The sequence below is a fragment of the Kogia breviceps genome, chromosome 8 (genome assembly GCF_026419965.1).
Source record: "Kogia breviceps isolate mKogBre1 chromosome 8, mKogBre1 haplotype 1, whole genome shotgun sequence".
NCBI lineage: Eukaryota > Metazoa > Chordata > Mammalia > Artiodactyla > Physeteridae > Kogia > Kogia breviceps.
In genome coordinates, this window is record NC_081317.1 from 23,835,957 (window position 1) to 24,989,389 (window position 1,153,433).

General features: G+C 41.1%; 11 protein-coding genes, 1 long non-coding RNA gene and 1 pseudogene across 32 annotated transcripts; 8 read left to right on the forward strand and 5 right to left on the reverse strand.

Annotated features, from left to right (window-relative positions):
* The first annotated feature begins 24,623 nt into the window (after nt 1–24,623).
* On the forward strand, nt 24,624–170,622 carry EPB41L4B (erythrocyte membrane protein band 4.1 like 4B). 5 transcript variants are annotated; one of them, XM_067040990.1, is made up of 26 exons: nt 24,624–24,926; nt 64,302–64,406; nt 78,127–78,169; nt 79,006–79,084; nt 81,695–81,739; nt 83,830–83,882; nt 89,241–89,361; nt 90,468–90,555; nt 90,712–90,800; nt 91,097–91,166; nt 91,263–91,435; nt 93,901–94,010; nt 96,039–96,069; nt 99,303–99,336; nt 105,568–105,632; nt 129,429–129,643; nt 131,730–131,848; nt 136,542–136,655; nt 137,493–137,560; nt 140,060–140,158; nt 150,148–150,337; nt 152,218–152,295; nt 158,189–158,305; nt 160,175–160,243; nt 166,335–166,480; nt 167,960–168,962. In XM_067040990.1, the coding sequence occupies exons 1-26, from the start codon at nt 24,624–24,626 to the stop codon at nt 168,027–168,029; spliced, it is 2,694 nt and encodes an 897-aa protein (XP_066897091.1). In that variant the 3' UTR covers nt 168,030–168,962. The 5 variants fall into 5 exon arrangements, with proteins under 5 accessions (XP_066897091.1, XP_066897092.1, XP_066897094.1 ...); XM_067040991.1 differs by having other exon boundaries at nt 150,157–150,337; XM_067040993.1 differs by lacking the exon at nt 158,189–158,305 and having other exon boundaries at nt 150,157–150,337; nt 167,960–170,622.
* LOC136794650 (DNA endonuclease RBBP8-like) lies at nt 143,866–149,005 on the forward strand. The gene is given in 6 exon segments (XM_067040119.1): nt 143,866–143,981; nt 146,283–146,705; nt 146,707–147,382; nt 147,384–147,521; nt 147,523–148,661; nt 148,759–149,005. Coding segments are annotated over 6 exon segments (2,739 nt in total).
* A 4,083-nt stretch (nt 170,623–174,705) lies between the features above and the next one.
* Nucleotides 174,706–200,515, forward strand: FRRS1L (ferric chelate reductase 1 like). Of its 2 annotated transcripts, none has more exons than XM_059072263.2 (5): nt 174,706–174,983; nt 186,243–186,327; nt 188,397–188,535; nt 191,833–192,079; nt 194,675–200,515. In XM_059072263.2, the coding sequence occupies exons 1-5, from the start codon at nt 174,746–174,748 to the stop codon at nt 194,695–194,697; spliced, it is 732 nt and encodes a 243-aa protein (XP_058928246.1). In that variant the 5' UTR covers nt 174,706–174,745; the 3' UTR covers nt 194,698–200,515. The 2 variants fall into 2 exon arrangements, with proteins under 2 accessions (XP_058928246.1, XP_058928245.1); XM_059072262.2 differs by having other exon boundaries at nt 174,712–174,983; nt 194,062–200,515.
* A 7,077-nt stretch (nt 200,516–207,592) lies between these two features.
* TMEM245 (transmembrane protein 245) lies at nt 207,593–312,238 on the forward strand. 2 transcript variants are annotated; one of them, XM_067040994.1, is made up of 18 exons: nt 207,593–208,197; nt 217,353–217,470; nt 219,002–219,103; nt 230,640–230,756; nt 233,642–233,866; nt 235,247–235,416; nt 238,353–238,376; nt 243,670–243,774; nt 256,215–256,297; nt 260,658–260,748; nt 273,077–273,175; nt 275,196–275,327; nt 279,095–279,217; nt 279,346–279,491; nt 289,472–289,572; nt 290,485–290,659; nt 295,423–295,617; nt 307,275–312,238. In XM_067040994.1, exons 1-18 carry the CDS (start codon nt 207,595–207,597, stop codon nt 307,330–307,332), a joined length of 2,667 nt encoding a protein of 888 aa, XP_066897095.1. In that variant the 5' UTR covers nt 207,593–207,594; the 3' UTR covers nt 307,333–312,238. The 2 variants fall into 2 exon arrangements, with proteins under 2 accessions (XP_066897095.1, XP_066897096.1); XM_067040995.1 differs by lacking the exon at nt 238,353–238,376.
* Nucleotides 312,239–314,046: 1,808 nt separating this feature from the next.
* Nucleotides 314,047–373,427, forward strand: CTNNAL1 (catenin alpha like 1). Of its 6 annotated transcripts, XM_067040997.1 has the most exons (20): nt 314,071–314,280; nt 315,593–315,749; nt 330,878–331,067; nt 337,361–337,548; nt 339,634–339,753; nt 342,240–342,329; nt 343,375–343,545; nt 346,915–347,115; nt 349,232–349,318; nt 352,515–352,673; nt 354,487–354,579; nt 357,938–358,088; nt 361,627–361,664; nt 364,036–364,086; nt 364,179–364,333; nt 368,288–368,336; nt 371,300–371,356; nt 371,500–371,613; nt 372,297–372,380; nt 372,517–373,427. In XM_067040997.1, exons 2-20 carry the CDS (start codon nt 315,669–315,671, stop codon nt 372,580–372,582), a joined length of 2,145 nt encoding a protein of 714 aa, XP_066897098.1. In that variant the 5' UTR covers nt 314,071–314,280; nt 315,593–315,668; the 3' UTR covers nt 372,583–373,427. The 6 variants fall into 6 exon arrangements, with proteins under 6 accessions (XP_066897097.1, XP_058928234.1, XP_066897099.1 ...); XM_059072250.2 differs by lacking the exon at nt 315,593–315,749 and having other exon boundaries at nt 314,052–314,280; XM_067040996.1 differs by lacking the exons at nt 315,593–315,749; nt 364,036–364,086 and having other exon boundaries at nt 314,047–314,280.
* Nucleotides 373,428–374,315: 888 nt separating this feature from the next.
* On the reverse strand, nt 374,316–380,179 carry LOC131761444 (protein Abitram-like). Of its 2 annotated transcripts, none has more exons than XM_067041000.1 (5): nt 379,922–380,179; nt 378,739–378,790; nt 378,019–378,148; nt 375,815–375,891; nt 374,316–375,612 (listed from the first exon to the last, which is right to left on the reverse strand). In XM_067041000.1, exons 1-5 carry the CDS (start codon nt 380,016–380,018, stop codon nt 375,552–375,554), a joined length of 417 nt encoding a protein of 138 aa, XP_066897101.1. In that variant the 5' UTR covers nt 380,019–380,179; the 3' UTR covers nt 374,316–375,551. The 2 variants fall into 2 exon arrangements, with proteins under 2 accessions (XP_066897101.1, XP_066897102.1); XM_067041001.1 differs by having other exon boundaries at nt 374,370–374,508; nt 379,922–380,145.
* Nucleotides 380,017–827,575, forward strand: LOC131761437 (elongator complex protein 1-like). Its single transcript, XM_067041054.1, has 6 exons — nt 380,017–380,117; nt 380,343–380,488; nt 381,404–381,501; nt 394,007–394,208; nt 396,317–396,378; nt 827,462–827,575. The coding sequence occupies exons 1-6, from the start codon at nt 380,017–380,019 to the stop codon at nt 827,573–827,575; spliced, it is 723 nt and encodes a 240-aa protein (XP_066897155.1).
* On the reverse strand, nt 402,638–466,027 carry LOC131761417 (elongator complex protein 1). Of its 9 annotated transcripts, none has more exons than XM_067041007.1 (39): nt 465,774–466,003; nt 463,251–463,292; nt 462,907–462,952; nt 461,616–461,778; nt 460,669–460,821; nt 458,932–459,013; nt 457,756–457,836; nt 454,374–454,459; nt 452,169–452,265; nt 451,342–451,432; nt 450,135–450,258; nt 449,106–449,199; nt 445,460–445,690; nt 443,967–444,137; nt 443,067–443,166; nt 441,143–441,325; nt 438,375–438,481; nt 437,943–438,046; nt 436,638–436,691; nt 436,441–436,546; nt 435,467–435,582; nt 435,025–435,098; nt 433,969–434,047; nt 433,787–433,866; nt 432,159–432,296; nt 431,964–432,049; nt 431,492–431,640; nt 430,797–430,920; nt 429,774–429,871; nt 428,103–428,304; nt 425,929–425,990; nt 413,957–414,019; nt 413,512–413,572; nt 411,666–411,779; nt 410,856–410,967; nt 409,667–409,794; nt 409,139–409,293; nt 406,939–407,014; nt 402,638–404,193 (listed from the first exon to the last, which is right to left on the reverse strand). In XM_067041007.1, the coding sequence occupies exons 4-39, from the start codon at nt 461,763–461,765 to the stop codon at nt 404,126–404,128; spliced, it is 3,999 nt and encodes a 1,332-aa protein (XP_066897108.1). In that variant the 5' UTR covers nt 461,766–461,778; nt 462,907–462,952; nt 463,251–463,292; nt 465,774–466,003; the 3' UTR covers nt 402,638–404,125. The 9 variants fall into 9 exon arrangements, with proteins under 9 accessions (XP_066897108.1, XP_066897107.1, XP_066897109.1 ...); XM_067041006.1 differs by having other exon boundaries at nt 463,251–463,331; nt 465,774–465,998; XM_067041008.1 differs by having other exon boundaries at nt 463,251–463,327; nt 465,774–465,968.
* Nucleotides 466,178–472,482, forward strand: ABITRAM (actin binding transcription modulator). The gene is made up of 6 exons (XM_059072268.2): nt 466,178–466,408; nt 467,540–467,591; nt 468,184–468,313; nt 470,453–470,529; nt 470,609–470,678; nt 470,773–472,482. Exons 1-6 carry the CDS (start codon nt 466,312–466,314, stop codon nt 470,908–470,910), a joined length of 564 nt encoding a protein of 187 aa, XP_058928251.1. The 5' UTR covers nt 466,178–466,311; the 3' UTR covers nt 470,911–472,482.
* LOC136794733 (uncharacterized) lies at nt 472,743–474,580 on the reverse strand. Its single transcript, XR_010841894.1, has 3 exons — nt 474,554–474,580; nt 473,790–473,873; nt 472,743–473,653 (listed from the first exon to the last, which is right to left on the reverse strand). It is a non-coding gene; the product is annotated as an uncharacterized lncRNA (long non-coding RNA).
* On the reverse strand, nt 488,428–489,750 carry ACTL7A (actin like 7A). Its single transcript, XM_059072254.2, has one exon. It carries the CDS (start codon nt 489,748–489,750, stop codon nt 488,428–488,430), a length of 1,323 nt encoding a protein of 440 aa, XP_058928237.1.
* On the forward strand, nt 495,465–496,718 carry ACTL7B (actin like 7B). The gene has a single exon (XM_059072255.2). The coding sequence runs from the start codon at nt 495,465–495,467 to the stop codon at nt 496,716–496,718; it is 1,254 nt and encodes a 417-aa protein (XP_058928238.1).
* LOC131761543 (large ribosomal subunit protein eL42-like) lies at nt 540,046–540,386 on the reverse strand (annotated as a pseudogene).
* Nucleotides 827,576–1,153,433: the final 325,858 nt, after the last annotated feature.

Consider the following 1,153,433-nt stretch of genomic DNA (forward strand, 5'->3'; position numbering starts at 1 on the left):
GCTCATTAAATGTGTGTTGAATGAATTACAAGTGAATGAATCATTCTACCTGATGTTTCAAAGCCTCAAATGAACACTTACTAGTAACCCGAGGAGTCTAGAAACTTCTAGAGCTGGAACTCGAGCCTAGAGACTTCTACTCCAAGCCGAGAGCTTTTTGTGGATCACCGTCGTCATTGTGGATGGATGATGGGGACTGGGGATTAACTCCCAAAGTGTGCAGTTCAGCCCACAGGCTGTCTGTGTGTAGCTTTCTAGGACAATTATTCTGGTAAGTCATTTCTGGGAAAGGGCCCAAGAATGTACACACAGCAGAGGAGAAAGACGTCTTTAAACGCTGACTGCTTCTGTTGCTCTGGTCATGACACTCTGAAAACAACACAAGTCAGAAGCCTCCTAGGGGACAGAGGAGCATCTGTCCTTGCCAGAAGGTCAACGCTCCTGTTAAACAATTTCTCTGGAATTAACAAATGGGAAAGTGAGCAGGGAAATTCTTAAAATCCCACAATTAGAGTCAAAAAGTCAATGCAAGCTCAGGGTGGGGAAACAAACTTTGTGACACCTTGTGTCTAAGTGTCTGAACTAACCACGAACTCAGTAACAATGAAGATAAAATTTGCTTTGCTATTGCCAATGGCATGAGTCTACCATGTGTCAAGTACTGAATTGGATTTTAGATACACAATTCTTTCTTAGTCCTTACAGTAAAGTGGCGAGGTACCTAATGCCCTTCCCATGTTAAAGGTGAAGAAAATGGGTTCAGAGTAGTTATGAGACTTGCTGAATGTCACAAAGCTAGTAAATGGTTAATATAGGATTCAAACCCAGGCTTTCTGAGCTCCAAAGTCCATGCTCTAGATTCTCAGATGTGGTCACTCTGATACTTTTATTTGAAAGTCTCAGAAACCTGTCGTGAACTGGTTTAGACAAGGGACTTTATTGGTTCACAGAATCCAAGAGGATTAAATGACAATCCACTGGAAGGACAGGGCTAGCGCTGAGCTTCCAGATGCCTGAATGCAGCTAGCACCCCTCACCCTCCACCTCTCTGCTCCTCTTGGGTTCCCTTCATTTTCTCTCTTACACAACCTCTTTCTGCTACACACGGCCCATACCTCACATCCCTCAGCTCCTACCAGCAGAGAGGATCTGACTTGCCTCAGTTCCAGTTTGAAAAAATCCCCCGGCAGGAATCTAACTGGCCACCTTAGGTCAAGGACCTCCTCTGTACCAATCTGTTCTGGCCATGAAGGTGGGTCATCTAAAGAACAGGGCAGCTCCTTGTTTGGAGGAGGATAAAGTGTCTGAAAAACCAAAATGGTCAAAGGAAATAGAAAAGCTTAGCTTGAAGCACTTCAGGAGGTGGGGAGATTCCCGTTACCTTTAAACATCTGAAGGATGGTCGTGAGGAAGATGGAGGAAGTGATCTGGTTACTATGAGACCAATGGATACAAGTTCACAGGAGACAGATTTCAGGTGCAGATTCATCATCCACTGAATGCTTCCCATGTGCCAGCTAGTATATGAAGTTCCTTCCTATATATTAGGTCTTAATCTTCACAGCAACTCCGTCAGATAAATTTCATTACTTCTATTTTACATGTGCGAAAACAGACCAAGCTAAATAAAGTCAATTGTCCAAGTGGCAGGGATTTGAACCCAGGTGTTCTGTCTCTGCTGTTTCCACTGCACCATTCTGCTTTTTCACAGAGCTGTGCTCTGTGCTCTGTGTTATATATGTTTTTATTTATTTATTTTTGGCTGCGTTGGGTCCTCGTTTCTGTGCGAGGGCTTTCTCTAGTTGCGGCGAGCGGGGGCCACTCTTGATCGCGGTGCGCGGGCCTCTCACTATCGCGGCCTCTCTGGTTGCGGAGCACAGGCTCCAGACGCGCCGGCTCAGTAGCTGTGGCTCACGGGCCCAGTGGCTCCGCGGCATGTGGGATCCTCCCAGACCAGGGCTCGAACCCGTGTCCCCTGCATTGGCAGGCAGACTCCCTCCCAGCCACTGCGCCACCAGAGAAGCCCTATATATGTTTTTTTACACTGTTTATATCTCAATGTACGATATATATAATTTTCTTAACATGGCTGTATCATGAGCGTTTCCTCGTGTCCTTAAAAAGTCTTTCACAAACATCATATTTCTAAGTTGTTACACCACAATGTAGCATGATGATTTTTTCCGCTTCCCTAATTAGGTTATTTATATTTGTTGATATCATAAATGTCACTGCTATAATTATCATAGTTCTTAGGTCTTAATACAAACTTCTCATTATTTCTTTAGGTCCTTCAAAATTTTGGACACTCAAGTAATGCCCAGTAAGCCATACACACTAGAGGGAGCTTGCGAGTTCTCGGAAACAATCGTTTTCTGTGCCCCGGTGAAGAATGAAAATAACCTGCCAAGACTGGCAGCAATATTAAAAGCGTTTGAGGGCTTCCCTTCCCCACTGGGAAAGCTATGCCTGATCTCATGATGAAACAATGTGGGCATTTTCTTCCCAGGCTTCGTCCCATCTTGGGTCACGAGCAGAGCTCGGTATTTTGACCGCTGACAAGTGTGGTCATGAGTCTTCAGGTCTGTGGGTGACCCGTGGGTGACCGCAAAGACCCCACTCAGTCTGTGAAGCAAGGCAATGAGCGCGGGCTCTGCAAGGAGGCCCCCCCGGCCCTGGGGAGCCGCAGCGCCCAGAGAGCTCCCAGAGCCACAGGCCAGACCTGGCGTGGAGCCCGCTGTACAGCTTCTTTGCCTCGGTCGCGGCTGCACTTGAGAGACTGTGGTGGGTAACTGTCCTTAACCAGGGACCAGGGTCGCCAGCAAATGTGTGGGTGACAAGCTGTGTGACCAGGGCTTCTGGACTGACTGGGAGGAGGTGGGGGCAGGGGCCTAACTCGCCAGCCTTGGAGCCTCTTCTTTGACCCCTTCCACCTTTCTAGATGGTTCTTAGAGCAGAAGATTCTGACACAGGGAGAGCCCTCCAGAGCCCCTGCAGCCAACAGCAGCTGGGCAAATGCAACTGAGAAGAGAAGGAAGAGAGGTCTGAGACTGTGGGGAACTTCTGTGTCAACCCTACATCCCCCAGGGGTTAAGATGGCGCCAGCTGTTGCCCTGGGACCTAGGACTTTGCCTGTTCTTCCCCCCCAGCTCCATCTTCCCAGGGGTTGGCCCCTCCTGCCTCACCGTACTTGCTCATTTGTGCAGGAGATAAGCTAAGACCTTCTTTCCTTGAAACTATAAACATAGGAAGAATTTTGACTGTACTCCAGAGTGCTCACGGGACCTGGGAGGGCAGGATTTTCATAGTTGGCAGACGTGGTAAGCTTTGGGAAAGGTGGATCTAGCCAGGTTCAGGGACCTGTACTTTCAAATACTAAAGGCAACACAGGTAGAGTTAAGATAGGACTTTCCCTTAAAAACCACGGTTCTCAATCTTAACTGCATAAAATCGCCTAGAGAGTTTTACGAAATCCCCACTCCCAGAGCAAGCACATCAAAATCTCTGGGGATGGGACCCATTTATCAGTGGTTCTTAAGCTCCCAGGTAAGTCCAGTGTGTAGCCAAGGTTGAAAACCAATGGCCTTAAAAGAGTAATGAAAGAAGGCCAAGGCTTTAATGAATTGATGGACATATAAATTTGATGGCCATGTTTCCAGTCTATACTTAGGTGTTTTGTTTCTTTAAGTCTTGCCTTATAATGCACCTAAACTTCATGGGCAAAGCAAATTAGAGGTCTGTAAACAAGCTATAATTTTAATAGTTAAATTTAATGAGGAGAAAATACCTTGTGTCACCGTGCTTGGTGAGTTACCCCTGTCTGAAGAAAGCTTCATTAGCTGGCATATGCAAGGTCACCTTCTTCCACTGAGCAGGCAGATGGCTTGGAAAAACGGAGGAAAGGTCATCAAAGTGAAAACTTAAAGACAGCAGGTTGCAGGTTGAGAAGCTGGGGGAACCTCAGACAAGCACCCAAGGGAAGGATTCTGCATTTTCAGGGCATTTTGTAGAGCCTTTTGGGGCCAGAGGGTGGCACAGGGTTGGGAGCTTACTGGGGTGGCATACCGGCATTCAGGAACCCTTTGGACCGGATTCTGGTTGGCATGACAGGCAGGAAAGCCAAGATTCATCCAATCCCAGAGCCTCAGAATTCAGCCCTCTGTTTTCTGTACCCTCTTCCCTCTTCAACCCCACCACCCTCCTCTTTGGTCTTTCAAGTAGTAGCATGGGGTCCAGAAAGAGCAGGGATCTTGGGGTCAGACTGACATGAGTTCACAGCCTAGGTCCATCACTTACTAGCCCATGGATTAAGGTAGGATCTTCTGTTGCCCTTGGATGAAGGACTTTGCCTCTTCCACCCGGGTTCATCTTCCCAGGGATTAGCCCCTCTGGCCAGCCGTATTTGACTTGTTTATTTCTGCAGGAGATAAAGTCAGTAAAATCTTCAGGCTCAGGCGAGAGGGGCCCCTACCCTGGTCCCCCCCTATCTATAGCGTCCTGTTCTGGTGTTCCTTTGCCTGTACTTCTCCCTGCTGGGTGAGGGATTCGTGGGGCCAAAGCCCCTTGGAACCCTGCTCCCCACCTATGCCATATTACAAGGGCTGGGACCCTGAAATTCCCTGTCCAAATGGGCCTGAACCCACTTCAGGTTCTCTGGGGGCTGCTCCCCAGATCCATTCTCTGGATGTACTACATTGCCTGCCTGAGGCCTGATGGAGGCCAAGGGCAGCTGCTAGGGAGGGGGTGATAGGGATGGAGGTGGACAGAACAGGGACATCTGGTTTCCTCACAGGCGTGTCCTCTTCGTGGCTTAGGACAGAGTCAGTCTTGAGAAGAGAAGAGGCAGTTCTCCCTGCCTTGCCACCCTTCAGCTCAGAACTCGGATGAGACTCAGAATTCTAAATTCGAACTTGGCCTCCCGGTCCATTACAGAGACATATGTCAGTTTATGAGGTTAGCACATGCTTTATTTAACAGCTTCTTAGCTTAATTTTTAACTCTAAACCATTGACGCATATGGCATGTGGTATGTGGACCTCCATTTGTGCTCTTATCCTGCAAATGTTACAGGCAGGCCCGGCGGGGGTGGGGGGGGTGGGGGGGAACAATACTATTATCATTTAGATTGTGAGGATTAAATGTGAAAAATTATATGAGGGCGTAGTAGGTGCTCAGTTAAGGATTACTCTCTTTTACCTTCCAGCTCATCAATGTTACTAGAAAAATGCAGTTGTAGAAGAGAATCCTTCCCTAGGTAGGGCCACCACCTTCCTTCTTTTCAGTTCCAGGCTGCAGCTTCATGCTGTGTTGACTTACTGGAGCTTTCGTGCCCTCAGGCCTTTTCACCGAGAGGCTGATCCACGTTTGAGAGCTGAGCTCCAATCCCTCAGTTAACTCTGGCCCCAAAATGACTCTTATGCCAACCAGGAAGCCTGAGGTCCTTTCTGAAGTGGCTCTGGGGTGAGGCAGCCTCAGGGCAGGTGGGGCCTCTGGAACCGGGGCCTTCACAGGTGTCCGGTGGTCTGGAGAGACCTGTGGAGAGAGATTCCTGGGTGGGGAAGCAGGGAGGGAACTCCAAGGGCTCTCTGCAGAGGTACATTGGCCTGAGCTCAGGAATGGTACCTAGAAAACCAGCAGTGCTTCCTGAAGGGCCAGGGAAGTGGGGAGGGGGGAACAGGAGCTGACTGACCTGGGCCTCAGCAGTTCAGGACTCAGGGAAGCCAGGCTGCACTGGAACCAGCAGAACTGGTGCACTCTTTGCTATGTTCCTCAACTCGCTGTGGTGTATCTACCTTGTACTTCAAGTACCTATTTATTGTTCACATTTTAAACAGCAAGTAGGAGTATGCTCAGTCATCAGAAAATGGCACTGCGGACTTCCCTGGCGGTCCAGTGGTTAAGACTCCGCCTTCCAATGCAGGGGACGCGGGTTCGATCCCTGGTCAGGGAGCTAAGATCCCACATACCGCGCCGTGCGGCCAAAAAGAAAAGAAAATGGTGCTGGGCGAAGGAGGACGTGCAGGCAAGAGGAAAGAGAATGCGCAAAGAGCTGGAAGCAGAGAGGATGTGCTATGTCAAAGGACAGTGAAAGATGAAACAGACAGTGAGCGGTAGGGAGACGGAAGCAGAGGAGGTTGCAAAGATAATCTGGCCGTATTGAAATGGTCTTGAAGCGTTCTGATCCTGCCTCATGAATCACCGAGAAAAATGCCCCTAAGACTCTATAATATGATCTCCTCCTCATTAGAAAACTCTCATTTCCTATAAACTTTAGGAAACTTTTCCACATTGGTTACTGCATGTCAAGGAATGTTTAATCCATATGTTGGTTGGACCTCATGCTGGTTGAATTTTGAATCTGTCTATCTATCATTGTCTATCTGTATATATTTTTAATCACCAGAAATAGAAATGTATTTAGAAACAAAGAAAATTTATTTTTAATCACCGGGAAGTTCATCTGATAAGTTTGATGTCACACTTAGTTCTAGGAAACAGATCCTTGAAAATCACTATTAAAAAAAAAAAAAAAGAATTCCTGTAGCCTCAAATTAACAAATATTTTCAACATAGTCAAATGCTAAAGAGGGCTCTCAGAAACGGGATCTATTTGGTCATCCAGACATGTGGGCCCACGTGGAGGCAAAGTATAAAAGCCTTTAGATTCATACTCTGCCAAATTGTATCTAAAGGGCCTGGGGGTTAGGGGTGCAGCAAGTTCACCTCCATACCTATCGTGCACCCACCTCCCATGCCTGCTTGCTTTTAACTCTCTATCACCCCTCATGTTAAACCCAGCTTGGCTACTTCTGATGATAAACACTAGTTCTTTATACCTATTGTTGGTATAAATGCAACATTGTTTATTTGCCAGATCCCTGAGAGGCAAAGATCTAATTAATCTATTACAGCTTCTCTTGGCAAAAAGTCAAACCTTTCAAATGGGAAACCTGGGTTGATATCATCAGTGTGTTTTGCAACAGAGCCTGCGGGATTGCTCCAGATAAGTCAGCCAGACTCTGCTCAGCATATTCTGAGGTTCCGGCAAGCTGGGAATTAGCAGGCTGGGAAGGCAAACGGGGGAGCAGTCCTGTTTGGGCATGTTAAGCAGGAGGGGCCAGAAGCATCCACCAGGCCAGTGTCCAGTGCCCTCTGCGGTGGAACAGCTGTGCCTGTGTCTCCAGACCTGGGACTAGAAGAGGGAAGGTGTGGCCGCAAGTGGGGCCTCAGACACCCCCCAGCATGTCCCTGTAATCTTCCAAACAGTGCGCTTGAGGGTAGGGGCTCAGCTCGGCTGAGCGAAACTCTCTCCTGAGGCTTTTCCTTAGGAGCGTGGCCACTCATTAAGCGGGTTAACCAGATCCCCCAGTAAGGCCTCCCAGGGAAGCCTGGTACTGGAGTCGGCCTGATGGGAGTGGGAAGCTTGGTTTAGTTTATTTTTAAGCTATAATCTTTCATGTTTTCCCCAAACCTTAATGGCATTTGAACCCTGAACTGGTTGCCCTTTTCAAGGCTTCTCTCTTCTTATAGGGACACAAAACAAATTGCCAGTTCATTGAAATGACAACTATGGCTGCATTGCTGGAAAAGAAGGAAAAAAGATGAACCAATGAACTCTCGCTCTCTGCAAAGTGAGAGAAAAGTTCTCCATCCAAGAAACCTGCGGGTGGTGACTTAGATGCAACCGTCCTCAGAAGACCTTTATTACATGGTTTTGGCTCTTTAGATCTCCAAGCACAAATGCTAAACCATCAAGAGATTTCCAAACTGGCTCTGTGACATCTGTCCCCACAGGGTGGGCACAGTGTGACCAACATTTGGCAGGACGGTAGAGGGAAGGGGACATGGCTTTCTCTACAGCCCTATCCAAGCAAACTTTCTGCAGTAATGGAAATGGTCTACAGCTGCACTAGTACCATATCCGCTAGACACATGTGGCTATTGAGCGCTAGAATGTGGCTAGTGCCACTAGGCAACTGAATTTTTCATTGTGTTTCATTGAAATTAATATAAGGGAATTTCCTGGCGGTCCAGTGGTTAGGACTCCACACTTTCACTTTCCAAGGGCACAGGTTCAATCCCTGGTCGGGGAGCTGAGATCCCGCAAGCCCCATGGTGTGGCCAAAAAAAATATATTAAATTTAAATGGCCACACATGGCCAGTGGCTCTCGTATTAGCACAGTTAGAAGTTCTCTGATCTTGAGCTGCTAAGAGAGGGCAGGCAGCTTCAGGTCCTCCGGGTCTCCTCCTTTGTCTTACTTCCCTGGATATTCAGCTTCCCCTTTTTCATCCATCTCTGGCAGCTTCATCACCAAGGCTTCTCCTCAGTTAACCCTACCGCATTGGCCAAACTTCAGCAAGAAGCAACATTACATTATCTGCTTTGAAAAGACCAAGTATGGCTTTCTCTGAGCAGGATGAGGTTGGCAAGGATTGCTGAAGCTGAGTGTGATACACCAAACTGCTAATTTGCTAAAATAATTTGGGAAAGTGCTACTTTCAAACCCTGACGTGAGTGAAAGCCGCATTTCTGAAATTGATGGGAGGCCAGAGTCCATGCTACTGGAGGTTATGTTTGCTAATCGTCTCGGTGGTCATTTATTAAATGGCTATGGAATATTTATTTCTCTCTGTCAGAGCGCTTGGCCCAGAAAGGCAGGCTGGTTCGCTGAGATTTTCTACGGTGCCCCAATCCAAAGATTCAGCCTGATTTCTTGTCAACTGGAAATTTGGACTCACATAATCTGCCTTTTCCTCCAAGGATCCACAGGAAGTTTTCATGATTGCCTTTGCAACCCAGGTGACCTGTCCCCTACAAAAGTACTGATGAGAAGAGGGGGGCAGGCGGGCCTAGGAGACTGTGTTTTGTACTATTCTGCTCAACCATCTACAGCCAGTTGGATCAGGGCTGGGCATTAACCTCAGAGCTGCCAGCTTCACAGGCTGGCCAGTGACCTATGACTTGGCACAAAAGAATGTCCTCCAACCAGAGTTCCTCTTTCTCGACTGGAAGCAGAGAGACTCTGACACTAGAAATTGCAGATGGGGGATGAGAAGGCAGAAGCCTAGTGGCTTAGGCAGAGACTGGTTTTTGCACCAATGGGGTAGAGCTTTGGAATCTGCTTTTAAAGTCCCTCGGGTGATTGAAACACACTGATAACCATTTTGTTTTAATTCCATAGGTACTTAGTCACCTCCAAGAGGACGCTTCTACCTCACCTTACACCTTCCATTTGCAACTTTAACATAGGATACAGCCAGTATTTTGCTCTTGTTGGTAGTACTTCAGTGTGAGGCTTTCTATTTAATATTTCTTTTTTTTTTTTTTTTTTTGTGATACGCGGGCCCCTCACTGTTGTGGCCTCTCCCGTTGCAGAGCACAGGTTCCGGACGTGCAGGCTCAGCGGCCATGGCTCACGGACCCAGCCGCTCGGCGGCATGTGGGATCTTCCCGGACCAGGGCACGAACCCGTGTCCCCTGCATCGGCAGGCGGATTCTCAACCACTGCGCCACCAGGGAAGCCCTATTTAATATTTCTTGAGAAGAGATTGCTAGTAGTGGGATTCCTAGTCTAAGAGATACTTATCTTTACGGTTCTTGCTACATAGTGCCCTCCGATGGGTTGTGTGAATTTACAGCATCATTGGATAACTGGGTATGTCAGTTTCCCCACAACCTTGCCAGCACTGGGAATAACACCACATTGCATTCCCCTCCTGATTCTCCGTATTTTTTCAGTCAATGTCAGAAAGTGCCTCAAGTCTGCTTTCATTTGCATTATCTTTGACTATAATTAAGATCACCGTTAAGGTAAGGCTTCCCATCAGTGTGTTTACTATCTATTTCCTCTTCACCATTTCCAAAAGTAATGCCCCCTTCTCCTGCTACTAAACCTTTCCCCCTATATTTTCAAAAACACGACATAACATCCAACATTTCCAGTGGCAGCATCGTAAAACCCCCACCGGTCAGAAGAGCAGCCCTTTGCCGTGTTAGTTAAACCTCTACTGGAGTGTTGTCCAGCAGTGTTCTGCACACAATGACTGACACACGCGCTTATCAAGGAGCTGTAACCCTCCGTTTATGTGGCCACGGTGTTCAGTGGTCCTGTAAAGATAAGACAACTGGATTAAACAAAATTAAACCAATTCCGTAACTGCAGGACTGCTTAGAACCTGCAACACTCCTTTAACGAATGCTCGGTGAACACGTAAGAGGAACATGCATGAGATACATTTCCCAAATCTATTTTGCCTGCTGTAGAATCCTCGTACTCTGAAGCATACCGACCAATCGTGTCCCGAAGAGAGTACTTTGAGAAACCCTCTCTGGCCCAGAGGTCACGCCCACAGTGTGTGGACAGAAGCTGGAAAAATTCTGGCATCTCTCAGTGACTCCATGTCAGACACTGATACACAGTGACAAAATACACACCTGTCTCAAGAAATACTTTAAATAACGTATTTGAAAAGTCAACAAGGATGTCAGGAAGATATTTTGTGGTGTGAAAAGGAAAACTACAACATGGCACGTGGAAAAGGATCCCATTTTTGTTTAGAAAAAAAAGGTATGTCTTATTGATTACTTCTTGTCCCCTCCAATCCCCACCACCACTAGAATATGTTTCCAACAACAAAAATGTCCACTCACACAGACCATTCTAAGTTAGTTTAAAATTTTAGGATGTGGTTATATTGATAGACTATTGTGTTTGCTGATTGCACTATCCTGTTATACTTTATATTTTATTTTAAGATGTGTTTATATTATATCAATATTTTTTTGTTTTACCAGCAGAATGCTGTTTACTTAATCATAAAGTTATTATAACAAATGCTGGAGAGGGTGTGGAAAAAAAAGGAACCCTCCTACACTGTTGGTGGGAATGTAAGTTGGTGCAGCCACTATGGAGAACAGTATGGAGTTTCCTCAAAAAACTGAAAATAGAGTTGCCATCTGACCCTGCAATCCCACTCCTGGGCACATATCCAGACAAAACTATAATTCAAAAAGATACATGCACCCCTGTGTTCATAGCAGCACTATTTACAATAGCCGGGGCATAGAAACAACTTAAATGTCCATCAACAGATGAATGGATAAGAAAGATGTGGTACATATATACACAATGGAATACTATGCAGCCATAAAAAGAAATGGAATAATGCCATTTGCAGCAACATGGATGGACCTAGAGATTATCATACTAAGTGAAGTAAGCCATAAAAAGAAAGACAAATACCATATGATATCACTTATATGTGGAATCTAAAATATGACACAAATGAACTTATCTGTGAAACAGAAACAGACACACAGACATAGAGAACAGACATTTGGTTGCCAAGGGGGAACGGAAGTGGGGGAGGGATGGATTGGGAGTTCGGGATTAGCAGATACAAACTAGTATTTATAGAATGGATAAATAACAAGGTCCTACTGTAAAGCACAGGAAACTATATTCAATATCCTGTGATAAACCGTAATGGAAAGACTATTAAAAAGAATGTATATATATGTAAAACTGAATCATTTTTCTGTACAGCAGAAACTAACACTAGTTGAAATTAAATCAACTATATTTCAATAAAAAATAGTAGTTATTAAGTAAACTTTATTAAACTTTTAAAAAGTTATTACTAAATTAAACTTATTATGAAACTTGTTTCTCTCTATTACATATTGTCTGAGAAGAATGTTTTCATAATGAGTGTGTGTTCGTTTTATAACCAAAGAGAAAAATAAAGCTATCTTTATTTGGGGGGAAAAAGAGGCAATAGGGAAAATAACATTTGAGCATCTGCTGTGCCCAGGGCACAGCAATTATCTGATATCATTTAATCCTTCCAATTATTATGCCCATTTACAGATAAGGAAACTGAGGCACAAAGCAGTTAACTGACTTGCCCAAGATCCTACTGTATGTGGTGGAGCAGGGGTTTTTTAAAATTGTGATAAAATATATAAAACATAAAATTTTATCATTTTCACCATTTTTAAGTGAAAACATTATGTTTTCAAAGTTTACTCATGTTATAGTGTGTATCAGTACTTCATTCCTTTTTATAGCCGAATAATATTCTATTGTATGGATATACTACATTTTGTTTATCCATTCATCTGTTGATGAACATTTGTCTTGTTTCCACCTTTTAGCGAATGTGAATAATGCTGCTATAAACATTAGTATACAAGCATCTGTTTGAATCTCTGCTTTCAATTAGTTTGGGTATGTAGACCTATGAGTGGAGTTGCTGCAACATAAAGTAATTCTATGCTTAAATTTTGAGGAATCATCAAGCTATATTTCATATCTGCACCATTTCCCATTACCTACCAGCAATGTACAAAGTTTCCATATCCTCATCAACATATATTTCCTGTTTTGTCTTGTTCTATAATAGCAATCCTATAAGCGTGAAGTGGTATCTCGTTGTGGTTCTGATTTGCATTTCCCTAATGATTAGTGATGTTGAACCTCTTGCCACGTGTTTACTGGCCATCTGTATATCTTCTTGGTAGAAATGTCTTTTCAAAGCCTTTGCCTATTTTTGAATTGGGTTGTTTTGTTGTCATTGTTGAATTTCAGGTGTCCTTTATATATTCTGGTTACTACTCCCTTATCAGACACATGATTTGTAAATATTTTCTCCCAATCTGTGGGTTGTCTTTTCACTCTCTTATTTATTTATTTGTTTATTTATTATCCATCTTTGGCCGCGTTGGGTCTTCATTTCTGCGCAAGGGCTTTCTCCAGCTGCGGCAAGCAGGGCCACTCTTCATCACGGTGCGTGGGCCCCTCACTGTTGTGGCCTCTCTCCTTGCGGAGCACGGGCTCCAGACACACAGGCTCAGCAGTTGTGGCTCACGGACACAGTCGCTCCGCGGCATGTGGGATCCTCACAGACCAGGGCTCGAACCCGTGTCCCCTGCATCAGCAGGCGGACTCTCAACCACTGTGCCACCAGGGAAGCACCCTTTTCACTCTCTTAATAGTGTCCTTCGATGCACAAAATTTTTCATTTTGCTGAAGTCCAATTTATCTATTTGTTTTCTTTTTTGGCTTGTGCTCTTGGTGTCATAGCCAAGAAATCACTGCCAAATCCAGTATCATGAAGACTGTTTCTATGTTTTCTTCTAGGAGATGTCAAATGACAAAAATAATTCAATTTCATAGTGAATTTGATGGCCTTTAGTAAAAGGAAAACAATCAATGGACTGGGGAGTACAGTGCCTTCAGGCAGTGGGACATACTTCCTGAGAAATTTTGGGCAAGAGCGAGTTTTTTTCGTTTTTTTTTTTAATTTATTTTTTATTTTTGGCTGTGTTGGGTCTTCATTGCTGCACACGGGCTTTCCCTAGTTTCTGCGAGTGGGGTCTACTCTTCGTTGCGGTGCATGGGTTTCTCCTCACGGTGGCTTCTCTTGTTGCAGAGCACGGGCTCTAGGCACGTGGGCTTCAGTAGTTGTGGCTCGTGGGCTCCGTAGTTGTGGCTCACGGGCTCTAGAGGGCAGGCTCAGTAGTTGTGGCGCACGGGCTTCATTGCTCCGTGGCATGTAGGATCTTCCTGGACCAGGGCTCAAACCTGTGTCCCCTGCATTGGGAGGTGGATTCTTAACCACTGTGCCACCAGGGAAGTCCCAAGAGCGAGTTTTATAGAGTATCCACAGAGACAACTCAGAAACAGGACATGATTGGCTGGGAGGTTGGGAAGTTTCTTATGAGGCCTGCAGGTCCTATTTTCTAGGTAACATAGCTAAACAAAGCTGAGTTGGAAGATTGTGATTGGTATATGTGAAGTTTCCTTGACAGAGAGGCATTTCCCATCAGTGTAGGCTGGCTTGGGTTTAGATTTGTGACGTAGGCCAGGTCCCTGAGGAGGCCACCATTTTGTGGGTCCTGATATACCAACTACCTTCATCAGAGTTTTATAGTTTGCTTTTTACATTTAGGTCTTTTGTCCATTTGGAGTTAATTTTCGTATACGGTGTAACATTAAGGGTCCGGGTCCAAGTTCACTCTAAAACACTGTCCTTTCCTACTTGAATGGTCTTGGCACCCTTGTTGAAGCAGAGTTTGGAATCCCACTCTGCTGGACTTTCTGTGTTACACTTTCTTGTAGTGGAGTGTGTGCTCCAGTTTTCTCTAAAGCAGCCTTTCTCTCTCAGACCCAGGAGGACTGTCACAGGCCAGGCCTGGAGAGCTCCTGACATGCCTCCCAGGTAGGGTGAAAAGACCTCAGACATCACCCAGGGCTGCTCCCTGAGGCTGCCATGCCAGCTGACCCAGCCTGGCTCAGGGACTGCCCAGACCAGTTTGCAGGGTTTCTGTTCACGGGGAGCTGCTTCCCTGGCCACAATGGTGGCGTTTTTTTCTTTCTCTCTTTCTGGCTGTATTTCTTCTCAAATTCTCTCCCTCTCCCTCTCTTTCTCTCTCTTCTCTCTTCCCTCCCAGTCCCTGCATGGTCCCTGCCAACAGCCAGGCCAAAGGCCCTGGGCCCCCGACTTGGCTTCCACACCCATGCCCAAGGCTGGGCGCCCCTTTCCTGCCCTGGGCCCCCTGCCAAAGCAGCCAGGCTCTGACCCAGAAGTTTCTATTTTTTTAATGGACATAAAATTATCAATAATTACATGCCCAGAAATGCTAACAAGAACAATTCATATTTATTGGGTACTTCCCAGACATAGTTGACATACTGTGTCATTTATTCCTCACAACAGACCTGTGAGGTCGATACTATTATTATGTCCCATTAACAAATGAGAACTAAGGTGTGAGGGCTCAAATTCTGGGCCCAAGGTCACTCAGCAAGTAAGTGGCACAGCCAGGATTCAAACACCACCTCCCAAAAATGCTTTTGAGCTGGACTGTCTGATGCCCACTCTTGGTTGGTGACCATGGCCATTAAATGAACATCTATGTGTGCCAGCCGTTGTGGTGTGTGTGTGGTGTGTGTGTGTGTGTGTGTGTGTGTGTGTGTGTGTGTGTAAGAGAGAATAGTGGTGGGGGAGAGAGAGAGAGAGAAAAAAAGAGACTATTCTCAGGACATGAAGCCCCAGAGAAGAAATGAGCTTCCTAAGGCCAGGGGATGGTAGGCAGGGGTAGAATTAGGTCTCAAAGTTAGTTTTCCAACTCCAGACTTTCTTGTAACCAATGGCCATTGGCCCTCTTACCGAGGTAGAGGAGCAGATTAGGGACAGAAAGCCAACAACTGAGGTAACTTGTAATGAAAGTTCTTGAACACTTAACCAGGACCCCTCACTGGGACCCCTCCCCCTTCCTCAGGCCTGGCTCTGTTCTCTGTCTCTGTCTTCCCAGCACCTCCTGACTGGACTCACTGATACTGCTTTTCTAGCAGGCTCTGGTCTGCGCCCATTCTGAAGAAGGTGTCCCAGCCAGGCCTGCACGGGGCAGGGGATGAAGAGGTAAACAAGACATGTTTCCACCTTCAGGGAGCTATCAGTCTGGAAGGCAAGGGGACTCACCCGCCAGAGACCTAGGAGTCAATCCCCTGACACCTGCTTCTTTTGCCCTACAGCATACCCATCGCCACATCGTACTGGGTATACCTCCTTCTTGCCTCTCAGTTCTGCCCACTTTCTCCTCTCTAATCCAAGCGGTCATGATCTGTAACTGCTGGCTCTTAGCAGAGGGAGACGTGTGTGCCCATGGCATTGTAAGATGACAGAAAAGGGAACCCACCAGATCTATCTAGAGAGGGTCAGAAAGGGCTTTACTGAGGGGGCGATCTGGGTTTTGAAGGGTGAATAAGAGTTTGCAGGTGGGAAGGTGGGAAACCATATTTGAGGGGCATCAGATTCCAGTGTAAAATCTTTTTTTCAAAAATTTTTATTATAGTTAATTTACATTGTGTTCGTTTCTGCTGTGCATCAAAGTGTATCAGTTATACATAGACCCATATCCACTCTTCTTTAGATTATTTTCCCCCGTATAGGTCATTACAGAGTATTGAGAAGAGTTCCTTGTGCTACGCAGTAGGTTCTTGGTGCATAAAGTCTTGAAGGGCCCCTTAGGGTGTCTGAAGAATGGCATTAATTTAGAATTCATGATGGGGTGGTGAAGTGACAGTAGGGCTGCATCAGCAGGCAGGACAGATTGAACCTTTTCCCTGTAGACCATGAGGAACCTCCAAGGGGGAGGCGGGGAGGCTGAAACTATGTTGTCTCCCCAGCAAATAAACACAGGCTGGCTAAAGATTTCTACGTGGAGTTTGTCCAGATATGAAATATAGATAGCCCTGGGCCCATGTCCACGCTCCTGGAACTCTGTCACTTTCACCACTGTCTCTTGTCTTCAGCCCTGCTGAAAGATTATAAATAGGGGAATGACACAGCCCATTTCCTTTTCAGAATGGTCGCTCTGGGGGGCTGAGTAAGGGGTGGATTGGAGAGGGAGAGACTGCAGGGGACGCTGCGCGATGGCCTGGCGGAGCAGGTGGTGGCGGTGGAAATTTGGGGATGGGGGTGTAGATGTTGAGGAACGAGGGAGCATGAGGTAAGTTTCTAGCTTAGATGGATTGGCAGAGAAAGGCCTTACCCAACTCCCCACACAAGGAAAGTCTCCTTGCCACTTCTTCTCTGCTCTCCACCTTAAGAAGATGGAACACTAATCTGATTGGTCAAATGCCAGGGTGATGGTTAGGTCAGGTTTACTTGTGCGTGGTGGGGTCACTGAGCATCAAAAAAAGACACACGGGAGGGTGACTCTCTTCCCTTCATCCATACCTGAGTACACTCGCCTTTGCTGCTCCAGGCAGCAAAAGGAGGAAATGAGCCCCAAACAAACAAGGGCCTGGGGGAGAGGGAAAGGTCCTCTTTCAGCCTGGGCCCTGGGCTCCACCCCAGCTTTATCAGAGAGCCCTGGGCGCTGGGCAGGTCCAGAAAAACAAAGCACACCTTGTATCTCCCGCTGCCGTTGCCCTTGGTGCCTGTTTCCCTTGGGGATCTCTGGGCCAGAGAGGGGAGTGGCTGGCAGTCTTCACGTCCTCAAAACCCCTGCCTTTATTCTAACAGCTCAGTCCAGAGGGAGGGAAGGGCTAGGGGAGGGATGAAAGAGAGGGTGGAGTCTTGAAGGTCAGAAACTGGCTCCAGGGAGTAAAGAGGAACGGGGCCCCTCCCAGTGAGTCAGTGAGGGTGGGAACTGAAGGCAAGGGCCAGGTTTCAGCCTGGAGAGCACGCCGCCGAGGGAGGGACAGAGGCCCAGCCAAGCAGCCCTGGGATCAGGGGCTCCAATCCCAGTACCGCGGCTGCGTACCAGCTACTCACCGCAGGCGGGTCCCACACTTCTCCAGGCCCCAGGTTCCTCGGCTACGAACTGGGGGCAAGAACACCTCACGGCCAGGATTGTCCGGCAGAGTCATTAAATGGGGTCACATCTGTGACAGCGCTTAATAAACCAGAAACCTCTGCACGGCGTAAAGACGTGTCATTTTTCTCACTCTTCCCCTGGGAATAAAAAGCAGGGTGCCTCTGATGAACCTCTGATTCTCAGCTCCACCCAGCTTCTCTCCAATCAGCCTTCCCTCCAGCTTCAAAAAAATGCCATTTATGTAAGTTTAGGAATTTGTCCATTAACTAATTCAATAAATAATAAAAGCTAAAAAAAAAAAAAAAAAAAAATGCCATTTATCCCTTCCCCCAAACACCCTCTATATGTTTGTTCTCTGATACTCCCTTACCCCTTGGTCTTTCCCTCCCCACAGGCTTCTTCCTTCTTTTCTACTAATATGTATTGGTCTCCCCGGTTTTAAAATAAGAACTAAACCCACCCCCCCAATTCCGCTCAGTCCTCTTGCCCCTTCTAGCGACTACTCTATCCCCTCCTTCTCCCAGCCTTATACTTTTACAGGATTTTGCAGTTTATAACGGTTTTTTTTCCCTTTTTTGCACCCATTATCTGTTTTGTCATGTCATTAAGGTCAGAATAAAACTTTGAGGTTAGTAGTACTCACCCAGTTTTGCAGATGAGAAAGTGAGTATCAGACTTGGGTGTAGCAGAATCCCAGCTCTCTCTTTGATACCTTACTGCCTCCCTTTGATGCTAAGCTTTTTAAATGAGAGGCCTGGATCTGCCATCTCCATTTCCCTGCCTCCAACTTCTCGTAACCCCATATAATCCATTCACTGCTTCGACCACTGGACCGCTGGACTCTCTTCAAGGTCACCAGGGCCAATAGCTCCTCTCCAGCTGGCCCACTTCAGAGGCCCCTCACAGACCTTACTCCTCTTACACCTTCACTGGCATCTGATCCTACCCACTGCCTTCTCTTTCTTCAAATTCTCTCTTTCCTTGGCTTGAACTAGAGCTTGACATCCACCACAGAGAAGGAGGTGATGGAGAGAGTTCCTTGTGTGTCTGTGGTTCCTGTAACTTGGTTGTGTGATGTCAACCCAGGTGCGTCATGGAACCCTCACTTTGGAAATCTACCTCCACAGGGTGCTCTGAGCTGTGGCAGGATTTCAAAAGCCCATCCCACCACCAGCAGCAGCTCAGTTGCCAAGGGCTTTCCCCGAAAGAACAAGTTACCTTGGTTTTGACCAACTTGGCGGAAGATGGGTTTTTGATTTGATGGCAAATAGGCTCAGAGCTGTCATATCTTATGACTTGGCTGGGCCTGGGAAGGTTAATGTCAGAGGTCTGGGGCCGAGAAAAAGGGTCACTACTTGGACCTAGACTCTCCCAATAGGAGTGGAACGGGGACAGGGGAGACAAACCCAGCTGTAGGTGATGGGGTAGGGGTGATACCTAGCTCTGCATTGTCCAATATGGTAACCACTAATCAGATTTATATTTAAATTAAAATGAGGACTTCCCTGGTGGCGCAGTGGTTAAGAATCCATCTGCCAATTCAGGGGACACGGGTTCGATCCCTGGTCCGGGAAGATCCCACATGCCGCAGAGCAACTAAGCCCATGCGCCACAACTCCCGAGCCCGCGATCCACGACTACTAAGGCCCACGTGCCTAGAGCCTGTGCTCTGCAACAAGAGAAGCCACCACAATGAGAAGCCCGCACGCCGCAACAAAGTGTAGCCCCCGCTCACCATAACTAGAGAAAGCCCGCATGCAGCAATGAAGACCCAGCGCAGCCAAAAATAAAAAATAAAATAAATAAGTAAATAAGTAAATAATAAATTAAAATGAAATAAAATGAAATATTTAATACCTTAATCTTGCTAGCCTCCTTGCAAGTATTCAATAGTCACATGTGGCTAGTGGTTGCCATATTGGCCAGCACAGATGTGGAACGTTTCCATCGTTGCAGAAAGTTCTGTTGGACAGCACTGATTTTAGACCACTGGATACAGAACCAAAGGTAAGCAGTTGGCTAAGAGAAAGTAAGAGATAGGTGAGCACAGCAAGAATGTCAGGTAAGAGGGGGCTACATCTAAGATGAAGGCAGGGAGGCAGCAAGGTGGGCAGGCACTACAGAAATGCTCCCCTTCCATTCTCTGTGGTCACTGGCAGCATGAATGTTAGGGCTATCGCATCAGAGCCACGTGTGTTTCCCCAAAGCAGGATGCACATCCTTCAGGGAAGACATGGGTCCTCAGATAGGATACACATGCTAAGGTGGGCATCAGCAAAGTGGGGGACAGCCCTCTTTCTCTCCAGATGTTGATCTCTGAGTCTAGACACAGGGCTGGGTTCGTAGATGTTTGGAATGGAGACCTAGGGATTAGATGTTGAGGAAGTCAGAAATTTGGGACTCAGATGCAGTTGCCAAAAAGTCCCTTTTGTCACTGCCACTTCTGAATCTAAAAGTTTAGATGACTTATTAACTCTTCATTTATTTCTGTAAATTCAGCGATGAGAATTGCTTTGCTAATGATTTGCTTAGAGATGAGTCCTTTAAAGAATGAACAAAGTGGGTCCCTATTCGAAATAATTCTTAAGCTCTGTGTTCAGGAAGGAGAACAAGTGAAGCCAGCGAAAGCCCTGGGACCTGGAAAATCTTTATTCGAATCTGATTCACTCCTTAAACTGTAGATTCCAAGGAGTAGCTTCAGGCATGGCTGAAGCAGCAGGCTTAACACTGCTGGTTCCCAACAATTTCAGCAAGAGTTCCAGGGCTGACCTTCATTGGCCTGACATGGGTTACTGCCTATTTTTGAACCAATAACAGGTCACTGAGAAATGTAATGCTCTGATTAGCCAGCTCTGATCATATGCCGTACCTGAGGCAGGAGGTGGGATCAGCTTCACCTAGACCACTAGGCCTCTGAGTGGAGGTGAAGTAATTCTGCAAAGCAACCCGAACTCTGTAACCCAAAGAAGGAAAACGGATGCTAGGTTGGCCATAGCTGCCCACTACACAGTCTTTAATCAATGATAGCTATTATTATTGTAAAACCATAGCAGAAAGGTTAAGCCGACATTTACTAAACACTTGGAAGGGTAAGGAAGGCTTTGTGGGACATCATAAGGTCTCAATAAATGTTTATGGAAAGAAAAATGTATGAAAAAATAGAAGCATACATTCAAATGTAATCTTGTTCTATGGGAAAAGAAAAGGCATCTGAGGGAATGAGGGCACAATTTGACTGAGTCTAGGAAACAAGCCAGGAAACAAAGGATAGGGATAAATGGCACATTTCTGAGAGGAGTTCCTTGGAGACAGGGCTAAGGGCTGTTTAAGTAACATGTAAAATGCCTCTGGAGAAAGGGCGTATATAAGGAACTCTCAGGGTTTACTGATCACAGGAGTCTGGGAGTAGGGATGGGAAGGAAGACGGGAAGTTCTCGTGAACCTGAGGAGGTGGGTAAAGAAGTGGTGGCTGAGCTTTTTTTTTTTTTTTTTTTGCGGTACGTGGGCCTCTCACTGTTGTGGCCTCTCCCGTTGCAGAGCACAGGCTCCGGACGCGCAGGCTCAGCGGCCATGGCTCACGGACCCAGCCGCTCCGCGGCATGTGGGATCTTCCCGGACCGGGGCACGAACCCGTGTCCCCCGCATCGGCAGGCGGACTCTCAACCACTGCGCCACCAGGGAAGCCCTGGCTGAGCTTTAATGAGGAGAAGGCAAGAAGTGACTCTGGGGGTCAGCTTCTAACTACTGCCCATGAAGTTGAGGAACTCAAGCTACTGCTCATGGCCAAGGAAAGGACCTGGAATTTCGTGTCGACGGTTTCTTGAGAACTTCAGCTCAAGACGGTTCCTGTTTCTAGACAGGAACACAGGTGAAATACTAAATAATCGTTTGAGGACCAAGAGGCCCGTTAAAGAATGATGTGTTGGCAAACAGGATACATGCACAGTTCTGGCCCGTTTTCATGGAACATAGAGGAGGTCTGAGAAACGGCAATTAAAATTTCTGAAGGGCTGGTACAGAGCTTGGATAACAGGGACAGGAAAATTTTAGGGTCCAAAAGGCAAAGATTAAGAAAGAGCAATCACTGAAATATGTAACACTGAGCAGACAAAATGCAAACTTACTCGTCAAATGTGCAAATCCTGGGGAGGAAACTTGGGTGACATGAAATTTAATCAGAGGAAGGACTGATGAGCCTCTGTTTTTCCTCTGTGTGGTGGAGAAAATAGTGCTTAAATCCCTATTGTGACGAGGACTGAATGAGATCAGTTAGGTGACGGTGCCTGGCACAGGGGAGGTACAGGTAAAATTAAAGCAATCTGGAGTCCCCATGGGACTCTCGGTGACATGGTATTGTCGGTAGCACGTGGGAGCTCGAGTCAGGAGACATGAGTGTGAGTCTGGGCTCGACTCCAGTCTTCGTTTTCTCCGTCTCTAAAAGGCAAAAGCAATACCTACCCCACGGGGCTATTACGACAATGTAATGTGATCCTGCATTCATTCAATGAGCGTTTATTGAACGCAGACTACTTGCCAGACAGCAGGCTGGGGGCTGGGTGGGGGATACAATGATGAATAAGAAAAAGTCTTGTCTTCATGGAGCTCAGCATTTAGTAGGGGAGAAGGACAGAGGATAATTGCAAATTGAGTGACACTTACTTTGAGAGAGATGGCACTGTGACAGTGCCAAGAGGCTTTGAAAACTGTAGTGCACCAAACTAATATGATTTAACACTGCACTTGTATACACTTCCTATCACTGTGGAATAAATCACCACAAACTTAGTGGTTTAAAACAACACAAATGTATTACCTTACAATTCTGGAGGTCAGAAGTCAGAGATGGATTTTACAGTCTGTGTTAAAAACAAAGGCTACATTCCTTCTGGAATATCTAGGGAATAATCTGTTCCTTGCCTTTTCCACCTTCTAGCAGCTGCCTGCATTCCTTGGCTCCTGAATGCATCACTCTGACTTCTGCTGCCATTGTCACATCACCTTCTCTGTCTCTGACCCTCCTGCCTCCTTCTTATAAGGACCCTTGTGATTATATTGGGCCCACCCAGATAACCCAGGAGAATCTCCCCACCTCAAACTCCTTAATTTAGTCACATCTGCAAAGTCCCTTATGCCATGTTCACAGGTTCTGGGGATTGAGATGTGGACATCTTTGGGGGGGGGCATTTTTCAGTCTACCACAGCACTCCTGGGCTATGTAGTGTGAAATGGGCTATCCTTAGAAACCAGTAAGCAGACTGGGCTACCTTTGAATACCAGCTTGCTGATGGTATTCTATTAAGTCTTGAGGGAGGGGAGCAGAGTAGGTATTGGAAGGCTGATTGCAGGTGCCCCCTCAGAATACACTGTCACCCGGTAGATCCCTGTAGAGTCATAAAGGAAACACTAGGCAACAAGTGAAGATACCGGCTGCTGTCATTCAGGAGCTCTGAGACCTCAGGCAAGGATATTACTTCTCTAAGAAGTCCCAAACTCAATCTAAGTCAATGGGGACAGATAGAACTACCTGGAAGGGTTGGAGTGAGGATAGTGAAACTATCATCCATGAAATCACCTAAGACAGTGCCTGATCCTCAGTAAATGGCGATTTTGGAATGCCTCCTGAATTCACCCCTCCCTTTCTCTTTCCCCTTTGCTGTGGCCACTGCCTCCATCCAGGCCTCTCAGAAACCATCATCGCTTGCCAATCATGTCACATGCCTCAGCTTGGCCGTGGTTAGGAGCAACAGCTTTAAATCCCAGCAAACGAGCCCCTATTAACCATGAAATCTGGAGCAAGTCTCTTAAGCTCTCTAAGCTTCAATTTCCTCCTCCGTACAATGGGGATAAAACCGACTATGGAACCAGGCTGTGCTGAGGATTTAGTGAGATGATGAATGGGAAGGGCTTAGCATAGTGTCAGGCACACACACACACACACACACACACAAAGCAGTGTTACTCTTCTCAAGAGGCCTGACCTCCTTTCAGCCACACTGAAACCCACTTCTCCCTGAACCAGGCCTTGAACATGTATACCTGAGGGGCACCGTTTATAAACCCTTCCCTCCGCCTCCGATATTCTGTGTGTCCTATACTATCCTCCTCATGCCTCAGTTCTACTCTGCTTCTCAGTAACTTGTGCAAGCTTTACTAGCCTTCTCAGTTACGGCTATTTATGCAGGCCTCTGCCTCGATACTGGACACGAATTCCCTGAGGAAAGGTGTTCTTCTGTGTAGTCGGTTGGAAAAGTACACCCCTCCTTGCCTGGCCTCAATTTCCTTATTTGGAATGAGCCCATTGAAACGGCCCTTCCAGCTCTGAGATCTTAAACTGACAGTACTTTAAGTAGCAGCGACCTGGTAGATTACCTAGTTCACCCCTAGCCTTTTCCAGAAGGGGAAAGTGAAGGCCTGGTAGGGCCTTCGCTTAATGCACTTCTCTCTCCGGCCTCCCAGGCAAGGTTCCCCCGAGGGCATGCAGCCAGTTTTCCTAACTAGGCAAGGGGAGACTCTCCGGCGTCTTCAGGGCTGGCGGCGCCGGAAACACGTGTGTGCTCACCTACGTGTACACACGTGAGCACACCTACAGCAGCAGGGGGCGCTCGGGCCGGCAGGGGGCAGCACAGACCCGGTTTGCAAATACCCGGCGCAGCCCCGAGGGAGGAGGGCGTGCTGCAGTCCCGGCGGCGGTAGCGGCGGTGGCGGCGGTGGCGGCGGAGGCGGCGGCTATAGGTGCAGCCTCCCAGGTGGGAGGCGGGGGGCTGCGGGCGCAGGAAAAGGCGCCTGGGGAGTGGGCGCTCCTCCGCTGGGCCGCCTCGGGCCTGGGCGCGGCGAGTGGGAGCGAGCGCGCCAGGAGCACGCAGGCGCCCTGCTCCGGCTGGCCCTCGGCCGGCGCGCGGCGCGGGAGCAGCCCGCAGCCCGCCCCCGCGCCCCCCGCGCCCTCCCAGTCCTCGGGCCGCCCGCGGCCGGCAGTCGGGAGCGGCCCCTTGGCGGCGAGCGCAGGCCGCCGGCCCGGCAGGGCGCGTGGTGGCGGAGGCGGCGGCGGGACGGCTCCCGGGCCGCCCCGAGCGCGCCCTCCCGCCCGCGGCCACTCGCAGCCGGCGCTGGCCGGGCCGGCGCGCCCCGCAGGCAGCCGAAGCGCGGCCTCGTCCTCGGCGGGAGCGAGCCCCGGTCCGCAGCCGGCGGGAGGCGGCGCGGGCGGCCGCCTGCACTGACGGCGTCGCGGGGCGCTCCTGGGCGGCGGCGCAGCGGCGGCGGCGCAGGGGGCGGAGGCAGGGGACGCCCCCAGCCAGGATGCTGCGGTTCCTGCGCCGGACCTTTGGCCGCCGCTCCATGCAGCGCTACGCGCGGGGCGCGGCAGGGCGCGGGGCCGCCGGCCTGGGGGACGAGCGCGACGGGGGTCCGCGGGGGGGCCCGGCCGCCGCCGCCGTGTCCACGCTGCCCGCCGCGCCCGGGGGCAGCGTGTTCCCGGCCGGCGGCGGGCCCCTGCTCATGGGCTGCGCGGCCGTGCACATCTCCGCCGCCGGGGCCTCCAAGGCCACCCTCTACTGCCGCGTCTTCCTGCTCGACGGGACCGAAGTGAGCGTGGACCTGCCGGTGAGTGACGGAGCCGGTCCGGGACACTGGCACCCCGCGGCCCTTGGGGCCGCTCCCTTCCCCCGATGCTTCCATCTGGGGCGCTCCCCTTGTACCTCTCCGGAATCCCCTCCCCCTTTTGCGAGCACTCCTAGTTCTGGTTCCCTCTCGGGCCACCCCGTCCTGCTCTCTTCCGGGGCCCCATCCCTGGCCCGCGCCCCCGAGTCCCAAGTCCCCGCCCCCTGGCTCGGGTGACTGGTGTTCCCCTTCTATCCCCCAGGTTCCTGCATCGGCCTTCTCGGTGCTGGATTATTGGTTAGAAAATCTCAAAGCAATGCGGGGCTGCCATGGGGCGGCCCGCTTGCCCCGACAAACTCGCCACCAGGCCTTGGTGGGACGGCAAGGCGGAAAATCCCCCTCGCCTGCTGGCCGGCAGGTGACCCAAGTTTGGGAGCGAGTTGGGGGACCACTTCTCTCTTCTGTTCCCATCTCGGTGCTCCACCCCGCCCCCACCCCCCACCCCACCCCGGTCCCATCCTAAAGAGCCCCTCTGGCTCGCTGCCTCACAGGCGGCCGGGCGACTTGGGAGCTAACTCTAGAATGGATTCTCGCGGACCAGGCCAACTTTGCACCGGCAGACCCCCCTGCTGGGGCGCTGGGAGTCAGCCCCGGGGTGCTCTCGGGCCTGGGGCGCCGGACTTTACCCGGGGTCTGTGCGTGGAGCCGCGGAGGCGCTCCAGGGCAGCTGCGCCGCGGCCTGAGCCCCGGCCACCCGCCCACAGGTGGTTGCACCCCGCCCCCTCCGGCAGAGAGCTAGGCTGGCGCTGCTGTCTCCGCCTGGGCGTCTGGCTACCAATGTGTCTTTCTAGCCGAAGGGGCCAGATCTGATCAAATCAAATCCGCACATTAGTGGGGCGCCTGCTGTGCACCCGGCGCTGCGGCAGACGGTGCCTTTGGGAATCTTTGGGTGTGACCGAGGACACAGCAACGATTGAGCTTTAGATGAATGTTACAGAGCATCTCGAGGGTTTCAAGGGAAAAAAATAACATACCGGGACTTCGAAAGAAAGCATTTGGGCCTCCTCGGGTGGGGGAAATTGGACGTCATGAGAGAACTGGGACTATTGTAAGGGTTTTAGATGGGAAAGTGAGAGCCTGCCTGGCCTGGGGTTTAACGTTTCCTTGTGTAGGTTTAATTTTGAGACAGTATCAGTTTATGGCGATTTTATTTTTGTGGTTCCTGGTGCTGTCCATAGGATATCATTTTGTTATGATAATACCCTTTGGGGGCCTTTTTATTCATGGAAAAGGAGCCAACATTCCAGTGCTTAGAGCAGTTGTCTTTACAGTAGTATTAAAATGTTACTGCTTCCCCAAGACGGGTCTCTCCAGCTTTTATTCAGCTGGGAGAGGAGGCCTGAAGGGGCCGGGAGGGGCGGGGGTGCAGCCAGTGGTGAGGTGAGTGTGTTGCTTCTGGAGCAGGCAGCTGGTGTGTGGAGAGGATGTGGCGTATTCTGCATCTCGGATCTGGGAAAGGAATGCTCTGGTTTGGAACTTTGACAACGCTCATTGCTGATGGTTTTCTTGTCTGTTCCCCGGGGATGATTCGTTTATAAAATGTATTGCTCTGTCAGGTTTGTGCGACAGGCTTAAGCGGTGTTTCTGGGATGAAAAATGCAAACCCAGTAAGATGCATGCGTAGTGAATAGACCCAAACAGGTATCCAAATGAACAGGTTGGGACGGGAATGCTGACTTAACCACAGCTGGTGGAACCCTGGCCCAGTGTGAGGGGAGGGGGATTTTGCATCCTAAGAGGTTTTTTCACTTTATTAAAGGCTACTTGACAAAAGAATTCACCAGGTTTTCTTATAATGGCAGATTTTTTGATGCTTTAAGATGTTATTTAGTGAACTCCCAATTTTATTTATACAGACACGCGTATGTATATATACGCCGACCAAAGGCAAATCCAGAGCAAACGCTGGCTTTTGTCATGTGAGCCCTTGCTTGGGGAGGAAAGATGGAGAAGAATAAACAGTGAGCACGGCTCATCGATTTAAAGATTTATCAGGCATTAGAACTGCATCACACAGTCTCCTATGCTCATCTTCCCAGATCAGAGTCTTAGTTCCTGTATTTAATTCTCAGAGTTACAAGGTGAGCTCCAGGCGGCCAGCTCCCCATGAATCTGTATCGTGTGCGCTCCTTCTCAGCCTGTTTCGCCAAGCTCACTTTTTATGCTGTCCTTTTGGGCATTTAGTCCCACTGGTCATTATTCTGGTCTCCTGCGTTCCTGGATTTTTACTGCTTCCTGGGCCCCGGGGTTGCTTTGCTGCATGGCGCACAGGATTTACCTTTGACCGCCATCACCCTAAGCTGGATTGTCTGTCTCCAGTCACTTGCACGGGCACAAAGCACACTTGCCAGGCTAACTATAACTCTTTTGTAATTAAAACCCTCTGGTGGTGGTAGCGTCAAGAATTCGTCCCTCAGTATACTAACAGTGGTTATGCATTGTCATAAGCCATTTTATTAGCCCTAGTCAGGATGCCTATGTTCCAGAATTGCCTCGAACACAATACCCTCACTGAGATCGTGCTGGGGCACCTCGGTTTTCAGTTGTCACCATTTATTGGGCGTCTCCAGTGTGCCAAATGCTGGGCTGTGGACCCAAAGGTGAATGAGAGGTGGCCTTGAGGCTCTTGGGAAAACACGTGTAGCAGAGCGTCTTTTTATTAAGTGATGCTGAGTGATACGACAGGCTCACCGGACAGGGTGCTGGTGGATGAATTGGGAGGACTTCCCAGAGACTTTGACACTTGAGGCTCTAGGATGTCAAATCCAGTGTCCCTTGTGCATTAAAAATTTTTTTTTAAATTTATTTTTTGGTCACACTGAGCGGCTTGTAGGATCTTAGTTCCCCGACCAGGGATTGAACCCGGGTTTGAACCCGGGTCCACTGCAGTGAAAGCCCGAGTCCTAACCATTGTACCACCAGGGAACTCCCCAGTTTTAGATTACCTGTTGTGTTAGGGCCACTTCTCGGGTCAAGCCACGACCCAGCTGTTATATATAACAAAGGAGGAAGCAAATGACAGGGCCTGGGACCCCTCCCCCAGGTGGTGGGCCTCATCCCCTGGCATGCCTGTGTGTTCTTAACTTTTTCTGTGGATAGTCAGGTCTTTTTTTAAAAAAAAAATCCATCGGTAATGTGCAGTCTGGAGTGGGCTTGCTGTCCAAGCCCAGCTTCCGCCCTACAGACCAGAATGCCACCCTGAGCCACTCCTCTTCAGAAACCCTGGCGCCGCCTTGGAAGGTGCCCCTGTGTCCGTAGCCCAGCCCAGCCCTGCCCTGCCCAGCCCTCAGGTGTGGTCTGGTCAGAGCAGGCAGGACTCCCTCGGCCTGCCTGAGACTCTCCCCTTCTATTAATGCAGCTGAAGATCCCATCAGTGTGCTTGGCAGCGGTACCCACTGTTGACTCATATTAGCTCTCTGTTGACTAAAGCCCTGGCATCGCTTTTGCTTGCGCGGCTGTTGCTCAGCCCCGTCGCCCCCCTCCCCTGCGTGCGCAGTTTTCCAGCAGCTCTGTGTGGAAAGCCGGGAGGGTGTGTGGCTGGCTGGTTAGCAGCCCCTGCCCCCATGCCTTGGAGGGCACAGACCGTTGGCCAGTATTTTATTTGGTGTAGTTGCTTTCACTGTCCCTGGAGTTCCGCAGTGACTTGTATGGTACAGAGCAAGCACCGAGAGTTTCAGGGCAGGAAGATGCATGTTTGAGTCTTGGCAGCTGGGCTGTGCAGCCCTGGGCTACTTGAATCTCGATTTTCTGGTCTTTGAAATGGGATGATTTGGGCTTCCCTGGTGGCGCAGTGGTTGGGAGCCCGCCTGCTGATGCAGGGGGCGCGGGTTCGTGCCCCGATCCGGGAAGATCCCACATGCCGCGGAGCAGCTGGGCCCGTGAGCCATGGCCGCTGAGCCTGCGCGTCCGGAGCCTGCTCTCCGCAGCCGGAGAGGCCACAACAGTGAGAGGCCCGCGTACCGCAAAAAAAAAAAAAAAAAAAAAAAAAAAAGGGATGATTACATGACAAAAAGGGTATGAAAAGCCTCAGGAAACAGCAGGGTGCTGAAGGGTTGCTAGTAGGTTGTAATCTTATACACATCTCAGTGCCTCCTCTTTGGCCTGTGAAAAGTGATTGGGAAGTTTTCTAGAAATGAACATTAAAGAAAAAAAAAAAAGGCTGGGAATTCCCCAGTGGTCCAGTGGTTAGGACTCCGTGTTTTTACTGCCAGGGGACCCGGTTCGATCTGGTCGGGGAGCTAAGATCCCGCAACATGTGCGGTGTGCCCCCCCCAAAAAAAAAATCGGTGCCAGGAAGTCTAAACAGAGCCCAGTGCCATTTGGCAGGGCCAGGGGTGGGGTTTGATTGAATGTGGGGGGACTGAGTAGTGGACTGTAGCTTGGAGGGCAGGGGTATCTTCACCCTCAATGGTGGGAAGAAATGGGGAAGTACATAAGGCCCTAGGAAATAGGAGAAGGCAACTCCTCATTTCCATTCTCTCCCAAGGTTCTGGCTGCCATGGACACCCTGCCTTATCCCAGACCTCTGGGTGGCTTGCTTTTTCCTGCTCCTGAGGGAAGGTGTTGGCTCAAGGTGGCCTTTCAGGGCTTACCCTGTCCCCATCTCCCCACCGCCCGCCCCAGACCGTGAATGAGACCGTGGGGAGCTTTGGATAACTGTGTGGGTCATAGAGATGTGTATTTTTTTAAAAATACCTTTGTTTTAAAAGGAGGGCTGCTGGCGAAGGAGGGGAGTACGCAAGAGAGGTGGGTGGTGAACATCCTTCCCAAGTGGGATAGAGATGCTATCTCTAACTCTGGTTCCCCACTTGCTGGATTGTTGGTGTTAATATGCAGGGAGGGGGAGTCTGCCAGCTTCTCCAGTGCCAGTAACATGACCCTGCGCTGGGGCAGGATTGAACAAATATTAACTTGCTGAGCACTTTCACGTGCATAATCTTATTGAATTCTGTCGCTAGTGCCCTGTGGTGGATGAAGGCACAGGTCTGTTTAATTCTGAAAGAGCAAAAGGTTGGGGGCGGGGGCATGGGGAGGTAGAACTTTCCCTTACATTCTTGCCTAGGGACTTAGAAAAAAATCCACTCCTTCACCACAGAAATCCTCCGCCCACAGTTTGTCCTCAAAACACGTGTCCAGTCCTTCTCCGCTGCCTGAGTCCTGTTGCCAGCCTCCTCCACGCTGCCTGGAGCGTTTCTCCTGCAGGAATCCGGTTCTTTGCACTTGGGTTTCCTCCTCGGGCCCGTGGCAGCTGCCTGCGGGCAGGGTCAGCTGCTGATTCATCTTGGTGTTTTTCTTCAGGTTGGCATGTGCTTTCCTCCCCCACTTGCATTTCACAGGAGGACATGTTGGCCGCAGAAAGATTAGAAAATATAGAGAAGCAAGAGAAGTTAAAACGATCTAAAATCTCATCAGAGATAATAACCACTTTTAAAATTGTGGTGTGTGTGTGTGTGTGTCCATCTGTACATTTCTCTTTGTTTTTAGATATGAATGTTATTTTAAGTGACGACTTTATATGGGTTGATGAAAGTAAAGTCTCTTTCCCCACCCCTTCAGCACAAATGAATCGGGACCTAGACCCCAAGTTTGTGTCCCTTTAGGGTGGGACCGTTCTCCCCCCCCTTTATAGTCCCTGGGACCTTAGCTGGGGCGGGGAGCCCCCTGTGGCCGTCTGAGCTGTGTGCCACCTACGGCCTGGCTAAGAAGAGGGCTCCCCGTCCTTGGAGCCCTTCCCCACCAATCACCTCTGCTCTCTGGCAGGTTAATGTCCTGTTGATGGGGCCACAGAGTCCCCTTGCATCTGAGGGCTTGTGTTCTGAACATCTGCTTTGGGGTGGTGACCACTCTCGCCTGCCCAGGGATGCCCAGGCTCTGTTACCAGCTGGGGCTGATCTGGCAGAGGCAGGTGGGTGATCTTGCAGCATCCCAGGTGTGCCCCCTCTACCCTAGGGCCCCTTCATCTCCTTCTGCAGCCTCTTTGGCTTCTCTCTGCAGCTGGATGTATCTCACTAGTCGCACTTGATTTTAATTTCTGGTTTATTTTTGTTTTCCAAAATGTTTTTGTTTGCCCACTTGTTTTCTTCAGTCGGCATAGACTTGTTGAGCATTTACCCTGCATGAAGCGTTCGGGAGGGGAACAGGAGGTAGGAGAGAGTCCCAGTCTAGAAGGGGAGACAGTGTAAATATGCTAGATAATTCGGAACCCCACATGAGGTAGTACGGGGGTGAGCGATTGAACTGTGGAGTGGATTTGGGGAAGGTTTGATGCCCAAAATGACATCGAGTTGTCCCGAAGGTTGCCTGGGAGTTCAGCTGTTAGATTTGGCTAGAGGCGTTGGGGCAGAGGAGACAGCAGGTGCAGACGCATGGAGGATGGAGCCAGAAAACCCCGCTTGCTGGACTTGGGGCTCCTTGGGGTCCGGGAGGATTATGAGCTCCAGCTATGTCCCTGAGTCTCGAAGGAGTAAGTGAGGAACCTGTAAAGCACAGAGGAGGGTCTCAGGCTAGTAAGAGCCAGGGGCCACTGTGTGTCGGTCCTGTGCTAATTGCTTAAGTGACTGTTTTGTTGGACCCTCACAGAACCTCTTTTGGTGGTTACTGTTTTTAGTCCTGATTTGTGAGGGGGAGAATCAGGGCTTAACAGGCTGGGTAAGAAACTTGCCCGTCACAGAGCAAAGGCAGACTCTAGCTTCGAGCTTGGATAGTCTGCGGGGGGATGGTTTGTGTCCTCTGACCCAGGACTGGGCATGCAGGGGTGGGAGCGGCGGGGTTCTGAGCCTGCCCCAGAGGCCCCGAGGTGGGTGGGGACCCTGAGCCTCAGAAGGGTGTCCTCCTTTCCAGGACACTTGGGGTTTCCCGACATCGGATTCACATCTGTACTCATATTCAGCGAGTGTAGTTTCGCCCAGAGTGCATTCTGGTTTGAGGCCCATAGTTCTTCAACACTGAGGCTGGAAGTAGGCTACATTTTTTAAATGTGTTTAATAGAACAACACTAAAATTATCACAGAGAAAAGCGTTTTACATATTCCCATCCTGCTGCATAGCAACTGGTTGGTTTTGCAGCTTCCTTCAATCTTTGTGCTTTTGCATACATGTTTATAAACATGGCGTGCATCCTTGTGTATCCTTTTTAAATTTTTAAAAATTTTCTTCCTCCTATCCGAGCCTTCCAGACATACTTCTCACCCAGTTTGGTGCCCTCTTGTTGTGCTTATTCTGGATTACTTAAATTAACCCCTCATTCTCTGTGTGTGTGTGTGTGTGTGTGTGTGTGTGTGTGTGTGTGTGTGTGTAGTAATACCTGTCTCTACCTGTCTCTTGGGGTTGAAGGTTGATATACCTGGTATCTTACCTGTTAGGCATGCCTACCCCCGCAGGCTCTCAGAATCTGTGTTACTTCTCTTAATTGCCACCATCCGGGATAATAGTCTCAGGGAGCAGTTGGTCCTGGGCCAGCTATAAGCGTGGTGGAGCCAGAATTGAGTCTAGGTTTCCTGACTCGTCCTCCAGTGCTCTTCCCCCAGCCCATGTGGTGCACACCTGGCCTTCCTGTTTGAAGGGTGTGCTCCTTGGGACTCCTGGGGAAGGTCAGAATCCTTTGTAATTTGATGGGTCAGACTTTCATGCCATAAACCACCCTGTCTTTCCTGAAACTTCTTGCTTTTCAGCATCTCTGGCATTTGGGTTCTGTCTACCATTTCTCAGCAATTTTTGCAGGTTCTTTCCCCCAAAGTCATAGTTGGCTGAGTGCCCAGAATTTCCTTCTTGAAGTTGAGACCCGGAGGGTGACCCTCCCCAGGGCCCTGTGCCACCGGTGGCATCATCCGGAGCATCTTTGTTTCCCAGCACTGAGCCTTGTCCCAGGGTGAAATTGCCCAGGCAGCTGGCCCGGCTGGGAGGACGTGGACTGGCAGGCTCCCCGGGTGCCTGCAGGGTCGGCATCCCTCGGCTCTGTGGTGTCTCTTCCATGCCCGTTTCCCGTCTGAATGCTGTCATTATCCGTGTCCTACCTTACGTGTGCTCAAGGGGGTTGCCGTAGGCCTGATGGCACCTCTCCTTTATCCTACCAGTTTGCTTGCTCAGCTGCACCTTCCTTGAGTTACGGATTTTAAAAAATTGTGGTAATATGTAAGTAGCATAAAATTTACCATTTTTAGGTGTACAGTTCATTGGCATTGAGTACATTGACATTGATATGCAACCATCACCACTATCCAGCCCCAGAATGTTTTCATCATCTCACATTAAAACTCAGTGCCCACTAAACATGAGGTCCCCATTCCTCTCTCCCTGTAGCCCCTGGTAACCTCTAGTCTGCTTTCTGTCTCTATGAATTTGACTACTCTTAGTACCTCCTATAAGTGGAATCATAGAGTCCTTGTTTCTTTGTGTCTGGCTTCTTTCACTTAGCGTAACGTCTTCAAGGTCCACCCATGTGGTAACGTGTATCAGAATTTCCTTCCTTTATAAGGCTGAGTAGTATTCCAGTGAATGGATATGCCACATTTTGTTGACCCATTCATCCAAGTTTCAGACTTTTCTGCACATCCGGGCCTTGCCCATTCACCAGTGGCACTGCCGTCAGAGACCTGGACGTCCCCAGCCCTCTCCTTGGGGGTTTTGTTCTTGGCATTCTGGCACCCGCTCACCTGGGACTCATTTTATTTTATTTTATTTATTTTGGCTGTGCCAGGTCTTTCTTAGTTGCAGCGCTTGGGATCTTCGTTGCAGCACACGACTCTTAGTTGTGGCACGCGGGAAGGATCTAGTTTCCCGACCAGGGATCGAACCTGGGCCCCCTGCGTTGGGAACGCAGAGTCTTAGCCACTGGACCACCAGGGAAGTCCCTGGACTCATCCTCCCAGTTGTCTGGTCTTTTGTCTGAGTTGTTCAGTGTTGGCAAGTCCTCTGACCAGTCATTCTTTACATCTTTTAATGACGAAATACAAATACAAAAGAGTATCTGTAACATGACTAGTTTTAAAGAAAAATAATAAACATGACTAGTTTTAAAACAATAATAATAACATCCGGGTACCCACCACCCAGCTTAAGAACAAAGAGCATCACCAGTGCTGTTAATGGCCCCCCCCATGCTCCTCCCCAATGACCTTCCCCTCCCTCCTGCTCTCCTGATATTTGTCTCTCATCCCTTTTTTGATGAGTTTGCCTCATATGTGTGTTTCCCTAAATAATTATTGTTAGTCCTGCATGTTAGTGAACTTTATAGTAAATGGATTTTTCACTCAATACTGTGTCTGTGAGAGATTCATCCATATTGATGAGGTAACTGTAGTTCTTGCTGCGCTGCATGAATATACTGGAATATAGTTATCCTTTGTCGGTGGACATTTGGGATGTTTTCAGTTTGGAGCTGTTAGAAAAAAAATGCTGCTTTGAACTTTCTGGAATTGGTCTTCCTGGTGCACATATGCTAGCAAGCATCTCTACTGGGTGTGTACCAGTGGCTGGGAGGGTGGCGGGCAGGACCTTTTAAGATCATGCGAAATTGTTTTCTCCAGAGTCCCAGCTGCACATAAAAGCATCTGCTAACCCGTTTTTCAGCCCTTGGCATTGGACAGCTTTTCTGTTTTATTTTAGCAGTCTTGTGGGAGTTAGTGGGAACTCATTGTGGTCTTCACTTTTCCCCAGTCGTTGATGAGGTGGAGTATATCTTTGTCTGTGTTATGAACCATGAACGTATTTCCTCCTGGTATGCCTTGTTCTATGATGTTTGCTTGTTTTTTAGTTGCGTTGTATTTTTCTCATCACATTCAGCTCACTGCCTGCTGGCCTTGATGAGATTGTCTCCTATACCCACTTCCTCTTCTGAGGTCACCTCAGTGGAACAAAGGAGAATACTTCTCTGTAAGTCCCCCTTGTGGGCCTTTCCTCACTAAGCAGGAATTAATGTTTTGTTTTCCATTTCCCTGTGAATGAGCTGGTCTGTTGCTGCTGGTGGCTTTTGGTGAGCAGTTACAGGATCTATGGTATTCATTCAATTCTGCCTACTTTTTTCCCAGTTTTTATTAATTGAAATTTTAAATGCAGTCAAAAGCACAGAGAACCCTAAGTACCCATCATATAATGAACATAATCCAAGTATCCATTGTTAAGCTTCATCTTTTATTAATGTGGCCCCTCTCTTTTCATCTATATCTTCACCTCTTGTTACTTCCCAATTCTTTTAAAACAAAGTCCAAAACAAAGTCCCAATTATCTAAAAGATAAGGGCTGTGTTTTTTAAAATAGTCACAATATTATTTTTATTTATTTATTTTATTTATTTATTTATTTATTTTTTTGTGGTACGCGGGCCTCTCACTGTTGTGGCCTCTCCCGTTGCGGAGCACAGGCTCCGGACGCGCAGGCTCAGCGGCCATGGCTCACGGGCCCAGCTGCTCCGCGGCATGTGGGATCTTCCCGGACCGGGGCACGAACCCATGACCCCTGCATAGGCAGGCGGATTCTCAACCACTGCGCCACCAGGGAAGCCCCACAATATTATTAAAACACCTAGAGAGGGCAGACAGCAGAAGCAAGAAGAACTACAATCCTGCAGCCTGTGGAACAAAAACCACATTCACAGAAAGATAGACAAGATGAAAAGGCAGAGGGCTATATACCAGGTGAAGAAACAAGATAAAACCCCAGAAAAACAACTAAAGGAAGTGGAGATAGGCAACCTTCCAGAAAAAGAATTCAGAATAATGATAGTGAAGATGATCCAGGACCTCGGAAAAAGAATGGAGGCAAAGATTGAGAAGATGCAAGAAATGTTTAACAAAGACCTAGAAGAATTAAAGAACAAACAAACAGAGATGAACAATACAATAACTGAAATGAAAACTACACTAGAAGGAATCAATAACAGAATAACTGAGGCAGAAGAATGGATAAGTGACCTGGAAGACAGAATGGTGGAATTCACTGCTGTGGAACAGAATAAAGAAAAAAGAATGAAAAGCAATGAAGACAGCCTAAGAGACCTCTGGGACAACATTAAACACAACAACATTCACATTATAGGGGTCTCAGAAGGAGAAGAGAGAGAGAAAGGACCAGAGAAAATATTTGAAGAGATAATAGTTGAAAACTTCCCTAACGTGGGAAAGGAAATAGCCACCCAAGTCCAGGAAGCGCAGCGAGTCCCATACAGGATAAATCCAAGGAGAAACACACCGAGACACATAGTAATCAAATTGGCAAAAATTAAAGACAAAGAAAAATTATTGAAAACAGCAAGGAAAAAACGACAAATAACATACAAGGGAACTCCCATAAGGTTAACAGCTGATTTCTCAGCAGAAATTCTACAAGCCAGAAGGGAGTGGCATGATATACTTAAAGTGATGAAAGGGAAGAACCTACAACCAAGATGACTCTACCTGGCAAGGATCTCATTCAGATTCGATGGTGAAATCAAAAGCTTTACAGACAAGCAAAAGCTAAGAGAATTCAGCACCACCAAACCAGCTCTACAACAAATGCTAAAGGAACTTCTCTAAGTGGGAAACACAAGAAAAGGACCTACAAAAACAAACCCAAAACAATTAAGAAAATGGTAATAGGAACATACATATCGATAATTACCTTAAATATGAATGGATTAAATGCTCCAACCACAAGATACAGGCTTGCTGAATGGATACAAAAACAAGACCCATATATATGCTGTCTACAGGAAACCCACTTCAGACCTAGGGACACATACAGACTGAAAGTGAGGGGATGGAAAAAGATATTCCATGCAAATGGAAATCAAAAGCTGGAGTAGCAATACTCATATCAGATAAAATAGACTTTAAAATAAAGAATGTTACAAGAGACAGGAAGGACACTACATAATGATCAAGGGATCAATCCAAGAAGAAGATATAACAATTATAAATATATATGTACCCAACATAGGAGCACCTCAATACATAAGGCAATTACTAACAGCTATAAAAGAGGAAATCGACAGTAACACAATAATAGTGGGGGACTTTAACACCTCACTTACACCAATGGACAGATCATCTAAAATGAAAATAAATAAGGAAACAGAAGCTTTAAATGACACAATAGACCAGATGGAGTTAATTGATATTTATAGGACATTCCATCCAAAAACAGCAGATTACACTTTCTTCTCAAGTGCGCACGAAACATTCTCCAGGATAGATCACATCTTGGGTCACAAATCAAGCCTCAGTAAATTTAAGAAAATTGAAATCATATCAAGCATCTTTTCTGACCACACCGCTATGAGATTAGAAATGAATTACAGCAGAATAAAACGTAAAAAACACAAACACGTGGACGCTAAATACGTTACTAAATAACTAAAAGATCACTGAAGAAATCAAAGAGGAAATCAAAAACTACCTAGAGACAAATGACAATGAAAATACGACGATCCAATACCTATGGGATGCAGCATAAGCGGTTCTAAGAGGGAGGTCTATAGCTATACAAGTCTACCTCACGAAACAAGAAAAATCTCAAACAATCTAACCTTACACCTAAAGGAACTAGAGAAAGAAGAACAAACAAAATCCAAAGTTAGCAGAAGGAAAGAAATCATAAAGATCAGAGCAGAAATAAATGAAATAGAAACAAAGAAAACAATAGCAAAGATCAAGAAAACTAAAAGCTGGTTCTTTGAGAAGATAAACAAAATTGATGAACCATTAGCCAGACTCATCAAGAAAAAGAGGGAGAGGACTCAGATCAATAAAATTAGAAATGAAAAAGGAGAAGTTACAACAGACACTGCAGAAATACAAAGCATCCTAAGAGACTGCTACAAGCAACTCTATGCCAATAAAATGGACAATGTGGAAGAAATGGACAAATTCTTAGAAATGCACAACCTTCCAAGACCAAACCAGGAAGAAATAGAAAATATGAACAGACCAATCACAAGGAATGAAACTGAAACTGTGATTTAAAATATTCCGATAGGGCTTCCCTGGTGGCGCAGTGGTTGAGAATCCGCCTGCCGATGCAGGGGACGCGGGTTTGTGCCCGGGTCCAGGAGGATCCCACATGCTGCGGAGCGGCTGGGCCCATGAGCCATGGCCGCTGAGCCTGCGCGTCCGGAGCGTGTGCTCCGCAACAGAGAGGCCATGACGGTGAGAGGCCTGTGTACCGCAAAAAAAAAAAACAAAAAAACCACAAATCTTCCGACAAACAAAACTCCAGGAAAAGATGGCTTCACAGGTGAATTCTATCAAACATTTAGAGTACAGCTAACACCCATCCTTCTCAACTCTTCCAAAAAATTGCAGAGGGAGGAACACTCTCAAACTTATTTTATGAGGCCACCATCATCACCCTGATACCAAAACCAGACAAAGATACTACAAAAAAAGAAAATTACAGACCAGTATTACTGATGAATATAGATGCAATAATCCTCAACAAAATACTAGCAAACAGAATCCAACAACACATTGAAAGGATCATACACCATGATCAAGTGGGATTTATCCCAGAGATGCAAGGATTCTTCAATGTATGCAAATCAATCAATGTGATACACCATATTATCAAATTGATGAATAAAAACCGTTAAAAAAAACACCTAAAAATAATTAACAATTGTTTTTTAGTTTCAGACATATAGTCAGTGTTCAGACTTTCTTATTTGGTTGTCACAAGGTCCTTTCATTGTTTTTGGTTGATATTCTATCTAAAGCTCTTTAAGAATTTTTTTTAATGTTGTTTTTCCTTGCCCTATTGAGGCATAATTCACAAATAAAAATGGTATATATTTGAGGCATAAAGCATGGTGATTTGATATATGTTTGCATTGCAAAATGGTTACTGTGCATTGAGCTAATTAACATATCTGTCATCTCGCCAGTCACCATTTCTTCATATGTGTATCTTAGCAGATTTCAAGGATACTCTACATTATAATGAACTATCATCATCACGCTGTCATTTAGATCCCCAGAACTTACTTATCTTAAAACTGAAAGTTTGTGTCCTTTGACCAACATTATCTCATTTTTCCCTGTCCCACAATTTCTCTAAAGCTCTCAGTCTAGAGTTTTCCCTTCTCCCCTCCTTTTTCCCCATTTATTTGTTGAAGAAGCTGGGCCATCTGTCCTAGAGTTTCCCACTCTCTGGATTTCCTTGATGGCATCCTCAACATTGGGTTACCTTGGAGTACAGTTGGTACAGGCATTATTTAAAGCATCTGACTCAGGACACACAGAGAACAATAAGATAAGTTCCTTGCCCTCAGAGAAGCTTGAGGGGAGACAGGTCATTACACCTGGTGTGAAAAGTGTCCTAGGGAGTTTTAAATAAGCTTAAAGGAAGGGCTAAGGTGGGAGGACTGGGAGGGGAAAATGGGCAACCAGAAGATTTCAGAGAGAAAGCTTCGAGTTCTGAGGACAAGTGGTGAACAACTTTCCTCATGGCCAGGTCAGCACGTGCAAAGGCACTGAGGCTGGAAGTAATACTTCCAAGAGTCCTTCTCCTTGTTCAGCCCCTGCCTGTGAGCCCTGTTATCCTCCTAGCTTTCATTGATGTTGCTTTTTTGAAAAGGTCCAGATTCCTCATCGTTGGAATGTTTTCAGTAGATTTGATTAAAAGAGTGTCTTTTCTTTTTCTTCTGTTTCTTCATCAGCTCCATGACTGTAGTTTTGAGTGTCTCCCTTGACCTTGAGATTCTCTTTTTCTGTAGCTTACTCCTGTTTGGGTTCCTTTACATTCTCCCGTAGGCCCCTAGTGAGCCCTTTCCATCCATCTCCTGGCCAGAGGTGCCAGCAGACATGTTAAGGAGCAGAGTCCGTGAACACTGCAGAGAGAAGGGAGACGGGGCAGGCGGTAGGGCAGCGGGACCACTGAGTTTTACCCCTAAAGGAGCGCTTGAAAGCCTCATGGTCCAGATCCTCATTCTGGGATGGCAGGTCTTTTCTACCTGCCTGGGAACATGCAGCCAGCTGCCGCTCACCTGAGGCAAATGAGCAGTAATTAGCATGTAATAAGCGCAGTTTCCTGCACGCAGCCCTCCTGTCTCCTGCTCTCAGTGGCCCAGTGACAGCAGCAGGCCTGTTCGCCTCTCCGAGGCCCCCCTCCCTCTTCCGGAAGCAAGCCGTGGTTCTCCCCTGGCCCAGAAGCAACATTGCCTGCCGGTGAAATGGCTAGGGAAGCCCAATACACTATAAAGCCTCCTGCGGGTTAGTCATTAACCCGCAGTGCACTCTGGCAGCCCCTTCCACAGCATTTCTCTGGCTGTAGTCCTTTGATTGCTCCTGTTTGCTGGGGCCCAAGCCACCTGCCCAGTGAGTTGCAGTCTGTATTTGGTGGCAGCGACAGTGGCCGGTCAGAGTCCAGGGAGGGGCCCAGGCTGGCTTGGGACTGGCCCCAGTTCTCACACACAGGCTGGCAGTGGCAGATCCCGTGGGTATTCGAGGGAGAGAGTGAGAAGAGAGGATCTGGATGTGGGATGTTTCAATGGGAGAGCGGGGAATTCAAGGTCAAAAGTGTCTGTTCAGGATGCTTCAGTATTCTACATAGGATGTATTTTGCTTTGAAGTCCAGAAGCTTTTAGCTTTGCTCTAAAAGCTGTGGCAGATAACTCCTCTTCATTAAAGAGGCTTCTGAAGAAAAATGCAAAAATTACATGCTGTCTTCTGAAAGGAAAAGAAGAATTTACCTGTACTTGGATTACTGTAACGTGTCATTTATCTTATTAACTCACTTCAGGGGATGAGCACTTCCACATAGATGAGTTTTCCAGAGAGCAGCAGATCATTCTGTTTTACTGCCAAGACCTGTTTTATTGCAGCTATTTCATTTACTCATTAAAAACAGCAATAAAACTGATACAAATGAACTTATTTACGAAACAGACTCAGACTTAGAAAACAAACTTATGGTTACCTGTGGGGGAAGGGGGGGAGGGATAAATTAGGAGTTTGGGATTAACATATTCACACTACTATATGTAAAATAGATAATCAACAAGGACCTACTGTATAGCACGGGGAACTCTACTCAATACTCTGTAATAACCTATGTGGGAAGTAGAATCTGAAAAAGAACAGATATATGTATAACTAAATCACTTTGCTGTACACCTGAAACTAACAAAACATTGTAAATCAGCTGTACTGCAATATAAAGTAAAAATTTTAAAACAACACAGAACGAAAACACAGCAAAACGCAAGATCAAAATACAGAAACAGAGAGATCATCTAGTGTTGTGTAAGGCACCATGCGAGGAATATGAAATGAACAAAGATGTGGGCCCTGCCTCTAAGGAGCTCATTTGATGTGGGGTGTGGGATTGTCCTTGAATTGTCCTGCACATCTCCTGGCCCCCAGCTTTGCCTTGGTAGCCCAGTGTCAGCGTGCTAAGGATGTCAAGGTTAAAAGACGCTCCCCCCCCCCCCCCCGCCCCGCCATGGTTCCAGGCCTCCACATCGTCTGGATACTCAGGTGGGCTGTGTATCACGTTCCAGCCTTCACCTCGTCGTTGCTTTACTTCCTGGCTCCGCCAGCGCACACCTGCGACTCTACACCAGGATCACTGGGCACGGGGGGAGGGCTCCCGTCATCAGAATGTGGTGCCACGTGCAGCCACGTTGGCGAACCAGTGCTCTGCAGGGTCACGTTCTTCACGTTTGGGTAGTGTTTTAGGTTGAGATGGAGCTTTCGCCTTTCGTGGCTTAATGTAATCCTACTCGTAGCACCTCTTGGAGAGCATCGTGTGCATTCCCGTTTTATCGAAAGTTCAGCAGCAAGGTTTCTGCCCAGTGTCCCACAGCTAGTAAATGACAGGACCACACCTGAAGCCCTTTTCGGGCTCTAAGTTCACTTCTCCCCAGTTCTTCCCCAGGGCTGTCACCCTAGTGGTGCTCGAGCTGCCGCCCCCTCACTCCTCACACTCCACTTCTCACCTGTGTACCTTTGCTGTGTATTCCCTTTGTTCTTGGCTGATTCTCTATCTCGTAAGAGTCCAGTCGTCTTTGAGGACCCATCTCAGACGCGACCACGTTTGTGAAGCTTGTCCTGGGCCCCCGCCCCTCCCACCCACCCTGCTTCTCCTGTGTCGTATTCCCTCTCCTGCCTGGGAAGCTGCAGGTAATCGTGCCTTGCATGGGACCTAGTACATTTCATGTCATAGTAGTTATTCATGTAGTAATTTGAGTACTAAATAACATTACTGACTTCTTGTTTTGCAGATGTTTTTCTTTTTCTTTTGGTGAAATACAAATAACAACAAAGTTAAACCATTTCGTACATTCACAGTGTTAGGCAACCATCATTACTCTCTAGCTCCAGAGCGTTTTCCGTGACCCCTGGATCCATTAAGCAGTCATTCTCCGTTCTCCCCTCTTCCCAGCCTCTGGCAACCACTAATCTGTTTTCTGTGTCTGGATTTGCCAACTCGAGATATTTCAGGTAAGTGGGATCATATAGAATGTGTGGCCTTTTGTGTCTGGCTTTCACACGGCATAATGTTTTCAAAATATATAAACCATTTACATTATGATTTAAGCACTTTAGTGGCTTAACTCATTGACTCCTCACAACCCTATGCATTAGATAGTTCCTGTTAACATCCTCATCATACAGATAAAGAGATTGAGGCACAGAGAGGTTAAGCAACATGCTAGAGCACACACAGCACTTAAATGCTCTTGGTCCCTCTGCTGTCCTGCTGGTGTCTGCTCTTCCTGCTCTTGACCTTGATCTTTAGAGATTAGAGGTATAAGCTTAACCTATGAAGTAGAATTTGAAGGACAAAAACAAAATTCAAGACAGAATTAATCTACAGCAAAAGAACAAACTATGATGCAGCTCCAGGAGCAGAAACCTCCAGAGGTACCCCACAAGGACTGCAGAACAGAATTAGTGGGGGAGGGGGTGGATTCTACAGTGAACCTTCTTGGCTTAGTTGGAGTGGTCAGTTTTGTTACAGATTTCTCACTAGTGTCAGAGGTCCAGTATCGGAAGCCAGCTAATGTTCCAGGATCATTGAAATGTTGAGGAATGAGTCTTAAGAACTCCTGAAAGGTAGAGTGGATCCCAACTAGAAGATTTCTTACAAAAGTGGAACTTACTATGTGCCAGACATAGTTCTGAGCGCTTCTCGTATACTTAAACTCAGTTAATTCTCACAAAAAGTTTACAAGGTAGCCACTGCCCTGTTGCACAGATGAGGAAACAGGTGCAGGACAGTTTAATGTCCCCTCCATGGCCTTGCCACTAGAACGTGGTGGACCTGGGAAGTGTGATTCCAGCATCCATGGTCTTCATATTTGTTTTTTTAATCTTAATTTTCTGGTTTTGATTATAACATACCTTTCCTGGAGCAGTGAGAATAGAGCAGCCTAGTTGTTTGAATAGGAAGAAGAGGGAAAAACGATGAGAAAAATATTGGTTTTATAAAAAAGAAATGTTATGCTGTCATACTAGTTCTGTACTTTTAAAAAATTTTATTTATATTTTTGAATTTATTTATTTATCTTTGGCTGCTTTGGGTCTTTGTTGCTGTGCGTGGGCTTTCTCTAGTTGCAGTGAGCTGGGGCTACTCTTGGTTGCGGTGCGTGGGCTTCTCACTGCGGTGGCTTCTCTTATTGCAGAGCACTGGGCACGTGGACTTCAGTAGTTGTGGCTCGTGGGCTCTAGAGCGCAGGCTCAGTAGTTGTGGTGCACAGGCTTAGTTGCTCCGTGGCCTGTGGGATCTTCCCAGACCAGGGCTTGAACCTGTGTCCCCTGCATTGCCAGGCGGGTTCTTAACCACTGTGCCACCAGGGAAGCCCTGTACTTTTTTAAAAAATTAAAGCATACCTATTTATTTTAGAATTTTTAGGAATTATCGATTAAAACGTACAAAATCAAAATCATATAATACCTCCAGTAAGACATCACCACTTCATAACATTTTGGTGGTGTCCCTACCACCTTTTTGCTAAGGATGGATAAAGAAGTTTCTTTCAACAAAAATTCGATCAGGCTCTGTATGCTTTTTTTTTTTTTTTTTAATTGTGGTAAAACGTGTTCTTAATCTTTACACTCTACTACCTCTTATATTTGAAGAAAAGCTCGGGGCAATCTGGACCTTGCCAGGGGAAGGAGAAATCTTATCTTCGCAGCCTAGGGAGCAGCTGTTCCCTGTATAGGAGCGTCTGAAATGGCTGTGGTGTGAGAAGGCCCATCACTGGGAATTTATGGCTCGTGACAGAACCACGGTTGGCCACAGGTTTTGATATCCTGCTGAGAACGTGGGGTCTTCACGTGCGTTCTCAGTCTTCATCTCCCTTGATCCTTGCCGTGGTCCTTAACTGCTCAGCAGTGCAGTGCCATCGTCCCCATCTGGCTGGGAAGGTGGCTGAGCCCAGAAAGGTGTATTTGCTCTTTTGAGCCTTGGGAGCTCTGCTGCCTCATTTTGCTTCTCAGATCGCCTGCATCGCAGGCAGAATGGCTTGGGCACCATCAGAGCCCGACAGCCGAAGCCTTGCAGGGGTTCGTTGGAGGGAGAGGTGGATTTCCATCGGGGAGGGCTTCGGGGAGGTGTCCGCGGCGTTGATTATGACATTGAGTGACGGAGGATTGACAATCCAGGTGGAAGAATGGCGTGACCAGCCTTACTGAGGAGGGCACAAGGAAGATGTGTCTGGGAAACAGAATGCAGCTCAGGGAATGCTGAAGCGGGGGAGACGGGAAGGGAGGCTAGGACCACTGGACGCTTGGAGTTTGGCTCTGAGGTGATTGAAGGTAGACAGTCAGACTAAGGCTGTTAGCTGTATTGCAGGTCTGAACTAGGGTGGTGCTGGCCATGGACAGAGGGGTGGATGCAATGGAGTCTGAGGACATGGAACCCAGTGGATTTGGTGGCAGGATGTAGGAGTGGGATAGATGGGAAGCCAAGCTGTGATCCCCCCCATTTTGTGCACGGCAGGTTGGCGGGGTTGAGAACCTGGGGGTGGAGGGGCAGTGAAAAGGGGCCCTAGTACTGTGCTTGTTGGGTCCTTGGTTTTTTTAAAGTTTGCAAATGTAAGGTTTTTTTTTTTTTTTTTTTTTTTTGCATTTTGTTTCTTTAAGAGGACCGCCAAATGGGTATAAACTTTAAGGTGCCATAAAGCCTGGATTCACTCCTGGTTGTATTTGAGTTGAGGCCAGTGTGAGGGCCCAGTGGGACAGACACCTGGAGAGGAGTGTGGTAAGAGTTTCAGTGCAAGTCACATCCATGGGGCCAGCTGTGAGGCCAAGACAGAGAGGCACAGATGCTGCCAGCCATAGACTTGTAGAGGCTTGTTCTCGGCCAGGCTCTGGGCTGGGTCAGCCCACACAGTCCCCGAGCACAGGTGCTAGGGTCCCTTGTCACCATTGTATACGTGAGCAAAGGAAGGCAGCCTGAGCTCTGGCCCCTCTGCTCTGTTGCCTCCCAAACCTGGGTGGCCTTGATATCTTTAAGGAAGAGTGAATAACAAGAAACATGGGCATTTATTGGGGGCCTCCTGTTGGCACAGAACCACACTTGGGGCCAGGTGGATATAAGACTGAGTCAAGGATGCATCTCTTTCCTCAGGTAACTGCTATTTAGTGAGAAGATGTGTCTTTTGCATTGGCAGAGAAAGCTGCAGGTTTTACCTGCTTTTACTCACGTTTACCCAGTTTTCTCACTTAAGGAGGAAGAGCCAGGACAAGAGACAGGAAAAAAAAAAACCCCAGTGGTCCACCCTGCTTCTCAGAGGACACTGCAGGCCAGAGCTCTGGGATGGCTGTGGCTGCACATTTTAGGTGCAGAAACTGGTATCTGGAACATGGGACCCAGGGAGGAAAGCAGGGTTTGAGTAATTCATTGAACACCATGGCTCTGAATCCCAGTGCAGGTTATTTTTATCTCAAACGTTTGTCTCGAAGCTTTATAGTTTATCCACAGAAGATGGCATGAGAAGGGTGATGAAGACATGTCTATACTGTGTGGCCCAAAGTGAATTTTAAAACTCATCTTTCGGGCTTCCCTGGTGGCGCAGTGGTTGAGAGTCCGCCTGCCAATGCAGGGGACATGGGTTCGTGCCCCGGTCCGGGAAGATCCCACGTGCCGCGGAGCGGCTGGGCCCGTGAGCCATGGCCTCTGAGCCTGCGTGTCCAGAGCCTGTGCTCCGCAATGGGAGAGGCCACAACAGTGAGAGGCCTGCATACAGCAAACAAAACAAAACAAAACAAAACAAAACAAAACTCATCTTTCTGTATTCACGGGCATTATGTCTAGTGAAGTAAGCTTTACACAAAGGAGTACCCTCTGGGGCGTCCCTGACGGCGCAGCGGTTGAGAGTCTGCGTGCTAATTCAGGGGACATGGGTTCAAGCCCTGGTCTGGGAAGATCCCACATGCCGCAGAGCAGCTGGGCCCGTGAGCCACAACTACTGAGCCTGCGCGTCTGGAGCCTGTGCTCCGCAACAAGAGAGGCCGCGATAGTGAGAGGCCCGCGCACCCCGATGAAGAGTGGCCCCTGCTCGCAGCAACTAGAGAAAGCCCTCGCACAGAAACGAAGAACCAACACAGCCATAAATAAATAAATAAATAAATAAATAAATAAAAGATTACTATTAAAAAAAAAAGTACCCTCTGGATGATTCCATTTCTGTGCGGTTTCAGACTGGCCAGACTTAATCTGGGGAAGAAACAATTCAGAATAGGTGTTGCTTCTGAGGGAGTGGGGACGGCCAGGGATTGACTGGGAAGGGGCACCCAGGATCTGGGGCGAGAGGAATGTGCTGAATGGTACAGGGGTGTGGGTTACACAAATGTTGCCATCTGTCAGAAGGGAACAGCTCAGATTTGCACATTTAGATGTAAGTAAATGTACCACCATCCCCGCAAAAGAAGTGTGAGAAAATTAATGGAGGGCGGGGGAAGGAAGGAGTAGAGGAAAAGATGACATAGAATGTTGATCATTGTTAAGGCTGAGTGACAGGTGTTTACTATACTATTATGTTTACTTCGCATTTACGAACTTGACCCTGAAAAAGAGTCTTAAAAGAAAGAGCGCACTGGGTAATCTTCGTTGATTTCTCCTCCTGCCAGGAATTCAGCCCGTTTGGTGTCCTCTGGGGAAAATGCCATCTCGGTGGGCACTGAGGCTGGTTCCAGTTGCCCCCGGCTGTGGGCTCTCCAGACATGCTTACTTTTTGCCTTGTTGGTGGCTGTGAACTTTGGCTTCCTCCCTGGGCACCTGCCACCTCCCCTGTCCTTTTGTCCTCTGTCCTTTTGCTTCGGGAACAGACCCTCCCCTTTTGTGACTTTGACCGTCCCACTCCACCCACACGTGGTGCTTCTTATAGACTCCTCCTCCAGTGAGCCCAGGTCTTTCTCAGCTGTGAGTGAATCCACAAAGGCGCATTCACTTGGGCCTCATTTCCCAGCCACTTAGGGCTGTGAAGTGCCACTTGCATGCTTTTGTTTAGCCATCAAGATCTGTGGAGTGGAGGGACACCAGCCGCATGTCCCACCTGGCTGTAAAAGAGAACATGCTCCGTTTACACCTAGAACTTCAAGACAGGCGCAGACAATCTGTAGCCCCTTAAGGAGGGAGGGAGGGAGGGAGGGAAATTAGGAAGAGGCACACGGACTTCCAGGAGGCTGGGAACTTTCTGTGTTTTGACCTGGGTGGTGGTTGCATCGCTATGGTCACTGCTGATAATTCCTAGAGTTGTACACGTGTGACCTGTGCAGTTTTGTCTGCGTATGTCATGTTCCAATTAGAAAGTAGACTAGAGGTCCATACAAGGCTTTAAAAAATTCCCACATTTCACATAAGGAAATTCAAATTTTGCAGCTTTCTTGAAAAACTGGAAGTCTGATAACAGTCTGAATTCCAAGTAGTTGACTAGATCTGTGTGGTGACTGACCCCCATTCACTTGTGTGCACCATCCAGCAGGAACCCCCTGGAATGGGTGGCACCTGCATAACCCCATACAGAGTTTCCTCCTTCTTTTACATTCCCTAGGTCCCTGAGAAGGTATGGGGGTTGGGGTTCAATGCCTGGATTAGAGGCAGTCTTGTAGGAATACCTTTTGAGATGGATTTGAAGTCCTGGGGAGCTGAGGTCTCTTGTGTGTGAAGCCATCACAGGCGGATTAGTTCTGCTTGAAATGGGGGAAGTTGGGGTTAGCTTATGACCAATCCATAGCAGTTGGAAATGATGAGGAGTTACTACATTTGTACCTAGGTGTTTAGTTCTGTAAATAATTTCCTATTTGTGTCTTCTACTTTAAAGTAACCTTCCAAAATACTAGTTAATGCTTTTACCTTGCTTGGTATTCAGCTGTTGCTTTTTTTTCTTTTAATAAATTTATTTATTTATTTATTTTGACTGCATTGGGTCTTCGTTGCTGCGCGCAGGCTTTCTCTAGTTGCGGCGAGCGGGAGCTACTCTTCGTTGCAGTGCGCGGGCTTCTCACTGCGGTGGCTTCTCTTGTTGCAGAGCACAGGCTCTAGGCACACAGGCTTCAGTAGTTGTGGCACATGGGCTTGGTAGTTGTGGCTCGCGGGCTCTAGGGAACAGGCTCAGTAGTTGTGGTGCACGGGCTTAGTTGCTCCGCGGCACGTGGGATCTTCCCTTCCCTGACCATGGCTCGAACCCGTGTCTCCTGCATTGGGAGGTGGATTCTTAACCACTGTGCCACCAGGGAAGTCCTCAGCTGTTGCTTTTGAAAATGCATATATGATTGGAACATTTTCTCTTTAGTTCATGAGTAGGGAAAGGCTCACATTCTGTGTGGTGAACTTGCAGTCGAGATTCTTCCCACTGTAGCTCACACTAACCACAAACCACATACCTCAGGGAAATAATCTTGACGATGCTGTCTCTACAGATCCAAACCTATGGAGAGGCTGTAGGCATCTCACCCTCCTTTTCTTCTTCTGAATGTGTTATTCTCTGCCTTCTTCTGGCAGGAGACTTTTTAAAGACTACTGACTCACCAAAGGAAAAAGAGAGAAAAGAATGAAAAAAATCAAAGGCCACCTATAAAAAGACAGCTTTGTTTGTATACCCCTCCATCAGGTGCGTGGACGGTGGTGCCTCAGTTATAGTTTTATGACCCTAACAGCCAAGCTCACCAGAGACAAGGTTAAAAGTTTTATGTGTTTTTCCACTCACTAACCTTTTTTGAAAATCTTCTATGCACACAGAGCCAAGTAAATTAAGCCCTGAAATTCTGTGCCTTAGCAGTTGGTGTGATCACTAAAAGTGCTAAAATGCAGGCTAATTTGCTAGCTGTGTTCATTGTTCATCCTTATGGAATCCCAACCAGGGGTGGGACTTGAGGAATTTGAGATCTAAGACTGGGCTGTGGCTCGAGGAGTATCCAGGCTGTTGGGGACATGTCTCACCATCAGCTCCCCGGGAGAGCCATGCAGAGTGTCTGTGGGCCACCACCCGGCACAGGCTCTGGATCCCTAGAGGGACATGGTGGGAAGTTCCCAGGGCTTGGCCCAAGGTCCTAGGCACAGCCGTGAACCATGCTGGATGGGGTCCTCTGCGTATGTTTTCGTCCCCCCCTCGCCATTGCTTGGTGGGATGCGTGCTGTGGTATGTCCATTTCACAGGCCAGAAACAGGCTTGGAAAGGTTAACAAGCTCGGGAAGGTTAGGGGGCTTAGTGGGGGTCATGCTGGCTCTGAGTGGTGGAGCCCAGATTCAGAACTGGTCCTAACTTGAAGCTGTGATCCTCCTGGTACTAGTCAGATCAGGATGCCGTAACAAAGGACCGTGGTCTAGGGGGCTTCGACAACAGAAGTTTGTCTTCTCACAGTTCTGGAGGCTGGAATTCCAAGATCAAGATGCCGGCAGAGTCAGTGTCCTCTGAGGCCTCTCTCCTTGGCTTCTAGATGGACGCTCTCTTGCTGCACCTTCTCCCTCTGTCTTCAGATGGCCTTTTCTGTGTGCACTCTTGTTCTCTGTGTGTGTGCCCTAATCTCTCTCTTTATAAGGACACCAGTCATAGGATAGGGTCTGCTCTAATGAACTCATTTTAACTTAATTACCTGTTTAATTACCTCTGTTCTCCAATTATAGCCACATTTGGAAGCATTGGGGGGTTAGGTCTTCAGCATATGAATTTTGGGGGGACACAGTTCATCTCCTAACACTCCCCGGTCACTCCACCTCTGTAAAGCTCATCTTCTGGGAGTGATATGCTACCGAGAAGGAGGCCATCTGCATCCACGGACCTGCCCTATGGGTGAGCCCTGGGGCCAAGCCCTGGTAAATTCATCATTTCATTTCATGTAATCCTCAGACATCCCTACCATGTTTCCTGACACCAGTCTCGGCCTAAGCTGGGTACCAGAGCTGCGACTCAGATCCTTGCCGTGCTGATCCCAGAGGCCATGCCTTCAGCCACTGCATCCTGGGGTGTGTTGTGACACCCAGAAGTTTCAGAGCTGTAAAGGGCTCCACAGAGAAAAGGGGAATGGTCATTATAGGACCTAGTAATTTAGGGAAGTATGTGAGGTAGCACTGACCTGCCTTACTTTGCAAATTTAGTCGTGTTCCTAAGTTGCAGGATGGGCGGGGGCAGCCGTCCACCCGAAATTAGTTCTTTCTGTTCATGTTTCTTGGCTGGGTTTCCTGGGAATTCGTTGCATATTTATTTATATGGAGTTATTTCCTTTCAGAATTACATGGAGGGGGAATCTGCAATCTGGCAGCAAAAAGTAATTTGGCAATTTATTTTCAGGGCTGCCCTTCTTCCAGCAGCTTGTTTCAAACTCAGCCTCTGGCACAAAGGCATCCATCATTTTAATTGCATGTTACTGTTTAGCCAGGCACAAATTTGTTTCATTTTCTTTCTCCTTTCTCCTGTGGTTTTTTTTTTTTCTTTCTTTTCTTTCTTTTTTTATTTTCCTTTTCTGATCCCCCATTTTAAAAAGCCAAAAATATTTTCTCAAACCAAGCACTTTTTATAGTCAAGGAGTTTTTAACACTGAAATTTTTCATATTGCCTATTTGGTTCTTAACCATTTCATAGCAGAAGTGCTAGGCTGGTCTTTTTCTTTCCTATTCAAGTAATATAATGCATTTGTCTCAAGATAGTCCTAAGAAGGAAAATTGTATTGGTCTCAGGGTCAGAAGGCTGGTGTTCTATTCCTGGCCTTGTATTGGTTGTCTGACCTGCCTCTGGCCTCGTTTTTCCCCATCTGTAAAATGAGGGACTTGAATGAGCCGATTTCTGGACCATCCCTGTGTTCTTATTTGGTAACTCGGATGCTGAGTAGGGTTCTGTATGGGGCCCTTGTCACCATGGCTGTTTGGAGTTTGGCCGAGGAGCTTGTCCTGTCCCATATCACATGTTTGTATTCTGTTGGGCCACAGATGGTGGTACTTTAGTTCAAGATTAAGAATCAACCCTGGGGACTTCCCTGGCAGCGCAGTGGTTAAGAATCCACCTGCCAATGCAGGGGACATGGCTTTGAACCCTGGTCCGGGAAGATCCTACATGCTGCAGAGCAACTAGGCCCGTGTGCCACAACTACTGAACCCACACGCCACAACTACTGAACCCACACGCCACAACTACTGAAACCCACGTGCCTAGAGACCATGCTCTGCAACAAGAGAAACCACCACAATGAGAAGCCCGCGCACTGCAACGAAGAGTAGCCCCCGATCGCCGCAACTAGAGGAAGCCTGCACCCAGCAACGAAGACCCAATGCAGCCAAAAATAAATAAATAAATTAGAAAAGAGAAAAAGAATGAACCCTGTATCCCTCAGAAATGTTCTAAGGGATAAAAATCATTGTTTTCTTGAAATTAGGTAGAATGTGAACCTTGGTGTCCAAAGCTTAAAAAATTAGCTTTTACTGCTGCTCATACTTTTTATCTTGCTGTAAAAGTATGTTATTTGTGTCTGTAACATTGGGCACAAAGTACAGCAGTGCAGCCCCTTTGTAAGCTGCACCAAAGACTAGGGATGGGGATGAAATGTGACTTAAGGTCCATAGTAGGTATTGAGTTGAATCTGGACGGACGTCTGTATATTGTATTTTGTTTTAGTGACATGACAGAAAATTAGCTGTTACTGGCTTGGAGTCATCTTCTGCATCGCATAGCACCATCACCTTCCCTGTGGACAAAGGTTTCTCTTCCCAGCCACTGGCTTGGATGCTCGAAGGCAAGGCTCAGGCCAGACCGTGCTGACACCCTCCACCCTCAACTCCTTTGTAGTCTGTGAGGTTTTCATTAAGTTTCATGGAAAATTTCAAATACACAAGTTGAGATAACTTGTATGTCTCATCATACAACAGTATGATGAAACTGTCATGTACACAACACCCATATATTATTTTTTTCTCTGGAGTATTTTAAAGCAACTCCCAAACAACTTATCATTTAACCTGTTAACACCTAAATGGGTAGCTCTCTCTCTCTCTATCTATATATATCTATCCACCATCCCGTTATCACACTCAACAAAATGAACAATGATTCCTTAATGTCGTCTGATACGAAGTCCTTGTTCACCTTTCCCTCGTCATCCCAAAAATCTTTTTGTGGTCGGTGGTTGGCTTGTTTGAATCAGGAGCCAACTGCAGACAACACACTGCATTTGGTAAATAATGGCTTTTAAGTGTCTTTGAATCCATAATAGTCCTCTCCCTCCTTTTCAGTGTAATTTATTGAGTTCTTAATATGCAGTTGGTGAATGCAGAGCAAGGCAGCCTCAGACATTCCAGCCCTTGATTTTAATGTCTTTCTCCTAAGCAGAGTTTGTGGCCTCTGAAGAACAGTTTTTTGTTTTGTCTATCCTTTTTTTTTTTAAAGAATTAATATAGGGCTTCCCTGGTGGCGCAGTGGTTAAGAATCCGCCTGCCGATGCAGGGGACACGGGTTCGTGCCCCGGTCCGGGAAGATCCCACATGCCGCGGAGCGGCTGGGCTTGTGAGCCATGGCCGCCGAGCCTGCGCTCCGCAATGGAAGAGGCCACAGCGGTGAGGGCCCGCGTACCGCCAAAAAAAAAAAAAAAAAAAAGAATTAATATATTTATTATTCTAATTCCTTGTCTCCAAGCAGATGATACCTAAGTTAGCATCACAGTGTGGGGATTCCTAAGCAATGTTTTTTAAAGTTATGAAAAACTTTTACACACTAAATCTTTTATAAAGTGCGCACACATGCCACGCACATGTGTTATATCCGTGTACCTATATGGTTTTCATTCTGGTTATTTATTGAATAACAAATTCCCCCAATGCTTAGTGGCTTAAAACAACAATTATTTATCATAGTTCATGGGTTCTGTTGATCCAGAACCCATTGAGGGGGCAAGATGGGAATAAAGACACAGACCTACTAGAGAATGGACTTGAGGATACGGGGAGGGGGAAGGGTAAGCTGGGACAAAGTGAGAGAGTGGCTTGGACATATACACACTACCAAATGTAAAATAGGTAGCTAGTGGGAAGCAGTTGCATAGCACAGGGAGATCAGCTCGGTGCTTTGTGACCACCTAGAGGGGCGGAATAGGGAGGGTGGGAGGGAGGGAGATGCAAGAGGGAAGAGATACGGGGACATATGTATATGTATAGCTGATTCACTTTGTTGTAAAGCAGAAACTAACGCACCATTGTAAAGCAATTATACTCCAATAAAGATGTTAAAAAAAAAACAAAAAGAACCCATTGAGGTGGGGCTCAGCTGGGATTTTCTTTTGTTCCTCTTGGTGTCGACCAGGATCACCCAGGAGTACTTAGGTGCAAGATTGGCTGGGGTCCATGATGGCTGCACTCACGTCTGGCATCTTGGCAGGGATGGCTGGAGGCTGGGCTCAGCTGGGACAGTTGAGAGGAACATCTGCTCCTGGCCTCTTCAGCATGGTAGCCTTAGGGTAGTTGGATTTTTCACATGGTGGCTGGCTCTTCCCACAGAGCAAGCATCCCAAGAGAACTGTCACTCACCTTGGAAATCACAAAATATCACTAATGCCATACTCTGTTTGGTTGAAGCAGTGCCAGCCTCTTCCATATGCAAGGGAAAAAGAAAATGACCTTGCAGCCATTTTTTTAGTGGCCCCAGTTTAAAAGATTAACACAAAAATTAACACTGTAGGTACTTGCCACCGGGGACCTTTTAAGTCCCCATGTACTTGCTTCTCTTTTGATGTAAGAGGGAAGGCACTAGGATGGAAAGCCCCTGCCTTAGAGGTCATTCAGGGCAGTCTCCTGCCCTCATCCCATTCTCTAGGGCTGCGGGTGGACTCAGTTGGACAGAGCGCACTGTGACTGGTTCATGACTCACCAGCTTAATAATAAAGGTGAAGAGAGGCTCCCAGTCCAGAATTCTAAGAGTCATTTGTCCAGTGGACTTTTGTGTTAGGGAGGTTGTCTGATATTTTTGTCCCGGTCTGCAGGGATCGCATATGAAAATGTGCCTGATACTAGTTACCCCCAAATTAAAGAGTATTCAACATGTGCTGTTATAGTGTTTCTTATTGAGAGTGGGAGGTATAATATTTGAAGTGTTGGGTGACACCAGCTTTCAGGGCTGGTTCTCCAGAATCAAGTCGTTTTAGTATCCAGACTTCATTCAGCATCTTGAGGAGTGAAAGGGAACCCCTCCCTTCCACTAAGCGCTGAGTCACATGTGTTAGGCGTGCTTGGAAGGAGCTATAGATAGGGAGACAGAAACCGAAGTCGCTAGGAGGTGTTAGGGATCCCACACGATTGAAAGAAGGTTCATAGGCTCATGGCCGTTGGGACCATTTAATTCTCACAGCAGAAACAAATGAGAGCTTTGACTCTTTGCTGAGATATAAATACAGTTTGGCCTGAAGATGGTTTATTAGCCTGGAACAGGGGCTGATCAGTAGTTAATCAATAATGCAACACAAAGTCTCAGTGTTTTAGATTGATCTCTCCATCAGTTGAAGCCAGTGCGGTGCTCTGTTCTGGACCCCTTAAGCCTACAACCTGCCCACCCAGACCTCATGTTGCACGTGGAGAGCCCCACGCAACTGGTTGAAAGCGAACCCTGGTCGTCACTGCCTCCTTTCACTGACTCACATACCAAGACGACTTTCTTCTAAGATTGTTCTCACTTCCTTGTTGATCAAAATCAACGGCAGTTGTTTCTGTAAACTTTCGTTTTAATTAATTTATTTTATTTTTGGCTGCATTGGTTCTTTGTTGCTGCACGTGGGCTTTTTCTCTAGTTGCGGCGAGTGGGGGCTACTCTTCATTGCGGTGCGTGGGCTTCTCTTTGCGGTGGCTTCTCCTGTTGCAGAGCACGGGCTCTAGGCACGCAGGCTTCAGTAGTTGTCATGCCTGGGCTCAGTAGTTGTGACTCGTGGGCTCTAGAGCGCAGGCTCAGTAGTTGCGGCGCACGGGCTAGGTTGCTCTGCATCATGTGGGATCTTCCCGGACCAGGGCTCGAACCCATGTCCCCTGCATTGGCAGGTGGATTCTTAACCACTGCGCCACCGGAGAAGTCCCCAAGGGCAGTTGTTTTTGCTGCATCCTCTGAGTTCTAAGAGGTTGTTAGCCAGGCAAATCAGGAAATTAATCACATGTGCCCTGTTTTACCAGAATTGAATTTCCAGGAGCTGCCCAGCCTGTGGATGTCCCCCAACGCACCGTGTCTTGACTTCTGTGTTAGTATGTGAGCAAATCAATGACTTTGCGTTCTGCCATAGCTTCCCTGCCCTCCGGACAAAACTGGAATTGTCCCCCCCCACCACCATGAGATCTATTTGTGTCGGACCATGTGGCCCTGTATCCCAGCTGTAGCCAAAGCCACATGTGAAGTAGGCTCTCAGCAGCCATATGTTGAACGGGCTTAAGAAACATTTCTAGTTTGCTGGACATGGTTCATGTGTTTGGAGCCAAAGAGGTGAATGAGCTGACCAGAGAAGCCGTGGGATGAGGTGGAAAGAACTCTGTCCACCTGTCTAAGAATCTGGAAGGCTGGGTCCTGATTCTAGGTCTGCTACCTGTAAGCAATATGAAGTTGGTCATGTAACCTCTCTGAGGCTCAGGCTCCTTCTCTGCAAAATGGGGTCGTGGAACCTTTTTAAACAGGGAGATCCTCTTCAAATGGGAGATGAAATTTATAAACTGGAGAGCCTGGCCTTCAGTCCAGCAGATTAGGGATACTTCTGCACGGTCTTTGCATCAGTAGATTCCAGTTTTGAGTCACCAGATCTTGCCGATGGCTGAGATGCTATTTCTCACTCATGATGAAGTTTCAAGGTAACTTTATTGGGTAATTTCAGATATTTGTGTTTACGACATCCTGGTGTAAACAGTTTATATTTCTTTGTGATGACTTAGTAGTGGTGGCAATGGGGACAGAGACCCCTGGACCGCTTTGTGTGCGTGCGTGTGTGTGTGTAGTAGAGAGCTAGTTTCCTGCTAAGGCTCAGAGAAAACTAGCAAGTTACCAAGTTGTGGGGTGGGGTTAGGAGCTAGTAACTCACCATGAATTAGCACTTCCTAGAAACAGTTGAAAGATGCCTTGAGGTAGGTGCCTTCTGGGAACCGCTGGCCAGGAAGCCCACCGATGAGAACAGGTAGAGTTCCCAGAGCTGTTTAAACAGGGGTTTACGAACTTGGAAAGGAAGGAGTTGATCTCCAGGGACCAACAGGGATTTACCAAAAATCCCAAAGCTTCCTTAGCCTCAGTGTTTCTTTAAATGGCATTACTAGATCACAGACTTCCTGTACCTCAGTTTTTGTTCAGCATTTGGCAAAAAGTATATCGTGTTATTCCTGTGGACATGTGAGAGAAATAAGGTTTGGACGAAAGTGATAATAATTCCTTTGTGTATACAAGACACCACAGTTTACAGTGCATACTCATTTGCTTTCTTGCTTTTTTATTAACATAATGACTTAGCAAGGTGGACGGGGCGGAGGAGAGTACCCCATTTTTCGGATGGAGAGGCTGAGTCTCGGGGTGGGGCTTGCCTAGGGTCACCGTCATATTGCTAGAAAAGAAACAGAGCTGGTTTTCCAACCCAACATTTTTTTTAAATAAATTCATTTATTTTATTTATTTATTTTTGGCTGCATTGGGTCTTCCTTGCTGTGCGCGGGCTTTCTCTATTTGCAGCGAGCGGGGGCTACTCTTTGTTGCAGTGCACGGGCTTCTCGTTGCGGTGGCTTCTCTTGTGGAGCATGGGCTCTAGGCGTGCAGGCTTCAGTAGTTGTGGCGCACGGGCTCAGTAGTTGTGGCTCGCGGGCTTAGTTGCTCCACGGCATGTGGGATCTTCCCAGACCAAGGCTCGAACCCAGTTCCCCTGCATTGGCAGGTGGATTCTTAACCACTGGGCCACCAGGGAAGCCCCCAACCCAACATTTTTGCCTCTGAGAGTTCCAAGGCACGGCCCCCCTGTGGTACAACTGTGTGTATTTATAACCAGGCTGTGGCCACCATCAGATGGGTGCCTTAGTACTGTAGAAATAAAGACACCACCCCTCCGCCACCCATACCCTCCACCCTTCACCCCTTCCTGATTATCAGATTTCCCATATGTTGTAAAACTAAGATCAATAAGTGGTATATGGGATAATAACCAGGGTGGGGGTTAACCTTTTAATAATGTTCTTAAAAGGATAGATTGTGGGCCAATTTAAATAAGATGACATTTAATTGGAGCAAATGCAAAAGTCTGCACTTAGGTTTCGAAACCGTCGCCACAGTTAGTTTGGTTATTTTTTAACCCATATATAAAAAATCCAGAACTTGATAATATTTCGTAGAAGGCATAGCATTTTCATCCGCCAAAAAAGGTCAGGCCACAGTGTGGTATGGTTTGCAAAACACCGGTGTTCTAGACTGCTTTAGGACAGACCGGGAGTCGGGAGGGGGAGATGGTAGTACCAGGGTTCTCCATCCAGGTTCCAACTGGCTGTAGAGAATTCCCAGTGGAGATGAACCAGGAAGATCAGACTTGTGCACAGTGGGTTGTTTGAAGACTGTCTTGGGAACTGAGGATTCTCCTAAATCCACATCAGCAGTTATGTTTTCGAGCTTTAGAATGTCGGATGATACAGAAGCAAAGATGAACAGGACAGAGTGCCACCAACAGGAAGTTTAGTGATGTTGATTGTCACTTGAAAGTGCCCATAGGGATTGGCTTGTTGCAGGTGGGGATGGCAATGGGGATGTAGGGGAGGAGGACATCTAGGCAAAGGAATGACACAGGCAACACTTAGGGGTGGGACCTGCTGTCTGTGGTGAGTGGGCATCGTGGTTGGAGAACACGTTTGCCTGGAGCCCAGGGTACATGTGAGGCCTGTGGGAGGGAGAAGGAGTATTGGGTTGGGCGGCATAGATTATGCAGAATCCCTAGCACCAGGCCAAGAAGCCTGGGCTTCAGCCTCTGGGGGATGTTTCAGTGCAGAAGAGTGACTGAGGGGCTTCCCTGGTGGCGCAGTGGTTGAGAGTCCGCCTGCCGATGCGGGGGATGCGGGTTCGTGCCCCGGTCCGGGAGGATCCCACGTGCCGCGGAGTGGCTGGGCCCGTGAGCCGTGGCCGCTGAGCCTGCGCATCCGGAGCCTGTGCTCCGTGATGGGAGAGGCCACAACAGTGAGAGGCCCGCGTGCTGCAAAAAAAAGGGAAAAGTGACGGAGATGAGGGCTGTGTTGTATGAGGACCATTCTGGCAAACACAAGGAAGATGGGCTTTAGGAGGGAGACACTAGAGGTAGTTGCACCACTCGGGGGGCTGTTGCTGTGGTCCATATATGAGGTGATGTGGCCTGAGCCACAATGGAGAGGAAAGAGAGAGCCTTCTGGAGATGGGTGCAGAGGGGTGTGCTGTCTGATGGATGTGGAACTGGTGGATGGAAGAGAGTCTTGTGTGTCTGCAAGGCTTCTGAAATCCTTTCTCTGCCCAGATGTTATGCTTTCCACCAACTAGGATGTATACACTTGACTAGCACTTGCACGCACAGCTTATTTCCTCCTTTCAGACCTACCTGGGATGCATGGCATCTTATGCTATTGAGACTAACGAGATTTGGACGGATTGGCTTCTATCTTCTTTGTTCTTCCAGGACCACAGTCGACCTATTACATTGCAAGTGGGTCAGATTACAGTAAGATGTTGCCAGTTGCATCTATCTAAGAGGGTCAGGCTGTTTCATTTATTTGGGGGACAGTTAAGACATCTTCTGTCCAGCAGTCTTCCTTATCGGGACCGTGTCCGGAAACCAGTAAACAGGCAAAATCAGAACCTCTGACTGGCTAACAAAGATATCACGATGTCCATACCTTTCCCTGCTGGCTGCCTGCCTGACCCAGTCTTTAGCTGGCAACTCTGTACTCTGATTTTACACATGATTTTAATGCACGTGGTTATTTTTAGCTCCTCTCAGATCAGAAGGAGCTGCTATAGAGAGACATACTGTCTCCAAACCACTGGTTGCTGGTCCCTGTAAAAAATGATGTGCTGAGACGGGAGGAAGAAAAACTAGGCAACGTGGATGTAAGAACTCGAGGGTAGAGCTCTCTAGATCCTGCTGTGTTTGGGGACAGCTCTCCATACGTGTCTTGTAGTTGGTAGATTTCAGGATGGTGATGGGGACTTTGTAAGGTTTTACAATGAGTATATTCTGTTTGGGAAGGCAGGGAGGTAAGTGGTCTTGCTACTTGGGGGCTCGGGTCTTAAGCTGTTTAGGATGACGTGGCTCCGCAAGAAGGACTTGTTCTTTTTGTAGCTTCCTGTAGCTGCTCCCTTCCAGACTTTGTGACCCCAGCACACCCCGGTGCCTAGAAGGGTGGCTGGCATTTGATGAGCCGTTGGTAAATATCTGTTGAATGAATGAATGAATGGCTTCATCACAGAGGGGGAGACCCAGTTAATGATGAGGCAACAAGGATCATCTTCCATTCTTGTCACATTAACAGGTCTCCTGGTGTCATCACTAGACAGCACTTCACATAATAGCCACAAAATTGTGTTTAGGTAAATGGCCTTGGAAGTACAGCACAGTTCCCTGGATGCTTGTTCATGGAAAACTTCATTTGAACAGATTTTAGTGAGTGTATTCTCATTTCTCGCCCCGCTGCTTGTGAAGTATCAGTCTGTTTTTCGTGCTTCGGCATGGCCCATCCAGAAGGTTTGTTTCGTGGCCCCATCCATCCCCCCATCCACATATCCCCAGCCAGCCAGCCATCCAGCCATCCAGCCAGCAAACAGACATTTTTGGAGTGCCCGCTGGGTGCCAGCCAGGCATGTGTTTGGGGGATGGAGGGAAGAGAGAGTGGTATCCAGGTGAACGCAGCTGCTCTCTCCCTTGGGAGTGCCCAGTCTGAAGCAGGAATAAGACAGGAACATGGGTAGCTATGGTGCAGTGTGATAAGTGCGTATGGAATGAAGGCATGGGCCTGCTTGTGGGAACCCAGAAGAGGGGCACTTAGTGCCCTGGAGCGGGCGGGGAGAGTAGAGTTGGGGAGGCTGCCGAAGGAGGGAACGTTTGGGCCAGTAAGCCCGAAATGACAGCCTGTGGGCTTCTAGGGGCTGCCCTGAGTAAGATGTCCTGGCTGGCAGTGCAGATGAGTTATCTGGAACCTTCTCAGTTTTGAGAATGGACACTCTGTGGGCTGGGAGGAGTGAAAGATGGTTGCTTCAAGGGCTGTGGTCTTGACCCTCCTGTCTTCAACCTGCCCTTGACTCCCTGGGACCTCTGTTTCAAGGACCCTTCTGTTCATTCCGGCCCTCGTAATTTCACCAGATTCTTTTTAGAGCAGGAAAGGGCCATTGGGAATTCTTTTTTTCCAGCAGAAGAGACCAAAGAGCATGCTTAGGGGGGAGGTGAGTGGGGAGAAGTGTTTATAGGTGAGTAAAAATAGTGTTTCCTATCCACCAGACCCTGCTGTATGCCACCTCCAAGTCCAGCTGAGTGAGGGTCTGTCAGCAGAGGAGCCAGTCTGGCATTGGCCGAAGGGACTCACTGCCCCTAGAAAGGTTCTTTTCCTAACCGCCACCTTGAGCTCATTCTAAATTAAGAGCCACTTTAGAAAGACATCAGAAAAGTAAAATTTGGAATGACCTGGACAGAAACCTTGGCTAACCTCCCTCATTTTACATGTGGGGAACTGTGCTTTTTCAGTTCATACTCTGAGAGTGTTAAAATTACATACCTGGATGGTAAACCCTGAACCAAACTAGACCCAGGTGGGGAGCACGTTGGATTTGGGGTCATTTGAGTTTTGGTGGCCCTGTATATTCAGGGTGCCATGGCCATGTCTGATTTGCAGCTGCAGGGGAAGTCCAGGATGACTGTATGGATTGGGGGAAATTATGAATTGCTTAAGGTTGGAGTTAATGGTGCATCTGGGACTAGAGCACAGGTCTCTTGCTTTCTCCCAGCGCAGTTCTTTCTGCCACATCCTGCTGCTAAAGCTTTACTCTATTTTTTTCCCACTAGGAAACCCACTAATGAAGCATTGGCACCGTGATAATAGGTGTTGCATGGGGCCAATAGCACTGGATAGTAATTGGAAGAAATACATCCAGAAGATGGATTGTTATGGGCAAGGAGGAAGAGTGCCAGAATTGTGATTTTTTTTTTAAATTGTATTTGCTGCCTAACAACTGCCAAAAGACCAGTGTTAAAAAAGAACTTGGGAAGAAAACCATCCATAGTTTCTCCATGCTAACACAGCTGTTTTAGTTTCTGCCAATTTCATGTTATTTTCAAGTAGTCCATGTACAGTGCATACATATTTTTATGTAGTTGGGATCATAGCTTTCTATTAACAGAGTTAAGTACTCTGTTTACTTAACGTTTGTCATAAGAATTTTCCATATTTCTGTCTCATCTTCATAATTCTTTTTGGTTATGGCCGAATAGTATCCTGGAGTGCTGGTGGGCCCCAATGCTGTGTTCTGTGATTGGAGTTCCAGTTGTTCTTCTTTTTGCCCTCCCGTGATCCTGCCTTATTTCTCCAGTAGATTAATTTATAGAGAACACCACTGCATGTCAAGTCTTCTGCTTCTGTTGAATTGATGCCTTCAGAGGAGTGTTTCCAGGAAGGAAAGAGACTGTAATTCATTGATGTAGTTTTGATTTTTTTTTTTTTGTTATTGTTGTTTATTTGTATAACGTAAGTACAGATGTACAAATAAAACAAAGGTATGGTTTAATGAACTACAAGAAGGTAGACAGACACCCTTATACCCCCACCCACGTCAAAAGCTGGAACCCTGCCAGCCAGCCAGAAGTCCACCGTTGCCCCCTCCCTGTGCCCCCTCCAAGCCCCAGGAGCAGCAACTACTCTGACTTTACTACAGTTGCTTCTTTACTATCTTTCCAAGTTTGCTCACCCAAGTATGCATCCCTAGATATCGCAAGTTAAGTTTTCCTTTTTTAAAAAAATGTCTTTTAAGTCTCTTTTAATCTGTAGGTGTTCCCTCCATCTTTTCTCTTCCCTATAGTCTTGTTTGTTGAAGAAACTAGGTCATTTGTCCTGAGGAGTTTCTAGAATTTCCCACAGGCTGGATCTCGCCAATTGCAGTCCCATGTAGTTTAGAACATTCCTCTGCATTTCCTACAGTTGGCAGTTGGATCTAGTGGTTGAATCAGTCCCAGGGTTGATTTTTTTTTTCCTGTGGAAAGAGAGGTATGGGGAGCAAGATTATATCTTGGGTGGTGGGATGTTCTTCATGGCGAGGTACATAATGGTTGTCTGTCTGTCTCCTATTGTGATGTTAGTAGCCACTGGTGTCCAATGCTTAGAGCCTGCCATTCATTAGAAGTTGCAAAATTGTGATATTGCATTTCTGTTATTCCTTCTTCATTTATTTGCTGGAATACTACTATAAAGAAAAACTTTGCCTCTCTACTATTTTTAATTGTTTATTTATAGAGATTCACATACCATACAATTCACCTATCTGAAGCATGCAATTTAGTGGTTTTTAGTATTTTCGCAGAGTTGTGCATCTATCACCACAATTAATTTTAGAACACTTCATTAACCTCCAAAAAATCCTACTCATCTTCGCTGTCAGCCTGCAAACCTTGTAGCCCTATGCAATTACTAATCTAATTTCTGTCTCTAGACTTACTGTTCTGGATATTTCAAATAATACGTGGTCATTTGTAACCAAGTTCTTACACTTAGTGTAATGTTTTCAGTATCCATCGATGTTGTAGCATGTATCAGAACTTTATTCCTTTTTATGGCCAAATAATATTCCATTCTGTGGATGTACTACATTTTGTTTATCCATTCATCAGTTGATAGACATTTGGGTTGCTTCCACTTTTTGGCTATTATGAATAATACTGCTGTGAACATTTTTGCGCCAGTTTGTGTGAGCTTAATGTTTTCATTTTTCTTGGATACTTACTTGGAAGTGTCATTGCTGGGTCAAATGGTAACTCTAGGTTTAACCGTTTAAGAAACTGCCAGGCTGTTTCCTAAATCAGCTACACAATTTGACATTCCTGTCAGCAGCATAAGAGGGTTCCAATTTCTCCAACATTGGTTATCTGTCTTTTTTATTATAGCCCTCCTAGTGGGTGTGAAGTGTCTGATTGTGGTTTTGATTTGCATTTCCCTGATGAGTAATGATGTTGAGCATCTTTTCACATGCTTATTGGCTGTTTTTCTATCTTTGGAGAACCATCTATCTATCTATGTTTCCTTGACCTAATTTTTAATTGAATATTTGTCTTTTTATTATTGAGTTGTAATAATTCTTTGTATGTTCTAGATAGAAGTCCCTTGTCAGAAGTATGATTCGTAAAATTTTCTCCCATTCAGGGTTGTCTTTGTACTTTCTTGATATCTTGGTGTTCTTTGAAGCATAAAAGTTTTACATTTTTGATGATGTCCAGTTTGTTTTTTCTTTTGTTGCTTGCTCTGTTGGTGTTTTATGTAAGAAACTGTTGCCTAATCCAAGGTCATGAAGATTTGTGTGTACGTTTTATTCTGAGTTTTATAGTTTTAACTCTTACATTTAGGTCTTTGATTCATTTTGAGTTAATTTTTGTATATGTTGTCATCTGCTCTTTCGTTACCCAGTGCTACAGCTAAAGGCAGGATCAATGCTTGATTTTTTTCCCATTTATTTACCATTTATCATATTAAGGCATTGGTTCCCTAATCATCCTATGAAGTTGTAGTTTGGTGGGGTTTTCTTGTCATTATGTATGCTTAGATTTAATCATGAGTTTGTATTATAATAAAAATAATTACATTTTTAAAAATTTGTGTACTGTGACACATGTACGCAATAGAGAGAGAAAAGTGATTTTGTGGTTTTTTTCTTTTTTTAATCTTGTTTCTTATCCAGTTGTCACATCCTAACTTTTCATCTACCCAATTGTCTTCCAGAAACATGCCAAAGGCCAGGATTTGTTTGATCAGATTGTGTACCACTTGGACCTGGTGGAAACAGATTACTTTGGCCTCCAGTTCCTTGACTCTGCCCAGGTTGCGGTATGTATTCCTCTGATTTCTTACAGGATGGATTGGCTTTTCATGCTAATCACAGATCCACGGTTGCTAGAAATTGGTAGAGAAAAACAGGAGTAAAACCGCGATATTGTTGCAGTAAGGAGCATTGGGATGGAGGTGCTGGCGCCCATGTGAGATGATGCATCCGTGGTGCCCCACCCTGGAGATGGCCAGTACCTGGGAAAGGAAGAGGAGGATGTGTTCCCGTTACACTAGGGATGCACTAGGGGAACCTTTCCAAGCATAGAGATGCAGTGTGGGCACATCTCTAGAGTAGATAGCGAGAAGAAATATCATCATAGGAATTTTTTTAAGGATGCTGCTTGTATTTAACCAGCAGAAGAGGCTGTGCTACCCTCCTCTCCTGGACTCTTGCCAGGTGTAGCAAGCAGGTGCTGTGAACACAGCTGAATTGCAGCCGGGCTTAGTGGGCTCAGGGGCTGGGCAGTCAGAGCGGGTCTTGGCATTGCTCGAGAACCATCTTGCAGGCTCCAGCAGGTTGCGTTAGGTCAGCAAAGACTTCCCCCGCTTTGCCTGAGACAGAACTGTGTGCGGTGGAGGTGCTCAAGTGCGTGAACTCGACACAGCTCAGAACCACTCTTTCATTTAATTTCTTTATTTATTTTATAACTGACCTACAGTACTATGTTAGTTCCTGTTACACAACATAGTAATTCAGTATTTCTGTACATTTCTAAATGATCACCCTGAAAGCCTGTTTACGACCTGTCACCGTTCAGAGATATTACCTTGTTACTGACTATATTCTCCACACTGTACATTTCATACCTGTGACTCATTTATTTTGCAACTACTGGATGTTTGTATATCTTAATCTCCCTCAACTATTTCTATCTCCCTCCTTCCCTGCTGGCAACCACCTGTTTGTTCTCTGTATCTGTAACTCTGTTTCTGTTTCGTAATGTTTGTTCATTTGTTCTGTTTCTTAGATTCCACATATAAGTGATATCATACCATGTTTGTCTTTCACTATATGACTTATTTCACTTAGCATAATACCCTCTAGGTCCCTCCATGTTGTCACAAATGGCAAGATTTCATTATTTTTTTATGCCTGAGTAATATTCCATTGCATATGTATTATAGATACCACATCTTCTTTATCCATTCATCTATTGATGGGCACTTGGGTTGCTTCCATATCTTGGCTATTGTAAATAACAGTGCAGCGAACATAAGGGTGCATATATCTTTTCTAATTAGTGTTTTTTTCCTTTGGATAAATATCCAGGAGTGGAAGTGCTGGATCATATAGTAGTTCTATTTTTAATTTTTTGAGGAACCTCCATACTGTTTTCCATAGTGGCTGCATCAATTTACATTCCTACCAACAGTGCACGAGGGTTCCCTTTTCTCCACATCCTCGCCAATACTTGTTATTTGTTGTGTTTTTGATAATAGCCATTCTGACAGGTGTGAGGTGATAGATACCTCATTGTGGTTTAGATTTGCATTTTCCTGATGGTTAGTGAGCATCTTCTCATGTATCTGTTGGCCATCTGTATGTCTTCTTTGGGAAAATGTCTATTCAGATCCTCTGCCCATTTTAAAATAGGATTGTTTGGGTTTTTTGATGTTGAGTTGTATGAGGTCTTTGTATATTTTGGATATTAACCCCTTATCAGATGTATCACTTGCAAAGATTTTCTCCTGGTCAGTAGGTGGCATTTTCATTTTGCTGATAGTTGTCTTCACTGTGCAAAAGCTTTCTAGTTTGATGTAGTCCCATTTGTTTATTTTTGCTTTTGTTTCCCTTGCCTGAGGAGACATATCCAAAAAATATTACTAAGACTACTGTCAAAGAGCATACCGCCTATGTTTTCTTCTAGAAGTTTTATGGTTTCAGGTCTTACATTTAAGTCTTTTATCTATTTCAAACTTATTTTTGTGCATAGTGTGAGATAGAAGTCCAATTTGATTCTTCTGCATGTAGCTGTCCAGATCTCCCAACACCATTTATTGAAGACACTGTCTTTGCCACATTGTATATTCTTGCCTCCTTTGTCATTGATTAATTGATCATATAAATGTGGGTTCATTTCTGGGCTCTCTATTCTGTTCCACTGACCTATGTGTCTGTTTTTGTGTCTGTACCATACTGTTTAGATTACTGTAGCTTTGTAGTATATCTTGAAATCAGGGAATGTGATACCTCCAGCTTTGTTCTTTTAAAAAGCAGGAAAGACTTCAGGGTCTCCCTTCCCAACAAAATCTAGCTTTGGATTTCAAAGAGAATTTATTCAGCAATCTAAAAGTATTTATTAAATGCCTGTTATGCACTGGGTCCTATTCCAAGCAGTGGATAATGCAGTGGATGTATGTAATACCTCTGTAACATGACTGGTGGTAATAAGTGTTAAGAAAAATAAAGCAGAGTGAGGCGTTAGACAAAGTAAAGGGAGGGTGAGGGACTAGACAGAGGAAGGGGCAGCGCTATTTTAGACAGAGTATGAAAGGGTGAGTTCCCTGGTAGGAGATGTTTGAGCTGAGACCTGGAGCTCCTCATCTGTGGCTAAGCCTTTCTACCTGAAAGACACTTTTTAGAGACTTCCCAGGGGCTACCCCTGATGGTTGTAAGGAGATGCTCAAAGTCGATGCCTGGAAATTGGGTCTGCCTGAGATGGTTACTGCGATGCTCAGTCTGCAGTGATACGCAGGAGCCAGGACTTAAGTGCGCCCGGGCTACAGTACCTGCTGGGCAGACACTCCCCTCTGCTCCCACTGGACGCCCCGTCTACACCACTGACTTCTTCTCCACCTTCAGGACCTCCTGTCTGCTGACAGCCCACTACCCCACCCCCCCTGACTGTTGCCACGAACACCCCAGCTGCCTCCTTGAGTTTGTGGTTCTGATTCCTTCCTGTGAGCCGGAGACTCTCACTCTGGCCACCGTGGCCCTGGGGAGGGCAGACCAGCTTTTCCCTGTCCTCTCCCCCATGCAGTTCTGCTTCCTTTGAGTTTGGACTAGCCAATGCTGTGCCCTCTGACCTCAGCGCTCTCCTTCCCTTCCTTCAAGCCCTCTGGTGCCTGTTTTTCTCTTCCCTGGGCAACCTCAGAACTCAAACTGCTGACCCCTCTAAACATTCCAGACATGGTTTCCTCTCACTGGAAGCGTCACTTGAGCAAACCTCACACAGGTGCACTTCTGGTCCTGTCGCCACCCCAATCACTCCAAGATCCAGAATTCTGTCATTTCTCATCCCATGACAATGTCCCGTGATCACGTCCTTCCAGTTCTTCTGCATGTGGCCTTGGCCCACGACAACTCCCCCCACTCTCTCCTTCCTCCCGGCCTGGCGAAGCTCAGCTGTCTCACCTGTGTCCCCACTTGCCCGTTGATTCTCCTGCTCCCCTGACTGTCCCCTGGCCTCCCCTGACACGCACGCAGGCCCGTATGCTTCCTCTGCTGGTTCTCCCGGGCTGCCGGACGTTGCTGGAGAGCCACGGGCTGTGCGTTTTGGCCCCAGCACAAATCACAGATCACAGGTTCAGCAGAGTCCAAGCCCCTGAGCTGTTCTTGGAGCCTCATTAACCCCCAGTGGACTCTGGAGTGCCCCGGGGTTCCCCTCTGACTCTGGATCACAGACCCTGTAGTCCAGTTCCCACAGAGACTGGTCTCATGGTTGGCCTTGCCACCTACTGAGAAGACCTCAGTTGGTCTTCTGAAGACCTTCAGCGGAAACGCCTGAGTTTTCTTCCCTGCATCTCAAAGTTTCTTTTTTCTCTCTGTCCATCCTTTTTACTCCTTCGTTTTAAGGGAGTTTGCCTGTTCCTCCAGCATTTACTCACTACACCTGCATCAGAGTTCCATTTCTCGTTGCTTCCTGGGTGCTGAGTTTAAAGTCCTCCTTGCTGTCCCCAGCATCTGACACTTGCCAGCCCTCTTCATCCCGGAAACTCTTCTCTATTCTGCCTTCTCCTGTTGTCCTAACATCTGTGGTATTTTTGGCTCAGGTTTTCTATGGCCCTGGACTGAGTCAGACCTGGACCTTTACTCCTGGTTCTGCCCCAACTCATTTGATGGGCTTTAGATGAGCCACCTTTTCTCCCTTGGGCTCAGTTTCCTCATCTGTAAAATGGAGTTCTTTTATTTATTTACTTATTTTTGGCTGCGTTGGTTCTTCATTGTTACGCGGGCTTTCTCTAGTTGCGGCGAGTGGGGTCTACTCTTCGTTCCGGTGCCCGAGCTTCTCCTTACAGTGGCCTCTCTTGAAGAGCACGGGCTCTAGGCCTGCGGGCTTCAGTAGTTGTGGCTCTCAGGCTCCAGAGCGCAGGCTCAGTAGTTGTGACGCACAGGCTTAGTTGCTCCGCGGCACGTGGCATCTTCCCGGACCAGGGATTGAACCTGTGTCCCCTGCATTGACAGGTGGGTTCTTCACCACTGCGCCAGCAGGGAAGCCCCTCTTCTTTTTCTTTTGACCACCCCAGGCAGCATGTGTAATCTTAGTTCCCCGACCAAGGATCAAACCCACGCCCCCTGCAGTGGAAGCATGGAGTCTTAACCACTGGACTGCCAGGAAAATCCCTAAAATAGGGTTCTTGGACCTGTTCTCCCAAGAGCTCTTCTAGTTCTAATGTCCAGTGATTCTGAGTCTAAAGGAGAGGCAGGCGTGTCTGCCCCACAAATCTTCTCTAGTCAGGGAGAAGATACCTGTTCTTTCTGCCGTTAGAGCCAAGTACCTGTTGTTCTGGTGGCGTGTCCTCATCCCCAGGCGACTGCTTTCCAGCCACACGGGTTCCCAGAAAGCCAAGGATGTGACTCCACTATGAAAGACTCTGCTGTGAGCCTCTGCTCACTTGGCTGCCAGGCTTTCCTGCCCGCTGGTGCCCTGGCCCCGTGTGGCAGGAAGGATGTTCAGGCGTCCTTCCCAGGCCACACGCCTGCAGATGCTCAGATTCTGCGGGTGCTAAAGCCTTTCAAGCACGCAGCTCCGTGAATATGATGCGCTTTTCTTCCCCACAAGAGCAGGCCTAGGGTCCTCAACTGCCAAACTCTGAGGATTCTAGAGATGTGGGGCAGCGACAGCTCCCAGGCCTCTTCTTCTCATCGGTTTGACCTCTAAGCTGGGCTCATTGTAGGCTGGGTCTGGTACTGCCTGCACCTTGTGTGCTGGTTCCCCTCCCGGAACACCCTTTCTCATCCCGTTTAAACTTCTGGCCATCTTTGAAGACCACCTCTGATGACAGCCCTTCGTGCAGCATGTCCTGAACTCCCAAAATGTTTTTCCTCCTCTCTGTAAACCTGAGCTCATTTTGCCCTCCCTGGCAGTTTGCTCATTTGGCCTCAGGGTCATTATCTGTGTATATGAACAAACCTTTCTGATTAGATCCTAAGACTTAGGTCCTCCTCTTCTTAACTCGGTGACTATTGGTGACAAGGCATACAACCTAGAACTGTTGTCTTTAGCCCCAGAAGGGACCTTAGGAGCCATTTGTCAAATTTCTCCATCTCTGGGTGGTGAAACCAAAGTCCTTAGACCTTGGCAAGTCACTTAGCGAGTAGCACAGCTTGTGTGCGAACCCAGGTTTTGCGATTTCGGGTTTTGAGTGTTCTTTTCGGTACACTGTACTCTGGAGCCTCAGTCTTCCTAACACCAGGGTGGATGTAGTAACATCCATTTCAGAGGGAAATTGAAGGACTCAGTGAGTTAATGGAAGAAAAGGGTTTTGTAATCCAGCATGGGTGTGGGTCTCTTCTTCCCAGCTGGGCAGGCCCTGGGGGGGAGGGGACCAGAAGTCAACACGGCCCCCAGAGGTGATGCACTGAGGTTAGCTGGAACCTCAAGGCTGCCTTGTCTGTGGGAGAGACCTTAGCAATTTAGATGAGACCTCTGGGAAAGTTCGCTGTGCCAATGATTTTTCCCAAAGGCCCGGGACAAAGCAGTTGGTGGCAGGTGTGATAGATGGAGGCCAGAAGGGAATGGTCCACTTGGCCATTTGCTTATTGCCCCATAATTGAGGCTCCTGCAAGGAATGACATCCCCACCCAGCCCCTGATATGCAAATCAGAGGGCTGGGGGTTCCAGGGCTCTTGGCTCCCTGCATCCCCAGTTTATATTCCCAGCTTGCTGCAAAGAGCCAAGCCTGGTTTCCATAGTGCACAGCCCAGCCCTGAAGCAAGGTCAAAGTCTATTGGCATCGCCTATTTTTAGCAGTTGGGGCTGGGGCCTCCTCTTTCTCTTTTCCATATCAAAGCAGGAAAGCCACCCAGGAACCCACTCTGTAGCTCTCACTTTGGCACAGCTCAAAGCAGGGGCAGGGGTTCTATTTTTACATATCAAAGCTTTCTTCTGGGAGCCCAGGGCTCTGGCCTGCACCCACCCAGCTTTCTTAGACTGTTCTGATAGGTGCTGTTTACTGAGTTTCTATTCTGATGAGCTCTGAGGCAGGCATCAAACTAAAGGCTTTCTATAACTCTTGTTTAACATTCAGCATTGATCTGTAAAGCTGGCCATAAAGCAGACCCATTTCACAGATGAGGAAGTTGAGGCTCACTAGAAACCTTGTAAAGGTTAAAGTAAGGGACAGAGCCGGGATTCAGAACCTGGTCTCTCATTCCAAAGGCCAGCACTTTCCACTGGGTTATACTGATTCCATTACACAAGGGAACATCACACCCACCCACACACAGCCACACCCGCAGAAAGAAAACATTGAGTCAGTAGCCATTCAGCAAACTTTGACTTGGAGTTTACTCAGTGGCGAGCTCTGTGGCGCAGAGGTAGGCTGGACAGTGTCCCCACCTACCACATTCTGGTGAGGGAGACAGTCTGGAAAACTGTGGGCTCAGTTTTGGGGTTTGTTTTTTAAATGATAAATATAAAATTACTCAATAAAATATCCACCACAGCTAGTGTACTTAAAGTATCTTAGGACTCAAGAGTCTTGGAACAAAAAACCAATCCCAGAATTTCAGTGTTAAGATCCTGAAACCTGGAGAGTTAAGCCTCAGACTATACCGTTCACGGCTATAGACTATACTGTTCACTGTCCTCCCATCTGTGAGCCTGGACGCTGAGTGTTGCTGATGAGGCGATCAGGGTATCAGAGGGGAAGGGCGAACGTGGGGTGGGCCGCAGACACAGAGGATGAGAGGACTTTGCCAGGCAGAGGAGCAGCAGGAATTTGGGGGGCTGGGCTAACCGTAGCCTCACCAAGCAGAAGTCTCCGTCCCCATCTCGGGGTGGGCGTTCTACAGGGTAGGTAGGTGTAGCTACCCTCAGTCCCTTCCTGAGCCCCTCCCAGCGTGAAAAGGGAGCATTTCATGGTGGTCCATTTTGCAGCAAGGAATCCAGAAAAGGTGGTTTGGGGCCTTTGTCTCAGACTTGTGAGGTGTTTTTCCTCTGGTTTTTGCAGCGTGGAATCGGGTAGATGGGTAATTGGAGGCCCAGGGCTGTTAGGGGAGGTTGACAAACGGACACGGTGACTGCTGGAAGGACTCCGTGGACGCCAGAGGGACTGTTGTGGCTTCACTCTGATGGGTGCCTGGAATGTCATCACATTTGCCACTTGTGTGGACACTGCTGGCACCCCTACCATTTCAGATGTATGTGGGGTTAGAGTTGGAGAGCATAAGCACTAGTAGTGGGACATGTTAACTGTCAGAGAAAACATCTTCAACCCTTCCTTTCATTTGAACAGTTCATTACAGTTGCCACGGACACTGAGTTGATTCTTGTGTTAGGGGACCACTCGGTGCACAGATGAGGAAGCTGAGGGGATGGCGTGGGGGGCTTGCTCCTGGCCACACGCCAGGCAAGTGGCAGGGCTGGGACTTGAACTCTGATCTCCTGCCTCCTTCTCAAAGACATGTGCAACAGCTCAAGAAATGCCTCAGGCCTCCCAGCAGCCTGCTTCTGCATGTTGGCAGAGCAAGTGTTTTCCTGGCACTGAATGGGAAGCTATTGATAAAGGGAAGGGGGTCTCTGCAATTGATTTAAATGAATCCCCAAGGAAAGCTCAAGTAGCTGGCGTGAATGGGTTGACAGGGCTTCATCCTGAATGAGGACGAGGAGGGATGAGATCCCTCCCGTGGGCAGAGAAGGTGTGTCCCGGCTGGGGTGTGGTGCGGAGACCCAGAGCACCAGATGCCGACACAGCCCGAGTTAGAATCCTGCCTCATTAGCGCCGTGATCCTGGGTACCTCGAGCCCTCTCCACGGCCACCTTCCTCCGCTCGAAGCCTGAGAAAGGGATGGATGTGACATAACGTAAGGGGTGTTTTTTCCAACACTACAAGCAATGAATTCTGACACTGTCTGCCTGAAGACAGTGTCGGATTAAGGGCTCAGTCCCTCAGGACTCCCCACCAGCCCCCGCACCGCACATACGCACACACTTCAGGTGCTAATGCCAAGTCCACGTTGTCACCTGTGCTTCTGACCTACTGGCTGTAGGTGGGAGTTTCCCATGACCCCCTCCTTGGGTTTAATTTGCTGGAGCCAATCGCAGAAATCAGGGGAACAGTTTACTTACTAGGTTACCAGTTTATTATAAAAAGGATGTAACTCGGGAACAGCCAGTTGAAACACATGCATAGGGCAAGGTATGGGGGGTGGGGAGGTGTGGAGCTTTCATGCCGTCTCAACACACCGCTCCTCCCAAATCTCCATGTGTTCACCAACCCAGAAAGTCTATGAACCTTGTCCTTTTGGGTTTTTATGGAGGCTGCATTACATAGACACGATTGATTAAATCATCGACCATTGGTGATTGATCCAACCTCCAGCCCCTCTCCCCTTCCCAGAGGTCGGGGAGGTGGCAGGGGACTGAAAGTTATCTAACGCTATAATCAATCATGTGTTTGGTTCCCCTGGCAACAAGCCCCATCCTTAGGTGCTTTCCCAAAGTCACCTCATTCACGTAAACTCAGGTGTCATTGAAAGGGTTTCGTTATGAATGTTAAGACACTTTTACTGCTGTTAACACTTAGGAAATGACAAGGGTTTTAGGAGCTTTGTGCCAGAAAATTGGTGAAGACCAAATATACATTTCTTATTATGAGTCACAGCATCACACACAATAAGCTCCAAAAGTGTTCATTCTCTTCTTTCTCTTTACATCCTTTGGATATGATTATCTCTCACATTCCTTCCAGCTCTAATTTAAATGCAAAGTAGACACTTTTTACAAGCCGAGAAAATCTAGAGGTACTAGAAAGCCAGTTATGAGTTCCATCACTCAAATGTGATGGTCCAGGGTTGTACAGGCAGAGTTTTTAGACCATCTTCAACCCCTGAGCTTCTCCTGGCCATTGTGATTCAAGTGCTTCTGTGTAGACTTTAGACAATTAAGTTCTATAACCAACCTTATATATGTCATAATTCTAGAACTGATGTACTACCAGAACAGATGGGCTTTGCCAAATCATCTCACATCTCGATTTATGGGAAGGGTTTTGCCAGATGGACTTGGAGGAGCAATTCAGATCAGAAACCACCTAATACCCGTTAGAGTGTTTGAGTTAAATGTCTTGCCCTTTGAACTCAGGAAGGCACCTGTTTGTTTCCGGTGACTGGTTTAATGGTCTGTTAAGAGGGCTGGAGCCATTTGCCTTGGCCTCTGCCGACAGGCAGCCCGGCTGTACTTTGCCGAATGCAGGTGAACATCCAAGACAGGTCCTGCTGCTGCTGAATAGGGCTTCAAGCCAAGTATAGGATATAATTTATTAAATGCCACATTGGGCCTGAGTGCCGCAGTGTCTGGAAGTCCCAGGGTGGTCTTGTGGGATTAAGCATGAGTGATCAGAGTCTGGTCAGCTCCTACAGCTAAGAAGAAAAGTCGGGTCATTTTGAACTGGTTGGATACAAGATAGATTTTATCATCTCTTGTTTTAGGCTTGTGACTGGGTTTCTTATCACCTCTGATGCAGATGAGCAAACCTGATCTGAACACCACAGCGTCAAGGAGCTCTTTATTTATTTATTTATTTATTCATTTATTTTTGCCGTATCCAGGCCTCTCACTGCTGTGGCCTCTCCCACTGCGGAGCACAGACTCCGACGCGCAGGCTCAGCGGCCACGGCTCACGGGCCCAGCCGCTCCGCGGCACGTGGGATCTTCCCGGACCGGGGCACGAACCCGCGTCCCCTGCATCGGCAGGCAGACTCTCAACCACTGCGCCACCAGGGAAGCCCAAGGAGCTCTTTAAATGGAGCCGTTTCTGATTCTTTTCCCGGCTTTGTGAACCCCAGATTTTTCACAGGCCTCAATCCTGGCGGGTCCTGCTCTGGGCAGGGCTCTGTGGCTGGTGGCTAGGTGAGAAGGATGGAGGCCAGCACTCATGGATAAGGGGGCTTCTTTAAAAAAAATTTTTTTTTTAATGTGGACCATTTTTTGTTTGTTTGTTTTGTTTTTTTGTTGTTGTTTTTTTGCGGTACGAGGGCCTCTCACTGTTGTGGCCTCTCCTGTTGCGGAGCACAGGCTCCGGACGCGCAGGCTCAGCGGCCATGGCTCACGGGCCCAGCCGCTCCGCGGCACGTGGGATCTTCCCGGGCCGGGGCACGAACCCGCGTCCCCTGCATCGGCAGGTGGACTCTCAACCACTGCGCCACCAGGGAAGCCCCAGCGCTAAATATTTAATGGGCACACTGGGAGCCTTTAGAAAACACTAACCATCTGAGATTCTGTTTAATGATCTTGAGTGGGACCTGGGTATTCGTGATTGAAACACAGCCAGGGTTGAAAACCACAGCTGAGGAAACGACACAGGTTGGGCTTGGATCAAGATTAGAGTTTGACAGTAGAGGGAGAGGAACAGTGGGCTGAAGTTTGTTCTATTCCAAATACAGTAAGGAGACTTGAGAAGGGAAAGAGATGGGACAAGATCCTTTAATCTCGGAGCCTCTGGGGCTAATAAGATTAGAAGGCTGGTTGCAGGGAGAACTTTCCTGCCTGCTAAGGATAAATTGATTTGAAAGTGAGGCAAAGAACAGGTTTAGTCAAGCCATTAGCGTGATACTTACTTTGGCAGGAAAGTAAATATTATGTTTTTATCAAGTCTTTTATCTGTCCTCTCAGGGGCTGAGGTCCAGCATTTCCAGCTTGGTTGAGGGCAGCAGTGAGCCTTAATTCTAATTATACAAATTGATCATCAGAAACTGCCCGATAGGCAAGTGATGAATGAATGATGGAAGTTGGCAAATCAGCCCACCTCCTCCCACCGTGAAAGTAATATTCCCATTCAAAGGTAAAAAAACTATGCAGAAAATTAAAAAAGAAAAACAGTAGACGTCAGTCCCACATTCAGAAATAACCTCTATAAATTCTTCTAGACATATGTTGATAAGAAATAATAATTTTCTATAAAGGGATCCTACCTGCTTTTTTTTTTCCATCTCACATTGTGCCATGGATCCCTTGCCACATCAATAAATATAGGCCTAAATCAGTTTTAAAGGCTGAGTAGTATTTCATTATATGGACTAGCCATTGTTTTAATCCATCTTTGTTGATGGACATTTAGGTCATTTCCCATTCAAAGCTATGAACAGTGAGATAAAGCATCCTGTCCACGAGCCTTTGAGATAGGCATCCGGCTGTGGGGCCCCGGTGCTTTGATCACACGGCTGCCTAGCTGGGGAGTGGGGTTGACAGAGCCCACAGTCTCCCATTGCACTGCTCCCAGCTTATGGTATTATAATTCATCTCTTATTTGCTTCTGTGTTTCCTTATCCCTCTCCTCCCACACAGAGTGGGCTCTTTGGTGAGGGGTAGAGTGAACTGTACTCACTTAGTCCCACCCTGTCTCATTATTAGAATGTGCAGAGTTTAGATTGCTTCTGAAAATATCTTGGCGGTCAGCAGAATTGCCTCGGATTTTGCACAGCTAGTGAGAAACCTGCTCCAGGCTGTGTTATTCCAACATCCTAACAGCGATGTTCCACGTGCATGGAATTTATGTAAAGGGATGGAAAGGTCTCTATTTGCCTCATTTAAAAAATTACGTTGAACATTTATTTATTTCTCAAGCATCTGATAAGGGCCTGCTGGGTGCCAAACTCTGCGTTTGGCACAGGAAACTCCAAGATGATTGAGTGCGTGGTCCCTGCCCTTCGAGGCTCGTGTTTACCTGGAGGGGCTCACAGTTTCATGTTTCTAAATGTTGCTTTCCATGGAAGTCAAGCTCCTGAGGCTCCTCAGGACTGTAGTGTCAACAACTTGGATGTTATAGAGGAACGTTTATATGAGGGAAATGGTTTTGCAGTTTCCTTGAATGGATAAGACTGAAGTGGTGTTTCTGGTGAAAACTAGAGGAAGTTGAAATGCCTTCATGGACCAGAGCAGAATTCTCCCAGGCAAATCCCCTCCTGTCTTTCCATCTTCAGTGTGGGTCATTTAAAGGGTCATGAATTTTGTTTTTAAATTTTAGAGTTTAGGGCGACAGAATGCCAAGACCTGTGTATGAGCAGAGATTTTCAATGGTGGGGCTTGTAGTCATTACTAGATTAATGGAGACTTGGTTGTAACTTGAGAAAACTCAGGAGAAAAAGGCAGTTGGTGGCTCCACTGACTAGAAGGGACATTATAGATCAATGAGGTAAAGGGTGTTAGGTTATTTTAGGCACCTCTTTGGAAAGCTAACTGTCCCCAGGAGAAATGCTCTTAATGTGCATAAGCACAGATATTTTTTCTTTTTTTTAAATTGAAGTATAGTTTATTTATAATGTTGTGTTAGTTTCAGGTGTACAGCAAAATGATTCAGTTATATATATATAAATTTTTTTTTCAGATTATTTTCCATTATAGGTTGTTACAGAATATTGAATATGGTTCCCTGTGCTCTACAGTAAATCTTTGTTGCTTATCTAGTTTATATATAGCAGTTTGCATCTGTAGGTTAATCCCAAACTCCTAATTTATCCCTCTCCCCTTCCCCCTTTGGTAACCATAAGTTTGTTTTCTATTTTTGTGAGTCTGCTTCCCTTTTGTATGTAGATTCATTTGTATTATTTTTTAGATTCCACATATAAGTGATATCATGTAATATTTGTCTTTCTGTGACTTAACTTCACTTAGTATGATAATCTCTAGGTCCATCCAGGCTGCTGCAAATGGCAATATTTCATTCTTTTTTATGACTGAGTAATAGTCTATTATACACACACACACACACGCACGCACACACATCTTCTTAAACCAATCATCTGTTAATGGGCACTTGGCTTGGCTATTATAAATAGTGCTGCTATGAACACTGAGGTGCATGTATCTTTTCAAATTAATGTTTTCAGTTTTTTTGGATATATACGCAGGAGTAGAATTGCTGTATCAAATGGTTCTATTTTTCGTTTTTTAAGGGACCTCCATATTGTTCTCCGTAGTGGCTGCTCCAATTTACATTCCCACCAGCAGTGTATGAGGGTTCACTTTTCCCTTATCCACTCCAGCATTTATTATTTGTAGACTTTTTGTTGATGCCCATTCTGACCCTTGTGAGGTGATACCTTGTTGTGGTTTTGATTTGCATTTGTCTCATAATTAGTGATGTTGAGCGTCTTTTCATGTAGCACAGGTATTTTTATACCATTCCAAGCTGTTAGCAGATCCTTAGCCTAAGAGCTCGTGATCTGGTACAATCCCTGGTTTTAATTACTAAGAGTTGTAGGGCAGGGTAACTTCAAGGGACTGTGTAATCTTACTGATGAACTAATCCTAAGAAAAATTTTTTTTCTTTCTTTCAGCACTGGCTGGATCATTCCAAACCCATAAAAAAGCAGATGAAAAGTAAGTAAGCAGAATTTAGTTTACTACCTTCTTTTATCAGAGAGTAAACTCCTTTGCCAATGTTTTGAGGTATTACATTTTCATAAGAACTTGGGAGCATTTTCAAATGGATTCAATTTTAAGGATGAATTTTAATTTCCTAAGGCTGGCTAAATATTAGAGTTTAAAATTTGAATAAGAGTTTTTAGTAGATGTTAAAGAACAGACTATGCCCTCATTTGAAACCAGACACTTCTGCCAATGAGGACTGATAAATATGCTGTTCAGAAACATGACTTTATACCTGTGACATTCATTTTCTCGTGAGTTATGAAGTAGATTCAGAGAATGGGAGAGCAGGAAGGATCTTTGACAGTCTGGTCCAGCTCTCTGATTTTATAGTTGTGGTAACCAGATTTCTTCAATGTGGTTTACGTATGAGTAATTTTTTTAAATTTAATACTTTTAAGGTATTTTTACCATAGTGTTTTTAGATTACAGAACACTTGACTGTTTATGTGTCACTTTCCTTTAGCCCACTTAGTATTTTGTTAAAAGTTAATATCACTTTGGAGTATCTTGGCAATCAGGGGTGAAAGTAAAAGGTTAGCTCTTAGTAATTCATCTAGATGATGAGGATGAGATTACTAGCTAAACTATCTTTGTCAAAACTGAAGTCCATTTTAGTTTTCCAAACTAGTATTGAAAAGAACGTACTAGCTTTGTACGTTCCGTTGTTACCTCCCAGAGTCCGTGGTGGATATGTTAATAGATTTAACATGTTTTTCCTTTTGTCCATTCTGTGATCTTCAAAATTGGGGAAAAACATCTTCAACCTTCCATCTCCAAATGCTTAGTTGGACCTGCTTATGCTTTGCACTTTCGAGTTAAATATTATTCTTCAGAACCGAACAACCTTCGTGAAGAGTTTACAAGGTAGGACAAGATGCAAAACAAGATCCTCCTACCCACCCACACCCAGTAGCACTTGCCTTACTTACAATCCATGAGTCTTCTAAACTGTGGGTTTGCCGCCTCTTTCATCTGCTGTCTTTATATTCTGGGCAACTGTTATTAGCACTTTGTGTGTGCTTATCTCTGTATTCTGTTGAAAATCCACACTTTGCTTGACTGGACCTTTTTCATAGTGAATCAAAATTTAAACATTTATTTTCTTGTCACGTTCCTATTTTGTTGGACCTTGGGTAAATTGGCTAGTTGGTCTATGGCACTTTAGTTTTGTCTCAGATACAAAAAGAGAAGGCAAATATTAGAAGAGCAGCTCTCCCTCCAAAATTGCCACCTTATTTTTTTTAAGCAACTGCAAAATAGTCCCTTGATTGTTACAATATCAAAGTTGTTAGAATTGCATTACAGTATCTTTCCTCCCCACCGAATTTCTTTTATAGTGTGCCTGCCCTTGCCTGTCTCTTAGACTTCAGAAATAGTGTCAAAGCAAAAGAGGCTTAAAGAACATTTTACGTGTGGGCTTTCCCTCCAGCCACCGTTCTATCAGTGAGATTCTCTTCTCAGCCTTCTGCTGCTTTTGATGTCCCCAGAATCTCCTTGTCATTGTCTGTGATGGACAGTAGTTGTGGTGACATGTAAGCTTCTGGGTGATCCATGGTGGTGGCCACTGGCTTGGAGGTGACCCCCTAAGTAATACTTTAAAGACTGACTTTATCACCATGTCCCCCATGGGAGCGGCCTGGGGGCTTCTGTGGTTAGGTTTTCCTATAGGAATTGGAAGTTCTGGCCACGTCAGCATTGTGTCCTCCTTGATGTGGGTACTCAGTTTAATGGTGGTTGAGCATTTCTCAGAAGAGTAACATTCTGGAATGTACTAGAACCTTCACCACCACCCACATGTCTCCATCACCCACATTGTCCTGTATCCATTCCACAGAGAGTGACCGTGTACATTGTTTTCAAAGTTCAAACAAATTACATTATCCTAGTGTTTCTCTTTAGAGTCCTTTATGAAGTGTGCTGCTTCTAGCTGTCATCAAAGCCAGTGATTCTTAACCAGGGTTTGTGAATCAGAAACACCCGTGTTGCTTTTGAACAAATCAGATTCCTGGGGACCACTCTTGTGTGTAAGATTCTCATTCTGTAGGTATGGAGTGGAGCGTGGGCAGCTTTGGGTTTTTTTCTTTTTTTTTTTTTTTTTGCGGTACGCGGGCCTCTCACTGTTGTGGCTTCTCGCGTTGCGGAGCACAAACTCCGGACGCGCAGGCTCAGCGGCCATGGCTCACGGGCCCAGCCGCTCCGCGGCACATGGGAACTTCCCGGACCGGGGCACGAGCCCGCGTCCGCTGCATCAGCAGGCGGACTCTCAACCACTGCGCCACCGGGGAAGCCCGGGCAGCTTTGGTTTTTACCAAGCACTGTAAGTGGTTCTGATGCCCACATCCTCCTGGTAAAAAGAACACTTAATCTTTCACTTCAGTGAACTGCACTTGTGTTATTTGCTGCCTTCCTCCCCATTTTCCGTTACCCCTGTGACCAGCTGCCATCCAATTCCAGGATTTTTGTTTCCTCTGTGTGTGTGTGTGTGTGTGTGTGTGTGTGTGTGTGCACACGTGTACTTTGTTTTTTTCAAAGGCAGAGTCTGCAGTTAAACTGCATCAGAAAAAAAGCCTCGGGCTTCCCTGCTGGCGCAGTGGTTGAGAGTCTGCCTGCCGACGCAGGGAACACGGGTTCATGCCCCGGTCCGGGAAGATCCCACATGTCACGGAGCGACTGGGCCCGTGAGCCGTGGCCGCGGAGCCTGCACGTCCAGAGCCTGTGCTCCGCAACGGGAGAGGCCACAGCAGTGAGAGGCCCGCGTATGGCAAAAAAAAAAAAAAAAAAGGACTGCAAAAAAAAAAAGACTCCAGTGGTTGCTAACTAACTACAGTCAGCTGTAAATTTTTTTTTTTTTTGCGGTACGCTGGCCTCTCACCGCTGTGGCTTCTCCCGTTGCAGAGCACAGGCTCCGGACGCGCAGGCCCAGCCGCTCCGCGGCATGTGGGCTCTTCCCGGATGGGGGCATGAACCCGTGTCCCCTGTATCGGCAGGCAGACTCTCAACCACTGCGCCAGCAGGGAAGCCCTGTAAATTTTTTGATACAATCAGCTGCAGCCTTTCTGGAATCTGCTGGTGGTCCGGCTGAGGGCCCAATGCAGTGGCTCTACCCTGCCTGTTGGATTGGACACGTTGCACGCTGCGTGTGCGCCCTGCGTGCGTGTGCGTGTGTGTGTGTCTCTCTCTCTCCTGGAGCCCGAAGGGCATGTGGAGGTGTCATTGGACTGTGCCGTGCTCCATGTTCCATCCTCTAAGTATCTTGCGAATTCCTACATGCGCTCACCTTCCTAGCTAGATTCTGGGATGCCTTCCTGGAGACAGGAGGAGATGCTTCCACCCAAGTTCTCATTTGATTTGGACTCCCTTTTTACAATGCAAAATTCCGGGCAGTGTGTGGGGTGGGATTTGTGATGGGAAGTTGGGTACTGGAAGCGGCTGGGGAAGAGTTACCCGTTGTTGACTTTTGTATATGTTTGTCAGGTACCTGTTTGTTTTACAACTCAGGCATGACATTCTTTCAGGAAAGTAAGTATGTTTTTGTTCTAACTCTTAACTTAGGATGGATCATAGTATATTTTCCAAATAGTTCACCGTGTGTGATTTTTTTAAACTCTTTACCCTTGTTACCTTTTCAAAATTCAAAAAAAGTACGCCAGCCATTGTAAAGTGAGTCTAATACTTGTATCACTGTCATCATCATCTTATTTCAAGTGATTACTATATGGCTTGAAGCATTTCCAAGAGCATTTAATATCTTAAGTGATGTGTATCTGGGAATAATTCTCTCCCTGATCACATCACTGCCCCATTCATAACAGCTTTTGTCATATTTGCAAGCAAGATACATTATTAGTATGTAATACACTGACAAGTATTTGGATCATCCAAAAGTCTCACTCATCACCATCTGCATTTAAGTAACGTAAAGAGGTTATGTTCTGATTCTAGTAGAAAGAGGTTTAGACATCTCATCTCATTTCCTTTTCTTCTCTTAAAATATCATCTCATTTCCTTTTCCTCTCTTAAAAATTGTTTTTAAATACTAGACCTCTGGCTATACAATGATTGTTAAACACGAGAAGCACTGGCACTGAAATGGTTGGTTTCACAGGCAGTATGTAGTGGGGTTTTGTGTGTGTGTGTGTGTTACGCGGGCTTCTCACTGTTGTGGCCCCTCCCGTTGCGGAGCACAGGCTCCGGACGCGCAGGCTCAGCGGCCATGGCTCACGGGTCCAGCCGCGGACATGGGATCTTCCCGGACCGGGGCGTGAACTCGTGTCCCCTGCATCGGCAGGCGGACTGTCAACCACTGCGCCACCAGGGAAGCCAGTATGTAGTTTAAGGATATGAGATTTCAGCAGTCATAACTTTTACAGTTGTGTCATTTTTCACCAGACATATTGACTATTTTCTGTTACATGGAAAACTAAGATATACTGAATCTAAAAAGCAATACCTGCTATTACTGACAAGAATCAAAATCAAAATTTTGATTTTGAATATAATCTGAGGGAGATTTAAAATGTGATTTCCGAATTTGGAAACTCTCTGTAGAATATGTGCTATGAGAATCCTAGTAGAATGTACACTATAGAACAAGTAGATTATACAGTGTATATACGTTTGCCTTATTCAGCCATGCAATACAGATCTTTGATTGTGTGTGTATTTCTCTCTCTCTCTCTCCATACTGTGCTTCTCATACTAAAAGCCTCTTAACTGATGATTGTCTTTGGTCTGGAAAAATATTAATGGCGACGCCTTGCATTTGTACGGTACTTTGCAGTTTACGTGCACGTCAGCCTGATTTACCGCATTCATAGCAGAATAGTGTTCTGGCGGCTCCAGTGTTGTCTCTACCAGCTGGCCGTCTGTGCGCAGGACACTTGAACACTCAGTTCCTCATTTCTGAGGTGGGGATGGGGAGCACAGGTGACACCCATCCTAGGGGTTGACACACTTGATGCATTGACCAAATGGGATAATACACATATATGAAAAGGCTTTGAAAACTATGAAGTACTATACCAATGTGTATGTCATTATTATTTTTCCAACTGAATCTGTAATAGTAAATATGAGTGAGATCACTGGATTTGCAGTAATACACCTCTGTGGCGATGCCTCAGTTATTCGATTGCTCGAGCGTATCCAGCTGTCCTGGCAATCTTAGATATGGTGTCTGTTTATTTGTAACACTATGACCTCATTTCAAGAAAGAGTGAAGGCAGCTTCAAAAGATGCATGTACTAGACCAAGATAAAATAAGTTTAAAAATAATAAAGCAAAGGGAAGGCTTTTCATTCTGTTTCCCAAACTTCCCAGTTCTTGCCAGATTCAGTAAAATTGCCCACTCTACTTGGAGTTGAGAGGAACTATACCTAGATGGGGTTATTTTACCATATGATGAGAACTGACTTTGGGAAACAGGGAGTGTAAGTCAGCTTGTTTGCGTTTTTTAATGTAGACAGCAAAAATAGAAACCACCGAGAACAAAAATCATTATCTAAATATCACTACCTTCTGAGAAATGATGTTAGTGACATTTTGTATAGTTATGAATATTAAAGTTCGTATTTACAGTTAATTTCTTTTTTCCTTTTTTCCCTTCCAAGATTGAAATGCCCATATGAAACAGCTGTGGAGTTAGCTGCTCTCTGCCTGCAAGGTACATTATTCCTTAGTGGTAATTAGCATTTTAAAGTTGTTGCTTTTCATTTCAGCAAATGAGGGTCTCCCATGTACCAGGCACAGTGCTCTGCTTTGGTCTCCATCCCCAAGTAGCTTTCAGTCCCGTGAGGACCTTGTGGCCAGATCACATACTCCGTGTGTACATACAGAGTACAGTGTGGTTCCTTCAGGAAGAGAGACCTGCAGGAGGCTTGGAAGTGGAGGCCTGTCTGGGGAAGGGTAGATGGAGATGAACAGAGGAACCAAGGCACAAAGTAGAAAAGTGCAGAGAGGCACTAGCAGTTGAGTGGTGTTAGAGGGCCAAGTTCAAAGACCTGGAGCGGCGGGTGAACTTGACCCCATTTAAAGCGCATGAACTTCACGCTGTCAACATGGCGTCTTTGAAGGCTCTTGAGCGGGAGGCAGGCCTGGTCACACGTGCATTTTAGAAAGGCCACAGTGGCTGTGATGGGGAGAAGGGATGGGGGCAAGGTCAAGACTGGGGCTGGGGGTGAAGTGAGGAGGTGTAGCTGTAACAAAACGAAACTAAGCCTGGGGTTAAACACACACCCCAAAATAGCATCAGCGGTATAAGGAGAAGGAGGACCTGGTCATTAGGCTCCGTGTTGAGAGAGGAGACAGAGGTGACTCATAGGCTGCTACCAAGGATGGGAGATAGTGACAGTGAATGGTTAGAAGAAGAGTTGGGCTCCAGTGGGGGGACATCTGTGTAGGGTCTCTTGGCTGAGAGGGGCCAGTGGGGCCTCTGGGAGCTTCTTGAGTCTGTAGAGATCTGGCTCCACCAGACAGGTCAGGCTGGAAGCACTGACAGGGGAGAGTCATCAGCATGTGGGTGGGAATTGGACGGTAAGAGGGTTGCCTGTCTCTCAACGTTGACTGTTCCATCTGTCCGATGCAGTGGTGGATTTTTAGCTTAACATGCGGAAGAAACACTTGTTAAAGTTGCCAGCACTCATTAAAAGGATACTAATGTGTAACTGCATATAAGGAATTTCATCAGCACATCGGATGGACATATTGCAGACTCGTTTATCAGGGCTTCTATGGGATAATGAATTATGATGTATTCATTTATAACTACTAATTATTTTTGAGTGCCATAGTAAGATTTGGCTTCTGACTTTTGTATTTACCAAGTTTTAAAAGTTGATCTAAGTCTTTTCAAATCATAAAATCAGTGCAGGCTTATTATAGAATATCAGGACAACAATCAGACGAGTAGAAGGAAGAAAGTAACCCACCGTCCTACCCACAGACAAGCAGAGTTTCTATCTATGGGTTTGAGTTTTAAAAATGTAGTTCTGATCAGACTCATACACAAATTTTTTTGTATGATTTTCTACTTGGTAATTTTAGTACATATATTCTGTCGTGTTTTTACTTATAAAGAAGGTTTTTAATGACCAGGTTACTCCCATTCCCTGATACTTCCATTCCTTAGTCACCTTTACTACTTATTTTTTTTCATTCATATATATATATATATATATATATATATTTTATGTCTTTATTGGAGTATAATTGCTTTACATTGCTTTGTTAGTTGCTGCTGCATAACAAAGTGAATCAGCTATATGTATACATATATCCCCGTATCCCCTCCCTCTTATGTCTCCCTCCCACCCTCCCTATGCCACCCCTCTAGGTGGTCACAAAGCACTGAGCTGATCTCACTGTGCTATGCAGTGCTTCCCACTAGCTGTCTGTTTTACATTTGGTAGTGTATATATGTCAATGCTATTCTTTCACTTCGTCCCAGCTTACCCTTCCACTCCCAACCCCGCCCCATGTCCTTTTCAAGTCCATTCTCTACATCTGCATCTTTATTCCTGTCCTGCCCCTAGGTTCATCAGAACCATTTTTTTTTTAGATTCCATATATATGCGTTAGCATGCTGTATTTGTTTTTCTCTTGCTGACTTACTTCACTGTGTGTGACAGACTCTAGGTCCATCTACCACTTTAGTGCTTATTATCTTTTTTTTTTTTTTTTTTGTGGTACGCGGGCCTCTCACTGTTGTGGCCTCTCCCATTGCGGAGCACAGGCTCCAGACGTGCAGGCTCAGTGGCCATGGCTCACGGGCCCAGCTGCTCCGCGGCATGTGGGATCTTCCCGGACCGGGGCATGAACCCGTGTCCCCTGCATTGGCAGGCGGACGCTCAACCACTGCACCACCAGGGAAGCGCTAGTGCTTATTATCTAGTGGGGACTTGGCATATAATAGGTGCTCAGTAAGTGCAGAATGAAATTGAAGACACCCCCCCCATGGACTTTGACTGAAGGGCAGTCTGCCCATGTGGTCTGAAGGCACTTGTGTTGGAGGTAACCGTCTGTGCTAAATACAACGCTAAGTGCTTCACAGCCATTTTTCCTGGTATAGTGATCCTTATGGTAAGTGCCATAACGATGTGCAGTGGCTTGGGGAACTTGGAAATGGACTGTCCACTTTGACCAATCTGTATTTCACCAGTTTGCCAAGTTGCATCCACCCTAGAGTTTCTGAGCTGCCAGGAGGTCATACTGTCAGGCTTGGTGGCCCAGCAGTAGATGGCAGGGTGTAGTTAATGGGATGAAAGCATCCATGTCAGACCTGGGGCCGTCAGTCCACCTGAGAGGTTCTTCCTAAGGCTATTGGCACATGTCCTAAATGATTAGAGGGTGATGAGGCACAGATATCACCACCCTGCCTTGCCCCCAAGTGATGAGGGCATCACCCAGCTCTAGGAGAACCATTTGCCTTGCCCCGCAGCCAAGGCAGACGAGAACACCAGCTGTCATTTGAGCCCTTCTTGGAGAAATTACCTATCTGAGTTGGAACCACATTAGTGTAATTTAAGATGCTGTCATTATGTCAGGTACAAAGGAAAACTGAAGGTGTAGACACAGAAATGGGGAAGTTTTTGTCACATTGTCTCTCCATGTCCCCTCCTGCCCCCAGCCCATCAGTAAATGCTTCTAGTTCAGCCACAAAGAAGCCGGTTTGCCTTGGACTATGAAGATCACTAGAGAGCCTCTGTGGGTTTGCGCAGTGAAAGGTTGTGTACTTCTTCCCATGCTTGAGCCTTGAATATGTGTCTTGCTGCAGTTGTCCTTGAATTGATGCCTCATGAGTTGTGATGCAGTGGCCCTGCTCGGAGGCTCTGCTCTTTGAGAACTAATTTTATGGTTGATTTGGAAATTATTTCAGGCACAAAGAAGAAGAAGGGAGGAGAAGAATGGGATAGTCATTTGTTGTGCGTCCATGATCTTGTCTCATCTTTGTCAGTTTCCCTTTTGTGGATAAGGCATCAGAGACCCAGGACAGTTAAGTGACTTGCCCAGGTCACACAGGTAGTATACGGTCAAGTTGGGAGTCAAGCCCTCCCGCCTCTGAGCTGTTTCCACCACGCCCCACACCCTTCACAGCTGGGACCCTGGCTGCAGAGTTCAAAGACTGAGCAAAGTGTCCTCCTGCCGGCAGGTTCTTGGAAGGCAGGCAGCAAAGTGTCCCCCTTGCCTGGTCTCGGGGGAACCTCGTCATTGGCTTCTCCCTCCTGTGCTTGATGATGTCAGAGGCACAGTTAATCCAGTCTTGCGCAGACACACCAGTAAACACAGGGCTCGCTTTGGCCCATGGGTGCAGCGTGGTTCGTATCAAGGAGGTCTCTTCCCAGACTGCCCTTCTAGCCTTGCCAGGTCCCTAGCTTCACGGTGACATCTTGGTCAGAGGTCAGTCGTGGCCCCCAGCCTTGGGAGCCCAGCCCTCACCTTTTCTGGGCAAGTGTGTCATGATCTTCACTTGTGACTTTGCCCAAGGCACCAAGCAGCTGCACATCCTGACCCAGACCACCTGGCGGTATTAGGGGTGCCGTCCAGTTGAGAGCTGCAGATGAGGGGCTGCAGTCAGGTGAGGGGACAGTCACTAGGTCCCCGCCCTGTGTCAGACACCGTCTCCTGCAGTCCTCCCACCACCCCTCCGAGTATGGTATTGCTGCTTCCTCTGTGTGGACAGGAACATTTTAACTTCTTCTCCTGCGAGCCAACTGGAGTCCCTTTCCTGAAAGGTTGGCTCTGGGACTGGGGCTCAGAAGCCACTGGAAAGGGCTGCTGGGTCCATAGTGTGTTGCTGTCACTGGGGGTGTTTGGTCATTTGCTGGCTGGTCGGTGGGATGTCATGTTAAGCAGTGATTCTCAGAGTGTGTTCCCTGGGAACATACTGCATCCGCTGCGTCAGCATCCCCTGGAAACTTGTTAGAAATGCAAGTTTTCAGGCCTCATTCCAGACCTATGGATTTAGAACCTCCGGGGATGGGGGCCAGCAATGTGTGTTCGAACGAGCCCTCCAGGCAATTCTGGCGCATTCGAAAGCCGCTGTGCTTTTCAAAGTAATGTGTGCACCACCCTCCTGGGCACGTGGTGGGTTTGCTCCAGCAGGTCCAGGGTGGGGCCTGAGATTGTGAGCAGGCTCCCAGGTGATGCCCACGCCGCTGGTCTGCGGACCACACTTTGTGCAGCAAGGTATCAGAGGTAATTAGAGTTCATAGCAAACAAGGTATAGAGGAACCCCTGGAGGATTCCTTTTTCTTCTGGGGCCTGCCTCCTGCACTGCAAGGGTCGGGGGAGTGGAGAGGGTGGACTTTCTCATTCACGTCCTGGAGGAATGGGCCCCCTGTGTCCTCGGGCCCTGCATTCCCTGGGGCACTGGGCAAGAGCCAGGACCAAGCGGCAGCTTCGGGCTTTTTGCTGGGCTCGCCTGCGTGGCCGCTGCTCCTTTCTGCACAGCCGGCTCCCTCCCAGCTTCTGCCTGAGTTGCCGCAGTTGCTCCCGTGGCCTTCTCACCCCCCTCCTCCCTCACTCCTCACTCCTTCCTTCTCCCTCCTGCCAGATTGTTTCTCCCTGATTCTGCCTGTACCGAATTCTTGATTGGTCCTCTCCAGCACTGCAGGCTCTGGAGTGCACTCAGACCCACCCTTAAAGAGAGCCTTGTTACATGGTTGTTTCTGGGTGGGTGCCCATTCCCTGCAGTTGCCTTTTATTGCAAATTCAGGCACTACAATTTTGTGGGGGAAATGTAATCAGGGCCTCCCTGGGCCAGAGAAATAGTCGGGAGAGGGACAGTCATAACTGAGATGATGGTGTATGGCCCAGTGGGGAGCGCCCTGGAGTGATTCATGGGGATTCTGAACGTACATGTGGGGACCGAGTGGGAGTTAAATGCTCCTGAAAGCGGGGAGTTGGTTATACATGAGGGGGTACCTGTGGTGTTTACAGTCAGGCAAAGTGCCTTTGGACCTGGTGCTGCAATAACCAAAAGCATTTACTGTCTCCTGTTTTCTCCCTTTTATGAAACCTGCAGCCGAGCTTGGGGAGTGCGAGCTTCCGGAACATACACCAGAGCTTGTGTCTGAGTTTCGGTTCATTCCAAATCAGACAGAAGCGATGGAATTTGATATCTTCCAGAGATGGAAAGAGTGCAGGTACCTTGATGCTACCATCTAACATTCTGATATCTGCATTGGGTCATTTATAAGCATTTGTCAGACTCTCTTATCTGACGGCAGAGTGGTTCCGTTGATGGCTGTAAAATCGCAGCTCCGGCTCTTCACTCCCTTCTCTCCTGTGCTTCAGTCCTGTTTTTCAAAGGCCCACAGGACATCTCTCTTTCCAGAGGTGTACAGTAAAAACCAAGCCACACTCCTCTTTCTTCCTCTGAAGTACAGGGCCTGGTCCTGATTTGCTCGTTGCATAGCCAGGGATGCCATGGCCATCCTGGCCTCCTAACCAAGGCAAAGGGGTGCTGCCTTGATCCACCCGGTCCCGCACACCTGGGGCTCTGTCCGTGGCCTGGACTGCTAGGGCAAACCCTTTAGAAATGTGTCCTGGGGTTCCTTACGGTGACACTCGTGTTTGAGACCGTGTGTTGTAGAGAGTTGTATTTCAGGACACGTGGTCACCACAGCTAAATCCAGCCCTGCCACTTCTCTCTTGCTTTGTCCTCTTTCCTCCCTGAGTCACCCTAGTCTAGCAGTTTGATGCCTGGATAACAGGGCCACCGCCTCTCCTCCCGCCCGGCCCATCTTCCCCAAACACTGCCTGTGCCCAGTCACTCTTGGACTCAGAAACCGAGCATGGTTTCCCGCTGTCCCACAGCCACTCTGGCTCCTTTGCAGATGGAACGTGACAGTAGCACATTCTCGTATCCCATTGAAACAACAACGTAGAAGCGGGCGGGCGGGCGGGCGTGGAGTCTTGCCCCGGTCCCTGCCACACCCCACCCATGCTCCTCCCTGCACGAAGCCGCTGTGAGCAGCCAGCTGTGTATCCTTCCAGCCTTTCTCCTTCGCACACGCATGCACGAATCTACACGCACAGAGTCGTTTCCCTAAGCGTTCCTATTATAAGCCCTGCTCTGTCCTCTTTCCGCTCAGTTAACAGTCTGTTCTTGGAGGTCGTGTCATGCTGGTGTAAATCGGTAGCCCTCATCCCTTTAATTGCCCCGAGCACCCCTTCATGTGGCCGTGCCCTTCAGGCTTGTGTGGGTGCACGCGTTGCAGTTCACATGTGTCTCGTTGGTTTTTCTAAGGGGAAAGAGCCCTGCCCAGGCGGAACTCTCCTATCTGAATAAAGCGAAGTGGCTGGAAATGTATGGGGTAGACATGCACGTTGTCAGGGTAAGAACCGTGTGCGTTTAAGTAATTGGTTTTCCCGGTGACTGAAAAACGTGTAAACAATGCAAACAAAGTAATGCGGTGAGGAAACTGTTTTGCATTCTGCTCTGTGACGACCTGTTAGAACCCTCTACCGACTGTGCCTTCGTTTATTTGTAGGGAAGAGATGGCTGTGAATATTCTCTTGGACTGACCCCGACAGGCATTTTAATCTTTGAAGGAGCTAACAAAATAGGCTTATTCTTTTGGTAATTTAGTTTTGTCCTATATTAAAAATGTCTTTTCCTATTTTGTGGTGGAATTATATGTGATGGGTGATTATCGAGGGATATTTGCAACACCTAGATTCATTTTTAAAACACACGTACTCTTGCATTTGTGGGTGTCTGACAAATGGCAGTGGCGCTTCTGGATAATCACACTTAACATGAATGAGTGATTCCTTGAGCAAATCTGAGCTTAAACGGTAGAAAGGAAACGGTGGTGTGATGGGTAGACGGCACTGCTGCAGACTGTGCTTTGAAAATGCTTTCTCTCTGGCCAGGCCAAAAATAACCAAAATGGATTTTAAAAAGAGCAAATTGACGCTGGTGGTGGTGGAGGATGATGACCAGGTAAGCCTTGCCTCCATTCCTCCTCCTCACCGTGAGTAATCCTGAGTCAGTGTTACAAATCCCCGCTCACCGGGCCCCCCGTGCTTCACCTTCGAGGGTCGGGAGCAGCAGGAACACACTTTCGTGTTCCGCCTGGACAGCGCCCGGACCTGCAAGCATCTGTGGAAGTGCGCCGTGGAGCACCACTCCTTCTTCCGGCTGCGGATGCCGGGAAACAGCAAGTCCAACAGATCGGACTTTATCAGACTGGGCTCTCGCTTCAGGTTCAGGTAGGCACCGATTTTACAACACGGTCGTGTGTCTTAAAGGAGGGCAGTAGTGATGTGGGGTGTTTTTTTTTTGTTTGTTTGTTTTTTTCGGTACGTGGGCCTCTCACCGCTGTGGCCTCTCCCGTTGCGGAGCACAGGCTCTGGACGCGCAGGCTCAGTGGCCACGGCTCACGGGCCCAGCCGGTCCATGGCACGTGGGATCTTCCCGGACCCGGGCACGAACCCGCGTCCCCTGCATCGGCAGGCGGACTCCCAGCCACTGCGCCACCAGGGAAGCCCAGCAGTGATGTTTGGTGAAAAGGAGCAGTGGCCCTGCATCTGGAGGCTTGGGTTGGACGTCCTGCCCCTGCTTCTTTCTTAGCATCTGACCTATCGTGGAGTCGCCAGAGCTCTTGTAGCCTCCGCATCCTCGTCGATAAGATGAAGCTAATAATCACAAAATCATTAACAGCTGACATTTCGCTGGAACTGTGCTGTCTCATACAGTAGATGCGAGCTACCTGTGGCTATCTAAATTAATTCATGTTCAATACCTTTAAAAATGTGGCTCCTTGATCTCACTAACCACGCTTCAGGTGCTCGGCACGAGTGAGATGGGTGACTGCCACATGGGCCGTGCTGATGTAGAACACGAGCGTCGTTTTGGAAAGCTCTGTCGACCACACTGCACTAGAGCTTTTCATGTACCAACTCGTAATCCTCCCCATGGCCTTAATGAGATGGGTCCTCAGATTATACCCATTGTACAGATAAGGGAACTAGGTCCTGGGGGGTATATAATCTGCCCAAAGTCACAACCAGTCAGTGGTAGAGCTGACACTGAACCCCAGGCAGTCTGGGTCTTATGTCTTATATTTTAACCACTACTCTTATCGCCTGTCACATGCCAACATCAAGAAATTTGGTGACAGTTAAGAATGAGAGCAGATGTCACCGTGTGTGTGAGTGACCCAGGCTGGGCTCAGGAATATTTGAATCTGAAAAGACCCTGGAGAAAGAGAGGTTTATTCCGATATATTTAACTTACGTTTCTAAGACCATGTCTCTCAAAGTGCACGAGAACTCCCTGGGTGTTTTCTTAAAATGAGGATTTAGGACCTCATCTAAGGCCTTTGTAATCAGAATCTATGGGGGCTCACGTGTGGCTGTATGAATAAGGCCTGGGAATGTGTGTCTTAAATGCACTCCCAGGGGGGCTTCCCTGGTGGCGCAGCGGTTGAGAGTCCGCCTGCCAGTGCAGGGGACGCGGGTTCGTGCCCCGGTCCAGGAGGATCCCACGTGCCGCGGGGCGGCTGGGCCCGTGGGCCGTGGCCTCTGGGCCTGCGCGTCTGGGCCCGCGTACTGCAAAAAAAAATAAATAAATAAATAAATAAAAAATTAAAAAAATTAAATGCACTCCCAGGGTCGATTCCTGAGGCGTGTTTACAGATCTGAGACTTGCTCTTATAAGATCTAAAACCTCACATGGTTTCATAACCTCTGCCCACACATGGCATGTCCTTGAACTCTATTTAAGATGCCAAACGATTTGTTCATTTCAAATTTTTCTGCTGTGCACGGAAATGTCTGTGCCCTTGTGTTTAAAGAATCGCTTGGTTTGAATGTATTTTTAAATGCTGCAGAGGGGAGTGGGGGGGGGGGACCAAGTCCTTTCTGAGAAAGAATCGACTCATGGGTCCTGCGAAGGAGGGATGGAAGGAAGAGGTCATAACTGCGAAGCCTGGCAGAGACGTTGCACGGTGTGCTGAAGTCTGCTGTGCTCCAAGTGAGCAGGGCCGGACTGTTGAGTTTGCCCAGGCGGGGTTTCCATCCTGTCAGGACACTCCCGCGGGACTTGGTCCAGCCCAGCGTGAGAAGGAAGGGAGTTTGGAGATGAGTTTGCCCCTTGGAGGCAGTTAAAGCAGGTGGCAGGTGGCTCCTTCCAAGTGATAAATCATAAGCCGAGGGTGGCTGGAATGAGGCAGTGGTAGATCAGACAAAGACAGCATTGCCTCCTGGAAGCTGTAGCTGGACGTTGGGTTGATGTAGAGCCTTGGTGAAAGCAGCAGTGTTTTTCTTGGCATAGCAAGGAAAGCCAAGGTTTAGTTAAGTGCTCATTGATAACAGCCTTTTAAAAGAGTTAAATGTCTCCCTAATATGATTTATGAAAGGTATTTTACGTGTGAATCGGCGTTCTCTTAGTCAAATATTCCACGTACTCAGACCTGCTTGGTTTGTGCAGTCAAGTGGCTGGTACCTAAATTGCAGGTTTTGTCCTTTGGCGGAAATATAACACAGCCTGGATTTGGCAACAGGGATTTAATTTTCAAAGGGAAGGCTAAATTTAGTGTGTGTCTTTACCAAACGAGTTTGAGATAAGTTGAAATTTACATTAGAGCTCTTGGAAATAAAAGTTCACTTCCAAATACATATAATGTACTGACATTCTGATATTGGTAGCATGCAGTGAAATGTTTGCTTTCCAGTGGCCGGACGGAATACCAGGCTACACATGGCGCCAGGTTACGAAGAACCAGCACCTTCGAGAGGAAGCCTAGTAAACGCTATCCATCCCGGAGACATTCGACATTCAAAGGTGGTGTGCTTTTCATTCTGTCTTGGAATTTTACATCATGGTTAAGTTGGTTAATAAGCCCCGAGGAGTTTGGTGAAGCAGTTTGTGAAGGAACCGCCTGCTCTTCTCTGTCATTCTGAAGCCTTTGACAAAACCCCAGTGGGATTCTCTTGGTGGGAATCAGGCTACTTTCACCATCCACCTGTCTATTTACTCTTTCCCATTGGGTGCGTTCATTTCCTTCTCCCCCTTTTCCTTATTTCTTTTCTTGTACCTCTCTGCTTCTGTTGGACCTGGGACCTTAGGGATATCATAGGTAAACATGTTTCTTGCCCGTGAAAGGTGATGACATGTCTCGGAGGGAAGAACAGTCCCTTCTCTCCTCCATCTTCCAGTTCTAATTGGGGACATCAGTCTCGTGCTAACCAGAATTCTGACCACTTAAAAGCAGAACCAGAACTAATTCAATACTGGACTTGGGGCCCACAGTCAATCCAAGCACACCATGCCCTTGAATTTAGCCAGGCCCCAGGATGCTTGCCCCTCCCCACCCCCCCCTTTCCCGAGCTCCCCGAGCTTTGTCTGTCCTTTACTACTGTGGCCTCGCACCTGCATGAGGCCTGGTACCCAGTTACAGGTTCAGTCAGCAAATGAGCAAGCCGGGCTCGTTTCTGTTTAAAGCCGGCCTCCAGATGCCATTTCCTAGCTCTCCTTTGTCCACACTTGATTGCTCCTCCGTTCGGGACTATCTTGTTCTTTTATAGCAGGACCTCTGCATCTCCCCACCCCACTCTTGTTCCCGCCCATATATCATTGTACTGGCCATTTCATATGTTTTTCTTGTATAACTCAGGACTTAGTGGGCCTTTGTGGGACCTGGCACCTGTGCTTTCCCATCTAGAATCTTTAACCTTGTGTTCCCCACTGTTTCCTTCCTCTTTGAACCAACGTTACAACAGCGTGGCAGCCAGAAACTCTCCAAAGCCATTCTAGGCTGCTTTCGTGGGGAAAAAAATTGCCCAGAGCCCAAGGAATGTTGTGGCCTCACTTTCAAGAAAGACCAGCGGTTGAGAGGGTGGGGCTGTGTCCAGGGAGGGTGACAGGTCCGTGAAGGGTGATTGATTGCAGGATTTGGGCGTGATGAGTGACGGGGCGGGGCCGGGGGGTGGGGGCATGAGAAAGCGCTCTGTCCCAAGGGCTGTGTTCACCTCCCTGGTGAGCATTGTTATGCTTGTGCATGTAGCCAGTTGGGTCAAAGTTGCCCAGAAACACCCAGGTCGAAGGAGGAACTTTCTGGTGGGGCCGTCCAAAGACAGCGCTTCCTCTTTACAGAGTGAGCGCCCAGTCCTTGGAGGCGTACAGGCACAAAGGGAAAGGCGCCGCGGTACGGCCGCTGCAGAGGGGAGGGCGCTGGATGCCACGAGGTGGCCTTAGAGCTCTTCCAGACTCCAGGTTCCGTGCTTCTCCTCCAACTTCCCTTCCTGGTCTTCATCCTCTTTCCCTCCTTTATCTTACTGACATTTTCTCCAGCCAGAGTTCCAGCATCTTTGTGAAACTGTTAATGATTTTCCGTGCTCCATTTTTCAAAAAAACGAAATGGTGTCTAGGTACACAAGCTCTACCTCTATCCATGGCCCCTTCCGCAGACTCACACCCCGAACCTAGTCGGAGGTGTCTGCTCCGAGCTCCCCTGCACAGACTACTGCTTGTATTTCAGCCTTTGATCTTTCACGCCTCTGTCTCTGTCTGTGTCAAGACTGTGAGCTCCTTGAGAGCAGGGACTGTCTGTCTCTGCGTCCTAGGACTCCTGGCCCTGGGAACTAGCTCAGTGAGCATGTTCTGAGCGAATTGCAGGTTGGGGCACAGCGGGAGGTGATTTACTTTTCCTCCAGAAAGGAGAGGTAGCCAAATGAAGATTCTGCCTCCTGGGGTTGGGACTGCTTTGAGATCACAGGAATCTCTTCCCTGATCATTGGTAACAAGTGGTAAAAATGGTAAAAAGTGGTAAAGCTCTCTAAGATGTCATACTTTTCTGTTTTTCCTTTAAAGCAAGCAACCCGATGATAGCAGCTCAGTTCTGGTAAGTGCCCCCAGAGTCCGGGTATGGCTCTGCTCTTGAATTACTGTATTTGTTTGCAATGTTGATTTTTCCTTAATACAGTTAAATCACAGAGTAAAGCACCTGATGGTTTCCTCTCCACCCCCCTTTTTCTGCTGCCTGGCTATACTGTCCACCTGGCTTTCAATAAGTACACAGTAGAATGTTCCAAGACAGTTTGTTTTTTTGGAAAACACAGATGCTTTGTTTGAGTGGCTTTGTGCTTTGTGTATTGTAAGTAACAGTGGGTGATAAAGGTGATAGGAATGTGTATGGCACAGTGTGCTAACGGCACTGCAGGCAGTGATGGGAAAGAAGGGCCGTGCTCTTGAGCAAAAGCTCCCCGAGAACAAAAACTGGATCCGCTCAGTGACGTGCGGGTTTCATGTCATACAACGTAGAAGACCTTTATCAACACCCAGTGAGATTCCTGTAGGAAGAGAACTTGTCACAAGACTGAAACTCTAGCGCCGGTGTCAACAAACTTGTTCTGTAAAGTGCCTGGTCGTAAATATTTCAGACATTGCAGACTCTGCTGTCTCTCTCAGGACCATTCCACTCTGCCCCCGAGCATGAAAGCAGCATAGACAGTTTGTAAATGAACGACTCCAGCGTGTTCTGATTAAACTTTACTCACAAAAGCAGGTGGGCCAGGTTCGGCCCCTGGGGTGTGGTTTGCAGCCCCCTTCTCCGGCACAGGTGGCCTTGATCTTTTCTGTACGTTGGAACCACCTGCTGAGCTTTGAAACCCTCAGCCAGGCCACACCCCAGGCTAATGGAATCAGTCTCCGGGTGGGGACCTGGGCATCTGTGGTTTTAAAGCTACCAGGTGAGTCTCCCAGGTGTGCTGCCCAAGAGGACACTGTCCCCCACCTGGTGTGTACTTCTCTTTCTCTCCCTGAAACAGTGGTTTTCTTATGTGAGTGTCGACCTCAGTGGACAGCTGTCATGCTAGAGGATCACAGACTATATGATTGTTTCGGCCCTTGTGTCCAAGCTCCAGCCACTGGTAGCCCCCTCTGGTCATCCCGGGCACAGGTCTCAGGCTACTAGAGAGGGTGGTCTTTGAGGTCAGCATCTCTTGGTGTGCCACACGCCCTGGGCAGTTGGTAGAGTGCGGCGTGTGGAGGAGTGGGTTAGTGATGAGGGATCAGGAGGCCTCCTGCCCAGCCCTGGCATTCCTCTGACTCAGCGCTGGGGCGGCCTTTTTCTCACCTGAAAACAAAGAGGTTGGGCTATAGATCAAGCGTTTTTCGAGATTTTTTAGCTTTTGATTTTGGCCCACTAGGAGAAACCTGTCATGGAAGCCCAGTACAGAGAACAGACCAAAGCGGGAGTGCTCTGGATGACACCTAGCAGGGAGGGGAGGGCGGGGCTGGCACCTGCTGCTCATCTCCACCCACCCCCCCACATCCCACAGGCACAGCCCCAAGACACCTCCAAGGACCCCAAGATTCTGGAGAACGTAGCTGGCCGTTGTATCACACAGCTGGAAACTCAGCCTGGCACTCTGATTGCACACGCTGCCTGCGGTGCCATTCGGCTGGGCGTCAAATGTCTGGCTCTTCTGTCTGGGTTCAGTTCTCAGCATCTCAGGAAGGGCTGCCGGGTCCTGTTGAACTGCTATGCATCAGGCCTGGACCCCTGAGGATGGGAGGAGGTACCAGGGATCCTGCATGGGTTAGTTTTAGGCCTGCAAGCTTGCCCTGTTTCCAGGATCCCTATGGCAGGTAGTATGCTGAAAGTATGCCTGTCAGCATGTCTTGTTTTTAATTCTCAGGGGCTTGTGGGTTCCATTTCGTTCCTTTGCTCTCTAAGGAAGTGATTGTTTTGCTTGTTTGTTTTTCCCTGATAAAATTACATTTTCCTCTTAGCATCTAGCAGAGATTATATATATTGAGAAACAAAATCAATTAAAAAAACAAATCTCCACCACACACACAAAAACAACCCAGTAAATATACGCTTTAGGAACAAATGAGCTAATAACCACTGTTTGCAGCTGTTCCGTTGCTCTTCATAGCCTGTGGGATCCTGGGGGTGGGGAGGATTTCTATGGGAGCCGGGGATAAAACTGTGCTCTGGGCGCAGAGGTGATGCCAGGAAAATAGCACCTTGCAGAACACTTAGCCCTCCTGGTAAATGCAGCCTGGGGTGAGTCTGGCCCAGAGCCTAGCTCTGTGCACTGGCCCTCTATGAAAACTGGAACACAGGGTTATTTAGACCCTAAGCAAGACTCATAACACTGAAATGTTTTCCTCTCATTGCTGGAGGAGCAGTAAACCTTGATTTTGAACACGCCACCCTAGCAGCCTAGCCCGATGATTGTGCTGGGTTGGTCTGTGGTTTTTCTGGCAGATGCCGAGCTTGCATATTAAATACATTGTGTTTTGCACCAACCGTCTCCACCCATCCTTTTGACCAGAGCAGTTATACTTCAGATTCCATCAAGATAGGATCATGCATGAGGAGCCTGGAACCTTTTCGCAGGTTCTCAGAGGGCCAGCGTGGCTTGGCGGAAAGGATACTGGCCTAGGGGTTTTGCAAATGTCAATTCCGGTCACGGTGCAGCCATGGACTAGCTAGCAAGTGTCCTAACTTCTCTGTTAGGCAACCGTTCCTTTATCTATAAAATGAGGTGGTAGCATTTATTGACCTCACAGCCTTGTTGTGTGGATTAAATAATAACAGATGTGAAGTTCCCAGTACAGAACCTTATGTGGAATGAACATTCCAGAGTGGTGGCCACATCATGGCAGCATTGTTGAGAGCAATGGGACCCACAGTGGTGTATGCTCAGAAGTGGCTGGTGGCCCTCCCTTGAGCTGGAGAAAGCCCTGGGCATCACTGGAGCTGCCCAGTACCGTGGGCCACCCAGCAATGCCAGGGCAGGCCTCGAATGGGAGCTAAAATTGTTTAGTTTGCCCAACTGAAAGGACCTCCTTTTTGCCACCAAAATGTAACATTACAAGCACGGGTCTGGAATATTACCTACATGTTTCTATTTGTGAGCTCTAAAGTGATGAATGAGAGCTGCTGTTTGGTTTCCCCAATTATATGTTCATTTAAGCTGCTAGTAACCAAAAAGAGATAGTGTTTGTAAAAGTTGCTAACAGAGTAACTAGCACCTAGGATTAGTTTACAACTGTTAAATAAATCAGTAATAATGCCGCTTTACAACCCGTTACATTACAATTTTTCTTTTCTTTTTTTAGCTCTAAAACAAATCCTGAAGTCCATAATTACCAGGTGAGCTATTGCTTTTAAAGGTTTTCATGTCATACTTCTTAAAGTGTCTAAATTTTCCACACTGAGCAGTCATTGTGCTTATAATCAGATTTTGAAGAAATAACAGCAGTACATGTGTTTTTGAGAAAACAGTAAGAGGAGAGCCTTCTCCCTGACCCCTGCTTCCTCTTGGTCTCTGAGCTGCCTGTTTTTCTTAACCTTGTACACTGGCAAGGTTAAGGGATATATGTTCTAAGTTTCTAGGCGGTCAAACACAGCCTCTCGGGGGCACTCAAGTGAGGCCATTTTTTGTCCAAGTGTGTTCTAGGCCCAGGAAGCATGAGTCCCTGGAGATGTGCCCCCAGGAAAGGATGTCTTGGTCACCTGTTTGGGAAATGCTGCATCCTTCATTCCCTTCTTGGATCTTATGGTGCCCATTGGGATGTCAAAAGTGCCGAAAAATCCTTCAAGGGAGACACGTTTTATTTTTTTAAATCCAGTGTTTCCGCAAATCATTTGACTGTTGGACAACCTTCCCACCATAAGAAAAGCTGGCTTCCCCCACCACTTCTGTTGGCGGTGTGTTCATTTCCATCAGTGGAATTGTGGTTTCTAGAACCTGCTTTGTAAAGCACTGTGCTAGGCCTGTTGCCTGCAGAAGGAGTGGAGATGGGTTTCCATGGCTGATGTTCTGCTCTTTCACAGGATGACCATCAAGGCCCGAACCTGCTGCCTGCCCACCAGCCACTGCTGTGGGTGGCTCTCACTGGCTGTTCGCAGCCTTCTGTAACCTGGGTCCAGCTTAACTTTTCTACATTTATTGTCCCTGCTCCTTAGCATACATCATGTGTTCAGTTCTTAGAGAATCACATCATTTTTTAAAAAACATCTTTATTGGAGTATAATTGCTTTACACTGTTGTGTTAGTTTCTGCTGTATAACAAAGTGAATCATCTATATGCATACATATATCCCCATATCCCCTCCCTCTTGCGTGTCCCTCCCACCCTCCCTATCCCACCCCTCTAGGTGGTCACAAAGCACCGAGCTGATCTCCCTGTGCTATGCGGCCGCTTCCCACTAGCTATCTATTTTACATTTGGTAGTGTGTAAACGTCCATGCCACTCTCTCACTTTGTCACAGCTTACCCTTCCCCCTCCCCATATCCTCAAGTCCATCCTCTAGTAAGTCTGCGTCTTTATTCCCGTCTTGCCCCTATGTTCTTCATGACCTTTTTTTTTTTTTAGATTCCATATATATGTGTTAGCATACAGTATTTGTTTTTCTCTTTCTGACTTACTTCACTCTGTATGACAGACTCTAGGTCCATCCACCTCACTACAAATAACTCAATTTCATTTCTTTCTATGGCTGAGTAATAGTCCGTTGTATATATGTGCCACATCTTCTTTATCCATTCATCTGTCAATGGACACTTAGGTTGCTTCCATGTCCTGGCTGTTGTAAATAGAGCTGCAGTGAACATTGTGGTCCATGACTCTTTTGGAATTATGGTTTTCTCAGGGTATATGCCCAGGAGTGGGATTGCTGGGTCTTATGGTAGTTCTATTTTTAGTTTTTTAAGAAACCTCCATACTGTTCTCCATAATGGCTGTATCAATTTACATTCCCACCAACAGTGTAGGAGGGTTCCCTTTTCTCCACACCCTCTCCAGCATTTATTGTTTGTAGATTTTTTGATGATGGCCATTCTGACCATTTTGAGGTGATACCTCATTGTAGTTTTGATTTGCATTTCTCTAATGATTAGTGATGTTAAGCATCCTTTCTTGTGTTTGTTGGCAATCTGTATGTCTTCTTTGGAGAAATGTCTATTTAGGTCTTCTGCCTATTTTTGGATTGGGTTGTTTATTTTCTTTGTTATTGAGCTGCATGAGTTGCTTGTATATTTTGGAGATTAATCCTTTGTCAGTTGCTTCGTTTGCAAATATTTTCTCCCATTCTGAGGGTTGTCTTTTGGTCTTATTTATGGTATCCTTTGCTGTGCAAAAGCTTTTAAGTTTCATTCGGTCCCATTTGTTTATTTTTGTTTTTATTTCCATTTCTCTAGGAGGTGGGTCAAAAAGGATCTTGCTGTGATTTGTCATAGAGTGTTCTGCCTATGTTTTCCTCTAAGAGTTTGATAGTGTCTGGCCTTACATTTAGGTCTTTAATCCATTTTGAGTTTATTTTTGTGTAGGGTGTTAGGGAGTTTTCATTCTTTTACACGTAGCTGTCCAGTTTTCCCAGCACCGCTTATTGAAGAGGCTGTCTTTTCTCCATTGTATACTCTTGCCTCGTTTATCTTTTTTTTTTTTTTTGCGGTATGCAGGCCTCTCACTGCTGTGGCCCCTCCCATTGCGGAGCACAGGCTCAGTGGTCATGGCGCATGGGCCCAGCCACTCCACGGCATGTGGGATCCTCCCGGACCAGGGCACAAGCCCATGTCCCCTGCATCGGCAGGTGGACTCTCAAACACTGTGCCACCAGGGAAGCCCTCCTTTATCTTTTAAAAATAAGGTGACCATATGTGTGTGGGTTTATCTCTGGGCTTTCTATCCTGTTCCATTGATCTATATTTCTGTTTTTGTGCCAATACCATACTGTCTTGATTACTGTAGCTTTGTAGTATAGTCTGAAGTCAGGGAGCCTGATTCCTCCAGCTCTGTTTTTCTTTCTCAAGATTGCTTTGGTTATTCAGGGTCTTTTGTGTTTCCATACAAATTGTAAAAATTTTTGTTCTAGTTCTGTGAAAAATGCCATTGGTAGTTTGATAGGGATTGCATTGAATCTGTAGATTGCTTTGGGTAGTAGAGCCATTTTCACAATGTTGATTCTTCCAATCCAAGAACATGGTATATCTCTCCATCTATTTGTATCCTCTTTAATTTCTTTCATCAGTGTCTTATAGTTTTCTGCATACAAGTCTTTTGTCTCCTTAGGTAGGTTTATTCCTAGGTATTTTATTCTTTTTGTTGCAATGGTAAATGGGAGTGTTTCCTTAATTTCTCTTTCACATTTTTCATCATTAGGTATATAGGAATGCAAGAGATTTCTGTGCATTAATTTTGTATCCTGCTACTTTACCAAATTCATGGATTAGCTCTAGTAGTTTTCTGGTAGCATCTTTAGGGAGAATCACATCATTGTTGCCCCATAATTTTTTCCCATTGTTCCTTGGCCCACACTTGTCTGCTAGGAAGCTGTCACCTCCACAGAGCCTTCTCTGAGCCGCTTGATTAGAAATCACCAGCACCAGTGGTTCTCAGCCCTGCTGCATGTTAAAACCATCTGGCAAGCTTTAAAAAATTAATTGGTGCTTGGGCCTCAGCCTGGACTGGTTGAATCAGAAACTCTAGGGTGGGTGGGATCTGGGTATTGGCAAGCTGCAGTGCCTCTCTAAGGTGGTTCTGATGAGCAGCCAGGTGGGGGCCATGAGCTAATGATGTGTCCCTGGCTTCCCAGGTTATCATATGCTGAGAGGCAGCATCCATGTCTGATGACCCCCTAACATGGTGGCCAGCTTTCTTGTCCTGGATGGGTGTGAATGTCCAAGGGACACTCCTCTCCTGAGTTTCTCTGCCCTTTCACCAGTCTGGTTTTGAATGTCACAATAAAACTACTCCATGATGAGTTCACTTTGGAGCCTTATTCTAATCAGTCTCCTTCTGGATCTAATCAGTCTCATTACTGTAGATATTAACTCCTTAGATGGGGGCAGAGATCCCAGTGTACATTATCTTTATGAGACCTCCAAATTATGTTTCTGAAGAATTTTGTGATATCGTCTTCTGTACATGAAATCTTATTCCCAATGCACAGAACCTGGACATGACTTCCGAGTTGTAGGGAATTAGTGTAAAAACTGCTTTGCACCTGCTACAGGGAAGGCCAGTTTTCCTGATATCCTTCCTGCCTTTGGGTTCTTGAATCTTCTTAGTCAGAGATTTTTTTTCTTTTTTTTGTGGGACTTTCAGGTGTGAGTGACTAGAATGTTGTTGATGAGTGATTAGTGCTTGAAGGGGAGAAAAAAAAATAAAATAAACAAAGCAAAGCACTCCCAGCTCAGCGCTGCCCTTGCCCCAGCAGCCTCGCAGGTATGCCCTTTCTCTGCATTCTCTGCTCAGAGTGAACGTTGAGGCGATTGTTCATTGAAATCAAATCCGTGACAACTGTTACCTGGATGTTGTTCTTCTCTTAACATCTTTGGCAACCACTGGCACTCTGCTCCTTGCGAGCCTTTAGAGGTGCCATGATGGGAGTAAATTGACCAGGAAGAGAACTTCCTGAGAGGTGGCCCGGTAAGCATCTGAGCGCTGAGAAAGGTTTCCAGGAAGGTAGTATTGCAGCATTGGTGCTACTCTGAGCTCAGCAAGCTTAGCTGAATGCAAAGGACAGACTGCTGTGTCCTTGATGGGAGCACTATTGGCATTTGGAGAGGGACAGTTCTTCATTGCTTGGGACTGTCCTTAGAGTTACAGGAGGTTTAGCTTCCCTCTTCTCTGTCCAAGAGTTACAGATAACCCTCCAGTCACTGTGACTAGCAAAACTGCACATACTCATTTCCAGTTGTCCCCAGGGAGATGTAATGGTCCTGGTTGAGAGCCATGTGGGTTAACATTAAAAAATACTCCTTGGGCTTCCCTGATGGCACAGTGGCTGAGAATCCGCCTGCCGATGCAGGGGACACGGGTTCGTGCCCCGGTCCGGGAGGATCCCACATGCTGCGGAGCGGCTGGGCCCTTGAGCCATGGCCACTGAGCCTGTGCGTCCGGAGCCTGTGCTCTGCAACGGGAGAGGCCACAACAGTGAGAGGCCCACGTACCACAAAAACAAACAAACAAACAAATAAAACTCCTTGACAGATTTAGAGGGTGTATAAATTACCAAAGGAGACCAAGGAAGGTTCTGGAATACCCTCCTTCCAAGTCTCTATGGATAAGATGCCCACCTCTCTCCAATGCATCTCATTTGGTTGTGTTTGAAGACAAGGTATATAGGATAGAAGGTCCACTTCTATTCTAGGTTACTCTCTTTTGTTCAAAACCCAGTTGGTAGAGCCTCTTTGGGGGCCTTGGCTGTATGGGCAAAATGCCTGAAATGGTTCAGCTTTGGGCAAATCATCTATCACCTCTGGGTTTCTAATCCCCTAAGAGAGAGAAATATGAAGCGACTATTTCCAGGAGATTCTAAATCCCTGGTCATCTTTCAGATTTTGCCACCGAAATATTTTCTCCAGGTTCCTTTTTCCAGTAGGATGTCCTTTGGGGACTGCGGACTTGCTGACAGGCATCCTTGAAGGAGAGGGGCCACTGGAATACAGAATAGTCAAGGAGGGCATCGCAGGTCCATGAAAATGGAATGAACAGAATTGCTGAGAATTTTTCATAATAGAGAATGGACTTCTGCTTATTAACCAGAACAGCAGAGAGGGAGAAGAAGGGGAAGAAATAATTAAAAGAATAATGGTGGCAAGCCTGTGGTGACTTAAATGTCAGGAGAACCTAATTTGCCCCTTAGAAAATTTAGCCTTGAAAAGCCCCAGGGCTTCTGACAGAGTCTGGGACCGCTGCCCTCTGCAGGCCAGAAGTGGACTGGCAGGCAGCCTGCCATCCACCCAGGCCAGCCTTATCTTCACCCCGGGCCGTTTTGTGAGTCATCAGTCTGGATCCATTTTCTCATGTTAAAATGGGCAAACTACTTCTTTCCTTCTGTTTTATCAGGATAATGGTGCTCTGGATGGTTTGGGGTTTTGTTTGTTTGTTTCCCGGGGCGGGGTGGGGGGTGGGGCGGGTGTTTTGTTCTGGATCACATTTTAGAAAAAATTTTTTTTAACAAGAGAGAAAGAGTTCGCCCGGAGGCGTGCTGCCTTGACATCCTCTGTCCAGTCCTTGTCTGTCTGCAGCTGTAACTGTTTACATACAGTTGTTGTCATTTTCAGCAAGGACAGAAATTGTTTCTGAAGAATCAATTACCCGCATTCTCTCCGTCTCTCTGGCCCCTTCCGTGGGTTCCCTTGGGAGAGATGAATATTGCCTTGCCTGGGCGCTCTAGGGCACCCTTTCAAGGCAGATGCCTTCCGCTTCCTTCTTGGAGGGCAGCCCCCAGCCTTTGTCACGGGGGAAACGTGATATCCTGGGAAACGTGCGCTCCCCCAGCCAGGGTTCAGTAAGAGCCTCTCCATTCACAGCCGGTGAAGACCATTGAAAGCAAAGGGCATCTAATAATCGAGTTTGGTGTTTTATTTCTAGCCTCAGTATCACCCCAATCTTCACCCCAGCCAGCCTCGGTGGCACCCGCACTCTCCAAACATCAGGTAAGTACCTGAGCTCATAGAGCCGTCCTTTCCCAAGCTCTCCTTTTCTACTCAGTTATGAATTGAAATTCTGCATCGGAAACAACTGTTAAAGAGTTGTCTTGTCCTGGAAGAGATGAATAATTTGCAAAGCAAAATAATCCGGTGATGGGTCTGGATTTACTAAAGTTATGCTTGACGAAATAAAAATGAACTGGGTGGGGTATTTTGTTTTGTTTTGTTTTGTTTTAGTCATTCTAACCTCAGATATTTTGGGTTTGGTTTTATGTTTGAAATGTTACTTAAAATTTCTAAGTAACATTTTCCTGTCCTGAGAATTCATTTACTAAAAATATGACTAAAGCTCAGGGACTTTTGTTGTGGGATTTTTTGAAAGGATTTTTTTTTTTTTTTTCCAGGGATGGGGTGGAGGGTTGCTTTTTGTGGTGATGGATCTTTTTCTAAACCTAGGGGTCGGTAAACTTTTTCTGTAAAGGGCCAGATAGTCAATATTTTCAGCTTTGTGGTCTCTTGTCACAACTACTCAACTCTGCCATGGTAGCTTGAAAGCAGCCACAGACGATACAGAAGTGAATGGGCCTGATTGTGTTCCCATAAAGCTTATTTATGAAAATAGACAGTGTGGGATTTAGGCTGAGGGCTGTGTTTACCCACCTCTGCCCTAACCTACCACAGTCCTTCCTAAGTAAACTGGCACCTGCCTTGTTGCATTTACGGTTAAGCTTGGGATTTTTTTTTTAATGCCAGCTTTGTAAAGGCAAACGTTCCTTTCATGATTTGAATTTCAGATCAGTCTTAATTGGTGTTTATGTGTGAAGCTCTTTCAGAAACATAGTTGGTGAATGCCGTTTGCATAAAGTTATTTTCTTAGTGAGATTGCTAGCCTAGCTCCTCGAGAAAGTGCGGCGAATGGAGTGATGGGAATAAATCCATTGAGAGCAGGGCAAATGAGAGCAGTTAGTTCTTCCCAAGTTTGCTGGGCATCCTGTAGGACGACAGCGCAGTTTGATCATAAGCACTTGATATTCATGTAACATTTAAAAGCAAGTTAAACGAGTGAAGTAATACTTCTAAATGTTTCTGTGTTGCAAAGGCTGTTTCTTTTCCAGACATGAGACACAGAGAGATTTATAGAAATGCTTTTTAATTTAACCTCGTGTTTACAAAGTTTAACACTTATTTTTGCCTGTTTTACCATATTGGTTTCCTTGTGAGGCAGACCTGGCTGGGAATGCTAGGGAGGCTGGACCAGTGCCGCTTGCAGGCGGCCCCGCTGCCTGGCAGCATCAGTGTCACCTGCAAACTTGTTCATGCAGAGTCCCAGCCCCACCCAAGACCTACTGCACCAGAATCTCTGGGAGTGGTTCCCAGCACATTGTGTTTTATTAGACTCTCCAGGAAAGGAGAATTCTTTGGTCCAGCACTTTTGGAAAATGCTGCATGAGGCATTCACAGTGTACATTCACATGGCAACAGTGCTTGAGAATTCCCGTAGAAAAGGAACCTTTTTCACCACCACCTAGCTTTCCCCAGACCGACTTGATCCTCAGACACCCTTTGAGGGATGATGGCACAGCCATGGGCAGAGCTGTTCTCAACTTGGAAGTTGATAGAGGACCCACGTCTGAATTTTTTTTTTTTTTTTTTTTTTTTTTCTTTGCTGTACGCGGGCCTCTCACTGTTGTGGCCTCTCCCGTTGCGGAGCACAGGCTCCGGACGCGCAGGCCTAGCGGCCATGGCTCACGGGCTTAGTTGCTCCGCGGCATGTGGGATCTTCCCGGACCAGGGCACGAACCCGTGTCTCCTGCATCGGCAGGCGGATTCTCAACCACTGCGCCACCAGGGAAGCCCTGAATTTTTTAAATACTTGAAAGTAGAAAAATCCATTCCTTTCCACCTGAAAGCCATCCCCATTTATGTGGTTCATGGTTTTTCTTGTCCGTTTCCTTTGTGCTTGTGTCGTTTCACTCACCTCTCTGAATTATCTTCATACCCCCACTGACCACTCACTCTGCGAACAAAACAGGCCATCCTTTCAGGATGACAGGCCGCATTGGAAAGCATCGGCCAGTGGAGATGACAGCCATTTCGATTATGTCCACGACCAGAACCAGAAGAACTTAGGAGGAATGCAAAGTATGATGTATCGAGATAAACTCATGACTGCACTTTGAGAGACTGAAGCGTCTTACTTCCATTCACCATCATAGTTTTGTTACATCCCATGGCAAGTGTCTTGGCATCCCGTGGGCGTGTTTGTAGAAATGTCTTCTAGGAATAGTTCTGAAAGGCGTTTTCAGTGTCTGTGTAAATATTTGAAAATAAGCCCAATAGGTAGTCCTAACTTACTGTTGACTGCATTCTCAAAAAATGAAGGTAGTTAAAGGCTCAGGAATCGTTTTGATATTCTGATTTTTAAATTGGAGTATAAGTCTGTGTTTATCGTATTGCTGTGTACCTGATGTTTCTTTGTTATTTAATGAATGGGACCAAAGAAAACCAGAAAAACTTGGGAAGATCGCTCCATAGAGAGTACCATAGAGTACAGTGGTGGGAATTGAGGTCACTGGGGCCCAGCCTCTGCCATTGTGTGATCTTGGACAGACCATCTCCCCTCTGTTGGCCTCATTTTCCCTGTCTGAAGAGAAGCAAGTTGGACTCAATGATCACAAGGTCCTCTCTAGCTCTACAGTTCTGTGCTTTATCAACATTTAATATTCTTAGGCTGAGGACATAACATTCACACCTTCTTTAACAGAGGGTTTACCTCTTTCAAAAGCTGAATAAAGTATATAACATGTTAAAGGTTATATCAATACAGGGAGATTTTGAATTTCCTATCTTAAAGCAGTTCAGTCGTTTTGAATTCTTTCAGTTTTATTAATCAGAAATCACACAGCCTTTATTTTTATAGAAGTTGCTGCTCAAGTACAAGAATAATTTTTTAATGTCTTAACGATTGGTGCTGCTAACTTGCGTGCTTTCAGAAGACATAATTATGAATGCACACTGGCAATATATAGAGTTCGAGGGTTGGTTTTTATCCTAGGCTTCATTCTTTTCAGAAGCAACATGCAATATGAGGTGCATTTATGGCTCAAATTGAAGCATCTAAAATTTTAGTGAAGTTGTGCCAAAGCATCCCGTGCAAGAGGATTGAAGTGTGTTGCACAGTCTTTCTGTAGAACCAGAAATCAATATGTTGCCTTTTAGGGTAGAACTCGTACCAAACTCTTTATTTCCCCTCCCCACCCCCCGCCGTTTCAAGCCCCTGAGTAAGACCTTTTTTTCCTCCTGATAGGTAGGCCTGAGATACTTTCCTTAGTATTTTTGTGAAGTCAATTCTTGTGCCATTTTTTATACACGTAATTGTAATTTGGCCCTTTTAAGCCTTTTTAAAAAAAAATGTGTTTCCCTCCCTTGAGATAGTTTATTGCCAAAATCTGATTTTTTTTTTTTTTTTTTGGTTACCACAAAAATCTATCCAGAAGGAGGGAATCAGCTGCACACCCTACACTGTGGAGTTGATCACCTATAAACGCTCCCTAAGATACATGTTTACAGGTGTATTTCCTTTTAGCAGATGTTTTGGTCCTCAGTTTACGTGCCGCATACAGATGATTGTGTTCTGAATCTTTTGATTTCATTGATACATTTTTACAGATGTGTTTCTGAGGAATAAAGATTATTCTTGCTTTTTTTTTTTTTTTTTTTTGACTCCATCTTCCTTTTATGCTGCAGAAGAAGTATCATTTGTGGATGAACTAGGTGATGGGACTTTGGAAGTCTGAAGGTGAACATTCAGTTAGGTGGCATGGAGCAAACTCATCCTGGAATGAGGTTGCTCTTAGGAAGGGATGCCCTTTTTGTAGGCTCCGTGGCTGAGGTGTTTATTCATCTGGGGCAGCTTTGGTGAAGGTTCTGATCACAGGTGGCAGCGGGGTTTCCTCTGTAACAGTCCTGTGGTGAGGGTGGGTGTTTGCCCTGGCGACTGCTGCTGTTCCCGGCAGAGAGACCTCTAAACCTGTGGCCTCCTGGAGATTGTGTACGCTTATCTAATAACCTCTAATAAATACCTTTCTGCCTAAAGTACCTTGAGTGGATTCAATTGTCTGCAACCAAGAGGTCTAACCAGTGTGCATACATATTGATTGTCAAAGGAAGCGTACGGTTTTTATCCTTCAACTTGGCGGACCTTTCTCTACTGCATTTGACAGTGGTAACCACTCACTCACAGCTTCTTGAAACTAATCCCTTGATTTCTGTGATCTCTGCTTCTCTAGCCCTTGGACTTTTTCTTCTGTCTTTGTCACAGCCTGTTCTTCTGTCTTCCTGTTAAATATTGGTGTTCTCCCAGGATTCTTCCTCTGCCCACTGCTTTTCTCCCTGATCACAGTCTACCTGCCCTTCTCATCTTGTCTAGATTTTATAAGTGCTGTTGACTCTGAAGCTGTTATCTCTAATGCAGACTACTCTGAGTTTTTATACTGACATTTCAACTTGTATATCCTTGTACACCTCACACATCACATGTCAAAACTTAAATTCATCCTCTTTTACTGAAAAAAAACAAAACAAAATAACTTCACCTGAATTCTCTTCTTTCTCACCATGGTAAGCATTTATACATCATCCACAGCTCCTCTCCCTTTTGCCACCCATGTCCAGGCAGCCCTCAGACGTGTTCAGCTTGCCTCCGTAGTATTTGTATGTAGCCCTTCCTCCCTCCTTATCAACACTGATCTTGTAGCAGCATCTTCTGTCTGGCTGAGAGGTGCTCTTACTGATCTCTCTGACTGCAGTCTCCCGACGAGCTCATCCTCCTCACGACCACTGAAGCGATCTTTCTAAAACACCATCTGATTGCGTCCTTGCAGTCCTTGATATCTGCCAGAGTTCTCCATGACCCACAGGGTGTGAAGTCCAAGGCCTTCTCTGGAATTCCCCCGCTATCTGCTCCTGTCCTGTTGCCCTAGCTAGCGTATTTTTCCCCCATTTCTCACCCTCCCGTTTAAACTCCTACAACACCAAACTGCTTGTAGTTCCTGGCATTCACCATACCCTGCTGTTAACTCCCATCTGTGCCTTTGCAAATACCGTTCCTTCTGCTGAACGTGCTGTCACTCCCATCCTCTTCACCCAACTCCTGCTCATCCCTTACGCCTCTGCGCAGACGCTGGCTGTCTTCTCCCAGGGACTCTGACTGCCTCCACCCACCTCTGCAAATAATTGGGCTAGTTCCTGTGCTCTGCTCCTCCACTCCCCCCAGCCCTCGTGTATATCTGTGATGTATTCACTATTTTGTGTTAAAACTGCCTTTCTTATTCATCTCATCTTGGAGGCTGTACGTTCCTTAAGTGTAAGCTTTGTGTCACACTCTCCTTTCCTCCCCGGTACCTGATGCGTAGCAGGTGCTCAAGGAATGTCTGCTCAGCAGATGAATTATTCTGCATTCATTCTAAAGGAAACGTCTAACCAGATAACAGGCAGGAATACATCACTTCTGAGCTGATCTGAAGGTATCTGAACCACTGTATCCAGCCGAGAGCATCATCTTTTGGCAGGGCTTTGCCCACCACGTACGTTCTGGATTCCTCTGCTAAATGTAAATATTATCGCCTGTGCTCATGGCGTTCTCACTGGAGGCGTGGCTATAACTTTGAGCGGGACAAACGACGGTCCAGCCGTGTGATACTGGAAACGCCGGTAGGTTAACACTGATCCACAGAGACGTACAGGGGCTAGTAGCCAGATGTGCACTTCAGACTCTGCCTGTGTCACTTCACTGGACCTTCCCAACTGCTCTGTGAAGTGGGTGATAGTCTTTTCACACGTGGGGAAGTTCAGGCTTCGGGTCTAGCCAAGCAGCTTGCGCAGGGTCACTCAGAATTCTGACTTCAGAGTCTGTGTTCTCCGCTCCCGTGCTTGAAGGCCTCTCACCGCTAATTATTCCACCGTTTGGGACCCTGTCGAGCCACACCTCCAGGAGACTCTTACTGGGTGATGTTGAGGAGTTTACTACACCGAGATCCAGAACTACCAGAAAGCCACCTTCCGCCACTCTCAGTGTAGTGACTGTCCGTCTCTCCTCCACACCAGTGGTTTGTAACCTTGCTCATCACCATCACCAGTGAGCTAGCAACCCTTCCCAATAGCCCGCCCGTCACCCCTCCTCCAGCAGTCTAGTCACCCTGTCCACGCAGGCATTCGTGTCCCAACCAGCCCCCTTTTCAAAGGAGCGGAGATTGAGCGTTATTTTCTTAGTGAGCCACTCATTTGAGATGATCCCCTTCTTCCTTCCCGAGAGCTCACAAACTGGTCATTTCTTCTGTAATAGTACCTGCCAGCAAAACCAAACTCAGGATTCCATAAACTAATGGGATTAGCTTTTTGCATTTTTGAAACTCAGTTACTTACTGGTCTTGATCATCCACTGTTTTTCTGTGACCCCTGAGAATATCTAACAGTGAATTGACAGTATCGTCAGATTGATGTAATTCATGTGGACTGGAAGTCTTGAAATCATGTCAGGTGATTACCTTGGCCTTCAAAACCCTCTTGCTTGTTTCATTTCTTGGTCCACCACTTCCACTGAAAACGGTCCTCCTTAACGGTGAAGATGAAGGAGTAAGGACGGTGCAGGAGTCCTTTGTTTTTCTTGCCTGTTAATATCCCACCATGCTTCCAGGTCAGTGACTCCAGCCTCCTGGGTCCTGCCCTGAACACAACAAATGATAGATCCTTTTCGTTGCCCTTAATTTTCCAGCTTTTTTTTTCTCTTTTTTTTTGCAGTAGGCGGGCCTCTCACTGTTGTGGCCTGTCCCGTTGCGGAGCACAGGCTCCGGACGCGCAGGCTCAGCGGCCGTGGCTCACGGGCCCAGCCGCTCCGCGGCACGTGGGATCTTCCAGGACAGGGGCACGAACCCGTGTCCCCTGCATCGGCAGGCGGACTCTCAACCACTGTGCCACCAGGGAAGCCCTTCCAGCTTTTAACTAGTCTTTTAAGATCTGAGCTCATCAAAGAGCTCCTTGAGCAGCCGCGTTGATCCATTTGGATCAGTATTTCCCACACATGGCTCTAAGTGAATTCCCTGACTGACTGAATCTTCCAAAAGTACCAGGTAAATACCCTAAATAGCCCTAGAATGATTTGCTTCCACCATTTTGCTATAGGAGGCAACAAATGCCTAGGCAAGGTATAAGGGGGGCAGAGATAGAGAAAAAGCAAACTGCAGCTAAAGAAAGGAAAGTCCCTTGGCACATGAAAGGTGGCACATTTTAAAAAGCCCCAGCGATTTCTAAAAGGTGAAATAGAGGTGAAATTGACATTCAGCTGAGACTCCACTAAAGAAGAAATCCTCAACAATTCTGCAAAAAGGCCCATTTCCCCCCAAATTAGGAAGCCAAATAATCGCTTGGACAGCTTGTTAAAAATGGAGATTGTGAGGCTCTATTTAGGTGGTCGGGGTGAGACCTAAGAACCTCCCTTTTAGTGGTCACTCCAAGGAGAGTCTGAGGTGGGCAGGCACAGGACCACACTTTGGAAAAGCACAGCTTCCTGTCTTGTTATGTTTGCCCTTGTTTTAGTGGCTCAATTTTTAACTAATTAGAGGCCAACTCTTTTTTTAACATCTTTATTGGAGTATAATTGCTTTACAATGGTGTGTTAGTCTCTGCTTTATAACAAAGTGAATCAGTTGTACATATACATATTCTTAAAGAGGCATGATGTTCAAAAGTAAATGAATGGGGACTTCCCTGGTGGCGCAGTGGTTAAGAATCCGCCTGTTGGTGCTGGGGACACGGGTTCGAGCCCTGGTCCGGGAAGATCCCACATGCCGCGGAGCAGCTAAGCCCGTACACCACAACTACTGAGCCTGTGCTCTAGAGCCCGCGAGCCACAACTACTGAGCCCGTGCGCCACAACTACTGAAGCCGCCGCAATGAGAAGCCCATGCACTGCAACAAAGAGTAGCCCCGGCTCACTGCAACTAGAGAAAGCCTATGCGCAGCAACGAAGACCCAACACAGCCAAAAATAAATTTAAAAAAAATAAAAGTAAACGGACGGATACATCATACTAAGCAGCTACATCTGTCTGCTCAGCATAGCTTTGCACTTCCTTGGGCTCATGGTGAAGCAGAAGAATGTAAGAATTCTAGTGGTTCTTTATATGGCTTTAATTTCATCACAACCTCCCTCCCACAAAATCTGTCAAACCAAGACTTAGGTCATTGTTGGGCCCTCCTGCTAAAGTGAGAGGCTAGTGAATTCCAACCACTCGAGTAGGAGAGGGCATAGCACACTCCAATCTAAGGACCCGTGCCAAGATTAGAGCCCATGGTGGGGTAACAGGTGGAAGTTTACAGAAGCAAAATGGTAGGATGTTGCAGGCTGATGAGAGAAGACTGCAGAATCCAGTGTGGAGTGGTGATTTTGTTGGAGCAACAGCACCTAGTTCTCAGACTAGGTGAAATGTGGACACGCTTGGGAATCTCAGGTAGTTTGAATCCCAGCTTTACCCCTCACTAGCCACGTGACCTTTGGCCAGTTTCTTCTCTTGTGCCTCATTTTCCTCATCCCAAAATGGAATTTAACAATGTCTCACCGTTATGAGAATTAAATGGCACTGTATGTGTAAGGTGCTTTGCACAATGTTTGATGCTAGCTGGTGGCAATTTTTAGCAGTGTTTGAGATTGAAGGCCTTAGCAGTCCATGTAGTGAGAAGCGGGACAGGAGATTCAAAGTCTAGCTCAAGGAACGGTGTGTCTCCTAGGTTGATGGGTTGAGATGTATGGTCTAAGTTTAGCAACAGAAAGGGGTGCTCCAGTCCAAAGGAAAGATCACATGGGAGAGAGTTCACACAATAGGTAACGACACAGCTCTGAAACTCTTAACAAGCGAAAAGCAGAAACAGCATGGGGATGTTTTGAGAGGAGATAAAAGGAAATAGGAGTGATATTTCTGTCTGAGAATATGAAGAAATAACCGTCCAGGCAGAATGTGGGCAGTGCTTTCCGACCTGCAAATGGGAGAGTGGCCCTAGAGAAGGAATTGGTGAGACCACAGAGAATCCATTCTGCTGGGACATTTGGGACTCAGAAGTTGAGAGAATTGAAACAGATCTTCTTCTGCCCAGTTCCCAGCCTGTCCCAACTTGAGATTTCATCTTACACAAAGCAGAGGAAGCTTTTAACTATTTGGAGACTAAGTAGAAAGTAATAAAGAGAACTGCTGTGCTATTCAACCTTTTCTAGTAAGTAATACAGACAGTGGTAAAAATTCAAAAATATCCAAAATTTACTTTTCCTTTCCACCCTCTTATTCCCTAGTTTTCCCCAGAGACAAACATTGTTAGCATTTCTTGTCAATCTAGAGCTGTTCTGTGTTTAAACAAGCACATATTTATTTAACCAATCAATGCTGATGGACATTTAGGCGGCCCTGAATCTCTAAAATGACAGCTTTGCCGCCATCCTTATACACGTCGTTCACTTGAGCAAATCCATCTGTAGAATAAATTCCTTACAAGTAGAGATGCTGGGCCAAAAGGAATGTACGTACTTAATTTGGATATTGCCTAATGAAGTGTCCCTCCAAAGATATTCTACCTGATTATGCCTCTCCCCACTATACACACAACAGCTATTTGACAGGGCCTCTGTGATCCCACAGGAAGCATGCGCCTAGCCTTCGCTAACTTTTTTAAAACCTTGTTAGTCTGATGGGTAAAAATCAGAATTTCTGTTTCAGTTGTATTTCTCTATAAGCAAGGTGGCACACCTTTTTCTCATTTTGAACGCCATTTGTTCCTTGTTTACTGTGAAACATCTGGAGGCCCTAATCTTGAGTCATACTCTTTAATGAAGATCAGGCTGATGAAGTAAAATCCGTCACCTTAGCCTTTTTATAGTGAAGAAAGGGATCTTTACCAGACCTTCTGTGAAAGCAGCTTTCCAGAAGCTCAGGTAACAATCAGCATGAGATCTGAAAAAGGAAAAGGGGCAGCATAATAATAGCCAGTATGAAGGAATTGATTTCTGATATCCTTGTTTCCCTTTTGGGAGTTGATTAAGAACTTTACACTCAGACGCTATGAATTTCCCTGGTGTATTTGATCAGGGAAGGACGGATTTACATTTAATTACAATTCAAATTCTAATATATGGAATCTAACATCACAGCCACATCCCAAGACTCGCCAGTGGTTTTATTGGGGAAAGGCTGCAGAATTTAAAATACCAAACGGCTTAGTCTAGGCAATCTACTAAAAGGGGTTAGAATAATTAGAGGAACATCCCCATAGGCTCATGTTACAAGAAACCTGCAGAAACCTACCTAATCATCCCCTACTGAATAGTGAATGGTTTAAACATCCGCTTTCTACAGCTGAGACCTCAAAAGCAAGAGGTGTTGCTACGCTAATGGCTCCACTAGCCAGTTGCATTCCGTGGCTGGATAAAGACGCTGTAACTATATTAAAGGCAATTTTAAAAGCCCTTAAAATTAGGCCCAGTGTTTGGTTTCAGAGGCTAAGCAGGGAAGTTTATAATAGAAGCTTCTGAAGAACCTACAAGAATTGGGGAACAGAGAGGACCATTTGAAGAGATTTTTAAGCACGAATGAAAACCAAAATAGATTAAGCCCCATCTGTATCCCCTCAGAACCTCATACCCCACATTCAGCTCCTGCGCATACTTGGTCTTGTGCAATTAGAATGTCCAGGACCTGCCCTGAACAGAGTGTGCATTTTATTCATCCAACTTGAACTTCTTTCTGGAATGAATAATAATTTCATTCATTTGGGTGAGTCGGATGGTGTCTGCCGAGTGGAAAAATAACACTCGCAGCTCATGCCCGATCCTGCCATAACTCTTGCAGAATGCAAAGGGTGATAAAGAACGGGCTCTTTCGACATTATTTTACACACTTAGCAGCTGTGCTTTCATGGCAACGATAATTTCGTCTTACTGTTCCTTGAGGGCTCCCGCGTGATGCTATTGGGGTATGTGTTTAAAGCAGTGACTAGGGGCAAGTCTGTTAATGCTGCTGTCCCCCACCTGAAGAAAGAAAGGAAAGAAAAGGAATCTTCTTTTAAGGCAGAGAGTGAGCATTGAAATGCAGAAATGAGAAGCAAAAAGAAAATCTGTAAGAAATCAAGGGGAAACTGTTGGATTTGTTAGAAGTGAATGCTGTAAAGGAAAACAACAATATTTATGTCAGTATTGTTTTCCTTAAGGCAGGAAAAAGATTGAATACATTCTTAGTCATGAGCCTCTGTGCAAAAGTGAACTCATGAAATATTTATTCTTTGGACTCAGATCCTGAAATTTATCTGGAATTGCTAAAGTCCTAGATCTCACCGCAAAGTTACAGAGCCCTTCCTCACAGCTTCTTGCTGTCTCCTACACAGACAATTAGAATAAGACATCGTAAAATTTAGCAAGAACGATATCAAGGTAAAATGGATTTTCTGGCAGAAAATGTTCAAGGCCTCCTTGTCTGCTTACAGCCATTCATTGACACCAATGGGTACCAGTTTCACCAAAGGAAAAGTCCAGACTCAAAGATGGAGGCACACATCCTACCGCAGCTCACACGGGACAGAGACCCTATTACCACTGAACAAATCGTAAAGGCTCTCGTCATTCCTTAAGATGTGGAATAGTTTACTCTGCAGTTTTGCCGAGACCATCATGTATTGTTAGGAACAACTGGGGAATTCGTGACCAGAGTGAAGCTTTTATGAATTGACACGTGATAAATTACCTGGGGAGAGTTCAATTTCAATGCACTACACCATTCATCCAACAAATATCTACTCCGCTGTCTCACTGTGCCCTGGGAATTGCTATTGAGGAAGACACCGTCTTTGGCTCCAGGCACCTAGTAAACTAATGAAAACAAGAGCTGCCAGTCTACTGTGTATTCAGATATCACCTGTGCTAACACTAACTGGACAGTTCCAAGTTGATTGCCTGGAAAATGTCTTGAAAGAAATACAAATTGGGAAAAAAAAAAATTTTCTGCCAGTTAGTATATTTTTACTCCATATAAAAGAGTAAATAATGCCAAAAAAATGTAATTTTGACCTTTTCAGACAAGAGAAAAATGAGGTAGGGGCATTGTTTCTCTCTAGTCACTTTTTAAAACATAAAACCCCTAAGTTAGTGTAAGAAATCATCCCAAATTAATAGACCTAACATTCGTAATGTGTCACATTTCTAGATGTTGGTACAATTTTCTTCTCAAACCCATTATGTAAAAGGTACAGTTTTTCAATTATACTCTTACTGTCAGATAGTATGTTTGCACTAAATTCAATAAGAACTTGTAGTGTAATGCCTACTCTGTTTAGTCTCTGCTAAATTAAAATGGAATGGTATCCTGGAAACCAGGATGGGTAAATGCACCTTCTCCTGTCTCTCATCCAGACGTGGCAGAGACCAAATTATTTCATTGATCTGTAGCTCCTGAGGTATAAATGCTTAATAAATGATTGTCTGAAAATGCGGTGTGTGGGCAGATAAGTGAAATCAGTTACCTAAGGTCATAGCTAAGCAGCAGCACAACCAAAGCTAAGTGCCAACCAGCATCCTTTTAATGTCATTATGCTGCTGCTTTCATCATCCACATGGCAAAGCAGTGTCACTTGGCACTGAAGAGAGCACAGGGCTCTATAGTCAGGTTGCCTGGGTTCAAATTCCAGCTCTGCCATTTACTGGCTGTGTGTCTTTGGGTAAGTTAGTTAGTCTCTCTGTTCCTGTTTCCTTATCTGTAAAATAAGGATAGTGATAATTGTTCCTTCTTCAGATGTTGGAAGATTAAGTAAATTCATAGGTGGCATAGTGCTGGGCCCTCAGAAGTGTTAGCACATTTTTTTTCTCCTCTGAGGGTTATTAATGCACTAGTGTTCAGTCAGGAGGTATGATTCTGGCTGACGCCATCTGCTGTGATAACATGGTACTTGAGTGGATTCTGCTAAGAGAGTCCCAATCAAGAGCCACAGTTCCAGGCTAATGGACTGAATTATGAACTAGTAATGATGCTTCCCAGCTTTATTTACTTATTTATTGAAATTAATTTATTTATTTGTTTGTTTTTTATTTTTGGCTGTGTTGGGTCATCATTGCTGTGCACGGGCTTTCTCTAGTTGTGGCGAGCAGGGGCTACTCTTTGCTGCAGTGCGTGGGCTTCTCATTGCGGTGGCTTCTCTTGTTGCGGAGCATGGGCTCTAGGCGCACAGGCTTCAGTAGTTGTGGCACATGGGCTCAGTAGTTGTGGCTTGCGGGCTCTTGAACGCAGGCTCAGTAGTTGTGGCGCACAGGCTTAGTTGCTCCGTGGCATGTGGGATCTTCCCAGGCCAGGGCTCGAACCCATGTCCCTTGCATTAGCAGGCAGATTCTTAACCACTGCACCACCAGGGAAGCCCGTGCTTCCCAGCTTTTTCTTGTCCTCGGCACCCATAGGAAATGTGTTGTTGTGTAGCACACTGGGGTAAGCAGATGAGGGTGCTTGAGGCTCCCGGCGCCCTTGGTCCTGTCCCCTTGCTCCAACAACTGAGAGAATGAAAGTTTCAACCCACTTGCCACCTTCTGAGGCCTATCAGTTGGGAAGCTTTACTGTTTGTCAGCGACTCTCTGATGCTTTAGTTCTGATTAGGAACATGGAGGTGTCCCCACTTAGGCTAAAAGTAAAATAGGTGCCAGTTTGCCCCAACCAGGCTCTTCTGGAAGGTGTTTAGAGAACTTATATGCTGCTGTGTGGGCTGCACAGAAGCTGTTCTTGCCTCGAGGAACCCTGCTATGAAGTTGAGACATGTGCCAGGATAGGTAAAAGAGTAACTGAGTACAGGCAGCACCTAAGGGTGAACTGAGCAATCCAGAGAAGATGCCAGATGACTTTGGACAGAGAGGATGTCCACTGTGCTCCCCTAAGAGACTTCAAGCTGGCACATCACATATGGGGGACTTCTTGGCCATCCAGACATTGGCGTTCTGTTAAAAGCAGAGTGTCTGTTGAGGCCTTGGCCTTTCTAGCTGATGATCTGGTTGTTTGGAAGGTAGAAGTAACACTGCCCTGCCGGTGTTTTGTTAATTCTGGTCAGCAAGGAAGACTGGGTTGGAAGTGTATAAGTGACAAGACCCTTGGAAGAAAATGACCCTGGTATCTTAGAATCATTAATAGGAAATGAGTGGAATTCAGGGTTTAATCTTCCATGTATTCTAATCTTTAGAAGATCAGATTTCAAAAATGTTAAACAAGGGTAGATCTCAAAGGGAATATTTTTCACATGGACTATGAATATATCAGATAGTCTGAAAGGTGAAGGCATTCAGAACCCACAATTTAAAACAGTATTTTAAAGAGAAGGAAGGTAGAACATATGACCAAAAACCAAGGAGCAGGGACCTTTTTTTAAAAAAGGACTTCTGTAGATGCACACTTTGGTCAGAGCAAAAAGATGAACAGTTTAATAGCGGAGCCATCTTGAGGATGGCATGTGAGATTAACAGGACAGAAGAAGAGCTGCTTAACTTCTGTTTTGTTTTTCTCTTTTTCAACAAGGAAGCCAGTCAGTATACTAACTACAGAAAGGTGAAAAGAACAAAGAGAATGAAACTGAAGTCCAAGATAAGAGAGAGAATAGTCAGGAAATATTTTACTGCTTTACAGGTAAAGTCTTCAGGTTGAGAAAAATGACCTTGAAGAAAATTTGCATATGTCATTGCTGAGCCAGCACCAGCACACTTTGAAAAACTATGGAGTCTTGGGAAAATGCCAGAAGAATAGACAGGGAAATGTCATACAGATTCTTGAAAAATGAATTCTAAAACCTGGAGTGATAAGCTTGATGGTAATACCAAGAAAAGTTTGAGAACAGATTCTTTTTTAAGCACTTAGTAAAGTAGTGTTCACTTAGGAACAGAATGGATTTGTTCAGAATAAGTCATGCTAATCTTTCAAGATTCTTAGTAGGCTAACAGTAGAAGGACTGTCTCTAACCTGATAAGTAGAATTTGTCACAAATCAACATTTATTTTAGATTGTAGATTTAAGATAATCTACATACTTCAGAAATAAGACAAAGATGATTACTAATATTTAATATCATTCTAGAGACCTTACCAATGCAGTAAGCCAGGAAAACGAAATAAAGAATAAATGCTGGGAAGGAAGAAATAAAATTCATATGATTATCCTAAAATACAAGTGAATTCCAATTAATAAGAGTTCAGCAAAGTGACCAGAGGTAGAAATACCTTAAAATGGGGCTTCCCTGGTGGCACAGTGGTTGAGAATCTGCCTGCCAATGCAGGGGACACGGGTTCGAGCCCTGGTCTGGGAAGATCCCACATGCCGCGGAGCAACTAGGCCCGTGAGACACAACTACTGAGCCTGTGCGTCTGGAGCTTGTGCTCTGCAACAAGAGAGGCCGCGAAGTGAGAGGCCCGCGCACCGCGATGAGGTGTGGCCCCCGCTCACCGCAACTAGAGAAAGCCCTCACACAGAAGCGAAGACCCAACACAGCCATAAATAAATAAAATTTTTTAAAAAAGGAAATACCTTAAAGTCAGTAGTTTTATATATCTAGTAGTAAAAAAAATTAGAGAAAATATAATAATTAGTGAGATCCCATTTTTAATTGTGACAAAACTGATATATGGATAGGAATAAAGTTAATAAGATATGTTCCATACCTTTATGGAAAAGTTAAAAATTCTGACTGAACGACATTTAAGAAGATCTAAATAAATGGTGAGAAATACCTTATGAATACATTCTCCCAAATTAATCCATTATATTTAATGCTGCAAATCATAATTCCAATGGGATTTTTTTGGTAGTAACTTGAATTGTAAAGTAATCTGGAAGACTGAGTGCATGATAATAGCCAAGAAAAAACAAAAGAAAAAGAAAAACGATGTGTGAAAGGAAACAGGATTTGTCCTATCAGATATTAAAAAGCCCAAATATTAACACAAAAGTAATTAAGACAGTCTGGTGCTGGTTTAGCAATAAATAAATAGTTCAATAAAAATATGAAGAATCCAGGGCTTCCCTGCTGGTGCAGGGGTTAAGAATCCACCTGCCAATGCAGGGGACACGGGTTCGAGCCCTGGTCCGGGAAGATCCCACATGCCGTGGAGCAGGTAAGCCTGTGCGCCACAACTACTGAGGCTACACTCTAGAGCCCGCAAGCCACAACTACTGAGCCCGCGTGCCTAGAGCCCATGCTCCGCAACAAAAGAAGCCACTGCAATGAGAAGACCACTCACCGCAACAAAGAGTAGCCCCTGCTCGCCACCACCTAGAGAAAGCCCACGTGCAGCAACGAAGACCCAACGCAGCCAAAAATAAATAAATAAAATAAAATAAAAAATTTTAAAAATCATTTAAAAATATGAAGAATCCAGAAATAGATACAGGTAGATAATTGTGTATCAGTCACGGACAATCAGAACTGAAATCACTCTAGGCAGGTTTTATACAGAGGGAATTTGATACAGGGAATTGATTACACAAGGGATAAAGAACTAAGTAGCTAAAGTGACCAGTGAGGCAACCCAGAAATTAGCAACAGTAGAACCTGCTTATCACTCCTAGAGCTGGAAAGACAAAGAGACAAAGAGAGATGGCAGTATTCCAGAGCCCAGGAACTGGGGCCACAGGGAGTCAGTCTAGTGAAAGCTGAAGCCCTAGGGGACTCAACTACTGCTGAAAACATCCCCTGAGGTAGAAAGAGATGAGGGAGAAATACTTAGCTCCTTCTCCTACCCTGCAGTCTCTGTCAGTACCTCCCATTGGTCAAAGCTACATAGAAACCAGAGGGCAGGGAAACTGGGAAATGCATTTCCTTGGAAACAGCAGGTCAGGGGCACTCAGGGAGGGTAAGGTAAAGGTAAGGACAGAGGTGTCCAACCCAGCCTGGGGAGGAGCCAATAAAGAATTTATGTAGATATTGTGAGGCAAAGGTCTCTTTTTTCCTGAAATGTAGAACCAGTTGTCTTAACATCACCCAAGGACATGAAAACATGTGATATGACAGTCTCTATCATTGGGAAGACAAGATGTGTACACAAAGATGTCTTAGGCAGTGGGGTTCTAAGGAGGTCTTGGGATTTTCCTGATGAGTGCATTTGCTGCCTTAAATAGAAGCCGAGGCAGATGGGAAGATGTAGCAGATGGGCAGCACTTGGCGAGCAGAGAGGTAGGAGTCCTGGATTGTGTCCCAGACTCAGCCAGTTACCCACTGTGTGACCTGGTCACCTCATCCCCCCAGTGGGTCCCCATTTCCCCATATGCAAAATGAGGAGGTTGGACTAGGGCCTTGTTTCTCAGCCCTGGCTGCACGTTGGATGTAGAGATAGATGATGTAATTAGCCAGGGTAAGGGTTGTACATTGATAGTTTTCAAAATCTCCCTTGGTTGATTTTTTAATCAGCTTTATTAAGATATAAATTAGATACCATACAATTCACCAATTCAAATTGTACGATTTAATAGTTTTAGCGTTTTCACAAAGTAGTACAGTCACTACAGTCTAATCTTAGAGTATTTGAACTTCTCCTAAAAGAGACCCCATACCCATTAGCAGTCACTTCCTATTTCTCCCCATCCTCCCACATCCTAGGAAACCACTAATCTACTTTCTGTCTCTATGGATTTGCCTATTCTGGACATTTCCTATAAATGGAATTATGTTTTCAAGGTTTATTCATGTCATAGCATGGATCAATATTTCATTCCATTTTATAACTGAATAACATACTGTTGTATGGATATACCAGATTTTATTTATCTGTTCATCAGTTGGTGGACACTTGGGTTGTTTCTACCTTTTGGCTCTTGTGAATAATGCTACTGTGAATATTCATGTGCAAGTCTTTGTATGGACATGTTTTTATTTCTCTTGGGTATATACCTGGGAATGGAATTTCTGGGTCGTATGGTAACTCCATGCTTAACCTTTTTGAGAAACTGCCAGGCTGATTTCCAAAGCAGTTGTGCCATTTTACATTCCCACCAGCAGTGTAGAGGGTTTCCTCTGCTGCTTTTAATATCCATCCAGAATTTAAAACCACCTAACTAGATGACATCTGAGTGGCCCTGTTTCTACAATTCTTTGATTTTTTTTTTTTTATCCAAGATTAGATCCCCAGGGCTGCCCACAGAAGCCCACGTCACCCAGAACTTGGCTGAGCTGTAGAGTGTATGATTGGTTCCTCAGAGCACCTTGATCACTCCCAGCCTTAGTTTTAAGAGCAAGCCCTGTAAGTTCTGTGTTCCAGCTCAGAACCCTCCCCCATCCCTGCCCTGCACACGTCATAGTTCTGGCGATGGATTCTGGAGGATTATTCTGAATAATCATGCTGTTATTATACTAAATACTGTAACTATTATAATATAATAATTAATATAACAATGGTATAATAATATTATAATGATTATAATGTTATAATATTATAAACCTCAATCATTATCCCATTTTTCAGTATGCAACGCATTTTGATTGAGTACCACGTGTTTGGCCTACTTGGATCCCAGAGTCAGGGAGGGGAGAGACTCTGGTGGGATTAGGCAGGGCTGTAAAAGTCCCCCAACCATGCATCTGCAGAGCTGTGTCCACCCCTAATGCAGTCAAGAACATCCCATATGACACAGGCCCCCCGAGTAGGAACACTAACTTTTCTAGAGTTGGAAGTAGAATGGAAGTAGGGGCTTTCCCCAAGAGAAGGGAGGAGAAGAAACTAGATCTGGTTCAACTTCTCACTTCACATCTACTAACAGGGCACGTTACTTACCTTCACTGAGTCCCACTGTAAAAGGAGGTGGCACCAGCTTCCTTGCAGGGTAACTGAAAAAGAATACGATTAAAGCGCCTAGCATGTGCTAGGCACATAGCAGCCCCCTTCTTCCACAGCAGATCCTTTCAACTGCCAGCTCATGGAAGCAGGGGCTGATGTCTACATACCCCTCGTCCATCACCCTCTGAAAACCAGGACTTGTGACCTCCTTTCCAGAATGCCAGAAGCCTGGTGAATCTCAGTCTCTATTGACGGTGAGCACAGAGCTGGCCTCATCTCCTAAACCTTAGCCACTGGGCCCTGAGGCTTGTGGGCTGCTGAGTGCTGCCGGACCCTCTGGGTGGGCTTGACCTTCTCTGAGGTCCCTGTGGACAGGACAGCGGCACAACTCCAGTGGATGCCATTTATATCATAGTTGATGTGAATGTCACCTCCTGGAGTTCTGCAGGGAACAGTCCACGAGGCCAGGAACAGGGATTTCCTTAACAGACCCATAACCCCACACAGTGCCATAAGTTAGGATCTCCAGGATGGTCTTCCATGTGTATGAGCTGAGAAAACACCCAGGTCATACCACGCCTGCTTATGAATCTTTGCTCTTCTAGAAACGCTTACTCTCAGAGATCCAGGCAGCTTCTCTGACCCTCTATTTCTTTTCCCATTTGTCTCTTTCTCAGTCTATCCCCAAACGTCACGGTAAAGTGAAAATCACACATTATTAAATACGATTTATCACTCTCTGCACATATATTTATTTCCCTGTTTAACTTTGCACTCTGGGTTTCCTGGAAATAAGACACACACACACACACACACACACACACACACACACTTTTAACTTGGAAAGACAAGAAGGTATGTGAGACTACAGCTTCATTCCAGGTGTGCGGCAGACATCAGTCATCAAAAACAGCACTCTTGCCTCCTGAGCTGGCACAACCTCAGAATCCTTTTTCGTCTTACATTCCAAGCAGAGAGTGAGCATCGGTTGGAGATGGCATGGGAGGTGATTGATGTCTATTTACCGTTCCTCAGAAATTCTTGCTCAAAACTTCGCAACACTACCTACAGCCCCGAATGTACACCAGATCTCTACCAAAGGACATCTTGCTCCTTGGGTGTTCATTCTCACATTCAGTGTAACCCGTTTGAAGCTCAATCATAGTTTTCCCTCCTCCAAGCAGCCTTCACCCCCAACATCCTTTTTTCAATTAATGGCATGCCATTTGCCTGGTCCTCCAGGCTAAAAAATTCAAAAATTTCTGACCCCCCCCCCCCGTGTCTCTGTGTTCTCCCCTTCTCAAATCCTGCCAATACCCCCCATCCTGTCACTCTCTTCCTTTCATTGTTTCTCTGGTTTGTCTCTGCTGCCTAGACCATTACAGCCCCCATTCAGACCTTTCATAGGCTGGCAGCAGTGTGGAAGATGAGCCTTGAGATGTAAAGTGTCCCAGGCTGTAGGGAATTTTCTCTGTTCTGAGCTCCCAGTCTCTGTGCCTCCTTAGGACAGATATTCTTTTCAACATATTTGAGACACAGGAAAATAAGGCCCATGGGATTTGCAGTTCACACCTTTGTCGTCACATCCCAGCTCCGCAGCCTCCATTCATCCTTCCTCCCTGTCTCCCTGCTTCTTTCCTTTTCTCCCTCCCTCCTTCCCTTCCTTCCTTTCACCATATATTTATGGAGCACCAATTATGTGCTCATCAAAGTCTCTACATGTATACAATGGGATATTTAATGTAAAATAGGTAGCCCAGTGCCTGGGATAGAGCAAGTACTGGATAAGTAGGTGGGGGAAAGGCTGATTCTCAGACCTGAAAATGCACCAGAAATCACCTGACCCTGTCACGTCACAGAGGAGGAAACTGAGGCCCAGAGCAGCTGTCCGAGGTTCCTGCACAAAGTTGGGCAGAACTAAGACAAGAAGCCAGGCGTCTCGATGACAGCTTGGTGCACGTTTTGCTGCCTCCACGAGGGGTGTGGCTACCCTTGGTTATGTTTCAGGTTGGAGAGGTGAAGCTGGACTCTGAACCCAGAAGCCAGAGTCACACCTTCTTCCACATTCTTACACGCGCGCACACACACACACACACACACACACACACACACACACACACACACACAATGTGAGACTGTCCTGAGCCAAGTCTCCAGAAGGCAGCCAGGGTGGACCAAAGACCCAGCTCACAGGACAACGTGAGGGACAATGGTGCTGTTTCTTCCGGAAAGCATCCTGCATCTGCAGCAGAGGCCTCCTCTGTACCTCCTTCCCCCAGCGCCCACATGCCAGGCCTGCAAGCCCTGCCAGCCCTACTTCAGAAGCAGCTCAGAGGGCTCCTCTTCCATCCACTGAGTTTGTCTGACGCCACCCCGTCACAGTCTCCTAGTGAAGAGACTGGGGTGTCTGTCCTCCGTGCAGCCCTCAACACGAACCTTCTAAAACGGAACTCCAATCATGTCTCGCCTTTGCTTAAACCCTTTCCACCCCTCACTTCTGCTCCAGCCATCCTGTTCTTTCAAGCGTCATTCCTTTGCTCAGACTATTCCTTAGGCCTGTAATAGCCATTTCTACCCTTTTACTTGAAAGACATTTCACAGAACAAATAAACAAAAAGCAGTAACAAGGTAACACACCTTCACTGCTTTAGAGCATGTGAGTTATAAATGAGAGAAACTCAACCACATCAAACAAAAATAAATAGAATTTATTGGGCCTTGTAATTAAAAGGTCAGTGGTAGAACCAGCCTCAGGCAGGGCTGGAACCAGGGGTTCAGATGATACCACTGGGGTTTTTTCTTTCTTTGCATCTAGCTTTACCCTCTGCTCGTCTCGTCTCCGTTTGTGCATTGACCACTTCCCACAGATGCTCCTTTGTGTCCAGGGAATATGGTTATAAAGTAGCCTCAACTTATATCATCCTCATAGCCAGATCTGACTTATTCGTGTGTCACAGTAGATACAGTGCCTTGGGCTCACAATAGTTTTAGGGGCCCACAAAAATGGTTTCATCTCTTTTAAGTCAGAAGAAAAAAAATGAACTTTCAGTTGAGGAAAATGTATCCGATAATATATTCATTTTTATACAAATGCAGTCATAGAATATAATTTTAAATTTTTTATGGAGAAGAGGTGAAGGTCAAAGTGCTTAGGACCCACAAAAGTCACAATAAGGCCCTGTTTGACTCTTAAGAAGGAAGAGAGACACTTTCTCTCTGTTTCCATATGTTAAACCTATAGGAAACTCTGTCCCTGATTGGATCATATCCCAGAATAAGTCACTCTACCTGGAGGGAGGGAAAAGTCTGATTGGCCCGCCCTGAGGGGAAATATCAACCTCATACAAACACAAGAAATGTGGTTTCCTGTAAGAACAAGGATTCTGTTTCAAGAATGTCCACCAAAATTTGACTCTCTCTCCCAATTGATCCCCCCCTTATGATTCCTTGCCCAACACCTTCACCAGCCCCAGAAAAACTAGTTGCCATTACCTCTATGCTCACTTAGCGGCTTGTTCTAGGGTGATTGTAACTAATTGAATGACAGAATTTCCTACCCTGAGGTGTGAGCTCCTTGAAGACAGAGTGAAGGAGTGGGCAGTAGAAATCTGGTCTACAGGAATGAGCAGAAAGAGGTGTTAGCTCTGCCTAGCGGTGTGAGGAGGAGACCTTTGATCTGGGTCTTAAAGTCCGGAAGTCTTCCTGGAGGAAGGGGTGTTTTAACTGGGTTTAGGGCTGAAGAAGGACTCCAGGGGACAGAAAGAGGTGAAAGGCACAAGGGTGGGAAGGACTAGGGTATAGGGAAGAATATAGCAGGAGATGAGCTGAAAAGAGAATGGGACAAGATCACAGAGGGGCCGTGAGTAAAGGAATGTGGATTTTTCCACAGAGGGTCTACAGAGGGCCGAAATTGAGTGTGAAACGGTGCATCTTGGTGCCTTTTTCTGCAGAGAAGTTCTGTAGTTTTCTAGATTTCCAAAGGGTTCTCTATCTTAAAATGGTTAGTAATCACTAGTAACAGAGAGGTATTCCTGCTCCTGGAGTGAGGGAGGAGTGCCACACTCTAGAACGTAATCACAACAGCTCTCTGGCTAGTGCTCTGTGGAGAATGGGCTGAAGGAGGAGTAGAGGCTGGGAGAGCTTTGGGAATCTGTTTCAAGAGCCTTAGGGCAATAATAACAGGAGGAGCAGTTGGAATTAGAAGATGTCCTAGCAGTACCACTAGTAGGTGCTTTCTGCCTGGTGGGGGTGATGGAGAGGAGGAGAAAGTGACTCCAAGACTTCGAGTTTCTAGCATGATCTTGTCGTAGGATGTTTAACAAATTATTTTTTAATTGGATGATTGCCTTTGACTTCCTCCTCCCATTTAGATGATGTCTTTTTTTTTTTTTTTTTTTTTTTGGCTGTGTTGGGTCTTCATTGCTGCACACGAGCTTTCTCTAGTTGCGGCGAGCAGGGGCTACTCTTCGTTGCGGTGCGCCAGCTTCTCATTGTGGTGGCTTTTCTTGTTGCGGAGCATGGGCTCTAGGCGCGCAGTTGTGGCACGTGGGCTCAGTAGTTGTGGCTCGCAGGCTCTATAGTGCAGGCTCAGTTGTTGTGGCGCACGGACTTAGGTGCTCCGCGGCATGTGAGATCTTCCTTGACCAGGGCTTGAACCCGTGTCCCCTGCATTGGCAGGCGGATTCTCCACCACTGCGCCACCAGGGAAGTCCCATGATGTCTTTTTAAGAATAGAAATTATTTATTTCATTTGAAACTTAAGAATTTTTTTAAGGGTTAACATCCCTGATATATACAGATTTCCACTTTCTGCTTTTCCTTTGAGTGCAGTGTTGCCTTTGTGTCCTGTTCTACAATAGCCCTGTGGATCTGTTTGTTGAACCTATTTCTCCTGGTTTTCCATGCTTGGAGAACATCTTTTAAAGTACGGACAGGAATATCAAGACTCTCTGCTTTTCTAAATCCTGACTTTTACACCCTCTGCAGCTACCCGCTCCCTTCCCCAGGGCGCAGCAGCTCGGACCGGCTGCCTTTTGGCCTCGAGGAGAATGGGGGCACACCGTTTGCCACCAAAGCTTCGGGAAGGCACCACCATCACCACCACCAGCACCAGCACCACACTAACTATGGCCTCTCACTGACCCTGGAGAGCAAGGAGGGGCCTTTGAGGTCCCCAAACTCCAGCAGTAAATCGCTTACAAGTGAGTAGGGGTGGAGGGGGCAGGGTGGGGTGGGGGAGTGATGCTTTCCTAGATGCTCAAGACAGCCCCCTTGCAGTGCAGCTCGGAACAATGGTAATGCCTGTGCTGGGTTACCAGGTCTGGGCAAGAGCTGACAAGAGCCTTGTGCATTAGGCAGGGGCCACTTAGAAATTATGGTTTACCAGCAAACTGTGATTTCGTTACAAGAGAGCAAATGTCTCTCCACCTCATTCTGTGCCGGTTCTCTGCTTCTGCCATACCCAGCACTGGCTCAAGCAATGGAACAGAGGCACACGGGAGTGAGGTGGCTGGAATCTCTCATCCCCAACCACAAGAAAGCCCATTCTGTCCCATTTCGGACATCCCACTTTTCTGAGAGCAAGGTGTCAAGTGGATCTAGTGCACACTGTTCAAGTTCCCAGCGAGAGAAATTACGGAAATGCAGAGTAAGCAAATTAGAAACGTTTCTAGCAACTTGCCAGAGTGATTTTATATGTGTTAAAACTAATTAAAAATGTGGGCTTGGATTTTGTATGACTGTTTTCTTTTTCTAGAAAATCATTTTTATTATGTTTTACCAAAGAATTGGTCTGTGTTAGGAGGTGGGGGAAGAACTTGTTCTTTATCCCACATGGTTTGAAAAAGTGCCAAGGTAGAGGCAAGAGTCAAGAGGCTTCGATTCTAGTTCTCACTGTTGAGCCAAGTCCCCACTTGGATCCTTGGTTTTCTTGTCTATGGAATGTGGTGGAGGGTATTGAGAAGATGGCCAAGGAGTCTTCTGGGTCTGATATTTCATGAGTCTGTGGGCTGGTGAAAAGGATGAGCCATTGAGCCTTTACCTGCAGGTCACAGGTAGCAATTCTGGGTTGGCGGAGCTAGAAATGGGACCTCGTCATCCACTTGGTGTTGAAAAATCAGTCCCTCATCACTATCCTCACTGCCCTGGCCCTGGGCCAGGCCTCATCCTTTTGTATCTGGACAACTATAACGGGCCTCTACGGGCACCTCCTCCAGTGGAGTCTCCAAATTGTAGCTGCTAAAGCGAGAGCACTCACCAAATAGCTCTGACCAAATGCCTTAAGCCCTTTCCATGGTACTTCACTGTCCTGGGATAAAGCCAACACTTCTGAGCATGGCCACACACAGACCTTCACAGCCTGGCCCCTGCCAAGGTCTCCAGCCTCCCCCAACACTCCTCACTACACTCTAGCTGCGTGGAACTCCTCTCCTCTCATTAAACACTGTGCCACGTCCCAGCTCTGTCATTTGCACCTGCTGTTCCCTCTGCCTGGAATGCTTTTCTCTACCCTAATGAACTCCTATACATCCTTCAGGAACCAGCTCAAAGGTTGTCGGTGAAACTTTCTCTTACACCCCTCCCCAATTCCTGGCTTTGGAGTGCCCTCCCTCTTACTCTATATAATTAAATAAATCTTTGGTCGCTCTTATTGGGGGTATCTGCACAGGCATCTGTCTCCCCCACTGGACTAGAATTGTATCTCGTTCATCTCTTTATTCTAGCTTCCCAGGTCTCAATTGCTATCAGTACTTGGCACAAACTTTAATATGTAATGAATATTGAATATTTAATGTATTAATGGATAAAAACAAGCTAGTGGGAGGAGTGGTGGTGAACTAATCCAACTTTCAGAAATGAAAATCAGTGAATTTGATTTTAGAAGCATAACATGGTTTTTAAGGGCACATTCATCTGTCTGTTAGCCTGAACACTAATCTTTCCCATTTGCATAGTGCTTTTCCATTAATAAAGCATTGGCACATGAATTACCTCACTTAATATTCACAGCAACCCTGCAAGGTAAGTAATTTTATTTTCATTTGAAAATGGCTGAGAGGCTCAGAGAAGTAAAGTAACCTGCCCAGGGCCACTGCTCATATTTGGGAGAGTTAGGCCTTGACACCTCGACCTTAAATCTTCTCACATCCCATCTGCTAGTGCATTCCTGAGAGATTCAAGCTGCCAGAGGAGAAGCCAGGCAGAAAGGCCCTGGGAGTCGGGCTCTGGCAAGCATCTTTTATCACCTATATCTCTCTGCCCTTTCAACCTTTCCTTATTCACTTGCAGAACTGAGTCCAGGAGCACCTGCCCTGTTCAGCGAAGCCGCTGCCCATCTAAAGAAGCTGGAACTGGAAACTGTGAAGGCTGCTGGACCCTGGCCTGCTCTGCACATCAACATAAATAAGGTGCCAAGGACTGGAGCTGGGCAATGAGCATGGACCTGGGGTTCACTCAGACCTCTCATTATTACCCTGCCTGCCTCCTAAACTATGTGCCTTTGTCTTGGAGGGATTTCTACTCAATCTTTTTCTGCTCAGCATGTCTCTTAGGAGCAGAAATTCACTTACATTCTTTTTGGGTGGATTACAGCACTAGGGGCTGCCCCCAGTGCTGAGGCCCAACAAGCTGGATCTGTTAGTGGTCTCTCCATCCTTCTGACTGAAAGTTCCATGAGGGAAGCATCCACATTTACCTCTTTCCATTTTTAGCCTCTGTATTAGTCTGCATTGGCTACTATAGCAAATTACCATAGACCAGGTGGCTGAAACAACAGATATTTATTTCTCACTGATCTGGAGGCTGGGAAGTCCAAGATAAAGGTGCCAGATGTCTTGGTTCCCTGGTGAGAGCTCTCCTCCTGTCTTGGAGCTGGTCGCCTTCTCACTGTGTTTTCACTTGCCAGAAGAGAGGGATCTTTCTTCCTTCCTCTTTGTAGAAAGCCACTAATCCCATCATGAGGGCCCCACCCTCATGACTTCATCTAAATCTAATTACTTCTCAAAGGCCCCATGCCAAATACCATCACAATGGTGGTTAGGGTTTCAACATATAAATTTGGAGAGAACACAGTTCAGTCCATAGCACCCTCTATGTCACTCAGACAGTACCTGGCACATCGTAGATGTTCAGTAACTGTTTGCTAATGGAAGGAAGGGAGGGATGAAAGTAGGGAGGGCGGGCGGAGGAGGGGACAGGGCAGAAGCCAAGCCCTCTTTTGGCTAGACCTGTTCTTACATCCAAATGGGTAGCCTTATAAAAGCCAGGTTTTATCTTAGAACTGTAGAAAGCTGGTGCTGAATTCAATCTGTCATTTAGTTCAGCCTTTTCAACATCTGAGACCAGAGAAAAGGCAATGGCTTTCCCAAGGTCACAGAGCAGTGGTGAAGCCTTGGGCTCCCGACTCCTGGCCCAGTGCCTTTTGCACTCCAACATGCTTCTTCATTTTCTACACCAGGATTTCTCAGCATAGGCTCTAGTGGCATATTGGCCTGATAATGTTGTGTGGGGGGCTTACCTGTGCATTGTAGGATGTTTTACAGCACCCCTGGCCTCTCCCCACTCGATGCTAGTAGAACCCCATCCAGGTGTGACAACTAAAATTGTCTCCAGACATTGCCAAATGTCCCCCGAAGGGCAAAATTGCCCCTGGTCGAGATCCACTGTTGCACACATATTTAAATTTTGAAAATCCCCATAGAAATAGTATTCTTTACTCATGGGTCATTTTTTTCCACTCTAATGCTTAGCTTTGCCCCTTTATAAGAGGGAATAGGAGGAATTTGGAAGATCTGGCCTGGAAAGCTCCCCCTCCTTACCTGCACTGGTGAACGTGGGAAGGTTATACCTCCTATCGGGGCTCTTCCTCCACCCCAGACATCCCTCTAGCCTGCACTACACTTCCAGCATTTCTCAGAAGACCCTCCACTCCCTTGCAATCCCACACCCCAGCAGGGCAGCCTGAAGTCCCTCTGATCACTAAAGGGCCCCAACCTCAAGACCCTGTTCACCCACTTTTTCTTTGATACTACCCTCCCTGATAGCCAGCTGGAAAAAAATTCCTCCTGCGGGATGGCACTTATATTCTTTCAGTCAACAAATCTTTATTGAGCAGGCCTTTGCTAGGTGTTGGGAGTCAGCCTGATGGATTGTGTGCCCCTGGATTTGTCTTCTCTCTCTTAGTCTCTTGATTGTCAACTTTTCTTCTGCAGTCCACACAATACATTGTTTTAACAGGGACTTACCTGGAGTTAGGCAAAATCCAAAACTATTTTGCAGGGAAGTATAGCATATGGTAGCAGAGAACTCACAAGCTCTAGGTAATTTGTAGTTGCATGAATATTGGTGGGACATCAACAGTAATGGCTTGCTCTGAGTTAAGATGTAGCTGAGACAGCTGTGAGTTATTGTGCATTTCCCTGGCTCTCAAGCAACAATACCCCTCTTTTCTCCTCCACTTGAAATGCATCAGTGAGCAGGTAGGCTAAAGTGGTGTCAGATAACCTTGACTTTGTCCTAATGCATAAGCAAAGTATATTACTTCATATTATGATTCTTTATCATTAATAAAACAATCCTCACAACTTATCATGATACCACAGTTGGGGACTAATGGTTTTGATGGCTTTTAAGGTTTTTTGCAGTCTGAAGAATCCACTGATTCTTCTAAGGTTTCGATATGTTAATGGTGAGAAGACACTTGGTTGCCCAATTCCAAAAGCGTATCCCTCATAGAGATACCTTTTATGCAAACATATTCATGTAATAACACTCAAATTTTCCAAAATTTATATTGGTCTTCACCTGAGTCAAGTCATAGAGTTGAAAGGTAGCTCCTTCTTTTCAGAACAAGCCAGCTTGAATTTTATATCCAAAAAGCATTTTAGAATTAATAAATTCAAGGGGAAAATCAATGCTAAATTCTCTTATTTTAGCAGCATTCAATTTTTTTTTTAAAGTAGGTCTTCAGTCATTACTGTCGGTATAACTATATCCCCTTAAGCAATTGTCAAAAATCTCAAATGGTCTTTAGAACCAGTTCAGTTCTTGTATTCCGGCATATCATTCCAAAAAATTAGATCTAATTAAAAAATTAACTCATCATACACCAGTGAAAACACCCATGCTAGTATATATCTTTTCAACAATTATCTTAATGTAACAGGATTTACATATACAAGATAAATTATACTAAAACTATACTGTAAATAATAAATAAGTTACTTGTTTTGTTTTGTTTTAGAGAATGCTAAGTCTCTTAGGATCCTGACTCCGTTCAAAACAGTCTATTGTCTTTATACTCAGCTTGATGGCTTAAGATCATTAGTGTCCTCATATCCGATGCTCTCTTTGTAGTTATATATTTTTTTCTAACCAAAGAATCTAACGTGAAAGTGCCATTCATATCCTTTTTTCCCATGTGATTGTCATGATAACCTTGTGAAGAAAGAAACAGCCTCAGAGAGGTTAAGGGGAGCCAGTGTGGCTGGTGGTCAGGGGCTCTAGCTTTGGAGTCACCCAGTCCTGGGTGTGAATCGTGGCTCTTCTGTGTACTTCCTGTGTGACCTTGGGCAAGTGACTTGCCATCTCTCTGCTTTGTTTTTCTCATCTATAAAATCGGGATGGTGATAGTATCTACCTTCAAATGGAATGGTTAAATGAGAGGATTCAATGAGATGTGCATATGAAATCCTCCTTCCCCCCCGCCCCCACCGCCCCTTACCCTCCTTCTCCTCCATCGCCATCACCACCACCATCATCATCATCTTCTTTATGGTGCTAGTAAGGGAAAGAGCTGAGATTCAAATCCAGGTCTTCTGTCTCTGCTTATTTTACTGTTTTGTGAAATTGCTGGGTTCAGCTTGTTCTACCAAATTCCCTCCATATGTTTGGAGGTCCTGCTGGGAAACTGCATTCTCTGCCCTCTTTTCTTTATTCAATGATGTCAACCAGCCAATTGCCCTGTGCTTCCTCTGGAGCTTTCATAAAACCCCTACTATGTGTATCAAGGTGCTCAATAAGACTTGTGAATTAGATTAATTTTGGAACTTGCAGAATTGGAGGCCTTTAGAACATTTTATTCTTGCCCTGGTACCTTGTGGCTAATGTGCCATATTAAGTCCTGATGTCACTAAACTGACCTTTAGAAATCATATGGTCTTGTATCTTTCTTATTAAACACATATCTTCCGATAATAACTATATATTATTATAATCTTCCTCAGTAGACATTTATTAAGCACCTGCTATGTGCTGAGCACCATATTAGCACTGGGATATACAATGGCCACAATAGGCATGCTTAACAATACGACATTATTTCCCAGAGTGTGATGTGTGTACCCTCAAAGATGATTTCAAGTTATATACATGGATGAGTATTTTTTAATAGTTACATAATTATCATAATTTATGTCATAATAAATATAATAGCCACCAAGTCTATGATTTCAAAGATACTGTTGCTTAGGACACACTTAAAATAGGTAGCCCCAGGGAAATCCACCTTAACTGGATTGTATGAATTATAGGTACATGTTTAGTTAATACATGAGAAATGGCAAAAATAGCAAAGATGGTACCAGATTATTGAAGTCTGAGACACTCTAAAATGAGGCCACATAGATACAAATTTCTCATTGAGAATCACAGTTTTCAGCAAGATTATTGTAAAAATACCAATTACTATTTTGTACTCTTTCCGTTAACCCAGCAAGTCACAGAACTGGGTCTCTACATGTAAGAAGTAGCAGTTATGGGGGAAATAGCACTGCAGCTGGGTGTAGGAAACTCGGAGCTTGAGTCCTGGCTTTACCTGCATGAATATTGGAGGAGTCTCTTCTCTTTGGACCTTCCCCGTCTTCTGACTCATGGGCTTCCTAATACAACCTCTCCCTGCTTCACCTGAGAATGAGAGGATGTGCTTGTGAATCCTTTGCAAAGAGAAAAAGCACTGGTACAAACATAAGAAGTTAGTGACACACTTGTCTATATGTTTATGTCTTTGGGTTATTTGCAGTGATGATTGATGGGAAAGATTAATGTATGTGTATTCCTCGTTCTTTGTTTACACTCTGTTGTGTGTATTTTGGTTCATCTCAGGCTGAAGAAAAAAAGGTTTCTGAGAAGACTCTTCAGACCCCACTTTTGCCTTCCCCCGTGGCTGATCACGTGAAGTGTAACATTTTAAAAGCCCAGCTGGAGAATGCTTCCCGGGTGAGTACCCAGGTGCATGCCATGCATGCAAGCCTTTGATTTCATGTTGCGGGATTTCCTCTGTGCCACGTAGAAGAAAGAGGCATTCTAGCACTGAGATGCTGTGTCAGTCAGGGTGCAGCCAGGAGACAGGAGCCACACCTGTTATGTGCACAGAGCTTTTAATATAAAGAGTTATTAACTGGTATAGCTATAACTGGGTAAGTGAAAGGGCCAGCCCTGTACGCCGTGGTGGGTCTGAGGACCACAGGCTGCTGCATCTCCTGTTGACCTCCAGTGTGTGTTCAGCTGGCCTGGCCAGGCTGAGTGGGTGTCCTTTCCTTCCCTATCATTCTTTATGGGACTCGCCAGAGGGAAGAGGACAAGGCTTCTATCAAAATCCTATGACATAATTCCTCCCAGGCTCGGTACACTGATGTGAAAGGACAGCTTCTAAACTCTTTTGTAAGCTGTAAGTGCTACGTGAGCATAGAGCTGCTTATTATTCCTGGTCTAAAATGTGAAGTGGGTGTGGCTTTAGACTGTGGGTGTGGCTTTTCTCACACCATCCTTTTCTCATTCCAACATGAGCTGGCACATAGCAGGTGCTCAATAAGAGCGCGAATGCGAGCACTGATTTTATTTGAATGATTACGTGTTAATCCCTGCGATGGGGAGTGACTCAAGAAAACACTTTTTGTTAAACACTGGAAAATTTTGTTATTGACTGAGTACTTGATGATCTACCTCTTTGATACACCTTCACATTTCGGTAATCCTTTGAATGTAGGAGACTTGGAAGCATTTTTGCATGCCAGGATGTCCGGTTTTGACAGACCTGCCTGTTTTCTTTAACAGGTTGGAAAAGAGGAATCAACGTTTGTAAATATCAATAAGAAATCCAGTCTTCAGGACGCTAACGTAAGGTCTGTTGCTTCTTGTTTGAATGGGGAAACAATAATACCTTCAGCATTATCCTCAAAACATTACTCATGAGGGCATTTGCTAATAAAATAAAGAGGAAAAAGAAAACCGAGAGAATATGAGCCTGAAGCAAGAGAAAAGGACTGTCATAAACAACTTCCTTTATGCCTCAAAAATGCCACTTATTCTGTTTTAATATTTCTACCTGATGTACCAAAAAAGAAATCACTTTTGAGATGCTTCTCAGGCATGTAGACCTGACCTTGTCATTCATTCCCCTGCTTAAAGTCACGGTGGAGTCCGGACTCCTTCACAGAGCATAGGGAGACCTTTATGAGCTGCCTTCTTCTCCCTGTCCCAGCTCAGTTCATCAGTCTTCCCGTGGTCCATTCACACGCTCCTCATCTGAGCTCCTTGAAGTACTAGAACCACAAATTGTTCTTTAAAGCCTCCAGGCTACCACCAACCCAAACCCAGAGGGAAACCTTCCTTTCCTGATCTCACAGAAAGCAGACACTCTTCCCCTCCCAGCCCAAGTGAGTAACAGCCTGTAGATCATGGCAGCCCCACTGACACCTTGGCAGCCTGCTAACATTGGTGGCGGTCTCCCTAGGATAGAGTCTTCCAAAATGGGTCCAAGGAGCACTGCAACCGTATCTTGCTAAAACCAAAGACTCAGGTCCTACTCCAGACCCTTCAGATCCTTTGGTGGAAGGCGGGGTGGGTGTTGTTGGCAGGGGAGGGGAGGGAGGGGGATGGGATGGGGGGGGTGCGTGGTTGTGGTAGGGGAGGCCAGGAATGAGAATTTCAAAAACACCCAAGGTGACCTAGAAACCTCTACCCTTGGGAACAGTTGATACTAAAATAAAGACTAGTATTTCTCTATGTCATCTCATGATGCCTGGCCCATGTTCTTGGTATAAATTCGTCTTCCTCCCGAGACCCATACCCAGCTGCCTCTTGGACTTTTCAAAACCTTAATTCATCTCTTCCCACCCTACCCTACTGTCCCTTCGCCAGTTTTCCTATCTTGGTTAGTGGCATTGTTACCTACCTGTGATCCAGACCTGAGGCCTGGGAGTCCTTGACCTTTACCTACCTCATGCCCTCATCTAATTGGTCACCAAGTCCTGCCAATTTGACTTTCATATTATCACCCACATCCATCCGCTCCTCTTCATGACCCTCCTCCCGGCCTATCCCCGGGCCTCATCCTGGATAACCACTACTACAGTCTTCTAAGATGCTCCCAGCTGGCCTGCTCTCACCAGCATCCTTTGTTGCTCTAAGGGCCTTTCTAAAATTCAAGTCTGACCTCGCCACTCCCTTGCCTAAAACCTTCAGTGACCGCCTTTGCCTTCAGGGTAAACAGCTCATCCTCAGGTGCCTCAAGCCCTGGCCCCTGCTTTCCCCTCTGGTCACAATCCCCTGCTCTTCCTCTGGGACCTTACCCATCAGCAGTTCCAGGTCTCCACTCTGTCTCCCACCTTGGAAGTCTTACCTCCATCTGGTTAAGTGTAAATCCCTCCTTGAAGCTTTCCAGACACCAACCGTTTCACCCAAGCAAAGTTATGTGCTCCCCTAGGTGTTCTTTCGGGGACCACGTTCCGTTGACTCTGGGGTCCCAACTTGAGGAAATCATGAACCTAAAGTATGTTGACTCCAGTTTCGTATTTGCTTATTCACATGTTTCTTTAACAAACATTTCCTGGGCACTGGCCACCTACCTATCACCATATTAGACATTGAGCAGAAGGGAAGATGGAGGTCCAGAAGTGTTAACTGACTTGCTAGAGGTCCCTTGCTGAGAACCTCAATTTGTTTTGATGGCTGTTGGTCCCAGAAGGTAATTTCTGGTGTTTTAAGTGAAATCAGTCACATACAAAAATGTGTAAAAGCTTTACCTTAAAATCACTGGTTTTGAGTAAGCCCATAGGTTATCTGGCATATTTTCTTCAGGAAATATAAAAATGAAACTTAATTTTTAACATTTTCACCTAGACATAGAATTAAAATTTCAGAGTAACTCTTAAAGGTCTTCTGATTATGCATTTTCACATGAAATACTCTAATCATTATTTATCTCTCTTTTTAAAAAAATATATTCTGTGCTATGTTTAAAATAACATAGCTACCAGATTCCTTGGAAGTAAAAACTGGTTATACACAGGTTTCTCTTTACTCATTTTACTGTCAAAACCTGGTTATGAACCAAAACCTAAAGTTGGGAGTGGGTGTTTTTGGCAGGGAAATGTTATGTGGTACCCCAGTTATGTTCACTTCCTGCTTGCTGTATTTTCTTCCCTATGATTTTTTTGGTTTGGGCTTTTCTGTGGTATTTTAAAATAATTAGATGTAATAAGTAAAGAGGAGAAAAAAAAGGATATCTTGACTATCAACGTTATTAAGGTATAAATTAACTGAGAAAGCAGTCCCTACAGTCAAAATCAGACCATAAACCTTTTTATTGGTGGTGTTCTGCTTTTCTGGTGTGTCTCTAGAAGTCCTATTCCTATACGTGTGGAAACTACCCAACCAGCTGTGGAAAAGTCAGAAATCAAGCCTCCCCGAGTGCGGAAGTTAACGAGACAATACAGCTTGTGAGTTCTATGCTGCAGGTTTTTCAATTATAACAACAAAGGTGATGCTAAATGTCCAGTTGTAAATGCTTCTTAGCCCTTCACACCATTCCCAAAGAGCTATCCCAAAAATACAGTCTGTTTCCAACTTAAGTCATAGTGGGACTGGATCTTTCTCCCTGAAAACATGACATGATTGGCATATGTATTGTTTTTTTTTTTTTTTGGGTACGTGGGCCTCTCACTGTTGTGGCCTCTCCCGTTGCGGAGCACAGGCTCCAGACGCACAGGCTCAGCGGTCATGGCTCACGGGCCTAGCCGCTCTGCGGCATGTGGGATCCTCCCGGTCCAGGGCACAAACCCGCGTCCCATGCATTGGCAGACGGACTCTCAACCACTGTGCCACCAGGGAAGCCCCGGTATTCATTATCGATTGCTGTGTAACAAATTACTCCAAGATTCAGTGGCGTAAAACAATCCAGACTTATTACCTCACAGTTTCTTTGGGTTGGGAATCCAGGCATGGCTTAGCTGGGTCTTCTGGGTTAGAGTGTCTCTTAAGGCTGCCTTCAAGGTGTTGGCAAGGGCTGCAGTCTCATCTGAAGTCTCATTCATGCCGTGTGGGACAGGATTCAGTTCCTTGAGGGCTGCTGGACTGAGGTCATCATTCTTTGCTGACTATTGGCTGGAGGTTGCCCTTAGTTCCTGGTCATGTGGACCTCTGCCCCTTTCTCCATAGGAGAAAACACACAAGAAGAGCCAGAGAGAGCACTAAGAAGGTGACATCACAGTCTTTTATAACCTAATCTCAGAAATGACATCCCATCACTTTTGCCCTATTCTGTTCATTTGAAGCAAGTCCCTAGATCCAGTGCACACTCAAGGAGACAGGCTTCTTCAGGGACACAAGTAGCAGAAGGGGATCAGGGGGAGCCATATCGGATACTGCCTCCATGGTGCCGTGGTGAAATGGTAGCATTTTCTGTCAACAGAGCCAAAGCTAATCCCTGAGCTATAGGAGGAGCCATATTCCTGTAGGAAAAGCCATATTCCTGTAGGAGGAGCCATATTCCTGTAGGAGGAGCCATATTCCTGTAGGAAGAGCCGTATTCCTGTAGGAAGAGCCATATTCCTGTAGGAGGAGCCATATTCCTGTAGGAAGAGCCATATTCCTGTAGGAGGAGCCATATTCCTGTAGGAGGAGCCATATTCCTGTAGGAAGAGCCATATTCCTGTAGGAGGAGCCATATTCCTGTAGGAGGAGCCATATTCCAAAATGTCCCAGAACCGCCAGGACCTGTCCAGTTCTATTCAGCTTAACAAAAGTTTTTTTGGCTACCATGTGCACAGGGATATTCTAGGCACTGTGGGGGAAGAACAAAGTGACTTTGACAATTCCCATGCAAGGGCTCACAATTTATTAGAGGGAAAGACAGATTCCCTCTAATAAATTATAATTATAATCCAAAGAAGACAGGCAAATGCTACAGTAAGGGTGGTGGTATATTAACATAATCACAATGGTAGTTAGAATTTCTTGACCTTGGCTATGGCTCAGGTATAGTGCCTGGATGTATAATTGGTCAGAGAGCTGCAGGGAGATCTTTGGGCACAGTGGAAAGCGTGGGGCTCTGGAGTTAGAAAGGCCTCTAGTTTACTGTTACAAGCTCTTGGGAAAATTACTCTTTGAACCTCTCCTTCGTCTGTAAAATGGGTAAGGATTTTGTGAGGGTAAACATGAGATAATGTGGGTAAAGCCCTAGCTTTCAGCCTAGCCCTGGCTGAAAGATGAGTTAGTTCCCCTTCCTTTCTTCTTATGGACCTGAAGCCTCTGAAGAGGTCAAGTTTAGGAGGTACTGAGAGTACAGAGTATAGGACAAGGAGTGTAACTCCAGATGCAGTTCTCAAACAGCCAGCTCAGGCCTGCCACTTGCACCTTGTGAAAAGAAGAAAGGGGAGTGCAGTTTCAGGGCAGACACATCCCACTTCACTAGCCTTAATAGAAGTTTCTGGACGGTATAGCAGCTGTATTACCTAGGGAAGCCAAAACGTGTAAGAGTCAAATAATTAACAGTCCTAATGATCTCTGGGGGACAGATTAAACCATGAAAAATCTGCTCCCCTGAGGATAAAGCTGGCAGGATTAACCTTTCACATTTCAGAACTCAGAATGTTATTATCACCCATTCGCGATATGTAATCACTTTGGAAACAATGACTAATACATGACCTGGAAGGAAAGAAAATTTAGCTAACTCACCAAATTGCCTCTTTTAAGGAAAACATTTTTGAACCTCTAACTTCATGTGTATTTCTTAAGATACCCCAAAGTATTCTGCTTTGAAAATCAAAGAATGGCAGCATTTTTCCCATTAGTAATAAATAGCAAAATTGATGGATGAGATTTTCCCAGTTTTAAGTTTTCATCCCATAAATAATAATGGTATTGTTGACACTAGTTACCACTTCTTTACTCACCTCTTCCACTCATAGATATTGATAAAGTTAATAAACACTTGGTTGGGGATACAGATTGGAAAACCTCAGATTTCCCATTTCCTAATAAATAGTTCCGCATCATTAGTTTTGAGATGCAAGGATATGTGTGCCCTTTTTAGCAGTTGCAGTATTCCTAGTTCCTAGGCCAGAATTACGTGTGCTTGTTTGGGTTTTAGGGTACTCCATCAAAGCGTCATGATATTCAGGTGCTCTGAAAAAGTTATCAAACTGCTGCTTTTTAGGATATAAACAAAAATCTCAGCTGTGTTCTTTTCTCGAAGTACGGCATAGGGAGGAAAGGTGTGGCTGCTGTGTGCAGAGTGAAGGGAGAAGCAAGCTCTGCAAAGAGTTGAAGGCAGGTAAAAGCATCATCTTTATATTGATGTCAGCTGGTATGTTTAGAAAATGATGAGCTGCTTAACTTTTACCCAGATATATAACTTTCCTATGTATTTCAACATAGTGTAAAAATCTAAAGGCGTTCAGGCAAGACAGAAAAGTCCAAAGAGAAAAGTAACTAATTCCCTAGAATCACACCATCAAAAATAACCAGTGGGGCTTCCCTGGTGGCGCAGTGGTTGAGAGTCCGCCTGCCGATGCAGGGGACGAGGGCTCGTGCCCCGGTCCGGGAAGATCCCACATGCCGCGGAGCGGCTGGGCCCGTGAGCCATGGCCGCTGGGCCTGCGCGTCCGGAGCCTGTGCTCGGCAATGGGAGAGGCCAGAACAGTGAGAGGCCCGCGTACTGCAAACAAAAAACAAAAAACGAAAAACAAAACAAAACAAAACAAATAACCAATGTTCACATTTATGACTATTACTCTAGACATTTTTCTATGCGTATATATTGTTAAAATAGAAATCATTTCAAAGAAAAGACTCATACTACTACATAAAATTTTACTTATTAAAATGCTTCATGAATTTACCTTAGACACCAGGTGTTCATCAGAAATCACATTGATAGCATAAGCTGTCTGGCATAGCTCAAGGTCTTAGGTGTGCAAAGACACACTTATCCAGCAGGATATTCCAAGGGTCCAGGGGTTCTCTCAGGAGCTTGTCAGTGGCCAATGGTTCCTTTGGAACGTACAGGGTTTCAGCATCTGGGGCCTGCTGAGTTAGCCCTTTCCTGTGCAGGCAGCAATCTGGCTGGCAGCAGGGGAGAGGGAACTTGTCTTAATTTCTATAAATTTGAGAAAATACTGTCCATGCTAAGAGTGGGGGATTGATGGTGCTGCTCTGTGCTGGGATGATCAGATCAGAAGAGTTTCCAGCCTTGACGTACCTTGTGGGAAGTCAAGCCTTCCCCACAAAGTCAAGCCCTGGAGATAAGCCCCAGCTGCCGTGAGGGAGACTTCTCCCACATGGTGACTTCCTGTCTAGTGGCCTTTCCATCCTGGGTCATCCCACTCGATCAGAGAGGGTCGAAGACCAGAGCTACTTGGCCCCAAAACAATTGTGTGCAACTCCTCCTCTATAATCAGTTTATCACACCAAAGAGACAGTTGCTGTTAGGCCACTAAAGGAGTCATCACACCCTTCGCTCAGAACAGTAGGTTCCTACAAGTCTTATGCTTACCCTCCTAAGGGAGGCTCCTCAGAATAACATCCCTTGGTTTGGTGGTTCCTCAAAAAGTTAAACATAGGGGCTTCCCTGGTGGCGCAGTGGTTGGGAGTCCGCCTGCCGGTGCAGGGGATATGGGTTCGTGCCCCGGTCCGGGAAGATCCCACGTGCCGCGGAGCAGCTGGGCCCGTGAGCCATGGCCGCTGAGCCTGTGCGTCCGGGGCCTGTGCTCCGCAATGGGAGGGGCTACAGCAGTGAGAGGCCCGCGTACCACAAAAAAAAAAAAAAAAAAAAAAAGTTAAACATAGAACTACCATACAACTCAGCAATTCCACTCCTAGGTGGAATTCCAGTTCAAAAGAGTTGAAAGCAGAGACTCATACAAATGTTTGTACACCAGTGTTCATAACAGCACTATTCACAATAGCTAAGAGGTGGAAACAACCGAATTGTCCATCAACAGATGAAGGGATAAACAAAATACAGTCTGTCCGTACAATGGAATGTTACTCAGCCATCAAAAGGAATGACATTTCGACTTATGCGATGACATGGATGGACCTTGAAAACATTATGTTCAAACAAGCCAGATACAGAAGAACATTTACTGTATGATTCCACTTATATGAGGTACCTAGAGTCGTCAAATTCATCCAGACAGAAAGCATCGTGGGGGAGGGGTGTGGAATTTCCCCTTTACCCTTTTTGAGTTCTTGTGGCTGGACTAATAATAAACTAAAAAGGTTAAAAAGAAAGAAATTTTAATTCATGCACATGGAGGTCTCATAGACATGGAACTTAAGAAGTGCCCAAAGCAGGCAGCTTTTCTACTTTTCAGACAAAGAAAGTTGTGAGGAATTGACAGGACAAAGAAACTTTGGTTTTGGGTGCTCATTTAGTGAAGAATCTAAACAGAGTTTGGGCTTGGGGTAGTAACTTAAAGAAGTAACAGCGTTTGTTTATACAGGCCTCTAGGCCCGAATCCCCTGTCTCTGATGATAAAGGGGTCCTTCTATCTTCAGATGTAGGGAGTATACCTTTCACACGAGAGATTTATTTCCCGCTTTCAGGGAGACAGAAAGGAGGGTCAGAGTGTTGGCCATTTCTTAAGTAACTTTAATTCAAAATAATCAATATGACAGACCTTTACACCATGTAACAAGCAGAAAGGAGAAAGTCTGTCAGAAATTAAGGAATAACTGGGGCTTCCCTGGTGGCACAGCGGTTAAGAATCTGCCTGCCAGTTCAGGGGACACGGGTTCGAGCCCTGGGCTGGGAAGATCCCACATGCCGCAGAGCAGCTAAGCCCGTGCGCCACGACTACTGAGCCTGCGCTCTAGAGCCTGTGAGCCACAACTACTGAGCCCGCGTGCCACAACTCCTGAAGCCCATGCGCCTAGAGCCCGTGCTCCGCAACAAGAGTAGCCACTGCAATGAGAAGCCCACGCGCCGCCAGAAAGAGTAGCCCCCGCTCACCGCAACTAGAGAAAGCCTGCGCGCAGCAATGAAGACCCAACGCAGCCAAAAATAAATAAATTTATTAATAAAAAAAGAAATTAAGGAATAACTTTTTACAACATTTTAGGTTATAATTTACCATCATGAAGAGGAGAAGAAAACTTGAGGCCCTAAACAAAATTTCAGTATCCTCTTGGAAACCAGTACAAACTATATTGATAAATATTTATTTCTAATTTAAATGCCCAAAGTAATTACTTTTTCTTACTAAATACCACAGGAAAAAATTACCCCTAAGTTGTTTTTAAAATGCAAATTTTCAAAACTAGGATATTACATCTCATAGTTAATACATATTTTGCTTAATAGTAAAACTATCTCTTACTGGATTAATTTAAAAATCCTGGGCCCTCGGGCCCTCCCCCAAACCTGGAAAGCGCGGGCTGCCCCAAGGGGGCAGCTTGGCAGATTAGTGAGGGAACGAGGAGAAAAGCAGACAGCCATCTCTTCCCCGCTCCAGAGCGTGCGCGCGTTCCTGCTGGGGCTTTCGAGAATCTCGAGGCAATCTTGCAAGCCGTATTTGAACTGGCCAAAGACAACTTCAGACCTGTATAATGTAACAGAAAAGGTCAGAAAACATTAGGCGGTACAAGTGTGAGCATATTCAGTAAGACGAACGTCTCGGGAAGCAGTTGTGGAGGCCCCAGTTCTGCAGATGTATCTAATGACTTTAAGGATATTTGGACAAAACTAAAGGAGTATCATGATAAAGAAGTACAAGGTCTACAAGCAGAAGTAACCAAACTGAAAAAGGAACGACGTTTAGATGCACAGAGACTAGAAGAATTCTTCACCAAAAATCAACAGCTGAGAGAGCGACAGAAAGTCCTTCATGAAACCATTAAAGTTTTAGAAGATCGATTAAGAGCAAGATTATGTGATCACTGTGCAGTAACTGAAGAACACGTGCGGACGAAACAACAAGAGTTTGAAAGTATTCAACAGCCGAATCTTAAGCTTATCACAGAGCTTATGAATGAAAAGAATACAGGAAGAAAATCAAAAGCTTTCTGAACAGCTGCAGCAGCAAATTGAGAATGATCAACCACATCAAGCAACCGATCTTGAATCTGAGGAAGGTGTTATTCCAGATTCACCAATAACCACCTTTTCATTTTCTGGCACTAACCGACTACGAAGGAAGGAGAGCCTCCACGTCCGATACGTAGAACAAACACATGCTAAACTGCAGCACTCTGGGTGTGCACATGAATTGAGAAAATTACCCAAGTCTTCAACTCATCCACAACATGAACATAACGAACGTGAAATTCTACTGGCTGACACTTGTGATCAGAGTCAAGCTCCAGTGGCTAATACACATGGAAAAAGCAGTTATCCTCCTGATAATTTAGCTACAGTTGTTGCTGAAACACTTGGACTTAGTGTTCAATATGAGTCTGAATCTCGAGGTCCTATGAGCCCTCTTGGTGATGAGCTCTACCACGGTCTGGAAGGAGATCACAAAAATCCTTTTGAGGAATCTAGAAGAAATAGTGAAGATAGTTTAAGATTTTCAGATTCTAATTCAAAGACTCCTCCTCAAGAAGAATTGACTACTCGGGTATCATCTCCTGTATTTGGACCTACCTCTAATGGGAAAAGTAGTTTAGGTTTGAATACAAGTTTATCCCCTTCTCTTTTAGAGACTGGGAAAAAAAACCCATCTGTAAACAACGCCTTTCAGCAACACTTCTGATTCTAGATCAGAGAAACCTAGATCAAAATCTGAAGATGGTGCCCTTTTCACACATCATAATATTGGGGCTGAAGTGAAGAAGATCACTAAGCAGTCATCTTCTAGTAAAGCAGGTGCTTATAAATAAAAATACAAGTGAACAGGATAGTATTGATCACATTAAAGATACTGTTACTGATAAAGATAAACATGTGGTACCCCTGAAATCACTGGGAGGCTGAACCAAAAGGCAGAAAATCGAGGAAGAAAGTGGAGATGCAGTAAGCTGCCCCCAAGCCTCCTTTGACAAAGAGAATGCTTTTCCTTTCCCACCAGATAGTCATTCTTACATGAATGGAGACTATGTGATGGATAAACCTCTGGATCTGTCTGATCCATTTTCAGCTATTCAGCGTCAAGAGAAAAGCCAAGGAAGTGAGAACTCTAAAGTCGGATTTGGGCGAGTGACTCTCTATGAGGTTTTGAAGCCTGTTCCAAAGGGCTCTTCCTCAAGCCGTAAAGCCTTGAGCGGGAGCTGTGGGTTAACCAGAGATTCCCCAGAAGAGCCCAGCAGTTTACAGGAGTCCCTCCTCCAGTCCTTGAGTAAATCTCCGGATAATAAAACACTGTTACAAATAAAGGAAGAAAATTCTATCTTTAAAATCCCTCTACGTCCGCGTGAAAGTTTGGAGACAGAGAATCTTTTTGATGACGTGAAGGATTCTGGTTCTCGTGAGCCTCTAAAAATAAAAACCAGGTCAGTCCATGGAGCATGTGAACTTGCCTCAGTTCTTCAGTTAAATCCGTGTAGAATTGCTAAAATAAAGTCTCTACAAAACAACCAAGATGTATCCTTTGAAAACATCCAGTGGAGTATAGATCCAGGAGCAGACCTTTCTCAGTATAAAATGGATATTACTGTAGTAGACACAAAGGATGGCAGTCAGTCAAGATTAGCAGGAGGAGAGACGGTGGACATGGACTGTACATTGGTTAGTGAAACTGTGCTTTTAAAAATGAAGACTCAAGAGCAGAAGGGAGAAAAAAGTCCAAATGGAGAAAGAAAAATGAATGATAGCTTGGAAGATATGTTTAATTGGACTACACATGAAGAATATGAATCCTGTTTGGTGGATAGCTTCCCCCAAATAGCAGATGAAGAGGAGTTGTCAACTGCTACCAAAAACCCAAACTATCCTGGTGATAAGCAAGATAAAGTCAAACAGAAAGCATTTGTGGAGCCATATTTTAAAAATGATGAAAGAGAGACTAGCTTACAAAATTTTCCTCATATTCAGGTGGTCCGGAAAAAAGAAGAAAGAAGAAAATTGCTTGGACACACATGTAAGTAATGTGAAATTTGTTATGCAGATTTTCCAGCAGAAGAAAGAGAAAAGAAGTTGGCTTCCTGCTCAAGACACCGATTTTGCTACATTCCACCCACCACACCAGAGAATTTCTGGGAAGTTGGTTTTCCTTCCACTCAGACTTGTATGGAAAGAGGTTACGTTAAAGAAGATCTTGACCCTTGTCCTCGTCCAAAAAGACTGCAGCCTTACAATGCAATATTTTCTCCGAAAGGCAAAGAGCAGAAGACATAAATGTTGAAGCAAAAACAGGAGAGATGACAATATTCTTTTTATTTATAGTTAAAGTTGGTATTAAACATTGATTTTTTTTTGATTTTCTGAAAACTGATTTATAAATCATTTTTCTATTGAAAATGTTTTTAAATGGCATTTACCCATCACACACATGACTATTTAAAAATGGATACGTTTATGTCGTATTTTCTTGCTTTTGCACCTTTAAAATAATGAAGTGCTTTCATTTTGCACTCGAAGTAAAAGTTGTTTATTACTTTATTTGGTAATACCTAATTACAATTTTGAAAATATGAAAAAAAATCCTGCAGATGTTTCCAGGAATATCGATGATGATGGTAATTCAATCTTTCCTTCAGGGTCTTCAAAAAAATGCTATATAAAAAACATATTAAGCTTTTTCTCCATGTTTTTTTTTTTTTTTTGCGGTACGCGGGCCTCTCACTGCCGCGGCCTCTCCTGTTGCGGAGCACAGGCTCCGGACGTGCAGGCTCAGCGGCCACGGCTCACGGGCCCAGCCGCTCCGCGGCATGTGGGATCTTCCCGGACCGGGGCACGAACCCGTGTCCCCTGCATCGGCAGGCGGACTCTCAACCACTGTGCCACCAGGGAAGCCCCTCCATGTAATTTTATTAAAATACAAACAACTCTATCCTAATAAAAAAGAATCAGTATGCCTTGTGGCATATTTGGGGATGGCCCACCCTGAGCCTCAACAGCAGAGCAAATGTTACCAGGGTCTGCGGAGAGGGGGCCACGGGGAGCTGTTGTTCAATGAGTACAGAGTTGCTGTTAGGATGATAAAAAAGTTTGGCGTATAGATAAAGTTCTTGTTATACAACATTGTGAATGTGTTTGAGCCCTTGGATTGCAAACTGACAAATGGATAAAATGATAAATATTATGTTATACATATTTTCTCATAATAAAACATTTTTGTAATCCCCGGGCAAGTGACAGAAAATCCAGCCCAGACTTGCTTTGGCTGAAGGTCAATATATTGGCCCCTGTAAGCTGGATATCTGGTAGACATCTGTTTGGGGGAGCCCCCAGTCCCCCCCACCAGCCGTCCCAGCCCTCCTCACCTCCCTCCACTCCCCACAGCCTGTTTATTATTGTAATGAGCAGAGCTTCATGTGCTTCTAGTAACCGCAGTGATGAAGATGACCTCCCTCCAGACCTGGCCGAGGCAGCGGGAACGACCACAGCTCCAGCCATGGCCACCACCCTGGCCACCGCCACACAAGTCTCAGTGCCGCTGGCATCCCCCAAGGTCCACAAAGTCAGCTCGCCTCAGAATTCGGAAGGCAAGGGCCAGCTGTCCCCAGGGGCCAAGGTATGGCGGACAAGCCCTGAGGAGTAGCTATACTTGCCGAGAACTCTGCATAAATTGTGTGTGGCATCTGTATGCATTTAAACTTTGCATCATCAAGTCTGTGCACTTGTAAAACAACAGTAATAACCACCAAAGCATGTGTTTTCTATAACCTGTCCCTGATAGATAACCACGTATGAGAGACAAATGGTATAATATAAAAGCATGTACTTTGTACTTGAAGGGAAATTTAAGAGATTTTTGAGGGCAGTTTTAGTTTTAGAATATCATCCCTGCAAAAGCTGTTACTCTACTGTGAAGACAGAAAGCAGGAAATGGGTTTTTATCCCCCCTAATGGAAAATTTGGAGGAGTAAAAACAGAGGTATCCCTATCCCATTCCTTATATGGGGTAGCCCGTGTTAATAGTTTGAAAGTGGGAAATATTATTCTATTTGTCACTTGGAAATTTCAGGAAATTGCCAATGATGTGAATGGGCTGCGACTAAGGCACAAGACATTTCTCTTGGTTTCCTCTGAGTGACGCTTAGCTGTGGTCACTCATCAGCAATTGGTCCAAAGGCAGTCTCATGTCTTGCTCTCCAAGCAGTTGCTTTAGTCAAAGGTTGCTTGGTCTGTGGACCCCGCTGACGAACACTGTGTGCATGAGGTGGGGCCCCTAATGCAAGATTGGAACCTTAGAGTCTCGGGGGCCAAGACTTGGAGCCCAATTTCTCCTTTCAAACACCTAATGGCTGCTTGAAACAAGTAGTCACTCCGCAGCCCTTGTTTCTCCGAGCCTCAGTTTCCTCTTCCCAAAAAAGAGAATAAGATCTGCTACGATGCCCCAGCTCATGGGTCCAGCAGAGATTAAAGTGCTTGTGCAAACAGGATGCCCAAGGCTTCTGTAGCTCCAAGAATCATGATTCCTGGTAACATCTAAGTAACAATAGTCCAGGCCGCATCGTGTATGATGGAGGCCAGTCTTTCACGGGGTCCCTTCCCGGGGTTTCTGGGAATACCTCCGTGTTCAACAGACTCCGCTGGATCCTTCAGCCAGTGACTGGCCCAGACTGAGGCTCCCCGCTTTTCTGTAGATCACCCCCTGGGAACTGGAGTTGGGTTCCCCTCCACTGTGTTGAGTCCCTAGCACTGCTTGGTCCCAAGGGTGGACGCAGGCTCCTCTGTATATCCCAGGCCATGGTTAAAACCACGCAAAAACATTTACAAAACAGAAGGGAATTCAGTGGAGACGCAGGCAGCATCGTACCAGAGGCCACAAGGCTCCCTCTTTCCCACCATCTCTCTCCTTAGGGCCCTGCTTGCACCAAGTAAATGTGACTTATTTTTTTCCACAAAGGTTTTCAAGGCCCCCCATGCTGCTGAGATACCCCCAAGGCAAGGCGAAAACAAATTTTTCCCCCCAAATGAACGTGATTTTCAGAGGTACCATCTGAAAATCACTCTCCTACCATAAAACTCTTCCTCATTATTGTGCCAGATGAGTTTAGCTCCTTGAGGTCTTGATCCAGGATGAGGTCTTTACTCTCTGTTTATATATTCAAAGGGACTCTTTGAAGTGTTTTTTCCCCCAAAGGCCAGTCAAAGAACACTCAAAGCATTTAAGAAAAATTGTTTGCAGCTTCAAAAAAGACAGTTCTCCACCCTGTACCCTACTTCTACCCATTAAGAGTTCAGAAAAACTCGGGGTTTGGTCTCAACATTTTGTACACTACTGAGTTAAGAGAACTCTGGGGCAGGGGGGTGGGGTTGGTATGATCATGAGTTCAGTGTTAGAAAAGGGGAGGAGGAGAGAGGTCAGGACCGTCTGCATTTTCTGTTGAAATTTCACAGTCAGTCCAGAGCCGACACTAACTGGGATATTTCTGTCTGCCTTTGTAGAGCCCCTCTGACCGAGGAGGTGCCTTTACCTTGGAGCCAGGTGATCTCCTGATGGATTTCACAGAAGCCACTCCTCTGGTAAACTTCCCCTTTTGCTAAAACCAGAAAAGCCACAGGCCATAGAAACATCTTGGCAGTGGGACGGATGGACAGAGGTGGGCATCGCTGTTGAGAAGGCTCTTCCTCTTGTCCTGCTCACAGCCTGGAGGCTCAGGGACCAGCTTTCTTCCAGGGTTCAGGCATCCCGGGTCCTTCCACCTCACAGAGCCCCCGAGGGAGGGCCGTGCTCACTGTGCTCTGAGGGTGGCTGCAGGGGCCCCACCCTGCCTGTCTGCTGCCCCCCCACCGTGCTTCAGTCTCGGCTTCTTGGCTTCCTGAGCTGCATGCCCACCATGCATGCCCGCCACGGGGCATCTCTTGCTGTCTCTTCCAACAACATGCTCCGGCCTAAAGTACCAGCTCAAGGCCTCACCTAGGTTTCTAGGCCCCTTGTGCCTCCCTACCATCCCCCGTCCTCTGCACAGAGGTCTCTCCTTCAGGATGGGTTGCGTGCAGCGGGGAAGCCCTTTCAGGGAAGGGAGCACTGGACCAGGAGTCATGCAGGCCAGACCTGGCTCCACCCTCTGCTCCTCACCTGAAGATCCTTGTCACTGGATAGTTGCTGCCCCATCTTCTGTCAAATGAGGATGTCATTGTTTGCCCTGTCTGTCTAAGAGTATTGTAAGGATCGCATGAGAGGAAGAGAGCCCCATATATAAAGCACCATAAATGTGTCCAAGATATTATAACCATGATTAGATGACACAGACATCTAATCATTAGATGACATGATTAGATGACACAGCCCATCTTAGGCTGGGCTCAGCCTAATAGCCAAGTATACTGGAGCATAAATCATGGTCCACAAATTTGGCATGTGAGTCAAAACGTGAGCCAAGTCAAAAACTATCTCCTGAGAACTTACTCTGCGCCTGGCTGCGTATGAGGCTCTGGGAATGGATAGGGCAGCTAGAGGCTGGAGGGGGCTCAGGTGGGTAAAGGGTCAGGATCCACAGGAGAGCCATGTGGAAGATGCTTGGGGAGAAGCCAGAAGTGGGAGTCGTTCAGGACTGGCTCCCTGGACAAGGGTGTGGCAGATGGGAAGGATTTCTGGAAGGCTTTCAAGAGGGGACAAATGAGGCAACATGCTGTCCAGGCTTTAGGAATGATCACCGCTCCTGCCTCAGCTAGCACAAGGAAATCGTGTGTGATTTATGCAATTACACTTCTCTTCTGGAGAGCTGGTACCGTCTGAGAGCTTCGAGTCAGCGCCTTCAGATAAACTGCTTGAGAACTGACGGTGGGCATCACCCAGCTCGGGGACCTGCAGAGTTACTTCCTTCCCGTGCTCAAGTAAATGGAGCTGGTGATTCGTGGCCTTTTTGTGAGACAGATTGCCAAGATAGGGTAACCCAGAAACACCTCATTGCCCCTTTGCCCAGATGGGAGACTGAGTCCCAGAGTGGGGTAATCATCCAGGGACTGAGCTGGAGCTGGAGCCCAGATGTTCTGGCTCTTTCTCTGGTGCCCTTTGCATCCAATTGAGCTAAATCCGGCCTCCTCTTTAGGGAACTTGCCATTTTGGAGAAGAGCAATGCCTGGAAAAAGGGCTGTGTTTCAAACACTCTAAGAGAGTCTGTATAAACTGCCACTGCTGTGGGACCCTGTGCCTAACCCTGTCTGGGGGCACTAGGAAAAAGAAGGCTTCATGTTGCTAGGGTTTTAAGTTATGAGTAGGAGTTTGCCTGATGGAGGAAGTGGACCAAAGCATTCTATGCAGAAGGTACAGCATGAGCAAAATAATGATTATTTATTATTATTTAAAAGGTCTGTTGGATCTGAGAACTAGGGTTAGTTTACCAAAAACTACATCATGGCTTTGACAGGAGTGATGGGATTCCCTTAAAAACCTTTGTGTTGCAGATCCAGCTTGTGGATTTAGTTGCATCACCTTTTCTGTGTTTGGCATAACAGATTGAGATTAGAAAGGAAGCAGCATCTGGCAGGGACCCAGAGGTCCCCTGATCTCGGGTGCCAATGCCTACCAAGTTACTGTCCAGTCTCTGCTTGCACCCCTCCAACAGCAGGGAGCTTATTCCATGTCCCCAGGACACTTGTGTCTCTGGGCAGCTCTGACCGAGCTCTGAAACAGGGTCCAGGTGCTGCACTGCCCAGCCACGGGACAGCTGAGGTTTTTGTACAAGACACAGTTGCCCACTTCAGAGCTGAAGTTTGCAGTGAATACCTTTTTTCAAGATGAAGCATCCTTCTGATTTGTGCAGATTTGAGGCACAAGTGCATGTTCACAGAGCACATGCACACAGAAGGTATGCTGGAGGGCTAGTATTTGGGGCTTTCCTTGGCATCATTGGCTTTGACCTTACTTCACTCCAGAGACCTATCTCCATGAGTGCCGAAGGGTTCTAGAGGTGAAGAGGGACTCCAGCAGCCTGCTTCTCCCTTTGTCTGGTCCCCTTACCTCCATCTCCTCCATTTGTTCTTCCCAGCATCAAAGAAATGCAAGCTGCAGCCCTTTCTGCCCTTGATGTTAGGGTGATGGAGGGGCGTGGCATCTGTGTCTAAAGACAGCCAAGGAAGGCTAGACTTAGGGTCTGGGGCTGGAAGAAAGTCTTAAAGCTGTGTCCCTGCCCTGGTTCCTCGGGCCAGAGCTGGAAGGACAGGGAGCTGGAGAGAGAGGAGTGGGACAGATTTTCTGGCCTTCATTAAACCAAGTTCCACCAAGACACTAGTGGAGCTAGTTTAACCCTTATGACTCTTTACCCTTATGATCGAGTCTCTGCATGGAATGAAACATGGTCCAAACAGCCAGGAATAATAAAAAAGATTCAATCTTTAACTGGCGTCTCTTAAGATAATGAAAGAAGATTAAATGAACAGCTCCTGGTAACAGTTCTTGAATCTCATTTTGCTTCTCTCTTAATTCCCTTGCACCTTGCACTTCCCCAAGGGCTTACATCCTCAAACTCTCCACAAAAACATTCTTTCTAGCTTCACTCTTGTAGCATTTCCCCAACTCTTTTCTTCTGTAATCCCCAACTCTTTTATTATGTAGCTCAATTTAGCAACCCAAGTCCTACAACCTCTGCAGCTCTGTTGTCTGCCCATTCCTGGAATCTGCATCATAGACTCTTCAAGATCAGATAAGAGTTTCTGCCTGGGAGGGAAGCTTGGGGGTGTGAGGATGGGAAGGGAAGAAGGCAAGTGAGTGAAGACAGCACGCACTCTCCCTCTGGTGTTCTCATTTGGTGTGCAGGGGGGTGTGGGTGTCGGTAGAGCGTGGGGTGTTAGAAGGTGGGCATATGAACACATCAGTCATGTTGACCTTGGGATGCAGAGTCCCACCCTCTACTCCAGGTCAGTCATGCCAGCTTCCTTCCCCAGGTGACACAGACCGTGAACACCCATACCTTCTGTGTCCCTGATGCTCTCTCTTTGGGGCTTGTCCCTCCCTGATCCCTGTACTGCAAGAACCGCTCACCCAACTGCAGAGCATCAGAATCCAGGTCTTGTCTGGGTCACAGGGGACATTATTAGTCAGGAGTTCATGTGTCAGGGAGGAGATGGCCTGGCCAAAGGAAAGTTGTGTAGGGCCCAGAATGGGCCCTGGGTTGGGTGTCAGAAGAACTGGGTTTCCATCTGTCTCAATAACTTAGTTTTTATGTTGAACCTCATTCTAGCAGGAGAGCTAAAGCTTAATCTCAAGTCAAATCAGGTGCCTCTTCAGTCTTCCTGGGGTTTCATCCGTGTTCTTCAGGGCACGGGGAGAGGGAGGGAAGTCTCTTTAGTTCGTGAAGTCACCTGTTTGCTGATACATCTGGGACACCCGCTGCTTCACCTATGCCCCTTTAGGGTGGGTGGAGATGGCGGTGCCGCTGGGATGTGAATCTCTATCTGCTGGACACACCACACAGCCGTTCTGCTCTGCTCTCCCATCTCTACCTGAGTAGAGGGGTGCAGGTCCCCACTGCTCTTTAATCCCTGTCCCCCAGCCTCTGCCTATGAACGGGGGCGGCCCAGGGCCCCTTTGTGCAGCACTCACTAATGTCTACCCCTCCTCCCTTTCCTTCTGACTTCTCTCTCTTATCCTCAAGCTGGCAATCTCTTTTCTTATCTGGATGAAGGCTTACACATTTTCACTATCATTTATCTGTGCCCAAACCTTGTTGTTCCCCAGAGAGTCAGATTTTGAAACTCAAAAACCGTATAGAACCTAGCTGCCTGAATGTAGAAAAGACCCAAGGAGGAAAGGAAATACCAGGAGAAAACATAAATGGCATTTCAAAATAGTATCCTATTACATGTGAAATCCCGTTCATTTACTACAAGTCAGAAGTGCGGGAGCCCCAGGGATGTTCTTTTGTTTAAATCCGCTCAGATGCATTTAGAAATCTGAGTTTGAAATCTAAGATCTAAATCTCCATTTAGAAAGGTCAGAGATGCTTGTGGGATGGACCAACATTTCTTTACCATGAAAGTCCAACGCTGGGCAAAGCTTTAAGTCATCCATTATAATCTTCAATACAGACACTGGTGGCCAGTACACATTTTGGCCTCAAGGAGAATGTCCCTGTTTCTTGGTGATTTATGCCTTGGTAGCATCTTATAGAGCATGACATTTATCCTGAGGACCAGAGGGGGAGGGGGAGTTTAAGTCGGGTGGGAAAACCTAACTGCACATTAGGTGACTAATGTGGCCTCCCTTGTTTCTGAAGAATGGATTTAGAAACAATCAACAAGAGGGTCTAGACCCATGGATTTAGACTTTGCAAATGCAATTTCTGCATCTCCCACGTCTGAATAGTAAAACAAGGCTATTATGGAGGCCATTGTGAATAATGGTTGTAAAGGCCCCTTGGAGATCATCTAGGACTGCACAATAGTTAAAAGGATGGAGTTAGATCAATTTGGAGGTGGAAAAGAAGACAACTTTCCTGATAACTTTTCAGTGAAACTTTCCCAGAGGCTCTACTTGATTCATTACGGCAGGGTCATACCAACTACTTAAGAAAACGCTCATGAGCTAAAAGATGCACGTATTTGTTCCCCGGAGTAATGGTTCTTTCCTGAGACCATTCTCATCCTCACCAGCACAAGCTGTTGGATGTCTGCTGGGTGCGTGGCACTCTTTAGGGCTGGGGCCAGGGAACCCAGTATCCCAAATGACATGGCATTTTCTCACAATGCTTGGTATCTCCTAGCTGAGCAGCCAGCCCCCTCACCCCCCAGTGCCAATATGAGGTGCCAAGGCCTGGGTCCGTAGATGTGGGAGGAGGGCCACGGCCAATATATTTTCTGAACACAGATAAAGAGCCATGACAGATTAAATGTTAAACTCTGTGTTCCTCCTCACTGATGGACCTCTTTCTTGTAGCTCTCTGTTGGGCATCCACTCACTTATCCACTTTTCATGTGGGCCCTTACTTAGCAGAGTACAGGAGGCCATGGGGCGTGGGAGGCAGACTCTCCAGTATGTGGCCATTGCTCATTTTGCCCCCATGACTGGCTTCACTGGCTCATCTGAGCTCTTTCTGGCTTGGCCTGGGCAATGCTTCAGACTCCTCCACAGCACACCGGGTCCTGTGCACTTGGCACAGGACGTGGCCCCTACCTGCCAGCCCCAGCAATGGGGTTTTTTTGATCTGTCGTTCTGCTCAGATAGCGGAGAAGACAGAGGAGGGCCGGAGAGGAGGAGAGAAGGTGGAAAGAGGAGGGAAGGGGGAGGGGCCAGAAGCCAGGTGGCCAGAGGCTGGAAGGAGGCTGCGGGTGAGGCTGGCTTGAGAGCTGTCTGGAGTCCACAGATCCATCTTGCACTGTGCTGTCTTTCTCTCCTTCCCCTCCCTTCTCTCCTCCTCCTCCTCCTCCTCCTCCTCCTCCTCCTCCTCCCCCCCTTCTCTCCTCTCCTCGTGAGCAGGCAGAGACCGCCAGCGCCCCACACTGTGCCCACTCTCGCTGTTCTCCTCCACTCTCTCTCCCCATGAAGGAAGAGACCACTGGAGTTTGCATGCACCCTCCAATCAAAACGAGGCTGGTAGGTACCCTGGCAGGGAGAGGGGCCCGGCCAGGAGAGGTGAGGCGGGCAGGAGCCACCAGGAGGCAGCCCGTGGGTGTGCACAAGCACCAGACAGACCTCCGGAGGAGCCCGGGGCCGCAGGGGCTCTCACTCCAGGATGATTGCAGAGTTTGGAGTCCAGCCATCCCTGGTCAAACTGGGACCCACGGCTGTGGTCCCGCCCCTTCGTCTCTAGGTGTCAAGAACCGTGAAGCGTTTGTTCTCCTAGAGCCGTGCTGAGGATAGATGCTTTCCGCAGAGTGAAAAATTCTTAGTTGCATTTCTATTGAAAACAAAAGCTTTTAACTTGTGTTTTCCTGCTATTTATCAAGATGACAATATGAGAATTATATAATGACTTGAAGGGAATCACCCGTAATCCCAACGTAGCACAACCTTTTTTCATTTTTGCACGTTTCCTTCTAATATTTATTTGTATTCATTCATAATTTTACATAGTTAAATCAGAGTATCCATATCATCTCCTGTTTTCCTCTTTTTGCTTAATGTTTTATTGTTTCTAGCTTGTTCTCGGTACCACATGCTGTATATTCCATCAAGTGAATGGTCCACCATCTACCTAACAAACTCTTTACTGCAGGACGCGTGCTTTGTTTCCAGTTTGTCACTATTCGAGGGAACACGTATAGCTTGTGTGTCAGGTATTTTATTTTCTCAGGCCAGACCCTGCTGGGTTCAATATTGCAACTTTTGCTTTGCTAAAGTCATTCTAAAGTGGTGATACCAGTGACCATCAGTGCCATCATCAGAAGAGTGAATGTGCTTTGCCAGAGCCCGGCAATCCAGAGTGTAACTGTTGGAATGTCTTTTTCTTCTTCTTCTTCTTTTTTTTTTTTTTTAACATCTTTATTGGAGTATAACTGTTTTACAATGGTGTGTTAGTTTCTGCTTTACAACAAAGTGAATCAGTTATACATATACATATGTTCCCATATCTCTTCCCCCTTGCATCTCCCTCCCTCCCACCCTCCCTATCCCACCCCTTTTTCTTCTTTAGAGCAGGTATAAAATGATTCTTTGAAGTTGCCAACTTTCCCATTTCTTTACTAGTGATAATAATCCTCTTTTCCCCTTTTATTTCATGATGGTCTGAGTCTTATCTGTATGTTACTTTCACTTTGCTTTTGGTCTCAGAACACCATGTTAGGCCCTAGGAGGAGAAAGGCTACCCCCAGTCCTTCTCTTGCTATGCTACAGGCAGTCACTACCAGCAACCTGAGTTGGCACCTGAGTCCCTGGGAATTTTGAGATATTTAAAGAGACTAAGGAGAGTTTGCAGAAGGGGAGCAGGCTTGGGCTGGCCATCTCAGTGCCCACGGCAAGGACATTGTCATTTCTAGATTGGTTGAGTTGAGACCTACTCAACTCATTCAGAACCCTCAGCACATTTGGGTCTGGTCTGATGTGTTCCTGCTCCTCCCTGCCTTACCCTCCATTAGAATGACTCAAGGCCATCAGGTAACTACTCCAGGGTCATAGGCAAGACTCTGAGAGACACTAAGGCCCTCTCAGCGGCCTCTAGTCCATTCTCCACAGCTGCAGGGGAGCCGTCACCTGCCTTATTATACACCCTGGTCATGGTCAGGGCGAGGAAGACTCCAGCCTGTCTTCCTTGCAGCGGCCTGGCCCTATAGCACAACAACACGCACAGATACGAGCTCTGGGCAACGCTCCTAGCAACCCTTGATGTATTTCTTCAACAAGTAATGAAGGTTCGGTGTGTGTTCCCCTGAAATCTTCAGTTCGGTTTAAAAATGCACTGCCAAAGATTTCAAAACTTTGTTTTCTAATCTGAAAGTAACACTCTTCTCTGTCTCTTTTTTGAAGATAAAAACATTCCCGGCTGATACAGTGACCCCTTTTCCTGATCCTTTCATAACAGGGCCACAGTTTACCGTAAGTAGATCCGGAAGACAGATCTGTGTCTCGAGACATTGTTCCCAGGTGGCGTGCTTACCTGTGGTTCACCGGCCAGCAGTGCCCACAGCTTCTTTTGATCACTGTGAACTCTGTGAGGCAGGGAAGGAGCTGGGGTTTGGGGGTCTGCATCTTCTAGTTTTATTTTATTGAGGTGAGCTTCACGTAACGTAAAATGAACCATTTTAAAGTGACGATTCAGTGACATTTAGTACATTCAGTGTCATGCAGCTACCACCTCTATCTAATTCTAAAACCTTTTCATCACCCCCAAAGGAAACCTCATACCCATCAAGCAGTCACTTCCCATTTTCCCCTTCCCTCTGGCCCCTGTCAACCACCAATCTGCATTCTGTCTTTTTGGATTTGCCCAGTTTGGATATTCCATAAAAATGGAATCGTATACTGTGTGACCTATTGTGTCTGGCTTCTGTCACTTAGCATAATGTTTGTAAGGCTCGTGCACGCTGTAAGATATATCAGTACCTCATTTCTTCTCATGGAGGAATAATATTCCATTGTACTTATATACCGTAACTTGTTGATCCATTCATTTATTGATGGGCATTGATGGGTTGTCTCCACCTTTTGGCTAATGTGAATAGTGCTGCTATGAACACGCAGGTGCCTATTTTGTCTGAGTCCGTGTTTTTAATTCTTTTGGGTTGGATCTGCATCTTGATAATGGTAAGATTTTTAGGTTAAATTATTTTACCACTCTGAGCACCAGTCTCCTCTTATTTAAAGTGGAAATAGGAATAAGAACATCCTCCTCCTTATATCTGGGTGAGGCAAGGATCAAAAGGGATCAAAGAACTTGAAAGTACTTCACCGACCACAGACCACCCCCACAAATGTCAAGTACTGACTGTTGTTTCTCAGTGCTGGAGAGGCAGGTGGTGTACTTAACAAGAGCAGGTAGTCATGACAACTGGCTTTCCCGTTACCATGGCTCTCTGTGTCGCTGAGCAGCTTATTTAAACTCTTTGCAAACTGCTGAAATGTGTTTAAACATTTAAATGTAGTTTTCTCATCTGCAAAATGAGAGAGTTTGATGATTTTCAGGATTCTTTTCAGCTGCTCAACTTTTTTTCTTTAACTAAAGGCTTCTGCAGAAGCGCACCATCTACTGAGCAGAAGTGGGGAGGCTCAAATGGGGGGGCAGAAGAGACTCCCTCCTCTTTCCCCTCACCCTCTCCTCCTCCCAGGGATCGGAGTATACGATTCCTAGAACCAAGAACCAAGTGGTCCCTGAGGCTCCTTCCAAAGGCCCATCTAGAGGACCTGTGAGGTGGCCTAGGGGAAGCTTGAAGTACAGTCTCATGGGTCAGGTGATGGTCACTACCTGAGGTGGCCAGCCACATGAACAGAGAGGGTGTGAGCAGTGGCTGATTCATGTCTTGGAGGAGGAACAGAACTGGGAAGGTGTTCAGCATTCCACGCAGAGACAAAAGCAGGTTTCTAGAACAATCCATGCTAGGGTCATGATCTGCTTCCAGAACCTGCCTTTTAAGAACAAGAGGGCAGAGACACAGGGGCTGGGCCAGGCTGTTCGGTACTGCGGCCCCAGCATTCATCTGGCCCCTGCAGTTTGGCTAGGCACAGCTCCCCAGCTGGAAGCTCCGGCTCCACTTCCTCTGCTGGCCACGGTGGGCACTCTGGCCTGCTCCCCAGCCTTGGCAGTGCTGCGAGACACCCAGGGAAGCCCTTCCTGAAAAGCTGGGGGCCAAGATGGAGCAGGAAGCCGATGTCAGAAACCATGCTGGGACTTTTAAGAACTGGGCAAGAGAGACTAGAGGCAGCTGGAGCAGGCAGGGCAGGGGAATAGCATGAACCAGGGTCCTGGGGCAGAGGAGTCCTCCCACATTCAGGGCACTGAAATGAAGGCCAGTGGGCCTAGAAGGCAGAGAGCAAAGGTGTGAGGCATGAGAGGAGGAAGGGGAGGAAAGCAGGGACAAACCCTATAGGACAAAACCATGCTTGGCTTTGTAGGCCAAAGGAGGGGCTCTGATCTGGACCCTACGAGCAATGGGAAGCCTTTGAAGGACTTTGAGCCGGGTAGTAACAGGGCAGCTGCATTTGGAAGTGATCCCTGTGCTGGCAGAGTGGGAGCAGAGCTGGGTTCAGGCGGAGTGGGCTCAGGGAAGTAGCCAAGAAATCTAGGACAATAGTTCAAGGGAGAGAAGGCAGAGACTGTGATCCGGAGAGGTGTTGATGGTGGAGGTGGAGAGATGTGCACAGATCAGGGGGATATTTAAGAGGCTGGTAAGGGGGACTTCCCTGGCATTTCAGTGGTTAAGACTTCACCTTGCAGTGCAAGGGGGTGTGGGTTCAATCCCTGGTCGGGGAGCTAAGATCCCACATGGCTGGTGGCCAAAAATCCAAAACATAAAACAGAAGCAATATTGTAACAAATTCAATAGACTTTAAAAATGGTCCACATCAAAAAAAAAAAAATCTTAAAAAAAAAAAAAGAAGATTCAAGGGCTTCCCTGGTGGCGCAGTGTTTGAGGGTCCGCCTGCCGATGAAGGGGACACGGGTTCGTGCCCCGGTCTGGGAAGATCTCACATGCCGCGGAGCGGCTGGGCCCATGAGCCATGGCCGCTGAGCCTGCGCGTCCGGAGCCTGTGCTCCGCAACGGGAGAGGCCACAACAGTGAGAGGCCCACGTACCGCAAAAAAAAAAAAAAAAAAAAGAGGCTGGTAAGGAATTGGATTGGATGAGGGAGAGGGAGGGCCAAAAAGGGCTCCCAGATTTCTGACTTGCAGAATGTGGATGGAGAGTGGGTCCATTCACTAAGATAAGGAAATCTTAGGGAAGAGTGGATTGGGAGGGATAATGAGTTTGCCTTTGACTTGATGTGTTAGAAATGCCTTGGAAGCATCCGAATGGAAACAGTGAATGGGCAGTTGGATATCCAAGTCTGTATCAGGAGACAGGACTAGACTGGAGATTATAATTAGGGAGTTACTAACAGCTGGATGGTAACAGAAGCCAAATTCATGAGCTTCAGCTCCCTAATTTTCTTACCCCCCCCATGTGTCATATTGTCTTTTCCTCCCCTCCAAGGTCAAGACACTTGACCTTGCTGCAGGGTTGGCCTCTCCACAGGCCTCCACACCTATCCTGACCACAGTCATGGGGGAGCTCAGCAGCTCCAGGGAAGTCCACACAAAGTTATTCTGGCTGTTGATCCAGCATTGACCTTGGGCCTGGTTTCAACAACAAGGCTCCTTGCTTAATCCTGAGACCAGTTTCTGTCTTGTATTTGGGCCTGTTAACTCTCCCTGGTACTCAGCCCAGGGCCTTGGTCTGTCTAAGATGAGGGCCCCTGCCTGGCTCCGGTCAGATTTCTGTCCCATGTTCTTCTGCCTAACCTGGTCTGTCCCTGTGTTATCTGCTTTGTTCCAGCAGAAGTTCATTCATTCATTTCTTCATTCAACAAATATTAAGAAGGCAAGTTCTCAGGGTTGAGATTTAATAATAGTAATTTTCACTGCTCCCTAAGGTCATCCTTAAGTGAAGCTGGCTCTTTGTTTTTCTACTTTGAGTGCATGGCAGTAAAGAATATAATGACCATTAATAAAGTCTGGTGCCACTGCCTTGATTCATGCTAAGGCCCTGGTACTTTTACCCACTTTTGCCTTTGTATGTAAGTGTAAATTTCCTTCTTTTATCCAGAAAGGATCAAAATTGGCATCAAAAGCCCAACCTCCACCCACTTCACTGAAACAACAAAATAACTTCTTACCCCAGCTCCTGTATCAGGAAGGCTGGGCTAAGTCATGCTTTAAAATGACAAATTGAATTTCCTACTCACGCTGCATGTCTGTCAGGGATGGGCTACGCATTCTGCTCTGTGTTGCTCTGTTTCTGGGACCCAGGCTAATGGAGCAGCTGCCATCTGAAACACTGCTGGTCACAGTGGCAGAGGGGAAAAAAAAAAGGAGGTGACAAATCACACACTAGCACTTAAATCTTCCAATGGAAATAAAACATGGCACCACATTTCTTTGGCCAAAGCAAGGCACATGGTCATGCCTAACTTCAAAGTGGGGTAGGGAAGTGTAATCCTACCATGGAAATCAACGAGCCAGGATTATCTGGTAAATCACACAAGTGACCGCTACAGCCCAAAGTTTGTGAAAGCTCCCTGTGGCAAACATCACATGCTAGCAACCCTACGATGCTCCTGTTCTCGTGGTCAATTCTTTGGCATTGCTCCAGCCCAGGCCAGGTCAGTTCTCTCTCTAGAGGCACTTGTAAAACAAACAAGGGATTGCATTTCTTTTTTTTTTTTTTTTTTTTTTCAGTACGTGGGCCTCTCACTGTCGTGGCCTCTCCCGTTGTGGAGCACAGGCTCCGGACGTGCAGGCTCAGCGGCCATGGCTCACAGGCCCAGCCGCTCCGCGGCATGTGGGATCTTCCTGGACCGGGGCACGAACCCGTGTCCCCTGCTTCGGCAGGCGGACTCTCAACCACTGCGCCACCAGGGAAGCCTGGGATTGCATTTCTCAGCAGTAGTCTTTCAGGACCTCTCAAAGATAAGATCCTCCCCATTGCTCAAACCAGATATACCCTTACAGAACTACAACTAAACCTGGTATTTTTGTGGTTTTCCATGTTTCCCTAGGAGGGACAGCTCATCGTCTGTCTAATCACTAGAAATATATTGCTCATTTGATGATCAAAACCTCTTCTTTAGAAAGCCACGTGAAAAATTTCTCCAAGTTTAGGGCCAGGAACTAGCATGAAAACTCAAGTTATAAAATATATAGCTGGTACTACTGAAAGGATATAAAACAAACAAAAAAGTATGCATAGAAAAAATGCAATGAGGAAATACACTGGCAGTGATAGTAAGGGATTATGGAATTTCTTCATTTATTTACTTTGATATAATCTTCTGAGTTTTCTATGTAAAGTAATAAGCATATCTTGCTTTGTAATGAAAATAACAATAAATTATCCTCTCCAAATGAGGCAGTGTACTCTAGACCAGTAGTTCTCAAACTCTACCGTATATCAGAATCATCTGAAGGTCTCATAAAAACACAGATTGCTGGACTTTGTCCCCAAACATTCTGGTTCCAAAGGTCTTAGTTGGGGCCTGAGAATTTGCATTTTCACCAGGTTTCAAGATGGTACTGATGCTGCTGGTCTGGGGCCCATACTTTGGGAACCACTGTTATAATGGTAAAAAAGACCAATTATGAAGTCAGCCAACCCTGGTTCTAAATACTGGTTCTTAATACTTATTAACTGTGTGCCCTTGGGAAGATTACTTAACCTCTTTGAGCCTCACTTTCCTTTTCCATAATATCAGTTCCAAGATGTGCATTTTTCCACCTTCTATCATCTCTGAAATCAGAATGTTTATTACAATAGTGTACATGACAGAGTTCGAATGGTTACTTTTTCTTTCTCTGTGGCACATGCAAAAATAGTGCATCTTACAAATGATGGTGTCTAACATGTGATGAAACATGACCTCTACCTTTAAGATTGTCCAGAGGTAATGTATGTCAAGTGCTTAGCATAGTGGCTAGCACTAACAAAATCATTTAATAAATGGCAATTGATTAACTATTATTAAAAAATAACAGGGACTGGGCTTCCCTGGTGGCACAGTAGTTAAGAATATGCCTGCCAATGCAGGGGACACGGGTTCGAGCCCTGGTCCGGGAATATCCCACATGCCGCACAGCAACTAAGCCCGTGTGCCACAACTACTGAGCCTGCACTCTAGAGCCCACGTGCCACAACTACTGAGCCCACGTGCCACAACTACTGAAGCCCATGCGCATGGAACCCACGCTCCACAACAAGAGGAGCCACCGCAATGAGAAGCCCACGCACCGCAACGAAGAGTAGCCCCCGCTTGCTGCAACTAGAGAAAGCCCATGCGCAGCAACGAGGACCCAACGCAGCCAAAAATAAATAAATAAAAATTTCTTAAATAAATAAATAAAATAACAGGGACTGTGTGGCAAGGCTTAGGGAGCAGCTGACAGTGTGAAAATGGGACCCAAACTGAGATTGATTTCCTCTTTTCTGTTTCCTCTCCAGGCAGACTTTAGAGACAGTAAATTACAGTGCTGTCCTGGCCAGTCTTCCCCACTGATTCCAGCAGCAACCCTGAGGCCTTTGACAGAGACCGTCTCCACAGTGCAGACCATCTACACCATTCGGAAGCCTGTTTCTCCAGTGGCCAGGTGAGTCAGATCAGCAGGTACCAAGAGATAACTCTGAGGACAGGAAAACCAGGCACAGGCTCTAGGTGCATTGTGTTTTTGACATCTACCACTCTCTTATTCATTCTTTTATTCATTTATTCTCTGAATATTCTCTGAATATTGATGTTTATTGAAATGTCATCAAAAAGGCTGGACACTATTCTAGGTGCTAGGGCTGTAGAGTGAACAAAACAGATGAAAGTGCTACCTTTATGGAGTTTACCATTTAGTCTTGGGGGAGGGGAGAGAGACATTGAATGAGTGTGTGTGTGTGTGTGTGCGTGTGTGTGAGATAGTGACAAGTGTTAGGGAGAAACATAAATCCATGAAGGGCAATAGGGCATGCTGGGATGGTGTCACCCAGGTGGCATTTAAGCAGAGAGCTGAAGGTGTTGAGGGAAGCAAGCTGCAGATATGTAGTAGTCAGAGGGAACAGCTGGTGCCAAGGCCTCTGAGGTGGAGTGAGCCTGGCATGGTTAAGGAAGAGTTAAGGGGGCTGGTGCAGCCAGAGAGGTAGTGAACGACAGGAGGGGAAACCCATGAAGTTGTAGGCTGGGGCCAGATTGTGTAAAGCCTTCTTTTTTTTTTTTGCGGTATGCGGGCCTCTCACTGTTGTGGCCTCTCCCGCTGCGGAGCACAGGCTCCGGACGCGCAGGCCCAGCGGCCATGGCTCACGGGCCCAGCCGCTCCGCGGCATGTGGGATCTTCCCGGACCGGGGCACGAACCCGTGTCTCCTGCATCGGCAGGCGGATTCTCAACCACTGCGCCACCAGGGAAGCCCTGTGTAAAGCCTTCTTGGCCATAGTAGAAACATTGCTTTCTACTCTGAATGAAATTATTTTAAAAATTGATTGTGCCTTTCAAGACTTGTACTTCCTGTGTGTGTGTGTGTGTGTGTGTGTGTGTGTGTGTGTGTGTGTGTGTGTGTGTGTACCTAAACAGTGGAGATAAATTCCTTGGATAGGCAACTGGGCTCGAGGGCCAAGAAGTCAGCAGCAGCCTCTTAAAGCAGCCAATTTTACTTCATTCAATTTTATTTATTAAAATATTGGAGGTAATTCTGGGAGAAAGTGCATATGAAACCAATTGAAAACACGATTTAAAGAAATCTAACCCCTGGACATTTTCCCATTCATTTAAATGACCTTTACTGAGGGGCTGCTATGTGCCAGATCCTATGCTAGGCTCCAGGGTTTCCGAGAGGAAATGGCATATATAACAGTCAGTCCTCTCAGGAGCGGTACCTTCAGAAGCTCTCCGTCTGGTGGGGGAAACCTATAGGCAGCCTATTTCAGGTCACTGTAATGCTAGCAAATGTAGGGGGTCCTTAAGGAGCCTGAAAGAGAAAGTCAGGAACTCAGATTGGGAAAGAATCTGGGAGACGACATTTAAACGGAGACTGCTCTTACCATTTTTGAGCGTGTATCTCACCATTTTGTCACCTTATTCTTTTTCAGTGCCGAGACGCTCCGGCAGGAACTGGAGAGAGAGAAAATGATGAAAAGACTGTTGATGACCGAACTGTGAAATTCTCCCCTTGGTGCCTGGAGGATGGCATGGTGCCTTCTGTCCGTTTTCTTTCTTCGGGCTTTGTGTGATCACTCTAGCACAACATACAAATGTGTGCTCTGTTGGCCCAGGTCTCTGTGGTTAGTCAAAGCCAACTTCTGGCTTGACTTCTATCGGAAAAGATATTTTATGTCTCCTGAGTATTAGAGGTTTTCTGCTACTCAGTGTAGTTGAGACAGGATTTGGTAAGCCTAGAAGAAAACTGGGAAAACCAGGATTCCTTTTCAGAAGTACCTGTGTGTATATATTAATAACCACAGGGGTTAATATGGCACGGAATCCTTTGCTGTCAATCTCAACCATGTGGTTTTGTATGATTGACACTTGCACCAAGCTTTGACTGTTTGTTAGAGTCATTTTTAATGAGAGAATAATTCTTTACTGCTGGTTTTTCATTTACACTGGTAAATACACAGATCTTATAAAGTCTTTAACATTCATTTTTATTCTGACACAAGTAGGTGAACTAAAAAAGGGAAGTTGCAGTCACCAGAGCTGAACGTGCTTCAGCTTAATCTGAAATACAGTTTAACTTGTGAATTTATGGTATATGATATTATTTGGGATATATAAAATTTATTATTGAACCCCAAGTAAGGCATTATAGTTTAAATTGTCTGAACATCCTTACAAAGTGACTTGATATCAGGATTCATTTGGGTGTTCGTTCCATAAAGGAAAATTATTTCTAAAGTTGATCAACTCATGTCCTGTTGATAGAAACTTGACCAGAAGAAACTTTGCTCTCTTTTTATATAGTTTCAAGAAATGTGTTTTTAAATTTTTATTATGCATTTGGACAACTTTGCAGGAATAATTAAGAACCCCCTAACCACAAACTAGCCCTCTGAAGTGTTTCCCATGCTTTGTCAATGAATATGCACACATTTTAACATCAATATGGTCAGTGTGTACATGCTCTTTGATTACTTCCTCCGTCTAACACACAGCTCCTCTTTTCAACACTGATCCTGCTCTCACCAATTCTGATTTCTTTGTATCCATGTAACATGATTAACCTCACTTCTTGTCATTACTAGATATTTGAGTTATATCTAATTTTTCACTCTTATAAATAGTGCTGCTATGAATGTCTTTGTAAAAAATGTTCCTTCCTTTGGATTCACCCCTTGGGAATATCTCCAAAGAGAGATTACAAGGTCAAAGAGCATGAGGTATTTTATAGCTCTTGTTTCATACTGCCAGATTGCTTTCTAGAAAGATCCAGTCTCTGGGTTGAAAAGACCTTAAAGGTCATCAAGTTCAACCCCCCATCCTCTCTGAATGCTTGAATCCCTTCTACAATTTATGATACCACCAGCAATGTATAAGCATTTCTATTTACCAATAGTTCTGCCAGTATTGGGTTGTGCCATTTTTATTTATTTTTGCTAGTTTAATAAGTGCGTATAGTCGTTTCTTGAAAGGTTGTTTTATTTCATTAATTGCTAGCAAGGCTGAGCACTTTTCCATGTGGTGACTTACTAGCTGTATTTCCTTGTGTGTAAAATGTCCATCCATTTCTTATGACCACTTAAGTGGAATTGATCTCGTATATTTGTATCAGAACTGTATTTTTATGTTGTATAATTTGCTCTCCTGTCCCTATCCTTAAACCTGAATGGTGCCAATAATTTGATACTAATGATTATAAAAAAAAAAAAAGTAATGCCTCATTGACTAGCATTGTTGTAAAATGAGGTAATGTACGCAAATATCCAGATAACAGAGGATTAACCCTTTAAGTGCTGAATCTATACAATTTTAATATTTTTTTGAGGGAAATCTTTCTAAAATATATTACACACTTCCCTGCCTTAGTAAACAGAGTATACTGGAGAGTATTTAACCTTTTCTTGATGAGTCATCGTCATCATTACAAACATCAGCCCCTTTTGTACCTTGGTGTGGTGTAGTGATGTCATCAGGAACTATCCAAATGTGCAGGGCTTGGCTTGCCTTTCACAGACTGACGCTTTTCTCATTGATGGTTTGCACTGCTGTCTGCTCTACTGGTGAAGCTGTCTGGGGGCAATTGTGGTATTTGGGAACTTTTACCCCCCACCTCAATACTACATGACCCCGGCTGTACTTTTAAAACAGCTTTAGCCGTTCTTTATGTTGTGTACACGATACAAAATGTATTCCTGTACAGTACAGGGGAAATATCTGTTTCTGGGGTTGTCACCTCTTGCCAATCCCTCCTCTTCTAACCTGCTTTCTCAGTCTTCTACTCTTCACTTCCGGCTCTCTGATGGAAACCTCCAGGGCAAAACTGAAGTTTTCTTGAGGAAGCCAGGAAACTCAGTGTTACATACGTGTCAGGTTGGCTTTGCTTCCGAGGAGGGATGCATGGGCTTTTTGGCCATTGTTCAGGAGGCTCTGAGCCTGCTGCTTCTTCCCCATGTCCCCCTGGGTTCACAGATGTTTCCGAAGGTTGATGTCACTGGAAGTCTAATCACAAACAAGTTGGCTGTTACTGTATATGAAAACCCAGTACCTTTGGCAGCTCACCTCTAACCAGTAAAATCAAGAGGATTCCATTGTTTCAGCAGTTGTCCTGGTTATTTGCCTACGTACATGTATGTTGGGTGCTTGGCATTGTGACCTGAGAAGATGACATTGTGTTGGGTGGATTCATAGGGATAAAAATGAATTGGTACAATCACTTTGCCTTTTTTTTTTTATATACTTAAAACCAAAATAACAGTACCATACGGTCACACAACACATATTATGTCCAGGGAGAAAAATCAGCTTGCTGACATAATCATTCCGGAGCAAGTGTTCCAGACTGTGAGCCACAGACTCCTGGTGGGTATGGGGGTGAGGGTTAATGCAAGTGGCCTGGGAATCCTGCAGCCCCAGGTTTGTGGGTTGTAGATTGCATAGGAGATCCTTATGTTTAAAGAGTTTAAAAACGAGGTCCTAGAGCATTCAGAAGATCCCACCTGAATGTGCCCCAAATTTTACACTCCCAGAATAGCACAAGAATATTCTGTTACCATCTTTATCTTTCTTTCATCATCTCAAAGATCACAGCTTTTAAAAAACTTGAAATTCACCATGTTAACCATTTTAATGTATATAATTCAGCATTTTTTAGCATATTCATAATGTCATACAAATATCACAACTATCTAATTACAGAACATTTCCATGATTCCAAAAAGAAACTCCATATCTGTAGTCACTACCAATTCTCCCCTCCCCCTATCTTTTATTTTTTATTTTATTTTTTATTATTTTTTTTTTTTTGGTGGTATGTGGGCCTCTCTCTGTTGTGGCCTCTCCCGTTGCGGAGCACAGGCTCCAGATGCACAGGCTCAGTGGCCATGGCTCACGGGCCTAGCCGCTCCGCGGCATGTGGGATTTTCCCGGACCGGGGCACGAACCCGTGTCCCCTGCATCGGCAGGTGGACTCGCAACCACTGCTCCACCAGGGAAGGCCCATCCCCCTATCTTTTAGCAACCACTAATTTACTTTCTGTCTTTGGATTTTTGTCTATGGATTTGCCTATTCTGGACATTTCATAAAAATGGAATCACACAGTATGTAGTCTTTTGTGACTGGCTTCTTTCACTGAATGCAATGTTTTCAAGTTTCATCCATGTTGTAGCATGTATTAGTACTTCATTCCTTTTTAATGGCTATATAATATTCCATTGTAAGGATATGCCACATTTTGTTTATCCATTCATCAATTAATAGACATTTGGCTTGCTTCCACTTTTTGACTCTTATGAATAATATGAACATTTGTGAACATATGTTTTCAGTTCTCTTGGGTATATAACTGAGATGGGAATAGCTGCATCATATGGCAACTCTATGTTGAACTTTTTGAGGAACTGCCAAGATCACAACTTTTATTTCATAAACAATCAAAAGTGAAAAAAAATCACATATATTACTAGACAGACAGAAGCGTGGGCAAATCTGTTGTTAAACTGGTCAGATACCGAGATGCAGCACTGATTTGTGGGGGGTGAAGTTTATAACAGAAAAAAAATTGTTTTAGAGAAATGGCTTTGAGAAGAGAAAATAAAGGTGCTATCTTTTTTTAAAAAAATGCAAATGAAATTAAACTCAGGTTCATCTCTAAGTTCTTGTTTGAATACCCAGCTCTTGTTCAGGCAGTGGTCTCAGCATGTTCAGGAAACGTTCTGCCTTGAAAAATATGTACAAAAGAGAAAACCACAGTATTGTGGATTCACATCAGCGGGGAGCAGAGGGTTTATGCAAAACCTGGGATGTAACAAAGGGAATATGTGCTGAGGGTGAGAACAGGTCTCCCTCCAGGGCTGAAATCTTGTAAGAAAACGAAAAGAATAAGAAAATCCCCAAAGCAATTTAAGTGGATGAAAGAGAACCTCGTGAAAGGAAGCAGCCAAGCCCGCAAAGAATTGGAAACCAGAGTAGGTTCTAAGGCCCTGGGGTGGCGTGCAGACTTTTAAGTGACCCATGAAGATTATGGGTATTCTTCCTAGAAAAAGCTATACGTCACACATCATTCCAGCACTTTCTTTGGATCCTCACACCACCCCTGAAACCCATCTATGTCCACCTTTGAGTCCATGGACCCCAGGTCCTTGATCATGGGTAGGTCATTGAAATCTGCAGTTTACCTACAAGCTTCATTTTAAGCTGTGGATGCAAACCCTCCTCCAACACCAGCACCCGACATCCCCTGCCCCCCCCAAAAAAAAACAAAAGCCCACCTGGTTTTACCAGACCAGTTTACCAGAAGAATGACCTGGTTTTAATTTGCCTTATATCTGGCACCATCACTGTTAATTGTATTAATTAAAATGAAAGGAATAAAAAATAAAGTAATAGATAACAGCTTGGATTCCCAAACCAGTGAATCAACACCAGAATCAGAAGTCCAATGCTTGCTTTTTTTGCTAAACATTGGTCCATTTAAAATTGCCCATATCTTTCCTGATAAACAGGAAGATGAAAAGAAAGACATTTCAATTTTTAACAATAAGATTTTTTTTGGATTTTTTTTGTTCTTGTAGGACTACTCTAACAGATTTTCAATTGATTGGATTTCTTATATTTTAGAATTTTATCCTCTGAAAGCTATGTTTTGGGGAAAGACATGTCTTCGTTTTGATTTTTAAAGTAATTATAGTTCATCTTACCTTTTTCAAGCTGTAAATCTGACATATTTCTTACAACGACTGGAATATTGGGAGACCTAGTGAAGCCCAGGGTTTCCATGAATTATACCTGAATCACCTGTCAGGATAAACACGTTTAAACTCCAATTGGACAACCCACCATCAGTGTTAACTGATACCTAAAATCAAACATATGACCTCTGGGTCACACAAAACTTCTCACTTTCCACAGCAGTCCCCTGTCTCCCATCTCTCCTGGGCCAAAAAAGGTTGTAATCACTAGTTTCTTTTGAATTTTTGTGTTTCATAACCATAGGCATATTCATTCGTTCATTGTCATAGGGTTTAATACTATAAATTTAGGTATTCATTCAATACCACTGAGCCTCACCTCTATCATCTTACCTAACCTGCAGTGCATCATGGAGGTTACTGATCACCACACGGCACTGCCTGACTTCTGGGCCTACGTTTGAAACCTCTATGCTTTTCTGCCTTCGTAATTATTTTGTTTGTTTATGCAATAAAATAAAATTTAAAAGCCAGCTCGAATGCTGGATCTGCAATACTAGCATAAAAAGAATTGTATCCATGTTTTCTAGCGGAAAACAGCTTAGCAGTTTGAATGTGTTATCACTCCAAAACCATCATTTGGAAAGGCCTGGCATGTAGTTAAGTGCTCGGTGTGAATGAATGAATGAATGAATGGCTGAGTAAATAAACGGAAGTGAACTGATACCGGCAGGAATGGATTTGGGAAAGTTGGGAATTCCACCCTCTGGGCCTGCCGAGGCCTGTACGTGCTCGCTGTGGGGAAATCAGTAAACCAGGTGCCCGGTGTTGAAGGGGGCGCGTTACGCAAGGGCACCGACAGCCTCTGCTGACTGCACACGCCAAAAATCTATGTGAATCCAGCCCAATCTAGACCCTAAGGACCTCGTACCTCGGTTTACCTATGTTTAAAGTGGCCCTAGGGACCTCGGTTTACCCATCTATAAAGTGCGGATCTTGCAATTTCAACTTTTTCAGTGATGATCCCAAGAAGTAATGGATATAGTAAGTGCTTTATATAAACTAAAAAGTGCTGGAACAAGGTGGGGGAAGCAGTGACTCTGACAAGGTGTGTTCAAGGTGAACCCTCCGGGGAGCACTTCTTAAATGTGAACGTATACTGGGGTCTCCCGGGGATGTTGGTAAAATGCATCCTGAGTCACGTGTCTGCCGTGGGGCCCGAGATTAGTGATGCTAACATGCTGGCCTCTGGGGAGGGAGGAGAAATGGGAGAAGGAACGCAAGCAGAGAAAGAGAGTTCGGGCGAGGAGGAGAAGATGCTAGGAAGAAGGGGAGGCTTCTGGCGCAAGCGAGGATGCGCAGACCAACGCTGGGAGGCGGCGGGTGCGGGCGGCTCCGCGGCTGCGCGGGCTGCGGGAGGCGGCGGATGCGTGCTTGCGGCAGCGGCGGCGGCGGCCGCGCAGTCCCGGCCCAGCGCCCGCGGCGCCCCTGCTACGGCCCGAGCGGCCTGGCTGCGGGATCGGTGGATAGCGATGGCGCGGCCGCGCCGGCAGCGCCCGGGGGCCTGGGCGCCGCTGCTCTTGCTGCTGCTGGCCGGGCCTGTCGCCTGTGCCGCCAGCCCCGCGGACGACGGCGCGGGCGCCGGGGGCCGGGGGCCCCGGGGCCGCGCGCGGGGGGACTCGGGCTCCGACGAGGTGGTGCCGCGCCACGACTCCTCCTACGGCACCTTCGCGGGGGAGTTCTACGACCTACGCTACCTGTCCGAGGAGGGTGAGGCTGCGGGAGGATGAGGGGCTGCGGGAGCGGAGACCCGGCACGGGGGCCGGAGGCGGCAGGAGCGGGGGCGGGGGCGGGCAGTTGGTTAGGATGCGAATGGAGGCAGCGCCGGCACGGCCGAGGAGGCCCGGACGGGGAGCGCGTGGCTCCCACTCCCCAACCGCCTGGACAAGTGGTCCCAAGAGCTGTCAGCCCCTTCCACCCGCTGCTGGCTTTACAGGTGGGGAGACTGAGGCCGGGAGAGGCAGGTGGTCAGCCAAGTCCTGCGAAGCTGCGGACAGGTGGGGCCGAGCCTAGGCTCCCCCAGTTTTCAGCATCTGGCCTCCATTCTCTGTCTCTGTCAGGGGTTGGGGTAGGGGGTGGTAAGGGAGGAGGCCGACATCTGGCCTAGCGTGTGTGAGATAAGAGCAGCCGGTGGGAAGCAGAAATCGCAACTTAAGGAGAGATGTTGCCTTGTTTCCTCCCTGACTGTATGGACCTAAATTGGCAGTGGCTGGTGTCCCAAGCTCAGCGTTCTGTTCGTGCTCACTGCCCTACCCGTGAGAGCTGGGTCACATCTCTTTCCCCACTTCCATCCCTCTACTGTTTTCCCACATGTCATGTGTCCCTAGTGTGAGCCACCATTGTTGGGGCCTGGTGGGCCCAGAGACAGGGTGTTTGTCCCTCAGTGACCTCCCTGTAGAGGCAGTTTTTCAGTGAGCACAAAAGCCAAGCCGATTTTCTTCAGAAGGAATGGAAACTGGCTTCTTACTTGTGCAATTTGGAAAGTGATTTTCCTTTTCTTCTGCTAAGAGGAATATCCAAGAATCAAGTTGGGCTTTGAAATGTTGTGTGTCCCAGCAGATGATATGATGCTGGATGTATCTGTTACTTAAGATTAGGTTTAGCTACCTACAACAAACAAATATTAATAGCTTGAATAAGATAGAAGTTCCTCTGTCACATAAAGAAATCTAGAAGTAGGCAGTCTAAAACTGGTCATCGGAGACACTAATCCTGGTCTTCTGCTTCTTCACAACTCTTAGAATGTAACTTCATGGTCCAAAATGGCTGCTTCATCTCCAGCCATTACATTCACTTTCCAGACCAGGGGAAAGAGGAGGTGGGAAGAAGGTCACTGACTACTTCATAAGGAGATTGCTCAGAAGGCCCATGTAACAATTCTACTTACACTTCACTAGCCACAACCTAGTCATATGGTCACACATAGGTGCAGAGGAGGCTGGGAAATGTAGCCTTTATCTGGGAAGTAATATGCCCAATTCAAAAACTGGACCTACTGTATTATATGGAGAAACGGATTTGGGGAAATATATTAGTTGGGTAGATGCTTAACTGCTGAAACGGGGTCCCCCAACATACAGTGGCTTAAATAATATAGTTTATTTTTCTTTCACTTGAGTCTGGCTGGTCTGGGCAGGTGGTCCAGCTCTCTTCCACAAGGTCATTCAAGGACCTAGGTTCTTTCCCTGATGTAGTTCCCCCACCCTCTAAGGCTTTGTCCTCATCTGTGTGGAAGTCAGTTTGCTTGCACATCTTTGTTCAAGCTTGAGGAAAGGAGAAAGCGAGGAAGTTCAGGACAAACGATTACCTTTTAGGCTGGTTGCACAAATCACTGCTGCTCACATTCCTTTGGCAAGAACCTAATTACATGACCTAGCTGCAAGGGAGGCTGCAAAGTGATTTGTGCAACCAGCCTATGAGAGCTGGGTCACATCTCTTCCCAGCTAGAGTCTTCTAGCTGGGCAGCCATGTGGCCAGGGAGAAGGAAAGAATGCAGGGGCAGAGTAGGGGAACAACAAGCAGAAGTAGAATCTGTCACTCTATAAAAGAATAAATAGTACAAAATCCATCTCTTTTTGAAAGCGTGTAACACGTAGTTATTCTATTCATAGTCGGCCTAGCACACTGCCAGGTGACTCAGAGGTGGCACGTGAGAAGTTATATTCTCATTGGGCACATGCACCTAACAAATGGAGAACAAGGTCAGATTCTGTGTCAGTTTGTATATATAGAGAGAATGAAGTTAGCTGTAGAGTCCAGGCACTTTTATGAACACGGACGTCAGGTGGGCTGCAGGCCAAAGGAAAGCTTTATAGAGTTGAACCAGGAAGTGTGAGAGACTTTGGTGAGACAAAAGGGGGAGGGCACTTAGGTGAGGTGACCCTACACGGGGGCCTGTGATATGTGTACAAATCTCTAGTTTGTCTGCTTGGCACTCTCACCCATTCGGCACATACAACCTGAAGCCTGGCTCTAACCCTCAGAAATCTGCAATGGTTCCAACCTCCTCCCTGGATGAAGCTTCAACTCCTTTATCTGGAATTTTCTGTCTGACCCAAATTTCATTTACAACCATCTCTCCTTCCTTTCCCTCACTCTGAGCTTTCACTGTCCATTCTACTCTTCTCTCTGATCCTTTCACTTATCCTCAAAGGCTGATCCTACAACCATCTGTTGGGTGCTAGTGGGGATGTTTGTGGGGTGAGCCTCCCAGGGGAAGCACGTCTGCTAGATTAGCCTGGCCCTAGGCTTTAGCCTTGTGGGTCCTGAGTAGAGACTTTCCCAAGATCCTTAGAAATAATCAATGACACTGCCTTAAAAGGGTACTGCCAGAGATGGAGAAGCAGAACCAGGAAGTGTCCCAGAATGGTTTCCCACCCAGGAGACGAAGGAAAAAGGCATCACGAAGAGTGTCCCATACCATGGGGAGTCCCAGTGAAGACTTAAAATAGTTGATGGATTCAGGAAGTGAGAGGTAATGGGTGGATTTTCCTGGGATGAATTCAGTGGAGCAGGAAGGAGGGAGACCAGTTGATTTTGGAGGAAGTGGCAAATGAAGAGGTAGAAATAGTACCTTTAAACTATTCTATCTTTCTATCAGTAAAGTGAGGTTGTCTTTTTCTAGTGATTGGGCTGTTTTCTCTATGCAGGGTACCCCCTTCTCAGGTTCAAAGTTGCCGACAAACTGAATTTTTAATGAAAAAGTAGCCCAGTGATATGAAATCAGAAAAAGGGAATGAGAATAATGGGGTGGGCATGGAGAATTCTCTGAAACTCTGGTTGAGCCCAATGACCATTACCCACCTTGTCCAGAGACCATTTCTCCAGTGTCCAGGTCGCCCAAGACCTCCAGGCCACAAACTGAACACTGGCTGATTGGATGTTTCTCATCACCCGCTAACATGTTCATTTTTTAAAATTTAAATTATATTTTGGTTTAATGATGCTAGTTTTCAGAATTCTTGGGGGTTCCCACTGTCTTAGCCTATCCTCCTCAGCCTTACAGTCCCAGCTCAATTGCTTCCTCTTTCAGAGGGCTTCTCTGCTTTTCTCCTCCCATTCCCTGCCATTAGGCAAGATATTCTCCCAGAGTACACTGTCTCACCATGCTGTGACCCTTTGTGCTCTCTATGGTTAACAGTTTGGATAGGTTCTTGGTGCTTGACTCCTATCCCTCAGACCTCTTACCCTTGAGGTTCTCAAGCCAGAATCTATATATTCAGAACAACAGTAGAATATAAAACAGATTGGCCACATGATTATGGGCAAACCTCCTATTCTGAGGGTTCCCTGAAAAACATTGAGTTGGGTGTTGGCTTAGGGTTAAGTCCTAAGTGAAGCCTGCTCCCTTTTCCTTGCTGCTGGGATTTACAGACCAGGTCTGAGGAGCAAACCCTGAGACTCATCAGCCAGCCACTTGGATGATGGTAGCTGGCTTGCCCTTGGGCCATACCCTACCTAGGAAGGAAAAAAGGAACACCGTTCAAGGTTGCTTATCTTTAAGGCATAGTAGTCTGACCACTTGTAAAACATGGCCCAGTCAATGAGTTTCTGACCATTGAGTTCTGACCACAGTTTTTCCCATCTTGGGAAAGAGCTAGTAAGGCAGTAGAGGAAAGAACAGAGCTTGGGGGGAAGGGCAGGAGTTCCTTCATCTGCCTGTATTCTTCCTGCGTCTGCTGTGTATTGTATGTGGATACATAACTCATCACCATACATATAAACATTTGGGATGCTTTTCCCCTTGTGGTGCATATATACGTACTGAGAATAAAAAGATCCCCACCCCTCACTCACACACAGAGGCACATGCACACTTTTTTTTTTTTTTCATTTATAGTATCTCTTCGTTTGTACTTTGGTTTGAACAAAGATAGTATCACCTTGTTCAGTGACACAGTAGAAACAGCATATATATATATATAGTTTTGGGGCGGGAGAATAAAACCAAAACAAATCACAGAAAAGGTAAGTAATTTAAAGGTAAATAATCTACATCTAATTCACATCTGTGAATCTAACCCAATAATAACACTAACTGGGGCTAACTTTTAAGTGCTTACTTAAAAGTAAGGTACTTCCTAAGTACCTTACCCATATTAACTGTAATCTTTATAACAACACCCTGACTTAGATACTACTGCTATTCCCACTTTAGAGTTAAGGAAACTGACCCCCAGAAAGTTTAAATATTGTAGCTAAAGTCACACAGCTAGAAAGTAGCAGAGAACCGGGTGGGTTTGTTGTTGATTGACTTTATGGATCAGGTGGTGCGAGGCGTCCCGCTTGTTTACAAGAGAGGGTCCCTGTGGACCTCCCTTCTAAACACATGTGCTAGGAAATGCAGTGGAACAGACGGGATGGGGCATTTTTATGGGCAAACTTGAAAAGAGGAGCTTGGACTTGATGGGGTAGTCAGTTGGGAACTGCAGGTTCCTGAGTGGTGGAATGCCATAATGAAAGCTTTGCTAAACGGGCTCCACGTGGGTGGAATGTTCCATTTTACAAAGTCCCTTGACGTTTTTGCTTCATTATATGGTTCTGATAAGCATAAACGATTCAGGCAGTCCAGAAAGAGAAATGGGCTGATGCAGTAGCTCTCAGAGATTTGAACAGATAATTTCTGGTTAAAACTTCAAGGAATTAAGTACCAAATTAATACCTGAGGGCTGTGATCCAAGCAGTTAATTAGAAGCAATAAATAGCAAATGAGAAGCCATTATCCACCCAGTGGAGTATGGCAAAACAGGCTCAAGGGATTGCAAAAGAGGAACAGATAGTGGCTGCGAGTTAGACAAGAATGGAAACAACAAAAGCATGTTGAGAACCTGGAGAAATGAACCAAGCAAATAAGTGCCTCTTGAAGGGAGGAAGAAATGGCTTTCATCCTCCAAAACAGAACAGTTTTTGGAGGGATTTACAGGGCATATGTGAGAAGAAGGAAAGGGAAGGAGAAAAAAAAGGTATTTTGCCTCAAACCAATATTATTTGGTCTTCGTCCAAATTTTGATTTTCGATAAAGAGAAAGAAAGCACTAAAATGGAAAGTGGAGGGAAAGGAACAAACAAACAAAACCACCAAAAACCAGTAATAAAAAGGTGGGAGCAACAACATTCTAAATCAACTTATACTTCAACAGAAAAAAAAAAAAAAGTGGGAGCCTGGGAAAAGCAGAAGCTGACATGGCTGGGTGTCTGACTCATACATCTCAGGACTAAGACGCGTGAGTGTAGGAGAGGTAGGAGGGGGTGGGGAGACGCCAGTAAAGGTCTTCAAATGGCGTTGTGACAAGATCTGATTTCTGTTTTAGAAACCTGGCGCTGGTGGAAGAATTAGAAGGGAAGTGGGGGAATCAGATAGGAGGCGGTGCAATAGCCAAGAGGCAGGCTCATGTTTCGGGGTGGGAATGAAAGGAATGGTGACGGAGGAAATGTTCCAGGTGGAGGAATCTAGGGTTTCAGGGTTGGGAGACTGGGGGTGGGTGGTGGTATTCTTCACTAAGGTAGAAAACACAGGAGGAGGGGCATTTGGGAGGTGGAGGAGCTCAGTGTTGGGCTTCTGGAATTGTTTTGCTTGTGGAATGTCCAGGCAGAGACCCCTGGAGGCAGTTGATTGTTGGGCTTACACGTCGATATAAGAAAAGGAGAAGTGCCAAAGAATTGTGAAGTTAGAGAAAGAAAAACTCTAAGGAAAGTAGGAGGAAAGAAATAACGAAATAGCAGAATTTAATGAAATAGAAACCAAATATTCAGTAAAGGGGATCAAAAAAGCCAGAAGTGATTCTTTGAAAATATGAATGAAGTAGATACATGTATTAGTCAGTGTTATCCAGAGAGACACAGCCAATAGGATGTGTATGTATATATAGATGAGAGACAGAGAGAGAGAAGTTTATTTTAAGTAGTTGGCTCACGCAATTTTGGAGGTTGGCAAGTCCAGAATCTGCAGGGCGGGCTGGCAGGCTGGAGACCCAGGAGAGAGCCGATGTTATAGTTCAAGTCTCAAGGCCATCTGCCACAGAATTCACTCTTGCTTGGGGAAGGTCAATCTCTTTGTTCTGTCCAGCTGGGGATGAGGCCCAGCTCAATCTGCTTTACTCAGAGTCCACTGATATAAAATGTTAAATGTTTATCTCATCCAAAAACACTCTCACAGAAACATCCAGAATAATATTTGACCACATATCGGGGCACCTGGCCTAGCCAAGTTGACACATAAAATTAACTCTCAAAATAGGATTCTGGCAAGATTTATAAGGAGAAAAAGAGAGAAGACAAATAATATTAGGAAGGAAAAAAGGGAGAAATAACCCTAGACACAGCAGAGATTAAAAAGCTAATACATTACAACTCAATAATAAAAAGACAGCCTACCCTATTAAAACATGGAGAAAGGCTCTAAATAGACATTTCTCCAAAGAAGATATACAAATAGCCAATAAGCACATGAAAAGATACTCAGCATCATTAGTCATTAAGGAAATGCAAATCAAAATCATAATGAGATACCACTTAACACTCACTAGGATGGCTGTAATTTAAAAAAAAAAAAAAAAAAAGGACCTCCCCCCAACCCCCCTACAGTACATTGCTGGTAAGAATGCAAAACAGTGTGGCTACTTTGGAAAATAATTTGATAGTTCCTCACAAAGTTAAACGTAGCATTAACATATGACACAGCAATTCTATTCCAAGAGAACTGAAAACATATGTTCACGCAAAGACTTGTACACAGATGTTCATGGCGGCATTCATAATAGCCCCAAAGTAGAAACAACCCAAATGTCTGTCAGCCCCTGAATGGATAAAAAAAATGTTGTATGTCCATACAACGGAGTGTTCCATAAATCAAGAAATATCGTTAATTCTGTGTACCTAGGGTATTTAAAAATTAAAATTCTACAGTAAACATAATTTTCCAATAAAATTGTACAGTGCACGTAAAACAGATCCAATTGAACATCTTTATTCTCTAGGCTTCAAGATGATAACTGCTAATAAGATATGGTTTTTCACAAACATTTACATTGTATTGCTATTCAAGGATTAATGCACTTAGTCTCTACCCATCAAGGTTTAGTCAGAAAGACAGAGACCAATTTTTTAAGCTTTTTAAAACAGGATAACCAGCCCAGGGAGCTGTCTGAAAAGGTATTGAGGGGACTGCAGAAGCAAAAAGGGAGCTCAGAGAAAGGCACTTTGGGAAGCGGCTACGTGCCCTGGGGCTGAGAGAGCAGAGAAGGGCTTGAGGTTGTGAGAACCAAGAGCTCAGACAAGGGACCTCCCACTCCCACCCCCACCCCAGAGGTGCAGCCCATCCTCTGAGAATGGGCTGTCTGCCCAGCTGATGCTGGTTCCTTTGAAGAGGCTGGTCCTGGGAGTCTAGAAAAAAGCTGTAAACCCAAACTGACTGCCAGTGCAAGGATGAAGGAGAGTTGCTGAGGACTTGCATATTGGACAGCAATCGAACAGGAACAAATGGTCTTTCCCTCCTCCTGCCTCCCAACCTCCCTTTAATGTTTTCTTTTGGCAGAACCTAGCCAGCTGGCAAAGGAGAGATGTGGTTTGCAGAGTACTAGCCCATCCTACAGCTGGCTGTAGAGGCTGGGTTGTAGCTGAGATACAGGAGCTTAAATATTGGCATGTGGTCCAAACTTATCTTATTCCAAATAGTGAGATCATTTAATTTCAGGGAAAAAAATATAATACTGCTTTGCTTATATTCTGATACCAACACCGGTTGGTGTCTTGAAATTCAGTTCTGGCACTCATGACCCCACAGGTTAAAGGGCATGGTCCACAACAAGACTAGCCTCACTTCAGACCAACTGGCTACCAATCCAGGGGCCACTCACACCCCCCCCTGGGTTCTATAATTCACTAGAATGTCTCAAAGGATTCAGGAATGGGCTGTACACACAATAACAGTTTTAGTATCAAGGATACAGCTCAGGAACAGCCAATGGACACACACACAGGGCAGAGTCTGGGGGGCTCATGAATGCAGTTTCCGTGTCCTGTCCTGGAAGGAGAGGATTCGTCTCCATGGAATCATGACTTGTCACCCTCCTGGCATATCATTGTGTTCACCACCAGGAAGCTGCACTGAGCTTCAGTGTCCAGTGTTTCTATTGGGGTCTCATTACCTAGGCATGGTTGATTTAATAATTAGCTACAGAACTGAACTCAAGTCTCCAGCCCCTCACCCCCTCCCTGGAGGCAGGGCTAGCTCAAAGCCCCAAACCTCTAATCACGTGGTTTGTCTTTCTAGTGACCAGTCCCCATTCTCAGTCATCTTATCTCTTAGCATAACCTCAGGTGTGAACCCAAGGGGCTCAGGAATAAGAAAGACCCATTGGGAAATTCCAAGGATTTAGAGTCTCCCTCCCAGGAACCAGGGACAAAAACCAATCAAATTCTTTATTACAAAACATCTTACAGGGACTTCCCTGGTGGTGCAGTGGTTAAGAATCTGCCTGCCAGTGCAGGGGACATGGGTTCAAGCCCTGGTCCGGGAAGATCCCACATGCCACGGAGCAACTAAGCCCGTGCACCACAGCTACTGAGCTTGTGCTCTGGAGCCTGCGAGCCACAACTACTGAGCCCGTGTGCCTAGAGCCCATGCTCTGCAACAAGGGAAGCCACCGCAATGAGAAGCCCGCGCACCGCAACAAAGACCAGCCCCCGCTTGCCACAACTAGAGAAATCCTGTGTGCAACAATGAAGACCCAGTGGAGTGAAAAATAAATAAATAAATAAATAAATTTATACTTAAAAAAACAAAGCATCTTACAAAATGAGAAGAAAATAAAAATAAGTAAAAAATGAGAAGAAAATGTGATATTATTAAATGATGCCCAAATTCATTTGACAACAGAAGTTCTCATTCCAAGATTTAGAAGCATATAAAATAGGAAATCAGTGCTAGAAAAGCCCTGAGAAATAAGCCATTTACCAACATTAATAAACTAGTTCAATACATTTATAAGTGAGCTTTGTTCCAAAACTTGCTCTTATGTGGAGCTTAGAAACCCATTCTTCTTCTAGAGACGATCTTACCCAATGGTTAGTTTAAAAATTTAATAGTAATAATAATCCAATAGTAATAATTACTGGCATTTATTGAGCTGGAAATTTGCTATATGCTGATGTATTATTCTAGATGCTAGGAAGTAGTAAGGATGATGGAAGGAAATGGTGTACCTGCGTCAGAAGCAACATTACAAGAGATTGTCTTTTTCAGACACCTATAGAACCTTAAAAACTTAAGTAGTCATTGCATTCCTGGATAAATACTTTGAGAAAAAATAGCCACAGCATTGTAGTGAGAAATAAGAGGAAGAACATATAGGATGATGCTTAACATAGTAGCATCGAACTCCATAAATATTAAGAGAAAAACGAAAAACTCATCCAAGGTGGGACTCAGTCTATAGTACTTAAGTGGATTTATGACTTAGCATAAAATAAGCATGAAAATAGGAAAAGTAATGCGTATGGCCCAAGTACTTAAAGATGGTGAAAAGGTAGGGCTGTACTTTAGTATGTGATCAAGATCTAGGGTAGTAGAGGTGAACTGTCCATAGAGCACAGATATGAGCCAGGAAAATGTGGCCTGGTGACTTTTTTTTTATTGACGCGTAGTTGATTTACAATGGCGTGCTAATCTCTGCTGTACAGCAAAGTGACTCAGTTATACATATATAGACATTCTTTTTAAAATTAATTAATTAATTTATTTTTGGTTGTGTTGGGTCTTCATTTCTGTGTGTGGGCTTTCTCTAGCTGCGGCAAGCGGGGGCCACTCTTCATCGTGGTGCGCAGGCCTCTCACTGTCGCGGTCTCTCTTGTTGCGGAGCACAGGCTCCAGATGCACAGGCTCAGTAGTTGTGGCTCACGGGCCTAGTTGCTCCGCGGTGTGTGGGATCTTCCCAGACCAGGGCTCGAACCCGTGTCCCCGGCATTGGTAGGCAGATTCTCAGCCACTGTGCCACCAGGGAAGCCCTAGACATTCTTTTTTTAGATTCTTTTCCATTATGGTTTATCACAGGATATTGAATATAATTTCCTGTGCTATACATTAGGACCTTCTTGTTTGTTCATTCTAAATGTAATAGTTTGCATCTGCTGTTGTCTTTTTTAAAAAAGTATAATTTAATGAAACAAAGTAAACAAAACCTCATTAAAAAAATTACAAATCACAAAGGACTTCAGAATAGTGAGAAAAGAAAAACTAATACAATAATTTTTTAAAGTGTATTTGCACTGCCTAATATCTATGGGTGATTTTATTTATTCATTTGACAATCATTCAATGTCCAGTGTCAAGCACTGTGCTGGGCAGAGAATACAAGATGAATCACACATGGTGCAGGGAGTGAACAGCCTAGAAGAAAACTATTTGTGTCACAGACTGGAAGCATAATGCAGGCTTTCCTTTGATGTGTGGTTGAATGCATTATGATGTTAAGAAAGATGCATGAAATGATGTGTTTAAAGAATTAGTGAGATAAGAAAATGTTCTATACGGCTTAATGAAAAACGGAAGTTCCGAGAAACAGAAAAATCCTATTATAACATATCGATATAAATGGAAAACCTCTGCTATCAAATATAGAAATGTTTCATTTATTTTTTCTCTTAGAACATGTGTATTGTATAAAACTGTGATTTTCACACTCTCAGGGGACAGTGGGTATGATATTAGGCCCTCTTTCAGTGCCTCAGGCTCCTTACCTGTAAATGAGGAAAAAGCCCTTTCTCAGCTAACACGTAAGGCTGGGTTCAAAGATGTGTGCCCCTACCTGCCCCTCATGAAAAGGGTGATTAGGCTTCAACAAAGCTCTTTTCTGAGGCCTTCACCATTTCTAGACGCGTGCGCTAGAGAATAGTCAACCTACTAAAAAGAAGCATTTCTCATTGGAAACGTTGTTCCTGGATTTTCTAACCATTATTTATTCTCACTGGCCAGGTTACCCTTTCCCTACTGCTCCTCCTGTGGATCCATTTGCCAAAATCAAAGTGGATGACTGTGGAAAAACTAAGGGATGCTTTAGGTTGGTAGATCTGCGAGTTGGATAACTTTAAAGCCAAGACTTTGATTTTACTTCTCAAGGTAGTATTTAAATTGCATGCAGTTCACTCTAACCAGGGACCTGTACCCCTCATAACTTCAGCAGGGATGCGGCTTGTTTCTGATGGCCACCCCAGGTTTCAGTCTTCCAAGCCTTGAGCTGTAGCATGCCCGTGGGCCCTAGAACGTTCTTCTCTAGTTCCTCATTTATGACCGTACGCCATTGGCTCAGGTGTCTAACCAGTTGGCTGTATGAAAAAGAATCACATAACACAGAATATGTCTCTGCTTATTCAGCAGGGGTGTGGATGGGACAGGCAATAATAGATGTGCCTAAGACCCAGTTCCTTTTCAAATCAATAGTCATGACTTATGGGTAGCTGTATGATGCTAACTAGTCATTACGCATTGATTATTGTGTCTAGCTAGTTGTCTCAGATCTAGTGAGTTCCTGCCTGATTATTAGTAGTATTCTGTCAAGACGTGATGGGCTGGAGCTAGAAAACAGTAGTGTAGACAGTGGGCCTCCCGTCTAGACAGCTGTGCTTTGTTGGGAAAGCCTCCTTTTCTTTGAATCTTTTATTTTCTAAAACAAATTGTCCTTGAGTAAAGATTTTGATGGCCACTGCACTGAATGTTTTGATTTTTTATTTTTTGGTTCAGTGCTCAAGGAGAGACAATTGAACCATGGGGGTTTTGCATTTTCTTTGGATTACAAGTGTATTTCTAAGGAATTTTTAAAAATCTAGTTATATGATTATTGGGGAAGATAGCCAGCAAAGAATAATTCTGGTGATTAGGGGACATTTTTGAGAAGGGAAGGTATTTTAGTGCCCTGCTGGCTTCAGGGAGACTTGCTTTCTGGCCCATTCACCCCTCTTTTAGCTTTCCTCACCCTTTTCAGGTTTTTCAGCCCAGTTCCTGTGGTCTTGAGCTTACACCTCCTGCCAGCTTCTCAGGGTCTCTGCCAGCAGAGCTGCATGTTCCTTGTCTCCCTCCTCCGTCAATACTTGGCAGCCTTGCATCCTGTACTTTTAGATACCTTCCATCTGAGCTTAGATTATCCCACCCGTTGCTACAATTTTCTGTCGTTTCTGAAAATGGTGTAAAGCAGTGTTCCTAAAACTAGGGCTTGCTCATCCTTAAAGGATCCACAAGTCCTCTGGAAGAAAATTTAAATTCATGTTTCCATCTCAGTGATGCTCCTTAAACAGATTAACAAATGCATAATCTGGTTATCTGGATAACCACCTTACAGTGCTCTATACTTTAGTGTCTGAATTGTATTAGCACCAAGTAACCCGATAGAGCAAAAGCAAATTTTATGAATAAATGATGCATTCGCGCCCAGTGAATACCAGATGAGGCATTTGTTTGGTGCCTTGTATGTATAAGTGTTGTGGAGCAGTCCAGATAGATAAAAGTGGAGGGGAGTGGAGTCGTGTCTAGTAGTAAGAACATGCTCAAAATAAAGACCCTGCAGAGTCCAGTCAGACACACTACATGCAGGTAAGCAGAAAGTCGCTTTCAGTGAAATGACATCATTTATCACGTGACTGCTATGAATTTAAAAGTTCCTGGTTTTGTAGTTTAATCTATATTTAATTTGCCCATTTTTGTTAGTTTAATTTTGTAGTTTAATTGAAAAATTGTAAGTGAAAAGAACTGGTAATTTAAATTATTAACTCAGAGAATTTTTCTTCTCTAAAAGGGATGCAGAAATAATTCAGTAATAATTAATATTTGAGAAACTCTAATAACACGTAGAGAACCTGGCTAGGCCTGGAGGCCCAGGTTCAGTCCTGTTGCAGCTTGATTCACTCGGTAAGTTCCTTCCCATCTCTGGACCTCAATTTGCAGGTAGATAAAGAGGAGCGGTTCATCTCCATGGTCTCTCCTGAGTGAAACTGGGGTTTTGAGATCCCAGGTAGCAAAGATCTAATTTATTTATTAATGTTGCTTAGCGTCCTGCCTGACACACAGATGTTCTGTTAATGTATTTTGAGTAAGTGGCTGAGGAAGCAGTAATATCTGTTTTGATATATCCTATAGATATGGCAAACCGGGCTGTAATGCAGAAACCTGTGACTACTTCCTTAGCTACCGGATGATAGGGGCTGATGTGGAATTTGAGCTGAGTGCAGACACAGATGGTTGGGTAGCAGTTGGATTCTCTTCAGACAAGAAAATGGTAAGACACGAAGCACGATAGAAGCTAATTTTTCTCTTTAGTTTGCTGCGCTACTTCAGACTTTAGAGAATGAGCACGGTTGTGTGTCGCTAAGTTATGACGCCACTTTTAAATGGGAGAAGCCGATTTCTGGCATTTAATTTTCTTTTTCAAAGTAAAGCAAGTAAATTGATCAAATCCTTATAACAATTATACTAGTTACGGCTCTCTGATTACAAGTTAAAAAAAAAAAAATTCAAGCTAGCTTAAACGGAGATGGAAGGGTTGGTTATGAGAATACAAGGTGTCTCGTGGTACCTGTATTCATTAGTTATTTCCATAGTACTTCTGCAAGAGAGCCCCCAAAACTACACGGCTGATAACAGGAAGCGTTTATTTCTTGCTCACATGTGTGTGGATTGGCTGGGACTCAGCTGGGCTTGGCTCCAGGCCATGGCTTGGATTCAGGTATTCTCTAATCATTCTGGAACCAGTAGCTACCCAGGCATGTTTTTCTCATGGCAGAGGCAGAAGCACAAGAGCCATCCAAGCTTATTTCAAACCTGTGTTCACATCACATCTGCTGATAATATTCCATTGCCTGAAGTAATTCACACAGCCAAGCCCAGAATGAAGGGGCAGGGAAATACACTCCCTCTAGCAAGAAGCCTTGTGAAGGTGTATGTACATAATATAACAACAAGGGAGTGAAGAATTGTGTCCAACGATTCAGTCTTCCACAGTGTGCATGGGCAAGAACACGTCTGGTCCTCAGAAAGGACTGTGAACGGGGACAGGCAGGAACCCAGGTAGCTGACCATCACTTACCTCTGCTTCTGTCTGTGCCTCTGCTGCATTCTCTTTCCTCTGGAGTGTCCTCCTTTGCCATTCACCGTGCCAAGGTGCTTCCCAAGTAGCCAGACTTTCTTAGGCCTTTGAACCTTTGCGTGTGCTGCTGCTTTTTCTGCAAGACGCTTCTTCTCTTCCCATGGTCTGTTTTGAGGTTCTTCCAATGAGAGGAGGGCAGCTCAGACCAGGGTTACGGCAGCAGGCGTGGTGGGAAGGACTCAGATTTCAGATATGTTTTGAAGGTAACGCTGACAGTCTTTGCTGGTGGATTGGACATAGGTTGTATGTGGGTGGTAAGAAGAGACTGGGGGATCAGGCTAAGCAGTCAGAGCTCTAGTGAGTTTGTTCTTGGAGAGTCACTAGAAGAATGCACTTCTCAGTCCAGGCTGTAAGACAGTGGGTCCACCTGGTAAGATGGCATGGATACTAATTCATATCACTTATCTCCTACTTTAGGGTCAATAGGAGAAACAGCAGGTGTGTGCCATCCCAGAAGCTGGCTTGCAGTGCAATTGACCATTTCTTGTCCTGGAATGCATTTGCACTCATGAAGCAGCTGTTAAGATTAGGGGGCTCAGAGGAGGGAGGTCGAGTGAGGAGCATTCAGATTTTATGTTTGACATTTTGCTATCTAGAGGCCTTTAAAGTATAGGTCTCAAAAAAATATATATATATATAGGTCTCTCTTTTCTTCTCCTATTACTCCAAGAAGCACAGATTTAAAATTTTTCAAAACCTGATGCACAGGAAAAGCAAAATGGAACCCCTTTTTAATAACCTTTAACGTTTTTTGAAATGATGCATTACTGTTTTCTTCGTTAGAGTTTATTTTTTAGAGCAGTTTTAGGTTCACAGCAAAATTGAATAGAGGGTACAGAAGATTTCCATATACTCCCCCAACACACACATGCAGAGCCTCCTCCATTATCAGCATCCCTCACAGAAGGGTACATTTGTTATAACTGATGAACACCTATAACTTTTTTGGTTGGTTTTTTACGAAAATGTTAAACCTACAGACAAGCTGCAAGGATAGGACCATAAACTCCTCTATGTATGTTTCACCTAGATTCACCAAATGGTAACTTTTTAAATTGTGGCAAAAGGTACATAACCTAAAACTTACCATTTTAAAGTATTCAATTCAGTGACATCAGTTACATTCATGGTATGGAACTGTCACCACTATTACTTTTTCACAAACAATACCATTTGCCACGTAGGCTTTATGTCTCTTTACTGCTGCTGCTACTACAACAACTCTGACTGCTGCTACTACTTACTATTTTTATTATTTTCTGGAAACTTTGGAGGTTAAATTGAAGATATCATGACCCTTTAACCCTAAATATTTAAGTGGGTATCTCCTAAGATCAAAGACATTCTTTTTCATTATATAGTTTATTAAATTCAGGAAGTTTAACACAGATACAATAGTATTATCAAATATACTTGTCCATTTTCAAATTTGCCCTTTGTCCCAATACTGCCCTTTACAGAAATTTTTATTTTATGACTCAGGAGTCTGTCTAGGAACACCATTAGCTGTCATGTATCTTTAGTCTTACTTATTTTGAAATAGTTTCTTTTCTTTTCTTTTTTCTCTTCTTTTTGGTCTTTCATGACATTGACCCTTTTGAAGATTACAGGCCAGTTTTTTGGTAGAATGACCTTCCATTCAGGTTTGTCTGATTGTTTGCTTATGATTAGGTTAGTGTCTGTGTTTTCGGCAGGACTGCTGGAGAGCTGGTGATGTATTCTTCTCTAAATGGCTCATTAGGAGGCACTTGATGTCAGCTATGGTGATACAAACTCTGGTCACTTGGTTAAAGATTTTTTTTTAAGATTTTTTTGGGGACTTCCCTGGTAGTCCAGTGATTAAGACTTTGCACTCCCAATGCAGGGGGCCCGAGTACGATCCCTGGTCAGGGAACTAGATCCCACATGCATGCTGCAACTAAGAGTTCACATGCTGCAACTAAGAAGTCTGCATGCTGTAACTAAAAGATCCCGCATGCCGCAACTAAAGATTCCACGTGCCGCAACGAAGATCCCATGTGCCACAACCAAGACCTGGTACAGCCAAAATGAATAAATGAATGGATGAATGAATGAATGAATGAATAAATAAATAAATATTTTTTTGATGTGGATCATTTTTAAAGTCTTTATTGAATTTGTTACAATAGTGATTCTGTCTTATGTTTTGGTTTTTTTGGCCGCAGGGCATGTGGGATCTTAGCTCCCTGACCAGGGATTGAACCCGCACCCCCTGCACTGGAAGGCCCACTGGACAGCCAGGGAAGTCCCTGGTTAAAGATTTTTAATGACTTTTAGGACAATTTTGGGGGGTGGGGCTTCCAATTACAGAGTTAATGGATCGTATACTTCGGAGTGAAATTTCTTCCTAGCAGAAAAGTTTGCCAAAGACACACCTTTGACTTTTTTCTCCATCATCTTTCGTGTTAGGGTGGTGATGATGTCATGGCCTGCGTCCACGACGACAACGGCAGGGTGCGTGTACAGCACTTCTATAACGTAGGCCAGTGGGCAAAGGAGATTCAGAGAAATCCTGCCAGAGATGAGGAAGGAGTTTTTGAGAATAATCGGGTCACCTGCAGATTTAAACGGCCTGTGAACGTTCCCAGAGATGAAACGATTGTTGATCTGCATTTAAGTTGGTATTATCTGTTTGCCTGGGGTCCAGCCATTCAGGGTAAGCTTACATTTTGGTATCTGCATTAAACACCAGACACTGCTCTGCTTGTAGTCCTTATTTACTGGGCGAGAGAGTGCTAAGCACTTGCCTGACATAAGAGAGAAAGGCGATATGAATGTTCTGCCTTCAGAATGTTATAATGGACTTATACACATGAACACAGAAATGGACAAGTTATACACATGCATAGTTAGAGGAAGATATACAAGATAGTATATGATGAGCTCTGTGCTTAATCAAACAGATCATATGTCTGCTGTATATGGTATGTGGACTCTAATTCTCACACTGGTCTCGTTTACTCCTCACCACGTCCTCCAGAATTGTAGGAATTATCATCCTCATTTTAGAGAGATTAAGGGACTTGCTCAAGGCTATATAGTTAATTAATGGAAGAACTGAAATTCAAACCTAGATCTGTCTGACTTCAAAATCAGTGAGTACTCTTAACTCCTACACTCTAAGTAGAAAATACTGAACAGGAAAGGGCCTCTGGTGGCTTCTCTAGAGATTGACACTCACTTTGTGACTATTCCGGTGGTCCTAAATCTACCAAATTATCCTATTGTTTAGCCCATCCTCAAATTTTAATGTGTATGGGGATTGCCTGGCTATATTGTTAAAATGCAGTTTTCAGTAGGTCTAGGGTGGGGCCTGAGATTCTGCATTTCTAACAAGTTGGTCCACTGATGACCTCACTCTGGGCGGCAAGGCTCTTTAGCATTTCCCCAACAGTGACCCAAGCATATCATGAGGCCTTTGAGAGGCTGCTAAAATCAAGTTACACTGTGTCTACAGCATTCCTCCTGGTTCATCAGCCTGATGGCGTGACCAAGGATGGAACTGAGCTGTTCTCAATCCCTGTATGAGAACTCATTCTGGGAATTGCATCTTTCTCATCAACTATCCGTTGCCTAATCTGGATCTTTTTTTTCCTCTTCAAATTGTTCCCATTGATCTCCGATTGGAGATTTTATACCCCCCCCCCTTTTTTTTTTTTGCCTGTTTCTAGTTGGGAAAACATATGGAAGCCACCAGATTTGTGACACCTTTTACATTTGCGTATTTCCCAGGTTACCGACAGTGGACCTACAGTTATACCTTTGAGTACTTTCAATGCCCTGGGAAATAAACTATGTCTTAGGCTGGAGAAATGAACTCATTTTAAATGATGGGATTTGGAATCTAAAACTCTGGGTTTGAGTTTGGTTCTGCCTTTGGTAGCTGTATCTAGCCTTTCCCTCAAGAAAGGTATGAATTGGAGGTACATAGTTAAGCCTGGGAATTTATGTAGGTGACCAATGATTGATGAGGTTAGGGAGGAGAGGTGAATGGGACCAGTTGAGAGAAGAACTCTTGCCAGCCGGAGGAGTTTGGTTTGTGTTAACAGGAGCCAGCTCGGACACTGCAGCAGGGGCTTGACATGTCCAGTTGGACGCAGCTTCTCTAGTACCTTAAAAGCCCTCACTCTGAGCCCTATTTGCAAGGAGATCTTTGCTCTAAATTCATATGCCTTAGTCTCCTAAATTTCATATGGGTTAATCCAAAGGTCAGGCCCTTCCTATCAATTTCAGCTTATTAAGCAGCCTTTGCATACAGCCTTTCCCCTCTTTCCTCTTCTAACCAGGTCAAAAAATGTTTCCCATCCAAAGACTCGTTTGGTATCTTAATCCTCTTACTTTCTATACCATTCCACACCACTCTGCCAGACAGACGTGCAGACATACAGACACACAGCACACCACACCCTCTCTGGTCTGGCCTGGGCAGGCTACCACTTTATATCTCATAGACTTCCATCTGCAAGGGAGTCCATGTGGTCAGGAGTGGTTAATGAGCCATACATAAAAAATATATCTGGAAAAAAAATAGTAGCTCTTGTTCTTTGAAGTTTAGTTTTTCTGTGGTTTGCATGTATCATTTTAAATCTGTTCCTTTTTTCTATTGCCCCTTCCTTTTTATTTCTTTCCTCTTTAAAGGCTCCATCACCCGACATGATATAGACTCACCACCGACTTCAGAGCGTGTTGTCAGTATTTACAAGTATGAGGACATTTTTATGCCATCAGCTGCCTATCAGACCTTCTCCTCTCCATTCTGTCTGCTTCTCATTGTTGCCCTGACCTTCTACTTATTGATGGGAACCCCTTAACCACAGCTGCAAAGCCAACAGATTCAATGCATTATTAGAAAGTCTTTAGTATATTTTTAAAAAATATGCAGTATAATTTTAGCTTCTATTATGTAAAAAAAGACATACATTCAGCTTTCTGGAAGAAAGAGCAAGTTTCTTTTCTAAGCGAAGAGGATTGTTTAATAATGACCCCATACTTTGGGAAAGTACTTAAAACTTTTCTAAGCATTCACTTTCAAATACGTTTTCTTATTTGAGCTTCTCAACATCTCTGAGTTGGCTTGATGAACATTATTATTGCCATCGTACTGAATGGGATTTGAGACCCAGGAAGGCTCCCTTTTTATGACTCTCGTGCCATGTAGCCTTGGCTACTTGGTCAGATAACACATAGCGAGGTAGAGAAAGCTAGGCATAGAAACCATGTCTCTAAACAACCTTTACTCTTCCAACTACAGCTCAAGAGAGTTACTTGGAGTAATACTAAGGAGAACTTCACTGGATGGCCCAAGTTCACAGTCAGCCTTTTAGGCAGAAGAACTTTCAAATTTTCATAAAGCATGAAGGCATTTGGATACTTACACAGCTAATGAGGAGAATGATGGAGATAATAGTGATATGAAAATGGTTCATATTTATTTGAAGTGCCTTCTGGATTAGTAAGTAGCTAAAAGAACACATTTTTTTTTGCTGCTTGGAAAGGTTAGAAATGGAACTGTGAGTGTTCCTGAAGATGTAAAATTATATTAATGATAACAAAAAATATGGGCATTCTTAGAAGTTAGAATTTGGACTCTACTTCCACTGTATTTAATAAATTAAGGTGTTCCTTTGTGGTTACAGCTAATTCTGTTGTCAGTCACCACATATTGAGTATGAGTAAATGTGTATTATAATAGACAAATCATCTTGAATATTCAAGGCATTTTGATAACAAATTAACATTTTTGGAGATTGTGGAGATTTGGAGTAGAAACATTTTAAAGATGACATTTTTTTTTTAATTAGCAAATGCAAAATGACCCATCAAGTGAATTTACTTAGAGTATCCATTCAAATGTTCAGACTTGTAAATTGGATTGGCAGTCAGCATAATTTATAATAATGTCTTGACTTGATGCATTTTCTTTTTTCAAAGGAACCCAAATGTTCCTTTATTCCAACTGACTGAGTTAACAGCCCATTTAGAGGAAAAGAGTCTCTGGGTATAATTATGCTGCTGAGGCATTTCCACTGTAGAGTTCTGGAGTCTTCTGGCTCCCCCCCAAGTCCCCACCCCGTTGCTTTAAAGCTGGCTCCAACTTTGTGGTTTTTTGTGATTAACAACACTGGAGACTGTGATTTCTAATGCCATCCTTGGAATCCATGTCAGAAGTGAAAGGCCACCTCTCCTATGGGGGAAGCTTTCGCATTCTTCTGGCACTGAACAAAAATAAGGAAAACATCCAGATTCTGTGACATTTACTGCGTGCATCCAAGGGATGTAGGAGAAACAATCCTCATTGCAGGTGGACAGAGGTGAAATGACATCAAACGAGTGATGGATTCAAACTCAAGTCATCGGATTCAAGTCCCTGGCTCCACCTGACTCATAACCAAGCCCTCCAGCCTTGGCTGAGGATGGCCTGTGCGTCACCTTCTAAGCTACAGTGGTTGTGTAGCAGTGAGGACACTGAGTATGCAGGCACCCACGTTGTAAATAAGAAAGCAAATATTTTTATATTTCACCCTCTCATGGGTATAACATTTCTGCCATAAATAGGTTAAAACTAAATCGAGACTTGAGCTAGTCTCTGTAGCAGGCAGGGAAGGAATAAGTTAAGGGATTTTCCTTCCGCTTACATTTCAAGTCAAGCTAATTGTTTCATGAATTGTTTTTCCTTGGATTACCAGTTTTGCCTATTTGTGCTTAGAACTTTCAGCGACTTCTCATTTCCATTAGTGTGAAATGCAAACCACTTTGTTTACCTCCGGTATCATCTTTTGTCACCACTCCTCACCTTGCTCTGTCCCAGCAAGACTGACTTGCTCTCAGTTCCTCAGACCTGCTTTCTCACCTCTCATGACGTTCCCTGTGGCCCAAACATCCTCCAATTCCTGGGCTTGCTGAACTCCTATGCACCTGTCAGGTCACAGAGTAAGTATTTCTTCCTCCAGTCCCCTGGACTAAGTATCAATAGGTTCAGGTCCCTGCCAAACGCTCCCAGAGCACACTCGGCTTTCCCATTATTTTACTCATCACACTTTCCTGTAATTGCTGGCTCGTCCTCCCTGCTAACTCCCTAATGCAAGGACCATTTCCTGTTACTCATCCTTATAACAGACACGACTGCATAGTAGGTGCCCAGCAAACATTTGCTGAATGAATAAATGGACGAAACTCTACTCCCATGGCAAGTTTGGTCCAGAAAGCTTGTATTCCATATACATTGCTAGACTGGCCGACATTTTTTTATTCTTCGACCTGTGATCACTCCTTTAGCAAACACTGAACTTTTGTCTCTTGAAACATAAATCGAAAGATCTTCCTTAACAACGCTGTTTTGCCCTGTAAAACAGAGTTGACATTTATTTTTAACAATGATCATTGTTCAGAAATGGGAATTCAACAGACCAGGGATGCAGAACAGCATTTAACTGTCATCCCAGAGAATCATCAGTTTATAGACATACTGAAGTTAAAACTCTATAGACTCCAATTTTATTCGTTCTTACATAATGTAGGAGAATCAACTTGTATTTTATCTCTGTATTCCATTTTCTAACATAGTACTTGTTACAGGGGAGAAACCCAACCAGTGTGTTTTTGTAAATGCCTAAGTAGAATAATAATGTCTGCTAAATGTATTTAGTGCTTTTCTTAGCACTTTACAAGGATTAACTCATTTAATCCTCACAACAACCATAGGAAGTAGATTCTATTATTAGTCCAATTTTAGAGATGAAGAAACTGAGGCTAGGCATTTGGCCTAAATTACCAGTGTTGGCAAGGACTTTAGATGACATTTTATCCAATGCACTTATTTTAAAGAGGGGCAGCTGAGACCTAGGGAGGTGATGTGATTTCCATCATGCACATTCATTAAAAATTTTATTAAGTGGAACCTGCTATCCACACTCAAATTAGCCAGGTGCTTTTTTTTTCCCCTTTAGCAATTTATAATGAATAGAAGGACTTTTTATAGTTATATTTGGGGAAAAGGGTACATTTTACTTTCAGTTTTTTCTCTTCTCAAAAACATTTTGATTCTTTATTTTACCAGTCATTTTAGTGTGTTTAGTAGTTTTAAAAAATAATGCACAGGGCTTCCCTGGTGGTGCAGTGGTTGAGAGTCCGCCTGCCGATGCAGGGGACACGGGTTCGTGCCCCGGTCTGGGAGGATCCCACATGCCATGGAGCGCCTGGGCCCATGAGCCATGGCTGCTGGGCCTGCGCATCCGGAGCCTGTGCTCCGCAACGGGAGAGGCCACAGCGGTGAGAGGCCCGCGTACCGCCAAAAAAATTTTTAAAAAAATATACAGATTGGACAAGACTAGAATGTATTTGTCTTAGTTAATTTTTAAAAGTGACTTACCTAAAACCCAGGTCTTCTAACTTGGAGTCCAATGCCCTTTTCTTGCTCCACTGTAGTTTCAAAGATGCATTTGCAAACATGATTTCAGACAAAATGCAGGAGCCATATTTAATTATCGTAAGTTGGCTTTTGTCATCAAGGAAATCGGAAAGTTTGGACAACTCAGGGATGGATTTCCATCCCACATATTTTTTACTATTTCTGTAATTAAGTTTACAGTCTATATTCAGGATTTTGTGCTTAAGAGGTATTACCACTGAGGTTGTGTATTATTCTTAGTACTAGCCTATGGGTCAGCAAAGTTTTTCTGTAAAGGTCCAGATGATAAATATTTTAGGCTTTGCAGTCTTTTAGCTGTTCAACTCTGTTGCAGACAATACGTAAACCAGTGAGCATGCCTGTGTTCCAATAAAACTTAATTGACACAAATTTGAATTTTATATAACTTTCACATGTCACAAATATTCTTCTTCAGATTAAAAAAACTTTTTAAATGTAAAAACCATTCTTAGCTTGCAGACCATACAGAAACAGGCAGCCAGGTTGGGTTTGGCCTGTGGACTGTAGTTTTCCTACCCTTGCTCTCAGCTAAGAGGCACGCCCAGGTGTCATGATCATTTGTATAGGACACAGCGAGTAATGTATTATAATGTATTACTGGTTAATTATATCTAATTATATAATTAGATATAATTATATCTAATTATATAATTAGATATAATTAACCAGTAATACATTATATATTATATATTAGTTAATTATATCTAATTTATCTAGTAAAATAAATTATAGTTGATGGATTGTTATCTTGATAATGCATTCCCAGTAGAATTTGCATTCTAATATGTTTTCCAGAGTTGATGTGAAAGAGGTGTCAGTAAAGTCAGAGCTGGGTAAGCAGCAGTTTTATTTTATCTAAGCTGTGCCAATCGTGAACGACTTTCACTGTGCAGTTGGTCTTCGTGGTGTGGATTACAGTTGATCCTTAAACATTGCATGAGGTTAGGGGCACTGACTCTCTAGGCAGTGGAAAATCCACCTATAATTTACAGTAAGCCCTCCATAATATGTGGTTCCCATGTCTGAGGTTCCTCCTATCCATGGTCACATGGTCCAAGGATGCAACCAGCCTTACTACATGTAGCACTGTAGTATTTACTATTGAAAAAAATCCATGTATAAGTGGACCTGCACAGTTCAAACTTATGTTGTTCAAGGGTCAACTGTACAATGTTCAGACTAGTTTATTTTCCTCTAGACAATTTTAAAGTATTATCTAAATCTGTTACATCCACGGGATGGGAGTGTTTTACTCGTGACTATGGCATCACCTTGTGTATCATAATGGAAACATGTTGGAGAACCACCGCAATAGGTCAAATGCTGAGATGTGAATACTTTGCTGTAAATAACTGTATTGTTCTCTAAATAGAATTGGTTATGTTTAGTGAACAGTTTGATTATTCTCAGTGTGTTTGTATATATATTTGTACATACGTGATGAGGTCTGTATGTGTTTATACATAAATGCCTATATATACACATACCATGGCCATTTGAAGGTCTTTGTCAGGATTGTTTCTGGTTCTGATCTTGTAAATACTTCAAAACCCAAGAGAGAAAACATTGTATGTATTACAGGCCAAACTACCCTTGAGTTTATAGTCATTTCGTTTGCAGAAAGGGTTCCTGGATCCATTATTAAACCTTGCCTCCTCCATTCAACATTCTATAACTTGTTAAGAACATATAAAATAAAGTATCATTGTTGAGTTTGACTTTTCTATACCATTAGTTAAGAAACTAAGTCTAGTGTGAACTGAGTCAATGGCATGTAGATGCAACCTATCCACATTTTATATTTAATTAGATTTCTTGTTCAGTTAATCAGTTATTTAGTTTCAAGTTGTACTTGGTTGTTTTCATATTTAATAGATAAATATAAATTCCTTTTCATGAAAATAGTGGCTATTAACGTGATTTTAAATGTGACTAAAAATGTAAGTGAACCATCAAGCACTTTGGGGTTTTTCACTTAAAGTATGCTGATATTCAACTAATGTTTTCCGTTTTCCCCTGGATATTGGCTCTTAGGCAAATAGCTGTTCTGTTCTTCTGGAGGGCCGTGGATTCTCGAGGGTTACGAGGTGCGTGGCGGCTGTGCCATTCACCCAGATCACTAAAGCCGTTAACATTTCATCACACAGAATGTCCTGACCACCTGGAAGAGTAAATGCACCTTCTCCACCTGCCTTATTCCCCCAGATGCGCTCATATGCTGGAACAATCTGGCTCCAGGAGTATTAATATACTTTTTTGCGACTGTCTGTAAAATACTATTTTGTAAGAACTATGCCTTTAGTTGGACATTGATGGGTTATATTTGTTTTATAATAATTGTGTACCTAATGTTCAATTGTGGTTGATTTTGAGATTTATGTATATTTATAAGCCTGTCCTACGTGGATTTTTACTCTACGATGTGTGGTACCTTACTAATAAAGACATGGATTTCTATTTATGTAAAGTAATTGTAGCAATATTCCTAGATGCTACCTAAATGATTGTTCTGCCCATGTGCCGTCACAAGTACTTCTATCTTTAGAGGGCTATGTTAGAGTTAGAATATATTGACTGGATTTAAATTTTAAAATATAAATTCTCAACATGGTTTGAAGTTCTTCCTGTTGATGTAATTAAAGTTTATAATTCTTTATTGATTTACTCTGGTGCATCTTTGGTTTTCTGTTTGTTTGTTTGTCTGTTTTACATCCTGTCATCAGTAAAGTCTCCCTGAAGTCGTAAACCTTGGAGAAGATGACAGCCTGTCATTCTACCAAAGAAGAAAATCATGTCGCAGTAGTCAGGTAAAAATCCCCGCAGAGAAACAATTTGCCAAAGGAATCTTTATTTATAGCTTCAGCTCAGTACCTTTATCAAGTAGTAAATGGAGGCCTATAATCCCATGTAAAGTGTATTAGTGGGCTAATAGTGCATAACTAGCTCTAAGAATTTCAATTATAGGCCTTACTGGTGACTAAATCATATTATATGTTAAGAACAGTTGGTTTAGTTGTAAAGGCTTATGAATCATCAAGGTGGTATGGAAATTGTGGAATGCAGTAGCTGAGCTGGTTGAGAAACTGGGGCTAGGATGAGAAATTCAAGGAGTGTCATGTTAAGAAAGAGTTAGTTATTACCACATTCTGCATTATAGGCTCTAATCCTCACCCCGCCCCTCAAACAAGTATTTTGTTATTTTTTGGTATCCTAGGTGTTTGCCGTGGTATTTATTTTGCAGTATTCTCAGTGGGTAACCCAGCTGTCAGACCGGACCCTGGCTGATGTTTGACTTGGAAGTTTCTTAGGGCTCAGTCCCAGGTGCAGGGGCCAGGGGATGAGCTGTAAGAAGAGACTGCTGAAGTAGAGTGGACATGAAAGTCACTTGCATCCAGGAGGTCAAGAAGCTTTAACCGCTTGTTCATTCATTCATTCATTCATTCATTCAATGAATACTTATCGAGGACTCTTACGTACTGGTCCATATGCTAGAAACTACACATGGAGGACTCCAGGAAGAACAGCTCTTGATTTCTGCCCCTAAGAGGCTCATAGCCTACCTGGGGAGTCAGATACCTAAACACCATGATAATCCTTTTGGGTGACTGCAGTGTAAGGAAATGCTCAGGTGTGGTGCAGACCTGGAGTAGGGATCTTCATCCAGCCTGGGGCAACCAGGTGAAAGCAGGTGGTAGTACTGAGGCTGAATCTTAAAGAAAGAATAGGAGTAAAGCAGGCAAAGGATGTGGAGAGGCATCTCCAAGAAAGGGGAGGGCAACCCCAGAAGAAAGGCCAGCAGGATGTGTTTGGGAACCACTGTCATTTGACAGGGTTTGTATTAGTTTCCTTTTGCTGCTATAACAAATTACCATAAATTTAGTGGCTTAAAACAGCAGAAATGTATTCCCTTGCATTTCTGGAGGCCAGAGGTCTGAACTGAATCACACGGAGCTACAATCATGGTGTGGGCAGGGCCGGTTTCTTCTGGGAACTCCTGGGGAGAGAATCTTTCCTTGGTTCTTCCACCTTCTGGTAGCTGTGGATATTTCTTGGCCCATGGCCTCATGGCTCCAGTGTCTGCCTCTGTGGTCAGAGAGGTCAGATTGCTCTCCTCTTCTGTAGTCTAATCTCCCTCCCTCCCTCCCTCTGATATAGATACTTGGGATTACATTTAGCCCCCATCCACATAATCCAGGATAATCTCTCCACATCAAAATCCTTAACTTCATCATATCTGCAAAGTACAAGTAAGGTAACATACTTCACAGGTTCTAGGGATTAGGACCTGGATATCTTTGGGGGCCACCCAACTGCTAGAGGATAAAGGATGAGGCAGAGAGTGGGGTGAGCATGGCCCCATCACAGAGGACCTTGGAAGTCACAGTAAAGAGTTTGGAACCTTCCCACAAAGTGAGGAGGCTTTGAAGGGATCAGGTTGTATTATAGAAAGATCACGCTGGTTGCACTGTAGAGAACTGATTGCAGTGGAGCAAGAGGGCAGACAAAGGGACCAGCTAGAGGCTGCAGTGACATCAGTGTGGTACCAAGAGTGTACAAACAAGTAATGCTTAGGATTCAATCCCATCAGGACTTGATTCTCAAATGAAGACAGTTTATTTATAAATAGAGAGTGATTAGTCTGGCCAACTTGAAATGCATCCACCATCTCCTGGTTTTTAGTCTTGCTCTGATTTGCAGCAGAAGCCTGGTTGTTTATACACTGCGTAGCCTCAGCTTTAGTTGGAGTCTACTGTTGGGAGTAGAGCCAGGGAAGGGGTGGGCTGGGAGGCCCAAATCCTGATCCTTAACTGTCACACTTCAACAGCTCCAGATAAGCGTTCCAGACAAATCACGTCTATAAAGATGAGGAGCTACCAGCAAAGGACATTTACGGCCAGCCACTTTTTGGACAGGCAGTTCTGGCTTTTGGTAATAAGTGTTAATTACAAAATCAGCTTGCAGATGCCAATCCCCCCTACCAAACTTCCTCCCACCCTAGAAGAGAAAGGGGAAGCTATTTTGGTTGCAGACCTTACCCCCCCGCCGCCCCCCGCCCCCCGCGGTACGCGGGCCTCTCACTGTTGTGGCCTCTCCCGTTGCTGAGCACAGGCTCCGGACGCGCAGGCTCAGCGGCCATGGCTCACGGGCCCAGCCGCTCCGCGGCATGTGGGATCTTCCCAGACCGGGGCATGAACCCGTGTCCCCTGCATCGGCAGGCGGACTCTCAACCACTGCGCCACCAGGGAAGCCCTGCAGACCTTTTTTTTTAAAGGGAGATTTTGTGTGTGTGTTTTCCCCAAAAGAACTGCCCAGCTTTCTTTTACTCATCTGGTCTTTTCCTGGGTACATGGGTCTCAACTGGGTTGGTTGAATCAATTTGATAATTTCTTCACTGACCTTTTTACGAACTGGTAAAATTGTCTTTATTGACATGGTTTGGAAGGTTAGCTATAGCTGGATGGTACAAACCAGAAGGACAGGAACCTAGACTGGATGAACAGGAGCCTGGAGGCAGGAAAGGCGATACTCCACTCAGTGAACTGGCAGGACTCATGCTGTAAGTGGGGGCATGTGTCCTAGTGCAGGAATAGGAGAGAGAAGTAGGAGTAATGAGGAAGTCAGGCAGGGCCTGATGGTAGCAGACTTGTTTACATGATTTGTTCTTCAGCCATTGAGATGTAAGAAAAAAATCTCTTAGTAATTGCTCACGTTCATACTAACCTTAGCCTCCCAAACTCTTTTCTTCTAAACCACTTATTTATGTTCTTAGTCTGCCAATTTTATCTAGTTTCAGACGCTGGATGGTTAGTTAAGTGTAGAAAAGGCAAATACATTCCATCTTGTGTGCTTACTTTGTGGAGTTGGTAGTGGTTCCCTAGAATGTTTTGCTGAGAAGGATTTTGAGGCTGTGTCTAGGCTCGGTGAGAAAGAGTTGAGTGGTTGATTAGCAATGTCTTCTATGGGCTTAGTAAAAGAGAGTGGTAACTCATATTTGGAATCTGAATGCATGTTGTACGATTACATTTTCACATGGCTTCTCCTCCTGCACTGTACATACTGCTTTATATGTGATGTACACACTCCACTGTAAGCACTGGACTTTGTTTAAAGTAAACACTCTAAGATAAACACAATGCCCTGGAGAATCCTCTCCCCACCTGTGTTTGTTTTACCTCTGGGGCTGTTATCTTGATACCTTGGGAGTCTGTGGACATTGACTGATGTTTAAGAGATGCCTCTTGGCTATTCTAGGACAAAATGAAGAGTTAACCCTGAGAGCCACGATCAGATTTTTACCATGTCCCAGGTACTGTGCTGCTGCTTTAGACACACTCTTCTGTTTCATCCTCACAGCAACCAGTGATGTAGGTGTTATCATTTTATCAGCCAGAAATCTTTCTGTTGCAGGAAATGTAAACCTGAACTGAAACTGGCTTAAATGGTTGGAAAGTCATTGGTTCATGCAACAGGAAGGCCAAAGGCAGTGTGGTCCCAGGGTCAGCTTGATTCACTCCTCTGAATCTATTTCACCTCCATTGTATCCTGGATGCCCATGGAGGCTGTTCTTCCCTGAGGTCGTTGGAGTGAGTTGCTGTGTGGGACCAAAGAAGAAAACCCAAGTAGCCTTGCATTTTGGAGGGGATGCCTAAAAGCATATGTCCTGTGAGCTAGAGATTTGAGTAGACTGTGTGTACTTCTCTCAAATTTAGTTTGTAGGTCCTACATTCCAGTATTTTTTCTCTGCTCTCAATCATAGGAATACGTAGCAGAAACATCCCCAGTGTTTCAACACTATTTCTCATAGGAAGCACAAACAAGCTTTTTTGAAAGGATAGCAAATCATCCGTTCACTTGCTCAGCAAACACTGAACTTGTACTATGAATGGCCCATGCTGTGTCAGGTGCTGGGGACACAGAAATGAAGCAAACCCATGAGAATCTCTGACTTTGACTGTAGTGTAGTAAGTACAATCATAGAGGGGTGAGCAGAATCCTGTTGGAACCCAGCCTTGCGTTAGGCCATATAAATGTAAGCCTAGTGAGTTTCTGGTGCTTCAGCCTTCATTTTTCTTAGTTCCATTCTTGACTAGAAATTGTGTCAGAGACTTGGCAGTTCTATTGCTTTGGCCATTAGAACAGTTTTGAAATGCTCTGCAGTTTTGCCTTTCATTGAGACTTGGAAGCAGAGCACCATGACAGGGTTTTTTTTTTTTTTTTTTTTTTTTTGTGGTACGCGGGCCTCTCACTGTTGTGGCCTCTCCCATTGCGGAGCACAGGCTCCGGACGCGCAGGCTCAGCGGCCATGGCTCACGGGCCCAGCCACTCGGCGGCATGTGGGATCTTCCCAGACCAGGGCACGAACCCGTGTCCCCTACATCAGCAGGCGGATTCTCAACCACTGCGCCACCAGGGAAGCCAATGACAGGGTATTTTTGATTTGCTGATCTGGGAGCCCAAACACAATTTAGGCAACATTACCCTGGTCCCTTCCTATCCAATGCATATGTATGTCAGTTTCTGTTTGCATCCATTGATAGATGCTTTTGTTTTGCTACATGGGATCTTTGGGTTTGTAACTAGAGGAATAGAGTCAAATCTTTGGTTGGAGAAGGACAGAGGGGTTGGTTTGGTCTTTGTTCCCTCACTGACCCTTTGTATGGGTTCTGAGCCCCTGTGGTTAGAGGACTGAAGGTTGGACATGGAAGGAACTCTTCATGAGAGGAATTATGATACACTGAGCACAAGAGACCCGGTTTGGAGCTTTGCCGACAAAAGGGCACAGAGCCCTCAAGTCAGGGAGGATTTCTTCCCCGTCTCTGAGTGGAACCCAGCTTTGCTTTGGCACCCTGAGGATTAGGAGTTTGGGAGTATCCAGGACCTGGGAATAATGGCACAGGCTCTGGCAATCTTGTGACGGGTACTGAGCTCAGGGAGCTGTGTGGGCAGAGGGTGGACATAGGGGGGTTGGTGGTTAACTTATGTCTCCAGGTATATATGTGAGGCAACCCCACTGGAACTCCCTCGAAATTACTAAGGACTTTTTGGGAGGGAGATTGAGGCATTGTTGTTATATAAATGGGAGCTTAAGTCAGTGTAAAATGGTTACTGAAAGCAAATGTGACCATAATTTGTCATAATGATCTCAGCAGCCCTAGATACAGTAGTTAAGAAGCAAAGCAAAATGTAGGACAACTGATGCAAAATATTTACAGAGTCAAAGTCCAAAGACCACTTGAAAAACAAGAACTGTGACCCGAAAACCCAAAATGAGATGTTAAGGAATTACTTTTTCTTTCACTTGAAAAAAATTTGAAAACAGAAGAGGGATAATTTGCAGAGTTCCAAAGCACTCTCATATTGAGTACTCAATAAAGGCTGCTTCTTCTCTTCCTTCCTCCCTCTCTTCCTCCCTCCCTCCTTTCTTTCTTCTTCTTCCTCCCCTTTCTCCTCATCCTCCTCTTCTCCCCTTCCTCCTCTTCTTCCTCTTCCTCTTCTTTCCCTTCTTCCCCCTCCCTCTCCCTCTTCTTCTTCTAAATAAAAATTCTGTTCGAGGTGTTTTACAAGTAGTAGGCTTGGATCCCAGGACCTTTCCAACAGGAAAACACAAGTACCGTGTATTGCCCCAGAGCTTCCTTTTTCTCTTCTGACAGAAGAGTTTCTATTATCACTCCCACGTGACGGAGAGGAAATTAGGGTTGGGGGCTTATCTGACCCGACCTCAGGTCTCAAAAAGGAACAGTGGCAGTTTGAGACTCTGACCTAGTGCTCTTTCAGGAGTTTAGACTGCTCCAGCACTGACATCTACACACGGTCGTTAACAGTAGCTGCGCCTAAGAGTCTTCTGAAGAGCTTTAAAAAATATGCTAAAAGGATCCCTTGTCAGACCAGTTAATTAACATAGTACGTAAGAATAGACTTAGGAGCCAGATTCTGAGTTGGAATCCTGCCTCTGCCACTTACTAGCTGTGTACCTTGGCAAGGTACTTGACTTCTCTGTGCCTCAGTTTTCCTCTTTGTAAAGTGGGGATAATAACACCACCTTCCTTGTAGGGTTGTTCTAAGGATCAAATGAGTTAATGGGGATGAGACATTTATAACAGGGTCCGCCGTATGGTGATCGCTATTTAAAATCCTGCCAAGCACACCAGAGCACACACTTTAAGTGTTTATTAAATACATCAATAAAATAGAATCTGGTGATCGGTCTTTCATAAGTACTCCCCCACGGATTCTAATGTGCAGCCTGGGTTTTCAATCTGTTAACGTCGTGCCTCTTTGGGGATTCCACCTCCCCCCAAATTGACATTAACCAGTGAGTGAGGCGAGTTGCTTTTCTCGTTTGTTTTGTTTTGGGTTGTTTTAATGACAGTTCAGGGTGTTTTTCGGAAAGATTATCTGACATTTTTCCCCCCAGTTTGTGTCTATTATAACACTTTAATTGATGGGAAGGGGGAGTTGGCTTGTTTGTTTGGTTGGTTTTTGCCTCTTCTAAGATGCCGAGCCCAGAAACCTGTTACCTGGATTCCTCAGGGACCAATGAACGAAGGGAGCCCGAGGGCGAAGGAGCGCTCTCTACGCTCTCTGGGAGTTGTAGTTCCCCAAAGGCCCTGTAAGCCTTCAATGGCCATCTAGGAACTACGACTTCCACAATGCTGCGGGCCGCCCGCCCTGCCTCCCGCCCGTGCCTCTCGCCAGGCTTCCCAGTACCGCCTCTCGGCAGCGTCGGCGGCGGCAGGGGTACCATGGCCGACGACTGTTCCCCTAAAGAGCCGCCCAGTCCGCGGGGCTCCCCGGGCCGGGCGCCGCGGGTTCAGCGTGCGGTCGGGCCGGGCAGCGGCGGCAGCGGCGGCAGCGGCAGCGGCTGCGGGGAGACCCCGCGGACGGCGGCGCTGGCGCTGCGCTTCGACAAGCCCATCAAGCAGGCCTTCTACAACACCGGGGCCGTGCTGTTCGTGTGCCTGTGCTGTGGCGCCGCCGTGCTCGTCTACTTTATCCTGGAGGCCTTCCTGCGGCCGCTGCTGTGGGCCGTGTTGTGCGGCACCTTCTTGCACCCCTTCAAGAGCTCGCTGACGCGGTTGGGCCGCCACTGGCTGCAGCGGCTGCACCGCGCGCACACGCCCATCGTGCTGGCCGCGCTGCTGTTGCCGATCTGCTTCGCCGACTACGGCGTGGAGGCCCTGGGCGAGCAGGCGCTGCGCCGCCGCCGCCTGCTGCTGCTGCTCGGCGCCGGCGGCCCACTTCTCTACGGCCTCTACAGCCTGGGCAGCTACCTGGGTGTGCAGGTGCTGCTGGCGCACGCCGGCGCGCTCATCTGCCGCGGGCTGGACTACTTCAGCAGCCTGTGGGTGAGTGAGCCTCGGCCCGGGCCCTGGGCGGTCCCGGCGAGCGCGCAGTGCCCCTCACCACACCCGCAGCTCGCTGGGGTGCGATCCTGCCAAGCCCTCCTCACGATGCAGGGGCGGCCAGAGGTCCAGACCTGCGCTGCAGGCAGTGTCTCAGCCTTCCTTCCCGTGCACCCTAGGAACTTGGCGCACTTCCTTCCAAAGTGAGGGCGGGTGTGGTTTGAAACAGTCTCCCCGTTCCCCGCCCCCATCCTAACGGACCCACTTAACGGGGCGTGTGCCCTGTGAGGAATCGCTGTTCCCCTTTGCAGATAGGGGCTTCAGTGCCTCGGCAGGTGGACATGAATTTACTCCTGGTCAGGGAGAGTGGGTGCTCCAGCGTCTTAGTTTTGCTCACGTGGGACTTTCCAGGAAGGGACCTTAGAGATCCTAGTCCAGCCTGTCATCCTACAGATAGGAGAGGTGACTTCTTACCAGGCTAAGGCTAGTTGGGCACAAAGAGGGCACTGGTTGACGCAAGTTTCTCAAGTCCTAGAACAAATCTTTCTTAATAGTTCAGAGCTGCCTCTCAGTTCAGGTGTTTTCAGTGTACTTTGTGGCAGGCACCTACCTGGTTGCTGAGCCTCGTGGGCCTCTTTCTCACCACAGCCTATTCTTGGGAACTACTTAACGTTGTGCAGGGACTGCTGTGCAGCATTCTCCTCCCGCCTGTATTACTTCGGCAGACTGGGTGAAGGAAAGGTATATTTGTGATTCTTGGATCATCCTGAGCTTATTCTTGGAAAATCATGGAGCTTTAGAGTTGGAAGGGATTTCAAGCATAATCTAGTGACACATTTCCTAACTCAGACCAGATTGTTGACCAGTTAATGATCCAGATATTTCACTGGGGACTGTTAAAAACAAGTGGATGTTTAATGCATAAGAATGCTATTTCATCAATAAGCAGTACCATTTAAAAATAAATTTATTCACTTTTGTCAGTGTTCAACGCACCTTGATATCAAGTTGCAAAATAATTCCCTTTATCGGTCAAGCAAGGTTTTGACTTGCCTGAGGTTATCGGTAGAGTTGGTGATTGATTCCAGAACTCCTGTCTGCTCTTGCTCTATCCATACAACCTCTCAGTTCAAGTTAAAAGTTCATTGAGTATGTTGTTAGGTACTGGGCTTTGTGAGGGCTTTAAACGGAGTAAGGTGCAGGCTCTGTGTTCAAGGTACATGTAATCATATGTGAGCATATTCTTATGGCGATGACAGACACACAGATAAGTGTTCATTACCCACCAATTATGGGCCAGCAGTGTATTGCAAGGTATTGGGGAGCACCTCATCCATAATTTTGGGATGCTGTTTGTGTGTGTAACTGCTAAGTTATCCGACAGAATCCTTGGCTTCCAAGAGGCCTGCTTATTTCAGTTGTGGTAGGAGGGAGGGATGTGGAAGCACCCTCTTTCACCTCCTGAGGCTTGACAGATTGTCAGGTGGAAGTGATCCTACTCTTTATTGCCTGCTTGCCTGGTGCTCTTCAGGAGAGGTTTCTGCGATCCGGAGAATGCGATGGTCCCAAAGTCGCTCAGACTTTGAACAAACCCAGGGTTCACTTTATGGAGTCCCAGTTCCATGTTATTTCTCCTTTACCTGTTGTTTCACAGTTCAGTTAAGTGGACTGAATGCCTCTTACATAGAAGGCAGAATACTATATGATGTTGAGAAATATAAAGATTACTATGACTTGATTCCTATCCTCAAGAGATTCAATCTTGTCAAATTCAGACATATTTCTAGATTCTGCTAACATTTTTGACTGTTGATAATGCAGTTTACTGTAATTACTGTAGGCAAGACCAAGTAGCATATCGACCAAACTGTAGGAAATTAGGAAAGAAAGCCCTAGCATATATGAACACTGTATTTTCTTAGTAAAGTAAGAATTCAATACATGGGCAAACTGCCATGATTAGCAGAAACTGGGCCATTTCTACCAGTCACTCTCAGATAGTGGAAAGAGATGAGGAATAATTGTGAAAAAGTGCCTGCAGCCCAGTGTATAGAGCTATGAATATCTTTTTACTGAAGATACCCCCCCCCCCCCCCCCCCCCCCCCCCCCCCCGCTTCCTTGTATTTTATTTACATACCCTTGAATGGGTTGTGGATGAGCAGAAGAGAAGTAAGGGCCAAGATTGATTAGGTTAGAAGAGGGGAAGGAAGGTCAAGCCAATTAATAATTTTGAAAAGGCTTGAAACTCAGCTGTTTGCCTAAAGCGATGGGGGCAAAGGAGGAAGGGGTAAAAAACCCCATTATAAAAGACACAGTGTAGAAGTGAGTAGGGCCTAAATTGAGGTTGATCTGAGTTGGAGAGAAACTTGCGCTGTGTTTTCTTGAAGCAGTTCTTAGGAGCGGGTGCTTGGATGGAGGTGAGCTAAAAGTGTACCTGGGAAGCGGGGACAGGGAGTGCTCACTTCTCAGTCAGGAGCGCTGATTAAGGCCTGACAAGAGGTGAAAGGTCATGTGACCGGGCAGGGCACCCTCTCTATAACTTTTCTATCACAGTTCACAGCTGGTTTGATTTTGTGAGCCCAAGAAGGGCTGCCTGTCATAGAAAAAGAGTCGTTATGCTTTTTAAACAACCTGTAAATTGGAGCCTGCTGCTGCTGAGAGGTATGGCTGGGGGAGGTAGAGAGAAAAGTGAATTTAAGGAAATCTACATTTTGGAGAGCTGACAATTCATGCATTTAAGATCCAGCTTTTGAGCATCTACCATGTACTGGTAGGCGCTTTCATGTGTGTTGTTTCATTCTCACAACAGTCATGTGAAGTAGGAGGGAGGAATTTCACAGGTGAGATTGAGAGATTGATCTGTTCATTCTGTCGGTGAATGATACTCAACAGACCTATCAGCAGTTGAAGGCCCTTTGTCATCAAAACCTTCAACAACGATTTTTAAAAGCTTTCCCCCAATACATTGTGTCTATTTATTTATAGTATAAATTGATTTTAGTTTTCAGGAAAAAAAAAAATAGAAGAATATCCGGATTTGGACTAACCACACATATTCCCTCCCCCAAAGGCCCCTGGATTCTAGTCATCTAGAAACCTTAGTCATCTCTCTTATCCTTGTATCTGTTATTTCCAAGTCCTATCCCGTTTTCCTTTGTAATGTCTTTACTACCTGTGTTTTCCTTTGTTACCAGTTTATCCTTCCAGTTCAGGTCCTATTCACCTCACTTTGGGGTTCCTTCAGTCTCCTAGCTCTTTTCTGCTAATTCTCCATCCTGCTTGCAAGTGAAAGAGTAACCATCCATGATGTGAGCAATTTTTTAAAACAGTTTCAAATATATTAGAATATTGTACTGACTTAGTGATTTCTAAACACTTAAAAAAAATCATCTGTTGCGGCAAACTCACATATAACTCAGTCCTTAGGGTCCTTGGCATCTTTCCTTGGTGTAGAGCTGTCCAGATAAATCTGAAAATCTAGCCTTCCTGCTCCACCATTTTTCTTTGCTGGGAGTGTTTTGGGTCTTCCTCTCTCCTTTAGTTCAGACTTGTTAGAACGTTTGGAAGACATTTACAGTTTTTGCAGTAGTAATAGATTTGTTTTCTCCATGGTCTCTGATCACATTGTTTCCATTTTACTTTATAAAGAAGCATGAAGTGGAAGGAACAGTGGCTGAAAGATAAGAGTGTAAATTCTAAACTGAGCTCTGTTAGTAGCTTGCTTTGTGACTTTGCACAGACCAGGGCCCGTCTCTGGGCTACTCAACTCTAGTTGCGTGAAGTGTGGGGTTAGTTTGGATGATTTCTAAGGTTCCTGGATATTCAGTTTTACAGATCCCCAGAGTTTGGCAGTATAGTTAGTAAGGCTCTTGGGAAATGCATATCAGCCAACCGGTCAGGCCTACTCCTGGTGTGTTTTACTTGCCTGGCAACAGTAAGGAGGAAAGTTTCCGGTACTTAGGTTCTTTCTCAGTTAAAGACTTTGATTATAAAAGAGTCTTGACTCTTAAGTTGCCACGCCATGAAGAGAACAAAGTTTTCAAATTAGAATAAAGGAGAATGAAGTTTTAAAGGAGAATGAAGTACCTGAAGCAGTAGCTGATTAGGGCTATGGCTCCATAAGTTGGGAAGAAATCAGTAGTTTTATTCTCTCTGTAAAAGACTTAGGAAACTGTTCTGCAAAATCATGCAATGGAAGCAAGACAAGTTGTTCTTCCAGTTAATACCCAGATGACAATAAATAAAGACATAGTTTACAGGGCAAAGTCTACTTATGTTTTATGCATTTAATATTTAATCAGAAAAGTATATGTGGTTAATAAGTCAAATGAAAGGAAAATGTGATTGTTTATTAGTTTGCTTTACTTGTAGTGCTAAATAAATGTTGCCAGTTTTTATGGACAGTCTTTAGTATCTAGCACACATTGGTGCTTTAAAATGAATACTGAATGTATATTTTGAAAAGGACACATTGCTCTGAAGAACATAGTTTGGGAAAGTATGCCTTCTTCTGTTTAAACTGTGGCTCGCTGATTTATTCCTGGAAGAAAATTCATACTTGAACAGGTTTTCTCAGAGGCTAAACATATCTCTCAGAGAGAGACAGAAATAAAAAGCTCTCATAAAGTCACACGTATAGGAATCCATACTGGAAATTATGTATGAAATTTGAATGTACAAATCCTTATTTTCAGTAAGTTAAAGAATATTTAGTGATTTAAAATATTGACTCAAGTAAAACATGCTTGTTATATATGTAAAAAAATTTAAGCAGTATGTAAGTTTATATGGTAAAAGTGAATTGTCTCTTTTCTCTTCCCACTGTATAGATGTTACTGTTGTTAACTGTTTGGTGAATAGCCTTCTAAATTTATTTCTACACCTATGTAAATGCATAAAGTATAGGGGTTTTGTTTTTTAAAACAAAAATTTTATATATATATATATATAAAATTCTCTTTTATCATTGCTCTTTCATTATCATTGTATTGTGGATATCTTTCCTTGATAGTACTTTCAGATATACTTCTTTCTTTTTAATAGTAGCATAGTCTAAAGTTTATTTTTTCTGGATGCCTTTTAGAAAGTGTTCATACCAAATTATTTTAGCACTGAATTTGTAATAGTATCTGATACACATTTTAAAACATTGGTAACTGTAAAATCGTAATGGTTTAATAGAAACTTTAAAGTGTTTTTATAAATGGCCATACTTTTTCAACTAATAATATTCTGTGAATTTTTTCTGAGGAAACTCTTGAAAATACTGAAAAAAAAAGTCAAAAGATTTTTTTTTTTTTTAAGTAAAAGACATTTACTATTTATAAAGATAATACTACTCTTAGAAGGCAATTCAATACTTGAAGAAAAGTGTAAAGATGCAACTTACCCCCTGAAATCCAACCATTCAGAGACAATATTTTTTAACATTTTAGTGAGCATATTTTCACCATTATAAATTTGCATATGCATAAATGTACACTGTGTCATTGAATAAAGTTATTTATCACTTTTGAAAGTCTGAATAATTATTTCATTTTTGGAGATACCATAGTTGAAACAGTCTCCTATAAAATGACATTTAATTTGTTATATTTAATTTGTTTGTTTAATATTTTAAACTGCCACAGTGAACATTTTTATATCTGCACAGTGTGTAGTTCTTCTGTAAACCAAATTTCTAGAAGGGGAGGTGGGGAGTATATTTAATAAGTTGTTATTTTAAACTGAAATGAGGTTATCTGTGAGTTTCAGGTTTACTGGGTGAAAACACATACCTCTCTTTAGACCATGAGTCTCTTTGAAAAAATCTGAAGTATGCAGTCTCTCATTTTTTTTCCTCTCTTTGCAAGTGATACTCATTCCTTATGACTACAGATAAGAAACAAAAACTTCTTGGAGATTGGTTGAAAAGTATCGTAGGCTCAAAAATCTGAAAGTATATCCTTCTGTGATCCTCTAGTTCAGCTTCTCACCGAGGGCACACTCCTACTTTGTCATCCCTGACTTCCAGTCAGCTTTTGCTCAGACTTTTAGCGATGGTAGCTCATTCAGTTTTTAGACATCTACAGTTTATTAGAAAAATTTATTACATAAAGCTGAAATATGTTTCTTCCTAATTTCCACCTATTATTTCTACCCTCAGAACCACAGGAAATTAAGTCTGTTGCCTCTCTCAGATGACATTTCCCCAGCTATTTGAAGATAGCTATCAGATCTTATTTCCTTCTCTTTTCTAAGCTGAACAGTATTTTCCCCCAGCTGTATCTGTATCTCCTATGTTGTGATTTCCATTTCCTTTCCCAGTCTGAATTTTATTGTCGATGTGGTTTGATAGTGTAAGTCACTGAAACAATCACTTTCCCTGATGTATTGTACTTTTATTAATAGGCATTCATACCAGTTAACATTTCTGACCAGCTATCCTCTTCCCATTCTATACTCGGATAGATGAGTTTTGAAGCTAAAAGCAGAACTTTGCATTTCTCTCTGTTAAATTTAATCTTATTTGATTAGCCCATTGTTCTAATTTCAGGATATCTTTTTGAATCATTTATATTGACTATTCCCAGTGTTGTGTAATCTACAAGTTCAGCTATTATGCCTTCTAATCTTTCATCTAAATTACTGACTACATGATTAATAAGGCAGGGCTGGTTACCCCTGTGTAGCATACTGCTGAAGACCATCCACTTGCTGAGGATCATTTTTTTTTTTTTAAATTTCAGCAATTTGTAGTCATCAAAATCAACTGTTTTTATTTTCCCTTGTGAATACTGGAGCAGCTTTTCCTCTTTATTTTTCTGGCACTACCCTTTATTCATTCTCCTTATTGTTGAGAAAGCAGATTCTGGAGCCAGGTTCCTGGGTTCTAATCCTGACGCTGTCACTTCTTTTTCTTTGCTTTAAAAAAAAAAATAGTATTTATTTATTTATGTATGTTTTATTTTTTGGCTGCATAGGATCTTAGTTGCAGCACGCGGGATCTTCATTGTGGCATGCGGGATCTTTCGTTGTGGTGCACGGGCTTCTCTCTAGTTGTGGCGTGAGGGTTTTCTCTCTCTAGTTGAGGTGTGCGGGCTTAGTTGCCCTGCAGCATGTGGGATCTTAGTTCCCCGACCAGGGATTGAACCCATGTCCCCTAGAGGCAGGAGGACAGGGTTCTAGAAGAGAGACTTCTGGCTGATTTCTCTTCCATCTTTAAGATATTGATTGGGTGGTATCCTTTCAAAGCTTTTTGGCCTTGGCTCTCTTTCTACCTGGATTTTCCTCCCGTCTTGCTGCCTGTCCGAGGCTAAGTCTGCTGCCCCAAAGGCCTTGAACCCATCTTTCCCGACTCTGTCACTTTGTAGCTGTGTGACCTTGTGCAAGTCACTTCTCTGAAGTATCAGTTTCTTTCATCTCTAAAATGGGAGTGATAATGGTGCTTTTTTCCTGGAGTTATGAGGATTAAATGAGTTCATGTATTTAAAGTATTAGAACAAGGCAAAGTGTTACATAAGTGTACTGTTATTACACTCAGATTTTGTTCTGAGCTCTACAGTCAGTCATGTCTCAAATTCTCTAAATTCCTAGGGTTAGATTTGTGTGGTCCTACAAGCTTGAACTTTTTGGAAGCAGCTGTAGTCTCACTTCTCATGTGCTCATATATCTGGGGCTTAAGATCTCTTTAATATTTCATCTTATTAGCTGATTGAAGGAAAATATTTTAATATCCTTTTCATTATAAAAGAACTAGTGCTCATTAAAGGCAATTTGGAAAATATAGAGAAAAGGAAAAGGGAAAAACAAAATCTTATCACCTAAATACAACTTTTTAGTACATTTCCTTTCCCTCCTCCACCATACAGTAGATATACTCAGGTCACATGTGTTTTTTTAATTTTGCGTTTTCCTTAATAATGTCTTAGGGATATTTTAAGTTATATAGTCTTTGTTTAAAAAAGCCTATTTTAATGATTGCATAACATTTTACTGAGTGGCTCATCCAGAGTTAACCACTTTGCAGTTATTGAACTTTTAGGTTATCAACTTTTCAGTGTTCTAAATTAGTCTATGATGAGCTTCTTTATTTTTAACCCTTCTTCAGAATTTATCATTATTTAGTAAGGTCCCAAAGCTGAATTCTCAGGTCTGAAGCTATAAACATTTTTAAGACCTGAAGAGTATTTTGAAGATATGATCAAAATAAAATAGGAGGTAGTTGTTTTCTGGCTTTTGTAGTAACCATATCAGTTCCTTTTTCTTCATTCTCTGAATTACAGCATAAAGTCCTTTATTTGTTGTAATTTGCCTGTTTTTTTCCCCAAGGTTCAGGTTGTTTTAATAAATTCTTGGTGCTCACATTTGTTCTAGGTTATGTATTCTTTCCATCTTTTGTGTGTGTTCTATTAAAATATGAGGTTATTAGAGAGTTTCTGTGTAGGATGCTTTGTGTGATTACTAGAGTCATTTAGTTTTACTGTAAGGAAAACTGAGGAGGGGGACCCTGGCTCATTCTTCTGTTTTCAAGTCTCCCTGTTTCTTCCTCTGGTAATATTTTTTTCAGCTACACTTCTTCAACTGAGTATAACTCTGGACTAGGTTCTAACCATCTGTTACCGAGATTATTTCAGCAGGGTCACACTTCAGCTGGCTGCCTTCTTTTTAGCTTTCAAAAAATTCTTTTCATGGTAACACCGGCTTGTGAGATCTTAGTTCCCCGACCAGGGATGGAACCTGGTCCCCTGGCAGTGGAAGCACGGAGTCCTAACCACTGTACCACCAGGGAATTCGCTCTTGTTTTTTCTTTTCTTTTGTAAATATTAATCTACAGAGAAAACTTTAAGAATTCTACAAGGTGAAGCGCTTAATTTAAATCCATGGCTTAAAAATTGAATATTTTATTGTAAGTCTCTTTATGCATATAATAGCTTTTGAACTTTAACATATCTTAAATTAAAACTATATTTATGTATTTTTTGTTAAAGCTATTTAAATAATACCACTGCATGGGATTTCAAACCTGTTTATTTCCAAACCTTTTAGCACCACCAACCGTCATCTGTGTTGTATCCACAGCTCTCATGCTATGTAGATGCTTGCAAGTTTTGTATAATTGTATGTTTATTGCATGTGTATATATTTTACAACTGTGTCTATATTTCATTTATTTAAGATCTGGACCTTGGTAGTTGGCTATGTGTTGACTGTTTCATTCAAGTGGAATGCAAGCACTGAACGCTACTTGAGAGCGGTTTCAATTCCTGTCTGGATTATATTGCTTTTTCATTTAGGTGGGTCCCTTTTCCTAAGAAAGTCTAGCTTAAGGTCAGCGGAGGCTGACTGTGTGAATCAAAGTGAATTTTTTGAAGTTTTATGTGTTGCATTTAAAATTCTTTAAAATAATCCTTCAAAATATTCTGCTCTAATCTTTCGTTAATCTTGAATGAAAATATTGTACTTTAAAATGTCTACTTGTCTACTTGTAATTATATGGAATGTTCATTTTCAAAAAGGTCTTTTAAAAATAAATATATCTTAAAAAGTAGAGTACACTTGGACTATCATGGCTGTTTCTGAGTGTCTTAGGGAGGATATAGCTAAGCAGTCAGGGATGATAAGAGGTGCTCAAAATCATGTGAGAGAAATTGTTAAGGGAACCAGAGATATTTACTCTCCATAAGAGAAGGGCACTGGGGCTGCAGGGCTGGGGAGGAGGTAGAGGTGAGGAAGATACCAAATACGGAAGCTGGTTTCAGGTATTTGAAGGATTGTGAAAGAGTGGTTTAATCTCTGTAGCCATTTGGGAGAGATGTCAGAGCAACGAGCAGCTTCAGAGAGACAAGTCTCTGTTCAACATAAGCATGGTCAGTGTCAGAGCTGCTCAGAGTAATGAGTTCCCCATTATTTGAGACTCTTTCACTGTTAGCTGAGTGACTGCCAGGATGTTGTAGAGTGATTTTTCAGGGACTCATTTACCTCCAAGTCTTAACTGTATGGAAACATCAAGTTCTAATTTTAAAACAAAATTCAGTATAACCTAGAGCAGTAGGTAGCCTATTAGTAGTAGTTTTTAGAGCTACTTATTGTTAAAAATAAAATAAAAACCAGAGTTGGTTGAAAGTATGCCTTTACTTAGAGTCTGATATGGAACAAAGCATTACCCTCTAGCTCTGCTGACTTGGAATGCTAAAGGAGTTTCTCAATGAGATCCCCTAATGTCTGATGGGACTCATTTCGAATTTGGGGAAGGTAGAGGAGGGAGGCAGGCAGGTATGTTCGTAAGGCTGTAGACCAACTCAGGGAAATGCAAAGGCTTTTGATCCTTGGCCACTTGTTAGCATTTTTGCTCTGTACACTGAGGATACATTAAAGCTTTTTGCCGTGCTCTTGTGGGCCATTCCACCCTTACTTGAGAGGTAGAGTTCACACCCAGTTGTATTTCCGGGAAATCAAGTCAGGCACCATGACTTAAAGTTCTATGCCTGATGCAGGTCATTCGGGGGTTAAACAGCGGGTTTGATGGTCTTAAACACTGGATGTGCTTTAGAATGGACTTGATTCTTCAGGTGATACAAGCCTCTTAAAGGTAAGCTGGCACATACCCAATCCTTTAGACCAGGGCCTCTGAGAGCAGGGCTGGACTTCCTGAGAGGAGCCCTGAATTGAGGTTTCAGTTGCCTTTAAAAAAACTTTTTCCCTGTGAAACAATTTTGTTATTAACATATTTGCCAAATTGTTCTGTCAGTCTGCTAAACTGAGTCTTTTAAAGACAAGTGCTAGATTTTTATTTCACTAAAAATGTTAATTCTTAATAATTTGCAGCATCCTTGGCTGGCTCATGGAGAATTCCAGTATTCCTGGTTATTGTTTTCCTGATGTCTGTGGGCACCCTCTATGAAAAACAGAATGGAAAAGAGTCTTCTGGTAAGAAATACGGCATTCTATTAATATTACTCTTAAGAAGTATTTGGGAGAATAGCTTTATTTAAAAAACATACTATGGGGCTTCCGTGGTGGCGCAGTGGTTGAGAATCCACCTGCCGATGCAGGGGACGCGGGTTCGTGCCCCGGTTCGGGAAGATCCCACATGCCGCGGAGCGGCTGGGCCCGTGAGCCGTGGCCGCTGAGCCTGCGCGTCCGGAGCCTGTGCTCTGCAACGGAGAGGCCACAGCAGTGAGAGGCCCGCGTACCACAGAAACAAACAAACAAACAAAAAAATACTATGATGAACTGCTTTAAATTGGTGGTATTTTCTGAACAGAAAATAAATTTCTTTAAAATATTTTAGATGGTTAGACCATTTCCACACCCCTTTTTTTGCATTTTTAATTGAGGTTTAATTCATATAACAAAATTAATCATTCACCATTTTAAAGTGGCATTTAGTACATTCACAGTGTTGTGCAACCATTACTTCCTTCTAGTTCCAAGACATCTTCATCACCCTAAAGGAAAGCGCTGTGCCCATTAAGCAGCTACATAAAGTTAGGTTATTTATTTGAGATCTTTCTTTTTTCTTAATGAAGGTATTTATTGCTATAAACTGCCCTCTTAGAAGTGCTTTTGCATCCCATAGGTTTTGATATGTTGTGTTTCCATTTTCTTTGGATCAGATACTGTTTGATTTCTCTTTTGATTTCTTCTTTGATACATTGGTTAATCAGAAGTATTTTGTTTAATTTCCACGTGTTGTGTCCCACCTAACAAACCATCGCCAAATCCAAAGTCATGAATATTTACCCCTGTAGATCTTGTATCCTGCAACTTTGCTGAATTTGTTTAATAGCTTTAATAGTTTCTGTGGCTTCTTTAGGATTTTGCATATATAAGATCATGTCTCTGCAAATGGAGATAGTTTTACTTCTTCCTTTCTAATCTGGATGCCTTTTATTTCTTATCTTGCCTGATTGCTCTGGCTGAAACTTCCACTACAATGTTGAATAAAGATTAGTCTTCTTTAAAAGATTATTCTTTAAAAGATTATTTTAACCTTTTAAAATAATCTTTTTTTTAAGGATTGTGTTTGAGGTACCCTGGTTGCACGTGGCCTTTATCCAGAGCGCTTTGTTAAAGGTACAGGTTTCTAATGAGTTGTACGGGGGTTGCGGCGGGGTGGGGTGCAGGGGCAGATACAGTCACCGTGCAGAGATCATCAGACTGGACTTCTAGTTAGCCAGCCATGTGGGAATGGCTGTGGGCAGAGAGGTAGGTTTGAACACCACACAGTTTCCACAGTAATTGACATTTGTCCCTTGCTTCTTTCTGATAGTTATACATAAACTACAAGAGCAAATTACTAATTGCAGCAGATGTTTTAGAGGAAAAAAAAAATTCTCAAATGCCCGTGTGTTACAGTTAAGTTAGAAAATAGAAAGAAAAAGAAGAAAAGAAAAATCACTAAAAATCCCACTGCCCACAGATTATATCGAAATGTTAACTAATGACTTTTATGCCTTTGGACTTTTTAAGACCCAAGAAAACTGGATCATAGTGAAATTGTTTTGTAAACTGCACTTTAAATTTAATTATGTCACGAACACCTTTCTATGTCCATGAATGTACTTCTGCAATGTTATTTTTCACATCTCCTTTTCATGCTAATCACAAGGCTATTTGTGGCACTTCCATGTGTGTGTATAGCTATGTTACAGAAGTTTTTTTAAGTTAAGTTGCTGTTTGTTATTTTATTTGGTAGATGAGTAGTGTCTGACAATTGTAAGACATCTTTTATTCATAAATATTTGTTGAGAATTTTATAATAACTATCTGAAACAAAGAAACTTTAATTACTTATCTCTGACAGTGGAAAATATGGAAGATTTTAGTTTATATTTTGCTGTCTGTCTAAGTTTTCTTTGCTCAGCCTCTCTTTCTCGTCACAATCTGTTAAACTTTGTGGTTATATATTGAACCAGTAGAAGTAAACTTCCTGATTTGGCAACTACTGTAGAAATCTTGGTGGTTTCCACTTGTTCCTCTGATTAGCTTTGTCTCTTTTTTTTCCCCTTTCTCCTAATAGTAGTGGTTCAGACAGCTCTGCTTATCCTTCACCACTCACCCCAGGACAGTTTTCTCCTTTTTTTTCTTCTGGCATTTCTCTCTCTCTCTCTCTCTTTTTTTTTTTTTCAATTGAGGTATATTTGACATATATCATTATATTAGTTTCAGGTGTACAACATAATGGTTCCATGTTTGTATATATCACCACAATAAGTCTAGTTAACATCTGTCACCTTACATAGTTACCAAAAAACTTCCTTCTTGTGATGAGAACTCTTAAGACCTACTCTCTTAGCAACTTTCAAGTCTACAATTAAGTGTTATTAACAATAGCCACCACACTGCACTTTACATCCATTTATCCCACCCCCACCATCAGTTCTGGCAGCCCCCTGTCTGTTCTCTGTATCTTTGAGCTGCTGTTTGTTTTAAGATTCCACATATAAGTGAGATCATACAGTATTTGTCTTTCTCTGACCCTTTTTACTTAGCATAATACCCTTGAGGTCCACCATGTTGCTGCAAGTGACAAGACTTCATTCTTTTTTATGGCCAAATAATATTCGTGTGTGTGTGCACGTGTGCACGCGTGTGTGTATATATATGTATGTGTGTGTATGTATACATACACACACACACTACACCACATTTTCTTTAATCATCCATCAGTGAACCCTTAGGATGTTTCTGTATCTTGGCTCTTGTAAGTAATGCTACAGTGGACATAGGGGTGCATATGTCTTTTCGAGTTAGTGTTCTTGTTTTCTTCAGATATATATCCTAAAGTGGAATTGACTGGATCATATGGTAGTTCTATTTTTAATATTTTGAGGACAGTTTTGTCCTTTTAACTGCTTTCGTCCAGGGCTAAGTAAGTACTTTACTGCAAGTATATGAATAAAGTAGGTCTAAACCAGCGGTTTCAGATGGATTTTCTCTTGGGTATAAATTATAGTCAGCTGGTGATGGCAGCCTAGGGAGCCGTGAGGACAGGAGTTCTAAGACCAAGTATTGAGCTTGGGAAAAAAGAAGACTGTTTGATTTTTATCCCCCATAAGCCCAGGATAGTGGTGTGTTGGCATGCACGCCAGATTTCTGGTATTTGTATTCCAGACTGTTACAAGAAAGGAAGTCATAGAGACACAGAATAAATGTTGAGAGCAGATTTGGAAATGTTGGTTTTCCTTGTTTTGTTTACTCCTATTCCAGCCTACTTCAGAATAGGTTATTCTTGATTTAGAATCTTTTTATGGACTTCTAGTGCAGATAATCCTCATCATAAAATAAATTTGTTTAACCTTTTTTTTTTCTAAATTTCTGAACGCTTTTTTCCTGTTGTCCTTAGTACCTTGTTTCTTTTAGGCATCAGAACTCAAGCCATATTGGGACAACCGTTCCCTTTTTTATAGTCAGTTCCGTCCTGTAGATGTCACTGTAATATAGTTAGGCACGGGAATGCTTCTGTGTACTGCCATGGCAGTGTGTGCATTTATTCCTTCCTTGTCACCTCCACTGTCCCATTGTAGGACTGCTCTTGTATCCTAGTCACTTGTGTAGGCATCTTTCTCTATGTCTTCTGAGCTTTGAATTTTTTGCTGTTTTACAATCTGTGGTTTGCTGGATTCACAGAATTAATCCTTTGGATGTCATAATACTTCAAAGCATGAATTTGTTTAGTTCCTAGATCCAGAAAACTCTTCTTATGGATCATTGCTGAGTTAGTTTCAGTGGTTCTCTTTGAACCCAGGGACCTTACTCAGTGGTTTTTTTTCTTAAACCTTAGGAACTCTTACTTGGTATTTCCTGGAACCTCAAGTTAATGTAGGGAAAAATGTTAAGTGTCTACCATGCTTTTAAGTATACTATCTTTTTAAATCCACAAACAAAACATTCCCCCCACAACCTTGTAAAATAGATTTCTCCATTTTGCAGATGAAGACGTTTAATAACAGGTTAACTGACTTGCCCACAATCCCACGGGTGACTGGTGGAGCTAAAATTTAAGCCTACGTCCTTGACTCTAACCTATGCCCAGTGTTCTTTCCTTTCACCAGGCTCTTTGACAAGCATCAGCCATCCTGAAAAAGTATCAACTGCTGATCCATCTTTTTTTTTTTTTTTTAAATAAAATTATTTTATTATTTTATTTTATTTATTGTTTCTGGCTGTGCTGGGTCTTTGTTGCTGCACATGGGCCTTTTCTAGTTGCGGCGAGCAGGGGCTACTTTTTGTTGGGGTGTGCGGGCTTCTCACTGCGGTGGCTTCTCTTGTTGCAGAGCACGGGCTCTAGGCGTGTGGGCTTCAGTAGCTGTGGCGCATGGGCTCAGTAGTTGTGGCTCGTGGGCTCTAGAGTGCAGGCTCAGTAGTTGTGGCTCACGGGCTTAACTGCTCCGCGGCATGCGGGATCTTCCTGGGCCAGGGATTGAACCCGTGTCCCCTGCACTGGCAGGGGGATTCTTAACCCCTGTGCCAGCAGGGAAGCCCTGCGGATCCATCTTGCACTCAGTTGTAGTTGTCAGCTCCTTCAGTCTTCATGTTGGCCCCAGTGGCTTACGACAAGCACAGCACCCAGCTTCTCTGCCTCCCAGGCCCCAGAGGTCTTACTTGGCAGAAACCTGGAATCCAGCTTTGGTGTGTTCCCTGGGCCTGTGAGAAAGGAGGAACATAAACATTGTTGTTCTCCCCTATGCGTGAGGCCTTGTAGGACTCTTAAAACATGCTATCTCATTTAATTTTCATAGTATACCAGTGAGATTAGTATTATACTTGTTTTACAGATGAAGGAACTTAGGCTCAGAGAGCCGTTTACTATGAGTATGAGAAGTGCTTCTTCAAAAGCTAGGCAAACAAGTGTCAGATGTATCTTTAATAGCCAGGACACCCAGGATGAGGAGTACAGGCAATTACACCTGGGCCTGACCCTCTTAACATTGGTAATTGTTTATGAGCGACCAGAAATAACTTGGTGAGGAAGGCTTCATTTTGTCTTAATTGTTTGGGATAGCATGTGATATGAATGAACAAGTTTGGTCCAGTTAAGCCCAAATTGGAGGAAGAAAAAGGGCAAAGTGAATTTCTTACTGCTTATCTGTCATTCCCCAATTCTGCCACTGTCACTTAAATAGACCTAGAGAAACTCCTAGTGGTCCATATCCAAACCCCTGTTACTGACCAGTAGTACAGTGAAGTGATACTAGAAGCTCTTGAGGAGGAGATGTATTTTCCACATTAGTAGTGGAAACAGAAGCCTTCTTCAAAGGGAACTTTACATGCTGGGGAGATTTTACTTGATATAAAGGGCCTCCTTCCAATAAGCATCTTTGGGTGTGTTCCTGGTAACTTCAACCGTCCCTGTGAAAGAGAACAAAGTAGATCAGTATCTCCTTATTTAGACTGGCTTCAAAATATGTTTCCCTCTATTATTAAAAAAAAATTATTCTGCCCATTGTTGATTTAGCCATATCAACAGATATTATCTGAACATGTGATCTATTTCTTAGAGTATGAGTTTCTGCCCTTGGTGCTAGGCTGCTAGTGTCAGTGGTCTGCTTATTTGGACTTGTGTGGATTCCTGCTGTTTGGCCTTCCAGTTAAGACTGGCCCTTTCCCTGGGTAGATTGACTCTTGAAACCTTGGATGCTCTTTCCTTTCTTTGTTTATAGTTCTTGGGTCCCAAGATTATGTTCCCTTGTCTATGTGCCTATTTTTAGCTGGGGCTTTTTTCCCAGTACCATGAGTCTGCCTAGATTCTGGGTCCTGGCATTCTTCTGTCTAGTTTATCATCTCTCTGCCCAAACCCTTGGGGTTTTTGAAGTGCAGAAAGATATCACTAGACAAAAGTCATTCAAGTACATATCTGTTTGATGAGTAAGAGCAGTTGCCAAATCTTTTTTTTTTTTTTTTTTTTTGCTGTACGCAGGCCTCTCTCACTGTTGTGGCCTCTCCCGTTGCGGAGCGCAGGCTCCGGACGCGCAGGCTCAGCGGCCATGGCTCACGGGCCCAGCTGCTCCGCGGCATGTGGGATCTTCCCGGACCGGGGCACGAACCCGTGTCCCCTGCATCGGCAGGTGGACTCTCAACCACTGCGCCACCAGGGAAGCCCCCAAATCTTATATCCATAATTTTCAAATACTCTGTTGATTTTTTCTGTGTGCTATTCCTTTCTTTCCTTTGTGAAGTTTCAGGCATTCTAAAAATTTGCTGAATCATTTGTGTATTAACTAGGATGATATTGCATAGTTTTCACTGATTTAGCTAAGATTTGTTAAATATTTATTGTATATTTTAGTGATATCAGCAAGTTGGAGAAAGTTTTTAAACCGTAGTTGTGAAGATTTAATCTGTTGATCTTAATTTTTCCTCAAGTCTTTCAGTGATGACTGTAAGATGTTTTGCATAGCTCTGAGGGGAGATCTAAAAACGTAAGGATAAGACTTAGGGAAACGGCTGTAATACAGAGCAGGGAGGGGATGAGAGGTACAGGCAAATGCTGTAGGAGTGCTAGTGGCTTGTGCTTATAGTTTATCCTGTCAGAGCCAACAGCTTTGATAAAGATGATGGTGATAGTAATACCATTTATTGAGCTAACTTCTGTTGAGTCCTACACAGCAGGCATTGTTCTAAGCATTTTATATGTATTGTTTCACTTAATTCTCACGTGAGATAGGAATTTCTGTATGCTGCATTTTACACTTGAGGAGACTAAGGCATCTAGATCCTAAGTAACCTGCCTGTGGTCATCCAACTAGTAAGAAATAGACCTGAGATTTGAACCTGGGCAGTCTTGTTTCCTCTCCTGTGATTCCAGCCACTGAATTGTACTGCCCCTGTGCATAGTAAATATGAGCCCTTCCATCCTCTGGTCCCATTCTCCCTCTGTATCCTCCTGTCTCTCCACTCTTACCATTGTACCCTGTGTTTCATCCTTATTCGACTTCCTAGAGTTCTTTGAACAGCACGCTCTGCGTTTTCTTGCCTTTTGTGTCTTTACACCCGCTTTTTTGTCTTTCTGGAAAACTTTTCTACCTCTGCCCTTTAAGATACCAGCCTCTTCCTTTCTCCCCAAGATAAACTTGTTCCGTCTTCTTTATCTGGCTAACCTGCTTAAATGGATTTAAAGGATGGCATCTTTTACCATTCTTGTCAGATAGCCCCTTTGGAAACTCTTCCCTGTTCTCCCAGGCATGGGTTAGGTTTCTATCCTCGATGCTCCCCAAATATTCTACACTTATATCTACATTAGCTCTTAACATACTGAATCATGACTGATAGTTTAAGTGTTAGACTGAGCTTGAGACTAGGGTCTTAACTTAGTCTCTCATCCCAGCGCATAGCCTAGTCACCTGTTTGGTGAATGAATGAATGCTCAGCGGGAGTTTAGAAGTATAAGCCAAAATGCAGCCAAACTGAAAGCCCGTATTTGAGGAGCTATAAAATGATCTCGTTGTTTTGGAGCTACCTAACCATCAGGGGACTTCTTTCTCTGACTCTCTCAAGGATAAGTTACCACTTCACTAAATTACTTGTGAAGAGGTAGGTTTAGTAATTGAGGACCCTGAACTAGTCTTTACTCTTATATGAGAGAATACTTTGTTTCTTTGAGTTTTGATTGGAAGCCTCCCCGTTCCCCACCTTACTGTGCTGTCCCAGGCCATTAGTCATTAGGCGTTCCCAACCTTTTCTCTTGAGTGGAACCCAAGAAATCTCTTGTGGGCCCACAGGAACCTAAGGCCTCTCTGGTGTAATCGGTTTGTGTTTAAATTTCTATTTGGAAGTCTAAAAAAGAACTTCAGTATACCCAAAATCTTCATCCATTTCCCCTACATGTTCTCTGTCTGATCATAATCTGGAAACTTGGGGGTCATTCTTGAACCCCTTATTGTTTCGTCACCAAGTCTGGTCCACTTTGACTACTCCATGTCTCTTAAATGCAGCCGCTTTCCCAACATCTTTCCTGTTAACCACTGCAGACCATGCTGTCATCATGTCTTGCCTGTAGTAATTCAGTGACTTATCTCCCTCTACCTACTCTTGGTCTTCTCTAATCTGTTCTTGACCAAACAGTAGGAATGATCTTTTTATATCTCAAAACTGATTATTTATTTACAGAGTGGGGAGATGTGGTCATAAAAGGGCAACGTGAGAGATCTTTGCAGTGATGAAACTGTTCTGTATCTTGTATCCATGCTGATACTCTGATTGTGGTAATGTACTGCAGTTTTGAAAGATACTACCATTGCAGGGTGGTGGGGACTGGATAAAAGGTACACAGGAGTTCTCTGTATTATTTCTTACAACTGCATGTGATGTTACAATGATCTCCATAACATTTCAGTAAAAAAAATTATTATCCTATTTAAAACTCATCAGTGCTTTCCTACTCCTTTTGGGATAAAGACTAAAGTCCTTAGTATGGTCTTCTGTGACTTGCATCATCTGGCTTACCATCTCCAGCCTTGTTTATTTGATACCAGTTTCCTACTGTGTTCCAAACACACTGACCTTTCACTGTCTTTAACATGCCAGTTTCTTCACTTACAGCCTTCCTATTTGCTTCCATCATCCAATATATTATTACTTACCTTCCTTTGGTTAATTCCTCCTCATTCTTTGTATGTCAGCTTCATTTTTCCTTCTTTTTTTTTTTTTTTTAAAAGGAATCATTTGGGAAACTTCTTGTTTTTTAAATAAAACCCCATTTAATTAATTTATTTATTTTTGGCCACTCCTCATGGCATGTGGCATCTTAGTTCCCTGACCAGGGATCGAACCCACGCCCCCTGCATTGGAAGGGTGGTGTCTTAACCATTGGACTGCCCAGGAAGTCCCCATTTTTACTTCTTAAAGAGAAGCCTTTCCTGATTCTCCAGACTAAGTCAGATTTCTTCTGTTAGGAGCTCATAAAATACCCAGTATTTTTCCTTTATAGCAATCATCACAATTTGTATACATTCATTTATCTGTGTGGTTCTTTAATTCGTATGTCTCTTCCACTCAGCTCCGTGGGGGCAGGGTCTGTGTTTTCATCCCCAGCATTCAGTACAGTGAGTAATGGAAACATGTAAGACATGAAAGACACTGTGTTTTTCTGTCAGCCCTTGTTCTCTTACTGGCATCAAAAAAGCACCTTAGATACCTAGGCCAGGAGAAGAGGTTCCAATCCAGATATCTAGCTTATGCTCTCTTCCCAGATCATGAGTTTGAGTTTCTCTTGGATTGCCTAAAAATTAAACCTCTTTCAGGTTACAGAGGCATTTATTAGAGGAGGGATAGGATATGATTGAGCAAGATGAGCGTGCTTGATCCTGATGGCTGAGGCTACCAAAGAGCCATCTCAGACCCCTGGCCTGCTTACCTCTAGGAGATGGCCAGCCTTGAATTTGTTGGGTGTGCAGAGTTTATCTGAAGCTGTAAGTTCATTGACCTTCCGAAGGTCATGGCTCTCTTCACTGGTTTTGCAGAGCGTTATGTTGTCACATTGAATATTGGCCTACCCAAAGGTCCCAGCTGCATGAGTGTGGGTATACATATGATTTGGTGACTGAGAACACTCAGCGTTCTCAGTTGGACAGTGGAATCCATGCCAGCTAGTCTAAATAGAAAGAGGTATTGGTTAGCATAAAGAATTTGTACATACAGAATTTTTGGAAGGGCCAGACAATTAAGCTTGGATCTGACATGCAGAAGCAATGCAACCAGGAGAAATGCTCAACGACACCAAAGGACTGTTTGAGCAGAAGTGCCACAGCTGCTGCTGCTTGCCACAAAGTTGGAGATCAGACAGCAGAACCTCTGGAACTTCTGCTAAGTACCTGCAGAAAAACCATATGACTGTATTTGACATGAGAGCTTCCAAATTACAGTGAGTCACTTAGGGCTTCCAAGTCTGCACGGGCATGCCTGCACAAGTGTTCTGCTGTATCACATGTGGAACTGTAGCTGCAAAGGAGTCCAAGAAATACAATCCTTAGCTTTCCAGTCTCTAGGGCACAAGAAAGCACACTAGAATGAGGTGTTGTGTGAGCTAGTCTGTGTTGTCTGCCATAGCAAATTAAAGGCTGACCATTATAGACAGACCTCATTGACCAGTGAATGTTTTTTTTGAATCTCGTGCAAATGGTTAAACTCGGTGTACTACCTATTAGGAACTTAACATGAGAACCTGTAACGTGGAACAGGGTAGTGATGATCTTTTAGATTTTCAAGTGGTGGATTTCACCTGTGCTGAATTATGTACTTTATAGATAGTCAGTTGACTCTTGAACCATGTCAGGGTTAGGGGCACTGACTCCCCCATAAAGTCAGAAATCTGTGAGCTCCTGTCTCTGCCTCAGAAACAAAGGAATTGATAAATGACTCACCCGAGGGCAGGAAGCTGAAACAGTTTGGGTAGAATCAGAATTCAAATCCTTGTTCTTTTGATATTCCACATGTTGTGATCTCTCATTGAACAAAAACTTTTCCCCACGCTTAGTTAATTTAAAGATCTGTAAAATGAAAATACAGATACTATATTTATTGAAAATATCTGCGTATAAGTGGACCTGCACGGTTCAAACCCGTGTTGGTCAAGGATCAACTGTATATGGTTTTGCATGATACCCATACATTTGCGTATTCACTCATGGAATGTTGTTATTGAGAGCAAGTATGGGCTGTTCCATGCTGTACTAGGAGCTGGTAATACAAAGGAAAGTAAGTCTGCATTCAAGAAGCTCACAGACTTGGTGTGGCAGTCTATTTCAACAGAGATGTGCAGTAAAATTAACCTGTGAAGTAAAAAAAATATAAGCGTGGCACTCCACCTTTATATATCTACTATCTGCCACATGCACCAGCATCAAGTTCCCAAATGAGAGAGATATACAGAGAGTCCAGGAAACTGCATTTTTAGCAGACTTTCCTGTTGCTTTTCTTTTTTCTTTTTATTGTAGTTAATTTACAATGTTGCATTAGTTTCAGGTGTACAGCAAAGTGAATCAGTTGTACATATATCCACTCTTCTTTAGATTCTTTTCCCGTATAGGTCATTACAGAGTATTGAGTAGAGATCCCTGTGCTGTATAGTAGCCTGTTGATTCTTTCTTTTTTCCCGGTACGCGGGCCTCTCACTGCTGTGGCCTTTCCCGTTGCGGAGCACAGGCTCCAGACGCGCAGGCTCAGCGGCCATGGCTCACGGGCTCAGCCACTCCGCGGCATGTGGGATCTTCCCGGACTGGGGCACGAACCCGCGTTCCCTGCATTGGCAGGCGGACTCTCAACCACTGCGCCACCAGGGAAGCCCGAGCCTGTTGATTCTTAAGCATTCTCTCTCGGTGAAGAACCACTGGTCTGGTGGGTCAGTAATAACCATTTTGTTTTATTGCTGTTGAAAACTTGGGCGTATGTTTCAGTTTGCAGGTTATTTCCCATTTTGTCCATTGCCTTTAAAAAGTTTAAAAAATGCATGCTTGTTTTACAGGAGCAGAGTTACCAGGGCAAGTTATCTCCATGGCAGCTTCTACTCTAGCAACCTTGGCCATCTCCATCACAGGGTATGAATCGAGCACTGAGGACCAGCCCTCTACCCAGCCTGCAGGTGACTGACGTTGTGAAGGAGTGCCTTCAAAATATTCCAGAAAATGAAATACATGTAGACTATAAAATTAAGAAAGACACTAGCACCACAAAATGCTACTTACTGGTCCTTCATTTTTCTCTCTGGTTCCTATTTTTACACTTTTTTCCTTCTCATCTTTGTTCTCATATATCGCTTTTTTCATACATATAATTATTCTTTCCTTTTTTTTTTTTTTTGCGGTACGCGAGCCTCTCACTGTTGTGGCCTCTCCCGTTTGCAGAGCATAGGCTCCGGACGCACAGGCTCAGCAGCCATGGCTCATGGGCCTAGCCGCTCCGCGGCATGTGGGATCTTCCCGGACCAGGGCACGAACCTGCGTCCCCTGCATCGGCAGGCGGACTCTCAACCACTGTGCCACCAGGGAAGCCCTCTTTTTTTTTTAATTGCTTTTCTTATTTTTCTTTTGTTATTCTCTCTCACTTTCCTTTCGTGTTATTTTCCTTTTCTTAGTGTCCTATTTACCTTTGTCCATATTTTCTCCTACTTAGTCCTTTTATTTTCCATTTCTTCTGCAACTGTCAGTTCTCCTCCATTGTTCTATTTTGCTCTGACTCTTTTTTTTTTTTTTTTTTGTGGTATGCGGGCCTCTCACTGCCGTGGCCTCTCCCGCTGCGGAGCACAGGCTCCGGACGCGCAGGCCCAGCGGCCATGGCTCACGGGCCCAGCTGCTCCGCGGCATGTGGGATCCTCCCGGACCAGGGCACGAACCCGCGACCCCTGCATCGGCAGGCGGACTCTCAACCACTGCGCCACCAGGGAAGCCCTGCTCTGACTCTTTATGTTGCTTTTTTTGTTGTTCCCTTTCTCCAGCTCTTTCTTTTGTTTTTTATTTTCCATCTTCCAGTCATTCATTTCTCGGGCATTTCTTGCTTTTCTTCTCAAAGTTTGCTTTGCATGCCTCATGCTGTTAGTATATTGACTGTTTCCCTTAAAACAGAGCCCTCTGGTTGTTCTGCATGCAAAGCTCCTCTAAGATCCAGCTGGTAGGTTTATACCAGCTTTAAAGTCACACTGTACTTGCACAGGATTCAGGAATGTAAAAGGCCTTCCCTGTCTGCCAAGAGGTCCATCAGTGCCAGAGGTTTGGGAGTTAAGGAATGTTTTTCATGAGCTATTTTTGAAGAATGGACTTCAGAGAAGTCTTGAAAGAGAGATCGGCTAAGAAAAAGACATTTGGGGCAGTAGGAAAACGTAATTTTTCTTGCATATCGAATCATGTTTTCAAAGTGGGACGGGGATGATGTTTTAGTTATGGACTTACTGTTCTTCTAAATATCTGCTACATCCACCAACGTGAAGTTTCCAAATTAGGAAGTTATTCAGAGAGTAGAGTCAAACAGAAGCATATTATAATTAGCTTGTGTTTAGCCCCAAACCCCAGGGTAGAATGTTTGTTCTGGTGAGGTGGGCTGACTTACCATGGTGCTAGTTACATCAGTAGTAAAAATACTCACAACTAATCATTTAACATTAAAAAGAAACACTAAGGAAATTATGACATAATGCTCAGAAGGCTACTGTGTGGTTACTTATGAAAATTATGAAATAACAGGGAAGGCATTGTTAGAACAAATATTTAGTGAGTACGTTCCATATGTCAGGTACTATTGTGTGTGCTAGGAAATCAGTGGAGGGGAGTGCAAGACAAGACAAGGTCTGAGCTCTCCTGGAGCTGACACTTAACTGAAGGGAGAAAGTGGGAAAGGTCATAAGTGGAGCATGATACAACTATGTAAAATATGTAAAGACAATGGGGCAAATAGGGCGTTGAGATTAGGGGTGTTCATGTTTTTTTTTTTTACCTAGACTAAGAAATATGGTATACTTTTATCATTAACTTTTTTTATGGAAGGCAAAATGTAGGTTTTAGGATCTTATGCATTTCCATCATCATGGTATATTCTGAGTAATAGTGAAATGTAATAGTAGTCACACTGTTAGAAAACAGTGCCTTGTGAAATAATTGAGTGGTGATATCCTGTATTTGAAAATTCCTCATCCCCAGCAGTCTGTCATTTTTTTTTTTTTTTTTTTGCTGTACGTGGGCCTCTCACTGTTGTGGCCTCTCCCGTTGCGGAGCACAGGCTCCGGACGCACAGGCTCAGCGGCCATGGCTCACAGGCCTAGCCGCTCCGCGGCATGTGGGATCTTCCCAGACCGGGGCACGAACCCATGTCCCCTGCATTGGCAGGTGCACTCCCAACCACTGCGCCACCAGGGAAGCCCATGTCATTTTTCATATCTAATTCTAAGAGAAAGATATGCTGCAAATCCCTGGCTGGTTCTTGTAAGAGCAGTTGGCTCCATTTAGGTAAAATGAGGCTGAAAAGCCATATTGTTTCAGAAATATATATAAATACATCTACTATAAAGTTAAAAGAAGAGGAATTTTTAAATAAAGAATTCTGTATGTTAATATTTGTTGCTTTATATGGTTTGGGTAATTTTATGGGCTAACTATAATTCTCAGTTACTTTGTCATGTGTTTTTCTTCAGTTTTTTGTCTAAATGATATATATAAAAATATAAATGGTATATATGTCATTAAAAAACTTGAACAATGTTAAGTGTATAAAGTAAAAAGTAAAACATTTCTCATACTCAACCCTACTCCCCCCAAAACTTAATTTCCTTAGATGTAAACACAGCATTAATTCTCCACACCTTTTTCATTGCATATGCAAGCATATATCCAAGTCCTTTTTTCTTTTTTAACCCAATGTAATCATACTGTCAGAATACATTTTGAAAGCTTAAACTAGGATAGCCTAGCTAATTGCTTTGTATTACTGTTTATTAATGTGGACTAATATGTGGGTGATTTTGTTTTTTTCCTTCTTCAGGGACAGAAACCATGGACAGAGGAGAACCCCCTCCAACACTGTCCTCATCTGCTTCACCCTCCTCCCCGTCACCCAACTTGGGCAGACAAAGGCCTGAAGTTGGAACATTTCTTAGAAAGAAGAAAACTAGCGATATCTACTTTGTGTCTCTCCTTTGGGCCATTGTTGGAGTCCAGATCTGGTTGAACCTGTGGATTGTACAGTTGCTACCAGTGCCTATTGCAGGTAATTGGTTAATTATGATCTTGTCTTGCCTTTGAAGACTTTTTTCTTTAACTTTTGGATTTTTATGTTTGAGATAACTTTACTGTCTTTTTTTTTTTTTTTTTTTGCGGTACGCGGGCCTCTCACTGTTGTGGCCTCTCCCGTTGCGGAGTACAGGCTCCGGACGTGCAGGCTCAGCGGCCATGGCTCACGGGCCTAGCCGCTCCGCGGCATGTGGGATCTTCCCGGACCAGGGCACGAACCCGTGTCTCCTGCATCGGCAGGCGGACTCTCAACCACTGCGCCACCAGGGAAGCCCTGTCTTTTTAAATAAAAAGGGGGAGCAGGCTGTGAGCAAGGTGGCCCCTTAAAAGTTTGTACAACTATAATTACCCTGGTCTTATTCTTGAGACCATAGAATCTTTCCTAGGACCTCTCCAGAGATTTAAAAATGCTGATGAAGGAATTGTTGAATTGGCATGTAACACTGACCTCATGGTTCAAATAGTAAAGTGTGAACTGTTAAGATTATAAGGCCAGGACTAAGGACACAAAACTCCCTTGAGTTAGGGAAATGATGGTGGTTGGGATCCATTATCTAGGGTCCAATCTTCAAGGCAACCCTCACAGATAAATAGCACTTCCTTCTAGTCCCTCCATCTTCTTCGTTGGCCTTTAACAGAAGGCTTAACCTCTATTTGAAGGGCCACCACACCGCCCACCTGCAGAGGGGTACTTTCACATTCTAGTCTGTGTGGTTCCCACTGAAGTTATGTAGTACACAGCTGTTTGTGACAGCCCTGCCCACACTCACCCTGCTTCTCTACCGAACCCCGGTAAAAGACTCAGATGTACAGAGCAGCATCGAGTAGAGAAATAGAAACAAATGAACATGTTGCCCTGCAGTGGTATTATCATGATGCATATGGAATACCTTATACTTCTCTGGTCACTAAACATCAGACATCTAAGGAAAAGAACAAAATTTGGCAAGAGCAGCTATAATAGCCGAAGAGATTAGGACATGTCAGGGGTTAGTATTCTTTACCCTGGAAGGGTAAGGCGTGAGGGGCCAAGATTGTAGTCACTGAAATCTTCATGATCAGGGTATCTTATGTTTATATAGGCTGTGAATCCCTGACCCCTTCAAGGATTAAGACTTCACAGAGAAGGAGGGATATAGGTGGGTGGGGATTGTGTGAAAATTGTCCCAATTACATGACTTTGGAATATTTTGAACTTTCTTCTCTCCCTCCTCCTTTCAAAAAAAAAAAAAAAGCAAACTGTATTTTAGCACTAGCTTTACTGTTTTAGGAAGTTATATGAAATTGAGGAACCTATTCATGTTAAAACTTTGTAATATCTATCCTTTTTATGTGTGTGTTTCTCATCTTCTTATAGTATGGCTACTCAAAAAGCTTGTTATTCACTTTGGCGTTGTGAACTTCCTGGAGAAGCGCTGCTCCACGTGGTGGCAGGTTATAGAGCACTTCCTGAAGGAGCGGCAGGAAGCCCTGGCACCGTGGCCAATTATCGGGCTTGGAAAATTCTTGTTAAAAGTTGACAGCAAGGTATTGTATTTTAAGAACTTGAGCTATTTTAATGGGGTTTATGTATTTCATTGTCTAAAATATTCCATTTTATGGTATATTGGTATTTATGTTTTATTTGTGGATAGCACATTTAATGTCTAATTCTATGATGAAATTTAGAGTTTAGAATTATGGTTTATATAAGGATGGGATAGATTTAGTTTCAGTAAGTATTGTGTTAGTATTTTTACATCTTAAAAATGGGAGACAAGGAGCACCTAGTTCAACTCTCTCATTTTATAAGGACCAAATTGAAATCTAGAGGGGTTAAGTGACTTGCCTAAAATTATATAGCCAGGTGGTGGCTCAGTTACAGTGAATATTTTTGGGAAAATTCTCATGTGTCAGATATTATGCTAAGTCTTAGGGAAAATCAGATGAATCCTGGAAAACTAGGTACAGAAGCTGTGTTTAGTGGAGAGATAGCAATCCCTTAAAATTTAGAGGCCGAGTTAGATTCAGAGGCTTAGTGGTTAAGAGCATAGGCTCTGAATTCAAACTTTGGATTCAGATCCCTTTTCTACTTATTAGCTGTGTGACCTTGGATGAGTTTCTTAACCTTTCTGTGCCTTGGTTTTCTTACCAATGCAATGAGTATAATAGCAGATATACCTCATAGAATGGTTGTGAGTGTTAAATGAGTTAATATATGTACAATTCTTAGATCAGGATCTGGTACACAGTAAGCTCTATATAAGTGTTAGGCTGTTGTTGTAATTTGGGGAGGAGAAGTGTGTACAGGATACAGTGGTAGTACTGAGCAAGAAATGACTCACTGTCGGAGAGAGGTGGGAGAGGGGAGGTTTTGCAGCAGAGGTGATGCCAGAGCAAATTTTGAAGCACAAGCAGGAGTTTATTAGGTAGACATGGCAAGAAGAGCAGGTGGATGGAGCAGTGCAAGGACACAGAGACTCCCACAGCATGAGTTCTTAGGGAACACCAGGAAAATGGCAATGGCTGGGATATGTGAAATGGCAATTAGTGGGAGGCAAGGCTGGAGGGTCAGGTAAGACTGGATCACGGAGGCCTTTTTGTGTGCCACGCTGTGCAACCTGGACTTCATCACAGGGCTAGTGACTGCTTCCTTTAACAGGTCCATCCATGACTTATGGTTGAGAAACACTGTTAGTTGAAACAAATGTAGATATAGATGAGAACAGTAACTGGAGTTCATGTGAGGGGGGAGGAAGTCGAAGGAGATGCAGGGGATACATTTTCTTACATATTGCCTGATGGTCTTCCAGAAAGTTTGCCAGTTTTAATTCCCACCACTGCAACATGTGGGAATGCCCATTTCCTTGAGCTCTTGCCAATACTGGATGTTATAGTGTAACAAAAAGTCCATTTTAGTTTTGTGAAAAGAAGTACCTCAGTGTTGTTTTAATTTGAAAATTTTAAAAATAAAAATTAGGTTGACCATCCTTTTATTTGCTTATTGTCTGTTTATATTTTTCTTTTGTAATTTGCCTGTTGTGTTCTTATTAATTTTTTTCAATTTTTTAAATAAAAAAGAATCTAAAACTTCTCACAAATTTCAACATATTTATCACATCTCCCTGATTAAGGTGAAGCTTTATCTTATTAGAGCAGATTTATCACTTCAAACTGTTTAAAGAGAGTAACTCTTACTTCAATTAATTTCTTTGTCTCAGCACTATCGGATGGGATAGAAACTGAATCCCCTTCTCAGTGTTCCCACGTACTTGTATTTGGAACCCTTCATTTAGGAAAACTCTACAGTCGTGTCAGTTGAAGTTCCAGGGGTGTCAAAAACTATTTGTTATGGAGTAGCCTTGTAACAATTTTTCATTTTTATTCTAATTTATATGTCAATCTGTCCTTCTTAAGGAAGAGAGACAGTAAAATGAATAAAACCAGCATTTTCTGTTGTATGTAATACATACCAGAATAAGTGGCTGTCTCAAACTGAATATTTAATTATAACTGATGTCAAAATTATGTTCTGTGTAGTATAATAATATATGTGGGCTCCTGCTTTGGGGAATAAATCTATTTTTCTGTTTAATTTCAATTGATTGGACCAGTGTTTTTGAAATGATCCATATACAGGAGATTGTTTTAAGTATGTGTCTAAACATGTATTGGGTGTACTTTAGGGAAAGCTCTGCAAAGAGCGTTTACAGTCACTCTGATGAAATTATGTGTCTTAGTTTTTATGCTTTTTATGTCACTAATAATGCCTTAAATCTTATGTTTACTGATTTTTAGATTATGTATACACTAATCAGCATGAGTTACTATAGTGCTAAATATTGTGAGGTGTAGATGACATAATGTTTATGTGAAAAAAAGGATATTATATATGGTAGAAAAATGTGTGCCTGAAAAATTGGAAATGTAAAGAAATGCACCAAATCTGATCAGAATCTTAGATATGTCTGCTTTTTTGCCAGGTGTTCACTGTTGCAAATGAGCACTGAAATGTTTTACTCTAGGAAATGTGAAATAAGTAGTATTATAAAGCTATAACTACAAAGGTCAGTGAAAATGTAATATATGAACATAAATTAGTTTATACAGGGACTGAAAATCCTTTTGGTGTATGATATGTGAAAAATCTTAATTATCACTTTGATCTTTGGAATTTGGTGTGAAAGTTCTAGCCTATAAGCATTCAAGTTATTTTTATGTATTTTTAATTATTGAATTGCCAACAAAGCTTGTGGTTGTCATCATTTCAATCGTGTATCTTAAACGACTACTACATTCACTTGATTTAAAAACTTTGTTAATGCATTACAATTTTTTTTTCCAGTTTTTCCTTTGTCTGAAATAATTTCCTCCTCATGCTCTCAGTGATTTTCTTTTCTTTCCTTTTCATGCTATTACTGTATTCTCTAATGATATGCCACTGTTCTTATCTTCTCTCTCTCACCTTACCCCCTATCCTCAAGCTCTGGCACTGGCTAAATAAGAAGGTAAACAAACACCCGGATTTTGGTTTTTACTGTTGAATTCTGTAACTTCCCCCCAAATCTCCGTTCTCACCCTGTTTCTGTCCATTTGTCAAACTAAGTTTTTGTTTTTAAAGTTCTAATTATAAGCTATGGAAGGTCATGAAGTATTAATATTGTCACAGTACAATTTGCTAAAAACTCAAAGCTATTTATTTAGGATGTGGATGATATCTCCTTGCTGAAGTGTGTGTAAGTTCTGTCTTGTGGTCCTTTTGTCCACTGTGATTTCCATTCCTTTTTAGCTCTGTAACGTTACCCAGTCTGATACTCTAATCTCCTTTGTTGTGTGACAGCACATTAGGCAGAAGTTACTAAAAAGGAAAGAGAACTTGTTATGGCTACTTTTTCTATAAATAACACAGTAATTTTTTAAAAATATAAATTTGTGAAATATTTGTCTGATTCTCTTGGCTGGTAATGTTATGTTGTCCTTTTTAATAACTAGTCTTCCAAAATTTTATTTTTATCTTTAAAAAAAATGTAGTCATGGCCTATGATACCTGATTTTATGTATTTCCCAAAGTGTGTGGTATCTGTGGTCAATGCCTCACATGATCAGCATGGAATTTTCAATAACTTCAATAAAGGCTAATGCAGGTATATTAGGAGTGCTATATCTCTGATATATTGTCCACATACAGTAGTTCTGACTTAATATCATCAGATCCCTAGGGCAGATAGCAAAACATGACATCATTCATGTGCATTGTCTGTTTTTCTTTGCGGTACGCGGGCCTCTCACTGCTGTGGCCTCTCCCGTTGCAGAGCACAGGCTCCGGACGCGCAGGCTCAGCGGCCATGGCTCAGGGGCCCAGCCACCCCACGGCACGTGGGATCTTCCCAGACCCGGGCACGAATCCCGTGTCTCCTGCATCGGCAGGCGGACTCTCAGCCACTGCGCCACCAGGGAAGCCCATGTGTATTGTCTTTAAACACAATAAGACCTTAAAAATCTTCAGTGAAAAAAAAAAAAAAATCTTCAGTGAAAATATAGCAGGCCTTAAGAAAGATGTGGTACCTCTTGGAAATAGATCAAAATGTGACTCTTGGGTGTAAAGATTAGGGTTTCATTCTTTCTGTTGAAACAAGAAAGGGGAGACTCTTGACAATGCTTACACTTTTAAACGTTGGATTGAAAATAAGAAGTGTGTGAAATAAATAAATACACATACCACCACCACTACACACACACAAACACACATACACAAATGGCTATGTATACCTCCACTCTCTAAAAAACTGGTATGAGTAAATGAGTTCAATCCTTGGCAAATGATAGTGCTGCAAATACAAGTTACATTTTCTTACTTTGATTAAAGTAGGTGATTTTATATATTTCCCCAATTTGTGTATATTGAAATGAAATTGTCCTCTAGAGATGAGAGAAAGGAGATTTAAAGTCATTAGGTTCAGGGACTTCCCTGGCGGTCCAGTGGTTGAGACTTCGCCTTCCAGTGCAGGGGGTGTGGGTTCAATCCCTGGTTGGGGAGCTAAGATCCCACATGCCTCACGGCCAAAAAACGGAAAGATAAACCAGAAGCAATATTGTAACCCATTCAATAAAGACTTTAGAAAAAAAATAAAGTCATAGGTTCACTCTGATTTAACCTTTGGTGACTAAATGATTTAGGTTACCTAATTCATAGCTGACTAGTTGTGAGTTAGTTTTAAAAGATTGCTAAGAGATCAGGTAACTTTTTCCTTTTCTTTGGTGATTCCATGTAGTGTAGGTAAAGCATTGGTGTAGAGTAGGAGTAACTGCTCTAAGTTCTGAGGAAAGCATGTAAATAAGTTGAGGTCTGTTTTGTTACATTTCATCCAAGGTCAGAAAATTTGCAGCATTGGGTATTGGTGTTCCAAGTTCAAGTGGAGTGAATTAGAGAGTAATTCAAGAGAAGTGAGGGTGAGAGACACGTCTACGCTATGATTAATTGAAATGTAACTGTTTCTTAAGACTTAATTGTTTTATTTCTTAGTATTTATTATTTGCACTAAGACTATGAGAATTTGGTTAAAAAAAACAAAGCAAAATAAAAACCTCCAGGTCCAGAATAACGAAATAGAAAACTCAGTAGTGGAATGACACTTCCTTCATAGTTTGATAAATAGGGCCAGTTTCAGAGTGTCTTTTGGTATAACTATAAATTTACTGCCATTGCTACATTTTTTTAAAAAAATGCTTGCCCTTCATTTATTCTTGAAACATTAAGAATGTTGTTTTAAAATTACTCCCCTTCCACTTTTAGAAAATAAAGCTTAAAATCTGAAATAATTTCTCTTGGTGTGGAAGGCTGGGAAAGTTACTAGACGACTGTGCAGTTTCCAAGAGCAGGGCAGGGTTTGACAGGTGGTGTGATTCCCTTTGCCTAAAGCAGACCACAGAACAGGATGAGCCCCACGGGACAGCGCCACTGGCATTTCTTTACAAATTCTCTCCTCCTTCCTCTTCCCCTTCCCCCTTGCTTCCTCTGACCATGTTTCTCTTTCTGTGTCTATCAGTTGCTGTTTCCTTATGAGTCTTGTTCCATTCACTCGTTCAGGGGGTTCTTTTCCTCCATAAGTTTTCTATCCATTTTGTTCCTCTCGATTGGTCCTTAGTTCTTCACATTTTTAAGTCTTTCCTGTCTCTCTTTCCCACTCTTTGTGCTCTCTTTTGCTTTTGCTGTCTTCCTTTTCGTCGTGTTTTCTCACCTTATATCTTAGCTGGCTGTAATGTGAATAGAACCACCACCCCCCGCCCCAACTTTTTTGCTTATGTATTGAACTTCTTAAACGACTTGATTTACAGGCATACCTCAGAGATATTGCGGTTGCATTCCAGACTACCCCAGTAGAGTGAATATTGCAAATAAAGCAAGTCACATGATTTTCTTTGGGTTCCCAGTGCATATAAAATTTGTTTACACTATACTGTAGTCTATTAAGTGTGTAGTAGCATTATGTCTAAAAAACTGTAAACTTTAATTAAAAATACATTATTGCTAAAAAATGCTATCATCTAGGCCTTCAGTGAGTTGTAGTAGTAACATCAAAGATCATTGATCACAAATCACCATGGCAAATACCATAAAAAAAAGTTTGAAATACTGGGTGAATTACCAAAATGTGATACAGAGACACAAAATAAGCAAATACTTTTGGAAAAAATGGTGCCAATAGACTTACTCGATGTAGGGTGGCCACAAACCTTCACTTTGTAAAAAAAAAAAAAAAACACATTATCTGCAAAACACAGTAAATTGGAAACGAGGAAAATAAAACAAAGTCTGCCTGTATTTTAAATTTTGAATGAAACATCTAACCCTCAGTATTATCTCTTGAAAATAAATCTTTATTTAGGTGCCTCTTATTCCAAGCCTTAGGTATAGGCTTGTGATAGGAAAATTCTACCCTGGCTTAAAAACAAAATTTGAGTTCTGTAATGTTGTACATAATGTGTTTGTGAATATTCCACGTTTTATATGTTAAAAATACCCAGACATAAATTTAGATATTCATATTTTCCAAATAAAACATCATTTATGTTAACATATTTCAGGATATGACTTTTCTAAAAAAAATTGAGGTTCCTAAGTTATTTTCAGAAATCATAACTTGTGAATACAAATCTGGTCTTAATTCTGAAATTATTTTATTTATCTTGCCTAGTCAAATATGTATTAACTGAGCTTTTACCACATGCCGTGCACTGTTAGGTTTTGGAGATACAAAGAATAGTAATGCAACACTAGCTCTTTCCTCAGGAAACTGTATCAAGAACTAGATGTAGAGTTAGTTTCTGATTGTGAAACTTTTCAGTTTCATTGGTTTCAGAATTTACATTCAAAATATGACCTCTGACCTTCCATATCTTAGAAACCTGTTATTACTTTTTTTAATCTCTGCATTGTCTTTGATGCTTTAGTAGCATGCACTGAAAATTAACTCTTCCGTTTGAAGCTGTAATTGCCAAGATAAAAGATGCACTTTTTATCTTTGAGTTCACTGTAGCATTGATCTCTTAATGACAGTGTGCTTCATGAAAGATAAGGAGATGCAAGCTTATAATCACTGAGTAGAAAATAAATGTTTTAGAAGGCATGTTGTTTTAACCACCATTTTTTTGCTCTTGGATGTTTAACTCACTGTTTGGAGAACATAATTCATATTTAAATTAAGAGTAACTTATTCAGCAATGCTCATGTTGGAGCTGAGGGGTGCAATGTGGTATTTCAGTCATCAGTCTGATTGTATTTTTGAAATGTTAAATGGTAGCTTTGCAGGAATTCTAGAAATCTATCAGAATTTTATAATCTCAAAACAAAAATTTTTATAAATGTAGGATTATTTGTGATTGTGAAAGATGAGAGAATTATACTCAAAATAGAACATCAGGTAGCATTTAGGGAAAGCATAATTTTAATTATTGATTAAGGAATAACCATTACTTTAATGGTTATTCTTTATTTACAGTCAATTACAATTTGTCATAAAGCTTATGTTTTAAAAAGAATAGAAATGTCAAGTGGAATATTAGATTTTTAAAAGTATTTTATTATGAAATATTTCAAATATAAAAAGATAAGAGCACCCACATGCGTATCTTCCAGCATGACAAAATATTACCTATACAGTTGAAGCCTATTGTGTACCCCTCCCTGCTGGTGCATCCACTTCCCAACCATTTTGCCCCCAGGGTAACTATTAATCTGAAATTAGTATTTATTATTACCTTAACTTTAGATTTTATTCTTACTGCTTTTACCTAGTGACATTAAAGGGAAAAAAATAGTTTGAATGTAATTCCCATTTTAATTTGCTCCTATTTTATCTGTAATTTAGGACATACCTGTACTGTAAGAGTCATACTTTTTCTAAAGTCATCTATATTTGCTAACTGACAGTAAAATTTCATGACATTTGAGGTCACTAATGGATTGTCATTATTTTGTTTAGAATATTTATCAGATTGTAAATTATAATTTGAAAGGTAAATATACCACGGTATGAGAATCCAAGCATAGATACAGTTTATATTCAAACTGACTGCCTTTTCTTAGATATGACAATAATAAACTCTTTCTATAAACAACAATGGTAATTAATATTGTTACTTAACTTTCTAAAGTGGTTTATAGCTTTCCCTGCTTTAATCATTATGCCCTAGTTTGCTTTGCAATGCTGAATATCTTGTCTTCATGATGTTGGAATACATATGTGTTTTTATTAAGTTGTGTTTGAAAGATAACTAATTCTCTTTTTTGTTTCTGTGCAGATGATCATCTGGCTGGAGAAGATGTTAGACAAAATAATTAGCATTTTCATCATATTTTTGTTAGTGATAGGAACCCTTCTTTTAGCCCTACTCCTGACTGCAAAGGTAGAGTACAACAATACTGTTATCATTAATAAACTCTTAATTGTTAGAATTTGTCATGTAGATAAGAAGCTAGCAGATGCAGGCATGGGAAATATTACTTTGCTTATAAGTATGTGTAACAGTTAAAGTATTTATGATTTTTGTATTACTAGTTTTGCCATGAATTTGCCTTATATATATATATATATATATATATATATATATATATATATATATATATATATATATATATATATATATATATATTGTGTGTGTGTGTGGTACGTGGGCTTCTTACTGCTGTGGCCTCTCCCGTTGCAGAGCATAGGCTCCAGACTCACAGGCTCAGCGGCCATGGCTCACGGGCCCAGCTGCTCCATGGCATGTGGGATCTTCCCAGACAAGGGCACGAACCCATGTCCCCTGCATCAGCAGTCAGACTCTCAACCACTGCGCCACCAGGGAAGCCCCCTTGCCTAATATATTTTTTAATGTGCATTTTTACTTATTTCATAAAAATCCTCTGAGGTAAATGCAGATGAAAAATTAAGATACTGAGGGAAAAGTGGCTTCTTCTGTCAGTAGGAGAACTACGATCTGGTCTCATGACTTCTAGTGTAGATCCTGTTTCCTAGATCAGAGTTCAGTTCCTTTCCTTCATGTCTCATTGGTTTTTCTGCTGAGTTACCATTAGGATATTTCTCACTTTCCAGATCCTTCCAGCTTGCATTTCCTCTCCCCCTTCTTAGTTTGCACTGCTGTAACAGAAAACCATAGACTGAGTGCCTTAAACAACTGACATTTCTCAGAGTTCTGGAGGCTGGAAGTCCCAGATGAAGGTGCCAGCATGGTCAAGTTCTTGGTAGAGGTCCTCTTCCTGGTTTATAGATGGCTGTTTTCTCCTTGTATTCTCACATGGTGGGGAGAAAGAACATGTGTCTCTTCTTATAAGGGCACTAATCCCATCATGAGAGCTTCACCCTCATGACCTAATTACTTCCCAAAGGCCCTACCTCACATTGGATGTTAGGATTTCAACATATGAATTTCGGGAGGATACAAAAATTTAGTCCATATCACCCCTCTTTCATCAAAGAAAATCTTTCTCCAAAGTGCAGCTAAAATTTTCTCTATAGTGATGTCTCTTACGGACTATTTAAAAAACGTTTATAATCTATTTAAATCTTTATATTGACTCTACTCAACTCTGCATCCCAGATTTTTATATGTTTTCCAGGAATTGTGATGCTTACATGAAATCATGGATATGAAAAATTTTCCTGTAGTGCTGTAGCGATATGGGAGTACCTGTTATCAGTAATCTAATATGCAGCAATTTACTAAAGGATTACACTGTTTCCTGCTATTTGACTTTCCACTTGCAAGTCCTGTTCTCAGTCATTCTTAGCCTCAGTATGCCCTGATCTTATCAACCTGCTCTCTCTGTACCTGTTTCAGTTTCAAGGCAGTTTTTATCTGTTCTTTGGATTTTTTTTTCTTTGGATTTTAATCACGTATAGTCACTTATTTAGACTCTACAGCCTTGTTTAGAGACCTTTCTTTGTTTTTGTCATATTTCACCTAAACTTGCCACTGCACGAGTTCCTAGTTCTTAGAGAAATCTTTCACCAGTATGGTCTTCCATTTTCCTTTTTTCTCTTTTTCCTCTCTCTTCTTCTATTCCACTCTCCCTTCTTTGTCCCTTTGAGTAGGGTCTTCTTGCCTGCCCATCTCAATTGTTCATCTTTCAAGTTCTTTTTCTTTGTTCATTCCATGCTTCAGTGAGCTTTTGCTTCCCTGAACTTTCATAACAAGTATTACTGAACCACTTTGTTGTGGTCTAGGGCTCATGCAAACTGAGCTCTTGAAGGAAATTTACTGGTTATCTAGTTCATTCTCCCAACCAATAAAAGGATAATTCTCTAAAACACCACGACAGCATCTATTTGAATGTCTAATAGACATCTCAGATGTAACATGTGAAAACTGAATTCCAGACCTCCCTTGCTTCTCTGTTCTTCTCACAGTCTTCCCATTTTGGTAAGTGACAGCTTCATTCTGCTTGCTCAGGTGAAAAGCCTCAGGGTCATTCTTGACTACTCTTTTTCTTTTATATCCACATCCAGTCTGTCAGAAAATCCTTTTTGCCTCCATTTTCCTGATATATCTTGGGGTAATAGCAGGGTGAGGATGTCAGGTAATTCCTTTCTGCCTAAAGCAAGGATAAAATGGTATAAAAATGACTATAAACACCATATCAGGGCATTGGAAAATGACCAGTTAGGCAATAATTTGAGGAGTATTTGCTCATGAAAAACTGCTACCACATCTGGTAAAAACACATAGTTTGTGGCTTTCTTGCTTGGAGTTACCTATCCTCATCTGCCTGGCATGAGCAGCAAAAACCTGCAGCTTTTCTTATGGGAGGTGGTGGATTTGGTTTGGGGCTGGCAAGAGAGAAGCTATGAATTAAAGGGGGAGATTCTGGAAGCAAGAGAGCCATAGAAGGGCTGAGATTAATAAATCACGCATTCTAGACTGGTATACGTGAGACCTCAAGGAGGCCTGTGAATATTGAAAGCCTGGGAGATTTGCAAATTTGTTGTGCCTTTGATTGTATTTCTCAACTCTCACACATCTCAGGCTGCAGAGGATGAAGCTTCTTAGTGCGAAGTGTCTGGCCATAACTTCTGTCAAAATTATTTGCTGTCTGTTAAGCTATTCAGATCTAGGGGAAACCCTTAGGCTTTTCAAAAAATAAAATAAAAGACATTGAGCAGAGACATGACAGGGAAGACAGACTGCAGTTTGAGTACAGATAAATTATTTGCTTACTGAAACAAAATAACAGCTCTCAGAGGTACAAAACAGAATCCAGAGTTGCTCTAACACATGTTTTAAAAAATGTATTTCATTTATTTATTTGACTGCACCATGTCTTAGTTGCAGCAAGCACGCTTCTTAGTTGTGGCATGTGGGCTCCTTAGTTGCAGCAGGTGAGCTCCTTAGTTGCGGCCAGTGAGCTCCTTAGTTGTGGCATGTGAACTCTTAGTTGCGGCATGCATGTGAGATCTAGTTCTCTGACCAGGGATTGAACCTGGGTCCCCTGCATTGGGAGCACAGAGTCTTAACCACTGCACCACCAGGGAAGTCCCTACAACTCATTTTTTTACATCCAATTTTTAATCAAAAATTAGACATCCAAAGAAACAGAAAAATGTGACTCAAGGGGGAAAAAACCCAAAGAATTAGACACTTAAATGGTCCACATGTTGGATTTAGCAGACAAAGAATTCAAAGCTGCTATTGTAAATGTGTTCAAAGAATTAAAGGAAAGTATGCTAATAATGAGTAAGCGAATGCAGACTCAACTGAGAAATGGAGACTATAAAACAGAACCAAATAGAAATCCTAGACTGAAATGAAACTGAAAAGAACAATAACAAATGAAAAATTACTAGATAGGCTCAACAGCAGATTTGCAATCCAGAAAAAAGAAACTAGTGAATTTGAAGAAAGATCAGTAGAAGCATACAATCTGAAGAACAAAAATTTTAAAAATATTGGAACCTCAGAGATCTGTGGGAGAATATCAACGTTTCTGTTAGAACCTAACAGACACATAATTGGCATCTGAGAAAGTGAGAAGAAAAAAAAAGTTGCAAAATACTTGAAATAATGGTGAAAAACTTCCCAAGTTTCATGAAAAACATTAACAGATCCAAGAAACATGACAAACCTTGAGCAGAATAAATACATAGAAACAAAAAATCACGCCTAGAAACATCATAGTCAAGCTACTAAAAGCCAAATAGAGAGAGAAAGAATCTTGAAGGAAGCAAGAGAAAAATTACACATCACACACTGGAGAACAACAAAACAATGAGTTAATTCTCATAATAAACAGTGAATCCGAGGAGGCATTGGAATGACATATTCAAAGTCTTGGGGGCAAAAGAAGTGGTCAACTAAGGATTTTATAATCAGTGAAACTATTATTTAAAAGTAAAGGCAAGATAAAAACATTTCTAGATAAACTGAAACTGAGAATTTGTTAATAAAGAGACCTGCACTATAAGAAATGCTAAAGGAGTTCCCTCAGACTGAAGAGAAATTACTCTAGAAATAACTCTACCAAAGGGAGAAATGAAGAGCACTTGGTAAATATCTAAGTATATGTAAAAGTTAAATTCTTCCCTCTCCTTCAGTTTGTTTGGACAACATATGCCTATTTAAAGAAAAATTATAACACTGTATTGTAGAGTTTATAGTATATGTAGATAAGTTACATATGTATAACCGTAGCATGAAGAAGAGGACTGGGAAATGGAACTAAACTGGTATGAAGTTTCTATAGATATTTTACTGGAAGTAAGTCGATACTAACTTGAAGTAAGCTGTAATAAATTAAAGGTATGATAAGGTTAAGATAAACAGCAACTACTAAATAACACAAATTTTAGGGGAAATAAAATAGTATACTAAAAAAAATAATTGCTTACCACAAAAGAAGGCAATAAAAGAGGAATAGTAGAGATGGGACAGATAGCAGATAGCAAAATGGCAGATCTATATCCAGTCATATCAGTGCGTATATTAAATATGAGGCAACTAAACAAAAGGCAGATTTTCAGACTGGATACGAAAAAGCAAGTTCCAGCTAAATGGTATCTGTAAGTGATATACTTTAAATTCAGAACCAAAAAGATTGATAGTAAAAGGATGAAAAAAGATATACGAAGCAAACTGTAAACATAAGAGACGTGGAGTGATTATATTAATATTAGACAATGTAGCTAAAACAAATATTACTGGAGACAAATGAGGACTTTTCATAATGATAAGGGTTAATACTGCAGTAAGATAAAAAAATTACAAATGTGTGTTCTAACACTAGAGCTCTAAAATACATGAAGCAGGGACTTCGCTTGTGGTCCAGTGGGTAAGACTTTGTGCTTCCAATGCAGGGGGCCTGGGTTTGAACCCTGGTCAGGGAACTAGATCCCGCATGCATGCCATAACTAAGAGTTCGCATGCTGCAACTAAGAAGTCCGCATGCCTCAAAAGATCCCTCATACTGCAACTAAGACCTGGCGCAGCCAAAAAAAAAAAAAAAAAAATCTAAAAAAATAAAATACACAAAGCAAAATGTTCAGAATTAAAAGGAAAAATAGGTGAATCAATGATTATAGTTGGGGATTCATTAATACTCTTCTTGGAATAGTTGACAAAATAAGTAGATAGAAAATTTGTAAGGATATAAAACATTGAAACACATTGTCAAGCGATTTGACCTAATTGACAAGAGCAGAATCATGTTCTTTTCAAGTAAACATGGAATACTCACCAAGATAAACCATGTGTTCAATACATTTATTTTTCAATTTTATTTTACTTATTGTTTTATACAGCATGTTCTTATTAGTTATTTTATACATATTAGTGTATATATGTGAATCCCAATCTCCCAATTCATCCCCCTGCCCACCTTCCCCACTTGGTGTCCATACGCTTGTTTTGTACATCTGTGTCTCTATTTCTGTCTTGCAAACTGGTTCATCTGTACCATTTTTCTAGATTCCACATATATGTGTTAATATACGATATTTTTTTTTCTCTTTCTGACTTACTTCACTCTGTATGACAGTCCCTAGGTCCATCCACATCTCTACAAATGACCCAATTTCATTCCCTTTTATGACTGAGTAATATTCCATTGTATATATGTACCACATCTTCTTTATCCATTCGTCTGTCAGTGGGTATTTAGGTTGCTTCCAAGACCTGGCTATTGTAAATAGTGCTGCAGTGAACATTGGGGTGCATGTGTCTTTTTGAATTATGGTTTTCTCTGGGTATATGCCCAGTATTGGGATTGCTGGGTCATATGGTAGTTTTATTTTTAGTTTTTTAAGGAAACTCCGTACTGTTCTCCATAGTGGCTGTATCAATTTACATTCCCACCAACAGTGCAGGAGGGTTCCCTTTTCTCCACACCCTCTCCAGTATTTGTTGTTTGTACATTTTCTGATGATGCCCATTCTAACTGGTGTGAGGTGATACCTCATAGTAGTTTTGATTGGCATTTCTCTAATAATCAGTGATGCTGAGCAGCTTTTCAAGTGCCTCTTGGCCATCTGTATGTCTTCTTTGGAGAAATGTCTATTTAGGTCTGCTGCCCATTTTTTTGACTAGGTGTTTTTTTGTTTGTTTGTTTGTTTGTTTAATATTGAGCTGCATGAGCTGTTTGTGTAGTTTGGAGATTAATCCTTTGTCCATTGATTCGTTTGCAAATATTTTCTCTCATTCTGAGGGGTTGTCTTTTCCTCTTGTTTATAGTTTCCTTTGCTGTGCAAAAGCTTTTAAGTTTCATTAGGTCCCATTTGTTTATTTGTTTATTTTTATTTTTTATCTTTTTTTTGTGGTATGCGGGCCTCTCACTGTTGTGACCTCTCCTGTTGTGGAGCATAGGCTCCGGATGCACAGGCTCAATGGCCATGGCTCATGGGCCCAGCTGCTCCACGACATGTGGGATCTTCCCAGACCGGGGCACGAACCCGTGTCCCCTGCATCAGCAGGCGGACTCTCAACCACTGCGCCACCAGGGAAGCCCCCATTTGTTTATTTTTGTTTCCATTACTCTAGGAGGTGAGTCAAAAAAGATCTTGCTGTGATTTATGTCAAAGCATGTTCTTCCTATGTTTTCCTCTAAGTTTTATAGTGTCCGGTCTTACATTTAGGTCTTTAATCCATTTTGAGTTTATTTTTGTGTATGGTGTTAGGGAATGTTCTAATTTCATTCTTTTACATGTAGCTGTCCAGTTTTCCCAGTGCCGCCTGTTGAAGAGACTTTTTTCCATTGTATATCCTTGCCTCCTTTGTCATAGATTAGTTGACTGTAGGTGCGTGGGGTTATCTCTGGGCTTTCTATCCTGTTCCATTGATCTATATTTCTGTTTTTATGCCAGTACCATATTGTCTTGATTACTGTAACTTTGTAGTATATTCTGAAGTCAGGGAGTCTGATTCCTCCAGCTCTGTTTTTCTTTCTCAAGATTGCTTTGGTTATTTGGGGTCTTTTGTGTTTCCATACAAATTGTGAAAATTTTTGTTCTAGTTCTGTGAAAAATGCCATTGGTAGTTTGATAGGGATTGCATTGAATCTGTAGATTGCTTTGGGTAGTATAGTCATTTTCACAATGTTGCTTCTTCCAGTCCAAGAACATGGTATATCTCTCCATCTGTTTGTGTCATCTTTGATTTCTTTCATCAGTTTCTTATAGTTTTCTGAGTACAGGTCTTTTACTTCCTTAGGTAGGTTTATTCCTAGGTATTTTATTCTTTTTGTTCTGATGGTGAATGGGATTGTTTCTTTAATTTCTCTCTGATCTTTTGTTGTTAGTGTATAGGAATGCAAGAAATTTCTGTGCATTAATTTTGTATCCTGCAACTTTACCAAATTCATTGATTAGCTGTAGTAGTTTTCTGGTAGCATCTTTAGGATTCTCTGTGTATAGTGTCATGTCATCTGCAGACAGTGACAGTTTTACTCTTCTTTTCCGATTTGGATTCCTTTTATTTCTTTTTCTTCTCTAATTGCCATGGCTAGAAGTTCCAGAACTACGTTAAATAATAGTGGTGAGGTTGGACATCCTTGTCTTGTTCCTGATCTTAGAGGAAATGCTTTCTGTTTTTCATCATTGAGAGTGATGTATACTGTGGTTTTGTCATATATGGCCTTTGTTATATTGAGGTAGGTTCCCTCTATGCCCACTTTCTGGTGAGTTTTTATTATAAATGTGTATTGAATTTTGTCAAAAGCTTTTTCTGCATCTATTGAGATGATTGAAGGTCTTTATCCTTCAATTTGATAATATGGTGTACCACATTGATTGATTTGCATTTATTGAAGAATCCTTGCATCCCTGGGATAAATCCTACTTGATCATGGTGTATGATCATTTTAATGTGTTGTTGGAGTCTGTTTGCTAGTATTTTGTTGAGGATTCTTGCATCTATATTCATCAGTGATATTGGTCTGTAATTTTCTTTTTTTAAAAAATAGTATCTTTGTCTGATTTTGGTATCAGGATGATGGTGGCCTCAAAGAATGAGTTTGGAAGTATTCCTTCCTCTGCAATTTTTGGAAGTGTTTGAGAAGGATGGGTGTTAGCTCTTCTCTAATGGTTTGATAGAATTCACCTGTGAAGCCATCTGATCCTGGGCTTTTTGTTTGTTGGAAGATTTTTAATCACAGTTTCAATTTCATTCCTTGTGATTGGTCTGTTCATATTTTCTGTTATTTCCTGGTTCAGTCTTGGAAGGTTATACCTTTCTCAGAATTTGTTCGTTTCTTCCAGGTTGTCCATTTTATTGGCATAGAGTTGCTTATAGAAGTCTCTTATGATGCTTTGTATTTCTGCGGTGTCAGTTGTAACTTCTCCTTTTTCATTTCTAATTTTATTGATTTGATTTGAGTCCTCTCCCTCTTTTTCTTGAAGAGTCTGGCTAAAGGTTTATCAATTTTGTTTTCAAAGAACCAGCTTTTAGTTTTATTGATCTTTGCTATTGTTTTCTTTGTTTCTATTTCATTTATTTCTGCTCTGATCTTATGATTTCTTTCCTTCTGCTAACTTTGGGTTTTGTTTGTTTTTCTTTCTCTAGTTCCTCTAGATGTAAGGTTAGATTGTTTATTTGAAATATTTCTTGTTTCTTGAGGTAGGATTTTATTGCTATAAAATTCCCTCTTAGAACTGCTTTTGCTGCATCCCATAAGTTTTGGATCATCCTGTTTTCATTGTCATTTGTTTCTAGGTATTTTTTGATTTCCTCTTTGATTTCTTCAGTGATCTGTTGGTTATTTAGTAACGTATTGTTTAGTCTCCATGTATTTGTGTTTTTTACATTTTTTTCCCTGTAATTGATTTCTAATCTTACAGCATTGTGGTCGGAAAAGTTGCTTGTTATGATTTCAGTTGTCTTAAATTTACTGAGGCTTGATTTGTGGGCCAAGATATGATCTATCCTGGAGAATGTTCCGTGTGCAGTTGAGAAGAAAGTGTACTATGCTGTTTTCAGATGGCATGTCCTATAAATATCAATTAAATATGTCTGAGCTGTTGTGTCATTTAAAGCTTGTGTTTCCTTATTAATTTTCTGTCTGGATGATCTGTCCATTAGTGTAAGTGAGGTGTTAAAATTCCCCCACTGTTTTTGTGTTACTGATGATTTCCTCTTTTATAGCTGTTAGCATTTGCCTTATGTATTGAGGTGCTCCTTTGTTGGGTGCATATATATTTATAATTGTTATATCTTCTTCTTGGATTGGTCCCTTGGCCATTATGCAGTTTCCTTCCTTATCTCTTGTAACATTCTTTATTTTAAAGTCTGTTTTATCTGATATGAGTATTGCTACTCCAGCTTTCTTCTGATTTCCATTTGCATGGAATATCTTCTTCCATCCCCTCACTTCCAGTCTGTATGTGTCCCTAGGTCTGAAGTGGGTCTCTTGTAGATGCAATATATACTGGTCTTGTTTTTGTATCCATTCAGCAAGCCTGTGTCTTTTGGCTGAAGCATTTAATCCATTTACATTTAAGGTAATTATTGATATGTATGTTCCTATTACCATTTTCTTAATTGTTTTGGGTTTGTTTTTGTAGGTCCTTTTCTTCTCTTGTGTTTCCCACTAAGAGAAGTTCCTTTAGCATTTGTTGTAGAGCTGGTTTGGTGGTGCTGAATTCTCTTAGCTTTTGCTTGTCTGTAAAGCTTTTGATTTCTCTGTCAAATCTGAATGAGATCCTTGCCAGGTAGAGTAATCTTGGTTGTAGTTTTTTCCCTTTCATCACCCTAAGTATATTGTGCCTCTCCCTTCTGGCTTGTAGAGTTTCTGCTGAGAAATCAGCTGTTAACCTTATGGGAGTTCCCTTGTATGTTGTCATTTTTCCCTTGTTGCTTTTAATAATTTTTCTTTCTCTTTAATTTTTGTCAATTTGATTACTATGTGTCTCAGTGTGTTTATCCTAGGGTTTATCTTGCCTGGGTCTCTCTGCACTTCCTGGACTTGCATGGCTATTTCCTTTCCCATGTTAGGGATGTTCTCGACTATAATCTCTTCAAATATTTTCTTGGGTCCTTTCTCTCTCTCTTCTCCTTCTGGGACCCCTATAATGGAAACGTTGTTGTGTTTAATGTTGTCCCAGACAGAGGTCTCTTAGGCTGTCTTCTTTTCTTTTCATTCTTTTTTCTTTATTCTGTTCCTTGGCAGTGGATTCCACCATTCTGTCTTCTAGGTCTGTTCTTCTGCCTGTTATTCTGCTATTGATTCTTTCTAGTGTATTTTTCATTTCAGTTATTGTTTATCTCTGTTTGTTCTTTAATTCTTCTAGGTCTTTGTTAAACATTTCTTGCATCTTCTCGATCTTTGCCTCCATTCTGTTTCCAAAGTCCTGAATCATCTTCACTATCATTATTCTGTGTTCTTTTTCTGGAAGGTTGCCTATCTCTACTTCATTTAGTTGTTTTTCTGGGGTTTTATCTTGTTCCTTCTTCTGGGGAAGGTTGCCTATCTCTACTTCATTTAGTTGTTTTTCTGGGGTTTTATCTTGTTCCTTCTTCTGGGACATAGTCCTCTGCCTTTTCATTTTGTCTATATTTCTGTGATTGTGGTTTTCATTCCACAGGCTGCAGAATTGTAGTTTTTTTTTTTTTTTTTTTTGCGGTATGCTATGCGGGCCTCTCACTGTTGTGGCCTCTCCCATTGCGGAGCACAGGCTCCGGACGCGCTGTAGTTTTTTGTTTGTTTGTTTGTTTTGTTTTTTTTTGCGGTATGCGGGCCTCTCACTGTTGTGGCCTCTTCCACTGCGGAGCACAGGCTCTGGATGCACAGGCTCAGCGGCCATGGCTCAAAGGCTCAGCCGCTCCGCGGCATGTGGGATCTTCCTGGACCGGGGCACGAACCCATGTCCCCTGCGTCAGCAGGCGGACTCTCAACCACTGTGCCACCAGGGAAGCCCCTGAATTGTAGTTCTTGCTTCTCCTGTCTGCCCTCTGGTGGATGAGGTTATCTAAGAGACTTGTGCAAGCTTCATGATGGGAGGGAGTGGTGGTGGGTTGAGCTGGGTTTTGCACTGGCAGGCAGAGCTGAGGAAAACTTTAATCTGCTTGTCTGCTCATGGGTGGGGTTGGGTTCCTTCCCTGTTGGTTTTTTGGCCTGAGGTGACCCAGCACTGGAGCCTACCTGACTCTTTGGTGGGGCCAATGGCAGACTCTGGGAGGGCTCACACCAAGGAGTACTTCCCAGAACTTCTGCTACCAGTGTCCTTGTCCCCTTAGTGAGCCACAGCCACCCCCTGCCTCTGCAGGAGACCCTCCAACACTAGCAGGTAGGTCTGGTTCAGTCTTCTATGGGGTCTCTGCTCTTTCCCCTGGGTCCTGATAAGCACACGATTTTGTGTGTGCCCTCCAATAGTGAGTCTCTGTTTCCCCCAGTCCTGTCAAAGTCCTGAAATCAAATCCCACTAGCCTTCAAAGTCTGGTTCTCTGGGAATTCCTTCTTCCGTTTCTGGACCCTCAAGTTGGAAATCTTGACGTGGGACTCAGAATCTTCACTCCAGTGGGTGTACTTCTGTGGTATGATTGTTCTCCAGTTTGTGAGTCACCCACCCAGCGGTTATGGGATTTGATTTAATTGTGATTCTGCCCCTCCTACCATCTCATTGCGGCTTTTCCTTTGTCTTTGGATGTGTGGTATTTTTTTTTGGTGAGTTCCAGTGTCTTCCTGTCAATGATTGTTCAGCAGTTAGCTGTGATTCCAGTACTCTTGCAAGAGGGAGTGAGCGCACGTACTTCTACTCTGCCATCTTGAACCAATCTCCATTTAATACTTTTAAAAATAGTAAAATCATATAGAACATGTTCCCTGACATTGGCTTCTCCTTTTTTATCCCCCTCATTTTGTTGATTACTGAGCAAGGTAAATTCTGAGATTCATTTTCACTTGGGTTACTTTACTCACAAACCTTACTCGGTTGATTATTTCCCTGTATGTCTCTCATTGCCTTATAATTCTAAAGCCCTTGTAGTGTTGATAGTGCATACACACACACACACACACACACACACACACACACACACATGCTATACACACATAGACTTATGTGAACTAAATATATCTATATATTTATATTGTATGTATTTGGAAGTATTTGTATCTATTTACATTTCTCCCCCCATTGTTGAGCTTGAAGACAGGGAGCTGTTCTGCACAATTTATTTCCCATAGTGTGTATCCTAGGACATTATGGATAGCGGCTATTCAGTGGAGGTTTCTAAATTAATTGAAACTAAGATGTATAATTACTTGACTCTAAAAGCATTGTTCCAATAATAGTGTAGAAAATAAATGTTCAATTGGGTTTAATTTTTATTGAGATTCTTTTCTCTTCTTATCCATAATACAGGTACATCAAGAGAGTGTACACATGATTGAAGTCACAAGCAATTTGATTAATGAAACTCTAGCAAATCACCCTGAGTGGGCAAAGTAAGAATGTTGTTTTGACAAAAATAGAGATGGATGGCCAAGGTCCTATGTCTCTTTACATGAAATGATCTTCTACCTTGGAAGAGAAAAGAATTTGCCAAGGGTTTGATGAATGTTGTCATTTTTGCTTAAGAATAGCATGTAATGGGATGGTGGGGAGCGGGGAGTGCATATATTTGAATTGAGATTCACAGTTTTCCACATGTTTGTGACTTACTAAGCTTTCACCTACATTGTGTTATGTGTTCCTCAGTAGGTTGAAGAGATTATCCCCATTTCACAGATGAGGAGGCAGGAATTTGTGACAGTCCCCCATGGCACAGTCAGCAGTGTTCCTATATTGTATCGTTTTTGCGGCAGGGTTGCAAACCGAGGCTCAGGGCCAAATCTAGCCACCTGTTCTTATAGAGATTTATTGGAACAACCTGTACCCATTGTTGTCTGTAGCTGTTTTGGGGCTACAAAGGCAGACAGAATTGAGTAGTTGTGATACAGATTATATGTTCTGAAAAGCCTAAAATATTTATTTACATTCTGGCCCTTTACAGAAGAAATCTGCCAACCCATGTCTAAGAGGATCTCTTTGTGTACTTGTTTAGTTTGGCTTCTGTTAGAGGGTTTTTATGTCTTTGTGGAGAGTGTTCAGCTGGACTATGCTGTTCATCTAATTGAACTTGATGACAAATTACATGACCTTTTTTACTAACCCCAAGGCGGTCATTAATTTATGTTAGGAAATACCCTGCCAGTTTTAGGATTATAAATTGAGATTTAACTTGGTTTTTTCCTTTGACTTGACTTTATTTCTTTATTTCTTTTTTATTTCTTTTTTATTTATTTTTTCTTTTTGCGGTACACGGGCCTCTCACTGTTGTGGCCTCTCCCGTTGCAGAGCACAGGCTCCGGACGCACAGGCTCAACGACCATGGCTCACGGGCCCAGCCGCTCCGCGGCATGTGGGATCCTCCCAGACCAGGGCACGAACCCGTGTCTCCTGCATTGGCAGGCGTACTCTCAACCACTGCGCTACCAGGAAGCCCGACTTTATTTCTTTATATAAAAGCTGCTTAGGACATTTCTCTTTTTCTTTTTTTTTAAAATAAATTTATTTATTTTATATTTGGCTGCTTTGGGTCTTCATAGCTGCACGAGGGCTTTCTCTTGTTGCGGTAAGTGGGAGCCACTCCGTTGCGGTGCGCGGACTTCTCATTTCAGTGGCCTCCCTTGTTGTGGAGCACGGGCTCCAGGCGTGTGGGCTTCAGTAGTTGTGGCACGCAGGCTCAGCAGCTGTGGCTTGCGGGCTCTAGAGTGTAGGCTCAGTAGCTGTGGCGCACGGGCTCAGCTGCTCCGCGTCATGTGGGGTCTTCCCGGGCAAGGGCTCGAATCCACGTCCCCTGCACTGGCAGGTGGATTCCCAAACACTGCACCATCTGGGAAGCCTCAGGACATTTCTTGAACTTGGTTTAGAATCATATCTGAATATTCTCAGAAGGACTTCTGTTATATTTCTACCCACTTATCTCCTATTACCTAGAGCATACTCAGTGTTGAATACTCAATATTCAACATACCAAGAATATTGTTCTCAATATTTCTGATTAGTTACAAACTGTAGTATATCCATTCAAAGGAACGATACTTAGCATTAAACAAAAATGAACTGTCAGTTCAAGCAGCAATGTGGATGAATCTCAGAATAATTATGGTGAATGAAAGAAGTCAAGCAAAAGAGAGTTTATATGATATGACTCCGTTTATGTTAAGTTCTAGAAAACACTAATCTAGTGACAGATAGATAAGTGGCTGTCTGTGGTAGGGGTGGGTTCCAGGGAGGGAGTACAGAGGGGCGCAAGGAAACTTTTCAGAGTGATAGGTATGTTCATTGTCTTAGTGAAGGATATAAGATGATGGTGGATTCACCAAGATAGGAAGCAGAGAAACAGATATGGTGGGAAAACAAATTCACTTACTTTTTACCTGATGAGTTTGAGGTGTTATGGTAAATGTCAACAGAAGCATCTAGTAAGCTATTGATTATGTTGGTGTACAGTTCAGGCGAGTGATCTGGAGTGAAGTTAAAAAACTGGCAGCCTTAATTATCTCCTTAGAAGAGGGCTCTTTTTCTTTGGTGGTCATTCTTCTGTAGGGGAAATAAGTCCAAAGCCCTTTTGTACTGGTTTTCAATTGTAATAATACTATCTCTACTATTGTTTTGAAGGCACACACAAACTGGGGAGCCCCAGATCAGAGTAGTTCAGAAAGTTGGTTGTTTTTTGTTTTTAAATTTGGGAATAATTATAAAGTTCACAGGGACTTTCAAAGAAATGTATCGGGAGGTCCCCTGGACTCTTTGCCCCACCTTCTCTACTGTTGTTGTTATCTTGTATAACTATACAATAACCCAAACAGGAAATTGACATTTCACTAGTTCTACATGCACTAGTGTATGTATGTGTGCATGTATATTATATGTGTTCTCTGCAGTTTTATCATGTTTCCTGTTAGCTATCAACACCATGTCTAGATACAGCACTGTTCCATCACCACAAGCCTCCCTCATGCCATCCCTTTTAGCCACACCTACCCTCTACCTCCTCCTCCAACATATTCCTAACCCTTGGCAACCAGTATTTTGTTCTCCATATCTATAATGTTGTTTGATGAATGATACATAAATCTAATCATAGAGTATGCAGCCTTGTGAGATTGACTTTTTTTCACTTAGCATAATTCCCTTGAAGTCCACTGAAGATGTTGTATGTAGCAATAAGTATGTTCCTTTTTATTGCTGAATAATATTATATGCAGGAAAGAATTTAAAAACTATTTAGACTTCAGTAATTTGTGGGAGGTCTGATTCTTTTGCAGCAGTTTAGGGGGGTGGTCATGAATTAATAGTTTCTTGCAAATCTCAGTACTCAGTGGATTCTTGTCCTGAAGATGGCAGTTGACCTTGTGGGAAATTCATGTGGGTGCTCTTAGTGGAGGTGATACAGTTAAGAATTGATTAGATATACTTTCTTCCAGTGTGGTACACATTTTATGTGCCCTACATAGGTAACTCGACTTCCTGTGGATGTGCTTGGTGAGCTGAAGTATAAATTAGAAAGACTCAGGGTAGGGTCAGCCTAGTAGAGCTTCAAAGAAAATGAAGTTGAAGTTGGAACACATCTTACTTCTTTTCCTGGACAGTATTGTTAGTCTAGAACTCATTTTCTACTTACTACTCACCAGTCTCAAGCCTGTTGATTCTCAGGATCTGCATTAGGAGATGGCACTACGATGGTACTGAACGTCACTTAGCCCTGCCCTTACTTGGGAGGAACCCAGTAGAGGAAGCTGTTTTTAATCGGGGCTGTTCTTTTCGTAGGTCATACTGTGATAGAGATTAATCTTTACCCAGGAAGATGAGGGTAGGCCAGTCCTAATTGTAGGAGCTTGGTTTCAACTGAGGGATACCTTCTGACTGAGGCTAGGAGAGTTAGTGATTGGCTGATATAGTAAATGTCTGAAGCAAGAAGCTCAGTTTAGAGGCTATGGTTGGTATAAGACCAAGGTGTGGGCTTCCCTGGTGGCGCAGTGGTTGAGAGTCCGCCTGCCGATGCAGGGGACACGGGTTTGTGCCCCGGTCCAGGAGGATCCCATATGCCACGGAGTGGCTGGGCCCGTGAGCCACGGCTGCTGAGCCTGCACGTCCGGAGCCTGTGCTCCGCAACGGGAGAGGCCACAACAGTGAGAGGCCCGTGTACCGCAAAAAAAAAAAAAAAAAAAAAAAAGACCAAGGTGTGTCCCAGTTTGTCCCAGCAAAGGTTGCTCAGGTTGTTTCTGGCCCCATGTCTCCTAGAGGGCACTGGTTGTAAGGAGGTCTGGACTGAGCCAAAGCCTTTGACTTGGCCTCACAACAGCTCCTCTTTATCTGTTGCTCTTCGGACACCTGTATGAATACAGTGGCAAAGTGTTTTCACAGCAGCCAGCAAGATTATTTTATCAGGCCTAATAGATGTTTGTTAGTCATTAAGGATCTATCCATATACCTCTGTGAATTTCACACTTTTGAATAATAATACAGGTTATAATTTCCCCCTAAAATGTAGTACCACGTAACTGAAAATATTCAACAGTCTCTTCAAACCACTGATGAATCTATAAATACTGGAGAAATTTTAAAGCTACTTAATTTCTCCCAAGTCACATCTCTATTTAGAGATCCAAATTTCCTGTTCATATTATTATACTATAAGATTACTACATTTGTAAGTGTGTGATGTCAGTTAATGAGTGTTTAAAAAATTAAGTTCCAAGAGTTTGGTGCAGTGCACTGTATTAGTTTTTCATTTTTTCTTTCTTTATTTTAAATTAGTTGGCTTCCTGAGGCTCAGGTAGTCCAAAGAGCCCTTAATTCCGCGGCTAACAATGTGTATCAGTATGGACGAGAATGGATAACCCACAAGGTAAGGGGGGTAGAGCCTCTTTTTGTGACTTTCTCTTTGCAGGGTCTTCATGGGTAGTGACTTCTTGCTTTGATAAAGCAAAAATGGAGATTCTGTTTAGAACAATTTCTATTTTTGAGATAGGCTTAAATCTGCAAGTCAACAAGCAATATACGATGAAATTAAACCTTCTGGATGATCATATTGATTAGTCCTGGTAGCCTGAACAGTCTGAGAGGTAGGCCTTTTGTTTCATGTTCAAGATAGTTCTGATTCATTATTTGTGCTTTAGAACAGAATGATCACTAAGCTTCGGTGGCCAAATAAGGCTTTGTGGAGAAAAAAGTATTAACACATATTATATTTTATTATTTTCTGATAACTGTGCTTGGCAGTTTCCAATTTGTTTCATTTAATCTTTCCAAGAAACTTATTGTAGTCTGAATTATTTTATCCCCTTTATAGATGAGGAAACAGACTTAGCAAAGCTAAGTAAATTCCCTATGGTCATGTAGTAAATTGCAGAGCTTGGTTTCAAACTGAAGACTAATTCCAAATCCCTTGCTCTTTCTACTGTGGTATGCTAGAATTGTGTGCCCGGAACTGAGTTTAGTGCTTTAATGTGGCACTTGAGATAAACCTTGAAGGAATGGAATGATAGGTCCTGGATGAATATAGAGAAGGAATAGTGTATTTTAAGAAGGGGTATTTATGTGATCCAAGATGTAGAGACAGGAAGCTGAAGCTTTGTGAAGGGGAGATGAAAGACAGAGGAGAAGGCACAGTTATCACAGCTGAGATCAGACTCCATGATATGGATTTGGGATATCTCTCTTTTTTATTTTTATTTATTTTTATTTTATTTTTTTGCGGTACGTGGGCCTCTCACTGTTATGGCTTCTCCCATAGTGGAGCACAGGCTCTGGACGCGCAGGCTAAGTGGCCGTGGCTCATGGGCCTAGCCGCTCCGTGGCATGTGGGATCTTCCTGGACCGGGGCATGAACCCGTGTCCCCTGCATCGGCAGGCAGACTCCCAGCCACTGCGCCACCAGGGAAGCCCTGGTATATCTCTTTTTTTTCGCCCTAGTTTTGCCTGTGGAAATGAAGGTAATTTGAAGTTTTAATGTATTGAAGTAATTAGGATTGTCTAGGGATTGACACGATTTATTGCAGTGAGATGTGTGCCAGAAAAAAAGTATTAGTGTGTGATTTCTTATTTAAAATTCAAAAAGAAACTCTCAAAATAAAAGGTATCTTGGAAATGACATTGTACATGCAGTAATCTGCTAACCTGAGGATGGAATTGTGGTCAACTTAAAAGTTAAGAGAAAAATGTTTTATTTATCTTCCTGGGTCCATGCCAGATAACCAAATCAACTGTCACATGGAAGTTTTAAAAAAATATATTTATTGAATAAATGAAAGATAAGTACTGTTGACCCTTGAACAATATGGTGGTTAGAGATGCTGACCTTCTCTGTGGTCAAAAAACTCCCTTATAACTTTACAGTTGGTGCTCATATACCTGGTTCCACATCCTTGGATTCAACCAACCACAGATTGTGGAGCACTGTAGTACATATTTAGTGAAAAAAATGCACGTGTAAGTGGACCTGTGCTGTTCCAACCTGTGTTGGTCAAAGGTCCATTGTATGTGGAGATACATCTCAGAACTATCATAGAAGAAAGATCCAGTCATTGCAGAAGGCTTTTAGACTTTTGTATGTGTATATATATATATATGCCTGACTTATTCTATGGAAAGCATAGCGTTTAATTTTTGAATTATCTATTCAGGAGAAATTTTTATTCTGGAATTCTTACCTATTTGGGAAAAGGATAAAGAAGGGAATATGGATAGCTGGAGAAATGTGCCTTAGATTTTAAAGAAGTAAATTTCAAATTACTTAGAGAAAAGATAGGTTTGGGGCTTCCCTGCTGGTGCAGTGGTTGAGAGTCCGCCTGCCAATGCAGGAGACACAGGTTTGTGACCCAGTCCGGGAGGATCCCACATGCCGCCAAGCAGCTGGGCCCGTGAGCCATGGCCGCTGGGCCTGCACGTCCGCAGCCTGTCCTGCGCAGCGGGAGAGGCCACAACAGTGAGAGGCCCGCATAACGCAAAAAAAAAAAAAAAAAAAGATAGGTTTGAAACCTTTTGCTCAAGAGTCTAAAAGGGAAGATAGCTGAAGAGAGATGATATTGCTATGAAACATTGTAAAATATTTGTGATCCTCATTTGCAAGACACAGGGATAATATCTAAAAGCAACCATTGAATGTCCATTAACTGATGAATGGATAAATAAAATGTGGTATAGCCACATACTGGGATATTATTTGGCCATAAAAAGGAAGGACGAACTGATACATTTTACAGCATGGATGAACCTTGACAACATTAGGCTATGTAAAAGAAGCAGTCATAAAAGACCACATCCATTTATATAAAATGTGTGGAAGAGGCATATCTACAGAAACGAAGTAGAGTAGTGCTTTTCAGGGGTATGGGGATTGGGGAGAAATGGGTGATTGATTACTAATGAGTATGGAGTTTTCTTTTGGGGGTATGAAAATGTTCCAAAATTGATTTTGGTAATTGTTGCATAACTGTGAATGTACTAAAAAACTGTTGAGTTATACACTTAAATGGGTGAATTGGAGGACCTTCAAGATGGCGGAGGAGGAATACGTGGAGGTCCCCTTCCTCCCCACAAATACATGAAAAATACATCTATATGTGGAACAACTCCTACAGGACACATACTGAACACTGGCAGAAGACCTCCGACTTCCCAAAAGACAGGGAAATCCCCATGTACCTGGCCGTGTGGCTGACAGGGTCTTGGCGCTCTGGCCAGGTGTTGGGCCTGAGCTTCTGAGGTGGGAGAGCTGAGTTTAGGACATTGGACCACCAGAGACCTCCCTGCACCATGTAATATCAATCGGTGAGAGTTCTCTCAGAGATCTCTGTCTCAACGCTGAGACCCAGCTCCACGCAATGGCCAGCAAGCTCCAGTGTTGGATGCCCCATGCCAAACAACTAGCAAGACAGGAACACAACCCCACCCATTAGCAGAGAAGCTGCCTAAAATCATACTAAGTACACAGCACCCCAAAATACAGCACCAGATGCAGCCCTGCCCACCAGAAAGACAGGATCCAGCCCCACCCACCAGTCCCCTCCACCAGGAAGCTTACACAAGCCGCTGAATGAACCTCACCCACTGGGTGCAGACACCAAAAACAACGGGAAGTATGAACCTGCAGCCTGCAAAAAGGAGACCCCAAACACAGTAAGTTAAACAAAATGAGAAGACAGAGAAATATGCAGCAGATGAAGGAGCAAGGTAGAAACCCACCAGACCAAACAAATGAAGAGGAAATAGGCAGTCTTCCTGAAAAAGAATTCAGAGTAATGATAGTAAGATGATCCAAAATCTTGGAAATAGAATGGAGAAAATAAAAGAAACGTTTAACAAGGACCGAGAAGAACTAAAGAGCAAACAAACAATGATGACCAACACAATAAATGAAATTAAAAATTCTCTAGAAGGAATCAATAGCAGAATAACTGAAACAGAAGAACGGATAAGTGACCTGGAGGATAAAATAGTGAAAATGACTACTGCAGAGCAGAATAAAGAAAAAAGAATGAAAAGAATTGAGGACAGTCTCAGAGACCTCTGGGACAACATTAAACACACCAACATTAGAAATGTAGGGGTCCCAGAAGAAAAGAAAAAGAAAGGGTCTGAGAAAATATTTGAAGAGATTATAGTCGAAAACTTCCCTAACATGGGAAAGGAAATAGTCAATCAAGTACAAGAAGCACAGAGAGTCCCATACAGGATAAATACATGGAGAAACACGCCAAGACACATATTAATCAAACTATCAAAAATTAAATACAAAGAAAAAATATTAAAAGCAGCAAGGCAAAAGCAACAAATAACATGCAAGGGAATCCACATAAGGTTAACAACTGATCTTTCAGCAGAAACTCTGTAAACCAGAAGGGAGTGGCAGGACATATTTAAGGTGATGAAAGGGAAAAACCTACAACCAAGATTACTCTACCCAGAAAGGGTCTCATTCAGATTTAATGGAGAAATTAAAGCCTTTACAGAGAAGCAAAAGTTAAGAGAATTCAGCAACACCAAACTAGCTTTACAATAAATGCTAAAGGAACTTCTCTAGGCAGGAAACACACGAGAAGGAAAAGACCTGCAATAACAAACCCAAAACAATGAAGACAATGGTAATAGGAGCATACATATTGATAATTACCTTAAATGTAAATGGATTAAATGCTCCAACCGAAAGACATAGACTGGCTGAATGGATACAAAAACAAGACCCATATATATATCCTGTCTACAAGAGACCCACTTCAGACCTAGGGACACATACAGAGTGAAAATGAGGGTATGGAAAAAGATACTCCATGCAAATGGAAATCAAAAGAAAGCTGGGATAGCAATTCTCATATCAGACAAAATAGACTTTAAAATAAAGACTGTTACAAGAGACAAAGAAGGACACTACATAATGATCAAGGGATCAATCCAAGAAGATATAACAATTGTAAATATTTATGCACCAAACATCGAAGCACCTCAATACATAAGGCAAAGGCTAACAGCCTTAAAAGGGGAAATTGACAGTAACACAATCATAGTAGGGGACTTTAACACCCCACTTTCACCAATGGACAGATCATCCAAAATGAAAATAAATAAGGAAACACAAGCTTTAAATGACACATTAAACAAGATGGACTTAATTGATATTTATAGGACATTCCATCCCAAAACAATACACTTTTTTTTAAACATCTTTATTGGAGTATAATTGCTTTACAATGGTGTGTTAGTTTCTGCTTTATAGCAAAGTGAATCAGTTATACATATACATATGTTATACATATACATATGTTATACATATACATATGTTATACATATACATATGTCCCCATATCACTTCCCTCTTGCATCTCCCACCCTCCCAATCCCAGCCCTCTATGTGGTCACAAAGCACCGAGCTGATCTCCCTGTGCTATGCGGCTGTTTCCCACTATCTGTTTTACGTTTGGTAGTGTATATATGTCCATGCCACTCTCTTACTTTGTCCCAGCTTACCTTTCTCCCTCCCCGTATCCTCAAGTCCATTCTCTAGTAGGTCTGCATCTTTATTCCCATTTTGCCCCTAGGTTCTTCATGACCTTTTTTTTTTTTTTTTTTTTTTAGATTCCATACATATGTGTTAGCATACGGTATTTGTTTTTCTCTTTCTGACTTACTTCACTCTGTATGACAGACTCCAGGTCCATCCACCTCACTACAAATAACTCAATTTCATTTCCTTTTATGGCTGAGTAATAATCCATTGTATATATGTGCCACATCTTCTTTATCCATTCATCTGTTGATGGACACTTAGGTTGCTTCCATGTCCGGGCTATTATAAATAGAGATGCAATGAACATTTTGGTACATGACTCATTTTGAATTATGGTTTTCTCTGGGTATATGCCCAGTAGTGGGATTGCTGGGTCATATGGTAGTTCTATTTGTAGTTTTTTTATGGAAACTCCATACTGTTCTCTGTAGTGGCTGTACCAATTCACATTTCCACCAGCAGTGCAAGAGTGTTCCCTTTTCTCCACACCCTCTCCAGCATTTATTGTTCTTAGATTTTTTTGATGATGGCCATTCTGACCGGTGTGAGATGATATCTCATTGTAGTTTTGATTTGCATTTCTCTAATGATTAATGATGTTGAGCATTCTTTCATGTGTTTGTTGGCAATCTGTATATCTTCTTTGGAGAAATGTCTATTTAGGTCTTCTGCCCATTTTTGGATTGGGTTTTTATTTTTTTTTTTTTATTGAGCTGCATGAGCTGCTTGTAAATCTTGGAAATTAATCCTTTGTCAGTTGGTTCATTTGCAAATATTTTCTCCCATTCTGAGGGTTGTCTTTTGGTCTTGTTTATGGTTTCCTTTGCTGTGCAAAAGCTTTTAAGTTTCATTAGGTCCCATTTGTTTATTTTGGGTTTTATTTCCATTTCGCTAGGAGGTGGGTCAAAAAGGATCTTGCTGTGATTTATGTCATAGAGTGTTCTGCCTATGTTTTCCTCTAAGAGTTTGATAGTGTCTGGCCTTACATTTAGATCTTTAATCAATTTTGAGTTTATTTTTGTGTATGGTGTTAGGGAGTGTTCTAATTTCATTCTTTTCCATGTAGCTGTCCAGTTTTCCCAGCACCACTTATTGAAGAGGCTGTCTTTTCTCCACTGTATATTCTTGCCTCCTTTATCAAAGATAAGGTGACCATATGTGTGTGGGTTTATCTCTGGCCTTTCTATTCTGTTCCATTGATCTATATTTCTGTTTCTGTGCCAGTAGCATACTGTCTTGATTACTGTAGCTTTGTAGTATAGTCTGAAGTCAGGGAGCCTGATTCCTCCAGGTTCGTTTTTCTTTCTCAAGATTGCTTTGTCTATTTGGGGTCTTTTGTGTTTCTATACAAAGTGTGAAATTTTTTGTTCTAGTTCTGTGAAAAATGCCATTGGTAGTTTGATGGGGATTGCATTGAATCTGGGGATTGCATTGAATCTGTAGATTGCTTTGGGTAATAGAGTCGTTTTCACAATGTTGATTCTTCCAATCCAAGAACATAGTATATCTCTCCATCTATTTATATCATCTTTAATCTCTTTCATCAGTGTCTTATAATTTTCTGCATACAGGTCTTTTGTCTCCTTAAGTAGGTTTAGTCCTAGATATTTTATTCTTTTTGTTGCAGTGGTATATGGGAGTGTTTTCTTAATTTCAGTTTCAGATTTTTCATCATTAGTGTTCTCATGTGCTCATGGAACGTTCTCCAGGGTAGATCATATATTGGGTCAGAAATCAAGCCTTGGTAAATTTAAGAAAATTGAAATCGTATCAGGTATCTTTTCCGACCACAACGCTATGAGACTAGATATTGATTAGAGGAAAAAAAGTGTAAAATATACAAGCACATGGAGGCTAAACAAGATGCTACTCAATAACCAAGATATCACTGAAAAAATCAGAGGAAACCAAAAAATACCTAGAAACCAATGAGAATGAAAACATGATGACCCAAAACCTATGGGATGCAGCAAAAGCAGTTCTAAGAGGGAGGTGCAGAGCAATACAATCCTACCTCAAGAAACAAGAAAAATCTCAAGTAAACAACCTAAGCTTACACCTAAAGCATTAGAGAAAGAAGCACAAAACTCAGTGTTAGCAGAAGGAAAGAAATCATAAAGATCAGATCAGAAATAAATGAAAAAGAAATGAAGAAAACAATAGCAAAGATGAATAAAACTAAAAACTGATTCTTTGAGAAGATAAACAAAATTGATAAACCTGACTTATCAAGAAAAAAATGAAGAAGACTCAAGTCAACAGAATTAGAAATGAAAAAGGAGAAGTAACAACTGACACTGCAGAAATACAAAGGATCATGAGAGATTACTACAACCAACTGTATGCCAATAAAATGGACAACCTGGAAGAAATGGACAAATTCTTAGAGAAGCACAACCTTCCGAGACTGAACCAGGAAGAAATAGAAAATATAAATAGACCGATCAGAAGCACTGAAATTGAGACTGTGATTAAATATCTTCCATCAAGCAAAAGCCCAGGACCATATGGCTTCACAGGCAAATTCGATCAAACATTTACAGAAGAGCTAACACCTATCCTTCTCAAAACTCTTCCAAAATATAGCAGAGGGAGGAACACTCCCAGACTCATTCTATGAGGCCACCATCACCCTGATACCAAAACCAGACAAAGATGTCACAAAGAAAGAAAACTACAGGGCAACATCACTGAAGAACATAGTTGCAAAAATTCTCAACAAAATACTAGCAAACAGAATCCAACAGCAGATTAAAAGGACCATCTACCATGATCAAGTGGAGTTAATCCCAGGAATGCAAGGATTCTTGATTATACAGAAATCAATCAATGTGTGACACACCATATTAACAAATTGAAGGAAAAAACCATATGATAATTTCACAGATGCAGAGAAAGCTTTTGACAAAATTCAATTTTGATAAAACCCATTTATGATAAAAACTCTACAGAAAGTAGGCATAGTGGGAACCTACCTAAACATAATAAAAGCCATATATGACAAACCCACAGCCAAAATCATTCTCAGTGGTGAAAAACTGAAACCACTTCCTCTAAGATCAGGAACAAGACAAGGTTGCCCACTCTCACTGCTGTTATTGAACGTAATTTTGGATGTTTTAGCCCCAGCAGTCAGAGAAGGAAAAGAAATAAAAGAAATCCAAATAGGAAAAGAAGAAGTAAAACTGACACTGTTTGCAGATGACATAATATTATACATAGAGAATCCTAAAGATGCTACCAGAAAACTACTAGAGCTAATCAATGAATTTGGTAAAATAGCAGGATTAATGCACAGAAATTTCTTACATTCCTATAAACTAATGATGAAAAATATGAAAGAGAAATTAAGGAAACACTCCCATTTACCATTGTAACAAAAAGAATAAAGTACCTAGGAATCTACCTAAGGAGGCAAAAGACCTGTATGCAGAAAACTATAAGACACTGATGAAAGAAATTAAAGACGATACAGACAGATGGAGAGTTATACCATGTCCTTGGATTGGAAGAATAAACATTGTGAAAATGACTGTGTTACCCAGAGCAATCTACAGATTCAACGTAAACCCTATCAAACTACCAATGGCATTTTTCACAGACCGAGAACAAAAAAATTGCACAATTTGTATGGAAATGCAAGAGACCCTGAATAGCCAAAGCAATGTTGAGAAAAATTGGAGCTGGAGGAATCAGGCTCCCTGACTTCAGACTATACAAGATCCTTTTTGACCCACCTCCTAGAGAAATGGAAATAAAAGGAAAAATAAACAAATAGGACCTAATGAAACTTAAAAGCTTTTGCACAACAAGGAAACCATAAACAAGATGAAAAGACAACCCTCAGAATGGGAGAAAATTTTTACAAAGGAAGCAACTGACAAAGGATTTATCTCCAAAATATATAAGCAGGTCATGCAGCTCAATATCAAAAAAATAAACAACCCAATCCAGAAATGGGCAGAAGACCTAAATAGACATTTCTCCAAAGAAGATATACAGATTGCCAACAAACACACGAAAGGATGCTCAACATCATTAATCATTAGAGAAATGCAAATCAAAAGTACAATGAGGTATCATCTCACAGCGCTCAGAATGGCCATCATCAGAAAATCTACAAACAATAAATGCTGGAGAGGGTGTGGAGAAAACTTGCACTGTTGGTGGGAATGTAAATTGATACAACCACTATGGAGAACAGCATGGAGGTTCCTTAAAAAACTAAAAATAGCACTACCATATGACCCAGCAATCCCACCACTGGGCATATAACCAGAGAAAACCGTAATTCAAAAAGAGTCATGTACTGCAGTGTTCATTGCAGCACTATTTACAATAGCCCGGACATGGAAGCAGCCTACGTGTCCATCGACAGATAAATGCATAAAGAAGATGTGGCCCATATACACAGTGGAATATTACTCAGCCATTAAAAAAACCGAAATTGAACTATGTGTAGTGAGGTGGATGGACTTAGAGTCTGTCATACAGAGTGAAGTAAGTCAGAAAGAGAAAAGCAAATACCATATGCTAACACATATTTATGGAATCTAAAAAAAAATATGGTTCTGATGAACCTATGTTCAGGACAGGAATAAAGACAGAGACGTAGGGAATGGACTTGAGGACACGGGAGTGGGAAGGGTAAGCTGGGACAAAGTGAGAGAGTAGCATTGACATATATACACTACCAGATGTAAAATAGATAGCTAGTGGGAAGCAGCTGCATAGCCCAGGGAGATCAGCTCGGTGCTTTGTGACTACCTAGGGGGGTGGTATAAGGAGAGTGGGAGGGAGACGCATAAGAGAGGGGATATGGGGATATATGTATACCTATAGCTGACTCACTTTGTTATACAGCAGAAACTAACAGAACATGGTAAAGCACTTATACTCCATTAAAGATGTTTAAAAAAAAGTGATGTATGTATAAAAGAATTGTAAGGTGTGTGTTATATCTCAGTAAAATTGTTAAAAAAAAAAAAGAACCACTGAAATTGCACAGGTAGCTTTCTAATAAGCTCAGATCTTATCCAGCTAAGAATCATGTAAGAATTGGGTCCTAAGAACTAAAGTGTGGAAAGGGTCAAAACTCGGGGAAAAAGATGTTACACTCAGGAAAGGAAAAGAGTTTTTTATAGCGTGTGTTCAGGTATGAACAGAGAAGGTTCATGTCTGTCTGCCCTCAGCCTTCTTTGTCAGCCATATCTCCCATGTCCTCTATGAATTGTTTGGGTTCTACTCAGATCTCCCAGTTTACTATTTTCTCAATATTCATTTTACTTTTGTCATGCAACATCCTTGCTTTAACTATCCTTTCTACTTGTATTCTCCTTCTGAAATTTGTACCTAGAGATACTGCCCTGGTACAGCAAGAGAATAAGTAATGAGTTCATTTCCTCTGTCCCTTCTCTGATGACAAGAATGAAGAAAGTGACAGCCAGTGCACAAACATGTCAGGCACTGTTCTAAATGCTGACGAAAAGCAGTAAACCAGAAAGAGTTAAAACTCTCCTGGAGCCTTACATTCCGGGTGAAAGGAGACAAGCATTAAACATGCAAACAAATAAAAGTTTCAGATCTGAAAGTGCTGTGACCAGAGTAAACAGAGTGATGTGGTAGAGAGTAACTCCAAGTGATGCTTTAGCTAGAATGGCCAGAGAATGCCTCTGAGAAGGTAATGTTTTCACTAAGACTCGAATGGTGAGAAGGAGGCAATTTATGAAGGTCTTCGAAAAGAATATTTCAAGTTGAGGGCATAGAAAATTCAGAGGCCCTGAGATGAGAAGGAGCTTGAATGAGGGAAAGAAAGGTCACTGTGGCTGGAATAGGGAATGTGGTGATGAGACAAGCCTTTAGGTCATAAGGAACTTGGGATTTTAATTTAGCTACAGAGGACTTTAAAACAGGGATATGACCAGATTTAGGATGTTGAAAGCTCATTTTGGCTGCTTTATGGAGAAGTGGGCAAGAATGAAGAAGGCAGGGAGACCAATTGAGAGATTATTGTGATAGTCCAGGTGAGATGTTGATGAGTTGGACTAAGATTGTAGAAGTGGAAATTGAGAGAAATTGTCACATTTAAGATATGTTTTTGAGGTTGTCTTGACATGAATTGCTCATGGATTGGTTATGGAGTGCACGGGAAGGAAGTTTTTGGTTTGTCCAACTAGAAGGATAGCTGTACACTTAGATGAAAAGAATTGGAGGTGGTAGTGGGGTGTAGGTGTTGCATGTAGATTGGTAATTCTGTTTCAGGGCATATTAGATATCTTAAGTAGACATACAATCGGACATACATAGCTGGAGCTCAAGGGAGAGATCTGGGCTGTAGATGGAAGTTTGAATATCAGATAGTACCCATGTGATTGGTAGAGATGAACTGTATTAGTTTTGGTAGGGCTGCCATAACAAAGTACCATGAACTTTGTGCTTCGACAACATCAATTAATTTTCTCACAATTCTAGAGGCTACAGGTCCAAGATCAAGGAGTCAGCAGAATTGGTTTCTTCTGAGGCCTCTTTCAGCTTGGCTTATAGATGGCCTTTGTCTTCACATGGTCTTCTCTTTCTGTGTGTTTATGTCCTAATGTCCTCTTTTTTTAAGAACACAGTGCTATTGAATTAGGACCTACCCCAATGATCTCATTTTAATTTGGTTACCTCCTTAAAGACCCTGTCTCCAAATAGAGTTACATTCTGAGGTACTGGCGGTTAGGACTTCAACATAAGAATTTAGGGGTGGGGGACACAATTAAGCCCATAACATGGCCTAAGGAGAGAATATAGCTAGAAGAGGACCAAAGGTAGATTCCTGCAGCACTTAAGCTTTTGAAGCTCAGAGAAGTGAGCTAGCAGAGAAGACTGAGGGCAGGTAAGATCAGAAAAGTCAGTAAACATGGCTTCATTCTCTTAAAACCTAAAGAAGCTCTCTAAGAGACCTAAGAATAAAGGAAAGAAAAAAAGAAGCAAAAAGATGGGAGAGAGGAAATTTACTGGGGATATTGAGGAGTAGAGTTTAAGGAAAGAACATAATGTGGTTAGAAGCAATTAAATAGACTGGAACATTTTAGTTTGATTTGGAACAAATATAGAGACCCAGCATGTATTAATTTTACTGGATTGTTGCCTGAAATATTAACCCAGATTATACCTGTATTTCTTCCAGCTTCATAAAATTCTTGGAGATAAGGTGAATAATACTGCCGTAATTGAAAAGCAAGTACTAGAACTTTGGGACAGACTGTATCATTCTTGGTTTGTAAAGGTAAGTTATTTTAGCTAAGGATTTCAGTTGTAAACTAATAGTGTCCTTTTATTTTATGGACTCATTGACTAGGTAGGATTGTGTTAACATTGGGATTTCATTTATTGACATTTTTAAGCTGCAAGTTCTTAAACTTCAGGTCACTAAAAGTCAGCTTGAATTGATGATTAGTCTCCACAGCAGAACCCACCAGTCTCTCTGGTGTATCAGTATTCCATCCTCTGTTCATTACCATCAACAGCATCCCATCCTCTAGACCAGATTTGTACAGTAAAAGTGTAATGAATGCAAGTCATACATGTCATGTTAATTTTTCTAGTGGCCACATTAAAAAAAACTAGGACAGGTGAAATTAATTTTAATAATGTATTTTATTTAACCCAATATACCCAATATATGTCATTTCCATATGGAATGAATAAACAAATTTAATGAGATTTTATATGTATATGTATAATTTTTTCCATTCTAAGTCTTAGAAATCCAGTTTATCTTTTACACTAACAGCACATCTCAGTTTTTGGACTAGCCACATTTTAGGTACTCAGTAGCCATATGTGGGTAGTGGCTACTGTTTGGGACAGTACAGCTCCAGACTAAGAACTTTTCTCCTTGATGAAGTGAAAATAGATCCAAAAGTTTAGAGATATTTATTTTATTTAAAATAAACCTTCAATGCTATTTGTGCTGATGTACTCCTATTTCAGAATTTATGATGAAAAATAGTATCATTTTTCATTAAATATAAAAATGATGGTTTGAAACCAGCTACTTGTGCCGGGCTGTTCTATACACTGCGTTGGCAAGGCCTGTGGGCCATTAGGAGCTGTGCTGTGGAAGATGCCCATCCAGGGGAAGGAGATAGAGTGGGGCAGAGTTTGTGGTTGGTTTTTCCCTGGGTTGATCTAAACAGAAGAGAAACATAAATAAATCTCTTAACTTGGGGCTTGGGGGTAGGAGGGCTTGATTTAAGTTTGAATTTGTTGCTCAGTGACCTGTTTGGCATTGTGTACTCTTGCCCCAGGCGGAGTCGAAGGAACAGTGATGGTTTTTGTGGGTTTCCAAAACTGGAAGTTAAATCTAACTGGGGGATCTCTGGGTAGATATCTGCTGAAGAGCCAGACTATTGGAAAGGTTGTATCCACTTCTTCTGCTGACTCTGGGGCTTCTGCTTACAGACAAACAGCTTTTACTGTCCCTCACCCCCTTTGAGCTTCACTTATGGTCCAGGGTGGGCAGTGTTTTAAAAGCATAGGTTTGTAAGTGGGTAAGTGCATTGTTTTCTTTACCTCTTTTACTAGGACCTAATGTCTTCATTGCATAATGAAGGCTGGCATCACAGTGCTGTTTGAAAAAAGTGCGAGAATGGAAACACAAGAATGTTAAGAATCTACTTCTATTTCTAAATTTTAACCTTACCAGTCACTTTGTTTATACATCACTCTTTCAAATCTGTTATTCCTGCATTTCTGCCAGTGTAATTCTCTTCCAGATAGACAAGTTAGATTCCCCCCGACCCTTGTTTTCCCCTGTTTTATTGAGATATATGATTGACATATAACATTGTATTGGTTTTAGCCGTACTTTTTCATATTTTTATTTCCCCTCTGCTTCCTTTAGCGTGTATGGAGGAATAATAAGGGAGATTAGCGAAGGAGGAGAAAAGCAAAACTGGGAGACCAAGAGAAAGGTTAGAGGGGCTAAAAGGGAAAAATAAGAAGAAAGTATATGCTGCGTTCGTGTTCAGTTGAACATACTGACGAGTAAAGTGTGTTCATGAACATACTTAGAAGGGAAGCATTTAAGCTAGGCTGAGACACAGTAACTAGAATGTAAACAGAAAAATATATTTCAGGTCTTTCAATGGAGTTCTTTGTTGATTTCTTAAATAATACAAAGTTTTTCACCTTTGTGTGCTTACTAAATTGCTCAAGTGGACTTAAAACAAAATAGGCCATTTATACCTCCTGTTCTTTAGGTTAAGATGGAGATTTCATGTCTGAACTGTTCTATTCCATAGAATGTAACGCACTCTGGAAGGCTCAAAGGACACAAGATGCACATAAGTCGTCAGAATAGCTGGCTGGGAGACATTCTGGACTGGCAGGATATCGCTTCTTTTGTCCATGAGAACATTGAGACATTTCTTTCGGTAAGAAATAGTATTTATCGGGCTTCCCTGGTGGCGCAGTGGTTGAGAGTCCGCCTGCCGATGCAGGGGACGCGGGTTCATGCCCCGGTCCGGGAGGATCCCACGTGTCGCGGAGCAGCTGGGCCCGTGAGCCGTGGCCGCTGAGCCTGCGCGTCCGGAGCCTGTGCTCCGCAACGGGAGAGGACACAACAGTGAGAGGCCCGCGTACCGCAAAAAAAAAAAAAAGAAATAGTATTTATAGTTAAACTGGACTTAGAAACAAAAACAGAAACTCTAATTCCCAGTTTTCTTCACACCCTGAAAGGCCTTTTGATACCCTGTTTTTAGTGCCATGACATTTACAGTTTGGAGCGTTCGAAATGCACTAGAAAGATGTCCAAAAGCCATAGGCTTCAGGTGTAGCTCCCCTGATGCCTCCTCTGTGGTTGAAGAGTAACCAAGAGATGCTGACTCAGGTAGCACACGTGATGCTGTGGCTCTCAGATCCGGAGATGGTATCCTTGTCCCCTAGGCTGACCAGAATGTCCCCAGTCGGACCACTGGAGAGGGAGCCACCTTTGGTGGGTGAAGCCCTTTGGCAGATGGATATATGGTTCCAGTCACCTTAGAGAGACTGGATGTTTAAAGGCTTCGCTTATTATCATCCCACCTGTCCTTCCCTCATGCACCACCCACCTCTGCCTTGTTTACCAAAGGATCAAAGGCAGCAAGGAACAGCTTGCCGTGTTGGCAAGTTTCAGCGACTGTTCTTCATTCGGTAGTATACTTTGTGAGGTATCTTGGTCTGTGGCTTTTCACCGAGATGAGAAGACTTCTCTTGTGAATAAATTAGTAACTCTCATCATGTTAATAAAAGTGGAGGTTTGCTGTGCTAGATATTTTTAAAATTTAATTTTTATCAAAATAATAGATGACCATAGCTGAAAGGTCAAAAATGTTTTAAGGCTTTTAATAAAAAATAGCAGTGCCCCTGCTCTGGGCCTCCCCACTTCAGTCTCATTCTCCAAAAAGAGCTCTCAATTCTTTTAGCTTTCTCTGTGTATTTACCTCTAAATTTCTTAAATAATGTTTATGCTGCTCTTTCTTCGTTTTACAATATTATCTTTTGGCTTCCTAACATGGAAGATGAAGAGACAAGTCCCTCAGTGCTTCCTTACAGCTCCCTTGGGGTTTTCTTACGACTCCTTTGGTCCCTTCACCCAGTCCCTTCACCCATCCCTGCACTCACATTTTCCCTTTCTCCCAATTGCCTAATGTAGCTCCAACAGTTCAATTCTAAGAATGTTGTTTTTGATAATCCCTTCCCTCTGTTTTCTGTGGTCCAGTGGCTCTCAGATTTTGGTGTGAGGACTCCAAAGAGCTTTTGCTGATGTGGGTTCTATTAATACTTATTGTATTAGCAGTTAAAACTGAGAACTTTAAAAATATTTATCAACTCACTAAAAAATAACATTACTTGTTGACGTGACGAACATGCTTGTTATGTCTGAAAAATAAGCATTTTCCAAAACAAAAAAAAATGATTTAGTGTGAAGAGTGGCTTTCTTTACATTTTTGCAAACCTGTTTAATGTCTGGTTTCTCATATTTGTTTTTGCATTCAGTCTGTTGGAATATGTTGTTTTGGTTGAAGTATATGAGGAAATCTAGCCTCACACAGATATGTAGCTGGAAAAGAGGATAGTCTTTTAATAACCTTTTCAGATCATCGTGACTATTCTTTGGTACTACACCAAAACTCAACAAATGGTATTTCTTAAAGGTTAGTTGCAGTGTAGAATTTGAAACCGTATCAGTGAACTTTTTCTACTCTCTTATATTAAGGTCCCTTGATCTGTCTTGGCTAGGGATGGATCTTCTACCCTTACATGATTTTGTAATGTGCACTGGTCATTTGGAATATTGGTTCACTAATATCTAATATATATATTCTAAATATTGACACGTTTTGTTATACAGTATTTTAAAAAAGTCACATTCTTTAATATCATCACCTATCTCATCAGAACAAATTTTAAGAAACTGTCAAGGTCAGCCCTTGATTGAATTTTTTGGTTTTATAATACCCAGCATCTCTTTCTTCTTTTCTGAACCTTTCTTCCTAATCCCTTTGAGTACATAGAAAAGTTCCTGGATTGTTGGTGACTACCAGTCTACAATTAATGTATTCAGTTAATTTCTTAAGAATTACCACAGAGTATTTCCTATCAGTATGACCCAGAAAGTATTTAAAAAATTTTTTTTGATAAAAATTCCAAAGTGACTGAATTCGCCAAAAGAATGTTTGTAAAAATCACAAGTAAGAGCATTGTTGGTTTGTTTTTTAGAATCAGTGGCATTATTCATTCATTCTTTATCCCATAAGGTCAAACAGTCAATCACGCATATTTTTGTAGGCATCGTGAAGCATTTTCAAGATTTTATGTAAGGAGTTATTGTAAATGAAACTAGCCTGCCAAAGTCCTCTTATGAAGGCTGAGCTGAGGTTTGCAAGAAATGCTGAGGACAACAAAATATGCCTTTATAAGTGGTACATTTGAGGTAGGAAAGGCATGGATAGGCCTTTCATGGAAGAGATGGTATAACTTGAGGATATGACAAAAAACAGAACTTCTCTTTTGGAATGGGCACCAAAATGAAACCAGCCATTAGGAGTTCTGGTCCTAGCTCTAATTCCACTTATTAGCTTCATGCCTTGGGCAAGTTTTAAAAAATCTCTGAGCTTCGGTTTGTATATCTGTAAAATAAAGATGATACCATCTACATGGCTTCCCTAGCTGCATTGCTGTGAGGTTTATGCGAGCATTTTGAAAACTATAATGGAAGGTGTTTTACTGATCATCTTGCTTCCTTGTTTTTCATTAAGAGGAAGGATAGTCCTCTTGGGGAGAATAATAGAACAGACGTTATCATATGGGACTTTAAGTTCATGAAGAGATAGGAAATATCTATAACACACTTATGTGAAAACACGTAGGTGTGTTATTGATATTATTATTGATTTTATTTATTATTTATAATAAATTATATATATACTATATATAATATATATATTTATATATAATAAATTTTATTTATTATTGATATTATTCTTTCAGTAATATTTAACATGTATTAACATCTGGTTCTAGTGAATTTGCAGGTGATGGATCAGATGAACTCAGTAGGTCTTGATATAGGGTCATTATCTATCTGAGGAAAGGTTTTCAGCTGCAGAGCTCTGACCCCATCTGTTCATTTCTTTTATTGTGACTTTAGTGAAGTCATTGAAGTGACGCTTTTGTGTTTGTTGTTGGTTCTAAATTGAAGATGGCAAGTCGGTGGGGGAGGTATAGCTAATCAGACTAATGTTAGAATTTCTTGGCCTGTGCTTGTGGTCCTACAAGCTACATATAACTACAGGTTGCACTCTGGCATATTCTTCTGTAGGTATTTTTTCTATGCGTGCCATTTTCATAGTTATAATCATGCTATAAATAAGCTTTTTTGTCCTGTTCTTTAAACTTAGCATTGTATCATAAAATATTTTTCTGTGTTATAATAGGGATGTTTTAATGGCTGCCTGTTATTATTTGTAGTACTTTCACCATAATTTACTTAACCATTTTCCTTACTAATCAACATTCAAATGTTTTCGGGTAAAATAGTACTCAGTTCTTGTTGTTTCAGTTTCTGGTACTAAAACACTCCATTAAGAGCACACTAGATAGCTGTAGAAACCGCTTTCCTGACGATTAGTTCTAACATTTAGCCTTCCCTCCTCGCCAGATCTTAGAGTCTCTGTGGATCGTTATGAGCAGGAATGTGAGCCTGCTTTTCACCACTGTCACCACGCTCCTGACCATCCTCTTCTACAGCGGGACTGCCCTCCTCAACTTCGTTCTGTCTCTGGTATGTACACACAGATGAGTACGTGTCACACTCCTTCTGCAGTAAAGCATATTCTTGGTTCCGTTTATGTTTCCTTCCTGTAGTTTCCAAATGTGATATTTTAGGAGGTACTGTCCTTTGTTTTGCAGATAATTTTCCTGACCACACTATTTTATCTGTTAAGTTCCAGTGATGAGTACTACAAGCCAGTGAAGTGGGTGATAAGCTTGACACCACTATCTCAGCCAGGTCCTTCTTCTAATATTATTGGCCAGTCTGTGGAAGAGGCTATCAGGTAGGGAGAAGATTTATGCTCTTCTTACTTCCTTCAGAAGCTGCTCTCCATGAGAGGCCCATTTTTCTGTCTTGAGCCTTCCTGGTAACATTCAGTGCTAAGCTAGTGAGGGACGCTGGTATTTTCAAATTTTTTACACCTCCCTTGAGAGGATAATGTAAAACAGTTTCAATATCTTACTCTCAAGCCTGTAATGTACAGCGGTCTAATGGCCTGTCCCCAGGCCCTTGCTGCAGCTCGTAATCGTCACAGAATTTGCTCGGGAAAAGCCCCTCCTGCACCACACATACACCTCAGCTTCTCTCAGAACCCCCCTTGTATTCTCAGTAATTCTAGCTTTGCTTGGGGAGGAGAGTAGGTGGCCTTCCTGTTTCATCCTCTGTCCCTCTGCAGCTAGGCTGTGCCCTCTGCAGAGGGTAGTTTGGATACCGGAAATGCAAAATTTGGGGTTATTTCCAAGTCACAGGCTCTGTGTATATTGCAGGTTCCAGCCAGGAATTTCCATCATGTCTTCTGGGGTCTGTGTATTGCAGGCTTGATTTCTGAATGAGATGATTCTTCAGCTTTTATTCTTCATATCCTCTTTCCAAGTCACTGATGCCTTTTTCTTTTTCCTCTTCATCATGTCAGGTAGGGAGAGGCCTTTTGCAGCCTTGTCTCAGCTCCTTCCCAAAACTTTGTCCCTCATTGCTCTAACTCATTAATAAGACTCTACTTCATTTTGACTTCTTATGAATAGCTACTCAAATGAAATCCTCATGTTATCCATTAGAGCTCCTCTTTCTAATAAGCTGTTAGGCGGTCTAAAGCTTCTCTTGAATAGTGAATCTTTGGCTGGCATTTCTGTTTCCACTTATTTTTAAGAAAATGGTAATTTCTTGAAACTAGTCTGCCACAGAAATCTTGATTTGACCTGATAATTCTGTCTGACTGATTTTGGCTTATTTTTTTCACTGTGTTCATGTAACAGCTGGTGAGGATACCACTTTGATCTTTGGAAAACCCTTGGTTACATTCAAATAGCATGCGTGCAACCTAAAATATATTTTCTCTGGAAACTTTGTTAGGTTTTCTGTTTTTTCCTCCTACTTTATTGGACAGTAGGTGGGATTAAAACCAAAAAAGCTCTTATCCCCTTTGGTGCTCCCAGGTATCCACATGGAGCCATCCATGTAAATATTCTAAGTTTGGGAGTATATTGTCTACTGTAACAGCTTTCAGGGTGAAGTTGTCTTCCGGAAAGATACTTGTTGGCTTTAGCATCCTTTCTAAGCCTATTTGACCATTGTTTATCATCTTTATTAATCTATCGATAGATTAACTTTAGTGTATCTGAGTGACATCTGTCTCGAAAAGTTTACGCAAATACTTTACCAAAAAGGAAAAATAACTTTCTGTCTTCCCAATAGGATAAAGCTACGGAATCAGCCATATCAAAGGCTGCCATAATCCTCTAGTCAGTGTAAGTTAAGCCAAGTCTTACAGAAAAGTATCTAGCTTGTCCATAAAGAACGTCAAGAAAGATACTTCTTTCTCCTGAAGTAACCTTTACTAGCACAACTGACCATCCTCTAGATGTCTGTCATTGAGTCATTTTTTTTTTCATACCAAATATGCCACCTCCTTTGTTTTAAAGATTATTCTTTAATGTCATGGTTCCTTGGAACTGGTAAGCAGAGCTGTGATTTGTACCTAAGTCCAGCTGATTGAGATCACACATTCTTCTGGCATACCATGATGCCTTCTTCCAGGAGATGGTTGGAACAGAAGATGATGAATTAAATTCATGGTACTGTTAAGACTATCCACATGGACACATGAGGCTGGCAGCTAAAAACTTAGTTCTTTGCAGAGAAAGACAAATATCACATGATATCGCTTATACGTGGAATCTACAAAAAAGGATACAGGTGAACTTATTTACAAAACAAATAGAAAACAAATTTATGGTTACCAAGGTGGGGGGGGGAGGGTTAAGTTAGGAGTTTGGGATTAATAAAATACACTACTGTATATAAAATAGATAACAAGGGCCTACTGTATAGCACAGGGAAGTATACTCAGTATCTCGTAATAGCCTATAATGGAAGAGAATGTAAAAAAAGAATATATATATTCATATATATGTATAACTGAATCACTTTCCTGTACACCTGAAACTAACAGAACATTGTAAGTCAACTATATTTCAATAAAAATTTTTTAAAAAATTAGGTCTTTGGTTCAGGAAGGAATTTGAGGTTAGAGAGTGTACAGTCATCTACATAGATATGAGGAAATATATGTCTTTTCACAGGTTAGATTTGCTTTATCTTCTTGGGATTGTACACACTAATTATGTACTATAAGAATAGCCCATGTCTTGGTTCTAACGTACACTCGTACAAAAACCATTCATTTTGTTATCTTATTTTTTTTTAAATTTGTTTTTAACTTTTTATTTTGTACTGGAGTATAGCCTATTAACAATGTTGTGATAGTTTCAGGTGCACAGCAAAGGCTAATGTTTTTTTATTGTGGTAAAAGTCACATAGAGGACTTATTTTTAATACAGAAAAAAAATTAACAACCAACACTACAATTCTAATTGTTCTTAAAATTGAGATTTCTGTGAGTCTGAAAAATATGGTACAGATGAGATAACTTGTTATAGGCTGGGCCATTTTTCTAACCACAGCTATATCAAGTTATATAAATTATAGATTATAATTCAGGTTGATTTTTAGCAGTCTGAGTGCTTTTTATTTCTTTACTGGGTCAAATTCAAGACTTAAAATATACAGTCTTACATAGATACCTCTGAAGAACTTTCTCGTATATGTAAGGTAACAATGAGTTCTAGTTCTACAAGCTCCTGTCAGTTTTTTCATTCTTAAGGATTATGTTCAAGATGGAATTTGTTTCTTCATGGAGGAAGATTTTAAGAGGGAAAATATTATACAAATTATCATTAAAATATTATCATAATGCCCTGAGACTGAAGTTTACTGTGTAAATTATCAGTGATTGTCGGGTTTTATAAGCATCAGTCATTAGTTGTTATCAGTGTTGCAGTTAAGTGAATTATTAAACTCATTTTATATGATCCATTAATAAGTTAAAAGTGGAATTGAAATTGGGAGTTAACTGCATGTCCAGACAGTGAAAGTGTCTTTGTTCTTCAAGCTTTGCCTTCTGAAATATGTGGCTACTAGATAATCACTGTCTCATTGAATTTCTGAACCTTAGTTATTTTTCTCTGTTCTGAATGAGTATTCTTCTAAACTGAGTACATTTGTGATTGGGTTTTCATGTCATGAATTTTTGAGTTAGTGGCATGCATCCGTTACCCCCAAACCATTTGCCTCCCCTTAGAGCATGTTGTGTCCTGAATGTTTGCATCACACCCTTCTTCCCCGATGCTCCATTCTGCTTGCTCTGGTGGAGATATTGCACATTACTAAGTTGCATGTTGTCACGGCCTCAGTGCAATTTAGTGTGTGTGATATTTTCACATGAGTGCATGCACACGGGTAGGGCTCTTGCTTGTGGGATTACAGCTTTTCAGGGCCGGTGAGTGGGAGTCCTAGTGATGAATTTGATGGGAGAATGTATGTACTGTGAGATTTTTGGTGAACATGCTTCCCACCTCTACCCTCCAGTTTTGCAGAATTAAAAGTATCTGCGGGCTTCCCTGGTGGCGCAGTGGTTGAGAGTCCGCCTGCCGATGCAGGGGACACGGGTTCGTGCCCTGGTCCAGGAGGATCCCACATGCCGCAGAGCGGCTGGGCCCTTGAGCCATGGCCACTGGGCCTGCGCGTCCGGAGCCTGTGCTCCGCAACGGGAGAGGCCCCAACAGTGGGAGGCCTGCGTACCATTAAAAAAAAAAAAAAGTATTTGGGTTAAAAAAAAAATCAGCGTCGATTATTTAGTAAATCAGTATTTCCAGTTTTTACTGGAAATACTAAATATTCATTAGAAAGAAATTCTTGTGGATTTAAGGTTATAAACATTATTTGTTTAAATTAAAATGTATAAGGAAGAGTTTAAAGCTGTAAGAAAATATATTTTCATTTATTTGAAGAGATCTCCTAATGCTGAAATAGAGAGGCAGAATCTCTTATGCATTTTGGGAAAATTTAATTAGTAGAGTTCTTAAATAATAACCAAGTCAGTAAATATAATTCCTTTTTAACCTACTTGATTAAAGATCAGTTTAATAAGCTTAAACCTTTGCTTCAAGTTTCCAAGGGAAATGACTTTTAAAAACTTTGTCTTGTATTTAGTTTCTCTTTGTGGTGCTTTAAAAATTGCTAAAGTCATTTTAATAAGGCTCATAATAGAACTAGTGTTGAGATACAAATGTTTGCTATTTGCGTATGTAATTGAAACAACCTCTTGTTGATTTTTTAAATTAGCACTAGAGTAAGTATCCATGATCGGTAGGCACTGTCAAAGACACAAAACAATGTATTAATTATATAAAAATATTGAATTAGTATTTACTGCTGCCAAGGACTCTACACGATTTAATGTGATGCCGCGGTCGTACGCTTGTGTGTGTGATTTCACAGTTACTTCCAGTGGGGATGGAAGGCGTCTATGGGAGCAGCTCTCCCTGAGCCCCTCACCAGCAAGCTAGGTCTGCGTGCACAGCGTGACCATTCCCCTCTGGAATGGACATCCAGTGTCAACCAGGTTTCTGTACCTTTTATTGTGGAGCTGGGTCTCTGGGGTGGCTAGTGAATCAGGAAAGGGAGGGGGTTGTAAGAAGGGATTCCTGATTGGTCATTTTCTACGCGGGGTTTCTGAACATGCCTGCCCTCTCCACTAGCTCACCTTCTACTTGAGGTGCTGTGTGTGGCAGTGAGGGTAGACTGCTGTAGTTCCCTGGGGAATGATAGTCTAATAGTCTTCCTCTCTGACCTTTAGAAAGAAAAGAGGGCAGAACCAGTGTAAGGAAATGTCAGGAGTAGGCAGAATTTGATTGTGGACTCTTTACTCTCCTTTTCTTTCTTTTCCCTTAGGCTGTGCTTCCTACCTGTTTGTGGTCTAGGGCCCTGTGTACCCTGAGGGCATAGAGCTTCTTGACTATGGTTTTTCATTCTCCCCACCCATGTCCTTGCTTCAAGTCTCACTCCATTAAAAGCAGGTCATCTGATGAAATCCTGAGTTGGCTGGCTAGTTCTCTCTCACTCAGTTTGGAAAAGTAACATAAATACTCTTTTGGTCAGAAATGAGAGGGGGCTGAGAGCTGAAGTAAAAAACTTGTGAAAATAACAGTTTCATCTCAGAGTTTATAAAGGATAAAGACAGAGCTCTGGTTAAGAATTAAAATTCTAGGGCTTCCCTGGTGGCGCAGTGGTTGAGAGTCCACCTGTGATGCAGGAGACATGGGTTCGTGCCCTGGTCCGGGAAGATCCCACATGCCGCGGAGCAACTAAGCCCGTGAGCCATGGCCACTGGGCCTGTGCGTCCGGAGCCTGTGCTCCGCAACGGGAGAGGCCACAACAGTGAGAGGCCCGCATACCGCAAAAAAAAAAAAAAAAAAAAAAGAATTAAAATTCTAACGAATCATTTGAAGTCAATGCAAGTCTCTGGTACAGAGGAGTTAGATATGTAGTTGTGTAAACAAGGCATGGACACACAAACCTTTATGTGTCATAATTATACAAGTATAATTACACTTAGACAAAAAGCTGATTGTGTATGAACTTGGAACTTTTATTCACAGAGAGGTATGCTTAGATGGGGACTAACTGGATGGGATGTGCTATGGCCTGCCTTGCAGTAGAGGGGACCCCTGCCTTGTAACAGTCTCCATATGGCACGGGGCAGGGGAACATCTGTAGGACTGTCTGACAGTGGAAGGTCTCTGAGTGAGGATGTGGCCTTGTTAGAAAGGCGGAGCCTCCAGCTCAGGGGCTGGTGTCAGTCTCATCCATTGAGATAAGTCAGGCCTGCTGAGCCAGATTGACTGAGCTACCGAAAGAGGGGAGGAAAAGAGCCTGCTGAGTCTTCTGAATTTGATTCTCTCCAACTGCTGAGTGCTAGGAAAGCCTGGAGATGTAGTTAGAGAACAACTGTCAGTCTTTAAAGAGTCACTGAAAACAGGTGTCCTAGAAGGTGGAGCACACGCAGATATTCTTCCACTCAAAAGAAAAGATTGGGACTTCCCTGGTGGTCCAGTGGTAAAGAATCTGCCTTCCAGTGCAGCGGGCTCGGGTTTGATCCCTGGTCAGGGAACTAAGATCCCACATGCTGTGGGGCAGCTAAGCTCATGCGCCACAACTAGTGAGCTCACACGCCTCAGTGAGAGAGCCTGCGTGCCACAAACTACAGAGCCCACATGCCCTGGAGCCCGTGTGCCACAACTAGAGAGAGAAAAACCCACACACCACAACTAGAGAGATGCCCGTGCGCCACAACGAAAGATCCCGCATGCCTCAGCCAAGATCCCGTGTTCCACAACTAAGACCCGATGCAGCCAAATAAATAAATAAAATAAATAAATATTTTTTTAAAAAAGATTGAGGTGGATAGTAGAGGAAGACTGTATGCTACATACATATGAGACTGGTGAACTTGATACCTGATAACAGTAGCTCCAATTATAGCTACTGTTATTGAGCACCAAGTGTGTATCAGGTCAGTTACTTGGGACTCCAGATGCATTGTCATTTAGCTTTTTGTTGTTGTTGTTTTTAATCATAAGGAAGCTGCTTTTTTTAATTTTAATTTTTATTTATTTATTTATTTATTTTCTGTGGTACGTGGGCCTCTCACCGCTGTGGCCTCTCCCACTGCGGAGCACAGGCTCCGGACGCGCAGGCTCAGCGGCCATGGCTCACGGGCCCAGCCGCTCCGCGGCACGTGGGATCCTCCCGGACTGGGGCACGAACCTGTGTCCCCTGCATCGAAAGGCGGACTCCCAACCAATGCGCCACCAGGGAAGCCCCCCATTTAGCTTTTTATGAGCTGAATTGTTCTTTCTGCCAGCATCCATCCACATAATACCATAAGTATGAAGTTTAAGCCTTACACCTTGAGGAGATGTGATGTAGCAGGCAGTAACTTCTGGCTGGGTGTCCATAGACTATAGGTTTTCTCTGAATGGAGAGAGAAAAACAATTGCTAATGTTTCTTAAAATGTTAAACAGATACCATATTACCCAGCATCTTCACTCTAAGGCATTTACGGAAAAGCAGTGAAAGCATATGACCAAAACTTGTGCTTAAATGTTCATAGCAGCATTATTCACAATAGCCCCAAACTGGAAATAGCCCAAATGCCCATCAGCTGGTGAATGGATAAACGAATTGTGGTATAGCCATATAATGGAATACTACTCAGCAATTTAAAAGGAACAAATTACTATGTGGATGAACCTCAAAAGCATTGTACTAGGTTAAAGAAACCAAACTCAAAAAGCTGTGTAATGACAGTGGGAATGTACTTGACACTACTGAACTGTTCACTTAAAAATGGTTAAATAGTAAGTTTCATGTTATGTCTATTTTACCATATTTTTTTCAAAAGGTACGTAATGTACGATTCTGTTAGTAAAAAATTCTAGAAAACGCAAAACTGTAGTGACAGAAAGCATATCTAGTGGCTTTCAGAGACCAGGGCTCAGGGAGGGATTCACTATAACAGGGCATGAGGAAACTTTTTGGGAATGATGCTAATATTCTATATTTTGATTCTGGTGGTAGTTATGCAACTGTATACATTTGTCAAAATTCACGGAATCATATGCGTAAAGTTGGTGAGTTTTATTGTTGGTAAATTATAGTTCAATAAAACTCATATGGAAGAAAGAGAGGAGAAAAATGGCTAGGAATTTGAAGGAGTTAAAAAATTCTCTTAGTAAATTATTAGAAGATTTTTCTCTGCTTTCTAAAAAACTGTGTGCCAGATCATAAGGTAGGGGAAATATATTGTCTTTACTTCCCACATTGGGATACATGAAAATGTTTAGTTACTGCGAACAATAGATGGTGCGTTTAGGGTCTACAAAATTACTTAAAAGTTGCCTTAGTGAGAATATTACCAACAGTCAATATTCCCAGAATTGGAAGGAGACTGTTTTTCTACGAGTGGTCCTTTTTGGATTGAGCTTTGCTTACTTGGCCACCTAGAGGGGTGATTCAGTGGTGGTATTCCATTGCACTTTGATGTCAACTTATTTTGGGCTTAAAATTTTTAAAACACCATAAGGTTGATCGAAGTATCACGTCTATATCTTTTCTCACCAGGCCCCCTTCCCCATTCTAGTCAGATTCTGTACTTTTTTTCTTAGACTTTGTTCTCATTAATCTTTCCATGATATTTGATATTATTATTCCCTCATTCTCAAAAGCTTCCTTCTCCCTTGCTCTCTGGGAATAGTGTACTCTAGTGATTTTCTTCCTACTAGAGAAATGATTACATTATCTCTTTGGCTGGTGTATCTTTGTCCTTAGGTCCCTTATGAGAACAGAGCTCATTGCCCCATTCTTTCTAGGCTTGCCCCTTGGGATATCTTACCCTTTCCTATGATTATTTGGTGCATCTCAAATTTCTTGTCCCAAGTTCACTATTAAGCCTTGTCTCTTATTTCCAGCTACCTCCACGGTATTTATTTTCATCATCCTTTTTCGACTTAACACTGCCCAGACTAAACATATTCCCTTTTCTTCCATGTCCTCTCCCATTCTGGGGTTCTCCATGACTTTGAGACACTGCCATTCTTTCTCCCTCAGGTTTAAAACCTGAATCTCTCATGTTCTTTTTTTCCTCCATGTCTTCTAATCAGTTACTGTTCAGATCTTTTATATTTCCTGTGGGCTATCTCCCTTACTTTAAGTCTTTTTGGTATCTCTTTAGCCTGTGTCCTTATTGTTAGAGAGCCTATGGCCCCTTTTTGAGTGAAAGCTGCTGGTCAGTATGACAAGGTTTCATAATTTTGGGAGCCACTCGGTCACCAAATCCATGTCTCAGAACCCTGTGAAATGACTGAGTCACTGGGTCCCAGAGTTTGACTTACTCTCACAGTACACCTCTTGGGATGCTTTGGAAAATCTTGGTGTGTCTTTTTGTGTGTACAGCAGTACATTGCTGCCACGGTCTCTTCTCTTTTCAATCACAAACAGCTTTTCCTTCTCTCATGAGTATATAAGCATGCGTCCTGTGCACCCCACAGATTCCTGGTTTTTGTAACTTTGTGATACCTTGGGATAACTTAAGATTTGCTGCCTTTGTGCTCTCTCTGAGCAGTTCCTTATTTCTCCTCCTTATACAGTACTACCTTAATCTTCCAACTGAAAAGCGAAAATGAAGTACCTGAGATAGCATATTTTCATTCCTATTAATCACGGAATATGTGTGTCTGTTTTTACACCTCTAGTATTTTCCTCTCTGATTTTACTTTGGAATTAATAAGACTTTTTTTGTAAATTCTCTCCCAATGACCTGCATTCTTTGATAGCATTTTTAGAAGTTCCTTTGTAGGTTGGGTTGCGTGGTTTAAGATGTGTGGGAACATTTTGTTAAAGAGAAGAAAGACTGATGAAGTACCTGCTATAGTATGCCTCACTTGCGCTTCCCAAAGGGGAGGGCTGGCCACAGCCTGGATGTCTCCAAATTTAACTACATCCTCAGAAATAAGATATTCACACTTATTTTTCTTACTCTTTATTTTGGTGGTGAGCGATCTGCTTTAGAAGTGAAGAGTTGATGAGTTATTTCAGTGAATAGGGTATTTTAAGGTGTTTTATTTCAGTTATCTTTTCATTAGAGAAATTTAAAGAACAGTTTAGTAAATCTGTTTCAAGTTTTCAATACAAGAATTTTATGTTTCTCTGAAATAAAATGAATAAAGCATTCTCAGGCCATTGGAAAAATTGAAGCTATTATCAGATTTGGATAAAGTAGCCGGAAGCCTAGAAATACGGATTTTTCTGAATCACAGTATGATACTGTGTTTATTTTCTTTCCCTTTTATCTTTGGATGTTCTAGAGGGGTATTTGATGCTTCCCTCAAAATGGCTGGCTTCTACGGATTATACACCTGGCTGACTCATACTATATTTGGCATCAATATTGTCTTCATACCGTCAGGTAACAACTGTATCATAACTTCTGCTGTCCTCTATTTAAGGGACATTAAGCCACTTTACATACACTTACTGTCAGCTTCCTTAAATTTAAAATGCTAAATTTTGAGATCTAATCTAGTCCAGATTAGGAGCAGAAATATGATTTGGAATGTTGATTTATTGCTGTATCCCCAGTAGTTAAAACAATACCCAGCACATAGGAAGCACTGCATAAATAACAAATACTTATTTGTTAATTGAACGTACTTTCCAGAACATGTTCTGGAAAGGGATGAGTGTAAAGTAAGGTCCTTCAGTTAGCAGGGTTATTTTTGGTGTTTTTATTGAAATTACACTTCATTTTTATTAGAAAGAAGCAAGGTAAAGAATATACGTTCTTATCTGAGATTTAAAAACTAATTTCTGATTTGGCTTTGGAATCAGTACAAATATTTGACGAGTACTCTATAGTTATATTATAGGACTGAACAGTTGTCCTCTGGTATCCCTGAGGGTATGGTTTTAGGACCCCCTGAGGATACCAAAATATGTGGATGCTCAGGTTCTTTGGCCCTCTGTATTTGCAGGTTCCACATTTGAGGATATGGAGGGCCAACTGCATACGTATTAACTAACCATTGATTGAGAATAACAGCTGTGGGACACTAAAATTTTGTTGCCTAAGAACAGATTCATGAAGTAAACACACACCTCAGAAAGATTTTCATGATCCAGTTTGAAGATCTTGGACCTCATTCAACTAGCAAATTCAGTCAAACAGGGCATATCATTCCCCTAAAATTTGAGTTTGTATTTGTTTAACTTGTTCTGGTGGAAATTTTTAAGTAGTAGGAGCTAGTGATTAGATTCTGCTGTTTTGTTATTGCTTTGATGATGATGTTAAGTTGTTTGTTCTTCTTTTAATCTTTATTAGCTTTAGCAGCAATCCTTGGAGCAGTGCCATTTCTAGGCACATATTGGGCAGCAATACCTGCAGTTCTAGACCTGTGGCTTACACAAGGCTTAGGATGCAAAGCCATCTTACTGTTGGTTTTTCATCTCTTGCCGACATACTTTGTAGATACTGCCATCTATTCTGATATATCAGGGTAAGTATTCCACAGAACTTCTGCAGTTGGTGATGAATCACATCCAGGAATTTCTTTGGCCTTTTTTTAAGATTTTTTTTTTTTTCCTTTTGGGCGTGGGAGAAAGGACTGGTGGTAGGATTTTCAGTGAAGTAATCTTTTGTGATCCCACTGATATAATCAAAGTTTAATTAATATCATTTGTAAGGTATGCTATTTTGTTATAAGTTTTATTTACAATACATGAGACTAAAAATTGTGAATAATCCTCTGGTTTAGTGACATCTAACCGAGGAAAAAAGTATTATTGTACATACTTCAAAAGAAAAGTATTTTAAGTATGATAACAAGTTAGTAGTTATTTTCAGAACTTCTTTGCTTTCGGAGAAACACATTATTAGGTTGTAAGTTTGAGGATTTCCACATAAAATGAAACCTCATCAAGTTCGTATCTGACAAGCAGTGCTTTCTTACTTTAGATATTATAGTATGGTTCTATGATGAATGCAGATTAAATTTAAGGCAGAAGCCAAACTTTGGCAATATAATAAATATCTGTCTGTTTTTATAGGTTTTGATGTCTCTTAGTAATTGCATTCAGTAAATCAAGCTGATTCGCATTTAGTCACATATCCAGATTAACATTGCTTATTACAATCTAGGATGTGACAAATATTGAATTTTATTTAGCTACTCAAATTCAGAATATGGCCCACTGAAACTATCATAATAGTTAATATTTTAAATTTTCTTTACGTAAAAGTCATCACAATAAGCGTAGACAGGGTCTAAGTTTACAGGAAGAGGACCCTTCAGTTAATTTGAAATTATGAAGAGACCAGTCATATGCTACCTTGTTTTCTCTCTAGTAAGTTAAAATAGAAAATAAGTGATATAGAACAACTAAGAAGCCCCAAAGTTCCAGAGCAACAAGAAACAAGCAACTCCATAAGCAAGCCTTAGGGGAACTTTTATGCCTAAAATATAAAGATAACAGGAGAACTTCATAGTGAGCTTAACTAACATTTAATAGTTGATATTTAAACCGTAAGAGTAGTTACATGATTTATAGTTAAGTGTTTTCATTTCTTTAAACTTTGCTGTAAATTTTATATCAGGGTTTTTAGCTAGAATTTAAGACTTAGATATAGTTCTATCTTAATAATAAAGTAACACCTTATTTAACCAACATCATTAAGAAATGAAAAATTTTACATAACTTGCTTTAGTTTATTTTGTAGTAAATTAAGCTTTTATTTAAAAGCTCCCACACTTTTTTTAAGCTTTAAGCATTTTTGACAAAAATTTTCCTTAAACGTATTGTTTAGGGAAAATGCTTGCTTACATAGTGTAACATGGAATATTGCCCTAAATCCTTTTTGGAATGAAGAAGACAAATAAATTACAAATACAATTTATTGGTTTCCTGAAGACTAGCTCACCTTCAATGTTACTGAATTGTAATACAGTACAGGATATCCTTCCAAGGTATTTAGTTATTAGTATTTAGTATTCACTAAATTGTTCTAATCATCTGTGTCTAGAAACTAGAAACAAACAAAATATACCTTATTTCTAAGTCCCTCTTATGTCAGTGGTCATAGGTTATTATCAGTGTGCTGTGCTGCTGTAATCTATAGGCATGCATCATTTTATTGTGCTTTGCTTTATTGGGCTTCGCAGATATTGCTTTTTTTTTTTTTTTTTTAAACAAATTGAAGGTTTGTGGCAATGCTGTGTTGAGCAAGTCTATTGACGCCATTTTTCCAACAGCATTTGCTCACTTTGTGTCTCTGTGTCATTTTGGTAATTCTTGCAATAGTTCAGACTTTTTTATTATCATGTTTTTTATGATGATCTGTGATCAGTGATCTTTGATGTTACTATTGTAACATCATGTATTGGGGTGCTATGAACTACACCCATATAAGTTGGCAGACTTAATTGATAAATGTCGTATGTGTTTTGACTGCTCCACCAACCAGCCGTTCCCTTATCTTCTCCCTCTCCTTGGGTATCCCTAGTCCCTGAGATACAGCAATACTGAAATAAGGCCAATAAATAACCTTACAGTGGCCTCTAAGTGTTCAAGTGAAAGGAAGAGTCAGACATCTCTCAAATCAAAGTCTAGAAATGATCAAACTTAGTGAAGAAGGTATGTTGAAAGCTAGGCCTCCTGAGTCAGTTAGCCAAGTTGTGAATGTAAAGGACAAGTTCTTGAAGGAAGTGAAAAGTGCACACACATGGTAAAAAAAAGCAAAACAGCCTTTTTGCTGATATGGGGAAAGTTTTGGTGTTCTGGATGGAAGATCAGACCAGCCACAACATTCCCTTAAGCCAGAGCCTAATCTGGAGGAAGACCCTAACTCTTCTCAATCCTGTGAAGGCTGTGAGAGGTGAGGAAGCTGCAGAAGAAATGTTTGAAGCTAGCAGAGGTTGGTTCGTAACGTTTAAGGAAAGAAGCTGTCTCCAGAACATAAAAGTGCAAGGTGAAGCAGCAAGTGCTGAAGTGGAAACTGCAGCAAGTTATCCAAAAGGTCTAGCTAAAGAGAAATAATGAAAGTGGCCACATTAAACAGATTTTCAGTGTAGACGAAACAACTTTCTATTGGAAAAGGATACCACCTAGGACTTTCAATGCCTGGCTTCAAAGCTTGAAAGGACAGGCTGGCTCTATTGCTAGGGGCTGATGCAGCTGGTAACTTTAAATTGAAGCCAGTGCTCATTTACCATTCCCAAAATCCCAGGGCCCTTAAGAATTGTGCTAAATCTACTCTGCCTGTGCTCCAGAAATGAAACAACAAAACCTCAATAATAGCACATCTATTTGCAACATGGTTTACTGAATATTTTAAGCCTACTCTTGAGACCTACTGGTCAGAAAAAAGTGATTCCTTTCAAAATACTATGGCTTATTTGACAATGTACCCAGTCACCCAAGACCTCTGATGAAGATGTACAATGAGGTTAATGTTGTTTTCATGCCTGTATCACAACATCCATTCTGCAGCCTGTGGTTCAAGGAGTAATTTCAACTTTCAAGTCTTATTATGTAAGACTTTACCCAGATCCTCCGATGGATCTGGGTAAAGTCAATTGAGAACCTTCTGGAAAGCATTCAGCATTCTATATGCCATTAAGAACACTCGTGGGCTTCCCTGGTGGCGCAGTGGTTGAGAGTCCGCCTGCCGATGCAGGAGACATGGGTTCGTGCCCCGGTCCGGGAAGATCCCACATGCCGCGGAGCGGCTGGGCCCGTGAGCCATGACCGCTGAGCCTGCGCGTCTGGAGCCTGTGCTCCACAACAGGAGAGGCAGGCCACAACAGGGAGAGGCCCATGTACGACAAAAAAAAAAGAACACTCGTATTTCATGGGAAGAGGTCAAAATATCAATATTAACAGAAGTTTGGAAAGAGTTGATTCCAACCCTCATGGATAACTTTGAGGGGTTCAAGACTTCAGTGGAAGAAGTAACTGCAGATGTGGTGGAAATAGCAAGAGAACTAGATTTAGAAGTGGAGTCTGAAGATGTAACTGAATTACTGCAGTCTTATGATAAAACTTTAACTTTCTTTGCTTATGGATAAGCAAAGAAAGTGGCTTCTTGTGATGAAATCTACTTCTGGTAAAGATGCTGTGAAGATTGTTGAAATGGCAACAAAGGATCTAGTGTATTACATAAACTTGGTTGATAAAGCAGAAGCAGAGTTTGAAAGGATTAACTCCCATATTGAAAGAAGTTCTGTGGTGGGTAAAATGCTCTCAGACAGCATTGCGTGCTACAGAAAAATCGTCGATGAAAGGAAGAGTCAGTGGATGCAGCAAAACTTCATTGTCTTGTTTTGAGAAATTGCCACAGCTGCCTTCAGCTGTGCCTTCAGCAACCAATCACGCTGATCAGCCAGCAGCCGTCACTATCGAGACAAGACTCGACACTAGCAAAAGGATTACAATTTGCTGAAGGCTCACATGATAGTTAACATTTTTACCAATCAGGTATTTTTAAATTAACGTATGTACATTTTTTAGACATAATGCTATTGTATACTTAAAAGACTACAGTACAGTGTAAACATAATTTTTATATACTCTGGGAAACCAGAAATTTCGTGTGACTCACTTTATTGTGATATTTGGCTTTATTATGGTGGTCTGCAACCAAACCTGCAGTATCTCCGAGGTCTGCCTGTGTCTTATTTCATTCCAATTATGTAAGTGATACTGTGATAAGCTGGAAGACAGTTATGACTCTCCTATGAAATAAAAATCTTGGGCTTTTTAACAAATATTTTCCTCATGAGGCCTTTTATCACTGCCTGTGTTAAAATCTGTATTTTAGGAGGTGGCTAGAAGTCTAACTTACGAATAACAGGGATGTCATTGTATTGTTATCATCTTAAAAAAAAAGCATAATTAGTTGAACTACACACTTAATTGTGCCCACTTAATTTTTCTAGATGGAGGTAAACCTAACAGGTAGATTATATAACCAGTCCTAAGCTGACATTAATCCACCTCAGACAGCCCTGAAATGGTACCTGTTAACATTGCTGACTTCACTCCTTCCGTTGCTGGACCTATAAAAAGGCAAACGTCACACATGTAGGCAAGAAAATTTTTGCATCTTGTTATCTGCCTTGAGGTGATCTGAAGAAAGCTGATAATGCAATCAAAAGGCAGGTGTATTACAGAGTGAACATTGTGTTAGAGAGTGTATTTCCGACTTACTCCAAGGTTTATGTTTGTTAAAAGTCACGAGTAATCTGTGTGCTCTTTATTCCAGAGGTGGCCATCCTTACTTGACAGGCTTGGCAGTGGCTGGAGGAGCGTACTACCTGGGCCTGGAAGGAGCAATCATTGGGCCCATACTTCTCTGCATACTTGTGGTCGCTTCCAATATCTATAGTGCTATGTTAATGAGTCCCACGAATTCAGTACCCACACCAAACCAGACCCCGTGGCCTGTTCAGACTCAGCGGTGAGTTACAGCAGAATGATCATAGACTGTGTATGAAATTGAACTAACGTGTCTCATTATTTTTCACCTGCATACAGTCTGTTAGGATACAGAGTATTTCAGTTCCTCTGCTCTACTAAAGATTGAAGACACTAAGTAAATAGAAATCATTTGGGGTGTAGACTTTTGGGTTTCACATATCAGGATCATTTAAAAACCGACTGGGTCTGGGCTTCCCTGGTGGCTCAGTGGTTGAGAATCCGCCTGCCAATGCAGGGGACACGGGTTCGTGCCCCGGTCCGGGAAGATCCCACGTGCCGCGGAGCGGCTGGGCCCGTGAGCCATGGCCGCTGAGGCTGCGTGTACGGAGCCTGTGCCTCGCAACGGGAGAGGCCTGCATACCGCAAAAAAAAAAAAAAAAAAAAAAAAATCAAAAACCGACTGGGTCAGAATTGTTAATGTCATGAAAAACCAAAAATAAATAAATTTTAAAGGACCATTTTGAGACAGTGGTGTACTAGATTGAAGGAGACTTAGGGAATAGGACAACCAAATGCAGTGCATGGGTCCGTGACAGGATCCTGGATTGGGGAATGGAGAGAATCTATAAAGAACATTTCCGAAGCAGTTGGAGAAATTGATTATGGACCATATATGAAATAATATTGTATTGATGTTAAATTTCTTAGGTCTGACAGTGATACTTCGGTTATGTAGCAGAATATCCTTTAGGGATGAGATGTCAAACTGAGAGGGAGAAAGTGACTGTAGCAAAATGTTCCCACCTGGTGAGTCTAGATGAAGGACAGACATGGCCGTTAGTTGTACTACTCTTTCAGTTTTTCTGTAGGTTTATTTATATACTATTTAATTTATATATATTTATTTATATACTGTAGTATTCCAGTGTGTGAATATACCACAATTTATTTATTCAGGGTAGTATTGATGGACATTTGGGTAGTGTCCAGTTTAGGACTGTTATGAATCAGGCTGCTATGAACTTTCCAGTCCTTGGCTTTTGGTGAACATGAGTACTTACTTCAGGTGAGTATATACCAGCAGGGGAATGGCTGGGACTACATCTGGTTTAACTTCAGTGGATACTTGCAAAACAGAAACTAAGTCTCAGAATATAGGATTTTAACTTTCCAGAGACTATACTGCATTGCCCTTTTTATTTTCAGTTGGAAAAGAATTTTTTTGTTGCATATTGTAGTGTAATTAAGGAGTCATTAACCAGTTGATTCTGAAAATGTATTTAGTGAAACTATTTTTATTTAAAATTCTTCTAAAATGTTCTGCTCATTTCACTTTAAGTGTTGTATTTTGTGAAGAAAGACATAGTCCTTTAACCCAAAACAAGTAGAATAAGGTTTCTGAGTTAGAGCTAGTTGGTCAAAAGGCCATCTTAGTTAATTCTAGGCACTTATTTGATGGCAGTGAAATATCAGTTTCCTGAAGAAGAATGTAAAGAAGAGGTACTTAGAGGTTTTAACAAAGACGTCACCAGTTTGGGGGTGGTTACACTATGATATCCTTTCCTGCCTTTGCTCTTAAAGGCAGGTACTGGGTTCTTGAGAAGTCAGTGGACAGTTACTTGAAAGCAGTAGAGAGCATTTGCTGAGTGGATACCATATTCCTTGGGCTCACGAAACAAGAAGTAAAAAGAAAACTGGTTGATCAATATTTTGCTGTTATTTTAGAAAAAGACTTTTGATGATTCCAGGTTGGTAGAGCAAGAGTTAGTTTCTAAGGTGAAACAAAAGAAGCTAATATGAATCCTTCTAGAGGCAAATGACCCCTTTCCCCTGGTTCCCTTCTGAAGGCAGAATGTTGTTAATTAAGTGGTATGGGGGTTTGAAAAAATAATGTAAGGACCGATGTAGCTGTAATCTTTTTCCTTCGAAGTTATGGATGTATATAGTTTAAAAGAGTCAAAAATTTCTGTAAAGCTTGTGAAAAATAGCAGTCCTTTGCCTTCTCCCTGCCCCTTCCTTTCCTCTCTAAGAGGAACCACTTTCGACTCTATTTGACGTTTACCTCCATATCTTGAAATTGTGTTTATTTCTTGATTTTTTTTCATGTATTGGCATTGTTTACTTCCCACTTGGAAAGTGAGAAATTATCTCTTTTACTAACCATCCGCCCAATATTACTAAACTGTGATATTGGTTAGATCAGTATTCAGTGTTTACATTATTATGGCTCTGTAAATTACATTCATATTTAAGCCTTCTTGTATATTGTCTATAGTTCCTTACCTACACAACATTTTGCTTTCCTTTGTGTTATAAAGATACTGTTTTTTATTTGCTTTGTTTTCTGTGAACTTATAATTAGTCCAATGCCAGGCTTTGCACCAGGTATTTACCTCTCCTCTCACTCAGCATGCTCAGTTGCGTCTGGTTTGCTGTAAGTGTTATCTTCCTGAAGAAGTCGCTCCTGGATTGTTCTCATCTGCTCCAGCAGAGTTGTACAGCTGTCACCCTGGGGATTCCCTCAGCTCTCCCCTCTGTTGGAATCCTTATTTCCCATATGATTTCCCAATATTGTTTTCTTTCTTGATTTATTCCTGCTTTTTGTTGGAGCACATCCTCCTGTAGATTTTTGGGAAAGAATGCATGGGAGGTAAATTTGGAGGATGATACATGTCTGAAAAAAAGGCTTCTTCTAAAGTCATACTTCCTCAGTAGTTTGCCTGGGTAGATAATTCTATGTTTAAGATTTTTTCCCTTTAGAACTTTATTTCTTCATTGTTTTCTAGCTTTCATGGTTGTTAAAATTCTGAAGCCTTTCTGGTTCCTGATTCTTTGTAATTTAACTGTTTGAAAACCTATAGGATCTTTTTTGTTGTTTTTAATCTATTTTGTTGTTGTTGTTCCAATTGGCACTGGTATCAAGTGCCTTTGTGACCTTTAAAACTGGAAATTTATGTTCTGTGCTTCTGAAATTTTTCTTCAGTTATTTTATTAATGATTTCCTTCTCTCCCTTTCAAAACTACTTTTATTTTGGTGCTGACCCGCATATACTGTTCATATCATTTTTTAACCTTTTCTCTGATGTTCTTCTGGTTCTGTCTTTTTGGTTCCCATTTTCTGGGTGATTTCTCCAACTTTATCTTCTGACACCTTCTTAGAGGTCTCCATTTCTGCTATCATATTTTTTGGGGGTCTGGTTTATTGAGGTATTATTTGTATAAATAAAATTTACCTTTTTTGGCATATAGGTCTGTTACTTTTCTATGATACATAACAAATTTCCACTAACTTTGTGGCTTAAAACAACATACATTTATATTAAAGTCCATGAGTCAGGAGTACAGGCATAATTCGTCTTCTGCTTAGGATCTGCCAAGGCTATGGTCAAGGTGTAAGCTTGGGCCGGGATTTCATCTGCAGATTGGGGAGCCCTTTTCCAAGCTTGTCTGTTGTTGACAGAATTCCTTTGCTTGCAGTTGTAGAACTGAGGCTTGTAGCTTCTAGAGGCTGCCCCTTTCCATAGGCATTTCATAACATGATGCTTGCTTCTTCAAGGCCAGCAGGAGAGTATTTTTCTGACTTCTGTCTCTGATTTGCTAAGACCCTTTTTGTAAAGGGCTCACCTGATTAGACCTAGCCCACTGAACATATTGCCATTTTGATTAAAGTCAATTGCTTAGGGACCTTGATTACATCTGTAATATCCCTTCACCTTCACCATATTAACACAACATAATCACAATAGCAAGTATCGGATATTTTTGACTACTGGCTTATGTTAAGAGTGAACTACTCAGGATCTGTGGGTTGGTTATTAAGTGTGTTACCATAATATAATCTGCCAGGACCATTGTCTTGTGCAACCCTTGATGTCAGTGCTTTTTGGTTTCCCTCTGGGGCTGCTAAATTCCTCAGAGAAGGATCTTTTAATCTCCTGCCCAGAGTTTGACAGCTTGATCTTACTGCTTTTTAAGCACACTTTAAAGCAGCCCTTCTGTGTTTAGTCCCACCTTCAACCCCACTTCCAAAGTTACTTGATATCACCAATTCCTGAGCCTTATGGGCAATTTTGCTGATTAACTCCTGGCTTAGGATTCAGCTTTTTAGGTTATGCTGGGTCATAGCAGTTGTTCATCTGCTTTCCATCTTCTAAAAATTTGTTGCTCTTAACCTTTTGTGTTCTCTTTTTTCTCCTCTTTTTTTCAGGTATGTTTGTGCCTTTAAAAAAAACACTTTTTACTGGCATTCTAATGGGGTTTTGAGAAGGCCTGAAGGAACTATGTGTTCAACACAGCACTTTCTAGTGGAAAGTCTAAGTGACCTCTTAAATAGTAACGAACAACCACCACTGACATTTATTGGGACTCAGCATGCCAAGTCCTGTGATAAAACTTTACCTGCGTTGTCTTATTTTACTTACTCTGTCCAGTGTTTTCATGTGAGGTTAGGAAAGATTGTTTTCCATATTTTATAAAGGAAGAAATCAAGGCTTAGAGAAGTTAGCTTGCCTCTAGTCACATAGTAATAAGCAGGTGAGCTGGTGTGTTTTGACTAAAGATCTTTCTTTTCCTTAATCATCCCCCCCACCCCCCCACCCCCCGCAAGAAAAAACATTCTCCTGTTTCCTTCCTCAGTAGGTGTTACCCTCTAATTGTATGTGCCAGTGTGTGGTCATCCTTACGACTTTCCATCTCCTCGGTAATCATCTTCACCAACTCCTATCAGTTTTTTTTGTTTTTTATTTATTTATTTATTTATTTTTTGCGGTACGCGGGCCTCACTGTTGTGGCCTCTCCCGTTGCGGAGCACAGGCTCCGGACGCGCAGGCTCAGCGGCCATGGCTCACGGGCCCAGCCGCTCCACGGCACGTGGGATCCTCCCGGACGGGGGCACGAACCCGCGTCCCCTGCATCGGCAGGCGGACTCTCAACCACTGCGCCACCAGGGAAGCCCATCTCCTATCAGTTTTATCTTAAATCTATCCTTTCTGCTTTTTCTCCAATTCCACCTGCCCTGGGCCTAGCTGTCAGGTTTCTCACCTGGACTGCTGCAGGCATCTCAGTCTCTCAGCTGGTCTCTCAGTGTCCACTCTTACTGTCCTCCAGTCCCTTTTCCATACTGCAGCGGATGTTTTCTTTTCAGAATGGAGGCATATCTGGTCGTGCTTGCCAAAACTGGCCTCCCATTGTTCTTACAAGGAAGATCAAAATCCTTCCAAGGCCCTACATGATCTACCTGTGCCTGCTTCACGAATTCTGAAACATTTTCCCCTGTCTGAGCTGCAGCCACATTGCCCTTGTGTCAGGGCCTCAGTGACACCAGCTCCATTCAAACTCTAGGACTTGAAGCATGCTGCTCTCTCTGTCTGGACACTCTCCCCCTCCCCCATCTTTCCTTGCCTAGTTAACTCCTAATCATTCTTCAGATCGCAACTCAAATGTCAGTTCATAGGAGAAGCTTTCCCTACCCTCAAGATTAGGTTACGCCCTTCTGCTAGTTTAATGCTCTTACAGATAGCACCTTGTACTTTTCCTTTCCTGTACAACTCTCACTTATACACTTGATTCTTTGTCTTTTCCCGCTTGACTGTGGTTGCTGTTACTGCAGGGTCACGTCCATGTTAGTTACTGGTGTATCCACAGCACCTGTCAACCTTGGAACGTGCTCTCTTCCTAGATGAAGGAATGAATGGGCTGTGAGGGAATAGTCTCTACAGAGACGTCAGCTGTGGAAGGGTTTGGCTTGTCTTAGGAACTCTCATGTTGTTACAGTGTGATTGATAATGGAGGGTGGATTGTTCATTCCATTAGGCACATATACCTTCTAATTGCAGATGCAGGCGCTGGTGGCTGAGAAGACCCATTTGCACGGCTATTTCTGTGTACTGCCATGTATCTTCAGACGGATGAATGACTGTCCACCTAAGGAAAGATGAAGGAGGGTGGACCCCTTTTCTCTGCTTCTCACTGTTGATCGTGGTGGTTGCACTATTTCACAAGGGTGAATGTCACAGACACAGCACAACTTTGGGCTCCCAACTATTTTGGCCTTGATTCAATAATCAGAACCTATTGCTTCCCCTGTTCTCTATTAACACTGGGGCTGCTTGGGAGGTGTGGGGAAAGATCAAAACACCCTGCAGTCACACATTTTCAAGTACTTTCTTGATTTTTGGACAGGATAATCAGACTTGATTTGATGTACTTATTTCACTCCTACCAAAAAATGAGCAGCAATCTCTGAATATTAAAGCTCAGAAAAACCTGTAAGGAGAAAGTAAGGGCATGTCACAGGAACTCCTGTGGGAATGCTGTTCGCTGTATGCAAGTTTTCCTTTGCCCTCTTGTCATCCCTTGTTATGACTGGAGGTGACAGCTGGAATGTGGCCCTTTAGGAACTCAGCTTTTTCTTTTTCTAGGACAGAGTAATTAGTAACTCATTGCTGTTTTTAGAAGCATGATCTTAACCTGACTGTGATTATCTTTCATGATTTAATACCCAAAGTTCAATCAAAGTTCAGTATCTTTTCATAAGAGAAATTACAAATGGTCCCCAACTTAAGGAGGTTTAACTTATGATTTTTTTTCAACTTTGTGATGGTGTGAAAGGGATACACATTCAGTAGAAACTGTACTTAAAACTTTGAATGTTGGTTTTTTTCCTGGGCTAGCGATATGCGGTACGATACTCTCTCGGCATGCGGGGCAGTGGCAGCGGCAGCTCCCGGTCAGCCGCTCGATCAGGTAAAGAAACAACCGGTCGGCCTACAACCATGCAGTACCCAGACAGCCGTTCTGTTCTTCACTTTCAGTGCAGCATTCAGTCAATTACATGAGCTACTCAACACTTTATTGTAAAACTGGCTTTGTGTTAGATGATTTTGCCCAACTGTAGGCTGGCTAATGGAAGTGTTCTGAGCGTGTTTAAGGTAGGCTTGGCTAAGCTATGATGTTTCGTAAGTTAAGTGTTTTCAACGCTTTTTGACTTAGGATATTTTCAACTTACAGTGGGTTTATTGGGACGTAATACCACCCTAAGTCAAGAAAGATCAGTATTTGGCAGTTAAGCTATGGTGTAACACATCCTGCCTTTTATAGAGCAAGAAGTTATTTTTGTCTTTGCAAAATAAAATATGAAGATGTTCTCCAAAAAACAGTCACCACTCCTCCAGATTTTTTTTTTTTTCTGTACGCGGGCCTCTCACTGTTGTGGCCTCTCCCGTTGCGGAGCACAGGCTCCGGATGCGCAGGCTCAGCGGCCATGGCGCACGGGCCTAGCCATTCCGCGGCACGTGGGATCTTCCCGGACCGGGGCACGAACCCGTGTCCCCTGCATCGGCAGGCGGATCCTCAACCACTGCGCCACCAGGGAAGCCCACTCCTCCAGATCTTTACATTAACCTTAAGGATTTCAGTTGGAGTGTACTCCCCATTATTCCAGTTTAGGATAATGAGGGAAAAAAGAGAACTGGAGATGGGAAGGGAGCTGTACTCTACTTCCACTGGTGGTTGCTTCTCCTTTGACACTGTCACTTAAAAACTTTCCTGAATCTGTTCATTCCTCTGTCTTCCCAATGGTGTTGACCCAATGCCAGGATTTCTTCAACATCCTCTTCACTGGTCCCTGCCTCAAGTCTTAGTTCCCTCCCATCTTGTTCTCTGGTTTTTCTGGAGCATAACTGTTAAATGCCCCTGCTGCTTAAAATTCCCATGATGGCTTCCCATGGCCTTCAGCATGAAGTTGAAACTTTAAATTGGCCCATCAGACTTTTCGTGCCTTCTGTCTGCCTCAGCAGACTCATCTCTCTCTGTTGCCTGCCTTACGTTTTCTTTTCTAGCCATATTGAACTTGTTTAGTTTCCTGGAGTCAGTGAGATCTTTGCACATGTTTTCCCCTCTGTAAAGAATACTACCCCCTTTCTAGCCAAGTCCAGTATCATAACCTTTACTTAAAGTACTCTTCTTTGGAGAAGCATTACTAGAACTCTCTAGACTAGATATGATGTCCCTGCTATGTGTTCCCATAGCATCTTCCACTTATCGTATTGCAGCTTAATACCTATTATATAAATGAGTGTTTGTCTTTCCACTAATTGGTAAGTTTTCTGAAGGTAGGAACTTTGTCTAACTCGTTTACAGCTGTGTTACCATTCCTGGCGTGGTGTTTGGCAAATAGAAAGTGCTCAATGAAAATTTGATGAATAATAGATTAATGAAACCAAGAGCAGATCAGATTAAAAGATTTTTGCAGTATAACTGTGAGGCTGATAAAAAGAGGAGGGGCCATGGTAAACTCCAGCCTTAGAACTTTATTCCAAATTTTTGGAAGGGAAGGAATGTACATAATAGTGATGACATGTGCTCTGTCACAAGATGTGCGGGTGAGGGTCTAGGAGATACACACTTGCTATCCTGAGCCAACGAAAGTAAGTTAAACATCCACAATTTACTCTGCTTCTCTGGGAGGCTGGGAGTCAACAACTCTTGAGTTGTTAAAGCAGAAAGATTTAAACATTCACACAAATGGATATTTTAAAATCTCATTGAAACTTTAGGGGAAGCAGATCCCAAAATATTTCCAAGGAGCAGAGATTGTAAATGAGAAATCACACCGCACAATCTCCATTGCTCTTAAAGGAACTGTAAAATGTTAACAGCAGTCCTCTGTCCCCCCTAGTCTCATGTGGCCCCATTCTGCATTGCTTGTTCTTAAGAAATTCTACCACTGTGGTTCAAAGGAGCATAATAATCCTTATGGTTTGGGAAAGAATACTGTATTTAGACGGTTTAGGTAGGACATTTGCCATTTTTAGAAATACTGTTAAGGAAATTCCCTGGCAGTCCAGTGGTTAGGACTCGGCACTTTCACTGCCAAGGGCCTGGGTTCAATCCCTGGTTGGCGAACTAAGATCTTGAAAGCTGTGCATTGAGGCAAAAAAAAAAAAAAAAAAAAAAAGAAAAGAAAGAAGGAAATACTGTCAATGCAATATTTATTCCTTTGTTTCTTCCTAATCTAGAGAGTTACAGATTTATGAGCCCTGCAGATTAGTTAGTACTGTGCCTTTTGATGAAGCCAGAAAGAAATTATTTCTCTATCTCTAGCTTATGGAGTTTGTTTTCCAGGAGATAATTGAGGTTCAGTTAAGTTCAGTGTTACTTCTATGGGGTTTTATACACACACAGCCCCCACGGTCACCACCTTAAACATCTAGAGAAAATACACTGTTGAGATAGAAAACACTTAGCAACTGTTTTCTTAGCTTGCTTCACTTTGTTTTCTTTCTTCTGAGTCCTTCTGGAGACTTTCTTGGCCTGGAGGTGGAATTGAATAGCAGGTATGAATTTCAAGGTCACAGCTAAGCTTACTTGTCAACGGAAAGCAGTCGCCAGGCGAACCCCAGTCTTAATCTTATTTCATGCATCTTTGCCCTGAGGCAGAAATTTTCATTCATAATTTAGGGGAGTTGAAGAGTTAGAGATTCAAATTTGCAGGTATCTTAGAAAGTTGAAAAGATATCAAAGAATGAGTTTACAAACTGTTTTGGGTGTTGGAAAATGCTTTGAAATATTGGCAAGTTTTTGGTTATTGGTTTTAAAGATTTTCCAGGGCTTCCCAGAATTAAGTGCTACTTGAAATTCATATAGTCTGAGGCAACTTGCAGCCAGCTTTGCCTATACACAAATGTAAAAACAAAAATTTAGGTGAGACTGAAAAATAGATATATAAATAAATGGGTAGATAGCTATCTAGAGCAATGGTTCTGGGAGGAGGGTGTGATTTCGCTCCCCTCAGGGGGTGTTTGGCAATGTCTAGAGACATGTTCATCATCAGAGCTGTAGTAGGTGGAGGCAGGGATGCTGCTAAACATCTTACAATGCACAAAATGGTCAACAGTGCTGCTGCTGAGAAACCCTGGTTTGATGGATGTAGAGATAGATGGATATTAATATATATATAAAACATTTGTGTCTGTATAAATCTTAGTTTGGGGGAATTTTTCTCCAGGTATAAATAAGAATAAGGAAAGAAATTCATTCCAATTCTGTGACCTATCAGCATAATATTCAACATGGGGTTCAGTCATGTCACATATAAACCCTTTCAGAGCCACAGGAACCATAGCCAGGAAGCTTACCCGTTCCTCAAAGCTGTTCCTTCATGCAGTGAAGGAGCCTTGAGATAACTGAGCATCCTTGAATGTAATCTTTTTTCTGTAACATTTTACCTGTGCCCCTCTTGACATTAAAGTACTTCCTACATTGTGCTAAAGGGTTAGTCTTTAATTTACCTCTGCCCTGCCTGTTGAACCCTCCTAATTGGTGATATTGTTGTAAAGGAGTAAGGCAACCTCTAAAAGGATGGTAATAAACTTGTGCTTCATATCTGTATCGGTTAAGATAGATTTGCCTGTATTTTTTTTTTTTTTTTTTGTGGTACGCGGGCCTCTCACTGCCGCGGCCTCTCCCGTTGCGGAGCACAGGCTTCGGACGCGCAGGCTCAGCGGCCATGGCTCACGGGCCCAGCCGCTCCGCGGCACGCGGGATCCTCCCGGACCGGGGCACGAACCCGCGTCCCCTGCATTGGCAGGCGGACTCTCAACCACTGCGCCACCAGGGAAGCCCTGATTTGCCTGTATTATAACCAAAAAACAAACTCAAAAAAATCCACCATCAGTAGAACTTAAAATAACAGTGACTTAAATGAGCCAGAAGTTTATTTCTCTCTTGGGTGTAAGAAGTGCAGAGGCAGGCAGATCAGGACTAGTGTGTCTGTTCCACAAACATCCATGCCAAGCTTCGCCCCACCTTGACGCCAGCCTTGGTGTGAGGTCTTTTCATCTAAGATGGGTGCTTGAGCTCTTGTTCATTGATAAACTCTGACCTGGCCATGTGGCTGCCAACACAGATGCAGACCTGGCTGGGTGATATCATCTTAGCTTGGGCATAAAAATTATGTAGCAAAGGCCAACTAGCTATTATAGTCCTAAGGTAGGCACCACAAAGATACAGCAGACCACCTCCACCCAACCCAGATATTGCCTGCCAATTAGCTACATTTACTTGGCTTGCTGGATGTAGGTTAGAGATGGTACAAGTACAAGGTCATCTGTTGAAAAGACCTACCCCATTTCTCCTGCCCTGAACCACAATCCTCAGAGCTTGGACATTGCTGGGTCAGTTTTCCTATTTTGCAATAAAAGTTATCCTGATGACGTTTAATCTTTGGTCTCAGTGATTTTCTCTTTAACATCATTCTGTCTACTTTCCAGTCAGCAAGAAGGGGGAAGGATTGAAGATTACCCTTCTCTTTTAAGTACACTGCCCAGAAGTCACTCAACACTTCGAATTGGCCAGATCTTAGTCACATGGTCATTAGTTTCAAGAGAGTCTGGGGAAATAGTCTTTTGGATGGACCCTCCAAAAAACTGGAGTTCTTGTTACTAAAGATTGAGAGACAGGTATCAGACTTTGAAACAATACTCAGTGAAAATATCTGGAAAAAAATAGTGACTACATAACCTCATCAAGGCTCTCAAATTATAAAAATAAGATATTCTGTGGCAATGAATTACTGGTTAGATGTTATTTTTCTTTCCTTCCTTCCTCCCTCCCTCCCTCCCTCCCTCCCTTCTCTGAGGTTTTATTTTTTCCCCTTTTCCGAAAGCAAAACTAATCATTCTGTCTTTCTTCTTAAAGGACTTTCCGTGACATTTCTGAAGATCTGAAGACTGACTTGGTTTCTTCAGTAGACTGACTTGGTTTCTAAACCGCAGTGATTTCTCTAGGAAATTCAACCTTGACTGTGAGTTTAGCTCAGCTGTGGCCTCCTATCCTTTCAGCTGTGCCTGGCAAACAGAGCCCAGGAAAAGAAGCAGAAGCCTCCTAGCCTTCCATACAGAATGCCCGGACAAGAGAGGACTTGCTGTGCTTTGCATTTTAAAGCACAGCTTTGGAGCTCAGAAATGTGGTTTACTCACTTAACTGTTGCTAAGATGGCTTGAAAAGTTTCAGTTTATAAACTGGTACCATGGCTTGAAATTTTCCCACTTTGGTTATGTATATTATAATATGTATTTATAAAGTTTTTTAAAGAGTCCTAAACTACCTGCTGTATACAGTGTAGTTTTCTCCTGTTTTAAGAAATCTCTCCTTAAACTTTTCTGTGACAGTCACTTTTCCATGAAGAGGGCTTTCACTTTTGAGAATGTAGTTGCTTGAGCGGGAAAAATGAGTCTTCTCCCTTCTTGCACAGTGTATGGTCCTCTCTGTGAGGAAGAGCAAATCTTCAGTGTAAGGGCAGCTGGCTTATTTGAAGTTCAGTTAGTTGTATGTTACAACCATAGGAGACCACAGAAAGACCGAAGCTCTTCCTCCCCTTCTCCCTCCATCCGCAACGGCTCTAATGCCAAATTTTTAAAACTCGGCTGACCACATTGAAATTAAATACCTATTAAGCTGCTATTAACGGTAACAGTATGATAGAATTCATGTTGTAATGTTTTTCTTTGCAAATGTTTTAAGAAAAAAATCTCAGGGGCAGCAGTGCTCTGATTCATTAAAAGTATCCCTGTTTCACTATTTGGAATTTGACTAATTAGTTTTATTAGCAGTAAAATTTTATATCTGTATAGTATTTTCCCATCACTTGGCACAGTGCCTTGCACATAGCCTCTAAATGGATGCTTGTTGAATTAAATTATGACTTTAAAAATATCTCAGATATCACAATAACCAGCATAAGTGCTCTACATTTGACAAAGTCTTTTTGCACATGTTATTTCACAAGCACTTCACATCAGCTTTCATATAGCTTTACATTATTTTGCAACAGTTTCACACAGATGGAGAAGGTAAGGTTCAGAAAAGTGACCAACTCAAAAATCATGAAGTTTAGTAAAATTTGACCTCAGATCTTTCTGACTCCACAGTCTGCCAACTCTGCTATGTTGTAGTGTTTCTTTTAATATCTTACACAATTTTTCCAGTGCTGTGAGGTAGAACAGGTGTCCTGTTCTATCGCATAGACTTGTCCTAGGGTTAATGACAGGTCTGGGACTAGACCCCAGCTCTTAGCTTTGTGCCCTTTCCACTGTGTAAAACAATCTTCAGGCTCTTTCTCTGCCCCCAAAGGAGTATGGAGGAGAAAGAGTTCTTAAGTAACAAAGATTTCATTTTTGGAAAACATTTAAAAGTAGAAATCATATTTTTCTAAAACATCTTCTCATTAAGAAGCATAGTTAATGATAATTACTTTAAATTTATTCTGATATTACTTCAGAAAAATTCCATCTAGGAAAGAGGCTACCATGAGGTCTCTGTCTGTAGAGCAGACTGTACAGATCTCCTGTATTTCCTGCGAATCCTTCAACAATTACAATCTGGTGTTCCACCAAGTGTTATATTTGGCACTAAGTGGCACTAAGTAACTCATTCTTTTCTTTAATCACTCGTTCAGTCATTCATTCAGTAAAACATTGGTTGAGAGTTTGCCAGACTCTAGGTTCTATGCCAGGCACTGTACAGGGTGCTGTAGGGGATAACTCATAAGAAGGCCTTCTCTCACCTTAAATCTTAGCCAGATCATGTGCATTGCTAAAATTAAAAATTTTGCATTAAAAGTATTAAGAAAGAAATCAGGTTTGTTTTTGTTAATGGTATACTGATAAGTTTACAGCTGTGATTAGCACATATTTATGAGAGGCAAGTATTATGCACAGTGAGTTAGTGTGCATATACAGATTATGTTCTTCCAAAGTGCTTTTAGCTCTGTAAAGTGATATTGCAAAAATATAAATTTGAGGGAATAATGTATGGCTCTTGCTGGTCATAATTATTAGTGTGAATACCAGGTCCTTAGAGGGGGACTCTGAGCCCTAAGAGAATAGTTTAGAGCTGCCAAAATTAGCAATGATGTAGTATCACCCTGAAGTATCAGGAGCACAGGTGCACCAGAGTACTCCCCAGTCCTGTCAGGAAACTTGAACTCCCCCAGTACTCCAGCAACAGCCTAAGGACTTGAAGTCCCTGCATCTGGGGGAGGTCTTCCTGCAACCCTCAAAAACAGAGAGAACATGCCCCCTCAGATACAGTGAGGAGGTTTTACAGATCTTCATAAGGCATTGAGATCAAATGATATGAAAAAGTAGGAGTTTCAAGCTCAAGTCTCAAAGATGATTCTCAGGATTTGACCCAGAAAGAAGTTTCCCTAGGAACAGATAATGCATTGATGAAGTAGAAGTAGCTTCAGTAAAAACATAGTACAGAAATCCTATCACACTGTCCTGCATTTTATAGCTTTATTAAAGATTAGTTTGAAGGTCACATTGTCGACTCAATTGTAAACTGAATGGAGGGGATAAGATCTTCCCGCACAGTACGTTCCTCTCTTTTCCGAGAACGAGGCACGGGAGTTTTCAGCATAAACTCCATGTCATGTAAGTCCAGCTTCAGTTCCAAAATTCCTTTCACACTCTCTGTTTCTGGAAGTGATCTCTGCCAGACTGCCTTAGATACCAGTTTTATTTATTCTTAAGTTTGCAAGGATTCTTAACACCCATTTCCATTAGAGGTGATTAGCTGGCAGAGTTTTCCCTTGACTTCTGAGAATGGTGCAAATTGACTCTTGATACCCAAGGAGTGTTATTTAAACAAACTGAGTAGCTTTGGAAATAGCAGTTTATTCCATTAAAGGGCTTGCAGATGAGGTCCTCTGGCTAACCTCGGTCTTAACAAGAACCCATTGTGACCCGTCAGGACTTGCTAGTACCCTTAGTTCCCACTTTGGTTGTATTTAGAGCTTCAGGATGTGTCACTACTGAGCAAGAAATGCTCAGAAATTCAGGCTATGAAGGGTTAGATTAGAGCAAAGTAATTTTAGGTGAGTTATCCAGAGCTTTCAACCTCAAGGTTTATAGGAAAACCCCTGCAGTCTCCTCTAAGGGTCTTCCAAGATCCTTACAAAAGTATTAGACTAGGCATTTCGCAGTAGAACTATAACCTCTGGCAACATACTTCCAAATGCTAGTTCCCGCCAAGAACAAGTATTTCTTTGTTTTTTATGTATTTCTTGTCTCTACCCATTTTGCCATTAAAATATATTCATTTCATTAACTTATTGAGGATCTGCAAAAAATATGAATGCTATGTGAAACCACTGAACAGTTAATTTTTTGGTAGTTCAAAAATTATCAAGAGAATTATAAATCAAGATGTTCTGCCTGCATCCTGGAGTCATAGAAATTCTGTGCCAGATGAGCGTTATCTAATTAGGTGATCCTGTCATTTTCTAGAGAAGGAAACAATCCAAAGGTTAAAGTGTCTTTTCTAACACAGAGCCAGTCAGTAACAATTCAGAGCAGAGTAAGTTCTTTTTTCTCTCAGCCATTGTTCTACTTCTCTTCCCTTTCTCTTGTAGTTGAGTAGCTTTTGGAAAAATGTGTTCCTTATAGCAGTAGTTGCAAGGGATGTTATTAGATGTTACAAGAGAACAAAAGTGTATATGGGGTAGGGGGGTGGGGACTCCGAGGTCAGTTAAAATTGAGGAATGCTGAGTTAGTTTCCTTTCCGTAGGACTTCGAAGAGTTTTTAATGTGCTCTTATATGTTGTGAATTTATAAGGGGACAAAGACTGTGTTTACGAGACTTATTTGACCTTAAACTGCGCCCCATCCTCCTTTTTTCAGAGCAGCTCAAAGGACTCCATGTCCTTTGGGAAACATGGCTCTCAGATAAAAGTTTACAGGTCTTTTAGAAGACGTCCCTAATGGAATTCTGAATGGTACATCCACCATGTAAACTGTAATATATCTCAGTTTAGTGAGATACCAGGAAGAAAACGTATTTGCCATTCAGAGCTATACATCAAGTATAGAGATTCTTTTCTACCTATGGTGTGTAGAATCGGTATTTGTGTTTATGTTTTGAAAGTTTTTCAAAGATCAATTAGTGTGCAAATACAGTGGTGATATGTTGATATTACATTTTAATAATGCTTTTTTGTGTGGCACTTTATAGTTTTCAGAATGCTTTCATAACAACCCTGTGAGACAGGCAGGTGTAAGTATTATCAGATGAGGCACTGGAGGCTCAGAAAGGTTTTTGTGATTTTTCCCTTAAGTTTATACCACAAAGTGATGGAGCCAGAATTCAGTTGCAGAGCTTCTGACTCCAAGTCCAGAATTCTTTACTCTACACCTGGTTTCTTACTTTTTCTTCCAGCTTTATATTTTACTATGAAAGGTATGGAAGCAGATCTTAAACATCATTTTGGCTTCCTATCAAATACTGTTTTTTATGGCAGTGACCCAGAAAGTGTAACTCCAATTGTAGTTATCCCAAAGAAAACCCTTCATTTGTGCTTTGCAGTGCCACTTGTCTAGGTGATTGGAGTGTATTTCAAATACCATTTGATTGTGAAACCAAGATTGGATATATAGTTTTAATTGCTTATGTAACTTCTGGAAAATGTATCATCTTTGCATTCTCAGGCAAAGTAGAGATGGTTTGAAAGTAAATAAAGATTATTCAAATACAACAATACACCTTTATTCTCACAAACTCTGTTTCTTAGCTTTAACTTGCTTTGACAACCGACTGATGTAACATCTTTGTAAATGTAAAATATTTATATTTTGAAATAAAATTACTATGTGTTGAATGAATCAGGTGGTAAACTTAGTCTCATTTCTGTTGAGAAATTTGGTCTTCAGTGAAGTCAAACTTTCACGAATACATCCATCTCTTAGGCCTTATATCTTGCCATTTCTTTGACACCAGTGCCGACACTGAATTTTTATGAAATATGGGCAACTTACATAAGGGAAGATGTACCTGTGGAGTGGGTGCTGAGCACCTTAAAGAGGTGAAAGGGTCCAAGGCTAAGGCTGGAACCCTCAGAGCCCAGGGGAAGGTGACTTTGTGGTAGATAAGGAAGTGATGAGGTGGGTGGCTGGGGAGTGAGACTCAAATGAAAAAGTTGGATAAAAGAACCACATGTTTTGGGGCTTCCCTGGTGGCGCAGTGGTTGCGAGTCCGCCTGCCGATGCAGGGGGCACGGGTTCGTGCCCCGGTCCGGGAGGATCCCACGTCCCGCGGAGCGGCTGGGCCCGTGGGCCATGGCCGCTGAGCCTGCGCTTCCGGAGCCTGCGCTCCGCAACGGGAGAGGCCACAACAGTGAGAGGCCCGTATACCAGAAAAAAAAAAAAAAACCCACATGTTTTGAAGAAAACAAACCTAAGGTATGGCTATCTTCAATAGCAAAGATAATCCACACAGCAGTAGCAGATGGAGCTGAACCCCAAGTGGAGGTAGTTTGAAACACATCTCAACAGTGCTTGGGAAAGAGCTTTCTGACACCTCGAGCTGGTGTGGTATTCAGCTCATCAATCTGACATTGTAGATGGAGAAAATGATCCTGGCAAAGGTGTAAGGGGTGGACTACCCAGCCTCAGATTCAGATTGTTTTCTACTCTTGATAGTTTCTTATTGGCAAATATGCTAGTTCACAAAATACTTCTTCATGCTTCTCAGTCTGTTGCATAAGCCTAGGACCCTTTCACAGGGTGTGTGCTTCTGTCAGCCTCCTCTGGGTTTGCTTCTGGAAACTTTAGGGTCACAGGTGTCCAGTTCTCCCTCCCATCTCCGTCACACAGGGGCTCCTTGATTCTTAGCCTTACCCTTAAGTGAGTTTAGTCAGAGATACACACTAATGATCTTCAGTTACTGAACAGCTGTTGAGAAACTGCTTTGCGCTAGGCACAAGGGGAAAAGTAATTTTGAAAAGTAGTTTTAAAAGTAATAGTGTTGAGCAGAGGTGAAGTTTTTCCATATGTTCTATTTAATTTCCTTTTGAAGAGTAATTCTGAACAGTAGCCTGAAGGTACCCAAATCACTGTTTTCTTGTCAAGTACCCAGATACTCCTTCAACGATTGCATTATCAAAAGTTTCATCTTCAGTCCAGCTGAAATTGTGAGAAAGATACTGTTAGGAAAAGAGCAGGGTGGAAGGGGGAAATGGGACATTCCCGAGAAGCTCCAGAAAGACTATAACCTGTAGAATTCCCGTCTTATGGCAAAAGCCCTTCCCTACAGGCTTGACTCTGGTCCCGGGCTACCAGTTAGTTTCAATCCCAGCGCAGCTTCCAGTAATCGCGGGGAATTGGGGGTTAGGACGAGTCACTTCTGGGGAGCATGGGAAGCTTCGCTGGGCATGGATGTCTTTGCCCTGGTAAGAGGCCACGTGGCCGTGGGACGCCCTCAGGTATCTTGTTTCTCTGTTCTAGAAGGGGCGAGACGTGTGTGGAACCCACTAAGGAATGATCTGAGAGAGACAGGATGGGGATTGGGGACAGAGGACAGAAGGGGCGGGGCCCGGGTTAGGGGGTGGGGCTGTAGGGCGGACTCCAGACTGGGGCGCGTGGAGGAGGAGGGTGGGCGGGGCCGTGCCGGGGGCGGGGCCTCGGGCGGAGCGGGTGCACCGCAGCTGCGGAGCGCAAGCAGGCTGGCGGGCGGCGGGACCGACCGCAGCGGCGCGGTGTCCGGGCTCCGCGACGGGCTGAGGGCCATGGCCGCCTCTCCGGGCCCGGCCGGCGGTGCCGCCGCCGGGGCAGTGCACGGCTCCGGCCCGTTTGGCCTCGCCTTCGACTCCGGACTCGAGATCAAAACTCGCTCGGTGGAGCAGACGCTGCTCCCGCTGGTTTCTCAGGTAAAGCAGCGCGCGCGCGGCCCCTGCGTCTCCCTCCGGCCGCGGCCCGCGATGGCGGCGGTCGCTCTCGCGGCAGGGGCCGGGCCGGGCGGGAGGCAGCCGCTGCCCCACATTCCGCGCCAGGACTCCGGCGTCAGTGTCGGACCGCCTGTCTGGGGCTTGAGGACTGGCCTTGGTTGAGGCGGCGGGAGTCGGGACCATCCGAAATCCGGCTGTGGGGCTAAGTGGACTGAGCAGCAAGCGGAGGCTGCTGGGCGGGGAGCCCCGTGCGGACCTGAGTGCTGGCCGCAGGTGCGCCGCCCTGCCTCCCCACGGGACCCTCTTCGGGCCTGCGGCTCCAGTGGCCCCCGGCTCCCCGAGGCCAGCTCCCCGGGGGCATAGGGGACCCCCGCGGGGGCTCCGTTGGAGCTTAGGGGCCCTCCTCGCTGCCGCTCTTTAACTCACTGCCCGCACACCTTTGCACCTCCAGTCCTAACCCGGGCTGTGGCCAGTCTGGCTGGGGCGTTGCTGCCGGCCTCCAAGTCCAGCGTGCTCTCCTCTCCCCTAGGCCTTTGTCCCTTTCCCCGGAATGTGAGTCGGCTCGCCAGTCGCCCGTTCACCCCGGGCCACCCGGCCCCTTCCCCTTAACCTGTCTGCTCACTTCAGTTGGCTTTTGTCCGGCCTCGGAAGGGTGAAGTGAAGGACCGTCTGATAGTTAATTCGGGTGCACATCTTTTTGCCAAATCCCATTTGGGAATGTATGCGTTATTGAATTTATTGGTCCCACCAGAAGCCTGGAATCAGCTAACTGATGCGCGTAGCTTTAGAGAAGTTTTTGTTACTGTGAGCCGAGTGTACGCAGCCTCCGGGCTGGAATTCCTCACCTAGATCTGTTGTGATGTGCTAAGCACTGTGGGGAGTGAAGAATTCTGTGCCTTCAGGAGCTCGTTGGATGTGTGACTCACAACTAGACTGTAACATCTTGATGCTTCACGTAAGCATTGCCAAGATTTTACAGGTAGAAGGAATCTTAAAGGTTATCTGATGCTAAATTTAAAAATTCTTAGAGCATCCTTGACACCTGATCACCAGTCCCCTGCTTAAACATGCTCAGTGATGGGGGAGCCTGTAGCTATTCCATAGAATTTCCAGTGCTATCTGTTCTCCATCCCAGCCCTGCAGATATTTGAAAACGGCAGTCATACATGTCCCTAGAGTCCTGTTATGCTGATTAAATAAACAGCCCTATTTTCTTCACCTGTGCTCATTTTAGCCTGGCTAACAGAACAGTGAATGAATAACCTTGACACTCCCCATCCCCCTTCCCTTCCAGGTCTGAAAGAAGCACGGCCGGGTGGGATGAGTTGAGGATCAGTTAGTGATGTCTGCACTGCCCCTCCCACAAAAGAATGTCACGACCACCACCAGCACAACCGCAACACAAAATGAAAAATACTGGAGTAGTTTTAAGAGAGAGAGTTAAGAGAGTGGTATTTTATCCATTTTTCTTTTTTTTTAACAATCCAGATATAATGCTTACTATGCGCTAGGCCGTGTTCTAAGCACTTTATACATATTAATTCATTTAATTCTCGTAACAGTCTTATGAGGTAGAGATATGTTTATTCTCATTATATGAATGAGGAAACTGAGGAATAATGAGGTTAAGTGACTTGTAGTGGGACTTTCACCTGTAAATGTCAGACTGGAGTTTGAATCCAGGCAGCCTGGTCCCAGAGTCTGTGCTGTTAGCTACACCATATTTGTTCTCCCTAGAGATTAGGGGTGGTGATGAGGTCAGCCAGTAGTAGGTTCGGAGAAGAGAGTCCACAATGGAAAAACAAGCTGGAAGGTTGTTGTAATCTGGAGAAATGGTAACTTTTCACAGTATCACTGCTAAAAATGTATCCTAGAGTTCTGCATTGTGTAATTCTGGGGTAAGAGAGGGTGGAGAGAGTAGGAGAGTGGAGGAGGAAATGTGAATTGGCTGCTGAGAGTTAACTAGAGGTCAATGCCAAAGGGGGAAAATGCCAGCTTTTTTTTTTTTTTTCTTTTCCTTCCCTGTTAAAGACTCATTCAGGGCCATAGCTGAGGTTCTGCATTCCACACAGTATGTGTCCACAGCTATCTTTAGCATTATTATAACTGATATTCCTAACGATTAACTGTACTCAACAATGAAAAAGTTAACTTATGCTTAAAATCAAGAAATATATAAAGCATGACCAGAACACTCACAAAGCAGTTAAGTGTGAAATACAGTTTAGAATGATTTTTAAGTTTTAGTGAGTATTAGTGGATTAAAGTGCAGCTCTCTAGAAAACTCATGTCCAGGAGTCTCATTTTTCTAAGGATGCTGCCTTATTATCCAACTCATGTTTTACCACCATATCCACAAGAATAAGTTTAAGCTTTTTAGGCAAGCATTTGTTGTAAGCTTTCTAGTTCCTTCTCTCTGTGGGACTTGTATTCTAGTTGGGAGGCAGGGCAGGTACAGAATAGCACATGGCAAGTGTCAGATGAACATCATCCACAGTAAATGCTCTAAGAGCTCAGAGCAGGTGTGGATGAGCCAGCAACAATGCCATAGAGGAGATGGGGTCTTGAGGTGAACAAGTAGGGCTAGCCTTGTACAGCTTAGTAAGTTTTAAGCAGAGTTTCTACTCTGATATCATTTAACCTCTTCTGACTCTCCAGGTAAAAAGTTCTGGGTTAAATGGCCTTATTCTAGGAATGCAGCATCAGTATTAGACAAACGTATATATACAATTTTCTGTGTTTACATATTAGAAGAGATACATGTTCGTAGCAATAGATGCAGAAAAGCTTCAGTTAAATTCAACTTCTAATCATGATAAGGAGCACATAGTAAACTAGTAATAGAAGAAAACTTCCTTAACCTGATAAAAGAGTACCTACAGAAAACCTATAGTTAACATCATAGCAACAAGTCAGATTTAAAATAAACATTTCCTTTAAACTAGAAACAAGAGGAGGGATATCTGCTCTCATAGCTTCTATTGCAACAAGACAAGAAGTGAAAGGTATAAAGGTAGAAAAGGAAAAATCAAAATATAATTATCTACATAGAAAACTGGAGTCTACAAATAAATTATAAAAGTTAGGAAGTTTAGTAAGTTCACTGAATGTAGGCTTCTAAAGTCAACTGCTTTTCTTTCTACATTAATAACAAACAGAAAAGTCATACTAAAACATGATACCAGTTAGAATAAAAATGACAGCAAAATATGTGTATATATGTGTATAGCAAAAGAGAGGCCAAACTTCATGGAGAAAATTTAAAAATTTTATGGAAAGCCAAAGTAGAGCTAAATAAATGGGAGAAAAGTACCATCTTCCCGGCTAGATTGACTTGATATTATTTAGATATCAATTTTCCCTATAGATATGTAAATTTAATGCAATTCCAATGAAAATTTCAACAGGATTTTTTTTAGTAGAATTTGATAAAAGTAATTCTAAAATTTTTATGAAAGAGCAAATAGCCAAGAATAGCCAGAAGAGAAACAAGGTGGGTGGACTTGCTCTACCAGATTTCAAGTCTTATTATAAAGCTAGAGTGATTAAGACAGTGTGGGTTTAAGAACAGAGATGGACAAATAGACTAGTGAAACAGAATAGAGAACCTAGAAACAGATCCACACATATACGGAAACTTGATAATTCACAGAATTGGCACTGCTTGTCACTGGGGAAAGGAAGAACTTTTCTTTCTTTTTTTTTTTTTTTTCGGAACGCAGGCCTCTCACTGTTATGGCCTCTCCCGTTGCGGAGCACAGGCTCTGGACGCGCAGGCTCAGCGGCCATGGCTCACGGGCCCAGCCGCTCCGTGGCATGTGGGATCTTCCTGGACTGGGGTACGAACCCGTGTCCCCTTGCATCCCCAGGCGGACTCTCAACCACTGCACCACCAGGGAAGCCCTGGAAGAACTTTTTAAAAAATGGGAACAATTGGTTATCTGAATAGAAACACATGATATTGAATCCCAATTCCAAATGGATTAAAAATATCAATATGAAAGTAAAAAACTTAAAACACTTTTAGGGAAAAAAATTGGGCAATATCTTCACCACTTCACGGTGGGAAAAGATTTCTTAATACGCTGAAAGTATAAACCCTAAGCAAAACTTAATATATTTGCTCCCTTAAAATGGAGAATTGGACTTCCCTGGTGGCACAGTGGTTAAGAATCTGCCTGCCAATGCAGGGGACATGGGTTCGAGCCCTGGTCTGGGAAGATCCCACATGCTGCGGAGCACCTAAACCCGTGCGCCACAACAAGAGAAGCCGCCCCAATGAGAAGCCCGCGCACCGCAACAAAGACCCAACGCAACCAAAAGTAAAAATATAATAAATTTTTTTAAAAATGGAGAATCTTTCTTCATCAAAGTTGAAAGGATAAGCCTTAAAGTGGGAGAATATGATTGCAACACAAATAACCAACAAATGATTGGTAGCACCCAGGATAAATAAAGGACTCCAATGAATCAAAAATAAGATCACCCATTAAACATTGGTAACAAATACTCATCCTGTAGAAGAGGAAACAGATGTCTAAAAGATATGTGAAAAGCTGCTCAACTTTATTAGAAGTCAGTGAAGTACAAGTTAGAGCTGCAGTGAGAACAAGCCTTGGTGAGGAATGTGGAGTTGATGGAAAGGTCAGTAGTACAACAGTTTTGGAAAACAGTTTGATGTAATATATTAAAGTTCAAGGTGGGTATCACCTAAGGCCCAGGAATTTCACTGTTAAACCATACCCCTAGAGAAAATCCTGCACGTGTATTAGAGACGTAGATTGGAATGTTGATAGTCTTTTTACTTTTAATGGCTCCAAACTGGAAACTACCCAAACGTCTTTTAGCAGTAGGATGTTTAAATAAAATGTGCTAAGTTCATATAAGATACTATGCAGCAGTGAAATGAATAAACCTTAGCTATAATTATCAACATGGATGAATCTCAAAAGCATAATGTTAAGGAAAAAAAAATTAAAGGTTCAAAACAGGCAAAACAGAACCATACATCATTTAAGGATATAACATATGTGCAATAGTTACAATAAGGGAATGATGAACACAAAATCAGAGCAGTGGTTTCCTCTGAGGCGGTGGGGGGGCGGTGAGGGGGTGATGTAGAAAGGGAGGGGGCCCCCAGGGCACATGGGCTGTCAGAGGTGCTGCTAATGTTTTCTTAAGCTTGGTGGTAGGTTTGTTATGTCTTCCTTTCATTTCTTTAAATGGTATGCGTATATGTTCTATACACTCATTTGTTGTATATTTCATAATTCAGATGATTTTGTAAAAGCCCTGGGCTAAGTCCCAAGCACATTTTCTACAGAGCAGCTCCCCACCTTCTTTAATAATCACTTTATTCTTCCTGTCAGAACTCCCACTCCCAGCCTTACAACACTTTTATCCAAGGGAGGGAAGGAGGTTATCTGCCACACAGCTCCACCCTGGTGAGGAATGTTATTCTACCACCCACTAGTCTTTTCCTGTCTGTGATAGATTTACTTCCCTCACCGTTATACAGACCCTTTAATAAATCTCCAGGGGAGCTCCCCTGTCTTCCCATTTCTCTCTGCATTGTCCTGTGAAGCTTCTTAGGATCTTTGTCTCACTAAGTTGGAGATGAATACATATGGGACTCTGCTGATTTGTGTATGTGAATATATGTGTTTTTAATTGCAAAGGAAAAACACATAAATAGTGTATAAAGAGCGTGAAAGTGCCCTTTTCTCTGCTTTTAAAGACCTCCTCATGCTTCGCTGTGTTTCCTTCTGTACTGGTTGCTATAGCTAATTAGCTGATTTTTCTATCTAATAATTTTGAGAATTTACTAATGAGTTAAGCCCAGGGATGAACTTCTCTGTCCTGGGCTGACTCCCTTGTTTTTCAGGTCCCAGGGAATTAAAGCTTTGTTCTTTTATCTGGCCTACTACCATTTTTTTTTTTTTTTTCTCCCTGGGTCTTCATTTGCTTTCTTATCTTCCCACAAAATAAGTAAACTAAGATAATCCATTTCAATCAAGAGATTACTGTCAGCTATTCTAGAAAATAAGAATAACATCACAAACATGAGGAAAGAACAGAGATTCTAGAAATGTGAAAAGGACAATATTAATCAATATGTAATGCTTACTAAATACCAGACACTATTCTAAGGACTTTATTTACATATACTAATTAATTCTCCACAATGACCTTATGAGATGGGTACTATTATTACTCCTGTTTTTACAGATGAGAACACTGAGTCACAGAAAGGTTAGATAACTTGCTACATAATCATATGACAGAGCCAGAACTCAAACCCAGGCAGAGTGACGCCATATTTCATGCTCTTAACTGCTAGGCTATACTGTGTTGGCGATGAGAACTTCTTGACACCCTTTGTTAGACGGTATCAAGTAGGTCCGGGTTCTTATTCTTTTATTCCACAGGAGAGTTCTTCAATGTATCAGATCTTCTTTCTTCCCCATGGGATACCTTCTCTGCCCTCTTTTCCAGTTCATTCAGACATTCTCTACACTCTGGTGTTAGGGCAATTCTAGTTGTGACTCCCAATTTAATATGCCTCCTATTTTTGCAGAATAATAGCTAAAATTTTATTTGGCACATTCAAGGCAATGTTACCAGCTGTCTGTCTCCTGATTTTTTTTTTAAACATCTTTACTGGAGTATAATTGCTTTACAATGTTGTGTTAGTTTCTGCCGTATAACAGAGTGTATCAGCTATATGCATACATATATCCCCATATCCCCTCCCTCTTGCGTCTCCCTCCCACCCTCCTTATCCCACCGCTCTAGGTGGTCACAAGCACTGAGCTGATGTCCCTGTGCTATGTGGCTGCTTCCCACTAGCTATCTATTTTACATTTGGTAGTGTATATATGTCAATGTTACTCTCTCACTTTATCCCAGCTTACCCTTCCCCCTCCCCATGTCTTCAAGTCCATTCTCTATGTCTGTGCCTTAGAGCACAGACCTGTCCTGCCCCTAGGTTCATCAGAACCATTTTTTTTTAAAGATTCCATATATATGTGTTAGCATACGGTATTTGTTTTTCTCTTTCTGACTTACTTCACTATGCATGAGAGACTCTGGGTCCATCCAACTCACTACAAATAACTCAGTTTCGTTTCTTTTTATGGCTGAGTAATATTCCATTAAATATATGTGTCACATCTTCTTTATCCATTCATCTGTCGATGGGCACTTAGGTTGCTTCCACGTCCTGGCTATTGTAAATAGTGCTGCAGTGAACATTGTGGTACATGACTCTTTTTCAATTATGGTTTTCTCAGGGTATATGCCCAGGAGTGGGATTGCTGGGTCATATGATAGTTCTATTTTTAGTTTTTTAAGGAAACTCCAGACTGTTCTCCATAGTGGCTGTATCAATTTACCTTCCCACCAACAGTGCAAGAGGGTTCCCTTTTCTCCACACCCTCTCCAGCATTTATTGTTTGTAGATTTTTTGATAATAGCCATTCTGACCGGTATGAGGTGATACCTCATTGTAGTTTTGATTTGCGTTTCTCTAATGATTAGGGGTGTTGAGCATCTTTTCATGTGTTTGTTGGCAATCTGTATATCTTCTTTGGAGGAATGTCTCTTTAGGTCTTCTGCCCATTTTGGGATTGGGTTGTTTGTTTTTTTGATATTGAGCTGCGTGACCTGCTTGTATATTTTGGGGATTAATCCTTTGTCAGTTGCTTCAGTTTCAAATATTTTTTCCCATTCTGAGGGTTGTCTTTTCGTTTTGTTCATGGTTTCCTTTGCTGTGCAAAAGCTTTTAAGTTTCATTAGGTCCCATTTGTTTATTTTTATTTCCATTTCTCTAGGAGGTGAGTCAAACCGGATCTTGCTGTGATTTATGTCATAGAGTGTTCTGCCTATGTTTTGCTCTAAGAGTTTGATAGTGTCTGGCCTTACATTTTAGGTCTTTAATCCATTTTGAGTTTATTTTTGTGTATGGTGTTAGGAAGTGTTCTAATTTCATTCTTTTACATGTAGCTGTCCAGTTTTCCCAGCACCACTTACTGAAGAGTCTGTCTTTTTCCATTGTATATTCTTGCCTCCTTTATCAAAGTTAAGGTGACCATATGTGCATGGGTTTATCTCTGGGCTTTCTATCCTGTTCCATTGACCTATATTTCTGTTTTTGTGCCAGTACTATACTGTCTTGATTACTGTAGCTTTATAGTATAGTCTGAAGTCCGGGAGCCTGATTCCTCCAGCTCCGTTTTTCTTTCTCAAGATTGCTTTGGCTATTCTGGGTCTTTTGTGTTTCCATACAAAGTGTGCAATTTTTTGTTCTAGTTCTGTGAAAAATGCCATTGGTAGTTTGATGGGGATTGCATTGAATCTGTAGATTGCTTTGGGTAATATAGTCATTTTCACTATGTTGATTCTTTCAATCCAAGAACATGATATCTCTCTCCATCTGTTTGTATCATCTTTGATTTCTTTCATCAATGTCTTATAGTTTTCTCCATCTCCCTCTGCTATATTTTGGAAGAGTTTGAGAAGGATAGGTGTTAGCTCTTCTGTAAATGTTTGATAGAATTTGCCTGTGAAGCCGTCTCATCTTGGGCTTTTGTTTGTTGGAAAATTTTTAATCACAGTTTCAATTTCAGTACTTGTGATTGGTCTGTTTATAGTTTCTATTTCTTCCTGATTCAGTCTCGGAAGTTTGTGTTTTTCTAAGAATTTGTCCAATTCTTCCAGGTTGTCCATTTTATTGGCATATAGTTGCTTGTAGTAATCTCTCATGATCCTTTGTATTTCTGTAGTGTCAGTTGTTACTTCTCCTTTCTCATTTCTAATTCTGTTGATTTGATTCTTCTCCCTTTTTTTCTTGACCAGTCTGGCTAATGGTTTATCAATCTTGTTTATCTTCTCAAAGAACCAACTTTTAGTTTCATTGATATTTGCTATTGTTTCTTTCATTTCTTTTTCACGTTTTTTCTGATCTGATCTTTATGATTTCTTTCCTTCTGCTAACTTTGGGGTTTTTTTGGGTTCTTCTTTCTCTAATGCTTTAGGTGTAAGATTAGGTTGTTTATTTGAGATGTTTCTTGTTTCTTGAGGTAGGATTGTACTTCCCGCTTAGAACTGCTTTTGCTGCATCCCATAGGTTTTGGGCCATCGTGTTTTCATTGTCATTTGTTTCTAGGTATTTTTTGATTTCCTCTTTGATTTCTTCAGTTATCTCTTGGTTATTTAGTAGCCTATTGTTTAGCCTTCATGTATTTGTATTTTCTACAGATTTTTTCCTGTAATTGATACCTAGTCTCATAGCGTTGTGGTTGGAAAAGATACTTGATATGATTTTGGTTTTCTTAAATTTACCAAGGCGTGGTTTGTGACCCAAGATATGGTCTATCCTGGAGAATGTTCCATGAGCACTTGAGAAGAAAGTATATTCTGTTTCTTTTGGATGGAATGTCCTATAAATATCAGTTAAGTCTATCTTGTTTAATGTGTCATTTAAGCTTGTGTTTCCTTATTTATTTTCATTTTGGATGATCTTGCCATTGGTGAAAGTGGGGTGTTAAAGTCCCCTACTATTGTGTTACTGTCGATTTCCCCTTTTATGGCTGTTAGCATTTGCCTTCTGTATTGAGGTGCTCCTATGTTGGGTGCATAAATATTTACAATTGTTATATCTTCTTCTTGGATTAATCCCTTGATCATTATGTAGTGTCCTTCTTTGTCTCTTGTAATAGTCTTTATTTTAAAGTCTATTTTGTCTGATATGAGTATTGCTACTCCAGCTTTCTTTCAATTTCCATTTGCTTGGAATATCTTTTTCCATCCCCTCACTTTCAGTCTGTATGTGTCCCTAGGTCTGAAGTGGGTCTCTTGTAAACAGCATATGTATGGGTCTTGTTTTTGTAACCATTCAGCCAGTCTGTGTCTTTTGGTTGGAGCATTTAATCCATTTACATTTAAGGTAATTATCAATATGTATGTTCCTATTACCATTTTCTTAATTGTTTTGGGTTTGTTTTTGTAGGTCTTTTCCTTCTCTTGTGTTTCCTGCCTGGAGAAGTTCCTTTAGCATTTGTTGTAGAGCTGGTTTGGTGGTGCTGAACTCTCTTTTGCTTATCTGTAAAGGTTTTAATTTCTCCATCAAATCTGAATGAGATCCTTGGTGGGTAGAGTAATCTTGGTTGTAGGTTTTTCCCTTTCATCACTTTATATATATATCCTGCCATCCCTTCTTGTTTACTGAGTTTATGCTGAAAAGTCAGCTGTTAACCTTATGGGGATTCCCTTGTATGTTATTTGTTGCTTTTCCCTTGCTGCTTTTGATATTTTTTCTTTGTATTTAATTTTTGATAGTTTGATTAATATGTGTCTTGTTGTGTTTCTCTGTGGATTTGTCCTGTATTGGACTCTCTGTGCTTCCTGGACTTGATTGACTCTTTCCTTTCCCATGTTAGGGAAGTTTTTTACTATAATCTCTTCAGATATTTTCTCAGACCCTTTCTTTTTCTCTTCTTCTTCTGAGACCCCTATAATTCAAATGTTGCTACATTTAATGTTGTCTCAGATGTCTCTGAGACTATCCTCAATTCTTTTCATTCTTTTTTCTTTATTCTGCTCCCTGGCAGTTATTTCCACCATTTTATCTTCCAGCTCACTTATCTGTTCTTCTGCCCTAGTTATTCTGCTATTTATTCCTTCTAGAATATTTTTAATTTCAATAATTGTGTTGTTCATCACTGTTTGCTCTTTAGTTCTTTTAGATACTTGTTAAATGTTTCTTGTATTTTCTCCATTCTGTTTCTGAGATTTTGGATCATCTTTACTATCATTACTCTGAATTCTTTTTCAGGTAGTTTCCCTATTTCATCTTCATTTATTTGGTCTTGTAGGTTTTTATGTTACTCCTTTGTCTGTAACGTATTTTTTTGTCATTTCTTTCTTTTTTTTTTTTTGTTTTTTTGATGGGTGTTGCTGTGTTCCTGTCTTACAGGTTGTTTGTCCTGAGACATCCAGCACTGGAGTTTGCAGGCAGTTAGATAGAGCTGGGTCTTGGTGCTGAGATGAGGACCTCTGGGAGGCCTCACTCCGATTGATGTTACCTGGGGTCTGAGGTTCTCTGTTAGTCCAGTGGTTTGGACTCGAAGACCCCACCACAGGAGTTAGGGCCCAACCTCCGGCCTGGGAAGCAAGATCCCACAAGCTTCTCTGCCTATGCCCGCGGCCCCTGCAGCTCCTTCAGGCATATGTGGGGAGCAGGCCCCAGCTGTCGGAGCACTCAGCCGTGGGACTTGCCACACCTCCCCTGATTCTTAACATAATCCTGAGAGGAAAGAGGCTGTGTAGTGACTGAGAGGCAACTTACTGCCTTTGTGACCTTGGGCAAATTCTTAACCTTTTCAAATTTCAGGTTCTTAATTTGTAAGATGAGGGTAGTAACAGTATCTACCTCACAGAGACGTAAGCATTGATTGCATCAGTACATGTAAAGCACATCAGATAGCATCTGCTGTTGTTGTGCTTAATGTTAAATGTTAACTAGTCTTATTTTTTGCTTGATAAGGAAATTGAAGTTTGGTCTCACTTTTGTTAAACTGTGTTTAAGTATGTCTGTGTAGAAAGCAAGACTGAAAAGAATTATGCCAAGTTGCTCACAAGGTAGTGGGATTATGGGTGACTTTTATTTCTTTGGACTTTCCTGTAGTATCCCTTCCCATTTTTAAAAACAATCAACATGGATAACTTTTTGGACCTCCCTTTTAAAAAGTTTGAAAATAATTTTAGGACATATATAGACCTTTTTTTTGTATAAATTTATTTATTTTATTTATTTATCTTTGGCTGTGTTGGGTCTTCATTGCTGCGCGTGGGCTTTCTCTAGTTGCGGTGAGCAGGGGCTACTCTTCGTTGTGGCACGCAAGCTTTTCGTTGTGGTGGCTTCTCTTGTTGCAGAGCATGGGCTCTAGGTGCGTGGGCTTCAGTAGTTGTGGCACGTGGGCTCAATAGTTGTGGCTTGCGGGCTCTAGAGCGTAGGCTCAGTTGTTGTGGCACACAGGGTTAGTTGCTCCACGGCATATGGGATCTTCCCTAACCAGGGCTTGAACCTTTGTCCCCTGCATTGGCAGGCAGATTCTTAGCCACTGCGCCACCAGGGAATTCCCATATGTAGACCTTTTAATAAGAAATGTTATAAATTGACCTGGCTCCTCCAAATTCAATTTGAAATGCATACCTGTATTTGGACTGAATATTTTCCAGAGTGCTTTGAGTGAAAGGAAAATAGCCACACCTAATGATGCACTGGGAAGGATGCTTGTAGTGAAAGCAAAATGTGTGTTTCAGAACTGAACAATAGTTGGTATTTTAGCCTAATTGCAGGATCTTTTCTTTACAATTGAAAACTCTAAACTTTATAAAGGATTTAATAAAAACAACTTAAACTTCTTTTCTCCAGAGTCTCTTCCAACATGGTTGTTTGGAACAGTCAGTGGTGGTCAAGTTCTCTGTTCTCCAGGTGAGACTAAGAGTTCCTTAGGATGTATCAGGTGTGGAGAAGGACTAAGCTGGTGCTCGTAGTATTCATATTTGTTTCCCTGCTTCCCATAACCGGTAGTTATCCTCAAAATTCAACCATAGAAACACTTCTTTGATGGACTACCTAGTAATTTTAGGTAATATTTTATTTTGAAGAAAGTATTTTTCCCTCCAAAAACAAAAACACTCAAAAAACCCAGGAAAATTGAAAAGCTCCACTAAAGGAAAGAGTATGGGGTGGACTTTGGTGTCAGATAAACCAGGGTTCAAATTCTAAACTAGGCTGCTTCTTAGCTGTGTAAGCCAAGTACTTAATTTCACTCAGCCTCAGTTTTCTTGTCTTGAATAGTATGTAAGGATTAAATAAGAGAGCTAATGATAATATGCCTCTGAGTACTTAAACTGTGTACTATGTTAAACATGATACTGCATCGTTTTCTTTAATCCTCTTGTCAGTTGAGAAGTCAGAGTCAGGGGAGTCAGGTTGGCTAAGTGGTGAAGAGGCTAGGCTCTTGAGTCAGTATCTGGATTTAAATCTTAAATCTCCTACTCTTCTTGATGTCTAATTTCCTTACTCTCCATGCTGTCTAGTTTTCTCATTTGTGAAATGGGGATGATATTAGTACCTATTTCATTGGGATTTTGTGGGGCATTATAATGTAGTACTTAAAAGTGTGGTCTCTGCCAGCGTTATCCTGATACCAAAGCCAGATAAGGATACTGTAAGAAAAAAAACAAACCAAAGCAACAACAGCAAAAAACTATAGGCCAATATCCCTGATGAATACAGATGCAAAAATTATTAACAAAATACTAGCAAACTGAATTCAGTAGCACATTAAATGGATCATACACCATGATCAAGTGGGATTTATCCCTGGGCTGCAAGGATGGTTCAATATACACAAATCAATAAATGTGATACAGCACATTAATAAAGTGAAGGAAAAATTATATAATCATCACAATAGGTGCAGAAAAAGCAACTGACAAAATTTAACATTCTTTCATGATTGAGTATATAAAGAATGTACCTCAACATAATAAAGGCCATATATTATAAGCTCACAGTTAACATTATTCTCAGCAATGAAATGTTGAAAGCTTTTACTCTAATGTCAGGAACAAGACAAGGGTGTCCATTCTCACCACTCCTATTCAACATAATACTGGAAGTGTTAGCCAGAGCAATCAGGCAACAAAAAGGCATCAAAGTCAGAAAGGAAGAAGTAAAATTATCTCCATTTGCAGATAACATGATCTTATATATAAGGAAATGCTAAAGACTCCACCAAAAAAATGTCAGAACTAATAAACAAATTCCTAAAGTTGCAGGATAAAAAAATCAACATGCAGAAATTGGTGTTGTGTTTCTATACACTAAAAACAAAATATCTGAAAAAGAAATAAAATGGTACCATTTATAATGACATCAAAAATGATAAAATACTTAAGAATAAATTTAACCAAGGAGGTGAAAGATCAGTACACTGAACACTCTAAAACTTTGATGAAAGAAATTGAAGAAGACACAAGTAAATGGAAAGATAAGCCATGTTCCTAGATCAGGAGAATTAGTATTAAAATGTCCATACTACCCAAAGCTATCTATAGCTTCAGTGCAATTCCTATCAAAATTCCAATGGCATTTTTAACAGAAATAGAAAAACAATCCTGAAATTTGTATGGAAGCACCAAGACCCCAACTAGCCAAGGCATCCTGAGAAACAGGAAAAAAGCTGGAGGCATCACACTTCCTGATTTCAAACTATACTACAAAGATATAGTAATTAAACAGTATGGGACCGGCATTAAAATAGACACATGGTCCAGTGGAACAAAATCCAGAGCCCATGCATACATAGTAAACTAATATTTGACAAGGGAGCCAAGAATACTCAGTGGGTAAAGGATAGCTTCTTCAATTAATGATTTGGGAAAACTGGATAATCACATGTAAAACTTTGAAATGGGACCTCTATCTTATACCACTCACAAAAATTAACTTGAAATGGATTAAAGACTTAAGTGTAAGACCTGAAGCCATAAAACTCCTAGACAAAAACATAGGGAAAAAATCTCCTTGACATTGGTCTTGGCAATGATTTTGGGATATGACATCAAAAGCACAAGTAACAAAAGCAAAAATGGACAAGTTGGACTATATCAGTCTAAAAAGCTTCTCTACAGCAAACAATCCGATTTAAAAATGAGCAGAGGAACTGAATAGACATTTTTCAAAAGACATACCGATGGCCAACAGGTGCATGAAAAAATGCTTAAAATCACCAATCACCAGGGAAATTAAAGTCAAAACTACAATGAGATATTACCTCCCATCTGTTAAAATTGACTGTCATCAGAAAGATAAGTGATGGTGGGGATGTGGAGAAAAGGGAATGCTTGTGCACTGTTGGTGGGAATGTAAGTTGGTGCAGCCACTATGGAAAAGAGTATGAAGATTCCTAAAAAAATTTAAAAAATAGAACTACCATATGATCCAGCAATCCCACTTCCTTCATAGAAGGAAGATCAATTAATCTCAGGTAGCTACACAGATACTTTCTGTCACATTATCCTATTTTAATATTTTGCATAGCATTTACATTAATTATTTTTTTAACCTATGTGTGTGATTATTGTGTCTCGCCTCACCCCACTAGAATGTAACTCCATGAGAGTATGGGCTTTTTCTTTCTTGTTCATTGCTGTTTCAGCATTGCCTAGAATTTTGTTTGACATATGATAGGTGTGCAACAAATATATTTTGTACAATTAGATTATTGTTATTTGTGTTAGTCTTGTTCAGTGATGCATCCTCAGGACTGGATTCTAGGAAATTTTCAAAATTTGGAAGATAATATTATAGATGAGGAAATTTAGAGAGATTAAGTACATTTCCCTAGGTCATTTAGTTAGTAATGGCAGAGCCAAGGCTCAAACCCAGGCCTTCCTGACTCTAAATTATTAATACCATAACACATAAAGTGCTTGGCACATAGTTGCTGCTCAAAGGGCAAATCCCTTCCTCTTCTCTTAATTCACTCTTCTGGTCTTTGTTAATATATTTATATAAATCATTTCAAAGTTATACACAATGGACATGTACCATTTGGGATTTATATTTTTCATGTAACATTCTTTAAATATTTTTATATGTCACTATAGTTCAGGTACTAATTTTCTAGGACATTTTGAAGATTTGTATTTGTTTCAACCAGCTTAACTTGTCACCTTTTATATTTTATTTCAGGGCCTGGAATCAAGTGTTAAAGCTCTTGGTATTTAGTTTACTTTGAGTCTGCAACAAAACTGAGAGAATTATAAAACATAGATTATAGTGGTCCTTCTAAAGTGTAAACAGGTATGGTTCATGTACCATTTTGTACAACCTACACACTGTGTAGGCAGTGGAGTGGAATGCACGGTGAAGAAGATGCTGTCTCTACTCTCACAGCAGCTCAAGTCACAGTAGAGGAATCTAGACCTGAAGTGCTTTGGTTTTATGTGGATTCTTTGGATGTAATGATCCACCTTCTCCTACTTTTCTCCTGTCTTTAAGATTTGTTGAAATATCTGGAGGGCTTATAGAACTGTGTGCCCTGGATAACTGCCCTCAGGTAAACTTAGAATTGTTATTAACGGAAATGTCCTCAGGAGGGATGCAAGATGATTTGCTCATTGTCTTTGGATTGAAGCATTAAATCTATCAGTTAATTTAGTGTATTAGGCTAGTGTAGTATGCTGGGCTTAATTCTCTTGGCCATTGTGATACAGCTTTTTTTCTTTTTTCTTTTCTTCTGGTACGCGGGCCTCTCACTGTTGTGGCCTCTCCCTTTGCGGAGCACAGGCTCCGGACGCGCAGGCTCAGCGGCCATGGCTCACGGGCCCAACTGCTCCGCGGCATGTGGGATCTTCCCGGACCGGGACACGAACCCGTGTCCCCTGCATCGGCAGGCGGACTCTCAACCACTGCGCCACCAGGGAAGCCCTGTGATAACGGCTTTAAAAAAAAAGTATTGAGATAAAATTTAAGCAGGTTGCTTTTATCTTTTATTTTTAGATCACCACACTTATTAATCATAAAGATAATACCAAAAAGTCTGATAAAACTCTGCAAGCAATTCAGCGTGTAGGACAAGCCGTCAACTTGGCAGTTGGAAGATTTGTTAAAGTAGGGGAAGCTATAGCCAATGAAAACTGGGACTTGAAAGAAGAAATAAATATTGCCTGTATTGAAGCTAAACAAGCAGGTATGTTAAAGCCTATTTATACCAATTTTATTGCTTTGGATATCATGACAAATTATTGTCTTATTTTGAGTAAAGATGTGTACTGTGTTTTAGCCCTGTTATTACTGATGCCTAGGTCATTAAGGCCCTAGATTAGCATCCAGGAATATTGAATTTCTCTTGGATTAAGTCCTAAATCTGAAACATTGAATTCTTTCACTGGGCAGGGTACAAGCCCACCATCCTGGCCATCAGCCATTGAATGCAAGAGGTATAGAAGGAATGTGAGGCATGGACTCTACTGTCAAGCAGCATATTAGCCTATTTGCCATCATGTAGGAAATGGAAATAAAAATAAGTCTGTTCCTGTCTCTACAGCAGACAAATTTGACTTCAGATTTCCTGATGTCTCACAAGTCTCTATAACTGGTGGCATAGAAGTTTGAGAGAACCTGGGGAGTTTTGACGGATACAGATAATTCAGCTTTGTTAAAGTGTCATTTTTCCACCTATTCTTTAAATAAATATTTACTGAGTGCTGGCCATATGCCAGGCATTCTTCTAGACCAGAGGGATATAGCCACGTAGAAATCAGTATAAAGTCTGCCCTCGTGGAGCTTGCCATTCTAGTGAGGGAGACCATAAACAAATGAATAAATAGATATGTGCATAAGGACAGGTGGCGACAGTGATCATGGAGAAAATAGTAAAGCAGAATAAGGGTTAGGAGACCAAAGGAGGTATATTTTAGGGAGGGCAGGGATTCTCAACTTTGATGCCGTTGACATTTTGGGCTTGATAATTCTGTGGGGGGTGCGGGCTCCCCCGTACATTGTAGAATCCCTAACTTCTACCTCTCAGATGCCTGTAAATCCCTTCTTCCCCCATTGTGACAGCCAAAAATGTCTCGACATTGCCAAATGTCCTCTGAGGGATCAAAATCTCCCCAGTTGAGAACTACTGAAATCGGGGGGGTGGAGTCAGGAAATCTCTCTAAGGAAGTAACACTGAAGCAGAGACTGCAATGAAGTGAGGACCCCAACTATGTGAATATCTGGGGGAAGGACATTCCGGGCAAGGAGAAGAGCAAGAACAGGTATGGCTTTCCAGGCAAAGACAGGAACCTTGGGCCGTGTTCTAAGTGTCACAGTGGGGCTAGTGGAAGGTTTTGTGCAGTATGGTGACATAATCTCATTTATATTTTAAAAGGATCCCTGGTGGCTCCTGTAGGGAGAATAGATTTTAGGAGGTATAGGGGTGAAATCAGAGACCAGTTAGGAGGCTGTTGTAGTGGTTCAGGTGATAGACAATGGTGACTTAGACCCAGTGATAGCACTTGAGGTGGTGAAAAGGAGTTGCATTTGGTTATATTGAAAAGGTGGAGCTGGTAGGATTTGCTGATAGTTTGGATGTGGGATGTGATGGGAAGAAGAGTCATGGATAACTCCAAGGTTTGATGGGTAAATGGTGGTGCCCTTAATTGAGATGGGCAACACTGAGAGAGGAGCAGGTATGTTTGGAGGGTCATCATGAGGGGAAGGGAGTGGGTGAGATAAGGCCAAGTAATGTGGAGGGACCAGCCAGGCAATACATGGCCCTAGTGTTATTGAATGACTTCAGGTACTATTCTATACTTGATAGACTGAGGAATTTGGGGCCAGCTGAAAGGCAATAATTTTGTGTTAGAAATCTTTCTGGTATTACGGAGGAAAAGAACAAATGAGGGTTGATTGATAGAGAGTTGAGACTAAAGGCAGAGAGATTAATGTGGAAGCTTTTCCAGTAAACCAGGCTAAACCAAGACAGTGTGTTAGGGATATAAAAACCAGAAAGAGTACACTAAATATTCACTAAAGTGATTAAATGATAGAACTTGGTTATTGACTAAAGCAAAGGGAGGATTCTGAGTTGACTCTTCGGTTTCTAGCCATCACTAAGATATAGAATAGATTTTATGTAGGGAAGGGGGATGACCTTATTCTATACATAATTTATGTTTTGCCTACATATTAAAAGTGATTTAAGGGAATTCCCTGGCGGTCCAGTGGTTAGGACTCGGTGCTTTCACTGCTGTGGCCTGGGTGCAATCCCTGGCCGGGGAACTAAGATCCTGCAAGCCGTAGGGTGTAAACAACAAAAAAAAAAAAGAGAGAGAGAGAGAGATGTAAAATAGTTACAATTAAACATATTTTTAGTAAACGCATTAAAATAGGAGATGAAAATAAATCTACTAGAAACTTTGGCCAACATTGTTACTCTAATTAAACATGAAATTTATCTTTGTACTTCCTGGAAAGCAAGACAAGAAATGTGGGAAAGAAGGGGTTATATAATTCTCATTGTTTGTTGAAAGGAAACAAACCAGCTTGTCAAGAGGAAAGTGACTTTTTTTCCTGGAACTAAATTGTGTGGGCACTTATACAACAGACGTTATTACATAATGCCGTGGACAATTCAACAGAAAACGTAGAGATGTTTTTCATGTTACTGTTTCTTAAGCAAACCCTTAATTAAAGCAAGAGTAAGGGTTTTTAAAAGAAAGGGCAGCCTGAGTCCTCACCTTCTTGGCTTCGTAGCATGTCACTGTGCTCAGTGTAAGGTGAGAAGAGGATGTGTACACCTACCCCAGCTCCAGTAGGCTGTGCTGCCCTGAAAGTCCTGTAAGCCTAGGAGCTCCATGCAGGTGTCTTTTGGATGCTGTCTGGTGTCATGGGCTGCACCTGTTGTCTCTTCTTATGCGAAGTGCCTTTCCCTTCTTGAGAACTGCCTCTTACGGTCACTCAGATAAGATAATGAGAATGGTGCCTCCTGGAGTTATAGGATATGGAAGCCTTATTTTCTCTTAACATATACAAATTTACGACTTAAGTCACTCCTGGAATGTTTCTAGCCCACTCAGCTCATAGTAGTCATTTTCTCCTTTGGACCATTTAATATTCATTTGAGGGGAATAGTGTAAAGTAGTGGTAAAGAACTGTGGCTTTGGAGTCAATCCCAACTCTTCCACTTGCTAGCAGTGTGATACTGGGCAAGCTACTAAACTTTTTTAAACCTCAGTTTTCTAATCTATAAAGTGGGGATATTGTTAGTGTTTATAGCAGTGTTTTGACATAATGCATGTATGCATTTGGAACATAGAAAGTGCTCAATAAATATTAGTTGTCATTATAATGATTATTTCTAACTTTTCTTTCCCTGTGTTGAACTTTTGCATTGTGTTTTTACTTTTTTCTAATTGAGGTATAATTGACATACAACATTATATTAGTTTCAGGTATACAGTGTAATGATCAGATATTTGTATATATTGTAAAATGATCACCACAGTAGGTCTAGTTAACATTCACACATAGTTACAAGATTTTTTTTTTTCTTGCAGTGAGAACTTAAGATTTACTCTTTAGCAACTTTCAAATATGCAATACAGTATTATTAACTATGGTTGCCAGGCTGTGAGTTACATCCCATGACTTATTTAGCTTATAACTGGAAGTTTGTACCTTTTGAGTCCACCCATTTTGTCCATCCCCCAACTGTTTTTACTTTTTACTTAGCTTCTAGTCAAGTTTTACATTTTCTGTGGGCACTCAATAAATATTTGTATTTGACCGACTTTGAGTTTTTGCTTTAAGGCATAACACTAACTAGTTTCATATAACAAGTTAAAAAATGACAACCATGAAACTGTAAGGCAGTTTTGTGACTTTTTCAGGGAACTAATTTCTGAACAGTCTATACTTGGAACAACTTTATAATGTTAAGGAAGCATTTAACTTTGTTGTTGGAGCTAACCAAATGTTACCGTCCCACATACTTAGGGCTAAATGCCTGGGATTTAGTCAGAAAAAGGAAAGGTTAAATAACGCCATATGGGCAAGCTCATATGTAATATCTTTTTTTTTTTTTTTTTTTGCGGTACGTGGGCCTCTCACTGTTGTGGCCTTTTCCGTTGCGGAGCACAGGCTCCGGACGCGCAGACTCAGTGGCCATGGCTCACGGGCCCAGCCGCTCCGAGGCACGTGGGATCCTCCCGGACCCGGGCACGAACCCGTGTCCCCTTCATTGGCAGGCGGACTCTCAACCACAGTGCCACCAGGGAAGCCCCTCTAATATCTTTGATGATTGAGAGCTACTGGAAAAAGTAACATTTTCCAGGGGCACAGAGGAAACATTTTTATACTTCTTGCTATTACAAAGTCATACTTTTCCTCTTGCTCCTTTCTCTGTATGTTAAAGTTTAATTCTAACCTCTTTTTTCTCTTCATATTTGCTATATAAACTTTGTATTAGTTACCTATTGCTGTGTAACATATTAACCCAAACTTAGCAACTTAAAACCACAAACATTTTATTCCCTCACATAGTTTCTGAGGGTCAGAAATCAGGGAGTAGCTTAACCAGCTGGTTCTGGGTCAGCGTCTCTCATGAGGTTGCGCTCAGGGTGTTGGCTGGGCCTGCAGGTTTGGCTGGACTGCGGGATCTGCTTTCAAGCTCCCTCTCTTGGTTATTGGCACGCTTCACATTTTTGCTGGCTCTTGATCAGAGGCCTCCGATTCTCCCCATGTATACCTCTCTGCAGTAGTGGCTGCGTACAACATGGTAAATGGCTTCCCTCAGAGAGAGAGAGCAACCAAGATGGCAACCTCAGAGTCTGTAACAACCTAACGTTGGGTGTAACATACTGTCACTTCTGCCATACCAACCCTGGTATAATGTGGGAGGAGAGAACACAAGGATGAAAATACCAGGAGGTGGGGACCATTGGGAGCCATCTTGGAGGCTGGCTACCACCGACTTCGTCTGTTAGTAGAACTTCAGCTGTTGTCATGATATGTAACCACTCCATATGTAATGGCTTATCTTTTGGGTTTTTCTGTATCATTTCAAATTCCTATTGTCTGAAACTAAATTTATCATCTCCCTTCCCATGCCCTTAAGTGACTTAGGTTTACAACCTTGAAGCCATTTTTTTCACTTTTCGTTTCCTTCCTATCACTGTTAAGGTCCTAATTTTATATTTTGTTTCCTCAGAATCTCCCAAATCATCTTTTTTATATTCCTATGGCTGTCATCCTAGTAAGTTCCTTACTGCTTCACACCCACAAGTAAAATAGCTGCCTGGTTAGTAGCCTGGCTCTGAATCTCTCCTTTCTAGTCCATTTTATATGATTCTATCAGACCAATCTTCCTGAATCCTGACTCATTATGTCATACCTTGTGAAATGTCCGTTAAAATTCAGATAATTTTTCTCGAGATCCTTAGCCTCTTGGGTGTATGTAATAGTATTGACAAGAGGGCTTTTGTGAGAAAATCAATCCATTATGTACTCAGACTTATTTACGACTTAAAAATGATCTTGAACATGACAAGATGATGAAAAGTGTATTTTTTTTAAACTTTTAAATTTAAACAGTAAGGTTTGGGAAAAAGTTACAGTCTGGTTTCATTTGGGGGGGGACAAGAAATATTTGAATTGTTTTATTGATGGTTAATTGCTATTATAGAAATCAAAAGATTTTCATAGCAACAACGAAGAAGAGACTTTTTCTAGAGGGTTGGGAGTTTATTTGGTAGAATGGTTTATTCTGGGCATCGTGAGAAGTATACATTCAAACAACAAGCCTGAGGGTCAGCCCGTGATTTGGGATCTTAGGAGGAACACTTTTGTTTTGTTTTCCCAACTAGAGCCCAGGCTGACCAACAGATGAACTTGCTTATTGTTTCCCTCTGCCTACAGAGGGATGGTTTTTCTAGGCCCACTTTTCACTGAGGATGCCTCCTGCTGGGACCCAAAGTCTTGTCTTCTCTCCCTTCGTATCCATAAAAACCCAAACCCCTTCAGGTTGTGGAGATGGGCAATGACACCCACCCCCACCCCTGCCCCCCCGATGCTCCCTCTATCCCTTCAGCCCTAGCCAAAGCCTGGGCAGCTGCTTACTTCTCTGCTTTTACGTTCTTTGGTTATTGGCTCCTGGGATCTCTCTTACTCGGCCTTATAGAGCAGGAGGCTTTGGGGATCATGTAGTTTGCCATACCGCTGGAAACAAAAGTTATCATATCTTTCAAACTCGATGAATGCAACAATTTTTCACAGTTCTTAGGAATGTACCATTATCTTGCCATTAGAAAACCTTATATGATAAACCTTGGGTTCATCAAGAAGAAGCTATTTCTTATTCCCGAAATAAGACTCCGAAGTCAAGTTTCTACCCATTGAGCACATTACCTTAAAGATTAGAGAAAAGTCTGGATTTTAATTTGTGTGACTTATTCTGAATTTAACACCCCCCCGACCCTTTGCCTTTCTTCTTAGGAGAAACAATTGCAGCGCTTACAGATATGAGCAGCTTGAATCGTCCAGAATCTGATGACCAGATCACAATTTTTACAGATAAAACAGGAGTTATAAAGGCTGCAAGATTACTTCTTTCTTCAGTGACAAAAGTGTTGTTGCTGGCAGACCGAGTAGTCATTAAGCAGATAATAAGGTCAAGAAATAAGGTACTTACTTTTCTGATGTTTCTACTTGTGTCTTTCAGGGTTGTTCAAAAAATTTTTTCTTCTTTTTTTTTTTAGGTTAACTGCAGGTAATTCAGCAATGCTTGTCTGTTTTAATTGTTTATTATTCTAATTGTCTATAGTTTAAAAGTGATGTTTCATCTATACCTGTAATTCCTAAATGTATATACTGGGCTCAAACTTTTGAATGCAAATAACATTTCTTCTCAGAAAACCATTATCTACTCGTTGAGGTTTATCGGTGAAAACTTTTCGTGTGTACAAATGTGGGAAGGAAAGCTGAGCACCATGACAATGTATGCAGTAGAAACCTAGCTGAGAAAAATACTGAATTCCTCAGTGCCTTTTTTCCCCCAAGTTAGAGAGTAACAATTTATATGCTTAAGAAAAAGCTCAATTACCTGAAACCACAATTATCCACATTATAAAATTTCTGTATGCAAAGTTCCTAAATATTACTTAATAATCGTAAAATTTAGAGAATAGATTTTAACTCTTCCAGTCTAGACCTCTTTCAGTCTCTCAGATAATGGCCATGCTTCTCCATCAACAGGGAAGCCAAGGTGTGTACATTTATTTATTTATTTATTTATTTAGCTGTGGGTCTTTGTTGCGGCAGGCGGGATCTTCGTTGTGGCATGCGGGATCTTTTAGTTGTGGCACGCGAACTCTTAGTTGCGGCGTGCATGCGGGATCTATTTCCCCGACCAGGGATGAACCCGGGCCCCCTGCATAGGGAGTGTGGAATCTTTTCTTTTTTTTTTTTTGCGGTATGCGGACCTCCCACCGCTGTGGCCTCCCCTGCCGCGGAGCACAGGCTGCGGACGCGCAGGCTCAGCGGCCGTGGCTCACGGGCCCAGCCGCTCCGCGGCATGTGGGATCTTCCCGGACCGGGGCACGAACCCGTGTCCCCTGCATCGGCAGGCGGACTCTCAACCACTGCGCCACCAGGGAAGCGCGGGAGTGCGGAATCTTATCCACTGGACCACCAGGGAAGTCCCAATCACCTCTCTCCCTGGATAATCCCCTAGGCAAAGAGGAGGGCAGTCAGCCAGGGAAGGGATCCTCCCACTGATTTGAGGACAAAACTACCTGGCTAGTACTGAGTGAATTGAAAAGTGTAAGTTTAAAGAGAAAAAGAAATTGGAGAGGTGAATCTGACAGTGCTAGAGGAATAGGAACAAACCTTCCTCTCTTTGGAAGACGGAGGTTTTGCTCAGTGGTGGCAATCTGCCTTATCTACGTTAGTTGCCTAGGCTTCCTGAGCTGCCCGGGCAGATTAACATGCCAAATATCCATCATATCCTCATTAAAAATAAGTAAACACAGGCTATCTGTGTTTTCCTTACCTATCTTGGTCTGACTAAAACTAATCCAGTACTGTTATTTTAGAGAAAAGTATTTGAAAATATGTTTCACATCTATTTACTTTACTTCTAAATATCAAGAAAATGCATAACATTGTCTGTTGGCTGTGTTACAAACATGCTCTCTATCTACCCCTGGTTGCCCAAAGCTTCTTGGCAATTAACTTATTCACCACAGGCAGTTTCTGACTGATCCAAACTTTTCCTACTCTTGAAGTCCCTAATCGCCCTTTCCACTCCTCACTATGCGGGTGACCTTCCTTCCACTTTTCTGAGGAGGATGGGGTTCCCCCAGTTCTGGTTCACTGAACCTTAAAGCTTCTGTGTATCATCTTTTATCCTCATCTCCCTCCTACTTCTCTGAAGATTTGATTACCTTAGTCCTGCCCATTCCCACCTTGTCCAGACCTTGCTGCATAAATGATCTCTTGCATATTTAGTCATTTCCTTTACTTTTTCCTTTAATTTTCAAGTAAGCCCAAGTCTTCCCATCCAAAAAAAAAATCATTCCCTAGATGATTCTAACCTTTGAATCTGCATCTACTTCTCTGAGTCCTTTCTTCTCTGTCTTTTCCTCAGACTCTTTCTCAACTTTCCCCTAGAATTTAGAACTTCTCTTTTGTTCCTCTCTTGGCTCAGGTTTGATGTCTCAGTCTCTTTCACATCTAAACCTGATAATAAAATAATGTCTATTTTGCAGGTTCTTGCAACTATGGAAAGACTGGAGAAAGTGAACAGCTTTCAAGAGTTTGTCCAAATATTCAGTCAATTTGGAAATGAAATGGTGGAGTTTGCACATCTTACTGGAGATAGACAAAATGTATGTGTTTACCATATTTAAAAATCTTGAGATACATTTATCGTTTTCAATTTGGATAGAGGTGTGATCTTTGTGATCATTTGGGTTGGTTTTTTTTGCTTATTAAATCTATAACCTTGCTCTTGAAAGCCTTTCATAAATAAGCCAGGATAAAGTAAATAGATCTGTATGCCTTTTTTTGCTCACAGATAACAGTTAAATATTTTCCCACCTCACACACTGGGAAAGGTCATACTTGCCTTCAAGGCCCAATTCAAGTACTTCCTCTTTCACAGAACTTTCCATTTGACTCTTCTACAAGGGCTCAGGCAAATAAATGAGTCATCATACATATCCTGATAGTATTTTGTTATATATCTCTTATTATTCTTTCTGTAATTTGTTATATATTATTCTGTTATTATATCTTTCTATAATTGTTCTATATTAGATTAATAGTAATAACCCAAGCATTGGGTGATTTGCATAGGCTATATGTTAGCTACTTAATATTCATGATCTCATTTAATTCTCAGAACATCCGTATAAGGTAGGTATTGTTATTACTGTTTCACACGTGAGGAAACTGAACTTGAGAAGATAATAAAGTTTCCCAAGGTCACTTTTCTAGCAGGTTGAACTCAATTATGTCTGATTCTAAAGCCTGTAGTTTTCAAACCGCACCATGATATTAGTTCTTTGTAGGTCTGTTCCCCAATTCAGACTGTAAGTTCTGAAGTTTAGGGAGGTGGAAAACGATGTCAAATCCAGGATTGACTTTTTCTTGTTGCTGGGGTACTTGTGCATGAATTTATCCTGTCAAGTTAAATATGTAATTGATCTCTTCATGAGATGCTTTGGTATAGTCCCATAGGCCATGGTTTTGGGTGTGAACTTTCCTGATTGTAGCTGGAGTTGGAAGGTGGATATTGGCCTGGAAAGTGGCAGGCTGGATTATATGCTTCACTTAGTGCTTCTTGGACATCTGGGTTTAATGAGGCCTATGTTTCGTCCTGTGGACCAGCCCTCTAACAGATTGAGATGCCATCTTTTTGGATCACTTGCTATCAACATACAATATATGGTGTAATGTATGGCTTACAAGTGTTATGTATACACACTTGATGCATTGTCAACTAGACACACAGGTTTTTTTGCTAGAAGTCCTGTCCAGTATGTTAAAGACAAGGAATGGATGGAAATTTTAGAAGTGACCTCAACCTTTATTTTTGAAAGATACTCCTGATGGATGATAATCACATGTAGGATACAGTCCTTTGGAATGTTACCTTGTGACCTGAATTAGCTTTGGAGTTTTTTGCAGTTTCTCATTTACTAGATGTAACTTTGCTTCTTTCTTTCCTATTAAAGAAAGCTGTATTGGGATGCAAGTGAATGAGAGTGGTATTATTATAGGGATAACTTTGAATCCACTCTCATTTATTAAAACAAATAAAAGGAAATCACTTTCAAACTTTAGGTCTTTGTTATTTGTATGAAAAGGCTTTTCATCCAACTGACAAGTGAGAAAAAAAAATTGACTAATGTGACAGGTAAACATTTTATGTAATCCAAATTTCAGCAACCATAAGTAAAGTTATTGGAACACAACCATATTAATTTGTTTATGTATTGTCTAGGGTAGCTTTCATACTACACTGGCAAAATTAAGTAGTTGTTTCAGAGACCAAATGAACCAGAAAGCCTCAAAAATTTGTTATCTGGCCTTTTATTGAAAATTTTTGCTGACCCCTGATTTAGATGTTTACCAAACTGTTATGAGAGTATTCGGTTGTAGATTTAATCAGCAATATTTGGACATCTTCTGTGATAGCACACATTCATATCAAGGGCTACATGAAGAGAAACCAAATGGAAAAAAAAACCAACCCCAATACAGTGCCTACTTCAGAGTTTATATTCTAATTGGGGAAAATTATATGCCCAAGAAACATCTTAAGAACATTTTAGAGCAGCATATTGGCTAAGTTTAGGATTAAAACAACAACAACAACAAAAAAACTTGAGATGAATATGCACTTAGATGGGATTAATCAGACAAGATCCCTGAAAGAGTTGACTTCTAAGTGTCTATTTTGAAGGAAATAATGGTCCACAAATGCTCAGTAAATAAGTCACTTTTAATTAAGTAAAGCATAGAATGGTTGTTTCTGGTTGGGAGTGAGGTGTGTACACATGGGCAGAATGTCAGGTGTGCAGGCCACCAGAATGTGAGCCACATGGCAGCCTCTCCCTAGGTCTCAGTTCCTGGCTGTGCCGCCCTTAGTAAGGGCAGCTGTTTCTTTCTACTCCATTGTGTTGATGTATTTACGTTGAAGTGGTGACATTTTATAAAACATTTATTCTGTTTTTTTTTCTACTTTGTCACTTTTTTAAAACAATGTTACTTAATTGATGAATATTGTTATTATGGAGTAAATTATTTCTCAAAAAATGGAGTTGTTTACATGATCCTAGACTGCTCAGTGGTTTTATTCCATGTTTAGGATTTGAAAGATGAAAAGAAAAAGGCAAAAATGGCAGCAGCTAGGGCAGTTCTTGAAAAGTGTACAATGATGCTTCTCACAGCTTCAAAGGTAAGAAAATTTTTGTTTTACTGTGTTGTAAATTAATTAGAAAACCTGATTAAATGCATCTAATTTATGTATTTTACACTCTAAAAAGATGAAAGTGATAAATTGGAATATGGGCTATAATAGTTAAATTTCAGTTATTCTTTAACAAGAACGTTAACTTCCATCCCCAGTTCCAAACATCAGGTAATCTGTGAGTCAGCTTTGAGCAACTAAGCAGAAAATGGCTTATTAAGTGCTGTGAATGGAGGCCTGTCACACATGGTCACTGCCTGTGGGGTTTTGCTAGTCTCATTGGGGAGCCAGCACATGTGCTCTAGAAAAAGCTAGGCAAGTTAGAATCTGTTAAGTAACAGTGGAGTATTAAGTCAGCCCTTAGCTTGTTTATTCTGTAAATTCATACCTCTAAGTCCTTGTTCTACTTTTAACAAAATTGTCAGTCAAGAGCTTGTAATTTCAAACAGCAGTCGGCCAGCAGATTGGTACAATTCAAGAAAGAACTAGTAAACATCTCATTAGCAGTTTGTTTAGGATTGCCTTTTCTGCTCGGAGTATTGCCTCGATGCTAGGATCAGTGAAGCCACAGAAACAGGATTCACTGGAGTCTGCTTGGAAGGCTCTGTTCATAGCTAGGCCCTGGAGAAGTTTCTCCTTTACATCATTTTCTAAAAGTCAAAGATGAATCCACAGTCATAAAACGTCTGTTCATTTTTCCTCATTCTTTTTTAGCTCTTGCACATATTAGGCAACATTTTAAAAGTTTTGATCATGATGAAGATAATAGGGTTGCTTTTCTTATCAAAAATTTTAAGTAAACATACTAAAGTATAAAGATATAGTTTTGCACTCTGCCTTTTTCACTTAACCTTGCTGTCGCTTTTTACTCATCCTACTTCCACTTTTAGTGAGGAGAAGCAGCTGGGTGAGCCAGGGACACGGGAGATTTTGGTAAAGAACCATTTTTATTAGCATGGCATATTCTCTGTAAGATTTTGTGTATTATGATATGGGCCGAATCTTAACATAAAAATTTTCAATTGTTTCAAAGACGTGTCTCAGGCATCCCAACTGTGAATCAGCCCATAAAAACAAAGAAGGAGTATTTGACAGAATGAAAGTGGCATTGGATAAGGTAATTGAAATTGTGACCGAATGCAAACCAAATGGAGAGACTGACATTTCATCTATCAGTATTTTTACTGGAATTAAGGAATTCAAGGTAAGAATAGAGAGAATACATTTTGTTTTTTCTTGCCATTTCAAAGAAGCATCATTATATGTAGTATTCATAGTTTTGTTTAATATTTTAGAATAGATGCTTCACAAAGGCAGATATTTGTCCTTAAAACAATGCCACAGTGTACAAACTTAATATCCAGTAACATAAAGCTTAGTGTAGTTTGTACAGAGAACTCTGGTCTAGGGTTATAGTAGCTACTCTGGCCCTGTTTAGCTGTATGGTTTAGCTGTAGCCTGTTGTCCTCTGTTTAGAAGTGTTCCCTTCCCAGCTCTAGAGCAATTCCATACCATCATGGATGATTACAGACAGCAGAACTGGAATCTGCTGGAATTCCTGCTCTTCCTTGTGCTATAGAATAGATACTTTGAGACTGTAGTAATAGTGATAGCATTAATGATACTTAAAAATTTTAAATGAACAATAATACATGCTAACATTTATTTATTTATTTATTTATTTATTTATTTTTTTTTTTTTTAAGATTTCTTTTTTTTTTAATTTTATTTTTTTTTTAAACATCTTTATTGGAGTATAATTGTTTTACAATAGTGTGTTAGTTTTCCCTCTACAACAAACTAAATCAGTTATACATACACACATGCTCCCACATCTCCTCCTTCTTGCATCACCCTCTCTCCCACCCTCCCTATCCCACCCCCCCAGGCGGTCACAAAGCACAGAGGTGATCTCCCTGTGCTATGCAGCAGCTTCCCACCAGCTATCTAATTTACATTTGATAGTGTATATATGTCCCTGCCACTCCCCCACTTCGTCACAGCCCACCCCTCCCCCTCCCCATATCCTCAAGTCCATGCTCGAGTAAGTCTGTGTTTTATTCCCGTCCTACCACTAATCTCTTCATGACATTTTTTTCCCTTAGAGTCCATATATATGTGTTACATGCTAACATTTATCAAGCACTTATTCTCTGCCAGCCCTGTGCTTTAAATGTGCGTGTGTGTGTGTGTGTGTGTGTATCTCAATCTCACAAGAACTATTATTACTATTCCCATTATACTGTTGAGGAGACTGAGAAACAGATTAAGTAACTTGCTAGCTAGAAAGTGCCAGAGTTAGGATTTGAAAGTTGGCAGCCTGACTCCAGAATCCCCACTGTTTCAGGGGAGAACTCATCACAACTCAGAGATGGTGACAGTGCTCTTTAGTGAGAGCAGTGTCTAGTCGGGAAGACCCAGGAAATTGTCTAACACAACTCCCTCATTTAATAGGTGGGAAAATGAGGGCCCTGAGAAGTTCTCTAATATGCTAAGGCTTGCCTCCCTCTCTAGTAGCCAGGGCTGTGACAGGGATGGTATTCTTTCCATCTAAGTAGGAACATGGGGTGGAAGAAAGTAATGGAAAGAACATTTATTTTTAGGCGTCGTGCTCTCAGTAAGTATTTTCTCATTTAATCTCTAACTTCCCTTTTAGATGCATATTACTATACCCATGTTTTTGAGGAGGAAAGCTAATATGTGGTGGAACCCTTGTTTAGAACCAGGACTTTCTGATCCCAAAGTCCATGACCTTTCAGTTTATACCTCTGAGTCTGTTTATATGCTGTCTGTCCTACCCCCACATCCCCTCCTGACGGGGAGGAAGCTACCGGGACCAGTCATTCTTTCAGAGTTTTTATTACTGAAAGGAATCTTAGAGAGAATTTTTCTAATTCCCTCTTTTTGTTAAGGCTGAAGGGATAGATGTCAAAGGTCAAAGGATAACAAGGAAACAAGTGGGGGTAGAGCCAGGTCTTTGGCCTCCTGGCGCTGCATTTCTGGTTGCAGGCTAACTAGGGGCAGTGTGGTACCCGCGGCCGCTGCCGACAGCTCTGGCTGCTGGTCTTTTCGCCAGCAGGCGCCCCGCAGAGCAGAGCGATCATGAATAGACTGTCCCCCTGTCAGTGGTTATCTTCTTTACATCCGTAGAGGGAGACTGGATACTTTATTTGTCACTTCGAATATATGAACAGATCTTATGAAAACACGCAAATAGGTGGCTTTCAAAAAAAAAAACTCTACTAAGTTGTTGTTTAAAAACATATATATGTTCTCTTTAAAGGAAAATTAAAAAGTTTAACATGAATGGTATGTGGACTGATTTTTATGTTGTAATTCTGTTTAAATCCTCAAATTCTCAGGTTCTCATTGTCCATCCCATACCTCACTTTTATCCATGTTCTTTCCTAGCTTAAGAAAAAAAGAAAAAGAAAAATCCTGTCTCCATAGAACAGAGCGATTACTGGAGATAACTTGGGCCAGGAGGAGAAGGGGAAGCTATTACTTCCCTGTGGCCTCTCGACCTTCCCAAATCTTGGTATTTTCAGGGATCATGTTAAAATGGGTCATATGTAAGGATTAATTTAGAATGACAGTTGTGAAAGGACTTTAAAGTGTGCAATGAACGTAAGTTATCCTTGTCAGCGCAGGAATTGTGCCCACCATCAGGATCATCACCACCTACTGCCTCTCAGCCCAGGTTGTTTCTGTGACATATTTCAAGGGCTAGAGGTTAAATAAGGTTGAAGTGACATTGCATATCTCGGAAAACTGAGAGAGAGAAAATTGTACTAGTGAACATGTGTACGTCACACATTCAGGGAACTCTAAGCACAGGCTGGCTGAAGTGAAAGGAGGTTTAGGAACTCAGAGAGATGAGGTAGACTGTTAGCAAGATATGTAAAGACAAGACCTTGGAAGGTTTTGTGTTATGCGGTACAAGTTTGGGCTTTTGGTTTCATAGGTAGGTGTTGAGCCAGTTAGAGGGAGGTGGCAGTATCTGAAGAGTTACGTTTTAGAAAGATGATTGAGGTCCCCTGGTAGAGAATGTTTTGGTCAGGGAGGTACTGTTGGGGACATAAGACAAAATGTAGGGAGACTAGTCTCGCTGAATTAACGAAGGAAAAATGGATGCCTTTCCTAGTCCCTTCTATATACCCCATACCTTCCACACCATTCCCCCTGGGCTCAACACATTCGTTTTTGGCTGTAACATCTTCCAGGGCTTTGCCTTGGCATTTTGTCAGATACACATCCTTTACCTGGAAGCTGGTTCATTTTTCCTACCAGTTGGTACGTGATAATGCTCCTCCTGTCTTAGTGTTCATTGATCTTGTAGAAATGCTTTGTTAACGACCATAGTAATAAAGCTCCGCACGGCCATTGGTGGCTCTCGAGCAGTGTGTACTCCTGGGTTAGTGGACAATAAAGTCATCCCTGGACGCTGTATTTCTCCTGAGCTTTCAGACAGGTAAAGAAATTGCTAGCGTCTTCCTGGGCCCTGGGAGAAAGCACAGCCCATCTGGTTAGGAGGGAATGTTGACTCATGGATGTATATCCTTTTTGTTCTCAGATGAATATTGAAAGTCTTCGGGAGAATCTTTATTTTCAGTCCAAAGAGACTCTCTCTGCGATGCTGGACGCCCTCTTGGAGCGCACAGAGGACTTTACTGATTGTGCCTATACCAGCCACGAGCACAGGGAACGCATCTTGGAACTGTCAGCTCAGGCCAGGATGGAACTGCAGCAGTTAATTTCTGTGTGGATTGAAGCTGTAAGAGCTTTATTTCATCAAAGTAAATCTTCTGTAATAGCTTTTCCCTGGAGCCCTGAGAGTTGTGGCAGGCGCCGTCACCACCAGGAGTGTGAATGTGGTCCAGAGTGGGCCCAGGGTGTCTCATTCCTTTTCTGCCCCCTACTTGGCCAAAGCATCCTTCCCATCAGCACTCACGGTATTCAACATTTCTAGGCCTGTTGTTTCTCATCCTGGTCAGTCTGGATTCTGTGCCACCATCACCATCACTAGTTCACCCTGTGGTCCCCACTCTTCCACCAGACTCACCTCTGGAAATTCCTCCCCAATATGCTTCTTCAGAGTGAAGAGCAGAGGTTCAACCAAGCCTAGAGGTTCTTGGGACCTGAGTCTTACTGCCGGAGCCGTTCAGATGTGCACAGTTCTTAACTCTGAGGACAGCTGATTTACTGACACAAGGATTTAGAAAACTTACTGAGGTTTAGATGCAATGAAGACCAGGGTAGATCCAGCTGGCAGGTGAAAGATTTTTCACTTTCGCACAGATTCCTGGTCTCAGAATGGCGGGCAGCCACTTTAAGAGCCTTAAACAGGCTGCTGGTGCGCTTCAAACGTGGGATTTATTTGGGCAAGAGTGGCAAGGACTGACAGAAGTGGTACAACACAGGAGGTGTGCACCCAGTCTCTTCTAGAGCGTGGATTACAGATTTGACAGGTAGAGCCCTGAGACATGTCTCTGGCACCATTTATTTATTTCTTAGGCCTAGGATATGTCAAAAAAGTATTTAACTTGGTTTACAACATACAGCATGGATAGGTCAGATCTGGAAATCATGGACAAGAGCTTAGGCAGTAAAGATGAAGAAGGGTGAATGTGCCTGAGAGGGTCCAGCAGTCTGCTTCCTTGTGAAGAGATTGATTTATGAATGAAGAGTAGTATAAATCACAGATTTCCCTCATATTTTCTTGGCATCACAATATTGCAAATGCTCATATTAACAGGGAAACTTAACTATGGTAGAATGGTGTCAGGGATAAAAAGCAGTATTTTGTGTTTAGTTTGAATTGTCTATGTGATATCTAATCTGAAGTGTAGATTGCTTCAGAATTAAATTTTAAGCCAACATGCAACATAAAGAGTTTCTGTGAGGAAACGCTCTCTGTGTTGGGAATCCAGTTCTATCAATACTTAAATTTGCAGTTAGCACCTTTCACATGTTTCACAAGCACTTGGATTCTGCATGTCAGATGTATTGTTCATTCATTCACTTTTTCAGCAGTTGTCACTGAGTGCCTTTTATATGCCAGGCACCGAAAACCTAAAGATGAGTAAGATAAAATCTTTGCCTGCAAGAATTTTGCAATGTAGAAAAATGTGGGAAGGTGTGAGACGAGTACAAAAATCTTTGTAAGTGTCCTAAGAGGAAGTACAGATCATGTGTTGAGAGAGTTTGAAGGAGGTTGAATTTGTATTTATCGAGAGGAATCAAGAAGCTTCATGAAGAGATTGACATTTAACTGATTTATTCATTCAAGGAATTGAATACCTGCTACCTTCCATTTGCTGTGCCAGGTATTGTGCATTCAGTGGTGAGCAAAATAAATGTGATCCCAGCCTTCACAGAGCTTACCAAGGCCTAGTGAGGAAAATAGACTTTAAACAACAACAACAAAAATCAAAAGAACATATGTAATTGCAAACTAGGATGATTACTTAGAGAAAAGGTTAGAGAGGGTAAGAAGAGGGTCTAATCTAAATTGTGTGATCTAAGAAGGCCTTTCTGACAAAGAGACATTTATGTAAGGACTTGAAGATGAATAGGGTTTTAATTTTTATCTAGGTTAAGAATGAAGAGATGAGAATTCCAGGCAGAAGATAAAACACGTTAGTTTTAGACATGATAAATTTATTAAAGAAAATTAGATTTAAAAAATTCACCTGTTTAGAGTAGAAAAATGTAACTAAATAACTAAAATTCTCTTTTCCACTCTAACCATAAACAGGTGAATTTTAAAAATCTACTTTTCTTATAGTTCACAGATGATATTAAAAATTTATTATGCTTGTAGTTTGAGTAAAATTGGAATTGCAAGATGAAAAAGATAACTCTTCACATGTACTTTTAAAACTTTTTAGCAAAGCAAGAAAACAAAGAGCATCGATGAAGAACTGGAACTCGCTATATTGAAAATCAGTCACAGCCTCAATGAACTTAAGAAAGAAGTAAGTATAATTTGAAGTCTAGCCTCTTTTAATTCTTTGCAAGTTGTCATGTTGTATGGTATATATAAAATGCCTTAGCGTTAGTATGTTCCTGTGCCCAGAAAATATTTGTAAAGTTTTCCTTTGACCTAGTTATTTTGAAGCCACTGTTTTCTTAGTGCCATCATTCTCAAAGCTTGTACACAAATGTTTATAACAGCCCGAAACTGGAAACAATCTAAATTTCCAGGGAATTCTCTGGTGGTCTGGTGGTTAGGACTTCACGCTTTCACTGCCAAGAGCATGGGTTCAGTCCCTGGTTGGGGAACTGAGATCCTGCAAGTGGCACGGTACGGTCAAATAAATAAATAAATATCCATCAACAGGGGAATCAATAAATGAATTTTGGTATAACTATATCAAATGCTATTCAGCAATATGAAGGGACACGATCGATACGGGTAATGACGTGGACGAATTGCTTAACGTTACACTGAGTGAAAGAAGTCAGACACAAAAGTGTGTGTGTGTGTGTGTGTGTAATTCTATTTAGAAAAAATTCTTAAAAAGGCCAAACTGATTTATAGTGACAGAAACCAGGTCAGTGACTGCCAGGGGTCAAAAGTAGGGGGGATACTTACTACACAAGGGCATGGGAGAACTTTTTGTGGTAATGGAAGTGTCGTAAATATTGATTATGCTGGCAGTTACTTGGGTGTAAATGTTTGTCAAAACTCATCGAACTGTACCCTTGGTACATTTTGTTGTATATAAATTATACCTTAATAAAGTTGATATTTATTTTTAAATGTTCTTTTGGCTATGAAGATTTCCCTGTTCCCTGGATGAAAACTTTATCATCTAATGACTTATTTGGTCACTCTTAGGTAATTGAAAGTCACTTTAAGTCAGGGCTTTGTGAACTACAGCCAGGCTGTTTTGATTAATAAAATTTTTTTTGGGGGGGGACAGAGTTCTGCCCATTTGAGTTGGGTAGTTGCGACTATGTGGCCTGAAAAGCCTAAAATATTTACTCTCTGGCCCTCTACAGAAAATGTTCACCAATCCCTGCTTTAGGTCATAAAATACAAACTCAGTTCCAACATGAGAATATTCGTTCCAATATATTAATCAGTATTTTGATTCATTCAATTGTAGGACTTTGCTTCTGTTCCCCACTCCTCCAGCCCACGTAGGGCTTTTGAGGGAGGTGTGGTCTCTTGTCTCTTTTTCAGGCCCTTCATCCCCTATTATCTAGCTTCTCTTCCAGATCTTTGTCAGGTTGTGGCACAGGGAAAGAAGCGAGGAAGTGGGGAGTTCTTAGTGACTGGTGCCCTTATGAGAGGCACTGGGCTCGAAGATGTTTAAAGCTGACTTTCCCTGTCGTGAATACTTGAGTGTGCTCTTCAGAGGCTCTCCTGGTGCCTCCCCTGACCAGCCCCTTACTTTGTAACTTCTGTGCCACGTTGCTCCCTCCATTCTGGGGTGTGCCTGGGAGGGGATTCACAGCGAGCACCGGAAAAAGCCTCCTCACAAAAACCTCTCTTCTCGCTTATCTCTAATTTCTTTGTTCTTTTATATTTTTTAAGAGAGTCAAGGGCTCAAGAGAATGAATTGGAGTTTCATATATAAATTGTCTGGTGATGTTTCATTGACCTCTGTTGAAACCTTCATTTTAACATCCTATTAAACATTAGAAGGATATGGTCTTCTATGGTTTAAAGAAAGCCTACTCATTTTTTCCAGCCTATTCAATTTTAACTAAACTATTGTTAAGACTGTGGCTATCAGTTGAACATAAAATCTTTTGGTGATAGACTGAGTGGCTTTCCATAAGCTTCATTTTCCTTACCTCTGAAATGGGTATAATAACATCAACCTAGAAGAATTTCTATAAGGATTAAGGGAGATAATGTCTGTAAAGCTACTTTCAGTACCTTGCACAGAGCAGGAACTTCATGTTTATTCACCTTCTTCCCTTGGAGTTTATAAGTTGTCTCCAGAACCATTTGTAAGATTTACGTGACCTTCAACAAGTCACTCAGTCTCTAGGGACCTGTTTCATAGTTTGTAAAATAAAAGGCTGGCATTAGCTATTTTCTATGACCCTGATGGTTAAACAAAATCTTTTGAATTCTTACGTGCATTTGATTTCCAAAGGAAAATGCATTTTAATGTCTTTGTTTCTGACTGTAATTATTCTCACTTGATTTTTTTCATGAACGTGGACTCCCCTATTGTTAATTTTGTACAAAGTCCTGCAGTTTGAATGGACATTGGATTACTTCCAGGAAAAAAAGAATCACTTCATTCAAATAGGCTTAATTAAAAATCAGATTTTCCTTAGGACAGTGTTATTAAAAATAATCTCTTTCTGGTGAACCCCCAAACAACCTGTCATAACATTTTTTTTTAAAGGCAGGATAAGGAGAAGAAAAGATTTTGGAGCTAATAGTATGCAAAGATGTTCAGTGAGAGTGAGCAATGCTTAAAATCCATTCCACCTAAAGTTAAATAAAACCTTGAGGTTTTCATTCTCCTTTTATCCATCATTTCTCCTGTGACCCAAGAGTTAGACAGTAAAGCTGTGGATAGCAATATAAACTGTGAGCCCCCGAGGAAAGGGGTTGTGTCCTACTTGTCATGTATGTCCAGCCTGTAGTTCAGTTCCTGTCATAACGTAGGTATTTAATAAAATTTGTTGAATATATATTTGACTGCACCTCACAATGATACTTTTTCAAATGTCTGTTTAAAAACTTATTAATGATAATGAACTGCCGTCTGATTTTCCTCTTAATATGCAGAATACCATCCTCTTCATACTGTTCTATTTCTCACTAACTTTAAGAATAGCAGAAGCATTTTGTAAGTAAGAGAGAAGCTGTGTGGGAAAGAGCTGGTTGATAACAGGATGAGAAGAGGATCAGGCTACTCTCCCAGGATGACCAGTTATCTTCTGCAAACAGGGTTACCGCCTACACCGGGGGACTCAAAGATGTCAATATCCCTCCTGCCTTTGGGAGAAGTTGCAAGCTCCCTGGGGCTATGCGGTTCTATCACCACAGGAAACTTTACACTTTCCCCTCAGCAGATCAAGTGGGACTGATAGGAGGTTGCTACTCTTTAGTTTTTAAAGTACTCATGAGGTTTTTGGCCACAAAACCTTATTGTTTGTTGTCTTTTTTTCATTACCCTTCACTCCCCACATCTGCAGCTTCATAGTACAGCAGCTCAGCTGGCAGCAGATCTGGTAAAATACCACGCTGATCATGTGGTTCTCAAAGCATTAAAGCTTACTGGAGTAGAAGGAAATTTAGAAGGTTTGGCTGAATATGCCTGCAAACTCTCTGAACAGAAAGAGCGGCTTGTTGAGGTGAGCAATAGGTTGCTTGTTAAAGAAACTGTAGTTTAAAGAAAGCTGTACTATCATCAGGTGATATGAACACACATACAGTTTTTGGTTTACTCATAAGAGCGTTTTCTCTCTTGCCTTTGGAATTTTAAAAATATCATGTTTATCTGCTCTGTTCTTATAACAATTTGTCCTCTAAAACAAAACAATAAACAATGCTAGAACCCACAAATGCCCTTCTTAACCTTCTTCCTTATTCCATCAAAGAGATTAGATCTTGGAGTAGAGCAATGGAGATACACCTTGGAGATATGACCTTGTTTGTATCTGAATCTTTGGAGTCTCAGCAGGAAAGAAATGGCACATTCAAATTAGGTTAATTTTAAGAGGGTTTAATAAAGGAGCCATTTACAATTGCATGGATAGGATGTGGGGAAACCATGAGAGTACAGGAATTGGGGTTAGTGACAGCAGAGCTGGTACTACTCCTACAACCAAATTAACAGGGGGAGTGAGTGGTTTCTGGAAACTGGAAGGGCACAGAGTCCTTCAGAGAGCCTTGAGTAGTTGTGGTTTTAGGACTAGACACAGAGACAGCCCACGGCAACCTGCAGGGAAAGAGCATGAGAATAAAGGCCCTTACCCTCCTCATCCCTGCTGCTGTATTGCTGGGGCTTCCCATTGGCCAAACACAGCTGTAGACCACATAGGTCAGTCTCCCAAGAAGAAAAAAGAGCGGATATGGAGGGACAAAGAGAAGACATTCAGCACAGTATTCCTTCTCGGAATCTCTCCTGTTCTGCCCAAATCTTTGTTGTTATGTGTTACTGGTGCTTTACCTGCCCCTTTTGTTATATTTCCAATTATTGATGGATATTGTAAGCCTTCTACCTGTTGAGAATGTCAGACATCTGCTAGTAAAGAAATGTATACTTAACCCTTGTACACGTGATGAATATATCCCCTTGTATATATGAGGTACGTCCCAGCCAACAGCACAGATATGAACCATCTAGCTGTGTTTATATTATCTAATGTCCCCTGCTCACTGAATCTCACATACTAATGGTTAGGAGGAACTTTTAGACTAACTAAGCTAGCTTCCTCTCCTTTATTTGTTTACATCTGAAAACTACTAGGGAGCATTCTTAAAATGACTGTAGATACATCTCCTTTTAAAAATAGATCTGATGCTGTTTTGTTTATAAATCAAGTATTATGACTGCAGGCAAACTTTCTAATTATAGGAATCCTGCAGCAAATCTTTTTAAAAAGTGAAAAAAAAATTTTCCCTAATTTTCTGTTTTAAGCCTCAAGGAATTATTGAAAAATTATTTTCAAAAATTTTCATTGATACAGGCTCTTTACTCATTATATCAGTCTTTCCTCATCCAGTGTTATCTCCAGTAAAAGGTGTGTTAATTGACAGGGAGAAGTGTTATTTGTTGGCAGAAAGAAAGTGTAGCTTGTGGTAACTGACAGTTTAGCTGAGAGACCTTGGATAAGTCCTTCTCTGAGCCACGTTTCTTCATGCATAAAATATGTGGGCACTACAAGGTACTTTCAGGATTCCTCTTGGTTCTAATATTCTGTGACCACCTTGCCATGATCAGATAGGAAGTAGAAACAGTAGGGTATATGCTAATAAACCCGTATTTGTTCCTGCTTTGCTACTAGAGAATCCGTTGGTAACCAATGCAATATTATAATAATCTTATTAATGTACAAATTTATTTTTATAGGTTTTAATGTTTTATTTTCTTTGTTAATTATAAAATGATGCTATGTATTGTGAAGAATGAGAAAGTTGAACTATAGAAATGGTTTTTTGTAGACCTGTCGATTGTTGAGGCATGTGTCTGGGACAGAACCTCTTGAAATAACCTGTATACATGCAGAGGAGACATTTCAGGTGACTGGCCAGCAGGTATGATCAACAGCAGATCGTTCCTTCCATATTATGTTTTATCTGAGTGTCATAACAAATTGTGCACAAGGAAGACACAAATGGTTCTGCATAACTACAGGCCAAATCTACTGAGAGAAATGAAGGTAATGGAATTTTTGTTGGTAGTGTGCCAGAACATTCCATTGGATTATCTGGTCATCTGCCAAATTAGAGATTGGCTCATTTAATTGATACCCTAGTTTATATCTATTTAATTGAAGCTGTTTACAATACAGGTCGTTATAACATGTTTGATAACTAAGTTATCATTATGTGATAAGCCATAAAAATACATGTTTTGACCCAATAATTCCTAAGGACATAAGGAGATTAAAAGAAAAATAAAAACAATACTTGTTACATTACTTATAATAAGATTCAATTAGAAGCAAAATAACAATCTTAAGTTAGGCAAATAATATATTATGATGTTATAGTAATAACTTTGATAACTAGAATTAGCAACATCAAAAAATGTTTCATTAAAATGTTAGGTGACAAAAGCAGGATACAGATTTGTTTATATGCTATAATTGCTACTATATAAAATGTACATATATAAGAAAATGGCTATAAGAATGTGCAGAAACAAAAGTTCTTGTTAGGGAGAAATGTGAGCTATTTTTTTCTGAATTCTCTATAATATCACTTCATTTTTAGAATTTTCAAAAGCATTTTAACAATTGATATCACATTTAATACTGTCTCTGTCAAATTAAGGGAAAAAGGGAGGGACAGAAGTTCCTTTCCCTTTTAGGTCTAAGCTCTAAAATACAATTTACCAGGTGTATTTGTTTCATTCATCATGGCAGCCAAAAGGACTTACTCCTTATTGCATTGTTGGATGGTAGATGTCGAGCCCCTGGATTTATAGTTGAGAACAGCAAAAGCAACTTAGAGACAAAGGTGGTGTGTGTGCCCTCTAGCAGACCCAAGTTGGATGCTGGAAGGATGTTTATGCTCCCCATGGAGAATAGTATCAAAAGCTTCTCACAGAAACAGGAACTATCTGAGTGACCCTCAGCAGTGACCATTGGCTGAGCATTTTATTATAACCAGAGGATCTCTGTTTATTGGGAGAAACCAAGGCTTCAATATTTACTTGTCCATTTGGGAGTCATATACTTGCCTTGGCTATAAATGTATTTCAGTAGAACTAAAGTTTGACTCTCCTGCCATATACAGTCAGCTCTTGTTATTCTCAGGCCCTGCTTGCTATATCCTCAGGCCCTACTTGCTATTTAGTTGTAATTCTCTGCTTACAGTTTTCATTGCAGCAGGGATATTAGGAAAAGTATATTTTCTTTTCCAGGATGGTGATAGATAGAGCCTGCTGTCAATTTCTGTAACTTGAGAAGCTTTTTCTATTCCCATAGCCTCAGCTTTTATTCCTAGTCTTGACTATCTGTCTCACAAAGGGATAATTCAAGAAAACAGAGCATGCCTCTAGGAGAATTTATATTACTTCTGGATATCTCTGCTTTAGTAATGTCATATTTTTTTTTTTTTTTTTTTTTCTGTACGCGGGCCTCTTACTGTTGTGGCCTCTCCCGTTGCGGAGCACAGGCTCCGGACGCGCAGGCTCAGCGGCCATGGCTCATGGGCCCAGCCGCTCCGGGGCACGATCTCGCGTCCCCTGCATCGGCAAGAGGACTCTCAACCACTGCGACACCAGGGAAGCCCCCAGCAATGTCATTTTTATATTTCCTTTACAATGTTACAGCATATCCAGGGCACAGTGGAATAGTTTCCACACTGTACAGTGGCTCCTGGTTGAGAAGGCGGCACTGCTGCATCTAGCTTGTAGTCCATGGAGAGCCATGTGCCCACATTCCCTGAAGATGGGGAACCTTGTTCTACTCTGAAAGCTGCCACCTGCTTGTCAAGCCTGTGCCTGTGGGTCTATGCTCACCCAGGAGGAGCGCCTAGTCTAATTCTCTCAAAGGCAGCCTGACTCTGACCATAGCAGTTTCTTTTCTTTTTTTTTTTAAATTGAGGTATAGTTGATTTACAATGTTGTATTAGTTTCTAGTGTACAGCAAAGTGATTCAGTTTTATATATATATATATATTTTTTAAAATTTTTCTTTCTCATAGTCTTTTTCCATTACATATCAGTTTCTGAAACCTCTTCAGTGACTTCCTATCTCATTCAGAATAAAGTCCATCTTTACTGTGCGTGTTTGTCCATCACGTGGCCATTGGTGACCTTACCTTTTTTTCATGTCAGTCCAGTCACACTAACCTACTGGCTGTTGTTAAAATGTATCAGAAATGTTGCCACCTCATTCCCAAACGACTTTCCCTAGGTTTCCCTGTGACTCCCTCCCCTTCTTCAGTTTGCTTACATGCCACCTTTGCAAGTGACCACCTAACTTAAAATACTGTGACTGCCTAACACCCTCCACCCTCCTTACCTCTTGTTTTTGTACGTATCATTCATCATCTAAGATATTTCATAATTTACTTACATGTTTTTAATTACCTGTCTCCCCACATTATAATATGAGCCCCATGAAGAGAGGAACATTTATTTGTTTCATTCACAACTGTTTCCCCAGCACCTGGAACATGGGTACAGTGCCGGGCATATAGCAGGTGAAGGAAGAGTCATATATTAGTTACTTGGTATCTTTGAGTCTCAGTTTCTCCAGCTGTAAAATGGGAACAGTGCTTATTGAGAAGGATAGTATTTTGTTTGTGTGTTTTTGAGGATTAATACTAATGAATATCAAGCACCTATCACAGTACCTCAAGGATATATCTACCATGTCCTCATAGGTGTATGCGTACGTTACTACTACTACCACTACTACCACCACCACTACTACTACTACTACCACTACCAGTACTAATACCAATTCTGCTACTTCTACAACTACTACCAGTACCAGTACTAATACCAATGCTGCTACTACCATCATCACTACGACTACTGCTACCACCACTACTGCCACCATTACTACCACTATTACTAATATTACCACTACTACACCATCTCTTCTTCTGCAGTATACAGTACACTCTTTGTAGTCTGAGTATAACTGAATTATGCTATGGAAATAACTTTGTTGAAACAGAACTTTCCTTGAATAAAGATAATTGCTCCCTGAATAAAGGCTTATATATAATAATGCCTACTATTTATCTATAGATAAGATTATAAGAAACAGTAAGTTTTGTATGTCCATACTGCCCAACATGGGGCTTATGTGTGGAAATTGCTTTGTAGTTGTGTCATTGAGTGACTTGAACAGTATAGGCTTAAGTTTGGTTTCCAATATGATTCTGAGAGGTAAGATTTTGAAACTCACACCTGTGTATATTGTTTCTTTAGATAATTTCTGCTGCTGAAACTTTGACATTGCATCCATCTAGTAAAATTGCTAAAGAAAATTTAGATGTATTCTGTGAAGCCTGGGAATCCCAAATTAGTGACATGTTAACACTGCTGAGAGAAATCAATGATGTGTTTGAAGGAAGACGAGGTGAGAAACTGTCCATATATTGAAATATGTTAGTATTTTAATGTAACTATTAGTTTTCTAATGTCAAACCTCAGATGCAAAATGAATAACTTGTTATAACCCAACTGGGTTATTTTTATAGTAAAGTATCTTCCACAAAAAATTATAAAAATATTATTTGTCCTGCATTTTAGTATCAAAGCAGTAAAATTTGTTGTACAACAGTATACTAGATTCCTTTGAATTAATATTAACAGTCTAGTTTTCTTATTGAAATTGTCATTTTTATATTTCTTATAAATTGTTTTTTAGATTTAGTACATATGCTCTTCTGTAATACAATAATTCTCTGATGTAATTCTACTAACTTCATAATGAAATGAATGTAGTTATTTGATTTTCGAATTGCTTTCCTTCCACTTGGATGGAATCTCTTTCCTTGATGACTACATAATCTTGGAATATTTCCTTTGGTGGGTAAGTTCATTGGTATTTCTACAACATGTAGAATAGCACCATACAATGTACAGAAGGCATAATTTTTACTCTTTATTTTACCATCAACTTGGAGTTTTGTTTATTTCCCATTGTACTGTGTATCCAGTTATCTATGTTTATGTGTTCTTATGTATTTCCTTTCTAATGGCTTCTGTTAGTGTCGAGCATGCTTGTTTTTTTAAATTAAAATGTCATTTAAAGTCATAATAACATCAAATTACATATTTATGTTTACTGAATATGAATATCTAAACATTTCATATTTTAAAAAATGCCCATTTAGGGTAATTGCTGATTTGCTTAAAAATCAGGGAATGGTAGACTTTGTAGATATTACATAATTTGTAACGTGTAATAAATGCTTACCATGCTTCTGCATTTAAAGATTTCTGTGATAGCTAGTCTGAATGGCATATCATTTTGATGCTATGATAAAGTACTTACAGCTGCATGGTTTTTTTAAAAAAATATAAATTTATTTATTTATTTTTGGCTGTGTTGGGTCTTCGTTGCCGTGCGCGGGTTTTCTGTAGCTGCAGCGAGTGGGGGCCACTCTTCATTGCGGTGCGCGGCCGTCTCATTGCCGTGGCTTCTCTTGTTGCGGAGCACGGACTCTAGGTGCGTGCGCTTCAGTAGTTGTGGCACAGGCTCAGTAGTTGTGGCTCGCGGGCTTTAGAGTGCCAGCTCAGTAGTTGTGGCGCACAGGCTTAGTTGCTCCGTGGCATGTGGGATCTTCCCGGACCAGGGATCAAACCCATCTCCCCTGCATTGGCAGGTGGATTCTTAACTACTGTACCACCAGGGAAGCCCTGCTGCATGGGTTTTTATGTGAGGCAAGTTTTATATATTAAAAGGTAAATTGATATAATTGATCCATATTTAAAGAAGAATGATCACTTTGCCGTAAGACTTGCTTAAGAAACGAAGAGAAGAAGCTTCCTGGTCTTTCTGAGCACTAGACTAGAATCCCCTACAGATAGACCAGATTTGAAATAGGAAAATCCTATACTTATTTTTGGCCTACATGGTCACTGTGGTTTCTTTTACTTTCAAACTGGATATTATGTAAATAATCTCTTCTTTAGGTTTGGGTTACCTGTCCCCCCAAATCAGGGTTATCTTAACTTCCTAAGTGCTGAACAGAAGTTCCTCTTTAGGCAGGACACTGCTGCCTTTGATCAGTGGGACACCCGTTGTTTAACTGGTAGTATCTTGCTGTTCAGAGGCATCCTAACTTATGTGGGGTTAATTGAGAGAGAGTTGCTTAATTTCTTTTATTGCCTTTTTTTTTTTTTCCTGACTGTTATCATGAAGCTCATAAGAATAGTTTTTCCGCAAAGAAGCCCAACTCTGAGTTAGCCATTGTTGACTGAACTGAGTCCAGTGGCACGGTGCTGCTCTTCCTGTTCTGTATGGTTATTATGACAAGGCTGCCTGTTTCCTCGCACCTGCCCACTGCAAAGGACAGAGTGTATTCTTCAGATTCTGGTTTCTGTTTGCTACTGGCATAACTCATAACTATTACTGGAAAACCTTTGCTCTATTTTAGCCACTTTAGTTCTGCTCTGCATATCTTGACTCTCCTGACTAGGAAACTTAGATACGTTTGCAAGTATCAGTTAGCCAAACAATTAAGCAGCAAACAACATGCTAAGCAATGAAAAAGAGCCTTTAGTGTTCGCATATTTGAAGTCCGTCTGAGAGCTAGGTTATTGTCCCCTTACCCAGAGACCCTTAGATTTCATAATAGGGCCTCCTGGGATTGTTTTAAGAGCTCAAAAATCAATATTTATCTTCCTCCCTTTCTGCCTTCATCCAGTTCTGCCTTCAGGGAGGCCATGGCCTTTGTATTAGAAGGGACCTAGATCAAAAAGACTCCACCTTTCCTTAGTGATAAGTGTGTATCAACATTTAGAATTTGAGATTATCTTAGACAAATAAACGTCAAAAAGAAGCTTTCTCTCATAGCCTGCAGATTCTATCCCTTATTTAAGGAAGCTGAATTTCCTTTGTTGTATTTGAACCATCTTGAAGTTAATCTGACTAAGCTTCAGTTCATAGGGATGTACCAGGTTCCATAACTCTGCACCTATTTTATTGCTTAGACTGGACGCATGAGGTGCTGTTCACTGAAATGGGGTGAACAGGAAGAGGAACACGCTTGTGGATAAATATGAGCTTACTTGGGGGATGTATGAGTCGGCAACAAGGGAGTGATCCATCCAGACAAGAGATGATGGGGCCATGATAGTGGAAATGAAGATAAGAGGGCTGATTTAAGAATTTTATAAGTAATATTAGTATGATTTGATGATTAATTGAATGTATAGGTAAGGGAGAGTTTGAGGATGACAACTGGATTTGGTCTAATCCGAATTCTAAAATACCCCAGTCCTACTCCTGAGGTTAGTTAATAATCTGCCTAGCCTTTAGTGGTTAGGGATTCATTTTAAGTGGGTCTGGGGACATGAATATTTTTCTGATGGATCATGCCATATAAAGCCCCTTTCAGAACCAAAAAAGCTAATTATAAGAACTTCTAATAAGGACTAATATCACCCATCTTCAGTGAAATAATGAGGCTTTCCTGTCCCTGGGGGATTAGCTTTATTTTGTAGAGGTGCAGAAAAGCTCTGGATATTGAAAATGGACAGCAGTTAGGCAGGCTGTCATGAGAAATCATTTTGCTATCCTCATAAGCTGAGAGGGCCTTTGAACTTAATTCTGGACTTAATTTATCTGGAGCTGTAAACTCAGAAGTAAAGATGGCACAAGTGTCGTGTTGATTTAGGTAGTATTAAACAAAGGATTTAGGGAGTATTAAACTTATAATACCCCTGTGAAGACAGTGCTTCAAAAACAATTCTGTACATCAAACTCTGTACCAAATATATTTTTTCATGTTCACCAACCAAATTACAATTTTATTTCTCAGTCACATGTAATTAATAGACTAAATTATCAAAACTAATGTGCTAACATTTCTGTTTATTTAATAATATTTTAAAAATTAAATGTGAATAGTAGAAAATTTGTTTTAAGTTATATATGTTATTTTTAGGAGAGAAGTATGGCTACCTTTCACTTCCAAAGCCAATGGTAAGTAGAAAACGTTTGTACACTTCAGAATGTTTTTATTCAGAATTCAAATTATGCTCTTGTTGCCTCTTGCTACCCCCACAACCTCCAATGACTGACATAACAAAAAAAAAGTTAGGATATTAAATTTTGACTGTTCAGAATTGTTGTTCTGAGTAGCAGTCTAGATGTAGCCCATAGTTTGGTTATTTGTGTTAGATTTGAGGGATTGAGGGAATACGTAACAGATCTTATGATTAATAAGAAGCCATAATCTGAAGTCAGAGGTCTTTTTGTTCTTCATATCTTGGGTCTAATTCACAAGGTCATGTTGGAACAATTTTATGCAAACTAATAACTTTCTTAATTTTCTTGATGAAAATAAGTCATTCTGTTTATATTTAGAGACTTGAAATGCTTCATTTAGCTTTACACAATTGAAGCTGATGCATCTTGACTGCATTGCAAAATAGTGCCCACTAGATGGCAGGCTTGGTTACATTATTAAGATGGTTTCTGTACCTTTTCAGGCAATTCCCTTTCGGTCTTCATTAAACACTTTGATAATAATAATTTGTAAAAGTAAAAATAAAAATAACAAAAACACAACTAAATTTAAAAGAATAAGATGGGGTTGTAAGATTCTAAATAAAATAAAACCTAAAGACCTCTAGGGTATTCTTAACTTTCTTAAATGCTTTATAAATTGCTTTATGCTAGACTAAGGAAGAAGATGCAGATGATGTGACTATACAAGGAGGAGCCGAAGAGATCATCAGTTATCTCTGTTTATTTTCTAATGAATCTAAGAGGCAGCCTGTGTGTGTGTGTGTGTGTGTGTGTGTGTGTGTGTGTCCATGCCTCTTTATAGATTCCCTGTATTTATTTTCTGTCCTTTACCTTCTCCTATTTCTTCTATAGTAAACAGGATTAGAAAATTTCAAAAGGGCAATGTTAAGTGAACAAATATAAACGATGGGATAGAAAAAAGAGAAAAAGTTGAGGCTCTTCTATTCTGCAGTTAAACTGGTGACAGAATAGCTGGTCAGAAGCAATAAGTCATGGTAATAATAAGGGAAACAAAAAACGGAGAGGTACACATATACCTCAAAGCTATCTTCTTAAGCTAAGTGGGCACCTGCGTGTTTTGTTTTATCATAATTTGTATTTTGTGTACATGTGTGTGAGTATATACTCTGTGGGGTTTGTGTGTGTATGTGTGTGTGTGGATGGTTGAAATAAATGTTTCCTTTAAAAAAATAAATGGCTCCCTGCATCTCCTGGCCCTTCTGTCTCTACTAGCCCAGCTGTTCTGGAACTCCTGCCCCAGCTAGGGGAGTTCCCACCAGATTTCAGAATGAGAGGAATGCCCAACTTGGGCTGCCATCTCCAGAGAACTTCTGGATATATTTTTCAGAGAAACATTGCTATTGGTAGTGGTTTCTACAAGTAAGTAATCATCTGTGGGCCAGTCTGGTAACCTAACCAGTGTACAATGTTTTCTTCTCCCCTAGGGGAAATATATTCTGAGTTCTAAATAGCCAACATAGAAACAAACTTGCTGTTTCAAATATAGGGGCCATCAAACATGCTGGTTCAAATATTAAATCCTAAATTCTAAGTATAATCTCCTATATAACCTGGCGTATAGGATTAGGAATCTGGATGTCAGTGAAACTAAGGTGCTGAAATTTAGCCCTCAAAAAGGCAAACTTGTTAAAGGAATTGAATTCCAGAGTCATAACATTAGGAATATATTGAAAGCTACATATAGTGATTAATTTTATTACATCATTTCCTAAGCATAATTTAACAGAGGGGCCAGGGAGGTTTGGGGGTATACTAATTGGACTATGAAAAGACTGCAGAAGTCTTTAAGTGTTTCTGGGACACAGATCTGCTTTCCCTAACTCCAGATTTCTAACTACTTCTTCAAAGCTGAATGTACATATTAGTAGAGTATTTGCAATTACAGTTGACCCTTGAACAGCATGGGTTTGAACTTTGGGGTCCACTTTTTTGTGCATTGTTTTCAGTAGTACACACTACAGTGCTACACCATCTGGGGTTGGTTGAATCCACAGATGCAGAACCACAGACACAGGGGAACTGCGGATACGGAGGGCTGACTGTAAGTTATACTTAGATTTTCAGCTGCGGGCGGAGAGTCAATGCCCTTAAGCCCCACGTTGTTCAAGGGTCAACTGTAGTTGTTTGTTTATACTTAAACAGTTTAATATAGTTTCAGTATGTACTGAAAATTTTTATATTAAAATTTTATTACAAGTGTGTTATGCTTTATTACAGGTTGTTATGCTTTCTATGACTATTGCATTTCTTCACAATTAACCGTACCTATTTTTAAGATGCTCTAATCTTTTTCTTGTCACAGAAGAATAACGCAAACCTGAAATCATTAAAGCCAGACAAGCCTGACTCTGAGGCAAGACCTTTTTCTTTGCAGTAGTCTTACTTTTAATCTTCCTTTTACATACTTAATGACTCATTGTTGTGATTAAAATGTATGTTTTGTAGGAGCAAGCCAAGATAGCAAAGCTTGGACTCAAGCTGGGTTTGCTCACCTCTGATGCCAACTGCGAGATTGAGAAGTGGGAGGATCAGGAGAACGAGATTGTTCGATATGGACGGAACATGTCCAGTATGGCCTATTCTCTGTATTTATTTACTAGGTAAATGTAGTTACATTTTGATCTTCTAAAATGAATTTAATGATATCTGGTGTAAAGCAAAAGTGCCATGTTACATTGATAGGTTAAAATTGGTTTCAAATACATGATAAAAAGCCTGTAAGTATTAAGTGAATGCAACAAGAAGACATTCATTTAACTAGGATTTAGATTTAGAAGAGATCCTTTTCTAGGTTTGTGTACGATTCCTTCCATAAGTTTGAAATAATTTTGCTTTCTGCTTTTTGTCATCCTATATATCAGTGTCTCTCCCAGCCAGCATCAGTAAGTTTAGAAAACATGCCTTTTATATATACACTACCAAATGTAAAATAGATAGCTAGTGGGAAGCTGCTGCATAGCACAGGGAGATCACCTCTGTGCTTTGTGACCACCTAGAGGGGTGGGATAGGGAGGGTGGGACGGAGGGAGACACAAGAGGGAAGAGATATGGGAACATATGTATATGTATAACTGATTCACTTTGTTGTAAAGCAGAAACTAACACACCATTGTAAAGCAATTATACTCCTATAAAGATATAAAAAAGAAAACATGCCTTTTAAATCTGTACACAGTGACGGATTATGTACCGATCAAAGAATAGAGCCGTGAGGTCTACCACCTCAATAGGGTGCCAAACATCCATGGATCAGTATTCATTATATAGCAGAGAATTTCCCTAACTTTACATTTACCTGACCTACATTCTCTGTCTTGTTCATCTTACAAGACTGTTGGTCAAATGCCTCAATGAGGTCCATGTCGCTCATATTTGTCTTCCATTATAATAATGGAAGACTATACATACGGTACAGTGTTTCCATGTTGCTAAAAATTTTATCTGTTTTCTGCTCAATGACCTGTTCTAGAATTTCCTCAAGGAATAACTTCGAGCTTTTTGTTTTCTGATATCTATCTTTTTCATTTTTAGAAACTGGAAGATACTTGATATCTTCAGTGTTATGGCTTCTCTCCTCATTATGATTTTGAAATTATAACCAGCAGTCATTCACATCTGCATATTATTTCAGTAATCTGGAATGTAATCCATTTGGACTGGAGTCTTAAGCTCAGTTAAAGTAATTGGGATCTCTACAACTGTGTGGGCTTTGGGGCTCAATAAATAGCCCCTTTTCGCCACCAAAGTTCTGAACAAAATGAAAAAATAAGCAAAAGAATAGGCAGATGGGGCCAGTAAGGTTTATACTGATAAAGCTGATACTCAATAATGAGGTTTATAACCATAGGCAAGTAGGCTTTTAAAAATAATCCCTAGAATTAAGAAATCTTACCCTGTAGGGGAAGAGCATATCTCTTAAAATACTTGGAAGACTAGGTATATCCCAAAGGCACCTTTACTACCAAGAGAAAAAGGAGAAAAGAAAGGCGTACCATGTCTAATTTATTTTCACAAAGTCACCGAAAAGACTGCAAAGATCAGTAAATGTCCACCCTCTTCTCTGGGGTGAAATAAGTGAGAGAGCAGAGTGAAGTGAGGGATGCTGTGCTAGTGAAGATTCCTTCATATGGAAGGACGATTAGGAGTGAGGAAGAAGCATTCATTCTTGTCTTGATGATGTCTTCTACCTTTTCAAGGGAAATGATTCCTCTGGAGGGTGAAGGAGAAATGATAAGAGTTGAATAATTTTGCCTTTGGTTAGCAGTCATTTGTTAATATCTTTCCATATTTTCCATTATTGGAGACCATTTCCCCCCCCCCCCCCTTTGGTGGTTTCCTTCCTTTGTTCTTAATTCTAAGCAAGCTTCTCTGGGGATTGAGTTTTCCCAAAACTAATTTTGACCTCCTTTCTTGGTTCATATCATTTAAAAATCGGATGAGTCAAGTCTGCAAAAGGAAGTAAAATGGAATTCCTTTGTTTACCCACACTCAATGTGTGGGTAACTGAAATGTGAAGATTAACTGTAGAAACAAAGATCTTTCCTTTGAGGTGGAATCATGCTAATTATCTCGTGATAAAAATCGGATTAAAAAATTTTTTTTGACCAATAGAAACTTGAGAAATAAATTATTACTTACTAAATGTAGTTTAGTATATAAAATCTTCCCACATAAAGGATTCATCAGTAGAAAGTTTTTTAAGTTTGTGATTGCCCCTTTTGTTTCTTGTTTCTTATTTCAGAATATTTCAGGATTATATATGGTCAGCAATTTTTATTTGAGTCAGAATAGTGGATTGTGGTAAGGGGTGACATGCATCCCACAGAGACTAGGAAGCATGAGGAATAGGAGTAACTAAAGCTCTATGGAATGGGACTTGTTACTGGAATATGGTTACTGGACAGGAGCCACTGAAGTTCAGGAAAAGAAAATGGATTTTCTGTAATGGATGACGCCTTGTGCCAGTTTGGCAAGTCTTGATAATATGATTGTGGTAAAATCTCAAACTGGCTTTGTTTTCTACCCACCCTGTCGGTGTACCTGTTTTTCCCCCAAACAATTTTTCTGTTTTCCCTTAAGACGATGGTTTACCAGCCTCATCTAATTGCTTCTTTCTGAGACTCATCTGTTAGTCTTCACAGTATCCAGTTTTGTAGTTTTCCTGGGCAGTTTTATAGCTTTCCTTCAGGCTGTCATGTAAGGTTGTCTTAACAATTTATGTAATTTCTTTATCATTTATATACAGTTACTCATATTTCTTTAAAATTTATATATTTTAGCTTTTCTAGTGCATTATGGTTTTTAAAAATTTCACTTGCCAGTACCTTATGGTTTTTTTGTTTTTGTTTTTGTTTTTTTTTGCGGTACTTGGACCTGTCACTGTTGTGGCCTCTCCCGTTGCGGAGCACAGGCTCCGGACGTGCAGGCTCAGCGGCCATGGCTCACGGGCCCAGCCGCTCCGCGGCACGTGGGATCTTCCCGGACCGGGGCACGAACCCGTGTCCCCTGCATCGGCAGGCAGACTCTCAACCACTGCGCCACCAGGGAAGCCCCCTTATGGTTTTTAAAGTAGTTTCTGCATCATAATTTCATTTGATCCTTACAACAGTTTATCAGAGAATAAGAATGTTTTGTTCACATCTCATAGCTATTAAAAGGCAGAACTGGTAAACTAGATTTCAGATCTTCTGATTCATGCCTGGGCTGTTGCTCATCTTAATGCATTCTGTTGCTCTTTGTTATAATTTACTTTTCACTTGTAAAGGTCTGAATTCTTCTTGGTAGTTTTCAATATGATACTCTCTAATCTTCTGATGAGAGCGGTAGCACAAATATTGCTATGATTATTTTATAGACTCATAATTGTAACTTAACTGACAGCCTCATCAGAAACAATTGAATTCCTGCCAGAGTTGAAATTAGAATAAAAAATGAGAATGTCCTGATTTTGGTCTGACCTTTTTTCCATTATGGAACAAAGGTCTTTTAGTTAAGGCATATTATCAGGTCTCATATCTTTAACTTATGAAGCAAAATGAAGAAGGTTAGGGCTTCCCTAGTGGCGCAGTGGTTGAGAGTCCGCCTGCCGATGCAGGGGACACGGGTTCGTGCCCTGGTCCGGGAAGATCCCACGCTGGGCCCGTGAGCCATGGCCGCTGAGCCTGCGTGTCCGGAGCCTGTGCTCCACAACGGGAGAGGCCACAATAGTGAGAGGCCTGCGTACTGCAAAAAAAAAAAAAAAAAAAAAAAAAAAAAAAAGAAAGAAAATGAAGAAGGTTATAAAAGAAAAATAAAACTTACTTCTCAGTTTTAAGTTTCTTTACATTATAAAATTAACATATATAATGTTTACCAATTTTTTTTAAAGTGCCTTAAGAGGTAATAGTTAAATGTTAAAGCTGCTTTAAGAATAGTTACAATATTATTAGTCTATTCAATATTATTCTTCAAAATTTGGGATCTGTTAATACACAAAATGCTCTAAAACTTTAATATAAAATCAATTTCCAGTCAATAACTTTTTCTTACCTCCTTAATAATTCACTTTATTTCAGGGGAGAGGGGCCAATAAAAACTTCCCAGGATTTAATTCATCAACTAGAGGTATGTTTTATTTCCATTTTATGCTAATACACTATTTTTATTATCATTATTATTATTATTTTGGCTGCTCCATGCAGCTCGAGGGATCTTATTAGTTCCCTGACCAGGAATCAAACCCAGGGCCCTGGCAGTGAGAGTGCCGAGTGCTAACCACTGGACCGCCAGGGAGTTCCCCTATGCTGATACTTTAATTCTGGGCTAAAAGTTCGTGATAGCTAGTTTTCTAAATGATTTACTGCATCATGTTTGTATGTTTACCTACGTGCACAGCACATGTGTACTGTAGAGAGTGGTAGAAAAGTAGAGGACTGTAGTAGCATTTTGTGGAGCTGTTTTGGTTATCTTAGTGGAAAAAAACCTTAAATTATTTATAAGGATAAAGTAGAATGGGCTTTGATAGTCACTAGATGCAATATTAAGTTTTAGGTTTTCCCAAGTAGGTGAAAATATCCTGTCAGCAGATGCATATCTTATACTGTTCCTAACTGTGAGGAAAGCTTTTTGGCTTCATTATTGAATTGGATGAATGATATTGATTAAATAAGGTAACACATAAGAAAGAATCTGTCATGGGGCTGAGACCATTACAGGTTCTCAGTACATATTAGTTTCCCTTTCTTCTTCCACATTCCTGATGATTTAGGGCCTCCAGGGAGAGACACATATACTGACACTCACCCTTCTGCCCTGTGTGTCTCATGAAACTCCACATAGGCCTAGCTCTAATTCTCCTCGCTTACCTGGAGGCTTAGATTGATAAGTGGATTACAAGAGTCCTTTCTTATTTCCCCTGACTTTCATGTTAGTCTGTTTGCCTCTCTGGAACCAAGGGCATTCTTGTATTTGAAATTTGAAATTTCTCTCACTTTATCAACTTAACGTATTTTCCTTTGGCATTCCCATGTGCTTTCACCTGAGCCTCTTCAGGGAAGGGATTTCAGCTTGAGAGGGTGATTGTCAACAGAGTCAGAAGAATTATAGAAAATACTTCATTCGGAATTTTCTGTAACGTTGACTATAAGTGAGCTATTTCCCTTTTTAAAAAGTTGGGAGAAATTCTGGATTCATTTTGTTCAGTTTGACCCATATCCATTCCAAGTCACACCACACCATAGAGAGTATTTCACTGTAAAAGATCCACTACTCACCTTCTTCCTGTGTTAGCTTATTCATTGAACCAACATCTGCTGATTGTCTACATAAAATGTTCATCACATATTCATTGAGTTTGTACTGTGTGTCAAACCCTGGGGATAAGAGCTTTGGAGAAGAGTGAACAAAAGAAAGTCCCCACCCCATGGAGCTTACATTCTAGTGGGAGCAAATAGACAATGAAAAGTTAAATATATAATGCCCATATATAAGTACGGAGAGATAAAATCCTGTAGGATAAGAAGAGAGGTGATAGAAGGGGGGTGGTCAGGAAAGACCTCTTTAAGGAAGTAACATCTGAGTGGAGTAGAGTGTTGAGAGAGCGAGCTAGATGGATATCTTGGGGTCGAATAGTTCAGGCAGACAGAACAAGTGCAAAGGCCCTGAGGTGTAGGGGTAGGCTGGAGTGTCTGAAGAACAACAAGGAGACAAGCGTGGGTGAAATGTAGTGAGCCAGAAGGAAGGTGGTAACATATGACATCTCTGAGCCATGGGAAGAACCTTGATTTTTTTTTTTTTTTCCAAGAATGATGGAAAACCCATTGAGGGTTTTGAGGAGCAATGGCATGACCTGGCTTCTGTTTTAAAAGGTTTTGGGCTTGACCAACAGGGTAAATGGTAACACCATTTACTGAGCGAGAGAACAGAGGGACAACACCGAATTTAGAGGGAGAGAATGAAGCATTTTATTTTGCCGAAGTAGGATGAACAGGAGTGGTGACAGGTTAGGTCAAGAATGGACAGAGAGATTTGGGAGTCATCAGCTTTAAGGTGGTTTTAAAACCATGGTACTCTGTGAGACAGGGATCTTGCCCCCAAGGGGTTTGCAGGCTAGAAGGGAAGAGAAGATGTGTACAGAGAAAGTGGGAATGTGGAATGATGAGGAACATGTGGGTAAGTGAGTCATTCCGTTTGGTTAGAAGGTATGTTTAAAACGCACTGGTTTCCCTTTTAAAGGATAGGGAAGGATGCTAAGGACTATTTGACCTTGAGATCAGGTTATCCAATGACAGCAAGGCTGTTGGAAAGAGAATTAAAGTTAACCCTGAAATTATTTGCCTCCCTGTTCTGCATCTTCATATGCTTTATCTAATTTATTACCAAGATCTATTATTTTCCTCACAAATCACTCTCAAATCTGCCCTGTTCTTTTCATTCTTCCTGCTGCCACCTAAAGCTCAGTCTTCACTTCCCTGGTATCTCTCACTCTAAAACATTCTGTGTACCATTTAAAAATAATCATCCCGAATATTCTAAAGTATTTTTCAGTATTCTTTCCCGTCATCCTCTTCTCCTCACTAAATTGTACAATGTACGGGGAATAGGGAAAAAATAATCCCCTCAAATGGCTAGTTGAAGAATGTGTATAGGTGACACATTCTATCTTGCTGAGCTGGAAGCAGGAATGTTCTAACGCTTTTGACCTCATCTAACCCTTTTGACCCCGTGTTCCAAGATTCAACACCCTCTTACAATTGGGGATATTATGAGATGAACTTCCAATCCAGGCATAATTTTTATGGCTAAGTATCAAATGTCTGTGTGATCCTGCATGGTAATTGGAGGTGTCCCGGTGTAGGGGAGCCACTGCAGGGACTGATTCTGTATCAAGTCTGGGAAATCTGCTTCTGAATACTGTTAAACTCTTGTGTTTTCCTGGATACAACAAAAACCATAGAAGTTCCACGACAGACCTTTTATGTTTAGGTTTTACTTTTTAAATTCTGTATGAAAATTATCCATGAGTGTATTTCTTACCAGCTATCTAGACGACATACACCTAATGTAGTGATGTTTTTCCTTTCTACCAGGTTTTTGCTGAAGAGGGTTTGAAGCTTGCTTCAAGTGTGCAAGCTTTCTCAAAACAGGTAATGCACATATCCTTGCCTGGTGCTGGTGGTGATGTCATAAATACCCACTTTGAGGGTATATTATTAAGGTATAAAGGTATTTAAGGTTTGAAAGATGGAATTTCATTGGAGTTGTTATAACTTCCTTATTTACATTTCAGCTGAAAGATGATGATAAGCTTATGCTTCTCCTGGAAATAAACAAGCTTGTTCCTCTATGCCACCAGCTCCAGGCAGTAACTAAGACACCTTTGCAGAATCAAGTGTTTCTAAAGGTAAAAGGGAGGGTGGGACATTCGGGAAAGCACTTGAGAAACTTTCACACTTCTTTTTTTATTAGGTTAGCTTCCAGCCCCTTTTTCTCCAAATAAAGGGTTAATACCCACAGAAGAACAATTTATTTCCATTTTTCCTGCCTTGACTGCAAGAACCATTTATCATCTGCAGTTATAACTGACCCCAGGAAGCAGTAGGTTCACCAGGTAAATTAGCTTTGGGGACATGATTAATACCATAGCACGGAGCAGCTACCCTTAAATCCCAACATCATCACCTGACTAACTAGGGCACAGACCCCTCAGAGTGAAGGGTTCTGTTGTTTGTTTTAGGGAGTTTGAGTGCAAAAAAGTAGAGTGCAAGGAATTGCAAAGAAGGGGGTTCACTGCCTCTATTTGGTGCACTTTGAGAAGCCCCTAAACCGTCTGAAATAGAACAGGTTGATTTTCCATCCATTCTTCCTGGGGTTCCATGAAATTGGCATGAGATTGGGCAACAATCCCTGCTTCTGTGTTCTGGGACCTCAGGTCATCAAGTCAGCTCAGATGCCTTAATCTGTATACCCTTTGAGACCCCTTAGATTTCTACAATGAAGACATTTTTACCGTTTTCAAACTAAATGCTAAAGTCTTTTGAGGGCTGCCTTACAAGAATTTGATTCGCTTGCTTTCTCTCACTATAGGTTGATAAGAGTATTACAAAGACAAGATGCATAATGGCTACTTTGGTCCAACTTCTCTCACTTTGCTATAAACTGCTGAAGAAGGTAAGATAATTTATCTTAAACTCACATTTAAAAAATTAGTCTAAAGGAAAGTGCAAAAGAAAATAGATACTATTTAATTTTGCAATTATTTTAAGAGTAAAGTAAAGCAGAAACTAATTTTCTTAATTCTTTCCAGCTCCAAATGGAAAACAACAGACGGGTCTCAGTTACAAATAAAGATTCTGTGGATGGTAAAACTTGAGAAGCTTTTGAGGTCAGATCTCTGGAACACCATGTGGCAAAGCTAACATTTTTAGAAAGCAAATGATGCTTTATATTTCAGAAACTGAACAATTTTGTAAAGAAAACAAACTGAAATCTTGCTTTATTTTCTGATCATGAAACCGATTGTGAAGCTTTCTGACAACTAATAAATGCCATGATAGTTGCTATATTTCTTTAGAATGGGACGTTGCCATGAATAATGTTCTTTAAGTCAAACCAAATATCCCTACTGTCTTAATGACAGTTTAATCCAAAGAAACTATTTTGAATTTATGCTCACCTTTGGCATATTTGACCCTAACTTCCTAGTTTTTTAACTTTCAGCTTATCGTCTGGGACACTAGTTTGCAGCAGAAGAGACATAGTAGTCTGGGTGGTGCAGGCTTTTCATTAAACCTGTGGACTCTTCTTCAACCCCTGTCCCCTCTGTCACAGATCATCCGTGCCAGGAGCACGCGTTTGTTCTCTAGTAAGGGATTCACAGAGCACAGGAAACCTGTTGCGATGCATGTCCCTCCCCCACCCAAAAGCAGGGTCATGGAGCTCACTCCACGGAATCCTGGAGGAACTCACTAGAAGATGGTTTTAGTTCTCGTGCTAGCATAGCTGGCCTGTCTGCCCTGAATATTAGCTGCAATCCGAAGCCTATCTTACTGGCTTAAAAAGTAGTTTTTGTACTTCTGAGTAGTGACTGATGGAACAGAAGGTAGAAGACAGAGAATAATTGAATTAAGCTGTTTAAAATTCTGAGTAAGCATACATTTTATATATGTGCCTTTGGAATGTTCATTATAAAACAAATAAACAACTTTAGTCTTTTTAGTTTTACGGTTTAAAGCTTTTGTTTTTGTGGGGTGGGTTTTGATTGAAGGATCTGGTTATAAGTTCTGTCCTTATGGTGTAGCATAGTTAAGTTTGTTTTTTGTGCTGTATCCGGGTGCTTTGAAATTTATTTTGAAATCTAACGGGACATGTCAGTTGCCAAATGGCAGCAGTTCTGTAAGCTCGTCTGATGATCATTATCTGGGTCAACCATCACAGTCAATATTCACAAGATCCTGAAGAACCACAGTACTACCAGTTAGCTAGTCAATATTTTATTGCAGGAAACTTGAATTTACTGTAGGCCTTGGAGAGAAAATGGGATATACTCAGCTTGGTTATGATCTTTATAAAAATCGTCAAACATGATTTTTATGTCCTGAAACCAAAATATTCTTTTAAATTACAATGGAAATAATGGGAAAATGATGTGAGGTAATGTTATATGTAAAATAGATAAATAATTCTTTTACTATTTTTAGTATCTTTGTTTTATGACATCTTTGGAAATCATTTGTGCTACGTGAAATGGGGATTTGCTGTTTGGTGCTTACGCTTTCACCTCATAGCACTATCAAGGTAGATGTTTGTAGAGTTACTACGTGTATCACATCTGGTGGGCCTACTTAGGGGAGAGTCATGCTGGCACTTAAGTGAAAAGTTTCCTTGTAAGTCCAAAATAATTTTAAAAAATTTATTTACAAAAGAGTTTACATACCTGAAATGAGAATTCTCTTATTTAAATGCAAGTGGTGGTAGGAAAGGGATAACATCACTTCAACAGCATAAGATGATAGAGGACCAAAAGAATTTACATGTCAATGATAATCGTTTTATTTAAAACCATATATTTATATGTATGTATGTGTTGCAGCACTTAAGGAAAAATAACAGTTTTTAAAGTCCTTTAATTTGAAATTCAATGAAAACAAGTATACAGTCTTAAACCATGAATTCATAGTTTTTTGTTTATTGTTTAAATGATGTGAAAGCTTTTGTTCTGTTCAAAAGCCTCTGTGTCTTCAAATTCCAGGAACCTCTCCGGAACTTCTTCGCTGGTTACTCTAACTAGAGTGTGAGACTGAGAGACCACAAATGCACATGTTACTTCATACAGCATTATGATATTGATACTTCCATGTTAGCAAAGCCCCTTTCAAAGCCTTTTCATGTGTCCCTCATTAAGATACCAGTGTTACAGTGCTACATTGTTCAGAGTTGAAGGCCAACCCATAGACCTAGAGAAGGTACACTCTACACCCTGACTCTTCCCAGCAACCTGAGTGGCGGGGGAGTTGGGGCAGAAGGGGTGGCACCAGATGTTTGCGTCGTGTCACACTGAAGCAGACTGGGTAAGAGAGGCCAGTTGTTCTTCAACTTCAAAGTGATGTAAAATTGAGGCAAAAACAATAACCATGCCATAATATTCAAACAGAATTACATCAAAACCTAGTATTTACTAACGGATTACAGGATGATGGGTAAATTATTTTTTTATTTTGCCGTCTTTTCCAAATTTTCTTCAACGTGCGTTTTTTTTGGTTGGTTTGTTTTTTTAAGCGGTATGCGGGCCTCTCACTGCTATGGCCTCTCCCGTTGCGGAGCACAGGCTCCGGACGCGCAGGCCCAGCGGCCATGGCTCACGGGCCCAGCCGCTCCGCGGCATGTGGGATCTTCCCGGACCGGGGCACAAACCCGTGTCTCCTGCATCGGCAGGCGGACTCTCAACCATTGCGCCACCAGGGAAGCCCTGTTTGTTGGCTTTTAATCAGAAAAACATCTGTCGCTTGCCAGTTGTTAGAAAGAGAAAAGCAAAAGAACAGAGTGAGTACATGGGCAGGCAGATCTGGGAGGTTGAAGACAAAATGGAATCAAGGCTTGTTATGCAAGTCAAAGAAGGAAACCTAGGTCAGGTTTTAAGATCAGGTCTCCCTGCGGATGGCCGGGTGTGAAGTATGCTTCAGCATCTCTGGTTCTTCCTTAGTGCACTGACTGGTAGGCCAGGTGAGGATAAGAATGCCCTGTTGTTTTTACTCAATCTTAATCCTCATGAGGTCGCTGTTGTGGCATTGATGCGTTTCACCATGACTTCCTCATACTGTTTTTGTGTCAGTAACCCTTCTGTTATGCTTTTACTTTCTTCAAACTTGGGCAACACAACTGCAATGTATCCTTCGGTGGATGGCTAGAAGGGAAACAGAATATTTAATACTGTCAAATAGTAAAAAATCAGATAAAAAGTGTGTGGATGGGATCTTATTTCTTATGGAGAATGTTTTCATTCACTTCCATCAATCGTCCTCTAACACAGCTATTTAATGAAAAAATTGCTTTGAAGAAAATTACCTTCTTTGTTTCTCCAAAATTGTGGTTAAAAAGTAACTCACCTAGATATGGTGAACTCTTCTCCATCAGAGCAGTAAATCTTACACAGAGGTGCAAGTTCTGTTAGAAACTGTGCCCCCTGATAATAAAAGGGAAGAAACAATTAATTGATGTACATTTTCACTTTTCTTTGTGAGGCAGCCCTCACAGTTACAATAGGACATATTCCTGGAATTAGCGTTTTAAATAAAAATGACTTAAGTACAGAAAAACCATTCATTTATTCAAATATTTATATACTAAATGCCTCTATGGGCTAGGCACCATCCTAGGCTCTAGGGGAAAAAGCAGACTAAGACAAATGTGATAATAGGTAGTTTAGTTACATATTAAGAATATATTTTATCTTAACTTATTATCTTATATTTAACTGTACATGAGAAAGCTGCACATGGCCAAGTGTAAAGATTCAAAAGGGCAGGAAAATCTGATCAATAAGCAATAATATAAAATTCAACATTATAGAGAATGACAGCAATATTGTACAAAGTTAGTTTCATTAAGATTCCTACCTTATTTTTATATTAGAACTTAATAGAGAAAGGAACTTCTTTATTAGGTCAATCACTGAGACTTTCTGAAGAAGGGATATTTTTCTAATTAAAAAAAATGCAATTTGAGGAAAATTTGGAAAACAGAAAAGTTTTAAGTAGCAGATAAGAGTAACTTACCCATTATCCTATAACCCGCTAGCAAATACTTCATTTTGACATATGTCTGCTTGAATGTTGTGGCACGGTTATGCTTTCATGTACTCCACTGTATGGATATATCTGGGGAGGTTCTGACAAATATCTGTCGAGTCGGCCACAAAGTTCGGGCAGGTTTATCCCTAACATGAAAAACCGGAGCGAACTTTTTGGCCAACCCAGTACAAGGAGGCTCATGGGAAATGGATGCAAGCATGTCTCATGTGTTGCTCTTTCTTCCCAGGAATTTTTACTGCAGTGAACATGTGAGGGCAAGATGCCGTTCTTTATGGCCTCTTTCCCACTCACAACATTATTAGACAGCGTCAGGTGTTACTGCATGCGCTTCACTCCTCTGCCTGTGGGTACTTCGTTCCAAAAGACTAGTCAGTGTGACTCCCCTCTTTTGGGAGGAGGGGCTGGGGATTTGTCCCAGATGGTTTGTCTTCCATTGGCTCTGTGTCAGAAGTGTTTTAACCCCTTTTGGTCACCTCTCTTGGGAGAATAAATGATGGGCAGTGCTGAGATGTGATCAAAGCTTATCTACAGTGGGTTCCATGTGCAGGTCCCTCTCTGTTCCTCAGTAGTAACAACAGTGCTACTATTTTGGACAAAGATTGATCACAGGAACATCACAAGCACTAACTGTTTTACTTGTAATTTGTAGACTTTTAAGAATGGTCCATGCTTTTTAAATCCACTTGCTTCCTGAGTGAGGAAAAATCAGTAATTATAAGGCAGGTTATTAGGGGCCTTCAGGCCTACAAAGGGGAGTATAAGCAAGGGTCTTCCAGAACAGTGAGGTAATTAGCAGAAACTCTCAGTATGAACTCAGTAAATGAAGGACCTAAATCACCCACTGAAACTTTCCTTTCCAGCGGGTTTGTCAGGATAGTTTAGTATGGTATTGAGTTGTCCTTGGTGTGACACCCTCCTTTAACAGTAAAATGTCTATCTTGCCTAGAATTGTAGAGGGCACAGGTAACATCTCCTATAACTAAACACTATGTGGAGGTAGAGGGTGTAGCTAGATGTGTATTAAATTGGCAACGATTTAGGAATGGGAAATGATACGAAGCAAATACTGTATATTTTCCCAGATTGATTTTTTTTTCACTACCTCAGGACTTTTACTTTTAATTTCACATGTGAAAATATATGATAAAGAAGTACTGATCATTAAATTTTATAGAATTCGAAATACTGGCTTAAAACAGGAAGGGACAAAACATCTTGTTATATTGGTATTAGAGTTGTTCTTTCCAAGGCCCACCTTCTCCATCCTTCATCTTGGGGATGATAGGGATGGTGGCCCAGAAGCTAATATGGCAGATAATATACCTTCTGAAATACCTCATTTTTTTGGCCTGAGAATTTCCTTAGAGCTTAAGTATTCTTAAAATCATCTCTAACTGCCAGGGAAGTATGCTGAGCATACATTACTGGGTTCTAAGACTCGCTGGCTCTATCATTATTATGATAATAGAGGATTTAAGTAGGGAAATACGGGAACATACCCGCTTAAATTTCCCAGAGACTTTGTTCTGAAGTCTGCTACAGTTGGTACTGATTTGATAGGAAATGCTTTTAATTGCTTTTCCACTTTGAAGAACTGGATGGGATCCTGCCAGTGTGATGACACATATTCTACGAGGAGCAAAAATTGATCCTGTGTTATTGCTCGGTATGATTCTTCCTCCTATAACACAGTATTCCTACTGGCACAAGAAGAGCTGAGCTGACATTTGTTTAGTCAGCCTATCATTTCCCCCCATTTTCCTCTGGCAACTATTAGAGCTTAACTAAAGAGAAGAATGGAGAAAATGGGACTGAATTTCCTTCCCTCAAAGGGAAGCATACCAGAGGTGTTTAGACAGCACTGAGGAGGAAGAGAGAAAAGTAAGGCATGCCGGTATGGACAGGATACCATCTGTGCTTCTACCCTAACCCTCTCCATGGGCTTGGCCAATGCAGTGGTTAGGCACAGGCTGGTTACTTGAGGTAGTAGCTGACTGAGGCTGTGGTCCTCCATTTGGATGTTTGGGTAAGCAAGTTTATTTGTTTAGCGTAGGCACTGAAAGACTCATTCTTGTCAACCAAACTCCTACTCTAAATAATACCATCTCAATACAGTGGAAGATAATCATTTAATGAATATTTATTCAGTACAAGACCATACCAGGCTACAATGCAAGAAAAAATTTTTTTTGATAATTTAAAATTTCCAATTTGCTTACCGGTTAGAGTGTTGTAGTATACAGTGGTCCTCACAGGGTTTTCCTTTGACATCTAGAAGAAATGAATGAGTCTGATGGCTGTTGAGTCAATATTTACTACCACTGTGTAGTACTTTCTTCGGTTCACAGAGGTAGTTAATTATGAAGGCTGGACACATACATCACTGGTATCCCTTCATTACTCAAAGACATATACCTGAAGGCTGACCATAAAGTATTTAAAGATATCTGGTCCAGATGGAATCATTCATTCAATGCTAAAATGATGATTAACTCTTTGCTCCACCTTTTTTTATCCTCACTTTAAAATGAGTACAATCATTATTTCTATTAGAAAAAAAGTGATTAGTAATGTATTCTTTATTTAATTTAGTAGCATGTTTTGCTGGTCAGTTTTAGAGAGACTTAACTCATCCTGGTTCGCCCAGGACTGTCCTGATGTTAGCGTTCAAAGTAATGGATTCGCGAAAACACCTCAATCCAGGGTTAACCGGATGGCTGGTTACACTAAGTCTGGCTAATAAAACGTATGCTATTGTAAAATATTTCAGTATTGTAAAAGACGAGTACACCTATTATCCCTAAATGAATGGGAGCAAGTTGGGTTAGAGGAGGGTCCCCAACGATGCTCTCATCACTGATATTTGCTGCGTACACAAAGCTGTACAACAGGATACCTACTTCTAAGTGGCAAATGTGTAATACCAGCGACTTCCTTTAAGTAAAAGTGTTAGATTCTGCTTTCTAAATGCCTCTATTCTAACCCACCCTCTTCTCTCCATCCCTACGCCTCTACCTTAGTTTAGACCGCTACCATTTAACTCATTTTATGTATCGCCTCTTCTTGGAGGACTGAGCCCCTCAAATCTCTTTAGGCACTCAAGGAGATTGCAATCCAGCTCCTGCCTCCCTCGGGGATCTCACTTTAGTCTACCATCTTCCCGCAAGCAACCCACCCTCGTGAACTCGCACTGCGCTCGCCCTACCCAGAATGCACCCTGCTGTTTTCCACGTCCTTGCAAATGCTATTCCCTTGGCCTACAGGAGAACGGAGAGATCCAGTTCCTTCTGACGTGGGGAGGAAGCGCTGGGGAAGGTGCGTGTGGCTTATGATCTGTCATCATAGTCCCTATACTGTCAGACAAATTGGGCCCAGAAGAGACTGACATCATTCTCCACTTACCCGCTTTGTACCACCGAGTGAAGTAACGATCCACAAGCGACGGCACCGCGGGCTCCGCAGCCCAGGCGGCCACAGGGGTCTCGGGCTCGTTAGCCATGGCGACCTCAGGTGCTGCAAGCCCCGCCCTCAGGGGCCTGGACGCTTCCTCCCGCTCCCCAGGAATGAAGGTGTCTTTCCAGCGGGTGGCCGGGGGTACGTGTCGCGCGAACGCCCGAGGCTCCGCAGGCTCCGCCCACCGGCTCCTATTACTGAGCTTTGGGGTCTGACGTCAAAGCGGGGCTCAGATACAATAGGCTGTGCATGAGGACTTATGGGATAGGGGGCGGTTGCGAGCGCAGCTCCTCACTGTACTTTGCGGGTCAAAGAAGAAGGCACGCCACGCCCCCTCCGGCGCGTGACGTCACTCCGGCGCCGCTCGGAGCGTTTCCAACTTGCCTCGCTCCCGGATAGTTGTCGGGCCGGTTTCCCGTCCGCCGGCTTCAGCCACTACCCGAAGGGCTCGAGCGGCCCTGCGGCCCAGAAACCCAGTGCGCGTCGCGAGAGCTCAGGAGCAGCGAACAGTGAGAGGTATGTTTATTTCTGTTTATTTCTGCTTCAAGTATTCTTTGGAACTAGGTAGGGTATGAATTGCAATCAAATGTTAGTTGAGACAGACTGATTTCAATTTCCACACCTGAAAATGTTAACAATTACGTACGCGCACCTTCTTATCATATGTTTTGAAAAGCTGAGGGTAAAGCAAATGTCTTTGAATGAACGGGAGGAGCTCCATAGCTCCATAGAGCAGATGCTTTCGAGTCAAGAGTGATCATCCTCGAAATTCACTTCAGTGTCTTAAAATCAAAATTGGTTGATAATTCACTCCTCTCGTGGTGTTTGCAGACACCTGAAGGAAACCCAGCCTGTCTGAGTGGCCGTGCCTACTGGCAGTGCCCTGACACAGTTTTGACTGGCAGTGATACGGAGTCGAAGCAGCACGAGGCCGGGTGTTCTGCTTCACCCCGTCCCTGACCAGTACTGGAGCCTCAGGCTTCAGCAGTTATGACTCTTTCCTAAGGGCTGAGACGGGGACAAGGAAGAGTCACCTGGGGTGCTTGTTAAGCATTCGGCTTCTGGCTTCCTTGGAGAATCTGGTTCAGCTGGGCTGGGACGGGACTCGGGCGTGTGTATGGTTAATAAGCTCCCCAGGTGATTCTCACTAAGGAGGCTGAGCAAACACGGGGCTGGGTGGTCACTCATCAGGGGTGGTGGAAAATTCCTTTTAAGTAGAACTCTGATTCCAGTTGGTGCTTCTCATACCTCAGAATCCGCAGTGGCGCTCATTAAAGCTCACACTCCTGCATTCCCGCTCTCCAGATACTCTAATTATGCAGGTCTTAAAAAGGTCCCTTGTTGATTTCATGTAGGGACCATTGGTAGAAATGGAATCCATTATGCTTCCCAAGTCTCAAGCTTGCGTGTGTATGAATCTTATTCCTGTAGGACCGGAGTACTTCCCAGAATGCTTAAACTTAATAAAAGATAAAAACTTGTATAACGAAGCTCTGAAGTTATATCCACCAAACTCGCAGCAGTACAAGGTGTGTAGCATGTGAAATGAGGCTCTCCTGATTTTGCTTTGTGCTTTAGTTGGAAAAGGATGAGGCTTCTGAGTCCCGGACACTGCCCTTGGTTTCAAGGTTTATCTTCAGGCTAATTAGCCTCATCTTGAACTTCTTACCTAGGAGAAAGGCCCGGGCCTGTTCCTCTTCTGAAGGGCTTACCCAGGCCAGACACCTGGGCGTGGTCTCTGGACCCTCCTCGGGAAATACAGTGGCAGCTTCCATCCGGCCCCTCCTCCAGCGCAACCTCGCCATCATCCTGAAGAGTGCTGATCTTACCCATATATATATATATATTTTTTAAATTTATTTATTTTTTATACAGCAGGTTCTTATTAGTCATCAGTTTTATATACATCAGTGTATACATGTCAATCTCAATTGCCCATTCATCACACACACCCCACACACCCCCGCCACTTTCCCCCCTTGCTGTCCATACATTTGTTCTCTACATCTGTGTCTCAATTTCTGCCCTGCATACCAGTTCATCTGTACCATTTTTCTAGGTTCCACATATATGCATTAATATGCAATATTTGTTTTTCTCTTTCTAACTTAACTTCACTCTGTATGACAGTCTCTAGATCCATCCACGTCTCAACAAATGACCCAATTTCGTTCCTTTTTATGGCTGAGTAATATTCCATTGTATATATGTACCACATCTTCCTTATCCATTCATCTGTTGATGGGCATTTAGGTTGCTTCCATGACCTGGCTATTGTAAATAGTGCTGCAATGAACATTGGGGTGCATGTGTCTTTTTGAATTATGGTTTTCTCTGGGTATATGCCCAGTAGTGGGGTTGCTGGGTCATATGGTAATTCTATTTTTAGTTTTTTAAGGAACCTCCATACTGTTCTCCATAGTGGCTGTATCAATTTACATTCCCACCAACAGTGCAAGAGGGTTCCCTTTTCTTCACACCCTCTCCAGCATTGATTGTTTGTAGATTTTCTGATGATGGCCATTCTAACTGGTGTGAGGTGATAGCTCATTGAATTTTCATTTGCATTTCTCTAATAATTAGTGATGTTGAGCAGCTTTTCATGTGCTTCTTGGCCATCTGTATGTCTTCTTTGGAGAAATGTCTATTTAGGTCTTCTGCCCATTTTTGGATTGGATTGTTTGTTTTTTAATATTGAGCTGCATGAGCTGTTTATATATTTTGGAGATTAATCCTTTGTCTGTTGATTTGTTTGCAAATATTTTCTCCCATTCTGAGGGTTGTCTTTTCATTCTGTTTATGGTTTCCTTTGCTGTGCAAAAGCTTTTAAGTTTCATTAGGTCCCACTTGTTTATTTTTCTTTTTACTTCCATTACTCTAGGAGGTGGATCAAAAAAGATCTTGCTGTGATTTATGTCATAGAGTGTTCTTCCTATGGTTTTCTCTAAGAGTTTTATAGTGTCTGGTCTTACATTTAGGTCTTTAATCCATTTTGAGTTTATTTTTGTGTTTGCTGTTAGGGAGTGTTCTAATTTCATTCCTTTACATGAACCTGTCCAGTTTTCCCAGCACCACTTATTGAAGAGGCTGTCTTTTCTCCATTGTATATTCTTGCCTCCTTTATCAAAAATAAGGTGACCATATGTGTGTGGGTTTATCTCTGGGCTTTCTATCCTGTTCTGTTGATCTATATTTCTGTTTTTGTGCCAGTACCAAAATGTCTTGATTACTGTAGCTTTATAGTCTGAAGTCAGGGAGTCTGATTCCTCCAGCTGTGTTTTTTGTTCTCAAGATTGCTTTGGCTATTCAGGGTCTTTTGTGTTTCCATACAAATTGTGAAATTTTTTGTTCTAGTTCTGTAAAAAATGCCAGTGGTAGTTTGATAGGGTTTGCATTGAATCTGTAGATTGCTTTGGGTAGTAGAGTCATTTTCACAATGTTGATTCATCCAGTCCAAGAACATGGTATATCTCTCCATCTGTTGGTATCATCTTTAATTTCTTTCATCAGTGTTTTATAGTTTTCTGCATACAGGTCTTCTGTCTCCCTAGGTAGGTTTATTCCTAGGCATTTTACTCTTTTTGTTGCAATGCTAAATGGGAGTGTTTCCTTAATTTCTCTTTCAGATTTTTTATCATTAGTGTACAGGAATGCAAGAGATTTCTGTGCATTAATTTTGTATCCTGCAGCTTTACCAAATTCATTGATTAGCTCTAGTAGTTTTCTGGTATCATTTTTAGGATTCTCTATGTAGAGTATCATGTCATCTGCAAACAGTGACTGTTTTACTTCTTTTCCAATTTGTATTCCTTTTATTTCTTTTTCTTCTCTGACTGCCATGGCTAGGACTTCCAAAACTATGATGAATAATAGTGGTGAGAGTGGACATCCTTGTCTTGTTCCTGATCTTCGAGGAAATGCTTTGAGAATGATGTTTGCTGTGGGTTTCTCGTATATGGCCTGTATTATGTTGAGGTAGGTGCCCTCTATGCCCACTTTATGGAGAGTTTTTATCATAAAAGGGTGTGGAATTTTGTCAAAAGCTTTTTCTGCATCTATTGAGATGATCATATGGTTTTTATTCTTCAGTTTGTTAATATGGTGTATCACGTTGATTGGTTTGCATGTATTGAAGAATCCTTGCATCCCTGGGATAAATCCCACTTGATCATGATGTATGATCCTTTTAATGTGTTGCTGGATTCTCTTTGGTAGTATTTTGTTGAGTATTTTTGCATCTATATTCATCAGTGATATTGGTCTGTAATTTTCTATTTTTATACTATCTTTGTCTGGTTTTGATATCAGGGTGATGGTGGCCTCATAGAATGAGTTTGGGAGTGTTCCTTCCTCTGCAATTTTTTTGAAGAGTTTGAGAAGGATTGGTGTTACCTCTTCTCTAAATGTTTGATAGAATTCACCTGTGAGGCCATCTGGTCCTGGAATTCTGTTTGTTGGAAGATTTTTAATCACAGTTTCAATTTCATTCCTTGTGATTGGTCTGTTCATATTTTCTGTTTCTTCCTGGTTCAGTCTTGGAAGGTTATACCTTTCTAAGAATTTTTTTTAACATCTTTATTGGAGTATAATTGCTTTACAATGGTGTGTTAGTTTCTGCTCTATAACAAAGTGAATCAGCTATACACATACACACATTCCCATATCTCTTCCCTCTTGCATCTCCCTCCCTCCCACCCTCCCTATCCCACCCCTCTAGGTGGTCACAAACCACCAAGCTGATCTCCCTGTGCTATGTGGTTGCTTCCCACTAGCTATCTATTTTACGTTTGGTAGTGTATTTATGTCCATGCCACTCTCTCACTTTCTCACAGCTTACCCTTCCCCCTCCCCATATCCTCAGGTCCATTCGTTAGGAGGTCTGTGTCTTTATTCCCGTCTCACCCCTAGGTTCTTCATGACATTTTTTTCCCTTAGATTCCATATATATGTGTTAGCATATGGTATTTGTCTTTCTCTTTCTGACTTCACTCTGTATGACAGACTCTAGGTCCATCCATCTCACTACAAATAACTCAATTTCGTTTCTTTTTATGGCTGAGTAATATTCCATTTTATATGTTGCCACATCTTCTTTATCCATTCATCTGATGATGGACACTTAGGTTGCTTCCATCTCCTGGCTATTGTAAATAGAGATGCAATGAACATTTTGTACATAACTCATTTTGAATTATGGTTTTCTCAGGGTATATGCCCAGTAGTGGGATTGCTGGGTCATATGGTAGTTCTATTTGTAGTTTTTTAAGGAAACTCCATACTGTCCTCTGTAGTGGCTGTACCAATTCACATTTCCACCAGCAGTGCAAGAGTGTTCCCTTTTCTCCACACCCTCTCCAGCATTTATTGTTCTTAGATTTTTTGATGATGGCCATTCTGACCGGTGTGAGATGATATCTCATTGTAGTTTTGATTTGCATTTCTCTAATGATTAATGATGTTGAGCATTCTTTCATGTGTTTGTTGGCAATCTGTATATCTTCTTTGGAGAAATGTCTATTTAGGTCTTCTGCCCATTTGTGGATTGGGTTTTTTTTTTTGAGCTGCATGAGCTGCTTGTAAATCTTGGAAATTAATCCTTTGTCAGTTGGTTCATTTGCAAATATTTTCTCCCATTCTGAGGGTTGTCTTTTGGTCTTGTTTTTGGTTTCCTTTGCTGTGCAAAAGCTTTCAAGTTTCATTAGGTCCCATTTGTTAATTTTTGTTTTTATTTCCATTTCTCTAGGAGGTGGGTCAAAAAGGATCTTGCTGTGATTTATGTCATAGAGTGTTCTGCCTATGTTTTCCTCTAAGAGTTTGATAGTGTCTGGCCTTACATTTAGATCTTTAATCCATTTTGAGTTTATTTTTGTGTATGGTGTTAGGGAGTGTTCTAATTTCATACTTTTACATGAACCTGTCCAGTTTTCCGAGCACCACTTAGTGAAGAGGCTGTCTTTTCTCCACTGTATATTCTTGCCTCCTTTATCAAAGATAAGGTGACCATATGTGTGTGGGTTTATCTCTGGGCTTTCTATCCTGTTCCATTGATCTATATTTCTGTTTTTGTACCAGTACCATACTGTCTTGATTACTGTAGCTTTGTAGTATAGTCTGAAGTCAGGGTGCCTGATTCCTCCAGCTGCACTTTTCTTTCTCAAGATTGCTTTGGCTATTTGGGGTGTTTTGTGTTTCCATACAAATTGTGAAGCTTTTTGTTCTAGTTCTGTGAAAAATGCCAGTGGTAGTTTGATAGGGATTGCATTGAATCTGTAGATTGCCTTGGGTTGTAGAATCATTTTCACAATGTTGATTCTTCCAATCCAAGAACATGGTATATCTCTCCATCTATTTGTATCATCCTTAATTTCTTTCATCAGTGTCTTATAATTTTCTGCATACAGGTCTTTTGTTTCCTTAAGTAGGTTTATTCCTAGATATTTTATTCTTTTTGTTGCAGTGGTAAATGGGAGTGTTTTCTTAATTTCACTTTCAGATTTTTCATCATTAGTGTATAGGAATGCCAGAGCTTTCTGTGCATTAATTTTGTATCCTGCTACTTTACCAAATTCATTGATTAGCTCTAGTAGTTTTCTGGTAGTATCTTTAGGATTCTCTATGTAGAGTATCATGTCATCTGCAAACAGTGACAACTTTACTTCTTTTCCATTTTAGACTCCTTTTATTTGTTTTTCTTCTCTGATTGCTATGGCTAAAACTTCCAAAACTATGTTGAATAATAGTGGTGAGAGTGGGCAACCTTATCTTGTTCCTGATCTTAGTGGAAATGGTTTCATTTTTTCACCATTGAGGACGATGTTGGCTGTGGGTTTGTCATATATGGCCTTTATTATGTGGAGGAAAGTTCCCTCTATGCCTACTTTCTGCAGGGTTTTTATCATAAATGGGTGTTGAATTTTGTCAAAAGCTTTCTCTGCATCTATTGAGATGATCATATGGTTTTTCTCCTTCAGTTTGTTAATATGGTGTATCACATTGATTGGTTTGCGTATATTGAAGAATCCTTGCATTCCTGGAATAAACCCCACTTAATCATGGTGTATGATCCTTTTAATGTGCTGTTGGATTCTGTTTGCTAGTATTTTGTTGAGGATTTTTGTATCTATGTTCATCAGTGATATTGGCCTGTAGTTTTCTCTTTTTGTGACATCTTTGTCTGGTTTTGGTATCAGGGTGATGGTGGCCTCGTAGAATGAGTTTGGGAGTGTTCCTCCCTCTGCTATCTTTTGGAATAGTTTGAGAAGGATAGATGTTAGCTCTTCTCTAAATGTTTGATAGAATTCGCCTGTGAAGCCACCTGATACTGGGCTTTTGTTTGTTGGAAGATTTTTAATCTCAGTTTCAATTTGAGTGTTGTGATTGTTCTGTTCTTATTTTCTATTTCTTCCTGGTTCAGTCTCGGCAGGGTGTGCATTTCTCAGAATTTGTCCATTTCTTCCAGCTTGTCCATTTTATTGGCATAGAGTATCTCTCATGATGCTTTGTATTTCTGCATTGTCAGTTGTTACTTCTTTTTCATTTCTAATTCTATTGATTTGAGTCCTCTCCCTTTTTTTCTTGAAGAGTCTGGCTAATGGTTTATCAATTTTGTTTATCTTCTCAAAGAACCAGCTTTTAGTTTATTGATCTTTGCTGTTGTTTCCTTCATTTCTTTTTCATTATTTCTGATCTGATCTTTATGATTTCTTTCCTTCTGCTAAATTTGGGGGGTTTTTTTGTTGTTGTTCTTCTTTCTCTAATTGCTTTAGGTGCAAGGTTAGGTTGTTTATTTGAGATGTTTCCTGTTTCTTAAGGTATGATTGTATTGCTATAAACTTCCCTCTTAGACTTGCTTTTACTGCATCCCATAGGTTCTGGGTCGTCGTGTCTCCATTGTCATTTGTTTCTAAGTATTTTTTGATTTCCTCTTTGATTTCTTCAGTGATCACTTCGTTATTAAGTAGTGTATTGTTTAGCCTCCATGTGTTTGTATTTTTTACAGATCTTTTCCTGTAATTGATATCTAGTCTCATAGCATTGTGGTCGGAAAAGATACTTGATACGATTTCAATCTTCTTACATTTACCAAGGTTGATTTGTGACCCAAGATATGATATATCATGGAGAATATTCCATGAGCACTTGAGAAAAATGTGTATTCTGTTGTTTTTGGATGGAATGTCCTCTAAATATCAATTAAGTCCATTTTGTTTAATGTATCATTTAAAGCTTGTGTTTCCTAATTTATTTTCATTTTGGATGATTTGTCCATTGGTGAAAGTGGGGTGTTAAAGTCCCCTACTATGATTGTGTTACTGTTGATTTCCCCGTTTATGGTTGTTAGTATTTGCCTTATGTATTGAGGTGTTCCTATGTTGGGTGCATAAATATTTACAATTGTTATAACTTCTTCTTGGATCGATCCCTTGATCATTATGTAGTGTCCTTCTTTGTCTCTTGCAATAGTCTTTATTTTAAAGTCTATTTTGTCTGATATGAGAATTGCTACTCCAGCTTTCTTTTGATTTCTATTTGCATGGAATATCTTTTCCCATCCCCTCACTTTGTCTGTATGTGTCCCTAGGTCTGAAGTGGGTGTCTTGTAGGCAGTATATATATATGGGTCTTGTTTTTGTATCCATTCAGCCAGTCTGTGTCTTTTGGTGGGAGCATTTAGTTATTGATATGTATGTTCCTATTCCCATTTTCTTAATTGTTTTGGGTTTGTTATTGTAGGTCTTTTTCTTCTCTTGTGTTTCTTGCCTAAAGAAGTTCCTTTAGCATTTGTTGTAAACCTGGTTTGGTGGTGCTGAACTCTCAGATTTTGCTTGTCTGTAAAGGTTTTAATTTCTCCATCAAATCTGAATGAGATCCTTGCTGGGTAGAGTAATCTTGGTTGTAGGTTTTTCTCCTTCATTACTTTAAATATGTCCTGCCACTCCCTTCTGGCTTGCAGAGTTTCTGCTGAAAGATCAGCTGTTAACCTTATGGGGATTCCCTTCTGTGTTGTTTGTTGTTTTTCCCTTGATGCTTTTAATATGTTTTCTTTGTATTTAGTTTTTGATAGTTTGATGAATATGTGTCTTGGCGTGTTTCTCCTTGGATTTATCCTGTATGGGACTCTCTGTGCTTCCTGGACTTGATTAACTATTTCCTTTCCCATATTAGGGAAGTTTTCAACTATAATCTCTTCAAATATTTTCTGTCTCTTTCTTTTTCTCTTCTTCTTTTGGGACCCCTATAAGTCGAATGTTGGTGCGTTTAATGTTGTCCTAGAGGTCTCTGAGACTGTCCTCAGTTCTTTTCATTCTTTTTTCTTTATTCTGCTCTGCAGTAGTTATTTCCACTGTTTTATCTTCCAGGTCACTTATCCATTCTTCTACCTCAGTTTTTCTGCTATTGATCCCTTCTAGAATATTTTTAATTTCATTTATTGTGTTGTTCATCATTGCTTATTTCCTCTTTAGTTCTTTTAGGTCCTTGTTAAATGTTCCTTGTATTTTCTCTATTCTCTTTCCAAGATTTTGGATCATCTTTACTATCATTTTTCTGAATTCTTTTTCAGGTAGACTGCCTATTTCCTCTTCATTTGTTAGGTCTGGTGGGTTTTTACTTTGCTCCTTCATCTGCTGTGTGTTTTGCTGTCTTCTCATTTGGCTTATCTTACTGTGTTTGAGGTCTCCTTTTCGCCGGCTGTAGGTTCGTAGTTCCCGTTGTTTTTGGTGTCTGTCCCCAGTGGCTAAGGTTGGTTCGGTGGGTTGTGTAGGCTTCCTGGTGGAGGGGACTAGTTCCTGTGTTCTGGTGGATGAGGCTGGATCTTGTCTTTCTGCTGGGCAGGTCCACGTCTGGTGGTGTGTTTTGGAGTGTCTGTGGCCTTATTATGATTTTAGGCAGCCTCTCTGCTAATGGGTGGGGTTGTGTTCCTGTCTTGCTGGTTGTTTGTCATAGGGTGTCCAGCACTGTAGCTTGCTGGTCGTTGAGTGAAGCTGGGTCTTGGTGTTGAGATGGAGATCTGGGAGATTTTTGCTGTTTGATATTAAGTGGAGCTGGGAGGTCTCTTGTGGACCAGTGTCCTGAAGTTGGCTCTCCCACCTCAGAGGCACAGCACTGACTCCGGGCTGGAGCACCAAGAGCCTTTCATCCACACGGTTGTAACCTTGCCCGCTGACCATGGTCACCCAGTGCGCCCGCAGAGTCTGGCGCCAGGTAGGGGGCGGGCTTCGGGGACCCTTCCTCGCTCATGACCTCTCTCCCGCAGCGTCCTCTCCGCTGCTGCTTCCACTCCCTCTTTCTCTGGTCTCCTGTTGCTCAGCGGGTACCTGCCACTACCCGCCGCTGGCACCCAGCCCCAGCCAGCTGAGCACGCGGAATTGGAAACCAGCAACAATGTAGATCTTTTAGGATGTGTTTGATCTTAAAGGACTACCTGCTAGTGTTGGAGGGTCTTCTGCAGAGGCAGGGGGTGGCTGTGGCTCACCGTGGGGACCCATTTCTAAGAATTTATCCATTTCTTCCAGGTTGTTCATTTTATTGGCATAGAGTTGCTTGTAGCAGTCTCTTAGGACGATTTGTAGTTCTGTGTTGTCTGTTTTAACTTCTCCATCTTCATTTCTAATTTTATTGATCTGAGTCCTCTCCCTCTTTTTCTTGATGAGTCTGGCTAATGGTTTATCAATTTTGTTTATCTTCTCAAAGAACCAGCTTTTAGTTTTCTTGATCTTTGCTATTGTTTTCTTTGTTTCTATTTCATTTATTTCTGCTCTGATCTTTATGATTTCTTTCCTTCTGCTAACTTTGGGTTTCATTTGTTCTTCTTTCTCTAGGTCCTTTAGGTGTAAGGTTAGATTGTTTATTTGAGATTTTTCTTTTTTCTTGAGGTAGACTTGTATTGCTATAAACTTCCCTCTTAGAACTGCTTTTGCTGCATCCCATAGGTTTTGGGTCGTCGTGTTTTTGTTGTAATTTGTCTCCAGGTATTTTTTATTTCCCCTGTGATTTCTTCTGTGATCTCTTTGTTATTTAGTAACGTATTGTTTAGGCTCCATGTGTTTGTGTTTTTTACGTCTTTTTTCCCAGTCATTCATTTCTAATCTCATAGCATTGTGGTCAGAAAAGATGCTTGATATGATTTCAATTTTCTTGAATTTACTGAGGCTTGATTTGTGACCCAAGATGTGATCTATCCTGGATAATGTTCTGTGCGCACTTGAGAAGGAAGTGTAATCTGCTGTTTTTGGATGGAATGTCCTATAAATATCAATTAACTCCATCTGGTCTATTGTGTCATTTAAAGCTTCTGTTTCCTTATTTACTTTCATTTTGGATGATCTGTCCATTGGTGTAAGTGAGCTGTTAAAGTCCCCCACTATTATTGTGTTACTGTTGATTTCCTCTTTTATAGCTGTTAGCAATTGCCTTATATATTGAGGTGCTCCTATGTTGGGTGCATATATATTTATAATTTTTATATCTTCTTCTTGGATTGATCCCTTGATCATTATGTAGTGTCCTTCCTTGTCTCTTGTAACATTCTTTAAAGTCTATTATATCTGATATGTGTATTTCTACCCAGCTTTCTTTTGATTTCCATTGGCATGGAATATCTTTTTCCATCCCCTCACTTTCAGTCTGAATGTGTCCCTAGGTCTGAAGTGGTTCTCTTGTAGACAGCCTATATATGGGTATTGTTTTTGTATCCATTCACCAAGCCTGTGTCTTTTTGTTGGAGCTTTTAATCCATTCACGTTTAAGGTAATTATTGCTATGTATGTTCCTAGGACCATTTTCTTAACTGTTTTGGGTTTTCTTTTGTAGGTCCTTTCTTCTCTTGTGTTTTCCACTTAGAGAAGTTCCTTTAGCGTTGCTATAGAGCTGGTGTGGTGGTGCTGAATTCTCTTAGCTTTTGCTTGTCTGTAAAACTTTTGATTTCTCCATCGAATCTGAATGAGATCCTTGCCAGGCAGAGTGATCTTGGTTGTAGGTTCCTCCCTTTCATCACTTTAATTATATCATGCCACTGCCTTCTGCTAATAGAGTTTCTGCTGAGAAATCAGCTGTTAACCTTATGGGAGTTCCCTTTTATGTTGTCATTTTTTCCCTTGCTGCTTTCAATAATTTTTCTTTGTCTTTAATTTTTGCCAGTTTGATTACTATGTGTCTTGGCGTGTTTCTCCTTGGATTTATCCTGTATGGGACTTGCTGTGCTTCCTGACTTGGGTGGATATTTCCTTTCCCATGTTAGGGAAGTTTTCGACTATTATCCCTTCAAATATTTTCTCTGATCCTTTCTCTCTCTCTTCTCCTTCTGGCACCTCCGTAATGCGAATGTTGTTGCGTTTAATGTTGTCCCAGAGGTCTCTTAGGCTGTCTTCATTTCTTTCCATTCTTTTTTCTTTATTCTGTTCCACAGCAGTGAATTCCACCATTCTGTGTTCCAGGTTACTTATCCATTCTTCTGCCTCAGTTATTCTGCTATTGATTCCTTCTAGTGTAGTTTTCATTTCAGTTATTGTATTGTACATCTCTGATTTTTAATTCTTTTAGGTCTTTGTTAAACATTTCTTGCATTTTCTCGATCTTTGCCTCCATTCTTTTTCTGAGGTCCTGGATCATCTAAACGATCAGTATTTTGAATTCTTTTTCTGGAATGTTGCCAATCTCCACTTCATTTGTTTTTCTGGGGTTTTATCTGGTTCCTTCATCTGGTACATAGCCCTCTGCCTTTTCATTTGTCTATCTTTCTGTGAATGTGGTTTTCCTTCCACAGGCTGCAGGATTTAGTTCTTCTTGCTTCTGCTTTCTGTCCTCTGGTGGATGAGGCTATCTAAGAGGCTAATGCAAGTATCCTGAGGGGAGGGACTGGTGGTGCCCATATATTTCTGCATAAAGCTTGGTTCGTTTGTTTGAACAAACATCTGTGTGGCTTTTCTCATATGCAGTACTTTGCTTACCAGCTAAATATATTATAACTCTTACAACAACCTGGAAGGTGTTGTGCACAATTTTCCAATGAGGAACCACCTTGCCTGAGGACCTGGGACATGAGGTGGCCGACCTGGGATATGGAGCCCATGCCATCATCACCACCATTTTCAGTTTGTCCACAAATTGCACACGTCTTTCTGTGATCTGGCCCCTGCCTGCTTCTTTAGCATCAGCTGCCTCTGCCAGCCCTCTACCTCCACTTCCTTTAGCCCTGCTGCCCTTCTAAACTCTCGGGTCTCCTCTGCCAGAAAGCCGTTCCTGGCTGAGGTGCCAGACACTGAGCTCCCAGAGCAACTTGTTCTTACCTTGGGGATGGCATTTATCAATCTGCTATCTACTGATTTTTTGCCCCACCAGCCTGTGGGTTTCCTTAAGGGCTGGGACCCCGTGTTATGTCCCTCTGTTTCCCTGCCTAATACCGAGCCTGGGGAATAGAGACTTTGGCCACAGCCTGACTCTTTGCTCTCATTTGCCTTATCTGTTTGTGTCCTGTGCTCTCTGTGCTTCAGTCATACCAGCCTTCTTGTTATTCTTTCCTGTGTGTCCCATACCCATTCCTGCCCGATGGCCATGGTGCTTTCTGTGCTCTTGGTGTGGAATACTGTCCCGCAACCCTTCACATGGCTGCTTCTCCTCCCAGCCCTCTGAGATAGCACTCCCATCGCTCTGTCCCTTTACCACTATCTGCCGTTATGCTGTCGACGAGAGTGTGTTTATAAGTCCTTACTCTCTCACCACAAGAGCAGGACCTTGGGAGTGGCTCCTGTTACTGTTTTGGTGTTTGTTGTTTTTGCTTGTTTGGCTTTATTTTTTGCTTTGCTCTGCTACTCCCACTGCCCTGAACAGTACTCAGTAATGATTTGTTGGATGGATACATGGCACATCCTCAGTAAGGTTTTGAATGGGAGGAAGATTGAATTCACTGGCCATCCACAGGGTTTCTCTAAGTCTTCCAGGGAGTTTCAAGTATAATGACCCAGGCAGCCTCCCTTGGAGATTGAAAACAACAGTTACCACCTCTGCTCACCAACCCTTTGTCTCTTCCTGTCCCAGAACATCAGCATTGCTTACGGGGAACACCTGCTGCAGGAGCACCTCTGTGAGGCAGCAGGGCTCGTGTTTGCCCGCTGTGGTGCCCACGAGAAAGCTCTCAGCGCCTTTCTGGCTTGTGGCAGTTGGCAGCAAGCGCTCTGTGTGGCAGCCCAGCTTCACTTGACCAGAGACCAGCTGGCTGGCCTGGGCAGGACTCTGGCAGGTAAACACGCCGTTAGGTTCTCCCAGATAACTTCTCTAATGGCTTTGTGTCTCTGTGGTTTTGTTTGGCAGTTTTGCAGACACGTGTCAGGCGGCAGCACACCTTGGTGCCATGTCATGTGCACGGGTAAAGGTTAATTTGGAATGGCTTATATTAGGTAGAGTAAAAGTTGAACTGCTACGAGAGTTCCCCAGATACAATGGCGCAATAAAGAAAGCAGTTTACTTGTCTCTCTCGTGGCACTGACAAGTCCTCCCATGGTGCGGATCTGCCATCTCTTAGGCAGAGAGTTGAAGGTGGATTTTCTCCACATCTGTATTCCGGTCCTCGGGAAGGGGAAAAGCTGGAATCGTGAGAGAACACTCAAAGTTGGAAATGATCTAGCTAACACTTTTCTCTACCTCACTCACCAAACTCGCATTTTACAGGTACACCTGGTACAGTGCAGCTGGGTAGCAACGTGCCCTGTGAGAATGTAAAGATGAATTTCGGGGTGAGACCGTTCAAATACAGACAATAGATCATTGGAAACCATAATAGCAATTTTCAGAAATGAAGCCAAATGTATAAGCAGAGTGAAAGCAAAGGCAGTTTAGCTGTATCAGGATCTAGGGGTTGCCTGAACCGGAGGTGAGGTTATTGCACAGTCTGATCTCTTAGAGTGGAGTGGCATTCCACGAGTGCCTGGGAGAAGAGACGGGTGGGGCTGTGGCCCTCTCAGCCGTGCTTGAAGTGAGTGAGTGGCTGGTATATTTTCCCCCTGCCTGTTCAAGAGCCTTGTAAATATACTTGTGATCTCCCCATAAAAAGCAGTCCTGAAAAAAAATCCAAACTGTATCCTGGTAAATGTATGTACATATTCTCTTTAGTAATTTCACATTGTTTTTTTCGCTTTGGGATTATAAAAATGTGTGAATTTGCCCTTTTCTTTTTCTGGCATTTTTCTGGTTATTAGATCTGTGGACTCTTCTATAAGCCCTTTCAATTTCCAAGCTGAACTCTTTTTACAAGTACCGAGAAGTCCTTATTTGAGTCTTATTAACTCTTCATTCTGGCTCCGTTGATACTTCTGCTCTAGAAACTTGTTTGTTATTTGTAGTTTAAATTTTCTAGTTCTGTTCTTGGTGTCTGTTATCTTCTCTTACATTCTTTTCAACTTTTAGCTTTTGCTGTTTGTCAGGCCTTATAGTGGAGTGCACCTACTTCTCCCAGATGCTTAGCAGAAAAAGGTGGAGAAGACACTGGTCAAAGATTTTGGAGAAGTGTTACAAGGTGGAGTCGCTTCATGTGTACATTTAACTTAGGCAGTTTACACAAGTCGCCAAAAGAAATAAAAGAGAGCTATTTAAACAGTGGAGGTGACTCTTCCTGGTTTTGTCAGTGGTAATATGCCCTGGAGTTAGCATGAAATGGGAGACGTGACTCTGCCAGCCCCTTAGTTAACTCTGGGTTCTGTGTGCCTCTCATAGTGGAATTATCTCAACTGGGCTGAGAATGAGTCTCAGATCTGAAGATACTGCAAGACCCCTGACGTAAGCCAACTACCCCCATCTAGTGCTCAACCAAAGAAACAGCAGCCTCTTCCTATTAGAGGAAAAAGTGGATTAGTGAGAGATGCTAGGTCAGTTTCCCGTATGTGTGCCTTTGTAAGCATTTTTCATGGCTGATTTTGACTATATGTGATTTTCACATCCCATGCTAAATTTTGATTGTAACTGCCATTTAAGATAGGACCCCATGGTATTCCTGCCTGTCTCTCTCATAGAAATTCACAAAGTATATAGTTTGATGCACAATAAAGACATATTCATGAAGCATTTCAGCAGGAGAACGCTTAATTCTATCTTACTCAGTGCTTCACAAACGTACTTGACCTGAGAATGGTTTCTTGGTCCTGCCTTTTATGATCCTTTGAACGGTCTTGGGGAACACTTTTGAAAATGCTTTTTAAAGCAGTTCACTTTGAATGTATACTCTGTAGAGCTCAATCTCCAATTTGTCGGAGACCATTTTGATTTAATAGTACCACCAAAAACCGTTTCAACTTGAGTTTTGGGAATACCGTTCTTAGTAAGCCGACTGTGCTCAGATGCTTATTGTCTTTGCAGGAAAGCTAGCTGAGCAGAGGAAGCACGGCGACGCAGCCACAGTTTTGGAACAGTACGCCCAGGTAAACTCAGTGCCTCCCGTCCACACCCCCTCCCCCACCCCCAATCAACAAGCAAGGGCTTCCCAGTCGTGCCTTAGTGATCATGAAAATTAAAGGAACTGTGGGTATTTAAGAAATCCAGAGATAGTATTTCCCCTGAGGGTCTCCCATCTTGCTGACTTGACTTGGAACTCTAAATTCAGTATGTCTCTAAGTAATTACACTTGCTGTGAGGTAGAATACCAAAGAACTCTATTATAATATGCACTAGTGGCTTGACCTTGGTAGAAAGTATAAATTAAATCTGAAGGGAGTTATACCTTTTCTATTAACTTGCCAAAGTAGAAACAATGAGAAAAGACCATTCTCAACCAAAGTGATGGAGCGTTACACCCTTTTTCCGGTTTTCACTCCCGTTCTTTCTGTTGGAAATGTCTCTCTTACCTCGGGCAGCTTGATGGGTTCCAGTTTTCCACCAGATTATAAAGATAAGTACCTACACCAGCTTTTGATAGAATTCTAGGATTTATTATGAAAATAATAAAGCCTATGCACTGTCACAGACTTAACAGGACACAGGTACACAATTAATACCAGGGATTCCTGCCTTCTAGAGTTTTGGCCTTTGATGAGAAAGTGTGTGTTACAGGTGTCACTAGTGGGCACATCTGCATAACAAAATTGTGCTTTAAAAATACTTCATTGTCTTTCATGTAATAAGAGTGAGTGAAAGAAGGTAACTAAAATGTGATATCAGTAGGTCCTGGAAAGAAAATATGTTGGGTGATTGAGCTGAAAACATGAAGATATATCCCACCTAAGATGGTTAATGAAAATGGATAGGATGCCTGCTTTTGATTTCTAACATTTCTTTTTGACGCTTTCTTAGAATTTCCAACTCTCTGCTTACATGACCCATCTGTTCTTGCACGTTGTCTGTTTTTTCCATTAGAGGTGTTATATTTATTGTACTGGTTTTAAGTTTCCAGCCTCACAATCTCAACATCCCTGCCGTATCAGGGTCATGTTCTGATGCTTGCTCTAACTCTTTAAACTGTTTTTTAATCCCTTTTGTATGCCTTGTAATTTTCTGTCAAAATCCTACTAATGTGTGTGATATACTGGGTAAAAGCAAATTTGATACATAGGTCTTTAATGATATGGTAATGAGGCTGGGGGTTGGGTAGGAGAAGTGTTCTGTAGTCCTGTGATTAGCTGGCAGTCTTTGAGCATGTACCTCAACTGTGAACTTCACCAGTCCTTCATTTTCTTTTCACTCCTTAGGTAGGACAGGAAGGTTAGAGGGGGCTGGAGTTGGGTATTTCCCTGCCTCCACATTGGTCAGGCCCTGGTAAAACCCACTTTGATTAGGCTCTGCCAAAATCATTTGAGTGCAGGTCTTGTTAAGAAGATCAGTGTTTTCAAATGGCTGCTTTTCCCTTCCCCCTGCTAGAAGTACGTACTCACCGTGAGAAGTTCTGGTAGGGCTCCTGGAGGTAAAAACTCACAAAAGTGTAGGAATCTCCCTAAGTATGGACCCCTATAGAGTTTTTAACTCTTGGCCTTGTCTACAGTGAGTGATATCAGCTGGAGAAATTCAGTCTTTCACCCTAAGTGTGATGTCTGCTAGCTTTTTTGGGAGTTTAATAGGTGTGAGAAACTGGGAGGGCTGTTGTTGGAGTTGGCAAACTATAGCCTGTGGGCCAAATCTCGTTGGCCACCTGTTTTGTCAATAAAGTTTTATTGGAACATAGCCCCACCATTTGTTTACCCATTGTCTGTGGCTGCTTTTGCACTTAAAACCACAGAGGTGAAGACTTGTGACAGAGACAGTCTGGATGAAAGTCCCAGAAAGCCTAAAATATTAACTCTCTAGCCATTTACAGAAAAAATTTGCCAATCCTAGCCCACTTGTGTTGAGGAAATTCCCTTTCATTTCTGGTTCTGAGAGTTTTTATCATGAACGGGTATTGAAGTTTGCTGATTGCCTCTTAAACTGAGATGTTTTGTTTTGTTTTGAGACCAGTGATAGGGTGAACTGTATTGACGTTTTTTCTTTTAATTGAAGGATAATAGTTTATTTACAATGTTGTGTTAATATCTGCTATAGAGCAAAGTGATTCGGCTGTACATATATATACATTTGTTTTTATATATTATTTTCCATTATGGTTTATCATAGGATATTGAATATATACTTCTCTGTGCTATACAGTAGGACCTTGTTGTTTATCCATTCCATATATGATAGCTTACATCTGCTCACCCCAACCTCCCACTCCATCCCTCCCCCACCCTCTTCCCCCTTGGAAACAAGTCTGTTCTCTATGAGTGTGAGTCTGTTTCTGTTTCGTACATAGGTTCATTTGTGTCATATTTTAGACTCTACATATAAGTGACATCATGTGGTATTTGTCTTTCTTTCTTTCTTCACTTAGTATGATAATCTCTTGTTGCTGCAAATACCATTGTTCTTTTATATGGCTGAGTAGCATTCCATTGTATATATGTACCACATCTTCTTTAAGACTGTTTCCATGTCCTGGCTATTGTGTATAGTGCTGCTATGAACATAGGGGTACATGTATCTTTTTGGATTACAGTTTTGTCTGGATATATGCCCAGGAGTGGGATTGCTGGCTCATATGGTAATTCAATTTTTAGTTTTCTGAGGAACCTCCATACTGGTTTCCATAGCAATGGCACCAACTTACTTCCTGCCAGCAGTGTAGGAGGGTTCCTCTTCCTCCACATCCTCTCCAACATTTGTTATTTTATAGAGTTTTAATGATGGCCATTCTGACTTGTGTGAGCTGGTACCTCACTGTAGTTTTTATTTGTATTTCTCTAATAATTGGCACTGTTGAGCATCTTTGCATGTGCCTCCTGGCCACCTGTGTTATTTGGAGAAATTTGTATTTTGGTCTTATGCCCATTTTTCGATCTGGTTGTTTGTTGTTGAGTTGTATGAACTGTTTGTATATTTTGGAATTTACGCCCTTGTCCATAGCATCGTTTAGAAATATTTTCTGCCATTCTGTAGGTTGTCTTTTCGTTTTGTTTATGGTTTCCTTTGCTGTGCAAAAGCTTGTAAGTTTGACAAGGTCCCATTTATTTTTATTTCCATTGCCTTGGAAGACTGACCTAAGAAAACATTGGTACAATTTATATCAGAGAATGTTTTGCCTATGAGATGCAATAGAACATATAATGATACAATAGAACAGTTAGAGTCAAATGATAATTCCAGGACATTACATCCAAAAAACCAGAATTCACATTCTTTCCAAGTGCACACGGAACATCCTCTAGGACTGACCACATACCAGGGCACAAAACAAACCTCGACAAATTTAAGAGTGTAGGAATTATTTCTAGCATCTTCTCAGACCACAATGCCATGAAACTTGAAATCAACCACAGAAAAAAATGCAAAAAACGATTACATGGAGACTAAACACCATGCTACTAAAAAAGCAATGGGTCAATGAGGAAATGAAAAATTACCTTGTGACAAATGACAGTGAAAATAAAACCATACAAAATCTATGGGATGCAGCAAAACCAGTTCTAGGGGGAAGTTTATCACAATACAGGCCTTTCTTACAAAACAAGAAAAATCTCAACCTAACCAACCATGTAAAAGAATTACAAACAAAACAAAGTCAGAAGGAAAGAATAAAGATCAGAGAGGAAGTAAATAAAATAGAGATTAAAAAAAAAACCAATAAAAGCAAGAGTTGGTTGTTTGAAAGGGCAGACAAAACTTTCCAGGCATGAGAACCTAAATAAACAAAATAAGAAATGAAAAAGAAGAAATATCAACCAGTAACACAGAAATACAAAAAAACTATAAGGGAATACTATAAACAATTATATACCAACAGATTTAAAAACCTAGACATAATAGACAAGTTTCAAGAAGAAATAGACAATTTGAAAAAACTCCCTACAAAGTCCAGGACTGGATGGCTTCACAGGTGAACTGTACCAAACGTACAAAGAAGAACTTATACCAATCCTTCTCAAACTCTTTGAAAACACTGAAGAGGAGGGAACACGACCAAAGACGTTCTATGAAGCCAAAACTGGACACAGGTATCACCTAAAAAGAAAATTACAAGCCAATATCTTTGATGAATACAAATGCAGAAATTCTCAACAAAATATTAGGAAATTGAATCCAACAACACATAAAAAAGATCATACATGGGACTTCCCTGGTGGTGCAGTGGTGCAGTGGTTAAGAATCTGCCTGCTAATGCAGGGGACATCGGTTCAATCCCTGGTCCGGGAAGATCCCACATGCCATGGAGCAACTAAGCCTGTGCGCAAAAACTACTGAAGCCTGCACATCTAGAGCCTGTGCTCCACAACAAGAGAAGCCACTGCAGTGAGAAGCCCGTGCACTGCAATGAGGAGTAGCCCCCACTCTCCGCAGCTAGAGAAAGCCCATGAGCATCACTGAAGACCCAACACAGCCATAAATAAATTAAAAAAATCAGACACCAAGACCAAGTGGGATTCATCCCAACTTCACAAGGATGGTTCAACATATGCAAATCAATCAATGTGATACACCACATCAAAAGACAAAACAAAAACCACGCCATCATCTTAATAGATGCAGAAAAAGCTTTTGACAAAATTTAGTGTCCATTCATGATAACTCTTTCCAAAGTGTGTATAGATAGAGGCAACATATCTCAACATAATAAAACCTATTTATGACAAACCCACAGCCAATATAATACTTAATGGTGAAAAGCTGAAAGCCCTCCTGCTAAAATCTGGAACAAGACAAGGATGCTCACTTTCACCACTTCTATTGAACACAGAACTGGAAGTCCTAACCACAGCAGTCAAACAAGAAAAAGAAATAAAGGTATCCAAATTGGGAGGGAAGAGGTAAAATTTTCACTATCTGCAGATGACATGATCCTGTATATACAAAATCCTAAACACTCCACACAAAAACTACTAGAACTGATAAACGAATTCAGTAACGTACCAGGATACAAGATTAACATACAGAAGCTGGTTGCATTTCTTTACACTAACAATGAAATATCAGAAAGGGAATGTAAAAAAAAATACCTTTTAAAATCGCAGCCCCAAAATAAAAATACTTAGAAGTAAACCTGACCAAGGAGATGAAAGACTTATATTGCTAACTATAAAACATTAATAAAGGAAATTAAAGATGATTCAAAGAAATGGAAAGATACCCCATGCTCTTGAACTGGAATAATTAATTATTAAAATGGCCATACTACTGACAGCAATCTACATATTTAACACAATCCCTGTCAACTTACCTATGACATTTTTCACATAACTAGAACAAATAATCCTAAAATTTACATGGAACCATAAAAGACCCAGGATTGCCAAAGTAATCCTGAGGAAAAGAACAAAGCAGGAGGCATAAACCTCCCAGACTTAAGACAATACTACCAAGATACAGTAATCAAAACAGTGTGATATAGGCACAGAAACAGACACATGGATCAATGGAACAAAACAGAGAGCTCAGAAATAAACCCACACACCTATGGTCAATTAAAGGAGGCAAGAATATAAAATGGGAAAAAGTCTCTTAAGCAAGTGGTACTGGGAAAGTTGGACAGCTGCATGTAAATCAGTGAAGTGAGAACATACCTTTACACCATGCACAAAAATAAACTCAAAATGCCTTAAAGTTTTAATTTTTAAGAAATCCTCTTCAATTATGACTATGAAAAATCCCTCAGATGTGTGCATGTGTGTATATATATAGATACATATGGAAAATAAATTTACTTTAAAATACGCCGCAATGCTAAGAAATTACACCAAGCTATACTCATAAAGACATAATAAAAACATAAGGTCGTGCCCTGTTTTTTAAAAAAAAGTCTAAATTTAAAATGTGCTTTCATTTATCAGAGAAAGTCCTCTGCAAGTTTCCTCTTGATGTCTGGAGCATCTGAACAAAGCTTATTCCATGGAACAAACTAAATAACTGAGGCTTTTAGCTTCTTGCATGACTTTGCTTTGGAAAGAGGCCAAATTTGGGGGAAGAATTATATACTCTTCTCTAGAACTTAACAGCATCTTTCCCCATTTACAACTCCCAGGAGTTTCTCCTTTGCCCATACACAGCACTTTTCCCCATGAATTCACCCTTGACTTGGCCTTCAATTTGGAAGGTCTGCTCTTACCTGCTTCTACTCCAAATGAATAAAGTTCCATCTTGCTCAGAGAGAGAGTAATTGATAGTAATTTGTATTCACACAAATTCTTTTTTGCTGCTTCAATATATTTCAAGGAAAGTGAACATCCATGCAAAGTCACGCCATTAACAACAACACATTTACTTCTATTTCCCACCCATCAGCATGGTTCCCTTTACTATTATCCATAGCAAGAGCACTATAATATATTAAAATGACATGTAAGTTACCATGTTCATTAATCCACAGCAAAGAGTAGTCACAAAGCACTTGCAGCCTTTCAACGTTGGGCACTTAATTATAGATCTTCTTCTTCTTCTTCTTCTTCTATTATTTTGAGAAAATTTTCAGACACACAGAAAAGTTGAATTATACAGTGAACACACCTAAAGTTTACATTTTGCTATATTAGGGAAAGGCTTCCTTAGTTACACAGTTCTGGATATACCTATACTCTGACTTCCTGTTAGTTTACGTAGAGTAATAAAGGTCTGTTTCTGGTATTAAAAGCACGAAAGAGATTGTTAACCTTACCCCAGCGTCAGCCACAAACTACTGTCAAAATGAACGGAGCTTTTTCTAGACTCACCAAAAAGAGATAACATTCTCATTTCATCCAAAGAAAATAACTAAAAGACAGAGGTCAGTTAAGCACCATAAAGAAAAATAAATGAAACGGCCTAGATACTGACAAAAACATGTTAAAAGAAGCAACATTTGGAGAAAAAGGAGTAACTTACTGCTGTTCACGCCTACGATGCACACTGCTCACCATCCCAAATGTACGCAACACTGTTTCAGAAATTCTAATCTGTTCCAGCTCTAACACCACTAACCCTAGCAGAACATCCACAGGCAATAAAAATAGTCCATGTGGACACTGTAGTGATAGGAGGCTCAAACCAGTTATAACTGGAAGCACATGACCTGGTAAGATATTACAAAATAAGCACTGTCAGCATAGGAAAGCTTAGACTATCAAAGGATAGATTTCGCTTTTCATTTTGCTTCAGTTCAAGGTGAAGTCATTTAAATGATTAAATTTGACCAAATGTTGGGAGCACTAATAGCCATGTTGTTTATACATAAGGCTTTCCTCAAGGAACATAAAACAATTCGAAAACATTATTTAACTTTTCTTCACACTTTTGAGGTAGCAGCCACGAAACATTCTCAATTAACTGAGGCACAAATCAATTCTGTGATGTGTCTACGGTCCCAATATGATTCAGACCTGTAGCTGGGAATGAAACCCAATGTCCTGATTACCATAAATACCAGAAATATGCTCTCAATCAGCACTAAGTAGAAGAACAGTAATTTTTACAAAATGATGCTATCTGGGTTAAAGCTTAAAATCTTGCTAACGATTAAGATTACATGCAAAATAAAATAGAATTGGTGTCTGCTGAGGTCTGCTGCACAGAGCAGCTCTCTGTAATGCTAAGGTAGATGGTCTTACTCTCCCCAGTTCCCAGCAGCCAGGCCTCGAGGAGTGAGGAGTGGAAGGAAAACAGCCTTCTCTGCCAGAGCCCTCCTAACTGGGGTCAGAGTCACTCTAGAAGGCTCAGTTTCCACTGGGTTCTTCTGTTGATCTTTGGTGGTATAAAAAGCTCAGCATCTGAAAGGAAGGAGAGGGAAATTGTGATAGGCACACTATTTTTTCTTGGTGGGAGCTGAGGCAAGTAACTCTAAGCTAAAATTAGGCAACTGGGCTTTGCACCTACAGGATGACCATCAGAACCAGAGTTAATGTTTCATCAAACTATACATCTAAGATCTGTAAATTTTACTGTGTGTAAAATTTACATCAATTATAAGAGTAAAAAGAAGTAGTGGCATGTATTCAGTAAGTAAAGTTAATGGACGGAAAATGCTTTATGATAAAAATTTCTGCAAACACACTGATCAATAAAACTCCATATTTTTAAAAAAATAAATAAATGGAGGAGGCGGGCGATGGTTGGCGGAAATTTGTCACCGTTAGATAAAACTAGCAGGCCTTCTTTCAGTTAGATTTATGGAGTCTCTTATCTAAGTAGGAATCATATACAGGAAGTTGAGACATGAGAAAACATGCATATATAAAGATGGTCTTTCTCAGTATTATTCATGGTACATCTGTATATATGACCCATACAGACATGAAAAATTATTTACATGAATATTTTGAAATGTGTGAAAAATGCTAAAGATAAAATGTTTTAAAAACATGGTTTTCATTATACATATAATACATGCATGGTACACATGTATGACCAGAAATTACTAAATCTTTTCTTTGCCATACTGTACAATCCAGATTTTCTCTATTAATCATTAATCATAACAGTTTTATAATTTCATAAACAATTAATACTCTCTACACCCCCAAACAAAAATCTATATAGACAGAAAGACCACAAGAGGTTTTGCTTATTTATCATATTGGAAAAGCCTACTTAAATTCATTGTCAACAAGCTCCATAATTTTATGTTAAACAGTGTGTAAACTTTAATGAGACTCCATCTTTTTTTAAAAAAGAAACACGTTATGAAAATAGTGTATCTTATTTTTAAAAATTAGGCATAACTACAATTATATTTGATTCTTAGACTTAACTAAGAATAAATTCCAAGTATTGACTTATTGGCAGTTAAGAAATTATTCTGACAAACTGTATGACAGCAGGACATGACATCTTTCACATTTCCATGTTTGAATTTCACAGCACAGAGAGAGTCATTTCACAAAAATATTTTGAGGGCTTTATCAATTTTTCCAAGGACTTCTCTTAATCCTTTGATAGTCAAATCATACTCATTTGAAGTAATTTTGTTATCAATTACAACAAGTCCAATTCGGCCATGATTTAAGCACTACTCTAGTAAAAGATTAATCCATTTTATGAAATGGATTACATTTTTGCAGACTTGCAATCAACCTGCATGGTACGACGTTGCATCTTAACATGAAACAATCAGAAAATGCCGCATCAAGTCACTGATCCCCTACTACTACTGTTAGCTGGGAAGGCGCAGGTGAGGAATATTTGAGACGAACTAATTTTGTGAGTAGCTCATCTGCCTCTTTTTGGATTATGAGAACTTCTCCTTTCCTAAACAATCCACACTAGTGTTCCTACACAGGGACACGGATAATACATGCTCTGATAATGAAGAGCCTCAAAATTTTAAAGTCTTTAAGGCTCAGCTGGGAAATGGAAGTGCTCTTTGATAAAGCCAACTAGACCACCCTAGAGAAAAGTGTGACTGAACTTGACCTGAAGGTCAGCATCAAGCCAGCAGTGAGGAAGACAGGACAGAAATCACAACTGGATTCGACACATTACAAACTAAACAATTACCAAACAGCCTCTGGTCTGAGCATCTCAGAAATAAGGGTACGTTTTGGGACTGATACCAAAGGCAGCTTGCCAGCCTCCAGGAGGAAGGGGATCTAGGGATACAGCAGTTAACTGTCTGCATATATGAGCTTAGCTGGAACGGAAGGTGGTTAATTTATTCCTGGTAGCAACATAAGCCATGAAAGTTAAACTTGACATGGCTCCCACAAAGCCTACTTCAAATGTCATCAAAATGCTACCACAGTGTAGCATTTAAATAAAAAATTGCAGAACACTGCCTATCACATGCCAGAAATGCAAGTACCAGCCATAAAAACTGCCACCTTTTCAAAGCTAAAACGAAGCTGCTATGCTTGACTGATCCACACAAAGGGCAAATACTGTGGCACCAAATTGATCTGTCAGAAGGTTTGTAACCAACTTTCAAAAGAAAGGCTTTAGGGCTTTTAACTTTGAGGAATATGTAACCTAAGGGATGAGAATCCTCCCCCCCCTCAACAAAGAAACAAAACATTTTAGGAATTCAACAGAAAATGCTAATCTTCTTTGGATTTGTTTTCAAATTATACTGTTAATCCTAAGTATGACTAAAATGGTCCAGCTCTTAAGCAAGGAATATGAAAATGTCCCCAAGACACAATGCAAAACTGCCAATAGCCAAAAAGGATGATTCAGATGAATCCTTAAAATGTATGTGCAAATTAGACTGTTTAGGAGTCACACTTCTTCAACCATGATGTGTCTGTATGGACTAGTGTGTGCCATTGCATTGACAAGTGTGTATGTCAGAACAATTTTTTAAAATTATACATTTAATGTCACATTGGATTTCTTACCCACCAACCCAGGATCCCAACACTAAAGGCATAAACTAATTTTACTAAAGACAGAATCTTAGAACTGAGGGAAAATAGTAGTGATTCCCAATCTCTCCTTATACTACTAACCATCTCAACACTTACAAAACGATACTCCTTCTGCTTAGTACTATAATAATTTAGAGAGAAAAAAATACTAACCGAGAACAGGAACTGAAGTCTTTTCTTGTTGATAAGAGGCCATGATACTATTTGCAGTAGAATTGGGACCTAGAACCTAAGTAGAAAGCAGACTGCATCAGCAAAGATTATCTTATACTTCTGCTGACTGCAAATACCAAATCTCTACCAGCAATAAATAGCCTTTCATTTTCATTATGGTATCAAACACATAGGTGATTTTAATTTGCCAGTTTCTCCAGTCTCAATTCAGACCTCTACATCTCCTGTCCACCAGAAGAACAAGGTAATGATGGGGGGAAAACAGAAAAAGAAAATCTCAGTGATATATGCCTGGTCCTTTCCAGGTAAGTGAGCCATACCCTGGGGGGAGGGGATATAATAAGAGGTTATAGAATACACAGAGCACCAGACTGTACTCAAAGATTTGTGAGAATTTTTACATTAAAACAATTCTGTGCATGTCATGGAGGAGGATGCAAACTCCGCACATGTGTTTAAGGTAAAACAAGAGACTGCGCAGGAATTCCACGCCCGCTCGAGCCTCAGCAGGCACACTCCAGGCCCTCCGCCTCGCCTTCACTCAGGTCTGCGTGTTCTCTGCTGGCACACTCAGCAGTGATGTCCCGTGCTCAAAACACTGCCATGTGACTCATGGTATCCTGCACAGATGACATTACCATGCTTTACCAACCAAAGCAAAAACACAATTTTCCTGGTCATTTCCCCTAGAAGACTCGTAAGTTGGTATCTTAGATGTTAACATGACCTGAATAGACGAGGATAAGGGAGGACATGGGGAAGCACTATAAATTGTTAGTTTCACAACCACTAGTTCTGAAGGTGATCACATTTCTTCTAAGAAATACCTATTACAGTAAATTCAAGTATTTATGGGAGGCTAATTCTCAGTTGTTTTACTTTCATGGCTTGTAAAATGCTTTTATATCTACCTTCTCATCTAACCTTCAAAACATTCCAGTGAAGTATACAGGAGAGTATTATCCCCATTTATAACTGGGGAAATCGAGACCCAGTAAGCTTATGGCCTGATTTCCAGTCTCTCCCTCAGCTCCAAACCCACCCTTCCTATACACTGCTCATGATGCTGGGACTGGGGGCCTGAGAAAACACCCCTCCTTTGACAGCCGTTATGCTCCAACAATAGCAGACACCAGAGGGACAGGGCAAGGCTGGACGGAGGAAGGAGAGGGAATTTGTTCCCTTGTTCGCTTGCTTTCACTCAACAGTAGCTCTGTACCCCACAGCAGCTGTTCGTTCCAGTTTCTGTTTATTTCTATACACTTAGACTCGGCCTCATCCTGCCCCCTCGGCAATACCAGCACCAGCTGGCTGTCACCCCCTTCTCTGAGGTTCAAGAATCAGCTCTGCAGGGGCCTCACCTCCAAGCGTCTAAATTCTAAGAATCCCAAACTCTTCCTTTCGTTCCTTCAGCCTTAGGGGTACAAGCAGCTGCCCAGTTACAATCTCAATGTTCCTTCTCTGCGTTCCCTTTCTGCCTTCTCAGTCCTCTAGTACTGGGTTAACCAGTTCCATATATTAAACTCTCTCTGATAAAATAACAGCTGTGGTTTTTGTTTTTCCTTAATGGACTCTGATAAACCAGCCTTTCTGAATCAAAATTGAAACTTTGAACAATAGACCTGAGGTGTAAGAGACTGAGCAGATATAAACAATAAATAGATGACAATACATTAGAATTCTTGATGGGACACAAACAGCTTTAACATAATTAGCAAGCTTGTTACAACACAGAAGTGACAAGTCAAATTTACCGTACAACAAGAGAAAAAGCAATCATCTGGGCTTTCTTTAAAGAACTCAGATCCCATCCATAAGTCTGAACAGAGGGGTGAGAGGCCAGTTCTGGTCCTAGCTTGCCCCCTACCCCGACCAGTCTCACTGAAGGTCAGGGGCTACCATCTGACTTTCCCATCTTCTCCATGACAGCAGTTTCATGCAGAAAGGAGAAATAAAAAGCAAACTTAACCTAGGCCAAGGTTTACTATGAACTATACCGTCAAACATAAAATCTTCTTACTGACAGCTTAAACATAAGCCTAAAACAATTTAACTATTGTTTAGTATGTTTTAAGAACAGGAAAATCTTTTGCTCTATTAAGAGATTGTGTGAGAGTAATAACCTGTCAAAGTCATTTTTTAAAAAAAGAAGCACATTCTGTCTTTGAGGAAAACTTACAGGTGTAGCTGAACTCTGCTGGGGGGTGAGAGTCCAAATTTCTGGAAGTGACCTTTCCATTAGCTGCAGAGTATCTTCAAAGGCCTTCTGTAATTCCCTTCCTTGCTCGTCAAACTCAAAGAGAAAGAGTATCTTTAAAATATGGTATATTTCATCTAGAGAGAAGAAATTTGAGAGTGGTTAAGTTGTATCACCAGCTCCATTGTTGGAATCCTAACAGGAGTTTCTTTCCCAAATGAAAATATCTAATAGCATACTACAATATCTCCCTCATTTTCTTCTTTCTCCCCCAAAGCTGGAATAATTCAACATATCTACTACAAAAAGAAAACAAACCCACTAGAGCCAAGCAGGAAAGCAGTGCCTCCACCGTCTTTATCCTGGTTTCAGTGATAGTCTCTCACAGCTCATGCCAAAGAGGAAGACGTCTAGGCTATTGGCTGAGAAGTTTTGTTTCAGGAATGCACCCTGAAGTGACAAATTTACTATGCTTTTTGTGGGCAAGAATCATCAGTATTGAGAATATACCTTTCAATTTTTCAGTGCCCTGCACCACTTCACTCAATGCCTCCAAAAGGGCCAGATCCTCCAGTGGACTCCCTTCCTTGAGGCTGTGCTTCTTCCGTTCCGCTTTGCGCCGATTCTTAGATGATCTCCTGTTAGAAATTAGAGATGTTTTTAAAGGGGCTCTCCTTGTGCTGAACAGATTAAAATGAATGTAACTATTGGCCACCAACTTTCTGGGAAACCAGAGTATATACAGATGGTATTTGTATTTTGGGGAAAATGGTAAAGGTGTTAAAATGATACATAAAAATTAAATTGGGAGAGAAAAGGCAGGAAGTAATAAGGAAAACCCTAAAAAGTGATGCCTGGCCTTGAAGTTTTGATTAAAATACAGAATAAAATCAGATTTCATCTGATAATAAGAGATAGAAAAATGAAAAGAAGAACAAACAGCTTCAATTTTATAGCAAAAACCAAATAAGTTTGAAGGCAACAAAATTAAGTTGAAGTAAGATAACAGACATACCAGACTGGAATTTGAATATCTTAAAATATATATGAATCCCACATTCCCTCCTGCGTCAGAGGTCTTTAATTACGCCATTTGTTTTGTCTGGGACTCTCACCCCAACTCTCAAAGCCCAGTTCTAGGTGGCTTCCTTGCAGTTTCTGATTGCCCCACACAACCTCACAGGTCTCCATTCTGAATTCCTAAAGCACAATTTGGTTTAAATATATAATCTTGCATTATATACTTTTGTTTCCCAAGGAAGAGTACAAGCTCTTATAACTCACATCTCCTTAAAAGGTTTTGGTAACATCCACTACAACTAGCTCGATTATACTTCTGACCAGTTGAAGTCTGAATTGAAGAAGTGTGAAATCTTTTTTCTTTATAATCTTTATATTTTTCTCAGTGCCTACGCATTATAGTCACTTAATATTTCTTAAATGAATAAAGTCAGATGTCATGTATAAACTGAGTACCCAGTGTCAGTGCCATGTGGGTGATGGGCGAACACACAGGCCATGAAGCTGCAGCAGAAAACATTTCAAAGCTGAGTCTAATCTCTTAGATATGCTGGGAAGGTCCTTGCACAATGTTCTCCCCCTCCTGCTGCACTGTCCTGTTGGAAAACTGACCTATTTATTCGTACGTTCTCCATATACCCAGGGCACGGTCAGTGTGCTGAACAGACATGATACATACGCTGATATTCTGGAGTTACTGTGGGAATATTTGCCACTCGTGTCACTGCCACTCATGACACTGCTAGTTTCAGAGAAGAGATCTGACTCTTGACCGTGGGGTGCCTCATCATCTAGAAGAGAAGAACCAGACAGAATGAAAACTACCCGCAAATGAGGGTTTACCTTCAGTGGGGTAAGGGAACTACAGTTAACCAGGTCATATCTGAGGACATAGGAGAACTAGTACAAAGTTGATCTCAAAATGAAATAAGGTAATAAATACAGTTTTATTACTGTAAACTAGTACTTTACCAAACTTCTTTATTCTTTTTACATAAAAAATTTTTATTTATTTAGCTAGCTAGCTGCGCCAGGTCTTAGTCGTGGCAAGTGGGATCTTTGTGGCCGTGTGCAAGATCTTCGTTGTGGCATGTGGGATCTAGTTCCCTGACCAGGGATCGAACCTGGGCCCCCTGCGTTGGGAGTGCAGTCTTAACCACTGGACCACCAGGCAAGTCTTTTTTTTTTTTAAAAAAAAAAAAGCAAAGGAACTTCTGGCAATGAGGAGATCACTGTGTAAATACAGTAGTCCGCTGCTCTGGTCAGGGTGTGGAGAGAATGTTTGGCAGAGCTCTGCCCGTTGGTGCCTGGTCCTGCCCCCAAGCTCTCCCCAGTACCCACAACAGAGACCCTCACAGACTCTCAGAGGCCTTGGACTTCCACTTGGCACAGTAATCACACTGCGGGAGGGACAGTAAGCAGCTAAGACAAAGTGCGATGCTGCCCCTCACCACCCCCCAAGCATCGGTGTCTTCAGGTGGGCACTCACCCAGATGCACCTGCTGTGCTTGCTCCTTGAGCTCTCGCACCACCAACAGACGTGCTTTATGGCGACTGAATGTGGCTGTCTGAGAGTCCAGAAATGCCATATAATTTTTCTGGGCTAAGGGTGCAGATGGAAAATAATTTGAGCACATTTAAACAAAGAGATAAAACTAGAGGGGGGGGCATTATGAGGAAGTTGGAGCTTAACAAAGAAAAGAAGTTACCAGGTTTTTCAAGCAAGATTTTTTTCTTTAATGAGAAATAACCAACATTGCTATAGGAGAAAGAACTAGAGATTGAGATTCCAGATCTTAAAGTTCATCATCATCATCCTAGAATACTCTCTACCACTAAACTTACAAAATCACCTGAACAAGAGACTTGGTATCTAACCCAAGAGAAGACTAGTAAATAAAGGAAGTGCACAGGAAGCTGTTAACAAAAATAGAAGGAAAGCCACTGAAATGCTTCTTAAACATATAAGTATTAGGTCTTTGTAGATGAACTGTCAGCACTTTTTCTAAGTTCTAATTAGTGGAGAAAAATCCAAGTAAGAGTGGGCTAGAGGGATTGTTATAGGGCCAGGAAGGATCCTTCCAATATCCAGTTAGGAGTACTTGAAGTGAATGATACACAAAGAACCCTCCCAGTCTTGAGTAGGACAGGGTAGTAGAGAGCAGGCAGGGTAAGAATATGAATACATGTTAATGTCAGAAAGGCCAGACATTACTTACAGGGCAGACTGTGCAGAGCTTAAAATCAACCTCTACTCCCAAAGACTTTTATAAGTCAAACTGATGTCCTCTTTTTACACTTTGCTTTTAAGGGATACAGTGAACACCAGAGTATTCTAGAACTGATAACACTCATCTGTTATTGAGGAACCATCTGCAAAGGTTCTTCTTTTATTATTATTATTTTGGTGGGGGGGGCTGCGCCACAGAGCATGCAGGATCTTAGTTCCCCGACCAGGGATCAAACCCGAGACCCCTGCAGTGGAAGTGCAGAGTCTTAACCACTGGACCACCAGGGAAATCCCTTCTTATTTTTAAAAAAATTTTATTTTGAAAAAGTTTCAAACCTACTTAAAGGTTGCAGTAATTCAATGTACATACATATACCCTTCACTTAAATTTATCAATTATTAACATTTTGCCATATTTTTGGCTTCCTGTTTCTACACACACACACTTATTTTTGGGGAACCCTCTGAGAGGGAGTTGCAGATATGATTCTTCCCTCTTAAATACTTCAGCATCTCTCTCTTAAGAATCAGGATATCATCTATAAAACCACAATACAATTATTAAATGCAGGAAATTAACCATTTGATACAATATTACCTAATATACAGTTCATATTTGAGTTTACCAACTATTCCCAAAGATTCTTTTTTTTGGGGGGGGGGGGCTCTCACTGTTGTGGCCTCTCCCGTTGTGGAGCACAGGCTCCGGACGTGCAGGCTCAGAGGCCATGGCTCACAGGCCCAGCCGCTCTGCGGCATGTGGGATCTTCCCTGACAGGGCCACAAACCCACGTCCCCTGCATCGGCAGGCGGACTCTCAACCCCTGCGCCACCAGGGAAGCCCCACAAAGATTCTTAATTGTATCTTATCACAGGTTTTTAACATTCAAATAAGTTATGTGCTACTATTTAGCAACTTAGCATATTTAAAAACCATGGTCAGAAGTAAATTTCACACCCAGTGGAGCACTCTGACTCGATATAATGAGTCCTTTCATCACTGACACGATTAAAGGATGTAATAACACAGGCAGTACTCTCCCGTCTCCCTCTCCCCCCGCAGTTCTATACTTCCAAATCAGGAATTCGAAAATGTAACCCTCACCTTCTAAAATGGAAGGCTTTACGTTGGTTTCTATAATATCTGGTCTGTTATATTTATGTACCTAAAAAAAAACAACAGCAACAATTTTAGGCAGGAAAACTTCAAATCACTGGAAAGTTAAGACACTTGGAAATGGATCACTTTCAGAGGTGACAGGATATTTTCCAGAGGAGTAGGCCTCCTATAAGGTAGCCAATGGAAACTCAATTCATTTCAGTAAAAATTAGTAATATTTCACATTTAGAGGACTAATTCCAAACATCAAGAATAAATTTTTTAAATGGTTTAAAAGTCACTGCTTATCCTTCAACCAGGAACCTGAACTATTTCTAACAGATTTCAGTAGCTCAGAAGACAAGGGACTCCGGCTGACACTGTCTCCCCGGTGCAGGCTCTTGTTCTGCTCAGCACTTCATGCAGGGAGGAGGTTTTGAAGTCCTCTTACCAGTCTCAGAGCTTCTTCCCAGGCAGCTCCTTCTAACAGCAAGAGCACAGCTTCTTCATAATCCTGACAGGGGAACATCAAGGAAGGTAACAGGCTAACGGAGCAAGCATGTTAGATGCCACCACAATAAACTGCAAAACTGCCCCCAGAGCTGCCCCCCTCTGCCTTTCCAGCCTATCACTCACAGTCCCAGTTGGTGGGACTGGCCTAGAGTAAGTACACACTCGATAAATATTGATGCAAGAGACAAAGGAGGGGTGTCAATTCTGGAAATGATCACAAAGCACAAGGTAAGCATCACCTCTCTACATCCCTGAGCATCAAAACCACGAGAGAGACTGTTAGAAATGCCCATTTCCCCAGCTGCACCTCCAAATCTGATTCCGCAGGTTTAGGTGGGCTCCTGAATTGACAAGTGCACACTCTGAAAAAATGGTAGACTAGAATAGTAATCTTCTAAACCATTTTTTCTTTTTTAATGTTTATTTTTTTCTTTTTATTTTGAACAACTTCAAAACTACAAAAAACTGATGAGTGTAATAAACACCTGCATACCCTGCAGTCTTTAACCATTTGTGATGCTTATACCCTTACCACTAAAAACTTTTGATCATGTACCCCAATACATAATTACTTAATGTACTTAAAAAGCATGTAAAACAAAACACGTTTTTAAAAGATGAAATATATGAGACAACTGGCTGGGTTTCTTCAGGTAATCTCTGTCATAAAAAGGGGGGGTGTATACATTAGATAAAAGGGATTTAAAGGACATAACCAAATGCAATACATGTCCCTAGACTGGAGTCTAATTTGGATCGATCTACTGTAAACAATTTCGGAATATTGAGGGAACTTAAATTGTAATTATTAGATGAATTAAAATGTGTCAACATGGAGAGATGAAGATCATAACCAAACACACCAAATTTACAAACAGAACAAACAGCATAATTTCATTTTGGTTAAAAATACGTGTGTGTGTGTGTGTGTGTGTGTGTGTGTGTGTGTGGAGAGAGGGGGTGGGGAAGAGAAAGAAAGGAGAGAGAAAACTCTAGAAAGAAAATAGGTGCTAATAATAGCAATCTCTGAGTGGTAGGAATGAGATGTTTTTATTTTCTTGTATTTGCTTTCAGCACTTTAAACAATCTATAATACATATATACTACTTTAAATAGGTTATTTTTAATTTAAAAGATTAATTAAACATTTTCTTCTGAGACCTCAAAGGATCCTTGCAGGCCTATACCACATGTCCCAGAGAAACACGGTAGGATGTGTTTTGCTTGACTGGCAATGTGTGAGAGTGTGTGTGTTTTATTGAGATCAAATTCACATAACATACACTGAATGATTTTAAAGTGTGTAATTCGATGGTGTTTACTATATCACAATGTTGGTAACAAGCTCTCCCTACTTTCAAAATTTTTTTATCATCACATAAAAACACTCCATATCCATTAACCAATCCCTCCTTATTTCCCACTCCTCTCACCCCCTGGTAACTTCTAACCTGCTTTCTGTCTCTCTGGATTTGCCTAACCTGGATATATTATAAAAAAGGAACCATACAATAGGTGACTTTTTGTGTCTGACTTATTTCACTTAGCATATGTTTTTAAGATTCATCCAAGGTGTACCATCTACCAGTTCTTTGTTCCTTTCTTTCCCCTTAATTTATTTTTTTTTGATTGTAGTAAAATTTAATATAAAATTTACCCTTTTAACCATTTACTGTACAGTTGGGTGGCATTAAGCAAATTCACACTGTTGTGAAACCATCACCACCATCAGTCTCCAAAACTGAAATTCTATAACCATTCAACAGTAAATCCCCATGTTCCCCTATCCCCAGCCTCTAGCAACCATCATTATACTTTCTGTCCAGATGAATCTGACTACTCCAGTTACTTCACGTAAGTAAAATCATAACAATATTTGTCCTTTTATGTGACTTATTTCACTCAGCATAATGTTTTCAAGTTTCATCTAAGTTGTAGCATGCATCAATTTTCCATTCTTTTTATGACTGAATAATATTCCTCTGTGTGTGTGTATGTGTGTGTCTGTGCACGTGTGCACATATCACAATTTATTTATCTGTTCATCTGTCACTGATGGACATTTGGGTTGTTTCCACCTTTTGGCTATTATAATGCTCTATAAATATAAACATTTGTATACAAGTTTCTTTGTGGACATATGTTTCCATTTCTCCTGAGTATATATTTAGGGGTGGAACTGCTGAATCATATGGTAATGCTATGCTTAACTTTTTGAGGAACCACCACACTCTTCCATAGCAGCTGCACCATTTTACATTCCCACTAGCAATATACAAGGGCTCCTATTTCTCCACATTTTTGTCAACACTTATTTTTCATTCTTTTGATTAAAACAATTCTAGTGGGTATGAAGTGATAGCTCACTGTGGTTTTGATTTACATTTCCTTAATGAACAACGATGGTGAACATCATGTGGTTAATGGCCATCTGTATGTCTTCTTTGGAGAAATATCTATTCAAGTCTTTTAGCCATTTCAAACAAAATGAGTTGTTTGTCCTTTTGTTCTTGAGTTGTAAGAGTTCTTTACATATTCTGGACATAACAAGGGAACTATAAACCAATATTCCTTGTGAACAAGCACAAAAGCCTCAAGTAAACTTTCGAATCCACCAATATAGGTCATACATTATGACCAAGTTGGGTTTAACTCAGGGATGGAAGATTGGTTTAACATTCAAAAGTCAGTGCAGAAGAGTGATCAAGATGGTGGAGTAGTAGGACATGAAGCTCACCTCCTCCCACAAATATATCAGAAATACACATACATGTGGAATAATTCTCAGAGAATATCTACCAAACGCTGGCAGAGGACCTCAGACCTCTGAAAGAGCAAGAAAATCTCCATGTAACTGGGTAGGACAAAAGAAAAAAAAAAGAAAGTGAGAAAGGAATCGGGACAGGACCTGGGCCCTTGGGAGGGATCTATGAAAGAGGAAAGGTTCCTGTACCCCGGGAAGTCCCCTCACCAGTGGGGAGATTAGCTGGGACGGAGGGGGAGCTTTGGAGCCTGGGAGAAGAACGCAGCAACTGGTTTGCAGCAGCTAGAATGGAGAGACAGACGGTGCCACCGCCCTGCACTCCCCAGCCTAAGACGCATGTCCTCTGGTATGGGCGGGGGCTGGGTGTGTAAACTCGGGCTCTGGAGATCAGACCCAGGTAGATGACTGGGGTGGGCTGCACGAAAGCAGCCTGAAGGGGCTAGAGTCTGATGCAACCACACCTGAGAGTGTACGCCTAGGCTGCTTTAGAGGCCAGAGGCCAGGTGCCATTGTGTGGGCGGTGCATGAGGGGAGGGGCAGGACCTGCCACTACAGCCTTTTTCCCTGTAGGAGCTCTCAGGCAGCAGAACACCACCTACATGAGCTCCAGGAGCGGTCACGAGCTGCAGCTACCCTCTGAGCTTTAGGAGTAATCACCAGCTGCCACCACCACCACCCTTCTGGACTCCAGGAGTGGTTGTGAGCCGCCTCTACTCCCATCACATGCTCCAGGGGTGCACATGATCTGCCAGTGCCACCAAGAACCCCAGGACCAGGCACTAGCTCCCATATCTGCACACCCCCTATCAAGGGGATGATGGCCAGCACATGCTGAGGAAAGAGGCTACAAGTATCTGTAAAAAAATAGCCCTCATGGGACCTTCCTGGTGGTCCAGTGGTTAAGAATCTGCTTCCAATGCAGGGGATGTAGGTTCGATCCCTGGTCGGGGAACTAAGATCCCACGTGCCACGGGACAACTAAGCCTGCATGCTCTGTAGCCCGTGTGCCACAACTAGAGAGAAGCCCAGGTACCGCAATGAAAGATCCCACATGCCACAACAAAGATCCCATGTGGCACAACTAAGACCTGATGCAGCCAAATAAATAAACAAACAAATAAATAAAAACAGCCCTCGCACCAAAAATATAAAACCCACACAAGATACACTGGGACGGACCCACATATAAATAGCCCTCCAAGACAAGAGTAGCTAACTGTTTCTCCTAAACTCACAGAATAAGAGAAATATAAGTAAAATGAAGAAGCAGAGGAACCACTCACAGTTAAAAGACCAAGAGAATTTCCCTGAAAGAACAAATAAACAGACCTCTTCAGTCAAACTGACACCAATTTCAAAAAGGAGATAATGAAAATACTGAAAGAATTAAGGAAGGCTATTGACAGAAATGCAGAGAACTGTAAAAAAAAAAAAAAAAAAAGAACTAGAAACTATAAAGTGAAACCAAGAAAAATTAGAAAACTCATTTGCTGAGATGACGACGGAACTAAAAGCAATGAACAGAATAAATAATGCACAAGAACAAATAAGTGACCTGGAAGATATCAATAGAATAATGGAAATCACCCAATCAGGACAGCAGACAGAAAGGCAAATAAAAAAAAAAAAAAGAAAATGAAAGCAATACAAGAGACCTATGGGATAATATAAAGCATGCCAATGGGGAAAGAAAATGTATTTGAAGAAATTATGGCTGAAAACTTCCCAAACATAAAGAAGGAAACATATCCAGGTATAGGAAACACAGAGGGTCCCAAACAAGGTAAGCCCAAATATACCTACACCAAGACATATTATAATACAAATAGCAAAAGTTGAAGAGAGGATTCTAAAAGCAGCAAGAGAAAAACAAAGGGTTAATTACAAGGGGACCCCCATAAGGCTATCAGCTGATTTCTCTACAGAAATGTTGCAAGGCCAGAAGGGAGGGGCAAGATATATTCAAAGTTCTGAAAGGGAAAAGTCTGCAACCTACAATACTCAGCAAGATTATCATTTAGAATAGAAGGAAAGATAAAGAATTTCTCAGACAAGCAGAAACTAAAAGAATACAGCAATACTAAACCTATCCTAAAGGAAATATTGAAAGGTCTTCTCTAAATAGAAAAGAAGAATATATAAGAAAGAGAAAATCACAATTGGAAAGCAAATCATCTAAATAAGCCAGTACAGAGATTTAAAAAAAAATTTAAAAATTTCTGTGAAAGTGATGATAACCACAATAAACAGCAAAAGCATGAACAAGAATATGTAAAAGATGACATCAAAATCATAAAATGTGGGGGAGGAGAGTAAGAAAATGTAGATCTTGTTTTTCATTTCCTAAAATGTGTTTGAGCCTATATGACTAGCAGTCTAAGGCAAGCAGATACAGGATGGGGTTAACATAGTGGGAAAACAGGGTAACCACAAATCAAAGACATACAATAGATTCAAAAAACCAAAAAGAACATAAGTATAATACAAAAGAAAATCATCGAACCACAAAAGATAAAAAGAAAAAGGGACAAAGAAAAAATATAAAATCAACAGGAAAACAAGGTTAAAAGGGCAGTTAATACATATCTATCAATAATTACCTTAAATGTCAATGGACTAAATGCTCAAATCAAGACACAGAGTAGCAGACTGAATTTTTAAAATGAGCCTACAATACCTGCCTTCAAGAGACCCACTTTAGGGCAAAGAACACACAGAGATTGAAAGTGAGGGGATGGAAAAAGACATTTCATGCAAATGGAAATGACAAGAAAAGTGGGAGTTGCAACACTCATATCAGACAAAATAGACTTTAAAACAAAGTCCATAAAGAAGGATAAAGATGGACACTATATAATGATAAAAGGATCAACACAAGAAGAGGATTTTACATTCGTCAATATATATTCAGGGCTTCCCTGGTGGCACAGTGGTTGAGGGTCCGCCTGCCAATGCAGGGGACGCAGGTTTGTGACCCGGTCCGGGAGGATCCCACATGCTGCGGAGCAGCTGGGCCCGTGAGCCATGGCCGCTGAGCCTGCACGTCTGGAGCCTGTGCTCCGCGACGGGAGAGGCCACAACAGTGAGAGGCCCGCATACCAAAAAAAAAAAAAAAAAAAAAAAAAATTATATATATATATTCACCTAATATAGGAGCACCCAAATACACAAAACAAATACTAACAGACATAAAGGGAGAAACTGACAGGAATACAGTAGTAGTAGGAGACTTTAACACCCCACTCACATCAATGGACAGATCTTCTAGACAGAAAATCAATAAGGCAACAGAGATCCTAAATGATACAATAGAACAGTTAGACTTAATTGATATTTTCAGGACATTACATCCAAAAAACCCATAATACACATTCTTTTCAAGTGCACATGAAACATTCTCTAGGATTGACAACATACTAGGGCACAAAACAAGCCTCAACAAATTTCAGAGTATAGACGTTATCTCAAGGATCTTTTCTGACCACAATGGCATGAAACTAGAAATCAACCACAGAAAAAAAAATGAGGAAAAAAATGATTACATGAAGACTAGACAACATGCTACTAAAAACCCAACAGGTCAATGATGAAATCAAAGAGGAAATTTAAAAATACCTTGAAACAAATGACAATGAAAACACAACCATACAAAATCTATGGGATGCAGCAAAACCAGTTCTTAGAGGGAAGTTCATAGTGATACAGGCCTTACTCAAAAAACAAGAAAAATCTCAAATAAACAACCTAACCAACCACTTAAAAGAATTACAAAAAGAAGAACAAATAAAAGAATTACAAAAAGTAATTCATGAATTACATGAAGTCAGTAGAAGGAAAGAATTAATAAAAATCAGGGAGGAAATAAAATAAAGATTTAAAAAACAACAGAAAAAAATCAATAAAACAAAGAGCTTGTTCTTTTAAAGGGTAATAAACAAGATTGACAAGCCTCTGGTGAGACTCACCAAGAAGAAGAGAGAGAGAACCCAAATAAACAAAATAAGAAATGAAAAAGGAGACATGACAACTGATACTGCACAAATACAAAAAACCATAAGGGAATACTATGAACAATTTTATGCCAACAAACTGACAACCTAGAAGAAATGGACAAGCTTCTAGAAACATAGAACCCACCAAAATTGAATCAAGAAGAAACAGATAATCTGAAAAAACAATCACTAGAGGTGAAATACAGTCTGTAATTTAAAAAACTCCCTACAAACAAAAGTCCAGGACCAGATGGCTTTGGAGGTGAATTCTACCAAACATAAAAAGAAGAACTTATACCAATCCTTCTCAAACTCCTCCAAAAAACTGAAGAGTGGGGAACACTCTCAAAGACATTCTATGAAGCTGCCATCATCCTGATACCAAAACTGGACAAAGACACCACCAAAAAAGAAAATTTCAGGCCAATATCTTTGATGAATACAGAGGCAGAAATTCTCAACAAAGCGTTAGCAAACTGAATCTAACAACACATAAAAAAGACCATACACCACGACCAAGTGAGATTCATCCCAAGTTCCCATGGATGGTTCAATGTACACAAATCAATCAATGTGATACACCACATCAACAAAAGGCAAGACAAAAACCACATGACCATCTCAATAGATGCAGAAAAAGCATTTGACAAAATTCAACATCCATTCATGTTAAAATCCCTTTCCAAAGTGAGTATAGAGGGAACATATCTCAACATAATAAAAGCTATTTATGACAAATGCACAGCCAATATAATACTCAATGGTGAAAAGCTGAAAGGCTTCCTGCTAAAATCTGGAACTAGACAAGGATGCCCACTCACACCACTTCTATTCACCATAGTATTGAAAGGCCTAACCACAGGAACCAGACAAAAAGAAATAAAAGGTATCCAAATTGGAAGGGAAGAGGTAAAATTGTCATTATATGCAGATAGCATGATCCTACATATAGAAAACCCTAAATACACCCCACAAAAACTACTAGAACTGATAAACGAATTCAGCAAGGTAGCAAGATACAAGATTAACATACAGAAATCAGCTGCATTTCTTTACACTAACAATGAAATATCAGAAAGGGAATGTAAAAAAAACAATACCTTTCAAAATCACAGCCCCCAAAATAAAATACTTTGGAATAAACCTGACCAAGGAGGTGAAAGACTTATATGCTAAGAACTATAAAACATTAAAAAAGATAACTGAAGATGACTCAAAGATATGGAAAGAGATCCCATGCTCTTGGATTGAAAGAATTAATATTGTTAAAATGGCCATACTGGCCTCCCTGGTGGCGCAGTGGTTGAGAATCCGCCTGCCGATGCAGGGGACACGGGTTTGTGCCCCAGTCCAGGAAGATCCCACATGCCGCGGAGCGGCTGGGCCCGTGAGCCATGGCCGCTGAGGCTGCACGTCCAGAGACTGTGCTCCGCAACGGGAGAGGCCACAACAGTGAGAGGCCCGTGTACCACAAAAAAAAAAAAAAAATGGCCATACTACTGAAAGCAATCTACAGATTTAATGCAATCCCTATCAAATGACCCATGACATCTTTCACAGAACTAGAACAAATAATTGTAAAATTTATATGGAACCACAAAAGAGCCAGAATTGCCAAAGCAATCCTGAGGAAAAAGAACAAAGCAGGAGGCATAACCTTCTCAGACTTCAGACATACTACAGAGCTACAGAAATCAAACCACCATGGTATTGGCACAAAAACAGACAAATGGATCAATGGAACAGAATAGATGGACTGGAAATAAATACACACGACTACTGTCAATTAATCTTCGACAAAAAAGTCAAAAATATATAATGTGAAAAAGACAGTCTCTTTAGCAAGTGGTATTGGAAAAGTTGGACAGCCACATGTAAATTGATGAAGCTGAAACACACCCTACACAAAATAACCTCAAAATGGCTTAAAGACTTAAACATAAGACATGACACCATAAAACTCCTAGGAGAGATCACAGGTAAAACATTCTCTGACATGAATTGTACCAATGTTTTCCTAGGTCAGTCTTGCAAGGCAATGGAAATAAAAAATAAATAAACAAATGGGACCTTGTCAAACTTACAAGCTTTTGCACAGCAAAGGAAACCCTAAACAAAACGAAAAAACAACCTATGGAATGGCAGAAAATATTTGCAAATGATGTGACAGACAAGGGCTTAATTTCCAAAATATTCAAACAGCTCATACAACTCAACAACAACAAGAACAACCCTATCAAAAAATGGGCAGAAGACATAAATAGACATTTATCTAAAGAATACATACGGATGGCCAATAGGCACATGGAAAGATGCTCAACATCATTCATTATTAGAGAAACACAAATCAAAACTACAATGAGGTACCACCTCACATAGGTCAGAATGGCCATCATTAAAACTCTATAAAATAACAAATGCTGGAGAGGATGTGGAGAAAAGGGAACACTCCTACACCACAGGTGGGAATGTAAGTTGGTGCCATTGCTGTGGAAAACGTATGGAGGTTCCTCAGAAAACTAAAAACAGAATTACCATATGAGCCAGCAATCCTGGGCATATATCCAGACAAAACTGTAATCCAAAAAGATACATGTACCCCTATGTTCACAGCAGCACTATACACAATAGCCAGGACATGGAAACAGTCTTAAAGAAGATGTGGTACATATATACAATGGAATGCTACTCAGCCATATAAAAGAACAATGGTATTTGCAGCAACAAGAGATTATCACATTAAGTGAAGAAAGTCAAAGAGAAAGACAAATACCACATGATGTCACTTATATGTAGAGTCTAAAATATGACACAAATGAACCTATGTACGAAACAGAAACAGACTCACACTCACAGAACAGACTTGTTTCCAAGGGGGAAGAGGGTGGGGGAGGGATGGAGTGGGAGGTTGGGGTGAGCAGATGTAAGCTATCATACATGGAATGGATAAACAACAAGGTCCTACTGTACAGCACAGAGAAGTATATATTCAATATCCTATGATAAACCATAATGGAAAATAATATATAAAAACGAATGTATATATACGTACAGCCGAATCACTTTGATCTATAGCAGATATTAACACAACATTGTAAATAAACTATTATCCTTCAATTAAAAGAAAAAACGTCAATACAGTTCACCCTATCACTGGTCTCAAAACAAAACATCTCAGTTTAAGAGGCAATCAGCAAACTTCAATACCCGTTCATGATAAAAACTCTCAGAACCAGAAATGAAAGGGAATTTCCTCAACACAAGTGGGCTAGGATTGGCAAATTTTTTTCTGTAAAAGGCTAGAGAGTTAATATTTTAGGCTTTCTGGGACTTTCATCCAGACTGTCTCTGTCACAAGTCTTCACCTCTGTGGTTTTAAGTGCAAAAGCAGCCACAGACAATGGGTAAACAAATGGTGGGGCTATGTTCCAATAAAACTTTATTGACAAAACAGGTGGCCAACGAGATTTGGCCCACAGGCTATAGTTTGCCAACTCCAACAACAGCCCTCCCAGTTTCTCACACCTATTAAACTCCCAAAAAAGCTAGCAGACATCACACTTAGGGTGAAAGACTGAATTTCTCCAGCTGATATCACTCACTGTAGACAAGGCCAAGAGTTAAAAACTCTATAGGGGTCCATACTTAGGGAGATTCCTACACTTTTGTGAGTTTTTACCTCCAGGAGCCCTACCAGAACTTCTCACGGTGAGTACGTACTTCTAGCAGGGGGAAGGGAAAAGCAGCCATTTGAAAATACTGATCTTCTTAACAAGACCTGCACTCAAATGATTTTGGCAGAGCCTAATCAAAGTGGGTTTTACCAGGGCCTGACCAATGTGGAGGCAGGGAAATACCCAACTCCAGCCCCCTCTAACCTTCCTGTCCTACCTAAGGAGTGAAAAGAAAATGAAGGACTGGTGAAGTTCACAGTTGAGGTACATGCTCAAAGACTGCCAGCTAATCACAGGACTACAGAACACTTCTCCTACCCAACCCCCAGCCTCATTACCATATCATTAAAGACCTATGTATCAAATTTGCTTTTACCCAGTATATCACACACATTAGTAGGATTTTGACAGAAAATTACAAGGCATACAAAAGGGATTAAAAAACAGTTTAAAGAGTTAGAGCAAGCATCAGAACATGACCCTGATATGGCGGGGATGTTGAGATTGTGAGGCTGGGAACTTAAAACCAGTACAATACATATAACACCTCTAATGGAAAAAACAGACAACGTGCAAGAACAGATGGGTCATGTAAGCAGAGAGTTGGAAATTCTAAGAAAGCGTCAAAAAGAAATGTTAGAAATCAAAAGCAGGCATCCTATCCATTTTCATTAACCATCTTAGGTGGGATATATCTTCATGTTTTCAGCTCAATCACCCAACATATTTTCTTTCCAGGACCTACTGATACCACATTTTAGTTACCTTCTTTCACTCACTCTTATTACACGAAAGACAATGAAGTATTTTTAAAGCACAATTTTGTTATGCAGATGTGCCCACTAGTGACACCTGTAACACACACTTTCTCATCAAAGGCCAAAACTCTAGAAGGCAGGAATCCCTGGTATTAATTGTGTACCTGTGTCCTGTTAAGTCTGTGACAGTGCATAGGCTTTATTATTTTCATAATAAATCCTAGAATTCTATCAAAAGCTGGTATAGGTACTTATCTTTATAAACTGGTGGAAAACTGGAACCCATCAAGCTGCCCGAGGTAAGAGAGACATTTCCAACAGAAAGAACGGGAGTGAAAGTCGGAAAAAGGGTGTAACGCTCCATCACTTTGGTTGAGAATGGTCTTTTCTCATTGTTTCTACTTTGGCAAGTTAATAGAAAAGGTATAACTCCCTTCAGATTTAATTTATACTTTCTACCAAGGCCAAGCCACTAGTGCATATTATAATAGAGTTCTTTGGTATTCTACCTCACAGCAAGTGTAATTACTTAGAGATATACTGAATTTAGAGTTCCAAGTCAAGTCAGCAAGACGGGAGACCCTCAGGGGAAATACTATCTCTGGATTTCCTAAATACCCACAGTTCCTTTAATTTTCATGATCACTAAGGCACGACTGGGAAGCCCTTGCTTGTTGATTGGGGGTGGGGGAGGGGGTGTGGACGGGAGGCACTGAGTTTACCTGGGCGTACTGTTCCAAAACTGTGGCTGCGTCGCCGTGCTTCCTCTGCTCAGCTAGCTTTCCTGCAAAGACAATAAGCATCTGAGCACAGTTGGCTTACTAAGAACGGTATTCCCAAAACTCAAGTTGAAACGGTTTTTGGTGGTACTATTTAAATCAAAATGGTCTCCAACAAATTGGAGATTGAGCTCTACAGAGTATACATTCAAAGTGAACTGCTTTAAAAAGCATTTTCAAAAGTGTTCCCCAAGACCGTTCAAAGGATCATAAAAGGCAGGACCAAGAAACCATTCTCAGGTCAAGTACGTTTGTGAAGCACTGGGTAAGATAGAGTTAAGCGTTCTCCTGCTGAAATGCTTCATGAATATGTCTTTATTGTGCATCAAACTATATACTTTGTGAATTTCGATGAGAGAGACAGGCAGGAATACCATGGGGTCCTATCTTAAGTGGCAGTTACAATCAAAATTTAGCATGGGATGTGAAAATCACATATAGTCAAAATCAGTCATGAAAAATGCTTACAAAGGCACACATAGGGGAAACTGACCTAGCATCTCTCACTAATCCACTTTTTCCTCTAATAGGAAGAGGCTGCTGTTTCTTTGGTTGAGCACTAGATGGGGGTAGTTGGCTTATGTCAGGGGTCTTGCAGTATCTTCAGATCTGAGACTCATTCTCAGCCCAGTTGAGATAATTCCACTATGAGAGGCACACAGAACCCAGAGTTAACTAAGGGGCTGGCAGAGTCACGTCTCCCATTTCATGCTAACTCCAGGGCATATTACCACTGACAAAACCAGGAAGAGTCACCTCCACTGTTTAAATAGCTCTCTTTTCTTTCTTTTGGCGACTTGTGTAAACTGCCTAAGTTAAATGTACACATGAAGCGACTCCACCTTGTAACATTTCTCCAAAATCTTTGACCACTGTCTTCCCACCTTTTTCCTGCTAAGCATCTGGGAGAAGTAGGTGCACTCCACTATAAGGCCTGACAAACAGCAAAAGCTAAAAGTTGAAAAGAATGTAAGAGAAGATAACAGACACCAAGAACAGAACTAGAAAATTTAAACTACAAATAACAAACAAGTTTCTAGAGCAGAAGTATCAACGGAGCCAGAATGAAGAGTTAATAAGACTCAAATAAGGACTTCTCGGTACTTGTAAAAAGAGTTCAGCTTGGAAATTGAAAGGGCTTATAGAAGAGTCCACAGATCTAATAACCAGAAAAATGCCAGAAAAAGAAAAGGGCAAATCTCACACATTTTTGTAATCCCAAAGGAAAAAAAGCAATATGAAATTACTAAAGAGAATATGTATGTACATTTACCAGGATACAGTTTGGATTTTTTTTCAGGACTGCTTTTTATGGGGAGATCATAAGTATATTTACAAGGCTCTTGAACAGGTAGGGGGAAAATATACCAGCCACTCACTCACTTCAAGCACGGCTGAGAGGGCCACAGCCCCACCCGTCTCTTCTCCCAGGCACTCGCGGAATGCCACTCCACTCGAACTAAGAGATCAGACTGTGCAATAACCTCACCTCCGGTTCAGGCAACCCCTAGATCCTGATACAGCTAAACTGCCTTTGCTTTCACTCTGCTTATACACTTGGCTTCATTTCTGAAAATTGCTATTATGGTTTCCAATGATCCATTGTCTGTATTTGAACGGTCCCACCCCGAAATTCATCTTTACATTCTCGCAGGGCACGTTGCTACCCAGCTGCACTGTACCAGGTGTACCTGTAAAATGCGAGTTTGGTGAAGGAGGTAGAGAAAAGTGTTAGCCAGATCATTTCCAACTTTGAGTGTTCTCTCACGATTCCAGCTTTTCCCCTTCCCGAGGACCGGAATACAGATGTGGAGAAAATCCACCTTCAACTCTCTGCCTAAGAGATGGCAGATCCGCACCATGGGAGGACTTGTCAGTGCCACGAGAGAGACAAGTAAACTGCTTTCTTTATTGCGCCATTGTATCTGGGGAACTCTCGTAGCAGTTCAACTTTGACTCTACCTAATAAGCCATTCCAAATTAACCTTTACCCGCGCACATGACATGGCACCAAGGTGTGCTGCCCCCTGACACGTGTCTGCAAAACTGCCAAACAAAACCACAGAGACACAAAGCCATTAGAGAAGTTAGCTGGGAGAACCTAATGGCGTGTTTACCTGCCAGAGTCCTGCCCAGGCCAGCCAGCTGGTCTCTGGTCAAGTGAAGCTGGGCCGCCACACAGAGCGCTTGCTGCCAACTGCCACAAGCCAGAAAGGCGCTGAGAGCTTTCTCGTGGGCACCACAGCGGGCAAACACGAGCCCTGCTGCCTCACAGAGGTGCTCCTGCAGCAGGTGTTCCCCGTAAGCAATGCTGATGTCCTGGGACAGGAAGAGACAAAGGGTTGGTGAGCAGAGGTGGTAACTGTTGTTTTCAATCTCCAAGGGAGGCTGCCTGGGTCATTATACTTGAAACTCCCTGGAAGACTTAGAGAAACCCTGTGGATGGCCAGTGAATTCAATCTTCCTCCCATTCAAAACCTTACTGAGGATGTGCCATGTATCCATCCAACAAATCATTACTGAGTACCGTTCAGGGCAGTGGGAGTAGCAGAGCAAAGCAAAAAATAAAGCCAAACAAGCAAAAACAACAAACACCAAAACAGTAACAGGAGCCACTCCCAAGGTCCTGCTCTTGTGGTGAGAGAGTAAGGACTTATAAACACACTCTCGTCGACAGCATAACGGCAGATAGTGGTAAAGGGACAGAGCGATGGGAGTGCTATCTCAGAGGGCTTGGAGGAGAAGCAGCCATGTGAAGGGTTGCAGGACAGTATTCCACACCAAGAGCACAGAAAGCACCATGGCCATCGGGCAGGAATGGGTATGGGATGCACAGGAAAGAATAACAAGAAGGCTGGTATGACTGAAGCACAGAGAGCACAGGACACGGACAGATAAGGCAAATGAGAGCAAAGAGTCAGGCTGTGGCCAAAGTCTCTATTCCCCAGGCTCAGTATTAGGCAGGGAAACAGAGGGACATAACACGGGGTCCCAGCCCTTAAGGAAACCCACAGGCTGGTGGGGCAAAAAATCAGTAGATAGCAGATTGATAAATGCCATCCCCAAGGTAAGAACAAGGTGCTCTGGGAGTTCAGTGTCTGGCACCTCAGCCAGGAACGGCTTTCTGGCAGAGGAGACCCGAGAGTTTAGAAGGGCAGCAGGGCCAAAGGAAGTGGAGGTAGAGGGCTGGCAGAGGCAGCTGATGCTAAAGAAGCAGGCAGGGGCCAGATCACAGAAAGACGTGTGCAATTTGTGGACAAACTGAAAATGGTGGTGATGATGGCACAGGCTCCATATCCCAGGTCGGCCACCTCACGTCCCAGGTCCTCAGGCAAGGTGGTTCCTCACTGGAAAATTGTGCACAACACCTTCCAGGTTGTTGTAAGAGTTATAATACATTTAGTTGGTAAGCAAAGTACTGCATATGAGAAAAGCCACACAGATGTTTGTTCAAACAAACGAACCAAGCTTTATGCAGAAATATATGGGTAAGATCAGCACTCTTCAGGATGATGGCGAGGTTGGGCTGGAGGAGGGGCCGGATGGAAGCTGCCACGGTATTTCCCAAGGAGGATCCAGAGACCACGCCCAGGTGTCTGGCCTGGGTAAGCCCTTCAGAAGAGGAACAGGCCCGGGCCTTTCTCCCAGATAAGAAGTTCAAGATGAGGCTAATTAGTCTGAAGACAAACCTTGAAACCAAGGGCAGTGTCAGGGACTCAGAAGCCTCATCCTTTTCCAACTAAAGCACAAAGCAAAATCAGGAGAGCCTCATTTCACGTGCTACACACCTTGTACTGCTGCGAGTTTGGTGGATATAACTTCAGAGCTTCGTTATACAAGTTTTTATCTTTTATTAAGTTTAAGCATTCTGGGAAGTACTCCGGTCCTAGAGGAATAAGATTCACACACACACAAGCTTGAGACTTGGGAAGCATAACGGATTTCATTTCTACCAATGGTCCCTACATGAAATCAACAAGGGACCTTTTTAAGACCTGCATAATTAGAGTATCTGGAGAGCGGGAATGCAGGAGTGTGAGCTTTAATGAGCGCCACTGCGGATTCTGAGGTATGAGAAGCACCAACTGGAATCAGAGTTCTACTTAAAAGGAATTTTCCACCACCCCTGATGAGTGACCACCCAGCCCAGTGTTTGCTCGGCCTCCTTAGTGAGAAACACCTGGGGAGCTTATCAACCATACACACGCCCGAGGCCCGTCCCAGCCCAGCTGAACCAGATTCTCCAAGGAAGCCAGAAGCCGAATGCTTAACAAGCACCCCAGGTGACTCTTCCTTGTCCCCGTCGCAGCCCTTAGGAAAGAGTCATAACTGCTGAAGCCTGAGGCTCCAGTACTGGTCAGGGACGGGGTGAAGCAGAACACCCGGCCTCGTGCTGCTTCGACTCCGTATCACTGCCAGTCAAAACTGTGTCAGGGCACTGCCAGTAGGCACGGCCACGCAGACAGGCTGGGTTTCCTTCAGGTGTCTGCAAACACCACGAGAGGAGTGAATTATCAACCAATTTTGATTTTAAGACACTGAAGTGAATTTCGAGGATGATCACTCTTGACTCAAAAGCATCTGCTCTACCTTCTTAGCTATGGAGCTCCTCCTGTTCATTCAAAGACATTTGCTTTACCCTCAGCTTTTTAAAACATATGATAAGAAGGTGCGTGTACGTAACTGTTAACATTTTCAGGTGTGGAAATTGAAATCAGTCTGTCTCAACTAACATTTGATTGCAATTTATACCCTACCTAGTTCCAAAGAATATTTTAAGTAGAAATCAACATACTAACCCTCACACTTACCACATTTGCTGAGGTGGCCAATGGCTTTTTCATACCGTTTCAAATATTTGTCTATAGTGAACCGCTGATAATTCGTTTCCATTTTCTTAAGTGTATTTAGAAATGGAAGGTATTCTTTGGGATCCTAAAAATTAAAAAAAAAATTTTTTAAGGATAATTTTATTGCTTGTGATTATATTACTTATAAAAATAAACATATAATAATTATTGCAATGAAACAAAAGCTACATCATTTAAAAATATGTAATGTATTAATATATTAATTACATATAAAACCAAACTACATAAAACCACTTTTGGTAAAAATGCCTTAACATATGGGCATATTCTCCAGGTTCCCAATTTCCACTGGAAAAAGAAGCTACATGATAGAACTAGACTGGAATATGAATCATTTATTATATTTCCTTTATAAGAGAAGAATTTGTTCACACTTATGCCTGTAAACTTAGAAATAACCCAGTAATTTTATTTCAATTGCTCAACCTAGCAATCAGAACACTTTGGTAAGCCCAGAAGAGCGACAGAGAATGAGCTTGGAAGTATGGGCCCTGGAGACTCACAGATCTGCCTCGAGGCCTGTGCTCACAGCCTTAGGATCAGACCAAACACGGCAGTGTCAGGAGCACTCTTTCATACTACCATGTTCACATACACAAAAATGAGAAATATGTCTAAGTAGTAACTCCACATACCTTCTGTGACTTCTCAGCTACCATGAGGACCAAATCAAAGTTATAGGTCCCAAGAGAATGATCATATAATTCATTAACATCTACAAGAAGCAGCAAATACTTCAGGGCCTCTTCAGCACTCACAGCATCAGGAACAGGTGCAGCACTTCCTGTCAGTGTGTAAGAAGACAAAACAGAGCAAAACCATTTGGGGAAAAAACCCACACAACACCTAGCAACATAACCCAAAAGACAAAGCAATACGTTTTCCTGGCAGAACTGGACACAAGATGAATATGTTCTTTTGACTCTTTTGTACAAGCTTTATAGGGCAGCATTCAAAGAAATGGACCCAGCTCTTAAAATGGAGACCAAAAAGCCACACGCTAAATCAGCGATGTGACCCTGGTCCTGGTCAGTGGGATCTCCAGAAGACCGAAGACCTGATGTCAGTCGCGGTCCCGACACACACACTCTGTCAACATGTCTCTACCTTGAAGCTCGTGTACCTTCTGCAGCACAATTTCCAGTTCTGGGGTTGTTTTTTTCACATGAGAGGTGAGTATGGATAGGCAGTACCTGAAGTAGTAAGTGAAGTACACCAGAATAAGAACGATGAGCAAGCTGAAGAAAAACAACTACACACTTCTGTTACTCCAAAGATGCCAACTAATGACAGCACACGTACTTGTGAGGATTTATGTTCTCCATGGCTGCTCTCATAGCATCGCAGACAAGGTCTACTTTTTTCCCATCAGGATCACTGGACAGCTGGACAGTGCTGGTAACTGGTGGAGGGTACATGGTTTTTGTAACATCTTCTTCCCTAAGAACAAGTGTGTATTACAAGGTCACTAACTGAACACAGGTCCCAGCTGTGTTAACATAACATATATGCTGGAGTGCTGATGAGATAATAAATAAAAAATGGCTTTTGGAAGACAGTTTAATTCTAAAAATATTCACATATGGTGAAAAATGGAAAAACTTGCTGAGAAGTGGAAACATGTCCACAGAAGACTTGTACGTTAATGTTTACAGATGTTACATTCATAGCCCCAAACTGGGTACAGTCCAGGTGTCCACCCACAGGAGAATGAGGAAATAAACTGCAGTATATTTACACTATGGCATACTACTCAGCAATAAGAAAGGATAAACTAGTGATACATGCAAAAACATGGATGAATCTCAAGATAGTATACTATATGATTCATTTATATAAAGTTCTTGAACAGGCAAAACTGATCTACAGTGAAAAACTCAAAAAAGCAGTTGCCAAGAGGGTGGGGACAAACAATAAATGAGGAGGGATTTGGGGGAACTTTCTGAGATGAAGGAAATGTTCTCTGTCTTGATAGGGGTCAAGATTACATGGAAGTATACATTTGTCAAAACTCAGTGAATGGTACACTTATAATCTGTGCATTTCATTATATATAAATTTGACGTGCGGGGGGACCCCGTACACAAAGAATATGCTCTAGTTAATGTTATGCAAGGTGAAGTACTGACAGGTAAAGTGGACTGATGCCTATAATTAATTACCTCGAAATTTGTCTAAAGTAAAGATGAAGGGTGGGGACTTCCCTGGTGGCACAGTGGTTAAGAGTCCATCTGCTAATGCAGGGGACACAGGTTCGAGCCCTGGTCTGGGAAGATCCCACATGCCACGGAGCAACTAAGCCCATGCACCACAACTACTGAGCCTTTGCTCTAGAGCCCGTGAGCCACAACTACTGAGCCCACATGCCGCAACTACTGAAGCCTGCGCACCACAACGAAGAGTAGCCCCCGCTCGCCACAACTAGAAAAAGCCCACGCGCAGCAACGAAGACCCAATGCAGCCAAAAATAAATTAATTTTTTTAAAAAGTGCATTAGGAAAAAAAAAATGAAGGGTGGACGGACAGATGGGAAATAGTGATAAAGCAAATACAGGAAAATATGAACTGTAGAATCTAGATGGTGGTACGGGATGCTCACTGGACAATTTTCTCAACTTTTCTATGTTTAAAACTTTTTCATTAAAAAGTGAGAAAAAACTCATTGCAGAAAAAGACATCATTTATTTCAATTAATAGTTTTTATGTACACCTAAAATTAAAGTCAAATAATAATTCTAAATGACATCTTTTAAAGTCTTAGTTTTAAAAGGGAAACAATTGAAAATCCAGTACATGTGGCATCTAAGAGTTAGAGATTTAAAAAAATATATTGAAAAGTAATTTTTCTCCTCTATTTATCTGTCTGATTTCCTTAACCAGAAGAGAGAAAATTATGCATATGATACTCATGAATTATACAAAATACTTACTTCAATTCTGTGAAAAACAAATTAATATGATTTACAGAATCTATCTGTCTTACGAAGGTTTCCACATTTTCAAGAAACACCTACCCAAGAAAAGAATAAAAAAAGGATAAAACATTTTAGTTCAGATCATCTTAGTTCAAGCCTAAGGTAAGCTATGATAAATATCAGATTTAGAATGTTACCTTAGGGTTATGATCATGAATCAGATTGAGATTAATTCTCAGTTTTCTCATGCATTCAAATGCTTCTTTAAACATTAGTCTGTGAAGAGACAGAAAATGGACAGAGAGGGCATTTCATAAAAAGTAAGCTCCCTGGACTCAGCATATTTTCATAATTTTATAAACCAGTTAAAATTAAGACTATAGGGCTTCCCCAGTGGCGCAGTGGTTGAGAGTCCGCCTGCCGATGCAGGGGATGTGGGTTCGTGTCCCGGTCTGGGAAGATCCCACATGCCGCGGAGCGGCTGGGCCCGTGAGCCATGGCCTCTAAGCCTGCGTGTCTGGAGCCTGTGCTCCACAACGGGAGAGGCCACAACAGTGAGAGGCCCGCGTACCGCAAAAAAAACCAAAAAACCATAAAAACAAAAGTAAGACTATAACCCAACTACTACTGGATTTCTACTCTGAAATCATAGAATGAAAAAAATCAGGTACCAGATTCATTTACCTTCCTAAAAGGTGTGATTTAGTCATCATGGCCGGTTGAGGACTATATCCACACACACGCATACAAGAAAATCATTATGGAACTTAGAGTTACTTTCTTTTTTAACAAAATGTTAGTAAACATCTTTCCAATATGAAGTTTCCCCCAAATTCAGAGATTCAAACAATGGATCATTTCCTTCACAACAGTGGCTCAGGCATTTTTGGGTCATAGGCCTTTTTATAAGTCTGCTGAAAGCCTTGGGCCTTCTGCCCAGACAGATACACATAGACACAGGATGGTGCAAAAATTCCCTGGGTTCACAGGCCATCTAAAGCCTATATCGTTCCCCTTAGGCTAGGAAGCCTTGTTTCGTACAATGAGCCTCATGATTCCTTCTGCTAGGAATGTTTATTACACCATACGATATAAGAATCAAAGTGTGAGAAAGAGCCTCTGAGAATCTGATTGAAGATATATGTAATGAAAGATTTAAAGACTTTTAAGTTTTAAAAATCTTAATGGAATACTTGCTGTCTTCACACATAAGTCATAACAATAAGCTAACTAATCATATACATGGTACTTACTTGTCCAGCCACTTCCGAATTTGAGCTAAAACCAGGGCTCGATGATGAACAACTTCTAAGTTTCCCCTTGGCATCTTAAAATAAATAAATTAAATCAATAACATTTTTAACTAAATAGAAAAAAAATTAAATATCCAGGATATACAACTTTACCTAACTCTTCTTAGAGAACTAACACAACACTGTAAAATGAGCATACCTTTGGCAAAATTTATTTGTGCTCAAAATTTATTTTGACTTTTAAGAAAAGTTTCCCTCTTAGCCTTACTGGGCAGAGCCTGAATTAACACTCCTTTGTATAAAGCTAACAGAGAACTTAGGAAGGAAAGGCTGATAATAAATTAATACAAATGATAAGACAGCTTAAAATATAATCCACAAGAATTATTTCGTATTTACTGTCAAATGATTATCAGAAACATAGCCTGAAAAATCAGCTTACCTGTAATATAAGCTTTGTGTCCTGGGGCACAACAGTGACAATGCGTGAACCCCTCTCCACCTTCCGCAGGGATTCCCCATTAGACACGTGGCTGCTGCTCAGACCTGCCTGTAATGCTAAAGACACCATAGGCTAAGCCTTAAGAATCACTCTCAGGACAAGCCACTCTCCATTAACTGCAGCTGAAACTGCATGTTACCCAAAGTAGAAGGAAGCAATTAACAACTAAGCCGCAGTGCTCTCTCACTCAGCCGCCTCAAGACCATTAGCCCCTCTGATAAACAATCTTATCCCAGAATTTTGTGCTGTCTCACAGAGCCCTCATGCACGTGCCCCTACACAACTTCTCAACTGATATGAAAACACAGGGAGGACTGGGCACCTTCTCTCGGTCTTAGTGTACTGATAAAGCTACGATCGTATCAGTGAAAGATGCCCTGTTTCCAAGTTATCAATAGAAGCAAAGAAAATAAGTGGGCTTTTTTTTTCATAAGAAAATTGTGTGCATGTGCACACATACACACTGGGTGGGGGGGCATGGAACACAGGGAAAAAAATGCGGCCGATTTCCTACGAACCATGAGATGGAGTCCTTCAGATATACAATGGAGGGTTGCCACAGTGAGAAAAGGAAGATTACAAAGAAGATTGAGCATATTGCCAGTTTGGTGCCTACATGGTAATTCAAAGTAAAATATTAGTTATATTAAAAAATTTCCTGAAAATTGTTTGTTTACCTTAGGATGTGCTGCTTAAGGAAGGACCTGCTTCTCTTTGCTAATTGGTGTGGAGTGATTCAACTGAGATACCATGTTGAGATTAGGGGCTCAGTAAATGAACTTGAAAAGTTTTCTCCAGTCTAGGACTCCACGATAAAAAGCCAAAGTATGCAACAATCTTAACTCATCAAGACTTCAAAGGACAAAGGATATTAGAACAGGGACTATTTTCTATTTTATACACTGAAAACTTACTTTTCAATGACACATCTCTCAGGCAAAAACACTGGCAAGTATGGGAATGAGTCGTCAACAATAAAAACTCATCATATACTGCAAATGATGTGATATTTGAAGCAACCTACAAAAGCCAGGGAGGCAGAGAGGAGAGTTAGCTATATTACTTGGAGCCAAGACCGAAAAAGATCCAGTGTCAGAACAAGCCTTGATACCTCAGTGTCATTGATGAAAAAGCGACATCTATCAGTCAGACCAAGGACACATTCCTGCAAAGAAATAAAATATGAAATTACAAACATTTCTAGCCAAACTAATTAAACCAAACTTTTCTATTACATGGTTCCATTGCCCTATGACTTCACATCTAGGTCCTTGTAATGGGGACTGAAGATGCCTAAGATGTGGCTGGTCCAGTGCAAAGTGTGCTACGACGCCATCCAGCGCCATCAGCAAGCCCTGCCGTTTCTATCTCCTACGCATGTCTCAAACGTATCACCTTTTGGCCCCTCACTGCCTCCACTCACAGCCACTTCCACTCTCCTCCCTTTCAACCTTCCCTCTACTGGGCAGCCAGGATAACCTTTCAAACCGTGAAGCACATCACACTACTCCCTGATTAAAAATCATCAATTTCCAATCTATGTTAAATGAGCAAAGCCACACTCCTTCCCATGGCCTATCACTAAGGTCTACCCATTGCTTCCATTAGGTTCCTTGAATAAGCTGAGCTTTTCTAAGCTCACAGTATGGATAGTTCCTCCTCCCTGGAACACTCTCCCTTTCTCAGAGATAGACTTTCTTTTTCTTCACACTCAGCAATATACACCACCACCTCCTAGAGGCTTTCCCAGACCACCCAAAGCTGGTCTCCCCATCCTCACAGCCACCATCCTCTAACTAGCCTCAAACACTTCTCTATTCTCTACCATTACACCCTGCTCATTTACTTCTTTCTCCTATCAGAAGGGACAGCCATACCCGTATTCATAGATTAAAAATTCCAGAAGGGCAGGAATTAGTCAGCTGTTTGGTTTTGTAACCACTGTATCCTACCCACCGGCCACAATTATAGGCATTCTAATGTTTGATGAATGATAACCTACTGAATACTAGTTTCAAGATTACATTTCTGTTGTCCCCCAAAGTTACTTATAAAACTAACTTTGAATGTTTTGTACAAATGGGGGTACATTTGCATGTACCCCCATTTGTACAAAACATTCAAAGTTAGTTTTATAAAATACAGTTGCATTTTTCTATTTTTGAATTTATACTTCCAAGGAAAGGAATCAACTAACTACTACACGCCAGGCAATCTCTTAATCCCATTTCAGAGATTGAGAGGCTGAGGCTCAGGAAACTTCTCACTGTTGAGAGTGAGTAACTTCGCATTGTTGCCTTGAGATTTAGTGGATACTCAGGTCCACCTCCAAAGCACACACTCTTTCTACTTAATGCTAATCAGTTCCCGGGTCACTGCTCTGAGTGGTAAGTTTTTCTGCCTTGTGTTTACTTACCTCTCCTCCAACCATGGCCAGTTCGGTCTGTGTGCACGGATAAGGAAATCGAACAGGAAGTCCACCAGGGTCCTTCCATGGTTCAAGAGCCAGAGAGGGTGATTCTGCAGGATTGGCAGATGAGGTTTATCAAGAGCTGATCTGCTCTTCGTAAAAAAAAAACTGTTACATTAATGCTTGCTAAAATACTTAACATGCAATTTAAATCACTTTTCAAATGTGTTTTGGAAACTCAGTAAAGTACTCCAGTTCATTACAAGAGAAAATACAGGGAGAACACACCTGCTAATTCCACCCTATAGATTAGGGTTTTTCTGGGTCGTTGAAAGACCTAACAATCACCGCAACACTGATAAGATACAAGTATATGTGCTCAAGAATTAAATATCTACGTAAGTCATAAACATGCTTTCCTAACATTTTGACACTCACCCCAAAGGTACTTAAGTATCTGACCACCAGCCACCTGCAGTGCTACTGACTTGGTCTTGGAGTTGCAACACAGACTGATTATGACCCCATCCACTGTCACAGATGAACTGACAAGAGTAAAAAAAAAAAAAGAAGGAAGTGAAGAAAGCATGAACAGACTATTTTTCTCAAAAGTAGTGACATTTCATTGATTTTGCAAAACAGAAAAAGAAGCAATTTTCCTTTGGTTCTGCACTGCCTATTTCAATACAACAAACATAATAAATGCACACACATATGTATATACACACTAATAGATGAACTACTGCAAGCGCAAACCCAGGTAAAGCAATTACCTGTCACATAACATTATTTTCCACAATGTCAATAAGTAGGTGTCTACATTGTGAGGTCATCACTCCTATTCTGGCAGCAACTTTATATAACTTATTGCAACTTATTTAAATTTACTGCATTAAATAAAGCAGTGAGGGCTTCCTTCCCTGGTGGTGCAGTGGTTGAGAGTCCGCCTGCCGATGCAGGGGACGCAGGTTCGTGCCCCGGTCTGGGAAGATCCCACATGCCGCGGAGCGGCTGGGCCCATGAGCCATGGCTGCTGGGCCTGCGCGTCCCGAGCCTGTGCTCCGCAGCGGGAGGGGCCACAACAGTGAGAGGCCCGCGTACCGCAAAAAAATAAATAAATAAATAAAGCAGTGAATCTGTAGGAAAGTGAGCACACTTAATACCTATATTGCTATTATATTCATTCATAGAAATCTGTGGGTCTCCCTTAATGGGAAGAGGGGAATCTGTTATTGCTATTATATTTTTTCCTGAGTCAATGAACCAAGAGTAGACATGTCTTAAAGGAAGTGGAAGAGGTACGATAAAAGTAAATGGTGCCAATGCTAACATCTATTCAAAGAGTTTCAAACAAATCTACAAAAAAACCCCCAAATGCCACAAATTTGGGGAGGATAAGTTATCTGAGAAGTTAAGGGAATAGACTCTGGAGGTGCAATGGCTGGGACTGGATCCTGGCTCCACCTGCATTATCTCAGGCAAGTTACTTAAACTGCTCTGTTCCTCAGCTGTCTCAGCTGTAAAATGAGGGCGCCAACAGTACATACTTCAGAGAGGTGTGGTGAGAAATAAGTGAGTTAATATAGGAAGAGCACTTAAAAGAGTACCTTTTACAAAGCACAAGCTATAGTAAATGTAAGCTATAAGCTGATTGGGGGACTATATATTCATCAAAGACATTAACATTTTGTATGAACAAAATAGTCTTCTTTGAGAAACAAAAGTCAAAGCAGCAGAAATACATTTTAAATGACTTCTCACTTCCTTTATAGCAAGTGAGATGACGGCATTTACCTTTTACAAGATAATGATAAAAAAATTTCAAATTTGAAGTAGCGGAAACATGCATAATTTAGGCATTTCTAATGTAAATTGCTGTTTTCCAAAGGAAGCCCCTGTTAAGTCTGCATGCAGCTAGAACATATTCTGCATCCAGACATAGTCACAAAACCTTTAAAAATATGAAGCATTATTGGGGCTTCCCTGGTGGGCCAGCGGTTAAGACTCCGTGCTCCCAATGCAAGGAGCCTGGGTTCGATCCCTGGTTGGGGAACTAGATCCCATGTGATGCAACTAAAAAAGATCCTGCGTGCCACAACTAAGACCTAGTGCAGCCAAAATAAATCATAAATAAATAAATATTTTTTAAAAAAATATGAAGCAGTATCATTCAAAGACTAGACGTTAATAACTGCATTTGGAATATGCTTCATGCATACAATAAAGAAAGGTTCCTAATTTTGCAACAACGGTTTTCAGAACTTAAAGCTAACCAGCAGAACTTTAATTCCATGTGAATCTGGGGGTTACTATCAATGTACGCCTAAGGTGCCGAGTTCTGACACTGGAAACCTGAGGATTCCTCAGAGCTGTCCACACAACGCTATCTGGTGCACAACAGGGCTTGCAATACAGAAAACAACATTCATTAATGAAACCTGTTACGTGACAAAGATGCAGTCAGGAATCAAAATGAAACTCAGGGCCAGGGAGCTATGAAATGTTAGCAAAGAAAAACAGAAGAGGCTTTCTAGTAATAAATGCAATCAAGTGCCAAACAAAATGTATAGGAGGCCGGAAGAAGTATTTTGAAGTCACTAAATCAAAATAAAGTGCATAGGGCTTCCCTGGTGGCGCAGTGGTTGAGAATCCGCCTGCCGATGCAGGAGACACGGGTTCGTGCCCTGGTCCGGGAAGATCCCACATCCGCGGAGCAACTAAGCCCGTGAGCCATGGCCGCTGAGCCTGTGCGTCCAGAGCCTGTGCTCCGCAACGGGAGAGGCCACAACAGTGAGAGGCCCGCATACCGCAAAAAAAAATAAAAATAAAAAAATAAAGTGCATATATACAGATCTCATAATCGATTTTAATAACTAACAAGGGTAATTAGAGTGGCTAATTCTCATAGGCTAATAATTACTCTGCTGGAATATAAGCTGAATGAAATTTTTTTAACACACTTTAAAAACGTTTTGCGTCATCTCTTGGCACTTGTGCTATTTTTCACCACTTCTTGATATATTTTAGTCTATATTTTGACACGACTAAAAACTAGACTTAACCCTCTTGCTAAGTATGTCTAAAAAGGAAGCCACTGCCCCTCAACCCTGCTCACTGGAAGTGAAAAAAAAAAAGTCCCATGCTCATAAAAAAGCCTAACTCTATCTGCTTATTAACACACGGAATACAGGGAATTGCTGGAATACCTAATGTTGAGCTGCCCCTGCTCGTCGTCCGTCCCAGAAGGGGCCACAGTCAGACGGTGAATGACAGACTGTGGGCTGGACTGACTGCGGCTCACAGCCAGGAAAACGTCTTCCTGAACCCAGGTGAGAAGGCCGAGCTTCAGTGGGTTTACTTCTTCATCTTCACTGTTCTCCAACTGAATTCTGTTTTAAACATCGAAGAATTTTCAAAACATGAATAAAACTTTAACAACACCGAGACTTTCCTGAATGAAGAATGAACCACTTTATACATAGTCAACTCCTAACTATTTGGAGGGACAAAACCTGAGGTAATACCCAATACTAGAAAATCCAAAAATAATGTCTGCCCGGCTTAAGAATACCTTTTTCTAGTATTTAAACTCAAGTATCTTACACTCTGAGATCTTTAGATTTGAAGAGAACATTTCAAGAAACTGACTACACAAGAAAAAGTGACTGCCCCAGGCCCTACATGAATAAACCCCAGCAGTCTTCCGTTGTTACCATTTATCAGCATTCAAACAAGGCTCCAGCAGATATTTAGGTCTCAATTGAATGGATCCTTTCCTAAGCATCTCATCAAAATGACTAATTAGTTTGGGAGATGACTTCTTTGCCGCTAATGCCTTCCTCCTGTAGCATTCAGACACTGGAGGAGGGCCTGTTTTAACTACTTCCTGCGGGAACTCACAATGGCTCCTTCCCGCCTTTCAGCTCAAGCAGCAGATCCTCAGCGGGCACCGAACAAGCTGAGGCACTAGTCGGACCTCCCTACTCAACCAGCTCTCCCTGGACTCAGTCTCTCCACTGCATTCAGCCCCACGCAGGAGCACTCCCGCCTCAGTTCTCACTGACTCTCTTCTGCCCACCACACCCACCATTCTCAATCCTTCTCTGGCAATCCTAAACCTCTCTCTTCTTCAAGGTTCAAAGTAAGTTATTTATGCCCTTCATGAAACCTTCTCTAAATGACATAGAGCTATCCTTCTCACAGTTTTTAAAAAAATGAAACTATATTCTCAATTGCCTCATGCTTTCTAGTTTGCCTTAAATCTGTCCTCTAAACTTTCAAGTCTGTGAAATGAAATAATCTACGCACATGCTCTTTGAAAAACTACTAGGCATTATATAGACAGCTCCCAAATCATACACAGGTAGGAAATATATTCATTTATTAAATATATTGCATATATTGGCATTTAAGAAACATATTATTTATTGTATTCAGTTATTTGCTCATTATTCCCATTAATTTAGAAATAAATAAATGTGCCCAGGAGACAAAGTGCTGCGTCAGTTAAGAACATGGGCTTATTAAATAGAACAGAATCAAACTCTGGGTTCTCACAGAAATGGACTTATAATTAATAATTTGGCTTCTGGGTCATTCTACAATGCCTATAGTGCACCTGAGGTATTCAATTATATCCAACTGTTTGTAGCACTGTTTCAATAGGAAAATGCATTCTGATTTCCAACCCGAGAGCCTCAAAACACAGCAACCAAAAGTTCTGCACTGCAGGATGAGACCAACTAGAGACTGCATTAGGTCAACCGCACATCAACAACGTACGTATCCTCATTTGTGTAAAAGCAAATGCACTCTGCTCCACCATCTGCATCTCCATCTTTCCCATGGGATTCTCCCTGTTGAAAAATCCCCCCAAGGATGTTGGGGGAATGGGTTCTAAGTCAGCCTAAGACTTATGCTCCATTGTCACCCATCAGCATATATGATATTCAGATATATAGGTAACTGACTTATCCAACCAGGCTGAAAAACCAGGGCCCAGGTGTTGTATCTACTTCTTGTTCCACTAAGCAACAGGCGCAGGATAAGATAATAATAGCTGGCTGAATTCAGGACTAAATGCTGGCTGCTTCTGTGCCCAGAGGTCCAAGGCAACTAAGAACCACCTACTTGTAGCTCTTGTCCAGATGAGGTGTTCTAAGAGAAATTTTAAATCCATTTCCACCCACAGCTCCCAGTTTCACTGTAGAGTCTACGCTTGGACTATCACCTAGGAAAAAAAGATGCAAATACTATCATAGTAAACTACAAACATTTTTCCTGATACTAAGGATATGCAGTTCTGCATTTAATGGGTTCTAGAAGATTTAATCCACTTTACAAATAAAGCAATCTAGAAAATAGCCACATCTCAACCTCTTTCTTAAATTAAATTTCTGCCTACCTTTCAGGCTAAGAATTCAAAACTTATTTGAAAACAAGGCTACCACTGCCATGTGCCAGTATAACTTACGATACAACCACAGAATTCACAAATGTCAGGTTCTTCAAGTGCATCAGGAAGGCAACTAGAAACTGACAGCAATGGGACTGTGGAAGGACAACTAGATTAGACGCTAAAACACCTAAGTAGAGGTCCTTGTCCTTTCTTGCTCAAGCAGACTGCAAACCCTCCGGCATGCTGTTCCCTCATCCATAAAACAGAAAAACTCCACCTCTGACACAGCTCCTAGGAAAGCTGTGAGATCAACTGAAAATATGTGCAATGGCAATGTTAAGGATGTAACGAGATACTACGTTCTTTCTAGGGTTGAGAATTATTCTTAAATAACTAACCCTTCAAATTCAACAAAGCAAAAAGAATTCTTCTCATTAGCCAGAGTAGGATTGAACCCCCCCCACAAACACACAAAAAACCTTGCAGGTCAATTAAACATCACAGTAAGAATGATATTAATTATAAACTTCAAAAATTTTGGAAGCCCTAGAGCTAATGCAACACCAAACTATAATTTGCTTTCGTGTAGGAGATTTGACTCAGAACATCCTGATAACAGTTTTTGAACATACCACATTTATAAACAGAAATTTGGTTACTGGCATCTAGGATAGCGAGGTCATTGCTCTTTTTAGGGTGTGCCGAGAACATGACTTGATTTACAGGGTGTGGGAGCAGCAGTCGGTAGGTGCACATGGGAGGAGGAACCACACTCTGCTGGAAGACTGTCACCAATACCCTGTCTGCATGCGAGAGAGAGAGAGGATGAGACATATGGATGTTCAATTTGTAAAACAAGGCATCTGGACAGCACAGCACCACTAATAACGGTGGTAGAAAACATACAGCGATTCTTAAAAGTAATTGTTGGTGTTTTTATCATGAATAAGCTTAAATACAGTGTACAGGAGGAAAGTAAGTGTCAGAGCTCTGTCTATATCTGGCTATTGTCACTTCCAGGCCTATAGCAGTCCATCTCGGGGCTTGGAGTTTCAGGTGCCAGGGACTAGGGCAAGCAGGCCAAAAGGTCAGAGTTCTAGCTTTAAACCTGGGCCTGCAACCAAGCCAGAATAAACCAAAATCCTTAAAGCACTTCCCTGTGCATGGATCTGGTAATAAGGCATATGTGATTAAGTCCTCTATATGGAACATATGATTGTAAAATCAGTATTATGATCATTACATAGAGCATAAATTAATACATCAACTCACGTTACAATCTTAGAAGCAAGTTTTTCTTTAGGTCATCAGCAATAAATAAACTGTCTATTCAGGAAAGACTGACTTTCCCTAGTTTCTTTCCCCTCACTAAACAAAAACCTAATTAAAAAACACCAATCCAGGGGCTTCCCTGGTGGCGCAGTGGTTGGGGGTCCCAGGGGACGCGGGTTCGTGCCCCGATCTGGGAGGATCCCACATGCTGCGGAGCGGCTGGGCCCGTGAGCCATGGCCGCTGAGCCTGCGCGTCCGGAGCCTGTGCTCCGCGGCGGGAGAGGCCACAGCAGTGAGAGGCCCGCGTACCACAAAACAAAACAAAACAAAACACCAATCCAATCCGAGTACTAGGCCGATGTCTGTAACTTAAACTGAAGATACTGGAAAGGTATATAATTAGCAAGCAAATTATACATATAAATTAAATATATATCAAAAAATAAAGCAATACAATGGAGTGGTGTGAGGGTCAATGTAACCCTATGACAGGGCACAAAGACAAGGCTGACACAACAATGCCAGAAGCCTACTATTGTCTTCCTCTCCACCCAGGGTCAGAAATGTCAATGTCTTCAAAGCCCAGACAAGCAAATGTGTAAAGGCCATGGTTGTAGTAGAAAAGGGAGTTAAGGGAGGCAGGGGGAGAGGAGAGACTATGGTTCTCAGGGGAGTACACACCTCGCCTAAGGGCGTTCCCATCCAATTGAAACCAAAACAAGTAGAAACAAACCAAACAACCAGAATAATCAATCAAATAAAAATCCTGCACTGTTTTAGTCAAACTACCACATCTGCAGGCTCCTGGCTCAGGCCCCCTGCAGGCCCACGGACACACTTTTCAGCTCCTTACTTCCATCAACAACAGCCACATTTGCCATGTCACTTAAATTCTCTCCTGAGCTCCGGTCAGTCGTCCAGTGCCAGTCATAGCAGAGGTAATGCCAGCCTTGACAGAGAACATGCAGCCGGTATGGGTTCACTGGGTCCCACATCAGAGACACAATCTTGCTCTTCCCACAGGTGCTGAAGGGCAGGCTTTGCTTGAGATACCAGTGATAGTTTCCAACAGTCCAGAGCTGAACTGCAGGGGAAAATGAAAGGAAGGTCATCAGAGGCAGGGGTTGAGGACCAGACTTCGTACCACTTGCTAGAGAGGGAGAGGACACCCTTTTCTTCTTCAAGAGACCCTTTCTGCTCAGCCTCTTCATTAAGATAATAATATTAACAACAATTGTTAAAGTATAGTTTTTCATGAGGATAAAATATTAAGCATCAATAAGGCCAGAAGCATGTGTGTTCATTTCTACCTCTACTTTCAAACATTATGATCATGATGATGGAAGGCTCCTACCATAGGACAGTGCTTTAGTGAGTTGTTTTATTTTCATAAAGACTTAGAAAGAAGAAAATTTGGCAATTAGATTAAAAATATTAAAACACCCAATCCAAGAGCACGAGACTAGCATCACTATGTTGTATTACGCTTAAGACGCTTATTATTTTCTTCCAGGTGTTTTGCATGCAGTTATGTCCAAGGGAGATTAGCATGCAATTACCCTTAAAAGAACAAGACCAAAACCTGTAGAGCGCAGGAAATAGGAAGAAGTTGGTCAAAAAGTACAAACCCTTCAGTTATAAGTTCCAGAGATCTAATGTATAGCATGGGGACTACAGTTAACAATACTGTATTGTATACTTGAAAGTTGCTACGAGAATAGATTTAAAATGTTCTCACCAGGCTTCCCTGGTGGTGCAGTGGTTAAGAATCCACCTGCCAATGCAGGGGACACGGGTTCGAGCCCTGGTCTGGGAAGATCCCACATGCCACGGAGCAACTAAGCCTGTGCGCCACAACTACTGAGCCTGCGGTCTAGAGCCGATGAGCCACAACTACTGAGCCCGTGTGCCACGACTACTGAAGCCTGCATGAAGGCAAGTGGAGCAACTAAGCCCATGCACCACAACTACTGAGCCTGCGCTCTAGAGCCCGTGCTCCACAACGAGGGAAGCCACCACAATGAGAAGCCCGCGCACCACAACAAAGAGTAGCTCCTGCTCACCGCAACTAGAGAAAGCCCGCACGCAGCAACAAAGACCCAAGGCAGCCAAAAAAAAGTTCTCACCATAACAACAAAAATGGTAATTATGCGAAGTGAAGGATAAGTTAATCAACCTTATTCTGGTAAACATTTCACAGTACATGCATGTATCAAATCATCACACTGTAGCTCCTGAATGTACGTTACATGTCAATTATATCTCAATAAAGCTGGAAAAAAAAGACCTAATCATGTCAAAGCCAACCTCTGTTAAACAGATGACACACATCAATGAAGATTTTAATTATATTAAGGAATTTCTTTTCTTTAAACATCTCCCTGATCACTAATTTTTAACTCAGCAATCACAGCAAATCCAACCTAGTTCTCGAACGAGGCTACTACAATACTTCTAGCTCTGGGTTAAGTTAGACTCCAGGCTCAGGCTCTGTGAGCACAGACATTGAGGCTGTTCTTGCAGCTACACTTTTATCCTGATCATATCACAAGGCCAGCCATTAACACCTGGTTAATCAGTGGTTCTCAACTCTGGCTACACATTAAAAAATCACCTGGTGACTTCCCCGGTGGCACAGTGGTTAAGAATCCGCCTGCCAATGCAGGGGACATAGGTTCGAGCCCTAGTCTGGGAAGACCCCACATGCCGCAGAGCAACTAAGCCCGTGCGCCACAACTACTGAAGCCTGTGTGCCTAGAGCCCACGCTCCACAAACAAGGGAAGCCACTGCAATGAGAAGCCCACACAGCACAAGGAAGAGTAGCCCCCGCTCGCCGCAACTAGAGACAGTCCGCGCACAGCAACGAAGACCCAACACAGCCAAAAATAAATAAATAAATAAATAAAATTAAAACTAAATAAGTAAATAAATGTCGGTGTTTACAAAAAAAATCACCTGGAAGCTTTTTTTTTTTTAAATTTAATACTGATGTATAGTCCCCATTATAACACACTGAGAGCAACTCTGAAATAAGATATTGGTAGTATTTTTTTTTTCCTAAAGGTGCAGCCAGGGTCGAGAACTATTGTGTTGAATGAATAAATGAATGAATGAGCTTCTCAATAACATTTCAGTTAAAGTTCTATTTTTTTTTTTTTTTTTTTGTGTGTGGTATGCGGGCCTCTCACTGCTGTGGCCTCTCCCATTGCAGAGCACAGGCTCCGGAAGCGTAGGCTCAGCGGCCATGGCTCACAGGCCCAGCCGCTCCGCGGCATGTGGGATCCTCCCAGACCGGGGCACGAACCCGTATCGCCTGCATTGGCAGGCGGACTCTCAACCACTGCGCCACCAGGGAAGCCCTAAAGTTCTATTGATTAAAAAGTTTGAAAGCCACTCAGAAAATAATCAAGCAAATGAAAAGATTTATGAAAAAAATGTTCAATGCACTGCTATTGATGACAGTGAAAAATTACAAAACTTTAAATGTCTAACAACATAAGATTTAATAAACTGTAGCATAAATGAATATACAGCAATTTAAAATGACAGATAGATATCTGAAATGGAAAGTTTGTGACACACTGTAAAAGCAAGTTACAAAACTGCAGGTATCATACCTACATATTTAACAAAAATGAGATCATAGCTATACTGAGATGTATACGTAAAATCTGGAAGACAAGAAACTTTATATAGTGATTATTACTGAGTGACAGAATTATGGAAGAACTTTTCTTCTTTCCATCTTTATTTTCTAATGCTTTCACATATTACATATACACTGAAAAATACATATTTACAATTTGATTTGCAATTTAAAAGCTATAGAAGATTCTTACTTATATCTAATCTTATTTCTCTTTCACTTCCACAGTATTCCTTTGGCTAGCATTTTTATTTGCTACAGTGGTACCATCTATGAAGAGAAAGCACTGATGACTTGTGATGGTTAATTTACATGTCAACTTGACTAGGCTATGGCGTCTAGCTGTTTGATCAAACACTAGTCTAGACGTTGCTGGGAAGGTATTCTGTGGATGTGATTAACCTTTATAAGCAGCTGACTTTAAGTACAGCAGACTGCCCTCCATAATGTGGATGAATCTCATCCAAAGAGTTCATAGAGCCTTAAGAGCAAAAACTAAGGCCTCCCGTGGAAAATGGAATTTTGCCTCAAGACTGTAACAGAGAATCTTGTCTGAGTTTCCAGACTGTGGGCCTGTCCCAAAGATTTTAGACTCAAGATTGCAACATCAACTCTTCACTGAATTTCCAACCAGCCAGCTTACCCTGATTCTATTTCTCTAGAGACCCTGCCTGATACATAACTGAAATCCATCCCATCAAAAGCTAACCACTCCCTCATCTCTACCTACCCGCCTCAGTTATCTTTGATTCCATTACAAGACTGAGTGAAAAGGATAAAGGAAACTCCATGGCCTACTACTTTCAATTACATTTTGTGGGACAGAAGGCTGAGATACGAGAGCTGTCTTACCATAGGTTTTTAGAGTGGAATTTTCTTCCCTCTGAAGGTCTTCCAGCCAAACTGCAAGCACAGTGGAATCTGCATTCCAGAGAAGGTCATTAACCTAGTAGGGAAAAAAGACCTGTCACTGGCCTTTATGTATTTACCTCAAAATCTTTATGACAGCTAAATTCCCTGCTCTCACAAGTCAAATAATCCCATACCTGAGTTGATCCCTAGCTGGAAATTATTAACCTATGGAGTTACTAAACAAATCTCTGTCATCATATGTAGAGGACTTCAAAAAAAGGCATTATGTTTAAATACTTAACCAAATGAAGGTGACATTTTTAGACAATCAAGAATATTTGAATATGGACTAGGTATTAGATAATATTAAGGAATTATTACTAATTTTGTAAGGTATGATAATGGAATTGTGGTTATATAAAGAAAAATGTTCTCAACTGTTAGAGAAATGAATATTGAAAATATGATTTTAAAAATTAAAACCCTAGGAAATTTTTACAAAGTGTGTGGGAGGTGCAGAGAATGAAGAATAGATGAAAATAATTTTGCAAAATGCTGGTACATATCTGTTGAAAGTAAGTAATAGGTACATGGGAGTTCATTAAACTCTTCTCTCAACTTTTAATATGTTTAAATTTTTACATAATTATAAATTACCATGATTTGTTTCCGCTCCAACGAAGATCCAAATGGTACACAACCTCCTTAAGGTTTACATGTTAAAAGTGACAAGTATCTTTATCACTGGGAAGAATTATGCTTTTGTCAAAATAAACAATAAAAACTGGCATTTCTATTTCCTTTCTGTGATTTATCTAGGGTGAGGAAGGAATGCTATTTCTTCTCTACAAAATCTCCTTAGGAAAAACAATTTGGTTTATAAAAAAAAATTCAGTCATAGGAAGCCACTATTTTTATTACTGTCTACTCCAGGGCTTCTATTTACATACCCAAATCAAATACAAATCTTCTTCTCTATAGCTGTGGAAAGTCCTCTAAATTTGATGGTAAAACAACTCAGGCACCTACCTTAACCTCATCTTTGAGGAAAGGAAGTGTAAAATGTCCATGGAGAAGTCCATTTTTCTCAAAAAACACAACATCCTGCTGATTGGGTTTATCTTGCGTAGATGCAATCAAACTGCCTGAGGGCCTTAAAGCAAACCCAGAGTGTTAGAGCATCCAAAAGCTCATCCAGCTGGCTAAGAACAAGATGAAATTCAGAGAAACAATTCTTTCAGCAAAAACAAAAAGCCTCCATCCAAGGAAGTTTTAAATCCCATGTTTCCTGGCAAGCAGTCACCCTAGTGCGGGACTGTATCTGCCCAGAGGACAGAGTGCCTTTTCCTGATTTGCACAAGAGCTCTATTTGCCCACAAAGACTCATAGGTTTAGACTGCACTTGGGTGACTTTTTAAAAGAACCAATAAATTATTTAAACCATTCCCAGTATAATGTTCTAAAAAACCATAAACTATTTCTCTTTCAATTATATGACTTCAGCAATATTACATGCTCAAGGTAGGTAATTTTAAAGACTTCTTAATCTACTGAAAACACCTTGATCGCCCCCATCTTGTTTGTATTTGTCTCTAGAGTTTTAATTCAAATACATTTCTCTTTTCTCTGTCATCCAATTGCCACTCAAATACTGGTGGGAAACAGATGTCTAAAACCTAGAGACCTAGGTTTTGCCTGTAACAGATGCTGCTGAGGCAGAAAATATTTCTTCTGTCTATAATCAGTACAGCCATATATCATAAGCAGGTTGTGACCTGCACAAGGGTACTAGGCCAACAGGTGAATCGGGCCCAAATCCAGCCCACGTGTTCCTCAGCAAACAGGTCCCCTTAGTGTGGGAGTTTGTGCAGAGAAAGGAAGCCCTTTTCCTAGTTTTCACCGAAGCTCTGCTGCCCCACAGAAATTCACAGACTGCAACTTCCCTTCGAAGCACCACTTTCTGTTTTACACAGTGGCTTCATGTAGGCCCCACCTATAACCTACTAAATGTGTGGGCCTTGGAATGATGAGGTCTGTGAAGCTCAGAATCTACTATTCAAACCACATTCAGACTTCAGGGAACTAAAAAAGAAAGACATAGGCTTACAGCCAAATAAGAAAAAGTAATCATCTCTTTGTGTTTTACAAACACCTACATTCAGGAGGTACCACCACTCCCACCCTAGTACCAAGAAATTCTCTGGGAAGAAGTTACAAGGTTTCTTCTCCCACTCACTTCCAAGCCAGAGCAGGTCCTAGTCCTGCCACAGGCTCACTGGTTGACTGTAAAGCAAACTCCCGGCTCCACACTCTGACCTTTCGAGCCCCTGTGTAGTAGATAGAGGGAGAAAAACAACAACGGTAAAACTTAAAGCACTGTGATAAATGTTGTCAAGTCTGAACTTCCAAACACCTTCCTTTTTAATAAAAACTGTCATGGTTTCACAAAGCCGATTAGATGAATCTTGTTAAAAATTCGTATCCATGGCTTCCCTGGTGGCACAGTGGTTAAGAATCCGTCTGCCAATGAAGGGGACACGGGTTCAAGCCCTGGTCCAGGAAGATCCCACATGCCGCAGAGCAACTAAGCCCATGTGCCATAACTACTGAGCCTGCGCTCTAGAGCCTGCAAGCCACAACTACTGAGCCCACGCGCCACAACTAGGAAGCCTGCGCGCCTAGAGCCCGTGCTCTGCAACAGGAGAAGCCACTGCAATGAGAAGCAGGCGCATTGCAATGAAGAGTAGCTCCCGCTTTCCGCAACTAGAGAAAGCCCGTGCACTGCAACTAGAGAAAGCCTGCGTGCAGCAACAAAAGACCCAACGCAGCCAAAAATAAATAAATAAAATCAATTTATAAATAAATAATAAATTTTAAAAAAATTTAAAAATGCTTAAAAAAAATTCATATCCAACAGGTAGGAGGCTGGGCCAAATAGCCTCAAAGAACTCTTCTGATTCTTAGCTCTATATTCATTTAACACCTAAAGCAGCACCTCGTTACCTCATAGGTGTAATGAAAGAAAACCCTCAAAGCAAAAGGAAGAAAAATTTATTTCCATACCTGTCTCTGGGCAAACAACACTCACAGCAAAAAACTGTCCATCACCGCGCCAGGTAACTTGTGGTCTATGGTCATCCCAGGGCAAAGCAGACTCGTGCTAAAGAGGAAAAAACACAAATGTTACTGGTGGCCTTAAATGGCCCAGACTCAAACAAGCCTCAGGCTATTAAAGTTAAATCTTTTATATAAGGTTTAAGCTATCTAGAAATCGAGTTTCACAGAATCCTCAGGAACCCTTCCAGAAGGGCCCTTAGACCCAGAAATCAAGAGAAAAGAACTTCAAATCAAACCAAACAAAATCTTTCTCTGGACATTAAAAGTGGCCTCCAAACACAGCAACAGGGAAAAAGAGCTACAAATCTATATATTAAAAATAACGAGCTGAGGAATCTATCAGGTAACTATATAAGGAAATTAATGTTTGTCTAAATGTAAGAGGGTAGAGTTTTATTCACTGAGTAAACTTCACAATGCTGCACAGAAGAGTTAAGAAGATGAGAGGAATGTGGGCAGGGAAGAGCCAGAGGAGATAAAGCCAGCAGCAGTGATGAAAACATGGGCAAGCTCCGCATTCTGCAGCACCGAAAGAAGAAAGGTTTCCAGTTCCACTTGCATCTCAGCCCCGAAAGCCTTCAAGACAGAAGGCAATTCTGTGGGGTTGGGGACAAATGACCACCTGAGCATCCATCATCACATTCCAGTGACAGGCTAAGTCAGAATGGTGCTAGTGCCACAAGCTGCACAGTAGGGAATACACAGCAGCCTAACAAGATTTATTCTCAATGAAACTGCCCTGTGGTATACACAAACTTCCTCTAGTGAAGGGTTAGGAGACAATATGAGTTACACGGAATGTAGCCAGAAATAAATTAAGGATGGAAAATGTAACGGCAGGCAGTGTATGATTTCATCTAACCTAGAAGGTCAGCTCAGGGAAATCTCCACATATTAATATAGACAAAGTGCTTCCATTTGTTCAGGCCCACATCTGGGGATTATCCTCAATTCCTCTCTCTCTCTCTTACCCTACATCTGATCTATTATCAATAAATCCTGTAGCCCTATCTTCAAAATGTATCCAGAAAGAAGGAAAACATAGTGTCATCCAGGAAGAGAAATCAGGAAAAAAAAGACTAATATATACATATGTAGGAAAAGTATAAAAACATGCACGTGAATGATCAACAGTGAATGCAGGGCAGCAGCTCCTTTTGGGGAGGAAGGGGGAGGGTATCAGGAAGGGATACTGAGTGTTTCATTTCTGTCTGTGGTGAGTTATTTTTTAAAAAAGAATATTGGTGATAACTATTCTCTATGTGAAAAAATAATAACAAAACAACTGGGCAATAAAAAAGAAAAAAGGATCTTTCTAGAATGACTCATTCCCTAAGGTCTCCAAACAGCCTGTTTTACTACAGCAGAAGAGATCTGTCCATTACCGCCCTCCACCTGTGAAACAGAGCAGGACCCGATGGGCCTCCTAACCCCATGTCCTCAGCCTGCCTTTTGTCTGCAGAAAAACTTTAGCCAAACAGTAAGTTTAATCAGAGAAGTGAGAAAATGCAGAAACAAAGCAAAACAGTCCAACATGACTAAATAATAATCGTTTAGGCATTAAGCAGTCAAGGACCTTTTTAGTTCCTCCTCAAGGGCTACAGATAATATTCTGAGCCATATCCTGTGAGCTGTCTTACAGATACTGAAACCGCCACCAGGTGGAAGAAATTAACTACATGATGACCAGACTGTGGCCATGACATAAGCTGCAACAAATCCAAGAATTGGCCTCAAAGACATGGGAACAAACCGACCCTGGAAGTAAAGACTAACTGTACTTAATAATCAAGATGATGCTGGTCAGACCACCGCATGACCAATTTCAAGATGACTGTCAGAGCTGACTGTACTGTTTCTGCATGTAGCCCCCCGCCCCAGCCTTTAAAGCTCTTGCCCACTGGTTGTCAGGGAGGGGAGTCGGCCTTTGGACAAAAATTGCCCCCCCTAACCCTCCCACCCCCCAGTTGCTGGCATCCAGCGGAATAAAGCAAACTTTCCTTTCCACCAACCTTGCCTCTTTATTGGCTTTAGAGCAGTGAGCAGCCGGACCCCACTTTTGGTAACACCTGGACACCTAAGAGCTCCTGGTGGGTAGCAGAACTTCTATTTGTTCCAAAGAAGGTTCTTTATCCATCAGACCAACCTTACCATTTGCATCTGAAAGGCGGCTTGCCTGCCTTCTGACCCATGGAACTGCGTCTCCTTCCTGCCCCAGCCAACAGTGATGAACTTGCCTAGAGAACAAGCGAGTGAGAATATGCAAGACAACCAATAAGCTAAATAAAATAAAAGCAGTTTCACAGCTGTTCTTCATGAAGTTGGGTCCTCTGAGACCTCTCAATAGATTGACCAGCAGTCAATATTTTAAAAACCTATGTTCCATATTATATACTGAAGTGATTTTGAAGACTCTGAAATGTCCTTATTTTGGAAAGAGCTCTACTGCCATCGTATATAAATTCCCTTGATGACAGTCAGCAATCCATCCCCACTCTACAAGGAGAATGAAACATGAAGAATCTATGCAATACGTCCACAGATAACAACACATAAAACTCAAGAAGATAAGAGCTGCGAATATAATTCCGATCGTAAGTGTTCAATCCACTGAATGTATCCAACCTCCCTGCCAGTGCTGGAGGAGACCATGATTATGGAATTCAAGCCCTCAGAGACAGAGACTGAGACCCCCTAGTGACAGAGGCCAAAATTAGAACACAGGGCTTCTGCCTTCCAGGCTGGGCTTCTTTCTAAATTATAATGCTGATCTTACATAAAATGTAAAGTCAGTTGCTGAAATAATGCAGCCTTCTGTTCCTGAAGGTAGGATCTGGCATCCACCTATAAGAGGTACTACAGAGATGCCCCTGAAAGAATCGGCCAGATCCAGGACCCAATATTTCCCTCCTACAACTGATGCTGATTCTGACGAAGCAGAGCTGTTTATAATTTCTGTAAATTATGGGTCAGCATGACCGTTTCCTGTCCGCTCAGCTTGGGCACGTCCAAGTATTGTAGTATCCCAAAGCATTCCTTGCTGCTGTATACAAATAGTAGTGCCTATCCTGGTGCACACCCCTGGGCTTCTATCCAAAATTTCCACAGAGAGATAAAGGGTCAAGGAGCGAAGCAAGACAACTTTTCCAGTGGGACCAGATGATAAGTGGTGGAGTTACAGCAGGAATCAGCAAACTACAGCCTGCATTTGCTTTTACAAATAAACTTGTATTGGAACACAGCCATACCCATTTCTCTATGTACTATCTTAAGTGCTTTCACACTACATCAGCAGAGTTGAGTAGCTGCAACACAGACCATATGGCCTGAAAGCAGAAAACAATTACTATCCAGTTATTTACAGAACAAGTTTGTCCACACTTGGATTCGAAGAAAAGTATTTATTCACCACTCCACAGAGTGACTTTTTGTACTGACAAATACATTTCTAAGACCTAAGACCCTGACTTGGACTCCCTCTCCTTTGATTTACTCTATTAGACTTCTTATGAAAAAGTCGGTGGGGTGAGCCAGGCCCAGAGCACTTTCCCATGCAAAGATGTGTTGGTTACTACCTCTACGACTATCCTCAAAGCTGGACGCCCCAGGGTCCCACCCCGGGACCTAGATCCAGCACCATACCTGCTCCCTGAGCAAACGTATCTAATCCCAAGATTGTAAAGATTCCCCACATGCCAATGACTCCCAGTCCACAGCTCTGGCCTCTCCTGAGCTTCAGCCCCTTCTACTCACCTGCTTTACTTGGTGATCCCATATGGCCCTTAAACAAATGCAAGAAGGAACTCATCACCCACCCCTTACAGACCAGCACTTCCCCACCTTCCCTCTCAGATACTGACATCTTTATTTCCACCACCTGAGCTTCTGGCTAGAATCCTACTAAACTTTCTTCTTCACCTTACATACCCACCCCTATTTATTTCACCTTCTAAACTGGTATTTCTCAAACTAGCTAGGGCAGGAGGGGAACCATACACACATATTCCAAAAAAGTTTCTCATAATTCCAAAAAAAGTACTCCTATCCTCATTGAGAACAAAATTTTCCTGCATTTTCCCCTTTTCTAGTCCCACACCACCTTCTTTATCTCTCACGTGGATTCCTGTAGCAACCTCCTACCAGATCACTCTGTCTCGTCTCTTCCCTCTCCACCAATCAATCTTGCATCATCAGAACCTTTAATGACTGATCTCCTGTAACTTAATGTCCAAACTCCCTATCAAACTTAATCAAAATCCCTCCCCTTTATTTCACTGCACATCCATGCCCTGTCACTAGGCAATGCTGAAGTACTCACAGTTGCCTGAATAAGCCATGCTGTGTCAAAGGCTTCTATGAAACATCCCTGCCTTGGAATGAACTAATTCACTTGCTTAGACCACTCCCCCACCCTCAACCCTCATCTACCCAACACCAAGTCAGCCAAAACTCAGCTCCAGTCGGCCTCCTCTGGGAAGCCTTCTGTCCCCATTACTCCCTTTCCCTCCTTATGCTACCCTAATACCTGCACATCCTGTTATTATTGACTCCTCAAGGGAAAAGATGAATTAGCCACAGCACCAAACACACTGCTGGGTTCACACTACCTACCTCAAACATTACTTCTGAATAAATTATTATTTTTTAAAAATTATTATTATTATTATTATTTTTGTGGTATGCGGTCCTCTCACTGTTGTGGCCTCTCTCGCTGCAGAGCACAGGCTCCGGACGCGCAGGCTCAGCGGCCATGGCTCACAGGCCCAGCCGTCCCGCGGCATGTGGGATCTTCCCAGACCGGGGCACGAACCCGTGTCCCCTGCATCGGCAGGCGGACTCTCAACCACTGCGCCACCAGGGAAGCCCATAAATTATTTTTGAATGAATAAATGAGTAGCACTTTTCTAAATGATTTCTTAGTAGAACGAGAAGTCATGAAGTTAGACCTCAGCCAAAGTTAAAATACCATCTCCCCCATCCTTCTCCTCAATCAGGACAGCTACCTGGTGCCCTGAAGTTGGCCAGAGCTTCTTACACTCAATAAACATCTCCACTCTTCTCCTCTTCAATACTTCCACAGCCTAATGCCCATATCACCTCAGCTAGATCTTAGCAAGAAAACAGTATGATGGGTCCCATGAAAATTCAGGTCTTATCAGTAAGAACAAAAATCAGCCCTCTATCCTGCCTCTCTCTTCTCCCCAAAATTGTACCTCAGAAATGCTCTCCTTATTCTAGCTAGTACAGTCCTTGTCATTAAACTCCCTGACTAAGCCTGTCCTGGGGTTTGGGCAACAACTACCCAGGTAATTCTAAGCACAGATTCCTATTCCCCAAGTTATTGACAAAGCCAGTTCTCAGACTTGGAGAGGCACCAGAGGTACGCCTTTTAAAATCTGGAATGAACTAAAGGAATTGGGCTATCAGTCAATGAATTAAGTTGGGATTTAAGCTTCATAATTCTTTGGGCTTATGATGTGGCTATCAGTGTGCAAGACAAGTCACAAAATGGTTCCAACAAAGCTATACTTACTTTCACCAAAATCATCCTGGTGGATTTGCTGTTCCATGATTGGTTCAAACTCTTTTGTCATCATAATTAGGGTCTGTTGACCTTGGAGGAGCACAAACAAGAATGATTTTGTTCCCATTTAGCAAATCTGCCATTCCGTAAGTTATCTATAGCACTGGAAGCTACTGAGCTGGAGTGGAGGAGTTTAGAGTCTAAACAGGGAAGACAGAATTTATTCAAAATGTTCTGACTCTCATTTTTTTTTTGGGGGGGGGGTACACGGGCCTCTCACTGCTGTGGCCTCTCCCGTTGCGGAGCACAGGCTCCGGACGCGCAGGCTCAGCGGCCATGGCTCACGGGCCCAGCCGCTCCGCGGCATGTGGGATCTTCCCGGACCGGGGCACGAACCCGTGTCCCCTGCATCGGCAGGCGGATTCTCAACCACTGCTCCACCAGGAAAGCCCCTGACTCTCATTTTTAAAAAAAGTTTTGGGGCTTCCCTGGTGGCGCAGTGGTTACGAGTCCGCCTGCCGATGCAGGGGACACGGGTTCGTGCCCCGGTCCGGGAGGATCCCACATGCCGCGGAGCGGCTGGGCCCGTGAGCCATGGCCGCTGAGCCTGCGCGTCCGGAGCCTGTGCTCTGCAACGGGAGAGGCCACAGCAGTGAGAGGCCCGCGTACCGCAAAAAAAAAAAAAAGTTTTGACTGGTTAAGTCACCTACTTCTTATTCTCAGCTATTTATGTACGTCAAGCTAACATTAAAGTCCACATAGCCCTCTTCCACTAACTTCAACGATTTAGTCGGCAAGATCTCTCTTCAAATGTGTACCTCATCAGGGTGCTAGTTTGCAGAAACTCATCTGGAATGAAAAGACTTAAGGGAAAAAAATAGGACTGGGAGAGCAGTTCTTAGAATCAGTAGATTTTATGTAGCAACTCTTCCTCTTAGAGTAAGTTAAATATTGCTGACATTTTAAACCATAACTATGGACCTTAGCAGCAACTTTTAAAAACAATATATTAAGAAGTAAAACTTAACTCAAAAACACCACATTCCCTATAGATTATCATGTTGGTATCCTTGTTCCAAGAAATGGTTTTTTTTTGAAACCTAAGCACCCTAAAACTTAAGCCTGTGAGATATTAGGCGTCATGTTTTATAAAAGTCAAGAATTAGGGACCAGTGACAGGCTTACCTGTGGCAAGAAGCACAAGCTCTTGGTCAGGACTCCAACTCATGACACAGATACCACTGGCTACACTCCCGACACATTCCAGCTGAGAGAGACATTTTAAAATGTTAAGGGAGATATGAAAATATAAGCATCTCCGTAAATATTTACGATGACCTTAATCAAAACAATTAACAAAACACACAAAGGTGAAATTATTCAGTGAACATTTATTCAGTAACGGGTATTAAAAGACCAGTCATGATACAGACCATCGGGACTGGAAGTGACTACGGCCACCACTCCATTCCTCCCGTTAAGGACAGAAAAGATGCCTCTACAGTAGGGTTAGGGATGTAACTGAGCTCTCTGGGAATTAAGTGGGGGCTCAGAGCAGAGACTGACAAGTGGCCCAGGACAGTCCAGGAAAGCTTCTCGGAGGAGGTGCTTTGAAGGGTAGGAATAGGGTCAGGAGGAAGAGACTGGGGGGAAAATGTGCAGTTAAAAAGAGCACTTAAAAATCAGCTGCAACTAGAGCCTAAGGCATACATATACACACAGGAATGATGGGGTGGGAGGTGAGGCTAAAAAGGAATTTGGGGAACAGACAGTGAGAGGTCTTATAAGGCACAATAAGGAACATGGATTCTGTCTTGCAGACACTGTGATGCCACAAACGTGGAGGATCAGCACCATCCGGTGGAGACCGATGGATCAGAGGAGCTCAGTAATTAGGAAAAAAATTCGACAAAATGCTTTCAAAGTAAAAGCATACCTCTTAAATGTGAGAAATACTAAATAAGTTATACTTGATGGCTTTGATATTTCTCACCATGAACTGAGAATAAGATTTATTGTTGTACTAAATGGAACCGTTAAAAGCAAAGGTGCCAGATTTAGACTGCCAGGTTTAGACTGTTTGACCTTAGCCTAGTCATTTAAGCCCTCTGTGCCTCAATTTCCTCTTTTGAAGAACAGAAAAATAACAATCTACCTCATAAGGCTGTAGTGAAGATTAAATACAATTCTGCATGAAAAACACGTGAAAAAGTGCCTGGCACATTGTAAACATTTAATAAATGTCAGCTGCTATTATTATCCTATGATTAGTAATATGACTTGTGACACATCCATGTTAAAGAGATCACAACAAAGGGAGTAATCAACAAAGTTTAAAATGCTGTCAAGAAGGTGAGGATAGAAATCCAGAAACTCAGCCTTATGCTAAGTCGAGAAGGAGGCAAATGGTTGAAATCTATCTTCTCTGGTAGTCTTAAGATGTGCACATAATGACAACATATCACCTTAGCACCTGTAGTTCAGAGACTCTTAAAGTTAGCCATCAAGGAGAGGCTTATTCAGCATTCATAAAAGAAAACATAAGCCATAAAAACATTTCAAAGACTTCATAAACTGAGAAATAAAAGTTACAACTCAGGATCAGATTCTAGTAAGAGGTGAGCTATACCATACAAGAATGGCCAGATTTGGGTTTTTGTTAAGTTATTTGGAATGTTCTGATTGTTCTAATTAATAAATGCAGTAGACAAAACTGAGTTTTAGAAGAATCCTGAAATATAGCTAAAGCCATGTCAATAATTTTCTGTAAAGAATTATATAATGGAAAGACTTCAATTTGCAAAATCCTTAAATATTATGGCTCCTGACATTTTAAACTTCTACGAAAAACTAGTGACATGAAACAAAAAAAGGCGTTTGAGGATGCCTAAGATTTCCTCCTCACTGGTCTCTTCCACTTACCTGCTGTGTGTTGAGATTGCAAAGTAGGACATCTCCAGAAGCTGTGGCCACACACACAGACTCATGATCCAGCAACTCCTGAATACCAACAATGCAGCCACTTCCATCCTCTGGGAGAAAGCCTTCTGTCACCAGAGGAATTTCATTTTTCACCTTTCACCAAAACAAACAAATAAGCAAATTAAGTCAATCTACTTTCAAGAACAATTCATCACACTTCCAGAAATACTTTTTAATGCTTCTTTTATAATATAAAAGCTTTCAAAAATGTTTTTTTCCTAGATTAAAACCCAAACTTTCACTTGAGAAATTTCACAACACTACCATCTTTAACACAAAACACAGTTCATGTGACCTTTGTGCCAAGCAAACATAAAAGCCTGGTATCTTTGAAAATATCCAATAAAACATGAAGCTAATAACTATGATTTTCTAAAATGTATACAGTATATGGGGAAAAGGGACTAAGAATGTAATCACCTAAAATACATTAGTAGCAAAATATAATTAAGGGAAGATATCAGAATCAACCTAAAGAGCTTTTCAATATACATACGCTCAAGCTCAAGAAGTGAAGAATCTGATGTAGTTGGTATGAAATAGAGATTGAAACAATTTTAAAAGCACTACAGGAAATTTTCACCTGCATTCCCACTTGAGAACTGTTAATAGATAGTATTTACATGGTAGAAAGGGTAAAAAGTAGTGCACCCCGCAAAATACGTCAGAGCTTTGACAGCTTAGCTTAAAACAGAAGCAAATTAAAAGACAGGGTACTAGTTAGGTCTAATATGACATAAGTATAAAGTGAAGGGAGCATTCATTGCGGGGGGGGGGGACACGTAAATTCAGAAAGATTTAAAGGAAAGACTATTTGGGGAAGCGAGTTTGGAAAAAGACAAGTCAAGAGTCATGCCAAGTGCTAGCAACCTCCATCAATAGCTTACCTCTCTTGTGACAGGGTCTACTTCTATCAGTCCATGTTCTGAGCCAATGAGCACTGTGTCCTGTTCAGTTCGGAGAGAGAAGCACTGAGGTCTCCCTGGAGCCTGAATATCCCTGAACTCCAAGCTCCGAAATAACTTTAGATTTCTCATGATGAAGCGACTCCTGAAAGTACAAATATCTCTTGATGAAGCTTTAATTTCTCTGAGAAATAGAAACAGCTTAGTAGTGATAAATCACACTCCAATATAAGCAAAATGATTCAGGGAGCAGAGAAGTTAGAAAAACCATGAAAAAAAAGATCTAACCTGAACCCACACAGAGATAAGTGGTAGCAACCTAACCAATTGTGTAAATCTATGGTCTACAAATTGAGGCTGTGACATCTATTTTACGTTTTCACTCTTTGAAAGAGGCAAGATTCTCAACTTCAGAGTTTTTTCTTCAAAGAAGATTTAACATCAGTTATTCTGAAGGAAAGTTGAGAAGAATGCAATGAATGAGAAAACATTTTATTTTTGCACATGAGGATATTTTTATAACTTGACAGATTTACAAAATAATACAAAAATCCACATATATACTGGCAGTTGAAGAAAATAAAATTACTTTAATATAACCAACTACATTTATTTATAAACTGGCTCTATATCTTCATTAAAAAATTAAAATTGAAATCAAACATAGAAATAAAGAAAAGCATTTATGGGACTTCCCTGGTGGAGCAGTGGTTAAGACTGCGCTCCCAATGCAGGGAGCCCGGGTTCAATCCCTGGTCAGGGAACTAGATCCCACATGCATGTCGCAACTAAGAGTTTGCATGCCACAACTAAGAAGCCCACATGCCGCAACTAAGGAGCCCGCCTGCTGCAACTAAGGAGCCCAAGTGCCGCAACTAAGACCCAGCACAACCAAATAAATAAATATTTTTTTAAAAAAGAAAAGCATTCATTGTTCTCAGGGAGAAAAGAAGACACTATGAAATCACAACAGTATACTTCAAAATGATGACCAACAATTCGAGGAGCTTGATAACCTGATATAACTACTTCACATTACTCCACTTTCCTGGGCTGATTTTCACCAGGGCAATAGAAAAGCTGAGAAAAGAACGATCAATAGGAAATCTACCTTGGTCTGACAAAATCAGACTTGTTTTAACGTATAACATTACCTAGGAGGAAAAAAATGTTAATGTGCTGTGTATTTATATTCAGACCCCTTTAAGGTTTATACTGTAATTGGAAGTCTCTAACTTATGTTAGGGGTAACAATTACACAGACCACACTGACCTTCTTGTCACCTTAATCCAAGGTGAATTCTCTCATCTTGCATTTCCTACTTATGACAATGAAAGAATAAACATGAATTAATCCTTATACTACAAAGCAGATAAAATGTTAAGTGTAATATGAGTGAGACGACATAAAATGTGGGTTAAGAGGAATGCAAGCCCACACGGTGGAAGTGAGGAAGAGAATCAAGGCAAACAATAGTTTTGTGAGCTTTCATGACAGTTATATTCAAGGACTTCTAGAAATTATTCGAACCTGTATTATACCATGCAGACTTTTTATTTAGATCTAATTCTATACAGAAAGCTTGGGTTTTTGAAAGCATATAAAAATTACATTACCTTTCATCTTTAAATAACATAAAGACGACCACTGACATAGATCTGAAAGGATGGGTAGATTTGAGATGAGAGGATGTCTGGCTAGAGGGGAGTAAACACGGGACAGAGTAGCAAGAGGTGAAAACAGGTGTCAGAGGACCAGATGTATTTCAACCTGGTTTAGCTAATAATTATTATGCTGTTATTGTTGCCATGATCAGAGCATCAAAATGTCTCCCTGTGAACTTGGAGTCTATTCACCAACAATCTGTGGAGCTCTGGGGTCTGTGAACCCCAGCATAAGAATTTGGAAGGCAAAGGCAGAAGGAGATGAGGAGGACTCCCTTTTTCCTGTTACCTTGCTGTTTCAGTCAACGTCACTCCAGCAATGGGCCTTCATCCTTCCAGGGGCCCTTGGTCCCAGCCTCTGGCACTCCCATGACTAGTATGATAACTACCACCCCAGAGGTACCAGCACTAACCAGGTAGGTGCTCCCTCCAGGTGCCTGAAATCTAGTAACATGGAGCTCCTCCTCTGAATTCCAGAGCTATCAACACCAGCTTTCCAATGCCTCTCCTCCAAGGTCATGATAACCCCAACGGTTTCCCTTCTTTTGATCCTCAGACCTAGCTAAGTGTTGTAACTTCTTTCATCAGTTTACTTTTTTAATTACTTCACTGCTCCCTTTTGCTTTTTGTTCCTCCAGCAGGTATTTAACCAATTCTTCGTATTAAATTCTGTTGAAATATTGTGTGGTTTCTACTTTCCTGACTGGACCCTGACTGACTGAGTTCTCAAATCACTGAGCTTTCAAAATCACCAGCCAAGTGTCATAGGGAAGAACCTTTTGTATTCTATTACAAGTTAATCACTAAAGGGATGCAGCCTATAAGCTAAAATTATACATAATGACCCAACTCTCAGAACCCTGACTCCCAGGTAATGAGCATTAAGCTAAATTACTTTTGTTTAGCTCACGAGAAACATCCTGACCAGGCCCACCTGTGAAAGACTGCAGGGAGGAAGAAATTAACACATCCCCTCTAGAGGCTGATGGGAACCAGGAAATGTTTGACTTTACTCTCTCCCCTTTTAGTATAAAAGAAGCCTGAATTCTAACTCAGGCAAGATGGGTCTTTGGGGGCAAGAGCCCACCATGTTTGTTTGCTGGCTTTCCGAATAAAGTCGTTATTCCTTGCCCCAACACCTTGTCTCTCGATTATTGGCCTGTCGTGTGGTGAGCAGTACGAGCTGAGGCTTGGTAACACAACGGCAGCTCAGCATTCATCTCCCTCCTCCCCGACCCTTCCAGCCTCAAAATGAACTTCTCTAAAATTTCACACCTATCAGCCTTATTCCCTTACCTTCTCAGAAGTGTCCTACTCTTTTTCAAGACCAGCAAAGGAGAACCCTCCAAACTCCCCCAGGACCTTGGCTTATTGGTACCCTTTCTTTTACATCCGCAATGTCCAACTCCCCTGACCTCAAATGACTCCTCCTTTCTCAGCCCTTAAATGTGCTAAAGATCTCTCCACACCAAAGATCAATTCTCGATCCTCTCTGAAATTTCTGACAACTCCTCTATTTTCTTCCCTTACTCCTTCATCCATCCACCTCTTGGCTAATTATCATGCCCATGACCACAAGTACCAAACAGATCACAAATATGCTTAGTAGATCTAAACGTCCAGCCCTGGCCCTCCCTAAACTGAACACTAAACTCACATTTTCAACCTCCTGCTGTTACCACAAGGATTTCTCAAAAAGCACATCAAATGCAACCTGTTAAATGAAGTACCTGCTATTCTCCACCGAACTAGTTTCCCCTTTGGGGACATGGCATTCCTACTTTCTCTGTCCTCCAAGCTGAAACTGTGTCTGCTTCCCTTTTGCCCACACTTTCACAGTAAACTATTCACTGGTTACTGCCCTGCCTGTCAATGTACGGTTTGAATCCTTCACATAGTACCGTAATCCTACGATCCGGTTTGTGGCTTACATCAAATACCGACTGAGCACTTGCTAAGTGCTAGTTCTGGACAAGAGATGACTGACAGTTACCATCTCCTCAGAGGTCACAGCTTAACGGGGGAGAGGGCCACATAAGATACCACATTACATGGAGATGCACAGGGGCAACATCTCCAAGGAAAAGTTGCAGATGCAAGAAGGGACTCGCAGCACAGCACCTGAACTTCTCTCTATTACCATCAGCTTCTATTATGCACTGCTGCGCTTTAATTGGTTCGGCGGTATAGTCTGCAACTGCAAGGAATCCGGAGACTGGGTAAGTGTGCAGCTGGGGGAGCAGCATATCATTCCCCCTTCTGCCGCGCCGCGCCCTCTGATGGCCGCGGGTGCAGCAGGCGGCGAGTCTGCAGAAAGAGAACTCAAGGAGGGCAGAGGTGGTCAAGCCGCACTTCATTCCCAGACCAGCAGCAGGCAGCGGTTGGGCGCTAGGGGGTCCCCTTCACCAGGACACCCTCTAGCGGACAGGGCCCGTTTCCTTATCCCCACCCCAGCTAGGCCGCTCGAACGCTCACCTACGCCGCGCTCTGAGGACCCCCAAACAGCGGTGCGTCCGCCCAGGGCTGCGCACGCGCCTCTCTCTGACCGTGCTTCTAAGCTCTCACGACGCACACTGGGTCTCCGAGCCGCCAGGCCGCTCGAGCCCCTCCGGTAGTAGCTGAAGCCAGGCGGAGGGGCGACCTGCGAAATAAGTACTCGCAAGCGAAGATAGCCCCACACGCGCCGAGCGGCGCCGGAGTGACGTCACGCGCCGGAGGGGGCGTGGCCTGCCTTCTCCGTCTCCCCCGCAAAGATATACGTGGAGCTGCGCTGGCCACCGCCCCCTATCCCTACATCCTCTTGCCCAGCCTATTGTATTTGACCCTCACCTTGACGTCAGACCCCAAAGCTCAGTAAGGGGCGCCGGTGGGTGGAGCCTGCGGAGCCTGGGGAGCAGCGCGCGTGCGCACAGCGCGCGTCCCGGCTACACACCGGAAAGACACCTTCCTCCAGGGCAAGCGGGAGGAGGAGTACAGGTCCCGGGGGGCGGGGTTTGCAGCACCTGAGGTCGCCATGGCTAACGAGCCCGAGACCCTTGTGGCCGCCTCGGCTGCGGAGCCCGCGGTGCCGTCGCTTGTGGATCGTTACTTCACTCGCTGGTACAAAGCGGGTAAGTGGAGAATGATGTCAGTCTCTTCTGGGCCCAATTTGTCTGACAGTATAGGGACTATGATGACAGATCATAAGCCACACGCACCTTCCTCAGCGCTTCCTCCCCACGTCAGAAGGAACTGGATCTCTCCGTTCTCCTGTAGGCCAGGGGAATAGCATTTGCAAGGACGTGGAAAACAGCAGGGTGCATTCTGGGTAGGGCGAGCGCAGTGCGAGTTCACGAGGGTGGGTTGCTTGCGGGAAGATGGTAGGCTAAGGTGAGATCCCCGAGGGAGGCAGGAGCTGGATTGCAATCTCCTTGAGTGCCTAAAGGGATTTGAGGGGCTCAGTCCTCCAAGAAGAGGCGATACATAAAATGATTTAAATGGTAGCGGTCTAAACTAAGGTAGAGGCATAGGAATGGAGAGAAGAAGGTGGGTTAGAACAGAGGCATTTAGAAAGCAGAATCTAACAGTTTTACTTAAAGGAAGTCGCTGGTATTACACATTTGCCACTTAGAAGTAGGTATCCTGTTGTACAGCTTTGGGTACGCAGCAAATATCAGTGATGAGAGCATCGTTGGGGACCCTCCTCTAACCCAACTTGCTCCCATTCATTTAGGGATAATAGGTGTACTCGTCTTTTACAATATTGAAATATTTTACAATAACGTACGTTTTATTAGCCAGACTTAGTGTAACTAACTGTCCGGTTTACCCTAGATTGAGGTGTTTTCGAGAATCCATTACTTTGAACGCCAACATCAGGACAGTCCTGGGCGAACCAGGATGAATTAAGTCTCTCTAAAACTGACCAGCAAAACATGCTACTAAATTAAATAAAGAATACATTACTAATCACTTTTTTTCTAATAGAAATAATGATTGTACTCATTTTAAAGTGAGGATAAAAAAAGGTGGAGCAAAGAGTTAATCATCATTTTAGCATTGAATGAATGATTCCATCTGGACCAGATATCTTTAAATACTTTATGGTCAGCCTTCAGGTATATGTTTTTGAGTAATGAAGGGATACCAGTGATGTATGTGTCCAGCCTTCATAATTAACTACCTCTGTGAACCGAAGAAAGTACTACACAGTGGTAGTAAATATTGACTCAACAGCCATCAGACTCATTCATTTCTTCTAGATGTCAAAGGAAAACCCTGTGAGGACCACTGTATACTACAACACTCTAACCGGTAAGCAAATTGGAAATTTTAAATTATCAAAAAAAATTTTTTTTCTTGCATTGTAGCCTGGTATGGTCTTGTGTTGAATAAATATTCATTAAATGATTATCTTCCACTGTATTGAGATGGTATTATTTAGAGTAGGAGTTTGGTTGACAAGAATGAGTCTTTCAGTGCCTACGCTAAACAAATAAACTTGCTTACCCAAACATGCAAATGGAGGACCACAGCCTCAGTCAGCTACTACCTCAAGTAACCAGCCTGTGCCTAACCACTGCATTGGCCAAGCCCGTGGAGAGGGTTAGGGTAGAAGCACAGATGGTATCCTGTCCATACCGGCATGCCTTACTTTTCTCTCTTCCTCCTCAGTGCTGTCTAAACACCTCTGGTATGCTTCCCTTTGAGGGAAGGAAATTCAGTCCCATTTTCTCCATTCTTCTCTTTAGTTAAGCTCTAATAGTTGCCAGAGGAAAATGGGGGGAAATGATAGGCTGACTAAACAAATGTCAGCTCAGCTCTTCTTGTGCCAGTAGGAATACTGTGTTATAGGAGGAAGAATCATACCGATCAATAACACAGGATCAATTTTTGCTCCTCGTAGAATATGTGTCATCACACTGGCAGGATCCCATCCAGTTCTTCAAAGTGGAAAAGCAATTAAAAGCATTTCCTATCAAATCAGTACCAACTGTAGCAGACTTCAGAACAAAGTCTCTGGGAAATTTAAGCGGGTATGTTCCTGTATTTCTCTACTTAAATCCTCTATTGTCATAATAATGATAGAGCCAGCGAGTCTTAGAACCCAGTAATGTATGCTCAGCATACTTCCCTGGCAGTTAGAGATGATTTTAAGAATACTTAAGCTCTAAGGAAATTCTCAGGCCAAAAAAATGAGGTATTTCAGAAGGTATATTATCTGTCATGTTAGCTTCTGGGCCACCATCCCTATCATCCCCAAGATGAAGGATGGAGAAGGTGGGCCTTGGAAAGAACAACTCTAATACCAATATAACAAGATATTTTGTCCCTTCCTGTTTTAAGCCAGTATTTCGAATTCTCTACAATTTAGATGATCAATACTTCTTTATCATAAATTTTCACATGTGAACTTAAAAATAAAATAAGTGTCCTGAGGTAGTGAAAAAACAATCAATCTGAGAAAATGTACAGTATTTGCTTCGTATCAGTTGCCATTCCTAAATCGTTGCCAATTTAATACACATCTAGCTACACTCTCTACCTCCACGTAGTGTTTAGTTATAGGAGATGTTACCTGTGCCCTCTACAATTCTAGGCAAGATGGACATTTTACTGTTAAAGGAGGGTGTCACACCAAGGACAACTCAATACCATACTAAACTATCCTGACAAACCCCCTGGAAAGGAAAGTTTCAGTGGATGATTTAGGTCCTTCATTTACTGAGTTCATACTAGGAGTTTCTGCTAATTACCTCACTGTTCTGGAAGACCCTTGTTTATACTCCCCTTTGTAGACCTGAAGGCCCTTAATAACCTGCCTCATAATTACTGATTTTTCCTCACTCAGGAAGCAAGTGGACTTTAAAAAGCATGGACCATTCTTAAAAGTCTACAAATTACAAGTAAAACAGTTAGTGCTTGTGATGTTCCTGTGATCAATCTTTGTCCAAAATAGTAGCGCTGTTGTTACTACTGAGGAACAGAGAGGGACCTGCATGTGGAACCCACTGTAGATAAGCTTTAATCGCATCTCAGCACTGCCCATCATTTATTCTCCCAAGAGAGGTGACCAAAAGGGGTTAAAACACTTCTTTCTGACACAGAGCCAATGGAAGACAAACCATCTGGGACAAATCCCCAGCCCCTCCTCCCAAAAGAGGGGAGTCACACTGACTAGTCTTTTGGAACGAAGTACCCACAGGCAGAGGAGTGAAGCGCATGCAGTAACACCTGACGCTGTCTAATAATGTTGTGAGTGGGAAAGAGGCCATAAAGAACAGCATCTTGCCCTCACATGTTCACTGCAGTAAAAATTCCTGGGAAGAAAGAGCAACACATGAGACATGCTTGCATCCATTTCCCATGAGCCTCCTTGTACTGGGTTGGCCAAAAAGTTCGCTCCGGTTTTTCGTGTTAGGGAAGAACCTGCCCGAACTTTGTGGCCGACTCGACAGATATTTGTCAGAACCTCCCCAGATATATCCATACAGTGGAGTACATGAAAGCATAACCGTGCCACAACATTCAAACAGACATATGTCAAAATGAAGTATTTGCTAGCGGGTTAAAGGATAATGGGTAAGTTACTCTATCTGCTACTTAAAACTTTTCTGTTTTCCAAATTTTCCTCAAATTGCATTTTTTTAAATTAGAAAAATATCCCTTCTTCAGAAAGTCTTAGTGATTGACCTAATAAAGAAGTTCCTTTCTCTATTAAGTTCTAATATAAAAATAAGGTAAGAACCTTAATGAAACTAACTTTGTACAATATTGCAGTCATTCTCTGTAATGTTGAATTTTATATTATGCTTATTGGTAAGATTTTCCTACCCTTTTGAAGTCTTTACACTTGACTATGTGCAGCTTTCTCATGTACAGTGAAAGATAAAGTATAATAAGTTAAGGTAAAATATATTCTTAATATGTAACTAAACTACCTATTATCACATTTGTCTTAGTCTGCTTTTTCCCTTAGAGCCTAGGATGGTGCCTAGCCTATAGAGGCATTTAGTATATAAATATTTGAATAAATGAATGGTTTTTCTGTACTTAAGTCATTTTTATTTAAAACGCTAATTCCAGGAATATGTCCTATTGTAACTATGAGGGCTGCGTCACAAAGAAAAGTGAAAATGTACATCAATTAATTTTTTCTTCCCTTTTATTATCAGGGGGCACAGTTTCTAACAGAACTTGCACCTCTGTGTAAGATTTACTGCTCTGATGGAGAAGAATACACCATATCTAGGTGAGTTACTTTTTAACCACAATTTTGGAGAAACAAAGAAGATAATATTTTTCTTCAAAGCAATGTTTTCTTTAAATAGCTGTGTTAGAGGACGATTGATGGAAGTGAATGAAAACATTCTCCATAAGCCATCTATTCTTCAAGAGAAGGTAAAAGGGTCTGGGGAAGTAAGATCCCATCCACATACTTTTTATCTGATTTTTTTACCATTTGACAGTATTAAATATTCTGTTTCCCTTCTAGCCATCCACCGAAGGATACATTGCAGTTGTGTTGCCCAAGTTTGAAGAAAGTAAAAGCATAACAGAAGGGTTACTGACACAAAAACAGTATGAGGAAGTCATGGTGAAACGCATCAATGCCACAACAGCGACCTCATGAGGATTAAGATTGAGTAAAAACAACAGGGCATTCTTATCCTCACCTGGCCTACCAGTCAGTGCACTAAGGAAGAACCAGAGATGCTGAAGCATACTTCACACCCGGCCATCCGCAGGGAGACCTGATCTTAAAACCTGACCTAGGTTTCCTTCTTTGACTTGCATAACAAGCCTTGATTCCATTTTGTCTTCAACCTCCCAGATCTGCCTGCCCATGTACTCACTCTGTTCTTTTGCTTTTCTCTTTCTAACAACTGGCAAGCGACAGACGTTTTTCTGATTAAAAACTAACAAACAAAGCACTTTGAGGAAAATTTGAAAAGACACAAAAGTAAAAAAATTTACCCATCATCCTGTAACCCATTAGTAAATACTAGGTTTTGATATAATTCTGTTTGAGTATTATGTCATGGTTATTGTTTTTGCCTCAATTTTACATCACTTTGAAGTTGAAAAACAACTGGCCTCTCTTACCCAGTCTGCTTCAGTGTGACACGACGCAAACATCTGGTGCCACCCCTTCTGCCCCAACTCCCCCGCTCAGGTTGCTGGGAAGAGTCAGGGTGTAGAGTGTACCTTCTCTAGGTCTATGGGTTGGCCTTCAACTCTGAACAATGTAGCACTGTAACACTGGTTTCTTAATGAGGGACACATGAAAAGGCTTTGAAAGGGGCTTTGCTAACATGGAAGTATCAATATCATAATGCTGTATGAAGTAACATGTTTATTTGTGGTCACTCAGTCTCACACTCTAGTTACAGGGTAACCAGCAAAGAAGTTCCCAAGAGGTTCCTGGAATTCAAAGACACACATGCTTTTGAACAGAACAAAAGCTTTCACATCATTTAAACAATAAATAAAAAACTATGAATTCATGGTTTAAGATTGTATACCTGTTTTCATTGAATTTCAAATAAAAGGACTTTTCAAATTGTTATTTTTCCTTAAGGGCTGCAACATATACATACATATAAACATTTCTGTTTTTAAATAAAACAGTTATCCTTGAGTATAAATTCTTTTAGTGCTCCATCATCTTTTGCTGTTCAAGTCATGTTATCCTTTCCCTACCCCTACATGCATTTAAATAAGAGAATATTCTCATTTGAGGTATGTAAAATATTTTGTAAATAAAATTTTAAAATTATTTTCGACTCACAGGGAAACTTCTTTTAATCCTAACTCTCCCCTAAGTATACCCGCTGGACATGATACAGGTAGTAACTATAGAAACATCTACTTTGATAGTGCTATGATCTGAAAGTGAAGCACAAACCAGCAAATCCCCATTTCAGGTAGCACAAATGGTTCCCAAGGGTGTCATAAAACAAAGATACTAAAGATAGTAAAAGAATTATATATCTATTTTATATATAACATTACCTCACATCATTTTCCCATTACTTCCATTGTAATATAAAAGAATATTTTGGTTTCAGGGCATAAAAATCATGTTTGATGATTTTTATAAAGAAATATTTTATAAAGGTCATAACCAAGCTGAGTGCATCCCATTTTCTCTCCAAGGCCTACAGTAAATTCAAGTTTCCTGCAATAAAATATTGACTAGCTAATTGGTAGTACTGTGGTTCTTCAGGATCTTGTGAATATTGACTGTGATGGCTGACCCAGATAATGATCATCAGATGAGCTTATAGAACTGCTGCCATTTGGCAACTGACATGTCCTGTTAGATTTCAAAATAAATTTCAAAGCATCCGGATACAGCACAAAAAACAAACTTAACTATGCTACACCATAAGGACAGAACTTATAACCAGATCCTTCAATCAAAACCCACCCCACAAAAACAAAAGCTTTAAACCGTAAAACTAAAAAGACTAAAGTTGTTTATTTGTTTTATAATGAACATTCCAAAGGCACATATATAAAATGTATGCTTACTCAGAATTTTAAACAGCTTAGTTCAATTATTCTCTGTCTTCTACCTTCTGTTCCATCAGTCACTACTCAGAAGTACAAAAACTACTTTTTAAGCCAGTAAGATAGGCTTCGGATTGCAGCTAATATTCAGGGCAGACAGGCCAGCTATGCTAGCACGAGAACTAAAACCATCTTCTAGTGAGTTCCTCCAGGATTCCGTGGAGTGAGCTCCATGACCCTGCTTTTGGGTGGGGGAGGGACATGCATCGCAACAGGTTTCCTGTGCTCTGTGAATCCCTTACTAGAGAACAAACGCGTGCTCCTGGCACGGATGATCTGTGACAGAGGGGACAGGGGTTGAAGAAGAGTCCACAGGTTTAATGAAAAGCCTGCACCACCCAGACTACTATGTCTCTTCTGCTGCAAATTAGTGTCCCAGACGATAAGCTGAAAGTTAAAAAACTAGGAAGTTAGGGTCAAATATGCCAAAGGTGAGCATAAATTCAAAATAGTTTCTTTGGATTAAACTGTCATTAAGACAGTAGGGATATTTGGTTTGACTTAAAGAACATTATTCATGGCAACGTCCCATTCTAAAGAAATATAGCAACTATCATGGCATTTATTAGTTGTCAGAAAGCTTCACAATCGGTTTCATGATCAGAAAATAAAGCAAGATTTCAGTTTGTTTTCTTTACAAAATTGTTCAGTTTCTGAAATATAAAGCATCATTTGCTTTCTAAAAATGTTAGCTTTGCCACATGGTGTTCCAGAGATCTGACCTCAAAAGCTTCTCAAGTTTTACCATCCACAGAATCTTTATTTGTAACTGAGACCCGTCTGTTGTTTTCCATTTGGAGCTGGAAAGAATGAAGAAAATTAGTTTCTGCTTTACTTTACTCTTAAAATAATTGCAAAATTAAATAGTATCTATTTTCTTTTGCACTTTCCTTTAGACTAATTTTTTAAATGTGAGTTTAAGATAAATTATCTTACCTTCTTCAGCAGTTTATAGCAAAGTGAGAGAAGTTGGACCAAAGTAGCCATTATGCATCTTGTCTTTGTAATACTCTTATCAACCTATAGTGAGAGAAAGCAAGCGAATCAAATTCTTGTAAGGCAGCCCTCAAAAGACTTTAGCATTTAGTTTGAAAACGGTAAAAATGTCTTCATTGTAGAAATCTAAGGGGTCTCAAAGGGTATATAGATTAAGGCATCTGAGCTGACTTGATGACCTGAGGTCCCAGAACACAGAAGCAGGGATTGTTGCCCAATCTCATGCCAATTTCATGGAACCCCAGGAAGAATGGATGGAAAATCAACCTGTTCTATTTCAGACGGTTTAGGGGCTTCTCAAAGTGCACCAAATAGAGGCAGTGAACCCCCTTCTTTGCAATTCCTTGCACTCTACTTTTTTGCACTCAAACTCCCTAAAACAAACAACAGAAGCCCTTCACTCTGAGGGGTCTGTGCCCTAGTTAGTCAGGTGATGATGTTGGGATTTAAGGGTAGCTGCTCCGTGCTATGGTATTAATCATGTCCAAAAAGCTAATTTACCTGGTGAACCTACCGCTTCCTGGGGTCAGTTATAACTGCAGATGATAAATGGTTCTTGCATGGTTCTTGCAATGGAAATAAATTGTTCTTCTGTGGGTATTAACCCTTTATTTGGAGAAAAAGGGGCTGGAAGCTAACCTAATAAAAAAAGAAGTGTGAAAGTTTCTCAAGTGCTTTCCTGAATGTCCCACCCTCCCTTTTACCTTTAGAAACACTTGATTCTTCAAAGGGTGTCTTAGTTACTGCCTGGAGCTGGTGGCATAGAGGAACAAGCTTGTTTATTTCCAGGAGAAGCATAAGCTTATCATCATCTTTCAGCTGAAATGTAAATAAGGAAATTATAACAACTCCAATGAAATTCCATCTTTCAAACCTTAAATACCTTTATACCTTAATAATATACCCTCAAAGTGGGTATTTATGACATCACCACCAGCACCAGGCAAGGATACGTGCATTACCTGTTTTGAGAAAGCTTGCACACTTGAAGCAAGCTTCAAACCCTCTTCAGCAAAAACCTGGTAGAAAGGAAAAACATCACTACATTAGGTGTATGTCGTCTAGATAGCTGGTAAGAAATACACTCATGGATAATTTTCATACAGAATTTAAAAAATAAAACCTAAACATAAAAGGTCTGTCGTGGAACTTCTATGGTTTTTGTTGTATCCAGGAAAACACAAGAGTTTAACAGTATTCAGAAGCAGATTTCCCAGACTTGATACAGAATCAGTCCCTGCAGTGGCTCCCCTACACCGGGACACCTCCAATTACCGTGCAGGATCACACAGACATTTGATACTTAGCCATAAAAATTATGCCTGGATCGGAAGTTCATCTCATAATATCCCCAATTATAAGAGGGTGTTGAATCTTGGAATATGGGGTCAAAAGGGTTAGATGAGGTCAAAAGCGTTAGAACATTCCTGCTTCCAGCTCAGTAAGATAGAATGTGTCACCTATACACATTCTTCAACTAGCCATTTGAGGGGATTATTTTTTCCCTATTCCCCATACATTGTACAATTTAGTGAAGAGAAGAGGATGATGGGAAAGAATACTGAAAAATACTTTAGAATATTCAGGATGATTATTTTTAAATGGTACACAGAATGTTTTAGAGTGAGAGATACCAGGGAAGTGAAGACTGAGCTTTAGGTGGCAGCAGGAAGAATGAAAAGAACAGGGCAAATTCGAGAGTGATTTGTGAAGAAAAATAATAGATCTTGGTAATAAATTAGATAAAGCATATGAAGAGGAAGGAGGCAATAATTTCAGGGTTAACTTTAATTCTCTTTCCAACAGCCTTGCTATCATTGGATAACCTGATCTCAAGGTCACATTGTCCTTAGCATCCTTCCCTATCCTTTAAAAGGGAAAACAATGGGGGCTTCTCATTGCTGTGGCTTCTCTTGTCGTGAGCAAGGGCTCTAGGCACGCGGGCTTCAGTAGTTGTGGCACATGGGCTCAGTAGTTGTGGCTCGCATGTTCTAGAGCACAGGCTTAGTAGTTTTGGCTCATGGGCTTAGTTGCTCTGCAGTATGTGGGATCCTCCCAGATCAGGGCTAGAACCCGCCTGCATTCACAAGCGGATTCTTAACCACTGTGCCACGAGGGAAGCCTCTATTCCAACTTTTTAAAAAGGGAAAAACTAACTTGTAGTCAACTTTACAGAAAATTCCAAATGAAGTATTTTCTATAATTCTGCTGACTCTGTTGACAATCATCCTCTCAAGCTGAAATCCCTTTCCTGAAGAGGCTCAGGTGAAAACACATGGCAATGCCAAAGGAAAACACATAACATTGATAAAGTGATAGAAATTTCAAATTTCAATTGCAAGAATGCCCTTGGTTCTAGAGAGGCAAACAGACTAACATGAAAGTCAGGGGAAATAAGAAAGGACTCTTGTAATCTACTTATCAATCTAAGCCTCCAGGTAAGCGAGGAGAATTAGAGCTAGGCCTATGTGGAGTTTCATGAGACACACAGGGCAGGAGGGTGAGTGTCAGTATATGTGTCTCTCCCTGGAGGCCCTAAATCATCAGGAATGTGGAAGAAGAAAGGGAAACTAATATGTACTGAGAACCTGTAATGGTCTCAGCCCCATGACAGATGCTTTCTAATGTGTTATCTCATTTAATCAATATCATTCATCCAATTCAATAATGAAGAGGCCAAAAACCTTTCCTCGCATTCAGGACAGTATAAGAGAAATCCATTTGCTGATAGGATATTTTCACCTACTTGGGAAAACCTGAAACTTAATATTGCATCTAGTGACTATCAAAGCCCATTCTACTTTATCCCTATAATATATATATTTTTTCCAATAAGATAACCAAAAAGCTCCAAAAAATGCTACTGCAAGTCCTCTAATTTTCTACCACTATCTATAGTATACATGTGTTGTGTGCACAGGTAAACACACAATTACAGTAAATCATTTAGAAAACTAGCTATTACCAACTTTTAGTCCAACTTTTATGCTACAGTATTAGCATAAAATGGAAATAAAATCTACCTCTGGTTGATGAATTAAATCCTGCGAAGTTTTTAGTGGACTCTCTCCCCTGAAATAGAATGAATTATTAATGAGGTAAGAAAAAATTATTGCCTGGAAATTGATTTTATACTAAAGTTTTAGAGCATTTCATGCATTAACATATCCCAAGTTTTGAAGAGTAATATTGAATAGACTAAAAATATTTTGAGTATTCCTAAAACAACTTTAATATTTAACTATTACTTCATTTTTTCCTCTCCTATTGTGGAGCACAGGCTCCGGTCGCGCAGGCTCAGCGGCCACAGCTCACGGGCCTAGCCGCTCCACGGCATGTGGGATCTTCCCGGACCGGGGCATGAACCCGTGTCCCTTACATTAGCAGGCGGACTCTCAACCACTGCACCACCAGGGAAGCCCTTAACTCTTACTTCTTAAGGCACTTCAAAAAATTTCAGGTAAACATTATATATGTTCATTTTATAATATAAAGAAACTTAAAACTGACAAGTTATATTTAAGTTTTAATTTTCCTTTTTAAACTTTTTTATTTTGCTTCATAAATTAAAGATATAAGACCTGATCATATGTCTCAACTAAAAGGACTTTGTTCCCTAATGGAATAAAGGTCCGACCAAAAATCAGGAAATTCTCATTTTTTATTCTAATTTCAACTCTGGAATTCAGTTGTTTTTGATGAGGCATGTCAATTAAGTTTCAATTCTGAGTCTATAAAATAATCATAATAATATTTGTGCTACCACTCTCATCAGAAGATTAGGGAATATCACATTGACAACTACCAAGAAAAATTAAGTTCTCCCCCTTAATAGCTATGAGACGTGAACAAAATATTCTTATTCTCTGATAACCTGTTGTAAGGATCAAATGAAATTATGAAGCAGAAACCACTTTAAAAACTACAAGGCACTGGTAAGTGTGAAATATTTTAAAACTATAATGCACTAGAAAATCTAGAATATATAAATTATAAAGAAATATGAGTAACTGCATATAAATGATAAAGAAATTATATAAATTAAGACAACCTTAAACAATAGCCTGAAGGAAAGCTATAAAACTGTCCAGGCAAACTACAAAACTGGATACTGTGAAGACTAACAGATGAGTCTCAGAAAGAAGCAATTAGATGAGGCTGGTGAACCATCGTCTTAAGGGAAAACAGAAAAATTGTTTGGGGGAAAAACAGGTATACTGACAGGGTGGGTAGAAAACAAAGCCAGCTTGAGATTTTACCACAATCATATTACCAAGACTTGCCGAGTTGGCACAAGATGTTATCTATTACCATTATTCCATAATCCATTCCCATCAAGAATTCTAATATATTGTCATCTATTTATTGTGTATATCTGCTCAGTCTCTTACACCTCAGGTGTATTGTTCAAAGTTTCAATTTTGATTCAGAAAGGCTGGTTTATCAGTCAGAGTCCATTAAGGAAAACAACATCCACAACTATTATTTTATCAGAGAGAGTTTAATATATGGAACTGGTTAACCCAGTACTAGAGGACTGAGAAGGCAGAAAGGGAACGCAGAGAAGGAACATTGAGATTGTAACTGGGCAGCCGCTTGTACCCCTAAGGCTGAAGGAACGAAAGGAAGAGTTTGGGATTCTTAGAATTTAGACGCTTGGAGGTGAGGCCCCTGCAGAGCTGGTTCTTGAACCTCAGAGAAGGGGGTGGCAGCCAGCTGGGGCTGGTATTGCCGAGGGGGCAGGATGAGGCCGAGTCTAAGTGTATAGAAATAAACAGAAACTGGAACGAACAGCTGCTGTGGGGTACAGAGCTACTGTTGAGTGAAAGCAAGCGAACAAGGGAACAAATTCCCTCTCCTTCCTCCGTCCAGCCTTGCCCTGTCCCTCTGGTGTCTGCTATTGTTGGAGCATAACGGCTGTCAAAGGAGGGGTGTTTTCTCAGGCCCCCAGTCCCAGCATCACGAGCAGTGTATAGGAAGGGTGGGTTTGGAGCTGAGTTAAGCAAAAAAAACCCTTCTTGACCATATTTCTGCATGTGATTCTCTACTTAAACGTAGTGAAATGTTCCATTTTTAAAACAAATTGTGATGGGCAATGAAAAGTGGATACTGTACAGTAATGTGGAACGGAAGAGATCGTGGGGCAAGTGAAATGAACCACCACCAACCGCACCAAAGGCCGGTCTTCATCCGAAGAAGGTGATGTTGTGTATACGGTGGGATCGGAAGGGAGTCCTCTATTGTGAGCTCCTTCCGGAAAACCAGATGATTAATTCCAACAAGTACTGCTCCCAGTTAGACCAACTGAAAGCAGCACTCGATGAAAAGCGTCCAGAATTAGTCAACGCATAATCTTCCATCAGGATAACGCAAAACTGCATGTTTCTTTGATGACCAGGCAAAAATGCTTGACTGGGAAGTTCTGATTCATCCGCTGTATTCACCAGACATTGCACCTTCGGATTCCCATTTATTTAGGTCTTTACAAAATTCTCTTAGTAGAAAAAAATTTCAATTCCCTGGAAGACTACAGAAGGCACCTGGAACAGTTCTTTGCTCTAAAAGATAAAAAGTTTTGGGAAGATGGAATTATGAATTTGCCTGAAAAATGGCAGAAGGTAGTGGAACAAAAGAGTGAATACGTTGTTCAATAAAGTTCATGGTGAAAATGAAAAACGTGTCTTTTATTTTTACTTGAAAACCGAAGGCACTTTTTGGCCAATGCAATACTTAGGTTCTAGGTCCCAATTCTACTGCAAATGGTATCATGGCCTCTTATCAACAAGAGAAGACTTCAGTGCCTGTTCTTGGTTAGTATTTTTTTTCACTCTAAATTATTACATTACTAAGCAGAAGGAATATCTTTTTGTAAGTGTTGAGAAAGTTAGTAGTATTAGGAGAGAATGGGGAGTCACTACAATTTTCCCTCAGTTCTAAGACTGTATCTTTATTAAAATCAGTTTAATGCCTTTAGTGTTGGGATCCTGGGTGGGGGTCTGGGAAATCCAACATGACATTAAATGTATAATTAAAAAAAAATTGTTCTGACATGCACACTTGTCAGTGTAGTGGCACACACTCATGCATACAGGCACATTACAGTTGAAGTTTGAGTCTAAACAGTCTAATTTGCATGTACATTTTAAGGATTCATCTGAATCATTTTTGGCTATTGGCAGTTTTGCATTGTGTCTTGGGGACATTTTCATATTCCTTGCTTAAGAGCTGGAACTTTTTAGTCATCCTTAGGATTGACTATAATTGGAAAACAAATCCAAAGAAGATTAGCATTTCATCTGCATTTCCTGTTGAATTACACCAAAAATGTTTTGTTTATTTGTTGGGGGGAGAGGATTCTCATCAATTAGGATACATATTCCTCAACAAAGTTAAAAGCCCTAAAGGCTTTCTTTTGAAAGTTGGTTTAAAACTCTTTTTTTTTTTTTTTGGCGGCAGGGGATCTTAGTTTCCTGACCAAGAACCTGGGCCCTGGCAGTGAAAGGGCTGAGTCCTAACCTCTGGACCGCCAGGGAATTCCCTAAAAAACTTTTGAAAGAGCAGTTTGGTGCCAGAGTATTCACCCTTCATGTGGATCAATCAAGCATACCAACTTCTTTTTAGCTTTGAAAAGGTGGCAATTTTTATGGCTGCTATTTGCATTTCTGGCATGTGAGAGACAACATTCTGAAATTTTTTCATTTAAATGCTACACTGTGGTAGCATTTTGATGACATTTGAAGTAGTCTTTGTGGGAGCCATGTGAAGTTTAACTTTCATGGCTTATGTTGCCACCAGGAATAGATTAACCACCTTCCGTTCCAGCTAAGCTCATATATGCAGACAGTTAACTGCTGTATCCCTAGATCCCCTTCCTCCTGGAGGCTGGCAAGCTGCCTTTGGTATCAGTCCCAAAACGTACCCGTATTTCTGAGATGCTACAATTCATCTCAGACCAGAGGCTGTTTGGTAATTGTTTAGTTTGTAATGTGTCGAATCCAGTTGTGATTTCTGTCCTGTCTTCCTCACTGCTGGCTTGATGCTGACCTTCAGGTCAAGTTCAGTCACACTTTTCTCTAGGGTGGTCTAGTTGGCTTTATCAAAGAGCACTTCCATTTCCCAGCTGAGCCTTAAAGACTTTAAAATTTTGAGGCTCTTCATTATCAGAGCATGTATTATCCGTGTCCCTGTGTAGGAACACTAGTGTGGATTGTTTAGGAAAGGAGAAGTTCTCATAATCCAAAAAGAGGCAGATGAGCTACTCACAAAATTAGTTCGTCTCAAATATTCCTCACCTGCCCCTTCCCAGCTAACAGTAGTAGTAGGGGATCAGTGACTTGATGCGGCATTTTCTGATTGTTTCATGTTAAGATGCAACGTCGTACCATGCAGGTTGATTGCAAGTCTGCAAAAATGTAATCCATTTCATAAAATGGATTAATCTTTTACTAGAGTAGTGCTTAAATCATGGCCGAATTGGACTTGTTATAATTGATAACAAAATTACTTCAAATGAGTATGATTTGACTATCAAAGGATTAAGAGAAGTCCTTGGAAAAATTGATAAAGCCCTCAAAATATTTTTGTGAAATGACTCTCTCTGTGCTGTGAAATTCAAACATGGAAATGTGAAAGATGTCATGTCCTGCTGTCATACAGTTTGTCAGAATAATTTCTTAACTGCCAATAAGTCAATACTTGGAATTTATTCTTAGTTAAGTCTAAGAATCAAATATAATTGTAGTTATGCCTAATTTTTAAAAATAAGATACACTATTTTCATAACTTGTTTCTTTTTTAAAAACAGATAAGGTGTCATTGAAAGTTTAGTTACTATTTAACTTGAAATTATGGGGCTTGCTGACCCTGAATTTAAGTAACCTTTTCCAATATTGTTAAATAAGCAAAACCTCTTGTGGTATTTTTGTCTATATACAATAGATTTTTGTTTGGGGGTGTAGAGAGTAGTAATTGTATGTGTAATTATAAAACTTATGATTAGTAGAGAAAATCTGGATTGTACAGAAAAGTATGGCAAAGAATATTAAGATTTAATAATTTCTAGTCATACGTGTGTACCATGCATGTGTATATGTAAAATGACAATCATGTTTTTAAAACATTTTATCTTGAGCATTTTTCTCACATTTTAAAATATTCTTGTAAAATAATTTTTCATGTCTGTATGGGTTATATATATAGGTGTACCCTGAATAATACTGAGAAAGAACGTCTCTCTATGTACATATTTTCTCATGTCTCTACTCCCTGTATATGATTTCTACTTAAGTAAGAGACTCCATAAATCTAACTGAAAGAGGGCCTGCGAATTTTATCTAATGGTGACAAATTTCCCCCAACCATCGCCCACCTCTTACAGTTATTTATTTATGTTTTAAGTAGGGACATTTTTATTGATTGGTGTGTTTTTAGAAATTTTTATTATAAGTATTTTCTGTCCATTAACTTTACTTACTGAATACACGCCAGCACTTTTTTTTACTCTTATAATTGAGGTAAATTTGACATACAGTGAAATGTACAGCCCTTTTGTGCATAGTTTGGTGAAATTTAATACATGCATATGGCCTCATAAGCACCACAACTACCACCCCCTCCCATTTGAAATACAGAACATTCTTCCACTTTGAATCACTCAGTGGGCAATTTTTTCTTCAACCCTCCCACATGCCTAAAGTTGAAGTGGAATTCCTCTTCTTGGTGCAGGGCCTCCAGGCTGTGTTTGCTCTGACTGGGAGGTTGTTAGGGTCACAGAAACATTAACTCTGGTTCTGATGGTCATGTTGTAGGTACAAAGCCCCGTCGCCTAGCTTAGAGTTACTGTCTCAGCTCCCACCAACATGAAAGAGTGTGTCTGTCACATTTTCTCTTTCCTTTCAGGTGCTTAGCTTTTTATACCACCAAATATCAACAAAAGAACCCAGTGGAAACTGAGCCTTCTAGAGTGACTCTGACCCCAGTTAGGAGGGCTCTGGCAGAGAAGGCTGTTTTCCTTCCACTCCTCACTCCTCGAGGCCTGGCTGCTGGGAACTGGGGAGAGTAAGACCATCTACCTTAGCATTACAGAGAGCTGCTCTGTGCAGCAGACCTCAGCAGACACCAATTCTGTTTTCTTTTGCATATAATCTTAATCGTTAGCAAGGCTTTAAGCTTTAACCCATATAGCATCATTTTGTAAAAATTACTGTTCTTCTACTTAGTGCTGATTGAGAGCATATTTCTGGTATTTATGGTAATCAGGACATTGGGTTTCATTCCCAGTTACAGGTCGGAATCATATTGGGACCATAGACACATCACAGAATTGATTTGTGCCTCAGTTAATTGGGACTGTTTCGTGGCTGCTACCTCAAAAGTGTGAAGAAAAGTAAAATAATGTTTTCGAATTGTTTTATGTTCCTTGAGGAAAGCCTTATGTATAAACAACTAATGGCTATTAGTGCCCCCAACATTTGGTCAAATTTAATCATTTAAATGACTTCACCTTGAACTAAAGCAAAATGAAAAGCGAAATCTATCCTTTGATATTCTAAGCTTTCCTATGCTGACAGCGGTTATTTTGTAATATCTTACCAGGTCATGTGCTTCCAGTTATAACTGGTTTGAGCCTCCTATCACTACAGTGTCCATAAGGACTTTTTTTTTTTTTTTTTTTTTTTTCTGTACGCGGGCCTCTCACTGTTGTGGCCTCTCCCCTTGCGGAGCACAGGCTCTGGACACGCAGGCTCAGCGGCCATGGCTCACGGGCCCAGCTGCTCTGCGGCATGTGGGATCTTCTCGGACCGGGGCACGAACCCGCGACGCCTGCATCGGCAGGCGGACTCACAACCACTGCGCCACCAGGGAAGCCCGTAAAGACTATTTTTATTGCCTGTGGATGTTCTGCTAGAGTTAGTGGTGTTAGAGCTGGAACAGATTAGAATTTCTGAAACAGTGTTGCGTACATTTGGGATGGTGAGCAGTGTGCATCGTAGGCGTGAACAGCAGTAAGTTACTCCTTTTTCTCCAAATGTTGCTTCTTTTAACATAATGTTTTTGTCAGTATCTAGGTCGTTTCATTTATTTTTCTTTATGGTGCTTAACTGACCTCTGTCTTTTAGTTACTTTCTTTGGAAGAAATGAGAATGTTATCTCTTTTTGGTGAGTCTAGAAAAAGCTCAGTTTGTTGTGACAACAGTTTTGTGGCTGACGCTGGGGTAAGGTTAACAATCTCTTTCGTGCTTTTAATACCAGAAGCAGACCTTTATTACTCTACGTAAACTAACAGGAAGTCAGAGTATAGGTATATCCAGAATTGTGTAACTAAGGAAGCCTTTCCCTAATATAGCAAAATGTAAATTATAGAATCTAGGTGTGTTCACTGTATAATTCAACTTTTCTGTGTGTCTGAAAATTTTCTCAAAATAATAGAAAAAGAAGAAGATCTATAATTAAGTGCCCAACATTGAAAGGCTGCAAGTGCCTTGTGACTACTCTTTGGTGTGGATTAATGAACATGGTAACTTATACGACATTTTAATATGTTATAGTGCTCTTGCTATGGATAATAGTAAAGGGGGCTTCCCTGGTGGCGCAGTGGTTGAGAGTCCGCCTGCCGATGCAGGGGACACGGGTTCGTGCCCTGGTCCGGGACGATCCCACATGCCGTGGAGCGGCTGGGCCCGTGAGCCATGGCCGCTGAGCCTGCGCGTCCAGAGCCTGTGCTCCGCAATGGGAGAGGCCACGGCAGTGAGAGGCCCGCGTACCACAAAAAAAAAAAAAAAAAAAAAAAAATAGTAAAGGGACTCTCTCTATCCTCTGAGCAAGATGGACTTTTATTCATTTGGAGAAGTAGCAGGTGGGAGCAGAACTTCCAAATTGAAGGCAAAGTCAAGGTCGAATTTATGGGGGAAAATGCTATGTAAAGGCAAAGGAGAAACTCCTGGGAGTGATGAATGCTTAATTTGGGGGAAAGATTCTGTCAACTTCTAGAGAAGAGTATAAAATTCTTCCCCCAAATTTGGGATCTTCCCAAATTCATGTTGCAGGAAGCTAAAAGCCTCAGTTATTTAGTTTGTTCCATGGAATCAGCTTTGTTCAGATGCTCCAGACATCAAGAGGAAACTTGCAGAGGATTGTCTCCTGTAATCAAAGTGTATTTTATATTTAGACGTTTTAAAAAACTGAGGCAGGAGCTAATGTTTTTATTATGCCTTTATGAATATAGCTTGGTGTTATTTCTTAGCACTGCTGCATATTTTAAAATAAATTTATTTTTCACATGTATCAACATATATACACACATATATTTATGTTGTATATACATACATGTGCACACATCTGAGGGATTTTTCATAGCCGTAAATGAAGAGAATGTTTTTAAAAATAAATAAAACTGACGATTCTTAGTAATTTAAGGTGACTACAAGTTTGGGAAGCAAAATTAGCTGTTTTTTCCTCCTCCCGTGCTGGCCCATAACCTTCTTTGCTTCACTAGAAGCACCACCTGGACAAGTCCTTGGGAGTCTTTGGCTGTCCTTCCTTGTCTGTCATATTTAGTAGCAACTGAGTTGAAGATGAACATCTTAGAAGCTAGGTAACCATAAATGTCTGAGATCTTTAGACAAGCCAAAGTTAATATGGTGATGTTTGTCAACCCTGAAGGCCTGCTCTTGATTCCTATTTTCTCTGTGCTCCCTAAGCCCTTGCCTATGCTTCATGCTTACACTAGGCTGTTCCACCTTTACTCTTACTAGCTTTGAAGTCCCAGGAACTTCAAGACCAACAGATGTCCTCTTGGTATACAGAAAGAACAAAGTCATCGGTACACTCATCTTAGTGTCCTTGAACAAAGTCATTGAATCTCACTGAATCTTGCTTTTCTACAACCTTGTGTGCCCACTGGGCTAACCTGGGTTTCTCAGTCTCAGCACTGTTGATATTTTGGGTTTCGTCATTCTTTGTTGTCCTGTGCCTATAGGATGTATAGCAGTATCTCTGGCCTCTACACATTTGTTGCCAGTGCTGTGTACCCTCTACTCCTGTTATGATAATCACCAATATCTTTAGACATTGCCAAATGTCCCTTGGGGTTCAAAATTGTCCTCAGTTGAGAACCATTGGGCTGAGATGACGTCCAAATGCTTACTAAAAACTATTCATCTTTTTTTTAATGTGTGAGGAAGATTCTTTTTTCCTGCAAGTGTGATTTATATGGATCAAGTGAGAGAATCCGTAAAAGTGCTTTGAATGAGATTACACAGTTGTTTAGCCTTATATTGGTATTTTACATTTTAAAATGCAGTATAGCATTTGGTCCTAGGATGGCCTGGGAGTTCCCATTCTCCAGAACCATGTCCCATGCCTCCCCTTCATCAAGACCCTCACCTTTTGGGGGGTAATCGACTGGGGGTTCATAGATCCCTTAAGGGATCCAAGATAGAGTATTTCTGTAATCCTATGTATTTTATTTGATGCAGTTAAAAATATTATTCTATTATTCTGAGGGGTCCATAGGCTTTACCACCCTTCCAAAGAGGTCCAAAGGTTAAGAATTAACAAAACTTCAACCTGCCCATCAAGTGAATGTTCATAGAGTGTTGACAGTAGTGGTTTGGGCAGAAACTGAGGTGAACAAGGCATACCTCTCTCAAGTCAATGCACCCAACTCCTAGCTGATTCCCTGATCCTCCAGGGTAAGGCTTAGTCCTTGCTGACTAAGCCCTTCTGTGGCTATTTCTGCTTCTCTACTGTAGCTTGCTGGTGCCAGCCAGCTGTGCTTACTTACCAGGCCTCCAGGGTGGGGCATTTAGGTCTTTCAAGGCTGTGTAGGCAAACCTGGAGGCTATGAAGGTGGTTCTGTAGGGCTTCTCCCTGGGAATGGTAGAGATGCCATCCCTCTCCTATGAGTGATTGAATGTGTGTGTCTTTGGGTGTACGTGTGGCTCTGGATCATAGTAGGGCATTTGGGCTCCTTTATAAGAGGTAGAATTCTACAAGATAATACTAGCTAACAACGCTTACGATCACCTCCTGGAGGCCACACACTGGTATTCAGATGTTTACCTCTGATATTTACGTCAGCTGTGTGAGGTAGGCATTTGAATTCAATTTTACAGGTGAACAGACTCAGGTCACACAGCTAGTTGGTAGCAAAACAGTTTCAAATTGCAGAATCTAAAGGCCATGTTCTTTCCACTATTTTATGCTGCCTGCCAGTGTTGGAGACACAGAGAATGTACTGAGGACTGTTCTAAAAAAACTGAAGATCCAATTATAAACTGCCCCACAGGAATACCGCAGAACATGCTGGGCTCTGGAAGGGCTTCCCGGACCATGAGGATCTTTACATTCCTTCAGTTCCTTAGTTGGGTTAGAGTGACCAGCATGGATCAGCCTCCCACAAACCCACACTGCAGAACTGGCAGCCTTTATCCTGCGCCCATTCCAGACTCCAGTTGTATACCCTGCAGGTTGATGGAGAATCCAGTGTGGTCGGAGATGAGCATCTGCTGCTTCAAGTGTCTGGAGAATGGCTGTGGGTTGCATCCTCATGACCTTAGTGCTGATAACCCAAGATAAATCGGCCCCCAATTTTTTAAAGGGGAAAATCTATATAGCACCTATTCCCTGAAGAGTTTTTCCCTTAAGATACACATATCTTGCTCATAATACACCAGGTTTCAGCAGCCAGTCACCATGATGGCTTGGTAAGAACCGGTATTGAGACATAAATGACTATTGGAACTAAAAGAAAGTACAGTTAAAGCAGGCGTCAGACATCTTCGTCACCTCTTTCCAAGCCTTCAGAGTCACTGATCAAGTGTGAAATGCACTCTGCTGCTTTGTAGGAGACTGAACCATTACAGCATACTTCCTGTTGGTGTTTATTGAAAGGGATCTTCTTATATGCCACAACAGCATTTACTCTATCGAATCTATCTTTATCCCACTCCCCCTTCCAAGCAGAGTTTAACAATACTGTAGTACCTAAAGTGGGGAATATACAAAATAAGGGACAGAATAATTTTAGAGGTAGTTTCTCCGCCACATACTTAAGCAATCAACCTATAAAGCATGTCTTTTTGGTCCATAATCATTGCCCCCTTCTCCCCCCACCCCCCCGCTGTTGTTTTGGCAAATGGGCTTTTTTCTTTTTTTTTCTTTTTTTTTTTTTTTTTTTTTTGCGGTACGCGGGCCTCTCACCGCTGTGGCCTCTCCCGCCGCGGAGCACAGGCTCCAGACGCGCAGGCCCAGCGGCCATGGCTCACGGACCCAGCCGCTCCGCGGCACGTGGGATCTTCCCGGACCGGGGCACGAACCCGCGTCCCCTGCATTGGCAGGCGGACTCCCAACCACTGCGCCACCAGGGAAGCCCGCAAATGGGCTTTTTAAGGCAGATGCTGCATGCATGAAGTTCTCATTGCGTGAGGAAATAGAGGAACACACTGTGGAGGGAAACGTGAGCATGGTTTAATTACTGCAGGAGGGAAACGGCTGGCTCAGCTCTCTCTGTATGGGATGGGTGCTCACCCGGTAAAGCTGATGCATGGCCACCACAGAGACCATGCTTCATCGGAGTTCAGAAGCACCTTCTGTAGAGGAAGAAAGGCCCGTGTTCCTCGTACTCGAAGCGGTGGACCCACAGTGGTTGGAAGCCCTGAAGTGAGGCTAGGATGGAGCCACCCGTCCACACTGCGGTGTCTCTTTCGGGCAACATGTTTACCTGGGGGGTGTCATTAGGACACATGCTGTTCAGCTCCTTCTGCAGACGGGTAGGGAAACCGCGGAGCATAGTCCCCCCGCCACAGAGCAGGATATTCCCCATGAGGTCTCGCTTGAGGGCGATGTCACACTTGTTAAGGCAGGACACTGTCTGGGTGTGGAGGCCCAGCTGCATGGACTGGATCAGAGAAGGCTTGAAGAACATCTCTGAGCAGAGGAACCTTTCCTGGCACAGGTGTATCTCCTGCCCATCCGGCAGGATGTACTGGATCGTATGCCCAGTAGCTGGGACTTTCTTCTCTTCAGTGGGGTCCAGGGCCACAAAGCAGCATTTCTTCTTGATGTCCTCCACAATGCCCAGCTGGTCCTCAGTGAAGTGCTTCCCAGAATTGTTCATCAGACCCATCAGGTAGGTGGTCAGGTCAGAACCCGCATAGTCCAGCCGTCCGGTGATGCTGGGCAAAGGATAGCCCTCGTAGATGGGAACTACGTAGGACACACCGTGGCCGACCTCCACCACCAGGCCGGAGGTCCTTCCGTAGGAGTACATGGACAGGCGGGACTGGTAGGCGATATGCATTGCGGGAGTTTTGAAGGTCTCAAACAGCATTTCAGCGTACTTCTCTCTGTTGGTGTGTGGGCTCAGGGGTGGGTCTGAAACCAAGACCGCGTGCTCCTCTGGGGCAGTCTTCATCTCTTGATGGAAGAGATAGTCCCAGATATCCTGCACTGTATCCCAGTCCACGATGATGCCGTGTCGCAGAGGATTCATTAGCTTGAGACGAACCTCTGGGTTGACGAGCTCGTGCCCCACGAATGTCTCCTTGCGATTGTCCCCGGTTTTGGCCGTCTCCATGTAGGGTTTGCCCACTGTGGATGAGATCACGTGGGTGGGCTTTGGCAGCCCGGCAAAGCCACATTTACAGTAGCCCGTGCCAAGGTCCACGACGACTGCTTTGGTCAACTCTGGCTTGGACTTCTTATTGACCACAGGTGATTTTGTAGGTTCTTCCAGCTCTGAATGGTTACGGCGAACCCACACTGCCCGCTTTGCTGGGCCGTCCTTTAAGGAGGCAGTCTGGAGGACCAGTGTCTGCAGGGAGGCCTGTTCACCCATTCTCTCGGAAGGCCTATCCCCTATGATTGCCGCCTGTGGAGCCCACACACTCTCAAGAGCCATTTTGCTCTCAGAAATTTTCTCAATCCCATTGGCCTCAAGGCCTGAAAGGCTTAAAGCAGAGGGCAACTTGAGAATTTCCCCAGTGATGACATCACTGATTATGACATAATCCAGAGTCCCAGGGCTTTCTAGATACTGAGAACCTTTGTTCTGTGTTAGGGTAGATTTGAAAGCGTTTTTAAAGTGACTTACTTTTTTCTAAATTTTTAAATAAATGTGGTTTATCCAATCAATTAATATTTATTGAGTGCTTGCTATGTGCAAGGCAGGCAGCAGTGAAAAAGAAAGACAAAAATCTCTGCCCTGGTAGAGTTTACATTCTAGTCAGTGGGGATTGGGGAGAGACAGACAATAACCAAAATAAATATATGTTAGAAGATGTTAACGGCAAAAGAGAAAAGCAAAGCAGGGAAAGCTGGGGGGAGGGAGGCTGTGTTCATGTGCCATGTATTCTTCTCCCTGAGATGATGACACTTGAGTGAGGACCCGAAGGAGGTGAGGGAGAGTGCCACGTGTATATCGGGGGGCAGCAGGTGCAGACGACTGTAGGTTAGAGCAGGGTCTGCAAACTGAGGCCTGCAGCCTGTTTTTGTCATAAAGTTTTATTGCTCATTCATTTACATATTGTCTATGTCTGCTTTTACGCTACAACCTCAGAGTTGAGTCATTGCAATAAGTACTGTATGGCCTACAAAGCTGAAAATGAGTATCGACTATCTGGCCCTTTACAGAAAAGATTTGCTGATTCCCAAGTTAGAGGATTCCAAGAAGACCAGTGTGGCTTCAGTGGAGAGAGCAAGGAAAAGTAGAGATGGGAGAAGGGGTCGGGGAGGGAGAGCAGCTCACGTTAGGCCTCATAGGCCATTGCTAGGACTTTGGCTCTAACTCTGTGTGAGGTCAGAAAGCACTAGAGAATTTTGAGCAGAGAGTTGACACCATCTGATTTAGATTTTAGCAGGACCAATGGCTGCTATGGTGAGAATGCCAAGCACTTCTGTCCCACTTATTTCTTAGGGCAACCTGCAGAGGAATTATTTTTGGACACATATTTGCACACATACTCCTCCTTCGTCCAGGTCATTGGGTTGACAATGAAATTAGACCCTACAGTCCCACTGGTGAGAACACTGAGGCTCTTGGGTACATAGCCCACCCAAGGATATCCAGCCAGCAGTGCCAAGTTCTGCTGACTGTGACTTCTTCCCAGGGGTGTCCCTTGATGTGACCCAACATGCGTCTCTGAGGCTGCTTGGCCCCTGTATCATATGCCATCTCTGAAGCTGGACCTGTTGGTGCTGACACCTGCTGCTCTCAAGGTGCCCAGGATCCATCCTTATGTTTTGCAGCACCGTGCTCTTGTTAAAGAGGCAGTCACTACAATGGTGGGCTTTCTCCTTTAAGGAAGTTACTGGGGATGCTCTTTACTCCTTTTGGGGTATGAGAGAAGAAAAGGACCAAGTCCAGTTTCATGAGCCTTGTGACTATGTGATAGGGGCAGCTTCTTGGTTCAATGGGTAGAGGAGGATATGGTATTGAATTTTGAAAGAAGAATAAAAAAGTACTTTTCTCTATGCCTGGCTGCCTGAGAAATAGCTTACTTACCTCTGCTTTTCAAGGGTTTGCATGGCCAACTTGGATTGTTTGACTTTATTTCAAGAGAACTTGTATGGCAACCAAAGGTGTATTTAGTTTAGAATCATCCATTTTCTTTCTCCTCACCTCTTGATTTCTGAGAAATATACAGCTGCTTGGTACATTTTTACTGCCCAGGAGTCCTGTAAGAGCCTCTATTAGTTTCTTATTGAGGCTGTAACAAATTACCACAAATTTAATAGCTTAAAACACAAATTTATTATCCTGCAATTCTGGAGGTTAGAAGCCCACAGTCAGTCTTAGTGGGCTAACATCAAGGTCTCAGCAGGGCCTCGTTCCTTCTGGAGGCTCTAAGGGATAATCCTTTTCCAGCTGCCTACCTTCCTTGGCTTGTGGCCCCTTCCTTCATCTTCAAAGACCTCTCAGACTTCTGCTTCCATTGTCATATCTCCTAATCTGAACTTGACCCTCCTGTCTCCCTCTTCTTAAGATACTTCTGATTACTTTGGGCCCACCTGGATAATTGAGGGTTGTTAATCTCCCCATTGCAAACTTCTTAGCTCACATCTGCAAAGCCCCTTTTACCATGAAAGGTAACATATTCACAGGTTCCAGGAATTCAGATGTGGGTATCTTTGGGGGACCATTATTCACCCTCTGTCACTCGACCTGTGCATCCCACTTCACTAAGACACTCAGAGCGTGACATGCTCTGTTTCACAGGCTCCTCCCCCACTGCCCATGCTTGCTGTCCTTGGCACTTTCTGTCATCATAGGTGGGAGAGGTGCTGTGCTAGCTTAAGGCCAATCGCTCCATCTAGTTTGTAACGTCCATGGGCACAAGGACTCTCAGGGTCTATCCCCACGTCCTTCAGGCTAAAGCCAATGGTCACATTTCACTCCTTTTACTTCACCTCTCAGGATTTTGCATACTTGGATGCTGTCTCCTGATGGAAACCCTTTTCCCCTTAGCCTTCACGTCACCCTTTGTGACCCTTCTCTCTGGGTCAGCACACAGTGGTATCAATGATGGAAGGATATAGAGACTGTTGGCACACTGCACCCAAAACCTCCACTGCCTGGCACCTGCAACCCTGCACACCTGTCACCAGCCATTTAAGGCATATGTGGGCTACTGGGGGTCTCTGGTGAGGTCCCTCTAGGTAGAGACACTCTATGTTGCTCATGCTTTCTTGGGCCGTATTTTCTCATGGGATAACACCTACTTTTGCTCCTCTGGCCCAAGACCAAAAAAACCATGAGATCCTTCTTGAAAGCAACACTGAGGTTCTCCCCTAATGTGGAGAAAGAAAACATGAAAAAATTAGACCAAGAAACACATTTCTCCCTGAGGTGGTATCCCTGCTCCTAGCTTTGTTTTTTGGGACACCACCCACCCTTGACCTTTGGAGGAAAGGTGAACCAGGCCCTGTAATTTTAGCAGCTATGGAGGGAAGAAAGAGAATCTAGTAAGGAAAAGGCCAAAGTACGTTTCTTTTCACCAACACAGATTCCTAGATCCCACCCCCACTTTACTGAATCTGAATGTTTCGAGCCTAAGACTGTTGAGACCTAGGAATCCAACTCTTCAATATGTTGACCTTTGGGAATCTCTGAGTCAAGCTCCCAGCAAAGAAAAGAATTCCTTGTCAAACAGACAGTGAGCCTCATTCCCAAAGCTCAGCCCTCAGTGTGATAACCCCAATACTGAGACTAACCAGTTTCCTTGAGGTGGAAGGGAAAGGAGCTGTCTTCAGAAGGTGGAGATACTCTATTGAGGACTAAATCTAGATCATTTCTCTTTCCCAAGCTCCATAATCCACAGCCTAGTGGCCTCTGGACATCTCTAAGTTAGCACGCCCCAAATGGAACTCATTGCCTTCCCCTGTATAACCGCTCTTGCCCCTGTATCCTCTGTCTATATATGAGGAACCCTACCATCCACCTAGATGCTCAAGCCTGAAACCTGGAGGCAGTGGATAGGGATCAATCTGATGAGGGGATAGAGCACTTTCAAAATCAGGTTCGACCAACATTTTGAGTAGTTTGCCCAAGCTCATACAGATTATAATAACGGAGCTAGATTTGAACTCGGGTCTTCTGAGTCCAGTTCCTTACTCCTCTTTCTATTCTGTACTGTCTTTCCATAAGGAGTGGAAAAAGAGGAGGCTTAGGGGGTCCGTGTGCATTGCCTTTAAATAGCCTAAGTGTTGTCACATGGAAGAATTAGCTTGCCTTGCACAACCTCAAAAGTAGACCCAAGACCAGTTAATGGTTTCTTCAGAGAGGTACAGATGTCAATGCAATGTGAGGAAGAGTTTGTCCCTCAAGCTGTCCATGCCAGATCGAGTGTCTAATCCTCAGGTTCTGTGATTTTGAGATCCCACCAGTGGAACCTGGTGGTGCTCATAACTGAAATCCTTATAAAGTTGGTTTCCCACATAATCCAGTTCCCTAGGGCCATGTACCAAGAAACAATTCAGCAAACAGAAATTCCCATGAGTTCTTTATTGACATTCTTATATGTTCCACAGCAGTATTTCTTATGTCTTAAAAATCCCTCCTTTCTTTCCTATCTATGTCACCTAATCCTTCAACTATTTCTGCCCAGAAAACTTCCTTAGCCCCAGTTGTTTCTCTTCCCCTCTTCCTCCTGTTTCTTTACCAAAGCCCTAATCTGTCTATTTTTTTAGAGGGGGGCCAGTTTGGCACAGAGGACCCTATGGGAACCGAATGAATTTGTTTGTTCTGTATGACAGGCCATCTTTGCTTGGGCAAAGGAAAGGGATTCATCCTTCCCTCTTCCTCACTCCCCGCATCTAATCTTCTAATGTAAATGCAATACTTGAGGCTACAGATGTCACAGGAACCTATGAGAAAGGGTCTCAAATGCTAGACTCGAAGCTTGGATTGAATTGAGGACAGTTGAGAACCAACCAATTAGATTAGATTCGACTTTCTGAATTTCTTTAGAACCTGTCCCTTCCTTTTTCCACACTATCACAGCCCTAGCTTAGGCCACCTTCAAGTCTTACAAAAATTTCTTCAACATCCTCCTTTTAGATCTCATAGTCTCGCCTCTCCATATTACAGCTAAACATGAATCTTTCTAAGATTTTGTCCTGGAAACCAAATCTGACCACTCCCCTGCTTAAAGGCTTCATTGGCTCCCCAGCTGTGGTCAGTTTCATCTAAGCCCTTACCTCTAGAACTTGGGGTCCTCCCTAGTTGCCCCCATGACTGCCGTATCCTGATGTATCTTTCCAAACACCTTAACTACTGGAAGCTCCCCACCATGCCTCCCTCTGAGTGTTTGCTCAGGCTGTGCTCTCTGCTTGGGATGGCTTTCCCTCCTCTTAGCTACCTGACAAATATCCACTTACCTTTCAGTACTCTACATAGGCAGCACCTCTCTGGAGAACTTTCTGACTCCCTCCCTCCTTTGTGCACCTCTGTTCTCCCAGTAGACGTCCACCTGCAAACTCCTCTGCATCTATTGATCTTCTTCCCAACTAGACTGGGCACTGCTTGTGGCAAGGTTTCTATCATCAGGGCCTACACACTCTTCAAGGTGACCTGGTACATTGGATTTGGAGGAACTTGGGTTAAAGTACAAACACTCCAAGAGCTGTTTGCTCTTGGGCAAGTCATTTGCATTCTGAGCCTTGATTTCCTTAGTTCTGCCTACCTCCCAAAATGCTGTGAAGTGCATGTGAGGTGCCTGCTACAGTGTTTGGCTTATGGTAGGGGCTCAAATATTTATCACCCTCTTGGCCAAGAAGCTGAGGAGGAAGAGGTGTTCAGCTAGTGAACGGGGGATTAGGAGTGAGGATATAAGGGGAGGGAGCAGAAACCTCTGAGACCCAAGTGTGGTTGGATTTCTAAAACTGTGCTGGCCACCAGCTCCGTCTGGGAGCAAAGTCGCGTTAGACCGATGGGGGTGGGGCTAATAGGTCAAGGGCCTGCCAAGGCCAAGCCCTCCCTGGGCTGTTGGAATAGACCAGCCCATGGTGACATCACAATCCTGAGGGGTTGCCAAGGCACTGCTGGAGGTGGACCCTCTTATTTCTCCCCACCGAGCTCTAGGATGTGGATGTGAGAAAGGTGAGCAAGGAAGGCAAATGGCGACGGGGAACAGCCCTAGCCCCAAGCCCATGGGCACGGCTCAGGGGAACCCTGGAGAGGCAGGCACACTGCCAGGTCCTGAGGCTGGCATCCAGGACACAAGTTCATCCACTCAGCTGAAGATGAAGCCCAAGAAGGTGCGTAAGATCAAGGCACTCGTCATTGACCTGGGCTCCCAGTACTGTAAGTGTGGCTATGCAGGTGAACCGAGGCCCACCTACTTCATCTCCTCCACTGTGGGCAAGCACTGCTCGGAGGCGGCTGACGCCGGTGACACCCGCAAGGAGACCTACGTGGGCCACGAGCTGCTCAACATGGAGGCGCCTCTGAAGCTGATTAACCCGCTAAAATACGGCATCGTGGTGGACTGGGACTGCGTCCAGAACATCTGGGAGTACCTCTTCCACACAGCCATGAAGATCCTCCCCGAGGAACATGCCGTGCTGGTCTCTGACCCCCCACTCAGCCCCACCAGCAACCGTGAGAAGTATGCAGAGCTCATGTTCGAGACCTTTGGCATCCCTGCCATGCACGTGACCTCCCAGTCGTTGCTGTCCATCTACTCCTATGGCAAGACCTCCGGGCTGGTGGTGGAGAGTGGGCACGGCGTCTCACACGTGGTGCCCATCTCTGAAGGCGACATGCTGCCGGGCCTGACCAGTCATGCCAACTATGCCGGCAGCGACCTCACCAATTATCTGCTGCAGCTGCTCAACAAGGCCGGCCACCAGTTCACGGACGACCACCTGCACATCATCGAGCACATCAAGAAGAAGTGCTGCTACTCGGCACTCAAGCCGGAGGAGGAGCTTGGCCTGTGCCTGGAGGACCTGCGTGTGGACTATGAGCTCCCCGACGGCAAGCTCATCACCATCGGCCAGGAGCGCTTTGCGTGCGCCGAGATGCTCTTCAAGCCCACCTTGGTGGGCAGCAACCAGCCTGGTCTCCCCGAGCTCACGGCTGCCTGCCTGAACCGCTGCCAGGAGGCGGGCTTCAAGGAGGAGATGGCAGCCAACGTGCTGCTGTGTGGCGGCTGCACCATGCTGGACGGCTTCCCAGAGCGCTTCCAGAGGGAGCTGAGCCTCCTCTGCCCCGGGGACAGCCCCGCAGTGGCTGCTGCTCCCGAGAGGAAGACCTCCGTGTGGACCGGCGGCTCCATCCTGGCCTCCCTGCAGGCCTTCCAGCAGCTTTGGGTCAGCAAGGAAGAGTTCGAGGAGTGGGGCGGTGAAGCTATCTACAGCAAGTGCTGAGCAGTGGTGTCCCTAGAGTCCAGGCCCGTGGGCAGGCAGCCACAGGCTACTACTCTATACACATTTACAGAATTTCACATAAAATTTTAAGATGCAATGGCTCTTGTCTGGTCTGGGTTTCTTGCTCTAGTGTGACAGCAGAAAGTGGTGGGGAGTTGGGTTTAGGCATATTAGCACCTTCTGCTCTGCTGGGTCGGGAGCAGCAGGGGGGTGGGGGAGGTTCACTGGTCCTCCCCCTCTGCTCTCCCCATGAGGGCAACATCATCATAGAGCCCAGAATGGGGCTTCCTGCTCTATTAGCTCTTCCAGGTTCAAAATCCAATCCAACAGACACTCGTACTGCTTGCTCACCCATGGACCAAGGGGGAAACAAAGGCTTAGATTAAGGGACTAGCTTGGATCACATAGTTAAATGGTGGGTGAGAGACTCACAACTAGGTGTCTGATTTCCATCTCCTGTTTCTGCCCCTGATGGTCACCTGGCTGTAGCTTTGTCACTGCTTGACTGCCTCACTAACCAACCCTCACTGCCTGCCCCCTTCAAAGGAACAGCCCGTGGGTGTCTCCTGAGTGGGAGGGGCCATTTTTACCCATCGGTGGCCCTCTCCCTTTAGACACCTGCCAAAGTTGCAGCTATTTTTACAGAGTCACAAATAGACACTGAATCTGGAGGGTGTTAGAGAAACCAGAGGCCATTTAGAAATCATGTGGTTCTCTCCCTCCTGTAGAGTTGAGGAAACTGAGGCCCAGGATGGAGGGGGCCATGTCAGTGGTTGAGCCTAGGTCTCCTGACCCAGGTCATGATTATTTCTGGAAGGGCAAACATGGTTACTTTAGTTTGGAATGCTATAGCAAAATACCACAGATGGGGTGGCTTATAAACAACAAACCTATTTCTTATAGTTCTGGAGGCTGGAGGCCAAGATCAGGGTGCCAGCATGGCCAGGTTCTGGTGAAGGCCTTCTTCCGGGTAATAAACTCCTGACATCTGGCTGTGCTCTCACTTGGTGGATGAGATGAGGGGTATCTCTGGGGCCTCTTCTATAAAGGCACTAATCCCATTCATGAAGGCTCCGCCCTCCCAAAAGTCACCTTCCAAAGGTCTCCACTAATACCATTTCTTTGGTTTGGTTTTCAACATACGAATTTGGAGGGAGGGGTGGGGGATTGGGAGGGTGGAAGCAAACATTCCATCTATAGCAATGGTTCTTAATGGTTAGCGACCATTAAGCAGTTACCAAGCATCTGCTATGAGTGAGGCCCAGAGCTGGAGACAGAAATGGCCAGAGTGTGGCCCTTCCCTTGGGATTACACACAGCTAGTGGGGGATCCAGTGGACAGCCACGTTGGTGGCTGAGCTCAGTGTTCCTGGGGGTGGGAAGGCGGAGGTGGTGTAGTGGAAAGCTGCAAATGGAGAAGGAAGTGCTAGGCGTGGTGACTTAGTCGCTTTAGGGCTGAGGGAGAAGCCATGGAGTCTTGCGAGATTTTAGCTGGTGAATGACTGCCTGCCTAGAAGAGGGTGGTTCCTGCCTCTTCCTCCTCCCCCACCTCCTGATGGGGTCCATGAGCAGGGGCCCATGAGCAGTTGTCTGTGAAATCAGACATTGGTGAGCTGCATAATCTGATGGGCTATCAAATATCTGTGAGCCAACTCTTACCTTAGACAAAGAGTACTGATTTGGGGGCAGTCTGTGAGGCTGCCTCTGTCCCTGGCCTTGTGCAGGAGCTGCAGCTTTGGGAAAGAACCAGACACAGTCTTTATCACCTAACGCCTTGCCATCTAGGCCCTCCCTGTTGCCTAGAATTGGGTTTCTAGCCTGGAGTTTGAGTTCCTCTGGGGCTGACAGGGCCTTGGTGCTATGCAGGAACCTGGGCTCTTTCCTGTAGAGAGAGTTGCAGACTGGAGGACTAGAGGCTGATGGTGCCAGTAGACACTTCCTTTGGCCAGAACAGTGTATAAATTTTTTTCTGGAACGTGAATTCTTTCAGTGGGGCCTATATTCTCGTGTTGCCAAAGTCTCTACCACTTTGATGTCTTCATATATACCTGCTGCTTCAACATAACTTTTGTTGTATTAGCCAGCATTCTTTTCTGTTGCTTGCAACCCAAGAAATTAATACTTAAGTTCTTGGGGAAATGGAGGCTTATAGAGGGGAAAGTGATGTGCCCCAAATCACACAGGCAGTAAATTTGTGCTGCATATGAACGTTCTTCCACATGCTCGTCTTGACCATCTCTAAAAACCATGCCTATGTCTACCTCCCCATCTCCACAATCCTTTCTTCCTCACTCCCCACATCCTCAGCAAGTTGTCCTATCTCCATAGTCACTGTTTCAGTGCCCTAATCTCCTGGTCCTCTCCTCTAAAAGCATCCCTGTGTGGCCGATGGTATGAAAACACTAATCACTTAATCTCTGGCGACTCTTATAATTGAAATATTAAGACCAACATTTCATTTATTTCCCAACAAAAAAGCTACTACACATGAAGAATTTTTGTCACAGTATTAGAGAATGTCAGATAACACATTCACACTTTAGAGTGCAAACCTAAGCGTGTCAATTGGCCGTTGTTCTATACTCTCTTGTTTAGGTATTTGTCCCCGAGATTAAACTTGAGCTTCTTAAGGGCAGGAACTTGGACTTCCTCATCCTGGTTTTCTCTGGGCCCAGTGCAGAGAAATTGCATGGGGTGGGTGTTTAGTACATGCCAATGGAAATGACTTACTCCCAGTCAGTGAGGTAGAAGTTACAAGTATCTTTCCGCATTTTACAGGTGAGGATCCTGAAGCTTGTAGAAATTAAGAATCTTGTCCAAGTTTACTCACCTGGTAAATCACAGTCTTGTGCTAAATCAAAGTTTTGTGATTCCAAAATGCCTCTCTGCCCTTATCTCCTTTCTGCAAATTTTCAGTCTCTTTTACAAGAAAAAGAATACATATAAAAGATTCCTTTCAAGTAATAAACAACAAATAAGATGTAATTTCATCATTATCTCAAGGCATAAAAGTTAAGAGTGCCAGTCTTTTAGCAAAGGAGAGACAACTTGCTTGAGACTTCCAGAGACATAAATAAGCAAGTATTAGAGTGACATCATGTGGTAAAGTCCTACTGTTAGACATGGCAAGAGGCCTGTTATCCTCACTGCCTGTCTGGGCAGCCTGATCTCTCTCCCCAAAGTGTATTACCAAGTTTGTCCTGAGAATTATCTGCATAAGGTGGGTTTAAGCAATTCACTTCATTATAATACAAACCATTAATGGTGTTTTATTTGATAAGTGTGTGTTTTTTTTAAATCCTGCATTTTCTTGTAATGTAGTGGTTCTTAACCAGTGGGGAGAGGGAGTGTGGGGTATTAATGATGCTGGAGCTCGTTCTTAATGGCTTGTGAGAGCCCATTGTTAATGTCAGGAATTTTGCAAGCCAGTTAAACCATGTTGGTAGCTTGAAATTGGCCAAGGTAGAAGTATTGCCTTTTTTTTTTTTTTTGGCAAGTAGGCATTCCTGTGCCTTTCAAGGGGATTTAGTTAGTGTATAATGCAGATGCACATTACACACTAAAGAGGAGGGGTTAGTGGCTGAAACGGCAGATAAAAATTTCATGTTAAATTTTTCTTGCCCTGCCTCAAAAAAAATTTTGCTTCCTCATGAAGACGCAGCTCTATAAGGTCAGAACGCCTTTTACCACCTGTCCAAGTTCCACTCACCTTCAAGGCCCAGCCCAATGCCTCTTCCCCCCACCGTGGTCTTGCACACCAGCCTTGGCTTTATCACCTGCCCAACTCAGCAGAAAGGACAGACTGTGTCTTTTCCATCACTGTGTCATGGCTCAGGGTAGGTGCCCTGGGGAAAGTATTCTCTATGTATTGCTCAGAGGCTCCTTAATTTGTATTTGCTTGTCCTGGACTTTTTGCTGTTTCCTCCCAGAACTCTGCAGAATTTCTAGGGTTCTCAGCCTTCAACCTGGCTGCCTGTCAGAATCATCTGGAGAGCTTTTAAGAAAGACCCATGCCCAACTTCAGTCCCAGTTAAATCAGAATGTGTGGGGTAGAGTGGAAACACCAGTGTGATCTCACAGGCCGCCAGTGATTCTGATGTGGGAACCACTGTTCTAGGGAAGCCTCAGGCCCCACCTAGCCTTTCATTTTCACAGGCAGAAATGCCAAACCTTTCAGGCAGCACTCGGTCTAGAAAAATGTTCTTTTCCTGATATGGAACCTGAGAACCTGCCAATTTTCTGAGCCTTTAACATTCCAGAGACCACTGCATGGCTTCTGAAAGGCGTTTCACCCCTCCTGGCTTCTGCATTTGCATAAATATGTAGAATAATAATTAGGATCTAAATAAGTCATAGAAGAAGCAATAGGACTATGCTTAGTGAGTTCTGGGAAAGTCAGGCCAGAAAGCAGTGCTTTACGGATGACCCTGGAGCAGTTGCAGAGACTGAGGGCCTCTTCCGTGGTTTCAGGCAGGAAGCGTCCAGCAGAGAAAACCATGAGGATGGGAACTGGATCAGCAAGACCTAGCATGAAATGTAACCCCTCAACCACAACCTTGAGAAGCACCCCTCCCTCATTTTTATGGCCAAATAAATGGGTATGGGCTTGAATTCTGCCAGGATCCCTTTCTCCCCGATCGCTAAAACAAAGGCAGCTTGGTACATTTCCATAGCTCTAAGCGCTTTCTTCATCTTCTTGTGGCTTGAGAGGACCAGGCCTCTTCTCTACCTCTCACCCTGGTGTGTGCATGCATACCTGCACATACACAAACCAGTGTGCGTACATGTACATGCATGTACACAGAGCATGCAGTCTCCTTAGAGGAATTTATTTCTTTGTGAAGGGGGACATTAAAATGGAGGGCAAAGTTCTTGTCTTGGTCTTGTGGTTCTCAAATTTTATTGCTTATTAGAGTCACTTGAGGAGCTTTCAAAACTCCTGGTGCCGAGGACTTCTGGCTCATGGAGTCACCTTATTCTCTCAGGTCCTCCCTCTTACAGCTAAAGCCCCATGGACACTGACAGAGATTCTTTCCTTGACCAAACTCTAGCCAGGGTCCCCTGAGCCCTTTCTTAACTAAGCCTCAACCTTGGCCTATAAAGACTGGAAAAGAACACTAAAATAGTTTCTAACAGCTCAAGGCTGCATCCATAGGATGACCCCATGCCCCCTTAGAATGTCTGTCTGAGAAAATTCAAGGATGCCCAAAGAACTTACTGTTTGTTCAAGCCAACACCTGAAGGAAGATAGGCTCCCTGTCTCCCAGCCTCTGTGGGAAGGTAGGAACCTAATTTCAGTAAGTTCCAGTTGGCTAACCCAGATGGGTTTCACAGAGACCAACCCTTGCTTCCTGCTTTTTTGTATTTTTTTACTTCTCTGACTCTCCTAAGCCCCTGCTTGGCTCCCTCCCTATGCCTTCTCCCTTTAAAATGCAGTCATCTTGGGACTTCCCTGGTGGCGCGGTGGTTAAGAATCCATCTCCCAATGCAGGGGACATGGGTTCGAGACCTGGTCTGGGAAGATCCCACACGCCACAGAGCAACTGAGCCCGTGCACCAAACGACTGAGCCTGGGCTCTAGAGCCCTCGAGCCACAACTACTGAGCCCATGTGCTGCAACTACTGAAGCCCGCATGCCTAGAGCCCATGCTCTGCAACAAGAGAGGCCACCGCAATAAGAAGCCCGCGCACCGCAATGAAGAGTAGCCCTCGCTCGTCGCAACCAGAGAAAGCCAGCGCACAGTAACAAAGACCCAACACAGCCAAATATAAATAAATAAATTTTCATATTAAAAAAAGAGCAATAGGAGCATCTTTTTAAAAAAATGCAGTCACCTCTGTATAAATCAAAGTGGAACTTTTTTCTCTCCTGTAACAATATTTTACTGTTTAAAATCTGTTCTTACCACTTAAACTAATGTCTGGCTTTGTTTAACTTTGATAACATAACACACCAAATAAACATAGGAAGACTCCAAAAAGTGAAAGAAGTACTTGTAGGCAAGTTGTTATTATCTTTAGAAATTACTTATATTAACTATATTTTCTTATTTTTCATAAGACCCCCCAAATGCCAGAGCATCACAAATTAAAAAAATAAGAAAATATATTTAATATAATTGGCCCAGTGATGAATGGATACCAAATAGACAAACACAGAATCTAAGAAAGCACAGTTAGGACTTCCCTGGTGGTCCAGTGGTTAAGACTCCCCACTCCCAGTGCAGGGGGCAAGGGTTCTACCCCTGGTCAAGGAACTCAGATCTTGTATGCTGCATGTTGCAGCCAGAAACAAAAAAAACAACAACTCTGTTTGGGACTTCCCTGACTGTCCAGTGGCTGAGACGTTGTGCTTCCACTGTAGGGGGTGTGGGTTCTATCCCTGGTCAGGGAACTAAGATCCCACATGCCAAGCAGTGTGGCCAAAAAATAGAAGAAAAGAAAAGAAAACACAGAATGGGTTTCAGTGGGGCTGAATGAGGACTTGATCTCCCACTCCATCCTCCTGCGGCATGGAACAGGGTAACACGCAGTGGGGTATTGTCAGTGGGTCCAGCATTGCTGTACCTCCATCCTCATGCAGCAGCAATGAGGCAGAAAAAGGTGATGAGAGGTGGGGCTAGTTGGCACTTACCTCTCTCCTCTTCATTCTCTGGTGACAAGGGGGCCCAGTGGGGAGCTGATTTTACACACCCACTTGGAGGCAAGTAATTTGTGGATATCGAGAAACTGATTATAAAGTTTGTATGGAAAGGAAAAAGATCCAGAATAGCCAATACCATGCTGAGGAAGAAGAAGAAAGTTGGAAGACTGACACTATCTGACTTAAAAACTTACTTAAGTTACAATAATTAAGACAGTGTGGGATTGGTGAAAGAATAGACAAATAGATCAATGAACAGTATAGAGAGCTCCAAGATAGACCCACACAAATATAATCAATTGATTGTTGACAATGGAGTAAAGACAATTCAATAGAGAAAAGATAATTTTTTAATAGAGTTAGAACAATTGGAAATCCTTTTGCAAAAAAATAAACCTAGACACAGATTTTACACCCTTCACAAAAAATTAACTCAAAATGGATCATAGACCTAAACACAAAACTATAAAACTTCCAGGAGACAGCATAGAAAATCTAGATGACCTTGGGATTGGTGATGAAATTTCAGATGCAACACCCAAAGCACAATCCATGAATGAAAAAATTGAACTAATAAGTTGGACTCTGTTAACAGGAAAAACTTCTGCTCTGTGAAAGACACTGTTAAGAAAATGAAAAAACAAGCCACAGAATGGTAGAAAATATTTGCAAAACAAATAATCTGATAAATGATTTGTATCCACAGAACTCTTAAAATGCAACAATAAGAAAATGAACAATCCAATTTAAAAAATGGGCAAAAGATCTAAACAGACACTTCAACAAAGAGGATATACAGATGGCAAATACACATATGAAAATATGCTTATCCTATATAAAAGATGCAAAATCGTACATCCACTTTAAAAGGCAATTTTTTAAAAACTAAGCTAAATGTATTCTTACCATATGATTTAACAATCACACTCCTAGATATTTACTCAACTGAACTGAAAACTTATGTCTACATAAAAACCTAAACATGAATGTTTGTAGCATCTCTACTCTAGTTGCCCAAAACTGGAAGCAATGAAGATATTCTTAATAGGTTAATGGATAAATGGTGGTACATCTGTACAATGAAACATTATTGAGGAATAAAAACTATGGACTTCGGCTAATAATATGTCAGTATTGGTTCATTAATTATTACAAATGTGCCACAGTACTGCAAGTGAAAATGTGTATGGGTGGGTGGGGGTGTTACATGGAAACTTTCTATGTTATCTGCTCAATTTTTCTCTAAATTTAAAACTGTTTAAAAATAAAATCTTTTAAACAAGAAACAAAAGGCAATCTATAGCTTGGGAGAAAATATTTGCAAACCATATATCCAGCAAAGGACTAGTATCTAGAATATGTAAAGAACTCTCAAAACTTAACAGTTAAAAACAATCTAATTAAAAAATGGATGTAAGACGTTAACAGACATTTCACTAAAAAGGATATATATGTCTTCTTTGGAGAAATGTCTATTTAGATCTTCCACCAATTTTTTGATTGGGTTGTTTGTTTTTTTGATATTAAGTTGCATGAGCTGTTTTTAAATTTTGAAGATTAATCCCTTGTCAGTTACTTCATTTGCGAATATTTTCTCCCATTTTGAGGGTAGTCTTTTTGTTTTGTATATGGTTTCCTTTGTTGTGCAAAAGCTTTTAAGTTTAATTAGGTCCCATGTTTATTTTTGTTTTTATTTTCATTAGGAGGGATTGAAAAAGATTTTGCTGCTATTTACTTCAAAGAGTGTTCTGCCTATGTTTTCCTCTAAGAGTTTTATAGTATCCGGCCTTATATTTAGGTCTTTAATCCATTTTGAGTTTATTTTTGTGTATGGTGTTGGGAGTGTTCTAATTTCATTCTTTTACATGTAGCTGTCCAGTTTTCCCAGCAACAATTATTGAAGAGGCTGTCTTTTCTCCATTGTATATTCTTGCCTCCTTTGTCATAGATTAGGTGACCACAGGTGCATGGGTTTATCTCTGGACTTTCTATCCTGTTCCATTAATCTATATTTCTGTTTTTGTGCCAGTACCACACTGTTTTGTTTATTTATTTATTTATTTATTTATTTATTTATTTTTTTTGCGGTACGTGGGCCTCTCTGTGTTGTGGTCTCTCCTGTTGCGGAGCAAAGGCTCCGGATGCGCAGGCTCAGCGGCCATGGCTCACAGGCCTAGCCGCTCCGCGGCATGTGGCATCTTCCCGGACCAGGGCACGAACCTGTGTCCCCTGCATCGGCAGGCGGATTCTCAACCACTGCGCCACCAGGGAAGCCCATACCACACTGTTTTGATTACTGTAGCTTTGTAGTATAGCCTGAAGCCAGGGAGTCTGGGTCCTCCAGCTCTGTTTTTCTTTCTCATGATTGCTTTGGCTATTTGTGGTCTTTTGTGTTTCCATACAAACTGTAAAATTTTTTGTTTTAATTCTGTGAAAAAATGCCATTGGTAATTTGATAGGGATGGCATTGAATCATACAGATGCCTGAAAAGCACATGAAAAGATGCTCAGCATCACTAATTATTAAAGAAATGCAAATCAAAACTACAATGAGGTATCACCTCACACCGGTCAGAGTGGCCATCATCAAAAAAATCTATAAACAATTAATGCTAAAGAGATGTGGAGAAAAGGAACCCTCCTACACTATTGGTGGGAATGTAAATTGGTACAGCCACTATGGAGAACAGTATGGAGGTTCCTTAAAAAACTAAAAATAGAGCTACCATATGATCCAACAATCCCACTCCTGGGCATATATCCAGGGAAAACCATAATTTGAAAAGATACATGCACCCCAATGTTCAAAGAAGCACTATTTACAATAGCCAAGACATGGAAGCAACTTAAATGTCCATCAACAGAAGATTGGATAAAGACATGTGGTACATACATACAACAAAATATTACTCAGCCATAAAAAAGAACAAAATAATGCCATTTGATTTGCAGCAACATGGATGGACATAGAGATTGTCATACTGAGTGAAGTAAGTCAGACAAAGACAAATATCATATGATATCACTTATATGTGGAATCTAAAAAAGGGGTACAAATGAACTTACCTACAAAACAGAAGTAGAGTCACAGATGTAGAAAACAAACTTATGGTTACTGAGGGGTAAGGAGGGGGGGAAGGGATAAATTGGGAGATTAGGACTGACATATTCACACTATTATATATAAAATAGATAACTAATAAGGACCTACTGTATAACACAGGGAACTCTACTCAATACTCTGTAATGGCCTATATGGGGAAAGAATCTAAAAAAGAGTGGATATATGTATACGTATAACTGATTCACTTTGCTGGACACCTGAAACTAACACGGTATTGTAAATCAACTACACTCCAATAAAATTTTTTTAAAAAGGATATATAGTTGGCAGATAAGCATGTGAAAAAATATTCAACATCACTAGCCATTAGAGAAATAAATGCAGATTAAAACCACAATGAGAACTATCACACATCTGAATGGCTTTTAGGAAAAAATGATGACAACACCATAGCTGGTGAGGATGAGAAAGTAGATAACTCACACATTGCTCATGGGAAAATGATACAGTCACTCTAGAAATCAGTTTGGTAGTTTCTTACAAAACTAAACATGTAACTACCATATCACCCAGCAAATGCACTCAGACATTTATCCCAGAGAAACTAAAAGTTCTCTTCGCACAAAAACCTGTACACAAATATTCATAACAGCTTTATTCATAATAACCAGAAACTGGAGACAACTCAGATGTCCTTCAGTGGTTAAATCAGCTGGTACATCCATACCAGGAAATACTACCCAGCAATGAAAAGGAAGGAACTAATGAAACACCCAACAACTTGAATGAATCTCCAGGGAATTATGCTGAGTTAAAAAAAAAAAAGCCAATCCCCAAAGGTCACAGACTGCATGATTCCATTTATATAACATTCTTGAAATGACAAAAAATATAGAGATGGGACTTTCCTGGTGGCGCAGTGGTTAAGAATCCACCTGCCAATGCAGGGGACACGGATTTGATCCCTGGTCCGGGAAGATCCCACATACTGCGGAGCAACTAAGCCCATGTGCCACAACTACTGAGCCTGAGCTCTAGAGCCTGTGAGCTGCAACTACTGAAGCCCGCATGCCTAGAGGCTGTGCTCCGCCACAAGAGAAGCCACCGCGATGAGAAGCCCGTGCACCGCAACAAAGAGTAGCGCCTGCTCGCCCCAACTAGAGAAAGCCCGTGCGCAGCAACAAAGACCCAATGCAGCCAAAAAATAAATAAATAAATAAATAAATAAATAAATATATATATATATATATATATATATATATATATATATATATAAATGGAATACAGATGAATGGTTACCAGGGTTAGGGAAGGGTAGGTAGGGAGAGCTGGGTGTAGTTATAAAAGGAAAATTCAAGAGATCTTTGCGATGGTGAAACTGTTCTGCATCTTGACTGTATAAGTGTCAGTATCATGGTTGTACATTATACTATAGCTTTGCAAGGTGTTACTTTTGGGGGAAAATGGGATCTCTGTATATTACTTCTTACAACTGCCCATGAATCTACCATTATCTCACAATACAAGTTTAATTGAAAATGAAGAGATAGACTGAGAAAAGAATCCTAATGCCCAGGGCACACTTTAGAGTGGTTAAATCGAAATCTCTGGGGGTGGGACCAGGTATTAGTATTTATCTTTAAGTTTTCCATGTAGTTTCAGTGTGAAGCCAAATTAAAGAACCAGTTCTTTAGGCACCTGTGTGGAGCATGTGGCATCAGTGTAGAGGTGGTGGAGAGCTTCAGGGGTTGTACAGATAAACTTAGACCAGCTGTGTTGTCTTGGGCTCAGGCTCTTCATTTGTAAAAATGGTGACTAACTGTCCTTACAGTTCCCAGCGCTTTTCTGAAGATCAAAGAGAGAATGTAGGTGAGTGTTTTATAAATTGTAAAGTGCAATATAAATGTTCTGATCAATGGACAATGTGTGTTGTATATATGTGCAAGTGTGTTTTTAAATATGTACAGAATACCTACTGCATGCAGAAATCTTCATATTTATCTCATTTAATTTCATCAACAACCTGGCAATGTAGGAATTGTGATCCTGATTTTACAGAGAGGAGGAGCAAGAGGCTTATAGAGATAAATAGTTAACACCCCTGGTGTTAGGAGTATAAATAGATTATATTCCAGCAAAACTCCACTCACTGGCCATGGGTTTGCCTAACAGCAGTGGATAGCAAGTCATTTACGTTAAAAGGTAAGCCCCTACTGTCACTTTTAAGACACACAAACAAATAAAATTCCTGTAAGGGCAATTTTTGTTGAATTATCTGAGTAATAGTCTGAATTCTTCACTTCATTTGCCAATATAGATGAAGCTAGGTGTAAGGGAGGAAAACAGAAAAGCAATTGAGAATAAGAAAGCACCTGGTTTCCAAATGATTTATTCCCAGCATGAAGCCAAAAGAGAGGCCACCTGGGGTAAGAAGGAGCTAGGGCTTGTGGCATCCCATTAGCAAGTGTTAAATCCCTCTTAATGCCCTTGTTTGATTACAAAAGGTGATTCTGGCTGGCATCAGACTTCCACAAAATAAACGCAATGTAGAGGAGAGAGGGAAGCTCTCACCTTTTCATGTGCTTCTGTTATAAATTAAATTAATTACTGGAACATTTGTAAAAATAAAGTCTCAGAGGGATCAGTTCCAAATAGATCAGAGAACTGAGACAATTATATGTTAAAAAGTCCATGTATGTAGCTGAAAATATCTTGGTCACGGGTATGCTTTTTGGATTAAGACAATTACCTATTGACCAGTCATGTGTGTGCAAATAGAGACCAAGTAATTCAAGGTCTTCTACCGCCCAGATGGAGTTGGAACAAGGGATCAGCCTCAATGCTGGCCACCTGGCAACGTTTTTCTAATGCTCTTCCAAGAATTTGGAGCTTTGCATGAACTAGCCACCATCTTTCCACCTCTGAATGATGTTTTTCCATTCACTATAATCTCTGGTTATGTGTGTAGATTCCCAAGTAAATTAGATCCTTAAAGTTTTAATTCAGTGAATTGGCAGCAACTCATGGGATGAATTTTAAAAGATGGGGGAAGAGAAAGGTAAAGACATGAGGAGTCTATTTTTGCTGCTTGTTCCTTTTCCTTTTGAAACCAAGAAGCAACCTTCCTACTGACCCAGGTGTTGGGGGAAGTGGCCGGATTCAGTCCTAACTTGAGGACATCTAAGACTTGAAGAAGTTGGACGTGGAATTTTACCATTCTTGGTCTTATTTTCCTAAACTGGTGAAATGGAAATAAGAAACATGGTTGGGAAAACCATTTGGTAATCTCGGGTGATCTTCTTGGCATTGGCCTGGGTCACTGGGCATTGAGGTTTCTGGTGGGGCACCTATCAGGACAGTATCTGCTTCTGTCTCCAATGGGTACTTCCCCTCTGCTCTTCTTTATACCCTCTTCCTAGCTATCAGGAAACACCTGGATTTTCTCACTGTCTCAATTCCTTTGCCATGCTGTTTCTTAGCAAGCAATTAGTAGCTTTCAATATTTAAAACTATTGAAAAATCAGATTAGATGTAGGCTTTATATTTCCCTATTATTAAGTTAGAAATGCTAATATTGGTAATCATAGTCACCTTTCACAAACTGCAGCTCTTCTCAGTTTCAAAGCACCATTGCACCTCCCCTGTGGCATTTGATCCTTATAAGCAGCCTAGAAGAAAGTGTGGGGGAGTGGGTGTTGAACAGTATTCTTATTTTATAGATGAGAAAAGTGAGGCTCCAAGATGCATTGAATTTAATTATTGTGCACATAGCACTGTGTCTGCTGCACTGGGGGGACATAAGGGACGTATCATTCCCCATGCAAAGCATAGTAAAAGCTAACATGGCAGACAATCACCGTTCACTGAGCACCCAACTTTAATTCAATACAGTAGACTGAACTGAGCACCCACCTGGTCCAGGCTCTGTTCTAGCCCCTGGGGGTGGGTGGGTGGGACACGAGGATGGAGTAGCCTTGCTGTCAAGTTATTTATGGTTTTGTTGGGGTAGGGTTGTCAGATTTAGCAAGTAATGTTAAGGATACTCAGTTAAATTGGAATTTCAATAAATAAGAAGTAATTTTCAGTATAAACATGTCCCATCCAATTTTATCTGGCAGTATTTTACATGGAGGAAAGTAGACTAAAAGTCTGAAACTATTGTGACAATAGTGGGTACTCTGGGAGGATTTCCTGGAATAAGTAACAGTTGAGTTGGGTCTTGAAGGCAGTAGAAGCCATAGAAAATCTAGTCAAAGGAGGCACAATAGACTCTAGTGAGCTTAGGGAATGGGGTTATTTATCATTTCGATCTCAGTTTCCTCATCTGTAAAATGGGGATAATAATAGCATATCTGTTGTAGGATTGTTGGGAGGATAAAATGACTTTATATGTGTGAGGCACTTAGGACAGTGCCTGGCACAGAGTAAGCGCTATGTATGTATCTGCTCCAGTGAGAGGTGACAATGAAATTAACTAAGGCGGGGAAAAGCTGAGGAAGAGGAAGGGATTTTCCAGAGGGTCACATTACTGGACTCAACTGACTGGAGGAGCAGAGCAGTGGGGCAGAAGGTGGAGGGGAAGAGAAGTGACATACATTCCTAACAGGGGTGAGTGGGAAAAGCTGGAGCCTGGCAAGAGGTGAAGAGGAGCTGGTTTGGGGGAAAGTGACCAATTCCATTGGCACCTGAGTTTGGGGTGCCCATTCCAGGTGGAGAGATGTGGCTGGAATCAGGAAAGAAAGCAGGACCAGGGGTAGAGGCCTGGGAGGCTTCAGATTGGAGGTGAGGAAAGCCAGGGCACGAATGAAATCACCCAAGGACTGAATGAGAAGTGAATAAGAATGCTAAAGTCATACCTTGCCACTGTTCTACTTGCAACTCATAGCTATTCTTAGTATTTAATGTAGTTTACACTCAGTAAGGCAGTTTCATAAAAACCAAGGCAACCATGGAGTTCCCCCAAAGTTACAGACCTGCATTTATGGATGTGTGGACATGGGCCACCTCTGAAAGGCAGGCTCTTATGAGAACTGAGAGACCTGTAAATGGTGGGAGGAAATCTTACTTTTTAATTTATATCCTTTTATGCCTTTTGATTTTTCCTTCAAGTAAAAGTGCTATTTGAATGAAATTTATTTTTCAGAAAACACTAGAAATTTTGGTAACATAGTGTAAGAGCCTGAAAAAGTTCTCTCATTTACATTTCATTCTTTCTTTAGTCATCCTGGAGTGGCTTTTGTGGAGATCTATGGTTTTGGTCACTTTCACCCTTAGGAACAAAGATTTATGCCTCAGGATGTGTCATGCCTTGCATGTGTCCATAGAGTCTTAGCTTAAGGAGAATATATTGCTCTAACCATTGCACACATTCTTCATTTCTCTCAGTGCCTGCTGTCTACATCAGTCTCTCTGTAGACTTGGATTGTGGGGACCAATAGTGAACATTGTATTAAAATTCATTTGACACCTGTTTGAGACTGGTGCAAAGTACCAGCCCAAGGTCCTGGTCCCCAGGAGGTGCACAGGGGTGAGTCACTTTGGAGACCTTTGATGTTCCCACATCTGGTAATGGACATAGGAGAAACAGATGAGAAAGAAAAATTTGTCTTTCTCCTGTAGTTACTACTGAAGTGTTCCAAACAAGAAATAGATAAGAAAAGGTCATGGACAACTGGGGAACTGAAACAGAAATGATCTGGTCAGATTTTTTTTTAGATGAAAAAACAGGCTCTGGGGTGGGAAGCAGCTTGCCCAAGGACACATAAGTGGCGAATGGAGGAGCTGGGACCATTGTGAGATTCCCCAGGGTCTGGTCCTGCACTCTCTCTACAGCATTGGAGATTCTGGTACAGCTACATGCAGCTTGGCACATCCAAAGCCTTTGCACTGCTTTTTTTTTTGTATTATTTTTTGTTTGTTTGTTTTTGCGGTTTGCGGGCCTCTCGCTGCTGTGGCCTCTCCCGTTGCGGAGCACAGGCTTCGGACGCGCAGGCTCAGCGGCCATGGCTCACGGGCCCAGCCGCTCCGCGGCACGTGGGATCCTCCCGGACCGGGGCACGAACCCGCGTCCCCTGCATCGGCAGGCGGACTCTCAACCACTGCGCCACCAGGGAAGCCCTGCGCTGCTTTTTAATCCTTTAAGAATCACTTAAAGAAGAACAGACTTGTCTGCAAGTGCAAGTGACCTGGCAGGAGTGCACTCTTTGCAGGAACAATGTGATTGTGCACACTCTGCGGAGAGCAGGAATGAGTCACCTCCAGTAACAGCCAAGCCAGTTTCTCTCACAATACTGGGGGAAAAGACTCCACACATCAGAACCATATCTTCAGAAGACAGTGGGGTGGTGCTCTGGCCTGAGTTCCCAGACACCCTCTTTGGGCCCCAGCTTTTCCATCAGTGTTAGGGAGCTCACATGGCCAATTGTATCTCACCAGGAGGTGCGATGGCATTAAAGACACTTCCCACAAATGGCAAAGGCTCACAGCTAGATCAAGAACAAGCCAAGCCTTCTTGGTGAAGATGGGTATAGCAGGAAGAAGGTCATGGCAGAGAATAATAGGTTGTTTAGCAAAACATTCCTCTTCTTTGATAGGCTTTTTAGCTGGACACATGGCTGCCCAGTTGGAGACTGCATTTACCAGCCTCCTTTGCAGCTAAGTGTGGTCTGGCCATGGGACAAAATTCAGGCCAGTGAGGTGTGAATGGAAATGCTGTGTGCAACTTCTGGGTCATCTTCAGTTTAAAAGAAAATGTTCTGGAATAGTTTTCCCTTTCCTCTTTCCTTGAGCTGAAACATGAATGTGCTGTGACCTAGCTTTGACCATGCAGACAAGAATAACGCCCTTGATGATGGCAGAGCAATAGGATGGAAAGAACCTGGTTTCCTGAATGGTTACATGGAGGAAAATCACTCACTAATCTAGACCTCAAGGCCATTAGTGACAGAAAAACAAATCTCCATCTCCTTTCAACTACAGTATTTTGGGTGTCTTTTGGATATAGAAGCTTATCCTTTACTTTGACTTCAATGGACAGAGCACAATAGGAAGTGAGTGATATTTTGAGCAAAACTCCTTTTGGAAAATTACTGGATTGGGCACAGAGTTTCTCTGTAGAACTATTCCCCATCCCTTTTCCTTTCTGACAGTTTCCTAATTGAGCAAGTCAGCTTTCTCATACGACCCTTATAATAATCCTGTGAACAGGGTTTTCTTTCATTTTATAGTTGAGAAAACTGAGGCTCAGAATGGGGAGGTAATTTCCCCAAGATCACACAGTTAATAAATGATAGGACTACGATATACACTCAGGTCTCTGTGATTCCAGAGTCCAGGCTCTCTGCTCTGTGGGATGCTGCCCCTCCCAATAAGCCAGAATCTGTTTCTGAATATAGTTGCACACTATGTCTTGGTGGTTTTAAAGCCTTAAGATCATAAGTAGAAAGGGCTTGGTTGTTTCATAGAGGTAGAGGCTGGCAGGAAGCTGTACCCCAATTGTAAATTACCAGTGCTCTGACAGTTCATTTACATTCCTGTTGTATGGAAACCAGACCATGTTTTTCCATAGAATCAATGTGATTCATGGTGACACACACCCAGGCTAGCTCCCAGATACCTGTATCACTCATAGCCTAGGTCTAGGTCTAGGGAGCAAGGAAAGAGAGTCATGGTAGAGATTATGATTCACCAATGACCAGATGCCTCAGGCCCATTGTGCCCTATGCTTCTGGCCTGCTTTGCCTCCACCTGCCACTTCCCCTACATTTCAACTGAAACTCCCAACTCCTTAGTCTGGTTCATATCATGTAGGAATAAATAAGAAAGCAACGAGGGTGATCAAATTTACACTAAAGTGATTGTTATCTAGGAAAATCTATGTCATTCAGTATGGTAGACTTAGAAAAATTTGCTTTCTATTTGGTGTATTTAATTACAGTGTTATTGTGGTCTACAGACATACTTGGACCAGGCTGGGGAATTATGTTATTTTACTGATCACTTTTAATTCTTGCAAACAGACTAAGCTTCATATGGAAGGTTATAGGTAGTATCTTAAAGCAGAGTGAGGTGGGGAATCAATTTCAGAGGGCAATCAGATATATAGCTACCTGGTACAATTGCCAGAAGACTGGATGGCATTTATGGAGTTTGGAAAGCAAGCGAATTATCTGGGAACACAGGAGCTCTGTGGTAAGTCTGCTTTGTTCCATATCAGTCAGAATTTAGTTCAGGAGACAGAATTCATCCTGAATATACTTTTTTAGCAGGAAGAGATTTTAATGCATGAAATCTTACCACCTTTTGCTTACCAAAATAGTGGTGAGTGTTGGGGCATCTGGCTCTGATTCTGGGCCTCTGGGTATGCAGAACACTACAGAAATGACCCACTAGGAAAACACCCACCTCTTAGGCCACCTGAGACTACTGAGTTCAAGAACCCATCACTGTAGCTTTGACCTTGGATAAGGAAGTGGGAATCATGAAGCTGTGGCCACTGTAGCAAGGCCAGTGCCAGTGCCATACCTACCTTTGACACACGGGAAGCTGAGCAGATGCTGGTGTCTGCTGCAGAAAAGTCTGCTATCCTCATGGTCATGCTTATCTTATTTTTACCTCACCAAACTCAGACAAGCATATCTAATTGCATCCAAACAAAATTTGCATCCAGAACCTGCAGAGGAGTGTGGGAAGTGTAGTTTTTAGCTTTCTAACCTCTGCCATAGAGCAAGGCCCTCTAGATGTACCCTGTACAATAGAACTCTCTGTGATGAGAGAAATGTTCTCTCTCTGCACGGCCCAGTACAGTAGTCTCTACCCAGATGTGGCAACTGAATACTTGAAATGTGGCTAGTACAACTGAGGGACTAAATTTTTAAATTTTATTTAAATTAAATTAATTATTTAATTTTGAATCACCACATATGGCTAGTAGCTAGGGTATTGATTAGTGTAGCTCCAGAAGGAGGGCAGAAGGGAGGTTGAATGAGCCAACCCATAGTATCCATAACACTGATTATAATCCTTGCAAATCACTGTGGAGGATAACCCTCATGGCCTCTATTTCTGCACCTGTAAAATGAGGATAATGACTTCCAAGGGCAATGTTACAATAAAGTAGCTGGGAAACAGCTTATGATTAGCAATACTTTAAGAACCATGAATACCAGAGGGCTGGGATTAGGATGTAGTAGGAAAGATTATTTCACTTTACCCCAGAAAAATTCACTTGAAACTAGGGTCTGGCACAGTACCCTTAACAACTCAAGGGCTTTACAAAGTGTACTTTTCCAAGGAGAAAGATGCTGATATGTGCTTGGCTGAACTTGGCTTCTCCAGTCCAGACCTCTCTCCTGAACTCCATATCCACATATCTATTTACTGAATGGCTTCACGTGGATGCCCAACAGTCACCACAAATGCAACACATTTATCCATCCACCCATCTGTTTGTCCATTTGTCTGTCCATTCATCCATATAGCCATCCATTCATCCAAACATTCATCTAAACACATGAACATGTATTATATGCTATCATATGCGAGGTAATGAGGTAGGCACTTGGGGTGTAGTGTTGAACAAAACATAATACTTCCTCTCTTGAAGCTTATAGCTTAAGAGGAAAGACAGAGAAGTAGCAGAGAGTGGGGTAAGTAGAAGTATAGGGTGCAGTGGGAGGACTGTGGAGGAGCATCAGCCCTATACCTGGAGGGCCCAGGCTGGGTCAGAGAAGGCTTCCTGGAGGATCATAAGAGTTGTAGTTAGTCAAAATAGACAGAGGGGAACAAAAAAGCAGAGGCTCAGAGGCAAGAGAGAATGCAATACATGCTAAGAAACAAAGATGTTCAGTATGAGTGGAGTATGTGAGGGAGTGGTGTAAGATGGGGTAGGAGAGGTAGATAGAGACAGATGATGCAGGATCTTGAAAGTCAAGCTAATTGGACTTTATTTTAAAAACACAGGGGAACCATAGAAAGATTTTAAGCAAGATATTTGCTTTGGGAAAAAGCTGTGCTGTGGACTAAATTATGTCCCTCCTCCAAATTCATATATTAAAGCCCTAACCCCCAGTTTGGAGATGGGTCCTTTGGGAGATAGATAGGTTTAGATGAGGTAATGAGGGTGGGCCTTCATGATAGGATTAGTACCCTTATAAGAAGAGACACCAGAGAGCTTGTTCTTACACTCTCTCCCTGTCATGTGGAAACACAGCAAGAAGGTGGCCTTCTAAAAGCCAGGAAGAGATGCCTCACCAGAAACTGACCATGCTGGCCCCTCAAACTTCTACTTCCTGTCTCGACAACTAAGAAATTTCTGTTGTTTCAGCCACCCAGTCTATGATATTTTGTTATAGCAGCCTGAGCTAAGTAATACAAACCCTCTGGTTGTAATGTGAATGAATTCTAGGAAAAGAAGTCTGGTGACAGGGAGATCATTGGAAGCAGGAGGCTGTCAAAGTAATTCATATAAGAGATGACTATCTGCATGAGGGTAGTAGCAGTGGGACAGGAGAAGAGAGTGCAGGATATGGGGATAAGTAGAGATTTCTGATCTGGGCAATGGCTGTTTATTGGTGCTAAGGTAAGGAACACTAAAAGAAAAGTTTGTTTTGAGATGGGGAGCTGTGTTCAATTTTGGGTGTGATAATACATTCAATCTGTTGATCCCTTATTGTACTATGTCTAATAACTTCACTTGATCAACAAGTTTTCCTAGTGATCTTTTAGGTAGATGAGTCAGTGATTGAAAAGATTAATAACAGTAGTCTTTTTGAAGGTTTTGGGAGCCAGAATAATGTTGCCCCAAAGATGTACACACCCTGACTCCAGGAATCTGTGAATGTTATCTTACATGGCAAAAAAGGGATTTACCTATGTGATTAGACATGGGGAGATTATTCTGGACTATCTGTGTGGGTCCTATCTAATCAGAGAGTCATGAAAATGGAGAACCTTTCCCTGTTGGGTCAGAGAGATAGGATGAAGAAAGAAAAGAGAGGGCTCCAGGACCACATGGGTTCACAGGTGAATTCTATCAAACATTTAGAGAAGAGCTAACACCTAACCTTCTCAAACTCTTCCAAAATATAGCAGAGGGAGGAACACTACCAAACTCGTTCTACAAGGCCACCATCACCCTGATACCAAAACCAGACAAAGATGCCACAAAAAAAGAAAACTACAGGTCAATATCGCTGATAAACATAGATGCAAAAATCCTCAACAAAATACTAGCAAACAGAATCCAACAGTACTTTAAAAGGATCATACACCATCAAATGGGGTTTATCCCAGGAATGCAAGGATTCTTCAATATATGCAAATCAATCTGTGATAAACCATATTAACAAACTGAAGGAGAAAAACCATATGATCATCTCAATAGGTGCAGAGAAAGCTTTCAACAAAATTCAACACCCATTTATGATAAAAACCCTCCAGAAAGTAGGCATAGAGGGAACTTACCTCAACATAATAAAGGCCATATATGACAAATCCACAGCCAACTTTGTTCTCAATGGTGAAAAACTGAAACCATTTCCACTAAGATAAGGAACAAGACAAGGTTGTCCACTCTCACCACTCTTATTCAACATAATTTTGGAAGTTTTAGCCACAGCAATCAGAGAAGAAAAAGAAATAAACGTAATCCAAATCAGAAAAGAAGAAGTAAAACCGTCATTGTTTGCAGATGACATGATACTATACACAGAGAATCCTAAAGACGCTACCAGAGAACTACTAGAGCTAGTCAATGAATTTGGTAAAGTAGCAGGATACAAAATTAATGCACAGAAATCTCTTGCATTCCTATAAACTAATGATGAAAAATCTGAAAGAGAAATTAAGGAAACACTCCCATTTAGCATTGCAACAAAAAGAGTAAAATGCCTAGGAATAAACCTACCTAGGGAGACAGAAGACCTGTATGCAGAAAACTATAAAACACTGATGAAAGAAATTAAAGATGATACCAACAGATGGAGAGATATACCATGTTCTTGGATTGGAAGAATCAACATTGTGAAAATGACTCTACTACCCAAGGCAATCTACAGATTCAATGCAATCCCTATCAAACTGCCACTGGCATTTTTTACAAAACTAGAACAAAAAATTTCACAATTTGTATGGAAACACAAAAGACCCCGAATAGCCAAAGCAATCTTGAGAAAGAAAAATGGAGCTGGAGGAATCAGGCTCCCGGACTTCAGACTATACTACAAAGCTACAGTAATCAAGACAGTATGGTACTGGCACAAAACCAGAAATATAGATCAATGGAACAGGATAGAAAACCCAGAGATAAACCCACACACATATGGTCACCTTACATTTGATTGATAAAGGAGGCAAGAATATACAATGGAGAAAAGACAGCCTCTTCAATAAGTGGTTCTGGGAAAACTGGACAGCTACATGTAAAAGAAGGAAATTAGAACACTCCCTAACACCCTAACAAAAATAAACTCAAAATGGATTAAAGACCTAAATGTAAGGCCAGACACTATAAAACTCTTTGAGGAAAACATAGGCAGAACACTCCATGACATAAATCACAGCAAGATCCTTTTAGACCCACCTCCTAGAGAAACAGAAATAAAAACAAAAATAAACAAATGGGACCTAATGAAACTTGAAAGCTTTTGCACAGCAAAAGAAACCATAAACAAAACAAAAAGAAAACCCTCAGAATGGGAGAAAATATTTGCAAGTGAAGCAACTGACAAAGGATTAATGTCCAAAATATACAAGCAACTCATGCAGCTTGTATTAAAAAAACAAACAACCCATCCAAAAATGGGCTGAAGACCTAAATAGACATTTCTCTAAAGACAATATACAGATTGCCAACAAACACATGAAAGGATGCTCAACATTACTAATCATTAGAGAAATGCAAATCAAAACTGCAATGAGGTATCACTTTACACCGGTCAGAATGGCCATCATCAAAAAATCTGCAAACAATAAATGCTGGATAGGTTGTGGAGAAAAGGGAGCCCTCTTGCACTGTTGGTGGGAATGTAAATTGATACAGCCACTATGGAGAACAGTATGGAGGTTCCTCAAAAAACTAAAAATAGAACTACCATACAACCTAGCAATCCCACTACTGGGAATATACTCTGAGAAAACCATAATTCAAAAAGAGTCATGTACCACAATGTTCATTGCAGCAGTATTTACAGTAGTCAGGACATGGAAGCAACCTAAGTGTCCATTGACAGATGAATGGATAAAGAGGATATGGCACATATATACAATGGAATATTACTCCACCATAAAAAGAAATGAAAATAAGTTATTTGTAGTGAGGTGGATGGACCTAGAGTCTGGTATACAGATTAAAGTAAGTCAGAAAGAGAAAAAGAAATACCATGCTAACGGTAGCACATAGAAATATGTGCTAACACATATATATGGAATCTAAAAAAAAGTCTGAAAGAGAAAATGAAATACCGTGCTAACGGTTAGCACATAGAAATATTTGCTAACACATATATATGGAATCTAAAAAAACAAAAAAAGATTCTGAAGAATCCAGGGGCAGGACAGGAATAAAGACTCAGACTTAGGGAATAGACTTGAGGACACAGGGAGGGGGAATGGTAAGCTGGGATGAAGTGAGAGAGTGGCATGGACATATATACACTACCAAATGTAAAACAGATAGCTAGTGGGAAGTAGCTACACAGCACAGGGAGTTCAGCTCGGTGCTTTGTGTTCATCTAGAGGGATGGGATAGGGAGGGTGGGAGGGAGATGCAAGAGGGAGGAGATATGGGGATGTATTTATATGTATAGCTGATTCACTTTGTTATACAGCAGAAAGTAACACACCATTGTAAAGCAATTATACTCCAATAAAGATGTTAAAAAAAAAAAGGGAAGGGCTGAATTTTTCGCTACTGGCTTTGAAGATGTAGGAAGGGGGCCACAAGTCAGGGAACGTAGTAGCCTCTATAAGCTGGGAATGGTTCTCAGCATTTGGGCAATGGCTGAATATTGGTTCACATAACCTGTAAGATAATACGTGTGTTTTGTTTTGTTACTACATTGGGGGTAGTTTGTTGGAGCAGCATAACAACTGAATACAGGCCTTCACATGCATGGTTGGTAGGTCTGTCAGTCAGGGTACAGTCAGGAGCTTAAATCACACTAGCAATTTGAACAAATTTATTATAAAGAATTATCAACTAGTAAAAGGTGATTAACAAATAAAAAGAGTAAGAGAACTCTAAGGAATATCAGAATAGAAACTGTAGGGAGCAGCTACTACCTCTAAGGCTGAGAGAAAGTATCAAGGAAGGAGTAAATTTGGCTAGATGATTTTAAAGAGGTCTTGCAAGGAAGGTAATTGGGGTGGTTCAGAGTTTATGGCTTAATAGGTTTGGATCAGTGCATGAAACAAAGCAAAGATCTTGAAGCAAGCCTTGATAAGCAAAGATCTTAAAGCAAGTATTGATAAGCAATTATTAATCCTGATGAGTAAATAATTTTAGTTGTTTTGCATTTTAATCTTCCAGGAGTAAAGCATTTCCTGGAACAAAAAGCTGAATTATTTTTGCTGGTTCTCAGTGTTGTTTAGCATAACGATGGAAAAATATTCAGGTCCCAGTATTTAATACAGATACAGAAAAATATGTTGGTTTAAATTCTCACTACTTTGCAATTCTAGTAGGGGGAAAAGGTACCTTCACTGTTGTTTAAATTTTTGTTTCATAAATGAGTTGAATAGCTTTTCATGTATACTTATGTGCGTACTCCTGTGAATTAATCATCTTTCTGATTCATCTGTAGGAATGTTGCATAAAAAGGGCATTAATTCCTTATCAATTGAGTTATAATTTTTCCCAGTTTGTCATTTGCTTTTGACTTTGTTTTTATCTTTTATTTTAATACAGAAATGTCTATATTGTCTATATTGTCCTACTAATTAGTCAGTTCCCTTTAAGATTTGTAGGTTTCAGGTTATGCTTTAAAATGCCTTTCCATACACATCACATTGTTAATTGCTTACCTTACCACTTCAGGCAGTGGGAGTATAGAGGGATGGAAAGAGTGTTTACATTTTGTGATTTATACATTTATGTGTTGTTTAAATTATTAAAAGCACGCTCTACTATTATACTTCTAAAATAATTTTAAGATATTGAAATGCTTTTCCTACTCCAAGATGATAATCTTCTAGAGCTTTGTATGGTGATTTTCAAAACACATGCTTATTTATGGAGTGAGTTATATCCAGTTTTTCCACCCAAATGCCTAGGCAATTGCCCTTTGTTAAAACTGCAGTGATGCGCTTCCCTGGTGGCACAGTGGTTGAGAGTCCACCTGCCGATGCAGGGCACACAGGTTCGTACCCCAGTCCAGGAAGATCCCACATGCCGCGGAGCGGCTGGGCCTGTGAGCCATGGCCGCTGAGCCTGCGCGTCCGGAGCCTGTGCTCCACAACGCGAGACGCCACAGCAGTGAGAGGCCCGCGTACCGCAGAAAAGCAAACAAACAAACAAAAAACAAAACAAAAAAACCTGCAGTGATTTATAGATTTAGAGAAAACTGACATCTTTATTATAATGTATCTTTCAATCCTAAAAAAAGGTATCTTACTCTCCTAAAACAAATTTTCTTTCCAGTCTTCTTTTAAGTCCCTAGGTAGAATTTTAGAAACTTGTGATTTCTGTGTACTTACTTTCTTACTTAGCTACTTTATTATTTTATTACCTTATCAGTTAATTCTCTTGGCCTTTCTAATTTTCTTAACTCTCTGTTTTAGTCATGTAGTTTTATAGATAACATAGTATGTGGTTTCATTTTTGAACTCAATTTGAGTTTTTCATTTGCTAAGGATATTTTTTTTAACATCTTTATTGGAGTATAACTGCTTTACAATGGTGTGTTAGTTTCTGCTTTATAACAAAGTGAATCAGCTATACATATACATATATCCCCATACCCCCTCCCTCTTGTGTCTCCCTCCCACCCTCCCTATCGCACCCCTCTAGGTGGTCACAAAGCACTGAGCTGATCTCCCTGTGCTGTGTAGCTGCTTCCCATGAGCTATCTATTTTACATTTGATAGCGTATATATGTCCATGCCACTCTCTCACTTAGTCCCAGCTTACCCTTCCCCCTCCCCATGTCCTCAAGTCCATTCTCTAGGTCTGCATCTCTATTCCTGTCCTGCCCCTAGGTTCTTCAGAACCATTTTTTTTTCGATTCCATATATATGTGTTAGCATACAGTATTTTTGTCTTTCTGACTTACTTCACTCTGTATGAAAGACTCTAGGTCCATCCACGTCACTACAGATAACTCAATTTCGTTTCTCTTTATGGCTGAGTGATATTCCATTGTATATATGTGTCACATCTTCTTTATCCATTCATCTGTCGATGGACACTTAGGTTGCTTCCATGTCCTGGCTATTATAAATAGAGCTCATTTGCTAAGGATTTTATCCCACTTTCATTTAGTTCTATAGCAGATGTTTGTTCTGCTTTTATATACTTATTTCAAACAGACTGCCTTAGTTGGTTTGGGCTGCTATAACAAAAATACCATAGACTGGGTGGTTTAAACAACAAACACTTATTTCTCACAGTTCTAGAGGCTGTGAAGTCCAAGATCAAGGTGCCAGCAGATTTGGTGTCTGGTGAGAACCTGTTTCCTGGTTCATAGATATCCATCTTCTCGCTGTGTCTTCACATGACAGACAAGAGAGACAGGAAGCAAGCTTTCTAGTGACTCTTACGAGGGCCCTAATGCCATTCACAAGAGTGTCACCCTATTTATCTAATCCTAATCACCTCCTAAAGGTTCCATCCTCCAGGCACTATCACATTGTGGGATAGAGTTTCAACACAGGAATTTTGGGGAGACACAAACATTCAGTCCATAACATAGTCTCTTTTGAGTTTCCTTCCTTTTTATATCTTTCTTGGTAATCTACCTTACTACTGCCAACAAAACACATCTGGTATTTTGGGTTCTACTAAATAATGCAGTTACTTTTATATCTCTTCAGATATAGGTTTTTGTTTAGATCTTCTGAGTTCTGTCCCAAAGTATTATATAATTATTATTTCTACATTATGTAAAAAGATTTTTAAAAGGGCACCAAAATTGGGTGACAAGGTGGTCTAAGATTTCTAAGTTCCATTAAGTTCTTCAGATAAAATATACTAAATAGCTGTCATACTTTGAGTACTTATTATGGACTGGGCAATTCACATATGTTATCTAATTTAATCTGTAGGATATTTCTAGAGATGGCTATTATTATTCTCATTTTCATCTGAAGAAATCAAGTCTCAAAAAGTAGGAAATGCCCAACTTCAAACAGTAAGTGGATTTAAACCATAGTCTCTTTCTACGAAGTTCCTATTCTTCCTTGCTCCTCACATTCCTTCTACATCTTGAGAGAATAAGTAAAAGCTAGTTATGCATCAAATTGAAAGGGTTGGGAGTGAGACTTCTCTGGGTATAATTTATTTATTTTTGACTTTGACCCATATAAATGTTTTACAGTTTTTGGAAAACAATACAGGGAAAATAAAGCTAATCCTAAAGTTGAGAATGACTTGAAACAACCTTAACTCTTTATAAAATTGGTTATATAACGACATAGAGATAAGAATTATTTCAAGTGACTTTGGAACATGCTCTTCTGGTATATCTTCTTGGTGGAGTATATTCTAAGGAAAAAAGAACTGCAAATAACTTGAAACTTCACTCAGTAGTTTTATTATTAGAAATAATATTTGTATTATAATTTAAAAATTACATTATATATATATTAGGATAGAATGGATAAGAACATTAATGTTACTAAGATCCAAAATTTTCATTGCTAGAGAAATGAGATACAAAGTAAAAATGCAGTGTTAAATGAAATATTACTCAGCCATAAAAAGAAATGAAATTGAGTTATTTGTAGTGAGGTGGATGGACCCAGTGTCTGTCATACAGAGTGAAGTAAGTCAGAAAGAGAAAAACAAATACCGTATGCTAACACATATATATGGAATCTAAAAAAAAAAAAAAAAAAAGGTTCTGAAGAACCTAGGGGCAGGATAGGAATAAAGATGCAGACGTAGAGAATGGACTTGAGGGTACAGGGAGGGGGAAGGGTAAGCTGAGACGAAGTGAGAGAGTGGCATGGACATATATACACTACCAAATGTAAAACAGATAGCTAGTGGGAAGCAGCTACACAGCACAGGGAGTTCAGCTCGGTGCTTTGTGTCCACCTAGAGGGATGGGATAGGGAGGGTGGGAGGGAGACGCAAGAGGGAGGGGATATGGGGATATATGTATACCTATAGCTGATTCACTTTGTTATACAGCAGCAACTAACACAACAATGTAAAGCAATTATACTCCAATAAAGATGTTAAAAAAAAAAACCCAAAAACCTGGTGTTAAATTTGAATTGTACATACTAATATGAACTCATGGTTATTATTATTTCTTTTTAACTTTTTCTTTTCACTGAAAGGACCTAAAAGCAATGATATCCCAGTAATGTTAACTGAGAATCTATCCCTCGTTCTTGGAAGATAGTTGTGCTGCCAGTTCCAGCAAAGCCTCATCATCTGCGTGGGAAAGGATTGAATGCCTTAGGCTAGGACTGTTTCATGGAAGGAAACAGTTCAGTGCTTAATTCAGCAGTTAGAAGTTTTAAAGTTGTTTGCCAGGAGTGAGGTCTGCCTGTAGCACTCTTCATCACCCTCACTATATCTTTTGTAAAGACTACATTTTTCACTAATGCTTTTATGTGAAAGTGGACTCTCAGGGGTGAACGTGAAGGTGGAGTCATGTCCTGTGTCTGGGTTGGTGTGGGGTGGGAAGCTGGAGATGAGAACACAGGAAACCCTGAGAATGCAAATCTTTCGGAGTTAGCAAAAATTCCTGGAAGAACTCCAGATTTTCAAAGGCTATATAATTGGTAGGATTGAAGCTCAGGTGACCAAGGGGGTAATGGACAACCCAACTGCTATCTGTGTTATAGGAGGAATAAATAGAAAATAACACTACAGTGTATCTATGATATGATAAAAGAATGGAATTGGAAAAATACTATGGCTCAGAGAAGGATGGAGGGATCTAGAAGGCCCAGGAAAGGTTGGAGGGATCTACCAGGCTGGATGCTGTGAAGAGGAATTGTGAGTTCACCTTCCTCTTTAAGGGCCCTCTCCCACCCTCAAGAACACTGTCACTGTACCATAGCTCCATGATGGGGTCATATTTTCAGTGCTCAGTTGTCTGAGCCTGAGGTGCACTTTAGATAAACTCTGCTTTCAGATGCATCTCAGTGAGTCTTGGGGCACTAGCTGCATTTCATACTTTCTGTATAGTATGGGGTTCATTTTTCCATTCCTGGACTATTTACAGAGAAATCAAAAACTTACTAACATTTAGGAAAAATAGACATATCAATTTGGCAAAGGAACCCTAAGGTCAGCCAGCAGCAGAGACTAACCTTTTTCTCCTCCTCTTCCTACTTTTCTAAATCAATTATGTTGGCACAGAGAGCCACATAAGACGGAAACTCTCAGGGAGGATTAGAATGCGGGGAACAGGGGAGGGCTTGAAGCTCACAGACCCTCTGTCTGCGTGTGATAGAGGGCTCCATGGTAAAATCCTGATCACAGTGAGTCACTGGCCAGGGCTGGATTATTAATAGAGTTCAGGATTCTTATAGGAGGACAAAGTCCCTCAACTCTTATTCACCAGTCATGGTTCCACCTCAGGTATCTCTGGGCCAAGGCTTCCCTTTGTGTTAGGGATGATGTGGAGAACAATGCCCTAAGCCTTTGAAAGCCTTAAATCCGATGCTGAGCCCGAGCTCTGTGCGCAGGGGAAAGGCCTATGTGAAGGGATACACATGTGCCTGCAGTTCTGGAAATGAGTGCCCTTCATCTGCAGAGGATAAGGACTGAAAACATCAACTGAGCATAACACACAGAAAATCCTTCTTGAAATTTGCAAAGAAGGAAAAATAGAAAATATTTTTATCTACTTTAAAGTGACTAACAGGGATGGATCACAGAGCTCTATTAATATGGAAAATCAGATTATCTATGAATAAACGAATGTCTATGGCTTGTCCAGAGAGGAAAAAGTGAAAATTCAGTCCTAGCCTCTCACTCTAGTCTCTCAAGATCAGTGCAGAGTCAAAAAGAGGAACAAAGGTGTAGAATTAAAAGGTAAGGTTTTGTCTAGTCAACCCTGGGCTACCCAAAGTTTAACCTTAATCTCACCTTTCCATGAGGGCCCAGTCCACAATCTGAGGATGTCAGTTCCTAGAGCGCTTCTGTGTTAGGAAACAGAGCTCTCAGAGAGGAGGCTTCCGAGAAGGATTCAAATTTCCTGTTCTGCCCATTCACCCAAAGAAAGAATGATGGAGCTGGGCCATGGGTCTTGGTCACTGGTGGTGGTGTGAGATATATTGGAGCCACTGTTGGTTTTGGAGGCAGAACTCCTGGATCCTGATTTTGGACAAGCTATTTCACTTCCCCAAGGTTCAAGTTCCTCCTCAGAGGTAATACCTGGCCTCCATACCTCACAGGGTTGTTGTGAGGATCACATGAGATAATGTCTGTGAAAGGCCTTAGTATTATTGTCATGGATAGTTCTGTATGCTAAATTTGGTGCTTTCAGAGTCCTAGTCTCCCAAACATCTCCCCCAAAGGATCATCCCACTCAGCCTCCTAAAATAACACTTTGCTCCTCTCTTCACAAGTAACCCAGGCTTTTGGATTCTCACATTGGAGAGGCTGGCTGAAAAGAATTCACTGTAGCACAGAACAAGCTTTCCTAAGGAACAGGAGATTAATCTCTCCCTCTCTCTCCTGTATCCCGCTTCCTAGGATGGCTTATGCAGTTCCAGGGCCCAGTACAGCCTGGGGTTGACATTGGAGGGGAAACCTGTAGGGAAGGGAATGTGAAAGAAAGCCTTGGTGTGAGGAATAAGAGAAGCATTGTGAAGTCTGGGATGTGGGGGAAGGTAGTGTGCTTCTGGCTCTGTGAGGCCCCCATCCTAGCCCTCTTGATTTTAGCTTATTGCTCTTGTCTTCTGCAGACACTTGGACAAGCTCCCTGTTACAGGAAGTTCGTGGCCACCGTTTCATCAAGATCCCCATGGTGAGTGGGGAGTAGTGGCCATGGAAGCTGACATTCTGCTGTTTGGGGGGCCTATGGAAGATGCTGCTACCTCAGAGCCCCGTGCCTCCTACCATTCCTGAGGGGGGTCAGTTCAGTCTCTTCCTTCAACCTCTCAGTGACCCTCAGAGGACCCATAACCAGGCCCTCTCTTAGCCCTTGTATCTCTAGTTTCTACCTTCTCACTGGATTCCACAGAGGCCCATGTTCCAGACCATTTACAGACTCCATAACACTGGCTCCCATCTTCTCTGGGGACTCTCCAGAGGCATATTTACCTCTGTTGTCTTTTTGCCTGAGTACCCTTTGGGGCCCATCTTTCCTCACTGAACTCTTAACTGTCTCCTTTCCTCTCATTTCATTGTGTTCTGTTTTCTTTTCTTTTCTTTTTTTTTGGCTGCACTGCGCAGGTCTTCCAGGTCTTAGTTCCCCAAACAGGGATTGAATCTGGGCCCTTGGCAGTGAAAGCGTGGAGTCCTAACCACTGAACTGCCAGGGAATTCCCTGTGTTCTGTTTTCTCAAAGCACCCCCTTGTCACTCCTTTCATCCCCATCACTGGCTTTAGTGAAAATTTGTTTGGAATAGCTAAATTTTCACAAAAGGTTCTGAGCATTGTTTTGTTTAGGACTAAAACCTTCCTTTCTATGTATCACGTGATAGGGGGTTTTAGAATTCTGGTTGTTTGGCCTATTACACTATTTTTCATCCCCAGATCACTTTTTGGTTGAGTCTTATCAACCAAAGAAGAAAATCAGCTGATTAATTCCATGAAATTGACAGCAAAGGAAGTTGGGTGGCACCCAAAGGAAAGTAAGTACACACCCAACAGAAGGGGTAATTGCATGCAGCCTCATATTGGACTCACACCGAGGAGTGACTAAGGTGAGAGAAAAAAATAGTATTAAGGATAAAGACCTTCAAGTTATCATAGTTCAAAGATAAGGAGCGTCAATAATTTAAACCTTAACTTGGCAGAGAGGAAAGAATAAAGAAAAAGAGTAAAAGCACATGCAGATTAAAACATGGCAATTTGTGGCTCTGGTGGTCTTGCCTGGTGGGTCTTGGGGGAAGGTGACACTTCCTGCAGTTATCTCCTTTGGAATGATTCCTCCGATTCCTCTGAGGTTGCAGGACAGCCTTCCAGTGACATCGTGTTGTGTACGTCTGTTGACTTTGGAGGCCTGGAATTACTGCTGTGTTAGTTGTTTACAGTACCTGGTAAGGTCCTTCCCACTGAAGTTCAACCACAGTCTTCCTCTGATATCTGACCTAGTAACTTAAAAAATGAAGAAATTTGTGTTATTCAAGAGAAGAACAGAGAGTTAACAGGATATTTTGGTAATTCAAAAGAAAACTCTTGGGACTTCCCTGCTGGCCCAGTGGTAAAGAATCCGCCTTACAATGCAAGGGATGTGGGTTTGATCCCTGGGCAGGGAACTAAGATCCCACATGCCACAGGGCAAATAAGCCTGCGTGCTACAACTACTGAGCTTGTGCGCCTCAACTAGAGGGCCTGCATGCCGCAAACTACTGAGCCCAATGCTCTGGAGCCCACACGCCACAACTATAAAAGAGAAAACCCGCACTCCACAACTAGAGAGAAGCCCGTGTGCGCAATGAAAGATCCGGCATGCCGCAACTAAAAGATCCCGCGTGCCTCAACGAAGATCCTGAGTGCTGCAACTAAGACCTGATGCAGCCAAAAATAAATAAAAATAAATAAAATAAATAATAATAATAAAAAGAACACTCTTATCTAGGCACAAAATGTCTATATTACAATTTGCAGTAAAAGATTTATAAGACTTTTTCTGTGAATAAATCTATTAACATGGTATATACCTTTGAATTTTCCTTTTTGTCATTTATAGAATTAAATATGCCTTTGTATGTATATGTAGACATACATAAATACATAATGCATATATAATGAAATTTTAGTTTTTAAGATATACTTTATCTCAGCATATTAAATCAAGTATATATATTACACTGAATTATCATTTAATAACCTAATATTTCCTTAACAAACCATATTCATTATCTTACATACATATTCACATTTTCTGTGATTATTATATAAGTATAGTCTTTATAATTTTTATTGATTACCACATTTAGCCAAGGTAACCAATTTTTGTTTCCTCCAGACACAGGGAAAACTAAAGGCAAGAAACCAAGAACTGCTTAACTAAATTTTTATGGGTACACATTGTAGATCACCTTTTACATTTTCAGGAAACAGAATAAACACATCATCCGAAGGTGCTTACACACTCTATTAATTTATAGCCCTTATATAATATATATGAATACAGGTAAATTAAAACTATATATATATATACACACACACACACACATATATTTTAGCTTAGAAACTGTTCAGGTATCCACATAGTATATATCAAGTATTTCAACATTTTCTAGTCTTAACATTTTAACTAAGTATTTGGAAATTACAATTTTAGCTAAAATATTAAATCCTCATGATTTGTAGTATTTTAAGAATTTTATAAAATCAAAACCCTTTAAAAGACATCTATCCTAGACTTCCCTGGTGGCACAGTGGTTAAGAATCTGCCTGCTAATGGAGGGCACATGGGTTTGAGCCCTGGTCTGGGAAGATCCCACATGCCGCAGAGCAACTAAGCCCGTGCACCACAACTACCGAGCCTGAGCTCTAGAGCCTGAGAGCCACAACTACTGTGCCACTTGCCGCAACTACTGAAGCCCACATGCCTAGAGCCCGTGCTCTGCAACAAAAGAAGCCACCGCAATGAGAAGCCCGCACACCGCAATGAAGAGTAGCCCCCTCATGCCGCAACTAGAGAAAGCCTATGCACAGCAATGAACACCCAACACAGCCAAAAAATAAATAAAATAAAACGACATCTATCCTATGATTTCACTTAAAAACAATTTTATATTTTGTAATCTTAAAATATTTGTTTAAACAATGATCCTTTTCTTGCCCCATAAAACCAATATACAAAATTTAGAAATTTTAAGTCTTGCAGTTTTAATACTAGTCATATGCACTAGAATATTGTCTTAGCATTAATTTTATATAGTAAAACCAGGGCAGTATAGACATAGGGTTGTCTTTAATCAGTAAGATTAACTCATTCCAATTTGTCCAAATTTATCAGAAATATTACAGGATACTTTACAAAATATACTTTATAAACTTGTATTCATGAGACAAAATTTAAATAATCTTAAAATCTAAAAAGCTCTTATGTTGAAGGTAAGATCGTCTCTCATAGCTATAGTAATGAAGGCTATTCTTTAAATACATTGGTCTACATTTTATAATGCAAAATAGTTTATTGGTATTTTTCTTGTCTCAGACATTTTTTACTGTTTAGTATGCAAAATAGTGACAGGTTTTTTTTCTGAGCAATTAATCTTTTTTTTTTTTTTTAACATCTTTATTTGAGTATAACTGTTTTATATAGTGTGTTAGCTTCTCCTTTACAACAAAGTGAATCAGTTATACATATACATATGTTCCCATATCTCTTCCCTCTTGTGTCACCCTCCCTCCCACCCTCCCTATCCCACCCCTCTAGGTGGTCACAAAGCACAGAGGTGAATTCCCTGTGCTATGCTGCAGCTTCCCACTAGCTATCTAATTTACATTTGGTAGTGTGTATATGTCCCTGCCACTCTCTCACATTTATTTTTGGCTGCGTTGGGTCTTCGTTGCTGCACGTGGGCTCTCTCTAGTTGTGGAGAGCAGGGGCTACTCTTCATTGCAGTGCGCAGGCTTCTCATTGCGGTGGGCAGGCTTCTCATCGCGGTGGCTGCTTTTGTTGTGGAGCATGGGCTTTAGGCACACAGGCTTCAGTAGTTGTGGCACGCGAGCTTAGTAGTTGTGCCTCAAGGGCTTTAGAGCGCAGGCTCAGTAGTCATGGCACATGGGCTCAGTAGTTGTGGCTCTAGGCCTCTAGAGCGCAGGCTCAGTTGCTGTGGTGCACGGGCTTAGTTGCTCCATGGCATGGGGGATCTTCCTGGACCAGGGCTCAAACCCATGTACCCTGCATTGGCAGGTGAATTCTTAACCACTGTACCACCAGGGGAGTCCTCTGAGCAATTAATCTTTAAAAAATGTCCCAAATGAGGGGAAAAGAGGATAGAACGATAACAAAACAAAATAAAAAGTGAGAGGTAGCTTTAGACAAATATGAAATTATAGCTTTTAAAAAAAAATTTTTTTTGAAATTATAGCTTTAAGAGTTTATCTTTTTTCTGTAAAGAGAAGGGAGAAAGTTTAGATGCAGGAAAACCTTTTTCACATTTACAGAGACACAAAACAGAAAGTCATTACAGCTGCTTTAAACAGTAACTCAAGTCCTTGACAATATTATGAAGCCATACAATTAAAAGGCAGTGCTTATTAATTCCTAAAGAATGGGAATAGAGGGAAATCTCCTTCATTAATCACAGTGTTCTTTTTTAGACAGACCAGTTATACAATCTCCTCTTGAGAGTTTCTTTTCCGTTTATGCCTCAGGCATTTCTCAAATGAACATCCTTGTTCATGTCAAAGTTCCCCAAGTGGCCACTATAATTTTAATTTATCCTCAGTGAAGTTATGCCAGGAGGTAGCATAAGCTTGTTAGCAGACAAGCCCATGAGAGATTGCTTGACTGTTGATCAAAGGTAAAACATCACTTGTGTTGTGAGTCCTCAACCCTAAGGTTAAGCTGCCTCTACTTGCTGACCTGAGAAATCAGCAGCCACCTGGCTCTCAGAAAGTGTGGAGAGCTCTTTGCCAAAGCCAAGTTCTCATACCCAGAGAAGACTGGGGAAAGTTCTCTTAGACAAGTAGAAGACAATAGATAAACAGAAGGCAGGACAGGGTGTTAAAAGCCAAATTTCACCAGGGGAGATGAGTCTGATGGGAAACCAAAAATTCCAGGAGACAATAAACTGATATAGAAGGACCAAAGAAGACAACCAGAAGCTAAATTCAATGTAAAACCACACAATCAGACAGACAAATCTTGAATGTCTTGAGACTCAAGGAATCTCAGATATGCACATTCGTACTATCATAGAGGTCAATCCTTGGTAGGCAGGGATTTGACCAAGTGTCAAGAGGATCTCCAAATGTCCTAATCAGGACACCCAGAGCAAATCTGTAGTCTGACAAAGTCAGGGTTATTGGCTCATTGCAACGAAGGAGGTCACACATTGAAGGAATCATGGGGTGTGTCTCCAAGAAAGGGAAAAGTTATGATACGATTTTGGGGAAGGGTGGCATTAGGTGAAATTTATATGAAACAGTATTTTGATGTTAAAGCAAAGCAGGGCTGTGTGTAAAGGGGCAACATTATGTCTGGATGGCAAAGTGGACACTAAGTTTCCTTTCCTTAGAAACTACAAATTAAGATAGATGCAAAATGTTAATATCCCAAACCCCCTTATCTGAATCTGCACCTGGGTTGAAAATTAAGGCCGGCAGCTCTGTGTCAATGTGAATTAGATCCTGCAGGCAAGAGTGGGATATTTTGTTCTTACTTCAAAAGCAAAGTTTCTGGAAAACAAGATTTCTCAGTAACAAAGTAAAAGTTATGCTACTGAGTGTCATTTAGACACTTTACAGCTGTAGTGTTTCCTTGGGAGAACTATAATTTTCTGCTAGCTTTGCACCTGGCTTTATCTGTGATCAGTGTCTGTTTTCCCATTTTGATGAATGGCATGGCAGATTTTCATTTTTTCAGGTCAAACTAATTTTCACTTTTCCTCGTTTTAGTGGCTTGTTGAACTTGCCGGAAGAAGCTGTGGTGGCAGGGACCTTTCCTGGAAATGATTAATTTCTTTCCTTCTTTCTTGTTTCCCACTTCCTGGCATGGGCTATCTAATTTTAGGGCCCCAGTGCAGCCTGGCGTTGCCCCTGAAGGAGGAAGCCACAGAGACCAGAATGAGAAAGCAAGCCTTGGGGTGAGGTATAAAGGAGTATAATGAAGTCTCAGATGTGGGGTATTGGAAGGGGCAGCATGCTTCAGGTGCCCTTACTCTTGTCACCCTCTTGTTCCTACTCTGTTCCTGGCGGCAGCTTGCAGCCTTTTGCGGTTTTGGTAACTGCTGGGTCAAGATCTGTGCAGGGAGGGTTGGGAAAGCATCACTGTGGTGGTTGACCTTCTGCTTTGGGGAATCCTGTGAAAGATGCTGCTCCCTCTGTGTTCCCTTCTGTTCCCACAGCTCCTCTGCTTGAGCCTTCTTTAACTCTGGCCTCCACCCTTTTACCAGACCTTCCAGAAGATGAATTACTAGCCCCTCTGTCTCAGCCCCTTTCACTTCTGGCCTATTTATCAGCCTTTTTTCTCAGGACCCTACAGAGTCTCATCTTCCCCTGCTGCTCTCAATTTTGTATCTGACTCTGCTCCTGCATAATCTGTTTTCTTCTCATGTCTTGCTCTGTTTTCTTCCCTGCCCTGCTCTTCATAATTGGTCCCACTCCCTCATCTCTCCTTTCACCTCCATACTGGCCTCTCTGCCACCAGAGGCTCTGTCACTGGCTCCCACATTCTCGCTCATCTTTTTTTTTTTTTTTTTTTTTTTTTTTTTTTTTTTTTTTTTTTTTGCGGTACGCGGGCCTCTCCCGTTGCAGAGCGCAGGCTCAGCGGCCATGGCTCACGGGCCCAGCCGCTCCGCGGCACGTGGGATCTTCCCGGACCGGGGCACGAACCCGTGTCCCCTGCATCAGCAGGCGGGCTCTCAACCACTGTGCCACCAGGGAAGCCCTCTTGCTCATCTTTTTTCCCACTCCCATGATTGCCTTCTCCCCTCTGCCTGGGAGTCCTCCTTGCCTTGATCTCTCCTAACATTTCATTTATCCTTATTTTGCCCCATTACCAGCTTTCTCATCTTTTCCATGAAGGTCCTCTCTGCCTCCACTCTGCCCCTCAGGTCCCCTTATTCAATCTCAACACTGCAGATCCCTTTCTGCCTCCAGAGCTACAATCTTAAGGGACCATCTTCTACCCCCATCATCTACCCTTCCTCCTTTCCCCTAGAACACACTCAGATACTAGACTCTCTTCCCCAACCAGATCCCTCCTCTTGTATGATCGTACCCTTTTAGTCAGGAATTCAACCTCTTATCTCTCACAACATCCCATTCACTCCATGAATCCCACTGATTCATTTGCCTGTCACCCATCATCACCAACAGTCTCTACCCCACCATTGCCAGACTCTACTTTAATACTGACTCAATTTGTCTTGATTTAAATCCTACTGAATGCTGTCCCAGAGAGCTCATCTTCAGAAAACCCCCTTTGTCTGACTTCCATTGCAAAAGACTTAGGCATTGACTGCTCAAAAACCTTGTCCATTTCAACCTCCTCCTGGGGGCAGCTGTCTGTTAAGGACTTGTTTTTCCCTACCTTCTCATACTGTGATTTCCAGCAGGAGGAGCTTTTTCCTTTCATCCATCCAGTTCTGTCTCTGGGGAGACCCTGCAATCAGGCATGTGGAAACAAGTAGACACTCTTTCCTTAGCTCTGCTGTCCAGAAGCTCCTGAAGATATGTCACAGAGTGTGGATTTCCAGATTTGGGAGGACAAAGAAGGAGGGATCATTCTAAAACAATGGAGGACATAACTACCAACTCATCTTCTTTAGCATCACTTGCTTCTGAGCACTACTCCACAGCCCTCCAACCCTTCTAGAGATGTGAAGGCCAACCACAGTAACTGCGTAGTCCATAGGAGCCTCCAAATTCCAAAATCTTAGGAGACTCTGCAGCACAAATGTAGTTAGCTCTTCAGAGGTCCCCCTCTCTGTACAGCGAGTCCCTGCTGGCTATCTTTCTGGTCTTTGATAGCAGTCCCACACTAGTCTCCCTTTCTCTTATTCAATCTCTAATGTCCTCCTCCCCCAGTCCAAATGCACTTAACCAATCCCCCATTGCTTCCTCAGCCCCAGACTTTGCCCCCACCTTAAAGCCTAGCCCCAGTCCTTGGGGAAAATTCTAGAGGGAAGGAGCTCACCAAAGAAGGACGGTATCTTCTCTGAGTTCAGTTTCCACTTTAGGAATATGATGATGCAGCTGAATTTAGGTATTCTTTCAAAGATTAAACAGTCCAGGGAGATAGTCATGGCCAAGGAATTCCCCAGCTCCGGAGCAGCCTAGGTCAGCAGAAGCCCTGTGTTTCTAAGCTTCAGGCCCCAAGGAAAAGCCAAAAAAAGAATTTAGCCCCGAAGGATGAGAGGACCTTAAGGAGATCCAAAGATTAAATACATCAAGGAGGGGAGGTAGGATTTGGGATCTTCCAAGTCAGTCACCCTTCCGGATTTAGCTGACACTCTAGTGAACAAGACCCCTCCCTAGTTTTTGCCCCAGATGTAAAAGAGACTTCAACAAAAAGTCACCTGGAGAAAAAGGATGAGTTGTTTCTTCAGTGGCTTTGTCCCAGGACACAAGGCTAAGGGCAAAAAGGTCACTTACAAAAAACTACATCAACTGTGCACGGCCCACATCCAGTTGAAACCAGAGGAGTCTTTGCATGAAGGATCTGAGTCATTGTTTGAAGCATTTGGGACACATGAGTAAGAAAAACAAAGCTCCCTCCCTTTGTGGAGCTTACAGCGTTGGTCCTTGGGTCAGCTCCTTCTCATCACACTCAAAACGATATCAAACCTCCTTCACTTTCCTCAAACTCCTGCCCCTCCCTCCCCCTCAACAGATTTGCTATTTGGCCCACTTTTGAAGGAATCATAAGCCTTCAGATGGGAACTTTTCATCACCAAATCTTCAAAAACGGTTGCATAGCACCCTCCTTTCCCTCTTCCTTACTGCTATGTAAAGTGGGGGTGGGGGTCTTTCTGGGAGGCCTTCCTTGACCCTCCCAAGACCGGATTGGTGCCCTCACTTTCACCATCACAACTCTATTTGTAATTTTGGGCTACTCTCTATGTCCCCAAAGTACCAGGACCTTCTCTATCACCCTCACTACTGGCCTGGTGTATCGCACCTAGTTAACAGTAAGTCAATAACCGTTTAGACGAACTAACTACCCAGCGTTGCGCAGAACCTCCGCAGGGACAGCCCCACCCAGCGTGCTTTGTGGGCCCGGCCGAGGCCTGGAGAGGGACTACATCTGGCGGGACTACCCCTGGGGGTGGGGCCATACCGGGGGCGGGGCCACATCCGGGACACGGGCCAAGGGCTGGGGGCGGGGCCCGCGTTGGGCTCGCGGCCGTCTTTTAAAGGCGGCAGCAGTTTCTCCTCAGAATGGTGAACCCAGAAGTCACAGCTCAGGAATCCCCTCACCAATGAGGTTGTGACGGGGCTTTCCGGTAGACTGAGGGGCGCTTCCACCTCTACTGCCTGCGGCGTTCCACCGGTTATCGCTTCACCTTAGCCCACTGGGGCCACACCATCCAGGCTGCGGCCTCCCAAGGCCCTGAAAGGCCCCGGAGGCCTTGAGCACGGGACCTGCCCTCTCTGACTGAACTTAAAGAGAACATCTTCATCACCATCATTGTAACGCCGACTGCCGTCTTCTGGGCTCTGGGCAAGTCCTTGGGCTCCCAGCCCAGATGTTACCCTGCCACAGGCCTGGAACAGGACGGTACACCGACCTAGTGAGGTGGCCGAGAGGAGTGGAGGGAACCGCGCACCTTTGGTCAGCGCCAGGGCCCAAGGCTGGCTCAGAGGTTCTGCTGCGGTTGCCACCTGGGCTGGCAAGGTCGCAGCTGGCACGCTCCCGGCAGGACCAGTATCCACACCGTGTGGGGTGCTTGCTGCCCGCTGGGAGTTGTTTTCTGAGGAGCTGCCGGGAAGGCCCTGCCATCCAGGCCAGGAGGCAGGGCTGGTGAGGCCCCGAGGGAAAGGCCCGTGACGGGAAAGGGCAGCGTGACTGTGGAGATGAGACCATGCCTGAGGGGCAGACGCCAGGACCCTGTGCAGACGGATGCAGAGATCTCACCTCCCTGGGCTGGGCTTGAGGCCTCCAGCCGACGTGGTGGGGCCGAGGGCACAGAGGCTCGCAGCTGCCTTCACAACAGGTACGGATACAGCCATGCTTCCGTTGCGGGCCCTCAGCGCCAGGTCCTGTGTTACACAGGAGCTCTGGTGTGATGTGGGCGTGGTCACTAGAGATGGAAGGAAATACCATGGTTCTTTTTGGGGGAACAGGTTGTCTTACTCTTGCATAAGTGTTTTATAGCAAATTTGCAAGATCGAGAATAGTAGATGGCAGTACCCCATGGACCCCTAAACTCAAAACACGTAATACTAACATTTTGATGTATTTTTTCCCAGCTTTGCTGTGCGTGTTTTCAGTGTTTAAATAATATAAATATATATTTAAAAGGTGGGAAAACACATAAGCAATGTCTGCATCACTGTACACTCTTCCTAATATCATTTTTAGTGTCTTCTATATTAACCATTGTTTTTCTGTGATATGTAGGTGTTCCAAGTTTTTGATATTGTAAGACGTTTCTTAATATGTTTGTGCATGATTGCACTTGCTTAGAACTGCCTTATTCCAAAATCATAAAGCTTTTCTTGAACTTTCTTTTCTCATCCAGGGTTCTACCCTTGAGCCACCTCTCTTCTCTTTCTGTAAGTCTCTTAGGCAAGATATCTACCCATGTGGTAAGTTATTTCACCACTGACTTTTACCATTTGCTTCACATTTATACATCCGGATGCTTGCTGAACATTCCCAACCTTGATTTCCCACGGGTACCCCATACCTAAAATCTGTAAATGTAGACCATTATCTTCCTCTGCCATCAACCACCCTTGCTTGGCTAGTCCCGGTATCAATTAGTAGCACCTGGTCCCCAAGCCCAATCCATAAGAGCCCTTCTGTGCTCCTCCTCCTCCTTCATCCTTACCATGATCAGTCAGTCACCAAGTTCTGCTGATTTTATTGGTTACCTATTTCTCAAATTTTAATCTTCTCTTCATTCTTACTACTACCTTGGTAGTTCAGACCCTCATCGTCGTTCACCAAATTATGCCGTGGCTTCTTAACTAATCTCTGATCTTAACTAATCCTCTACTTGCTGATTTCTACTTCTTTAGCTTCTGCTAGTCTCAACTCTGCGTTTTTCTACTCCAGTAAACACACCTGTTTTGTTCAGTGCTTCTGCGTCCTTATTGTTTTTTTAATTGAAGTATAGTTGATTTACATAATTTCAGGTGTACAGCAAAATGATTCAGATTTTGCATATATATATATATATATATATATATATATATATAATACGCACACACATTCCTTTTCAGATTCTTTTCCACTGTAGGTTATCACAAGATATTGAATGTAGTTCCCCATGCTGTACAGTAGGTCCTTGTTGTTTATCTATCAACATTTTATTTATAGTAGTGTGTATCTGTTAATCCCAAACTCTATTTATCCTCCCCCCCTTTCCCCTTTGTTAACCATAAGTTTGTTTTCTTACATGAGTCTATTTCTGTTTTGGAAGTTCATTTGTATCATTTTTTTATTCCACATATAAGTGAGATCATATAATATTTGTCTTCCTCTGACTTCACTTAGTATGATAATATCTAAGTCCATCCATGTTGCTGCAAGTGGCATTATTTCATTTTTTTTATGGCTGAGTAATATTCCATTATATATATATATATATATATATATATATATGTGTGTGTGTGTGTGTGTGTATTTTTATTTTTACATACACCCCTCCCCTCCCCACATCTTCTTTATTCATTCATCTGTCAGTGGACATTTAGGCTGCTTCCAGGTCTTGGCTATTGTAAATAGTGCTGCTATGAAAATTGGGGTGCATGTGTCATTTCCAGTTAGAGTTTTCTCTGGATATATGCCCAGGAGTGGGATTGCTGGATCACATGGTAACTCTATTTTTAGTTTTTTTAAGGAACCTCCATACTGTTTTCCATAGTGCCTGCACCAGTTTACATTCCTGACAATGTAGGAGGGTTCTTTTTTCTCCTTACTCATTTTGATTTCTCTACCTGGAGTTCCTTAGGCAGATAAACACTAGAGTTCTCACAGTCTACTACAGTAAGTCAGGGCTGTGTTTTTTTTCAGGGAATTTGTCCATTTCATCCAAGTTGGTGAATTTACTGGCATAGTTCATAATATTTTCTTATTCTTCTAATGTTAGTAGATCTGGTGATTTCTCCTCTTTCATTCTTGGTAATTTGTGCCTTCACTTTCTTGATCAGTCTGAGTAGAGATTTATCAGTTGTCTTTTTTTTTTTCAAAGAAATAGCTTTTGGTTTCATTGATTTTCTTTCTTTGTTTTTCTGGTTTTATTTCATAGATTTCTGCTCATATTTTTATGTCCTTCTGTTTGCTCTGACTTTATATTGCCTTTCTTTTTCTAGTTTCTTAAGGTGAATGCTCATTAGAGCATTGATTTGAGACCATTCTTCTCTTCTTAATATAAACATTTTTTTGAAGTTAACATAACCTCAAGATTTTATTTCCTTTATAATAAAACAAAAGGTGAAGCCCAGAACAGGATGATTTGGCCTTTTCTCTTGTTGTCTCTTCCCAGTTCATAATGCATGCATCTATTAAGAGCTGGCATTCTTTTAGATGTATAATAGGACTTAAACATTCAAGCCTTAGCACAATTTTCTTTGTAGTTTTAGCCTTTGCTGGAAAATCTGCTTAGCTTGCTCACCATAGCCATTCTACTTCCTGTGGTAGCACTGCTTTCCCAGGACAGGCCAGAATCCTTGCCCTTCTTGTACCGTGTCATTTTGTGGGGTTGTGCTAGTCATACTTCTTATAGAAAGTCTAGTGGGTCTTAGGAATGTTTACCATGTTTACTGGGATACTAACACTATAAATTTTGAATGCTTTGAATTTCCCTGTGAACACTGATTTATCTATATCCCACAACTTTTCATGTGTTTTCAGTTTCAATTCAAGTTTTTATAATTTATCATTTGACTTTGAGTGATTTAGAAGTGTGGGACATTTTCCAAATATCTTTCTATTCTTGATTTCTAATTTAATTATATTGTGAATTCAAAGCATTAATTCAAAGTACTGAGAACATACTTTGTACAATTTCAGTTTTTTAAACTTTGTCGAGATTTGACTTATGACCCCGTATATTCTTGGTGACTATTTCATATTTACATATGACTAATTTATAGCCAGCCCCTTGTATCCACGGTTCTTCTGTATCCAGGGTTCCACATCCATGGATTCAACCAATCAGGGATTGCATAGTACTCTAGTATTAACTTTTGTAAAAAAAATCTGCATATGAGTGGATCTGCGCAGTTCAAACCCGTGTTTTTCAGTGGTCAGCTGTACTTGAAAAGAATGCGTATTCTGCTGTTTCTTGACTAGAGTTCTCTATAAATATCAATTAGGTCAAGTTGGTTTATAGTGTTGTTCAGGTCTTCTATGTCCTTACTAATTTCTTTCGGCTTCTTCTATTACTAAGAGGGTCGTTGATGTGTCTGACTAATCATGGAATTGTCTGTTTCTCTTCTGAGTTCTAGCAGTTTTTTGCTTCATGCCATTTTGAAGCTCCAATCTTAGGTGTATATACATTTAGGATTCTGATATCTTGTTGTTGAATTGTCCCCTTTATCATTATGTAATGACTCTCTTTATCTCTGGTAATATTCCTGTTCTGAAGTCTACTTTGTTTAGTATTTATAAGGGCACTCAGCTTTCTGATTAGTGTTTGCATGGTCTGTCTTTTTGCATCATTTTAACCTTTTACTTATTTATATCTTTATATTGAAGATGAGTTTCCTGTAGACAGCACAATGTGTTGTCTTGCATTTTTATCCAATCTGACAGTCTCTACCTTCTAATTGGGGTGTGTAGATTACTTACATTTTTACTATTGATATGGTTACATTTAAATCTACCATCTGGCTAGTCATTTTCTATTTGTTCCATCTGTTCTTTCCTCCTTTCCCTTCTCTTTGCTAACCTGCTTGTGGATTATTTTTTTATTATTCTGTTTTCTCTTCACTCTTATTTGTTAAACCTCTTTTTTTCTAATAAAAATTTATCTTTATGTTATTTAATATTCATCTTTATCACATTTTTGAATAGTCATCTTCAAATTATATTATACCAGTTCATGTATAGAGTAAGAACTTTTCCTTCCCCCCATTTTTTGTGCTATTGTTATATACTTAGGGGCTGTATTATTTCAAATTAATTTAAATTTCTTAAGTAATTTATGATTATATCCTTTGAGTAAAAATATTAAAATATTTCACATAAAATCCCCTTGACCATCCCTTCCTTGGAGGTAAACAATGTCACCAGTTTGTTACACATCCTTCCAGACCTCTGCTATGTATTTATACGTGTGTGTGTGTGTGTATGTATAGGTATATATATATATATATATATATATATATATATATATATATATACTTAGAATATGTACAGTTTATTTTTTTTGCATAAGAGATATACTATGCATACCATTCTGTAGCATGCTTCTTTTACTCAACAATATGTCTTGTCAGTCTACCCATATTAGTATTTTTGGATCTGCCTCATTCTTTTGAAGTGCTGCACACTATTCGATTAAATGGATTTCTCAGAGTTTTATTATTATTTTTTTAGTTGATGGACATTTTTTTTCTGATTATTCATTATGGTAAATAAGGCCCCAGTGAATATCCTTCTGTATGCCTTATTGTGGACATTTGAAAATGCTTTTCTAGAGTACATACCTAGGAGTGGAATGACATTTCTAACAGAACCCTCCAGCAAGACATAAAGGGGAGAGGAGAGGCAGAAATTAACCCTAGAAGGTTTTAAGGTTGCACTGGGGCTAGTGGGGGTGGTAATGGGAGTGACGGGTGTGTCGGGGATGTCATAGAGGATTTAAAGCCTTGGAAACCCTTTGGAGAATTTAGTACAGTAATGGTCTCGTGTTTAGAACTCAGGGACTTCTGAGTGAACATGGATTGGTTACTATTTTCATGCCTTGGGTATAAAGAAGCAACTTTTTTTATTCATCAGAGTTAGAAAAGAGAAGGGTGTGACTCATTTTGGTGGTCTATCAGATGGGTTAAATAAGTTGCCCCAAGTCACATGGCTGTCACAGAGGAATGAGCGACAGTCCAGTGGGCTTATGAAAGTTACTAAATTTAGAGATTGTTTGGTTGTATACCTTCACTGTTCACATGGGAAGCAAGGCCTGGAGAGGGAAAAAGACCTGCTCAAGGTTTCATAGTCAAGTCAGTGATACTGCTGACATATTTCAGCCCAGCTGTAAGAGGCAGAAAAGCGGAAATAGGAAGGAGATAGCTTAGTCCAGCTGGGGGGGAGTGGTGGTGGGCGGCCGAGGAGACAGAGAAGCAAACAACACTTCTACCTACTCTGCCCCCTGCAGCCCACTCTCTTCCTTTCTCCAGATTTTTGTGGACGTATTTCTTCAGCAGTATCAAAGAAGTCCAAAAAGGAAAACTAAACAATCCAAATTATAAGATAGAGAAAAAACCCATGTCCATGTAAATGTTACCATTCTGCAGCAAAACAAACATGGTAGAAATAATGAGGCTTTGGTTTGGGTCTGCGATGTGGAAGATGGGCATAAATAGTCGCTAAACCAACTAGTGGAGCCGCAGTAATTCTGTCCTGGAGGGTAGAGCGAGGGGTACATTACTCAAATGCAGCTATTCAAAAAGTGGTCTAGATTCCCTTGCAATAATCATTAATTTCAGGCAACAAAACAAAATAAAATAAAACCACGAAAGGAGGGGTGGGTCATTAAAACAAAAAAGCTGGGCACTCAAAAGACTTCTCATAGTTGGAAAGTTGTGGAGGGTGGATTTCAAACTGTCACCAGGTGCTTGCCTACTTTTACAGTAGAGGTCCTGAAACTGACCTGCCCTTAAGCTGACTAAGGATGCCCTTTGAGAAGTGCAGCATCTTGAGATGCTGTCTTTAGAGTTATTGGGGGCAGAATATTCTTCAGGTTTGGAAATGCTTGAGGGGAAGTCCCTTAGAGTAGTCTTTCTGTCTTGGGATACTTGGGATGCCTTTTAAAAAGCCAGATTCCTGAACTTCCCTGCCCCAACTCCAGTACTGGATCTGTGGGTGGGTCCAGAATCTGCATATTAAACAGTCACCCAGATGATTCTTATGCCTGCCTGATGACATTTGGCCCAGGATGGGCTTGCCCAATCATTCTGCAGTGATAATGGTACTGTCTTTTTGAAGACCTGCATTAATTATGTCGAACCCCTTTGGTAATTTCACATGGTTCGATCTATCTAGTATCTTTGTTTCCTTTAAATTTCAACTGAGCTCTAGACAGTGAGTTTTCTGGATCTTTGTTTGGACACATAGGGTGAAGAGAATTTTTCAGGATGTGAATGTTAACTGACAAGTGACCTAGGACAGTGGTTTCTATATCGATAAGTTTGGAAACATTTCAGGGGGCAACTTAGAATTCTCATTTCTATTTGGAGCCATGAAATTAAAAGATATATTTTATGAGGTAGCAGGTCTTCAGTTTTTTTTTTTTTTTTTTTTTTTTTTTTTTTTTTTTTTTTCGGTACGCGGGCCTGTCACTGTTGTGGCCTCTCCCGTTGTGGAGCACAGGCTCTGGACGTGCAGGCTCAGCGGCCATGGCTCACGGGCCCAGCCTCTCCGCGGCATGCACGAACCCATGTCCCCTGCATCAGCAGGCGTATTCTCAACCACTGCACCACCAGGGAAGCCCAAGTCTTCAGGTTTTAAAGGTAGTTACATTGTTATTTGTGTTCCAGGCCGAATCCCTTTTTCAGAATCTCTACAAACACACTGGGAGGGGGTTTCTCCCCATATCGCAGATAGGATTTAAGATGTAAACCTCTTCTGGAATGAGGCAGGAAAATCAACTCTTTAATCAGTCAGCACAAAACTCCCAGTAGTGAACTGAGAGAGCCAGGATCACAGACATAATAATTGGGAGAATTAAGCTTTGAATGTATGTCTTTTGGAAGCATCCTGGTGCTGTAAAAAAAGAGTATGAATTAAATTCAACTTTGATCATAAATTAGAATTGCTAGTTACAAGTTAGTTATGCGACCCTGGTCCAATCAAGTAATCTCCTAGAGCTATCTGTATCTCTGAAACAAAGAGAATTACATTTTGCTGAGCTGGTGGGGTTGGGGCTTCTGCTGTTTTTGGAGAAGGTGTGTGAGATCCTCAGTGCAGTGCAGTGCATGCCCGTAGGTGGTGCTAAGTAATGGTTATGATTAGCGAATTCCAGGCTGAAGTTTTTTTTCCACAGATGCACAGCAGTCTCTCAGGTCTCCCAGCCTTTTAGACCAGCTGCAACTCTTCCCCTCCTCCCAACACCATCCCCTTCACATGTACAACTGCCCTGGGGCATTTATCCTCCAGGGGATAATTCTCCATGAAGCTGGCACATCTGTCATGGGTACCAGTAGGTGCCAGCAAAGGCTAAGCTTTCAGAAGGGCTGCTTCATTTGATTTTTATCATTCTTCCATCCCCCCAGTGTGACTCATGAAAGCCTAGACGTCCTTTCCTTTCATCCGGAGTGATCTCTGTCTCTCACAGCCTTTCTTGCTTGCTATTCTGAGCCTGGGAGAGAATGCTCAGTGTTACACTGTCAAATATCAATGAAGAAAGGCCTCCTATTTTGGGGATCCTTGTAACAAAACTAATAAACACCAGTGTAGGGACTTCCCTGGTGGCTCAGTGGTTAAGAATCCACCTGCCAGTGCAGGGGACATGGGTTCGAGCCCTGGTCCAGGAAGATCCCACATGCCGTGGAGCAACTAAGCCCGTGCGCCACAACTACTGAGCCTGCACTCTAGAGCCGTGAGCCACAACTGCTGAGCCCACGTGCCACAACTACTGAAGCCCATGCACCGAGAGCCCGTGCTCCGCAACAAGAGAAGCCACCGCAGTGAGAAGCCTGTGCACCGCAATGAAGAGTAGCCCCTGCTTGCTGTAGCTAGAGAAAGCCTGCGTGCAGCAAAGAAGACCCAGTGTAGCCATAAATAAATAAATTTATAAAAATATAAATAAACACCAGTGCTACATTTGGGCAGCACTTTACAGTCTGCAGTGTACTTTCATATCCATTAGCTCATTTAATAGTTGCAAACTTCTGGCAAGGTAGTGTGATGGTTAAGGGTTAGGCTCTGGAGTCTTCAGATTGCCTTTAAATTCCCATCTTCACCTCTTCTCAGCTGAATCATCTTGGGCAAGTAACTTAGAATCTCTGAACGCTGTAGATTTAAGTGGAAAGTACTCAGAACATGGTAATAAGTGCCCAATAATTGTTAACTATTACTTCTATCATGCCCATTTTACCACACGACCTCAAGTTTTTCTGTAACCTCACCACTGGTCTGTAATCTAATGGGTCAAACCTCACTTTCTTCACTTTTCCTCTTATCCCCCTGCCTCCACACCCTCCTCAGCTTTGCTCTCCCCTCACACATAGCCTACAGTGAACTTTCCTTTTTCTTTTTTATAAATTTTATTTATTTATTTATTTATGGCTGCATTGGGTCTTCATTGCTACATGTGGGCTTTCTCTAGTTGCTTCGAGCAGGGGCTGCTCTTCGTTCTGGTGTGCGGGCTTCTCTGCGGTGGCTTCTCCTGTTGCGGAGCACGGGCTCTAGGCATGTGGGCTTCAGTAGTTGTGGCTCGCGGGGTCTAGAGCGCAGGCTTACTAGTTGTGGCTTGTGGGGTCTAGAGTGCAGGCTCAGTAGTTGTGGCACATGGGCTTTGTTGCTCCACGGCATGTGGGATCTTCCCGGACCAGGGCTCGAACCCATGTCCCCTGCATTGGCAGGAGGATTCTTAACTACTGCACCACCAGGGAAGCCCAATTTTCCTTGTTCTGTTCAGCACAGGCTATCTCAGGCCTTTGCATGGGCTATCCTCTCTGTCCTGAGCCCACATCCTGAATCCTGGTAAATACCTACTCATCCTTCAGGTACACTGACTCGCTTTTATCCCCAGGCTCCCAGGTTGCTTTCTGCACACCTTGATTATAACAAGACTGAGATTGTCTCTTTTCCTAATTTATCTATTCATTAGACTGAATGCTCCCTGGGGAAAGGGATCATATCTTCTCACTTGTGTAACTCCTGTCCCTGATATCTGTGATATGCCAAATAGATGTCGGTTTGAATAAACAAGTGTTACAGAATTCATCAATCCACCTAAAATTATCTTAGATAAGCATTCAAGTTATTGAGCCCAGAGGCTGTGGAGCCATACCTGAAACCTAGGCTCCAGCTCCTAGTCCCCAGGCTCTCTGGGCACCCCCCCAGGCTGCCTCCCATTGTGGTCTCCTGACCTTGCTATGTAATTTTTCCAACCAAGCTGGACACAGAAAGAAAAAAAGAAACTAATCATCTGAAAGCACTAGACTTCATATTTACAGGCCCAGTAGAGGTTTCCAGATGACAGGAAGCAGCCAGTGTGCAAAGGCCTGCTTTTAATGTATCAGAAAAGACAAAATTATAGTGTGCCTGCCTTTCATATGCTGTCTGTTTCGTCTTGCTGAATAAAAGGGAAACTCTGGCTCCAGGCTGATTTTCATTTACAAAAATAGACTAAATTCTAACCCTTAAATTATCAAAAGTGCCATATACTTGACAAGCAGCTCAGCGGAGAGCAGAAACTGCCAGGTTAGTAATTAAACAGAGGTTAAGTCAAATTAACAGAGACAGACATTCTTGTCTGGCGGTCAGAACAGAGGCCTGGATCGCCCTGGATCTGGCCCTGGTACCAGCATGTGTCAGAGTGAAGTCTTGCTGTGCAACCATGGTTGCCAAGGAGAGACCCTATGGGCTCCCCCACCCCTCGACTTCCTGGAAAGTCTTCTAGTGTGAGAACCAGGGATGTGTTCCTGTTGAGAGATGGGATCGGGGGAGGGTAGGCCTGAAAGGAGTCAGGAGGAGGCTGAGGGGACCCAGCTCTCCTCCATTTTCAGAATTTTTTTCCATATAACATAAGGGACCATGGAAGAGTTTTTTAAATATAAAATTATTGTAGCTTAGGATCTCTTATAAGTACTTCAATATAAATTATTCATTTACTCAAAAAATATTGAGTGATCACAACCATGGACCAGGCTAAGTCCTAGTCTTGGGTTGCTGACATGCTGGTAGAGGAAGGCAGACAATAAACAAGCAAATAAATGCATAGCATTTCAGGTGGCTCTAAGAGACATGGGCATAACTATAGGAAAGGAGGAGGATAGGGAGATCAGGAGTAGGAGAGAAGGGAGTGGGGGAGAAGGGGAAGATGGAGTTGCTATTTAAATTAGGCAGTCAGGAGAGGCTTTTCTGATAAGGTGATATTTGAGCAGAAATCTACAAGGGGAAGAGAATTTCCGGCAGAAAGAACAGTAAGTGTAAAAGTCTTGAGTTGGAGGAGTGCTTAGCAAGTTTGAGGAAAAGCAAGGATCCCGGTGTGGCCAGATCGTGGCAAGCAATGAGGGGGTGGTAGGAGATGAGGTTTGAAAAAGATTAAGGGCTAGATCATGTAGGCATTCTAAGAACACTGGCTTTTATTCCAAGTTAAAAATGAAGGCTTTGAAGGCTTTTGAGCAGATCTTACATGATTTGCAAGGGTCAGTTTGGGCTGCTGTGTTGAGAGTGGAATGTAGGGAGATGAGAATAAACAGGAAAGGGAGACACAATTGTGATTTAGGTCAGGTGGTGGTAAAAAGTGGTTGGATTCATAATAACTTCTCAAAGGAGATCTTGTAGGATTTGCTGATAGTTTGGATCTAGGATGTTAAAGGAAGAAAGGATTCAAGGATAACTTCAAGGATTTTGGCCTGATCAAGAGGAATGATGGAGTTCTTTTTTAACGAGATGGAAAGACTGTAGGAAGAATGGGTCTGGGAGATGGAGTACAAATCAAGACTTTATATTTGGATATGATAATTCTGAGATGCATAATATACCACTATAACAAGTATTGCGAAGAAGCACAGCTCTGGGACTCAATTGGAATGCAATTTTAATTTTGTTTCCTAATGTCCCTTTAACATTTATTCAGTGGAGGAGTAGTTTTCCCTGCCATTGGGTGAAAACTCTGGCAGGCACCATGATTTTTCTGGTCACTCTAAGTCCCATGGTTCTCTTTAAGTAGGAAACCAGACACTTGATTCAGCAACAAGAATGTCCAGTTCTGTTTGTTACTTAATACTTACATCTTCATTAAAAGGTCATGTTTCCTCTGGTTCCAACTTCCGCTACCTTAGCAGGTCAGTTACCCCCAGTGGGGAAGAAGTTATGGCTGGCTTTTTTCCCTTTCTTGCTTATCATCTCATTAGCTATGGTTTCAGCTGCTCCAGAGTTGGTGTCAACACTCCACTAGGAGGGTAGAGGGGAAAGAGATCAGAAAGTTCTTACTGGTCTGGGACTGTCTTAACATGATTTTACTTTCTCTGAGGCTGGCTAATATTTAAGGCTGTGTCTTCCTTGGTTCTTTTGTAGATTCTGTGGAGGCTCCACTGCTGTAGCTCCTCTTTTGGCAACTCCACTGGTGTGGGTGATGCATCCTATTCCTCCAGCTGCCGTGGGTTTTCCCGCAGCTCATTCCACACAGACTTTCTCATTTACAGTCCCATCACCCCACCAAGCAGAACACTTGAGCTAGGATGATAAGGCTCTTGCTGACTCTCCTGTGTGGCTGGCTTCCGGTCCACAGGAAATATATACCCTGTGCCTTGACTATCCCCAAGGTAATATACACCCTGTGCCTTGGCTATCCCCAAGGTAATCTCTTCTCTGCTGTCACCCACTGTTTTAGCAACCTCTCACCTTTAGATTCCCCAATGGTGGTGGGGGGTCAGACTCCAGTTAATTAAGCAGCTCTCCCCACTCCCTTTCTTCAAACTCCAGGGAACGCATATCAGCTCTCTGAGTCATCCCCTATCACTAGGTCTGAGCTGAGGGGGCCTTCCCCCGTCCTTTCCATTCTCCAGGGAGAGGAGCTATTCACAGCACAGCTTTCTTCAAAGAAAACCTTTTACAAATTCTCCCTCCCTTCAATCTCTGGTAACCGGACCATTTTATCACATTGCTTACAGTGAGGGTCCAAGTTAAACTGTTCTTAGATAACCACTTTGAAAATATTGATTTGCATCAGCCCCTTACTTTACTATTTGATATCTGTTGTGTTGAGGCTGTGGTCTAAACTCCCCCCCCCCCTTTTTTTTTTTTTTTTTTTTTTTTTTGTGGTACGCGGGCCTCTCTCTGTTGTGGCCTCTCCCATTGCGGAGCACAGGCTCCGGACGCAGAGGCTCAGCGGCCATGGCTCACGGGCCCAGCCACTCCACGGCATGTGGGATCTTCCTGGACCGGGGCACGAACCCGTGTCCCCTGCATCGGCAGGCGTATCCTCAACCACTGCGCCACCAGGGAAGCCCCTAAACTCCCTTTTAAACATCTTGTTACACTTTAAAAATTTGAGAGTCAGCAGCATATGAATTGTGCTTAAAAGCCATGAGATTAGAGGAAGTCACCTATGGTGTGAACGGCAAAAATATCTGACGACTGAGCCCTTTCATAAGTTAGAAATGAAGAACCAGAAAAGGATACTGAGAAGGAGCACTCAGAATTTGCCCTGTTTCTGGACTTAAAAAAAAAATAACCCTTTAGGCCCTATAACTCATCCTGTATTCTGAATTATAATCAATACTGTAGCAATGGCTTTTCCAATAGTAAATTTTCCATTTTTCGTGATGCCACTATTCATATGTAAATGTCTTTGGCATTTACAAAGTGTTCATTATTTCATTTCAACTACCTTATACCCCTGTGAGGAAGGTTTCATTACAGATGGGGAAACTGAGCGCCAAAGAACTTTAAGAGACTTTCCCAAGGTTCAAGGAGTAAGCGGCAGAGGGTGGATTTGATTTCAGGTCTTTGGCTCCAGGTTTTGAGCTCTTGTTTTCATAGCCACCTCAAAGACACTCATGACAATCATAGTTTTTTAAGGTTTTGCTAAAGCAGATTATTTAATAAACGTGTGGCAAAGGTTTAATCTCATATGCCAGCTCCCATGCATTAATCAAAGTTACCTGGAGAGCTGTGTTTGCAGGATTCTGAAGTATAATGAGGTTTGGCAGGAAAGAGTACCTTGATCAATTAGTGATGACTGTCATTGGTTGGCAGGGGTTCTGGTGGCATATGTGCCATGCATTTGACATCACAGATTTAATTATTTCGTGTGTGCATGTGTGTGTGTGTGTGTGTGTGTGTGTGAGAGAGAGAGAGAGAGAGAGAGAGAGAGAGAGAGAGAGAGAGAGAGAGAGAGAGCGCGAGAGAGAGAGAGCAAGAGCGAAAGTGAGAGGGAGGGAGGGAGGGAGGGAGAGGGAGAGAGAAAGAGAGATATAGATGTTCTCTGAAACAGTTGTAGTTTCTCAAAACACATTAAAAGAATGGGAAAAGAAAGAAATAGCAGCCTAAAGCCATATTGGGTTACTGGAGATGACAGCATTGTATACATGCATTCTGAGAGCACACATTTTTAAGGATGTGGTGCTGGCAAAGGAAACAGCCTGAACTCAGAACAGCCTTGCAAATAAATAAAACTAGCCACTGTTCCCCAGCATTTTTCTCCCCCAATTCTTATTTTGAAAAATTTTTAACTAGCAGAAAAGTTTTCCTAGATTTCCATCATTTATCATTTCCTAGTTAACATTCTCTCTCGGCTTTTTTTTTTTTTTTTTTTTTTTTGCGGTACGTGGGCCTCTCAACTGCTGCGGCCTCTCCCATTGCTGAGCGCAGGCTCCGGTCGCGCAGGCTCAGCAGCCATGGCTCATGGTCCCAGCCGCTCCGTGGCATATGGGATCCTCCCGGACCAGGGCACGAACCCATGTCCCCTGCATCGGCAGGCGGATTCTCAACCACTGCGCCACCAGGGAAGACCTCTCTCTCTGCTTTTATTCTGAATTATTTGAAAGTAATTTTAAAAAATTCACAACACTAAAGCATTCATTTCTTAAGAACAAAGATATTCTCTGACATAATCACAGTACCATTATCATACCTGCAAAAATAATACATAGGCCATATTTAAATTTCCCTAGTTGTCCCTAAAAGTGGGATCAGATTGAATGTGCTGCTTTTTGTTCAGATTTTATTTTGGTAAGTGACATATTGTAAGATTTTTCACTCCATTGATAAAATGTCCTTCAAAAATGACCATGTGGGACTTCCTTCGTGGTGCAGTGGTTAAGCCTCTGCGCTCCCAATGCAGGGGACCTGGGTTCGATCCCTGGTCAGGGAACTAGATCCCACATGCATGCCACAACTAAGGAGCCTGCCTGCCGCAACTAAGACCTGGCAGAACCAAATAATTAAAAAAAATAAAATTTAAAACAAAACCAAAAATGACCATGTTATTTCATTACCTAGATAGAGTACGCTTTATTTTACTAGCACTTTACTTTTGTGCATTTAGTCTGTTTTCTGTTTAGTGATTGCTGTTGTAAATGCTGTTGCAGTGAACGTCATGGGGACATGGTGCATTGGCCTCGATATATATTCCAACCTCTTTTTTAGGGTCTTCCTATATCGAGAAGACTAAAATTTCCCCAGCCTGCCTTGCAGCTCAAGTTCTAGATGTAATTTAGATTCCACCAATCACTTGCACTTACATAAGATCTGGAAGGTAAAAGCATGAGGTAGAGGTCATGCATTTGTTGCCCCTGTGCTTTTCTTGGAAAGTAAGGCCATTTATTTTTATTTTTTTTTCCTGCAGTGCTAGGAATGAATACTCAATTCAGCTACTGGGAAACTTTTAAGTATATTAGAAACAATTTGTGTATGTGAATCAGTTTTTTAAGCTATAAATTTTATGATCTAAATACAGATAAGTATTTGCAGTGAAAATTTAGCATTCATATTCAGATGTGCTGTAAGTGTAAAAAGTACACTGGATTTTGAAGACTTTATGACAAATGTAATATAAGATATGTCACTAATAATTTTTGTATTGATTACATTTTGAAATGATAATACTTCAGATATATTAGGTTAAGGGAAATTTATTAATAAAATTAATTTCAGGGCTTCCCTGGTGGCACAGTGGTTGAGAGTCTGCCTGCCGATGCAGGGGACACGGGTTCGTGCCCCTGTCCGGGAAGATCCCACGTGCCGCAGAGCGGCTGGGCCCGTGAGCCATGGCCACTGAGCCTGCGCATCCGGAAACAGCGCTCCACAATGGGAGAGGCCACAACAGTGAGAGGCCCGCGTACCGCAAAAAAAAAAAAAAAAAAAAAAAAAAAAAAAAAAAAAAAATTTCATTTAGATTTAACTGTGGCTAGAAAATTAAAAATGACAAATGTGGCTTGCATGATATTTCTCTTGGACAACACTGTTCTAGAATTAGCCATGAAAAAAATTTCTGTTTTCCTAACTAGGGATTTCTAGATCAGAGCAGTGTAAATCGTAGTTCAAATTTATCAATTTTTTCAAATAAGGAATTTCTGGAGCAACCTATTCTGTTTACTAGGCACTGACTTATTTCTGCTTCTTTAAATTAGTGGAGACTCTTGTGGTTGCTCATGGAGGTTTGTTCAGATATTTTGTGAGGAGGCATCCTCCCTCTGTTCTCAGTCCCAGCAGCCAGTCTGGCAGGAGTGACCTCCTAACTCTTCTTCCCACCCTCAAGGCTTCCTGGGCTTGTGGACTTGGGCCCCATTTTGACCTGACTTCCGGGATGATTCTGTTTGACTCCACACATGCTTGGTTTTGGCACTTGCTGGTGAGACTCCACCTGGGTCTGTGCTGCCTTGGCTAAATCCCACTGTGTAGGACACGATTGGACATGGCTATGGAAGAAGCTGGATTGTGGGTAATCCACACAGACATTCCTTAAAGCTTGTGTGAAAGTTTAGCACACCTCCAAATAGACATATCTTTTATAAGGTGAGGACTATAAATCCAACAGCTGAAATATATTATAGTCTCATAATACCTTGTCATTTAGCCACAATCTCTGATGTTATCTTCCTAACATTTCATATATGTCTTTAATTTTGTAGTTGTATTCACAGTTGGAAATACAGTTAACTAGCTAAACATACCACTAAGACTAAAAATTTGCCACTTTTAACACGCCTAATAAGTGCCTTTGTTTTTCTCAAATATATTAAATTTATAAATTTAATTTAAATATTTAATATAAATATATTAAATTTATAAATCCCACACTTCTTGTCAATAGTATTAATATTTTCATTTTTTGCACTGTCTAGGTGGTGCCATGATGATTTTAAAAAAATTTATTTATTTAATTTTATTTATTTATTTGGCTGTGTTGGGTCCTAGTTGCTGCGCCTGGGCTTTATCTCGTGGTGGTAAGTGGGGGCTACTCTTCGTTACGGTGCACAGGCTTCTCGTTATGGTGGCTTCTCTTGCGGAGCATGGGCTCTAGGCATGCAGGCTTCAGTAGTTGTGGCACACTGGCTCAGTAGTTGTGGTGCACGGGCTTAGTTGCTCCATGGCATGTGGGATCTTCCCAGACCAGGGATCGAACTTGTATCCCCTGCATTGGAAGGCAGATTCTTAACCACTGTACCACCAGGATGGTCCCCATGATGATGTTTTTGATCTGATATATAAGAGCATGAAATTGGCAGTTGAAAGTTGGTTTAGGATGGTTACAGTGTTATGTATAAAAATGGGTTACTGTTCACTTGAGGCCTGATTGGTCCCTGCTGGATTCTTGAATCCCATACTGGGCAGTCCTGGAGGAAGGCCCTGTGTATTTTTTTTTCTAGGAGAGCATGCCTATAATTTGGAGGTGGAGGAGGAGAACTACAGATAAAGACACCTTACTCCATGCTGAACAATTTGTTTTTATTCCCTTATCATCCAGTTTCCTGGAGGCCATGGGTGATTTTCCTGGCCAAGTGTGCCTCATAAACCAAGGAAATAAAGTGTGTGGGACACTTAAAACAGAAAAACACGTAAAAACAGACTAAAAAGCTCTTGAATGCCCTTCTTCCTAGCTCCCCACTGGGTGTGGTTGGCATGGTGGTGGGGAGGGAGCATCTCCAGTATCTCAGTGGGCATGAGCAACATCATATTAATAAATGAGCATTCTATTCATGGTTAAGAAATTCCCAGTTTTCCAAATAAGATCTGGTTTCAGTCAGAGGGCAGAAACTAAGATCCCTGTGCAAGTGAATGGTTTATCAAATTGTTCTGGGAGTGAAAGCACTTAAACAGTTTATCAGACCCTGTCCTTCTCAGCATCAGTCTCTTTGACTCTGCACCATGGGCTTTAGTTCTCTAAGAAACAGCTGGAAAGGGGGATGCCAGATTTGGATTATTTACCATATGATTGGCTCCCTGCTGTTTGCTTTAAACAGTTTACCGCACTGAATCCCCACAGTAGTTCTGTGAGGTGGGATTCGTTTTTCCATTAAAATATGAGAAAACCCAGGCTCAGAGAGGTGGTGTATTTGCTGAAAGTCACACAGCTGGTCACTAGGCATTGCTCTGAAATCCATTTGCTTATGTAACATAAGGAAAACACCTTCAACATTAGAATGAATAATTCCCACTTTGTATCCCTATAGCCTTTTGTACACAATAGAATATAACACACACCATGACTTGTGTTATGCACCCATCTCTCACTGTGTGTAGGTTCCTTGAAGCTAGTGAAGGGGGCAGATACTTTTGGTTCTCCCATCAGCCACCTCTTTCTTCTTCTCTGCCAGTAAGTCTTATTTCCCAGAATATAGTTAGATGACCATACTTAGTTGCAAGGAAGGCTGGGAAGTAGTCTTCCAGCCTAAGTGGGCCATTTTTGCCCTTAATAAAAATTGGGTTCTATTGCTAAGGAAGAGAGTTTGGATATGGGGTTGAAAACTAGCAGTTTCTGCATAGTGTATGTCAACTGAAAAAAAAAAACCACACAACCTAAAAGATGAGAAAGTGTGTTTTATTTGGTGGTCTTTCTGAGGACTTCAAGCCTGGAAGACAGCCTCTCAGATAGCTCTGAGGGACTGTTCTGAAGAGGTAAGGGAGGAGCCAGGCTATATAGGGAGTTTTGCAACAAATACCAGATAATCAAAAGATTACCATTAATTGAAGAAAACCAGATATCTTAAGTTAATGAATTTAGCGCTTTTCTATGTATGGGAAGATGCAACAGTCCGGGCTCATTGAAACCATTCCTTTGATATGCACCTTAGCTCTTTAGGGCCAGTATCCAGTTCTTTCCCATCCAGAGTTCTCTAACCGTTGGGTGCACCGTTGAGGGTGGCTGCAGTGGCTGAGCGCCTGACAGTGGGCAGCCCCGTTTGTCTCCATCCTGAGTTACCTCGGGGCTCACCATTAGGGGCAGTGGCTGTAGTGGCTTGATGGCTGCAACATCCTTTGTCTACTGTTATGACAGGCAAATTTTTCATTCACAGGTACTTTAAAAAATACATATTTTTAAACACCTGTAAAAAGGGTACATTTTCCACACCTCTTTCTACTCCTTTTTCCCTTTAACCTGGCCCAATTCACACATTTGTGTTACTTCTAGGCATTGAATTTAGAACCTGGCAGAAACCTCTGTGTAGGCAGCAACCGCCTTTCTTCTCTGGACATTTCTTCACTGAGGTCGTTTTGCATCTGAAGGGGGCTCCCAACCACTGCCCAAATTCTGGAGATTAAGCTGTAACTTCCTGGGAAGTGGTTCCCTTGAATCTGTGCTTGCCCCATTCTTACTTTCTAAAGCATTTGTCCTGTCTTATCAAGTTCCTCTCACGTGTTTATGTTTGTTTGTTTTTTTTCTTTTTTTGTTTTGTGGTACGCGGGCCTCTCACTGTTGTGGCCTCTCCCGTTGCGGAGCACAGGCTCCGGACACGCAGGCTCAGCGGCCATGGCTCACGGGCCCAGCCGCTCCGCGGCACGTGGGATCTTCCTGGACCGGGGCACGAACCCGTGTCCCCTGCATCAGCAGGTGGACTCGCAACCACTGCGCCACCAGGGAAGCCCCCTCTCACGTGTTTAAAACACAGTTCAATGTGATTTTCACCTTATTTGCAGGAAAATGTCCATTGAGAAAGGTGGGGTGGAGGCATTTGCCACAGCTATTGCATTTGCCTGAAAACTATAGGTGACATAATGTTATAGTTCTTCAAGTAGAAATGCATAAAACCACCATGAGTGTGGTGCCTGCTCTCTTATCTAGCTGCTAGTGTTAGAGTAAATACAGATGCAAGCAAACTGTTGTCTCCACTCCCTTAGGAATGAACTATCTTGGGTCTTTGTTTTAGGTGTTGTGGTTATTGGTATTTGTGTTAGGATTAGCCCATTTAGAGAAGAGGCCCATGGAATCTGAGTGAGTGGTTAGAATTAAACTATTTGCCGCTTAAAAAAAAATTGTTTGTTTGTGTTTATTTTTCCCAGCAGTTTCTTTGATTCTTGGGAAGGCTTTTAGGGAATTGGTGAAATTTGGGCTATTTCCAAAGACTTCTCCAGTTGTTTTCCACAGGAAATATGAAAGCACACATTTAATTTTAGTTCACTTGGAAGTATTTCAGGAGACAGATCTACTGTGGATATAGAGAAGAATGTATAAATAAACAAACAAACAAACACTTAAAAAACAAACCAAGGAATGATCCATGTGCCCTTGAAAAGAATGTGTATTCTACTGCTTTCAGATGGAATGCTCTATAAATATCAATTTAGTCCATTTGGTTTAATGTGTTATTTAAGGCTGTGTTTCCTTATTGATTTTCTGCCTGGATGATCTGTCCATTGATGTAAGTGGGGTGTTAAAGTCCCCTGCTATTACTATGTTACTGTCGATTTTTCCTTTTATGTCTTTTAATATTTGCCTTATATATTGAGGTGCTCCTATGTTGGGTGCACATATATTTATAATTTTTATACCTTCTTCTTGGATTGATCCCTTGATCATTATATACTGTCCTTCTTTGTCTCTTGTAACAGTCTTTATTTTAAAGTCTACTTTGTTGGATACGAGTATTCCTACTCCAGCTTTCTTTTGATTTCCATTTGCGTGGAATACCTTTTTTCCATTCCCTTACTTTCAGTCTGTATGTGTCTATAGATCTGAAGTGAGCCTCTTGTAGGCAGCAGATATACAGCTCTTGTTTATATATCCATTCAGCCAGTCTGTGTCTTTTGGCGGGAGCATTTAGTTCATTTACATTTAAGGTAATTATTGATATTTATGTTCTTATTGACATTTTGTTAATTGTTTTGGATTTGTTTTCGTAGGTCTGTTGTTGCCCTTTCTTCTTTTGTTCTCTTCTCTTGTGATTTGATGACTATCTTTACTGTTATGTTTGGATTCCTTTTTCTTTTTTGTGTGTATATCTATTATAGATTTTTGGTTTATAGTTACCATGAAGTTTTGGTATAGCAGAATATATATATATATATATATATATATATATATATATATATATATATATATATATATGGGATTTTCTTTTAACATCTTTATTGGAGTATAATTGCTTTACAAATTGTATTAGTTTCTGCTGTATAACAAAGTGAATCAGCTATATGTATACATATATACCCACATCCCGTCCCTCTTGAGTCTCCCTCCCATCCTCGCTATCCCACCCCTCTAGGTGGACACAAAGCACCGAGCTGATCTCCCTGTGCTATGTGGCTGCTTTCCATTAGCTATCTATTTTACATTTGGTAGTGTATATATGTCCATGCCATTCTCTCACTTCGTCCCAGCTTGCCCTTCCCCCTCGCTGTGTCCTCAAGTCCGTTTCCTATGTCTGCGTCTTTATTCCTGTCCTGCCCCTAGATTCTTCAGAACCATTTTTTTTAAAGATTCCATATATATGTGTTAGCATATGGTATTTGTTTTTCTCTTTCTGACGTACTTCACTCTGTATGACAGACTCTAGGTCCATCCACCTCACTACAAATAACTCAATTTCGTTTCTTTTTATGGCTGAGTAATATTCCATTGTATATATGTGCCACATCCTCTTTATCCATTCATCTGTCAGTGGACACTTAGGTTGCTTCCATGTCCTGACTATTGTAAATACTGCTGCAATGAACATTGTGGTACATGACTCTTTTTGAATTATGATTGTCTCAGGGTATATGGCCAGTAGTGGGATTGCTGGGTTGTATGGTAGTTCTATTTTTAGTTTTTTAAGGAACCTCCATACTGTTTTCTATAGTGGCTTTATCAATTTACATCCCCACCAACAGTGCAAGAGGGTTCCCTTTTCTCCACACCGTCTCCAGCATTTATTCTTTGTAGATTTTTGGATGATGGCCATTCTGACTGGTGTGAGGTGATACCTCATTGTGGTTTCAATTTGCATTTCTCTAGTGATTAGTGATGTTGAGCATCCTTTCATGTGTTTGTTGGCAATCTGTATATCTTCTTTAGAGAAATGTCTATTTAGGTCTTCTGCCCATTTTTGGATTGGGCTGTTTGTTTTTTTGATATTGAGCTGCATGAGCTGCTTGTATATTTTGGAGATTAATCCTTTGTCAGTTGCTTTAAATATTTTCTCCCATTCTGAGGGTTATCTTTTTGTTTTGTATATGGTTTCCTTTGCTGTGCAAAAGCTTTTAAGTTTCATTAGGTCCCATTTGTTTATTTTTGTTTTTATTTCCATTTCTCTAAGAGGTGGGTCAAAAAGGATCTTGCTGTGATTTATGTCAAACAGTGTTCTGCCTGTTTTCCTCTAAGAGTTATATAGTGTCTGGTCTTACATTTAGGTTTTTAATCCATTTTGAGTTTATTTTTGTGCATGCTGTTAGGGAGTGTTCTAATTTCATTCTTTTACATGTACCTGTCCAGTTTTCCCAGAACCACTTATTGAAGAGGCTGTCTTTTCTCCATTGTATATTCTTGCCATCTTTATCAAAGATAAGGTGACCATATGTGTGTGGGTATATCTCTGGGCTTTCTATCCTGTTCCTTTAATCTATATTTCTGTTTTTGTGCTAGTACCATACTGTCTTGATTACTGTAGCTTTGTAGTATAGTCTGAAGACAGGGAGCCTGATTCCTCCAGCTCCGTTTTTCTTTCTCAAGATTGCTTTGGCTATTCTGGGTCTTTTGTGTTTCCATACATATTGTGCAATTTTTTGTTCTAGTTTTGTGAAAAATGCCATTGGTAGTTTGATGGGGATTGCACTGAATCTGTAGATTGCTTTGGGTAGTAGTGTCATTTTCACAATGTTGATTCTTCCAATCCAAGAACATGGTACATCTCTCCATCTGTTTGTATCATCTTGAATTTCTTTCATTGGTGTCTTATAGGTTTCTGCATACAGGTCTTTTGTCTCCTTAGGTAGGTTTATTCCTAGGTATTTTATTCTTTTTGTTGCTATGGTAAATGGGAGTGTTTCCTTAATTTCTCTTTCAGATTTTTCATCATTAGTTTATAGGAATACAAGAGATTTCTGTGCATTAATTTTGTATCCTGCTAGTTTACCAAATTCATTGATTAGCTCTAGTAGTTTTCTGATAGTGTCTTTAGGATTCTCTATGTATAGTATCATGTCATCTGCAAACAGTGACAATTTTAGTTCTTCTTTTCCGATTTGTATTCCTTTTATTTCTTTTCTTCTCTGATTGCTGTGGCTAAAGCTTCCAAAACTACATTGAATAATAGTGGTGAGAGTGGACAACCTTGTCTTGTTCCTGATCTTAGAGGAAATGGTTTCATTTTTTCACTATGGAGAATGATGTTGGCTGTTGATTTGTCATATATAGCCTTTATTATGTTGAGGTAAGTTCCTTCTATGCCTACTTTCTGGAGGATTTTTATCATAAATGGGTGTTGAAATTTGTCGAAAACTTTCTGCATCTGTTGAGATGATCATATGGTTTTTCTCCTTCAATCTGTTAATATTGTTTATCACATTGATTGATTTGCATATATTGAAGAATCCTTGCATTCCTGGTATAAACCATACTTGATCATGGTATATGAGCCTTTTCATGTGCTGTTGGATTCTGTTTGCTAGTATTTTGTTGAGGATTTTTGCATCTATGTTCATCAGTGATATTGGCCTATAGCTTACTTTCTCGTGTGACATCTTTTCTGGTTTTGGTATCAGGGTGATGGTGGTCTCATAGAATGAGTTTGGGAGTTTTCCTCCCTCTGCTATATTTTGGAAGAGTTTGAGAAGGATAGGTGTTAGCTGTTCTCTATATGTTTAATAGAATTTTCCTGTGAAGCCATCTGGTCCTGGGCTTTTGTTTGTTGGAAGATTTTAAATCACAGTTTTTTTAATTTCAGTGCTTGTGATTAGTCAGTTTATATTTTCTGTTTCTTCCTGGTTCAGTCTCAGAAGGTTGTGCTTTTTTAAGAATTTGTCCATTTCTTCCAGGTTGTCCATTTTATTGGCATATAGTTGCTTGTAGTAGTCTCTCATGATCCTTTGTATTTCTGCAGTGTCAGTTGTTACTTCTCCTTTTTCATTTCTAATTCTACTGATTTGAGTCTTCTCCCTTCTTTTCTTGGATGCGTCTGGCTCATGGTTTATCAATTTTGTTTATCTTCTCAAAGAACCAGCTTTTAGTTTTATTGATCTTTGCTATCATTTCCTTAATTTCTTTTTCATTTATTTCTGATCTGATCATTATGATTTCTTTCCTTCTGCTAACTTTGTTTTTTTTTTTTTATTTTTCTTTCTCTAATTGCTTTATGTGTAAGGTTAGGTTGTTTAATTGAACTTTTTATTTTTTCTTGAGGTAGGATTGTATTGCTATAGACTTCCTTCTTAGAACTGCTTTTGCTGCATCCCATAGGTTTTTCCTCATCATGTTTTCATTGTCTTGTGTTTCTAGGTATTTTTTAAATTTCCTCTTTGATTTCTTCAGTGATCTCTTGGTTATTTAGTAGAGTGTTGTTTAGCCTCCATGTGTTTGTATTTTTAACAGATTTTTTTTTCCTGTAATTGATATCTAGTCTCATAGCATTCTGGTTGGAAGAGATAGTTGATATGATTTCGATTTTCTTAAATTTACCAAGGCTTGATTTGTGACCCAAGTTATGATCTATCCTGGAGAATGTTCCATGAGCACTTGAGAAGAAAGTGTATTTTGTTGTTTTGGGATGGAATGTTCTATAAATATCACTTAAGTCCATCTTGTTTAATGTATCATTTAAAGCTTGTGTTTCCTTATTTATTTTCATTTTGGATGATCTGTCCATTAGTGAAAGTGCACTGTTAACGTCCCCTACTATTATTGTGTTACAGTCAGTTTCCCCTTTTATGGCTGTTAGCATTTGCCTTATGTGTTGAGATGCTCCTATGTTGGGTGCATAAATATTTACAATTGTTATATCTTCTTCTTGTATTGATCCTTTGATCATTATGTAGTGTCCTTCTTTGTCTCTTGTAATAGTCTTTATTTTAAAGTCTATTTTGTCTGATATGAGAATTGTTATTCCAGGTTTCTTTTCATTTCTATTTGCATGGAATATCTTTTTCCATCCCCTCACTTTCAATTTGTATGTGTCCCTACGTCTGAAGTGGGTCTGTTGTAGACAGCATATATACGGGTCTTCTTTTTGTATCCATTCAGCCAGTCTGTGTCTTTTGGTTGGAACATTGAATCCATTTACATTTTAGGTAATTATTGATATGCATGTTCCTATTACCATTTTCTTAATTGTTTTTGGTTTGTTATTGTAGGTCTTTTCCTTCTCTTGTTTTTCCTGCCTGGAGAAGGTCCTTTAGCATTTGCTGTAAAGCTGGTTTGGTGTTGCTGAATTCTCTTAGCTTTTGCTTGTCGAGTCTGAATGAAATCCTTGCTGGGAAGAGTGATCTTGGTTGTAGGTTTTTCCCTTTCATCACTTTAAGTATATATGTCCTGCCACTCCCTTCTGGCTTGCAGAGTTTCTGCTGAAAGATCAGCTGTTAACCTTATGGGGATTCCCTTGTGTGTTATTTATTGCTTTTCCCTTGCTGCTTTTAATATTTTTTTTGTGTTTAATTTTTGATAGTTTGATTAATATGTGTCTTGGCATGTTTCTCCTTGGATTTATCCTGTATCGGACTCTCTGTGCTTCCTGGACTTGGTTTACTATTTCCTTTCCCATGTTAGGGAAGTTTTCAACTATAATCTCTTCAATTAGTTTCTCAGTCCCTTTCTTTTTCTTTTCTTATGGGACCCCTAGGATTCGGATGTTGGTGTGTTTAATGTTGTCCCAGAGGTCTCTGAGACTGTCCTCAGTTCTTTTTATTCTTTTTTCTTTATTCTGCTCTGTGGTATTTATTTCCATTATTTTATCTTCCAGGTCACTTGTCTGTTCTACTGCCTCAGTTATTCTGCTATTGATTCCTTCTAGAGAATTTTAAATTTCATTTATTGTGTTGTTCATCATTGTTTGCTCTTTAGTTCTTCTAGGTCCTTGTTAAACGTCTCTTTTATTTTCTCCATTCTATTTCCAAGATTTTGGATCATCTTTACTATCATTATTCTGAATTCTTTTTCAGGTAGACTGCCTATTTCCTCTTCATTTGTTTGGTCTGGTGGGTTTTTACCATGCTCCTTCATCTGCTGTGTGTTTCTCTGTCTTCTCATTTTGCTTAACTTACTGTATTTGGGGTCTCCTTTTTGCAGGTTGCAGGTTCATAGTTCCCATTGTTTTTGGTGTCTGCCCCCAGTGGGTAAGGTTGGTTCAGTTGTTTGTGTAGGCTTCCTGGTGGAGGGGACTGATGCCTATTCTGGTGGATGAGGCTGCATCTTGTCTTTCTGGTGGGCTGGACTGTGTCTGTTTGTGTGTTTTGCGGTGTTTGTGAACTTACTATGATTTTAGGCAGCCCCTCTGGTAATGGGTGAGGTTGTGTTCCTGTGTTGCTAGTAGTTTGGCATGGTGTGTCTAGCACTGGAGCTTACTGGTTGTTGAGTGGAGCTGGGTCTTAACATTGAGACGGAGATCTCTGGGAGAACTCTCGCCAATTGATATTACATGCGGCCGGGAGGTCTCTGGTGGACCAATGTCCTGAACTTGACTCTCCCTCCTCAGAGGCTCAGGCCTGACACCTGGCTGGAGCACCAAGGCCCTGTCAGACAGATGGCTACGTTCAGACACTTCCAGTTATTCCAGCGATGATTATCTGGTTCGTGGATACTCTGTGGTCTCTCTGCATCTACTGCTTTCCTTTTGGCTGGTTCCCTGCTCTGTTAGCACCTTCAAATCCTTATTCTTATTCAGAAATTTCTGAACATATACGATGGAAATTTTCAAGACGAATATACGCAGTGGGTTCTCTGTTTAATTTTCAAGTGTTCCAGGGCTGGCCAAGGAGCCTCCTGAGGTGGACACCAGAAACACCATTGAGAAGGGAAGACATCAGTGCTGAAGCCTCTGGGTACCTGATTACCTCAACATCATCGGTGGTGGCATGAGCAGGAGCCCAGGGCGCAGGGGCCAGTGGCGGGTTATGCTGGGCGTCTCCTGCAGTCCCGGTAGCATTTGGTGCAGTAGTTTCAGACGTCTGGGCTTGGGCTCCACGGAGAGGAAGGCTGCTCGAATGCGAGCAAACCAGCTGGGCTGTGCATGCGTGCATGAGAGTAAGATGCGGCGGGCCCTACAGGCAGGTGGCCAGTGGCGGTGGCAGCAGCCTGTGTGATTGTTTTAAGTTGCTCATCTCTTAATTTCAAATGCATTTAAAAAACCCTGCATTTGTACTCTCCTCCCGTAACAATTACTGTTCTTGATATCATATTTTACATGTGATTATTTTGTGTATCCCTTAACTGCTTATTAAGGATATAGATGATTTTACTACTTTTGTCTTTTAATCTCCCTGCTAGCTTTGTGTGTGGATGATTTCCCACATTTACTGTATGCTTGCCTTTTATTGGTGAGCTTTTTCATTTTGTAATTTTCTTGTTTCTAGTTGTGGCCTTTTCTTTTTTGCCCAGAGAAGTTCTTTTAGCATTTGTTGTACAGCTTGTTTGGTGGTGCTGAATTCTTTTAGCTTTTGCTTGTCTATGATTTCTTTATCAAACCTGAACAAGAGCCTTGCTGGGTAGAGTATTCTAGGTTGTAGATTTTTCCCTTTTATCACTTTAAATATATCATGCCACTCCCTTCTGACCTGCAGAGTTTCTGCTGAAAAATCAGCTGATAGCCTTATGGGAGTTCCCTTGTATGTTATTTGTTGGTTTTCCCTTGCTGCTTTTAATATTCTCTTTACCTTTAATTTTTGTCATTTTGATTACAATGTGTCTTGGTGTGTTCCTCTTTGGGATAATCCTGTATGAGACTCTCTGTGCTTCCTGGCCTTGAGTGACTGTTTCTCCAGGATAGATCACATGCTAAGCCACAAAACAGGCTTTGGTAAATTTAAGAAAATTGAAATCATATCAAGCATCTTTTCTGACCACAATGCTATTAGACTGGAAATCAACTACAAGGAAAAAACAGCAAAAAACCACAGCACATGGAGGCTAAACAACATGCTACTAAACAACTGGATCTCTGAAGAAATCAAAGATGAAATAAAAAATATCTAGAGACAAATGAAAATGAAAACATGATGATCCAAGAGCTGTGGAACACAGCAAAAGCAGTTCTAAGAGGGAATTTTATAGTAATAGAAGCTTACCTCAGGAAACAAGAAAAATCTCGAATAAACAACCTAACCTTACACCTAAAGCAACTAGAGAAAAAGAACAAACGAAACCCAAAGGTATAGAAGGAAAGAAATAAAGATCAGAGCATAAATAAATGAAATAGAGAGTAAAAAATAATAGAAAAGATCAATGAAACTAAAAGCTGGTTCTTTGAAAAGATAAAGTTGATAAATTTTTAGCCAGACTCATCAAGAAAAAAAAGGGAGAGGGCCCAGATCAATAAAGTCACAAATGAAACAGGAGAAGTTACAACTGACACCACAGAAATACAAAGAATCATAAGAGACTACTACAAGCAACTCTATGCCAATAAAATGGACAACCTAGAAGAAACGGACAAATTCTTAGAAAGGTACAATCTTCCAAGACTGAACCAGGAAGAAACAGAAAATATGAACAAACCAGTTATCAGTACTGAAATTGAATCAACAATTTTAAAACTCCCAACAGGGAATTCCCTTTAGGTCCAGTGGTTAGGGGTTGGCGCTTGGGTTCAATAGCTGGTTGGGGAACAAAGATCCCACAAACCATGCAACATGGAAAAAAAAAAAGAAAAAAACAAAAACAACAACAACAACAACAAAAAAAACCAACCCCCAAAAACCCCCACCAAAATAAAACCAAACCATAAAAACCAAAAACCAAACAAAAAAAAAAACCCCAAACCAAAAAAAACCCAAAACCCAAAACTCCCATCAAACAAAAGTCCAGGGCCAGATGGCTTCACAGGTGAATTTTACCAAGCATTTAGAGAAGAATTAACACCTATCCTTCTGAAACTTTTCCAAAAAACTGGAGAGGGAGGAATACTTCCAAATTCATTCTATGAGGCCACCATCATCCTGATATCAAAACCAGACAAAGATATCACAAAAATGAGAATTATAGGCCAATATCACTGATGAACATAGATGCAAAAATCCTCAACAAATTACCAGCAAAGCAAATCCAACAATACATGAAAAGGCTCATATACCATGATCAAGTGGGATTTATCACATGGATGCAAGGATTTTTCAATATCTGCAAATCAATCAATGTGATACACAACATTAACAACATAGAAAATCCTAAAGACACCACCAGAAAACTATCAGAGCTCATCGATGAATTTGGTACAGTTGCAGGATATAAAATTAATATACAGAAATATGTTGCATTTCTATACACTAACAATGGAATATCAGAAAGAGAAATTAAGGAAACAATCCCATTTACCATTGCATCAAAAAGAATAAGATTCCTAGGAATAAACCTAAGGAGGCAAAAGACCTGTACTCTGAAAACTATAAGACACTGATGAAAGAAATTGTAGATGACACAAACAGATGGAAAGATATACTGTGTGCTTTGATTGGAAGAATCAATATTGTTAAAATGACCATATTACCCAAGGGAATCTACAGATTCAGTGCAATTCCTATCAAATTACCAATAGCATATTTCACAGAATTCAAGCAAAAAATTTAAAAATTTGTATGGAAATACAAAAGACTTCAAATAATCAAAACAATCTTGAACAAGAAGAATGGAGGTGGAGGAATCATGCTCCCTTGACTTCAGACTATACTACAAAGCTACAGTAATCAAAACAGTATGGTACTGGTACAAAAAGAGACATATAGATCAATGGAACAGGATCAAAAGCACAGAAATAAACCCACACACTTACGGCCAATTAATGTGTGACAAAGGAGGCAAGTCTATACAACGGAGAAAAGACAGTCTCTTCAGTAAGTGGTGCTGGGAAAACTGGACAGCTACATGTAAAAAAATGAAATTAAAACATTCTCTAACACTATACACAAGAATAAGCTCAAATGGATTAAAGACTTAAATATGAGACTGGATACTATAAAACTTTTTGAGGAGAATATAGGCTGAAAACTCTTTGACATAAATCGCAGCTATATTTTTTTGGATCTGTCTCCTAGAGTAATGGGAACAAAAGCAAAAATAAACAAATGGGACCTAAGTAAACTTAAAAGCTCTTGAACAGCAAAGGAAAGCAGAAACAAAACAAAAAGACAACCTATGGAATGAGAGATATATTTGCAAATGATGCAACTGACAAGGGATTAATTTCCAAAATATATAAACAGCTCATGGAGCTCAATATTAAAAAAAACAAACAACTCAATCAGAAAATGGACAGAAGACCTAAATAGACATTTCTCCAAAGAAGGCATATAGATGGCCAACAGGCACATGAAAAGATGCTCAACATCACTGATTATTATAGAAATGCAGATCAAAAGTACAATAAGGTTATCACTTCATACCAGTGAGAGTGGCCATTAAAGTCTACAAATAATAACTGCTGGATAGAGTGTGGAGAAAAGGGAACCTTCCTACACTGTTGGTGGGAATGTAAATTGGTACAGCTGCTATGGAGAACCGTATGGACGTTCCTTAAAAAACTAAAAATAGAGTTACTATATGATCTAGCAATCCCACTCCTGGGCATATATCTGGAAAAAATGAAAACTCTGATTCGAAAAGATACATGCACCCCAGTGTTCATAGCAGCACTATTTACAATAGCCAAGACATGGGAGCAGCCTAAATGTCCATTGATAGGTGAATGGATAAAGAAGATGTGGTATATATATACAGTCGAATATTACTCAGCCACAAAAAAAGAATTGAAGAATGACATTTGCAGCAATGTTGATGGACCTAGAGATTATCATACTAAGTGAAGTAAGTCAGATAGAGAAAGACATATTATGTGATCTCACCTATATGTGGAATCTGAAAAAATGATACAAATGAACTTATTTACAAAACAGAAATAGACTCACAGACATAGAAAACAAACCTATGGTTACCAAAGGGGAAGGAGAGGGAGGGATAAATTAGGAGTTTGGGATTAACAGATACACACTACTATATATAAAATAGAGAAAAAACAAGGAACTACTCTATACTACAGGGAACTATATTCAGTATCTTTTAAAAACCTATAATGGAAAAGAACCTGAGAAAGAATATGTATATAATATATATAATACACTTAATATATATAACTGAATTACTTTGCTGTACACTTGAAGCTAACACAACACTGCAAATCAACTATACTTCAATATAAAGGTTTTTGTTTTGGGGAATAAAACATGATAAAATGTGCAATAAAAACATGTACTTTGAATTAAGACAAACAAAGCAGGGAATGAGTAGTTTCATGTTGTTTTACTGAAACCCAGTTAATACTAATCATGCCTACCATTATTTGAAGTTCAACTGTTTTTTGGTGGGCAGGATTTCTTGGTAGCCTGGCTCTGTAGAGGTGTGATGTTGGATTCATCTTGATCCTTTTAGTGACTAGCACAACCAGGGGCCCAGGACATGTGTGTTGAATTGAATGGGCACTAACAGTAGAAAGTTTCATTAATAAACCTAATTGTCTTAAAACTTTGAGGATAACATTATAGACTTCTGGCCATTCTGTGGGGGAATCAGTTTGCAAGTTAATTAGCCTTACATGTATTATTGCTTTCAGTTCTAATTGTTTATGGCTTTAAGCAAATGGTTTGGCTCTGAATGAGAGAGTCATTGACCATAGATGAATGAAAATGTTTGACTTTTCTGCACTGTGTTTATGTGTCTCTATCATATATATTATAGCAGGACCCAACGTTAATCAATTATTTTGACCCAGAGAATTGTAATCAGCAACTTTCTACCTAAGTAGGGACATAAGTGATTCTACACGGTGGTAGAATAAATAGAAATTTGAATTTGTTAATTGGCAAAATGGGCCCTGTCCTTCATGTCAGTTTTATAACCCACTGGGCAACCTTCTGACTATCCAGTTAAAAATATCAGTAATTAGGGACACTTTGTAGCAGTCCATCTCATATTTTTATATTAGTAGCTGAGAAATAATAGGAAAACTATATAGATATTAGTCTCTGCCCCTGGCTCCTGGCACAGAGCTCCTAAAATCCTTGCAATTTCCTAAGTAATAAGAGGACTAGGAACATCTTTTGTTTTACTGTTTGGTCTTTGACCCTGGTTCCTGGCATAGAGCTTCTAAATCTCTTGGAACTTACTGGGTGAGAGCAGTATCTTTTGTTTTCATTAGGTGACTCATGGTCGGCTGCTGGATGGGGGCTGGTTACCAGAAAGACTAAGCCATGATTAGAAGCTTGGAATTTTCAGCCTAGCCCCCATTCTCCAGAGAGGGGAGAGAGACTGGAAATGGACTTAATTATCAATCATGCTTACATAATGAGTCCTCCGTAAAAATCCCCAAGTATGCAGTTTGGAGAGCTTACAGGTTGGTGAACACATCCATGTACTTGCTAGGGTCACGCACCCCAACTCCACAGGGACAGAAGCTCCTGGGCTTGGGAACTCCCAGACCAGGCCCTGTGTGTCTCTTCATTTGGTTGCTCATTTGTGTCCTTTATCATATCCTTTAATATAATAACCTGGTACAAAAGAGCTTATTTGCAAAACAGAAATAAGAGTCCCACATGTGGAAACCAAACTTGTGGTTGTCGGGGGTGGGGGGTGGTGAAGTGGGGGGCGGGTGGCGGCGGGGATGGAGTGATGGATTGGGAGATTGGGATTGACATATGCACACACTACTGTGTATAAGATGGATAACTAATAGGGTCCTGCAGTGTAGTGCAGGGAACTCTGCTTGATACTCTGTGGTGACCTATATGGGGGGTAATCTAAAAAAAGAGTGGATATATGTATATGTGTAGTTGATTCACTTTGCTGTGCAGCAGAAACTGGCGCAACATTGTGGATCAACTATACTCCAATAAAAAATAAAATAACAATAACATACATACACACAATATAATAACCTGGTAAGTAGGTGTTTCCCTGAGTTCTGTGAGCTGTTCTAGCAAATAATTGACATCTGAAATTGGGTGGGGGGGGCAATCTTGTAGGACTGAGCCCTTAACATGTGGGATCTGATGCTATCTCCAGGTAGATGGTGTCAGAATTGAGTTAAATTGTAGGGCACCCAGCTACTGTCACAGAATTGGTTGATGTGGGAAAAACTCTTGTGTGCACATCTGGTGTCAGAAGAGTTGTGAATGTGATAGTATTGAGGGAATAAAAGAAAAACACAGTGTAGGTTTTCTTCAGTAGCCTATGGCAATATAACCAAATTTGTCAGATATTTGAAAAACTTATTTATTAAAGATAATTATGTTTAGGAAGAACATAGAAATTATATATGTATAGCTTGAATTTTCACAGATGGAACCCAGTCTTGTAATCAGCACTCAGATTAGGAAACAGAACATCACCAGTACCCTGGAAAATTCCCTCCTCCTCCCTCGAAGTCTGCCACTGTTTTTTTGTTTTTGATAGACATACAAGTGTACCTTTTTCTTAAGCACAAAAGGAAGGAAATCCTTCTTTGTTGTCATCTATCTTACTACTATCCAAAAGTAAACGAATTCTACCAAAGGCAAAGCCATTCCTTGAATTATTCTTAAACTAATAACAGTAATAATAATAATGATGATGATAGTAGTTTAAAAGCAGCTTTATATTTCCACTTACATTACTTTAAAAGCAGCTTTACGTTTATTTTCTCATTTTGTTTTCACAACTGCCACTGAGGTAGGGATTATTTTCACCACTTTATACATAAGCAGGGGGACTAGGAAGGTCACACAGCCTGCAAGGGGTCCCAGGGCTGAGGGACCCCAGGGCAAAAGGTCTTTGCTGCTACACTGGGAGAAGAAATGTCTGATCCTTCACCGACCAGAGTATACTGTGGCCTCAAATATTTTGAGAATCCCTGAAACCACAAAAGGAGATGTCTTCATCCTTAATTCAGAGACATTCTAAATATGTAGATAATTCAGAACAGGCTGGGGGAGAGTTGTTACCCATTTATCCATTTATTCATTCTTTTTTTTAAAGAAGTATAGTTAATTTACAGTGTTGTGTTAGTTTCACGTGTACAGCAAAGTGATTCATTTATATATATATTTACATATATATATTCTTTTTCAGATTATTTTCCATGATAGGTTATTATAAGATATTGAATATAGTTCCCTGTGCTATACAATAGGTCCTTGTTGTTTATCTATTTTATATATAGTAGTGTGTATCTGTTAATCCCAAACTCCTAATTTCTCTCTCCCCTCCCCTATTTATTATTTCTTGAACACTTTTTCCAGGCACTGTTATAGACACTAGGGATATGGCATGCAACAAGATGGATATTGTCATTGTTCTTTCATGGTCTTACATTCTAGAAAAGGAGACAGAAAATAAAAAGTAAACACAAACATTGACAAGTTAATTTGAGACAGTTATAGTGCCACAAAGACAATAAATAAGGCTAAGATGGGAGTGAGAGGATAAGGGAGCATGGGGTGGTCAGGGAATGCTTCCTTGAGGTGACTTATTTTGCAGTGTAAACTTTTTTGTTGGAGTATAACATACGTACAAAAAAGTGCACAAGTCAAAAGTGTGCAGCTTGATGAATTTCTGCAAAGTGAACACACTCCTGTAAGTATCACCTAGGCTGAGAAGTAGAACATTGCCAGCTGACCTGAGGCGGTGACATTTGAGTTGAGACCCTCATGCTAAGTAGGTGCTTGTGCAGAGATCTGGGTTTAGAGTATTTCAGTAAAGAGGATAACAGTTGAGAAGGCAAGGGGAAAAACGTGGCATGTTTGAGGAGCAGAAAGAAGACCAGTGTGTACCAGTCTGTTGATTTAGCACTGCAGTATTTGGGTTATGTGTTTGTGACATGATTCTTAGCTTTGGATTGGAGAGGAGGATTATAATTGCTCTGTAAGCCCCATCCATCAGTAAATTGGGCTCTTAGGATCTCAAAGTAACTTGGAGCAGAGGGTCTTAGCAGGAAAGTCTTTGGAGATTTTATCACATAGTGTCTGCCTCATCCAAGGAGAGCAATATCCCAACTCAAATATATAGAGAATTATTGTAATGTGAGAGACTATAGAATTATTACAATAATTCTACTAGATTTCTTTCAATTCCATCTACCTTCCCTCACCATGGTAACCTATTAAACAGAAGAATTCCTCCTGCTATCTTGTCCAGGGCCCTGATCCTGACATTTGATATTCCAAGATTTCATCATGACCATGTGCTTAAAAGTCCCATGCTACCTAAATGTTTGCATACGTTGGTTCTTAAGAAGGGATATAGGGAAATAACAGAGGTATTGAGAGGCACTTACATAGCTGGGGACAATAGGAACACTGGGTAAGTCATTACACAAATATCTCTATCACTCAAAGTGATTAAGCTTAAAGGAGATAATGTCACATTGTGGCAGAGGGGGCAGTCTTAAAAGTTTTCTGCCTGCCCTAGTTAAATTCTAATTCTTGTTTCACATTAGACTGTCCCACAATTATTAATATTTCCTTGTATGAACAACACGCATTCAGAACTTGACAAGTGAGAACTTCTGGTGAGGCAGTCCTGCCTTCACAGTGGGACACAAATTAACCTACTTTAGCCCCTGACTGCCTATGAGAGGCTCTGCCCAGGCCCCTAGCAACTCTTTAGGGTGTGTTTCCTGTAAGCTCACAGCATATCTACTGTTATTGTGTTCATGCTGTGTCACATGGAGGACTCTGCAGGTGTGCCCATTCCTGTGGTGGGCATAGCTGCTGTAAGGTAGGCATGGTTGGGGATACTGTTCTGTATCAGTCTGTAAATGGCTGTGACTTATGTAGTTCTTCACTGGCTGCCACTCCAAACTCTTAGAGGTGCCAGAGGTGTATAGAAGAGGACTGTCACCTCTACCTTTGCTACATTCTATTAGAGGGGCCCCAAAGCAGGGATGCCTGAGTTCCAAGGTGTTTCCATCTTTGTTTATAGCCTTTTGCTCAACAGAGGACTCTGACACGAACCCAATAAGACTGGGTCAAGAGACAAATTGGAGAGGTAGATACTGGGCTGAACTCATCATTTTCCCACCCTTAGGGCTTTCTTACAGTCTAATGAGATCTTTCTTCCCTTAGGATATGTTCCATCCCAGGAGGCTCTTTAGCCCCCCATCAAGACATCTGTGAGGCCACTTCCCATTTGCCAGGTGTGCCCAGACATCCTGACTCCCCAGCCTGGACACACAGCACTAGATCTTTCTCAAGGCTGCTCTGCAGCCCCTTGATGGTCTACCATACAAGCTCAGAAAGGCCTGAATCCTGCAGCTTTGAGCTGGGAGCCCCCACCCCTTTGTAAACAGTGCTCAATGCTTTTTTCTTTTTTCAATCAGTAAAAACCTGATCCTTGTTTTGACAAGTCCTGTCCCAACAAGAGAAGGCAGCACTTGCAGTGAAACCATCTTAATATGTAAATCTCCTGGGAAGTGGGATCGTTTGCTCGGCTCATTCTTAGTGAAGAGGATGAGAGAAAGTGGCGGGCTCCAACTGTGTCTCTGACTAGAGTCTCACCCCCTGTAATTTATCTTGCTTGCATGGTGCTGCTTGAGTAGTCTTTCTAAAATAACTGAGTCTCACCCCTGCTTTCAAAACTGTTAATGCTTGCCTGTTGCTTAAAAACCAAGTTCTTTATCATGAGAGATGAGGCTCTTCCTGATCTGTTGGCCACCTTACTTCTCCTGTCTCACTTTCCCCTATTTCCCTCTGCACATCACACTCTCCAGTCACACCAGCCTACTCCAGGCCTGTACCTTTCCTCATGCTGTCCCCTCCGTCTGGGATACCGTTCTCCACTCTCCTTTACTACCTGGCAAACTACTCACTCTTCAGGCCCAGCTCACATGTTGCCTCTCAGAAGCTCTTCCCTCCTGATTTCACAGGTAGTCTTTTTACTGTAGAAACTGTCCCCAGAAGGACGCACAGTGCCTGGCTCACAGCGTCAAAGGAGAGTCAAAGGTTTACTTAAGGATTGGTTGTTCCTAAAGGCCTGGCGTGCCTCTCATAGGGCAAAGATTTTCTTCCTGGTTGTGTTGGTGAAATGCACTTTCTCTCTTTATTCGGCTTCTGGCGCCCAGTCTGCCATCTATTAGTGTATCGGGGAGTTGCCTGTTCCTGCGAGATCATCAGCCCCCTTAATCCTCCTTTGTAACTGGATTATGTCAGACTTTACTGTGTGCCTGGAGGCTTCCTATGGGTCTAATTTCAAAATAACCGAGAAATGTCATACTAACCACCAACTTCCCCTCCGCCCCTGTAAAAACAGATTTGTTTTTGAAACAGTTTAATAGAATAACATCCAGGGAAGAAACAGGAGCAAGATGGGGGAAAAAACCCTCCCAAACCCATAAGACAGCTAATGCACTAAGTATGTCAGTGGGCTCTCAGCTTCTCTAGGCGGTCTGCAGGAGAACAAAAAGGATTCTCAGAGTAGAGGGCGAGCACCCTTTCCTACTGGACAGATGATACCATATCGGGTTGCCAGTGGGGAGAGCCCATTATTAACAAGACCCTTTAATCAAAGCCCAAGCCATTGCTAATTCACTAGGTATTAAAGCAGCAAGAGACAGCTGCTGAGGGTGGCAGTGGCATAGGGGTAGGGGTGGTATGGATGAGGGGTGGGTGGTTAAAGTCTTGAAAAGTCAGAGCCAAGGCACTTAAAATGAGCCAGATTCTCTGGCCTGTGCTATTCATGTCCCTCCTCTGCTCAAAAGCCTTTGTTGCTACCCTTTCAAAGCTACTGACCTCTCTCCCTCCCTTCCCTAACCCATGACGACCACTAATCTGTTTTCCATCTCTATAATGTTGTCATTTCAAGAATGTTATATACATGGAACTATACAGTACGTAAATCTTTTTATTTTTAATTTTTGTTTACAAGTCTTTTACCTCCTTAGGTAGGTTTATTCCTAGGTATTTTATTCTTTTTGTTGCAGTGGTGAATGGGATTGTTTCCTTAATTTCTCTTTCTGATCTTTTGTTGTTAGTGTATAGGAATGCAAGAGATTGCTGTGCATTAATTTTGTATCCTGCAGCTTTACCAAATTCATTGATTAGCTCTAGTAGTTTTCTGGTGGCATCTTTAGGATTCTCTATGTATAGTATCATGGCATCTGCAAACAGTGACAGTTTTACTTGTTCTTTTCCAATTTGTATTCCTTTTATTTCTTTTTCTTCTCTGATTGCCATGGCTAGGACTTCCAAAACTATGTTGAATAATACTGGCGAGAGTGGACACCCTTGTCTTGTTGCTGATCTTCGAGGAAATGCTTTCCGTTTTTCACCATTGAGAATGATGTTTGCTGTGGGTCTGTCACATATGGCCTTTTTAATGTTGAGGTAGGTTCCCTCTATGCCCACTTTCTGGAGAGTTTTTTATCATAACTGGGTGTTGAATTTTGTCAAAAGCTTTCTCTGCATCTATTAAGATGATCATATGGTTTTTTTTTTTGTTTTTTTTTTTTGCGTTACGTGGGCCTCTCACTGTTGTGGCCTTTCCCGTTATGGAGCACAGGCTCCGAATGCACAGGCTCAGTAGCCATGGCTAACAGGCCCAGCCACTCCACGGCATGTGGGGTCTTCCCAGACCGGGTCAGGAACCCGCATCCCCTGCATAGGCAGGTGGACCCTCAACCACTGCACCACCAGGGAAGCCTGATCATATGGTTTTTATTCTTCAGTTTGTTAATATGGTGATCACATTGATTGATTTGTGTATATTGAAGAATCCTTGCATTCCTGGGATAAATCCCACTTGATCATGGTGTATGATGCTTTTCATGTTTTGTTGGATTCTGTTTGCTAGTATTTTGTTGAGGATTTTTGCATCTGTATTCATCAGTGATATTGGTCTGTAATTATCTTTTTTTGTATTATCTTTGTCTGGTTTTGGTATCAGGGTGATGGTGGCCTCATAGAATGAGTTTGGGATTGTTCCTTCCTCTGCAGTTTTTTGGAAGAGTTTGAGAAAGATTGGTGTTAGCTCTTCTCTAAATGTTTGATAGAATTCACCTGTGAAGCCATCTGGTCCTGGACTTTTGTTTGTTGGAAGATTTTAAATCACAGTTTCAACTTCATTGCTTGTGATTTGTTTGTTCATATTTTCTATTTCTTCCTGATTCAGTCTTGGAAGGTTATACCTTTCTAAGGTTTTGTACATTTCTTCCAGGTTGTCCATTTTATTGGCATAGAGTTGCTTGTAGTAGTCTCTTAGGATGCTTTGTAGTTCTGCGGTGTCCGTTGTAACTTCTCATTTTTCATTTCTAATTTTATTGATTTGAGTCCTCTCCCTCTTTTTCTTGATGAGTCTGGCTAATGGTTTATCAATTTTGTTTATCTTCTCAAAGAACCAGATTTTAGTTTTATTGATCTTTGCTATTGTTTTCTTTGTTTCTATTTCATTTATTTCTGCTCTGATGTTTATGATTTCTTTCCTTCTGCTAACTTTGGGTTTTGTTTGTTCTTCTTTCTCTAATTCCTTTAGGTGTAAGGTTAGGTTGTTTGAGATTTTTCTTGTTTCTTGAGGTAGGGTTGTATTGCTGTAAACTTGCCTCTTAGAACAGCTTTTGCTGCATCCCATAGGTTTTGGATCATCGTGTTTTCATTGTAATTAGTCTCTACGTATTTTTTGATTTCCTCTTTGCTTTCTTCAGTGGTCTCTTTGTTATTTAGTTATGTATTGTTTAGCCTCCATGTGTTTGTGTTTTTTACGCTTTTTTCCCTGTAATTGACTTCTAATCTCACAGCGTTGTGATTGGAAAAGATGCTTGATATGATTTCAGTTTTCTTAAATTTACCAAGACTTCATTTGTGACCCAAGATGTGATCTGTCCTGGAGAATGTTCTGTGTGCACTTGAGAAGAAAGTGTAATCTGCTGTTTTTGGATGGAATGTCCTATAAATATCCATTAAACCTACCTGGTCTATTGTGTCATTTAAAGCTTGTGTTTCCTTATTAATTTTCTGTTTGGATGATCTGTCCATTGGTGTATGTGAGGTGTTAAAGTCCCCCACTATTATTGTGTTACTGTTGATTTCCTCTTTAATAGCTGTTAGCATTTGCCTTATGTATTGAGGTGCTCCTATGTTGGGTGCATATATATTAATAATTGTTATATCTTCTTCTTGGATTGATCTCTTGATCATTATGTAGTGTTCTTCCTTGTCTCTTGTAACATTCTTTATTTTAAAGTCTATTTTATCTGATATGAGTTTTGCTACTACCGCTTTCTTTTGATTTCCATTTGCGTGGAATATCTTTTTCCATCCCCTTACTTTCAGTCTGTATGTGTCCCTAGGTCTGAAGTGGGTCTCTTGTAGACAGCATATATATGGGTCTTGTTTTTGTATACATTCAGCAAGCCTGTGTGTTTTGGTTGGAGCATTTAATCCATTCACGTTTAAGGTGATTATCGATATGTATATTCCTGTTATCATTTTGTTAATTGTTATGGGTTTGTTTTTGTAGGTCCTTTTCTTCTCTTGTGTTTCCCACCTAGAGAAGTTCCTTTAGCATTTGTTGTAGAGCTGGTTTGGTGGTGCTGAATTCTCTTAGCTTTTGCTTGTCTATAAAGGTTTTGCTTTATCTGTCAAATCTGAATGAGATCCTTGCTGGGTAGAGTAATCTTGGTTGTAGTTTTTTCCCTTTCATCACCCTAAGTATATTGTGCCTCTCCCTTCTGGCTTGTAGAGTTTCTGCTGAGAAATCAGCTGTTAACCTTGTGGGAGTTCCCTTGTACGTTATTTGTCATTTTTCCCTTGCTGCTTTCAATAATTTTTCTTTGTCTTTAATTTTTGCCAATTTGATTACTGTGTGTCTCGGCGTGTTTCTTCTTGGGTTTATCTTGCCTGGGACGCTCTGTGCTTCCTGGACTTGGGTGGCTATTTCCTTTCCCATGTTAGGAAAGTTTTCGACTATAATCTCTTCAAATATTTTCTCGGGTCCTTTCTCTCTCTCTTTTCCTCTGGGGCCCCTATAATGCGAATGTTGTTACGTTTAATATTGTCCCAGAGGTCTCTTAGGCTGTCTTCATTTCTTTTCATTCTTTTTTCTTTATTCTGTTCCATGGCAGTGAATTCCACCATTCTGTGTTCCAGGTCACTTATCCATTCTTCTGCCTCAGTTATTCTGCTGTTGATTCCTTCTAGTGTATTTTTCATTTCCGTTATTGTATTGTTCATCTCTGTTTGTTTGTTCTTTAATTCTTCTAGGTGTTTGTTAAACATTTCTTGCATCTTCTCAATCTTTGCCTCCATTCTTTTTCCAAGGTCCTGGATCATCTTCACTATCATATTCTGAATTCTTTTTCTGGAAGGTTGCCCATCTCCACTTCATTTAGTTGTTTTTCTGGGGTCTTATCTTGTTCGTTCATCTGGTACAAAGTCCTCTGCCTTTTAATTTTGTCTGTCTGTCTGTGAATGTGGTTTTCCTTCCACAGGCTGCAGAATTGTAGTTCTTCTTGTATCTGCTGTCTGTCCTCTTTGTAACCTCTTTAGATAGGCTTTTTCCACTAGGCTTAGTTCCCTGTGTGTGTGTGTATCTGTTTCCTGTTACTGCTGAGTAGTATTCCATGGTGTAGATGATGTGCCACCATTTGTTTAACCATTCCATAAAAGGGTGTTCTGTATCTTGACTGTGATGGTAGTCACATGTGATAAAATTGCATGGAAGTATACACACATACAAACACAAATGAGTTCATGTGAAATTGGTGACATTTGAATAAGGTGGGTGGATTGTATCAATGTCATTTTCCTAGTTGTGAGACTGTACTATAGGTCTGGAGAATGTCAACATTGGGGGAAACTGGATGAAGGATATATAGGATGTATCTGTATTATTTCTTACAGCTGTGTATGAATCTACAATTATCTTAAAATAAAAGTGCCTTTGGTGGCACTCCTTTGCTGTGGAACAAGGCTAAACCCGTTGGTTTGGACCTCAGTGCCCTTCCATGTTCTGGCTCCACTTTCACCTACCTTCTGTCTTCTTTCTTATGAGAGATGTATTTTCACAGTGTGGACCTGTGTAACCAGAAACAGATCAAGAAGTAGGACATTGCCAGGACCCTGGAAGCCCCCCATCTCCTCCCATCCTTTTACTACCCTCCAAAGGGTAATTGCTATCTGATTTCTCTTCCATGTATTAGTTTTGCCCGTTTTTGAACTTCATATAAATGAATTCATGGATTTTTTTTAAACTGGCTTCTTTTCCCCAACATAGTGATTATTTGTGTTGCAAGTAGCAGTAGTTTGTTCATTATCATTGCTGTATAGTATTCAGCCCACTGTTTGAAGGAACTGCAGTTATGCAACTTATATGTAATACTGTTGGTGATTATTTGGTTGCTTAGTTTGGGGCTATTTCAAATAATTCTGCCATGACTGCTCTTTTATATGCCATTGTCTCACATATATACTCATTTCACTTGGATAAATATCTGGAAGTGGGATTGTTGGGTCATAGGATATACTCATTGTTTATCTTTAGGAGGTAGTGCCAAATAGTTTTCCAAAGTGGTGCCATCAATTTTCACTCTTACCAGGAGAGTTCTTGTTGTTCTGCATCCTTGCCAATTCTTGGCATCATCAGTCTTATGAAATTTAGTTATTCTGGTAGGGTGTATAATGGTAACTATTGATTTTAGTTATTCTGGTAGAGTGTATAATGGTAACTATTATCAAGGACTGGTTTGCAGGAGGGTTTTCTGCTCTTCCCCAGCAGAAGAGTGCTGTTGTTTGTTACTCAGTGCAAAGGTCACCATGGGGTGAGAGAGTTTTCCTACTTCTTCCTCAGAGGCAGGTGACTGTGTTTCTACCCCTTCTTCAGACAGTGGATCTTTGCCTGGGCCTTGGGAGTGGGAGGGTTGCCTACCTTTCCACTAGTGACTTAAGGCTTTGGTTTCTTTTTTTAATAAATTTAATTAATTAATTAATTTTTGGCTGTGTCGGATCTTCATTGCTGTGGGTGGGCTTTCTCTAGTTGTGGCGAGCAGGGGCTGCTCTTCATTGTGGTGTGTGGGTTTCTCATCGTGGTGGGTTCTCTCATTGCGGAGCACAGGCTCTAGGCACACAGGCTTCAGTAGTTGTGGCAAATGGGCTCAGTAGTTGTGGCTCGCAGGCTCTAGAGTGCAGGCTCAGTAGTTGTGGCGCACGGGCTTAGTTGCTCCGCGGCATGTGGGATCTTCCCAGACCAAGGCTCGAACCTGTGTCCCCTGCATTGGCAGGTGGATTCTTAACCACTGTACCACCAGGGAAGCCCAAGGCTTTGGTTTCTTATGAGAGAACGTTCTGGAAAATGTGTGGGGTTTTGTGCCTGTGGGCCAATGCAGGCTCTGTCAGCTCTCCTGCCTGCCTCAGTCTTTTTCTGAGTACCTGGTAGAGATTGTGGAAAAGAGTTTGGGAGTATGAACTCCTCTTGTGACTGGGGCTCCTGGGGATTTTTAACTTCATGCCAACTCATACCCGGCTTTTAAGAATTTGTCATAATGTAAACTCTTTTCTTACCCTCTTCCTCCAAAGAAACTCTGGCGAAGGTGGAATAGCTCTTGTGTCTTGTCTGTCTCTGGTGCGGATGGTCAGTCTTTGGAATTCAGTTCTCCTGGTTGCCTTGTAACCTCAGCTCTCTGACAGGCTCAAGGGAAGTTACGATTTTACAGATTGTCTGGCTTTTGCTCATTGTTGGGGTGGGATAGTTATGTTCTCTTTGTGGCTTTCTACCTCACACTGTGCTTTTTAACTTGAGTTTCTCCTGTGACTAATGAGTTTGAGCCCCTTTAAATATAACAACTGTATCTTGCATTTTTGTGCTCCACTGCCTTTGTCTGAAATACCCTTTCCTTTTACTCTCTGCCTGTCCCTTCAAGGGTCAGTTCAAGAGTCCCTCTGTCTATGCAGCTGTCTCTAACCACCTCTGTCTTCTTCTGCCACCCCCACCAAACCTTGCTCTCTCCTCCCTTCTATTTCCTCAGCATTTTTTATTATTTGGATTAGGAAACTGGGAGTTGGGGTAAGATGCTACTTTTTTCTGGTTTCCATCCGTTTCCCTTTTGATTAGCTGGGAGAAGCAGAGCAGGGGGGTGAGAGGTGGAATAAATGCCCAGGATGGATTTTCCCTGGGGTTTAGAGAGAGGTATAGGGCACAGAGACAATATCTTCCAGAACTGTGAAGGCTGCAGCTCATTTCCCCAAAGGCAGTGTTTACAGTCTGGGAATTTACAGGAGGGTCACCTCACAAATGCTCTGAAGACTTACTCCTGGTTTTGTTTGTGTCTTTGTTCCTTGCCAGGCACTTTTCCTGCCCAACTGAGCCCAAATTGCTGAAAACAAACGTTCTCTGGCTTATCCTCACCCTGCTGGGTATCAGTTTTTCCTAAAGCCAAAATTGCTGCTTAGTCTAGACTTACACACTTATTGTTCTATTTTAAGAGAAGCCCCCAATCCACACCAGAACAGCAGAGGTGGCTGTTCCACATAAAAGTCCCTTTCCCTTTGGCATCTTCTCGGCTCCCTGACAGTTGTAAACCCTTTGTACAGTGTCTGTCCCTAGCAGCTTCTGGGCAGACCTTAGCAGCTCTCTTACTGTCCAGGGCAGCAGCAAGGACAGAAACAGCATTTTCAAAGTGAAGGAAGAGAAAAATAGGATAAGTCTCAGGCACAGAAAAGCAAGCCTGAATGCCGAGGGTAGTCGTAAAGGACCACCTGTTGACTAAGCCATGTCCAGGGATGCAGGGGTGTGTATCCTTCAGTCTTTCTTTTCCTCTGAGTCCATGGACTGCATTTCCCCTGTTCATTCTGTTTCTCTGTCTGGAATTTCCGAGTGAGTTGGTAATGCACTTTAGTTTCCTGTAATTCTCTCCCACTGAGACCTCAGGGCAGTGGAGTGCTGATAAATGTTTAACAGTAGGTTCTCCAAGAAAAGAAGCCCTAGTTTGTGGCGTTTGCCCATTTCCATAGTGTAAATACTCCCGCAGTTGCCAATTTTAAGCTGCCAATGTGAAATCATTGAACATGGAGTTGGGAAGAGATTCTCAGTAGCACACAATTATATAGTATTTCTACCATGTAAGTGAAATAGATGTTAAATAACTTCAGGAGCATAGATCATTGGTTGGCAAATTATGGCCTGTAGGCCACATCTGACACAGGGCCTGTTTTTGTGCAGTCCATGAACTAAGGTTGGTTTTTACATTTTTAAAGCGTTTAAAAAAAAATAGAACAATACGTGACAGAGACTGTTTGTGGCTCTCAAAGCCTAAAATATTTAGTATCTGTCCCTTTACAGAAAAGGTTAGCTGACCACTGGCATAGATAATAGTAAAATGTAGTAAAATAATTAGGAAGTGATAAGTTTTGAGTATTTTTACTCTTGGGTTTTGTTTTTTGTTTTTTTGCGGTACGCGGGCCTCTCACTGTTGTGGCCTCTCCCGCTGCGGATCACAGGCTCCGGACACGCAGGCTCAGCGGCCATGGCTCACGGGCCCAGCCGTTCTGCGGCGTGTGGGATCTTCCTGGACCGGGGCACGAACCCGCATCCCCTCCATCGGCAGGGGGACTCTCAACCACTGTGCCACCAGGGAAGCCCTACTCTTGGGTTTTAATATGATTTATTTAATTGTAAATATATGTAACTAATTTTTTTAATAATAGCTATTTAACAACAAATTCACAAAATTCTCCCAAACTTAACAGTCGGTTTTCATGATCCAGTAAGAGCTGACTTCAGCACACCACTGCCTCAAGGGTCATTGCTGGAGGGGCTTCAAGTGTTCTTTAGTTCAGTCTCTTCACATTATAGATGGGGAAACTGAGGCCCAAAGAGGAGAATGACTTACACAAGTTAACTTAGCAAATTAGTGGCAGAGTCAAGTTTCCTAACTCCAGTTTTGTCACCTTTGCTCATTTGATGCTGTCTAATATATACCCATGTTTCCCTTTTTATTGCTTTTACCTCTTTGCTGAAGTCTGAGCTTCAGCAAAGTCAGCATCATATGGTATCCCTAGCACTGCAGCCTCAGGCCAGCACACCCTAAGAACTCTTGCCACCAACTTAACCATGACCCTGTTCAGTTTACTGACTTATTTTGCTGTTTACTTTGAGGATAAATATTGTTTTATCAGCTTTTTGCCCAATCTTGGTTTCGTCTGATAGGATGGGTGTCCTTGTATTAGCCTCCTTGACCAACCACCTCCCCTTTGGGGTTTGCACTGAGTAGTCTTCTTGCTAAATCTTTGTTCTTGTTAGACTGGGACCCTGTTTATTGTGACAGAACCTGATGTTTTCAGAGGGGATGAGGCAAGAGTTGGGGAGGGAGCAGAGGAAGCTAGGCCTGAGAAAGTGAGGAAAATGCTGGTATCAGAGTCTTGTAAAGGGGTGGCTGACTGGGGCTGCATCTCCTGTGAGTTGCTGACTGAGGAGCAGGATCCAGGCCAGAGAGAAAAGGGAAGTGGGGAGGGAGAGAGAGAAAGATTGAGAAGAGAGACAGGAGAAAGAAGCAGAGCCCAAGTCCTGGGTTCCATGGCTTGCCAAGTCCCACAAGGCCAGGCTAACTTGCTGTGCTTTGGGGGTGTCTCGGGTATCTTCAGTAATCTTATAATCAACTCCCACATAATTTGAGGTAGTGTAAGTGGATTCCTGCTCCTTGTGATCAAATAATTTCTGAAAACACCGGAAATCTCAAAATCTTTAGAGACTGGGAGGAGCTGAGGCACTGCAAGAAAGTGACCCTGGGACTGAGCAGGCACCTTTCTTCCCAAGTCCACTGGCTGCTGTGAAGTTAAGGCAAGGTCCTGATTATTTTCTGCTGTCGTCTCTTCCTCTTTTCCCAGCGTGGCTGAACGCCAAATGGCTGTTATAGCATAATTAGCACAGTCAAAGCCAAGGGCAATTACAGACATTGGCCTGATTTTGATATATTCTAAGATCCCCACAGAGAAAGTTATAAATTATAAAAGAACCCAAGTAAAATATGGAATTAAAAAATCTTAGTTTGAAGAAAATTTTCATTTTATGTTTGTTTCTGTAAAGCAAAATTAAATGTATTTAAATCAGCAGATAAAACAAAATTTGGGGAAGCACATGTATCTGGCATTAAAAAATCAGCAGGGATATTATAAGCTTATTTATTATTAAGACATCATAATGGCATTGAAAAACACTAGTAAGGAAAAATTTACCCAGAATTCTACTTTCCTGTAAACAGTGCTTTCATTTTGCCAGATGCTCTGCTTGTCCTTATTTACATCGGTACACTTGCACACAGTTGCCATCACAATATACATACACATTTTTCAGTTATGAAAAGTTTCTATGTTGCATTATCTATGAAGTTTTAATTTCTAATGGTTGAGTAATATTGTTTGTAGTGAATTTGTCACAATTTGCTTAACTATTCTTCTGTAGTTGCATATTTAGATTGCTTCCAGTTATCTTCAACAGTGTAGTGAATGCTTTTTACATTTGATTTTAAAATTTAAATGCAGAATTCCTCAGCATAAATCTCCCAGAGTGGGATTACTGGGTGACGTGGGAAGACTGGCACCATGGAAGGAGCACTGGATTTAGAGTTAGAAGACATGGGATTGATCTTTGATCTACTACCTGTGTGGTCTTGGTCAAATCACTTAATGTTATTGACCTACAGTTTTCTCACCTGTAAACTTTATTTATGCTATTTCATAGCTGGTAGGATTTTAGTGAGGATTAATGAGAAATCACATAAATATTAGCATGTAGCATACTCAAACACGTTTATTTCAGCTGAAAGGGGACATTTATTTACTCTTCTTGATCCATATCATCAAATTTCTTTTCAAAATACAGAATCCTCAACGATGTAATGAGTATACACAGGTTTGAGTGCGCCATAATTGAATTTTATGATTTTAAAGGTCAATATAATAGGCATAATATGTTATAGAAAGATACTTAGGGAAATACTGAAGTGTACAAAAGAAATGCTTAGATAGTAAAAAGTAAAAAAGATAAAATGACAATAGCAGGCAAAGCACAGCATGGTGTGAAATGACTGAAATAAGAGAAAGAATCAAAGAAACTGGGGCGGGGAGAGGTCTGTGGCACAGGGAGTTGGTACTTTTCTGCTGCATCTCTAACCTTTGTCAGGTTGGCTTATGGGTGGGCCGCCGCAGGAACATTGAATATTTCCCTTTCCTCTAGCCAGGCAGCACATGAGCATTCTTCCAGGGCCCTGGCAGCTGCTCCCAACTCTGTTCTTCTCTGTCCTCCACCCTTAGGGGAACAGATGCAACTTGGGGAGGGAACAATGCCCACATTGTAAGCCCAGCTGTCACACAGAACTCCATGCTCCCCTCCCCACAGCAGAGGCTGCCCCCCATGTTGCCAGAGCCTCCAGGCTGCTCCTCTGCCCACTCAGGCTCAGCCCTGCCAGACCCCGGGCAGGGGGTGGGGGTCGGGTGGGGAGGGCAAACAATGCCTGGTTGTTCTCAGACACCGTTTTCCTTCTCCTTGCAGGGCAGTCCACCACCCTTTGTAGAACTGCCCTTGGCCCATCTTTGTCTCAGGAAGGCAGGGTTCTACACAGCTGGGTCCTTGGAACTGGAAGATGGGACAGCCGCCTAAGTTGCAAAGGACCTGGTTGAAGAGACCTGGTCTGTCCCTTCTTTGTCATGAGGCTTAAATGGTCTTCACCGTGAACTGAACGGGAAGTATTAGAACAACTCTGGTGAGCCCCATGTTCCAGAACTGCTCTTCTGGAAACTTCTGTCATTTGTACAGCAATGGTCCTGACTGAACACCCATACTCTGGGCTAAAGGAAACAGCCGTCTCTATATCAGGCAGTTAATTTAAAATCCAGGACAAAAATGTTCTGAGGCGGGAGGAGGATTTCTTCTACTTTAATGGTACTTGAGATTTTATAGAACCCATTCTCATCCTTCTTTGAGGGAGGTAGGACTGTAAATGGAGAAACTCAGGCCTGGGGATGGAGACTAGTTAATAAGAACTGGGACTTTGGAATCCAAATCATTGATCTCCTGGGCAAAATTGTGTCTTTTCCACCATACCGCACTGAACTTAGAAAAGAGCAGAAAGATAAGGAAATGAGCCACCCCAGAGGCTTCAGGGGATGAAACTTGGAGGGGCTCTGCAGACAGTAAAGCTACCTTGGGATGGGTTTATGGAGTGGAAGTGACACAGGACTCTTAGATTTATTCTGCGTCAGGTTTGCACTAGAGCTCCTTAGTGGTTTCCTGGGATACTCTCTCTTCCTGGGTTTCTCTGGCTGCTAGTAGGACTGAGAGGGTTGCTCTGAGCTGAGCATGCCCAGTGGCCTCTGGTGTATGAGAAGCCATGGACTGAGAGCAGCTGCTCAAAACTGGATTGTAATGTTTAGTAGATCTTTGGTCACCTTGATTAGAGACTGATGGTTTTTGTTTCTCCCTTATAATGGACCCTCAGTGTTTCTCCCTTCTAGGCTATCCCCTACCCCTCATCAAGAGTGATCATTTTAAAAGGAAAATCTCCTTGCTCAATAATTATCCATGGTTTCCCATTCCCTCAGAAAATGTACAGTCCCTGCAAGATAACATAGTGTCTTTCTAGGTCTGGGGTTGGGCCCTAGACCCCCACCATCCTTACTACTGCCTTTTCTCTGACTCTCACCCTGATCCTATGCTCTGGCCATACAGAACTTTATCAGATTTTCCTAAATGGAGCATGCCATTTTATGCTTCCATGCTTTTCTCCATGCTGTGCTCTCTGCCTGGAATGCCTTTCCCATCTTATTCATCTGCAGAGCTTGTATTCATTAAGACCCAGCTCAAACAAATTTTTCTTCCTTAGTGGAGTGTCCTCTGATCCCTACTCTGGTCTTTCTGCCACCACTGCCCCTATTACAGTACTGGGTACTTATTTATGTGTCTCTCTCCTTTTCTAGACTGAAAGCTCTTAGAGGACAGGCATCAGACCTGGATCATTTTGGTGTTTTTAGCATCAAACAGAGGTCAGAAGGCCCATTGAGTGATTGGTCAAGGGCTTTTATGTGGACTTTTGGCACATATTACCTTCTACTGGGCTCCAGTCCATTTCCACACAGTAACTAGAGTGTTCTTTTAAAAAACACTCATATTTTTTAAAAAATGTGGTGCCATATTACTACTCATCTGCTTAAAACTCCTCAGTGGTCTTCTATTGTGCTCCGGTTAAAATCTTTATCATGGTAGCCCCTGGCTCCCTCGGATCTCACTGCTCATGTCACTAGAACCATATTGGGTCCTGTCATTTCCTGGAATGTTCCTTCTTGCCTTAATACTATTTCTTTGCAATACTATTTCTTGCGTCTAGAGTGCTGCTCCCTCACTTTTGTCATGTACGAGCCAGTCTGGCTCTTTGTCAGCCCACACAGCCTATTGAGATGGCAAACCCAGGTTCTGGTGAGTGAGCTCTATGAGCCATGTGATTGCTTTATTGCTAAGGCTTACACCTGTGTGCCCATGACCTGAATTGGCTATCACCCTTATAAAGAATGAAAAAAGGAGAAACAAAGTGTTCTGGGACCCTGAGGAGGAATAGCAGAGGAAAGAAAAAAGAAAGGAGAAAGAGGAAAGAAAAGAATCAACCTCTTATCAGATCTGACTCAAATTCTGGCCTCACACTTGCTAGTTTGGGGATTGGGGCAAGTTACTTAATCTCTCTAAGCTTAGTTTCCTCATCAGTAAAAGGGGGTTAATAATGGGTCTTGCCTCATGGTGTTATCATGAGGTTTGTGTTAATGTGTGTAATGCAGTTTAGCACAGTGCTGGCTGCATATTAAGTCCTCAGCTTTGTTTATAATTAATTTCTTATAAAATACAGTATATGTACATATATAAATGTTTATTCAAATCATTTCAGAATATTTTTCTTCCCCTTCTTCCTTTCTCTCCCTCTCTTTTATCTTTCCCTCTCCTTCCCTCCCTCTTTCTTTGCTTCTTTCTTTGTTTGTTTCTTTGCCTCCCTCCCCCCTCCTTTCCTTCCTTCCTTCCTTCCTTCCTTCCTTCCTTCCTTCCTTCCTTCCTTCCTTCCTTCCTTCCTTCCCTCTTTCCCTCCTTCCCTCCTTCCCTCCCTTCTCCTCCTCTTCTCTCTCTTTCTTTCTCTTCAGTAAACTTTATTGGGTGCCTACTGTGTGTGCCAAGCAATATCCCCAAATCTGGGACAAGATCTTGATGAGAAGAATGAGTGTTTTGTTGTCTTTTCTTGTCCATGTCCCTGACTGAACTTTGAATTTGTCTATATGACTTAGTCTCAAATGACAGACCCAGCAAATCCGGGGAGGTGGGGGGTGGATAAAAAGGTGGTGGGGATGAAAAGGGTTTCAGCTGGGTCTGGCACCCCAGCTCACTCCCTCTACCCACAGCCCAGCAGGGGTTTGCCTTTGTGATAGTGCCCTTTCAACAGCACCAGTGTGGAAGCTCAGATGTTTGTAACAGTTGCTTAGTTTTAGGAAAAGGGATATATCTTGCCAAGTTGTGATCCCACTGGGCCTCTGAGCAGTCTGAACTTGGAATGAAATCCAAACCATGAAGTCTGAAACTTTTGAAACAGAAAAAAAAGGTTCAAAGAAAAAGCTTTCTTAGGCTCCTGGATGAAAAAGTTGATCCAAAATATAATCATCCAAAAATAATATTCTGAAGGTTTACTTTAGAAAAATCAGAGACCAATAGGTAAAACTTTCTTTGTAACTGAGAGATACAAAAAGGTAGAATGTGGGGGAGTGTGTCTTCTTCCTGGAACATTCAATATCCTCCCTCTTGCATCTCCCTCCCACCCTTCCTATCCCACCCCTCTAGGTGGTCACAAAGACTGAGCTGATCTCCCTGTGCTATGCGGCTGCTTCCCACTAACTATCTGTTTTACACTTGGTAGTGTATATATGTCCATGCCACTCTCTCACTTTGTCCCAGCTTACCCTTCCCACTCTCCATGTCCTCAAGTCCATTCTCTACATCTGCATCTTTATTCCTGTCCTGCCCCTACGTTCTTCAGAACCTTATTTTTTTTAGATTCCATATAAATGTGTTACCATATGGTATTACTCTGTATGACAGTCTCTAGATGCATCCACCTCACTACAAATAACACTACAAATACAATTTTGTTTCTTTTTATGGCTGAGTAATATTCCATTGTATATATGTGCTACATCTTTATCCATTCATCTGTCGATGGACACTTAGGTTGCTACCATATTCTGGCTATTATAAATAGAGCTGCAGTGAACATTGTGGTACATGACTCTTTTTGAATTATGGTTTTCTTAGGCTATATGCCCAGTAGTGGAATTGCTGGGTCATATTTTTAGTTTTTTAAGGAACCTCCATACTGTTCTCTATAGTGGCTGTATCAATTTACATGCCCAGCAACAGTGCAGGAGGGTTCCCTTTTCTCCACACCCTCTCCAGCATTTATTGTTTGCAGATTTTTTTTTTTTTTTTTTTTTTTTTGTGGCGTGTGCCACAAAAAAAGGCCTCTCACTGTTGCGGCCTCTCCCATTGCAGAACACAGGCTCCGGACGCAAAGACTCAGCGGCCATGACTCGCGGGCCCAGTGGCTCCGCGGCATGTGTGATCCTCCTAGACCGGGGCATGAACCCGCGTTCCCTGCATTGGCAGGCAGACTCCCAACCACTGCACCACCAGGGAAGCCCTGTTTGTAGATTTTTTGATGATGGCCATTCTGACTGGTGTGAGGTGATACCTCATTGTTTTGATTTGCATTTCTGTAATGATTAGTGATGTTGAGCATCCTTTCATGTGTTTGTTGGCAATCTGTATATCTTCTTTAGAGAAATGTCTATTTAGGTCTTCTGCCCAATTTTGGATTGGGTTGTTTTTTTTTTTTGATATTGAGCTACTTGTAAATTTTGGAGAGTAAGCCTTTGTCAGTTGCTTCATCTGCAAATATTTTCTCCCATTCTGAGGGTTTTCTTTTTGTTTTGTTTATGGTTCCTTTGCTGTGCAAAAGCTTTTAAGTTTCATTAGGTCCCATTTGTCTATTTTTGTTCTTATTTCCATTTCTGTAGGAGGTGGGTCAAAAAGGATCTTGCTGTGATTTATGTCATAGAGTGTTCTGCCTACGTTTTCCTCTAAGAGTTTTATAGTGTCTGGTCTTACATTTAGGTCTTTAATCCGTTTTGAGTTTATTTTTGTGTATGGTGTTAGGGAGTGTTCTAATTTCATTCTTTTACATGTAGCTGTCCAGTTTTCCCAGCACCATTCATTGAAGAGGCTGTCTTTTCTCCATTGTATATTCTTGCCTCCTTTATCAAAAATAAGGTGACTATATGTGCGTGGGTTTATCTCTGGGCTTTCTATCCTGTTCCATTGATCTGTAGTTCTGTTTTTGTGCCAGTACCATACTGTCTTGATTACGGTAGCTTTGTAGTATAGTCTGAAGTCTGGGAGCCTGATTCCTCCAGCTCCATTTTTCTTTCTCAAGATTGCTTTGGCTATTCTGGGTCTTTTGTGTTTCCATACATATTGTGAAATTTTTTGTTCTAGTTCTGTGAAAAATGCCATTGGTAGTTTGATAGGGATTGCATTGAATCTGTAGATTGCTTTGGGTAGTATAGTCATTTTCACAATGTTGATTCTTTTAATCCAACAACATAGTATGTCTCTCCATCTGTTTGTGTCATCTTTAATTTCTTTCATCAGTGTTTTATAGTTTTCTGCATACAGGTGCTTTGTCTCCTTAGGTAGGTTTATTCCTAGGTATTTTAGTCTTTTTGTTGCTATGGTAAATGGGAGTGTTTCCTTAATTTCTCTTTCAGATTCTTCATCATTAGTGAAGAATTCATCATTGCATAGGAATGCAAGAGATTTCTGTGCATTAATTTTGTATCCTGCTAGTTTACCAAATTCATTGATTAGCTCTAGTAATTTTCTGATAGTGTCTTTAGGATGCTCTATGTGTAGTATCATGTCATCTGCAAACAGTGACAATTTTAGTTCTTCTTTTCTGATTTGTATTCCTTTTATTTCTTTTTCTTCTCTGATTGCTGTGGCTAAAACTTCCAAAACTATGTTGAATAATAGTAGTGAAAGTGGACAACCTTGTCTTGTTCCTGATCTTAGAGGAAATGGTTTCAGTTTTTCACCATTGAGAACGATGTTGGCTGTGGGTTTGTCATATATAGCCTTCATTATGTTGAGGTAAGTTCCCTCTATGCCTACTTTCTGGAGGGTTTTTATCATAAATGGATGTTGAAATTTGTCGAAAACTTTTTCTGCATCTGTTGAGATGATCATATGGTTTTTCTCCTTCAGTTTGTTAATATGGTTTATCACATTGATTGATTTGCATATATTGAAGAATCCTTGCATTCCTGGGATAAACCCCATTTGATCATGGTGTATGATCCTTTTAATGTGCTGTTGGATTTTGTTTATGTCAAATGCTTTTATTTTTTGACTAGGAAAAATCTTCTGTGGCCGATGGATTTATAAGTTTGAATCCCCAGTTATATTGCTTACTTTTGAAAGGTAGAGTTCACAATTATCTTCTCCTGAGGTGAAGAGCTTTTAAAATGAGTTAACCAAAGTCTATTAGCATACTTCAAAGCAGATTTGGCATATCATAAACAAACTGGGTTTATGAAGGGTGGTAATGCTGATGTGATAGTTTGTATTCTTCCTTCAGGATACACCTCAGATTGTAGCTTCTCTGTAAACTTCCTATTCCTCTTCCCCTCAGCCTATGTCTCCCCACTTCCCCTGGCCCATTTCCTTCCACGAGCTGCCTCTTGCGCCTGGTGTGTGGCTTCTCCCTCAGACCTGCTTGCCATACCCCCCGACCCAATCTGCTGCCTTTAGGACCCACCCCTTAGGGCCCTCACAAAGCCTGAAATCTTTGGGAAAAGGGTGCAGATGAGGAGTTCTAGCTAGTCTGAGGTGATGGGTACTTCCCCTTTGGACACCACTCTGAGTCACCTGCCTGCTTGCAGGGAGGAATGGGAAGAGATCTGGTTCTTGCACAGGTCCCTGGGAGGGATTACTGGCTAGGATAAGAATCTGAAGGCTCTAATAGGAAGAATTGCATATGCAGAACTTGTCTTAGGGTTCAGGCTCAGCTAACAGCCTCACTAGTCCTCTAGTGGAGAAGAGAGGAGAAGTTGTAGGAGGACAGCTCTGCTGGCTGGAGTCAACTTGACCATGGGTGTGGTGAAGCCTGGGGCCTTAGGCAGGTCTGCTTGGGTGAAGAGTGGTGCTCAGCAGAGTGGGGGTCATGAGCTTATGATTCAAGTTCTGTCATGGCTGCCCCAGCAGTTGGATCTGTGCACTTAACTTGATAGGACTGGAGAAAGCTCCTAGAGGAGTGGGGACTAAAACCTGGAACTTTGTGGAGTGGCAGGAATAGTTGTGGGGCAAGATAGGGAGAAGCTTACACCTCTGAGACAAGACCCTTCCTGCCTTGTGGCTCTGGATTGAAGAACCACAGTCCACTCCAAGTCAGGTCCATTTGTGGGGTCCTCAGCTCTCTCCTCCAGGAAGCCTAAAGGTTGACCTAAGCTGTGTAGGAGAGGAATGCACACTCCCTGGGCCAAGAAGTGTGGCTTCAGGAAAAGACTCCAATGTGAGGGTTTTATGAGAGTACCCAAAAGTGGTGGTTGTAAAACAAATCCACTTGACACTCCTCCCATCGAAAGGTGGAGCCTAAACTCCTTTTGAGTGTAGGATGGCCTTTAGTTTCACTTCTAGCTAATACGGTATGGCAGAAGGGATGTCCCTGACTTCTGAGGCTAGGTTTGAAAATGTGATACAGCTTCTTGGAACCCAAGCCACTATGTTGTAGGGAGGTCCAGGCTACAAGGAAAAGCTGCGTCTAGGTATTGGAGCTGACAGGGCCAGGTAAGGTCTCAGCTAACAGCCAGCTTTAATTGCCAGACATTAAATGAGAGAGCCTTCAGGTGATTCTAGCCCCCAGCTATTGACCCAGCCCAGCTGATGCTGCCTCCCACACCCAAGCCCTACCCAAATCACAGATTCATGAAGGAAATAAATTGCATTGTTTTAAGTCACTAAGTTTTGGGGTAGTTTGTTACATAGCAATAGGTAACTAGAACACTAAATCCTAGAGTTCTTTGGAATTTCTACCTTCTTTGACACATAAATTTGTGGTCTTCTTTTTTTTTTTAACTTTTTATTTTATATTGCAGTATAGTTGATTAACAATGTTGTAATAGTTTCAGGTGTACAGCAAAGTGATTCAGTTATACATGTACATTTATCTATTCTTTTTCAAATTCTTTTCCCATTTAGGTTGTTACATAATATTGAGCAGCGTTCCCTGTGCGATACAGTAGGTCCGTGTTGGTTATCCATTTTAAATATAGTTTATTGTCTTCTGTCCCCCACCAGGAGAGTGGTTTAGTAAATCACGACATATCCAAAATGCAGAACATCATACAGCCATTAAAAATGCTATTTTTCAAGAATTTGTAATGACTTGAGAAAACGCTCTTTTTGTAATATTGAATTAAAATATAAGCTAAACACTGCATGTGTGATAGAATTACGTTTTTGTTTGAAAAACACGTGCATAGCAAAAGAACTAAAATGAAACACACCTATATGATGAGGTGATGGAATTTTAAGAAATCTTTAAAATTATTTCTATTTCCAAGTTCCTGTAATATATATATATTTTTTTATAGTGAGAAAAAACTGTTACATAAAGAGATGATCTATGCCTTTCCTTTTTCTTACACTAAACATGGTATCATTTTCTCATCCTTAATTTCCAGTTTCCAACTATGCATAAGGGGAGATTTCATATTTACTCTAGGAAACAGTTCCAAATAGATAATAGTAATTGAAAAACTGGCTCTATGAAAACAAGTGTAGATTAAATGAGTTTTAATCAGACTTTCAAAAGTTAGTCCTTTCAGTCTTCCCCTCTAACTCTCTCTCACATTCTCTTCTTACATGAGCTTGACTATGAACCATATTTCATCCCACTGAATGTCAAAGGTTTCTTGAAACTTCACACTTTCTGGAACAGTCTCCTAGAGATGCCTCCTTGTCCTGCTCTGATTCCCATCCTCAAACTTATGATTTCTTGCTCCTAAGGGAGCAAGAAATTTCTTCCTGGAACCTTGTCTCTAAAAGACCCATTTGCTACGCTAAATTAACCTTTAGGCGAACACTTTCTTTCTCTCTGTATGACCCTAATTCAACTTTGTAATCCAGGAGATAGTAAATAGAGTCCAAGAATGTTAGATTCGGAAGAAACCCCATAGATTATCTGATTCTACCCCTTTCTTCCAAAGAGAAGGAAATTTAGGTCCAAAATGTTTAAATGGCATTCCCCAGATCACACAACATGAATGATGACAAACCAGCATCAGGGCCAAGTTCTTCTGACTGTTTGGAGGCAGTAGAGTCTGGTGGAAAGAGTGAGGGTGTTGGTACCAGATACCCTTGGGTTCAAGCCTCTGCTCTGCCGGTTATTGACTGTAAAGTTGGGCAAACTTACTCATTGCTCCAAGCCTCATTTCCCCAGCTATAAAATGAGAATAGTATGTACCTTGAAGAACTGCTGTGATATTAGAAATATTATATTTCATCTTCCTTTCAGATACCAAAGAAAAAGGTGCTCTTACTGGGTTTTATTTGAGCACATAATTTCTTCAGAAGACTCAATTCATAGATCATTGATACAGACAACTATACTCCCAAGAAACAAATATAGGTATTTTCAAGGTCCACAGTTTTAAGATAGCAAATATCTTTCACAGGTCAACACCACACTTCTCCCAGTCTGTCCATTTCACCTCTTAACATTCACACTTCAGGCTGCACACCCCATTCTCCTCCCACTGTCCATGGTTTACTTATGTACTTATCTTTTAAAATAATTCCTTTCCTTCATCTGTATCTTCCAACACATGTAAATTACCTGAGCAAAATATCTCTTCTTTTTCATTTTTCCATAAAAATTAAAAAACTCCCCATGTCCTAGAAGACCTGTATGATGATACTTGTGGTAATGATTCACTTGTGTGCAGGAAAATGAAATCCACATACTTTTTTAAGGTTATTAGATTGTAATAAAATATGATTAAAAGTGAAGTAACATTTTTTATCCATCAGATTGGCAAGAATAACAAAAACATAATATTAATAAAGGTGAGGAAATTTATATTATATACTATTATATTAATAATTATTAATGTATTAATATATAATACTATATATTAGACTATTATTTTGCATCAATAGGTGATTATTGATGCAGCCTCTTGGGAGAACATTTTGGCTGTGTCTATTTGACTTTAAAAATGTATTTATCCTTTATTTGTATACATGTATGTCCAAGAATATTTACTAAAACATTATTTATAATATAAAAAATTAGAATCAACTTAAATGTGTCTTGGTAGGGATATCATTAGTTGAATTATGGTTCATTCATTTTATGGAATACTCTGAAGTAGTTAGAATAATGTAATAGATATGCATTCATTGACATGGAAAGGTCTCAGACATAGTTTTATGTGAAAGGAGCAAGTTGATGAACAATACATATGGTATGATGTCATTATATAGTATGCAATATATAAAAAAGATGTAGAAGGATATGCTTCAAATAGATATTGTAGTTATTTTTGGAGAGGAAAGTGGTGTTTTTTTTTGAATTTAAAAATAATTAGGATATTTTTACTTATAAAACTGAAAAAAAATAACATTTAAAAATTAAATTTTAATATAAAAAATGTAGAAACTCCTCATGTGATTTTGATGCCCATACAGGTTTAGAGACCATAATATATAATCTATTGTTGTGTTAACAAATAACCTCAAAATTTAGCAGCTTAAAACAACACACATTTGTTATGTCACACTTTTTGTGGGTTAGGGATCCAGGCATGGCCTATCTACATCCTCTGCTTTAGGATCTCTCAGAAGGCTGCAGTCAAGGTGTTCACTGGACTGCCGTCTCACCTCAAGGCCTGATTTGGGAAGGATCTGCTTTTAAGATTGCTCATATGGTGGTTGGCAGGATTCAGTTTCTCATAGGCTTTGGAGTGAGGGCTTCAGTTTCTTATGGCTGTTAGCCAGAGGGCCACCCTCATTTCTTTGCCATGTGAATCTTTCCAACTTGGCAGCTTGCTTTATCAAAGAGTGCAAGCTGAGTAGGCAGTAGAGAGAGAATACTAGCAAGATGGAAGTCAGTCTTTTGTAACCTAATCATGGAAGTGACATCCCATCATTTTGCCATATTCTGTTCATTAGAAGTAAGTCACTAGGTCCAGCCGACCCTCAAGTTGGAGGGGATTATACAATGGCATGAATACCAGGATGGAGGATCACTGGAAGCCATGTCAGTTGCTGCTTACCACAGAAACCATTGGCTTAGGTAATTAAGAAAAAAACCTAAAAATGAGCTTGGTTTTGTCAGATACCATCATTCATATTTTAAATTTTTATTCATTTGCACTTTCTACTTATAATAATTGCTTAACATTTTTACATCTTAATGTATTTCTTTTTCTTTTTAAAAAATTAATTAAGTAATTAATTAATTTTTGGTTGTGTTGGGTCTTCACTGCTGCACGCAGGCTTTCTCTAGTTGCGGTGAGCAGGGGCTACTCTTCATTGCGGTGCGTGGGCTTCTCATTGCAGTGGCTTCTCTTTTTGTGGAGCACGGGCTCTAGGTGCGCAGGCTTCAGTAGTTGTGTTGTGTGGGCTCAGTAGTTGTGGCTAGCGGGCTCTAGAGCACAGGCTCAGTAGTTGTGGCACATGGGCTTTGTTGCTTTGTGGCACATGGGATCTTCCCGGACCAGGATTCGAACCCGTGTACCCTGCATTGGCAGGTGGATTCTTAACCACTGTCCCACCAGGGAAGTCCCCTTAATGTATTTCTTAAGTAAGATCTTATATTGGTTAAATATACCTTTGTGGACAGGCCAGGAACTTAGTCAACATTTTGGTCAGTGTTTCTGTGGGAAAATGTATTTTGAATTCTGTACAGCACTTCTGCAGATTGTTGAAACATCACTCACTTATAAACCAGGGACAGAGAACCACTTAATCTAGAGATTAAAATGACCAGTATATTTTCAAATCCCTTTCTCACTTAAGGATTTGCTTGCAGTGGGTATCTGTTTCAGTTAGCACTGGTGCATAAATACCACCCCAAAATGTAATGGCTTAAAACAACAACCATTTTATTTTTGTTTATGAGTTGGTCATTGACTGGGCAGTTCTTCAGTCAGCTGACCAGTTGGCTTGGCCTAGATGATCTAGGATAACCTCACTCACATGTCTGGTCGTTGACAAATCGGTTGTTCAGCTGTGACACCTCCTCTCTGTTCCACGTGGTCTCTTGTTCCCCAGTAAGCTAGTCTGGGCTTTGGTAAATGGTGGTCTGAGGACAAATCACATTGGTCAAAGCAAGTTACAGGGCCAAGCCTGAGTCTGTATGGGAAGAGACTATGTAAGGAAGGCCATTACTGAACATTATTACTGCAGTGTCATAAGGTTTTCAAGATCTTTTGTCACTTTCTTGTTTTATATTATTTTGTTAAACATATCCACCAAAGGGTATGAATCCTGTCAACCAGTAAAACCAACACTTTCGGGTCTCACCATAGAGTATATCTCAGTGAGGACTGATCCAGCCCTTGTCCAGAGCTGAGCCAGGGCTGTTGCTGTTTGAGGAAGTAAATTTGAGTGACATTTCATCCATTCATCTCTGTATTCTAAACTCTGTCCTCATAGCAATTAAGACCAACTGGCATCAACATACATACTTGGCCCATACTAACTCAGTCACCTGCAAGAAAAAAGCATCACTGAGGAACAGTTTAATGTCATGCCTTAACTTTTATAAATGACTATGGGAAGAAATCTGTATACCTTTAGTAGAATCAATGTGGAGGGTGTTACTGGGGATGATTTTCAGTGTCCCTCTAATGGAGTACAGAGTGATAAATTCCTTCCAGAAATTAATATCAGGAAAATGCTTATTTCACCTGACAAAGAGTAATCAACAAATCTTTGTAAGGCAATAAGAGTCTGTAACTTCTCTCCCTCTTTTTGGCTTTGGATGCCAGAAATAGCAAAGTTACATTTAATGTTTTGTTATAGTAACTCTCTTAGCCCTGTTAGCTGTGGCTTTTGATACATTTATTTCCCTCCTTAACTAATGATATCTTTCTGTTTTGATGATCTTAATTTTAGGGAAGTGTTAGGGGGTTAAAATTACATATACATGAACAAACAGATAAACATATTAAGCGATCTAATTTCTGCTGCTAACAAATTGTATAAACATTTAAAAAACAATTGTCACATAAGTTGTATAATCATTTGAAAATATAATTTTCCCTTCTTATAAAATATTGAGATGAGATTGGGCTGAGTGATCTTTCGAGTCCCTTTGGCTCTTTTTTTTTTTTTTCTTGAGTAATTTTATTTTTCTTCTGTCTTCCTTAGTGTTGTCTGCTGACGTATTTGGAGAGTATTTTTGCATGGGAATCTATTTCTACTTATGATAGAGCTGGTTTCTAACTCTTGAGATAAAACTCCAAAATTGGAACTGGGTGTCAGAGAGTGCTTTAGGAGAGGTAAAATTTGTCATTAGTATTATTGTTCATTTGGCTCTTAATAACTCCAAAACTGATTCTCCCGTGACTCTCCCACTTGAACATTTTACACTCTGTGATTTATTCCGGCTATTAAATGTCTTGAATGGCTTAGTAGAAAAAGAGGAAATTCAGACTTGTTTCAGTGTGGTATAAGATTTTTTCAAATATTTTGTGTTTGGCAAAAAGTGATAGACGTTGGCAAGATTTTGTCCCTTGTTGCTAAAACTCCAGTGTATAGTATTTCTGGGGAAATGTAAAGCATATGGCATGGATTCATTGTACAATTCACCTACAGTGTTCACCAAAACTCATTTGACACTCAAGAAACCTTTATGGCCTGACAGATAAAAAGTTTTAAGTGTGATTTGCTTTTAAAAATAACTTAGGTGCTAAAAGTTACCAAAAGGCAACCAGTGACTCTCAAATGTTCCTAAATTCAGCCAAACAACTTTTCTAATGGTAATTAGGGGGTAATTTAGCTTTTAGGTATCACTCTGGGATCTGTTATTTAGACTAGCTGATTTGTTGTTCAGAAAATTTAAAAAAAGAGGCATTGTATTGGAGTTTGGTGTGAAAGCCTGATGTCGAATATATCAAGTTATTCTCATATGGTTTATTAATTGTTGCTGTAGAAGTGTAAGGAAGCATGACTATTTCACGGTGATATAGCCTAATGGTTAAAGGAGTAGCTGTGGCTATCAAACCCCATCTCTACCTCTCTCTCTCTCTCTCTCTCTCTCTCTCTGCATGACCTTGGCAAGTTACTTCTCTAAGCTTACCTCTAAGTTTTAGAGAGGGTGGTCATAACTATACCTATATTGTAAAGGTATAAGTAAGAAATCCAGGTAAGCTGGTTAGCACAGTACTGGGCATTTAGTACACGCTTAATTACCATTAGTTATTATTAACGCTGTTATTATTTATAATGTCAAATTACATAGGATTAGGCCCATTTTTTCCCTTTGTCTTCTCTTTATGTGGAAAGCTTTTATTTAAATTGAAATGAGCTGAGTGAACTTAGAATTGCTGATAGTATAATTGTTGTTCTGTGGGCAGCAGTTAAGAGTTACATTATCATATATGTGTAAAAGGAGCCAGAGGTCTGGGCTTATATCCTGATTCCTCCACTTACCAGCTATGTGTAGCCTTGAACAAAATTCTTCACCTCTCTGAACTTCATTTTTAAAGCATAATGTCAATTTTCCTGCCAATCTGGCTAGTATGTGAAGCATAGGGAATCCCTGTTCAGTTACCAACATAGTATGCCTTGTCATGAATAAGCCAACAAGACTCTGATAGCAAGACTTGCCTAGAATTATGATTCCTGATGGCCCCACATGAGCTTCTCAGCTGACAATTATTTGGAAAAAGTTTGGGGTTGATTTGATTGTCACAACGACAGGATGTGTTGCTGACAATTAGCAGGCAGGGAGCAGGGATTCTAATTGTCCTGCAGTGTATGAGACCCGCCTTGAGAGGTCTAGTTTCGAGGCATAAGAGAGGGGCCTTTGGTTCAGAGACACATGGTTCAGTCAAGGTGGTTCTACCTCATAAGACACCAAGACTGCTGACTCATTTGAAGTTCAGGGATGTCTTTGTGGGTGCTACCTTTTCCAAGCTTTCACTACTGGCATGAGTACTGAGTCTTATCCTTAAAGAGCCATACATATATCATTAGGTTTCCTATTTACATGGCCTCCTTGTTTGTCCGTGCTGGCCATGCTTTCCCATCAGGGCCTTTGCACTGACTGCGACCTCTGTTTAGAATGCTTCCTGTAGACAGCTCTATCTCACTTTTTTCATGTCCTTTTTTGAGACACCTTCTCAATGAGGCCTACTCTGACCACCCTATTTAACATTGCATCCCCCCCAATACTCCTGATTTCCTCTTATTTTGTCTTTTTCCCCATAGTACTTAGTACTTAACATATTTTGAAATATTATGTTATCTGCCTATTGATCATGTTTATTTTTTATTTTCTGTCTCCCTCCACTAGAATGTAAACTCCACAAGAGCAGTGCTGTGTATGTGTGTGTGTGTGAATTTAATTCACAAATATGTTCTAAGCTCTTTAGTCCAGTGCCTGGCACATAGTAGGTACTCCATAGATATTTGTTGAGTGAATGAATGAATATCATCAAAAAGAGCTGGAAAATCTAATGTGGGTAGAAGGTCCTAAACATAAAGCAATAGGAAAGATTTTAAAAAGGAATAAATTTGAGAAATATGCAAGGCCTTTGTAAACTATAATATGGTACAGAGAGGCATGAAAGAAGACTGGATTAAATTGAGTTATTTTGTGATTTCTTGATTGGAATATTTTATATTAAAAACCCCATAACTTTAATGAAATTTTGATAAATATTTTCATGAGTTTTTTTGAACTTGGCAAAAATGATCCTCAAATTCTATGAGAAAAGCTAAGAAATGTAAAAAAGTATAATGAGGAGAGGCACACCTCAGTTTTATTGAAACTAATTATAAAAGTAAAATAATTAAAACAGTGTTCTATTGGTCCAAGAGTAATCAGACAGAACAGTGCAACAGAATAAAAACCTCAGAAAAACACACAGATGTGTGTGTGTTTGTATACATGTATATATATATGTATATATATATACATGTATATATATATGTATATATATATATAAAATGGGATAGAGATAGTATTTTGAATTAATAAGGAAAAGTACAAATAATTAACATTTATTGAGCATTATCTGTTGTCTGTTATTTACTTCCTGCAGCAGGTCTAGAAGGCATGGACTATCATTTCTCATTTATTACAGAGAAGGGGAATGAAATTTAGGTGCAGTCACTTCCAGCCTGAAGTCACCTGTTTAGTACACTGCAGTTGGAATTTGAACTCAGACTGAACACCAAAGTTCATGCTCTTAACCTTTACCTTACATGAATAAAAGATGCTGACTTACTGGCTAAGTATTTAGAAAAAAATGTCACACAGAGATTTAAATGTAAAAAATGAAATTGCAACAAAGACTTAGCTCTGAGTATTTTTACAAAAACATTTTTGTAATAAAAATTTGAAGCCATATGAATTTTATTTTCTATTTTTAATTGTATATTTTAAGATATGTCTATAAATTAGAGTTCTGGACAGTTATCCAAAAAATTAGGTAGAGGACTATTTAAGTAATATGAGAAATTATTCACAGTTTGGGTGAAAAACAGTTTGTAAAATAGTGTGTAAAGTATTATGTTATTTCTATAAAAATGTATTTATTAAGCATCCACACAAAAAGATACCCCCACCACTCCAGTATAAGTTTCATGTATATAAAAGAAGGCTAGTTCCAAAAGAAATCTATGACTCTATTTCTCTCTTGTGGGATGGTTTGCTATCAGTGCCAGACAGAAAATGGCATTCTGGTACCTTGCAAAAATAGATGCCCAGGTCTTGTGTAGCCACAGTCATTTCTTAACCTGTCACTCCTGTCAACAAACCAAAATAACAGCCTTGACTTTCTCTGAGTGGAGTTCCCACAGGTTTCCTATCTTCTTGACCTGACATATCAAACACTGTAAAAGACAAATTGGAGGCCTTGTTAACTCTCTTTCGACTCTGCCTTGACTTGGAGCATTTGAGGGTTTAGGCTGGTTAATGATGTCTGTTTTTATAGTTATTCAACCCAGGGCCTCATTTCTTACCCAGGTGTCAGGTTCGGAAAGGGAGGCTGTTCTTTAAGCCATGTCCACTAACGAGCTGAGGTTCATATACCAACTCCCTGCTCCACCCAGGATTCTGGTCAGGGATGCCCTGGGGTGAGGGGGACAGTGAGTGCTGGGGTCCCAAGCACATTGATTTCACTCAGTTCCTACCTCTGTGCAAACAGCACTTAGGACTCTGAATTCTGATTATTTAATATGAGTCGTTCTGCCCAGTTAAAATATGTGAACATGGATCAAATAGCCCATTAGGGGATAGATCTTGTTCATCTCTGTGTCCTCAACACTCTGTACTCAGTGTGATGTTGAGGAAGGAGCCCTGGACTGGGAATTTCTCAGATCTTGGTTGGAGTCCTTACTAGCTTGGGAACTCTGGACAAGCAATTTAAGCTTTTTAAGCTTCTCTTTCATCGTCTATAAAATGGGCCTAATGATATTCACATAATGTGAACATTAGTGAGATTAGGTATGCGAAGGCACATAGTCCAGAGCTGGTACATGGAAGACTCTCAACTGATGTTTATTGACCACATCATTGTGAATCCTGGGTAGAGCTAATGGCTCCAAGTGGGCCAAGAGGGATCCTCCCTGCAGTAATCCAGCTCTGCCACGAGGAGGCGTCCGAGCCCCATGGTTGATTTTTCTACTGGTTCCACATTCAAAGCTAGCTATACAATTCAACCTCTGCAGGTTTACTCTTAATTTAAGAGTCAATGAATGGCCTACTCCTCATTCCTTTTCTATTCAAATTATTGTCCTTAAAATTAAGACAGTGTAGCTGGCTAGTAAAACATTGACTCCTTTTTGTTTTTTGCTCATCTCCATTTGGGGTACCAGCCCTTTTATTGGGTACCTATAGGTTAGCCTTCATTTTCTTGTGCGTACACTTAACACAGTTGGCTCACATCTTGTGTCTTGTTCCAAAGGTTTGGACTGTTTGTGGGACAGGAAGTGGAATTGGTCTCCATTATCATTTATACAACCAAGGAGGGCCATCTGTGGCCCCAAATGTGCTGTGGCTCCTTCTCTTTCCTGTCTTAGAAGCATTCTCTGCTCCATCTTTGTTTATGTTCGCTGGCCATGTTCTCTGAGCTCTAGCAGTGCACTTCCAGTCTGAAGAGCTGAGTCTGAGCCTTTGTGGGGCTTCTTAGCCTCACAGAGGTAAAATTAGGAAGAGCCTTCAGGGAGGAATGAGCTGACCTCAGATGGGGAGACTGAAGGTCAGAGTGGGGCCAGAAACTTGGGCCTCAGTTTCTTTGTGGGTAAAACAAGAGAATTGGGCTGAGTATTTTCTAAGACCTTTCCAGTGTGGACATTTTTCCTTATTCAAATCCAGAGGCCATGCTCACAAGCTCAGTTCTCTGACTCACCTGAGGTGTGTGAATTTGGTTATGAAGAGCAGACTGAGATGTAAACCTGAGTGTCACTGTGACTTATGGGTGTTGTAACCTAGCTGTCAGAGCCATGCTGAGGCTTTCTCAAAGTAGATATTATGCCTTGGAACAAGCTGTTCTGATGAGCAACACAGGACACATCAAAGACTCCAGGTTTCCTGCTTAGCTTTTGGGGCCCGTGGTTCTCGTTTTCATAGTCCTGTGACGTTGGGACAGCATTAGCATGTACTCCCATTTGCTAAGCACAGCATGCCACAAGAAGGCAATGGTTATGAATATTCTCATGGATGTAAGTGGCCAAGCTAGGAGGAGAACTCAGTTTTCTGACATTTGTCAGGCATTTGGTGTTGACTGTAGCAATAGTACAAAGGAAAGAGCCCACCACTGAAAGCTTGCCTGGGTTTCAATTCTGCCTGCCATTTCCTGGCTGAGATTCCAGGCAGATAGCTTAACCTCTCTGAGGTTCAATTCCCTACCTGTGAAACGGGATAACAATACAGCCACTGCTCAGGGTGGTTTTTAAGGGTTGAGAAGAAGGTATTACTGTAAGGTGTTCATGAAATATGAGATTAAAAAAATTTTTTTTTTTCATTTTGACACAGGAGCAATACGATATGCTTTTTTCTGTTCTGAAATGGGAGTTCAGGTAGGGTTAAAAAGTGGGACAGGGGCTTCCCTGGTGGCGCAGTGGTTGAGAGTCCGCCTGCCGATGCAGGGGAAGCGGGTTCGTGCCCCGGTCCGGGAGGATCCCACGTGCCGCGGAGCGGCTGGGCCCGTGGGCCATGGCCGCTGAGCCTGCGCGTCCGGAGCCTGTGCTCCGCGATGGGAGAGGCCACAGCAGTGAGAAGCCCGCGTACCGCAAAAAAAAAGAAAAAAAAAAAAGTGGGACAAAATAACATGAGGACTTGAGGAACTTTAGTGAGCAGCAGGGTCTGAATTACAGAAAACTGAACATAAAAAGAAAGGAGTGATTAGGATTATGTGGGAAGAATACACAAGACTCTCTAATGTCTCTCACCTTCTGCAAGATTGCCAAGGATCACATCAAGGTGGTGACCATGGCTTCTAATTGACTATCAATCTTCCAGAGTATTTATCCTCTTTCTGGCTCTTCTGCCTTATTGGACCGTGCAGGAATCTGTTGAGCATCTGTCATGAACCAGCCATGTGTCACTGCTGGGGACAGTAGGAAGTCAAGGGTAGGTCCTGGCCTCCAGGATGTGAGAAGGGAGGTCCAGGTGAAAAGGCAACTTCACCATTCTTAGAGCAAAGGGCCTCAGGTGAGCCCTGCCCCAGCAAGGAGGGAGGTGGGGGAAGCTGTGTCTTCTAGGCAGGAGTCAGGGAAGACCTGGCTAAGGAGGAAGTGTCTGGGCTGGGAGTGGGAGCTACTGAGGGCATGGAGAAGGCTGTGGAGGGACCAGTGATGGGAGAGTAGAGCGCCAGCTCCTGAGGATGAGTGTGCTGCCTCTCAGAGTTAGGGAGGAGGAGATAGTAAAGATTGGTGGAATAACGTTCACTCCTTCTCCTTCCTTCTCATAGAACATAAGAGCCAGGTTATCCCACAGAGAAAACTTAAACCTCAGTGGAAAAGCCTTCTCCTGCCTTTAGCTCTAGGAAGACTATTCAAACATATCAGTGTCCCATTTTAACTCTGACCTTCAGGATCTGATAGCATCATCTTAGATACTAAAGGAAGTACCTGAAAGAAGAATAAGATCCCCACGGAGCATGCGTATTTAAATCCATAGTTTCTCTTCTGGGACTGTTGTGAACTAACTCAATTGGTGTTTGTTTTTTTAAAAAAAAAAAAAGTTAACACAGTGCTGATGAGTTTCTGTTGAAAACGGCAGGCTTGCTGTCTCCGGGAGCAGTGAAGATTGGTGTAATGCCTTAGGGGAGCAGTTTGGTAATTTGTAGCGACAGCCACGAGCATATTATGTCCCCGTAAACCCACTGTAAGTTGAAAATATTGTTAAGTTGAAAATAAATTTAATATACCTAACTTACCGAACATCATAGCTTAACCCAGCTTACCTTAAATGTGCTCAGAACAGTTACTTTAGCTTATAGATGGCTAAAGTCATCTAACACAAAACCTATTTTATAATAAAGAGTTGAGTATCTCATGTAATTTATTGAATACTGTACTGAAAGTGAAAAACAGAATGGTTGTATGAGTACAGAATGGTTTAAGTTTATCAGTTGTTCACCCTCGTGACTTTGTGGCTGACTGGGAGCTGCAGCTTGCTGCCACCACCCATCCTCATGCGAGAGTATGGTACCTCATATCGCTAGCGCAGGAAAAGATCAAAATTCAAAGTATGGTTTCTACTGAATGTGAGTCACTTTCACATCATTGTAAAGTTGAAAAATCATTAAGTTGAGCCATCATAAGTCAGGGGCTGTCTGTATATCCCTAGGCCTGCACCTGGCCCTTATTTCCATTCACCCACCCCCTAAAGGAATTAAAGGAATCTGCCCCAGGTAAGCATCTTCTCTGTGGGATCCACACAGACTGTGCACTGTGCTCCAGGGGTGTCATTCATGTAGGCAAGAGCAAAAGTATCCTCCCCCCCTCCCCTGAGTGGTCCACTGCTGCATTCTTGAGAGCAGAGACTTTATCTTATTGATTGCTAGATTCCTGGGGGCCTGGAATTGCATCTGGCACACAGTAGGAGCTCAATAAATACTTCCTGACCCATTGTGGTGTGCTTAAGTGAAATGCCAACGCATGAGTCCGTTGTCTAGAAATTCAAAATGATTGGGCGCAGTAACTTGCCAATGCAGGGGACACGGGTTCGAACCCTGGTCAGGGAAGTTCCCACATGCTGTGGATCAACTAAGCCCATGCGCCACAGCTACTGAGCCTGTGCTCTAGAGTCCGTGAGCCACAACTACTGAGCCTGTGTGCCACAACTACTGAAGCCCGTGCATCTAGAGCCTGTGCTCCACAAGAAGAGAAGCCATTGCAATGAGAAGCCTGTGCACCTCAACTAGAGAAGACCTGCATGTAGCAACAAAGACCCAATGCATCCAAAAAATAAATAAATAAAATAAAAATCTTTTAAAAAAGGATAAAAAAAACTAAAAAAAAATGATCATCATGAAGATAATGCATAAACTCACTTATGTTGAAACTTTAACCAGGGAAAAAGCAAGACTAAAACTTCACTTCTACTGTGTAATTACCACCAGGCAAAATTATATATGAATATGAAAACACAGCCTGAAATGGAAATGAAATGGGCAAAATGAAAATAATTATGTTAGTATGCTGAGATCATGGGCCATTGCTTTGCAACGTTAAGAAGTTTCCAAAATAAAGTGAAGTCAGATATTTTTTTGACCACACATTTAAGAAAAATAAGGCAAGACATTATTAGTAAGTAGAATTGGATCTAAATAACTACTTTATTTCATAAGTTTTTTCCTCCTTTAGAGTTAATAAATATTCTTCAGGCATCTGTAATCCATACTTTGTAGTATCAACCTATTCAAAATCAAAAGGACTGCCAAGATGGAAACCTAGGAGAGTACTTTTGTTTTCAATATCTACTGTGAGAATGCATATAAACTAGCAGTAAAGAACCAGAAAGAGAAAAGCAAGCCCTGATTTGTTGGGAGGTTTACATTCACTAATTGACCAGAGATAGAGTTCCTCTGATGAACTGAGGGTGTAGTGAAGGTGAGCGAAATAGGGCCCAAAGTTTCCTAGGGCAGAGTTGGCTTTGCCGTAGAACATTCTGATTTGCCTCTTTCATTTTCAGCCTTTATTCTCACTGCAAAGGATGGATGAGTTCCTAATTGTGGGAATGGAACCTGAAGTGAAGCTTCCTGGGTTCAGTTCTCCATTCCATAAGAGACTCTGCATCCTTAGAGGAAGATGCATTCCTTTTCCACGTCTGATTTTCCCAATCTTTGGCTAATAGTTCAAGTTGCCACTGATTGCACAGAGATGCCTGTACAGCAGAAACTCTCAGTGTTTGGTGGGCACCGGAATCACCTGGAGAGATTCCCAACACAAATTCTCAGGTCCTGTCCCTAGAGATTCTATTCAGTAGGTCTGGGTGGGGCCTGAGAATGTGATTTCTAACCAGCCCCCATGTTACGGTGATGCTGATGCTGCCGATTGGGGTAGCATCACTTTGAGTAGCACTGGTTTACAGCTTTCTCAGGTGGTCACCAGATGATGTTCTAGGGGGTATCTGGGTAAGGATTCACCTCTCCTATGACCAGGTTACAGTTACTCCCTAACTCTGAGGTGAAACCCATTTATTTCTTGAGAGGCAGCCTCATAGTACAAAGAACAAGAGCTTTAGAATTACGTCCAGGGTCAAATCTCTGCTCTGGCCTTTCCTCTGTGACTGTGGGAACCCAACCTCTCTGGACCTTAGTTTCCTTACCCACAATGGAGCTGATGTTACCCACCTGGTAGAGGTCTTTTAGAGATTAAATTAGACAATGTTGGGAAAATACCTAGCACAGTGCCTGGCTTATAGTCAGTACTTAATTTTTTTTTTTTTCATCTTTATTGGAGTATAATTGCTTTACAATGTTGTGTTAGTTTCTGTTGTACAACACAGTGAATCAGCTATGTGTATACATATATCCCCATATCCCCTCCCTATCCCACCCTCTAGGTGGTCACAAAGCACCGAGCTGATCTCCCTGTGCTATGCAGCTGCTTCCCCACTAGCCATCCATTTTACACTTGGTAGTGTATATATGTCCATGCTACTCTCTCACTTTGTCACAGCTTCTGCATCCCCCCTGTGTCCTCAAGTCCATTCTCTACATTTGTGTCTTTATTCCTGCCCTGCCACTAGGTTCATCAGTACCATTTTTTTAGATTCCATGTATATGCGTTAGCATACTGTATTTGTTTTTCTCTTTCTGACTTACTTTACTCTATAACAGACACTAGAACCATCCACCTCATTATAGATAGCTCAATTTCGTTCCTTTTTATGGCTGAGTAATATTCCATTGTATATATGTGCCACATCTTCTTTATCCATTCATCTGTCAACGGCCATTTAGGTTGCTTTCATGTCCTGGCTATTGTAAATAGTGCCAATGAACATTGTGGTACATGACTCTTTTTGAATTATGGTTTTCTCAGGCTATATGCCCAGTAGTGGGATTGCTGGGTCATATGGTAGTTCTGAAATAGTGGTTCTTAATAGAATTTCTTTTGAGATGCTGCAGATACTAAGATGCTATTCAGTTAATTCTTTAAGCATCTCTAGGGAGGTTTACAAGAGCACCTTTATGGAGTGGGTAGGTGGAACTAAAAGAAAGGGAAATGGAAAGTGGGAAAACTGATCTAATTCATTAAACTACAGTTTCTCTATTATCCTAATTTTTGTGTTGTCTAGGGGAAAATGCTTTCTATTCTGTTCTGTCTTTCCTATCCTATCCTATCCTACCCTATCCTATCCTATCCATTAAAATTTGAAGTCCCTAATATGCTATGTACTATACCAAGTGTTTTCTGTCCTTAAGGAGAGGCAGCCTGATGAGATGCCAAAATTGTGGATTTTGAATCGCCTGTTTTGTGTTTGACTTTGGACTCTGTTACCTCCCCAGCTGTTTGACCTCCAAGCTGGTTATTTCAGTTCTTGTTTGTAGAATGGGGAGATTAAGACTGAAACCACTGGGCGGGAAGGTGCTTGGCTTACCTGACTGAGACTGGGAAGAACATTAATATAAAGCAATGAATTCCACCTCAGAGATATTGTGAGGATGAAATCAAATAACAGATATGAAAGTGTTTTGTTATAAACTGTAATGCTGTGCACATGTGAGGTGAAGAGGAAATAGTTTCCTTTTCACTGTGGGACTTTGATGAATATTCAGATCTGCTTTCCTGCTCTCATTCAGCCTTCTTGAGTTTTTGTCTTACAATCTGATACATTTCTTGGCAATGGGGAACACTTAACGCCACCTTCATCATGGAACCTAATGACTCACTGCTAAAGTAACTTTAAAGTAGTTATGCTTGAAATGGTAACAGAAATTCTTCCTATTCTCTGTGACAGCACTTTTTGCTTTATCATGTAGCTACAAGTTTCTTGATTGATTAGTCTGCTGTGGAGGAATGATCCTGGACTTAAAATTCAGAGACCTGGGTTTTAATCCTGGCTCTGTCAAATGACAGATCTTGGCAACTTCCTTCCCTTCTAGATAAAAACAATATCAGGGCCAGAAGTTAGAGATCCTTGAGTCTAGGAAAGGCAAACTATAGGCCAGTGGGCCAAATATGGCCCACCATCTGTTTCTGTAAATAAAGTTTTATTGGGACACAGGCATGCTCATGTGTTTACATGTTGTCTGTGGCTGTTTTCTTGCTACAAAGGCTAAATGAGTAGTTACAACAGAGACCATATGGTGTACAAAGCTGAAAATCTTTACTATCTGGCCATTTACAGAAAAAGTTTCTGACTTCTGCCCTAGTCCAACACCCCATCTTCCTTTTTAAATATGGGAAATTAATTCCAGAAAGAGGAAGGAACTTGTCCAAGATCACATAAAGAATTAGCAAAAGCAAAAAGGCAAAAATTAAGGAAAGAAAAAAATTAAGGTTAATGAATATTCTGTCATAGTCCAGAGCCTAGACATGTCAATTATTATAAGATCTTTCAGGGATATTTGAGGGGCATTGCTTTCCCTCATTTTATATCTGTCTAAGTAAGACAAATATTATCACATTTAAATCGTTGCAAGGAAAGGAGTGCCTTGGAGAGTCCTATAATGAAGGCTTTGCTGTATGAATCCAACACATTCATCATAATGAACATACAGCCAAAACATCCATTGGCATTTTGTTTTCGTAATACTCTCTTTGATGTCATGATTAATCTGAACTTCAATAATTTGGAAGTTGTGTTAATTTGATAACATAAGTTCTGGTTAAATTTATCTTTGCATACTGCCAGACAAAATGCTTCATTAAGGAAGTTGATAGAATAAACAAGCTTTTGGGGGAGTGCTATTTAAATTACTCAGGAGGGTGAACAATTTTTTAGGCACTGCCAAATCATTTAGAAGTGTTTATTTGAAAATAGATGATGACTAGGCAAATCACAAATCATTTGTTTGTTAATGCATGTTCAAGGTTCTTCAACTGGAAAACATTCTGACAACGTCTCTATTTGGATATTGAAAGTCATTTCTCTTAGGATAGTCTGTAACTCAGATTTTCCACTAATTATGATCATCCTTTCTCTACAGTAGGGCCCAAATGGCATATCAATATGGGAGAAGACCTTAGAAATTATCAGTTGTTTCCTAAACCATAGGGGCATTGAGATAATTTAGGTGATAAAGATACAGTCTTGTAGAGAGAAGTTTTTTACCTTTAAGTCTCTATCAGTCTTTTTTCTCTTTTCAGGTTTTTTTTTTTTTTTTTTTTTTTTTTTTTTTTTTTTTTTTTATTAGGGAAAAGTCTCAAATAGGTGTTAGAATATCCTTAGCACCTCTTTACCATTTACTAATTTCTCTGCTTCAGAAACAGAGAGTACACGTCAGGGAGCTCATCCTCTAAAGACAGCACTTTTCAGAGATAATTAAAAGCATTGTTTTGTTTTCAAAACAATGTATTTATTTGTATTTATTTTTATGGCTGCCTTCTGTAATGGCAAGTGATAATGGTTTCCATTCATGGTAATTCTATCAGGTTTCCTTTTAAAATCAATTTCAAGGAAGAAAAAAAGGAAATGTGGCAATTTTAACCAAATACAATATGAAAATGTAATAGTACAGATGATGTGTGGATATGACAAAAATCATGATGTGGGGTATATTGATATAGAAAACATAGTAAAGGTGGGCTCACATGATGGACATTTGAGTTAAAGTAATCTAGTCCAATTGCCTTATTTTATGGCATAGGGAACTGATGCCCAAAGAGGGCTAGAGACAGTCTAAAGTCAAACAGCCCTGGTGTCAGAGCCAAGAACAAGAAAGGACCCTGACTCTCAGTTTACACTTTCTGGCACCTGATATCACCTTGCGCCCATTTTGGTGTTCCTGCCCAGGTACAAGCGAAAACATTTGGGAACCTGAGCTTGTTCTCTGAATGTGTTTTTCACTAACCTGCCCTGCATCAAAATGTTTGCCTTAAACCAGCCTTCCCTGTGGCACTGAAGAAAAGTTTGCTGGAATGACGGTCAGTGAAACATAGGATCGGGCCCTCACCCTATTGTCATTCTAATTCCTTCTGTAACTTTCCAGGACTCCATAAAATACACGCTCTTTGAGAAGAAAGAGATTCTTTCTCAGAATGTGGTCCTCTTCTCAATAATATCCCAGGAAGAATTTGTATTCTCCTCTCAATGGAACTTACTACTTCATAATGTTGCCTATTCCATTAATGGTGGTGAATGCAATCTGAGGATCTTCTGGGGATGAGGGGAATGGCCCATAGCTCTGAATTTCAGATGCCTACTTCCTTAGACCTAAAATAGCAGAGATGTCAAGGCCTCTGATATTAGAATCTTGTTGGGAGTAGGGAGCTGCAGTAATGGCCTCCTCAGTCTCTGTCTCTCTTTGCAGCAGGCCTGGGGGCAGCCTTGCAGGCAACTGGGGAGCTGATCGCCCCCATTTCCCCCAAGCTCCTGGCCTCTGGGTGCAGCTGAGATACTGGGTTCTTCCACAGTGGGGCCCCACCTGTTGGCGATGTCTCTCTGGCATCCCAGTCTTGTGGAACATGGACAGACGTAACCTTGCTTTGAAAGTAAAGCAGTGGAGGGAACATAGGCTCACTTCTTAGAGTATTGCGCCAGGTTATATATTTCCTATGCACTTTTTAGATGCCACTTAACCCGCCAGAGCCAATAATTGTCCAGAAACCTCATACCAGCTCTTATGGAACATGATGACATTTGTTTTTAACAGTAGCCCTTCAAGTGACACAGTGATTGGCAAATCAGGAGATGAAAGGTTCGATGAGGAAGCTGGCTGGAGATCAATATTTCCCCTCAGTCCACGTTTGGAAATGACTGAAGAAGGATTTAAACAATGGTAATAAAATCGCTTCCACTTACTGAACATCTACTTTGATTCAGGCACTATCCTAAACACTTTATTTCTCTTGTCCTATTGAATTCTCTCAAACACTTTTAAAGATAGATATTATAGCTCTCAATTTTTAGGTGAGGAAATGAGGCTCAAAGAGGTAAAGGTATTTGCTGAGGACAAATAGCCAGCAAAAGGCCAAGCTGGGATTTGATCCCAGGTCTTTCTGATGTTGGAACTTATGGTCTTTTCAAACTGCAGCAGCCTTTATAGAAGTACTGGATTATCAGAACTCTCTGGTCTTGCCCCAATTATACTATTCATCAATAACACATTGGATTAGAATCCATTAAATGAGAAATATTACAAATGGGGCTAGGGGAAGATTAAAAAGAAAAGATTATTGCTGGCTTGTTTTTCAATCCTCAGAGCAGCTGTCCCATACGTCCAGCAGGTTGTGGGTACTTCGAGGGCAGGGACCAGCACCCAGCACAGGGCCTGGTACCAGGGGGACTCCCAGTTGACTTGGATTTAGAATTATTTAGATCCCTGAGCCCTGGAATAAACACTCATTGGAGAGAGGGAAAGTCATCAGGAACAGACTGCATTAAAGTTCCAAAAAATGTTACTGATAAGTGTTTCACATTTTTAGTTACTTGTTTTTTTCTGTAATGCTATGCTCTTTTCCCTTCCAACATACATCCTAACTGTAATTAAGTCATTTTGATTACGTTATCTTTCATCCAATTTTTCTGCCTCTAGTCTCTGTCTATTCCAGTCCAGTTAATCTCCCAACGTCCTGCCAGGACAAGGAGCATCGTTCTAAAATGCAACCCTGACTACACTTCTCGCAAAACTGCTCTGTTCTGACCTAACTCTGTGAGCTCCTCTTCTCCCTTGAAGCTGGGAGCATTTTTGATTGCTTTTTTTTTCTCTCTCTCTCAATGCATAGTGCTGTACCTGACACAAAGCAGGGGCTTAATAGTTTTTTAAAAAAAAATGTTTATTGAAGACATTCCCTCTTAGTGAAATGTCCTTCCCTTTTTTTCTTAATTAAAACACATTCCTCCTCATTCCTAAGACTGTCTTGGGTCAGGTTCCTCAAAGCAGAGCCTGAGATGGAGATAGTTTTACATGTGGTTTATTGAGGGAGTGCTCTCAGAAGGAAAACCTGTAAGGAAGTGAGGGCAACAGGGTAAGGGGGGATGAAGCCAATCAAAGAGGAGCTTTCAGCTGAAATTTTGCCTCATCCTTATCCCACAAGGAGCTCTGGAGCATGAAGAGCACCCCTGTGGCAGGATCAGGCCTTTTCTACTCTGAACCAGTCAGGCACTGACTGAGGGTTGCTCCTGTTTTATTTTTGTTTTTGCTTGGTGGGGGATGAGTGCATAACCTCTCAGGCACTGGCAGGCCAGGTGGATTCTGTCTACTGCAGGCAGGTCTCTGGTAAAGGGTGCAGCTGTGATCCCTCAGCAGTCAGCAGAACTTCTGCATGATAGGCATGTGAACCAAGTAAAGAGTTGCTGGGTCAGGGGCACCACAGCATCGATCTCAAAAACCAAGCGCAGATATCATCTCCCCTGTGACTCACTGAGGCAGGGCTTAAAAAAATGAATGGTTTTTATTGTTACAAACATAGAATCTGCTGCCTTGTTCAACATGTGAGTTACTTGCTTAGTCATGGAGTAAAATGAGGCTTTGGAGCCAGTCACATCTGGGATTCAAATCTAGCTCTGCCCTTTATTGCCTTTGGTGCCTTAAACATCGCTTTACCTCACTGAGCTCAGGGTCTGCCTCACAGAACTGTTGCAGCACCCCGTGAGCTATGGACACATAGCACCTGGCCCCCAGGAGACTTAAAACAGTGGATCCAACCAATTCATGAAGGAACAACTTGCAATGGATTTTATGCTTTTCAAAGAGCTGTCTGTCCCCACCACTCTTATTACCCCTACTACATGGATGAAGAAACATTGGCTAGATGTGGTCACTTGAAGCAGGTAGCAATACCTGCTTCAATAAACGGCGGGGCTGGGTCTTATGCTGGGACTCCACTAAGGAAAAGCACAAGTGGATTTTGCTAGATTTTTCCATGTAGCTATCACTTTCAGCTCTGGGGAAACCCCAGTGATAATTAGATTGGAGCCATATTTTCTTTACCTGGTTGATAAGGCAGACCAAGAATAGAACTAATATGCATTGGGCACCTACCTACCATGTACTGAGCACCGGGGAAGCCATTTTTATATCTGAACTCTTTTAATTCTCATAACCAGGTGGGAAGTTTCATCCCGATTTAGTGAGCTAGTTGTTCAAGTCCCACATTTTGTTACGTGGAGCATCAGACTCTGTCCAGAGATGGGCTGCCTTCTTGAAGGAAGGAGTGGTGGCTCTTGCATTTGTCCTCTCCTGGAGCCTGACCTGACAGCAGCTTATTCAGCCCTCATCACATGCTGCCTCCTTCCTTGGTGTGTGTCTCCAGCCCTGCCCAGTGTGTCTGCAGATAGTATTTTTATTGCTGTGGACACAGAACTAGACTCTTCCTGGTCAGTGCCATCCGCCTGCCCAGTGGACACTGGAGGCTCTTCACAGCACATACCATCCAGAGGCACATTCCATGCACTGCTCAAAGGTAGTGTTGTATGGGCCCACGTGTGTGCACTTGCTCAGGCATCCTAGCGCCCAGGTGAGGCCCCTGGGATGCGACAGTCTGTCAGAATGCCTCTCAGGCAAGAGATTGGTGTGGTTGTCCCTGTTGTCTGTCCACGGATGTCTCTGTGCAGTGCCCTGGTGCTGGAGGCTGGCTGCTCCCTCAGTGGGCACTGAATGGGGTGGCTACAGTATTACAGCCAGTGACTTCATTAATTGGTCCACTCACACATTCCACCCCCCGCTTACTGAGCATCTGCTGTGTGTCACTCAGCCTTGTCCCTATGGAGCTCAGAATCTAATGGGAAACATACAGAGGTAAGAGACTGTTATCATTTAATTTGTAAAGAGATGAAAAATTGCCCAGAATTTACTGTAGCTGCTGCTGCCTTCTAAGGAGAGTGAGATAATCCATATGAAGGAAACCCTTTAAGTTTAAGCCTTCCTTCTTTTGTAGGTTCTTCCCTAATGGGCTCAGGCAATGTTAGCTACTCACTCTTTTATAGTCACACCCATGGTGGCAGATGTCACTTCTGTTGTAACTGTCCACCTATTTGTTACTATCTGCCATCAGATTATGAACTCTTTGAGAGTTTGAATATTGCCTGATCTTTTTGACTTGTGGAAGTAGTATGGTTTTGGAATCAGAGACACCCAGATTTGAATCCCAGAGCTGCTATTTACTAATTTGGGGTTAGAACAAGGGTGAGGAGAGTGAGGCACTTATCTTGGGTGCAAATTTAAAGGGGCATCAACAAACTCAGTAATCAAGGTAAATAATATTTTAGCAATATTTAAAATAAAATCAACATTAATATAAAAAATCCACCGTGAACAAAATTTTAGATAAAGACAGGATCTGACCCAGAACTTGCATGACTTACTTCAATTGCCTCTTTGTAATATTAAATTTTCATTAATTTGGATTAATTTCTGCATTAATATTGGCTTTAAAAAATATTTCCCTCAAGGAGCTCATGTTCTAGTGGGATAGGTAGATATGTGCACAAATAAACGTAACATATACTGTAAAGGAATGTACAACATATGTGTGCAAAGGGCACAACTCACCTCCCAAGGTTGCTGTGGCTGATTGTGGGGTGAATGTTGGGAAACACCATTGAGAAGTGGTGACATTTGACCTAGGTTTTGAAGGATAAGTAAGAGTTCAGCAGCTGCTTGAGAGGTGGATAGTGGAAGGGAAGCAGAGGGAATTGCCCAAGAAGAAGCAGAAAAGCATGGGAGTGCTGGTATATCTAGGGTATGTCTAATGGGTTGGCTGTTAGGTTTGGTGAGGGCTGTTCAGTTGATAAGAGAAATCATTATTTCCATTCTTGATGTATTGTGTTTCAAAGAACATTCAAGGGAAGTTTTTCTGCAGGCAGTTAAGATCCTGGGAGTGAGAATAGTAGAGAGGTTTTGGAGTCAAAGGTAGTAAAAGGTAGGAGGTAAAGGCATGAAAGAATGCTTCTCAAGGGAATTGTGTGGACTGTCTGGCCCTTTACAGAAAAACTTAACTGACCCCTGGTCTGTTATTTAACAGGTATGCATTAAGTTCCTTATGTAATTATGTCATTCAACCCTCACAACAGTCTTGTGTGATAGATTTTATTAGTTTATTATCTCTCATTTTAGAGATGAAGACCTTAGTGAGGTTAAGTAATTTGTCCAAGATTACATATTATGAGAGTCACTGGCTTCTAGGAAAGAGTTGAAGTCATAGGAAATTGCCAAGAGAGAGGGTAGAGAGGCTAGAATATTTGTTTTAAATCTCTTTCGAAAAGATCATAAACTTCTTGGGAAATCTGATGAAAGCTAAGGACACCCCTTCTCCTCCCCTGCCCCGAGCACATATATATGTAATATTCTTCATACATTTTCAGGGAGTTCATGAAACTCCCAAAGTCACCTGTGATATTGTGACTTATGGTAAGAAATATGTATTTGGTATTTGTCCCCAATTCTGGCACAGAACTCCTAAGTGATAAGAGCAATAAAGGTGTCTTGGTATTCTTTTTTTTTCCCACTGACAATCCTTGCCCCTTTTATTGAATATATATATATATATATATTTAACATCTTTATTGGAGTATAACTACTTTACAATGGTGTGTTAGTTTCTGCTTTATAACAAAGTGAATCAGTTATACATATACATATATCCCCATATCTCTTCCCTCTTGCATCTCCCTCCCTCCCACCCTCCCTCTCCCACCTTCCCTCTCCCACCCCTGTAGATGGTCACAAAGCACCGAGCTGATCTCCCTGTGCTATGGGGCTGCTTCCCACTAGCTATCTATTTTACATTTGGTAGTGTGTATATGTCCATGCCACTCTCTCACTTCGTCCCATCTTACCCTTCCCCCTCCCCCCCATATCCTCAAGTCCATTCTCTGGTAGGTCTGCATCGTTATCCCCGTCTTGCCGCTAGGTTCTTCATGACCATTTTTTGTTGTTGTTTTATAGATTCCATATATATGTGTTAGCATATGGTATTTGTTTTTCTCTTTCTGACTTAGTTCACTCTGTATGACAGACTCTAGGTCCATCCACCTCACTACAAATAACTCAATTTCGTTTCTTTTTATGGCTGAGTAATATTCCATCATATATATGTGCCACATCTTCTTTATCCATTCATCTGTCAGTGGACACTTAGGTTGCTTTCATGTCCTGGCTATTGTAAATAGTGCTGCAATGAACATTGTGTGGTACATGACTCTTTTTGAATTATGATTTTCTCAGGCTATATGCCCAGTAGTGGGATTGCTGGGTCATATGGTACTTCTATTTTTAGTTTTTTAAGGAACCTCCATACTGTTCTCCATAGTGGCTGTATCAATTTACATTCCCACCAACAGTGAAAGAAGGTTCCCTTTTCTCCACACCCTCTCCAGCATTTATTGTGTGTAGATTTTTTGATGATGGCTATTCTGGCCAGTGTGAGATGATATCTCATTGTAGTTTTGATTTGCATTTCTCTAATGATTAATGATGTTGAGCATTCTTTCCTGTGTTTGTTGGCCATCTGTATATCTTCTTTGCAGAAATGTCTGTTTAGGTCTTCTGCCCATTTTAGGATTCAATAAGTGGTGCTGGGAAAACTGGACAGCTACATGTAAAAGAATGAAATGTAAAGGCCAGACACTATCAAACTCTTAGAGGAAAATATAGGCAGAACACTCTGTGACATAAATCACAGCAAGATCCTTTCTGACCCATCTCCTAGAGAAATGGAAATACAAACAAAAATAAATAAATGGGACCTAATGAAACTTAAAAGCTTTTTTTTTTTTTTTTTTCCGGTACGTAGGCCTCTGACTGTTGTGGCCTCTCCCGTTGCGGAGCACAGGCTCCGGACGCGCAGGCCCAGTGGCCATGGCTAACGGGCCCACCCGCTCTGTGGCATGTGGGATCTTCCCAGACCAGGGCACGAACCCATGTCCCCCGCATCGGCAGGCGGACTCTCAACCACTGCGCCACCAGGGGAGCCCAACTTAAAAGCTTTTGCACAGCAAAGGAAACCATAAAAAAGACGAAAAGACAACCCTCAGAATGGGAGAATATATTTGCAAATGAAGCAACTGACAAAGGATTAATCTCCAAAATTTACAAGCAGCTCATGCAGCTCAATATCAAAAAAACACACAACCCAATCCAAAAATGTGTCTTGAATTTCTTAACAAACTCCTTTCAACCACACCTGAGTTTATGTTAATGAGGTGATTTGGGGAAAGCACCTAAGGATGGGGACTGGTTGCCAGGAAAACCAACCATGTGATTATAGTATTGGAACTTTCAGTCTACCCGCCCTGACCTCCAGGGAGGGGAGAGGGGCTGGAGGTTGAATCTGTTGCTAATAGCTAATGATTTAATCAGTCATTGTAATGGAGCCTCCATAAAAATTGGAAAGGACAGAATGGTACAGTTTTTACTGAGGATGAACCTACATTGACACATCATACCCCATGGTTTTTCTTAGGATTCACTCTTGGTGTTGTGCGTTCTATGGGTTTGGATAAATGTACAGTGACATATATCAACCATTATAATATCATACAGAGTGTTTTCACTTCCCTAAAAATCCTCTATGCTCTGCCTATTTAACTCTCTTCCACCCTATCCCTGGCAGCAGCTAATCTTTCTATTGTCTCCATAGTTTTTCCTTTTCCAGAAGGTCATAGAGTTGGAATCATATAATATGTAGGCTTTTCAGATTGGCTTCTTCCTCTTAGTGATATGCATTTAAATTCCCTTCATGTCTTTTTGTGGCTTGATAGTTCATTACTTTTTAGCACTAAATAGTATTCTGTAGTCTGGATGTACCACAGTTTGTTTATTCATTTGCCTATTGAAGGACATTTGGTTGCTTCCAAGTTTTGGCAATTATGAATAAAGCTGCTGTAAACATCTGTGTGCTGGTTTTTGTGTGGATGTAAGTTTTCAACTCCTTGCATAAATATTAAAGAGCACAATTGCTGGATTGTATGTAAGAATATGTAAAAAGCAACCAAAGTGTCTTCCAAAGTGGATGTACCATTTTGCATCCATACCAGCAATGTGCTTCACATCCTTGTCAGAATTTGGTATTGTCAGCCATTCTAATAGATGTGTAGTAGTACCTCATTGTTTTAATTTTCATTTACCTGATGACATATGATGTGGAGCATCTTTTCATATGCTATTTGCCATTTGTATATCTTTTTTGGTGAAGTGTCTGTTAAGATCTTGGCCCATTTTTAAAGTCATTTATGTTTTAAGGGTTCTTTATATTTTTTTGGATAGCAGTCCTTTATCAGATGTGTTTTATGCAAATATTTTCTCTCAGTCTGTGGCTTGTCTTCTCATTCTCTTGATGTTGTCTTCAAAAATTAAAGTTTTAAATTTTAATGAAATCCAGCTCATCAATTATTTCTTTCAAGGACTGCATTTTTGCTGTCATAGTTAAAAAGGTATTACCATACCCAAGGTCATCTAGGTTTTCTCTTATGTTATCTTCTGGGAGTTTTATAGTTCTGTGCTTTACATTTAAGTCCATGATTCATTTTGAGTTGATTTTTGTGAAGAGTGTCTGGTCTCATTGTGGCTTTAATTTTGTAGTTCTCTTATGACAAATGATGTTAAGCTCTTTTTGCACTTATTGGCCATTTGTATATTTACTTTTTTTTTTTTTTGCGGTATGTGGGCCTCTCACTGTTGTGGTCTCTCCCGTTGTGGAGCACAGGCTCCGGACGTGCAGGCTCAGCGGCCATGGCTCACGGGCCCAGCCGCTCCGCGGCATGTGGGATCTTCCCGGACTGGGGCACAAACATGTGTCCCCTGCATCAGCAGGCGGACTCTCAACCACTGCGCCGCCAGGGAAGCCCTGTATATTTACTTTTGTGAAATATTTATTCAAGTCTTTTGCCCGTCTTATTTGGGTTGTTTGTGTTTTTTAACGGTTAATTTGTAAGGGTTCTTTATATACTCATTTTTTTTTTTTTTCCACAAGGATATGCAGTGTGTCAGCACCATTTGTTGAAATAACTTTTCTCATTGAATTGACTTGGTTGGTACTTTGGTAAAAAAATGAATTGGTACTATATGTATGGGTCTATTTCTGAACCCTCTATTTTGTTTCATTGATTTGTTTGTCTTATGTCAATACTACATTGCTTTTTTTTTTTTTTTTTTTTCGGTATGCGGGCCTCTCACTGTTGTGGCCTCTCCCGTTGCGGAGCACAGGCTCCGGACGCGCAAGCCCAGCGGCCACGGCTCACGGGCTTAGTTGCTCCGCGGCATGTGGGATCTTCCCGGACCAGGGCACGAACCCGTGTCTCCTGCATCGGCAGGCGGATTCTCAACCACTGCGCCACCAGGGAAGCCCAACATTGCTTTTTGATTATGGTGGCTTTTTAGTGAGTCTTGAAATCAGGTAGTGTAAATATTTCAACTTTACTTTTTTTTTTGAGACTGTTTTGGTCATTCTAGGACTTTTGCCTTTCGTATACATTTTAGAATCAACTTGTTAGCTAGGATTTTGATTGGGATATCTTTTTATTTATAGATCAATTTGGAGGTATGGATACCTAACACTATTGCCTTTTTGAATCCATGAACCTGATGTTTATTTCTACATATTTAAGTCATTAATTATTCTAAACAGTGCCTTGTAGTTTTCAGTGTGGTGGTCTTGCACATTTTTCATTAGATTTATTCCTAGTTACTTGATTTTAACATTGTTATTATAAATGGCACTGGTTTTTAAACTTTCATTTTCAATTAGTTGTTGCTAGTATATGGAACATCAACTAATTTTTGTATGTTGACATTGTATTCTGAATAACAACCAATTTTACTTAATAATCTTTGTTTTTGGAATCCATAGGGTTTTTCTGCACACATAGTGATTCTTCTGTGTATGACTACTATTCTACTACTTTCTTTCCAATCTGTATGCCTTTTATTTCTTTCTTGCCTTATTGCAAGTCAGTAGTCTTTTAAAGAAACATATATATGTATTATATGTAATTATTTTATTTTACTTTATTTTATTTTAGTATTTGTTACCTTACATGTGTATGCCCTTGTCTCTTCTGCTCTTGGCCTCTGCTCTTTGAGAGATCTGTCTCCATCCTTCTGCCCTGTTCTTGGTGTTCAGATGTTCACAGCAATGCTCTTGGTGAAGGCCTGGAAGATCTGGGAGGGAGTTCTCCCAGTTTATTTGCCTGTCCCCATTTTTTGGAAGGCCACTGCTGAGTACTCTGTGAAGTCCCAGAGTGGCTCAGAGGGATTTTCCTCAGTTCTCATGGTCCTACCTCAGCATAGGTCCCTGCCTTGTACTAGGTAAGTCTCCATGCATTTCACAGACTCCTGACCCATTATAAGCCTTTGGAATGCCATCCCCATGCACTTGATGAAGGCCTGCTGCAAAGACTTTGTTGGTGGGGTCAGATTTCCCCTGTGACTGAGACCCCAAGAATTCTGATCCACTACCTCACCCTACACCCAGATGTTAACAGTTCATTGAAGGTTCAGCTGGTTTCTCGTTTCCGTATCTATGGTGGGTCTTTGTCTTCTCACCCAGGAAGAGTTTGCCACTTTCTGGAATTTAGCTCATTTGGGTTTCTTTATGTTGTCACCTCTCTGATGTGCTTCTAAAAAACTAAGATTTTGTAGCAAACCTGGCTTGGTCTTGTTGTTATAGTGGAAACGGTAGTCTCTTCTGACTCTCTACATCCTAACTGGAACTGCATCAAACTTTTTAACAAGTACCCTGCACCATGAGTATTATTATTTCCTTTGAGTTCTTGCAGCAAAGCCCTGCTAAACTTTCAACACCAGTGAGTTCTCACTTATCATCCTCCACACCCCTTCCCCACCCCATCAGTCACTTGATTGCTGAGTCTTAAATACCCCTAGAATGTAGCAGACTCAGCTTTTGTGTAGGATTCAAAGAGTTCTCAGGAAAAATGGTTTTGGTTATTAAAGAAAAGAGTCCAAGGAAGCAGGTGCTGGCGTGATGGTCAGGACTGGGTGCCCTCTAATTTGTGGGCTTTGTGTTTTGAGAGAGAATGAAAACTTCTAGCCTGTGACACACCCTGGCCAGGACTTGTTACAGCAGCTAATGTTTATCGGCCATAATATTTTTTCATGTCCTGTTTCAGGCTGCCTGCAGTCTTGTCCCCAATAAGAGGATGTGTCATGGCAGAAGTGGGTAAAATAGGAATAATAAAACTTATCCTACAGGGCTCATAATGATGAAATGAGGTAATGTCTATGACACAGATGGCATGTAATAGGTGCTTAATAAATACAACCTCTTATTATCTTTAGTTAGAAGAAAGGGGCTCTCAGAATTGAGGACATTTCTTATTTTCACTAGAGACTGTATGGGACTGTTCAGAACTTGTGTAGCTGAAGTAACTCAATTTAAACCTCACCCCACTGGATTCAAACCTAGTTAGAGAACTGGTGGGGTGTGCCCAACAGTAATCTGTATTCATCATCAACCGTGGAGCCTCCTGCAAAAAGCTCATCCAAAAAGGAGTCCGGAGCATAAGCTTGGTCCAGGCCCCCGGGGCAACTCCAATACTGTTCTCACTTAGATTTCTTTTCTGCTTCAGCCCTTGTGGATTCCTGTCTTTGTCCTTAGAAGAGAGGGTGCTGTGAGTAAAAACAGTTCTTCTTTTTATTTTGGTCTAAAATCATTTTGCATTGAAATCCGGATCTCAAAGAGATCGGCACTCTCATGTTCATTGCAGCATTAGTCACGATAGCAACATATGGAAACAACCTAAATATCCATCAAAAGATGAATGCATAAAGAAAATGTGGTATATACATACAATAGAATATTATTCCGCCTTAAAAAAAGAAGGAAATCTTGCCATTTGCGACAACATGGATGAACCCAGAGGACATTATGCTATAGGTGAAACAAGCCAGTCACAGAAAGACAAGGATGGCATGAGTCGTCTTATATTAGGTATCTAAGTTAGTCAGAATCATAGAATCAGAGAGTAGAATGGTGGTTGCCAGGGACTGGGGAGAGGAATAAATGGTGAGTTGTTGCTCAATGGGTATAAAGTTTTAGTTACGTAAGATGAATAGGTTCTAGAGATCTGTTATACAACATAGTGCTTATATCAACAATACTCTACCCTTAAACATTTGTTAGAAAGGGTAGATCTCATGTTAAGCATTCTATGGCACACACAAAAAGGGACTAAGGAAACTTTTGGAGGTGATGGATATGTTTATTACCTTGCTTGTGGTGATAGCATCACAGGTGGACGCATATGTCCAAACTCATCAAATTGTATACATTAAGCATGTGGTTTGTTGTACATCAGTTATGGTTCAATAAGTCTGTTGAAATAAAATTAAATAAAATAATTATCTGATGCTGAGTCCATTACCATATAACTTTAGAATCAATGCAATAGATTGTAGCATGAGGGTAGGAGAGAGGAGTTCTCCTACTTGTTGGAGACAGCACATATCTTAGCAAGGGGTTTGGCTGAGTGGCCGACATCAGTGGGTAGAGGCAAACTCTTTAGCTGCAGCACCGACCATGGTGTCTTTTCAGGGTCTTCCCAACTTAGGGATATCTCCTTTCTCTAGGCCTGACTCTTCTATTTTTCTTAATGTCAACGGGATGGAAATTTTGGGCCACTGGAGACAGAGATTGGTCTCACCCAAGTTTTATTCACTGTCAGATTCAATGCTCAAGCAATATCCTGCTTGTTGGTGAGGGTCTTCAATTGCCTGAAGGGTCCTGGGCCCCAGAACTGATGGGGATGACCAAGACAGAGGGGTTGTCCTCGTGGCTGAGTCTCTCATGGTTGAGTCTTCCTCCAGCAAAGAGACGGGCCTCCTCTGACCAGTTTCACTATTTGCTTTGGCGCAGAAATTGTGGACTCAAGGTAAAATTCAGTTAGACTTTATGTTGCGTCATTTGGGACATAGGGAAAAGTTTCTCTTTATTTATGAAGATGAACATTTCAGAAGAGCAGAAAACACTTCCGAGATCAGAGGAGGGCTGTGTGTGGGTTTAGTGGACGGCACTCCTTTCCATCAGTGCAGACATGCGGATATCTTAGAGGAAAGGGGGCTTACTTTGGATTTATTAGTTCCCCTGTGCCCCTAGGGAGGAAGAATCCTATCAAGGCTGGTGCCAGGTGTTTCAGGCCCCACTGAGGGATTTTCTTGAGACTCCCCACCAGGGTACATGGTACCACCAACTTCATTACGTGGCAGTACCAGGAGCAACCTGATGGGGGCTGACAGTTGCAGCAGTATGAGCAGCAGCATGAAGCAGGGTTGGTGGCTTTGAGAGCATCAAGGAACAAAGCCTCTGCCACAGTTCACCATGCTATTGCTGGCGTGTTCTGGCTGTATGGTGGCAGGAGGCACAGTTACGTGAATTGCCACCCAACAAAGGCCCAAGAGCTAACAAAGGATGACACATCGGGAGAAAGGAAACTGGTGAACACTATATGGTGGTGGGCAGAACTCAATTATGTGCCCCTGTTTGGTCATCCTGCCCCATTAGCTCAGACTGGAGACTTTGAAAAGGGATTTATTAATTTCCTAGAGCTGATGTAAAAAGTTACCACAACTGGGTGGCTTAAAGCAGCAGAAATTTATTCTCTTACACTTCTATAGGTCAGAAATCTGCACTCAAGGTGTTGGCAGGGCTGCACTTCCTCCAAAGGCTCTAGGGGACCGTCTGTTCTTTGCCTCTTCCAGGTTCTGGTGGCTGTTGGTATTCCCTTGTGGCTGCCTTACTATAATCTCTACCTCTGTCTTCACATTGCCTTCTCCTCTGTGTGTTTCAAATCCCCCTGTGCCTTTTTCTTATAAGGATACTTGTCATTGGATTTTGGGCCCACCCAGATAATCCAGAATGATCTCATCTCAAGAGTCTTAGTTTCATTACCTCTGCAAAGACCCTTTTCCCAAATAAGGCAACATTTACAGCTTCCAGGGATTTGGTGTGGACATATCTTTTTGGAGACCACCAGTCCAACCCACTGAACAGGGTCAGAGGCCTAATATTGGTCTGGCTGATGAAATGCAGCTGGAGGGATGGTCCTTCTTTTATTCTGTGCTGCTGTGTCTAGCCTTGTGCATTATCCCCCTCTTCAAGCAGACAACCAGCTTGATACCCTTCTTGGCTCTGTCCCTCAAACACAAATGTGCAATGACATACCACCTTCTAAAAACTTTCTTTACCTTTTGATCAAAGAGCCATTTGCTGCTTTTTTAGGAAGCCTTGAGGCCCCTTCTTTACCAAATGATTAGCATATAATATATACTTGTGTGTGTGTGTGTGTGTGTGTGTGTGTGTGTCTATGTGTTCAAAGATTGTCCTCTTGCAGCAAATGACTTGGGGGACCAACACCTTCCCCATGTCTGTGGGCTCACTGGCATTCTTTCACCCTGTGTGTAGGCATCATCTGGAAACATTTGTATTTTGGGGCCTAGAGCAGCGAGCTGGTGGTATAAGGAAAAGAGGACAGCTCTGTAGTCAGACCTGCATTGAATGTGACCTGGGCCACTTGGCTCTGCTGTGGGACTCTGGGCATGCCACTGAGCCTTTCCATTTCCTTGTCCTGAGAAAAGGGATAATAATTTCTATTTATATGATTGTGGTGGGATTAAAAGAAAAAAAATGCATGCGTGGCACCTGGCACAGAGGAGGTGCTTAATAAGTTAGTTCCTTTTATCCTTTATTTCCTGTCATTTGTGTGTCTTGAGAAATCACCTTTCTGTCCCCCAAAGACATAACTCACTTCTAGTACTTTAGCTCCAAAGACAAACACACAAATTGTTCAGCAGCGACCAATTTTGTGCCATGGCAACCTGCTGTTTTTAATTATCTGCCTTACCGTGTAACAGCTGTGGGGCACTTGGTCTGGACACATGTAATTGAGTCTTGTGACGTGCTCCAGATGCGGAGGTGTTCTGCCAGGTGTTTATTTGGAGTATATAATGTGGCATTTTAGCACACACAGCCTTTCTCCCTCCCCTGCTCCTCCTTCCCCACGCTCCACCCCAAATGTTCTTTTAGGAAAGGTCTAGGCCTTGGCCCTCAGCTCCAGGCCTGGGCCTTAGAACCAGTGTTTTGAGTTCAGAGTCTTTTTAACTGGACTTCCTACCTCTTCTGGGTTTCCCCAGCTCCCTGGAGACGTGCTCTGTTAATTAGGAAACCACTGCTGCTGCTTTGAGAAGGACCACCTTCTGCCATGGTCTAGGTCACGTGTTCTTGGCTTTCACTTGGCTGAGCCACGTCTTGCTTGGTGACTTCACTTTCTGAGCAGAAGCTTATCTTCCTATGAGGGAGGTAGCACTTTGCTTTCAAACTGTGGCTTCAACAATTAAAAAATATATTATTTAGAATCTAGGAGGCCAGCCTTGAACTCAGTATACCGAATGGCTTCCTCCAACAGCTCTGGACTATTCGCATGTTCTTTCTCATTCTGCAGCTGCACTGGTGCCGTGCCTGGACCTGGAATCTGGCTACCACTGAGGAAGAATGGGGTAGCTGTTGTGAAAGTGCTGCCTTTGGAAGTGGAAATGTGATTTTTGGAATTGTCTTACTTTTCTATAATCTTTGTAAATTTGGGACAAGTCCTTTGGATCACTGATTTCCTACACCCCACCCCCCTTTTGCAATTTTGGGTTAATTTGTTGAAAGAATTGAGCAAATTTAGCCATAAAAAAAGAACGAAATAATGCCATTTGCAGCAACATGGATGCAACTAGAGATTATCATACTAAATGCAGTAAGTCAGAAAGAGAAAGACAGATATCATATGATATCACTTATATGTGAAATCTAAAATATGGCACAAATGAATCTATTTACGAAACAGAAATAGACTCACAGACATAGAGAACAGACTCGTGGTTGACAAGGGTGGGGTGGTGGGAGAGGGATAGACTGGGAGTTTGGTATTAGCAGATGCAAACTATTACAAATAGAACGGATAAACAACAGGGGCCTTCTGTATAACATAGGGAACTATATTCAGTATCCTGGGATAAACCATAATGGAAAAGAATATAAAAAAGAATGGATATATGTGTATAACTGAGTCATTGCTGTACAGCAGAAATTAACACAACATTGTAAATCAACTATACTTCAATAAAAAAGAAAAATAATTGAGCAAATTTAGCTGATGGTGGCTGGTATGAAACTGGATTGAGGTCATCATTTAATTCAGTTTCACTTTTAACCCAGTCTAATCTACTTCATTTATACATTCAACGATTAGTTTTTGATCACTTACCATATGCCAGACACTCTTCTAAACACTGGGGAAATGACTGCAAGTAAAGCAAAGTTCTGCCCTCATGGAGATTATAATCTGGTAGGGAACAAAAATAAGTAAAACAAATAAATATATGCTATTTTTAAAGGTATGGTAAGTGCTAAATAAAAATAAATCAGGATGAGAGAATAGAAGACAAGGATTTGTTATTTTAGAAAACTTGCAAAACAGTAGATCCAACAAGGTAGAAGTGTGTATTTTTTTCTCATACAAGATCACACAATCCATTTCTTCCAAGCCAGCTCCCAAATCATCAGACACCTAGCACCTTTTATCCTCTTGTTCCACCATTTCAATATGTGGCTTGCACATCCTGGCCCTTCATGGCTGCTTCAGCTCCAGCCATCATGTCTGCATTCTAGCAGGAAGGAGGAAAGAAAAGGAGAAGGGGATGGCTCTCTCAGAAGATATTTCCTGGAAGTTGCGCATATAACCTCTATTTTCATTTTCTTGGCCAGATCTTAGTCACAAAGCCACGTAGCCACAAGAGAGGCTAAGGAAATGTATTCTCTATTCCCAGGAGCTACATGCTAGTGGAGTCTTTTTCATAGAAAAAAAATAGAAGAATGGATATTGGTGGATAACCATAGGTGGTGAGAAAAGACCTCTCTGAGGAGGCATCATTTGAAAAGAGACCAGAATGACATGATTTTCATCCAAGCCATTTAATAAATCAAATCACCTGAGTGCCTTATCTGTGCTGCTCTGAATAATAATCCATAGTCTTGTCCTCAATGCTTGCAATTCAGAGCACAGGTGGCAAATTGGAGGTGCAGGGCAGTATCTGCCAGAAGGTGAAATTTGTTTGGCTGACATGTGTATTAATAATTAGGAAATTTCACATAAAAGATTTCTAGCTTTCATAAAAACTTGAGAAGATCTGGTAATATAGGGTCTGCATTCTCACATGACTGGAGCTGAATAGCCACTGACCTTTTCAAGTTGGTCCTGAGCACTCCAGTTTGCCCCAGGCTCCCCCTTTTCCAACTGTCCCACACTGGCTTGTTTCCCTCTTTTTCTTTACCTGCCTGGTCCCTGTAAGCATCTGAGTTTCCAGTCCATGGTCCAAAGGGGGAGAAACCAATTAATAAAATAAAATAATTAAAATAAAACAGGTTTCATGATTTGGTTTGTTTCTTTCACCATCGAGGATCCACATCTACCTATTGCTGAAACCTGAGTGCCCAAGAGAACTACAGGAGTTTCAGTTGAATTCACTTTGAAGTTCTGTTTTTCTTGATCACATGACATGGTGGGTAAAACATCAGGCCTTGAGTCAGAAGACTTGAGTTCAGGTTCTACCCCTTATAGCTAGCTAGGTGAATACTCTTGGAAAAATTCCCTCCCCTCTCTCCTAGAGACTCAGTTTCCCTATCTGTGAAAGAGTGAGTTTAAGTTATCAATCCTGGTCTACTGGTCTTCCAGGATTTGGGAAAAAATTAACAAGATAATGTAAGTGGAAAAGATTTATAAGGTGAAGGTGCATCATTCTGGCAAGGAGCAGAAAGCTATTCAGACTCTAGATGCAGAAGGGACCCCCTAGGAATGACACAGGAATGGAGCATAGCCTCACCTGTGGGAATTGGGGCTGAGAACTGGGAAGCCATTAGAAAAGGAAGTGGCTGCTTTCTTCCTCTCTCTCTGGGACCACATTTCATTTTTTTTCTCTGTTTATCTAAGCCAGTCTTCCTCTTCTTTGCAGACTGTTTTTCTTTTTTTCCTTTTTCTTATTATGTACAAGTCCCCAAAGGGTAGCCCCAGCTCTAATGCTATATGACATATTAGTTTAACTGCCCACCATCAATTAATAACAGTTTCTGCATCTCTTACTTCAGACTTTGAAGAGGAAGATTCTTAATTGATACATTGATTTCCCCTGGGTTAAATGACAAGCCAAGGTCCACCGACCCGAGACTGTGGAAGTAGGTGCACATAGTTCAAATATGGTGGTTTAGGCCCAGCCCTTTAGTAGGTGCTAAGTATAGCCATTCCTAGAGCAAGGGTTGTGGCTGGGCAAGGACACCAAGTGTGTCTTCTGCAACATAAAATGTTTAGTATTACAACTATGATTCTGTGTTGAATGGCTCAGCTGACAGTTCTTCTGGCAAGTTGGGTGGAAGGCTCTTCCTAAAGAGACAAACTATCTGAGACAACTCTAATGAAAACATGATCATTTCTAGGTTATGGATGTGTGTACTAAAGTTCTTTGAAAAATTGTGCTACCTTGCTGCTCTACAGAACATAACTTAATCTATAGCTGCTGCTAACTTTTGGGCTCCAAAAGAGGGAATTCTGTACAAAGAGACAGACTGAGGAAATGAAGTGAGGGTTTCCATGGCTACTGGCTTGAGTGTGCATAGGACAAAAGTTTTTGAACTGAAAATCATCAATTCATCCAAAATATTTTTCCTCTTCTATTTCACTTGCTTACTTGGTACGCAGAGAAACAGAGCAGGGAATGTTCTGGTACAAATATATAGCCTGAGGGAGTCAGAACTTTTCCAGCTGCCAGGAACATCCCAGACAGAGCCTTGAGTGTTCAACAGATTTCAGGGACACTCCGAACCAGCTTGGGTAAATGTGAAGAAAGGAGTTTGGGTCTCATTCCTGACGGTCCCTAACTGAGTGATGTTGGGTGAATTACTTTACCTCTCTGAGTTTAGATGTCCCATCTGTAAAAGAAAGAAATGCTGGTTGAATCTAAACCCTTAATTGAGGTTAGTGCTAACAACCTATATCAGCTAAGATTAGACTCATCTGCAAATGAAAGAAACTCTAGAGTGGCTTTAGTGCTGAAGGTTTTATTCTTTTGAGTAAGAGGCAATGATGATGTGATGCAATCACCAGAGACTCAGGCTTCTCCTGTTTTTGGATCCACTATCCCTAGGGTGTGGCCCTCATCCTCACTGGCCAAAGTATCTGGCAGGATTCTAGCTATTATATTTATGTTCCAGGCCAGAGGATGAAGGTTGGTGCATTTCTGTAATTTCCTCCCCTTGTGTGTGGGCTGGACCTAGTGACTCACTTCTATTGAAAAGAGTACAGCAAAAATGATGTGATGTCATTCTTGAGATTAGGTTACATAAAGACTGTAGCCTCTCTCCTCTCCCTCCTCTCCTTTCCTCTCCCTTCCATGCTCCTCCCCTTTCTACTTTCCTTCTCTCTCTCCCTCACTTTTCTTCTCTTCACTCTGGGCTTCCCTGGCGCTGGGAGAAGTGAGCTGCCATGTTATGAAGCAGCCCAATGGGGAGGCCCAGGTGGAAAGGAGCTGAAGCTTGCCAACGGCCACAGGGTGAGCTTGGAGGCAGATTCTCCAGCCCTAGTTGCACCTTGAGACAACTGCAGCCCTGGCTGATAGCCTAACAGCAACCTGAGCGACCTTAAACTAGAAGTACTCTGCTAACGTGCACTCAAGATTCCTGATGTGCAGAAACTTTGGGATAAGAAATGCTTGTCATTTTCAGCTGCTAAATTTTGGGGTCATTTGTTATGCAGCAATAGAAAACGAATTCACCCTGCAACTGTATTAGATGCATTCAGTGAATTTTGGGTACATATAGAGACCCCCAGAGACAGCCTAACAGGAAATTGGATTTTGAACTTCTGGTTCTCGCAGGCAGCACATGAGCAGTGTTTGGGCCAAAGGTTTGCTCAGTTTCCTATCACATGGATATTTTCCTAAAATTTGCTTAGAGGAAAAGAGTGAAACCACCACAAGCATTCCATGCACAGAGTAGAACTGTCTTAGCACACATTCTCAGAGCCTGCTCTGTGCATGCCATGGTTTGACCTGTGCTCTGAGGCACGGGGCATAGATCTGGTACAGACATGGCAGATGGATGGTGCTAATTCTGCTTGCTTTTGCTGGTTCCAGTGTTGCTTAGAAGCAGGCTCTCTGGCTCCAGGGTCTCCATGGCTAGCGTCAGCCCTGCTCAGGGGCCAGCGCACAGACTGCCTTCATGCAAAGCACACAAGGGCCCCTTCCCTGGATGTTGTAGCCCTGCCAGGGGGCTAGGCCTGGAGACTGGAGCAGGCTGGCTTTCAGCTCCTGTGTGTTTTCCTGGCTTCTGTGCGAGGCACAGGCTGCACCACTGTAGGTGGCGATGCTACCTCCAAGGATCAGCCATAAAGAGGATGATAAATAAACACTTGGTTCTTTTCACAGTGCTGATCTTATTTTTTTAAAATTGAAGTATAGTTGATTTACAATATTGTATTAATTTCAGGTGTATAGCAAAGTGATTCAGATCTGTCTATTTATATCTATACATATATATATTCTTTTTCAGATTCTTTTCCATTATAGATTATTACAAGATATTGAATAACCCTGTGCTATACAGTAAATCCTTATGGCTTATCTATTTTATATATAGTAGTGTATATCCGTTAATCCCAAACACCTAATTTGTCCCTCCCCCGCTTCCCATTTGGTAACCATAAGTTTGTTTTCTATATGAGTCTGTTTCTGTTTTGTAAATAGGTTCATTTGTATTATTTTTTTTAGATTTCACACATAAGTGATATCATATGATATTTGTGTTTCTCTGTCTGACTTATTTCACTTAGTATTATACTCTCTAGGTCCACCCATATTGCTACAAATGGCACTATTTCATTCTTTTTTACGACTCAGTAATATTCCATTATATATATATATGTATATGTATATATATATACACACACACATGCGCACACACACACACACACACACACACACACACACACCACATCTTCCTTATCCATTCATATGTTGATGGACATTTAGGCTGCTTCCAGGTGTTGGCTATTATAAATAGTGCTGCTGTGAACATTGGGGTACATGTATCTTTTTGAATTAGAGTTTTCATCTTTTCCAAATATATGCCCAGGAGTGGGATTGCTGGATCATATGCTAACTCTATTTTTAGTTTTTTAAGGAACCTCCAGAATGTTTTCCATAATGGTGGCACCAATTTACATTCTCACCAACAGTGCAAGAGGGTTCCCTTTTCTCCACACCCTTTCCAGCATTTGTTATTTATAGACTTTTTGATGATGGCTATTCTGCCTGGTGTGAGGTGATACCTCATTGTAGTTTCGATTTGCATTTCTGTAATAATTAGTGATGTTGGGCATCTTTTCATGTGTCTGTTGGCCATCTGTATGTCTTCTTTGGAGAAATGTCTGTTTAGGTGTTCTGCCCATTTTTTGATTGGGTTATTTGTGGGGTTTTTTTGATATTGAGCTATATGAGCTGTTTGTATATTTTGGAAATTAATCTCTTGTCGGTTGCATCATTTGCAAATATTTTCTCCCATTCCATAGGTTGTCTTTTTGTTTTGTTTATGTTTTCCTTTGCTGTGTTTGATTAGGTCCCATTTGTTTACTTTTGCTTTTATTTCTTTTGCTTTCAGAGACTGATCTAAGAAAATATTGCCACGATTTATGTCAGAGAATGTTTTGCCTATGTTCTCTTCTTGGAGTTTTATGGTGTCATGTCTTATATTTAGGTATTTAATCCGTTTTGAGTTTATTTTTGTGTATGGTGTGAGGGAGTGTTCAACTTCATTGATTTACATGTGCTGTCCAGCTTTCCAAACATTGCTTGCTGAAGAGACTGTCTTTTCTTCATTGTATATTCTTGCCTACTTTGTCGAAGATTAATTGACCGTAGGTGTATGGGTTTATTTCTGGGCTTTCTTTTCTGTTCCATTGATCTATGTGTCTGTTTTCGTGCCAGTACCATGCTATTTTGGTTACTGTAGCTTTGTATTATTGTCTGAAGTCTGGAAAGGTTATGCCTCCAGCTTTGTTCTTTTTCTTCAGGATTGCTTTTGCAATTCTGGATCTTTTGTGGTTCCATATAAATTTTAGGATTATTTGTTCTAGTTCTCACAGGACTGATTTAAGCTCAGAAGAATGTCCTTCTGAAAATACAGTTTTTTTGATTTTTCATCTGTATAACTTGAGTGAAAAAAATATATCATGAAACAGCATAAATAGTATGATCCGGTTTATTAATAATTGTATGCCCACATGTATAATTACAGTTTTCTTATAGTATTAATTAGCATTTGGATGTTAATAACCTCTGGATAATGGAAATTTGGATAATGTTTACTTCATGTTTTCTTCTGTAGTATTACAGTCTTTTTTAAAAAACATAAGCATGTATTATTCTTTTAAACATACAATAATAATGTCTTATTTTCATTTCAAAAAACACTATTTTCTTTCATTTGTATAGTGCTTTGCAGCTAAGTATAAGTATCCGCAGTTCACAGATGCAGCAACTGAGGCTCAGAGAGGTGGAGTGACTGGCCTATTCATAGAGAACCCTCCACTACACCTTTTCTCTTGTGCTCTCTGCCCACCCCCCAGGTGTCATCTGTCTAGAATTTTATATGACACTATCAATCCTATATAACTTGGACTAGTCATTTCCCCTTTCAGTTTTCTCATCTGAAAGATGAGACTAGTGATAGCATCTACCTTATAGGGTTGTTATAGGGACTAAATGTGATAATGTGTGTGAAGTGCTTAGCACAGCCCCTGGACCCCAGCATCAATAACTGTTAGCATTGGTTATTATTGGGTGACTTGGAGAAGGCATTTCCCCTCTCTGGGTCTGTTTCTTCAAATTCAAAATGCATGGGTTAGACTTGATGATTATTGAAAATTCTGCATTTCATTTCTCTGGTTCCAATTTTTTTTTTTTTTTTTGCTATTATATGAAACAAAGTTGATTTCAAGAAGCTGGATTGCAAGAAGCAGTTGTCATCCACTCATTCGTCTGTTGAGTTAACTCAAAAATGATCTGAATGTATGAACAAGTGAGAAGAATCTGTGGGAAGGGTGTTCTTGGCACAGGAATAGCAGGTGCACACACCTCGGCAAGGGCTAGGCAACCTGAAGGGAGTGCTGGAAGAAGCCTGATGCCAGGGCATGGGCTGGCAACTCTTTCCAGAATCAGGTCTAGAGCCACAGTCAAGGAAACAGTGCCCTGCTTCTCAGTGAGCCCTGCATGCCAGGTTGCCAGACAGCTTAGATGTGTCATATGTAGGTGTTTTTAAAGGCACAGCATATTCTCTTAGCATCAGCTTTGAGTATCTGCTTTTGCTCATTTGTGTTGGACTCAAGAACATGAGAAAAGTGTTGAGTTCATGCCACATCATAAATCAGAGGCCTGGATGTAGCTTTTCCATCTTTAACAAGTCCACCAGGACATCTGTGGGCAGTCGTCCTGCCCTGGCCGAGCTGGTGGTGGGAACAGGTATGGTGGACCAGGAAGCTGCTAGGATGGAGACATTCTGAAAATCCCTCTTCAAAGCCAATTAGGGAGGTGGGAGCTTGAGAGCATCTGGGGTCATGGGGGAGTGGGGATCCAGCTAGGACAGGTGGCCAACCACTGACGTTATCTGGCCTTTATTAATTAGCTACAGATATCATGTCCTTTGCCATGGTGTCATTTTGTTCATCTGGTGTAAGGGGACCAGTCACAAACGTTGGCTCCAAGTGGAAGGAGTCATTTTTATTCTGCTTTTTAAGGATGGGAATGGAGTTAGAAGACAAAAAGGAAAAAAAAAAAAAGCAAAAGTAAGGCAAGCAAACAAAAATTCCTGAAACAGAATGGAGGTTGCTGGCTAGTGAAGGATGCTGTTCCCTGCCCCATCTATTTTTCTTGTCTCTCACCTCTCTGATAAAACACTGATAAACTACTTCCTGTCTGGAGATTGTTGGAATAAAATGGTCTCTGGGCTCTACCCCCAACTCCCACTGCATCCTCCACTTATCTAGTCCCTCAGGATGCTTTGCTAGTGCAGTGACCTGGTCATATTGTTCCCCTTTCATGGCTCCCTACTGGGTAAAGAACAAGTGCCCTAGCATGGCATGCAAGGCCTTTCATGATCTCCTGTTAACCCTCCCTTTTAGCCTCTTCTTGAAGTAATTCCATTCCCTCCATATGGAATCATAGACTGTCAGAGCTGAAATAAATTTGGAGATCATCTAGTTGTTTTTCTTGCTTTAAAAAAATGAAGGATTTTTCTTGATAAAATCTTATCTGAAACATTGAAAGGGCAGAGTCTGCCTAGCTGAAGGAGTTATGGTGGTAGTGATGGGACCCAGAGGCCCACTCTTGCTTGGATTCCTTTTAATCTCTTTCCTCCAAAACCTGCAGTGGCCTGTGAATTTATAGAGGGACTGCAGGGCTTGGTGGAGATGCTTGATAATCATTGATTTTATCCAGTTCTCTGCTGTTACATAGAGGTTGGGTTGCTTGCCCAGGGTCTTTGAGCTGGTATATTGCATAGTTAGTTCTCTGAGATCCAGGGTAGTGGCCTTGCCTGCATGTCTTTCCATTCCACCCCCAGTGTTCCTGCTCTGATTTAGATTGTAAACTCCTTTGAAGTGTTATTCAGTTGCATTTCCAGGCAAAGTTCTTTCCACAAGGAGCAACTAAAGGAAGATGCCAAGTAACCTTGGCCATGTATCTCTTTCTCAATCACTTGGTCTTTAAGGTCCCAAGGATGTGGGCAGCCCAATAGCCAGCCTGCTTTGCAATGTCATCAAAACCCACAAATCCCAGTAGGGAGCCTCTTCTTTTTTGAGGGTTCATTGATTAGCTCCTTGAAATGTCCTCCTACTCTTAGGGAATATCTTCCTCCCAAATAGACTTCTTGACACAGGATCAGATTTACCTTTAGAATTCCATCTCTGCTGGTTTATTTAGCTTTCACGTCATTCTGAGGAATCTTACTCCAGCATCTAGGAATCATAAAGTTGGAGAAGGTGCCTCTTTTCCCCCATCTTACATGATGTCCTTCTGCATCTCTGGCCTATCCAAAGATTTCTATATAAATTCTATATTTCTGGTAGAATTTGCTCAGAACTGACTTTGTTCCAGTTGCTATGCTAAATGGGAGGACTCAGATTCTGGGTAGTAAAACGAGTGTTTCAGTTCTTGACCAGCTGATTATATTTGGTGTGATAAATAGGACAGGGGAGGCTGAGCTTATCTGGGAATAAATTTGGTGCTCAACTTGAAGCTCTTAAAATGACCTTCCTGACTAAATAAATGCTGCTCTGCTGGTGGTGGTGATAATAATATTAGTTTTGCATTGACTATGTACTAGGCCTCATGCTAAGTAGTTTACATAGATGATCATTTTAAAAATCCTATGAGGCAGGTTCATTTTATAGGTGAAAAAAATGGAAGCTCAGAGAGCCTAGGTTATTGCCCATGGTCACACACAGCTGGAAAATGGTGAAGCCACCAAAGAGAGGCACTTAATTACAACTCTGTGTATGACACTATTTCAATGTTAAAAGTCAAGAAAATAGCGCACCGAGTGAAAGAAACGACAGCTGAAAGTTGAGCTCTGGCGGAGTCCAAGGAAGAACATGGTTTCTTGAGAACCTTACTGTACTCCCACTCTTTGGAAATGGCCTCTGGGGACAGATTGGACAACTGGACAAGGTAACCCCCAGCCCCACCCAGAGCTTACTGGTTGAGAGGTAGATACCCGACCATGGGGTGGTCAGTTAATTGATCAGCAACTTATCAGTCTCTCCCTGCAAATTTGAAATGAGATGTGGGAATTGGAGTAAGTTGGTCTTGGGCCCTTGGCCCAAATGATGAGTCAGAGTAGAAAAGAAAACTGAAGTCTGCTTTCCTGTTTGCTTATTTCCTTCTTGTTCAGACTGCTCTTTTATGCTGAGAACTGGACGGAGAAGGAAAGGGGACCAGGCTTTGAAACAGAGAAGAGAGATTGGTGACCTTTTACTCCATCCCGGGGTGACTGTGATTTTGCCTGGTAACCTTAGAAAGAAACCCAAGGCCAGGGAAGCTGTGACTTGGCTACCCAACCAGTGGGTGGCGGCAGTGGCCTGGAGCTCAGGTTCTACTTCCCACCCTGGGGAGAGGGACACTAGGAAAGGAGAGGGAAGGTTGTGTTTCACATTTGCATTGGGCATTGAGAAGGGAACAATTTGCTTCAAAGAGATAAGCCTGGATTGTATTTTGCCCTGAACACATGAAAGAGTTACTAGATCCACTCCAAATGTGAATGTTTCATAGCAATCATTATATTTCTGTCCGATTTACCCATAGGGCTGGGATATGCATATCTGGGCTTAAAAGCAAATTTATAATGTTTCTTTAGAATTCATGAAGGTGTCTCTCCGTACAAAATGGGGTGGAGAGGAAAAAAAGGAGGCCGGGATAAAGCAATGACTTCAAGCTGAGCAGAGAGGGATTCCCTCCTTGCATTTTTGGTGAGAACTGCACACACACCCTGAGAAATGTACTTTGTCTAGTTACAGGTTATTTTTCTCCCTCATTGATGATGTCGGATACTAGCAACTCTGTTTATGATGCACTGTGGGATTGTTACTCTCTGCGTAATACAGTCGTCATTAAACACTGGCTTTAGGAAAGCTGGAATCATTGTTTTGATTGTGGGTACTATGGCAACAAGTGGCCCATTGGTCCTGGGTGTCTTGTGTGATGCTCACAGTGTTTCCTTGTTCTTCTGTTACATTGTTACATGCAAGTAGAAAGTTATGCGTCCAATAGCTCAAGTCAGAGTTCTAACATGCCCACACATAATCAGGGAAAGGCAGTGAGAGAGAGGAGAGCTTTCTCATGGAGAGGGAAAGGGGTGAGGTTGGATGGCTGCCGTCATCAGACTAAGAAAGTCCTCTGAGGCCAAATAGATCCTTTCCCTGTTGTACCTCTGCTTTGCTACCTTCTCCCAGGCCAGACTCACTGACTTTCCATCTTCCAGCTGACCTCTGCTCAGGCCTTAGGTCCCTTTGGACTTGAATAAACAGCCCCAGTCCCTTGGAGATCTCTTTTTGTGTCTTACATTCCTGTTCCAATCAAATGTCTGGGCCTATAGGCCTTTTGCAAGATCTGGAGCCTTGGTCCAGCCTGGGACCCAGTTGCCTCTTAGGGATAGGGACTTGATGACCTCTCGCCACCACTTCTCCCATACAGTGTCAACTGCTCCAGCCTGGGCTTTCAGTGTCCCATGCCCCTGGTCATGCTCTGCCCCTTACTAGCATACTCTATGTATGTTTGCCTGGGACTCCTACCATCTACTGAGCCTCAGTCTTTTGGACACTATGCTTTGTTTATACCTGCTGGAATGCCCACTGTCATTCAGGCCTTTCCCTTCCAGAATCTTGCCTAGTCTTTATAGGTTTGGCTGGAACCCAGTTCTGGCTTTTCTCTGCTTCCAGTCTTTTAGCCAGCATCAGACACAACTTGTTTCTCTTTTCTGAAGTATGACAGTGGACCAGTGGGACAGTTGTCAAGTCACGTACTGGCCTCGGGGTAGCTGTGAAAATTTATCTTGTTTCATTGGCACTTCCTGCTGGCTTTTAAAGAAGAATGCACAAATAATGCAGACTGAGCCACAAGTGAGAGCCACAGGGAAGCAAATCCCTATCCTCTTTTTTGTTTTAGGGTCCAGTGACCCCATTCTCTGAATTTGCAGAGTCAAACCTTTGTAGAATCAAATCTTTGCACAAAAAGCCTTACTGCTTCCTTTTGGTTTCCAAAATGAAGTTCAACATTTATCCAAATAACACCTCCCTGGGTCTGTCCTCAGCTTGCCTCTCCAGCCTGTGGAACTTGTTTATAGGATGATTGAATACAGTTTGGTACAATCAGGAAATGGTTTCTTTTTCTCCCACCAGTGCTTCAAAGGTGCCCCATCAGTGCTCATTCTCCCACCCTGTCCAACAACTTGGGACAGATCCCATTGCTTGCTGGTCACTTTAAGCCATGAGAGATGGTCTCATTTTCAAGTCTTAAAAGCCCAGTCCAAATCTTAATTTAAATCTGCATCCCAATTCAAAATTTCTCTCTTCCTTCACACAGCCACCAGCTCAGGCTTAGCTGAAGCTTGGGGACCCACTTAGTGGCATTCTGGGCACACTGGTTCTTGATAGATTGCAGAACTCATCAGCCACGTTTCATTTTATTTATTTATTTTTAAAATTTTTGGCTGTGTTGGGTATTTGTTTCTGCGTGCGGGCTTTCTCTAGTTGCAGCGAGCAGGAGCTACTTTTTGTTGTGGTGCGCGGGCTTCTCGTTGTGGTGGCTTCTCTTGTTGCGGAGCATGGGCTCTAGGCACACAGGCTTCAGCAGTTGTGGCGCAGGGGCTCAGTAGTTGTGGCTCATGGGCTCTAGAGTGAAGGCTCAGTAGTTGTGGCGCATGGGCTTAGTTGCTCTGGGACATGCAGGATCTTCCCGGACCAGGGCTCGAACCTGTGTCCCCTGCATTGGCAGGTGTTTTCTTAAACCCTGTGCCACCAGGGAAGACCCATGTTTCATTTTAGAGCCTGCTCCTATCTTGTCTTTGCCCGACCAAGGACATACTCAGAGCTGGTCACATGGCTGATTCTGTCTCAGCTGTCAGCTCTCAGCTTCAGTGTCCTGCCTTAAAAGGACCGATTCTGACTGCCCTGTCTGAATTGTGCCTTTGCTCCAGTTTCTATACATAGTAATTGCTCTGAGCTCTTTTCACTATTTTAATTTGTTTGTTAAATTATTATTATTTTTTGGTTAGCTGAACTGTTATCTGCTTTTTACCATAGTAGTGTTAACCCCAAGAGGGCAGAAACTGTGTTTGTCTTGATTAGAGTTATATATCCACGGCCTAACTCTATGTCTGTCAGACTGTAGGCACTCAAAAATATGTTTAATTAGTAATGAATTTCTATTTATTTTTATTTACATATTTTTTTACATTTTGGCTCTGCCACGCGGCATGTGAGATCTTAGTTCCCCAACCAGGGATCGAACCCACACCCACTGCAGTGGAAGCATGGAGCCTTAACCACTGGACTGCCAGGGAAGTCACAGTAATGAATTTCTGTTTAAAATCAAATTTCAATATTTTGCCTAATGGCCAAATAATAGATTGAAATATATGAAACTGCTGACACTTCACCTTTTTTTGGCCTGGAAGGATGGCAGTTTCATATGGTTCATCCTAATATTTTGAAACATTTCCATCAAAGTCAACAGCAAGATCAAGTTGGTTGTTGTCACTAACATATTACATTTTCCTGGAAATTCAGTCTGGTCAACATAATAAAATGAGAAAAAAACAGGTATAATATTGGAAATACTAGATGCAGGGGTTAAAATTGCCTATCTGCAGAACCAACAGCAATTAACTGAAAAATTGTCTTAATAAAAATTAAGGGCCCTAATAAATGTGTTCAGTTGAGATAGCCTAACAAAATATACCCAACTAGAAAATAATAATTATGAGTGAGGTAAAAGAAAATATCTAATTCATAATAGCAACAGTAAGATAATAACAACACTACAAGACTTTCTCTCCCCCAAGTCCTAGAAATTAAGAAATATATGTGATCTCATATGAAGAAAACTATAAAACTTCCCAGAGAATCTTTAAAGAAAACTTGATAAATGGAATGACAAATACATTTCAGGATGGGAAGGCTCAGTATTATGAAAATTCCAGTTCTCTCCATAATTAATGTCAACAATTTATTTTCATTTCAATCCAACTTCTAATAGAATTTTGGGGGCATCTTGACAAAAACAAATGCTAGGATCATCTGAGAGAAAAAAGTAAGATCAAGAGTCTTCTCAAATAAGAAGAGAAATGTGTAGGAAATTTCCATGCCTGGTAATAAAACAAACTATCATGCTACAATAACTAAAACTGTGTGACAGTGGCCCTGAATAAGCTGACATATAAATGAAATGGAAGGGAACTCAAGATGCCAAATCAACTTTACACAGTAACTTAGTGTATACTACAGGTGGCATGCAAATCCAGAGGAGAGAGAAGATGTACCCTAAGAAGTATTTTGGGATAACTAGCTATCATTAAGAAAAAAATAATTGTTATCTCTCACTTACACCAAAATAAATTTCAGGAATTAATTTAAATGTGTCTATACATGTTATTAATCCATAAATACTTTAGAAGAAAACATGGGAGGATAGATTTATTCAATCTTAGGTAGGAAAGGGCTTTCTAAGCAAATAAACTAAATATAAAACTCCAAAGAAAAAATTGTTAAGCATTTTAATATATTAACAAAAGAACAAACTTTTGTGTATAAAAAACATCACAATATTGAAAAGGAGCTATCAAACTGGGAAAATATTTTTGACATAAATGATAGAAAAAATAATTGAAATTCTTAATATATAAAGGGCTTTTAAAATCAAAATAAAAAGACAAAAAACACAGTTGAAATGGGCACAAGACATAAATAGGCAAATCATAAGATGAGAAATATAGAGAATGAGCCTGTGTACAAAGGTCAAATTAATCAATGCAGGAGCTGCCCTACCTCAGTTATTCTTGCTATGTGAAATACACATTTAAGCCATTTTGAGTGGAGTGTTTTTTGTTTGTTTGTCTTTTTGGTTTTGTTGTTGTTTTTGTTTGCAACCCTTCCTGATACATAATTTGGTACCAGGAGTAGACTATTGTAAGTAATTGACCTAAAATGTGGAAGTGACTAAATAGTGGAGGAAGTATACTGGGTTGGGATGACCCAAGTATTTAAGATTGAGAAGTTAGTGACTCTTTGTTATATCACCATGAAACTTTTTCTTAACCTCTCACCTTAGGATCTTGCCTCTATGCCTTTGGAAGTATAGTACTGGGGGAATGGTAAGAACAACTCAGGATGTTGGCATGGGTGGCCTAATTCTGTCTGTCTTCAGTAAGATTCTATAAGAAAGGAGGCCCTTCTGAATGTAGAAAGGGAAGAAAATGCAGCTTTGCCAAGTGAAGTTCTTTCTGCCTATGGCCTGTGATATAGTCCCATAATTCGAAGTCTTTGCAATGAAAAAAGCTGAATGTTGTATACCAAAGCTAATATCAGCCAGGAAGGGAGGTGGGAGAGTTAGCAGGAGAGAACTGATGAGATTTGGGGAAATCAAGCCTTATTTCTTTCCCCAATATTTTCCTTTCCTCTATTTTATTGATTGATTGATTGATTGATTTTATTTTTAGTATATGTCTTCATTTATTTATTTGTTTTACAGTAGGTCCTTGTTGGTTGGTTAGATTGTGGGAGTTTGGGATTGACATGTACACACTGCTCTATTTAAAATAGATAACCAACAAGGTCCTTTACTTTAAAAAAAAACAACAACAATACTTTGAGTTGGATTTTTCTTTTACTTGAAGTTGAAAACATCCTAAATGATTAAAAAATAGCAAAATATTGGAAACAAACAAGTTGTCCAATATGAGGGCTTAGTTAAACAATGAGGGGTTAGTTAAACCCTTCACACAATGGGATATCATGCAATGCTCCTAATATTTAATGTGAAAAAATTAGGTTGCAAATGTTGAACAGGGTGGGGACTAGAGAGGGATCTTTTGGCATAATCAGTGTCATGATCATTACTGTTTAATGAATAGTTGCTAAGTACCAGTTACTGTCCTAAGGGCTTTACATGCATTACGTCATTCAGTTTGTCCAACTGCACTCTGAGGAAGATACTGTTCTTACTCCCTTTACAGATGAGGAAACTGAAGCTGAGGTTATATAACTTGCTCAGGTAAATGGTAGAACAAACAAGTCAAGCATAGATCTGCTTCATTCTAGAGCCTGTGCTTAAAACTAAGCTATTTTTTGGGACTTCCCTAGTGGTCCAGTGGGTAAGACTCCGTGCCCCCAATGCAGGGGGCCTGGGTTTGATCCCTGGTCGGGGAACTAGATCCACATGCATGCCACAACTAAGAAGCCCACATGCCCCAACTAAAAGATTCTGCATGCCACAATGAAGATCCTGCATGCTGCAACAAAGATGTGATGCAGCCTAAATAAATAAATTAAATAAATAATAAAAAAAATATTAAAACTCAGCTATTTTTTGCTTTCTTTGTCTCTCTTGCTGTGGTATCTAGCCAGTTTCCAAATTCTATCAATTCTGTATTTAAAATTTATTGTATTTCAATCCTTTCCTTTTATGTTCAATTATACCAGCCTGGTTCAAGCCTTTTTTATTTTTAGCTTGGACAGTTACAGCAGTCATTTAACTTATTTCCTTCCTCTATTTTCTCTTTCCCACACAATGAATTCATTTTATCTATCACTTCTGGGTTAATCTTTGAAACATTTCACTTTAATTGTGATTAAAACATAACTGTCTTCACTAAATACCTGCTCAAAAAGTCTCTGGGGACTTGTGAATGTTTACCAAACAAAGTCTAAATGCATTGACTTGGCATTCAAGTCTACCCACAATCCCAGCCTGCTTTTTCAACTTTATCTTCCATTTTTCCTCTAAATCAGGGGTCAGCAAACTAAGTCCTAAGCCTGTTTTTGTAAATAAAGTTTTATTGGAACAGAGCCATGCCTGTTGTGGCCTTTCCCATTGCGGAGCACGGGCTCCGGATGCGCAGGCTCAGCAGCCATGGCTCACGGGCCCAGCCGCTCTGCGGCACCTGGGATCCTCCCAGACCGGAGTGCAAACCCGTGTCCCCTGCATCGGCAGGCGGACTCTCAACCGCTGCGCCACCAGGGAAGCCCTATGGTGGCTTTTGTGCAGCAGAGCTGAATAGTTGTGATGGAGACTGTATAGTCCACAAAACCTAAAATATTTACTGTCTGGTCTTTTACAGAACAAGTTTGCCCATCCCTGCTCTAGATGAACCCTTTGCTCTAACCAAATGGATCTACTCTTCATCTCTATCTTAAATAATTTTTCGAACAAGGTAGGATAGGTTAAAAAAATGTTCAGTGTTTTCTGAACACCACTTGGACTTTCTTATCTACCATGTCTTTTAAAAATGCTTTCTCATTCAATGAGTGAATGGTTAAACAAATAAATTCCATGGTACATTTATACTATTTATACTATAGTATAAATAGTATATAAATACTATATATACTGATATAAATATAAATGGTACTATTATACTATTTATACTATTATACTACTCAACAATAAAAAGGAGCAAACTAACCCTTCAATGCTTAATCAAAGTTCTATTGCTACCTGTTCATGTATTAAAACTTTTTTGATTAATGTGGAGAAGTTCATCTCTGAACTCTTCCTCTGAACTACCCGCCACTGCCTCACACACCTTAAAATGTTTTTGTACCATTTACGCATGTTTGTTTTATCTTTTCTGATCAAATTTCTAGTTCTTTAGGACTTCTTAGGATTATAGACATTTGTAGGTCATTTTCCCCCATTGTATTTACACAGCAAACCAGTGAGGGTAGGCAGTGATGGGATTATAATTGACATTTTTTGGTGGAAGAAGCTAAGGTGTTCTAAGGTTCTGTGATTTGCCAGTTGTCACAAGGCTGGTCTTTGGAATCCCCAAATTTAGTGCTGGTCTTTTTTTGCCATCTTCCTGAGAGCAGCAGTTCGGTAGCTTGCACAATTGTATTGCTAGTGCAGTTGTGGTATTGGGAAGCAGTCAGTGAACCACAGATCAGTAGTTCTCAAAGTATGGTCCCTGCACCAGCATCCCCAGCATCCCCTGGGAACTGTTAGAAATGCAAACCTCAGACCCACCCAAAACTGACTGAATCAGACATTGTAGGGTGGGGCCCAGCAACCTGTGTTTTAACAAGTCCTCCAGGTGATTCTGATTCCAGCTCAAGCTTGAGAAGCACTGGCCTCCGTAATCATGAAACATACTTCCTGCTTTTTTCTAAGTCTGAAAAACTTTTCTAAGTTGGTACTTCATGGTGGAAGGCAGGAACACCCTGACACCCCTTTCAATGATCATTTCTCATGCAGCTAACTGACAGCAAGGATAGCAACGGAGGTCAGTTCACCAAAATGTTGCAGTTGCATGTGCATTTTCTGAAATTAAGTTAATGAAGCCTTTGTCTTTCAACATAGGATCAAAGGCCAGAAATCCCTTCTTATGTTACCTTGGATTTCCCCCCAATTAAATAACCTTTACCTTCCCACAGGAGAATGAGGTAGATTAGTTAGGACTTAAGTAGGGGTAGAATTCATAGTATGCTTTTTTCACAGATGAAATTAATAAATGAATGAATAAATGAACGAATCCACTTGAACGTCACCTATGCAGTATCTAGTATTGAGCAGGCACTGGAGTGGTCTTTATTAATAGAGGACACAAACAGGTAGACATATACTTACAATATAATATCATGGACAATAAAAATTGAGCACAAGATATGAAGTGATATGGAGAAGGGAATAGTGGCCTGTGTGTGCATGCTTGTGTGCACTTGCATGCATGCATGTGTGTGTGTGTGTGTTTGTGTGTGCATGCATGTGCATATGTGTGTGTGTATTATGTAAGGCAGGATGGGTTCAGGGAGAGGTGTTTAGGTTTTCACAGAGGAGGACATTCTTGAGCTGGATTTTAAGATCAATCAGCTCAGCAGGAAGACAAGGAAGAGAAGAAGATTCCAGGCACACTGAATAGAATGTGTAAACATAAGGGAGCATGAATAGCAAATAGGGAGCCACGAGTGGTTTGGTGTTGGTGCAGTCCAGAGTGTTTAGGAACAGCTGACAATGAGACCAAATGAGCCAGGAGGCAGATTATGCTATGAATGAGCACTATTCCCTTCTCATCACTTCATACTTGTGCTTAATTCTGTTATTGTCCATAACAGAATTGTATGTTATTATGATATAATATTATATTGTAAGTATATGTCTACCTGTTTGCATCTTCTGTTAATAAACAGCATTCCAGTACCTTCTCAGTACTAGACACTGCGTTGATAATGGCAAGGTCAGAAAGGTAGACAGGACATGTTAAAGGCTCTCAGAGAGTTCTTGCAAAAAAGAAATCCATTTAATTTTATTAAAATTTTCACATTTACTTGATTATAGAAATCTTTTTTCCAAAGACAATGGACCCACTGTTTTGTGATGTGTACACTTTGGGAGACCCTAGCCAATGGATCAAAAGCTGACTCCTTAGCAGCCCATTCATAGTGTGATCTGTGTCCTGACTCCTTCCTGCTGTGTGTGTTTAGAAAACCAAAGGTGGGGATCCAAAAGGCATAGGAAGTTTTCTGATGAGCCTCCTCAACATCTTAATTTCCTCAAAAATGGACTTCGGACGTTGCCACTCTGCAATTTGTGGCCTAGTTGCTGAGGGTACATTCGTTTCCTAGGAAGCCCATGTGCAATGCAATGTGTGGTCATCTGTATTTTAGCTAGTTCTTCTCGCAGTTAGAAGAGGTTGAAGGTCCAGGAGAAGAGAGCTGTCCTCCAGGCCATGCCCTACCAGGATGGACAGTGTCTTGTTCTATTTGGGCTGCTGTAACAGAACACCATAGAATGGGTGGCTTGTGACCAACAGAAATTTTATTTCTCATAGTTCTAGATGCTGGAAGTCCAAGATCAAGGCATCAGCAGATTCAGTGTCTTGTGATAGCCTCCTTCCTGGTTCATAGATGGCTGTCTTCTTGCTGTGTCCTCATATGGTAGAATAAGCAAGGATGCTCTCTGTTGTCTCTTTTATAAGGGTGCTAATTCTATTCATGAGGGCTTCACCCTCATGACCTAATTATACCTCTTGTAGGCCCCACCTCCAAGTACCAACATATTGGCAGTTAGGATTTAACAGGTGAATTTTGGGGGGACACAAACATTCAGTCTATGGCGAACCGACTCCTCACCCGATAGACAAGGCTCTGCACTGCAGGATGTTGGGGCATCTGTGGCTCTTCTCACAGCATGGTCCTTGGGGCCTGTAGAGAAATGCCTTCTAGCCTTTCCTCTCTGGCTCGCGTGAGCTGGCCTAAGGGTACTGTTTTCAGGAAAAATATTATGCTGAGCACCCCCGAGAGAAAATGAAGTCATTTCTTGCCTGAGAGTGATTTATTCGTTCATTAATAACATATTTGCTATCTTTCCAATGATAAATTAGGTCCTTACGGCAAACATTTTTGTTCCTAACCTGGCTCAAAGGAGAGGGCTGTGCATCACTAACAGGCTGTCAGTTTTCCTGGTGTTCATGTTGGGTCAACTGACAAATCCTTCAAACTCATCATTAGCTGAAGTATGTTTGAACTTTATTCTTGGGCTGTCTAATTGTCATATGATATGAAGCAGACCTCTAGAACGGGTTGCTTTATAACTAGCAATGTAGCCTTTGAAGGAGGTACAATATGCGAAAGAAATTATGTGAGAAAAAAATCTAACACCTCTATTGAAGTTACTACACAAGGTCTAGATATAGGTGTAGTAAAATGAAATCTGAGGTCATAAACATGCTTCACACATCTGGAATCTTACCTGTGGCAGATATGCTAAAACTTGAGATGCTATATTAAAGCAAGGAAAAGAGCATTTATTGAATACCTACTAAGTGTTAGGCTTTTTCACACTTTACCTCATTACAGCAACCTTGTTAGCTGACGTTATTTATTATCATGAATTTACAAAGTAAATAGCTTGAACAAAGTTAGATTCAAACTTCAGCCTTCTGACATGAAATCTGATTATTTTCTGAGTGCTTATTGCTGCCACTACAAGCCAAGTATATCAAACAATTTACTAGGAACACCAAATAGTTTCATCTGGGCCAGAGGAACGGTTCTAAGTTTCTCAGCATTCATGAGAAAAACTCTTTGTCCGTGGGTGGACTGGTGGAGGGCTCTGAGCTGAGCCTGGGAGCTGGGTTTTAGAATAATGCCCTGCATCCAGTGGATGCTTTTAAAATGAACGCTGACTGACATGGCTATTTACAATTCGGTTATTGATTGGGTTATGACCCTTAATTCTTCTCTGATATCCTTTCTTACTTCTGTGCTAGAAGATAAAGAACCAGGATTTTTAAAGTCTTGCCATTTAGCTAAGAGAAGCAATCTTCTTTCAAGTAATTTACCTAATTTGTATTGTTATTAGAAATCAGTGGAATGATTTCTTCCTTTCTTAGATGGACTGTTTACATTTCTACCTACATCACCCATCAACTTCCTCATTGGGGTACCCTTGAGCTCAATAAATTGTGATACTCTTCCCATTGCCAAGCACACATGTTCAGTAGCCCTGGTGCTCATGAGTGCTGCTCACTTTGTAGTTCTCCAACTTCCTGGCTCCTGTGGTTGGGGGGGGTATGTGGCCACTTCTGGCCCAGTGGGTTGGGGGTGGCAGCGATAAATGTCACTTGTACATCAGAGCATTTAATTGTTGGTGCTAGAGTCTTTAGAGCTTTCCCTTTTTTCTGGAGTAATGACTTCCAATGTTCTAGAAGATGCTGGCTGACTTCTTGCTCATCTTGGGTCCCTGAGTGATTTTGTTGAGTAGAGAGCTTTTCTGATGTCCTGTGATCAACTTGTACTCTGAAGCAGAAAGAAACATTTATTGTCTTAAGACACTGAGATCCTGGGTTTTTTGTTATCACAATAATCTAGACTATTTTGATAGATACAAGAATTGTTTGCTGAATGGAAACTTTCAGTAAACTTCTAGTTTCTGTTCTCACCACTGTAAGTCCTAATAAATCTTACTACATTGTAAATCCTCATAGAACCTTTTCAGTTCTTATTCATTTGTATAATTATATTGTGTTTGGCCTGCTAACTTCTAGGGCCCTATTTTGTCCACCCCTCCCCTTTTTTTTTTTTTAAAGCAAATTCATCTGCTTATATGATTTTAACTGCTACCTATATTTATAGCAAAACGGCGTGATGTATGTGAAAGAATACTAGATTTGAAGATAGGTAGGCCTAAATTACGGTTCTGACTCTATCACTTCATAGAGACCTTGTTAAACTGCTTAAACTGTCTCGGTTCTCTCATCTGTACAGTGGGAGTGATGATGACAGTCATGCCTGTTTCACCAGGTCACCTGTGAGGATCAGATGAGAGAGCAACTTTGGTAAACTGTGAAGAATTATTCACATGGGAGGAAGTGTTTTAGAGGAACTCGGAACCTCCATCCAGCAAAACTTCTTCTGTTCAGGATCTACCTTGCATGGCTGTGTCCTCATTAAGATGAACCGCCTCCACATCCATGCTCATCTACTTTGTTGTGGCTGCATTTTCGTCATCAGCTCTTTGTCCCCAGGGCTCACCCTACCCTCTCTCCCTATGGCTAGCCACGTCTTTGTTTTTCTGTCACTTTTTCCTGATGATTCACCTTCAGCAGGCTTCCTGAATCTCAGATGCTTCAACCTGGTAACCATCTCTAGGCAGTGCCCTAAAGGCTTATGCTGCAATTGCAACAGCCAAACTCAGATGTACATCTCCTTCTGAACCAGAGCAGGACCCTGTGGTCCTTGCCCCACCCCCCATGTCCTCAGCCTGCCTTTTGTCTATGGAAAAACTTTAGCCAAAGAATAAGTTTAATGAGAGAAGTGAGAAAATGCAGAAACAGAGGAAAGCAGTCAAAGGAGACCAAATTATAATAGTTTAGTCATTAAGCATAGTCAAGGACCTTTAGTTTCTCCTTAAGGGCTGCAGATAATATTCTGAACCATATCCTGTTAGCTGTCTTATAGATACTGAAACCGCCACCAGGTGGAAGAAGTTTAACTACATGATGACCAGGCTGTAGCCATGACATAAGCTACCACAATTCCAAGAATTGGCCTCAAAGAAATGGAAACAAACCGACCCTGGAACTGAAGATTAACTGTACCTAACACAATCAAGATGACGCTGGTCAGACCACTGATAACCAATTTCAAGATGACTGTCAGAGCTGACTGTGCTGTTTCTGCATGTAGCCCCCTCACTGTGTCTATAAAAGCTTTTGCCCCCTGATTGTCAGGCCCTCCATTGTCCAAAGGAGTCAGCCTTTGGACAGGCGTTCACCCTTCCCCCACCTTGGTTGCAGGCATCCAAAATAAAGCAAACTTTCCTTTCCACCAACCTGGCCTCTTTACTGGCTTTTGAATGGCGAGCAGCCGGATCCCACTTTCTGTTACATTTCCAGTTCTCACTTCTTTGACCCAACTTACTCCCAGCAGTGAAAACAAATTTCCCCAAACCTCACTTAACTTGTGTCACTTCACTCCTCAGATTAAACACTTGTTCCCAGGTGCCTCTTTAAAATAAGATGCACATGTGTGCACACAAAATTTTTATGGCTACTACAAGAGTGACTCATACTTGATGTGCCAAAATACAGAAAAGCAAATGGAAAAATAAACAGATCACATATTATCAAGTCACTTTAAGATAATCACTAAGAGCATTTCCATCTTTTCTATGCTTCTATATTTTATAAAAATGCTGTCAAATAGTATGAAACATACTGTTTCATACCTAGGTTTTTTACCTTAGTAATATATTCTGAACATTTTTTTTTAGGTCATTAGGTAGACTAATTCAGTGAATCAATGGCTCCATTGCAGTCAGTTGAATAGATTTACCATAACTGACTTATTTAATTCCCTACTGAAAAGCACGGATTGTTTTCTATTATAAATAACACTATAAAATATATTCCTATGCATATATCTTGTGTACATTTATATTTTATACTTTTTTGGGGAAGGGGTAATGAGTCTGTACAGATAGAATTGCTTGGCTGAAGAGTATATGTGTTTTAAGATTTCTGAGATATATTGCTAATTACCTTTCAAAAAGTGTGTACCAATTTATGTTCTGAGCAGGGTAGAAGAGTGTAAATATCCAAACACTCTCAGGGAGTTATCGTCTTTGCTAACTTTCTGGCAAACATACCCCATTTTGAGCTTTTAATTTGAATGGTTTTGATTAATAATAACGTTGAATACTTGGTCATATATTTACCAACTGTATTTCTTCTTTTGAAAACTGACTCCATATAGTTTCCTCATTTTTATAATGTAGGGCTAATCTTTTTCTCATTTCATTATAAAATCTCTTTAATGAATTAAAGATATTCCTTACCTATCATATATGTTTTATTTAAGTTTTCTATTTTGTCACTTCCTTTTTTCTCTTACAGTATGAAAGTTCTTTATTTTCAGATGGTTCAGTGTATTAGTATTTCCCTTTAAGTTATCAGACTTTGTTATTATGTTTAGGAGGAATATATATATATATATTTATATTTATATTCCTTTAATGATTTATTTAAAAACGTTAACTCTTGAATCCACCTGTAGTTTATTTTGGACTATGATGTAAGTAAAAGTGTGACTCAATTTACTTTCAAATAGTTAATCTATTAGTTCAACAAAATTTCCCAGGGGAAGTAAATGCTATCCTGTCATTCAATAAATTCTCATACAGTTATACTTGGGACCATTTTTGGGCTTTCTATTCTGTTTCTTTGATCTAGCTTTCTCTTCTGGCATCTGTACAGCAATATTTTATTTATTGTAGGTTTATAGTAAATTTAAAATCTGATAGAACAAGTTTATCCACATTATTCTTCTTTTTCAGTAGTTTCTTATTGGTTATCATGCACTTATTTTTCTAGATGAACTTAGGAATTACTTTCTCAAGTTCCCACAATACCATGGTAATTTTGATGGAATAAGTAGTAAGTCTGTAAATTAATGTGAAGGCTTACCACCTTTACAAAGTCTGACTTCCCATCCAGGAGCATGGAATTTCTCTCCACTTATTTAAATCTTCATCTATGCTTCATTGTAAAATTCTGAAATTTAATAAATATTACTTAGGTTTCTTAGTGGTATTTTAATTATTTTGGTTCCTTAGTTTGTTGAGATCTTTTAAAAAAATTCTGTTTTTTAGCTAGTCATTTCTGATTCCATTGAACTATTTTTAGTGGTTCTAAAATAAATTCTCAAAGATGAAGATGTAGAGAATGGACTTAAGGACATGGGGAGGGGGAAGGGTAAGCTGGGACGAAGTGAGAGAGTGGCATGGACTTATATATACTACTGAATGTAAAATAGCTAGTGGGAAGCAGCTGCATAGCACAGGGATATCATCTCTGTGCTTTTCAACCACCTAGAGGGGTGGGATAGGGAGGGTGGGAGGGAGGCACAAGAGGAAGGAGATACAGGGATATATGTATATGTATAGGTGATTTACTTTGTTATAAAGCAGAAACTAACACACCATTGTAAAGCAATTATACTCCAATAAAGATGTTAAAAAAAAAAGAATCTCAAAAAAAAATTCTCTTGGATTTTTCTAGGAGGAAAATCTTAGCATCTGAAAATAATTATAACCTGACTTCCTCCTTTCAACTATTTCTACCTCTTATTTATTTTTCCTGTCTTATTGCATTGATTAAAACTTACAAAACAAGGTTAAAAATAGGAGTGAGGGTTGGCAGTTCTATCTTATCCCAAGTGTTTCCCAGTTAAGTAGATTACTGGCTGGTGCTTTCAGCTAGTTATGCTTTTTTCATGTTAAAGAAGTAAATTTCAGTTCCCAGTTTTAAAAAAAATCTTGGATGACTATTGAATTTTATCAAATGTCTTTTTGGCAGTTTTACAATGATCATATGGTTTTTCTCCTTTGACCTATTGATGTGATGAATTATGTTAATAGATTTCCTCATATTAAACTATCCTACATTCCTGGAATAAGCTCTACTTAGTCATTCTGTATTATTCTTCAAGTACACGGCTGGATTTGATTTGATAATATTTTATTTAGGAGTTTTGCTTCTATGTTTTTGAGATTGGCCTATAGAGTTTTTTTTGAGAGGATTATCTGTGCCAGGTTTTGATTTCAGGGTTTTTCTAGCTTTCAAAACTATAATGAGATGGTCTTCATCTTGAATCAGTTAAGTAGCATTCCTAATAGGGACATGTAGGCTCTAAGGATGGTGTGATGGAAAGAACACAGGACTGAGAATTAGAAGACAAAGTTTCAATTCCTGCCTCTGCCCCATTAGCTGTATAAATTTGGGCAAATTATTTCACCTTCCTAAACTTCAGTGTCTTTGTCTTTAAAATGGTAGTTAAACCCAGTTTCTGCCTCAAGTACCTTTTGTTTTGACAGTTGAATGAGCAAATGGGAATGGAAATACTTTGCAGAGGAGAGAAACAACATTCATCAAGTACCTATTACATGCAAGGTGCTGTGTGTAGCATTTTACATAAATGATGTCATTTCTGAGAATCCTAACTATAATCCTCACATGCTCTAGTCACAGTGAGGACTCCTTAGAGCCTTGCAGCAGTGGTCCATGGCCAGCATTATCAGCATTACCCGGGGACATGTTAGAAGTACTGAAATTCCAGCCTTACCACTGAAACAGAGTCCGCATTTTCACAAGAACTGCAGGATGATTTACATTTACATTAAAGTTTGAGAAGCACTGATGGCTTCTACATTATAATTGTACAGATTCCTCAGCATCAGAATAGAAATGCAAATGTAGCATTTACAAATAATTCCGATAATGATTCTTTTGTTCATGGTTCTGATATTCTGGATGAGATGACTTCACCATTGAGACTGTAAACGTTAGTTATTTAGAGCAAATAAGAATATGCACACTAATTTCCAATCCAAAGTTGACTGTCCTTGGAACCTGAGTAAAACTGCCCGATCCATTGTGAGTTATTTTCTAAAAAGTTCAAAATTAAAAAATAGTTTTAGTGCCTGCAGATGGACTTTTCCCTGGGGAGACTCAATCATACTGCATTCCCATCAATGTGAAGGAATTTTTCAGCTGATCTTAAGCAACCACAGACCTTTCACTGGGGTGAGGATTACTATGTCATTTTCATCACGAAGATTACACTAGTCACTCCTCTAGCAAGTTTTGGCTTCCACCAAGAGCAAAGGGCAGCATGCTCTAAGCTTCAGTACACACATTAATTGTGTGTACATGTATGCACACACAAGCTTAGAGAACATCTAAGATTATGGTGGGAACTGAAACCATGGCGACCAAGAGATCAACAAGGATTCTCTCCATAGAAGTTCTGCAGGGATGTGTAATGCAATCAGGGTATCTGTTTGCAGGCTGTGGCTGGCAGTTGCCATGGAGACCGGCAGTTGGGTGAGGGAAACCCTCCTCAGTGACGTGGCCAACAGCTGTTTTATTCCACTGGGTCTTGCATGCACACAATTCTTTCACACCCTATGCGAGAGGGAAGCACAGGTGTGTTTTTTGCTATAAGCTGGGAAAGCAGAGGAGGAAGTTCAATGTGAAGATATTCCTAATCATGGCATTCTTCCATGATGGATAAAGTATTTTTTTTGGTCAGAGTTTAAATGGACATTAAAAAAAACTATCCATCATGTCAAGGATGCTATCATTTTAACCCAAAGTGTAGAACTTTCTGTGATTATGAAATAATTTCACTGTGTTATTCCCAGTTCAGATATTGTGTCTATAAGGCTTTCTCCAGTTCCCTAGGGCAGAAATAATTGCTTCTGTGGATGTGTACACTCAGAAATTTGTTTATAAGTCTCTTATAACATTTTGTAAATTATATTGTGGGTTAGGTATAACCATCACCTCCACTTAACTAGTTCACTTCCCTCTGTTAGCACTTAGGTCTGGGTTCATGGCCTAACCAAGTAAATATGGCCACTGTGCCTAGAATAGTGCCCAACACAAAGCATATTCATGACTGTATTAATTAGGTATTGCTGTGTAACAAATTGCTACAGGCTTAGCAGTTTAAAAAACACACATTTATTATGTCGCAATTTATGTGGGTTACCTGTTTGGCCCTGGCTTAGCTGGTTCCTTTGGCCAGAGTCTCATTAAACTGCAATTGAGGTGTTGGATGGGCTTCATTTTCATCTGGAGGCTCTACTGGGGAGGAATTTACTTCTAAGATGATCAAGTCATTGGCAGAATTCATTTCTTTGTAGCCTGTAGGAGCTGAGGGCCTCAGTTCTACAGGTTGTTTACAGTTCCATATACATGGTCCTCTCCGTAGGAAGTTCACAACATAGCAGCTTACTTCTTCAAGGCTAGCAGGAGGACAAGAGTGACTCTAGAGAGACAGAGTTTTATGTAGCACAATGTAATCCTGAGAGTCACATCCCATCACCACTGAGATGCAAGTCACAGATCCTCCTCACACTCAGGGAGGGGATAATATAAGAGTGTGAGTGCCAGGAGTTGGGGATCACTTTAGCGTCTGTCTGTGATAATGACCCTTTGCAATTTTTCCAGTGAACTGGCCATTCAGCTGCACCAGAAATATGAATACTCCATTTGAGCTTATTAGGATGGGAAAGGAGATATCTACTCATCACAGAACTCTGTTATCATCTATATTCTATTCTTGTGAGAACTGAGTTTCATCACATACAGGATGAATCCATGTCTCTTATAAAGGCTTTATTTTATTATAGTTGCCATTTTTGTATTTAGAAAAAAGTTGCAAAATGTCCAACTGGGGTTGTAAATAAAACAAGTGTTTCAGAAGAGTTCTAAATGTTTTTACCTGATTCTGTGCAAAATTACCATGGCAACCATGAGAATGCATATCTCTGATTATAGAGAGTATAATTGACTAAGGCCCCCAGCTGCTCTGAAGTTCAGCACTGCAGATCAAATTCTTTCTTCCCATGGGTTGCTCTTGGCCAGTGAAGAGCCTGGTAGAGATACTAGAAGAGGCCTGTTACTGCATGATGGCGTCTCCCTGATGGGCTTCTCGGCCTTAGGAGTCCCTTCAGTGACCTGGCCAAACTTGCCTTAGGCCTGAATGGCAAGCTGAGATACTTCTATCCAGCCTTTCTTCTTCTTTCCTTCCCTCTCTCCTTCACTTAGGGCCAGACCTACATCATGGCCAGATGAGTCTCCCAGCCTCCCGACTCCCTTGCCATTTTTTTCTAGCACTTGTTTCTTGTGATACATTTCTGACATTTCTGATATAATCCCATCTTTATATCTACTTCTCAGATGATCCAGGCTAACATAGTTATTATTCAGTGCTATGTCTTTGAATAAAGTCCCTCCCTCTCAGCTGACTCCAGGAATGGCATGGGGAGAGGCTGGAAAAAACATGAACATCAGATCTGAAAGACTTGAAGTAGGATATTGGTATTACCTGGATGACCCTGAGTGAGTCACAGTCTCTCTGAGGCTCATTTATTTCATCTGTAGAATGGGAATAACATTAGTAATAATGCATTTATGGTAGGGTTAAAGTGAAATTGTGCCTAAAAACATAGCTCCCAGAACAGAGTAGGTGCTTAAAAAGTACTGTGTTGTTACTTTGCAAGATACAGTAAAGCAATAATACTTTTTATAAATTGAGAGGGTGTATTGCCATGAGATGCATCTTTCTGTAAACCTCATTAGCATTTACAAGGTAAATTGTCAGGTACAAGGAATATGGTATAGGGAGCACAGGATCCTTTTCAGGGCATCTTTGTGGGCAAGAAAATTATAAAAGACCAACTAAATCAACATCTTGTGACACAAGCCCATGGAAGGCTGGGCAGGGATGGGAGAGTACAGTGGGGTTTACAGTCAGGGCAGTGGGAAGGAGGGCAGAGCCTGGGGAAGTCTGGAGGGAGGGATGGGGCCTGCAGTCACCATCCCCCATATTGGTTTAGCAGCAGAAGTCACAATAGGGGTGAGGGCTGTGCTGCTCACAGGGGCTGGAGAGAAGCCATTCCTGGGGTCTTCTTCTCATTCCCTTTTCCAGTTTAGCCTCTACTGTACCTTCCAGGTAGGATTTAGGGCTAGATCTAGTGAGATTTCTGTGGTTTCCTTGAACTCCCTCACCCTTTTCCCCTCCCCAATTCTCAATTCACCTAAACTACCTTTACCAGGAAGCAGAGTCCTTCATTCCCCCCTTAGGTACAACCAGAAAAAGTGGAGAAGCCTTTTGGGGAAGCATGTGACCCAGATTACAGAACTAGTGTACATACATGTATTGTAGCTGAAAGCCTGAGTTTTGAACTCAAATGGTCTGGCTTTCACACCTTTGTTCCTCTTCCTGTGTGATCCTGGGCAAGCCACTCAGCCTCTCTGAGTCTGATTTCCCTCATCTGCAGAATGAGGTAATGGTCTTTTTCTCTTATGCTATGAGAACTGATGACCTCTTTCCGGGGCTGGCACATGGGATGGGCTCAGTAAATTGGCTCTTTTCTTTCCTTATATACAACGTTGTTTAAAATGGCTTTTTCAGTCATCCTACTAAGCAATTTTGGTTCCTAATAGCAATATATAAAAAATGCTTGAAAGTTTACATGTGTTTGCTCATGTTGTGGCTTAGAGCTTTGGAAAGTGAGAAATGCAGATGAATTGTGTGTCTGACAGTGAAGAGTAAATGGCCTTGTGCCTAGCTTCAGAAATTGGCCTAAAGAGAAACACACTATTAAAAAAACAAGTAGGAAGCAAAAAGCTTTCATATGTTTGTTAGGGCCATTCTGCAAGTGTAGGCCAAAAAGCTCTTTTAAGTGGTCACAGGAAAAACATAAGGGAGAAGCGTAGCTAGGAGAAACCTTCTAGCTAGTACCATCCCACCTCCTTCGTTCTTTTACTTTTCCCAGGAAGGGAAGCAAAGAGCTAGTTGTGCAGGGTCCCCCACCTCAGATGAGGGGGACCATTGGAAGCAGGGCCAGGGCAAGTATCTTTACAATATAACCCTCTGTGTGATGCCAGAAGCGGAGTGGAAAAGTGGAAAGTTACCAGATCAGGAATCTGAAAATCTGGACTCCCATGTGCAATCTACCACTTACTAATTGTGTGACTTGAAGCAAGTCACTTCATCTCTCTGCTCTTCAGTTTCATTATCTGTAAAATGGACATAACAAAATAAATCATAACACAAGCTGTTATGAGGCTCAAACAGGATAATGAATACATGTGAAAGCTTCCTGTAAATTACTGTGTAGAGGTTAGCTATTGGAATACTATGTCCTATTACAACCCCCCTGAGTTAGAGCCTCCCTCTGGTTATCATTGAAAGATGGTCTTTAAATCACAGAGTTATGAGAATTTAGAATAACTGGGTGCATCATACAATGGATGATGATGATGAGGAGGAGGAGGATAATGACATTTGCATAACTCTAAGTGGCGACTGCTACATAGGAGGAATTGAGGAAAGCAATCTGGCTGCATGTGGATGCTACGAGATTTGTCTGGAAGCTGCCTTTCATGGCACACACACACTGTTTTTACTTATATCATGCATTTGTTCATTTGGGGCAGCTGGAGGAAGTGCCAGTGAAAATAATGGGGGGAGGCAGGGCCAAGGGAGGGTGGAGTCTAAATATTTATATAACTTTTAATTAATTTATTTATTTAAAATTTTTTAAATTTTTTGCGGTACGCGGGCCTCTCACTGTTGTGGCCTCTCCCGTTGCGGAGCACATGCTCAGCGGCCATGGCTCACGGGCCTAGCTACTCCGTGGCATGTGGGATCTTCCCAAACTGGGGCACGAACCCATGTCCCCTGCATCGGCAGGCGGACTCTCAACCACTGTGCCACCAGGGAAGCCCTTATATAACTTTTTAAAGAGGAATTGTGGATCTGTTGTTTCGAGTCTCACAACTGTCTTCTGTTTTTTCCCCCATTTTACAAGGACACTGAAGTTCAGAGAGGTTAGTTAACTTGCACAGGACCACACAGCTCAAATGTTGGAGTTGGGATTCCATGTCAGGCCTGACCTGATACCCTGAGAAAATGCACATGGCAGGGCTTTGTAAGCAGTACAGTCCCACGGAGATGGACATCATCCCTCCTGTTGCATTTAAACAAAGAAGGCAACTGAAACCCAGAGAAGTGCAGTGGTTTGCTTAAGCTCATCCAGCTTAGAAGCAATAGAAGGGCCTAGAGCTGGATTTCCCTATTCCTAGAACAGTCTGTTCTACTCTGGTTGCTGCTTTAAGAGTGCTTTCTAGTCCTGACCCCTACCCTCTGCCCTTCCCCCTTTTCTTTTCTAATTTTTAAAAAATTAATAAAAGCAAGTCAAGCAATGGCTAGTGGGCTCATGAGAGGCTAGGAAACATACTTGTGAGGCAGTCATAAGATCGCTTTCAGCGAAACACATGATCTTGGTAACAAAAGGAATATAGAAATACATTTCTTTGAATGCTTTTCAACCTAATCAGCCCTGATGCTGCTAAACTGTTCCTGACATTCTCTGGTCCCCCTTCCTTTAAAGCCCCAAATAAAGCATAATGAAATAAGCTGAAAGCATTTGGGGGTTATTCAACTCTCTGAAGTGCTTGAGGATGCAATTTGTAGGCAAGATGTTAAGGAATTAAAAAAATAAAATAAAAGCTGGCTGGTGCCAGGCCGGGTTATACCAGTTTCTCCATGGCCCTGTTGCATGTTAGGTATGCATATGGTCCACACATTTTTCAGAAACATACCCTCAGGTGTCAGGACCTATTCTTTAGAGCGTATCAACTAAATGTGGAGAGACGGGTGTGCTGAGGAAATGAAAAATAAAACCCCAGCTGCTCCTTAGAACATTGCTGTAATTTGGAGGCTCGGCATAGGCTGCAATGTTCTTGTCTAGAGCCCAACAGATGCAATACCTTAAAGGTGAGGTCCTCTGGGGCTGGACTGAGGGCACTGGCTTGTTGTCCCCTGGCCCAGCATGGGGCCCAGCACAGAGCAGGGACTCAGGGAGCTCGAGGTGAATAAATGAATAGGTGAGTGAGGCTAGCAATTAAATTGGTATTAGGAGAGAAAAGGCCCTTTAGAAGAAGCTGATTAGAATAACCCGTGATCTCAGCCCACTTTTCCCTTAGCCAATTCCTGCCTAAAAACCCACCGCCATTTTGAAGAGTTGGCTGTATGTGTGGTGAAAAAAGTGGTGAGGAGTGATCCGGGGAGACTTGGGGGTATGACCATCAGGATTGCATTTGAGCCCTTTCTTTTCTAATGTAACAATTGTAGAGCACTTAGGGCCATGTTTGGCACACAGTAGGCATATATCTCATTCATTCACCCTTACAATGTGCCAGACCTAATGTCAAAAGCTAGTGGTGAAAAAGTCACTACCCTCAAGGAGCTCAAAGTTGAGTGGATTTGGAGAACTTTACTATCATTATTGAATTCTCTTGATAACTGCTTTAAGGCAGAGATTATTTCTCTTCCTTGAGTGATAAGGAAGTCAAGCTTCGGAGAAGCTCCATGGTCAGCCCCCAGCCCTGTAACCCGAAGTGCTGGTACCTCAAATGGAACACTGCATCAGAGGTTACCAATGCGCAGCTCACAGCTCAATTCAGTCACAGCACATGTTTTGTTTGGGCTGTCAGTTGTCTGTGGAGAAAGAAAATATGGAATGGGAATGCCTTTAGACAGGGCATGTGCTTCCCAGTTCATGTGGTCCCTCCACACCCAAGTTCTAACCTGTGGGCAGCTGAGTGTGTAATCCCAGCTCAGATTTACTGTTTCTATACCCAGTGCTCTTTCCAGTGGGCTTAGGGATATCTTATCTGCCTTTGACAGGGCCTACACCTGTGCTACTCATCTCTCTGGGTCTTTTCTGATGTAGTGCTGATGGTTACTGCTATCTTTCTTACAGTTTCTTCAACACCATGGACTTGATTATTAGCTTTGGATTGAACAGACCAGACCACCTGTGGCAAGCACAGATTCTGGTTTAGTTCCTGGACTTTTTGGGGGACAGGAATGATGGTGGTGGTGGTGATGGAAGGGGGGACATTGTACAGCACAGACTTGGCACATACTAGATGGTTGGTCAGTGTTTCCCAAATAAACAAAAAATATTCTGAAGCTAGCCTGCCTCTTCCAATAGCTCCAATTTTAAAAAGTTTTTCTTTTTAAAGTAAGGAGCATTGGTAGGCTATATTCAGTTCACTTTCCTCATTTCTTTTATGGAAAGGGTGGGCAGCTGGTATTACATCCTCTAAAATGTTTCCATGCTGAGGTCATCTATTCCATTTAATGTAGTGTGTGAAGCTTTGGGGTCTCCATCAATCACTGGGAAATGAGCTGAAGAAAATGCAAATCTTTATCCAGAAAATCACATTGGTCTTGGGTGCCCACGCTAGGCCTGACTTGAGTCATCTTGGATGTGGGCAGGTATTGAATCTGGTCCAGAAATGTCTTCGGAGGAGGCAGGGCCTCCCTGAAATCATAAAGAAGGAAGGCCCATTGCCTGTGCTGTAATTGATAGCACAGCTTGTCTGCCCTTTTTTCACTTAGGTGACTTAATAAGTAGATGAATGAGTTCCAGCCCTTGTCCAGAGCTCATTGAATGTATAAGATGCCCAGTGGGCCATAATTGGTCAAGTTGAGGTGGAATAACCTGATGCATGAGAGTGAGGATTCGAAGACAGACTGCCTAGTTTAGAATCCTGGTTCTACCAGTTATAAGCTCTAAGATTCAGGTACATTAATGGCTCTGTGCCTCAGTTTCCTTACCTGTAAAATGGGGACAATAATAGCACCTACCACATAGGGTGTTTTTTTGTTTGTTTTAATTTTTATTATCTTATTGGCGTATAATTGATTTACAATGTTGTGTTAGTTTCAGGTGTACAACAAAGTGAATCAGTTATACATATACACATATCCACTCTTATTTTAGGTTCTTTTCCCATATAGGCCATTACTGTTTTTGAGGGTTTAATTAACTATTACACAGAAGTGGCTTAGAACAGTGCCTGGCATGTAATAAGCACTCAATGTGTGTAGCTATCAATCTTTCAAGATCTCCCAAGCCCACTCCTGAATTAGGCCTGATCTACAGAAAGCAACCAACTTTCAGTGACCCGGCTTTGGTCCTGTCCTTTTAGTTGACAGGAGTTGATGCAAGAATAGTGTCTCTGTTCTTTATAAACGGCAGTTGGAGATGGCTTCATTATCCATACAATGTTCTTGCAGAAAGGCACCTATCTTTGACTATGGGTATGTTTGCTTTCTGTTGACAAAAAATGAGTGATGTTACTGTGTTTTCTTTTTGCCTTTTTGTCAGGAAACCTAGAACATTAACCACTGCTTATCTTGAGTGCCCCAGAGTGTCTGTTTCTTCCATTTCCTTCAAATGGATATTTATCTTAGACTAGAGCTTCTTAATTTTTCAATGGCACCACTAAAAATAGCCACGAATAGTGACTGAGGGGAATTTGGACATTATAGTCTTAAGAGTTCAGAAGCCTGAATTCTCTTTCAAATTTTGTATTTTAACTTGAAAATGTATACATATTTTGAACTTGAGCCCATTCCATATCTGTGTTTGTTTTAGTGTTCAGTCAGTGCTTTGAATTATCAATCTTTAAGTAGAACTGATGTTCCAGGAAGGCACACCTCTGAATTTATGACTCCTTGTGAAGCCAGTAGTGCTGTTCATCGAGGAATACTTGATGAACCCCTACCAGGCTCATAGTAGGACTGCATGTCCCGGTCAGCCTGAAGTCAGGTGTGACCCTGTGACTAGCTTGGCCAAATGAAGCACATTAGCTCTGGGCAATGTGCAATTTGCCACACTGCTTTGCTGTGGAGAGGTAGAAGCTCGGGCTGAGAGGAAGCCTCTATCAGCTGGGTCCTCAAGTGACTGATGAGCCAAGTTCTTCTACTGGATTGGGCTGGACAAGCTGGTTGGACAAGAAGTAAATGCTGTTGTTAATAGCCACTGAGAGTTCAGGGCTGTTTGTCATCATTGTATGATGCAGTCCATCCTGACACACACCTTCCTCATCCCCTTTAGTGCCCATCAAGTTTCTGAAGGGAAACCTGTCCTCCATTTTGAAAGTGTGGCCTCCAACATCTTGCCTAAAACAGTACATTTTGGAAGATGAGGAATACAGATGAGAAATGAAAAAGTTCAAATGCTGGATTCCCACTCCCCCATTTTCTGGAAAGATTATTTTTCTTACTCTTTAGAATATAGCAAATAGTGTGAGATTTGTGAGTCCTTCTCAGTCAAAATTTAGAGTCTCAATATGTAGACTAAAATCAACTTATAATTTGTTAATTTTGGGGATGTATCACTCTTTTTTTGTTTGTTTGTTTTTTGAGGTATGCGGGCTGTGGCCTCTCCCGCTGCGAAGCACAGGCTCCGGACGCGCAGGCCCAGAGGCCATGTCCCACGGGCCCAGCCACCCCGCGGCATGCGGGATCCCCCTGGACCTGTGCATGAACCCGCGCCCCCTCCATCAGCAGGCGGACTCCCAACCACTGCGCCATCAGGGAAGCCCCACTCTTTAACAGTTATTTATTTACTAAATGCCCAAGGCTATATACTGTATCTGAAAGTACGAATGATAAGTTTATGTTGAGCCATAAACCTTTGATTGGTGGATTTTGGTTGAAGTATCATGCCTAAATATAGTGGGCACTTGGTAAATGGTATGGTGAATGAGTCTACTTTCATTAACCTAATAGTGAAAACTCACAGACCCTTCTTCACCTGTTTATATCTCAGTTGGGCATTGACTTCATTTGTCATTTTGTTTTATAGATTGCTGTTGATATGTTAGTCCCTCTGACTAAAATACTAACTCTTTTATGCAGGAACTAGATCATTTCATCTCTGAGTCTTCCAATGGGGATAAGCCTAATTTCTGCACACAGCAGGTGTTCAATAAATGCTTGCTAAATTGAATTGAGTTAGGTGATAAATTAGCGTTGTTTAGAAACCGAGGATACTGCAGTGTGTCCTGACATTATAAATGGATTCCCATTGCACTAACTCTAAGTCTCAGCTAGAGCTCACTCCTGTTTCTCTTGCAGAAACTTCTCACTGTGGTCAGTACAGTCCCTGAGGCCTATTACATGGGCAAACTACAGCAGCACTCTGACTTTTACTGTCTCCCTTTCTCCAGCAATCAAATGAAAATGGCCCCAGCTCCTCATTTATGAAGTGCTACAGGATTCCTCTGCCCCAGCTGGTAGGATCAAAGCAACTATCAGGAATTTTGCATATGTCTAAAACATCTGAGGAACGAGTTGACCAAGTTGCGTAAAAAACTTGCCTTCCTGGAACTTAGGGAGAAAGTTAGGAGGAAGATAAATGAGAGATGTGGGAAAGGTAAGAGACCCAGAAACACCAGAATCCAGGTACTTTGGTTGTCTATTGTCACGTAACAAACCACCCTAAAACTTAGTGACTTAAAAAAACAAAATGTTACTGTCTTTCACAGCCTGTGGGTTGCCTTGGCTCAGCTGAGTACTTTACATTTGGGTCTCTTATGTGGCTTTGTGTGATAGCAGCTAGGGCCGGAGTCAGCTGAGTGTTTGAGTGGGTTGGCCTCTGAGATGACTTCTCCACACACGTCTGGTACCTCAGCTGTATGCCTAGAATGGTTAGAGGCTGGCCAGGTCTCTCTCCCCCATATGACTAGTTTGGACTTCCTCCTTGCATGGCAGTCTGAGAGAAGTAGGACTTCTTACATAGCATCTGGCTTCCCTTAGAGCAGGGCTTCTTGACCTTGGTGCTGTTGACATTTTGGGCTACTTTGTTGCGGGGAGTTGTCCTGTGCACTATAGGATGCTTAGCAGCATTCCTGGCCTCCATCCATTAGATGCCAGTAGTGTATCCCCCACCCCCACCCCCGTGCTGTGACATTAAAAAAACGTCTCTAGACATTGCCAAATGTCACCTGGGAAGCAAAATGATCTCGGGCTGAGAACCACTGCCTTAGAGTGAGTGTTGCAAGAAAGCCAGGTGGAAGTTGCAGGGCTTCTTATGACCTAGGCTTGGAGGTTAGGCAGAGGCATTTGTGCTCTACTGGTCCAAAGTGAGCCCCGGGGCCAGCCCAGATTCAAGGAGAGAGGACCGTACAAGAGCGTAAATACAGGGATACAGGGTTCGTTGGTCGGGGAGTCACCTTTGGAGACTAGGAGTTTGTTAACAGTTTACTCATGGAAACAATGTTCCAGGATTCTTCTTATGCTTCTTGTTAGCTCCTTTTAACGATTCTTTGCTGTATGCTCACTTTGTCCCCATTTCTGTGAGAGGCACTAGGTAAAACGACATGTAGGTCATGGTTCCTGTTCCTGAGAATATTGGAGGCCATTTGGGGAGACAGATTCAAAACCAGAGATTTTCAACACGACATGGTATATGATGGCACACAGAGAATGAAAGGTGTGAAAGGAGCATGGGAGAGGGGTGCCTGTTCTAACGTGGGAGCTCATACACGGCTTCCTGGAGGAGGTAACACCTGAGCCGAGACTTGAAAGATGAGTGAATCAATCCAGCGGAGGAGATGTGGGAAAGGCGTTCCCAGCTGAAAGCCTAGTGCAGTGGAGCAGGTGTGCACACGGGTCTGTGCAGTGCCTACAAGCCCTAGATGTGTAAGCCTGTTGTGGGGATGGGGCGGGAGCTGATGCTGCTTGGAAGGGGAGGCGTAGAAAGTAGGCACCCTGTGCACCAGGTTAAAGAGCAGAGACTTGATGCTGTATCTGTTTCCTGGTTACTGATTTACCATTGCCCAGTCACCAGGAAATGAGTAAACAGCAGTGAGGTTTTACTTTTAGGGCACCAGCAACCTGAGGTGACTGTGGAGGCAAAACTGAACACTGTAAACCGGGAGTGACGTGATTCTCTACTTTGACAGGTGGAGAGGCCAGGAGGGCCATCTGGTGTGTCGGGTGCCTCCTAAGCACCAAACCCTTTGACAGGGGCTTTGGAGACCTCCTGTCTGTCAGTCCCCATGACAGCTGTGTGAATGCATTCTAATCATTTGTAGAAGATGTCGCTGAGAGTCTCAGACTTCAAGTGACTTGATCAATGTCTCATAGTCAGTTGAAGAGCTAGGACTGTACCCAGATTTTCTAATGGAGATGTGTGTGTGTGTGTGTGTGTGTGTGTGTGTGTATTTAGCTGTTGCGTGTTGTCTAAAAAGAAAAAAAAATTAAAAAGAGAAAAATAAAACTGAGCAACCTTGTGTGTTTTTGTTTTATGATTGAAGTGTTAGAAAATGCTGGCTTGTACACTATGGAGAACAGTATGGAAGTTACTTAAAAACTAAAAATAGAATTACCATGTGACCCAGCAATCCTACTACTGGGCATATACCCAGAGAAAACCGTAATTCAAAAAGACACATGCACCCCAGTGTTCACTGCAGCACCATTTACAATAGCCAGGTCATGGTAGCAACCTAAATGTCCACTGACAGACGAATGGATAAAGAAGATGTGGTACATATATACAATGGAATATTACTCAGCCATAAAAAGGAATGAAATGGGGTCTTTTGTAGAGATGTGGATGGACCTAGAGACTGTCATACAGAGTGAAGTAAGTCAAAGAGAAAAACAAATATCGTATATTAACGCATATTTGTGGAATCTAGAAAAATGGTACAGATGAACCGGTTTGCAAGACAGAAATAGAGACACAGATGTAGAGAACAAACATATGGACACCAAGGGGGGAAAGGGGGAGTGGGATGAATTGGGAGATTGGGACTAACATATTTATGCTAATATGTATGAAATAGATAACTAATGAGAACCTGCTGTATAGCACAGGGAACTCTACTTCACTGTACAGTAGAAACTACACAACATTGTAAAACAACTATACCCCAATTAAAAAAAAAAAAGAAAATGCTGGTTTGTAATTATTGCCTTAGTGTGCTGGGGCTCTGTTAGGTGCCTGGGAGTGTCCACATGTCCCTGAGGTTCTGGTACCTTCCCTTCATTTTTTATGATTTTCTTTTTAAAAAAAATTTTAATGAAGTATTGTTGATTTACAATGTTTAATTTCTGCTGTACAGCAAAGTGATTCAGTTATTCATATATATATATATTTTTTCATATTCTTTTCCATTTTGGTTTATTGCAGGATATTGAATATAGTTCTCTGTGTTATACAGTAGGACCTTGTTGTCTATCCATCCTATATATAATAGTTTGCATCTGCTAATCCCAATCCCCAATCCTTCCCTCCCCCACCCCACCTTGGCAACCACACATCTATTCTCTATGTCTGTAAGTCTGTCTCTGTCTCATAGATATGTTCATGTGTATCATATTTTAGATTCCACATATAAGTGAGAGCCTATGGTATTTGTCTTTTTCTTTCTGACTTACTTCACTTAGTATAATAATCTCTAGGTATACCCATGTTGCTGCAAATGGCATTATTTTATTCTTTTTAATGGCTGAGTAATATTTCACTGTACACACACACACACACACACACACACACACACACACCCCACATCTTCTTTATCCATTCATCTGTCAGTGGACATTTAGGTTGTTTCCATGACTGGGCTGTTGTAAATAGTGCTGCTATGAACATAGGGGTGCATGTATCATTTCGAATTATAGTTTTGTCTGTGTATATGCCCAGGAGTGGGATTGCTGGCTCATATGTAGTGCCTTCCCTTCTTGCTTATTAGCTGCTGCCCACTTTAAGATTCTGAGGAGCAGCAGCCAGTCGGCAGGGGTGTTTCTAATACACTCAAAGGATAAGGTGGAGGGTTTGGGCTCTCAGTTAAAGACTCTGAGCAGACACCTGGCTAGACTTTGATTGAAATCCTTATGCATTCATTCCCTGGGCTAAGCCACAAGCTACCAATATGACCACGTTTGCTATTTTTAAAAAAGTGTCCAACTTAATGAAGTCCAAGAGACAGCGTTTTTAATTGTGAAAATATGTCTACATGGATCTACCTATGGCAAACCCACACTAATAAATCTGCCCTTTGTGCCCAGGTTAAAGTTCCAACTTCTTTGCATGGCAAACTGGGCATTTCCCAGTTTGAGCCCACCTTCCTTCTCCAGCCTCATCTTCTGCTCTTACTGATACTGAAATAACTGTTTTTCCCTCAAAAGCCCGTGCGTTGAGCCTTTTTGAAAAAAATCATGGCGCCCTCTTCCTGTAATTCTTCTCCTTTCTCTTTTTAATCTAGTGACTCCTACTCAATCTTTGAGATCTTGATTATTTATTTGGCACACATCTATGAGCACCTCCAAAGATCAAAACCTTATGTTCTGTGGGGCAGGGGGATGAGTGATGAGTAGGACATAGTCCCTGACCTCAAAGAGACCACAAGGGCTTCCCTGGTGGCTCAGTGGTTGAGAGTCCGCCTGCCGATGCAGGGGACACGGGTTCGTGCCGCGGAGCGGCTGGGCCCATGAGCCATGGCCACGGAGCCTGCGCGTCCGGAGCCTGTGCTCCGCAACGGGAGAGGCCACAGCAGTGAGAGGCCCGCGTACCGCAAAAAAAAAAAAAAAAAAAAAAAAAGAGACCACAAGCATTACTTTCTCTGTGAAAATGCCCTTAATCCCTTTGGTAATTCCCAAAGCATGCTCTTAGGGTCTTTAATATACCACTGATTATAGTACGCAGCAGTTATTTGTGAATGTATAACTTCCTCATCAATCTGTGAGGGCAGAGACCACATCTGACTTGTTCATTGTTGCTCTTGTTCACAATATCTAGCTCATGTCTGGATCACAGTCAGTACATATTTTAAAATAAATGAATAAATGAATGAGTGAGTGAATGGATAAGTAAATGCAACTTCTTGGTGCTTAAGCTTATGAATCTTTACCAGCATATACTTCACAACAGTGGGTTGGGAGAACGATTTCCCTATTCTACATGGAAGTTCTCTGTGAAGATTTCTATATATGTATTTCATCTCTGAAATCTTTTAGTGGAAGAACAGGTTTTTGACACACAGCCAGCAAACCTGACAGAGTCAACTTGCTTTCTTTAAGAAGATTAATGAACAAGGACTTAAGAGAAGGGATGGGTGAACTGGTTGTTAACAAGTAAGAACCAGCCATGAGCTCAGCCCTGTTTCAGGAACAAACCAAACCAGGATCTTTAAGGTTGAGCTTGGCTTGGTTCAATTAATCCTTCTTCTCTTTGTGCCTTAGCTGCTCCCACACCCACCACAGCCTCTCACTCATCTCTGTTGAATCATGAATCACGTGCCAGCAGCACCTCCACATTCTGTCCTCTGTTGGGTCTGGCTTTTTCTTCACTGTGCTGTCCTATGAGGACAGAGGGCTGGGGGTGGAGGGAGAGTCTTAGATAAATAAGCCATTTTGAGTCTTTCAGAGTGAAGGCAGGTCTGGGTGGGCTTTGTGATTCATGGTGAAAGGAAGATGTGGAGGAGGGAGGAGGCATGGGTTGGATGGGAATCAGCAGAGAAGACAGGGAGGTTGGGACATCTTATGGGCGTGGGTGGGAAAAAGTGAGCCACCAGAGTCAGATAAGGAGCGGAAGGTCTTTGGCACATGAGTGAGGGATTGTAGGCAGAGTGGGGACACAGATAGGTACATTTCTCTTCTTCACGGGCAAATTTCTAGTCAACTTTCAGGATCCAAATTGAATGCTCCTTCCTTAGGAAACCTTCTCTGGCTTTTCTGTTGTGCTCTGAAGTGCTAACACCTTTTGATTCCCTCCTCCACCACATCGTTTTGCACACTGGTTCATTCTTGCTCCGTTGCCCCTTCTTCTAGACTGTGAGCACACCAAGGGCTGAGGTCTGGCACACACTTACACTGACCATCTTTTCCTAACCCCAGATCGAGTCATGTGGCCTGGCACGGGATACACCGCATGATCTGAGTGAGGCATAGAGCATCTGAAATGAAGACCATCTTGGAAGCTCTGGGACACATGGTAAAAACGTGCTTAAGACGCCTTGTGTACCAAGAGTTAGTGGAATTTAATAGTATTCCTTTTATTGCCTTTCCCTCCAGATTCCTGGGTTTCTGCGTTTCCTAATATGAAGATGCATTTTGCTAAAATGATTCATTTTACAAAAGTCCTGCAGGCCAAACAAGAAGAGGCATGCAGTTAGGTTTCAAATGGAAATGCATGATCTGGAAATCTGGGGTTTCGGTTCCAGTTTAGTTTATAGGTTCAGCTAGTTGTTTCAAACCTCCTCTTCTAACCAGGATCTGACAGAAAAGTGAGGAGTGCCAACAGACCCAGCATGCAATTATCAAGATCCTACTGGATGCCAGACACTTTTGCTTACATTATTCCATTTAGAACCATCCTAGGAGACAGGTAGGTATCAGCCACATATTTTAAGCAGATGAAGAAATTGCTTGGCTTCTTGAGGGGCAGATGGGAGCTATGCAAGAATCATTCTGAGGCTAACCACCCACATCACAATCCACACAGTCAGTAAAAACTAAAAAGAGCTCTTGTTTGTTGCGAATGTAGGGATGGCAGCTGCTCTTGCTGCCTTTGTAGTTAGGCTAGAGTCCCTTTTCTGGGACACTGGGGGGCAGTGTGGTACAATGGTTTGAGCTTGGGATTATGGAGTAAGGGAATTTGGGTGTGGGTTTGAAAGCTGTGTGGCCTTGAACAAATTAAGCAACCTCTCTGGGTCTCAATTTTCTTGTCTCAAAATGGGGATAATCACTGTAATACACACCTCACTGGGCTGTTATGAGGATCAGGTGAAAATGGATGTGGGAAGTGTTGTATAAAAAGCTAAAGTACATGATTCTAATGTTCTTTTAAGTGTGTGATTGGGGGTAGGGGCTCCTAAGGTCCTTTCTTTTTTTTTTTTTTTTTTTTTTGCGGTACGCGAGCCTCTCACTGTTGTGGCCTCTCCCATTGTGGAGCGCAGGCTCTGGACACGCAGGCCCAGCGGCCATGGCTCACGGGCCTAGCCACTCTGCGGCACGTGGGATCCTCCTGGACTGGGGCACGAACCCGGTTCCCTGCATCGGCAGGCAGACTCTCAACCACTGCGCCACCAGGGAAGCCCCTAAGGTCCTTTCTGACTAAAAATCATTGCCCTCAAAACTTCCTTAACAATTAACATCCTTGACTCTGGAGATTCCTCTTGGTGTTCAAATACACTCTACAGGAGACCATTGCTCAAGTAAACATATATTCCCTGAGATGGAGGTGGGGAAGATGAGTCCCAGTTATAAATGGGGGGGTCCATTTATCAGTTTTATAACAGGAAAGCAGGTGGTTCAGGATCCAGGACAGGTGTATTTGGGGAGCAGGAAAGGAAAGTTTCCAGGACTGGATGTTCTGGGATGCCAGGTGAACACAGGGCTCTGGGGACTCCAGCTTTGGGGTCTGCACTTTGCTGAAAGGAGAAAAGCAAAATTGGAAAGTGATCTCTGGTCGATGGTGAGTATTGAAGATCAGAGAATCTTGGAATCTTGAGGCAGGGAGGAGCTTTCCTGTTCTCCTAGTCATCTCCATTGTTTCCTTGTCTTCAGTTATTGAAGCATTTTGCCATGTCTGCATGTGCCCTCTACTGTCTTCTTCTTGATGGTTTTCTGTACATCAGTTGACTGAGAAGAAAATTCAGCCTCATCTAAATCAAAGGTATCTGTGAGATCTCCTTATAATTATTAAAATAAAAAATATCTGTTCATGTATCATCTATAATCACCCAATGACCACCAGTTGTCCATGTGCTAACTTTGTTGAAAACTTGTGTTCCAAACGAACCACCCATCTGAAGATGGAGTCTGCTCTGCAGCCTCTTCAACAAGTAGTCACCCTGCATATGTTTGTGTACCTCTAGTGACAGGGAGCTCACCTTTTCTCTTGAGACAGCAATGCCAGAAAGTTATTCTGTAGATCGTGCCCAGATTTTCTTACCTGTAATTCTACCCATTGGCTTTAACTCTTGGGTCACATAAACTATGTCCTTTGTCACTGCCCAAGGTCGCCCTTTAGAAATCTGAAGGCAGCTCTCAGGTATCCCATACTTCCGTCAGTCTGGACACGCCCAGTTTCATCTAGTGTTCCTCTGATGACACTGTTGCAAGTGCCCATAACATAGTTTGTCAATGTTCTTTCAAAAGACTCCAGTTTTGGAGTTACCTCTTAAAATGTAACTTCCACCATGGAACATAACTCTCTAGGTGTGGTCTGGACAAGTAAGGTTGAATGTGACTGGCTCTTCTCTCATTCTAGATATGCTACCACTATAAATGCAGATTAAATAACGCCCTCTTAATAATGCACCTACCAAAGGTCAGTAGGTCCTCTGCAGAATGACTGTTTTCACAGCACTGTGCAGAGTATCCACACTCTTAACCTGCCCGCCCCAAAGCCAGTAAAAGGCATGTGTGGGTTAATTGACTGCCATCCTGGGCAGCATTCTTTAAACCTTTTTGATCATGCAAGCATCTCTGTAAAAATATATTGAGCATGCATCTCTAATATATGCATGTTTATTTACTTATAAATAGTATAATGGACTCATACACATAATGCATGAAAAAATTGGAAATTTAAAAGTATGAGATAAACCAATCAGAAATAAAAATTCTAATATATTCACCCTCACCTTATTGAATTCTCTTGCATACCCCAGCTTGGGATGTTTACCCCCAGAACTCAGAACCCTCAGTGTCTTCCTGCTAAACAAAGCAGATCTCTGGATGAAAGGATTGAACCCCCGGTTGTGGTCACCATGCTCTAATTCACTGTTTTTCAAACTTCTCAGATAATGATGGTGACATGTATGGGTAAGCACTCAGAAGAATAAGAGTGAAGGAAAAGGGGTTATCTCTATCCCAACATCCCCAATTACTACCCTTGTCTTGCTTTCTCAACACACACACCCCATCTTTCACTCTACATCCTTTATCCACTTTATCCTAAAAGACAAGAGATGTCTTTGGAATGCACAGAGGTGTGGTGGCATGCTAAAGAGGCAATAGTGATTTTGGGTGCCAGAGAAAAGAGGAGAAATCTTTGAAATAAGATTCCTTCCAATGTAAAAACCTCAAGTGATAAATTGGAAGTGATCTCGCCTTGGCACGAGTTCAGAGGAACATGAACAAAGTGAGGGTGGATGTAAAGTCACTCCAGGGGGAGAGGCTGGGGCCGCTGGATAGCTTTAACCAGAAGAAGAGAGGGCAGGGCAAGTGTATTTTCAGATGCTCCAAGAGAGTCATGCAGAAGTGACTTTCACCCTCTTTCCTGGGGCACTCGGGGATATATTATGGAGGCCTAGAGGAAGTTATCTAAAGATAGCTGGGCTATAAGAGTTGGGTTCTCCAGTTCCTGGAGGAGTTTAAGCATGAGCTGGGCAAGCAGCTCATGGAAGGCTGTAGAGGCCTACTAGTCTAGAGAGCTGCTGAGTTGCTGTGAATCCCAGGATTCTGAGCATCTAAGATAGAGTGAACTATGATTGGGAGGACTCCAGTTCCACCTGATCCCCAGTGACTCCCTCATGGACCTGGTGTTCTGACATCCCTGTTTCTGCTGGCATGGGGCTACCTCCTTTGGCGAGGTCAGAGCCTAATAAGGTAGGTTGATCTGGAGCACTTCTGGCATGGCAGAGAGCCCTGGGTGGACCAGCACCTGCCATAGTTGAGGCAGAACTTGCTGGGTGTGCACAGGATTTGAAGGGAAGTGACACCCACATTGCCTTTTTGCCCTTGGTGAGCAAAAAGTATGTCCTCTTCTGGACATTTTCCTCATCAGTTTCTCTCTAGAGTCATTAAGAAAGGTGTGAGATCTGAAAACCTGGGGGTACCTGTTCTCTTTCCTGAAGGTAGGAAGAAAACATCGACACCATCCTTCTTAGGCCAGTGTCACCTCCTGTTGGACAGCCTTACATCTTATGGAGTATAGGTCAACACAATCTGCTAATTTTGCCTCAGAAATGGCTTGGGGATCCATTCATCCCCTCTGTAACTTCTCTGTCTCAGGCCCTTGTCATCCCTCATGTGACAGTGACAAGAGCCTCTTGTTCTTTGTTCTCTTGGCCTCTATGCTCCCTCAGAGTGGTCAACCTGAAAAATGATCCAATCACATCATTGCCCCTCTGAAAGATTCTGTGTTCTCTGCATGCAAGATAACAACCCAAACTCAGCCCGTCGCAGTTTGATGCCACACCATCTCTCCCACCTCCTCTCCATCCAGGAGCCCCTTCTCACTGCTCAGTATACCCCTGCCGTGGGGAATCCAGACTTTTACTTATAGGATTTTGGTTTCTCAGAATGCCCTTATCCATGTTTTCTGCTTGGAAAACTCCTAATCTTGACACCTTCTCAAATGTCACATTTTCTTTGAAATCTTCTGACTCACCCAGGCAGAGTGAGAGTCTCCTACTTCGCTGCTTGGAGTCCTTTGAGCCAGACTCTACTGTGTTGCCCCTTTTTTGAGTCCACCTCTGTGGCTCATGTGTATGCTCACCAACCACAGGGACAGAGCTGTGCTTCATCTGTGCCCAGGAAATATTAGTCAAATGAATGAATAATCAAATTCCCTAGTCTATAATTCATTGACCTGCTGACCATCCCATAAAGTAGCATGATAGTAGGCTTGCCCATTAAAAGTCAGCTGAATGGCTTCTCGTTTTCTTCAGAACTATTGGGTCTGTAGCAGAGAGAGTACTGTGTAAGTTTGCTAAGGGCTACTGTAACAAAATATCATAAACTGGGTGTCTTAAACAACAGAAATTTATTGTGTCACAGTTCTGGAGACTAGAAGTGTCTGTAATCAAGTTATCGGCAAGGTGGGTTCCTTCTAAGGGTTGTGAGAGAGAATCTGTTCCATGCCTCTCTCCTAGCTTCTGGTGGTTTGTTGACAACCTTTGGCCTATAGAAGCATCACCTCAGCCTCTGCCTTCATCTTCACATGGTGTTCTCCCAGTGTGTGTGTCTGTTTCTAAATTTTCTTCTTTTATAAGGACACCAGTTATATTGAGTTAAGGCCCATATTAACTTGATTACCTCTGTAAAGACCCAAATAAGGTCACACTGAGGTACTGAGGTGCATATGGGGACATAATTTAACTCTCAACAAGTACCAAGTCCTTGGGAATATGATTTTTTTCTCTCTCAGCATCCCTTTCCACACATGCAGAATGGGAGACTGAACTAGATAGATAAACCCTGAGGCCTCATTTATAATAAATTCATTATAAATTCATTCATTCATTTAACAAATAGTAATTGAGTGCATACTATGTGCCAGACACTGGAATTTGTGCTCAGTAAGCAGAGTTCTCTCAATGGTTTGTGCCATTCCTGCTGGGCGAGACATAGTGAAGTGTCCATGACATATCTGTGGGCGGCATCTTCAATGGAACCTATGTCATTCGATTGGGAATCTGCCTCATCAGCTGTTTGAATATTGGTTTCACAATCTGAAGAATAGACTTGTGGTTGCCAAGTTTAAATTTTAGGCATAATCTGGTTATGAAATCAATTTGGAAACATTTTGAGTGAGCTGCATTGCTCAGTCATTCTCCAATCCCATGTTTCTGGCTTCAGGAGGTGCTGGCACCATCTATTTGTAAAGGAGGTAGTAGCACATACCTCCTAAGAACTGTGTTGTTGAGAACTGAGCCTCATTCTAAAGGCACATAACATAGCCAGGTATCCACAGACAGAGACCTAGGATTGGGCACTTCCTGGGGTGGTGGGTGAGCCAGGCTCCCTGGGATTATTCTCTGGGCCTTGCCTCTTCCCTCATTGAGACCACCAGAACTGTGTTCATTGTTTAAAAAGTTCCATAGAGCCAGTGCTCGCTCACCATGTTCTCTGGGGTCTGTGCTATGCACCTTAAATGCTTTATCTCATTTAATCTTAGCTACAGTCTTTTGAGGTCGGAACTATTACTGTGACCATTATGAGAAACTCAGTTGCTACATCTTGAACCAACTTGCCTGAGGTCTTGTGGTTAGTAAGGGGCAGAGCAGGCTCTCAAATCCAGGTCTGTCTGACCCTAACATGGGGATTTTTACCTTCTGCTCTCTTGCCATCTCTTAACACATGGACCTGATCACATCACTCTCTCTTGCTAAAAACTGTTTATAGCTCCCTGTTGCCTACAGTGATAGCATCTTACCGGAGATAGGAGAACACTGTGATACTGAATGTAAAATTTTTTATTTGTGTGTGTGTGTATGTGAGTGTATTTTCTGGGGAGAGGATTCAGATCTTGGCCAGATTCTCAAAGGGTCCCTGACTTCACAGGCTAAAGTACACATGCCTTAGAGAGGCAGTCAAGAGTCATCATTATCAGAGCTTCTGATTTCTCACTGGGGTTATTTCCTTCCATTTCTTGTTCAGATCTGTTGTTCTGAACGTCTAACAACTTTCTGGAAGGTTCCTTGCACTCTCACACCTTCAGGTCTGTGTTCATGTGGTTTACTCTCTTGGTACTGCCTGCTATTCTCTTCCTCACCAGAGAGATTCCAGCTCATCCTTCAAAGTCTAGCTTGGATGCCACTTACATGAAACTATCCTCAATCTGCCCCCTGCTTTGGGCTTGTGTGAGTTTTATTCCTACTATGTATACAGAACTCATGGCATTGACTGGGGGCTAACATGGTTTTTGAGCCATTGGAGAGCCCAGCGTCCTCTTCATTCTGTACTGCCTGGTAGAGGGCCTGGCCCAGGGTGAACATGCAGGAATCATCTGTTGGAGTTGAGAAAACAATAAGAGTCGTTTAACTTTATCTGGGTCCCGTAATCTAAGGGACACATTTTTAGACTCTAGCCTTGGAGGGCGGGACTAACTCCCATCTTTTAGGCTACGTGTGTTCTCCCAGATCTCACTTTCCCGGAATGTTTGATTTGGGGAAACAAATTGTGAAATAATAAGCCCTGTTATGCTTCTACTGGACAGAATGGAAAGAAAGCTGGACAAACTGGGAGCAGCCTCTGTGTAATGACTGGTAGTTTTCAAAGTCACAGTGGTCAGATTTAATAGTGAGGACTTGCTCCATTCATCTCTCTGTTGCCTGCCATCTATCCATTCATCCACTCCATGAAATGTCTTCCTTATTAAGATTGTCTTTCTCTTTCCCCTTTCTCTCCTCTTCTCTTCCCTTGTCCTGCCTTGCTTCGCCTTCCCTTCTGTTCTCTTTCCTTTACATATTCTGTAGCCAAACTGTTTAGATTTGAATCTTGGTTCAGACATTTACTAAATCTAAACCTCAGTTTCTTCCTCTGTAAAATGGGGGATAATAATAATATCTCATTAGAGGATGTTATAAGGAGTTAATTAAATGAGTTAATATATGTGAAACTCTCAAAATTGTGTTCAGTCAACCTTAATGACTCTTGGTTTTCTCAATGACGTCTTTGTTTTTCTTAAAACCTTGCTTTTCTCTTGCTGTCTATCTCCTCTTCCACTCTCGCATGCTCTCTCTCTGAGTCTCATTTACTCAGTCCCTTTTTCTCAATCTCAGTCTTTCTCTTCCCTTCCTTCTGGGACGCGGTTCTAGGAGTTCACAGACCTCTGTCTTCCCCTGCGTGATTCACTACATGGAAGGCTGGTGCTGGGCAGGCAGGAGGGTCTCAAGCACCTGCTCTGGGCCTGTGAGGCCTGCAGTCTTCCCTAGGAGACCCAAGTACCCAGAGCCTTTAGGAGCTGCCTGGGCCTTTGTGTTATCTCTACATTGGCCTAATGATTCTTTTCCCCAGAACCCCTGAGCAGCCCTGCTGTGGGCTCAACCCAGGGGCTCCTGTACTGGGCAGCAGTGGGTGGATGGTTGGCTGGGGGACCCTTCCTCCCCTTCCTTCCTCTCCTGCACAAGGTGAGGGAGACCATAAACCTTTCATTTGTGCTTCATCTTAGAAGCTTCTGTACACTGAGGGTAAGAGTAAGCTTTTCTTGGGTCCTCTCTCATCATACCTGAGCCATGAGTAAGGCTTATACCAATTTTTGGCTTACTCTGTTAAGCCAGAGGAGGTTCCTGCTAGCACACAAGATAGAAAGCAGAAAGCCCCCTTCCGTCAACTGCTGCTCACTGGTGGCCTCACCGTGGAGGCTCTGTCAGCTCTTCCCACCTCTTCTTCTTTTATCAGGGCCCTCCTGTAGCCACTGAGCGTCTTTACTTTCATTATATATGAAAGCTCCCACTTTAATAGATCATGTTCTTCATATAAGAAAATGTATGAGCAAAACCCAAACAATACATCCACGTATTCAGAGGGGATTTTATTCCTTAAGAGTTGAAAAATGATATGAAATCTCTCTTTTTACCTTGCTTTTGGATAATGTAATTGCAGCATGAAGAATATGTTTTTAATGTTTTATTCTTCTTCCTAAGTAAATATACAGTCTGGCTTAAGTCCATCTAGTGTCCAAATGAAACAAAAATCTGCCACTAAGTTTTTCCAGTTGAGCAAAATCTCTGCGATCTGAGCTGCTAATTGTTAGTGTCAGCTGGTTGATGTTCCTGTTTTCCAGGAAGACTGGGTAGGGGGCAGCACTTCACTGTGTCCTTCCCCATTCCCACCCCACTAGTCTCATTTCTAATTTTGCCCTTGGGGCAGCTCCTAGGAGGCCTGTCTCTCCTGCATTTCTTTCTCAGCCTTTTCTGTACAGAGTCCTCTAGCCCAGAGGGAGGTGCTTCCAGAGAGATTTGACTTCCCTGAAGGAAGCTCTACTCCACAGCCCACTAGGTGGGGAACTGGCTTTTAGAGTTAGTGACCTGCTTGCAGAATTTTTGCGGACATGCAGGTTATTGAGTGGGGGGACCCTTTCCTAGCCTGGGGGGCAGGTAGCAGGCTGGTTCAGGGGTTTCTAGGACACAGAGGGCTCTGGGCAACCTCTCAGGCTAATTGGGATTTATTCCTTTCCTTATTCATTCAGCAAATATTAAGTGAGTTTCAGGTACCATGCTGAGCCCTGGGGAAACCAGAGTGAATGGGACATTGGCTCATCCTCAAGGGGCACAGATTCAGGTATAGGAGAAATAAAAATGTGTTTCTGTCATTTTTTTCATCCAGCATCATTCCAGTGCCTGCTAAATATTTGTTCTGGGTTAGCCTGCTCATGTTAATGACATGATATGACTCGACTTGAATATCTGTCAGGAATAAGCATTTGTTTCTAATTCCCTCATGGGTTTCTCATCAAATGTGGCCACAAATTCCCATTGCTCCCCAGAGAAGAATTTAAATTCTGCAAGAGCAAAAACCATCTCAGTTTTATTTACAGCTATACACCCAGTATCTAGTAGCAAGGTTATTAAAGGATAGATACTCAGTAACTATTTGTTGAATAAATGAATGAAAGGGAAGGTGAAGGGAAGATGGTCTACAGCAGCGTTTCTCAAACTTTAACATAAGAATCATGTGAAGAGCTTGTTAAAATATAGATTCCCACCCCAAAGACTCTGATCCAGTAGGTCTGGGGTGGAGCCTGAGTATTTACTTTCTGAGCTCCCCGGTGGTGCTGATACTGCTGGTGTAAGGGCCACACTTGGTGCAGTGAGGGCATATGGAGTCTTCTTCCCTCTCACAGATCAATGACAAGACGTGACACTGGATCCTGGGTTTGGCCCTCCCCACCTTCTTAGCAGGGGCCCCAGGCTGTCATACAGGATCATTCCAAGCATTTGGGATTCTGTACAGGTGTATGATAACATAGCCATGATGCAGGTGTTTGAGCCAACCAGTGGAATTACGAATGTGAGCCTTCAGTCGTCAGCTCATTAAGTGAAATACAGGGCTATGAAAACATCTCTGCTTGTGAAACCCTTTTGTCTCTCATGAGGATCATGGTCCCTTCTTTTTTTTTTTTTTTTTTGCGGTATGCGGGCCTCTCACTGTTGTGGCCTCTCCCGTTGCGGAGCACAGGCTCCGGACGCACAGGCTCAGCGGCCATGGCTCACGGGCTTAGTTGCTCCGCGGCATGTGGGATCCTCCCGGACCAGGGCACGAACCCGTGTCTCCTGCATCGGCAGGCGGATTCTCAACCACTGCGCCACCAGGGAAGCCCCATGGTCCCTTCTTATGTGATCAACTTCTTCAAGGAGAAGGACCTGCTCTTGCGGCAGTTTGGGTTTTTAGTTATTCCTCATCACTGTGTATTTGTGCTGAGTAAGTTCTAATTGTCTTTGACGCCCCCCACCCACCCCAGGGCTGTCACATGGTGTTTGCTAACCTCTTTCTCCAAACCGTTGAAGGATGCACTGACTAGACGAGGGGCAGCTCTCAACCCACCCTCCCTGCAGTTCTGAATGAGAGATCTGACTCAATCTCAGTGAGACTCTGTGATCTCATCCCTTTCCACAAATCTTTGGAGGCTGGTGTCCCTGAACAGACTTACTGCAGACTTCACCCCTCAGATCTACATCTGCAGTCACTGTTGAAAGCTATCTGTCATCTGTTAGATGAAATAAGCACTGTGGTGACGGGGAAAGCGTTTTGGAGTCTTTCAGGATCCCTTTGGGTGTTTCCTCCCCCATGACCTGGGCTGGGTCAGGTGCCTCACCGCTGAGCACATGCAGCCCCAGCACTTCTCTGCCCTTCTGCCATAGCACATGTTATGAAACTGCCAGGCCACGTGCCTGCCTCCTTCATTGGATTTGGAGTTCCTTGAGCACAGGGATTGTCTCGTTTCCTCTGTAGCCGAGGAGCCCAGACCAGGGCTTGCTGTGTGGTGGCCACTCACTGATGGTTATTGAGCCCATGAGGAATCACGTTCACATACTAGCTGGGCTGCTTGCTGATTGTGTGATCGCTTAGTCACTTCTTGGAGTCTCACTTTCTTTTTCTGAAAAATGAGGATGAGAATATGTTTGGGAAAGTTGGCTTTCTCTGTGCCAGGCCTGGTTCTACATGCTTCATGTGTGATATCTCACTTAATCCTCATAACTACCCTATGTGTGGATATTACCATTAACTATTTTCAGTTAAGGACATTGAGGAACAGAGAAGTTATGGAATTTTCTAAGTTTATTTGATAAATGGGATAAAGGATGGGTCAGGATTTGGAGTCTGGCTGTCTGATTCCAGAGCCTGCAAAATAGCCACTATAGTAATCATTCTCAATTTGGGGTGAATCCAGGGGTTGGCAATGCTGGAGACAATTTGGGTTGTCACAGGTGGCAAGAGGAAGTGCTGCTGGCCTCTAGTGAGTAGAGGCCAGGGATGCTGCTAAACATCCTACGATGCATAGGACAGTCCCCAGAATAAAGAACTGTCCTGTTCAAAATGTCAGTAGTGCCTCAGCTGAGGAACTTTGCATTACATTGTACTGCCTCAGTGAAATCAAGTGTGCTAAGAGCCAGGCCCAGAGTAGGCCCACAATAAATGGCACTTCGTTCTCAAAGTTCACAGGTTGCAGCTCAGAGAAGAAAAATCACTCAGTCTTCAGTTTTCTTCAGCAGCTCAAGTTTTAGTCTTAATGTTCCCGGCTGCTTGGCATCTCTATCTCGGGAGTTCCTGTCTTTGTGAGATGTGCTGACAGTTGTCAAGAGTCGGGGCAAAACTTTTCTTGGGAGAAGTCCAACTTCCCTGAGACCTGGCAAGTTCAGACATTGCACACAGAACGTGCCTGCCTAAAAAGCCTCCTGGCCTCTGACCTCATGGCACGGTCGACTCTGGGGTGGCTGGGTTTTGTGCATGAAGCTTCTGCTTTCAAGGGAGCTGACATTTCTCACTGTTTGCATGGAAGGCCTTGTGGGGTACTTGCCACTATCACTGAGGTCTTGACATGGACACTAGCATGGTTCTGGCCCTTGAAAATGTATGAGTCAAGGAGAACATGACAGATGACCTGTTAGCTAGTGCAACAAAAACACCCCACATGCCGGGCACTTCAGAAGGGAAGCTTTGAGACCATGGCTTTACCACTGACCCACCACGTGACCTTGGGCAAGTGCCTGGAACTGACTTCTTTCATTGTCAGCAGATGGGCCTCCATACTGCCTTATGCAGCTCCATGGAATGACCTTTGGGCAAGTTGGATTCAGGGGGTCTTCTTATGTATAAGAGAACCAGAAGAACAGGAAGGTAATGACAAATTGAAAGGGTGCTGCTGTACATACAGAGGGTGCAGTTGTTTAGCATTTGGGGTTTTGTTTCCTTGTAAACTCATATTCCTTCATGCTTCAGCAATGTAGAGTTAAGTCAAAACAGTGTTTTCAGCAGTAAAGGACCATTGAGTTTTTGTTGAAAGCTTGCTCGCAGCCTTGCCTGGGTCCTGATACCCAGTGTGACATTTTCTAGCCATGAGCTCAAGGAAGTTTTACTTAAAATGTTGGCCAACAGTAGGCAGCCTAAATTGACTCTGGAGAACCAGTGGCAGACAATGAGCTAGTATATCCACACTGGCACAGGAGCAGAAACAGCTGGCATCTCTGAGGCCTAAAGAAAAAATTGATTTCAGTTAGAATGTTACCTGGGATTTATGATCTGAGGGGAATTTGTTCCTTCTTAAAGCTGACATCGTGTATGTATACGTATCTCCAAACTCATCAAGTTGTATATATTAAATATGAGCAACTTTCTCTATGTCAATCGTACCTTGAGAAAATGGTTAAAAAATAGTTGACAGATATAGGGCTACAGATGGAAGAGTCTGTTGCCCCTCTGGGGGTGGGGGCCTGGGTTGGTGAGGGAGTCCATAAGGGGACTTTTCACTCTGTGTGCTCCACATGATAAGAGGATATTTGAAGAACTCTGAAGAATTGGCAATTTACACTTCTCATCAGCACTGACATGGTTCAGGGCTTTGAATTTCATGAATAGAATTGACAACTTGGCCGGGGTGTGCTATTAGCATTACAGGTGTGACTGCTGCCTTCTATGCTGCAACTCTGGAAGTTTCTTGGATAAAATGTAAGAGGCCAGTAGAGCCAATGACAAAGTCCTTTCCTGGGTCTCCTTTTCTGAGCCAAGTTTGTCACCTAAACTGGTTCCAGAAGCCATAGATGAGATGGCACCAATCATACCACACTAAAGAAAGGAGCAGCCTCTACCTCAACCACTGACTGCAGGCAGAGAGCTCCCTCCCATCTGCTGGAGTTCAGTGGGTGCAGACCCACCCCTGTTGCTCAGGTGTGGAGGCTTCCCCTCACATTCTAGTTGCAGAGTTGACATGCAAAATGCCAAATTGAAAGGCTATAGATGTTCAAAAGTGGGATGAAGTCCAGGTCAGCTACTAGAATTCATATCACGTTCTATCAGATAAACTTGACTGTACATGGCATTTTGGAGTCCTCTAAGCATATTTAGAGAGTTCCAAGTTGGATGCCTCATGGTGCTGTGGCATTTGCAGCAGGCCTTATCAGTGACCTGAAATAAGATAACAATAAAAATAGTAGCAATTATAGCACTCATTGTGTACCAGCACCATACAAGGTCCTTTATTTATAATTCTTTTAAAACCTGAAAAATTAATATTATTTGCCCTTTGTTGCATGTGAGAAGAATACCTAGAGTAGTTAACTGACTGCAGATGATTAGTTAGTGGTAAAGCTAGAATTAGAACTTAGGTTTCCATGTCTTCAAAAAACACACATGCTTTCTGTCATTACCTTCAGATGAAACCTGTGTAGTTAGGGAAAGGCTAAGCTGTAACACAGTAACCCCAGTACGCAGTGGATTAAATAATATGGGACCTTATTTCTCTTTTATATAACAGTCCTGTTGCAGGTGGATGCCCTGGGAAGGCTGGGCAGCTCTGAAAGGTCATTCAGGGACCTAGGTTCTTCCTTTATTGTTGCTCCACCATCTCTAGAATGTTTTCCTCATCTGCATAGTCAGTTTCTTGCCAACAACATGTCCATGTTCTAACCCTTGGCAAGGGAGAAAGAAACTGATTGAAAGGCAAGCAATTTACTGTGAAGAAAGTGACCAGAAGTTGTACACATTTCCTACCCACGCACCATTAGGTAACCATAGTTACATGGGCACACCTAGCTGCAAGAGAGTCTGGGGAATGTGTTTCTGGTGGAGTGGATGTGTGTTCTGCTAAAACTCAGGGTGGAGGTGTGTGTACGAGTGCGTGTGTTTGTCCTAATACTAAGTAGAAGGAAAGAATGGATTTTTGGAGACATTTAACAGTTGTTGATATATACCCTACCATAAAGTTGAAAACATATTCTTCTCTCTTTAGAAAAAAGTGAAGGCACTTGAAAATTTAATCTGACAAGGCATGACCCAGTCATACCTACCCACTGAGTTGGTGCTAATGCTAATGTGAGATGAGACTTTGGGGCAATGGCCTGGACTGAGTGAATCAGGCATTGAGCATTGCTCTTTGCTGATCTTGCCTGGGGGAAGGTCTCAGGAAATTCTGACCTTGGCCAGGCTTGTCAGGAGCTGGTCCCTGATCACTCTCCACAAATACTTGGATCATCACTTAGTACTCAGGATCACTCCAGGTTGAGAACTCTCTTTGGAATTCCTACTGCCCCTGGAAAATTCTTTGCTCTTTAAATTCTAGAGTTAGGATGGTAGGATTAATTTAGGAAAATGGTGCTGAAAGTTGTCTGAATGTTCTGCTCACTTCATTTCCTTGACTTTTTCAGTAAATACAAAGGAATTAAACAATCCCAGTGTCACTCTCTAGCTATGGGTGCTCTTTAATGATGGAATGACCTGGAATCCTTCCTGGGGACAAACGTGTCTGAGGTTGGGGTCACCACATTTCCCACTCACACCCCTTCCTTTTGTACTCTTTTCTTCAGCTGTACTGCATGAACAAAAAATGTTTGGTTCCAGGAAACCTGAGTTTGTTTCGTGCCTCTTTTTCTTTCCATAAATTGTTTCCTCTCCTAAACCCCACTGCCTCTACCCTCAGTTCCCACACACCTCCCTGCAATATCTAACCAACTTCTTATCCATTAAATCTCACTGCAACCTCACTTCCTCTGGGGTGCCTTCCCTCACTCCCTGGTCTGATTCAAGGGCTTCTTGCCTGTGATCCCAACAACCTTTGTACTTCTCTCTCTCTTTGTAGTGTGGAGCAGTTGTTGAAAACTGAGCTTGAGTCAGGGCTTTGTCTCTTTACTGGCTGTACAACTTGGCAAGTTTCTTCCTCTTGCCAAATCTCAGTTTATCGGTAAAGTTTGGTAGTAAGGTACCTGTATTATAGGACTGCTCTGAGGATCCAGTGAGATATTGCCTATAAGTTGCTTGGCACAGTCTCTGGCACATGGAAGGCACTCCGTAAACATTTCGCTGCCTGGCATCTGAAATCCATCCTCATATTTGGAAGATTCCCTCCGGATGAGTCCTGGAAGGACTGCATCCACCTGTGTCCACTTTCAAAGCTGAAAGGCCAGCTGCTGTTTTCCCCTCCCCATTGGGACCCAGGGCTTGAGCACAGCTTATCAGATGCCCCAGCCTGATAGTCAGTGTCGCATCTCCCTGCACTACCTGAGGGGTTTATCCTGTTCAACTTGGCAGCAGCAAGAACAGCCTGTTCTCCAAAGTAGCCACGGAAACAGGACCAGCCATGGTGTCCTCACCAGATCTTCCCTGTGGTGGGATTTTGGTTGTGGTCCTATTGTGTGACCTCTCTTAGTTCCTGCCCATTTTTGGTATCTTGTCCTCCAAGCTTTCCAGAAATTCTGTGAGGAGTATTTTCCCTCCAATAAATTTCTTTTCTGCTTAAGTAAACCAGAGTTGGTGTCTGATGCTTACAACCAAGAGCTTGATCAGCAGAGTTAACTTTTATTATTATTGTTGTGTTGTTATTGCCCTCATCACAGTGTACGGCAGTCACTGAGTTACCTTCCTCCCTCCTGGGCTGTGAACACAGCTGTTGAACAGTCCACAGCACAGCACAGCACTGAGCTCCGAATATACTTACTGAATGAGTGTATGACATCTAATGATGGATGGGAAATGAATGATTGAATGAGTAGATGAATGAAATATTTGTCAGTGCTTCTGATGATTCTCATTGCACCTAATTTGGAGTTGAGGTAACCTGCAAGATGGTGACATGAGCAGAGCTCAGATAATGCACTGTCACTTCTACTATATATTTTAATATTAGAAGGCCTAAATGACCTGCCTTTTCAGGCTGAAAAAAATGTGTTGAACACAGATAGTTGCGGGGGCTCCCAGGTTGACACACATCTTACATTCTGGGTGCAAGACATCCTTACAGCATCCTGATTGTAGCAGGGGCTCCCCAGGAATGACCCTAACCAGGTGTCTGATGTATTGCCCCTTGTGATGTGTGTAAATGCACATTCCTTTACTTAATTCTCACAAAAGTGCTGACTGATAGGTACTGCTATCCCCATTTTACAGATGAGGAAACAGTTTCAAAGAGGATAAGTAGCTTATAGAAGGTGACTCACCCAGGAAATAGCAGAGATATGTCTCAAATTAGGCCCTAATCTCCAAATACTATGCTCTGGCTCTTTTACCTCTCCACCCAGGGAGTAGTAAACTGTCAATGAGGTTTATTTACTGAGGGTGCTTTTTTGAATGAGGAAGTTAAATTACTCTCATTAGAGGCACTAATCACATTATCTTGGGCACTCTGTTGGCAACGTACCAGGAGGATTTACATATGTCACAGCCTTGGAGCTATGCTTGATGTTTTGGAACTTATTCTGATCATTGGAAAACCACAGAAGATTGTGGTACATATTATGATTTGCAATGTTAATCAACCAAACCAAACTAATTTTCAGTGGTAATAAACCAAGAAGCCTTGCCCAAGAATCCATATGGATTTTGTAGGACACTTCCCCAAGATGTGTCTGAATATTTGTCTCCCTCTCGTATTGGCTCAAAGAGCCCCTATTTTATTTCTGATATTAGCCATACTCAAGTCTCTGTGTCCCTTGTGGGGAACATGAAGATTCTGGATCCCATCATGCCTGATAATAATGGACTTATATCACAGTGGAGCTATTTGCAGACAGGAAGTTCTTCAGAACTGTCTCCATTTTCTTTCATAGCCTTGGGCTGGTGGGCAACCTGAGAGGAGGTATAAATAGCCAAGGATGTTTTAAAGAGAATTGTTGGATGAAATCGTACACCTCCAAAGTGTATAATTCCTTGACATTGATAATGCTATTTTGATAACAGGAAGCATTTATTTTGGCTCTTGGCTCATTTGTTTTTGCAGAAGAACAAGACAGATGGCATTATACAGATTCCATTTTACATTTTGTTGAGGAAAGTATAAACCTTTTTTTTTTTTTTAGTTTATTTTTGGCTGTGTTGGGTCTTTGTTGCTGTGCACGGGCTTTCTCTAATTGTGGCGAGTGGGGGCTACTCTTCATTGCGGTGCGCGGGCTTCTCATTGTGGTGGCTTCTCTTGTTGCGGAGCACGGGCTGTAGGGCGCGTGGGCTTCCAGTAGTTGTGGTGCACGGGCTCAGTAGTTGTGGCTTGCGGGCTCTAGAGTGCAGGCTCAGTAGTTGTGGTACACGGGCTTAGTTGCTCCGCAGCATGTGAGATCTTCCCGGACCAGGGATCAAACCCATGTCCCCTGCATTGCGAGGTGGATTCTTAACTACTGTGCCACTAGGGAAGTCCCCAAAGTATAAACTTTTTAATAGGGTAAATGACAGTTTTGTTCATTCGCTTTGTCATCATTTGAATGTATTTAAGTATTCTTTATAACACCTTCCACTATGTGGTAGTATCACGTGGATGTATTTGTTTGTCTATTTATCATCTGTCTCTTACATCTAGAAGTGAACTCGGAAAGAGCAGAGCCCTTCTCTTTTCTGTTTAACACAGGTTCGCAGCACCTAGGGCAATCCCTGGCACCTGGTAGGGACTTGATAAATATTGGTTGAATGAATGAACTAATGAAGTAAAGTAAATTATTGAATGGGGCTGGGATCTTAATACTCAATCTCAGTATTCTGGTAGAAATATGTTGAAAGAAATACTAAAAAAAAGACTGAGAAAATGATGGAAAGTTGATTAAATGAGCAAAATTTATTCTAATTCTGTGATCATCTTCATCAGAGCCATGTTTCCGTATCTGTAAACTGGGAATAATGGTATTTACCTGGCAGGTTTTGGGGAGGATTAAAGTTAATTCATGTACACGTGGGTGGCATGTAGCTAGGTGCTCAGTGAATATTAATAGAGAGTTAAGAGTAGTGGCACAAGAAAGTAAGAGGAGTATCAATCCTCCAAAGACTGAAAATGACATTTTTTAGGGAATTCTGCTTCCAAGTCTCAAATTTTATTTTAATTTATATTTGCATGTTTCTTCATAGTTTGCAGAGCTCTTTTTCCATACTTTATTTCACCTAATTCTCACTCCATAATCTCACCTAGTGGTTACAATTAGTCCTGTTTCACAGATGGGAGTCAGATGTTGGGCCTGGATTTAAGTTTGGAGATACCCAAACTTTCCTTTCAGGAGCTTCCCAAGCAAGCTTTTCCTCTGTTCATGGATACCTCCTCTTGCCTACCTGGCCAGGCTTGCCTTTCCAGTCAACTGTTGTGTCATTTTTGTGGAATTCAGACCAGCAGCCCCTTGAGGGCAGGGACTGTCTTTATTGTTTTATTTGCAAAATCCCAGATGCAGTTTGATTGCTTATGTGTTTATTAGCAACAGGGGTTATACAAAGATATTGTGTACCTGGTTTGTTTATATTCTGTTTAAGGAAATACACAGTCACTTTTGTTTTCTTGTCTCCCCCACCCCCACTCCCTGCCCCCTTCTTCTTGCAATCTGAACACCCTCTGTGTCAACCAGTGGACTCTGTGGGAAAGGAAATCAGGTAGGATGGGAATGTCTGCTCCCTGTTCCCCTGTCTCTTGTCTCTCCCCTGGCTTTTGCCTGTATTCCCTGCATCTTAGTTACAAAACACCAGATTTAAGTCTAGCCTACTACATGTACAATCATCAAAAAGACAATGCTATTGATTATAGATTGAAAATGCACGTAGCCAGGACTAGAGAACCTTCAGGCTGAAAGAGAGCAAAGGGGACCAAAGAGATGGAACTCCCTCCCTTCTCAGTTTAACCAGTGATAGATGAAGTACGTGTCCTGCTGTTCCCTCTCTAGCTTGCTGGACTGATGGTCATTCTTATCATTCTGGACACTTGTGGTGAGTTGCAGCTCATTCAGGAAGAGAGTTCAGGATAGTAGTTAAGGGTGTGTTTTTTAGAGTTTTTTTAGAATTTGTTTGAGAGAATAGTATGTACAGAAAATACAGAGTGTGGAAAATACACAGGCTATGTGATGTCAGATGAATGGTTAGACGAAACTGAAGCTACGAAGACAGGGAGTCTCTTCCTTCAAGCTGTATAATCTAAGATTGTAAATTGCACTGAGCTAAACAAGTTACATGTCTTATAGATTATTTCCCCAAATGATTCAAGAGTAAGTTCTAGGTATTATACATCGATGCTTAGCTAAAACTCATTTGATGACAGGAGAGCATTTAGAAACAAAATCCAAAATAAGTTCCTGATAGAATAAGGAAGATAGTATATAAGTATGCTTCAAAAGGTGAAGCACTTTGTCAAGAGACTTAGTAGTGACTGAGGAAAATTATAGAATTATCACACAATAATCAAAGGGAAGGGAATTCACATAATAGGAAGGATCATTTGTAAGAATTATGTTTTTTATTGGAGTATAATTGCTTTACAGTGTTGTGTTAGTTTCTGCTGTACAATGAAGTAAATCAGCTATATGTATATATATATATATCCCCTCCCTCTTGGGCCTCCCTCCCATCCCCGCCCCTCCCATTCTGCCCATCTAGGTCATCATAGAACACCAAGCTGAGTTCCCTGTGCTATACCACATGTTCCCACTAGCTATCTATTTTGCACGTGGTAGTGTTAGATCATTTGTAAGAGGTAGCTTCAGTCAAAAATTCCTGCTATCAGCATCTTTTATAAGCAAAGAAGTGCTAAAACAGCTCTCCCGTTATCCATAAGGGAAATTTCTATTAACAGAATGTTAGTGTTGGGAAAGGACCATCGTGATCTGAAACTATCAGAAACCTTCTGAATATTTCAATTGGGAGAGCCTTAAGAGAATATTTAGTTCAATACCTTGTTTTACACTTGAGCAAACTGAGATTCAGAGAGTATGGGTTTTAAAGCCAGAAAGACTTGGGTTCAATTCCTCAATCTTTAAGTTGATGATAGTTTTTCTCAGTATTTCCAGCTAAACCTCTTTTTCCTCTACCACTGGGATAAAACACCTTCCTCTTAAGTTCTACTGAGGGTTTAAATTGAACTCTATTATTAAATCCTTCAGAGCAGAGTCTGTGCATACTAGACTCCCAGTGAGGAATAGATATTCTTATCTCATAGGACTAAGAAGTCCATTTAAAAAAATAGTTTTCATTGTCAGAATTATTTTTTGAGGCATAAAAATACTTATCCCTTTTGATCTGCTAATCTGTAAAATGAGGATAATGGTACTTTGTCTAAAGAATGAAAAATCTGTAAGCGTTAAGAAGTTTGTGGCACTACTGTTTATAATAAGAACATTTTGGAAATTCATTAAAAAGGCTTATAACAGAGAATGAATTAAGTAAATTATTATCTGTCTACTCTGAGGAATATTATATATCCATAATAACAATAACTAAAAATCATGAAGCATGTTGAATAAAACTTACAATATAATGTTATATTTAACATGAGGAATCAAAAATTACATTTACATTATGATTAGGAAAATGAAAATATAAATATGTTTATGCATGTGGGCAAGAATTGGTAGGCAAAACAAAAATGAAAAGGACATTTTGGTGACTGATGAAATTCTGAGTATTTGTTTTTTCATTTCAGTTTTCATTACTGTCACTCTAGGGTTATTTATGTAAAAAATAGTCACATAAAATTTTTTATGAAGAAGGAAAATCTTTCTCTTCTCTGCAATAAGGTGGTGACCTCTGACTGAAACTTCATCCTTCACTGCCTGAAGAGCCACTTTATATTTTATGCTCTGCAGGACATTGTCTAAATCAGTGGAACCTTAACCACAAGATTACTTTGGTTGCTGGAAAATGAATTGAAAGTTGGCATTGTTGGGAAGAGCTAGAGCAGAAATTCTCTGATGTCTTGTGCTTTCTTTGCTTCTGAGTGAGAAACAAGCAAAGAAAAACAAGGACGAGTTAGCAAAGTCCAGTTTTATAGGAGATATGCCTTTGATCACAGTCTTCCCTCCTGCATGGACAAGTTATTACAGGGCAGGTGACTGGGGTGGTGAGAGGACTTGATACTACGTCACACGAGGACTAGTTGAAAGAAGTGGGTCAGTCGACTGCAAAATGCTTGAAGCCTTAATATTTCTGAAGGCAGGTCAGGCGGAAGAAAGACTAGACTTGTTCTGCTCAGCCTCAGAATGAAGAGTAGAATGTATCAAGTGACAGAGTTCAGCTCAACACATGGAAGAATTTATTAGACAGAGATGTCCCAAAGTAGGATGGTTCAGCTCAGGTGGTGAGCTCACTGTTCTTGGAGGTATTGCTAGTGGAGGCTGAAGACTCTAGTGGGTTCATAGCATTTGCTGAGGAAGGTAGGAGATGGCTTTTGAGGTACCTTCCACCCTAAGATTCTGTGACTCTTCCTGGAGCTGTGTTCCTAGCAAGTCTCAGGGATCTACCCTCACCTCCTTTCTTGTCACTCACCCTGAGGCACTCAAGGGAATTACTCCCTGTCACCATGTCTTGATATCACCATTTCCAAAATAGGGAACTTTATGAGTATTAACTATCTCAATTTACTCTAGGGATCAAAATAGGGAAGTTTATGAGTATTAACTATCTCAATTTACTGTAGGGATTAATGAATGTTAGTAAAGTAGAATTGTCAAGAGATTAAATTCCCTTAGGGACAAATATTATAATCTGGCTGCAATTTACATGAATCACTGTAGGAGAAAGAGCTACAGATGACAAAATATTCTGACTCAGTATAACTAATATTTATTTTACAAACTCATTCATTCATGATATAGTTATTGAGATCATATAGACACTAGTAATTTTCTCTAACATATATGGCATACATATATGATACTGTATAATGCACAAAAAATAAAATAAGCATAATTTTTTTTCTCACAAAACTTCCTGACTTTATCAGAATTATTCTAAATCTCTTCTTATTCCTATTTCCTCCCCTCTCCCCTCTAATTTATAGTCTGTTTTTAGTAGTTTATTTTAGGCTACATTTTTAGAGGGATTCTTGGATATGTTCAGCCATTGGAAAAGAATATTAAAGATGATGAGTTCGCTTTTCATTAAGTGGACAGTGACTGTAGTGATTTTTCCACTTTTCCAGATTATGCTAATTTATGCACATAAATTACAATAAGAGAACATGAAACTAACAAAGACAGGAAGAAGACTGTAGCTCTTGCGGTTACAGTGAGGCAGCCCTTTCTAAGTTGTGCACAGGAAGCAACCTTAAAGAGAGGTTTACTGAGTAACGGGTGGATCTTCAAGGTAACTCAGGCCAGGAACTCTTCTTTCCTTCTAAACAGCGGGGAGTCATTAATAGGGCTCCACGTTGGAGAAGAACTGGTCTTTCTACCATGTGGATATTTGCATGAATTTAAAGGACGAATAGGAAAGAGCATAACTGAGCTCAGTTAATAGATAGTAAGTACAGATGTGACTGGGAGATTGAGAGCTGTCTGTGTCAACAACTTACCAAGGCGAGTGGTAGTGGGAAGGGTCAGCCTCAGGTGCAGGTGATATGAGGTGTGTTGTCTATAGAGAATTTAAAGACAATAATAAAAAGAATTAAAAGTTGTTTTGCATTTTATTATCACAAGCATTTGCAGTTTTCAATGTCAGTGATACAACACACCTTGAGAAAATCTTTTTTGTTCTAGGTTTTAAACAGTGACTAGGGTAACTTAATAATATACGTGTAAGCTTCACAGTAGCACATTTTTGTATCTTATCCTTTGTCTTCTACATTAATTTAAAAGACTCTGAGTTATGTAATTTGTGCTTAGTACGCATGGACTCAGCTACATGTGTTGGCTTTGCGAGTAAGTTCATAATGGTTTGGAATTTTTACTGCTCATCTCATATGTGCTTTGTGTCTCCAATACCTGTAGTGCACCTATTCCTGTGTTTAAATGGAAGATCTGAAATAAATAGCACAGTGATTGTGAAGACCAAGAAACAGAATTTAAGTCATATCATTCTTTTAGTTTGTATGACCACTTAGAGGTTTTATTTGTACTTAAAATTTGAAACAGACCACATATGAACCGTGAGATGTAATGTTTTTGGTTAGTGGATGCAAGTTTTAGTGTATATGTGAAATATCCTACTGACCTTGAATAATATGTTTAAAATTGAAATTTATTCTTGTTTTGAATCAATTATTTAAAAATAATACTTACTGGAAATAATTTTGTTGTATAAAAGTAGAAATTTTAAAAAAGGTTCTGTTTCAGATGTTAAATTTTTAGGTCCACCACTGGTGTTTAGAGTTGAACAGCTTTCGGTCAAGTACTTTGACTTACTGAATCATTCTACACCTTAGCTTTTTCATGAATGAAATAAGCACCTCCTTTGTGGAGTTACTGTGAAATTAAATGGGATAATGCATATAAATACCTAGGGCAATACCATGAACATAGTAAATGCTCAATAAATGACAGTTTAATAATAATAGTAGAGGAGCCCATGAGAAGATGGTGGTATGGGAAGACGTGGAGTTAGCGTCTGCCTACAACTAAGGCGCCTGCCAGCTGCTGGTGGGGGACTCTGAGGTCCAAGGAGATGGGAGGAACCCCAAAGTGAACTGGTAGAATGTAGGGGGACTGAGTGGGGAGGAGAAGTGGAGGCCAGACAGGATCGGTGCCTCTGAGGCCGGGGATATCAGGAGAGGCAGGTGGTAGGGACTCTCCAGGAAGAGCAGGAGAGGAGCGGAGGGCAATTGCCTGGCCCACTCGGGTAGGGGAGCCTGCTTAGCTCCCAAGCTGGTACCGCCCCTCCAAAGCCCCATCCAGGCCGAGTGGGTCCTGGGGGCAGAGGAGGGAGGCTAGGGAGATAAGGAGAGGCAGGTGGCAGGGGCCCGCCAGGAGAGGAGAGGAGGGTGTTTGCCCCACCCACTCAAGCCCAGGAAGCCTGATGGGCTCCCAGGTGAGGTCCCTTGCTCTCTGAGACTAGGGGTGGGGGGCATGCCTGGGCCCCTTCTGTTCCTTGAGCCTAAGCCCCACCCCACACAGCCCCCAGGGCCTGTGGGTTCTAAGCATTCGCCCTGCCCACTGCCCAAACCTCACCCTTGCTTAGGCCCCGCCCTCCACAGCCAAGGCCTTTCCCCCCATTTTTTTTCTTTATTTTTTCTTTTCTCTCCTCCTCTTTTTTACTATTATACTGAAGTACCTTCAGTTATTGATTCATCTATATTTTTATTTTTATATTCTTTCTAACATCTGATAGTTTCCTAGTCTAATTTTATTTTTTACTTTGTTATTGTTCTCTCTATTTTTTTTTTCTTTTTGCCACCCCACGTGGCTCATGGGATCTTGGTTCATGAGCCTGGAGTTGGGCCAAAGCTCCTGTGGTGGGAGCTCTGAGTCCTAACCACTGGACTAACAGAGAACCTCAGATCCCAGGGAATATTCATCGGAGTGAGATCTCATGGAGTTCCTCATGTCAGCACTAAGACCCAGCTCTACCCAATAGCCTACAAACTCCAGTGTTGGAAGCCTCAAGGCAAACAACCAGTAAGACAGGAACACAATCCCACTCATAAAAAAAAAATGAGATGGCAAAAACATGTCACAGATGAAGGAGCAAGGTAAAAACCTACAAGACAAAATAAATGAAGAGGAAATAGGCAATCTACCAATCGACCTGAAAAAGAATTCAGAGTAATGATAGTAAAGATGATCCAGAATCTCAGATATAGAATGGAGGCATGGATTGAGAAAATATAAGAAGTGTTTAACAAAGATATAGAAGAACTAAAGAACAAACAAAGATGAACAATGCAATAACTGAAATGAAAAATACACTAGAAGGAATCAATAACAGAATAACTGAGGCAGAAGAATGAATAAGTGAGCTGGAAGACAAAATGGTGGAAATAAATGCTGAGGAGCAGAATAAAGAAAAAAGTATGAAAAGAATTGAAGACAATCTCAGAGACCTCTGGGACAACGCTAAACGCACCAACATTCGAATTATAGGGATCCCAGAAGAAGAAGAGAAAAAGAAATGGTCTGAGAAAATATTTGAAGAGATTACAGTTGAAAACTTCCCTAATATGGGAAAGGAAATAGTCACCCAAGTCCAGGAAGCACAGAGAGTCCCATGCAGTATAAACCCTAGGAGAAACATACCAAGACACATACTAATGCAACTAACAAAAATTAAATTCAAAGAAAAAAATATTAAAAGCAGAAAGGGAAAAACAAAAAATAACATACAAAGGAATCCCCATAAGGTTAACAGCTGATCTTTCAGCACAAGCTCTGCAGGCCAGAAGGGAGTAGCAGGATATACTTAAAGTGATGAAAGAGAAAAATCTACAACCAAGATTACTCAACCTAGCAAGGATCTCATTCAGATTTGGTGGAGAAGTCAAAAGCTTTTCAGGCAAGCAAAAGCTAAGAGAATTCAGCACCACCAAACCAGCTTTACAATAAATGCTAAGGAAACTTCTCTAAGTGGGAAACACAAGAAAAAGACCCACAAAAACAAACCCCAAACAATTAAGAAAATGGTAATAGGAGCATACATATTGATAGTAACCTTGAATGTAAATGAATTAAATGCCCCAACCAAAAGGCACAGACTGGTTGAATGGATACAAAAACAAGACCCATATATATGCTGTCTACAAGGGACCACTTCAGAACTAGGGACACATACAGACTGAAAGGGAAGGGATGGAAAAAGATGTTCTATGCAAACGGAAATCAAAAGAAAGCTAGAGTAGTAATACTCATATCAGATAAAATAGACTTTAAAATAAAGGCTGTTAGAAGAGATAAGGAGGGACACTACATAATGATCAAAGGATCAATCCAAGAAGAAGATATGACAATTATAAATGTTTATGCACCCAACATAGGAGCACCTCAATACATATGGCAAATGCTAACAACCATTAAAGGAGAAATCAACAGTAACACATTAGTAGTAGGGGACTTTAATACCCCCACTTATACCAATGGACAGATCATCCAAACAGAAAATAAATAAGGAAATACAAGCTTTAAATGACACAATAGACCAGATAGATCTAATTGATATTTACAGAACATTCCACCCAAAAGTGGCAGAATACACTTTCTTCTCAAGTGCACACAGAACATTCTCCAGGACAGATCACATCTTGGGTTACAAATCAAGTCTCGGTAAATTTAAGAAAATTGAAATCATATCAATCATCTTTTCTGACCACAACGCTATGAGATTGGAAATCATTCCAGGAAAAAAACTGTAAAAAACACATGGAGGCTAAACAATATGTTACTAAATAACGAAGAGATCACTGAAGAAATCAAAGAAGAAATTTAAAAATACATAGAAACAAATGACACCGAAAACACGATGACACAAAACCTATGGGATGCAGCAAAAGCAGTTCTAAGAGGGAAGTTTATAGCAATTCAATCTCACCTCAAGAAACAAGAAAAATCTCAAATAAACAATCTAACCCTACACTTAAAACAACTAGAGAAAGAAGAACAAAGAAAACCCAAAGTGAGCAGAAGGAAAGAAGTCATAAAGATCAGAGCAGAAATAAATGAAATAGAAACAAAGAAAACAGTAGCAAAGATCAATAAAACTAAAAGCTGGTTCTTTGAGAAGATAAACAAAATTGATAAACCCTTAGCCAGACTCATCAAGAAAAAAAGGGAGAGGACACAAATCAATAAAATTAGAAAAGAAAAAGGAGAAATCACAACTGACACTGCTGAAATACAAAGGATTATAAGAGACGAATACAAACAACCGTATGCCAGTAAAATGCACAACCATGAAGAAATGGACAAATTCTTGGAAATGTACAATTTTCCAAGACTGAACCAGGAAGAATTACAAAATATAAACAGACCTATCACAAGCAATGAAATTGAAACCGTAATGAAAAGTCTTCCAACAAAAAGAAGTCCAGGATCAGATGGCTTCACAGGCGAATTCTATCAAACATTTGGAGAAGAGCTAACACTGATACTTCTCAAACTCTTCCAAAAAATTGCAGAGGGAGAAACACTCCTAAATTTATTCTACAAAGCCACCATCACCCTGACACCAAAACCAGAAAAAGATATCACAAAAAAAGAAAATTATAGACCAATGTCACTGATGAACATAGATGCAAAAGTCCTGAAGAAAATACTAGCAAACAGAATCCAACAGCACATAAAAAGGATCACACACCATGGTCAAGTGGGATTTATCCCAGGGATGCAAGGATTCTTCAGTATACACAAATCAATCAATGTGATGTACCATATTAACAAATTAAGGAATAAAAACCATATGATCATCTCAATAGATGCAGAAAAAGCTTTTGACAAAATTCAACATCCACTTATGATAAAAACTCTCCAGAAAATGGGCATAGAGGGAACCTACCTCAATATAATAAAGGCCATATATGAGAAACCCACAGCAAGCATCATACTCAATGGTGAAAAACTGAAAGCATTTCCACTAAGATCAGGAACAAGACAAGGATGTCCACTCTCACCACTCTTATTCAACATAGTTTTGGAAGTCCTAGCCACAGTGATCAGAGAAAAAGAGAAATGAAAGTAATATAAATTGGAAAAGAAGAAATAAAACTGTCACCATTTGCTGATGACATGATGCTATACATAGAAAATCCTAAAGATGCCACCAGAAAACTAGTAGAACTAATCAATTAATTTGGTAAGGTTGCAGGATACAAAATTAATATACAGAAATCTCTGGCATTCCTATACAACAACAATGAAAAATCAGAAGAGAAATTAAGGAAACACTCCCATTTACCATTGCAACAAAAAGAATAAAATGCCTAGGAATAAACCTGCCTAAGGAGGCGATCTACTACCTAACTTGTACTCAGAAAACTATAAAACTGATGAAAGAAATCAAAGATGACATAAACAGATGGAGAAATATACCATGTTCTTGGATTGGAAGAATCAATAATGTGAAAATGACTATACTACCCAAAGCAATCTACAGATTCACTGCAATCCCTATGAAACTACTAATTGCATTCTTCACAGAATTAAAACAAAAATTTTTACAATTTGCATGGAAACACAAACCCTGAATAGCCAAAGCAATCTTGAGAAAGAAAAACGGATTTGGAGGAATCAAGGTCCCCAACTGCAAACTATACCACAAAGCTGCAGCAATCAAGACAGTATGGTATTGGCACAAAAACAGAATTATAGATCAATGGTACAGCATAGAATGCCCAGAGGTGGACCCACGCACATATGGTCACTTAAATTATGACAAAGGAGGCAAGAACATACAATGGAGAAAAGACAGCCTCTTAAATAAATGGTGCTGGGAAGACTGGACAGCTACATGTAAAAGAATGAAATTAGAACACTGCCTAACACCATACACAAAAATAAACTCAAAATGGATTAAAGACTTAAGTGTAAGACCAGACACTATAAAACTCTTAGAGGAAAACATAGGAAAACCACTCTTTGACATAAACCACAGCAAGATCTTTTTTGACCCACCTCCTAGAGAAATGGAAATAAAAACAAAAATAAACAAGTGGGACTTAATTAAACTTAAATCTTTTGCACAGCAAAGGAAACCATAAACAAGACACAAAGATAACCCTCAGAATGGGAGAAAATATTTGCAAATGACACAACAGACAAAGGATTAATCTCCAAAATATACAAACAGCTCATGGAGCTCACTATCAAAAAACAAACAATCCGTTTAAAAAATGGGTGGAAGACCTAAATAGACATTTCACCAAGGAAGGCATACAGATTGCCAAGAGACACATGAAAAGATGTTCAACATCACTAATTATTAAAGAAATGAAAATCAAGACTACAGTGAGGTATCACCCCACACTGGTCAGAATGGCCATCATTGAAAAATCTGCAAGCAACAAATGCTGGAGAGGGTGTAGAGAAAAGGGAACCCTCTTGCACTGTTGGTGGGAATGTAAATTGATACAGCCACTATGGAGAACAGTATGGAGGTTCTTTAAGAAACTAAAAATAGAACTACCATACGACCCAGCAGTCCCACTACTGGGCATGTACCCTGAGAAAACCATAACTCAAAAAGAGTCATGTACCACAATGTTCATTGCAGCGCTATTTACAATAGCCAGGACATGGAAGCAACCTAAGTGTCCATTGACAGACAAATGGATAAAGAAGATGTGGCACATATATATGATGGAATATTACTCAGCCATAAAAAGAAATGAAATTGAGTTATATGTAGTGAGGCGAATGAACCTAGAGTCTGTCATACAGAGTGAAGTATGTCAGGAAGAGAAAAACAAATACCATATGCTAAAGCATATATATGGAATCTAAAAAAATAAAGGTACTGATGAACCTAGTTGCAGGGCAGGAATAAAGAGGTAGACATAGAGAATGGACTTGAGGCATGGGGTGGGAGGATGATGAAGCTGGGGCGCAGTGAGAGTTGCATCGACATATGTATACTACCGAATGTAAAACAGTTGGCTGGTGGGAAGCAGCAGCATAGCACAGTGAGATCGTCTCGGTGCTTTGTGATGACCTAGAGAGGTGGGATAGGGAGGATGGGAGGGAAGTTCAAGAGGGAGGGGATATGGGGACATGTGTATGCATATGGCTGATTCGCTTTGTTGTGCAACAGAAACCAACACAGTATTGTGAAGTAATTATACTCCAATAAAGGTCTATTTTAAACAAACGAATAATACTAGAAATAGTTGTTGAATCTTATGAAATACATTGCCGACAGAATTTGTATTTTAAAGAAATTCAAGCTGAGATACAAGTGGTTAGACACATTGAGAATTCTCTAGAAATTGTATACTATCCTTGTTACAAGGAAGTGACTAGTCTCAATCATTCATTCACTTAAAAACCTTTTTCTGGGGGAGGAGAGGGTGCAGGCACTATTTTAGGTGATGTATGTAACAGCAAGTAAGACAGACAAGGGGACTACTAGAAGAATTCTAGTGGAATGAAAAGGCCCTTTAGGGACCACTCCCTGAACTTTGTAGACCCAAGCCCCATTCATGGTCAACAATGTGGTGCCCAAAGTGGGGGAGTAAGTAGAATTCCATATCAGCAGTGTGGTTTATTTGAAAGAGCATGAACTGTGCAATCAAACTGGGTTGAATTCCAGCTTTTCTGTGCACAAGCTGTGTGACCTTGGGTAGGTCATTTCATATCTCTGTGATTCAGGTTTCTCATCTCTAAAATGGTGATGATAATGCTTGCCTCACAGGGTTGTTGTGAGAAATAAATGCAAAAACAAAGATAAAGGGTATAGTATTACCCCTGGCACATAGGGATGGTCAACCGATGTTAGTTCTCTTTTCCTCCTCCCCTTACCAAATTGTGCTGATTAGAACTTAGCTCTGGTAGATGCATCAATCTTTATACATACAAGTGTACATACATGTGATCACATCATGTCTGGGAAGACCACAGCTGGAAGGACATTGACTGATGTTTAAGGCAAATTACTCAGGCTTTACATTGGCTATTTCTTCTAGTAATGAGGGCATACTTGAAAGCATGCCTACTGATAGCATGTAGGCCCTTCTGTATTTAACAGAGCAACCACCTATTCCTCCCAAATTGTAGACCTGTATACTTACCCACCTGATGTCTAGACTAAGTACCTGTTTGCTTCTTTCAGAGTACACATGTGGACTTAGGCCAAATCTATTACATGAGGAGTAGGTCAGTTTTAAACATTGTTGGAGTAGGTCAGCTTTAAACACTTTAAACCATTGTTATATTCTTTACCACCTTGTGGAGAAAATTAGGAAGAACAAACTAAGAGTTTTAGCTTTTATTGACTTTTTCTTAAACTTTCACTCCACGGGAAGGAATTGCTTATGGGAGAAAATCTATGTCCATATAGACTAAAGCTCATATACACTTTAAACCTTAATACTGCCATTTAAGTCAGCAGAGACAATAGCAGTCTCCTGAGGGAGGAGATGATTTTCAGTGGGGTAAGTAATAAATTCTGCTGCCCAATTTTTATAAACTTGTATGGTAATAATGTGACATCCCCTTTGGATGAGATAGGCATATGCTTTCTACCTCCCTAGACAGAGAGAATACCAATATGCTGACCTCATCGTGATTTTTATTGTTTCAAACTAAGAATACCTCCACAGACAAACTGATGCTGTCATCTAATGGCTGCCAGAAGGAAGTCGTCTAAGATCAACTATTCCAAAACCAATTTACTGAGTTTTAGTAAAAGTCCTCTGACATTTAACTAGCTTAGAGTTAAGAATCCTATGTGGTTGTCATCTTATTTGTTTACGTTCCCTTACATTTTGCAATTAGTTTATCTTGGAGGGTTCACAAGGATATGACAGTTCTTAATATCTAATATTACACGGAGGCTCTATTGATTTTTTTACGGTTTTAGTTGGCATTTAGAAACAACAACTTAAAATTATTTTCTGGCTAAAATGGGTGTAGCCATGCATGTGTTGTGGAACTTGGGGGTCTTGATCCTTAATTGTCTGTGCACTGGACAGAACACATGAATGTAGAAAACTTGAACCTGTAACAGGTGTCTGCCTTTATTTCCCTCTGGCTAGTAGTGGGTTAATCCGAGGATAATTCTGTTGAGCAGATGCCAGTTCCCAGTGGCATAGTCCTATGGTTTCCCTTATCTACTCTTCTAGTCTTCCTGGAAGTAATATAATCTCCTTGAGTTTTAGGCAGATATGAGGCTGTCCAGGTATAGATTCCATTCCCCAGTCTTCCTTGCAAGTCGGTGTGTCCATGTCACTAAATGATAAAACAACTGATATGTTCAACTTTTAGATTACATTTTTACAAGGAAGCTGTTTGCCTTTTACTCTCTTTCCTTTGACTCTAAGATGGTAACAACCAGAGCAGCTGCCTTAGACTGAAAGGAAGCTGCTTATTAAGGATGGAAGAGGTACACTGCCAGCCTGAGTCCCTAGATGACCTTGTGGAGCAGAGCTTCCCACCTGTCTTGAACAACCCTCCTATACCTGGACTGTTACATGAGTGCAAAATAAACTTTAGTTTTATCCAGGTTACTGTATTTTGGGCTCTCCTTATTACAGCAGCTTAACTTATACCTTCTCCAGGTCATATGACTCATAAATCATATGAAACTTTCAATAGTTCCATAGCATTTACTGTGTTCTGGATGCTGGTCACTTTCAATTCACTATTACTTAATACTTATTAGAAGTTTTCATGTGAGAAGTAAAATTCACAGAGCCCAGCATATGAAGGGTGTGCTGTTAAATGATTCCTCCAGAATCTCCAGATGTCTTTTTGGATTAAGAGAGACCATCAGAGAATTGCACACCTGGGCTGTCTTGATTTGGCTCCTTAGAGAGTTGCTCCAAGGATCTGAACCTTGGCCTTGTGCCATCAGCCCACACTGAGGAATGCTAGCAAACAACCCTGTGAGCCCCACTGCTGCATGTCCTGGAGGATGTGATTGAGGATGTGGTTTGCTACTCTTTGTGAGGACCCAAGGGAAAAGTTTCTTTCAGACCTTGTACCAGGAATAATCGTGCTTCTCCTGAGCAACTGGCTTGTTTTGTTTTTGTGGACACTCTAAATTGTGTAACTGTCTGTGTCTTTCAAAGCCACTTCATATCCTTTGGGAACAAGATGGTATAAAATGAAGCTATTAAGAATCAAGACCAAAGCTCCCTAGTTAACTCATTTATATCGCTTTTGGAAAAGTCACTTCACTTGGTTTTCCTTTTTTGCTTGTAAGTTAGAGATAATGAGTTTTTCCTGTGAATAGAATATAATTAATATTTAGAAAGCACTTAGAGTTCCCTCAACACAAGTCATTATGGAAACTAATATTTAACTTCGTTAAATCTCTGCTATTTTGTAATTCCCTCTCTTTTAATGTTCTTGAACTTTGCTTGCTCATTCATTTATTCAGCAAATTTGAGGACATACTTTGCACCAAACACCTTGGAAGAATACAATTTAATAAGCCTGGATCCTTGTTCTCAAGTAGCATGAGGAGTTGAGGATGTGTTTTCCATTAAATTCAAGAATTAAATAACAAATAAATGAATAAATATCCTATTTATATAGTTTTGTGGTTGCAATGAGGAGCAGGAATAGGGAACAATGGGAGAGAATAATTATAGTTCTAGAGGTGGAGATGGAAGGCACCTCTAAGAAGGCAACATTCAAGTGGAGATCTGGAGAATAAAAAGGCACAACTCTACAAAGAGTGGAGGAAAGAAGTCTTAAGGCAAAATAGGGTTGGAGTGGTAATGGATCTGAATGCAGAGTGGTATGACAGTTAGTAAGCAAGGGAAAAAGGGGGAGTTTGGAGAGAAGGTCAGGGACCACATCATTTAGGGCCCTGAAAGCCAGAGCATGGAACCTGGATTTTCTCTTCCCTGCCATAGGATCCCCCTTGAAGCACTTTATGGGCCTGAGTGAAGAGGTATGGATGATGTTTTAAGGAGAAATAATTGTTTGTTTTTCTAGTGGGAGATAATCTCAACATAATAAAGGAAATGTTGAGGTGAGGTAAGCACTGGGGTTAAGATAAAGGAGCACAGAGGAGGGGTTCTTTGGGTTTCCTCAGGCTAGGTGTTGAACAAGACTTCCTGAAGTATATGGTGGCTGAGCTGAGTTGCTGAGGAATGAGTAAGAGTTAGCCAGAGGAAGGGAAGGAAGGATGAATTAGACAGTGAACTGCATGACCGAATGTACAGAGGCATGTGACAGCACAGTGTGGATGCTGTTGTATTTAAGCATCAGGTAAAACACAGCAGGAGAGGAGATGAAGCTGGAGAGGAGGCTAAGAATCGGATCATGGAGAACCTTGAGTGCTTGATGCTTTCTTCCCCATTGCATGGCTGATAGGTGGTAGGAAACTGGTTTCCATCTAATCATTTTAGGAAGATTACTTGGGAAAATATATTATGATAATCTCTTTAACAAAAACTTACTTTTCCCCCCCCATACTTTTTTTGAAATAAGGACTCTTGGAGTACCGATGGCCACGAGCGACTCTTCTGCCACCTGAGCTAAAGCATTTGGGAGAAGGTTAGTCATTCTTATCCTTGCCTGTACCTTGTCAGCTCCTGTCACCCCTGTTTCTTTCCCTAGCTCTTGCCTTCTCTAGACTTCTGCAGGGAGAGTTACTGGTGGGTGCCAGTTCCACTTCTTAATACATCTAGAAGTGCTTAGTAAAATGTTCTGCAGATTTGAGATATTGTTATTAATGCTAATAGCATTAGATTTAGAGTCATGGGCTGGTGGTCTTGGGTCCTCTACTTTGTAGGTGAGTGATCTTGAGAAGCTTACTTAACTTTTTGAAGCTGTTTCCTCACATGTATAAAGGGGGAAGTACCTACCTTCTTGAGTTTTTGTGAGGATTAAGTGAAAAATTGAATATATGTAAAGCGCTTATTCACTGCCTGCTTAATAAATTGTAGGTGCTATTGTTGTTCATGCTAGGAAAATAATAATCAAAAGGGAAAGTAAATTTAAAGTTTTTTTCTTCCATTGAGCATGGAAGGCTAGGAGATAGAGAAGCTACTGAAAAAAATGAGGTAATTGATCTTGGCCAAGTTACTTAACTTATTTCTTCATTTAAACAGTGGGGACTCCAATTTCCCATTTGTGTAATTCATTGAATATTTAAAAGGAATAGATGTGATTATAGATGCAAAATTTCCTTGACAACTGAGAGTTTTCTTTTTTGTTTTGTTTACAATGTTGGTCTGGATTGTCCAAGAAAAAGATGCCAGATTTTATTAGGGGAAACACTTGTGAGAGAAAACAGGGTGGGACTGGAGAAGATGGCAGAGCTAGTAGAACGTGATGGAGGTCTGACCTGAGGGAATGAGAGAGGTAGTGATGTTGAGTGGAAGCATCTTAGATGGCTGTGACATCCAAGGAAACTTTGGCAGGGGAGACAACCTTGAACCAAAGTCAACCAATAGAGGAATCCTTGAATGTCCTATCTCTCAGGAATGGGGCACCCAAACTATTCCTGTTGAGCTCAGTAATCATCTGGGAAGAGCTTGTGGGACGTGTGCCCTCATCACAAAGAAGTGATAGATTTCAGAGCAGCATCTGGGGCCACTGGTCAGTTCTGCTCCCTGTAGTTGTACATTCTCATGGCCACCACATTTACCATGATGAAAAATCTATTTTTTTAACAGTAGACTATACTGCTTGTAACTAAAATTATTTATTCTGATTCCCTTTGATATGTAAAAGAACTCTTCCCAGAAATTCCAATGCAGCCATTCTTCCAGTGAAGGTCAACAAATAGTGTGCAGTGCTCTAATAATGAGCTGAAGGAATCTGTGAGCATGGGCTCTGCTTCATTTAAGTGGATCCGTGAAAGAGCCAATGGGGATGGGGCTAGTGTTTTCCCTTAGAGCTAGTACCTTTTCTTTCTTGATATAAAATAGAATTTATTAATAATGACCTCTGCATCCATTGACTTTCTAGAGAGAAATGAAAAGTACTCTCTCTTTCAGCAGTTACTTGTGCTTGTAAAGCATTTCACATTTTACACTTCATATATGTTTTCTTACATGATTGTCACAAAAATCTTGAGGAATGAGAACTCCCATTTTAGGGGGATTGAAGTGAGAGTCAGAAAGGTAAACAATGTGTCCAAGGCACAGGGATCATAAGTGGCTAAGTGGGGACTTGAACTCATGTCGTAATATTTCTAGCTTTTATCACTGCTGCACAGAGTTTGCACCCACCTTTAATTTAATAAAAAAGAGACATTCTGAATCTTTATCATTGCTCCCAGTTTGAATGTCCTCACTTTATAAATAATGGAAAAAGCTGGAGAGGATCCATAGGAGAGCATTAGACATTTTAAAATGGACCCTCAGAGGAGCATTGAAAGGAGGTGGAGTCACTCACTTTGGAAAAAAGAAAGCTGAGGATTGACTTCATTACTCATTTTACAGAGGTAAGGGGTTATTATGAGGTAGAGATGGACAAATTGCTCATCTCTAGAAACATCATGATGTCAGGAAAAATGGCTTAATGTGGAGGCAGAAGAAATTTCTGAGTTGTCAGGGTAATTAAACAAATAAACCACTAAGACCATGGGGAAAGGCTTGGACAGATATACAGAAAAGAGCAAGTACAATTGTCTGTGTGGTTTCCTACCTGCTTCCATGGAGGAGGGAAGCAACTGGGGACTTCCTGTCCTCTGTACCATGTGGGAGCTGTAATTCTCTGACCTTAGAACACAGACTTATGAATCTGTTTGTTAGCATCATAATGTGATGACTTGAATCATGTGAGAAGCATGACACAGCTCATTTGGCCCTTATGTTGGTAGTACAAAACTCTCGCTGTCATTTTGTCTGTTCATTCATGCAACAAATATTTAGTGAGTGCCTACTATTTTCCAGGCACTATTCTAGGTGCTAAGGATCTATATAGTGGTGGGTAGACAAGGTCTCTACCTCTACAGATCTTATGTCTTAGTGAGTGGAGACAGACAATTTACAAGTAAATAAATAAATAAATAAATCCAGATAGTGATAAGTGCTGTGGAAACAATCAAGCAGTGTCATATGATAGAAAGAGACTCAGGCTACTTTGGACTCAGTGGTGCAAGAAAGTCTCTCTAAAGAGGTGCCATTTAATCTGAGACCTTGGAAAGGAGAAGGACTCAACCCTGCAAAGATTTAGAGGAAGAGCATTCCAGGCAGATATAACATCAGTGTAAGGTAATGTTCAGGCTGAGCCTTAAAGCTAGAGATACAGTGGAGAGAGCACAGCAGGGAGAGGGATAACCAATTGCAAAGATATTTTGACTAAGGATTGTGAAGCACTTTCTAGGAATGGTGACTGGTGCTATTTGGCTGGAGGTAGAGCTGGTGTAGATTCATGGTGCTCAAAGGAGAATGTGCTTCAGAACCACCAGGAGGCCTTGTTAGCCCAGATTGCTGGTCCCCACCCCCAGAGCTTCGGATTCAGTTGGTCTGCTTTGAAGCTTGAACATTTCTTATAAGTCCCCAGGCCATGCTGATACTGCTGGTCCAGGGACCATGCTTTGAGAACCACTGGTAAGATTACCAATGTGCATAAAGTTAATTTACTAATGTTAATAAGAGAAACTAACATTTGCCAAAGCTTCACTGTAGTCATGTACTGCATAGACTTATGAAATCCATATAACAGCCCAATGAAATAGCAGTTATGACTACCCCATTTTACAGTTGTGAAGATAAGCACAGAGAGATCAAATAATATATTGACACTCATAAGGCTTCTTCACAGTGGAAGAAAGTGGCAGAACTGGGAGTGAACCATGACCTTGGAATTCCAGAGCTCTTCACCACCATACTGTAATTCACCTACAAAACCCAGTGAGGTGGAAAGGCAGCAGCTGTCTGGGTAGTTTAATCAATATGGAATGAAGGAATCATAAAAGAAAAATGCAGCAAAGGTGTATTAGATCCAGTTGGTTCCCTACTCAGCATGCCTTCCCTTTTGCTCTTTCCTAAGAGAATCCTGATTTTATTCAGATACCACCTTCCCAGCTCTGGGGTTAAAACTTAATTATTCTGAGTCTAGTTCTGTCAGCACACGGTATTTTCCTGGCAACTGTTATTGGTTCTAGGTAGAATGTGTGTCCTAAGTTGGTCACATCAGACTAAATGGAAGCCTTATATAGTCATCCCTCAGTATTTTGGGGGGATGGGTTCCAGGACTGCCACAGATACCAAAATCCAGAGATGCTCAAATCCTTTGTACAAAATGGTGTAGTATTTTTGTATAATCTACCCATATCCTCCTGTATACTTTAAATAATCTGTAGTTACTTATAATACCTAACACAATGTACATGCTCTGTAAATAGTTTTAAATACAATTATAAATGCTATGTAAATAGTTGCTGGCAAATTCAAGTTTTGCTTTTTGGAACTCTCTGGAATTTTTTTCCCCAAATATTTTCAATCCACGGTCGGTCAAATCCAAGAATGTGGAACCTGGGGATATGGAGTGTTGACTGTATTCCATGGTTGGAAAAGCAAATTTCTCCTTCTCTTTCTGGTTGTTGCTGGTAGTCCTTTTCAACCATGCAAACAGGCAGTCTCTGCACAAAGCTGATACCCTAAGGCTGCAGAGTGGAGAGATAGAAGAAAGCTCTTGATGACACAGACCTGTCATTGAACCAGGAAACCCAGAAGCTTTCTTGACTTCTGGACTTTGTTAATGTGAAATAACCAATTTCCTTGTCACTTGAGTGAGTTTGAATGAGGGTAACAGGCAGCTGAGAGCTTTGTAACTGATAGGATGGGCACTACAACATGAAGGAGAATGTTTGTAATATATAAACTTTGACATAAAAATGGGAAGTAAGTAGTCTAATTTTGTAGGATGTTGGGGGACATAATGGCAGCTGTTTAATCTGGGATGCTGTCTGGAAGGGGTGAGGTATGAGGAGAGAGAGGGGGAAGAGTGAAATTGTGGAGATTTCTCTGTAATGGCCGTGGTCCCTCCCACCCTCAAGAATGCTCTCAGTAAATTCAGATGTCTTTAAAGTAACAGTGGTCTCAACACATCTCATTACTTTCTCTCTTCAAGCTCTTTTATCTTCTTCTCTATGTTCCTCCTCAAAATGAGTGTGTAACTCATACTTTAGGAGTCTAGGTGATACAACCAAAAACATTTTGGCCAGAGCAGTTTGGTGAAGAAGAATTGGCCAGCACAATGATGTGGCTGAAATGATGATTTGATAAAAAATTACATTTTACAATCATTGCTTTTTTTCAAATAAGTTCAATATTAATACATCTTAAAGGCGATTTTGTACTTTCTGTGCCTCCCTGTTTATCACAAGGAGAAGCTGAAATAATCTATAAGTCTGATAATAAGTGATTCACTGGAAAAATTAAGTAACCAGTAATAGAGGATTAGCTGGAAGAACTTAAATGGCAAAAATAGGAGATCAATTGAAATAAATTAAATATCCTTTACACTGTCACAAAAGTAAAATCATAGCCAAGTAAGAGGTTAGTATAATTGAATTAGATGATAAAAATTTTAAGAGGGAAAAATGAATTTCCAAACTCATAAAATTCCAAATTCCAGATCTTCTTTTTTACTGTTATTTATTAATTTTTAAAAATGATTAAATTCATACTGATATTTATTTTTTTCAAGCCAGTCATTGTTTTTTTTTTTTTTTGGCTGTGCCACATGGCTTGTGGGATCTTAGTTCCCAGACCAGCGATTGAACCTGGGCCCTTGGACGTGAAAGCATGGAGTACTAACCACTGGACCTCCATGGAATTCTCCTGCTATTTATTTTTAATCATATTACAGAAAGATCAGAAAAACAACTAAAAAATAGCATAATCTCACATCCCACTTGCTTGGAAATAAACACTGCTAACATTTAATTTATTGCCTTCTGGATTTTGAATGCAGAGATCATTTATTCATTTCTACATGGATATTGTTGTCTGAAAAAAAATGCACAACCTAAAAGTTGAGAAATATATTTTATTTGGAGAACTTATGAGGACTTAAGCCTGGGAGACAGCCTCTCAGATAGCTCTGAGGGACTGTTCTGAGGAAATAAGGGAGGAGCCAGGATATATAGGAGTCCTTGCAAAAAAGCCCAGGTAGTCTGAATATCAAAAGATTACTGCCAATTAAAGAAAACCAGACATCTCAAGTTAGTGAATTTAGTGCTTTTCATTGTATGAGAATATGCAAGAGTCTGGGCTTATTGAAATTATTCCTTTGATATGTGCCTTAACTATTTAGGGACAGTATCCTCTTTTCCTCCATCCTGAATCCCCTCAGGGTGTACTGTCGGGGTGCTGCTGCAGTGGCTGATGGTTTGATGGCTGCAACATCCTTTGTTTACTGATATGGCAGGAGACATTCTTTGTCCACATTATGATGTACATGTTAATACGTTAGTATTTTTCTAAGTAACATACATGTACATGTTGGTATTTTTCTACAAAAAGGATTTACACTATTTTTGGAATAAAACAAAATGTAACTCAGACAATAATTTTTAAAATATTCCATCACATTGGCCATTAAAGTGATTCCAAAATATGTCTCTTAAAATCATGGAAGGAAAGGAGTAATAGTTGAAAATGAAATAGGAATAAATAGAGCAGGAAAGTTTTTTTGAAACTTTGAGATATTTAGAAAAACAAATAAATATGTTTAAAGACATGTAAAATGTTTGCCAAACTTCCCTATTGTGCATTTAAATTAACAATACCTGGAGAAATCAGTGACTGGGGATCCCTACTTTTGAAACTGACTGTAATTAATCTTTTGTGTTGATCATCTTTTTTGATCATCCTGTAGGTGGGGATAATTGTTAGGGTGAACCAGAAGTGATGTGGCATTCAACCAGGAAGTGCTAGGTTGACTAACTTGTCCTCCTTTACATAGGACTGTCTGATTTTAAAACTAGATGTCCTGTAGCAAACCAGGAATGCCCTCCAGCCCTGAACAACCTCCTTCAGTCCTGGGCAAACCAGGGCAGTTGGCCATCTAAAGCTCTTTCCTCCAAACGCTGGGGAGCAATATAACCCTCTTCCCTAGAAGAATAAAGGCGTTTTGAAGAACTGTCTGTGGGCCTAAAAGATAAAACATATTTCCTTTGTCTCTTGCATTTGCAAGGGTTAATGTAGCAGTGAACAGGAAAAAGAAGTAATTAGACTACAGACTAATTTAAATGTTGAACTTTGGGTGACTCAAAGTAGGACAACAAAGGCCCAGCCTTTTGATCTTGCCATACTGCCCTGTCCCCTCTTTTCTACTCTTTCTGAGCCCATTTACCCACTTGGGGATTTGGAGATTTCCAGAGCTACTCTGAGTCAAGGAGCTCAGAAATCAACTAGAGGTAGATAAGGACAATTTGCTGGAAAGGAAAACAGTGTAAGACCTCCAAAGGAAGTGAGATGTGGGAAAAGGAGAGCTAAGATGATAAGATCAATAGAGTGGGTGATGTCTCCACTAGCTGCTGTAAATGAGAGATTTCATAATACAGTTAAGAACACATACTACTGTTCATAAAGAGCCAGAACACAAGTGAAAGGAGAAGAGTTAAGAAAATTTTCCAAATAAAAATTGGAAAGGACAAACAAAACAAAAACGAAGAAGCACAAAACTCATCCTTAAAGTTCAAGGTGGTTATTCTCTGCCAAGGAAGGGGAACAACCAGAAGAAGCATGAAAAGCAACTGGAAGAATGAGAGTAGGTTATGCAGTCACATGCAGCGGATTCTATTGTATTTTGGACTTTGTGAGGGTGTTCGTGATTTTCTTAGGTTGGAGGAGATGGTCAAGTATTGGCCATCAGCTGGAGGAGAACAGACTTACGGATGATTTATTTTGTTAAACAATTGGTGCTTCGTTGTATTTAAGGAGGAAATTGATGTAAAGAAAAAAGTGACCTAGTAATGATTTTATCAAATTAATAATACCAAAATGTGTTCTAAAAATATCTTGACAAGTTTATCTGGTCTCAGTTATTTCTTCCTATCTATCTATCAATCTATCTATCTATCTATCTCTCTATCACATAGTTTGTTTTATTTGTTTTGTCTTGTTTGGGACTTGGTTTTCAAATGGACACAGGACTTCTGCTTCCAGCTAAGGTGGAATAAAAGGAACTGGATTTATCCTCCTGCCTAAAATAACCCTCTAAAACTAAACAAACACTATGAAACAATGGTTTGAAGATACCAGACATCAGGCCATGAAGTATCTTTGATCCTTCAGTGATGAGTCAAATGAGGTGAGCGTTATGAATGTCCCAGTTTACTGTCTGGAGAAATTTCCTAGCCATGGTTCAGGAGGGATTGATATAGAAGAGCCCAGAAAATGCCGTGGCAGAATTACTGAATTATTAGGAAGGAAAAAGAGTCTAAACCTCAAATAATTGCAGACAGGAGACAGAGACTTTTCTGCAAGACCCGGTCAGCTCTCCTGTAAAGAGGTAAACTCTCTGGAAGTGTACTAGCATGGAGCAAAGAGGAAGGTCAACAATTAAAAAGACACAGGACTCAACAGGAGGGGAGGAGCAATGCCACAGTAGCTAGAGCTTTATCAATTTTCTGGTAAGGAAGATTTGTTGTTAATATCAGAACCACAGTGTGGCTTGGCTGGTAAATTATTTGCAACTTGTTTTGTGGTATTTATGCTTAAGGACATAGTGAAATGTGCACAGGTCATTTTACAGAATGGGGCTCCTTTCTCTTGAATTCCTCTTTTGTTTTTAAAAGTGCTTCATCAACCTGAAAGGAAGGGGCCTGAACTGAGTGTGACCCAGCATTTGTAGTCCCTTATCATGGTTCCGTGAATATATGTTGCCACTTCCAGGAAAGGAGCCTGAGGAGGACTCATTCTTGTTTAAGGTGATTATAGCTTGACCTTCACATTTTTAGTGATAAGAATAAAGGAAGCAAAAGTGAAAGGGAAAATGTTAAAAAAAAAAAAAAGAAAAGACAAAATGAAGTCCATGGACAGATTTGTGTGTGTGTGTGTGTGTGTGTGTGTGTGTGTGTGTGTGTGTGTATTCTTTCCTAAAATGAGGCAGGATTTTTCTGGAAGATTTTATATCAGAGATTTCCTAGTACCTTACATTGATTTTTATACTCCGATATATAATCGCAATATGATATATACATATAATCCTGTAATCAGGTTATTCTTTTAATCGTTATATTATTTTTTTAGTAAAGAACTTGAATTATTCAAATGAATTAATTATTTAATGTCACATTGTAGAGAAGGAAAAAGGTGAGCTCCTCCTCTGAGGGCTTGTATGGTCTGGGAGTGTGGAGTTGGGGTGGCAGAACGGCAGGTGGAGACGGAGTTGAGGGAGGCCAGTAGACGGGCACCCACACACCAGAGGGAATGTGGTAACAGAGCTAGAATTGTTCTTCAGAGGGTCCATGAATAAGACAGCGTTTCCTGACTTGTAGGAAGCAAAGAAGACCTTATATGGATTTATACTCAAGTGAAAAATCATGCCCACAAATCACGTGGGGATCCTCAGGCATGTGAGCTTCCCTGCACGTAAAATGTTTTCTGTGGCTTCAATTTAAAAACAAAGTTAAGCATCAAGATTTAGGACAGGCATTTTCTGGAATGTCACTATTATACCTCAGCGTAAATAGCTGGGAACATCATAAAATTATTATAGTGTCTTACGTGTGCTGTTAGTGATTAGGCTTGAGTAAAAAGTCACGTTCCTGGTGTTGGTATGTCAGGCCAACACCCCAAATTCCCATCAAGTTTGGTCCTGTGGCGGTAGAAGTTTGCTTTTGAGTTTGGGTTGAGTCACTGTCATGATGACTCTCCATCCAAGAACTGTGGCATGTTTTGGGGCCCCAAAATCAGAAGCAAGTGTGAACTGGTATTTGTGAGATTTTCCAACTAGAAACAGTGACTGAGCTGGGTCAATGGAGAGGGGAGAGGATTTGGACTAGAGATGGCACACGGTGGAATGGCAGTCATCACACTGAGCTGCGTTCTGAAAATGGAACAGCAGCCCTCGAATAGGGGTCAGAGGAGGGTTAATGGTAGGTTTTGTTAGAGAAAATTATTTAAAAAGTCATAAAAGCCAAAAGGCAGCCTTACAGAAAGCATCAGCTTTATGATTAAGGTATCAAGCTACTAATTATTCAGGGGAAGATTGTCGTTTGTCCAGACTTAAATGTTAGAGGCAGCCCTGTGAGTCATGGAGGATTTGGTTGTTCCAACCAGAAAAACCAGAATAGGTTTTCAAGGGCAGAATCCCTTAGGATTAGCAGAGACCCTACTAAAATAACTTAAACATGCAAGGGTTTATTTTCTTACATGAATGGAGTCAGGGAATAGGTTGTCCAGCACTGGTATTGGCAGGCCTACAAAGTCCTCAGGGGCTTGGACTCCTTCTGGCTTACAGCATTTCCATTCCTAGGGTGTGACCATCATATTGGTAGTCCAAGATGGTGGCTGCATTCATATAGCTGTATTATTGTGCCCATTATCAACATTAAAGGAACTTAGGCCCCCTACCTCTGAGGTTTTTTGTTGGTCATCATTGTACTAGTCAAAATGTTCTCTAACCCCACCAAGTAGTTTGTAAGAATTAATAACTATTAACAAGGAAATGTGTAAGAAACAACTTCCTTAAAGTAAATAATGAAACTCTGATGGAAATGTTGGTTTGTATGATTTAATCTTTAATCTTTAAAGACCACTGTACCGGAGGTAGAACCATCTAGTATTTCTCCCTAATTTTATAGGGAAAGAAACCAAGGTATAGAGCAGGGCCATATATCTATCTGGTCCTTTGGGGGTAGTTTGCTTAGGTGCCCCAAATTGGAACTTGCCACTGTAGATACAGTATCGGTTAAGAGACAATTCAGAGGTCAGTGAAGTGCAGTACATAAGAGTGCCCACCATCTGTGTGACCCCGAGGGAGTTACTTTTTAAAGCCCCTATTTCCTCATCTTAAAATGGGAGTGATAATAGTACTTACCCTTAAAGGGTTGTTATGAAGACCAGAGGGATTATATTATGAATCTCTAGGACAGTGAGTAGCACATATTAAGTGGCATGTAAATGATTGTTTAAAAAGGAAAATAAACTTTTATTAGAGGAGAAAATGACCCCTGTGTCTGTAAGATTGGAATTTTCTTATTCTACCCCCTTTTTTGGTCAATAATATAATAATAATACAATATAATAACATTTTATGGGGCCTGAGTACTTTATAGCTTATCAAATAATTTTATGCACATTATATAATTTAGCCTGCACAGAATCCTGTGAGCTGGATCCTATTAGGTCCTTTTTAAGCTAAAGATGCTAAGGTTCTGAGAAGCAAAGTGATTTGTTTAATCTCAAACATCTAGTAAGTGACAAAGCCTAATGCACTTTCCTACTAGTACTATTATTGTTATAATTTTTATAGCACTTACCATTTGCCAAGCAGTGTACTGCAGTTTTAAAAAAAATGTTAGCTCTAACCCTCTTAGCAAGCCTATAAGGTATTATCCCCTTTTTATAGGTGGCAAAAGTGAGGCCCAGAGGGGTTCAATAACTTGCTTCAAGTCCCATAACTAATTAATGGAATTATCAGAAGTCAAAACAAGGTCTGCTTGACACCAAAACTCTTATTCTTTTTTGCTCTAACACACTAACTCTTATTACTTCTTCCAGAAGAAAGGATGGATTGTTGGTACGTTGGCTGTGAGGGCTTTGATAAGGATTGTGTCTTTCCATTTTTATATGCCTTGATCACAGTGCCTGGCACCAAGCCCAGTGTCTGGCATGATGAATATGAACTGATCGGAATGGAACTGGTCCCTTGTTGGCCATCTCTCTTCCCTCTAGTGAAGTAAGAAGATAAATAGCTAGAAACCTGGCTGCTGGCTCAGCTGCAGCTTGGTACCAGGTCTCTATTGAACGTCATTTCTAAAGTTGTTTAGTTTCTTCTCCATCACTGGATGTCATCAGATATCACTGTCTTTGCATTTTTTGGCTCTTCATTGGGAAACTGCTAAATGTTATGATTTTGCTCATCCATAGTAGAACAAGGGCTCAGTAATGCAATGATGATTGAATTGTTAGTGAAAACAGGCTTTGATGAAATGGAAACCTCAGTTCTTTGCCAGTTGGGAACATTCAGAACTGGGGCTGTGGGGAGCATGATGGGTGGATTCAGCTGTGCTATCAATGATTAAAAAGAATTCTAGGAAGAGGGGGATGGACAATGTTCAGAGAATAATGAGGCTCTAAATTTTAAACAATCCTTGGGCACTTGATAGACAAATGGGGGCTGGAAGGTAATGACTTAGGTAGATTTTACCCAAAGGGAGGGTTGAGCTCACTCATTCTCATTCATACAGATGAGGACGCTGACTTGGATATGGCAATGGCTAATATAAAGTTGTAAAACAAGTTGGCAGCAAGTCTCAGCCTGGCAACCAGACTCTTCATTCTCCATCTAGGGCTCTTTTCATGCAAGATTTGTGATTGATTGGCTGTAGGGGGTGATGAGAATGCCCCAAGGATGACCCCTATGCTTCCGGCTCTAATGCTGGGGGAAGGAGGAAAAGAAGTAAGCAAGGGTTTTGTGTTTGGCAAGTTTACTCATGCAACTAGTAAGGTATGGATTTTCATTGTAAGCTATTGGTGACCCCAGTGGTGACGTGTCAATGAAGAAAGGTTAGCCATATTGTTCTGGGTTGAGGGCGAAAGGGAATTGAGGTAGTAGAGACAACTAGTGCAGATTACACTTCCAATACATTTGGTAAAGGGAAAAACTGAGAGGAAAGGTGGGACCTGAGAGGGGAAAATAAGAGTTCGTTTTTTATTTTTAAGGATTTCGAAGACTTAAGTTTGTTTTTAGGCTGAGGGGAAGAAGCCAGAGTAGAGATAATTGAAGACAGGTATTAAAGGGGATGGCTGACAGAGCACAAGCCTGGAAGAAGATGTAAGGGAAGGAATCTTGTTCACAGGGCAGTGGGCTAGTTCTGGAGGTGAGAAAGGACATGTGAGGGAAGGAAATAAGGCAAGAGTGCTGTTATATTTAAATTAAGAGGAGGAGGGGCTTTTGGTACTTGTGTTGAAAGCCTTTCATATTCTCTGTGAAGTAGGAAACATTCATTCATAAATTGGGTTGGACTTTAATAAGTTTTGCATTGCTCACAGGGGAGTCCAGATCAGACAACACTGTCACATAAGAACATAAAGATAAAGGAATAATTTATGAGTTAGACAAATTACCATTTGTCTTTTGGAAATGAAGCATGAACAGAAGGGATAACGCCTGGCTTTGCTAATTGTTTTGTCTCATTTGGAAACAGAAGTGGGCAGTTGATCTTTAGCCAGGATACTTATGGATGTGTACACATAACTGATGTTTTTGCATGCTTGTTAAACCTACCAGAAAACTGCCTCTTGCCAGATCATTGCCATTCCCTGATCGATCTTGGGCTCCTAATCAGTCGAGACCACTGTGGTGAATTCCCGCTCTCTTCCCATACTCTGCTGAAATGCAGCCACCTCTGAGATGGAGTGTCAAACTGATTATGACAGAGCCAGGAAATTGTCTCCTCCTGGAAAGGACAACCTGATGAAACTGGTGTTTCCAGGCTGAAATCTCTGTCTCCCCTGGGACTGAGAAGAGTGTGAACTTCCAGTTATCCTTTTCTGAGACCTCCATCCCACTGTCCCATGATTTCAGCCACATGTCGTGAGGTATGCAGTCAGATTTAAAGTCCCATCTGTGAAGCTTGTAAGGCCTGGGTGTTACAGTAGAAAGAGTTTCAGTTTGGAAATGGATGTGCCTGGGTTTAAGTCCTGGCTCCATCACAGAATACCTGAGCCTCTAGTGGAAACTCATTTGACCTCTCTGTGTGTCAACATACCTCTAAGTAAAAGGAGATGATGATGTCTCCCTTGGTTATTCAAAGGTTCATTGAGAGAATTACATAGACCAATGAATATAAAAAGTGATATATACATTAAGGTGCTTTTATTAAGAACTGGGGGAGGGAACTGTCATTTCTTGAATACTATTTGTGTGCTAGATGTCGCACTAGGTACTTTACTTTCGTGGTCATATTTCATCTTCGGAAAACCTCTGAGGTTAGTGTTATTATTCTCACAGATGAGGAAAGTTATCCAAGGGTGGGGTGACCCCTTAACCTTTTTTGCTTGGGAGAGTCCTGAGTCATACTTACTGTCCCAGAGTAATCATTAATAAACTTCTTTTTCACTCTCAAAAATTGGGGATACAAATTATATGGTCACCCTGTGTGAGGATGAGGGCCTGAGGCTGGGTAAAATTCTGTCTTCTTCTGAAGGTGAAGGTGGGAGCAATTTGTTCGGAATGATTTTCTGCGTTCTATTTCTGCCCTGCAACAAGGCTATACTCTTATGCCTCAAAAGCACGAGAGAGACTCCCTGCTAATCTGCTGAACCCTATCTGGGCTCTCCTTGCAAGGCCCCTGCCTGGGCTTTCTTAGCCAGTTCATCAAAGAATAAAGGTCAAGAAATGAAGCTATAGTAGGAGAGAACCATTTTGTTATATGTATGTTGGATTCATTCATTCATTCACTCATATATTTCATTCATTTACTCATTTACTGACTGCTGACTACTTGCAAGGCCCAGTGGCATGTAAGAGAGTGGGAGGAAGTTGAACATCCAAATCCTGTCATCAAAAAGCTTACAGTATGAAGGGCAGATGCAATGAACTAAGATGCAAGGCTGTAAGTGCAGAGTTAAGGGAGTGGTCAGGGAATGCATAATTGAGATTTGGGGAGAGAGACCACTTCCTGTTTAGAATAGTTTGGGAAAGTTTCTTTATAGGAGGTGAACTGAGGGCTAACCTGAAATTTTGTTAAGATGTGAACCCACACAAAGCATGGAGAAAGGGCAGTCAGGCAGATGAATTGCCAAAAGCAAGGCAGGACTTCTTGAAACCAGGTGCCAGGAGCAGTTCAGTTTTATTAAAATGGAGACTATGTGAAAGGAAGTGGGGGAAAAATAAAGTGAGAATATTTGGTTGGGGTTACACCATGGATGATATGCATACGGGACTAAAACTTTTAAAATTTTAATCTGTTTGTAGTAGATATACATATAAGAAATTATTTTTTAAAATTTGTAGCAGGATGGTGAAATGATCAAATATGGTAGTTCAGTGGAGATAGATGCAGGTGGAAAGAGATCAAAGGCATGGAGACTGTGGTTGAGTGTGTTGTCTCAGTAAGAAAATAGAAAGAGAATAGTAAAATTAATCCTAATTCTAATATTTTGCAGGGTATTGTGATTTTTGTTTATGTACACATGGAGCATGAAATATTGGGCATGGTGTGATTAAGCCTAATGGCTGCTGAGGAGATATTTAGTGGTGTGACCCAGGAAATATCATGTGTCTGTAAATGGGGATCTTTTACAATTCAGACTCTGAAGGAAGGGACTTTTTGAGTCAAAAGGGGATTAAGCTCCCACATATGATCCATAGTGTAGAGAACATTGATCAGGGCAGAGACCTGGCAGCTGCTAAAAGGAATATGAATATAGAATTCTCTGGTCAAAGTGACAGAGCTGTAGCTTCACCCAAGATTCTGATTAACAGGCTGAGCAGTGGTTCTCAAAAACTCTGTGTATCAACAGTAAAAACTTCATAATAGTAAAAATGTAGCAATGCAGCTGGTTTCTCAAGAAACAAACAAACAGCAGAAATAAAACCTAACAGTAATTCTACATATCTGTTAGTTAAATCTGGAGCTGAGGCAACTAAAGACCATAGTCAACCTAAGACCCCAATGATAAAGCTCTGGGAACAATGCATTCTTTCTGAAAATTGCTAGAATTCCAGCCATTTGAGATTGTATGCATGCAGTTAGAACTTTGTGTTTTGTAGAAATATCGAGACTTTTCTGGTAACCACTGAATTAAAGAGTTCAGTACATTTAGCAATGTACTAATTTTAATCCTAATTTTAGCAACCTTTCATAGCTCAGTAGGTAACCAGTAAGTAGTCCTTAGATACACGAGGATATGAAAAATCTATGGAATAGTGTAATATTTGCCAAGTAGAAATAGTTCATTTCTCATTAGGGGCCACTTTGGAATGAAACATATTGGCAGCATTTTTTATGGTAACTTAGAGGGAAGTGCTGCCTCCATAGAAATAATTGTAAACAGTCAGTTATTTGATCGAGAGTACAAGCAAAGAATAAGGCTTAGAAATGAAAGTCCTAGAAAATAAAAAAAACCCATTCATACAACCCAGGTCAAATGGTGTGAGAGACACAGTCAGTGTCAGACACACTAAAGAGCATCTGGACCTTCAGGGCATAACAACGTTCCGGCAGCCAGTCTGGGCGAGCATCTTCTCCAGCCTCTGTGCAGTTTGGGGACTGACATCAGAACCTATTACCTGTCCCATAAATGAATAAGCAAATGTAGCTCATTATAGAGCATGGGCTTGGCTATGCTCAACATATATCTTGCCATCTTCATAAAACTATAATATAAAACAAGACAAAAACAAACAAAAAACTGCTCTTGTGATATAATAGGAGTCTTCTTATCAGATATGATTGGGACCCGTAGTTGGTTGGTTTTTTTGAAAAGTTGGTTCAAGTGGGGATAAAATGACACAGGTGAACCATAAACATTTAATTTTAATGTTGAGAACATACGTGTGTATGCCTTTGCCAATATTTTGATGATAGGTCAAAGCCTTACTTTGGGGATGGTTCACTGACAGTAGTCATTCTTCATAAACCACAGCCATGATGCACAATCTACAGTTCCAGTTCTTCTTTCTTTAATGTGGAATAAGAACCTAAAAACATTTGTGAAGTGACTTGGGCATAGAATACTTCTAGATTTTTATGATTTTCCCTCCAATTATTGACAGTCATCTTGCTCACACCTATTTCCAAAGCATTTACTTAGTGATTCATCAAAGTATTCAAATTAGTTTTCATAGAAGCAACTTCTGTTGCATTCGTATTTTATTGGATTCCAAAAATATTTAAACTATGTCATTTTACTAGTAAGTACAGTTGGCATAAATACATTTGGGTGCAAACCCAGGTGACTCTTGGTAAACCAGTATCAGCTTGGTGGCGTGTTCTGGGGGGTAGCCTGATGTCTGTTCTGTGTGCTTTCATTGTCTGTCCATCTGTTTTACAGCAAGATTGGTGAGTGTGATTAACTTAGCAAGGAGGTTAGATGGAGGGTACTCAAGATAGGTATATAGGTCCCTGTACTTTCTGTACTTTGTATGCTCCTCCACCTGAAATCTTAAAGATCCTAGTGCCTTGAGTAGGCAACCCAGCTGAGCACCCCCGACCACCTTACAGAATTCTTTGGGAATGAGTATTATTCCTGTCTGGGTGAGTGACATGTTATAAATATTGTGATTTTTAATTGCCAAGTGGAAAGTTTCTTGAGTTCCTAATATTCCTGTTTATACCCTTAGCTCCTAGCTGAGGGCTCTATAAAAATGGTAGGTGCTTGGTATGTGTTGGGTTGATGATTGAGGGGCTTCTGAATACCTCCTGCTTAAAAGAACATTTTCAAAACTTTTAAAATACCTTTCAGAATTGCAGTGAAGGTCTAATTATCCCTATGTTGTAGGTGAAATAAAAGAGGCTGAAGTATCAGGGGATTTACCCAGGATCACCAGAGTAAGCAGAGGGAGTGGGAATGCCTTCTATTTTAATTGCCACACCAGTATCTTTTAGCAGCGTCTCTCTTAGTAGCATAGATCTCATGTAGCTTACCCTGGGTTTGAACCTGGCACTTTCAGTTACTAGCTATGTGATTCTGGGCAAGTAACATGCTATTATGTATACAGTGTTTCTGAGCCTGACTTTATCTACATGTGAACTAGGGATATGAATACTTGCCTTGCAGAGTGTTGTGAGGTCTAAAAGGGCTAATGCAGGTAAAGTGCTCAGCACACTGTCTTGACATAGAATAGATGCTCAATAAATGATTTTTTTGGTAATTAATAAATAACAATGTTTCAGGGCTGACCTAAAAGGAAAGGACTTTCCAGCAACGGTGACTATCCGGTCTCCAAGAGACTTCTCTTCTCCAGTGGATCACAGACCCCTGTCCCACTCCATCACTTTCCCAGGCCATTCTGGAGTTGTGCTATTTCTGGTTGAACCATGCATAAATTTTCTTTAGTTCACACACTGCAAAGAACTGGAACACTTCCTTATTTTTGAGAAGCTGTAACCTTCTTGGTGGGCCCTGGCAGGTCTGCAAGCATGATAGTGCCTACTTTCCAGAAAAACGAGGTTCACCTGTAGCCTGGAAGGGTTAGGTTGAGGTAGTTATCCAGGCTGAGGAAAGACTGCAGCTGAATTAAACTTGACTTTGCTATTTATCTTTCTCTGGCATATTGTGAAAATAGAAACCAGGAATGTTGTGCAATGACAAAATGCAAGCATGAAGCTAAAGCAGGAAGTTAGTTAAAGACAATGAAAACACCAGCTCTTGTTCCCATCTCTGGGAAAACAAATAAGCAACAAACACATCAGCCACCACTGGAAAGCTTTAGAGTGTACCCAAGAGAAATGTTTGCCTATGGACAAAAGTTCAGTTCCCTCTGAACTATACTTCAGGCCCTTTAGGATTTGGCCATACCCCATTCATGTCTCATTATTAGCTCTCCCTCCTCACTCTGCCTCCTTCCCAAGTATATGGTGCTTCAACCAAACCAAATCATTATCCTAAAAACCCACCTTGTGCTTTCAAGCTTCCATGAGGTTATGGCTTCTATCCCAAAGGCTCTTTTCCCCCATTTTCCATCTGGTGAACACCTCTCACCCTTCACATGAAATCTTCACTCTACCTCTTTTCCTAAACATCTCACCCTGACCCTCAAACATTTCAGTGAAAAGTTAGTCATCACATGATCAATAATTGATAACTCATAATATAAAGTTACAACTGTACTCACCATACTTTAGTTTTGTTCCTCTTCTTCTTCTGTCTCCTCCTCCTCCTTCTCTCCTTTTCTTTCTCCTCTCCTTCTTACAATATCTGCTTTTATTCTACAGTTGTGCTCTGTGGTAGCCATGAGCCATATGTGGCTATTTAACTTAAATTAATTAAAATTAAATAAAATTAAAGATTCCTTTCCCCAGTCACATTTCAAATATTCAGTAGCCACATGTGGCAAGAGGCTACTGTGTTGGATGGAATATTTCTATTATTGTACAAAGTTCCATTGAATGAAGCTATACTGGAGTATAAGCCCCTTGAGAGTAGGGACCATGTCAAATTTACTTCTCCATATGCAGAAAATAGCAAGATGCCTGGAGGTTAATGAAATCTTGAGAGAATGAATGAAACTTAGCTAAGACTGAGGACTCTGACTAGTATGTTTGAGTTCCTAGTACCCAGGTTTTTCAAGAAAAATGCTAACTTCCAATTCCCTTCCAACATCCCCAAATGTATCCAACCCACAAATTCTAGGATAGAAGCAGAAAAAATGATTTGGATAGGTTCTTGCATTCCTACTTTAATAATGCTTCTTAAATGCATTTTCCAAAGCTAGTAGTCTTGAACAAAATATGAGTGAAAGGAAGGGAGAGTGAAGGCAGGTTCTTTACCTTAAATGGATGTCATTTGTAATCCCACATCTGTTTATAAGAGGCTCATTTATGGGGAGAAGTTTTTGAAATTCCGAAACCTTGTTTTGACAGTTGGTCACTGAGGTAGCTGAGCTGATCTTTGCCAAAGGTTTCATCATTTTTGAAGGAAGTGAAATATGCCACCATTCCCTGAAGGAGGCCAAACATTAAATGGATTCATTGTAAGCTTTTGAGACAAGAGTTTTAGAATCCTTTGCAGGTGTAGTGAGATTACAATCAATGTAGAATATACTATCATTAAGAATCAGCTTATATGTAAACTGATGTTAGGCCATTTAAAAGTACTGTTCCTCTTTCCAAGATGATGCCAAAGTCAGGAAAGATCACAAAACTCGCCAGGGTCCTAGAGCTAATTAGCCATCAATTCCAGTTGGAACTCAGATCTTCTAACTCCAAGTTCAGGGCTCTTTATATGCAAGAATTTTCTAAACTCATCTGAATTACTTGAGATCTCCTGTTAAAAATAGCCAGACTTACTGAATCAGAATCTCTAGACTGGGAGTCTGAGAATTTGTATTTTTACCAGGTGCCCAAGGTAGTTCAATATATTTTGAAATAGAATGTGTCAGTTGCCTTTGGGATTAAGATCTCATTTTAATATATGTGGATCTTGCATAAAAGGTCTTACTATCTAATCATCTGCTTGGAATTTATAGAGTGGGGTCTGGTTACTTCACACAGATACAAATTCACAGACTCTTAGTTGAAAGGGATATTGAGGTCATTTATTCTCATTCTCCCGGGACACAGGAATTATTACTACAGCACTGCTGGCAAAGGTTCAAGTAACAGTTAATTGATTAGTCCTGTTACTCTGTGGGGAGACTGCTTCCATTGCTGGGCTGTCCCTCTTATTAGAAAGCACTTCCTTCTCCTGAGCTAAATCTACCTCCTTCTTGCTCTGGTTAGGACTTCCAGAGCAACAAGGAATTATTTAGTGTCCTAAGGAGTTGGCTGTTCTGGCCAGAGGGAACTTAGAGCTCACATGGTTGAATCCCTTCATTGTTCAGGTGAGGAAACTGACAAACACTTTCAACAATCATTAACAAATATTGTACTCTTACTCTTTGACAAGCCCTATACCATGTGCTGGAGACACAGGGACAAAAGTTTAACTGGACTCTGCTGTCTTGGAGGTTACAGTCTGTAAGGAAGTCAGACAGATACTGGTTAAATTGTCACAGCAATATGTCATTTATCAACACATTGTTAAATACCATGGGGGAAAAGAGTAGATGGCGAGGATATCTAATGCAGGCCTAGCCGATCTGGGTGTCAGGGAAGGCACCCTGAAGGAAGCAATCCCTGAGATGGTCAAAAAGTTGGCAGTTGAGGGGAGAGAGGAGCCTTTCAGGCTGCAGAACAATATCTGCAAAGGCTATGAGGAAGGAGAGAGTTTTGAGAAATTGAAAGGCTGGAGCTCAAGGAAAAGTAGGGAGAGAGATAGGATGAAACTGGAGTGTGGGGCAGAGGCCTTGTGTGCCATGTTAAGGATCTGGTCTTTATCCTAGGAAGAAATGGGGAGCCATGATACACTTGTGTTTTTAAGTCTCAATCAGGCTGTCCTGCAAATATTGGATATTGAATTGCAGGCCCCCTCTGAATGTGTGTGAAGACACTAGTGATGAATTAAGAACTTACTGCACAAGTTCAGGTGAGAGATAAAATTGGCTTGGGCTAGGGTTTTGGTAATGGAGATGGAGAGGAGTGGTCATATTTGAGACATACTCAGGAGGTAGAAGGAGTAAAATTTGTGATGGAATGGATATATAGGTTAAGAAAGGGTTTTAAGAAAGGACTGGTCAAGAGATCCAGATAGAGGGGAAATGACTTGTCTAAGACCACATAGCTAGCTAATTATGAAGCAGAGGCCAAGACCAACAATCCTAAAGTCAGGATGTGGGTTAGGATGCTACAATATGAAGGGATTGCACTTTGGCAGTAGGCAGACCAGCTTTGAACACTGGCTTTGGCACTGATAAGCTCTGTGATCTTGACTAGTTTCCTTTACCTCTTTGAGACAGGGATGAGGATGGTAAATGTACCTCTTTCATAGGTGATTTGTGGGGAATTAAATGAGATGTTTGTAAGGTCTGTAAAGCTATTACTATGCCTAACACATACCAGATACCAAAATAGTAACCTAGCTGAGGTTATTGTTCTTATTACTAAGAGTTACTATGCCTTCCTTGAGTCTTCTTCAGGCTTACTTCCTTTACCTCTTTTTCATATGTCATAATTTCCAGAATTATTCCACTTTCCCAAATACTAATGGAACATAGGCTTTTTAAAAATAATTAATTTTTATTGGAGTATAGTTACTTTACAATGTTGTGTTAGTTTCTACTGTGCAGCAAAGTAAATCAGCTATATGTATACATTTATCCCCTCTTTTTTGGATTTCCTTCCCATTTAGGTCACCACAGAGCACTGAGTAGAGTTCTCTGTGCTATACAATAGGTTCTCATTAGTTATATATTTTATACATAATATCAATAGTGTATATATGTCAATCCCCATCTCCCAATTCATCCCACCCTTGCTTTCCCCCTTGGTATCTATACGTTTGATCTCTACATCTGTGTCTCTATTTCTGCTTTGCAAATAAGATCATCTATACCATTTTTCTAGATTCCACATATATAGGTTAACATACGATATTTGTTTTTCTCTTTCTGACTTACTTCACTCTGTGTGGCAGTCTCTAAGTCCATCTACGTCTCTACAAATGACCAGTTTCGTTCCTTTTATGGCTGAGTAATACTCCATTGTATATATGTACCACATTTTATTCATCCATTTGTCTGTCGATGTCCATGACCTGGCTATTGTAAATAGTGCTGCAATGAACATGGGGGTGCATGTGTTTTTTTTTTTTTTTACATCTTTATTGGAGTATAATTGCTTTACAATGTTGTATTAGTTTCTGCTTTATAACAAAGTGAATCAGCTATACATATACATACATCCCCATATCTCCTCCCTCTTGTGTCTCCCTCCCACCCTCCCTATCCCACCCTCCCATCCCACCCCTCTAGGTAGTCACAAAGCACTGAGCTGATCTCCCTGTGCTATGCGGCTATTTCCTACTAGCTGTCTGGTTTACATTTGGTAGTATATATAACCATGCCACTCTCTCATTTCATCCCAGCTTACCCTTCCCCCTCCCTGTGTCCTCAAGTCCATTCTCTACATCTGTGTCTTTATTCCTGTCCTTCCCCTAGGTTCTTCAGAACATTTTTTTTTTAGATTGCATATATATGTGTTAGCATACAGTATTTGTTTTTCTCTTTCTGACTTACTTCACTCTGTATGACAGTCTCTAAGTCCATCCACCTCACTACAAATAACTCAATTTCATTTCTTTTTATGGCTGAGTAATATTCCATTGTATACATGTGCCACATTTTCTTTATCCATTCATCTGTTGATGGACACTTAGGCTGCTTCCATGTCCTGGCTACTGTAATAGTGCTGCAATGAACATTGTGGTACATGACTCTTTTTGAATTATGGTTTTCTCAGGGTATGTGCCCAGGAGTGGGATTGCTGGGTCGTATGGTAGTTCTATTTTTAGTTTTTTAAGGAACCTCCGTACTGTTCTCCATAGTGTCTGTATCAATTTACACTTCCACCGATAGTGCAAGAGGTTTCCCTTTTCTCCACACCCTCTCCAGCAATTAGTGTTTGTAGAGTTTTTGATGATGGCCATTCTGACCAGTGTGAGGTGATATACCTCATTAGAGTTTTGATCTGCATTTCTCTAATGATTAGTGATGTTGAGCATTGTTTCATGTGTTTGTTGGCCGTCTGTATGTCTTCTTTGGAGAAATGTCTGTTTAGGTCTTCTACCCATTTTTGGATCGGGTTGTTCATTTTTTTTGATATTGAGCTGCATGAGCTGTTTGTATATTTTAGAGGTTAATCCTTTGTCAGTTCCTTCATGTGCAAATATTTTCTCCCATTCTGGGGGTTGTCTTTTCAGCTTGTTTATGGTTTCCTTTGTTGTGTGAAAGCTTTTAAGTATAATTAGGTCCCATTTGTTTGTTTTTATTTTCATTGCTGTAGGAGGTGGGTCAAAAAAGATCTTGCTGTGATTTATGTCAATTTATGTCATTTATGTTCTGCCTATGTTTTCTTCTAAGAGTTTCATAGTGTCCGGTCTTACATTTAGTTCTTCAATCCATTTTGAGTTAATTTTTGTGTATGGTGTTGGGAGTGTTCTAATTTCATTCTTTTACAAGTAGCTGTTCAGTTTTCCCAGCACCAATTATTGAAGAGGCTGTCTTTTTTCCACTGTATATTCTTGCCTCCTTTGTCATAGATTAGGTGACCATAGGTGCATGGGTTTATCTCTGGACTTTCTATCTTATTCCATTGATCTGTATTTCAGTTTTTGTGCCAGCACTATACTGTCTTGATTACTGTAGCTTTGTAGTATAGTCTGAAGTTAGGGAGCCGGATTCGGAGTCAGCTCCATTTTTCTTTCTCTAGATTGCTTTGGCTATTTGGGGTCTTTTGTGTTTCCGTACAAACTGTAAAATTTTTTGTGGGACATAGGCTTTTTAACAGACATTCTGCTGGGCTTCAATTACATAAGATTAAAAACCTTGTGGTAAACACAACACTGTAAAACAACTGTACCCCAATTTTAAAAATAAAACCTTAAAAAAAAGAACCTTGGATTTAACAAAAGTGGAATAGTTGTAATAGTTGGATGTCATGTAGCCACTGACTCTGCCTCTGATGACCAGGAAAGACTTCCTATACTGATGTTTATCTCTGCCTTGAAGGATGAGTAGATATTTTTCCAGATGGAGAAGAGGCAAGAGATGGTAGTAGTGATGGTAAAGGTGGTATGGGACATTTTATTAAGAAGGAACACCAAGTAGAAAAACAGAGTCATGAGAAAACCTCTCCTTCTCTGAGGGTCTGCAAGAAGTTCAACATGGCTGAACTGATGCTTTCTTATGGCTGAGTGGCAGAATGTCATTGGAAAGATGGACAGGTGCTAGGCTATAAAAGGATTTGTAGGTCAAGCTAAAGATTTTAAACCTTATTCTGTGACAGTTGAGAGACACTGAAGCTTTTTAAGTTGAGTGACATAATCAGAATTTTCTGTAAAGAGGTTTCTTTTTCAAGAGCTTAAGTTTGTATTTTTTTTCTCTAGTGAGTCATTGTGGGTAGTCCCTTTAGAAAGTTTGATGTTGGAATTACTAGGGAAATATTGCTTAGAAAGAGGTAGCGTTCCTCACAGCAGTGTCTAGGAAAAGGGAATATAATATGGTCATCTGTGTTTTTGAGTGCTTCAATGAGAAGACTTCCCAATCCCTTGGGTTTGATCTCTAGGAAAGAAAAAAAATGATGTGTGTGTGTCCCTGGTGGTAGACGCTGAGACTACTACTAATCAGTGTGTATGGAGCTCAATCAATTAACTGGAGACCTAAACATGTAACCACACAGGGTACAGTATGGTCAAGATCAAGATCATCTGGTTACATTTCCCAGCAATCTAGAAAGAACAGAGGAGAGAATGTGACCTTCAAATTGCTCATAGCATCTGAAAGAAGGGATGTTTACCCTACTTGATTTCCTCGCTTGAAGCAGAATATATTTGACTAATTTAAAAATAAGAATCTTGTTAAGAGAGTGCTCAATAATGAGTATTCTTTATCTGGTTTTGTTCTTTTATGAATACCAGAATCTTGACGGTCATAGCCAGATGTGTCCTGTTGACGTATTTGTATATAATGATATTTCGAGGCATGCTTTATGAAGAAGACAAAAAGATTTGTTGACAGTGAATTAACTTTCATACTGAAATAAGGACAGTTCATAAATACACAGTGCAACCAACACATTTCAAAGAACCCATAGATTCCAATATGCATTTGATTCTTCTGCAGTAAAGTTGCTTAGGAGATTATTCTGGTTTCATCTGGATTTTCCTCCAACATGTTCCAAATTGGCCAGTTTCACTCATTCCGGTCTTGATTCTAGATTCTTAGTTGTTTTATCTTGTTAGCCTTGACTGTCCTCATGATGTTTGCTTGTGCCTCAGTTTTTTTCTTTGGTGGCTGGATTCTCTCTGTGTTCTGATCACATGAAGGTTTTAAAATTCCTTTGTTTGGAAATTTCTCTCTCTCTCTCTCTCTCTCTCTCTCGTTGGAACTGAATATGCATTCCCCCATTTTATTATACCTTGACAATTCCTCCATAATATTGTACTTTAAGCATCCCCTAGACAATATCAGCTTGCAGTCATTATCCATCCATATCTACGGTGGGGTATACTTTTGTTCATGTTTAGTATTGATTCAGAGGTCCCTTTGTGCTCAGTAAATTATTTTCATGAAATGGGCATAGTCATCCATGCCACCCAACTTCCAAATGCTGGAACTAGTTCTTCTTCACTGCCTCATCTGTTTAGGAACTTTGTGTCCTATCACCTTCATCCTGGTCATAAAATGTGACGCTTAAGCATGTGAAGGAAGCCAAGGAGCAAGTCATTTTGTTAATAACTGCTTTGAATATGTGAGACTTGAAGACTCCAAATAATGAGCTATTTAAGACAATAAGAGAAAACAAAGGAGCTAGACCATAAGTTGCCTTCTGGTGTATAAATCAATGCATTTGACACACAAAGCAGAAATGTTTCTTTTATGGACAGTTTAACATTTCTATTTAAACAACAATGCTGGAATTAACATTTTCTAGGTAAAGTATATACAGTGGTGAAGAGCTTTGCTTAAAATTTGTGAGGAAAGGGACATTTCTTAGTACATTCAGCAAGCATGAGTTTTGTTGTTATTGTTGTTGCTTTTTTTGGTACATGCTAACTTTTGAGAAGCATCCTGGTAAGGATGGTCAAGCACCTATCAGTGTTGGGAGCAGTATTCTGGAATCCTCTTTGTTTATTTCCAGTTGGCTTTCTCTATGATCCAGTGCTCTTTAGCCTTAAACTCTTGTGATTTCATTTTGATCTTACTCTTATATTTTTAGATTTGATGCTTATATATGGTCCATGATTATCAGGTTTGCTACATAGATTTGGGCATATATTGTCCAGGGTCCTTCCCCCTCTGCATCTCTTCTACAGTTTACCTTCCTCAGCCAGGCTCCCTGGAGCCTAATTTCTGGGCACCTAATCCCAGTTTTTGGAGTAGAAAGGACTAAAATAGGATTTAAGAAAGGGGGAAGTTTGCTCAGTGGAGGATGGGCAGCTGAAACAAACAGGAAGAATATTTCAAGTGAGATGAAATGAAACACAAAAATCTAAAAATGTTGGTCGACAGTGACCCTCAATAACTGAAAGATCAATTAACCAGACTCTCTACCCCTCAGACATTTCCATTAACTTTGAAAAAATTCTAAACAAAGTCATTAGAAAAAAAAAAACAGATGGATGAGGTCTGGGACTTCAAAAGAGGCAAAGTTTAATACAAGATTTTAATGGGACCCACCTGACAAAACAAAGACAGGACTTGAGCTTGTGCTGTTGGAAATAAAGAGACAAAGAAATAGAGGCACACAAGACAATGCCTATTGGGCTGCAAGAGCTTAAATTGATCTTTAATGCAATTTATAAAGCACCAAAGCATGCACAAGACCTAGAGGACCTTGTTGGAATTAACTTCTGATGTTGCTGACTTCAAAGGCAATCAGGGCACAGGCCCCAATGAGGCAAATCTTCCCACAGTAATATAGGCGGCATATTTCATGGCCGGGGACCCAGCAAAAGAGTTCATAGCTACAGATCAGACAAGAAACATGAAGTATTTCTCTGTGAGAAGACGATTTTCCAAGCAGAACATTCAAACCCCATATGCTGGATCTGAGGGTCAGAGGCCACAGAAAGGAGGTAATGTCATCATCAAAAGACAGCAGCCAAATTACCTGGATTTTTATTGTCTTTTCTCATGGTTAATAAACCTTAGTTAGGACTTAACCAATTATTGTGCAATCAACTATAAGACATAATGCAACCTCAGTGGGTAGAAGATTCAGGCTGAATTGAGCTATGGCTAGAATCATAATCAGACTGTAGGACTGACTGAAAACACAGTACCTAAAAACGCTTCACAACTGACAAAGGATTAATCTCCAAAATATACAAGCAGCTCATGCAGCTCAATATCAAAAAAAAAAACAAACAACCTAATCCAAAAATGGGCAGAAGACCTAAGTAGACATTTCTCCAAAGAAGATATACAGATTGCCAGCAAACATGTGAAAGGATGCTCAGCGTCACTAATCATTAGAGAAATGCAAATCAAAACTACAGTGAGGTGTCACCTCATACCGGTCAGAATGGCCATCATCAAAAAATCTACAAACAATAAATGCTAGAGAGGGTGTGGAGAAAAGGGAACCCTTTTGCACTGCTGGTGGGAATGTAAATGGATACAGCCACTATGGAGAATAGTATGGAGGTTCCTTAAAAAACTAAAAATAGAACTACCATACAACCCAGCAATCCCACTACTGGGCATATACCCTGAGAAAACCATAATTCAAAAAGAGTCATGTACCACAATGTTCATTGCAGCACTATTTACAGTAGCCAGGACATGGAAGCAACCTAAGTGTCCATCGACAGATGAATGGATAAAGAAGATGTGGCACATATATACAATGGAATATTACTCAGTCATAAAAAGAAATGAAACTGAGTTATTTGTAGTGAGGTGGATGGACCTAGAGACTGTCATACAGAGTGAAGTAAGTCAGAAAGAGAAAAACAAATACTGTATGCTAACACATATATATGCAATCTAAAAAAAAATGGTTCTGAAGAACGTAAGGGCAAGACAGGAATAAAGATGCAGACATAGAGTATGGACTTGAGGACATGGGGAAGGGTGAGGGTAAGCTGGGACGAAGTGAGAGAGTGGCATGGACATATATACACTACCTAATGTAAAATAGATAGCTAGTGGGAAGCAGCCGCATAGCACAGGGAGATCAGCTCAGTGCTTTGTGACCACCTAGAGGGGTGGGATAGGGAGGGTGGGAGAGAGATGCAAGAGAGAGGGGATATGAGGATATTTGTATACGTATAGCTGATTCACTTTGTTACACAGCAGAAACTAACACAACATTGTAAAGCAATCGTACTCCAATAAAGATTTAAAAAAAAACAGAAATGCTTCAAATTTGCTTCCATGTGGGCTGGAAAGCCAGAAGTATTCAACCTGGTAGCAGAGTCTGACAACAAGTATTTCTAGCAAGTAGTGATTTTACTCAGTTCATGGGCATGGCTATGGTTATAGGTTATAGGTGGTCTACTGATATTGGGGCAGGGCCTCAGCCAACTGCTTGGAAAGGAGGCAGGGACCAGCCTCCAGTAAGATGATGCTGGCCAGAATGAGGGTGTCAAGACCACAGACCACTAGCTAGTGTTAAGAGTATGGCTCTGTCCTATAACATTGAATATGAACTAAAAATTGGGACCCAGAGAAGAAAGTCATACAGATTAGAAATTGTGTAATAATTGTGATAGGGATCACCCTGTAGGTGCATTATATAATTGACCTAGGCAGCAAGGCTAATTCAAGAATTTCCTGAGTGTGCTAATATACTGGCTGCTCCAGTATGCACTGGCTCAGTAGAAGGCTCCTCAGTGGCTGCAACAGAATAAGGCTTGGAGGAGGGCTGACCCAGTTCTAGACTTGGCACAAACAGATTAGACTTAGACAAGCTGGGCTGCTTTGTACCTATCTTGAACTCAGATAGTGCAACTTCAGAGGAGCTCACCACATGGTATGTGTTTTAAATTTTCAGTGTTTGTGGCTCTGACTTAGGGCATAAGCAAAGTTGTTGAGCTGGATATTCTCTGTCCCCCTAGGTGTGTCCAGCACCTTCTCCATCCTGCTCTGTGCCCAGGGAGGCTGAACTCAATGAACTGCATCAGCCCAGCTCCCTTGTCCTCTCTCTGCTCACTGAGTTCTCCATTGGGAAGTTAAGGCAGTCAGAGAACAGGTGGAAAGAGAGGGTAGAGTATTATTTTCTCTTGCTCCCTCCCTGTTGGGCCATGGTTTGGGAGTGGCTGCCTTCCTCACCCAAGGCCACATCCCCTGTCATGTGGCCCCTCCTTCTGCTATAGCCCTCACTGGGTTCTAGTGGCCACTCCCTCCCTTTGCTCCTTCAGGCCTGGCTAGTGGTGGATTCTCCACTTCTTCTGGGTCTACACCTTTTTGCCTCATTATTGTTGTTGGTTGCTCTTAAACCCACCAGTACCTTTGTAAATACTCTTTTCATGAAACTGCTTTTGCATCTGCATCTTGTCTGGGTCTGACCAACACAGAAGTGTAACCATGTTTAAGTATGAGTATTTTAAAAATTTTGTTACTTATACTATCAAAAAACTGGAAACAAACCAAATTTCTATTGATGGAGGGTTAGTTACATTAGTTATGATCTATTTATATCAAAAGGTATAGTACTTAGCCAATAAGAATCATGTAATTAAAATATTTAATGTCATGGGATAATACTCAATATATAATGCTAAGGAGAAAAAAATGGTATAAAATGGTATGTACAGAATGATGTCATATACCCCCAAATACATGTTTATAATGTGTAGAAATCAATAGGGAGAAAATACACCGTTATTAAAAAGGTTATCTCTGCTACAGTTGCAGGTAGTTTTTGTTTTCTTGTTGGTCTTTTTGTATTTTTTTAAACATACTGCAATGGAAATATATTACTTTATAATCAGAAGAAACATTATAAAAAACAAAATAAGAGAATACCTGTGATCTGGAAGGATATTCATCACTTGTGGGAATACTATCATATTTTAAGGGTTGTCATAGTATACTTGTATACATTCAGGTGAGTCTTGGTAATCAACCCTCCATATAAATGGCTATATAAAATGGCTTTATATAAGGAGAAGGGATGGATGTCCCTTCTCCCATCAAAACCCATGGAGACATGTTTCTGTCCTATATTAACCTTGTTCAGCCCTTTAAGGATAAAGTCATTCTGAATGTGTCACATGCCTAAAATTTTCCAGGGAGAATTCTTTCCCCAACTCAAAAGTCTTTGTGTTGTAGTATGGAGGAATAAACTTACCATATCTGATGACAGATGGCATAAATAACAAGGATGCAGGAATCAAGTAACACATTCACATATGAAAGCAGAGAAAAGTAAATATCATCTCTAGTTTTTGAGTGTGTTCTTTCTGTTTCTGTTCTTTGAAATGTTGGTAATCTATTGCCTATGAGATATCTCCCAACCTGGAAATGTCCAGTAGTTGCCTCAGGTTCAGGAGGTCTTATATCAATCTAATTAATTTTTATTTCCCTCTCTCCATGCTACTCTTTTTCTATCTTGGTGAATGTTACTGTTATCAACCAATTCATAGTGCTTTCAGGATGGTATGTAGAATTAAAAATTCAAATCTGATTCCAGTTCCAGAGTCCGCTCACATACGATCTATTGAGGTACTGGACTAGACTTTCTAAGACTTGACATTCATATCCATGCTCTTCTTGGCTCTCTCTGTAGCCTCAGGATATCATGAAAACATCCATGATGGAAAGATAGTGCCCCAAAACTTGTGGGTTAGGGGTATCAGTGTAGTTCTCTGTCATGCCATTAAATCCCATGTGAATCACACCTTCATTAAATTACATTGTTATCAATCCCATCAGTTTTTTTTTTTAATAGGTACTGACTTTGGTCCAAGAAGGAAAAGTCCCAAGTGGTTAAACCATAAGCGAGATTGAAAAAAAGGATTTTCCCTCATTGTAATGGATAAATAATCTTATGTTTATTTATGAACTTGTATTTTCATTAAATGGGAAGTAGTTAAATGGAAGGCATCTGTGCATGTGTAACAGTGGTCTTCTTACGGATAATCCCTCCTCTTCTTTGTGTCTTTCTTCTCACTGTGGCCACTGTTTTGCTTTTTAGAAGATTGTTGGACTGCCTTAAAGCTTTCTGCTAGGACTTCATCAGGCCCCTTTTTGCCTCATCTAGTTGCTGCACTGGAATTCACACTTTGCTGTTTTCCAAGTGAGGCTCATCTATAACATTTTAATGAGAGGGGGAATTACTCATGTGCATGAGAAAATCTCTTATAATGCTTGCTTGAGTCCTGTCCAAGTTTGAGGTAAGAGATAATTGTGCCTCTGGTTGGGAACTCCATACTCTGTTTATGGTATTTAGGCTTTGTTTGTCTTTCAGTAACTTCATGATTTCCCTCCCTCTCCACTGATTTTTATGGAAATCATCTTCCTGCTGCCTGAAGTGTGTCATTCTGCATCTTGCCAAGAAAAAAAACCTCTCCATAGAGAAAATGACCCATCTCTTCCCCTCTGCAACCATCTGACTTAGTTATGCACTATGCTTGGCCCCTGGAGAGCCCAGTGAGGAACATGAGGAAGTCCTGGATTGATCGCCAAGCCCTAGGGTCTTTGTCAATTACCATCTGGCACCCACGAGTCTGGCCAAATTTACAGGCATGTCTGTCTATCAAAACATGTCAGGCTTGAAGAGTGAATCACTTTTTTTTTTTTTGGATCCTCTATAAGTAGAACAGTCTTTTCCATTAAAACCCACTTTATTCTCTTCTAAACACCCCAGAGCCTCTTGAACACACCTCCACGTGTGAAGCCTGGGAGACTGCAGTTGAATAACATTACTCGTTTCCCAGGACTCATGGCATGCATGGAGGCCTTGCAGGACCTGGGCTTTGCAGACAGTTGGAGGTGAGTTTGAGAGGCCCATTCTTCTCTCAGCTATCTGTAGCCCTTGAGAGAGCCACTTACCTCTCTGAGCCTCCATTTTCTCAACAGTACAATGGAGATAATATTGTTTACCCCATAGGGCTATTTTAAGGCAAAATTAATATAATGCATGCAAAAGTAATTTGAAAACTAAAACACAATAAATATTAATGAATTTAATGAATAAGAAAAGCAGCACTCATTAACCATATTCCTTATCCCTGCCCACTCTGCTGTTTAAGGGGAGAAAAAAGCTTTGTCCTCATCTCTTTTTGATAGGATTTCATATCATAGAATCCAAGGATCCCGTCAAAGTCATGCTTTTCTAACTAGTTTTGAGACCCCGATTTGCAGTGCTATATACGAATGTTATACCTTCTGAGATACCTTTTTTGACCCTGACCTCCAGTACGTCAAGTGAATGAATGATTTTCCTGCACTACTTTGAATGTTTCCATCTTTTTGAGGGGGCAGTAGCACAGCTCCATTTGTTCCAGTACCTGTCATACTCCCTTGGTATTGTTTGCCAGTTTCTCTCACTAAGCTTTAAGATAAGCAGGGTCTGGGTTCCATTCATCTCAGTCTCCCCAGGTCCCAGCATAGGGGTTGGTGCAAAGGAGGGGGTCAGGATATGACTGCCAGAAGGGGAACGAAGGAAGGAAAAGAAGGTAAGAGAACAGGGAAAGGAAGGAAGAAATCCAGACTTGATATTCTTAGAAGTATAATCAAGGGACACTTGTAACACACTGTGAAAGCAACCATACTGGGAAAACGTATTATTACACCCTGGCTTCAAGTGTTGTTTTCATATTTGGGAGGAAATACATTATTTGTGTTTTGGACTAGCCCCATCAATCTGGTCTCTTCATCCCTGTCCCAGACTTCCTTTGGAGTTGTGTGGGCAGAATGAGGAGGTCCCTGGTTTGAATTGGTAACTAAAGGCTAGTGAATGTTTTCCCGCTCAGAGCCAGCAACTTGTAGTTGCTGATGAGGAGATGGGGAGGAAAGCCCTCCAAGTCAGAATTCTTGGGCTTCTGCCTTACCCTCAGTGCGGCATGTAGCTGCATGTGTTATGAGAAGACTGGGAGTTTGAAGATGATAGCCAAACACTGCTCTAAGTGGATCCATATATATGTGTGTGTGTGTATATATATATATTTTTGTTTGTTTGTTTGTTTTGTTGTTTATTGTTGTTTTTAAACATTATGTCAATCAGGAATTATATCGGTTTGATATAAAAAATCTGTTTTGGTGGATTTCCCCATCCGAGTGAACAAGTTGAGCTGTTTGCCTTGATTTTCATACATGTCACAGAGACAACTTCTTCCTGTTTTAAATAATCTTAGCTAAAATTTGCAACTGATCCAGACATATGACAGTGACAGGAAAAGAGCACTGGTCCTAGTGTGAGAGGAGCTGTGTTTTAACTCCAGCTCTGTCACTTACTGGCAGTGTGACTCTAAGCAACCTGTGAAACTTCTGAGGCTCAGTTCTTTTCTCTTTAAAGTGGGGACAATAATACCAACTTTTCTAGCTTGGTGTTAGATTTAAATGATTTGATGTGCATAAAGCACAGTGCCTGGCCCACAGCTAATCCTCGTTATGTATCTTGCAGGGAGGTATCAGGGGGATGATGACATCTTTGCTTTCTTTTAAGGCCTACAGGTGGTCTCGAGAACTGGCACGGGCTGCAGGCCTCTGTACAGGGAAGCCTGCCAGTAATGCCAGCTATACCAGAACCATGTGGAGCTCCTCCAGGTGGCTAGTGGTCACAGCAGCTTTAGGTGGACTCCAGGTTAGTTAGCTAACAGGTGTAGTCATATAATATTTTGTAAACACACGCACACCAGTGGTGATGGTTTTTCTTCTCCCCAGTGATGGAAACAAACAAACAAACAAAGCTTAAAATTCCTCCATCCTGATCAATAACCTGAACACATGTTTCCAGGTTCCCTCCCAACCCTGATCCACATTCAGATATTTATTTTATACATTGGTAGAACCAGAGTGCAGAAACTTTTCAGTGTTCTTCTTTTTCAAGCTAATTCAACTGCTGAACTGATTGATTAGCCTAAAGTCTGGGCAGGGCAGGTGCACAGCACCCGCCTACTCTTAAAGCTGGGTCCTCCATGCATTGTTCACGGGGTAAGAGCAGAGACAGTCAGTGTCTCTCTGGAAAAGAAGTTCTCCACTGGGCTAACTTTTCCCCCAGGGAACATTAAATGATGTCTGGAGACATTTCTGGTTTTCACAACTGGTTGAGGGTGGGCCGTTAGCATCTAGAGTGTAGACGCCAGGGATGCTGCTAAACATCCTAGAATGCAAAGAACAGATCCCAACAACAAAGAATTACTTTATGCAGAGTGCCAATATTGCTGAGGTTGAGAAACACTGCTCCAGAGAAAGAACTGGAGGCAACGAAGCCTAAGAACCCCCTGAAAGTGTATAAAAAATGTGTGTATATGGGGCTTTCAGAGAGTCTGAAGCTCTTATGAGATTCTCAAAGAGCGAGAATTGTTTAGGAGCCTGCCGTAGTGTGAGTGAATAGCTTCCAGGACTGTTGAACTTGGCTGTAACTAAATGGATGGCATTTCATGCATGTGCCCATCAGAAGAGGTAGTAGTCAGTGAGGGACATAGAAAAACTGAGTCAGGGAGGTAAAATTGGGCTCTCTCCAGGAGAGTCTGTGCTCTGAAAAGCAAACAACTGTTTACAGTCTTCCTGCCAGATCTGTCTCTGGTGGACACCAACATCTGTATCTGTCAGAGCCTGATGTTATTAAATGTTCAAATCATGTTAACTAGACTGGCATGGGTCTGTGCTCAACAAGGATTTTAATTTCTTTTCATCTAGATCTGTGTACGGTGTTACTGTAAATTTATCACTAGGCCCCTACAGGATGGAGGATAGGTATTACTCATCTGTATCCACATTGCTTGGAAGTAACTGCCACCATGTTAACAGTCAATGTTATGTGCTGTAGTGAGCAGGAAAATTGAATTGATTTTGTCAACACAGACATGTCACTCCACATTACAGGGATATTTCTTCTCATAAATTAGCATATTGGTTTTCAGGCTTATGCTTCAGCTTTCTAGAAGCTTGGTTAGTGTGAGTTGTCTTCCCCAAATCTGCCTTTGGGACAATGACAAGATTGAATTTCAGAGTCTGCAAGGCTGGAAGGAAGATACAGGTGTGTCGTGTATACATTGGGACAGTGTTGCCTTGTGGGACATCTTGGGACAGGTTGGTTGGCATTCAGCTATTGAGGAACAGTTGTAGGCACTAAAGAATTTATGATCTAGTAGGAGAGATAGACCCCAAATGTATGTTCTTACTACATTGTAGAGGAGTGTTGGATGTCATACTAGGGAGATGGTCTGGGGAGGAGGGGTGCAGTGAGGATTTTTGCTCTGAAGGTAATATTCTCTGTGCTTTATAAAGATAGCAATGAGGAGACTCTGAAAAGGCAAGAGAAGTAAGCAGGAAGACTGGTTATAAAGTGATGGCAAAAGCCCAGATAAGAGTTTGGCCAGGAGCTGGGACATTAAGAAAGGAGGGAAGGGACAGATCCAACTCAGTAAATGTGGAGTAGAATAGAAGAAGTCAAGAATGCCTGAGCTTTTTACCTTGGGTAGAGAGGATGGCGGTGCCACCAACCAAGGCAGCAAGCATCAGCAGATGAGCAGGTTTTGATGGGAAAGTTGAGAGTTTGGATTTGGACAGCTGTGTTTGAGGCCAGTGTAGGACAAGCAGGTGTGGGATTCCACCAGGGGCCTGACTTTGCTGTTTAGATTCATGAGAGAGAGAGTTGGGCTAGAGTCGAAGAAGATTCTGTATTCTTGGGGGCGTAGGAGGCATCTGGAACCAGGGTAGATAGCTGTGGCATCTTCTAGGAAGAGGATTATGGAAAGAGAGGGGACCCTGGGAAAAAAGCTCCAGAAAGCCTATGGCCAGAAATGGACAGAAGAAGAAGGGTCAGCCGGTGTGACCCTGGGGTGGCCAGGAGAGTGGGAGGAGTGTCAGGAAGTCAAGAGAGGGGTGGCTTTCCAGAAGTGGTGAGTGGTCCAAGTGGACAGTACTGAAGCGGGGCCAAGTAGGGTGAGACCCTGTTGTATTTGGAAAGATCACTAGTGACTTGCCCAGAACAGTTCAGTCTCATAGGGAAGGCAGAAAGGGATTTCCAAAGGCTGAAGGGTGACTACCAGGGGAGAAGCAGCAGTGGGTGTGGGATACTTTGAGCAACATACAGTGGTAGAGGGAAGGAGCAGTTGGTGTCTGAATGGGATCATGACAAGTTTCCAGAATGCAAATGAGAAGATGAGAGTCAGGAGATAGGAGGAGAGATAATATTGGGTTGGCCAAAAAGTTCATTTGGTTTTAAGCAAAATAAAAGACACATTTGTCATTTTCACCAAGAACTTTATTGAACAACATATTCATTAACCGAATGAACTTTTTGACCACTCCAATAGTTAGCAGTGAGCATGTTTTCATCCATGAGTCCTCTCAGTTTCCAAGTAAGTGGTTTAGAGCAGGAACCTCAACACAGTCTGAGCTGAGAATATCAGAATATCTGCAACCATGAGGCATGATTCTAGAACCCAAACTGTTCCCAGATGGTAAATTAGCTGTGCTAATTGTGGAAGCTATGTTCAGAGCTTTGTGCCACGAGAGTGGTACTGTTGCTATCCAGAAGAAGTAATTGAACCTCTAAATGAGATAGGAAATGAAAGGGTGATGTGTATGTGCTTAAAATGTATATTGATGCCTCCATTCTACACCATAACTGCCCTCCTAGAGAAAGAGAAATTGTCAAATAATCTCTAGACCTTGTAGATTTTGATTGGAAGCTGGGCACTCGGCCAGCGCAGCTTGTCAAACCAGGTTACATGGGAATGTGCCCAAGGCTGCTGAGAATAGGCAGCTCTGATCGGTGTGTATGGGCTTGTTAGACTCAGGCTGGTTTTTGCTTTCCATCAAAGAGACACCTGAGCTTCTCGTGTAGGTAATAAATCTGAGTTTGTCCCCATTGCTCTGTTTGCTTTGGTTACTGGTGCTCAGCAGAGGAAGCCTCTCGTCTTGGTGAATGGATCTTTTCTGAGAGCATTCTTGGCAAAAGGCTTTTCCACTGTAATAATGGTGGATACCACTTAGAGAGGACCCACTCTGTGCCCGAAGCTCTGCCAGGGACCTTGTGTGCATCTCTCACTCACAGGAAGCTGGCCAGGTTGGCATCAGGATTGCCATCTTACACTCGAGGAAACTGCAGCTCCATATGTTTGACTGAGTTGTCCAGTGTCATACAACTGAAAATTGCTGGGCTGAGTTTTTGTTGGATCTTTCTCCCTCTAAGACCACCATTCTGTGCTGCCTGCCTCTCACTTGGCACTATGTCCTGATTCTCTGATGTGCATCCACTATGTGCTTAAACAGCCCCCATAGTAGCCTATGTAAAAGGTTATTAGGGCACATGACTTACTCTCTATTGTTCCTTTCAGAACAGATGGTCCACACAAAAATAGCAAAAAAACTCCTCCTAACCTGCCTCCTTGCCTTTGGCCTTTCCCCTGATAGTCTGCCTTCATAGTGCCCGAGAGGGAGCGCTCTTAAAGACCACGTCACTCCTGCGCCTGAAAGCTCTCAGTGGTTCCCCATGACTATTGGATGACAGCCAAGCTCCTTGCCTTGGTACACAGGGCGGCCCTTTATGACTTGGCTCTTGCACACATCTCTAGCCACATTCTCTGCCTCCAAATGACTCACTGTTTTCTCAGGCATGACACTGAACAGGTTCCCATGCTCCTTTACCCCTCTGAGCCTTTGCTCAAGATATTCCTTCTGCCTGACATGTCCTTACCGTATATGTTCTCTGCTTGGTAACCCAAATGGCACCTCCTCTGTGACACTGTTCTCTGACTGGTCCAGAAGGAATTGTTCTAGAACATTCCATATGGAATTTTCCTTGATTGTATGTCTGAGTTCCCTAAAGTTGATGAGCAAAGGAGCAAGGTTCTGCATCCCATGCTCCATCTGAGGTCAGCTCTGGGCCTGACATGCAGTGGGAAATCAGTAAATGTAGTTCCATTGAGGCTCAATGTATTGATATTTGCAGATGCCATTGAGTTTGATGATCTTGGAGACTGGTGAGTTCCTGCAGGGGTCCCAGCTTCATCATGATGCCTAAAACTGAAACTGGTTGGAGATAGCTGGAGTGGAGAGGGAGCATCTGTCTAACCTTTAAGCTGGACTAGGCTCAACCTACTCATGAGGAACTACAATATCTTTTCTATTTTTCTTCTCCCTCCAAAGATGCCTTAGGGATCATGTTAAGAAAGTTTTACACAGGGAGCATTTTATGGTCCCCTGAAGAACACCAGATACTTAATAATATGACCTTAATTAATCCTCTATAACAGTTGATCACTGTTCTCATGGAGGTGGAGCCCCAATATCATTTTCTCCTTTCCCCCTTGAATCTTATCGTGGTGTCACATATGCATCGCATCAAACAACTTACTCTGTGTTTCAGGTGCTTCTTAAATGTTCATTGGATTGAAGAGCTCTGTTCCTACAAGGCAAGGAGTATTCTTATTTCCAACTTAGGGATGAGAGAACTGAGGTTCAATACAGTTTTCAAAAAGCTTATCCTTTGCAAATATAGCATCCTTCATTTTTCCACTTGTAACACTTTTGTCATAGCCAGAGGTCCATAAAATGACATTTCTAGGGCCAATCTGATGTCACTGTCACTACAATGTCACGTCTAACATCCCCCAGGAAGGATAGGTGGCCTCCTTCTCATTCTTTATTGTCTCTGACCTTTACTTTAGGGACTGTGTACCTATCTGTGGGGGCTGGGGGTTGTGTCGATCCCTCATGTTTCCCAGTTGTGAGTGTTGGTGTCTGGCACATACTAGGTGCTCAATGCTGTGTCTCTCTCTTTTTTAAAAAAAAATTTTTATGTATTTATATTTTTTTGGCTGTGCCACTTGGCTTGTGGGATCTTAGTTCCCTGACCAGGGATTGAACCTAGGCTCTCAGCAGTGAAAGCGTGGAGTCCTAACCACTGGACCACCAGGGATTTCCCTATGTCTCTTTCTTACAGAGCTGCTTTACCTGCCCTCCTCGTTGCGTTTCTAATTTTAAAAAATTTGTTTTTTTTTCAAAAGTTAGCCTCCAGGATTTTTAATATGCTCATGACTGGGCTTAGAAAAATCCTTCAATTAGGCAGCCTGATCACTATTTCAAACAGGGAGGAAAAATCACATTGCGTAAGAAATGAAACATTTCAAAGTGGCAATGCTTTGAGTGACTCCAGTGCTGCCTGATCACTTTTCTTGCTATTATGCAAATCAGGTAGGTATACTGTTACTTCTAGGTCTATCCACTGTCATTGATGATCTCCACATGGATTGTCTTTTGGCATCATCTGGCTTGTCATGAAGCCCAGTTCTCAGAGTCCTGCTGTGGACATTGTGCTGTTTTGTCTATTCACAGAGTATCATACCTGGGAGGGTCCCAAGATCCCATCTGTCCCAATGCTTCCTCATTTTCCAGAGGCCCAGGTGGGGAGGAGACTCATGAAATGTACATGGGAGTTAAAGCACAGCCAAGAGTGGACACTTCCTACTCTCTGCAACCCTCAACCTCGTGCTGTTAATATTCTTTTACTTTTCCTGAATTTAGGTTTATTACTATTCCCTTGTTAATATCAACCCTTGATGACTTCCACAGAGAGCAAGCATCCCTGTAGGGTTTTATCAGTTCACTTTCTGGAACACACAAGTGCTGGAATTCTTGTGCATGTCCAGCTCCCTCATTAACATCTCTGCCTTGTCTTTGCTTCTGCCAAAAATACAGTGTGATTTCCTTCAGGCATGGCGGGGAAAAGGGATAGTAGGGTGATGCGAGAGGCTTGTCTGCCTCTTAGCTCCCTTTGGAAAGGAGCTAAACTGCAGATAAACAGTTTGATTGAGGGATGTTACAAAATCTTGATGCTAATTACAATGGCATTCAGATGGCTGTGTCTCTGACATGATTGTGTTGGTGCCAGTATTGAAGCACATGACTTTGACAACAGACAAAAATCTTTGTTTTCTCTAAGCTCTAGCAAGACCTGTGTGTATATGTTTTTCCAAAGACATAACCAGAGAGTTAGTCACAAGAGTCGTTGGTCTTGATAAGACATTACCTGCAAAAGGAGCTCTTGGGTTTAAAAAATGTGGCCAGTGTGGGGTAGGTGGAACCCTATCAAATTAAAGCATGGCAAAACGTTTGCAGAATGAAAACTCGATCCCAGGCTTTGAAAGTCAAACAGATTTGCTTTTTAAAATTTTTTATCCCATTAAAGGAAAAAGAAAAAGTGAAAAGATTTGATTGACTTTTGTTTTTCATTATTTTTTCATTTCACTTATATCTATACTTCTGGCTTCCAACTGTGACTAGGGAAAGTGCCAAAATATTAGGCAAGGAAGTCTCCCTGGAATTTAAGTCTGACCAAAGGCTGAAAATATGAAAACTCCACCAAATGAAAGAATCCAAATTCCAGGCCCATTGTGCACACCATGAGTTTAGGGGCATTTTCCTCAGATTTTTTAAGCTTATTACATTATTATGTTTCACCAAACTAAGTGAACATTTTCTAGTTCATTAACAGGTCTTTTTTTATTTTTATTTTTTTGCGGTACGTGGGCCTCTCACTATTGTGGCCTCTCCCGTTGCGGAGCACAGGCTCAGCGGCCATGGCTCACGGGCCTAGCTGCTCCGCGGCTTGTGGGATCTTCCTGGACCCGGGCACGAACCCATGTCCCCTGCATCGGCAGGCAGACTCTCAACCACTGTGCCACCAGGGAAGCCCTAACAGGTCTTAAAGTAAGAAAACTGGCCATCAGAAGAAGAGGTGTGGGGAGGCATAAGGAATGACTACTTTTTTAGCCGTGAATATACTACATACATATATCATTTCATAGAATCCCCATAAAAGTTCTGTGAGAATTCATTTTGTAAGAGGGGAAATTGAGTGCGAATTTCCTCACTGAGTGTGAGTTTCCTACGGTTGTACAACTAATAGGAGGCAAAACTGGGCTTCAAAACTCAATTTGATTCCAAAACCCTTGCCCTTTCCACTTCTTATTTCCTGATCACCTATTTGAAAAGAACACAAAATGACAGTCCCCTTTCTGTCTTCCTTAGTCTTCCGATTCCTGAGCGTTGGCTAATTGAGTTTTGTTTCTTAAAGTAATAGTAAGTAATTTACTCTAGTAAGCCAAAAACACTGGCTGATAGAGACGTGGATAGATCTAGAGATTGTCATACAGAGTGAAATAAGTCAGAAAGAGAAAAACAAATATCATATATTAATGCATATATGTGGAATCTAGAAAAGTGGTACAGATGAACCGGTTTGCAAGGCAGAAATAGAGACACAGATGTAGAGAACAAACGTATGGACACCAATGGGGGCAAGGGGGGTGTGGAATGAATTGGGAGATTGGGATTAACATATATACACTAATATGTATAAAATAGATAACTAATGAGAACCTGCTGTATAAAAAAACAAAAACAAAACCAAACCAAAACAAAACATTGGCCAGGACCTGAGATTCGTAAGTATTGTATGTTTAGATGCTGAACCTGGGGTCAGGAATATAATATTTATGTCTGTATCATTTAATGATGATTTATGGCACCACGACTTCCTTTTAAGATTATGATATCAAACATTCTTAATTTAGGCAGGCTGGTGTGGGTGGATATGCACTGAATTTATGGTCAGGAAACCAGAGTTTAAATTCCACCTTTGCTACTAACTTCTTGGGTGACCTTGGGGGAATTTCTTCTCTCTGGATCTGAATTTCTGTGCCTTAACGATTAGAGGGTTGGGCTGTAGGAGATAAGGTAACTTCTGACTCTAACATACTGGGATTTTGTCACACTTAATTTAATTGGATGTTTCATGAAGGTAGGGACTTTGTTTATTCACTGCTATATATCCCCAGGACCCAGAACATGTGCTAGCACGTAGTTGGCATTTAATATACACTTACTATGTACATGAATGAATCTGCTTCCTTTATGAGCTCAGTATAGATTAGTCAGGTATTATTTATTGAGTACCTATTGTATGTTAGGCACTTTTTCCTCTTCATTTTTCTTTTTCTTCCTCCCTGTTTAAGTCCTCCCTGGTTTGCCTCCTACCCAAATCACTTCTTTGGATTTGCTCTTAAGTTGCTCAGTAGCACAATGGATTGGAGTGGGGCTAGGATAGGTCCTTGGGGAAATCATATAGCCCAGACCTAGCCTATTCATGCATACTGAGGGATCAGTAAGGAGAGGCAGTGGCAAGGAGTGGGAGGTGAAAGAGCTGGATCTTTACCCAGAAATTCAGTTTCTTCTCTAAACTTGTTGGGTTGGACTAGATCAGCTTTTATCAGATTGGTCTTATACTGAATACTCTCTTTCCGAGATTAATAGATATGCTGCACAAAGGGAGTTCTGTAGTTTAAAAAAGAACTTGGGAAACATTGGTCTAATTAAAAATAAACATGGTTAATAAAAAGTTGTAAAAGGTGTTTGTACTGTGAAGCTTCTGAGAGCCTCTAATATGCTAATACATATTATGATTCTCTGAGAGGGAGCTACAGGATGAGGCTTAGACATCTTGAGAGATATGAGTGTTCAGAGCAGTTAGGTGTCCCTCAATTTGTACAGCCCTTAAAGTTTTCAAAGAGTGAGCTGAGCAATAGACTTGGTCCTTCCAGATCTGGAACTGTTGAATTTAATAAACTACAGTAGTTCCACTAGAGAATAAAGGACATTATTAAATCATTAAATTTCTATGGTATATAATTTGACACACTGAAACCTGGCAATGGCAATGGGAGGGGTGGTGGGCTAGGTCTTGGGGACAGTAGAGAGGTCACTAAGTCTTTGGTTCCCTTCTTTGCATCATTTATCTCTTACAATCTGTAAACAATTCATGATATAGAGCCATCTATTTCTAGAGGGCAGGTCACCTAACTACTCAATCTCTCCATCTGCAAAGTGGATAAGAGGAGTACACAATAATTTTCCAGCTCAAATGGTTGGTGATTTTGCGATTTGCTCTCTAGTTACTCATCAAGAGCAGGCCCAACCTTGAATGCATATGAGAATTAATCATGTCATGGGGGGAATGAAACAATATTTGTTTTGATTATGTCATTGTTAATCAGGTAAGGTTCACCATGACCCTGACTGAATGGTGCGGGCAGGGGCTTGTAACATGAGAAATGGATCCAAATGCATTACTTGAGCAGAGAATAGGAAGCATTTAAGTTCAGATCTTTTGAGTTGGGATATGGCTAGGACAGTTTCTAGACAGGTGAAACCAACCCTGGTGAATTGTGCATTGTTGAGTTGGTACTTGTATATTCTTATTTATACCATGTTTTTTGCCATCCATCTTTATTTAGTGCAATACAAATAATAAAACTAACAAAATTGCTATCACTTAGAGAGCGACTGCTAAGTGCCACATATTTTCCTAAGGACTTTACACATAGAACATCATTTAATTTTTATAACTACCCATTAGGGATCTATTATTTTTGTAATAGATATGAGGGAAATAAGCCTTAGAGAAGTTATTTAACTTGCTTGAGATCCCACTTGATTGCATGAGAATTCAAACTCATGCCTGACTGACTTCACAACAGTGATGTGCTGGCAAATATTTAAGAGCCAGCTTTCTTTGGGGAAAAACAAAGCCTTGATTTGTTGTGTTTGCTGATTTCTGTGGTGTAAACATTCCCATCATGGCCGAATTCCAGTTATCAAGGTAATTACAGGGTTGAAAAGAGATGTGCACCATTGGCTCTATGGAGCTAACATGACCCAACGCCAACTTGTCACTGCAACAACTATGCTTCTTCCCCCTCTACCCTGACCCATTTGCTTATAGTCAGGGTCATGGAGGAGTTCTGTTCAGTGTCTGGGTTTATAACCAAACAAGTAGGGGCATACTTTCAGCTTCAGGCTTATAAGATGCAAGAGTCTGGAATTTTCTCCTATGGACAAGAAAATAGTGTCTCTAGACACTAACATGATGATGAAAATGATGATCATTATGATCGTGATGATATATAGTATTAGCAGTAGTTAAAATAGCTATTTTTTTTAGAATGTAATATGCACCAGATATTGGTCTAAGCTTTCAGAGAGGCTACAGAATGGAGTGATTAAGAGCTTGGGCTCTAGAGTTAGACTGCCTGGGTTTAAATCCCATTCCATTTGTGCTAGTTAGCTCTGTGATTTTGGGGCAAGAGATAGTATTAGTACCTACCTAATAAGGTTGGTGTTGCTTAGAACAGAGGATTTTATGAGATCCAGAATGTAACATAATGGTAACTAAATTCTAGCTACCATTATGTCACATTCCTTGTCTCATATAGTTTTCACACCAGCCTTCTCAAAAGGTATTATTATTCCCTTTTCACCAAAGAGAAAACTGAGGGACTGAGAGGTTTAGGAAGAAGTTAGACAAGGACTGGAACTCTGGTCAGTGTACTTATAAAACCCGTGCTTCTATCTTTTAGACCATTTTGGATATATTTTGCAGATAAAGAAGGTAAGGCTCAGAAGGGTTGTTTGTCAAAGGTCAAACATCCAGTAAATAGCAAATCAGTATTTGAACAGAGGTTTGTGGGATCCTAGAACCCTGCTACTTTCTTGAAAGTATTAAAACATCATGATTTGTGGAGGTCTCATTGGTTACAGACCCTGAGGCTGAACTTTCTTAGTTTCTCTCTCTGCCATAAACTGTCCCTCCAACACCTGCTAAGAATCCATATTTTGTCTCTATGAATATGCAGTACATATGCACTTGAATTTGGTCTGTGTATTACATGCACATAGCAGCTCACATTTATACAAAAGTGACATTTTCACCTTAGATCAACTGAGGCAATAAACAGAAATTTATAATAGCCCCAATAGTAAAGGCTCAAGAGAAAGAGAGAAATTTAGGGCAGGATTTTCAAAGTAGAAGAAATACCCCTTCTTTGTGTAATTGCCTCTCTGTCTCTCTGCACCACCTACAATTTCTTCCTTTCTCCTATCCTTTCCTCTCCATACTAGTGTAATGCACTGGAAAGTGCTTGGACAGTAGAATCTCATTCATTCATTCATTCAACCAATGTATAAATACCTGTGCCCCTGGCAATAAAGAGCTACAAATGAAAGCTGTCAATATCATTGCTATTGCAAATTTGTCCTTTTCTTAGTAGAAAGCAGGTAATAAGCGAGTCTAAAATATGTTAGGTGTTCTGAAATGCTTGGAAGAAAAATAAAGCTTGATAAGAGACAGAGTGATGGGGTGGTATTTTAGATAAATTCATCAGAGAAGCCCTCTCTGTTCTTTGAGCAGAACTGGAATGAATCCATATGGATATGTGAAGGAAGAGCATGCCATGTACAGGAAAAGCAGGTATAAAGACTGGAGGTAGTAAGTAATATGTCTGGTATGTTAGAGGAATAGTAAGTAGGTCTTTGTGGCTGGAGTGGAGTGAACAAGAGGGAGAATGGTAGGAAGTGATATTCCAGTTAACTAACTATAGTTAGCATAGCAAACTATAACTTAGTGGATGAAAACAATTATTATCATCTGTGATCCTGGGCTTGGCTGGGTGGTTTTTCCTTAGGGCCTCTCACATGGTTACACTCAAGTAGCATTTAGGCATGGAGACATCAGAAGGCTTGATTGGGCTGGGAATACAAGATGGCTTACTTACATGGCTGCCATTGGTGCCTAGGATCTCAATTGTGGTTGTTGACTGGAATGCCCGCCCATGGCCATGTTACTACCATGTCATCTGGGTTTCTAACAGCATGATGGCCTGAGGGCATTGGACTTCTTACGTGGTGGCTCAGGACTCTCAGATAACCATGCTGCTAGTCAAAACTACTAGTCCTTTTAAAGACTTGGGCCTGGAACTGGCAAAGGGTCACTTCCATCATACTCTTGGTTGTACTGTATTCAGATTCAAGGGGAGGAAAAATAGATTCCACCTCTCAATGGGAAGTGGCTAGTTTTCATCCACCACAGAGGAAATTAGAAAAGTAGTGAGGGGTCATATCAATGAAGCATGGCAGGCCCTGGAGAAGACTTTGGAGGATGTTTTCTGAGTGTGATAGGAAGCCACTGTAGGGTTTTGAGTGAAAAATAGCATGATCTGTTTTATGTTTTACAAAGATCACTTGGGCTGCAATGCAGTCAGACTATAGAGTGATAAAGGTGGAGACAGGGAGGCCAGTTATGAGGCTTTTGTAAAAGTCTCGTGAGAGATGATGGTGGCCTGGATTATTGTGTAGTGGAATCATGAGATGTGTTTCAATTCAGCATGTAATCTGAAGGTAAAAACTTCAGGATCTGCTGATAGATTAGATATGAGCTGTGAGAGAAATAGAGAAGTCAAAAATGCTTCCTCTCTGGTTGTTTTGGCCTGTGTGGGAGGAAGTATAGCATTGCCATTTTCTAAGATCAGGAAGACAGATGAAGAAAGAATCAATGCTTTTGGGTAGTGGGTGTGGAGATCCAGGGTTCAATTTCTGATGTATTAGGTTCAAGTTGCTTATTGAATTTCCATATGAAGAAGGCAAGTAGTTGGTTAGATAGACTATTCTGGAGTTCAGAGGAGAGGTTAGGCCTCTGGAGATATAAATTTGGGAATCATCAGTAAGTAGCTGGTATTTAAAAAATAGAGGACTGGATACAATAATCTAGGAAGTGAGTGTATAAATAGAGAGTGGGTCTGAGGCTGAAGCTCTGGACCCACTGCATGTTTACAGGCTGTGAAGATGAGGAGATTCCAGTAAGTGTGTGGCCAGTGAGATAGGAGGTAGCCAAGAAAGACCAAAGGAAGAAACTGTTTCAAGGAGGAGGGATTGATCTGCAGTGCCCAGCACTACTGAGAATTCACCACTGGTTTTTGGCAGCATGGCCCTAGAGTTTGTCTGCATCCCAACTCTGCATGACCTCAAGCAAGTTAGTTTACCTCCTCTGCTCCTTAGTTTTCTCTTCTGAAAATAAAGATAATAATACTGATCTTACAGAGTTGTGATACTATTAAATTAAATAATATTTTATAAATATATATAATATAATATATGTATACATATATATATATTTTACTTAGTTGAGTTCCTGACATATAATAATGGTCAAAAAGTGTCATTCAGTGTCCATCATCTTCCCCTTTATCACATGCCTAAACGCCACAGGAAATTTCCAATTTTGAACCATTTTTAACCTATGAAATGGCAATTTCATATGGTTTGACTTAGTAACTGAATTAGAATTCTGTGTTCCAGAGAGGGCAGGCTTTTGCTGGCCTATTCTCTATAATAAGATTTCTGATTTCACATTTCCCACATAATAAGTTCTCCAGGAGAAAGCTCTCCTGGTAATAGCTTCTAAACTGCTCTCTGATTCTATTCATTTTCATGTTGGCACCACATCAAAGCCCACCACACAGACCCAGTTTCATTCACACATACCGCTTGGCATTTACAGCACAGAGGTATAAACTCAGCTCTTCTTGTCTACTTACTGTGGGCCTGCTGTGATGCTCATCCTTTTTGGGAGGTCTGGTAATTTCCTGTCAGGTACCGTGCCGCAGTTTGGTGAAGCTGCTGCCAAGTGGACTCTGGTGTTAACTCTAGGGGTGACTGTATCCACCAAGTTTTAGTCTGCCAGAAGTCTTTGCTCCTTTGATATCCATGGGCTTCCCTAGGCACTAATGCTCGTGGATCTGATTAAGTAGTTGCCCAGTTTCTTCCCATCTCTTAGCTCAGGAGAAACATAACAAAACAAAACAAAAATGAAATTATTTTCTACGCTCCAAAATTTGGCAGAAACTAGAAGAAAAAGTGATTAAGGTCTATCAACAGCATGATTTCCCAATGATGTGCTTTTTCCAGAGGCATTTTTTAAACTACCTGGCTACCTCTCTTTATCTTAGCTCCTTGCCCTGGGAACTTGAGTTTACTAATTAGCTTACATAGTAAAAGCTAACTCATTAAGGCCTGAATTAGCCACTGACCTTTCATCTCACTGCAAAGGACCCCCCCCCCTTTAAATGAGCTGTACTACTCCCTTTCTACAAAAGAGCATGTAAATCCATTTTGAAAACAAGCCCAGAGGGTTCAATGAAAAAAAAAAGTTTTCTTATTTTTCTGTCCACCATTCCAGCAATAGGAAAAAGATTCTTAAAACTTCAGCAAGAAAGAGTGACAGCTTTTAAATAAAATTGTCCTATTTGGTGTATAGTGTCACTCAGAGTTCTGAGAATGAACACATATTAAGAAAGAAAACTCTGCAAACATGTTCTGAGCTTCCTATCCTTAAACAGGTACAACCATATAAGGAAGTGGAAAGATGAAAGACATAATGGGAAAGGAGGAAAAAGCAGATAATAATTACTGTACATTTTCTATGTGCTAGCCTATGACCCTAATTATGTTTCAGACAATCCAGAGAGCAGGTAATATCTATATTTTACAGGTAAAGAAGGTTAGGCTCACAAGGGTTAATTGGCTTGTTAAAAGTCAAATAGCTGGTAAGTTAGCAAAGTCAGGATTTGAACACAGGTCTGTAGGTCCCAGAACCCTGCTACTTACTTTCTTGAACATATGAAAATAGTGGAAGAGTCTGAAGGTGGATTCTAGGGGCTCCAGGACTTCCTTTTTCCTATAAGGTGTGCATTGTGATGAAAGAAGGGTTTTGATTTTCAAGAACCTGCCTGCAAATGGCACGAGTCTCCAAGAGAGCCAAACAGTAGCAAAATTTGCCATTGACCACCTAAGACAGAGTGGCACAATGTTTAAGAGCATAGACTCTGAAATGGAGCTGCATTTCAATCTTGAGTGAGCTTGGGTAAATAATTTAACGTCTTTGATCCTCAGTTTCCTCATCTGTGAAATGGGGGTTGGTAACTAGTCCCGACTTCATAGAGTTTGTTGTAAGCATTAAATGAATGTAAAACATTCGGTCCCAGTACCAGGCAAGAGTCAGCCTCTTAGTTTTTAGTGAGGTCTGTCAAGATAGTGCCATCACCTAGCTCTTATGCATAGGGAGCACAGGGAAAGCATTAGCTTTTGCACAATTGTTGGATAAGCTTTGGTGTTGACATGTGTCTCCTGGTCTTCTTTTGCTTCAGGAACTCAGGGTAACTAAGTACTTTTGGCAGCAAATCTTTTTTAAGTAACTTTAGCCTACTCAGCTTAATACACCTACCAGGAGGAAAATCCCCATGTATATAGAGACTCTCCAGTCCATCTCCAGTGCTACAAAAATATATCAGGACATCTGTGTTTACCATCCACTTACCCTATTTTTTATCTTCCTCACCACTGTGTATTAATGGGAAAAGCCTAGACTGGTAGAGTGGACACTTGTTGATTTGCCTCTCTAGCATCCATTGTCCTTTCTTCCTTCTCAAGGGCTCCTGATTTCCTGAGGGGTTTCATGTAGTTCCACAGAAGCTGCCTGTACCCCAGGCTCCAGGAGAAGGAGTGCATATCTTCCCGTGGCCTCTATGATTGCTTTGGTGGAGGGGGACATGTAACCTAAGTTATTCCAATCAGAGTGAGCCTCAGGATTTTGCCAGGAATATTGGGGCAAAAACTTTCCTGCTGGATGTGGATGAAGAATCATCAGGCTCTTGCAGTTATAGACAGCCATCTTGCAACCATGATGGAGGCTGGTTTTAGGGTGAAGTTGGCCCCATAGAAGGCAGAGGAAAAAAGATGGGACAAGTCAGGTTCTTGGTCATATCATTGACCTGATCAAGCTTCCTTGAATCCAGAACCATTTCTTGACTTTTCTGTTACAGAAGTCAAAAACTTATTTTAAATGTTAAAGCTTTGCAATTGAAAAATTCCCAACTGACATAATTGGAGGCAGGCAGCTTGTGTTGTCGGGCTAGTTCTGCAAGATTTGTAACATCTCAACCTCCACATCTGTAAACTGGGAGTTAAATGAGATTATGGAGGTGAAAGCATTTTTTAAACTCTAAAGTAACTATAAATGTAAGTCATTATTATGATAATTAGTATTATATGTTGATGTCATAATGGATGATTCTGTGTTTCTTTCATATCAAAGCCTTGTTTGGGCAGCTTGGGTTGACCCCCAAGCTATAGGCAGGCTTCCATGACTGGCATTTTTGCATTTCATCCTTGTAGGTTTTGATAGGTGATGGGGTCCTGAGGATTTCATAGAGAACCTGATGGTTTGTCAAATCACCATGAACAGGTTTAATCTTGATTATAATACATATGATAATCATCAGTAAGTAGTTTCTTATTCTTTAATTTTCCTTCACCTGGATTTTGAGGGTTTAAGTCAAAGTTCTCTTTACCAGGGGGTTACAGCAATGTAATGACAGCAATGATGAGGACACAAAGCATCCAAATAACTCAGCAAAAGGAAGGCAGGTATCTTTAACCCAAAAAATAAGAACAGGGATAAGTGATCATTTTGTAGTGCTATCTATCAAAAGGATTTTCTTGGTATGGGAAAAGAAAGGAAAATTATGTTTATTGAGTAATCACCCTACACCCATTACCAAATCAGGTGCTTTCCTGTGGCATCTAAATTAATCTGGTAATAAATCTTTTACCCCATAGTAAGAAACTCTCTCTAAGCCCCAGACAATATAACTGTCAGACTTGTAATATCTTTCATGATCCAACGTGGGGCAAAGTGGAAAGATGACCAGACCTGGACTCAGAAACTCTAGGTTCCATTCACTTAACTCTCTGGAGCCTCAAATTTTCACTTGGTAAATGTGCATATTTAGACTACTATGGCCCACTTCAAGGGCTTTTGTGAGGATTAAATTAGACTGCATATATTAAATACTGTGATATGCTACATATTACTATCATCTTTATTAATGTCAGATAGTAAACCCAGTGACCACTTAAGCTAATTTTGGTTTCAATTACTATATCTCAGTTTCTGATTTGGAACTTCTGTGTTTAAAATAATTCTTGGTTTTCTTGTTTGCCAAATGTGCAGAGCAATAAAAATATAAAACTCATTCCAGCAAAACACCAAAAATATCATATAGAAGATTATTTCCTTTAAAAGCTTCAGCCATTCCTTCTAAGGATGATTCCCAGTTTGAACACACATGGTGTTATCCAGTTGCAGTAAGTTTTGTGTAATATTATGACATATTGTAACACATATGAGGTGAAAAAAATACATGTCCTTACTAAAAGAGATATGGATTTATTTCACTTATTTATAGAACTACGTTCATGCAAAGCCTCTGGGAAGTTTGAAAAATAAAACAAAACATAAAACAATGATAGAATGCAGAAAGGTAAAGCTCAGATTCCATCATTGGTCAAGAACTTCTAATCCCATCTGATACTAAACTAATTAAATGGCTACTCCTTGACTTACATGCTCCTATATTAGGACAGTAATTTCCAAAGAGTTGAAACTTTTCATTCTAGTGTTCTAGATCAATGATGTGCAAAAGAAATATGATGCAAGCCACAAATCAAAGCACATATATAATTTTAAATTTTCTAGTGGCAACATTAAAAAAAGTAAAAAGAAACGGGTGAAGCTAATTCTAAAAATATATTTTATTTAACCCAATATATAAAAATATTATTATTTTAGCATGTAATCAACATAAATTAAAAAAAATTTTCAGGTTTTTTATTTCTAATATTAACATTTAAGGATATAACTTTGACTCAAACCAAGTTAGCACTATTTCATACATTATGATATATTGCAATTTCAATATCATTCAGTTCTAAAATTTTATTTTTTTACTTTTTTTTAGATGTTGTGTACTATCATTATTGTAATCTTCTTCCCAGTTACCCTAGTTTTTTTAAAAAATTACTTTTTATTGGAGTATAGTTGCTTTGTAATGTTGCATTAGTTTCTGCTGTACAGCAAAATGAATCAGCTATACGTATACATATATCCCCTCATTTTTGGATTTCCTTCCCATTTAGGTCACCACATTGCATTAAGTAGCATGTATTAAACATAAAAATTTTAATTAGATGTTTTGCATTCTTCTTTTGAACTAGGTCTTCAAAATCTGTTGTATATTTTACCCTTATATCACATCTCAATTCAGACAGCCACATTTCACATGTGCAATAGCCAGATGTGGCAAATGGCTGTTGTACTGAACAGTACAGCTGTAGATTTCAATGAGGGTGATTTTTGGATTCAGAAAGACCTGGATTTGAATGCCTATTTCATCATTTATTTCCTATGTGACCTTGAACATGTTACTGTTCTGCAGAGCTGTCATGAGACTTAAGTGAGATGAGACACATGAAAGTGTACCTCTCCCAGCATCTGGCCCCTAGTAGGTGGTAATAAGGGTTAGTTCTCTTCCCAGCTTTTCAAACTGGAAGTGGAGGCTGGGTTGGGAGAAAGGCAGAAGCATTAGCAGTAGGAAACCTGGATGAATCTTCCCACTCCAGGAAAAGCTAAGCACGGATGAAAGGGTTGAGGGTGGAGGTGCTGAACTGAGTGGACAGATGGAGACCTGACAGGCATTTCCAGATTAGTGCTACATGGTTACTACCTAGTTACTCAAAAAGCTGAAGCATTTGTCTTCTCTATGCTGGCCTAGAATGTTAAGGCATGTAACCTTTTTGAAGGAGAGCTATCAAGGAATGATGAAATGACTCAAAATCATGCCCTAGAAGGAATGAGTGAAGGAGGTGATTGATATGTTTCCATGGTGGGGAGAGGAGAGAGAAGACGAGAGAGAGCTGAGACTGGGGGAGAACATGGTTTTTGTCTTCAAATAAATCAGCTTTGTCTGGCCCTAAGAGGCAGAACTAATGGGAAAACTACAAGGAGGAAGATTCTAGCTCAACAAGAAAGGACTTTTTAACAGAGATGCTTTGAAAATGGAGTGAGTTGTCTTGTGAGGTAGTGAGTATTTTATAGAAGATAAGCTACCACTTAACTACTTGGAGGGATACTGTGAGGAGAATCAAATGAGGCAGCACATATAAAACACTGTGTATACTGTATACCATTATCATTATTACTAATGTTAGGTAAATGCAGTGACCACTTAACACAGGTATAATTGGACTAAGTGAACTATGAGGCCCTTTCAATTACTGGAATTTCTAAATCACTACTCCTTTCTGGGGACTATTGCCTAATTATCCAGTATTGGATTTGTCACTTCTTCAAGGACATGACACACTAAAAATTGAATTATCTGTTCTTTGGTTCTGACTGTGGGAAGAGTGTCTTCCCAAGAATCAAGGTGAATTTATCTTTCAGTCCCCTCCATGTTGGCGTCACTGTCTCTGTGTGTGACAGGTCCTGGAGGAGTTGGAATGCTACTGTCCTACTTTGGGACTTCACACAGAACATTCAATCTTGAGGTCCTCTCGTACCTTGGTTTCTGGGTGCCACTTTCTTCCAGTTTTCTTCCTATTTCTGACTCCATGTTTTGAGCTTTCTACTCCTCAACTATAGGAGATTTGAGGGGTCTGATCCATGTCACCTTCTCTTCTCTCTCTCCCCACTCTGCCACAGTAATCTCATCTTTGCTCTTGGCCTTGCTCTTGACTCCCGCATCTTTTCCCTCTAGCTCAGATTTTCCCCCTGAGCTGCCTACCTGATGTCCTCACCTGATGTGTCACAGGTTCCTCTAACCCAATATGCCATACGTGAACTAATTGTTCCTCAAACCCGCCCACCCTCCTCGGCTGCCCATCATCCACCCAGTTGTCCCAGTCAGACCCTGCAGTTGTTCCTGGATTTCTTCTTCTCCTTGTCCCCTCCAGCTAGTCCATTACCAGGAACTGTGGGTTTGATCCCGTCTCCATTTATGCTCTTATTCATCTCTCACCTGGGCCATTCTTGTCTTCTTAACACACACCATTTTCCAATATTAAGAGCCTTAAGATTTCATAGAAGGGCCTCAGGTACTATTGTGGGGCTGAAAGGAGGCCGTATAGGTATGACTCCTGATCCTGGACTCCTGCTTCTACCAAAGCAGCTCTGCTTTTATTAGTTTGATTTCATCAAGATCCCACTTAAGATTTGACTTGAAAGAAGGATTCTGCTATATAAAAAAATAAGCAGGAAAAGCATCCTTCTGCGGGCTTTCCAACTTCTAGGCTTTTCTTCTTCTATGCCATATTCAAAGCACATAAAAGACATTTTTCTAAAGTGGAAATATAATCATGCCATAGCCAAGTTAAAAGTGTTTCCTTAAATCCGCACTGCTTACAGGGTAAATGTCAGCTTTCATACTTAGGCTTTTATGATGTTTCTTGCCTGTCCCTTTACCTTTCTCTAATACTGTCCCCTTTCCTCCCATAGTCAGATAATTTTCAATTCCCCTAGAACACTAAAGCATTTGCTCTCAGTTTCCTCTCTTGGGCATTCCTCCCTGCTGCCATCTGCCTGGTGAAGGCCAGCTTCTCTTTTAAGACTTGGTTCAAGACTCACTTCTTCTTTGAAGCTTTCCTGATTGGATAAGTAGAAATGACTGTTCCTGTCTTTTGTTCCCACTTTCCCTAGCTTGTATACAAGTTCCTCTAACATGTAGTGTTCTGAATGTTTTACCTGTCTCTCTCCACGATTTTACCATGAACAGGAAACATGGCTGTTTTGGTTGTGTTTGTATGTCCATTGACCAGCAAAGGGCTCGGCCTGCAAGGTGTGTTTAGTAACTGTTGACTGAAAGAAAGCTTAATTAAATCATATGGAGTGAAGCTGTGTGGATGGGCTGGTGCTAAGCCTCTCATGAGAGGCCAAGGGTGGCATTTTTCTATAATTTTGTGCATGTTGGAAATAGAATAGATAGTAAATAGCAGACATTCTGATGACTGCACATTAGTTTATAAATGCATTTATTTCTATGGACATAATGCAATCAAATCAGCTTCTGTCCAGTCTCTCCAGATTTGATTTTTGGATAACTTCTATTAGTACCAAAAATAATGGTGATAAAAATATTATTTGTACTGAACTTTGTAACTACAGACTGTTTTACTTTCATTATCTTGTTTGATATTTACAACCATCCTATGGGTCAGGCAGGGCAGATATTGCTCCCATTTTATAGACATATAGAACTAGATGCTCAGATGTCACCTGACTTGCCCAAAGTCACACAGCTGTTAGTTAATAGAGCCAGATATTTAAGTCTTCATTTCAAAGCCAGTCGATTATTCATATCTACTTGAGGGTCCCACTGCCACTAAAGGAACATCCTCCTCTTGCCTTGAATGTGATAAATAGGTCATTAGGGTGAGATAAAAATTCTTGTTGACACCTGTCTGACAGCCGGTCATCTGGAGAATGGGGTATTTCATTATCTTATTTACTTGCACCCCCATTTCTTCCCTCGAGGCCTCTCCATGTCAAGTTGCCAAGACTTGCGATGGTCACTGCTGTTTGTTGACAAATAACAAAGATAATCCTTGTCAAGCTGTCAACTTTACATCCTCTGGGTTTTCCAGGTGAGCCCAACATGCATGGAAGGGCTTTTCTGTGGTCTGTGACTCACTACTCTAACTCTTCTGCTGCTTCCTGGGTGCAGGCGATTACAATCTACCCATTGCACAACTTCAGAATATCTCTGGGTGAATTGGCAGATGATGAAAAAAAAAAAAATCCAGCAGACTGAAGATTCAGCCACTGCTATGTGAATCAAAAGGCATACTACCATAGACGAGTTACTCTAATCTCATCTGCAAATTGCTTCTGTCACATTCAGAGATTTAGTGGAAGCATTCACTACTGGAGGGAAATGCCTTCTTTTCGGTGGTTCTAAAGTCTTGGAATGTCCTTTGGAAGAAGGGACATGAGTAGGAGAAAGGGCCCTTCTCACTTGATCGGAAGTGTAGCTCAGTTCAAGTCCTGTTGATGAGAGGTGTTGTTCTCTTGGTCTGCTCAGAGGTTACCCCATGTGCTCGCAGTTTGTGTCCTCCTCCTCAACAGGACCTCAGAGTGTCATTTTTTTGCGGGGTGGGGGGGGAATCACTTTATGAGGATAGGAAAAAGATTATTTGAGAATTGAATCCAGTATGAAATGAAGCAATTCAGTTTCTCAACAGGTAGTGTATTCGTAATCAATCAAAAATTATATATGGGTGGAACTAAAGTTTATTACAGTTGCAAATGTTAATTGCTCTTTGTCTTCAAAAGATCTCTGGTAAAATTCGTAGGCTGGAGAGGTAAAGGGAATTAGTGTCTGGGTCTGTTGAATATCCTCTCCATCATCATCTGTTTCATGAATTCATTCATTGGTCAATGGATAAGGTCCTGCTCTATGGAATGCTCTGTGTTAGATTCCTGGGGGTCCACAGTGATGAATAAGGTACAGTCCATGTTCTCAGGAAGCCTCTAGTTATAGTGAGATGACAGACCTAGGTACAGATAATTAATTGTAATACACTGGCTAGGTGCGGGATTTGATATACCTACAAGGTGCTTTGAGAGTAGAGAGGGACAGGTCCTAGCTTGGGGAATCTGTGAAAGCTTCTTGGATGAGGTGATGATACTTGAAATGAGTCTTAAACAGAACTGCCCTTGGATTTATACAAGAAGGGCCTCTGCCCTGGGTTCCAAGCTTTAGAGGGCCCCACTCTGGCTTCCTTCTAGTTCTCCATGTACGGTCTGAACTCTTAATTTTCTGCCCAAACAACTCAGATCCTGCTTCTAGGTCCTGTGTGGGCCTCTTTCTCAGGTCCATTCTCCCTTGGGTTTACAGCATCACTAGGTGAACTCCTAGGCCTGAAGGGTGGCCAAAGAGTGATTGTTTTGGGAGGATGGGGATGGTGTTTGGACACGTGGGCTGGGGCAACCACTTATGTGTACAAGAGACTCCTCACCCTGCAGGTAAGAGATGTTTTGGGGAAGGGAAGGGGGCAAGCCAGAGGCTGGAGCAAGGTTCTGTTTTCCCTGGGTCTTCCAGTTCTCGTGTAGATTCCCTGAAGAGTCTTTGAAGTCTATACCTGAACCTGGCCTTCCACATTGTTGAGGGTATATTTTTCAAGATAGGAAGATAGTGCATTTTTTACTTAATAGGAGGCTGGCTTGGCTTATAACTTTTCAATAGTTGAGACATCTGAAAATTGGGCCTCTGTTTGTATTCTTAACCTGGGCTCTGCAAATGTTAAGGGCCAGCCTGATCTTATGATCTTATGAGTGTGGTATCAGCAGGCAGTGCATTAATTTAGGTTCTTAGGGAACCTAAGCCTTAGAGACCTTGAGCTTCAAGGGGCTTCGTTTAGTGGGGACACAGGCAAATGTCCAACCACAGTAATAGTATGCTGAAAGAGAGGTCTGTACATGAGGCATAGAGAAAAGAGAGATCCGTTTTACTGGAGTGATAGGAAGTAGGAACCTTTTGACATGAGCCTTAAAATATAGGTATGTGAGTCTGGTGTAAGAGTGAGGGAAGACATTTCAGACAGAAAAGGCAGAGACCTAACAAAGCATGACACTTTAAGGAAAAATAAATAGTCCGGCATCATGGGAGCATGGAGTGTGAACAGGAAGAGGAGGGCAGGGGCTGGATCATGAGAGGTCTTATAGGTTAGGCTAAGGAGGCTGTTATCCCATAGACCATGGGGATCTCTCAAGGGTTCTAAACAAATGGTGGAGTAGGGTGATGGGATATCTCTTTTAGAAAGACCCCTCTGGCAACTGAGTGGAAGCAGATTAGAGGGGCCAATTTTGGGCCTCGGCCTTATTGCTCATAGACTGTTCTTTTATGTGTACATGTTTCACCCATTAGACTTCTATTGCACTAGCTCAGTGACTTGCATCCCAGCTATTCATTAGAATCTCTTGGGGAATCTTTTAAAAAGCACCAATGCCCTCCCTTGGTCCCAGACCAATTAAATTAAAATCTTTGGGGCTTAGTTATCTGTAATTTTTAGATGCAGCCCAGATAATTCTGATGCACACCGAGGACTGATAAGCACAGTGAACTATTTCTATTTGCCACCACACAGATGGGTGTGGACTAATAATATTTAGGAGGTGAGCACTAGCCTTGTCCTCTCCCTCCCATATGCAAATTATTCTTTCCCCGTTTCTTGCACTTTGATGATCAGAGGGGTATTTATGAATATCCCTGACTTCATTGAATGAAAACCAGCTTCTGGTTTGAGGGCTACATGGATACCCTCCATCATGACCCGCAAGTTCTTTTCTTAATGGTTGCTTCCTATTTCTCACTTGCAAATGTCTCCCTGGGCAGCAGAAGCTGTGAGTGAAAATCACCTACTTGATATTCTTTGGGGATTTTGCAATTGAATTGTTTCATTCCTACCCACAGATAGGTTCCCTTCAAAATTGGTTGCCTTGTTTTTCAAAGGAGTGCTTTGCTCTTTGGGCATAATGGAATGTCCATGTGTGCCAAAACCCATGGAAACAGTGCGGTGGCAAACTGCCTTCCACCTACCTGTGCAGGAGTGAGTAATGTGTGAGGTTGGTCACAGGAGAGTGTCCCAGTGCTATCTGAACTGAGCTGCAACTCAAGGGAAGTGGAGTGTTTGCCCCCATAGGCAGGGCATCATGGGTATGACTGCTCTGTCAGATGCTCCCATGAGCCCTGTGCTTCTCTGTAGAATACACTTAGGTAATCATTGCCTTTGGGCCTTAAGTCATGGGAGAAGGCTCTCCTAGAGAAACTTCCTACTTTGTCTCGTGTCCCAGCAGAGACAAGTAGTGTAGAGGGGAAGCAGAGGAGCCAGAGTTTGGGAGAAGGTGAAGTAGGGGCTGATCCACTATATCTAACACTTTGCATATATTAGGAAGGTGAATAATTGGAAGACATATTCAGAGAACTGGGCTATCCCAGGGAGCAGGCTGGTCCCATTAGTGCACAATGCTGGTACCTACTTTTCCTTCCTGTCCACAAGGATGTTGACTAGTAAAGGACCAGGTCATCGTTCCTCACGTAGCTGGAGCAACAGAGGCCTCTGCAAGATCAGGATTTAACTAGAGGATGTAGTTAAGTAACCTAGAAAATCTCTTCCAGTTTCAAGATTCTAGTGCTCTCTGAGTATACATCAAGGGAACTCCTTTAGTCTCTGTACCTCACCTCCCAACTAATGCCAGCTTTGCCCATGGAGGCTGTGACATTTGCTTTTGTCTATTAATGCCAAGAGTCCTCTCCTTCTGTCTTTCCTCCATCCTGTTGAATCAAATTATTCCAACATGTGGATGGTTAAGTTCCCTTATTTTTCCATTTTATTTCAAAACATGTATTTTTCTGATTATAAAATAGTGAATATTGAATATGGAAAACTGGTAAACAGGGAGAGTATAAAGAATAAGATAAAGATTGCCCATTAAATCCACGATAGATAATTCTGTTCTATACATTTCCTTCCAATCATTTTCTATGCATATGTAAATATATACTAAAACAAAATCAAGGTTTATATAACATTTTGTATTCTGCCTTTTAAATATATAATATTTTCCCCATGTCATCAGTTATTTTTGAAATTATTAAAATATATTAACTATATAATGTGTTAACTATAGAAAAATAGGGAAATAAATGTAAACAAAAGGATAAAAATACAATCTCAATAGCCAGTGATAATCACTATTAGCATTTTGGGGTTTATCCTTACATATATATATATATATTTTTTTTTTTTTTTTCTTTTCTATGAGCTGTTGAGCCTGTATATACACATGATAATGAGTGCATATAGGAAAACTTCAAGCACTATGGAAAGGTATAAAATGATGAGTCTCCCTTTCCATTCCCCTGAGCTAGGCTTCCATCTGTGTTATTAACCACTGTTTATAGTTTTTTCAAAGATATATATGTATATGAAATCATATCTGTAGCTATATGTCTTTTTTATTTCCACAAATGAGATCATATTTTTCATGCTGTATTTTACCTTGGTTTTTCTGCTAAATATTTCAGATATCTTTCCATATCAGCACTTATAGATGTACCCCTTTCTTTTTAATACCTGCGGTATGGTTATACCATAATTAGGTCACTTAACCAGTCTGCTTTGTTTGGAATCTAGGTTGTTTCAAGTTTGTTTAGTTTTTGCTCCCATCACAATGCAGTAATAAAGATCCTGTACACATATTTTTATATATTTTACACACACACACACAGATTGCTTTGAAAATGATGTTTTTTGATCTTTTTCTCCTCACTCAGTAATACATGACCATTTTTGGTTAATAAATCTGCTTCTATAATATCTGTAAAATGATTGCATTGTATACCATTAGACAGATAGACCATAATTTATTCAACCAATTTCCTATTGTTGGATATTTAAATGTACCCCCTCCTCTTCCTACCTCCTTCCATTTCTTCTTCCCTCCCACCCTTTATTTATTTATTCCTCCCTCCGCTCCCTCCCTCCTTTCCTTCCTCCCTCCCTGCCTGCCTTCCTTCCTTCCTTCCTTCTCCAACCTTTATTTCCACAAGCTAAATTTCTGGAACTACATTTGCCAAATGAAACTATGTATATATGTGTGTGTGTATGTATATATATGTGTGTGTGTGTGTGTGTGTATATATATATATATATATATATATATATATATATATATGCACATATATATATAATTCTTTTTTAAGTACAAATAGCCAAACTGTGGTTGAAAACATCATACCAGTTTAAACTTCTGCCACCAGTATATAATCATGCCCATTTCTCTATATCCTCACATCTCCAAGTTCAATGATGTTTAATATTTTCTAATTTATTGTTGATAATCATAGTGTTTAACATTGCATATATTTAATTAATAGTGATAAACTTTTTTTTTTGTGTGTGTGTGTGTGTTTTTTTTTTTTTTTTGTGGTACACGTGCCTCTCACTGTTGCCTCTCCCGTTGCAGAGCACAGGCTTCGGATGTACAGGCTCAGCGGCCATGGCTCATGGGCCCAGCCGCTCTGCGGCATGTGGGATCTTCCCGGACTGGGGCACGAACCCATGTCCCCTGCATCGGCAGGCAGGTTCTCAACCACTGTGCCACTAGGGAAGCCCCATTGTGTATTTTTTGATATTTGTATTTCATATTTTGGACTTATTTGCTCTTCTCTGCCCATTTGAAATGCAGAAGGTTTGTTTTCCTGTTGATTTGTAAGATTTTTATTTTATGAATAGTTATGATGTCATTAATTGTCTTTTAACTTTGTCTTTTAACTTTATGATGGTTGGGATATACAGAAATTTAAAAGTTTTAAATCAGTTTCATCCTTCAGGTTGTGCTTTGAGTGCTGTGTTTAGGAATATCCTCCCCTTTCTAAGATAATACACATATTGATATATGCTTTGTTCACATTTAAATCATTAATCCATCCAATGCTTGTTTGTGTACATTTTCCCAATTTATTATCCAGTTAATGCCACTTATCAAATTTTTTCCTCTTTTGATTTGAGAGGTTACATGCTGATCATGGTCTAAAATAAACTTGAATTTGGTGTTGAACTACCTGTTGCTTTCTATTGATCTGCCTTCTTACTTCTGCACCATCACCACCTATTTATTTATCTTCCCACTGGAGAACATTTTAACATCTCATTGGTCAAGTTCTCTTCTCAGTTCTTTTCTGTATGTGGATACTAAACCAGTGAGAGGAAGCTACAAGAAGGCTCCTTATAATAACTCAGTAACTGAGTTGTTGAGAGAGAGAGTGCAAGTTGTAAAGGGGAAAATAGTTAGATGGAGGGATTATAAAAAATTTAAAGTGCCATGAAAGACACATAGCACCGAAGTGTGACTTTCTTTTTGAATAATTAAAAGCATCGAAAAGATTTGAAAAGGGAACAGTATTCTCACTTAGTAGGAAAATGGTATACAGTTTAGGTGTTTTGCCTAGAATTGTCTCTCACACTGTCAGTGGTACCTGTTCCTCACCTTGGGAGACTACGTGCTTCATGGAATTTTTGTGTGGATTAATGAAGATTAACTACTTTTGTGACCTTCTGGCACATACTGGTACTCAGTATATGGTAATTATTAAAGATGAATAGGCAAATTAAGAAGGAAGCCATCTCCCCTTCCCTTCCCTGGTGATGTGACAGGAGCATAGTAGGGGAGTCCTTGTCAGACTTGAATGTGCACAGAAATCACCTGGGGTTCTTGTTAAAGCAGTTTTTTATACAGTAGGTCTGAGGCAGGGTCTGGGTTTCTGCATTTCTAACAAGCTCTCAGGTGATGCTGCTGCTGCTGGTCTGTGGACCTTATTTTTACTTATGTGATTGTAGGGGTGATTTAGTAGTTATAGTGGAGGCTGGACTGGGTGATGTAAGACCCCTGTCAGTCTCCAGATTTTTTGAATCTGTGCCTGCACAGACCATTCACAATTCCACAAATTGAATCAGTACCAGGGAGGGGTGGTGGTGGTACATATTTTAAAAAATACATTGGTATTATTATTTTTTTAATAGGTGGTGCTTATGCTACAAAACTTAAAAGACAGATAAGGGTACTCAGTGAAAAATAAATTATGCTCCCACCCTTGTTTCCTAGCCACCCTGGTCCTTTTTACAGAAGCACGCACTGTTACCAGTTTTTTGTTTATTTTTCCAGAGGTAGCTTATGCATGTACAAGTGCATATTTTCTTACTTTTCTCTATTTTTTATGCCTTGCTTTTTTGACTTGAACATGTATCATAGAAATAATTTTATTTTAGTACAGATGAGGCTGCTGCAACTATAAAAAAATTACATATGCATATATTATAATCTAATCAAACAGTTCTCCATTGATATGTATCGTTTCTAAAACTTGGCGAGTACAAATAACGTTTCAGTGAACATATCTCATTTCAATCAAGTAGAATAAATTCCTAGAAGAGGAATGATTGGATCAAGACATATGTATTTAAAATTTCAATGGATAGTGCCATACTGTTCTCCATGGGTGTTTTGGCAATCCATAGTCCAGTCCCACCAGCCACGTATGGGGTGATTCTTTTTCTACACGCTGGCCCACACAGTGTTACCAAACATTTTGATCTTTGCCAGAGTGAAAGGTGATAAATGATATCTCACTGTGGTTTTAATTTGCATTCTATATTATGAATGATATTGAGACATCTTAATAATTGTTTAAGAGGTATTCACATTTCCTTTCCAAGAACTATCTGTTTATCTTTCTTATTGATTTGTAGGAGTTCTTTATAACTTAAAGGAAATTAATCACTTATTTGTGGTATGAGTTGCAAGCATCTTCCCCACATTGTTTTTCCTTTGATTTAAGAAGTCAAACAATCATTTTTATGTAGTCTCATTTATCAGGGTGTGTTTTCTGTCAGACTTAGAATCACCCTCTCCCCCATTTTGAAATATAAAGAGCTATTCTCCTCTGTTTACTTCTTTTATTTTTATGTTTTTATTCTTTCACATTTAAATCTTTGAAACATCTAGAATTAGCTTCACGTAAGATGTGAGGTATGGATCCAACTTTATTTTTCTTTCCAGATGGCTACCCAGTTGACACAACATCATTTATTGAATAATGGCCTACATATATTCTCACATATATTTGCATCTATTTCTGAACTTTCTACTCTGTTCCATTGGCTCTATCTGCTCTTGAACCCATCTCAAACTATTTTAAATAGCTTTTAAAACATTAAATATCGGGTAGAACTGGTCCCCCAGTGGTTGCTTTTCTCTCTCTTTTCTTCCCCTCAAACTTTTTTTTTGCGGGGTGGGGGGGTTGCTCTTACTTGTTTGTTTTGTATGTAAACTTTAGAATATGCTTGTCTATACTTGCCTGGTTGAAGAAAAGTCCCATTGGTATTTTTATTGGAAGTGTGTTAAATTTATAGATAGATTTAAGATAACTGACGTTTTTTATGATATTGAGTGTTCTTATCAAAGAACACAGCATGCCTTCTACCATTTGTTTGCTTTCTCTTTGCCTCTGAGTAACATTTTAAAGTTTTCTGTATATAGATCTTATAGATGTTTTCTTTATCTAGGTCTTTTTTATTCCTAGGTCTTTAATCTTTTTTGATTATATTGTAAATGTTCTTTCATTATATCTTTTAATTGACTTAGTATATGAAAGTTATTAGTTTTAGTACATTAATTTTGTATCCATCCACCCTTAATGAATTCTCTCCTTTTTTTCTAAACATTAGTTAATTGCTTTTCTAAGCAATTAATATTATCTAAGCAAATAATATTTTCTAAGCAAATAATATTATCTGTAAGTACTCATAATTGTATTGCCTCTCTTCCAGTTTTTATATTTATTACTTCTTTATTTTATCTATTGTGTTGGTTAGTAGCTTCAAAATAAGTATAAAGATTAGAGGTGGCAAAGAACTTCTTGTTGTTCTTCTGACCTTAATGGAAATGCTTCTTCTACTGTTTTCCTGATAATCTAGATGGGTTTTTGGTTAAGATACATATTTTCTGGTGTTAAAACAGCATCTCTCTGTTCTTATTTTATTTTATTTATTTATTATTTTTTTTGTGGTATGCGGGCCTCTCACTGTTGTGGCCTCTCCAGTTGCGGAGCACAGGCTTCGGACGCACAGGCCCAGCGGCCATGGCTCACGGGCCCAGCCGCTCCATGGCATGTGGGATCTTCCTGGACCGGGGCACGAACCCGTGTCCCCTGCACCGGCAGGTGGACTCCCAACCACTGCGCCACCAGGGAAGCCCTGTTCTTATTTTAAATATTAAAAAAAAATATAGAGTGGGTTTTGAATTTTTCAAGCACCTCTCTAGTGTTTATAGGAATCACATATGATTTTTCTCTTTGACCTATTTTTATGACAAATTATATTAAACTGTGTATATTTGAAATCATCTTCCTGATATCTAGTATTTGAAGGTTTTCCTCTATAAGCCTCAGTGTCATTTTCATTACACTACCAGCTATCTTTCTTTGAGGCCCAGGAGGCAGACTATCCAGGGTTACAATCTGCAGTTACATTGTTTTTTGCTCTTTCTACTCTGAGGTTTCCTAATGCCCCTAAATGGGGCCCTGAGTTCAAGCCACGTGAGTAGTTTTTCCATTCAAGTCTCATTTCCCACTTTGTTCTTCAATACTAAGCTAGAAAGAGGTGGAGGGTAAAGAGCTGGTAAAAGAGGGTAAATTCTTGAATTTTTATTTCTGACAACCCAGTGGTGCTGGGCTCCCTCCTGTTGACTGTGTACCTATTAAAAAAAAATCAATAACAGGCCAGAAAACTGTGCTCTAGAAGAATAAAACTGACTTCCCTGGCAGGAGGCACTCAATTTCAGTCTTTACACATGTGCTTGATCAGTTGCCTCACCACCGGGCAGTCATCCACAGCCAACCTCCCAACATTGACTGGGGTGTGACTGGTACCCACTGATTCATGTAGCCATGGCCTGGAGATGCGGACTCAGTCAGGCTGGTCCAACATGTACATCCTCAGCAGTTTCTCCAAGTGCCAAGTCAGCCCAAATGCTGGTCTTTTATGAGGCCTGTGATCTTCTAGTGTGGAGTCATGTCTCCTCAAGTCTGTTTATTTCCCTATCTCATGTGTAGACCCTGGGGCCATGATGGTTTTCCAGAGGTGGCAAAGATTTCACCCTGGGAAATGTCCTTTTTGCAATGGGAGAAAGTGTCAATTCAGCATAATTCAGTAGTCATTAGCTTCCATATATTAGCTCAATGTTGGCTGCAAAAGGGGAGAATGAAAAGATGAATATGACTGCCATGGCTTTCAAGGAGTTCTCAATTAAAAAACAGACCTGATTATATAATTGGAGCAAACAAGTGTTCAATGAATGTTGTGAACTAACCTTCCTGACTCCAGTCTCTTCCTTTAATCCTTCTTTCACCCAACTTCCAGCGAGATCTGTCTAACATAAACCTAATAACGTCAGTCCTGTGCTTAAATATCTCCTCTTTGCTTTCAGGATAAACTTCAGATTTAACCTGACACATGAGGCCCTTCAGAGTCTGGTTTCAATCACGTTGACCTGCCTCATCTGCCTCTATCCCCCCTTTATAGATAACAAAACTGCATGAATACAGCATGCTCTCTCTTACCTCTGTGTCTTTGGACAAGCTGTCTCCCCTGTATAGAATGCCCTCCCCGTCCCCCCCCAGCATTTTTTGCCTGATGATCTTCTGCTCATTTCCGAAACTCATATCAAATGTCCTTCTTCTGGTATGCCCTTCCTGCATTTGGTCCCTTTTGTCTTTTTAAGCCATGTTCACTTTTCTCCTTAGCATTTTCCACAACATCCTATAAATCTTCTAGCCAGTGGTTCTCAAAGTTGGATATGGGAAGAATAGAATTCCTAACTCTATTTTTGTACGCTTTGTAATGTACCTAATAGGTTGATACAATGGTACACGTGTATACTTCATGATTAATAAATATACCTATATTGTGGTTGTGTGTTCAAAAGTTGTTTTACTGATAGGGGTTAATAATCTGAAAAGTTTGAAGGTCTTTGCTCTAGTAGTTAGATCCTGGAGAACATGAATGCTTTATTATTTTCAGGAGCACAATAAAAATTAGTTGAATAAGTGAATGGCCTCTATATGAGCAGAATGATGATTAATGCTTTAAATGAGATATAAACAAGATTCTAAGAGTAGAAAGAGTAGAAACATAATTGTGCATTAGTTCAGAAGTCAGAGTCTGGCTTCAAATTATTTAAGAAGGATTCAAAGTGTCTGTGGTACTGTCTTAGGTGTTACTCATTTTTCTAGACCAGGGCTGGCAAACTTTTTCTGTAAAGAGCCAGATAGTAAATATTCAGCTTTGCAGGACATAGTAATATTTGTAACGACTCAATTACTTAACTCTGCCACAGCTAAAGATAATATGTAAACAAATGGGTGTAGCTGTGTTTCAGTAAAACTTTATTTACAAAACCAGGTGACTGTCTGGTTGGTCCGGGAGTCATATTGTGCTGACCCCTGTTCTAGATGATGATTCCTAGTTTGTGAGATCATTGTATTATATGAAATACCTTTGCAACATGCATAACCAATGATTACTTGTTAAATAAATGCTTAACAATCTCAACAATGATTAGTTCTGATTTGGAGTCTTGTGAGAAAAGAGTTGAGTGTTTAGATCTGAGTCCCAGACAGAGGAGGCATTGGTGGCAGAGACTAGAGAGGGAATAGTAAAGTCTAGGAAACAGCATGTGTAAAGGCCCTGATGTCCTGCTAAAGTGACCCTGGGAACCACTGCAGCATCCCTGGGTAATGATATAACAGAGATAACAAGGGGTAAACTCTACCTTAATGGTGAAATAGAGACAATAGCAACCTCCTTTCCAATAGTGAGAATCAGATAAATTGCATGTCAAACACCCAGTGCTTGGTTGTGTCCTGTGACCTGCTGGGGGACACCTTTTGATACTGACCTCTACCAGCTGTCTGATGCCAAAACTGTTGGCTTAACCTACCTCAGTACTTCTTGTCTCAATCCACTGGATCAAAATCAGTGGTCCTCTAACATCTGAAGCATGGAAGAAAAGGGGCATCTTGACTGGGATTTCTTAAGGTGCTGTCTGTGGAGCACCTGGACAGAATCACCTGGAAGTGTCCATTAAAAATGGAAATTCCTGGACCCCATCCAGAGCTCTGGAGTTGGGATTTCTGCTCTGGGGCCCATTTAAAACTAGGTTTCAGGTGGTTCTTAGAAATGCCAGAGTTGGAGACCTGTTGCTGTTCCAACAAGAGCATTAAAAAAATTTTTTTTCCCCAAGGCCTCCCTTTAAGTTGCCTTATCCACACTCTTAGCTCTTTGAATCCAGTGTAATCAGTGAAAGATGGAAAATTAAGCCAACCACTAGTTTGCCTGTTTTTTTCCCCACAAAATTTGCTTTAAAAAATAACAAATTGTGCAATAGATAAGTTTACATCTAAGTGGGTCTTAAAGTTTCCAGACTCTTCTAAGGTGTCCCTTATCAAACAGCCCTGTCCCCAGGTAGAATCTGCACACAGAACCTCCCTGGTTAGAAAGCTCTTGCAGGACTTCTTTCTTTGCAACTTCCTGATTTGCTTTCCTAGGTGGTCTCCCTGGGAGGGAGATGTTACCTTGGATTTTCCTGGTTAGTAATGTCATGCACAGATTTCCTAATTAGAATCCTCCCACAGGTCTTTCTTTCCTCCTTAGGTCTTCCCCAATAACCTCTCTAAATGGAAAATGCCGTTATGGAGGCTTTGATGACCTCATCTGAGGGGTTCTTTGCTTTGGTGATCTTTCAGTCAAGTTAGTGTATCTACACTAAAATTCAGTGGGATGTGAATTTTATCTGTTATATATAAAAAGTTGTAGCCACCTATTTGAAAGGTAATTTTGTTATCTTTAAGATCATATGATTAGCTCCCAGTTAATCAATGAATTGTTATTTGTTATTGATTGTTCATGTACTATATGCATCTAAACTTGCATAACAATGAATGAATCAATCTATCATGTTATGTTGGTGTGTGTGTGTGTGTGTGTGTGTGTGTGTGTGTGTGTGTATTTATTTATTTATTTTCATGATTATGGATGTTTGTAACAAATTTGCACATTAGTGATCTCATTTGTTGTAAAAACTTCCTGGCCCTGTAGAGGGCAGAATTATTCTTTCTGTCTTTCAGGTGAAGCACCAGAAAATGAAATGATGTTTCCAAGGTCACATGGCTGGCACATTGCTGAGCCAGGGCTCATATGCAGATTCTTGAACCTGCAAAGTTGTCATCCTGCTTCTCAATTTAGGCCTGGGTCCAATTCCACCCATGACTCTTTATCCAAATAAAATTAAGGACTTGTAGACACCTTGGGAGAAGAAATCATGGAATATTTTGCAAGAAAAAACATCCAAATAATAAGATGGCTTGGGGTTCTGACACCCCAGGATCTCTAAGCTACAACTGAGGCACAATTGTGTTTTTTATGAGACATACCTCCGGAAAAGCCAAAGGTACCACTAGATGGCAGTATATGAACATTAAACGGGAAAAAGGAGCCCACTCTTCATTTTGAATACCTTGAGACCGCCATGGTGAAAGCCTTGGCAAGGACATCCAGTTGGAATTAACCTTCCCAAAACCGTGATCAGAGATCATTGTGACTTTGGGCTCCAGCCCAAGACAGGATGGCTGTGCTTTGGTTTTATGAGAAGCTAGATCCATGGTTTTCAGCCCCACTTGCATGTTAGAATCATCTAGCGTTCTGATTTCACTTGTTTCGGGGTGGGGCCCAGGCATGGATAGTTTTTATTAAAACTCCTCAGGAGCTTCAGTGTGTTCCCAGTGTCAATAATCTGTGCTAGATGGAGGCCACCTGCCCCTGGGTTGCAAGAACCCAATCAAAGCAGCAGAATTTGAGCTCATAATGAAGTTCCAGGAATGGGGTAGGCCACTGAGGCTGCAGGAAAAAAAATGAGACATTAAGACATGGTCTCTGTACTCAGGAAGCCCCAGTTCTAAAGGGGCTGAGATTTAAAATTCCAAATAGGATCCAGGCATGCGGTGAAGTATTCCTGCAGTGCACTCCCTGATCTGCCATGCATGCTTTTGAGTATGTCACTTGACCACTCCATAACTCACTTTATTTAATGCGTTTTGATGGGACTCCTCATTGGGAAAATGAGGATGATGAGCTAGGTGCCTTCAAGGATCTATATAGCTGTGTTCCTAAGGACAAGTTCTGTGGGTATCTAGGAACAACCGGGCTGTTTTGAGGAGAGGTAGACTCCCTTGGCTTGGCATTAGCTCAGCATTTCAGGCAGGACGGAGGGATCCTGCTGCTGCTTTAAGGTTTGCATTTTAGTTCATTGTGGGGAAAATTAGTTGTTGATGATAAAGCCTTTAAAACATACCCAAATTCCACGTGCTTGTTTTCTAGAAATGTGTTCCAAACCAGCAGAACTGGGGATGAGAGAGGGTGTTCCAAACCACAGAGGCTCCCCCGCAATTCTTACTTCCATCTCCCCATCTCTGTATACCCAGCTTCAACATACCGCTGGAATTTCCTCTAAGCTAGGAGTGTTACTGACCAGGGTTCTTGGCCTCCTTAATCAATAGACACTGATAAGAGGCCAGACAAGAAATTCAGGCAAGCTTTATTGGGACGCCTGCTGCAGCAGGAGGGAGTGAGAACAGGTAACAGTTTCCCTTGGTCTCTGAGGCATAAGGGGTGAGGGTGGGGGTGGGTCCAGGGGTCGGGCCTGAGGGTGGCTTAGGCAGTCTGCCCCCTCCTCTGGTGGTGGTGTGTGCAGGGACCCTGCGCAGTACCCTGCTTTTGCTCCCAGCTCTTCAGAAGTGGTAGTTGGGTTTTTGGTCTTTTTGTATCTTGTTGTCCATAATTTGCCCCAACTGCACGTGCACGCAGTTATTTTTAGTCCCTTATAGTTTCTTTGTATTTTGTTACTTGAAGACACGTTTGTCCAGGTGCAAGTACTGCAGCAAAGGGTCCCAGGTCCTAGGTTCCTGTCTCAGGACGACCTCTAGAAGGTTACTTCATAATCTCCCCTTTTCGTGGGGATTGATGAGGCATAGAAGAATTGACAGCAACAGCCTGCAAATCCTGATCTGCAGGATTCAAATCCTGATTATGCTTAAGAAAGACTTGAAGAGCACAGACTAGATCTTACTCATTTCACTTATTTTAATAACTGGCACAGGACCTGGTACAGAATAGGTGTGAGTGAATGTTTGTTGAATTAAGGTTTCTATAGTTTGAGGTATTTAACAACGTCAAGCTGATACTAAATATTCAGATCTCAGAATCAGAAATAGCTTTGATACTATTTGTGTCTTACAAACAGAATTTTATGAAATAGATTGTGTTTCCTTTTTCACATTGGCTTCTAAGGAGCTCAGAGATTAGTTAGTGGCGCACCTCTACTAAATAACGAAGAAAGACATGCTACATATTTATTTATATGATCAGTTAGTTGATTATATGAGGTTAAATGATGCCTGCTTTCACTTTATTTTCCTCGAACTTGATATTTATTGTACTGAATTATTATTGCAAGCTGCCTCAAATTCTCTTTGGAACAAGGAATGAGGAAATATTAAATCTCAGGCAATGTCTGGGACAATTTCTGGTACATGCTAGGAACTCAAAATATTTATTGAGTGAGTGAAAGGTATTTTCATCTGAATCTTTAGATTGAATTCAGTGTTTAACCAAATCTATCAATCAACCTGAAAGTCACAGTCTCTCAAAATAAACTGGAATAAATGGGAAGATCTTCTGGGAAATAGACCCAGAGAGGCAGAGTGACCTGCCGAGATGACACAAAAATCCAGTGGCTCTAAGTTAAGCCCAGTTATTTTTGACTCTTGATCGACAGCATGTTCTATTGCTCCAAAACTACTACTTTTGATCTTCCAAGAGAGATAACTATCTTCAAATATCTTCAGAAATGAAATATGAAGAAAGGTATGTTCATCCAGTTGCCCCTCAGGTAAAACTGGTGACAAAATGAGAGAGTGGTGCCGCCTGTGTTTGATGGAATCACTTGTTCTGTTTATTGTTTTTCCTTTGACCAAGTCAGCGACAGCTCTTTTGGTGACCTGTGATGTGATTTCCTTTCTAAGCTTCATAAGGAGAAAAAGTTAGGGAATGCTGGTAGCCCCAGTCAGCACTCTCCCGGGAGGTTGAGAGGGGATTTTTACTGACAGTGTTTATCCTGGACAGAAGCCAGCAGGCCTGTCAGCTTGAAGCATGAACTGCTTTATCTTGTCAAACATCTTTGTCCAAAACGTGGTCAAAGGAGAAGTGAGGCAGCTGAATTTTGGTGGAAATTTATCTCTCATGTATTTATTCAGTGTTCCTGTAGAGAGCAAAAGAAGTCATGTTCCTATTTAACAGCCTGACCTGTCTGCTTTTCCAACATTTTCTGAACCACTCCCCTTAAACGCCACTCTTTTTTTTTTTTTTTTGCGGTATGCGGGCCTCTCACTGTTGTGGCCTCTCCCGTCGCGGAGCACAGGCTCCGGACGCGCAGGCCCAGCGGCCATGGCTCACGGGCCCAGCCGCTCCGCGGCATGTGGGATCTTCCCGGACCAGGGCACGAACCCGTGTCTCCTGCATCGGCAGGCGGACTCTCAACCACTGCGCCACCAGGGAAGCCCAAACGCCACTCTTTTTATTACTCTATATCCAAGTGGAAGTCTCTGCCCAGCAAACACTTAAAAAAAAAAATACTCCCTAACCCAGAGAAGTCTTTTTCCTTTCTTAATAACTACCCTTGAGTATTTTTACAGGCATGTATATAATTTGCTCTAAAGCCAAATGTACATCTTCTGCAGACCAATCAGCTTTCACTAGTATTCCATCAATGGAATGACCAACCTGGGAGCTCTGGCTCAGATGACATAATGTCCATGAGAACCTCCATGAATGATTTACTGCTCTCTATCTGTGCTCCTGCAACGGACCCATCTCCATGATGGCATCACCATGTTACGTTACTATTATAAGGTTATCTATCTGCTTTTCCCGATGGACTGTTAGCTTCTCAAGGTCAGGAGCCGTCTCTCCTTCATCTTGTGAATTTCCTGAGCCCACCCAGTGCCAAGGGTGTAGTAGGTGCTCACGTTCATATTTACTCATCCTATCGTTGATTCATTGTGGTTGCTCCTATTGTCTTACTCAGATTTCTTGCCTTCCCTGTGGGGAGTGGACTCTGCAGAAATCCTGGCCAGAAAGCAATCTGATGTGCTAGTTAGTGCAGCTCACCTGTTGGCTCACTAGTATGAATGTGATGTGACGATCACGCAGCCCAAAGGCCTGGGCTTTGTTCACAGGCACAGAAATGTCTTCTGAGTCATGCTCAGCCAGCTATTGCCTGAGTCTTAGTCCAGGGATGGAGAAGACCCAGCTCTCCTGCAGTCTCTTTTGAGATTTCAGCTGTTGTTTTTAACTCCTGGCCTCAGCTTTCTCTGGGGAGTCTTTGAATTTGGCTCAGTCCATTTGAGATGAGATTGCGGAGGCAGATACCCTTGGGAGAGGAGAGTTTGTCCTTTGGGAGTCTGTATTTAAACCAAGGTGAGATTATGAAGCCTCAGTTGTAGCCCAGCCTACCAGGCAAACCTCAGATCTTTGTCAGGCCAGAGGTATAATGGACTGTGGAAATGTAACTTGTCACCATGGAGGAGACAAACTGTCTGGAACAAAGTCCTAGGACAAGGGAATTGGAGAGGCAATATTGCTTATTTTTCTTTCGAGATAATAGACAGGACCATCTTAGATTTAGCAAAAGAAAATGCCTTTCAATGACTCTATTTGGAAAAATGCCCTTCACATTTGAAAGTTGGTGTTGGGCATCTATGAGCCTTAAAGCTTTGCGATCTTTAAAACTCAGACACTTGTTTTTTTCCCCCTCTTCATCCTAATCTTTGTATCCATTAGGAAGGTCCTAAAACCAATGCTCATCCCGGCTCCCACATGCTTGAATTGCCGCAGTGAACAGGTTCTCCAAACTAAGTTTGGACACTTTCTTTGACAGGCAACCCCCAACCCTTCCTCTTCCTCCCTCAAGTCTAGGAAGTCCATTCTTTCTCACACAGCACTGTTAGTTAAAAAAGAAATTTCTCCTATTATTGAGCAGATTTCTGTCCCTGCTGTAGTTTCTACAGATTGTTTCAATTCTCCCTCTCAGGGCCACATATAGCAAATAAGTTCCTTCAGCCCCCACCCCTAAGTCTTATGCTTTTTTAGCTAAAAATCCCCTTCCTTAAAGGAAGCTTTCCTGCCTGCAACACCACTTTCAGTCTTTTACCTGTTGAGCCAATCTACTTTGAACACCCTCCAGTTTGCTCTGTTGAAGTATGTGTAATCAGATAAAGCATGAGGGCTTATGTCACACTAAAGCCCTTGTCAACAACCAAAAGTGATTGAGAATAAATTGAGATCTTTAATGAACTTATTTGAAAACCCCAAAGGGTTCATTTCCTGAGTCAGAGCAAAACATGAAATTCACATTTTCTATCTTCTTTATTTCTTTCTGCTTCCACTTTAGTCTTTCATCTTCCTCTGTTAAAATTCTGAGACAGCTCCCCAAACCAGCCCAGTCAGGCTCTTTTTTTTTTTTTTTTTTTTTTTTGTAATTAGGACATCCACCTCTTGAGAAGTCTGGTCATAGTAGTCTATTGATCTGATAGTTTTTTTTAATTAAAAAATTTTATTTATTTATTTGGCTGTCAGGTCTTAGCTGCGGCCTGCGGGATCTTTTGTTATGGCACATGGGCTCTCTAGTTGTGGTGTGCGGGCTCTAGAGCACACGGGCTTAGTTGCCCTGCGGCATGTGTGATCTTAGTTCCCCAACCAGGGATTGAACCCGTGTCCCCTGCATTGGAAGGCGGATTCTTAACTGCTGGACCATCAGGGAAGTCCCAGTCTCTTTTAATTTATCTTCTTCTCTCCTGTCTTAGGCTGAGTTGTTATTGGGGCAGGCTGGGAGGGGTGGGAGGGATTGTAGACACATAATTAAAAATATATATGGATTTAGAATTTGTCGGAGTGAATGACCAGAAGTGAAGCCTAATCTATGCAAAGCAGAGCAAACCCACCTACCTCCTCTCTTCTGAACACTCTACTTCGGTAACAGAACGTCACATATCATTGGCTTTTGGGCCATTCCAATTCTGCTGGTGTCCCATATTAAAATTCCCATGAGCTCAAAAGGCTTAAAGCCGAACTTATCCAGGGTCTGAGATTGAGGTGAGGACATTTTCTATAGGTTCTGTAGATTCACAGATTCTGTAGATTCCTGGTTGAAGTTTTCTGGAAAAAGTATAAGGGGAAAAGGAAGAATAGAGTCTTCTACTTTTATTTTGTTAAATTTGAGGTCCAGTTACTTGGAAGTGAAAAGATCACTTCTTTGCTTAGCATTTTTGTCCTTCTTGTGTGTGGCTGGAGGGCAGAAATAACTCTGGTGACCCCCAACAGACCACCCCATCTTGATTGCTTGAACTGTTGCAGGTCCCAGAAGTCATTTGTGGGTTTGAGGTTAGCACTTCCTTCCATTCTGCATCCCAACCTAATGGGGCCCCCTTCCCCTGTTTCCCAGAGTATGGGACTGTTGACTGCTGACTTGAGGGTGCTGTTACAGGCCCTGGTATCTTTTCCTTTACTTGTCTTGGGTGGTGGAGTGGTCAGTGATTTCCTCAAATGGCCCTATGTGCCCTATATCTGGCAAAAATTTCTCATTTATTTTGATTAATTAATGATACCATTCCTGAGATATTTTCTTATTTTAAAAATGGTCTTTGGTAGTTTATATACATCCATGCCACTCTCTCACTTCGTCTCAGCTTACTCTTCCCCCTCCCCATGTCCTCAAGTCCATACTCTGCGTCTGCGTCTTTATTCCTGTCCTACCCCTAAGTCCTTCAGAACCATTTTTTTTTAGATTCCATAAATGTGTATTAGCATACAGTATTTATTTTTCTCTTTCTGACTTACTTCACTCTGTATGACAGACTGTAGGTCCATCCACCCCACTACAAATAACTCAATTTCGTTTCTTTTTATGGCTGAGTAGTGGGAAGCAGCCGCATAGCACAGGGAGATCAGCTCGGTGCTTTGTGACCACCTAGAGGGGTAGGATAGGGAGGGTGGGAGGGAGACTCAAGAGGGAGGAGATATGGGGATATATGTATAGCTGATTCACTTTGTTATAAAGCAGAAACTAACACACCATTGTAAAGCAATTATACTCCAATAAAGATGTTTATATATATATATATCATTTTAAAAAGTGGCCTTGGTCATTTTAACAGGAATTTGGGCATGAGGAGGATTAAATCCATTAGAAGTCAACAAAGTTTAATTTCAACCACACTGGGTGAGGCAGGATGGGAAGGAATGGTATACTGTGATGAGGTGGTTGTTGGTTGTTTTGATGATCATAATGTTGCTTTCTACAATTTTCAAAGCATTTCCTCACACATTATTTCATTTGATTTTTACAACAGATTTGAATAGGAAAAGTAGCAATTATTACTTGTACTCTGCTAATTCGTAAACACATGCTCAAAGACGTTTACTAACTTACCCAAAAGCAGAGGACTTGTGATCCCCTCAGATTTTTTGCCTTCTAAGACTTTGTTCACTCAAGCTAGGTATTTGGATACCATCGTCTCTATTTTTGCAATACTAACAAGACCTGTAATGATATTTCCTTATTGTTTTTATTTAAACTAACTTATTTTCTAACAAATAAATATATTTAACAAGAAAACTTCATATCTCCATGGTAAATAAAAAGCTAGTATCACTTTCTAAAACTGAAAAGTAACCACGAAAATAAAAACAATGAGAATGAAGCAGTGTCCTTATATTTTAGCTAAGTATTGATTCTCACTGAAGTCTCTGATCCTAAGTCCTGTTCTCTTTTTGTTAAAAAGGGAAATTTTAGCATGTTTTTAGAGAGTTGCTGAAGTCATATGGCATCAAACTGAATCTTTCTCCTTTATATCATCAGAAAGACTAAAAAAGAATTGGAAAAGGAATAATTTTTCCAACATGCAAATCAGTGTTATTTAATATTGTGTCCATGTGGGATTCTGTCACACATAATTTAAAAATTCTTAAGTTGTTCCCACCCGTGAGAAACACTGCAGAATACCATAGTTATATAATTAAGGAGTAAACGTGGACTATAAGTTGGGCAGTTCTGGTAGGTTACATGGGTATCAATAGCAATTGTGTTAATTGAATTCCATAAATCAGTATTTACTATTCATCCATTCAGTAACATCTAATGAACATCTACTATGTGCTGACCATGCAAAAACGAAGACACAATCTCATCCCTGAAGGAAGTTTGTGGTCTTACTAACACTAGCAATGGTATGAATTTCTAAGTTGTCCATTATGAGGAAAGATCATCAACCTTGCTTGAGGGTGAATCAAGGAAGGCTTCAAAATGTGGTAATATCTGAGGTGGGTATTGAAGGATAAGGGTTTGTCAGCTGTAGATCTCCCAGAAGGAGTACAGCTTCTGAAAAGAAACAATGGTAGGAAAGGACATGGTTGTCTTGAGGGGTAAGTAGTTTCTTGGTTTGGCTAAAGTATAGAGCCAAAAGGGAGAGAGGTGAATGAGGTAGGGAGGTATCAGAATAGGAGACAGAAATGGTAGACCAAACCAGTCTGAGAAGAGCTCTGTGTGCCTTGCCAGGGTGTTTGGACTAGTCCTGTAGACAGTAGGGAGCCATCCAGATTATGTAAGCAGGGGAATGACATGCTCAGACATGCATTTTAGAGAGGTCACTTTGGTGACAGTGAGGAGAGATGAGAAAGGAGAGAGTAAGATGTCGACACAGATGTCTTCTTGGAATGCCAATATTAGCTTAAGTTATTCCATGCAAATTCTATTCATTAGCTCTCCTTGCTCATGTAAAGAGTTTTTGGCAGCCACACTGGCCAGAATGGATGATGCTCTGAATGGAAAGTCTGTTGCTTTGACCTTGGCAGAATTTCCCTGGGATTTTTACTCTTATAGAATTGCTTTGTAAAAGTGGTCCAGCCCACGTGGACTGTTTCAAGGGCAACTTAGAAAAAAACAACAATGTCGGGCATCCCTGGTGGCACAGTGGTTGAGAGTCTGCCTGCCGATGCAGGGGACACGGGTTCGTGCCCTGGTCCGGGAAGATCCCACATGCCACGGAGTGGCTGGGCCTGTGAGCCATGGCCGCTGAGCCTGTGCATCCGGATCCTGTGCTCCACAACGGGAGAGGCCACAACAGTGAGAGGCCTGCAAAGAAAACCCCAAAACAACAATGTCCATTTCACAACCAAGCAATTACTGAGGAGTTTAGCCTCCTTTTGACTTTGAATAACTTGAGTGATTAGGGACTGATTGTGTGTATTATTATCATTATGATCGCTTTTTGCAATTCCCTCAACTCACTGATGTACACATAACATGGGGATCCACACAGTATGACAGGACAAGGAGATCTTCTAGATTATCTAGCCCTCTTTCATGGGAACCTGAGACAGGCACAGGTCCTTGTTCACAGTAGATGCTTAGTAAAGTAGCCGTAGGTATTCTGCATTAGTTGTACTGTTTTCTCTATACCATTTACGATGTAAATTAACAATTTAGTTTTCCGTTAATAGTTTGTATTATTCCTTTCTGTCTACTTTATAAAGAAATGTAATTTTAACCAAATAGATGAAAAATAGGCTCTCCTGATAATGATAACATGACACATTGTGAAGTGAACTGGGCACTTAACTGAAAGTCAGAATTTAAATCTTCACTAGGCCAATTCCTATATATGTCTATTGAGACAATTCACTTTACCTGAGACTCACTTTCCCTTTCAGTAAAATGAATGCTTAGGCTATCCAGGATGGCAGATAGCTTTGCCTTTATGTGCCACCTTCAGGGGCTTGGTAGTGATTGCCCAGAGTGGTGGTTCTCAACCTCATAAGAAATCTTTTCAGACTTTTTTGTCACCCCACACCCCATGTAATTTTAATGTCACAGATATACTATATATCTCTTTATGTACTGTGACCCTTTGAAAGGACACATACCATTGTAATATATAAATATTTTTCATCTTCCTAGAACCAAGTTTTGGCCCCTTGGGTGTGTACTGTCTGGTTGAGAATGCGTGGCTCAGAGGGGGTCTGCTGATAGGGATTGTGTGAGGCCATTGTCATGTTCAGCAGAAAAGAGGGCTGGTTAATGTCTGCCACAGGCATGGAAAGGGGAGCAGCAGGATGTGAGCTTTGTATGGGGCTAGATACTCTGTATAAACTTTACTGCTTGAACATTCTGAGATTCCATGTTCAGTATGTATATAAGCTATATCTACCTAGCTAAAAGTAATTATTTATTGTTTGTAATGATTAATGTATTGGGTGTTGATACAACTGTCAAATCTGAAAAAATCTCAGAGTAATCAATTTAGTAGTCATAAGCATATAGGCCATATTTGTGGGATATTTATTTGTAATCTTTAATATTTCCTGGGTAATTAAGTTGTTCTCCTACATTGCAATGCATTAGAAATTATTCATTGTTCTTACAGATTTCTCAAGATATATTTTGGAGGCAGGAGTATCTATTTCTCAGTGGAATAGCTCTCAGATGATTTGTCTAAAGAACTTCCAGTGCCTGGATTAAAGCAAGCCTCTGAGCTTGATTGAGTGGGGGGCTCTTCATAATGAGAATGCATGGGAATAACCCCTGTGCTTTGCTATTGGATAATTTGTTGTATTCAAATCCTGCTTTAAGTCAGGAATTATAATGATAGGGGTGGAAAGATTATCCACTCTTAAGAAGCTTGCAGTTTTTATGGAGGCTGTCAGCAGAAGTAACTCATACAACCTATAAAACTATAAAATGAGGTCACATCCCTTTAACAACTGTTGCTATTGGCTTGGGCTTTGTCAGCTCTGATGGCCAACATGTATCTTCCTTGAAGCATTCTCAATTGATTCTCACAGTTCCTTTGGATACTGGCTTATGTGTGTAAATAAATAGGTCCCTAGTGTAGACCTATTATGACCTCTTTGCTGTGCAGTGGAGCTTCTATTGTTGCCAATCACTGCTCCGTTGGACATTGGCATCCTCAGTTGGTTATCGTGGCTAAGGAGAGGGCCTTACTTTCCTCTTTATCCTTTCGTTCAAATATAGAGCAAGTTCTTCTCTTAATTTATCACCACACACTCGAGCCTAGATTATAAATTTAGAACACAACTCTATTGAATGTTGGGGATTATAGGAGGTAAGTACAAGCAGAAAATATTCAAAAAATGCTATTTCCTGTGCCTGCTTTCAAGGACTATAGGTCCAGACTCACTCTCCCAAGGCCTCTGAATTGTCATTGCCCATTCTACCTATTTCAAAGAAACCATTTCACTTCCTCTATGGGAGTCTCCCTGACCTACAGTGTATCTTCTTCACCAGAGTTTAGATCTCAATTTATGAAGGTCCAGAGTGAGAAGAGAGTTGTATTCTCCTTCCCCCTCTCACTGACCAGTCTTACCTGTTTAGTCCTCATACATTGTCCTTCTCTTGAAGATAATGTACAGCAAGGACATCCATTCATTTTGGAGGAAACTCTGCCCCTCGGCCTATGCCAAAGACCATCACATCAGAATGCAATATTTTATCATCATTTCAGCAAGCCTAGGTTGTTGTTCATCATGAGTAACATCATAGTGTGGTTCAAAATGACTTATCTAATCTCAGCCTCAGCTTAAAGTAAAAGCAGAGTCTTCCCCATTTTTCCTGAAGGTTTTAGATCTGTACTTCCAATCTAATGTGAAAAAATTCTAGAAAACACACACACACACACACACACACACACACACACTATTCCCCAAGAACAAGCAATAGTATACAATCATAGGAAAGATGAAAACTAAAGAAATGTTTTCTCTAAAGAAGATACAAAGTCTGCGGAGATATAGCTATGCTAAAACAAACATCTAACGTATATATCAAAGAGAATTCTTTACTTTTTAGTATAAATATTTACATTCAGATTAATGGTGACTTCATTTTTTCTAACATGTATGTTGCTTTACATCTGGGTAATTGAAGGCCCCACTGGATTCATTTTTTTTAATTAAAAAAATTTTAGCATCTTTATTGGAGTATAATTGCTTTACAGTGGTGTGTTAGTTTCTGCTTTATAACAAAGTGAATCAGTTATACATATACATATGTTCCCATATCTCTTCCCTCTTGTGTCTCCCTCCCTCCCACCCTCCCTATCCCACCCCTCTAGGTGGTCACAAAGCACCAAGCTGATCTCCCTGTGCTATGCAGCTGCTTCCCACTAGCTATTTTACGTTTGGTAGTGTATATATGTCCATGCCACTCTCTCACTTTGTCACAGCTTACCCTTCCTCCTCCCCATATCCTCTAGTAGGTCTGTGTCTTTATTCCCCTCTTACCCCTAGGTTCTTCATGACCTTTTTTTTTTTCTTAGATTCCATATATATGTGTTAGCACACAGTATTTGTTTTTCTCTTTCTGACTTACTTCACTCTGTATGACACACTCTAGGTCCATCCACCTCACTACAAATACCTCAATTTCGTTTCGTTTTATGGCTGAGTAATATTCCATTGTATATATGTACCACATCTTCTTTATCCATTCATCTGATGATGGACACTTTGGTTGCTTCCATCTCCTGGCTATTGTAAATAGAGCTGCAATGAACATTTTGGTACATGACTGTTTTTGAATTATGGTTTTCTCAGGGTATATGTCCAGTAGTGGGATTTCTGGGTCGTATGGTAGTTCTATTTTTAGTTTTTTAAGGAACCTCCATGCTGTTCTCCATAGTGGCTGTATCCATTTACATTCCCACCAGCAGTGCAAGAGGGTTCCCTTTTCTCCACACCCTCTCCAGCATTTATTGTTTCTAGAGTTTTTGATGATGGCCAATCTGACTGGTGTGAGATGATATCTCATTGTAGTTTTGATTTGCATTTCTCTAATGATTAATGATGTTGAGCATTCTTTCATGTGTTTGTTGGCCATCTGTATATCTTCTTTGGAGAAATGTCTATTTAGGTCTTCTGCCCATTTTTGGATTGAGTCGTTTGTTTTTTTTTGTTATTGAGCTTCATGAGCTGCTTGTAAATTTTGGAGATTAATCCTTTGTCAGTTTCTTCATTTGCAAATATTTTCTCCCATTCTGAGGGTTGTCTTTTGGTCTTGTTTATGGTTTCCTTTACTGTGCAAAAGTGTTTAAGTTTCCTTAGGTCCCATTTTTTATTTTTGTTTTTATTTCCATTTCTCTAGGAAGTGGGTCAAAAAGGACCTTGCTGTGATCATAGAGTGTTCTGCGTATGTTTTCTTCTAAGAGTTTGATGGTGTCTGGCCTTACATTTAGGTCTTTAATCCATTTTGAGTTTATTTTTGTATACGGTGTTAGGGAGTGTTCTAATTTCATACTTTTACATGTACCTGTCCAGTATTCGCAGCACCACTTATTGAAGAGGCTGCCTTTTCTCCACTGTATATTCTTGCCTCCTTTATCAAAGATAAGGTGACCATAGGTGCATGGGTTTATCTCTGGGCTTTCTATCCTGTTCCACTGATCTATATTTCTGTTTTTGTGCCAGTACCACACTGTCTTGATTACTGTAGCTTTGTAGTATAGTCTGGAGTTGGGGCGCCTGATTCGTCCAGCTCCATTTTTCGTTCTTAAGATTGCTTTGGCTATTCGGGGTCTTTCGTGTTTCCATACAAATTGTGAAATTTTTTGTTCTAGTTCTGTGAAAAATGCCAGTGGTCGTTTGATAGGGATTGCATTGAATCTGCAGATTGCTTTGGGTAGTAGAGTCACCTTCACAATGTTGATTCTTCCAATCCAAGAACATGGTATATTGCTCCATCTATTTGTATCATCTTTTAATTTCTTTCATCAGTGTCTTATAATTTTCTGCATACAGGTCTTTGGTCTCCTTAGGTAGGTTTATTCTTAGATATTTTATTCTTTTTGTTGCAATAGTAAATGGGAGTGTTTTCTTAATTTCACTTTCAGATTTTTCATCATTGGTGTATAAGAGTGCCAGAGATTTCTGTGCATTAATTTTGCATCCTGCTCCTTTATCAAATTCATTGATTAACTCTAGTAGTTTTCTGGTAGCATCTTTAGTATTCTCTGTGTATAGTATCATGTAATCTGCAAACAGTGACAGCTTTACTTCTTCTTTTCCTATTTGGATTCCTTTTATTTCTTTTTCTTCTCTGATTGCTGTGGCTAAAACGTCCAAAACTATGTTGAATAATAGTGGTGAGAGTGGGCATCCTTGTCTTGTTCCTGATCTTAGTGGAAATGGTTTCAGTTTTTCACCATTGAGGATGATATTGGCTGTGGGTTTGTCATATATGGCCTTTATTATGTTGAGGAAAGTTCCTTCTCTTCCTACTTTCTGGAAGGTTTTTATCATAAATGGGTGTTGAATTTTGTTGAAAGCTTTCTCTGCATCTATTGAGATGATCTTATGGTTTTTCTCCTTCAGTTTGTTAATATGGTGTATCACGTTGATTGATTTGCATATATTGAAGAATCCTTGCATTCCTGGAATAAACCCCAGTTAATCATGGTGTATGATCCTTTTAATGTGCTGTTAGATTCTGTTTGCTAGTATTTTGTTAAGGATTTTTGCATCTGTGTTCATCATCCAGTGATACTGGCCTGTAGTTTTCTTTCTTTGTGATATCTTTGTCTGGTTTTGGTGTCAGGGTGATGGTGGCCTCATAGAATGAGTTTGGGAGTGTTCCTCCCTCTGCTATATTTTGGAAGAGTTTGAGAAGGATAGGTGTTAGCTCTTCTCTAAATGTTTGATAGAATTCACCTGTGAAGCCATGTGGTCCTGGGCTTTTGTTTGTTGGAAGACTTTTAATCACAGTTTCAATTTCAGTGCTTGTGATTGGTCTGTTCATATTTTCTATTTCTTCCTGGTTCAGTCTTGGCAGGTTGTGCGTTCCTAAGAATTTGTCCATTTCTTCCAGGTTGTCCATTTTATTGGCATAGAGTTGCTTGTAGTAATCTCTCATGATCCTATGTATTTCTGCAGTGTCACTTGTTCTTTTTCATTTCTAATTCTATTGATTTGAGTCTTCTCCCTTTTTTTTCTTGATGAGTCTGGCTAATGGTTTATCAATTTTGATTATCTTCTTAAAGAACCAGCTTTTAGTTTTATTGATCTTTGCTATCATTTACTTCATTTCTTTTTCATTTATTTCTGATCTGATCTTTATGTTTTCTTTCCTCTGCTAACTTTGGGGTTTTTTTGTTCTTCTTTCTCTAATTGCTTTAGGTGCACGGTTAGGTTTTTTATTTGAGATGTTTCTTGTTTCTTGAGGTAGGATTGTATTGCTATAAACTTCCCTCTTGGAACTGCTTTTGCTGCATGCATCCCATAGGTTTTGGGTCATCGTGTCTCCATTGTCATTTGTTTCTAGGTAGTTTTTGATTTCTTCAGTGATCACTTCGTTATTAAGTAGTGTATTGTTTAGGCTCCATGTGTTTTTATTTCTTACAGATCTTTTCCTGTAATTGGTATCTAGTCTCACAGCATTGTGGTTGGAAAAGATACTTGATACGATTTCAACTTTCTTAAATTTACCAAGGCTTGATTTGTGACCCAAGTAATGATCTATCCTGGAGAATGTTCCATGAGCACTTGAAAAAAATGTGTATTCTGTTGTTTTTGCATGGAATGTCCTATAAATATCAATTTAATCCATCTTGTTTAATGTATCATTTAAAGCTTGTGTTTCCTTATTTATTTTCATTTTGGATGATCAGTCCTTTGGTGAAAGTGGGGTGTTAAAGTCCCCTACTATGATTGTGTTACTGTCGATTTGCCCTTTTATGGCTGTTAGTATTTACCTTATGTATTGAGGTGCTCCTATGTTGGGTGCATAAATATTTAAAATTGTTATATCTTCTTCTTGGATCAATCTCTTGATCATTATGTAGTGTCCTTCTTTGTCTCTTGTAATAGTCTTTATCTTAAAGTCTATTTTGTCTGATATGAGAATTGCTACTCCAGCTTTGTTTTGATTTCCATTTGCATGGAATATCTTTTTCCATCCCCTGACTTTCAGTCTGTATGTGTCCCTAAGTCTGATGTTTGTCTCTTGTAGACAGCATATATATGGGTCTTGTTTTTGTATCCATTCAGCCAGTCTCTGTCTTTTTGTGGGAGCATTTAACCCATTTACATTTAAAGTAATTATCGATATATATGTTCCTATTCCCATTTTCTTAATTGTTTTGGGTTTGTTATTGTAGGTCTTTTCCTTCTCTTGTGTTTCTTGCCTAGAGAAGTTCCTTTAGCATTTGTTGTAAAGCTGGTTTGGTGGTGCTGAACTCTCTTAGCTTTTGCTTGTCTGTAAAAGTTTTAATTTCTCCATTAAATCTGAATGAGATCCTTGTTGGGTAGAGTAATCTTGGTTATAGGTTTTTCTCCTTCATCACTTTAAATATGTCCTGCCACTCCCTTCTGGCTTGCAGAGTTTCTGCTGAAAGATCAGCTGTTAACCTTATGGGGATTCCCTTGTGTGTTATTTGTTGTTTTTCCCTTGATGCTTTTAATATGTTTTCTTTGTATTTAATTTTTGATAGTTTGATTAATGTGTGTCTTGGCATGTTTCTCCTTGGATTTATCCTGTTTGGGACTCTCTGTGCTTCCTGGAGTTGATTAACTATTTCCTTTCCCATATTAGGTAAGTTTTCAACGATAACCTCTTCAAATATTTTCTCAGTCCCTTTCTTTTTCTCTTCTTCTTCTGGGACCCCTATAATTCGAATGTTGGTACGTTTAATGTTGTCCCAGAGGTCTCTGAGACTGTCCTCAGTTCTTTTCATTTGTTTTTCTTTTTTCTGCTCTGCAGTAGTTATTTCCACTATTTTGTCTTCCAGGTCACTTATCCATTCTTCTGCCTCAGTTATTCTGCTATTGATCCGTTCTAGAGTGTTTTTATTTTCATTTATTGTGTTGCTCATCATTGCTTGTTTACTCTTTAGTTCTTTTAGGTCCTTATTAAATGTTTCTTGCAGTTTCTGTATTGTATTTCCAAGATTTTGGATCATCTTTACTATCATTATTCTGAATTCTTTTCAGGTAGATTGCCTATTTCCTCTTCATTGTTAGGTCTGGTGGGTTTTTACCTTGCTCCTTCATCTGCTGTGTTTTTCTGTCTTCTCATTTTGCTTATCTTACTGTGTTTGGGGTCTCCTTTTTGCAGGCTGCAGGTTCATAGTTCCTGTTGTTTTTGGTGTCTGTCCCCCTGGCTAAGGTTGGTTCAGTGGGTTGTGTAGGCTTCCTGGTGGAGGGGACTGGTGCCTGTTTGCTGATGGATGAGGCTGGATATTGTCTTACTGGTGGGCAGGTCCACGTCTGGTGGTGTGTTTTGGGGTGTCTGTGGCCTTATTATGATTTTAGGCAGCCTCTCTGCTAATGGATGGGGCTGTGTTCCTGTCTTGCTAGTTGTTCAGCATGGGGTGCCCAGCACTGTAGCTTGCTGGTCATTGAGTGAAGCTTGGTGAAGCTGTTGAGATGGAGATCTCTGGGAGATTTTCTCTGTTTGATATTACATGGAGCTGGGAAGTCTCTTGTGGACCAGTGTCCTGAAGTTGGCTCTCCCACCTCAGAGACACAGCATTGACTCCTGGCTGGAGCGCCAAGAGCCTTTCATCCACACGGCTGCACGTGATCCGCCATTTTGCTCCATTCATTGGATTCATTTTTTAAGAACAAAGGACAAAGGATAGTATGACCCAAAGGTAAACTCAATTCTTTAGCTCCTAGAAGATAAAAACTACTGAGAACTTTGAGCTGATTTTGTTTTTACAGCATTAAGACTTATTTAAAAAAATCTTAGCATCCAGTTCAGTGAGAACATCCTGTAACCTTACAGCGGGTGCTGGCAAACATTTTTTGTAAAGGGACAGATAGTAAATATTTTAGATTTTGCAGGTCAGATGGTCTCTGTCACAACTACCCAGCTCTGCCGCTACGGTGCAATAGCAGCCATAGACAAATGTAAATAAATGAGCATGGCTATGTTCTACTAAAGCTTTAGTTAGGGACACTGAAATTTGAATTTTATATAGTTTTCATATATCATAAAATAGTATTATTCTTTTAATTTTTTTCAACTATTAAAAAATGTAAAACCAGTCTTAACTTTCAGGTCATATAGGTGGCCAGTCAGATTTGGCTCACAGGTTTGAGTTTGCTGATCCTTGCACTAGGGCCCTGTATTATATTATAAAATTATATATCCACATTAAGTTTTATGGAAAGTATTAAAATAGAGGGAAACACAGAGCAGCACTATGGGACCATGCAGAACCAATAAACCCAACTTGGAAGAATCTTTACCTTTTCAGACTTTGTATGTAAATCTAAACACATTTAATTCCTTCCAAGAGCAGCCTGGAATCTTTTGCGATTTCAGTGTGTTTCCCTTTGGAAAAAGACAACTTCCTACATGTGAAAAGAAAAAAAAACTTGGAAACTCAAATGTGAAAGACAATTTTGATGAACTAGGCAGAAATAAGGCAGAAGCATATGGTTTAAATTGTACTTAACAGAGACATGTGTTTCGATCTTGCCATTATGAGAAATGTGACCAGTTTTCCTAATGGTTAATGAGCGCTCCTGGGGTTGGGCCCACAGAAGCTTAGTTGAGTGGGTATAGGTGTGTGCAAAGGGACATTCTGAATATGGATAACTTGTGTGCATATGGACATATGTGCATGTCATGGTGAAACAACACTCACTAATCATTTGCCTTTGGTAAAATAGTCTTCTTTCACTTCAACCTGTCAAAGACCATTCTTTTATTGAAGTTTAAATAAAATTTCATGTCCTCTGAGAAACCAGTCCCAATTTCCAGCCACCCTTCCTCCTTTTCCATTCTCCTGTCAGAATTGGTACTTTCTTTGCTCACTCTTATAAGTCCAACTTGGATGATAGCTAAATCTCACAATATTGGGGCTCTTAAGGTAAGAATAATTTATTTTCTCCTCTTTATAGTATCTTTGCCTCATCTCATGCTTGCTACAGGGTAGGCAATAAAAACAATTTGCTGAATGTGGCAAAATGACTTGAATGTATTAGTGACCATGGCTAAATGATAATACTTTAATTTTAAACACCTCACCTGTGTTCAGAAAGGTTTTTAAGACATTTGCATGTTTCCCTGATTGGGGGAGGGTCCCACTTGCGCTTACAAAGTTTTATTCTCCCATATGACAGATTAAAGAGAACCCTGGTTCTTGGTTGTGCTAACTGTTCTTTCCTTTGGTAGATAGTCACCAGCCTTGCGTTTTTTTTTTTTGTTTTTTTTTTTAAGCTGTACGCGGGCCTCTCACTGTTGTGGCCTCTCCCGTTGTGGAGCACAGGCTCCGGACGCGCAGGCTCAGCGGCCATGGCTCACGGGCCCAGCCGCTCCGCGGCACGTGGGATCTTCCCGGACCGGGGCACGAACCCGTGTCCCCTGCATCGGCAGGCGGACTCTCAACCGCCGCGCCACCAGGGAAGCCCCCAGCCTTGCGTTTTTAACAGTAACTCGTGTGCACACCTACATTCCTGCCTAGCCTGAAACATGACTCACTGGGGCTCCAGCCAAGGTGCTGTCAAGCTAAGGACCCATTTCTGTGAATGTGGATTCAAGTTTGGGGTGGGAGACGAGGAGGCAGACAGGCTTCCAATGCAGGCTTTGGATGCTGGCTGGCTAGGTAAACTGGGGACAAGACCCTGAATCAGATACCATCAGAGGTCATCTAGTCCAACAGCTTCATTGTTTAAGTGGGAAGGCCAAGGCCCAGGGGGAATTGCCTGGCTCAAATTCACATGGCTTATTACCATAAGAGCTGGCTTCCAACTAGCCCCTCTGTTTCCAGTCTAAGATTCTTTAAAATTACCCAGTTAATTAGTCAATCAACCAAACATCAGTGAGGCCTACCATGCATCAGGGCTTCTGCTGGGCACTGGGGGTCCCAGATGAATCAGGCATGCTCTTCGTCGTCTCAGATCCTGCATTTCAGTGGAGGTAGAGTGTAGCAGTAATGGTGCTACCTTGGGCTTCATATAGATTTGTGTGTTAGCTGCACGTCTGCCCTTTTCTGATTGTGGGAACCAGAAAAATGAAATGCATATGTCTACCTCATAAAGCTATTGTGCAGATTTAATAAGGTAATTCATGTAAAACCCTTAACATAATGATTATTACCTAGTAAGTGCCCAATGATTTGTAGCTATTGATTATTATAATGAAGACACTCAACCCTTGGACCAATTAACTGTCTCAGTAACCTTATTTGAAAAGTACAGGATGGCAGGCAAAATATTTGGGGAAAATTGACCTCAGAAATATAGTGCAAGATTAGCTCCCTTGTCTCTGATAAGGTTGATTCTAATCTGTCTATTGAAAAGTAAAAGGTCATTTTCTACCTTTTGCTAGAACTGAGGGTAAGGAGAAGAGAGGGATTGTGGTGATCAAATGAAAAAGAATTTCATCTGTGTGGAAACAGCTGTATTCACTGTATCCCTGGCAAGCTTAGTTTGAATGTAAATCCTGCCACATTTGCTTCTTACTTTTCACAGTGAGACATCATTTCTTTTACAAATAGAGACCAGATTCACATTACCCAGCTGACTGCTGTCCCAGCCCTGCCCTGATTTGGCCACTTCTGGGGCTCCCCCAGAGCTGGGCAAGGGCTCCAGGCTGCTCACTGCTGACTGGTTGGCAGAAGTGGGTCACAGCCTTAGAGGCACTTTTCCGATCTCGTTTATGGACAGAGTCACATGGGGTGCAATTCCCCCTGGTTTCATGTGGTGTTGCAATCGAAACTATTGAATCTCAAAATGGAATATAATTAAGGCCGGGTTAATAAAGTGTGTTCCACTCATAGCCAGTAAAGGGTGTCATGTTTCTCCTTGCAGCTTTAGGCAAGGAAACTTAATCTCCAGCTTTGTCAGGGAAGACTGAATCACAGGTGTGTCATCGAGCGGAAAGCCTCTTGTTTTACTTGTTACAGTTACTACACGGCCAGTCTCATCTTGGTGGATTTGTACTGAGCACACAGAATCCAGCCCATGACCAGGCCCGAAGGAGAGGTCTTTGTGTAGGAGGACTTAGGGGACTTTCACTGTCTGCTGGATCCTGAAAGCAATCCAGGATAAGGTACCTTTGAAGTATGGAAGTCCTTGGGAGCACAGGGATGGAAGACTGAACAAAAATGGAGACTCCAGAGTAGCTTCCAGTGAAATCTTCTTAGTCTTGATCTTGTCTTTCTTGCTGATTTGAGTCCTTTTCCTTTCCTTTTTTCTTCCACTACTAAGTTTTCAAGATAGAACATCACAGGCTTCCCTGACATCCCTAGGTAGAGATTGTTAATGCTTATTAGTGCTCCCTTAGTACTGGAGACTACTGTATCATTAATATTTAACAATTATGGCCACTTATTTTGTTTATTGTGGCCTAGGCTCTGTGCTTTGCATTTGTGTATGTTACCTAACCCAATCCTCTTGACAACCCCTATATTATACATGAGGAAACTAAGGCTCAAAGAGGGTAAATTTCCCAGGGTCACATATTGAATTTATTTATTCAACAGATGTTTATTCAACACGAGTTACATGCCAGGCCCTGGAAGACACATTCCTGAGCAAACAGCCAAAAGATCCCTGTCCTCATAGAATTTATATTCTAGTGGTTTGTGTATGTGTGTGTTTGTGCATAAAAGAATAAACAGGTAAATTATATAGTATGTTAGAAGAAGATCAGTGCCATGGGAAAATGCAAATGTGAGACTGAGCAGGGATTTGAACCCAGAGCTCCTTTATACCTGACAGGTTCTTAACCACTCAGCTATGTTGCATATGGCCCTTGGATCTTCTTGTAATTATTTACTTCCAGACTCCCCCTCCTAGACTGTACATTTCTCTGGGGCAGGACCTTTCCTTAATTAGTTCCTTATCCTGGCAGATAGCTCAATGCCTGGCATGGAGTCAGCATTCAATGAATGTTTGCCCACTGTGTGAGTAAGAGAGTGACCATATGATGACACAAGAATATACCAGAAAGCAGTAATTTCCCAGGAGACTGGCCAGTCCTTGAGGCTGAGCTCTGCCACAAATGTATCCTGTTACCCTAGGAGGTTGTTGGGGCCCATAAAATCTGCAAAATGGGAAAAACATAATAACTGTTTTTTGACTTCCTTATAGATATGTCATGAGGATTAATGAGACAGTCCATGCTCAAAGACTTCAGTTTCTTTGAGGAAAAGGACTCATGTTTTTCTGACAGTGTGCTCATTGTTCAAAATTCCAGCAAGGACCTGGCATGGTATTTTCAGGAGCGATTGGTCCCGGAGAAATAAAATTTCTCTGACAAGGTTTCTAAGCAGGTTTTATGAGCTGCCTCTTTCAGGCTGCGGGCCTGTGTGAGGATTTGCTACCATTTGGAGCAACTGTGAAAATGTATTTTTCCCCTTTGCCAAAGTGAGCTCTAAATCGGTTCAAACCCAAATTTTCATGGATGTTTCCCTCCCATTGTGGAAGTAAAATGCTGTTTTTTATTTGAGTGAAATCCCATTTGTTGGCTCTAAAAGGGCAGCTGTTGGAATGCTTGCCAGCCAAGTGCCAAGTGTAAGTCACCAAGAAAAGTGGCCTTGGATCCATGTTTCCTAGGAAAGAAGGGCTCTGCCATTGGATGGTAGAATAGAAAATGGGAAATCCCAGGAATGTCAAATAGCATGAAATCTAAGCAGGAAAGTTTGGCTTAATTTTCTTTTGTTGCTGCTGAGTCAGCACCCCAAACCTGTCCAGTCACTCCCACACGTAGAATGCAAAAGGAGGCCCTCTTGGTATTTTCCTGTTCACCTGACGCTGTGTCCTTAAGCATAATGAACTCAGTTAACGAAAAGCATTGCCAAGATTATATTTGACGTTGCTAAATAGGTCAGCATTGTAGCATTTGCTTGATATGGACAATATGCATTCTCAGGAGTGGAGAGCTGTTTCCTGGTGGGGAAAATCCCCTAGTGTTACTCAGCAAGACAGGTGACAGGTAATAAGAGTTTGGATTTCTCTGGCGTCTCTTCTCTAAGAGTTCAAAGGTCTTTCTTCTACTGGGTTGGCCAAAAAGTTCGTTCGGGTTTTCCATACAGAAACCTGATACTTTACCTTGGTCATCTGTATAGCTCTGTTGTGAAGGCAGAAGCAGATGTTTTGGAGAAAGGAAAGCTGAGGCACATTTTATTGAGTTGACCTACTTCATGTTGATATTGCTTGACTCAATCAAGTTCAAGTCTCCTGCCTGATACAACAGCCATTAATCAACTTAGACTAGACATTGAAGACCTATTATATACCAAGTAGGGTCATGCTAGACACTGTACATATGGTAGCTTATTTGATAAAAATTATTATTGCTGTTTGTTGGTTTAAATAGATTATCCAAATTGACAAGTAATTTGTCATGCCATTACTTATATACTATTTTATCCAAGTTCAATGTCTTTGTCTACATCAAGATGCCTCCTTTTACCAATAGAAAAAAAGTTGGCTCTGATTCTGATAGAGCCATATTGTTGCCTAGCCCTGGGTTGAGATACGGGTGCCTCAGGCAGCTAATTTAGCATTTGCTCATATCAATATTTAAAATATATATTCTCACCATTTATTTTAGTGAGAGAGGAGAGAAATTGATTTTCTATTAAACTAAATTCCTTTCTCTTTATGGTTAAATTTAAAATGAATAATTCACTACATGCATGGATGCTAACATAACATTTTAATGTATTTGGCATAGCTGTCCAACTCACAGTTTTTCCATCAGGTATAATTGGATAGTATAAGTCACTCACACTCAGAAGGATAAAGGTAACTTCCAAGAATACAGTTGCACAGTCTCATTCAAAAGGAGTTTAAAAATTGCTTTTTCCCAATTTTCTGTTTCTCACTCTCATTCTCTCTTCAGCTTTTTTGTATGATTTACTGAACCAAATGGCTTCTTTGGAAGCCTATTAAAGGGATTAAAATTTAAATATTACACAAAATCACTTGTTGCCAATAAATGGCATGACCCTAGGTATGATTTGGTTTCAGATTTTCCTCTGGCTTCCAGGAGCAAACAACTGGCTGGTCTCAGGCTTGGTGGCCTGGTACTTCTTGCTCTGAGCAACCTCCATCATAAAACTAATCAACAGTGATAGGGTGACTCCAGTGAGCAGTGGATGTAAACTTCCTAATTGAGGGTGCTCTCTATTTCAGTGAGAGTAGAACTAAGTTCAATTGTATCAGTTATGTAAGTGGAAACCTGAGGTAACTGCCAGTGGTTTTTGATTTATTCCCATGATGTTTAAAATTTTGTAGTGGAGACTTCTGTTTGTATCCTTAGTCTCATCTTCTCTCCTTCATGAGCACCTAGGAAGACTTCACATTCCAGTCTTCTTGAAGTAAGATAGATTATTGTTTAATTCTGGCCAATGAACATTGAGTGGAAATGATAACATGTCATTTCTGGCTAATGAGTTTAAAAGCAAGGGTGAGTCCCCTGCTCTCTTCCTTCCCTGAAAGGGCTGAACCCTGAAGCCATGTTTTAAGATGGTAGTGTCACAAACTGATCGCTCACTCCACTGCCAGGCTGGATCCCTGAATGACTAGATGGAGCTGAACCTTCTACTGACCTGCGTTAGACATGTGTCAGTACCAGGAAAGAAACCTTTGTAGTGTTGTATTCCTGAGATTTGGGGAATCTATTTGGCATCCTGACTAATACAGTGGTGTCCTGGGCAGCTACCTGGCTGGCCCACTCCTTTCTCTGATTGGATTTTGTATATCTTTTATGAGTTAATCCCATGTTCCTCTGTTCTTTAGTTATAAAGCGAAGGTGCTTCATGGACAGTCCAGGTTTGGCTTGACTTTTAGTGAACTCTCCAGAGGTATACTTCATGAATTCTGGGCTGATGAGTGCTGCCAACAAGCCATACAATGCTCGCTCAGTTTCGGGCTTTCAGGATAGGAAGCAGAGGGGGAAGTGAAGGTTGAATAAAGGAACAGGAAGAAGAGGAGGGGATAGGACACTGGGAATAATGAATGTTCTACAATGATTAGAATTGGGAAAAAAAAGATACAAAGAGGACTAAAGTCTTCTTCCATTGTGGTCATTCATGGAATCAATCAGTGATGCCCTCATTGTTTCACTCTTATCTCCCTGCTAAAGTCATTTATCCAGTACATACATGGTAAGATTTGTTCCAGGCCAGATCCTGAGCTACAGAGAGAGGAAGGACACATGCCTTGGCCTTCAGTAGCTGATATTTTGGTAGGGGAAGCATTCACAGAAAAGGGCATTTGCAGTTCATGGAAGCAGGAAAGCAATATAGAACTTGCAGATGCCACTGCAAGTGGGAGTGAGGGACTTCAGGGTGGAGAGAAAGTTGCTGCCAGGGCAGTAATGTCTTTAGGGACCGATGCAAGGCTTTGAGGTCCAAGAACATTATCTAGTCAATGTCCCTAGACCTTCGCAAGCTCACTTTCAAGGTGAATGAATTCTTCCTTCTCACAGTAGTTATGTAGAAACTAAATGTCAATGCCTGAATTTGTAAGATAGAAAGATACCTTGCAGACACTGTATTAAAGAAGTAACAATAAAAATTTATCACTAATAATAACTGCCACTGTATCGAGGGCTAAGTGCAGAACATTGTGCACTACCTGTGCATTATGTCATGTATTCCCACAACCATCTCATAATGTTGGTGTTCATCTTTTTGTTATAATTTCAGAGAAAAGGAAACTGGGCCTGCAGGAGATTATGTTAGTTGTCTAAGGTCTCTAAGAAAATGGTTGTGTTGGGTTTTGAATACTGTGGAGTTTGGTACCATAGGCCACACTTCTTCACATTATTTTGTACTGCCAGCCTAGCAAGAAGAGTAAATTAATCCTTTAAGTACCTTGGTGAACATGGAAGCAAAGTAAATGGAATTGGATGGCTTGGAGCCACAGGGATCCCTGCTCCGTGATAGAACCTCCTCTTCAGTAACCAGAGGGCTGTTATCACTTAGGGTCAGTGTTGGCTACCCAGGCAGGGCTACACAAGCTCTGAGAAGTTATTCTTTTAGGATTATTTTTCTAGACTAGCACATGTCCTCCAGATATGAGCACTTGTTCAGAGAATAGAGTGTCAGAATGTTAACTTCTAACTGACAAATGGAACTTTAATAATTGTACTTTATTGACAGAACCAAGGCTATATAATACTGCTTGAAGTCCTTTTGAATTACAAAAGCATACAGACCCTCTCCCTTCTCTTCATTAGCTTCTCTTCCACAAGGATTTCTTACCATGGATGGTTTACATCTTTCTCCATCATTGCATGGTTGTGCTCTGCTCCCCCAGCCTTGAGTTGGAAAGTAAGTCACATTGGCTTGGAAGATGCTGGTCTCTTCATGCTGTGGGGACTTCCTTGGTTCACTTTTTCAAGGACAACAGGCTCTAAATGAGAACTCCTCTATATAGACCACAGTGCACAGAGCCGAGGTAGAGTCCATGGTAACATGAGAAGGAACTCAGAGGGGTTCCACAGCGGGAAGCTGCCCCTGGGATGGACGATGTGGCTGGACTTGGAAAGTTAAGCAAAATTTTTCCAGGAAGAGAAGATGGGAAAGACATTCCTCAGGAGGAGGGGATGGCATGCACAAATCATAGAACCCTGGAGAATGACCTGAGTGTTCAGGGCAATAGTTAGCAGGTTTATGTGGCTGGAAGTCAGGATGCCTGTGGAGACTAGAAGCTTCTGGAGGCCAGAGGCTGTTCTCTCTGCATATCTAGCAAAGGCTAAGCCAAAGTGGATGCTCAATCATAATTTGTTGCATGAACGCTTTGGTGGTTGAACAAATGAAGGAAAAAAAGAATTCATGGGAAGACCTATGCCCGTCCCTAAACCCCTTACTTTAATCAGTACCCTGTTAGATCTTAATGGGAGTGGGGCCACCAATGTCACTCTTTTGCTCTTCACCTGTGGACTTTAGACCTATTCTTAACTGAAAAGGACCTTTTTGTTCACTTTCTCTCCTTTTTGTAGTTATTTCTGTTTATAATTTTAACATAATCCATCTGCCTTTATTTCTCTTAGTGGCTTTGTTTCTCTATGCAGTGTCTAGTTTTAGTGGAGAAAGATCTAGATTTGTAGTTGGAAGCCTTGGGTTCTAATCCAAAGTTTACTCTTCATGGCTGGGTAAACTTTTGCAACGCACTCGATCATTTGATGCCTCAACTTCATCATTTATAAGATGTGAATAATAATGCTTACTTCATAAGAATGTTATAAGGCTCAAATGTACCATGCTAGTGTTTCTCGTCGTATGGTCTGCAGATTTCTGATGGAAAATGAAGGAAACATCCATCTTGTGGCTCTGTGAGTGTGGAATGTTTAGGTTGGACAAAATATATGCAATTCTCAAACCTTTAATATGTTAAAATATCTTATGATCACCAAAAGGGGAGGATGGTGGGTAGAGTGTATAAAATACAATATTTTGGTGACAGGCACTTTTTATTGCCTACTTGATACCCTTTCCCATTTTCTTCTTTGCTGTAAGAACCCCTACTTCTTCTGGTGTCAAATATGCCCAGCTCCTTTGCAGCTGGTCTTTGGCAGTTCAGGGCTTGGTACTATAACTCTTACTGTTATCTCTGCTCGTGCAGACTGCAGACAGGAGGTGATGTTTGACTGGGGCCTTGTGGGATGAGCAGGAGCTTCCACAAAGCACGGAAGTGGAGGTAGGGAACTCTGTGCAGAAGGCACAAGGCCCAAAACAGCTCGTGTGTGAGAAGGGCCCCAGCTTACTCAGACCTTTGTCCTGGGTCTGAGTAATGGAGCGTTGTGAAAGCAAGGGGCTAGAGGGAAACGACATAAATCATTAGCTTCCTCTTCTCCAGTGACATCATTATTTGCTCACAAGATCATGCGCTGTGACCTCCCTCTGTTATAAGTGTGTGCTGTGTTTGGGAAACAGGGCTTTCCCCAGGCCAACTTCAGCCATGTTCTAATTCTCCTTGCTGAAATGCACAGGGAGCAACTGGGAGGAGCAGCTTTCCAACAATAGTGAAGGCGTTCTTTGGTCTTGATTCTTCCATTCAGACACTCTTAGGTGCTGCCCCTGGGAGGTAGGGGTGAGTATCTCCCAGTGGAATAGGGCACTGTGAGCTCAAGCCTGATGTTAGCAGCAGCAACCACCATGTCCCTGGCCTTTGGTCCCTGTACCTAAAGGTGGACAGCTTTATAGAAAAATATTAACACAGTAAGCAGGTGGGGATGACAAGGGCATCCGAGAGACAAGTGCAAAAGCAAGATTATGCCAAACAGACCCCAGAGGCTACTGACACCTGGGTTGAAAAGGAAAGGTGAACTTGGGTACTCTAGAGCAAACTAAAGGAGAGTCACTCTGCTTCTGCAGGTGCACCCTTGGACTTCAATCATCAAATCTATTGCAGAGGGAATTTGTTCCACTCCACCCAATCTGAGTCAGGAATCCTCCTCTGGCCTAACCCATACCTCAGCCCATGTTGTAATAGACACCTGCCCTGTTCTGCTGCTCCCTTCACAAGGCTGTGGGCTAGGGCCCTCTTCACACTGAGGACTTGTGCCTCAGTTTCCCCAGTACCTCATAAAAGAAGTGCCCAATGAAGGAAGGAATGCATTTATTTTAAACATTTCAGTGGCGTTCAGGCCCAATTTCCTAGGCTTACTATCATTATCACCACTCTCCACACTCTTTTATTAATTAAAATTACTACAAGTTTAATTTTTAATGTATGACTAGCTATCATATTGAGAAGACCAGTTCCACCCCAGTGTTCATTACAGCACTATTTACAAGAGCCAAGACACGGAAGTAACCTAAATGTCCATTGACAGAGGAATGGATAAAGAAGATGTGGTACATATACACAATGGAATATTACTCAACCATAAAAAAATGAAATACTGCCATTTGCAGCAACATGATGGACCTAGAGATTATCATACTAAGTGACGTAAGTCAGACAGAGAAAGACAAATATCATATATCGCTTATATGTGGAATCTAAAAAACATGAACTTATTTACAAAACAACTTATTTTGTTTAATGAACTTATTTACAAAACAGAAACAGACTCACAGACTTTGAAAACAAAGGTATGATTACCAAAGGGAAAAGGTGGGGGGGGGAGGGATAAATTAGGAGTCTGGGATTAACATATATACACTACTGTATATAAAATAGCTTATCAATAAGGATCTACTGTATAGCACAGGGAACTCTACTCAATATTCTGTAATAATATATATGGGAAAAGAATCTGAAAAAGAATGGATATATGTATATATATATATATATATATATAACTGAATCTCTTTGCTGTACACCCGAAACTAACACAAAATTGTAAATCAACTGTACTCCAATATTAAATAAAAATTTTAAAAAAGACCAGTTCCTTCACTACTTATAATAAGCCAAGGGTCACCCCACTGTTTATGTTTGTGATACCCTGCTTTGGAGAAGGTGTACAATTGACAAAGGCATTTCACACACAGGGCTCCAAAGTGGTTCTCACAGTATCTTTAGTCCAGGAAGAAGCTGTCATTCTGTTTGTAGGCAAGGCACCTGAGGCTTAGGGAGATTAGTGGCCTCCCCTGCTCAACACTGTGGGTGTGTGGACAGCTGAAACTTGACTCCCCTTCTCCTGAGGCCCCGCTCAGTAGGCCTTCTGCTCCATTTGCTGACTCACCCCAGTCAAGGGTGCTTATTACACATTTATTCCTTTAATAATAAAGGTGACTAATTACCAATTTTCTCTGTCTTGATGGTTTGAATCCTTTAACAGGCAAATAAGCTGCTTTACAGAAATGCACCAGAAGGAAAATTATTGCTCTTCTTTAAACTAAAAAGGAAGTGATTATTATAATAATGGTGATGATGCAGTCAGGCTCTCTTCCATTCCCTCAGCAACGTTTGATGACTCACTGTTTATACGTCTTCAGATGTTCTTCCTAAGTCTTCTCGTGTGAGGTAATGCTGCTTACAACCTTGGAATCTCAGTGAGAGAATATGGTTTGAAAATAAAATTTAAAAGTATTTTCTTCTCAAAATTTAGAAGATTGAGAGGAGGGAAAGATCAAATACTTGAGTAAACATGGCAGAGCAAAACAGTTAAAACACATTACAATTCTGGGATTTTTTTTTCTTTTTGACATTTGTCAGATTCCTCATTTTATGCTCATGCTTGTTACTGAACATTATTGCCTCTGAATGTCCTGATCACATGCTGAAACCAACCTGACCGTCCAGCATGAAATTTTTACCTAGGATTCAAGAGATTAGGTGAACCCTGTTTCAGAGCTCCGTACCAATTTCTGCACTGGCTTTGGGGTAACAGATCTAGAAGCAGAAGTTAACAAACTGCTTTCCATTTTTATTCCCCTAAAGAATTAGCCCCTGCCTTCATCCCGAGGGGCCCTAATTTGAAGCTTTAGAAATTGCTTCTGATGCTGTTTTCTCTGTGCTATTCTCTGGGTGAAACCGGGGGTAAGCACTTTCGAAGACCCATAAAAGCTGTGTAGAGTCCTCCCATTCCTCAGGACTCTGAACTGTCAGCTGCTAAGGAATATGCAATTTGAAGTCATTTCTATTCCCAAGCCTGACTTCCCTTCAAGGAGAGGAGAAAGAAGTCCTCTTGGGCCCACGTTGGTGACCAAACTTGGGAGCGGTAAGGCCCCTCTTCCCTCAGGTGGCCTCCTGTGGATGGAGAACCTGAGCTCCACTGCGAAGCTGAAGCTGGCAGTCACTCTCCAGACCTCCCTGGCAGTTCAAGGAATCCATCAGGTGCCGAGCATGGTGTGCCATGGGAACCCTCCCAGCATGGTTTGATCCCAAACCATGTGTGTTTTCGGATTGGCTTGCAGTGGAAGGAGCGTAATAATATCAATGAGGCCCAAAGCACCCAAGGAAATGGGAATCCTTTGTCTCTTCGAGCCAAGGGCAGGGAACCTCAGGGCTCAGAGAAGCCTTGATGGCAGCCCATCCCATCCTCCCATGGCCCACCATGTGGCCTCTGGCTTGCACACCTCTATAGGTAGGCAGTGCTCTGCTTGATCCCTCTCTTCTCACTCCTTCCATCCCATCCCATCCAGAAGCAGTCTGACTCTCTGAAAGTGCTCCATTCAGTTCAACAAAATCCAACAAACCTGTAGTGAGTGTGTACTCCGGGCCAGGCACTGTGTTAAGCACTGGGGATGTGGCAGTGAACTCCCAAGATACCTACCCCTAAGTGTCCCAAACGCAACCCTCCCTCCTACTTCTTCCTCCCTTCTGCAGCTCTGCTCATATTTGAAAAGAGTGATCATGTCCACAGGGTCTAGTCTTCTTTGCTGCAGACTTAACATCCTGTGTCCTGTGCTTCTCTCATGTTCCTCTTTGTCTATATCCTCCTGAAATTTGCATCTAGAAGGGAACACATATGGCTGGCCAAGGATAGAAAGGGTGTTACTGGACTTTATAATATGGCCCTACAGCAAGATGGTGCCTTAGCCAGTCATATCTCAGAATGTGGATCACAATGTTGATTATAGATGGCATTGAATTTGGGATACATATGAGAAATATCAGAAAGAAATCTCTACCCTCTCCCACCAGTCTGACACCCCATTATTCCCAACTCCTTTGATATCTTTTATAATTGACTTAATAGAAAAGTCAGTGATCAGTCTCTAGGGGCTTTTTGAGCTTGCTCTGGGTTCCTACTGGGAACCTCTCCCCAGGCAAAGATCACAGTTACAAATTCCTATACTTTAGGCCCCAAAGGCCCTCCGTTCACAATGTTCCCCAGTCTGCTTTGCCCTAGAATCTACTCTGTCTTCCTGATAAGTACCTCCTATGTGCATGCGGGGCTGGGGCTGGGGGGAGGGGTTAAAGGAGTAGTTTCGCTCCATCTCTCTCTCCATATAGAGCAATTCTGAGCACCTGGACACTCCTGCCCTTCCTGGCTGCAACCACACCGTGGATTCACTGGACTACTGGCTCTGCTCTGTGACCTCCTGCTTCTGAGAGAGAGGTGGTTCTTTCTGACCCTTTTCTCTGCCTCAGGTGGCCTGGCAGGTAGCAGGAGAGTGTGTGTGGGGTGGTGGGTGAGGTGGTAGCAAGGCTCCATGTCTGATTCCTCCCAAGCACTCAGTATAGTGCTCAGCACACAGTAGGTGCTCAGTAAATTTTTACTGAATGAATGAATGAGTATTAAGTAACTGATGTTACCCTGAGGAAACTGTATTCTCTCTCAGGTTTCTCTGGGTACTCTTTTATCTTCTGATGGGGACCAAGTGTTAGAGGAGAGCCCTTCTTCCTCAGCAGGGAAGGGGAGATGGGTGTTTTTGAATACCCGGTATGTGCCAGGAACTTTATATATATTACCTCAGGAAGTCCTCATAGCAAGCCTTTGAAGCAGGTATGACTGTCTTGATTTTACAGATGAGGAAACTGAGGTTCTGATTGGTAAATCACTTGCCCAAGGACATAAAGCCGATAAGTAGCATGATAGGATTTAGAATACCTCAGTCTGTCTGGCTTCAAAGACTTGGTTGTCTTTACACTGCACCAGATTGGCCTCTTGATAGGGTTGTGGTGAGAACTGGTCGGGCCTCTGCACCAGGCCCACAGTTTTCCCCAGGACACGCACCTGAGTAGGCCCTCGGAGTCTGGCCCTTAGCACCTGCTGGTACCAGGTCATTTTCTTGGGCCATCTAAAACATGTGGAGGCCTGAGAGCTGCTGCTTACTATGGTCTGGGCAGAAGATCATATCCTAGTCTACAGGGTGTTCAGCTTGATTTCCCAGACTGGCTGGTGACCATGTGAACATAAATAGGAATCGTCCTCTGGAGAGGCCTATCCTTCTGTAACTGTAGAAGGCAAGGCAGAGCATCTTCTGAATGTCCCCAAGAACATTTGTCTTCTCCAACTGAATGATCTGGAGATGCTCCTTGCCTTTCTCATTTCCTCACTCCAGAGTGATTTGAAGATCAAAAAGTTCTAGAAACATATTGGCCCAGTTTATCTGTGTGGGCTCAGGACTCTTTGTGCTGAGATTCCTGTGGCCTCTGGGAGAGTTTCAGCATTGAATCTGAAGAGTATGGCCTGCAGGACCCAGGCAGACATGAGTTCAAATGCTCCAGAGTGATGCTAGGACCAGTGCTACTAGCTGCCTCAATTTCCTTTTCTGAAAAATAGGGGTAAAGATGCCTATTGGAGTATTGGAGTACATTAGATGCTAAATAGATATCATTATTAGTGTTGATGTTGAATTGGAGCTAGAAGATCCTTTAGATGACAGCCTGTGATTCGACTACAGTGTTTTCCAACTCACCTTTATATAGTATTTTTTTTTTTCCTGTGGTATGCGGGCCTCTCACTGTTGTGGCCTCTCCCGTTGCGGAGCACAGGCTCCGGACACACAGGCTCAGTGGCCATGGCTCATGGGCCCAGCCGCTCTGCGGCATGTGGGATCTTCCTGGACCAGGGCACAAATCCGTGTCCCCTGCATCGTCAGGTGGATTCTCAACCACTGCACCACCAGGGAAGCCCTATATAGTATTTTTTTTTACAATTTAAGGTGGGTATTTTTGGTGTTACTATTATTTATATATATTATGGGAGCACAAAATCTGAAAAGAGGTTCAGTGAGTTACTCACTGTCTTTCTTTTAGTGCAGAAGAGTAGAGTGGTAAAGAGTGGTAAGGCTCTGTAGTCAGTTCTACTGCCCTTGAGCAAGTTATCATCTCTGTGCCTCAGTATCCTCATTTATAAAAATGGGATAATTCCCCTCATGGACTTAGTTATAAGGATTAATTGAGTTAATGCGGTAAAGCATTTGGAATAGGCAAAGAGTGAGCACTCAGTTGAGCCTTGCTTGGAAGGACACATGACCAGCGAGCAGAAGACTGGGACTCAAAGCCTGTTCACATTCCACACACCACCCACTTACTGCTGTCCTGGACCATCCCTCACCCAAACGCTACTTTCAGAATGAAAGACTTTGGTATGTTCCAGCCACAGCATGCCTATTGTTCACCTCCCCAACCTCTCTCCACCTCTGCCCCCTCCCCCAACCTCCTACTTTATTTGTTTTTAATAGATGAGGAAATCCAGAAAGGTTAAGAACTAAGTCTTAACATAGTTTGTGGCAACCCAGGATTACCATTGGGCTCCTGACTTCTAGACTGTTGCTCTTTTAGTGAACCCAATATCTAAAAATTAAGAAAGGAATGAGAATACACCCCCACACGGAGTGAAATAGCGTACCTTGAGTTTCATTCCTGCCTCCAACTAACACTCATAACTCTTGTGATCAGTAATTCATTCCAACAGTTGTGATTTCTCCACATGTGATTCAGCATATATTAATAGTGGCAAGTAAACAGGGTTTGGAGTCTCCATGGGAAAAGCACTTCCTTAGAAGTTCTGCATGACTGAGCTGCCGTACATACTTCTCCTGGACAGTGCCTGGAATTCTGGATTACATTTGTTCAGTTCCACATCCCCTTTTCCACCTCCCCAAGGGTAGGACAAGTGCAGGCTGGGGTGGTGAGATCCACGTGTCAGATAGAGGGAAGACGGTCCTGGTGGCTCTCTGGAGGGTATGCTGAGGAGGGCTGGCTCATGTGCTGGAATTCCCAAATAAAAACACAAAAAAAATCCTATCATCACATTGGTGTAGAGTTCTTAACTTTTCAAGTTGAAGTTCCTGGAGGCTGTTTCCTCCTGCTACAGCACACAGTGTTTCTGTGAGTGGAAACTCCTAGTGCCAAGAGAAGATATATGGATTAAGCTTGGGAAATAACTTTGGCATTCAAGGTGACCCTGTAGCATTTAACCTTAGCCTACCTTTGCAATTTACCTTGCATGACATTCCTTCATGCACCCAGTCTTCCAGCCAAGGTGAACGGCTCATCCTGTCCATGCCCTGGTGGCCTCCCTGCCTTTGCCCAGACAGGCCTCTTTCTCTGGAATATCTTCCTGGAATGCCTGAGCTCTTCATCTCTACTAGCCTGATACTACCTAGTCTTCAAGATGTAGCTCACATGTTGTCTCCTGACATCCTGTCTGATCTCTGGAAGTGATGCTTCTTCTTCCAGCCACTCAAAGGCTTGTGTCATTATTCATTCAGCAAATATTTATTGAGTTCCTCCCTTGAACCAGATACTTACTGTTCTAGGTATTTGAAGTACTTCAGTGAACAAAGATCCCTGACTTTGGAGAGTTTACCTTCTGGTATTTCCCTTAATTTACTGCTAATGCTGGATATATGTAGTCCTCCTGACAGACATTAAGCCACTCAAGGTCAAAATGATGTCATGTCTGATACCTCTATGTATCCTTTCAATGGCTTCTAATCGCTCTTGGTATAAGCACATAAGTGTTGAGCATTTCCTACTTGACCTTCTTTGGATCCAGCCTCACTTCATATTATTTTCCTTCTAGCATTCTCTATTCCTGCTTTCTTTTGGTCTCCTCTGCTTACTCTGCTGCAGTGCCTTTACACATGCTTTCCTTCTGAATGGAATGCTCTTCTCTCTCCTCTCTACTCAGTTACCTTCAAATCTCAGTTGAAGCATTATTTCCTGAGGAGAGCTTCCTTGGCCTCCCTGACTAAATTAAACTGACACACTTGACACTTTGGGATATCATACCAATCACTTATCACATTTGCCAGTTTACTTGTATCTGTGACTATTTCACTCATTTCTGTCTCCCATTTCAGATGGTAAGTAACTCGCAGGCAGAAGTGGTGTCTATTTTTGTTTATCATTAGCAGCCCCAGCACCTAGTAGGGAGTCAATAAGTATTTGTTGAATGAATCAATGAATGAATATCCCCTAGATATCATATATGCTGAATTATCCACAATGTGCTTACCCAATAGATGGTGCATTGGATTTCTATCTACAGTGGGCTCAGTTGTAAGTACTCTCTTCTTGTCTATACATTTTTGGTTGTTTGAACATCTGTCCTAATTTGAGTTTCAGAAAACAGAGCCACCCTGACTGTAGCAATGTTCTGTGCATATAGAAGATGCTCAATATACTTTTATGATTGCTAATTGAGTAAATAAATGAATTCAAAGTTTGGTAGAATGAGGAGATTAATGGGAGTGAGAATCACATATTAGAGGAAATTTTGTTTTAGCTAAAGCTGACAGTGGTATGTCTGCTAAGATATGGATGTACACATTTCAGAAAGGCTCATCAAAGGAGGTCTAGGCCTGCTAGAGGTCTGTTTTTATTGTGTCAACGAGGGATAATGTGGATCTTCCTAGAATTGCCACTTGAGGCATACAGAGTTTTACCTAAAGACCTTGTAGCAGTGTAGAAGACTAGTCAAAATGGAAGATAAAGTTTTCTTTTATGTGAGAGAAAAAAGTAACATCGGGTGGTAATTCTTTCCTCTCTTGCTATTTGCTCTCTTAAAAGAAATCAATAATAATATCTTAAGTTCACCGAATAAAGGAAAACAGTTGTCAGTTTACAAAGCAAGTTCACATCTATTAGCTTATTTTTATTATTATAATATTCCAGTGAGAGTGATATCATTGTTACCTTTTTTTTTTTAAACAGATGAGGAAATTGAGACTCAGAAATCCATGCCCAAGGACATGTGACTGTTGTGTCAGCCAGGATTGCCTAGGTTATGCTGTGGTAACAAGAATTCCAAAACCTCTGATTGTGACAGAGGTTTGTTTTCTTGCTCATGCTGTTTGTTCATTGTGTGTTGGCTAGGGGGCTCTGCACTGTGCCTCATTCAAACATACAATGTTTTCTTCTACCTCTGTGCCTTTCCACATGCTATTCCCTTTACCTGTTATCCTCTTCTTCCTTCTCTATCTGGTAAACTTTTACTTGTTCTTCAAGAATTAGATGAAGCTTCACATTTTCTTCTTTTTTCTTTTCTTTTTTTAATAGGTGACAAATAGACGGTTTATGTTTATTAGAACATTATGTTACCCCATTGTCTGTACATCAGGAAGTAGATGCACCTCCTTTCTGTCTTCTTTACAGAGTCAAGCAATATATGTTAGCAAGATACCAAGACACCAGTGGCAAAATCTTGGGGAATCTTGGTTCCTAATGCAGGAGTGTATGTAAACAAAAAGATGATCAGAAATCTATCAGCCGCCACTGGTAAATAGCTGAAAAGATTGCACTGCAGCACAACAGACATCCCTAAATCCCTTAGCCTGATTAGTATTAGCTAACCAGGGTGCCTTAGATTTTCTGCTGGCTAAATGAGTAAGTATTTGTGCTGTTGCTCACACTTATGGGTTATTTTTTAAAGTTAATTTTTATTTTACATTGGAATATAGTTGATTTACAATGTTGTATTAGTTTCAGGTGTACAGCAAAGTGATTTAGTTATACGTATACATATGTCCATTCTTTTTCAGATTCTTTTCCCATATAGGTTATTATAGAATATTGAGTAGAGTTCCCTGGGCTATACGGTAAGTCCTGTTGATTATCTATTTTGTATATAGTTGTGTGTATATATTAATCCCAAACTCCTAATTTATCCCCTCCCCCCATTTCACCTTTGGTAACTGTAAGTGTGTTTTCGGAGTCTGAGTCTGTTTCTGTTTTGCAAATAATTTCATTTGTTTATTTTTTTCTTGAAAACCTTCACTGAATTGGGCTGAAATGGTTCTGAGCCTGACGTTCACAAAGTTCTCTGGACTTAAAGCCATCAGATTATCCTGCCATTGATGGTTTACTTGACCATCAACTTTGTGCCATAAAGTACGTTTTGTGCCTCTTGGAGGAAAGTACTGTGTCTTGATTATTTCGCCATTCTTAGTGACATTCATGAAGCCTGACTCCAGACAAGTGCTAATTGAATGGAGAATGACTTAAGCATGGTTGAGAGTTTAGCTTGGGAGAAAGTTGAGAATGATGGGCTGTCCGCTATACTCATTTATACTGCAGTTTTAGTATGGTGTTTAATTTCGAGAAACTGGACCCTGTGAGGCATGTCAGTTTGATTTACCTGTAAATTGTACTCCAGAGTAGTTGAGCCATATTAAGCTATTGATCAAGATGTTTAAGATTGACATTTAAACCCTGATGAAAACCTACCAAGTACGACTGTTTTTTAGATTAATTCATACAAAGCTTCTTGCTCCTGGCAATAAGAGATCATCAAAACTAACCACATCTCAAGACCATTGCCTGCGTCTAAATAAATTCAAGTAAAATTTAACCTGTCAGTTTTCTCAAGAGTTAGTTGTATCTTTTTTGTTGATTTTGGATAGCTCAATACATTGTTGTTTTTCTTTTCTGTCATAGCTCTGGACTTTGACAGGTCATTGTTTATAATTTGGCAGGTCTCTTTAGTAATACACCTGTTGACTGATTAATTACAAAGGTTTAAGATATGAACTTTCAGTAAATGGGGAACAGTGATTTTTTTTTTTAATGAGTTGTCTCATTACATCCCATTAGCATCATATTCAGAATGGAGTACTTGTTAGAAAAACAATGGACACATGTTCCAGGCTCTCTCCAGAACTGGTGTGGGCATTTCAACTTTAGGGGACTGTGTGTGATTTTAGTAGGGCACTGCAGATATAGTGAAGCTAGATATTCCTATGTGGGCACACCTAGAAAATGAATGTGGTCAGAAAAACAGGTCTTCCGTTTTGAACCCCAGGCTGAACCAGAGCCTAGGGTGCTAAGATCATCTGTGATGCTTAGAGGTCCTCTGGTTCATTCTCAGGTTGCAGAAGTAGGAGAATGACTCTGGTTTTGGAGTCAAAACACTGGATTCTATATATCCCCCCTTTTCCTGCTTGTGTTGTCAAAGATTGATCACACAAGAGGCATCTTTGATTTCTTGCTGGCCAGCAGCCTTTGGCTCAGGGTTTAATAGGCTGAGGATGCCTGTAGGGGGGAATGGTTTTCCACTGAAGTGAATTTTGCAATGCAAATGTTCCTGGTACAGGGTCCTCTGTGATCCTGTGCAAGTTGCTTAAATTCTCTTAGACCTGGTCTCCTTGTTTGTTAAAAGGAGGAGGATAACATTTACCTTACAGGGAGTGGCATCTGTAATGTGTCTGGCCATACTGGTGTTCACTAATGGTCAGTTCCTTTTGCAGTCTTTCTCTAGTGTTTGGGGTGGAAGAGACTGACTTAATTACACTTTCTCTCTTCTCTGCAACTCTCAGTGCGCACGAAGCCATTCATGAAAGGGACAGGAGAGCACCAGCACCTAGTATGTGAGTCTGGGCGGGGTGCTATGTTTTGTGTCTCCAAAGACTGACATGTTATGGTTAAGAATACTTACACTGAATGCTGGATAACTGAAATGTTGACTGACATTTGGGAAACTAAAAAAAATTTAATTTTATTTCCTTTTGTTATTGGCATTGTGATTCCTGATTCCACTAAAAACCAAAATTAGAGATTTCATGGTACTACTATAAAGAGTCTTTTGAAGGTATTTTTGGTTAGCCAAACCACAGAGTACAGGGAATACCCTAAGAACTTTTTTTCCCTTATGAGATTGGAAGGTAGATTTTTATAAGGGATATTCATCCAAGTGCCTATCTGGCTGTTTCCAAATGTTCCAACTTATCATGGCTTTGGTCATCTTCTGGCATTTTCTTCCATCAATATGAATTGAAAGCTTAAAGTATAAGGGAAAGAAAAAAAAAATAACCCAAGTTCTAGGACCATCTAAAATGTCTGAATATTTCTTGCTTCAAACAGCAGGGAAAAAATAAAGTTATTTCTTTCTCTGTTCAGCTTCCACCTAAAGAGATCATTTTCCGGTCAGAAGGATTTTTGATATTTCCCAGACTTTCCTATAGTCCTTGAATACATTTTAGAGCATGAAGTACTGGAAATTTCTGTATTAAATACTTATAAAAACGTTTTTTCCTTATAGTTGATTTCTAGTCTCATAGCGTTGTTGTTGGAAAAGATGCTTGATATGATTTCAATTTTCTTAAACTTACCAAGACTTGTTTTGTGGCTTAGCATGTGATCTGTCCTGGAGAATCTTCTATGTATGCTTGAAAAGAATGTGTATTTCTACTGCTTTCAGATGGAATGCTCTCTCTATATTAATTAAGTCCATTTGTGCTAATGTGTCATTTAAAGCCTATGTTTTCTTATTGATTTTCTGTCTGGATGATCTGTCCATTGATGTTAGTGGGGTGCTAAAGTCCCCTACTATTATTGTTTTACTGTCAGGTTCTCCTTTTATGTCTGTTAATATTTGCAAAATACACAAACACGTGTAGGCTAAACAATATGCTGCTAAACAACCAATGGATCACTGAAGAAATCAAAAAGGAAATTAAGAAAATCTACAGACAAATGAAAATGAAAACATGATGATCCAAAAACTACGGGATGCAGCAAAAACAGTTCTAAGAGGGGAATTTATAGTGATACAAGCTTACCTCAGGAAACAAGAAAAATCTCAAATAAACAACCTAACCTTACACCTAAAGCAACTAGAGAAAGAAGAACAAACAAAGCCCAAAGTTAGTAGAAGGAAAGAAATCATAAAGATCAGAGCAGAAATAAACGAGAGACTTAAAAAACAATAGAAAAGATCAATGAAACTACAAGCAGGTTCTTTGAAAAGGTAAACAAAATTGATAAACCTTTAGCCAGACTTATCAAGAAAAAAAGGGAGAGGAGCCAAATCAATAAATTAGAAATGAAAAAGGAGAAGTTACAAATGACACCACAGAAATTCAAAGAATCATAGAGACTACTATGAACAACTGTACACCAATAAAGTGGACAACCTAGAAGAAATGGACAACTTCTTAGAAAGGTACAATCTCCCAAGACTGAACCAGGAAGAAATAGAAAATATGAACAGACCAATTACCAGTTCTGAAACTGAATTGGTAATTTAAAAACTTCTAACAAACAAAAGTCCAGGACCAGATGGCTTCATAGGTGAATATTACTAAACGTTTAGAGAAGAGTTAACACCTATCCTTCTGAAACTATTCCAAAAAATTTCAGAGGAAGGAACACTTCTGAACTCATTCTGTGAGGCCACCATCACCCTGATACCAAAATCAGACAAAGCTACCACACACACAAAATGAAAATTACAGGCCAATATCACTGATGAACATAAATGCAAAAATTCTAGTAAATACTAGTAAACTGAATCCAACAATACATTAAAAGGATCATGCACCATGATAAATGGGATTTATCCCAGGGATGCAAGGATTTTTCAGTATTTACAAATCAATTATTGTGATATACCACATTAACAAACTGAAGAATAAAAATCACATCACCATCTCAGCAGATGCAGAAAAAGCTTTTGATAAAATTCAACATCCATTTATGATAAAAACTCTCCAGAAAGTGTGCATAGAGGGAACATACTTTGACATAATAAAGGCCACATATGACAAACCCTCAGATAACATCATACTCAACTGTGAAAAGCTGAAAGCATTCCCTCTAAGATCAGGAACAAGACAAGGATGTTCACTCTTGCCACTTTTTTAAAAATTAATTTTTATTGGAGTATAGTTGCTTTACAATGCTGTGTTAGTTTCTGCTGTACAGCAAAGTGAATCAGTTATACATATATCCACTCTTTTTTAGATTCCCTTTCCATTTAGGTCACCACAGAGCATTAAGTAGAGTTCCTGGTGCTATACAGTATGTTCTCATTAGTTATCCATTTTATTTATGTTAGTGTATATATGTCAATGCCAGTCTCCCAATTCATCCCAACCCCTCTCCCCCACCTTGTGGAAGAAATGTGGTATATATACAACATGGAATATTACTCAGCCATAAAAAAGAGTGAAATAATATCATTTGCAGCAACATGCATGGACCTAGAGATTATCATACTATGTGAAATAAGTCAGATAGAGACAGACAAATGTCATATGATATCACTTATATGTGGAATCTGAAAAAATGATACAAATGAGGTTATTTACAAAACAGAAATAGACTCACAGACATAGAAAACAAACTTATGGTTACCAAAGGGGAGAGTGGAGGGGGTAGGGATAAATTAGGAATTTGGGATTAACAGATGCACAGTACTATACATAAAATAGATAACCAACAAGGACCTAACATACAGCACAGGGAACTATATTCAATATCTTTTAAGAACCTATAATGGAAAAGAATCTGAAAAAGAATATATATATATATATATATATATATATATATATATGAATTACTTTGCTGTATACCTGAAACATTATAAATCAACTCTACTGTAATAAAAAATAAATTATAAAGGACAAAATATATACAGTTAGTGAAAAAAAAAAGTGGCTGCTGATCAGAATGAAAAGAAAAATACTAAAAATAGAACTACCATATGACCTAGTAATTCCACTCCTGGGTATATATCCAGAAAAACCAAAACCACTAATTTGAAAAGATACATGTACCCCAATGTTCATAGCAGCATTATTTACAATTGCCAAGATATGGAAGCAACCATCATCACTCAACAGATGAATGGATAAAAAAGCTGTGGTATATATATATATATATATATATATATATATATATATATATATATATATATATATATATATATGTGTGTGTGTGTGTGTGTGTGTGTGTGTGTGTGTGTGTGTACACACATATCACACATATATATTATGGAATGCTTCTCATTCATAAAAAAAACAAAATTTTTCCATTTGCAGCAATATGGATGGACTTGGAGGGCATTATCCTAAGTGAAAAAAGTCAGATAGACAAAGGCAAATACTGTATATCACTCATATGTGAAATCTAAACAAATAAAACAAACTAGTGAATATAACAAAAAAGAAGCAGACTTACAGGTATAGAGAACAAACTAGTGGTTACCAGTGGGGAGGTGCAACAGGGGTGATATAGGTGTGGAGGAGCGAGAGGTACAAACTATTAGGTATAAGATAGTCTACTAGGTTGTATTGTACAACATGGGGAATATAGCCAGTATTTTGTAATAACTATAAATGGAGTGTAACCTTTAAAAATTGTATAAAAAAGTTGTCATACCCTACCCCTAAAGGAATAAAAAATCCAAATAGCAATGTATGTATCAAAACCAACATAAAGTTAGGTAGTATCTTAACAGTGAACATGTAGCATATCTGATTTAACCACAGAATATTTGCCATCAGTATACATAGAAACTGTTACATGAACAAGCCATAAGTAACTTTTGCATTCCTCTAGTCTTTCAAGCATAATGCTATATTTATTGAGATATTTTTAGTATGCAATTCAGATTGCCTTGATTTTGACAGAACTATAAACACTGTTGGGTAAAATCCCTAGGAAAAATAGCATATTTTGAGTGAATCCAAATTCTAGGCATGAAATATGAGGGATGGAACTTGAAATCCTGTTTTCTTCTTTTTCCCCTCCCTCCCTTTCTTCCTCCCTCCCTCCTTTCTTTCCTTTCTCCCTCCCTTCATTCATTCTTTCCTTCCTCCCTCCCTCCCTCACTCCTTTTCTCCCTCCCTCATTCCTTCCTTCTCTTCCTTCCTTCTCTTCCTTCCTTCCTTCTTTTTTTTTTTTATTTTTAATTTTTTGGTGCTTGATCCCAGAAAGATGTGCCACATTTCTAAGAAAAGATTTCTCACCCACTCACTGGTTGATAGCACTAGTTCATCAGCTGTAATATTTTCACTAACTTCAGGTTGTCATGAAAACTATCCCAAACTTGGAAGTAGGAAAATGAGGATACTGTATCTTCTGTCATGACAGTGTCAGTGCAGTTCAATAGACTTTCTATTGACTGAGCTGTTCTATAGCTCTATAGGGACACCATGGTGACTAGTAGGTTTTTGTCTGGTAGAGAGGCAAATAATTTCTATTTGGCGGAAAAGATAGCCCCAAAGATCAAGGGTTATGGCCATGTTGGGCAATGACCAGTTTTGTATCTAAATGCAGAGATCTATTATTTATCACCTATGTGTACCTAACTTCTCAAATACTTGTTATAGCATTTATTAGTTCCTTCATACATTCATTATTTATTTATTGGAGTCTGAAAATATACCTGAACAGTATGTGTGATATTTTATTCATCTTTTAAGAGGAAGTATATTTTATATTTATTTATCTTGGTAGAATTAATAAATCTATGACATCCAGTGAGCTACAAGTTAGCATTGACTAATATCAAGGAGCCAAGGTGATCTCTATAGAAGTTTCCATACATTGTCTTATACCTGGTAAGCACTCAATGAATGTCTTATTGTTGCTAATGGAAAGGCAAGTAGAGGGAGGTCAGCTCAATGTGAAGCACTCTTGCCTGGTGGTGTGGTCAGCTTTAACCCAATTGTTACTATCCTGGGCCAGAGGATGGAGGTAGGAAGGAAGTACCATGGGAACATTGATAAACAAGTCTAAATAAATGCCCTGGATATTAAAATATATTTTAACATACATTAAAAGGAAGAAAAGGCCAGCAAATAGTTTTGATTACAAAACCATAGGCTTATGCAAATAAGTGTATAGATACATTTGAGAATTCTTTGAAAGAAACTGATATTGGAGTATGTTTGAACATAAAATAACCATTAAAAACTTGCAAAATTAAATACTCTCTTTCTTAAAACAATTTAGAACCTCTCCCCATCATATTTACAAAGCAGTGATAACGATCATGAGAGACTCATGAAAATTCAAAACTTGATAGATTTTCAGAAATTAGCTCTTATAAGAGGCTCATCTATACCAGAATTGCCTAGGGGCAGTGTTAAAAATACAAATTCCTAGCCCCAGCCTAAGACTTGCTGAGTTAGAATCTTTAGAGAGTGGATCCAGGAAAGTAGGGGTGTGTGCATGTGCGTGTGCGTGTGAGTGTGTGTGTATGTGTGTGTGTTAGGAACTTTATCGTGCCCTCAGAGGATTTGGATGTGCCTTTGAGTCTGGGAACCATTGGTGGGGAGATCATTGTATGGATGAGCATTTGAGGTCTACAGCAGTCGAAGACCTTTGCTGATTTTGTTGTAAAATGCTTCCCTTGTTGGCATGCCTTAGGCACCACTGTGCATCTTTCAGAACTATAGAGTCCTTACGTAAAATTACTCAATTGAGGGCAAGTGAGCTGCACCATTATCCCAAGGGCCCAGTATTGGCCAGGTCTGAACTTAAACCTCCTCACTTTTTTCAAGGTATTTTCTGTGTTTGTCTACCTTCCTAGGAACTCTTCCACTCTGAGGAGTAAAAACCACTAACAAAATTTCCAGAACATAGGAACTTTCTGTAAGGCAAGTTGGCTTTGCCAATAAGAAGGCTTAAAACTGATTGTATCCTTCTACTCTTTTATTCCACTTTTTCCAATATGATCTAACAAAAACCAGTGATCAGAATTGCATACACTCATTTTTTACAAAATTATTCTTGGCAGTGTTTTTTTTTTTTTTTTCCAACTGCTATCTTTTAATTTTTATTTATTTATTTTTTAACATCTTTATTGGAGTATAATTGCTTTACAATGGTGTGTTAATTTCTGCTTTATAACAAAGTGAATCAGCTATACATATCATATATCCCCATATCTCCTCCTCCTTGCGTCTCCCTCCCATCCTCCATATCCCACCCCTCTAGGTGGTCACAGAGCACCGAACTGATTTCCCTGTGCTATGCAGCTGCTTCCTGCTAGCTATCTATTTTACATTTGGTAGCGTATGTATGTCCATGCCACTCTCTCACTTCATCCCAGTTTGCCCTTCCCCCTCCCCATGTCCTGAAGACCATTCACTACATCTGTGTATTTATTCCTGTTCTGCCCAAAGGTTCATCAGAACCATTTTTTTTTTTTTTAGATTCTGTATATATGTGTTAGCATATGGTATTTTTTTCTCTTTCTGACTTACTTCACTCTGTATGACAGACTCTAGGTCCATCCACCTCACTACAGATAACTCAGTTTCATTTCATTTTATGGCTGAGTAATATTCCATTGTATATATGTGCCACATCTTCTTTATCCGTTCATCTGTCAGTGGACACTTAGGTTGCTTCCATGTCCTGGCTATTGTAAATAGTGCTGCAGTGAACATTGTGCTACATGACTCTTTTGAATTATGGTTTTCTCAGGCTATATGCCCAGTAGTGGGATTGCTAGGTCATATGGTAGTTCCATTTTTAGTTTTTTGAGGAATCTTCATACTGTTCTCCATAGTGGCTGTATCAATTTACATTCCCACCAGCAGTGCAAGAGGGTTCCCTTTGCTCCAGACCCTCTCCAGCATTTATAGTCTGTAGATTTTTTTGATGATGGCCATTTTGACTGGTGTGAGGTGATACCTCACTGTAATTTTGATTTGCATTTCTCTAATGATTAGTTATGTTGAGCATCCTTTCATGTGTTTGTTGACAATCTGTATATCTTCTTTGGAGAAATGTCTATTTATGTCTTCTGCCCATTTTTGGATTGGTTTGTTTGTCTTTTTGATATTGAGCTGCATGAGCTGCTTATAAATTTTAGAGATGAATCCTTTGTCAGTTGCTTCATTTGCAAATATTTTCTCCCATTCTGAGCATTGTCTTTTCGTCCTGTTTATGTTTTCCTTTGCTGTGCAAAAGTTTTAAAGTTTCATTAGGTCCCATTTGTTTATTTTTGTTTTTGTTTCCATTTCTCTAGGAGGTGGGTCAAAAAGGATCTTGCTGTGATTTATGTCATAGAATATTCTGCCTATGTTTTCTTCTAAGAGTTTTATAGTTTCTGGCCTTGAATTTAGGTCTTTAATCCATTTTGAGTTTATTTTTGTGTATGGTGTTAGGAAGTGTTCTAATTTCATTCTTTTACATACAGCTGTTCAGTTTTCCCAGCACCACTTATTGAAGAGGCTGTTTTTTCTCCATTGTGTATTCTTGCCTCCTTTATCAAAAATGAGGTGACCGTATGTGCGTGGGTTTATCTCTGGGTTTTCTATCCTGTTCCATTGATGTATATTTCTGTTTTTCTGCCAGTACCATACTGTCTTGATTACTGTAGCTTTGTAGTATAGTCTGAAGTCAGGGAGCCTGATTCCTCCAGCTCCATTTTCCTTTGTCAGGTTGCTTTGGGGGCTTCCCTGGTGGCGCAGTGGCTGAGAGCACACCTGCTGATGCAGGGAACGCAGGTTCATGCCCCGGACCAGGAAGATCCCACAAGCTGCGGAGCGGCTGGGCCCGTGAGCCATGGCCGCTGGGCCTGCGTGTCTGGAGCCTGTTCTCCGCAATGGGAGACGCCACAGCAATAAGAGGCCCATGTAACACACACACACACACACACACACACACACACACAAGATTGCTTTGGCTATTTGGGATCTTTTGTGTTTCCATACAAATTGTGAAATTTTTTGTTCTAGTTCTGTGAAAAATGCCAGTGGTAGTTTGATAGGGATTGCATTGAATCTGCAGATTGCTTTCAGTAGTACAGTCATTTTCACAATGTTGATTCCTCCAATCCAAAAACATGGTATATCTCTCCATCTGTTTGTATCATCTTTAATTTCTTTCATCAGTGTCTTATAGTTTTCTACTTAAAGGTCTTTTATCTCCTTAGGTAGGCTTATTCCTAGGTATTTTATTCTTTTTGTTGCTATGGTAGATGGGAGTGTTTCCTTAATTTCTCTTTCTGAGTTTTCATTGTTAGCGTATAGGAATGTAAGAGATTTCTGTGCATTAATTTTGTATCCTGCTACTTTACCAAATTCATTGATTAGCTCTAGTAGTTTTCTGGTAGTGTCTTTAGGATTTTCTATGTATAGTATCATGTCATCTGCAAACAGTGACAGTTTTACTTCTTCTTTTCCAATTTGTATTGCTTTTTTCTCTTTTTGTTCTCTGATTGCTGTGGCTAAAACTTCCAAGACTGTGTTGAATAATAGTGGTGAGAGTGGACAACCTTGTCTTGTTCCTGATCTTAGAGGAAATGGTTTCAGTTTTACACCATTGAGAATGATATTGGCTGTGGGTTTGTCATATATGGCCTTTATTATGCTGGGTAATTTCCCTCTCTGCCTACTTCCTGGAGGGTTTTTATCATAAATGGGTGTTGAATTTTTTCAAAAGCTTTTTCTCCATCTATTGAGATGATCATATGCTTTTCCTCCTTCATTTTGTTAATATGCCATTTCACATTGATTGATTTGCATGTATTGAAGAATCCTTGCATTCCTGGGATACACCCCACTTGATCATGGTGTATGATCCTTTTAATGTGCCGTTAGATTCTGTTTGCTAGTATTTTGTTAAGGATTTTTTCATTCATGTTCATCAGTGATATTGGCCTGTAGTTTTCTTTCTTTATGACATCTTTCTCTGGTTTTGGTGTCAGGGTGATGGTGGCCTCATAGGATGAGTTTGGGAGTGTTCCTCCCTCTGCTGTATATTGGAAGATTTTGAGAAGGTTAGGTGGGAGCTATTCTCTAAACGTTTGATAGAATTCGCCTGTGAAGCCATGTGGTCCTGGGCTTTTGTTTGTTGGAAGACTTTTAATCACAGTCTCAATTTCAGTGCTTGTGATTGGTCTGTTCATATTTTCTATTTCTTTCTGGTTCAGTCCAGGAAGGTTGTGCTTTTCTAAGACTTTGTCCATTTCTTCCAGGTTGTCCATGTTATTGGCATGTAATTGCTTGTAGTAATCTCTCATGATCCTTTGTATTTCTGCAGTGTCAGTTGTTACTTCTCCTTTTTCATTTGTAATTCTGTTGATTTGAGTCTTCTCCCATTTTTTCTTGATGAGTCTGGCTAATGGTTTATCAATTTTGTTTATCTTCTCAAAGAACCAGCTTTTAGTTTTATTGATCTTTGCTATTGTTTTCTTCATTTCTTTTTCATTTACTTCTGGTTTGATCTTTATGGTTTCTTCCTTCTGTTAACTTTGGGGTTTTTTTTTGTTCTTCTTTCTCTAATTGCTTTAGGTGTAAGGTTAGGTTTTTTATTTGAGATGTTTCTTGTTTCTTGAGGTAGGATTGTATTGCTATAAACTTCCCTCTTAAAACTGCTTTTGCTGCATCCCATAAATTTTGGATCATCCTGTTTTCATTGTCATTTGTCTCTAGGTATTTTTTGTTTTCCTCTTTGATTTCTTCAGTGATGTATTGGTTATTTAGTAGTGTATTGTTTATCCTCCATGCGTTTGTATTTTTTACAGATTTTTTCCTGTAATTGATATCTAGTCTCATAGCATTGTGGTCAGAAAAGATGCTTGATACAATATCAGTTTTCTTAAATTTATGAAGGCTTGATTTGTGACCCACCTGGAGAATGTTCCATGAGCACTTGAGAAGAAAGTATTCTGTTGTTTTTGGATGGAATGTCCTATAAATATCAATTAAGTCCATCTTGTTTAATGTATCATTTAAAGCTTGTTTTTCCTTATTTATTTTCATTATGGATGATCTGTCCACTGGTGAAAATGGGGTGTTAAAGTCCCCTACTATGATTGTGTAACTGTCGATTTCCCCGTTTATGGCTGTTAACATTTGCCTGATGTATTGAGGTGCTCCTATGTTGGGTGCATAAATATTTACAACTGTTATACCTTCTTTTTGGATTGATCCCTTGATCATTATGTAGTGTCCTTCTTTGTCTCTTGCAATAGTCTATTTTAAAGTCTATTTTGTCTGATATGAGAATTGCTACTCCAGCTTTCTTTTGATTTCCATTTGCATGGAATATCTTTTTCCATCCCCTCACTTTCAGTCTGTATGTGTCCCTAGGTTTGAAGTGTATTTCTTATAGACAGCATATATACTGGTCTTGTTTTTATATCCATTCAGCCAGTCTGTGTCTTTTGATTGGAGCATTTAATCCATTTACATTTAAGGTAATTATCGATATGTATGTTCCTATTCCCATTTTCTTAATTGTTTTGGGTTTGTTATTGTAGATCTTTTCCTTCTCTTGTGTTTCCTGCCTAGAGAAGTTCCTGTAGCATTTGTTGTAAAGCTGGTTTGGTGGTGCTGAATTCTGTTAGCTTTTGCTTGTCTGTAAAGGTTTTAATTGCTCTGTCGAATCTGAATGAGATGCTTGCTGGGTAGAGTAATCTTGGTTGTAGGTTTTTCCATTTCATCAGTTAAATATGTCCTGCCACTCCCTTCTGGCTTGCAAAGTTTCTGCTGAAAGATCATCTCTTAACCTTATGGGCATTCCTTTGTACATTATTTGTTGCTTTTCCCTTGCTGATTTTAATATTTTTTCTTTGTATTTAATTTTTGATAGTTTGATTCATATGTGTCTTGGCCTGTTTCTCCTTGGATTTGTCCTGTATGGGACTCACTGTTCTCCCTGGACTTGATTGACTGTTTCCTTTCCCATATTAGGGAAGGTTTAAATGATAATCTCTTATTTTCTCAGTCCCTTTCTTTTTCTCTTCTTCCTCTGGGACTCCTATAATTTGAATGTTGGTGCATTTAAAGTTGTCCCTTAGGTCTCTGAGACTGTCCTCAGTTCTTTTCATCTTTTTTTCTTTATTCTGCTCTATGTAGTATTTCCACTGTTTTATCTTCCAGGTCACTTACCCGTTCTTCTGCCTCAGTTATTCTGCTACTGATTCCTTCTAGAGGATTTTTTGATTTTTTTTTTTTTTTTTTTTTTGCGGTACGTGGACCTCTCACTGTGTGGCCTCTCCTGTTGTGGAGCACAGGCTCTGGACGCGCAGGCACAGCAGCCATGGCTCATGGACCTAGCTGCTCCGCGGCATGTGGATCTTCCCAAAGCAGGGCACAAACCCGTGTCCCCTGCATCGGCCAGCGGACTCTCAACCACTGCGCCACCAGGGAAGCCCCTAGAGGATTTTTAATTTCCTTTATTGTGTTGTTCATCGTTTGTTTGCTCTTTAGTTCTTGTAGGTCCTTGTTAAATGTTTCTTGTATTTTCTCCATTATATTTTCAAGATTATGGATCCTCTTTACTCTCATTACTCTGAATTCTTTTTCAGGTAGACTGCCTATTTCTTATTCATTTGTTTGGTCTTGTGGGTTTTTACCTTGCTCCTTCATCTGTTGTGTGTTTCTCTGTCTTCTCATTTTACTTAACTTACTGTGTTTGTTGTCTCCTTTTCGCAGGCTGCAGGTTCATAGTTCCCATTGTTTTTGGCATCCGCCCTCAGTGGCTATGGTTGGTTCAGTGGGTTGTGTAGGCATCCTGGTGGAGGGGACTGGTGCCTGTGCTCTGGTGGTTGAGGCTGGATCTTGTCTTTTTGGTGGGTAGGACTGAGTCTGGTGGTGTGTTTTAGGGTGTCTGTGACCTCATTATGTTTTTAGGCAGCCTCTCTGCTAATGGGTGGGCTTGTGTTCGTGTCTGCTAGTTGTTTGTCATGGGGTGTCCAGCACTGTAGCTTGCTGGTTGTTGAGTGGATCTGGGTCTTAGCGTTGAGATGGAGATCCCTGGGAGAGCTTTTGCTGTTTGGTATTACGTGGAGCTGGGAGGTCTCTGGTGGACCAATGTCCTGAACTCGGCTCTCCCACCTCAGAGGCACAGGCTTGACACCTGGCGAGAACACAAGACCCTATCAGCCACATGGCTCAGAAGAAAATGGAGAAAAAAAGAAAGAAAGATGGAAGGAAGGAAGGAAGGAAGGAAGGAAGGAAAGAAAGAAAGAAAGAAAGAAAGAAAGAAAGAAAGAAAGAAAGAAAGAAAGAAAGAAAGAAAGAAAGAAAGAATAGAATAAAATTAAAAAGTTATTAAAAATGACTTAAAATAAAAAAATTTAAAAGTAATTTTAAAAAGGAAAGAAAGAAAGATGAGACCCACCAAACCAAAAACAAATCCACCAATAACAACAAGCGCTAAAAACTGTACTAAAAAAGAAAACTGGGCTTCCCTGGTGGCGCAGTGGTTGAGAGTCCGCCTGCCGATGCAGGGGACACGGGTTCGTGCCCCGATCTGGGAATATCCCACGTGCTGTGGAGTGGCTGGGCCTGTGAGACATGGCTGCTGAGCCTGTGCTCCACAATGGGAGAGGCCACAGTAGTGAGAGGCCCATGTACCGCAAAAACAAAACCAAACACAAAAATGGAGAGACAGAATCCTAGGACAAATGGTAAAAGCAAAGCTATACAGACAAAATCACACAGAGAAGCATACACATACACACTCACAAAAAGAGAAAAAGGGAAAAAAAAATGTGTGTATATATATATATATATATATATAGGAAAAAATGTGTATATATATATATATATAAAGAAAGAGAGCAACCAAATCAATAAACAAATCTACTAGTTATACCAAACTCTAAATACTAAGTTAAGATAAAGCTAAGACAAAAAACAAATTAGATGCAAAAGAAATCCCAAGTTTACAGTTTCTCCCAAAGTCCAGCGTCTCAATTTTGGGATGATTCGTTGTCTATTCAGGTATTCCAGAGATGCAGGGTACATCAAGTTGATTGTGGAGATTTAATCCACTGCTCCTGAGGCTGCTGGGAGAAATTTCCTTTTCTGTTCACACAGCTCCTGGGGTTCACCTTTGGATTTGGCTCCGCCTCTGCGTGTAGGTTGCCTGAGGGCGTCTGTTCTTCGCTCAGACAGGATGGGGTTAAAGGAGCAGCTGATTAGGGGGCTCTGGCTCACTCAGGCCGGGGGGAGGGAGGGGCACGGAATGCGGGGTGAGCCTGTGGCAGCAGAGGCCGGCGTGTCATGACACCAGCCTGAGGTGCCCCGTGCATTCTCCTGGGGAAGTTGTCTCTGGATCCCGGGACCCTGGCAGTGGTGGGCTGCACAGGCTCCCGGGAGGTGAGGTGTGGGTAGTGAACTGGGCTTGCACACAGGCTTCTTGGTGGCTACAGCAGCAGCCTTAGTGTTTCATGCCCGTCTCTGGGGTCTGTGCTGATAGCCGTGGTTCACGCCTGTCTCTGGAGCTTGTTTAGGCCGTGCTCTGAATCCCCTCTCCTTGCGAACGCCGAAGCAATGGTCTCTTGCCTGTTAGGCAGTTCCAGACTTTTTCCCGGACTCCCTCCCGGCTAGCTGTGGTGCACTAGCCCCCTTCAGGCTGTGTTCACCTAGCCAACCCCAGGCCTCTCCCTGTGATCTGACCTCTGAAGCCTGAGCCACAGCTCCCAGCCCCCGCCCGCCCCGGCGGGTGAGCAGACAAGCCTCTCCGGCTGGTGAGTGCAGGTCGGCACCGATCTTCTTGCGGGAATCTCTCCGCTTTGCCCTCAGCACCCCTGTTGCTGTGCTCTCCTCCATGGCTCCGAAGCTTCCCCCCCACCGCCACCCGCAGTCTCCTCCAGTGAAGGGGCTTCCTAGTGTGTGGAAACCTTTCCTCCTTCACAGCTCCCTTCCAGAGGTGCAGGTCCTGTCCCTATTCTTTTGTCTCGGTGTTTTCTTTTTTCTTTTACCCTACCCAGGTTCGTGGGGAGTTTCTTGCCTTTTGGGAGGTCTGAGGTCTTCTGCCAGCTTTCAGTAGGTGTTCTGTAGGAGTTGTTCCACATGTAGATGTATTTCTGATGTATTTGTGGGGAGGAAGGTGATCTCCATGTCTTACTCCTCAGGCATCTTGAAGGTCTCCTGTATTTTTCAAATTTTCTATGATAAACATTTATTAAGTTTCTGATCATAGCAGTGCCATAAATTTTACCTTTTCAAGTTTTTCTTCCTATTTTTTATGAAGAAGTTTGTTAACTAAGTCTTGAGGGTTAACAAGATGTTAATGATTGATGTTTGACTAAGAGACTAATTCTGTTAAGAAATTTATTATCTTTCACACACCATCAGGCAATTTGCTGAATGCAAATGAGAAAGATTTTTATTATTTAATAAGTCTGACCTCTGCCTGGCAATGCGTTAACAGTTCCAATTACTTTATTCATTTTAAAGTCAAAGACTTTTTTTTCAGATGTAAATTCAAATTATACTCCTTTCCTTCAATCTCCTTTTCTTAATCTGTCTAAGTCAATAATGCTTTCATTTCTTTTACCTGCATGTAGCAGCAGATGTGCACGAGCCTATTAATTCTTTGGCTGGAGGGAATTGCCATACCCAGAGAGCATCTGTCCAGCCCTCCAATTCCTTTGAGGCATACTCTGGCACACATGTGGAGAGTTTGTGCTGATAGTCCCTGCAGACTAGGGTTGGAGTTTTCCCAGGGCAGCTTGATGGATAGGGCAAGAGAGTAGAAGGGGCAAGGGGGTGATTATGAAGTACATCACAGAAACCCACCTGGGGAAGAAAAAAGTGAGGATATGATAGGGATAATGGAAAGTAACAAATTGTGGGCCAAAGAATTGTTGATGTGGGCATGGTAGAGTATGTGAGCTGGTAAGATAGGAGGTGGGCATCCAAGAATGGGGTGTTAAGGAAAGAAATTCCAGACTGGTGTACTATTTGTTGATAAAGGTCCAAGATGTAACTAAGGATAGCAGTGAGAGACCAGGCAATGGATGAGTAATCTACATGGATGATGAAGTCACCAAGACTCTTACCAAGATGATGAGAGAAGTGGTGGGAGAAAAAGAATCACCAAGTTCTAAACTGTTCAATGAATGAGGATACCAGTAGTGAGGTGGGTCTAATGATACATCCTTCAGTGAAGCTGAGTTGTTTGTTTTCGTTTTGGAGTAGGAATTAGGGAGTGGGGAGGAGAAATGATGTGGAGGCAGCAAAGGGGATCAAGGAGGACATTACCCCATGAGATAAACATAACTTATAACTCACATAACTCTAGAGCTCACCTTGGAGACTTAAAGCTGGCAACTTTTCTCCTTAGCTGTCATTCTTACTTTTTGCCTTTCCAATCTACCTAGTTTATAGCTTGGCTTCTCCCTCTTGATTCTAGATTCTCCTTTTGGCAAGGCCCCTGAGTGTTTGCCCAGTTAAAATGCTTAATGAATATCAGTTAAAGAACTCATTTGATTAAAATGTGCTTAGGGAGCTTTCAGGATTTTGGTTTTCCACAATTTGGGAAACGAACTCTCTTTGGAAATCTGTTCCCTCAGAACCTCAGATGGCCTCATCACATTCCTCTGGGCTTTGAGTCTTTTAGTAGTTTTGGCTTGGAATTCCTTATGTAGGCACTTACCTTTCCATCAGCATTTCTTTTCCTAAAATGACTTGTGTCATGTACCCTCCACCATTACTTGGTCTCTGGTATCCCTCAGGGGAAGGTCAGATCCCCTCCACACGTGCAGGCTCACTTGTCTTCTGAAATGCACATGAATGGTAATGTGTAACAGGCCTCTCTTGAATGGGATCTGGTTTTGTGTCCTGGCTCACCTAACTGTGAGATCTGTAGAAACTTATTAACACATGAAGAAATTAAGGATCAAAAAGACTGAAAAACTGGCCCAAGATCTTAGAACCCAGTAAGTATTAAAAACCAGGTGATGAGATTATAAAATTTTGGCTTTCTCTATTACCCCCAAATACTTCTCACATGTTTTCTATCAGCTGGTTTTGGGGGGGACACTTTTCTCTTAATTCTAACGAAGTATCTAAATGTGAGCCTCCAATCATTATTTCTATTATTTTTCAACTCAAATGGAGCCTGTATGAGAATGACAGTAACAAATCCACCCCTATGCATCAGTAACCTGCACATCTTCCTGTTAATAGAATGTGTCTTTAAATTGCATGACCACTGTTTTATCTTGGGTCAGCCCCTAATGTTATTTCTGTCATAAACAATGGTCCAGATGCTCAGTGTTTGGGAGGAAACACCTTTCCTGCATAGCTTGGTCATGTGATGATGGGAGATTAGGATAACTGTGACTTCATTGCAATCATGAGTTAGGCAACCAGGAGATCACGTGTGGGGCATAGGGTGATCTGCCTAACACAAGCCATTTTCCATAGGCTACTCTTCTGTAGAAATCAGGGGTTTTCAGGTCATAAAGCTATATACAGTATGTCATGGTTCTGCCCAATGGGCAAGGAAAAGGGGCAACTCATTTAAAGTAGAAAGGGCATGAGACTTGGAGTCAGATGTGGATTAGAATCCTGGCCCTGAAAGTTTCTGCCTGTGGATCACCTCATCGTTCTTAGTGTCAGAGTTCTCAACAATAAAACGTGATTCTGATATCCCTTTCTTAGGTCAATAGTGAAAAACATATGGAGTGCCCATATATAGGCTCTAAAAGTATTACTTTGTATAAAACGTTTTCTAGAGGATTAAAATCTTAGTATTTGTTTCAGAAGTGACTTGGTGCAAATAACATTTTAAATTATAACTTCCTTTCAGTGCAATATTTTTAATATATTAAAGCAAGAACTGTGACATGGCTATTTGAATGAAGTTGTTTTTCCTTATGTTTTACATGTTTTATGGGGTTCTAGATGTTGGGTTCAGTGTTTCTTCAACATAGAAAAGCAGTGATATTCCTTATATGGTTTTGTGTATCTTAACACAGTAGGCAAGAACAGATGTTTGGTGAAAGTTAGTGTTCTTAAGAAATTAGAGTATAAGTAAACGTTGTTTTCTTACTATTACTCACACAACAATAACTCCTCACAAAATGTACAAAGGACTTCCAGGTCAATTATCTTCTTAGAACTAAATCCTCAGCACTCCTGAGAACTAGGAGGATTAGCATATGCTCTTGACCTTAATCTTGATTTGATATTTGAGATAACAGCCTCTAATTGAAATGTATTTATCTTTACACAAATTCATCTAAAAATATAATTCTTGGCCTATTTTATAGACAAAATGGATCACATGTATAATCTTCATTGTAATTCTCAAATTCTCCTTGCTAATTTTCAACTTTTCAAGTTTTCAACCTCTACATACACATCTGTAAATCTTGTCCATCAACTCAAAATAATAGTGTTTATGCTGCTTGGAGTGAGCCGTGCGTTTAGAGGGAAAGCTAACTAGTGCCCTTTCATCCTCTGCAATGCCACCTAACAACTGTCAAAATAATAGTATCCTAGGCCTGTGAGATCCAAAGGCAAGTCTTGGTTTTGTGAAAGGGGAAATACAACGAAAAGAAAACAAGCTGTGGAGTTCACCTGAGCCAAGCAGCGTTCCATCCTGTTTATTATTTGCAGAGAGCTGGTGTTATTTCAGCCATGTTGTCATTTGTTGTCATTTTGAATGTGCTACTGCAGTACTGCTGTAGCCATTGAAATTCCTGCCATCACTGTGAGACTTATCATTGTAACCCCATGTTCCAGGGATGGGCTTTCTGGCCATTGCTACTGACATATATGCAGGGGATGAAAAAGAGACTCCAAATTAGCTGTCTCTCTCTGTGTGTGTGTGTGTGTGTGTGTGTGTGTGTGTGTGTGCTTACATGTGCATGTGTGGTTGGTTAGAGGGGAGGAGGGGCCACAATATTAGTTACTTAGTTTCAGGTAATCAGTTTCATAGTCTCAGTGTTGGAGGAATGTTTAAATGCCATCAAGACTAGTCAACCCTTATTTATCTATTTTAGCCTCAAAATATTATACAAACTATAAATTCACTTTTTAAAATTAGAAAATACATATAAGCAAAATGGAAACAACAACAACTATACTTTCACCACTCATGGATAAGTATAGTTAGGAATTAGGTGCATAACTGTCCAGAGTCTTTTCTGTGGATTAGATTGTACTATACCTGACTATTTGCTTAACAATATATTGCTAAGTATATAAAATACATAGCTACATCTAATTTTTATAGTGTTCCATCGTCTAGGTTTACCATACTTTTTGTAACTATTCCTCTATTGTTGGATTTTAGTTTCTCTTTTTTTGCTATTATAAATTATGTGAAATGAACATCTTTGTACATACATCCTTTCACACCCAACTGATTCTTGAAAACTTCCAGTATTGGGAAACTGCCTTTTGCCATTGACCTACCCACAGCAGATCTGACTAGGGCATGGGTTCTAGAAATGGGACCCTTAACTGAATCTGCATGATATAGGGTCTCTGGAGCATGGTCTCTGTCACAGCGTGTTCCCATGGTTCTTCTGTTCTCTTCATATTCTCTAATGTCACCAATTACATACTTCCAGTAATGGCTTCTTCCATTAGACTGTGGTTGCTCAGTCTTCCCAGGCTGTAGGATTATTTATGATGTCAACAATGTCACACATTGTCAAAGGTCTTCCACCTTTCTCTAATTCACAAGTTGTCATCTTTTCCCCAACCAACTATTTTATTGCTTTATCAATGATTATGTCCATGTTAGTGAAAATGAAAAACAATTTTAAAAAGCCTGAGTTACAAGTACAGACTTAACTGTGTAACAAAGGGCACTAAGCCACTGATAGGTAAAAACTCCCAGGAGGTAGCAGGCTGAACAGAGAGCCTCTGAGAGCTTCTCTGAGCATTTACAAGATGCCCTGCTTAGGAAGTCAGAGGGCAAGTTCTTGAGTGAGAGCTAGGAAACGTAAGGAGTCGCTGTAGCTGGGCCATCTGTCAGGGCTGTAGCATACAGGAGTAGGTCCAAGCAAATCACTTCTCTGGGGCAAAACAAGTGCCCTTGGCTGATCTAGGTGGTAAGGCATGGAGAGGAGGGCAGGAACTTCATCAGTCAGCATGTAGTCCAGGCAAGCCAGCTAAAGCCCTCCTGATTATCTGCTAATCTTCACCCTTGGTTTCTTCTCCCATTTTCTTGAAGGAGTCTTAAGATGTGGAAAATTTTGCAATTTAATTGCAATTTAACAACCAACAGGAAAAATTAACCTGGAAAATCCAGATCTATTCTTAGATAGTTTTTGTGTTCCACTGTGGATCAAAATTGTCTGAGTATGTGCATGTGGGCACACACACACATACAGAGGCATAAAAAGTGGCCATGGTAGATAAATCACTCATGTTGCAGAGCACACTCAGTTCAAGGTTTGGGGGTACCGTTCCCTTTGATACAACCTGCTTGATAGCTCTTGTTGGCTGAAAGCATAAAACAGCACCTAGAGCATGTACACACAGGGCACTGTTAGATAATTACATATATATTAATTTATTTTAGAAAACATTTTAGAGACAGAAAGTTTTATTGGATTGGTGCTGTTTAGGATAACGTAAAATGGACTGGAGTATATTATGTTAAAACTGTCCTCCTGCACTAATTGGCCTTAGTTCTTTCCTCTTGGCATTACTTAGAATATGTCTCTATGATTGATTGTCAGAGATTAGAAATGGTTCCTGGGTCTTCTCTTATAGTGAGGTAATAGCTGTGTTTTAGTTTCAGTCAGTACTGTATTTCAAGTGTCATATGTAAAGGTGTAGTTCTATACCTCCTGGTTTTGAGAAGGGCAGTAGATGATCAACACAGAGGGCACTGACAGTCTGAAGTAGTGACTGTGGAGGTGAGAAGCGGTGCAGAAAGGGAAATAAAGAAGTAAAGCAATTGACAAAAGGGAAATATCCTAGACTGGGGCCCTGTCCTGTCTTTTCAGTTCAGCTACTCCTGGAATGGTCCAAAGAAGAAAGAAGCCAAGGCATCCACCATTTGGTGTCATACCTGGACAGCCCAGCCTCTCTCGTTATATGAAGTTTTCATACACAGGTGTGTTACAAAGCCAACAAGTCAAACTCAGTAGCTCAAATGAGAGACTCAGCATTAAAAAATGATAGTATCTCTGGATCGAAACTTCATTTTGTAGATGAGAAATCTGAAACACAGAGAGGGGATGGGATGCGCCCGAGGCCACTCAGTGAAGTGAGTGCAGAACTCAGCTCTCCTGTTTTCCAGGTTGATGTCCTTTTCCAAGTGATATTTTGGGAACAATGTGAAGTGAAGCGCTTTAAGTTAGCAGCTACATTTGGTGACCGGTGTTCTCTAAAAACCGTCCTAAACAAGAAACTGCTTAGATAATTGCACAGAAGATATTTGGCACATTGGAATTCCTTTATTCTAAAAAACTACACATTTTTCTTTTCTGGTTTTGCCATTTAGATTTATGGTTTGGCTATTGGTTTAGCAGGCAACAAGATGTATGGTTGTTTTGCTAGGTTGCTAAATACCTTTCTTCACTCTCTTCTGAAGAGAATTTTCTGCTATTTCTCTGTGGAATGTTTTTGTCATTTGTCATTGTCATTTGTCATTTTACAAAAAGCAGGCACGCAAAATCATAGAATCACAAGAGAACCTCCTTGGTCCCATCAGCATTTGAGTGGTAGTGCCCTTATACTTCCGTTAACAATGGTTTACTAGGGGATTTTGATGCTGCTCCTGTTATGCTCTGGGAAATGGTTCTTATGATCCCTATTTCGGGGCTGTGGAAACTGAGACTCAGGAAGGGAATTTATGTGTTCTGAGCTTTTGTGCAGATTCTCTGTAATTCAAGTTTCAGAGAGGCAGCAAGAGGAACGAGGGTCTCCATTTATCCCACCTACTACATTCCCATTTGGAGCCCCCCATTTGGGGCCCATCCAGTCCTTCCTTTATCTCCTTTCAGTTTAGCAAACCTAATCATTTCAACTTCCCATATGCTCAACATTAGTTGTCCAGATGAGCTGAGAGCGTAGGTCATTGAAAGGCTTGATCAAACCTCATTTCACATTTTCTCAAAATGTAGGCAGTTAACTAGGGCCTTGGCATTCTTTGGTTGTATTAGCTATTTGAAGAGTTTATTTTCTTGGTTGTTTGTACTTCCCCCCTTAGTATTTGAATTGAATTTATCTCCCATTTTATTCCTATTTTATTATACTTTCATTGCTCTGCCATTTAAAAAAATAAAACCATGCTTGAATCAGTTTTTAACACATGGTGTCTGAGGTTGGAAGACATGATTTTGTTTCCCAGTTCTTCTTCTCTCCAGATTTGTGACATTGGCTAAGTCTAGTCCCCACTTTGGGCTTTAATTTCTTCATCTGTAATATTAGGGTTTTGGACTAGATGACCTTTAAGGGCTCTTTCTGGTCTGAAATGCTCTACTTGCATATTTCTTTCTTTTTTTAAAAATCAATATTGACTTTCTAAACTAAAGTTGATGGTCAGGACTTTTGGTCTAGGACTTTTTTTTTTTAGCAGAATTTGATTATTTTGTTTTAGATTGAAGGATATGGGAACCAGGCAGGTCTGGCCAGGATGGCCTCAGTTTGCGATAATCTCTATATGGTATCTGGGTTTCTCAGAAATTGTCCAGGCAAAGCCCTCTCAGCTCCAGATCCCTGAAGACATTGTGTCAGTTGCTGCAGTCTCCTGCGCTGCTCAGTGTCATGATTTGACAGGCTGGGGATATGGATGCTTTCAAAGTATGACAAAACTTGGGAAGGGGAAGCTGGGATGAAGTGAGAGAGTAGCACTGACATATATACACCACCAAATGTAAAATGGATGGCTAATGGGAAGCTGCTGCATAGCATAGGGAGATCAGCTTGGTGCTTTGTGACCACCTAGAGGGGTGGGATAGGGAGGGTGGGAGGGAGACACAAGAGGGAGGGGATATGGGGATATATGTATACGTACAGTTGATTCACTTTATTGTACAGCAGAAACTAATACAACATTGTAAAGCAGTTATACTCCAATAAAGATATTAAAACAAAAAAAGAAAAAAAAACAAAGTATCACAAAACTCTTAGCAAACTGTTAACAGGTAGAATTGCATAATTTTTATTTGGTTATTTCTTTAAAAAAAATATGCTTTACCGCTTCATAGTTTATGAACTCTGTGAGGTGAAACTTCATATCCTCATTTTATACAGAGAATGTTGCTGAGGTCCAGAGAATGAGTAGGTGAGAAAGCTGTGATGGCCTAACTCCATCTCTCTCCATTTGAAACTTGCCATTTTAGGTTAAGTTTGTGAAGTTAATCTAACATGTGCTAAGACTCTTTGAGTCACATAGGTGCCTTCCCCTGTATTAGAGTCAGAGACAGAATTCAAGTTAAAACCCTATTAACCTGAGAAGTGGCACTACTCTTCTCAAATAATCTTGTTTCACACCAGGCTCCATTTGGGGGAAGCCAGTTGGCCTCAGGTGCCATGAGGCCACTTGGCCATTGCCCCAGAGAATAATATCCAAACTCCATAGCCTGGCATTCAAGGCTGTTCAAACTTGAGTTATAACCTATTTACCTTAACCATGTTTAAGCCTGGCTGGCTCATGGTTCTAAGCCTTTCTAGCCTATTCTTGATCTGCTATGATTTACTCTAGTATACAGCTGACACTTGACTCCATCTCCAGTAACTATCCCTATCCCACCCTAACATTTTAGACTCAGTATGAATACTTGGTATCCCCAGTTTATCTCAAGGACTTGGCCTGGAGCTTCCTTCATGTTCTTTAGCTTCTTTCCCAGAGAAAGATACTTTTATCTGCCTTTTGGAACTCACCCTCTGGTTCCAAGTTGCTTGGCTGGCCTTCTAGAGTACCTACTGGGGTGGCCCAAAAGTAGGGAATTCAGGACAACCATTGTAGATTCCCTGAGTGCCTCCTCTGTGCCAGGCTTGGGCTAAGCTGGGGATATAGAGATGGATTAGACACTCTCCTGCCCTAAAGGAACCTAGGACCTGGTGGAGAATAAAACTGTCTAAATAAATAAGGGTAGTAATATGTTGTGGGTGCTAAGAGAGAAGAAATCCATATGGAGCGAGTGAGGAGTATAGAGAAGGGGCAAGTCAGTTGTGCCAGGGTTGTGGAGATGGTTGAGGAAAGCTTTAGAGATAAGGTTCTGGGTGCCCAGGGACATCCCATGTGAGGAAGGACTGCTTCATACAGAACCAGATTTCCTTCCTGGGACCAGGGAATAGATTCTCTAGAAAAGTGAAGTCACTGGTTTGTTAATTAGGCCTTTGCAGACAGAGTAATGTGAGAAAAAGATCAGAGTCTCTTGGATGGAAATCTTTGCCATGTGGTGTGCAGAGTGCTCCATGGCCAGCCAGCCTGGCTGTGGGTCTAATTAGGTCTTCTTCAGAGAGGGGAAATGCCCAGCAGCGGCTGCAGTGGAAATGCTCAATGTGGAAGGCGAACAGGACAAGACTTGTTTTATCTCCCTGAAATGAGGGGGAAATGGCTCTTGATGTGACCTTTCTTCCATGTAAGGTTGTCTTTTAGACTTGGAAAAACTGGCTCGGAAACAAAATGCCAAGTGAAATGATAAGTCCAGAACGTCAGGGGATAGTAGTTTCCCCAAGACTATTCTTCATGTGTGTTATCTGAGAAAGGCACTTTCAGGTGTCTGCCCAGTCCCCCTCCCCACTTCACATGCAGAGGGTGTTGAGTTGCCTGGTTCTCTGAGAGGGGTGTTTCACCGGACACACTTTTCCATGGTGACGTTGGTGGCAGGGCCCAGTGTCTCTGCAGGAAGTGGAGTGGTGAGAGGAATGGAAAAGAACCATGTTTTCCAGTAGGACCATTACCTTATGGAAACTGTGACACTGATTTGCAAATATCTCTTTTCTCTGACTACCTGGGGCTTTTATTAACATCAGACACCATGATGTTTATGATTCAGAGTTGATGAAATAAAGCTATCGTCAATTAAAATGCACACAAGTTAATCTCAGGATCATACTGTTGAGTGAAAAATAAAAGGCATGGAAGAATACAGACAGTATGATTTTATATAAAGGTAAAAAAATAAACTAAATATGTGTGTGTGTATATGTGTGGCATAAAGATGCAAACATGTGTACAACTATAAAATTAAGCAAGAAAATGAAAAACACAAAATTAGAGAAGGTGATTACTAATTTTGAGAGGGAGGGAATGTTTGGGATGGGGTGGGGCACCCACAGAGGATTTCAAATTAATAATAATATTCTTTTTAAAAAAATGAGCAGTGAGAACAAAGGTGTTCATTGTTTGGTAACTCTTTGTATGTTACATATATTTTATGAATATCTACCATATTTAATTAAACAATTAAACTGAACTCTTCTAACTAACAGGAGTGGGTAGAATGTGTATGCGGAGAGAGGTAAGTGTGTGGCTTATACCCATACATTGGAAGGAAGGACACTTTATTGGTTGCCAGCTTACTGTGAGTCAGCATGACCATGGCTTTTCTTATATCAGCAATTGCTGTATACTTTGAATAAAACCCTATGTGTAGGGACTTCCCTGGTGGCACAGTGGTTAAGAATTCACCTGCCGCTGCAGGGGACAAGGCTTCGATCCCTGGTCTGGGAAGATCCTGCATGCCACAGAGCAACTAAGCCTGTGTGCCACAACTACTGAGCCTGTGCTCTAGAGTCTGCGAGCCACAATTACTGAGCCGGTGAGCCACAACTGCTGAGCCCATGTATCACAACTACTGAAGCCTGTGCGCCTAGAGCCCATACTCTGCAACAAGAGAAGCCACTGCAATGAGAAGCCTGTGCACAGCAAGGAAGAGTAGCCCCCACTCGCCGCAACTAGAGAAAGCCCACACGCAGCAATGAAGACCCAACACGGCCAAAAAAAAACCTCCAAAACCAAACCCATGTGTAAAAACTGAACCCAGGTACCCCTCTTGAATCAAAAGGTTTTTCTCTCCCTGACGCGGGGAGTAGGAATGAAATACTATAAGGTGAAAAAAAGGTCAAGGTACAAAACTATGCACAGAGTTTCATTCTGATATTGTTTATGTGCACATGTTAAAAAGGCTTGGAAAGAGTCTATTAAAGTATTTAAAAGGAGCTATTTCTTGAATGATATCTTTTCAGGAGAGAAGATGGATTTTTATAAGCAGCTGTCCTGTTGGTCTATTTCATTTCCCCCCATTTCTGGTGTGGTGGGTCCATCCTCTCCACCATTTTGTGCTGCCCAATGGGAGCACTGCTTTCTTTTCTTTATGCTTTTTTGTCTACGGAAGATTCTCCTTTCTGCTTTCCAAAAATGATGAAAATTTAATTTGGTCTCTGGAGCATGTTAGTGAATTCAGGAGCCAGGAGACCAGCCTAGGAGTAAGGAAATATGCAGGCTGGACAGAGGATTGTCATGGGAAATCCAGTATGTATGGTCCTGGCAAGCACAGCATAGGCCAATAGTAGCTCGTTTCCCACCTATTCCCTCTTCCTTTTTCAGTCTACTCCACTGTCCCAGGTTAGGTTTCCTGTGTAGCAGACGGAGACTTAGATTAATGTACTGGAGATGTATTAGAGAGTGTTCTTAGGACCAACATCTGGGGAAGGGAAGGGAAGAGGGGGATATGAGAGATGGGAGGGGAGGGAGAGAAGGAAGCAGGATTGGGTGGAGGGAGAACTCAGTCTGGAATGTAGTCTCAGTGGAAACCTCAGCAGACCCTGCAGGGAATCATGAAGATGCGATAACCCTTCAGAGCTGTTCAAAGTTAGGGTGATAGGGCTGGACCCTTATACCTCATATCAATCAGATACTGGATGCTGGCCACCTCAGGAAATGGGCATGACCTTGGATGAGGGGTCTCTCCAGCTGAGGCAGTCCCCAAGGGGGTGGGGGCTACAGCAGTCCCAGCAACTTCATCCCAAGTCCTTCATTCTTGAAGTGGGATCTGGGTGGCATGTTACACCATACTTGCAATCAGATTATTTTTTTGTTAAAACATGAATTTAATAATGTAACCTGCTGCTGAAAATTCTTCTGTGGCTCTCCATTGCACACAGGAAAAGGATCAGACACTTACCTTGGTGTCTCATGGCTTTTTGCACTCTGATCCCAATTCTTTCTTTCTGACAGTATTCCCCACCCTTGTCCATAACCTGAGAAAAACACACCATATTCCAGTTACATCAACATTTTCACATGCTGAATGTACACCTTTATATACCCTGTTTCCTTGTCTGAATATCTTTACTCTCTCAAATTCTTACTCAGTCTTCAAATCTAAGCTCAAATGTTCCTTTGTCTGGAAGGTCTCCAGGCAGTCTTTCCTTTCTGTGGGTTTTCACAGCCCATTTTCCTTCTCTACTCATATTATTTTCCCTTTCTTTTCTTCTCTCCTCTCCTTACTTCTGCTTCTCCTCCTTGTTCCTGCACAACTCTTCCCCCATTTTCTCTGACTTCTCTCAAGTTCATTATGCAGGCCTTTACTGTGTCACTTATTCCGATATGCTCTAATTATTTGACTAAGAATAGCTGGCATATCAACATCAGTGTCACAGGGCCTCTTGCTTTATTAGGCAAGTTATGCAGCTTTTCTTAGAAATAGTATCAGAGTTTTTCCCAGTACCTTCCACCTCAAGTAAGAGGCAGCTTATTCGTAGTTATTTGTTTTTGTATCTGACTCTTCCAGTAGAGTGAGAGCGATTTAAGGCCAGGGAGCCTGCCTGTCATCAGGTGTACCCTATGCCTAGCAAAGCCCTGTTGTAAGGGGTGGCTTCATTCAGTGTCTGCTGAATGAATGAATATTGCTACATATGCCTTGCTATATATATATATATATATATATTTTTTTTTTTTTTTTAGCTGTACGCGGGCCTCTCACTGTTGTGGGCTCTCCTGTTGAGGAGCACAGGCTCCAGACGTGCAGGCTCAGCGGCCATGGCTCACGGGCCCAGCCGTTCCGCAGCATGTGGGATCCTTTTGGACCGGGGCACGAACCCATGTCCCCTGCATCGGCAGGCGGACTCTCAACCACTGCGCCACCAGGGAAGCCCTGCCTTGCTTTTCATTAGAGAAAAGGGTTGATGCTGAAATGAAAGTGAGTTCCTTTGTTAAAGAATCAGAAAAAGGATGATAATAAATGACCACATTCCTTTCTAATACGCTCAGCTTTTTTATTGCTGGGTTGATGTCACTCATGAGTTAAGTTGTGTGATAAATTATCTGTTGCAAATGTAGGCATTCACTTATTCCCATTTGTCCCTTATACACATTGGTAGTGGACGCTGATTGAGGTCCTACCATGTTCCAGGCTCTGCATTCATAGTTTCTAATCCTCAGAATAATCCTACTAGATAGATATTGGTACACCCATTTTGCAGGTGAAGCAAGTGAGGCTCAGAAAGGTTCAGCTAAGTTGTCTGAGATGATACGCTTTCCAATGACCAGAATTTGAAACAGGGCAACCTGATTCCAGAGCTCTCCCACTTCCTATTACTTCTTACTGCCGAAATTCAGTGTACTGATACCATTAGTGCATATAGGCGATAAGAAATACTTACCTGTTAGAGGTGGAAGTCTTTTTCAAGAGCAATTCTGCTATCTTTTCAAAGAAAGGCCACATAGTTCATATGTTAAAATGAAGCGCTGCTACTTTGATGTTGGCATTCTGTCTAGAAGTGGGCAAATTAAATTTTGTCTGTGTGTAATTTCTTCAACTATGAATTAGTGAGAGAGTGGGTGAGAGTCATTATGAAAAAGAGTAATCTTAAAATACTCTGAAATATGAAAATATAATGAAACAATTTTACATTATCATTATATATTATTATTACCAGGAAAATGCTGCTGCTAATTAGGGTATCATCATAGTGATTTCTCCATGCCAGGCACTATGCCAGGTGCTTTCTATGCATCATCCCATTTAATCCCCACAGCAACCCATGAGGTAAACATGATTATCATAGGTACCCTGTGACCTAGCACTCTTTTTCTTAGGTATTTACGTGAGAGAAATGAAAATAATAGTCCACAAACATACTTGCATAAGAATGTTAATAGTAGTTTCATTCATCAGATGTCTGTTAATAGGAGGCTAGATAAACAAACTGTGACATGTTGGCGTATTACTCAGCAATAAAAAGGAAGTACTGGGCTTCACTGGTGGCGCAGTGGTTGAGAATCCGCCTGCTGACGCAGGGGACATGGGTTTGTGTACCGGTCTGGGAGGATCCCATGTGCTGTGGAGCAGCTGGGCCCATGAGCCATGGCCACTGAGCCTGTGCGTCCAGAGCCTGTGCTCTGCAATGGGAGAGGCCACAACAGTGAAAGGCCCATGTACCACAAAAAAAAAAAAAAAAAAAAAAGGAAGTACCACTGATATATGCAACAACATAGGTGAATCTCAAAACCACTATGCTGAATGAAGAGTATATAGTTTCACAAAAGTACATACTATGTTGTTCCATTTAAATGAAGTTTTAGAACAGGCTTCTGTTGGTGGAAAAACATCAGAACAATGGTTACCTTTGGGATATAAGCTTGAAGAAGGCATAAGGGAATTTTCTGGGATGATGGAAATGTTCTATGTCATGAATAGGGGCTTAGGTTATGCAGGGACATGCATTTGTCAGAACTCATCGAAGGGTATTTAAGGTTGTGTAATTCATTGTGTGTAAATTTTACCTAAAACATTGCAAACAAATATTGAACTCTGGTTAATCATATGCCCAAATGTTTAGAGGTAAAATGTACTGATGTCTGTAACTTTTCTTGAAATGCATCAGAAATAAAAAGGCTTGATGGATAGAGAGAGATGGTTAGATGGCTGGATATGTGATAAAGCAAGTATAGTAAATGCCAGTATAGAATCTAGTTGGTGGATATCATGGGTATTCATGATGAATTTCTTTCAACTTTTATATATGTTTGAAATATTTCATTAAAAATGTTGGAAAATGAAATAATAGATATCCAAAGAGGGAGGGTAATTAGAATAAACTAGAAAAAAGTACCCTGTTTAGTCCTTTTTCTGATATAGAATAAGCGCTTTCACCCAACAAAGCTCAGAGGACTCTCTCTTGCCTCCACACTGGAGTCAGAACTCCATCACATTCCAGCATTTTACTTCTTGGTCCTGCCTGATGTTCAGTTCATCTCCTGCCACTCCCTGACAAATCTCACTCATTAGCCCCCTGAGATGACTTCTTCCTCCCTGAATTCTCCATGTAATTTTAGGCCTCTGTGCCTTCACCTTATGCAGTTTCCTGTGATTGGAAGGTCTCCATCCCTGTAAAATCTATACTTCTCCGTATGGGTCCAGCTCACGTGTCCCTTATTGCCAATTTCTATTATAGTGCTGATCACATTAAGGTTGTTTCCTTTTATTTCCGCCTCAGGACTTAGAGGCCTTCGAGGACAGACAGAGTCAATGTCTTAGCTATGTCTTCTATGCTTAGGGCCTGGCTTGGAGCTCGGTGCAGAAAGCAAATTCAAGAAATATTGGCACAGGCAGCAAGAGCAAGAAGTATTGGGTAGGTGAAATAGAATAGACCTGACATTGAAAAATCCCATTCATTTGCCACTTTGGTCTCAGATCCTGTTCTTGCCCTTCCTTTGCTCCATTCTGTGTTATAGGGAGCTGACCCCTGCAAACAACATTTCCCAGGAACTGTTACCAGCTGGCTTCTGGTTAGATTCACTCACTGTGAGGCACTGGTGAGAGATTGGAGGGAAGAGAAGGGAGGAAGGCAGGGTATTTCTCTCCTCCTCTCTCTACTTAGGAAAGTGTCCCTTTCCTAAGGACAGTGACCAAGTCTCCTGTGCTGTTCTGTCTGCCATCGAATAAACTCTCTCTCTGTGGTCCCTCCTTCTGCCAGGCAGCTCTGCCATGGTTCCAGCTGCCTTTTGGTGTCCTCAGCTCCTGGGATCTGGTGACACCACACACTTCCTTTATTCCTCCAGCCCTTGGGATTGGTGGTAGCTTTTAGCTCTTCATAATCTCTGATTTGACTTTCTATTCTGTGCTTGGCTTTTAGGCTCCTCTGAAACCTTTGAGGCTAATTTCTTATATAGCTAGCTTGAGCTTTATTTTCCTGACTAGAGCCTCACTTATATAGTCACATACTTTGTACCTCAGTTTCTGCATTTTTAAAAGAGATGATTGAGATATAAGATCACCAGTTTCCTCCTTGCTAAAATTTCGATTGAAGGAAGATATGCTTTAGCAAGCCATCAACACTGGCCCATTCTGAATTTCAGAGAGAAAGAAAAAGTACTCCTAACATTTCCACCTAGTACCTTTTGTCCTTCCTGATACAGTATGCATTTTGTTCAGCTGGGGCTCATCAACAGGGGAGCGAGGTGAGCTTCCACCTGGAGTCCTGCCTGGCTTGATGATTGAATGTTGCCTATCATGTGCCAATGTCAAAGTTACCAGCGCTGATTATGTAGTGGCCAGAGGTCAGTGAGAAGCAGCAGGTGCTGGTGCGGCAGTGAGGGGTCGGGGGGAGGGCCTGGGCTCGTGCTGACCCAGCCACACCAGCTCTGGCACATCTCTGAAGACAGCAGAGACCTCGGAGTTAGTGTGAGGATGGAAAGAAACTTGGAGAGGACGAGCTACTTCTCTGCTGGGACCTGCTAGTTCACGGTCATCAGTTATCAGCTAACATTTTACCTACCCATCTTCTAACTTCCAAGTCTAGCATTTTCCACCTTATCAGGCTCTGTATTGTATAAAGCTTTATTTTATGTTTGAAAAGAAAGACAAAAACAAATAATATCTAATCCTTTCCCTCCAGGAACTCTCAATCAAGTAGGGGATATAGATACACATGTATGACTCTCATTCATAAAAATAATGCTAACATAGCGCAAAGGACATGTTTGGGGAATACCATGAAGAAGAAGGTATTCTGAGAGGAGTGTTGTGGAAGGAGTTGATGGAGGGGTGAGATTTTGAACTAGGCCTTGAAAAATGATGGTCAGACTTAAGCATGAAGGAAAAGACATTGTGGCAGAGTTAACAGCCTGAGCAAAACACAGGGTGAGAAAGTGAAGGTCCTATGGGGAATAATAACTGACATGATGGTAGTGGGTAGGAACAGATGGGAAGAAGGCAGGAATCACGTTTTGAGTCAATATGGGATGAGGCATTTACAGTCTATTCTTATGCAACTAGGAGTCAGTGAAGGTTTTGGAGCAGGGATGTGGCAAAATCAGATCTCTGTTGTGGAAAGATTGGCCTTGTGTCATGGGGGCATATGGATTGAGCAAGGAGAAGGAATGAAAAGAGCCCCATTAGGAAAGAGGCTATTGCAGTAGCCAATCTACCACCACTCTGATATCCCCTCAGAGGCCATGGACTCCTTAGGGCAATCAAGACAAAACAAATTCGTTAAGCTTGCATCATCTTAGGAATATTTACAGATCTCAAGAAGATTTGGAAGAATGACCAGTATCTGGGTTTATACTTGGCAGGGCTCACGCAGTGGGCTGTAAGGGGTCAAGGAGTTGGGGCTCTTGTGAGAGTCCAGCTGAAATCATTGACCGTGAAGCCCAGTAAAACAAGGAAGGGGGTTAGCTAGAGGGTCAAATGCACGAACTCCCACTGCAGGCAGCACTCAGCAGCTGTAATATCAGTGAGTGGGGAAGGACAGACTGTGAGATTGGTGAGGCCCAAGAGGGTCTCATAGATGCCCAGTGGTCACTTCTTATACTCTTATGCGTCATGAGAGAATGGGAGTTGGTCTTTACCACTGTGTTCTTTCAAGCACATGTGGAGGCAGAGGGTAGTAGGGACAACATAGGGTCTAGAGTGAGGGATTATAGGTGAATTCACAGCTCTACACTTACTAACCCGGTAACCTCTGAAGCAGCTCTTCACCGTGCTCTGCCTCCTGCTGCTCCTAGAAAAGCAGCCTGGTCAGTGGTTAACAGGGAGGGCCTTGTGGAATTGACTTAGCTTCTCAGTCTCAGTTTCTTCCTTAGTAAAGCAGTGATACTAGTATTGCCTACCATTTGGAGTTGTGAGAATTAAATGGGATAATGCAAGCTAAGCTTTTAGCACAATACATGGAACACAGTAACTAATTAATAATATAGTGTAATTACCATATTGTGTTACTAATACGTAATCATAATTATTAACAACTGTAAAATGGGCGTACAATCTGTAGCTCTGAGAGTTTCTGTGAGGATCAAATAATGAATATGAAAATGCTTTTAAAACTATAAAACACTGTACAGATGTAAGATATTAATTATGATGATAACAGTGACCTGTTTGAAATGAGATGCTCCCTAGGCACACATACAGAACCAGTGTTGTGTGATTGCTGAGGGAGCAGCTCATCTCTCCTGGATGGTTAGCCTGCTTTGTCTGCCCTGGCTTCTCTCACTGCCTAGAATTAGCTGATAATTGCTCACCCACCCATGCCGCCCTGAGTGGGGTGTTTGGTCTATTCTCGCTGGGGCTGATGACAAGGATGCTGCTGCGATAAGCAGATAATGGATGAAGCCAGCGTTCACTCCGAAGGCAGCCTTGGGTGGTCACCAAAAGCCAACACTACCCAGCCGTCTGATGATGGAGAACGCAGAGCCCAGTTGCATTTAGAGCCTCAGTCACCTACAGATCTGTTAAGAAATTTTCCCAAAGGTCATAAAGTGGGGAAGTAGAGAAGTCGGTTTTGTAGGCCTGTTTTGATTCTAAACCTTGTGTTCTTTTTGCTTTGTGTTCTTTGTGCCTCTGATTGCCTCCTTTGAGGGTGACAGAAAGGGGTTAATTAGTGTGCTGGGATGGAGGAAGTTGGCAGAAATATCCTGATGAACTTGAAAACCCTCTTGGCTGTTTGTGTTAGAGGCGATCACTGAAGGAGTGGGCAAAAGACCTATCCTGAGGGGAGTGCTAATTGTTATCCATTGGAAAAAAATGACGGTTGCCATTCCCAGAAATCGTGGCAAGAGCTGATGTTCAGCCCTGGTAATCTTTCCAAGTAAGAATGAGCACTAGGCCCAGCAAAATCATCTTTTCCCTCCCAATCATTTTTGCTCCCAATTTCAATAAGTAAAAAATTGCTTCAGTTCCAAACCTCAGAGTCATCTAACTCCTTCTACCTCTTCCTCTGTCTCCAATCAGTCCTTAACTCTGTTGATTTTCCCTTCCTAAAGGCTCTGTCTCACAGTCGCTCTATCCCTGCCTTGGTCAGGGCCCTGCTCCATCTCTCTGTGTCCCACTCACCCTGTGCATAGGCACCAGCGTGAGCTTTCAGAAGCAAAACTCTTTTCACATCCTATTCTTTCTCAAAGTAACTTCATGACATGTCCACAGTGTATAGAATAAAGTTCATGGGCATGGTGTTCAAGACCCTTCAAGATCAGGCACCTGTGTTATCACTCATGCTGCCCAGCAACACCCTCCTTACTTTCTCATACTCATTCTTCAAGGCTGAGATTAAAAATAATCTTTGTGGGCTTCCCTGGTGGCGCAGTGGTTGAGAGTCCGCCTGCCGGTGCAGGGGACGCGGGTTCGTGCCCCGCTCCGGGAAGATCCCACGTGCCGCGGAGCAGCTGGGCCCGTGAGCCGTGGCCGCTGGGCCTGCGCGTCCGGAGCCTGTGCTCCACGGCGGTAGGGGCCACAGCAGTGAGAGGCCCGCGTACCGCAAAAAAAAAAAAAAAAACAACAAACTTTGTTTTGAAGGTTTTCTTGATGAGGAATATTCAGTTACTCCTCTGCATTTCCACAGTCCTGGTTTGGGTGTGTTTATTTCATGCTGTTTTATGTATTCTGACTTATCTGAGTGTTCATTTTCCTTCCCAGATAGCAGGCTCCATATGGGCAGAGGCTGGGCCGTATCCATCTCAGCATCCCAGAGAGCACCCATTGATCCCAAGCAGCAGGCCACAGAAGGGACTCAATTAACACTTACTCATTTGCCCCCATTCTACTGCAACTACCTAGCTGAGCCACATTAAAAAACAAAGCAAAGCAAAACAAAACAAAACCCCCCCAACCCCTACTTTTGTCTGAATAACTACAGGAAAAAGAGATTGTCAGGCATAAAATCAATGAGCAACACACCAAAGGTAGGAAAGCAGATCCAGGATACTCTCCTCCGTCTGTTTGCAGCTAATAGTGCTGTCCATACATTTGGAGGTGGTGGGTGTTTCATTTATTTGCTTATTTTATATATTTTTGCATTCTTCTTTTTCCTCTTACATTAGCTGCATTGTCAGGTGTCCCTACATTGGAATTAAATTATGCAAGCTGTATATTATTAAAATGGTAGCTTGAGCATATATTATAGTCACTTCTGTGTCACCAAGTCCAGGAAATAATAGAGAAGACAGCTATTAAAATAAATCTGTATCTACCTGATATGGAGAAAGAAGGGACATGGTGAATCAGAAACTATGAGAAATCTCTGAAAGACAGAAAGCAGATGGATTTGGACTAAAGATAAAAGAACAGCCTGGGACAGGTGTGATAGGATTGTACCATGAAGGTGATAGCAGCACCACGAATGTGTGGGTTCTGGGGCTGGAGGAAGCTCAGGAGACACCGAGAGGGCAGGTGATAGGGGTTCCATAGAGGGAGCAGCTAGGCGTGCTGACTTCACTTGTTGGCTAGGGGAGGGGGCATTTGCTCCCAGGCAGAAAGAGCATGTGGGGTCTTTGAGCCAGAGAGATGGGCCCAAGGTTCAGGTGGCTGGCACTGCTGGGAGAAACATTTTAAAAACAGTGTCCTTAACGTTTAGTAAGAGAGAGAAACCAGAGCACATGAAACAACAGTGAATGTTGTACAGACATTTGAGTTGGGAATGAACTAGGGTCAATGACTTAGTGATTCAACAGATGGGAAGTTCAGCCTTGAGTCCTCACCATTTAGGGTCACAACCATCTCAGTTTGCGCAGGACTGAAGGGATTTCAGAATCACTTTCAGTGCTAAAACCAAGAAGGTCCCAGGCAAATAGGGACACGTTGGTCACCCCGCCACCATCCTTCTTTTTCTCATCTCACCTATCAAAGCAGTGTCTCATTTGACCTCTTGTTTCAAAAGCTTCTCTGGCTACTCTGTGGCTCAGTTTTTGGCAATTCCCAATGTTGGTCGTGTGTGTCTCAGATCACTTATGTAACACATGCTGTTGCCCCCTATGATTTATTGTTGTCACTAAAAGCATTTACAATTATATTAATTTGGCATATGTTGAATGATATATGTAATCATTATGATTCATGGGATCAGGAGACCTGTATTGTTTTTGTCGAATGATTTATTTTTCATGGCCAAACCAAGTTTTAGTTTTCATTCTAAGTTCTCCAGGTTCTATAACTGTTGCTGATGTCCATGCCCTTCTTAATTACACTGATCTAATCAACTCCAGCATGGAATTATATACACTTAACTGCAGGTAAGAAAGCAAGGCTCTGGGTCTGATTCTCTAGCAGTTGGAGATCTCTTGCCCCAAGCTTGAGAAGGTATCAGTGGACATTCCTGGGTAGCCAGACTTCTCCCTATCAGATGGTTTCAGCAGCTGTGTGCTATTACCCATCCACAAGTCAGGATCTTTAAGCATTTGTAACTTTATTTCATTCATTCATTTATTTGGTCAATCAGCAAACATTTATTGAGAAACTATTATGTTCCAAAAAGTTTTGGTGTTGAAGATTTAATAGTGAATGAATAGATAAAATCTCTGATTTCAGGACATATATTCTAGTGGGAATGGGACATTGATAAAAGAATGAGTGAACAGACAACCACCATAAAACTAACAATAAGTAAACAAGAAAGCTGTCAGACAGTGCTGGATGCTTAGCAGATGAATAAGGCTACATACTTTGATGAAAATTTCCTAGGTAGTGACTTCTTCTTGGTGGTCAGGAAGGCCTTTCAAGGAGGTGACATTTAGGTTGAATTTGAATGGCAGGGAGTTGGCCATGTAGAGATAGGGAAATGGGGCAAAAAAAGGCATGCTTGTTGGAAGAAAAGCTAGGAACAAACTCCAGGAGGAAATAAGTCTGAAGTATCTGAGGATCAGCAAAAAACCCAGGGGGGGCGGGAGCTATAGGTTAGTCTGAGGTCTCAGGAGGCTGTGGAGAGGATTTGGGGTTTTACACTAAGTTAATGATAAATCTGTGGAGAATTTTAAGTAGGGGAGAGATAAGATAAAAATTTAAAAAAAAAATCATTCAGATTGTGGTGGAGAGAAGGGATAGAAAGATCTGAGTGTGGAGGCAGGGAGTCCAGTTAGGTGCTCCAGGAGTGGTCCAAGGAATGATGATGGTGATGTTGGCCTGAATGGTGGTGATGAAGGTGGCAAGAAGGAAATGATAATGGAATATATGGTGGAACTAAAGTTGATGGGACTTGGGACTGATTTGATGTGGGAAGGAGGGTGTTGAACTGTGGGTTGAACTGTGGCCCCCAAAGATATGTCCACCTGGAACCTCAGAATGTGGCCTTATTTGGAATAAAGAGTTTTTGCAGATATAATTAAGATAAGGATCTTGAGATAAGATCATCCTGGATTACACTAGGTCTGAAATCCAAGGTGAATGTCTTTATAAGAGACAGAAAAGAGACAGACACAGAGATGCAGAGGAGTAGGTCACATGAAGACAGAGGCAGACATTAAAGTCATGCATTTACAAGTCAAGGAATGCCAAGGATCGCTCACAGCCAACAGAAGGTAGAAGAGGCATGAAAGAGATTCTCCTTCAAAGCCACCAGAAGAAATCAACCCTGCCAACGTCTGGTTTTGGACTTCTGGCCTCTAGAACTGTGAAAGAATACATTTCTGTGGTTTTAAGCCAAGTTTGTGGTAAATTTGTTATGGTAACCACAGGAAACTAATGAAGAGTTGGGAAGAGGGAAGTCAAGAATATCTCCTGAGTTTTTTAGTTTTAGCTACCTAGTGGATGATAATACCATTTACTGAGATGGGGAAGACTGGGAGAAGAGCAAGATTTTCTATAACTAGTCTTATCTTCTAGAGGTGGCAAGGTGGAAGGAATTCCACATGAAGTAGAATTCAGTTCCAGCTTGCAGATCCAGGGAAGAGGAGAGTGGTAAGCAGAGGTGGTTCCACGTCTAGGGTTAAAGTACAGAGGGTAGGGCCAAGAGCACTGTTCAAATATAAGACTGACAGGGGGATCTAGTGTGCCTCACTCTAATCTTCCTTCCCTTATTTGTGAATGAACTTGGGACATTTCCTTAATTTCTTTGAATCTCATTTGCTTCGTTTTAAAATAGAAATTTTAAAAAATGTAGCACTTTTTCTTTGGAGTGAAGATGTTATCCTTTATTTTTATCATTTTCCTAAGATGTTTATTAAACATCAACATTTTCCTCTTTTTATTCCACCTACAATATCAAGAGAATTAGTTGAAATGCACTAATGTGGTTAAGGGGAAGAATTCCCCATCAGTAGAAGTAAGCTCTGCTACCTTGCAGTATTTGGGAACAGAAATGTGTTCAAACCAGCTGCGATTTCCAAGTGCCCTAAATGTTATTTGAAAAAATTTTCAGGAATTTCCCAACTTTTCCTTCAAGAAATTCCTCCCCCCACCCCCTGCCAATGCCTGGTCCAAAAGGGATCACTTAACTGTAATATAGTATTTATAAACACATCAAGGTATTTTATTGAAAAGAATTTTCAAATTGGGGAATCAAAGAAAAATCTTTTAAATCATTAAGGCAATTGCCTCTTGCTTTTCATGTGAGATCATGGATGCCATGATAAAATCAGTGGAATTGCTCAACCCTCCTGTGTCAGTTGCCTATAAATTTTCAGGATTCAGTCAGTAATCCTTGAATGTGCTGACAGATTCTTTAGGGTTCGGTTACTGCGGTTAGAAAACATCTAGGAAGCTGTAAATAATGGCCTCCCTGTCTTTGCTCAAGCTGTTTTCTCTGCCTGAAAATCCTCCCCCTTCCCCATTGTCACATCCATCCTGGTCTTCCCTAATCCTTCAGAACACTGCTTAAAGGCCCCATTTCCAGGAAAATCGCTCCTTTTATTACATTAATGATGAGGTGGAGATCTTGGGAGAACTCTAGGCATTCCCCGCCCCGACTCCACACCAGCCAGCTGTGACCCCATCCTCCTCGGACCTCCTTCCCATGGCAATTTCTGTACCTCTCTCAGCTTGCTGGACACTCTCCCTTGAGTGCTGTAGTTTTCCTTTTCTTGTTTCTTTCTTCTGAGCATCTTGATCTATACTCTCTTCACCTCTGCTTTCACTCATCACAGCCTTACACAATGAGGAATGGAAAGGGTCCATGAGCATGGATGGATGGATACATGCTTATAAGCATGTAGGCATGCTGAACACATATGCTGTCTATGAATTTTGAAGTGGCTCTTTCTTTGCCCACATGCTTGCTTTGGCAGTATGCAGCAGGTGCAACATAGATGGACCGTTCTGGCATTTGGGTCCTTTTCAATTTAGCTTCTTGAACCACCAGTTTGGCTCCTTCTTCCTTACTTCTCAATTCTCCCTTGATTCATTTTACTGCTCAGTCTCCCATAAAACTTCCCCATAGTACTCACAGCTGGTTTTCCCTGGCTAATAAGTCAGCTTATCTCTTGACCATGGCTTCTCCTAACTATGGCTTCTCTGGTGTGATGATAGACTCTCGAATTACCTTGGATAAAATGCTTTTGAGCTCAATCCATTGTTTGGGACTTCCTTTCTTTCTTCTACTATTGGACCTGTCTTCATTTTATTAATGGGGTGTTTTTCACCTTATTGATAGTAACTCAGGGAAGAAGTAAACTCCAGAGACATTATACTCTCTTTAGAGAGACAAAGATTTAGAGAAAGATATATGGCAGCCCCAGTTTATTTATATATCAGGTTTCATGGAAACCTTGTTTTAGAGTATAGAAAAACTACCTGAGCTTTGTAGATTCATTTTCTGAACAGCTGTAGTTTTGGGAGACCCAGATCCATGTAATTACTTGGTAAATCATAATGGGGCCCCACAGTACGATGGCATGACTAAGGAGAAGGGTGGCTGTAAAGACATAAGACTGTTTTTCCAAAGTTAGGCAAGAAAATCAGATTCATTGCTTCCAAAATCCATCCTATCTATTCACACCCACCTCACATAGATAATTTTATTGATGATATAGTTTAAAAGATATCACTAGATTTCTGACTGTCAGTGTTCAAAGGCCCTTAGATACCGTCTAGTGTGGTGTTTTCCAAAGTGAGAGATTATACCCTCTTGACACTGGGGTAATTTTGATGAGGTATCTAGATACAATGCTAAATACTGTTGACTCATATAGTAAGAGGCATTCCCTTTTTAAATTCTCCAGGCCTTCTGATAAACCCAGGAAAAGGTTGCAATTTGGAGCCCAAATGTCCTTATCACCTCTCCATTACTTACTAATCATCTTTATTTATTCATTTGTTTATAAATAAAGCAAAAGCAAACACAAGGCTCAAACTTTCTATAGGCAACCGTCTCTATAAAGTGAATTTTTAATGCCTCTGTTGTCACTGTGTTTATTTTTCATGTTTCATGATTACGTGTGGCAAGGGATATTCATTTACTATTTAACATGGTAATATAAGCTTTCCATTTGCAAATATTTATATAAGTAAAATTGTGAGTTAACTAAAAGGGAAATAATGACACTTATTGAGATCCACAGAGTCTCAGGCTTTGGGAAGTCCGTGGTGAAAAATAAAGATGCAGTCCCCACTCTCTTTAGAATTAAGTCAATTTGTTGAACCTCACAGTCTTTGTGACTTACATTTGTCCTTCTAATTTGGAGCTTCTAGGAATCATTTCCACCAAGTATGTGACTTAATTCTACCTTTTGGCAATGAACTCCTCAAGAATATATGATGCAATGAGAAGCCAGGCAAGGCTGGGATGTGTCAAGGCATTCCAGATTGGGGCCACTCCTGCAGGCAACAGGCTTCATACAAGCCTCTCTCCATTTTATGAGGCGATTTAACTCATGGCTGATTCAGGAAAGAGCTAGTCCACTAAATGCTTCCATCGCTTCTGTCAGAAGATGGCTGGGTACTGCTCTTGAAAGCTCTCAGGACGTCATGTAATCCCTTTCCCCCAGCAGAAGGTGGATGGATGCCACATCTGAGAAGTGATTGGTGGTGTTGTCTTCAGGAACCACTTCCCCTCAGTCGTCGTGCTAGCTTTCACTTTTCTAAATCAACTGGGGGAAAAAAAAGATATTGGGGTCTGGTGAACATCTGGGTAACACATTAGTCAAAGGAATCTGTTTCTCTTTTCCTCTTACAGCGAGGAAGCTATCCTCCATTCCTAGCAAAATGATTAATGATAGCACACGGAAGCCAAAAGCATATGAGCTTTTACTTTACTTTTTTTTCCCTTCTACCTGTGGATGATAGGCTTTTCCTATCTGTATTCTGGCTTGGTACAGTCAACATTCCAGGAATCTATCAGGTCTGTTTCTTGAGAGGCCTGTGGATTTGCTGACTGACTTCCTTTTTGGTGCACTTGAGCAATTATTTGTTGTAGATGATGCAGAAATTTCTGAGGCATAAAAATCTGCCTTTGCCCCCTACTTCAATTTCTCTTTATCTTTATCAAGTGAAGGCAAACCACAGCCCAGACAGACAGGAAGGCACATTCACAAGTGTGTGGTGACCTGAAAGTGTTGGCTGACTCATGAGTGAGGTCAGGGTCACCTCCTGTGGCCACTTGATTTCAGACACCACAGAGACAACAGAGACCTAGCCCCAATCCCCCAGCTCAGCCCTTCCTGCAGTGGCTTAAGGCCTCACAGCTCCCACTTCAGTTTACAAGAGCTGGGAAGAGCTATGCATGTATGTAGAACTAGGGATTTTTGTGTCTTCCTGTAGCCTCATGAAGCCAACGTGGCATCCTCTCTCTGCTGTAAGACCCTCCCCCCCACAATTCTTACTTCCATTTCCATTTTTTTTTTCAGCTTGACCATTCTCCTCTGAGTACTCCCCACCATTCCCACTCCTGAGCACACAGGGCAGCCTCTCTGTTGTGATCTGGGTCTACAGGACGGCTCCTCTTGCCTTATTCCCCCAGATTTGCACCCCTACACCGACTGTTAACCCCTTACTTCACTTTTCCTCATCCTCCCCTCACACACAGAGGCCACGGAAGCTCTCAACTTAGGGCAAAATCTGAGCCATGCCTTCACCACAGAGAAGTGCCTCCCTCTCATCCAACCAACTTCCTGGCTAGCCCTGGATCTTTGGGAGATTGGTCTTATTTGTGGCTCATTTGTCATCCTCACAGTCCCAAATGGTGAGTTAGATAAGGGTAGGAGAACCAAAAACACTGTGTCTTCTGAAACTCATCCATCTCTGTGCCTCCCTCCTCATTCTTGGGCTCCATTTACAGCTTTTCCCAGGTCTGTTCTTTCACTCATTTTGCACCCAATTCTCACAGCTCCTGCTCCTTTAACTAATGTCCTGTCTCCTGGCTCAGTTAGTTCTCACCTCAGAGTATGGGGTCTGTGCTCACCTCGTTCATCCTCTCTCTTACTTAAGTATCTGTGAGTCCCATGGAGGCAGAGAGCATGCCTGATTCATCTCTGTTTTCTCCCTTATTCACAGTACGGGGCCCAGCATGTAGAAATCACTTCATTCGCTGACTGAAAATTGAAAGCAATGGTTGGGATATGCCTCCGTGGCCTGATACCAGGATGTGATAGAACCCTTTATGATCATAAACACACCCAAGAACACCTGAAATGGAAGCAAAAGCCAGTGAGGGAAGACACAGAACACAGCCCTTCATTCCAGAGTCTCTAGAGTCAGGCAATACCGACTGAGTGCTTTTTCTATGCCAGGTGCTGTGCTGAGGAGGGGAGAAAGATAAGATCTTTTGGAGCTTTGGAGCTTACTGTCTAGGGGGATGTATACATGTATGCCTTATACAAAATAATTTAACTTATAAAAAGCTAGTTCCATTTATGAATATTAATGAATTAGAAGTGGGGATAGAAAAATTATATAACATGTAGAAATGACAGAAATGATAAAACTTAGGAAACATTTAAAAGAGTTACATAACATGTACAAAAAAAAATTCAGTTTTATTTTTATTTAAAAAACAAATGGTGCCCCGTTCCTCAAAGACCGTATAACCCAGGAGAGATCTGATTGCATCTGCTGAAGTGTGTCATTACTGAATTGATGCAATGTGCCTCTCCATGTGTAATACCTGGTCATTACACTACATATCTCTAGGTTGTTTATGTAGTTACATGAGCCTGTGTTACCTACACAAGTAAGCAAAGCTTTAATAATAAAAAAGAAGCATTTAGTCAGTAGCATAAAATATCTGTAAGAGAGAGTGGTTAACAAGCTTATTAATAAGGTTAATAAGCACATTAATAAAGTTAATATGTTTATGCTCATCAGGTTAACCATTTGATGATATTGATGGTGTTTATTGTAGAGCAGAGGACATCTAGTGATTAGATCTAAGTATACACTGTGTCATTAGTTTCTTTTCATTTCAGAGACCTAGAAATAGATTTTTTTTTTCCAGTACAGTTTTATGTCTTGTGAGAACAAAGAACATCAAGCAATTCAGGAATATGTTCCTTCAAGGTTTAAAAAAAACAGATCAGCATGTGCACAGCTAGTCAGTATGGCCTTGGCACCTGGGAAGGGAGTCTTCATATAGAAGGAGTACCAGCACTGGTGTCCCAGGAAGGGAGGCATTTAATCTTTATTTTTAGCATGGCCATTCTTTACTTCTGGTCAATGCACACTTTTCTGTAGTAATTAAAGCAGATGTACAATGTATGTCTGATAGGCCACAAACAGGCTGTTTTGTGGCCTATCATGTATAAGCCAGAATGACTTCCCCATGCCTCAATACATGAGCATTTCTTTTTATCACAGGTTACCAGAAACTTAGTATCTTAAAACAACACAAGTATTTTATCTTAACAGCTGTAGACGTCAGGCATCTGAAGTGGGTCTCACTGGGCTAAAATCAGGGTGTCCACAGGGCTGTATTACTTCCAGAGGCTGGCGGGAAGAGTTCATTTCCTTGTCTTTCCAGCTTGTAGAGATTGCCTCCATTCCTCGGTCATGGCCCCACATCACTCTGAGCTCTGCTTCCATCCTCACATCTCCTTCTCTGACTCCTGCCTCCCTCTTTCACTTACAAGGATCCCTGTGATTACACTGGGTATGCCTGGGTAACCCAGGGTAACCTCCCCATCTCAAGAGCCTTAATCTTAGTTATACCTGCAAAGTCCCTTTTGGCATATAAAGTAACATTCATAGGTTCTGCGGATTAGGATGAGTAACTTTGGCAAGGGACACTATTCTGCCTACCACAAAAAGTACCTAAAAAGAAATTCTTAGCTAGATACATGAAAGACTGGGGGCTAGAGGTGTGGAGCAGTGGCTCTACCATGGTGCCCTTGAGACTTTGCCTCTGTCCACACAGACTATGCAGGCAAAGACTTGACCTGTGGTGAATCTGGGTGTTGGCCCTGTGATCCTCCCAGAACGTGAGAGGATGAGAGGCCTGTCATGAGAGTTTCTCATTGCCTTCTGGGTTCTGATGCTGTAAGAGGCTTAGAAATAGATTTTAAACTAGAAAGAACCTGACTATCTCTTAGGTAAGAGTAACTGAACAAATACTGTATGTGTCATTTCAATGTCTCTGTATAATATGTGTTCCTTTTTAGACGAGATTGGGCGTGTTCAGGGTGGTGTGGCCGTAGACTGTGTTCCTTTTTAGTTTATAAAGAGGTTATAAAAATAAAATGACAAAACATTTTATATTACTGACATAACAGTGTTTATATAAGGTATACTACTAAAATTAAAAAAAATTAAAAGTTATGTGTATTTAAGGTGTACAACATGATGATCATATACATAGACGTAGTGAAATTATTACTGCGGTGAATCTAATTAAATGTCTTCTCATATAATTACCATTTTTCTGTGTGTGTAGTAAGAGCGCCTGATACGTATTCTCTTAGCAAATTTCCAGTATTCATTATATTATTAGTAATAAAGTTTATTTTCCACTATACTTGCAACTGTATAATTAGAGCATTATTAAATAGAATTTATGAGAGTATGCAAATTTCTAGAGACTAAATGATGTATAGTTAAAAATCAGAATAAGCAACATTCTGCTTTAGATCTTAAAGTCAACATATCCCAAAGGTAGTATCTTTTCCCATTAGCCAGTTAGTGAGCTGTTTTTACATCTACTGATTATCCATATGATAACCCGACTGTAGAATGCAAAATGGTGTGAAGTTGTAAACAATAACAACAAAACAGCTTAACAGTTGGCTGTGTGAGGAACTCGCAATCACTGGAACATATATTCTTAGGTATCAATTTTTTTTGAAGGAGTTGTTTAAACCCTCAAAATATATTGATGACAAGTCTGAATTTTTTTCAGAAATGTTTATTCAATTCTAAGCTATTGATATTTTACATAATGGTCTATGTAGTAAATATTTGAACATAGGCCATCCATTCTCCTGAATGTTGGAGAAGACTAAAAGCCATTTTTCGTGGAGAATTCTGGCTCAGTCCCTAGGCATGTGGTTCTCAGGTCGGTGGGCTGGGTGGATATGTATGTAGACCATGGCATATTTCCTGGTTAGGAACCCAGAGCCCACTAGGGCAGTGTTTTTAGACTGTGGGTTGCAACCCATTAGCAGATCATAAAATTAGTTTAGTGTACTGCTGTCCAGTTGAAATATAATGCAAGTCACATAACAATTAAAAAATATCTATCAGCCACATGAAAAAAGCAGTTGAAGTTAATTTTAATAATAAATGTTATTTAATCCATTATATTAAAATATTATTTTAACATGTAATATAAAATTATTAATGAGATATTGTATATTCATTTTTTGTACTAAGTTTTCAAAATCTGGTGTTTATTTTACCCTGGCACACCTCAGTTCAGACTAGCTACATTTCAAGTTCTCAATAGCTATATGGGGCTATTGGCTACCAAACTCAACAGCCAAGCTCAGTGCCTGAAAGTTTATATCTTGAAATAGAATAGAATAGAATGGAAAGTTTCAGCAGGCATTGCTCATAGTAAGGTAATAATTTTTCAGGGGATGCAAAGTGTATTTCTGAATGAGGGGTATGGTTTAAAAGTACGTTTGACAGACTCATAGACATAGAGAACAGACTTGTGGTTGCCAAGGGGGCAGCGGGGAGGGAGAGGGATGGACGGGGAGTTTGGGGTTGGTAGATGCAAACTATTACATTTATTACAACAAGGTCCTATTGTAGAGCACAGGGAACTATATTCAGTATCCTGTGATAAGCCATAATAGAAAAGAATATAAAAAAAGAATGTCTATATGTGTATAATTGAGTCATTTTGCTGTACAGCAGAAATTAACATTGTAAATGAACTATACTTCAATTTAAAAAATTAAAAAATATATATTTGAAAGCTGATGTATTATAGCACATTGATCCTTCTCCCAGCTTAAGTTTCTATGGAGATGTACTGAAGACCGTTGCTTTCTTGACAGTATGAAGAGCTCCATGGGGCACTTGCCAGGCTCACCACTTCTTGATGTCTACTCAAGCCTTAGATACTTAGATATGTATCAAGTAAGACTTAAAGGAGTACTTGAAGGATTATGCAGCTCACCAGTCTGCATGTATGCTCAAACTTTTCTGGACCAATCCAGATCAGCAGAGAGATGGGGCCCTTGACTCTAATCAGATTTTTTTTTTCTATAATTTGATTTTGGTGTGATGTCATCATAATAATGTTCAAAGCTGCTATAAGGACAGTGCTGTCACCATGTATATGGGCACTTTAACACATTGCTGAGGGACTGCGCATTGGTACAACATTTCTGATGGGCACTTCAGTGATGCATATCAAAAAAATTAAAAATGTGTGTGCCCTTGGACCCAGCACTTCTAGGAGTTTATTCTTTCACTTCCAGGAATAAATGAAGGTGATAAATGTGTGTGTAAAAGTTCAGCTCTACTAAATGCATTGAGGTATGTTGGACTGGATCCTGGAACAGAAAAAGGACATTGGTGGAAAAACTACTAAAGTCTGAATAAAGTATGGAACTTAGTTAATAATAATATCAAAGTTTGTTTCTTAGTTGTGACAAATATACCATGGTAATATAAGATGTTAATGTCAGGAAAAACTGGGTGTGGATGTATGGAAACTCTGTACTGTGTTTGTGACTTTTCTATAAACCTAAAACTACTCTAAAACAAACTATTTATTAAAATATTTAAAACTTTCAAAATTTAATTTTTTATAAAAATAAGGATTTTCATTGTAGTACTACTTGTAAAAGCAAGAATTTGGAAACAGGCTAAATATCCAATCTTGAAGATTGCTTAAATAATTTTGATGCGTCATAGGATGAAATACCAGACAGTCATTTAAATGATGTTGTAGAATTGTATTTTTCAACAAGTAAAGATGCTCATAATATATTAAGTGAAAAAACAACTTCCAAAATACTGTTTTATTAAAATATGTGCATAAAGAGAATTGGCAGAATGTTCACCAAAATATCAGTAGTGGTTATCTCTAAATCAATGAGATTAGAGGAGATTTTTTAAAATATATATTTTGTGTGTATATGTGTTTTCTAGTTTTTCTTTACTGTGCTTGTATTGGTTTTCTAATACGAATCGTTTAAGATTTTTTTTTTTTATTTGCAAAAGCAGAATGGATGAGTCAGAGTGCCCTGACATGGCGTGACAGTGATGAGTGTGCTCTTACCACAAACTTGGAAACAAGGGACTCAGATTGCCCTCTGAGAATTGGGCTCAGAAATCAACATCGAAAAGTATTAGCATTGAGTTGGGTGAAATCTCTTTAAAGAATCAGAATGACTCACAGGTCAGACTTAATGCTGGCTACCACCAAACTTGGCATTCAGAAATGCAATTCGGAATGTGTCTGTTGGAAAAGAATTGGTAAAGGATGCATGTGTCTAAAGGAAAATCCACAGAGATGGCTGGTGCCCATCTCAGCAGGCCCAGGAATGAATTTCCCTGTTAGACTGGCCTCAGTTTCTCTTTCTTCCTGATAAGTCTGTCCTATGATGAATTGGAAGCATCATCATGTTATCCTGGCCTAATAACAATAAGCATTTTGATCATGTTAATTCTCTGACTCTAATTAGGGTTAGGCCCACTGAAGAGCCTGCCGGTCACTTGGCTCTCCATGTAGCCTGTCCACAGCTGGTCAGGCTGACATGAGCATCCATCCACTTGACAATGAGTTTCCTCACTGTGAATTAGCAAATTTGGCAGAGAATTTATTGAATGTCTCTGTGAGCATTGTTAGAATGTGTCAGTGCTCTGGGTCCAGTCATATCCATGGCTTTGACAGGAGGAATTTATGATCCCAGGAGGGGAGGGGCCAGATTGTGGACCCTGTTAACTGCCCAAGATAACTGTCTTCTTTGGGCCTTGTTAGGCATCCTCTCAGCCTCATCTCCTCAATGCTACGAGTTGTATTTCTCTTGGTATGTGGCAGCTCACTCATTTTTTTTGCAGTGCCTTGCCATTCCATCTGATATTGAGAAAACCACTCTGGGTAGGGCAGCAGAATCCAATGGGTGAGTGCTACAGGAACCAAGTCAAAGAACTCAGAGAGACATGGGAACGTGAACTCCACCATGGGGTTGAGTAGTTTCAGGTATCGACCCCAGGTTGGTCGAGATAGCTCGTATCACTGTCCATCATAGCTCTGTTTTGGTGAGAGAAACATTAAACTTGGAGTCCACAGGTTTCAGTGCCATGATTTTGGCCTCATTATCTGGGTGACCTTGCACAAGCCAACTTTTAGGTCCTTGACCATAAAGTTTAGGATATATGTAATGCATAATAATAATAATAGGTATCGCACAGAATTGTTATATTGCTGTGATTGATGGAAAAGTATACCATAAGCTGAAAGAACTTTACCAAGTAATGTTATTTCTTTATTCATGAGCCATAAGTAGAATTTCTGTGTGTGAGTGATTCTTGAAATGCAAGCAAGTTGAAATTTTTGTGTCCTAGAAAGTGGAAAGCCGATTTAGTTTGTTATGTAACATATAGAAATCTATCAGTTACCGAAAAGGCAGCCAGCAATACCCTAGCTTGCTCAAAACTTCATAATTGAATATTTAAATTATAGTAAGACTCTAATAACTAGGTTTTGTTCTGAATGATTGCTTTGCATCCAAATTATATTTCTATTTACTTTTTTTAATGCACAATTTTATAAAGGTGATTCTTTTACTGCCAAAAAATTACAAAATGCTACAGAAGCCTCTCCAACCTAGCAGCCCCTAGAATTCTTATGGGTAATTTTTTGTGAGCTTATGGCCACATTACCTGATTCCCTTGTCTGGCCTGTGCCCTACTTGGAAGATTAAGTTCGCTTGTGACCTTTGCATGGCCACACATAGTACAGCAAGAGAAGGACCTCTGGAATTGTAGTTAGAAGACCCTCATTGTGTGTCTTCTGGTATATCATTTCACCTCTCCAGGTCTCAGATTCCTTTAATAAAATGGGAAAAAAGACTTTCTTTTTCCATTGGGCATCTTTATCCACCATCGGCTTCTTCTTATTTGGTTCACACTTTTCCCTCTGCTTGGAATGCCCTTAATCCTTTTCTCCTGTTGAAATTCTACTTGTCTTTCATGGTCAGCAGATGATACTTATTTGAAGTCGTCTGTTCTTTCTTCAGTTAGATGATCTCCCACCTCCAAACTCCTATAGCAGTTAAACTGTGCTTCTCTCTCACTGCATTTACTCCAATTTAATTATCATAATAATGATTGGTGTATAGGTAAAATTATCATATCCATGTAACGGAGCTTTGTTTTTGATGAGTACAAAGCTACATGAAAGTTTATATAGATATTTTCTCTGAATACTGGATTATTTTTTAAGGAGATAACCATAAGAAAACAGATAACTGAAAAGAAAGTCCATTTTAAGGAGAGACTGAGCTGTTAAAACTATCTTAGCAATGGTAAAGTAGGATCCATCCTAGAAAGTCTGCCTCAGGAAAGAAGTTTGAGGTGAAATCTGGCCCCACTTCTAAAATTTCTGGCCCTAAGTATCTCATTTGTTAAGATGTGTGAAAGGGAGTTTGCCCTGTTTGCGATGCTCAGCAGCTTTGAATACCGTTCTCATATCTGGGGAATATCTTAATTATAAATTTTGCTTCCTCAAGGAAGAAGCCAGCATTTTCAGGGCATAGGCATGTGACCACATGCTCCATTAGCCAGGGCTATTCATGTGAGAATTCATTTTATTTGGAGCGATCTGGAAATCAGCTGTTGTAAGAACTCCATCTTTTTTAGTGAGAGTGGCGGTGTGGCATCTGTTTTGGTGGTCAGCAGTTGCTGCCTCTCTGTGTCCAGGCCCCAAGATTGGTGGTACAAGCCACAGTGTCTATGCACAGCTGCAGGGACTGAAATACCTTTACTGGAGTGCTTGAGTAGTATGATTTGGGTGTTGCTCCTGGTGGGTAGACTCCAAACTGTATCTAGGGCTTTCTCCAGAGGTTCTGTGTACTATTTCAGTAAATCTCTTTTCTGCTTAAATTTGATGGAGGGATTCACTCGGTTGCAGCCAAAAACTCTGACTAATACGGTGGACATAATTCTATATGACAGGATGTTGAATGTGATTCTTCCAGTTTCCTTGGAATTTTAGCAAAAATCCCAAAGAAGAAGAAAAACATAATAGGTGCACTTCCTAAAGCAAGGTACTGGGTACCTCTGCCAGACCACCTGAACAACTGTAGATCTGGTTCTGTTGATATTAACCAAATCCCTTTCTAAGCTGTATGAGAGGTGGAAGCTGAACCTCCAGGAGAGTGACAAATTCCTTTGGAGAGATTTGTCTTTATCCCATGGGTCTCAATCCAAGTGAGAGAGCCTTGGAAGGAATCATCAAATGAAGCTTGAGATCATGTGTCTCCTGTCAGTTGAGGGAATAGAGGAGCAGATACTGAACTCATATCTTATCTGTGACTCCAAAGGCCATGATTCAGTGATGCTCATATTTTCTCCATTGGGGGCTACTACCAGATAAAAATGTATATGCATATATTCATAACCAAGTCACCTAGTTTGTCATCTGTATATAGTGCTCACGCCGTCAGCTTTGTATAATCTTTTCATTGTCTTTGTGAAGCCCTCCATTAAAAAAATTCCCTGTAGGTGTTATTGTAGCCAGTGATCTGGAGTGAATGGATCCCAAGTCTTGCTGTAAAGATTTTGGTACCTGAATAGGAGGAATAGTTGAGCAACTCTACCACCCTCTACCCTGTTATCCCCTCTCCCCGACCCACAACCATCATCTTTGGAAATTTTGATCAAATCAGGCAATTATTTATCGTGTTTGCCCTGAGTTCTAGACACCCCTAGCTCAGTACCTGGCAACGTGGTGGATGATTCTTTCCTAGAAAACATTCATTGTGTTTGATATCAGTTTTTGTATCAGTAGCCGACAGCATTTTTAGCAGCCTAAAGTGATGATTAATGCTTGTGACTTTCTGGCGTCCGATAATGTTACCCCCATTTTCACTGAGGCTGGCAAGGACAGAGATATTGCATTTGTCTTACAAATTCACTGGGGCAGAGCCAGAGTAAACATCAACTGGAGGTTCCATTTAAGGCCAACTCATTAGAATTTTAACCAATTTGCAAGGATAACCTCAATTAGCACAACTCATTAGACTCTAATTGGACTTTAAGCCCTACTTGTAACCTGGTAGCCTCAGTGGGGCTCCCGAGGATGTGTTGTTGGGGGTGGATTTCTACAGGGTTGTGTACCTGTGGACATGCCAAAGAGTTAATTTTCCCACAGCAGGGTGGAGTAATCCAAAGAAAACAAATGAGGAATCAGACTAGCTTGACAAAAGCACTATATGATCGTAAAAGGCAACAGGACCCAGGCTTTGCATTACAAAAAAAAAGAAAAAGACCTCTTTTTCTGTCTCTCTTATCACAGCCCAAAGATGCTTCTAACGCTAATCTTGCTCAAGATTGGTCAAAGAAAATATCTTTGGAGAACAGCCACTACTCTCTCATTCCAGGCCAGCTTTAGGGTGACTTAGTATTACGCCAAAACTCTGTCCTGGCCCTCATCCTAGCCTAGTACCTATCATGCGCCTGCAGCAGTGTCTCAGGTGCCTCTTCACTCTGGAAGGTATCTGTAAGTGTCTAACCTGTGTTCTTCCAGTTAACTCTTTATAGATGCCGGTGCTTCCCCTCCCCCTTACCATCCTGGAAGTTATGAAATCTTTGAAATATGTTGATTTCAGTTGTGAAATATATCACCTCAAGACTCAAGAACACCCACTGTCTTTTCATGTGTTTGATTCCCAGGAGTTCATTGACTTGGAAGAGAACCCAGGGGTCCTACCCAGCAGAACTTCCAACTTGCAATAGCATGCACAGGTGCTGACTGCCATCACTTGCAATAACAGGGGTTCATCCTGTCTTCCTGTCTTCCACCCACCCAAGTCTTTTGATTTCTGGAGCCACACTGACTATGCTGAATCCAGCTCCCATGCAACAGACAGCCTTTCAAACACGTCCACAACTTCCTTGACTCGCTCTTATTCAGGTGAAGAACTCCTTCCTCCCTCAACCAATCCTTAGGTGGTGATGTTTTGAGATCTTTCTCCATCCTGACCTACAACCCTCCTCTACTTTTTTACCCTTTCTTATTTACAGTGAAGGGCTTAAAACAGAGAACATCCTTTCACCCGCACTCCACCCCCAACACTGGCATAGGATATATTTTTACCTTTCTCGCCTTGGCCTTTATACTTATGTCGATATGGTCAGCATGTGGTACCTTTAGCTTTATCTTTGTCAGACCTTTGGCTCATACCAAGCATCACATCGACTAGTCTCTCATACCCTGGCCTTTTCCATGCAGCAATACAACTGAGTTCTGTGATATCCCTAAGAGCGGGACTTTGTACTGACCTCATTTAACTTTGTCTTGTTGGATCTGGATGGTCTTTCTCAGTAACCCACTCAAGTATCAAGAAATAAGGACTGTCCAGAGCTGTGCCTTGAGGTGAGGTGTAGTCTCTGTAGTTCACCTATTGTAGCATACTGGCTTTTACTCAGAAAGCCCAATTTGTGATTTTTCTCACCTGCAAATCTCCAACCTACTGAATTCCAGATTCTGGCCTTGTTTTCTTCTCATAGGGCAGTGTCTTAGAAGTGAAGAGAGCTTTGGAGAAGGTAAAAATTAGAGGAGATATTCTTCAACTCTTTTTCTTTCTTTGCTTTCTTTTCAGGGTTTGAATAGTTACCCATCAAGAATCAAGTCATAGTCTTTCAAACTTAAAATGTCATTTCTTGGGACTTCCCTGGTGGTCCAGTGGGTAAGACTCTGTGCTCCCAATGCAGGGAGCCCGGGTTTGATCCCTGGTCAGGGAACTAGATCCCACATGCATGAGAATTCACATGCCACAACTAAAGAGCCTGCATGTAGCAACGAAGATCCTGCGTGCTGCAACTAAGACCCAGAGTAGCCTAAATAAATAAATATATTTTAAATGTCATTTATTTCTCTATTACTTACAGTCTAATAGAGGCTGGGAATGGTGAGAAGGGCACAGTCAGCATGTAATAGAGGAAAGAGCACTACGTCAGGAGCAAGACTGCTTCATGGGCATGTGACTTGTGAAGTTACACTGGGCCCTGTGCTCAGAAAAGCCCCGTGTTTGGCTTAATGCTCTGTTGTTGCCATCTTGAAGTTCTTCCTTATTGAACAAGGGGCCCTACATTTTCATTCTGCACTGGGCCCAACAAATTTTGCAGCTGATCCACCTTGATTAGGAGTGTTTCTCTCTCTCCTCCCTCACCCCCAGTCTTGGCATATTGTCTTACCTCATATCTGCCATAGGGAAAATAATAGGATTTCCACCTCTGGCAATCTATGAGTCTAAAACAGAAAAGGTAGAAAAAGGGAGCAGTGGGCTCTTTCAAGAATTGCAGGTAGGGCTTCCCTGGTGGCGCAGTGGTTGAAAGTCTGCCTGCCGATTCAGGGGATGAAGGTTCGTGCCCTGGTCCCGGAAGATCCCACATACCGCGGAGCGGCTGGGCCCGTGAGCCATGGCCGCTGAGCCTGCGCGTCCGGAGCCTGTGCTCTGCAACCGGAGAGGCCACAACAGTGAGAGGCCCGCGTACCGAAAAAAAAAAAAAAAAAAAAAAAAAGAATTGCAGGTAGAACTGAAGCTTCACATAGGTCTTTTTAAAAAAAATTTATTTATTTTATTTTTACATTTATTTTTGGCTCTGTTGGGTCTTCGTTTCTGTGCGAGGGCTTTCTCTAGTTGCGGCGAGGGGGGAGCACTCTTCATCACGGTGCACGGGCCTCTTCACTATCGTGGCCTCTCTTGTTGCGGAGCACAGGCTCCAGACGCGCAGGCTCAGTAGTTGTGGCTCACGGGTCTAGTTGCTCTGCGGCATGTGGTATCTTCCTAGACCAGGGCTCAAACCCGTGTCCCCTGCATTGGCAGGCAGATTCTCAACCACTGCGCCACCAGGGAAGCCCCCACATAGGTCTTTTGAACTTAGTTGGTCCAGGTCCCTCATTTTATATTGGAGGAAACTCAATTCTTAAAAGAGAATGTGGTCTCCTCAAGTCCCATAATACATTGGGGTAGAGATTTCTGTGGATGACTTCCCTCCGCAGAGGAGCCTACCAGGAAAGGAGCCAATGTAGCCATCATAGCCATTGTAGGCAATGATGCGGCCAATGATGGAGCAGAGAGCGTGAGATCAGACTCTTCTTACTCCAGTACCTGCCTTTCTCCTGCTCTCTGAAGCACACACACACATACTCTAAATAGATTTAAGTAACTTTGGTGCAGTTCCAGTGATAAACCTAAACCACGCAGAGTCCTAGGTAGGAAATTGATCCCAGTGGTGTAGAGAAGTATGGAGATGCCTGTGCAGGCCAACCATACATCTTCTGGGGACCTCCAGGATTGGCTTGCCATTTGAGTGCCCTATAGGTACTTTGTCCTTCCTAATGCTGTTCTGTCCCCCTCCTTCCTATAATCCCTCTGGCTTTTAACATCTCCCTTCCCAAATGCCAGTATCCCTTCCATCTCTTTCTTTTCCCATAGTTACTCTTCCCTTGTAAATTTGAAGCCCCCAGTCCCCTCCTGTGTCATGTAAGTAAGTACTCATGACTTGTAACATCTGCCCTGAGTGCAAGCTTCTCTCTAACCAACCCTCTCTGCTGCTGGGGTGACATGCTGAGGCTAAGGTCAGAGGGAAGAAGGATGTGAGGGTTTGGGGAGCAGCTCCTCCACAGTTTACTTTTTCCTCCAACTGTCTTAAAAATACAGTTTCACATGGCAAATATTTGTGTCCTGTTGGAAACCCTCTTTGGATCTGTGTACTAGTTCCATGTTTCTCCTGCTAGAGTAATTTTGACTATATAATTCTAAAATGCTCTTAACTCTCAGCCATGCTCCTCCGTTATATTATCTGGTCCTCAACGGCATGTAAGCTCACCTCTTCACTTTGCCTTGGATCAGGCTCCCCAACTCTTGCTAGAAGTGCTCCAGCTTCACGGCTGTTTCAGTTTCTAGAAGGTGCTCTGTATCCTTCACCTCAGAGCTCATGCTTGAACAGCTCCCACCCCACTTTCCCCCACCACATTTCCCCAGTGAAGCCTTCTTTGGCCATTAGACCAGTTTATGTATCTCCAGTGTTTACTCTCACTAGCATACCACTTATGGCTCAGTTACAATCATGTTTGTTTCCAGTGTAGTTATGACTATTTTGATTCAGGTTTGTGTCCCTCACAAAATTAAAACACAAAGGGCTAAAATTTACCAAATCCCAGGGGCTTTACATATGTCATGTAATGTTTAAAATATTCCTAAGAGGTAGATACTGTTACTATCATTCCCATTTTACAGATGAGGAAACCGAGGCACAGAGAGATTTAATCCATTTACATTCAAAGTCACATGACTTACAGGTGACAGAGTTGGTCATCAGACTAGAAAGGTGGTTTGGCTCTAGAGCCCATGCTCTTCACTGCTATGCCATCTGCTATGACACTAGGAGCTGTGGCTGTGTTTGCTTACTGTGGTATCCTCCATGCCTAACTCCTGGCATACAACAGGTCCTCAATAAATACATGTCGATTCCATGATTGGTCATGGAAGTTGACCAATTACTTTTTCTTAATTTTATTGTTTCTTTGTTCCTTGTTGCATGGAGAAGGGAATAGGACAGATACGTGTACACAATAATGCTGGTGGTTAGAACTCTGCCTTCGAAGCATCTGGTACTTTTACATGCAGACCACGAAAGCACTGGGAAAGCAGAGCTGACAATAGGATTATGACTTCAGGACCTGGTGCTGCAACCTCACTGCTTACCTTTTAGTTACTGTGGCCTGTCCTGACCATGCTCTACCTTGGTGTCAGTGTAAAAGAGCTCTGCCTGCGGCACTTCTGATGAAACCCGACCCAAGAATCATGGAAAGAGATGATGGGTGGAGACCCAGCTGACGTTCTCTCTTTCAGATGTGGTTAAGGGTAGAATGAATACCCTCTCAGTGTGTCCTAAACTTGGCTATATTGTGACTAAGGAGGATGATTCATCAGTTATCATCCTATTTTCACTATTAAAACAATTCTAACCCAACCCAGTTTCCATTATAATGGAGGGCAAATCTCAGCCATGTTGAGTTTGTTAATATTTAAAGCAGAGATTGAAGGGGTTGGAGAGCATAAAGGCAGTCCCTCAGGGAACACACATCCTGAATTATGGTCCATTGCAGAGCTTAAGGACAAGGAGTTCTGATTACATCCCATGTTATTTCATTTAAGTATATAAAAATTATCCTGGGCCAGGCTCTGTAGTAGTTGTTGTGGGTACAGAGAGGAATAAGACAAAATTACTTCCCTGAGTATGTGTCTATGGGAGCATACATCTGTATGGCGGGGAGGGAGGTATTCACTGTAATACCAGGCTGAGTATGCTGGGTTAGTTCAGTTAACTTTGTTAAAATGCAAGAAGACCCTTAAAAGAAATGCCATTTGGGCTCTGTCTAAGAGAATCTGGAAGATTGATCAGAAGAGATGGTGGAAAGTGTATTACAGGGAAGTAGGATAGAATCAACAGATGTCTGAAAAATGAAGGTATTTTGAGACATAAGAAGCCATTGGTCTGGAATGGATGGTATATTAGGTATTGAGGGAAGGCCTGTACTACATGAAGAGGAGTCACACCATGGAGGATATTTACAGTTTAGCTAATGGGGTAGAGGTGGTCCTGGGGGAAGGGATCTTCCACTTCACCTCTCTCCTGTCTCCAACATCCTAAGTTAAAATTCAGGTCCAAGATAAGAAGGCTGAAAGCAGAGAAGATGAGACCCATAGCCCACATGAGTCGTCCTTCAAGAGGCCCGACCAGCTCTCCTGCTTCCTAAGGATTTAATCCACAAATGCTTATTTCATATCATCATTTCAGCACCATTCCACCTATGTGTCAACCAATCTATATATCGATACTAAATTAAACCATAACTGAATTCCTACTATTTCAAGGTGCTCTGTTAGATGTTGAGAAGAGATATCAAATTGAATAAGACAAGCAGCCTTTGTGTGCCAAGTTTTTACTATATTTTTACAATAGTTTTATGAGTTTGGTATAGATGATAAACTGAGGCTTTAAAACATGAAGTAGCTTGCCCAGGATCATGTAGAGAGTGAGTGGTTGAGCCTGAATTCAAACTCTGGAAGCTCCTGGACCTCGGTTTCCTAGTCTGTTATGTGAAGAGACTATAAATACATCATGGAATAGCTGAAGATTAAATGAAATAGCATAAGTAAAGCCCTGGCACAGTGCCTCACACTTAGTTAACTATTCTTATTTTTATTGCTTTCTACAGAGTTAGTGCATGGCAGAGCTGCGACTGGGGCTCAAGTGTGTCTAAGCTACCCACAGGGTCATGTTCTTTTTTGTAGCTCCATAGTGTCTCCCTGCAATATGATACAGCATATTTTGGTTTAGCTTCTCAATATCAAAACTGAAGGTATAAATAGACTAGAGAACCAAGTGGCTTAAAGTGATGCTGGAAAAGTGATGAACAAAGTAGATGACTAGTCTGAAGTGTGTGCCAATCTGCCATTCTTGAGGATTCACTAAGCTCTCTCCTAGGATCAAATCCAATTCCAGTGAAAACCTGCATCTAGCAACTGTCGGACTTGAGCTCCTGATGGCTTTCCTTCAGATAAGAGCAGCATGAGTTTATGCTCATTGCTTCTACAGCAGTCATCACATCCAAAAAGTCTTTGGAACTTGGCAGTTTTAGGCTTACATCCTAATTCCAACTTGTGTGCTCTCTGATCATGGGTTAGTTACTTAATTTCTTTCAGTTTCAATTTCCTCCACTGTCAAATGGGAATAATAATACCCACTCACAGGGTTGTTGTAAGGTTAGATGAAAATTAAAATTATATACAGCATTTGGTACTGTATCTGACTAACAGAAACTCTCTATGAGTGGTAGCTTTTATTTTAAGAAAGTTTACATCTTTCATAAGAAGGTTGTTGATAAGTCTTGGATAACAGTCCATATGATATGTATACTTTATAAGTACTTCTTTGAAAGAGAGCATCATTTCTCCCAGTCCAGCTCTTTCCATGACATTACACAGAGAAATATACAAGAAGCCAGCAGGAAGCCCAGAAGAGATTTGCTGCCACCCCAAATTTCATTCTAAACAAACCCACTGCATGGAAGCCTGTACTTACACAAAGATAAATCAGAATGTAGTTACTCCCTTCTTAAAGGACTTGGAAAGAGTATTTGAAATCTGTCCAAAAGTACTTTGGGAAGGCTTAAATGTAAAATAAAGAATAAATTTTATATTAGGGTCTTGGGTGATTATTTAAAATTTATTTTCCATTTTATCATGTTTTGCAGGAAAAGATACAAAAACAATTAAGAAAAAATGTAAAGGGATTAAATATTTTAAAAATTGTCTTTTCTTCAGCTTTCTAGGAGTACATAATTAAGTCCAACATGTATACTCCAGTTCCTGTATTATTTCCTTTTTGCTGTCCATTTTTATTGTCCATCATTATATTTTCATCTTATCTCCATTATTTCTTATTCTATTTCTGTTCTCTCCTTTTGTATTTTTAGGTTATGTTTTTTAAGGGCAAAACACCTACTTCATTTGGTCAGTTAGTCAAATTATTGTTTATTCAATTATAGGAAAAAATTAAAAACCGCAATATAAAACCAATAATAATATAAAAAAAAGAAGCCAACAAAATACCCAAACTACTATCACCACCAACAACAGCCATCAAACCCTACATCCCAACTTTCTCTTAGGGACTCAGTAGATCAGCTTCAAAGAGCTGACTGTGCTGTTCAGTTTTTGTTGGCAGTGGTGGTAAATCCACTCTCATTTTGTTTATAGAGTCAGCTAAATCAATCCCTCATTCATTTATTCCTCTTTAATCCTTAGAGTTGAGTGTCCTTTCATGGTATTTCTTATTCCTAGACTGGTTGAATTTTTCAACCAATGAAGAACTGATTTTTAATCCTAACCTCATCACTTAGGATCTAGTCACATAGTCTATGACTCTGTTTCTTTATCTGTAAAATGGGGAACTACTGTGAGGATCAATTAGATAAGAGATATGACAGCCCTTTTTAAGGGCAAAATGATGTATACACGAAGGTGATTATTATTCCTTGTTGAAATCCTATTGCAAAACTATTTTCCCAAAGAGGCAATAGTTACCTTTAATAGTCCATGGAATAATTTGGGACTAGAAACATAAATACTAACTACTATTTATTTAGAGATACCCTAATCCTTTCTTGGATAATAAATTATATATGAGAAACATTGAAGAAAATTCTCACTTTACTGCATTTAAAAGCATGGATTCTGTTGATTTCCTAAATAATTCTTAACCTCCAAAATTCTTGTTCTTGAATCAGTTTAGGACCACTTCCTCTACTCTTATAGGTTACAAATCTGATCTCCCAGAATTTAAAGGCATGGGACATCAGATTACCATACCTATTGTTTTTATGAATCTTTATAAAAGAACATAAACCCAATCTGATTTAATCCATCCCAATTCAACAAACATCGATGAGCATTCCAGTGGCTGCTAAGTACCAGGGGAGGGAGAGGAGAGTAGAAAGTTGAACATAGACTGTAGAGAATGATGAGAACCTATGCAAGTTAGCTTGCTTGAAATTTGTCCTACTAGCTTCATGAGAAAACAGTAATTAAATATTTGTGTTATAAAACTTCATGTTTTATAAGGTACCATACTTAACTCTTATTTATCTTCATAATAGTCATATGAAATATATATACATATTGCCATACTTAACTCTTATTTTATCTTCATAATAATCATATGAGATAGATATTCACTATTTCTCCATTATAGGTGAGAACCTTGAGGTTTAGCAAGGTTAAAATTTGCTTAACTATGAATCCCCAGCTAGTTAATGACAGAGCCAAGATATACACACAATAGCCTGCATCTAAATTCTGTTGTGTTTTTTTTCTTTCTTACACCACATTGCATTCATCTTAAGAAAGGTAATACATTCAGCAAATAAATTATGGTCTCATTTTAGTGTTTTAATTTGGCATAAATAACATCTCTTTCTCCTTGCCAAGTTCACTAGTACTCATCTGTCTGTTCTCATGATATACTAGACATACTAGAGCTTTGAACTTCTTGGAAGAAAGGAACTGTCTAAATTCAAGGTATTATTTTTGTTATTACTATTAGCCAAGACAAATGAAGAGTGATGAATAGGGTACCTCTTTTCTTACCAGAACCCTTTAATTAAGGAAATTGGTTATTTTCATTCCCTGTAACTATGTAATGATTAATGCAACACAGCACAATACATTCAGAATGTAAGATATATCTCACTAAGACCAATCAACAAGTGTACTTCTTTAAAGAGGAAAGAATAGAGGCCAGATTGGACCCAGTGCTGACCTCTGATTTCTATAGTGAAACAACATGATAGATTTTGCAACTTCTAGAGAAGCTATTTATTTCCAGTCTTGGGACCATAAAATTATGTAGTGGAACCAGTTTTGAATAAATTTCTTTTATATAGGTGGAAGTGAAAAAAAGAGAAAATCAGTTTGGCCTCCCAGAGCAAACAGAAGATATTGCAGGGCAGATAAATAGCTAATTAATGCTTCATCATACAACACCCCTTATAACTATACAAAAAAGACAGTTCTCAGTATAATATAGACAAAGTAGAATTACAATAAAAGTAGTTAAATAACTTACTTTGTCTCAGCTACCAACATTATGGCAGCTGGTGGGCTGTGGGTATATATATATTCAATTAACTCTCTTCATCCCTTAGAGAAACTGGGCTGCTGCTTAGTAGCTGTATGATCTTGTACAATTTGCCTAGATTCTCAGAGGTTCAGTCTCCTCTTCTGTATAATGGAGGAAATAATATCCATATCGTGAATTTCTATGTATGAAGCATGTGTTTGAATATGGCTCCAGCTTAAGTAAGTGAATAATAAATTGTAGTAAAGATGCTGATGTTGGTGATGGTACTTTGACACCATGTTTTCACCATCTTTTGAATAGGCCAAGCAAGCATTTCTCAACCACTAGTCTTTGGGTTTCACTGGCAGGGGTTGGGGCTTAGCCACAGCTCTGGCTCACTTCTTAGGAATTTGGCTGTATCCCATAGTATCACATCCAATCCTTTCATTCAGTCCCAAGCCTCCAGCACAGTCCATGCTGAGCAAGAAACAGTGAGGGCCCTGAAGAAAGTGCTGTTGCCCGGCCTGTGTCCTTTGGATATTTGAAGGCCAGTCACCTGGTCCTTGGGCTCACAGTATCTCAGGCCTGTTCTTCTTCTGGGATCCTGCTGGAGTGTCTGTTGAAACTGTCACAATCTTGGGATCATGGCTGGTAGGATGAGAGTCAGAGTCATGATTAGACCTCACCTCTGTGCCACTGACTTCTGATTGTCACCCCTGGCTCAGAACTTCTTATGAGCTCCAGACAGCATGAAAGGAAGAATAATTGATGATTGTGGGTCCCTATGGAGCTTAGTAATCTTGCATCAGAGTTAATGAGAGTCTACTGTGTCTCCCCCACTGGAGACCATGGATCTCTCCAGGCAGTATGTGCATCTCACTCTGCTTTGTCCCATGTCTCATCTACTGCCTGTTGCATTGTAGCTTCTTGAATTTTTAGTGAATTGAACTTTCTGAATTTGGTCTTTAGCACTGTATTCAATACTGATGATGATGAAGATGATAATGACAATGAGAGTGATGGAGGAAGAGAAAATGACAGAATTAGAAGGGGACAAATGTAGTCAACAATCATGGGATACAAGCTGCGACTCAGTGCTGGATGTTCAGGAGGGACAGAGGATGTTACACCAACTGTCAACTAGAGAAAAAAATGGCTCACATTCCCTATAGAGGCTTAAATTAGAAAAAGGGTTTACTCCCATGATCCACACAATAGTGTAAAATCGATAATAGCCAACTTTTATTAAGTACTATACTGCGTGCCAGTCACTGTTCTTAGCAGCTTACATCTATTATCTCATTTAAGCCTCCCAACAACCCTATGAAGAAGTCAGTATTGTTATTATTATCTCCACTTTATGGATGAGAAAACAGAAGCATAGAAATGTTAAGCGATAGATACAAGATCACACAGCTTGTAACTGGCAGAACCAGGAGTTGAACCCAGGCAGTGTGACTCCAGAGCTATCCTCTTAACTAATACTGTTGCCCTTGGGACACAAGGCTGTAAAGGTACAGCGCCCAAGTGCAAAGTGAGATGTAATCACCTTGGAAAACTGGGCGTTACAGACTTGACTGTGGTTGTATTCTTTATTCTTTCACTGATCAGTTAAGACAAATTAAAAATTTAATTTTAAGCAAAAGCCCCAAATCAGTTGTTCAAAAAACTCAGAGGGGAAGGTAGAATAATATCATGGTTAAAGTGGACTGAAAAAGCACAAGTGAGGATGTTTCCTAGACTCAAGGATCCAGATATAGACACATTACCTGAGTGATTGGGAAGACAGAGGCTCTAAGGCTGGGACAGCAGATGATAGTCCATTCCCAGATACAATTATTGCCTATCAAAAAACTGGACAAAGTGGAGGCATCAATAATTCTCAGTGGACTAATAAACAGAAACAAGAGCTTGATTTTGAGTCCATTATATTATCATCTGGTCTTTCCTTTTTGTATAGACCTAGCTATGATATTCTCTCTTGAATATCTTCATTTTTGTATAAAACAGTTTTTGTTTCATTTTTTCTGTATGAGAAGGTAATACACCTCCTCAGTAAGACACACTGACTACAGAAATTTATTATTAATCATTAGTTGTGCACAATTATTTTTACATAATGGTACTCTACATCCTGGAAGGTTAGGGGTAGGTAGATGTTAACATTTGTCACCTAATTACAAAATAGTGAAATTCACATGAAAGTCTTTGATGTGGAAGGTTGTGTAGTACAGTCTTGAACTCCGTATTAAACACACTTGGAGACCAAAGAGTAGTAGAAAATGTTCCCTTAGCTCTCTCTTTGGGCTGCCATTCCATTGAACAGATTCTGCTTCAGATGGGTATCTAGAAGTGCTTTAATTCTGATGCTCCTACATCTTTCCCTTTCATCACCTCTGTCTTTCCCCACCAGGGTCCTGGTTCAATCTTACCACTGACCTTTGTCGCTAATCCTGGAGAGAACCTGATGCTTTCCTGGCTCCATTCTGGAACACAACTGTGGATTCTCACATTCTTTAGTATAGAGCCTTTACAGACAAACAAACCTTCTTGGTAGTATTAATACCTTCTTAGAGCAAAACTAAGTCATTATTATGCTGTAAGATGTCCTTACCTCCAGAGATAATGAGACAGAAGATCACAGAACATGACAAAGATCCTCAAAGGAACAGAAACTCTCATGCCACAGTCTGTTGAAATACAGTCATAATCTTAGTACTTCGGCCATTTGAATACCTTACCAGTTGGTGGCATGGCCTACTTGACAATTCTTGAGCAAGAAATGGGGAGATACTGATTTGAGTCCAGGTACTGTCACCTACCCACTATGTGATCTTTGGCAAGTCGGGTTTCTCTCTGGGTTTTGGTATCTTCATCAATAGCACAAAAGAGTTATGCTAATTCAATGATTTCACTCTTTAAAAAAAAAAATACTTATATATCCCTTTCTTTAAATAAATGTTCTTGGGATTATAAACAGATCCAATATGAAAGCAGGGTGGCTCTGGGGTTCAGGGTCTCACCCATGCCTACCATCTTCCTCCACCTCTTGGTAGACCCTGGGGTCCTGTGTTTAACAGTTCTAATATCATTGTAATAGTTTATATCAAAGATCTTTTCCAGTTCCAAAATTCTGTTTGACAACCTCAAGCAAAGGCAATAGCTTAATGAAAGTCAGCATATACATAAAATCCATGTTAAGCTTTTTTTAAAGTTTTACTGGAAAAACAAAAACAAAAGCCAAATAGTTCCTTAATATATTTCAGCCTAAAGTAGGATTATTCTTTACCTCCAGGTGAAAAACTTGCAGTAATGTTAGAGACCTTAGACTTCAAAGGAAGTCAGGAGTTGAGTTTGGGAACAGAAATCAGATTTCATTCCTATCTTCTATACTTCTTGTAAGCATAAATGCTTCTGAATCAATCCGTAGAGCGTCATTTGATTTGAGATTCTGGAAAGTAGTCACACCATATCCATATTTCACAGTGCAGTTATTTCCGCACAGGTCAGTTCCCCTCAGCAGATTTGTATCAGACCACTGAGTGTTTTGGCGTATGAGCTTCTGCACATGTAGTAGCCTTGAGGGTGTTGGGCTATTCTGCCAAAACTGTGAGTGGCTCTGGTTTGTCACCTGTTTGGCTGATTGATATTCTGCATTGCCTGATTCATAGTTGGCCCTCAGAAATATCTGTTGAGTGAATAGATGAATTCAATAAGATGACTCAGGTCACTAAAAGGTCCCAGTGGCCACTCAAGCCAAGCCTTAATGAGAACTAGCCTAACAGTTGACACAGACATTTAAAGACCTAGCCAATTATTGTTCTTACACACATTGACCATGGGAACATGAGCCTATAGAAATGTTTTATGGGCTTAGATCATAACTCCTCAAAATGAGAGGAGAGTACTAAGAACCTTTGTTTTATATTCACAGGAGCAAATAATAGCTAGAAATCAGGCCTTCAAGGATGATCTTTAAAAATTAATTGATAATCTGATCCATTTAAGAAAAAGTAGAAATGTATATTTGTAAGATGTCATGCTGCCTATGCCTCCTTGCTGGTGACCAGAAGCTCAGTAGTCTAGGATTGACTAATCTATTATCCACTTTGAATTAGGAATTTTGGTTTAACATAGGCAAAGGCAGGAAAGAATATCCTATTGGCAGAATCCTAGTTCTTTTCTCTCTAGAGTATATTTTATGCTCACTGGGTTGAACCAATTCCTCATTTTATTTTTGTGATTTCAAACTATGTAGAATATTTTTGTAATCTGAATCTAGTTTTTGAGTTTGGGATGGTTACTAAACTCTTGTATGGAGTTGTAAAGTTTATAGAGTACCAGGGCAGCATTTCTCTTACATGTTCAAAAAAAGATTTGACTTCTGAGATGCTCTCTGACAAAAGGGTTCTGAGATCAAGCAAATTTTACTGAAATGATGCAACAGAATCAGTGTTGGGTTAAAATTACTTTTAGCTATTTATAAATTAGTGTGAAATATATCTAAGAGTTTGTGTTACTTAAAATCTTGTTCCAGTTGAATATAATTTTTAAATGCTACTGATTAATACTGAAGTTACATGACTTAATGAAGTAATGAACTGCTTAAATGAAATTTTACCAAAAATACTTGAATATAAAATAAAAGTAAATTTTAATATAATCATTTGATGGAAAATGATAAAAAAATGAATTAACTGCGTGCTTTCTTAAAGAGACTGTAGTATAATAAATGCAGTAGTATTCCCTTCATGCCCCAGGGTTATCACTATGAATACTGGGCAATGTTATGGAACAATGAGGCCTTCACAACTATATGTGTGGGCCTTTTTGCCTCCAGATCCTTTAGTTCTTTGAGTTCTTGTTTTTATCGACAGGCTTCATCATCTCTTCTCTGAAGTTATTACCTTCTTATTTCTCTCTCCATTCTGATCCATCAGGTTTTTTTTTTTGTTTGTTTGTTTGTTTGTTTGTTTGTTTTTTCTGATGTGATGTGGGATAGACCAGTGCAATTTTTACAACTATGTATAAAATAAGATAATTGCATTCTGAGATCCACAGCTTAGTAAAGTGTATGAGTATTACTTTAAATTCGTGATATTTAGGGAACACTTAGTTTTACTTTTCTTTTATTTCTGCTTTATTTCCTGGATCTGAATAATTCCTGTCTTGAATTTGCAGAACTTCTATTTCTTAACATATGTGATTAATGGACGAAAATTTTCTTTTGTTTTATTTTTAAAAATTAACATATTTTATTATAAAATACCATTAGTTACATTCTCAATTAACCATATCTATAGATTGCCTGACAGTTCCAACCAGTCTATCACCAAGGAACTTCCATTCACCTGGTAGCAACATATCATAATTACAAACAAATTAAGTAAGAATGAAAGGCTCAATTCATTAAGTTCAGTGATTGCACACAAAAAAATAAATGAATACCATGATACATAGCCATCTCAATCACACCAAATGGGAAATTTGCAAATGACCCTAAAGTGACAAAATAGGACATCTGTCACTTCCACTGAAAGCCACTGATTCAGTGGTGTTTCCACTATCGATAAAACTCAGCTGCCTGATGACATTGTATTAGACTTCCGCATTTGTTCACATCTCTGTAGAGAGAAGTCATGTGCAAATCTCTGAATAAATCATAAATACATTAAAAAGATTATTTGACCTTGAGAATGACTTGAGTATATCACAAAAACCAGAAACCATAAATGAAAATTATGAGAAATTTGATGACATCAATAAGAAAACCTCTGAAGACTTTTATCTTTTAGAAATACAGACTAAAGTATTCATAGATTAAATAATATGATATTTTGAATTTGCTACAAAAGAATACAGGGTTGACGGAAGGAGGAGTTTAAAACAGAAACCAGATTGTCCGTGAATTAATTAACTACTGAAGCTGGGTGATAGGCACTTAGGGTTCACTTATACTTTCCTCTTTTTTTCTCTAGCTCTCTTTTTTTGTATGTTTGAAATTTTTAATAATTAAAAAAATCTTTTATATGGCTAAAAACAATCATAGAAATTTGAACCACCACACTGGAAAAATATTCGCAGCACCAGTAGATAAAACAAGGGGCAATATTTCTAATATACAAAGAACTGTTAGCCAATTCATGAAAGAACGTTTATACACACAAAAAAAGAATGGCAATACACATGAACAGACAATTCACAAATGGGGAAATACTAATATCCAATAAATATATATGAAGATTTTCAACCTCACTGATAGTCAAAGAAAAGTTAATGAACATAAAATTCAGCTCTCAGATTGGCAAAGATTAAACAGGTTCAGGAAAAAAAAAACCTCAAAGATAATGAGAGTATAGGTAAATGATGTAATTTCCTATATGGTCTCTGGAAATGTGAAATGGCAGAAACCTCTAAGAGTGTATCTTGGCAATATGTTTCAAAATATAAAATGTAAATGTACATTGACATCCACATTCTACTTATGGAAATTCAAAGGAGATATTGGCACAAGTGACAAAAATGTGAACATTAAGATATTCTTGTTAATATGAAAGATGGAATATTATGCCCATTAATAGGAAGCTGACTAAATATTCTATAATACAGACAAATATTAAAATATTTTACAGCAATTAAAATGTTTATATATTCCATATTTATTGCTGAGGAGGAGATTTGAGGAAAAAAAAGCAGTATTTAAATATTTGCATTTTCCAATTTACAGAAAATACATGAAATTTATGTATACATGCATAGAGGAATGTCTGGAGGAAGGTTCACCAATTTGTTAAGTATGACAGTCCCTATTGGTTGGATTTCTGGTGATTTTTATTCTGTGTATTTTTGTATATTGTATAATTAAGAAGTATAATTGATCAAGAACCAATTTGTTAAAAATCATTTCATAAGTCTGACTTCCCCATTAGATATTGAAGTGCTAAAGGATTGTGAGCATGTAATTCAGTAATCATTGTATTTCTAACTCCTCTTGGCACCCAGGAGGTGCTCAGTGAATATTATTGAGGTTAAATTGAATTTTATCTGCCATCTTTCCTTGACATCCATTCAGGCAAGTGTTTTTATGTTGGTATAATATATGGGTCAGCCCATATTTTCCTAGCATTTTAAGAGAAGCACAGAGTGTTAGAGTTGAGAAATTCTTTCTCTTTACACCAAATTTCCTACTTCGTGGACAAGGAAAACATAGCTTGGAAAAGTAAAATGACATATTCAGGATCATAGAGCTAATGCTTTCTGAATGTGAGCTCTATGAGAGCAAGTGTTTTAATCTGTTTTATTTTATTTCTATATCCTCAGTACCTAGGATCTGGTACATAGTCGGTACTCAATAAATATCTATTGAATGGATAAATGAATGCATCTTCTTACCACTTTGGGTCAGGCAGTTTGTCCATTTTTTTTTTCCCTCTATGATTCCTTTTTTTGAAATAGATTCTTCAAGTGGATTATTGTATAAAAATCATTTCTTTAAAGATGCCCTTTTGAGGGGTTGGTGATTGACTGACATGCTGATCATGATTGTTATTGTCAGTGAGATGAGGGCAGTGAAAATAATTATAAAGAGGCCTTGTTTCCTTCATCATTGATAATTTACCTGAGCTCAGGATAGCTCAGAACTGACACGTTATGGATCAACCTTGGTAAGACTGGGCAATGGAGAGGAGAAAGGAACTAGAGTTGGGCAAATACACAATCTCCAAGGCTTAAGGTAGACCCAGGTGCATGCCTGGCTTTAGAGAGGTCAGGGAGCAGTCTTGGAAGAACACTTCTGGGGTCCAGCATCCCAGGGATGTTTCTGGAAGCAGTTGGTACTGCATCATATCTGGGTCATTCAAGGTCTGGGAATCCATGCAGTGACCACCATTTAGGAGTGAGGCTGGGGACCAGAAAAATAGCAGCTCCTCAAAGTTTGGAGGAGCTGGACTGGGATATGGTCCTGTGAATGTGGCCTATAAGAGCAAAATCATGCAGGTTCCTAGTGTCTCACTAGATGGAATGAGACCGAGCATTGGGCAACTCCAACTCCACCAGGTCAAACAATATTATTACAGATAGATGATAGGAAACAAAAGCACAATCCTTAAGGTGGGACAAATCTAGATTGATAGATACTGAGAGTTATAATATGGAACTACACAGGTGTCCTGGAATGGGAGAATTAGAACTTAATTATAATTTTACTAGAAACCCAAATTTGGCAACCCAAGTTGGAAGCATGGCCTAATTTCAAGTACACTGAGAGGTGTGATAGGGAAGACTAGCTGATATATTGACCTACTTAGCAGGTACTAGCATAGGCACTGGGGTAGAAATAACTATTAAGGAAGAGAACATTTTGGGGTAGTACTAGGGCAGTCAGTGGTAGAGGCTGACATCATCTGTTTTCTGTCATTTATGATGAGGTTTTTTCATGCAACTCATCTGTTGCTCTGTTTACTTTTAGTATATATAGTTCTTGTTTACTTCTAATCAACTAACCCTCACCTAATCCCTTGGACAAGAGAGACATTCATTGGAAGACAGTCAAAAGGAAAATATTGTGACACATTTAAAAATATATAGGACAGATAATTTTCATGCAATCGAAACATAGACTAAAAGTTTTAGCCCTTTTTTGCATTTATTCAAAGTAGGCTAACATTTCTTCTTAAGTTTATGTGTCTGAGCAATATTCTAATCTATTTATCATGGACAATAAAATGAAGTCATTGAAAGGTGTGTGTTATGAGGGAGGAGACTGGAAATATTACTTCATTTTATCACATTCTTAAAACCAAGTTTGGATTTTGTTTTGTTTTCAGAACTCTTTCTTTCTGTTGTGGGATCCACTGGGTCTTTTTTACTTTTTCCCTTCTATGGAGTCTGCTAGCTCCTGGTCAAGCCCCAAAATGTAGTTCAGTAAGATTTAACAGAACTCTGGGTAATGACTTTAAATGAATACCGCCCACTGTGGGCATTGAATTTGGGGACTTTTGGCAAAGTAGATAAGTCAATTTTAAGGATTGTGTAGGGGAGTTGCAAAACAGTTCCTCTCCCTGTTGATGGGATATCCTATTCACAGCTTCTGCCTCTAGAAAGGCTTTGATTTGGCAGCAAGTTGGAGCTTTTAAACACTCCAATAGGCCTTTGTTGGCAACTGCTCTGCCTGCATGTACAGAGGGCTCATTCTTCCACAGAGGGCCACATGGCCTGCTGATGGGCCATACCAGTTTACACTGCTATTGCTAGTGGGAGGGAGAAGCAAGCAAGCAAACATGGATCAGTGTGGCCTATAAAGGCACCGTTTATCCCTTTCCAGCTCAGTGTTCTCTTCTCCAAGTGCATGCCACCTTCAGTGTGCCTCTTGTTTAGTAGCCTTTAAGCTGCAATTCTTACAGACTGAAATACCTCTGACACTCCTTTAAAATAAATTCCTGAATATACAACAGAGGCTCTTACAAGGTGCCATCCTTAGTGTACCTTGGGGGAAATATTTTGTGAGAAGTAATGTCATCACATGCCCCTTCACACACCCACCTTTCCCTTTGATCTTAGTGTTTACCTGTGGCTTATTGGTACCAAAGCAAACTGGGTATTGAGCATTTGACTTTGAAATAGGTCTGGTTCTCCAATAGGCATTCTTTGAAGTCAGATCCATTATGTGTTGTTTATTGCCCATTCAAACATACCCACATGTATTTCTAAGACCAAGGCTCTTCTTTACTCATTCAAAAGGAGCACTGGAGTTTGTTGCCATATTAATTATCCTTTGATACATTTAAAATGGGAAAAATAGTATCTCTGGAGTCCATTTTATCCACTTACAAATTATTTTAACAATATGTGTTAAGGGCAATTTTCCATTCTCTCTATTCCATTACTATCTTCCAAAGCACAATTACATGTCAATTGAATGACTCAGAACTTCTTCTGCCCAAGTAATAAATCATAAGTGTAATGGGTAAAAAGAATTTGTCATTGTTCAGTGTGTATACAGAGTTATGTGGCATATAACCTCAAATTTCTTTCAGATCATATATAAATACATAATAAAATAATAGTACTCATTAGTCAACACCAAATATAAGTTCCAGATGTCTGAACATCAAAGTATTTATAGGCCTATAGGAACCGCCTTGAGACAGAAACTGTTCTTCAGAAATGGTACTGGAAGAAAGCAGGCTATAAAAACTTCCCAAATTCTCTGAAACAAAAGCTATTCTTGTTTATACATAAATTATGAATGACTTTTTAAGGGCTGACTCACTGGCCAGTGCATGTGCCTACAAATCTGGTTTCACAAGAGAATGAGAGCCGACTGGACTAACAGGAATTCTACAACGAATCATTTTTTTTTCCAGCTTGCATCTAAAGCAAGTCAGTTTGTCCAAGGTTTCAGCCACCACTCTTGTAAAGGCACAGTGGGTTTATTGCTCCAACTGGGAGCCCTGCCACAGCTCTGATGACATTTAAATCGCCTAGCAGGAACTGCCTGCTTCAAGTGAATCATGGACCAGCTCTCTTGTTTGCAAAGAAGCCTTTTTTGTTCTCAAGCTAGTCCTTGGAAGAAGGGACGTGACAGCCCCCTCAAATGGTGGAATTGGAATGGCATTAGGTGGACCCCTTGCCTGAAATCACTCACCCAAGAAACTGCAATTTCTAAGTCTTTTCTCTGGACATTGGCCTTGTGTTCAGGTGTATTGTCCTGGCAGACAACAGTATCAGCTTCTAATATCAACTGTGCCATTTGTTCATGGCCTGATTTCAAACAAATTAATTGACTTTCCTCAGGTTTTCCCATTCATGAAATGAGATGTCATACAGAATAAGCTTTCAGGTCCTGTCTGTCTTTGATGAGCTAGGATTTGGTTTTCCTCTACACAAAAGTAAATAAATGAATGTATTATGTAGATCATCAACATGATGTATTAGATCCCAGTGATCAAAATTGCTAATGAGTGGCCTAATCAATCATGATTCAATATAAGATTTCACTGTTAACAAAGACCTTCCAGGACTTGAAACATTTCTCTCTTGCAAGGAGGAGAAGGGGCAGGATCTGATTATTTCCTGAGAGTTTAAGTATGAAAAAGTAAAGCCAAGCAGCTCATTGGCAACATGAAAAAAAATCCTATTATCTTTTTCTTCTTCAGATCTTCTTCTTATAGGAATTTCTTACAGGAAGGAGGGAAAAAAGGAATGCACTTTTTAAAATGCAGTGATTCAAACCCTCCAATGACTGATAGTGTATGAATGTCAAGAATTTTGAACATGAGTTATCCATCCTAAGTTTTCCACCCAAAATGCTTTTTGTTGATTTTTGTAATGACTGAAAAATGTCCCTAGCCCAGGAGTCAAGATGGCAATGTGGGAAGACGCAGAGTTAGCATCTCCCCACAAATAGGGCACCTGCCAGCCACTGGTGGGAGACTCTGACACCCAAGGAGATGGGAAGCACCCCAAAGTGAACTGCCGCCCCATGCACCTTGCAGGATCTTGGTTCATGAGCAAGGGTCGGACTGAAGCTCCTGCGGTGGGAGCTCTGAGTCTGAACCACAGGACTAACAGAGAACCTCAGACCCCAGGGAATATTCATCAGAGTAAGGTCTCACGGAGTTCCTCATCTCAGCACCAAGACCCAGCTCTACCCAATAGCCTACAAACTCCAGTGCTGGAAGCCTCAGGCCAAACAACCAATAAGACAGGAGCACAATCCCACACATAAAAAAGAAAGAAAAAAAATGAGATGGCAAAAAAAATATGTCATAGATGAAGGAACAAGTTAAAAACCTACAAGACAAAATAAATGAAGAGGAAATAGGCAATCTACCTATCTACCTGAAAAAGAATTCAGAGTAATGAGTAAAGATGATGCAGAATCTCAGAAATAGAATGGAGGCACGGATTGTGAAAATACAAGAAATGTTTCACAAAGATCTAGAAGAACTAAAGAACAACAGCAAAAAAGATGAACAACACAGTAACTGAAATGAAAAATACACTAGAAGGAATCAATAACAGAATAACTGAGGCAGAAGAATGAATAAGTGAGCTGGAAGACAAAGTGGTGGAAATAACTGCTGAGGAGCAGAATAAAGAAAAAAGCATGAAAAGAATTGAAGATAATCTCAGAGACCCCTGGGACAACAGTAAATGCACCAACATTCAAATGATAGGGGTCCCAGAAGAAGAAGAGAAAAAGAAATGGTCTGAGAAAATATCTGAAGAAATTATAGTTGAAAACTTCCCTACCGTGGGAAAAGAATAGTCACCCAAGTCCAGGAAGCACAGAGAATCCAACACAGTATAAACCCTAGGAAAAACACACCAAGACACATATTAAGAAAACTAACAAAACTTAAATTCAAAGAAAAAATATTAAAAACAGCAAGGGAAAAACAAAAAAATAACATACAAAGGAATCCCCATAAGGTTATCAGCTGATTTTTCAGTGGAAACTCTGCAGGCCAGAAGGGAGTGGCAGGATATACTTAAAGTGATGAAAAAGAAAAACCTACAACCAATATTACTCTACCCAGCAAGGATCTCATTCAGATTCGATGGCGAAGTCAAAAGCTTTTCAGACCAATGAAAGCTAAGAGAATTCAGCACCACCAAACCAGCTTTACAACAAATGTTAAAGAAACTTCTCTAGGAGAAAAACACAAGAGAAGAAAAAGACCCATGAAAACAAACCGAAAACAATTAAGAAAATTGTAATGGGAACATATCAATAATAACCTTGGATGTAAATGGATTAAATGCCCCAACCAAAAGACACAGACTGACTGAATGGATACAAAAGCAAGACCCATGTATATGGTGTCTACAAGACACCCACTTCAGACCTAAGGACACATACACACTGAAAGTGAAGGTCTTTGCATGGAAAAAGATATTCCATGCAAATGGAAATCAAAAGAAAGCTGGAGTAGCAATACTCGTGTCAGATAAAATAGATTTTAAAATAAAGACTGTTACAAGAGATAAGAGGGACACTACAAAATGATCAAAGGATCAATCCAAGAAAAAGGTATAACAATTACAAATGGTTATGCACCCAACATAGGAGCACCTCAATACAGAAGGCAAATGCTAATGACCATGAAAGGAGAAATCAACAGTAACACATTAGTAGTAGGGGACTTTAACACCCCACTTACACCAATGGACAGATCATCCAAACAGAAAATAAATAAGGAAACACAAGCTTTAAATGATACATTAAACAAGATGGGCTTAATAGATAGTTATAGGACATTCCATCCAAAAACAACAGAATACACTTTCTTCTCAAGTGCTCATGGACCATTCTCCAGGATAGATCATATCTTGGGTCACAAATCAAGCCTTGGTAAATTTAAGAAAATTGAAATCATATCAAGTATCTTTTCTGACCAGAACACTATGGGACTAGATATCAATTACAGGAGAAAATACAAACACATGGAGACTAAACAATATGGTACTAAATAACCAAGAGATCACTGATGAAATCAAAGAGGAAATAAAAAAATACCTGGAAACAAATGACAATGAAAACACGATGACCCAAAACCTATGGGATGCAGCTAAAACAGGTCTAAGAGGGAAGTTTATAGCAATACAATCACAATCCTACCTCAAGAAACAAGAAAAATCTCAAATAAACAACCTCACTTTACACCTAAAGCAATTAGAGAAAGAACAAAAAACTCCAAAGTTAGCAGAAGGAAAGAAATCATAAAGATCAGATCAGAAATAAATGAAAAAGAAATGAAGGAAATGATGGCAAATATCAATAAAACTAAAAGCTGATTCCTTGAGAAGATAAACAAAATTGATAAACCATGAGCCATACTCATCAAAAAAAGAAGGGAGAAGACTCAAATCAATGGAATTTGAAATGATAAAGGAGAAGTAACAGCTGACACTGCAGAAATACAAAGGATCATGAGAGATTACTACAAGCAACTCTATGCCAATAAAATGGACAGCCTGCAAGAAATGGACAGATTCTTAGAAAAGCACAACCTTCTGAGACTGAACCAGGAAGAAACAGAAAATATAAACTGACCTATCACAAGCAATGAAATTGAAACTGTGATTAAAAATCTTCCAACAAACAAAAGCCTAGGACCAGATGGCTTCACAGGCGAATTCTATCAAACATTTAGAGAAGAGCTAACACCTATCCTTCTCAAACTCTTCCAAAATATAGCAGAGGTAGGAACACTCCCAAACTCATTCTACGAGGCCACCATCACCCTGACACCAAAACCAGACAAAGATGTCATAAAGAAAGAAAACTACAGGCTAACATCACTGAAGAACATAGATACCATATCCTCAACAAAATACCAGCAAACAGAATCCAGCAGCACATTAAAGGGATCATACACCATGATCAAGTGGGGTTTATTCCAGGAATGGAAGGATTCTTCAATGTATGAAAATCAATCAATGTGATACAGCATATTAACAAATTGAAGGAGAAGAAACATATGATCATCTCAATAGATGGAGTAAAAGCTTTCTACAAAATTCAACACCCATTTATGATAAAAACTCTCCAGAAAGTAGGCATAGAGGGAACTTACGTCAACATAATAAAGGCCATATATGACATACCCACAGCCAACATCGTTCTCAATGGTGAAAAACTGAAACCATTTCCTCTAAGATCAGGAGCAAGACAAGGTTGTCCACTCTTACCAGTATTATTCAACACAGTTTTGGAAGTTTTAGCCACAACGATCAGAGGACAAAAAGAGAAAAAAGCAATACAAATTGGAAAAGAAGAAGTAAAACTGTCACTGTTTGCAGATGACATGATACTACACATAGAGAATCCTAAAGACACTACCAGAAAACTACTAGAGCTAATCAATGGATTTGGTAATGTAGGAGGATAAAAAAATTAATGCACAGAACTCTCTTGCATTCCTATACACTAACAATGAAAAATCAGAAAGAGAAATTAAGGAAACACTCCCATTTACCATAGCAACAAAAAGAATAAAATACCTAGGAATAAACCTACCTAGGGAGAAAAAAGACCTGTAAGTAGAAAACTATAAGACACTAATGAAAGAAATTAAAGATGGGGCTTCCCTGGTGGTGCAGTCATTGAGAGTCTGCCTGCCGATGCAGGGGACATGGGTTCATGCCCTGGTCCGGGAAGATCCCACATGCCGCAGAGTGGGTGGACCCGTGAGCCATGGCCTCTGAGCCTGTGCAGCCGGAGGCTGTGCTCTTCAATGGGAGAGACCACAACAGTGAGAGGCCCACATACTGCAAAAAAAAAAAAAAAAAAAAAAAAAAAAGAAAGAAATTAAAGATGATACAAACACATGGAAAGATATACCATATTCTTGGATGGAAGAATCAACATTGTGAAAACGACTGTACTACCCAAAGCAATCTACAGATTCAAAGCAATCTACAGATTCAATGCAATCCCTATCAAACTGCCAATGGCATTTTTCACAGAACTAGAGCAAAAAATTTCACAATTTGTATGGAAACCAAAAGACCCCCAATAGCCAAAGCAATCTTAAAAAAGAAAAACGGAGCTGGAGGAATCAGGCTCTCGGACATCAGACTATACTACAAAGCTACAATAATCAAGACAGTATGGTACTGGCATAAAAACAGAAATACAGATTAATTGAACAGGATAGAAAGCCCAGAGATAAACCCACGCACATATGGTCACCTTATCTTTGATAAAGGAGGCAAGAATATACAATGGAGAAAAGGCAACCTCTTCAATGATTGGTGCGTGGAAAACTGGACAGGTACGTGTAAAAGAAGGAAATTAGAACACTCCCTAACACCATACACAAAAATAAACTCAAAATGGATTAAATAGCTAAATGTAAGTCCAGACACTATCAAACTCTTAGAGGAAAACATAGGCAGTACACTCTTTGACATAAATCACAGCAAGATCCTTTTTGACCCACCTCCTAGAGAAATGGAAATAAAAATAAACAAATGGGTCCTAATTATACTTAAAAGCTTTTGCACAACAAAGGAAACCATAAACAAGATGAAAAGACAACCCTCAGAATGGGGGAAAATATTTGCAAATGAAGCAACTGACAAAGGTTTAATCTCCAAAATTTGCAAGCAGCTCATGCAGCTCAATATCAAAAAAACAAACAAACCAATCCAAAAATGGGCAGAAGACCTAAATAGACATTTCTCCAAAGAAGACATACAGATTCCCAACAAACAAATGAAAGGATGCTCAACATCACTAGTCATTAGAGAAATGCAAATCAAAACTACAATGAGGTATCACCTCACACCAGTCAGAATGGCCATCATCAAAAAATCTACAAACAATAAATGCTAGAGAGGGTGTGGAGAAAAGGGAACCCTCTTGCACTGTTGGTGGGAATGTAAATTGATACAGCCACTATGGAGAACAGTATGGAGGTTCCTTACAAAACTAAAAATAGAACTACCATACAATCCAGCAATCCCACTATTGGGCATATACCCTGAGAAAGCCATAATTCAAAAAGAGTCATGTACCACAATGTTCATTGCAGCACTATTTACAGTAGCCAGGACATGGAAGCAACCTAAGTGTCCATTGACGGATGAATGGATAAAGAAGATGTGGCGCATATATACAGTGGAATATTAGCCAGAAAAATAAAAGAAATTGAGTTATTTGTAGTGAGGTAGGTGGACCTAGAGACTGTCATACAGAGTGAAGTAAGTCAGAAAGAGAAAAACAAATACTGTATGCTAACATGTATGTATGGAATAAAAAAAATGGTTCTGAAGAATCTAGGGGCAGGACAGCAATAAAGACACAGATGTAGAGAATGGACTTGGGGACATGCGGTGTGGGAAGGGTAAGCTCGGATGAAGTGAGAGAGTGGCATGGACAAGTAATACACTACCAAATGTAAAATAGATAGCTAGTGGGAAGCAGCAGCATTGCACAGGGAGATCAGCTTGGTGCTTTGTGTCCATCTAGAGGGATGGGATAGGGAGTGTGGGAGGGAGATGCAAGAGGGAGGAGATATGGAGATATATGTATATGTATAGCTGATTCACTTTGTTATACAGCAGAAAATAACACAACATTACAAAGCAATTATATGCCAATAAAAATGTTTAAAAAAAAAAAGGACAGTATGGTACTGGCACAAAAACAGAAATATAGATTAATGGAACAGGATAGAATTCCCAGAGATAAACCCACACATGTGTGGTCAACAAATTTACAACAAAGGAAGGAAGAACATACAATGGAGAAAAGACAACCTCTTCAATAAGTGGTGCTGGGAAAACTGGACAGCTATATGTAAAAGAATGAAATTAGAACACTGCCTAACACCATACACAAAAATAAACTCCAAATGGATTAAAGACTTAAATATAAGCCCAGACACTATGAAACTCTTTGAGGAAAACATAGGAAGAACACTGTTTGACATAAACCACAGCAATATCTTTTTTGACCCACCTCCTAGAGTATCGGAAATAAGAACAAAAATAAACAAATGGGACTTAATTAAGCTTAAAGGCTTTTGCACAGCAGAGGAAACCATAAACAAGACAAAAAGACAACCTTCAGAATGGGAGAAAATATTTGCAAATGAAACAGACAAAGGATTAATCCCCCAAATATACAAACTTTATGGATCTCAATGTCAAGAAAACAAACAATCCACTTAAAAAATGGGTGGAAGACCTAAATAGACATTTCACCAAGGAAGACATATAGATGGCCAAGAGGCACATGAAAAGATGCTCAACATCAGTAATTATTTGCAAATCAAAACTGCAGTGAGATATCACCTTATGTGGACAGAATGGCCATCATCAAAAAGTCTAGAAACAATAAATGCTGGAAAGGGTGTGGTGAAAAGGGAACCCTCCTGCACTGTTGGTGGGAATGTAAATTTATACACCCACTATGGAAAACAGTATGGAGTTTCCTTAAAAAACTAAAAATAGAAGTACCATACGACCCAGCAATCCCACTACTGTTCATATATCTTGAGAAAACCATAACTCAAAAAGAGTCATGTACCACAATGTTCATTGCAGCACTATTTACAATAGCCAGGACATGGAACCAACCTAAGTGTCCATCAACAGATGAATGGATAAAGAAGATGTGGCATATATATACAATGAAATATTACTCAGCCATAAAAAAAATGAAATTGAGTTATTTGTAGTGAGGTGGATGGACCTAGAGACTGTCATACAGAGTGAAGTAAGTCAGAAAGAGAAAAACAAACACCATATTCTAACGCATTTTATGGAATCTAAAAAAAAATGATCCTGGTGAACCTAGTTGCAAGGCAGGAATAAAGAGGTAGGCATAGAGTATGGACTTGAGGACATGGGGTGGGAGGGCAAAGCTGGGGCGAAGTGAGAGTAGCATGGACATATATACACTACTGAATGTAAAATAGTTGCCTGGTGGGAAGCAGCAGCATAGCACAGAGAGATTGTCTCAGTGCTTTGCCATGACCTAGTGGGTGGGATAAGAAGGATGCAAGGGATGCTCAAGAGGGAGGGGATATGGGGACATGTGTATGCATATGGCTGATGCACTTTTTTGTACAACAGAAACTAACACAGTATTGTGAAGGAACTATACTCCAATAAAGATCTATTAAAAATATATAAATAAACCTAGCCCAAATGTGCATCTGAAAAAGAAAAAAAAGAAAAATGTCCCTAAGAAAGGGAATGTTTGGTTCTTGAAATGTTGAACAGGGAGCTGCGTATTTGGATCTGAGCTCCATTATACTTTGGGAAGCTGTCTTAAGCAGAGGTAACCACACCTCTTTTCCTCCTTTTCTCAGAAGGTGTTTGTTTTTATCTGCACACTTGTCCATGTGTGCAGATAAAAACAAAATCCTGAATTTCCTCTGATAACAAAATTTGATCACTACAAGGTGGTAATAGTGTTCACTTATCAGTTTTAATTATTAAATAAATAACTTCAAGCTACACAGGCAATGTAGAATAAAGTCAGCATGGAAGAGAGATTACTTAAATCTTGAAGCTCCAGTGTTGCACAATTAACAATAAATCCATTATTACTTGATGTCTTTTCTCAAACAAAAAACACATGTGACTGGGAATTTAAAAACTGAACAGGCATTGGCAAATGTTTTCCAAATATAATACACCATCCTGACAGCTAATGCATCAGCAATGTTTACTTCAGCAAATGTTTCCAATTTGGAGGGGGAAAAAATGAGTGTCTAATAATAATCTTCTACTTTTGAACACGTATATGGTGCTTTAGAGTTTACAAAGCACTTTCAGTGTATACATCCACTCAACTGATCCTTGAAACCACCCTGGGAGGTAGACGGAACACATATTATCTTCCAACAATTTGCCATTGCCTACTCTTGTCATGCTGTTTCGTGTTTTTGTGACTTCACATGTGCTCTTCCTGAGTCCTGGAATGCCCTCTTACCCTTCCTCTTCTGTGCCATTTTCCATCTACTTAATTCCCAATCATCTTTAAAAATCAGTGCAACTGCCACCTCTTTTGAAACCCTCTGGAATCCTCCAGTCTGATTTAGTTCTCTCCCTTCTGTGCTTCTTCTGTGACCTATGTAGTGTAACAATGATCACAATTTACTGTAATCATTTTTCTGCTTTTCTGTCTCTCTTACTAGACTGTGCACTAACTTGATTACATGGCTCTTTTTTCATTTACTTGACACTGTCACTGTCACATAGTAAGGACTCAATGTTGAAAAATGAGTGCACTCTGTTTATGAGATGAGGAAACTGATGCTCATGAAATTAAGTGTTTTGTTCAAAGTCACACAGCCAGAAGGTGCAGAAGTTGAACTTTAACCTATGATGCTGGTCTCCCAGTCCTGTAGTCTTTCCTTGTTTCTATTGAAATATGTTAAATGATCGTGGATATAACATAACAGCATCTTGAGGGTATTTCTGTAGCACATATAAGAAACCATTGAGAAGAAATATGCTTTTTTCTAGTTATTTATTCATTTATTATTTTAAATTCACTATTTACTTCCTATTTTCTTCCAACAGGGATTTGAGGCAGCTTAAAATAATGTTTATGTAAAACAAGGATAAAAACAAGGAGCTAGGTAAAAGAGAAAGTAAGGAGGGAAAGTATTGTGTCAAAAATCTTAGGCTAAGGAGAGTGAGTGTTGAACTTAAAACTTGGCTTTGAGCTTCCTGGGTTCCAAGTAAACAAGGGAAACATAATGTGCTATATTGCTCTTATTATTATGTAAAGAGAAAGAACATCATGGCAGACAGTTTTTCCCCTAGCATTAAACTTTAAGAGGAATTCATTGCATATGTATTTATATGAGTTCATGAAAAACATAATAGAAAAGCTTTCACCTGCAGCTCACAAAAGAGAAATTTCTTAATCATACGTTTATTGAATATCTCCTCTATGTTAGAAACTGTATTGGAACAAAGATTCAAAGATGAATAAGATATGACTTTGCCTTCAAAAGATTTCACAGTCATCTAGAAAACAAAAGTAATATACAGCTTACTAGACATAAAGGGGAAGAAATTTTTGACAAGAATATACATATTTAGGCATATTATCAATGTTTGATGAATGAAAGGATTGGTGCCTTATTTGTTTTTCTTAATTCTTTCATTTAAAGTCTATGTGCTTTGCAGCAAAGGAAAACATAAACAAGATGAAAAGACAACCCTCAGAATGGGGGAAAATATTTGCAAAGGAAGCAACTGAGAAAGGATTAATCTCCAAAATTTATAAGCAGCTCATGCAGCTCAATATCAAAAAAACAAACAAACCAATCCAAAAATGGGCAGAAGACCTAAATAGACATTTCTCCAAAGAAGACATACAGATTCCCAACAAACAAATGAAAGGATGCTCAACATCACTAGTCATTAGAGAAATGCAAATCAAAACTACAATGAAATATCACCTCACACCAGTCAGAATGGCCATCATCAAAAAATCTACAAACAATAAATGCTGGAGAGGGTGTGGAGAAAAGGGAACCCTCTTGCACTGTTTGTGGGAATGTAAATTGATAGAGCCATTATGGAAAACAGTATGGAGATTCCTTAAAAAACTAAAAATAGAACTATCATACAACCCAGCAATCCCACTACTGGATATATACCCTGAGAAAACCATAATTCAAAAACAGTCATGTAGCACAGTCTTCATTGCAGCTCTATTTACAGTAGCCAGGACATGGAAGCAACCTAAGTGTCCATCAACAGATGAATGGATAAAGAAGATGTGGCACATATATACAATGGAATATTACTCAGCCATAAAAAGAAATGAATTATTTGTAGTGAGGTGGATGGACCTAGAGTCTGTCATACAGAGTGAAGTAAGTCAGAAAGAGAAAAATACCATATGCTAACACATACATATGGAATCTAAAAAAAAAAGTTTCTGAAGAACCTAGGGGTAGGACAGGAATAAAGACGCAGATTTAGAGAATAGACCTGAGGACATGGAGAGTGGGAAGGGTAAGCTGGGACGAAGTGAGAGAGTGGCATGGACATATATACACTACCAAATGTAAAATAGATAGCTCGTGGGAAGCAGCCACATAGCACAGGGAGACCAATCCGGTGCTTTGTGACCGTCTAGAGGGGTGGGATAGGTAGGGTGGGAGGGAGACGCAAGAGGGAGGAGATACGGGGATATATGTATATGTATAGCTGATTCACTTTGTTATAAAGCAGAAACTAACACACCATTGTAAAGCAATTATACTCCAATAAAGATGTTTAAAAAAATGCATAAAGTCTATGTGCTTTGTACAGTTGCTGTTCAATATAAGAATGTATGTGCTTTAGAAGCTTTTAAACATTATCCATACATGGAGGCATCTTTTTCAACTCTAGTCCCTTCGGAAGTAAACCTAGTAATAAATTGTCTGGACTCAGAAAACATGGTTAGAGTGAAAAGTCCACATTTTGTTCCTGTAATTTGTAACGCACTCAGAAAATCCCAAGGCTGGCTCAGAACCAGCTGACGATCCCTCCAGCTCTGGGCTTATAATGGGGAGTCTCTTTTTCTTTTTATTACTGGTAACTGGAAAAGCCTAGCAACTATTTTCCATTGACATTCCCTCCAGGATGGAGAGCTTGTTTTTCCTAGATTTTCGTATATTTTTAGATGGTCATCTTGGGCAGTCTGGCTTCGTATCAAAAGTGTTTTTAATTGAAGAGGTTCTCCCTTGGGCTATTGGGTAGAAAAATACATTCTCTGTATCTTCGTGTCTATTTTGGGGGTCACAGCTGGATTCCAGTTCCCCATCTTTTTGCAAAGTGGCTGCTCTTTCATCTTATCCTTGCAGTGTGCCTGAAAAAGAAAGGAAGGAACAGAATCTGTGATCAGTCTTCTAAATGGCTGACTTAGAAGTGGCAAAAGCAGCAACCTTGAGCCACCTACTCCATTTTCTCAAACTTCTGGAAAAGGTAAAAAATGTTGATGCAGAAGCAGGAGTGTTGATTATTGGACAATAAAAAAATGGTGGTCTCCACCTTAAGATCTGCTGTTGGATGGAAGTTATGGGAGTCTTATTTACACCCAAGGACACTGCCTCCTCCTTGCGTTTTTCATTTGCATAGTTGTTGTTTTCTTAGAGGTAGAACATGCTAGTGCTTAACTTTGGGTTCACGAAACCCAGAACTTTTAAAAAGTCCTACGGCACATGTATGGCTTTTTCTCCTTTTGCTTCCTGCTTGGTGTGATGAAGCAAAGCACACTTAATTATAAAGGACAATCATGCTTGATATTTGATAATTTCAAAACATTGTTTAGCAATCTGGAAAGAACTGGCAAGAAGCCTGGTCTCACTGGGTCTAACATGGGAAAGATGGGAAGTGAACTACCCGGAATCCATGGGTTGTAGGTCACTGGTATCATGATAGGTATTTTAGCACACTAGCTCATTTAGTCCTCACAACCAGGTGTAAGAAAGCAATGCTATCCCCATTTTCCAGTGACAGATTTCAGAGATCGGCTAACTTGTGAGGGTCACACGGTTGGTAGTGTGGAACAAGGGGTGGCCTGTAGTTGATATGACTCCAAAGTCTGGTAATCCATTCTTTTAACCCCCTGGAGGCCTGGTGTGCCCAGAGCACCATGATACATCTTTAGGAGAATATGGAATATTGACATGTTCCCTTGACAATTTTCCTTAAATGATTCTTTCCACAAGGTAGGATTATCAGTACAGAAGAGTTTTAGGCTATAACCCAGCATTCATCTTCTGAGGAAAACACTGATTCACCCAGTTATATTATTCAGAGGAGACCAAGAATATGAGACATCAACAGATGGTGGAATTCCTTTTCAGTGAAGCCAGAGATGTCAGAGAAAAAACAATGAATGACATTTCATAATACTTTATACACAATGTACTTATCTGATTCTCAAGTTCTCTTGTCCTATTTAAGAGGACAAGATAAGCGGTGTGACGCCCACCTGGTTTCACTTGGAAAAGGGACACATGCTAAAGGCAAACTTTTGAGGTATTTGCTGATATGGTTTGTTGGGGGTGGCTTCTTTTCAGTTGAGGCCATTGTGGTTCAAGTATGGAGCTCAGAGACCTAGATATGTGCTTCTGAGAGTTTCACTGTTGCACTCTATAGAAAGTCATTCTGCTAAAAGGAGTCACACTAGATGCTGCTTAATATTCTGTGATAAATTGCTGTCATTGATAACAAAAACATTTTTAAAACTCTAGTCATAAGTAAAAATCCTTTGGAAGCTTCTAGGGTATCTTGAGTTATTAATCAGCATGTGTATATTCTGGGTTATAATCAAAATATTAAACATCTGCTTTTGGCATGGCCACCAGCTGTTAGAATGGACCCAGCCTCCAGAGTTGGGGCTGGATTGGGGAGGAGGCTTCCTTGTCAAGCTCTAATCCTTCAGGGATTGGGAAGGTCTGGATTGGGGGCGGGGGTGGAGGGAGGCACTCCCATGGGAGGCACTAAGGTATCCAGAACAGCAGGGAGGATCTCAAGGGTTATTTATGAACTGATAGAAAATGTTTAACATTTTAACAATGGTTACTGCATGCCAGTGTTATGAGCTGAATATCGGGTCTGTGTATATACGAAGAATCTAAAATAGTGAAATCCTACAGACATCCAGTGCTATGGGGATAAACAAGGGAAACCCTGAAGCCAATGTGAGACTGCTTTTATATAGAGTCTTTTCTAGGAATATTGACAACACTGGAAAGATGACCTAAATATATTTAAGAATATAGTTTCTGGAGTCAGGCTGCCTGGATGTATTAGTTTCCTATTGCTACTGTAACAAGTTATCACAAATTTAGTGGCTTAAAATAGTGCACATTTGTTCTCTTGCAATTCTGGAGGTGAAAAGTCTAAAATCAAGGTATTGGTAGGGCTACTTTCCTTCAGGAGGTTTCAGGGGAGAATTCATTTCCTTGCCTTTTCAGCCTCTAGAGGCCACCCACATTCCTTGGCTCAGAGCCCCTTCCTTATATCACTCTAACCTCCTGCTTCTGACAACACATATCCTATTACTGACTTTGACCTTCTTGCTTCCCTCTTAAAAGGACCCTTGTGATTACCTTGGGCCCTCTTGGATAATCCAGGATAATCCTCCCATCTCAAGATCCTTAAATAATTCCATCAGCAAAGTCCTTTTGGCCATGTTAGGTAACACCTTCATAGGTTCTGGGGATTAGATCGTGGACATCTTTAGGGATTTATTATTCTGTCTACCACAATGGATACCCACCCTATCTCTGCTACTTCCTAGCTCTGTGACCTAGTGATTAGCTATAAGCACATTACTCACTCTCTCTGTGCCTTGGTTCCCTTGAAAGAAAAATGGGGATGGTAGTAGTAGTACTTTCCTTGTAGGATGAAGATTAAATGAGTTATTATAGGTGGAGGGCTTGGAACCATGCCTAGCCCCTAGGATGTGTTCAGTGACTGCTACCTGTTGTGAACTGTGGGTATCAGTGCTCCTCTGGTGAATCTGGTCTCCAACAAACTCTGTTTTGTTCTCTGCTACTGACTGCAGAGCCAATGTCCTTGTCAGGCCAATTTATGTATGTATTTATGTATTTATGGCTGCACCGTGTGGCTTGCATGATCTTAGTTCCTGACCAGAGATAGAACCTGTGCCCCCTGCAGTGGAAGCGCTGAGTCCTAACCACTGGACCACCAGGGAATTCCCCTTGTCAGGCCAATTTAAGGAGACAGTGTCTTTTGGTCCTTCATCAGTCTGTTGCAGTACAATAACCTTCCTGGTTTTATATTCCTGCAACCACTCCTTCACTACAGTCAGGGAGCTTCTTGAGTTCCACCTGCAGCATCAACCTAGCTGTGCCTCTGGAACAAGAAAAAGGATAGACTAGCTTTAAGAAATTGTAGCTCAGTGTTACGGGACTAACCATGAATCCATGCCTGAAGGCTACCAATTCCTTGTTTCAGTGACCGTCCTTGTAAGAATCTTCCAAAATGGAGTTTCATCCTGTCCTCACCTGTCTTCCTAGCACAGGGTTGCTGTCCCCAGTCTGATGGAACCCCTGACACTGCCATCTTCTAGTCTTTATGCCTCACATCCCTACATCCTCCAAAGTGTGTAGCAACACACCACCAGCATGTGCCCTCCCCGCTGGAAGGGATTTCAAAGCCCTGCCTTCGTATCAAATGTGGGGAATAAACGTCTGTTCCTTTTATAGAATAAATTGGATTTGGACTTGCAGGCGTCTGCTGTCTGAGGGTTGTCATGAAAGAAGTAAGTGGCATGTGTAGATGAGAGTGGAACAGATGTCTCCTTACAGCTTGGGGAATCTATGAATTCAGTGGAAACACTATAAGGAAAATTGTAAGATGCTTTCCTGGCATGACTGAATCCAGAAAGACTGTGTTTCTCCAGAGTATTATAAGAACTTATTCCATTTCTGTAGTGTCAAGATTTGCCTTTTTTTATATCCCTATTTGTGGAAATTTCTCACCTGTAAAATCATATGCAGGAAAAGAAAATATATTCCCTGACACTAAAAATCAATCTGTTTAAATCACTGGTCTTTCCCAGCCCCCTTTCCTGCCCCATTACCACCATTTGAAAAAAAAAAAGAATTTCAGTTTGTGGCATCACTTTGGTAACTTCTATTCCTTCTAAACTGGGTTGTACTATTTTGAAAAACAAAAAAAGTATTTTACCCAGACTTATTTTCCTTGTCAACTGCCTTTGCCACAAAAGACTAAATTCGTCTCTATTATAAATAGAGCTCAGTTACAGAGAAGTTTTACTGGCTACCTTAAAAGCATGGTTATTTTAATGCGTAGAATAATCTGAGCTTTGTTTTCTTCATTTTCCAGCCCTGTTTTCAAATTAAAAAATAATCCTTCATTAAAAGAAATGCAAACAATTTGTATAACAGAAAAACTTTATAACTCTTTAACATTAAGCATCTGAAGAGGAAGACACAAATACTCAGCCCAGAGTCAGCTTTTAGTTTGATGATGTGAAAACAACACTTGATTAGAAGTCAGCAAACCTGGGTACTAGTTCTTAGTTACTAATTATTAGGTTAAGATATTTATTCTTTTGGCTTCAGCTCTTCATCTGTAAAATGTGGGTAATAATTCCTCCACCTCATACACTTATAACAGGGCTCCGAGGAAGTAATCTTTGAGAAAATGAGTTGGAGAGCACAAAGGGTCATTTTAAAATGTAAAATTCCAGCACAGTATAGTAGAGAAAGCACAAGTCTGCAGTCAGCCTATGCAGTGAATTCTGGTTCTGTCAAGTAACAAGCTGTGTGACTTGCCCAAGTTAGTTAACCTCTCTGAGCTTTGAATTCCTCATCTGTAAACATAAAAAACCCTCTGGGTCACTGTGAGCATGGAAAGAGAGCACAAAACAAGTGTTCACTGATGGTAGCTCTTATTACTTTTCTCCACCGAACAAGGCATTCCTGTTTGTATATCCAAGCTATAAATATACTAGAGGTTTCCCTGGCCCAGGCGCTCTTGGAACATTTGACTCAATAGCCTTTCTCCTTTTTTATGAAAAATTGATACTGTGGGCAGGCTTGTGGTTCTCCATGTCACTAAGTTCAGAAATAAATGTGCTCAACCACAAACCCCCCATCTTGCTCCAAAGACATCTCAGGTTTTCAGTCTGCACATTGAGTAGGGTGTACTCTTGCCTGCAAGGAGCATTCCTATCCCTTCAGACAGGGCCGAGGGCCCAGGTGGGGCTCAGGGCTGAGCAACTTTCAATGCATCGTGACTATGAATTTGCTTCACTATTCTCAGAAAGGCCCAGTGTCTCTTGCAGCTCAGTCTGGCATGGCCTTAAAGTCAGCAAGTGCAAACTCAAGTGAGGGCAGGGAGGTAACCAAATGGGTGTTGCAGGGGGCAGCAAGAAGACCATGGAGAACAGGAAATGGCAACTCTTAGTCTGGATAGGAATGCAGGCCCAAGTTTACTATATCCTGTTTGTTTTCCCCAAGAAAAGCCACAAATCAGAATTTTCATGTGATATTTTTCCAACTTTTACATGTTGGCAGCTAATCCTCATTACTCTCTAACTCTATAGAGATTAGAGTTGTCCCATGGACTACTATTGTTAATCTTCTTATATTCAGTGCCAGCCTGTGGGCCTGCAGTCACTCTGTGGGCTAGGAGACACTACCTTTATCTGCATGAACTTAGGTCACTTAGAATCAAAATCACCTTTAAGTGAAAAAGCCACAAAAACCCCATAGAAAGATTTTAGCTCTGAAATTATCTAGTATTTTTACTGTTCTTGACTGTGAATAATTTTCTAAAAGCTTAAAAAGATGTAACTCTCGTTGATCATTATCTCTTGATAAAAATTACGGTTTTCAAACCGTGTTCATATAAGATGAAAGCACTTCAGAATAGCATGTGTAACTCACTTATACATACAGACTCTGAACACCGGAATGTGTTTGGAATGGGAGAGAGAAGTCTTGCCCAGATATGATTTCCATCCGTATCAAGTTCTTCTGACTTTAAAGACCCATCTAGGATAAACAATTTGCATATTGAAAACCGAATTGGTGTGGAGCCTTGACGCATCTATGGAGAGAAGTGGGTTTTGGACTCTATGCCCTCTACCCTCTTAGATTTGGTAGAAGGGGAGGAGGCGCACTCCTCTAGATAGGGGTAGTGGGGAGAAATGCAGCTGATAGTTAGCTAATTCCTTGTTTAGAATACCAGTGCTTGAAGGGAAAATATACTCTTGGAAACAGTCTAATTCAATAACTTTAACACTGTGTTCTGAGGTCTTCAGAGGAGCTTGAGGTCTTTCAGAGGCACTGGCCTTTTAAATGACACTATAAAGCTTACAATAGAATATTGATATTGCATATAAGAGGTCATTTGAGGAAAGGGTCCCACTAATTAACGAAAGAAAACCCCACTGGTCTAATTTTGACATTTAGTTGAAGAACCAGCCCAACGTCTAAATTGTCCAAGGCTACTCTGTTGAAGAAAGTCAAGCCATTCCACGCCCTGGCTCTGTGGTCTCCAAGCCCTTTCCTGCACTGGGTACACATTAGCTACCTCTTTTAGCAACTGATATATCTCTTCTTAAAGGTGCTGGAGGAATTTTCAGTTGTTTTCTGAAAGTTAAAGTAGATTGAACTGCTTTGTTTTCTATAAGTTTGGGCAATTTTTGTATTTTTGACAAGGTCTTAGCAGCCACTAGTTAGTACACCAACCATATGCCATTTAGACTCAGATTTCTTTGTCTAGTGGGACTCTGACCACCACCAGACTTTATTTCTGGCTTCCATCCATAGGGACTGTGGTCAGTTGGGAGGATTAGAGGTTGGTATGTTCTAGTGGTGTGTTTTCTGAGGGTAGGTAACCTTGATCTGTAGCATTTGCCAATTTTCATTGTGTAAGTATTCCCACCATTGCCAATTTCATGTTACAAATGAGACATCACTGAGCAAAAAGTTGAGAATAGATGTGCACAATTGGCTCTCTCCAGAAGTGCTAGCTGGCTCCAGCACACCATTGTACATTCTCCTCTTCTCAGTTAAGAATTCATACACCCTTAGCCCAGCCCCAGTTCTCACCACAGCCAGTGTTTTTCATTCTTCCTTACTCCAACATGTCTCTCCCTGTAATGCCAAACCAATGCCTAAGGATGGTCACTGTATCAAATGACTGATTGAATTAAAAAACATCCTCATATTATCTAAGAATTTAAAAGTGTATTTCAAGTGAGAAAATAAGCTCATTTTTCCCATTCCATCCTTATAAGACCCTACATCTTCCATTGATTTATACTTTTAACGATTTCTTAAGTTTTTATTTTTAAAAGCCCAAGTATTCTGTTATTTCACTAGATGGTGCTATATATAGTTTAGAGTTAGGGCAAGTATCAGCTCAGAAATCTGGGAGTCCTCTGAGGAACGCATGTCTTCTTATAACCAGAAGTTGTCATCAAACTGAAATCAGAACATTCCAATTTACTTTATTCTTTTCCTTGCCTTTGTCTGTGGGGCTGGTGAAATCTTCTCACCAAGGCAGATTGTCCTTTGCCACTTACTTTAAGCATTACTTTCCCCAGAGTTGGAAGGTATTTTAAATTTTCTCTGGTCATAAAGATCTTGCCATATATTTTGTAACTTTGAGCTCTGCCACCAGTCACACTTCATTTGGAAGAAGTCTCTGTCCCCTGCTCTGTGACCACTCCTTAATCTTTATTCTTTGGGTGCCAACATTCTTTGTCTCTATAGTTTCATTTCTGCAAAATATGAGCTGCAGGATATGTTGCTAAAATATTTTCAAGAGGGTTCATAAAGATTTGTATTCTAAAAAACTCATTCAGTAATTATAATTTTGGGGGAAATGTATAAGTCCTTCTACATGTTTCATTTTATTTCATTCATTATATACAGGAAATTAGTATTTTAACCCAACTTCTATAGTGTTTTTTTCTACTGTCCATTATCAAGAGACACCTAGAGAACCTCTCTAAAGAGAGGAAAAAAAATCTTATCACCTGCATTTTGCCACTTGTAAAATAGTCATCAATCATTTTCACTGTTAACCACAATGGTTTATAGGCCTATTGATTGATTGTGTTATTAATTTAAAAAACTTTAATTCTACATTAAGCAGAGAAATGAAGAAAAAACTGTTAATTAGTATTGAAAGTATCTTTTCAACCACTCTTTCGCCTCCATGAAGAAGCCATGTTTTACTTGAAATTGTATCTCCCAGTAGAGTACCAGGTATATGGTAGATGATCAATAATAGCTGCTACATTAATTGTTAAGTTACACACTTTGAGATACTACCCCAATTATTCTTTGTAATTCTAGAATAAAACCACATTGTATCCATATTGTCCCATAGAATGAGGACATGGTTTCTCAAAGACTTTTCCTTACATCCCACAGGCAATGTAAGCAAAAAGGCTGGAATTTTATCCCAGGCTTGATTCCAAAAGCCATCACCTTACTGATTTTATGAAGATTAAGTATTAGGTCATCTGGAATTCTTTCAGATCCTGAAACCTGGGAGAGAATTACAAATGCTTATTTGCTTTTCTTTTCGGGGGCGGGGGGTGGGAAACCAAACGTTATGGCCAGTAGGAATAGTATAGCACTTAATTTTGATAACCATATCTTTATGTTGTTCACAGAAATATCATTCTCCCTACCTAGAGGGGCAAAGCATTTTACATCGCATCTTGCAAATCTTTACAACTGACCATAGAAGAATTCTTAAAAATGGAAACATTGAGGAGTACTTGACAAATCAGATAAGCTGAATTGATTAATAATTCTATCTCCTAATAGGTTCAGATCATTTCTTTATTTTTGAGTCAGTTTTGGTAGTTTGTGTTTTTCTAGGAATTTGCCTGTTTCATCTAGATTGTCTCATTTTTGGGCATACAGTTGTTTAGAGTAGTTCCTTATAATCTTTTTTATTTCTGTAAGGTCAGTAGTAATGTCTCCCCTTTTCATTCCTGATTTTAGTAATTTGAATCATCTTTCTTTTTTCTTGGTCAGTCTAGCTAAATGTTTGTCAATTTTGCTGATCTTTCTAAGGACTTACATTCCAGCAGGGGAGAGAGTAATAACAAAATGACTTGAGAAGGTCATAAGTTCTGTATAGAAAATGAGCAAGGAGAGGTGATAGAGAAGGAATGAATGGATAAAGAGAGCAGGGCCCACTTTAGGCAGCATGTTTGGAGAAGGTAACATTTTAGCTAATCCAGGAAGAAAGAGGAGGGGACTACTGGAGGAAACTGAGAAAGATGGAATAACAGGGCCAAGCAGTGTTAACAAGGAAAAAGCTTGGTATATTCAAGGAAGGGAAAAACTGGAGATAGTGGTGGAAGGGGAAAGGTACAAACAAGGTTGGAGAGTTAGTGAGGCTGATTAGGTGGAGCCTTTGATGTTCTAATGAGGACCCTGGGTTTTATTATCAGTGCAATGTTTGTAGGGTTTTAAAAAGGTGAATGTCATGATCTGATACATTTCAAAAATTTCTCTCTAGCTACTACATGAGAATAAATGTAAAGAAGCAAGGGGAGACCAGTTAGAAGGGTACTGCAGTTGTTTAGCTAAGAGATGATAGGGGCTTGGACTGGGAAGGGGTGGTGGTGGAATCAGGAATTGTCTACAGTACCTAGTTTCTGATGAGATCTCTATCCTATTGCTAAAAAGGCGAATAGATTACAGTTTTTGAGGTCAGGGTGACAGGTTGACTTTAGAGGAATATGGCATAGAGCAGCAGTCCCCAACGTTTTTGGCACCAGGGACTGGTTTCATGGAAGACAATTTTTCCACGGGGGTGCACAGGGGATGGTTCAGGCGGTAATGCGAGCAATGGGGAGCGATGGGGAGCGGCAGATGAAGCTTTGTTCCCTCACACACCGCTCACCTCCTTCTGTGCGGCCCCATTTCCTAACAGGCTGTGGACTTGTATCAGTCCACGGCCCCGGGGTTGGGGACCCCTGGCATAGAGGAAGGATGGATCAATGGACAGATAGTGGAAGGAAGGAAACTAGGTATGTAGGTAGATCAGTAGGTGGGTATGCTCCATGCCTTAAACTTTTACATTATTATCAAATAGCATTTTAAAATGGCACAGTAAAATGCTCAGATTTGTACTTTTGTGAGCTTCAGTCCTCTGGTGGCTTATATAACACCATGTTGTACCTATATTATGCACAAGTGATATGAAGACTTATGCCCATGCATTTGTGTGTCTTGTTTAGGTTTTATTTTAAATTGAATCTTATTTTAAAAAGGTTTAAGGACACTCTCTTATTACTGATTTTTCATCAGGATGCCTTGCATATGGTATGGACTCCATAAATATTTGTTGAATTTAAAGTAATTGGATCCAGTCAGAAAACTAGCCTCAACTTGTATGCTTTGAAACACATATTGAATGATGCCATTTTTTTCTTTCCTCCCTGCTTCTTTCCTTCTCTCCCTCCCTACCTGCCTCCATTGCTCCTTCCTTCTTTTTTCCCTTGTTCTGCCTCCACTTCTTCTCTTCCTTCCTTTCATCTTTTTTTTTTGACTCTTTCTTTCTTCTTCCTGGGATTAGAAGTCTAACATCTAACTGATATCCCGGTGTTTGGTTAGCTGTAGGTGAGTCAGTAGACCTTTAAGTTTGGGGCAAGGAATATTTTTACAAGAACTTATCAATATATAAAAATCCTCAGAGTTACATACTCAGCTATTCTCTGCTGTGTTCAGAAATATCATCATGCAGGCTACTGTTGGTTTGAAGAGATCCATGAGTAAATTAACCTTTTTTTCCCAACGCTCTTGAAATAGAAAAAAGCATCATCCCAGCTTCCCAGTGAAAAATTTACCACTTGTATATGGTTTCAAAGTTCTTAAATGTTTCCAAGCTAATACATAGATAAATATTTTTTAAAGTATACATCATTCCTAATTTGAAATGGAATCCTTTCAGTTTGAAGGTCAATTTGATCCTGAAAATATTTCTGAGCATCAGTTTGTAAATTTTCAAGTCTATATTTCAAACACAACTTAGAAATCAGGATGAAACATCTTGCTATGACTGTTACCATAAGCAGAAGCCTCTCCAGTTGACAAGCTCCAGAGACATCATTTCTACTATGAATATGTCCTTGCCCCATGTACACAGACTCAGATCTTCTGGTCTTTCCTAAAAACTTAATTGTGAAGGATTTGAGGGAAAATCCAGGGTCCCTTTTCATATGTTTCCCCTTTAAGTCATAGCTCTGCCAAGCACGAGAGACTGGGACCGGAGGCAGACCCCAGGTTGGGCCTGGCCAGTGCCAAGCCATGGTCCAGGGGTCAGGAGGTGGACTGCCCAGCAGAACACTTGCCTACTTGCCCATGTCTGAGTGGACAGCAGATTTCTCAGTGGGAGCAAAGGAATGTGAGCTCAGTGAGCGAAGGCAATTTGGGGTTCCCCTTTCTGTTCTTACCTGGCATGCCACTTATACAGGAGGCAAAAAACTCTTTTTTGTAACTAGGAAGAAATTTTGAGCTATCCAAAATGGGTTATATAAAGGCTGCTTAGAATAATAAAGGAAGGTGGAGAAAATGAGACAGGTTTTACCTAAATATGGGAAAATAGTCATTGTCCTCTTACTTCTTTTGGCAACACTCGCTTTACAATTGTTGTCCATCTTTTCATAATGGAAACATTTTTAAGGCTTATTAAAAATTTCCTGGGAAATGCCCTAAAGATAAAGAGGCAAAAGTAAACAAACATACAAACATTTAGAAGGTAATTAAAGATTGTGTTTCTATCCATAGACTTAAAGAAATAGAGATTGATGGTATGTTTAAGAGAAAAACAGTACTTATGTTACCTGGATGCTTTATCCTGAAGGATCTGGGCCATGCCTCCCATTCCCCCAAGGGGTATAGCATGGAATGTACACTTAAACTTGGTGGGGTCCTGCAAGAGTAGTTCTCCAAAGGTATCCCGTTGTTTTAGGGCAGAGGCAGGTTATAGGATGGCCTCTTCTCTCCCACTGGTTTCCTCACTGCAATGCCAGGTACCCCCATCAAGAGCATTTGGCAGCACAGTAGAGGGAGGCATGCCAGCAAAGGTCTCACAGTGTTTATGGTGCCAGCTGCTTCCTTGGCATCCAACAAAGTTTCATCAGCTTTTGTTTGGGATTTTCTTGGAGTTCATGCTAATTTCTTTAAGGTCGTAAAAGGATGAGGTAACATCTGCAACCACCAATGCTGGCTCAGTGGAAAATGTTGAGAAATAGTTTGGTTGCTTCTGTAGGAAGCCAAAGACATGGGTATATAGCATTTTACAAAGTGTACTCACACCCAGTGTTTCACTGCAGTCTCTTTGGCGAGGCTGGGAAGTAAATACTACTTGTACCAGCAGTTTACAAAGCCTAATGAGTTGATTATCCCAGGGCAACTTAACCAGTAAGCAGCAGTGTCAGAACTCAAACCCAAGACTTTTTTCTTAATTAGTAAACTTTATTTCTTAGAGTAGTTTTAGGTTCATAGCAAAATTGAACAGAAAGTACAGAGATTTCTCATATACTCCCTGTCCCCACACATGTGCAATCTTTCCCACTATCAACATCCTTGGTTGCCCCAGAGTGGTACATTTGTTACAACTGATGAACTACCTTGACACACCATTATTACCCAAAGTCTATAGTCTACATAAGGGTTCACTCTTGGTTTTGTATATTGTTTGGTTTTGACAAATGTATAATGATATGTATCCACCCTTGTAGTATCATACAGAATAGTTTCACTGCTCCCCAAATCCTCTGTGCTGTGCTTATTCATTCTTCCCTCTCCTCTAACCCCTGGAAACCACTAACATTTTTATTATCTCCATAGTTTGTCCTTTTTCATAATGTCATAACTTTTAATCATACAAAATGTAGCCTTCTCAGATCAGCTTCTTTAACTTAGTAATATGTATTTAAGTTTCCTACATGTCTTTTCAGAATTTGAGAGCACATTTCTTTTTAGTGCTGAATAATATTCCATCCTCTGGATGTAACACAGTGTATTTATCTGCTTAAGGACATCTTTGTTGCTTTCAAGTTTTGGCAGTTATGAAACTGACTGCTATAAACATCCATGTGCAGGTTTTTGTATGGATATAAATTTCAACTTTGGGTAAATAACTAAGAGTATGATTGCTAGATTATATGGTAAGAGTATGTTGAGTTTTGTAAGAAACTACCAAACTGTCTTCCAAAGTGGCTGTACTACTATTTTGTTCCCACAAGCAATGAATGATAGTTCCTGTTGTTCCATATTCTTGTCAGCATTTGATGATGTCAGGGTTCCAGATTTTGGCCATTCTAATAGGTGTGTAATGGTATCTCATTGTTTTTTTAATTTGCAGTTCCCTAATGACATATGATATTGCCCATCTTTTCATATGCTTGCTTGCCATCTGTATATCTTCTTTGGTGAGGTATCTGTTCAGGTCTTTTTAAAAAAAAATAAATTTATTTATTTATTTTTGGATGCATTGTGTCCTTGTTGCTGCGCCTGGGCTTTCTCTAGCTGTGGAGAGCAGGGGCTACTCTTCGTTGCGGTGTGGGCTCTAGGCACATGGGCTTCAGTAGTTGTGAATCAGGTTCTAGAACGCAGGCTCGGTAGTTGTGGTGCATGCGGCATGTGGGAATCTTCATGGACTAGGGATCAAACCCGTGTCCCTATCATTGGCAGGCAGATTCTTAACCACTGCACCACCAGGGAGGTCCCTCTGTTCAGGTCTTTTGCCCAATTTTAAACCAGGTGTTCAATTTCTTATTGTTAAGTATTGTATATTTTGGATAATAGTCCTTAATCAGCTGTGTCTTTTATAACTATTTTCTCCCAGTCTGTGGCTTTTCCTCTCATTCTCTTGACATTTTCTCTCATGTAGCAGAAGTTTTTAATTTTAATGAATTCCAGCTTATCAGTTTTTTCTTTCACGGATTGTGCCTTGGTGTTATATCTAAAAAGTCATCGCCATCCTCAGGGTCATATAGGTTTTCTTTGTTATTTTGAAGAGTTTTGTAGTTTTGCACTTTTCATTTAGGCCTATGATCCTTTTTTTTTTTTCTTATTGAAGTATAGTTGATTTACAATGTTGTGTTAGTTTCTGGTCTACAGCAAAGTAAGTCAGTTATACATATGTATATGTATTCTTTATCATATTCTTTTCCATTATGGTTTATTACACAATATTGAATATAGTTCCCTGTGCTATACAGTAGGATCTTGTTGTTTATTTATTTTATATGTAGTAGTTTGTATCTGTTAATTCCAAACTCCTAGTCTATCCATTCCCCACCCCTTTTCCCCTTTGGTAACCATAAGTTTGTTTTCTGTGTCTGTCAGTCTGTTTCTGTTTTGTAGATAAGTTCATTTGTGTCATATTTTAGATTCCACATATAAGTGATATCATATGTCATTTGTCTTTCTCTGTCTGACTTACTTCACTTAGTTTGATAATCTCTAGGTCCATCCATATTGCTGCAAATGGCATTACTATCTGTGGGTAAATAGTATTCCATTGTGTATATATACCACATCTTCTTTATCCATTCATCTGTTGATGTACATTTAGGTTGCTTCCATGTCTTGGCTATTGTAAATAGTGTTGCTTTGAACATTGGGGTACATGTATCTTTTTGAATTAGAGTTTTCTCTGGATATATGTCCAGGAGTGGGATTGCTGGATCACATGGCAACTCTACTTTTAGTTTTTTTGAGGTACCTCCATACTGTTTTCTGTAGTGGCTACACCAATTTACATTCCCACCAACAGTGTAGGATGATTCCCTTTTCTCCACACCCTCTCCAGCCTTTGTCATTCGTAAACTTTTTAATACTGGCCATTCTGACTGGTGTGAGGTGGTACCTCATTGTAGTTTTGATTTTCATTTCTCTAATAATTATCAGTGCTGAACATCTTTTCATGTGCCTATTGACCATCTGTATGTCTTCTTTGGAGAAATGTCTATTTAGATCTTCTGCCCATTTTTTGATTGGATTGTTTGTTTGTTACTTTTGTTATTGAGTTATATGAGCTATTTGTATATTTTGGAAATTAGGCCCTTGTCAGTCACATAATTTGCAAATATTTTCTTCCATTCCATAGGTTGACTTTTTGTTTTGTTTACGGCTTCCTTTGCTGTATTTGATTAGGTCCCGTTTGTTTATTTTCACTTTTACTTCTTTTGCCTTGGGAGACTGATCTAAGACAATATAGCTATGATTTATGTCAGAGAATGTTTTGCCTCTGTTCTCTTCTAGGAGTTTTATGGTGTCATGTTTTATATTTAAGTCTTTAAGACATTTTGAGTTTATTTTTGTGTATGATGTGAGACTGTTCTAACTTCACTGATTTATGTGCAGCTGTCCAGCTTTCCCAATACCACTTTCTGAAGAGACTGTCTTTTCTCCATTGTATATTCTTGCCTCCTTTGTTGAAGATTAATTGACCATAGGTGTGTGAGTTGATTTCTAGGTTCTCTCTTCTGTTCCATTGATCTATGTGTCTGTTTTTGTGCCAGTACCATGCCATTTTGACTACTGTAGTTCTGTAGTATTGGCTGAAGTCTGTGAGGGTTATGCCTCCAGCTTTGTTTTTTTTCCTCAGGATTGCTGTGGCAATTCTGGGTCTTTTATGGTTCCATATAAATTTTAGGATTATTTGTCTTAGTTCTGTGAAAAATATCATGGATCATTTGATAGGGATCACATTGCATCTGTGGATTGCTTTGAGTAGTGTGGCCATTTTAACAATATTAATTCTTCCAATCCATGAGCATGGGATATCTTTCCATTTCTTTGAATCATCTTCAGTTTCCTTTATCAATGTTTTATAGTTCTCAGCATATACGTCTTTTGCCTCCTTGGTCAAGTTTATTCCTAAATATTTTATTTTTTTGGATGTGATTTTTTTTTTTTACTTTCCCTTTCTGATATCTGTCAGTGGAAAGAAATGCAACAGACTTCTGTATGTTAATCCTGTATCCTGAAACCTTGCTGAATTTGTTTATCAGTTCTAGTAGTTTTTGTGTGGAGTCTTTCAGGTTTTCTATATGTAGTATTGTGTCATTTGCATATAATGACAGTTTCATCTCTTCTCTTCCAATTTGAATGCCTTTTATTTCCTTTTCTTTTCTGATTGCTGTGGCTAGGACTTCCAATACTATGTTGAATAGAAGTGGTGAGAATGGGCATTATTGTCTTGTTCCATATTTTATCAGGAAGGCTTTCAACTTTTCACCATTGAGTATTATGTTGGTTGTAGATTTGTCACAGATAACTTTTATTATGTTGAGATATGTTCCATCTGTACCCACTTTAGTAAAAGTTTTTATCATGAGTGGTTGTTGAATTTTATCAAATACTTTTCTGTATCTATTGAGATGGTCACATGGTTTTTGTCTTTTCTTTTTGTTGACGTGATATATCACATTGATTGATGTGCATATGTTGAACCATCTTTGTGACCGTGGGATGAATGCAACTTGCTCATGGTGTGTGATCTTTTTTATGTGTTGTTGGGCTTGGTTTGCTAATATTTTGTTGAGAATTTTTGCATCTATATTCATTAAATATATTGGCCTGTAATTTTCTTTTTTGGTGGTGTCTTTGTCTGCTTTTGGTATCAGGGTGATGGTGGCTTCACAGAACACCTTTAGGAGTGTTCCCTCCTCTTCAATCTTTCAGAATAGTTTGAGAAGGATTGGTACAATTTCTTTGCTGTATGTTTTGTAGAATTCCCCAGTGAAGCCATTTGGTCCTGGACTTTTGTTTGCAGGGTGTTTTTATTATTATTATTATTACAGATGCTATTTCACTCCTAGTGATTGGTCTGTTCAAAATATCTATTTCTTCTAGATTCAGTTTCGGTGGGCTAGAAATGTTTCTATTTCTTCTAGGGTGTACAGTTTTTTGGAATATAACTGTTTGTAGTGTTCTGTCTCTCTCTCTCTCTCTTTGCATTTCAGTGGTATTGGTCGTTATTTCTCCTCTTTCATTCTTATTTTGTTTATTTGGGTCCTGTCTCTTTTCTTCTTTGTGTTCCTGGCCAGAGGCTTGTCAACGTTGTTTACCCTTTCAAAGAACCAGCTCTTGGGGCTTCCCTGGTGGTGCAGTGGTTAAGAATCTGCCCATGCAGGGGACACGGGTTCAAGCTCTGGCCCAGGAAGATCCCACATGCTTCAGAGCAACTAAGCCCACGTGCCACAGCTACTGAGCCTGTGCTCAGAGCCTGCGAGCCACAACTACTGAGCCCATGTGCCACAACTACTGAGCCCATGTGCCACAACTACTGAAGCCCATGTGTCTAGAGCCCGTGCTCCACAACAAGAGAAGCCACCGCAATGAGAAACCCACACACCACAACGAAGAGTAGCCCCCTCTCACTGCAACTAGAGAAAGCCCACATGCAGCAACAAAGACCCAACAGAGCCAATAAATAAATAAATAAATAAATAAATTTAAAGAAAAAAGGAAAACAAAGAACCAACTCTTGGTGTTACTGAATTTTTTCTATTTTTTAATCTCTATTATATTTATTTCCTTCTTGATCTTTATTATTTCCTTCCTTCTGTTGACTTTAGGTTTTGTTTGTTCTTCTTTTTCTAATTCTTTTAGGTGGTAGGTTAGGTTGTTTATTTGAGATTTTTCATGGGGTTTTTTTTTGAGGAACACTGTATTGCTATGAACTTCCCTCTAAGAACTGTATTGCTGCATCCCACAGATTTTATATAGTTGTGTTTTCATTGTCATTTGTCAAGATATTTGATTTCATTGTTGACCCATTGGTTTTTTTTAGTAGCATGTTGTTTAGTCTCCGTGTAACTGTTCTTTTTTCTCATTTCTCTTTCTGTGATTGACTTCTAGTTTCATGCCGTTATAGTCAGAAAAGATGCTTGAAATAATTTCTATTCTCTTAAATTGGTTGAGGCTTGTTTTGTGTCCTAGCATGTGGTCAGTCCTAGGGAATGTTCCATGTGCACTTGAAATGAATATGTATTCTGGGTTTCTTTTTTTTTTGATGTAATGTCCTAAAAATATCAATTAAGTCTAACTGTTCTGTTGTGTCATTTAGGATCTCTGTTGCCTTATTGATTTTCTGTCTGGAAGAAAATCACAATTGGAAAGTAAATCATTTAAATAAACCAGTACACAGATTTTTTTAAAAATCAAAAAAAATTTTTGAAAGCAATGATAACTACAATGAGCAGCAAAAAGATAAACATGAAGATGTAAAATTGTTAATATAAATTGTTAGGGAGGAGAGTAAGGAAATGTATATTTCTTTTTAGAATGTGTTTTAACCTATATGACTACCAGTCTAAAGCAAGTAGATATAGTAATGGGTTAACATACTTGTAAGCCAGGGTAACCATAAATCCAAACATACACTAGATTCACAAAAACCAAAAGGAAGAGAACATAAGCATAATACAAAAGAAAACCATCCAGCCACAAAAGGAAAAACAAAAAGAAAGGAACAAAGAAGAAATACAAAATTAACTGGAAAACAAGATTTAAATTGGCAATAAATACACATCTATCAATAATTACCTTAAATGTCAGTGGACTAAATGCTCAAATCAAAAAACGCAGAGTGGCAGATTAGATAGAAAAACAAGAGCCTACAATATGCTGCCTACAAGAGACCTATGTTAAGGTGAAGGACACACATATATTGAAAGTGAGGGGATGGGAAAATCTACTTTATGCAAACAGAAATGAGAAGTGGGGGTCACAATACTCATATCAGACAAAAAAGACTTTAAAACAAAGGCCATAAAGAAAGATAAAGAAAGACACTATATAATGATAAAAGGATCAATGCAAGAGGATATTACACTCATTAACATATATATACCCAATATAGGAGCACCTAAATACATAAAACAAATATAAACAGACATCAAGGGAGAAGCTGACTACAATACAATAATAGTAGGAGTCTTAAATACCCCACTCACATCAGTGGACCATTTTGAATTAATTTCTGTGAAAGGTGTAAGTTCTGTATCTAGATTCAGTTTTCACATGTTCATATCCACTTGTTCCATTACAATTTATTGAAAAGATTATCTTTGCTCCATTATATTGCCTTTGCTCCTTTGTCAAAGATCATTTGACTGTATTTATGTGGGTCTGTTTCTGGTCTCTCTATTCTGTTCCATTGGTCTATTTGTCTGTTCTTTCACCAATACCACACTGCCTTGATTACTGTAACTTTATAGTAAGTCTTTTGTGTGTGTGTGTGTGTGTGTGTGTGTGTGTGGTACGCGGGCCTCTCACTGTTGTGGCCTCTCCCATTGCGGAGTGCAGGCTCCGGATGCACAGGCTCAGCGGCCATGGCTCATGGGCCCAGCTGCTCTGCGGCATGTGGGATCTTCCCAGACCGGGGCACGAACCTGTGTCCCCTGCATCGGCAGGCGGATTCTCAACCACTGTGCCACCAGGGAAGCCCTATAGTAAGTCTTAAAAGTCAGAATAATGTCAGTCCTCCACCTTTGTTCTTATCTGTCAATAGTGAGTTGGCTATTCTGGGTCTTTTCCTTCTCTATATAAACTTTAGAATCATTTTGTTAACATCCACAAAATAACTTGCTAGGACTTTGGACTAGGATTGTATTGGATCTATAGATCAAGTTGGGAGGAACTGGCACCTTGACAATATCTTCCTGTGCAGAAATATTAAATGTCTGTCCATTTATTTAGTACTCCTTTGATATCTTTTATTAAAGTTTTATAGGTTTTTTTTTATATAGATCTTATATATATTGTTATATTTATACCTAAGTATATCATTTTGGGGTGCTAATATAAATGGTAGTGTGTTTTTAATTTTTAATTTTAAATTCCTTGTTCATTGCTGGAATATAGAAAGTGATTGACTTGTATATTACCCTTGTATTCTACAACCTTATTATAATCACTTATAATTATTAGCAGGTTTTTCTTGTCAATTCTTCTTGATTTTCTACATAGACGATCATATTGTCTGTGAACAAAGATAATTGTATTTCTTCCTTCCCACTCTATACCTTTTATTTCCTTTTCTTGTTTCATTGCATTAGTTACAATTTCTAGTTTGATGTTGAAAAGCAGTGGTGAAAGGAGATATCCTTGCCTTGTTTCTGATCTTAGAAGAAAAGCTCACCATTTAAGTATGGTGTTAACTGTAGGTTTTTGTTGGTGTTCTTTATCAAGTTGAGAAATTTCCCTTATATTACCAGTTTGCTGAGTTTTTAAAAAAATCATGAATAGATGATAGATTTTGCCAGATGCTTTGTCTGCATTTATTGATATGATCCTGTGGTTTTTCTTTTTTAGTCTGTTTGGTAGATTACATTAATTGATTTTGAAATATTGAGCCAGCCTTGGGATAAATTCTACTTGATCATGGTAGCCTGGTGTATAGTTCTTTTTATACATTGTTGAATTTGACTTGCTAATATTTCATTGAGGATTTTTGCATCTATGTTTATGAGAAATATTGGTCTGAAGCTTTCTTTTCTTGTAATGTCTTTGGTTTTGTTACTAGGATAGTGCTGTCCTCATAGAATAAATTAGAAAGTATTCCCTCTTCTTTTTTCTGGAGGATATTTTGGATAATTGTTGTGTCTTTCTTAAATGTTTGGTAAAATTCACCAGTGTGCACATCTGGGCCTGGAGCTTTTAGCTTTGGAATGTTATTAATTTTTGATTCAATCTCTTTAATAGATATAAGCCTATTCAGATTGTCTATTTTTCTTTTGTGAGTTTTGGCTGATTGACTCTTTCAACAAATTTGTCCATTTCCCCCCTTTCTGCCAGAGGCATAAGAGAATTTTTCTCTGATATTCACTGTGAAAACATTATAGAGCTCAAAAGTAAAACTCACCAAAGTATTGAGGCCTCCCTATAACTGTGTCCTCCTGGTGTTTTAACTCTCAGAGTTGTTCACACTGAACCTCCAGAAATTCATCAATTACAATTCAGACTTTTCTATCCTAGTACTGGTTTCCAAAGAGGTTTCTATTCACAGGTTTCTGTTCTGGCAAGTTGTGATGCTTTGTGTCCACCTATCTGTCTCTTTAATTTAGGAGACAGCAGTTTACCCTGTGACCTCTCTTCTCTGAGAGAGCTAAGAAGAGTTGTTGGTTTTTCGGTTTGTTCAGCTTTTCACTTGCTCTTGGTATGGAGTGGCAACTTTTAAGCTCCTTATGTGTTGGACCGGAAACAGGAAGGAACCTAGGACTTTTGACCTAAAGTTGTCATTCTTTCTGTGTCCTGGAACTGTCTCATATGGACTGATTTTTGTAGAGAGAATAACACTGACTGCCATATCTTATATTATCATTCATCTTGTGTGGTTTAGTAGCCTTACTTCATGTTAATACGTCGGAATCCACTCATCAACAATCTTGTCATCTGTCCTCTTATGTTTTCTTGCCTAATTGAAGTAAAACCTGGAGCCATACAAATTTTATTCAATTCATAATAGGATGATATGGATACAGTTTTAAGCAAAAAATGTATATATAGTCTGCTTAGGATGGTAAAGGGACCACACCTCACCTTTCACATCTTGGTGAATAAGACAAGCTTAGTATAGCTTTTTAAGGGGATGGTGATTCTTCTGGTCATAAAAGTATACTTTAATTTGCTCAGTACATTTGTTTAGAAGATGCTGTGTACACACCATTATTTTACGAATACATGTTGTATCAAAAGCATATTTCTTTGGGGGAAGCCCAGGGAGAATAATAATGAAAAAGCCAATGTGGGCAACTTGGGGATTTTTGTTAGGATGGAGATTCCAAATTGACATGTAAATGCTAGGGTCTACAAAGGGAGGAAAGCAGGATAATGTAAACAATAGGTATTTATTTTCTAAATATTGATGTGTTTTGGAAAATTTCATGATGGTGGATCAACCAGATAGTATTTATTTGTGATCAAACAGCCAAATGAAACTGCCTAGGATAATGCAAAATAATTGAGTGTAAAATAAAGACTCTCAGAGCCTCAGGAGACATAATTCTGCAGGCCCACTCCCAAATCTGTTGTCAGTAATTTAAGAAGGAAATGATAATGGAGGCCATTCTTCTCAAATATTTCCTGAGTATATATTGGGTGTGTGACATCATGATGAGGCCCTGGGGAGTAGTGCCTAAGGGTTAAACAAGGAGACAAACTTTCAGCTTCCTAGAAGTTTCATCTGAGAGGAAACATTGAAACAGGTATACACGGTAGGAGGGATTAAGAATGGAGTCAACCGAGACCCAGATTGAAAATGTTAACACCTTGTCTTGTTTGGTCACGAGTCATTTTGACCTGGTGTAAAGGGAGAGGGAAGATGCCTCCCAGAAGGCTAGGAAAACAGGGAGCTCAGGTTCCTAGCTGGGTTTAAAGACTTCTCCTTGGATTCAGTTCACCCACAAAGTGATAATGTAACCACTGGTGAATGCTGCTGACCACTGCACCACCCCTCCACCCCACACGTGGGCTTTGTCAGCATGTAATTCTCAGCACAGGCACAATTCTCAGCCCTTATTTATTTTTCCAGTTGTGCTTTCAGACCTTTCAGGGTAGGTAGATTCCCTTAGACATGATCAACTACACTTCCCCCTTTCCAAGTCTACTTAGAAACATACTCCAAGCCACATACTTTGTAGGCTATTTTCTTTAGGAAAAAAAATTTTTTTTGTAAGCATTTCAAGTTGTGGCCTGTAGCATTTATCTAGGACACAATGCTTGACACAATTAATAGTTTTAAAACTACCATTTTAAAATCAGCTTCATTTCAAGTTCTCCCGTCTCATTTTTTTAAAGCTAAAGAGCATTTCTGGAGAAATCAACATGCATATTAACTTTACAACATCTGGGCTAATTCAGTATTCTCAATTTGCCTTTTGAATTTTAACTTAGATGCACATGAACAAAAATGTTTTCCAGCCATGCCTTCAAGTACTGACTTTACTGTATACATTGTCACAAATTGTGTGCACCTAAAGTAATGAGAGGGTTAGATACAGAGCATATTCATTCTATACGTAAATTGCCCCACACTAGAAACGCAAACCTGCATCCCAGAATGCACTTGGGTACACAGAAGCTTCAAAGGGAAATGTTTCCCTGAAGGGAATTGGTAAAATTGGAGTTGGGTGAACCTCAAAGGAGTCTCGATTTGCAAACATTGCTTATGTTTGGATTTGGAATTGAATTTGGCTCCAGCGGTTGGCATCTCTACACTGTGCTGTGAACTACCCCAGCCACAGAGAAGGGGGAGGAAGAGGAGTAGAATTTCCAAAAAACACACAATAGTGCAATGTTGATGCAATTAAGAAAATTAGAAAATGAAGTTTAAATTGAAAAAGTCCGTCTTTATCTTTTGCTTCCTTTGTGATATCCTTTCAGCTCCATATCCTCTGTCTTCTTTGATCTCATTTGCCTTCCACTTTTCCTTCCCTTTCTTTTTCTTATAAGATTGCTATTCAAGCCTGTTCCTCCGTTTCTTTCAGAGTTTGCCTCAAGGGCTTGAGTTATGAATTTCAGGGCTTAAGGTCTGGCAGGTTGCAAAACAGTATGTTCAGTGTGCGCTAAATTTTGAAAAGGGAAACTATGCATTTATTTATGTGCATGTATGTATGTGCACAGACAAGAGATTAGAAGGGTACTTAAAATTTTCTAGTGTTTTTTTTCTGGAGTGTGGGTGGTTTTCACCTTCTTCTCCATCTCCTCCTCCTCCTCAACCTCCTCCTCCTCCTCAACCTCCTCCTCCTCTCCTTCTTCTTTTCCTACACCTTCTTCTTCTTCTTTATTGTATTTTTTGTAATAAAATGGATTTTCTCACTTTTCTGCAAAGAACACTTCCACTACAATGAATGCAGTATATATAAAAGGCTGGTAATTGACATGGTCTTATTGTTGATTTTTAGCAACCTTATATTCTTTCCTGTGTCTTTTAATTTTTTTATTATCACTATTTAGTCTTAATAAAGTTCTTATTTTGTGCATATTGCATTTTAGTTATAAAAGGATGTTTTGCTTTGCCTTCATTTAAAAAATTATTTTAATTTTAATAGTTTGAATGTAGTATGTATGATTAAATAAGTATGACCTCACTTTAGAGAGTGGATGGATTTCTGAGATGCTGTGTGTAAATACAGTTTTAACAAATAAATAATATTTAGAAGGCTTTAGAGAAATATGTTCTTCTTGCAAAATAATAAAAAACAATTCTTTTGGAAAAGAAAATAATGTCACAAAATTTTCCTTCTTGAAAGTTTCACAGACCAGCTTTTCATTATAATATAGATAGTAATACGGCTCAAGGAAATAAAAAAATAATCAGAGAGAACAGAAATATATAAAAATCACATATTTTGTCAAGGAAATGAATTATTAGCTATCTGTGCGTGCATAATATGTGTCCATATATACATTTAAAGAAACACTGACTCAGACCTTTTCAGTTTTCTTAAATGCATAATCTTTAGTGAAACTCCCTTTTCATGGGCCATGATATAAAGCAAAACTTCTTTAATTCTCATCAAGAATCTGAAACGAAGAGCAGTCCTGATTGGTAAAAGTCTGCATTATGGAATATGTCTAGAAAAGATGGGACTTTGATTATCTAAAAAAGATGGGAGTAAATGGCCCATTTACTGTAACTAGCCAAAGGGTTTTCAAGGAGAGATGCCATAAATTCTGCATTACTGAGGCTTAATTTATCATGCATTCTAGTATTGTGGTTGAAATCATGAGCTCTCTGGCCAGACACTCTGGATTCAATCACAGCTCAGCCTCTTACTAAGCCTGAGTCTTTGGGCTCTAAGTATCTTCCTTGTGCTTCAGTTTACTCATTTGTAAAACAAAGAAAATAATGGTACTTACTTCAAAGAGTTGCTCTGAGAATTTAGTTAGAAAATACATGTATGCTCTTAGAACAGGGCCTTGCCATAGCTAATTAGCTGTAAGTAGCTATTATTTTAATTTCAATGAAGCAACATGATACATGAGGACGGATACTGGAGTGGTGGCATTATGTAATGGTTAAGATGGTAGGTTTCAGAGTTAGACTGCTTGAGCTTCAATTCCCATTCATCTCTTATTTGCTAAGCAACTGTGCTTCAGTTTCCTCACAAGTAGAAGGAAGTGTGCTAATTATAGTACCTACCTCACAGAAAGATGTAAATGTTATTGTAAAGAATTAACACCTGTAAGTCACTTAGAACCATATGTGGCACATAGCATAGTAAATATTGATATTATTATTACTGGGTATTTGACTCTGTTCCAGCACTCACTTTTCCAGTCTGCTTTTTTATGAATAAAATGGGAATAATAACTCTCAGGCTGCTCAAGCACCTTCCTAAATTACTTTATATTTCAGAGGACAGATTATTAAGTATTGTCTGTCATCTCCAAACCCACCCTTCTATACCCCACGTTGTGGAACTGGGACAGGGAGCCTGCAAACCTCATTTCTGCCATAGTAACCCCTCTTTAGGAATCTTGAGTGTGGTTTCCATGGGCAACTGCGTTTTAATATTTCCCAACTCTTCCCTTGTTCCCTCAGCCTGAGGAGTGAAAGCTGATGCTTGAAATTGCTACCTCTTTGATACCTTTGGGTCCTCTTCCTGCTTGTTCTGTTACCCAGTTAACCACTTTATGCATATTTAGCAATCCTTTATCTTGAATTATCTCTGTTTGAATAACTGGTGTGGTTTCTGGCTCCTGATTGGATCCTGACGGATAACTTAGGAAATCTTAGACTCATTCAGGAAGCAGAACACCTGGAGGTTATGGTATTTGAATCAAAACCTTATGAGAGACTGACATTCCATATACACTGAGAGAAGACATCATTTTTCTCCTCAGCTGCTATTGTCTTAGCTTATTACCAACAATTAATAATAGGCCAAAGATCTAATTTACATTCATGGCAGAAAAACAGAAAATTGTGAAACTTCTCTCTACTATTTTTTTCTCCTTGAGTATATAGTTTTTTGCTAGAATTTTATTTCGGCAGTGAACCACTTTGATTCAGCTCAAAGGAAATCAGCATATCTCAGTTGCAAAGTTAAGACTCTTTACCCCTTCTATTTATGCTCCTCTTTTAAGGGATCATAATTCCGTCCCCTCTCACCCAGGACACCCAAGTTGAAGGTAAACTACAACCCAAGTGCAGTTATTATGAACTCTACCTTCCATTGGTGACGTTTAAATTTAAAGGAACCTGCTGTGTTTTGAAACATCTTTGAAAAACAAGAAGGCTACTTGGAGAGAGGCAGGAGCGTTCTGTGACTAATGTGAGACTGAATTCAAACCTTGTTTTCCAGCTCAGTCTTTTTAATTGTGGCAAATTGTGACTTCCTGTTTTTCCAGGGCAGGGACATGGCTAATGAAAAGGCCCCATAAGGATACTTGGACATCAAATGACTCTTACAAAAGAGCATTTTGATGATTTAAGTGTAAATAAATTAGAAACATACTGCAGTATTTGATGTCTTTTAAAGTCCCCATGAGGTTAAAAATGGAGAGCCAGAGAAGAACTAGAGAAAATGAGAAACTGAGTGACATGAACTATTTTTTTTAACATCTTTATTGGAGTATAATTGCTTTACAATGTTATATTAGTTTCTGCTTTATAACAAAGTGAATCAGCTATACATATACATATATCCCCCTTTGCCCTCCCTCTTGCTTCTCCCTCCCATCCTCCCTATCCCACTCCTCTAGGTGATCACAAAGCACCAAGCTGATCTCCCTGTGCAATGCTGCTGCTTCCCACTAGCTATCTATTTTACATTTTGTAATGTATATATGTCAGTGCTACTCTCTCACTTCGTCCTAGCTTACCGTTCCCAGTCCCCGTGTCTTCAAGTCCATTCTCAACGTCTGCGTCTTTATTCCTGTCCTGCACCTAGGTTCTTCAGAACCATTTTTTTTTTTAAGATTCCATATATATGTGTTAGCATACAGTATTTTTCTCTTTCTGACTTACTTCATTCTGTATGACAGACTCTAGGTCCATCCACCTCACTACAAATAACTCACTTTCGTTTCCTTTTATGGCTGAGTAATATTCCACTGTATATATGCGCCACATCTTCTTTATCCATTCATCCATTGATGGACACTTAGGTTGCTTCCATGTCCTGGCTATTGTAAATAGAGCTGCAATGAACATTGTGGTACATGACTCTTTTTGAATTATGGCTTTCTCAGGGTATATGCCCAATAGTGGGATTTCTGGGTCGTATGGTAGTTCTATTTTTAGTTTTGTAAGGAACCTCCATACTGTTCTCCACAATGGCTGTATCAATTTACATTCCCACCAACAGTGCAAGAGGGTTCCCTTTTCTCCACTCCCTATCCAACATTTATTGTTTGTAGATTTTTTGATGATGGCCATTCTGACTGGTTTGAGGTGTTACCTCATTGTAGTTTTGATTTGCATTTCTCTAATGATTAGTGATGTTGAGCATCCTTTCATGTGTTTGTTGGCAATCTGTATGTCTTCTTTGGAGAAATGTCTATTTAGGTCTTCTGCCTATTTTTGTATTGGATTGTTTGTTTTTTTTGATATTGAGCTGCATGAGCTGCTTGTATATTTTGGAGATTAATCCCTTGTCAGTTGCTTTGTTTGCAAATATTTTCTCCCATTCTGAGGATTGTCTTTTCGTCTTGTTTATGGTTTCCTTTGCTGTGCAAAAGGTTTTAAGTTTCATTAGGTCCCATTTGTTTATTTTTGTTTGTATTTCCTTTACTCTAGGAGGTGGATCAGAAAAGATCTTGCTGTGATTTATGTCAGAGTGTACTGCCTATGTTTTCCTCTAAGAGTTTCATAGTGTCTGGTCTTACATTTAGGTCTCTAATCCATTTTGAGTTTATTGTTGTGTATGGTGTTAGGGAGTATTCTAATTCCTTCTTTTACATGTATCTGTCCAGTTTTCCCTGCACCATTTATTGAAGAGACTGTCTTTTCTCCATTGTATATCCTTGCCTCCTTTGTCATAGATTAGTTGACCATAGGTACGTGGGTTTATCTCAGGGCTTTCTATCCTGTTCCATTGATCTATGTTTCTGTTTTTGTGCCAGTACCATATTGTCTTGATTACTGTAGCTTTGTAGTATAGTCTGAAGTCAGGGAACCTGATTCCTCCAGCTCCGTTTTTCTTTCTCAAGATTGCTTTGGCTATTCGGGGTCTTTTGTGTTTCCTTACAAACTGTGAAAGTTTTTGTTCTAGTTCTGTGAAACATGCCATTGGTAGTTTGACAGGTATTGCATTGAATCTGTAGCTTTGGGTAGTGTAGTCATTTTCACAATGTCGATTCTTCCAATCCAAGAATAGACATGAACTATTTTGAAGTACTCTTGGACTCATTGATGAGTCCCAAAATAAGGCTGATTTGCATATTCTTAATTGATAATGAAAGTATCTTCATTAATCCTGACCATCAAAGTAATGCAAGTAACAATTATAGTTGAAATCTGTTTCAGCAAGTGAGGATGTATTTTTTATAAGGAAGTGATCCTATGCTAATACATTCTAAGTCATAGGTAATATTTCCTTCAATTCCTAAAGGTGATATCTTGTGAGAAAAGTGAAAGCATTTTTCTGTAATATGAAGGGTGGGGGTAGGGGGTGAAAAGGGGAAAAAATAGTAGAAGTTATACTTGCTGGATCCTGAAAGTTTTTTGATAGTGGAAGCATTGTTTTTAATTGATGTGTTTCTAAGTTAAAACAAAGTAAATTATGAAGACCATTTCCTGTTGCATTTGTTAACATTGACATCAGAACTTCTCATTCTATTAAGTCTTCTTCACTGATTTCATAGAGATCAAAAAAAGTAAGTCTCTTATTCTTTTCTTCTCCAGAAATCCTGACACTAAACTGAATGTGGCACTAAACTGAAGGTGGAAAATTAAGGAAATGCTGTATTTTCACAATACCTGAAGTAGTTTTATGACACTGGGCCATGCCCTTCTTCTTTCTGGACCTTAGTATCATATTCTGTAAAATGACAGCCTGGGAGTCACTGAACTTTCTTGACTCCAAACGTGGGGTAGAATCTGGGGAGTCAAACATTTTACACTGAGAATTTAACACCCTTTACTTTCTCCCTAATTTCCTTTCCTCCTCTTACACGGACTTAATATAATCATATAGTTTGCCTTATATTTGTTAATTTTAATACTTTTTAAAAATAATTGTTTTGTTTTATAACCATATTTACTACCTTTTAACTGAGCTGTATGTTCACTACATTTCAGTAGTTAGCACGGGACCTTTTATACCCTGACTTCTTCATTCTTGGAGTCTTACCTCTCTGTTAGCTTGTGTGTGTCTCCAAAAATTTTTTTAAATTAATTTTTATTGGAGTATTTTGCTTTACAATGTTGTGTTAGTTTCTACTCTACAGCAAAGTGAATCAGCTCTATGTATATATATGTATATATATATATATATATATATATATATATATATATATATATATATATATATACCCTCTTTTTTGGATTTCCTTCCCATTTAGGTCACCTCAGAGCATGGAGTAGAGTTCCCTGTGCTCTACAGTAGGTTCTCATTCATTATCTATTTTACACATAGTATCAATAGTGTATATATGTCAATCCCAATCTCCCAGTTCCTCCCACTCCCCCTTTCCCCCTTTGTATCCATCAAAAAATATTTTAAAAAATATATATTTTCTGACGACTTACAACTCTGAGAATATCTCTCTTGTGTTCAGAAATGAATGACATTTTGAGTTGGTGTAAAATTCTTGGTCTCTCCGTTTTTGCCTTCTCAGTACACTGTAGCCATGGCTCTGTTGTTTTCTGTGATCCTCTTCTTTCATCTTACTCTTTTCTCTTTTCATTTCATCCTGTTCTCTTTTATGGCTTCTCCTCCACACCTCGCCCCACGATACTCACCTCATTTCAAAACAACCATGTGTCTTTTTTATTTATCCCACAAAAGATACCAAACAGCTTTCTAAAATTTTCTTCTGGTTCCTATCATAATTCTTTTTAAGGAAGTAACTTCTTCTCTGAGTTACCTGGTTAATATTCTTTTTTGGTTGTTCTGTAGAGTTTTTCAGCAGTACTAGCCTGACTTTTCCCTTGAATTCTCCTCATAAGGAAAGCTCCACATGGGTTTGACTTTTAAGTAGAGAGGCTCTGTCAGGTTGTGGGTAGAGTGTTCTCCTCCCTCACCACCTGGCCCTTTGACACTTGGAACTGATGGAAGCCATTATGACATTCTAGAGTCCAGCATGCATTGCTCTCTTACTCCTCCTCCTGCCTACAGCTCCCACTGTCTTCAGATGGGTACTTCACCTCCCAGGTGCACCATGCCAGTATCAGACCCTCTCGCATGTCCTGACATGTGATTGCTTGGACTTTCTTTTAGTCCTCATGTAGGTACAAAGCAACATTTTTGGTTACTTCAAAAAGCAATGCCCATGCTACAGAGTGGGATTTCCAAGTTTTCTGGTTGTTCCTATCAGGCTTAATTTTCAGTGTTGATGGAGGTTTTCCTCTTTTTCTCTGACTTCATGTGCATTTTAATGGCAGCAGCTCTGGTTGGGGCTGCTAGCCAGATGCCATTGTAAAGTAGAAATAAAATTATTGGGCCAAAGAGTCTGTACACTTAAAACTCTCTGTATATATTGCTGAATAGCATTCCAAAAACTTGGTACTGATCTGCTCTTCTGTCAGCCAGAAACATTTTCCCAAGGTTGCTCTTGGATCTGTATTACTGTTGTCTCATAGAAATGATTTCTTCAGCCAAACATTTTTATTATCATCTGCCTTTGCCCATAGTCAGTCATGTTTGATGTTTGTATCTTTAAAGTATCTGACTGACAAACTTGTATTTTTTTTCTTAAATACAGCATCAGTGGGGTTTATGTAGCAAAAGCCCAGTGTCTGTTATCAGGAGTTCAAGCCTTGGTTTCCCCACTTACCTGCTGTGTGATCAGGACAAGTTGTCCAAGTTCTCTGAGCCTCATCTGCAAAGTGCTGACTGACATACTACATGCACAGTTATGATGGGCATGTGAATTGAGGGCTGGGTAGGTGCTTTGTAAATATAAATTCTGTAGGAATGTTGGCAGAGTGATTGAGTTAGTGGGTTCTCCAGTCAGAAAGGTATCACTGCAGCCACTTACTTGCTGCTGATCCAGATTTCTAACCTCCCTGAGACTTGATCTCCTCATCTGTACAAATGTTGAAAAAGGCATATACATGGTGATAAAATGGTTTTAAAAATATACACATACCCCTCAGTGTTGCTGTGAAAATAGTTAAATTAATTAAACAAGGAGGCCATTAGACAGAAGTGGCTCTAATGCCATGGTGCCATCAGCAAATCAAAATCTAAGCCTGTAAATGCCTCAAGGTTACAAAACCAAAATGCTAAGGACAACCAATTCCAAATGGCCAGCTAGGCTTTAAACTATGTCCAAGTAATTTCCTTTCTTTGCTTTTGCACTTTCTCTGTATGTCTGCCTCTGGCTTCTGTCGGAGGAGAGCTCCTAACCACTTCCAGTTTGGCACTACCCAATTTGATCAATTTTTGCTCAAATAATCTCTTAAAAAATTTAATATGCCACTGTTTATCATTTAACAGGATTAAACAAGGAAATGAATGTAAAGATCTCTGCACAATATAAGTGGTCAACAAATGTTAGCCATTGTTATAATCGTTATGTTCTGTGGCAAGACACAATACATGTCACCCACGTGCACATATATCTGTAGCGGCAGAATCTAAGCAAAATGAAGTATGGCAATTTCATGTATCTATTTCTTTTCTCTCCTAGACTATGGCACTATTCTCCTGAACTATGCCTCTTTTCTAAAACACTGATTTAGTTCCTTTTTTTCCTTCTTTCTTCTTCATCTTTTTTTCTTCTGTTTTGTTTTGTTTTACAAAAAGCTGGCGGGACAGTTGCAATAGTTTATTTGCAAAGAAATTTCCTTTGTTTTCTTCATCTCACTCTCACAAACAGTAAAACAAAACTCACAAAGAAAACCCCAAACTTCGCATCCCTTTTCTTCTACCCAAGATGCCAAATAATTCTTTCAAAAATTATGCCACAGAAATATTTATGTTGGGTTATCTTTTTTTATTCTTTTGTTATGTGGTTACAGCAAGGTTATTTTTACTCATTGGTTCTACCTGATTCTCCTTCTCCTTAATAATCTGGTGTGTTGAATGGAAATGATATATAAGGGGGGATTTAAAAAGGTACAATATGAAACATGTCTTAGCAGAGTCCCTGGCACGTGGAGGGAGCTCACCCTGGTGTGCTGCATAGTTTTGTTTGCAGTGATGAATACAGCACAGGTTATCACCAGCTTTGGGCCTTCCAACAGTAACTGACTTATTGCTTTTTCATAGTAGCACCTGGGGATCAGCTGAGGCCTTTGTTGTGATAGCATCTCAGCCCAACTTCTCCCTCTGTCCATTGTGGCTTCTTTCACTGCCCCAATAGGTGCTGAGCTTTTGGCACTCTCCAGTAATCTCCCTGCATGCAAATCTGTGCTCTGAACCAGCTTCCCATGGAACCCAACCTGCAACATAACACCCCCTACATAAAAGCCCAGGTGGGCTTTCTGTTGATTCCAGGATGCAGTTCAAAATGTTTAGCATGTCTTCCAAGGCCCTTTCCAGTCTACTCCCAAACTACTTTTCCTGAATCCTCCCTGAGAATTTTTTGCCCCTGTATTTAAGCCACAGATCATGTCTTCCTGTCCATGATAAATGATACTCTGTCCAGTCTCTTTGCTTTAATTCATACTTTTCTTCTTCTGCCAATGGCTGTTCTTCTTTTATCTACCAGACAAATTCTTAACTGAAATCCCACTTTTGCAGTTCAGTTTCTTCCATTGTTCTTCTAGAGTGTCTCAGGCTTGGTTTGGCCACCACACTTAACTTCACGTGATGAACTCAGAGAACCATGACCTTTACCCACCAGTGACCCATCCACCCTGCTATACAAGCTCAATATGCTGCCCATGGAATTTGTTATTCGCTTGTCCATCCTATGCCCTTGCCCTAGTCTTAGCCAGTCCTACCAGCTCTGATCAGGAATTTGTCCCAGGCTTGGTTTTGAGGATTCCTTTATTTCAGATTTGGTACCTGACTTTCATTCAATCACAACAACTGCTCAGCTCCTTTCAAAAGCTTTAGGTTTCTTTCTATTTCCTCAGTACATATGACTCCTCTTTCCCATTTTCAGCTTTCCCATTCTGTCTCTGTATTGACAGTTGGAATAAACCCCATTACAATCCTGCCTCTCAAATTGGGAACAGGGAACATTTTTAATGTCCTGATTTCCATGTGATTGTGGACTCCCTGAGTGGAAGGACTACAATGTATCTTTGCATCTCCATTTCCTAGCTTAGGGCCTGGACTGAATAGGTGCCAGTATGATATGTTTATGGGGTGAAAGGTCATCAGATTATGGAGGCTCTTCATCAGCTGTGGTAAAGTGAGAACCGAACACAAAGACATTTATGGTGCTCACATAATTGAATTGTTTGGAATCTGATATTCTCTCTAAGAGGTGGGTTAGTGCAACAAAACTCCATTATTACGATGCAAGGGATATTTAGGACAATTGTCAGTAAATGTTTCTGTGAGAAGAACCTCCCATATCCTAGACACTGGGCTGAATGCTATGACGATTTAAAAATAAAACCTACTGTGATTATATGCCCAATATGCTCACAATCTTATGGGGCTGACAAGAAATACCTACAAAACGGATTAGAAAGCAAAATATTTCAAGAGAAAGCTACTGATCATAGAACCTGGGAGCTGGGAGAAAGTGGGATCAGAACTGAATTTTAGTTCCTCACAAGCCTCACTACATTGTGCTTCTCCAAGGCAAAAAATATGTCTTACATATATTTATATCTGCAGTGTCTCCTAGCACATTTCCAGCTAATTCTCTAATGGAGCGTCTGGCACATATTTGGGTTATCATGAATATTGGATGCACAATCGTTGATGGGCTAGAGAATCAAGCTCAGAGGGTGGACAGGAATCCTGGAGAACTGGCACTGGGGAACGGCCTTGGGAACAGTCTCCTTAGGCCTCCACTACCGGCATCACTGGCCCTGGACACTTTTGGTCTTTGTCTCTGGATTAGCGATGCTCCTCCTTCCTTTGTGAATAATTTCTCAAATTACCCTGCCTCTTTGTATCACTCCCCTGGGATCCAGTGTTCCAGGGGTAGACATTCTATTCTTTGATTGGCTAGGCCTCACAGGCTGATGTCCCAGCATATGGGGATGGCAGATGGGAAGAGATGTTGGTTTCATAGTAGAAACATGTTCCTACCTGTCCCTAGAGCGATTCCCTTTCCTACTTCCTGCCCCTATATAGGAAGGGCATATAGATGCTGCTTAGTCAAAGATGACAAATGTGCATCCAGGGATGATGAGTTACGAACTTAGGCTTTTGGACAAACATGTGTAAATTTTCTAATTCTGCCAGTCGACCATGTGCTGCACGCACAGAAAAGGCTTAGAAGTGGATAATTAGTCTCTCACATCTTCACTAGGGCTCTGACAGTTGGCAGTATTTAACTACTCTTAAAAGAATGATCCATGAAACTTGTCTGGATCTTTTTCAGATATGAAAACTAAATCCAGCTTTCTCCTGTTTGCCTGAACATCTTGTGACGTGTGTTGTACAACCACAGAGATACCTTTGTAGTATGAGAAGGTTTCCCCAAGTGAGAAACACACACATGAGAAACAAGTGAAATAGCCAACAATGAGTGGGCAAGACCGTTGAAATTTGGCTTCGTGACCACCCTACACCTTCTGAATCACTGGAAGAGTCAGCTTCTAGTGGTAACAGACATGGGTAGCCAGTTATATCAGCCATATAATGTGCCCTTTGTATGGGACTAAACATGTTTTCATGTTAATGCTTATGCCATGTTATCTTTGGACTTCAAACTCAGCCTCGTGTCTCAAATGAAACATAAACCATTTTCAAAGATCAGGAAATGGATTATTTCTCTGGGAGCTGATCAATTTGTGCAAAGACTAATTAATGAGCACAGCGCCAATTTCAAATTTTGCTAATTATATTTTGAGTACCCTGAACAAGGACTATATTTTTATTAATTTTGCATACTGGTTCTCATCGTGAGGTTAGCCCATTTTGCAGTTCACATCTGTATAGAGTCCCACTATTCATATCTTATGGACATCTATTTGATTTTCATGATGAAGCTCTGAGGCAGGTGAAGAAGTGCTATCCTATTTTATAGGTGAAGAAACTAAGGCTCATAGAAGCTCAAGGATTTGTTAAGATCATATAGTTGATAAGAGACAGGTTTAGGTCTGCATCCTAGATTTCTTATCTTCATGTCCATTACTTTTATAACTAACATCTTAATGAAGCCAAATGAAGGAAATGGTCAAGAAATGATGTTTGAGTTGAGACCTCCTGTATTGCACCTTTACAAGGACTTAGTGATACCTTTTAACAAAAGATGTTTTCTTCAGTGATCCTTCTGATGGGTTATGAAACCCGTGGACTGATGTATTTTGACAGAAATATTACAGGATAGCTCCACTCCTCTTTGATGAATAATGGAATTGGTCACATCAAAGAATTTTTATACTCAATCACCAGGATGTAGTGAGAAAGAACCTGGTTTTATCTTGTTCTACTTTGGAGGAAGCAAAGAAATGTTGGTGATCCTAGCACCAGGGATTTGAAATTAATTTAGGAGGCCTCTAAACCACAAACTTTACCTGTGTTAATATATGTGATTACACAGTTAATAATGAAATATTAAAGACGTCTTGTTCATATAGGTCACTTGAGATACAAGGAATAATCTCATTATGTTATTCTGTTGCTCTTGAGAAGAAATATTAACCCATGGGGTTAATTAAACTATGGGTTAGTAATAAATACCTTTATGCACTGTATTATGATCAAAATAGGTGACATATAATAACAATTATCTGTTGTAAACTTTAAAATTATTTCTTAAATTAATATTAAATAAAATATATAATGCATATAGTCACTACCACCTGCCTGTCACCTGTTATTATCAGCATTTATAAATCAACAGGAATGGTTTTCCTGTGATTACTAGATGCTTGTGTTTCATTGAATGAAGTGATTCTGTGAAAGCTACACTCATTTGAACCTTAGCTATGAACATGAAAACTATGTAAAACTGAACTTAGAAGAAATATTCCTAAGCATTTTATGTAAAGATACCCTACTTTATGTGGAAATATTCAAATTATTACAGAAATATGAATGCCTACTTCCTCTCTTTAAAACTTCATCTCTCTTCCTTAATAGCTACTAAAAATATAAGTAGATTTTCATAGGTACACAGAAAAATGATATACTAATCCTAATGCACTATTGGTAGACTACTTGAACTTTTGTTCATGGCTTTTTTCTGGTTCACTAGGGCCGTTTCTTGGTTTAAAACTTCATGGCTATCTTTCTGAAAACAAAACAAAAATCCATGGATTAGTCAGGTACAAGTACTCATGTGAGTGGTTTGGTTTTTATTCCCTGCTTGGGTTCTTCTAGTGCCCATTAACACTGATTCAGGTGGTTGCATTGTATGCTGTTTTCCAACTGTCTTAGATGATTGATCATTCATTCATTTCAAAGTATTTATTGTGTGCCTATTAGGTTCACTGTGTTTGAGGCACTAGATATACACGTGGGAATAAGACAAAACCCCTTCCCTCAGTAGAGCATACATTCCATTTGGTTGGAACAGATGTTAAAATAAAGTTAATGTAATAAGGGTGAAAAATTCCATGGAGGAAAATAAATCTATATAAGGGGATAGAAAAATGTGAGGAGATCAGGGATGACTATGTTGAGAAGATGCTCTTTGATCATGGACCTGAAGGATATGAGAGAGGGAGCATATGTGAATATCTGGGGGAGGAGTGTTCCAGGCAGACGCAGAAGCCAGTGCAAAAGACCTTGAGGTAACATTTTTTCTTGGATGTTCAAGGAGCATACAAAAGAGGCTGAAGTGGCAGTACAGGTATGGTTATGATATGCACACCAATAGCATGGTTCAAATTTCAGTTACCAAGATATGTTAGTTGTTAGTAATTGCATAAAGTACAGCCTTTGCTGCTAGCTCTTCAGTCCACAAATCACTATGGAAATAACAGGTACATGTTGTGATCAGCAACTAATCACATCATTTCTTTCAAAGCTTGTGGTGATTAGACACCATAAATCTGTTACTTAGTTTACACGTAGAAGGCAGAGGGTACAGTTATGCTCTTTCCTTGTCTCCCAGTGATAAGACCATACACATACTAGCATAAGAATACTTAAGAAAATACAGGACAACACACAAATACTCAATAGCATTGGAAGTTAAGGGTATCAGTCTTCAACATACACGGATGGCTTTGAGAAATGGTCTGGATTTGTGTCTAGAAATAGAACAACTCCACCTGTCAGAAAGGAATTAGAAAGGAAAGTTTGCATCCACTTCACCTATGTATCTCAGACCCGGAGGCAGTCTCAGATTGGAAGATCTCACAGTCACGCCCAGGTTTGGAGGAGTTAACTTTCGGGGCAGCCACAATTATGCCCTATTCCCTACCTTGCTGCTCACTGAGGAATCACTGTAGCTGGTCAACTCTTCTTCATCTATGCTACAAACACAACCCTGAGATATATTGTATTAATCTTTTTAAATTTAGAGAGTTTAGAACAAAACTTGTAAACAACAATGTGCTCTTATCTTTTCATTTCTTTGTTCATTTTCCAATTTTTAAACCTCTAGAAGAAGACTAATAGGAATATATTATGAACGTAAAAGCATTATTATTTTATTTCCTCTCAGTGTTTTTATAAAAAATGTTATATAAGAAGTTGAAACAATAGTATAATGAACACCCATATACTCTTTATGTAGATTCAATGATTATTAACGTGCTGCTCTATTTACTTTCTCTTTCTCACTCCATAAAATTTTCTGCACCCTTTAAAAGTACATTGTAGACATCATGGCACTTCATCTCTAAATTTTTCAGTAGACGTCTCCTAAAGATAAGGACAATCTCTTACATACACATTATGAGTCATAAGAAAATTAGCAATAATTTCATATCATCCAATATTCAGGCCAGATTTAAATTTTCCCAGTTGTCTCAAAAAAATTTTTTTGGAGCTTTTAAAAATATTTTTGGAAACAGGATCCAATCTAGGATCACATAGTGCCTTTGGTTGTTATCTCTCTTAGACCCTTTTAATCTGGAATAATCACATCCCACACCCCCTCCTTTCCCCACTATCTTTTTTTTCCCCCTGATATTTTACATTATGGTGAGTCCAGGCTAGTTGTCTTATAGAATGTTCTGTATTCTGAGTTTCTCTGATTATTTTCACTTGGAGTCATTTAACTCATTCCTCTATCCCTTTATTTTCTATTAATTGGAAACTATGTGTAAAGGCTTAATTAGATTGAGGTAAAACATTTATGGCAGGAATACATCATAGGTGATATATATTTCATATTTCATCACATCGGGGCCATAAAATATCAGCTTGTCCCACTATTAATGATGCTAATTTGGATTAATTGGTTAGGTTGGTCACTGCCAGATTGTTCCAACACTAAAACTGAAAATGTAGTAGAAAGAATTCCCATATACCCTTCACTTATATTCCTCAAATGTTTCTATTTTAAAATATTTGCTTTATCATTTCATTCCCCTCTCTGTCTCTCTCCGTCTCTTTCCCTCTCTCTCTCTCTCTATATATATATATATATATATTTTTTTTTCTTTTTCTGAACCATCTGAGATAAATTACAGACACAGGACACTTTATCACTACACACTTCAGTGTGTATTTCCTAAATGCAAAGGCATTCTTTTACATAACCATAGTGTAACGGTCACAATTAGAAAATTAACATTAATACAGTATTATTATCTGGTCTACAAATCTTGTAATTTCACCAATTGTTCTCCTATTATCCATCAGAGCAAAAGAATGTATTTTTCTTGGTCTAGGATCCAATTTTGAATCACATGCTGAGTTTAGTTGTCATGTCTCTGTAGTCTTTTAAAATCTGAAACAGTTCTACAGTATTTCTATTTTTGGCATGGCCTTGACATTTGTGAAGAGTACTATTCAATTTTCTGTAGAATATCCTTTGATTTAGGTTTCCCTAGTGTTTTCTCATTATTAGATTCAGGTTTTGCATTTTTGACAGGAGTACCACAGAAGATGTTTTTGTGCCTTGTATCAGAAGGTATGTAATACCTACTTTTCCCATCACTAGAGATGTTATCTTTGATCCTTGGTTAAGGTGGGTTCTGTTATCCTTCTCCAATGCAAAAATCCTGTGGCTAGAGTAATGGTAATGTACTAATTGACTAAGGCCTAGTTTACATTCTCTTTCCTGAAAATGGGTGTTGATTCAACTCTTTCCAGTTAATTCTTTTTATTTTTTTAAAATTTTTGAATCTTATTTTATTTATTTTTTTATACAGCAGGTTCTTATTAGTTATCCATTTTATACATATTAGTGTATATATGTCAATGGGAAAATATTTGAGACTATATAAATGTTCTGTTCTCTTCAGACTGTCACCTACTAGTTTTAGCATGTGTTGGTAAGTTTTGTATGAACGATTATTACTGTGATGGCTGCTAAGTGATAATTTTCTAATTTTCTTTTTCCTTGTAAAGTTTTATTTTATCTCATACTTGATATAAAAAACTTGTGTTTTATTGTAATGTAAAAATATCCAAAATGTTATTTTTATAAGAAGCATACTGCTGGAGTAATGTCATAGCTTGTGCTTCATTGGCTTATTTTAATATATTCTGCCTGTACTGTAAGCTCAGTGAGGACAGGGATTTTTGTTTTATTCAGATGGATTCCCAAGTGGTTAGAACATATAGTATAGTTGCTCAATAAGTATTTTAAAATTTATTCTGTAGATAGAGGAATGGAGGCTTAAAGAGATAAAGTAACTCTAAAAAATGGCAGAGTCAGGATTCCAACCAAGTTGGCACACTTTCATTCACCTCATTACTACAACAAATGGCTAATGTTTATTTTTCACAAATTTCCTGACTTTGAAGAAATGATTACATTATGTTTTGTTTTAAATGACATTCTGATGCTTATAGACCACACCAGGAATAGAATTTAACAAGGCAGAATCAGAAGTAGAGCTGTATGACCAAGTTTATTCAATCACGTCAATAAAAAATGAAAACAGGACTGTCGTACATAATCCAATGGTGGATTATCCCCACTGTATTTCATGATGCCAGAAGAAGCTGCCGAGACAGGAGGCTTCTGCATGGCAGGAGGCTTTGGCACCTAATATAGACATTTCAGAGCTTCCTGAGCACTAGATGTGACTTAACGTAAAAACAAACTCATGAGTACTACACATCCTGATTTCTTTTTCAGTATAGTTGATGCATTGCTGTGATCTGAGGCAAAAGAAACAATATCTGAAGAAATTGGGGGACTCCTTAGCACATATCTTACTGTATTTATCAATGTTGTGCTCTGAGGTGAAATGGTGTCAGCATAAATGATGTACCTCAGAAGGAAGTCTTTACTTATGTTCACTTAAACCTGTACTGGGAAGGGCACAGCTCACCAATTTGTATTCTCTATGTGACCAAGTTCTGGTACAAGAAACATAATTAGTAGTTGATAATGAATGGATCTCAGGTAGATGTGACATCCTATCTGCCTTCTTGGACATCTTCGTTCTCTACCTCCCTTTGGACTTAACAGGGTTGAAAATTAAAATTGGGACACAAGAAAAATCTTTAAATTCAGAATCTTTAGGCTATAGTAAAATACTTTGGGAGAGGTAATGATCAAAAGTTGGTTAAATTTACACATTTTTCATGCCTCTAGCCATAAAGCAATAATTGGCCAAATTATGGTCTATTTTTACTGCTATTTTAAAAAATTTAAAAAGTCATAAAAGAATTTATTGTGAATAAATTAATTTTCCATATCACTAAAATTTATCCTTATAAATGACCCGACATGACATTTCTGATTTTAAATATTCTGGATGGAAATTTTTTTCTCACCAAATTGTATTACATAGTTTAGGGGATACACAGAATAATTGAGGCTAGTAATACTAGGGTAGTTTATTAGTTGTTGTTGTTTTGGTTTTTTTTAACATAGGCAGATCCACCTCTTGCTTTTCAAACCTTGTTAATTAAGATATGTACTCTGGAAATACATGGGCTTCAAAGTTAAACTTGTAATTAGCCTTCTTAATAAGCATTTACTTTCTGTGTAAGGCATTTGAAATAGAATTTGGGGTGTATGAAACAGCCTCATCAAGTGTAGGATTTCACAGACATTATCTCAGTCAGCCTTCAAAACAATTCCACAAGGGAAGTAGGAGGGATTAGTTAGTCCCATTTTACAGATAAGTAGCTTGTTTGGAAGCATAAAGATTCCGTTCTAGCTTGCAGCAACCCAGTTGAGCCGTGTTAAGATCACCTCTGACCAAATTCCTCCCTGTCTGCCTAAAGGCAATACTGTTTAGAGCAAGGCTTCTGCTTTGGTTGTATTTTGGTAGCAGGGCATTTGCAATCTCTGGGTTCCTTATCGAGCTTGAACTTCTGGTTTCAGTTTTTGTAGCCATAATACATCACAGAGGAATTTTTACTGGAATATGGGAAGAGGAAGAAATCTTCATTTGTGTTTTATTGTTCCTGCATGGATTAAGAGCAACAAAACTGTCTTCACTAAATTAGGTAAATACAATATAATGAATACCATTGAGGGCTGAAGCAGAAGGAATCACTAGAAATCATTGAGGCTTCCACTCCCATTCTGCAGATGAAGAGACAGGATCACACGGGGGACATAAGTGGCCCAATTCCACAGATTTAGCTAGAGGTAGAGCTGGGATTAAAATTAGACTTTTCTGATGTCTAGCCATTGTTTTTCTCCTTATTCTACACTGCCTCTCTTAACCAGATATGTCTTCTGTGGAAAAACTATAGTTCATTCATAGGACTAAACTGTTTTATTCTACTTGCAATTATACATCCAATGAAAAACAAAACAAAATTTTAAAATGTGGAATATTTAGGCCCCTGTATTTAGCCCCATCCTGGTATCCCCCTAGGGTGTGCTTCAGCAACCCTCAATAGACCAAGCTTTCTAGCCCCGTGCCTTCATTTTAGGGTAGAACTGTCAAATTTAGCAGGTAAAAATAGAGAATTTCCAGATCCACAGTGAATAATTTTTTTAATATGTCCCCTGCAATCTTTGGGACATACTTAAAAGTTATTTCTTACGTCTCTGGAATTCAAATTGAACTGGGTGTCCCCAATTTTATTTGGCAAGCTACTTTGGGAACCCACTAGAAGAACTTGCCTTTGTTGGTGGGGGTGGGGGGGGAGCAGTTAGTCAATATTGACTGATGATTGTGTTGCATCCCAGAGAAAGAAAAGATTGGTTCAGAAAAACTCTCCCCTGGTCTCTCTCAAGCTTAAAGCTTTGAGGAGGAAGATTCCAATTACTAGAGGAACAGAAGTGGGTTAAGGCATGATCTTCTAAAATGAGGTGCAGGTTACAGTCTGAGTCAGGTTAAACAGAAACAGTCACACATTTCGAAAGGTGGGCAGGAATGGGGCAGCTGGCTCTCCTTGCTCTGCCCTGATGATTGTGTCTTAGGGTACTCGGTGTCTACAGAAGGCGGGCAAACACACCGGTCTATCTGCTCACCTACATGCTCGCCTTGTCGAAATGGAAAGCCAAGCCACTTACATGCTTGCATAGTTCAGTATTGGTTTATTTCTTATTTAAACAGTTTTATGATTAAGAAAATTCCTCAGAATTAGGGACTTGGGACAAAGAAGGAAGGGATTAGGTGAAAAATCTTACATCTAAAGAATACTGTCTCTCTATCGTGTATCTGCCAGTTGCTTGAGAGTTAAACCTATTCTTCCTCCCTTTCCTCCTTTGTTCCCTCTTTCCCTCTCTTCCTTCTCTCCTTCCTTTCTCCAGTTTGCTTTTCCTCCTCTCCCACAGGCAACCATTCAGATGTATATTTTTGTGTACTTTTTTATTTGTATGTTGCAAAATATTCATTGTATTTTTGTATGGATGCTTTTTAAATTTACAGAAATACCACTGTGTTATATAGCTTATTCGTTTATAATCAGTAACATGTATTTTAAGATCCATTTATGTTGCCATCCCTCCGTCAGCAAGGCATTGGTTGGTTACTTTTAACTGCTTGATTTTTTTCTTATCCGCAGTATACTCCTTGAAGGCCAAACTTGTCTTATTAATGTTAGAATCTCCAATGCCAAGTTTAGAGGCTGGTGCTTAAAAAGTGTTTAAACGCTTTGTGCTGAGGATTGAAAATATGATATGAATAGAAGTGTTTAATTAAAATTTTGGTGAACTGAAAGGAATGAAATGTTATTGAAAAAGCAACCGAGTATTACAGATATTAAGGATTCACTTAGGAAAAATTTTTATGTTGTCAGAATCTTTGACAATCATTAGTTAGCTTTTCTAACTTCAACTTAATACCAGTGAGCCATAGTCATAAGTATGATTACCTTGGGACTTCTGAGTGTAGTTGAAAAGGTTTTAACACAGTCTCATTTAAAAGTACACAGCTTTAGGAAAACAAAAGTGATACACCCAGCACATAAATTCCAACTTAACTCACAACTGGGGTAGGATTAACCTTTAAGGGAAATCAGTTAATAGCCTTGCTCAAGTCCTATCAGTTCTTGTGAAATTCAAATCCCTGCCTTGAATAAAATTAAATGCAGAAAATTCCACCTTCATTTCCCTCAAGTAGGAAACTTGAATGTGTAAGAAAAAGACATTGACTCTGACAGTAACAGCACAAAAATCATGGACCTAATAAAACAATTTTTTTTGAGCTGAAAAATATGAACAATGTTAGTGAATTCATGCCTTGATCTTTTGTTTTCAACTGCTATTTATTGAGGGAGCCCCAAACATGCATTTGGCTGGGGAACCATGTGGAGGTGTCACTCAGTATCAGCACAGCCATATGAGCTACGTGTTGTAGAAGAAAAACCGTAATGTGATTGAATGGGGCTTGGTGGGACTTCTTAGAAGCAGGGCCCTAGAAGCCAGTCATTCTCCTGTTGTCCCCTGCGTGTCCCTCAGGAAGAGAGGAAATACTCAAAGGACACTTAGCTTGTCCTCTGGGATTCAGGGGACTGGCTGGGGGTTGTTGAGGCAGACATGCAGATGTTGGTATGAAGGAACACTAGGGCAAGTTCATCCTTGGGTTTCTGCACTTTCAGAAAGAAGCCTTCTTACAAGAAGATTATTATAAGTTCCTTCTCAACTTTACAATATTGTGCAGTCATTAAAATCATGGACTTTGGAGCCAGAAAACCCGGGTTTCCAGACCAGTTCTGCCATTTAGCAGCTGAAGGAGCTTTGCCAAGTGACAGAACTTCCATGAGTATCCATTTCATCATCTTTTTTGTTATCCAAATGACAAGGCTGAACAGGTTTCTTTACAGCAGAACTTCTTAGGGTCTTTAATATGGTAATGTCAACTGTGAATCTCTGAGAGATTGTTAGGGTAATATAGGATTTCCCAAAGTATTTCATCATGGAGTACTTTTTTTTCTCAGAGCATCTTATAGGGCTAACTTTCTGAGCCACACATTTGGGGAATGCTGCCATATAAGGATGTTCTAGATAGTTATATTTAATAAGTCATGACTGAATAATAATTACTGTTTGATTGACTGGAAACTAAGGCACTATTCTGATGTTTTATATTTATTTTTATACATCAACCCTGTAAGATAGGTACTATTATTATCCCTACTTTGCAAATGAGAACACTGAGGCACAGGGAATTAATAACTAGCCTAAGGTCATATAGCTCTCCTCAGTCCTCTAATTTGCTGTTTAGCTTAGATCTCAAGTTTTTAGTTTCAGTGACTACATTTTTCATTTCTCCAAGTTCTATTTGGTTCCTTTACAGATCCATCTGTTCTTTTTAACAGCGTCCTGTTCCTTCATTACAGTTCCCATTCCTTCTTTTATCTCTTTAATAATTTAAGGCATTTATTTTGTATTGTCTGAGTTTGTCTTATAACTTCTGGTTCTTGAAATACAAATTATTGCACTTTCTATGTCTACTGACCATCCATCATTGTGGCTCATTTCCTTATATAACTTTAAAATTTGTGTGCGTGACTTTATCTCCAGGACACATGGTTATTTGTGGCTTGTTGCTGTTTATTTCTGGCACTGCAGGGTTGCTGAACTTAGCAAATAAAAATACAGAATACCCAGTTAAATTTAAATTTCAGAAAAATAACTAATTTTTTAGCATAAGTATGTCCCCAAATTGCAACTTAAAAATTGTTTGGCTTAAATTCAAACTGAACTGGGTGAACTGTATTTTATCTGACAGCTCTATCTGGAGGAGTCCTCAGCACCCTGCTTTGTGAAAGTCTGTGCATAGAATGATTGTATAATTGAGTCCATTTGAATCCATAGGGACACACAGGGGTCAGACCAATTTTTATATACTTACTTGGCTTGGGTTTCCTAGAAAATGTGGGTTGTGTACATTTGGATGCTGTGTGGTATGATCATACTTCTAGGTTGCCCTGGGGCAGAGATACTGCCTAAGATACAGGATTTTCAGTGCTAAAACCAGGAGAGTATTAGCAAATGTGATAAGTTGGTCACCCCAATGCCGTGCCCATGTGTGGTGTGGACTTGGAGTCCAGATTTCTTACAGAACCTTTTTTTTTTTTTTCCCCCTAACTCCTGAGTATTTAGCAAATTCCCTTGATATATCTGAGAGTTATTGCTTAGGATTTTTCTGATCGTAATTCTCTTTTTATAAAAAGGGAAAATTCTGAAGGTCCAAAGTTAATGCAGGTATCTCTCCATCTGGCCATGTTTCCTGTTCCAAAATGGATGTTAAATTCCCATCTCCTGGCCTTCTGGTCTATTTCTGGGTTTAATACTCATAGGCCAGGGTGCTTGCTAAACTTTACTGGTCAGACTTTGAGTTTCCCTTTTGTTTCTTAGATTTTGTTTTTTCTTTTTCTTAAACTTTGCTGTGTATATTTTTTAGTTGTTAAACTTAATACAGCAAATGTATGCATTTTTATGAGAGTTCCTCGTTAACTGCCCACCATCTTGCCAGAGTGGTAAACATCTCTATAATAATTGAATTTTCTATAACAAGGATGTAAATAAAAAATTAATGTCGTAAAGGGTATAATGATATTGAAACTCTCATTTGCTGATGGGTAGGAGTGGAAACAGGTGTAAGCTTTTGAAATGATAACTTAATAAGAATTACCAAGTGCCTTGAAAATGTTTACATGCCTTAATCTAGGAACTGATCTTAAGGAAATAATCCAAAATGTAGGAAATGTTTCAAGCACAAATATATTTTTCATAATGTTATTTATGGTAAACAACAATTGGAAGCAACTTAAACATCCCAAAATAGGAGAATGGTACCTTACAGTACTTTCATATCCTGCAGTCTTTTATAAAATTTTGTTTACAAAAATTTTCCTGAGCTCCCAGCCCCTGCCTGACCTGGTGGGTGAGCAGACAAACCGCTCGGGCTGATTAAAGAACTTGTCTGAAGTTAAGGAACTTCTGGAGGGAGAGGCTTAAAATTTGGGTGCATGCCATTTCTTTAAAACGTGGCATATCTGTTTAAAATATATTGGGAAGGAATTGGAATGAAGATGGTGGAGTAGAAGGAAGTGCTGTCACTCCTTCTTGCAAGAACACCAGAATCACAACTAGCTGCTGGACAGTCATCGACAGGAAGACGCTGGAACTCACTAAAAAAGATAACCCACATCCAAAGACAAAGGAGAAGCCACAATGAGACAGTAGGAGGGGTGCAATCACAGTAAAATCAAATCCCATAACTGCTGGGTGGGTGACTCACAGACTGGAGAACACTTATACCACAGAAGTCCACCCAATGGAGTGAAGGTTCTGAGCCCCACGTCAGGCTTCCCAACCTGGGGGTCCAGCAACGGGAGGAGGAATTCCTAGAGAATTTGAAGGCCAGTGGGATTTAGTTGCAGGACTTCGACAGGACTGGGGGAAACAGAGACTCCACTCTTGGAGGGCACACACAAAGTAGTGTGCACATCGGGACCCAGGGGAAGGAGCAGTGACCCCAGGGGAGACTGAACCAGACCTACCTGCTAGTGTTGGAGGGTCTCCTGCAGAGGCGGGGGTGGCTGTGGCTCACCGTGTGGACAAGGACACTGGCAGCAGAAGTTCTGGGAAGTACTCCATGGTGTGAGCCCTCCTAGAGTCTGCCATTAGCCCCACCAAAGAGCCCAGGTAGGCTCCAGTGTTGGGTTGCCTCAGGTCAAACAACCAACAGGGAGGATACCCAGGCCCACCCATCAGCAGTCAGGCAGATTAAAGTTTTACTGAGCTCTGCCCACCAGAGCAACAGTCAGCTCCCACCACCAGTCCCTCCCATCAGGAAACTTGCACAAGCCTCTATGATAGCCTCATCCACCAGAGGGCAGACAGCAGAAGCAAGAAGAACAACAATCCTGCAGCCTGTGAACAAAAACCACATTCACAGAAAGATAGACAAGATGAAAAGGCAGAGAGAGGGCTATGTACCAGATGAAGGAACAAGATAAAAACCCAGAAAAACAACTAAATGAAGTGGAGGTAGGCAATCTTCCAGAAAAAAGAACACAGAATAATGATAGTGAAGATGATTCAGGACCTCGGAAACACAATGGAGGCAAAGATCGAGAAGATGCAAAAAATGTTTAACAAAGACCTAGAAGAATTAAAGAACAAACAAACAGAGATGAACAATACAATAACTGAAATGAAAACTACACTAGAAGGATTTAATAGCAGAATAACTGAGGCAGAAGAACGGATAAGTGACCTGGAAGACAGAATGGTGGAATTCACTGCTGCAGAACAGAATAAAGAAAAAAGAATGAGAAGAAATGAAGACAGCCTAAGAGACCTCTGGGACAACATTAAACACAACAACATTCACATTATAGGGGTCCCAGAAGGAGAAGAGAGAGAGAAATGACCAGAGAAAATATTTGAAGAGATTATAATTGAAAACTTCCCTAACATGGGAAAGGAAATAGCCACCCAAGTCCAGAAAGTGCAGAGAGTCCCATACAGAATAAACGCAAGGAGAAACACACCGAGACACATAGTAATCAAACTGGCAAAAATTAAAGACAAAGAAAAATTATTGAAAGCAGCAAGGGAAAAATGACAAATAACATACAAGGGGACTCCCATAAGGTTAACAGCTGATTTCTCAGCAGAAACTCTACAAGCCAGAAGGGAGTGGCATGATATAATTAAAGTGATGAAAGGAAAGAACCTACAACCAAGATTACTCTACCCTGCAAGGATCTCATTCAGGTTTGATGGAGAAATCAAAAGCTTTACAGACAAGCAAAAGCTAAGAGAATTCAGCACCACCAAACCAGCTCCACAACAAATGCTAAAGGAACTTCTCTAATTGGGAAACACAAGAGAAGAAAAGGACCTACAAAAACAAACCCAAAACAATTAAGAAAATGGTCATAGGAACATACATATCGATAATTACCTTAAACGTGAATGGATTAAATGCTCCAACCAAAAGACACAGGCTTGCTGAATGGATACAAAAGCAAGACCCATCTATATGCTGTCTACAAGAGACTCACTTCAGACGTAGGGACACATACAGACTGAAAGTGCGGGGATGGAAAAAGATATTCCATGAAAATGGAAATCAAAACAAAGCTGGAGTAGCAATACTCATATGAGATAAAATAGACTTTAAAATAATGTTACAAAAGACAAGGAAGGACACTACATAATGATCAAGGGATCAAGCCAAGAAGAAGATGTAACAATTATAAATACATATGCACCCAACATAGGAGCACCTCAATACATAAGGCAACTGCTAACAGCTTTAAAACAGGAAATCAACAGTATCACAATAATAGTGGGGGACTTTAACACCTCAGTTACACCAATGGACAGATCATCCAAACTGAAAATTAATAAAGAAACTAAAGATTGAAATGACACAATAGACCAAATAGATTTAATTGATATTTATAGGACATTCCATCCTAAAACAGCAGATTACACTTTCTTCTCAAGTGTGCACGGAACATTCTCCAGGGTAGATCACATCTTGGGTCATAAATCAAGCCTCAGTAAATTTAAGAAAATTGAAGTCATATCAAGCATCTTTTCTGACCACAACTCTGAGATTAGAAATCAATTACAGGGAAAAAACGTAAAAAACACAAACACATGGAGGCTAAACAATATGTTACTAAATAACCAAGAGATCACTGAAGAAATCAAAGAGGAAATCAAAAAATATCTACAGCCAAATGACAATGAAAACACGATGATCCAAAACCTATGGGATGCAGCAAAAGCAGTTCTAAGAGGGAAGTTTATAGCTATACAAGCCTATGTCGAGAAACAAGAAAAATCTCAAACAATCTAACCTTACACCTAAAGGAACTAGAGAAAGAACAAAGAAAACCCAAAGTTAGCAGAAGGACAGAAATCATAAAGATCAGAGCAGAAATAAATGAAATAGAAACAAAGAAAGCAATAGTAAAGATCAATCAAACTAAAAGCTGGTTCTTTGAGAAGATAAACAAAATTGATAAACCATTAGCCAGACTCATCAAGAAAAAGGAGAAGACTCAAATCAATAAACTTAGAAACGATAAAGGAGAAGTTACAACAGACACTGCAGAAATACAAAGCATCCTAAGAGACTGCTACAAGCAACTCTATGCCAATAAACTGGACAACCTGGAAGAAATGGACAAATTCTTAGAAAGGTATTACCTTCCAAGACTGAAGCAGGAAGAAATAGAAAATATGAACAGACCAATCACAAGTAATGAAATTGAAATTGTGATTAAAAATCTTCCAACAAACAAAAGTCCAGGACCAGGTGGCTTCACAGGTGAATTCTATCAAACACTTAGAGAAGAGCTAACACCCATCCTTCTCAAACTTTTCCAAAAAATTGCAGAGGAAGTAACACTCCTAAACTCATTCTATGTGGCCATGATTACCCTGTTACCAAAACCAGACAAAGATACTACAAAAAAAGAAAATTACAGACCAATATCACTGGTGAATGTAGATGCAAAAATCCTCAACAAAATACTAGCAAACAGAATCCAACAACACGTTAAAAGGATCATACACCATGATCAAGTGGGATTTATTCCAGGGATGCAAGGATTCTTCAATATATGCAAATCAATCAATGTGATACACCATATTAACAAATTGAAGGAGAAAAACCATATGATCATCTCAATAGATGCAGAAAAAGCTTTTGACAAAATTCAACACCCGTTTATGATAAAAACTCTCCAGAACGTGGGCATAGAGGGAACCTACCTCAACATAATAAAGGCCATATATGACAAACCCACAGCAAACATCATTCTCAATGGTGAAAAACTGAAAGCATTTCCTCTAAGATCAGGAACAAGACAAGGATGTCCATTCTCACCAGTATTATTCAACATAGTTTTGGAAGTCCTAGCCACAGCAATCAGAGAAGAAAAAGAAATAAAAGGAATACAAATTGGAAAAGAAGTAAAACTGTCACTGTTTGCAGATGACATGATACTATACATAGAGAATCCTAAAGATGCCACCAGAAAAGTACTAGAGCTAATCAATGAATTTGGTAAAGTTGCAGGATACAAAATTAATGCACAGAAATCTCTTGCATTCCTATACACTAATGATGACAAATCTGAAAGATAAATTAAGGAAACACTCCCATTTACCATTGCAAAAAAAGAATAAAATACCTAGGAATAAACCTACCTAGGAAGACAAAAGACCTGTATATAGAAAACTATAAGACACTGATGAAAGAAATTAAAGATGATACCAACAGATGGAGAGATATACCATGTTCTTGGATTAGAAGAATGAATATTGTGAAAATGACTATACTACTCAAAGCAATCTACAGATTCAATGCAATCCCTATCAAATTACCAATGGCATTTTTTACAGAATGAGATTTTAAAATCTTAAAATTTGTATGGAGACACAAAAGACCCCGAATAATCAAAGCAGTCTTGAGGGTAAAAAACGGAGCTGGAGGAATCAGACTCCCTGACTTCAGACTATACTACAAAGCTACAGTCATCAAGACAATATGGTACTGGCACAAAAACAGAAACATAGATCGATGGAACCGGATAGAAAACCCAGAGATAAACCCATGCACCTATGGTCAACTAATCTATGACAAAGAAGGCAAGGATATACAATGGAGAAAAGACAGTCTCTTCAATAAGTGGTGCTGGGAAAACTGGACAGCCACATGTAAAAGAATGAAATTAGAATACTCTAACACCATACACAACAATAAACTCAAAATGGATTAGAGACCTAAATGTAAGACCGGACACTATGAAACTCTTAGAGGAAAACATAGGAAGAACACTCTTTGACATAAATCACAGCAAGATGTTTTCTGATCCACCTCCTAGAGTAAAGGAAATACAAACAAAAATAAACAAATGGGACCTAATGAAACTTAAAACCTTTTGCACAGCAAAGGAAACCATAAACAAGATGAAAAGACAACCCTCAGACTGGGAGAAAATTTTTGCAAATGAATCAATGGACAAAGGATTAATCTCCAAAATATAGAAACAGCTCATGCAGCTCAATATTCAAAAAACAAACAACCCAATCCAAAAATGGGCAGAAGACCTAAATAGACATTTCTCCAAAGAAGATATACAGATTGCCAAGAAGCACATGAAAAGCTGCTTAACATCACTAATTATTAGAGAAATGCAAATCAAAACTACAATGAGGTATCACCTCACACTAGTTAGTATGGGCATCATCAGAAGATCTACAAACAACAAATGCTGGAGAGGGTGTGGAGAAATGGAAACCCTCTTGCACTGTTGATGGGAATGGAAATTGATACAGCCACTATGGAGAACAATATGGAGGTCCCTTAAAGAACTAAAAATAGAATTACCATATGACCCAGCAATCCCACAACTGGGCATATACCCATAGAAAATCATAATTCAAATAGACACATGCACCCCAATGTTCACTGCAGCACTGTTTACAATAGCCAGGTCATGTAAGCAACCTAAATGCCCATCAGCAGACGAATGGATAAAGAAGATGTGGTACATATATACAATGGAATATTATTCAGCCATAAAAAGGAATGAAATTGGGTCATTTGTTGAGACGTGGATGGATCTAGAGACTGTCATACAGAGTGAAGTAAGTCAGAAAGAGAAAAACAAATATCGTATATTAACGCATATATGTGGATCCTAGAAAAATGTTCCAGATGAACTGGTTTGCAGGGCAGAAATTGAGACAAAGATGTAGAGAACAAATGTATGGACACCAAGAGGGGAAAGCAGCATGGAGGTGTGGGTGGTGGTGTGATGAATTGGACGATTGGGACTGACATGTATACAGTGATGTGTATTAAATTGATGACTAATAAGAATCTGCTGTATAAAAAAATAAATTAAATAAAATTCAAAAAAAATTTTTACTGAACTGGAAAGCTTATTCCATATTTTTACTGAGGATATAGTACCACAAACTGTGCTGAATATTTTATAGTAACTGACTCTCCATAATTCATGAACTAGCTGTTATTATTCTCTCCATTTTACAGGTGAAATTTTCAGAGAGAATGACAGTCTGCCTGACTCCAAAGCTTATTCTCAAAATCACCAAGCTAGGACCTCACAGTTGTATTTAAATTCTAGAGTAAAATCAAAAGTGTCTTCATGTCCTTTATCAGATATGTGTTTTGCAAATATTTTCTCTCAGTCTATGGTTTGCCTTTTGCTTTTCCTAATGGTGTTCTTTTGGTTTTTTTTTTTTTTTTTCGGTACATGGGCCTCTCACTGTTGTGGCCTCTCCCATTGCGGAGCACAGGCTCCGGACATGCAGGCTCAGCAGCCATGGCTCACGGGCCCAGCTGCTCCGCGGCATGTGGGATCTTCCCGGACCAAGGCACAAACCAGTGTCCCCTGCATCGGCAGGAGGACTCTCAACTACTGCGCCACCAGGGAAGCCCCCTAATGGTGTTTTTTGAAGAATAGAGTTCTGTGTTTTGATGGAGTTCAATTTATCAGTCTTTTCTTTTGTGGCTGATGTTTTGTTAGTTTATGTAAGATATCTTTGCTTAACCTAAGGTCACAAATATTTTGTCCTGTTTCTTTCAGAATTTTCATAGTTTTAGGCTTTAGTTTTAGTGCTATGATTCATTATGAGTTAATTTTTATATGTTGTACTTAGTATGGAGTTCTGGTTTTCTTTTTGCACATGAATGTTCAACTTTTTCAGTACCATTTGCTGAAAATGTACCTTTCATCTTTGCTTAAAATCAAACGTGTGAGTCTACTTCTGGAATCTATTTTGTTTAACCAATTTATGTGTCTGTTCTTTTGCCATTTCCATACTGTCATGAATACTATAACTTTATAGTAAGTCTTCAAATCAGATAATATGAATTCTCTTGTTCTTTTCCAAGTTGTTTGGGTTATTCTGTTTCTTTGCATTTCCATATAAATTTTAGAATTGATTGTGTATTCCAAAATTGGACTGTGTTGAATCTATAGATCGATTTGAGTAGAATTGTTGTCCTAACTATATAAAGTCTTCTAGTACATGAACACAGCATCTCCATTCACTTAGCCTTTCTTTGATTTTTTTATCTGCATTTTGTTGTTTTCAATATATAGATTTTGTACATATTTTGAAGATTTATTTTTAAATATTTCATGTTTTCAGGTGCTATTTTTTTTTTTTTTTTTTGCCTTACGTGGGCCTCTCACTGTTGTGGCCTCTCCCGTAGCAGAGCACAGGCTCCGGACGCGCAGGCTCAACGGCCATGGCTCACGGGCCCAGCCGCTCCGCGGCATGTGGGATCTTCCCGGACCGGGGCACGAACCCGTGTCCCCTGCATCGGCAGGCGGACTCTCAACCACTGCGCCACCAGGGAAGCCCTTCAGGTGCTATTTTAAATGTTATATGTTTTCAATTTCAATTTATAATTGTTCATTGCTAATATATAGAAATACAGTTGATTTTTGTTGTATTAACCATGTATACTGCAATGTTACTAAACTCACTTATTAATTTTAGTGACTTTAAAAAAATTTATTTATTTATAATTTGTTTATTTAATTTATTTCTGTCTGCATTTGGTCTTAGTTGTGGCCTGTGGGATCTTCATTGAGGCATGCAGGATCTTTCATTGCGGTGTGTGGGCTTTTCTCTAGTTGTGGTGTGGGGGTTTATTTTCTCTTCTCTAGTTTTGACACACAGGCTCCAGGGCTCGTGGGCTCTGTAGTTGTGGTGCGTGGGTTCCAGAGCATGTGGACTCTGTAGGTTGCAGCATGTGGGCTCTAGCTGAGGCACATGTGCTCAGCAGCTGTGGTGTGCGGGCTTAGTTACCCCGCGGCATGTGGGATCTTAGTCCCCCGACCAGGGATTGAACCTGTGTCCCCTGCATTGTAAGGCAGATTCTTTACCACTGAACCACGAGGGAAGTCCCTTAGTAGCTTTTTAAAAGATTCCTTGGGGCTTTTTATGTAGACATGTCAGTGAAGAGAGTCAGTTTTATTTCTTATTTTATAATCTGTATGCCCTTTATTTCCTTTTCTTTCTGTATTGCACTGGCTGGGACCTCCAATATGATGCTGCATAGAAATGGGGACAGTGGACTATAAAGTGGGTTTTATGTAGTTAACAACAATTTAAAGCAATTGAAATTAGAGGGAAATTCATATGTATGTTGTGTGTATGTTTTAGGGTGATTAAATGATTCTGGTTTGCTAGGGACTTTCCAAGTTTTATCAATGAAAGTCTTGTGTCCTGAGAACTCTCCCTGTCCCAGGCATTCCTGGACAGTTGGTCATCCTGGTGTGTGTGCTCTGTGTGTTTGTGGCATGTGTGTGTTTGTGTGTGTGTGTGTGTGTGTGTGTGTGTGTGTGTGTGTGTGTGTGTAGGCATTTGAAGGTGGAGAATAGGGAATAAAATAACTTAATTCTCTTTCTAGACCCACCTTTAAATTACATGGTAACTTCTACTTATTAACACTTTATTATAAGAAATATAAAAAGAGGAAGGTGGGAGGAAAAGAAGTCTTTAACTATCATTCAGCTGGTTTTTGGCACTAAAGTAATTATAATTAAAGAGAAATAAATATCTTTTTGTTTTCTAAACTAGGCACTGTTTAATTGAGAGTAAAATATGTGAAGAAAACACTACAGTAAGTAAAAGACAAACAGCCCAATAGAAAGACAGACAAAATATAAAGATAGTTCACAGAAATGTAAATCAAAATGGCCTATAAAAATATTAAAAGATGCTCTACCTCATTAATAATCAGGGAAATGCCAATTAAAGCAGAGAAATACCATTTCACACTTATCCAATTGACCAAAATTAAATAGTTCAGCAGTGCCAAGTTTTCGTAAGAAATGAGCACGGTCATTCTGGGGGGAGTGCAAATTGTTTAAACCCCTTTAGAGAGCGATTTGGAAATACCTTGCTAAAATGAAGATATGTGTCTCTATGACAGCTAGTTTTATGTCTAGATATAGGTACCCTAGAAAAATTCTCTCCTATGTGTAATATGACATTTAGGTTGTTTATTATTGAATTGTTTGCAATATTGAAAATTTTAAAATAATCTAAATGCTCATCGATAGGCCAGTGGGCATTTCATAGCCGTGAACCTCATGAGCTAGACACATGTATCAGGAAGGGTGATTCTGGAAAACCCAAGTTGGGTGAAAAGAATCAAATCTTTTTAATACACCATTTACATATATATTTAAAACATACAAAGCAATATTGTCTATTACTTATGGATTTAAACATATGTGGGATAAAAGCATAAAAACAGAAAGAGCCATACAAGTTCAGGAGGATGGTTTCTTGGAGGAAGGGGGAGGAAAATAGGCTCAAGGACAGTGCAAAGAGGATTCAACTCAACCTATAATGTTATATTTCTTTAATTAAAAAAACCTAAAGTTCCACCAAGATGTTTAACATTATAACATTCTGTGCTATGTGTAGTGAGTGTTTGATGTACTAAACAATTCAAGAAAGACAAAGTTAAAAAAAAAGAGAGAGTAAAATTAATGCAGGTGATTTAGAACCAAAATTCTTCTGGGCTGCACTTTACATTTCATAGATAAGCAAGCTTTGTTTTTCCAATTTGGTTAAAATGCTTTTTTTAATCTTTATGTTTTCTAAGCAAGTAGTCATAAGAGGAAGATTCATGTACGGCTCATACCAAAAAGAAAAAAAAAAACTGTAAACTTTTCCAATTTAGAGTTTGGTACAAATCTGTCATATGTCCCAATGAATAAAAAGAATAATTGTTTATCCTAATATATACTTTAGTGCCTAGTCACATGCAAAATAAATGTAGTTTTGGCACAATCTTTCATAGTAATCCTTAGGACGCTCATGAAAACCATACTCAGAGTATCATCTGAGTCATTTATGTTTTGATTATGATTTGTAGAGTGGAGTTAAATCTAAAATGAAGAAGTCCTTAGTTATATTAACTACAGACATTATCATTATAATTCTTTTTATTTTTTGTTTCTGTCATTTTATGAATCATGGGCAATCATGCAAGGATCCAAGACACAAATGGGGCTGAGCAAGAGTTGTTTGATCCACCCAGTTTTTCTGAGTCTGAAAAGCAAACTCTGATCTATTTTCCAGTTTCTCTAATAGACCTTCAACCCTCTTCTTTACACTATTTGACCAGTTATTTCCTGCCTCTTTCTGCCCATGCCAGGGACCCACTCTTCACCATCAACGTTAGAGTGTTCTTCCCACTCTCAAAAATATCATGCCTGTTCTAAACATGGCAGTGATGCTGTGGATTGTTATTTTTTCAATGACACAGATATATCTCACATGTAATCTATAATTCTGGTTGGTTTGGAGAAATGAAATTGGGAGTTGTCCAGGTATTCCTGTTCTTTTGAAATGTTCAGCTTTATACTTGGCTTCTGGACTATGATTCAAGAGTGTCTGCTGTAAGCCAAATATTGTTGTTCAAACTGTACCACATAGCCTCATAATCTGCAGGACTTTAAGGAACCCTCCCTCCCTCCCTCCTTCCTTCCTTCCTTCCCTCCCTCCCTCCCTCCCTCCCTCCCTTCCTTCCTTCCTTCCTTCCTTCCTTCCTTCCTTCCTTCCTTCCTTCCTTCCTTCCTTCCTTCCTAATCTAATGTGCACAGAGAAAGCCTAATAGCCTACCTATCTGCTTTTAAATGCAAAGTATAAGGAACAATAAAATGTATGACTTTTATTTTCAAAGTCTGACTTCTTCCACATCAGCTCTTCCTTTTATATTCTCAGTCTCAGTTAATGACCCATATAGAAACCACAAAACCATCTTTGATGTTTCTCCTCATTTCTTCCTCAACTAATGTGTCCATTTTCGGTCCATTCTGACTTCTTTTTTTTTTTTTTTTTTTTTTTTTTTTTTTGTGGTATGCGGGCCTCTCACTGTTGTGGCCTCTCCCGTTGCAGAGCACAGGCTCCGGACGCGCAGGCCTAGCGGCCATGGCTCACGGGCTTAGGTGCTCCGCGGCATGTGGGATCTTCCCGGACCAGGGCACGAACCCGTGTCCCCCGCATCGGCAGGCGGACTCTCAACCACTGCGCCACCAGGGAAGCCCTGACTTCATTTCTTTAATCTGGCCTCTCTTCTCTGTCCATGTACCTTCATGCCAATTCAGGATTTGTTTTCTCTCCTACACTAGAGCAAGAGCCACTTAATTAATCTCCCTGTGTATTAATTTCCTTGGAATGCCATAACAAATCACCACAACCTTGGTGGCTTAAAACCACATAATTTTTTTCTCTCATAGTTCAGGAGGCCAGAAGTCTGAAATCAAGGTGTCGGTAGAGTTGGTTCCTTCTCAAGGCTCTGAAGGAGAAACTATCCCACGCATCTTTCCTGACTTCTGGTGTTGCCAGCTCTCCTTGGCATTCCTTGACTTATAGATGTATCACTCCAGTCTCTGCCTCCATCTTCATGTTCCCTTCTCTCTGTGTCCTTTTCTGTCTCTTGTAAGAAGCCTTTCATTAGATTTAGGGCCCACCTGAATCCAATATGATCTCATATCAATTCTTACCTTAAATACATCTGCCAAGACATTATTTCCAAATAACATCACATTCTGAGGTTCCAGGTGGACATGAATTTTTGGTGAGCACCATTCAGTCCATCTATTCACCCTGCATCTCATATCTCTCCATGCCATGATTTTTACTCCATACAGCACAGGAGAATTTTCTTCAGCACAGATTTCATTATGCTATTTCCTCACTTAAAACTCTTCAGTGACTTTTAATTGTCTACCAGCCAAGGAGCAATCCTTTAACTTGGAAATCAAGGCTCTTTATGCTCTGGATGCAAACTTCCTTTAAAGTTTTGTTTCTTTTCACTCCCTCTCAACTGCAAGCATCCAGATACTCTTGCCACATGAGAACACTTTCTCCATGTGCCTTGGCTCCTGGTAATCTGTCTGCTTGACTCTCTCCAGTATCCCCATTCACCTTGTACAGACCTATGCTGCTCATCTTCCAGGTCCAGCTTAAATGTCACCTTCTGGATGAAATATCCCAAGCTTTCTTTCCTGCTCCCCCCCCCTCACAGCACTTTATGCATCTCCACTACAGTATATGTCACACTAGACATCATAGTGAGATTACTAGTTTATTACATGGTGAGGTTTTAAAGAAGAAGCTTGTTTCCTTACTCTTCTCTGTAGCTCCATGAAGAAAATCATGGCTGGCATGTTGCTATAGCATAGTGGTTGAGCACTTGGACTGTAGACTAGGATTGTCTGGGTCTGAGTTTCTGCCTCACTGCTACCTATGTGGCTTTGACAAGCTACTTACTTAAGTTTCTCTCGTCTATAAAATGGATGAAATAATAGTGCCCACATAATAGGGTTGTTATGAAGACTTAATGAGTTACTCCATGAAAAGGGCAGCCATCTTATCATGTTACCAGAGTTGCTCAGTTTGTTTTCATTGAGGGAGGATGAGATGAGTGGAAGGATGAATGGGGGGGAATGAATGTGTGAATGAACACCCAAAGATTAGTTTCCTCTTTTCTGACTTTCTTATTTCCATTAATACTTACCAGCTTTCTCCGTTTTTGCCAGGCCTCAAATCTCAAGCATCTCCTCCTTACCTTGCCACTCGTATCCATCTGTCCATGTATGAATGAATTCATCCAACATGCATTTATTTATTTCATTAATTCTACAAATATTGAGTGCCTGAGTAAAAATTCTTAGAAACACTTTAACTTCTCAATCGGAAACTAAAAGTTTAATTCTTGTCACTCAGAACTTCTAGTCTAGTAGAAAAGAATACATTTGATCAAAGTAGAAGGCACAGAGAAACACAGGTACAAATAAAGTGCTGTCAGAATCTGAGGCAGAAAGTATATGTAGAGTTCTCTTCATGTGGGAATATCTGGAAAGGCTAGTTAGAGAAGGTGGCATCTGAAGTTTATTTCTTCAGCTCATAAAGTTTAAAATAGGTATTTCTGTTCAGTGAGTGGCTCTCTGCTAGAAGACATTCAAGGACCTAGCACCCTTCCATTTGTGATTCTTGCATCTTTATCACATGACTTCCAAGGTTGCCATACTTGTCTCCTTTAGGCTGGCAGAAGGGAGAAGAGCATAGAGGATTACATGTGAGAGATTTTGATGGGTCAGATCTGGAAGTGGCACCCATCACTTAAACTCACTCTGTACTGTCTAGAACCAAAGCTCATGTCCATGTCTAACTACAAGGAAGCCTGGGAATGGTAATCTCACTGTGTGCCCAGGGCAAAGAGGAAATGGGTATGGTGAACAGCTAGCTAGTCTCTGTCTCAATGCATGAAGAATTTAGAATAACTGTGTATGCTATGAGAGTATGTACATAATAGTTAAAAATAGTGAGCCCCTTGCCAACTAGGAGCAGTTGTCGTCAGGAAAACACTGCTGCAGAAACACGCATGAGGAACAGAAAAAAAAGGAAATTTACTCAGAGGCAAGCGTTGATGTTAAAGGGATAATTAATTAACTTTCTGTGCTGGTTCTGTGAAGTGTATTTTCAAAAAGAGAGGAAGAACGACTTCCCTTTTCGTTTCCATGAGGCTCTTGTACAAATCATTCTTCTGAGAAACCAGCTCATTCAACTAATGTCTACAGTATACCATTGCTTTAACATTTCATAGACATCTGAAGCTCAGAGTACCAAATATTGAACTCATTATCCTTTCCCCCTATTTTCCCCACTTATAGGACTCTTAATTTCATTTATCAAAATAAGGGTAAAAAAAACCCAGCTATAAAATCCAGCTATAGATTTTTTTTTTTTTTTTTTTTTTTTTTGTGGTATGTGGGCCTCTCACTGTTGTGGCCTCTCCCATTGCGGAGCACAGGCTCCAGATGTGCAGGCTCAGCGGCCATGGCTCACGGGCCTAGCCGCTCCACGGCATGTGGGATCTTCCCGGACTGAGGCACGAACCTGTGTCCCTGCATCGGCAGGTGGACTCTCAACCACTGTGCCACCAGGGAAGCCCCCAGCTAAGGATTTTTAAAATACTTTTTCTTGAATAATAATATATACATGTTACTCATGTGTGGCTCAATGACTTTTCACAAACTAAACACACGCATGTAATCAGCACCCAGGTCAAGAAAGAGAACCTGACTAGCACTCTAGAAGCTATCCTGGATCGGCCTTCCAGCCACTATTTACCACCCCTGACCCCAGTCCCCCAGTCATGATCCTTATGACTTATTATATATTGTCTTATTTCTATACTTTTTATAAATGGAATCATGTAGTATATACTCTTTTGTGTCTTGACACCTTTTGCTTCACATTATGCTCTTGAGATTTATCCATATTGTTTTGTATAATTACAGATCATTATAATAGGTCCCCCCTTATCTGTGAGGGGGGTACATTCCAAGAACCCCAGTGGATCCCTGATACTGTGGATAGTAACAAATCCTATATATACTATGTTTTTCTCCTATATATACATACCTATGACAAAATTTAATTTATAGATTAGGCACAAAAAGAGATTAACAACAATGATAAAAAGAACAATTAAAGAGACTGTCTTTTTTCCATTGTATAGTCTTGCCTCCTTTGCTGTAGATTAATTGACCATAGGTGTGTGGGTTTATTTCTGGACTTTCTATCCTGTTCCATTAATCTATATTTCTGTTTTGATTACTGTAGCTTTGTAGTATAGTCCGAAGTCAGGGAGCCTGATTCCTCCAGTTACGTTTTTCTTTTTCAAAATTGCTTTGGCTCTTTGGGGTCATTTGTGTCTCCGTACAAATTAAAATTTTTTGGTTCTAGTTCTGTGAAATATGCCATTGGTAATTTGATAGGGATTGCACTGAATCTGTAGACTGCCTCGGGTAGTATAGTCATTTTGACAATATTGATTCTTCCAATCCAGGAACATGGTATACCTCTCCATCTGTTTGTGTCACCTTTGGTTTCTTTCATCAGCATCTTATAGTTTTCGGAGTACAGGTCTTTTGCCTCCTTAGATATGTTTATAAATTAGAACATTCTCTAACACCATACACAAAAATAAACTCAAAATGGATTAAAGACCTAAATGTAAGACCGGATACTATAAAACTCTTAGAGGAAAACATAGGCAGAACACTCTTTGACATAAATCTCAGCAATATCTTTTTCAGTCTGTCTCCTAGAGTAATGGAAATAAAAAAATAAATAAAACAAATGGGGCCTAATTAAACTCAAAAGCTTTTGCACAGCAAAGGAAACCATAAACAAAGCGAAAAGACAACCCACAGAATGGGAGAAAATATTTGCAAATGATGTGACCGACAAGGAATGAATCTCCAAAATTTACAAACATCTCATGCAGCTCAATATCAAAAAAAAAAAAAAAAACCCAATCAAAAAATGGGCAGAAAACCTAGATACACATTTCTCCAGAGAAGACATATAGATGGCCGATAGCACATGAAAAGATGCTCAACATTGCTAGTTATTAGAGAAATGCAAATCAAAACTACAGTGAAGGGCTTCCCTGGTGGAGCAGTGGTTGAGAGTCTGCCTGCCGATGCAGGGGACACGGGTTCGTGCCCCGGTTCAGGAAGATCCCACGTGCCGCGGAGCGGTTGGGCCCGTGAGCCATGGCCGCTGAGCCTGCGTGTCCGGAGCCTGTGCTCTGCAACGGGAGAGGCCACAACAGTGAGAGGCCTGTGTACCGCAAAAAAACAAAAAACAAAAAACAAAACTACAGTGAGATATCACCTTACACCAGGCAGAATGGCCATCATCAAAACGTCTACAAACAATAAATGCTGGAGAGGGTGTAGAGAAAAGGGAACCCTCCTACACTGTTGGTGGAAATGTAAATTGGTATGGCCACTATGGATAACAGTATGGAGGTTCCTTTAAAAACTAATAATAGAGCTACCATATGATCCACCAATCCCACTCCTGGGCATATATCCAGAGAAAACCATAGTTTGAAAGGATACATGCACTCCAATGTTCATTGCAGTGCAGTTTATAATAGCCAAGACATGGAATCAACTGTCCATCAACAGATGAATGGATAAATAAGATGTGGTACATATATACAATGGAATATTACCCATCCATTAAAAAAATGAAATAATGCCATTTGTAGCAATATGGATGGACCTAGAGATTATCATACTAAGTGAAGTAAGTCAGACAGAGAAAGACAAATATCATGATATTGCTTGTGTGCAGAATTTTAAAAATGATTCAAATGAACTTATTTAGAAAACAGAAACAGACTCACAGACTTAGAAAACAAACTTATGGTTACCAAAGGGGAAAGGTTGGGGAGAGGGATAAATTGGGATTTGGGGGTTGACATGTACACACAATTATATTCAAAATAGATAGTCAACAAGGACCTACTGTATAGCACAGGGAACTCTGCTCAGTATTCTGTAATAAACTTAATGGGAAAAGAATTTGAAAAATAAGAGATATATGAATACGTATAACTGAATCACTTTGCTATACACCTGAAACTAACACAACATTGTAAATCAACTATAGTCCAATATAAAATAAAAATTAAAAAAATTTTAAAAAGAACAATTATAACAATATTCTGTAATGAAGGTTATGTGAATGTGGTCTCACTCTCTCAAAATATCTTATTGTACTGTACTCACCCTTCTTCTTGTGATGATGTGAAATGATAAAATGCCTATGTGATGAGATGAAGTGAAGTGAATGAAATAGGCATTATGACATAGTGTTAGGCTATTATTTATCTTCCGACAATATGTCAGAAGGAGGATCATCTGCTTTGGGTGATCCTGGATCATGAAGCCATGTTGATGTCAATGGTTGGGTGTCAGCAGTAGACATCAATGGTTGGGGATCCCAGGCAAGATGGGATGGGATGGTGTGAGATTTCATCATGCAACTCAGAACGATGTGCAGTTGAAAACTTATTAATTGCTTATTTCCTGAATTTCCCATTTAATATTTTCAGACGGGAGTTGACCACTGGTAAGTGAAACTGTGAAAACAAAACCATGGGTAAGGAAGCTACTATAATTTATTTATCCATTATATTACTGATGGACATCTGGGTAATTTTCTGCTTTTGGCTTTACTAATAATACTGCTTATGAACACTCTAGTATATGCCTTTTGGTGACGAAATATATGCTTTTCTTTTAGGGGTATACCTAGGAGTGAAATTACAGGTCATAAAGTATTAGGAAATCTTTTAATCTTTAAAACCAGTTATAATTTTATGTTTTTCTTTTCATTCTCTGCATCATCTGAGCTCCCAAAATCTAATGCTTCTGATTGGAGCAAGGCTAAAGAAGAGGTAACCACTCATTCTCTTGAAGTTCTTCCATCCTGCTTATGGATAGGAGAAACTAGTTGTCTGTCCCTCAGCTTTCCTAGCCTGGGTTGATAGACTCTCAGAGATCTCTGGAGTGTTTTCTCACCTAGTCTGGAATAAGGACTGGGAGAGAGAACATACCTGACCTAGCTGATGATAGTGAGACCCTGGTAAGGACTGGGCTGTAATAAACTCTTTCAAAGGACCAAAAGCCTTTTAAAGTAATCTGTTCGTAGGTTTCCACTGTTGTATCATCAACAGAAATAAAGTCTCTATGTCCTTCCCTCAAATGCCGGTGGAAGGCATGACTAGGTCGTGAAATGGTCAAAGGGAAAGGATGGCAGGAGCCACAGCAGGACAGGATGCCAGAAGATTAAAGTAATCCCCCCTCTACTCTTGCTGCTCTTCCAGGCATCTGGCCACCCAGGCCAGGAAGCTGGGAGTCAGCCTTCTCTTTGTTTTACTTTCACATCTAATCAATCACTAAGTTTCATTTATTCTGCCATTATTGTCTCTCAAATCTTTTCTTTCTCTGTCCTCCCTGCCATGGTTCAGTCCCACATCATCTGTCTTCCCTGTATCACCAGTGTCTTAACTGTCCTTATTCCTCTATTCCTCACCCCTTCTCAGACACTTGCCCTCCATTTATCACTTCTCCTCATTTGCTAGCACAGGTGATTCTAAAATAAAAATCTGGTTGAGATATTTATTCCCCAACCAGAATCCTTCATTAATCCCTATGGCCTTCCGTGTAAAGTGCAAACTCCTTATTTGGATATACATGACAAGGTCAAGGATCAAGGATGAATACAATTTGATTCCTGTCTATTTCTTTAGTCTCATGTCTTACCACTTATCTCTCTCCCATAGAACCCTTTGTTCCAGCCATACTACACAGCTTGTAATTCTGGAGAATGTCGTACTATCTCTCATTCTGCACGCAATGCTCCCTCAACCCTCATTCCTTACCCTGCCTTCCTCTGTTATCTCCTTTTCTCTTCAAGTATAATACAAGATGTCAGGTGCCTTCCAGCCAACCTGTGACTCCCTCAAAGTTGGGATGGGATCCTTGCTTAAATGTCTAATAGATCTTATACTTTCCTCAGTAACAGTGTATGACAATGATCTATTTGTCTGTCTCTTTCCTAGTGATTCTCAACTTTGGCTCCTTTTTGGGCTTCGCCCCAGTGATTATAACTTAATTAGTTAGCAGCGGGGCCCATTAGGAATTATTTAAAGCCTTAGGTAATTTTAATGTGCATTCAGGGTTTAGAAACACTGTCCCAGACGCTAAGTTCCTCTGATCTTGAACCCCTTCTTAACTAACAGTATATCTCCTCAGGACCTGCGTAAGAGTGGGTTTTCCAGGCTCTGTCACAATTTGTTGAGTAAATCAGTATAGATCATGAAAGAGGAAGTTTTGGGGGCATAATTAGAGGTTCAGGAAGGGGAGGGGTTATTCTAGTCTCTGGTTGAGACCAAGCATCTTTCCTTGAATACTCATCCCTGCAGAGCTTGGCCAAGCTTAAGATGCTGGAAACATGCCAATCCCCTACCTGGGAGATGTTTAATCTTGGAATGTTTCATCTCCATTTACACATTTCAACCTCACTGGTCCGTCAATCACAAACGTTCTATGCATGAGTGAGTCTGGAAAGAGTGGGAGTTTCCTAGCTCTGTAGCTTACGGTATAATACAATAATTAATAGAATAGAGTTTATTTAAGTGGGAGGACAGGGGATCATGTCTGTTAAAATTATTTTTTATGGCTCTTCTCTAATCTTTTAGAGTTACATTTAGTAGAAGACATTCCTGTTATTCAAAGCGAAGCTATTAAAGCAGCTTATATCCCCCCACCCTATGTACACTACAAATAAAAAATACTTAAACTGATAATATTAGCCATGCTCTCAGTGAAGGCTTTAGTTCTGAACTCATATTTGTCTTCATTATGTCTTTTAAACATGTACCCTGTCAGCTCTTTTTTTGGCACTTTGTACCAAGCAAATGCCGAAACTCTTTCTGAATTCAGAAAGGAAAAAAAGAACAAATATATTTTCAGTGGATACCAGACTCCAGCCTTTTATTTTTCCTTTCTTCCTCTCTCTCTGCCAGGGTGATGAACATATCCTACTTTGCTATTTAGAATTGTGTTATTTTTAATGTTTTAATGACTAGAGTAAAAGCCTTCACTGAGTCTGACCAGTGAAATGAAATGAAATACAGTGAAATGCAGACCATCTAATGGAGACAACCTTGTTTATAGCCCCTGTCTTTCTGTTGGTTTTTTAGCCTTCAGTGGATCCTGGGTCCTAAGGCAAAGAGTAAGGACACAGGTTGTCATTTCAGAAAAAAAGCAAAGAGAGGATAGAGATTAACAATCTTGTGGACCATAAGTAGATCTTTCCTTGTAAATGCTGCACAGATAGAAATAGGGCAGTGATGTGATGGGTGGGTTCCCGAGCCCTTCTGATTGTGTACTTTCATTCCTAACAGAACCAGCTGAGAATGGGTTCCTGTACCTCATTCCTGAATCTTTTATATCACTGGTCTGCTTACGTCTTGTCTCAGTCCCTCTACTTAATTCTCAATACTGCTTCCAGAGAATTCCTCAAAATATATGATTTTGCTCTGCATTTCTAAATTTAAAAACCTTTAAGACTCACCAACTGCCCACTACTCAATTCAACCTCTTCTACTGGCATTCAAGGTTCCCAAATATCAGGCCCCAATATTCTTCTCCTGAGAAGTAAACATGCTAGCTTGATATTTTAGTTGAATTTGAGGCCTGAGAAGTAAAGTGACTTCCTCGGGGTCACACATAACACTAGAGTTGAGGTTCAGCCATCTGACTCCTGAACAGGTGCTCTTTCCACCACACGACATTATCTTCACACCTAACCTCTGCTGCTCCACCTGTAAAATGGGTTAATGATGATAACTTACTTCTCTGAAATAGAGGGTGTGCTGGCAAGTCTCCACAATGGCCCATATTAGTTTCACCTCCTGGTATTCATGCCATATGTAGTCCCCTCCTACACTGAATAGGGCTGACCTGGGTAAACCAATAGAATATTCTGGAAATGATAATATGTCACTTTTAAGGCTAGGAAAACTTGCTCTGGAGTTTTCATATAGCAAGGAACCAAGGCCTCCTGCCAACAACCAGAAAGGAACTTACACGTCTAGCCAACAACAGCCATGTGAGTGACCCATCTTAGACATGGACCCTCCGGCTTCAGTCAAGCTGCAGGTGACTGCAGCATGCATGACATCTTGACTGCAGGTTTCTAAGTTAGAACCACTCAGCTAAGCTGCTCCTGAATACCTGACTTGTGAGATAATAAATATTATTCTGTAAGATATTATGGAAAAACCCAAATGAACATTTTGGCCAACCTGATATTTGTTGTTTTAAGCCACTAAGTGTTGGGGTAATTGGTTTGCAGCAATAGATAACCACTGCTTAGTGGCTAATGATTGATTTTTTATTCCAGTGATTACAATTAATTTACCAAATTATCCCCCTTTAAATAGAGAAGTATTCATAGGCAATAAAAGAGAGGTTTTACAGATTCCTCCGTTCACTCATGCTCCACCCAGTGGGTACTAATACTGGTGTATTCTATCCTCTAGCGTTCTCCTCTCTGTCCACTCCCCTCCATCTCACAGCCAGAGCCACAGTCCAGGCTTTTGTCTTGTGCTCACCCCCTGACTGAACTATTCCTACGACTTTCAAAGTCTCTCCCTCTCATTTACCTTCCATGCTGCTGACATGGCCATTCCCAAGCCCAGATCTGGCAGTTTAACTGCCCTGTTTGAAAAGACTCTCTCTCCATCATCCTTAAGCCTCTTGGTCAATGGCACAAAGCCCACCATGATCTGGTTCCTGCTGGCTTCTTAGCTCTACCTTCTTTGGCTCTAGGTTCTAGCCTCACTGTATTACCTGATCACTCTAGTTCCTCACTTCTCCATCCTTGTTCATGCTGTTTCTTCTGCCTGGACTATCCTTCTCTAATGCCTACATGGTCTTCTCTCTTTCCTGCCTGGTAGTTAGATAGGTAGCCCCTTCTCATCTTCAAGGACTGGCCCCTGGAGTTATCTCCCTTGGTGTCCCACAAAGTTATTTACTTTCTCTCTTGGCCCTCCAGGTTCCTTGTGTCCCCTTCTATTAATGCACTTAACACACTAGGTAGGAATGCTTTGTTCAAAGATCTGTCTGCCCACACTAGATTGGGAATTCCAAAAGGATGGTCATTGTGTTTTATTATTTATCTTAGTGTCTCCAGCACTTTGTTTTGAGCCTGGTATGGCATAGACATCTGTCAATGGAAAGATGGATGAAACAATTAAAAATGCTTTAGTTTCCTCCAGGAATATATTGTATCCTTAATTGTTTAGAGTACATCTGGGCTGTTGATCTTCTTTTTAAAATTGGCCTATCTCCTTTATTCCCCAAAGCCTTTGGAACATTTTACATTTTAGCTTTAATCTGTGAAAGTTACAAGGATCCTAAGTCCTGAAGAATTACTCAGGACAAGACTGGGTAGGTTTTGGTAACTGCTCAGGGTTTGGTTTGATAAGGGGTGTGGACTGTGCCCTAGACTGGACAAGTGGGGCAAGGCAGGAGCCAGGGATGGTTCTCAAGGACACCCAGGGTGGCCAGCAGAATGAGATACAGAAAGAAAAAGGCAAAAGTGGAAAGGGGGTCTGGGAGAAAGCAGGTGGTGCCTGGAAACATAGGGGTCTAGGTAGGCAGATGATCAGAGTGATGGAGGATAAAAATTTGGGAGAAGCGATGTCTGGAAATGCAGCTGGACAGGGAGATCTATCTGAAGGGAGCAAATGTGGCCAAATCATCTAACTTCTCTTTACCTTATTTTTTTTAATCTAAGGAGAGGGAAAACTAATAGCATTTACTTGATAGGATTGTTACTAGGATTAAATGCACAAATGCATGTAAGAGTCTTAGAACAGGGCCTGCTACACAGCAAGCACTCACTACATATGATTTCTTCATATTCATATTACTATGGTATTAGTATTAATACAAGGTCCTAGGGATACTGGTTCCTGAGGGCAGAGTCAAGAGGTCTGATGGGCTAGAACAGGGTATAAACCCATCCCCAGGACTCAATTCAGGGACATGGAGCAAGACAGAGACTTGATAGTAGATCCGAGGCACAAAGTTGAGATTGAGTCTTGGCAATATAGCAGGACTGTTCTAATGAAAAAAGCAAAGCAAAACAAAACAAAAAATAAAAGAGAACACAAAAGACATTTTATTGAAGGTTGCTTATATTTCAGACTCTACAAAATCCCCTTAAAAAGATATTGGTGAAAACATATAGAATTACTGTTTGCAAGGATCAATAATGCTGGAATATTGGTGATTTCATACAGTTTAACCTCGTACATCATATAGCATACCCCAGTAGTTTGGAGTATGATCTTTGGAGTTCTCCATTTACTAGCTGTGTGACTTTGGGCAAGTTATTTACCCTTTATGCCTCAGTTTCCCCATTTTGGGGGAATGGGGAAAATAATATGTTACCTCTTCATTGGATTATTGTGAGAGGATTGAAGAAAGTCAGAGGACTATTGTGAAGATTTAACCTGTTTAGAAATTTGAACTGTTGAAAAATAACGTGTTTATCGAACAGATGGACACAGGAAAACTTTTGTAGGTGATGGATATGTTTACTACCTGTATTGTGGTGATGATAACATGGGTGTATACATATGTACAAATTCACCAAATTGTATACATTAGTGATGTGAAGTTTTTTTTGTATACCCATTATACCTCAAAAAAGATGGAATTTTAAAAAAAGAAATAACTTGCTTTGAAATGTGCCTGGCACATAGGAAATGTTCAATAGAATTAACTATTATTATTCCAGACCGCAGCAAACAGTGCCCAATAACATGGTAGGTAGTCAATAAATATGCATCAAATGAATGAATGAATCCACATAATGTGCTATGCACAGAACCTGGCTCATTTTACTCCCTAAGTGTTAGCTACTATAATTTTGTTTTCTTATAAAATCTTACAATGATCTTGGTGGCGCAGTGGTTGGGAATCCGCCTGCCAATGCAGGAGACACAGGTTCAAGCCCTGATCCGGGAGGATCCCACATGCTGTGGAACAAGTAGGCCCATGTGCCACAACTACTGAGCCTGCGCTCTAGAGCCCACAAGCCACCACTACTGAGCCTGTGTGCCACAACCACTGAAGCCCGCGCACCTAGAGCCCATGCTGCCAATGGGAGAAGCCACCACAGTGAGAAGCCTGTGCACCGCAGTGAAGAGTAGCCCCCACTCGCTGCAACCAGAGAAAAGCCGGCGTGCAGCAACGAAGACCCAACACGGCCAAAAATAAAATAAAATAAATAAATTTATTTAAAAAAATCTTACAATGATCTTATGAGATAGTTACTGTTGTCTTTGTTTTACTAGGTGAGATAAACTGAGTTACAAAAAGGTGAAGTAACTTTCCATGGGACATACAGTAAGAACAGGCAAACCCAGCACTGAAACCATGCTTGTCTGACTGCCATCACAGTGGGTTCAAAGTCAAGGCATGGAGAAGACAGAGGATAGTTGATGTTTCCTATTTTTGAGCTGAGGCTTAAATCCCTCTTGCTTCAACATAGGATGGGCCCTTAATTTTGGGTGGGGCTGAGACAGCTGGTGGGGGATCACATGGCCCAGTTGTGTATATAGTAGGTTAGGCTAAGGCTATGGTTCTAAAGCTTTAGATTACAGTTGACTGCACCAATTATTTTCTAAATTTAACTCTGGAAAAGCATTTCCCCAAAAGATTATTGTAATGAAAATAGAGATCATTATGAGACAGATGCTTCTGGAAGTCCTGAACTGCAGCTGAAAGGGGTTGCGTAGTGAGAGTGTGCCTTCCACTGGTCTTGGTATAGGGCCTGGTTTGAGGAAATGGGTGAGAGGCTTGAGCTCGCCTCTATCCAGCTCTGCCTTCCTGGGGACTCATGGTATGAGCTGATGTCTCGGGTATGATAGCTGCAGCCTGATTTCACCTCACAGGGTCCTGAGGCTGTTCTTAAGAAGGACATTCTTTGTATTCTGCTTAAAAGCTCTGCTGGATAGCCCCTCTCCTGGCCAGCCAAGAACTTCTGCAGTGCTGTACTAAGTTTGTAGGGCCTGCTCAAAGCATCTAGCGTACAGCCCATCCCTGCACCTGCTTACAAACCTCAAACCTACCAGCAGTTACTTTTTGTTCAGTTATAAGGAATGCTTTTTTAAATCTAAACTCTGAACCCAGAGCAAAGTCTATAGTAACTTCCACTCACTGACTGTGTACTGTGTGCCAGTTACAAAGCATTTAGGAACAAGAAAACTGAGACTCACACCAGTTCTTCTCAAACTTTACTGTGCATATGACTCACTGTGGGATCTTGGATTTTTGTTTTGTTTTGTTTTTTTATTTATTTTTGGCTGCGTTGGGTCTTCATTGCTGTGCGCGGGCATTCTCTAGTTGTGGCGAGCTGGGGCTACTCTTTGTTGTGATGCATGGGCTTCTCATTTCAATGGCTTCTCTTGTTGCGGAGCATGGGCTCTAGGCACATGGGCTTCAGTAGTGTGGCACGCGGGCTCAGGAGTTGTGGCTCGTGAGCTCTAGAGCACAGGCTCAGTAGTTGTGGCGCACAGGCTTAGTTGCTCCTTGGCATGTGGGATCTTCCTGCACCAGGGCTCAAACCCGTGTCCCCTGCATTGGCAGGCGGATTCTTAACCACTGCACCACCAGGGAAGCCCCAGGATCTTGTTAAAATGCAGATTCTGGTTGAGTAGGTCTGTGATGGAGTCTGAGATTCTGCATTTCTAATATGCTCCTAAGTGATGCCAATGCTGCAGATCCATGGACCATCCCTGCGAGTAGGAAAGGCTTTGCTCTGAATTAGAATCTGCATTTTAACAGGATTATCAAATGGGTCATGTTGAGAAGTTTTTTCCCTCAATACCAAATATGTGGTATCTTTTCCAATATCTGTTCTGCAGTTATCCAGACACCAATTGGGTGTCCAAGAATTCAGTTCAATTATGACACTTTCTACCTGGAGTTAGTGTCAGTTCCCATTAGTTAAAGGGTTTAGTCCCACAAGACTGCCCCTACTACAGACACCAGCTGAAAATGGGTTGTCCAGGCTACCCACATTTCTGATTGGCAAACTACAAATTTGGGGGTTCCCACAACCTTCCCTCAGATTCGATAAATTGCCAGAATGACTCACAGGACTCAGGAAAGCTCTTTACTTAACTATTCCTGGGTTATCATTAAGAATAAAATTCAAGAACAGCCAAATGGAAGAGGTATATAGAGTAAGGTATGTGGGAAGAGGTATAGAGATTCCATGTCCTCTCCAGGTATACAATCCTCCCAGTACCTCCATGTGTTCACCAACCCAGAAATTCTCTGAACCTGTCTTTTAGAGTTTTTTGAAAGTTTCATTATATAGGCCTGATTGATTAAATCATTGGCCCTTGGTGATTGAACTCAATCTCTAGCCCCCTTTCCCCTCCTGGTAGGTAAGAGTAAGGGATGAAAGTTCCAGCCCTCTAAGCATGGCTTGTTCTTTCCACCAACCATCCTCTATCCTGAAGATATCCAGGGTCCTCTAGAGAGTCACCTCATTATCATAAACTTAGATACAGTCTGAAGTAGCTTGTTATGAATAACAGAAGACACTCCTATCAATCCTATCCTCAGGAAATTCCTAGTGTTTTAGGAGCTCTGTGCCAGGAAATAGAGACAAAGACCAAATATATATTTATATTTCCCATTATGCCACGCATGTAAAGGTAAATTTAGCTTTAGGTGTGCTTAATAGTATTTATACTTTCTGCATGTTCCTTTGCTATTTAGAAAATACTTTCCCATATTTTATCTTCTTTGCTCCTCATCAAACCCTATTCAATATGTGTGGAGTAGAATTAGCCCCATGGGTGTGTCAGTCACATCTGTAGTTCAGATAACTTGCTAGGTTGCCACGTTGCCACAGTTGTGAATTTTTAAAAGTGCATCCAAGCAACTGAGGCTTATACACACCTCATTCATTATAAGAAATGGCATTTCTTTAGGAAGAAAGGAGAGTGGAGGTAAGATAATGAAGTGTGAAGTTGCCTGGGATTTGCTTAGCCAACTGTTAAAATGCTGGTTAGCATCCTTCATTTGCCTGGGTTGGGTCTGGGAGTGAAAGGGGAGCAGGAGAGCCAAGAGGACTTTAAGAGCTCAGAGAAGCCATGTCCGAGACTGAGGAGAGGAGAACTGGCAAAGATTTCCACCAGGGGCTCATCCAACTGCTAATAAATGGTTTGAGTAAAAGACAAATCACCTGCATCTAACAAATCTCAGTTCTGGGCTTTTATTTTAAGGAAAAACTATACCTCCATGTTAATTTGTTGTAGCTTGTTTTGAAATAACACAGAGCTGGAAACAAATCAAGTGTTCAAATTACTAGAGGATTGACTAAGAAAGTTACAGTATTTGATGAACTGTGCAGCCAGAAAATACTGTAAATTTTGTACCAAAAAATGAAATAAAGAATAAAAATTACATATCAGCATTGAAAATATTTTCAGTTGAGAGTGAAGTGAATAATGTATGTGTTCTATGATTGCAATTCTGTAAACTAAAGCTAGGAATGGGGTTAGAGTGAAAATAAATTTTTTAATGGAGTGTTGGGATTAGAGATGATTTTTCTTCTTTAAAATTTCCTTCAATGTTGTTACTGCTTTTACAATAAAAAGTAAATAGTCTTGAGAGTCTAAGTTTGCTGTTTCATTAAGTACAATTGTTGTGTCCCAACAGTTCATGATGAGGGAGGACAAAAGCTATAAACAAACTTTATTAACCTAATAATATTTGTATGAATAAAATTAATTTTCTCTTTTTTCCCCCTCTAAATGTGTCCTGTGGGTGTGATTGGAAATTGTTGTCAAATTCAAAACTATATCTGGGTGGATCTGACTCAAAATATAGGCCACGTGGCATTCATGGTCTTCTCTTGGAGAGGCCTTAGTGTGGCAGCTCATAGAAGCAGGCAGTCATAGTCCAGGATTCCTAAGCTGTGGACAGAGAAGACGAATAATCATTTCAAGTATGAACCGAAGTCAATGATCACCTGACAGATACCTCAGACTATGGACATTGATTATGATGGGACTTTTTCTCTCAGGGGCAACTCTATGTAGAAAACTGATGGTAAATTTGAGCAAGTGCTTATATATTTAGTGATAGAAAAAGTTGTGCCGGCAACACCAGGGATGCTGCCTAGTTACCTAATAATTGAAACATCTTACATATCAAAAGCTGTTTCTATATTACAATTAAAAATTAAAATAAGTTTCCATGCTTTTATAATTGTAATATTCTGTAGTCATATTGCTAAAATATGGGTAATTATGAAGGAATGAAATATTTTTTTACTCATGTAGTTTCTTTAATTTACTCAGTTGATGCTATTGGAAGGTAGATGGACTCAGTAGTTCTCAAACTACACCATCCCACCCACCTGACCAGGAGTAACAAGTGACACTTTTACTAAAGGCACTAACACAGGCTTAGTGGAATATGCCAACTTCCTAGAGGCTCCTACCACATACAGGAGCCTGGCCCATGCCATCGAGATCAAGCCTGAATTCTGCCTGCCAGGGGCTGTCTGGTATATCTCTGACAACTTCCTGCCCAGCAATGTTCACCCATTGTCCAAGCCCACCATGTGACTCCATTCCCAGAAGCCTCACTTTAGATTGCCTTCCTCATGCAGCCTTTCTTGTTACCATTACTGATCATGTACTGATCATTTGTTGGTCCTCAGGATCTATGAACCAGCTTTCAGAAAATGAGATTATATATCAAACTAACAAAGACATTGGATTCCCTTCTATCAGTGGTGAATAACAGTGATTCTGAAAGTATAGAAAATGAGTATGATTAAAATGTAGATCTCGAGATATATTACTGATGGAAGAAAGTCTTTTGAAAGAAGATCCTAGTGTTTAATTAGAGACGCTTACAACACTAAAACAGCTATTCCCTTTTAGTTATGGCACAAGTTAAGGCATCTTGAAACTATTTTTAAAGGATAATTTAACCTCAAAATCAAAAGTTAGCACTCAAAACCTCTAAACAAATAGCTGAGATGAAATTACAGCAACATGTTTACCGGAGAAGGATTTTGGGTCAACTGTGAAGTAGAAGTGGATGCATCATGATAAACAGGGGTGGGGTTCTTCTTGCACCACTTAGAGATGTTACCAGGCAGACAGGATAAACTGTCTTTATACACACTGCCCCCTCATCCTTGCACACCTCTCTTTCCTCTTCTTTGATATCTGGCTGACACCCCTGTTTGACTTGGATTACTTAGATTAACTCTAGAGAAAACTTGAGTTCCTAAGTTTTCTTTCCCAAGGTCACACAGTTATGAAGAAGCTGGATCAGCTCTGATTTCAAAACCCATGACTTAAGCTCTTTGTTTTGCTGTCTATTTCAACTGTGAATATCTTTCCCATGGATTTCTGTGTAACTCTCATCATCTCTGTTCTCTAGGAAATGGGGAACATATTCCAGGCTCCTGTAGGAAGGAGTGATCAGGGCCCTCTGTCAGCATAATTTATCTCTCTCCCCTACTTCTAATGAAAATGAAAATATAAATACAATTGAACTGTGTCACTAAATGTGATATAAAAACTAAACTAATGGCTATCAAACAGTTTCTAATAGTTGTCACCTGGAGGTTCGCTCCCTGGAAGACAGTCTCAGAGGCAGCGGGGTCTCAGCTCACAATCTCTTGGCACTTCTGCTTGACCTCCTCTGGAAAGGCAGTCCCAAATCCTTTTGCCAAGACTCCTCCCTGACAGTAGCAGAACTTTTAGTACCACTTGACTGAGAAAGTTCCTGATGATGCTTAAAACTGACGTCTTAAATATCCTCTAGACTTGGCTTTGGCTCTCCATTCCCCAGGTGTGTCACATTGGTTGAGTTATGTAACCTGAGACTCAGTTTCCTCAACTGTGAAGTGAGGGCAACACTTCTCATAGAGAATTGGCTAGAGCTTAAATGAGAGAATAAACCATAGGAGATACAGAGGGGTTATGCATGGGACTAACTTGACTTAGGCCTCAAAGCTAGTAGATGAGGGACCCAGGATTTGAACCCAAACAGTCTGACCCTAGAGTCCCCCTTGCAACACAATAAAGGTTAATTCAATGGGAGAACACAGGAAGGACCCAGCCCGAGAAGGAAGGGGACAAGGAAAGCTTTTCAAGGGTGATAATGTCCAAGTTAGGAGCTGTAGGAATTAACCAAAGAAAGGGAGGTGGTGTGGTGGGCGCAAGGTGGATACTGGATGGTGAGGGTGGGAGAGAATGTTCTAGGCAGAAGGAACAGGATGTACAAAGACCAGGAGGCAAGAGAGCATATAGCATATTTGGCTTGATTAGGCATACCATGTCATTGGTGACTAAACAATATGATAGAAACATTGCTATGCTAGTGCCTTCTGTGCCAGGATTACTGCATATACACTTTTTTGTGCATAGAACATTTGGGCTCTATGGCCCACGGCCAGTGTGGCTGCCTGTGGTTGCCTTGCGTGATCTTTGCAATTCCAGTGCCATTACAAGCTTCCTGAGGGCAGGACCCAGCCTTTGGACTTAGTTTCTCCTCCAGAACAGAACACATGCCAATATCTGCAAATATACTGGGTATAAATTTATGATCCATGAATGACTTAGTAAAGCTACCCTGCTGTTAACAGAGAACATTCTCTAAGTACCAAGAATATGGAGTGGTGGCCAGTATTTGTTTTTATCTTTGGGGAACACCAATGCCACATGGTTTGTGTGGACAGTCAGTACTGGCATAGCCTCATGAAGAAGACAACTGACAGGCACTGCCCAGAATCAGATGGCAAATTCAGAGAAGAGGGTTTGCTTTCCATTGGGATGGGCAGGCACTGCTATTGCTATCCTGGGTCAGTGTAAATAATGACTATAAATGAAGCTCTGTCATGAAGCTGATTGTTCAAGCCTCCGGGGAAGCGGTCATTGTCTTCCCTCATTAGAACCTCAGCATGGCCTGTTGTGACCATTTTCCTGTTCATATCCAGAAATGTAACCTTTAGCTTTTTGTTTTTTTAAAGAGAAAACATGTGGCTCAATTATTTTGCTGCAATCAGTAGGTATCAATTTTCTCATTGTAATTTTCAGGATAATAGAAAGGTTTTTTTTTTTCCACTATGAAAGATCATAACAAAGTGGGCAAATGGCAGCAGTCCCAGAAGGGGTAGTGCCAGCCCAAAATCAAGACATAAACACCAAGTTGGGAGGCCTTCTGAGGTGACCCTACTCATTGCTTTCATTTATTAAGATTTTGGTTTTGTAGTAAATATGCATGAAGGATGTCATGACTCTATATTTTTGGAGATGTTCTTAAAATGCCCTCCTTTGCTCTTGAATGAAGAGTGGTTATAATTTTGTGGTGCTGGTGGTAATCATTTGCATGGCTTAAATTTTCTTTAACTTTTTATTTGGAATCATTTCAAACATAAAAATAGAGCAAAGAACACTCTTATAGCCTATATCCAGGTTTATCTATTTTTGACATTTTGCCTTAATTGTCTTATCTATCTGTCTATATAAAATTTTTTCTGATCAAGTTGAGAGTAAGTTGCATGTCATGTTCATTTATCCTTAAATACTTCACTGTCCATTTCCTAGGATTAGGTTATTCTCTTTTATGAGCACAGTTATCAACCTTAATAAGTTTAACTGTGACTCATACTTTTATCCAGTTTATGGTCTATGTTTCAATTATCAATTAACCCAATAATGTCCTTTTTAGCACTTCCTCCTCTAGTTACAGTCCTGTCTAGGCGTGCATTTAGTTGTCTCCTTTCATCAGAAATAGTTGCTCAGACTTTCTTTGTCTTTTATGACACGGATACTTTTGGAGAATATAATTTCTTCCCCCTTTTTAAATTAAAATGTTCCTCATTTGGTGTACATTCCATGTTTCCCCCCAGCTAGATTCATGTTATTCGTTGTCCACTGGATGTGTGACTTTTAAAAGAGACTTGATCACATATATAGTAATCTAATGGGTCACCTAGTCCCACATAGGATATTTTTGTGAGATGTGTGCCACCAGCCTGAGTTATGGGCTCAGCCTGCCAGTGATTCACTGTGCTATCCTGGGCTAGTTACCCTTCTGGGCCTCAATTTCCTCACTTACAAAAAGAAGGGATTGAGTTAGATGGTCTTTAATAGCCCTCTGGATGAGACTACTCACGATTTTTTATGAATCTATGATAAATGCTTGTGTTCAAAGGCAGTTAATACTCTTATTAAAAGTGAAAACAAGGATTTCCCTGGTGGCCCAGTGGTTAAGACTCCATGCTTCCAATGCAGGGGGCCCGGTTTCGATCCCTGGTCAGGGAACTAGGTCCCTCATGCCGCAACTAAGAGCCCACACGCGGCAGTGAAGATCCTGCAGCGAAGATCCCACGTGCTGCAACTAAGACCTGGCACAGACAAATAAATAAATAAATTTTTTTTAAAGTGAAAATAATAGTAGCAACTTTCTTAGCTGTCTAGATCTTTGGAAAGCTTGGTCTGGATTTGATAGCAAAGCTGAAACTTTAAACTAGAAAAGTCCATTGTATCTTGATTAGTGAGGGGGAAGATTATGTCTTGGCCTGGGCACAAAATGCAGTTTATTTCATGCAGATAAACTGACACGTTAACACCAAAGTTTCAAGATGCTCACATATTTCAAACCATATACCTAGGATCTAAAGCCTTCTTTCTGGCTGATAACAGGATTCCTGTAATAACATGCATTTAGGGTATTTTCCAAATACCCAAAGGCACGCATGACTTTAAAGAACACATGTGCATTTCATTGCAGTAACCCACTTTTGTGCTTAATTAAATTCCTTTTGGCAGAAGTGGCGTTTTGAATTTGATACACTATTATCGCATCACATTACCAATACGCCTCTCTGGCTCCTGCCCTGGACACCCCTGATATAAAGCACTCTGCAGCAGAAAGAAGTCTGTGGAGCTGCCAAAAGGCAGGCTGAGCATTCCCTAGGGCAGCCCCCAAAGACGGAGAAAGAGGAACATTAGTGCTCACAGGTGGCACAGACTCATGGTGCCTTGGAAGGCTGCTCAAGTACCCCTTGCCCAACTGGGGAGCTGCTTTTTCAGTACTAGCAAGTGGTGAGAGACCCTTTCCCACACTTGTGTTTAGACAGTCAACTGGGCTCTCAGACATTTGTGTTGGAAGCAGTGTTCACGCAAGACTGTAGAGCTGTGTGGCAGTTTCCAAAGCATTTGTGTTTATATTCCACGGGAGGCAGCCTGGAGGAAGGAAGGCAGCAGGGAACAACTTAGGAGATAGAGAAACTGTGTACAAAATCTGACTTTAACACTGTCTAATAATACCACCTTAAGCAAGTTACTTAGCCTCTTTGAGCCTCCTTAGTCTGCAAAATGGGCTTTGCAATGTCTGCTGTCACTGTGAGGATTCAAGAAGATATAGGTATGTAAGCTTCCTGCCTGGCACAGAATTGACACTCAACATATTTCTTTCTCTTTTTCCCTTTTCTTTTGAAGTAGGTAGGCAAGACAAATATTGCCAATCCTGTTTTATGTAGGAGAAGGTGGAGGCTCATAGAGTTGTTGTTTTTTAAATTTATTTAATTTATTTATTTTTGGCTGCTTTGTGTCTTCGCTGCTGCACACGGGCTTTCTCTAGTGGCGGCGAGCGGGGACTACTCTTCGTTGCGGTGTGCAGGCTTCTCATTGCGGTGGCTTCTCTTGCTGCGGAGCACGGGCTTTAGGCGCATGGGCTTCAGTAGTTGTGGCTCATGGGCTCTAGAGCGCATGCTCAGTAGTTGTGGCACACGGGCTTAGTTTCTCCAAGGCATGTGGGATCCTCCCGGACCAGGGCTCGAACCCGTGTCCCCTGCATTGGCAGGCGGATTCTTAACCATTGCGCCACCAGGGAAGACCCTCGTAGAGTGTTAAAGTCAGTCACTGTTAAGGTCCCAGGACGGATTTGAACTTGTCATTTTTGGCTAGTCCATTATTATTTATCTCCTTTGCAAAGCTGTCTCCTGGAAGTTGATTATATCACTGAGCCAGTTTCAATAAGCCTTGTGGCAATTTGCTTTTTAACAAACTTAAACAATTTCTTACAATAGTTTTAGATTTACAGAGAAGTTGCAAAAATGACAGAGTTCCTGTAAACTCTTCATCCAGTTTCCCTGATTGTTAACATCTTACATCACTGTGGTACACTTGTCACAACTAAGAAACCAACATCAGTACATTACTATTAGCCATTAATTACTATATTAACTAAGCTCTACACTTTATTTGGATTTCACTAGCTTTTCCCTAATATCCTTGTTCTGTCCCAGGATCCCACGTCATATTCAATTGTCAGACTTTCATTGTTTTTGATGACCTTGACAGTTTGAGGAGTACTGGTTAGGTAGAGTGCCCCTCATTTGAGTTTGACTGATGTTTGCCTGTGGTTAGACTGGGGTTATGGGTTTTGGGAAGGAAATGTTTTCTGCTCTGAAAACATTTTTATTGTTCATCTTTATTACCCTCAACTGGGATCAATCTTGTGATTTTTATCATACCATGTGCAGAACCCAACTCTAAGGTAAAACCCCTTGTGACCAGCCTTGGGCAGCTCAAAAGATTCTTTCACATGCTATTTAATTACATCTCTGGGTTGACTCTCCATTTGTTTTGCATGCATTTAGTTACCAGATTGCTCCGGGTGAAATATTCTTTAATAATTACCTTATTGAAATACCAAAAAGTGACTCAAATAAAATTTATGAATTATTTATAGGATTTAAAAGTAAGTTCCATTTTCCCATCAGGTTCAGACATTCTCTTCTCTGTGCAGCCTTCCTTGATCTTCCTGTTTCTTTTTTCTTGATATTTTAGACCTTTCTGGTAACATCTTAATTATAGCGTCTATAGGATGCATTCCTAGGTTAAAAACAATATGTATATGATAACTACCTGGATAAGTCAGCATTGCCTATTTGGTGTGTCTTGTCATCCAGATGTACCCCAAACCCATCTCAGATTGTTATGTCAACTTTTGATCAGTGTGTACATTTAATTTTGTTTCAACTGAGAATATATACGTTTCAGAAAGGTAATACAGAGAAAAATCAATCAACATTGAAGTGTGGTTTTGTGTTGGTTGGAACACACGTAGTGCTTTGCCTACTGAATGTATAGAGAGGACAATTAGTAAAAATTCTCAAGGAGTGCTGAAGAGTGATCAGGTGAAACACAATAACCATTGATGTAATTCAATTCCAGCCGGGTGCCATCAAAGTTTGTCGCAAAATGTATTTGTGCAAAACCTCTACAAATTAGTGTGGATAATAGTTGTCCTAATGAAGGGCAAGTTTCTTAAGAACAGAGTTTGAATAATCTATCTTTGTATTTCTCATAGCACTTAGCCCACTGCTTTCAACAGAGTAAATGTTCATTTGATGAGTATTTTTATAGAATCATTATTTTGCCAGGCACTGTGCTAATTACTGGGGTGATAAGTAAATTTAAGACATAGTCTTCTGACTTGAAGAACTCACAGTCCAGTGGGGTAGATGGATAAGTAAGTGATCATATACCTAGATTTCAGTGTGATGAGTGCTCTAATGAAAGAAGGGTGTGGCTAGGTCTAGCTGGAAAGGTCTCAATGACTTTCAGGGGATGGGGCCTCTATACTGGGTCTTGAAGTACAATTAAGAGATCATGAGGCAGAGAAAAGGCACAAGAGTAATATTTTCAAAGTAACAGGCTGCTGTCTTGTTGAGAAATAAATCATCAAATGTTGGAGAAGAGGCGATCTGGTATGAGGTGGAAAAGATCAGCCTCGTAGGTTGGGGCCAGACTTTCAAGCACTTGTCTACCTACCATGCTGATGAGTTGGTACTTCTTTCAAAGAGTAACATTCGAAGGTTTTAAACAGGGGAGTCACATGATGAGATTTATATTCGAGAAGTATCACTCTGAGATGAAGCTATGGAGTTGGGAGGAAGCAGGGAAACTGGTTAGGAGACTCTTGCAACAGTTCACCCAAGACGTGAAGTGGGTGTGAATTTACTATAAACCAATGTCTGTTGTATCTACTCACAGTCTCATTTGCTTGGTACAACACTTAGCTCATGTTATGCATCATAAATACAATCAAACTATACAGTTCTGAATGAAAAATAATCCCACTTTCTTAGATCAATATAGAAGCAATTAAGTGAGGGCAATAGGGAAGTGTTTACTTGAGACACAAAGCAGGGGCACGCCCAGGAAATGAGGTAGATAGTGTGTGATACCTGCCTCAGGAATCCAGACTCCAGCCCTCTGAAGTAGCAAGGACTGGTGCCCGTCAGAAGCACAGGTTTATATTTGCACTTCCCCTTCCTTTGCTTCCTGATCCCCATTGCTTTTGTTGACTCTGGTGTCTGCAACATGCATGAATGCAAAGAGCTAACCCGAGGAATTATCTAATAATGTGGTCATGCTTTTAACAATCTGTATTAACCTTCTTTGACACACCGTCAGGGTACAGAGACAAAGAGAGATCATTATATTACTGGTTTCAATGTTAACTCCTGTCATAAACTGTTCAGTTATACTTCATAGAAAGAAAAACGTATTTGGTGAACAATGGAGTCAAGTTAGAACGAGAAAAAGAGCATGTTCTGTTCTTTGGTAAATGTTCCTTTGCCAAGTGTAAAAGTCCCACAGTTTTCAGGGCATATACAAGGCTAGGGGCTAAAAGGGCCAAGAGCTACACACAAGGCCACCTAGGGTAGACAAAATTCATGGAGTTGATGGGGGTCAGAAGGTGGTAGGTATGGTGGGTGATTGTGGAACATGATTTAAAGAACACTTGAAATTAGTTCTTTTGAGTTAACACCTTTATGACTGATGGTTACATGTCCTCTCTACATGTGGTAGTGATAGGAACAAGGAAGAGGCATCCAAGCAGAGCAGAGAGATCCCTGACTGAGGTGGGACATCTGAGTTCAGGTCCAGCTGCCAACCCTAACCCCTGTGAGACCTTGGCAAAGTCACTTCAGCTATCAGGGGTTATTTTCTTTACCAGTAAAATGAGAGGGTTAAGTTAGATCATCTCTAAGTTACCTTTTGCTCTGACAAATCTTTCACTCCATGATGCCTAATCTGTGAAGAGTTACTAACAGCCAGTATGTAGTAGTGAGGGCCATGTTTCTTTCTCGTGAAACAAGAGTGATACCACCTACCTCACCAAGATGGCTTGAGGATCACATTTAAAATGAGATCATGAGTGAAAGTGATTAGTACCAAACCTGTCAAATAGTGGTTTTCAGTAAATCGGAATGTCCTTTATTAGGTCTCCCATGCATTAAAAATGTTTATTGAGCACCTACTCTGTGCCAGACAGTGTTCTAGGAGCTGGATACGTAATAATGAATAAAATAGATGAATTTGCTGCCTCCATGGAGCTTTTAGCAAACAGACTGATGAATATACACTAGCACAGCATTTCTTCCCTTCCTTCTTCCCCGGCTCCCACTTTTCACCTCCTCTTTAACCCATTTGCTCTCAGCTCCTGTTATAGATCCTGGTTGGCTAGAATCTAGCCCCAGGAGTGATAGATCTGAGGTCGGGACTGGTGTGTGAAACTCTGTGTCTTCACTCGATGGTCAGAGCTTGGGAAAGTGTGTGGACAAATGAGCATTTGTGTCGCACAAATGTGCGACAAGAGTAGGAACAGTTAACCTAAGTAAGTGGACACTGGGACTGTACTTTAGGATTCTCTGCAACTAAGAATGTTGACAACACTATACTGGTTAGTTCTTTAGATGAAACGCCTGGAAAGCCATACATACAGAAGAGTGTATAAAGAAAACCAAAACATTTATGATTCTACAATCAACCTACCTTCACTCACCACCATCTGGGGCAGGCTGAGCAAGGCATTGGCTTCCTGGTGGTAAATAACACTTAATTTCCTCCTTCAAGGAACTCACTTTTCCTGAGGGAGGCAGACATGAATCTCAATATATTGTGCTAAATGCTTTTTAAAGATGTGTAAATCCAAGGAGATACACAACGTAAAGCAAAATATTTTGACCTCATCATTTTGACATTGCCATTTTAATCCTGCTGAGGTAAAATGAAAAGTTCTTCTAGAATTGAACAACCTCTAAAAGCATTGACTTTATTTTTAGGTAATGAAATCACAACTAAATATTGCAGGTAGAGATAGTGAACATAAATTAATATTGATAACAACACATATGCATAAACTTGTTGATTAAAAATTGACAAAAAGATTATATTACCTTAAAGAGATTTTTATCCACAAAATTTATCCAGATTTTTTAAAAGGTGGACTCCGTAGAAAGAAACCTCAATAAGAACAACAACAGATCAGAGGGGCAGAAGGTATAATTTGAAAATTTTAACACTGGGAAAAAAACTGATATATTAAAAAATGTCTTTATTGTGATATATATAGAAAAGCCTATGTGAACATAATTTAAGTAAATATTAAAATACAAAAATACATATAATTTCGCTGTGCTATAAAGATTACTGATCAAGGAATTCAAATGGTATAGTGGTTTGCCTATACAAAACACATTTTGGAGGAAAATTAATCAATGTTGAAATCTACTAAGAGTGTACATTGTGGGTCACAGAGCACAGTGAGAAGAGATAATAGGTCTGGTGGAGGAGCAACAGGAAATATCTAGCATGTGTGTTGTCTCTCTTGTAAGTCAATACAATTGACAAAAGATTTTTGTGCACACTGTTTTATCCAATTCATTTTTGTGTACCCCTGAGCAATTAATAGCACATTGCAAATTGTGTTTACTTGGTAAAGATTTGCTGAGTGAATGAAGAATAAATAAACAAATGAATATTAAAAGGACAATATACCACTGACCCTCAAAGTATCACTAATCCACATTTGGACAATAATACTTCCTGTCACTTTGTACTGTAGTAACCTATTTTCATGGTTATCACTCCTATCAGAGGGTGATTTTCTGAAGGGCAGGGAAAATGTTTTTTATGCATGTTTATATTCAGTGCCTGTAATTTAGCAGGCATTCAGAGAATGTTTGCTAAATAAATGAATGACAAAATTTTATATTAAGGGTCAGGTTACTTAGTCTAAGAAAACTGAGATGTTTCCCTCATATTTCATTTTCATCATAATAGAAGTTCAGATGAGAGCCAGGGGCTGTAGACTCTCCAACCCCTGTAGAATCAAATCTGATTAGGAAATATACTTTGTAAAGGTAACACCTACACCATTTAGGGGAAAATATGAAATAAGATGATATCTACCAAGGGCTCTCCTCAGAGCTGGTTTCTACTCTATTATTTCCCTGGAGACCCCTGGCTCAGTTTGCTCTGTTCTTAGCACAGCTTTTGGCCTCAGCCTTGACAGCAGCTTGGAGGCAGATAGGAACATTATTTCATGAAGCAATTTAGATATGATTTTTTAAAAAATCTCATCTTGGCACAAACCCTACAAGAGCTTGGGTTTAACCTGTTATTATGAGATTTCAGGGAATAATAAATAAATTGCAAAATGGAAAACTGCAGAAGCTTGGGATGAAAGAATTTAAATTGAATTTGCATACAATCCACTAAACATAAAAGGGCACTCAAAGGAGTGAGGTACACTAGTTAGGTAGTATAAAGTTCTCATCTTCACATATAATTGCAGGAAAAACACTTGAAGAATTCCTTCTTTGCTCTAATTTTCAGACAAGATAGGTTATTTGAATTTCACAACTATTGGTAGAGTCTTTAGCCAAGGATGGTTGGAAATATTGATGTTAGGCCAGGAGTTTTAAGTGTCTGGTCATGGTTTATAATTATAAGACTTCTTTTGAGCTTCCACCTTTGGTTTGGTCTCAGAGATCCACTTTATTATCTAGCCTGATTCGACCGCTGCAAAAGTAGTAGTACTTCAAGAAATGGGAGATACAGAATTCAGCTTTGTTGTAACACAGATGAAATATATGAATTTGGGCAAGTTATTCAACTTCTCTAAGCCTGTCTCCTCATCTGTAAATGGAGACTGAAGGAGGAAAAGCACGTAAAGCCTGTAGCCCAGGGCCAGGCACACAGAAAATGCCCCAAGCTGTAGTTAGAAGAACTGAGGCTCAGAGTTGGGAAGTGACCAACTCCAGGTCTCAAGCACACTCGTATCTGTTTTCTAATCCAGCATCCTTTTGTATGTTTGCTGTTTTAAAAATAATTTATTGAAGTGAAATTCACATATCATAGAATTAACCATTTTAACTGAAAAATTTAGTGACATTTAGTACATTCACAGTGTTGTGCAACCACTCTATCTAGTTTTAAAACATTTCCATCATCCCAAAGTAAACTCCCATACCCCTTAAGCATTCTTTCCTCCCTTCAGTCCCTGGCAACCATCAATCTGCATTGTCTCTATGGAATTATCTATTCTGGGCGTTTCATACAAGTGGAATCATACATCATGTAAACTGTTCTGTCTGTCTTCTTTTACCTAACATAATGTTTTGGAGATATCTTAAAAAAAAATCTGACCATCTATTTTTTATTTTCTTGTCAGTATATAGAAGTATAATTATTTTTATATATTAACCTTATATCCAGTGACCACAATAAATTCACTTCTTCATTCTAGTAGTTTTTTTTTTTTCCCTTTGGTAGGTTCCTTAAAAATTTTCTACATAAACAATAATTCCTTCTGTAAATTAAAAAAAAAACAATTTAACTTATTTTTCCATATTGCAGGGCTTTTATTTCTTTTTCTTGCCCATTGCTATGGCTGAGAACTTCAGTGCATGAAACTGGAAGTATGAGAGTGGCCATCCTGCCAAAATGAGTCTGAGAATGAAGCGATAGATGCTAACCACACTAACGGAATAAGAGAGGCAAAAGTAAGAAGAAAAGGAGAGGGAAATGCAGGGCTATAGAGTCAGAAATACCCCGTGATGACTCTTATCAGCATAGACAGAAGACAAGCCCTTGCAATGAAGTATACTCAAGTCCCTCTTCCGTCTTTATGGATCCACCCAGACTGTAGAGTGGTGGATTCTTCAAGGTTTGTTTTTTTTTTTTTAAAGCAATTATTAGGTACTCTCTGCTTCCCAAACATGTTATTATAAAATTATCATGGACACAATTTAGGAATGTTTGCTGTTCAAGAATTGTGATTTCTACCATGTGGTGTTTTATAAACTGACTCAATGTGCTAGAATCAAATCTACTCGAAGACTAGCAATTTTTAATGAGTAGGAGGTCATCCAATTTTTTCACTCCTAGGATTTTATTTTCCTTAGACCTTAAGACATGCTCAAAAAGTTGAGAGTTTAGCTAGACTTTTCATGTACATTATTCATGGTTGTTCCTCACAGAAGCCCAGGTAAGCAAATCCAAGGGCATTCATTTTTCTAGCTGAGGAAACTGAGGCTCAGAAAGATGAATGAGTTGCCCAAGATCACTCACAGGACAGATGGCAGCACTGGGATTGGAATCTAAGTTCACCCTCCAAAGCCTAGATACTTTCTTCAACCTTCTGCCTCCTGCAGAGATGATGCAAAGACCCAGGCCCTTCATTCAGTTTCATGAAACACTGGGAGTTCAGGATTAGACAGGCTCCCAAACAACATATAGGGAGCTGTTACTCTAATGCAGGCTGTGTTGGTGCTACACAACATAAACCATACATATCAATTGACTAATACAAATGGGTAAGACTTAGTCAAATTTTTGCCTCAGCAGAAGAGAAGCTGGAAGGTATTTATAAATTATTCTGCTCAAGATATTCTCAAAATTCATAAAAGAAGAAAATTAGGAAAGTATCAAGTCAGAAGAGAGATAAAACTTTAATAATTGATGGCTTAAAAGTGACCCTGAGAAAAAGAATGGCCAATTGGGTGACAGGAGTCTAATGAAGTCTTCATATATTGAAGTTCTAAGACATCTTTTGGGGGATGGAAACTATATTGAATGGTCAGCATATGAAATCATGTGCAGTTTCTCAAATATTACCTGTTTTTCTGACCTCACAACTTTTCCTCTTGCTTTTCTCTCTTTGTAGATTGCCCTTCCTCCCGTTGACCAGGGATGAACTCCTACTCATCCATCAAGACCCAGGTAAGATTACATGCTCAGTGAAGGCCTCAGCGGGCCCCAGAGAGTTCTCTGCTCCTCCCTCCTATGAGCCTTCCCTCTACCTTGTCCATATTTCTAAGAAACGAGATGCAATAATAGCCAAAAGTATTTAAAGTATTTGTATATATCTAACCATTTAACTCTAGGGTTCTTGAGGCAAGAGACCATGTCTTATTCATCTCTCCACTCTAGGACCTATATTATGTTGGCACACAGTAGGCTGTCAAAGGTTTTTGCAGCAAACTGAAAAATCTCACAACATGGGAAATTCTTCTATTAAACATACCTTATATAACTAGGAAAAAACTCATATACATTTGCATATTGTCTCTAGGTTAGACGCACTACTAAATAGAAATAAATGTCAGCATTTAATGAGATTTCTCTGCTTACAGTCATGCTGTGGAAAGAGAACATTGCCACTGCTTGTAGAATTTATTGACATCCAAGATTACATGTTGCTTTTGGAATGCACACCATGAAATAGAAAAGGAATGGCTAGGAAAATGGGTGGAAATGTGAACATGTTGGTAAAAAATATTTAGTCTCTAAAATTATATTTGAATATATTTTTATTCAAATTAATGATCATAAATTATACATTCACCTAGTGACAACTGAACAGATCCAGATATAAATCTTGACTCTGCCACCTGTTTCCTGTGTGAGCTCCTGAGCCTTTTTGACCCTTATCTGTCTATTAAACAGAAGCATTGCATATTTTTGGAAAATGTAAACTATTTGTTATTAAAATTATTTTGATGTGAAGAGGCTAATTACCCCATATCAATCCATAAATTCAACCCAATCCCAATGAAAATTCCAATGGAATTTTTAGAATTTGATGAAATATTTTCAACTTCATCTAGAATATCAGGATAGAGTAAGTCAAGAACACTTTGGAAAAGAGGAATGAGGAAGGCATACCTACACCAGATGTATGAAAGCACATTATAAAATCAGAGTAACTTAAAGTGTTGGTACAGGGATAGCGCCAGACATACAGATAGTATCCTAGATTGTAGTAAACGATAAAAATGGGATTTCAATTAGGAGTGAGAGCAGAGGTTATTCGGTGAATGGATTGGCACAAGTGGCTAGTCATTTGGAAAAATGATAGCTGGTGCTACTATGTATTAGGTGTGGCTCTACATTCTTTAATACCAGTTAGCATTTTAAATTTTCACGGGAATTTTACAAGTAGGTACTATTATTATCACCATTTTATAGATGAGGAAATTGAGACACAGATAAGCTAAATAGTTTGTCCAAGGTCATACAACTAGTCAGGAATAGAGCTGGAATTTGAATCCAGGCAGTCTAGATTCTGGGTTCATGCTGTTAGCCACTATGCATAATGTCTCACAGTCTCATGCCTTGTACCAAAATATGTTTCAAATGGATTGAAGTTTAAAAAGTAAACTTAAAACCAGAAGAAAATATAAGCAAATTTTTCTATAATTTTGTGGTGTGTAAGGCAGTTTAAAATGACATTAAAATCAGAAATTCTAAAAGAAAAATATAATAGATTTGACTATAAAATTTTTAAAATATCTTAGCATAACCAAACCAAACCAAGAAAAATACAAAGAAAAAATTAACCAAAACAACTAAACAACAATGAAAACAACACAGAAAATTGACACCATCAAATGACAAATTGGAACACATTATAAACAACTTATATGGTCAAATATTAATAGATCAATTAATAAAGAAAGAGTTCAATGGAGGATTGGTGAAATAACTCCTGGTATATTCATGCATTGTGGGAAATCACTGTTTTTAAAAACAACAGTGTGGAGTGTTATTTACTGGCATAGAAGTATGCCTGTGTTACATTTGTTAATCAATAGAAAATTGCAAACTTACACTATAACCCTATTTTGTGGGAAACAAGCATGTGGGTGCTTGTGTGTTTGTTAATGTATGTATACATAGGAAAAAGCCTGAAATGGTAAAATCAAATATATCTCTGTGTAGTGTGGTTATGGATGATTTTTACCTTTTTCCCTTTTTCTTTATCTTTTTATTGATTGTCAGAATTTCCTGCAATATGCAAGTATTTCTTCAATTATGAAGTGGTTTAAGCCTTGAAATATCTTTTTCCAAAGTCAATAGAAGAGGAAATTCCAAGAGCATAATAAATTTATATATTCATAGATTACAGTAATTTCTATGATGTTTTGGTGGAATGCTTATGGTTTGGGGAGAATGGCTTATAGTAAAAAGCCAATGAGACCATGTAAGTTATTAATTTCTACATTTAAATTTCACTGTGCTCTGAGTACATGACCTATACCGTTCCTACTTTGGGGAATTTATCTTGGCTTTATTTTTGCAGCCAAATATATGATCTGTATATGTAGATGTTCCATCAGATCTTAGACGAAGGTATATTCTCTGTTTCTTCCCCTGAAATTTAATATGTGTATATTAAGTTATTAACTTTATTATTCATATCTTCTATATCGGTTGGTTTTTATCCACCTGAACGGCTAAGCCTGGGGTATTTTAGTCTCTAATAGTTGTGTTTCTGTATATTTTGCATTTCTAATATATATGCATCTTTATTCTTGAAATCTCTGCAGACTGTGCTTTTTGTCAATATGCAAGGATACTCCCTGTCCTGTTTAATGCTACTTGCTGCATATTCTCATTCCTTTCTGTTTGGGACTGCTAAAACCAAAGTGTGCCTTTCCCTGTCTTTGTGTTTTTAATCTTTTAAAATAAGTTAATGCTTTGGTTTTAGAGTTGTCTGTTAGAGTTAGCTTTTGATTTCTGACCGTTTATATTTGTTGTCACGACTGATTATGTTTGGTCTCACTTCTATGATCGTCTTTCTGTTATATTTCCATACTGATTTATTTTATTCTCCAAAGTGGGATGCATATACCCCAGTTGGTATACAAGATCATTCATTGGAGACTCTGAAGAAAATCTTATTTTTTATTTAAAAATTAAGAAAGATATTAAACTTTACTGATATTTAATGTGAGTTAATACTGATACTTTGCTCCGGGCCACATGTAAGGCAGACTCAGTTTATTCGTAATAAGCGAGGCAGAGGAGAGTGATTTCTAGAAATCGGGGTGAATGACAGTGACACTTTTACATTTTGCTCACTTTCGTTGACTCACTGGAATTTTAGTGTACTTAATTAAGTGAATTTAAGGGTTATTTAGTTTACTTTTATCTAAGCTAAGACACAGAATTGGCAAGGTTCTTAAAATGATTCCTGAAAAAAAAAAAGCAGGTTAAGAGTAATGTCCATTATGCAAATACAGACACAAAAGAACAATAACAGTCCTCCCCCCTCCCCCACAAAAGACCAGGTCTAGCGCATACTTTCCCTTTTCCTGGCAGGAATTCACCGTTAGCCACATTATGAGGTAATAGAGAGCATTTTCAAAACGGATGTTTGGAAATATTTCCCTGCTGTGTTTCCATTGCTATCTGATACATTGTTGAAAACGATATAAATGTTACACCTATAAAATATAATCTCTCATATCAACACACTTAAAAGACTTGAAACAGAATTTTTATTCTGTTTAAAGGTTTTAGAGAATTTTAAACCCATTTGTTGAAGCATAAAAATATAACATGTACTGATCCCTTTTCAAGAGCAATTGATGGATATCATGGAATGTGGAAATTTACTACCACATTTCACCAATAACAATTACATAATTGGTAGAGGGAATAGAACATAAATATTGTTATTATTAAGAGTAGTCAATGACATACTTCTTCACTTTGAATTTGTCTCTCTGTGAAGGATATTATTCAGCTATTACAGTCACTAAAACCAAGTTTGAAATAAAAATGGATGCAGAATCACAGCTTTGAATGCCGTATTGCAAGATGTGCAGCCAAGCTTTTTAAAAACAGTGAGAACAAATTAGTCATCTTCCTCCCACTAAAAGTTATTATTTTAGGGAAAGAAAAGTTATTAATAAATGCAATTAAATTTATTTTAAATTAAGGTTAATTTCAGGTTTATCTCATCCTTTTGATAATTCTATCACCATCTATTCTATAATACATGCACATAAACATGTTCATACGATGGTACATGTGTTTGTATATAATTTATTAAGAAATCACTGGACTTGGGATGTATTGCTCAAAGTCTCACTCACCTTTAACTAAAAAATATATTTGAATATATTTTCTTTAATTATTGATGTTAAGAATTAAGCTATATTAATTTCCATTGCATAAGAAATTTAACATACTTTTATACAACTTTTCCCACATGTCCTACTTTTATTGATAATAATTTTTTACTTTAATGCAAATTATTGTCATCTTAATCATATAGCTTCTCTTTTATGAATTATTATTAACATCTGCATTAATTTTAAAACTATATTTATAATTATTTAAACAACTCTTTATTAAGTTCCATTGCATCACTGAAGCTTTTCTACCACAACTTTCATATTCTTGAATTTTAAATTTATGGTTTAGGTCTTGATTAAATCTTCAATTTTCATCCACATATGCTTTTCTGGAAGCATATATGGGTGATACAATTTCCATGTCTTATATCCTTCAGTATAACGTACTCAGCCTCATATATATAAAGCAATTGTCTAGTTTTAGAATTTTTTGTCACAGTCTTTTCCCTTCAAAATGCTCTAGATATCACTCCACTGTTTTCTGGAAGTTTGTAATACAGAGATATCTGTTTTAACTCTGTTTTATCCTATGTTATTTTCCCCAGAGTTTTATATTCTGTGGTTCTTCAACTGCTTTCTCCTGGGCTCACTCCTATGATTATACTTTGTCGTCTGCTCATCTGGGGCTTGAGAGTTTAAGATGGCCTCTGATAGCTTCATGCACAGTCTGGGACCTGTTACAGGGTCTTTCTCCATTCAGTCTCTCTGCTGACCCAGGCCCCCTTATGTGTTGATGAGAGTGTTCCAATACGTGAGGATAAGAACTTACAGCCTAGGCTCTAGAATTCACACAATGTCACTACTGATACATTCTTTTGGTCTAAACACATCACAAGGCCAACCAGATTCTGTCCACTTCTGGATAGAAGGTGTACTATTGTGATTTACAATAAGACATATATATTTGATCTTTGTCCCTGTTGTTCCTGGCACAGAGCTCCTAAAACCCTTGGAATTTTCAAGGTGACAGTGTCTTTTTGTATGCTGATGAGCTGATGGTGGCTGGGGGGCTCCTGAATGGCTTCAGAATGGGGGCTGGTTACCAGGAGAACCAACCTTGTGATTAGGAGGTTGGAACTTTATGCCCCACCCTCCGACCTCTAGGGAGCAGAGAGGTGCTAGAGATAGGCTTAATCACTAACTGCCAATGATTTAATCAATCATGCCTAGGTAATGAAGCCTCCATAATAAGCCTAACTGAAGGGGTTTGGAGAACTTCCAGGTTACTGAATACATGGGAGGGTGGCACACTCAGAGAGAGTACAGATATTTCGTGCCCCTTACCCCGTAGTTTACCCTATGCATCTCTTTCACTTGGCTGTTCCTGAGTTGTATCTTTTTATAATAAACTAGTAATCTAGTTAGTAAGCTGTTTTCCTGAATTCTGTGAGCCATTTTCACAAATTATTGAACCCAAGGAGGAGGTCATGGGAAACCTTGATTTATAGCTGGTCAATCACAAGCACAGATGACAGACAACCTGGACTTGTGATTGGCATCTAAAGTGGAGTCAGTTTTGTGGGGCTGAGCCCTTAACTTGTGAATCTGATGCTAACTCTAAGTAGATAGTGTCAGAATTTAATTGAATTATAGGACGTACAGTTGGTGTCCACAGAGAATTGGAGAATTGCTTTGTGTGGGAAAAAACACACACATCTGGTGTCAGAAGTGAAGTATTGGTGTGAGTGTAATAGAGTATGGAAAAACAGAGTTTTTCTTTAGTTGACAAAGAGAAAGTAGAGAGGAAATAGTTTTTCCTTTCTGAAGGCACAGCAAAGTCGTATTGTGGATACTGTGGGGGAAGGAATTTGCAGCCATTAAACCGTCTACCACACTAGCAAACTCCAACATTCTACTTAACAATAGAAATTCATTTGTCCACCCTCTACTTGCCAGTTCTGGATCCCAGATTCGTTCCATCCCTAAAGACCTCTGAGTCCTCTGTTTCCAGCCAGCCAAGGCAGAAAGATTCGATAGAGAAGGCATGCTGGCTTCTTAAAAGCCTAAGCCCAGGAGTGACACTTCACTTCTGCTTATATTCCTTTGTCAAAAACTATTCATATGGCTCTACTCCAGTGTCTAGGGGCAGGTGCATCCCAAGAATAATAACGGAAGGGGGACCATGAATTTTTGGTGAACAATCAGCCATCTATGCCACATTCAACAACTGTGTTTTTTTTTTTTTACTTCCACTGCTGACTTAGCTGTCAGATACTCATTCAGAAACCCTCCAGAATCTTTCTGAGACACAAACTGTCATATTTGTGTTCTTATTTCTTACAGTAAATATTTCAAAAGAAGCATTTCATCTTTTCAAGGTGATTTTCTTATTTGGACTTGCAACGTGGCATCCCACTTGAAGTGGCTTCTTGCTTCTGTTGTGAGCACTTTCTTCTTGAGATGGCTTCTGGCTCAAGGAGAAAGCCTAGCAGCAGAACTAGCATTTTGATTATTGAACTTTCCCTCTACTAAGGTCTCTTTTTCACCCCTGCAAATTAGTTGGTCTTATAGGAATTGTCTGGGTCCTCTACTTCCTTGCTATCCCTTCTCTGTTACAAGGACATTCATGAATAGAGCCTGAATGGTACATTCCATTCATTATCATCAGCCTATATGAAATATAGATTCCCTAACGTGTCAGGCATATACACAGCATCCTTCCTATTTTTCAATGCTGATGCTGGTTTTTCCCTAATTTTATATTCATTGGTCATCCCATTTGACTGAGGGTGGAGGGCTGAGTGTTTGACGCCTGCACTTTCGTCACCATCAGATGCAGAGGAATTACACAGTCTCACGTTGAAATGCTTGTGGAAATTCTGTGGCCAGTAATAGCTGTTTCTTTAAAACACCTTGTAAACTTTTACTTTTGCAGAACTATCATAAATCTGTTTAATTCAACAGTTTACACTAAGTACTCCAGTATTCTACTTAGAAGTACAACATTTTTCTGCTTGCATGAAACTTTGCTCTGTTGGAAGTTAAGAATACCATTTATGGCAGGCAAATTTCTCCATATCTGGTAATCAAAAATTGTGATATCTCACACGTGTATCCATTTAGTGAGGAATTCTGAGGCTGCACAGCTGAGCCAGAAGTAGTGCTAAGCAGTGGGGTGCCGGCATCAGGAGGGGCACTTCTGCCCTCAAGAGGCTCACAGTCATTGAGGGGCAGATAGCGATTGAATCAGTGTGATGTTTGGCAATATCAACCATCATACTTTCTTTTCCTCTTCCTCCTTGCCTGTGACCCTTCCTCAGTGGTTTTCACACTAACTCTGGGGGAAGCAGGACTGAAAGGGTAAGAAACAGTGGGTGGGATGAGCTTTTCTTTTTCTTTTTGTTTTTCAACCTTTAACATGGGTTTTTAAGACCCAAAAGGCAAGCTTGAGGGAAGCGGGGCCAACACAGAAAATTTTGAAAGAGTTCTCTATCTCACTGGTGCCTGGGGTGTGGTCTGGGGGGAGGAGGAACGACGACCTTCTGGAGCTGAGTGGTTTGAGATGGGGGGCCAGATCTGGGCATCCATGTGGAGGACAACAGAGGCCACACAGCAATCCTCTACAACTTCTTCAGCCCAAGACCTTGTTGAGCTGTAAGCGGTGCCCTCTGCCATCTTTTCCATTGGGACAATGATAAATCCTCCTCTAACTAAAACAAATGAACAAACAAACAAAAACAAACAGGCTTCCCCCACACACACACACACACAAAGCCAAATCAGATTGAGGGTCATGACACCTGAGAAGTAGTTGATGGACTGACTTTAGGACAAAAATGGGCAAGGGCGAAACCCACTTCCTTTTCACAGATAATTACAATGTGAGATTCTGAAAGAGATTTTTATGTAGCTGGCTATTAAGCAAAGAGAAAAGGAAATGGTGCTGTGAGTGGCCAGCAAGATGGGGCTTCACTAACTTGTGTCCTTCTAGGTAAGGCCAGCAAGAGGGTAGGTGATAACACAGGTGGAGTGAAGGCAGTTATGGGGTTTTGGTAACATAGTTTTTGAACTCAGTATAAAGATACCATCCAGTAAAAGACTCCCAAATGTATTTATCTAAAAGCTTTTCGAAGTCATATGAATCAAATCATGTATAACCATATGTTTAATAAAAACCACCTTAATTAAAGAAATAATTACATAAAATTATTATCATCCTGCAAAACCCTAATCCCCAAGCACAGAGTAGGGAAAAGATTATGAGCATTCTAAAATTGAGCCTGAAATATGTATTACATATGTAATATATAAATATATTCCTACTTGTAGGAAAAGTATCATGTTTTTGTGGGATTATGGGAGGGTTTTCTTTCTGATTTTTTCAAGTTTCAAATGAACGTGTATTTTATAATTAGAAACAATGTGATTACAATTCCTTTGAAAATAGGAAATTGAGGATATCTTCTGATGAATAAAGAATTTTTCTATAAATTTTTCTCTGTAAGTTGTCTTGGTATATCTATCAAAATAATAACTAATAAGAAAACTTGAAATTAAGGTTGTTTTAAAAATCATTTTTATAAATTTTGTTTTAAAGAGGAGATTGTTTTTGGTATTGTCCAATGTTTGTTGAAGCTTTATCCCATGACTCATAACTTCTAAATACTATTGCTTTGAAAAAAGAAAAAAAAAATTCTTTGCTCTTGAAACCAAAGACAAAAGATCATATGGCCCTGTTTCCTCTAACTTACTTCATTTGGTTTGACTTAACTTTGACATCTATTCCATGCCCTGTTTCAATAAACTGCTTGACATTGATCTCAACATTTCATTAGGAATTCATGGTGGAAAGAAATTACTCTGAACACTTGTACCTTGTTGTTACAGTAAATGACATGTCATGTACATTTCATACCTTTTCTTGCTAACCTGTAACCCCTTGAAGACTTTGGTACTTTTCCATTATTAGCTCAAAGACATTTATTATCATTTTCCCTCTTGATTTATGCTGAGACCTCATTGATTGAGCTATGATTCTCAGGGTCATTATATAAAATTGCATAAGTGCTCCATGAGCAAAAAATTTTCTGTAAACTTCTCAACAGCACACTAAAAGGAGTTGGTTTCCTAGCTTTTCCGTTTGAAAAGGGCTGTGTTATTATAATAGCACAGTTTTAGCTACTGTGGTTTGATCTTCTGGCTGTGAAAAGGTACAAATTTAGATTTCAGAAATGACATTTTATAGTGAAAAGAACACCAGCTTTGGAAATGAGAGACCTGAGTTCTCATTCAACACTCAGATAATTACTTGCTGTGTGTTCTTAGACAAATTACTTCACTTCTCTGAGCTTCCATTTTCTCATCTTAAAGTGAGATTAAACCCCACCCCCCCAAACTGTCTTTCATGATTGTTATAAGGTTGAAAAGTATAATATACCAAGTGCCATGTATGTAGTAAATGGTCAATAAATGGTAGTAATAGTTTGTTCATATCTTTGCTTTCTCCTCTGTTAATTCCTATGTTGGTGGAACAACTGGTACACTATGAATGATGAATTACCAACTGTGCCTCTGAGTTTGGGAACTTAGGAAGGCATGGTTTGGGACTCATGAGCTCTTACCTGTACAGTAGCCTTGAAAATTCAACTGCTTTTTTATTGTACAAACAGCAGGGTGCTCAGTCACACATTTGTGGTGACTAAGTTGAACAGCTGCCATAATTGACATTTTAACTACTTTAAATTACAACCAAAAATCAAAGACTGCCTAATCTTGTTAACTGTGAAACTCGTAGGTTTTTAAGTTCAATAACTATTCACTGAGCTATTACCAGGTATCTGGATACAGAGTAAAAAGGACAGGCAAAGCTCCTGCTTGCAAGGAAATGGCTTTTGAGTGGGGAGAGAGTTAAGAAAAAAAACAGATCTGTGAATAAATAAAATAATTGGAGCTTGTCCAGAGTGTTGGGGGACTGAGCTGGAGAGAAACAGAGAACTTATTGAGATAGAGTGATCCTACTCCTGGAAGGCCTAGGGCTGCAGCTGACATTTAAGCTTCAATGAGAAGCAGCAACTTCTGCAGAGAGCAGGGACAAGACTGGTCCAGGAAGCCAGAAAAGCATATACAAAGCCCTGAGTCTAGAAACATGGAACATTGATGAATATTCAGGTTGTTTTCGGGGCCATGATAATCTTTTCCTCTATCATTCCAGTTGATGAATAAGTACTGAAGTGAGACTTGTGATAATTTGAGACTTGTTAGCCATGTATTAAAATATTCTGGAATAAGACTGTCCAGAAGATTATATATAGGCAGGCATAATTTCTACTAAAATAGGTTTACAGGTCACTAAATAAAAGCTATTCAGTCCTCTTGTTATTCTAAATAGTAATGATGATGATGATGATAATAATACCACTGTTTCTGTACCGTGAACTTGTAGTCCTCAGAGAGCCAAGGAAATATTAGAATACTAAGTAGAGCTGGGGAATTGTGGTTGGTGTCTATTTCCTCAGACTCTCATGAACACTACTGATGTTCTCATCATCCAAGTCTAGAGTATCTTAAGTTCAGGTGGCTCTGAAGCTTCCATCACAAACTTGACTCCAGAATTTTTGCTTAGACTGGGAGCCCCAGTGACTAGACGTTACTCATAGGACCTCCCCGACTCCAACACCTTCCTTGCCTTAGGGATTCTCTCTCTTCCTTCTCTTTGTGTTCCCCTCTCCCTACTCAAAGGCACTCACTGCTCCAGTTTTCCCCCGCAAAATCCTCTCAAGGTCTCACTTTTGGAAGGTAAGAGCCAGGAAGGGAGGTTGACTGTGGGCAAGAGAATGACTTTGGCTATCCTTTCTGAATAGGTTGGGAAAAACATAGTGAGAACCAGACCCTAATACTTGCCATCAGGAAGCACAGAATGTAATAGAATATATTTTCTTTTCTGAAATTTAGGTTTTATTTTATGAAAGCTATACATGTACATAATTCTGTGAAAAACAACACTTCTCTATTCCTGTATTCCTCTTCTCAGAGTCAACAACTTGCAACACTTCTGATAGAATCTTTTAGCGTTTACCTCTATATATTTAAATCAAGCTTATGTTGCTATTTCTTGATGTGTGAAAACTACTGTAAGTACTATTTTAAGTACTACACTATGGTAGATAAGGATTTATCCCTATCCACATTTCTCATGTTTTTCATTCTCTTAATGTAATTGTATGACCATAAAGATGATTTATATCTGAGCATGCAGTATTGTATGATTATTTTCTTGCAACAATATTTTCTTGTCGTTGGAGTTAATCATGTTAGTATCCTTTGCTTAGGTTTCTGTGTACTCATCATTCATTCATCTCCTAACTTAACACCCAGTTGTATAAATTTAAAACATATAAGGTTGTCTATCAATTTCACCTCTTTGAAGAACTTTCTTCTGGACTCTTTTAACCTGTTCCAACCTGGACCAGTGTGGTGGACATGGAGATGTGCTGTCCAGAAGCCCCTTCAAGGAGGGACGTTTTGTTCCAGCTGCTGGGAGTGAGTCAGCAGACAGCCTCCAGCTGTCAGCATCTTCATCTTTTGTCTCAGCTGCAGAGAGCTGTCCCACCCAAGAGCATGCCTTTGCCCTGGCAGCCCACATCCAGTGACTGATAACGGAGAGGTTATAAAAGTCACTTCAGCCCACTGAGGAGCAGCTCAACTGGACTGTAATGCTCCAGAGCTCCTTGAGGGGTTGGCCAAGGCTTTATTGTATCTGCATAGTAATTCACCTTCTCCTTCTGCCTGGTTTTGCTTCTTTCCTCTCACTTCTTCCCAATTCCTGAGAAGTATTGATTTCTAATAAATATTCTGCATGCCAAACTCCTTCTCAGCCTCTGCTTCTGGAGAACCCAACCTGAACTAATTACTCTCTTAGGGCTTCTGCATAGGAGTTTTCTTGCAACATCCTGGAGATTCCCTCTGATGTATTGTTATGTTGGGTTCTCTGTTTCTCGGATCTCTGACTTCTCTTTGGTTTATTCTCTTGTTTTGATGGAGCACATTCTCTAGTGGTTTCCCAGGGAAAGATATGTGGAAGATAAAAAATTTTAAACTTTGTGTGTCCAAATATGGCTTTATTCCCATCACATTTCATTGGTAGCTTTGTTGGATATAATTTTCCTTCAGAATTTTGAAGGCATTGCTCAATTTTCTTTTGGTTCCAAGATTTCTGTTTAGAACTATGATGCCAATATAATTCTTGAACTTTTATATGAAAACTGTATTTCTTTTCTGCAAACTTGTAGGATCTCCTTTATTCTCATTGTTTTGAAATTACTTCTTACAGTTTAGGATTCTGCTAAGTCTATTCCAACTGATCCAGTTGCTTTCCACCTTCCAAAATTCTGTCGCTCTTAGCTTCTTTCTATTTTCTTTTTCTTTGTGTATTTATACCTTAAAACAAACCAACAGGCAGACAGACAAATAATAACAAGCATTATAGTGCCTAATGACATTTAACTAGACTTTTGGGAAGGAGGGGGCAGAGGTTAAATATGTGTGTTCATCTTAGTGTATTTAAGGAGAAGCAGAATTCGATTTTTTCAAGGAAAAGTTTATCTGGTGAAGCTGCTGTTTGTATCTTTCTTCCTTCCCTTCTCTCCCCCCCCTACTTTTTTTGACTCTTTTCCATAAGCACTAATTGCATAACTGTACTCTATCCCACCTTGTGTCTATAAAGTCATTGATGTGGTGCCTTTGACTCTACATATCCATGACTAGGGTGAAGAGCTCTGCTCTCTCGTGATTCCAGTCCTGTGCAGACTGTGCTAAGAGCTAACTCAGCTGCTGCTGACAGGGTGAGGGTCCTGTTTATGCATTAGAGTTGAGCTGGATACCTGTGGGTGTCCTTAAGGCTCGAATCCAGGAATGTCCTTCTTCAATAAGAGGATGGAGTTGCAGGTCCCTCTAGGAAACAGAAATAGTGAAATAGAACCTTAAAAATACTATTGAAAATTCCTACCTACAATCACTTTTTTGGCGGGAGTGACTGACAAGGTGAAAACAGAACCGGACATGAATGAATAATTAATACTGAGACAAGTGACAGAAAATGGATTCTAATGAATCAGCTGCCTAATACTTTACATCCTTTGGAATTCAACATGATCTATAGATGAGATACAACTCTTTAGCATTATGTGCCAAGTTATGCAAACTCATAGACCATAATTCTTATGGGGTTTAATTATTTGAGAAAATGAGAAATAAAACTGAAAGCTTTTAACTTCTTGTTCTATGTGTTGTAGTGATAAAAGCACTGGCAGAAGAACAGAAACCCGTTTTGTTTTTGTTTTAATTTCAGCCACTATACTTAATAGCTTTATGAATTTGGGTAAGTTACTTTATCTAAGATTTATGTTCCTTATTTGTAATTTGGAGAAAATATTAATTTCTTCATAGGGTTGTTAACGAATTAATGTATGTAAAACTATGAGCACAATGTCCATATACGGTAGGTGTTCAAACAATGGTAGTTTTCTTCCCTTGTGGCATCTATATTTGACCAAGAACATAGTAATTTTTCGTGTGCAAGAAAATTTGGGGGCCATACTATTGACGCTTCCTTCAAAGAATCTACAAGATAAGGAGGTTTCATCTGCATTAACTGAATTGTGAATTTGATGGGTCTTAAACTCCTCCATACACACTCAATCCTCAAATTAGGGCCAATTTAAGGTGGCACGAAGGCCTCAGAGTCAGGGAACATTTCATAACTAGAGTTAACTGCAGCAAAGAAAATTTGGTCTGTAAATAAGAACTGACAGCTAAAGCAAAGATTAATTTTAATGGCATGCATTAACAATATGCAATTTGAGATTGTTAGTGGAGAATTCTCCCCGAGAACTGGCATTAGGCAGTATGGGTCTTGACATGGGAATTCACATGGGCAAGCACATTCATTCAATACACCTTTTCTATCCCAAAGACATTAGCATACCTAGAGGCCCACATCAGGGAAAGTATCAGGGAAAGTGGCCTATTTATTCACATCAAATCATCATATGTATGGACTGTTTCCATTTAATATAATTGTCAGGAGCAAAGACTCACTTGGTATAACTTAGAAGTGACAAGGAAATTGGATGGAGCTTCATATGGTTGACTCTAGAAAAACAATGAAGCAGTGACTAGAAATCCTAAAGTTAAATCCTAATGTCTATAAAGGCTTGGAGGGTTTGTGTCCACATAAAAAGTGATGGCAGAAAGGAGCCCAGTTTAGTTATTGAGGACTTTCACAAGATCCTTGTCTCGGGTCAGATTCTAGACTGAAGAATGATATCACTATAATCACCAGCTCTTCTTCATGATTGTGGATGGGGAAAGGCCAAAGAGCAGGGGAACCATGAGGTGCCTGGATGTTACCTGAATTAGAATTTTTCACACTGATGTTGATTCTCTGGGCAGGCCAGAAAGACATAACTTTTTTGTACCTCATTTGAGTAAATCCAGTTACCACTGTATTTGTGCTTCCTGATGAGAATGTTAAAAAAAAGAAATTAATGGAAGTTATCTTTAGAAAGGGGAATATGCAAGAATATTATAGATTTTACATTTCAAAATATACATTTAAGTTATAAACTGGTAAAAAGCTTATTAACTGTACTTTCTTAGCTGAAAGATAAATCTTTTCTAAATTCATACTTTCTAAGAAAATGCAATTCCCCATTTATTGAAAGTGCTCTTTTATTCTTCTGTTAAACAAGTTATAGATTTTTGATGCATAGAAAATTATGTTTTCTAATACCACATACCCTGTATTTGGTATATCTTTACAGAAAATGTAAATATGTGATTAGCGGTTATTGAGTAATCAGGTATTTGCTAGATGGACATAATCCTGAGAATCAAGGGTGAGATGGGATTTTGTTTTTGGTGGGAGGGGAGGCTTTCCCTGTAGAGTTATGACAAGATTTGAGAAACCCACACATGTCCCAAGAACTACCTGTAGATTGAATCAATGCTGCATACACACAGGGAATATTGAAATAGCACATGAAAATTTCTTTCACTTCAAAATGTTGTCCTCACATTTGAGAAGTTTTGTAGCCATTTTTCTGTTCTGAATTTTCAAATATAATCTGTCTGCTACCGTACTTGGTGCACACTGTCATGGATAGGAAACAGGTACTAAGGTCTCTTTGGCCCAGATACAGAAATCAAGCTCAGAGAGACTCTGTAATGTGGTCAAGGCAATGCAGCTGGTTAGCAATAGACACAGGTTTAAAACCCGAATTGGTCTGATTTCAAAGCCCAGACTCTTTTTACTCTACCATGTTGCCTTTCAACTGAGCAGATTTGCTTCTTTATACCATACTTCCAAAGATTCAGTTCCCATGAGGAGGCACCAAGAATATGTATGCACTGGGAGGTAGAACTACCTTTTTATATGTTGCTTTGAGCCTCAGTTATCAGCTATTTAATGCAATAAAAGAGAGGGTTAAGTGGTGCCCAGTGTGGAGGAGGAAAAGGAAATGACTCTAAACCACTAAGGAACCCCTGGAAGAGTGGAAAGAACCCTGCCTGGGGTGTCAAGCGGCCTAGCTTCTTATTGCAGCTCAGCCATTCCCTTTCTGTGTGACCTGGGGGAAGTCCCTACCCCATTCTGTCCTCTGTTCTCCCAGCTGTAGACTGAAAATGTGAAACCCAGCCCCAGAAACAAACTGGATATCTGCTCTGGCTTCCTAATCCAACTGTGCAAAACAGTCAGGCCATGGAACAAAGTTAGACTCAAGGCTTCATTGTTATCACTGACTGTATTTCTTGAGCAAATAACTTAATCTATTTTAACCAGTCCATTCTCTCCCCAAATTATATTGATGAAGAAATCACAACAAATATTCTCTCATTTACTTTCCCAAGAGACAAGTAGAGCTATAAAACCAATTTCTGACGCCTTAACATGATATTGGCTTCCTTGTCAAAAATGAACAATGAGAAAATATACAGAGAAAAATTACACATACTTTCTTTACAAATCAAAAGTATTATGAAATAGCCACGAGAGAAACTGTGTTATCAAATGGGTCCCAAGGACCCATGATAAACATTATTCACCATAGAAACATTCCCAATGAAATTTTCAAGGAGTCATATTGACAAATGAATATATATACACACATATATATATTTTATAAGCAAACCATCTCAGAACTGTCATATTAAACCAATTAAGACACAAAAATAGTACATGTCTAACTAGAACTCATTGGGACTTGAGGGTGGTGCCAGTGAGGTGTCTGTAGGTTTCCAGCCTTCAGGAGATGGATGAAGATTGAGGAGCCTGCCCTGGGGCAATCCTTAACTCCCAAGGCCATCACGGTGAAGGAGCAGAAAAGCTTCCTCCTGGCCTAGCTCTACAGCCCATTCAGCAGCAGAGTCTCTAGGGGACCCAGTACAGCTGTCTTCATTTTTTGTTTGTTTGTTTGTTAGTTTCTGCTTTATAACAAAGTGAATCAGCTCTTCAGGAGTGGCTGTCTTCATTTTGAATTGTAGAGAAAAAGGGGTTGTAGGTATTATTTTTTATGAATTATCTGAGAGTAAAAACATTGCTCAACACCGAGAGAGAGAAACACAAAATTTTGAATCAGAGCATTTTATAGTTAGAAAGGAGTCCTAAAGTTATGATGTTTTACCATTGGAAGGAGATAAAGACTTCAAGGGTTTGACTTTCTGACTTGTGCAGTGAGAAAAAAAAAAAAAATCAGGGACAGGATGGGAGGCAGACCAGGGTCAGATAGATGGTAAAATTCCATGTCATTGTAAGGTCTTGGTAAATAAGCCAAAAAAATCTAAGGTTTCATTTAGGAATTGAGAGATTGTGAGTGAGCCCAAGATGACAATGACTGCCACCACCACCAATCAATCAATCAGAATGATAACAAAAATAGCAATAATAACAATGACTCTTTTTAGACACACAGCAATGCCTTGAGATGAACCAAAAAGAAAGAAGAGTTCAGGAAGATGGTCTTGACTTGGATCCTATTCCAGTTATGCCTACATACAAAGGGGACCTTTCATCTTATAAATAAAATCCAAATTTGATGGAGTTCCTCTGCATTATGAAACTACTGCCCTACAGCCCTTTGAAAGGGGAGAGAGAAATTTGGCTTAAAACTGCAGCATGTAATTGTGCAGTAGTGGGAACCAGGGCCTCGCTGTTCAATCCCTCAGGACATTCAAGGAGAAAACTGCTTGGCTGTTCAGGCAGTCTCCCTTCTAGTTCTGGAAAAGCCACCTTCATCATAGTCCTCATTTGTCAGATGAGAAGTTGTTGATATTATCTGCCTCATCTGTCCTAAAGGGTCATTAGGGGGATAAAAGGAGACTAAGGGTGCCAGGAAACCCAAGGAAGTCCTGCTTTTCAGAACTTGAGCCAAAGAATCAGTTCTGTACAAACATGATGGAGGGAATAATTGCTAAACTTGAGCAATAATTTTCAAGGAAACAGAAAAAGAAGTCTAATGACAATCAATCTGATAAAACTAGGCTTGATTGAGGCTGACTGGTAAGGATGAGTGACAGGCCCCCTGCCGTGATCCGTCACACCTTCCCCTGGGCCAATTCTGCCTTTCTTAAAAGCTTAGCCATTGTAAAGCAATTATACACCAATAAAGATGTTAAAAAAAAAAAAAAAAAAGCTTAGCCTTCCAGACAGATTGAATAGTGATTCTTTGGCCAACACACCTGAGTTTCTTCATGTTGCCCGCTGGCAGCTCCTCATCAAACATGTAATTCAGGGCGATGGCTTTGACTGGTTTCTAGAGAACTTGGTTCTTGCTCAGGTGGCTCTGGTCTTGCCCAACATCCGCATTGTTATTGGCCATTATTGACCACTTTCACCTGGTAATAGGTCTTGGCGAACCTGCAATCTGCCAGACCACTAAAAATAAAAATCACCATCTTTTTGAGAATGTGGGCTTAAGACAAAGACCAAGGTCATTGGTAAACTCCTGCTGATTGACCCCACAGAAGCAAGAGTGTAGGGAATCTCCTTTTCCAGGTAGTTTACCCCAAGGAAAAAGCCTGCTGAAGAAATTGCCTGTGAGTTGGAGTGATTTGGACCCCCAGCACCACCTTCTGTCTCTGTCAGAGGGAGGAGATGTGGGAAACACATCTCCTGGGCTGGGTGATGAAATGGTGGTCCCTCCTAGTTCCCCCAGTGAAGTGCTTCTTCATGTCCCAAGGCAAAGCTTTATGTCTTTTGTGCAAGCACTGTTTATCCAGTTGTGATGTTCTGGGGTCTAAGCATCTTTTGTGTATCAATGTTGAAGTTCTAAACAATGGAAGAGAACAAAGGTGTTTCAGGTGCTATAAAATCTTTATCTGGGGATATGCCATCTTGGTAATTTTTAAATTTACCGGATATTCATCTTTCCTCCAGCTATCATTAGTTCACAGCTTAACATCTAGCTTCTGTCAGCTTCTAGAAACCATAACCATAACAGCCCCTAGAGTGGACAGATTGGCGGAAGAAAACCAATGAGTCAAGGACATAGCATTTGGGTTTCCCAGCCAGCACTCAGAAGAGCTTTGCCATGCCTCTCAGTCCATCAGACAGGTACAGGGCACTTGGCCCTCGCCCACTGCATATGGGAGCACATCCCGGCCTGGAGTGATACACGCTGATCCCCAGTGGTCAGCCCCAGTGGGAGGCAGTGCAGTGATGCCTCTTCCCCCATTAAAGTTCCTGAACCTTAGCCTTCCCATGTATAAAATGTGTGCAATAACAATAGCTTGTGACGAAACAGGTGCTTGTTGGGGGATTGTAAGAATCAAACAAGATAATGTGTTTAATTTCCCAGCACAGTGTCTAATTAATGCCATTCTTTTGCTTCTTCTCTCCTCTTCCATTTTTGAATTAGAACCCATCTAAAGTCTCTATGGAATCAACCTGTACACCCACAGTCTTTAATCCTGCCCTCTCTTGAGGAAAATAAGAAAAGTCTACCTTTTCTTCTCTCATAAAACTGGAGCTTTTTATGACCTGCTCTGGCTGATCTCTCCCAACCCACTTATCTCCCATCTCACTGTCCCCTCAGACCCCATACTGCTGCCAGAAACACCACTGCATTAACCACCACTGCATTAATCACACCTTCTGCTGGGCCACATCTGACTGCTGCATTCTTATCACTGCATGAATCATACTGCACTGTAATGTGCCATGTCTACTTCCTCTTCTATACTATAAGCTCCTTGAGGGGAGGGACTAGATCTTGTTTGTATTTGGTATCAAATGCCTAGTAGGTAGCCGATAAACTTTTTGTTAATAAAACATTCAACCAGACTCTGGGGGGTTGTAAAGATGGCCTGAATAATTTAGGGGGATACTTTTGATTTCTTTGAAGACTTCCCAGCAAATAAGTACATATGATTTCATTTTAGAACGAGGATAATTGATTTTTCTTTGTGAGCAAGGAAGACACTTGCTTTTTTTTTTTCCTTACTGGTGTATGGTGAAGAACATAAATTACACAGGAAACGGGATGCAGAGACATAAACCTGCTTAATCCAATTATATATTTCAATCAACAGACAGGGTCCCAAGAGAGGGGAGGATGGTGCATGGGATAGAGACCACTGAAGGGGAGCTAGGAGGCTGTGTGTTTCACTTTTCTTTAGAAAGAGAGAGAGAGGAACCAAGAGAAGAGAAGAAGATAGAGCAGCTGTCATAGGAAGTGAGAATCAATGTTATTTGTTATACAGTATAAAAACGAATCTTGAAGAGGATGTTCATTCTTTGGAATGTTAAACAGTGGATACATAAATAATTTTCTGAAGACAAATGAAAAGAAGCAAAAAAAGCACACAAACAAAACAAAACAAAGAAACCAAAGTGAGGAAAAGAAGAACGAGGCTTTTAAAAGGAAAGAAAGGCAGTCTAATTACAGCCATTTGACTGAGAAAAAGTCAGATGCAGACAATACATGACCTGACTTCTAATTTCTGAGAGAGTACCTGAAGACGGCCAGTGGGGTCCGGGAAACAAGGGGAGCAGCAGGGACACTGATAGTTAATGAACATGGGACCAGCCATTTTCACTTCACATACTGTACCTTATTTCAGTGCAATAGCTCTGTAAAGCAAGAGTTTGTTACTTGCATTTGCAAATAAACTGAGGTTTAAATATTAACGATTTCAAGGTCAGGGTTTTTGTTTAGCTAGTTAATGGCATAGCTGAGATTGAGCCCACGTCTACTTGACACACCTTCCACAGCTCCTCCACTATACGATGCTCCCTCCACAATGGGATGTGACTCATACAACCCTATTCCCCTGGCTGCAGGCTCTCGGCTATTCGTACTGTTGGTTATGAACTCCAGGGCAGGGCCTCACAGTTCCCCTTATTGTGTTACCGCTGATTAAATGTTCATTACTTACACTGTAGCAGTTGAACCTCTTTCTCTCCCTCTTTCTCTCTCTTTGCCCTTCTTTCCTGCAGTTGAACTCCTGGGTTCTTACCTGGGATGAAATTAATAGAGGAATCATCATAGCAGGGGACAGAGCGTCCTGGAGAGTTTCAAACTAGTAATTACATACTCCAGCCCAGAAGTGACACTGCGTACCAGTCATTTGCAAGAGCCAGACACGTGGACGGCTGTGACCGCAGGGAATATTTAGTGAACATCAGTGACTACTGCAGCATTTGTTGTCTTTAACATACTGTACTTTTAATGTATTTATCATGTTTATTATCTGCCTTCACGTCTAGAATGTCTGTTCCACAAGGACAGAGGTGTTTGTTTCGTTCACAAACATCACTTCAGTGCCCAGAACAGTGCTTGGCAAAAGCAGACTCTCAACAATTAGTTGAATGAGTAAATAAATATTGTCAGTTCTGCCCTCACTTACTAAGCGGTCTTGGGCAAGTCTTCCATACTCGGAGCCTCCAAGTTTCCTTTTCGAAAATGAGGGTAGAGGGATGATGTCTCACAGGACTGTGGTGAGAATTAATGAGATAGGCAGGCTAAGGGACTAACACAAGGCCTAGCCCCTGAAAAGCTCTGGATAAATATTGATTTCTTTTCACCTCCAGTGGCCAAAGTAGTCTTCCGACTTTAAATCCAATTTTCAAGCAAATTTATGTAAAGAAAGGAAGGACGGCAGGAGAAAGAGAGAAAGAAAGCAACTGTGTAGTTTGAATACATTCCATAATTTTTCTGTTTCTTGCCCAAGTGTGCAGAACAATATTGATGTTCCTCCCAGAAATTTTTTCCCTAATTGCTGGAAAACTCTGTAAGTGGAGCAAGCTTTATAACTCGGGGTGGGAGTGAAGCTGAGTACAGCCACTGGCCAAGCCTTGCAAATGGTGTAACAAATGACGTGTGGGTACAACGGGGGAAAATGCACACAATCTTCATGGGTCTGGAGAAATCCTGTTTGGCCCCCAGGTGCACTTGACCTGTTAACAACATTTAGACAGATTTATCAGCTGTAAACTTTGCACCAAGCGAAAAAAAAAAAAAAAAAAATCACGTTTTTTTTCTCCTTCTTAACATAAAGCAGAAAGATTTGTTAGCAACAGGGGTAATTCAAACAAAGTAAGTAAAGGGCTTGATTTTCTCTGCCCCTCAGTTGCCTGCATGTGGCACAAGGACTCCAGGCAGGAAATTCACAGAAACCTGGAGAATTTCTGGGTATAAGCATGGATGTGGGGTGAGTACTTCAGCGAGGGCTGGTGAGCTCTAGCTACAGAGCCTGCAGTGAGTAAAAAAAGGGACAGCGCGTCCTTAATTAACACCATGACGAAGAGGGAAAAAAGAAAGAAGGCACATACAAAAAAAAAATAGCACACAAAACTTTCCAGAACTTTTTGTGGTTCTATTCTTTATGTAGTTTTATGAGATCATCTGCTTAGAAACGTATCGTTTGAAAAACTAGATGGAGTTCATTTTAAAACTCCCCAGATCAAACCGATTGCAACACGTCAGAATACCATAAGCCTTATGTTTATGAAACAACTTTCATGATACGGGGGAAAGAGAATGGGATTTGAACTCAAGAAGTGAGTCCATGCTCCACAATTTACCAGCTGTGTGATTCTGGGTAAATCACTAACGCTTTAAACCTTAGTTTCCTCATTTGTAATATAGGGATAGGAAAACCAAATTTAAGGGGCTGTTGTGAGAATTTCATGACCTAATATTTGTGAAATTATGTTACCAATTTTAAAGTGCAATGGTGGCATTTATAATTTTTCTGGAGAATTATAAACAATACGAAAAAAATTTTCCTATTTCTCCTTGGAGAGGAGGTAGACTCATTACCCCCTTCTCCCTTAGCCACCCCCCATTTTCCTATAGAGCTAGTTAGTGTGTGTGTGTGTGTGTGTGTGTGTGTGTGTGTGTTACATACTACATATATATTAGTGTATAATTAGTATTATATATACATATTCATATTATATATCGGTATATAATTAGTATATATGCTAATTATCATTTAGTATATATGTATATATCTATATAAAGAGATATATATCTATATACTTATCTATATCTAATATGTCTTGCTATAGCTATAGAGAGAACATGTCTTCTTTAGTATTTCTACTGTCACTCGTAATCTCTTTCCTAGGTGGTTGAAATAGCCAGCTTGGCTGTCTTTGTGCTGACTTTCTAATCCAAAACAATCTAAATTAAATGTATATCTGACCATGTCACCTAACCTTAGGAGCCTCTGGCCCAGTGTAATCTTCAAAGTCCTTAGTTTAGTCCAGTGGTTCTCAACCAGGAGATTTTTGCCCCTTAGGGGGCACTGACAATGTCTGGAGCTATTTTTGTTTGTCACAGTGGGGAATGGGGTGTGTTTGTGCTACTGACATCTGGTGTGTGGAGGCCAGGGACGCTGTTAAACATCCTCCAGTGTTCAGGACAGCTCCCATAACAAAAGTCTTCCTGCTCAACATGTCAATAGTGCCAAGGCCGAGAAACCTGACTTCAGCCCATGGGATCTCCCTGGTAAGCTTCTCCTTACATCGGGCTCCAACTTCATCGCTGCCCTTACATCCTGGCCTCTAGCCAAGATAACTTATTCTCAGGTCTTCTGGTCATTTCAACGGTTCCCAAACTGTGTGGCATCTCTAGGCCTTTGTCCTGGCTGGCCTTCCTGCTTTGAACATGCTTCCCTTGCCTTCCTCTTCAGCTGGTGAACTCTACCTTCTCATTCTTTTGTGTCTCCCCTTGAACCTTATGTCCTTTAGGAAGCCTTCCACACACGCTGGGCCCCTTCTCTGCATGTCCACAGCCCCCTGCCTTCCTCTCTCGCTTGACTTATCACACCGTAATGAGATGGATCTTACTCTGCCATGACATCTTTTTGAATCTGACTCTCCCACCCTTCAGTGAGTTCAAAAAGGGCTGGGACCATTCCTCCTACATCTCTGTATCCCCAGATGCTTGGAACTATCTGGGCACATAATCTTGGTAAATATGTGTTGATTGACAAAGAGAACAAATCCAAATCAGTGACCATGTTATAATGGAAGCTACAGGACTCTTTTGCAATGTTATGAGGCTTGAGCAAAGATTCTGTCCTGGTCAGTCCTGTGGCTGCTATATGCCCCAGATTGTCAGGAATAGTCCGATTTCACTAATGGTAGTTAAAACATATTGATTCTTAGCTCCTCTAGGCCAGGAGCTTGCAAGGATTTAATATTAAATAAAATATATTCAATATAAAATCCTACTGAATCCTTAATCCTATACAACTTCTCATTATTTCCATTTTACAGATGTGGGAAAGGGAGGCTTGCAGGTTAAGAAAACAAGTTATACACGGTTGATGGAGCCAGAGTTTAATCCAGGCATTCAGACCCCAAAGGCCACTCTCTCAACTGCTGTGCTGTACCAATCCACTGTCCTGATTTGTGGTCTCCTGGGAACACAGTTTCAGTGGGTCTGCATTTTAGAGATGAAGAAACAGAGCTTGTAGGAGACAATCATCAATGACACATCCATATAACATCCAAACTAAAAATTGGTTTGAAGTCTTTCTATACAACAATATCTCAAGGATCCAACTAAGCCTATATTTGTCAAAATTTGCCCATCTGTTGGGGCAAAGAAGCCTGCGTTTGCAGGTCTCACAAGAGAACAGGCCCTTGGAGTCTTAGTGTCCACCTTGGGGATCTGCTGCAAATAGATCTTTGGTAATTACTTACGTCCCTAGAAATCTTTACCAGATCTGAGACAGCTTTGATTCCTGTCTGGGACAAGTTCTGCATCCTGGGAGTTTGTGCTGAATCCCATTTGCTATAGATCTCTAAAAGCTTCCAGGCTGCTTAACTCTTCCCAAACTTTTTGGTTTAAAAATAAATTCCTAGTCAGTGGGTCTAGGTGCATTCCTTGTGCCTAGAGAATGCCATTCCCTTCAACTATGGAGCAGACCAGCACACCGCACAGACCAAAAACTGTGACACGCCATTTCCAGACTGAGTGCGCTAAGAGTACAATGTGGGCAGAAGGGTTTCCCATGAATTTTCTGAGAAGCGGGCTTTGCTTTGCCAGGGTGGTCCAGTGGTCTTGGATTGCAGATGGCCCCATTTGCTGGGATCCTTTGGGAAATCTCACAGAAAGTTTATTGTAGAAATTCTCACTTTTGCTTTCTTTCCTCTATGGGATATGTTTTCCAGGGCCCATAGCCTACTTTAAAGGTTGTCATTTGTCATTCCTGACATGCGGTAGATATTTTCATGTATTCACTCTACAGTCACTCCCTGAGTGCCCCTTAGATGCCTGGCATCTTGGTAGGAGCTGTGGTTACAGGAATGCACATGCAGGTTCACTCTCAAAGTGCTCATAGTCTGTTGGGAGAGACATAATAAAGCCACCTGATGGTGATCAGTCCTATAATAGAAGCTTAGAGGCCCAGGGATGCAGACAAGATGGACCCTGAATCAGCCCTGGCAATCAGAGATAACTTTCCAGATGATAGCTAAATTGATTCATGAGGAATAGGGATGAACCCAGCAGAAGGACGTTGAAGGAGATGGGAGAGAAGGATTCCAGGAAATAGAAATAGGATATACAAAGTCCCTGGGGTAGGAAAGAGTGCAGCACATTTGGGAAGTGCAGGTAGCTCAGTTTGGTTGGAAAGTAGAGCACGTGTGTCGGGCTGGTTGTGGCTGATGGTGGGGGAGATTGGTGAGAGAGGAAGTGAGGTTGTCATAAGTCGTGTCTTCTGGGACTTTGCAGGTCATGGTAAGGATTTTGGACTTGATCTTGAGAGCATATGAAGCATATTTTAATCCAGAATGTGATATTTTCAGGTTCACCTTTTTAAAGTCCAGTTAGGAGGGGATTCAGCAGAAAGGCCTGGGGCCTCCATGACTGAATCATTATCAGAACAGAAACTTCTTCCTGACCCTCTCATCAAAGCCAGCTGCAGGGAATGTTAAGGGGTCCTGGGCAGTTTGATGACAGAGAATTGAGGCAAAGTCTGGGAAGACCCAGCAGATCCAGGAGCAAGAGGTGTACAATATGAAGCCTGGGGTGCAGGAGGAATGCAAGACCCAGGAAGAGAAGAAAAGAGGGAAGGAGCAGGGAAGAAGACTAACTTCCAGCAGACTCCAGGTAGTCTGGAGGTAGGTGGGGTTCCAGGCAAGTTAATATAGCCAGGACTGAAGTTTCGGGATTCTAGACAAGGTTGAAGCCCAAGGTTCCGTATAGGTTACCCAAAGGAGAGGGAGAGTCAAACAGTTACCAAGTGCCAGGCCCTGGCAAGGGCGCTTTGCAAACATCCGTCTTAACATCAGTACTAGGAAGCAGCTGCTGTTATCTACGTCTGCCAGCTAATGTGAGGGAAGCTCGAGAGGTAAAGTAACTTATCCAAGCTTGCACAGCTAGCAAATACAGAGACATGATTTTGACCCAGTATTAGAGTCAGAATTTTAATGCAGCATTCTCTGGCTTCAAACTAATTTTCACCAAATGTTAGAGTTAGTACTCAGCCCCAAGTATATTGTAATAATCCATTGTGCTTTGATGTCTCTTTAATTTTTGTTCTATAAAGAACAGTGTGTCTGCATTACTATTTACCAACATGAAACCTCCATCCCACAATACTTTGCATCAAGGACTCTGTGGCTCCATGTGTTCTACCAGAAACATCTTCTCATACCCGGGTGTACTGCCTGCATGGCCACGTTCAAGTCTCCCCCACTTTTTCACATCAGTGTTCAGCTTCCCAGGTGATGAGCACAAGTGCCCAGGTGAGCCTCCCTGTTCCCTCACAGAGCGATACCCCTCTTTCCGTTGGAGCTCAGTGTCTACCCATTGGGTCTGGAGAGGCACTGACACCCACCTGATCCTCGGGGTGTAGAACACATCATCCTAATCCTGAAATTCTTCTGACCTCACCTTAATCTTCTCCAAAGTACCACTCCGAGCCAGCCTGCATGGGTAAATTTAGTTGCCAAGAAGAAACAGCTCCAGTTATCTCAAATATGGAGCCAGTGCAGTGCTAAGTGTGCCAAGAGCTACGGCTTTGACTCCATCAAATCTGGGTCCCCAGCTCTGCCAATTAGCTGTGTGAACTTGGCAAGTCCCTTCACTTCACTGAGGTTCATTGTCCTCATCTGTGTATGGGGATCATAATGCCCACCTCCCAGGATTGTTTTGAGAATTGCTTGGATAGAGCTTGCCGAATGCCACCTTACAAATAAATAGTGTTCAGTATAACCATTATTATTATGAGCACACCCTCCCTGAAAATCTAGGTGATGCTCCATCCTAAGCAGCTTTTGTAATTTGTGTGCATAGGGTAGTGGGGTTCTGGTATCATTCCTCCAAGATAGGTTGGGTTGAATCCTATGTGCAAGTGAGACACTGTAGCTCATGAACAGACTGTGTGATTTTGTCAATTTTTTCACAAGATAATCTTGTATACATGGTTACTTCACAGTGTGGTGGTAAGGATTAAGAAGATCAACTGAACATTGAAATGCCTTTGTAAACTGTAAAATAGCATGCATGTTTCTGTTATTTTTATTTTTTAATCAAACTTCTTCCAGTATAATTGACATATAATACAATGCTTACATTTTAAGTCTATACTTTGATGAGTTTTGACAAATGTATGCACAAGGGTAACCACCACCTCAATATGATACAGAACATTTCCATCACTCCAGAAACTTCTCCCATGGCTCTTTGCAGGTTCTTGCCCAGCCCCCCATACTCATTGCCTCAGGCAAACACTTATCAGTTTTCTATCACTATTAATTAGTTTTACAAGATCAAGCACTTCACGTAAATGGAATCATATTGGGTGAGTACAATCATGTCTGGCTTCTTTCACTCAGCATGTTTGAGATTTATTCATGTTGTTGCATCTCTCAGTAGTTCATTTCTTTTTACTGCTGAGTAGTAATCCATTGTTTGAATATACCACAGTTTGGTTGTCTGCTCACCAGCTGATAAACTTTTGGATTATTTCCAGTTTGGGGCTGTTATGAATAAAACTGCCTTAAGTATTCACATAAAATCATTTTGTGAATATATGTTTTCATTTCTCTTAGGCAGCTACCTATGACTGAAATTGCTGAGTTGTATAAGTGTATGATTAACTTTAGAAGAAACCACCAAGTGGTTTTCCAAAGTGGTTGCACCATTTTACCATCCAAGTAGCAATGTATGAGTTGCCCCCTCATCCTTGTCAACACTTGGTATTGTTGGTCTTTTAATTATAGCCATTTTTGTAGGTATATGATGGGATCTGATTGTGGTTTTAATTTGTATTTACATGATGATTAAAGATGTTTACTATATTTTATGTACTTACGGTCATTTGAAGCTCTTTTATTAACTAGTTCTTTACATCTTTAGTGCATTAGTTTGTTTATTTTTTCTCTTATTATTATCGGTTTGGAAGAGTTCTTTTTATATTCTAGTCCTTTGTCATATGTCTGTATTATGAAAATTTTCTTCCAGTGGTTGCAATTTTCCATTTCTTAACAGTGTCTTTTGAAGAATAGAACATTTTTAATTTTGAAGATAAATTTATCATTTTTTCTTTTGTGGTGCATGCTTTTTGTGTCTTGTTTAAGGAATTGGTGTCTCATTTGCCTACCCAAAGGTTATAAAGATTTCTTCCTGTGTTTCCTTCCAGAATTTTTACAATTTTTACCCTTTATGTTTATGTCTGTGATTCATCTTAAATTAAATTTGTGTATGGCATGAAGTAGGAGCTGAGATTCTGGGTTTTTCTTGTTTTTTGTTTTTGGTTTTTTTTGGCATATTGATGTACAGCTGTTTCAGAACCCTATGTTGAAAAGACTCTCCTTTCCCATTGAATTACACTGGTGTATTTTTCAAAAATCAGCTGGCCATGTATGTGTGAGTTTGCATCTGGACTTTCTAGTCCTTCCTGTTGGTCTATATCTGTATCCTTAGTCAATAGGATGATGTCTTGTTTAACAAAGTTTATGGTAAATCTTTGCATTAAGTTGTATAACTCATCCAACCTTTGTTCTTTTTTACTACGACTTTTGCTATTTGTGGCCCTTTACATTTCCATATAAATTTTTGAGTCATCTTGTCTTCTAGAATTTTGAATGCGGTTGCATTAAAGCTATGAATCAATTTATAGAGAATTTACATATTAACAATATTGAGTTTTCTGATCCCTAAACATATACATTTGTTTAGATTTTTAAAAATCTATCTCAGAAAATTTTGTAGTTTTTAATGTAGAGGTTTTGTACATCTTTCACTAATTTATTTCAAAGAATTTTATATTTTTCCTGCTATTGCAAATGTTATTTTTAAATTTAATTTTCTAGTTATTTGTTCCTAGTTTTAAAGTTTATAGTAGGAAAGCTAGCTTGGTACCAGATATTCTATTATAGGCCAGAAGCAAGGTTTTATTTTTAATAATAACCATGGGAAAGTTGAAGTATCTTCTCATGAACTGCTACTTTTCTTCTTTCTAAAATGTTTCTAGGACTCTGTACAAAATAGACATTTTTCTGGTCTCTGTCAGATTCCAAAGCATTAAACGGTTGGGCAGATTGTGTGTGTGTGTGTGTGTGTGTGTGTGTGTGTGTGTGTGTGTGTGTGTGTGTGCTCTTGATGCTGCTATTTGGATTTCATAAATTCTCTTCTGGAGAAATTTACCGCTATTACTCTTTATTTTTGGCGCCAGTAAACTAAGACCAATTTGTGAGCAGGTATAATAACTATGCTTGGTTCATTCAGAAGCCTGGGAAGTATCTCAAACTCCCCTATGGCCAGTTTAGAGGCACTGCTGAAATATTAGCTGAATGGCCAAGCTTAAATTAGAAAGCACAAAAAAGGGTAAATATTGACTTATTCAACAAAGTTGTTATATTTGCATTCAAGGCACCCTTGGAGGCTTGAAGAAGCAGCTAGTTTACAAGAAAAAAGAATAAGGCTGAAAATAGCCTATTTATGTAATTCCTAGACAAAAGAATTTCAAGTTATTGATAATGACATATTTCTGTATCTACTTTTTAAAACATTTTCAGATTCCACATTAAACATATGTTTCTATGCACATATGTTTATTCTGCTCCCTCTGCCTTGAGTACCACTCCTTTCTTTCTCTGAACTTTTAGTCATTCTTCAACAATAATCTCCATTTGTTCCCAACCTCCCCACCTCTACCTCCACAACTTTATTACAACTCCTGTCATAAAATCCCTCCTACTGACTTGGTCCATACCTTCTTGGTGTTCCCATCATGAAAGTTTTACATTCAGTTACATTTAGCAAGTATTACATATGCCTCAGTTCTGCTTGAAGTATGTTGTCAATGAAACTTCTTAGGCATTCTCAAATACCCTAAGTAGCATTTGTAGATTATTTTTCCTCCTTTCTCTAAGTGTAATGCTGTCAGCATTCAGGGTTTGTTTTAGGTATCTACTTTTACCACATTCAAGGAAAGGGAGTGAATCCTAAATACACACAGACTGAGGTACCCAAGATATGCCTGAGATCACATGATGATTTCTGAAAAAACTAATTAAAGGGGAGCACTGAGGGTAGGAGTGGAAGGAGCTCAAGGTCAAAGGTCCTGGGTGCTGATCCTGACTTTGTTAACAGCCAACTCTGTGACCAGCCCAATGCTTGCCACACAAAAAGTATTTATTGATGAGTGAATGAACTTGAAGAAGTCACTAACCTCTGTTGGCCTCAGTTTCTACATCTTAGAATGAAGGAGTTAGAGTTGATGGTTTCTAATTTCATTTCAGCTTTATAATTCATAAACTTCTTATGATCCTTTAGCACATAAATCAATCATTATAGTAAAACTTAATGTTTGGATAATTAGGAAAGGAGAATAGAAATGACATTTATGGAGTGCCTACTATGTGTTAGATATTTTTGCTATCTTTGAAGATGTCTAAACATAAGAAATCATACTGATCCTATCCTCTCATTTCTATGGGTTCTGTTAGATTTTCATTATCTTTCTAATTTCTCCAACTTTCAAGTGAGCAAGGATTAAGAACCACTCTTCTAGGATAAGAGAGAAAGGGAGTGAGCTGCTCTATGAAGAGAGACGAGTGCTTTAGACTTGGTACAGTCATTATTTACATGCAAATTCATATTTCTAGTGCACTTGAAGCTGAGCTAAGTAAATATACCATTTCCTTGAAGTTGATTGATTGATTTCATTTATTATCTCATTTATACCTTGTGTAAAGATAAACTTTTGTATAACTCCTATCACAAAATTCAAATAAGTGGGAGGTTTGAGTTAACGCTCTCTTATTACATATGCCAGGACTATAAGGTATAGACTAAGGATGTTTGATAGAATAGACATTTTCTTGGGCAGGATAATCTTTGAATATGGATTGCTCCATGAAATATTACCCTGCCCCATGACTGCCAAAAAGAAATCCACCTTGCTGCAAGGCCACCATTCTTCCCCTCCATTGTTTGAGAGATTGATTACCTTAGCTTGTGCTTCTTCTGAAGGAAAATTTGTCAGATTCAGTCATGTCAAGCGACATAAAGCACAAATATTCTTGCACCCTTTGGGTGCTGGGCTCTAGAATCAAGGAGTTTGCTAGGGCTGCCATAACAAAATACCACAGACTGGGTGGCTTAAACAACAGAAATTAATTTTCTCAGCGTTCTAAAGGCTAAAAGTCCAATATCAAAGTTCAGCAGGTTTGGTTTCTCCTGAGGCCTTTCTCCTTGGCTTGCAGAACTTGGCCATCTTCTCGCTGTGTCCTCACATGGCTTGTTCTTTGTGTGTACACATCCTGGTGTCTCTCCTCCTTCTTATAGGGACACTAGTCATATTGGTTTGAGGCCCCACCCTTATGGCCTCATCTTACCTTAATTACCTCTTTTTTTTAAACATATTTATTGGAGTATAATTGCTTTACGATGGTGTGTTAGTTTCTGCTTTACAACAAAGTGAATCAGTTATACATATACATATGTTCCCATATCTCCTCCCTGTTGTGTCTCCCTCCCACCCTCCCTATCCCACCCCTCTAGGTGGTCACAAATCACCTAGCTGATCTCCCTGTGCCTTGCGGCTGCTTCCCACTACGTTTGGTGGTGTATATATGTCCATGCCACTCTCTCACTTCGTCACAGCTTACCCTTCCCCCTCCCCATATCCTCAAGTCATGCTCTAGTAGGTCTGTATCTTTAATCCCGTCTTACTCCTAGGCTCTTCATGACATTTTTTTTCTTAGATTCCATATATATATGTTAGCATACAGTATTTGTTTTTCTCCTTCTGACTTACTTCACTCTGTATGACAGATTCCAGGTCCATCCACCTCAGTCAAATAACTCAATTTCGTTTCTTTTTATGGCTGAGTAATATTCCATTGTATATATGTGCCACATCTTCTTTTGGCCTTATGGCCTCATCTTACCTTAATTACCTCTTTAAAGACCCTGTCTCCAAATACAGTCACATTCTAAGATACTAGGGATTAGGATTTCAACATATAAATTTGGGGTAGGGGACACAATTCAGTTCATGACACCATCTGAGGACATGAGCATCTGAGCTGATCTGGTAACACATCCATTCTTTCCCGCCTTCCTCGGTAGAGGGAAGGTTCAGGCTGATTTTGTGTGGTTTATGTTAGGGCCATACCCCCTGGGTCACTGAGAAGAAAGATTCACTTTTCCTATGAGAGGAAGCACAGGGAAGAAGGACCATTCATCTCCCTTTAGACCCTAACATGTCGTAGAGGTGAAATATAGTGAGCCTCCTGAAAAAGTTGTTTGGGAAAAGAAAGCAGCCTGGTTTCTGTGTTAGTGACAGCTCTAGAATTTTAGAGGAGGTACAACCTGCAAGAAAGAGTTTCTGTGAAGGGAGGCAATCTTGGTTCTCTAAGGAGGGACGCAATTCATAATTCACATCCATACTTTTATGTTTGCAAGCATGTGCAAGACTTTGTCCCAAGGCAGAGTCTCCCTTTGTTGCTCTGTGGCATGTGTGTATTTTTTTTTTTTTTTTTTTGTGGTACGCGGGCCTCTCACTTCTGTGGCCTCTCCCGTTGCGGAGCACAGGCTCCCGACGCGCAGGCTCAGAGACCATGGCTCACGGGCCCAGCCGCTCCGCGGCACGTGAGATCTTCCCGGACCGGGGCACGAACCCGCGTCCCCTGCATCGGCAGGCGGACTCTCAACCACTGCGCCACCAGGGAAGCCCAGCATGTGTGTATTTAAACATAGATTCATTACGCTTGCACCGGCGGGCTGATCAGCGTCATCCTAGGCCTGCTGCTGTTAAACATGGCATTGGCAGGAAGACCCACTGGGGTCTGGTTTGACATGTGCAGAAAGCTGCCACTGTACAGCCAGAAGAGTGAGTGTGTGACAAGGTTAATAAAACCCCGTATTCCTCAAAGGTGAAGCTTGAGTGACTTTGTTCTTTTCTGAGGCCTACCTGTCATCAGAGACAGGAAATCTGATGGATCTGGGAGGCTCCTTGCCCTGGCTCAGCTAACAAGCTCTGCTTCATGCAGGCTGGTGCCAAAGGCTGCCACAGTGCTGGAAGGCCAGAGGCCTATGTGATAGTAATGGCAAGAATGTTAGATAGGGAATATGGCTGACTCTGTGACTAACTGCAACACTTCGGGCAATGTATTTAGCTCCCTGCAGGTCTCGGTTTACTCCTCCATAAAATAGAATAAAAGATCTTCATGGTACCTTCTAACTCTGAAGTACACGTTTTTCAGGGAATAATTCTCTTAAAGCACCTGAAAATTTTAGAACAAGTGGATTTACCCAGGATTTATTCAAGACCTCAAAATTCCATGAACAGTCACATTACTAGATGGGAGTTTATGTTTTTAAAGTACATTGATTTTTACAAATCTCTTAAGAAAATAAAACATAAATTTTATATGTCTTTAAGACTGTGTTCAAGTAGTATTATAGGGAAATACATCATTCCTTTTTAAAAATGCTGACTTTTTAATGGGTCAAATTATTGGCACTGAGTTTCTAATTAAGATGCTTACCCATATAATGACATTTGGAAATTGTTTATGTAGTAGACATTCTCTGTGTCCAAAAAGTCAGATAAAGAAATTAGAAGACAGGAATTCCCTGGCAGTCCAGTGGTTAGAACTCAGTGCTTTCACTGCCAGGGCCCGGGTTCAATCCCTGGTCAGGGAACTAAGATCCTGCAAGCCGCTGCAGTGTGGCCAGAGAAAATAAATAAAGAAGAAAAAAAAAAGAAATTCTAAGACTATACACATGGACACATATGTTAATTATTTCTCTATCCTTTGTGCTGGTCTGGAATAAATGAAGAGGACAAAACCCCTATCATCTTTAGGGAAAGGATCAGGCTAAATTTCCTTCTTTTTATGATCACTGAAAGCTGATGACTTCATTCCAGTATTTAAAATATAGGTCATGAAAATATTTTTTTATTTTAACGGTAATACTAATAAAAACAAGTTAACAGTACAGTCATTATATAACATTCTTATGAATTTATCATTAATAAATGACAAAATTAAAGTTATTATGTATTAATTTAATCAAGGTGATTGCTCCTTGTCAATGTAAATGTTCTAAATCTTGCCTTCAGTTCAACAAACCAATTTGTCATTGGAGTGAGAATGTCTTTTAAAATATCTAGCATGAGCTTCAAACTCACATTTTCAAATAGGTGCTTTTCCTGTCACCTCAGCCCAGATCAAGCTCACCTCCAATAGTTTCCTCCTGGTCACTGGGATGGCTACTTCCTTAGTCATTCAGGCTCATCATCATTTCCCAGACACCTATAATGCTTCCCTTTCTTCTCGCCAAGTCATATTGACTCTGCTCAAATTCACCCTCTCCGTGCCATTTGCAGCGCTATTGCCCTGCCTTAGGCTTTCCTAAACATTATTTACTTAAATCTCTTGCCGTTTACAGGTTGAACTTTCTAAAGAATAAGTTCGGTCATCTCATTTTGCTTAAAACCTTCAGTGACTCTCTAGGCATGTGGAGTAAAACCCAAACTCCTCAATTTGTCCACTCAAGGGCCTCTGCGATCTGACTCCCCCTAGATTGCCAATCATACTCTCTAGTATATTCTCTGATGACTCCCAAGACATAGCTTCATTGTCCTAGTCACTTTTTTTTTTTTTTACTCTGTACTGCGGCCATGCTGTCATCTCTACTTAGAATGTTTTTCTTTTTTTCTTTGCCTATTGAGAATTTTCTGGTCCTTCAAACTTTTTCTGAGCATCCAGTCTGTAATACAGACCCCACAGTTGGTAGTTATATACAGGGTAGTTATCCTGGGGAATGAGTCAAAAAGCTGTTGGAAAAGCCAGAGGAATGGTGAGGCAAATGAGAGATTAGCATCAACAGGAAGCTGTAGCATGGCTACGGTAGGGCTGGAAGGACAGCAGAAGGAGATGATATTCCAGGAGACCAGGGGCTGGGGCCATCCAATGGGAACTGAGGCATGAGGGAGATTCAGCCACAACCAGAGATGCTACCTAAAGCACAGAGACAGAGAGAGAGAGAGGGAGAGAGATACCCATACCCTGCCCTCCTGCCTTCCTCCAGTCTCCTGCCTGAAGCTTGCATTGGCTGAACCTAGCCTGAAGCTAGTTGTCAAAGGAACCTGGGAAATGTTGGTTTCAGGATCAACCCTCCAGTGACATAGGGTAGAACAGGGGGTGAGGAATGGATCTCAGAGCAAAGAGGCAAATAACTAGCAGGTACCTGCTCCTGAAATCATTCCTTTTCCATTGGAACCTCACTCAGTTCCAATTTCTCCTTTGTGCTGTTTTAACCTTAGTGAGTCTCTAAGAAAACTTCCCTTATATGAGATTTATTTCTTTTGTATGCGCTTATATATACCACCAGATTGGAAGTTAGTTGAAGGCAGGGACTCTATTTTATTAATCTTTGTAACCCCAGAACTCTGTACAGTGTTTGGAATTTTGTACTAACTCAGGAATATTCCATACTGAATTAGACAGGAAACAGCATTAACAGCAAGAAAGACTAGGGAATAATTGATTAAGGGATATCAGAGAGGAGACAGAGATGAGAAGAAACAAGCGTCAAAGAACACCTAAGAACAGAGTAGAAATGAGTAGTAAAGTGCTAAGCACTTAAATCTCATGGCTTTATAAGTTGTCTATAATATCAGAATCTCTTTACATTTCAGTTTTCCTCAGAGTGGAGTCCTTTGGTATGGCATTCACATTGGGAGATCCCGTGAAATTCTGCAAAGTGCCACATGCAATTATGTTCTCCTATCCTTTTCATGGCTTGTCCAAGGTAGAAAGCACTTATTAATGCTTCCTAATTACTAAAGGGCAGTCTGTAGAAGGGGAGTTAAAAATGGAGAGGGAAGTATGTGTCAGTTCTCTGGGCTTTCATGGGGCTGATTTCGTTGTTAGGTTTCATATACCTTTTGTAAGTCAAGAATAAACGTCCAAATTCTGACCTAAGAACTTTGATCTAGCTATCCTTTCCCTGAGTCAGCACCTCCTCTGCTTTACGTACATGTTTCCAGTTTGTAAAATGAAAGGATCAGGGAAAAATATATTTTTGTTTAAAAAAAAATCTCTTTTGCTGTTTATAAAATCATCACATTTACTGCATAATATTTGGAGAATATAGAAGTACGTAGAAGAACAAGAAAATTCCACCACCAATGATGATCACTGTAAGTAATTCGAAATATATATTTCCAGTCTTTTCTCTTCTCTCTCAAAATGGAGTCATACTCTATATATACTGTCTTATAACCTGCTTCTTTACTTAAAATTATAACATACACATTTTCCTATTTCAATAAATATGAATCAACACTTTTTTTTTGAATCAACACTTTTTAAGAAGACAGCATTGTATTCCACTAAATTTATTTACTTAATCCCTGGTTGTTGGATATTTTGGTTGTCACTCCATGTTTCTGGTATAATATGTTACACTGTTATATTAGTTTCTCATTGCTGCTATAGCAAATGACCACAAACTCAGTGACTTATAATACAAATTTATGCTTTTACAGTTCTAGAGGCTAGAAGCTCACATCAGTTTCACTGGGGTAAAGTCAAGGTATCGTCCAGGCTGGTGCCTTTGGAAGCTCTAGAGGAGAATCCATTTCCTTGCCTTTTCTAGTTTTAAGGGGCTGTCTATATTCCTTGGCTTGTGGCCCCTTTCTCCATCTTCTAAGTGTATTGGTTCAGTCACTGCTTCCATTGTCACATGGCCATCTCTCTGACCCTGATTCCTCCTGCTTCTCTATTATAAGGACCCTTGTGATTATATGGGGCCCACTTAGATGACCCAGAATAATCTCCACATCTCAAGATCCTTCACTTAACTTATGTTCAAAGTCCCCTTTTTCGTATAAGTTCACATTCACTGGCTCCAGGGAGTAGGCATATTTGGGCGGTATCATTTAGACGACCTCACTGCTCTAAAAAGCAATGCAGGAATCTTTTCAGGCCTGTCCCAGCTCTGTAATTCTATGATGAGGCTTTTAGAGAGATGACTGAAATTATTGTAGCTTCAGGAAGGTTCATGAGAGCAAGTGTAATAGTGGACAGAAAAACTGAGTCAGGACACTGGGTTAGCTCTGGATCTGCCACTGCATTTCTGTGCCTCCTGGGGGTCAGTGGGCTTTTTATTCTGCTGCAGCATCCTCAACATGCTCATCTGTAAGGTGAGGGAGCTGGAGATGCCTTTCGAACTGAATTTTCTGTGACCTTTGAACTGAAGCGCTCTAAGTTGTATAAATTAAAAACAACAAAGATGTGTCAAAGAGGCTGATGGGGGGAGATGCCTGTGCAGTATCCCAGGGCCAGACACACAGTAGGCATGTTTTAATAACTACAAGTCTTGGAAGAAAACATCACCTCAACCTTAATTAATTAACTATTTATTAAACATCCACTGCGTACAGGATGTTTCATATGTTATCATCAATAGCAATCTCGTAAATTAGGGCTACTCTGCATACTTTTCAAACAGTTTAAGTACTCTGTTCTAGGCTCCACAGTTAGTAACAGAATTGTCGTATCCATTTGTATCCAAGTTTACGCTCTTTCTCTTAGATCCTGCTGCCTGTGCACACACTGTATAGAAATAATAGCAGCAGAGGAGTTGGAACATATACCTGACATTTCTGGAATAATTGGTAATACCACATCATTGAGGATTTGGGCATTTTTGATGCAGTTAAATGGTTATTTCTTTATGAACCTGCCTGGCAGGGTGGGATAGAACTCCATTTCTCTCGAAAGCAACTTTTCCTGCCCTAAACTGCACAGAGGGACTGGGGGAAATTTCTTCATTCTTCTGGCTTCTTTTACTGGTGCTCGTGGTCAGGATGTGCACGTGCTGCACTTACGTGGCCAGTCATTCGCCAAGTTCCCTTGCCTTATGGAAACCAGATGGAAGCTGGAGTCAAGGTTCTCGGCCACAGAAGTGAGGCTGGGCTGCTCTCTGGATGGAATCTCTGAATTTAGGAGGTATAATCCTCTTTCCTCCCTCTCCCCTGCCCCACTTCTGCGTCTAAAAACCAAGAGTCAATTTCAGAGATATAGCCTTTCTCTGTGTGTTGCCCAGATACTTTTTTTTTTTTAATTTGTAATTGCAACTTTGTTTGTAGCAAAAGCTCTGTTTGGTTGTCATAAATTGTAACCAAGACGAATAATATCCACAAAACAGTCAGTGCTAACATATGCTTTGAATAGCCTAGATTGATAATGTGAGGTCTTGCACAACTTTAGTAACTTCTACCAGCATTTTGGAAGAATTAAACAAATGCACAGGAAAACAAACAAACAACAACAGAAAACAAACAGAAGGCTGGGAGAGAGGGAGGGCAAATTTCAGATGTGTTGGTTACCAGTGAAACTCAACAAGATTGATTCCGAGTCTTATTCTGGAGTTTTCAGTAAATGAGCATCTCAAGAGTAGGAGTGATCTTAAAGCTCACTCGGTAATAAATTGTCTCTAGCTGTTCCCTATTGGAAGAGCCCAGGAGTAGTTCTATTGTGAAATATGATTGTCATATAAAGTCCTGCTTTCTAGTTATTAACTTTTATAGTAGTAGGAGGAGTAATGATAATTGTAAGTGTAGAGCAACTTGTGGAATGTAAGATATGAAGGATTGAGGATATCATAAATAGTCACGCACTAGTTACATGCCTTGGGGAAAATCCAGTACTGCGGTAAGAGCATAGGATATGAGTCAGAAAGGCACTAGACTCTCTTACTTATTGGCTGTGTGGCCTTGAGTAAAGTATTTAACCTCTCTGTGTTTTCATTTTGGCATCAGAAACGAAGTTAGGATAAATTTTAAATGTGATGTATCTCAGTGCTGGGAACATGATATGTGCTTTAAGAAGTGTTGTACTCATTCCATAAATTCTCTACCTGTGTATTTACATCTACCCTTCAGGTAAGCTTGCAGCAGAGGACCACTATAGGAGAATTCATCTTTGGACACAACCCCTCTCCTCCACCCAGAGCCCCTGCCCTTTTCCAGAAGGTCATGGTCCTCTCTGGAGGAGTCCCAGTATAGTGGAAGTTGGTGCTAGATAGCCTTGAACTCAGTCTCTGAGCTGTGTATCCTTGAGACAAGTCACTTAAAGCAGGGCCAGACACAATGTAGACACTAAATAAATTTTGGTTGAATAAATAAATAAGGGAATGAGTTGCTTTTTTCTACCCCTTTCTACTTGGAAATTTTTTTACCTCGTTCTTCAAGGTCCCATTTACATTACTTCTCCTGGAGACTTCCCCCCAAACACTGACAAACATATATTATAGCACAGGTCACAGCCTGTGCTCTTCAGTGATAGATAAATGTGATTTTCAATGGCAGGACTGTGACTTTGCATTCTCAGAATGTAGCCTGGTTTCTGGAAATTGATTTTTAAAGAAATTAATTAATTGAGTAAATGAAAAAAAAAGAAATCCTAAAGACAGCATCCTAACCTCTCCCCCTCCCTCACTTCTGGGCTACTTTTGTAGTTCCCATACTCAAGTCCTTTACCGATAATTGGCTACATATTGCTTACTTCCTGCCCGCTGTAAAGTCACACTAATTTACTGCCAGTACTTATGCTTATCTTGTCAGGAAGGTGACCTAGAATATTTCCTGAGTAGAAGCAGAAAGCCAAGGTGTATTGCAGACCTTTGAAGCATCCAAGACAGATTGACTGATTAGGCAAACATGATTTTGGCTGAGTATCTTCAAGACGTTGGCCCACTGAGGAACTTTGCATCTCTCAGGGGATTCCGAGCATGATATACTCCAACCCAAACAATTCTTTCCTTCTTTCCTCTTAATTTCTCTATTTCTTTTCCAGGAAGTGTTCTGCTCTCAGTTAACTCAAAAGCCCATCTTCTCTTTCTTCCTCAGCACATTCAATCTGTTATCAAACCCCATTATTTCTATTTTGTTAACTTATGTAAATTTTCAGTATTGTTCATTATTTCTTTCGAATTAAAAAAAATTATTTTATATTGGAGTATAGTTGATTTACAGTGTTGTGTTAGTTTCAGGTGAATCCAGTACTTGTTAACTATTTGGTTTGGGGTAAATCACTGTATTCTCTGAGCCCCAGTTTCTTCATAAATAAAATGGGATGATAACTCATTCAGTCTTCCTTACCTGGTTGTTGCCTGAATGAGATTTGATCACGGAAAGGAAAGAGCTTGGGCATTTGTGAAACCTTGGCATCGTTAGTGGTCACTGTTTTTATGATTTGATCCTCTAGAGTGACTGGCCATCCCAGTTTGCGCCGGGCTGTCCTGTTTTAGCACCAAAAGTTCCACATCCTGAGAAACTCCTCAGCTCTGTGGAAACCGGGATGGTTGGCCATCCTCCCCCTTATCTCTATTCCCTTTGCCTCTTCCCCAGTTCAGTTCCTTCCTGTTGGGCATTCGAGACTTTCCAAGACTTCGCAGGTCTGACTCCACCAACATAACTCACCTGTTATCACTGGCATGATTTCTCTGGAGGAGTGAGTAGATGGTAAGAGATACTTCTGCACAGTAAACCAGAAGGACTGTCCCATGGGAGAGAGAGAAGGAGAGAGAAAATGTAGCTATGATCAAAGCTGCTACTTGGGCAGGAAGAGTGGTGGATTTCTCCAGGCAGTTGGTGCAGAGCCCCAGAGGTACTGCAGGGGAGCTGCCAGGTTCCTGCCAGGACTTCTGGTATGAGGCTGGCTGAAGCCCTCTGACCTCAGACTCACACTTTGCTGTGTGTGATTCCCAACCTTATGGGACATTGCAGGAAACAAAGACTTTGAAGTCATTCTGGTCTGGATTCGGGGCAGGGCCTGCTACGTAATTGGCAGAGCCCATGGAAAGGACATGGGGCATGGAAAGTGAAAATGAGAGGCCCCAGATGGGGAAGTCAATCTCTCCTTCCCATAGAATCACTCCCTGAGGGACTGCAGCCTCTCTGCAGGGATACTCTTGGTACCTGTATGGGAGTGAGTAAGAGGTCCCCACTGAGTCACCCGCCAGACGTGTGTGGCACTGCTAGCCCATGGCAAGGACAGACACTGCCTTGCCTTATCCAGAGATGCTGCAGGGCACATGCCTGACACTAACTCTCCCCGTGCCCACAGTTCCACGCTAGGGTGGAGGGTAAGGGCAGAAGGCAGGCCTCTTCCTGCCAACAAGACCCCATTGCTGCCCTGGGTGGAGGACCCAGTGGTTGTGGGTAGAGAGGGGAAGGCCAGACAGCGGGGAGCTGGGGTCAGGGAACAGGAGGCCAAGAACTCATCCAGGCAGTCAAGGAGGCATTGGGAAAGGAGAGTGCACATGAGCTGGGGGTTCCAAGCTCCTGGAACATGTACCATTGGCCTATTAGACTCCATTTATAAAACTCAACTTCAGAGATAAAGTTATTAAAAATTTCACAATGGTGACAACCGGGGCCTTTTTGAGCACCAGGGCCCATGTGACTGCACAGATTGCACACCCATGAAGCCAGCTTGTTCTAACTCTAGTTGGCCTACCTATCACCCAGGACAAGTCTCATCTCCTTTCTGCCCTCAGTCTCTTCACATGTGAAATGGGCTCTCATACCTACCTCTCTGGGCTACAATGAGAGGTAAATGATATTTTATATATCATGCAGGGTAGAAGCTCCATATACAATGCATTGGTTTCCTTTCCCCCCTGACTTACAGTTTAGTAAGAACTTCTAGCTGCCTTTGGTCAGATTAAGTTCACTGAAAGGGCATTTTTCTCCCCTTAGGACAAAAACAAGATCTAATTCAGCTTTATAATCCTTAGAGCCTAGTGTAACAGCACATAGTCTGTATATAAAATGTGAGTTAATGAGCGAGCAACTTCTTTTCATGCTTTTTAAAGTAGGACTTTTCCTTTTTCTTCTTTGCATCTTTTCACAGTTTATTACTTAATCTTGTCCTTTATCCTTGAGTTGTGAAAGAGAGTTTAGGAAGCCCTTGCTGATGATGTGCTATAATATAGTATATGTTAAAATACAGTATGTAAATCTTGGAATGGATGACGCCCTCTAAAATAGAAAGCAATAGAAAATTATAAAGGAAATAACTAGTTTATTTGACTCTAAAATATAGGAAATTTAACTATATTATTTATTTGTTATAAATAATAATATATGAGAAGAAAGGAGGCCAGACAGAAGTTTAGCAAAATTTCGGGAGTGTTTGTCTCTGGAAATAGGAATTGGAGTTTATTTTTTAGCGTTTATTGTATTTTCGAAATTTTGTACAGTTAACAAGCATAACAAATTTATAGTACGTTATTTACATTATTTTTCAAATATAGAAACCATGACTTAAGGCCTAGGACAAGTGCCATTTCTTCCATACAAGTTATTTTCCAATCTGTTCTAACTTTATTTATACCACAACCCTATGAGGTGAATATTCTTATTATTCTCATTTTGCAGATGAAAACGCTAAAGTTAAATGACAGTAAAAACTTGACCAGGGTCAAATAGCTAGGAGTGGCAAGCCTGGTGTTTAAACGTCAGTTTTTCAATTTTCCAAAGCCAGGCACCTTACCTACTTACATTGTCTTCTAAACTTCTTTAGTGCTTTGTATGTTATTTAGTACACTCTGCTTTGCTGTTTAGGTATGTGGGTTCTTATCTATTTCTCCTTCTAAACTGTTAGCAGTGTGTGTTTAGCAGCTGTGGTTTGCCTTGGATTCCCACAGAACCTCACAGGCAAGAGGGGCTCAATAGGAACCACATGTGGGTTGAATGAATGTTTGAAAATGAATGAAGGGTGACTCCACCTAGCATGATGGTAAAGTTTGTAGCCAGTGCCATCTCTGCTTTTTATTGTAGCTACCTCCTGGGAAGACTTGGATTTTCTGCCGGGAGTTTAGCTGTGGGTGCCAGCTTCTCAAAGCAAAAGCAGCCTTATGTTTTAAAAAGTGTTTTTAAATATCAAAACAACGAATATTAACCTGGAGGTCATGTGCCTAAAGGCCAAAGATGTTCTCTTTTGTTTGACCCCAGTATGCTCCAAAACGGATTAACAAGTGCTTTGGTTCCTGAGGCATTATGACAGATCATGATAATTTATGTGTTGCTGGAAGAGATTTTAAAAAAATAATAATTTAGGCCAGTTGGTGGCCTTGAAAAGGCCTTGCAGCTTTTGGGAGGTGTTTATGGGATAGAACGAGGGCTTTTTTGAAACTAAGGATTACAAGAGTAGGGTTCTAATGCATTTTAACCACACCATTCTTCTTATGAGCTTCAGCCAATTGCTGCTAAGGTAGCCTCACCACATGAGCCACAGTCTTCTCATCTTCGGGCTAAACATTGAACATACTACAAAGCAGTGTTTCATCAAATATATATCAGAAATTTGAGTGCATTGTATTTCCTAGGATATAAGGATATCTTTTTCTTTCTCCCCTCATCCATCCCTTTCTCTTTTAAAAAATTTAAATTGACTCCCACTGAGTTTATGTGTTCCTCAAATAAATGTGACTAAACCAGCCAATCATGTTAACTGTATCTATTGACTCTACTGTCTTACTGGAGAAAAAACAATACAGAATGGGAAAATATTCTTTGTTTCTCCTGAGAGCAGATTAGAGCTTGCATGTGTGGAGCTTCAGAATATTGATTTGCATTTGCATAAAACAACTGCCACTTAGCTGTAGGAGACAATTTGCCACTTGGCTACACCTGATTGGCTCAAGGATGGATGTCGAATCCAATCAGATTATCTGCCCTGAAATTTCTGAATTGTTACCAAGACATTAGTTGCAGTCTGGGATATTTGTTTAAATTTAGATAATGAAATATTAGGAGCTTGGGAGAGGCAGAGAATAAAAGAGACACAAAGAAGGAGTGAGAACATGAGAGACCCTGGGAGAAGCTGTGTCTAAGGTCTTCCAGACTATCCCAGGGGGTTTGGTTGGTCCCAAAATGTGACTTTGAATTTAATGCAATATTTTTCTCCTTCTAACAAATTTTCCGTCTTTATCAAGCTGCTTCAAGTTGGTTTTTGTCACTTGCAAACCAGAGAAACTTGTGTATGTATCTATTACTACCCTTACCACTTTGTTTTAAACTAGTCCATGGGTCACTTTCCCCCATCAAATTGAGAGTTTCTCAAAGTTACAGACCTGTTTTTTTCCTATCCTTTGCACTTAGCATATGTCTGGCACAGAAGGAAATTCAGTGATTATTGACTGAAACAGATACAAAAAGGATAGGGAATGGAGATGTTACCCTGTGAGCTTAATTCATTCATTGACGAGATCTCCCTGTTAGAACAGTAGTTGCCTGTCATTTTTAGATGGTATGAGTATACTCTGATTCATCTCAGCTATATCTCAAGTCATAACAGTATATACACATCTATCTCCAGGATTCTGGGAAATCATTGTGGCAATAAAGAGGGGAAATCATATTTCAAAAGCCAAGAAGATGTTAGACAGATAAACTTAGTAAACTGAGATGCATATCTATACAGAAGAATTGATTCTTGATAGGGAGTGAGAACAGAGAAATTGGTCTGGGGACAAATAATAGAGGAATGACTTTAGTCTTGGGAAGACTATTTCCCAGAACTGGCTCCAAGAGGACTCCTGAATCCTCCGCATTTAGTGTGTGATATTGAAAAGTCCTCCCATACCCAAGTGGGGGGCCGTATGCATAGGGAAAGCTCTGTGTGTTCACATGGTTCCCTTGGGAGAGATGGAGGGTAGTCAGGAGCTGATTACCGTGCCCAGGCACACTCATGTGAATCTGCCAAACTCAATAGCTGCAGAGGCCTTGACATGTTTTCATTTCTGATTCTGCCCTTATAAAATGTGTTGCTAATTAAAATAACTGCCAGCTCAGACTCCTGCAAGGAAACCCATCCACGTGCTCAGAGGCTGTTGTTTTCCATGTTCCTAACTCTCATTAAATAAATAAAAACTACAAAACCAGCAGCAGAACCCAACTGTCGGGGAGAGCTGAAGGGGGGTAGCTGCCCATGTGTAAGTAATCAGGTGATATAATAATTCAACCTTCCCTTCAATAGAGGAGGAAAGGGTTAAATAGCAGATTGCTACTTCTACACAGTGCTATAGGCATGTTTGATTTGGCAAGTGGAAAAAGAAATACAAAAACACATGTCCTGACAAAGTCAAGAATTATCAAATTGAATTCAATAGTTACCGAATTGAATGTGGAGTATGTCTTTCTTCTTCATTTGAGCCATAGTTTGTGCAATTGTTTAAAAATTCATATGTACTCATTTTACTCCTTGCTATACCGCCTTCACTGGCTCCCCATTGCACCTTGCATAAAGCTTAAGCTCCCTTACATGGCTAGAGGAACTCTTGTGATCCAGACCTCACTTACTTCACTGGCTTCTGGTCCCTTGCTCACTCTTTAGCCACACCAAACTACGTTCAATGCCCTGAAAGTGCCACAGTGTCTCTTCCCTCCATACCTTTGCACACACTGTCCCATATGCCTGGAATGCCCATGCCAGCTATCCTTATTCCCCTGGTCAACTCATAAACAGTAATACAACTCAGGTCAGGAGTCTGCTCATTCCGTAAATCGTCCCTGACATCTCCACTTCCCCACCCCAAGTCTGGCCAGATATCTCCTTTGAGCTTTCCTGGCTCCTGCTCTATCCCTTACTATTGTGCCTTCTCATGTTGTAATTGATATGAATGAAGGAAAGAACTGTTCCGTAGCTATGTTTACAGTCCAAATCTCAGGGCACCGAAGACCCTAATGTTGCAGCTATCCCAATTGTCAAAAGGGAGATTGCAAAGCTGAAACTGTATGGAGGACTGAGGACCAAAAGTACTAACCAGCTTTAGACACAATGTTTGATTAGAACTATGAAATGATAAATTCACTCATTCATTCATTCATTCATAGTTTCAATTATATTTTTAAGAACTTACTTTGTGCTAGACCTTCAGGGAGTACTGGGGATTACAAATATGACTATGACCTAAGTAGTTCCTTATAGCTTGGAACTTACAACTTAGTTAGAAAGGCATACATACATACATACAAGCAATTTTTAAACCACAGACTTAATTAAACCTACAAAGTAAAAGCAAGGCATTAAATGAAGGCTATAATAGGGAGATCTAACCCAATCTGAGAGTCAAGGAAAGCACCCCTGAAAAAGTGCTATTCAAGGTAAAATAGTAAGGGTGTCTGTGCTATAAGACAGGGTAGGAGGAAAAGGATACCAGAAAAAAGGAACAGCATGTGCTTCCTCAGAAGCAGGAAAAGATTGACGTGTTAAAGGAACAACAGAAGACCAATGGAATAGAGCTATGTATATGGAGGGAAAAAAATGAGCCTGGAGAAGTAGATGGGATGCAGATCATGCAGAGCCTCATAAGACAGGCTAAGGCACTCGGATTTTACCCTAAGTGTAATTGGAAATCACTGAGAGGATTGAAGCCTAATTTTAAATCCAATTTGCGGTGTTAAAAATTATTTTGGCAGCAGTGTAGAGAATTGATTGGAAGGGGCAAGAGTGGAAGAGTAGACCAATTGGGAGGCTGTTACAGTATTTTCAGGAGAGATGGTGGCTTGCCCTAAAGCAGTTGGAGAAATGATGCAAGAGAGTACCTGGAGTCAAGAGATACTGAGGAACTAGAATCATTGGCCCTCGGGATTGATTAGCTGTCGAGGTTGAAGGAGAATGGGGTATCAACACTCGACACAAATAGGTTCGTTCAATTAACAAATAGCTATTAACTGGTTATGTGCCAGATAAGCTAGTTGAGGATGCCTTACATAAGCCTCTGACTGCCTTCTCTCAAACATTGCAATACAAATCTGTTTATAAGAGAGCATTAAAAAGTTTACTTTATTTCTGGTGCCTAATTGACTGTAATACAAACTTTTGAAAGAACGTTTCCCACTAAGCTTTTGTCAGGTCATACATTGAACTGATCACAACTCATAATCCCATTCCCACCCACTGCCATTGAAGACACTTCTCTTTCCATGAGCATGCCTTGCAGTCTTGCTTCTATGCCCCATCATATAGTTCTATTGTCACTTAGGATATTTTGAGAATCTGTCCATCAGCCCTTTCTCCCTGACTTGCATGGGCAGGTAACACATTGAATTATGCCTTAGTCTTTTACTAACTGTATATTAGGCATGTTACTAACCTCCCTAACTTCAGGGTTCTTCTCTCTGAAGAGTCGATTTCATTGATGCCAGTATCACTAATATCCTTTATGGGTAATGACATGTATTGTGCTTCCTAATGTGACATAATATGAGATAAAGCAACTCATCTGTGATGTTTTCTTGTCACAAACTTTTTTTTTAACATCTTTATTGGAGTATAATTGCTTTACAATGGTGTGTTAGCTTCTGCTGTATAACAAAGTGAATCAGCTATACATATACATACATCCCCATATCTCCTCCCTCTTGCATCTCCCTCCCACCCTCCCTATCCCACCCTCTAGGTGGTCACAAAGCACCAAGCTGATCTCCCCTGTGCTATGAGGCTGCTTCCCACTAGCTATCTATTTTACATTTGGTAGTGTGTATATGTCCATGCCACTCTCTCACTTCATCTCAGCTTACCCTTCCCCCTCCCCGTGTCCTCAAGTCCATTCTCTACATCTGCATCTTTATTCCTGTCCTGCCCCTAGGTTCTTCAGAACCATTTCTTTTTTTTTAAGATTCCATATATATGTGTTAGCACACGGTATTTGTTTTTCTCTTTCTGATTTACTTCACTCTGTATGTCTTGTCACAAACTTTTAACTAGAATATAACCAAACCTTTAGATCCAACTTCCAGCTTACTGGAAACAAAAGATATAGACATCATGAGGAAACACCATAAGGGAACAAGTCCAAGAAGTGGACATTCTACATAACAACTGGCCTGGCCTTTTCAATGGGCCCTGGGAATGGGGACTGTTCTAGATTTAAAGGGGCTAAGAAAAGAGACATAATAATCAAATGTAATATATGGTCCTTGATTGGTACAAGCTTGAAGGTACAACTGGGAAAATTTGGAATGCAACTGGGAAAGTGTGAATATGAAAACTGTAGTAGATGATGTTAAGGAGTTACCATTGATTTTGTTGGTTGTTAATTTTATTAGGTATGGTTATTTGAAGGAAATGCCCCTTATCATTTAGAAATGCATAACAAAGTATTCAAGGGAAAAATATCCTAATATTTGTGTTTTACTTTGGAAAGTGTGTGTGTGTGTGTGTGTGTGTGTATGTGCACATGTGCATGTGCGTATACATATGAACTAAAATGTAGTGAAATGTTATTAATTGTTATTTAAATCCAGGTGATATACATATGGGTGTTTATTACACTATTCTCTCCACTTTCTCTATTTAATAAAAAGTGAAACAGATAGATATATGGATAGGTAGATAAAATCATACCTATATTACAATGTTGTGAAGGTGAGAGACAAGGTGTCGAAAAGACCTCATTTGCATTATCGTTAAGTAAATGAGTACTGTCCTTCAAAACAATTTTCTTCCAGTCTGTGCATCAAACCTCACTCAAATCCAGAATCTCATTGCATTCAGCAACCATGTATTAGTAAAGCTTGGTCAGAAGTCTCTGGCATCCCTTGGAGGGTAATATGGATGTGAGCTGGCAGACTGGCTGTGGAATAAACATGTTTGGTGGAATAAACTTTTAAAATTTCTGGTCTATTCACTACTGGGCACAGAAATACTGCAATCCTTTTCCTACTTAAAAACCAAACTCAAATAACATATTCATGTTTGGATTTGTGAAAAAATGGAAAGGTCTTTGCTGAGCTGGAAACATGGTCTTCACACACAGGGTTTGATACTTGCCTCAACATAGTTCTGAAACTCACAGTCGTAAAGGTGTTTCACTGGACTCCTAGTCACAAGCCATTTTCCAGACTTCCTCTGTTTCCTCCAGGTCTGCCCTAGACACAAAAAAGGAGTTAAGTGTCTCTGACACCTGGGAGAGTGGGAAAAGCACTACACTAGGATGAAGTCAGGAGACATCAGCTTGTGGTGTAATGTGGATGCATCATACACACACATATCTGAGTCGGATCTTTCTGCCCCAACAGTTATAGATAGCAGCCCCTTTCACCCTTAAAAGTGTCCCGGTTCAATGATAAATCAGTTTGTCCTCCCCAACATACAGGACGTTTCTCTCCTGAGTTCTTCTGTGAACTGACTCTTGACTCATCCCCCGTTAATCCCTGTCCTGCACCCCTTTCCGCACTGCCACCTCCACCTTGCAGTCATCCAGCTGTGTCAATCTGCTTGAAGGTTCATCAGTGAACTGTTTTGTCTCTCACCTCCATAGTTGTATTTGATAACCCATCTGCCTAGGGTGTTCTCACATCCTTCCCACCTCTCTCTGCCTAGCTAACTCCTTTCCTTCCCAGAGGCTTAAGTCATCTGCCCCAGGAAACTTTCCTAGAGAACATAGAGGGAAGTTGGGTCTTTCCTCCTCTGGGTTTTAGAAAATTTAAGGAAGCTCTCATTCTCAGGGTGGTACAAGTGCTGACTCTGCAAGTCACATGACTCTGACAGTGAGTGCCTCCTTAAATTTTACACCATAGGCACCTCAGTTGCCTTACCCCATCCTGGCCCTGGTTTCAACATCTTCTATATTCCACCATCATGATTGCGCTGTAGAATTATTTTGGTCTCTCTTTCTGATCGTGAACTCCTTTAGCTGAGGGACCATGTCTTTTTCACTACTACAACCTCAATCCTTAGAAGTGTGCCTGGAATGCAGGAAGTGTTTATAAATGATGGTTGAAATAGGAGAATGATGGAATAAGGTAAATGGTGTTGAAGACACACCTGGTATTAGAGACTTATTAAACTATCAGGTACCAAATGGCATCTGCTGGAGATCTAGGAGAGGATTCAGAGATGGAAAAATTGGATAAAATATAAAATTCATCATCTGAAATATGCCTAGTATCCAGATACTGGTGAGCTGCTTAACAATACTACCTGCCCTCTAGAGAAACCTGAAAAACATTGCCTAGGTACACGATCTCAAACATCAGCAAAGCTTTGAGCAGGGTGAAATCAGATTGCCCACTAATGCAGGTTTCCTCCAAATAGGGAACCTCCCTTAATTTCCTCCATCGTTCTTCATGCTTCTTATATCATGTGTCCATGGTATCAGTTTGGAAGGAATGTCATGGGCTGGACTTTAGGAAGCCCTTCTCATGTGCCCATCATTGTACTATGCCCTTCACAAAGATTATCGTCTTTAATCATCTCAGCAATGTCATGAAGCAAGAGTTCATGTCCGTGGTCTATGGATGAGGAAAGCCAGAGATGTTATGTAACTTGCCTAAAGCCACACAGCTAGGAGATGAATGAAAAAGAGTACCTCCAATGCTCAGGGCAATTAAAACTTGATTATGCTGATTATAGCCCTATTCCCCCCAAAGCTGTCACAGACTAGAAATAAAAATAGACTCATGCAAATATTTGAGCACCTGCTCTGTGCTCTACTGTGGGTGTAAAGTGCATGCAGTAAAACTTTGTTGGGGTGGGGTGGGGAGAGAGGAAAGATAGATACTAAATGATTCATGGGTGGGTTTAGAAGAGCAAGCATATTCTCTTACAAAATATTCTTCAGGGGAGAATGCATAAAAATGGAAGTACCATGTTTGCAATAATGCCAAAAGCCATGAGACTGAAGAACCCCAGCAATAACAAAACTGTCTCCTTAAACTTTCCAAAAGACAAACACCTCTCCTGTGTCTTGTGCCTATAACTCACCATAGGTAGGTCTTTATGTGTGGAGTAAGGTAGAGAATGAGATGATTGTGCAGATAATTTTCTGGAGAAGTAGCTGGCAGTTGTTTTTCGGTGCATTTTCATTTGGAGAAGTTGCATACTTTTGGGAATAAGGAGCTCAAATCTCAACTTTATTCTAATATGTGTAAACAGAGTCTCAGCCTTCACCTGCCAGACCCACTGAGGTATGACTTGGAGCCCCCCATTTGGCCTGTTTGGTTTATTTCTTTCCTGGACAAACTCCTATTGTGTAGGAGCCCTGTGAGAACTTCAAAAAGGCCATTAAGGCTGAAATGTTTCTCAGTTCATTTTCACATTACTCACTCATCATTTCCAGAAGCCAGTGATAGGAGAGCTCAAGTGATTTCAGTCAAGTTTTCCCAACTGAAGCCCCACTTTCTGTGACAGTTACAAATGCTTTTAGCTCCATTTTGCATACATTCTAGAGAACTTGGTGGCAGGGTCTGTAAAGTGTGTTTTCATATTCTTTGGATTTCATCTTTGTAGCACGGCCTCCTGGAAAAACATCGCATTCCAAGTGAGACTGGGAAGTTTCATTCGCCATAGCAGTTGCCAATAACATGTGGGGAGTTTATTGCCCCTCCAGCGAGCTCATCAAATCCAAACAAAATGTGTGCACTGTAATTTTAGCTGATTCATTTCCATAAGATGCAAGTTGATGCTATTTACTAGATACCCAAAGACCAATTTAAGAGTCTAAACTATGGTGGAATTAAATATACAATAGTTTTTGACTCAATATATATCATTAGAGTCCTAGCAGGAAACAAATGCCATGCTCAAAAGGGTTTAGCTGAATATAGTTTCATGAAGAGGGAATGGGCATGGTTAAGGGAATCGACAAGGAGTGGTGAAGTACTAGGGAATTGTCAACACCAGGAAATCTTGCTGCCTCAGGCAGAAGGGGTGACGGGTAGTGCTTAGAGGCTGGAGCCCTGGAAGTACTCTGGAGGGCCCAACAGGACTTGTAGCTGTAGGAATGCAGCATGGCTCAGTACAGCAAGGCTGGGTGGAAAGAGGAGAATAAATTCCCCAACCTCTCTCCTTGTATCCTCTAATCACTTGCTGATGCTGCCCATTGGCCAACCCCAGCCAGAAGCCAGAGAGCAAGGGAGACTGGGAATACTCATCATTGAGGTCAGTCTCCTGGAGGTTCATGACAGACAGAGAAGGGAGAAATTGTCTTGGGGTATCCTATACCAAGCGACTTCAGATTTTACTCTGACAGAGTGGCATAACAGAATGAACATAGGTTTAGATGTCAGAAAGATCTGGATTCAAATTCTACCTACTCATGATCAGATATTGCGGTCTTTTCTGGAGAAAACTTGTTGGACCACCTCAGGAGAGTTTCAGCTTACCTTCTCTGAGTTTCTGTTTCTTAATCCAGTAAAATGGAAATAATGATAACTATTTACCTACCTACCTAACTGAGGTATTGTGAATGTTGAATAAGTTGCCTCAGTAAAGGAGCCTGACACAATGCTTGACACATGGAATGTATTTGGTATTTACTGATTTCTCCAATTAGCCTTCTATCAGTTATCCCTTATATGGTGAGATGTCTACCTTGTGGAGGTTGGAGAACCAGTCTGACTGTCTTTCTCTTACTGAGTTATTGCTGGAAGTCCCCTCTTGACTCATAGCTGGAGCAATGAATGGGACTGTGTTTTTCCTGGAAACTTGTTTATTGGGTTCCCCCTGTGGGGAGAGAATCCACCATTCGGCTGGTGTCACTTCTCTGAAGAAAACCTATTGGGACATCTTCATGTGAATTCCAGTTTTATCTCTCTGCAGGGACACTGGTTCTTAGGGAACAGTTCCCTGCAATGATGTACAAGACTTCACCATTTCTTCAGCAAGTTTAATTCCCCATTCATAAACTGAGGTTCAAAAAGCTTGTCTTTCCTCCTGGTATGCATTCACTGTTGACAAGGCATCAACTGTCAGCTGCTTTTCTGAGAACTTGACCAATTCAGTTCCTGATAGTCAGGGCTATTTCTGTCTTACCTGAAGCTACTAGGGAGCTTTTGGTTTATTGTTGTTTGTTGTTGTTAATGTTTGCTAATTTTGGAATATGTGGGAATAATTGGTTAGTTGTGAATTTTTTTTTTTTTTTTTTTTTTTTTTTTTTTTTTTTTTTTTGCGGTATGCGGGCCTCTCACTGTTGTGGCCTCTCCCATTGCGGAGCACAGGCTCCGGACGCGCAGGCCCAGCGGCCATGGCTCACGGGCTTAGTTGCTCCGCGGCATGTGGGATCTTCCCGGACCAGGGCACGAACCCGCGTCTCCTGCATCGGCAGGCGGACTCTCAACCGCTGCGCCACCAGGGAAGCCCTGTGAATTTTGACTGTACCCTTGGAAACAGTACTGGGGATTAAAAAACAAAGGGCCACAAGAGTCATTCATTTGATTTCATTGGTTTAAACTAGCATTTATCCACTGGGCATAATCCCTAATTCCCATAACCATCCTGTACAGTAGTGTCTTATTTTCAGTTGAGGAAACTGAGGCTCAGATAGATGGGGTGACATGTCCAGCTGGTAAGAGGTAAAGCTGGGCTAGAGATCATAGCTCTACATGAATCAAAGCACAGGACTTTGTTTATCTCTAAGATGGTTACAGTCAACTGCAATATTTTCATTCCGCTCTGGCCATTTAAAAATAAAAATCGCATGGGCTTCCCTGGTGGCGCAGTGGTTGAGAGTCTGCCTGCCGATGCAGGGGACACGGGTTCGTGCCCCGGTCCGGGAGGATCCCACATGCCGCGGAGCGGCTGGGCCCATGAGCCATGGCCGCTGAGCCTGCGCGTCCGGAGCCTGTGCTCCGCAACGGGAGAGGCCACAACAGTGAGGCCCGCATACCACAAAAAATAAATAAATAAATATAAAAATAAAAATCGCAAGAGTATGAGTTTCCTCATGACAAGGGGTAAGTCTTATTCATCTCTTTCTTTTCACTGTTGACCACTGCCCCTGCCATAGAATGGGTGCCTGATTAATGTTTGTTGAATGAAAAAATGAATGACTGAATGAACCATGCATACAAAGATATTTTTGTCTCTGTCGCATTTTTCTAATGCATATTTATATTTCATTTGACAGTGTTTGCAAATTGCATAATATTCCCCATCAGCAGAACTTGCAGTGTGGAAATGTTTCCATATGCTAGATGTTTCCCCTCATTTGACTGAGGGAGAAGAAAGACTAAGAAAAACATCACATAGTGGCTAAGCATCCATATAAACACAAGTTATAGCATGTACTATTCATGAATGGTGTATTTTAGAAGGGTGATTTTGCAAAAATATTGAATTAGACATTCAATTTGGGTTGGTATTGGTTGGGAAAACGTTCTTGTGCAGCTAAATATAGTTTTATATTAATTCACTATGTTGTAGGAGGTATAGGGTAGGGAAACAGAGCATGGATCCTGGAGCAACTGCTTGTATTCAAATCCAGGCTCTACTACTTAATAGCTATGTGATTTGGGCAACTTATTCAATCTGTCTGTGTCTTAGTTTAACCCCTTTGTAAAATGGGAATAAGAATGCCATCTCCCTCATGAGAAGGTTGAACAAGCTAAATAAGTTAATACAGGAAGAGTTCTTAAAACTGTGCCTTAATGGCAAGGCTCAAAAAATGTTATTGTCCCCAAGCCCCATGGAGTCTAGTTCAGAAAAGTCATATCTTTTTCACCTCTTCATCCCCATGATCTCTTCCTTATTTCAGGAGCTCAAGTCTTGCTTCTCTTTCTTTACCTTCCAACTCACCCTTCACATGAGGCCTAGAGTGAATCCTTGAAAACTCACATTAAACCAGACCCTTCGCCTTCTTCAAGCAATGCCATTATTCCCTATCAACTTCACGACCAAGTACAATCCCTTAGCATGATGTTCAAGGTCCTTCATGAACTCATTCCTTTTTCCTCCCCTGGCTTCATCTCTCTTCACTTCCACATGCACGCTGTACTACAAATATCAACAAATGCCCAAAGTGGAAAAAGTTATATTGGCTTGATGAATAAGTAAAAGTAAGAGGAGTGAGCAGCTAATTTTGCTCATGGGCTCATAGAAAGCTTCAATGAAGAGATATTTACATTGTATCTTGAAGAATAAGTTGATAGTGGCCAAGCAAGGTAGGGTGAATGTGACTGGGTGGATCACGTAGACTGAGAGAAGGATTTGTGCACTAAAACAGAAAAACAAGTATATTCATGGAATGAGAACTTGTCTAATTCTGAGTGGAATGAATTAGGGGGTAATTAAATGTGGGAGTAAGGGAGAGGGGAGCATCACAAAGGGCCCCTAAGTCTGGCATGAATGCCTGGATGGAATAGCGATGTTGTTAATGGAGATGAGGGATATACAGGAGAAGGTGTGTGGTGTGTGTGTTTGTGTGTGTGTGTAGTGTGTTTTGAATTGGGAATAATAGGTATCAGTTTTGTACACAAGTGTACAAAAACCACCTGAGAATATCCAGTTCTAAGCTCCTGATCTCGTCCTCAATCCCAATCCCCAGACCTTTTTCCCAGCAAATTTCTTCAATGAGAGCAATGGCTTTGTGATTACAGACTTGAGTTAAAATCTTTGTTCCACCAATTATGAGCTTTATGACAAGTTTGGGCAAGTGACTGGATGATTCTTGGCCTCCATATTTTCAAGAGTAATTGAAAAAAAAGAAAGATCTCCACTTCAGAGGGCTAAGAGAATTGAACAATAAAATGCATAGAAATCAGTTAGCAGAAGATAACGAATATAGGTCGTTGTTGTTGTTGTTGATACTAACACCATTATTATTATCAAAATCCAGCAAAGAATTCTGAAAAATAGAAGAAGTAGGAGAGCATAATGGAAGGTAAGTAAGGAGAAGTCGTCAAGAAAGAGGGCAATAAATCAGTAGATGTTGCTCTGTGGTCAAGGCTAGATAACCTAAGGAGTATATAAGGTCCTGGGGTAGAGCTATTTAAGAGAACAGTTTCACTGGAATACAAAAGTCATAATCCCATATTTTAAAATGAGCCAATGTTTTGTGGAAAATAACAATAATTGTCCTAGGAAAAAAATCAAATAAAAACAAAACAAAACAACATTGGACCCTCAATTGTGTCCAGCTGACAAATGTAGGAACATGGTGACCCAAAGATTTGCTTCTCTCTGGTCTTTGGGAGATTTACTTGCTCACTAGTCAGAACTAGTTTGCTAGTTTTATGAGGTTAAGCTATTGTGCAATACTATTTAGCTGGCTCTGTGGGTGTTTATTTACAGATGCCTGCCATCTTGGTTTATTGTCTGTCAAATTATAATTATTAAGGATGGAGTTAACTGTCATTTCAACCATCTGGTAATTACCCTCTGTGCTTTCATGTGGTGATGAATCTGTCCTTTAGATCAAAATTGGAAGGTTCATAAGGTATTTTACTTCCATGTTCATTTCCATTCATGTCTTGTTCAAAATAAATGATTAGTGGAAATTATCAATACTTTTTAGTGTAATTTGTGGGCCTTCAAGTAAAAGAATTGCTGATTGTTGTAAATGTTTCTGAGTAGTAGGGCTGGTATAACAAGAATCCAGTGATGTGAGTTATAGTAATTGAAATTAAAATAATAAGGCATGCTCTTCCAAAGGCTGGTCTAATAAAAGAATTTAACAATGTTCCCAGTATACTCCATGGTGCATCGCAGGCTCAGTGGCCATGGCTCACGGGCCCAGCCGCTCCGCGGCATGTGGGATCTTCCTGGACAAGGGCACGAACCCATGTCCCCTACATCGGCAGGCGGACTCTCAACCACTGCAACACCAGGGAAGCTGCCCTCCTGAACTTTTAGGACAGAATGCAACAGAGTCAGTGAAGTTACCCTTGTCTTAGCAGGGCCTCAATTACTTTGATTCAGGACTGTGAATGGAATTGTCTGCTTGGTCCCTTTTTAGGATAGAACCAATGGGAACAAAGAGGAAGGGACATACGTATGTCATAGGAGCTACATCCTTCCTCACATTTTTGGTGTCTGGTCCCTTGTTTGTGTGCTTTTTCTTTTTTGGTTTTTCCCAATGGGTGTATTTTCACACATAATTTGCTAAATTAGTCAGCAGAGGATTAAGCAGAAGCTTCCCTAGAAAGCACAGCCTTGGAATGCTACCGTGGTCTCACCATCCCTTTCCTCTCAGGAAACCCATCAAGCAAGCATTCCGTATCCACCTTCTTCTAGCTTTTATACTAGGGGCATAGAGGGAAGAAGCCTATTATCCCTGGCTCCTCAATATTTCCATGCAAAGTCACTTTGTAATTGACAGCTGCCATATTAGAGTCCTTGGTACTTGTTCTGCAGTGAGACTCAGCCTGGTCTGATTTCTACTAACACCCCCTCCCAGCTAGAGAGCCATGCATCCATTGGGCCAGAGAAAATGTGTGAGGAACATCTGTTTTCCTTCACTTTGTAGGATTATGAACCAGTTAGTTGAGGAAGGAAAGCTCAAGCGCTAGAGGTGGGTATCTAGGGTATCTGCAGTTTGTCACCAGGCTCAGGCATTTCCTGATCCCTCCTCAAAGATGCTGACCTGCCATATAGGATTTCCAATTCTTGGGCAATTCTTTGTGGTTAAGTACCCTGACATGCTTCCCTGGCTCTCCCTTCCTCAGTTACTCCATGAGGCCACAGCAAATACCTCTTCTTACCTATGAGATCTCTTTATCTCTAGTACCTGTCCCTTTTAGTCTACCCTCCATATTGCTGCCTGAGAGAGTTCTCAAAATCCTTTTGGTGCTTCTTCTAAGAGTCCAAAATGTTCACCATGACATTCAGTGGCCTTTATCATCCTCTATCTATGCCTTCAATCGAATGTTTCTGTACTCTCCCTTGTTGGATGATATTTCAAGGATTTTACATTGAAGGTTCCAGGTGGCTGTTGTGTCCTTTCCCTTTTAATGTCATTCATCTGGAGTGTTCCTAATTATTCTTCACAACTCACAAATCAGCAGTCACCTCCTCAGTGGAGTCTTCTATGGTCATCCCCACTCCCCTGGCAATTAATTCTTCCCCTAACTTACATTTCTTTCTACTCTTGCTATATCATTTTTTTTTCCTCGTCTGTCTGTCTACCTTCTGGGATCCTCAAGAGCAGGATCTAGGATTTCTGTCATCATAGAGTAGGAGCTAAATGATACTTGAATACATTTTTGTTCAAGTCATTGTACATCTCGCATTCTGTAGCCCAGTGCTGAATATGCAGGGGATACTAGATATATAGTTGCTGGTGGATACTTATTAAACATAGCTAAAATCTTGGCTAATGTTCTTGGTACCGATGTTAGAGTAGATAAGTGTTTTTATGGAAAAATAAGAACTGGCTTCACGGAGAAGAAGTTGACCCTTTATCCAAGACATACATGACAGCTGCTGATTGGAGTAAGGGACAGATAATCATATCCAAATGGAAAGAAAAGAAGGCTTTGGTTCGGGTTAAGAGAAAACATTCTTTACTAAATGTTAAGGAAATGGGATATGCATTTCTTTTTTATGGTCAGTGTATATTTTTCTTTTATATGAGTGATTTCTGTGGAACTCAAAAGATGTTCTTTTTTTCCCTCCCTTCCTCCCTCCCTCCCTCTTTCCTTCTCTGAAAAGATAGGCAATCTTGGGAAAACACAGGAAACTGCTAACTTCTGTAGAGAAAAAATGGAAAGTCTGTTCTCACATCAATACAGTCCTTCTGATGACAGGTTAGGCCATCTCATCCTCAACCCAAGATTATGACTGAGGTACACATTTCTGAGAAACTCTTTTCTTACCCCATGTCAACCTGAGGGTCATTGGCTTTATTGCTCCAGCATGGAGATGGTTCCATGAATTTCTGGGGAATTATCTTTCTTGATTGAAATTGAACAAGGAGTGTGTTTTCTGAAATCAAAAAAGCTTCACATGAAACTTTTGAACTGTTCTACTTCTGTTTTGTTCTATTGTGATATCATCAGGAACTTTTTGAGACAAAGTAGACAATTAAGTTCTAGAATGGTTTGAAAATTGTACTCATAGAACAGATGACTCCTCAAAGCCCTGTCATTCTCTAGGAACCTTTTATTACTGTCATGATAGTTTATATGTATAGATCTATTATCTTCATATCAGAAAAGTACTGCTCAGTTTTTGCTTCACATTCTCATGAGAGTAGTTGCAGTCGTTGTACCTCTTGCAGGAGACAGTTGAGTGGGAAGAGTTTAATAACAGGTGCAGGGACAGAAGTGTGCTGGTCGGCTTTAGATTCTCCCTTTGTCTTGCTGATATTGAACCCTGTACTTGAGCACAGAGCCTCTTCTTTATCCTGTCTGTTACAGTGTCGACACAGAAATTAAAAAGAGAAGGGATAAATAGAACAGAAGGGCATGCTTAAATTTCTCAGCAGAAAACAAACTGTACCTATCATGTTTCTTTTTCTTAAAGCAATGGGTCCTAAAAGCTTGAGGAAGCAACATTACTACACCTGGTAGGAACACTTTACTTTTCATTTTGGCCAAAGGGTGGTGGGAAGAACACTGATTGGAGAACCAGTGGACCTGGGGTCCAGTTCTTTTTTGGCACTCACTGGTCATATCATCTTGGATAACTCGCTTTTTTTCTCTAGCTTCAATTTCCCTCCTTGATATGACAAGGTAATCACTAAGGCTTCTCCCAGGTGTGAATTCTCTGAGAAGTTGCAAGCTGCTGGAGAATGGGTGAATCACTTGGTGAACCTCTAAGTCCGGTGCACACACACCCAGCGGAGTGTCTGCCTTGGAAGTCTCTTATCATCACTATTGCAATCTACTGTATAATTGTTTGTACCCACTGAATTAGTAATTCCACTCCGGGGAGTTTATTATGAAGAAATATACTCCTTGGGAAGGAGAGAAGAATTACATTAACAAAAAAGAAGTTGTCTGTTGTATAATTCAAATTTTGATTTAAGCTCAATGTCCAACAGTAGGAGAATGAAGCAGGAAAGCTGGGCTGTTTCAAAGTCCTGAGGATTATGTGGAGAAATGCTTTTGATAACACAAGAAAGCTAAATGTATTTGTCCTGTGGATTTCAAATATATATATGAACTAGAGAAATGTAAGAGGAGTGAATATCTGTGGTCTACTCTCTGTGGGTCAGGTGCTATACTAGGCGTTTGGTTATGTTAATCGTCTCACTTATTCTTTTGAACAGCTGTGAGGATAGGTACTATCATTACAGATTTACAGATTAGGAACCTAAGGCTCAGAAAATGACAGTCACTCACCAGATCACCACTGCTGCTGATGCGTTAGCACTCAAGATTCAAACCTAGGTACAATGGTTTTCATTATTCATGGTAGTTATGGTCTATAAAATCTCTGTGAATTGAATTAGTAAATACTGAACCATCGTTCCTAGGGGAAATACAGGGTTAGGTTCCTGTAAGCCTCTGCTCACAACGTTTTCATCAACTGATCAATACATAACCTTGTTTTATGTGTATTTCTGTTTAAGGACACCTTATTTAATAAGTATTGTTGATTCACTAACATTGAAGTCACAGTCAATAGCTCTATAACTCACACCTGGATGAAGCTTATCACATGTATATTCTTAGTAAGGCACACCACAGTCTTCTTACATTTAGGAACGCTAGATAGCACTTAAGCACTATGCTTGGGGGGCATTTTAAGCAACAAAATCACCCACAAAGTGCACTAAGAATGAGAAACATGGCACCAAATAGACTGCAAATAAAACAGTTGTGTTCAGTATGGGAGCTGAAATAAGAAGGCAGACCATCACTTTGCTCAACCGTAGCTGGGAATAGGTGCATCAGGCAGCTCAAAATTGTCACTGCTCTGCACATATCTGTGAATTACCATGAAATTGCCACGTATATTGTTTGGGGGTTACAAATAAATTTTAGGAAGTAGGTAAATTCACAAACATGGAATCCATGAACAATGACGATCTGCTGTACATTCATTTATTTGGTAAATATATACAGTGTATCTATCACGTGCCAGACCCTGTTCCAGGCACTGGAGATTTAGAAGTGAAAAAAACAAAGCCCCCATGTTCATGGATCTAACATTCTGGGAAAGGGTTAAATGCAAGTAAATACATCATGGTCAGATGGTGACTATGGCGACAGATTAAACTCAGAGGGGATTGGGGGGGATGGGTGGAGGGTTTGCTCTTCATATAGGACAGTCAAGGCAGTCAAGGGAAGCCTGGGAAATAACATCAGAATACTCAAAGGAATCAAGTCATAGGGACATGTGTGGGAAGAGCAACCCAGGAAGTGGGAGCATGAAGTGTAAAGATGCTGAGCAGGAGACCAGTGTTGCTGGAGCCCTGATGAGAGAAGAGATCAGAGTGGGCTGAAAAATGATGCTGAACTCTCTTACTTGAAAACCTGGGCTCTTGGAAGGAACACGTTACAAAGATGCAGAGCAGCAGCACTGGGACCTTTCCTAAGTTGTCATAACGTTGGCAAGAGAAACATCATTGTGCATTTCCTTTCGAGAAGGGCTCAGGCAAGAGCCAAGGAGAGGATCTTTGCAGAGGGATGCAGCCTTTGCCAAGCTCCCCCAGACTTCTGCTTCTTTTCAGGTTGGGTTGCCTGGCTTCGGGAAGTGACTTATCATTAGCCTGGACCTGGGTGAGACTCTCTAGGAGATAACATGGCCCAGGGCTGCAAGATTGAGGACAATTTCATCAGCATTTGTAGTACATCCGAGGAGAGTCACAACAAACAAATCATCCCCAGGACAACAGGAGGAGTGAAAGCGGAACACAAGTCCACGCAGTGAGAATTAACTTGTGGAAAAACGCTGCTCATCCAATGCCAAGTTTTGCTCACACACTTGTAAGAATATCAGCACCATGACCCAAGCTGGAGCCAGCTGGAAAAGCCATCTGGAGTTAAAAGTCCTGAGACTCAACCCTCACTGCTGTCAGGGAAACTGAGGCCCAGAGAGGGATGGTGATGGGCTTCCAATCAAACCTCAAGGGAGTGGCTGATCCTGGACTAGCATTTAGCCTTGTTACCAGACAGTCATTCTAGACAGTTAATACTAGAATTTAGGAGGAGAAGAAATTTGACAGAATCCCGAATTTGCAGAAAAGCCACTGATTCTACCAGCTGCTGTGTTTGTGCCCATGCCAGCAGCAGCAGTCTCTACAATTCAGTTCGGTGAATTTTTTGTTCTTTTTTCCTCCTCCGGGTCATTCAGCACCTGGCTCTGGGAGTACCCGGTAGGAATTTATGTGGCTGTAGTATGAATCAATCCCAAGAGAACTGTTCTCAGTCAGCAAAGGTAATCACTGTAGATGGAAGGGAGTCAAGGGGAACTAAAATCCTATTCCATGTTCTTTAGATCTAACAGGAGTGAATCCCTTTGTAGCTTTTTTTTTTGTTTTTTTAACATCTTTATTGGAATATAATTGCTTTACAATGATGTGTTAGTTTCTGCTTTATATCAAAGCCTTTGTAGCTTTTGTATGGAAGTCTGTGGTTTATAGCTCTCTGGTTACAGGTTTCTGCCAATCCTCTGTGAATCACTAAATCCCAAAAGTCGTTGAATGTGATTGGTCAGGGACAGTGATATGCTGGTAAACCAGCTCTTTAGAGGATGGGGAAGAGAAGCCCTGATCTGCTGTATTTGCCCATATCTGTGGCCTAAATACTATCACCACGGTGGATTTCAAGCTATGAATGGTTTAAAAACGACCTCGCAAAATTCCTGAAGATTTAACGATCAGTTCCAAGCCATCTCCTGCAAGAAGCTTCCACAGCTCTCCAGAACAAGTGGACGAGGGCAGCTAGTGGGGTGGGAGCAGGGGGCGCTGGGTAGAGCTGTGGTTGATCCCGTTTAGTTCTGTGAGGTCAGATCTCACCTGAGAGGATGTGTCTAGTTTCAAATCCTAGATAGTAAGAGGGACACTGACAAATTGAAAATTGTTCAGAGGGGTGAGCAAGAAAGTCTCATCTAGAAAAAATTACTGGGAGGGAAAGCTTTTGCTGGGATGAGATTCCAGAAGAAGAGAAACACAGGGTATACTGGTCATTGTTTCCAAACATCTGTGGGTCTGTAACTTCCTTGTCCTGGGCATGAGGGAAGGTGTCCGGAACTGGGAAGCTGATTTCAGCTCCTCGTAAGAGCTTTTTGATAAAGCTGCCCGAAGAAAGGCAGGGCTCCCGGGCACCATAGGGAGCACTTCGACACCCGAAGTATGAAAGACGCGGTGCTGTGACAGTGGGGACTCCAGGGCCCTTTCGAGTCCCTGGGGGCTGATCCTGCCATGGAGTCCTCTTCCTTCTCCTTCCCTTTAACTCGTTTCATCCTCTTTTTTGTTCCTTTTTTTTTCTCTTTTTCTTCTCCCCTGGCTCACTTTCTTAGTTGCCTTTGGCTTATTTACCTGGCTTAGCCCCCTCCTTGGACAATGAACTCTACATCTTTCTGAAGAGAGAAGACCAAGCCCCTGAGCTTTCTCCTGACCTCTCACATCCTAGGAAGAAAGTACAAGCCCTACTTTTCCTCCCACTTTTCTTTGCTTTCTTCTCTCTCTTTCAATGTTCTCAGCTCCACATTTGTGACTGAAGAAGGGCAAATAAACAAATTGAAACTGAAACTGTGCTCTGGCCATAAAGTGAGGACATCTGGGAGGTTTGCAAGGAAATTTACATGCTTGTTGGGTTTCAGGTTACATATTTTGTGTTGCTTGGTAACGAGCGCCACAGTTTCCTTTCATGCTTTTGTCTCCCTATCCCTTGTTTATAGTGTAATTACCACTGTGACATCATAATCCCCCATTGAACAGCTGTCAGGGGGGCCCAACTGCTGAGTAAACAGGGCTTTACGATCTCTCCTCCCACAGGCTGGTTTGCTAAATAGATCAATATTTGGTTTGTAGGCACAGGGATTAAGAGGTGGAAGTGTCTTTTGAAAAAGCCCTCTCTCTTCCCAGGGCCTCCCGTGCACCTGAGAATGCTGGAAAGAAAAGCCAGGTTCAGGGACAAAAAGAATCACGCAAGCTGCTTTCACCTGCCTGCGATTTCCCGAGGAGCAGCTTGTCTGTAAGAAGTGAGACCTATTTGAGAATTAGTAATGACTTAGGTTCTTTATTTTAGTGCTTAGAGGATTCCACTTTCTTCCCTCTCTCTCTGCCTCCCCCTTAGCTCCCCTATCTCTGCCCTCAGTCCCATTTGATTTAATCTTTCTAAATGGATATTATAGCCTCAGGGACTAAAAGAATGACACCTGGATAAACAGGAATAAGCTCCCAAAGTTCTCCCCCAACCCCCCACCGTGTTCTCTCCACCCCACTCTTGGATTAGAAGCTCCACAAAGAAAGCAACCTCTGAGGTTTCTTTGTCAAACTAGAGATTCATGGCTGAGAGTTTGGGAAAGGATGATTTATTGTAGATCCTTTCTCTCCTGGGTCAGGAAAGTTTGACTCAAACACACGTAGGAGCAAAGGACTTGGGATACTGGTCTGAGCATCAGGAGCTATGAATTCTAATCCTGGTGCTGCTTGTAACTTGCTCTGTGACCTTGGACAAGTCCCGTGAGGATGCAACATTGAATTATGCTGTAAGGATCTCCAAGGCCTTTCCCAGGAGGCAAGGTGCAGTGTCAGACTTAGCCTGGCTCAAAAGCTGGTCCTAACACAAATCAGCTACAAAGCTCCCCAAACCACAGGAAACTCCTTGGAGCTTCATTTGCTTAACTGTAAAGAAGGGGAAAGTTAACCCATCACTGTGAGGATTAAGTGAGAGAATATCTCTGACACACCTAGCTGGGGGCGGGATACTTGGTGGGTGTCTTTTTAAAGCTAACGTAGTGTAATTCCTATAAAAACCAAAATGATGGTAAAGAGAGGCTTGGAGGTAAAAATTAAAAGGAAAGGGAAGAAAAAGAATAGTAATAACCAACACTTGTGCAACCCATTCACAGCATACAAAATCCCTTTCACACATGGTCCCAGGTAATACAGCAACTTTGAAGAAGGGAAAAGCACCACATTTATTGATCTCTTAAGAGTGGGCCATTTTTTTAGATTCCACATATAAGTGCTATAGTGTGATATTTGTCTCTGTCTGACTTACTTCATTCAGTATGACAATCTCTAGTTCCATCCATGCTGCTACAGATGGAAAAAAAAAAAAGGTACAAATGAACCTATCTACAAAACAGAAATAGAGTTACAGATGTAGAAAACAAATTTATGGTTACCAGGGTGTAAGGTGGGGGAAGGGAAACATTGGGAGATTGGGACTGACATATACACACTACTATATATGAAATAGATAACTAATAAGGACCTGCTGTAAAGCCCAGGGATTCAGGAAGTAAATACTCTGTAATGGCTTACATGGGAAAATAATCTAAAAAAGAGTGCATACATGTATGTGTATGTATAGCTGATTCGCTTTGCTGTATAATGGCTTATATGGGAAAATACTCTGTAATGGCTTATATGGGAAAATAACCTAAAAAAGAGTGGATATATGTATATGTATAGCTGATTCACTTTGCTGTGTACCTGAAACCAACACAACATTGTAAATCAACTATACTCCAACAAAAATTTAAAAAAAAAAAAAAGTGGTCCAGTCACTGTCCTGGCTTTTCATAAGCATTACCTCCCTTGATCTTCATAAAAATGGCAGGTTCTTATTTTCCCTATCTTGCAGATAACTGAGGTTTAGAGAAGTGAAATGATCTGTCTAAGGCTGCCCAGCTGATGAATGTTGGACCCACTCTGATCCATCCAGTTCTAAACCTCTTGATTTTCCCCCTGTGCCATAGAAGTGGCCAAATCAACATGGAAAGGGAAGCAGCAAAACAGCGAGGTGCTGAAAGTTAATGACCTAGGTGGAGGAAAAGAATAGTTACACAACATCCAGTGCTTCCTTCACAGTTGTCATGCAACACCATAGTGCTCTGCTGGCTCACTTATTCACAGATAATTACAGTCGGCATCTAAAAAATAAAACACTGTGACTGACGGCTGTCTCTTGGACTCCGGGTGACTTCTTTTTGACAGGCAGTTGTAAAAGGCCAATGGATCTGTAAGTGTCCCTTGAAGGCTGCACGTACCTAGGAGAAACTAGGCTATGGTGATGGTGGGGGAGTGGTCGACTTCAGACAATCTACAGAAACCTGGTTCCTGATTTTTCTGTGCAAGGAATAGCACAGGTGTCCTGTAATTCCTCTAATCTCTCTGGCTGGTGGCTTTCTCTTTGAGAGACTGTATGGTTTCCATTCAGTTTCATATAGATCTGTCTGTAGATGCATACAGTGATAACTTTCCCCTGTGCTAAGTCTGTCCAAGATAACTAACCTGTTTCCAAGATCTAATTTTGTACGTGGGAATCTTGCCTTGCCCTGATTTCCAGACCCATGGGCAGGCGTGGCAGGCTGTAGCCGGGGGAGGCATCATGCCTGCCCCGATGCTCTGAGTAAGGCCTTCTCCTCCCTGCTGTTAGGCAGAACACCTATGCTGCTACAGGGGGGTGCTGGGTTTTTTGCTGGCAGAACTCAATCTCCCCGAAGGGGAAGCTCCTTAAGGCTCCTTGAATTGATCAAAACTCATGTTTATTTGCCAGTAAATCAAATGTACTGTCCAAGAATCTTTTCTATCAACCTCTGAGAATTACATCCTGAAAAAAAAAAAAAAAAAAAAAAGCTTACATCCCTCCGGGGACTTCCCATACCAGTGGTTCTCAACTGTAGCATGCATCAGAACCATCTGGAGGACCTGTTGAAACATAGACAGCTGGGCTGCACCCCAGAGTTTCTGATTCAGTAGTTCTAAAGTGGGATCTGAGCCTTGGCATTTTTTTTTTTTTTTTTTTTTTTTTAAATTTTTGTGGTACGTGGGCCTCTCACTGTTGTGGCCTCTCCCATTGCAGAGCACAGGCTCCGGGCGCGCAGGCTCAGCGGCCATGGCTCACGGGCCCAGCCGCTCCACGGCATGTGGGATCTTCCCGGACCGGGGCACGAACCCGTGTCCCCTGCATCGGCAGGCAGACTCTCAACCACTGCGCCACCAGGGAAGCCCGAGCCTTGGCATTTTTAACCAGTTCCCAGGAGATGCTGATGCTGCCGGTTTGGGGACCACACTTGGAGAACCACTAGTCTAAACCGTTCCCTTCAGCTGCTTGAGTTCATGGAGCTGCTGGTAGCTGATTTTTTTTTTTAACTGTCTTTCACATAGTTCTTTCAGTTGTCCATTGTTCTGATCCTCTCTTCCATTAAAGAGTTCTGGGAGTAATAGCTCTCTGGGCCAGCAGACTTACCTGGCTCTGCCTAGTGAATTCCGCATTGTATATCAAGATGGAACTCATGGCAGCGGCCTCTGTAGGGTTGTTCCTGAACTACCTACCCAAGCAGAGAAGGCTTTCCTTCTCTTTATTGAATCTTACAGGTGCCACTACAAACTTGCATTGCAGCCCTTGGCACATTCTAATGTGAGGACCCATTTTCAGGCTTCCCCTGCCCACTAGACAATGAGACACTGAAGGCAGAGATCAGGAATGTCTCCACCTGAGGTTCCCTGAAGTACGAAGCATATGGGTCTCAACCCTAGCTATACCTTGGAATCACTTGAGGAACTTGCAATAAGTTCTGATGCTCTGGGTTTTTTCCATACCAATTAAATCAGAAACTCTGAGGAACAGAGCTATGATTAAGGCCTCCAGCCTCCAGATTTCCTCAAGAGAATATTTTCAGCAGCTATAACTCCATGCTGACTTTGTGCTTTTGTAATCCAGTATCTTGTCTATGAGGCAGATGGAAAAGACTTTATGGCTCCCATTTTATAAGTGAGGAAAATGCTCTAAGGAGAAGATCACTGATTGATTGTTTCAGTAAATAATCGGTCCATTGCTTCATTTATTCATTCACTCTCCATTTATTCATTCATTCATTCAGTAAATATTTTCGTAGGATCTACCATGTGCCTAGACACTCGTAAACAGTAATAGGCATTGCCTCTGCTCTCACGAAACTTTCAGTCTAGTGAGGGAGACAAACTGATCAATCACCCAAATAAATGTAAAATCTCACACCTGATAAATTCCGTGAAGGAGGGTGTTTTACTCAAGGGAGTGGAACACAACTGATTTTGGAATTTGTAATAGGGGAGGGCTTGACCAAGTCTAAGGGGCTAAGGATGGTTTCACTGGAAAAGGTCAGTTGACTGGAGAGGGGAGGGATGAGATGTTCTCTGGGCAAAGAGAAAAAGGCAGGGTGACTCAGGCAGAGGGAACTATGGGAGGCAACCAGAACCTGGACCTCCCTGAACTGGGCCTACCGAGTGGTCTGGGCTTCCACCCGCACCTCAGCCTTTCTCTTCACCACTCTCCTGGGGTAACAGGCAGGGCTCCAGGGAAGTGTAAGCTGTGTGTGTGTGCGTACACACACGTATATGCATGTATATACAGACACTCACAAGCACACACTTACATAAACACATGTCACTCTCTCTCTCTCTCTCTCTCTCTCTCACACACACACACACACACACACACACACACACACACACACACACACACACAGTTCTTTTGCCTAGATCAGAGCAGGGCTTCCTACTCTGAGCTATCCCTATATGTTGATACTCAGGCACTCTTTCTCCAGGAGCCTCGGAACAAGTGTTAAGAGAAATTATTTTACTGGGCATCTAGACTCTTCTGACATACTGGGTATCACCCTGTCCCAGCAGCATGGGAGAGGATGGGAAACCCTGCAGCTGACAGAGGGAGCTGAGAGTCATGGTGCCCAGAACCATGGGCCACACTCACCCTCACCCAGTCTCAGCTAAGCTCTTCCTTTTTGTTGTTTTGGAAAGACCAGAGAAAGGACTGGGATTCCCTGTCATTCTGTTCCAAGACTTTGGGTTTGCAGCTGCCATGGTTTATGGCACATCAACTTTTCCTTTTGAAAAAAACTTATTTTTAAATGGTGGGGAGAACCTAGCCTTTAAATATTGCTATCAGTAAGAGCCCATGGACTCGTAAACGCTTGTTTCTTAAAAACAGGTGTTAGATAATGTGACAGGTGTTTCACTTGTGTTATCTCAGGGCAGTCCCACAAAAATACATTTTGTAGCAGAAAACTGAAGTTCAGAGAATTGAAATAACCCCACCCAGGTCAAACACCTAGTAAATGAGATTCAAGTCCACCTGATTCTGAAGGTTATGGTATTTTCCAACATTACCCATCCGTTGGGCCTCTGCATCTCTATTTTCTCTTCTGTAAAATGGGTAACATAATATTCATCCCTTTATACGCCTTACAGGGATATGGAATAATAACTGTTATTATCAATAATAATAACTTCAGTTTGTGTATTACTTCAGTCTCCAAAGCGCGTTTGTGTCCTGAGTCCTGCTAGAGCAACAAAACAACCTTGTGACATAGGCATTATTATATCCGTCTTCCAGCTGAGGAAGCTAAGGCTCATAGCTGATTTGCCTAAGGTCACAGCCCTAAAGAAGAGTAGCACTAGAAAATTCGTAGCAAAGTTAGTGCTTGGTCTACCTAACATCAGCTGCCTTTTAATTACCAAGACAACAGATTCAAGATTCCCCACGAGAAGGAAGCATTCATGGTATAATCTTATGTAAGTTGTTATTATTATTGTTGCCATGCTTGTTATTGATTTGGTCATTTTTGCCCTCGGCAGATTACCTCCTCTCTTCTGCTAGTCAAGCTTTCCCCTCCTTCATGTCTTGGTCCTTGAGACCACAGGGGTCATTTTCCAAGCTGTTCATATGTTCACATGGCTCTTGGAAATTAGAGTCTGAACTTGGTCAGGTGCTTGGTGGCTGTTCAAAGGCTCTTTTCTCCCTTGAGTGAATTGGAGGAAGTTGGGGTTTTTAGGAATTTAATTAGCATCTTAGGTACATGAATGGTAGCTTTACTCATTAAATTCACCTCTGATATAAATTGGCATGAGCGCAGGCCCCTGGGAAAACTGGATTACAATTAGGTATGTTCTTGACCCTTGGGGCTGGCCAGATGGATTGGTGAACACCATTAGGGAAAGTAAAAGTAGTCACTCAGAAGAGAGGAATAAACTATTTATTGAATAAGAAAGAATTGCTTAGGGTCACAGTGGGTCACAAGTTATGCATCAGACACAGTGTGAAGAAGGTTTTTCCATTGATGGAGAATGTAACTTTCCTAAAGTGTATCTTAGCCATGGGAGTTCTTTTGTGGGATCCTTTGACTTAGAAAATATGAAACTTATACAGGATCTAGATATGGGACAACAAAAATAATGAATGGTTTTTAAAGGGATATGTGAGGAAGAATTAAAGGAACTGGTACAGTTTAATTTAGGTTTGGCATAGAAGGAGGCCATACACTTGGTTATATTCTGGAAGAAGAATGCATGAGATGTCAGGGGTCTTCTAGGGCAGGATAAAAGCAGCAGAACAACCAGAGCAGTATCCTTTCCTCCCCCCATCTTCCTGTCAGCCCATAACATGGGAACTTCTGTCCACTTAAAAGTATTGCTCTGCTTCCTGGCTCCTGTCACTGATTGGTGAGACAGTGGAAGTCTACTTAAGTGGACATTTCTCTTTTGGATGGGATAAACAAAACTACTCATGAATGGCCTTTGTCTCTTGGACTGTCTACACTCAATAAGGCAAGTAATAATGCTCCTTATAGCTGAAGCTGTCAGACCCAACTTGCCTCAGGTATGGTTCTCAAGATCTAAAATTTAGAGGAAAGGAATAGAAGCTCACGTAGGCTTCTCATTTCACATTTTCCAGTACTGGTTTTCTATCACTAATACTGGTATTTAGACTCCTGCTTGGCTCCAGTGTTTCTTTCTTAGTAGATTCAGAACTCAAATGGGAGAGGTGTGATTAATTGGTCCCCTAAGCAACCCCAACAAAATTCTATAAGCAGAATTGTAGTTTAGTTTTGAAGAAATCACTCATTTCATGATTATGAGATACAGGTAGAAATAGATCATGCAGGAAAAGAAGAACCTTGTTTGAGATGAAAACAGAAATGTTGAAAGGATTTTTAAATTCTTGACTGAGGATTAGACCCTCCCAAGGCCCTTGAAGATTCTGTTATTTGACAGATAATTAAACTCAAAGAAGGTCCAGTGGAAAAATGTGTGTATATGTCTTGCTTCCAGGAAGGCTTTGAGGAGCGAGTTTTCCTCATGTGGTCATAGAAATGTCTTGGATGGCCACGTGGTTCTAGCTTGAAGGAACCCTCAGTGCTAAAGCAATATGGAGGAACTCTCACTGGTCTGGGAATTGCCTCTGTTGTCACTAATGTGAAAGTGATGAAAATCACTTGTAGAGAAACCCATTATAGAGACAGTTGGCTAATCAGCTTCTCAGTCCCCGTTCTCTCAACCCTCCCCAGGCCTGAAATCCCAATCAGATTGGTTATCACACCCTGAGAATTTGAAGCCATTTGGCATCATACAGAAGGAAAGGAACAAGCATGCCAGGCACTTACCTACATTATATTACTTAATCCTATGAGCGTGTGGATCTATTCCTGGCTTATACAAGGCAAAACCAAAGCTTAGTATATGTAAATTGCTCAAGACTAAAGAATTTGTAAGTGGTAGAGACTGCTTTAAATCTAAATCTGACTCTAAATTCCATTCTCAAACATGCTGCCTCTGAAAGCCGAAACGTCTTCTCCCTGCTTCTGCTTATTCTTTTCTCTTTACCTAAAATGTCATTCATTCATTCAATAAATATTTGTAGAACACTCACTACGTGCCTGGGAATTGGTTCAGCTCTGGGAAAATAGATGAATAAGAACATGCTGCTATCTTCCAGAAGCATACCTGTCTCTCTAGGGAGAAGCAGGTATGGACAAGAAGAAACAAATGTAATGTGATAAATTCTGTGCATGAAAGCTAGACAACACTCTTTGAAATCATAGGTAGTTAAACAGTAAACTCCATTAGCAGTTGGGAAGACCGGTAGAAGGAGATGGAACAGGTGGTGAAGAGAGGATGTTTCAGAAGGCATTTTTGAGATAATATACATGAAAATGTTTACCATGGTATCAGGAAAATAGCACACAAAAAATTTACTTGCTAGTTAAAAAAAATTAATCCAACAGATATTGATTAAGAGGCCTCTTTATGCCAAGTATCATTTCAGGCATTAAGGACCAAGCAAGAATTGTAGTCCCTGGCCTCATAAAACTTACATTTTAGTGGGAGAGTCAGATACAAAATAATGAAAATCTCTGTAACATAAGATTATGTTTCAATCTCTGTAACGTAGTGATTACTGTGATGATGAAAACTAAATCCAGCTAGTGAGATGGAGGGGGGAGAAGCTGGGATTTCAGGTAGTCTGGTCCTTTTAGGAGGTAGGATGGAGCCAGGTGACTTTCTGAGAGGAGAGTGGCTTAGGCTGAGCAAAGAGAGCAAAGCTCTGAAGTCAGATCATGCTACCTGATGTAGGAATAGCAAGAAGGCCAGTGTGGCTGGACAGAGCAAAAGAAGGGAAGACTGATAATAGATGAGGTCAGACCAAGAAGTAGGGCTTTGTAGGCCATGGGCAGGCTTGGGAAGCAACTGAATCAATTGATTTAATTACCATTTCGTATATAAACCTGTTACTGGATGTCTTATTTAGAATAAGAGGATATTATAGACTGGGTGGCTTATAGATAACAGAAATTTATTTCTCACAGTTCTGGAGGCTAGAGTCTGATATGAGGATGCCAACATGGTTAGGTTCTGGTGAGAGCTCTCTTCTGGGTTGCAGATGGCCATTTTCTTGCTATGTGCTCACATTGGCAGAGAGGGCAAGATAACTCTCTGGGGTCTCTTTTATAAGGGCACTAATCCCATTCATGAGAGTTCCACCCTCATGACCTTATCATCTCCCAGAGACCCCACCTCCTAATACCGTTATATTAGGGGTTATTATTTCAACATATGGATTTGGGGCAGGAGGGACACAAACATTCAGTTCATAATACTGGTTACAAGGCTGTTCAACAGATATTTAAAATACAATTACTTCCACAGATCTAATGTAAAATAAAATACATTTTAAGCATATATTTTACTGGGCTGGCTCACCTCCTGCTCAATTTAATCAAAGCTGATATTCCTAATCTCTGGTTGATGCTGCCTTTAGAGCCACTTAAAGGTAGGATGGCTATCATCTGAGGAATAGGAAAGTTATCTTCTAAAAGAAAATTTGAAGTTGAGGAAATATGCAATAAAAATTTCACAGGAACCAGTTGGAAAACTTATCACATGGATCAAAACCAAAAACTGTCTTCATCTGATCATTTTAATTTAGTTCCTTTTACAGGCTCACTCAGAAAGACTGATAGCATTTTCACAGATATTCTGACGTTGAGGTTGGTTGTAGCAGTCTAGGCCTTAAGGAAATGCCAGGAACTGGAGGCCTTAGAGTCTGTCTTTCAAGTTCTCAAAGGTCTCAGTTCTAGCTGAGCCCACTTTTTCTTGTTCTGAAGCATTCATAGCTGGGCTTTCCCAGTATGAACACAAACCATAGAGGTGGCTATGAGGCTACTTGCAGATCCAGAGAGGCCTGATTTACAGCTCCCACAAAGGGGGTGGGCATCTAAGCCTGCCACCCACCATGAGAACTATGCATTGTTCCCCAGTCCTGGCTCTGCTCCCTGGCAATTGTTCAGCCCTGGACATGAAGAAGATCCTCGATTCCCTGCTGTTACTGAGAAGACTGAGCCAGGAAGGAGGAGTGGGAGAGGCTGAGTCAGTCCTTCGAGATCTATTAAAGCAATCCTTAGCAAAATAGGAATCTGGAGGAGGGGATGGAAGGGAAATCCCTATTGACTTCCCACTGTACTTACTCCCCTAAGGAGCTCCCATGTAACATTTATTTCCTTAAACTCAAACTTGGTGATAACAACCACCAAACTCCCACCTAGGTTCACGAGGATGTTTCTTCCTGAATTTGGAAGGTGATGAGTTTTGGGGATGTAGAAATTTTCCATAGGTCAGATTCCTTTCCTTTTGCTATTACTGAGGCTTTGGAGGTAGGAAGATGGGGCTCAGCAAATGAGTAGGTCTCTTGGGCCAAAAAGTGAGTTTAGACCTTCACTGGGAGGTTCCAGCATTAGTGTTCCCTCTTCTGAGGTACCTGTCCAGAGGACAGTGGGGTCATTCCCACAGCTGCAAAATGTCTTCCCCACTCACCATGAACCTACCCAGTTCCCTGATGACTCAGGTGTGTCAGCTCTTTCTTCCCGTCAGGAACGCCTCTTTTCTTTGCCTAGGAATAGGAATCCTGTTGACCCTCAGGAGGCCTACTTTCACCTCCACGGTCACCTTCAGTTTTCCCAGTGTGGCTCCCATACTTCGTTAATACTCAGATTAAGCCCTACTACGTTCCTCACAACATCTCCTCACCCCACCAACAAACACAGTTGAGGAAATTGAGGCTAGAAAGGTGAAATGGCTTGTTTTAAGCCCCAGACCTACGCCTCCTCCCACTTGTTGTTTGGAAGGGCTATTGAACAGAGGAAGGCTACAAACACTCATTCTTCTACAGTTGTTTTCCCAGTCAAGTCTTTGAGGGGCTTGCAGTGCAATCACTTCCTCTAATTCACTTCTGGATAAAAGACCCAGAGCACGTGGCTTCCCCTACCCCATAGTTATCCTTCTCAAGGGGCTCCACACTCCCTCACACTCCCTTCCATGAAGAAACCCTTCAGCAACCACTGTGGAAATGGGCATTTAGAGCTCTAAAAACGGGTGTTGAGATGTTTCAACTGCAAAGGCAGCTTTTGGAAAGTGATCTTGCTAGGTTATCTTAACTCTGGGTTTTCACTGAAGTTTTTAGTTGAATTTTGGTCATGTAATCTTGGTAAGGATTTTAAGTGGCTTCTGATTAATTTTCTTAAAATCAGACAAATAGGGCTTCCCTGGTGGCGCAGTGGTTGAGAATCTGCCTGCCAATGCAGGGGACACGGGTTCGAGCCCTGGTCTGGGAAGATCCCACATGCAGCGGAGCAACTAGGCCCATGAGCCACAACTACTGAGCCTGCGCGTCTGGAGCTTGTGCTCCACAAGAGAGGTCGCGATAGTGAGAGGCCCGCACACGGCAACGAAGAGTGGCCCCCGCTCGCCGCAACTAGAAAAAGCCCTCGCACAGAAATGAAGACCCAACACAGGCAAAAATAAATAAATAAATAAATTTTTTAAAAATCAGAAAAATACACCACCCCCACACAGAGATACACACACACACTCTAAGGCACTCACACATCTCTTACTTATTCCCCACCCTAGATTCAATTTTATTTTTCAGTGCATGACCTTGTAACTAAGTACATTTTCTTTGAAGTGACAGTTACAGTTATAGATGGCAGTGAACAGGAAGCTCAAAGAATGCTCCCCAGTGTTACTCAGAGGCCATTTGCATTACCACTTAGAAATCTTGCTGAAGTTTCAAAATAATAAAGTGAAAATGCTTATAAAAGTGCCAAGAGGGCTTCCCTGTGGCGCAGTGGTTGAGAGTCCGCTTGCCGATGCAGGGGACACGGGTTCGTGCCCCGGTCCGGGAAGATCCCGCATGCCGCGGAGCGGCTGGGCCCGTGAGCCATGGCCGCTGAGCCTGCGCGTCCGGAGCCTGTGCTCCGCAACGGGAGAGCCCACAATAGTGAGAGGCACGCGTACCGCAAAAAAAAAAAAAAAAAAAAAAGAAAAAATGCCAAGAACACTTCTCTGAAGGTATAATTATTCAAAGAATTGGTATGTCACAGCAAGCATTCAAGATATATCTCTTCTCTGCCTCTACTTCCACATCCAATTTGTAGAATCTTAGGTGTCTGTGTTACAACTGAGAAAGTATACACACTCATTTTACTGAACTTCCTCATTATACAAATAGGGTAGTCAAGTATTCAAGAAGGAAAATGACTTAACCAAGGTTGTACAGGGAACTGGGTAAGTCCTTGGAACAGGGCCCCATGGACTCTTGATTCTCAGTCCAGATTGTCGCATTCCCCTATAGGATAAGCTGTTCCTACCCAACCTGAGGTTAGAGGTAGTTTTTCAAAAAGGTGTTTCCTAAACCCAATTATCTAAATAGGGAAGGCCAGGCAATGGGACAAGTAGGTATAGACAAAGCTGGGCATATCTAGAGGCGAGAATACTTCAGCCTATGATATAGGAGCAATGGCTGAAGGAACAGGTGATGTTCAGAAGAGTGGGTCTGGCCTTGAAGGCAGAGCCCGTGCTTTATTTATTTTGGCTAATATGGTATTCAGACTAGTGCCTAGATAAAGGAACTAATATTTAATGAGTCCATATTATGCAACTGTTATCCCCATTTTAGATGAGAAAACTGAGGCTCAGGAAAAACTGTGCCTTGCAGAAAATCACTTATCTAGGAAACAGTGGGGCTATAGCTCAAACCCAGGTCTTGACTGCTCCAAAGCTGATGTTCGTTCCATCTTACTCCAATGTGTTTATTGAACTAGGGCAGTGGGTAGAAACAATGGCGGTAGATTTCAGTTAGACTAACACAAGAAAGTAACATCCCAGTTGTCTAAAAATCAAGCTGACTGCATTGGATAGTGGCAAGCTCCCTGTTGCTGAAAATGTGTGAGAGGAGACTGGTCACACCCATAACACGGGTGTTATAAAGGATCCATGCATGGGAGGAGATGAATAGCCAGTTGGTGGGGTAACAGCTATTATTTCTGCAACCCACAGGGTTTCCTTTCCTGGGAACCAGGATCTCTAGACCTATAGTGCCTGAGTAGGTTCATAGGTGACAATGGTAATTGGCTTCACTTCCAATTCCATCCCTTGACTCCTAGATCTACCTGCTGTGGATATGTCACCACATAAAGATAATTGATTGAGGGTGTAGACCACCTCCTGGAAAATGGTACCCCATCTTGGCAGGGCGTCTTCTCTAAGATGGCACTTCAGCTATACCCACAAGAGGCCATTCTACCATGCTATCAGGCCAGTGGATTCTGATATGGATTGTGAGAAGGAACATGGATTCCCATGGCTATATACCCACTGTTGCACCTCCTTTTCTGGAAAATGGCACCTTTGATCCAAGACAATATTGTATGGGATCCCATGTTGGTGCATCAAATATTCCGTGAGTTCTTGGGTAATTGTGCAGGCCAAGGTTCTGAAGGGAGGAAAGGCAAACACATTTCCAGAAATTGGGTTGACCCCAGTCAATATGAATCACTGCTCTTTCCATGGTGAAAAGGGTTGAATTGTAGTCAGCTACAAAACAATGTAGTCAGCTTGCCTCGAAGTGGCTGACTGGTTGTCTTGAGGGGCAGTGCCACATTAGGGGCTCAACGTTAGATTCTGTTACTAGACAATGGCAGCAGCAATAGCTCAGTCACCCTTGTTGGGCTCAGTCAAGGCCTCCATCCCGGCCTCTATGGCACTGCTTCCCTCCTTAACCCTTACTTTGTATAGTAGATGTGCTGGGCCTAAGAATTTAGCATTCTCTGCAGCAGGCCACTGAGAATATCCAACTCCAGATCTCATTATGGAGTCTGCCTTTTAGGACTGACTGCTTCTAGTGTCAATTGTCTTAGACTGCTTTCCTAAAAATGCACTTTGAGACGAAGGTTGATTGGGGTGTGCTCTCAGTGGTTAGACCTCTGATTGCAGAGCTAGACAGCAGGATTGGGAAAAGGGGAGTTGCCCCTTAGTGTGGTTGCCAGTGGTGCCTCACCCAGTCCTATGGAAGTTCTGGAGCTAGGATGGCTCTTTCAGAGTTATTCCAAACTGAGGCAAGGGGCTGGGTGTTTGTAGCATTGGTGGCGGACCAATGGGAGAGGATGCAGCTGTGCCAGACAGTTCCCTGAAACTGAGGGCAGTCCCCAGTGAAGGGTACAGCTGTGAGTGGTGTAGCTCAGCGGTCCCCAACCTTTTTGGCACCAGGGACGGGTTTCATGGAAGACAGTTTTTCCACGGGGTGGGGGAAGGGGATGGTTCAGGCGGTAATGCAAGCGATGGGGAGCGGCAGGTGAAGCTTTGCTCGCTTGCCCACTGTTCACCTCCTGCTGTGTGGCCCAGTTTGGGGCTGGGGTTTGGGGACCCCTGGTGTGGCTGACAGTCCCATCTTCCATGGAATGGTGCTTTGGCTCTGAAGAGTGAATCTGGGCAGAGCACCATAACACCCACAGCACTTCTCTTCACAAATTCTAGTTTTAAAAAACAGTAGACCTATTACTTGTTCATTCCAATCATGCTTCCCAGGGTGTGTAGCAATTCCACAAGTTCAACTATCTCTTTGCATGTGTATGTAGTCCTTTAAGGAGAAAACGTTTTCTGTTGTTCCTCACAGCTCTGTTTGGAATTTAGGATGAATCCCCATACGAGTCAGATTTTTGTTAATGCAGGACTGAAACAAATTTGTAGCAGGAATGTTTAATGCTTAGCAAGCCACAGGGTCCATGTGACATTTATTTGTAACATTTGTTAGCAGTATATTTAGCACCTCAATTTTGAAAATAGGGAAGTTATTTTACATGCACTGGGCATGGGGGTAACCATGATGTTGAAGAATATAAGAACCGTGGATTTTTCTTTTTTACACAGGAATAGACAAAGCAGAAAAAGATTTACTCTGAAGCTGCTAAAGCTTAAGCTTCAAGGCTACTCACTTGCCCAAGCCTCTTTCACGTGGTCATATGAGTTTATAATATTTGCAAAGAAAGATATTAATATTTTTTATTTCCTTTTTTATTCCAAATAAACCCTCCCTTTTATAATGTACTCTGTATTCATAATTTAGTGTTATTTTTCTTAAAGAGTTCCCCTGCCACACACTTGTATAAAAATAAAAAAGAAATCTCCCCTGGACAAGAATGGGCAGACAGTTGCTCCCTGCCTAGTTATAAGTATTTAAGCTCCATTGAGAGACAGAAAAGTTGATGCTTATGGGCCTGAGATGGCCTAGGCTGAGTTTTTGAATATTGAAATATTTCCATTCTGGCTTATTAGACTTATTAATGGCTTGTCCTTTGAATCAAAAGTGTGTTACTGATAACTTACACATGAACAGTATAAATACCTGTCACTGCAGTTTGAGTCTCTGAGTAACTTACAAGTTAGGTGTTACAGATGAGGAAACCAAGAATTAGAAAACTTAAATAACTTGCCAGATGTCACAGGGTTAGGAAATGGCAAGTTGTAACTCAGTTTCAGCCTCCAATTCCTCACCCACAGGGCTTGCTACTTTGCCACAGTAGCCTCTCTAATGGAACACATCCAGCTCTCTGTGACAATGTTTTTCTTTCTATTAAAATATCAAGAACAAATTTCCCAAACATATTCAAAGATTTATGTATTTCTATCTCAAGGGTTGGTACTGGAATCAAATTATATAGTCTACCTGAGCAGGAAAGTTTCAGATGACACTGGAAGAAGTGGATGTAGAGAGGAATATTTGAGGGAGATTTAGGAGGTGAAGTTTGTAGAATTTGGTGGTGGCCTAGATGTGTGGGGTGAAGGAAAGGTCAAAGATCACCACAGGTTCCTAGCTCGAACAACTAGACAACAACGTTACTGAGAGAGCAAGCACAGGTGGTATGGTAGACAGAATAATGTCTCCTCCAAAGATGTCCATGCCCTAATCCCCAAAACCTGTGCAGTTTACTTTATATGGCAAAAGGGACTTTGAAAATGTGATGTTAAAAACCTTGAGATGGGGAGACTATCCTGGCTTATATAGGTGGGCCCAGTATAATCACAAATGCCTTTATAAAAGGGAGGCAGGAGGGTCAGAGAAGGAGCTATGGTGACAGAAGTAGAGCTCAGAGAGAGAAAGAGAGAGATTTGAAGATGATTCCCTGCTGGACCTGGAAAATGGAAGAAGGCACCATGAGCCAAGGAATGTAAGCGACCTCTAGAGGCTGAAGAGCAAGGAAACATTCTCTGCTAGAGCCTCTAGAAGGGTTGCAGCGTTGCTGACATCTTGGTTTAAGGACTCTGACCTTCAGAACTTTAGGATAATAAATGTGTGTTGTTTTAAGCCACTAAGTTTATGGTAATTTGTTACAGCAGCAATAGGAGACTAATAGAGGTGATAAAGCAGGTTTGCGGTCAGGGGAAGAATGCAGAGTTAACGTTGGTCGTGTTGAGTTTGAAAAGCCTAAAGGATGTCCTGGTTGAAATGTCTAGTAGGAAATTGGACATATAACTAGGGGCTTTTATACAGATATAGTTTTCATTATTATAGGTATGTGGTTAGGTACTAGCCGAAGCCACCAGAGGAAATGAGATGCCAACAGAGAAGAGAGTCTTCTCCTTTGGGTTCTGGTGTACACTACCCCTCAGGAGTGGACAGAGGAGGAAAAGTTTGGGAAAAGATGAGAAGGAATAACTCCAGGGGAAAGGAGAGACATAGGAGAATGGCATCAGCAAAACCCATAATTCAAGTACTTTCTAGGTGGAATTGGTGGTCAGTAGTGTCAAGCAAAAGCAAGTCTGAAGTGTGTGTATGCTTTGGTGGTTACTGCGCACGAAGGTTGTTTGTGGCCCTAGCGAGAAAGTGTCAGATGTGTGAAGGCAATAAGAATTCAGTCAGATCAAGGAGTGAATGAGAGGTCAATATGGAGAGATGATGAGTGTAAGTTATTCTGTTGTGAATGCCCGCTGTGAATCCATGGTGACAGAGGTGTCCAGGACTTGAAAAGGCTGCAATTCCCAGGGAGGGAGGTGAAACTGAGCTGTAGGAAGTAACCCTTACGAAGATGAAGGGCTATGGGATCTGTCAGGAATCTCAGAAAAGAAGAAAAGCTCATGTTTGGCTGCCCTCATTTATTGCAGCTTCATCACATTTTTTTTTTTTTTATGAGCACCATTTCTCTCCTCACGTAATTGGCATCATTAAAGCAATTCAACGTTTCAGGTTCTGCTTTAATTCAAAATTCACCTGTTCATCTTGCCTCTGTACCATGTTTCTATCTATAGCTCTTTTGGATATGTTTCTAATTCTCAGCTGGGCATCTCCACTTAGATGTCCCAGGAATACACAGCCAGGTAGTAGCAAGAAGTCAGGACTCATATGGCTATTTACTGTTTATTTATATCATCTTTTTGAATCCCTATTCACTGATTATAAAAAAATGAGGATAATATGGAGCTCTGGATTTTGTAATGAGAATTAAATAAAGATAATTATATTTTAAAAATTCATTAGTGTGTAGTGTCCAGCTTGTAATAGGGTCTCTTTCACCCCTCTGACTGTCAATATCCTCATCTACCTATGAGGATATGAAAACCAGGTTCATAGAGTTGTTAGAATGATTAAAACAGATCACATATGGAAAGTATTCAACACAGAGATTGACAAAATGATAGTAATCAGTAGTATCTCTTTCATTCATTTATCCTTTCATTCATTATTATATAATTGGACCATTTTATTTACCCTACGGCAGGCAAATTCTACCTTTGTCTTCTGGAAAGAAAATCTGGCCGTCTAAGTTTCATGTACCCTGGCATGAGTGACGTGGGACTGAGCAATCCTATTATACCTCCTCTCTCTGTTCTTTATAAATGTCTTCTGAGCAACTCATCCTAGTAGAAGTTCTCAGCATCCTCGGTTTGTTTATATTTTCCCTCTATTCCCACAGCTGCTGTTCTGAGCCTTTTCATCTCCGTTCTTGCAGCCTGGAAACAGTAACTCAGATTCCAAAGGACAGTTTGTCCTTCATCACAAACAGTTTTCCCTTGTTTCCTTCTTAATCCAAAGAACTTAATAGCATGGAACTTGTTTAATTCTCCTCAGAATATTTGGACAAGGGTTCAAGGCTAGGATAATTCTCTCTAGATTTAAAAAGAGAGAGAGACAGAGAGAAAGAGGGAGAGAGGATGTATTCATCTTTGATGACCCAAATGAGCAGCAGACCTTTCTAGCCTTTTGGCTCTGAAGGGCTGCTATGACATCAAGATTTAGTGATCCAAGCCCAGAACAACAGTGGTTCTTGGTCTGAGGTTTCTGAGCCCCTAAGGGCTGACCTTCAAAATTACTTTCCAAAATTGTGTGCTTTCCCATAATTAGGAGGAGAATTTATCAACTCAGGAGTTCTGAGTTTTCTGTACATCATTAGTTAATAAGAGGAAGATAAATTTTTACATATTAGGTTCTATTTTTTTTTGGTAGATGAAATTATTCAAAGCATTACATTGCTATGGGGACAAGTGGAACCAATTCTTGGGTATTAGGAACCATTGCTGCAGGGAGGAAGAGTCACACACGGTAGCAGCAGAGTCTTGCACACGGTAGAGAACCAGTACATGTTCATTAAATGAATGAATGGGACATTTCTTGTGGATCCTTGTCTACCTTTAAGTACCTTGACCATAGGCAAGTCCCTTGTGTCTGAAATTCAGTATCCTCCTCAATAAACTGCATTGGATAACAGCAGAAGTGGCATAACCAAATATGCACAATGGTCAGATGGGTAACATATGAGACACGATGTACAATAGTAGTCAACAAGGTGGCTTTGATAAGCTGTTGCATGTAAGACAACATATTCCCAGGTTCTGGGAATTAGGGTATAAGCATAAGCATCTTGGCGGGGAGTGGGAGAGTGGAGGAGTGGCCATTATTCTACTAGTACCCCTGGGTAGCTAATATTTGGACAGTCCAGACAAGTGCTGGGCTGCAAACTCGCTGAAGGTGAACTGTTCACATTCATTTTTCTTACCCGTATATGGTTGATGTTCAGTTAATGTTGATTTTTGAATTACTGTAAATATAGGATGTCATAGTAACAATGACCTAAGCTATCTAGTACTGCACTTATTTTATAGATGAGAAAACAGAGGTCCAGAGAGGAGGAAGATTGTGAGTAATTTGGATTCTCAGTCTGTGGCCCACTTTACTATATCTAGGTTTTCTTAGACCACTAGCAGCTGTAGCAATGTTCCTATGTAATGAGAAAATAATCAATTTGTGGTCATATGTGGGGAAAAAGATTGTTTGAAAGTGCCATGTCCTTGAGAGATCAAAGCAGGACACAGGGCAATAGTAAGGTACCCTGAATGAGTTGGGAAAGAAGAGAGACTCCCAGAAAGTTGAACTTTAAAATAAATACACAACATATTAGAATACAGCAGGGGTTGGCAAATATTTTCTGTAAAGGGCCAGATAGTAGATATTTTAGACTTTGCAAGCCATTTGGTCTCAGTTGCAGCTACTCAACTCTGCTATTGTAGTGCAAAAAAGTCATAGACAATGCATAAATTAATTGGCATGGCTGTGTTCCAATAATATTTTATTTATGAACATTGAAATTTGAATTTCATATAATTTTCATATGTCATGAAATATTATTCTTCTTTTGATTTTTAAGCCATTTTTAAAAAGTAAGTGCTATTCTTCATGGACTGTGCAAAACAAATAAATGAACAAAGCTATAGTTTCCTGACCCCCGGAATAGAGGCACAGTCACCAGAAAGAGATAAAATGTCTCTCAGGCCATAAGACTTTATAATGATCTAATTGAAGATATCACCACTTCTGAAAACTGAATGTGCCAATCTGAAAGGAATCTTGTTAACCAAAGAAACCACAGAAGAAAAGACAAGCAGTCAGGGACAATGCCCATTTGTAAGTGCAGGGAAGGGTGATCTTGGCCAATGGAGATCACCTGTTTAGATTCAGTTTTTTTAAAGTTCATTTTGTGAACTTAATTTCACACTATGTTAGTTGATGGTCCCTTTTTAAATTAAAACTATAGGGCTTCCCTGGTGGCGCAGTGGTTGGGAGTCTGCCTGCTGATGCAGGGGACGCGGGTTTGTGTCCCGGTCTGGGAGGATCCCACGTGCCGCGGAGCGGCTGGGCCCGTGAGCCACGACCGCTGGGCCTGCGCATCCGGAGCCTGTGCTTCACGACTGGAGAGGCCACAGCAGTGAGAGGCCTGCGTACCAAAAAAGGAAAAAAAAAACCCACAAAACTATATATATATATATATATATATATACGTGTGTGTGTGGATATATATTTATATATCCACACACACACATATGTATATATACATATGTCATTATCTGGTTGATTCTTAGCTTAGCCACTTTTTAACTCTATGAGCTTCATTAAATTTCTTTACTTTGCTGTGCTTCCTCTCATCTGTAAAGTGGAGAGATAATGGTGCCCATGTTAATGGGTTATTTTGAGAAGTAAGTGAGATAATGCATGTGAACTATCTAGCATATAGAAAGTCCTTACTATAAAAAGTGCTACATATTATAATAACTTTCATTATTTTTGATGTCTGTATTATATAAAAATATAATACATGCACATATATAAATATATGATATATATTATATACATACATTTTATATCTGTACACACACACACCAAGGAAATATATCACACTAGGGGTCCTTCTATACATGCTGTTCTGAAATTTGCATTTTTCTTTTAATATGTCATGGCTAGCCAGGAGACAGTATAGTATCAGGGTTAAGACCTTGGCTTCTGCCATCTGACTGCTTGGGGTTGAGTCCTTGTTCCATTATTGTGAGAACTTAGTTAAGTTACTTCAGTTTTATAGCCCATGGTGTTTCTTGTACTGTGATGGTAAGAACAGTACCTGCAAACACAGATGTGTTGTGAGGATTAAATGAGAAAATATATCTAAAATTCTTAGCACACCTGACACCCAAATAAGTAAATAAAAGTTATTAGCACAAAGCCAACTTACAGTAAATAACTATATATTATTCTTTAAAAAATGAAAGTTTAGTGTATAAGAAAATGTTTTAATGACCTGGAATATGTATTTAGCTTTCTCAAAAATTCTTAGCCTGGCAGCAGTAGAGGACATATGGGAAAAATCTGTTTGAGGAAAAAAAGAACTATTAAATTGCTTCCTGCAGCAAGGACAAGAGAACATCCACAAAAAGAGGCTGTCACTTAACAGTCAGGATAATGCTCTGCATTTATGCAGCATCATAAATAAAGTAGTTTTCAGAAGTAGCACCTTTTCAAAGACATTACTACTAAGCATGAGCCTGAATCATCTCCAAATTACTGTGATAATTAGGCGGTGGATACATTTTTAAAAGGCGACTCAAGACCTATTTTAACCATAAATTATTCACTTTTAAAAAGATCTCTCTGATACATGGAACTTTCTTCAAGGCAAGTCTCTTAACTTTCTGTGTGATTTATGGAATCGCCCTTGAAATGCAAGATTTGGTGGGTTGATTTATTGCAGCTTTCATTTTTACTGGAGTTTAATTTGTGCATAGAGCAATATGAGTTAATTTCGGAAAATGTGAGGGTCTAGAGGTGCAATGAAAAGGAAATGTGTCAATGTCAGCTAAAATGTTTGTCAAAAAGTAAAAATTTCAAACACTTTTTTATGTGTGTCTGCAACAGTAAGGAGAGATTGTGCCCAGATTTGTTGAAATAAATTAATCAGTTAACGCTGCAGAGATACTAAATGAGATGACAGGCAGCTCCTTTAATGTAGACATTCAATTAATGTGTGTAACAATCTGTTGTACCAGTTACTGTGGGTTTGCCATGTGCCAGCAGCCTCCAGTTGCTACCTTGTTTAATTGAAATCCATACAACACTATGAGTATAGCATAATCATCATTTTACAAATAAGGACATTGAAACTCTTGTGAGCCATAACACAGGCTGAAATGGATTAGATGAGTTCTGCTCTTTCCTTCATGAGTCATCTTCCTTCCTTCTTATTTTTTTAAAAAGATTTTTCCTCCTTCCCTCCCTTTCTTTTCCTTCCTTCCCTTTTCCTCCTTCCTCCTTCTTCTCTCCCTCCCTCTTTCTTCCTCCCTCCCTTCCTTCATCTCTCCCTTCATTCCCTCTATTCTTCCTTCCCCCTTCCTTCCCTCCCTCCCTCCCTCCTTCCTTGACTTCCTTCTTTCTTTCCTTCAGCAACCAAAGCAGGCTGCTACAGATAAAATGCAAACTTGGTCTTTTAATATGTGAGTATGTGCCTGTGTGTGTGTTTTTGTATCGCGGTATGTGTTCTTTTTCAATGAAAATACCAACCCTGTAATAAGACTGATGAGTAAATTAATCTTTGTTAAAAGTATTTTGAAACACTCATTTTCTTCAAAGAGAAATGATGAGAGGGAATTATATGTAAGTTTCACTAACTGCCATATTTATTATGTCAGAGATGTTTTCCAAATTGTAATGCCCATTAGAGTCTGCCGTGTATGATAGTTACTTATTCATGCGTCTGCCTCCTTGAATAAGGAGTGAGCTCCTAAATGTCAAAAACCATCCCTAAATCCCTTTTACCAATTTCAGTGTTAAGTTGAAATGAAAGGAACTTTGAAAATATGATAAGCTTATTGATAATTCACTAAGTTCCAACTTCAACTAATACATTATTTTTGCATTCTTCTGTGGGTGCATAGCCTTCTATGCCTTGCTAAGATTGTAGAGAACACTGATATGGTGGAAAACATGCTTCTTCCATGAGAAGGAAGTATGAATATATGGGGCAGGGATTGTTGAGGAGGAAAAGGCTCATTTACATGAAATAGAGCAAAATTTCTCACAAGTTGAGGCAATAGAAAGCACTGTCCTGAAGCTAAGAGCATTAGGTCTAAGATCAATCCTATTGTTAATTAGTCATGAAACTAACTTTGCTGGGTCTTGATATTATTATTTGTGAAGCAAAGTACTGAGTACCCAGACCATGGCTGACTCCATCCGATTACTCAGCCATCAAGATCCAGGATATATAGTCTCTTCTCTACCTTCCTAATCACCAGGGGAAAGATAACCAAAGAAAACATAATATATTAACAGATTTTTAACAAATCAAATAAACATTAAAATCACAAATTTTAAAAAAAATGGCCAAGTGAGAATGAAGATATTTTATAAAAATAAACATAAAAGAGACAAAGTCCCCTCTTAAGAAACAAAGATTTTCAGACAGGATCCTACCCGTCACTTAAAGCATATGATATTGAAAAGAAACACAACTAAACCAAATAATGCAGAGCAATAAAAATTAAAGGATGGGCAAAGATAATAGCAGGAAAATACAATTTAATTAAATACAATTAAAAGGAAAGCAAGAATTGTAATAACAACACAAGATAAAGTAGAAGTAAAGGAAAAAACCCAATATTTAGAAAAAATGAACTCAAGGAGCAGTGGGAAAATAGATCAATAATCAGGAAAGAAATTGTAAGAAGTTGTCAAGTTATTAGACATAAAAAGGCTTCAGTTCTAAACATTTTTATAAGTGACTTCAAACTTTTAATAAATTCTATAAAACCTGTTCTGAAACTTAGAAAAAGATAAAACTTAATTTTATAAACTAGCATAATTATAATATTGAAACCCCAACAAAAACAGCGGAAACCAGAAAATTTAGATCTATCTCATATATAATGAACTTTTAAAAATACTCTATACAACACTAGTAAAAGAAATTTAGCAGAATATTAAAGGAACCGTATTTCATATCCAGGTTGGATTTTTGAAAGGAATATAATAATAGTTTCATATTAGGAAAACTATTGTTATAAAATACCACATCATGCAACCAAAGGGGAAAAAATGACATGCTATGGTCTGAATGTTTATGTCTCCCCAAAATTCACATGTTGGATCTTCCTGCCCAATGTGATGGTGTTAGAAGCACGCCCTGCCAACACCTTGATTTTAGATGTTCAGCATCCGGAACTGTGAGATAATAAATCTCTGTTGCTTGAAGCCACTCAGTTTGTGATACTTTTTTGTGGCAGCCCTAGGAAACTAATACAGCCTATAATGAGTATGTTCATGCCTTTAAGCATTGTTATACTTGACCACGATTTGTAATTCTCTAACCTACTTTTATAATGCTTATCTAAGAAATATTTTAATAGAAACCTAATTTTAAATAATTTTTTCAAAAAATATCATGCCAAGAGTCATTTTCCACTTTAGGGAGATATCTGTTGCAAAATCAAGCCTTGGAAGGATATTGTATATTAAAAAGATTGGGAACCATGATTAATTGCTTTAAAAATTCTAAAAAGTCCTGGTAGCAGTATATAATCTGATAATATATACATCGAATAACAGTATGTGTTTAAATTCTATCCTTTTATTTATTCATAGATCAAATACATAATTTACTGAACTTTTATTAAGTTCTTGGCACCTAATGAATCAGACAAAGATACTGCTCTGGAGGAACTTGCAGTCCTTTAGGGAAGTTAGGACATGCAGCTAAAAACTATTTCATACGATAAGAAAAAAGAAAGAGGAGCACAGATTAAATTATACAGAAATTCAAATGAAGGTCATTTCCAGCAGGGCTGAGAATGGAAGGCATGACAGAAAAGTAAGTTGGTTCTTGAAGAACTTGGACACAAGGAGAAGACCATCCCAGTGCAAGGTACACACAAGCTAAAAGACAGAATTGGTGATCATAGGGATTACTTGAAGATCAGCAAGTAGGACTACTCATAAAATGTTTGCAGTCACTCTGTTCCATTAATATCCATTAAAACCAAGCAAAAACAGTGAGTTGGCTGGATAATACCATTATCAGGATCAAGGCCTCCAAAGTTAAAAAAAATAGTTGGTAGGGTAGATTTAAGTAGAAAATTTGTTTTCATGACTCATGAGATTCTTGGCGAAAGAGTTAGGATGGTATGTATGTGAAGGAGCTGTCTGGTAAGCCTAGACTGGGGAGAACCAAAAAACAAGCACTTCTGTGTCCTTGCTAGTAACCAGGAATACACAGTTTTCATTGGGTCCAGTACTGCAGCACCATGTGGCACTGTATCTCTGGAAGGGTTACTAAATAAGATTGTCAACTTCTGAAAACTTAACACAACTGGAGATTCCTTGAGATGGTTCACAATAAAATTTTTAATATTTCTTTACAAGATTATTCAAGATAATCTAGCAGAATCAGCCGCCGTGTGGAGGAGGAGCTCTGGAATTAGAGTTAGAAGGTCTAGGCAATGGTTCTTTATTTATTATTTTTTTCGTATCTGGATTATTTTCAAAACAGACTTGAAGCACCTTACAATAGAAATCTCAGATAGAGTAAAATAAAATCATCCAGAATTAGATAATGTGAACAAATGAAACACTGTTATTGGCTAAGATTAGGGTGGGTTTTTTTTTTCCTGTATTTTTGTTTTGTTTTGTTCCTTTGGTTTGTTCTTTGCTTTTTCCTACTTATTGAAAAGAAAAAAACAAAAACGAAAACAAAACCCAGCAATGATCTAAATAAAGTGGAAGATTTAGGGGAGGGTCTTTTTTTTTTTTTTTTTTTTTGATAACTTGGGCAAAAAGCAAACAAACGAAACCTTAGAAGCCAAAGATGAAAAAGTACAAATGAGTATTTTGCAAATTACAATTCTGATTAGTTTCATTAGTGAACTTTCATAGTATTCTATTTCCTAGAACAATGGATTTGCTTTCTTAAACTGATCAGATAGTTAAAAAGTCATCCTATAGGTATAAGTATGAAATAATTCACTCTATTTTACTATTTTCTCTATCACTTAAAGTGTTTGCTACTTGGAAAAACTGACTTACAAAAATTTAAAAGAAAGATTCCTTGTTGCTATTCATGACTTGAGAAACAGGGATAACACAGATTTTAGCCAATACTATTTTTAACTGAAAACGCGTAAATCATTAAGCATCTACCATTGTTTTCAAATTTAAGATAAAATCTGGAGCAAAATTTAAAGACATGCAAACAGGTTCAAATCAAAATTCCTTCACTAAGTTTAACTGCTATTAGGCAGCATTTGGGGTTTTATTTTTCCTCTAGGGAAACTTCCAATTCCCAGTGTTTCTGAGTGTGTGAAAACCAGAGGACCATGGTACCAATGTTCTTCTTCATAAACTATTTGTGGTTTGGCATTGAGAGTCCTCACAATTGTGCCTGTGTAACTTTAGAGTTCTCCACAGTCTGGCTTCCTCATGCTAGTATTCAGCTCTGGTTAGTTAGCTTGTCCCACTGCTGCCTACATATGTGCACATGAAAATGTGTGTATGCATTTTGGACAGGGGGCTGGAGGGGGCAAGGCAAAAAGTTGTCCTCTTCTATACTATATTACTTAATTAATAGAAGAATCAGACTGAGTTTTGAATTTATGTTGCTTCTGGTCTGTATACAGGCCTACAAAATATTAATTTTTAAATAAAGGAAACGTTATCTTTACGAATGAAGTTCCTCAATAATTATATTTTGTCAGAAAAACTAATGGCCCCTTTACTAAGTCTTATAGTTGAATAAATGACGCTGGCAGATCAAGCTATTTCTTAAAGGCATAACCTTTTGTTTTCTTTTTTCCCCTTTTAAAAATATTTTTTCTATTTCTTTACTGTTGTTTCTTTTTCTTTTTTTTTTTCAGGCCACACTGAGTGACTTGTAGGATCTCAGTTCCCTGACCAGGGATTGAACCAGGGCCCCGGCAGTGAAAGCCCAGAGTCCTAACCACTAGTCCACCAGGGAATTCCTTTTTCCTTTTAAACCTAGGGTGTTAAATACATGCATGGCAGGAGCACCAGCCCTATGGCCACAGATTATGACCATCAGACATTAACAGTAGATCATAATACTCTTTACTCTCTGAGCCTGCATCTGGTCTCAGATCTTTCTCAGCAAGAAGCTCTAGAAAGTCACTAACAACTGATCAATATTAAATGCAACTTGTAAAGTATTCTACCCCTGCTTCAAATTTTATCAGTATTTGAAGCTAGTCTTCTAATTTTAAAATTTGCTTATTCTAGTAATATTTTTCTTTCTCTGCGCATGGTACACAAGGTCTTTCATGAGCTGGCACCCAAGGGTTTTGTTTGTTTGAGTTCCTCTGTTTTTGCTCACACCTTTCATTTTCAAGTTTTCCTTACAAGACTATTAGAATTGTTTAAAGAAAACCATATTTGATAGTATCTACTGGTATAACCAGTGTAGATGGGCTTAAACTCCATCGTGCTAAATTTTGCTCACTTCTTTTAACAAATGATTATTGAGCATGTATTACATAGCAGCTTATTCTCTCTACAGAAAGTAAAAGACACAGTTCCTGCCTTCAAAAACTTTATATTTTAAACAGGGAAAGATATTTTAGGGAAACATTTATTCTGTTTTCAAGAGGATCATCTGGGCTGTCAAAATGCTTTCGCAAACTTTTTTGGATAAGCAACAGTCTCAGATACAAACTCTGTATGTAGCATTCTTCTGAAACAGTCCAGCTAGTTGGCAGTGTCTGTGATCAACACCAACTGCTCCGAATTTTTTGGAGAAAGGCATGAGCATGTGTATGCTGTGTATGATACAGGAATGCCCCTGAAATCCAACTTAATCCATTAACTCATAAAACAGATTCAATGTTTGTTTAGTGCTTGGCAATATATTTTCTCCAATTTCAAAACTCATTGGAAATCCCACCCACATTTGAACATATTTTTTTTCTTCTAAAATTCTTCAAAGTAATCGTTGCAGAATAGGAACACCAGACAGTTCAAGTAAGTAGGGTTGAAATTCCTATCGACACCTGACAACTTGGCACATTGGAAAGAACATGGTCTTTGATGTCTAGAAAGACCTTTCCGTCTCTTTTATGTGAGCCTTGGCAAATCAGGGGACATCTCTGAACCTCATTTCTTCATCTCTTGAGTAGGGATAATATCTACCTGCGAGGACCATTATAAGGATTAAAGGGATAATGCATATTAAAATCTTGGCACATAATTGGCACTTCATAAAAATTAGCTATGCTATCGTTCTTATTATCAGTAGTAATACTGTTAAGAGATCTAAGCTAAGCTTATGTTTATCACTCATTTATTCATTTAATAGTGCTTACTGAACAATGTCTGCTGTACACAGGGTCCTGTTTTGGTTGCTATAGGGTATGGGTGGGCATGATACAAACACATGAATTTTGCCTTCAATAGTCTTATTTTCTAGTCGGAAAAGAACATGTACATAAATATTTAGAAGAGAAAGTGCCAAGCAGAGGCACACTAAATGGTATAGAGCTTAGAAGGAGGGAAGAGTCTAGTTTTATTAGGAACTGAGATGGAAGAGGAAGTAGGGAAAGGCTTCCTGGAGAAAATACAACTCTGTTCTCCCTCTCCACTGGGTAAGTGGGTCCTTTTAGGTCAATGAGTTCAGAACAAAACTACCCCCTCCTCCTCCGAGGTCTCTGACATTCTTTGCCCTTCCCAGTGGCTGTTAGCAGCCTCTTCTAGAGGTCCCTCATTTCCCTAGCAGATCTGAAAGGGACATTAACGATCAACTCCTTCATTCCCCTGAAGGATCCCATTTTGAAAAGTCTATTTTGAAAAGCAACTATTTGCTTTCTTTGTAAGGTATGAAGCAACTGTAGACCTATCTCTTATCTGCCTATGGGCATTTTTATTTTGGTTTCATATTACAAACCCCTTGGGCAATGAGGTTCCAGGTTTTCCACATAATTACCTGACCTTTGTTCAGTTTCATGGCAATTATTTTGCTCTCCTTAAGCAGCTTGTAGTCATCATTCATTTTTAAAAAGTACACTGAAGCTGTTTTTATAGTATATGGCTGAACTTGAGATTTTGGAGATGCATCTTTACAGAATTAAAGATTTGTCTTTCCCTGTTACAGGCAATGAATACAATATAACTAACATGATTCCCCCATTTTTGCTTAGAAACTCCCTGTCAAACGCAAAACGTAGCTGCAGGAATTACTTTCTGTACGTACCATGATGGATATTAAAAAGGCATTTAAAAACTTTTATTGATTGTTCCTTGTTAAAGATCTAGGAGGAACAGAATTAAGATGATATTTACTTCATATAATAAACATACATTTACATACTCATTCATATACAGACATACAAACACACATTCACACACGATGCCATTTCCTTTAAAGTCAGACACACGCAAGCATGTCTGTTATCCCCACTATTATTTCACACTCTTTGGGAAAAATCAGCCTTGCAAATAGTTAAGAAAATAAAGAGATATAAAATACAGAAAAATGCAAATTTCCAACTTCATAAAAACCCAAGGAACCGACTAAAAATTCATAAATATAAAAAGAGAAACCAATCAGGTAGCAGGTTAGAAAATGAATATATAAAACTCAAAAAGTTCTTATTTAACAAAGAAGGGTCAGGTAAGAAATACAATGGTGAACATTCTGGTACAAAATATGGTTAATACATAAAATATTTAGGAATAAACTTAAAAAATAGAAGTTCAGAACTTACCTGAAGAAAACTGTAAAACTCCATCAAAGATAATAGAAAGGGAGGAATAAACGAAGAGTTACACTTGGTTCTTGTGCAAATACTCACTCTAGTGATGCTGTTATTCACTGAACAAACCTATGTGTTTAACAGAATCTTGATAATTTTTAAAATTAAATTAAAGTTCATTTAAAATAAAAGTTAGCATAGCAAAACATTTCTGAAGAGAAACAGCAACTGAGGAGGGCACTGAGCTGTCAGATATTCAAATACAATAAGCGTAGGATGGCCAATAAGCATTTGAATAGATGCAGACTACACATAATCAAAGTCATTATTATGACTACTAATAATCAAAGAAATAAAAATAAAAATTTTAATTTTGGCAAATATTAAAAACATTTTTGATTTTTTGGAAAATATTAAAAATAATAAAGATATCTAGGGCTTGTAACTATAAGGATCAAGGATTCATATACTGCTAATGTAGGTGGGTACAATTTTCTTGAGAGAAATTTGGCAATATATTTCAGTTTTTTAAATGTGTACACTCTTAAGGTTATGCACCAAAGTATGTAGGCATGAATGATGTGATGAATCAATTGTTTTGTCTGGCAATTCTTCCTATATAAATAATTAGATGAGTGATTCAATATATATGAACACAGTTATTTGTTGCAGCTTTATTTATAAGCAAAAAGGATACAGGTAAATAAAAAGAAAGACGAAACAGACTAAGATTTTATTTATGAATGCAAGAGCAAGAATCTTTAATGGTTAGGTGAAAAAAGCAGGCTATAATACAGAAGTATGATATATCATCTTAGTGTGTGTGTATATATATATATATATATATATATATATATATATATATATATACATACACACACAGCTGGCTCTCCGTATCCACGGGTTCCCCATCCATAGATTCAGCCAAACCGCAGATCAAAAGTAGTTTTTAAAAATCCAGAAATTTTCACAAAGCAAAACTTGAATTTGCCATGTGCCTGCAACTATTTACATAGCATTTACATTGTATTAGGTATTATAGGAAGTCTAGACATGATTTAAAGTCTTTACAGGAAGATGTGCATAGGTTATGTGCAAGTACAATACTATGCCTTTTTATGTGGGGGACTTGAACAACCACAGATTTTGGTATCCACGGGGGTCCTGGAACCAATCCCACACAGATACTGAGGGACAACTGCAACTGTATAGAGAGAGAGCACGTGCACACGAGTATTCACCAAAATGTTAATAATTTTCATCTCTAGGTGGAATGGTTATTAATAACCTTTGTTACTTTTTGATTTCTTCCTTTGAGTCTGGGTATTTAAAAATAGTAAACATTTAAGCTTTTAGATATCTGTGACTCTTGCCATAACTATTGCTGCTCAGCCTCCTTTCCCGTGAGCCTTGAGCAGAGATCTCTGCTCTCTCAGGGCAGCAACCATCTTCTTTCTTCTTGTCATTGATTTCTATTACCTCTGGCCTTTCTTGTGAAGCCACAACAAGGGGCTGCTTTTCCATCGCAAGGACTGGAATCCTCTTTGAGAATGCCGATATCTGAGTTGTTATCTGATGTTCCCGAAGCTGCCCAGGACTGTGGGGATAAGTTATCTGGGGTCTACTAAGCGTTCACCAGCCCGATTCCTTTCTTTGCTAAGTACCTGGCAGCACTGCATTTCTCACAGCAGTCCTCTGTGTTCTTTCCTTCATCTGGCTAGATGTTCATCCCTGAGATGACCTTGAGAACCATGTTGAAGGTGACAGAGCCTGAAATCTTTGAATGACTTGTGATCAGAGTCATTCTGCCAACCTAGAATTGCCTTGGACTGTTTCTGAGTGCTCACACGCATGCACGTGCACACGCACACACACACACACACACACACACACACACACACACACACACAAATAAAACATACAAACAAATAAAGCCAAAAGCAAACAAGCAAGAAACAGTTCTGTGCTTGAGTCATTATAATTTTTGAGTCTATTTGTTATTGCAGATAATTGACCCTAACTAAAACTGCATCATTTTTTTCATGCAGTGCTAAGCCAGTGTCCTTTCTCCCACTCTGGTTTACATTTTGTGCCCTGGTCAGCCCAGCTTGTACCCATGTATCAGAGTCCTTTATGAGTCGAGCTCCTTCAGCTGGTGCCCCAGTCTCATTCTCCACATGGGTCACCTGTGAGTTCGTGCGGCCCAGCAGGGAACATTCTCAGATACCTTCACTATGGTATTCTCCCTTCCTCTTCTGCCTTCTCCTTAGATATGCATATCTTGAACATTCTTTTAGCCAAAACCATCATGGCCTTTGATTTACAGAGAAGACTCTTAATGCTTGTTCTTCCCAATTGATTATCTGTGCTGGGATAGCTTAAGGCAAAGCTAGGATTCCCATTATACCTGCAAGAAACTGTCTTGTTTCATAGGATGTTTGTAAGCTGCTAAGTCTGAACTAAATGAATTAGGAGCCTCAGGCATCCTGGTCATCAGTGAGGAAGTGAGGTTTATTGAAAAACACATCAGGGGGACCTGCGTTGGAGTGCTGAATCCTGCTTATCAGCTGTGCTGTTCTCCCTGACTCTCAATTTCCTCAGCAGCAAAATGGAAAAAAAAAAGTAATTCCCACATGATAAGTGCGTTCTGAAATATAAATGGCATGATCTTTGTAAATTGCTTGGCACTTAATGTCACAATAATTGACAAATAAATGTGATAAGATGGAGAATAATAACAATGATAGAAAAAATGATGAAAAAGTCCATTGGGTTGAAAATCTACAGGAGAGAGAGAGAGAGGGATTGAAGGAGAGAGATGTTTGGATGCTCAAAGGGTAGACACTGGCCCTGACCAAGTTAAATTACAATCAATGCTATTTTAATATTACATGAGACTCACAGTTACTAAATACAGCTTCAAAGCTAGCATGGCAACTTGGTCTGCCATGTCTACAGTGCTCATTCCCTCTCCTCCCCAGAATTTTCATTATTCTCCTTTGACATATTTTATGTGAATGTAGATATTTTCAGTGGGTTATTATGCCCCATTGAGATATTAGCACCTTCTAGAGTACTTCATGATTTCATCTCCTTAGAATGTATTCCCATGGAAACAGAATATAATATAACACAAATGAGAAGGGGCCCCATACGCCTTTCCTGTGTATATCTTCAAGAACGACATTAACTAGGGGAATGAGGCTGGCAGTATGGAGTTTATTGTGGATTTTCATAGTGATTTCCTTTGCATCTCTCAAAGAGTTCTGTTTTTAATAAACTTTACTAGAAATGTAACATTACCAAAAAGTATAATCAAGTGCATTGTATATGTATGAATCATAATAAATGGGGATTAGATAATGTTTTTGCTTACAAAAATAGGCTGTTTCACAGTTGATATTTATTTTTTAGTGGAAAAATTTGTTTGGGTGAAGCAAAGGAAAGGCTTTAGAATAGGGTTGACTTATATTCACGTAAAATTTATGAATACACATGAAGTCAACCACAACGTTCTCTCTACCCCGTGCTGTGCTCAAGCATGGGCTGAATTGGTGGGTTCTGTGGGCTCTAAGGATTGCAATCGTCTGAATCCTCATAAAGGATGATCTTCATGATAGTTCTTCAATTTGGGTCCTTGAACACCTGACTTCTCTTAGTCCTGGCTAAGCATGGTGAGCCTAGCACATCTGACATGTGAAAGCAGATCATTTTGAGCACCTCCCTCCTCTAAGTGACAAAATGATTTTCAGTAATAATAATGAAATAAGTGAATAATAATAGTGGCAAGGAAAGAAATACAGACAGTAAAATTTTTCTATGAATGTATACATCAATAGAAAATTACGTTATAAAAAAACAAAAAGCCCTAAAGGATTAATTTTAAAATTACATTAAAATTAATTAATTAATAATTTTTAATTACATTAACGTAGTTTTTTAAAAGGGAAAAGAGCTTACACCTACATTTACATAATAATATTATAATTTCTGTTTTTGTACTTTGTGCAAATGTGTCAGTTTGGTCTTCTTTGCCTGTTTATGTTCAATAGACAGTATAGCCAGACTTATCAATCTATCTTCCCTTATAGTTGACAAAAATTATTTGTTTTAATTAATCTTCTAGTTTGAGAGATATGATTGACATACAGCACTATATAAGTTTAAGGTATACAGCATAATGATTTGAGTTACATACAACATGAAATGATTATCACAATAAGTTAGTGAATATCCATCATGTCATATAAATACAAAATTAAAGAAACAGAAAAAAAATTTTTCATCATGATTTAAACTCTTAGGATTTACTCTTAACAACTTTCATATATAACATACAGTAGTGTTAATTATACTTATCATGTTGTACAATACACCCCTAGTATTATTTATCTTTTAACTGGAAGTTTGTACCTTTTGACTGCCTTCATCTAATTCCCTCTCCCTCCACCCCCTGCCCCTGGTAACCACAAATCTGATCTCTTTTTCTATGAATTTGTTTGTTTGTTTCTGAAGTATAATTGACCTATCTTCTCTCATAGCTGAACTAAATTTTTTTGTTTTTATTAAAATTTTTCTTTCACAAGAATAGAGTGATACACACATAGTTAAGAAAAATATTATACATAGAATAAGTTTGGCAAATTCATAAAAACCCTATTCCACGATGAATTCCAGAAATTGTTATATAGGCTATGTCTTTGTCTTTGGGACCAATTCCAGCAGCTTTCAAATGTCTCTGAAATTTAAAAAACAAACTAAAATAACTTCTTCAGAAAATTTATCAAAAATGTTTTATATTATGCAAAATCTTCTGCAAAAATCAAGGAAATGGGGAATTCCCTGGCAATCCAGTGGTTAGGACTCCATGATCTCAATGCTGAGGGCGTGGGTTCAATCCCTGGTTGGGGAACTAAGATCCCACAAGCTTCACAGTGCAGTCAAAAGAAAAAAAATTCAAGGAAATAGCTATATGATAACTAATATTGGCATTATTTGATCAATTGCTTTAAAACAGGCGTCCAGTTTTTTGAGAAAATTATTGAGGCAATCAAACATCCTTTGGTACTTTTGATTTCTTCTAGCAATGTAAGACAAGCATCTTTTGTTGCTTCTTCTTCGTTCTTCATTGAAATTTTCATCTTTTTTCCTATGCAAAATACTCATTTTCTTACATCATGTTATTGTATAGTTAATGACCTTTTGCACAATTTCTCCACATTGAATACTAAGAATTAATTTTAAAGTACAGTGTTTCAAGGTACACTGATTAAGCTGATTCTGGCTACTTGTAAATAGTGGTTTTGATGTCTAATTAACCTCATCTAAAAATTCACAACATAAAAATTCAAATTCATTTATGAGCTAAAATTTGTACTTACCAGCCAAGAACATAATACCTTGTACCTTTGCTCTGTTTTAAGTTTTAGATGCATATCAGTTCTCCAAGTGGTCACCCAGAATGTTAGAAATGAAATAACTCTAGTTCTGTTTCTTCATCTTTTTCAATCACTATGTTGTTGATGTTCATTCAGAATCACCCATTTAAATATAAGGGTAGGTAATACCACAAGTGCTAGAAATGTGAACTGCACTTAGTGTAAGCTGGAATGGTTCCAAATTGTCACAAACATAATCTCAACACCAATGCCCATAGCTGATCTGTGCCTGTCAAGGACTGCCTGAATAATTGGGAGTTCTCTAAATTAACTTCTGTGTAGAATATAATGTTTATTAAAGGTTAAGTAATAAAAAAGTATGAATTTAAAGCTCACAGAAGTATTATCGAAACTCAGTAGTAACCCCAACAATTGTTTAGAATTTAGACTAACAAAAGATTTTTCTCAGGGAGGAGTATTTTATCGCAGACATTCTTTAGAATTTCTGGCTCATGGTGATAATGAAGAGCAGAGCAACTTTTCAGTCCATTTTCGGTATTGTTTTATAATCCTTATGGATAATGCACCCCTCACTGCCTGCACCCAGGGTAGACAACTCACATCATCTTGCCCTTGGTACCACACTGGTTTGAGAAATTCACTAGGACAAGGGCTGCCTTGTGTTAGGTTCTCTACAGAGACTAATTTTCAAGTTAAGTCACATCCACCCCAAACTTTACTCTGCAATGTATTTTTCTACATAAGTATACATGTCAAATATGCTTTATACATTTTCTGAACATCCACACAATACCAGACACTGACCTGAGCCTTGGGAATACAAGAATGAAAGGCCTGGCAGTCTCTGCTTTTGAGGAACATACTGGCCCATTAATGAATAAATTATTTTTCAAAGTCTCAGCCATTATTGGAAATTTTCTTTATATATCTTCAAAAGAAGGGCAGCTGCAAGTCACAGTATGAATGGCTTAAAATGTAAGGTCATTTGCTTTTGGATTAGCATGCTGTGTAGAAGTGTGAGGACCCAGCTAAACAATGTCATCAAGGACACCCATCCCCTTGGTGCTGTGGCTCTATCATCCTCAGTTTGCATGCAGTGTCTCCCCTTGTGGTCACAGGTGGCTGCTGCAGCTCCAAATATCATGAAGCCCCCAGTGACTTCTCCTAACGTCTCATTGGCTGTAACTGGATTGCCAGCTCAACTCTGAGTAAATGATTGATGAAATGAAGTGGAATTGTCATAACTGGTTCACACCAATTGTGATTGGTTATCTGGGACTGTGCATATGGCCACATGAATAAAATCAGAGTTTTGCTAGCCAAAACGTAGTAGAGAATGGCAGTTGAGTTAGGAAGTCAATAGTATCTACAGATATAAGCCAGGAGAACTGTATGCAAAGCCTATGAGGGTACAATTTGTCACATGACTGCCTCAGTTACTTCTTTGTAAATAATAATTATACCTGACCCTACTTAGCCTGTACAAATGCTTGAACCAGACTCAAACTCTGGGTCAGAGAAGTTCTAAATTCTCTCTTCTTTGTAACCTGAGAGAAGAGTCTCTTCAGCCCTTAGTCTCCTTTAACTTTAAAATGAGGAGTTTAGGATTAGGTGAACTTCCAGTTTTCTTCTTATTCAAACACTGCATAAAGTAGTTCACTGGTGCCCAGAGTTTATCAATGATAGCACCCTCTGCTTTCCTATGACCTTGTCACTGTTCAGTCAAGATTCTCTAATGGCCCTGCTGTGTACTTCTATTAGCAGAGTCATCCAAGCCATTTATTCCAGACATTTAATGACTAATTGAGAACCTCCCTAGGGGCCCCATGGTATGCCAGTTAGAGAAGCAAAAATATTGCTTGCCTCTGGATTATTTCAGTTCGGCTACTGTCAAAATAGCATAAACATGTGACAAATCTTCCCAACTATGTGAAAAATCAGGGCACTGGATGCAATTCAGGCAGCATAAGTTACTGCAGCAGTTCAAGTACTTCACTCCCCTGGGGCACTCCAGCCATACAACATGTAATCCAGTCACATAAAACCCCTTAAAGAATGGACAAGACAAAGTTCTCCATGGAGCTGTGTCCATTTTCTCAAGGAGAAAGTTTGCTACAAATCATGTTCAAAGGACATGTCAAGATACATCCTATTAGGTATCTAAGGACACTTCAAGGTATTTGAGAGATGAGTTTTGCTCAGAAGATATGAGTGATTCTTAGCATTGATTTGTTCTTGTAGGTTTTCCCAATACAATAGAGCCGAGAAAAAAAAATAGAATGGAACATTCCTGGTTAAATGCTCCCTTTCATTTTTTATTACCTGTGCGCTCATAGGCATGGTATTAAACCCTTCCCAAGCCTCTGTCCTGCATCTTTGAGACAGGGGTGTTAAAGATGGTTGACTAGATCTCCTAAAATGAAAGCATAGCATCAAGATACAAGGAATGTAATTGGGAGGACTAAGCCTGCCACTAGTTGTGTAATCTTAGTGAAGTCCCTTCCCTTCTTTGGTTGTAAGGTCCCACATGTGTACAGTGAGGGATTGCACCCAGCTCAGGTAACTTGTAACTCAATGTAGCAGTTGTTATATAAATGATCACAAGATAAGGCCACATATCAAAGAAGAAAGGAATCAAAAAGGCCTAGGGGTGAAGCTGCACTAAGCCCTTTTTAGGGACTCTTAGGAGATAAAGCAAGATCAATGAGGGGGTCCAAGGACAAGAGAGCGGAGTAGAAGAACCTGAGCTCACCTCAGGTTTTCTCAAGAAAACACTAAAATGACAATGAACTGCTGAATAAACATCAACAAAAAAGACTAGAACTGACCAAAAAAAAAGATGTTTTACTTCCAAAGACAAAGAAGAAGCCAAAATGAGACAGTAGGGGGGGAGCATTCACGATACAATCAAATCCAATACCCCCCAGGTGGGTGACCCACAAACTGGAAAATAATTATATCGAAGAGGTTCTCCCATAGGAGTGAGAGCTCTGAGCCCCATGTCAGGCTTCCCAGTCTAGGGGTCCAGCATCAGGGGAGGAGCCCCCAGAGCATTTGACTCTGAAGGCCAGTGGAGCTTGATTGCCAGAGTGCCACAGGACTGGGGGCAAAAGAGACTCCACTCTTGGAGGGTGCCCACAAGATCTTGTGCACACCAGGACCCAGGGGAAAAAGCAGTGACTTCATAGGAGCCTGGGCCAGACCTAACTGTTGGTCTTGGAGGGTCTCCTGGGGAGGTGGGAGGCGGCTGTGGCTCACTGCAGGGACAAGGACACTGGTGGCAGAGGTACTGGGGAGTACTCATTGGTGCAAGCTATCCTGGAGGCCGCCATTTTGATGCCAAAACCTGCCCCATCCAACAGCACGTAGGTGCCAGTGCTGGGACATCTCAGGTTCAAATGACCAACAGGGTGGGAACACAGCCCCACACATCAGCAGACAGGCCGCTTAAAGTCTTCCTGAGCCCACAGTCACCTCTAAACACACCCCTTGTCATGGCCCTGCCTACCAGAGGGACAAGACCCAGCTCCACCCACCAGTAGGCAGGCCCAGTCCCTCCCATCAGGAAACCTGCACAAGCCTCTTAGACCAGCCTCACCCACAAGGGAGCAGACACCAGAAGCAAGAGGAGCTACAATCCTGCAACATGTGAAACTGCAAACACAGAAAGTTAGACAAAATGAGACAGCAGAGGAATATGTTCCAGGCGAAGGAACATGATAAAACCTCAGAAGAACAACTAAGTGAAGTGGAGATAGGCAATCTACCTGAAAAAGAATTCAGAGTAATGATAGTAAAGATGACCCAAGATCTCGGAAAAAGAATGGAGGCACAGATTGAGAAGATACAAGAAATGTTTAACAAAGAGCTAGAGGATATAAAGAACAAACAAAGAGTTGAACAATACAATAACTGAAATGAAAAATACACTAGAAGGAATCAGTAGCAGAATCAATGAGGCAGAAGAACAGATAACTGAGCTGGAAGACAGAATTGTGGAAATCACTGCCACAGAACAGAACAAAGGACAAAGGAATGAAAAGAAACCAGGACAGTTTAAGAGACTTCTGGGACTACATTAAACACACCAAATTGATATTATAGGGGTCTCAGAAGGAGAAGAGAGAAAGGGCTTGAGAAAATATTTGAAGAGATAATAGCTGAAAACTTCCCTAACATGGGAAAGGAAACAGTAACCCAAGTCCAGGAAGTGCAAAGTCCCATAAAGGATAAACCCAAGGAGGAACATGCCAAGACACATATTAATCAAACTGACAAAAATTAAAGACCAAGAGAAATATTAAAAGCAACAATGGGAAAGCAACAAGAGAATACAAGAGAATCCCCATAAGGTTATCAGCTGATTTTTCAGCAGAAACTCTGCAGGCCAGAAGGGAGTGGCATGATATATTTAAAGTGATGAAAGGAAAAAAACCTACAACAAAGAATACTCTACCCAGCAAGGCTCTTGTTCAGATTCAACAGAGAAATCAAAAGCTTTACAGACAAGGAAATGCTAGGAGAATTTAGCACTACCAAATCAGCTTTACAACAAATGCTAACGGAAATTCTCTAGACAGAAAAGAAAAGGCCACAACTAGAAACAAGAAAATTATGAATGCAAAAGCTCATCGGTAAAGGCAAATGTACAGTAAAGGTAGGAAATCATACAAACACAAATATAATATCAAAACCAGCAATTGTGAGAAGAGGAGAGTACAAGTGGAAGATATTGGAAATGCATTTGAAATAAAGAGACCAACAATTTAAAACAATCTTGTACATATATAGACTGCTATGTCAAAACATCATGGTAACTGCAAATCAAAAATCTACAATTGGTATACAAAAAAGAAAAAAAGAATCCAAACACAACAATAAAGATAGTCATCAAATCACAAGAGAAGAGAACAAAAGAGGAAGGGAAGAAAAAAGACCTACAAAAACAAATCCTAAACAAGTAACAAAATGGCAATAAAACATACATATTGATAATTACCTTAAATGTAAATGGATTAAATGATCCAACCAAAAGACACAGACTGGCTGAATGGATACAAAAACAAGACCTACATTTATGCTGTCTACAAGACACCCACTTCAGATCTAGGGACACATACAGACTGAAAGCAAGGGTATGGAAAAAGGTATTCCATGCACATGGAAATCAAAAGAAAGCTGGAGTAGCAATACTCATATCAGACAAAATAGACTTTAAAATAAAGATTGTTACAAGAGCCAAGGTAGGACACGACGTAATGATCAAGGGATCAATCCAAGAAGAAGATATAACAATTGTAAAACTATATGCACCCAACATAGGAGCACCTCAATATATAAGGCAAATGCTAACAGCCATAGGAGGAGAAATCGACAGTAACACAATAATTGTAGGGGACTTTATCACCCCACTTACACCAATGGACAGATCATCCAGACAGAAAATCAATAAGAACACACAGGCCTTAAATGACACATTAGACCAGATGGACTTAACTGATTCTTATAGAGCATTCCATCCAAAAGCAGCAGAATACACATTATTTTCAAGTGCACATGGAACATTCTCCAGGATAGATCACATACTGGGCCATAAAGCAAGCCTCTGTAAATTTAAGAAAATTGAAATCATATCAAGCATCTTTTCTGACCACAATGTTATGAGATTAGAAATCAACTACAAGAAGAAAAAAAAAACTGTAAAAAACACAAAGACGTGGAGGCTAAATAATATGCTACTAAACAACCAACGGATCACTGATGAAGTTAAAGACAAAATTAAAAAATACCAGGAGACAAATGAAAATTGAAAATATGAATCCAAAATGAAATGTATGGGACGCAGCAAAAGCAGATCTAAGAGGGAAGTTTACAGCAACACAATCTTGCCTCAGGAAACAAGAAAAATCCCAAATAAATGCCCTAACCTTACACCAAAAGCAACTAGAGAAAAAGAACAAACAAAACCCAAAGTTAGCAGAAGGAAAGAAATCATAAAGATCAGAACAGAAAGAATTGAAATAGAGACAAAGAAAACAACAGAAAATATCAATGAAACTAAAAGCTGGTTTTCTGAAAAGATAAACAAAATTTATAAACCTTTAGCCTGGCTCATCAATAAAAAAGGGAGAGGGCTCAAATCAATAAAATTAGAAATGAAAAAGGAGAAGTTACAATGGACACCACAGAAATACAAAGGATTGTAAGAGACTACTAAGAGCAATGATATGCCAATAAAATGGGCAAACTAAAAGAGATGGACAAATTCTTAGAAAGGTACAGCCTGCTAAACTGGAACCATGAAGAAATAGAAAATATGAACAGACCAGTCACAAGCACTGAAATAAAAACTGAGATTAAAAACTCCCAACAAACAAAAGTCCAGGACCAGATGGCTTCACAGATGACTTCTCTCAAACATTTAGAGAAGAGTTAACACCTGTACTTCTGAAACTATTTCAAAAAATTGCAGAGGAAGGAACACTCCCAAACTCATTCTATGAGGCCACCATCACTCTGATACTAAGACCAGACAGATATAACAGAGAAAAAGAAAATTACAGGTCAATATCACTGGTTAACAGAGATAAAAATCCTCAACAAAATACTAGCAAACCAAATCCAACAGTATGCTAAAAGGATTGTACATCATGACCAAGTGGGATTTATCCCAGGGATGCAAGGATTTTTCAATATCCACAAATCAATCAGTGTGATACACCACATTAACAAATTGAAGAATAAAAATCATATGATAATCTCAATAGATACAGGAAAGGCTTTTGACAAAATTCAACACTCAGTTGTGATAAAAACTCTCCAGAAAGTGGGCATAGAGGGACTCTACCTCAACATAATAAAGGCCATATATGACAAACCCACAGCTAACATTGCACTCATCAGTGAAAAGCTGAAAGCATTCCCTCTAAAATCAGTAATAAGACAAGGATGTCCACTCTTGCCACTTTTATCCAACATAGTTTTGGAAGTCCTAGCCATGTCAATCAGGGAAAAAAAGGAATCCAGATTGGAAAAGAATAGGTAAAACTGTCACTATTTGCAGATGACATGATACTATACATAGAAAATGCTATAGATGCTACCAGAAAACTATTAGAGCTCATCAATAACTTTTGTTAAGTTGCAGGATAAAAAATTAATACATAGAAATATGTTGCCTTTCTATACACTAACAATGAAAGATCAGAAAGAGAAATTAAGGAAACAATCCCATTTACCATCACATCTTAAAGAATAAAATACCTAGGAATAAACCTACCTAAGGAGGCAAAAGACCTGTACTTGGAAAACTTTAAGATGCTGGTGAAAGAAACTGAAGATGACACAAACAGATGGAAAGATATATTGTGTTCTTGGATTGGAAGAATCAATATTGTTAAAATGACCATACTACCCAAGATAATCTAAAGATTCAATGCAATCCCCCATCAAAATACCAATGGCATATTTCACAGAACTAAAACAAATAATTTTAAAATTTGTATGGAAACACCAAAGACTTCAAATAGCCAAAACAATCTTGAGCAAGAAGAATGGAGGTGGAGAAATCACGTTCCCTGACTTCAGAGTCAAAGCTACAGTAATCAAAACAGTATGGTACCAGCACAAAAAGAGACACAGAGATCAATGGAACGGGCTAGAGAACTAGAAATAAACCCACACACTTATGGTCAATTAATCTATGACAAAGGAGGCAAGAATATACATTGGAGAAAAGACAGTCTCTTCAATAAGTAGTGCTGGGAAAACTGGACAGATACATATAAAAGAATGAAATTAGAACATTCTCTAATACCGTACACAAAAATAAACTCAAAATGGATTAAATACCTAAATTTAAGACTGGATACTATAAAACTCTTAAAGGAAAACATAGGCAGAACACTCTGACATAAATCACAGCAATATCTTTTTGGATCCACCTTCTAGAGTAATGAAAATAAAAACAAAAATAAACAAATGGGACCTAATTAAACTGAAAAGCTTTTGCACAGCAAAGAAAACCATAAACAAAACAAAAAGATAACCCACAGAATGGGAGAAAATATTTGCAAACAATGTGACCGATGAGGGATTACTCTACATAATATACAAACAGCTCATGCAGCTCAGTATCAGAAAACCAAACAACCCAATCCAAAAATGGGCAGAAGATCTAAATAGGCATTTCTCCAAAGACATACAGATGGCCAAAAAGTATATTCAAAATGCTCAACATCACTAATCATTAGAGAAACCCAAATCAAAACTACAGTGAAGTATCACTTCACACCAGTCAGAATGACCATCACCAAAATTCTACAAACAATAAGTTCTGGAGAGGGTGTGAAGAAAAGGGAACCCTCTGCACTGCTGGTGGGAATGTAAATTGGTACAATCACTTTGTAGTACAGTATGGAGGTTCCTTAAGAAACTAACAATAGAGCTACCATATAATGCAGGAGTCCCATTCCAGAGCATATATCTTGGGAAAACCATACTTTGAAAAGATACATGCACCCCAGTGTTCATTGCAGCACTATTTACAACAGCCAAGACATGGAAGAAACCTAAATGTCCATTGAAAGAAGAATGGATAAAGAAGATGTGGTATGTATACACAATGAACTATTAACTCAGCCATAAAAAAAGAATGAAATAATGTAATTTGCAGCAACATGGATGGACCTAGAGATTATCATATTAAATGAAGTAAGTCAGATAGAGAAAGACAAATGCCAGTTGATATCACTTATTTGTGGAATCTAAAAGATACAAGTGAACTTATTTACAAAACAGAAACAGACTCACAGACTTAGAAAACATACTTATGGTTACCAAAGGGGAAAGGTGAGGGGAAGGGATAAATTAGGAGGTTGGGATTAACATATACACACTACTATATATGAAATAGATAAGCAACAAGGACCTACTATACAACACAGGGAACTCTACTCAGTACTCTATAATAGCCTATATGGGAAAGGAATCTGAAAAAGAATAGATATATGTATATATATAACTAAGTCACTTTGCTGTACACCTGAAACTAATGTGACATAAAATAAAAATTTTAAAAAAGAATAATGACAGTATTAGGACAAGTGTTGGACAGATTCAGTGCTACCAAGAACATAAAGTATTCCATCTTGACTTTTCAGCTTTTGAAGATTCCCCTTAAACATCACAAAATAGGTCCTAAAGTCAGCTGGTGATCTCACTGTAGAGTGTCTACATGGCAGCAACTTTTGCAGTCATCTTGTTTATATCTTCACCACCCTTTTTGCCACTTTTCCCATCACAAAAGTAGGAAGACCAGGGGATATAGAGTGATAGGGGATGGTTTCTAGCTACTGCTCCAGAATACTGTGGTTGAATTCTACTTAGCTACCTGCATCCTGCTTCAACATGCAGCCTGTAGAGTGAAAAAGGAAGTTTCCCAAGTGGCACTGTCTTCCCTAGATTTCTACTCATGCCTTCATGCTGACTCCTTCCTTTGCTACCTGCTCAGCTCTCCTCTCTGATTCCCCAGAGTGCACCAAGCAGTCTGACTTCAAGTGGCAATCAAAGCAATGGAGACAAAACTCTGGGTCCTCATCAATTTGGGGCATTCCCAAGTCATTTTCACATGACACATCTGGAAAAGTATTTACTTCTTTATTGACCTGATGAATTCTATTATCCCTTCATTAGGTCTTTTTTATACCTTTTTCATTGCCTCTCTATTCTATCTTCCCTACTTTTATACATATCTCTATCACACTCCATCCTGACGATCTGTTTACTGGTCTTCACTTAACAGATTTTGAGCTCTTTGGCGGCAAGACCTGTATCTGACCATCCTTGCTGCATCGGGCCTGGTATAGGACATGGCAGAAAGAGAATGTGTTGAACTCAGTGACTGGTGAATGGATATGTAGTCTGAGAGTCTGACCCCACTTGTTGACTGATTGTGAGCCAAGCTCCTTGACGCTGAAGGATTCTGCACCCTCCTCAGGCCCCAGTTTTGGAACTCTGGTCAAGTTTGTGAGGAAGCACTTTCCCCATTAGATAGAAATCTCCATCTGGACCACATTCCATTGCCTCAAATGTCAATAAATAATTCAGGAGGCAATAAGCTAACTTTTTGGACATGGGCTCAAGCTGAGGAATCTAAAAGCAAATAGAAGATGAGATACTGACTGTTTCAAACTGCAGTGTCAAACACACAAATACACACATACAACCATACCCATCCAAATTCAAACCAACAGTGAAGCAACCCATAGAGTGTCACCAAAACAAGCCTCTATTGATGGGACAGAAGGCTGACTCTTAGGCAGAGGAAGACCAAGCAAGTTTCATGGGGTAGAGGAGGAAAAGGCCATTCCTTCACACCCTTGTGGTTCTAGGCAATTGAAGTGATTCAGCCTCGTAGCACAAGAGGCTAGACTTGAGATTAATTAATAAGTTAGCTAAATCCCCAAACAATACTCACTAAATACCCATTCTGCCTTCATTTCTGAGATTTTAGAAATGAAAAGGAGCTTATGGTATTGGGAGAGACAGGTAGTTATAGTACTGGGTGGTACGAGCTATAGTAAAGAGAAGTTCGTGGCATGATATGGGAGACGTAACACTGCCTGGGGAGTCAGGGAAGGAAGAGGTAAGATATGGGCTGAATGTTGAGGAATATTAATCAGATGAAGTGGGTAGAGTGGGGTGGAAAGAGTTCCACACAGGAGGGCAGCCTAGACAAATGTGCAGAGACCAGAAAGTCCAGCAAATTGGAAGAATGGTAAATCATTCTGTGTGGCAGAGATAGAAGACAGAAAGAATAAATAGTAGGTGAGGAGACAAATCACGGCAGAAGATAAGGAGGGGAGAGTTAGGTAGGAGCCAAATCATAAAATGCCTTGGAATTCATGATAAGAAACTTTCAATCCTCCTGGGAGGCACCAAGAAGCCACAGGGAAATTCTTTTGGTATGATGTCATTTATCTGGATGGCAGAGGCAGAGGCATGTTCATTAACGTTGCTGCTCTTCCAGTGCAGCTCAGGGAATCAAAGGGGCAGCTGGATCTTTAGCATCCTAAGGCTAGGATCATAATTTCTTAAAGAATAAATAGGACTATTTAAGGCAAGTGTCAACTAAACAAGTGGTGTATATTATAGAAGGGACTCAATCCTCACAGTTACATATTATATTTGATATCAGGGAATTAGGAGAAAAGCAGCCAAGGACTGGAATTAAAATATCCCTTACAACCAATCACTATCCTCTGTTCATCTGTAGATCAAGTAGAAACTGAACTGCCAAAGGAAGAATTGCAGAGTTTGAAAGACATAAGAAGGGACCATAGGGGTTAGGAACCACTTCGTCACATTCTAAGTAAAGGGGGGTTGGAAGAAGCAGTATACAGAGAAGTTCATGGAGGGGAAGCTGGAAGTCAGAGAGGAGAGAGAGGTAGAGACAAGAGAGAACCCTCACACAGCAGGGACTTGCTCCTTATGGGGTGTAGGGGTGAATTTAAGTATCTCAAAAGCACAGCTTTTGGCTATTTATTAGAACCCTTTAATAAATAACTGGTCAAACTTCTCTCAGTTTAGAATGGTGAAGGGAGCTCTGTGGTTTCTGATAGTCATCAGCCCATACACCATATGGAGTACAAAACAATTGAGAATATTAATCAGTAGAAACTATCAATTGGAGAGCTAGAAGACTTATTCTACTAATTTTCCCCTCTTTTTCTCATATCTAGAGATATTTCTGAGGGGCAAAAAGGATGAGATTGGATATGGGAGTCTGCCATAGGGATTCATTACCACTTATTGGGAACATCCTATGTGCCAGGGGCTGAGATAAGTGCTGTATGTACATGATTTCATTTAATTTCTATAACAATCCTGTGTTATCTGTACTATTTATCTTTATTCTCATTTTAGAGATGAGTATAAAGAAACTTGTAAATGTTAAGAGTCAACATGGTAACTTGGATATCCTGAAGATCCTTACGCTACAAAATCCTTAAAACTGGGAGGTAAAATATTGAAGGAGGAGGAGGGTGAAAAACACTCCTTTAAATTGGTGAATTAGTGTTTTTAAAACTGCAGGCCCTGTCCCACTGATGTATAGGAAAATTGATTTGAGGAGCTGTGACTGGCATTTAAAACATGGAATGGAATAGAGTAGAGTGGAGCAGAGTAGAGAAGAAAAGAAGAAAAAAAAAAGAAATGAAACAAAATAAAATAAAATATTAGAGTGTAGGGTAGGTAGTAGGGGTAAGTATTGCTCCATGAATTATAAGCTTTTGTGTATACTTGGTTACAATGTAATATGTGTGTCATTATGTGAGTCACTCACAGAATTTGAAACCCACTGTTTAAATATAATACATAGCTGCGCTTGTTAGGAAATTAGGGGAATCTTTAGAAGCCCAAACAGAGCAAGATCCCCCACTCTAGAGGTATAACATGGATCTGCTGAGTAAAGAACTAGCTGAAAGATTACATCTTTTTAAATTGAAATTTTAAATGTCTTGGTAATTTTCAGCATGGTTGCAAAATGTTAAAGAGCAAGCAGCAAGTGCGTGTAAGCTAGACTTTCTATAGGAGGTAAATTGTTACTGGTGGATGTTAGAACTCTCTTTTTTATCCAACATTCTGTAAAGAGTTACTTTTACTGTTAAGATACATTCTGAATGCACTTAAATTTAGGACATTGGGGTATGCAATAATTGGTGAATTACAGAGGAAGATTTCATTTCAAAGACAGTTTTGCAAAAATATATCATCAGAATCATTCTTGAAAACTGATGAACAGAGAAACTCAAGTGTTATGTTTTCCTCTTGGGACAACTCCTGGAGAGCAGCATTTCCTCATCTCTAGTTCCACAGAAGGTATCGCTCTCATTTCTGTGATTCCATCTAATATCTTGAAATGACACACTGAGGGAACATGTTTAGTATTTGGCAGGCAGGCTTAGCATCTCAGGGAGGAAATCGATTACCATTTCAGGACTTCCATACAGCCGCTGTCCAAACCACAGTGAACATGATAAACCATAAGTTAAACTGACCTCCTGCTGATATGCCTGGGACACCATCAAAATCTATTTCCAAATATCACGGAAGGGACCATGTGGAATCCTCTGACTTCTGGAGCATCAGATTGAATGGGGAACCTGTTTTTTATTATGGTTGGGAGTAAAAAAATAATGTTTAACTATTGCATGACTTTAATGGAACACAGATTTGGTTTGTCTTGGAAATGACTGTTTGGCATTATAATTACAATTTGCTTGCAGCATCAGTGAAGGCACACAGTGGATCTGGCTTCCAAACCACGGAGGCAAAGAAAAGAGAGGACAAGCACTAAGATACATATGTGCATACACACGTGCGTGCACACACACACACACACACACGTGCATATACATCACTCGCTATTTCATTTGCAATTCATGAAACTTTGGAATCAGGAGGATTTTTTTCAAAAGGCATATCCGTTCTCTGACAAACTCATAAATCATTTTATTGCTTTGCTATAAAGCAAAAATCATTTTTAAAACCATTGAAATCTTTGCGTCTCTGTTCATTTGGCAAATGCGTCTCATGCTGAAATAAACCTGCTGTCAAGTTTCCCTGAATGTATGTGCTTTGCAATGTTTATCCAAAGGCTTGCCATTTTGGATTATATGCCCTCATCAAAGTTCCCTTACCAGAGTGCTGCACTCAGCATTTATGTTCATCCTTTGGGGCCCTGCCAATGCAGCCCTTTCACCACTTTTGAGGGCTTCTAAGTTTCACCCAAAGCTTCAGTGTGATCGTAGAGTCTGGAAAGAATCCAAATGGGGCAGGAGAAATGAAGCAGATTCCAATTAATACAATTCTGCGAAGCACCGTGTGTTAATTCTGGGGCTTTCACTGTTTTTCCTTAGAAACTATAATCCTAGGCTGAGTGAATGTTGGAGGAGGGATGGGGCTGAGGCTGTGAATTCTTCAGTGCCCCGTGATTCCTCAGCTGGGCCTTTGTACTTGCTAGTCTCTCTCCCTGAAATGTGCATTCTCTAAGTCTTTGCATGGCCAACTCTTTCTCATCCTTTGGGTCTCAGCTCATTTAATTGTTTGAATTATTTATTGAGTTCAGTGTTATTATCACCTCTTAAAGAAACTGGGGCTCCAAGAGTTTAGGTAGTTTGTCAAGCAGCTTAATACTTAGTAGAGACAGGATTCCAACTCCATGCTTCTGAATTCAGAGCCCATATTCTTAAAGATCACATTATGCTGCTTAGTTCTCTGCTCTAAAAAGGATCTCAGACTAGTATAGAAGGAAAGTTAATTCTTACTAACTCGCTCCAGAATGGAGGTGCTCATGTAATGTTGCAAAAGTCTGGGGGTTCTTTGAAGGATTCCTGAAGGAAGAGTTGAATCTTAAAGGACTACTAGGAGAAGAAAAGATGTTCTATTTACAGGAACATCAGGCAAAATGACACATGGTTGTGAAGTAGCAAGAATTGTAGAGAAAGCTCTTCTAAGGAATTTAATATTACTTCATTATTACTATAATAAGGAGAGTGGGATTGATAGAAGCCAAGGCTGGAGAATCTAGTAGGAATATATATAAGGTGTAAGATGCCAAGTTACAATGCCTCCAACCTCACAGGTAATTTAGATTGATTTTAGATAGTAGAATGACATAGTCAGACTTGCGTTTTAGGAATATCAGTATGGCTGCCATGTGGTGAAGAACAGATTGGAGCAGGGCAAGCCTAGAGGAAAGAAGACCTTTTAGGAAAGTACTACAATAGGGTAGGGAAAAGATGCTATGAGCCTGAAGCTCAGAGCTTCAGGTTAGTGATAGATAGCAGACAAGGAGATAATTGGTCTAATTCATGAAGATTTAGAAGAAAAGATCAGTAAGCCTTGGATGTAAGAGAGGGGGAAGGCGAAAGATGAGTAAAACTCATCTAAGTACAATCCCAGTTTTCTGGCCCATGTTCCCTGGGTGGATGATGGTGTCATTCTTGGAGAGAGACAACCAGGTTTAGTGAAGGAAAGGTTATCTAGTTTAGGACACAGTGGAACACGGTGGCACAAGTGTCTATCATATCCTTGTACGGGAAGTGCTGGAGAGATGACAGAACTGGGATGGTGATTTGGAATACATAAGCATATAAGACATTGTTAAAACCATATGGGAAAGTGTGTCGGAGAGAAGAATAGAGTCCATAGACAGACCCACATAGCACAACAATGTTTACGGAGTCACTAGAGCAAGAGGAACTCACAGGAGAGACTTGCGCTCTGAATGAGGCAGGTTCCAGCAGAACTTCACCTCTGTAGCCTGTGGCTGCCCTGTCTTCTATGAAATAAGGATCAACTTCTCTTTGCGATGAAAAATTGTATTCAGAAGGACCTGCAAAATTATTGTAAACCTGTCATTTATCTGAGTGTGCTGAGGCTATGTGGTCCAACAATGGAGGACATAAAAGTATTCTGAAAAGTTAAAACTGCTCTTGAAGGAGTGTACATACATTTTTAATATGTTTTTATTAGCAAAATCCATAGAATTGGAGTTAAATACATGAACATTTTGAATGCAAAAACTGTTTATTATTTTTTTTTTTTTTGATAAATCCAGCTCTATGTTTTTATGGCAGTCACTTTCACAAAGTTCTGGACCTTAATTGTGAGAGTATGCTCAATGTTAAATAGAAAATGGAGTAGGAGGAAAAAATTTTTTTATTTTCATTATTAATCATTCAAAGGTTTGGTTTATGTAATTATTTTCTAATTAGACTTCATTTGCGGCTAGCCATTCCCATTCTTACTGAGATTTAACAAACTTTTAATGCATGCCTGCTATCTGCCTGGAGCTATGCTAGGCACTTGTACGTGCAATGTTTCCTTTAAACCTTACAACAGGGCCAGAGTGAGGTCAGGGTGATTTTGTCCCATTTTACAGATAATGCAATGAGGCTCCTAGAAGTAAAGTGATTTGTTCAAGTTTATTCAGCCAGTTAGAGTAGACCAAGGATTTCAACGTGTGCATGTACACACACACACACACACACACACACACACACACACACACACACATATGCATGCACGCACACATTTACTTTAAATTCTAAGTCTAGGGTTTTCTTTTTTTTCCTTTACTATAACTGCTGTTTCTAATTCTAAAATGTGGTTCACATCTTGCTGATCTTTCTAACTGAATAAATTTTTTCTCTCTTTCTTTAACCCCTGAGTGTCCCAGTCCCACTGAACGAATGCATAAAAAACCGGGAGAATAAGTAAACCTGTGACCTTTATAAAATAACCATTCCTATATCATCTCTGCAAACTGTTTTGGTCTACATGTTTGATAATTTTGATTACTGGTCTAAGGGAAATCAATGGGTAGTATGTAAAATTCAGTATCAATGATTTTTCTCATTAACTTCTTTGAGGCTAGAGGATTATGTGATTTATATAAGCTCATAGGGCTATTTTGTGTCAGATTAACTATATGACATACTACATTTTAAAATATATCCAAATTATCTTTTTTTTTTTTTTTTTTTTTTTTTTTTTTTTTTTTGCGGTACGCGGGCCTCTCACTGTTGTGGTCTCTACCGTTGTGGAGCACAGGCTCCGGACGCGCAGGCTCAGCGGCCACGGCTCACGGGCCCAGCCGCTCCGCGGCATGTGGGATCTTCCCGGACCGGGGCACGAACCCGTGTCCCCTGCATCGGCAGGTGGACTCTCAACCACTGCACCACCAGGGAAGCCCCCAAATTATCTTTAAGGTTTAAAAACAAACAGGCCTTCAGTGAGGTAGTCCTTTATGGCTGCAGAAATGAATCTTGGCTAACACCGTCTTGAGTGGCTTTAGTTTCTAAGTAAACGCCCAGATTTAGCTCAACAAAACGTACATAATTGCTGTTATTGCAGTTCACTTTTTTGTTTTCTTTTATTTCATTTCATAGGGAAATGAGTGGATACTGAGTCTGTATATGGGAGGGAAATTCTTCTGTTTTTCAGCCAGATTTGTCAGGATGTAGAGTAGACAATAGGAAAAAAAGGAAGTAAAATTGCTGCATGCATCTAGTATATCAACAAAATCTATTAATGAAAATTTTTGATGAGCACAGTGATTTTTAGAAAACCAAACAATGATTGTCTAGGGAGGGTAAAAAGCCACCGTGTTTGTTCAGTCTTTCTGTAATTCGGCAAATGTTGATTGAATACCTACTCTAAGCTGGGACTTTTGCTAGACATTGGGGGCATGAAAATAAACAAGATGGATATGGTTTCTGCTATTACTCTCAAAGATATTAAGTGGGTCATTGTGAGAGCCTACTACGTTCCACACATATTTTCTATACAGGCATCGAAAGTGGCTGTAGATATTTGCAGTAGCCCAGATGTCTGATGATTAATCCCTCAGAAGACTCCCTGAGTAGGAAATCAAACACATAATTTAGATGGAGGCTTTCTCTGTTTTCATTGTTCTGTTAGGGCATAACTACTAGTGGAGAAGGCCTGCTATAAGACCTGATAAATAGAGAGGAGAAAAGAGGTTGAAATGGAGAATCAAGGTGTATATGTTTGGATTTATCTGATGCTTTTAAGGAGTAGAGAGGAACTGCAAAATATGATGTGGGTTACTGAAAAGGCCTCAATTTAGAAACTTTTTACTCACCTGTAACAGGTCCCTGAAATGCCATCATTGTTAGTAAAAATAATACTAACTAGAAAAATAATATAAAAATGGCTAGAATCTATTAAATGTCTGTTATATGCCAGGTCTTATCCCAGTTATTCCACACACATGATCTCATTTAATCCTCAGAACACTCCTGTGAGGTAGGCATTATTGTCTCTGCACCCATGAGAAACATATCAGAGATATAAAATGACTGGACCCAGGTTATGTAACTACTGTGCTTTCAAAATTTGTGCTTCCCTGGATGCCAACCTGCAAAATCTATGTTGCAACTACTTTGTTATTCAAGCTCCCCACCATCATATACTGCCTGGCATTATTAAGACATTCTCCTGTGGTAACCTTTCATTATTTTCTCCTTTTTCATATTTTAACTGACAGATAAGCCAAAGGCATTGCATCTATTATCTCTATAACACTGTGATATGGATGTCATCCCTATTTTATTCATGTACTTAAGGAGTTTCAGAGAGCCTAGGTAATTTGCCCAGAGTCATGTGGCTTTTAAGGAATTAGTTAACCATGAAGAAGGAGCTTGTTCTTTGAAGCTGTTTCTTACCTTCATCTCTGTTTCTTACCACCTGTATTAGTTATCTATTGCTGTGTAACAAATTACCTCAAAACTTAACAGCTTACAATAACACATTTATTAGCCCACAGTTTCTGTGGGTCAGGAATCTGGGCAGGGTTTAGCTGGGTCTTCTGGCTCAGAGTCTGTCACAAGATTGCAAACAAGGTGTTGCCAAGGCAATAGTCATCTCGAGGTTCAACTGAGGTGAGATTCACTTCCACAGTCACTCAGTAGTTGTTGGCAGGATTTAGTTCCTTATGGAATGTTGGACTGTGGACCTGGCTGTTGGCCAGAGGCTGCCCTCTGTCCTTTGCCACATGAATCTCTCCCAAGTGCAGCTCACAACATGGCAACTGGCTCCAACAAAATGAACAAGTGAAAGAGAGGGCACGAGCAAGATGGAAGCCAGTCTCTTATAATTTAATTGTGAAAGTGACAGCCCATCTCACTTTCTGTGTTTTATTTACTAGTAGAAAATCACCAAATCCAGCCTGTACATAAGGGGAGGAGATTACACAAGGATGTGAATACCAGTAGGTAGGGGTCATTGAGAGTCATTTCGTAAGCTGCCTACCACACGACCTGAGTTGACTGAGTTTACTTAACCTTTTAGCTTTGGTTTCCCCATGTTTAAAGTAAGAATAATATTCACATTGCACTGTTGATATGGAAATTAAATTAAACAGACTGCATAAAGCCCCTGCCCAGAATAGTTGCTCAGTAAATTATAATGATTGTTATTGTTCTGTTGATATCGTAAGTAGTCGAGCCAGAGTCTGAACTGAGGTATGTGTGATTCTAATCCATGCTATCTCCACATCACCTCCCACACAGCATGGCTTTTGGTTTGAGGTAACTTATTCTGAGATGGGCCCTCCTTTTCTAAGATAACTTACTTAAAATAGCTCAAGAAGAGTCATATATCCCAGTGTCCTGTGCAAAGGGAGAGGCAAGGTGGATTTTTTTTCTTAACAACTATAAAATATGAGGGAGCCTTTGTAAGAGAGGTTTTCTTTGCTTGAATCTTTAGCTAGTCTCATAAGACATTTTAATGTTAATAGGGCTCCCAGAGGGATAATATAATTGATATAATACTCTTCCAAAGCTGTTCTAAACATTGCAGTCACTGGAGTATAGTAATATATCTTCTCAATGTCAGAAATGCAGAGTGGTTACTGAACTCCGACACACTTGACTCTGGGATGCTTTCTTTTGAAAAAGGATCTTATGGGGAGGCTGTCTTTGGAGCTGTGGGAGCAAATCTAATGAATGTACTGGAAGTGCTGCAATGGCCTTTCAAATGCTTGAATGCCACTGAAGGAAATACAAATGCTAAGGAGAATTAATGTGATAAGCAAGTCCGTTGGTGAAACATCTGAAAACCACAGAGTTTGGATTTTTGCAAAACCGCATAGTATGGTGGAAAGATCATGGGCTTTGGAGTCAACCAGACAAAGCTGGGTTCGAGTTCATATTCTGCCTCTTTCTACCTGGATGGGTACCTTGAGCAAATAATTTAACATCTCTAAGACTCTCAGCTACTTACCCTACAAAGTTGGGTAACAAAAACTATATCACAAGGTTGCATGGGTGCCAAGGATCACACCAAAGGTGCGTAATAAATTTTAGCTCCTATCTTCCTCTTAAAGCTTGCTTTTAATCCAATAGAGGTAAGTATTTAACATGAGCTCTCCAAGGGGTAGGAGGGGAAGCTCTGATTTGTAGCATTTGCCTATTTCTGTGACATAAAAACTTCTATGCCTATATCTAGCTACTAACCTAGTCACTGAACATGGAGTTAGGAAGAGATATGTGTAGTCAACTCTTGGGGGTTTCTGTCTCTCTGTCTCTGTCCAGCTTTCATGCTCTTTTATGCTGATTTATGCCTTTTGTCAGGGCTATGAACCTTTTTTTGCAAAATTAAAAAAAAAAAAAACATAGCTCTCTCCTCTTCCACCCCCTCTGAGTGGACCACACCCTCACTGAGTAGACCACACCCCCTCAAGAATAAGGCTTGGTTAGCAGGTGTCACCTTTGTCCAAAGAAAAAGGCAACCCCCTCCCCCTTCCTCTGGAAGAGTATAACCCTAAGTCATGGCATATGGCTTTGTAAGAAGAACATGGACTGGGCTTCCATGGTAGCCCAGTGGTTAAGAATCTGCCTGCCATTGAAGGGGACACGGGTTCGAGCCCTGGTCCTGGAAGATCCCATATGCCTCGGAGCAGCTAAGCCCGTGCACCACAACTACTGAGCCTGCACTCTAGAGCCCACAAGCCACAACGACTGAAGCCTGTGAGCCTAGAGCCCGTGCTCTGCAACAAGAGAAGCCACTGCAATAAGAAGCCTGCACACTGCAATGACCTATTCAGGGCTATGCTCAAAGACATTTTCCTTCCAATTCCACTGCTCCTTTTCACCTCTTGCTAGTCAACATCCAACTCTCTTCTATGACAAATGAGATAAAAAAAAAACTGTGCTCTTAGAAAATGTACTGGGTTATACATGCAAAACTGGTGATCTGGGTCTCCAGGTTATGTTGAACAAATCTCCACATCTCTATGGGCCTCAAGTTTTTCATCTTTCTAAAAACTTCTACCCAAATCCACATCCAGAAGATAGCATGAGCATTCAGGAACAACAACAACATCAAGCAAGGCATGATGGCATTTGTCTATTGTGCAACAGGATGAGAATTTAGGGACAGAGCATGATCTCAGCCTAGTAAAGAAACTGGCATGTAAACACCTTATGATAACTGTAATAAAAGAGGGAACCCAGAGGGCAAGCCTGTGGGAGGGAATGGGTGTGAGGATTTGATGAGAATTAACAAGGAGAGAGATTTTTGAACTAAGTGCTAAAGGAGGAGTAGGAGTTTACCAGGGGAGGATAAGAGATTGGGATTAGAGGATGGTATCAGTGGACTCAATGAGTAAATGGTATGCCATAACCCAGGATGAATGCTAGGGCACAGAGGGAAAAGAGGCTGAAGGTGTTGGCTAAAGTCACATAGTAAAAGGACTTGAGGGGCTTCCCTGGTAGCGCAGTGGTTAAGAATCCGCTTGCCAATGCAGGAGACACGGGTTAGAGCCCTGGTCCGGGAGGATTCCACGTGCTGCAGAGCAACTAAACCCGTGTGCCACCACTACTGAGCCTGCGCTCTAGAGCCTGCAAGCCACAACTACTGAACCCATGTGCCACAACTACTGAAGCCCACACGCCTAGAGCCCCTGCTCCACAGCAAGAGAAGCCACCATAATGAGAAGCCCACGCACCCCAATGAAGAGTAGCCCCCACTCGCCGCAACTAGAGAAAGCCCGTGTGCAGCAACGAAGATCCAATGCAGCCAAAAATAAAAATAAATAAAATAAAATAACTTAATAAAAAAATAAAAAGGACTTGAATGCAATTTTGAGTGGTTTGGACTTTATCTTGCAGACTAGGGATTCTCAAGACAGTAGGAGGAAGAACAGGTAGAGTTTATCCTGCTAGAGAGGGCATATCAGATTCATTTAGTGCTTTTTATTCAGATGTTTGCCAAGTTTATGTAGTTAAATATATTAGTCTTTTCCAGAATAATTTGTGCTCTTGGTGTTATGCTTTAAAAGCCCCAGTTGTTATTTGCCTACATTTTTTTCCCTGGTACTTTGTCATTTTTATTTTTCAAATGTTCAAATATATAATCCATCTGGAATTTATTTGCCATATGTTGTTAGATAAGACTAATTTTCCCCTAAATTGTAAATCAATTATTAAAGCTCAATTTGTTGAATAATGCATCTTTTCCTTGCTTTTATTATATACTAAACAATTATGTAGTTTTTAGTCAGTTTCTGGTCTATTATTCTCTTCAATCACATATTCATCTAATTGGTATTAATACTAGATTATTTTAATTGTTGTCACTCTTTTTTTCTGGCATGATTAGAGTCAATGAAAGTTCCTCTTTGCTGTTTTTTAATTTTTAATGTATTTTGTCTAGATAAATTTTAGAATAAATGTGTCAAGTTATAGTAAAATCTTTCAGTTTCAGTTAGAAAGTTATTAGATTTTTTTTATTACTTTGGGAAAAACTGACATATTTTCGGTATTGCATCTTCCCATCCAAAAGCAAGAGTTCTCTCCATTTAACCCAGCATTCTTTTATTATTCTCACTAAAGTGTTATTTTTAACTTAAGTAATGCATAATTATTATTATTATTTCTAAGTATTTTATTTATTTCTTGCACTATTAATTGAATTATTTCCTATCATGCATTATATATATATAGTATTCATGTACATGTATTCTGTATGAATACCTAATATTGACTTAATAGTATATATACACGTGCTATATATGTGTATGTAAATATACTTGTATTCAAGAAAGTTATTAGTTTCTTTAATTAAAACTTAGTCCTTTTTTTCTTTCTAATAGCTATGAGTTGATTTGGGGGAAGGGTTTTAGGTAGACAATGAGAATAATCTCCTTTCCTTTTCAAAATTTAAAGATCACGAATCTTTAGTTTGTCATATTTCTTCCATTGGCTAGGTCTTTCACAATAAGGTTAAACTGCAGGTAAGTAACAACTGAGATATCACTTTATCCTATGAAACTAACTGCTATGGGCTAAATGGTATGCCCACCCCTCCAAATTCATATGCCTAACCCTCATTGTGTTGATTTTCGAGGTAGGCCTTTGGGAGATGATTAGGTTTGCATGAGGTCATGCGGGTGGGGCCCTCATAATTGGATAAGTGCTCTTATAAGAAGAGATAGCAGAGAGCTTGCTAGCTCTCTCTCTCCCCACCACATGAAGACACAGAAAGAAGGTGGCTGTCTACCAGCCAGGAAGAAAGTTCTTCCCGGAGATTGGTCATGCTAATACCTTGATCTTAGATGTCTAGTCTCCAGAACTGTGAGAAAATAAATTTCTGTTGTTTAAGCCACACAGTCTATGGCATTTTGTTATGGTAGCCTGATCTGAGTGAGATGCTGGCAAAAATTAAAAGCTAGATAATACCAAGTGTGTCAGAAACATTGAGATTCAGGATATCTCATGCACTGATGGAAGGGATGTGTTGGCAGCCAGACTGGAGAGCAGTCTGGCACTACTCAGTTGAATGATGTATTTTGACCCAGGAATTTCTCCTCTGAGTATATATCCAAAAGACATTAACACATATAGAAGGATGCTTGTTGCTTCATTAGTTGTTGTGGCATCAAGTTGGAGGGAACCACGGACTGTATCACTGAGGGAGAATATAGGCAAATGGAGTATCATGCAGCACTCAGAAGTTGTGATTTAGATGTTCGTATTGCAGAGTGAATAGATCTTAAAACGTGTTTCTGAGTTTAAAATAAGAAACATTTACATAAATTAAAATAAGTAACATTAAAAGACAGTGCACATTTTATAAGAATTAGTGTGATCAAAAGCATTGGAAAATATGCTTCTGCCCGTGATAGAATAACAGGAACTTCTGGATATCTATGGAGGGTTCCCTTTGAATCCTCAGCCAAATATTGATCTATTTATGTATGTGAGAAACAGTCTAAGGCTGGGAAAAGAGTCACCAGAAGAGAGTCGATGGAACAATCCACAACCCACACAGGGCTGGAAATAGTTCATGTTTTCACCTGCTAGAATAGGAAGAATACCTTCTACATAAGGCACAAAGAACTCTGTGGTCTCTTGTACTGGGAGGGAAACAGATCAGGATCTAGCAGCATAAAACCTAAGCAAATGTGTCCTTTGACTTGTTTTATGGGATTATCCTTCATTGTATCCTGAGAGCTGCCCCTTGTTCAGATGAAGACAGTTTAGAAAGTTGGATGGTGTTTCTGTTGACAGTATTAACTTGGCATTAGATGCCTCATTACATATCCAAGCATTGGAAGATAATTTTATGACTAACATTTGGGTTAAATCTGTAAACATTGTTTATCTTTGACATTATTTCCTTTAAAAAGGTAGTAACAGCAACATTGTTTCCTCTTGTCATTTTGGCCTGCACCAGGGGAAGGAGGTTGGTGGAATAAAGGTTAGGAAGGCAATGATGACAAGATGTTGAGATGCTCTCTCTCCTTATATCTTCCAATTTTTCTGGTAGAGGGAAAATAATGTTGACATGACACAGAAGGTCTTGACTCAGGGAGTCCCACAAGTGAAAACTGATGGATGTTCACCACCAAATCCCTTTCTTTAAGGGATGTTATCATGTCACATTTCTGAAAATACAGAATGCACCCTGGATAATATTTTCACATACGCTGATAAATGCAGCTGCCAAGAAAGCATGCTTTTAAAAAGTCCAAGAGATGTGGAGGGTTTTGACTCTCCTTGAAGAAAATTTATATTTTCAAAGTCTTTCTTGATTCTTTACCTATTCCCCTCACTGTTTATTCCCACCTTAACCTTGTCCAGAAAGGGAGAACTGGAAATAATTAAAGCTTGATTCTTAATTTTCTAATAATAAATGGTGATGGAGATAATAAACTTGCCCCATTTTGGGTGAAAGAGAACACACACACACACACACACACACACACACACACGCACACGCACACATATACACAGCCAAACCAAACCAAAATAAAAGACAATTTTTAAAATGTGAAACAAAATCATGCATAACTCATCCATAATTAAACATAATATTTTGATTTCTATTTTCTAGTCTTCAGTTTATATATTTTGCATCAATGCAATCATTTTGAATTCCACCCTCCAAGTTTCATTGAGGAAACTGAGCTAGTTTGGCAAAGTCATGATTATCATTTTTTATGTCTCCAGAGTAAGCAAATAGAAAAGATATTCTATACTGTAACTAGTTATTTCCCCATGTTTTGCATAAGTGGGTTGGTTCCAATTTAACTATAGATAGAATTGCAATGACCATATTTATTCCTTGGCCTTTATTTTTGTTTTGAATGAATCACTTTCTTAAGAAGAAATTTAAGAATTCTGAATATTGGTTGTTAACTTTTTTACCACTTTTGCTAAATTACTTTCCAAAAGAGTTTTGCCAAGAGTATCTGTGTATACCATTCCCCACATCCTTAATTTCAAATAGCAGTACAGCTTTACATAGCCATTAGGGCTTTTGTAAAATGTTCAGAGACACAACGAGCAGGTGTGGAAATTCAGGTGGTCAGGTGATGGGAAAAGGAAATAAGCACCCCTGGTTAGTCTGATGCAGGGTCAATGGATGACACTTGGAAAAACAGTAAGAACTTGCTTTTCTTTTTGCATTGTCTCCTGTGAGTAAAACATATAGCCTGTCTTATCAGAGTATAGAATTATATCTTAGTTCTCATGGAATAATCTTACCTCTGGCATCATTTTATTTTTTGCCCTTATTTTTACTTAATCCCAGTTTCTTTCCTTATTTATTTTTATATCTATCTTTGTGCAGTAATTGCCATAAAATCTTCTGTGGGACAAGATCAAAATAATTTTAAAAAGGAATTCTATTAGGAAAATACTCTGATGTAACATACTCATTGAGTAACTGTCGAAAAGAGCATTTGTTAATAGTCACTTTTATAAACTAAAACTAGGCAATATAAATCTGGGCTTACTAATTTAGATTCTTGCTAATTTAAAAATTTATTTTTATGCCACTTTATAGTTTAAAAAGTCATTTTATATCCACTATCGTATTGGATCCTCACAAGAATCTTGTGAGTCAGAAAAGACTGACATCACTTTCTCCATCTCACAGAAAAGTCAATGGAACCCAAGAAAGGCTTCGAGGCCTTACTACAGATCATGCCCATGCCAAGGGCTTTATCTGTGTTCAACTGTGGCAGGTATTGTTATCCTGATTTTACCCCAATAAAGTGGAATTTCATTGGAATTAGGTAGTGCTTCTAGGAGCAAGGAGAGCACCCAGGCCAGTTGGCTCTCAGGGCTCATGCTACACTTTTTACATCACTCACCCCATTGATCACTCCAGTCACCATTTAGCAGAGCTGTGACTATTCTTCTTTTACAGGTGAGAGGACAGGCTCAAAATGGTTGTAACTTGCCTAAGCTCATGCAGCTCATAAATGGAGCATCCGGGAAGTAGGTCATAGTCTTTGGCAAAGAAATCTGTGCTCTGCTCACTACTTCAGTGGAAATACGGAATACAAACATCAGAAGTTACCTTTGAGGTCATCTCGTATAACGACAAAAACAAACAGAACAGCTGATATATTGAGTACATATTTTGTGTCAAGCATCATACTAAGTATTATACACACACACACACACACATATATACATGTGCATACACACACACACACACACACACACACACGTACAGTTTTCACCAGGACCCTAAGAGGAAGGTACTATTATTAACCATCCTTTCCCCTTTTATAGATGATAAAAATGAGACCCAGAGATGTTAAGTTACTTGCCCATTGTCACAAAGTTAGTAAGGGCAGAACAGATCTTGTGCCCTGTGTGTGAATTACTCTGCACAGCTCAGCAAGCACTCTCTGAGCCCCTGTACCTCCAGAGACAAAGTTTCTCATCTAATAAGGCAGTCTTTGAGGCCTGCTGGAGAAGTCATCAGACATCTGCCTCTGTGAGAGCCCACTCAGGGGGTTAGAAGAATGCCTGGCACCTATTTAGCACTATACAATGTTTGTCAAATAAATGAATATATTTCTTTCAAAGTCTTGCTATGTAGATCTCTGTTTGCTTTTCCCTGCTAGACCTTTCTGAGACTGGAGTGCTGGGGTCATATTTTTCTGAGTTATCTCTTCTCCAAAATACATGCTCTCATCTCATTTTTCCCAAACATTTCCCACCTGTCATGTTTTTCAATGCCTTTATTTTATTTCCAGAACCTTCAGTATAGAATGAGTGCTGGAAGGCTAATGCTATTTTCTACTAAATTACAGAAAATTTCATCCTGTCTGGAAAATACCTGTTCTCAGTTAAGTAACAAACATAGGTACATGTCCTATTTCATACCCCCCCCCCATTTCCATTCCTAAACCCCTGGAATAAGGGGGTAGGGGAATCATCACAATAAAGGAAATCCACTGGCTTCAAGGTAAAATAGGCATAGTGACTTTGTGAATACTTTTCTTTTTGTGATACGTCTCCAAATTAAGCATGGGTCATCTGTCTGTTAAAACTTTTTAGTGTATTTCCCCTCCTTAAAGTAAAATGCTTTTTATTATTAAAAATACTATATTTGTTATATTAAAACATTTTTCCATACCTATCAGAGTTGAAGATACACACAACCATTTGTCCAACAATCTCTGTTCTCAGTATATACCATAAAGAAGTGTGTGCACATATGTCCCAGGAAATTACAACACTGATACTTATATTATTCTTGGTGAAAATATCCCCAAATTGGAAACAATGTAAACATTCATCAATCATAGAATGGATCAATATGTCATAGAGAATTTATATAATGAGATATAATAATATAGCAATAAAAACAAATCAATTACAGATACATGCAACATCACAGATGAATCTTAAAAACATTATGTTGCGTAAAATGTTGGACTCAAAAGAATATATACAGCTTGAGTCCATTTATATAAAGTTTTAAAACAGACAAATAGTATATTGTTTCAGGAGGTATAGAAAAATGGTTAAACAATGAATATAAGCAAATTCATACAGATAACCCTCAGAATGGGAGAAAATATTTGCAAATGAAGAAATGGACAAAGGATTAATCTCTGAAATACACAAACAGCTCATGGAGCTCAATATCAAGAAAACAAACAACCCAGTTAAAAAATGGGCAGAAGACCTAAATAGACATTTCATCAAAGAAGATGTACAGATGGCCAACAGGCACAGGAAAAGATGCTCAACATCACTAATTATTAGAGAAATGCAAATCAAAACTACAGTGAGGTATCGTCTCACACTGGTCAGAATGGCCATCATCAAAAAATCTACAAACAATAAATGCTAGAGAGGGTGTGGAGAAAAGGGAACCCTTTTGTACTGTTGGTGGGAATGTAAGTTGATACAGCTACTATGGAGGACAGTATGGAGGTTCCTTAAAAAACTAAAAATAGAACTACCATATGACCCAGCAATCCCACTACTGGGCATATACCCTGAGAAAACCATAATTCAAAAGGACACATGTACCTCAATGTTCCTTGTGACACTATTTACAATAGCCAGGACATGGAAACAACCTAAATGTCCAACGATAGATGAATGGATAAAGAAGATGTGGCACCTGTATACAATGGAATATTACTCAGCCATAAAAAGGAACTATACTGGGTCATTTGTAGAGAGGTGGATGGACCTAGAGTCTGTCATACAGAGTGAAGTAAGCCAGAAAGAGAAAAACAAATATGTATATTAACGCATATATGTGGAATCTAGATAAATGGCACAGATGAACCTATTTGTAGGGCCCGAATAGAGATGTAGACGTAGAGAATGGACATGTGGACATGGGGAGGTAGGGGAGGGTGGGACGAATCGGGAGATTAGGTTTCACATAAATACACTACCATGTGTAAAATAGCTAGTGGGAACCTGCTGTATAGCACAGGGGGCTCAGCTTGGTGCTCTGTGATGACCTAGATGGGGGGGAAGGAGGGGAGGAAGGTCCAAGAGGGAGGGAAGATAGGTATACATATAGCTGATTCACTTCATTGTACAGCAGAAACTAACACAACATTGTAAAGCAATTTTACTCCAATAAAGAAAAAAATCACTACCGTAAGATAGAGGGTAGAACTTTTACAAATGCGGGGGGCAGACGTCATGATTAGGGAGGACACCTTCTAAGATGCCGGTGCTCATCTCTTGACTGAGTAGTGGGAAATGGGTATCCAACAACATTTTACCAACTCTTTGCCTACAGGTTTAAACCTCTTTGTTTATGTTCATATGCCATATTTCACATTTTAAAAATTTTAGAAAAAGAATAGCAGTTAGGAGAAAAAATAAATTACCATATGCCTACTGCTGTAATCCACCACTGAAAACATCTCAGTGTATTCTTGCAGTCAAGAAAATATACTTCTAGCCCCTCATCTGCTTCTCTCACGGCTTCTGTAAAAGTACAACAGAATGGGTGAGGAGAAGAGTGAGGATCTCTTTTGTTTGGTTGCCTTTTAGTTTTTTCCCCCTATATTAGAATGAACCAGAGTGACTAAACAGTGAGTTGATGGAGAAATATGTGTCTAATTCATCTATTGCTTCTCAGATGCAGGTCCCTAACATTTACCATGTCAAAGATAATGAAATGGGGACTTCCCAGGTGGTGCAGTGGTTAAGAATCTGCCCGCCAATGCAGGGGACACAGGTTCGATCTCTGGTCCGGGAATATCCCACATGCCGTGGAACAAGTAAGCCCGTGCGCCACAACTACTGAGCCTGTGCTCTAGAGCCTGCAAGCCACAACTACTGAGCCCATGTGCCACAACTACTAGAGCCTGTGCTCCGCAACAAGAGAAGCCACCACAGTGAGAAGCCCATGCACCACAACGAAGAGAAGACTCCACGCGCCACAACTAGAGAAAGCCCGCACACAGCAACGAAGACCCAATGCAACCAAAAATAAATAAATAAATAAATAAATTTATTTTTTTAAAAAAAGATAATGAAATGTTAGATTGGCCATATACTGCTCACAGCTGAGACCTCATCTTGTGAGATGGTACACGAACTGCCAGTCTGTGGATTATACTAGAAGCAGTAAGTAGTGGCAGCAATAATAAGCAGTGCCAAAGTGATCCACACTCACGCCTGTGAGCCTTGCTGTCCTCTGTGAGGAAGTCAAGGGCCTCACATCCACCTGTATTATGTAAGATGAGAAATGGAGTCAGGATGCATTGATGGGCTGCACACAGAACTCTCAACTGTCTTCTTGCCAAATCTTCCAAGACATCTAGCTTCTCCCCGAAACGATTCCCCAGGCAGGCATTTGGTATGTACTCTATATGCTCCTTCACTGATCCCAACATATATCACAAAACGTTTTTGTTTTATTTGGATTGCATCATTGCCTAAATATTTGTCCTTGTTTTTTCAAGATGCATGGAAACTGGATCAGGCTGAATATGAAGCAAACCAGGCCTGTGTAGTTCATCCAGGCCACTCATTAACATCCTTCCATTCACTCAGATGTGGGGCTCATTTGGGGTCCTCCCCATGGTGACTGAGAGTAGGGCTCAGAACATCAGTAGCTGCTAGGTCATACATCTCCATGAGGTTGTTTTACCAAGGCAGGGCATATCTCCACAATTTGATGTGATTAACAGGCTGGCATGATATGTCTGTCTTCCAGACCATCTGATGTGTTCTTTTGAATTAGACAATGACTTCAATAGGACAAATACATTTGTGCCTGATTAAGTTTATTGAGGGCTACATTTATGAGCATCCACTATGTGCCAGGCCCTGGGCTCTGTCTTGGAGCTTAGAAGGAAATTAAACTTCACAACTGACATGGAAACAAATACAGCTTAATCAAATGAGAGAAATACCATGTCAGGGGTGTTTATGGGGGCCTCAAAGAAGAAATCATTAATGATGACTATTGAGAAGGGCAGGGGCAGGGAAAGTGTCACAAGAGACTGTATTTTCATGAAGGAATAGAATAAAGATTCATTATAGCTCTGACAAAACAATTTGGAAAAATTAAAACTAAACCATCCCTGGGCAAACTGAGGAACCTAATCATGAAATGCCCCCAAAGAACACTCCTAGTGAAGAAATAGGAGCAATAGGTAGTTAGAAGTTCAATTCTATTATCCCATCAAGGTGATTAAAAACAAAATTAAACAATACAAACATCTAACAGTGAAAAACCTCCAAGATTCTTCAAAGTGGAAATACCACAGAGTAAATATTCCTCTGTAACTTACTCATTGTTGAATTCTCAGTACCCAGGATGATTCAGTAAATGCATATTGAATGAATGATTGTATATTCTGAAAAAATATATATATACACATATGTATAAAGTGTGAGGGGGTGTGTCATGTATATAATATGTGGAGACAAATACACTTGCAGAAAGGGCTGGTTGTAAGTGGTCTAGCTGTTGAAAGCATGGTGCTAATAATAGCTTGGTTTCATGCCGACTTTTATGTAACCTGGAGGGCATACTCAAAGTGCCCAGTCACACGTGGTAGACTTTATTTCATCAAGGCTTTAAAAGGAGAATGGGTGAGAAAAAGAAACACACAGGTGCGTTTCTGTTCACTTTCTTCCATAATGGTCCGATGCATTAAGAGAAAAACACTCAAAACCAAAGCCAGACTTTCAGTTTCTGAGCCATCCTTCAATTGCCCATTTCTGTCTTCCTTTGGCCACCTCTCCCAGCCTTCACTGCGTTTCTTTTTTTTTTTTTTTTTTCTTTCCAAGTTTTATTCAAAAAAAAAAAGAAGAGGGGGAGGGTGATTAAGATGTTTCACTGCGTTTCTCCAGAACATTCTGGCTAAATTGTTCTAAATAGCTTGGTGATCACCTCAGGGGTAATTCCTGCTGTATTTGAGTACCCAAATGAGGATGGTTGTCACAATCTGCTTCTCTCTGTCCAGGCTCATGCCATTGTCTCCAGCCTTGCAATAGATTCTGTCACTGTTGTAAATGGAAAAGGCTCTGGCTGGCCCTCAGACCATGTCCTTATACTGACTAATGGTGCGATGATGAGCAGGTAATTTCCCATCTCTGGACCTCAGTCTCAATCTACAAAATGACTGAGGTTTCAAAAGTAATGGTCCTTCCAGTTATTGCAGTCTATTAAATTTCAGTGTGTTCTCAGAGATGTAGTTTGGAAGAAAAAAAAAGAATTTGGGGGAAAAGAAAGTTTGGAAACAGAGCAAACCCTCAGTCCTTTCATTTAGGAGAAAAAAAAAATCCAAAGACAAATCCCTATTATCCAGTGACTTCCCATAGTATCTTTTTTTCCCCATAAAATGCAAATGACTTAGCAACAAGGCCCTCTGCCTGAAGGGGCTGATGTTTTCACTCTTCTAGCTTCTTAATGACACATCCTCTCAAAGATTGTATATTTACTTCCTTACCCCTTTCTCAAAAGAAACTTAAATACAATGTCTCAGTTCATGTAAATGAAACAGGGAACACTTCACTTCCTTTTAATATTTATGAGGGGCATCTTTATGATAAATTTCATAGTTGCTTTTAGGCACCAACTCCTGTGGCTTCCACCTGGTTATTGGATGTTGCTTCTTAGATATCCCACAAACTCAACATATGCAACACTGAACCCCTAAACCCTGCCCATCCATCCTTCAGTTTTCATTGTCAGTTAATAATAATTACACTTTATATTTTGAAAGAACTTTACAGCTTAGAAAACATTTTCACGTGCATTCTTCATTTTATTTTCATTTTAAATTATCCCCAACTTTCAGGTGAAACAGCTGATGCTCAGAAGACGAGTACAGGTTGTTTCCAGAATATCAGAGACCTCATTTACCTGACCTCATTTGTCTGTTAAAAATCCTTTGCTGGGCTTCCCTGGTGGCGCAGTGGTTTAGAGTCTGCCTGCCGATGCAGGGAACACGGGTTTGTGCCCCGGTCCGGGAAGATCCCACATGCCGCAGAGCAGCTGGGCCCGTGAGCCATGGCCGCTGAGCCTGCGCGTCCGGAGCCTGTGCTCCGCAACGGGAGAGGCCACAACAGTGAGAGGCCCGCGCACTGCAAAAAAAAAAAAAAAAAAAAAAAAATCCTTTGCTGACTTCCCATCACCTGTAAAGTTCAGTCTCTTTAGCTTGGAATTCAAGGACTCCATCAGACCCAAACATATTTCCATATTATCTTCCTGTCAATTTAGACATTCTTCTCTCAGATAACTCCAGACAAATCACCAATACTAATATACCTGCTGCTTTTCCTTTGTACATTCTGTTCCTTCCAGCACAGTTCTGTCTACTGGGATCTTATCCATCCTTTAGGACAGTTCAAATACTGGGCCATAATCCTTTACCTAAAACCCCCTGAATCCAGAACCTTTTTGGATTTAAGAAAGGTAACAGAGTTTATATTCTTATATTACAAAATATCTCCAGTGGAGTCTAGGGCATACCCTGCATTCAATTGCACTAATGTTTTACAGCAAAGCATAAGAATACTCATGCTAGGTGGAATAAATTAAGATACTAAATGGATCAAGTGAAGTTTTGCCACCTAATAAGAAAAGACTTGGCTTTGGAGCTTTGGGGTTTGGAATTGCAAACCAATAAGTGACTACAGAGCTACATTGCTTGTTTCTGGAAGCCTACCTAATTTGACCTTCTCTCTTCTCAGTGTACCATTCTTCCTGGCCCCTGGAAATTTTATTCTATGTACTCATTAGTTCATTTACTTATACTGTAAATATTTATTGTGTATTATGTTAGGCACTGAGACTTCTGTGGTAAATCAGATAAAGCAGACTGTCTCTTGCAGTTCCTGGCCTGGTGGCAAAAGCAGAGACATAAAAAGGCAAAAACAGTCAGATGGGATGAGTCCTAGGTTGGAACTGAGCACAGGGGACTACAGGAGCAAAGAGGAGGCACCAGCCCAGCCTGGGGTAGAAGGTGAAAGGGAGAAACAGTAAAGGTTTTCTAGAAGTGAAATCATCCAGACTGAGCCTTGAACAAGGAATAAGAGTCAGTCAGTCTAAGAAATGGAGAATGGAATTGGAGGCAGAGAGAATAAGATGTTAACAACATGGAGGAAAGGCAAAGCTAAGGTGATTGGCATCTGCAAGTGTTTTGATTTCAGAGGATTGAAGGATGCTTGGGGGAAGAGGGCAAGGAGTGAAACCACTGAGCTTGGCTAGAACCAGAACTTGAAATACCTTATATGGGTGCTACTGAGTTAATACTTTATCTTTAAAGGCCATGAGTATAGGACAGAGCACTCACTGCACTGTGGAAAATGAAGTAGAGGGAGGCGGGACTCTTCAGAATGCTGTCATTATAATCAAAAGGTGGTGTCAACACTGAAGAAGAGACATCTCTAGGACTTCTTCACCCATGACAGCACGTATCCCAGATTGTCCCATGTTCAATCTAATTTTACAAATAAATGATCTTTCAGGTAGGGATTGTGTCCTAATTTATGCATTCAACACATTTTGTTGAACATCTGCAATGGACTAAGACCCATTTCTAAGCCCTGGGGATACTGCTGTGAACAAGCCAAGCCAGAGCCTTCTTCTCATGGAGATATTTATTCAAAGGGAGTGGTAGGAGGAGGAGGTCAAACAAAAAATAGGCAAAGAAGCAAGCTAAATCACAACAGAGAGAGGTTTTGTGAAGAAAATAAAATAGAGTTATGTGATGGAGCGAGTGGAAGGAAGGGATGCTCTCTGAGAGGAAGTGATTCTGACTGAGGCCTGCATGATGAGAAGGTGTCAGCCAGGCAAAAGACTGGTAAAAGAACAGTGATTGCAGAATTCCTGGGGTGAGAACCAAACCAGCTTGTGTGATCAAGGCAGAGAGAACTGCCAGTGCATAGAGAGCTTAAGGGGATAGCTGTGTGTCACGATTGGGACAGATGGGCAGTGACTGGGTCAGGTGGGGTTTCTTGTCAAAGGTAAAGAGCTTGGATTTTATTTTGAGTAACTTGGGAAGTCACTGGAAGGTGTTAAACAAGTGAGTGTTATAATGTGTTTTAGATTTTAGAGAGTTCACTTAGCTGCTGTGCAGAAGAGGGGATGAAGGATGACAAGAGTGGAATTAGGAGATGTTGAAGTCTACTGCAAGGATCCATGTAAGTGGTAATTGACCAGGGTTAAAGCAAGTGAGATGGAGAGAAGGTAAGAGATCATGGCTCTATTTTGGACTTGCCTATGAAATGTACGTGTGTGTGTGTGAAAAATAAAGAAATCAAAGGTATTGTGGTCACCTCAAGACGTGGCATGTAAGTAGCCCTAAAAGTGTTTGATGCATTGAAAGCATGTGTTTCTCTTTATTTAAAATTATCATCTCTCTAAGTAATGATTTAATAGCTACACAGCCTATACATCTTGTGAGCTTAATGAAAGTGTTCTAAGAGGCTTTTCAACAAAATTGCATTTAGAAGTAAATATTTACTTGAGTACAACTCATTTGTGAAATTAAGTCAGCTTTATGAGGCATACTCAAGTATTTTTGTGACTAGTGAGCAGCATAATATCTGTGGAATTATACAATCTGAAGCCTCTCTAACTATCTTATAAACATAGACTTTTTTTTTTTAAAGTGCAGTTAGAGACAAAACAAGTTTCTTAGCACCTCAGAAACATCTAGCAAGTATGTGTGCAGTGCCTGACTGGGTACAATTAGAAATCTAGGAAAAGTGGGAAACCATGACTTCCTCTGTGCTTCTTCCCAGTTATGAAGCACATTCCAGGATCCTGGAATAAAATTCAATTGTGCATCTAGTCTATTATGTGTATGTGCAGCACTTTCCAGACTTACTGGGGACATCAAGAGGAATGGTCTCTGCCCTAGAGGAGTTCCTCTAGGGTAGTGGAGAGAAAGGGGGTGAAAGAGAGAACAGGGGGCAAGCTACTGATAATTGGGTGTGATAAGAGTGAAGGATAGATGCAAACTCAGGGTGCTGCTATTGGAGCCCACAAGGGCAGCCAACACATGGGGGAGTGGGTGAGGGATAGAGTCCTGACTCAGCCAAGCCACATGCTGCTCTTGAAGAGCCTGCTTTCTGGATTCAGCAATATCCAGAAAAATCAATGGGGGGACACTAGTTGGCTGGCAGGCAGGCTGAGGCACACACCGCTGAGAGACCCATGGGGTGTCTGTTAGCCAGGGCTTTCCTAGCCAGCTGTGGTTAGTTTGTGCCAGCACCTCCATTCAATCCTGGATTCTGTGAGAGGCTTCCTTGGGCTAGATCACTGTGCAGAGTTGCAGGTCTGGCCAAAGGATGAATGCAGAAACTCTATAGTCTATGAGAGACTGTGCAAGGCATAAAGTAGTATCTAGGGCCCAAATTAACACTTACTTCTTCTCCCTGCACAATCCATTCCTCTTGGTAATTTTCTCCAAAATATCACATCTATGAGGCAGTATAAGGCAAGCACCAAAAGATGGAGACTGAATCCTGATAGGGCAGAGGTAGGAGGGGCTCCATCTGCTTGAGGCATCCAGGTATGTTTCCCACGGATATTAGACTGAGCCTTGAAAAATGAATAAGACCTGTGATAGGTTGAATTATGTCTTCCAAAAAGACATGCTGAAGTCTTAAGGCCAGGTACCTGTGAATGTGACCTTATTTGGAAATAGCAAGTTTACAGTTGTAACCAAGCTAAAATGAGGTCATTAGGGTGGGGCCTTAATCGAATATGACTGGAGTCCTTATACGAAGAGGACAATGCCATGTGAAGGCACAAAGACAAACAGGCACTCCGGGAAGAAGGCCATGTGATAACAGAGGCAGAGACTGGAGTGATGCAGCTGCAAAACAAAGAACACCAAGGATTGTGGACCGCCCCCCCCCCCCAGAAGACAGTGAGAGGCAAGGAAGGATTCTACCTCTTAGAGAAAGCAGGGTCCGTTTCACACCTTGATTTCAAACTTTTGGCCTCCAGAACTGTGAGAGAATACATTTCTGTTGTTTTAAGTCAATCAGTTTGTTGTACTTTGTTCTAGTAGCCCTGGGAAACTAATACAGGACCAGAGGATTCATGCCTTGAAGTAGCTTATTCTTTTTCATGTCTCCTTTAGAGCTGGTTCAAGACCTATCACCCAGAGGCTCCAACTAAGGCTGAAAGTGGAGATGTGGGAAGACCCATATGTGCAAAGGCCTAGTGGCTGGAATATTTGGATCACGTTTGAGGTTAAAATGAATTTGGCTGGACAGCAGCCAGCCATTGTGAATGAAGCTGGATAGGCAGCCCTGGGACAGACTGTGACCGGTCCCATTCCCAAGCCAAATACAGTATTCTCAGCTTTGGACTGCCTCTTTCTCAGAGGGGTAAAGCATGTGGGTCTCACATAAATTACAGCAAAGACAAAACATCAGAGCCAACCTCTCCCTTCCCTACACTTCACAGAGACTTACTGGCATTTTTGCTGTGAAAAATTCCTTCTTCCTTTTTCTAAAACGATAAGCTTCCTTAATTTCTACCTACGGTTGGAACACATTGAAGGGCAGATGCAAGCGTCAGCATGATGGATATCAAAAGATGTCTTTCAATATGATAAACCCTTGTTTGGATGCATGGTTTAGCATGAGTGTCAAATGCACCTGACTTTGGGAGAGTTAAACCATAAGAAAGTTGGAGTCTGCAGAGCTGATGCTCTGAACCATAATCACTGCATCGTTTTGGTTTGGAATAGAGGGGAGAAGTCAAGAAAATCCCCGGCCTCAGGATTTCTGATGAAAATGCCTGTAGGGATTCATAGAGCAAGAGCTTCCCCCTGCAATCAGGGGACTGTACCTCTTGAGGTAGGTGTCAGGGCAGGGCAAGAGGCCAAAGTGCTCAAGGAAACTCAGAGGTGTGGAGAATGAGCTTTCCATCCCTTCAAACCTTAATACTATGCCTGCGTGTGTCTACGTGACACCATCCTGGGCAAGGGAGGGCTCCAGTGGAAGATGTGGGATGGAGAGAGGAACAGACTTCAAATCCACACCAAGAGGAGGAGCCAGGTGAGAGGAAACACTGAGCTTGGAGTCAGAAGTCATGAGATATTTTTAACTTTGCTCTAAATTCATTGACCTTTCTGCAAGCTCCTTCTGTTTGGGGACGTCAGTTTGTCGGTTGGACCAAAAAAAAAGTGCGTGTGTATGTATATCATATATATATATCATTTGATATATATCATATATGCATACATATATGTGTGTGTGTATATATGTCATGTATATTACTCTAAACCCAGAGCAAGGTCATGATCCTCGGGACAGGGGCCTGACTAAAACGTCTCCGGAAGAAAATGTGTACTTAACTGAACTGAAATGTTACTGAACTGAACATTGATAGAACAAATGTCTACCGATAAGCTTTTGCCTGAAAGAAAATAGAGTGAGCTGGTCCATCACTGCAGGCTTCCAGGCATCTCAAGGAGCAGTGTGTTTTTCATCCTGGCATTTGCTGTCACTTTGACATGGGCTGAGAACAATGCTGGAGTGGAATATAGTAGAATGATTAGATTCCCACAGGCCTCTCAGGATGGGGCCATTCTAAGGGGAAATGATGGCGTCCCTAGAGCTGGGAGGCAGAGGAGGGCTCCCTCCAGCTCCCCCCCCACACCCTGACTCTATCTTGTTGGGAGAGGGAGAACAAGGCAAGACACTAAGCCTCTGGGTAGGAGGTAGCTTTCCCCAGGGTCCTTGTCTCTTCATGCCTTGTCTGCTCCCAACTGAGCTCTGGGGGGTTGCAAGAGCTCCATCAGTCCACAGCTCTTCTCTGCATATACTCCACCCTACTGCTTAACCACCTCCTACGACATGCTGAGGATCCCTAGGTCTGTGTCTCCAGGCTGCCTCAGGCTTGGTTATCCTGTTGCTTGGGGGACATCTCCACCTAGATGTCCCAAAGGTTCCTCAAACTTAACATGTTGAAAACCAAAGTCAGTATCCTTGTCTTCAAACCAGTTTCCCTTTTTCTGTGAATAATGCAACCTCTGCCTGGTCACCCAAGAGAAAAACAGGGAGTGTGAGCCCCCTCCTTCTATTCCCCACCGAACACTGAGTCCTGACAGCCCTGCTCCTTTAACATCTCCCGTATCTGCCCCTCCTCTCCATCCTCACTCTACTGGCTCCTGGCAGGCTCCTAACTGGTCTCCCTGCCTCTGAACTCATTCTCTCCTCCCTCTTCCTATAGACCAGGGTCTGAAGATTTTGTCTATAAGGGGCCAGGTGGTGAACACTTTTGGCTTCGTGGGCCCAGTGGTCTCCATCGCAACTATTCAACGCTGCCATTGCAGTGTGAAAGCAGCATAGATAATACACAAAAGAATAAACGTGGCTGTGTTGCAAACAGACTTTACTCACAAAGACAGGTGGAGGGCCAGATTTGTCCCACAGGCCATAATTTGCTGGCCCTTGCTCTACACTGGGGTCAAAATGATCTTTCTACAAGTCAGGTTCAACTATATTTGCTGTCTTGCTTAAAAGCCTTCACTGCCTCCTTGTCAGCTCCGAACTCCAGTGGATATGGCCCCTTGCCAGCTCTTACAGTGGAGACTGCACTATGCCCCCTACAGTATTTGTAGCGCTATCTTGTTTGCAGTTCTCAGAACACATGGTTCCATTTGTCAGTGCCATACCTTTGCATACCTGTCCCCTCAGCCTAGAAGGCTGTTTCTCTTCCTACCACCAAGTTTCTGGGGATGCTGCTCATCTTTGTAGACTCAACCCAGGTACCCTACTTTCTTGACTTCATTCATTCATTCCTTAATACGTGTATTCATTTAGGATTTATTTATAAACCACTTGGTAAACATCTACTATGTCCGAGGAAAGGCATATACAGAATCTCAAATGGGGATGGGACCTGGAAACTGCTTAGCATGGGCTTCTTATGAGTAAATTGAGGCATGAGGCATTTTCTCCAAGAGAATACTTACAGGATTAAGAGAAGTCACTTATACAATTTTAAATTTGTGCCCCATAACTGGAACACGTTGTTCAAGGTGCACTATAATTCAATTTTAAAAAAAATACTTGAGGGCTTCCCTGGTGGCGCAGTGGTTGAGAATCCGCCTGCCGATGCAGGAGACACGGGTTCGTGCCCTGGTCCGGGAAGATCCCACATGCTGCGGAGCGACTGAGCCCGTGAGCCATGGCCGCTGGGCCTGTGCGTCCGGAGCCTGTGCTCCGCAACGGGAGAGGCCACAACAGTGAGAGGCCCGCATACCGCAAAAAAAAAAAAAAAAAAAAAAAATACTTGAGTTATTCTGTGACTAACAGAATAACATTGCATTCCATTTTTTGAACATTCATTTATTACATGCAAACATTTTAAAAGTAGCATAAATTTTGTAATGTCTTTCTGGCATTGCTTCATTTTGAATTATATTAGAAGTATAAAATAAATGAATATGGGCCTCTCTGGAGTTCTAACAACCTATGGGACAATGGTGCTGCAAGGGGGTGGCCAGGAGGGAAGTATCTTGAGCTGTTTTTCCTAATCTCTAACAGTCTCCCCATCAAAGCCATGCCAAATAACTTGTAACATAGGGCTTGTTCGAAAATCGAGGTTTAGTTCTACTCCTGTTCCACACAGGTTGCTATCCCTATCAGCAAATAGGGTAGAAATTCTGCAGGCATCACTGCCCAGAACTGAGCATTGTTTTAGATGCTAAACATACAGTGGTGCCCAAGAGAGACACAAGGTGTCCCCGCTCCCAGAGCTTTGATTACCATGTAATTCACAAGTAAATAGACAAGATGGCATGAGCTCTTAACGATGAAAGAAATTATACAGGTGATGTGACATGGAGGGCCAGATGGGAGTGGGAGACAAAGATCAGACAGAGCCATGGAGCAGTTCCATTTTAGATGGAGTGGCCACTGGAAGGTCTCCTGAGTCGTACAGTCTCTGACTGTGTTCCCACTACACTTGACTAGCTTTGTAATTAAGCCTGTCACGTTCCATTTATTTATTTGTTTACTCCTGTCTCTCCCCGTCGACTGTCATCAACAGTCTGCGCCTCATGAGCAGAGACCACATTGAGTGCTCCTGCATCCCTTGTGCCTGGGACCCAATCGCTGCTTCATTAGAATTTGCTGAATGGGTACATCTAGTTGCACTCTCCAAATGCTGCCTGCATTTTTGCCACTAACTGCAGTAAGTGATTCAGGGAGACCAAGGAAGCATCAGGGGAAACCTTGAAGTTAAGCTCAGTGGCAAGCCTACTTCAAAGGCACATGACCAAAGAGAGACAGTAATACATGTGCCTCAAATTTACCTTCGAAATTAGGAGCAAACATCTTCTAAACAAGCTCCACTGGGGTGTCACCGATCATCTAAGTGTCCGAAAACTAGCCAAATACATTGAACACACGCAAAACGTGGCTGGGTTTAGCTCTTTATGGTGATGCCTCTAAATAAAAATACTTACTCCACGGCCTGATCCTTTGGCAAAGACAAAGCCCCCTCAGTTCTGATAGGAGAAAACCCTGGGTTTTAAATCCTACTTTTCAAATGATAATAATTTTTTTACATATTCCTTATTTCCCAATCATGAAAGGAATACTCTTGTTTACTAGAGAACATTGGAAAAGCACAGAAAATTGCAAAGCCCCTCATCTAATGCTCTGGCCCATTTCGTTCTAGTCTCTGATCACTATGACTCATAGGCTGACAACCATTAGGAATAAGCAGGATAGGTGGGGAAATACCATCTAGTTCTCTTTTTATATGGTGGCAAAACATACATAACACAAAATGTACCATTTTAACTACTTTTAAGTATACATTTAGTGACGTTAAGTACATTCACAATGTTGTTCAACCATCATCTATATCCATTTCTAGAACTTTTTCATCATCCCACACTGAAACAATAGCAATCCATTTGCCCCTCCCCCCAGCTTCTGGTAACCTCTATTAATACTTTCTATCTCTATGAATTTGCCTATTCTAGGGACCTCATATAAGTGGACTCATACAATATTTGTCCTTTGTGCCTGGCTTTTCATCCATGTCGCATGTGTCAGAATGACCTTCCTTTTTAATAGTGTTAAATTGATTAAATGAGGAGGCCATTAGATTGGAGTGCCTCTAATGTCTGGGTGGCCTTTGTAAGCAAACCAAAACCTAAGCCTGTAAATGTCTCTAAGTTGAGAAATTGAAACCTAAATAAACAGTCACAAACAGGCTTTCCCCATAAAGGCAAATGCTTAGGCGGTAGCCAAACAAATAACTGCTTTGTTTCACACTGTCTCTATAAGTCTTTCCCTAGCTACTGTCAGTGGAGTATTCTTAACCACTTCTGGTTTGGTGCTGCCCATTTTGAATCCATTTTTGCTCAAATAAACTCTTAAAATTTTAAATATTCCTCAGTTTACCTTTTTAAAATTAATTTTATTTATTTATTTATTTATTTTTGGCTGTGTTGGGTCCTTGTTGCAGCGCGCGGGCTTCTCATTGCAGTGGCTTCTCTTGTTGCAGAGCACGGGCTGTAGGTGTGTGGGCTTCAGTAGCTGTGGCACACGGGCTCAGTAGTTGTGGTTTGTGGGCTCTAGAGTACAGGCTCAGTAGTTGTGGTGCACAGGCTTAGTTGCTCTGCGGCATGTGGGATCTTCCCGGATCAGGGCTCGAACCCATGTCCCCTGCATTGGCAGGTGGATTCTTAACCACTGCACCACGAGGGAAGCCCCTCAGTTTACCTTTTAACCAGGGTCAGTAATATTCCATTTTATTTATATACCACATTTTGTTTACCTATTCATCCATCCATGGACATTAAGGTTTCTTCCACCTTTTGGAGATTGTGAATAATACTGCTATGAACATGGGTCTACAAGTATCTACTTGGGGCCCTGTTTTCAATTCTTTGGTGAATATGCCTAGGAGTGGAATTGCAGAATGATATGGTCATTCTATGTTTAACTTTTTAAAGGAACCGCCAAATGGTTTTCCATTTTACATTCCCACCAGCAATGCACAAAGATTCCAATTTCTCCATACCCTGAGCAACACTGATGTTTTCATTTTTTTAATCCTAATGAGTGTAAATTGGTATCTCATTTTAGTTTTAATTTGCATTTCCCTAATGTATGTCTTTTTTTTTTTTTAACGGAGGAGGAGACACAGCAAAACGAACCTAACCAAGATCACAGAGCTGCTAATTTGTAGACAACAGGATTCAAACCCAATTTCCTCCGACTCTATGCTTTTAATTGCCTTGCTGGTTTGCCTCCCTTCAGATCATAAATGCTTGAGGTGGCTAGTGGTATAGGGCAGAAATGGTTTTCAGCAAGAGGCCACCCATTAAGTGGCCTCAGTTATACAGACCTACATCAAAGCGTTCATTTAATGGACGCTAAAAGATGGTCCTTGCTTTCAAAGATCTCTCCAACTTTGAGACAGTATTTTCAAACTTGAGGTGAAGAACCAGTTTTATTTCTTTAATTTTCAATCCATTGCATATGATGTTTTTATAAACCACATTAAAAATGAAATACTAGAAAAATAAAATTAAAATGACATTCATAAAACAAAAACATAATAAAAGATATACATAATACATGATGTCTTGTTATTTGATTCACTGCGAAACAATTGCTGTGTCAAATAGTTGTAAACATTTACTTCCTTTCAGTTTCTGTACTTACCTCACTGTGGATCAGTAAGAGAGCAAAACAACACTGTCCACAAACTATCAATACATATGGAGGGAGGAGCGTGCTCCTAAAGGAGAAGACACACATACTGAATTTTCAGGACAAATGTGAACTGGGCCTTGTTAATATGGAATACCCAGGTCTCCATTGTTTCCATCTTTTTTCTTGAGGAACTAGAACTTAGACTACATGGCAAATTCCATGAGCATTAAAATTTCGCTGCCAAGAATTGAAGTAGTGAAGTTAAAATAGACTTTGGAGTCAGGCTGATCTAGGGTTAAATTCTAGAAGCTGTGTGTCCCAGTTGGGTGGCCTTGAGCAAGTCGGTTCTTCTTTCTGAACCTTATTATCATCATCCCCCCAAAAATGAGGCTAGAAAATCCTGTCTTATAGGGATGCTGTTGAGATGGAATGTCACCAAGTATGTAGCGCACTTAGCATAGTGCCCAGTCTGTCATAGCCACTCAACCAATAAATGGTAGTCCCTTCCCTTTTCCCTTGGCAGAGCTCTGACAGCTTTCAAAAGCTGCCAGCAGAGTAAGACCACAACAGTCTAAAAATGCAACCTCTCTTAATTACTGTTTGGTTTGGAGGGAGACTGACTCATCTTTAGCCTCAGCAGCAGCAGGTCCTGGTCAGGAGAGAGGCAGTGCTAGGTCATTGGACTTGCCCTGGAACTCTGCCTCTTCCCAGCATGCTCTGGGCTTCTGCCGCATTGGGGCCATTCAGACTCAGCAAAGCAAAACTGCTGTTAACATGCCACTTTATTTGAAAAAGGTGGACTTTGGAAGAGCCAAATAAGGGGTCCTTACAAAGCAAATTTAGTGTTTCCCATTATCCTGGGTTTACTTCAAAAGAATCAAGTGCTCTACTGAAGACTGTTAACACCATCTTTGAAAATCTGTGAAATCCTGATATCCCTGGACCTTGGCGAATAAGTGGTGTTCTCCATCCTCTCATCTTTTCTTTTGGCAGGACTTTTTTGGACATAATGCATGGTAGATGTTTGGTTTGGATCTGGGTTTAAATTCTAAATCCATAATGCCAGCTGTGTGACCTTGAAAGAATCTTATATAAAATGGGTTTATAATCATCATTATAATGCAAAAATTCTTTTTTTTTTGGAAAGAAAACATTTTCTCTCTCTATTTCCTCTCCCTAAATGGAAAAGGGCAAATGGGTTTAGGCACAACTGAATGTTTTGGGGCTCATGGCTTAGCAAACAGAGTATCAGGGATGTTCTGTTTCTGGTCTAGAGTACCAGGGTTACCTCTGGGCTGGTAGAGTATAAACTTTTACTGTTTAGAGGGCATACATCAAAGCCTAGTTTGACTGCCTGCACACCTCATAGTTTGCAATCCTGAAATGTGAGCACAACTGCTGAGTTTTGTGTGGCTGAACGAAGAAATAATTTATTCATCATTCTTTAAAGGAGCTCTGAACTTACGCCAATAACAAGGAGCCTGTGTTTATCTGGAATCTTTCTCTAAAAAATTTATAGCTCAGCACAGGCCTACAAAAGAGGGATGAGGAGTGATGGGGACCACATGGCCCTAGAAATTCAACTGACTTCATGCTCTCTATATGTAGGATGTGTTTTCCCTATTTCTTCAGTGGACTGGCCTTTCAGTATGCATTCAGGAGAGGCCATGTAACAGCCTGCTCCAGGAGGGCGGCACCCAAGAATGCATTCATAGTACCAGAGTTGGACCGGTGCTCTAAGGAGCTCAGCAAGGTGCCTTTACTCTGGCACTATCCTCGTCAGCAGTTCACACCTTTCACACATCCTTGATTTTGTTCCATACTCTGCTATTTTGTCCTGTCTTAATGCTCAAAGAGCTTCTGGTTTCTTGGTGAAAACCTTGATAATCTGACCAAGCTGCCTTAGACTGCCTCGTGCAACATCTCCCCTACTTTGACCTTGGCTTTAGGATCCCTTCCACCACAGAGTTGTCTTACAAGCAACTCTAAACCTTGATTTTACCCCATGCCCAGCATAACTCGTTCCTCTTGAATATGTATTGCCCTGGTGGGATAGGAGGTAGAACACTTCTCTTGAAATTCAATCAGTGGGTATATTAGGAAGCCTGAGTGTGGTGAGAGGATATATATGGAAAAGAACAGTCCCTTCTGTTTTTAAATTAACCATAGGACTAACCATGAGTGTGTCTTGAATTCTCCTCTGTTTATGTTGTGACTGATCTTTTAACTTTTTAAGGAAATGGCCCCCTGAAAATACATTCTCTTAAAATAGTAAGGAGAGAGCTAACTTTCCATTTTCTGTGCTAAAGAAGGAACAAAGGCATGGGTAACCCAGAAGGACATATAGCACCCACATCCTTCATATTTTTCTTTTGAATTTATTACCATAATTGCACAACTGATAGAACATGTACCACTGGAAAGATGCAAAATATTCTGTGTGGGATGAAGGACTTTCATAACCGTTGTGAAGGACCTATAGGCAAATTCACTCCCATAATTCATGCAATTTTTTTTATGACTCTGGAACCTGGGTGAACTAACAACCAAAACTAACAACCAAAACTAAAATCATTCTATAGAAAAGTGGTCTAGGTGCTTGGGGGACTGCACAATTCAGGGGCAAGAGAATAGACCTCAGACTTAACTTTTTTACATGAAGCAGGACAAAAGAAAACAAAAATTCATTTTTAAAGAACTATACCTATTTATGTATTTTAGCAGAGTTCATCTTTGGAGGAATATTGCTGTTTTATTGTAAAAGCATTTTAATGAGGCTACTGGTTATTTAAATAAGGTCAAAGCCTTGGACCTAAAATGGAGGGGAGATGTTAAGACAAAAGGAAGGTATAAAGAAAAAGGAGTCCTTGTTAGGGAGAGAGATTGTTTGATTGTCAACTATGTTTTACTTCCTCTGGAGGTAGAGAATCCAGAAACACAGAGTCTGGAACTCTAAGAGACAGAGTGATGGGAAGACTCAGGAGGAGGCACTCGAGTATGATAGGACTAGATCCAGCAACATGGCGGCAGGTGGATGATGGGAGAGGCAAGGGAGGAACAGAGGCATGGTTGTGGCTCAGACATGGCTCCACACCAGTGCTGGGAAATTCTCCACCACTTCTCCATCTTTATTCCAACTTGTTACACTGGGAGAGGAAGAAGAAAAAAGAGGAAGAGACAACCTTGAGCTGACCAAGTTTTAATCTTGAATTGGCCAAGTTTACATAAAGAAGCTGTTAAATTTGCCATGATTTTAATTAAATTTCCTTAAAGTTATAGCTTCATCCTTCTTTGAGTCAATGTCTATGGAATTCACACCCACACTCATGAATTCTGCTTGAGTTTTCATCCAAACTTGGTGATTTCAGTGATCATTTTGTTCCTGGGAGTGGATGACATGCTAGAATGGCTTTCTGTCTCTATGCCACCTATTTCTTCCCCATCACAGCCCCTTCCACATGTTCATCTGTCTGTTTACTTTTCTCTCCTTCTTAAGTTCCAAGAGGGCAGACACGCCAGAGACCACTTTCACAGCTGTATCTCAATTCTTAAGCAGAGTGCTCGGAACGTGTTTGTTGAATGAATGCCTGAAAAAGGAGGAGGGAGTGGCCAGGAGAGGAGGGGCCGTCAGAATGGGAGCAAAGAAAGGGATGGTCAGTAGATCCTGGAGATGAAGGAGACCTTTGGTTCGGTCAGTACAAGTGGGTGTCCAGAAGCCAGCAGCATGGCTGCAGGATATAAGGACAAGAAAATTCAAGGTGGGACGGAGAGGGCACAGAGAAGTTGCTATCATTCTGTCAAGTATTCAGTAAGCTAGCAAATTTCTGATTCCCTCTGATCGTCTGATTGACTGTCAGCTTGCTGAAAAGTTGTCAAGTGGGGAGGGGATTGGGCAGGCTGGTTTCCGTTCAAAGCATCAAAGTCTTTTGAACTCTCACTGACGAACAGGTATGATGCCAACTCTATGACTCTGTGAACAGTACTGTCCTCCTGTCCAGCTGCAGTCATTTTCTTATCACTTTGAACTCTCCTTTAGAATTTTCTGCCAGTATGTGAAGCCAAAACACCATCTGAATTATGTTATTCCCTTTTCCAGCATCTTCAATGGCTTCCTCTTGCCTTCAAGAGGAGGTGGGGCTTGTTTAAGGCTTTTCACACAGTAGTTATGAGGAGTATTTGATGCCCCTCTGTTAGAGTAAACCTTGAGTGGGAAGGTTGAGATTCCCCATTCCTTGCAGATTCTGTTAGGAAAGAGGAATGAAAATGAGAATAGAAGCACTGGAAACAGAATCCTTGGTGGGTGGAAGACAACGGGAGACCATTGCTGGGCAGAGACTTGAGTAGGCTGTGTGACAGTGAAAGGAAGTGGTGAGAGCGGACACCTCTCTTGGCAGCAAACTTCCTCTTGCCTATATCCTCTTCTTCCTGCTCAGCCTCTCTGGCTGGAGACTTTATGTTGCTGTCTATCCCATTATGAGTTAACATATTAAAAAATCCTTAGAGCTGAGGCTGTCTCAGATTTAGCACTGACTAAATATTTGCTACTCTTGTGCTTATTCTATCCTGTTTTTTCTGTTTCTTACCGCTCACGTTTTTGCTACTTTTAATAAATGTTTGAGTCAATGTGCAGCATGTCAAGGTGAATGTGGGATGAGAGTGGTATCCAGGTTTGGTGAGGGGATCAATCCAGGTACTAGTCTGAAGGTAGGTTGGCAAAGAGTGGCTGGTGGGAGGGTCCAATGTGAGAATCAAATGAAAATGGCCTACCTCTGCTGCAGGGCTTGGGTCAGAAGGCACCAGGTAGGTGCCGTTAAATGTTTGCTGAACAAAATGCATGGTGGTATTTGACTGGGCTTTGAAGTATGGATAGAATTATCTGCTAATGAGAGAAAGAGGTGTTCAAAGTGACAGTTTCTCTGTTGGAGAACTAAAGAAGAAGCAGCAAGAAGTAATTCTGTGACTATAATAATAAAAGAATGTGAGCCAAATGGAAGAAGAGAGAGCAGAAATGTGAGTAAAAGCATGGGAGAATTTTGCCTTCCAGATTTCTGAATAAGCTTTCCCCATGCCGTGGGGCTTAGGAAAATCCCCTTGGAAGTCAGATGTGTGTGCAGTGACACCAGGCAGGTGGTCTTCCTGCCCAGAGACATCAAGCCCACCCACCAGCACAAGGAGGAGGCTGAGCACGGTTCCTGGGAATGTTAACAGAGTGTGCTGAGTCATCCGTGTCTGCTCTGGAGCTACGTTCTTAAACATAATGTTGGTCAGGATGCCTCCCTGCCCCACTGCCTGCAAGATGAGTCCTGCTGTTTAGCCTAGCAGGGTATGTCCCTGGTGATTTCTCTAGCTTCAACTCCTGCATACCTCACCTACCCCCATGCAGACACAATCCTGTGTCACAGGGATACTGGTGAGCACCCAAACAAACATCCGCTTTTCCACCTCCATGTTTATGTACATAGACATGTACATAAAAGAAATCCATCTGGATTTCTTTTCCCCTTTTACATGCTTGTCAAGCTCCTATACATCCTTCAAAACCCAGATTAAATGGTCTTTCCTTTCAATAGCTTTCTCTGAAACACTGCCATACTTGTTTAATATAATCCTTTGATAGCAATAAAATAACATGTACTTATTTATGTTCCCTTTTAAATGTATCTTTCAAGAGCCTTCTCTTATTTAGTAAATATTTATTTAGTACCTACTATGTGCCAGGCATTTGGGGTAGGGAATATATATTGCTCGTCTGTATTTTTTATTGCAATCTCAGTATTTCCAGAAGCTAGCATAAACAAGTGCTCTAGAAGTATAGAAAAAATGCATGAATGAATGTATGAATGAATGAATGTATGAATGAATGAAATGAATCACCTCCCCCAGGCTCTTCAAGTTTCCACATAAATCTGGTTTGATGTGACATGAAAATTTGAGTACTCTGAGCCCCTAGAGAAAATGCTGACACCTTTCTCTGGGATTCTCTGGCTGCCTATACTTTTACGTAAGCCGGAGGGTTCTATGCAGTTCTCTGGAGAAGAACTCTCTCTGATGATCATCCAGTCTTTTCTATTCTGAACTCATGTGTTCCTGTGGTTCTGGAGGTTAAAATAAAGCAGTGAAATCATGAGTCACCATCCTCTTAGCAGGCCATGGATGAACTGCTTGGCCTATGCCCCACCAGGGGAAGGCTGACCACCCAAACCTGCCTTGCTGCCTGTCTGTCCTGTTATCCAATTCAGACCAAGGCTGGTGCAATTAGGGTTTTTTCTAAGAGTACTCTGTACCAATTTCAAAGACAGCTCTTAAAATGGGATTTGAGGAATAAAAAGGCCTGCCATATAATCACATTCTCTTCTTCACTGGGAGAGACATAGTAAACCCCTGTTTTGATTTGATGATGAGCAACTTGGTCCATGTGTTTCCAGGCTCTTGGCTGTAATGAGAACATTTCTATAAAGGGTGACTATGAATCAATAGGATTGATCTCTCCTTACCAGCGCACCTGAATGTAGATATCAAAATGCACCCTTGAGATGCTCTTCTGGAGAGTGATGTACTGGAAATAGTACTCAATGGGAGTCAAAGTACTGGGCATCAGCTCTCAGCTCTACCATTTACCAAAGGGTGACATTGGGTAAATCACCCACCTCCTCCTTTGTAAAAATGGAGATAATTCTTATTTTGCAGGGATGTCTTAAGGTTCAAACGAGGCAATGTAGCTAAAGATCTTGGCACATAGAAGACAGTTAATATATGTGAATTTCCTGTTTGTTTGGAAACCATGTGTTCTTCGTACTAATGTTGCCTTTGGAACCTCTCCTTGAAAACGACTAATAGAGTCATAAGTCAAGTGACAATATTGCAGCTACCATTTATTGATGATCTTGGCATTTCTATCAATCCCAGGGATTTGCTGGGAATCACTGGTGATTCATTTTCTGCTCTGCTATCATGTTACTCTTGGAGCCTACATCTTTAAAGGTGGGAGGGCATTTGTCTGGCCATGGACCTCCTTCCCACTGGTCCATGTGGATATGGAAAAAGGAAGAGACTTAATCCAACAATTTTAAGATATTTGAGAGAATTAACTACGTTATTTGGGATCAATGGGGGCTGTGACCCGCCAACAAGGTAACTCACCCCACATTTATTAGGTGGAGTGAGGGGTAGGGCAGGGGGCCAAGAGCGTTCATGGTGGACCACATCCAAGATGAGACAACCTGCGACACTTGAGCCCTGACTAAAGCCAGGCTGTACCTGTCCTAGGAGTTGTTGGCCTTCCCCTCAGTGCGCCACTACTACCAGGATCCTGTTACTGCAGCGTTCACAGCCAGTTCACACCCTTGCACAGAAAGGCGACGAACATTCTGAAGGTGCTCATTCTTCCTGGAGTTGTCACTCTGACTCTTTCTTGTACCTCGTTTCCTCCTGTCTGCCCAGCTGGTGCTGGGCTTTGCTTTGGCTCTTACTGGGGTTTCGGAATAGTTCTTGCTATTACACTTTTATAGATGGGCTGTTCCCTGTTCACTTCTTCTCACAGCCAAGAACTCCAGCATCCCCATGACAGTCAAGAAGAGATCAGTGGCTGAGCTGACTGAGTTCCCACCAAGACTGTGAAGAGCTGAAATAACAATCAAGACTGTCAGACTCACCTGGCCTCATGCAGTGGCTGTCAGAGCTCTGGATCAGAAGGAGACAGAAACCTCCTCCCAAACTGCCAAGTCTGGCCTCAAATGCTATGCTTTGCCCCTTCCAGGGAGCTTCTGTGAAGACCTACCCTTGGTCCGATGACTTTTGTCCCTGTTTGAAACGGAAAAGAAAAAGGTCACAAGTCCCTGGAGTGACTAAATGCTGAGCAATGTAATTTCTTCTTCAGAATCTTTTTTCCAGGAAGAGGAGGAGTCAGTGATTAGAAAGACAAAATCGATACTTTATATAGTGATTTAAAAACAAGACCTTGCATTTTATATTATTGAAGTGTGGACAGGTAATGATGTTTCTTATGTTTTCTTCAACCTCTATTTTAAGCAGGTAGCAGGATTTAATTAATTTCACATTTCATGAAATTTTGCAATGTAGAAAATAGCCTTTTACTAAAGCCTTAATTGAAAGCATTATGCTAAGTGTTCCTGATGGAGAGAAGTGATGGAAAATGGGAGCAGAGTCAGCAGGGCATCTCAGAGATGCAGGAGGGCTGTATGTCCAATGATGAGCCCAGCCTCACGCTCCGCCCTGTTTTATTCTCTAGGAAAATGACCAAACCTGAGAGTAGGTGGCTGCTTGGTGCACGTAAAAGGCAGAATTCTGGGCACTGGAGTGGCAAAATCCCACGCCCCACCTATGGCATGGAAGCAGCTGGACTTCAAGGGGCTCCTTCAGGCTCAGTGAAGACATTCATGATGACCACGATGGACTGGGAATTAGAGAACCCTCCTCTTTTGGAGGCACCAAAGAAGCCTCCCAGATTTTGATGTGGCTTTATGAAAAGAAAGGGGCTGCCCCTCATAACTGAGATTGGATTCTTGCCACTCTAGTAGAATGACAACTCAGAGTTATATTTAATTTGATTTAAAGAGAATATAGAAGTGTCCTATTTCTTATACACCTGGAGATGCAAATTGAGATTCATAAACTTATAAAATAAGTTGAGCCTTTAATGCTACCTACTTGCAGAAGGATCCTCAATAGGAATGCTGTAAATTGGTAGTTTTATCCTCAAAAAATAAGAGTTTTTTTTTTTTTTTTACCTTGTTTCGGCTGAAGTACCAAATTTGGCTGAAATTCTTCAGAAGAATTCTTATGCACCATATCAATATACAATTCAGGTGAAAGTGGAAATGTCCTAATTAGAATTGGTGAGACCCAGAGCCCTTCTACTTGGGCTATCCCTCACACTGATTGGCCTGTAAGTGAAACCTGTGATGTATCGGGGTTCTGAGGGTCTGCTTGGAGCCATGCTACTGGTCACAGACTTGCTTTGATAAGTAGGTGGCTGAAATATCAAATAGCTAGTAACTTCTGGGTCAGGCCAACCTTCCTTAGCATTTCACTTAATGTCCTTCATAACATGGCCCATTCCTTCCTGCCAGCTCTACCTCTTGCTACTTGTATCCATCTTTGTATTCCGAGGGACAGCTCTGGTGTCCAGCTCAATGCCTGCTGCATATAGATGTTAAATAAATGAAAATAAATGATGTAATACATGTCATTTGAGGGATGTCATCTCGCAGCCCAAATTACTCAGGGAAATAGAATAAAATTTTTGGTATGACAGAGAGAGAGAACAAGTTAAGCTTTACCTTTGTTTTTTCCTCTCTTAGTTTGGAATGACTTCTACACAAGTCTACCCATGTTAGGATTTAATACATGGAAACTACTCGCATCTTTCAGTATACTTCTTCCGACCTCATAGGGCACGTGTACACGCACATACACACACATTCTGTTTAAAACCAACTGAGAGACAGAGAAGTCAGAGAGAAGGCGATCCAAGTAACTATTCTTTTGCTAGTAATGCTGGATCAGAGAATGTGGCTTGAGCAGGCTTCTTCCTCCCTGTCCTGAAATCTAGACTTTGGAAAGAGCTGCCTTAGCTCAGTGGATGGGCTTACTTAACCAGCCAGCTTAGCCTCAAGGAATCATGGCCACAGCACACCCAGGCCTCAGGGTGAGAACAGAGAGATTTGAGTATCTAGAGCTATCTCTGGGCTCCAGTCCAGGTATAATTCCGTTTGGAAACAGCACACACACATACACACACACCAAAAAAGAGCTGAGACTTCTCAGCGAACTCTGTCCTACTTCTTGGGGTTGGGGTTGGGGGATGGGAAATACAGAGTTAAGGGTAAGGGAACTACTTCCTAATATTTATGACTGGATAGTAGGCCTCAGTCTACAGAACAGGGAAGAAAGTTCAGAAGGTGTCCTTAAGAGTCATTTTTCACTACATTAAACCCAGTTGCATTCATGAAAGGACCCACTTGGATTTTGATGTCAATCAGACATTTTGAACTGTGATCTTTATGTTTATTGACTGGGACAAGTCCTAGCTCATTTCTGGCAAGGTGACCATACTTGGTGGGTACTGCACAATTGAGGAATTCTGCAAAAATGAGAGAAAACTAACCCCAAGTTATGAAGACGGTGCTTACCAATGTATAACGAAGTTGTACATTAAATGCCCTAAAAGAATTTGGCTTTAGCCCTAGTGTACACAGTTAAGCCCTAGTACACACCAAACATGATATGTATAAGTAGAAATTAGGAATCGTAAACAAATGGGCAGAGACAAAACACAGCTATGCAAGTGAACAGACACAGGGCCAAACAGCCTATTAGGTCTAGAAAACACACTAACACAGTTAAAGATCAGCATGTAAAATTAATCATCCCATTCAACAAGCCCCGCCAAGCGAAGTCCTTAATGCTGACAGTTTTCAAGGGAAGAGGCCAATGGAGACTGATCTGAGACCAGGCTGAGGATGATATAAAAAGAACCCGGGTTGGGCAGAATCCACAGAGAATGAAGAGAAAGGTGTCAGTGATGGTTCACAAGGAGAAACGTGGTGTGCCAGCCAGACTCCTTGGTTGTAAGCAGCAGTATCCAACTCCCTCGGGATAAAAGAGAACTTTTGTAATTCATGGAAGCTTGAAGAAGTAGATTTGGCAAACAGACAAGATTCAGTGAGTGGAAGCCAGGCAGCAATAGCAACCTGACCAAGGCTATACACCACCCCTGCTGGACACTACAGCAGTGGAGGCATGTGGCTTCCGCTGCTGTTGGACAGTGCTCTGTACTGTAGGTCATCACTGCCACTACCAGACGCTGACCTTGGACACCCTGGCTACCGCATGACACCGTAATTAGTTCCACCTTCACTTCTTTTTGGCATCTCTCGCTTCCGATTCTAATTTCCTAGTCAAAATGTATCTTTGGCTCAGTCTAGGTTATGTTCCTGTGCCATTACTGTCAAAGGGAGAGTGGAAATTTCCCTTCATTTGCCATTAAGGAAACATGCAATGGGAAATGCTCCCCAACTCCTACCCACCAATGGAAGGAGAGTTGAATGATGGGCAGCCTAAACACATTCGTGTATAAAACTAATGGATACATTGTCTCTTGAGGAGATTTAACATTCAAATGCCAAAATTAAATGGAAATCTGAAAGTATTAGGTGCCAGAAAACCAAAGAAATCATTTTTTCAAGTCATGAAAAGGTAGTATTTATTTAGTTTTATGATCATTTTTTTAAATAAAAATCAAGTTATATGTCTTCTTATATTGACAAATTACAAGCTGCCTAGCCCACACCTCCCCTCTTATTATTTCTTTTCTCCCTTATCTACCCACTTGCCCTTGCAATTTTCAACATATATACAATATATGAGGAGTTAGGCGCTGGCCAATAAGTTACTGGGAAGAAAAGAGAAAAGTCAAAATGGAGCAATGATTCAGTTTACTTTTTTTTTTTGATCACATATGTTGGCTCACATGTTAACAGACAGATTTCACTACTTATGCCCGCTAAATAAAATACCTGAGATAATAATAGATAGTATTTTTTGCATATTACTGAGTCAGATGCTTTGCATATATTATCTTGTTCAACCATAATAGCAACTGGGTTGAAATTATGATTACCATTTTACAAAAGAAGAAACTAAGGCTTAGAGAACATAAATGACTTTGGTGAAGGTTGTAAAACCGAACAAGGGACAGAACTGAGGTCTTAACCCCCAGCCTACGTGACCCAGAAAGTCCTTTCACCGTGCCACACCTCCTCAGAGGTTTAGCACATCTGAATGGACCTGAGTCAATGTTGCTCTGATGGGTGTTGGCTTCCTGCACAGGCACATTTCCTTCAAAGATAAAAGCATCACCGCTCTCACAGGTTTCTTGGCAGAGAGAACGGGAATCTCAACTGCAAACTGAAACTGAGGATTTGTTTCAGGAAGTGGGGATTGGCAGAAAACGGAAAAAGAGGGTCTTGAATCTCAAGAGGCAAGCACTGGCTGAATAAGTTTGTAATTACAAACTGCAATTGTGAATATGTAAAATTTCAAAGTACCATTTTATTTGTTGCATCAAATTCAATTGAGGGGATATGGCACAATTTATTTAACCAGTTTCCTATTTGAGGACCTTAAAGTTCTTTCAAATTTTTCACTATTATGGAAGGCACTATGATAAATTTAGTTTTGCATTTAGTTTCCTCCACTTCTGCCCTTTGAGAAAACTAGTTCCATAATGTAAATTTCCTGGAATTGAGTCACTCAGTTTTATGAAATGAACTATTTTGCTGTTCTCTGTAGATATTATAAAGTTGCTTTCCAAAAAAGTTTTTATCAATTTACACTGCCACCAGCAATGTTGTCATAAGCCATTTTTCACTACAAACTTAGCAGCGTAGGGCGTTTTATGTCTTTAAATTGAAGTTCTTGGGGGAAGATTTCTCTAAGTTGAAGTGTGGCTAAAAACCAGCCACTCAGCTATTGTGTGAACTCTTAGAGTCTGACTGTGAAATCATAGCAACGAAAATTGGAGATGTCAGAGGCCTTTTTAGTTTGATCTGTCCCTCTGTGGCAGGTGTTGGACTGTTACCCCATGCCAGTGCTTTGGGGGACACAAATGAGTGGATTATGTTTGTCAAACATGTCAGTCAGAATTCCCATAAGACTTGGCCACAAAATGTCGACAAAGCTGGAATACAAAGGCCTGGCTCTTTGCCTGCCATCCCCTGCAAGGCTTGGGAGCCCATGAAAGAAAGGGCATCTCCTGAGTATGCTGCAGAGCCTTTCTGGGTTCCAGAATTTTGCTTGGACACCTGGAATTCAAATTTCCACCACTGCTGAACCGGAATAAACAAATGTACCCCAGGGCCGCCTTCTACTATTTCATTCTCTGAATGTGTCATTTGTAATGTCGAAATGTATTCTGCTAGAATACCACTGGACTTACAAGTTGCCAAGACATTGGAAACCATCTAGTGCAAACCCCTCAATCAAAGAAGAAGAAACTGAAGCTCAGTGAGTGGAAGGTTCTAAAGCATAGGTTTCTTCATTCCCAGTGTAGTGGTACCCATTGCCGCTATGCATTATTTCTTGGTGATGAAATATTTTTTATAAAAGCTGATTCACGACTGTCTTGCTAAATTAATCTGTTAGCAGGCTCTTCCTTGTTACCAATGATTGTTTCTGATGTATCAGGCAATAATTGCAAAACATGTACTGAGAAATAATGGCATTCATCTCAGGATTTTTGTGTAGTTCAGTGACAATGATAAGTAATATTTAGCGCTCGCCCTGTACCAGACTCTGTTCCAAGTAATTTTCATGAACTCATGTACTTCAACAGTTTTCTAAAATACATTTTTTCATCATCCTCATTTTATAGAGAGTTAAGTTGAAAGTGGTTTTTTAAATAGTATATTAAATAATATAAGCTAAATTAAGCTGCAGTAGTAAACAACCGCAGATCTCACTGACTTACAACAGTAAAGCTTTATTTCCCTCATGCTGTACATGTGCATTATAAGTTTGTATATATACATACTTACGTATATACATATATATAATACATGTATAAGTGATGTCCTCTATATGTTATATTCTATTTATATATTTATGCATTGTATGTTTATAGAAATTTATATGTATTATGTTATATATTACGTATCATATCTTCATTTTAGATGCTTAGCCACTGTTAGTTTCCACATGGCCACCAAAGATACAAAATACTGAATCTAATTGTTCATCCATAATTTCATGCCTGAGTTCCAGTTTTGTATCCATAACTTCCTACTGAACATCCTCACTGGAATGTTCTATAGGCACCACAAACTCAGCATATTAACATATCATGTATAATACTATATGTAAAATATCAAACTCTCTGTATCAATGTATCTATCTCTCCCAGTTTTTTATTTTAATGCAGACTATGGGCCCCCCAGTTCTTATCTTCTCTAGCCTCAAATGACCCGGTTTCCTCCTGATATAATCTAACTTTTCATCTCAGAACATCCCAGTTGCCATTTTTGAAGGTACTTTGATACTTTGTATCTTGAATAGAAAATGGGGTTTGTATAATATTACTCACCCCTCCCCTTTTATTATACTGCTGGCGTTATAACCCCCAAATAAGGATGCATTTAGAGTTAATTAGACAGTATGATTTTTTTCTACAATGAATTAAATGTGTTTGGCAATATTCATTGATACAGACCAAGTTTGATATTTAGAATACTCAGAAATGCTCAGAGATGCGGTAAAAATATACCCCAATCCTTTAATACATGCTTCAGAAATTATTACAGGTTAAAGAATACCTTACTCTTTTTTTTTTTTTTTTAACATCTTTATTGGAGTATAATTGTTTTACAATAGTGTTAGTTTTTCCTTTACAACAAACTGAATCAGTTATACCTTACTCTTTTGATAAGTAAGATGGTTTTGCTTTCATACTTATTATTTATTTTAAACAACTGGTTTATATTCAAATATAGAATATATATAGTTTATTTCTTTTCAGTAAGTGTTTGACTAATTCTCTTTTAAAATTGGGTTTTAATTTCAGGGAAGCTATTGATGTAGACTAAATCAAGCCACTTTCAGAGATTATCTAAGATAGTTTGTATCTTTAGAATAATATTCCTTTACTTTATAGAAGCTCTGTTGGGGGAAGGACCACATCTTTCTTGTTCTTCACTGACCCCTCAGTGATTAATATAATGTGTGGTACATAATGGGAGCTAAATAAATATTTGCTGAGTTAAAAAGTAAAAACAGCAGAGACCATAGGGCAGTGACCATATATTATGCTTCGTTTTCATGCATAACAGTTGTTCATGCTCAAAATAGCACAGATTACTCTAAATGATCTAAAGGCATTGGTGGTACAGTGGGAGAAAAGAGATTTAAGATCCATTTAAGAGGTACAGACTGGTAAAATTTAGTGAATCATTGGAAGGTATGAAAGATTAGGGGAAAAGAAGACTCTAGGAGGGTCTGGTTTGCATGACTGAGAGTGAGTGGTTAATGGACTGTTTGAAAACAGCCTATTCCTTATTTTTGTTAATAGAGTTTTATTGGAATTCACCCACACACATTCATTTACATAGTGACTATGACTCTTTTTACACCATAATGGCAGAGTCAGGGAGTTGTGACAAAGACCAGTTGGGCCACAAGGACAAAAAATTGACTGGCTGACACTTCACAGAAAAATGGCTGAATCTTGCTCTACAGAACATGGACTTTGTTGTTGTTGTTATTATTAGAGGGGTGGATATTGGGGCAAATAGCTTCTCTTTGTTAATATGCTGAATGTGTGGTGCCTGTAGAACATTCCAGTGAGAATGTTTAGCAGGAAGTTATAGATACAAGCCTGGACCTCTGGCGTGAAATTACGGCTGAACATATGGATTTACTGGTTTGTAGTCAAGTTGTGGCTTTGGCGACCACGTTGAAACAGTATGGTGCTTAAGCATCTAACATGAAGATACTGTTGGTGATGTACAGTACTCACTGAGATCTAGCTTAGGAGGTGAACCAGCAGTATTTGATTCCATCTTGTGTAAGCACCTGAAAAGAAGGGACAGGGGAGAGTATGGGGCATTATCTTCCTCTTCCACAGTGCAGGGTAGGGGGCCCAAACAGCATGAGGCCCAGGCAGAGTCCTCCCGCTACCACCACCCGTTTTCTTCAGAGTGACCAATGCTGCCGCCCATCCTCACGGTAGGCCCCAGGCTGAAATCAGAAGCACCCCTTTCAGCTTTACAATTTAGTTTTGCCAGCCCAACCACAGAACATCTCATATTGGTTGGTTAAGAGGAGGAAAAACTAAATGTTGGTTATAGTTCTAAAATGATGCCAGTCTTGGAGATGTGAAGCTCTGCTGTAGCCATCAGGGTTAAGCCTAACAAGGCAGCTCATGTACTTTCCAGGCTGTTCTCCAGCTGGTAAGTGAATGTTTCTGTACTGCATGTGGTACAAAGAGCTCAGCCTAGTGCAAGGACAGTTTGTTCCAACAGAGATTTTAGGCCAGTTCCAACATGCCCTTGAATCCTCTTACTTCCGGAGTGATTCACTTCCATTTCCTCTTTTGCCAAGTAGGGGAAATAGCAATCCCTCTTTCTCATCCTTGGTAAATGTTGTAAGGATGAATATTTTGAAGGAGATAGAGAGTATGCAAAACCATATGGATAGTGGGCTCCTGGAGGGAAGACCCTGCCACTTCTACAGTGGAGACTGGCAAAGTAGTAGACATTCAGGATATTGAATAAGTGGGTTTTCAGAGAATAATTTACTCCAAATGTTACTGAATAGACTATCTAATGTAGTGATCCATACCACAGACATTGGCTGTCTTAAAGAAGCAAAATTATTTGCAACTGTGCTAAGATCTTCCTTCTTTTTTTTTCTTTTTCCTTTGCCACTGGAGATAATGAACTTCATGCATGCAGTTAGTTTGACTTTTTATCTTTTTGATGGATTTACCTTAATAGGTGGGAAACCCTGCTAATACCTCTGAACTTACTCCAGTACACATTCTTTAGTGGTATTTCTGGAAGTGTAGTTTCAGAGCTTAAGTGTTTGAATTTTTCCAGTTCCAGCAGAAGCCATTATGCTAGATCATGCAAAGTGCATTGAAAAGTGGGTGGAACAAAAAAGGGGAAAGAAAAAGACACTCAAAACTATGATAAGATTTTCCCTCAGATCATGTTATTTATTTTTTAACCTCATTAGGAAATTCTCGAATTTTATTTTTAACCTTGAATTTCCATACTCCCTTTTTGAGTTTCATGTGTATGCCAGCATGTGCCCATGTGCGTATGAAGGTTGGTATGCCCGAATGTGTGTGTGTGTCTATGCACCCCTGCCTGGCTTGAGTAAATTTGTGGGTCTGTGTGTATGTGTGCGGATAAGTGTGGGTGTATTTTCCTTGTGGATATGCTGTTTTGATGGAAGGAAATCTTAGATCCCACAAGAGCCACATGCCTATCAGGAGAGATCTTTGTTACGTTTTTCAGCACATGCATTTGCAGAATTAAAGAGTGTAGGCACCAGGATAACCACAGAACCCTCCGTGAACTATTCTGGGTCTCCACAAAGGCCTTTAATTTTACTATTGTATTTAAAGACAATGCATGGCCTTGCATAGTTGTGAATGGTTATCTGCTCAGTGGTCTTGGAAGACAGACTAACACCTAGCTGCGATTAACTCAAAGGTTGAACTGGCATCCACTGAACCTTAGTTGAATAATACATTTCACTAGAGAGTTTTTGTTTGTCTGTTTGTTTTCCTCCTGGCTCACTCTTGGCCGGGATTCAAGATAAACTTTGCTGCCTTTCTGCCTGCTGTGCTTAATTTTCTGTGGTACCTAAAATGCTGGATTTGTAGCCTTTTTCGTTTGGCTGCGGTTTGGCTTCTCCTTTCCAATTCAACGTTCAAGTTTCCTCTGTGTGCAGGACTCAGAAATGTTTCACTTGAGAGTTTAAGTTTCATGATTTTAATTATTCACATCGTCTAAACTTGGCTTTGAAATCAACCATATCAGGCATGACAATTCACCCAAGAGTCTGAAATGGAATAAAGAAAGCAGAGATGAGGAGACATCTGTGCCAAACCACCCCTGTGAGGTGCCCATATGTTTATGGAGGGGGCTGGGGAGGAGGAGGGGACTTGGAAAGAGAGGAGAACTGACATTTATGAAGCACCTACAATACGATAAGCACTGAATGTGAGATACATTATGCACTTTACCATCCTAAGAATCCCTTTGGAGGTAGGGATTTCCCAAATTATTTTTCAGCTCCTGCTTACTCTATGCATTTGTGCTCTAGGTTGGATGCTGTAGTTGCAATGGGTTGAATAAAAAATGTTACTCTGACACTCCAGGTTAAATAGAAGTGTGTCTATCTGTCTCTTTCTCTCTCTCTCTCTCTCTCTCTCTCCCTTCCTCTCTCCCTCCCTGTGTTATCCAGAATTTTTTGTCTCTCTGGGTGTTTTCTGTATCCCATTAACAAATGCCACCCTGGTTTTGTGAACTCAAGCTAAAAACTGCCAGCTCATTTTTTTTGTTTGTTTTTTGGACACTGGTATTTTATTGTTCAACTGTTTCCTGCCCACTATGTGTGGGTTCTTTCTGTAATGAAGCAACAGTCTAATATTAAGGCTTCTGCAGCATCAGGTACAGAAAGTTCTGTAAACACATTGATTTTAAACAATGATATATAGGAGTGAAGAAGTTCCTCCAGTCTCTTCATGACCAAGGCTTTTTCATTTTTGGAACTCTCCTTTAATAAAGTCACATGCTATGGAGACATCAAACATGGGATCTTTTGCATGGGAGGGTAGATGCATGTAAAAATTATTTGTTTTATTATAAAGGTGTAAAAATATTGAAAAGAGAAGACAATAGAAAATAAAACTCATGTATCACCTAATCAACCCAAAAGAACTCTATTAACTTTTTCTTGTATTTCCTTTCCCTCCCTCCCATCCTCCTTCCCTCCTTCCTTCCTCCCTCCCTTTCTTTCTTTCTCTCTCTTTTCTTCTCTTTCTTTTTCTTCTTTTCTTCTTTTTTTTCTAAGTGTTTTAAAAAACATAATGTAACCAGTGTCTTGGACAAAACCACTCTTGAGAAACAGTCATAAAGTAAAATTATTTCACCTCTTCCACTGTCTTTCTAAAATTAATTTGAAGGAAAAATGAAACACTGGGGAATCTCATGATTATGCCTAAGTGATAAGAGAGCTGATGGTCTCTTTCAACAAACACAATTGCAATTCAGAGATTACAATTCCATGTCCCTTATGGTAATCAAAGCTTTGATTTAAAATTATCTTCTGCACTGCCCTAGTTAGGCTGGCTGCCACAGGAAAACCTGAAGAAGGCAAAGGGGGTGCAGTTGACTTCCACTCTCAGTTTTTGCCCTTCACTCCCACTTTTGTTCATTTCTGACCTTTCCAGCGTTGGAAGTCAGGGGAAGAGCCAGAAGTTTCTTAGTGACTGGACTGTCCAAGGTGGGCTTCCCACAGGCAGACGTTGAAGTCATTGCTCCCACCAACCTGTAATGTGTTCTTTAAGACACTCTTGTCCCCATACCATGCTTCCCAAGAGCTTTTATCTGCAGTTCTCTTGATGCTGGTGATGTACTCTCCTCCAGCTCATGTTTACTCCTTTCTCAGCCCCTAGTAATCCAGCACTACCTTCAGCCTCTCTCTAGTGGGGACTGTCTACCCTCCAGGAGTCCTGCTGAGTACGACTCCAACCCCATACTTGTTCTCTCACTCTCCTGATAGTTGCTCTATGAGAAACACATAGTCTTTGCTCCTGCAGGAGTGCTTGCCATCCAACACAACCATCTCTTCTACACCCCTACCACAAGCAGAGCTAGCCAAGCTGGCTCCCTCTATTGAGATTTTCCACTGTGTGACTCCCAAACTCAAGAAACATATATAAAATTTCTGGGTGGTCCTGTTGAAACTCTTCTCAGTGGGTTTGAGATGATTTTCAGGGCACCCTCCCCACCAACACACACACACACACACACACACACACACACTTAAACACTGTGGACACACGTGGAGGGCACTCACATCATAGCTGCAGTCCTCTTCAAAGAAATTTTCCCACAATTACTCTTTCTTAACTTTCACAACTGGATCTTTTCATATTCTAAAGGTGAATAAGGGATTAAAAGTAACATAGCCTCTTTAATAACCATTTCCTTTAGAAATTTGCATCTTGATCTTGTATGTCTCTTTGAAATGTTGTATCTGTTGAATCTTGATAACAGTTGACAGTCATGATTTAACATTTTTACCAACTTTGATTATCCTTGTTTTCAAATAGCATTTATCTTCATAATGATCCTATATCATTATTTATTTTTGCAAATATGATTTTTAATGGTGTTTTAGTACTAAAATTAGTTTCTTATTGCCGCTGTTACAAATTTTAAACCACAAACTTTGTGACTTAAAACAATGCAAGTTTATTGTCTCGTAGTTCTGGAGGTCAGAAGTCCTAAATCACTCTCAGTGGCCTAAAAAAGCATTGGCAGGACTGTGGCTTCTTCTGAAAGCTTTAGAGGACAATATGTTTATTTGCCTGTTTCCGCTGCCTACATTCCTTGGCTTGTGGCCCTACATTACTCCAACATATGTTTCCATCATCATATTGCTTCCTGCCTCTCTGCTTCTGTTGTCAAATTGCCTTCTCTGACTGAGCCTTTTGCCTCCCATCTTATAAGGACCCTTGTGATGACACTGTACCCATCCAGATAATCCAGGATAATCTCTCCATCTTGAGATTCTTAACTTAAACACCTTCAAATTCCTCTTTGCTTTGGAAGGTAACATATTCACAAGTTCTGAAGACTAGGACCTGGATGTTTTATGTGGGCAGCAGGGGCATTATTTATCCACATTTTGGATGTTTCACAATTTAACTAATTTTATTTTCAATTCTTCATTTAAAATATCATAGACAGTGTTGCAATGAGTTTCCGTATAAATGAAAACATTTTTGTGAGTTTCTCTGATGGTTTCCTCAGTGCAAATTCCTAGAAGTGGAGTGAATGGGTAAGAACATTTTGAGGACTTTTGATTCATCTTGCCAAATTCCCTTCCAGAAAGATATTGTAAATTTTTGACTCCACAAGCTATAAGGAGTCTACCCTCACCAGCACTAAGTGTTCTTTCTCATTTTTTGGTCAATTTCATAGCTAAAAATGGTATCTCCTATATGATTTTTTGTTACTAGTAGGCTATACATTTATCATATATTTATTGACCAAATGCATTTCTTCCTCTGTGAAATGTGTTCATTGCCTTTGGCCACTTTGATACAGGGTCATGTTGAGAATTGAGAACTTTGTAGACAGATGTGTCTTTTTTTTTGGTTTAGCTGTGTGACTTTGTGCAAATAATATTAACCATGCTTTGCCTTAGTGTATTAACTTTGTACACATGAATAATAACCCTATCTCTACCCTATGAGGTTTAGATGAAATGATGGATTCAGAGCAACCAAATGAGCGTTTACGTGGTAAGAGTGGGCTGTTGTGTTGCTACTATTATGATTATACTAATGGAGTTAGAGAAAAAGGATTTGTAAAATATATTTTGATATATTTCTTAAAAATGTTAAACCCTTGTTTATATTTGTTGAAAATCATTTTCCAATTCCTTATTTCTCTTCTACTTTTTCATATATTTTGTGTAAAAATGTCTACTATTTTGTGATCAGTGTGTTATCATTTGTGATTTCTTTCATTTATTTTATATTTAAAAGTTATGCCCTATTTTCAAGGTAATTTAAATATTTACTATTATTTTTATTTTTTAATAATTGTTTCCACATAGATCTATGAAACATATGGAATTTGAATTGTTGGCTATGTGAACTGAGGATCAGTGAAAGTTATTTTCTCCCCATATTTTTAGCCATGTTCCCTAATATCTTTTGGTGAATAGTATTGAATTTCGCTGCTTCCATTGTAATATAGTAAGTTCTATAGTATTTTCTGATTGTCCTAGAACTTTCTGTTATTTTCTACTGATACAGCTGTCTAGTCTTAGTTATATGTGTGTTCCAGTTTTAATGATAGTAGTATTATATATGTTTTGGTAGGCAAACTCTCTCATTTCTCTTGTTTTAAACTTGTTCTTGGTTATTTTATTTCTCTAGTCATTCTCTTCTGAATGAATTTGCAACCATTTCCCTAATGTAAAAACCTCTCTATGGGCTTCCCTTGTGGCACAGTGGTTGAGAGTCCGCCTGCCGATGCAGGGGACATGGGTTCGTGCCCCGGTCCAGGAGGATCCCTCATGCCGCGGAGCGGCTGGACCCGTGGGCCATGGCCGCTGAGCCTGTGCGTCGGAGCCTGTGCTCCGCAGTGGGAGAGGCCACAACAGTGAGAGGCCTGCGTGCCGCCCAAAAAATAAATAAAAATATAAATAATAATTTTATATCCTTTCCCCCAGGATTCTTGCTTTCTTTTTCTGATTCTTGCTTTATTGTATTGGCTAAGATGTCCAGAAAAATAATAAGTATTAATGTCATTGATGGTATCCTTGTCTTTTTTTTATATTTATTGTAATGCTTCTGGTTTTCACCATGAAGTAGGGCAAAGTCGATTTTCTCCTCATGGAAGTACTCAAAGATTGTTCTAATTACATCCTCTGAATATCTTCGTTAGAATTATAAGAAAAAATGCATGTCACTGGCCCAGAAATAAAACAGACAACTTTTATGCCATTTGCAACGGCATCTTAGTACAATGAAAAGAACATGTGCTTTGGAGTTGGGGCACTTGAGTTTGATGCTTGTTCCAGCACTTATTGGGTAGACAATTTGTATGAACACCTACAGTTTTGATTTCTTTCACTTTACAATGAAAGTGATAATATTCCTTTCTAAGACTGTATTGGAGATTCAAAACGATATTGGAAAAATAGGACAGTGCCTGTTAGACGGTAGGCGCTGGACATGGAAAACTGCATTGTTTTGTTCTGCAAAACGTGGATTGGAAACCTGCAGAATGAATTTTAGTAAGAAAGACTCGACCTTACTAGTGACTTCTATGGACTTAAACTTCTTCCCCTATTTATATGCAAACTAAATGGTTAGTACGGTCTCTTCAAGTTGGGAAAATTCTGAAAATTCTATGACTCTCTAATCATTTCCACAAGAGCACCCATTTCTCAGATTCTGTTACAAAGTGGATGTCAAGGCAGTCCTTGCCCCGGTAGGAGTGCTGCAGAAGGAAGAGGAAAAGCCACTGGAAGCCTGGGTAGCAGCTGTATTTTCCTCCCCGGCCCCTCCTCCAGGAGCAGAGCTGCGTGTTGCTGCAGTTGTACTGTACTGTTCTACCGCATGGATTCATAGTTAACATTTTTCTTCCAGGCACATTTAAAACATTTGGCTCACATTCTACTTGAGCTGTTTTATAAGGGCAGTAACCGAGGCCAGGGTGTGCTCTTGTCAGCAAGCAAAGCACGCAGCAGAAGCTGCCAAAGAGTTTCCTGCTTGGGGGCCACCCATCCTTGGCTGCAGGACGCACGGCTGGAGCTCATGGCAACTTGCACACAGAGAGAGCTGGAACTTTCTGTTCTCAGGGCTCGTGCTTTGGATTCCATCCTTCAGTTGTGCTGCACTGATCAGTGGAGGCTGTTGTGTTTGTGCTTGTTTGGGACTAGCTCAGAACACGTGTCACAGCACTGGTTCAAGGCCTAGCTCTAAGGCTTGGAGCTGGGAAAATTCTCTTTAAAGACAAGCAAGAGTTAGCTAGCAGATGCAGAGTTCCCACGAGTCAGCTGCAGGGGAGACAGGCATTCCCTTCATCTCACTCTCCTTGAGTTAACTTCTGGAATGGGCAGACAACAAAGATGCCAAGTGGAGGGCTCCAACGCTGCCACTCCCCCACCCTCTTTGAAGTCCACCTTGGCATGAGCTGATCTCTTTTCATGTGTTATTTATTGCCAGGGACTATGACAGGGAGAATCTGCAGTAGATCCGCTGAAACTGTTTCTTCAGGATTTCCTTTGATTGGAAGCTGTTGGCTGTGCCTTCTGCAGCTGGCTCTGTCACAGAGCAGAGAGCTCAGTGTGTCCCCCAAGCGACAGCTGCCTTGCCAGCACAAAGGAGGTTCTGGCTGTGAAAGTGCCCTGACACTCTAAAGGACTACACGAGGGACAGGATATTGTTACTGCTTCACTCACCGGTAGGGCGGCAGTGTGATATTGTGAGTGGAAAGAACAAGGGCTCACGCTCAAGAGATGCAAATTGAAATGTCAGCTTTTTCATTGACTCTCAGTGTCATCTTGACCTCAGTCTTCTCATCTGTAAAATGGCAATGAAAAGATTGACCCCAAAAAACATTTAGCCAAGGATTAATAAGATAGCCATATAGAGTGTTTAGCTCCTTTCTTCTGAATTCCAAAGTTAGTTCAGAAATTTTAAAGCCATCTGGGTGACTCTATACTCTCTCTTTATCTTCTTCATTTATTCAATATTCATTCAGTCAGCATTCAATAAAAAAGCTGGACCATTTAAGGGCCTTTAAAATGTTAGGTAGTGTACTAAGTACTAGGAATAAAAAAATATATGTTCAAGACATGGCTCCATCCTTGTCTATCTCAAAGATATAAAATGAAATGACAATAAAAGTGTAAAGGGTGGAAGGTTCAGGATGTAAAGGGTACACTCAGGATATTTATACAAATTTATGGAGTGACAGAGGTTTTACAGAAGAAGGGACATTTAACCAAGGGATGATGTCAGTATATAGAGGACAACATAAAATATTTCAGAACTTAGAGACAGGGGCCCTTTGAAATGTGACTGAGAGTGAATCGCCCTTAGAGGTGGACAGCTCATGGGCTGCTATGGAAAGGGTGAAAACGTCAAGTCTTGTCAAAGAATGCAGGTTGTGATAGTCTGTAATTAAATTCAACCAGGTCTTACTCAACAGAACTGCCTTTGTTAGTTGGGAGCAAGGATAGACTGAGCCAATCGTGGACTGTCTAGAAGCTAGAATTGGGATTCAATTGTGGAAGGATAGATTTCTGTCTCCTTATACTTCTCTATGAACTAGTTCTATTTCTCCTTAACTATTTTGTTATTGCTTTCACCTAATCTTTAGGTTGAGCAAAGGATTCCAGGCTGAATTAAGACTTTGTAAACCATTGCACTGCACCATATTACCTGGGAAGAAATTCTTTGGAAAATGAGTTTCATTGCTGGTAACAGGGAGTGCATTGTGATTTACAGAATTTCCTTTTCTTCTTCTGTGCCTTCCCCTTCATTATCTGAGGGTACCTGCTCTCCCAGGAGACCATGAGCTCCTTGAGGTCATCATTTTAGCCCAAGTACTTAGTGGAATACTTGGCAGACAGTTGCTATTCATGTACTACTCATCACTGCCATCCAAATGATCACTTTAGTGTACATACTTGATTATACTACTTTCCCAGTGCTACTTAATATTCTTCAGTGAAAGCTTATTAAGGGTCTGGCACTGGGTGTGGGAATGAGGAAGGAATATTAAACACAGCATGAGAATAAGAAGGAACAGCTCCTTTCCTTATGATGCAAGTTGCAGTTTAATCCCAAAGGAATTGACCAGACAGCCAAGGTGTGGAAGGAGTACGCCAGGAGGAAGAATAGAGACAAATGATGGACAACAGTTCTAAGCAGATAATAGACTTGGTCTTCTTTAGGTTCTGCTCTCCTACTCCCAGGACTTACATCTTTTCATCATAGGTCTCCTGAAAACAATCTGAGGAGATAAATATGTTTGGATAATAATCCTTCTTTGTAGTAAAAAAAATTTTTTAGGGACTCTACTGGGGCCAGGACTATACCAGAATATCTACTTCGATAATACTTTTTACTAAGGAAGACTCTTGGGAACCCAGAATGGCATAGAATGACCAAACCAGACTTATAAGTGACATTGCTGAGGTCACATTTATGCATAGGGAAACAAATTCAAAGTAAGGAAGTGAGGTAACCACATTCTCACAGAGGTTAGTGCCTGGGATCAGGGCCCATATTCTTAGACTCTTTGTCCAATGCCTTTCATACTAAGGTCATGTATGAAATGACATCTTTTGTGTAATTCAAGCTTGAGGGGACATGTTGAGGCTAATTTAATATTTAATTAGGGAAGGAAAATAGCATTTATTAAATTCCTACTATATGTCAACCATGGTAACAAACATTTCACATGCATTTTCACTGATCATCACAATAATGTAGTAGATACAATTTATCCAGTTTACAGATAAGGTACTTGAGACTTGCAGAGACTGTCTGAGGCTTTATACCTTCAAGGTCATTAAGAATCAATTCATTCCATGCTTTCACCGTGAATCAGTGTCTCGTAGTTGTCCCCTTAGTGATAAGACAGAGGATAGTGGGAACCCTCCTCCTGTTACTGCCAATCCACTTCAGGGCATCCCGTGAAATAACCCCTGGCTCTCCACGGTTTACAAATTGTATGTGATATCAAGCATAGCAATTGACATTTAATCCTCTGGCTAATAGAATCCTGACATTATATTGGGGAAAATATAATTAAATCTCTTTTTGGGTAGATATTCATCTTGATATATAATTTCTCTGGATTTAAATCACAAGTATAGTATCCATGTATATTAATGTATATCATTGGGTTGGCCAAAATGTTCATTTTTCCGTAAGATGTTCGTTTCCATAATATCTTATGGAAAAATCGGAACAAAGTTTTTGGCTAACCCAATATTTGAAGTTGAATCAACCTGTTCAAAAAGACTACTCCTTTTATAACTTACAATTGATACAATTTTTTTTTTACCAGTCTTATTACTTCACTGATCAATGTAATGATCAGTGAAGTAATAAGACTATCAAATTTATAGCATGTGAGTGTGTGTGTTGTCTAATCAATATTATTCATCAAATTAAACTCTTAGTCTTGGAGGCCAGCATGTATACCACAAGAAATGATTTTGGAAATCAATTTTTTGCATGATCACTATTTGTCAGTAGTGGATTTGTTCACATGACTGCCATATCTTATAAATAAGAAAGCTAGTCAGAGCTGGATGAATATGGAGGAAATATGATAGCCTGACTGTTTCCAGTATCTGTGAGTATGAGGCACTGGAAGGTGAGAGAGTAAATATGTACAGGACCATACATATTTTACGAAAAAAAAGTAGCCAGTCAAATAAAAGGAAAAATTTCTTCTCTGCTAGGTGGCCAAGGTGAGGTCAGTATTGATATTGGCATTGGTACTGCCAAGTCCATGTTTTGCATGACAATCATTTAATCAAGATGACAAAAGGTGACAAAAGGCTTATCAAACACAGAATGTTTTATTACACAGGTTGGTTTGTTTGACAAAAGTGACACCCATCTTCTTTCATAAAGCTACTGCAAACTTCATATCCGGCCTTGCAAAATTTTATGTTGACAAGCAAAGACTGTGAGGTATAAATTTATTGAACATTCGATATGCTTCTCATCATTTAAAAAAAAGGTATTTCTTTTCTCAGGAAACAAGGATGTTTATTTTTACCCCACAGAAGCAAAATGTATAATAAAAATTAGATGTATAACCTGGGAGTTCTAACATACGCTTATTGAATCTGACAATATTTTATGTACTAAGAGAAGTACAGATATTGCTGTCCTATTTTTTACTGTTTGGTAAACCAAGATATAATGAATTTGAAATACATATCAACCTTTTCTATTACTTTAGGCAACTGTAATAGACAACTGTCTCATAAAGCCATCCAACATTAAGCTTGGAGTTCTAAGAGACCAGCTGAGTAGAACATTTTATGTGTGAATTTATCCTTTCATTATTTATTTGGCATATTTATTCATTCAATTTCTGCCAAATTTCCAACAGGAGTTTTGCCATCCAAAAGCCTTTGAAAAAGAGGGAAAATTTTTATATTTTAACAAAATTCTATTCATAGGCAATTTCTATAGGTGAGGACCACATTGAGCTGAGTCTGTTGTTAAAGACAAAAAAAAAAAAAAAAAAGGACACAGAATGTAACCATACCATCACTCTCAGAATAAGAATTATACCTCTTCATAGGTTGTGACAAAATTTTCCCAAGCAGTAAACTAAAAGAGAAATTCATCCACTGTTTCATGGATACACACGCAGGACATAGATAACAGTCATTATTGTCAACAGAACCATCAAACCAACTGTGATACAAATGAGAGAAGCAATGAAATTCCTTCATGTATTATTCATAGAACTTTAAAGGTTAGTGACTGGCTACAAGAAGGTGGAGGTCATTTGTAGTTCATTCCCAGGCCTTATAAATGGTGAAATACTCTGATTAAAAAAGATTATACTTCCTAAATGAATTTCCCTTCAATGAAGATTGGCTCCTTGTGGGAGAAGTTTCCAAACGTGTTGAAGTGTGACTGATAAAGTGTGCAGTTCATTCTCAGCCATATTCTCTCAAAT

Bases quoted from the DNA above. Each gene is read 5' to 3' on its own strand.
- EPB41L4B (XM_067040990.1), top strand. From the start codon at position 24,624: ATGCTGCGGTTCCTGCGCCGGACCTTTGGCCGCCGCTCCATGCAGCGC. The intron at 79,085-81,694 runs GTAGGACAAGAT...TATGTTTGTCAG, and splicing joins CTTCGTGAAGAGTTTACAAG to GTACCTGTTTGTTTTACAAC. The intron at 83,883-89,240 runs GTACATTATTCC...TGAAACCTGCAG, and splicing joins AGCTGCTCTCTGCCTGCAAG to CCGAGCTTGGGGAGTGCGAG.
- FRRS1L (XM_059072262.2), top strand. From the start codon at position 174,746: ATGGCGCGGCCGCGCCGGCAGCGCCCGGGGGCCTGGGCGCCGCTGCTC. The intron at 186,328-188,396 runs GTTGGTAGATCT...TATATCCTATAG, and splicing joins AAAACTAAGGGATGCTTTAG to ATATGGCAAACCGGGCTGTA. The intron at 192,080-194,061 runs GTAAGCTTACAT...TCCTCTTTAAAG, and splicing joins CTGGGGTCCAGCCATTCAGG to GCTCCATCACCCGACATGAT.
- TMEM245 (XM_067040994.1), top strand. From the start codon at position 207,595: ATGGCCGACGACTGTTCCCCTAAAGAGCCGCCCAGTCCGCGGGGCTCC. The intron at 217,471-219,001 runs GTGGGTCCCTTT...AATAATTTGCAG, and splicing joins TATATTGCTTTTTCATTTAG to CATCCTTGGCTGGCTCATGG. The intron at 235,417-238,352 runs GTATTGTATTTT...CCTATCCTCAAG, and splicing joins TGTTAAAAGTTGACAGCAAG to CTCTGGCACTGGCTAAATAA.
- CTNNAL1 (XM_059072250.2), top strand. From the start codon at position 314,140: ATGGCCGCCTCTCCGGGCCCGGCCGGCGGTGCCGCCGCCGGGGCAGTG. The intron at 342,330-343,374 runs GTAAGAAAATTT...ATTGTTTCAAAG, and splicing joins TGCTTCTCACAGCTTCAAAG to ACGTGTCTCAGGCATCCCAA. The intron at 354,580-357,937 runs GTATGATCAACA...TTGTTTCTTTAG, and splicing joins TTCAGGTGACTGGCCAGCAG to ATAATTTCTGCTGCTGAAAC.
- LOC131761437 (XM_067041054.1), top strand. From the start codon at position 380,017: ATGGCGACCTCAGGTGCTGCAAGCCCCGCCCTCAGGGGCCTGGACGCT. The intron at 380,489-381,403 runs GTATGTTTATTT...TTATTCCTGTAG, and splicing joins GGAGCAGCGAACAGTGAGAG to GACCGGAGTACTTCCCAGAA. The intron at 394,209-396,316 runs GTAAACACGCCG...TTGTCTTTGCAG, and splicing joins CCTGGGCAGGACTCTGGCAG to GAAAGCTAGCTGAGCAGAGG.
- LOC131761444 (XM_067041000.1), bottom strand. From the start codon at position 380,018: ATGGCTAACGAGCCCGAGACCCCTGTGGCCGCCTGGGCTGCGGAGCCC. The intron at 378,149-378,738 runs GTAAGCAAATTG...TGCTCCTCGTAG, and splicing joins ATACTACAACACTCTAACCG to AATATGTGTCATCACACTGG. The intron at 375,613-375,814 runs GTGAGTTACTTT...TTTCCCTTCTAG, and splicing joins GAAGAGTTCACCATATCTAG to CCATCCACCGAAGGATACAT.
- LOC131761417 (XM_067041002.1), bottom strand. From the start codon at position 463,288: ATGTCAGTGGTCGTCTTTATGTTATTTAAAGATGAAAG. The intron at 445,691-449,105 runs GTAAGACAGCTC...TTTCCCCTGCAG, and splicing joins TTCCACTCTAAAAACCTATG to TTCAGCTCTGGACTGTTGGA. The intron at 435,099-435,466 runs GTAAGCTGATTT...ATTTATTTTAAG, and splicing joins ACACAAAGCTTATATTACAG to ATGCCAAGGGGAAACTTAGA.
- ABITRAM (XM_059072268.2), top strand. From the start codon at position 466,312: ATGGCTAACGAGCCCGAGACCCTTGTGGCCGCCTCGGCTGCGGAGCCC. The intron at 466,409-467,539 runs GTAAGTGGAGAA...CATTTCTTCTAG, and splicing joins CACTCGCTGGTACAAAGCGG to ATGTCAAAGGAAAACCCTGT. The intron at 468,314-470,452 runs GTATGTTCCTGT...TTTTATTATCAG, and splicing joins TCTCTGGGAAATTTAAGCGG to GGGGCACAGTTTCTAACAGA.
- ACTL7A (XM_059072254.2), bottom strand. From the start codon at position 489,750: ATGGCTCTTGAGAGTGTGTGGGCTCCACAGGCGGCAATCATAGGGGAT.
- ACTL7B (XM_059072255.2), top strand. From the start codon at position 495,465: ATGGCGACGGGGAACAGCCCTAGCCCCAAGCCCATGGGCACGGCTCAG.